The sequence below is a fragment of the Phyllostomus discolor genome, chromosome 7 (assembly GCF_004126475.2).
Source record: "Phyllostomus discolor isolate MPI-MPIP mPhyDis1 chromosome 7, mPhyDis1.pri.v3, whole genome shotgun sequence".
In the NCBI taxonomy this organism is placed as follows: domain Eukaryota; kingdom Metazoa; phylum Chordata; class Mammalia; order Chiroptera; family Phyllostomidae; genus Phyllostomus; species Phyllostomus discolor.
The window spans coordinates 61,242,909-62,396,341 of record NC_040909.2 but is presented as its reverse complement, the minus strand read 5'-3'; the positions used below and the strand labels follow the sequence as shown (position 1 = coordinate 62,396,341).

At 37.0% G+C, this 1,153,433-nt stretch overlaps 1 protein-coding gene and 1 pseudogene across 1 annotated transcript; one reads left to right on the top strand and one right to left on the bottom strand.

The window, feature by feature from the left end:
• Positions 1–212,856: 212,856 nt before the first annotated feature.
• TAFA1 (TAFA chemokine like family member 1) lies at positions 212,857–887,365 on the bottom strand. Its single transcript, XM_028518816.2, has 5 exons — positions 886,770–887,365; positions 884,728–884,848; positions 349,499–349,639; positions 220,805–220,929; positions 212,857–215,519 (listed from the first exon to the last, which is right to left on the bottom strand). The coding sequence occupies exons 2-5, from the start codon at positions 884,837–884,839 to the stop codon at positions 215,502–215,504; spliced, it is 396 nt and encodes a 131-aa protein (XP_028374617.1). The 5' UTR covers positions 884,840–884,848; positions 886,770–887,365; the 3' UTR covers positions 212,857–215,501.
• Positions 887,366–944,071: 56,706 nt separating this feature from the next.
• Positions 944,072–979,909, top strand: LOC114501353 (annotated as a pseudogene).
• The last annotated feature ends 173,524 nt before the right edge of the window (positions 979,910–1,153,433 follow it).

The following is a 1,153,433-nucleotide window of genomic DNA, read 5'->3' as shown; positions in this document are numbered from 1 at the left end:
AAAGGCTTTGTTATTTTGCTGAGCCTCCCTCCCCACTCCCTTCAGGAAGAAGGTGCCATATATGAGTCTCCATCAACTTGGCTAACACTGTTTGCCCCAACCTGGTGATTCCCGGAGACCCTACTCCATTGAACATTTGGGCTCACCCAAGTTATTCCAGTAGCTTTTACATACAAAAGACTTGTCTTGGCTCATGTTGTGGATTTTCTTAAAATCTCTCAAAGGTTCACAAATACCAAAGAGGCAACATCTGTCTTAGCATGCCTTGAACTTCTTCCACAGCAGCAAGCCTGGCAATTGTGGCAGCCAGCATTATTGCACCTTAGCTCTCCCAGGCACCTTTAAGCCCACCACTTTTGGCACCTATCTGCAGATTACTTTGTATCCCATATAAATTGTCCCCCGGCAGGGCACAGATACTGACCTTGGCCTGCACCAGAGCCCCCCAAGGCCCCAGAAATGATACAACCAGTGGCCAGCTTTAGCCAAACCAGAGAACCAACCAACCATCTCCACAAACAACACACTCAGCAGGCACCAGAGCCCTGCTAAAGAACATCTTGCTCCTTAGGGTCAGCCCCTGCTCAATGACTACTCCACTGTAGTAACACCCAGTACTCACATCCAATCAACCTGAGGGTCAGTCCTTCCCACTGAGGTGCCAACAGCAATCAAGGCTCAAGTACAACATAGAGGCACACACACCCACACAAGGGACATACCTGGAGTACCCAGCTCAGGTGATGAGGGATGCTGTGCCACTGGGCCCCACAGGACACCTACTGCATAAGATCACTCGACCAGGATTGGGAGACATAGCAGCTTTACCTAATATATAGAAACAAACACAGGGAGGCAGCCAAAATGAAGAGACAAAAAAACAAACAAAACCAAAACAACATATCCCAAATAAAAAACAACAACAAAATGCCATAAAAAAGAGCTAAACAAAACATAGACAACAAAATGCAGGATTCAAAACATTGGTTGTAATGATGCTCAATGACTTCAGTGAGAAATTCAACAAAAAGATAGGAAACATAAAAAAGAACTAGTCAGAAAATAAAGAATACAAAAACAGTAGATTAGATGAAGCAGAGGACTGAATCAGTGATTTGGAAGATAAGGAAGCACAAAGTACTCAATTAGAACAGTAAAAAGAAAAGATTCCCTCCAAATGAGAGTATTTTAAGGGGCCTCTTTAACAACATCATGTATACCAACATTCACATCATAAGGGTACTGGAAGGAAGAGAGAGAGAGCAAGCAATTGAAAATGTATTTGAAGAAGTAATGATATAAATCTTCCTTAACTTGGAGAAGAAAATAAACATAAAAGCCCAAGAAGCCCCAAGAGTCCCAAAGAAGATGAACCCAAAGTGGTTCACACCAAGACACATCATAATGAAATTGGCAATGGTTAAAAACAAAGAGAGAATCTTAAAAGCAGCAAGAGAAAAGCAGTTAGTTAACTACAAGGGAGTTCCCATAAAACTATCAGCTCATTTCTCAAAAGACAGGATTGTTGGGAAATATTCAAAGGAATGAAAAGCAAAAAGCTACAACCAAGACTATTCTATCCAGCAAAGCTATCATTTAAAATTGAAAGATAGATAAATAGCTTAGCTTCCCAGACAAGAAAAAGCTAAAGAAGTTTATCACCACCACACCAGTATAACAATGAATGCTAAACGAACTTTTTTAAGAAGGAAAAAGAACATAAATATGAATAATAAAGTGGCAATAAATATGTATCTATCAATAACCACTTTAAGTAAATTGATTAAATGCTCTAATAAAAAGACATAGGGCAGCTGAATGGATAAGAACAGACACATAAATATGCTGTGTACAAGAATCCCACTTCAGCCCAAAAGACACACATAGACTGAAAGAAATGGAAAAAGATATTTCATACAAATGGAAACAAACAGACAAAATTCTGGGGTAGCAATACTTATACAGACAAAATAGACTTTAAAACAAAGTCTATAACAAAAGTCAAAGGAAGATTCAACTGTTCCACCTCTGGATATTTATGTAAAGAAACCAAAAACAGTCATTCAAAAATACACGCATTCATATGCTCATTGCAGCATTATCTATAATAGCCAAAATATGAAAGCAACCCAAGTGTCCATCAATAGATAAATGGATAAAGAAGTACATGTACACAATGAAATATTATTTAGACATAAAAATGAAATCTTGCTGCCCTCACTGGTGGAGGACAGTGGATTGAGTGCAGGACTGTGAACCAAAGGGTCACTGGTTCAATTCCTAGTCAGGGCACATGTCTGGGTTGTAGCCCAGGTCCCTAGTAGGGGGTGCACTAGAGGCAACCACACACTAATCTTTCTCTCTCTTTCTTTCTCCATACCTTCCCCTCTCTAAAAATAAATAAATAAAATACTTAAAAAATAAAATCTTGCCACTGCAATAACATGAATGGACCTAGAGGACATTAGGCTAAGAAAAATAAGTCAGAGAGAAGACAAATACCATATAATTTCACATATATGTGGAGCCTAAAAAACAAAATAAATAAAACAAATAAAACAGAAACAAACTCATAGGTAGAGTATATTATGACAGTTGACAGATGGGAGTGGGGTAGAGGAGATGGGCCAAAAGGAGAAAGGGATTAAGAACTACAAATTGGTACTTGCAAAATAGTGATGGGCATGTAAACTACAACATAGGGAATATAGTTAATAACATTATAATTAACTCTGTGTGGTATCAGATGCATACTAGATTTATGAGCATGATCACTTTGTAAGTTATACAAATGTCTAATCACTGTGTTGGACACATGAAACTAATATTATATGCCAACTGCAATTTAAAAATAAAATATATTTAAAAATAAATAAAAACTATACCAGGTTTTTACTCCTTTAACACAGAAGAATATTTCAAGGAATATATCATAAAGTAGTAAACAAGTTTGTGCAAATTTGTAGTGATATAGACACATAGTTTATTGCAGAGTTATCTGGATACATAGTTCATTGCACAGCTATCTATTGTATAAAAATACAAATAGTATAAGTGTTCAACATGAAAAGTATTTGTTTAAAAAATTATGGTAGATTAAACTACCATATGAATGATATGATGAAATACTATGCAGGCATTAGAATGAGGTTTTAGAAGTATATGCAAAGTCATGAGGATATTATAAAATAATGTTAACTGAGAATTAAACATATACATTAAAAAGTATGTCTAGTTCAACATTTTACTCAGAATAATAATCATTTTATGTAAATTGAAAGATAAATTATCCTAATAATCCCATTTACAAAAGAAAATTCTTCATTTCTAATTTAATATGAGCAGGGAAAATTACAAGTGATGTACAAAAAATATATAAATGATAAATTATAGGTACCTCTTGGCAGTGGGATTAAACTTGCTCTTTAATTACATCTGTGTGAATTTTAAATAATGAGCAGAAAAATGATAAAGCTATTTCAAATTAGGGGGAAATGTAGATGTAGGAGGCTACAATTATATTCTAATTATGACTTTTCATCTAAATTTTGCAAACTGTAAATTTAATTTACACACTGTATTAGAAAATCCAGTTTCTTTAAAAAAAAACAAATCTCATATCTGATCAGCCATGTTATTTTTCAGCTTTGATTCTGAACAACTGGTGTCTTCTTGTTAAAGTCTAATTCCCCCTTGAAGGGAATGTAGTAAATGCTGAGAGGTGAAAAAGGATGCCCAGTAGGTTATAACTGCAGGTCACATGAAAGTCACAAGAAGTGTTAAGATTCAAAGGCAACTGTTTTGAAGGAAGAAAATGCTTATTTAGACACATGATATAAGGTGTGAGGTAAGGAAAACACTTTTAAAAAAGCATGTAAGTAAACACATGGAAAGATATGGTCATCCCCCTTTTATCATAAGTTTGTTAAGTTTGTTTTTAAATTATAGTTGGTATGCAATATTAGTTTTAGGTATACAACATAGTAATTCAAAATGTGTATATTTTACTATGTGACTACTAAATGAAGTCTAATAACCATCTGTCACTATGCAAAGTGACTATTTTCTCCTGTACATTCCACTAATCTTTCTATTCCCTTCACCTCTGGCAACCATTCATTTCTTCTTGGTTTATGAGTCTGTTTTTGTTTTGTTCACTTTGATTTTAAAATATTCTACATATTAGTGAAAACATGCACTATTTTTCCTTGTCTGACTTATCTAACAGGATAATCCCCTTTAGGTCCATCCATGTTGTGGCAATTGGCAAGATTTCATTCTTTTTGTGGCTGAATAATATTCCTTTGTACCACCTCTTCTTTATCCATTTATCTATGAATAGACATTTAGGTTGTGTCCATATCTGGCTATGGTAAATAATGCTGCAATGAACATAGGGGTGCATATATCTTTTCACTTTAGTATTTTTGTTTTCTTTAAAGAAATACACAGAAGTAGAATTGGTGAGTCATATGGTAATTCTGTTTTAAAGAATCTAATTACTATTTTCCACAATGGCTGAATAAATTTGTAGTCCCTTTTCCATTTTCTCCATACCCTTGTCAACATTTGTTTGTTGGATTTTTTATAATAACCATGCTGAGTGGTGTGTGGTAGTATGCCACTGTAGTTTTAATTTGAATTTCCCTGATGATTAGTGTCTGTTGTCCATCTGTATGTTTTCTTGGAGAAACATCTCAATGTGCTCTGCCTATTTTTTCATTGTTCATTTTTTATTACTAACATATATGAGTTCCCTATATATTTTGGATATCAACTCCTAATCATAATATCATTTGTGAATATAGTCTGCCATTAATTAGGTTTCCTTTTCATTTTGTTGATAATTCTTCTCACTGTGCAGAAGCTATATAGTTTTATGAAGCACCAGTTTTTATTTTTGCTTTGGTTTCTCTTATTTAAAGGGACACATCCAAAAATATATTACTAAGACTGTTAATAGTTTGCTACCTATGCTTTCTTCTAGAAGTTTTATAGTTTTAAGTCTTGCATTTAAATCTTTAATCTATTTCAGTTTATTTTTGTATATAATGCAAGTGGTGATGCATTTTCATTTTTTTGCATGTATTTTTCCCTTTTTCCCAAATCACTTGTTGAAGAATTGTTATTTCTCCCTTGTGTATCCTTGTCTTTATAGACAAATTGACCATATAAGGGAAAATTTATTCTGGGCTCTCTATTCTGTTCCATTGATGTATGTGTTTGGTTTTGTGCCAGTACCATGCTGCTTTGGTTATACAGCTCTGCAGAACAGTTTGATATCAGGGAGCATAATGCCTCCACCTTTGCTCTTCTTTCTCAAGATTGCTTTGGCTTTTTGTGGTCTTTTGTAACATATAAATTTTAGGATTATTTGTTCTGGTTTTTAGAAGAATACCATTGGTATTTTCATGGGGATTGCATTGAATCTGTAGATTGCTTTGGATAGTATGATCATTTTAATGACATTAATCCTTCCAATCCATGAGAATGATATATACTTCCACTTATTTGTGTTCTCTTCAATTTATTTCTTTAGTGTCTTATTGATTTTAAATTACAGGCCTTTTACCTCCTTGGTTGAATTTATTCCTAGGTATTTTATTCTTTTGATGAAATTGGAAGTGGGACTGTTTTCTTACTTTCTCTTTTGTATTATTATAGAGGCGTGATGGATTTCTGTATGTTAATTTTGTATCCTGCTACATTACTGGATTTGTTTATTAATTCTATCAGTTTTCTTGATGAATTTTCTAGGATTTTCTATATAAAATATCATGTTATTTGGAAATAGTGAAAATTTCACTTCCTCCTTTACAAATTGGATAATAGTGGTGAGAGTAAGCATTCATTTCTTGTTCCTGATCACAGAGAAATAGCTTTCAGCTTTACAGCATTCAGAATGATGTTATATGTAGGCTTGACATATATAGCCTTTATCATTGAGGTAAGTTTCTTACACATTTACTTTGTTGAGAGTTTTTATTATAACTTGATGTTGAATATGTCAATTTTTTTTGCACCTATTGAGGTATTAATGTGACTTGTTCCCTTAATTTTGTTGATGTAATGTATCACACTAACTGTTCTGCAAACATTAAATCCTACTCCCATCCTCATATAAATCTCAAATAATCATGGTATATAATCTTTTATTGTACAATTGAATTTGAATTGCTAGTATTTTGCTGAGAGATTTTGTACCTATATACACCAAGGATATTGACTTGTAATTCTCTCTCTCTATACCTATCTTTCTGTAGTGACTTTGGTTTTAGTATCAAGGTAATCCTAACCTCGTGGAATAATTTTGAAATCATCTCTTAATCTATAATTTTGAAATAGTTTGAAAAGAAAAGGTATTAATTCCTTTCTAAGTGTTTTATAGAATTCAACCATGAAGATGTCTGGTCCTGGGTTTTTGTTTGTTGGGATGCTTTTACAATTTATTTATTTGTTTGTTTATGAGTTTATTTACTTTAAAAATAATTTTTATTTTTCAATTACAGATGACATACATTAACATATTAGTTCCAGGTATACACCGCAGTGATTACACACTATGTAACTTGCAAAGTGATCATCATGATAAATCTCATACCCACCTGATACCATACATAGTTAATAGAATATGATTGACTAGATTCCCTATGCTGTACTTTACCTCCCCAAGATTATTCAGTAACAGGCAATTTATACTTCTTAATCCCTTCACTGTTTAAAATATATTTTATTGATTATGCTATTAGAGTTGTCCCATACCCCGCCTTATTCCCCTCTGCTCTGCATACCCTCTCCCACAATTATTCCCCACCCCCCTTACTTCATGTTCATGGGTTGTACATATAAATTCTTTGGCTTCTACATTTCCTATACCATTCTTAACCTCCTCTATTTTCTACCTACCATTTATGCTACTTATTCCCATACCTTTTCTCTCATCTATGCCCCCCATTTCCCTCTGATAACCATCCCTGTGATCTCCATTTCTGCAATTCTTTTCCTATTCTAGCTGTTTGCTTAGTTTCTTTTTGTTTTTTTAAAGGTTCAGTTATTGACAGTTGTGAGTTTGTTGTCATTTTTCTGTTCATATATTTGATCTTCTTCATTTTCTTAGATAAGTGCCTTTAACATTTTATATAATAAGGGCTTGGTGATGATGAACTCTTTTAACTTGACCTTATCTGGGAAGAACTTTATCTTCTTCCCTTGCATTCTAAATAATAGGTATGCTGAGTAAAGTAATCTTGGATGTAGGTCCTTTTATGACTCTGAATTCTTTCCAGCCCCTTCTTGCCTGCAAGAATTCTTTTGAGAAACCAGCTAATAGTTTTACCTCCTTTGGAGGTAACTGTCTCTTTTTCTCTTGCTGCTTTTAAAATTCTCTCCTTATCTTTCATCTTGGGTAATGTAATTATGATGTGCCTTGATGTGTGCTTCCTTGGGTCCAACTTCCTTGGGATTTTCTGAGCTTTCTGGACTTTCTGAAAGTCTATTTCCTTTGATATATTGGGGAACTTCTCCTTCATTATTTTTTTCAAATAAGTTTTCAATTTCTTACTCTTCCTCTTCTCCTTCTGGCACCCCTATGATTCAGAGTTGGAATGTTTAAAGTTGTCTTAGAGGTTCCTAAGCTTCTCCTCATTTGTTTTGAATTCTTGTTTCTTCATTCTGTTCTGGTTGAATGTTTATTTCTTCCTGCTCCCCCAAATCCTTCATTTGAGACCTGGCTTCCTTTCCATCACTGTTGGTTCCTTGTGTACTTTCCTTTATTTCACTTTACATAGCCTTCACTTTTTCCTCCATTTTGTCACCATACTCAACCAGTTCTGTGAGCATCCTGATTACCAGAGTTTTGAACTGTGCATCTGATACATTGGCTATCTTTTCGTCTCTTAGTTGTATTTTTTCTGGAGCTTTGATCTGTTCTTTCATTTGGGCCATTTCTTTTTTGTCTCAGCATGCCTGTTATGCAGTAAAGGGAAGATCTGTAGGTATTTTCCAGAGCAGGGTAACCCACATTGCTGTGTTGTGGCACTATATGTGGGGGAGGGGTTTGAGAGGGAACAATTCCACTTGCTCAGATCTCTACCAGCTTTCAGTTACTTCCTCCACTACTCATAAGCAAAGTGGTTGCTTCTGGTGCTGATTCCTGGGTGGTAGGGTTTGTGTACATTCTAGGACCCTGTTGGTCTCTCCAGTGATCTGTCCTGTGAGGATGGCAGTTTGTCTTACTACCTCAACCCCCACAGGTTTTTTCAGTAAGAGGTTTTGAGGCTTTATTTCCTTGCACTGGAACCCTGGGTTGTGTGGTCTGTCTTACACCTCAGTTGTTTTTATGGTTTTATCTGCATGCAAATATGGCTGCTGACTCTGGCAGCCACTGCCTTGCCTGGCCCAGTTGTCCAGCCTGTGCCTTGCTGTGAGTCCTCTTTACCCAGCTCCCTGTCTCTACCTTTCATACCTGTCTCGATGAATGTTTCTTCTTTAACTCCTTGGTTGTTTGACTTTCATACAGTTCAATTTTCTGTCCGTTCTTATTGTTTTTTTGTTTTCTCTCTCTATATTTTTAGTTTCTATTTTCTTTATTCAACCTTGATTTTTAGCATTTCTCTTCTCTCTTAGATTCTGCTTCTTATTCTTTTAATCATTTCTTTAGATGTAAAGTTACATTGTTTATTTGGGGTATTTCCTGTTTCATTTTAAAATTTATTTTTAAAATTTTAATTGTTGTTCAAGTATAGTTTTCTGTCTTTTACTCCGCCCCCCCCCCCCCCAGTTTTTGTCCACGTGTCCTTTATACTTGTTCCTGTAAACCCTTCCCCTTTTCCTCTGAAATTCCCTCCCATCAGCCCTCTGGTCACTGTCAGCCTGTTCTCTATTTCAGTGTCTTTTGTTATATTTTGCTTGTGTGTTTGTTTGTTTTGTTGTTTAGGGCCCTGTTAAAGGTGAGATCATATGGTATTTGTCTTTCACTGCCTGGCTTATATAACTTACAATAATGCTTTTCAGGTCCATCCATGCTGTTGCAAAGGGTAGGAGCTCCTTCTTTCTTTCTGTTGCATAGAATTCCATTGTGTACATGTACCATAGTTTTTGGATCCACTCATTTACTGATGGGCACCTAGGTTGCTTCCAACACTTGGCTGTTGTAAATTGTGCTGCTATGAATATTGGGGTGCATAGGTTCTTTTGAATTGGTGTTTCATGGTTCTTAGGATATAATTCTAGAGGTGGAATTGCTGGGTCAAAAGACAGATTGATTTTTAGTTTTCTGAGCAAATTCTATACTGTTTTCCATAGTGGTTGTACCAGTCTGCAATCCAACCAATAGTGAACTAGGGTTCCCTTTTCTCCACAACCTCTCCAACACTTGTTGTTTGTTGCTTTGTTTATGATGGTCATTCTCAATGGTGTGAAGTGGTATCTCATTGTGGTTTTAATTTGCATCTCTCTGATAGCTAGCAATACTGAGCATCTTTTCATATGTTTCTGGATCATCTGTATGTCCTCCTTAGAGAAGTGTCTGTTCAAGTCCTTTGCCCATTTTTTAATTGGATTGCTTGTCTTCTTAGAGTAGAGTCATGTAAGTTCTTTATATATTTTGGAGATTAAACCCTTGTCTGAAGTATCACTGGAAAATATGTTTTCCCATACAGTTAGTTCTCTTTTTATTTTAATACTGTTTTTTTTTAACTGTGCAGAAGCTTTTTATTTTGATGAGATCTCATTTGTTTATTTTTTCTTTTATGTCCCTTGCTCTAGGGTACATATCAGTAAAAACGTTGCATTGTGAAATATCTGAAATTTTCCTGCCTATGTTCTTCTCTAGGACTTTAATGGTATCACAGTTTATATTTAAATCTTTTATGCACCTTGAATTTATTTTTGTGTTTGGTATAAGTTGGTGCTCAAGTTTCATTTTTATTTTCTTGCATGTAGCTGTCCAGTTCTCCCAACACCATTTGTTGAAGGGGCTATTTTTACTCAATTTTAGGTTGCTGTCCCCTTTGTTGAATATTAATTGACTATAGAGATTGGGTTTATTTCTGGGCTCTCTGTTCTGTTTCATTGGTCCATGTGCCTGTTTTTATCCCAGTACCAGGCTGTTTTTATTGCAGTGGCCTTGTAGTATAGTTTAGTATCAGGTATTGTGATCCCTCCTACTTTGCTCTTCTTTCTCAAAATTGCAGCAGCTATTCAGGGTCCTTAAGGGTTCTATATAAATTTTTGAAGTGTTTGTTTGATTTCTGTGTAATATGCCATTGGTACTTTAATAGGTTGCATTGCATCTGTAAAATTGGTTTGGGTAGTATGGACATTTTGATGTTAATTCTTCTGATCCATGCACATGGTACATGTTTCCATTTGTTTGTGTCTGTGTTGATTTCTTTCTTCAGTGTTGTTTAGTTTTCTGAAGAGAAGTCTGTTACCTCTGGTTAGGATTATTCCTAGGTATTTTATTTTTCTTTTTGCTATATCAAATGTGATTTTTTTCTTGATTTCTGCTTCTGCTGTTTCATTGTTGGTATATGAAAATGCCTTTTATTTCTGGATATTGATTTTGTATCCCACTGTTTTGCCAGATTCATTTATTAGGTCAAGCAGTTTTTTGGTGGACTCTCGGATTTTCTATGTACACTATCATGTCATCTGCAAACAATGACTATTTTGTTTCCTCCTTTCCGATTTGGATACATTTTATTTTGTTTTCTTGCCTGATCACTGAGGCTAAAACTTCCAATATGATATTGCATATAAGTGGTGAAAGTGGACACCCTTGTCTTGTTCCTGATCTTAGTGGACAAGATTTTAGTTTTTGTCCATTCAGTATGATGTTGGCTGTACGTCTCTCATATATGGTTTCCTGCTTGTTTAAACAAGAAATTCTATGAATTTCCCTCCTTGAACTGCTTTTTCAGCATCCTATAAATTGTATTTTATTTTTTTCTAAAATGTATGTCTTTATTTATTTATTTATTTATTTATTTTCTCTGGTTATTCTTTTTGTTAATTGTTATTCAGTTACAGTTGTCCCAATATTCCATGTGGTTTATGGTTTCATATAAATTTTTGAAATATTTGTTATATATCTGTGAAATAGCCATTGGTTTTTTGATAGGGATTGCATTGAATCTATTGATTGCTCTGGGTAGTATGGACATTTTAATGATGTTAGTTCTTCCAATCCATGAATAGGGTATATCCTTCCATATCTTTGTGTCTTCTTTAGTTACTTTTTTCAGTGTTCTGTAATTTTCTGAATACAGGTCTTTTACCTCCTTAGTTAAATTTATTCCTAGGTACTTTATTTTTCTTGTTGTTATAGCAAATGGGATTTTCCCCCTGATTTCTGTTTTGATATTTCAATGTTGGTGTTCAAAAATGTGTTTGAGTTCTGAATATTTACTTTGTATCCTGCTCTTTTTCCAAATTCATTTATTAGGTTTACTAGTATTTTGGTGGAATCTATGGGGTTTTCTATGTATACTATCATGTTAGCTGTAAAAAAATGACTGTTTTATTTCCTGCTTTCCAATTTGGATATTTTTTATTTGTCTTTCTTATCTGATTGCTGTGGCTAGAATTTCAAGTAGTATGTTGAATAGAACTGGTAAAAGTGGACACGCTTGTCTTGCTCCTGATCTTAGTGAGAAAGCTTTTTGTTTTGCCCATTGAGTATGATGTTGGGTATAGGTTTCTCATATATGGCCTTATTATGTTGAGATATTCTCTCTTTATTCCCACTTTGCTGAGTGTTTTTATCATAAATGGGTGCTTTACCTTATCAAATGCTTTTTCAGCATGTATTGATACAATCTTGTGATTTTTGTCTTTCCCTTTGTTTATGTGATATTTTATGTTTATCGATTTGTGTTTATTGTACCATCTTTGCATCTTTGGTATGAGTGTGACTTGATTATGGTATATAATCTTTTTAACCTATTGCTGGATCTAGTTTGCCAATACTTTGTTTAGGATATTGGCATGTATGTTCATCAGCAATATTGGCTAGCCATTTTCTTTCTTTGTTGTATCTTTAGTTGGTTTGGAATTAGGGTATTAATGACCTCATAAAAAGAGTTTGGGAGTCTTCCATCTTGAATTTTTATGAAAAGTTTGGTTACGATATGAGTTATCTCTTTCCTAAATGTTTGGTAAAATTTACCTGTGTAGCTGCCCATTCCATGGCTTTTGTGAGCCTGAAGTTTGTTTGTTTGTTTGTTTTTTATTACTGCTTCAATTTCATTAGCTTTCATTGGCTTATTCAGTTTTTTGCTTCTTCTTGATTAACTTTTGGAAGATTATATGTTTCTAGAAATTTGTCTGTTTTGCCCAGGTTTTCAAATTTCTTCACATGTAACTATTTGTAGTAATTTCTGACAATTCTTTGTATTTCTTCAGTATCAGTTTAAGTTTCTACTTTTTTGCTTCTGATTCTATTTGTTTGGGTCATGTCTGTGTTTTTTCTTCATGAGTCTGCCAAAAGGCTTGTTGATTTTCTTTATCTTTTGAAAGAATCATCTCCTGTATTTATTTATTCTTCGAACTGTTGTTTTAGTCTCTCTATAATTTAATTCTGTTTCAATCTGGATATTTCCTTCCTTCTACTCACTCTGAGCTTTGTTTGTTGTTGTTCTTCTAGTTCTTGTAGAGTAGGGTTAGATTGTTTATTTGAAACTTTTTCAGGTAGCCCTGTATCGCTATAAACTTCCCTCACAGGACTGCCTTTACTGTGTGCCATAGCTTTTGGGCTGTTATGTGTTTATTTTCATTTGTTTCTATTAACTTTTGATTTCTTCCTTGGTCTCATTATTAATCCATTCATTGTTTAATAGCACACTATTCAGTCTCCATGAATTTGAATGTTTTGAGTGTTTTTGTTAAGGTTGGTTACTAGTTTCCAGCCATTGTGATCTGTGAATATGCTTGATATGATCTCAATTTTCTTGAATTTGTCGAGGCTAGTTTTGTGTCCTACCATGTGGTCTATCTTTGAAAATGTTCCATGTGCATTTGAAAATAATGTGTATTTTGCTTCTTTGGGGGAAGATTCTGTATATATATTAAGTCCATGTGATCTAGAGTGCCAATGGGTGCAACAACATCCCTGTTGATCCTCTGTTTGGAAGATCTATCCATTGTTGGTGGTGGAGTGTTAAAATCCCATACTATAAGTGTATTGATATCTACATTTCTTTTGAAGTCCTCCAAGTTTTTCCTTACGCACTTGTGTGCTCATATGTTGAGTGCATATATGTTTACAATGCTTATGTCATCTTGATGGATGTTTCTTTTAATTATTATGATGGGTCCTCTGTCTGTTTTTATGTACTTTGTTTTGAAATCTATTTTATCCAATATAAGTATTACTACCCTGGCTTTTTTTTTATGTCCATTTGGTTGGAATAATTTTTTCCATGTCTGCACTTTCAAAGTGAATTTTTTCCATCCCTACACAAAGTCTGTGTAGTTCTTTTGTTCTTAGGTAAGTCTCTTGTAGACAGTATACACGTGGGTCCTATTTTCTTTTCCATTTAGCTACCCTATTTCTTTTGACTGGAACATGAATCCATTTACATTTAAGGTTATTAATGATAAGTATGTATTCATTTCCATTTCCTCATACCTTTGTTTCTTTCTCTTTTTCTTTCCTCTCTCTCTGTCTCTCTTTCTTCTTTTTATAGCAGGCTCTTTAGTATACCTTGTTGTGGTGGCTTGGTGGTAGCATACACTTTCAACCTTTTTTTTTCTGGGAAGCTCTTTATTTCACCATCTATTTTAAATGAGAACCTTGCTGGATAGAGTAGCCTTGGTTGTAGGTCATTGTTTTTCATTATCTCCTGCCAATCACTCCTGGCTTGTAGTGTTTCTGTTGAAAATCAGCTTATTGCTTTATTGGAGCTCCCTCATATGTTACTTGCTGTTTCTCCCTTGCTGCCTTTAAGATTCTCTCTTTATCTTTAACATTTGTCATTTTAATTACATTTGTGCCTTGGCTAGGTGGAGCCCTGAATCCCCCTTGTTGCACAACTCTCTGAACTCTGCTTGATGGCCTCAGTGAAATAGGGCCTTGGACCCTGTGTACTTTGTCTCCTGTGAGGAGTTCAAAATGTGCCCTTGCAGGTTTCCCTCTTGGTGTCTTTCTCCTGTAGAGGAAAAACCACCTGCAGGGTTGTAAGCCTGTCCAGCAGGTTTTGCAGATCTTCCATAAACTCCTGCAGTAAGTGGGGGCTGGACCAACATTCCCTTCCAGGTGCAAAGGAAGAGTGCTCAGTCTGGCTTTGAATAATCTCAGGTGCACAGTTACCATCCTACTGCTCTCACAGTGCTCTGTAGCCTGTACTCTCCACTCCACGCAGCTGCACCTGGCTAAGATCGAGAAATCACCTCCCTTTGCACTTTTGTCATCAATGTGTCCAGCTGTACTGAGTGGGAGCAAATTGTATCCACAATCCTTTTTCATTGTTGACAGGGAAGCTGTGCATGGGGGATCCTTGCCCAGCATATCTCAACTCCCCTTTTAAAAAAGTCTCTCTGGGTGCTCCACTGCAGTTCTGAGTCACAGTGTGTATTTTCCTACACACCTCCTCTCCAAAAAACTCAAGAGTCTATTTCACTCATGTCACCTCCTCCACCAGATCCAGGTGCAGAGAGTATCTCTCTCACTCTCTGGCACTCCTCCAGTTTGCATTTGCCCCTGCAGCTAAGGGTGTGCTACTAGCTCTGTGTGTGTTTAGTCTGATTCTCCTGAAGGACTTTTTGTGTCCAAGTCACTCTCAGCCTGGGACTAGGGATTTCCTGCCCTGGAAAGTGGGGGGAGCCACTGGGTTTCTATTTCTGACCAGGCTCTCCAGAGATGTAGGTGCCTCAGCTGCAGGCACCAGGCCCAGGTATATTTCCTTCCACATATAAAAACTCCTTACTGCCTATTTTGAAGCATCTTCTGTACTCTTTGGCTTCCAAATGTCATATCAGCTAAGATTGCATTTACTGTTCACTTTATTTTTCAGAAGATCAGCTAAGAGTTGGAGGTGGGTGTAAGAGCAAGTGGACTTTGCTCCCACAAATTTTAGGAAGTTCTGTTTTCATTTTCATTTGTCTCAAGGTAGTTTTGATTTAATCTTTGTTCAGTTGGTTGTTTTTAGGAGCATGCTCTTGAATCTCTACATATTTGTGGTTTTCTTCTTTTTTTTTGAGGTATTTTCCTGTGGTTGATCTAGATTCTTGCCATTATGGTCAGAAAATATGCTTAATATAATTTCAATCTTCTTGAATTTATTAAAGCTTTTTATGGCTTAATACGTGGTTTATTCCAGAAAATGGTTCACAAGAGCAATCTGTGCTCTTGAGAAAAAAGTGTAATCTGCAGTTAGGGAATGAAATGTTCTTTCAAGGTTATTAATCAATCTGATGTAATGTGATCTTTTTTAAAAAATTCAAATTTAATCTTTTTGCAGTTTTTTACATTACCTTGTAGTCCCCTTATACACCCCTCCCCTGGTAATGACCACATTGTTGTCCATGTCCATGAGTCCTTTTTCCTTTTTGCTCAATCTGTCTCCCCATAAGCTCCCCCCACCACTAGCTGTCATCCTCCTTTTCATCTATGAGTCTATCCCCATTTTACTTGTTAGTTCAGTTTGTTCATTAGATTCCATATATGCATGAAATCATGTCATATTTGATTTCTCTGGCTATTTCACTTAGCATAATGTTTTCCAGGTCCATCCACACTCTTGAAAAGGGTAAAATTTTCTTCTTGTTTATGGCTGAGTAGTATTCCATTGTGTAGATATCCCATAGTTGTTTTATCCACTCATCTATTGATGGACACTTGGGCTGCTGCTTCTGTAACTTGGCAATTGTAAATAATGCTGCAATGAGCATAGAAGTACTTATGTTCTTTTGAATTAGTATTTTGGGTTCCTTTGGATATATTCCCAGAAGTGGGAACCCTGGGTCAAAAGGCATATACATTTTTAACTTTTTGAGGTATCTCCATAGGGCTTTCCACAGTGGCTGCACCAATCTGTATTCCTACCAATAGTGCAAAAAAGAGTTTTCCATCTCCACATCCTGGACAGCACTTGTTGTTTGTTGATTTATTGATAAAAGCCATTATGACAGATGTGAAATAGTATCTCATTGTGGTTTTAATTTGCATTTCTCTGATGATTAGTGATGTTGAGCATCTGTTCATATTTCTATTGGACATCTGTATGTCCTTTTTGGAGATATTCAGGTCCTTTCCCCATTTTTAATTGGCCTGTTTGTGTTTTTGCTGTTGAGTTTTGTAAGTTCTTTATAAATTTTGGATATTAATGTATCTTATCAGATGTATTGGCCAATATGTTCTCCCACTCTGTGGGCTTTCTTTTTATTTTGTTGATGATTTCCTTTGCTGTGCCAAAACAGTTTAGTTTGATATATTCCCTTTGTTTATATTTTTCTTTTGTTTCCCTTGCTTGGGGAGATATATCTGATTAAAAAATTGCTATGAGTAAGATATGAGATTTTGCTGCCTACATTTTCTTCTAGGATTTTTATGGCTTTGGGTATAATATTTAAGTCATTGATCCATTTTGAATTTATTCTTCTGTGTGACGTAAGAAAATTTCACTTTTCTGTACTTATCTGTCCAATTTTCTCACCACCATTTATTGAATAAACTATCTTTAGTCCATTGTATGTGCTTGCCTCCCCTGTTGAATATTAATTGACTATAAAGGTGTGGGTTTGTTTTTGGACTCTCTATTCTGTTCCATCAATCTATGTGTCTGTTTTTATGCTAGTGCTATGCTGTTCTGATTATTATGGCCTTATAGTACAGTTTGATATTAGGTACCATGACTACTCTAACTTTGTTCTTCTTTTTCAGGATCACTGTTACTATATGGGGCCTTTTGTGGTTCCATATAAATTTCCAAAATATTTCTTTTGGTTCTGTGAAATATGTCACTATAATCTTAATAGGAATTGTGTTGAATGTATAGATTGTTTTGGGTAGTGTGGACATCTTAATGATGTTAATTCTTCCTATCCATGAACACAGTATGTACTCCCACTTATTTGTATCGTATTCAATATCTTCCTTTAGTACCTTATAATTTTCTGAGTACAGGTCTTTTCCATCCTTGGTTAGCTTTATTCCTAGGTAATTTTATTCTTTTCAAAGCAATTGTGAATGGGGTTGTTCTCTTCATTTCCCTTTCTGCTCATTTGTTATTGGCATATAAAAATGCAACTGATTTCAGCATATTATTCTTGTATCCTGCTACTTTGTTGAAGTTATTTATCAGTTCTAGTAATTTCTTGGTGGGATATTTGGGGTTCTCTATGTACAGCATCATGTCATCTGAAAAAGGGCAGTTTTACTACTTCGTTTCCAATTTGGATGCTTTTTATTTCTTCTTGCCTGATTGCTGTAGTTAAGACTTCCAGTCCTATGTTGAATAAGAGAGGTGAAAGTGTACATCCCTGTCTTATACCCAAACTTAGGCAGAACATTTGTAATTTTTGCCTGTTGAGTATGATGCTGGCAGTGTGATGTGACCTTAATGGTAATTATTTAATTTTTAATTTTCTGTCCGGATGAGTTATCCATTAGGTAAGTGAGGTGTTAATGTTTACAATTATTATTATACTACTGTTAACTTCTTCCTTTATGTCCATTAACATTTGCCTTATATACTTAGGTGGGCACATGAGGTCTGTACAGAGAGTATCCAGCCATGTTGTATGAAAAAGGAGACAATTACTGAAGAAAATACAAGATACAAGAAACATTGTACATAGGACAATAACGTCTCAGTGCCCTTAAAAGTAGGTATCTTGGGACCTGATACAGTTCCTCCAATCACTGTCAGCTGCTCTGTCGTATTTTTTTGAATCTCATCAATGCTTTGAAATCTCTTCCCTTTCAAAGGTGATTTTAGTTTTAGGATAAGCTAGAAGTCACAGGGTGCCATATCTTGACTGTAGCAGGCAGAGTCACCTGGGTGATTTGATATTTCATCAAAAAACTACATGAGGCATGATGCATGAGCAGGTGCATTTTCATAATGAAGCTGCCAGTCACCAGTTGGCCATAGCTTCTGAATCAACTGAATAGTTTCCCAGAGGAATGTTCAAGCTTAATTGAAAATCTGATGCAAATTTGTTGCTCTGCTCACTCAGTCATTTTGAATATGATGGTTGCATAGTATACATGCTCACTCAATAATATCTATCACTCCCACTAACTACTATAGTAAAGTCACCATTGTTCACACATGCGTATTCCAATCCACTCTCCTTGGCTGCTGGGTTATATCAATGTTGTACAAACTGTTCTCATTATATTAACAATGGATAGACTTTTTCTGGACAGACTTTGTCATGTGTTGGGCACATAGATATTTACAATTTTTAACCCTCTTCCTTCATTGACTAATTTATTGTTATGTAATATCTTTCTTTGTCTCTTTTCCATTATTTGTTTTAAAGTCTTTTTGTCTGATATGATTATTGGTACTTGTTGTGGATCCTGGCCTGCAGGATTTCTGTATGTTGTGGCTGCTAGTGAACAAATGCACATGGACAACAGAAGTCCTGTGGAGAAAAAGGGATAGCATGACCACTCTCTGAGAGAGAGAGAGAGGGCCAGAGGCCCCTGCCTGGACAGGCTTTTATTGCTTTTCTGGGTATATTACATGGATGGTAGTCCTCATTTACTATACACAGGTTCAGTGCAGGAGACTACCTTTTACAGATAACAAAGAAAAGAATGCTGTTAACTACTTTGAAGAGAAGGATGTTGCAGACCAAGGGGAAAAGTGGTTGAACTGGTCATACTCCATACTTGGGAGGTTTAGCACAGACTTTAGGAAGTTACAGTAAGCACTTGCTGCCTCAATTCAGGGTGAGGGAGTTTTAGCAAAAGCAAGTCTCATAGTAGCCTAGATACAATGCAGGCCTGATTCCCCACGAGAAAACATCTCCATGGGCATGGTCCTGCATGCTACTTGCTCCCCACTTGTTTTCCATGTGGAGGCTGAGCTACATTTCCACACCATGTGAAGCAGTTCCCTACAGGTACTTTAGCATTTTTTTCTCACTTAACTTTTTGTTGTATTTTATTCATTACCATTTATTGCCATTATACCACCATCCCCCTTTTTCTTTTTTGCTCCATCCATCCCTCTATCTCTGAACCCCTTACCACAGAGCTGTCAGCCTGTTCCTATCCAAGAGTCTGTCTTTGCTTGTTAGATTAGTTTGTTCATTAGATTCCACATATGAGTGAAATCATATGATATTTGTCTTTTTCTAACTGGCTTATTTCACTTAGCATAAAGTTCTCCAGGTTCATCCATGCTGTCGCAAGGGGTAAATTCTTCTTTTTAAAGCCCAGTTGTATTCCATTGCATAAATGCCTCATAGTTATTTTATCCATTCATCCACTGATGGATACTTGGGCTGCTTCCATATCTCAGTATTTATAAATAACATTGCAGTTAACATAGTGATGCCTATGTTCTTTTGCATTAGTGTTTTGGATTTCTTTTGATAAATTTCAAGAATTAGAAACACTGGGTGTTCCATTTTTAACTTTTTAAGGTATCTCCATACTGCTTTCCACAGTGGCTGCACCAGTATGCATTCCTACCAAGAGTGCAAAAGAGTTCCTTTTTCTCAATATCCTTGCCAACACTTGTTTGATGATAGCCATTCTGACAGGTGAGGTGATATCTCATTGTGGTTTTAATTTGCATTTCTCCGATGTTCATCTGTATGTCTTCTTTGGAAAAGAATCTATATAGGCCCTTTGCCCACATTTTAATTGGATTGTTTGTTTGTGTTTTTTTTATGTTGAATTTATAAGAACTTGTAAGTTCTTATAAGTTTGGATATTAACCACTTATTAAATGTATTGGTGAATACACTCTCTCATTGGGTGGGTTGTCTTTTCTATTGATGGTTTCCTTTACTATATCAAAACTCCTTAGTTTGATATAGTCCAATTTATTTATTTTTCCTTTTGCCTCCCTTACCTGAGGGTATATATCAGAAAACAATATTGCTAAAAGAAATGTCTCATATTTTACTGCCTAATTTTTCTTCTAGGATTTTTGATGTTTTTTGGTCTAACATTTATGTCTTTTATCCATTTTTAATTTATTCTTGTTCATGGTGTAAGAAGGTGGACTAATTTCATTTTTCTGCAGGTATCAGTCGAATTTTCCCAAAACCATTTATACAGCATGCATCAAAGAGATCATACACCATGATCAAGTGGGATTTATTCCAGGAATGAGTTGTACAACTTTGCAAATCAATAATTGTGGCATACCACATAAACAAAAATGAAGGATAAAAACATATGATTATAGCAATAGATGCAGAAAAAGCATCTGATAAAATCCAGTACCAAATTATGATAAAAAACACTTAGCAAAGCAAGAATAGAGTGAACATACCTCAACATAATAAAGGCCATAATATGACAAATACACTGCCAACATCATACTAAACAGGCAAAATCTACAAGCATTTCCCTTAAGATTTGGAATAAGACAGAATGTCTGCTTTCACCTCTCTTATTCAACATAGGAATAGAAGTTCTTGCCACAGCAATAAGGCAAGAAGAAATAAAAAGCACCTAAATTGGAAAGGAATTGATAAAACTGTCTTTATTCACAGATGACATGATTCTGTACATAGAGAAACCCAAAGATTCTACTAAGATACTACTAGAACTGAGAAACAAATTCAACAAAGTAGAAGGATGAACAATTAGTACCTTAAATCAGTTAAATTTTTATATGTTAATAACACACTAAGAGAAAGGGAAATTAAGAAAACAATCACACTCATAATTACTTCAAAAAGAATGAAATGTCTAGGAATAAATCTAACCAATGATGTAAAAGATCTGTATTTGGAAAATTATAAGACACAAAAGAAAGAAGTTGGAGAAGATAGAAATAAGTGGAGGCACAAGCCATGTTCATGGATAGGAAGAATTAACATAATTAAAATGTCTATACTACCCAAAACAATCTAAAGACTCAAAACAATTCCTATCAAGATACCAAAGACATGTTCCAAGGAACTAGAACAAATATTTCAAAAATTTATATGAAAACACAAAAAGCCCTATATAGCAACAGCAATTGTAAGAAAGAAGAACAAAGTTGGAGGAATTACACTACCTAATATCAAACTATAGTATAAGGGCATAGTAATCAAAAGAGCATGCTACTGTCATAAAAACAGACACATAGATCAATGGAAGAGAACAGAGCACAGAAATAAACTCACACCTTTATAGTCCATTAATATTTGACAGAGGAAGCAAACACACAATGAGGCAAAGACAGTTTATTCAATAAATGGTGTTGGGAAAATTGGCTACTCTGAATTTTTTAAAAAAATTTTTATTTACATGGAATACATTTTATGTCCCCTCACTTTGAATCTGTGTGTGTCTTTTTATCTAAAGTGAGTCTCTTGCATGCAGCATATAAATGTGTCTTGGTGTTCTTAATTCATTCTGCTACCCTATCTATGTTTTTTAACTGTAGCATTTAGTGCACTTATATTTAGAGTAATTATTAATATGTATGTACTTATTACCATTTTGTTAAACACCTTTTTGTTTTTTTTTAAATGAAGAACCTTTAACATTTCTTGTAGAGCCAGTTTAGTGTGGTAAATTATACTTTTTGTTTTTCTAAGGGGCTTCTTACCTCTTCTTCAAATCTGAATGATAACCTAGAATGATATTCTAGGTATTAGCTTCCTTTCTTTTAGCACTTAAAATATTTCCTGCCATTGCATTCTGGCCAGAAAAAATTGCTGCTGAAAAGTCAGCCAATAGCCTTATGGGATGCCCCTGTATATGACTTGTTTCCTTCTTGCTGCCTTTAAGATTTTGTCTTTATTGTTAACATTTACTATTTATGTATGTATGTATATATGTATGTATGTGTGTGTGTATTTTTATCCTCATCTGAGGACATTTTTTTATTGCTCTTAGAAGAAAGTAGAGGGATCTGCTCATGTACTGATATGCCAAGGATTTGGAGAAAACAGCCCGGGAGTTCTGGCCATGATGGAGACATAGGAGAAATGCTTCACTTCCTTGCACAACCAAAAGAAGGACAACAATAAACTTAAAAACAAAACACAACGAGAACTGCCAGATATTCAAACTTCATGGAAGTCTGACCACCAATGAGTTAAAGAAACATTCATCCAGATTGGTAGGAGGGGCAGAGACAGGCAGCTGAGGCAGAGAGGATGCACAGCCAAGGAGGTAACTGGTGGACCAGTAGATCCCACATTTGTGGGCTGATAAGCTGGGAAGAATCATTGGTAAGCGAGACAGATCACAGAACCCAGAGTTTCAGCATGGGAAACTAAAGATTCGAAACCTCTAGATATAAAAATCTGTGAGAGTTATGGCAGTGGGAGAAACTCTCAGGATCACAGGAGAGTCTGTGGGAGAGGCTCACAGTGTCCTAGAATGTACACAAACCCACATATCTGTGAATCAGCATCTGAAAGGCCATAATCTGCTTGTGAAAAGTGAGGGAAGTGATGGAAAGTAGGGCTTGAGCAGAGTGAGGAAGTGGCATTGTTCCCTCTCTGACCCCTCTCCCACAGAGAGTACCACAACAAAGCAAAGGGGATTATCCTGCCCTGGTGAATACTTAAGGCTCCATCCCTTACAACATAACAGGTATGCCAAGACAAAGAAATATGGCCTAAATTAAGGAACAAATCAAAAATCCAGAAAAAGAACTAAGTGACAAGGAGATAGCCAACCTATATGATGCAGAGTTCAAAACACTGCTGATCAGGATGCTCACAGAAATGATTGAGCTTGGTCACAAAATGAAAGAAGAAATGAAAGTTATACAAAGTGAAATAAAGGAAAATATATAAGGGAGCAAAAGTGAGAGGAAGGAAACTGGGACTAAAACCAAGGATTTGAAACAAAATGAAGAAATAAATACCCAACTGGAAAAGAATGAAGAATTAAGAATTCAAAAAATGAGGAGAGGCTTAGGAACCTCAGGGACAACTTTAAATGTTCCAATATCTGAATCATAGGGGTGCCAGAAGGAGAAAAGAAAGAGCAAGAAGTTGAAAACTTATTTGAACAAATAAGAAAGGAAGACTTCCCCAATGTGGTGAATGAAATAGACTTCTAGTAAGTCCAGGAAGCTCAGAGAGTCCCAAACCAGTTAGACCCAAGGAAGTACATATCAAGGCACATCATAATTACATTACCCAAGATTAAAGATAAGAAGAGAATCTTAAAAACAGCAAGAGAAAAGGAGATGGTTACCTCCAAAGGAGTTCCCATAAGACTGTCAGCTGATTTCCTAAAAGAAAACTTGTAGGCAAGAAGGGACTGGAAAAAAGTATTCCAAGTCATTAAAGGCAAGGACCTACATCCAAGATTACTCTATCCAGCAAAGTTATCATTTAGAATGGAAGCACAGTAAAGCGCTTCCTAGATAAGACCAAGTTAAAGGAGTATATCATCACCAAGACCTTATTATATGAAATATTAAAGGGACTTATCTAAGAAATAGAAGATGAGCAAAACTATGAACAGTAAAATGACAACAAACACAGCAATCAACAACTGAACCTAAAAAAAATAAGCAAACAACTAGAACAGAAATAGAATCATAGAATTAGAGCTCGCATGGCAGGTTATTGGGGAGAGGGAGGGGGAGAATAAGGGGAAAAGTTACAGGGAATAAGAAGCACAATAGGCAGTTTTCGGAAGATGGTGATGAGATAGGTGGGAGTGGAGCCCACTTCCCCCTGCACATGGGTGAAACACCTTGCCCATCTTCTGAGGAACAGAGTGAATAGCCTATAGTACCCCAGCATATATGAAGATTGGTGACCAAAAATTGTAGAGGACATTGAAAAATAAGACAGTAAGGAGAGTGCTTCAGGACAATAAGGTTCCCAGGTCCAACGTGGGGACCAGGGTGGCTGCAATCCCAGGTCTAGAGCTCACCAGATCTGCTGCAGTGTTTTTGGGAGAGAGCTGGGTCAACGGTTCCCTCCCCTTCCAAACAAGGTTTCAGCAGCACTGGGAGAGACCTGGTTGTTTGAAGTCACAGGGAGGGGAATAAGGATGAAGTGGCAAACACACAGGGGCTATGTGCACCCATGGAGGCTGCGGACGCTGGATGGGGAGAGTGGGGCCATGACACACCCTGACCTGGTCAGTCTCTGGTCTAGTTGGAGAGGTGGGCTGTGTGAGAGGCCAGCCCATTGTATGAAGCCACAGGCTTGAGCAGGAGGGATTTTTCAAAAAGAAAAAGTGAAAAAAGACACTCTTGGTGGCTGTTTGAGGAATTCTCCTGCATCAGCTGCTCTGATCTTTGTGCGCCTAACTGCCCATCTGGGTGTTGCTCCCCTGGTGGCATGGAAGGCAATGTGCTCAGACCTGAAGTCCTGGGGAGAGTGCACTCCCAAAGCTGCAGGACCAGCAGCTGCTCACAGGCCCTGGATAGACTGCGCCTGGCCCGACCACCCAGAGGCACTGCCCACCAGACCCCTGCACCCCAGGGAAAGCAGCAGAGGAGGCAAGCAACTGCAACCGCAGCAGCAGCAACATCAGCATCCCTGCCCTGCAGGGCTGACTGGCTCTTTAAGAGGAAGGCAGAGATTCCTCTGTAGAGAACTGCAGGGCTCAGGGAGCCAGCCATCCCCAGAAAGACTTAACTCAGTGGGGAGGCTGAACTAACCTGAAGGGCTTCCAAGAGTCCCTAGGATGTAGAACAGCAAAGATCAAGAAGGTGGTGTATGAAATGCTCCTTATTTGTGCACCTCAAGGACAGCACAACTGATGGACTGAAGGTCTAGGCTGGGAACAGAAGGTCACTGGGGGCCCAGCAGTGAATTGAGGAACTGGGCTGCAGGTTTGGGGAGTGCCCCTCAGGAAGGGAGAAAAGTGAAACCAATTACCCCTTAGCTTGCTGCAACCAGGAAGATCAGTAGAAATAGTGTGACCAATTTGAAGCCAGCAGGAGGTTTTTTTTTTTTTATCACAAAAAAGAGTAGATGGAAGCTATGAACACCAGGATACCTGCTGGGAGTGGAAACCCACCAACAAAGGAACCACCAAGAGATAACAACAGAAGAAGGCGACGGAGGGAGTGGAAGGCACACTAATTCAATTCAGGACCTATCTGTAAATACAGCTAAATGGTGGAAAAATTACTCAGAACAAACAACTGAACAAGAGCAAGAGAAAACCCTCAAGAACTTGTACGGATGGAAGAATCAGCTTCAAAACAACCTACTCACAACTGCACAACAGAACACAAAAGGGGGTGGACAGAGTGATCTCAGTAAACCAGCTGGAGGGAAGAACTCACCAGAGAAAGACCCAACAACAATCAAAACCCAAAGACACACAGAGAGCCAACGTAAATGACAGCCCAAGACAAGAAAGCTCAGCAGATCAAGGAGACTGCACCATTGAATCTCACAGGTATTCTACCACAGAAGTTAACACCATAAACCCAGGGAGACAGAACAGATCAATTTAAGAAGCAGAGGCCAACAAGAAGAGTCTTACAAACAATGGAAAGCCAAAGGAACAATCCCTAAAGGAAAGGAAAGGAAAAGAAAGGAGTAAGCCTCAGAAAGAATACTAAATGAAATAGAGGCAACTCAACTATCAGATATTAAATTCAAAACAATGCTTATCAGGAAGGTCAATGAGCTCACAGGGAATAACCAGAAACTAGAAGAAAACTGCAATAAACCCACTGTAAATGATATCAACATGAAAGGGGAAATAGAAACTATCAACAAGGGCCAAGGGGAAATGAAGAACACAATTTCTGAACTGAAGAACACAGTAGAAGGAATCAAAAGTAGGATCAATGAGGCAGAAGATTGGATCAGTGAGCTGGAGGACAAAGTAGAAAAAACACCCAGAATGAGCAATACAAGGAAAAGAGGCTCAGAAAGAACAAAGAGGGATTAAGGGAAAAGCAGGACAACATGAAATGTAATAATATCCATATAATAGGGATATCAAAAGAAGAAGAAAAGCAAGGGATAGAAAACCTGTTTGAAAAAAGTAACAATAGAAAACTTCCCTAATTTGATGAGAGAAAAAGTTACACAAATCCAGGAAACAGAGATAGTCCTCATCAAGAGGAACTCAAAGAAGCCCACTTCAAGACACAGCATAATTAAAATGACAAAATTCCCAGGCAAAGAGAGAATCTTAAAAGCAGCAAGGGAGAAACAGAAAGTAACATAAAAGAAAGCCACAAAAATGCTAATAGCTGATTTCTCAGTGCAAACACTATAGGCCAGAAAGGAGTGGTAAAGAATATTCCACATAATGAAAAACATGGTCTTCAACAGAGACTCTTCTGTACAGCAAGGCTCTCAATTAAAATGGAGGCCAAATAAGGAGCTTCACAGAAAAGAAGCCGCAAAAAATATACTTCCCCCAAACCAGCTCTGCAAGAGATGCTAAAGGGTTTGCTTTAAAACAGGAAGAAAAACAGTGAAAGAGAGAGGAACACAAGTATAAAAAAAGGCCATGAGTAAGAATCTATCAAAAATAACCTTAAACGTAAATGGATTAAATGCTCCAATCAAAAGACATAATACCAGAATGGATAAGAAAACATGACCCACACATATGCTGCCTACAAGAGATCCAACTCAGGACAAAAGACCTACACAGACTGAAAGTGAAGGGCTGGGAAAAATATGCACTCAACATAGGAGCACCAAAATACATAAAGAAATCTTGGAGGATGTTAAGAAAGACATTGACAGCAACACAATATTAGTAGGAGATTTTAACACCCCACTATAAAAAATGTACAGATCTTCTAAACAAATTATCAAGAAAAATATTGTGACATTGAACAACGCCCTAGATGAAATGGACTTAACTGATATATATATAGAGCCTTTCATCCAAAAGAAGCTAAATACACATTCTTTTCAAATGCACATGGATCATTTTCAAAGTAGACCACATCATAGGACACAAAACAAGGCTCAAGAATTTCAAGAAAATTAAAATCATGCCAAGCATTTTCTCTGACCACAAGGGACTGAAACTAGCAAGCAACCTAAGAAAAAAAACTCCAAAACACTCAAACTCATGGAGATTGAATAGCATGCTATTAAACAACGAGTGGGTCAAGAATGAGATTAGGGAAGAAATCAAAAAGTTTCTGGAAACAAATGAAAGTGAATTCACAACAATCCAATACTTATGGAACACAGTGAAGACAAACCTGAGAGGGAAGTTCATAGCGATACAGACTTACCTAAAAAAATACAGAAACATCTCAAACAAACAACCTAACCCTATGCCTACAAGAACTGAAGGAACAACAACAAAGACAGCCAAGAGCAAGCAGAAGGAAGAAAATAACTAAGGTCAGAGCAGAATTAAATGACACAGAGATTAAAAGCACAATTCTAAGGATCAATGAATCCAGTAGCTGGTTCTTTGAAAAGATAAACAAAATTGACAAGCCTTTAAGGAGACTAATCCAGAAGAAAAGAGAGAGGACCCAAATAAACAACTGATACCACAGAAATACAAAGGATTATAAGAAATTACTATGAATAACTATATGCCAAGAAATTTGAAAACCTAGGTGAAATGGGCAAATTTCTAGGAAAATATAATCTTCCAAAACTCAGTGTATAAGAAGCAGAAAGCCTGAACAGACCAATAACAACTGAGGAAATTGAAACAGTAATCAAAAACCTTCTGACACACAAAAGCCCTGGACCAGACAGTTTCACAGGATAATTTTACAAAGCATTTAAGGGAGAGTTAAAACCCATCCTCCAGAGATTATTCAAAATAATTGAAGAAGATGGAAGACTCCCAAACTCTTTTTATGAAGTCGGTATCATCCTAATCCCAAAACTAAATAAAGACATAATAAAGAAAGAAAACTTGAGGCAAATATCGCTGATGAACATAGATGCTAAAATCCTCAACAAAATACTGGCAAACCTCTTCCAGCAATATGTTAAAAAGATCATATACCATGATTAAGTGAGATTCATTTCAGGGATGAAAGGATGGTACAATATTCACAAATCAATAGACGTAATAAATCACATAAACAAAAGCAAAGACCAAAATCACAAGATCATATCAGTAGATGCAGAAAAAGCATTTGATAAAGTATAGCACCCATTTATGATAAAAACACTTAGCAAAGGGGGAATAGAGGGAGCATTCCTCAACATAATAAAGGCCATATATGAGAGATCTACACCCAACATCATACTCAATGGGCAAAAACTTAAAGCTTTTCCACTAATATCAGGAACAAGATAAGGATGCCCACTTTCACCAATCCTATTTGACATAGTACTGGAAGTCCTATCCACAGCAATCAGACAAGAAAGAGAAATAAAAGGCATTCAAATCAGAAAGGAGGAAATAAAACTGTCATTATTTGCAGATGACATGATAGTGTACATAGAAAATCCTATAGAATCCACCAAAAAACTACTCTACCTAATAAGTGGATTTGGCAAAACAGCCAGAGACAAAGTCAGTACTCAGAAATCAAAGTCATTTTGTACATCTACAATGAAATATCAGAAACAGAAATGAGGACAAAAATCCCATTTCATATAGCAACAAGAAAAATAAAGTACCTAGGAATAAACCTAACCAAAGAGGTAAAAGACCTATGAGTTTCCTCAGAAAACTGCCAACAGTGGAGAAAGCAATTAAGGAAGACACAAATGGAAGCATGTACCGTGTTCACAGATTTGAAGAATTAACATCATCAAAATGGCTATAATACCCCCAGTAATTTATAGATTCAATGCAATCCCTTTTAAAGTACCAATGATGTATTTCACAGACATAGAACAAACATTTCAGAAATTTATATGGAACCATAAAAGACCCTGAATAGCTGTAGCCATTTTGAGAAAGAAGAACAAAGCTGGAGGGATCACAATACCTGATATCAAACTGTATTACAAGGCCACTGTAGTCAAAACAGCCTGGTACTGGCATAAAAACAGGCACATAGGCCAATGGAACAGAACAAAGAACCCAGAAATAAACCCCAGTCTCTACAGTCAATTAATATTCAACAAAGGGGGCAGCAACATAAAATGGAGTAAAAATAGCCTCTTCAACAAATGGCGTTGGGAGAACTGGACAGCTACGTGCAAAAAAAAAAAAAAAAAAAAAAAAAAAAGGAAAGAAAAAAGAAAAAGAAAGAAACTTGAGCACCAACCTACACCAAACAGAAAAATAAATTCAAGGTGTATAAAAGACAATATAAGTTGTGACATCATAGAAGTTCTAGAGGAAAACATTGGCAGGAAAATCTCAGACATTCCACATAGGAACATCTTCACTGATATGTCCACTAAAGCAAGGGTGTTAAAGGGAAGAATAAACAAATGGGACCTCTTCAAATTAAAAAGCTTCTGTATGGCTAACGAAAACAGCATCAAAATAAAAAGAGAACCAATGATATTGGACATTAATATACATAATGTATAATATACATATACATTAAACATAATTGCTAATGATACCTCGGACAAAAGTTTGATCACCAAAATATATAAAGAACTCACATTACTCCACTCCAGGAATTTAAACAAACCAGTTAAAAAATGGACAAAAGACTTGAATAGACACTTTTCCAATGAGGACATACAGAGGGCCCAGAGACATATGAAAAGATGCTCAGCATCACTAGCTATCAAAGAGAAGCAAATTAAAACCACAATGAGATACCACCTCACACCGATCAGAATGGCTATCATAAAGAAATCAGCAAATAAGTCTTGGAGAGGATACAGAGAAAAGGGAATCCTAGTGCACTGTTCATGGGAATGCAGACTGATGCAGTCATTGTGGAAAACAGTATGCAATTTCCTCAGAAAACTAAAAATGGAGCTGGCTTTTGACTCAGCAATTTCACTGCTGGGATTATACCCTAAGAGACCTGAAACACCAATCAAAAAGAACCTATTCATGCCAATGTTCATGGTAGCATAATTTACAATAGCCAAGTGCTGGAAGCAACCTAAATGCCTAACAGCAAATGAGTGGTATAACAAAATATGGTACATTTACACAATGGAATTCTACACAGCACAGAGAATGAAGGAGCTCCTACCCTTTTCGATGGCATGAATGGAACTGAAGAACATTATGCTCAGTGAAATAAGCCAGGCAGTGGGGGACAAATACCATATAGTCTCACCTTTAACTGGAATATAATCAACAAAATATAAAATGCAAAGAAAACTTAACCAGAAACATTGAAGTTAAGAACAATTTAACAATAGCCAGAGTGAAGAAGGGTTTCCAGGAACTAGTATAAAGGACACATGGACAAAATTAAGGGGGAGGATGGAAGCAAAGGAGGGAGTTGGGTTTGGCTGGTGTGTGGGTGAGTGGTGGGGAGAAAATGCAGACAATTGTAATTGAACAACAATAAAATAATTAAATAAAAAGAAGCATAATTAGTAGGCACAATATAGACAGGGGGAGATTAAGAACAGTATAGGAAATGGGGAAGCCAAAGAACTTACATATACAACCAATGGACCTGAACTAAGTGGTCAGGGGAATGCTGGAGGGTGGTTGGGTGCAGGGAGGAGAAGGATAAAGGGGATAACAAAATTGCAACAACTAAAAATTTAAAAAAAGAAAAAATAAAGAAGGGAGTGAGCGAAATCCATAAGAGAGAAACATTGATTTGTTGCCTCTTGTATGTTTCCAGAATGGGGATTGGTGCCCAGATCAGGGGTCGGGATCAGTGGCCACGCTAGGATGGGGAAATGAATGCAAAACCTTGTTATGTGCCCTGACCAGGAATTGAACCAGCAACCTTTTGGTTATGGTATGTTGAGCCACATTAGGCAGGTTTACTTTTTCATTTTAATTATAATATATTTTGGTGTGGGTCTCTTTGGAGTCATCTTGTTTGGAACTACCTGTGCTTTCTGGATCTCGATGTCTGTTTCCTTCACCAGATTAGGAAACTTTTTAGCCATTTTCTTTTCAAATACACCTTTGGCACTGTTTTCTTTCTCTTTTCCTTCTGGAATACTTATAATGCAAATGTTAGAGTACTTGATGTTGTCCCATAGGTCCCTTATATTATCCTCATTTTTTAATGTTCTTTTTTATTTGTTATTCTCATTAGGTGATCTCCACTATTCTGTCTTCTAGGTCCCTAACCAGTTTTCTTTTAAAAATATATTTTATTCATTATGCTATTACAGTCGTCCCATTCCCCCTCTTTACTCCCCTCTACCCTGTACACCCTCTCCCACACACATTCCCCCACTTTAGTTCATGTCCATGTGTCATACTTATAAGTTCTTGGCTTCTACATTTCCCACACTATTCTTACCCTTCCCTGTCTATTTTCTACCTACCATCTATGCTACTTATTCTCTGTACCTTCCCCCCCTCTCTGCTCCTCCCACTCCCCTGTTCATAACCCTCCATGTGCCCTTTATCTGCCCTTCCATTCTAAATGATAGCTTTGCTGGATAGAGTAATCTTGGATGTAGGTCCTTGCACTTCAGACTTGGAATACTTCTTTCCAGTCCCTTCTTGCCTGCAAGGTTTCTTTTGAGAAATCAGCTCATAGTCTAATGGGAACTCCTTTGTAGGTAACTCCTTTCCTCTGGCAGCTTTTAAGATTCTCTTCTTCTCTTTAATCTTGGGTAATGTAATTATGATGTTACTTAGTGTTTTCCTCCTTGGGTCCAACTGGTTTGGGACTCTGAGCTTCCTGGACTTCCTGGAAGTCTATTTCCTTTGCCATATTGGGGGAGTTCTCCTTTATTATTTGTTCTAAACGTGTTCAATCTGTTGCTTTTCCTCTTCCCCTTCTGGTACCCCTATAATTTGGATATTGGAACATTTAAAGATGTCCTGGAGGTTCCTATGCCTCTCCTTATTTTTTTTTTGAGTTCTTATTTCTTCATTCTTTTCTGATTGGATGTTTCTTTCTTCCTTCTGGTCCACTCAATTGATTTGAGTTCCAGTTTCCTTCCCATCACTGTTGGTTCCCTGTACATTTTCCTTTATTTCACTTAGTGTAGCTTTCATTTTTTCATCTAATTTGTGACCAAATTCAACCAATTCTGTGAGCATCCTGATTATCAGTGTTTTGAACTGTGCATCTGATAGGTTGGCTATCTCTTCATCACTTAGTTCTATTTTTTCTGGAGCTTTGATCTGTTCTTTCATTTGGGATATATATATATATTTGTCTTGAGGCACCTGCTGTGAGGGGCAGAACCTTAGGTGTTCACCTGGCCAAGGTAACACATGTCACTGGGTTATGACACCCTATGTGGGGCAGGGGTCCAAGAGGGAACAATGGTGCTTGCTCCACTCTCTACTGGATTTCAGTCACTTCCTCCACTCAGCACTAGCAAATTGGGCCCTTCAGGTGCTGATTCCCAGATGGGTGGTTTGTGTACATTCTAGGACCCTGTTGGTGTCTCCAACAAACTCTCCTGTGAGGCTGGGAGATTTTCTCAGCACCTCAAACCCTACAGGTATTTTCAGTCAGTGTTTTGAGGCTTTATTTCCCTGGGTTGTGTGGTCTGTCTCATTCCCCAGTTTTTGCCCAGTTTCTCTGTGTGAGAATGTGGGACCACCTGGCAACTAGCTGCCTTGCATGCTGTGCCTTCCTCAATCCAACATCTTGCTGGGTCCACCAGCTGCCGTCTTGCATGACTGGGGTTGCTACTGCCACCTTACATGCCTGGGTTCCTCCAGATACCCTGCCTCAAGCCCTCTCCTTCCTGGCTCCGTAACTCTTCCCCTTCTACCTGTCTGGATGAATGTGTCTACTTTAACTCCTTGGTTGTCGGTCTTCTATACAATTCAATTTTCTGTCAGTGCTGGTTGTTTTTTGTTTTTAAATTGTTGTTGTTCTTATTTTGGTTGTGCAAAGAAGCACAATGTGTCTACCTATGCCTCCATCTTGGTTGGAAGTTGGTAGCTAACCAGTTTTTTATGTATTAACCAACTTCTCTCAACTCCTTCTAATATAGTCTTCATTTCAGTTATTGTGTTCTTCATCCCTGATTGGTTGCTTACTATATTTTCTCTCAAAGTTCTCTTTGACTTTCTCTATTCTACTCTCAAGTTTGGAAAACATCCTTATGACTGTTTCTTTGTATTCCTTATCTGACAAATTACTCATATCTATTTCATTAGAGTTTTTATCTGGGTTTTTCCCTACTCTTTCATTTGGAGCATGTTCTTTTTTCCCCTACTTGTTAACTTTCTGTATTTATTTCTATGGATTAGACAAAATAGCTATCTCTCCCAATTTTGAAAAAAAAAAAAGACTGTATTAGGTGGTTTTGGCAGGCTGCTGTAGTTAGGGCAGGTATATGCAGTTCCTGCAGTGCTGCCTGGGCAGAAGAATGTCTTTTGGGTAGGGCAGCCTGATGGGTGCATGCTTTCTTATCATTATGATCTGGCTCAAGATGCCCTGATCAGTATGCAATGCCCTGTTGTTTTAATTGTCTGTTGTCTGAGCTGGGTCTGGGAGGGGCCACCCAGAGTGCAAGTGTAGGAACACCCTACTAGTTCCTACCACTTTCTGTGGGTGGGGCATCCCCAAGTGAGGTTACAACAGCATTTTGCTAGCTCTACACTCTTTCCAGGTAGGGAAGCCTTGAACTCAGTTCCAATCCAGTGGATATGTGCAGCAGTGCTCTGCTGTAGGCATTGGATCAGTCTCCACAAGGAGGCGCTCCATGTACATGTGCTCTAACACCCTCCTGATCCTGCTGATCTAGCTCTGAGAGGGTTGGCTAGGGGGCATGTACTATGGTGTCCCAGCAGGTCAGCCAGAGAATGTGGATAGAATTTCTAACTGTTATCCAAGTGCCAGGGAAATGTGAACAATGGCACTCACCAGGGCATCTGGTTCTAGAGAATTTCCTCAGCTCCCAGAGAGCTCTCTCATCCTCAGCATTTATGTAGTATCTCTCTCTTGTTTTCTTCTTTTTTTTCTGAGAAGCTGTTCCATTAGACCCTAGTTGTCATTCAGGAGGAACTACTCTAAATATAGGTGTACATTCAATGTGTTCTTGGAAGGGGATGGACTCAGTGTTCTCCTATGCTGTCATATGATTTTCAAATCAAGTCCTTCCAATCTCTAGTTGTGCTTCTCAGATCCAATTTGGTTTGCTGATCTATTTTCATCCATCGATTTTCTCTTTAAGTAGGATGCATTTTGGACTCATGTTTTCCTGGTGTCCTGGAGACATTTTAATAGGATAAGTCCACAAATGAGCTTAATTGATCATGTTAGGCCTTCAGTTGTGCAAGTGTGGTAAGAAGCTGCTGCCTTAGTCCTCTTCTGAAAATTATAACTTTGAAAAATTCATTTTATCTAATTTTATTTGTGGAAGTGATAGTTACCTATATATTATTCAACACATATTGATGACTAGATTACAAGCATCCTCTTTTAAGAGACACATTTCTCCAGTTCCATCTATGTTGTCACAAAGGGTAGGAGCTCCTTCTTTCTTTCTGCTTCATAGTGAAATAAGACAGGCAGTGAGGAACAAATATCATATGATGTCACCTTTAAGTGCAACCTAATCAACAAAACAAATAAGCAAGCAAAATAGAACTGGAGACACTGAGATTAAGAACAAACTGACAGTAACCAGAGGGGAGGTGGGAGAGAATAAAGCCGGGGAGGGGGCAAGGGTTTTCAGGAACAACTATAAAGGACACATGGACAAAACCAAGGCAGGAGTGGAAGCAGTAGAGGGAGGTGGGGATGGCTGGGGTTGGGGGGAGTGATGGGGGGGTGTAAATGCAGACAACTGCACTTGAACAACAATAAAATAATTTTTAAAAAGACATATTTCTCCAACCCTGCTGGTATTAATGCTACAATACTGTTACAGAACAAACAAGGGGGGCCTGGGATGATATACTATTATTGAAAGAAGCCCCCAGGTCCATTATGTCCGCCGCCAGAGGAAAGACGTTTCTCAATGCCAGAGATTCAGGAAAGGAAATGTTCATTTAATGCTATAAAGACTTAGCGACCTAATGTCTTTATCAAAAAAATCCTAAAGTCCCTTAAAACACCCACAAACAGACACAGTCCTTCCTTCCTTCCCCCTTTGCCCAGTCCAGAGTACCATATCTCAGGAAAGGAAATAGAAGTCCATGGCTCAGGCAGTCCTCTGGTTATTCCCAGTTAGTACTCCATCTCGACTGGGAGACCTCCCTGGGTTCCTGGCACCCTCAGCTGAGTCGCCGGGATCTCTGCTAAAACCAGGTGGTGGTTCCCCCTCCTAAAGCCACAGGGGTCCCCACTCTGGCAAAGGCACGTGGTCCTCTCTCCCAGGGCCATGGGACCCCACTCAGCCAAAACTGCATGCTTCTCCCTCTGCACAATGGCTGCAAGGGGGGTGGGGGTGGGGGGTTGCCACTTTGCCAAAGCTAAGTGGCGGTTCTCTGCTAAAGCCGCAGGGTGATTCTCTCTTGCAGGGCTGTGGGAGTCCTCACTCTGCTAAAGCTGCGTGGTCTCTCTCAATAGCTGTGATCCTCTCTGCACTTCCACAGCTGCATAGTTCTCCCTCTCAATGGTTGCTGCCTCTGGGTTTAAATCCCCTAGCAGTCTTCCTCTGCAGCTCCATTTCTGACTCCTCCCACACTCAGCTTCACACGACAAAACTTATATCCTTCCAGCTTTACTGGGCTGCCATCCTGAGTCTGGGCAGGTGTGGCCCCATGTCATGGAGCCAATCTTCTCCAAGCTCCCACACAGGCACTGTAACTTGGGGGAACCTGCCCCCCAGTTACATCTTGGTGGGGTAGTTACTTCCATTCTCCTAGCTCAGAGCATGGCCACAGCTATTTAACATATCTAAGTGACCAGCCAAAGGCTATAGATATGTTAAATGGCCACACCAGTGGTTAGCTACAAGGTTGTTGCTATGTGAAACAGCTCTCAAAGATCCTGCTCCATGTGTCCCTTCCCCTAACCCACACCTGGGGGATGGGGGTGAAGACATCTTAAAATCTCCTGGACACCTTAAGTTCTGGACCCCATTTCAAATGCCCATTTGGGGTCCCCCCTCTTGGCTGTACCCTGTAACAATACCACTTAATGATTTACAGAAGCTATTCTCCAAAGAAGTTCAAAGTCTTTCAAATACAGGCAAACCTCATTTGATTGTGCTTCATTCTATTGTGTTTTGCAGATATTGTGTTTACAAATTGAAGGCAAGACCATATACCAACAAAAAAGATTATACAATATTTATTGTATTACAGTGGTCTGGAACCTAACCCAAAACTTACACAAGGTATGCTTGCACTTTCTCATAGTTTTACCCCCAGAAAATCCTGGAGGTGCAAGTGCAAAAAGGAAAAATGTGTTTATCAGAGAATTAAGACCTAGCTCAAGGTGATATCAAAACTTAGATCAAACAGTACAGCATAATACTTTTCTCAGATGCCTCCCAGTTTCAGTTTTGCCTGCCAGGGTTTGTCCTCTTCACCATTCTCTTAGTCTCTCAAGACTCAGTGAATTCCTTGGTCTGTCCTGAAGTCTTTCCTCTGAAGAATGACCAGTTCTGGAGACTTTATCCTGTCCCCCCACCTCCTCTGAACACAGTACAGAAGAAAGCAACTTGATCATTTTCTAATTCCTTGACCAATTTTCTGGTGTTAACTCATGCTACCTGGCATGGCTTAATACGTTGATTTGCTGTCTCAGTTGCCTCCTGACAACACCTTCCTTCTTAAAATGATAACATCTCATTTTGCTCATCATTCTTTGCTGATAACCTTGCTGTTTCCTTCTCTGAGAAATTAATGCAATAACAAGAGAACTTTCATAAACTTCCACCTTCATATCAGCTTACTTTTCCATATGCAACATCTTCCCGCTTGTTACTGTAGGTAAACTGCCATGCTTCTCTCCAAAGGCAAGACCTTCCCTTATACAAAAGAGCTCATGCTTTCTTCCCTGCTCAAAAATGTTGCACCTGCAATTTGTCTCCTTATGTCATCAATTCTTCTCTACTAGATTATTCCCAGCTGTGTAAAACAACTCATGAGTCTTAATTCCATGTCTCTACCCTCCTAGAACTCCATTTTCTGCCCTCCTTTAGCAACCCCCCTCTAATTGTTTATGCTAATGACTTCACTTTCACCCTGAACTCATCCAACCAGTTTTTCCAGCCTTTCATCCAGGTCACTGCACTGAAAGCATTCTCAATAACTGCTAATGACTTCCTTGTAGCTTATCTAATGATCTCCTAAGTGGTCTTCCTTTTCCCTTCTTTGCCTCCCAAGCAGTATTTTAAACCCCACAATAAGATTATAAATCAAATCATGTCACACTTCTCTTCAAAATGTGTTTAAGGCTTCTCACTGTATCAGGTCTTATAATTTTATACAAGGTTCTATGTGAAATCCCTCCCACCTCCAAGTAATTCTTGACCCTCAACATCCTCTACTCTTCCTTTTCCTCTTGCCTCAGCTGTGTCATCTCCTTGAATAAATTAGTCACACACCTACCTCAGGACTTTTGCACTGACTATCCTTTCTCTGATACATTCTTCCCTCATTTACATGCTGGCATACTTCCTCAGATCTTCCAGAAGCCTGGTCAAATGTCATTCTCTCACTGAGGTCTCCCCGTCAACCCTACTTACAAATGTACTTTATTGCCACTTATTGGACTTTACTAACCCCATGTCACTTACCACATTTTATTATGGTGTATAATTTACTTGTTTTTGTGTTTATTGCTTATCTCCTCCACTAGAATGAAAGCTCTTTAAAGAAAGTGAAATTTATATTCCAGCTTTTAGAACAATTCTTGGCCTAGTACATGCTCATTGAATACATCTCAAATGAAGGAACTAGTGGCAAAATAACTACTACTACTCTATACAACTGTGTTTCAAAGTACTTATAAAAATGCAAATTCATTGGCTCCAAACATGATGACTTAATTATAGTCCTTGGAGGTGGGCACTCAGAATGTCATCAATTTTTATGTACAGTGATTCTTTATAGTGATGCTTCTAAGAAGGTTAAGGCACCAGAGTTACAGAGTTCTGAATGATTTTTGGTAGAAACCCAGGGACAGACAGGCTATTCACACATGTTGAAATAGGTCAATGATTCTGAACCAGGAGTGATTTTGCCAGGGGACATTTGGCAATATCTGGAGACATTTTTAACTGTCTAATCTGAGGCAGGTGTGGGGTGGGAGGTTGCTACTGGCATCTAGTGAGTAGAGGCTAGAAATGCTGCTAAACATCCTACAGTGCACAGAATAGCTCCTGGGTTGATCTTGGGCTAAGCTAGTTTTATATACTAAACTTCACTTGGACAGCTTCTGATCCTAATTCCAAAGAAGAAGCTTGGCAAAGATTTACAGAGGAAGACCAAAAGGTAATAAGGCAAATGAAACATTGTTTTAGGAGTAATTATACCAACCTCCAGTCTCATACCTGTTTTTAATTATATGATCTTGATTTTCTCACCTATTCATTCCATTTAGATTGTTATAGACTGAATTGTGTCCCCTTTAAATGCCATATTTTGATGCTCTAGCTCTTACTGTCACTGTATTTAAAGACAAGGCCTTTAAGAGGATAATTAAGGTTAAATGTAGTCATAAGGGTGGGGTTCTAATCCAATGGGACTGGTCCCCTTATAAGAAGAGGAAGAAACACCATGAGTGTGTGAGCCCAGAAGAAAGGCCATATGAGGACACACGGAGAAAGTGTCCCTCTGCAATTCAGGAGAAAAGGCCTCACCAGAAACCAACCCTACCAGCACCTTGATCTTAGACTTATAGCCTCTGGAACTATTAGAAAATAAAAATATATTTCTGTTGTTTATGCCAGCCAATCTGTGATATTCTGTTATGGCTGCCTAAAATGACTAATGTTGATTACAAATGGACGTAGTGTTTATGTTATGTAATATACTCCCCTTTCTTCTCATGGCAGCATCTTCATTGTCCTTTGGAGCATTACCTCAACTTTTACATCATTCCCTGTTGTTCCAGTAGGGGTGGATTTACCCCTGGTTTCAAGGGTAGACCTACAAACTAGGTTTGGTCCATCAGAGCATCTTGTTCTCTTGACTTCAGTGGCTGAAACTAAGCTAGTAGAACTTCTGGGATTTTTGTTGGATCACTGGAAACTGGATCTTGCTTTCTTCTGGTGTGAAGCTGGGAGTGTGGATATGGCAGCTGCCAGGCACCTTCACTAGGAAAGCAGTACCAAGAGATAGAAAGAAAATGAGTCTTAATGACTTGGAACCAATTAAACCCTGCATCTATTTTTCTTGAATAGCAAATAAGAAGGTTGATTTACCTTACAGTTAAAAATTGATAAGGTTCACTGAATTGGACTGAAGAGCCCATTTTTCACATCACATTTCTGATGATAACCAATAATGATCACATGCAAGTTTAGCTTTTGCCCCCAAAGAAATGTGGACTATGAATCAAGTTTGAGGCACATGTTGGGAATTAGAGACATCTCAGGATTCTTCCCTCTGGTGAAGGCTAAACTAAAAACAGGAGAGACCCTTATAGCATTTGTGAGAAATTAATGTTGGGGTGCTACTTCAAGCCAACTTGGGCCTAGTAAAGAAGAAAGAAGAAATACAACTGCAAACTAGTGTTTAATGCATGCAGGTCAACTGGCTTTTCTGTCAGGAATCATGTATTACATACATTGCATGATATAGCCAGTGTGGAAACAGGATTTATCATCCTTAAGAGAAGATAGTCATAATTCAGATTTATTAACAAAGATAATAGGACAGGGGTCCCAATGAGCTTTTCTTTGAATGCCTACACACATTCTACTTAATTTAAGTAATATCATGAATGAGAACAGATCCCCTTCAAGTCTGTCATGCTTGTCATAACATGGAATTTAATAGAAGACATCCCTTCCCAGGAGATAGTCCTGCTAAGGAACTGTGTTATTTAATGGGATTTAAAGATTCCTTTTAAGTTCCAGGGCCTGCATGTGTAAAATTTGCATTGGAAAGAACAACTGTTGGCTGAGCTCCATTTAAATGGAAACAAGTTTTCTGGAGGCTAGGATTTGGAGGGCAGGCTCACAGCTATAATTAGCTAATGATGGCAAGGGAGCATAGCCAAGAAAGGAGGGGGGCTTGGGTTTGAATTTGTAATGACAGAACAGTTTGTTAAAAGCTTCCATCTGTGATTCTGAGTTACTTCCCATATAACTTGGTTGTTAAAGACAATGTTTATATTTTATCTCGTCACCCCTCTAGATGAGGTGATTGGACTAGAGATGGACACCTGGCCTAGTTTTGGCCATCAGATTTAAAAATGAGACACTGCTTGTGTCTAATACATTTGTGGTTGTTTCCTTGAACTTGAGACACTTACATTTCATGAGACAGACTGACGGGTTGTCTTAGTCCTATGTTTTCCATTTAGCTTGGAGGAAGGAACACAGTTAACTTTGAATGAAGTCTTTGGAGGAAGCCCTAGGAAAAGCAGAAAGCAATCTAGGTAGATAGATAGATAGATAGATAGATAGATAGGAATAGAGATGGAGAGAGATAAAGATGATAGAGATAGAGATGGAGAGAGATAGAGATGATAGAGATAGAGACAGAGACAGGTAAAGATGATAGAGATAGAGATAGAGATAGAGATAGAGATAGAGATAGAGATGATAGATAGAGAGAAAAAGGAATCAGTGGATTGAGAAACTGTAGTCCCTAGTTTCCAGACACATGGAAGACTCCTTACAGATTCATGATATCAAAACTAGTCAGCATTAAGGGAAAAGAGCATATATAATTACCAAATCTACTTTATACTTTCATTTAAAAAAGTAGCATTTCAGATTCTTCTTTGCATTCTTACTGGTATATAAAGGTAACAAGGTAATAATGTTATTGGAGTTATTTGAGCAGACAGAAACTGAGGCATCTTGGTCTTAACCATTTGTAAATTCTTTCCTCCTTCCAGTCTAGACCTTTTCAAATGATAGTCACTCACTCAGGACATATATTCTGATTTGAAATGTAGAGAAATTAATAAAAGATGTACCTATATCAGAAATATTGTGAAAAGAACACAGTAGGAATCACTTTATGTAATTCATGGAGAAGGATGTTTGCTCACAAAAAGGTAGACATTGACTGAAGATACAAAAAGTCTAGCCTGGTAACCATCTCCCCAAATATCACTGGTTCCAAAATATGTGAACTCTTCTTCATCTTATAGGCTGGTCAGTATCCAAGTGATTCAATGTTTTTATTGATATGTTTATCAAAATTTATTTGGCAGTTAAGTAGCAACAGAAAGTTTCACTTTTCACATCAGGAAAAATTCATGAATAAAATAACAGCCCTCATTACTGACTATCCTTTCTAAATGCTGTGATGCCATAATTATCATGAATTATGACAGCATGTCATTCAGACCTTACACTTCAGTTTCTTTTGCTTTCATTATTCAATATTGTTATCTGTGTCTTTCACTTCCCTGATGAGGAAAACCTCTCAAATGCCATTTCAGTAAAAGTGCTGGCCTGGCCTTCTGGAAAAAAACACGGTTGGGGTTGAAGGGAGAAAAGAAGCCCCTGTTGTTTCATGTTTGGGGGACTTCAGGCAGCAAGTAAGAGTTGGAACCTTTGTAACTGGATAAAGTTTGGTTATCCCTGCATCCCTCTCTTAGTATCTCATGGAAGTGTTACAGAACACACAAGGGGGGGGGCCTGGGACGATATACTATTATTAAAAGAAGGCCCCGGTCCGTTATGTCCGCTGCCCTAGGAAAGACGTCTCTCAATGCCAGAGATTCGTGAAAAGGAAAGAAAATGTTTATTTAATGCTATACTAACTTAAAGTAGTGACCTAATGTCTTTATAAAAAAAAAATCCTAAAGTCCCTAAAAACACCCACAAACACACAGTCCTTCCTTCCTTCCCCCCTTTGCCCAGTCCAGAGTACCGTATCTCAGGAAAGGAAATAGAAGTCCATGACTTAGGTAGTCTTCTGGTTCTTCCCAATTAGAACTCCATCTCGACTGGGAGACCTCCCTGGATTCCCGGCACCCTCGGCTGAGTCACCAGGATCTCTGCTAAAACCAGGTGGTGGTTCCCCCTTCTAAAGCTGTGGGGGTCCCCACTCTGCAAGGCATGTGGTCCTCTCTCTCTCAGGGCTGCAAGAAGGGAGTCCCCACTCTGCCAAAACTGCATGGTTCTCTCCTCCAAGGCTGCCGCATGGTTCTCCCTCTTTCAGGGCTGCAGGAGTCTCCACTCTGTCAAGGCCGCATGGTTTCTTTTCCCTCAATGGCTGCCGTGTCCGTGTTTAAATCCCCCGTGCCAATCTTCTTCTGCAGCCCCATTTCCGACTCCTCCTACACTTGGGCACACTTGCCCTCAATCTGCTGTCTTCTCCAGCTTTTCTGGTCGCCATCGTGGGTCTGCGCAGGTGTCACCCCATGTCATGGAGCCAATCTTCTCCCAGCTCCCACACAGGCGCTGTAACTCAGGGGACCTGCCTCCCAGGTCCCATCTTGGGGGGAAGGTCCCTTTCCATCCCCCTGGCCTTGAGCATGGCCATAGCTATTTAGCATATCTAAGTGACCAGCCAAAGGCTATAGGTATGCTAAATGACCATGCCATGGATTAGCTGCAAAGCTGCCCTGCATGTTCTTGCTCTGTGTGCCCCTTCCCCCAACTCACACCTGTGGGGGAAGGGGTGAAGACACCTTAAAATCTCCTGGACACCTTGAGTTCTGGACCCCATTTCAAATGCCTATTTGGGGTCCCCCCTCTTGGCTGCACCTTGTAACAGAAGGAAGGAGAATTTTTCTTGTCTATCAGAATAGGATGGTTTGGCTTTAATAGTCTCAGGAAGGGCATTATCTGACTGACAGTGAAACTGCTTTGCAACTAGCACTGAGACAGTGGCTGTGGTGAGTCTGTCCTGCATATGACAGTGGTGGTGGTGGCTTGGGCCTCAGGACACACTCCAAACTAGTCATCCCTGGGCTGGTCCAGCAGCAGTTGAATAGCAGCTACACAGTCTCTGTTTGGCTGGAGAAACTAAACTATGAACACACAGAGTTTCATTCAGGTGAAATACCAAACTATTTGGTGGGGGGTGTATTTATTAGGAGTCTCTAGAGAGTTAAATATAAACATAAATTGGCTTAAATCCCTGAAAAGTGACTTCTGGCCAAGATGGAGGTGTAGGTAGACACGCTGTGCCTCCTCCCACAACCAAAAAAGGACCATAACAAATTTAAAAACAAAAAGCAATGAAAACTGATAGAGAATCAAACTGAATGGAAGTTCGACAACCAAGGAGTTAAAGGAGAAATATTAATTCAGACTGGTAGGAGGGGCAGAGACAGATAGCTAGGTGGAAAAGACTTGAGGCAAGGCAGCAGCTGGAGTACTGGGCCAGGCAGTGGCTGGTGGACAGGGAAGTCCCTCATTCACATGAAGAAAAACCAGGAGGAATGACTGGGGAGTGAGACAGACCAAGCAACCCAGGGTTCCAGTGAGGGGAAATAAAGACTCAAAACCTCTGACTGAAAAAAACCTGTGAGAGTTGAGGCACAAGAGAATTCACTGGAGAGACCTACAGGGTCCTAGAATGTACACAAACCCACCCACATGGGAATAAGCACCAGGAGGGCCCAATTTGATTGTGGGTAGTGGGGAAGTGACTGAAAGCCAGCAGACAGCAGAGCAAGACACACTGTTTGCTCTGGGGCCTCTCTCGCAAATACAGCACCATAACTTAATGACGTGGGATGCCTGCCCTAGTGAAAACCTAAGGCTCCACCCCTTACCACATAACAGCTGCACCCAGACAAACAAAAAAAGGGCCCAAATGAAAGAACAGGTCAAAGCTCCTGAAAAAATACAACTAAATGACGAAGAGATAGCCAATCTATCAGATGCACAGTTCAAAACACTAGTAATCAGGATGATCACACAACTAGTTGAATATGGTCACAAATTAGAGGAAAACATGAAGGCTATGAAAAATTAAATAAAGGAAATGTATAGGGAATCAAGAGTGATGGGAAGGAAACTGGGACTCAAATCAGCATTTTGGAGCAGAAAGAAGAAAGAAATATTCAACCAGAACAGAATAAAGAAACAAGAACTCAAATAAATGAGGAGAGGCTTAGGAACCTCAGGGACAACTTTAAATGTTCCAACATCCAAATTATAGGGGTGCCAGAAGAAGAAGAGGAAGAGCAAGAAATTGAAAACTTATTTTTAAAAATAATGAAGGAAGATTTCCCCAATCTGGCAAAGGTAATAAACATCCAGTAAGTCCAGGAAGCTCAGAAAGTCCCAAAAAGTTAGGCCCAAGGAAGCACACACCAAGGCACATAATTATTATAGTACTCAAGATTAAAGATAAGGAGAGAACATTAAAATCAGCAAGAGAAAAGGAGAGAATTACCTACAAAGGAGTGCCCATAAGACTCTCACCTGATTTTCTCAAAAGGAGAAAAAGTCAAGAAGAGGCTGGAAAGAAATATTCAAAGTCATGAAAGGCAAGGACCTACATCTAAGGTTACTCTGTCCAGAAAAGCTATCATTTAGAATGAAAGGGCAGATAAAGGGCTTCCCAGATAAGGTCAAGTTAAAGGAGTTCATCACCTAGCTCTTATTATATGAAATGTTAATGGGACTTATCTAAGAAAAAGAAGATCAAAAATATGAACAGTAAAATGACAACAAACTCACAGTTATTAACAACCAAATCTAAAAACAAAAACAAAACAAACTAAGCAAACAACTAGAACAGGTACAGAATCACAGAAATGAAGATCACATGGAGGGTTATCAACAGGGTAGTGAGACAGGGAGAGATGGGGAAAAGATACAGAGAATAAGTAGCCTAAATGGTAGGTAGAAAACAGACGGGGAGGTTAAGAATAGTATAGGAAATTTGGAAGCCAAAGAACTTATATGTATAACCCATGGACTTGAACTAAAGCAGGGGTGGGGGGAGTGGGTGGGTGGAGGTTTGCAGGGTGGAGGACAATATAGGGGGGCAACTGGGACAACTGTAATAGCATAATCAATAAAATATATTAAAAGAAATAAGGCATAATATGCAAAAAAAAATCCCTGAGAAGTCAAGGGACAAAGCAGCTTCAGGAACAGCTGGATTCAGGAGGTCCATTGTTATCAGTCATTCTCCATCTCTTAGTTTTGTTTTCTTCTGTATGTTTTAAAAGTTGCATATAGGCCTTCTCATCATGGTGGCTGCTGACACCTCCAGGCTTATACTACATGTATAGCCAGCTTTCCAAACAGAAGGAGATATTTCCCCTTCCCTAATAATTCTACCAGTGTTCCTGAGGTTGCTTCAGTCTGGATTGGTTTGTATAACCGTAAAAATCACCTGAAAGACCCAAGAGAGTGTTCTTACTGGGAGTCAGATGTGGATGTGCACTCACACATGCACACAAGACAAGTTATTCTCAGGTCCTGCTGAAACTTGTAGACTAAGAATGGGGGAGGGTGATTTTTTAAAGGAGAGCTCAGGTGCAATGAATACAAGAACAGGACCTGGGAGGTGGTTCATAAAATGAATGTTTGTAGATATTCACCATGAATGAATCCTGCAAGGACTGCCTTTCACATGTGAGTACATGAGGTTGGTGATCATCCAGATCAGAAATAAATGCTCACATAGCCTCATTTACACTCACAGTCTAGCTAAACCTGGCTCATGAAATTTAAATTGACTAGATGGGAGGCTAGATGGAAGGGGAGCATTCTTTTTTTTTAATAACCACTTAAAATGTCATGTTTATATTTATACTGATATTTTTTATTAAGTACTTTTAAATTTTATTGCTGTTCAAGTACAGTTTTATGCCTTTTTCCTCCACCTCTCCCCCACAACCTAGCATCCCCACCTCCCGGCCTTGACTCCAACCCCTCTTGGTTTTGTCCATGTGTCCTTTATAGTTCCTGAAAACCCTTCACTCTTTCCTGAAGTCTGTGCAGTCTGCCTCCTCCTTGCTCTTTTCCAGCTCCCTGTGGCCTGAGCCCACTGCTGGGCAAGCAGCACCAGTCAGTCTCTTGACTGACCCAGTGAGACTCATGCAGCTCACCGAGAGACTAAGTGGCACTAAGTGGCACCAACTTTTTAACGAGTCTGGAGACTACTTGGGTCAGGATCTGACATGGCCCAACTCTTCTCCTTTTTCCAGGTGTTGCTCAGCACCCCAATTTCTCTGATAATGACCTAGCTGACCTCCACAGTCCACAGTGGAGGTATACTGCCTCTGTGTGTCTCCCACTTAGTCTCTATTCCCCCCAGTGACTTCCAGCATCCAGGTCCCTCTTGGTTCTGGGCTGCTCTCCCTGCTCCAGTAGGGGAGGGAACTAGTGATCTAACTCCTCCCCATATCCTGCAGCAGATGAAGGCCCCCGGGCCACAAAAGCCTAGGTCCCAGCTCAGGTCCCAGGAACCTTATTGTCCCAGCACAATCTCCTCACCATCTGTTTTTCCATGTCCTCCACAATTGGCCTCCAAACTTCATATAAGGTGGAATTCCATTGGATGTTCACTCTATTCCTCAGAAGATCAACTAGGTATTTCAGCTGGGCACAGGGAGAATTGGGATCAGCTCCCACCTACCTTGCCACCATCTTTCTAAAGAGCGAGGGGAGTCTTCTTAGCTTTCCTGAATGCTGACCACATACCTAGCACTTTCATATATGTGATTTTATTCTTTTCTTGTGATGCTCCATCAAGGCAGGTGTTATTATTTCCACCTTAACATGGAAACAAAACAGTAAAGCAACAAAGAGACCTGTCCATGATCACACAGCCAGTGAGAGTTGAGCTCTTGTTTTCAACCTAGCTCATTATTGTCATGCTTACAGAAATCAAAAAACTTAAGAAGTAGAGGTCCCATATTTGGTGGTGGTGTTGATTATTACTCCCGGAGACTTAGAAAATATTTTGATATCTTTATATCTCTTGATAAAATTTCTGTGGTTTGGTTGCTCATCTATTTTAGTCTGCTCTGCTATAAAAATACCATAGACTGGGTGGTTTAAACAAAACACATTGATTTCTCACAGTTTTGGAGGCTGGAAGTTCAGGATCAGGGTGCCATCATGGCTGGGTTCTTGGTGAGGGCTCTGTTCCTGGCTTTCAGTCACTTTCTTGCTGTGTCCTTACATGTTAAAGAGAGGAAACAAGCCAGCTCTGGTTTGTTCTTTTTATAAGGACAGTAGTCCCATCATGGGGACTCTCCTTTCATGACCCCATCTATACTTAGTTACCTTCCAAAGACCTCATCTCCAAATACACTACACTTGGAATTAAGGCTTCAACATATGGATTTTGAGAGGACACAACTATTCAATTTATAACATTGTCCTACCTTTCCATTCTAGCCTCTTTCTTTCTCTCTCATCTGAATTCAGGCATCCTTTTACAGTCATGTTGACCCAGAGCAGGAAGAATTTGCTTTGTAGTGGCTGTTTTTGCTTCCATGTCCAATAACACCCACATCCTGGAGCCAGAAGAGGTACAGACCTCATCCTGTCCTTTACTCAGGCTTTAGCACATTTCATCCCAATACATCTTAGGATATTTAAACTAGAAATTGTTGTGAGTTGGATTCCCAATTAACTTATCCAAGTAACGAGGGGAGGAACAAAGCCCTCTCACTTAGTTTTCCAAAACACTTTATTTGGCATCTACCGAGAGTAACTGGCTTAAGGTGTGAGCTAGCTGGGCTGAGTGGATTAATAACTTGCCCTGGGTTATCATCTTGGTTTCAGCCAGAACTAAATCTTGTGTGATCTCTTGGTATATATCATGAGATGATTCCATCTAGTCTAGAGGTGAGTATTTTTGGGCCTATAACTGTGTAGCAAAAGGACTCTGACTAATGCATATTTTTGTGTTTCAGGTTTTGGTGAATTTATGTTTATGAATTTATGGGAGAAAGATGGCTTGCTCACTGTCACCAGAAATTTTATAGTCAAGGAGAATATAGTCATGCTAGTGTAGTGGTTCTCAGTCTGAGGCAATTTTACCATCTTTTCTCCCATCTTTGGCCATGTTTGGAAATATTATTGATGGTCAGGATGAAAGGTAAGGATTACTGTTGGCATCTGCTGCTAATCATTCTACAATGCATACAATAGCTCCCTCCCAACAAGGAATTATCTCTCCAAAGTGAAAATGGTGCTGAAGTTTAGAAACCATAAAGTAAATTGTAAGTAGCCAAAGATGATACTTGGGCTTCCAGTGAGGTAGAACATTTTCTTAAGCTCACAACAGGAAATGCACCTCTCTTTGGAAGAGGTTGCTGACAAGGAGCTTAATCCTTGTGTTACTTTCCTGTGACTGTAATAAAATAAATTGCCACAAACATGGTGACTTAAATAAGATGAGTGCATTATGTTACACTTTTGGAGGTCAGAAGTCTTACTATACCCCTTCTGGAGGCTCCAGGGGAGAATCTGTCCCTTGTTCTTCTCAGCTTTTATAGCTGCCAGCATTCCTTGGCTTGTGGCCTCTCCCACCTTCCAAGTCAGCAATCTTATCATTCTTACCTCTGCACTATCGTCACATCTCCTCTGTCTCTAGATTCCTGCTTCCATCTTAAAGGATCCTTGTGATTACACTGAGCCAACATGGATGATCCAGGAAGACATTTACATCCCAAGACCTTTAATTTAATCATATCTGAAATATCTCTTTGCCATGTAAAAGTAACTGTTTTTGGGGGGGGATTTGGACATGGTTATATTTGGGGAACCATTGTACAAGCTATGGTCCCATTCCCCTGCTAAAAGAATCTGTAGACTATATCTGATTGCTGAGAATATCCTTGACCCAAACTCCCCTACATACTAGAATCTTGTGACTATGAAAAAGCAGTTCTAGAAAAACAAACCAAAACTACGCTTTTACCTTCCCCCCAAAAGATAAATCTCTTAAAGAAACTTCTAGCAAGCTACTAAGTTAATTCCATAAAACTGAATATAACTAGTATTATAATTTTGACATTCATACAAGGTGGTAGAGCTCAACAATTGTTTGTGGGCTTCCATTATTTCTCTTTCTGTATATAGATTTGTAGTAAGCAGAGACTTTATTTATGTATTTATTTTTTATTGATGCTCAAGTACAGTTGTCTGCATTTACCTTCATTATTCACCCCCCAGCCACCCCACCTCCCTCCCCTGATCCCACCACCCTTGGTTTTGTCCATGTGTCCTTTATAGTTGTTCCTAAAAACACTTCCTCTTTACCCCCTTAATCCCCTCCCACCTACCCTCTGGTAACTGTCAGGTTGTTCTTAATTTCAATGTCTCTGGTTCTATTTTTCTTGCTTGTCTTTTTTTGTTGTTGATTAGGTTCCACTTAAAGGTGAGATCATATGGTATTTGTCCCTCACCACCTGGCTTATTTCACTTAGCATAATACTTTCCAGTTCCATACATGCTGTTGCAAAGGGTAGGAACTCCTTCTTTCTTTCTGCTGCATAGAATTCCATTGTGTAAATGTAGCATAGTTTTTTGATTCATTCATTTACTGATGGGCACCTAGGTTGCTTCCAACACTTGGCTATTATAAATTGTGCTGCTATGAACATTGGGGGTGCATGTGTTCTTTTGGATTGGTGTTTCAGGGTTCTTAGGATATAATCCTAGCAGTATAAGTGCAGGGCCAACAGGCAGTTCCACTTTTAGTTTTCTGAGGAAATTCCATATTATTTTCCATAGTTGCTGCACCAGTCTCCATTCCCACCAACAGTACACCAGGGTTCCCTTTTTCCCACTCCTCTCCAACATTTGTTGTTTGTTGGTTTCTTTTTGATGGACAGTCTCACCAGTGTGAAGTTGTAGCTGCTTGTGGATTTAATTTGCATCTTTCTGATGCCTAGCACTGTTGAGCATCCTTTCATATGTCTGTGGGTCCTCTGTATGTTCTCCTTGGAGAAATGTTTTTTCAGGTCCTTTGCCCGTTTTTTAATTGGGTTGTTTGACTTCCTGGAGTGGAGTAATGTGAGTTCTTCATATATTTTGGAGATAAAACCCTTGTCTAAGGTATCATTGGCAAATGCATTTTCCCATACATTTGATTCTCTTATCATTTTAATGCTTTTTTCTTTGGCTATGCAGAAGCTTTTTCTTATGAGATCCCATTTGTTTATTATTTCCTTTATGTCCCTTGCTCTAGGGCACATATTGGTGAAAATATTGCTGCATGGGACATCTGAGATTTTCTTGCCTATATTCTCCTCTAGGACTTTTATGATATCATGAATTACATTTAAGTGTTTTATCCACATTGAATTTATTTCTGTGTATGATGTAAGTAGGTGATCAATTTCATTGTCTTGCATGTAGCTGTCCAGCTCTCCCAACACCATTTGTTGAAGAGGCTATTTTTACTTTATTTTATGCTTCTGCCCCTTTTGTCAAATATTAATTGACCGTAGAGATTGGGTTTATTTCTGGGCTCTCTATTCTGTTTCATTGGTCTATGTGTCTATTCTTATGCCAGTACCAGGGTGTTTTGTGTACAGTGGCCTTGTAGTACAATTTGATATTAGATATTGTGATCCCTCCTACTTTGCTCTTCTTTCTCAAAATTGCTGCAGCTATTCAGGGTCATTTATGTTTCCATATGTTTTTGAAATGCTTGTTCTATATCTGTTAAATATGACATTGGTACTTTAATAGGGATTTTTTTTGAATGTATAAATTGCTTTGGGAGGTATGGACATTCTGATGATATTAATTTTTCCAATCCATGAACATGGTACATGCTTCCATTTGTTTGTGTCTTCCTTAATTTTTTTCTTCAGTGTCATGTAGTTTTCTAAGGACAGGTATTTTACCTCCTTGGTTAGGTTTATTCATAGGTATTTCATTGTTCTTGCTGCTATAGCAAATGGGAATTTTTCCTAATTTCTGATTCTGATATTTCATTGTGGGTATACAAAAACGCCTTTGATTTTTGAATATTCACTTTGTATCCCACTGTTTTGCCAAATTCACTTATTAGGTCCACTACTCTTTTTTTTTTTTTTTAGTCTATAGGGTTTTCTATGTACACTATCATGTCATCTGCAAACAATGAGAATTTTGCTTCTTCCTTTCCACTTTGAATGCCTTTTATTTCTTTTTCTTGTCTGATTGATGTGGCTAGGACTTCCAATACTACATTGAATAGAGGTGGTAAAAGCAGATGTCCTTGTCTTCTTCCTGATCTTAGTGAGAAAATCCTAAGTGTTTGCCCATTGAGTATGATGTTGGCTATCGTCGTCCTGTATATGGCCTTTATTATGTTGAGGAATCCTCCCTCTATTCCCACTTTGCTGAATGTTTTTGTCATAAGTGTGTCCTGCACCTTATCAAATTCTTTTCCCACATCTAAAGCAGGCTCAATGAAGCATAGGAGTACATCAGTGAGCTGGAGGACAAGGTAGAAAAAAATACCCAGAAAGAGCAAGAAAAGGAAAAAGAGGTCCAGAAAGAATGAAGAGGTGTTATGGGAACTGTAGGACAACATGAAATGTAATAATATCTCTATAGTAGGTATACCAGAAGGAGAAAAAGAGCAAGGGATAGAAAACCTGTTTGAAAAAGTAACAATGGAAAACTTCCCTGATTTGATGAAAGAAAAAGTCACACAAATCCAGGCAACACAGAGAATCCCAATCAAGGGGTACCCGAAGAGGCCCACTTCAAGACCTAGCATAATTAAAATGGCAAAATTCCCAGATGAAGAGACAATCTGAAAGGCAACAAGGGGGAAAGAGGAAGCAACATACAAGAGAGCCCCAATAAGGCTAGCAGCTGACTTTTCAATGGAAGTGCTGCAAGCCAGAAGGGAATGGCAAGGAATATTCCAAGTAATGAAAACCAAAGACGTGCAACTGAGACTACTCTGTCCATCAAGTCTCTCATCATGACCCCCACGTATGCTGTCTACAAGAGACCCACCTCAGAACAAAAAACCTACAGAGACTGAAAACAAAGGGTTTGAACAAAATGTTCCAAGCAAATGGAAAGGGAAAAAATGCCGGTGTAACAATACTCATTTCATATAAAATAGACTTCAAATTGAGGGCCATAAACAGAGACCTAGAAGTTCACTTCATAATTCTCTAAGGAAGAGTTCATCATGAAGACATAAACATTGTAACTGTATGTGCACCCAACATAGGAGCACCCAAATATATAAAGAAAATCTTGGAGGACTTCAAGAAAGTTATTGACAGCAATATAATTATAGTAGGGGCTTTTAACACCTCACTGTCAAAAATGTACAGTCTTAATTTTAAAATTTGACTTTATAGTAGCCTTTTCTCTCTCAATCCTACTTAATCAAAATTTCCAGGAACACAGCCAGTATTTTGGTCTTGATTAGGGTCAATATTCAACTCAGTCCTTCATGACCTCCCAAAATCAGATGTTGAATTTCAAGCTTACTATAACAGAATTTCCTGTCGGGTCTGTATTAATTGCATTGGTTTAAGCCAATACATGCTCACCATTGTGCTTTGGAGGGCAATGGTTGGTACCAAAGAAATGCCAGACATTCTCCCCGAGTTCACAGAATTTAAAATGTCTTTGCTTACACCTATGGAGTTTGGAAACTAGGAAAACAAGATTCTAACGAACTGAGTGAATATTTATGGAACATGTATTCTACACCAGCTTGGCATAAAACACCAATATATAAAGGTAAATATGCAAATTTATCTCTTGAACTTGATACCCAGAAGAGTTTTGCCCTAACTTTTGTCATTATTCTGTCTTTTCATAGGTATCCCCATAACAGCAAGGCTTCAATTTGTTTCTACTTTTAAGAAAAGTTATACCTCTATCTAAATGTGTCATTGTGCAAAGAAAATAAAAAGTCATTTATGATAGCTGAGCTTTAAAACCCTAGAATTTCTTTTGTGCTTTTCTGTTAGAAATGAAACATGTCCTAGTGGAAATCTCTCTGGCTCACAAGTGCACAGACCTCAGCATGAACTTGAGTTTGGCCCCTCATCAAGCAGTCATAACTTGGAAAAGTTGTTTACTATCTTCCAGTTTTAGTTTCCTCATTTGTAAAATGGGGTTAATAGGGTTCCAACCAAAACACTTTTGTAAGGATCAGGAACAATGTTAGAAAGGACTGTCCACAGGAGCAGGCATATAGCAACTGATGGATTGGTGATGGCTGTAAACCCACTGTCCCCTCTGTCTCTGGTTATTGGACATACTGCTTACATGTAGAGTGATCAGGTTTATGTCAGTTTTTTGCATACTTCTCCTTTATGGCTTCTTTACCTCTCCCATAAATTTGGGGAGAGATTAACATGCAGACCACTTATAATTGCTCACACTCCTGGGTTCACATGCAGGATAATTTTTCAATATATCTCACTTTAAACATAACTCACTTGTCACATAATTGAGGGCTGTAAAACCCTACACTTAAAAAAAATCATTACCCAACTGACTATCTTCTAGAAGGTGCTGACTCTATAGTTTTTAAAACCCATTACTAGTGGAATCATTTTTCACTGTGGGAACAGTCTCTCATTTTCATGAAGCACACAAGACTGGCCATACAGCCATCTGAGAGCTTTTATCCCTCTTCATTCCACTTGGCCATCCCCTATTTGGTATTATTTTGCCTGAAGAAAAAAATTATGTTGATACTTTTGATCCATCCCATGTTTCTAGAAAATTCAAACACTGACATCTTCATTTTATGATGCAATGTTCATATGGTTTTGAGTTGGTCTGCAATTGAGGGCTTGGGATGTGGAGTCAGGGAGGATAGAATTTGAATTCCAACTCTGCTAATTAATAGTTGTGTGGCTTTGGGCAAGACATTCACCCTTTCTGCATCTCAGTTTCCCCATCTGCTGAATGGAGATTATAATAGAACTTCACTAATAAGCTTTTGTAAGATTAAACATAGTACTATAGTGCCTACTGATATTATTATCATCGCTGCCATTTTTATTAATAATATTATCATTATCATTTATTATTACTATCACACTACTTCATTGATTTATGATTGGAAGAAACAGCTGTTAAGTGTAAAGCACTTGGCACAAAGTCTGGCACAAAGAAATTTTTAGTAAAAGGCAAATGTTATTTATTATTATTATTAATTTTTTACTTATTAAGAGTTTTACAAACAATAAGTTGTTTATAACTTATTTATAAACATTAACTTATTATTCACCCCTACATTTGTTACAGCATTACTACTAATAGTGAAAATATGGAAGCAATCTAAATGTCCATCAAATGGGTAAAGAAGATGTGATACATATGTACAATGGAATATTACTCAGCAATAAAAAAAATGAAATCTTGCCATGTTTGGCAGCATGGATAGATGTAGAAGATATTATGCTAAACACAGTAAGTCAGACAGAGATAGACAACTACCACATGATATCACTTATATGTGGAATCTTAAAAAAATATAAATGAATAAACAAAGAGAAACAGACCCATAGGTATAAAGAATAAACTGATGATTGTCAAATGGGACCAAGATGGGGGAGGGGATTAAAATATTTTAAAAATATTTTATTTATTTATTTTTAGGGAGGGAAGGAAAGGAGGAAGAGAGAGAGAGAGAGAAACATCAATGTGCTGTTGCTGGGGGCCGTGGACTGCAACCCAGGCATGTGCCCTGACTGGGAATTGAACCTGCGATGCTTTTGTTTGCAGCCCGCACTCAATTCACTGAGCTATGCCAGCCAGGGTGGAATAAAAATTTTTTTAAAATATAAACATTACTAATGTGGACCCCTGCTCATGGGGTCTGCCACATTGTGGATGAGACATGAGACATTCACATGGACTACCAAGTCCTGTGGAGGAAAAGGGCGAGCATGGCTTTTCTCTCAAGGGGAGCAAAAGCTGTGGCCTCTGCCATGACAAGCCTTTATTTCTTTTCTGGGCACATTACATGATGGTCCCCATTTGCTATGCACAGGTTCGCTTTAGGTGGTTACCTTTTACAGAAAACAAAGGAGAAGATACTGCTAATCACGTCACAGAAGAAGAAAATTTGCAAATGCAAAGGGAAAAGTGGTTGAACCAGTTACAATTGTCCTTGTAATGTTTAGCATGGATTTTAGGAAGTTACTTTGCAGGAAATGTTTGCTGCCTCAATTCAGGATGAGGGAGTTTTAGCAAAAGCAAGTCCCAAAGCAGCCTAGGTACATTGCAGGCCTGATTTCCCATGGGAGAATCTATCCTGGGCATGGATCCTGTGTATCTCTGAGTGGGAGCTGGGCCCATGCCATGCAGAATGGTCTCCTACAATTACTACCTTAAAAATGAAAATAAAAACATTTGAAATGGTGATGAGCACTGGCAAAGATAATTCTTTTTAACATCATGTCTTTTTCTATTAGGATGAGACTTAATTTAAACATGCTTTTTGTTAGCCTGTTCTTGAGTAAAAACAAACAAAAAAAAAACAAGGAAAAAAGAGCTCACTGGTACTTGCTCTTAAGTCTGGTGGGAAGGACACTGATATAAATGGATTATAATAAAGTAGTGGGTAAGTGCACTGATGATAAGGGTTCCATATAGTACGTAAGTGCTGAGGTAGAGCTTCAGGCACCTGGCTATTCTAATTTCAGCCATTAGAAATGTTTGTTCTTTTCTTCACTCCTTACCTTTTTATAAGTACTGTGTGCTAACTGATTATACCACCAGAGCTCCAACTCTTCACCTTTTATACAAGCTCTTTTGTCTGTTTAGAATGACATTTTCTCTATTGTCTAACAAAGTTGTATTTATCCTTCAAAACCCAGTTACATATCCCCGACTTTGGAAAGCTTTTAGTAACTGTCCTACCTCTACAGAGTTGGCCCATGTGCGCACACACACACAAGAAAGTTGACTTATTTAATTATTAATCCATGAATAGGTTCCATAATCCCTGATAGAAATGTGAGAGAGAAATAGAGGCAGGAGGAACCAGATGATCTGATCCAAGTGCTTATAGGTGGGCTGAGTCAAGATCGACTACAAATCTTGTGTGGGGACAGGCAGGAATGGGGTTTTTAAAAGAAAAAAGCATGGGGTTTGTGAGGGGATATGGAAGGGATTAATCTGTTTTTCTTCTGGGCAGGTGCCTCAGGGTTTCAGGATGTGAGCTGGGACAGAGTTAGTTAAAGGGCTGGGCTGTTCTCAGGTGCAGGAGGGTCAGTCTGACCACCAACCATTGTGTCTGGGACCAGCTGTCTATTGTGTGCAGTGGGAGAGAGTTTCTATTAAGCCTCAGGCTGCCAAACCAGTTGGGATAACTGAGTCATGGGTCATCTCTCAGGCTGGGAAACCTGCCTGATGCTTTCAGTCTCCATTTCAAAGATAGATAAACTGAGGCACCAAGTGGCTAAAAACCTTGCTCAATGTGATGCAGATATTGAGTGGCACAACTGGAATTTGAATCCAGATTGTTATTAAACAGATCATTTTATTCATTTAGCTACAAGATTCTGCTCCAAGATATATCATGAAAATACCTCTGGCGTGTCACTGGTTATACTGAAAGGCCAGTTAAATTATCTAGGGCCAGGCAAGATAAATGAGATTATAAAACATTACTGGGCTTTGAGTGTCCCCCGCCCCATTCCAGAGCAGCACCCTATCTGGATGGCCCAGAGAAGACAGGAAGTCAAAATCCTTAATAAACTAGCTTCCTCAGCCTGGAACAGCCATGAATTAAGCATCAGTAGAAATGAGTGGGACACCCATTGATTTACACAGACTGGTTCTTCAGCATCTTCATTCAGCAAGAATGACCAAACATTTGAATTGTTTTGATTGTATTTTAATAACTTCTAATCAGCATGAGCCTCACTCCCTTAAGAAGAAAGAAGGTCTTTTTTTTTTAAGATTTTATTTATTTATTTATTTTTAGAGAGGGAAGGGAGGGAGATAGAGATAGAGGTAGAGGTAGAGATAGATAGATAGATAGATAGAGAGAGAGAGAGAGAGAGAGAGAGAGAGAGAGAAACATCAACGTGCGGTTGCTGGAGGTTATGGCCTGCAACCCAGGAATGTACCCTGGCTGGGAATCGAACATGGGACACTTTGGTTCCCAGCCCATGCTCAATCGAAAGAAGGTCTTAAAGGAGAAAAACCGAGTGGAGAGGGGAGGGAATTTCAGGCGACAAGGGGAAGGGTTTACAGGAACAAGTATAAAGGACACATGGATAAAAACTGGGGGGGGGGGTGGAAATGGGAGGGAGGTGGGGAGCACTGGGAGGGTGGGTTGGGATGGGAGTAAAACTCTGCTTAAACAACAATTAAAATAAAAAACAAAATAAAAAGGAGAAGAACACAGCTCTGATGTGAAGCTGAAATGAGAGATTACACTGTAATGCTGATTAGAGCTGCTTTAGTTAGGGTGACTGGCTGAGAGAAATCAGGGGGTTCCTAAAAATTAGCAGCTGGGTTACTCACTGTACAAATGTGATGCTCCTTCTCCTAGATCACTCCCTGGCTCATGCAACCCACTACACATGTAGCTACTGCATATAGCTGCTCCTGTAGTCAGTGCAGTAGCAATGATGGATTTAACAATTATTCTTAATGGATACTGTTTAGTGAGCATTTACTAAGTGCTTGGTCCTTTCCATACTAATTCTCACTGAATCCTCACACCAGCCATCTGAAGAAACTAGAATTATTTTCATCGTCTCACAGACGAGGAAATTGAGACAAAAAAGCTTGAATGCTCCATGAAACAGTGTCATAATTCTATCTTAGCCACTTGTGAGTATGAGTACGCAGACTCACCAATGGCTAAGTATGGTGGAAAGAACTGGATCAGAGGATTTTAGCTGGCTAGGCAGGTTTATGGGGCAGCTCTTGGGTTTTCTCATCCCTACTATAAGGAGTTTGCATACAAGACATCCTTGTTTAGTCTCTTTGTCCTTCACAGAGATGTCTCAAGAGACAGATTCATCATAAAGGTCAATAAGTTTTGGAAATGCAAGGACAGATTCTAATTAATCCAACTCATCTGATTTTTCAGCCATTACAACAGAAAGATTAAAGCTGGGATGAGGAACATAAAATCCAGATTCAGACCATCTTTACTGAGAAAGGCATAGATTGGCCTTTGATACTAAAAACTCTAGAATGATTCTACTTGAGTTATAATACCTCACTTTCTAACCTCTTACTATATCATCAAAAACAGTGCTCCTTAAACTTCAGTGTGCATCTAAATCATGCAAAGGCCATGTAAAAGTATGAATTTTGGGCCTGTGCACAGATTTCTGACACAAGGAGTCTAGAGTGCAATCTTCAATACTTACAAGTTTCCTACATGTTATTGGCTCTCATCTGGTTAGGTGCTCATCCTTGATCCAGTGTGATTTAGGCCAATTAGAGACTCTGACTGGAAATAGAGGGTTAAAGTGAGCCCCACTTGAGATACATAGCTGAAAGGGCTGAGGGATGAATTCCCCACAGAAAAATGAGGGACCTGAATTTTTTGTGGGTGGGAGATAGATATTGGAGAGAAAAACAACTTATTCCCACAATTGTATAACATGATGCAGTCCCTTAATAAAGCTCATGATGGAGCCAGAGCTAGCCCTTGCCATTCAGGTTATTTTGGAATAAGAATTCCTATAGGAGATGCACCTGACTCCTCTTAGGATACTAGCTGTGCTTGTGTGCATTCTGCTCTATTTTTCTCATTTGTTAAGTGGGTGTCATGTACTTAAGATAATTCTTACCTCTTCCTGCTTACATTGCTCCATAGTACTAAGGTAGAAAGAGACCTCATGGTAAAAAGGTACAAATTGTAGTTACAATATAAATCCTGGGGATGTAAAATACAGCATGGTGACTATAGTTAATAACACTGTATTGCATATTTAAAGTTGCTAAGAGTAGATCTTAAAATTTTTCATCACAAGAAAAAAGGAAACAATTGGAACTTTGTGTAGTGATGGGGTAATTATATTTATTGTGGTAATCATTTATATAAAGTCATTTTGTTGTTCACCTAAAATTAATATAATTTTGTATCTCAATTAAAAAAGAAAAATCACAATTGGCATTGTGATTGATCTATACACCTGAAAAAGTTGTTCTTTTTTAAATTTTATTTTTTAAATTACAGATTACATTCAATATTACCTTGTATAACTTTTAGGTGTACAGCATAGTGTTTAGCCAATCACATACTCTACAGATTGTCTCCCCCTAGTATTTCCATTTCCCACCTTGAACTACATATAGTTATTACAATATTATTGACTATACTCCTTATGCCGTACTTTATATCTCTGTGACTATTTTGTTACTACCAATCTGCACTTCTTTATCCCTTCACCTTTTTCACCCGACCCCCTTAACCCCTTCCTTCTGGCAATCTGTTCTGTGTATCTATGAGTTTGTTTCTATTTTGTCTGTTTATTTTGCTCTTTTTATTTTTATTTATTTATTTATTTATTTATATTTTTTTTCACATTTTTATTGTTCAAGTATGGTTGTCTCCATTTTCACTCCCCCATTCTCCCCACAGCCATCTTTACATTCCACACATAAGTGAAATAACATGGTACTTGTGTTTTTCTGACTGACTTATTTCATTGAGCCTAACACCCTCTAGGTCCATCCATGCTGTAGTAAATGGTAAGATTATATTCCTTTTTATGGCTGAGTGTTATTCCCTTGCATATATGTACCACCACTTTTTAAATCCATTTATCTATTGATTTGCACTTGGGTTGCTTCCATATCTTGGCTATTGTAAATAATACTGCAATGAATATTCCTTTGAATTAGTGTTTCAGGTTTCTTTGGAAATATACCCAGAAGTAGAATCATTGGGTCATAAGACAGTTCCATGTTAATTTTTTGAGGAACCTCCACACTGTTTTCCACAGTGACTGCATTAATTTGCATTCCCACCAACAGTGCATGAAGGTTTCCTTTTCTCCAAGGATGTGGAATCCTTGTCAGCACTCCTTGTGCATTTATTGATGATAGCCATTCTGACAGGTAGAAGGTAATATCTCATTGTGGTTTTAATTTGCATTTCTTTGATGACTAGTGACTTTGAGTGTTTTTTTCATATGTCTATTGTCTATCTGTATGATCTTTTTGGAGAATTGTCTTTCCAGGTCCTCTGCCCAGTTTTTAATTGGATTGTTTTATTTTTGCTGTAGTTGCATTATGTAAGTTCTTTATAGATTTTTGGATATTAACCACTCATTGAATGTGTCATTAGTGGATATCTTTTTCTGTTCAGTACGTTTTGGTTGTTTTGTTTTGTTAATGGTTTCCTTTGCTGTGTAAAGACTTTTTAGTGTGATGTAGTCCTATTGTTTATTTCTGTTTTGTTTTTCTTACCTGAAGATATATATTAGAAAAATTAGTGCTAAGAGAAGTGCAGATTTTACTACCTATAAAAAACTCAAGGTTTTAAAGTAGTAACCATAGCCCTGATACCAACTGTGGGTAAAGAGAACTCATTACTCAAATCCAGGCAATAATTTCAACAGCAGGTATTCATACTCTCATGCAGCTCAGGAGGGTCTGCAGACCGCTAGCCCACTGTCAAAGCAAGGAGGACCATTGCTTCACTGTAGACAGTGCTTTGGTAAAGGAAGGATTGCTGTCCACCTCCTCTGTTCATTGCACCTGAGGTCATCCTCTCAGGAGGCAGCCCTGATGGGAACAGTCCCATCCCAGCATGTAACCCCATGCTAGGAAGGGGTTACATATGTGGTATTTTACAGAGAATTAGAGTATTACTGTCCCTTAAAGCACCCAGTTTCCAGGTCTCCTAAGTGGACCCATTCCAGTATTGGAAATTCTTGGTATTATTCCTGATTCCTGAGCACACCCAACATATTGCTTAATAAAAGTGAGAGCTCAGAGAGAAAAACCTTCTAGAATGTTTGGCCATATTGGTTGGACTTGAGTTTTGGGTCAATACACTTGTAGACTTGTTATTTATTCATTTCCGTGCATGAAGTGTTCAGTCAGTCTGTTTGGATGCTGCTGGGTCATTGACTACTAGACATTAGAAGGCATTTGAGAGCCTTTGAGTGATTGTAGGGGAGAATGGCCTAAAGGAGGAAGGAAGACATCCTCTCAGTAGGAAGCACTGTCTCAGAGTCATTTTGCTTTCATATTAAAAGTCAGCACATCATTTTGGACCACAAACTGGTGAAATTGAAATTCCATAAAATAAAAATGACAAGAGCAATAATAATATTTACTATTTTTGAGTGTTGAATATATGAGAGACCTTTCAAAATCACTTTACACATTTTAGCTCTTTCAGTGCTCATCACAACAATGATAAATACTATTATTTTTTCCATTTCCTAGATGGAGAAATTAAAGCAAAGAGGTTCAGTTACAAGCAACATAGCGAGAGGTAGTAAGTGGCATATGCTGCTTTCAGTCTTACATGGGCAATTCTCAAATCCTCAGAAACTAAAAATGGAACTGTCTGTTGACCTGGTAATTCCACTGCTGAGATTATATCCTAAGAACCCCAAAACACCAACCAAAAAGAACCTATGCATCCCAATGTTCACAGCAGCACAATTTACATTAGCCAAGTGTTGGAAGCAACCTAGATGCCCATCAGCAAATGAATGGATTAAAAAACTGTGGTACATTTACACAATGGAATTCTATGCAGCAGAAAGAAAGAAGGAGCTCCTACCTTTTGCAACAGCATGGATGGAACTGGAAAGCATTATGCTAAGTGAAATAAGCCAGGCAATGAAAGACAAATACCATATGATCTCACCTTTAACAGGAATCTAAACAATGAAACAAACAAACAAGCAAAATATATCCAAAGACACTGAAATTGAGAACAGGCTGACAGTGACCAGAGGGAAGAGGGGAGGGAATTTCAGGGGAAAATAGTGAAGGGTTTACAGGAACAATTATAAAGGACACATGGACAATAATGGGGGGGTGGAAATGGGAGGGATATGGGGAGGGCTGGGGTGTTGGGGTGGGGTGGGGAGAAAAGGCAGAAAACTGTACTGGAACAATAATTTAAAAAGTAAATAAATATAATATGACCTGCACACGTAATGTTGAGTTCTCCAGTATATACATTAAAAGAATGTCCAAAAGCAGGTACAGTTAATTTTTTTAGTATATTTGATTTAACCCAATATATCAAAGATGTCTTTTCAACATAGTACCAAAATAAAAATTGTGATATCTTAAAAAAAGAAAATATAGATTGGATATAAAGAAGTGGTAAGAAGGGGGATGAAGAATTCTTCAGTTGTGCTAAAGGAGAAAAAGAGAAGTGGAGTTCTGGATGAGGGAGAAAGAGAGACTAGGGAAAACATTTTAAGGAGAAAAATAATTTCAGTAGGGTTATAATCTAATTGGTGTGATCCTATAGAGACTAAATAATAATAACGATAATAATAACAACAACACAAAAGGGAAAGATGAAGGTGACAGGAGGAAAGTCCTAGCATGGGTGAAAAGAAATGGCATCTGTTGTGTAGTTGGAAGGACGAGGTATGAAAGAAGACACCTCCTCCCTTGAATCAGGAGGAAAAGAAAAGAAATGGGTAAGCTGTAGGCTGGGGTAGCCCTGAGCTGGAAACATGAGGGCATTGCTTTCTGGTTGCTCCCAGATTCTCAATGAGAAAAATGGCATGGTCATCATCTGAGAGTGGAAAACACCTTGACTTTCTAACACCAATAAGCATAATTGTTTATTCCTTTGTCATCATCCCCACTTCACTTGTCTCTCAATAGTGGACTTTGAAATGCTTCTGGATGGCCACATCTCAGTCTCCTTCCCTTTTCCAACAGTTTATGCCCTGTGTGTTGGGTCTCCCTGATTCCTTTTGTGTTGTTCATTTTTTAAAATGAACTCACTCTCTGGGCAACAAGATGTGGCTCACAATCATGCCATTTCTTCACACCTGAGTCAGTTTCTTTTCAATTCTTATGGCCCATTGATTTAGCTTCTTCCTTCATTTGCTGGGGTGGGTTTTATTCTTGGGCTTTTGTCAGGCTGTATTTGTCACTAACCAATGTTTGCCTCACCCTGTTCAAAGTTCAAATTCTGCAGAAAAAAAATTGGTTCCAAATGGGAATATTTAGATATTAAAATAACTTGTTCAGCTCTCTAAATATATTTGTACCACTGGAGGCCATTAATAATCACTTCTGTTAGTTTCCCAAGGATCCTAAGCTAGTTGAATCCTAAACATTCTCAGCAGTAGCATGTTTGTCCAATGACAAGTCTGCAGTCATTCGCCATTGAACATTCATCATATAAATCTTCTGCACACCAGAAAAGTCCTGCCATCACTGTGGGAGATCCCAGACACCCCCATGTCCCTGACATGCCAGGACAGGGCAGGATCCAGGCCCACATTGCCAGGCTTTGAGTCTCTGCTTCATCATTTCTCACAGATAATCTACATTATCTATCCATTCTATGCATCAGTTTCATCATCTCTGACATGGGGAGAGCAATATTCCCCAACTTATGGAATTTTGTCAACCAACAAGTTAAGGTACTTAACTTTTTTTTGACTTATATTCTGAGAAGAGAGAGTTTAGTCAATAGGAAGTGCTAATTTTCCATCAAAAGCCCAGAGAAATGTTATAGTGATTAATCTTTAACTTTGTTACATTTTTGTTAAAGTCATTTAGCAATAAAAACATCTTTAACCTAATGAATATTAAAGTGTTTTTCAATAGAATGCAGTCTGGGTATATGTATATGTATTAGTTTCCTATGGCTGTGGTAATGAAGTATCACATACTGGTGTCAAAAGAACACATTTATTCTCTATGGTTCTGAAAGCTAGAAGTCTGCAATCTAGTTGTCAGTAGGACTCCCTATGGACACTCTAGAGAAGGAGGGCCCTGACTTGCCTCTTTCTGTCCTCTCCAGGTTGCCAGCAATCTTTGGTGTTCTCTGCAAATGCGTAACTACTATTTCTGTCTTCACATGGCCTTCTTTCCTGTGTCTCTTCTTGCCTTAGTATCCCCTTGTCTCTCTTTATGTGAACACAAGTCATTGGGTTTAGGGCTCACTCTAATCCAGATGACCTCATCTTAACTTGATTACATCTGCAGAGACCTTATTTCCAAATAAGGTTATAGTCTCAGGCACCAGGGTTTAGGACTTGAACATATCTTTTCAGGGGTGCAATTCAACCCCAACAGTACATATGCGACAAATAGGTCCAGCACAACTTTATCTGGTCCAAATCCAACCCACCATTTACTGTGATCTATCTCAGTATCATTCAATGTCTGGCCCAGTGACTGATGCTTTTTGTGAACTGTGTAACCAGGTCTGGGGCATGATAAGTATAGAAGTGGAGGGTAAGCTTTCAGAAACTTCCAGAGCAATTTGAGATGGTCATGATATCCAAGCAGGTATTCAGTAGATTTACCTTGTTATAAGGGAAATAGGCTATTTTGAATGTTGTCCAACTTGTCTGTTACAGGGTGCAGCCAAGAGGGAGGACCCCAAATGGGCATTTGAAATGGGGTCCAGAACTTAAGGTGTCCAGGAGATTTTAAGATGTCTTCATCCCCATCCCCCAGGTGTGGGTTCAGGGAAGGGACACATGGAGCAGGGCCTTTGAGAGCTGTTTCGCATAGCAACAGCCTTGTAGCTAACCTCTGGTGTGGTCATTTAACATATCTATAGCCTTTGGCTGGTCGCTTAGATATGTTGGATAGCTGTGACCATGCTCTAGGCCAGGGGGATGGAAAGGGACCTCTCCCCAAAGATGTAACTGGGGGGCAGGTTCCCCCAAGTTAACAGCGCCTGCATGGGAACTCCGAGAAGATTGGCTCCATGACATGGGGCCACACCTGCCCAGACTCAGGATGGCAGCCCAGTAAAGCTGGAAGGATATGAGAGTGCCAGCAAGTGTAACTGATTGTGGGAGGAGTTGGAAATGGGGTTGCAGAGGAAGACTGACGTGAGGATTTAAACCCAGAAGCAGCAGCTATTGAGAGAGAGAACCACTCAGCTTTAGCAGAGTGAAGACTCCCACAGCCCTGAGAGAGAGAATCACCATGCTACTTTAGCAGAGAACTGCCATTCGGCTTTGGCAGAGTGGTGACTCCCCACCCCCACCCCCACTTTGCAGCCACAGTGAGGGAGGGAGAAGCACGCGGTTTTGGCTGAGTGGGGACTCCCATGGCCCTGGGAGAGAGGACCACGTGCCTTTGCCAGAGTGGGGACCCCCGCAGCTTTAGAAGGGGGATCCACCACCTGGTTTTAGCAGAGATCCCGGCGACTCAGCTGAGGGTGCTGGGAACCCAGGGAGGCCTCCCAGTCAAGACGGAGTACTACTAACTGGGAATAACCAGAGGACTGCCTGAGCGATGGACTTCTATTTTCTTTCCTAAGATACAATACTCTGGGCTGGGCAAAGGGGGAAGAAAGGAAGGACTGTGTCTATTTGTGGGTGTTTTAAGTGACTTTGGGATTTTGGTGAAGACGTTAGGTCACTACTTTAAGTCTGTATAGCATTAAATAAACATTTCCTTTCCTTTTCACGAATCTCTGGCATTGAGAGACGTCTTTCCTCTGGAGGTGGACATAACGGACCTGGGGGCTTTTGTTCAATAATAATATATCGTCCCAGACACACCCCCCACCCCTTGTTTGTTCTGTAACATATCTAGTAAGTCACATGTGATATGAGCTGTATATTGGTCAAACTGTGGATACAACAGTTTTAACAGCTTTGCTCACTACAGATCATTTGAGATACACTGATGTGGCTAACAGATTGTGTATGGTCACAGATGGAAAAAAAGTTGGCCATCTTTCACTTTTGCCTAGGCATTTTACATAAACCCCAGTCACCATGTCAACCCTTGGGTCCTAAACAAAGAATTGTTTTTATTAATGTTTACTAATTGTTATGGATAATGCAAAGTGTTCTCTTTTTCTTTTAAGAACACAATCTAAAATAAATTTTAAGTAAAACTTTCCAGGCAATATAGTATGTTCATTGTTTGCAAAAAAACTTTGCGAGTCTGTACATATGGGATTCTTTGTTTTGAGACACAAATCACATAAATTCAGAACATTTTAACTGCCTTTGGTGACATAAAAGTGAAATATGGAGTTCATCATGTTTCACTGCTATTTTCTCCAATGAACACATTTGCTGTTGGTGATTCTGTGGGTTTTCCTGCATTTCCAACTTCTGCTTCTGAATATTTGTGCATTATGACAAAGATATTAACACTTGAGGAAACTGTCACTTTAAGAAATTGCTTTTTACATAAAAATCTTACTGTTTCACTCATAGTGAATTATTATTCTAAGAAGAAATTAATAACATCAAAATCTAATATTAGCTTGCTTTTTTAGGAATAGCAATACTACAGATCTTAAAATATCCACTTAAAGGGCATTATACCAGTAGTATATTGGGGTAGGTTTAGATAAAAATTTTTGTTTTCTTTATTGTCATTTTATTTTGGTATTGTTGACTTGTTAACAGAAATAATGTTTTCACTAAACTTTGGCTACAAATAAATATATAAATAAAACTGTAAAAAATGATAGAAAATAAATTACTCTTCTACTCCATACCCTTAGCCCCCTAACTGCAACTCTGGAGGCAATAAGCTTGTTACGTGTCCTTTTAGAAAGAGTCTCTGAGCACATATGTGTGCATGTGCGTCCAGGTATTATGTATATCCATAAAACCAAAACAAAGTGCAGTATACTGTGTCCACCATTCATTAGGATACAGCAGAAATTATGAAGTATGCTTTTCAAGACTAGGTCATAAAAACATTGTAGTTTGCTCCTTGATCTTCCTCAGATCACTTACCCTAGGGGAAGCCAACTGAAATATTGGGAGGGCACTCAAACAGCCCTACAATGAGGCAAGGAACCGAGGCCTCCTGCCCATCACTATATGAGCGAGTCAATTTACAAACGGATCTCTCAGTCTCTAGAAAGCTTTCAGATAACTGCAGTTCCAGGCAATCTCTTATCTACACCTTCAGGAGAGACTCTGGATCAGAGCCACCCAGCTAAATTATTCCCAAATTCCTGACCAACAGGTATTGTGAGATAATAAAATATTTGTTTTTTTAAGTCACTAAGTTTGGGGGTAATTTTAGGTAACAAATATATACCAGTAGTTGTTATTTTTGTTTGTTGTTTCAAAGGCTGATAACAAAAAAACCAATAATCCTAAAATTCAATGACTTAAAGGATTGTTTTCCTCCCATAAAATGGTGTGGAGATATGAGGCCTAGGCTGGTAAAAAAAGTGCATCACAGACTTTCAGGTACCCAGTTTCCTCTCTGTTCTGCTATCCCCTAGGATACTATCATCACCTGTAAGACCAAAGCCAGTTGCTATCCTGTCTATACCCCAGTTCATAGAAAGGGAAAAACAAGGAAGTCCAAGGCAAGAAAGTTTTTTTAATCATTTTTATTGTTGTTCAAATACAGCTGTCTCCATTTTTCCATCATTTTACCCTACCCCTTATAAAAAAAATAAAGTGAAAGCTACACCCATCTCATCTGGGGAACAGTTAATCATATGGCCACCTGGAGCTGAAAGGAAAGCTGGGAAATTATTTTCCTAATTGACCAGCCATACAGCCCATGAAAAATGGGAAGTAAATCTCAGAGGGTAAGCATTCTTTTTTTATTATTAATTTTTCAATTTAGTTTACTATTTTTTATTTTAATTGTTGTTCAAGTACAGTTTCTGTCTTTTACACCCATCCCAGCCCATCTCCCCAGTGCTCCCCACCTCCCTCCCATTTCCATCCCCCCTAGTTTTTGTCCATGTGTCCTTTATAATTGTTCCTGTAAACCCTTCCTCCCCGCCCCCCTGAAATTCCTTCCCCTCTCCCCTCTGATCATTGTCAGCCTGTTCTCTACTTCAGTGTCTTTGGATATATTTTGCTTGTTTGTTTGTTTTGTTGTTTAGGTTCCTGTTAAAGGTGAGATCATATGGTATTTGTCTTTCACTGTCTGGCTTATTTCACTTAGCATAATGCTTTCCAATTCCATCCATGCTGTTGCAAAAGGTAGGAGCTCCTTCTTTCTTTCTGCTGCATAGAGTTCCATTGTGTAAATGTATCATAGTTTTCTGATCCATTAATTTACTGATGGGCACCTAGGTTGCTTCTAACACTTGGCTATTGTAAGTTGTGCTGCTATAAATATTGGGTGCATGTGTTCTTTTGGATTGGTGTTTCAGGGTTCTTAGGGTATAATCCTAGCAGTGGAAGTGCTGGGTCAAAAGGCAGTTCCATTTTTAGTTTTCTGAGAAAATTCCATACTGTTTTCCATAGTGGTGGTACCACTCTGCAATCCCATCAACAGTGCACTAGGGGTCCCTTTTCTCCACGTCTTCTCCAACACTTGTTTGTTGCTTTGTTTATGTTGGCTATTCTGACTGGTGTGAGGTGGCATTTCACTGTGGTTTTAATTTGCATCTTTCTGATAGCTAGTGATACTGAGCATCTTTTTATGTGTCTCTGGCCCCTCTGTATGTCCTCCTTGGAGAAGTGTCTGTTCATCTCCTTTGCCCATTTTTTAATTGGGTTGTTTTTCTTCTTAGAGTGGAGTCATGTCAGTTCTCTCTATATTTTGGAGATTAAACCCTTGTCTGAGATATCATTGGCAAATGTTTTCTCATGCGGTTGGTTCTCTTTTTATTTATTTATTTTTATTTTCTGAAAATGTATTTTATTGATTATGCTATTACAGTTGTCCCGTTTCCCCCTTCACTTCTTTCCACCCTGTACACCCTCTCCCGCCCACATTCCCCCCTTTTAGTTCACGTCCGTGGGTCATATATATAAGTTCTTTAGCTTCCACATTTCCTATACTATTCTTGCCCTCCCCCTCTCTATTTTCTACCTACCATCTCTGCTACTTATTCTCTGTACCTTTTCACTCTCTCTCCTCCTCCCACTCCCCTATTGCTAACCCTAAATGTCATCTCCATTTCTGTGGTTCTGTACCTGTTCTAGTTGTTGCTTAGTTTGTTTTTGCCTTAGGTGAGGTTGTTGATAATTGTGAGTTTGCTGTCATTTTACTGTACATTTTCTTATCTTCATTTTTTTTAGATAAGTCCCTTTAACATTTCATATAATAAGGGCTAGGTGATGAACTCCTTTAACTTGACCTTATCTGGAAGCACTTTGTCTGTCCTTCCATTCTAAATGAAAGCTTTGCTTTACTGAGTAATCTTGGATGTAGGTCCTTGCCTTTCATGACTTGAAATAATTCTTTCCAGGCCTTTCTTGCCTGTAAGGTCTCTTTTGAGAAATCAGCTGATAGTCTGATGGGAACTCTTTTGTAGGTAACTATCTCCTTATTTCTTGCTGCGTCTAGGCCTCTCTCCTTATCTTTAATATTGACTAGTGTAATTATGTTGTGCCTTGGCTTGTTCCTTCCTGGGTCCAACTTTTTTGGGATTCTCTGAGCTTCCTGGGCTTCCTGGAATTCTATTTCCTTTGCCAGATTGGGGAAGTTCTCCTTTATTATTTGTTCGAATAACTTTTCCACTTGTTGCTCTTCCTCTTCTCCTGCTGGTACCCCTATAATTCAGATGTTGTAATGTTTAAAGATGTCCTGGAGGTTCCTAAGCCTCTCCTCATTTTTTTTTGAATTGTTGTTGCTTCATTCTTTTCTGTTTGGTTGTTTCTTTCTTCCTTCTGGTCCACTCCATTGATTTGAGTCCCAGTTTCCTTCCTATAACTATTGGTTCCTTGCACATTATACTGTATTTCACATATTGTGGCCTTCAGTTTTTCATCTAATTTGTGTCCAAATTCAACCAATTCTGTAATCATCCTGATCACCAGTGCTTTGAAATGTGCATCTGATAAGTTGGCTATCTCTTCATCACTTAGTTGTATTTTTTCTGGAGCTTTGATTTGTTCTTTCATTTGGGCCATGTTTTTTTTTTTGTCTTGACATGCCTGTTATGTAGTGAGGGGTGGAGCCTCAGGTGTTCACCAGGGCGGGGCAAGACATGTCACTGGGTTGTGACACTGTATGTGGGGCAGGGGTTGGAAAGGAAACAATGATGGTTTCTCTGCTGTCTGCCAGATTTTAGTCACTTCCTCTGCTTCTCACAAGCAAATTGGGCCATTCTGCTGCTGATTCCAGTGTGGCTGCCGAACTCTGCCCCTCCTACCAGTCTGGATAAATGTGTCTATTTTAACTCCTTGGTTTTTGGACTTCCATAGAGTTCAAGTTTCTGTCAGTACTGGTTGTTTTCTTGTTTCTAAAATTTTATTGTCTTTATTTTGGTGTGCAAGGAGACACAGTGTGTCTACCTATGCCTCCATCTTGACCAGACGTCCTCTCTTTTTATGTTTTTAGTGTTTTCTTTAGCCATGCAGAAGATTTCTATTTTGATGAGATCCCATTTGTTTATTCTTTCCTTCATGGCCCTTGCTGTAAGAGACATATCAATGAAAATACTGCTGCATGAAATATGTGAGATTTTCCTGTCTATGTTCTCCTCTAGGACTTTTATGGTGTCACAGTTTATATTTAAATCTTTTATCCATCTTGAATTGATTTTTGTGTATGGTGTAAGTTAGTGCTTGAGTTTCATTCTTTTGCAGGTAGTTGTCCAGCTATCTCAACACCATTTGTTGAAGAGGCTATTTTTACTCCATTTTATGCTGCTGCCCCTTTGTAGAAAATTAATTGACTGGGTTTATTTCTGGGCTCTCTGTTCTGTTCCATTGGTCTATCTGTCTGTTTTCATGCCAGTACCAGGGTGTTCTTATTACAGTGGCCTTGTAATACAGTTTGATATCAGGTATTGTGATCCCTCCTATTTTGCTGTTCTTTCTCAAAACTGCAGCAGCTATTCCAGGTCCTTTATGGTTCCATATACATTTTTGAAGTGTTTGTTCTATGTCTGTGAAATATGCCATTGGTACTTTAATAGTATTGCATTGAATCTGTAAATTGCTTTGGGTAGTATGGACATTTTGAAGATGTTAATTCTTCCAATCCATGAACATAGTATATATTTCCATTTGTTTGTGTCTTCCTTAATTTTTTCTTTAAAGTTGTGTAGTTTTCTGTATACAGGTCTTTTACCTCCTTGGTTACATTTATTCCTAGGTATTTTATTTCTCTTTTTGCTATATCAAATGTGATATTTTTTCTGATTTCTGTTTCTGATGTTTCATTTTTGGTATACAAAAATGCCTTTGACTTGTGGATATTGACTTTGTATTCTGCTGTTTTGTCAAATTCATTTGTTAGGTTGAGAAGTTTTTTTGCAAAGTCTATAGGTTTTTCTATGTACACTATCATGTTATCTGCCAACACTGACAGTTTTGTTTCCTCCTTTCCAACTTGGATGCCTTTTATTTCCTTTAATTGTGTGATTGCTATGGCTAAAACTTCCAATACTATGTTGAATACAAGTGGTGAAAGTGGACAATGTTGTCTTGTTCCTGATCTTAATTGGAAACCTTTTAGATTTTTCCCATTGAGTATGATGTTCCCCGTAGGTCTGTCATACATGGCCTTTATTATGTTGAGGAATGCTCCCTCTGTTCCTATTTTGCTGAATGTTTTCATCATAAATGGGTGCTGTACCTTATCACGTGCTTTTTACATGTCTATTGATATGATCACGTGATTTTCGTCTTTGCTTTTGTTTATGTGATGTATTACATTTATTGATTTGTGAATACTGTACCATCCTTACATCCCTGAGATGAAACCCACTTGGTCATGGTATATGATCTTCTTAATGTATTTCTGGATGTGGTTTGCCAATATTTTTTGAGGATTTTAGCATCAATGTTCATCAGCAATATTGGCCTGATTTTTTGTTGTTGTTGTTGTTGTTGTTGTGTCTCTATGTGGATGTGGGGTTAGGATGATGCTGGCTTCATAAAAAGAGTTTGGAAGTCTTCCATCATTTTGGGTTTTTTTTTTGAAGAGTCTGTGAAGGATAGGGTTTAGCTCTTTCTTAAATGCTCTGAAGAGTTCTCCTTTGAAACTGTCTGGCCCAGGGCTTTTGTGTGTTGGGAGTTTTTTCATTACTACTTCAATTTCATATGCTGTTATTGGTCTGTTCAGGCTTTCTGCTGCTTCTTCATTGAGTTTTGGAAGATTATATTTTTCTAGAAATTTGTCAATTTAACCTAGGTTTTCAAATTTCTTGGCATACAGTTCTTTGTAGTAATTTCTTACAATTCTCTGTATTTCTGTGGTAACCATTGTAATCTCTCCTTTTTCATTTCTGATTGTGTTTATTGTCTCTCTCTCTTTTTTTTCTTGATGAGCCTGCTTAAAGGCTTGTTGATTTTGTTTATCTTTTCAAAGAACCATCTCCTGGATTCATTGATCCTTAGAATTGTGCTTTTAGTTTCTATGTCATTTTATTCTGTTCTGATCTTGGTTATTTCCTTCCTTCTGCTTGCTCTGGGCTGTCTTTGTTGTTATTCCTAGAGTTCTTGTAGTCATTGGGTTAGGTTGTTTGTTTGAAATGTTTCCATCTTTTTTAAGGCAGTTCTGTATTACTATGAACTTCCCTCTTAAGACTGCCTTTGCTGTGTCCCATAAGTTTTGGGTTGTTGTGAGTTCATTTTCATTTGATTCCAGAAATTTTTTTATTTCTTTTTTAATCTCATTCCTGACCCATTCATTGCTTAATAGTATGATATTCAATCCTCATTACTTTGAGTATTTTGATTTTTTTTTCTTGTGGCTGGTTTCTAGTTTTAGTCCCTTGTGATCAGAGTAAGTGCTTGATATGATTTCAGTTTTTTTGAATTTGTTGAGGCTTGTTTTGTGTCCTATCATGTGGTGTATCTTTGAAAATGTTCCATGTTTACTTGAAAAGAATGTGTATTTAACTTCTTTGGGATGAAAGCCTCTGTATATATTAGTTAAGTGCAGTTTGTCTAGGGTATTGTTGAAGGTCACAATATTTTTGTTGATATTTTGGAAGATCTGTTCCTTTTTGACAGTGGGGTGTTAAAATCTCCTACTATGATTGTGTTGCTGTCAATATCTTTCTTGAAGTCCTCCAAGATTTTCTTTATGCATTTGGGTGCTCCTATGTTGGGTGCATATATATTTACAATGTTTATTTCTTTTTGGTGGTTTCTTCCCTTGAATATTGTGAAGTGACCTTGTGGGTCTCTCTTTTTGGGCCTTTTTTTGACATCTGTTTTGTCTGGTATGAGTATTGCTACCCTGGCTTTTTTTTCCTGTCCATTTGCTTGGAAAATTTGTATCCAGCCCTTCACTTTTAGTCTTTGTAGGTCTTTTGCCCTGAGGTGGGTCTCTTTTAGGTAGAATTCATGTGGGTCATGCTTTCTTATCCATTCAGCTAATCTATGTCTTTTGATTAGAGCATTTAATGCATTTACATTTAAGGTTATTATTGATAGGTACTTATTCATTTCCATTTTTTTTTGTACTTGTATTCCTCTGTCTCTTTTCCTCCATTTCCTTAAAGCAGTCTCTTTACTATCTCTTGCAGAACTGGTTTGGTGGAGGTGTATTCTTTTAGAGTTCTTTTGTCTGGGAAGCTCCTAATTTGGAGCTTCTATCTTGATTGAGAGCCTTGCTGGGTAAAGTAGCCTTGGTCAAATGCCTCTCATTCTGACTACTTGGAATATTTCTTGCTATTCCCTTCTGGCTTGCAGCATTTCCATGAAGAAGTCAGCTGCTAACCTTATCATGGTTCTCTTATGTGTTACTTTCTGTTTCTCCCTTGTTGCCTTTAAGATTCTCTTTTTGTCTTGAAATTTTGCCATTTTAATTATGATGTTTCTTGAAGTGCGCCTCTTTGGGTTCCTCTTGATTGGGACTCTCAGTGTTTCCTGGAGTTGTGTGACTTTTTCTCTCATCATATCAGGGAAGTTTTCCACTGTTACTTTTTCAAACAGGTTTTCTATCCCTTGCTCTTCTTCTTCTCCTTCTGGTATCCCTATTATACAGATATTATTATGTTTCATGTTGTCCTGCAGTTCCCGTAACACCTATTCATTCTTTCTGAGCCTCTGTTTCTTTTTCTTGCTCTTTCTTAGTGCTTTTTTCTACTCTGTCCTCTAGCCTGCTGATCTGATTGTCTTCTTCATTGGACCTGCTTTTTATTCCTTTTACTGTGTTCTTCAGTTCAAAATTGTGTTCTTCATTTCCTCTTGGCCCTCGTTGATAGTTTCTATTTCCTTTTTCATGTTGATAAAATTTGCAGTGAGTTCATTGTAGTTTCCCTGTAGTTTTTGGTAATTTTTTGTCAACTTATTGAGCTTCCTTATAACCATTGCTTTGAACTCAATATTTGATAGTTGACTTGTCTCTATTTCATTTAACATTCTTTCTGAGGCTTCCTCCTTTCCTGTCCTTTGGGGATTGTTTCTTTGTCTTCCCATTGTTTGTGAGACTCCTCTTGTTACCCTCAGCTTCTTAAATTAATCTGTTCTGACTCTCTAGGTTTATGGTGTGAACTTCTGTGATAGAATACCTGTGAGATTTAGTGGTGCAGTGTCTTCCTAATCTCCTGAGCTCACTGTTCTTGGGCTGTAATTTATGTTGACTGTCTGTACATCTTCGTGTTTTGTTTGTGGTTGGGTCCATCTTTGGTGGTCTTTTCCTCCTGCTGTTTAACTGGGGGTCACTCCATCCACCACATTTTGCATTCTGTTGTGTCAATGTGGGCAGGTTGTGTTGAAGCTGATTCTTTTCTGTGTACAAGGTTTTGACACTTCTCTCTCACTCTTTTTCAGTTGTTTGTTGTGTGTCATTTCTCCACCATTTAGTTGTATTTCCATATTGGTCTTGGTTTGAGGATAGTGTGGCTTCCAATCCCTTGTTCACCTTCTTCTGCTGTTATCTGTTGGTTTTTCCTTTGTTGGTGGGATTCCTCTTCCAGCAGGTGTACTGGTGTTTACCACTCCCACCTTACAAGTTCTGTAGAATAGAAAAGTGAAATTTGTCTCACTGTCTTTAGTGTTGGGATGACCTCTGTTTGGGTCTAACTCTGGTCTTTTCATAGCTCTTTGTTTTATTGTCTCACCTGTGGGAAAAGAAGGGGGAAAAGGGAAGGAATGGAGAAGTAATAAAAAAGGAAAGGAAGGAAGGGAGAAGTAAAGAGTAAAGAAAGAAAGAGAGAAAAAAGGAATTAAACATTCAAATTAGAAAAAATAAGGAAGGAAGGAGTAAATGAAAGGAAGGAAGAAGAAATTTAAAAATATTAAAATAAATAAATAAATAAATAAATAAAAGAATGAAGGAAGAAGGAATAAAAAGAAAGGAAGGAAGAATGAATTAAAAAAAAAGAACAGAAAGGAAGAAGGAATTAAAAAAAAAGCCTTCTGCTGGCTTTAAACTGGTCAGGTGAGTTCTGCTGGTTTTCCTGGTTCAGTCAGGTTGAGGAGGGATTGAGTTTGCTTTTCTCCCTTTCTGAGTTGTGGTCTTCACTGTTGTCCAGTCTCCAGTCCAGTTTCTCAGTGCCCTTCTGTACCCAGCCAAGCCTTTAGTCCAAAAATTGCACTGTCCCTGAGGTTCACCAATTAGGGGCAACTCACACAGCACCTTCTTGCTCTTTGATGTCCTAGATTCTAGGGACACTCAGCACCTCTTCAGGGTAGTCAGCCCCCCCACTGAGTCAAGTCTTTCCAGGTGATTGCAGCTCCCTTCTGCGGGGTGTTTCTACCTTCCTCCTAGAGAGCCAGTCAGCCCTGCTGGGCTCTGGGCACAGGGACCAGGTGGGAGGGGTTCCATCCTTGGTGCCTCTGGTGTGAGTGTGGACAAGCAGCTGCTGGGCCTTGACTGGGTGCACACCATCCCAGTGCTTCTGGAGTGGGTGTGGGTGGGCCACTGCCAGGCTGCAGATCAGGTGTTGACTGTTCTGAGAGCTGCAGGGTTAGGTGCACAGGAGGTGGCGTGGCTGTTGCGGAGAATTCCCCAAACAGCCTCAGAATGCCTCTTTTTTGTGTCTTTCTTTTTGAAAAAGTCATCTTATTCAAGCCTGCTCGTCCAAACAAGCACCTGACCTCTCACATAGCCCAGTCTGGTTCTCTAATCTTGAAGCAGACCCAGCAGGTGCCACACCTGGGGCTGCAACCACCCTGGTCCCCATGCTAGTCCTAGGGATCTTATTGTCCTTAAGCACTCTCCTTACCATCTGATTCTTCAATGTCCTCTACAATTTTTGGTCTCTAATATTCATATTGCTGGAATACCATTAGCTGTTGACTCTGTTCTTCAGAAGAGTGGCTAGGTATTTCACCGAGCATAGGGAGAAGTGGAATCTACTCCAACCTATCTCTCCACCATCTTCTCTGTCCAATCTATATTGACAACACTCCAATCAGGCTTTTTATTCAGACCATTCCACCAAATTATTCTGGTCAAGCTGGCAATGACACTGTCTGAGAAAATCTAGCAATTACCTTACCTCTCTGTCCTCATCTTACGCAATCTCTCAGCACATTGACATTTCTAATAACTTCTATGAAACTCTTTACTGGTTTTCAAGAATATCAAACTCTGTTCACTGGTTTTTCTTCTGTTCATTGGCAGCTTATTTTCAGTCTCTTCTCCTGGGTTCTCTCTCTTCTGACTTTGAAATATTAAGACAGTCCTTAAAACTTTTCTCCTCTGTACTTGTTCCCTTAGGGGTCTCATCAAGTCCTATGGCTTTACATTCCATATGCAAATAACTGTCTCCCAAATTTGTATCTTTACCTTTGAGCTTTTCCCTGAGCTCTAGGTTCACATACACAATTGTTTCCTTAACTTCTGCCTTTAGCTATCTAATAGATACCTTGCACATAGTCTGCCTAAAAAAGAGCACTTAATTTCCCTTTCTCTGTGCCCTCAAACCTGCTCATGCAGATTGGGTACTATAGAAGTGAATGATGAGATGAAGTTTGGTGATCAGTGAATTTATTAGGGGTCAAACTTTCTTGATGGGAATGTGGAGGGGGATGAGAAATAGGGTTGAGAGAAGAGAGAAGTTGTGTTTTGAGGCAGGTCCAACAAAGTTTTGGCTCCCCCCATGGAGTGTAGTGGAGTACACATGACCCATTAGAGTTATTCTAGGTTGGACTCAGCCTTCATCAGTCACTGAATGTGGGCCGTCCTCAGAAGGGCATACTCCTGGATAAGGTAGCTCTCTGCAGCTAAGCAAACCCTGAAAATACTGACATACCTCTGACTCAGTGTCTTAGTCATCACTAGAACCACTTTGTAGAACCAGTTTCCTAGAGTATGTTGCCTCTGAGTCTTAATTTAATGTCCACCCCATTGGGAACCCAGGAATTATGCTACTTTGAGATATTTAATCCAATCTAGAAGTATTATTTGAGTAACATTAGGACACCACTTTCTCCACTAATTTTGCAGTAATTACATTTGTAATCTCCCCAATGCCACTACCTGCTCTTATTTTATTCTAAAGATATTTTTAAAAGGCCCATTTGTAATATGGAAGCTTTGCAATTATAAGGGTCTTATGTCCAGAAATAAATACTCAATCTGTGTATGTAGACAACTAGACATTAAATGTAAGAAATTAATTCTGTACAGGGGCCTCTTCAAGTATAAACTAGAATTGATTGAGGATATTTCAGCTTAGGTTTTCCCCAAGTGTGCTTGGTTGTTAAAAATAAAATAATTAAGAAACTTTGTAAGACATATATGTAAGGAGATTCTGTATTTAGTTAATGGTGAATTTTGAGAAAAATACCTTGACTTATATTCAAACACATATGTTATTTCAAACTAAGTAAAAACCAGATAGATCTGTCACAGTGGTTGAAGGAAACCTTACTCTATATACAAAAGTCAGTTCCTTACAAGCCCACACAGCGGACCACTTTTCTCCAAAGCAGCATATCTTGAGAAAATTCTGCATTTCTGTTTCACCTCTATTTCATTTTGTACATAAAGCTCCTCTTGAAAACACAAGCACCTCATGGAACAAGTGACATAGCCTTAATTCAAGGCACAGGCATTATGCTATAATACATGGGTCCCCAAAAACCATTTTCATATTTTATAACCTTATTTTAGAAAACTTGGCCTATCCTCTTGTCTCCTGGAGTTAGTTTCCTTGTCCAGGACACTCAGTACACTTTCTGAAATCAAGAAATAATAATGAGTGTACCAGAGGGAACTCTTGCTCTCATCACAGGACTCAAGCCCACACATGTGCATTTGTGTTCTTGTGGAATTTATGAGCATTTCTGCTACTTCACAATTTGTCAGAACCTCAGAAACAGATGAATACAGAATTGAAAATTGAACATGTAGAGCATACATTTTACCAATTAGTAAGTTGAATTTTTAAAAAGTTCAACAAATGAAAAACTTTTAAGCCATTCCATATATTTTAAAGATTTCTATCAAAAGTGATATTGTTTTTCTGTTTCATTCCTGTTCTTTCTCCAGGTTCACTCTACCTCCCATTTTAAGTGTTACTGAACACTTAAATAAAGATTGTATCACAAACAACAATTGGTAGGATAGTTTATCTTTTTTCCATGATCTCCCAAGAAGACTTGAGTCACGTGGACCAGGACATGAACCAGCATATGGCATGACTGGCAGTCACCACTGAACAGCCATTTCACATGAGACTCTTCCCAGTTTGCTTCTCTCCCATAACATCTTTTGGTAAAAAACTAAAATGCCAGTCATCACTACAAAACAACTCAAAGAACAACAACTATTATTTATTGATTATATATTGTTTCAGGGTGCTTTATCTAAACTATCTTCTATGAAGTGAATATTATAATGAAACCCATTTTCAAGATTAAAAAAGACCCTGAGGCTTAAGGAAGTGAAGAAACATCATGGACAAAGATATTGGAGTGGAGGGCTTGGCCTATTTCCAAATCCACACTCTTAACCTCTGCACTTTGCCCCGTGCTCAGAGGTAAAATACACCCAGCAGATTTACTCTTCCAGGCATCTCATTTTCAGGACAACAGTGGATGCCCGGGGAGGTAGCATGACTCATTTGAGGTTACACAATAGTTGACCAAGATCATAGCCTGGATCTTTCTCATTTAAGTTTGATGATTCAGGTACACTCTGATGTTGTCTCCAATATAATTAGGATTCTGGGAAATAAGGAACTAATTGCTCACATTGGCTTTTTTTCGTCTTGTGTGCTTTTATTTAAACCACAAATATGACAAAGACCTATAAAAGGGAACGATAAATTCTCTTTTCCAAGACATGAAAATTATAACTCTCTTATCACCACCCCTCCAGCAATAAGCCAACAAAAAACGTTTAGAGCAAGGGGGGAAATTTCAGAAATTGTAGACTTCAAGTCTAGTTGCTACTGTTTTTAATAATCAGGGCTAAAAATTTTCAAAAAATAATGAAGGTGGCAAAAGACATTGGTGGACAAAGACTCTGCTACTAGAATAAATTCTGTCATCTTCACTCCTTAATGCATTTTAGAATGCCAGTATCAGGTATAAAGAGAAAATTCTGCAAATAATTATATTCTTATTTTTTAATTTTTTTAAAAATTATTTTTTATTGTCAAGTACAGTTGTCTCCATTATCCCTCCACCACTTCCCCAACCCCAGCCATCCTCTCCTCCCTCCCCTGATCCTACCTCCCCTTGATTTTGTCCATGTGTCCTTTATAGTAGTTCCTGAAAACCCTTTTCTCCTTTTCCCCCATTATCCCCTCTCACCTCCCCTCTGGTTACTGTCAGGTTGTTCTTAATTTCAATGTCTCTGGTTCTATTTTGCTTGCTCATTTGTTTTGTTGATTAGGTTCCACTTAAAGGTGAGATAATATGGTACTTGTCCCTCACCATGTGGCTTATTTCACTTAGCATAATACTCTCCAGTTCCATCCATGCTGTTGCAAATGGCAGGAACTCCTACTTTCTTTTTGCTGTGCAGTATTCCATCCTGTAAAAGTACCATAGTTTTTTGATCCATTCATTTAGTGATGGGAACTTAGGTTGCTTGTAGCACTTGGCTATTGTAAATTGTGCTGCTATGAATATTGGGTGCATAGGTTCTTTTGGATTGGTGTTTCAGGGTTCTTAGGGTATAATCCTAGCAGTGGAATTGCTGGGTCAACAAGCAGATCCATTTTTAGTTTTCTGAGGAAATTCCATATGGTTTTCCACAGTGGCTGCACCAGTCTGCATTCCCACCAACAGTGAACTAGGGTACCCTTTTCTCCATGACCTCTCCAACACTTGTTGTTTGTTGCTTTGTTTATGATAGCCATTCTGACTGGTGTGAAGTGGTATCTTATGGTGGTTTTAATTTGCATGTCTCTGATGGCTAGTGAAACTGAGCATCTTTTTACACCGTCTTTTGATTCAACAAAAATTTTACTTGAAATTGTAGCAGGGTTATATACAGGCAGACAGGAGAGAAAGTAGTGACTTTTAATTCCAGTTACTGTTCAACTTCTTTTAATTCACTGCTGTTGTGCGAAATTGGCACCTTCCAGCAATGCCTATAAAAAACACTTCCCCTGTTTTTGTGTCTAATTGTGTGATGTTTGAGTTTAACTTAGAGAATATCTCTTTTACTCATCTCATTTTTAGGACTTTGCTTTACTTCACTCATCATGCTTGTTTAGAAAGGGAGACCAATAGTCACTAAAATGAATTCTTGAGATATTTGGCATACTGCATTTTAATGCTAGTTTTTCAAGGATATATAGAACATTTTTCACCCTCTAAGTTTTGTCACTTCTCCATCCAATATGTATGTATGTATGTATCATCTATCTATAATCATCTTCATCATCTATTTAATCTATTACATATCTCTTTCCTTTCCTTCTTTCCCTTTGTCCATCCTTCCTTCCTTCCTCCCTTCCTTCCTTTTCCTGTCTTATCTACCTATCATCTGTAATTATATATTTATTTCTATAATGGCCAGGTAAGAAAACAGATTCATATACCATACCAGCTGTGGTAAAAGAAATTCTTTTCTCATAGAGTTAATAGTTAAATTTCTATGCACTCTGATTCAACTATGTTTTTGTTAGTCTTTTGCTAAAACATATTTTTAAAATTCTCAACTGAGAACATTCTTCCAATGTTTTCAGAGAGAAAGAAGGGAGAGAGGAAGGGAGAGAGAGAAACATCAATGAACTAGAGAAGCACTTATTGGTTTTCTCCCTTATATAGTACCCAAATTAAAGATCATACATGCCCAGACCAGCTGTCAAACTCACAACTTTTCAATTATGGGATGATGATCCAACCAAATGAGCCACACTGGCTAGGGCTGCTATACTGTTTTGTTGAGTCTGATGCAGAATTTCAGAACCACTTCTGAGCTTGACTGACAAACCTACTAATTGATAAAATTAACAAGGGCAATGACTCCATGCAGTGGTGACATAAGAGAGGGAATTTTATAAAGTATGCCATAGATTTTGATCCATAAAACTCTTCTAACAGATTACTTGGTTGTAGTTTCAGTTCTTATTTGCCATGGTATTTATGCACACTATTTTTCATGGATAAAAAAATGATTGTGTTGAAGAAAAATTTGTTATCTCTTCTAGTGGGGTTTGATAGAACTATTCAAAGCCATGTAATTGATGAATTATTTATAAACTACAGTACTAATGTCTGGTAGCAATGCTGTTTTTAAGGGCCTAAAATCTTTTCCAATAGATTGTGACCTTCTTTTTCTTCCCTGAATGTGGATCACTTGACCATTTTAAATTATAACAAGTGCAAACTTGATGATGAGAATGATATTTAATAACAAAAATCACCAATATCTCAATAGAGAGCAAAGAAAATTGCCTTCTCCACAGTCACATTTATATTCTCAAGCACACAACGTTTGGAGACAAAGAAATTGGAATAAGCATACATTTTCTCAAAATAAAACCAAGATAATTTGTTATAAAGGAGAATGATACAATATGTTTTATATGAGATTTAAGATAAGGTGAATGCATAAATAAAATCCTGAGCAAGCACGCTCTCATACCACCCTTTGCACATTTATAAGGATTATTGTCATCTGTCAGAGTCAGATCAATCCCCCTAAATTCTCTTTCAGCAGCATTTACTAACATCTCCCTTTCTCAACACCCTAAACACCCTGTCATTAGGATGGGGAAAATGAAGTGCTAATGGCCATGACAGATAACACTAATCAATTGCAGCACCCCTCTTTCTGTTAAACCTGGCTTGGCCAAAACACAATTAACCTTTGTTGCTATCTATGTATTAGTATTCTCTAAGGATGTACTCAACTACTTCCATTTTATTGGAGGGGAAAACGACTTTTTAAAAAAAAGTTACATGACAAAAAAAAGCTACATAACCAGGACTGGAAGCAAGGTCTAAATTTTACTTCAAATCAGTTTCACAGCTGTTCTAGGCACTGTGGAGATAGGCAGAAGATCAAGATATTACCCCAATGCTTAGTTAGCTCACTAAACTATATATACATATTTATATATATATATATGGTTTTTCTGTCTTTTTAGAGCAAAGGCCTAGTTCATTAATTTAAAGATGCCTTGGGAATTGGGTTTTAAAAAGTATCTGTATTACATTAGAATTGCTTGAGTTTTTCTCATTGTGCCCCTAATCCCATTAAACCTACCATAATCTAGGCCATCACCATCTACCTGGAATAATGCAATAGAGGGTTAACTAATGGATGCTTAACCTGGGTCAATGCATAGAATTCAGGGGTGGAAGGGGGATCTATAAACTTTGACAAAAAAAATATACATCTTCATTTTCACTAGCCTTTAATTGAACTTGAGCATTTCCTTTAATTATGTCTATATATAGCAAAATGGCACTTCAGGTAGAATCTGTAGCTTGTTAAGTCATAGGACTCTTCACATACTACAGATGTTAAAATATCTTGAAATAGTCTTTGTATTCATCACATAGTTGAAATCATAGTGGATAACTACTAGATTCAGGTATTTAATGTCTTTATAAAGAGACTATATACCCTAATGGTAATTTTAATATTTGATTGACTTCATTTCATAGATCTGTTTTCTTTGTAATACTATGTATTTTGCAAGTATTCCAAAGCCTTTATCTGAGGTGAGCACAGATGCTGAAGAGACACAACAAGTTTAACTCCCTGTTCTTCCTGGATTCTGTTTTCATCTGCACTCTGTCATTTCTTCTCTGTACTGCAACCTCAGTGGTCTTGTCCAAGGCTTGCTAAAGCATGTCTCTCTCTGCTCTATACTCCCTGCTGTCCATCATAGAATGGAACCTAGACTCCCTTCCATGGTCTATACAGGACCCTGTGTGACCAGTCCTCACCTTCCCCATCTCCCCACCTTCTCCATCTCCCCAGACTGCACCTGCTATATCTCTCACTCTCACTGATGGCTCAACTGAAGATCTCCACACTTATCTCTTTGTTTCTCTTTGCACTGGCTGTTTCCTCAGGGTAGAAACTTTGCCCCTGGTTATTCTGATGGCTCCCTCCCTACTTCCTTCACATCTTTGCTCAAATGTGCCTTTATCAGGAGTCCTTCCATGACTCCTTATTTAAAATAACATCTTCAACTGCACCACTCTTATTTAAAGTATTTTTATATTTTTTAATTTTTTAAGTTAAAAAATATGTGTATCACTCTTCTCATCCTACTTAATTTCCCTCATTGTTTTATAACTACCACCATGTTATATACTGTTAGACTGTTCCACTGGACTCCAGGGACACAAGTTTGTGTCAATGTAATGAAGGTATAAATAATGTGTGGAAAATGCTCAGGTAAATAATGTATAGGTATGATAAAGCAGTGGGATGCCCAAGGCAAAGGTGATGAGTCTCATTATGTCTCCAGAATCTCCTCTTCCCAGCAAGAAATTTCAGGTGATTTTCATGGTCTGACAATAAGCCAGATAATTTTACCTTGGCCCTCAGCAAGGGGAATCCTGGGAAGGCTGAGCAAAATGAACATGTGGTCTGAGAATGAGATCTGAAATTATTGACCTAGTGTCAGCTATTGAATATATAACCTCTGAGAGGCCCATGTTTGTCAGCTACAAAATGGGGCCAATAGCAATATGTAATCCTCAGTGCTATAAAAAGAGTAAAATGACATAAGGCAGATAAGAACATTAGTCTAGGGCCTGGCATGTGGCATGTGTTCAAAAAAAGGTTAGTTGTTGCCACTTCTATTGTTTCTATTAAACAAACAAATCATTTATATACTATGATGTAAGCTTTAGACAAGGGTGTCTAATATTTTGGCATCTCTGGTCTACACTGGAAGAAAAGTTGTCTTAGGTCACACGTTAAATACACAAACACTAATGAATAATGATGAAGAAAAAAAGGTTTTAAGCAAATTTACAATTTTGTATTGGGCCACATTCATAGCTATCTTGGGCCACATGGAGCCCATGGGCCATGAGTTAGATACCCCTGCTTTAGACCAAAGTCTTTTCACATAAGATCCCACAAAAGGGTTGACTAGAGTTGCGAATGCCAAATACATTCAGGACAATCATATATAGATTTCTGTAGAAAAGAGAGTGTGATAAGCCCCTTCCATCTCCCACCCCATCTTCACTTATCAAAGTGAAGATAAAGGAGGCCTGGGAAGAGAGGCACAAAGCTGTGATTCAACATAGCAAAGAATTTTTAATTGTACTAAAAGACCAGGGGATAATATTAATTTTCATTGGATCAAATGTATTGTGGAATAGAAGACAAAATATTTATGAACCTTAGAAAGAAAGTACTAAAGTTCAAAGAAATTTCCTACCCTAATGGCTCAGGACAATTCTCCCATGTCCCCAGAAGAAAGAGGACTGCTCACAGCAGCTGATGGGTGGTGGCCAAGGGTGAAATTTTGTATAAGTGGAAAAGCAACAGTGCTGCTTACAGTTGACTGGGGATCAAAATTCTCTGCCATGTGTGCTGAAATTCTGAGATTCTGACACAATGGATAAGAGGTGAGATCCAAGAATCTGTATTTGTAATAAGCACACTAAGAAATTCTGATAAAAGTGGTCCAAGGTGCATTCTAAAAAAGACATGGTGAAGGCAAAGAGGTAAAAAGCAGGCCTCTCAGCATATCTCAACCTAGCTTATCTGGACCAGAGAACATCAGGTTTTAGTGCAAACTCTATAGGTAACAATAAAAAGATGCATTTACATGGCATATATCTTTTCTATCTGCAGTGCTGGAAACCTGCATAGTGATGGGAGACTTAGAGATCTCTACCATCTCCTCCTTGAGGACCTATCTCATATCCACTGTATTTTCTATGAGTAATTTGTAGTCCTTTTTTTATTGTGGAACACATTTTACTCTGTCTGGTAATTCACAGGTAAGGGCTGAGTTGTCTCTTGGAATTCTGGATTTAGAAGTATTGTAACTCTGCATTCTAGTGTGCAAATGCTAGAAAAGCAACAAAAAGCAAAGGGTGGTAGATTAGATTTTTTTCTGCAAGAAATCACCTCTTTTCACTTCTCTCTGACCTCCATGGGAAATACCACAAGGTATTTCCAAGCCCTGTGAATTTGGGTTTTGTCTAGCGACTTGCTTTGGCTAATGTAAGGTGGGTATATGTGACAATATGTGAATTCTAAGCCTATACCATAAGATTATGTATATTTCTAGTTATCACTGTATGAATCGTTTTTTTTGTGTGTGTGTGGCTGCTGTAGCAAATTAGCATAAACTGAGTGGCTTAAAACAAAAGAATTTTTTTCTTTCCCTGTTATAGAGGCCAGAAGTCTGAAATCAAGGTATTGGCAAGGCTGGCCTCCCTCTTCAGTCTCTAAGGAAGAATCATTTCCGCCTCTCCAGTCTTATGACCCTGGGTGTTTCTTGACTTGCACCTGCGTCACCCTGCACATGGCCTTCTCCTCTACTTGTTTTCTCCTCTTCTGTTTCATAATTATAAGGACTTTTGGTCACTGGATGTAAGCCCCTTCTGGATTACAAATCATGACCTCACCTCAAACTCCTTAATTATATCAGCAAAAACCCTTTTTCTAAATAAGTTCACACTCATAGGTTGAAGTGGTTAGGGCATGCATATGTCACTTTTGGGGTCACACTCAACTCATTACACTCTGGGAGCTTCTGATGACAAGAATGTACCCCATTCCCAGATGTGAGTCCAACACACAGCCTGAATAAGATGACATCAACTGATCTACCAAAACTTGAACAAGAGGTAATGCTGATTCTTGTGTGCCACTGAAATATTATGGTAGCTTGTTGTGCAACAAAGTCTGACTAATATATCATGTGTGAACCCCCTCCTTTTCTCTTTTTGATGGAAGGGAATTTGCAAACTGTATAGACACAGCAACAATAAGAAGTGACTTCATGTCCTGGAAGTTATTAGAGAGGCTGTTTCTTTTTTTGGATCTTGTACCAAATAACTTACCCCCAGATTGGCCTGAGAACATTTATTCTGCCTCAGACCTCATGTACAATGATTTAACTGACAATTTGGAGGGGAAGGGGTAAAGGAAGTGATTTTTTGCCCTTTTTATGTGCTCTGTTCTCAACAAAGCAACCTATAGTTGCAAGTAGTGATAAGTCTCCTTTGGATAATTTGTATTTTTCTTTAGAGAGAAACTGAATTTTGGAAATCTGATTAAATATATCTTGTTATGGTACAATTTTAGCTGAATATATACCAGTCCTGGTTTAGCCCTAACAAAGGAGTTATTGGTCAGATAGGAAAAGTAATGGATAAAACTGTGAAAAATGTGTTTGCCACTAAGCAAACACAAGGTGATAATATATAGGAATGGTAGAAGCACTCAGCAGTGTAATAAAATTACAGCCTCACATATAACCCATGGTCCTTGCCCATGGACTGAATTAAATAAGACATTTACTCATTTTCATAGCAACCTGTAAAAATAGCTACTGCAGAGTCTGTGAACTAAAAGAAGGGACCCGATTTTGTTCAACTTTGGGTTCCTAATACCTGGATTCAAGCCTGATATTCAAGTATATGCTCCATAAGTGTTAAATGGATACACAGGAGCCAGAGTTAACCTGTTAAACTGTAAGCCCTCTCATGTCACCTCCTTGCTCCTACCTCAGCCAAAGATGAACTTAAACTCCCTTTGATAATTTTCAAAGTACTACATGGTCTGACCCTGAACTGCCATTCTAACTTCATCTGTCTTCTTATCCTCTAACTCTTCTCAGCTACATGGCCCTCTTTCTGTTTCTCAAACTCACCAAGCTTGCTCCCTCCCTGAGGACCTTTGAACTTCCTAACTCCTCCACCCTATTGCTCTTCCCTTATATAGCTGCATGGCTCATTCCCTAGTTCATTGAAGTCTATATTCACATGCTTCCCTCTGTTTGGCCTTCCATGGCCACTGCCTTATATAAAACTGTAATTGCCTGCCTTATTCCCCAAAACTTCTCACTTTAATTTACTTCTTCTTTAATTTAATTTCTTCTTTGTTATTATCCAATATAACAATGGACATTGATATATTGAATAATAACAAAGATCTTGCTAGCTAGGCTGTAATTCCCTAATAAATAGATTTTAAAAATATTTTTTATTGTTTTATCCTAAAACAGTGCCTAGCATGGAGCAGTCATGCAACATGTATTTGTTAAATGAATATTAGAGTGGCCATTTATGCCACATGGTACGTGATTTCATGAACAAAGAAATGTGCCGTGTCAATCAGTCCTATTGCTCCAGCTTAGGACAAGGATTGTCTCCACAGAACTCACATAAAAGAAAGGTTAGTCTTAAGACAGGTGAAATGTGTGTAGGAGGTAATTCTTCAGGTTGCCTGTGATTATCTAACCTTGAAAGGTGGACAAATAAATACACTTGCTGCTAATGTGCAGCGTAGAGGTAGCAAATTTGTTTAGCTCAATATTGCAAATCAGTCTACAACTTTATGCTGATAAGGAGAAACAGCCAGATGAATTTTTTAATTTATTAAATGTCTCTTTAGTTAGAATAAAGAAGTTGATGTATTAGTATTTTCCCTGTCTGCTGCCTGAGTCTTAAGAAGAAGAAATCCAGGACTTCTGGCCAAGTTGGAAGTATAGGTAGATAAACTGTTCCTCCTTGTACAACCAAAAAAAGGACGACAACAACACATTTAAAAACAAAAAACAACCCAAAATGAAAGAAAATCAAACTACATAGAAGTATGACAACCAAGGAGTTAAAGGAGAAATATGCATCCAGACCATTATGAGGGGGAGAGACAGGCAGCTGAGTGGAGAGGACTCACAGCAAGGAATTGGATGGTGGGCCAGGTGAGGCAGTGCCATGAAGACTGGGAGGTCCCACATTCACATGCAGATAAACCAGGAAGAACAAGTAGGGAGTGAGACACACTGAGCAACCTAGATTTCCAGCACAGGTAAATAAATCCTCAAAACTTCTGATTTAAAACACCTGTGGGTGTTGATACAGCAGCAGGAGAAACTCCCAGCCACACAGAAGATTTTATTAGAAAGACCCACAGGGTCCTAGAATGTACACAAACCCACCAACCCAGGAATCAGCACCAGAAGGGCCAAATTTGCTTGTGGGTAATGGGGGAAGTGACTGAAAACCAGCAGAGAGTGGAGCAAGTGTTTTTTTTTCCCTCTTGAAAACCTCCCCCACATACAGTGTCACAACACACTGACATGGGTTCCTCTGCCCTGGTGAACACCTAAGGCCCTGCCCCTTACTGCATAACAGGCATGCCCAGACAAACAAAGAAAACTGAACCAAAGGAAAGAACAGATCAAAGCTCCAGAAAAACTACAACTAAACATTGAACAGATAGCCAACCTATCATATGCACAGTTCAAAACACTAGTAATCAGGATGCTTACAGAATTGGTTGAATATGGTCACAAATTAGATGAAAAAATGAAGGCTCTGCTAAGTGAAATGAAGGAAAATGGACAGAAAACCAACAGTGGCAGGAAGGAAACTGGGACTCAAATCTATGGTGTGGACCAGAAGGAAGAAAGAAACATTGAATCAGAACAGAATGAAGAAAGAAGAATTCAAAAATATGAGATGAGGTTTAGGAACCTCCAGGATTCTTTTAAATGTTCCAACATCCAAGTCATAGGGGTACCAGAAGGAGAAAAGGAAGACCAAGAAATTGAAAACTTACTTGAACAAATAATGGAGAACTTTCACAATCTAGTGAAGGAAATAGACTTCCAGTAAGTCCATGAGGCTCAGAGAGTCCCAAAGAAGTAGGACTCTCTGACAAAGGAAGAGGAACACACCAAGGTACAGCATAACCATGTTACCTGAGATTAAAGATAAGGAGAGAACATTAAAAGCAGCAAGAGAAAAGGAGAGAGTTACCTACAAAGGAGTGTCCGTAAGACTGTCAACAGATTTCTCAAAAGAGACCTCGAAAGCAAGAAGGGGCTGGAAAGAAGTATTTGAAATAAGAAAAGGCAAGGACCTACATTCAACATTACTCTATCCAGCAAAACTATCATTTATAATAGAAAGGCAGACAAAGGGCTTCCCAGATAAGGTCAAGTTAAAGGAGTTCGTCATCCCCTAGTCCTTATTATATAAAATATTACTGGGGCTTATCTAAGAAAAGGAAGATCAAAAATATGAACAGTAAAATGACAACAAACTCATAACTTTCAACAACTGAACCTAAAAATAAAAACCAAAATGAACTAAGCAAACAACTAAAACAGGAACAGAATCACAGAAATGGAGATCACATGGAGGGTTATCAGTGGGGAAGTGGGAGGAGGAGAGAGGGGCAGAAGGTACAGAGAATAAGTAGCATAAATGGTAGGCAGAAAAGAGACATGGGGAGGTTAAGAATAGTATAGGAAATGTAGAAGCCAAAGAACTTAAATGTATGACCCATGCACATGAACTAAAGGGAGAGAATGTGGGTGGGAGAGCATGCGCAGGGTGGAGGGGAATAAAGGGAAGGGAATGGGACAACTATAATAGCACAATCAATAAAATATTTTTTAAAAAATATTCTCTCCTTATCTTTATCTTGGCTAATGTAATTATGATGTGCCTTGGTGTGTTCCTCCTTGGGTAGTACTTCTTTGGGACTCTCTGAGCTTCCTGGACTTCTTGGAATTCTATTTCCTTTGCCAGATTGAGGAAGTTCTCCTTCATTATTTGTTCAAATAAGTTTTCAATTTCTTAGTCTTCCTCTTCTCCTTCTGGTACCCCTATTATTTGGATGTTGGAACATTTAAAGATGTCCTGGAGGTTCCTAAGCATCTCATTTTTTTCAATTCTTTCTTCATTCTGTTCTGGTTCAATGTTTCTTTCTTCTTTCGGGTCTACATTATTGACTTGAGTCCTGGTTTTCTTCATGTCATTGTTGGCTCCCTGTAGATTTTTCTTTATTTCACATAATGCAACCTTCATTGATGCCTGGATCTTTTTTGTGCTGTTGAAGTACCCTGGAGCATCCTGATTACCATTGTTTTGAACTGTGCATATGATAGGTTGGCTATCTGTTCAATGTTTAGTTGTAGTTTTTCTGGAGCTTTGATATGTTCTTTCCTTTGGTTCAGTTTTCTTTGTTTGTCTGGGCATGCCTGTTATGCAGTAAGGGGCGGGCCTTTGGTGTTCACCAGGGCAGAGGAACCCATGTCAGTGTGTTGTGACACTGTATGTGGGGGAGGTTTTCAAGAGGGAAAAAAAAACACTTGCTCCACTCTCTGCTGGTTTTCAGTCACTTCCCCCATTACCCACAAGCAAATTTGGCCCTTCTGGTGCTGATTCCTGGGTTGGTGGGTTTGTGTACATTCTAGGACCCTGTGGGTCTTTCTAATAAAATCTTCTGTGTGGCTGGGAGTTTCTCCTGCTGCTGTATCAACACCCACAGGTGTTTTAAATCAGAAGTTTTGAGGATTTATTTACCTGTGCTGGAAATCTAGGTTGCTCAGTGTGTCTCACTCCCTACTTGTTCCTCCTAGTTTATTTGCACATGAATGTTGGCTTGCTCTGTCCACTATCCGCCACCTTGCTGTGAGTCCTCTCCACTCAGCTGCCTGTCTCTCCCCCTCATAATGGTCTGGATGCATATTTCTCCTTTAACTCCTTGGTTGTCATACTTCTATGTAGTTTGATTTTCTTTCATTTTGGGTTGTTTTTTGTTTTTAAATTTGTTGTTGTCCTTCTTTTGTTTGTGTGGGGAGGCACAGTGTGTCTATCTATGTCTCCATCTTGGCCAAAGTCCTAGATTCCAAGATAAGGAGAAAACCTTAAAAGCAGCAAGAGAAAAGGAGAGAGTTACCTACAAAGGAGTTCCCATAAGACTGTCAGCTCATTTATCAAACAAAATCTTGCAAGCAAAAAGGGGCTAGAAAGAAGTATTCAAAATAAGGAAGGCAAGGACCTACATTCAACATTACTCTATCCAGCAAAGCTATCATTTATAATAGAAAGGCAGATAAAGGGCTTCCCAGATAGGGAGTTAAAGTTCGTCATCACCTAGCCCTTATTATATAAAATGTTAATGGGGCTATCTAAGAAAAGGAAGATCAAAAATATGAACAGTAAAATGACAACAAACTCATAACATTCAACAACTGAACCTAAAAATAAAAAGCAAAATGAACTAAGCAAACAACTAGAACAGGAACAGAATCACAGAAATGGAGATCACATGGAGGGTTATCAGTGGGGAAGTGGGAGGAGGAGAGAGGGGCAGAAGGTACATAGAATAAGTAGCATAAATGGTAGGTAGAAAAGAGACAGGGGGAGGTTAAGAATAGTATAGGAAATGTAGAAGCCAAAGAACTTAAATGTATGACTCATGTACATGAACTAAAATGGGGCGAATGTGGGTGGAAGGGGATGTGCAGAGAAGAGGGGAACAAAGGGGGGGGAATGGGGGGAATTATTAAGTATAATAACATAATCAATAAAATATATTTAAAAGAAGAAAAAGAAATCCAGTAAAAGTTAAGTCCTCCCCCTAATCTGGTGAATTGCCTTGAGGGAGGAACATAGGAAAGCTGGTCTTTTGTTAAAAAGGGAAGTAAAAAGAAACACCCTAATGGTTCTGAGCTTTGGAAGAGGTTGTGACTATGTCTTTGTCATTCTAATCAACCATTAGAGTAATGATCTAAGAACTAGTGCCTTCTTTCTGGCTCTACCTGGATGGAAAAGACAATGACCCAATGTTTCAGAAAGTGCAATTAACATAGTATTTTTCATTAGTCAAACCAAACCCTATCAGAAGGAACCCCATAGTCGTGTCTACTTCACAGGACTTCTATCTTGAGCCAGGGTGTGATAAGTGAGGAGGGTCTGAGATATCAGTTTCATCTTTATATTTTCCTTGTATAGGCTTTCTTATATATTGGGATTAAAGAATACTTAAATATCATAAGCTGAACTGATAAGCTAAAGAGAACACACATTGAAAACAAAAGTCATTTTGAAATAATACAAATGAGGATGTATAAAATTATTAAGATATAATATGCAAAAAGAAAATTCCAATCTATCAAACCCTAGGGCATACATAGTAGGTTTTTTTGGAACCCAGGGAAATATAGACACTTATATATATTGTGTATTGGGAATGTGTGGACAAGGTGAACTAAGCACATTATCTAATATAATTCTCTGACAGGTAATATTTCCCAATATATTGATAAGTATCAGAAGGTTAATATAACTTGAATAAATTAATATAATATTGTTTTTTACCAGTAGGAAAGCATTCGTAGTACATTTAGATAACTTGTTCAAAGTCAAACCATTGGAAATGGCAGAGCCATAATGTTAACTTGGCACTTTCTCTTCCCAAGTAATTGTTACTACACCCCATGGCTTTGCTGACAACATGAAAGGATTAAATTTATAGCACATCAAAGTATTAAAACATTGCACGGAAAATAGCACATTGTAAAACTCATTTTCCAATAATGCCATTACTGGAAGTCTCAAAGTTTCAAAAAGGGTTAGGGATAAATTCAACTCTTACCCAGTTTTCTGATTTTGTGCTATACTTTATTTAAGTCTCCAGCTGAATACCACTCCTCAACAGATTTTTCTTCTCCATGCCTCTGCAAGGACATTGCTCTTTCACACAGTATGCTTCAATCTTCAATCTGAATGATATGTATTTTTCAAAACCTAGATAAATGCCTTTTTATTCTTTAAAGCCACCCTATATTTACTCAGGAAATTAGGTACTTATCTCTTTATACACTTCATTGGGAGCCAGGTTTGTTCCTGATTTATTGCTATGATGTGCAGTATATACCTTGAACATGGCTATAAAATAAATGTATGAAAATAGATTACAACCCTATACTTCATAAGAAATAGGAGTCAAAACTGTTTAGTGAGCATTACTGAGTTCTGGATCAACACCTTGGAGACCAGTCAGGCCTACTAAGAACCTGGCCATGGGTGAACCATGGGCTTCATCCCTTTTGACAACTGTGTATGGCCTTTAAATAACTGTCTCATGCAGCCTCTGCAGCCTCAGCCATGGGCCTATCTCTGCTGCCTGGACCGTGGCTGTGTTCCTACCCCCAGTCGCACTGGTGGATGGCGCCCAACTACACCTGTGACCCCAGTGGTGCACTACCGACCCAGCTGCCCCTCACCCTGTTGTGGCTGCCACTGCAGCAGCAGAGGCCAGCACCTGCCCAGGCACTGCAGCCTGCCACTGTGCTCCTGCTGCAATAGTGGAGGCCAGGTATCACACCCAAAGTCCCAGGGATAGCCTGTGCCCCAGGGCAGGGAAGCCCCACATGTGCCTGACCCATGGTTCAGCTGCTTCCCATCCCACCCTAGCAGTGGAGGCCATACACTCACACCTGCAGCTCCTGGTGCAGCAGCAGAGGACGTGGATGCCAATGCCTGGCAGCCATGGCAGCTCCCCTGCTCTGCAGGGCCGACTGGCTCACTGAGAAGAAGGTGGAGACACACCTGCAGAGGACAGCAGCAGGGCTCAAGGAGCCAGCAATTCCCAGAAAGACTTAGTGCGAGAGCTGAACTACCCTGAAGAGACTCTGAGAGTCCCTAGCATCTAAGACAGCAAAGAGCAAGAAGGTGGTATGTGAGTTGCCTATGATTGGTTCCCCTCAAAGACAGCACAACTGGTGAACAGAAGGTGTAGGCTGGGCACAGAAAGACACTGGAAGCCCTGCTGAGAACTGAGCAACTGGTCTGGACACTGGGTAACTGCCAAGAGTGTGGCTCAGGCATGGTCCCCATCTTCACAAAACCACAGGAAGGGAGAAAAGCGAAATCAATCCCTGCTCAACCTGCTGCAGCCAGGAAGACCAACATAACTGTCTTGGCCTGTTTGAAGCCAGAAGGAGGCTTTTTCTTACTCTTTTCTTTTCTCTTTTTCTTTCCCTCAAAAGGGAGACAATAAAACCTGGAGCTATGAAAAGACCAGAGTTAGACCCTAAAAGGGGCCAACCCAGCAACTGAGACAAGGAGACAAATTTCACTCTGCTATTCCAGAGAACTTGCAAGTTATTGTATATTTGTATTATTACTATTTTTTCAATAATTTTACATTTTTAATTTTATTAGTATTTTTTATTTCTCTTCTTTTTCTGTTTAACCTTCTTTGTTTGGTTTGTTAAATTGCATTGCTTGACTGTTTTTCATTGTTCTCTCTTTCGTAGTGTATTTTTAATTTTCCATCTTCTACTTGACGTGTGTTCCAATGGCACACTACTTTAGATTGTGTAAGTCCCACTGTTGTTATTTGGATCACATAGATTCTGTCACATGATTGTTGCTCCATTACTATTGTAAATAATTGCTGTTCCATACAACTATAAATACTACACAGCACCCCTCATAGATCTTACCTCACTTCACTGTCTTCTAGAACTTTATTACTGTTGTGGTTAACTCTATTCTCTTGCACACTACACCTATTTTCTATCCTTTATTCTCATTATATCTCATAATCTGACCTCCTATAAACTCACTATTTTCCAGATCTAACTTGCAATCCTTCCCCATTAAGAAGAGTCTTACCTTTTTACCACACTTTTTAAAATGTGTCTAGTTGGTTGAAATATCATGGTTAACACTATACATATACAAAGCATCTCCTATCTATTCTGTAAGGGTTAGTACTTTAAATACTATAGAATACACTCCCATTGTCTTAAACCATTGTGCTTACCCCCTCCAACTGATCACATAAAAGAGTAGGTGGCAGCTGTGAACACTAGTGTACCTGCTGGAAGAGGAAACCCACCAACAAATGAACAACCAGCAAATAACAACAGAAGAAGGTGAAGGACTGAGCAGAAGCCACAATAACCACCACCCAGGACCAATCTGAAATTACAGCTAAATGGTAGAGAAATTGCTCAGAACAAATAAGTGAACAAGAGCAAAAGAGAAGCCTCAAAACCTTTTACACATGGAAGAAACAACTTCAACACAACCTGCCCTCACCAGCACAGCAAAATACAAGAGGTGGTGGACAGAGTGAGCCTCATTTAACCAGCTGGTGGGAAGGAGCCACCCAAGAATGACCCAGCAACAATCAAAACCCAAAGGCAAGCACAGAGCCAACTTAAGTGACAGCCCAAGACCAGCAAGCTCAGGAGATCAAGGAGACTGCACCACTGAATCTCACAGGTCTCCTACCATAGAAGTTCACACCATAAACTCAGGAAATTAGAACAGATCTACTTAAGAAGCAGAGGGTAACAAGAAGAACCTCACAAACAATGGGAAGACAAATAAACAATCCTCAAATGAAAGGAAAGGAAGAAGCCTTGGAAAAATACTAAATGCAATTGAGGCAAGTCAATTATCAGATATTGAGTCCAAAGCAATGGTTATAAGGAAGCTCATTGAGCTCAGAGAGAATTACCAGACACCACAGGGAAGCTACAATGAACTCACTGCAAACTATATCAACATGAAAAAAGAAATAAAAACTATCCACAAGGACAAAGAGGAAATGAAGAATACAATTGCTCAATTGAAAAACAATGTAGAAGGAATCAAAAGCAGGCTAGATGAAACAGAGGGTCAAATCAGTGACAGGAAAAACAAGGTAGAAAAAAAAACACCCAGAAAGAGCAAGAAAAGGAAAAGAGATTCAGAAAGAATGAAGAAGGGTTAAGGGAAACTCAGGTCAACATGAAACACAATAATATCTGTATAATTAGGGAGACCAGAAGGAGAAGAAGAAGAGCAAGGGATAGAAAACCTATTTGAAAAAGTAATGATGGAAAACTTTCCTAATTTGATGAGAGAAAAAGTCACACAAATCAAGGAAACACAGAGAATCCCAATCAAGGGGAACCCAAAGAGGCCCACTTCAAGACATAGCATAATTAAAATGGCAAAATTCCCAGACAAAGAGACAGTCTGAAAGGTGCCAAGGGAGAAAGAGGAAGTAACATACAAAGGGGCCTCAATAGGGCCAGCTGCTAATTCTCAGTGGAGATGCTGCAAGCCAAAAGGGAATGGCGAGGAATATCCCAAGTAATGAAAAACAAAGGCCTTTTATCAAGACTACTTTATCCAGCAAAACTCTCAATTAAAATGAAAGACCAAATAAGGAGTTTCTCAGACAAAAGGAGCCTCAAAAAATACACCCTTCCCAAACCAGCTCTGCAAGAGATGCTAAAGGGTCTGCTTTAAGAATGGGAAAAAATAGAGTGAGAGAGATAGGAACACAGCTAGGAAAAAATAGCAAAGAATAATTAGCTATAAATAACCTTAAATGTAAATGGATTAAATGCTTCAATCAAAAACATAGAATAGCTGAATGGATAAGATAGCATGACCACACATATGCTGCCTACAAAAGATGCATCTCACAACAAAAGACCTACATGGACTGAAAGTGAAGGGCTAGAAACAAATGGGTAAGAAAAAAAGTCGGGGTAGCAATACTCACACCAGACAAAATAGATTTCAAAACAGGGAACATAAAAAGGGACCCAGAAGGTCACTTCATAATACTCAATGAAAGAATCCATCAAGAGGACATAAAAATTGTAAATATATACGCACCCAACATAGGAGCACCCAAATACATAAAGAAAATCTTAGAGGACTTCAAGAAAGATATTAACAGCAACACAATTATAGTAGGAGATTTTAACACCCCACTGCCAAAAATGGACAGATCTTCCTAACAAAATATCAACAAAGATATTGTGACATTGGACAATGCCCTAGATCAAATGGACTTAAGTTATATATATATATATATATATATATATATATATATATATATATATAGAGAGAGAGAGAGAGAGAGAGAGAGAGAGAGAGAGAGAGAGAGAGAGAGAGAGGGCCCTTCATCCCAAAGAAGATAAATACACATTCTTTTCAAATACACATGGAACATTTTCAAAGACAGACCACATGATAGGACACAAAACAAGGCTCAACAAATTCAAGAAAATTGAGATCATATCAAGCATTTCCTCTGACCACAAAGCACTGAAACTGGAATCTCAAGTCAAAAATCCCCAAAACACTCAAATTCATGGAGATTGAATAGCATGCTATTAAATAATGAATGGGTCAAGAATGAGATTAGGAAAGAAATCATAAAATTTCTGGGAACAAATGAAAATGAACTCACAACAACCCAAAACTTATGGGACACAGTAAAGGCAGTCCAGAGAGGGAAGTTCATTGTGATACAGGACTACCTAAAAAAAGATAGAAATATTTCAAATAAACAACCTAACACTACATGTACAAGAACTTAAGGAACAACAACAAAGACAGCCCAGATCAAATAGAAGGAAGGCAATAACCAAGATCAGAGCAGAATAAAATGACATAGAGTCTAAAAGCACAGTTCTAAGGATCAAGGAATCCAGGATCTGGTTCTCTGAAAGGAAAAAAACAAAATCAATAAACCTATAACAGGTTCATCAAGAAAAAATAGAGAGGACTCAAATAAACACAATGAGAAATGAAAGAGGAGAGATTACAGCTGATACCACAGAAATACAAAGGATTGTAAGAAATTACTACTAAGTACTATATGTCAAAATATTTGAAAACCTAGGTGAAGTAGATAAATTTCTAGAAAAACATAATCTTCCAAAACTGAATGAAGAAGAAGCAGAAAGCCTGAACATACCAATAACAGCTGATGAAATTGAAACAGTAGTCAATAAACTTCTGATACACAAAAGCCCTGGACCAGATGGTTTCACAGGAGAATTCTACAAACCATTTAAGTGAGAGCTAACCCCCATCCTCCCCAAATTATTCCAAAAATTTCAAGAAGATGGAAGACTCCCAAACTCTTTTTATGAAGCCACCATCATCCTAAACCCCAAACCAGATAAAGAAACAACAAAAAAGAAAACCTCAAGCCAATATTGCTGATGAATATAGATGCGAAAATCCTCAACAAAATATGCACAAACCATATCCAGCAATAAGTTAAAAATATTATATACCAGGATCAAGTGGGATTCATGTTAGGCACACAAAGATGGTACAATATTCACAAAAAATGTAATACATCAGAAAGACAAAATGAAATACAAAAATCATATGATCATATGAATTGATGGGGAAAAGCATTTGATAAGGTACAGCACCCATTTATGATCAAAACACTTAGTAAAGTGTGAATGGAGGGAGCATTCCTCAACATAATAAAGGCTATATGCAAGACACCTACTGTCAGCATCATACCCAATGGGCAAAAACTTAGAGCTTTCTCACTAAGATCAGGAACTAGACAAGGATGCCTGCTTTCACAAACTATATTCAACATAGTATTGGAAGTCCTAGCCATAGCAATCAGACAAGAAAAAGTAATAAAAGGCATCAAAATTGTAAAAGAGTAAACAAGTGTTTTTTTCTTTTGCAGATAACATGATAGAGTACATAGAAAATTCTATAGACTCCACCAACAAACTACTTGATCTAATAAGTAAATTTTGCAAAAAGGATACAAATTCAATATTTAGAAATCAAAGGCATTATTATATACCAACAATGAAATATTATAATCAGGAATCAGGAAAAAATCCCATTTGACGTAGCAACAAGAAAAATAATGTACCTAGAAATAACCTAACCAAGGAAGTAAAAGACCTGTAATCAGGAAACTACACAACACTGAATAAAGAAATTAAGGAAGACACAAGCAAGTGGAAGAATGTACCATGCTCATGGATTGGAAGAATTAACATCATCAAAATGTCCATACTACCCAAAGCAATTACACATTCAATGCAATACCTATTAAAGTACCAATGACATATTTCACAGATATAGAACAGACATTTCAGAAAATTATATAGAACAATATACAACACCAAACAGCCTTAGCAGTTTGAGAAAGAAGAACAAAGTAGGAGGGCTCACAATACCTGATATCAAACTGTATTACAAGGTCACTGTAATCAAAACAGCCTAGTACTGGCATAAGAACAGACACATGCCAATGAAACAGAACAGGGAGGCCAGGAATAAACCCAAATCTCTATGGTCAATTAATATTTGACAAAGTGGGAAGAAGCATAAAATGCAGTAAATATAGCCTTTTCAAAAAATGGTGTTGGGAGAGCTGGATGGCTACATGCAAAAAAAATGAAACTCAATCACCAACTTACACAATACACACAATAAATTCAAAGTGGATAAAAGACTTAAATATAAGTTTTGACACCATAAAAGTCCTAGAGAAAAACCTCAGCAGGAATATTTCAGACATTCCACACAACAATATCTTCACTGATATGTCCACTAAAGCAAGGGACATAAAGGAATGAATAAACAAATGGGACTTCCTCAAATTAGAAAGTTTCTGCATGGCTAAAGAAAACAGCAATGAAATGAAAAGAGAACCAACTATATGTGAAAACATATTTGTCAATGATACCCCAGACAAGGGTTTGATCTCCAAAATATATAAAGAACTCACACAACTCCACTCCAGGAAGACAAACAACCCAATTAACAAATGGGCAAAAGACTTGAACAGACACTTCTCCAAGGTGGACATACAGATGGCCCAGAGACATGAAGATTCTCAGCAACGCTAGCAATCTGAAAGATGCAAATTAAAACTGTAATGAGATACCACTTCATACCGGTGAGAATGAGCATCATAAGCAATTCAGCAAGTAATGGTTGGAGATAATGTGGAGAAAATGCAACCCTTGTGCACTGTTGGTGGGAATGCAGACTGCTGCAACCATTGTGGAAAACAGTAGGGAATTTCCTCATCAAACTAAAAATGGAACTGCCTTTTGACCCAGCAATTGTACTGCTAGGATTGTGCCCGAAGCACCCTGAAACGCCAATGCAAAAGTATCTATGCACCCAATGTTCATAGCAGTACAATTTACAATAGCCAAGTGCTGGAAGCAACCTAAGTGTCCATTAGTAAATGAGTGAATCAAAATACTATGGTGCATTTGCACAATAGAATACTATGCAGCAGAGAGTAATAAGGAGCTCGTACCCTTTGCAATAGCATGGATAGATCTGGAGAGCATTGTCCAAAGTGAAATAAGCCAGGTGGTGAGGGACAAGTGTCATATAATCTCACCTTTAATAAGAACCTAATCAACAAAAAAAATCAAGCAAAATATAACCATAGACATTGAAATTAAAAACAATGTGACAATAACCAGGGGGAGGTGGGAGTAGATAACAGAGGAAAGGGTTTTCAGGAACACGTGGGGGACACATGGGCAAAACAAAGGGTGGGTGTGGAAGCCAGGAAATGAGAGGGGTTTGGCTAGGGTGGAGAGGAGTGGTGGAGTGTGGTGGTGGTGGTAAATGTGGACAACTGTAATTGAACAGCAATAAAGTAGTTAAAAAGTAAAAAAAAATAAAAACTGTTTCACTTGTTACTAAAGAGTTACAGATAAAATATGAAAGATAATTTACAAAACTGTTTTTTAACCCATTGCAGAACATCATATTCATTGAGCAATGCCTTGGCTGCCATGGTTCATGCCGACATATGTTATGGAATGTGGAGACATGCCCTCTCCTTGAAGCCAATGTGGCAATTTTGTAGAAGAGAAACAACACAGGCATAAGAGTCAGGAGATCTGGATTATAACTCCAGCTGTGCTACCCTGGACAATAACTTAATCTTACCCACTAACCTTAGTTTCTTCATGTGTAAAAAAATTAATCATATTTCTTTTCCTATTTTGGAGGGTAATTCTGGAAATAATATAATAACATATTATGTCTGATCTCTATATAAAGATAATTTAACTTTTTTTGCTAAGTAACAAAATCCCATATTTTTCAAAACTTAGATTGTTGCCCTGGTTGGCGTAGCTCAGTGGATTGAGCGCGGGCTGGGAACCAAAGTGTCCCAGGTTCGATTCCCAGCCAGGGTACAGCCTGGGTTGCAGGCCATAACCCCCAGCAACCGCACACTGATGTTTCTCTCTCTCTCTCTCTCTCTCTCTCTCTCCCTTCCTTCCCTCTCTAAAAATAAATAAAATATTAAAAAAAAAAAAAACAAAAAACCCCCTTAAGATTGTTATGACAATAATGGTCTCACAAACCCTAGTATTCACTGACCAATCCATTAGGCAATGGTAACTGTGTGGGCAGAGAGTATTTAAATTGATAACAAATCAAAATTCTTTCAAATAGGTCATCATCTTATTTCTGAAGTTGCTTATGTACTAGCAATAACTATAAGATTACAATTATAAATATTATTTTTTTTCTTTTTTAGGCTTTAAGTCTCTCACAGGTAAACTGAGAGGAGGAAACAACTCCATGTTTAATGTGGCTACTTCACCTCAAGTCAGCATTTAAGGTTCCAAGGCAGTTTTTAAGATCCTGCCTTAAAAACCTTAAAAGAAGGTAAAACTAAGCTAATTAGGATATTGGGAATTTATGTATCTATGTGTAAGGATCCTAGGGAGAGAGAAAATGCTTCCTGGGGCAGCTCCTCACTCAGATGGGGATGAAAAATTATTTTTGGAAAGTGATACAGGTTTACTACTCTGAAAATATATTTAGAAGGTGCAATATTCCCCTCTGCTTGGGAAAGATTGAAAGCTGTGATGATGATGCTGATGACTTTACCAGAGGTCTAATATCAATAGACATTCCCCTATCACTCGGGCTTTGTGTAATTCTTCCTTTCGTCATGTACATGAACACACTAACACACATACACACACACCCCTGCGATGCCCTTTAGGATACATTTTCCCTTTTAAGCCTGCCTGTGTGAGTATGGCCATACATATCAGACAGAGTTTATCAGCTCTCCTTATCACCTGTGTTGTTATTCTCCCTGAGAAAAGGAATACTCATTTTATTGTCAGATTCTAGGATACTTTAGAACAAATTTACTAGTTTATGGAGTAACAGCAAATTAAGAAGTTATATACATAGCATTGAGTATAATATCAAACTCCTAAGAAAGTTTAATGTTAAAATAGGCTTTGAATTAAAGTATATTCTTACTCTAGAATTTCCCTTAACATCTGTCTCATGTCTACAAAACTAGGTCCCTTTTACTAGTCAGATAATGGCATAATAAATTTTATTATTTTCCCTCCCAGATGCTGGGTTTGAGTTTATCCTTTGCTCATACTTTCAGTTCTGGGAATCATTAAAGCCTACAGTAAGCAAGAGTATAGTTGTGCAAGGCAAATTGAAATAAGTTGCCTAAGAGTTTATATTTTTGAACTTTTATTACTGGGTTCTATTTATTTTCATAATTCTGAAATATTAAGTGATAACTTATCTATGTTGTGTCATGGAGACACAGCATTTATAGTCTATGGCTAAAGGAATTAGTGGGTGTGAATCTATTACTTACCATTTTGGACTTCATAATATCCTTATGAAAGCCCTTCTCTCTGAGTTGGCCTGGAATTGAGACTCTCATGATATGGGATATGCCACACAGGAAGAGAAAAACCCCAAGTTCTGCCAACCTTCTGGCTTCTTTCTTAAGGACATTGACTGAGGGGAGCTGGAGGCACATGTGTTTCATTAGACATAATAGATGTGTTAAAATGTATATTCTCACTGAGTACATTCTTTTGGAAGACAGAGATTCTGCATTTATCACAGGCTCTCAGGTGGTGCAGAGGCTGCTGCTCTGTAGCCCACACACAGAGGATAGCCGTAGGTTTTGGCTTGGCTCACCAGAGATTGCAGGCCTCTGCCAGGGAAGCAAGCACAAATCTACCTGATAGTCATTTGATGTTTCTTCCACTTCTATCTCCTATATGTGCAACTCTCCTAATTACTTTTTGGGGAAGGATAGTAGGGAAGGCAGGGAGGATCTCTTGGTGCCAGTACTACATTGATAACTTAGGATGTTACCACTATTCTGGTACTCCACCATTCCATTTAATTTTCTAGATTTAAAACTGCAGTAGTGAAGTACTTACTATCCAGAGGATATAGCTGGTGGCCAGAATGGTGTCACTGCCATTTTTATTATTTTTTCTTGATTTATGTTTAAATTTCTTAAGACATCTAGTTTCCATGGAAGCCATTATCAGTTGGGTTGCTGATATTTTCAGAGACTTCTGTGCAGGGGCTGGTAAGAGCTTTTTCAAACTGATGACACCTATATATTAAAATAACATTCACAAACACAGGTTTAAACACAAATAGAAACTCAGGAAAGCTACAGAGGCACATTAGCCTTCCTAATAAGGCAGGCAGGGAGCGAGAGAATGATTCCTCTTGGAATGAGGATGTTAGCAGCTTCTGTTGAGTACCTGTTCTTTGGTGTCAGTAATAGTACTGAATTTTATTCCTTTACAGGATGGTTCTTCCATAAATGTTACTGAACAATTGCTTCGTGTCAGGGACCCTGTCAGAGTACCAAAGTTAAATAAGACAAGTGCCTATTTTCCAGAGATCTAATGCAGTACAAAACTAATACATTAATACCACAAGGTTTTAAAGAATTTAGTAGGTATTTAATGTATTCATTTAATAGATACTTATTAAGCCACTATCATGTGCTAGGCCATTATGGTGAAAACAATAAATATAGCTCCTCCTTGAACTGAACTTATTAAATAACCAATTACACAGATAAACATGTGATGGCAAATTCATGTGTGTCATGAAAGGTAGGTGGGCTCTAAGGAAGAAAAAAGGGGAACCTGGTTGAGAATGGAGTCACAGAGACCTAATTTGAAAAAGGGACATTTATTTCTCACAGGATGAAAGGTTTTTTATGTAAAGAGATGAAGCAGCCCAGGAAGAAAGTATGGGACATAACTGAGGCTCTGAGGCATGAACACACTTGAAACATCCAACAACTGAAGGCAGGTCAGTGGACCTGGAAGGCTGTGAGGGAGGAGAGAACAGAATGAGAGACTGGACAAATAGGTAGAGGCAGCTGGAATGACAGCACTCTGTAAGACTTTTCCTGAGTCTGCACTTTCTTGTACATGCAGTGGGAAAGCACATGTCCATTATGCACTTAAAGAAGCTGACTCTGAAATGTCTAAAATATATAAAGAACTCACACAACTCCACTCCAGGAAGACAAACAACCCAATTAAAAAATGGGCAAAAGCCCTGGCTGGTGTAGCTCAGTGGATTGAACATGGGCCTGCAAACCAAAATGTTGCTGGTTTGTTTCCCAGTCAGGGCACATGCCTGGGTTGTGGGCCAGATCCCCAGAAGGGGATGTGTGAGACACAACAACACATTGATATTTCTCTCCCTCTCTCCTCCTTTCTTCCCCTCTCTCTAAAACACACACACACACACACACACACACACCAAACTAAAAATAAATTTTAAAAATTTATGGGCAAAAGACTTGAACAGACACTTCTCCAAGGAGGACACATAGAGGGCCAAAAGACATATAAAAGGATGCTCAGCAGAAAGATGCAAATTAAAACCACAAGGAGATACCACTTCACAATGGTCACAACAACCATCATAAATAAAAACAAACAACAAGTGTTGTAGATGTGGATAAAAGGGAACCTTAGTGGACTGTTAGTGGAAATAGAGACTGGTGCAGCCACTGTGGAAAACCATATGGAATTTCCTCAGAAAACTAAAAATGGAACCACCTTTTGACCTGGCAATTGCACTGCTGGTATTATATCCTAAGAACCCTGAAACACCAATCCATAAGAACCTATGCATCCCATTGTTTATAGGAGCACAATTTACAATAGCCAAGTGCTAGAAACAACCTAAGTACCCATCAATAAATGAGAGGATAAAAAAACTATGGTACATTTACACAATGGAATACTATGCAGCAGAGAGAAAGAAGGAGCTCCTATCCTTTGTGACAGCATGGATGGAACTGGAGAGCATTATGCTAAGTGGAATAAGCCAGATGGTGAAAGACAAATACTATATGATCTCATGTTTGAGTGGAACTTAATCAACAAAAGAAAAAAGCAAGCAAAATATAAACAGAGACATTGAAATTAAGAACAATCTGACAGTAACCAGAGGGGAGGTGGAAGGGGATAATGGGGGAAAGTGGGAAAGAGTTTTCAGGAACAACTATAAAGGATACATGGACAAAACCAAAGGTGGGGTTTGGGATCAGGGGAGGGAGGAGGGGATGGCTGGGGTGGATGGCGTGGTGGGAGGAAAATGCAGAAAACTACTTGAACAAAGAAAAAATAAAAAATAATAATAAAGAAGCTGATTGTGACTACAGACAGGAAAGATGCAAGAGGCAAGGCAGAGGACCAGTAGGAATTGTGTTCATCTTCTTCAAGAAGTTTCAACACTGATTAAAGTACTACAAGTCAACTTGGATACAAGTGTGACCAGAATATTTAATTAATTCATTTGATAATTATTTACTAATATCTCTTATATGCTGGGCACTGAGGAAAACAAGTGCATAAAACAGACAAAAATTCTTAACCCCTGGTCCCCTCACTCCATTACTTTTTTCCTTCCTCCCTTCCTCCCATTTTCCCTCCCTCCCTCCCTCCCTCCCTCCCTCCCTCCCCCCCTTCCTTCCCTTCTCTAAAATGTTGATTAAGTGGTTTTGTGTGCCTCACACTCTATTAAGAGCTTGTAAATATTCCTTTACTTGGAAATCATTTTACATAGACCCATGGGTGGAGCAAATTCATTAGTTGTTAACAACTACATTGGGGTATCAGTAAATGGTACTTCCTATAAATATTTATCATTATTGTTAATTATTATCAATTTCCTATTTTCCTTTATATTCTCAGATGAGGTCTTCTGAGGGGATGTGAGTTGGAGAAAGAATTTTAGATGTGTTTTAGAAATGACCTAAAAATATACAATAAATATTTTTATCCTTTTGGGTAAGAACAACACATTAAGAGTTGGGGCGGGGCTTGGATTCTCATTCCCATTCAACTATTTTTAAACTGTAACCTTGGGAAGAGTTCTTATTTTTTCTCATGTATAAAATAAAAACATTGAATTATATAAATTCCAAAGCCCTACTCAGCTATAAATTTCTTCTGTGGAAATCGATAAGGGATTTGGGATCAGATGGCCTGATTTGTCTGTTCATTAATTTGTGACCTTGACAAAGTCACTCAGTGTTCCTGAAACCTGGTTCCTCATCAAAAAACAGAAACAAATGATGCTATCTAGAATTGCAGACCTGGTATTGTAGCACAATGCCTGGAACTTAGTGAGAACTAAAAGCTATTTTTTCAATGGATGAATACTTTTCTATCTTGTGAAAATTAAATGAGATCAGGCATGTAAAGAAGTTTGGAAACTATATACAATTGTTTCAACAATTTTTTCATATACCTATTACAAACTCAATTTATGTTATAAAAACAAAGCTTTCTTGTGTTCTGGACTGAGCATGGCTCTTCATCCAACATTATTTGTTAAAATGAGGGTATATTTCAAAATTCCTCAGCATACATTACAGCAGCAGAAAGTATGGCTAGAAAAAATGAGTGGGTATACCATTTAATGAGTATTGAACTTCCATCAGAAAGTTAGAAACTAAGAGGGAGTCCAAAATAACAACTTGTGCATAATCAGTCAAATCATAAGGCCGTATTTAAGAGCCAGAAATCTATTTTATCATGCCTACAAGATAAACAGAATAAAAAAGCTAGCATTGACTTAGACTTCCCTTTAAGGTAATTTTATTCACCATTTTTAACACTCCCACTTTTCATACAACAGCCACCTAATATAGATTTACAAGTTTTACATGAGAATGACATGTTGTTTAAAGTATGAAAAGTTGCCTCTGTTGTCTTAGGTTGGAATTTCTGTGAAATGATGGTTTGATTTCAACTTTCCAGTATTACATAAATTCCAGGGTGGTGGTTCACTTTGGTGCCCACCGCCATCCCACCACTCTAGCTTCCCAACTTTTGCTTTCCTATTCTTGAAAGAATTGTTGGGGAGACCAACTATAATTTGTTCTGATTTGATGATCAGTAGAATTCCCAGGTTTCCCATGAATGATTTTTCTCATTGAGAGTTACTTTGAGCTTGAGGTAGATTTCAATGTTCTCAAAGGACTAAAACAAATTGCTTAGGTTTGTGATATAAAGAAAAACATTGCCTCTTTATTTCTGCTCCAGTTTATCCATCTAGAATGCAGGCCAGTGGAAAGCTGGAATAAAGGTAGGCTAAGATGACACTCTGGTTGCAATATTCACTATATTGCACTAAGAAACTTGCTGGTGGCCTCAAGAAATGGATTAGAAATAAGAGAAGGGAAAGATGCTATGTAAAGAGGCATAGTAAATGAGAAGTAATGTTTTCTCAGGAAGTGGTATGGGCCAGATATTTTATTACTGAGAACAGCAACAAAAATAGAATCAATGTTACAGAAACAACCCCTTCCTTCCTTGGGTCTTTTTGTACTATGGTTCTTCTTTGCTCACCACTGTGTTAGGAACTGTGGCCCTCAATGCCAGAGTTTGGTAAAAAGGATCTATTTTAATTAAAAGTTATACAGGTGTAGAATAATGGCAGAATTCTATCATTAAATTTCACTCACTTTAGAAAAAAGGTACACCCACACACACACAGTCCTACCCCTCCCCCCTTTGACCAGTCAGGCCAGTCTCAGAGCATGCCAGTCAGGACTGCCCTCCAGAAGAAAAAAACAAGTCTGAATCTCACTTCTTCCTGTTCCTCCCAGTAATCCATGCTCAGCTGAGCAGTTTTCTGAGGTACCCAGCACCAGCATCAGCTGTGTCACTGTGACCTCCAGTTCCTAATCCAAAACCATGTGGCACCTCCTCACCTTTTTGGTGACCCACCAGTGAGAATTCTTTCACCCCTTTTTTCTCCACATGGTCTCACATTGTCTCACATTGTCCCACATGGTGGCCAGCCTTTTTATTTAAATCCCAGCCTGGAACCTCCTTGGTATCCCCATTTACAACTGGTCCCCCAATCAGCTGCATCTGATAGCATTACTATATTTTCTGCCTTTCTTGGCTGCCATAGTTAGTCTGGACATGTATAGCCCAGCAGAGTGGAGCAAACCATCTCCAATCTGGCACAGGTACTTTAACTGGGAGGAGGTGGAGGGAGCTGCCTCCCTGCTACATCACAGGTCAAAGTCAGGCCTTTCTCCCTGCTGTTATTGATATGCAAAATAATTCTCAATCCCTGTGTTGCTGCTTTTCACAGCCCCCAAGCTAGGTTTGTGAAGAGCCCTGGGCCCTCTCAGCCTATGCCCCATTATAGCAACACCAATAAAAACAGACTACCATTTAATTGAGTGCCTACTATGTGTCAGGTACTATAGGAGTTGCATGATATACATCAACTTGCTTATTGCTTCCAAAACCATGTGAGATTTTCACAGATGAGGAAACAGAGGTAAAGAGAGGTTTAGTGATTTGCTCAAAGTTATGTAACTATAGTGATACAGAACTGAGACTCAAACCCAGGTCCATCTTAGCCTACAACCCCGGGTCTTTCCACTCCACAATTCTATAGAGCAGGGGTTCAAACTCATTTTCACCAGGGGCCACATGAGCCTTGTGGTTGCCTTCAAAGGGCCAAATGTAATTTTAGGACAGTATAAATGTAATTACTCCTTAACTAGGGGCAAGGAGCTCGGTGCTGCCGCTGGGTAAAAACAAGGTGCCAGGCCAGATAAAACAAGGTGGAGGGCCAGGTTCAGTCTGCAGGCCTTGTGTTTGTCACCTGTGCTATGGAGTATCAAGAAGTTCTCGGGCTCCCGGCCAAGATGAAGGCATAGGTAGACGCACTGTGCCTCCTCGCACAACCAAAACTAAGGACAACAAAAATTTAAAAAAAGAAAAAACACAACCATAACAGAGAGAAATGGACTGAATGGAAGTCTGACAACCATTCATCTAGACCTGTAAGGAGGGATGGAGTCAGAGGTCTACACAGAGGGGTTGAGGGGTCCCGGCAGGAAAAAGTGATGGCTGGCAGATGTGGGAGTGCAGAGCGCAGATGGCAGTTGGCGGACCCCAGAAGCGCAGGGGCAGCTTACTGACCAGTGGCAGACCCTGGGTACGTGAGGCAACCAGCAGACCCAGTGAGGCACACAAGGAAGCTGGCTGTCCGCAGTCATGCATTTGTGCGCAGATAAACTAGGCAAAAAAGGAGCGCAACACAGACCATGTGACCCAGGGACCCAGTGCCAGGAAACAAAGCATAAAGGCACCAATTGAAAACACCTGCCGGGGTTGAGGCCAGAAGAATCTCTCAGCCTCACAGGAGGCTTCTTGGGGAGACCCACAGAGTCCTAGAAATTTCACAAGCCCACCCGCCTGGGAGCCAGCACCAGAAAGGCCTGATCTGCTTGTGGGAAGTGGCAGAGGGGACTGAAGTCCTAGAGAGAGCTGAGCAGGCACCATTGTTCCCTCTCAGACCCTGCCCCCACATATGACGTCACAACCCAGGGACTGAGATGCCCCGCCCTGGTAAACACCTAAGGCTCTGCCCCTCATACCTAATAGTTGAGACCAGACCAAAGGCAGGGGGTGGGGAAGATGGCTCAAACAGAATTAAGAGCCCCTTGGCCAGTACTTTTAAGCAAATGAGAGATACCCAACCTATCAGATGCACAGTTCAAAGCACTGGTGATCAGAATGCTCACAGAATTGGTTCAGTTTGGTCATAAATTAGATGAACAAATTCAGGCTACCATAAGAGAAATGAAGGAAAATGCACAAGGAATCAATAGTGATGGAAAGAAAACTGGGTTTCAAATCAATGGAAGGGACCAGAAGGAAGAAAGGAACAACCAAACAGAAAAGAATGAAGAAACAAGAATTAAAAAAAAAAATGAGGAGAGGCTTAGGAACCTGCAGGACATCTTTAAACATTACAACATCAGAAATATAGGGGTACCAGAAGGGGAAAAGGAAAAACAAGTGGAAAAGTTATTTGAACAAATAATAAAGAAGAAATTCTCCAATCTGGCAAGGGGAATAGACTTCCAGGAAGTCCAGGAAGCTCGGAGAATCCCAAAGAGGTTGGACCCAAGGAGGAACACAACAAGGCACATCATAATTACATTACCCAAGGTAAAAATGAAGGAGAGAATTCTAGAAGCAGCAAGAGATAAGGGGACAGTTACCTACAAAGGAGTTTCCATCAGACTATCAGCTGATTTCTCAAAAGAGACCTTACAAGCAAGAAGGGGCTGGAAAGAAATATTCCAAGTCATGAAAGGCAAGGACCTATATCCAACATTGCTTTATCCAGCAAAGCTTTTATTTAGAATGGAAGGGCAGATAAAGTGCTTCTTGGATAAGGCCAAGTTAAAGGAGTTCATCATCACCAAGCCCTTATTATATGAAATGTTAAAGGGACTTATCTAAGAAAAAGAAGATAAAAAATATGAACAATAAAAAAGACATCAAACTCACAGTTAGTAACAACCACACCTAAAACAAAAGCAAACTAAGCAAACAAATAGAACAGGAACAGAACCACAGAGATGGAGATCACATGGAGGGTTAGCAACAGGAGAGTGGGAGAGGAGACAGGGGGAAAAGATATAGAGAATAAGTAGCAGAGATGGTAGGTAGAAAATAGACAGGGGGAGGGCGAGAATAGTATGGGAAATGTAGAAGCGAAAGAACTTATGACATATGGACATGAACTAAAGGGGGGGGATGTGGGTGGGCGGGGGCGGGCAAGGTGGAAGGGAGTGAAGGGAGAAAATGGGACAACTGTAATAGCATAATCAATCAAATATATTTTAAAAAAAGAAATTGAAAACTTGACCTAGGGGAAAAAAAGGGTTCTCAAGAACATTTGAATGTTGCCCTTGGTTTTCTGCCTCCTGGGCTGATGTGAGGGAAGATGGTATTGGCTCAGGGCTCACAGAATGACCTGTTTTTGCTGAAGATGAGGGAGCTTAATTTTTTTCTTGTTTAATGCTAAAACTAATCTAAATTGTGAGGTGTTGGCAATAGGAAAGAGGAGTGGTGTTAAGGGTGGGGAGCATCCTGGTGATGTTTGCAAACTAATGGCAGGTGTGTGTAGACCATGTACACAGATGCCCAAATGGGAAACACAGAGCCTAATAAGTCACTGAAGCAAAGATAAGTTATATATAGTTGGGTGGCAGTGATGGATTCCCAAAAGGCTTCATGGAAGAGTTGGTTTTTGAGCTGTGCTTTGAAAGGGAGGCAGAATTCTGGTAGGCAAAAATAGGGGTATTCAAAAATGTCAAATAACAAAACTCTTATCAGTGGTATCTCACACAAAAATGTGATTTCAATTGGGAGAAACTCACCCCATTAAGGCAAGCATCTTCTTTATCAACAAAAATGTTTCACCCCAGAAGTTTTCTAAAGTGGATATTATTATACTCTAGTAGTAAGAGCCTTGAAGTTGGAGCACAAGACCAGGTTTCAAATTCTAATTCTGGCAATGACATGTGACTTAATCACTCTGAAACATAGGTCCTCCAGTTGTAAAGCTGTGATAATTTCTATCCTACCTTTCTCCAACTCTTGGACAGGTTCAAATGAAATAAAATAGTTGAAAGGGTTGCAAATGTAAGGAATTATTGTTTTTTTTGGAAGGTTTGTTCCCCAAGTCCGTTCTGGATATTTCTGGGGATAGTGGCTTCCATTTGAAAGTTCCTTTGAGGTTCATTAGCTAAATGACTTATCCCACACCATTTTATCATAGAAGTTAAAATTCATATGGTGTTTAAATTTATGAAACAAGTAAATGGTCAAGATAAACTTTGGATACAACTTTCTATATTTCAAAATAGGTCATAAAAAAGTCTATCACATTTGCACAGAGAACACTCATAGATGCTTGTGTCGGTGCTCACACACACACACACACACACACACATACACTCCCATTTGTCCTGACCAGTCTTTTAACACAGAAAAATATTTGAATGCCAAAAAAGTAGGAAGAACATAACTGTAGTAAAGTGTTAGTCATTTAATGGGTCAAAGGTGGCTTTATGAGGAATTCACTGCATAGTCGCCCTGCTGCAGACTCTGACTCAGACTCTGATGGCATCAAGTCATGTGGACCCAGTTTCAAACTTCCCACAGATGCTTGGTAAGAACAGTTTATTGATTAATTAATAATGTGTTAGTTTATTTATTTTGGTAGTGGTTCCATGGAATAGCAAATATCATGTTGTTCTAGGTATTGTTCTTTTGTAGTTTGAGGTGAAGTTTAAGATTTTTAAAGTATCTTTTTACTGTGCCTTAATTCCTACCCATAGCATAGTACCTGAGAGGGAGCACTGAAGACAATGCAGGGGCACAGGGAACATGAGAGAGAATTATTTTATTTGTTGTTTAAATTTTTGATAAGTTTAGATGGTAAAGTAGGAACTGGATGGAGACATAGCATATATACATTTGATATATAATCTGGGTTTAGACCTAACTTTTCCAGCCCTACCTGCCTTCCAAATCCAGATTCTACTTTATCATCTCTCAAGTGTGTTAACATTTGGGAATTTTAATGGGAAAATGGCTCAAAATCTGAATAGTAGGGTCGTTTTAGAATTGTTCCACATATTTACTGCTAAGGATGTCCTAGTTATGTTAAATGCTGAAGGGTTTGAATGTCCAAGTACCCACATAAAAACTCTTGTTTCTTCCTCAGGGATTCTTTAACTTTGGCAAACATGTAATCGCAGAATTGTGTACACAAAACTATGAATCTGAGCTTTGGGGATAACTTGCAAGTTTTTCAAGGGTATTTTTGATGAGCCATAATTTCTATTTTAGCAAACTGATTTTAATGCTTTGCCTTTCCCTTCAAACCAAACAATGGCTCCACACTTTAAAATGTTGGGTAAACAGCACAGGACTTGGATTTTAGTAGCAGAATTCTTTTTCATACTGTGCTTAGGTGACCCAGCAAGTTCAGTAGGAGAATACTGAGACACTGCCTAAGAATTTTCAGGGAAACTAAAAAAGAACCTCTAGTTTATGTTTGTAGTATTAGTCAGCTATGACTATAATGATGCTATATAACATATTACCCCCATGCTCAGTGATTTAAAATGACAATCACTTATTTCTATGTACCTGGGTCAGTGGCTCAGCTGATTTAAGCTGTGGTCATCTGGGTAGACTTGCCTTCAACTGTGGGTCAGTGAGGCTTGCCTATAGCTTGGGATTTGGCTTAGTTTGCTCTGTGGCCAGTCTGAAAGGCAGGAGCTAACTGGTACATGTGCTCTTTTATTCAGGTGGGCAAGCCCAGCCATGAGAGTACAGTTCAAGTTCTATCATCACTAAAAGCATATTGTACAAACAGGTCCAATGACCAAGCACAAGGTCAAGGGCAGGAGCTACCTGGAGCATATGCTTTTAATGCAAGATGGCAATCCAAGCCATGAAAACACAGTTAAAGCTCATGCTTCATTCATCATTAATGACCTATATTACAAACATGTCCAATAGCCAAGTGCAAAGCCAAAGGCTGGGAAATGCATTCCAACTATCATGAGGTTATGGCAAGGGCATCACTGCAGAATTCTAATACACATGGTTAAAGAATCGTGATTAATAATTTCTACTACCACAGGTGAGATATTCAAGATACACCATGGAAGGAAAGGTTTTGGAAGCTAAAATGACCAAACTCTGCTTGGTGAGTTAAGTTGTCCTGTAAGCTGCTAAGAAAGGACACTTTTCCAAGGCAGTGACTTGATTTTTTTATTATTAGGTTTTAGTTTTATTGCCAGACCTGGACTCTGGTGGCCATGATTGATTTCCCCAGGGCTAACATATGGCATATAGGTGAATATGAGATAAAGTTTCATTCAACAAACTGGAAAATTCAACCCTTAGTCTCAGTGATCTAAACCTTACTTCTAAAACAGAGTACTGATAAGTTGAGGCAAGTTAGTCAATCTCCCTATGACTCAGTTTCTGTACTGATTAAAGAGGTTTAATAATAACATCTACTTCACAGAATTGTTGAGAAGAAATAATAAGATAATGCAGGTAAAGCACTTGTTATAATAATTTCTCAATAAATGATTTTCTTGTTACTATTATTAAAACAATGCTCAGGAAGTATATCTTAGAGATGGACAAAAGAAGACATCTCAGAGCATGTTGTATTAAATTCTCAAGATGACTGAAGAAGAAGGAAACTTGAATGATACTTTTAAATGATATTGTCTGAAATGGAACAAAAAACGGATATCAAAATATAGAGGCTCAGTTCAATGTGGCTGCTTCTGGCTTCTGCTTTGCACTGTTATTTTCCATATTTGTCTCATAGTCACTTCAGGAAATGTTTGTTAAACAGGCCATCATGGTTTCACTGGAAGAAAAAAGTGATGTCTGGAAGTTCTGTTCATAAGATCTCTCACCTCATATTTTATTTAGTCATGCTCTGAACATGAAAACTTTGGAATGTGTTTATTAGTCTGAATTTGTAAGAAGTATCATTCTGGGAAATCTTTTTGTAAGTCACAAACTTGTCTGGATAAAATCACTTAGGACATGCACATATCTCAGCAAATCTCAGAAGTTTCTTAGACTTAGCAAAATTTTGATCAAATGCTAGGTGAGGAATTTTGTGCACCGACATCTCACAGCCTCAGTGGTTTTGTTCCAGGAGCAGTTACTGCTGTTGGAAATAAAAGTGAGAAGTCAGTGACATTCCTTATTTCACTGGTTCTCAAAAGGAATGTCATAATAATACTAGAGTGCCATGGATCCTTCCCGTGTTCCCCTTGAAAATTTGATCAGTGTGTGCAGTTAATTTTTGCCACAAGTGGGGAATATATTATTATGATTTCTGTCAGATATAAGGATGTGCTGACTGACTTAGAGAAAGTCCTATAGAGTAGAGAGAATCTGCTGACAGTGAGAAAAGGCTAATCATGATATCAAGTCAGCATCAAGAAAAAGCTTGGGTTTCTTGGAAAACTCAAGAACTTTGCCCTGTGGATACTTTGGTAATTTAGGAAAGTAAATTGTTCTTCTAAAACAATGTGTATTTGGTTGAAGTAAAACCAACACAAAAGATAAAATAATGTTATTTTAGTAGACACTGTGAAACATTATCCTATTTTAATATAGTTGTGCTGTAGTTATTACAGACTTATCTATTGTTGCTTTGAGTCTCTTAATTGCTTTTATGTGTTGCCAAGATTCCTGATAATTTCAAGGTTGTGAATCACTAAGTTTGTGACATAAACCCTGTACTTTAAATACTGTAGGGAGAGAAACCCAGAATTTGCCCAGAGAATGGGAATCTAGGACCTATGTGCTCATGTGTGGAATGTTCTAATTCTCAGCAGAGCTTTGAAATTTGAGGGAACACAAAAATATATAAAGAATACTAAATTTGAAACTACCTTATATTAAAAAGTTATTATAAAAATCAAATGCTCAATCAATTACCTCTTGCATCTAAAAGTACAAGAGGAACAACAATAAACAAAGACCAATGTGAGTAGAAGGAAGAAAATAATCAAGATCAGAGTATAATTAAATGACATAGAGACAAAAACAACAATTCAAAAAAATCAGTCAATCCAGGAGCTGCTTCTTTGAGAAGATAAGCAAAACTGATAAATCTGTGACCAGATTTATCAAGAAAAAAGAAGGACCCAAATAGGTAAAGTTAGAAATGAAAGAGAAATAATGATTGGTACCACAGAAATATAAAAGATTGTAAGAAATTACTATGAATTTCTATATGCCAAAAAATTGGACAACCTAGGGGAAAAGGATAAATTTCTAGAAATATACAATCTTCCAAAACAGATTCAGGAAGAAGCAGAAAACCTAAATAGACCAATAAACACCAGCAAAATTGAACCAGTGATAAAAGAACTCCCAACACACAAAATCCCAGGACCAAATGGCTTCACGGGCAAATTTTACCAAACGTTCAAAGGAGAACTAACACCTATCTCACTCAAGTAATTCCAAAAAATTCAAGGAGAGGGAAGACTCCAAAACTCTTTATACAAGGCCAGTATTATCCTAAATCCAGAATCAGATAAAGACACAACAAAGAAAGAAAATTACAGGCCAATGTCTGTGATGAACATAGATGCTAAAATTTTCAACAAAATATTGTCAAACTGGATCCAGAAATACATTTAAAGGATCATACACCACAATCAAGTGAGGTTTATCCAGGGATGCAAAGATGGTATAATATTCACAAATCAAAAAACACAATACATCACATTAAAAAAATGAAGGACAAAAACCACATGACAATGTCAATAGATGCTGCAAAAGCTTTTGATAAAGTCCAGCACCCATTTATGATAAAAACACTCAGCAAAGTAGGAAGGGAAGGTGCATACCTCAATATATTAAAGGCCATATATGAAAAACCTAAAGCCAGCTCAATGGACAAAAATTAAACATGTTTCCCTTAAGATCAGGAATAAGACTAGGGTGTCCACTTTCACCACTCTTACTCAATATAGTACTAGAAGTTTTAACCACAATGATCAGACAAGAAGAAGAAATAAAAAGCCCCCAAATTGGTAAGGAGGATGTAAAACTGTTATTATTTGCAGACAACATGATAGTGTGCATAGATAACCATAGCATACACCAAAAACTACTTGGCCTGATAAGTAAATTTGGCAAAGTAGTGGGGTACAAAGTCAATATTCAGAAATCAATGGTAATTTTTTTTGTACCCCAACAATGAACTATCAGAAAGACAAACTAAGGAAAAGAATTTTATTTACCTTAGCAACAAAAAGAAAAATAAAGTACCTAGGAATAAATTTAATCAAGGAGGTAAAAAACATGTACTCAGAAAACTTTAGGACACTGAAGAAACAAATTAAGGAGGGTACAAGTAAATGGACGCATATACTAAGTTCATGGATTGGAAGAATGAACATCATTAAAATATCCATAATACAAAGCAATCTATAGATTCAATGTGATTCCCATTAAAATAACAATGGCATAATTCTCAGACCTAGAACAAATGCTTCAAAAATTTATATGGAAACAAAAAGACTTTGAATAACCTCAGCAATCTTGAGAAAGAGAAAGAAGAGCAAAGTTGGAGATCACAATGCCTGATATCAAGCTATATTAAAAAGCCACTGTAATCAAAACAGTCTGGTATTGGCATAGGAACAAACACACAGATCGATGGAACAGAATAGAGAGCCCAGAAATAAACCCATATCTCTATGGCCAATTAATATTTGACAAAGCGGGCATGAGCATACAACAGAGTAAAAATAGTCTCTTTAATAAATGGTGTTGGGAGAACTGGATTAGTACATGCAAAAAAATGAAACCAGGCCATTAACTCACACTGTAAACCAGAATAAACTCAAAATGAGTAAAAGACTTAAATATAAGTTGTCATAGCATAAAAATTCTAGCTGAAAACACAGGCAGTGAAATTTCAGATATCTCATGTAGCAATAGTTTTGCCAATATCTCTCCTAAGGCAAATAAAATAAAATAAACAAACAAATGGACTACATAAAATTAAAAATTTCTGCATGGCTAAAGGAACCATCATCAAAATGGAAAGGGAACCCACCATATGGGAGAACATATTTGCCAATTATACATCAGAGAAGGGTTTGATTTCCAAAACATATAAAGAACTCATATGATTCAACACCAGGAAGACAAACAATCCAATTTAAAAATAGGCAAAGGACCTGAATGGATACTTCTCCAAACAGTAAATACAGATGGCCCATAGACATAGGAAAAAACTCTCAACATCATTAGCCATAGAGAGATGCAAATTAAAACCAAGATAAGATACCACTTCACATCTGTCCAAATGGCTATCATTAATAAATCCACAAACAAGTGCTGGTGGAGTTGTGGAGAAAAGGGAACCCTGGTACATTTTTGGTGGGAATGCAGATTGGTGTAGCCACTGTGGGAAACAGTATGGAATTTCCTCAAAAAATTAAAAGTAGAACTACCTTTTGACCTAGCAGTTCCACTGCTGGTAATATATCCTAAGAATCCTGAAACACCAATTCAAAAGAGCCTATGCACCCCAATGTTCATAGAAGCACAATTTACAATAGCCAAGTGCTGGAAGCAACCTAAGTGCCTGTCAGTAGATGAGTGGATAAAAAAAAGTATGATACCATATGGTCTAAACTATAAGTGGAACCCAATCAACAAAACAAACAAGCAAGCAAAATATAACCAGAGACATTGAAATTAAGGACAAACTGACAGTAATCGGAGGGGATATGGGAAGGGTTAATGGTGGGGAAAGGGGGAAGGGTTGTCAGGTACCTGTGTAAAGGACACATGGACAAATCCAAAGGAGGGTAGGAACCAAGGTGGGAAGTGCAGATGGCTGGGGTGGGGTGGGGTGGTAGGGGGAAAATTGAGACAACTGTACTTGAACAACAATAAAAAAAGTGGAAAAAAAAACCCCAATACATTTACATAATGAATACTACAGAGCAGTGAAGAAGAAGGAATACCTTTTGTAACAACATGGATGGAACTGGAGACTAACACGCTACATGAAATGAGCCAGTTGGTGAGATAAATGCCATATGATGTCACTTATAAGAGGAATCTAATGAACAAAATAAACTAATCATGAAAATAGAACCAGAGGCATAGAATCACATAATAGACTGACAGTGGTAAGAAGAGAGGTAGGTGAGGGTCACTGAAAAATGGTGAAGGGATTATGAAGGAACATATATGAAAGACCCATAGACATGGAAAATTAGGTTGGGATTGACTATAGAAGTGGGGTTTGAGGTGGGTGGAGGCAGCCAAAGGGGAAATAATTGGAACAACTGTAAAACATAAAAAAGAAAAAAAATTAAAATAAGAAGTCAAATGCTCTGAAAATAATAAAGAATAATATGCAGCTACATGTAGGTCTTTGAAGGGGTAGAATACCAGTGGCTTAATACATATTTGTTGAATAAATGAATGAATTAGTCAATAAATAAATAATGATTACCATATTTATTTATTAGTAAATAAATAATGATTACCACAATGATAGGTTGTGGATTTACTCTGCATGTATATGATCTTATTGAGAAAGCAGGCATTGTTATGGCCATTTTCCCATTAAAGGTATAAAGCAAGAAATTAAATAATTTGTTCAACATAAGGTAGTGAATGGAAGAGCTGGGATTTAAACTCAGCATTATCTAATCACTAAAACCTATTCCATTAAGCTATTATTCTTTAAGCAAAAAGCTGTAGATCTCTTTACTACAGATCAGCCAAAATTGACCCTTTAGAAGCATTAAACTTGGTCATATCTTTCTTCTACTAAAGCCTTACCATGTTTTCGAAGTACTGAGAGAATAAAACTCACAATTCCTCACTCCTGACCAGGGTAGAGATGGTTCCACATGATCTGGCCCCTGCCTACCTCAGTCCTGTTTTTTGCTTTGGGTTCTTGCTGTTTTTCTAGCCAACCAAGCTTGTTCCTGCCCCATAAGTTTCCATTTGCTGTCATCTGTCTGGCATATTCTTTCTCCAAATCTTTCCATGTCTGCACAAAACGCCACCTTTTAGAAAGGCATTCAATGGTCCCTTGTCTAATCGTATGCTTTATTTACTCACCTTATTGTTATTCACTATCTGAAATTAGGCATTTCATTTACTTGTTTATTGGTTCTCATTCCTAGGAGTATGTGAGTTTCAGATTCCCTCAGTATTTTTGCTGTAGCCCCAGGCTCTAAAATAATGCCTGACATATAGTAGGTACTCAATTAATTTTGTTAAATGAATGAATGAATTCATCTCCTGAAGCAAAAGCTGAGTGCTGGTTGTAATCATGAAAACACTTCTTTTGTCTGGAAAATAGATTATACCTTGGAGGGTTAGGCAGATGAAAAATAATGTCTGGGTAACATGTTGTCACTTTAAGAAAGCACAAAATTGATCAAGGAACATAACAGCCCAGCCTGTAAGAATAAGGCATAGAAAGATGAAGTGGAAACACAGAATTGGAAGGGCTGAAAATGGTGGTTATATTCTCACTGGCTGGGTTAAACTTCATGACCTCTAAATGATACTGGTAGAAACGAAATTTGGCCAAAGTTAGCTGATGACAAATTTGGCCATGGGGTCACAAGGCAGACATAATTTTAATGTAAACAACCTTCCATAGTGAGGGCAGTATCATATTTGTGAGTGTGAAATATTCTCAATATTTCATAAAATATTCAATGAAATATTTTAAAAGCCTGTGGAAATTTTGGCCAGACACAGAACTATACAAGTATCTAGCTAAGTTCAAACCACTGCAGAATTCAGAATGTCTTCCGAGTGTCAATTTGTAAACTCTTAGCTCTAGGGAGTTTTAGGAGATGACAAATCAATTCCCATTTAGCTACTCAGCCCAAGGTTAAGGTATCTCTGCAGCATGATCTCTGAGACGCAGATGTAGTTTGAAATTTAATAGTTATTGTTTTGGGTCAGAAGTAAAATCTAATGAAGCATGCAGTAATATCCTACGGGGAGCACCTGAATGTTAATCTGCTTGGATTAAGGTAGTGGGTCTTATCTAACCTTGTCATCTATATTGGATTTAACAATCCCAGTGAACATATTTTGAGTAGCCCACCTCATATGGATGCTATCTATTTCAATTTTCATTCTTATTCCTACTAGTCTAATACAGTTGAGTAACTCCCAGGGCTTTGGTACAAATCATCAGTGTTTCTCCTGCTGCCATTATGGGATGATGCAGGACATAGCTAGAAGTTTACTTTTATACAACACCTCTCTATTTATACTGCTGATCCTTATTCTAGAGGTGATTGAGAAACCCAACAGTTAATTCTTCCCTGAGGGTCTCCTCGTACAAGCCCACAGAAGGCATGGGCAGATGTGGGGTGTGTGAGAGATAGGAACTAGAAACACCTGTTTTCTTTCTTAATTAGAGCTAAACTGCTTTGAGGAGTAGTTTAATGCTGTTAGGGTGACACTATGTAGTAGCTTCTGGATTCCATATTTGGTAGAGCATATCATGTAAAGCATAATTTAATTGTTCATTCTTGTTTCTACCACTGTCTCCAGGGCCTAGGCACATAGTAGGCACTTAATTACAGCTTGATTAATGAAGTCAAATCCTGGAAAATGGGCTGTAATCAGAATTTCAGAGGTCAAGGTTGAAGAGAAGTGTTGAGATTAAGAAGCTGGAGATTGCCCTGGCTGGCGTAGCTCAGTGGATTGAGCTCAGGCTGCGAACCAAAGTGTCGCAGGTTCGATTCCCAGCCAGGGCACATGCCTGGGTTGCAGGCCACGGCCCCCAGCAACCACACATCAATGTTTGTCTCTCTCTCTCTCTCCCTCCCTTCCCTCTCTAAAAATAAATAAATAAAATCTTAAAAAAAAGAAGCTGGAGATTAAATAATGCAACAACACATATCTGATCTTCCAAGAGCTACATACCTGTCCCTCTTGCAGCTGGGGGAACTATATCTCACCCCAAACCCTCTTTTGAAGTTATCCTGCTCTCCATTGTCTCCTTCCCATGAAGACTGCTTGGACTGAACTATTTTCATCACTTGGCCTTTTCAATGATTTCCTCCTAATAGAACACAGCAAGGTGATGAGACAGATTCCATACTACAACATCAACCTCTCCTTACCTCAAGTCAAAGGTGATAAGGTAACCAGCTGTTTCCTGGTTGGAGGGAACTAAGAATCTCTTAGGAGACACACATGTAGTTCTTATATCATTCTTCAGGATCAGCCCATCCAGGATCATTATCTTTTCCCTGACCATTCCTACCACTCTGGTCCTTTTGGTGTTCTATAAAACTCCTCTCGAATATTCCTCACAACCATCCCAATTTTAGAGGCTCAGAGATGTAGGAGAGTCTGGCCTACAGTTGCCCAGCTAGAAAGTGGAGTGGAGGACTTTAAATCCAAGTCAACATGAGTCAAAGATATCCCTTTCTAAATTAACATGTAAACGGAAAGCTGTGTGACCTTGGGAAAATTTCTCAATATCCCTGAGCCTCTGGAAAATGGGAATAATAATAATAATCTACCTTAGAAGACTAATGCTTATAAAAACATACACATGGCTACCTGGCACTAAATTTTTCATTTTAGCCCCAGTTACAATGAGGGGCTTCATGGCAGCCTTTGTCCTGCTTCAACTGGTGTCATTTAACACTGTTACCATACTGACTTCTGCCTTTTCCTTTATATCTGACTAGATTTTAATGTGGGGAGTTAGATGACTAAAAAGCTCCAACTAATATCGACTAGTCAAATGATCTTTTGGGAGTGTTCTCACTCCACCTATGCTGTTTCCCTTTAGACAGATGGCTTCTTCTCCACTTCTGCTCCCATGCTGCCTGTTTCATCCTGGAATTCAACAAATGAGTCTAAGCAAAGTAAATTTGAGGTGGGCTGCCAGGCTGACTCAGTGTTAGGGCAGGAAAATCCAATGTCCATCACTGCTGGGTTTTTGCTGAGAAAGGCTGCAGGTTCAGGGGACAGTCTGTCATTTTCTGAAAGGCACATTCTATTTTCAAGGCAGGAATGGAAATTTGTCTGAATCCAGATTGATCTTAAGATAATTTTTTTCTGGAGCCTGATGGGCTAGGATCAGAGAGGAATGTGTCAGTAGCCCACCACTCAGGCCAGGTTAATTGATAATAATTAATGGTGGAGGTTACTGTTATCATTGCTGACATTTATCATGTGCTTATAAAATGCCAGTGTACACATCAGTCTTCTGACATAGATTATTATTATTGTCCTAATTTTCCAGAGGCTCAGGGATATTAAGAAATTTTCCCAAGGTCGCACAGCTGGAAAGTGGTAGAGATAAGGCTTGAATCCAGATACTTTACAGCAATGGCTCTCAGCTGGGGACAATTTTGCATTCTAGGGGACATTGGACAATATTGAGAGACATTTTTGTAAATAAATTTTTTATTTTAGATTAGTTTCATATTTATAAGACAGTTTCAAAGATAGTATTAATTCCCATATATCTCACTTCCAGTTTCTCCTATTAATAACATCTCTCATGTTAATAATTAATATGGCACATTTATAACAATTAATAAACTAATATTAACATATTATTATTAAATTATATACTTTAGGCCCTGGCTGGTGTAGCTCAGTGGATTGAGCACAGCCCTGCAAATTAAAGTGTTGCCAGTTCAATTCCCAATCAGGGCACATGCTTGGCTTGTGGGCCAGGTCCCCATTTCCGGACACATGAGGGCTGCACATTGATGTTGCTCTCCCTCTCTTTCTCATTCCATTCCTCTCTCTTTCAATAAATAAATAAAATCTTAAAAAATAAATTATATACTGAAAATTTCCTTAGTTTTAATGTTACTTAGATTTGATGTTAAATCTGATGTTACTCTTTTCTCCCAGGGTCCCATTTAGGACACCGTATCACTTTTAGTGATAGGCCCTCCTTGGCTGTGACAGTTTCTCACACTTTCCTTGTCTTTAAGGACCTCCAGAGTTTTGAGGAGTCCTGGTCACATATTTGGTAGAGCATTCTTATATTTGGATTTGTCTATGTTTTTTAAAGGTTTTATTTCTCTATTTTCAGAGAGAGGGGAAGGGAAGGAGAAAGAGAGGGAGAGAAACATCAGTGGGTGGTTGCTTCTCACATGACCCCACTGGGGATCTGCCCTGAAACCTAGGCATGCACCCTGACTGGGAATTGAACTGGTGACCCTCTGGTTTGCAGTCTGCACTCAATCCACTGAACTACATCAGCCATGACTGAGTTTGTCTATGTTTTTCTCATGATTAGTCTAGGATAGCGGGTTTTGGAAGGAAGATCACAAAAGTAAAGTGTTGTTCTCATCACATTATATCAAGGGTACATGCTGTCAACATGACTTATCACTGTTGATGTTGACCTTGATAATCTGTCTGAGTAGTGTTTGTCAAGTTTCTCCACTGCAAAGTAACACTTTTATGCCCCTTTTCCATACCATATTTTTTGGAGAGAAGTCACTATGCTCAACCCATACTTAAAGAGTGGGGAATTATAAAATCTCCTTGAGGGCTGAGTAGCTTCATACATTATTTAGGGTTCTTCTGCAGAGGAGGTGTGTCTATGGTCCCCATTTGTTTAATTGTTCAATGATTTATTTATATTAACTCAAACTCAGGAATATTTATTTTATACTTTGGATTATAGCCCAATACTACTTTGTTTTGTTTCTCCAATTGTTCCAGCTCTGGACATTGAGAACTCTTTAGTGACTCCTGGTCCCTTTGATATTCTGCCATCATTGATTTTGTATCTGTGTGTTTTGATAACTTCCCCTTTTTTGACAGTAAGTGATGCACTAAAATTATCTTGTGTATTACCATGGAGTCATTGAATCAGCCATTTCTCCAGGAACATTTTTGATTGTCATGATGGGGGGAAGGACACAAGTGGCATGTAGGGTGGAACTTAGGGAAGCTGCTAAACAACTTGCAATGTACAAGACAGTTCCCTTCACACACACACACACACTCACATCCAACAAAGAGTTATCTGGTTGAAATGGTCAATGGTGTTCAGGATGAGAAACCCTGGTCTATTTTCAGAAGTTACAATGTGTCATCTTGACTCTATGTCCAAACCTGAGTGAAAAATTAGGAAAGCTGGGAACAAAAGGGGAAGGATTTTAATTTTTATTTATTTTTTATTTATTTTTAATTGTTCAGATACGGTTGTCTCCATTTTCCCTCCACCACTTCCCCTGCCCCCTCACACCTCCTACCTTTAATCCTACCCGCTTTGGCTTTGTCCATTGGTCATTTATACATGTTCTTTGATGACCCATCTCCTTTTCCCCAGTTATTCCTTCCCTCCTCCCCACTGATTACTGTCAGTTTGTTCTTAATTTCAATGTCTCTGGCTATATTTTGTGTGCTTGTTTGTTTTGTTGATTAGGTTCCACTTATATGTGAGATCACATGGTATTTGTCTTTCATTGCCTGGTTTACTTCCCTTAGCACAATGCTCTCCAGTTCCACCCATGCTGTCGCAAAGGGTAGAAGCCAATTCTTTCTGCTGCATAGAATTCCATTGTGTAAATGTACCACAGTTTTTTTATCCACTCATTTACTGATGGGCACCTGAGTTGGTTCCAGCACTTGGCTATTGTAAATTGTGCTGCTGTAAACATTGGCATGAATAGGTTCTTTTTGATCGGTGTTAAAGGATTCTTAGGGTATAATCCCAGCAGTGGAATTGCCAGGTCAAAAGGCAGTTCCATTTTTAGTTTTATGAGGAAATTCCATACTGTTTTCCACAGTGGTTGTATCAGTCTGCAATCCCACCAACAGTGTACTAGGGTTCCCTTCTCCAAAACCTGGTCAGCACTTATTGTTTGTCGATTTGTTTATTATGGCCATTCTGACCAGTATAAAATGGTATCTCATTGCAGTTTTAATTTGCATCTCTCTGATGGCTAGAGACACTTGGCATCCTTTCATGTATCTCTGGGCCCTCTGTATGTCCTCCTTGGGGAAGTGTCTGTTCATGTCTTTTGCCCATTTTTAATTGGGTTGTTTGTCTTCCTGGAGTGGAGTTATGTGAGCTCTTTATATATTTTGGAGATCAAACCCTTTTCCAAGGTATCATTGGCAAATATATTTTTCTGTACAGTTGGTTCCCTTTTCATTTTGCTAATGTTTTCTTTAGCTTTGCAAAAGCTTTTTATTTGTTGAGATCCCATTTGTTTACTGTTTCCTTTATGTCCCTTGATGTAGGGGACATATTGGTAAAAATATTGCTGCATGGAATATCTGAGATTTTCCTGCCTTTGTTTTCCTCTAGGACTTTGATGGTAACATGACTTATATTTAAGTTGTTTATCCATCTTGAGTTTATTTTTCTGTATGGTGTCAATTTTTGGTTAAGTTCCATTTTTTTTTGGATGTAGCTGCCCAGGTCTCCCAGCACCATTTGTTGAAGAGGCTATTTTTACTTCATTTTATGCATCTGCCTCCTTTGTCAAATATTAATTGGCCATAGAGACTTGGGTTTATTTCTGGGCTCTGTATTCTGTTCCATTGGTCTATGTGTCTGTTCTTATACCAGTGCCAGCAGACTGTTTTGATTACTGTGGCCTTGTAATATAGTTTGATGTCAAGTATGGTGATCCCTCCTACTTTTTTTTTCTCAAAATTTCTGAGGCTATTCAGGTTTGTTTATGGTTCCAGATAAATTTTTGAAATGTTCTATATCTGTGAAATATGTCATTGCAATTTTAATAGGGATTGTGTTGAATATATAAATTGCTTTAGGTAGTATGGACATTTTGATGATGTTAATTCTTCCAATCCATGAACATGGTATGTTTCCATCTGTTTTTGTCTTCCTTCATTTCTGTCTTCAGTGTTGTGTAGTTTTCTGATTACAATTCTTTTACACTCTTGGTTAGGTTTATTCCTAGGTACTTTACTTTTCTTGTTGCTATAGCAAATGGGATTTTTTCCCTGATTTCTGATTCTGATATTTTATTGTTGGTGTACAAAAATGCCTTCAATTTCTGAATATTGGCTTTGTATTCTTCTGTTTTGCTAAATTTACTTATTAGGAGGAGTAGTTTTATTTTTTTTCAGAGTCTATAGGGTTTTCTGTGTCCACTATCATGTACATAGACAATTGCAAACAATGACAATTTTGCTTCCTCCTTTCCAATTTGTATGCCTTTTCTTTCTTCTTTGTCTTAATGATGTGGCTAAGACTTCCAATTCTATGTTGAATAGGAGTGGTGAAAGTGGACATCCTTGTCTTATTCTTGATCTTAGTGGGAAAGGTTTTAGTTTTTGTTTATTGAGTATGATGTTGGCTCCTGGTTTTTCATATATAATCTTTATTATATTGAGGTATGCTCCCTCTATTCCCACTTTGCTGAGCATCTCTAGCATAAATGGGTACTGCACCTTATCAAATGCTTTTTCTGCAGCTATTGATATGATCATATGATGTTTGTTTTTTCTGTTTTGTATATGATGTATAACGTTTATTGACTTGTGAATATTGTACCATCCTTGCATCCCTGGGATGAATCCCATTTGATCATGATGTTTGACCATTTTTATGTATTACTGGATTCAGTTTGCCAGCACTTTGTTGAGGATTTTAGCATCTAGGTTCATCAGTGATATTGGCCTATAATTTTCTTTGTTGTTTCTTTATCTGATTGACATTAGGATGATGCTGGCTTCATAAAAAGTTTGGTAGTATTCCATCTTCTTGGATTTCTTGGTATAGTCTGAGAAGTATAGGGGTTAGCTCTTTAAATATTTTGTAAAATTCTTCTGTGAAACTGTACAGTCCAGGGCTTTTGTGTGCTGGGAGTTTTTTGATTAGTTCTTCAATATCACTAGCTGTTATCAGCCTGTTCAGGCTTTCTGTTTCTTCTTGGTTCAGTTTTGGAAGATTATATTTTTCCAGAAATTTGTCCATTTTAATCAGGTTTTCAAGTTTCTTGGCATACACTTCTTTGTAGTAATTTTGTATAATCCTTTGTATGTCTGTGGTATCAGTTGTAATCTCTCCTCTTTCATTTCTAACTTTATTTATTTGGGTTCTCTCTCTTTTTTACTTGATGAGTCTGCTTAAAGCCTTGCCAATTTTGTTTATGTTTTCAGAGAAGGAGCTCCTGGATTTATTGATCCTTTGAATTGTTCTTTTAGTCTCCATGTCATTTCATTCTGCTCTGCTCTTGATTATTTCCTTCCTTCTACTCACTCTGGGCTTTCTTTGTTAATTTCCCTCCAGCTCTTGTAGATGTAGGGTTGTGTTCTTTATATGAAATGTTTCTATCTTTTTTAAGTAGACCTGCATTGCTATCAACTTCCCTTTCAGGACTACCTTTGCTGTGGCCTATAGGTTTTGCACTGTTGTGTGTTCATTTTTATTTGTTTCTAGAAACTTTTTTTTACCTATTTCTTGACCTCATTCTTGACCCATTCATTGTTTAATAGCATGCTATTCAGTCTCCATGAGTTTGAATATTTCTGATTTTTTTCCTTGGGGTTCTTTTCTAGTTTCAACCCCTTGTGTTCTGAGAAAATACTTGATATGATTTTAATTTTCTTGAATTTGTTGAGGCTTGTTTTGTGTCTCATCATGTAGTCCATCTTTGAAAATGTTCCATGTGCATTTGAAAAGAGTGTGTATTTCACTTCTTTGGGATGAAAGGTTCTCTCTCTCTCTCTACACACACACACACACACACACACACACACACACACCTACATATCTATATATCTATAAATCTATATATATCATTTAAGTCCATTTGATATAATGCTTTGTTCAGTTCCACAATATCATTGTTGATATTTTGTTGGGAGTTCTATCAATTGTTGAAAGTGGGGTGTTAAAATCCCCTACTATAATTGTGTTGCTGTTTATATCTTTCTTGAAGTCTCCAAGAATTTCTTTGGTGCTCCTACGTTGGGTGTATATATCTTTACAATATTTATGTCCTCTTGGTGGATTCTTCCCTTGAGTATTATGAAGTGTCCTTTTGGGTCCCTTTTTATGGCCTTTGTTTTGAAATCTATTTGGTTAGATATAAGTATTCCTATCCTGGCTTTTTTTTCCCCTGAGCATTTGCTTGGAATATTTTTTTCTAACCCCTCACTTTCATTCCGTGTAGGCCTTTTGTTTTTATATGGGTGGGTCTCTTGTAAGCAGCATGTTTCCTTACCCATTCAGCTACCCTATATCTTTTGATTGGAGCATTTAATCCATCTACATTTGAGGTTATTATCGATAGGTACTTTTTCATTACCATTTTACTCTCTTTGTACTTGTGTTCCTCACTCTTTCACTGTTTTTCTGAAGAGGAAGAATTTTTAAAGTAGAATGCATAAGACAGAAGGAACAATGAATGAAAACATGAATTTAGTACCTGTTAAGTTAGAAATAAAAGTTTGTGTCTCTGGTCATTTCCATTGCTTCTCCTTCTTTCCCTTCTAGCAATTTTTTTTAGTATGTGTGAGTAAGAATTCTTTAGAATCCCTATGTGTAGGATGATGTTTTAGAATTCATTATGAATAAATTGTATGCCTGGAAAGCACAGCACCATACATGGTAGGAGAAACATGATGTGTCTCTTGATTAACAATATTTAGTTAAGAGTAGGCAATAATTACTTCCTTATGTTTGGTTGCCACAAGCTTCTAACACTGGTTTATGTCAAATTTATGTTTATAATTGATTTTCATGTTATTATAATACTTTTAGCTAATAGAGCTCTCATGTTCTGTTTTAGCATAGGATGGGTATTTTATCTATCTTTCTCCCAATATTACTCCCACCTACAGAACATGCAAAGTTTTGCAAACAAAATAATAAAACTATGAATGAAGACAAAGCCATGTCATCCAGAGAAAGTTAGAGGTTATTAAGATATTAGCATAATCTCTGGAACACCCAAATGTGTCCTTAGAAGATTGAAACAGATTCAGAGAGAACAAATTATTTTCTAATGTGAATGAATCCTCCTTAACCCTCACCCAACACATGCAATGATTTATGATTGAGAGGCAGCTATGTTCATAGACAAGGATTGGACTTAGACAAGTCTCTAGTTTTTGTTGGGTCATTTTCTAGCTGGCTAACCCAGAGTCAATCACTCAACCTTTCTGAGCCCCCTAGATACTCACTTGTAATACTGGGCTAACTTAACTACCTCATAGAGTTGTTAGTATTCAATAAAATGTAAATCTAAAGCACTTGTCATAATGATACATGTTGTATATGATCCTTAAATTACACTGATTAAACAGATATAACTCTCTACAACATTATACTGATATAGTGATTAATAGAGGAATAAATTGCTGAGAAAAGAACAAGCTCAGACAAGTTAGTCCATGGTTATTGATTTTGGTTCTTCATTTATAAAAGATAGGGTAGGACAAGATGGTCTTTAATCTTTCAGAAGTGCTAAAATCCTAAAATTCTATGATATTATAAAATGAACCTTTAAATAGTAAACAGTAGCTGCTTATGAATTTTTATATATATCTGTATTTTGCTGTGTATAATATGCATTTGTTTGCCCAAATTTTTGAGGGAACAATAAGGATGCACATTATACATGTGTATAATGATTACATACCATGGGTATAATAACTGTGTATAATGAGCACAATCTGGGTGTGCATTATGCACAAAGTATGGTAATTCCAGCCCAAATTTCCAGCCCAAGTTTTCTCCTAATCTCTCCTCTTTTTAATCTACTCCTTGTCTTTCCCCATCCAAGAGTTCTGTGGATGCAGATCTGGTGAAGGACAGAGAATAGCAGACCCAGAGTGGCACAAGTGGAGGAATAGGACTTGGTGGGATTCTCCATGAATCTCCACAATGAAGCCATGGGGCAGAGAGAAGGCTGGGTGTGCAGAAGGTGAGGGTGGGTGTTGGACTGTAGGCAAAGGAAAGAACCTAGGAATTTTAAGCTTGTGGACAGAAGAGGAAAGGAAATACAGAGGAACCTTGGTACTCAATATTAATTCATTCCAGAACTCATGACCAGTGCTGAAACTGACAAGTAACTAATGATGAAACATTTTCTCTTGCAAGGTGGTGTACAAGTTCTAGCAAGTGAAATGAGCCATGAGCAAGCATGAGTGCTGAAATATTTTTTTCTCATCCAAATGTGATGAGTACAGAGTTTGATGAGTTCTTAAGCCAACAAGTACTGAGGTATGACCTTATAGTAAATGTTGAATATTTTGAATTGGATTTCTTCAATTGTCTTATGAATTTAGGTAAAGGGTGAACCTTTTCTTTTGAACCTCAATAAGAAGATGCAGCTGCCTGCTCTTCTGTCTTACTCCATTCAGGCAGCTATACCAAAATACCACAGAATGGGTTTCTTATAAACAGCAACAGTTCTTACAGTTCTGGAGGATGGAAGATAAAGGTGACAGCACTGATCACTTTCTGGTGAGAGTGTTCTTCCTGGTTCATAGCTGGTACCTCCTCACTCTACCTTCCCATGATAGAAGGCTTGAGGGATATTAGTGGGGTTTCTTTTGAAGGGCCCTAATCACATTCAAGAGGGCTCCACCCGCATGTCCTAAACACCACTCAGAGGTCCTACTTCCTAATAGCATCACATTGGGGGTTTGGATCTCAACATAAGAATATGTGGGGGGCACAAACACTCAGACCACGGCATCTGCTTTGTTACTCAGATATCTAATAAGCATTTTAACATCACCTGTCCCAAACTGAATTCTGAATCTTCCCCCAAACCAGCTTTCCTCACCATCTTAAACCAATCAGATTATTTCTCAGAGTAACCACAATCTGATAATTTTACACCACCTCCACTGCTTACCTTTGCCCAAACCACCATTGCCTGGAATAAAAAAAAATATCTTCATGGCTGATTTTCCTCTGTCTTCCTGGACACACACTAGAGTGATATTGCCAATATGTGAATCAGGTTACATCATTTTACTGCTAAAAAAAACCTTCAGTAGTTCTCCATCCCATGCAAAATATGACAGTTAATTTTATGCATTGACAAGGCCAAAGGGTACCCAGATATTTGGTCAGATATAATTCTGTGCATCTCTGTGAGGATATTTTTGTGTATGTTTAACATTAATATTGGTAGACTAGGTAAAGATTTTTATCCTGAATAGAAATGGTCCTCATCCAATCAATTGAAAGCCTGAATAGAACAAAAGAGCTGACCTTCCCCTGATTAAAAGAGAATTCCACCTGCATGATTGCATTCGAATTGGGTGAGAATAAGGTTCTTTAGTACCTTTGGACTCAGACTGAAATACTGGCTTTTCCTGGGCCTTGAGTCTGCTGGTCTTCAGACTAGAACTGTACCATTGGTCTCCTGGGTATCCAGCTTGTTGGCTGCAGATCTGGGCTCTTGTCAGACCCTATAATCATGTGAGCCAGTTCCTTATAATGTCTCTCTCTACACACACACACTACTGGTTCTGTGTCGACCACTGACCAGCAGTGACCATGGAATGCTGCAGATGGCTCATTGAAACACGAGAAAAACATACTCACAGACAAATGAGTCCTGTGGAGAAATAGGGATGAAACAGCCACTCTCTAGTGGGGAGCACCATGGCCACCCTCCCTAGGGGACAGCGCCTCATTCTCCCACCCAAGCAGGCTTTTTGTTTGGTACGTTTGCATAAGAATTCAGGTAAAGCTCACTACTCATTACCAGGTAGTAGGGATCAAACAATAGATAACAAGGAAGTCTATGGGCCTATTTTGAGTCAGGGTCAAAAAGCTGTAAAAAACTTTAAGGAACAAACTTACTTCTTCCTTAGACCCTTATCATTCAACTGAGAGCATTCTAAACAAAGCAGGTTTCACAGGATTTTACATATTCTTTCTTTGACCAGATAACCCAGGGAACCCACCTTTTTTAGCACGGGGCTGTGCCACCCTGTCATTGTTTCAGGCTTAGGTGGAGCAAGGGAAGTAAGGCAGCCAAGAGATTAGGAGATTTTCTCACAGACAATAAGGACTCAGGCTATGTCAAAGCCTAGGGGTGAGGGTCCATCACCCCCTTTTGCTGTAGCCCCCAAAGTCCTTCCTTGTGGGCCTCTTGCGTAATCATGCCTGTCTTAGGTTGTTCCCCACTTTGGGGAATCTTACCTGTTATTGGCTAACCGACCAAGCATTGGGGGCCAGGCAGGGTGAAGTAAAAGGAACAGAAGCGGCGTTCTTGCCAGGGAGATAAGCTTTTGTCTTCTTGCTGGCTTTTGGTCCAAGGTCATTCCCTCAGCCTTAGCCTTGGTGGGGGTTACAGCTTCTGATACCAGGCAGGACGGTTCCCAACAGGTTCTGTTGGTTTTATTTGTTTGTAGAATCATGACTAATGTACAAAGTAAAATTCAAAACTATTGAAATGATGTATAAGGTTGAGCAAAGCAAGCCTCAATACCACTTGCTCATCTCTTTAGACCAGGGTCAACAAACTGGACTGTTTTGTGTGGCAGCTTTCATAGCACAGTGGCAGATGAAAGAGCTGAGTGGTTGTCATGAAGACTGTATGGTCTCAAAGTTGACAATCTTACTATATGGTTCTTTATAGAAAAAGTGTGCTGACACCTGCTTTATTCTCATACTGGCCTCATTTTGGTTCTAAGAAATGCACAACACTCTCATATGTCAAGGCCTTTGCACTTGCTGTTTATTCTGCCTGGACTGCTCTTCCTGCAGATATGTACCTGATGCTCTCCTCATTTTCTTCAGGCTTTTGGTCAAAAGTCATCATCTCAAAGAAACCTTCCCTTCCCAATGCTCTTAAATCCTTTTTTCTGCTGTGCTTTCCCCCATATCACCTATTATCATCTAACTTATTAAATATTTTATTTACTTTGATTCTCATATATCTTTGTTCACTCAGTGTAAACTCCATGAGAGTGTGCTTTTGTTTTTCCACTGTTGAATCACTAATGCCTTGAGTGGCTGGCATAGAAGATGCCCAACAGAAATGTTGAATGAATGAATGGAACCCATCTTCATCTAGTTCTAGATTGCTGAATTTTGCCTCCTGAATAAGATACCATAGCTTGAACCACATGGCCACAGATTCAGTAGGGCTTCATACATTTAATTAACCCACGTAAGTGTGGATCAGCATGGAATTAAATGAAATAGCAGCCTGAACAAAAATATATAAAAATATATTCCATTACCACAGAGAACACGCAAAAGGAAAAGTATATGCTTTAGGCATTTTGAAACTTTTTTTTAATCTTTTTTGATCCTTCTTCTACTCTCATAGCACATATCATCCTTTGTTTACTCCCCAGCTCTCTGACTTCCCTGGAAATGACTACATTGGGTTTCCCTGATCTTATTATCATCTGCTTCTCTTTTATTTGTCCTATCTAATCATTTAATTCCATTTATCAAAAGGAGTGGAAAGAATACAAAAGAGAGATAAGCCTCAATCACAAAGATTGTGGTAAAAAAATGAGTTCTTACTTGGGGTTGTTTTGGCTCTGTAGATTGAGACGCAGCCTGTGAAACAAAAGGTTGCTGGTTCGATTCCTGGTCAGGGCACATCTGGGTCATGGACTTGGTCCCCAGTTAGGGGTGTGTGAGAGGTGACCAATTGATGTTTCTTTCTCACATCAATGTTTCTCTCCTTCTCTTTCTCCTCCCCCCACCGTCTCTAAAAAGAACTATAATTTTCAAAAAAGATTTAAAAATGATTCCTAACAAGGAATAGATATTGTCTCTTATTAAACAGCTTCTGGGAATCTGCTGGGAAACTTTGCATGGTGGCTTCACTTTATGGAAACAGATATACATGGGCTTACATGTCATGGATGATGGAGCAATTGCAAGGATTTGGTGACTTGTCTCTGAGAACTTTCATTATATTATTTAATTCTTTATGTACTATTAAAATACGACATTTTATGTATTTCTTTCCTGAATGCAGTACCATATTCCCCTATATAAATATAGGGATGTGTGTGTGTGTGTGTGTGTGCCCACGACACATTAATCTCTAATATAGATAACATATTTGAATCTAAATATATATTACTGATACCTACAATTTTAGAAATTTTATACAACCCAAATATTTATCAGATTTTGTGATGAATCAACATCAGTAGAAAATAAATTCTAGCTTCCCAGGTGCTTTATCTAGTCCTTGTTGAGTCATATGGTAAAAAAACAGGTTTAAGAAAAAGGACATTTGTTTGCTCACATTACTAGAATGTTCATGGGATTACTTCAGTTTCAGCATGATTCAAAGGTTCAAATTGAGTCAAATAAACTCTCAGTTTCTTAAGAATCCCAATATAGAGACTAACTAAATTATGTGGTTGGTAGGAAATCTGTGGGTGCCACAAACATATACCTCTTGGATCTTATTTTAGTGCAGCAAGTCTGACTTCCAAATCCTGGTATCTGTACCTCTTTGTGTGGGGACTACTCTGCTAGTACTTGGAATGGGCCATAGTGACTGGGACAAACCTTCAGGAGCAGCCCTCCACCATGACTGATGGGGATGGTATGCACTCCTCTGGTGGGCTAATCTGAGCATTCTCTTCTGCTGGCACTTAGACACCTTGGGAGGATAAGCCTCTAAGTCTCCATAGTTGTATCTTGCTTGATAACATCAATCAGTATTTCCTGGGATCAAGTCTCAAAAAACATTTATACTCAAACCTTTGTCTATGACTATGCTTCTGAGGGATTTCTTCTGGTTGAACATATCATAGACCTATTCCAGATTGGACAAGTTGAAACCACCACCCCTGCAACAGTTACTATAGCTAGGGGGATAAGTGTGCTCACTGGCTATATTTGGATCACATTCCCTAACCATGGGGCCAAGAATCCAGCCCAAGCAAAAGCATGTTGAACTGAGGGTGGGGTAATGATGGGTCCCAAGAGACATCAAGAGAAATGAAGCCCAGAAAACAAAGCAACAATGCCCACTGTTACCTATGTCTGTAATATCCACCAGGCAAGTAATTTGTATGCCCATATTTTAGCCCTCAGGTACCATGTCTAATGACCAGCTCGACTTTCTTATGTGCAGATAAGGTAGACCTGAGGTTGGTTAATTTATGGACTTTGGGCCAAATATAGCTGCTGATTGTTTCTGTAAATAAAATTTTACAGGAACCCATCCACACTCTTTTGTTTATGTAAAGTGGTGAGCAAAAGTAGGTTTATAGTTGTGAGAACACAAAACACAGGGTTTATTCTTGTATTATTATTTATTTATTAATTATTGTATTATTATGAACCTACTTTTGCCCTCCCCTGTATTGTCTGTGGCTGCTTTCATGCTCTAGTGTTGGAGTTAAGTAGTTGTAACAAAGATCTTATTACTTGCAAGTCCTAAAATATTTACTCTTTGACCTGCTATGGTCTGAATGTTTGTGTACTTCCAGAATTTATATGCTGAAATCCCAAGCCCATTAGAAAGGAGGCTCCACTGAGCTCCCTAACCCCTTCTACCATGTGATGATAACAAAGACAAGTCTGGAGCTTGAAAGAGAGTCCTCACCATAACCTAACTACACTGGCACCCTTATCTTGGACTTCCAGCCTCCAGAATTGTGAGAGATAAACTTTTGTTGTTTATACACCACCCAGTCTGTGGTATTTTGTTAGATCAGCTCTTACTGGCTTAGACATGACATTTGCGGAAAAAAAAAATTGTCAACCTTTGAGCTACACAGTAAGCACTTTATCTCCTAGGTACCAAGGAAGCACCTGGAGCATTGTTTTTCTCAGCTCTTTACTCTCCTTTTCCATTTCTCCAGGTTTAATCTGAGGAGTATATCTGGACAAATGGCAACTATTTATCAGATTCAACCTTTCACAATTTCTTAAGCAAGAACTATGTATTAAATCATATAACCTTTCAGTAAATCTTTTTAGTAACTCAGTACTCGTGGTACAGCAAATGGAATACATGTAACATAAAATGCAACCTGAGTACTCCTAAACACAGTTGTCACAAATATGATTAATTCACTGAAATTGCCCATAATTGGTTGTGGGCTATTTACCTAAGAAGACAATTTCAGGTGTGCAAGAATTAAATGTATTTATATGAAACTGTTTGATTTTCTGATTCAAAAATTCCCCAGAGAGGAAAGTTAATCTAGTCCTTTTTAGGATTTCCTCAATCCAGCCCAAAGATTTTTATTTCTTACTTCTGAGTAAAAACTCATTTTCATTACACCATCTTGAAGTTGGTTCTTTCCCCCTAATCTATTCCTGATTCTAAGTGTCCCAGGGCTAATTAAAACAATTGCTGTAAGATTCCACTGAGTGGGCAATCATGATCTTGGTCATACTCTATCTCGGTACTTTATTTTTTTATAATATACAAAAATTGTCTTGCCTGACTTACTCAGCAGTATTGAATCTTCAAATCAACTTCCCTGTCCCTCTCCCTGTCTCTCTCCCTCTATCTCTGGCTCTCTCTTTTTCCACAGTCACAACTCCTTCTTTCACTTCATGCCTTACTGGTCATTGGCTTTTAGCTACTCTGTCCCCTAAGATGTTCAAGGTTTTGTCCTACTTTGGACTGTTATGTCTCAGGTCATTCTCTGTCTTTCACATCCTTGTCTCTATGCTTATGCAGATTATTCTGCCTGAACTAAGTTCTTTGAGATATTGCCTATGGGTCTGATTGTTGTTTTTCATCTTTTAGAGGTTCACATCTTACTCAACCCTTTGAGACCAGAGTTTGAGAAAGAGCTGGCAGGGTGCCAATCCTCTCTACTCCCAGATTCCCAAATTAAAATCAATTATGAGTTGTTTTCCCCTCCCTATCACCAGGGAGAGGAGACAGAAGTGGGCCCTGGCTGGTGTAGTTCAGTAGATTGAGCGTGGCCCTGTGAACCAAAGGGTTGCCAGTTTGATTCCCAGTCAGGGCACATGTCTGGGTTGTGGGCCAGGTCCACAGTTGGGGGCATGTGAGAGGCAAACACACATTAATGTTTCTCTCCCTCTCTTTCTCCTACCCTTCCCATCTCTCTAAAAATAAATAAATAAAATCTTTAAAAAAAGAAGTGGCCTGTGCACACCTTTTCTTTCTTCATATCCAAATTCTTTTTTTATTGTTGACATTATTACAGACATCCTCCATGTCTCCCCACCTTTGCACCCCTCCCCCAATCCCACCCTCCACCTTAGCCTTCACCACGTTGTTGTCTGTGTTCATAGGCCATACATATATGCATATATGTTCTTTGGCTAATTTATTCCAGTACCCCCAACTCCTCACTTTGAGATTTGTCACTCTGTTCCATATATCCATGCCTCCAGTTTTGTTTCTTTTTTTCCAAATGCTGCTTAGAGGATCTTTAGGGAATATGAGGGCAGGACAAAAACATCTTTTATTGCTCACTCTTCCAATTGGAAGTTAAGCATGACACCTTGGCCCTTAGTGGACTGTCTCTACTGCTGTGGGCATTCATCTTTTTGTCTGCCTAAGATGGATTGTCAGCAACAGCACTGGGAGGTAGTAAGTAATACTTAAGTTAGCACTTAAAAATATTATTCTGCTATATTGAGTAATGAATTGTTTTTGGCATCCAGAAAAGGCAGAGGATTATCCTGAATTAAAATTACACAAATTTAGGACTTCCAGCTGAGATGGAGGCATAGATAGATACACTGTGCCTCCTCACACAACAATGTGTGCTAAATTTATTGTTGTCCAAAAGAAGGACAACAATAAATTTAAAAACAAAAAGCAACCAGAACTGACAGAAAAGCAAACTGTATAGAAGTCTGACAACCAAGGAGTTAGAGAAAAAAACATTCATCCAGACTGGTAGGAGGGGCAGGAATGGGCAGCCAGGCAGAGAGGACTCCCAGTAAGGTGGTGGCTGTCAGAATGGACAGTCCCATATTTGCTTGAAGATAAACTGGGAGGAAACACTGGGGAGCAAGATACACTGAGCAACCCATGGTTCCAATGGAGAGAAATAAAGCCTCAAAACCTCAGGATGAAAAAACCTGTAGGTGTTGAGGTGGTGAGAGAAACTCCCAGCCTCACAGGGGAATTCTTGGAGAGGTCCACAGGATCCTAGAACATACACAAACCCACCCACCTGGCAATCAGGACCAGAAGGGCCCAATTTGCTTGGGATAGTGGCAGAAGTGACTGAAAGCTGGCAAAGAGCTGAACAAGCAGCATTGTTCCTTCTCAGACCCCTCCCCCACATACAGCCCTAAAACACAACCACAGGGGTTGCCCCACCCTGGTGCATATCTAAGGCTCTGCCCTTTACTAGGTAACAGGAGCACCACCACCACCAACAAAAAAATGGCCCAAATGAAAGAACAGGTCAAAGCTGCAGAAAAAAATACAGCTTGAGTAATGAAGAGATAGTTGACCTATCAGATGCACAGTTCAAAACACTGGTGATAAGGATGCTCACAGAAATGGTTAAGTATGGTCACATATTGGAGGGAAAAGTGAAGGCTATGAAAAGTGAAATAAGGAAAATGCACAGGGAACCAACAGTGATGGAAAGGAAACTGGGTCTCAAATCAACAGTTTGGAGAAGAAGGAAGAAATAAACATTCAACCACAACAGAATGAAGAAAGAGGAAGAATAAAGAAATGAGACAAGGCTTAGGAGCCTCCAGAACAACTTCAAAGGTTCCAACATCCAAATTATATGGGTGCCAGAAGGAGAAGAGGAAGAGCAAGACATTGAAAACTAATTTGAAAATGTAATGAAGGAGAACTTTGCCAATCTGGCAAAGGCAATAGACTTCCAGGAATTCCAAGAAGCTGAGAGAGTCCCAAAGAAGATAGACACAAGGAAGCACACATCAAGGCACATCATAATTATATTACCCAAGATTAAACAGGAGAGAATCTTAAAAGCTGAGAGAGAGAGAGAGAGACAGAGAGAGACAGAGAGAGAGAGACCTACGAAGGGGTTCCCATAAGACTATCAGGTGATTTCTCAAAAGAAACCTTGAAGGCAAGAAGGGGCTGGAAAGAAATATTCCAAGTCATGAAATGCAAGGACTTACATCCAAGATTACTCTATCCAGCAAAGTTATCATTTAGAATGGAAGAGCAGATAAAGTGCTTCCCAGATAAGGTCAAGGTAAAGGAGTTCACCATCACCAAGCCCTTATCATATGAAATGTTAAAGGGACTTATCTAAAAAAAAAGAAGACCTAAAATATGAACAGAAAAATGACAGCAAACTCACAACTATCAACAACTGAAGCTAAAAAAAAATCCATGAAAACAAAAACAACTAAGCAAACAACTAGAACAGTAATGGCATCACAGAAATGGAGACCACATGGAGGGGTACTAGCAGGGAAGGGGAGGGAGGAATGGGGGAAAGGTACAGGAAATTAGAAGCATAAATGGTATGTACAAAATATACAGGAGGAGGTTAAGAATGGTGTAGGAAATATAGAAGCCAAAGCACTTATATATATGACCCATGGATATGAACCAAGGGGGGGCGGGATGGAGGTGGAGAGTGTGTGTAGGGCAGAGGGGAATAAAGGTGGGAAAGTGAGACAACTATAATAGCATGATCAATAAAATACACTAAAAACATTACACACGGTTAGCATTTCTTGGGGCAAAGAACCTACTAAGACCTTGAACTAAACTCTTCATAAATGATATCTCACAAATCCCTACAGGATAAGAATGATCATAATTACAAATTTTAGGGAGAGAAGTTTTGTTTTAATTTATTTTTCTCTGTAATTTATTGCATTAAATAAAATACTAAATGTCAACCAGCTTTATAAAAATGTATTTATATCTTAATAAATAGCTAAAACAGATTATTCATGAAAAAATACAGGGTTCTGCAGAAGTAATACCTGCTTGAGTGTGCGTGGTAGGGTAATACTATGGTTGTAATAAATTATAGGTTTAATTTGAACATTTATCTAAAATGTGCAGTGTGCTTAAGTGTGATATTGTTATGTTATAGAACTACATGCTTATGATTTTGTAATAAAAGATTTTGTAATAGAAGAGGCGTTATTTGTGTCAGATCTTGTATAATGTAGAGAATAATTATCTAAATTGAGATAATTTTGATTTTCCTCCTCATAGTAGAAATGATTGGTATTTGTTTACAAAACCAATTAAAAATATTCTAGCTTATTAAGATATAATTGAGAAATAAGAATTATATATACATAAGGTTTATAAGTTGGTGTTTTACACATTGTATAATAATCACTACTATCAAGGTAACTAGGTTATCCATTTCCTCACAGTTTGTCATTTTCTACTTCTTCACCTTCTCCTCCATTTCTCCTTCTCCTTCTTTCTTTTTCTTCTTCCTCCTCTTCCCCCCTCCTCCTCCTCTTCCTCCCCCTCTTCCTTCTTCTCCTTCTCCTCCCCCTTCTTCTCCTCCCCCTTCTTCTTCTTCTTCTCCTTCTTCTTCTCCTTCTTCCCCTTCTTCTTCTTCTCCTTCTCCTCCTCCTCCTCCTCCTTCTTCTTCTTCTTCTTCTTCTTGTTCTTCTTCTTCCTCCTCCTCCCCCCTTCTTCTTCTCCTTCTCCTCCTCCTCCTCCTTCTTCTTCTTCTTCTTCTTCTTGTTCTTCTTCTTCCTCCTCCTCCCCCCTTCTTCTTCTCCTTCTCCTCCTCCTCTCACTTTTTCCTAACATTTACCCTACTAACAAATTTCAAATGTGCAGCATAATATTGTTACTTCTAGTCATGCTGTTGTTCTTTAGATGTCCAGAACTTACTTATTACACATAATTTAAACTTTGTGGGTGTTCACCAACATCTCCCCATTTCTTCCTCTTCCCAACCCCTGGTAACCACCATCCTACTCTGTTCTTCTATGAGTTTGGCTTTTAGATTCCACATACAAGTGATATCATATAGTATTTGTCTTCCTGTGCCTGGCTTATTTTATTTAGCTTAATGCTTTCCATGTTCATTCACCTTGTCATAAATGTCCAGATTATCTTCTTCTGTAAGGCTGAATAATATTTCTGCATTTGTGTGTGAGATACACACATCACATTTTTTAGCCATTTATCTGTCAATGGACATTAAGGTAATTTTCATATCTTAGCTCAAATTAACATGGGAGTCCAGAGATCTCTTTGAGACACTGATGCCATTTCCTTCGAAGAGGGTGGGAAGAATTTGAGAAGACTGAGTTAGGTGATTTAAAGAAGATCAGATGACTTCTATGTGGGAGAGATAAGGCTTAATCCCAAATCTCTGGTTTTCTATTGAATGCCATTAATCTCTAAGTGTCACCGCCTTCTCAGACACTAACAATCCATGTCCCCTACCCCCTTTTTACAGAAGCCTGGTTTTGCAAAGAGCCTTTTGGATTTTAGTAAGACTGACACATGGCTCTTTCAGATATGAGAACAATATTGTTACCGCTGATCAATTATTGGCTTCCTCTATATCTGCTCTTAAGACAGTCAGTTCCTCAGTGGCAAGAATATAATTTACTTTGATGTTCCTGAGACATGACATTTAGTAGATTGTACTCTAGTGTTGCATGACTGAGAAATCAAGCATCAAAAGATGAGGCTTTATGAACTTCAGGCATCCTTACCTCCTGCAGAACAATGTCCATTCTTGCTATATTAAAAACTTGGAAACATTGTTTTAGCCACATTAATGTAGTTGTATAAAATGGCCATGGATACTATCAATTTCAAATAGAGATACAGTGATTTCAAACATTTTCCTCTCCCATCTATCCACCAAACTTTCACTGAATGCCTACTATATACATAGTTCTGTGATGAGTGCTAGAGACACAAACCTTGCCCTTAAGAAGCTCTTATTAAGTTGGAGCAGTCAGAAAGGTAAAGAGCTAATTGAAATATGATAAATGCAAAAAGAGAAATATAAATAGAAGGTTATGAGAACTCCTCAAAATGAGTAGCTCTTTGTCCATGGAAATGTTCAAGGGTAAGTTTAAAGAAGGCAATTTCCTTATAGAAAGTTGATAAAATAATATGCAACTTATGATCACTAATGTAGACTTCTGAAAGATGTTTATATCCCAATCTTTGGAAGCTGTAAATAATTTTTTTACATGACAAAAGGAATTTATATATGTAATTAAATTAAGAGTTGAAATTGGGAGATTATCCTGAATTATCCAGGTGGGCCACATGTAATAACAAGGGCCATTATAAGAGGGAGGCAAGAACATTGAAGTCAGAGATGGAGATATAACCAGGGAAGCAGAGTCAGAGAGAGAAATAGAGAGTGGCAGTGGGAGAGGCAGACAGAGATTTGAAGATGCAATGCTGCTGGCTTTGAAGATGGGGGAAGAGCCAAGGAATGCAGGTGGTCTCATGAAGCTGGAAAACTCAAGGAAGCAGTTTTCCCCTAGAGCCTACAGCATAAATGTAGCCCTGCTGCCACCTTGATTTTGGACTTCTGACTTCCATAACTTTCAGATAATAATCTAGTGTTGTTTTAAGCTACTAAACATGTGGTAACATGTTAGAACAGCAATAGGAAACTGATATAGCTATGTTGGAGTCAGAATGCCCTGATTTGAATTCCTGCTGCCACTCCCTGTATATGTATCCTTGCATGTGTATCACTTGGCCGAAATCCATTTTGCCAAGTCTCAGATTCCTTATTAAGCCTAATAATAGTAATATATCATAAAGTTGTTGATCATTTTAATGCTGGGCATGCAACAGGCATTTAACAAATATGAGCTAATAATCTGATTCTCGACTAAAGCCCTGAGGTTTCCATAGGAACATTCTAGGAAAACAAAAGAGTACATGCAAGACATCACATCACAGCAAGTGAGGTACAGTAAAAACACAGCTATGGCTACATGTTTAAGCAGGGTGAGAAGAAGCCAAATATGAAGCTGAAGGGGCAGAAGAGGAATAGATTGTCAATGTCTTGTGTGGATCTTAAGAATTTTCAACTTCACCTGCTTTATGAGGAAGCCAGGAGCAATCTGTAAGAAAGTGAGGGCCATGATGAATTTGGGTATTTGCAAGAATTGTTCCTTTGTTGATAGAGTACAGGAATGGAGGAAATTTGTTTGAGGGAAAACAGAATATAAAATGCCTTGAAATCTTACAAATGATCATGATTTGAGTGTTTACTTTGTGCCAGGCACTATTCTAATTGTTTTCCAAAGGTTATCCAATTTAATAATCTCAACAACCCTATAACCTATTACCTTCAATGCACAGAAGGGAACATACATACTTAGAAAGGTTAAGTGTTCAAATTTACCCAACTAACAAGGATTGGAGAAAGAATTCAAGTTCAAGCCTTTCTCATGCCAAGGGTTATTGTTTTACATACTGTTCAATTTTTCATTTCTGTCTCTGCAGAGCAATCTCATGAAAAAGTAAAACCATCTTTTGATAAAGCCCTTGGGTCCTTAGAAACAAAATTGGAATTCCATGAAGAATCCTGACTCTATCTATTCAATTTCATTCCTTCTAGATCCATACAAGAACCAGAATCCAGTATAACTTTACCTCTATTAGCTCATTCTTCAACCTTGAAGTCATATATGCTAGGTACTACTTAACACAGGTCATTTTTACTATTTTAAATGTATGCCCTCTTCTGAGTTTGGCAGATAAAATAACAGCATTGATAAACCAGCATAGCACTGCTGATATTGGCACTCTAGAAATATAGCCAATTAAATTTGTTGGGTAGAAATAAGCACTCTGTTAACTGTTATTGGTTACAGTGACTGCTGTTTCTTGGTATGAGACATAACCTGTACCCAGCTTGCACTTTTGTAAAGTTCATCAGAGATAATGTCTGCCTTGCTGGGTGCAGAAGGTGTTGTGATAGTGACTTAGAATCTTTTCTTGTGTGGAATGGGTAAGATAGGATATCGGTGAAAGACTCTCAAATAATAGGAATTATACTGTTACCAGACAGCCTCATTCTGTTCCAGAACAGTCAGTGAGGTTCTATTGCTCACTTCCTAGAAGCATAACTCTGAAGGCAAGAGTTTGGTGAAAAGGAAAGGGGTTGTTTATTTGAAGATTATATCATTTTGCAATAGTGGTAGATTTATGCCTCAGGGCCCCACTCCCTTTAAAATACCTAAATACAAACAGCCCTGCCACCCTCTGCCAGTTCAAGAATGCACCAGAAATCCCTTTTCCAACTCCTAAAAATACCATCCTTTGTGAAATGCAGATAAGTATAGCCGGTTTCCAGTCCTACTTCAGCAGAACTGCCATTTTCTGCATGGAAAGGGTTTAAGGGCTGGGGGCCTGGCCATGTGGTCTATAGGGAATCTTCCAGCCTCAGGAAATGAGGCTCCCTGTGTCTGACCAGGCTAGTCAGGGGAAGGGAAAGAGCTGACTAACCTTGTGCCTTCTGGTGTGCTCCATTTAGAAATACTCTCCCAAGGAAAACAGGTACAAAGTGAAAAAATGGCAATGAACAAGTACCTATCAATACTAAGCTTAAATGTAAATAGAGTAAATGCTCCAATCAAAAGCCATAGGGTAGCTAAAAGGATAAGAAAACATGACCTGCACATATGCTGCCTACAAGAGACCCACCTCAGATCAAAAGACCTACATAAACTGAAAGTGGAGGGTTGGAAAAATGTTCCAAGCAAACTCATAGAACAAAAAGCTGGGGTAGCAATAGTTATATCAGACAAAATAGACTTCAAAACAAAGACTGGAGAAAGAGACAAGCAAGATCACTATACAATACTTAAGGGAGTTGCCCAAGAGGAGTGTATAACCCTTATAAACATATATGCACTCAACATAGGAGCACCTAAACATATGAGGAACATCCTGGAGAACTTTAAGAAGGAGATCAACAGCAATACATTCATCATCGGGGATTTTAAAACCTCACTGTCAACAATGGACAGATCTTCCAAACAAAAACTCAACACGGATATTGTACTCCAGGACAAATGAGCTTAATTGATATTTGCAGAACACTTCACCCCAAAGGAGCAAAGTACACATTGTTTTCAATGCACATGGATCATTTTCAAAGGTAGACCACATGAAAGGATACAAAACAAGCCTCAAAAAATTCAAGAAAATTGAAATCATGGAAAGCATTTTCTCTGACCATGATGGTTTGAAACTAGAAAACAACTTCAAGAAAAATACTTAAAACATTCAAATATATAGAGATTAGATAACATGTTATTAAATAATGATGGGTTAACAATGAGATCAAGAAAGAAATCAAAAAGTATCTGGAAACCACTCCAAACCTATGGGACTCAGTAAAAGCAGTCCCAAGAGGGAAGCTTATAGCAACACAAGCTTACTTAAAGAAGATGGAAAAAATATCAAATAAACAACCTAACTCTACATCTAAAAGAACTATAGGAGCAACAACAAACAAAGCCCAGAGTGAGTAGAAGGAAGTAAATAATCAAGATCAGAGCAGAATTAAATTATATAAAGATCCCCCCCAAAAAATCCAAAGAGCCAATGAATTCAGGAGTTGGTTCTTGAAAAGATAAACAAAAGTCACAAACCTACAACCAGACTTATCAAGAAAAAAATAAAGAGGCCCCAAATAAACACAATCAGAAATGAAAGAGGAGTAATAATTGATACTACAGAATTACAAAGGATTGTAAGAAATTCCTATAAATAACTATTTGCCAAGAAACTGAACAACCTAGGTGAAATGGACAAATCTGGAAACATACAGTCTCCCAAAACTGAATGAAGAAGAAGCAGAGAACAGGCCAATAACAGCTAGTGAAATTGATGCAGTAATAAAAACATCCAGCACACAAAAACCCTGGACATGATGGCTTTACAGGTGAATTTTACCAAATATTCAAAGAAGAACTAACACCTATCCTCAAACTATTCCACAAAAATTCAATAAGAAGAAAGACTCCAAAAGTCTTTTTTACTAAGCCAGTATTATCCTAATTTAAAAACCAGGTAAAAACACAAAAAAGAAAAAAATACAGACAATATCTCTGTTTAACATAGATGCTAAAATCCTCAACAAAATATTGGCAATCTGGATTCAGATTGCATTAAGTAGATCATATACCACAATCAAGTGAGATTCATCCCAGGAATGCAAGGATGGTATAACATTCACAAGTCAATAGATGTAATACAGAGGAGGAAGATGGCAGTGTGGTAGGAGTGAGCAGATTTCTTTTACCCCTACACATGGGAGAAAAACTAACCGATCTATGGAGAAACAGAGAAAAAAGCCAAGAATATCACAACATTTATGAAAATAGGAGATAAAAATTATAGTGGACATTGAAAAACCAGATGGTAAGGAGACTGCTTCAGGATAATAAGGGCCCAGGGAATCAGCGCGGGGACCAGGGAGGTTGCAGCCGCCAGGCCTGGTGCTCCCGGGTCTGCCTCAGGGCACTTGGGAGAGAGTGGGGTCAACCACTCCCTCCCCCGCCAAACAAGGATTGAGCAGCACTAGGGGTGGCCTCATTGCTTGAAGGCACAGAGAAGGAAGTGAGGACTGAGAGACAATCACACAGGGTCTGTGAGCACCCATGCATAGCCCAGGGAAGAGTGTGCACCCCAGCCTGTGCATTCAAGAATGGCCTGGCTGTGTGCCCGCACCCCCAACCCGGAGATAGTGTAGTTTTGTGGAAGACCCAGACGCCGCAGCCTTGAACACAGAAAAGGTATGGGCTCTTCGTAGGATCCCCAGTGCCCATGGCTGAGAAATTGGGGGAAGTCTGTGCCCCTTCAGGATCCCTGGAGCTCAAATTGTGAACCTGGAAAAGGTGCAGGAGCTCCCTGGGATACCACAGCCCAATGTGGTGAGCTCTGGAGAGCGTGCTTAGTAGCACCCAGACCCACACTCAGGGCCCTGCGGAGAGGCACTGGACATGCTCTGGGGAGAATCCTGGCTGGCCCTGGAGATAGTACTTGAGAGGCTGTGTTCTGACTGGAAAGAGACACCAATTGCCCCTCAGCTTGCTAAAGCCAGCAAGGCCAGAAAAACTGGTTTGGCCAGTTAGAAACAAACAAAGGTTTTTTTGTTTGTTTGTTTGTTTGTCTTTAATTGTTTGATTTTATCTTTTTTAAGTAACTTTTTATTTTTAAATTCTTATTATTTTTATCTCTCTCGATTCCTTATGCTTCTCTTTCTTTCACTCTCATGTTATTCCTTCCTTTCCAAATTTATCTGTTCTTCATTCCATCTTCTGCTTTTTTCCTGTTTTTTTGAACCTACAAGTTATTGTATATCTGTATTGTCTTTTTTCATTATTCTTACATTTTTTATTTTAATAGTATTTTGGTATTCCTCTTCTTTCTGTATAGTCTTCTATGCTTGTCTGGTTATGCTGTATCATTTGATAGGTTTCCCCTGTTATCTCATTCATAGTGTATTGCTAATTTACTGTCATTCATTTGTGTTTCATTAGTACATTACTCAAGGTTCTAGACTCCCTATTCTCATTATCTAGATCTTATAGATTCTGTCATTTTATTGTTGCTCTAATATTACTGTAAATAACAGCTATTCCATTCAATTGTGTATACTACACAACACCCCTCCCAGATCTCAGCCCACTTCGAGGTTTCCCCAAATGTATTACTGTAGTGATTAACTATATTCTCTCACAAATTATACTTATCTACTATTCTTTACTCTCACCCTACCTCAGAATCTGACCTCCCACAAGCTTACTACTTTCTAGATCCAAATCAATTCTTCCCTTCACAGCAAGAGTCTTATCTTCTTTCCATCCTTTCTGAATCGTGGCTAGTGGGGTGGAAGATCATGGTTAACACTATACATAGCCAAAGGATCTCCTATCTCTTCTCTACTGGTTGCTACTGTAAATATCATAGAATACTCTCATGCTATCTTAAACCATTTTGTCTTACCCCTCCAACTGATAAAAAAAGAGTAGGGAGAAGCTGTGAACACCAGGAAACCCTAAGAAGACAGCAACACTGAATCTCACAGGTAATGTACCACAGAAGTTCACACCATAAACCCAGGGAGCCAGAACACATCAATTTAAGAAGATGAGGCTAACAAGAAAAGTCATATGAACAATGGGAAGACAAAGAAACAATCCCTAAATGAAAGGAAAGAAGAAAGCCTCAGAAGGAATGCTAAATGAAATAGAGGTAACTCAACTATCAGTTATGGAGTTCAAAGCAATGATTATCAGGAAGCTCAACCAGCTCACAATGAGCTAACAGAAAGTACAGGGAAGCTACAATGGACTCAATGTAAACTATATCATCATGAAAAAGGAAATATAAACTATCAATAAGGGCAAAGAGGGAATGAAGAATACAATTTCTGAATTGAAGAACACAGCAGAAGGAATCGAAAGCAGGATCGATGAAGCAGAACATTGGATCAGCAAATTGGAGGAAACAGTAGGAAAAAAAACACCCAGAAAGAGCTAGAAAAGGAAAAGAGGCTCAGAAAGAATGAAGAGGAACTAACAGAAATGGAAGACAATATGAAACGTAATAATATCTGTATAAGAGGGATAACAGATGGAGAAGAAGAAAAGCAAAGGATAGAAAACCTATTTGAAAAAGTAATGATGGAAAACTTCCCTAATTTGGTGAGAGAAAAAGTCACACAAATCCAGGAAAAACACAGAGTTCCAATAAAGAGGAACCCAAAGAGGCCCACCTCAAGACACATCATAATTAAAATGGCAAAATTTCAAGACAAAGTGAGAATCTTAAAGGCAACAAGGGAGAAACAGGAAGTAACATACAAGGGAGCCTCAATAAGGCTAGCAGCTGACTTCTCAATGGAAACGCTCCAAGCCAGAAAAGAATGGCAAGAAATATTCCAAGTAATGAGAACCAGAGGTCTGCAACCAAGGCTACTTTACCCATCAAGGCTCTCAATCAAGATAGAAGGCCAAATAAGAAGCTTCCCAGACAAAAGAAGTCAAAAGAATACACCTCCACTAAACCAGCTCTGCAAGAGATGCTAAAGAGACTGCTTTAAAGAAAGAAAAGAAAAGAGAGGAACACAGACACATAAATGGTAATGAATAAGTACCTATCAATAATAACCTTAAACGTAAATGGATTAAATGCTCTAATCAAAAGACACAGAATAACTGAATGGATAAGAAAGCATGACCAACACATATGCTGCCTACAAGAGACCCACCTGAGGAAAAAAAGGCCTGCACAAGCTGAAAGGGAAGGGCTGGAAAAAATATTCCAAGCAAAAAGACAGGAAAAAAAAGCCAGGGTAGCAATGCTAATATCAGACAAAATAGTTTTTCAAAAAAGGGCCACAAAGAGAGACCCAGAAAGTCACTTCATAATACTCAAGGGAAGACTCCACCAAGAAGACACAAACATTTTAAATACATATGCACCCAACATAGGAGCAACCAAATACATAAAGAAAATTTTAGAGGGCTTCAAGAAAGATATTGACAGTAACACAATTATAGTGGGGGATTTTAACACATCACTGTCAAAAATGGACAGGTCTTCCAAACACAATATCAATGAAGATGTCATGGCACTGAACAATGCCCTAGAGGAAATGGACTTAACTGATATATATAGAGCCCTCCATCCCAAAGAAGGTAAATACATGTTCTTTTCAAATGCACATGGAACATTTTCAAAGATAGACCACTTGATAGAACCTAAAAAAAAGCCTCAACAAATTCAAGAAAATTGAAATCATACCAAGCATTTTCTAGGACCACAAGGGACTGAAACTAGAAACCAACCCCAAGGAAAAAACCCAAAGCACTCAAAATCATGGAGATTGAATAGCATGCAATTAAAAAATGAATTTGTCAAGAATGAAATCAGGGAAGAAATAAAAAAGTTTCTGGAAAAAATTAAAATGAACTCACAACAACCCAAAACTTATGGGAAACAGACAAGGCAGTCCTGAGAGGGAAGTTCATAGTGATACAGGCCTACTTAAAAAAAGTTAGAAACATTTCAAACAAACGATCTAACCCTAAATCTACAAGAACTTGAGGAAGAACAACAAAGACAACCCAGAGCAAGTAGAAGGAAGGAAATAACCAAGAACATAACAGAATTAAATGACATAGAGACTAAAATTACAATTCGAAGGATCAATGAATCCAGGAATTGGTTGTTTGAGAAGATAAAATCAACAAGCAACTAAGCAGACTCATCAAGAAAAAAAGAGAAAGGAACCAAATAAACACAATCAGAAGTGAAAGAGGAGAGATTACAACAGATACCACAGAAATACAAAGGATTGTAAGAAATTACTACAAAGAACTGTATGCCAATAAACTTGAAAAACTAGGTGAAGTGGACAAATTTCTACAAAAATATAATCTTCCAAAATTCAATGAAGAAGAAGAAAGCCTGAACAGACCAATAACAGCAAATGAAATTGAGGCAGTAATCAAAAAACTCCCAACACGCAAAAGCCCTGGATCAGATGGTTTCACAGGAGAATTCAATGAAGCATTTAAGGAAGAGCTAACCCCTATCCTTCACAGACTACTCCAAAAAATCCAGAATGATGGAAGACTTCCAAACTCTTTTTATGAAGCCAGCATCATCCTAATCCCAAAACCAGATAAAAACACAACAAAGAAAGAAAACTTCAGGCCAATATCACTGATAAACATAGACACTAAAATCCTCAACAAAATATTGTCAAACTGCATCCAACAATACATTAAAAGGATCATACACCATGACCAAGTGGGATTCCTCCCAGGGATGCAAGGATGATTCAATATTCGCAAATCAGTAAATGTGATACATCACATAAACAAAAGCAAAGACAAAAATCACATGATCATATCAATAGATGCAGAAAAAGCATTTGATAAGGTACAGCACAAATTTTTTATAAAAACTCTCAGCAAAGTGGGAATAGAGGGAGCATTCCTTAACATAGTAAAGGCCATATATGAGAGACCTACAGCCAACATCATACTCAATGGGCAAAACCTAAACTCTTTTTCACTAAGATCAGGAACAAGACAAGGCTCTCCACTTTTACCACTTGTATTCAATATAGTACTGGAAGTTTTAGCCACAGCAATCTGACAAGAAAAAGGAATAAAAGGCATGTAAATTGGAAAGGAGGAAAAAAAAACTGTCATTGTTGGCAGAAGACATGATAGTGGACATAGAAAATCCTATAGACTCCACCAAAAAACTGCTTGACCTAATAAATAAATTTTGGAAAACAGCAGGATATAAAGTCAATACCCAGAAATCAAAGGCATTTCTGTACACCAACAATGAGACAGCAGAATCAGAAATCAGGAAAAAAATCCCATTTGATATAGCAAAAAGCAAAATAAAATACCTAGGAATGAACCTTACGAAAGAGGTAAAAGACGTGTATTCAGATAAGTACTTAACACTGAAGAAAGAAATCAAGAAAGACACAAACAAATGGAAATATATACCATGTTCATGGATTGGAAGAATTAACATCATCGAAATGTCTGTACTACCCAAAGTAATTTACACATTCAATGCAATACTATTAAAGTACCAATAGCATATTTCACAGACATAGAACAAACACTTCAAAAATGTATATGGAACCATAAACAACCTGAAATAACTGCTGAAATTTTGAGAAAGAAGAGAAAAGTAGGAAGCATCACAATACCTGATACCAAACTGTACTACAAGTCCACTGTAATCAAAACAGCCTAGTACTGGCATAAAAACAGGCACATGGACGAATGGAACAGAACAGAGAGCCCAGAAATAAACCCAAGTCTCTATGGTCAATTAATATTTGACAAAGAAGGCAGCAACATAAAATGGAGTAAAAATAGCCTCTTCAACAAATGGTGTTGGGAGAACTGGACAGCTACGTGCAAAAATATGAAACTTGAGTACCAACTTACACCTTACAAAAAAATAAATTCAAGGTGAATAAAAGACTTAAATATAAATCCTGACACCATTAAAGTCTCAGAGGAGAACATAGTCAGGAAAATTTCAGATATTTCACACAGAAACATTTTTACTGACATGATCCCTAGAGCAAGTAACATAAAGGAAAGAATAAACTAATGAGACCTCATCAAAATAAAAACTTCTGCATGGTGAAAGAAAACAGTGTTAAAATAAAAAGATAATCAACTGTGTGGGAGAACATATTTGCCAATGATAGCTCAGACAAGGGTTTAATCTGCATAATATATAAAGAACTTACATGACTCCACTCTAAGAAGACAAGCAACCCAATTAAAAAATGGGCAAAGGAGTTGAACAGACACTTCTCCAAGGACATATAGAGGATCCAGAGACACATGAGAAGATGTTCAATATTGCTAGCCATCAGAGAGATGCAAATTAAAACCACAATGAGATACCACTTCACACTGGTCAGAATGACCATCATAAACAATGCAACAAACAACAAGTGTTGAAGAGGCTGGGGAGAAAAGGGGACCCTAGTGCACTGTTGGTGGGACCGAAGACTGGTACAAACACTATGGAAAGAAGTATGGAACTTCCTCAGAAAACTAAAAATGGATCTTCCTTTTGACTCAGCAATTCCACTGCTGGCACTATATCCCAAGAACCCTGAAATATCAATCTGAAAGAACCTATGCACTCCAATGTTCATAGCAGCACAATTTATAATAGCTAAGTGCTGAAAGCAACCTAGGTGCCCATCAGTAAATGAATGGATCAAAAAACTATGGTACATTTACACAATGGAATTCTATGCAGCAGAAAGAAAGAAGGAGCTCCTACCCTTTGCAACAGCATGGATGGAGCTGGAAATCCTTATGCTTAGTGAAATAAGCCAGGCAGTGAAAGACAAATACCATATGATCTCACCTTTAACAGGAACCTAAGCAACAAAACAAACAAAGAAAAAAATATAGTCAAAGACACTGAAATAGAGGACAGGCTGGCAGTGACCAGAGGGGAGAAGGGAGGGAATTTCAGGGGAGAATCGGAAGGGTTTACATGAAGAAATATAAAGGACACGTGGACAAAAACTAGGGGGGGCTGGAAATGGGAGGGAAATGGGGAGAGATGGGTCGGCGGGTGGAATGCGAGTAAAGGACAGAAAACGGTATTTAAACAATGATTAAAATAAATAAATAAATAAACAAACAAACAAATAAATAAAATATATCATCTAAACAAAATGAAAGAGAAATATCACATGATCATATTAACAGATGCTGTAAAATCATTTGAAAAAATCTATACCCATTTATGATATAAACACTTAGCAAAGTGGGAATGGAGGCAGCATACTTAAACACAGTAAAGGCTGCATATGAGAAACCACTGCCAACATAATACTCAATTGTCAAAAACTAAAAGCATTTCCTTTAAGATCAGATACTAGACAAGAGTGTCTGCTTTTACCAGTCATATCCAACATAGTATTGGAAATTCTAGCAACAGGGACTGGAAAAGAAAAAGAAGTAAAAGGCATCCAAATAGGAAAGGTGGAAGTAAAACTGTCATTATTTTCAGAGAACATGATAGCATACATAGAGAACCCTATAGTCTCCACCAAAAAACTTTTCAACCTAATAAGTAAATTTGGCAAAGTAGCTGGATAGAAATTAATATTTATAAATAGATGGCATTCTTGTACACCTACAATAAATTATCAAAAGAGAAACTAGAAAAAAAATCCCACTTTGTCTAGCAATAAGAAATATAAAGAACCTAGTACATTTCACAATGGAATACTACACGGCAGAGAGCAAGAAGGAGCTCCTACCCTTTGCAACAGCATGGATGGAACTGGGGAGTATTATGCTCAGTGAAACAAGCCAGGCAGTGAGGGACAAATACCATATAATCTCACCTTTAACAGGAACTTAATCAACAAAAGAAAAAAATCAAGCAAAATATAAGCAGAGACATTGAAATTAAGAACAATCTGACAGTAACCAGAGGAGAGGTGGGAGGGGTTAATGTGGGAAAGCATTTTCAGGAACAATTATAAAGGACAAAGGGACAAAACCAAGTGTAGGGGGTGGAAACAAGGGAGGGAGGTGGGTTTGGCTGGGGTGGGGTGTGTGGTGGGGGACTAAATGCAGATGACCATAATTGAACAACAATAAAATAATTAAAATAAATATAAAGTACTTAGGAATAATTTTTTTTATTTCAATCATTGTTCAAGTACAGTTTTCTCCCCCCTACTCCCGTTCCAGCCCCTCCACCCAACCCTCCCCCCTTCCTCCCATTACCCCCCACCCCTAGTTTTTGTCCATGTGTACTCCAAATTTGTTCCTGTAATCCCTACCCATTCCCCCCTGAAATTCCCTCTTCTCTCCCCTCTGGCCACTGTCAGACTATCCCCTATTTCAGTGTCTTTGGTTATATTTTGCTAGTTTTTTTTTGTTTTGCTTGTTTAGATTCCTGTTAAAGGTGATATCATGTGGTATTCGTCTTTCACTGCCTGGCTTGTTTCACTTAGCATAATGCTTTCCAGCTCCATTCATGCTGTTGCAAAGGGTATGAGCTCCTTCTTTCTTTCTGCTGCATAGAATTCCATTGTGTAAATGTACCATAGTTTTTTGATCCATTCATTTACTGATGGGCATCTAGGTTGCTTCCAGCACGTAGCTATTGTAAATTGTGCTGCTATGAACATCGGGGTGCAAAGGTTCTTTTGTATTGGTGTTTTAGTGTTCTTAGGATAGAGTCCCAGCAATGGAATTGCTGGGTCAAAAGGCAGATCCATTTTTAGTTTTCTGAGGAAGTTCCAAACTGCTTTCCACAGTGGTTGTACCAGTCTGCAGTCCCACCAACAGTGCACTAAGGACCCCCTTTCTCCACATCCTCTCCAACACTCGTTGTTTGTTGCTTTGTTTATGATGGCCATTCTGACTGGTGTGAAGTGGTATCTCATTGTGGTTTTAATCTGCATCTCTCTGATGGCTAGCGATATTGAGCATCATTTCATGTGTCTTTGGATTTTCTGTATGTCCTCCTTGGAGAAGTGTCTGTTCAAGTCCTTTGCCCATTTTTTAATCTGGTTGTTTCTCTTCCTAGAGTAGAGTCGTGTAAGTTCTTTATATATTTTGGAGATTAAACCCTTGTCTGAGGTATCATTGGCAAATATGTTTTCCCATACAGTTGGTTCTCTTTTTATTTTGATACTGTTTTCCTTAGCTGTGCAGAAGCTTTTAATTTTGATGAGGTCCCATTTGTTTATTCTTTCTTTTATGTCCCTTGCTCTAGGAGACAAGTCAGTGAAAAAGTTTCTGCGTAAAATATCTGAGATCTTCCTACCTAAGTTCTCTTCTAGGACTTTAATGGTGTCACGTTTTATATTTAAGTCTTTTATCCACCTTGAATTTATTTTTGTATAAGGTGTAAGTTGGTGCTCGAGTTTCATTTTTTTGCACGTAGCTGTCCAGTTCTCCCAACACCATTTGTTGAAGAGGCTATTTTTATTCCATTTTATGTTGCTGCTTCCTTTGTCAAATATTAATTGACTGTAGAGTCTTGGGTTTATTTCTGGGCTCTCTGTTCTGTTCCATTGGTCTATGTGCCTGTTTTTATGCCAGTACCAGGCTGTTTTGATTACAGTGGCCTTGTAGTATAGTTTAGTGTCAGGTATTGTGATTCCTCCTACTTTACTCTTCTTTCTCAAAATTGCAGCAGCTATTCGGGGTCGTTTATGGTTCCATATAAATTGTTGAAGTGTTTGTTCTATGTCTGTGAAATATGCCATTGGTACTTTAATAGGTATTGCATTGAATGTGTAAATTGCTTTTGGTAGTATGGACATTTTAATGATATTAATTCTTCCAATCCATGAACACGGTATATGTTTCCATTTGTTTGTGTCTTCCTTGATTTCTTTTCTGAGTGTTATGTAGTTTTCTGAATACAGGTCTTTTACCTCTTTGGTTAGGTTTATTCCTAGGTATTTTATTTTTCTTTTTGCTATTTCAAATGGAGTTTTTTTCTTGATTTCTGCTTCTGCTGTTTCATTGTTGGTGTACAGAAATGCCTTTGATTTCTGGATATTGACTTTGTATCCCGCTGTTTTACCAAATTCATTTATCAGGTCAAGCAGTTTTTTGGTGGAGTCTATAGGATTTTCTATGTACACTACCATGTCATCTGCAAACAGTGACAGTTTTGTTTCCTCCTTTCCGATTTGGATTCCTTTTATTTCTTTTTCTTGTCTGATTGCTGTGGCTAGAACTTCCAGTACTATATTGAATAGAAGTGGTGAAAGTGGACATCCTTGTCTTGTTCCTGTTCTTAGTGGAAAAGATTTTAATTTTTGCCCATTGAGTATAATGTTGGCTGTAGGTTTCTCATATATGGCCTTTATTATGTTGAGGAATGCTCCCTCTATTCCCACTTTACTTAGTGTTTTTATCATAAATGGGTGCTGTACCTTATCAAATGCTTTTTCTGCATCTATTGATATGATCATGTGGTTTTTGTCTTTGCTTTTGTTTATGTGATGTATTACATTTACTGATTTGCGAATATTGTACCATCCTTGCATCCCTGGAATGAATCCCACTTGGTCATGGTGTATGATCTTCTTAATGTACTGTTGGATGCACTTTGCCAGTATCTTGTTGAGGATTTTAGGGTCAATGTTCATCAGCGATATTGGCCTGTAGTTTTCTTCCTTTGTTGTGTCTTTATCTGGTTTTAGAATTAAGATGATGTTGGCCACATAAAAAGAGTTTGGGAGTCTTCCATCTTTTTGGATTTTTTGAAATAGTCTGTGAAGGATAGGTGTTAGTTCCTCCCTAAATGCTTTGTAGAATTCTCCTGTGAAACCATCTGGTCCAGGGCTTTTGTTTGTTGGGAGTTTTTGGATTACTGCTTGAATTTATTTTGCTGTTATTGGTTTGTTCAGGCTTTCTGCTTCCATTTTATTGAGTTTTGGAAGGTTATATTTTTCTAGAAATTTGTCCATTTCATCTAGGTTTTCAAATTTCTTGGCATACAACTCTTTGTAGTAATTTGTTACAATCCTTTGTATTTCTGTGGTATCTGTTGTAATCTCTCCTCTTTCATTTCTGATTGTGTTTCTTTGGGTTTTCTCTCTTTGTTTCTTGATGAGTCTGCTTAAAGGCTTGTCGATTTTGTTTATCTTTTCAAAGAACCAACTCTTGGATTCATTGATCTTTAGAATTGTGCTTTTAGTCTCTATGTCATTTAATTCTGCTCTGATCTTGGTTATTTCCTTCCTTCTGCTTGCTCTGGGCTGTCTTTGTTGTTGTTCCTCGAGTTCTTGTAGATGTAGGGTTAGGTTGTTTGTTTGAAATGTTTCTAACTTTTTTAGGCGGGCCTGTATCGCTATGATCTTCCCTCTCAGGACTGCCTTGGCTGTGTCCCATAAGTTTTGGGTTGTTGTGAGTTCGTTTTCATTTGTTTCCAAAAACCGTTTGATTTCTTCCCTAATATCATTCTTTACCCATTCATCGTTTAATAGCATGCTGTTTAATCTTCATGAATTTGAGTGTTTTGGGTTTTTTTCCTTGGGGTTGGTTTCTAGTTTCAGTCCCTTGTGATCCGAGAAATTGCTTGGTATGATTTCAATTTTTTTGAAATTGTTGAGGCTTGTTTTGTGTCCTATCATGTGGTCAATCTTTGAAAATGTTCCATGTACATTTGAAAAAAATGTGTATTTAGCTTCTTTGGGATGGAGGGTTCTGTAAATATCAGTAAAGCCCAGTTCGTCTAGTGTATTGTTCAATGCATCAATATCTTTGTTGATATTTTGTTTGGAAGATCTGTCCATTTTTGATAGAGGGGTGTTAAAATCCCCCACAATAATTGTGTTGCTGTCCATATCTTTCTTGAAGTCCTCTAAGATTTTCTTTATGTATTTGGGTGCTCCTATGTTGGGTGCATATATATTTACAATATTTATGTCTTCTTGGTGAATTCTTCCCTTGAGTATTACGAAATGACCTTCTGGGTCTCTCTTTATGGACCTTCTTTGGAAGTCTATTTTGTCAGATATGAGTATTGCTACCCTGGCTTTTTTTCCCTGTCCATTTGCTTGGAAAATTTGCTTCCAGCCCTTCACTTTCAACCTGTGCAGATCTTTTATCCTGAGGTGGGTCTCTTGTAGGCAGCATGTGTGTTGGTCATGTTTTCTTATCCAATCAGCTATTCTATGTCTTTTGATTGGAGCGTTTAATCCATTTATGTTTAAGGTTATTATTGATAGGGACTTATTCATTGCCTTTTATGCAGGTGTGATCCTCTCTGACTCTCTCTTTTCATTTCTTTCCTTAAAGCAGTCCCTTCAGCATCTCTTGCAGAGCTGGTTTAGTGGAGGTGTATTCTTTTAGACTTCTTTTGTCTGAGAAGCTTCTTATTTGGCCTTCTATCTTAATTGAGAGCCTTGCTCGGTAAAGTAGTAGTGGTTGCAGGCCTCTGGTTCTCATTACTTGGATTATTTCTTGCCATTCTCTTCTGGCTTGGAGTGTTTCCATTGAGAAGTCAGCTGTTAGCCTTATTCGGGCTCCCTTGTATGTTACTTCCTTTTTCTTCCTTGCTGCCTTTAATATTCTCTCTTTGTCTTGAAATTTTGCCATTTTAATTATGATGTGTCTTGAGGTGGGCCTCTTTGGGTTCCTCTTGATTGGGACTCTCTGTGTTTCCTGTATTTGTGTGACTTTTTGTCTCATCAAATTAGGGAAGTTTTCCATCATCACTTGTTCAACTAGGTTTTCTATCCCTTGTTCTTCTTCTTCTCCTTCTGGTATCCCTATTATGCGGATATTATTATGTTTCATATTGTCTTGCATTTCTCTTAATCCCTCTTCATTTTTTCTGAGCCTCTTTCCTTTTCTTGCTCTTAATGGGTGTTTTCTTCTATTTTGTCCTCTAGCTCACTGATCTGATCTTCTGCTTCATCGATCCTGCTTTTCATTCCTTCTACTGTGTTCTTCAGTTCAGAAACTGTATTGTTCATTTCCTCTTGGCCCTTGTTGAGAGTTTCTATTTCCTTTTTTATGCTGATGTAGTTTTCATTGAGTTCATTGTAGCTTCCCTGTAGTTTCTCGTAGCTCATTGTGAGCTCATTGAGCTTCCTGACAATCACTGCTTTGAATTCAATATCTGATAGTTGAATTGCCTCTGTTTCATTTAGCATTCTTTTTGAGGCTTCCTCCTTTCCTTTCATTTGGGGATTATTTCTTTGTTTTCCCATTGTTTGTGAGACTCTTCTTGTTCACCTCAGCTTCTTATATTGATCTGTTCTGGCTCCCTGGGTTTATGATGTGAACTTCTTTAGTAGAGTAGCAGTGAGTTTCAGTGGTGCTGTTTCTTTGACCCCCCACGCTCGCTGGTCTTGGGCTGTCGTTTAAGTTGACTTTGTGTTTGCCTTTGGGTTTTGATTGTTGTTGAGTCTTTCTTTGGTGGTTCCTTCCTGCCAGCTGGTTAAATGTGGGTCACTCTGTCCACCACCTTCTGTATTTTGCTGTGCTGGTGAGGGCAGGTTGTGTTGAAGCTGGTTCTTCTTGTTGCAGCACTCCCTTTAGGATCCGTTCTTTGTTCTTTTGGTTCTGCCACAATCCTTGGTCCTCTGTTTTGAAAAATGCTGAAATATGTTGGTTGCTTGCCTTTCTACTCCATAGATTGGTCAGGATTTTCTCCCCTGAGCAGAGGAAAGCCAAATCTGCTCCTTCCTACTCCGACGCCATCTTAGATCTCCCTTAGGAATAAATTTAACCAAGGATGTAAAAGACCTGTACTCAGAAAACTATAGTACACTGAAGAAGGAACTTGAGGAAGATATAAACAAAAGGAAGCATATACCAAGTTTATGGATTGGAAGAATTAGCATCATTAAAATATATATAGTACCCAAGGCAGTTTATAGATTCAATGCTATTCCTATTAAATACTAATGGTATAATTCACAGATCTAGAACAAATACTTCAAAAATTTTCATAGAACCTAAAAAGACCCCAAATAGCCTCAGTGATCCTGAAAAAGAACAAAGCTGGAGGGGTCACAATACCTGATATCAAACTGTATTATAAGGCCACTGTAATAAAGAGAGTCCAGTATTGGCATAAGAACAGACACATAGATAAATGGAACAGAGTAGAGATCCTAGAATTAAACCCATTTGTCTATGGTCAATTAATACTGAACAAAGGGCATGAGCATACAATGGAGTAAAGACAATCACTTCCATAAATGGTGTTGGGAGAACTGGACTGGTACATGCAAGAAAATGAAACTAGACCACCAATTACACCATACATCAGTATAAACTCAAAATGGACAAAAGACTTAAATATGTCATGATACCAAAAATGTCTTAGTGGAAATCACAGACGATAAAATTTCAGACACCTCATTTGGCAATATTTTTGCTAGTATATCTTCTGGGGCAAGGGAAATAAAGAAAAAAATAAACATATAGGACTACATCAAATTAAAAATGTTCTTCATGGCTAAAGACACCACCATCAAAATGAAAAGGGAATAGAATGTATGGGATAATATATTTGCCAATGATACATTGGATGAGAGCTTAATCTCCAAAACATAGACAAGTATCATAGTACTCAACACCAGGAAGATAAGCAACTCAATTAAAATGTGGGCAAAGGACCTGATTAGACATTTATTCAGGGAGGATATGCAGATGTCTGGTTCATAGGTATATGAAAAAGTGCTCAACATCACTAGCTATCAGAGGAATGCAAATTAAAACCACAATGAGATATCACCTTACACCAGTCAGAATGGACATCATTAATAAATCAACAAACAACTGCTGGTGGGGATGTGGACAAAGGGAACTCTCACACACTGTTGGTGGGAATACAGACTGGTGCAGCTACTGTGGGAAATAGTATGGAATTTCCTCAAAAAATTAAAAATTGGATAGACTTCTGGGCAAGATCAAGGTGTAGGTAGATATAATGCACCTCACACAAACAAAAGAAGGATAACAAAAAATTTAAAATAAAAAAAAACAGAACTGACAGAAATCAAACTGTATGGAAGTCTGACAACTAAGAAGTTAAAGAAGAAATATTCATCCAAACTGGTAGAAGGGGTGGAGATGGACAGCTAGGCAGAGAGGACTCATGGCAAAGCAGTGGCTGGAGGACTGGGGCATGAAGGCAGCAGCTAGCGAATGAGGTGAGGTGGTGGCTTACAGATTGGGTGCTTCTCATTTGTGTGCAGATAAACTGGGAGGAACAACTGGGGAAGGAAACAGAGAGCACAACCCAGGGTTTGAGTGTGGGGAAATAAAGCCTCAAAATCTTTAGCTAAAAAAATGTGTGGGTATTGAGGTGGTGGAATAAACTCCTAGCCTCAAAGGAGAGTTCATTGGAGAGACCCACAGGGTCCTAGAACATACACAAACCCACCCACCCAGGAATCAGCACCACAAGGGTCCAATTTGCTCGTGGGTAGTGGCGGAAGTTACTGAAAGCTGGCAGAGAGCCAAACAAGCAGCATTGTTCTGTCTCAGACCCCTCCCCCACATACAGCACCACAGTGCAGTGAAATGGGTTGCCTTACCCTGGTGAATACCTAAGGCTCCCCACCTCCATACTACATAAAAGGCAAACAGAAACAACAACAACAAAAAGGCCCAAATGAACAGATTAAAGCTCCAGAAAAAATACAACTTAAGTGATGAAGAGATAGCTGACCTCTGAGATGCACAACTCAAAACGCTATACTCATAGAATTGGTTGAGTATGGTCACAAAATAGAGGAACAAGTGAAGGCTATGAGAAGTTAAATAAAGGAAAATGTAGAGAAAACCAACAGTGATGGAAAAAAAACTGGGTGTCAAGTCAACAGTTTGGAGAAGAAGGAATAAATAAACATTCAACTACAACAGAATGAACAAAGAAGAGTAAAAAAAAAAATGAGATGAGGCTTAGGAACCTCCAGGACAACTTCAAAGGTTCCAACACCCAAATCACATGGGTGCCAGAAGGAGAAGAGGAAGAGCAAGACATTGAAAACTAATTTGAAAATGTAATGAAGGAGAACTTTGCCAATCTGGCAAAGGCAATAGACTTCCAGGAATTCCAAGAAGCTGAGAGAGTCCCAAAGAAGATAGACACAAGGAAGCACACATCAAGGCACATCATAATTATATTACCCAAGATTAAACAGGAGAGAATCTTAAAAGCTGAGAGAGAGAGAGAGACAGAGAGAGAGACAGAGAGAGACAGAGAGAGAGACAGAGAGAGACAGAAAGAGAGACGTACGAAGGGGTTCCCATAAGACTATCAGGTGATTTCTCAAAAGAAACCTTGAAGGCAAGAAGGGGCTGGAAAGAAGTATTCCAAGTCATGAAACTCAAGGACCTACATCCAAGATTACTCTATCTAGCAAAGCTATCATTTAGAATGGAAGAGCAGATAAAGTGCTTCCCAGATAAGGTCAAGGTAAAGGAATTCACCATCACCAAGCCCTTATCATATGAAATGTTAAAGGGACTTATCTAAAAAAAGAAGAAGACCTAAAATGTGGACAGAAAAATGACAGCAAACTCACAACTATCAACAACTGAAGCTAAAAAAAACCAACAACAACACATGAAAACAAAAACAAACTAAGCAAACAACTAGAACAGTAATGGCATCACAAAAATGGAGATCACATGGAGGGTTATCAGAAGGGAAAGAGAGAGGGATAATGGGTGAAAAGGTACAGAGACCATGTAGCCTAAATGGTAGGTAAAAATAGTAGGGTGAGGTTAAGAATTGTATAGGAAATGTAGAAACCAAAGAACTTATATTTGCCACCCATGAACATGAACTGTGAGGGGTAGAGGATGTGGATAGGAGGGGGTGTGCAGGGTGGAGGGGAATAAAGGGGGGAAAATAGAACAACTGTAAAGTATAATCAGTAAAATGTATTTTTTAAAAGAAAACTAAAAATGGAACATCCTTTTAACCTGGCAATTCCACTACTGGGATTATACTCTAAGAACACTCAAACACCAATCCAAAAGAACCTATGCACCCCAATGTTCATAGCAGCATAATTTACAATAGCCAAGTGCTGAAACCAACCTAAGTGCCCATCAGCAAATGAGTGAATCAAAAAACTATGGTACATTTATACAATGGAGTATGACACAGCAGAAAGAAATATCTCCTACCCTTTGAGACAGCTTGGATGGAACTGGAGAGCATTATGCTAAGTCAAGTATGCCAGGTGATAAAAGACAAATACCATATGGTCTCACCTATAAGTGGAACCTAATCAACAAAACAAACAAGCAAGCAGACTATAACCAGAGGCACTGAAATTAAGAACAAGCTGACAGTAACCAGGAGGGAGGTGGGAGTGTATAATGGGGGGAAAATGGGGAAGGATTTTCAGTAACATCTATAAAGGATACATGGACAAAACTAAAGTGGGGTAGGACTAAGGATGGGAAATGGGGAGGGATGGGGTGTGGAGGAGTGGTGAGGGTATAATGGAGATAACTGTATTTGAACAACAATAAAAAAAATAAAAGGAAAATGGAACTGCCTTTTGATCTGGTTATTCCATTGCTGGGAATATATACTGAGAATTCTGAGTTACCAGTTTAAAAGAATTTAAGCACCCCAATGTTCATAGCAGTGCTATTTAGAATAGGCAAATGCTGGAAACAGTGTAAGTGCCCATCACTTAGGCTGTCTGAATGGATGAGTGGATTCAAAAACTGTGGTACATTAACACAATGGAATATTACACAGCAGGAAGAAGGAACTCCTACCTTTTGTGACAGCATGGATGCAAATGGAGATTACTAAAGCTAAGTGAAATAAGCCAGTCGGTGAAAGACAAATATCATATGATCTCATGTATAAGAAGAATCTAATGGACAAAATAAACAAATGAGGAAAATCATACCAGATATATAGAAACATGGAAAAGACTGGCAATGACCACAGGGGAAAGGGGAGGGGGAGAGAAGGATAGGGACTAGTCGAAGAATACGTATGAAGGATCCATGGGCATGGACAATGGTGTGGGAATTGACTGTGCAAGTGAGGGTGTGGGTTGGATAGAGTAGGACAAATGTGGAAAAATTGGGACAACTATAATATAATAACAATAGATAATTAAAAACTTTGAAGGACCAAGAAAAAGAAATAAAAAAATTATAGCACTAACATACAATGCATCTCTAGATGCTGTTGAAGGCAATAATGTTATAATGATAATGCATGAAATATACATAAAAGATGTAAGTACTATAATGAGTGTAAAGCAGGTTGTGCACTTATGTAAAAATAATAACAAATATGTTTCTGTTCATCAAACATACATCTATATATGTATAGGGTTAAAGGATGGATTGTGAACATATTTGGATGTTTTAAATTTTGTTTTGTTCATCTGTATTTTTCTAAGGGTTATATGATGAATATGTATAACAAGTGTAAGTATTTTTATTCTTTTAAAAAATAAAAATAAAACTATTCTCCCAGAACCCCACATGTGCTGGAAGCCTGTGGGAGTGTCTAACTTTTCAACCAATGAGTACCAGTGTTGGCCATGTTTGCCTTTGTCCCTTTTTTGGCAACTACATTCTGTAGAGGGGAAATTCTCCAGTCACATTTGCTCTGAACAAGTTCCCTTCTGTGGAGTCAGGAGTAGCCTGGATGCCTTGGGCAATTTCCTTCTTCTGGCCATTGCTCACTTCACAGGGAGGACAAACCACTTTTTTAAAGATTTATTTATTTATTTATTTTTAGAGAGGGAAGGGAGGGAGAAAGAGAGAGAGAAACATCAATGTGCGGTTGCTGGGGGCTGTGCCCTGCAACCCAGGCATGTGCCCTGACTGGGAATCGAACCTGCGATGCTTTGGTTTGCAGCCCACCCTCAATCCACTGAGCTACACCAGCCAGGGCGACAAACCACTTTTTATCTTCAATTCTACCTTGGGGTTTTTCTCCCTGCCTCCTGCCTTCTCCAGCAATAATGTGTTACAATGTGAGATATGTTTTATTAGGAAATATTAAGAAGAACTCATCCACCTTTAGTCATATTCATTTAAACAGTACATGTATCAAACCCCAGATAATCACACCAAGAAAGGAAGTCTGAAATCCAGGTTGCAAACTTAAGAAGTCGAACCATGACTTTAAGGACAAGGGATGACATTTGTGGGTTCTAGTACTGAAACTGGTAGGCTGAGTTGAAAAAAGAGACATTAAAAAAGAATAAATATAAAACTATGAATTTAAGAGCTGGGAAGTCTTATCTAGTCATTTGGCCATTAAGTCCCATGCAACCTTGCAGGAAGGATATGGGAATTAACACTCCGACCTCAGTGTTATCCTCCTAATACCCCACTCATGCTCTTTGTTGGCTAAACCTAAATGACAACCAGAAAATATAAAACCCTGCTGATTCCATGCATAACGTTCAGTCTTGAGGTAGAGATAGGGTGGAGAGTAAACACAAAGGCAAAAGAAACATATGACCTCTGTCCAGAAAGTATCCATTCATGTGCTATGAAAAATAGATATTTATTGAAGAAGGCACAAGATACAAGAAACATTGTACATAGGACAATGATGCCTCAGTCCCCTTATATTAGGCACCTTGGGACCTCACAGATTTCTCCTAGCATCTCTTCCACTGTTCAAAAACGGTCTGCAAAATCCTTTGTTGGAATTGCCATCAACTGCCCTGTTGTATATTCCCAAATATCATCAACAGTCTGAAATATCTTCCCTTTCAAAGGTGATTTTAGTTTCACGCCAAGATCCTGCATCAAAATCTCGGACACTGTAGCTTCTGGAATCCTCAGGTCAGCTTCTAGTTCTCCTGCTGTCAGCTGTCAGTCGCTGATCTTTGTTGATTGCAGCCCATACATGTTCAACATTCTTGGGTGTTTTGCTTGTTGTAGGTCTTCCAGAATGCAGATTACTTTCAACAGATTCTTGACCATCTTTGAAACATTTGTGCCACACCTTTATTTGTGCTGTACTCATTGAATAATCCCTGAAAGCTTTCTGAATCATCCAAATAGTTTCCACAGAGGAATGTTCAAGCTTAATGCAAAATTTGATGCATATTCATTGCTTTCACTCCTCTACTCACTCAGTCATTTTGAATGAGACAGCCACACAGTACACATGCTCACTCAATGGAGTTTACCACCCTCACTGACTAGTATGGTGAAGTCATCATTGCTCATGCATGAGCATTCCAGTCCACTCTCCTTGGCTATCAGGCTATATCCATGTCATACAAACCATTCTTTTTATGTTAAAAATGGCTGGACTTTTCCCAGACAGACCTTATAGAAAACATTGTGGTGGGAAATTAATATCTAGCCTAACAATTAAAAAGAGTCCCTGATTTCCTTGTGCAGTAAAAGGCCTGGGTGTACCCCAGATAGATAAACTGGTGACTCCAGGATAGAGACTTATTCTTGGTAACATCTCTCACTTTACTTGTGGAAAATCAGGTAGCAATCTGGAGCTTCTCTATTTTTAAGCCAATGATTCATCTCAATAAATATTTGGTGACAAAGATTTTACTCTTATCCATGAGATAAACACAAAGTTAGACTCAGCTGGTGGAAAACCAAACTGAATAAGTTATAGGAGCTGCTTCTCTTCAAGAGTTGACAGTTCATAAGCTGCAGACCTTTAGTCTCCACTTCCATTTCCAGTTAGCCCAAACTTCTTGGAGATTTTCTCCACATATTTCTACCAAACCATTGTATCTTTTAGGCTATATAGCTGTTTTTGAACAAAAAAATCACTTCTCAACTTTATGATAAGAAATGAAATACTACCACATAATTTATTAAGCTGTACACTTATGAAGGAAATACTTCAGTAAAAGGTTAAGAGGGAAAAAAAATTAAGAGGGTTATCTTTTAAAAAGTGATGTTTTCTCATGAAATATGTGTATATAAAATTTGAAAACATTAAAATGTGGGTATTTTAATATTGATAATCTAAGAAGATATGTTTCTGAAAGAAACATAAATTTTTGTCATCTTAATTCTATACTTTTTGGAGATTATTTCTCCTATTTTCTACATGACTTTGTGCATGGCTGTCTCTGCTCCCCAAACACAACTATCAACATGTAATCACTTCTGGCCAATGTACCTGTTTTCCTGGCTGCAGTGACTGGAGATGGATACTCAATTCAAATAGACAAATCACAGTTATCCCTAGAGATTTCTGCTAGAACTTTGGAGAAAATTCATCTGCTTATACTTGAAAGGAATAAAGACTGATGTATAAATGGCAAGGTTAACTATCATCTATCCAATTATATGGCAGGAAAAATTAAAATAAGGCCAACACATATTGGAAGTAGAACTAGAGATGGGCAAAGAAAGGCAACTCACTATTATCTGAACCCTTAAAATTTGGAATGCTCAAAATGTAAATATCTTCTTTGCTTGTGTACATTCCTGGACTTCCAGTTAGGTGAGTCAATACATTCTAGTTTGAGTCATTTTTCTGCCATATGTAACCAAAAGAACCTAATTAATATAATGGCATTACTAATGTTACTGTGTATAGAATTATTAGCTTTTTTTTCTCCCAAGGGTTGAAACATATCTTGGGCTTCTCCTCTTTGTTGGAAATAAGAATTAAATAACAATTGAACTAATTATCTTCCAACCTCTCACTGTGGCTTTCATTGAATTGAAGGGAGAATGATCTTATATGTGTTAGCACACACAAAGCCTAATTTCCATATTTATTATTATTATTATTGTTTTAAAGGTAGATAAAATTCTAAAAAAGTCACAGAAACACCTGGGCTTTCGAGTACCTCAGTGTTCTTAACACTTTTGGCTTAGAACTTGTCCCTGAGACTATACCTCAGAGAAGGCATTTTAGTGCAGTAAAACTCAGCTCAACCTTCTGGGATTTGTAAAGAGAAAGAAAAGCAACACTCCTTCAGTTGGAGAAGAAGAGGGATGCTGGTGTGTGGCCTCCACTGAGAGCTGAAGAAGTCAAGTACCCCCAAAAGAGCATATTCCTGAGTGACAAGCAGAGCTGTCCCAATCTGCTGAAAATTAACACTTGGGGGCTGGCCAGGAGCCAGTTATGATTTCAGTTGCTTGGGCCCTTAGGCTGTGCTCTTAGCCATTTGGAATTTGCTGCCAAAAGCCCTACTTTCTGGAAACATCCTTGTTCTTTGGCCTAGACTCAGACTCATTATTTTTCTATTAAAAAAGTTGCTCACATGGCTGCTCCCTGTCTTAGAACATTTTCAAAAAGAAACATTGTTTCTTTTTGACCAGTTTGACCAGTTTGACCAGTTTTACAATAGGGACTACACCAACTAATAAGAAGTCATCACGAAAACCTGGCCTTCATCTGGAAATAACTAACAAACTCTGCCTTAGTTGTTTATGCCATATATGACATAATCTCAGATATTAAATTTTATTTTCCAGGCTGACCATGCCCATTCCCTGAGATCTGAAGATTGTTTTTCTTTTAATATATTTCCATCGTTTTGGAATGAGAGGGAGTTACCTATTGATAAGTGTGCCAGAGCCTCACAAGTACTTTTCCTCTCCTCTGGCTTTTCATAGCATCCATTTCTTAATACCCTGTCATAAATAGTTCAGGCTATGGCACATTATCATAGACTGGGCAGCTAAAACAATAGACATTTTTTCTTCATCAGATACTTCAGCAGAAACCCTACAAGCTAGGGTATAATGGAATAAATTATTCATATTATTAAAAGAAAGAAATCACCAGCCAAGAATAATATAGCCAGCAAAGTTATCCTTTTGATATGGAGAAAGAAAGGCTTTTCCAGATATATAGAAGCTGAAGGAATTTATCACCACAAGACTTGCAATACAACAAATGCTGAAAGGTACTCTTCTACTTGAAACAAAAGGACAAGAAGAATAAAAAACTATAAGTAAGATGACTAACAGACAGGCAAAAGCAAGAAACTGCAACTGTTGCTCAGAATAGGGTATTAAACACATAAATATTATATAAAGATCAAAGGAGGTAAAAGTATTTAAAAAAGATAATAGCTAGTACAATTTGGAAATGAACACACAGCATGAAGAGGGATAATTTGTGACAACAAAATCATAAGAAGGGAACAGGGAAAGACCGAACTTGCACAGGTGAATGAAGATAAGATGCAATCAGCAGAAAAAAGGCTATTGTAAATATGAAAATTTTTTGCACAAACATAATGTTAACCAAAAAAAACCCAAAAATCTAGAATGGAGACACATAACATAAAAAAGAGGAAACAACAGGACAAATATAATAAAATACCAACAAACTAAAATAACAAACAGAAACACAAAGGAAAAGAAAGAATGGAGATGCAGAGCAACTAGAAAACAAAAAATAAAATGATTATATGATATCCTCATATATCAATTATCATTCTAAATATATATGAATCAAACACACCTAAAAGGCACAGAATAGCACCATAGATTTGAAGACAAGACCCAACTATATGCTGCCTTCAGGAAACACATCTCAGCTGCAAAGACAAAGGTAGATTCAAAGCAAAAGGGTGGAAAACGATTCTCTGAGAAAATTGTTAGAGAAAAAATAAGTGTAGCTGTACTTATATCAGATAATAGATTTCAAGATAAAAAAGTAACAAGAGACAAAAATGGACATTTTATAATGATAAATGGGATAATACATCAAACTAACTTTTATTGATATATATCCACCCAACATAGAAGCACAAATATACAGCAACTACTAACAGATCTACAGGAAAAAACTGACAAAAATGCAATCACAGTAAAGTACTTAAGGACCTCATTGAAAGCAAATGGATAGATCATACAAACAGAAAGTCAGTAAGGAAATATCAGCCTTAAATGACATATTTGACCAAAAGAACATAATCATGATTTACAGAGCTTTTTGTTTCAGAACACCAGAATAAACATTCTTCTGTAGTGTACATGGCACAGTTTCAGACAGGCCATATGTTGGGTTAAAAAATAGCCTCGACAAATTTAAGAAGATTGAAATTATACCAAATATATTCTTCAACCACAATACTTTGAAATTGGCAATCAACTGCAAAAAGATAGCAGTATAAACCACAAATATGCGGAGATTAAACAACATGGTACTAATGGTACAATGGGGTCAAACAAGAAACAAAAGAGGAGATAAAAAGATACATAGAGACAAGAGAATGACAATATGATATCAAAATTTTTGGATATATCAAAAGCAGTAATAAGAAGGCAGTTTTTAGCATTATATGTCTACCTTTAGAAACAAGAATCTCAAATAAATAATCAAAGATTTCATCTTAATGAACTAGAAAAAAAGAGCAAACAAAGCACAAAGTCAGTAGAAAGGAGGAAATAATAAAAATTAGAACAAAATTAAACAACGTAGAAAACAAAAATAATAGAAAAATTAATGCAACAAAGAGCTGGTGTTTTGAAAATATTAAGAAAATTGACAAACTTCTGGCTAGATTCATAAGAACAGAGAGAAAAGGCTCAAATAAACATAATCATAAATCAAACAGAAATTTCTGTAAACACCACAGAAATACAGAGAATTATACAAGAGTGCTAAGAAAGGCTATATGCCACCACATTTAATAACCTAGAAGAAATATCAGTTATTAGAAATATGTAACCTTCCTAGAATAAATCATAAAGATCTTGAAAATCTAAATAGATTGATCAACAGTAACAAAATTGAAATGGTCAATATAAACTTCCCCCAAAGTAAATATCCAATACTATATGACTTACTGTAAATTCTACCAAACACTCAAAGACTCAATACCTATCCTTCTTAAACACTTCCCCAAAATTTACAGAGAGGCAATACTTCCTAACTCATTTTTATGAGGCCAACATTACTCTGATACTAAAACCTGACAAGAACAAAACAGAACAAAAAAATAAAAGTACACATCAATTTCTCTGATGAATATAACTGCAAACATTTTAAGCACAATACTAGCAAATTAAATACAATAATACATTAAAAAGATAATGCATCATGATCAAGTGGGTTAATTCCAAGTGTACTTTGATGATTCAACAGATGCAAATTGATTAATGTGGTATACCACATTAACAAAATAAGGGATAAAAATCATATGAACATGTATTAATAGATGCAGAAAAAGCATTTGACAAGATACAACATACATTTAAAATTATAAAACTTAATAAAATAGGTATACAAGGAAAGTACATCAGTGCAATATAGGCCATATATGATAAACCCGCAACTAATATAATACTCAATGGTGAAAAAACTGAAGGATTTTCCTCTAAGATCAGAAACAGGACAAGGATGTCTACTCTCACCACTGTTTAAGCATAGTACTGGAAGTCCTACCCTGAACAATTAGACAAAAAAAAAATAGGTACTAAACTTACGAAACTTGGTCTCAGAGATGATTTTTTGAACTTGACCCCAAAGGTAAGAACAAGAAATAAAAGATATCCAGATTAGGATTGAAACAATAAAATCTTGCAGATGACATGATTCTATATACAGAAAACTGTTAAGTCTTCACCAAAAGTCTATTAGAAAACAACAAAACAATACAGTAAAGTTGCAGGATACAAAAATCAATGTACCAAAATTTATTGTGTTCCTATACACTAATAATGAAATATCAGCACAAACAATGCAAAGCAATTTCATTTGCAACTTCAATAAAAGAATAATATACCTAGGAATAAACTTAACAGTGAATGTAAAGAACCTGTATACACTGAAAACTACAAGACATTGTTGAAAGAATTTCAAGAATAAACAAAGAAATGGAAAGATGTTCTGTGTTCATGGATTGGAAAAATCAACATTGTTAAAATGGCCATATTATGTACTACTATACTAAAGTATAGTAGTTATGGCTTTGGTTTCTGAATGAATCCTTATTCTCTTAATGGTTATTTTCCCATTAACTAATTTAGATTATAAAATAATCCAAGTATATATATGCGTACATGGTGAAGACCCCTGATAAATGATCAGGGGTTTATCTTGAAATCTTACTTAAATCTTAATATCTTAAATTCTAAGTCACTTGGCTATTCAGTTTTATTTTCCCTGCTCATAATTTACTGCAGAACTCTTTCAGAGAGGGATATGTGATGGAAAACAAAATCTCCTACCTCAGTGCTTACAGATTTCAGGGCCACATCTCTTACCCTCTCTCCCCTAGTCTTTATTCTCAGCTTTCTACCCTGGTGATCTGAAAGCTACTCATACTCAAGCAGTTGTGGGTTTCCTCATAAGGACAGTGTGCAAAATGATGAGGTTTTCCCCCCATTGGTATGCTTGATAATGATCTTGTCTGTTGGCAAAATCATGAGGTTAAAATGAAAGTCTAAAGCAACATATAGATAAAATGCAATCCACATCAAAATTTTAATGGCATTTTTCAAAGAAATAGAACAATAAATTATAAAATTCATTTGGAGCCACAAGACCCCCCCCCCCCCAAGTCCAAGCAATCTGAGAAAAAAGAACAAAATCAAAGGTATCTCCAACTTCAAATCATGCCAAAAGCCACAATAATTGAAATAGTATAGTAATGGCAGAAAAGCAGAAACACAAACCAATGAATTAAAATTGAGAGCCCAGAAATAAATGCATGTGTATATGAGCAAATCTTTTTTGACAAAGGTACCAAAAACATACTGTAAAAAAATGAAGATTCTTCAATAAATGATGTTGAGAAAATTGAAAGTCAGATACAGAAGAAAGAAACTAGATTTCCATTTGACAAGATACACAAACATCAACTCAAAATGGATCAAAATCCAAATATAAGACCCAAAACAATAAAATACACAGAAGAAAACATAGGTACTAAAATTTTGGATCTTGGTCTCAGAGGAGATTTTATGAACTGGACTATAAAGGCAAGGGAAATAAAGCATAAATAAATGGTTGAGACTATATCAAACTACAAAGCTTCTGCGTAGCACAGGAAACCAATGACAATACGAAAAGATAGACAACCAAATGGAGGAATATATTTATGCAAAGAGCACCTCCAATAATGGATTACTATCCAACATATATAAAGAACTCATACAACTCAACAGCAACAAAAAACACATAATCCAATTAAAATTGGACCTGAACAGACACTTTTCCCAGGAAGACTTATAAATGGCCAGCAGGCATATGAAAAGATGACCAACTTCTTTAGCTATAAAAGAAATGTAAGTCAAAACCACAATGAGATACCACCTCACACTTGTTAAAATGGCTATTATCAATAAGACGAGAAATAAGAGGATGGAGAGGATGTGGAGTGAAAGGACCCTCATTCACCAATGCTGGGAAGTAAATTGGTACAGCCACTTTGGAAAACAGTATGGAAGTTCTTAAAAAAATTAAGACGAGAGTTAAATATGACTCCTCTTCTGGGTATCTATCTTAAATATTTCAAAATATTTATTTTTAATGATATATGTACCCCTATGTTCATTGCAGTAATTTAAATGATAGTCAAGACATGGATACAACAAGTGTCCTTTAATGAATGATTGGATAAAGGAGATTTGGTACATATATACAATAGAATTCTACTCAGCCATAAGAAAGGATGAAGTATTGACATTTGCAATAACATTGATACACTACACTTAGAAAAATACATAAGACAAGGAAGGACAAGAACCATATGATTTCACTCATTTGTAAGATGTAAAATAAAAAACAACAAACTAACAAACAGACACAAGCAACAGAAAGGTGGTTATCACAGAGAAAAGGGAGTAAGGGGACAAAGAAGAAGTAAAGAGGGTCAAATATACAGTGATGAAAGGAGACTAGACTTTGGATGGTGAATACACAATGCAATATACAGGTACTGTATTGTAGAATTGTACACTTCAAACTTATATGGTTTATTAACCAATGTAACTCCAATAAATGTTACAAAAATCAAGTCATAGAGCAATGAACAGATATAACCTTACTTCTATAAACAAATAAAAATAAAACTATATATTTCTATTTGTGTATTTATATATGTACATATACAGATATATATCTAGAAAAAAGTTTGGAAGTCTACATCAATAGTCAGACACTATTTTCTGTAAAGGATGAGATTAGGTTTTGCAAATCACATAACAGTTTTTGTTGCAAATTCTCCATGTTTTATTTTTAAACAATCTTTTTGAAATCTTAGCTTATAGAATGTATGAAAATAAAATCTAGGCTCATGGTAATTAACTTCTGATCTAAGGCTTGGTTAGTTGAGGTGAAGGCAGTGGCATTGGAAAGAATCAGGGGAGACTTTAGTTTTTAGTTTTTTTATATGCTCTCTATTATTTCAATTATATTTTTCAAGGAATGTACTTGTGAAATATATGGGCAAAAATGTGTGATAAAATAAATCAATGGAGAAAAAGTAGGGACAACTGTAATAACATAAACAAAATATACTTTAAAATAATAAAAAATGAATGAGAAAAAGCCTTGTACATAGTAGTATTCAGGAAATATTTGACAAATTTTAAAATAAAAAATTTAAATGAATGAAATTCATTTAAATAAAATATAAATATGTACATGTTCAAATAAACAAATAAATGACTGGATTCACGTGTTTTCAGTCCTTTTGCTATGTTTTGTGTAGAAGCAAGGGAGTAGGTGCTGAAGTTCTAGGGCTAATAGAACATCACAGAAGGTTCACAATCCAAGTTGCTGACTTTAAATTTTTCATCATTAGCAGTTCTCATTACGTTAGTACTAAAAAACCTGTTACAAGTCAATTCTTTATGATAAAACCAAACTTACCTACTGTACTAATCTTTGATTTGCATCAAGTTTTGGTATGATACACAAGGGAAAGCTTAGAATAATATTTGGTTACTTCCACATTTTGTTGGGGACTTAAGCTGGCATTAGGCCATGAATATTTGTAATATTAAATCCACTTGTCAACAGCATGGATGGAACTAGAAAGCATTATGCTAAGTGAAATAAGCCAGGTAGTGAAAGACAAGTAGCATATGACCTCACCTTTAACAGAAACCTAAACAACAAAACAAAGAAACAAGCAAAATATAACCAAAGACACTGAAATAGAGAACAGGCTGACAGTGTCCAGAGGGGAGAGGAGAGGGAATTTCAGGGGAAAGGGGGAAGGGTTTACAGGAACAAGTATAAAGGACCCATAGACAAAAACTAGGGGTAGGTGGAAATTGGAGGGAGGTGGGGAGGGCTGGGCAGGTGGGCTGGGATGGGAGTAAAAGATAGAAAATTGTACTTGAACAATAATTAAAGTAAAATAAAAAATAATAAACCTACTTGCCTAGGTGTGAGTTCCTTTTCAGGCTCAATATATCAAACATTTTATAGAATAAGCACTTTGAAACTTCTCAGATTTTACAAAAAACTATTGTGCAATGATGTCTTTGTAAGATGCAAAAGAAAACAAATGCACATTCATGTCCTTGTGGAGACAGGAGACTGTCTTTACTTTTTCTATGAAATTTTATGTATATATAATATATTTATATTAATATAATAAATACATATAAAGTATAAGTTTCAATTGTCCTTGAGGTTAGTGTCTAAATTGTTAATAATTGTTTAAAACACCTCCTTACCATGCTTTAGTAACTATCCCACATGGTATCAAAAAATAGCATAATTATCATCATCAATATAAATCTCATTAAAAGTATATATTTAGGCACCCATCTGGACCATTGTGGTGCTGTACCAAAGGACTTTGAGAAAAATAAAAGCAACAATATAAGCCTGGGAAGCCCTATAAAAGTCACTATGAAGATTTAATTCCTGTCATATAGGAATTAAATAGTCTGTCAAGTATCTACATTTTTCCTCCCACTTCACTGAATAATAGTTGACATATAACATTATATATGTTTAAGGTATACAATGTAATAATTAAATATCTAGATTCTCCCCATTTTGACTTCCTTTTTTTGAACACCAAATTTATTACAAAATTCGGGAGAATCAAACAGTGCTTCAATAAGAACTCCACAAATGTGGGAGCAAAGAAGAACAGGGAAGGGGAGAAAGGCTCTAGGCAAAACAGTTCAGTCTCTGAAGTTTTCATTCAGGTCAGGGCAGAAGGGTGGACTTACAAGGAAAGCAACCTCTCTTCTTGACTTCCAGAGAGCTCTAGGCTGTCCTCCAAACTCAGCAGATATTTTGGATAAGATGCTTCTGAAGGCCAGGAAATGCTGGATTCCCTCCTGATGTGAATCCCAGGCAGAGAACTTTGTAGCAGTTTGCAAATCTCCATTTTTCACTGGACCAAGTCCTCTCTCCTGCATACACAATGTGTATTTCTGTCAATGATCTCATCTGCAGCTGTTTGTGTCCAACCTCTGGCTCACCTGCCAAACCATGTGGCCATCCTCTGGGGAGCTCAGCACCTTCAGGTTCAGCTTTTAAAATGGAAGAAGTTTGGCTTGATCTCCCAGCATCTTTGACTATGGCCCTTCCTTGGTCATCCACAATTTTAAAAATTATATTGGCATGATAACTATAATAATATAAACAATGAAATTTCTTAAAAATAACAAGATAATATGAAATAAAAATGATATTGGCTTGGCTCTTATCCTTCTGAGATGCTGCTTGTTAGTGGGCACCCTATAGCATATATATATATTGAGAAAAACCTGAAGATCCTCCTAGCTACCCACTGCTGGCCCTGAATTGAGGCCAGAGGAACAGGCTGGGGTTCCACCATCAGGCTGGTCATCTTCAAGGTAGTTTTCAATAATGGTTCCCTCATGGGCCCTACCACCACCTCTCAGTGTGGAGGAGCCCCCAGGGCCATGCTGGAGGGCTGGGTTGAGGATGGCCATCCTGGACTTCAGATAGGGTGAGGGAGTGGTAGCCCTTGACTTTAGGCTGGTTGGAGGAATGGTCATCCTTGAATCCAGGCTGTCTGAGGGAATGATGATCATCCTTGTTTCCATGCTGGGTGGGGGACTGGGCATCCTTGATTTCAGGTTGGCTGAAGGAATTGCACACTGACTGGTTTTCTATCCTGATGCCTGAACTTCTTGGGGTGTGGAAAGACTGCTGTGGAGTCAAGGGAGGGGCAAGGCCTTACCTTGAGGGTGTGGCCCTTCATCTTGTTTTCTATGGTGTGTAGGATCAGGTACGTGCCCATAATACTGTTATATTGTCTTTTTGTTACTGACTCCTCTATCTTATGTTACTTAAATTTAAGGTTCTTCATTATTTCTGTTATGTGGGGGTTAATGTCATCCCAGGTCAACTCTCTGTATGGCTTCAGTTCTTCCTCCTGGCCAATATTAACCCATGGATATTTCATTATACCATTCAGGGTTGTTCTTTGGCTGGGGTACACAGTCATTAATTTTTTAAACAGTTTTTGACATTCTAGAGGCATAAAGTGTGCTACATGGACTGTCCATTCAATGTATGCTGCTTCAGTTCCCGTGAGTTGTTTCCCACAAATGGCAGTTTCCCATTGCCATCCTGAGAATTACCCTCTGGCTCCAAACATCAACCTTTGGGCTGTCATAGGGTTGGAGCTCCAGATTGTGTGGGCCATATAGGAGATGGTGCCACAAAAGGTGTACAGTTTATAGTCTTAAAATTCTGTACTGAAACCAAAGTCTGTTTAATATTTAGCTCACCATAGAGAGGTATGTTCTCTGGCTTTGGGTCCTGGTACATGATTCTCCTCTGGTGGTAGTACTGTACTGCTGATGTCAGTTGCAGACACATGGCTTGGACCTCCTCCTCAATCCTGCAGCAGTAGTTCTCAAGATAGTCAAATAAGTGCTCTCTGCTCACATGTACCATGAGGAGAAAATGTTGGTCTTAGATGGTAATCACCCCAAATACCTTGGTGATGTTGGGTTGATTCAAGATCTTAAGACAATGAACTTGAAAAACTGTGGAGAAGCCCCACTTCTCTCATGAGTTTCATAGCCATCTCTGTGCCAGACAAAATGTGTTGGGCCAACCTCACTTCAGCAAAGGACCCCTTACCAATGTGTTCAGAAGTATGTAACTGACAATATAGCATTCCTTACTAGCAGAGATGGCTACAAAGTCATTAGACATGGTGACTTGAAAATAAAAACAAATTTTTTTGAAAAAAGTAAAAAATAAAAATATAAAAGTAACAAAATAAATACAAAAAAGTTGAAAAAAGAAATAAAAAAGAAATTTGAGAAACAAATTAAAAAAACAAAATTAAAATAATGAAAAAAACTAAACAAATTAAGAAAAAGTAAAAGAAACACACCAAAATGGAATGAAAAGAAACAAAATGAAAAAATAAGAAAATAAGCAAACTTGCCCAAATTCAACATGTCACCACAAATCAGCTTCTTGGGCAATAAAAACAGACTTAAACCTCAGCCCAGCCAGGAGCTTTTATATAGGAGTGGTATATAATTTCATCACAATGGTGCATTTGAAGTTGGAGCAAGAAATAGACCAATCATGGTTTGGGATAAACTACAGTTGTTTTTTCACTATTTGGTCTCTTGGCAGTTGTACTCTGGGGGGGGGGGGGGGGGGCAGGGGGAGGATAGCCCAAAAGCTTTCTTTAAAAGATGGGATATTTTTTAAAACATTATTTTTATTGTTGTTGAAGATTGATGTTTACTTCATTAGAAATGAAAATTTGCAAGATGGAAAAAAATAAAAATAAAAATGAAAAAATTGGACTTATTCTCATGTTCTAGGTCTCAGATCAAGTATCACCTGCTTAGAGAGGGCTTCCTTAATCGATCTATTCCTACCTGCCTCACCAAGCTTATCACGTTTGTCATCTTCATAGCACTGACCACAGTGTACTGATTCTTGTTTACTGTCTGTCCTTCCACTGCAGTGTTCCTGTGTCTAGCACAGTGAGTGCAAACAAAAAACAAACAAATATTTGTTCACTGGATAAATAGAAGAGTTTGGGACAACAAAAGCAAATATGCCTATTTAATTGTAAAATATCTGTAAAATATTCATATCTGTCCTCATTCTGCTTTTAAGGAAGATATAATAGAAAAGAGGAAGGCTGAAGTCTGGGTTTCCAGGTATGTGGGTGCTTGGTGAACCTGAAGAAAAGCCATTTGGAAGAAGACTTGTTGTAAAGATTAGGGAAGATGATTCATCCCTCCCTCCAGTGCCACTTGCAAAAGGATGCAGTGAATTTGGATATGCAATGAGGCTGCAAGGTATCAAATATATTTTTAATTTAATTATATTTTTTCCATTACAATTTATTTCCCTCATACCATTTTCCACTTTCACCCATCACCCTCCTCCCTGCAGTCACAACACTGTTATCCATGTCCAAGTCCTTTTTCACTTTTGCTCAATCTCTCCACCCCCTACCCACATCCCCAAACCCCCATAGATAGCAGCTGCCAACTGCTCTCTATGTATGTCTATCTCTATTTTGCTTGCTAGTTAATTTTGTTCATTAGATTCCATATATGAGATCATATGGTATTTGTCTTTCTCTGACTGGCTTATTTCACTTAGTAGAAGGTTCTCCAGGTCAATCCATGCTCTCACAAAGGGTAAAATATTTATTGTGGCTGAATAGTATTCCATAATACAAATGAACCTTAGTTGTTTTATCTATTCATCTACTGATGGACACTTGGGCTGCTTCCAAATCTTGGCAGTTGCAGTTGTAAATAATACTGCAATGAACACAAAGATGCTTATATTCTCTCAAATTAGTGTTTTGGGTTTCTACAGACAAATTTCCAGAAGTAGAATCACTGGGTCATAAGGCACTTCCATTTTTATTTTTTAAGGTATGTCCATACTGCTTTCCACAGTGGCCATACCAAACTTCATTCCCACCAACAGTCCAAATGGGTTGCCCTTTTCCCACAGCCTCACCAGCATTTATTGTTTGTTAATTTATTGATGATAGCCATTCTGACAAGTGTGAGATGGTATCTCATTGTGGTTTTAAAGATTTTATTTATTTATTTATTTATTTACTTACTTACTTACTTACTTACTTATTTATTTAGAGAGAGAGAGAGAGAGAGAGAGAGAGAGAGACATCAATGTGTGGTTGCTGGGGGCCATGGCCTGCAACCTAGGTATGTGCCCTGACTGGGAATCGAAACTTCGATGCCTGGTTCTCAGCCTGTGCTCAATCCACTGAGCTATACCAGCCAGGGCTCATTGTGGTTTTAATTTGCATTTATCTAATGATTAGAGACATTGACATTTTTTCATATGCCTATTGGTCATATGTATGTCCACTTTGGAGGAGAGTCTTTTCAGGTCCTTTGCTCATTTTTAAACTGGATTGTTTGTCTGGTGTTGAGTTTTATACTTTTAAAAAAAATTTGGATATTAACCTCTTTTCAGATGTATCAGTGAATCAGTGTTCTCCCATTCAGGGGTTGTCTTTTTAATTTGTTGATGGTCTTCTTTGCTGTGCAAAACCTTATAGTTTGATGCAGTCCCATTTGTTTATTTTTTCCTTTTGTTTCTCTTACCCAAGGAGATAGATAAACTATTGCAGTGAGCAATGTCTGAGATATTACTGCCTATGTTTTCTTCTAGAATTTTTATGGTGTTGAGTCTAACACTTAAGTCTTTAATCCACTTAGAGTTTATTCTTGTGTGCAGTATAAGAACATAGTGTTTCATTTTTATGCACATTTCTGTCCAATTTTCCCAACAGCATTTATTGAATGAACTATTTTAAAGCATTTTATATACTTGCTTCCCCTGTAAATATTGACTCTAAAGGCATGGGATTATTTCTGGGGTCTCTATTCTGGTCCATTGATCTATATGTCTTTTTATGCCAGTACCATGTTTTTTTGATTATTACGACCTTATAGTATAGTTTGATATTAGATAATGTGATTCCTAAAACTGTTCTTTCTCAGGATTACTGTTGCTATTCAGGGCAATTTGTGGTTCTACATAAATTTTTGAAATGTTTGTTTTAGTCTGTGAAATATGTCATTGATATCTTGATAGGAATTGCATTGAATCTGTAGATTGCTTTGGGTAGTATGGACATTTTAATGATGTTAATTCTTCCTTTCACAAACACAGTTTGTGCTTCTACTGATTTGTATCTTCTATTTCTTTCTTTAGTGTCTTATAATTTTTCTGAGTATAGATCCTTTACATCCTTGGTTAAATTTATTCCTAGTTATTTTATTCTTTTTGAAGCAATTGTGAATGAGATTTTTAATTTTCCTTCCTCTTAGTTATTGGCATATAAAAATGTAACTTATTTCTGGATAGTAATTTTGTATCCTGCTACTTTACTGAATTCATTTATCAGTTATGGTAGTTTCTTGGTGGAAACTTTAGGGTTCTCTATGTACAGTGTCATGTCATTTGCAAATAAAGACAGTGTTACTTCTTGCTTTCCAATTTGGTAGCCTTTTATTTCTTCTTCTTGTCTGATTGCTCTGTCTAGAACTTCCAGTACTATGTTGAATAAGAGAGGTGAAAGCAGACATCCCTGTCATGTTCCCCATTTTAAAAGGAATGTTTGTAGTTTTTGCCCTTGAATATGCCACTGGCAGTGGATTTGTCGCATATGGCCATTTTTATGTTCAGGTATGTTTCTTTTCTTGCCACTTTGCTGAGAGTTTTTATCATAAATTAGTGCTAAATTTAACAAATGCTTTTTCTGCATCTATTACTATGATTATGCAGTTTTATCCTTCATTTTGTCTATGTGGTATATCACACACATTAATTTGCAAATGCACCAACCTTGCATCTCCAGAATAAATCACACTTGATCATGATGTATGATGTTTTTGATGTATCGCTGTATTCAGTTTGCTAATATTTTGTTGAGTACGTTAGCATTTGTGTTCATTAGGGATATTGACCTATAATTTTCTTTCTTTGTAGAATCTTTATCTGGTTTTGGAATTAGGGCAATGTTTGCCTCATAAAATTAGGTTGGGAATCTTCCCTGTTCTTCAATTTTTAAAATGGTTTGAGAAGGAAAGGTATTAGTTCTTCTGAGAATGTTTGATAAAATTTACCTGTGAACCCATCTGGTCCAGGGTTTTGTTTGTTGAGAATTTTTTGATTACTGTTTCAATTTCACTAGGTGTAATCTATCTACTTAGATTCTTTGATTCTTCATGATTTAGTTTTGGAAGGCTATATGCTTCTAGCAATTTATACATTACATTCAATGTTGTCCAATATTTTGGCATATAGTTTTTTGTAATACTTTCTTAAAGTCCTTCAAATTTCTTTGGTGTCAGTTGTTATTTCTCCTCCTTCATTTCTGATTTTATTTTTTGTGTCCTCCCTTTTTTTGATGGGTCTGGCTAAAAGTTTTGTCAATCTTGTTTATCTTTTCATAGAATCAGTTCTTGGATTCATTGATCTTGTGTATTGTTTTGTAGGTTCTATTTCATTTATCTGCTCTGATCTTTATTATTTCTTTTCTTCCACTCACTTTGGGTTTTGTTTGTTGTTCTTTTACAAATTTCTTTAAGCATAAAGTTAGGGCTTTTTTTTCTGAGTTTTTTTCCCTTGTTTCTTAAGATAGACTTGTAATGTTATAAATTTCCATTTTAGTATTGTTCTCTCTATTGTCCACATATTTTGGGCTACTGTGTTCTCATTTTCATTTGTTTCAAAGTGTCTTTTGTTTTCTTCCTTGATCTCATTGTTGACCCATTCATTGTTTATTAACATGTTATTGGCTTCCATGTCTTTGTATGTTTTTCATTTTTTGTGATTGATTTTTATTTTCATAGCATTATGGTAATAGAAGATGGTTGATATGATTTCAAACTTCTTAAATTTATTGAGACATGCTGTGTCCTAACACAAAACATGTGGTCTTTCCTCAAAAACATTCCATGTGAATTGTAAAAGAATGTATATTCTGTTGATTTGGGTTGAAATACTCTGTAGATATCAATTACATCCATTTAATCTAGTGTGTCATTTAAAGTTGTTGTCTCCTTGTTGATTTTCTGTATGGAAAATCTATCTATTTACATTAATGGAGTATTAATTTCCTCTACTATGACTGTATTTCTGTCAACATCTCCCTTTATGTCTATCAAGATTTACTTTACATATTTACTTTGGGTTCATAAATGTTTCCTATGGTTATATCCTCCTGTTGGATTGTTCCCTTTACTATTATGTAGTGTCCTTCTTTGTCTCCTACTCTGGTTTTTGTTTTAAAGTTTATTTTTGCTGACATAGTATTATTACATGAGCTTTTTACTTCCAATTTGCATAAAATATCTGTTTTTTAAAAATCTTTTTACTTTTAATCTGTGTGTATTTTTCATTCTGAAGTATATCTCTTGGAGATAGTACATATATGGGTCTTATTTTTTTATCCATTCAGCTACCTTACATCTTTTGATTGGAGCATTTAAGGCATTTACATTTAAAGTGATTATTGATAGATTCATATTTATTGACATTTTATTTTTTAACTAATTTTCTATTTCTTCTCCTCCTCCTCCTTCCTCTTCTTTAGGCAAGCCCTTTAATATTTGTTGCAGCACTTGTTTGGTGGTAATAAATTAATTTAGCATTTTCATATCTAGGAAGCTTCTTATTTCAACTTCAGTTTTAAGTGACAGACTTGCTGGGTCAAGAAGTCTTGGTTGTAGGTCCTTACTTTTTATCACCTTGAATACTTTAGGACAGTTCTTCTGGCCTGAAATGATTCTTTTGAGAAATCAGATTACAGTTCAAGTACAGTTCCTTTATAGGCAAATACTGCTTTTCTTTTATGGTTTTTAAGATTCTCTCATTGTCTTTAAGCTTTGATAATTGTGATGAGTCTTGGCGTGGACCTCTTTGTATCCATCGTATTTGGAACTCTCTGTGCTTCCTGGAGTTGTGTGTCTTTTTCCTTCATCAGGTTAGAGAATTTTTCAGTCATTATTTATTCAAATAGGTCCTCAATCCTTTTCTCACTCTCTTATCTTTTTGATGTTCCCATAATAAGGATGTTGTTATGCTTCACATTGTCCCAAAGGTTTCTTATGCTATCCTCATTTAAAAAAATATTCTTTTTTTCTTTTTGCTGCTCTGCCCCAGTGTTTTTTCTTACATTGTCTTCCAAATTGGTGATTTAATCCTCTGCTTCATCTAACCTACTCTTTATTCCTTCCAGTGTATTATTTATTTCAGATATTGCATGGCTTTTTGTCTGGTTATTTTGATTATTTCTACATCTTTTTTATGCTATTGAGCATCCTATAATCATTACTTTGAACTCTATATATCAGAAATTGCTTGCCTCCATTTTATTTAGATTTTCTTCTCTAGAGTTCCCTTGTTCTTTTATTTGAGGACTATTTTTTTTTGTCTCTACATTTTGGCTGCCTCTTTATGTTTGTTTCCATGTATTAGGTAGATCTTCAAAGACTCTGGTTCAGTCCTATGTCAGATGCTGCCTGTAACTGGTCCTGGGCAACATGTTTAGACCTATCAGCAATTCACACCTTGTGTTTCTCTCTGCTGGGGCTTTATCAGCAGTACACCAAGGTTAGCTTCTGTCAGCACTGGACCCAAGGTAGGGTCAGATAAAGTCTCAAAGCTCTCAGATATCCACCTTTTCCTGTAGGTTTTCTGTTACTCTTATTCAGTGAAAGGACCTCTATCTGTACTTCTCAGCAGCCTGAAGTAGCTGCTCTACAGGGTGCGGTGAGAAGGAATTCTGGAGGGGGTATGGCTTCCTCTGGGCTGATGCCACATGAAGGGGAGGTTCTGCCTGAGAGATATGGCTTCTACAATATGGGGAATGAGTGAACATAGAAATCCTGGCCATTGGTCCTTCTGCTCCCTCCCCAGAGCCACTAACCCCAGACTCCTCATGTGCTCTAATCTACTCTTTCCCTCCTCTCTGGCAGGGTCCAGGGCAAGTGGCTGCAAATGAAATTTTGTGTGTTGGCTGTTTAAGAGTCCTTTATATTTCTAGCCATCTATTCCTGGCAGACAGAAATATCTGCTGCTTTTCACAGCCAGACATTATTTGGGTTTTTTTTCCTGGTTCTGGTGTTCTAGGCTGGGGAGTCCAGCTTGAGGTTAGAGCCTAGACTTTTCAGGAGTAAATTCCCATTGCTGAAATATCCCTGTAGCACTTCAGCTGCTGCCTGTGGGAGCCCAGCCAGCTCTCTTCTGCCTCCTCACTCCCTACCAGTCTTGTTGTGGTGGCGTTTTTTGTGTTTTTTTTTTTTTTGTAAATCCTTACTTATTGGGCTTCTCTCTAGGTAGTGTTCAGTTGGTTATTCAGGATTATTCTTCTATACTTTATTTGTAATTTCCATTTGGTCCTATAAGGAAGTTATTTCCCTGCTGCTACCTACCCTGCTGTCATCTTGGATTCTTGGAAATTTTTACTTTCTACTCAGTTGATTTCCATATTTTATTTTTTAAAAATATTTGACCGAAGTGGACATTTTACTGCTTTAGACTATAATTATCATTGTCACATGAGAATTTCCTTTGGCTTTAATTGAGACTATCAGATTTACTATATTTGAAGCAGATGTGGTTGAGGGGAGTGGTGGTGGGGGGAAAATGGAGACAACTATACTTGAATGACAATTAAAAAATAAAATGAATAAAATAAATGCTAAAACACAGTATTGATTATAAATGACCAAATATCCTACTACAATATGTCAACTACTCAATACTTTCTTATCTTGCTAAATAGTGTGAATTAAATTATAATATAATGAGAAACTAACAGTTTGTAGTAATTCTGAATGTGGCAAATCTTCACCAGCACATAAAAATTTTCAGTGACTGTAAAAACTAGCAGAGTGGTTTGAGCCTTGAAGCTTTCTCCCAATAATCAAAAAGGACCCAAAAGAAGCTAAACATTTTATCCTGGGAGAAGCTTACTGAATTAACAAGAGAAGTCAATTAATGTAATTCTCTATTGCTTTAGGACAACACATAAAAATGGAAAAATGTGGAGTTGTTTACCATATTAGGATCAAGCAATCAAGAAAACTCTGAACAAAACATCCTTTTTTTGTTTCAGTATCAAAAAAAGAACTTATCATGACTGTTGCTATGTATAATGGCATTCTTCCAAATTTCACTTGTTAAAGGACTCTCTTTAGAGGTAGGGACTATAAGAGGTAATCACATTTATATAAAGTCATGACAGTGGGGCCCTGATCCTATAGGATTTGTTTCCTTTTGAGAAATGATACCAGAGAGCTCATTCTCTCTCTTATCAATGTGAGGACACAATGAGAAGGTGACTATCTACATGCTAGGAGGCATGCTCCTACCAGGAATCAGCAGCACATTGCTCTTGAACTTCCAGCCTCCAGAGCTGTGAGAAAATAAGTTTCTGTCATTTAAAGTTCTTCATCTGTGGTATGTTTTTCATGGCAGCCCAAGCTGATGAATATGACTTCCAAAGGTATTCTGTGTAGTGCCATGGAGAGGAGGCTGTGGTGGACACCAGCTGGGGTTAACCAAGTGAGTCTTTCCTCCTTCCTGGGCACAAAGCTGAGCTTCATTTCCCAGCTTCTTTTGCAGTTATGTGGGTACATAAACAGCTTTGCTTAATGGAATGCAGGCTGTTGGATTTTGTATTGCTTTTCTTAACACCTCCAGAACAGATGTTTGTGCTTGCTCTGCCTTCTGGTAAATGGAGAGGTTCAAGTGGAAGGTTCCATGGGCCAAGAAACGACAGAGGCTCTCAAGTCCATGAACCCATGCTCTGCTCTGTGGATAAAATTCAAGGAGTCCATGAGCTTCATTAGAAAAGCCTTACATTCGTATATTCATGAAACACTAACTTAAATTTAAAATTTCCCTGTATTATGAATGTGGGAAAATACCCACAATAATTTATGCATTACCTATGACTTTGACACCTAGAAAAATTACAGATATTTCAAATCACTTTATAGTTGTTGCACATATTTCAAAAATTTTTTATACTTGATACTCCTTTAAAATTATGACAGTTATGAAACCTGCTACTAGATTTTGTTATTTAAGGCTTTAACAAAGAGATACATACATTACTATATCACATTTAAAATATCTTGAATCTTAATAAAACTTTCTTTAAATTCAATGTATTTTATTTTATGCATTTTAAAATTATTATCCTGAAAAGTACTGACAAATTTAGTCAGACTGCCCAAAAGGTCCAAGGCACAGAAAATATTCTTGATGCCTCTGGGACAGAGACTATGACATAAGAGTGACATATACATTTGTTGGGTTACCTACTGAGATTTTGAAGGCATTTATTATATCTCTTAGTATTTGCAAATTAAAGAGTCTACAATATTCAAGACATCGGTGGGCAAAGGCTTTCTGTAATGGGTCGAAGCTTTGCAGACCACACAGTTTATGTAGCAATTTTTTCAACTTGCTCTTTTGTAGTGTGAAAGTAACCACAGGCTATATATGTAAATGAAAGCACATGGCTGGGTTCCACTAAACACTTATTTATAGAATCTTAATTTTTTATAATTTTTATATGTCACTAAATTATTCTTCAATTTTTTTTTTCTGCTTATAATCAAGGACAGACAGAAGAAACCACTTTACCCCAACAAGACTGGTAGGAAGTGCAGAGCACAAAAGGGCTAACTAGGCAGCCAAAGTTCCCGAGGGATATTTTAGTGGCCAGGGGGTTCACCCTGAGAAGTGTGGGGTTTAAACCCCAAGCTTGGCTCTGTAGTCAACAGCACCAGAGCTAGAAAGCAGCAGGGTTTCTGTCTTCCAGGGAGATATGGCTGGAGATGCAGAGAGCCTCTTAAATGGTCAAAACACAAAGTTTTATTTGCAGCCACTTGTATAGGATTCAGCAGAGGGAGGGCAGAGTGGACTAGAGATGCCTGAGGAGAGTCTGGGTATAGTTGCTGTGAGGAGATAACAAAAGGAACAGCCATGAGGATCCTTGTGCTGAGTCATTCCCTATACCGCAGAAGTCATCTTTCTTAGGCAGAGCACTCTTCTGCAAGTGGCACAAATCTTGGGGGAAACAATAGCTCCAATAAAGGAATAACTCAGCCACTCACTGTGATACTTAAGCCAGGCTGCTGATTACAGCTTGAGGCTATATTGCGGATCAGTTTAACAACTAAGATGGACAATACAAAGAAGCAGCCAAAATGAGAAGACAAAGAAATGTATCCCAAATGAAAGGACAAGAAAATTCTCCAGAAGTAGAACCAGTTGAAATGGAGTCAAGCAATGTATCATATAGAGAGTTTAGAGTAATGATTATAAGAAAAATCAACAACATGAAAAAAGACATAGAAATCATAAAAAAGGAGCAGTCAGAAATAAACAATGCAATATCTGAAATAAATGATACACTGGAAAGAATAAATAATAAGTTAGATGAAGCAGAGTATTAAATCAGTGATTTGAAAGAGAAGGTAGAAAATAATACCAAGGCAGAGTAGCAAAAAGAAAAAAAATGAATTTTAAAAAATGAGGAGAACTTAAGAAACATTTTAGACAACATGAAGTATAACAAAATTCACATCATAGGAATACCAGAAGAGAGAAAGGGATTGAAAACCTGTTTGAAGAAATAATGAGTGACAACTTCCCCAATCTTGTGAAGAAAAAAGAAACACAAGTCTAGGAAGCTTAGAGAGTTTCAAGCAACTTGGACTCAAAGAAGTCTATACTGAGACATATCATAATTAAAATGACAAGGCTTAAAGAAAAGGAGAGAATCCTAAAAGCCACAACAGAAAAGCAGGTACTTACATACATGACAGCACCAATTAAACTGTCATCTGATTTCTCAACTGAAACATTTCAGACCAGAAGAGAGTGACATGAAATATTCAAGGTGATGAATAGCAAGGATGTACAACCAAGGCTAATTTATCCAGCAAGGCTATTTTAAAATTGAAGGATAAATAGGAATTTTCCATATAAGAAAAAGCTAAAGGAATTTGTTAACACCAAATGATACTGCAAGAAATGTTAAAGGGCTTTTTCAAGAAGAAGGAGGAGGAGGAGGAGGGGGAGGGGGAGGGAGAGGAGGAGGAGAAAAAGAAAAATAGAAAGAAAAAAAATAGAGGAAAATATTCTAAAAATAATATGGCATTAAATGCATATCTATCAATTATTACCTTAATTGTAAATGGCTTAAATGGTCCAACCAAAAGACATAGAGTAGCGGTATGGATAAGAAAACAAGACCTGTATATATGCTGCCTCAAAGAGACCCATATGTGATAGGAAGGTACACACAAACTAAATCTAAAGGGATGGGAAAAACTATTTCATGCAAATGGAAGGGAAAAAAAGTTGGGGTGGTGGTACTTGTATCCAACAAAATAGACTTTAAATCCAAGGCTCTAGTAAGAGACAAAGAAGGACACTACCTAATGTTAAAGGGGATAATCAAGCAGGGGGATATAACCCTAGTAAACATTTGTGCATCCAACATAGGATCACTTAAATATGTGAAGCAAATCTTAATGGACATAAAAGGAGAGATAGATGGGAATACAGTCATAGTCAGGGATTTTAACACCCCATTGACTTCAATGGATAGATCTTCCAGACAGAAATCAACAAGAAGACAGTGGCCTTAAATGGCACTCTAGATAAAATGGATTTACTTGATCTCCAAAGCACTTAACCCCAAAGCAGCAGAATATACATACTTTTCAAGTGCATATAGAACCTTTTCTAGGAAAGATCACATGTTAGGACACTAAACAAGTCTCAATAGATTTAAGAAGTTTGAAATCATATCAAGCATCTTCTCTGGCCACAATGCTATGCGACTAGAAATCAATCACAAGAAAAAAGTGAAAAACATACAAAGACATGGAAGCTAAATAACATGTTATTAAACAATGAATGACTCAACAATGAGATCAAGGAAGATATTAAAACATACTTTGAAACAAATGAAAATGAGGACATAGCAATCCAAAAATCTGTGGGATATTGGGGAAGCAAACCTAAGAGGGAAATTCAAAGCATTACATGCCTATCTCATAAAACAAGAAAATGCTCAAATAAACAGTTTAAGTTCACACTTAACAGAACTTGAAGAACAGTAAACCAAGGCCAAAGTGAGTAGAAGGAAGGAAATAATAAAGAACAGAGCAGATAAATGAAATAGAATCTAAAAAACATACAAAAAGTCAATGAAACCAAGCTGGCTCTCTATAAAGATAAACCTTTAAGCAGACTCATCAAGAAAAAAAAGAAAGGACCCATATAAATGAAATTGAAAATGAAAGAGGAGAAATAACAACTGACACTAAAAAAATACAAAAGATTTTAAGAAAATGTTATGAACAATTATATGCCAACAAACAGACCAACCTGGATGAAATAGATAAATTCCTAGAAACAAACAATCTTCCAAAATAAATCAGGAAAAATCAGAGAATCTGAATAGACAGATTATACCTAATGAAACTGAAGAATAAATAAAAAAGTTCCCAACAAACAAAACCTCGGGCCAGATGGCTTACCAGGTGAATTTTACAAAATATTCTGAGAAGACTAACACCTCTCCTCAAACTATTATGTAAAATTCAAGAGGAGGGAAGACTACTAAATACATTTTCTGGGGCCAGCATTATCCTAATTCCAAAACCAGATAAAGACCCTACAAAGAAAGAAAATTATAGGCTGATATCCCTAGGGAACATGGACACTAAAATCTTCAACAAAATATTAGTGAGCTGAATACAGGAGTGCATCAAAAAGATCACACACCATAATCAAGTGGGATTTATTCTGGGAATGAAAGGTTGGTACATCTGCATATCAATAAATTTGATACACCACATAAAAATGAAGGATAAAAACCACATGATCATAACAATAGATGCGGATAAAGCATTTGATAAAATCCAGCACTGATTTCTGATAAAAACTGTCAGTAAAGTAGATTGGAAGGGACATTCCTACACATAACAAAGGCCATATATTTCAACCCTACTACCAGCATCATAATCAACAGGCAAAAACTACAAGCATTTCCATTAAGATTGGCAATAAGACAGGGATATCTGCTTTTACCTCTCTTATTCAACATAGCACTGGAAGTCTTAACTACAGAAACAGACAAGAAGAAGTAAAAAGCATCCAAATTGGAAAGGAAGAAGTAAAACTGTCATTACTTGCAGATTACATGATTCTGTCTATAGAGAACCCCAAAGTTTTTTTTTACCAAGAAACTACTAGAAATGATACATGAATTCAGCAAAGTAGCAGGATACAAAATTAATATCCCCAATTCAGTTGCATTTTTATATGTCAATAATGAACCCACAGAAAGAGAAATTAAGAAAACAATCCCATTCTCCATTGCTATAAAAAGAATAACATACCTGGGAATAAACCTAACCAAGGATGTAAAAGACCTGTACTTAGAAAATTGTAAGGCACTAGAGGAACAAATAAAAAATATATACAAATAAGTGGAAGTGCATACTCTGTTCATGGACAGGAAGAAATAACATCATTAAAATGTCCATATTACCCCAACAATCTATAGATTCAATGTGATTCTTACTTCGATTCCAATGATGCATTTCACAGAACAAGAACATATATTTCAAAAATTTATATGGAACAAGAAAAGGCCATGATAACAATAGCAGTCTTGAGAAGGAAGAACAAAGTTGGAGCAGTCATGCTACCTAATATCAAACTATACTATAAAACCATACTAATCAAAAGAGCATGGTACTGGCATAAAACCAGAAATAGACACACAGATCAATGGAACAGAATAGAGAGCCCAGCAATAAGCCTACACGTTTATAGTCAATTAATATTTGGCAGAGCAAGCAACCACATAAATTGGGGTAAATTTCAATTTTTACCAATTGGGGTATTGAATTGGTAGTCAATTCAATAAATGGTGTTGGGAAAATTGGGCAGATATGTACAGAAAAATGAAACTAGACCACCTTCTTACACCACACACAAGAATAAATTCCAAATGGATCAAAGACTTTGAAAACTGGTGGTTTAAGGTAGGTTTGACCATTTGTATTTTGACTTTTTCTGCCTTTGCCTGTTTTATTTTTCCCCCTCTCAGCTTCTGCCTCCATTCTTCTCTCCTTCCCTGATTCCCAATATTTTCTTTCCAATATAATACAGCATGGGGCAATAGTAGGTTTACATTGATGAGTACTTGAAACAGAGTTGATAAAGCTATTGTTATAACGTGCATGTTTTTTTCCTTTTCTTTTTTATCCTCACCCAAGGGTATTTTTAAAAGATTTTATTTATTTATTTATTTATTTTTATAGAGAGGGGAAGAGGAAAGGGAGGGAGAAAAAGAGGGAGAGAAGCACTGATGTGTGAGAACACTGGTTGCCTCTCCCACATGCATCAACTAGGGATCGAACCTGCAACCCAGGCATATGCCCTTATTGGGAATCAAACCAGCAAACTTTTGCTTAAAGGGGTGATATCCAATCCATTGAGCTACATCAGTCAGGGCCTAAGGATTTTTTTTTTTTTTTTTTTTTTTTTTTTTTTTTTAGAGAAAGGAAGGAAGGAAGGGAGAGACTTGATGTGAGAAACATTGATAGGTTGCCTTTCGAACATACCCTGACTGGGGCTGAGCCTGCATCCCAGGCATGTGCCCTGATAGGGGATCGAACCTGTAACTGTTAGGTTACTGAATGATGCTCCAATGAACTGAGCCACGCCAGCCAGGGCCTGCATGTCTTGTTTTTTTTTTTTTTTTTTTTGACACATTTTTAAAAAATTACTTATTTTTAGAGAGAGAGGAAGGGAAGGAGAAAGAGAGGGAGAGAAACATCAATGTGTGGTTGCCTCTTGTGTGCCCCACACTAGGGACCTGTGCCACAATCCAGGCATGTGCCCTGACTGGAAATCAAACCAGTGACCCTTTGGTTTGCAGCCCATGATCAATCTATTGAGCTATACCAGCCAGGGCCTGAATGTCTTTTTACATATGAAAAACTGTAAACCTTCTTTTGCTTACCCTTTATTTATTGGGAATCTACATGTCTACTAATACTTTTATGGATGTCCCAAGGTTTGTTTTGCTTTATCTGTGTGTTGTCTTAAAATGTTTCAATTAGTTTTCATTGTTTAAAGACAGAGATTTCACTGAACCATCAGAGGAGGAGTTACTGGGCATTTCCAGCTGATGACAATCAGGTAAAACTGATAACAGGGACCTTTTACATTGGAAGGCAGGTTCTTTCTGCTTAGTTACACTCAGCACTTTCAAAAGTGTTTATACACCCATGTTTCTATGTAACTGTTTTTGCTCTTTATAAATTTGAACTTTGACCTCATACCTGAGCCATTTTTAAGAAAATTATTCTATAATCTCCATGATTCCTCTCACATCTGCAACTATGTGCCAGCTTCTAACATGAAAACAAAGTAGTCTGTCTTCATCTATATCAGAGGCCTGTAACCTATGGCTTACACACCAAATCCGGCCTATTGATTCTTTTTGTAAGTAATTTTGTAAGTCCATTCTATTTGTGTACAGCCCTGTGTCTTTGTTCATGTATCACCTATGTGTTCTTTCATGCTGTGATGAGAGAGTTCAGTAGTTGGCTGCAAAGTCTAAAATAAATACTTTCTTGCCCTTTACAGGAAAAAAATTGTTAACCCATGATTTACCTATTTGGCATAAGAAACTTGTATATCTAAACCTGTTAAAACCTGGCTGATTTCACTTTTAGTTTTTCATTCAGATATTTCATATTGTGGCATCCACCTATATCTACATAGCCCCAGAGGTCCCTGCTTATCCAGCAGGTGATGTAGCTTCAGGAATAGGGAACAACATGCACAGATGTGCTATTCTTTTACCGAAATACCTTTTCCTTTATATTAATTTGAGTTATAGTCACTTTTTCAATAAATTGTTTCTTTGAAGAGTCATTAAGAGAAACATTTTATTTCATCTTGCTTTGTAAATGTCATTACCTTATTCAAAGGACAAAATAATTGCTTGAGTTTTCAGCAAATTTTCACTCATTCCCAACTTCATTAAGTCATTGTAATAGGAGCTGTGATAGATGAAAACAGCTAATGGCTGAAGAGTATTAGGGCATTTTAAACACTACAATTGTAGCCATCTACTTGGAACATGCTTAAGATATTGTGTTTATTTTATGTTTTCATTCAGCAGGAAACAAGTTTAACTTATTGCATTATAGCAAAATGCTTGACAGTGGTTAAGATACCTACATAGGCTTAATTCTCTCCCAGGAAAAGCTAGTCTGACCTGAAAAAAAAAATTAAAAAGTTACCTCTTTATCTCTACCTTCTACATCTACTCAAACAAAAAGGGCTTGTTAAAATAAGATTTGTTCTTTATAAGGTATTTACACTGCACCACCTTCATAAACTTCCTCCATTCTGGGGAATGAACTTTTTGGTGAGCTTCATGAACTGTGGTTCTAATTAATAGGAACCTAACAACAGAACAAACAAACAAGCAAAATATAACCAAACACTGAAACAGAGAACAGTCTGACAATAACCAGAGGGGAGAGGGGAGGGAATTTCAGGGGAAAAGGGGAAAGGTTTACAGGGAACAAGTATAAAGGACACCTGGACAAAAACTAGGGGGGACTAGAAATGGGAGGGAGATGGGGAGCACTTGCGGGGTGAACTGGGATGGGAATAAAAGACAGAAAACTGTACTTGAACAACAATTAAAATTTAAAAAAAATTATCAAAGCTAAAAAAATAAACATAAAAAGAATACCACTACTCAAAAAAAAAGAGAGAGAGAGAAATTATACCGTGTCTGCTCATACCATAAAAATACTTTGTGGGAAGAGGTAGCACTATTGATACAATGCCACATTTGTGTTCTTAAGTGACTAGAAAGTGCCTAAGATTGTTCTCAAGACTGTAATAGGAATAACGAATGATAGTAATAATATTAATGTTAATTTAATAATAAATCTTAGACCTGGCCTCGTAGCTCAGTTGGTGAAAGCATTTTTCTGATATGCCAAGGTTGCAGGTTTGATCTCCAGTCAGGGCACAAACAAGAATAAATCAATGAATGTGTAAATAAATAGAAAAACAAATAGAATTATTATTACTGGGAAATACAGGACATCTCTCTAACTATACTATGGTATTTAAAAATTCTTTATGGTGTTTAAGAAGAGAAAGGCATTTTAAAATAAAATGTCTTCTTTTCTCCTCTCTTTGGAGTCATACAGTCAATATTTAAGTTTAATAATTGTTTTATCAAAATCCCATTCCACAAATGGAAACAGTTCATAAGAGGTTGCAGAGCTCATTCTAACAGTGATGCGGCCAGTGATCCATGGGCTGGAATATTGCTTTTGAGAAATGTTGGGTTCTATTGACCATCTCTTTTAAATTACTCTAGGATTACATTTTATTTTGAAAAAATTGTAAGTAAAAAAATGAAGCATTTTTGAATTTTAGATTCTCCTGGAAACCATTACAGATATCCTTGTGTGTGCCAAAACTTAGTTTAGAAATTACTGACTGAGATCATGGTTTTCAGCCTTCAGAACTTGGAAGGGGTCAGTTTATGAAAAGTAAACTGGGAAGATTCTTTGCTGTTTTTGGTGACACTTGCAGCTTCTGGTGCTTCTTTAACTCTGCAGGCAGTCAGGTACCCAGTTTCACATCTGAAGCCCTTTTGTGTCTTGAGGCTCTCTTAACTGCTGTTTCTAATGAAAAAGAAGAAAGAATAAAAAAATTGAGAAAAAGAAAACATCTAAATAGCTGAAAGGTTTTTTTGTTTGTTGTTCACCCTCTACCTACAAGTATTATTGAACTATAAAGTTGTTGAACTCCTTGAGAAATATCATTATTGAACCTAAAGGATGTTGCAAATTCTGAGAAATACTGTTCGTCTTAATAATACTTACTTTATTTATATTTAAAAGATTTTATTTATTTTTAGAGTGGAAGGGAGGGAGAAAGAAAGGAAGAGAAACATCAAGGTATGGTTGCCTCTCACATGCCCCACACCAGGAACCTGGCCTGCAACCCAGGCATGTGCCCTAAATGTGAATCAAACCAGTGACCCCTTGCTTTGAAGGATGGTACTCAATCCTCTGAGCCACACGAGCCAGGGCATAATACTTACTTAAAAGAAAAGCCAAACAATCCTTCAAATATTTCATGGGTGACTGTACAAGATAACATTTTGCACTGTTGTCTTAAAAGTCAGGTGGATTGGGACTTCCTGCCATGATGGGGGTGTAGGTAGATATGCTTTGCCTCCTTCCACAACCAAAAGAAGGGCAACAAATTTAAAAACAAAAGTAACCAGAACTGCCAGAAAATCAAACTGTATGGAAGTCCAACAACCAAGGAATTAAAGAAGAAACATTCATCCAGACTGGTAGGAGGGGTGGAGAAAGGCAGCCAGAGTGGAAAGGACTAGTGGCAAGGCAGAAGCTGGAGGACTGGGGTGGGTGAGGTGGTGGCTGGAGGAGCAGGCAGTACCACTTGCATGCAGATAAACTGGAACAACTGGGAGCAAGGCAGATCCTGCAAACCTGGATTCCAGCATGGAGAAATAAAGCCTGAAAATCTCTTACTGAAAAAGCCTGTGGGAGTTGAAGTTGTAGGAAGAATTTCCAGCCTCACAGGAGAGTTTGTTGGAGAGACCCACAGGGTCCTAGAATGTACACAAAACCACACACATGAAAATCAGCACCAGAAGGGTTCAATTTGCTTGTGCATGGTGGAGGAAGTGATGTGAAATTGGTCAAGAGCTGAGCAAGCCACATTATTCCCTCTCATACCCCTCTCTCACATACAGTGCCACAACACAGAGGCGAGGGGTGCCCCACCCTGGTGAATACTTAAGGTTCTACTCCTTACTATGAAAAAGGCACATGGAGACAAAAAATATGGCCCAAATAAAAGAACAGATGAAAGCTCCAGAAATAATACAACTAAGTGATGAAGAGATAGCTCACCTATCAGATGCAGAGTTCAAAACTCTGATAATCAGGATGCTCACAGAAATGGTTTTGTATGGTTGCAAAACAGAGGAAAAAGTGAAGGCTATGAAAAGTGAAATAAAGGAAAATGTACAAGGAACAAATAGTGAAAGGAAGGAAACCAGGACTCAAATCAATGCTTTGGAACAGAAGAAAGAAATAAACATTTAACCAAAACAGAAGAAACAAGAATTCCAAAAACTGAGGAGAGGCTTAGAAATCTCCAGGACAACTTTAAATATTCTAACCTCTGAATCATAGGGGTGCCAGAAGAAGAAGAGGAAGAGCAAGAAATTGAAAATCTGTTTGAAAATATAATGAAGGAGAATTTCGCTAATCTGGCAAAGGAAATAGACATCCAGGAATTTCAGGAAGCTCAGAGAATCCCACAGAGGTTAGACTCAGGGAAGCATACACTAAGGCACATCATAATTACATTACTCAAGGATAAAGATGAGAGAATCTTAAAAGCTGCAAGAGAAAAGGAGAGAGTTACCTACAAAGGAGTTCCCAGAAGACTATCAGCTGATTTCTCAAAAGAAACCTTGCAGGCAAGAAGGGGCTGGAAAGAAGTATTCCAGGTCATGAAAGGCAAGAACCTACATCCAAGATTACTCTAACCAGCAAAGCTATTATTTAGAATGGAAGGGCAGATACAGTGCTTATCATATAAAGTCAAGGTAAAGGAGTTCATCATCACCAAGCCCTTATTATATAAAATGTTAAAAGGATTTACCTAAGAGAAAGAAGATCAATACTAGGAACAATAAAATGGCAATAAACTCAACTATCAACAACCAAACCTAAAAAAAACCCCAGAACAAAAATGAAGTAAGCAAGTAACTAGAACAGGAAAAGATTCACAGAAATGGAGATTGCATGGAGGGTTATCAGTGGGGAGGGGGAGAGGTGAGAATGGGAGAAAAGGTACAGGAAATAAGAAGCACAAATGGTAGGTACAAAATAGACAGAGGGAGGTTAAGAACAGTTTAGGAAATAGAGAAGCCAAAGAACTTATATGTATGACCTATGAACACAAACTAAGGGAGGAGAATGCTGGTGGGAGGGGGGTTACAGGGTGAAGGTGAGTAAAAGGGAGAACGAATGGGACAACTGTAATGGTATAATCAATGAAATGCATTAAAAAAAGTTGGGTGGGTTGGGTGGCAGAGGCAGGAGAAAGGATCAATAGAGCTTGAATTTTCTTGAATTGAGTAGCTACCTGTCAGTTTGTAAATTCATAAAGTTGTAGTTCAAAGTACTTATATTTAGATTATTTTTGCATGCAATTACAACTGTAGTTCTCAATAAGGGAAATACCAAACTCTTAAGGACCACGTGGAAATTTGTGAAGTGATTCTTTGGTTGTTACAGGGGTTATGGGCTGCCACTACACAAGGCCACAACCCCTGTAAATTATGAAGGGCATAAGATATTTATGTCTAAGGGAGAATTATTAGCCAAATGAATTATTGATGAAGTACTGAATAAATGTAAGGGGGAAACCTGTTAAAATGATCTGAGCCTTGAAATAAATGGATACAAAAATTAATTTTTGTTTCGTTTTAAATTGGAGTATAATTAACATTCCATAAAAGTCACCCTATTAAATTGATGTGAAAGTTAACAGGTTTTAGTATATTCACAAGGTTGTACAACCATCACATCTATCTAAGTCCAGACCATTTTAATTAACCCCAAATAGTTAATTACCAGTCATTCCCTACTCCTTTTTCTCTGGAGCCCTGTAAACTCACTCACTTTCTGTCTCTATAGATTTGCCTATTTTAGATATTTCATATGAATGACTCACAATAGGTAACCTTTTCTGTCTGGTTTCTTTCACTCATCATGATGTCTTCAAATTTATCAACAATGTAGCATGTATCAATATTTCATTTCTTTATATGAGTAAAGATAGAATAACCTACTACATGAACAAGGTACACTTTGTTTCATCCATTCATCAATTGATGGACACTTGTGTTGGTATGGTTTTGATATATACTAATATTACTTAGGAGTGCAACTGTCATGTGAATAGGGGAAAGATTGTCCTGTTTTGTTTTGTTCTAAATTTTACTAAGAATTTGTCACCATTTTAGAAAAATCACATCACCAATAGGAATATGATTGTGGATTTGAGTCAACAATACACTTATGTGTTTCAGTTTTTATTTATAGATGTTGCATCCTTGGTTTTTTAATATACATGTCTATCCTTTTACTTATTCTGTCTTCTAAAATATCATTTGACAGCAGCATTTGGGTAAATTTCACTTCTCTTACATCTAAACTTAGTCATTATAAGTATGCTCAAACCTTTATCATTATATCTTCTGACATTGTGTGCCAGTACATATTTTATTTCATTTCATCTGTGAATTATGTCTACTTTTTGGAATTACACATATAGAGAGGTTATACTATCTATGAATTTTGTTTCAGAAGTGTAAGGTGACCTACAAAGAAGGAATTGGATCTTTTAGAATTGATAACCACTGTGTTAGGGGTGGTGTTACCTTATGGAGCTAATGTCCCTCCAAACAGGTCACACATTTTTGGTGGTTTTTATATCTATGTACGTACTGCTCAGATCCTCAGGGTATTTAGGTCACTGATTGGCATTTTGTTGTCAGACTTCTGATAAAATTCCTGCAACAACTAATTAATTATCAAAGAACATGGAACCTTTCAGTTGGTGCTGACTGTTCCCATTTAACAATCTTCTGCCACAGAATGAAAACAAAATTTGCAACAGAGCAAGGAGATGTTTGATGATCTTTTATTTAGACATTCCAGGAAGGTCTGTCTAAAGACTGTTGAGAAGGTGAGATTATAAATAGCAAGTGAAAAATGAAATGTAAAATATAGTTGAGAATTTTTTCTCTAGATGAATTTTTATTTATTGACTATCTTACTACCCACACATGTTATTGTCTTTTAAAATATAGTATATATTTAGATGGCATCTATGATATGATAAATCATTGTAACTGTTATGGAGACATCCTGCCTAAAATACTCAGTGGCTTGTTCTATGTTACAATTTGAACCAATTCCTGTCCTCAGCCCTTTTGTTATTGACGTATTTGTTCTCTATCTATTTCTTTGTTAGAAAACTTCTAGCCAGTTTATTCTTACAGTTATAGTTATTCCTGCCTGAACATCCTAAAGTCTTTGGCCAGTCTCCACGAGGAAATGTTGGTGATTATTCTAAAATTCCTGAGACCGAGTCATCTCCATCTGCATGCCAGTGTTGCTGAACCTGACTGATGAGCAATGGAGCTGGCTTGCTCCAGGTGTGGCCAAAATTTTGTACTTTGCAGTTACAGATGCTGCTGAAATTGGGAAGGAAGACCTATCTTTGCTGGTGAAAAATGCTTCTGGAGCATTTAAGGGACATCTGTATGTCTGATCTGGATATAGGCAGTTTAATTTGCTCTTCAGAATTTAAGAATTTGCTGCATCTTAGATTTTGACATTTCAGAGTATCTCTAATGATCTGTTCTCTCTATACTGATAAGAAATCAGGCTCAGATAATCACAAATTCTGAGAAGTACAAGATTGCTTAGGCATGAATCCTTCTATATACGTCACTACTAAGAGTTCTTCTGTTCTATCTTTGAGTACCGTTTGTAGGGACCATGGAGTCAGTCAGGCTCTCTCACCAAGATATCTGGGCAACCATGACTCGGTAGTGTTCATCTAACCTTGAGTAAGGGCCTGCATGCATAGAATCAAGCTTTGTTATATAACCAATGTTGGCACCCAGCCACCTTTGTGTTCACTTAGTATATGGGGAATCGGGACTTTCCACCTGCTCAGACAGCCTCACCCTGAAATAAAGGCATGTCAGACATCCAAGTATATTTTCTTCCAGCTCCCCAAATCCTGTGTTAACTTGCCTGGCCTGGAACACTTGCAGGACATCATTCATAGCAACAAACTCACTAATGTGAAAGTCTATTGGGTAAATTGTTCTTATAATAAACTGAAATATGTTTAGTTATAAATTCTGTGCACTATTCAGAAGCTAATTTAATCCCTCTTCTAAATGAAAGAACTTCAATATTTAAATTATGCTTTTCATTCTTGATCCATTTATTCTTTTTCCATGAATTGGAATATTGAGTTCTTCAACTGTCTGCATACCATATTGATACCCTTTTTCACACAGTTGATTATAAAACAATTCAAAGGACATGGCTGGGACAGAATTTGGGTTTCTGCTGTTAGGAATCTTTCTCCAGAGTACAATTATCCCACAAACTAGAAACATTTGAATTTGATTATTCATTATAATTATGGTTCCAAACAACTCACAACTTTTAAATATCATTCAGCCTTCTCCATGATGGACCAGGGATTGGCAAACTGTATAAAGGGCAAAAAGAAATAATTTAGGCTTTCTGAGTCATTAGATTTCTGTCGCAGCTATTGAACTGTTATTGTAGTATAAAAGCAGCTGTGGCCCACATGTAAACAAGTGACTGAGTTATAATCAAACCTTATTCATTTACAAATACAAGCTACTGATCAGATTTAGTGTAAGGGCCAAGGGCCATAGTTTGCTAATCTTTTGCCTGGACTCACACATCGCTAAGGTCTAGATATGTTCATCATCTTTTTTTTTAAAAGATTTTATTTATTTATTTTTAGAGAGGGAAGGGAGGGAGGGGAGAGAGAGAGAGAGAGAGAGAGAGAGAGAGAGAGAGAGAGAGAGAGAGAGAGAGAGAGAGAGAGAGAGAGAGAGAGAGAGAGAGAGAGAGAGAGAGAGAGAGAGAGAGGCATCAATGTGCGGCTGCTGGAGGTTATGGCCTGCAACCCAGGAATGTACCCTGGCTGGGAATCGAACCTGGGACACTTTGCTCCCCAGCCCATGCTCAATCCACTGACCTATGCCAGCCAGGGCAAGATATGTTCATCATCTTTTTAAAGTCCTTCAGACTAGTTAAAGAAAATAGTGAGGCTAATGAAAAAAGGTAAGTATGATTTTTTTTTTCTCAATGAAACCACGTTGGTTCCAGGTGACTACTGTTTCCTTAAATGTTCACAAAAATTTCTTAGACCATTCTGGAATCTTTTCCTGGACTGACTTCAAGGTCACCAGTATAGACTTTAGACTCCCTGTTTTTTAACAACTGCAACTATACTTAGTCACATTACCAGTGCGTTGGGTGTAAAACCAGGCATGAAAGGTCACAACTCTGCAGTAATTGGGTTACCTGTGAGTTTCCTTGGATGGTTACCCTGGATGACAAGAGGGCTGGGTATGAGGCAAGTGTGGCCTGGTGATGACATTGTGTGTAGTTGTTGAAAATTTTCTTGCACACCAGATGGCTCGGGCTATTAACAATTCAAGTTACAAATAAACATTCTGGACATCAGCAAGGTACCTACTCCAACATGCAATTACTTGCTTGTGTCAATGGCATTGCTCAAGTGTGGATTATATTGGCATTTTGCCAGTGGCTCAAAAACATTAGCAATGGCAAATGGGGACTTCCACAGAATTGAGAAAATATTTGTCTAGTCTTTGAGCTTTCCAGAAAGACACTATAAAATGATATTTTGGCTTTATTAAGTTTAGTTTTTATTACCTTGAGTGGGGCTAGCACAGGCACATGGAGCTTTTAGGTGACACACAGTAGGAGTAATCTGAAAATATAACAATAGCTTACCTACTGCTTTATATTTAAAAAGCATTTTCAGTTTCTTTTCTATTTTCCTAGTTCTCCCATCACATTTAAACTTTGTATAACAATCTTCATTTTACAGACATGAAAACTCAGAGGGTGAGGTTATAAGTGAAGAGCAAAGACTTGAATTTTGTGGGTGAGCTCTTTGGGATTATAATTGTAGAGCTCTTTTCAGTATATATGGGGCTTTTTATTCCTGAAATGTGAAAGGAAAAGGGGGAAATGTGACAGTGCTGAGGTAAGTGGCAAGAATGAGAGGGGTGAAAAACTATGGGAGCTTCTCAGTCTGGCTATCTTGAAGAGGGTACAGGTCAAGAGACAAAGAAATTAAGAATTCACAATGCGGAAGGGTGTGTGTGGAAGGTGGGAGATGAGGCCATTTTTGATTGGGCAGCCAGTACCCAGAATTATTTTAACTAAATGTACAAGCTTCTCAAGTCTTTTAGTATTGGCTGTGTGATCTGCTTTCTTCTAGTCCCTAAATTTTTCTTCCACACTAGATTGGTGACCCCAAAGTTGGAATCTATGGAAGTTTAATCCACTTACTCTATTGTAATATAGTGGTTGACACCTTATTGCAACCTTGCATGTCCTCAATCAAGGATAGCTGATGTCTATTTCTGTACCTATAGTGTTCTCAGTGGCAAAAGTAAGATAGGCTGTAGATTATGTGCAATGAACTGCAGACTGACTCTATTTCCACCACTTATTCTGCTACAAAGGAAGCATGTGAGAATGAAGTCCATGAGAATAATGTAACTTTAGGGTCAGGTTTCAAACTGGTGTCTTGTAAGCAGAATAGAGTCTTCAGCCATAGATTTTAACAAAAGTTCAAAGGGTTTATAAGTATACAAAATTTGGAGATTTATGAATTTCTTTCTGGTTTTCCTAAAAAAGCAAAGATGGAATAATTGGGCCAAACAGGCCACCTAATGCTACATGGCAACAAAAAACTAGGACCAAATAATGGCACCTAGAACACTGCAGGAAGCTAGGTCTCTACCCTCATCACCATGTCACTGTGTGCTTAGGCACTGACAGGTGAATCTAGTTAACTAACTTGTATTACCTGCCTAGCTCCTATAGGCATATATGCCTTTTAGGCTTTGTTAGAGAACTACCCTTAACCAATTAAGATTCCTTCAAAAATGAATTTGTGGAACTTATTAATAGTAAGAAGCCATGTCCAACCCACTGTATGAGGTATGGTCACATATCCGTGTGCCCTAGCCAAACTGTCAAGAATGATTGTCTTCAGGTAAGCCTGCCTCAGGCTTTTCTCATAGCATCCATGTGACTCTACTTTTGAGTTGCAGCCCCACTGAGCAGGTGGGAATTAGGACTGGATAAATATCACCTGGTGTATAAATATAGCGTTATGGTAGGGGTACCTGGCTTTCATATTTAGTAATCATTATTATATTTTAGTAATGTAACTAGCTATTAATATAAAAACATGAGAGCTTGACATTTATTGAAATGAAACAAAAGTATAGTTGTTAAATAATTATTTGTTTAATAAAAATAAATAAATAAATAATAAATAAATAATAAATAATATTTGTTTAAATAATTTCATTTGTTAAATAAATGAAATAAATAAGAGTCACTGGTGGGTCAATGACGTAAGCATACCACAATATCTAATGCTATGTCCCTGAGATCTTTTAAGAGGAAAAAATCCTGGCCTATTCAGCCTAAAATCTTTATTTATTTATTTATTATTTTAAAAATATTTTACTGTTTATACTATTACAGGTTCCCCAGTTTTTTACCCCTTTTCCCCCTCCACCAGCCTGTCCCTCACTCCCAAAGCTATTCCCCATATGATTGTCCATGTCTGTAGGTCCTTCATATATGTCCTTTGACTAATAACTTCACCTTCTTTCAGTCAGTTGCCCCCTCCCTTTTTATAACTGTTTGTTCCATGATTCTGTGCCTCGGGTTCTATTTTACTCATTAGTTTATTTTGTTCATTAGATGCCTCATTTAAGTGAGATCATATGGTATTTGTCTTTCACTGACTCGCTTATTTCACTTAGCATTATAGTCTCCAGTTCCATCCATGCTGTTGCAAAAGGTAGAAATTCCTTCTTTCCACTGTGATTATTCCATTGTGTAAATGTACTGCAGTTGTTTTATCCACACAGCTACTGATGAGCAATTAGGCTGTTTCCAGATCTTGGCTATTGTAAATAGTGCTGCTATGAACATAGAAGCATATAAATTCTTTTTAATCAATGTTTCAGGATTCTTAAGGTACATTCCAGCCACAGAATCACTAGGTCAAAAGGCAATTTGGATTTTATTTTTTTGAGGAACTACCGTACTGTTTTCCACAGTGGCTGCATTCCCACCAATCTGCATTCCCACCAATAGTACAGCAGGGTTCCCTTTTTTCCCACATACTTGCCAGCACTTGTTATTTATGGATTTATTAATGAAGGCCATTTGACAGGTGTGAGGTGATACCTCATTGTGGTTTTAATTTGCATCTCTCTGATGGCTAATGATGTTGAGCACTTTTTCATATGTCTATGGGCTATCTATATGTCTTCCTTGGAGAAGTACCTATTGAGTTCCTTTGATCATTTTTAAATTGGATTGTTTGTCTTTTTGGTGTTGAGTCATACATGTTCTTTATATATTTTGGATATTAAACCCTTGTCCATTGTATCATTGGCTAATATGTTCTCCCATACAGTGGGTTCTCTTTTCATTTTGATGATGGTTCCTTTAGCCATGCAGAAGCTTTTTAATTTGATGTAGTCCTTTTTTAAAAATTTTTTTCTTTATATCCCTTGCCCTAGGAGATATATTGGCAAAAATATTGCTACATGGGATATCTGAAATTTTACAACTATGTTTTCCTCTAGAATATTTATGATATCATGACTTATATTTAAGACTTTTATCCATTTTGAGTTTATTCTGGTGTACAGTATGATTGTGGCCTAGTTTCTTTTTTTTTTTTTTTTGCATATACATGTCCAGTTCTCCCAACAGCATTTATTAGACTGTCTTTATTCTATTGTATGCTTGTGCCTTCTTTGTCAAATACTAATAGACCATAATGATGTAGGTTTATTTCTGGGTTCTCTATTCTGTTCCATTGATCTATGTGCCTGTTATTATGCCAGTACCAGACTGTTTTGATTACAGTGATCTGGTAGTATAATTTGATACCATGTATCATGATTTCTTCAATTTTGTTCTTAAGATTGCTGAGGCTATTAGAAGTCTTTTTATCTTACGTATAAATTTTGGGAATATTTGTTCTAGTTCTGTGAAATATGCTATTGATATCTTCATAGTAATTGCATTGAATCTATAGATTGTTTTGGGTATTATGAGCATTTTAATGTTAATTCTCTCAATCTATTAACATGACATATGTTCCCACATATTTTCATCTTTCTCAATTTCTTTCTTTAGAGGACTAAAGTTTTCTGAGTACAGGTCTTTCACCTCCTTGATTAAATTTATCCCTAGATACTTTATTTTTAATTTCTTTGTTGCAATAGTAAATGGGATTTTTTCTATTTTCTTTTTCTGATAGTTCATTATTGGCGTATAAAAATGACATCAATTTCTGAATATCAACTTTGTGTCCTGCTGTTGAGTTGTCTTTGTACAATATCATGTTGTCTGTGAATAATGACAGTTTTACTTCATCCTTTCCAATTTGGATGACTTTTGTTTCTTCTTATCTGATAACTGCGTCTAGGACTTCTGAAACTGTGTTGAATAAGAGTGGTGAAAGCGTTTTACCCCTGTCTTGTTCCTGATATTAAGGGAAATTATTTAGTTTTTGCCCATTGAATATGATGTTGGCAATAGGTTTCTTGTATATGGCCTTTAACACATTGAGGTATGCTCCCTCTAATCCCACTTTGCTGAGAGTTTTTTTTTTTTTTATCATAGGTGAGTGCTGGATTTTATCAAATGATTTTTCTGCATTTATGAATATGATCATGTGATTTTTGTCTCATTTTTTTATGTGATGTATCACAATGTTGATTTCTGAATATTATACTGTCCTTACATACTTGGAATAAATCCCACTTGATCATGGTGAATGATCTTTTTGATATATTGCTGGATTCAGTTTGCTAATATTCTGTTGAAGTTTTTAGCATCTCTGTTAATCAGAGATAGTGGTTTGTAATTTCCTTTTTTGTGTGTTTTTAGCTGGTTTTATAATTAGGATCATATTAGCCTTGTAAAAAGAGTCTGGAAGTCTTCCCTTTTCTTGGATTTTATGGAGTAGTTTGAGAAGGATAGGTGTTAGTGTGAGAAGCATAGGATGTGGTTTATCTTTGAGAATGATCCATGCACATTTGAAAAGAATGTATATTTTTCTTGAGTTGGTATGCTGGTAAATATCAATTAAATCCATTTTGTCTAGTGTAGTGTTTAATGCTGCTATATCCTTGTTGATTTTTTTGTCTGGGATATCTGTCTGTTGTTGACAGTATGGTATTAAAACCCCCTACTATGACTATATTGCTGTAGATATCTTTCTTGAAATTCTCCAGGATGTTTTTTTATATATTTTGGTGATCCTATATTGGGTGAATAATGTTTACAAGCATTTATATTCTTTTGGGCTGAACCTTTAAGAATTTTATAGTGTTTTTTCTTTTTGTCTCTTATTATGGCCTTTGTTTAGAAATCTATTGTTGAACAGTGTTGCCATCCTAGCTTTTTTGGTCTTCATTTGCATGCAATATTTTTTTCCATCCCTTGGCTTTCACTGCATGTGTATCTTTTCTTCTGAGGTGAATCTTTTGTAGATAGCATATATTCTGGTCATGTTTTCCTATCCATTCAGCCACCCTATGTCTTTTGATTGGAGCACTTAATCCATTTACATTTAAGGTTATTATTGATAGGTTCTTATTCATTGTCCTTTTTTTCCCCTTTGTACTCATATTCTTCTCTCTATTTCTTCTTTTTAAAGCACTTCCTTTATCATCCCTTGCAATGCTGGTTTGGTGGAAATATACTCATTCAGCTTTTCATTTTTGTCTGGGAAGCTCTTTATTTTGTCATCTTATTTAAATGAGAGCCTTGCTGGGTAGAGTAATGTTGGCTGCAGGTCTTTGCTTTTTATTACTTGCAATACTATCTATCAATCCCTTCTGGCCTATAGTGCTTCTATTGAGAAATCAGCTGACAGCCTTATCAGAGCTCCCTTGTAGGTAACTTTCTCTCTTGCTGCCTTTAAAATGCTCTTTCTCTTTAAACTTTGCCATTTTAACTGTGATGTGCCTTGGTGTAGACCTCTTTGGATTCATCTTACTTGGAATTCTCTGTGTTTCCTAAACTTGTGTGACTTTTTCCTTCACCAAGTTAGGGAAGTTTGCTTTCTTTATTTTTCAAACAGATTTTCTATCCTTTGCTCCCTTTCTTCTCATTCTGGTATTCTATAATATGCATATTGTTACATTTCATGTTGTCCCAAAGCTTCCTTAATCTATCCCCATTCTTTGTAAATCTTGTTTTCATTTTGTTGCTCTGAGTGGGTGCTTTTTCTGCCTTGTTTTCCAAATTGCTGATTTGATCTGCTTTGTCTAGCGTGCCTTTAAAACCTTGCAGTGTATTCTTCCTTTCAGATATTATATTCTTCATTGCCATCTCATTTTATTTACAGTTTTTTTTAAAGGGGGCTGTTTTTATTTTTTAAAGATTTTATTTATTTAATTTTTTTAGAGAGAGGGTAAGGAAAGGAGAAAGATGAGGTAAGGAATATCAATGTATGGTTGCCTCTCGTGCACCCCCTTCTGGGAACCTGGCATGCAACCCAGGCACATGCCCTGAGCAGAAATTAAACTGACAACCCTTTGGTTTGCAGGCCCATACTCAACCCACTGATTTATGCCAGCCAAGGTTTATTTATAGTTTTTATGTCCTTCTTTATGTTGGTGTAGTTCTCTTTAAGTTCTTGGGACATTCTTACAATTACTTTGAACTGTATTTTTAATAATTTTCTTGTCTCAATTTTATTTAATTCTTTATCTGGAGAGTCCTCCTCTTCTTTCATCTGGAGGTTGTTTCTTTGGTTCTCCATTTTACAATAGCTGTCTTTGTTTTTGTTTGTTTCTATGTATTAGATCTACTTTTCCTCCTTGTCTTATAGGGTAGCCTTATGTGGTAGGAGTACTGTGGTACTCAGTGGTGCAGTCTTCTTTCTCTCTTCATCTGGATATGCTCGTGGACTCTCCTGTTATATTTGGGTCTTGATCCTCATTGACCCATTTGCTTGGTTGTATCTCCCCTCTGGTTGTCTGTATGTGAAGTTCTATCCCTATCATATCTTTTATGCTATTGTGCAGGTACTAACAAAACAAAGCAAAGCAATACTAAAAACAAAACTCAAACAAGCACCCCCCCCCAACCACAACAGCAATATCAATGACAAAAGAGCCAAGAAGAATAAGAGCAAGAAGAGCAGTGAAATAGTAGGGGAATGGGACAAGAAAGAAAAAGAAAAAATAAATAAAATAAAAGAAGACCAAAGGAAAGAAAAGTGATTCTGAGAGGAAAAAATGGATGAGAACTAATACAACTAATAATCTGAAAGAGGAAAATGGGGGAAAAGTGACAAAGACAAAGAATAACAAAAATAAGAAAAAGAAAGTAGAAGGGAACAATGAGGTAATCAAAGGTAAGGATAAAATAAGGATTTGAAAGAAAATGTAGAAAACCAAAAATAGAAGATCATGAGAATAACAAAATTATGAAAAAGGAAAAATAATGAAAGTAATTACAAGAATAAAGTGAGATCCCTCTCAGCAGAGTTCAGTGCATGCATGCTAGATTCTCCCTTTGGATATTGCTCAGATGTGTCTGAGGTTGGTGTAAGCCAGTGTCACGTGCTGTTTACAGTTAGCCCTCAGCGGCCTATTCAGAGCTGTCAGTTATCTACAGTTTGTGGCTGATTCCTCCAGGCTTGACTGCACCCAGGATGGGCCAAGCTACTCTGCACAGCTGGGTTTTAACAGCAGTAGGTCCAGGGGTATGTCAGCAAATGACCCAAGTCACTGCTTGATCTACCTCTGTCAGCCTTAGACTAGTTGTGGACCTGACTTTTTTTGATAGGATTTCTGGTGGGGTTAGGGGACTCCTGGATCTCCCATGTCAGGTGCCTTTCAGACTTCAGGGAAGATGGTGGGTGTGATCCCCAACCCCCATGCCACTAGTCTGAGTCTGTTCAGGATTATTTCCCTATACTTGGCAGGGTGGGCCCCAAATAGGCTAATGGATGGGGACTCCAGAGTCCAGGTTTTGGGTCTGCCAGGAACCAAGAATGTTTCTATGGCTCTTCTTTGGGGGGATGCACCCATCTGTGTACCAGCAGAGTGTATGGCATGGCTGTGCTTTACAGCCAGTCTCTGATGTCCACCTGAGTTTGTGTATGTTGCTGTCTCCTCAGCAGGGATTAAAATGCAGGATGGGGAAAAATAGAATAAAAGAAAAAATCCCACATAAAACAAAACAAAAACCTAAACAAATCAAATAAAAGGAAAAAAAATATATTCAGGCTGTGGTGAGCAGGATTCCACATGCGGGTGAGGTAAGTGATATCCTTCAGGGTCTGGCGATTGCTTCCCCTGAGAGGGGCTTGCTTTTCTCAAGCAAGATGGTGCTGCAGAATCCAGGTATACCCTGGCAATGAAAGCCTCACAGTTGCTCCCCCATATCTCTTCCCAGCATCTTTCACACTAGACTCTCCTTGCCAGACTGTAAATCATGCTGCCTTCCCTTCACTGGGGCCCAAGGTGAGCATCTGTGAACACAAGATCTGTGCTTTGGCCCCTTTAAAGGTTAAATAAATAAAATAGTGGCTTTGTCTCCAACAGGTTTCATCTTTCCCCAGCAGAGGAAAACCCTGCAGCCTTTCACTGTTGGATGCTGCTGTGGTCAGCTGATCACAGCACTGGCACGCTCTGTGCTTGGTGGTCCCATTTGTGCATCCAGCTTCTTTCTTCTCAAGGGGAAGCTCCCACAGCCTTGGTCCACTGCCTTTGTGAAAATGAGCTCATAATTGACCCCACACTTCCTACCCATCTCAAGCTGATTAAAAGTCTCTTTTTTTAGGTAGTATTTGGTTTATTTTGGGTGACTGCTCTCCTCTTTAGTTTTATTTCCAGTTTGGCTCTGGGAGGAGATCTCCTACCTATCCTCCTACTTTGCTGCCATCTTGCCCCTTTAAAATCTCTAACTCTTCAATAGCAGAGGATTTGGGGGTATGTGTATATGCACAGCAAATTGCTTCTTTTACTTTGATGAGTGAATATGGTTCATTTTATCACTTTTTTGTTGCATCCATGGGTACTAGGATCATATTCTTGTTCTGAGTCCTTACATTCCTGTCAGTGACTTTTATCTTATTTCCTGATATTTATAAACTAGATGGATGTGATCTGAGCCCTAGAATTTGCTAGACACTGAATCTTTTATTTACAAAGTAGGTAGCTCATGCAAGGAGATATAACACACTTCTCTGTCAGTCAAGTCCTAATAGATTTCTAAAATGGGACTGTCAAGCATAATTAGAAGAGAAACTCATATTTTGACATGACATTTAACCTTCTAGGAGGGAGTGCACATGCTACAAAGGTGGGAAATGTGTGGATCTCCTCATATAAACGTATTTATACCTGTCATAACTTATCATATCAGTGTCAGCAGCAAGATGGCACAATATATTGCACAATAAAATCACTATATTGCTTTGTGAAAATTACACTGCATTTGATCAGAAAAAAATGCTGAATTGTGTATTGGTGAAACATTCTTCGTCATTCTATTATGGAAGAAAACCAAATAGTGAAACTTCTCAGTGTACTGGCTAAGTCCATTAATACATAAACCTAATCACACACACACACACACACACACACACACAAATAAGTTTTGTCTTACTAAAAATTTGTTTTATGGAATGAATTATTTTCCTTTTTACCAAAAGAAAGGCTCTGGATGAAACGCTTTTTATTTGCTCTAATTTTGGTATAGTGTTATACTTGATGCATAGCCCAAAACCAACATTAGTTATACCACACTGAGTTCTTTATTATCACAAATACATAGTCTTAAAACCATAAATGTTCAGATTCAATAGGCAGATGGTGGCTACTGAATATCTTAAACTGGTGCAAGTCAAATTTAAACAGTTGATAGTTCACACATTTGTGTAAAAAACTTGGATAAATCTAAACTGAATTTGATGACATTTAAAAATATTTAAACAGTTTTATTAGATAATTGCCTGATTCTGATGTGTTCTTTTTTGTGCTCCTCTCTTCTTCCAGGTCTCTCCAAGGGAGTCTGTTGCATTAAGTGACCAATAAGAAATGAACTAACAGACCTCAACTTCTAGACTAGCTTTTTCACTGACTTATAGGCTCTGGTTACAGAGTAGAAAAAGTTGCACCTCCACATATTTTAAATTATGAAAAGGATCTGTATGTATGAGGCCATAGAATAGAGAATATTCTTTTTCTTCTCATTGGCTTTTTTCATTCAAGACCAACACTTTTAAAAATGTATTCCAAAAAACACTAATCTCATAGAAAAGGCCATGTGATCAAGCAATTTGGAGCAATAATAATGTTGCAGAACTTTTTAATGGAACTAATCTTATTTTAGTTATCATATTTAAGAATATTATCTGGTTTTATGTAAAATTTCACATTTGTGGTTCCCTTGAAAAATTAAAGATATGTTAATACAGTTACTATATCTTCACACAGAAATAATTTCTTGTAGCTTCTAATTAGGCCAAAAATGAGCTCTCCATTAGTCAAATGACTACCCAACATGCCTGGATTCTGGCAGATTTTTACTTAGCTCCCACTGTTCTAGTCTTTCTAGAAGATACACAGTATCTTTTGGTGTATTAAAGCCTCCAGAAATTCCCTCAGTAAATATATCTATTTTATTTTGTTTAAAAGTTGTTCCCAAGTGTATTTTGGAATGTACTATTCTAGATAAGTCTTTGAATTTTTAATTACAATTTTTACTCAAAAGTGTACACATGAAAGGGAATTTCTAATATATTACTTGGTAGTTGGCTATGGACCATGAATTCAAGTAATTTTTACTTTCTGGTATAAATTTTATGCTACTTTATAACAAATAACTGTGAAAATATTTAGGGAGCCTAAATGTTGCAAAGAGGATTCTATTTCCATTTCTGGATGGTTTTGTAACCATTCAAAATGTAGAATCTATCTATCTAGTTGGAGTGTTCACACATTCAATGAGACCTCAATCTACATAGTAGAGATCTCAATCTACATAGTAGAGATGAAGAAGCTTTTGGATTTTACCTGAGGCTTAACATTAAAATGTCCAGACTAAGGACTCACTGTGATGCTCATCTAGTAAGAGGCCCTAACAATATGTATTTCAGAAGAAAAAGGCTTTGGAGAAAAAAATAGACATAATTGCAATATGATAAGTAATTGGAGCATATAGTACTATTATTCTATCTCCAGTTAAACTAGAACTTAAGTAGGTATTTCCCTCATATAAGTATCAGCTTGAGAAGATGGGCAATAAGTACTTCTTGGGATGTGTGCCCCATATGTATCATCCAAGTGCTCACTGTGAAAGCCCTAAAATGATATTTGACTTTCGTCTTGCTGGTTGAGTACCCTGCAGTTATAATAATGGGTTTCTGAGTTTCCCAATATCAGGGTCGGAAAGTGCGGCTGTAATGGCAACAAAGATTTCATTTAAAAACTTTGACTGACTTCAAATCTCTAAGTGGGTGTTCTCTTGATTTAGCTTAAAATGGACTCAGGAAAAATAAATGGCAAACAAAGAGGACAAGTAAGTTTAGAAAGAAGTTATTTAACACTTTAATAGGGTCATCCAACATTTGGTCACATAGATTATTCCGAAACCCAGGTGCTTTAATGGTCTTCCTACTTTACCAGAAGAGATCTGAATAGTCTTAGAAAAAAACAAATCAAAATAGAAAAAGATGGTATGATAAGACTTGCTGCTACAGTACTAAGTACTTAATGATGCCAGACTTTGGCCTTAATCAGAGGGCATTTCTGCAGTCTAGGACAGTTATACAAAGCCTAAAGACATTGTATTTACAGGACTTATTAATACAGGGATCCATATTCTACCACAACTCTGCCAGAGTCTTAACAGAATGGCGGAGCAGCTCCCTCCAACATCCTCTCTTTCTTTTTTGTGTACAAGCTAGTAGTTCTAAAAATATTTTCCTGGAAGAGGTTAAAACAGTTATAATATATCAATTGACTATAAAGTATGGTTATGTAAGCCAAGCTTGCATGCTAATATTGCACAGGGCAGAAAGCAATAAAACAGGTCACTTGCTTCCTTGGGCATGTTGTAGACACAGAAGGAAGCTCTTGATTCAGCATTATGATGCCTCAAATTCCAGGAGTCCACCTGTAGCTGGCTTTCCAGTGCAAGTGCCCCACTGAACTCTCAAAGGGACACATCTTCCTCGCCAATAGAAAAAAAATGATGACAAAAAGAAACAAAACGAAGCATCCAAAAATCAAAGAGATACACCAGGTGCCTCAAACTGTGGTAGTTCATATCTTGAAGAGAATATATAATATTTCAAAATATATATACATATATTTCAAATAGTACAAAGTAACTATAGATCCAGATTGGATAGAAGACAGTTGATCATTCTTCATAATCCCCAAAATTTTCACTGAGAAAATTCTTTTTAAAAACCCAATTTCCATGATGTTGGTCAAAAACTCTGGTCTTCCCACTATAGGATATTTCATGACATACAGTTAAAGTACTGTGATTATCTGGTAACGAGTCAAAGTGCAAATAAATCCATTTGGCTTGTAATGTGTTAGATGTTTTACATTCTTAAAATGTATTTTCCGCAGAGTTGATTTTCCTGTATTACTACAACAAATGCTTCTGTTAGGTTCTTGGGTGGATCTGTAACCAAAGAAAGAAAGAAATTTCAGGGAAAAAAGAAAAAAATGAAGGCGCAAAGAAAGGTGATCAGGCAGAAAATTGAGAACATCTTGAATTTTTAGGATGTTTCTTTTTTCAAGTGACCTGAAGTAAAAAAATGTTAATGTCCAGAACAATAGTTCCCAAATGATGATCAAAGCACGTCGACAGACTCTATATATTTTATCAACTTATTAAATTAATTTTGCCACATTAAGGAGACAGAGTTTTAGAGCCAGGTATGACCAGAACTGATTTCATAGGCATGAGATCTATGCAGCTACACAAAGCCCTGTGCTGAAAAGGTCCCACACTTCACTTAATGATCTCTTGCTGCCATCTTGAAATTATTAGTAATTTTTGAAAAAGGGGTCCCGTGTTTTTACTTTGGGCTGGGTTCTGCATATTACACTGTCAGTCCTGTGTCTGATGAGAACTTGAACTGAATAGGTCATTCCATGTTTTTGTCATCTTGGCCTGTGGTAAGGTGTAGAGGAATGGCATAAGGTGAAGTCATTGCCAAGATATTTAGGGCATAAGTCATTTTTCTTATAAATTCAGTGTCTGAGGCCAGGGAGTATATTTAGGAGTATACTTGAGGTTTCCAGGGCCAGGTAAAAACAATAAAAGTCTACATTTAAAAGTTGGTTGGGCCGGGAGTAGAATGCATGAGAAATCTTCACACACTTTTTTTTATCATCTCTGTATATAAGTAACAAATGCTGCCAAACCTTTGCTTCCTACATTCCAGTGGCATTTATAACCTTCTGTTTTCATTGTCTTCTTTTTCACCAAAGGAGGGAGAAAGTGACATTCATAAAAATTGTCATTCCTTTATTTCTAGCATCACACCACTCACCCTTGGACCCTGTCCTCCATGGAAGACCAGGGACTCTGTCATGTCTACCATCACATCCTCAAAACCTTTACACATTAACTTTACAGAGTAGAGGCTTAAATGTATGTATTGGCTAAAGAAATGAATGAGTTCACTTGGAGCCAGGGGCAATTGTGATATTGTGCTACTGTAAGCTGGTTCATTCTTTCTTTCTGCAATCTCCAAATTCCCATCCATCTCTTTGTTTCTTCCTGCCTCTCTCTTGCCACACCACCAACTCCTCTATTTTAAAGACGGTATTTCCATTTTCATGGAAAATGGAATAGAGATCATGATTGTGAAGGTTCTCGGAGAATTTCAGACCTGGTGGGATTTTGATTGAAAAAACTAAAGTATGTCAAAGCTAGTACTTTACCTTCAGTAATAAAAATATATTTATATTATGGAGATAAGCAAATTCAGAATCACCATTAGTGAGATGGGTCCAAGAGACTAATAAACAAATGATTGCAGTGGGTTTGTGTTGAGTTGATCACAGAAAACAGGGAATTGGCCAGATGACATTAGTGGTTATGTGTGCAATCTGAGTTCTGTCCACTCATCCTGTTAGGGGATGAAATTTGATTCTGCATTGTGCACTAACTTTATTTTCTCACTGTCTGAAAGACATTAACATACTGGGCTGTAGGAAACCCAAAGTTACATAATACTTTTCCGGGTACTATACCAGATTGTGTTATGCTATTTTAATCTACTTATTTTTCTTTCCAAGTGACTTTGGTTTTCTCCTCATTTCATTTCCTTCTTCTTCTGATTCCCAAACAACAAATGTTCACTTTTTACCTGTGAATTATTACAGCTTTGTGGAACAACTTATTTCCTTTATGGAGAGGTCTGTCTTTCTAAAGAAAGCCATTGTTACTGAATATACACTATATAGATTTGTTCCTGGATGCATGAGCTATTGCCTTTCAACTTTCAAACTTATATTTTTATATGACTTTAAAGAAAAGAAATAAACCAGTAGGTATCTAAAACCATAGGAAACATTCTCTGGTTAATATCTAAGTAGATTAGTCTTGCTGTAAACTACCAATAAAGTAATTTTAATAAAACAATTGAAGCAGCAATCAAGCAGGAACAGGATTAAATTTTAGCCATGGCACTTCAGCCAGAAAACCAAGCAACTCTTCAGTAGGGTGTCTGTCACCAGCTTTATTCTATGGGAGGCTCTCTATAGGTGGCATTCATTCAGGAAGCTTCCTCTTTCCCTAAAACATATTCTTTCAAGTCTCATGAAAGGAAAGCCTTTGTCTAATTCTACTTACCTTCCTTCTTTGCGTTATATTATCACTGAGATCAAATTTTTTAACATTTATCATTTACCATTAGATTGTGACCTCTTACCTTGGCTACTTCTTAATCTGGGGTGTCTGCATGTCTAAATGAAATGATGAATTTCTACTCTACCCTTTTCAAAAAAAGAAACAATTCAAGAATATGAATTAGATTATACTTTGAGGCATCTTTCATCGACATTTGAAAGACTGCTGAGAATTTTGGCTCAGGATGATTATTTGGGAAGTAATCCCTCTATCAGGAAAGGTTTTTTTTAAAAAAAATCTACATAGAGAAAAACAATGCTGTACCAGGAATCTTTCTTGCAAATGTCTTTACATTGGAGTTACTTTTAAAATAATGTGTAAAGGAAACTCTCGGTTTGTCATTAACAATCTGGGTATGTTCATTTTTTCCCAAAGAGCGTTATCTTTGAAAATTTGAATCAATCTTATGCATAAGAACAAAAAAGAATTTTTTCTTTATTTTCCCTTTCATTTTGATAGGAACTTGAAGAATATTTTTATCCTAAAGATCACCTCTTGAGTAAAAGCAGAAAAATAAAAACATGTTATTCAAATTGAAGTACATCTGTGAATTAAACCTTTTCAAAATTTAAATTGCTAGAGTCAGTGTTTGAAGTGTGTAGACACATCATTCTCTAATGGGGAAAAATACATAGGGCATACTAGAAAAAAATTATATAAAACCTATTCTCAGAGCATATAACCTAAAGACTGCTGTTGGTATATCACTTATACAGAGTGGAAAGCTCCTGTATGTGCCATTTGGACTTAATTTGTGCCTTTGTATTTAAAAGTATTTATTTTACTATGCATGTCTTAATAAAAGGAGGGGAGAAATTGCAAATCAATAGAAATGTCTAAGTCCTCTAAAGGTTTAAAAAGTACAGCCTTTTCTACTGTCTTCTTTTTCCTTCTCTAAAGACAGACTTGAGAATTCTCAGTTGACTGATGTGCCCCTCAAAAGCTGTAGAACAGTGCCTCATTTCCTTGCTTGAATTGGATGCACACATCAGAACTGGTACATCTTTGCTTTCAAACCCATGGCAAGGGAGGTTTATTTCTCTTCTACATTCAACTGTCTGGGCTGAATTCAGAACACCTAGGGCACTAGCAGATATAGTGTGCTCCATCCTCTATTACCATGATCAGATTCTGCACTGCACTTCTGTGATGCTGGAAAATATCTAGGATATATTTACTACATGCTCTGCTTTTAAAATATACTCTACAGAGGATGAATTGAAGAAAGTCACATAAGGTCACATAAAGATAGCATTAACAATTTCTGTGTTTTGTTTTTTGTTTATGTTCTAGCTTCCAAAGAGTCTCCTCATTGGTACTCTTGGAATTTCACTATTTAAATCCTGAAATAACTTGACTTGCATGTTGCTCTGTATTGAGTTTCAAGTCTGGAGGTACCATGAGAGTAGGGATTACCATCAATAAAGGGTAATCAGTTATCATTTGGAATAGAAAACAGAGATTTAGCAGAAAATACAGGGGTGGGCAGAAGCACATTTATAGTTGTAACACAAATAATACAATAATCAATAAATAATAATGCAAGAATAAACTCTGTTTCATGTACTCACAGCCGTAAACTACTTTTGCCCACCCTGTAAATCAGCAACATGTTTAAAATAATGTTGATCAGATTTCAATCATACTTCTGTAATTACACTGGCCATAATTCAGGGTTACTTAAAAGTAATTTGTAAGAGCATCTTCAAATTACTTGGTAAAATCATTTTCAGGCAAATTGCAACCAAAGGAAAGAAAACCTGAAACCCAAACAGTACCAGGTAATTAAATGAATTATTTCTGTGGATAATTTGCAGAAACTGGGTTTATTTCTGTAGGTGTTTCTTTGGTAGGTTTTTCATTAAAATGAAATAAAATAATTCAAGCTTCTTGGGTACTTAAAAATGTATGTTAAACTAGGATGATTCAGAAATCTCTTGGCTGCAAGCCAGGGAGGTATGGCCATTTACTAGCTAAAGTGATTAATATAGGAAACTAAATTTGACATGCAAACATCTCAACCCATTTTATATATGAAAAATTAAGCATTTAATATGATATTATGAAACATTACTTTTGTTTTGTGCATCACAAAGCTGCAAGAACCAATTTTAATTTTTGAAAAGATAGTACTGAGAAAAAAGATCAAGTTATGATTCATAATACAGGAATTGGAATCAGAATTGCTTTTTTTAAGTTTGAGTCACTTTTTTTGAAGATCAACATATTTACAAGGTCAACATATTGAGATGTATAATTGGTAGAGCTTCCTTTAAAAATATACAATACATTAAACTATATATACACACAACAGGGCTGATATTCACATAGTGCATATATATGTGATCATACTGATTGTTAAAACAGTAACATAACTTTGTACTAGTAAAGAAATATTGCCTTAAGTGTCATGAAAACCCCACCCTCCCCTGACCCCCTTTAGGACTCCCAGACTTTCTTATAGTCCAGTGTACAGAAGGTCAGTGGCAGGCCTAGTTGGACTTCTTCATCCTGCTGTAGCATTATGACACAAATACTGATGAGCTGGTAGTCTCGCAATACAGGTTGGTATACATTTTGAACAGAACTTCTGATTTAACTAGAGTAAATAGGGAATGATTATTCACATCACAAAAGTCTTTCATTTCCCTATAAGATCATAAGAGAATTCCTTTAAAAAATTTGTACTTAAATGCAGACTATTTCAATAAACTATGTGGACAAATTACACAACATCCTCATTTTATTATCTGTTCTGAGCACCATACATGTTGGATGAATTATCCAAGTAATTGCCTCACTGAAATGTAGCTTTATTTATGAGGCAGTAGCAGAAACACTAAACTGCTCAGTGTAGAAAAGTTAACTTCAGTTTCTAAGTTCTTATTGGTGGATGGACACTGATCAGGATGGTTAAGAAGGCTTTCTATAAGGGAAAAGGTTTTCTTTCTTGTTCAAAGCTTCCCTGGGTGATCTTTGTACAACACAAAGGAAAACAGTACAGTTAGTAACATGCACAAGACATTAGAAATAAGTGAACTTACTCTTGTGGTCTTAATTTTATTGCCTGTAGCACACATCCATCCAGAATTATCAGGGAGTGTCTTACATTCTTCTCCTTCAAGACAAGGCTCCATCTCACACCACCATTTCCCAATCACGATGGAGGCTGTACAGAAGCAGAAAACAAGTGTTTGTGTTTGTTCAGACAGCCTGGGCACTGCTGCTGTGTCCCTCTGCAGATGCGATTTCTCACTGAAGTCCTCTTTAATCATCCATAACTGGCTAAGAATACCCTATTTAGAAGAATAAGATTTTAATTTATAAGTTTTACAATGCAAACGTTGTCTAGTTTCATCAAGCTTCATTTTGTCAAAAATCCCCCTGTATGATAGAATCATATGAACTGGAAAGACTTGCTTATTGGAAGACCTTTTATTTTGTTATTTTTTGTAAACCAAAATTGTTTACTATTTCTTTCCAACGAAGAGGACAAATTTCTAAATGCTGTTCAGAATGAGCTATTCTTTTCAGAAAAACCAGCTTATCCACCCAGCATTAGGGTTTATCCCTCAGCCTAGGGCCTTTGAGAATTTTAAAGGCCTACCAAAAGAAAAAAAATTAATTGACTAAAAGTACAAAACGAAAACTGCAAAATAAAAAAAGTAATAATAAATGTAAATATTTGTTTATGGTCAAAATATATTTGATACAGGTTGTGGTTTCTTTTTAATATGTTTGATGTCACGTGGTTGAGACTTTCAAAAGTTGAGTCCCTGATAAAATAGCCCTATATATCAAGGTTGATATCAAGGTTGACCCCAATAGGAAGCTGGCAATGGATTTAAGGAATGTATTTACAGCACACTGTTTTTGATAATGAGATTTTATAAAACCAATGATTAGATTCACTCAGTTCAAATCAAGATGCTCACATTTTTCTTGATGCCCTGGGTGAAAAATTATTTCTGTACATGTATCAGTTATTTCTGAAGCTACTCAAGGCATTAGTTTTATACAAATGTTCCTTGGCTTTTTCAATAAAGGCTCTTATTGTGATACCATCTGATTGGCTGTTTTTGCACTAAGCTGGGAATCTAATCCTTTACATCACCACCATTTAACTCCTGACATGGCAGAGATGAGTCTCCACCATGATGCTTCATTCTCACAACAACAAGGAAACCTAAGGACACCTGTTAACATTACAGAAAAGTAATAAGAAAATGGGATGGAGCCCTAGCCAGTGTGGCTCAGTTTGTTGGTCTTCATCCCACAAACTGAAAGGTCACCAGTTTGATACCCAGTTAGGGCACATACCTAGGTTGCAGATTCAGTCCCTAGTTGGGGCACAAACGGAAGGCAGTCAATTGATGCTTCTCTCTCACATTACTATTTCTCTCCCTCTTTTCCTCTCTCCTTTCCTCCTATACTTTTCCTACTTTAGTCTTTCCCTCCTTCAGAATCTCGTCTTCCTCAATCTTTGAGTAAAAATTGCTATGCAGGATTATATGTGCAAAATAATGTCTACTCTACTGTATGGAAAGTCGAGGCTTTTTATTAGTAATTTTTTTTTATATTTGATTGAAGCTTTACATGTGGATCAGACCAAATCATGTAAAATGTAAATTCATCAGATATGTAACAAAGTATAGGATGTAAAATCTTTTAAATAGTTTTATCCATATGAAAGTCAGTATGATAATTTTGTAAAACACAGTAATAACACAAAACACAAATCCTCCACAAGGTACAAAATTATTATGAGAGTTCTGAATGTTTTCATTTTTAACAGCAGTGCTGTGCACCTGGATAAGGCATAGGGAAAGATTCTGGTCATGAGTAAAACAGTACTTATTTATGTGAATCGACAGGTGACAATATTAAATAAGAGGGCCATATATTTTGGCAACAAGAAAAACATACATGGTGCTGAAAGGGAACAATACTAAATCACACATCTTTGGGTCATGTAAGATAAAAGTCAGTGTTGGCAGTGTTTATTAAAAGCCTGCAATCTGAAGCTCCCTTTTGTTAGTGCTCAACTTACCATATTAGCCATGCTGTCCCCTTAAATACTGTCTAATATTTCAGTATTAATGCCCTGAATCTACACCTTTGAGAATGGAAACCCTCTGATCTTAGCTCTGAGGGGTAACTCTCTTTACCAAGTCTCCAATTGAGCATTTCATCACCCTTTCTTCATTGTTCTGCGCAGGGAAAAATGAATGACAGCCAGCCAGGGTTCAGCCTGCTCACAGAGGACACTGTTCCTTTTTTTAGGCTTCCCTCTGCCCTCTCCAAAGTGACCTATTTCATTGCAAGCTAACAAAACAGTTCCTCTCTTTCTGAAGTATGATTATCTTCTAAACGACAATGTAGATAGAAAAAGAACACATCTCAAAACCCACGTACCCACTTTAATTCAAGGCTGTAAAGATCTGCTGATTCATAGGGAAAAATAACAGGCCTTCTAAGAATAAAAATGTCTTCAGCCTTGCCTTTACACTCTAAAAATTCCCATTATACCTGCCTATCTAAGTAAGGTTTGGTGACTTGGCACTGCCTCTGGCTTATCAGAACCCAGTTCATTCTTGCTTTTCTAAAGATACCATTGCATTTATTTTGTTTCTGATTTGTGCACTACATGGTCATCTTCATATATATAGATATAATATAGATATAATATAGATATAATATAGATATAATATATATATAAAATCTTTGTGCTTGAGATAAAACATTAATCTTCAATCCTAATCATTTTCATAAACCTGCATTTGCTGAAATATCTTTAAAAAATTCATAAAGAGAGGATTTAAAAATTTCCTCTTCTTCTCCCAAACTGGAATCTACCTAAAACCTTCAGATTAATAAAAGGAATAATATTAATGTTATTTAACTATTTTGTAATATTTTTCTTGTGGATATATTTATAATAAGAAAAATTTAAGTACTGAATTTTTTAGATGTCTTAAATTATAATGGTCAGTACAATAATAAAAATGATTATTGACTTTTTGTGTGGTTTTTATATGTTTCTGTACTTGGTACTTTGAGAATATTATATCACAAAACCTGTGTTTTCCATCATTATAATGTCAACTTATTCTACTTTTGTGTTCAGGACTCAAAGAACTGCAACAAAGCATTTATTGACTTCTGAGTGAATGAATAAATTCTTGCTGCTATACTAATATAGAAATAAAATCCATGTCAACATACTTATGGAAATGTAATATTAAGGGTACATTTGGTTTCTTATAAAATTAAATTTACTTAACAATAATTTGGGTACCCTTTTCTCTACAACTTCTCCAGCACTTGTTTTTTGTTGATTTGTTTATAATGGCTATTCTGACTGGTGTGAAGTGGTATATCCTCATGCTTTTAATTTGCATCTTTCTGATGGCTAGTGATGCTGAACATCCTTTCATATGACTGTTGGCCTTTGTTCGGTATGTCCTCCTTAAAAAAGTGTCTGTTCAAATCCTTTGACCTCTTTTACATTGAATTGTTTGTCATCCTGGAGTGAAGTATGTGAGTTCTTTATATATTTATATAGTGCACTGTTGGTGGGAATGTAGACTGGTACAGCCACTGTGGAAAACAGTATGGAATTTCCTCATAAAACTAAAATAGAACTGCTTTTTGACCCAGCAATACTACTGCTGGCATTATACCCTAAGAATCCTGAAACACCAATCCGAAAGAAACTATGCACCTTGATGTTTATAGCAGCACAATTTACAATATCCAAGTATTGAAAGCAACATAAATGTCCACCAGTAAATGAGTGGATAAAAAAACTATGCTACGTTTACACAATGGAATACTATGCAGCAGAAAGAAAGAAGGAGCTCCTATCCTTCAGTGCAGCATGGATGGAATGGGAGAGCATCATACTAAGTGAAATAAGCCAGGAGGTGAAAGAAAAATACCATATGATCTCACCTATAAGTGGAACCTAATCAACAAAACAAACAAGCAAGCAAAATATAACCAGGAACATTGAAATAAAGAACAAACTGAAAGTAACCAGAGGGTAGCGGGGAGAAGGATAATGGGGGGAAATAGGGGAAGGTCCATCAAGGAACATGTATAAAGGGCACATGGACAAAACCAAAGGGGGTAGGTTCGAGGGTGGGAGGTGGGGATGAGTGTGGGAGGTTGTGTGGTGGGGTGAAAATGGAGACAACTGAACTTGAACAACAATAAAAAGTAATAATAATTTGGGCAAGAAGAAAGTTTATATTACACTTAGTTCTTCCTAGTTTGAGCTACACATATCTGGGTTTCATAGAATTCCCACTAGTGAAAAGTTTTGAAGACATGAGAAACTTGTGAGGTAGATGTATAATTCTGTAACAACTTTTCTTCCCTAAACTAACGAGTTAATTAAATATCAGCTGCAAAACAGGTTCTCTGCTATCTGTGGTGATTACAAAAAATGGGTCTTAAAGACACTTTAACCCTGGGGTTTTGGGATTAGCTCAACAATTGTGCCATGTTCAGGAAAATAGCTGATCTTCAACTTTTTCAAGAATGTTCACTTTCCCTTGAGAGATTCTTAAAATCACTAAAGCCACTTTAATCATGTATCTTGATTTTGCCTTTATACCAGATCACATTGTTGTAGAGAAAAAAGAGAGACTGGAAAGGAGAATCTACCCATCTTTCAAGGATAAATCATAAATACGACAGAAATCTCTTTTATTTTATTGTTGTCTGTAACTTTAAGGCATTTTCCTGTGGGAACAGATCAAGGCACTAATATATAGTGACCTTAATAAATACAGCAAATACACATTATATTGTCTAAGAATTGTAGTCCATTTGTATAATTTCAATAAAAAAATGGCTGTCTTAATTCAGCACATTCTATACTCAAAGCACTGCCCAATTTGCAAAAACTGTAAAATAATGAATGTGATGCAGCCCTGCCCTCAGAACTTACATTTGAGCTCAATGTATCTCAACATGGGCTCTATTGGTGTTAAGGAATGAATTATGGTCAGGGGGCATAAATGAGTGAAGTACTACTTCAGCCACAAATCCCTGATTGGGCCTGAAGAGCAGGCTTGCAGTGGAGAGTAGGAAGAGAAAACTTTAATAAAGTTTGGAAAGCAAAGGAATTGGGCTTTTTTCTTTTAACTTAATTTTTATTTTTTTAAAGAGTGGTAAGTCACTAAAGAAATTATTCATATTGTGTGAGAAAAAGGAAGATCTGACTACAGCAGTGGATGGGGAAGATGAACTTTGCAGTGATGTATAAAATGGAAGAAGAAATAAGTGAGCAGATGAAATGCCAGTAGGCACCATATCATTCAAATAGAGATGGGATAAGATCTTGATTTTAGATGCATATTCTACAATTGTGAAGAAGGGGTGTTGCAACTGAGGAAGCATTATGGCCAGAAATTCAACTATCTTAACTGCAACCCTAACCACCTTGGACTCAATTATTAGTTTACTCACCAAGCAGTGAAATACTTCCTTGAGGACAGGGATCACACTGCATTCATCTTTGAATGACACAGAGTAGCTCAAGACTGGATTGCAATTTAAAAATGAATAAATTAATAAACATAAAAAGAGAAAAATTGTGCCTATATCAAAGGGTAGTGAGGATTACACGAAAAATTGTCAAAGCACTGAGTGGTTTCTGGCTTTAGTAAATGTACAATAAATATTAGCTATCACCATCATCATTGTCATCATCATCATTTTTATTACTCTAAGGAATAAAATCACTCCAAAACAGAAAAGGCAATTCTTCACAAAGTTAGAGAGTAAATCATTTTCAATATTATGCCCAACTCTGAGCTCACGTCTATGACTTATGAAAGTTTGAGTATAAATTAAATGGTTCAGCATAGCATTTCATTCATGGTCCCAGAAGTAGTTTATAAGTACATCAATAAAGACAAATTTTCAGGCTCATCTTTGTTGCAACCTGTCATGCGATTTAAAGCAATGGAACTCCAGTAATGGACTGGGACAGATCTCTAGCCTCCCTTTTACACAGGTTGTTGGAACAGGTGTTACAATGCTCTTTTTCAAAAACCTTCAGTGGCTCTCTGCGCTACTACCTTTATCAAAGCAAACATAAAATTAAATGCATTGAATACCATTGCCTGCAGTCATTTCAAACTCCCTCTTCTTGTGAGCTCACATTTAAGCATAGGATTTAGTGTAGAGCACAGGTGGCAAACACAAGACCTGCAGGTTGAATCTGGCCCTCCACCTTGTTTTATCTGGCCTGGCACCTTGTTTCTACCTGGCAGCAGCCCTGAGCTCTCACTTAACTGTTAAGGAGTAGTTACATTTATATAGTCCTAATATCACATTCGGCCCTTTGAAGGCAACCGCAAGGCTGATGTGGCCCATGGTGAAAATGAGTTTGACACATCTGGTGTAAGGCACATATAATGATTAAGACTCTAAGCTCTTGGGTATGTAATAGAAGAAACTGGGTTTGGATTTATATACCACCATTTCTTGGTAGTATATCTTGAAAAAGTTCCTCAGTTCTGGTCTCATGATCCAGAGTTAGAGTTCAAACCACAACTGGTTATAATGAATTTTAGATGAGATAAAGTACTTAGCATAGTACCTAATAAACTTTTTACTCAACACATGGCAGCTATTACTATTATTTATTCATATATCCTCTATCCAGATAGCTATGTTTGCATCTATTCAATTACTGTTTTAAACAGTTAATGCCTTATCTTTAATGGAAGCTTATACTAATTCTGGGATGCATATATTCATTTTTTTTACTGATTAACTGCATTTCTTCATGAGATGTACAAGATATTTCAAAGTCATAACAGGTGATGATGGAATTATTAGCATTGCTCTTGGTAGGAAACTGTTCCGCATGCCATGGAAATGTAGCTCAGTCCTCACATGGAAAACCAGTGGAGTATGTGTCAGCACACAGGACCACACCCACAGATAGGTTTTCCCATGGGGAATCAGGCCTGCATTGTACCTAGGCCACTGTGAGGCTTGCATTTGCTAAAACTCCCTCACCCTGAATTGAGGTAGCAAGGGCTTGCTGCAGCTTCCTAAAATATAAGCAAAACCTCCCAAGTATGGAGTGTTAACAATCCAACTGCGTTTCCATTTACATTTGCAAATATCCTTTTTCCTTGATGTGATTAGCAACATCCTCTCCTTTGTTGTCTACAAAAGGTAATCACCTAATGTGAACCCATGCATAGTAAATGAGGACTATCCTCCTTGTAATGTACCCAGTAAAACAATAAAAGCTTGTCCAGGTGGTAGTTGGAGCCCTCTCTCTCTGACTTAGAGAGCAGCTGTGCCATCCTTTCTTTACCACAGGATTCCTGTAGTCTGTATTTGTTCACGAGCAGCCACAACATACATGGATCCTGCTCACCAGAATCTGCCACAACTCTCCTGTACAAATACTATTCAGTGTTTTTCAAACTGGGGAAATTTCATGTTGGTGAGAGTGCAGGTGAGGGTATGGATTATGAACTGGGCAGTATTTAAAACCAGTATGATACAATTTCCTTGAATGGTGGGTTTTCTTAAAGGTATTTAAAGACAAAAGTTATACTTAATTCATTCAAAAGCTATTTGTTAACTGCTGTGCTGAGCATAAAATAGGCACAGTTTCTATTCTTATGGGAGATATAAACTAAATGTAATGATGCAGTAATATATACTAACAAATTGTGACGTGCAAAAAAGATACAATGTGCTATAAAGGAAACTAAAATGTAGATATGATTTAGGTTGTCAGGGTGATGGTGGTAAGAATTCTCATTGATATAATAATTTAACAACTAAGAAATCAACAAAATAGCCCTGACTGGTGTGGCTTGGTGGGCTGAGTGCTAACCTGTGAATCAAAGGGTTGCCACTTCAATCCCCATCTAGGGAACATGCCTGGGTTGTGGGCCAGGTCCCTGGTGGGGGGTGTATGAAAGGCAACCACACACTGATGTTTCTCTCCCTCTCTTTCTCCTTCCCTTTCTCTCTCCTTTCCCCTCTCTAAAATAAATAAAACATATCTTAAAAAGAAATCAATGAAATAATTTTATATTATTACATTAAATATAATTTTATATGAAATTATATAATCATATACAATTATTTTATATAAAATTTTATATAATTTTATATAAAATTTTATATAAAATTTAATATAAAATAAAATTTTATAATTTTTATATATATAGTCTCTCTCTCTCTCTCTCTATATATATATAGTCTTTCCAAGAGGTATCATTTATTGAAGAAGAAACAAGTAACACTGTACATAGAACAATGACACCTTAGTCCCCTCAAAGCAGGCATTTTGGGACTTCACACAATTCTCCAAATTGCCATCAACTGCCTCATGGTGTTCTCCTGAATCTCATCAGTGGTTTGAAATCTCTTCTCTTTGAAAAGTGATTTTGGTTTTGGGAAAAGTGTGAAGTGACAAGGGCACCAAATCTTGACCGTAGGTGGGCTGAGTCACCTGGGTGATTTGATGTTTCACCGAAAAACTTCATGAGATATGACATATGAGCAGGCATGTTGTTGTGTTGAAGCTGTCAATCACCATTTGCCATAGCTGCAGCCTTCTGAATTATCTGAAGAGTTCCTGCAGAGGAATGTTCAAACTTAATGAAAAACTTGATGTAGATTCATTGCTCTACTTGCTCAGTCATTTTTTTTTTCTCAGTCATTTTGAATGTGATAGTCACATAGTACCCATGCTCACTCAATGGTATCTACTGCCCCAACTGACTAGTACAGTGAAGTCATCATTGTTCACGCATGCACATTCCAGTCCACTCTCCTTGGCTGCCAGGTTACATTGATGTCATACAAACTGTTCTTGTTATATTAACAATGGCTGGACTTTTTCTGGACAGGCCTCATCTCATTCATATATATGTATACATACACATAAATATACATATATGTGTAAATATATGGCTAACCTCACAGAAATTTGAATATACAATACATAAATCTTTTACTTGCCCAACCTGTCTTATCAGAAGACAAGGATACAGGTCCTTCGTCTTTGACAAACATTGTCTGCTCTAGTGAGAGGAAGTTTTTAGAGACTTTTTCCTAACTCAGGGATATGCTCTTAATTCCCGCCAATAATAATATTGTTCTTCTTAAGCTGGACACATTGGCTGGAGCCCCTGGCTTATTCTGAATTTTCAGTATGTTGGTCCCTACATATCCATGGTTTTGCTTTCTGCAATTTTAGTCACCTGCAGTCAACTGTGGTTGAAAATACATTAACAGCATTTATTGAAAAAATTTGCAGGTAAGTGAGACTGCGCAGATTAAACTGCCATTGTTCAAGGGTCAAATGTGTATTGTTACAATTGTATTTCATTATTCGTTATATTTGTTAATCTCTTATAGTGTTTAATTTATAAGTTAAACTTTATCATAAGAGATATATATGTACAGGAAAAGGTACATATAGGGGTTGGTACTATTAGTGATTTCAGGAATCCACTTGTGGTCCTGGAATGTATCTGTCTTCGATAAGGGGAGACAACTGTATGTGATATCACTATCATCCTGTCCACTTATAAGTCACACACTGGATGTTGGTCTTATGTTCACTAAATTGATGGTTTTATTTTGTATTTAAATTCAGCATATTTTTGCATTTGTATAGGTACATAATTTTATATATGGTTAAAAACTATGCTTATTAAATAAGTCCCCTGATTTACATGCCCTATATTCTTTTTTTTTGCAAATTTAATATTTATTGTATTTTTACATTACTTTTCAGTCTCCTTGCATCCCCTTACCCTCAGCCACCACTACACTGTTTTTCATGTCCATAAGTCCTTCTTCCTATTTTCTCAATCCCTCTAGCCTCTAAACTAAGCCCCCACTAGCTGTCATCCTGCTCTCCATCTCTGAGTCTGTCTCCATTTTCCCTGTTAATTCAGTTTGTTCATTAGATTCCACATATAAGTGAAATCATACAGTATTTGTCTTTCTATGACTGTATTATTTCACTTATCATGTTCTCCAGGTCCATCCATACAGTTGAACAGGGTAAAATTTTCTTCTTTTTTTACATCTGAGTAGTATTCCATTCTGTAAATATCCCATAGCTGTTTCATCCACTCATCTATTGATGGAAGTTTGGGCTGCTGCTCCCACATCTTGGAAATTGTAAATAACACTGCAATGAACATAGGAGTGCTTATGTTCTTTCGAATTAGTGTTTTGGTTTCCTTTGGATATATTCCTGGAAGGGGGATTGCTGGGTCAAAAGGAAGATCTATTTTTAATTTATTAAATTTTATGTATACCACTTTCCACAGTGGCTACACCAGTCTGCATGCCCATCAACAGTGTAAAAGAGTTCCTCTTTCTACACATCCTCACAGCACTTGGTGTTTATTGATTGATTGATGGTAGCCATTCAGACAGGTGTGAGATGATATTTCATTGAGATTTTAATTTGTATTTCTCTGATTATTACTGACATTGAACATATTTTATATGTCTATTGCCATCTGTGTGCTATTTTTGGAGAACTGTCTATGCAGATCCTTTGCCATTTTTTTTAAATTGGGTTGGTTTATGGTGTTGAGTTTTGTAAGTACTTTGTAAATTGTTGATATTAACCCATTATCAGATGTATCAGCAAAGATATTCTCCCACTCGGTGGGTTTTCTTTTTTTAATTTATTTTTTATTTTAATAATTATTCAAGTACAGTTTTCTCCCTTTGATTCCCATTCCAGCCCACCCACCCAACCCTCCCCACTTCCCTCCCCCTAGTTTTTGTCCATGTGTCCTTTAAATTTGTTCCTGTAAACCCTACCCATTCTTCCCTGAAATTCCCTCTTCTCTCCCATCTGGTCACTGTCAGTCTGACCTCTATTTCAGTGTCTTTGGTTATATTTTGTTTCTTTCTTTGTTTTGTTGTTTAGGTTCCTATTAAAGGTGAGATCATATGGTATTTGTCTTTCACTGCCTGCCTTATTTTGCATAGCATAATGCTTTCCAGCTCCATCCAAGCTGTTGCAAAGGGTAGGAGATCCTACTTCCTTTCTGCTGCATGGAATTCAATTGTGTAAAAGTACCATAGTTTTTTGATCCATTCATTTACTGATGGGCATCTAGGTTGCTTCCAGCACCTAGCTATTGTAAATTGTGCTGCTATGAACATCGGGGTGCAAAGGTTCTTTTGGATTGGTGGTGTAGTGTTCTTAGGATATAGTCCAGGCAGTGGAATTGCAGGGTCAAAAGGTAGGTCCATTTTTAGTTTTCTGAGGAAGTTCCAAACTGCTTTCCATAGTGGTTGTACCAGTCTGCAGTTTCACCAACAGTGCACTAGGGTCCCCTTTTAACCACAACTTCTCCAACACTTGTTTGTTGCTTTGTTTATGATGGCCATTCTGACTGGTGTGAAGTGGTATCTCATTGTGGTTTAAATTTGCATCTCTCTCATAGATAGCAATATTGAACATCGTTTCATGTGCCTTTGGATCTTCTGTATGTCCTCCTTGGAGAAGCGTCTGTTCAAGTCCTTTGCCCATTTTTTAATTGGGTTGCTTGTCTTCTTAGAGTGGGGTCATGTAAGTTCTTTATATATTTTGAAGATAAACCCTTGTCTGAGGTGTCATTGGCAAATATGTTTTCCCATACAGTTGGTTCTCTTTTTATTTTGATACTGTTTTCTTTAGTAGTGCAGAAGCTTTTTATTTTGATGAGGTCCCATTTGTTTATTGTTTCCTTTATGTCTCTAGGGGACATGTCGGGAGAAAAGTTTCTGCATGAAATATCTGAGATTTTCCTGTCTATGTTCTCCTCTAGGACTTTAATGGTGTTACGGTTTATATTCAAGTCTTTTATCCACCTTGAATTTATTTTTGTGTAAGGTGTAAGTTGGTGCTCGATTTTCTTTCTTTCTTTCTTTCTTTTTTTTTTTGCACGTAGCTGTCCAGTTCTCCCAACATCATTTGCTGAAGAGGCTATTTTTACTCCATTTTATGTCGCTGCCTCCTTTCTCAAATATTAATTGACCATAGAGACTTGGATTTATTTCTGGGCTGTCTGTTCTGTTTCATTGGTCCATGAGCCTGTTTTGTTTACAGTGGCCTTGTAGTATGGTTTAGTGTCAGGTATTGTGATCCCCCCTACTTTACTCTTCTTTCTCAAAATTGCAGCAGCTTTTTGGGTCATTTATGATTCCATATAAATTTTTGAAGTGTTTGTTCTATGTCTGTGAAATAAGCCATTGGTACTTTAATAGGTATTGCATTGAATGTGTAAATTGCTTTGGGTAATATGGACATTTTGATGATATTAATTCTTCCAATCCATGAACACAGTATATGTTTCTATTTGTTTGTGTCTTCCTTGATTTCTTTCCTGAGAGTTATGTAGTTTTCTGAATACAGGTCTTTTACCTCTTTGGTTAGGTTTATTCCTAGGTATTTTACTTTCCTTTTTGCTATTTTAAATGGGATTTTTTTCTTGATTTCTGCTTCAGCTGTTTTATTGTTGGTGTACAGAAATGCCTTTGATTTCTGGATATTGACTTTGTATCACTCTGTTTTGCCAAATTAATTTATTAGGTCAAGCAGTTTTTTGGTGGAGTCTATAGGATTTTCTATGTATACTATGATGTCATCTGCAAACCGTGACAGTTTTATTTCCTCCTTTCCAATTTGGATGCCTTTATTTCTTCCTCTTGCCTGATTGCTGTTGCTAAAACTTCCAGCACCATATTGAATAGAAGTGCTGAATGTGGACAGCCTTGTCTTGTTCATGATCTTAGTAGAAAAGATTTTAATTTTGCCCATTGAGTATGATGGTGGCTGTAGGTCTCTCATATATGGCCTTTATTATGTTGAGGAATGCTGCCGCTATTACCACTTTGCTGAGTGTTTTCATCATAAATGGGTGCTGTACCTTATCAAATTCTTTTTCTGCATCTATTGAAAAGAGCATGTGGGTTTATCTTTGCCTTTGTTTTTGTGATGTATTACATTTACCAATTTGTGAATATTGAACCATCCTTGCATCCCTGGAATGAATCCCACTTGGTAGTAGAGTATGGTCTTTTTAATGTATCTTTGGATGCAGTTTGCCAGTATTTTGTTGAGGATTTTAGTGTCAATGTTCATCAGAGATATTGGCCTGAAGTTTTCTTTCTTGTGTCTTTATCTGGTTTTGGAATTAGGATGATGTTGGCCTCATAAAAAGAATTTGGAAGCTGCCCACCTTTTTGGATTTTTTTGGAATAGTCTGTGAAGGATAGGGGTTAGCTCTTCCTTAAGTGCTTTATAGAATTCTCCTGTGAAACCATCTGGTCCAGGGCTTGTGTGTGTTGGGAGTTTTTCTGATTACTACTTCAATTTCTTTTGGTGTTATTGCTTTGTTCTGGTTTTCTGCTTCTTTTTCATTGAGTTTTGGAAGATTATATTTTTCTAGAAATTTGTCCATTTCACCTAGGTTTTCAAATTTGTTGGCATACAGTTCTTTGTAGTAATTTCTTACAATCCTTTGTATTTCTGTGGTATCTGTTGTAATCTCTCCTCTTCCATTTCTGATTGTGTTTATTTGGGCCTTCTCTCTTTTTTTCTTGATGAGTCTGCTTAAAGGCTTTTCGATTTTGTTTATCTTTTCAAAGAACCCACTCTTGGATTTATCGATCCTTAGAATTGTGCTTTTAGTCTCTATGTCATTTAATTCTGCTCTGATCTTGGTTATTTCCTTCCTTCAGCTTCCTCTGGAGTGTCTTTGTTGTTGTTCCTGGAGTTCTTGTAGGTGCAGGGGTAGGTTGTTTGTTTTGAATGTTTCTAACTTTTTTAGGTGGGCCTGTATTGCTATGAACTTCCTTCTCAGGACTGCCTTGGCTGTGTTCCATAAGTTTTAGGTTGTTGTGAGTTCATTTTCATTTGTTTCCAGAAACGTTTTGATTTCTTTTCTCATTTCATTCTTGAGCCATTCATTGTTTAATAGCATGCTATTTAATCTCCATGATTTTGAGTGTGTTGGGTTTTTTTCCTTGGGGTTGGTTTCTAGCTTTAGTCCCTTGTTATCTGAGAAAGTGCTGGGTATGATTTCAATTTTTTTGAAATTGTTGAGGATTGTTTTGTGTCCGATCATGTGGTGTCTCTGAAAATATTCTGTGTACATTTGAAAAGACTATATTTAGCTTCTTTGGTATGGAGGGCTCTGTATATATCAGTAAAGTCCATTTCATCTAGGATATTGTTCAATGCCACAATATCTTTGTTGATATTTTGTTTGGAAGATCTGTCCATTTTTGACAGTGGGGTGTTAAAATCCCCCACTATAATTATGTTGCTGTCCATATCTTTCTTGAAGTCCTCTAAGATTGTCTTTATATATTTGGGTGCTCCTATGTTGGGTGCATATATATTTACAATATTTATGTCTTCTTGGTGGGTTCTTTCCTTGAGTATTATGAAGTGACCTTCTGAATCTCTCTTTAGGGCCCTTTTTTGGAAGTCTATTTTGTCAGATACGAGTATGGCTACCCCGGCTTTTTTTTGGTCTATTTGCTTGGAAAATTTGCTTCCAGCCCTTCACTTTCAGCCTGTGCAGGTCTTTTATCCTGAGGTGGGTCTCTTGTAGGCAGCATATGTGTGGGTCATGTTTTCTTATCCAATCAGCTATTGTATGTCTTTTGATTGGAGCATTTAATCCATTTACATTTAAGGTTATTATTGATAGGTACTTATTCATTGCCTTTTATGTACGTGTGTTCCTCTCTCTCTCTTTTCCTTCCTTTCTTTAAAGCAGTCTTTTTAGCATCTCTTGCAGAGCTGGTTTGGTGTAGGTGTATTCTTTTAGACTTCTTATGTCTGGGAAGCTTCTTATTTGTCTTCCTATCTTGATTGAGAGCCTTGCTGGGTAATGTAGCCTTGGTTGCAGACCTCTGGTTCTCATTACTTGGAATATTTCTTGCCATTCTCTTCTGGCTTAGAGTGTTTCAATTGAGAATTCAGCTGTTAGCCTTATTGGGGCTCTCTTGTATGTTACTTCCTATTTTGCCCTTGCTGCCTTTAATATTCTCTCTTTGTCTTGAAATTTTTCCATAATAATTATGATGTGTCTTGACGTGGGTCTATTTGGGTTCCTCTTGATTGGGACTCTGTGTTTCCTCGATTTGTGTGACATTCTCTCTCATCTCATTAGGGAAGTTTTCCATCATTTCTTTTTCATATAGGTTTTCTATCCCTTGCTCTTCTTCTCCTTCTGGTACCCCTATTACACGGATATTATTACGTTTCATATTGTGTTGCATTTTTCTTAATCCCTCTTCATTCTTTCTGAACCTCTTTTCCTTTTCTTGCTCTTTCTGGGTGTTGTTTTCTACTTTGTCCTCCAATTCGCTAGTCCAGTATTCTGCTTTATCAGTCCTGCTTTTCATTCCTTCTACTGTGTTCTTCAGTTCAGAAATTGTATTCTTCTTTTCCTCTTGGCCCTTATTGATAGTTTCTATTTCCTTTTTCATGTTTATATTATTTTCAGTGAGATCATTGTAGCTTCCCTCTAGTTTCTGGTAACTCATTGTGAGTTCATTGAGCTTCCTGATAATCATTGTTGTGAACTCAATATCTGATAGTTGAGTTGCCTCTATTTCATTTAGCATTTTTTTCTGAGGCTTCCTCCCTTCCCTTCATTTGGGGATTCTTTCTTTGTTTTCAAATTTTTTGTGGGATTCTTCTAGTTAGCCTCTGTTTTTTAAATTGATTTGTTCTTGTTCCCTGTGATTATGGTGTGAACTTCTGTGGTAGAATATCTGTGAGATTCAGTGGTGCAGTCTCCTTCGTGTATCCTGGTGTTCACAACTTCCCCCTACTCTTTTTCGTGGTCCGTTGGAGGAGTAAGGCAAAATAGTTTAAGACAGCAAGACAGTATAGTATGATATTTACATTAGCAGCCAGTAGAGAAGAGATGGGATATCCTTGGGCTACTTATAGTATTAACCATGATCTTCCACCCCACTAGCCACGTTTTAGAAAGGATGGAAAGAAGGTAAGACTTTTACTGGGGACAAAAGGATTGTTAGTTGAATCTAGAAAGCTGTGAGGCTGTGGGAGGTCAGATTCTGGGGTAGGGTGGCCATAAAGATTAGTATAGGAATAGTGTGTAAAAGAATAGAGACAACCCCCACAATAATATAGTTCAGGAAATTGTGAATTGGGCTGAGATCAGGGAGGGGTGTTGAGTAGTAGTTACAATTGTGTGAACTAGGTCTTATTTAGAGTAATAGTAAAGCAACAATCATGTGGCAGGATCTATGAGATCTAGATAAGAAGAATAAGGAGTATAGAACCTTGAGAGGTGTACTAATGGAACACAAATGAAGGACTGTAAATTATCAACACACTGTGATTGAGATAACAGGGAGAACCTATCAAATGACAGTATAACCAGCCAACAAAGAAGACTACTCAGAAAGAAGAATATCCAAATACTATTAAAATAAAAAATGTCAGAAAAGTGAGAAAAAGATAATACAAATTTGCAGTAACTTGTAAGCTGAAAAAAAAAGGAAAAAAAGCAGAATATGGAATGCAGGAGAGATAAATCTGGAGTGGTAGGAATAGTACTCAGATGAAAGTAGAGAAACCTAAGGAATTGAGAGATATAAAAATACTAAGAATTAAAAAATAAAAAGTTACTTAAAAAATAAGATAAAATCAAACAATCAAACAATCAAACAACAACAGCCAAAAAAAAAAAAAAGTCTGTTGTTGGTTTTTATCTGGCCAGACCAGTTTTTCTGGTCTTGCTGGCTTCAGCAGGCTGAGGAGCTTTTGGAGTGCTTATCACTCTTCCCAGTCAAAAGTCAGTCAGTCTCTGAGGTACTGTCACCAGGGCCAGCAGGGTGCTCTTCCCAGAGCCAATCCAGATCCATCGTCCTCCTGCAGGACCCTGTATGTGGGTATGGGTGCTCCTGAGCACACTCTCTGGAGCTCACTGCCACAGTCTCCTGGGCTCCAGGGCCCCGCAGAGCTCCTGCATCTTTTCCAGGTTCATGGTGGAAGCTTTGGGATCGCAAGGAGACACGCCCTTCCCCTAAATTTGAAGCACCCGCTTCTTTTCTGGATTCACAGTGAGAGCTCCGGGGATTGCGAAGGGGAACCTACTTCCACCAATTTCCCATTGTGGGCTCCGGGAACCCCAGAAGCACTGTGTCCCTTCTGGGTTCACAACGTGAGAGTCGGAAATCCTGAAGGGGCGCCTGCTCCCCCGTATTCACCACCACAGGCTCTAGAAACCCTTGAACCCACTCACCCTTTCCTTGTTTAGGGCTGCGAGGTATGGATTTTCCACAGATCCACACTCCCACCAGGCTGGGGGAGCAGGTGCACGTCCAGGCCACCTCTGGTCGCACAAACTGGGGGCACTCACCCCTCCCAGGGCTATGCGCGGGTGCCTGCAGCTCCTGTGTGATTGTCTCCCAGTCCAACTCTCCTCCCTGTGCCTTCAAGCAACAAGGCCTCCCCCGGTGTTGCTCAACCCCCGTTGTCCCGGAGGGAGCAGTGGTTCTACTCTCCTGGCTGCCCTGAGGCAGACCCGGGAGCACTGGGCCTGGAGTCTGCAACCCCCCTGGTCCCCACGCTGATCCCTGGGTCCCTGTGGTCCTGAAGCTGTCTCCTTACTGTCTGTTTTTTCAATGTCCGCTATAATTTTTGATGTCCTGCTTTCATAAAGGTTTCGCTAACCCAGTCCCTTTGTTCTGTTCCTCCACCAATCTGCGAGTTTCTCTCCCCAGCACAGAGAAGGGATGTCACAATCTCTCCGACAAAGCTGCCATCTTAGGACTGGTTGTCTTTTTGTTTTGCTAATGATTTCCTGTGCTGTGAAAAAACTTTTTAATTTTATGTAGTCTCATTTGTTTATTTTTTCTTATGTTTACCTTGCCTGGTGAGATATATCTGAAAAAATATTGCCACAAGTTATGTTCAAGATTTTGCTGCCTATGTTTTCTTCTAGGATTTTTATGGTTTTGGGTCTAACATTTAAGTTTTGATCCATTTTTAACTTATTCTTGTTTGTGGTATAAGAAAGTGGTCTACTTTTTTTTAAGAGTTTATTTATTTTTAGAGAGGGAACGGAGGAGAAAGAGAGAGAAAGAGAAACATCAATGCACAGTTGCTGGGGGCCGTGGCCTGCAACCTAGGCACGTGCCTTGACTGGGAATTGAACCTGCAACACTTTGGTTTGCAGCCTGCACTCAATCCACTGAGGTACGCCAGTCAAGGCTAGAAAGTGGTCTACTTTTATTTTTCTTCACATAGCTATCCAATTTTCCTAACACCATTTATTGAATAAACTATACCCATTGTATGTGCTATAAAAGGGACATATCTAAACATAATAAAGGCAATATATGACAAACTCACTGCCATTGTCATACTCAATGGGAAAAAGCTATAAATGTTTCCCTTATGATCAGGAACAAGGCATGGATGTCTACTTTCACCTCTCTTACTCAGTACTGTACTGGAAGTCCTAGCCAGAGCAATCAGGCAAGAAGAAGGAATAAAAAGCATCCAAATGGGAAAGGAAGTAGTAAAACTTCCTTATTCTCAGATTGACATGATTCTGTACTTATAGAACCCTGAAAATTCCACTAGGAAACTACTATAACTGATAAATGATTTCAGCAAATTAGCAGGATACAAAATTAATATCCAGAAATCAGTGGCATTTTTATATACCAATAATAAACTAATAGAAATTGAAATCAAGAAAGCAATTCCATTAACATTTGCTTCAGAAAGAATGAAATACATAGGAATAAGCCTAACCAAAGATACTTGTACTCAGAAAATTAAGACATTGAAGAGAGAAATTGAAGAAGGTACAAGTAAGTGGAAGCACATACTGTGTTCATAGATAGGAAGAATTTACATCATCAAAATGTCCATACTACCCAAAGCAATCTATAGATTCAGCAAAATTCCTATCAAGATTCCAATGACATATTTCACAGAATTAGAACAAATATTTCAAAAATTTATATGGAACCACAAAAGGCTATGCATAACAACAGTGATCCTGACAAACAACAACAAAGTTGGAGGAATCATGCTACCTAATATCAAACTGTACTATACGTCCACTGTAATCAAGACAGCATGGTTCTGGCATAGAAACAGACACATAGATCAATGGAACAGAATAGAGAGCCCAGAAATAAATCTATACCTTTGTAGTCAGTTCAACAGAGAAAGCAAATACGTACAATGGCCTATATTCTCATATTTAACATTCTCTGTTTAACATATTGTGTGACCCTGAAGTTAATAATAGACAGTAATTTGTAATTTTATTGAGATGCAAATATTTTTATGTTCTTATTTTTGTCAACCTCAGTAATCCTCCTGGCTGGCGTAGCTCAGTGGATTGAGCTCGGGCTGTGACATTGATGTTTCTCTCTCTCTCTCTATCTCCCTCCCTTCCCTCTCTAAAAATAAATAAATAAAATATTTAAAAAGTATATTTAAAAAAGTAATCTTTACATTTTCCCACTAATTCTGAATGTAATATATAGTCTTTTCTAAAATTCAAGACATACAGATGATTGTCAAAAGGGTCATATGCATCACTCATACTTTCATTAAGTAGAGGTAGACTGTTATATTTAGGGTTTTTTTTCAGACTTTCTCTTTGAGTTTTCTTGACACAGAATCCAGAATCCAGAATCCAGAATGATCTTTTAAAATGCAAATAATTTCACATCACTCCTCTGCTTAAAGCTCTCCAATGGTTTCCATCACATAGAATAAATTGTAAACAACTTACTATATAGCCTACAAAGATCCATGTCATTTGATCCCTCCATCTGTCCAATCACATTTTCTACCATACCCACTCTACTTCACATTTTGTTCCAATCATTCAAACATGTAGCTCTTCAGCAAATTTGTCAATATTATTTCTGATTCAGCTCATCCTCTGTCTCAGGCATGTTCTCCCAGAATTGACACTGATCTGGCCCAAATTCAGTTATTTCTGCTCAGAGTGGTCCTTTCTTGAATATTTACGTAAAATAATCCACGCCTACCTGACCTACTACTTTCTCCTTCTAGCCTGCTTTGACTTTCTTCATTACAGAACTACTACCTGAATTCACACATTTTTAGTTTATCTGGGTATTTGTCTTCCCCTCCCACTTGATTGTAAGCTTCATGAGGTTTGAACTCTATATTCCAAAGTGACCAGAACAAGCTGGCACATAGTAGGTGATCAATATTTATTTTTAAATAGTTGAATAAATACACACACCAACACAATTTGTAATATAAAATTTTTCATAAAAGTAAAATTATATCACATATACTCTTTTGTACTCTAATTTAAAACCTAACCACTGAACATACACATTTTTCCTTGTCTGTAAATAAATTAAATGTATTATGATTTTACTACCTACATAATATCTATAGCAAGGCTGTATCTTAATTTATTTATTAGTCCCATCTTCTTGAAAATTTAAGTGTGTGTGTGTGTGTGTGTGTGTGTGGTTGCTGGTTTGCTATTAGAAAAAATGTTTACATGAACATCCTTGTGTGGATGGTGAAACAGCACCAGGTGTTAGACCCCTATTCACCAACATCAGTACTTGAGTTCTCACTAAGAAAGAATTCAGAGTCAAGACTCAAAACTATAAGAGAAAGTTTATTGAGAAAGTTTATTTAGAAAGTCATAGAGGTAGGAAAAAAGAGCCCTAGAAGAAATGGGCTCAGGAAATGAGTTACAGAGGCAAAAGAAGAGCCCTTGGAACTTAGGAGAGAGAGGCAAAGACACGGGTGTGCTGTGGGGGCCTGAGGGTGAGCGGGTGGAGAGAGAGAAAGAGAGAGAGTGAGAACATTCAGACTTCTTGTCTTAGGGCTTTTATTTGGAGCTTGCAGGGGGTAGTCGACATAAAATAGTCATCAGTTTTCCAGGTGTGCCTCCTCAGGGTTGTGGTCTGTACTGATTGGTCAGCACCAAGGAAGGGGGTCATTAGTCATTGCAGCTGGTCCTGATGTCTGCCATGGCATTTCTCCATCTGGTTTTACTGCTTTTCTGGGCCCTGAGCTGAAGCACAGCTGAATCATAGATATCATATCTAGGGTCAGTGCTTAAGTGAGTGGTTGTGCAAGGGCTTGCAATTTTGCCCATCACTAGACACCTGGGGTCCTTTACTCTGGTGACCATCTGCATCCAATCTATAGTGCCTATTCTACTCATACCTATCCAATCATCTTGTACACTTGCACATAGTTCTTTCAAATTTATTTAATTTCATCAGGATTAATTCTAAGGAATGAAATTTCTTAGTTAAAGGATGAAAAGGACTTTAGTACTTGCGATATATATCTTGTCATATTGTCATCCAGAAAAAAAATAAAAACTGCTATTTCTATTGCAAGTACCAACTTCTCTATATAGCTTCCCCAATGCTTAATTCGTAATGATGTTAGTGTGGCATAGATTTTGCTTTTCTTTGGAGAGGTTTCAGAAACATAATGCTTAGCTAAATAGTTAATCCAGACAACTGCCAGCCTTCATATTCCATTTCACCTGTCTATAGAGTTGAATTAATATAGCAATAAAACCTCAATTACTTTGTTAATAATTTCTCTTCAAAGAAACTCAACTGAGATGGTTGTTACAAAAATGAAGAGAGAATGAAGAGGTCAAGACTAGCAGAGGCTCTAAGTTAAAATCAACCAACCAGCCAACCAAACATGCCACATGTGATGCCTTTGTGTAAATAGATATTTCTTATTGGCCCCCAATGAATGAGATGCACTTATAGCATATGTATCTTTTAAGTTTAGCCAACTCAGTGTGAAGAATTTTGCTCTTTTAGAACAGAGACATTTATGTTTTAATTCCACTGGAATTTCATATCCTTGTGGTTGTCACTTCTATTTAATCCATTTATATCCATGGTAACAAAATGGAATGGGGATACCTGGGTGGAGAAGAAGCCTAAAATGGTTCTGCATTTTAAATCAAAAGGAAGATCAGATTTACAAAATTATATTTACAAGCAATGTTTAAGCTACATATATATCTGTATATCTTTTGGTGCTAAGATATCTGTGTTACTACAACTTTAGAGGAAATGTATTCATATATAAGTATTTTCCCAATTTGAAAGTACTTTATAAGGTTATTATTAGATTATATAATATAATTTTTGCTAGGATTTCTGTAGATTTATTATAATCAAATAATGCCAGTAAAGTACCCCTTCCACTTTTCAAATATAAAGTTATGACTTTTATAGTTATTGATATGTTGAAATATCATTTTTGGTTGTTCCACTTTGCAACTGATCCCAAATTAAATTATTCCCAGAAAATTCTTGGCACCAGGTTTCTTTGCAAAGTGAGTGCTTGCCATCTTGGCAGTAATGGGAAAGTTGTACACTGATTATAAGGTCTTTCATTTAATTTCACTCCCACTAGAGAAGACCAAAAGAGGTAAAATTTAAATAGAAAACACATTTCAGATGCCAGCAGTGAAAAAACTTTTTTCAACCTAATAAAAAGGTATCAATTTCCTCTACTTTAGTCAATAATTTGTAAGTTATTTTCTAAATGGATTAGATTAAAGGAAGTTCAGACTCCCAGTGAGATGCTCTTGGCATTGATAGAGACTTTAGACAAGGGAGAAGAACAGGGCATGTGAAACCTCCTAGGCCTTTTCAGATCTGTACAAATTATTAGCAAGTAGGAGAGAAGTGTCTCTAACCCTGAAGTTATCTATTGTCTGGGAAACCAGATGCTAGGGAATTGAGCAAGACCCATGTTTTCTCCTATTTTACTAGGATGTGAAAAGCGGTTGAGTGAGTTACAACTAAGGACAGGAAAATCTTAGGAGGAATGAGTCCTGGATAAGAAGCCTGTGGCTCCAAGTGTTCTCTCTCTCTCTTTCACAGTTGTTTGATAAAATAAGAGAACAACCTTCTCTAAAGCCATTACACTCATGCAATCTTTGAGGAGACTTCAATGCCTTTAGGTTTATTATAATAATTGAACTTCATAAAACATTACCTGACTTTCATGTGAGTATGAAATGCATAAATCTTGAACATAGAGCATGCTCAGATCTAGTTTTAATTGTGTGTATGTGTTTGAAATGGAAAAATAATTAGATTATTTGTTATTTTTTGTAATTTGACAAAAACAGCAAATATTCCCTTGACATATGACTTTGCCTACCTTGAGAAACAGAAAATAAAAACCAACTCTTTCCTTTATTTTCCCCTACAGAGTGGCATACAACTAGCATGGTTAGTTTTGTGGAATTGTCTAGATGGGTTAGAAAACTTTAGCCTTACTTATTAGAAAATATTTATAGACTATATACTCTATGCTTAGCACCACTTAATATAGGCAGTATGAGATACATAAACATATGCCAGACTTTTACATATGTTTCAAAGTAGATGAAGAAATAAGGAATAATATAAGGTCCTTATTTTTAAATACTTCACTTACATGCAGAATGTAAAGAACAAAAATGAACAAACAAAACAGAGATAGATTCAGAGAACAGACTGATGATAGCCAGGTTGAAGGGAGCTTGGGGAGGTGGGTGAACAGGTGAAAGGATTGAGAAGGAAAAATTGGTAGTTACAAAAGGAATATAGTCAAAATTAACAACTATGTATGATGTAAGGTGGGTACTAGATTTATTGGGTGGATTAAATTGTAAGTTATGCAAATGTCTAACCACTATGTTGTACACCTGAAATTACTGTAAAATATTAAATGTCAAATGTAATTGAAATATAAAAAATAAAAAAGATTAAAATAAAAATCAGAACAAACTGATTGCCAACACACATGGGAAAAGAAAACTCAATACTGGCACTTTGGAAGTTATTTTGTTTATGTCAGTAATGGCATGAGGAAAGTTAGAGAACCAAAGGAGACCAGGAATATAAATACAACGATGTTTCAGATACATCCATTTGCAAAAAAATTCTGAATCATAGTTTTACTAACTGAAGCCATATATCCACTATTTTTGTGGCTGAATTGAAAAACTGTAAGTTTAGCTAAATTGGAAGCAGGCTGAAGTTCATTGCCAAAGTTCAATATCAAAACCTAGATCTAGAATTGTAATTTGTTTTTTTTAAATTTTAGTGTTGTTGAAATACAGTTGTCTGTATTAACCCCACACCACTCCCTTGAACCCCAGCCATCCCCACTTCCATCCTCTGATTGCATCCCACCTTGGTTTTGTCAATGTGTCCTTTATAGTTATTCCTGAAAACCCTCCCCCCCATTCCTCCCATAATCCCCTCCCACCCCCCCTCTTGTTACTGTCAGATTGTTCTTAATTTCAATGTCTGGTTATACTTTGCTTGCTTATTTGTTTTGTCAATTAGGTTCCACTTAAAGGTGGAACATATGGTATTTGTCTTTCATCACCTGGCTTCTTTCACTTAGCTCCAAGTGAAAAGAGATAATCTTCTCCAGTTCCATTCATGCTTTTGCAAAGAGTAGGAGCTCCTTCTTTCTTTCTGCTGCATGGTATTCCATTGTGTAAATGTACCACAGTATTTTGAATCATTCATTTATTCCTAGGCACTTAGTTTGCTTCCAGCACTTGGCTATTGTAAATTGTGCTGCTATAAACATTGAGGTACATAGGTTCTTATGGATTAGTGTTTCAGGGTTCTTAGGATATAAACCCAGCAGTGGAATTGCCAGATCCAAAGGCAGTTCCATTTTTAATTTTCTGAGTAGATTCCATACCAAAAGTGCACTAGGGTTCCATTTTCTCTACATCCACTCCAACACTTGTTTGTTGATTTATTAATGATGGCCATTCTCACCAGTGTGCAGTGGTATCTCATTGTGGTTTTAATTTACCTCTCTCTGATGGCTTGTGATGCTATGCATCTTTTCATATGTCTCTGGGCCATCTGTATGTCCTCTTCAGAGAAGTGTCTGTTCAAGTCTTTTGTCCATTTTTTTAAATTGGGTTGTTTGTCTTTTTGGAGTGGAGTCATATGAATCCTTTCTATATTTTGGAGATAAATCTGTTGTCTGAGGTATCATTGGCAAATATGTTTCCTCATACAGTTGGTTCTCTTATCATCTTAATGCTGTTTTCTTTAGCCATGCAGAAGCCTTTTACTTTGATGAGATCTTATTTGCTTATTCTTTCCTTTATATCCCTTGCTGTAGGGGGCATATCAGTGAAAATATTGCTGCATGGAATATCTAAGATTTTCCTGCCTATGTTCTCCTCTAGGACTCGTATGGTGTTATGGTTTATATTCAAGTCTTTTATCTACCTTGAATTTATTTTTGTGTATGGTGTAAGTTGGTGATCGAGTTTCATTTTTTTTTTATATATATATAGCTGTCCAGGTCTCTTAACACCATTTTTTGAAGGGGCTATTTTTACTCCATTTTATGCTGCCTCCCCTTTAGTCAAATATTAATTGACCATAGACACTTGGGTTTATTATTGGGCTTTCTATTCCGTTCCATTGGTGTACATGTTTCTTCTAAAACCAGTACCAGGCTGTTTTGATTACATTAGCCTTGTAATACAGTTTGATATCATTGAAATCCCTCCTACTTTGTTTTTTCTCAAAATTGCTATAGCTATTCACAGTGATTTATGATTCCATATAAATGTTTGAAGTGTTTGTTCTATACCTGTGAAATATGTCATTGGTACTTTACTAGGGATTACATTGAGTCTGTAAATTGCTTTGGGAAGTATGGGCATTTTGATGATGTTAATTCTTCCAATCCATGAACATGATGCATGCTTCCACTTGTTTGTATCTTTCCTAATTTCTTTCTACAGTTTTGTGCAGTTTTCTGAGTATAGGCCTTTTACCTCCTTGGTTAGGTTTATTAGGTTTATTCCTAGGTACTTTATTTTTCTTGTTGCTATAGCAAATGGGATTTTTCCTCTGATTTCTGATTCTGATATTTCATTGTGGGTGTACAAAAATACCTTCAATTTCTGAATATTGACTTTGTATCCCATTGTTTTGCCAAATTCACTTATTAGGTCAAGAAGTTTTTTGGTGGATTCTATAGGATTTTCTATGCACACTGTGATGTCACCTGCAAACAGGGGCAGTTTTGTGTCGTGCTTTCCAATTTAGATGCCTTTTACTTCTTTTTCTTGTGTGACTGCTGTGTCTATAACTTCCAGTACTATGTTGAACAGAAGTGGTAAAAGCAGACATCCTTCTCTTGTTCCTTATCTTAGAGGGATAGCTTTTAGTTTATGCCCATTGAGTATGATGTTGGCTGTAGGTCTCTTGTATATGGCCTTTATTATGTTGAGGAATACTCCCTCTATTCCCTCTTTGCTGAGTGATTTTATCATACATTGGTGCTGTGCCTTATCAAATGCTTTTTCTGCATCTATTGATATGATCATGTGATTTTTTCTTTCCCTTTGTTTATGTGATGAATTACATTTATTAATTTGCAAATATTGTTCCATCCTTGAATCCCTAGGATGAATCCCACTAGATCAGGATTTATGGTCTTCATAATGTATTGCTAGATGCAATTTGCCAGTAATTTGCTGAGGATTTTAGTGTCTCTGTTCATCAGCAATATTGACCTGAAGTTTTTTTTCTTGGTTATGTCTTTATCTGGATTTGGGATTAGGGTGATGCTGGCTTCATAAAAAGAGTTTGGGAGTGTTCCATTTTCTTGGATTTTTTGGAATAGTCTCTGAAGGATAGGGGTTAGCTCTTCCTTACATGCTTTGTAAAATTCTACTAGAAGCTGTTTGGGCCATGACTTTTGTGTGTTGGGTGTTTTTTGATTACTGTTTCAGTTTTGTTAGCTGTTATTGGTCTGTTCAGGCTTCCTGCTTGTTCTTCATTCAGTTTTGGAAGATTATATTTTTCTAGAAATTTGTCCATTTCACCTAGGTTTTCAATTTTCTTGGTGTATAGTTTTTTCATAGTAATTTCTTACAATTCTTTGTATTTCTGTGGTATCAGTTAATCTCTTTTCTTTCATTTTTCATTTCTGAGTGAGTTCATTTGGATCAGCCTTGTTTTTTTCTTGATGAATCTGCTTAAAGATTTGTCAATTTTGTTTATCTTTTCAAAGAATCAGCTCCTTTATTTATTGATCCTTGGAATTGTGCTTTTAGTGTCTGTTGTTTAATTCTGCTCTGATCTTGGTTATTTCTTTCTACTTGCTCTGGGCTCTGTTTGTTGTTGTTCTTCTAGTTCTTATAGGTGTAGTATTATGTTGTTCATTTGAAATGTTTCTATCTTTTTTAGGTAGGACTGTATTGCTACGAACTTCTTTCTCAGGACTGCTTTTGCTGTGTTCCATCAGTTTTGGGCTGTTGTGAGTTCATTTTCATTTGTTTCCAGAAACTTTTTGATTTCTTCCTTGATCTCATTCTTGACCCATTCATTGTTTAATAGCATGCTATTCAGTCTCAGTGATTTTGAGTGTTTTGGGTTTCTTCCCTTGGGGTTGGTTTCTACTTTCAGTCCCTTGTGGTCAGAGAAAATGCTTGATATGATTTTAATTTTCTTGAATTTGTTGAGGCTTGTTTTGTGTCCTATGATGTGGTGCATCTTTGAAAATGTTCCACGTGCATTTGAAAACAATGTGTATTTTGCTTCCTTGGGATGAAAGGCTGTATATATATATATCAGTTAAGTGCAGTTCATCTAGGGTATTGTTCAATGTCACAATATCTTTGTTGATATTTTGCTTGGAATATCTATGCTTTTTGATAGTGGCATGTTAAAATCCCCTATTATAATAGTGTTGCTAACAATATATTTCTTCAAGTCCTCCAGGATTTTCTTTATGTGTTTTGATGCTCCTATGTTGGGTACAATGTTTATGTCTTCTTGATGGATTCTTCCCTTAAGCATTGTGAAATATTTTTCTGGGTGTCTTTTTATTGTCTTTGTTTGGAAGTTTATTTCGTCTGGAATGAGTATTGTTACCCTGGCTTTTTTTTCCTGTCCATATGCTTGGAATATTTGTTTCCAGCCCTTCACTTTCAGTCTGTGCAGGTCTTTTGTCCTGAGGTGTGTCTCTTGTAGGCAGCATAAGTGTTTACCGTGTTTTCTTACCCATTCAGCTATTCTATGTCTTTTGATTGGAGCATTTAATCCATTTACATTTAAGCTTATTCTTGATAGTTTCTTCTTCATTGCCATTTTACTTCCTTCTTTACTGTGTTCTTCTCTCTGTCACTTTTTTTTCCTTTTCTTGAAGCTGAACCTTTAGCAACTTTTGCAGTGCTAGTTTGGAGGCTGTACATTATTCAATGCTTCTTTTGTCTTCAAAACTCATTTTTTTCACCTTTAATTTTAATTGAGAGCCTTGCTGGATAGAGTAGTCTTGTTTGCAGTGCTTTGGTTTTGATTACTTGGAATGTTCCTTGCCATTCCCTTCTGGCTTGCAGCATTTCCATTGAGAAGTCAGCTGCTAGCCTTATTGGGGCTCCCTTGTATGTTACTTCCTGTTTCTCCCTTTCTGCCTTTAAGATTCTCTTTTTGTCTTGGAAATTTGCCATTTTAATTATGATGTGTCTTGAAGTGGGCCTCTTTGGTTGCCTCTTAATTAGAACTCTCTGTGTTTCCTGGATTTGCATGACTTTTTCTCTCATCAAGTTAGGGAAGTTTTCTATCATTACTTTTCCAAACAGGTTTTCTATCCCTTGCTCTTCTTATTTTCCTTGTTTTCCCTATTATACAAATATTATGTTTCATGTTGTCCTGCAGTTCCATCAACACCCCTTCTTCTTTCTGTTTTTTTTTTTTTTTTTCCTTTTCTTGCTCTTTTGGGTGTTTTTTTCTACCTTGTCCTCCAGCTCACTGATTTGATCCTCTGCTTCATCTAGCCTGCTTTTGATGCTTTCTACTGTGTTTTTCAATTCAGAAATTTTATTCTTCATTTCTTCTTGGCCCTTGTTGATAGTTTCTATTTCCTTTTTTATGTTGATTAAATTTTCAGTGAGTTAATGTAGTTTCCCTGTAGTTTTTGGTAATTCTCTGTGAGTTCAATGAGTGTCCTTATAACCATTGCTTTGAACTCAGTATGTTATAGTTGACTTGCCTCTATTTCATTTAGCATTCTTTCCAGCATCTCCTCCTTTCCTTTCATTTTGGGATTGTTTCTTTGTCTCCCCATTGTTTGTGAGATGCTTCTTGTTAGCCTGTGCTTCTTAAATTGATCTGTTATGACTTCCTGGGTTTATGGTGTGAACTTCTATGGTAGGAGACCTGTGAGATTCAGTGGTGTAGTCTCCTTGATCCCCTGAACTTACTCCTCTTGTGTTGTCATTTATGTTGGCTCTCTGTATGTCTTTGGGGTTTTGATTGTTTTGGGACCTTTCTTTGGTGGGTCCTTCCCTCCAGCTGGTTAACTTAGCATTGCTCTGCCCACCATGTCCTGTATGTTGTTGTGCAGGTGCAAAAGCTGGTTTTTCTGTCTGTCCAAGGTTTTGTGGCTTCTTTCTCTGTATTGTTCAGTTGCTTGTTCTGGGTAATGTCTACCATTTTGTTGTATTTCTGGATTGGTCCTGGGTGGAGGTTAGTGTGACTTCAACTCTCTCCTTCACCATCTCCTTTATTTCCTTTGTTGTCTGATGGTGTTTCCTTTGTTGGTGGGTTTCCTCTTCTAGCATGTATACTGGTGTTCATATCTTCCACCTACTTATTTATGTTATCAGTTGGAGGGGGAAGGCAAAATGAATTAAGACAAGCAGAGAGTATTCTCTGGAATTTAAAGTACCAACCCATAGGGAAGAGGTAGGCTATCCTTTGGATAAATATAGTGTTAACCAGGATATTTCTCCCAACTAGCCACTTTTAGAACAGGTAGAAAAAAGATAAGACTCTTGTTAGAGTGGGTAAGTATTGTGAGTTCAATCCTGAAAACAGTGAGCTTGTGGGACGTCAGGTTATGAGATATAATGAGAGTAAAGGTGTTGTGTGGGTGAGAATAGAGTTAACCAAAACAGTAATAAAGTTCTGGAAGACAGTGAAATGGGCTAAGATCTGGGAGGGGTGCTGTGTAGTATTTACAATTGTATGGGACAATAATTATTTACAGTAATACTGGAACAACAACAATATGACAGAATATATATGGTCTGAATAACAAGAATAGGAAGTATATGACCTGGAAGAGTGTGTTATTGGAACACAAGTGAAGTGAAAGTAGGAAAATTAAAAATACACTATGAAAGAGAGAACAAGGAAAACTGGTCAAACAATGCAATTAAACAAATAAAATGAAGAAAACTAAACAGAAAGAAGAGGAATAAAAAATACTAATAAAATAAAAGAAGTAAAAATAATGAAAAAATAGTACAAATAAACAATACCATACAAGTTTTCTAGAATACCAAAGTGAAATTTGTCTCAGTTTCTCAATTGTTGGGATTAGCCTTGTGGTCCCTCTTTGGTTCTGACTCTGGTTCTTTCACAGCTCCAGGTGTTATTGTCTCACTTGGGAAAAATATGTAAAATTTATAGAAAGAAATTTCTACTGGTGACTTTAAATTAGCCAAGTGAGTTCTACTGGTCTTCTTGGCTGCAGCTGACTTAAGGGGGGTGGATTTTCTTTTCTCCTTTGCCATGGTTTTGTGAGGATGGGGCCACTCTTCACAGTTGCCCATCATCCAGCCCAGTTACTCAGTTTGCTGCTGGGCCCCCAGTGCCTTTCTGTGACAGGCCAGCACCTTCAATCCACCAGTTGTGTTGTCCTTGAGGTACACCAGTTAGGGGCAACTCACACACCACCTTCTCACTCTTTGCTGTCCTAGGTGCCTGGCACTCTCAAAGTCTCTTTAGGGTAGTTAAGCTCTCCCACTTAGTTAAGTCTTTCTGAGGACTAGTGACCCCCTGTGCCTGCTGCTCTCCTCTGCAGGAGACAGTGCATATTTTTCAATGCCATCTACAGTTTTGGTCTCCAACCTTCATATATGCTGGGATACCGTTGGCTGTTCAGTCTGTTCCTCAGAAGGTCAGCCTGTGCACAGGGGGAACTGGACTCTGCTCCCACCTATCTTGGACCTATCTAAGGCCATCTTCCAAAGTCTCTAGATTTGTAATCCTCAATTTGAGGGTTGAGGATCCCCAAACAAGGTAAGGGTGGTTGTAATGGTTGTGGTGGTTTGAAAAGCTTACTGTAATACCAATAGTGACTTAGTTGTGCTGATTCATTTTAGCTTTTGTATTTACCATCTCTTTTTTCCAGGTGGTACTAATTTTCCATTTTCTATTATAGAAATGGCCACAGATTCTTCCTTTCCCTCTTTTATCTCCCTTTTCTCCCATCAAGAAGTGAAATCTATCTCTTCCACTCTTTTATCTATGTTTGGCAATATGATTTGCTTTGCCAGCCAGATGTTAGCAAACATATGCTTGGTCATTTTTGGAACCCTGGACTGACCATAATGAAAGGTCACATGGAGCAGAGAGTAACTATGCCATCTGAGGTTCTCCTGGACTTATTAGCCTGAAAAACATCAGACATATAACCAAGGCTATACAAGGCTCCAGCTGTACAGCATCACTGCTGGCCTGATCCTCAATCTTACTTCCTCTCCTAAACACTGAAATGACAGCTGCACTCTCAGTGACTATCATAAAAGAAAGTTTAGTAAAATTACTGCAATGCTGGCATTCATGCCATTGAACCAATGGCAATGATCAATATCTTTGGACTTCTTATATCAAATAAAAGGCAAATACTATTATTCAAGCTACTTCAGTTAAGAATCTTTGCCTAACTTGCTGCCTAACATATTCTGAAGTAATAAGTGATACCAGAGGTAATCTATCTATCTATCTACACACACACACACACACACACACACACACACACACACACATATATATATATACATACATACACACATATATACATATACACATATATGTATAATTTGTGGATTAACTAAATGAATGAATAAATTCAGATATTTGACTGCATCAAGGTCAGATTACTACAATTTCTATCCAGTTAGGATAAATATTCACAATAACCAAATAGTAATTTTTTGCATTCAAATTTAGAAATTCAGATGGCCTATATGTCATCCTGAAAGTGGTTTTCTGCTCACATTATGTATTTCTCTACTCTGCGTGCACAATCACACCATCCTTCACAACACACCAGGTGCAGAAGATGTGAATCTGGCATAGTCATATGTAAATCAGGCATTTCCCAGAGCCCTTCAGTGCCAGAGGTAATGTTGAGTTTTCTTGATTACAATTCAGATATGCTCTCAATGGAGTGATACTAACTGTTATAGTCTAGAGAAGCTAAATTCAATTTTACTAAACTATTAAGATTCATTTGGATGTCTCTGGTACTATTTGGACAAGAAGATGAGAGTATGTAGAAATTGCTGTCATGGTGAAGTGTTTTCTGAGGTGTGCTGTAGCCCAGGAAAAGAAATTGGGAGAACATCAGCCATTAAAATTAAAAGCGAAATATAGCAACTAAAAAAAGACATTTAATATTTATTTATTGTTGATTTGATACTATTTTCTGTATTTTCTAGGTAAAGAAGGCAGAAATTTCTCTGATCCTGAATATGAGCCTTGGAGAAAGAGTCTGAAAATCTTCTTGAACTGATAATATTTAATGAAAAGTCAGGTCTACAGTAGATTTTTTTTCTTATGTTCTGAGCTTTTAAGTTGGCTTAACCTAAGTGCCAAGGTTAAAAATTATTTAATTTCACTTTATGAGATGACAACTTTTCTTAAAGAAAAAACAATCACCAGTGCAACATAGCTTAACACGGAATTCTGAGTAAAGGCATACTTATTTGTATTATAGGATCTTGTTCTACAAAAATAAATACAGCAAAATTACTCCCTTTCAATTATGAATCTTATGCACTGTTTCTTGAGCCATGTCCCTCTCTAAAGCAGAAGGGTAAATCATATAGAGTCTGCAAATCTCTAGTACACATATCCTAATATTGACTCATTTCTGAAATGCATGATGCTCTGCCAAGTAGTTGCTCAGAAAGATGAGGCAATCATCAGTTATCCTTCCTAGACTGTAGTTTAAACCAAGACTCATTATTTGGGAGTAGAAGAATTGATACTCAATTTTATAGTCCTATATCAATATTCGTCGCTAAGGTTGTTGTCATATAAAGCTCCAAGAAGAAGACTTTACGGACAAGTAAAAAATAATCTGAAATCAGTGCGCTTCTATCTGTTATTTGACCTCCATAGCAATAATTCTACTCCCTCCCCCCCCCCCCACCCACTGCTGACAGTGATACTTGGGTTTACCTTCTGGGAAACAACCTTTCCTCAGGTTTCAACCTCCTTGGGTTTTCCGTCCCCTTTGCCTCAGTAATTGGTTCAAGGTTTGAGTGAAACTAGCAAATGAATTAGTTGTGAAAATTTGATTGGCTATTTTGGGAAAAGGAGGCTGTCTTGCCTTGAGATTGCTGAACTTTAAGTCAAATTCCACGTGTCTAGGACTCTCAAATGGAATGGTCCTCCTTGAGAATAAGGACAACATGCACAAAATCACAGCAAAGAGATGGTGACCAAGAGACCAAGTCTTGAGCTCTTTTTGATAGCCTGAATCCAGGTATAATAGCAGATAACTTGACATTTGGACTTTTCAGTAGGAAGCCACTAAATTTTCTGTCTTGCTTAAATCAGTTTAAAAGGTGCTTCTATAACTAATAAATAGAAAGGATCCAAATTAACATAATTTATACATGGCTTTGAAGAAAACAGGGATATGATTGTGAGCCTTATTTAAAAGCTTATTATCTGAAATAAACTGACAACAATCTATTATACATACCCACACAGACACATACCTATCATATGAATTTCTTGAGCAGCGAGTCATTAAAGTATAGTTGTTAAGAGTGAGAAATCTCTAGAGTCAGATTCCCTTTTTGAGTCCATACAGTCAGATACTATGTGGCCTTGGAAGAAGAATTAATGTCTTTCTGCCGGTTTTCTAATCTCTAAGATCGTAATAATAATAGGACCTAGCTTAAAGGATTGTACAACTGAAGGAGTCAACACACATAAAGCCCCAGACCAATGCTCAGCACAAAGTAAGGTCTCAAAAACCTTAGCTTTTGTTATTATTATGCAAGTGAGCATCAGCTCACCTCATCTTGATGTAATTCAATTAAACATACATATAATGCCTCCTGGTACTGTGTTGGGACTAGGGACAAACTGAATAAATTTTAGTCCATGCCCTTAAGGAGCTCTTAGGATAATTTTAAAAACTGTAATTTAATTACAATCAATGTGGTCAGTGCAGTGATAAAATAAATACTTTGAAATCATAACATTTATGGAGTATATATTGTGAGACAGACACTATGCTCATTGAATTGCATTGATTCTGTAATTTAATCCCATAATGGTCCTGGGATGTGAACATTATCTCATTTTAGAGAGGAGGAAATTAAAACAAAGGAAGACAATATAATTTGCCCATGTTCACCCAGCTGGTAAGGCGCAACATTGTGAATCAGCAAAGCAACTGTTTCCAGAACTTACTAGAGGTTGAAAGGTGATGTCTGAGATAAGTGCTGAAGGATGAATAGCATTTACAAAGTAAGCAAAGTAGAGTTAAGGAATCTCCATGGAGATAAAGCTGCACACATGGCATATGAGTTAGAATGCTGCATTTTGGGAACTATTCATGGTTCAGCACTTCTGGAGCAAAAGTGTGGTTTGTTTGTGAATGAGTGAAGGTAGATGAGGCTGGGTGTATTTTAGGTACTGTGAGAATTTGATTACAGTCTTCTTCATTAAATAGGCTTTATACAAATGTAGTTGCTGTGGCCAATCAAAGATTTGATCAAGATAATGGAAACAATCATTTGTGAGGGGAGTAAGTTGTATTTCATCTTAGGTAATACTGTTTCTCCATCAGGTGAATTTCCCCTCCTGGGTCATGGTTCTGTATTTGGAAAATGCAACTTAGTTGATGGTTCTGGGAATGAATGGCTCCATATGGCAGAAGTAAGTAGTGTGTCCTCTTCAGATATTTCTTTCAGTTCCCATCTCCAATCAGACGCAGTTGGAAGATGCTGGCTCAGCTTTTACATTCCTCTTCCAGTCGCAGACACAGACCACTTGACTATAGGCTTCTACAGCTTTCCCTGTACACAGGCTACACAAGAGACTGGGGATCCTTATTCATACACAGGACCCAGGGCAAGAGAAACTGCAAAAGGCCATGTTCTACATAAAGGACTCCCCTTAGTTTTAATATATAGGGTGTCACTTCTAGGAATTGATTCTTTCACTTACATGAAATTATGTAAGAAGGAAAATTCACTTCCTTGCTATAAGTGGCAAAGTGACATCATTTGCTTTAGAGTCAGTTTAAAAAATGCAACATGAAAACAAAGTTACTTTATTTAGATACTGTCATCTTTCAAGGTGAAGTCCTCAGCATGTTTTAAAAATTGGTGATGAGTAAAAATTTTAGAGAGGTATTAAAGACATAATAGTACCAAACTGGGAATTTTCCTTAAATATATCAGACCAACTAAAGGAAACTGAAGAAGGAACATTTATTTACTCTGTGCTTCAGTGTTATTTAAAGCCATATCTGTAATCACCACAAACAATCTTGTTTATCATCACTGGTGTGGACCCTACACACTGAACATGATGAAGTAATATCATTTGCTCTCTCTTTCTCTTCCTCTTCATCTCTTTAATTGTCTCTTCTAGTAGCAGGAGGGAGAAAGAACTAGTGATGTCCTCAGAAGCTGCACAGTACCTTGATTGCTTTCAATCTAAGAACACTTTTATTTAAGTTTAATAACTATGTGTATTAATTGATGAGACAAAGAATTAGAAGCATCAATTAAATATATATAAATAAATGAAATTGTAAAATACTAATAAGCTGCAACATGAGTATCTTATGTTTTTCAGTTGGCATTCAAATTATAAAATGTATAAACCAAGGCCAACATTACTTGAAGGACAGCTCAGTTTCAGCCATGTCTCCATGATGAAAAGCACTAGATGGAGAAATCATCTTTCTGATATTTTAAGACACATTTTATCACTGAATTTAGAAGACAGCTTCCAGTATTTGAATGTCCAGGAAAAAATATTAAGCAATCAAGCTTTATCAGTGATGACCAATAAACGAGGAAAGCTAACTTCAGCCCTAAATTTCATTATTAAGATGGGTTGGGTGACCTTCAATATTCTTCAAAAGACTGATGGCCCTGAATGCTTAGGATTCTGAGAAAATTGAATTCTGAGGATGAAATAGGGAATAGCATGTCACTGTGAAGATGCACAGAAGTACTCTCACATGAACAGAAACCAAAGTGTATCTGGTTTTATTTATCAAAATGAATAATGTTAACTACATTTTGAAAGCTAATGGCTAGTGTAGCCTGTAAACAATATTTGGTTTTAACACATTTGAAACTCTCTACATTACTAGATTCCATGCTACTCTCAAAGAGGATGCTACTTTCAAGTGTAGCTCATGTCTACAGTTTAAGAGTTTTCACAAGGAAAAAGAGAGAATTCGATGATATTTGTTGAACAAAACCTAATGTTTCATCTAATGCCTGCATCAACGCTGGGAAGGTTATTATTATCTACATTTTATAGATAAAGAAGGTAATCTCTAATCTCATGTAATTAGCCCAAGTAAATGATTGGCAGAGTTAGGATATAAACTAAGGCTTTTATAAGCCCCCAATTTTGGTGTATTTTTATTCTATAATGTCCATTTGAATCAACAGTTGGTGATATCAGCATCAATTTGTAACATGGCTATCATTTCTACACATGTGGCATTTCTTTGCTTCCTTGTCTTCTGGCAATAACACCTTAATTTTCTTTTGGGGAACTAGGGGTCTCATAATGTTAATCAGACACTTCAGATGGAGCTGGCAGCCACCGCTTGCAACTACAAAAAGTTAGCTGCTACTCCCCTTGTTAAGTAAAGTCTCACTTCCTTCTTGTTGAGACTAGGATGGCCCTAGTTATTTGCTTGATGAACAGAATGCAGCAGAAGTGACATTCTAGATTTCTTAGGACAGGTCATAAAAAGCCTTGCAGTTTCCACCCAAGCCCCTTGGACTTCTCTCTGGGAGTCCTGAGCCATCTTGTTAGAAGACCACTACATGGCCTTCAATGGATGCATATGGAAGATGGTTATGAGAATGAAGCTGTACTTCTGATAGTGGGTAAATAAAATTGAAGAGAGCTAAGATATTAGTATCTAATTTTTAAAGGACATTTTCATAAGCTGGCTACTCCTTATTCTTCATGTTGGTAAAGTAGTCTCTACTTTTAAAAGTTAATGAGTGACTTTTAGAAGTGTCTCAATTCTATATTTTGGCAATAAGTAAATAATAAAAGAGGCAGAATGAAGTTTACAATCAAATGACTGGTTCTTTTTATTGCAGCTCTGCTCTGTGGCAGCACTGTGAACTTGGGTGAGAACTTTAACTGTAAAGTGAAGTGTGGGATGGGTGAGGCCCAGGTTTATGTAGACTTGACGAAGTTATATAACTTCTGTAAATCTTGGTGCTGGTCTCCTTTCTCATTCACATGGGGATAATCATAGTGTCCCTACTTAGAGTTGTGATGATTATATAATAAATAGGCAATACAGAAGGAATCAGAAAAAGGACTTATCATATATAAGTGCTATGCATGCTATTGATGATGATGGTCACCATTATCATTTATACTACTTAGAACTATTCCTGGTATGTAACAAGTGCTCAATTAAATACTGGATATCACTTATAGCCTCTTCTGTAATTCTTCAAATATAAAATGATATATTTGATTTGAATTTGAATAAGTAAACTATATTGAGAATAATAAAAACACACAAGTTATTTCAATAAATTATGGTAACTAACTAGCAGGAAAAGATTAAAAGATTATAAGTTTGGTAAATATTATCTATATTTAAAAATAGTATTCTTGGAGAGAGGCTAAGATGGCATCAGAGTAGGAAGGAGCAGATTCGGCTTCCTCTGCTCAGGGGAGAAAATCCTTACCAATCTATGGAGTAGAGAAGCAAGCAACCAACATACCTCAGCATATGTGAAAATAGGGGACCAAGGATTGTGGTGGACCGAAAAACTGGACCCTAAGAAGAGTGCTGCAACAAGGTAGAGTCCCAGGGACTAGTGTGGGGTCTGGGGAGCTGCAGCCCCAGGCCCAGTGCCTGCTCCTGGGTGTGCCAAAGAGTCCTTGGGAAAGAGCTGGAACAACTGCTCCCTCCCCAACCAAACAAGGTCTGAGCCACACTGGGAGGGACCAAGTTGCTAACAAACACACAAGGGCTGCACCCTTGGAGGCTGTGGAAACCGGGTGTGGGGGGTGGGGGGGGGGTTGGGTCGTGCAACAGGCCCTGATCTCCACAGTCACTAGTCTGGCTGGAGACTTAGGCTGCGGGAGAAGCCAGGCCACTGTGTGGAGCAGCAGGCTTGAACAGGAGGAATTTCTCAAGAGGAAGGAGTGAATAGATAGACACTGTTTGGGGAGTTCTCCTAAAGTGATCAGTCACTCCAGCCTCCTTGCCACCCAGCTGAGGCTGTGGTGCAGGGAGAGCATCCCCGCACCCAAGTCCACAGCAGTAACCCTGGGGAAAGACCTGATTCCCACACCCAGGGCGCAAGGCAGAGGAGCCACATTAGCTTCCCAGACAGTGCCGGGGACATTCTTAGCACCACTGACCCAGGAAGAAAAGCCATACCAATCACCCCTCAGCTTGTTGCAGCCAGCAAGAGCAGAAAAACCTGTTTGGCCACTTTGGAACCAAGAGACATTTTAATTTGATTCTATTTTTTTTAACAATTCTTAATTTTTTAATTTTTATTGTTTTTATTCTCTTTTGATTTCTTTTTCCTCTCATTCCTGATTTTTTGTTTTATTCCTTCCTTCTTCATTTCCTCCAGTTTTCAATATTCTTCATTCCTTTGTCTGCCTTTTCTATTTTTATTTTTTAAATTTTTTTCCAAATACCTACAAGTAAGACAAAATCATGGATCTGTGAAAAGACCAAAGTTGAACACAAAGAAGGGGCATCACAACAGCTGGGACAGTGAGACACATTTCACTCTGCTATTACAGAGAACCTTCAAGTTATTGCATATTTGTATTATTATTATTTTTCCAGTATTCTTACATCTTTTTTTTAATAGTATTTTTGTATCCCTCTTCTTTTTGTATAGTCCGCTTTGCTAGGCTGGATATATTGTATGACCTGACAGCTTTCCCCTGATATCTCTTTCATAGTGTATTGCTAATCTACTGTCCTTTAACTCACCTGTGTCCCATTAGCACACTACTCGAGGTTCTGTACTCCCTATTCTTGTAACCTCATATGACAGATCTCATAGATTCTGTCATATGATTGTTGCCCTAATATTATTGTAAATAATTGCTGTTCCATGCAATTGTAATTACTTCACAACACCCCTCCCAGATCTAAGCCCATTTCAAAGTTTCCTGAACTCTATTACTGTAGTGGTTTACTCTATTATTGCACACACTATACCTATTTACTATCCTTTACTCTCATCTTACCTCAGAATCTGACCTCCCACAACCTCCCTGCTTTATATATCCAACTCACAATCCTTCCTTCCCAAACAAGAGTCTTATCTTCTTTCCATCCTTTCTAAAAATCAGCTAGCTGGGTGGAAGACCACGGTTAACACTGTACATAGTCAAAGGATCTCCTATGTCTTCTCTACTTGCTGCTACTGTAAATATCATAGAATACTCTCTTCCTATCTTAAACCATTTTGCCTTCCCCCTCCAAATGATGACAAAAAAGAATAGGCGGAGGTGGTGAACACCAGGATACCCACTGGAAGAGGAAACCCAACAACAAAGGAACCACTAAAAGATAACAACAGAAGAAGGTGAAGGAGGGAGTTGTAACCACACAAACCTCAATCCAGGACCTATCTGGAAATACAACTAAACAGTAGAGACAGTACCCAATACAAACAAATGAACAAGAGCAAGAGAGAATTCTTTAAACCTTATACACACAGAAGAACCAGCTTCAACACAACATGCCCTCACCAGCACAGCAAAATACAAGAGGCGGTGGACAGAGTGACCCTCATTTAATCAGCTGGGGGGAAAGAACCACCAAAGAAAGACTCAACAACAATGAAAACCCAAAGGCAAGCACAAAACCAACTTAAGTGAGAGCCCAAGACCAGTGAGCTTGGGAGATCAAGGCAACTGCACCACTTAAACTCACTGCTATTCTACTAAAGAAGTTCACACCACAAATGCAGGGAGCCAGAACAGGTCAATTAAAGAATCTGGGGCTAACAAGAAGAGTCTCAAAAAAAAAATGGGAAGACAAAGAAACAATCCCCAAATGAAAAGAAAGGAGGAAGCCTCAGAAAGAATGCTAAATGAAATAGAGGCAATTCAACTATCAGATATTGAGTTCAAAGCAATGATTGTCAGGAAGCTCAATGAGCTCACAATGAGCTACCAGAAACTACAGGGAAGCTACAATGAACTCATTGAAAACAACATCAACATGAAAAAGGAAATAAAACTATCAACAAGGGCCAAGAGGAAATGAAGAATACAATTTTTGAACTGAAGAACACTGTAGAAGGAATGTAAAGCAGGATTAATAAAGCAGAAGATCGGATCAGCGAGCTAGAGGACAAAGTAAAAGAAAACACACAGAAACAGAAAAGACATTCGGAAAGAATGAAGAGGGATCAAGAAAAAATGCAACACAATATGAAATGTAATAATTTCCATGTAATAGGGATACCAGAAGGAGAAGAAGAGCAAGGGATAGAAAATCTATTTGAAAAAGAAATGATGGAAAACTTCCCTAATTTGATGAGACAGAAAGTCACATAAATCCAGGAAAAACACAGAGTTCCAATCAAGAGGAACCCAAAGAGGCCCACCTCAAGACACATCAAATGAAAATGGCAAAATTTCAAGACAAAGAGAGATTATTAAAGGCAGCAAGGGCAAAACAGGAAGTAACATACAACAGAGCCCCAATAAAGCTAACAGCTGACTTCTCAAAGGAAACACTTCAAGCCAGAAGAGAATGACAAGAAATATTCCAAGTAATGAGAACTAAAGGTCTGCAACCAAGGCTACTTACCCAGCAAGACTCTCAATCAAGATAGAAGGACAAATAAGAACGTTTTCAGACAAAAGAAGTCTAAAAGAATACAGCTACACCAAACCAGCTCTGCAAGAGATGCTAAAAGGACTGATTTAAGGAAAGAAAGGAAAAGAGAGACAGAGAGAGGACACACGTACATAAAAGGCAATGAATAAGTACCTATCAATAATAACCTTAAACATAAATGGTTTAAATGCTCCAATCAAAAGACATAGAATAGCTGAATGGATAAGAAAACATAACCCACACATATGCTGCCTACAAGAGACCCACCTCAAGATAAAAGACCTGCACAGGCTGAAAGTGAAGGGTTGGAAACAAATTTTCCAAGCAAATGGACAGGAAAAAAAGCCAGGGTAGCAATACTCATATCTGACAAAATAGACTTCCAAAAAAGGGCCATAAAGAGAGACCCAGAAGGTCATTTCATAATAATCAAGGGAACAATCCACCAAGAAGACAAAAATATTGTAAATATATATGCACACAATATAGGAGCACCCAAATACATAAAGACAATCTTAGAGGACTTCAAGAAAGATATGGATAGCAACACAATTATAGTGGGGGATTTTAACACCGCACTATCAAAAATGGACAAATCTTCCAAACACAATATCAACAAAGATATTGTGGTATTGAACAATATCCTAGATGAAATGGACTTTACTGATATATACAGAGCCCTCCATCCCAAAGAAGCTAAATACACATTCTTTTGAAATGTACACAGAACATTTTCAAACATACACCACATGATAGTACACAAAACATTCCTCAACAATTTCAAAAAAATTGAAATCATACCAAGCACTTTCTCGGATAACAAGGGACAGAAGCTAGAAACCAATCCCAAGGAAAAAAACCCAAAACGCTCAAAATCATGGAGATTAAATAGCATGCTATTAAACAATCAATGGGCAAGAATGAAATTAGAAAAGAAATCAAAACGTTTCTGGAAACAAATGAAAATGAGCTCACAACAACCCAAAACTTATGGGACACAGCCACGGCAGTCCTGAGAGGAAAGTTCATACCGATACAGGACCACCTAAAAAAGTTAGAAACATTTCAAACAAAAAACCTAACCCTACGTCTACAAGAATTTGAGGAACAACAACAAAGGCAGCCCAGAGCAAGTACAAGGAAGGAAATAACCAAGATAAGAGCAGAATTAAATAACATAGACACTAAAATCACAATTCTAAGGATCAATAAATCCAAGAGCTGGTTCTTTGAAAAGATAAATAAAATTGACAAGCTTTTAAGCAGACTCATCAAGAAAAAAGGACAGAAGACCGAAATAAACACAATCAGAAATGAAAGAGGAGAGTACAACAGATACCACAGAAATACAAAGCATTGCAGGAAGTTACTACAAAGAACTGTATGCCAAGAAATTTGAAAACCCAGGTGAAATGGAAAAATTTCTAGAAAAATATAATCTCCCAAAACTCAATGAAAAAGAAGCAGAAAGCCTGAACAAAGCAATAACAGCAAAATAAATTGAAGCAGTAATCAAAAAATTCCCAACACACAAAAGTCCTCAAGCAGATGGCTTCACAAGAGAATTCTACAAAGCATTTAAGCAAGAGGTAACCCTTATTTTTCACAGACTATTCCAAAAAATCCAAACAGATGGAGGACTCTCAAACTCTTTTAATGAGGCCAACATTATCCTAATTCCAAAACCAGATAAAGACACAACAAAGAAAGAAAACTTCAGGCCAATGTCTCTAATGAACTTTGAAGCTAAAATCCTTAACAAAATACTGGCAAACAGCATCCAAGAGTACATTAAAAAGGTCATACACCATGACCAAGTGGGATTCATTCCAGGGATGCAAGGATGGTACAATATTTGCATATCAGTGAATGTAATATATCACATAAACAAAAGCAAAGACAAAAACCACATGATCATATCAATAGATGCAGAAAAAGCATTTGATAAGGTACAGCACCCATGTATTATAAAAACACTCGGCAAAGTGGGAATAGAGGGAGCATTCCTCAACAAAATAAAGGCCATATATGAGAGACCTACAGCCAACATCATACTCAATGGGCAAAAATGAAAATCTTTTCCACTAAAATCAGGAACAAGACAAGACTGTCCACTTTCACCACTTCTATTCAATATAGTACTGGAAGTTTTAGCCACAGCAATCTGACAAGAAATAGAAATAAAAGGCACCCAAATTGGAAAGGAGGAAACAAAACTCTCACTATTTGCAGATGACATGATAGTGTACATAGAAAATCCTATAGACTCCACCAAAAACCGCTTGACCTATTAAACTGATTTGTCAAAACAGTGAGATACAAAGTCAATATCCAGAAGTCAAAGGCATTTCTGTACACCAACAATGAAACAGCAGAAGCAGGCATCCAGTAAAATGTCCCATTTGAAATATCGAAAAGGAAAATAAAATACCTAGGAATAAACCTAACCAAAGAGGTAAAAGACCTGTATTCAGAAAACTACATAACACTCAGAAAAGAAATCAAGGAAGACACAAACAAATGGAAACATATACCGTGTTCATGGATTGGAAGAATTAATATCATCAAAATGTCTATATTACCCAAAGCAATTTACACATTCAATGCAATACCCATTAAAGTACCAATGGCTTATTTCACAGACATAGAACAAACACTTCAAAAATGTATATGGAACCATAAATGACCCTGAAAAGCTGCTGCAATTTTGATAAAGAAGAGTAAAGTAGGGGAATCGCAATACCTGACACTAAACTATACTACAAGGCCACTGTAATCAAAACTGCCTGGTACTGGCATAACAACAGGCACATGGGCCAATTGAACAGAACAGAGAGCCCAGTAATAAACCCAAGTTTCTAGTCAGTTAATATTTGACAAAGGAGGCAGTAACATAAAATGCAATAAAAATAGCCTCTTCAACAAATGGTGTTGGGGGAACTGGACAGCCACATGCAAAAAAAAAAAAAAAAAGAAAAAGGAAATCAAGCACCAATTTACACCTTATGCAAAAATAAATTCAAGGTGGTTAAAAGACTCAAATATAAGCCATGTCACCATTAAAATCCTAGAGGAAAACATAATAGGCAGGAAAATCTGAGATATTTCACGCAGAAACTTTTCTACTGACATGTCCCCTAGAGCAAGGGATGTAAAGGAAAGAATAAACAAATGGGACCTCATCAAAATAAAAAGCTTTTGCACAGCTAAAGAAAATAGTATCAAAATAAAAAGAAACCAACTGTATGGAAAAATATATTTGCCAATGACACCTCAGACAAGGGTTCAATCTCCAAAATATATGAAGAACTTACATGACCCCTCTCTAAGAAGGCAAGCAACCCAATTAAAGGACAAAGGACTTGAACAGACACTTCTCCAAGGAGGACATACAGAAGATCCAAAGACACATGAAACAATGTTCAATACCGCTAGCTATCAGAGAGATGCAAATTAAAACCACAATGAGATACCACTTCATACCAGTCAGAATGGCCATCATAAAGAAAGCAACAAACAACAAGTGTTGGAGAGGTTGTGGAGAAAAGGGGACCCTAGTGCACTGTTGGTGGGACTGCAGACTGGTACAACCACTATGGAAAGCAGTATGGAACTTCTTCAGAAAACTAAAAATGGACCTACCTTTTGACCCTGCAATTCCACTGCTGGGACTATATCCTAAGAACACTACACCACCAATCCAAAAGAACCTTTGCAGTGCAATGTTCATAGCAGCACAATTTATAATAGCTAAGTGCTGGAAGCAACCTAGATGCCCATCAGTAAATGAATGGATCAAAAAACTATGGTACAGTTACACAAATGAATTCCATGCAGGAAAAAGAAAGAAGGAGCTCCTACCCTTTGCAACAGCTTGGATGGAGCTGGAAAGCATTATGCTATGCAAAATAAGGCAGGCAGTGAAAGACAAATACCATATGATCTCCCCTTTAACAGGAACCTAAACAACAAAACAAAGAAACAAGAAAAATATAACCAAAAACACTGAAATAGAGGACAGACTGACAGTGACCAGATGGGAGAGAAGAGGGAATTTCAGGGGAGAATGGGAAGGGTTTATAGGAACAAATTTAAAGGACACATGGACAAAAACTATGGGGAGGATGGTAATGGGAGGGAATTGGGCAGGGTTGGGTGGGTGGGCTGGACTGGGAGTAAAAGGGAGTAAAATGTACTTGAACAATGATTAAAATAAAAAATAACAATTAAAAAATAAAAATAAATAAAAATAAAAATAGTATTCTTTTAAAATTTAAAAGTATATGCATATTTAACCAAACATTCTTAATATTTAGAGTCAGAGATTCTTTAGAATCATTTTATAGCATGAAAAAGTAATGATCTTTACCAAGCACACATCCTATTGGCTCTATTCAATTAATTTAGGTTTTATTCTTTAGATATAGGGAATATATATTTCTAACTGAGCTTTGGAAGGAATGGGTTGTTTCAGCTTGTCTGCTAGTGAAAATATATTTGAAGCCTACTAAATTTATGAAGATAATTACATTAATAACATTTATGACAACTGCATTTGCTGAGTATTACTTTCACATACATTTTTATATTTTTTACTTCATTTTTATATGTAACATTTCAAGAGGCTGAACCTTATTTCCATATTTATTGCTCTCCAGCTATTTATACTATATGTTTATTTAAATAATAGCAATGGATATAATCTTGAATGTGGAAAGCAAATAGAATATGATTGGAAAAGATGTAATGAGTTTTTTCCCCTTTCAGGGGCAAAGAAACAGCTAGCAAAGTGGAGAGATGCATTTACTTTTGTGTCTTAATATCTGCTCTGGAACATCAACACTATAGGCGCCTGACCTTTCTCTTGTTCTTCTAAATATGAAAGAACAAACTGAAATCAACAGGCGTAATATCTTAAGGACTGTACTGAGATGGTTTATATCAAGGAGAAAAATTTTAACTGATATTTACCTGAAAGTCAAAGAGGAATAACTTGCTGATTTCTTTCAGTTACCATTTGGTGGGCCCCAATATATCTGACACCTTCTTGCTTTTTTATTTTTGTTTTATGTCTTTTCCCTTTTACTATGAAAAATAATACAGTAGGAAGAACGTTGAATTGGGGGTCAAAATTCTCCAGCATAAGTCTGCACTCTTGTTGATTAACTGTATCATCTGGTTTAACTAACTCAGCTTTTTTTTAGTCTCAGTTGCTTTATCCTAAGAAGTGTGTGAACTCTAAATTTTAGATGCAGTGTAAATTTTGGTAGTATTTTATGGGTAGTAAGACACATAGATGGCTGAGGCCTATGCCCTCAGATAAGCGATTGGGAAATGTTATGTTGTGCCCAGTCAACCATGGGTGATCTCTGGGTTGGCAAGGATGCAAGCACTGTTCAGGAGACCAAATGCAAGACAGGATGCAAATTATGCATCCTAAAGCTCAAGGTGGAATCACTGAGCCTGACTTCTCACTTAACAAAAGTCCACTATCTAAGTGGAAGGAAAAATATCAAAGGGGACTATGTAGAGTGGTATGTGTATATCTGAGTATAAGTGTGTGTGTGCACGTGAATACTATCTATCATTTCATCACCTAAAAGCCTACTGATTTAGGCAAAGTGCTAAGCATTGGGAATGCAGAAATTGCCAAAGTGCTGTGTGTTCTTTTCTCTTGAGGTGCTCAGAGTCTAGTGGGCATTGCAAGGTAGTGCACATTTGTGGTTTACTGTATTAAGTCCTATTACAGATTGAGCAATGGAAACCACAGAAGCAGAGGTAAGAGGCAACTCTCAACCTTGGAGAGTAATTTATAAAGATTTCTCTTAGGAGATGGTAAAGCAAAGCAGGATAGGAGAGAGCAGGGGTGGCAGAGGCCTTTGCAAATGCCTGAACATTAGAGGAAACATGGAGCAAGGATATGCAGACAGATCATTAAAGGTCATACAGGCACAAAAAAATGGCATTGGACTCCATTTTGAGATAATGGGGACTTAAACTTACATACAATATGGGTCTTTCCCACTATGAGTCCAGAAAGGGCATAACTTTGTTTAAAAAGCCCTCTGGAGCCCTGTGCTTCAGAAAATGGGTCCAGTTTTGTTCAGTCCCATTTTCTTCTCTCTTTCAATTTTATTCACTCTTTCTTGGGTGTGTCTTCCATCCTCTTCCTCCCAGGTAGTGTCCACATTCTGAGGACTTGACTTTGCTTTTCCTTGAGTATTTTCTACCATTTTCTGAAAATGATTGAATCAATGAGTTACTCATGGGGTAATGGCTAATACTGATTGCATGCATTATATTTTCAAGGGGCTTTGGATTTTAAAAACAATTATGATTTAAACAGTAATTTTTAAAAAATGTCTCTCATTTTTCATGGCTCTACTAGCTCTTGCTCATAAATGTATCTAATTCTTACATAGTTTAAATTGAAATTCAGATAATACTGAATCTTTTTTGTTCACCTCAAACCAGGAATGCATTCCTTTTTCTTAAGAGTGGGTTAACCTAGTAAAAGAGTGGACTGTGAATTTCAGGAGACAGGGCTGCAAGGGAGATGCATCTGAATAGGATACTGAGGGAAACCTGGTCAGTGTTCTTCAATTAAATCCACAACTGCCCGTCCCTCTACCTTTGTGAGGGTAGAATGGACATGAAATAAATTCTGTGTATACTGATGACACTCACTGATTAACTAGTGTCCTCTCTTTTCCCATAGGACCATACAACACAGACTTTCCTCAGGCTTCTTTTGGTAACCTGTTTGTGACAGTTAAATATAAGAGTACATATAAAGTATCTAGCATTGTACCTGGCACATACCAGGTAATAAATATTAGTTCTTCTCTTTTATACACAGACACCTACAGTGACATATCACTATCTACAGACCTATGTGACAGTGATGAGGATGTTTGACTCTTGGGTCAGACAGACCAGAGTTAATCTTTGTCTTCATTGATGACCCTCAAACACACCCACTGAGCTCCAATCTTCAGGCCACTGTCCTTGCCCTTGTGTTGCTTCTATGTCTTTTCTCATGCCTTTGCTTGGCCAACTCTCCTAGCATTTGCTCAACCCTCACTTGTTCCATGAGCTCTATCTGTATCACTTTATTTAATATCATTACTTAACCCTCTTTCCCCCAGCACTGTGGGCCCAACATAATCTATTTTATTTTTGCATGAACTTATAACTTCTCAATTTAATGTATGCTATTTTCAGTATTGTTTTTTGAATTTGGTCTGATTCCCCCATTGGAATGCAAGGGCAAAGGTCTTTTCTGTTTTATTCATGGATATGTCTCAGGTGTTTAGGTCTGTTTCTGGCACAGAGGAACACACATACTCTCAAATGCCATGGAAATTAAATGAGATAATGAAGATCCTGATATCCGGTGAATGCTCAAGAAATTTTATAAAATATATCCTTAAAAACTCAAAATGTTTTTCTGGACAATTGGGAGTTTTCCATGTTTTTCTGGACTAAATGTTTATGTAGCCCCAAATTTCATAGGTTGAAGCCCCAACCCTCAGTGTGGCTGTATTTTGAGTAATTAATTAAGACTAAATGAGAGATCTAAGATGGCGTCGGAGTAGGAAGGAGCAGATTCGGCTTTCCTCTGCTCAGGGGAGAAAATCCTGACTGATCTATGGAGTAGAAAGGCAAGCAACCAACATATTTCAGCATTTTTGAAATCAGAGGACCAAGGGTTGTGGCAGAACCGAAAGAACAAAGAACGCATCCTAAGGGGAGTGCTGAAACAAGGTAGGGTCCCAGGACAAGCGTGTGGGCCCGGGGCTGCAGCCCCAGGCCCGGGGCCGCTGCTGCATTTACCATAGGGTACTTGCGAGAGAGCCAGGTCAACTTCTCCCTCCCCGGCCGAGCAAGGTCTGAGCGGCTCTGGGAGGAATCCAGGTGCTGGCAAACACACGGGGACAGTGAGCGCCTTTGGAGGCGGTGGACACCAGAGGGGCCAGGTTGCGCAGTGGACCTGGACTCCCACGGTCACCGGTCTGGCTGGAGCTTTGGTGGTGGGAGAAACCAGGCCACGGTAGGAGAAGCCAGGCCACTGTGGGGAGCAGCGGGCTTGAACAGGAGGAATTTCTCAAGAGGAAGGAGTGAATAGACACAGACACTGTTTGGGGAATTCTCCTAAAGTGATCAGTGGCTCCAGCCTGTCTGCATCCCAGCTGTGGGCGCGCCGGCACCCCAGCCCACTGGGTCAACCAGTGGACTGGCGCACTGGCGCATGGGCGCACCTGCGAGGAGAGCATCCCCGCACCCCAGCCCACAGCAGTAACCCTGGCGAAAGACCTGATTCCCACACCCAGGGCCCAAAGCTGAGGAGCCAGTGCGAACTCCACTGGCCAAGGAAGAAAAGCCAAACAAATCATCCTTCAGCCTGCCTCAACCAGCAAGAGCAGAAAAACCGGTTTGGCCACTTTGAAATCAAGAGACTTTTTAACTTGATTCTATTTTTTTTAACAATTTTTAATTTTTTAAGTTTTATTGTTTTTGTTCTCTTTTGATTTCTTTTTCCTCTCTTACCTGATTTCTTGTTTTATTCCTTCCTTCTTCTTGTCCTCCAATTTTATCTCTTCTTCCTTCCTTCATCTGTCTTTTCTATTTTTTACTTTTTTAAAATTTTTTCCTAAATACCTACAAGTGAGACAAAATCCTGGATCTGTGAAAAGACCAAAGTTGAACCCAAAGAAGGGACATCACAACAACTGGGACAGTGAGATAAATGTCACTCTGCTATTACAGAGAACCTGTAAGTTATTGCATATTTGTATCATTATTATTTTTCCAGTGTTCCTACATCTTTTTTAACAGCATTTTTACATCCCTCTTCTTTTTGTATAGCCTGCTTTGCTAGGCTGGATATATTGTATGACCTGACAGCTTTCCCCTGATATCTCTTTCTATACTGTATTACTAATCTACTGTCCTTTAACTCACCTGTGTCCCATCAGCACACTACTCGATGTTCTGTACTCCCTATTCTTGTTACCTAGATCTCATAGACTCTGCCATATGAATGCTGCCATAATATTATTGTAAATAATTGCTGTTCCATGCAATTGTAATTACTTCACAACACCCCCCCCCAGACCTTAGCCCATTTCAAAGTTTCCTGAACTTTATTACTGTAGTGATTAACTCTATTCTCTCATACACTACACCTATTTACTATCCTTTACTCTCACCTTACCCCAGAATCTGACCGCCCACAACCTCTCTGCTTTACAGATCCAACTCACAATCCTTCCTCCCCCAACAAGAGTCTTATCTTCTTTCCATCCTTTCTGAAAATCAGCTAGCTGGGTGGAAGACCATGGTTAACGCTATACATAGTGAAAGGATCTCCTATATCTTCCCTACTTGCTATTACTGTAAATAGCATAGAATTCTCTGATGCTGTCTTAAACCATTTTGCCTTCCCCCTCCAACTGATGACAAAAAAGAATAGGTGGAGGAGGTGAACACCAGGATACCCACTGGAAGAGGAAACCCAACAACAAAGGAACCACTAACAGATAACGGCAGAAGAAGGTGAAGGAGGGAGTAGTAACCACACAAACCTCAATCCAGGATTTATCTGGAAATACAACTAAACAGTAGAGACAGTACCCAATACAAACAACTGAACAGATTTCTTTAAACCTTGTACACACAGAAGAACCAGCTTCAACACAACCTGCCCTCACCAGCACAAAATACAGAAGGTGGTGGACAGAGTGACCCACATTTAACCAGCTGGCAGGAAGGAACCACCAAAGAAAGACTCAACAACAATCAAAACCCAAAGGCAAACACAAAGCCAACTTAAATGACAGCCCGAGACCAGTGAGCTTGGGAGATCAAGGAAACAGCACCACTGAAACTCGCTGCTATTCTACTAAAGAAGTTCACAACATAAACCCAGGGAGCCAGAACAGATCAGTATAAGAAGCTGAGGTGAACAAGAAGAGTCTCACAAATGATGGGAAGACAACGAAATAATCCCCAAATGAAAGGAAAGGAGGAAGCCTCAGAAAGAATGCTAAATGAAATAGAGGCAATTCAACTATCTGATATTGAATTCAAAGCACTGATTGTCAGGAAGCTCAATGAGCTCACAATGAGCTACGAGAAACTACAGGGAAGCTACAATGAACTCAATGAAAACTACATCAGCATAAAAAAGGAAATAGAAACTCTCAACAAGGGCCAAGAGGAAATGAAGAATACAATTTCTGAACTGAAGAACACAGTAGAAGGAATGAAAAGCAGGATCGATGAAGCAGAAGATCAGATCAGCGAGCTAGAGGACAAAATAGAAGAAAACACCCAGAAAGAGCAAGAAAAGGAAAAGAAGCTCAGAAAAAATGAAGAGGGATTGAGAGAAATACAAGACAATATGAAATGTAATAATATCTGTATAATAGGGATACCAGAAGGAGAAGAAGAAGAACAAGGGATAGAAAACCTAGTTGAACAAGTGATGATGGAAAACTTCCCTAATTTGATGAGACAAAAAGTCACACAAATGCAGGAAACACAGAGAGTCCCAATTAAGAGCAACCCAAAGAGGCCCACCTCAAGACACATCATAATTGAAATGGCAAAATTTCAAGACAAAGAGAGAATCTTAAAGGCAGCAAGGGAGAAGAAGGAAGTAACATACAAGGGGGCCCCAATAAGGCTAACAGCTGACTTCTCAAAGGAAACACTTCAAGCCAGAAGAGAATGGCAAGAAATAATCCAAGTAATGAGAACCAGGGGCCTGCAACCACGACTACATTACCCAGCAAGGCTCTCAATTAAGATAGAAGGCCAAATAAGAAGCTTCTCAGACAAAAGAAGTCTAAAAGAATACACCTCCACTAAACCAGCTCTGCAAGAGATGCTAAAGGGACTGCTTTAAGGAAAGAAAGGAAAAAGAGAGTGAGACAGGATCACACATACATAAGAGGCAATGAATAAGTACCTATCAATAATAACCTTAAATGTAAATGGATTAAACGCTCCAAAAAAAGACATAGAATAGCTGATTGGATAAGAAAACATGACCCACACATATGCTGTCTACAAGAGACCCACCTCAGGATAAAAGATCTGCACAGGTTGAAAGTGAAGGGCTGGAAGCAAATTTTCCAAGCAAATGGACAGGAAAAAAAAGCCGGGGTAGCAATACTCATATCTGACAAAATAGACTTCCAAAAAAGGGCCATAAAGAGAGACCCAGAAGGTCATTTCAAATACTCAAGGGAAGAATTCACCAAGAAGACATAAATATTGTAAATATATATGCACCCAACATAGGAGCACCCAAATACATAAAGAAAATCTTAGAGGACTTCAAGAAAGATATGGACAGCAACACAATTATTGTGGGGGATTTTAACACCCCACTGTCAAAAGTGGACAAATCTTCCAAACAAAATATCAACAAATATATTGTGGCATTGAACAATACCCTAGACGAAATGGGCTTTACTGATATTTACAGAACCCTCCATCCCAAAGAAGCTAAATACACATTTTTTTTCAAATGCACATGGAACATTTTCAAAGATTGACCACATGATAGGACACAAAACAAGCCTCAACAAGTTCAAAAAAATTGAAATCACACCAAGCAATTTCTCGGATCACAAGGGACTGAAACTAGAAACCAACCCCAAGGAAAAAAAACCCAAAACACTCAAATTCATGGAGATTAAACAGCATGCTGTTAAACAATGAATGGGTCAAGAATGATATTAGGGAAGAAATCAAACGGTTTTTGAAAACAAATGAAAACGAACTCACAACAACCTAAAACTTATGGGACACAGACATGGCAGTCCTGAGAGGGAAGATCATAGCGATACAGGCCCACCTAAAAAAGTTAGAAACATTTCAAACAAACAACCTAACCCTACGTCTACAAGAACTCAAGGAACAACAACAAAGACAGCCCAGAGCAAGCAGAAGGAAGGAAATAACCAAGATCAGAGCAGAATTAAATGACATAGAGACTAAAAGCACAATTGTAAAGATCAATGAATCCAAGAGTTGGTTCTTTGAAAAGATAAACAAAATCGACAAGCCTTTAAGCAGACTCATCAAGAAAAAAAGAGAGAAAACCCAAATAAACACAATCAGAAATGAAAGAGGAGAGATTACAACAGATACCACAGAAATACAAAGGATTGTAACAAATTACTACAAAGAGCTGTATGCCAAGAAATTTGAAAACCTAGATGAAATGGACAAATTTCTAGAAAAATATAACCTTCCAAAACTCGACAAAATGGAAGCAGAAAGCCTGAACAAACCAATAACAGCAAAATAAATTGAAGCAGTAATCCAAAAACTCCCAACACACAAAACCCTGGACCAGATGGTTTCACAGGAGAATTCTACAAAGCATTTAAGGAAGAACTAACACCTATCCTTCACAGACTATTTCAAAAAATCCAAAAAGATGGAAGACTCCCAAACTCTTTTTATGAGGCCAACATCATCTTAATTCCAAAACCAGATAAAGACACAACAAAGAAAGAAAACTTCAGGTCAATATTGCTGATGAACACTGACGCTAAAATCCTCAACAAGATACTGGCAAACCACATCCAAGAGTACATTAAAAAGGTCATACACCATGACCAAGTGGGATTCATTCCAGGGATGCTAGGATGGTACAATATTCGCAAATCAGTAAATGTAATACATCACATAAACAAAAGCAAAGACAAAAACCACACGATCATATCAATAGATGCAGAAAAAGCATTTGATAAGGTACAGCACCCATTTATGATAAAAACACTAAGTAAAGTGGGAATAGAGGGTGCATTCCTCAACATAGTAAAGGCCATATATGAGAAACCTACAGCCAACATTATACTCAATGGGAAAAAGTTAAAATCTTTTCCACTAAGAATAGGAACAAGACAAGGATGTCCACTTTCACCACTTCTATTCAATATAGTTGGAAGTTCTAGCCACAGCAATCAGACAAGAAAAAGAAATAAAAGGAATCCAAATCGGAAAGGAGGAAACAAAACTGTCACTGTTCGCAGATGACATGATAGTGTACATAGAAAATCCTATAGACTCCACCAAAAAACTGCTTGACCCAATAAATGAATTTGGCAAAACAGCGGGGTACAAATTCAATATCCAGGAATCAAAGGCATTTCTGTACACCACCAATGAAACAGCAGAAGCAGAAATCAAGAAAAAAATCCCATTTGAAATAGCAAAAAGAAAACTAAAATACCTAGGAATAAACCTAACCAAAGAGGTAAAAGACCTGTATTCAGAAAACTACATAACACTGAGGAGAGAAATCAAGAAAGACACAAACAAATGGAAACATATACCGTGTTCATGGATTGGAAGAATTAATATCATCAAAATGTCCATAGTACCCAAAGCAATTTACACATTCAATGCAACACCTATTAAAGTACCAATGGCATATTTCACAGACATAGAACAAACACCTCAAAAATTTATATGGAATTATAAACGACCCCGAATAGCTGCTGCAATTTTGAGAAAGAAGAGTAAAGTAGGAAGGATCACAATACCTGACACTAAACTATACTACAAGGGCACTGTAATCAAAACTGCCTGGTACTGGCATAAAAACAGACACATGGACCAATGGAACAGAACAGAGAGCCCAGAAATAAACCCAAGCCTCTACGGTCAATTAATATTTGACAAAGGAAGCAGCAACATAAAATGGAATAAATAGCCTCTTCAACAAATGGTGTTGGGAGAACTGGACAGCTACGTGCAAAAAAATGAAACTGGAGCACCAACTTGCACCTTATATAAAAATAGATTCAAGGTGGATAAAAGACTTAAATATAAAGCATGACACCATTAAAGTCCTAGAAGAGAACTTAGGTAGAAAAATCTCAGATATTTCATGCAGAAACTTTTTTACTGACTTGTTTCCTAGAGCAAGGGACATAAAGGAAAGAATAAACAAATGGGACCTTATCAAAATTAAAAGCTTTTACACAGCTAAAGAAAACAGTATCAAAATAAAAAGAGAACCAACTGTATGGGAAAACATATTTGCCAATGATACCTCAGACAAGGGTTTAGTCTCCAAAATATATAAAGAACTTACACAACTCCATTCTAAGAAGACAAGTAACCCAATTAATAAATGGGCAAAGGACTTGAACAGACACTTCTCCAAGGAGGGCATACAGAAAATCCAAAGACACATGAAACGATGCTCAATATCGCTAGCCATCAGAGAGATGCAGATTAAAACCACAATGAGATACCACTTCACACCAGTCAGAATGGCCATCATAAACAAAGCAACAAACAAGTGTTGGAGAAGATGTGGAGAAAGGGGGTCCCTAGTGCACTGTTGGTGGGACTGCAGACTGGTACAACCACTATGGAAAGCAGTATGGAACTTCCTCAGAAAACTAAAAATGGATCTGCCTGTTGACCCTGCAATTCCACTGCTGGGACTCTATCCTAAGAATACTAAAACACCAATTCAAAAGAACCTATGCATCCCAATGTTCATAGCAGCACAATTTACAATAGCTAGGTGCTGGAAGCAACCTAGATGCCCATCAGTAAATGAATGGGTCAAAAAACTATGGTACTTTTACACAATGGAATTCTATGCAGCAGAAAGAAAGAAGGAGCTCCTATCCTTTGCAACAGCATGGATGGAGCTGGAAAGCAGTATGCTAAGCGAAACAAGCCAGGCAGTGAAATTCAAATACCACATGATATCACCTTTAACGGGAATCTAAACAACAAAACAAAAAAAAACTAGCAAAATAACCAAAGACACTGAAATAGGGGATAGTCTGACAGTGACCAGAGGGGAGAGAAGAGGGAATTTCAGGGGGGAATGGGTAGGGTTTACAGGAACAAATTCGGAGGACACATGGACAAAAACTAGGTGTGGGGGGTAATGGGGGGAAGGGGGGAGGGTTGGGTGGGTGGGCTGGATTGGGAGTAGGGGGGAGAAAACTGTACTTGAACAATGATTAAAATAAAAAAATATATTCCTTAAAAAAATGTCTTAATGAATTTGTGAAGCTCAGCCTGATCTGATAGAATTAGTGTCAAAGAGCTCACTATATCTCTCAGGAAGAGGGCCATCCACAAGCTAAGAAGAGAGTCCTTACCAGAAATCAGAGCCTAGTTGTGGATTTCTAATTCCTAGAACTGTGAGAAAATAAATTTCTTTTGGTTAAGCTGCCCAGTCTGGGTATTTTGTTATGAAAGCATGAATTGACAAATACATACATATTTAGATATTTTTGCAAAGAGGAGCTTACTTTTGAATAAATATTACTTTGTAATAATATGACATCATGTTCCTTGTGGGGCCAGATCACTTTCTCATGACTTAATTTACATACTTTCATCATCTCCTCATCCACTATTAGGGGTCACACATTACTTTATCCTTACTGCCATTTTTCACATGGGGAAATGGGCTCAGGGAAGTTAAGAAGTTCATATAAGGTCACATAATGAAATATGCTAAGAATCCAGTGTCTCATTCATAGGTGCCCTCATAACACAATACTTCACAAGGCCAAATCTACTCTTACTGAAAATATAACAATTTTAGAATTTAGAAATCTTGTGAGCTCCAAAGTCATTTAGTAGGAGAATATTTGTTCCTCATTGTAGATACTGAGGAATCTATACCATTATAGATTTGGTTTACCATTATAGTTCAGCCAAATGGTAAGTATAGTTAAAGGGTGTGATGAAATGGAGAAGAGCTGAAAAATTGTAACTATTAGTTTTCATCAAACTTGTTTGCTCTGATGTGACTATCTAGTAATCATAGATTATAATTAACAAAGACTACTACTTATCTCATTTTCCACATAAATATTATTTCAACAAACCTTTTTCTTTATCTCAGTAACACCAGTAACATAAATCTCTTCCTCTACCCCATCTCGCCATTTTTCTCTATCAGCTTGTGTTTAGTGTTTGCTCTTGCACAGGTGATCTCATTTTTGGTGAAATTTTGGGAACCAGAGTTGGATCTATGAAGTTCCAGTACAGTCACTATCTAGAACCTAGTGTTTCAGATTTCAAAGCTGGGCCTAAACCTAAGGACTAACTAGTATTGTGACTGGGTATCAGTGTCTGCCATAGTTGACAAGGGTGGGATGGCAACCTCAGAGCTATGAATTTGATGTGCACGGCCTAGAACTCCAAATACCCAAGATTCTTCCTGGACCTCAGGTTTTGCATGAAGCTATAGAAACACTATTCCAACCCAGAAAAACAATGGAGAGTATTTACTACCATATGAATACATGATTCTAATTCATTTTTAGTATGGCTGCTTTGGGGAATGATTCAAATGAAATGAATAGGTATATTTTAGTCACTTCAAAAGGAAGGACATTTTCAGGAATGTTTCATCTGGCAAATTTACTGAAATGGTCATTGTTAGGTACTAAGAACACCTTGAAAAATTAATTTCCATGAAAAATGTAAAAAATGTATGTAAAACATTTTCACAATGCAAGAACAATTATTTCACCCTGAATTATTGGACACTAATGAACAAATCAGGAAACAAAAATGGATGGAGGTGCTATTCCCACGATTACATTTCCTTATATAGGACTCCATCTTAGTAGACAGAGATTCTCCTGCTGGTCTTGATGAAGCAGTCACCACACTGTGAACAGCCTACAGAGGGCCATGTGATAGGGAATTGCAAGCAGTTCCTAGGACCTGAGGGTGGCTTCTACCTGGCATCTGGTGAGAAGTTAGTGTCCTCTGCCAGAAAGCTACAGGAAAATAAATCCTGCCAATGGCTGACTAAACATGAAAGTGAATTGTTCCTTCACTGAGCCTTCAGATGAGAACACAGACCAGCTAGCACTTTAATTGTAGCCTAGTAAGATATTTAGCTAAGTCATACCTGAGCTCTGACACACAGACATGTTGAGCTAATAAATGTCTGTTAAGTTGCTAGATTTGTGTAATTTGTTCCACAGAAATAGAAAAATAAGGTGAAGAAAAGGAATTTAAAATGTGATCTTTGAACTTGAAGAAGGTGATTATAAGGTTATGGCCATCCTCCAAATGACAACAAGTGTGAGAAAACCTGTTAAAGGACAAAAGCAGACGACACTGGAAGAGTAAAGCTTGCATCATGTATGAGTATCCTCTGGACAGTGGTTTGTAACTTTTTGTATTTGTTAAACACCTCTAAACACTAGAAATTTTGGTTGAACACTTTAAAGGATTAAACCGTTTGTATTTTTGCAGTTATCTCATTTTACAGTCGGCATCCTCCCATACCCTGTCACTGTTTGAGTAGAACCATTTGCTCCCTGACTCTGCCCTTTTATATGTGTAGGCAGAAATTCTCCCATACTTTGGTTTTTGTTGTCTGCTTAACAGAATGCAGTACTTCTTACCTTTTACTTGCATCCAGATGCACTCTGTTTTTTATTTCACATAACCCACAAATTTTATAACCTTACAGCCTTTTCTTATAATTTTTGTTTTTGTGCAGGTATGATCAGTTTTAACAGAAATCATTTTTATTGCTTGGTTATGTTTTTGATCCTTTGAAGGGACTATGTGATATACCTGTATAACATAGCACAAGGTGGAAACCATTGTCCCCTGCTACCTTTGGAGAGACTTTCATTTTAAATGCCCATTGATAGTTTTGTTGATGCAGATGGGGAACATTTTAAAGCTTACTAGCTTAAATGTTAAGGGTTGGATGGTGAATTTGCAGTAGAGTGATAAAAAAGAGGACTGATAACTACAATTCAGATATAGTAGAAGATTTCCTTGTTTTTTTAGATACTGAATCAGGTGTGAGAATGCTAGAAATATAATGACACGGCAGGGAAAGCTGCAGGTCTTGTAACTGTGCGTTTGTGTGAACAAGGTGAAATTAATCAAGTCAGCTGAAAGCTTTTGTAGCAGGCACTGCAGGAACAATGTGTCTGTGGTGCTTGGATCCTGGTTAAAATCCTCGTTAAGATGCTCCAGAAAGCACCCTGAGTCCAGGGATAGCTCATACAGTGCCACAGCAGGCAAATGAGCACAGCTCTGTGAACAGATTGTGCTCAGAGCAACTCTGGTTACCACGGCAGTGAAGGGGCCCTGCCAGTGTTCTAACAAAAGCCCAGCAAGCAGTTTCTCTCTAGTTCAACCTGGTGAATACAGTGAGGGATGTGTGGTTGTACAGGAAAGCTCTTTATAAGAAAAATGTCTGTGGCAGACTAAGGGAATACACAAACTCCATGGCTGGAAAGGTTCACTTTCTGCTTTTTGTTTGGTTGTACGCAAATGAGGCTAAAATATAATTTTCCATCTTTCCTTGTCCCTTCACCACAAATGTATATAAATAACCTTTAAGAACAGAAAGCAGTCAATTAAGTATGCACTAAAATTCGGTTTGGTGTACATTAGATTATTTTTTTCTGAATTGCCTAGTTCATCCAGACTGTGTGATGATGATGGTGTAATAATGCTGATAGTGACCATGGCTATTCTTGTTATGAGGTCATCATTATCACCATCATCATCATCATCTATTTACTTAATCATGTTAGCAATATTGAACAATTAGTTCAAATATAAAAACAAACCCTTCAGTGCCACTTCACTGGCTTTCTTTCCAAACATGTATTATTAGAAAATAATGCTTCTTTCAGGGGAAATGTCACACATCATCTTTTTTGCCAGAAAGGCCTCCCTATCAGGAATGGTTAAAAAAATTATTACAGTGAAACTCACATAACAAAAAAACATATTACCCACTTAAAGTATATGGTTTAGAGGATTTTAGTGCACTCACAATGTACACTAATGTAGCACTAGTTAGTGCTAACTAGTATTTTCATGATCCCTAAAGGAAACCCTATAACAATAAAGCAACACTCTCCATTCCTCTCTTGCTATAGCCACTGGCAACCAGGAGCTTCTTTCTGTCTTGAAGGGTTTGCCTATTCTGGATATTTGAGGTAAGTGGAAGAACACAATATGTGGCCTTTAGCATTTGGCTTTTTCACATGACATATTTTCAAAGTTCATTCATGTTGTAGCATGTGTCATTCTTGTTTATGACTGAATAACCTATTGCATGGGTACATTACATTTTGTTTATTCACTCACTGATAGACATTAGAGTTATTCCTTTTAGCATAATACTATTATAGACATTGGTGCAAGAGCTTTGGTTTGAATACACACTATTATAAAAATTTATGTAAAAGTTTTGTTTTGAATATGTCTTCAATTTGTTGGGGTCTTGGACTAATTTTAAGACTTAATTTTCAGTTTTTGTACCTGGTGATGACAAGTTTCGACCACACCATAGCTTTTTGCATGTTATAGCTTTAAGAACTTCAAGAAGGAGCTGTTTGATTTGGATGATGAAGGTAACTGTGGCAGGTGGAAGTACACATGGGGGAGTCAAGGAGAGAGAAGAGTGCAGAACAAGGAGTTCATTCTTCTCTGAAGTAATTATAATTCCTCATCATTTGTTATAGTGGTAGTGTTTGAGATTATACTTACTTGCTTATGATTATTGATCTGTCTATATTCTTCTGTGTTTCCAGGAATATATTCTGTTTCTATTCAGTCACTCAATGTTTAATAATATGTGCTAACATTACATTTTAATATCTGGAAATTCATTAATTGTCTGAAATATGGACCTAATAATCACAAATAAGGATATTTGCACACTGCAGCCCAGACTCCATTAACAACTGATTTATATATATATATATAATATATATAAATATATATATTTTTGATTATGTGATTACAGTTGTCTCATTTTCTCCCCTTTATATCCCTCCACCCTGCATACCCTCTCCCACTGGCATTCCTTCCCCGCTTAGTTAATGGCCATGGGTCATACATATAAGTTCTTTGTCTTCTACATTTCTTAACCTCTTTCTGTTTATTTTCTACCTACCATTTATGCTTCTTATTCCCTGTACCTTTTCCCCCATTATCCCACCTCTTGCCCTCCCTGCTGATAACCCTCCATGTGATCTCCATTTCTGTCATTCTGTTCCTATTCTAGTTGTTTGCTTAGTTTGTTTTTGTTTTTGTTTTTAGGTTTGGTAGTTGATCATTGTGAGTTTGTTGTCACTTTATTGTTCATATTTTAGATCTTCTTCTTTTTCTTAGGTAAGTCCCTTTAACATTTCATATAGTAAGGACTTTGTGATGATGAACTCCTTTAACTTGACTGTATATAGAAAGCACTTTATCTGCCCTTTCATTCTAAATGGTAGCTTTGCTGGATAGAGTAATCTTGGATATAGGTCCTTGCCCTTCATGACTTGGAATACTTCTTTCCAGCCCCTTCTTGCCTACAAGGTTTCTTTTGAGAAACCAGCTGATAGTCTTATGGGAACTTCTTTGTAGATAACTGTCTCTTTTTCTCTTGCTGCTTTTAAGATTCTCTCATCATCTTTCATTTTATGTAACTTAATGAGGATGTACTTTGGTGTGTGCTTCCTTGGGTCCAACTTCTTTGGAACCCTCTGAGCTTCCTGGACTTCCTGGAAGTATATTTCCTTTGCTAGACTGGTGAAGTTCTCTTAACATTTATTTGTTCAAATAAATTTTCCATGTCTTTCTCTTCCTACTCTCCTTCTGGCACCCCTACCATTCAGATGTTAGAATGCTTGAAGTTGTCCTGGATGTTCCTAAGCTTCTCCTCACTTTTTTGAATTCTTGTTGCTTCATTCTATTCTGATTGAATGTTTCTTTCTTCATTCTTCTCCACACCATTGATATGAGTTCCCTGTACATTTTCTTTTATTTCATTTCTCATAGACTTCACTTTTCCTCTGTTTTGTGACCATACTGAACCATTTCTGTGAGCATACTGATTACCAGTGTTTTTAACTGTGCATCTGATAGGCTGGCAATCTCTTCATCACTTAGTTGTATTTTTTTTCTGGAGATTTGATCTATTCTTTCATTTGGGCCATTTTTTTTTGTCTTGGTGTGTTACATAGTAAGGGTGGAGCCTTAGGTATTCGCCAAGGTAGGGCAAGGCAACCCAAGTCACTGTGTTGTGGTGCTGTATGTGGGGGAAGGGTTCAAGAGGGAAAAATGATGCTTATTTAGCTCTCTGCCAGCTTTCAGTCACTTCCACAATTACCCATAAGCAAATTGAACCCTTCTGGTGCTGATTCCTAAGTAGGTGGTTTTGTGTATATTCTAGGACCCTTTGGGTCTCTCTAATTAACTGTCCTGTGAGTCTGGGAGTTTCTCCTGCCACTGCAAACCCCACAGATTTTTTTTTAGTCAGATGATTTTAGGGTTTATTTCACCACACAGGAACCCTGGGTTGCGCAGTCTTTTTCACTTCCCAGTTGTTCTTCTCAGTTTATATGCCTGTGAATGTAGGGCCGCCTGCTCCACCAGTGGCTGCCATGCCTGCCTCAGTCCTCCAGCCACTGCCTTGCCATGACTCCTCTCCACCCTGGCTGCCCATCTCTGCTCCTCCTACCAGTCTGGATGAATGTTTTTTCTTTAACTCCTTGGTTGTCAGGCTTCCATACAGTTTGATTTTCTGACAGTTCTGGTTGTTTTTGTTTTAAAAATTGTTGTTTTCCTTAGTTTGGTTGTGTGAGGGGGCATAAGGTATCTACCTACTCCTCCATCTTAGCAGGAAGTTTCCATTAACAACTATTTGCATTTAAAGATAGTTTTTGTTTCTTTGTATTCTAAAGCACAAGAAGACCCAAATTTATTTTTCCTAGTACAGTAAGAGGAATGATTATTATTCTTATTTATTAAATTGAGTTAATAATACTATTAATCAACTTATTACATTTAAATTGCTTAGAATATCACCTTAAATATTATTCAGGTTTTATCATTATTGCTCATTCAATGCACAGCAGCAAAAGTGGTAGTTTAAAAATTAAATCAAATCATGTCATTGCCTTCAAAGTCTTTTCTTTTTACTGACTCAGTAAAATATTGGCCCCTTCCTACACAATTTGCCTTTTAACTTCCTACAGATTTTTGGAAAGTTTTTCATCTTGCTTACTCTGCTACAGCCATACATATTTCCTACCTTAGAATGGATCAAGATTTCCCTGTCCTAGGGACAGGGCACTGGCTTTTCCATATGTGGGCATGAATATTCTATACTTCCCTTGGCTGGTTGCTCCTCTTCTTATGGAACTTTGCTTCAAAATTACTTTCTGTGGATGCCTTCCTTGTTAAGGAGACTCTCCATTACTAATTTCTATTTCTACTCCTATTTGCTACAGTCAAATGACAGCTTAATTATAACCTGAAGTTACTTTATTTAATTTCCTACTGACTGCAATTTGTTCATCCTTCCAAGTTGATGGAAAGGACTCATATTTAACCCACTGTTTTGTTATCATGGTATAAATTCATTAAATATTTTCTAAATAAATATAACATTCAAATATTTTTCATTTCCATTTATGGAAAGCTGAGTTATATGAGTATTTTATAGGTATGATTGCACACTATCATGTTCGATACACTATTATGGTAGGCATCAATTCTCTCATTATAATAACATTTTAAAATTATTTATCTATTCCTTGCATATTTTATTCCTCCTTCTTCTTCAAAGCATTTGAAACAACAGTCCTATTGAGTCTTGGCTATGGTCTGAATTCACTTTAGGCATATTTTGAGTTTGCAAAGTTTATTTTAGCAGTAATTCAATTTCACGCAGAGTCAAGAAAAGAGTACACTAAGAGTAGAAAGATCTAGAATCTGTACTAGATATTTGAAGTTCTTAGCTTCCTAAAATAATTCCTTTTCTTTTGATAGGTGAATCTCCATTTCCTTTGAAGAATCATCCAATTCTTATTCTTCACTCATATGTTTTAGGAGTGACTATATGACTCTTTCTTGCCCAATCAAAAATCATAGTCTTTGGGTTACAGTGATTGTCTGGAATAAAAACTGGCAAGCCTTTTTTTCTGTAAAGGATCAGATAGTAAATATTCCTGCTTTATAGGCTTTATAGTGTCTGTCCAACTACTCATCTTTGCCATTATAGCACAAAAACAGCTTAGACAATATGTGAGCAAATGGGCATTGGCTATGTTTCAATATAATTTTCCTAATAACTGGTGGAGGACCAGACTGAATGTGTGATCTGAAGTCTGCTGCCAGTGCCTGAGAACCCTGCTCCACTAGGTGTAAGTGCAGAAATTTAGTGTAATTGTTTGAAAAATTTTATGTCAGTTTGGCAGTCATTTTGTGTCTGTGAAATCTAATTATAATTTGGGCTTGTATTTTGTAACTGTTTCTTTTTCTTTCATTTTTATCCTAATTCATTCTAATTGTATTTTATAGAATTATTAGTCTATGACAGATTGGTTATTTAAAAATAATAAAAAAATCTTTCATAAAAGAGAGTTTGAAAAGCACTGGTTTAGAAAAATAACAAGATCAACCAAATTCATTAACCTAAATCAAGCTGATCCCAAGAATTATATAGAGAATTATTTTCTCTCATCACACTGAAACCCAGAAAAATGTGGGCCTGGATCTGTCCAGAGCCACCTCAAAGAGCCTAGGAAGAAAGACAGTGGGAAGACACACCCAAAAATGGACAGAAATTGAGCACAATGGTGTCAATGAAGAGTGCACTTTAATACAACCTGCATCTCACTCCTTATTGATTGTTAATGTTTTGTCTGTTTCTCCAACTAAGTTCTATCACTGGACTCTACTTGTATATAAGCAATGAACCCTTCCTACTCCTTTTTAAAAAAGTCACTTTGAATTGTTTTCTTGTCACTTGTAACCAAAATAATCCTGACAAGTACATATTTTGTTACTTTTTGCTTCCCTTATTCATATATATATTCATTTCCCCAACTAAATAAATATGGGGTTTTATTAAATAATACCTTAGTTATATTAGAACTTCAAAATGTTTTATTACAAACATTTTTATGATTACATTGAAGGTATTCATGTTCTAAATTTAAAATGTAAATTCAAGAATTTTGGTTTGTAGTGTGTATTCTACAAAAGAAAGAACCCTTGAATAATAAAGAAAACCCAAAGAATGCCTCTCCTTCCTGAGAGTTCAAGATTTAGTTGTCATGTCATTGCCAAAATATATTAAAAATGATATGAATGCTTCAATTAAGTGTTTTTTAAATTAACATATAAAAAGACTCATTGGAAAATTTTGCCCCAGATACTCATTATTTCTATCAGTTTGACCCTGACAAATAAAATCAGTTGCTTAGTATAAATGAAAATTATTCACAGATCTGAAAATATATTTTAATACCTAGGCTGCTTTATGAGAGTTGGGAGAAAATATATCTCTTCAATGATTTCCTGAGTTTCCAGTTTAATGACATGAAGTTGACTACTGTGGTTTCTATCACAATAAATAAAGGGAAAAGATTGTTACAAAAGTAGGAGAGAGAAAATTTACTTGCAGGCTCCAATCAGTACATGTCAAAAATTGTGTTTTCTGGAGACAGGCTTTTAGGCTCTGCTTCTCAGTAAGTGTTAAAAAATATCCCTTGAACTCATGAAAGTCCCTGAAGATTATTTCAAATTCAATCACCCTAGCAATCCACCCTACAGACACAAGCAATACTTCAAATGTTCACTTCTTCATGGTGGCTACTAGAAGAGTTTTCCTTAAAAAAGGCCACCAAAAAACTTTAGAGGCATTGTTATAATCCAAAATAGGCTTTTGAATATCCTGCACTGATTCAGCTTTTGAAGGAAAACTATCTTGTGTCCTCAAGCTGTCTTGCATTTCCAGTGACATACTGAGCTCTGCAACTACCATGTTTTCAGTCAGGGGTCACCTTGGTCTCTTTAAAAAATAATAAACTTATTTGCTTTATACAGATGCAGCTACTTGGACCCCTTAGTCACAGTGTGCCTTTTCTAATTTGGTGTTTGTGCTTTGCACACATGCAAAACTGCTTGTTGTTGGCCCCCAGTACCTGCTTATCTCTGTGATGTATAATAAATCTCTTACAGATTGTAAGTATCCTTGAGAGGGGGGACATTAACTAATTTTTCTTTGAATACCAGTGCCTGGCTCAATACATATGTGTGGAATGAAGGATTAGAAAATAATAATTATCATTAAAGATTCTTTCCATTTCAGGTGTTATTATAAGTACTTTCAATACTTCTAATCCTAACTGCAAACCCATGAGGTAGACACTATTCATATGCCCATTTTACCGATAAAAAGTCACAGAGGCACAGAGAGGCACAGAGAAGTGATGTTTCCAAATTCATATGACTACCAGTAATTGATGAGCCAAGATTTGAATTCTGACTGAGAATCTCTGTTTCACTGCACCAAGGACTGAACCTCAAGCCATTGCAAGTGAAGAGTGTACTAACTACCAAGCAAGGGATTGGTGACTGGAGCCACTGATAGGTGATGCTCTTTAGAGTGGCATCAGACCTAAGTAGATCCATTGGAAAAGTTCAAGTTAGTTGGCTAATAATTGAGGATCATGAGCCAATGGCAGGTGACTCCTGAATATTTCTCTTTAGCCATACAGTGTGCCCTAATCCAAGTTACTATCCCCTTTCTCCTGGGCTATAGCTATTTCTTCTCACACACATATCCCTCCAGTACCTTCTATACACAGTATTCAGAGTCATCTAAACAACCTAACATGCAAACACACCATTCTATGTCACTTCCCTACTTTAAAACCTTCACTATGTGCCCTTATGGAAATGTCAAAATTCTCATCTGAGTGTGGAAAGCCCTTTGTGAGTGGCCATGCTACTTTTCCAGGCTCCTCTTAAGCTCTTTCCCTATATTCAGCAACAGTCTGTCTACTTTCGATTCCTGGAGGAACCATACTGTTTCCTAGCCCAGGGTATTAGGCTGAGTCTTCTGCCAGGCACACTACCAGCCTATGCTTCTACCTACTCAAAGGTGTCACTTGGACTGCAGACACACTTTTGTTCATCCTTCCTTTTGGTCTCAGCTTAATGCTAATGGACTTTCTGGATACATTCCAATTTCAGATCATATGCTTCTAATTTATACAGCATAACCTTGTCTTGCTTTTCTCTTTTTTTTCAACCCTTATTGTACCCATATAATTACTTGTTGAATATCTGCCAGCCTTCCCTATATTCTCAGTATCTACCAAGAAGTCTGTCACATTGTTGACACTCCATAGTTGTCAAATGAATTAATGAATATATGTTAAATAACTAAAATTGTATTACTTCTAGGAACTATTACTTTAGAGGTGATAGTTTCTAAAACATATCTTGAAAATTTAAATAGTTGGTAGCTCACTAGAATAGTGTACCTAAGAACATAGATCCAAGCACATATTATGTAAAAGGCACTGTTCAAAACACTGTACAAAGTGGCCATTTTTTGTTTTGGTTTTCATTGGCTTTTTCCTGATGACCACCAAATCAGAGACCTTTCTCTCTGTACTCTTAAAAGCTGGTAAGAAACAAGGTCAATATGTTGCTGGTAATCATGTTGCATGATCATGTTGCTGGTAATAGTAAAGATGATGATGACAAAGGTGATGACAGTGGTATTGTTGTTGTAGGTTACTATATGTTATGTTTTTTATATGCAGTATAATCACATGTGGTTCTAAGGACTACTTCATGAGACAGTTAGGAAGAAACTATAGGACAGGAGGGTTAAGCAACTGCTTACATTTATGTAGATAATAAGGATGGAGTCAGGATTGACATCAATCTACTCTTTAATTTTTCTTTTCAATTACAGTTGACACTCAATATTAGTTTCAGGTGTACAGCACAGTGGTTAGACAGTTATATAACTTACAAAGTGGTTCCCTGGGTAATCTAGTGCTCACCTGACACCACCACCACATCAATCTATTCTTTTTAAATTTTTTTTAAAGATTAGTCATTGATTTTCAAATTTTTAAAAAGGATTTTATTTATTTATTTTTAGAGAGAAGGGAAGGGAGGGAGAAGAAGAGGGAGAGAAACATCAATGTGTGGTTGCCTCTAGTGTGCCTCCCACTGGGAACCCAGCCCACAATCCAAGCATGTGCCCTGAATGAAAATCAATCTGGTGGCCCTTTGGTTTTCAGGCTGGCACTCAATCTGCTGAGCCACTCCAGCCAGGGCATACTTCTTAAAAATTAATTATTACCTGAGGATATGTTTATTGAGTTTTTAGAGAGAGAGGGAGAAAGAGAAAAAACATTGATGTGAGGGAGATACATTGATTGGTCACCTCCTGTACACTCCCCAACTGTGGATTGAACCCTCAACCTAGGTATGTGTACGGACAGGGAATCAAACCTGCAAACTTTGGGCGTGTGGGACTATGCTTCAGCCAACTGAGCCATCTGGCCAGAATCATACTGATCTGTTCTTGACATTCAGAATATACACTCTTAACCACTGTGCTTGACAATATCTGTTCCAGTTTTCTACTGTTCAAAATTTGGTATCTGAAAATAACACAATATCTCAATTTTGTGTGCTCAGCTGTGTGGCTCTCCCTTGGTGTTTCCCATTGGACTGTGCTCAGTTGAGGTCTTTATTTATCTAAAGCCTCGGCTAGTCTGGACATCCAAGAAGACTTACTGACAAGGGCTGGGGCCAACATTACTGTTGTTGTGGAGCTCTTTGAGATCACTGACTGGAGAATCAACACAATTTCTTCATGTGGCTCGGGGGTCTAATAGCACTGAAGCTGGACTAGGATATGGGTCATCCCAATAGGAGCATTCCCTGATACCAATGTAAGCCGCAGAGCTTCTTATGACCTGGCCTTGGAAGTTCTGAATGTGACTTCTCTTACATTCTATTGGTCAAGCAAACACTAAGGATATCCCAGGATGAAGGGGAGAGGAATTAAACTCAACACAGAGGACAGTGTACTTGCACAGAAAGGGAAGGAATTGATTAAGGCTATCTTCGGCAACTACCTCAACATGCTTTTTCCCAATTTATTCACACTTGGTACTGATCATCTTTAATGCTGATTGTGCCAGGTAAGAAGGCAGGCCTTGCATTCCTCTTTCTAGGTCTCAAGGGAAAAAAACTTCAGGCGTCTTTTAGACAAACCACAGACACAGTGATATTTGATTTGAGATCTATTGCTTGTCCTGTTTTTTTTTTTTTTTTTTTTTTTTTTTTGCTAGAGGGAAAGAAGGTTCACTCTCATTCTGTTTCAAAAGGCAAGTGGGAAAATCCTGCAGAACAAACAAGAACACGTCAAAGGATGCCGCTTAAATTACTATCTGCAGAGATAGATCACTCTTCCTTTTGCCTGTGCAGAAAGCTGGCATTGCCTAACCTGTTTTGATGTAAATTTCTTCCTTGGTTTCCTTTCTTTCTGGATCTGCATGAGAGGCAGGGGAACATGTGTCTGCACCCCCACAATCAACCCTGAGCTTCTTTATGTATCTGTCCTTGAGCTATGCTTCCAGCAGTATGGACCTTGAATGGGACTGAGAATGCACCCCCTAATATAAAATGATTGAGAGTAGTAAGTTGGTGAGTTGAAAAGTTCAGTGGAAACAATAAATGACAAGTTGATACATTTATCTCCTACACATTTCATTGTATCTTAAAACAACTAAATGTAGATAGAGTATTTGGTAATTTTAAAATGTAAGGCCAAGGACTTTTCCTGGATTTAGAGTCCAGATTTTGAGGTTCCAATTAGTCAATCTTGCATGGCTCACATTTACTATGTATCATTCTTGATGCCCAGTTTTGTTTAACATAAAATGAGAATTTAAGGCAAATCATAGACTACTTCTAAGTTTTTAAATAATTTTGCCAACATGCCAAAAGGTAATGTTTCTTTTTTTAGCCTTTCCAAATATGAAATGATGCATTTTATACAAAAGTTCACCTGCATATTTCAATGATGTATACAACAAGCACCAATAGGTTTGGATACAATCTTGCTAAGTATATACCAATTCAATTGGTGATAACAGAACTAATTGGTGGCTATTAGAACTATTGGAACAAATATTAAAGAAATATTTGTTGAAGTATTTGTTAAAGATATGGACTAAAAGGTGGCCTACTTGTCAGAAGTCTCACTGTGTGGTTGGTCTCTATAGGGGTTTTATGGAGGAAATGGAGAGTATCTGTTCACCTGTATGTGGGCTAGAGATAAATTAACAGAGTTTCTGCTGCGTTCCTTTGTTTTCCACTCTAATTGTCACTTAACCTCATTGAAAATCACATTGTACATAGTCCAGAGGAGAATCAGCATGATCCTTTTGTAAAGTCCTATAGAATCTAAGCTCAGTTTAAATAAAAGTTATCATTTTTAAAGCATATTCTATGTGCCAAGCACTCTTCTGGGTGTTTGGCATGCTTTGTCTAATTATACATATAAAACTCCATACAAGGTAGTGCATCAGTTAGGAACTGAAGCTGTTAGTGCAGGAATAAAGGAGTTTAAAAAGGCATTTAGTTTTCTTCTAAGGAGTTGACGAAATCAAACAGCCCAGGGTTTGGATGGTGTCATCAGGAATTCATTCACATGGGACTTCCATTTGCAAAAGTATTGTATGATTCAAGATGACCACTGGTATCTTATTACCTGTTTTCTGGCAGCAAATGGTAGAAGGGAGGAAAGTTCTCTAAAAGACTAATTAAGCTCTAGAATATGTTGCAAAGATCACACACACACTTCTGTGAGGGAGATTACTATGTATTTTTAGCTGTGTAATTTGATACTTGACATAAAAGCTGGGATCTTCCACAAAGGAGGAAAAGAGTGGATATTGGGGACCATCTATCAGAGGAGGACCCAGATAGTTCTTGTTACTTGTTACTATCTCTTTTTTATAGAGCAGGGGACTGAGGTTTGTCAAAGTCTAAGGTCTTAATCACCAGAGTAGTGACAGGTCTGAAATTTAGATCAAGTGTGATATTATATTTAACCCTTACCACTAACCCAGCAGGACTGATAGTATCTGCCTTAATTTTTAGGAAACTCAAGTTCAGAGAAGTTTTAAGCCCACAAACTAATTACATGTCAACTGACATCAGAGACTGACATGGAATCCTGGTTTATCAGATCCTAAAGTGGGAGCTCCAAACCATGATACTATACTTATTCCATTAGGTGTTTTTGAGAAAAATGGACGCAAATTCCATATAGAATCTTATCCTTCTGTGCACGAAGCCCCCAGGGAATGTTGATCAGTAGGAGGAAATATTATGAATTTAAAATATGCAATTAACAATATGGGTCTTTATCCTTAAAACTTTCCTTTCACTAAGTATCCAAATTTTCCTCATCATAAAAATCTCCTAAAGTATTTGTTAAAGAAAATAAACTCCCAGCTTTTTTTCCCTATAAATTATAGTCAGGAGATGTGGGGTAGAGCCAAGGTATTTGTGTTTAAAAAATGTCCTAGTTTATCCTTACAATCAGAGTAATTTGGGAAATACTTTTACATGGAAATCGTTTCTTTATTTTTTTATTGTATTCTCTCTTCATTAGCGTTGAATTCACAGGGAGTTTGAAGGGTTTTCTGTTTTGTTTTGCTATGTTATTTTGCTTTCCTTCCTTCCAACAACAAAAACAACCACCCCCAAAATGTTCCTTATTTTTGATCTATTCTCCCTGCAAAATGTGGAAACATCACAAGCAAGCTATTATTGAAATTCCAAAGTTACTTACCTTGAAAGTTCAGGATTAAAAAGTCATCCATGAATAAAATAAAAATGAAAGCCTGCAGTGAAACAACAGAGAACTTGAGCAAACCTCTTTTCTGATTCAGTTATTGGTTTCTTCTTTCATTCATGGAGAAATCAGATGAACTCAAGGGAAAAAAAACAAGGGAATGCAGACTTTTAGAGAAGCAGTTCACTCAGAAATTCTCTCTGTAGTCTGGCTTCCCTGAGCTCTCTGACTTCACTTTATGAAAGAGAGTCTCAGTGACAAAGACACCTACTCAGTGACAAAGACACCTGCTCTGAGTATTTTGGAAAAGGCTTGATGCAAAAGGCTTGATGGCCCACATTCAGAGATTCTGATTTGCAGGTCTAGGGTGATATCCACAAAATTACATTTTAAACAATTGCCGAGGAGTTCTGCCAAAGCTCATCCATAAACAACACTTTGAATAGCACTATTCTAGAGCAAGGTTTCTCATAAGTTTTTTTTCTCAGGATCCTTTTTACACTCTTAAAATGAGTTGAGGATCCCCAAAACTTTGTTTATCTATTGAGATCTATTGATACTTACTAAATTAGAAATTAAACTGAGAAATTAAAAAATATATTTATTTGTTAATTTATTTAAACATTACAATAATAAACTCCACATGTTAACATAAATAGAATATTTTAATGAAAAATAACAATATTTTCCAAGACAAAATAATTAGCAAGAAGAGTGGCTTGTTGTATGGTTTATAAATCTCCTTAATGTCTCTGGGTGATAGAAGAAAGTTGTAGTTTCATATCTGCTTTCATAGTCATATGTTGTGATATGTTGTTTAGCTTGAAGTATAGAAAGAAAATCTGACTTCGCATATATAGTAGGAAAAGGAGGACATATTGTATTATATGATAATATTATAGTATCATAGGGCCTTTTAAGGTAATTGTGTATGTTCTTTGATACTCAAAAGCTCAAAAGATAGTCTTTTCTTAAAATTTAATTGTGATGTAGCTCTGAAACCATATCAATGAGCATGAGAATTTGTTGGTCAATGTCCTTCTTTAAATAATCTCATCTCCATGAAAAGTTCTGTGATACCATGACTCATTTACTGAACAATATTGGTTCAGTGAGTTAAGCAGATTTTCCAAGTGTTGATATATTATGCTATATAAAAAATCACAATTGCCTAGCCTGGTGTGGCTCAGTGGATTGAGCACTGGTCTGTGAACCAAAGGGTTACTGGTTTGATTCCCAGTCAGGGCACATATTTGGGTTGTGGGTCAGGTACCCAGTAGAGGGTACACGAGAGGCAACCACTCCATGATGTTTCTCTCTCTCTCTCTCTTCCTCTTTCCCTTCCCCTTTCTCTAAAAATAAATAAAATTAAATCTTTTTTAAAATCACAATTGTTACTATAACTATAATCACAGCATAAAATCCTTTAAGTATTGGAAATCTGTCAAGCTTAAGTTTTCCAAAATTTTATATTTTCACTTGAAACTTGAGCTTTATCATTGATGAAGAGTATTATAGGTTGTTTTCTTTGGATGATAAGCTCGCTTTTTTTTTTGAGAAAATGTCTGCCTAATACTAAATCTGAATAACCATAAAAAAGGCACTACTTCAGCTTACCATTTGATCAATTAGTTTAGTCCTTCTCTTAGAGAAATGGACTTTATATAAATGTACCATTTTATCACATTTAAAGATGTGATCAAAAGTTTAGATTAAATAAGTGGATGATTTTAACTGCCTTATTAATGGCATTCTTGAGTAAAACTGGCATTGCTTTATTTTACTGTGAGAATGTAATAATAAGTAAAACAATGGTTACTGATATATTTTGGAAAAACTGCCTTAATTGTACTAAGACAACAGCAATTTTACCCAATATTGCTTTTTCACCATTAGCGCAAATATCAGCACAATGGAAAAATATTTAATGTGAAAATAGTATTGAACATGTAGTCAACCTGAAAGGGTCTTGGGGAACCATCATGTTTCTACAGATCACCCTTTGAGAAACACTGATCTGGAGAAATAGAGTTGACATTGTAATTTGAACTTGGCCTGCAGACATTTCCTTTGGCTATCACAGAATGTAAAAATAAACTGAGTTAGCTATAAACATTTGATAATCAGGTTTCTATTAAATCTGGGTTCCAGACTTTTCTTCATAGATGACACACATGATAACATTAGATCCTTTCTCCTTCATGGTGACCATGAGTGTTGTTTACCCCTTTACATGAAGCAGGCTCTTCCCAGTTGCCATGGTTTCTACTCATCTTACTTCAATCATTACATTTACCTCCCCAGATACAAATCAATCTGAGTCTGCAAACCCTGCTATTATGATAAATGGTGGAAAGCAAGGGCTTTGAAGTTGGATATGAAAGAGTTAAAATCCCAACTTTTCTACATACTAGCTATGTGACTTGTGAAGTTGGCTCAGTCTTTCTTAGTCTCAGTTTTCTTAACTCCTAAATGGGGATAATAACATTATAATATGAAAGTCATGAGGATTAAATGTGATTAGGAAGGTAAAGACTTTTTCTCAGAGTCTGTCAAATCTGTAAGTGTATAATACATATTAGTTCTCTTGGTAATGCCACCTTTTTGGTAGACAAAACAGTTTGACATTAACAAAAGTTTCAACATATTTAGTAATAAACACACATTTCCATCTTCACAAATATACCACAATTTGTGAATCATTTATAGTGACGCATAATTAACTGGCTGTGAAAAATTAAAACTATGGGCATGGTTATTTTTTCTTTTGTCAAATCTAGAGGTTTTAAATAATAATAAAAAAAATCACGGTATGTTGAACATAATCTTGCTGGCTTCTGATAGTAATTAGAATCACCTGAACTTACTGTACAGCACTATTATGCATCCTAAAACCTTTCCTAATATTATAATATTTTGGAGTTAGATCACATTTCTGGGCAACTGACATTCTCTCTTATTTGCAATTAAATTCTGAAGTTTTCACTCTCTGAGTCACCATGTTTCCATGTTTTCCTAAGTTTAAGAATGACCTTGCTTGGGTTAATTGTATCCCAAAGGACTGTGATTTTTGGTACTTTATTTCCTTTTGTCCTTGGTTTATTGTCAAAATTTACTGGAAGTAAAACATCACAATAAGCTCATATTTATTTTTAAATGGCTTCAAAAATAAGCATACCATGAACACACAGGGTGATGTCAAGCAACCTCTGGCAAGCTGTGTAGAGCACAGGTTATGATGCCAACTCAGCTGTCAGATGAGACACAGGTAACTCACTTGTCTGAATGACCAGATGTCAAGATATCTGGATAATTAATGTAATGCTTACCTTTTATAAAGATTATAGCTATGTTGACAACATTAAACAAGACTTCATTGCAGAGACTTAAGAGATCATCACTGCTAAGTGCTTTGTTATGTGCCATGTATTGGGTAAGTATAATGCAACATCCCTCACAAAAACTATGGTGCAAATACCCTATGACAAAGGGATTTATTATCCTCATTTGATATATGAGAAAACTGAGGCTTAGAAAGATTAAGAGTTTCTGCAAATCACTTAGCTAGCAAATGGCAAGGCTGAGATTTGAGCCTATTCAATTTCAAAGTCCAGGCTATGGTATAGCTTATGGGCTACAAATGGAAACACTCCCAGGGCCCAGGCAGATGGCTTACATTGGAACAGTGTCCTCCAAACTGTAGAGAGTGCCCAGGCTTATAAGGAACTGGAGATTGCATACTTTAGCTGACAGCTTTCAAATCCAAAATTCTAAAAATCATTGTGTATGCAAAACAAAACATAATCTCCTGTTCTTCCCAGTTCTTTACTTTGCTGCTCTGATGTAGATAGAAACAAAGGAAAAACAGTCCCATAAATACAAGCTTCTTTTTTCATTAACAACTAGTTGTTTAGGCAGTTGAAATCTGTTTCAGTAAGAACTTAGCAAAGAATGGAAGGTTTCCATGTTATTAAATTTTAATAAAATATAGGCTCAACTTTTTAAAGCAGTGCCTGGATGGGAGTCAGTGATTCTAACTCTCATCTTAAATTCTTACACTAGCTTTTTATTGTATCAAAATATACATTTCAGCATTTAAATCTTCCTAGAAATTATAGTTCAAGGTGCAAATTAGTGGTGAACTGTCCTGAGGCAAGCAGCAAATGTCGAGGTCTGAGTCATCTAATGAATGAACAAGAGGGCATTAAAATTTAATTTACTTAATATAAAATTCTTTATGAGTTATACCCAAAAGGCTTTCACAATAACTGTCATTTGCCTACATTTATTGGTGTGTCAAGAGACAGAGGAGATTTTAGATATTAACTGGTAAATGTGGTGAGTACAGACTGGTTTTGATATTAAACCAAGAGTAGTCCAGTAAATTTCCATCAGATTTTATTATCTAAGTCCTGATTTTGTCAGTAGGAGAAAAAAAATGAATTGATTGGTTTTTCCTAATTCTCTAAGGAAGCCAGTGGCAAAGTAGAAAAAACATTCAAAATTATTGAAGCCACCATTACATATGTAGTGTGGTTTGGGGTAGAGCAACTTAATTCAGACAAGTGGTTATTTTGAAAAAAAAAAAAAAAAAAAGAGCTGGAATTAAGTTAAACATCTAGCAAAGCCAGCTGGTGAATTGACAACATTTACTTTCTTCCTCAGCTGGCTTGTGTGTGATAAGGTACTGGAGTTGACTATCGAGAGACCTTTTGTAGCCTGTGGAAATCATTAAGAAGAGAAGGTGGTTAGTGGTTCTCTGTGGATAAGAAGCCCTAGAGGCTGGGGATGCAACTAATGGGCTTTTCAGGGCTTCTTCAGTGTATAGATACAGCCACCTCTATCTCCTGGAAATTTCCATCACCCCACCTTTGCAAGAGCATGTGCTCTCATCGAAGGTAATAAAAGGATGGGTTAAAAATTGTCCTGGTTATAATTCTTGCCTTGAAATTAAACCTTGGCAAACAAATTGTTTCCTTTTTCCCTTTAAATCCAATTTATTTGAGGTTCCCATTTAAATGGAAAATACTGTAGCATCTCTTGCAAAGTAAAATCAATCTTTTTAGAAATAGGAGGAGGAGAAGGGAAAAGGGAGAATGGAGTCAAGTATATGCAGATTAAAGCTTGCTTTTTCAAAGATTTTGAAATATGGGAAATTATCTTTGCCTCTAAGATTAATGGTGGTTCCTTGAGACAGAACCACACTGTTTAACTGCTTTCCTGGATGCCTAATAGGCATCTCAAACTTAATATATCTAAACTCAAACTTCTCCTTCTGTGTCTGACCAACTTCATTCTCTCCTCAGCTTGGCTGACTCAGGAAATAAAAACCAATGACCTTGTTTTTTATACTAAATCCTGTCCAATTCATTAGACCTTATCTCAACAGCACATCCTAAACTGATCTCTGCCTCTATGGCCTTGGTCCACGTCTTTTCATCTAGACCTGTGCAGTGACCTTCTAACAGGACCCCTTGCTTCCATTCTTACTCTTGACAATCCATTCCCTACAACAGCAGTCAGAGACTCTCTCTAAAACTGCACTGTTCAACATAGTAGCCACTAAACAAGCAGCTATGAAGCCATGGGTATGTGGCTAATTCCAAATGAGAAGTGCCATAAGTACAAAATACATACTGGATTTCAGGGACTTACTACAAGGAAAATAATGTGAAATATCTCATTAATAATTTTATATGTATTACATGTTGAAATTATAATATTATGTATGAATTTGGGTTAAACATGTATTATTAAAGTCAATTTTACCTATTTATTTTTATTCATTTCTCTGGCTACTAAAATTGAAAATCTTGGTTGTGACTCACATATTTCTGCTGGACAGCATTATTATAAAATATGTCATATCATGTTCTTTTAAAAACCTTGAATGAATTTCTTGTCATGATAGTGGCATAAGTAAACACAATACTTGTATTATCCTATGAACACATTGAAATTACAACTAAACCACAGAACAACCATCTTCAGAACCACCAGAAAGAGAACTCAATGGAAATCCTACAACTGTGGAATTCAGAAACCACATTGAGGCTGGGAGGACATGCAGAACAGGCTGGTCCCACACCCATGTGAGGCAGATAAAAATCGGGAGGAATATCTCGGCTTTGGAGCATCCTCCTGAAGAGCATGGAATTCTAGCCCCACACAAGGACCCCTTGTTCAGGGGTTTAGTGCCAGAAAAGGAAATCCCCATAACTTCTGGCTATAAAAACCAGTGGGGATTGAGGCTGAAGAATGTTGGGAGCTGCCCTGCCTGGTTTCAGGAGCTGTAACCCCCCATGGCTAAGGTTGAGTGAGCGACCTTTGGACCATAAGCCACAAGGAGACAAAGCTTATCTCCCTGGCAGGAGTGCCGCTTTTGCTCCTTTTTCCATAACTGGCCCCCAATGCTTAATCAGTTAGCCAATGATGGGTAAGATTCCCCAAGGGGGGAACCACCTAAGGCAAGCATGATCACAGGGAGCCCCCAGAGAAGGACTTGGGGGACTACAGCAAAAGGGGGTGATGGACCCTTGCCCCTGGGCTTTGACAAAGCCTGAGTCCTCATTCTGCCTGCAAGAAGTATCCTAATCTCTTGGCTGCCTTGCTTCCTCTGTCTGACTTAATCCTGAAACAATGACAGAGGGTGGTGCAGTCCTGTTGTGGAAAGAGCAGGTTTCCTGGGTAATTAGGCCTGAGAAAGAATACATAAACTCCTGTGAAACCTGCTTTGCTAAGAATGCTCTTAATTAAATGATAAAGGCCCGAGCACTAAATGAGTTTGTTTCCCAAAGTTTTGTAGCCCCTTAGCTAACAAACCCTAACTCAGAATAGGCCCTCAGAATAGGAAGAACAGGGAGGGTGCTCCAAAGCCCAGTTCTTTGTATGCTATCTATTGTTTGATTCTTACTGCCTGACAATGATTAATGAACTTTACCTATATTCCTGTGCAAATTGTTTCCAATAAAAGCCAGTGAAGGGAAGGATGGAGTGCTCTTCTCTTGAGAGAGTGGTCATGCCGCTCCAAGGCTCCCTCCCCTCGAGAGGGTAGCCATGCTGCCCCTTTTCCTCCTCAGGACTCAGTAGTCCCTGTGAATGTCTCATGTCTCATCCATGATGCTGTGGACACTGTGGGCCAGTGTCCGCATTAGAGGAATATGGAAACTTCTGGAGCCCTAAGCAGTTCCTCTTAAAAGGTCCACACATGGGCCTTACTTGAATTCACTCCCCCTGAGCTCCAGGACTGGGACAGCAGCTTGAAAGGCACTAGAGACATATGGGGAAAAAACAATTACCTGGCATCAGAGGAAGTCCTGGAGGGGCAGCTTTCTCCCAGACAGAAGTGCTGGCAGAAGCCATTGTTGTTTTGCTGAGCCGTCCTTTCACAGAGCTAGCAGGCAAGTGCCATCTCTGAGACTCCATCAACCTGGATCACATGGTTTGCTCTACCTTGGTGATTCCCACAGACCCTACCCCACCCAACTTTTTGACCCACCCAAGCTGTTTCCACTGGCTTTTTCATAGGAATGGCTTGGCTTAACTCATGCTTCATATTTTCCTAAATTTCCTTAAACAAGGAGCATCTGGCTTCAGGGAGCCCCATACCTTCCCTCTCATTAAGTGGCTCCAGGCCTGGCACAAGCAGCTGGCTTTTGTTCACAGCTTGGCCTCGCCTGGGCAACTCTAAGTCCAGCACAAGTAGCATCCATCTACAGATTGGTTTGTAGCTTATACCAGGTGGCCATGCACAGGACACAGGTTATTGCTGATCTGGCTTGCACTTCCCAGCAGGAAGGGCCAATGTACACAGTGGACAGCTACATAGCACACCAGAGCACCACTACCCAACCACTTCCATAAGTGACATATTCAAAGAGTGGATTCACCATGCACCAGAATCGTGCTAAAAAAAAGTCTTTCTCTGTAGAATGATCCCTTTCACAGTTTATCTTCCAAGCTGGTTGGAGGTTAATGGTCAATAAGTGGTCCTTGTAAATCCCTACAAGGACTGGCTGGGTATATCCCTCCCACTGATGTGCCAAAACAATCAAGGCTCAACTACAAGAGGAGGGTGTACGCTGCAGTTGGCACACCTCAAGTACCCAGCTTGGGTGATAGAGGAAGCTATGCCATTGGACCCTACAGGACACCTACTACATTAGGCCACTCTACCTAACACATAGAAGCTCCACCTAATATATAGAAACAAATACAGGGAGTTGGCCAAAATAAAGAGACAAAGAAATGTGGCCCAAGAGAAAGAACAGAACAAATCTCCAGAAAAAAAAAGGAAACAAAACGGAGACAAGCAATCTACTAGATGCAGAGTTAAATTATAGTCTTTAGCATTTTGAATGTGGTCACTGTTAGGGTAGCTGCTGCAATGCCAGTTATTCCAGTCCTACTCAAAGCACAGAGAGGAGATAGGCCTTCTGCTATCTCTATTTTTATTTTTATCACTGCTCTCTGCTCTTCTCCCCTCCCATCCCACACTACAAGGAATCTTCTACAGTATATAGAATAAAGTCACATGCCCTCCTCTCAGCCAGTCATCAGCAAAGGGGACTGGAATTACTGTGGCTTAGGACATCATGACTCATCTCCCAGAGCTGGGGCATGAGTTGCCCTTCCCTGAGCAGAATGTGCACAAATAAAATCACACTCCTATAAATGACAGAAGAAAGGGGATGACTGCCTGCCTAAGTAATTAAAGAATCTCTTGATTCCTCTTCAGTTTTGACACTTAGCAAGTCACAATTAATCTAAATACAGTAAATCCTCACTTAATGTCATCGATAGATTCTTTTTTATTTTTAAAATATATTTTATTGAGCCCTGGCTGGCGTAGCTCAGTGGATTGAGGGTGGGATGTGAACCAAAGTGTTGAAGGTTCGATTCCCAGTCAGGGTACATGCCTGGGCTGCAGGCCATGATCCCCAGCAACCGCATATTGATGTTTCTCTCTCTCTCTCTCTCTTTCTCCCTCCCTTCCCTCTCTAAAAATAAACAAGTAAAATCTTTAAAAAATATATATATATTTTATTGATTATGCTATTACAGTTGCCCCATTCCCCTCCTTCACTCCCCTCCACCCTGCACACCCTCTCCCACCCACATTCCTCCCTTTAGTTCATGTCCATGTGTCATACTTACAAGTTCTTTAGCTTTTACATTTCCCATACTATTCTTGCTCTCCCTTGTCTGTTTTCTACCTACCATCTATGCTACTTATTCTCTGTACCTTTTCCTTCTCTCTCCTCCTTCCACTTCCCTGTTGCTAACCCTCCATGTGATCTCCATTTCTGTGGTTCTGTTCCTGTTTTAGTTGTTTCTTAGTTTGTTTTTATTTTTGTTTTAGGTGTGGTTGTTAATAATTGTGAGTTTGTTGTCATTTTACTGTACATGTTCTTGAAATGGGTGAAATGATGTATAACAAAACCAATTTTTCCATAGGCTAATTGACATAAACAAATGTTCCTGTGACATCTCGACACTATAATGAAAGGACTTGGAACAAATCTACTTTGAGGATCTGTAGTACATAGAAATACAACATGAGAAAATAGAGAAAAAGGATATTTCATAACTGTTATGCCAGGATATCGTGTTGTCCATTTTTTTTACTCCCATAGCTCCAGCAAATAGACAAGTACCTGGTACACAATAGGTGCTCAAAAAGTGAACAAAAAATTGGGTAATGGTAGGGGTTCACAGATCATCCCTCCTTGGCTAAAGGAAATGGCATAAAATCAAGTTTCCTTTGCCAACAGAAGTAAAATGACATCCTACCTCATCAAAAGTGTGCTGACTCAAATCTATAAAGAGTTGGATACTTTCTTCTCTTTATTAGTATTTAGTATATGTGCTGCCAAAGTGAGCTGTTATTTTTTAAACCAAGTAAAAACCATAAGCCTATCTATTCACTTCATGAATAACACTGTTTTTAATCAATGTAGCTCACTGAATTTGTCTTAAACCCAAAATTAATTTTTGTAGCAATATGTATCTTACTCATAATGTTTATTCCAGAGGCTATGACATTGCCAATTAAACTATGGCCTATAATTCAGCAGATGTAGCTCAGGGAAAAGAAAATTGAGTGTCCAACTACAGTGTAGTTAAACAACAGCTAAAAAAATATAAAAATAAAACACTATGGAGCATCCATAACAAAAAGTACATGAAACATGAAAAAAAAAAAAAGGGAAAACTGAATGTCAATCCACAAACAAAAAAAATGTCATCAGATTTTACTTCACTCAGTTTGATACCCAACATCAACTGGCAATCTTGCTCTTAGATATATGATGCTTGTGCTTTCTATTGACCTGCTCCTTCTGTGTAATCTGCAGCACAGGACACAGATTCAAACATGGAGATAGAGAGTTTAGAAGTGACAAAGATGTAGAAGATAAGCTATACAATTCAATAAAATGGGCAAGGCTAGTTGGGAGCAAACCCAGGGAGAAAACCAAACTAATTATACAACTAAAATTCCTATTTGACTGTCAAGAAAAAGTGCTAATCAAAACAACAAATAAAATGAAACCTTTGAGAGAAATCTTGTAAATGACTGCATTTGAAAATGCAAGGTGTTTGCATGGACTCCTGGATGAAACAGTGTTTTTTCCATCATGCTACAGGAAATAGATGTTTGCTAAATAACTTCTTTAACTTTTCTCTGGCACATATTGATTATATCCATAGAAATGAAGAGAAGGCAATTAAGTTTAAAATTTGATGGTGTTCTGCTGCTGTGAATTTAGTGGCTAACTCAATCAATGTGTCACCCTGGTTGCAAATCTATGTTCCCCTCCATGCTATAAAAGCTCTATGATGCCCTTTCATCTAAAATTATAATAACCACAAGAAACCAAAGAACTAAGAAGCAGGTACCAAAGAGTTGGAGGAGTGACTACAGTTGCCTGCAACAGTTTAATCTATATGTTAAAGAGGCCACAATAATTGAAAATTAAAAAAACTCTTGTTGTTTTATTTATCTTAGTATTTACCAGTTTTGGAATTAACTAAGTGGTACATAAGCCCCACTAAATTTTTCAAACCAATGAAAGCTAAAATATGTATGTGCCACAGAATTTCAATTTGCTTGTCAGGCAATTAATGGAAGTTCTGGGTATATGAGAATATCATGATTTTACCTGAAAAATGCATGGCGACTCTAAAAGGAGATTATTTCATTTACCATAAGATACCAATATATTAGTTAAGCCCAAAGCTTAAACAGTTCACTCTGTGGCAATGAACTTTCCTCATGATATAATTTAAGACAAAACTAATGGGATTTAGATATAAGTAACTAGTATATATTTTTACAAGATGCATGTGGAATATGTTATCTATTAAGTTTATCTAACTTTTATTTCCTTTAAATTATATTTTATTTAAATTAAGTTATTTATTTATAAATACTCCAAAAATAAAAAAAATTAATAAAGCAAAACAAACAAGCAAGGAAAATATAACCAGAGACATTGGAATTAAGAACAAATAGACAGTGACCAGAGGGGAGGTACAAGGGGATAATGGGGGGAAAAGTGGTAAGGGTTTTCAGGAACATGTATAAAGGACACATGGACAAAACCAAAGGGGGATAGGATCAAGGGTGGGAAGTGGGGATGGCTGGGGTGGGGGAGTGGTGGTCAGTAAATGGAGATGACTGTACTTGAACAACAATAAAAAAGTTACAAAATCTATTCTTTTTTTTAATCTACCATTGGATTGAGTTTTTTTCCCAAATCTTCAAATATATACCTTTTCACAATCAAAATATATTCTATGATTAGTGCTTCACAATCATTAACTTTATTTGTGTTGCACAGTGTGATTTTCCCACTTTTGCTACCATGAATTTCCTTTTTGCTACCCAGGAAACAGCTCTAGGAGTGATCCTTTCTTTGCTCCCAAAGTATTAACCCATTATGCATTAAGAACCATTAATGTCCCCTGAACTATGATTGTCGTAATAACCAAAAAAAACAAGCAGAAATGAATATATTTGTTCTGCCTGAGTCACAGGACAAAATTCTGGATTTACCCACCATGATTCTAGTGGAAGAAAGGCAAATAAGACCACAGGGATAACTGTCTAGCACTTGAGAACAGATAAGTATAAAAGTGAGATAGGCTTTCATTCTTAACAACATTGTGATGATATGCTGTGGTAGATTTGTTTGCTAACATTCAAGTTTCCACAAAACAATAGAAGCCACTGTTATGAAAGGGGAGTGGAAATAAGGTGACAAAGATGTTGGGATCAACACTTCAATCCCTCTCCATGCTGCCACCCTGACCAAGACTCAGTATTCACTACGAACAGCTAGAGAAACTGAGAGTAGGTTTATTTAATGATGATAGGGACAAAAATTGAGTCACATAGCTAGGTCCAACTAGCTCTCAATCTTAACATGAGTGTCTACATACATGCAACTTAACTAGTGAGAGCTACTTCAGGATATTCTGGCTAGGTTATTTTTCCTCTTATTTTTCTCTGTCTTGGACCCTGAGAACAACTCATCTATGTTTGTTTTATATGTTGGGTTTTGGAGAAAGATTTTATCTCAAGATATCTCCCTTTTTAAAAATATATATCTCTGGCTGGTGTAGTTCAGTGGATTGAGTGCGAGCTGGGAACCAAAGTGTCCCAGGTTCGATTCCCAGCCAGGGTACACTCCTGGGTTGCAGGCCAGAACCCCCAGAAACCGCACATTGAATCTTTCTCTCTCTCTCTCTCTCCCTGCCTCCCTCCCTTCCCTCTCTAAAAATAAATAAATAAAAAAAATCTTTAAAAAAAATATATATCTTAAGTTTCTAAGTTTCCAGTACAGTTGTTCTCAAGGTGCAGTCCCTAGAGCAATAGCATCAACATCACCTGAGAACTTGGAAATGCAAGTTCTCAGGCCCAGACCAACTCTAAAGAATCAGAAACTCAGGCAGTGGCCTCAGCACCATGTGTGTTCATAGTCACTCAAAGTGCTGCCTCCTCTTTCCTTGGCACCTGTGTGGGTGACTATTCATTCTCTGTGTTTCTGGGCTCCAGGCTTGGGAAACAGTAGGCTTTGAGCCTAGGAAATGAAGAAGAGGTAGACATTCTTACAGATATCTTGTCTCTGAATGTAATCTCTAATGATATAGGTTGACTATGTTTTCTGGGATGCTTATGATCCCACTGGCATTCACCCTGTACCATATTATGCTAAAATTCTCTCTCTTTACTAGACCTAGTGACAGTATTGGAAAATAAAAGTCCTTTATTCATGAAGAAATCAGACTGTAGAAAGAGAGTGGTAAGAGGGGAAATAAAATCATGCTGCCATCCTCACATTGATTTCTTTTACAAGGTAAGAGGGGAGAACCTTGATATATCAGGTGAGCTAGAACATGGCAGCATGGCTCTGATGTTCCTTCCAAATTTGGAATACTGAGATCTGAAAATATATACTTGTTGCTTGCCATTGTTAACTTCACTCCTGCTACCACTAACCAATTTTCAGCTAAAATTATTTTGCTGTAGAAAGTGGAGACATTAAAGAAACACACTTTTTCCCTGTATTTCTGAGACATAAAAAATTATTTCTGATTTGAGGCAAGATGGTGGAGGTGTGAATGGAAGCCACACTAACCTGCTTCCAGGACCAATCTAGAATTACAACTAAATTGTACAGATATCATCCAGAACAAATAATTGAACAATAATGAGAGAGAGAGAGAAGCCTTAAAGACTTGGACAGCCAGAAAAATAATCTTCTGCACTAACTGACTGGTAAGGAGTTCAGTGAAGACACAAGAGGGCTGGTTGCATGTCCACAAGTGGTAGTGCAGGAGAGTTAATTAAGTGGTGGGTTGGATCTCCCTGAGGAGAATGGGGTCTAAACCCTAAGCTGGGATCCCCAGCCTTGAGTACCAGAGCCCCAAAAGTACACAGATAACAACTGGCAGATAAAAGAGGCAGGGTTGTTATCCACCAGAGATGGATGGCTGGAGATGCAAAGAGCCTTTTAAAGGGCCAAAGCACAAATTTTCCTTTGCAGCCACTTGCCTGGGGTTTTGGCAAAGGTGGGGGCAGAGTGAGCTAGAGATGCCTACAGAGAGACTGGGGACAGAAGGTTTGGGGAGAGAACTGACAGAATAGCTACTGAGATCTCAGTGCTGACTCATCACCAATACAGTAGCAGTCAGCCTGCTCAGGCACACTACACCCCTCCAAGCATGAGAAGCCTGAGGAAAAATAATAGCCTCAACACCGGGAGGGATTCTGCCCCACCCTATGGGTCTTAACCTTGAATGCTGAGTACAGAGTGACTGGATTAAAAACTGAAGGAGAAGGCCAGACAGTAGATCCTTGGCAGTCTCAGAGCAGGCTGCCTAAGGTCAGATGGGGTCAACATCTGACATCACCAGAGGCAGATCCAGAAATAGAAAACAGTTGTACCAAGGCTACCAAGATGAAATCTACTGTGGACTTCTCCATGATTTGATGTATTTTCCTTCCTGCATAGGTTTTTAACATTCATTTCTTGTCCAGCAAGGTTGTCTTACATGTTTACACCCTTACTAATACTGGTGTATTTGCTCTTGATAGTGGGATTGCAGGGGGTCTATTTTTGCCAAATGTGGGTTTGTTCTCTAAGCTTTGTGGTTTTGTTCTGGCAGCACCTACACAACAGGATACAAGATGTGGTGAGCTAAGTGAACCTCATTCAACCAGCTGGAAAGTAGGATGCACCAAAGACCAACCAAACAACAATCAAAACCCAATTGCATCCAGCGAGGCAATATAAATGGCATAAAGGTCATCTCAAAAATATCAAGTTGAAGAGATCTAGGAGAATGCACCACTGAATCTCACATATCTCCTAACATAGAAGTTCACACCACACTCAGGGAGTCTAAACAGACCAATTTAAGAAGCAGAGAAAAACAAGAAAAGTCTCACAAATAATGAGAAGAAACAAAAACAAATGAGCAGAAGAAAAACAGAAGAAAAAAACCCAAATAAAAGGAAAGGAGGAGAAAGAAAATGAAATAGCAGCAAGCCAACTATCAAAATAATGATTATAAGGAAGGTCAATAAACTCACTGAGGATTACCAAAAACTGGAGGGAAGATACAAGGAACTTACTGCAAATTACACCAGCATGAAAAAGGACAAAGAAAATATCAACAAGAGCCAAGAGGAAATGAAGAATACAGTTTCTGAATTGAAGGACAAAGTAGAAGGAATCAAAAGCAGCCTAGATGAAAAAGGGGATAGAACCAGTGAGCTGGAGGACAAGGTAGAAAAAAAAACTCCCAGAAAGAACAAGAAAAGAAAAAAGATTAAAAAATAATGAAGAGGGATTACGGGAAATGCAGGGCAACATGAAACGTAATAATATCCACATAATAGCAATTCTAGAAGGAGAGAAGATGAGTAAGTGATAGAAAACTTGTTTGAAAAAGTAATTATGGGGGGGACGGAAGATGGCGGCTTTACTCTAGGCAGCATTTTTCTCAGCTTCTGTGAAGAGGGGGGAAACTTGGGGATCGGTGGAGAAACAGCAAGTGGACTAGGTTACTGAATCACTTTTGAAAGCAGGATATCAAAAATTATTGCACTCACTGAAAAACCAGATGGTAAGGAGACTGCTTCAGGACAAAAGGGGCCCAGGGATCAGCACGGGGTCTAGGGGTGTGCAGACCCCAGTCCCGCCTGGTGCTCCAGGGTCTGCCTTAGGGCTCCTGGGAGAGGGAAGTCGCTACTCCCTTCCCCGAATACAGGGGTGAGCAACTCCAGGGGAGAATGTGTTGCTAGAAGGAACAGATTGGCCAGTTGGACTGGGAAAAAATCACCCAGGGACTATGAACACCCGCCCAGAGACCTGGGAGGAGTGAGGGCCTCTAGCCAACAGGACCAGGGGCAGCCTGCAAGAGTGCCCGCACCCCTAGCCCAGTGGAAGTGCAGATCGGTGGAGAGCACAGAGCTGGGCCATGCTCTGCTTGTGCCTCATAGGGAGGCCTGAATCACACACTGTGATCCCAGGAGGGACGTGGTGCTTGGTGCGTTCCTACAGTGGTGGCTCAGAAATTTCCAGCCAGCTCAACCAGGGGAGCCGGGAAAGGTGCCAACACCCGGTCGGAGTGCAGTTCGGAGGGGAACAGGGAGCTGGAAAGGGCTTGGCTCGAGGAACGTCTGGAAGACTGACACTCTCACGCTTTGAACACGTGAACCCGAAAGGGTCGAGACGAGGCATTTAGGGCGATCCTAGACCCCGAATCTCAAAAGTTTGGGGGAGGGGGGTGCCCTTTTACCATTCCCAGGGAGGGCTCACTGAATCCCAAAACGCTGCCGGTGCCTCCTGAGATCATAGAGCTGGAACCCTGCAGGCCCCAGAGTCTCGAAGAACGTGGAAGTGAGATCCAGAGAGCCAGTGTGTTCAGGAGCGCCCAGGGTACCTGACAGACTTGCTGAGATCTGGCTGAGAGAGAGAGAAGCATTTCAAAGGTCCCTCAGCCAGCTGAAGCCAGCAAGATCAGAAAAACTAGTCTGGCCAGTTAGAAACCAACAAGAGGTTTTTGTTTGTTTGTTTGTTTGTTTGTTTGTGGCTGTTGTTGGTTGATTGATTTTATCTTGTGTTTTATGTGACATTTTATTTTTCAATTCTTATTATTTTTATCTCGCAATCCCTTATGTTTCTCTTCCATTCATCCTAATATTATTCTTTCCACTCCAAATTTATCTCTCCTGCACTACATCTTCTGCTTTTCTTTCCTTTTCTTTTTTTTTATCTTGCAAGTTACTGTAAATTTGTATTATCTTTTTCTCACTTTCCCAACATTTTTTATTTTAATAATATTTTGGTATTCTTTTTCTTTCTGTATAATCTTTGCTTGGCTGGTTATACTGTCATTTGATAGGTTCCCCCTGGTATCTCAGTCACAAGGTGTTGAGAAGTTACTATCCTTCATCTGTGTTCCATTAATACACCTCTCAAGGTTCTATACTCTTTATTCTTGTTATCTAGACCTCATCAATTCTGCCACAAGACTGTCACTTTACTATTACTGCTAGTAAGACCTAGTCTATACAATTCTAAATGCTTCTCAATACGCCTACCTGATCTCAGCCCACTTTGCAATTTTCTGAACTATACCATTGTGGGGGTTGTCTCTATTCTTTTACTCACTACTCCTATACACTAATCTTTATTCCAACCCTACCTTAGAATCTGACCTCCCACAGCCTCACAGCTTTCTAGATCCAACTAACAATCCTCTCATCCCCAATAAGAGTCTTACCTTATTTCCATCCTTTCTAAAACGTGGGTAGTGGGGTGGAGGATCACGGTTGACACTATAAGGAGCCAAAGGATATCCCGTCTCTTCTCTACTGGCTGCTAAAGTAAATATCATAGTATACTGTCTTGCTGTTTTAAACCATTTTGCCTTACTCCTCCAACTGATCCCAAAAAAGAATAGGGGGAAGCTGTGAGCACCAGCATACACAAAGGAGATTGCACCACTGAATCTCACAAATATTCTACCACAGAAGTTCACACCATAATTAAAGGGAATCAGAATGGATCAAATTAACAAACAAGAAGAAAAAAGAAGAAACCCACGAACAATGAGAAAACAAAGAAACAACCCCCAATTGAAGGCACAAGGCACACGAGGAAGCCTCAGGAAAAATGCTAAAAGAAATAGAGGCAAATCAACTATCAGATAGTGAGCTCAAAACAATGATTACCAGGAAGTTCAATGAACTCACAATGAGCTTTCAGAAATTAGAGGGAAACAACATCAATCTCACTGCAAACTTTATAAACATGAAAAAGGAAATAGAGACTCTCAACAAAGGTCAAGAGGAAATGAAGAATATAATTTCTGAACTGAAGAACACAGTAGACAGAATGAAAAGCAGGATTGATGAAGAAGATCAGATTAGTGAGCTGGAGGACAATGTAGAAAACAGCATCCAGAAAGAGCAAGAAAAGGAAAAGAGGCTCAGAAAGAATGAAGAGGATTAAGAGAAATGCAAGACAATATGAAATGTAATAATATCCGTATAATAGGGATACCAGAAGGAGAAGAAGAAGAGCAAGGGATCGAAAACCTAGTTGAACAAGTAATGAAGGAGAACTTCCCTAATTTGATGAGAGAAAAAGTCACACAAATCCAGGAAGCACAGAGGGTTCCAATCAAGAGGAACCCAAAGAGGCCCACCCCAAGGCACATGATAATTCAAATGACAGAATTTCAAGAGAAAGAGAGACTCTTAAAGGCAGCAAGGGAGAAAAAGGAAGTAACATACAAGGGAGCCCCAATAAGGCTAACAGCTGATTTCTCAATGGAAACACTTCAAGCCAGAAGAGAAAGGCAAGAAACACTCCAGGTAATGAGAATCAGAGGTCTGCAACCAAGGCTGCTATATCCAGCAAGGCTCTCGATCAAGACAGAAGGCCAAATAAGAAGCTTCCCAGACAAAAGAAGTCTAAAAGAATACACCTCAACCAAACCAGCTCTGCAAGAGATTCTAAAAGGACTGCTTTAAGGAACGGAGTGAAGAGAGAGAGAGAGAGAGAGAGAGAGAGAGAGAGGGAGAGAGACGGGAACACACATACATAAAAGGCAATGAATAAGTACCTATCAATAATAACCTTAAACGTAAATGGATTAAATGCTCCAATCAAAAGACATAGAATAGCTGAATGGATAAGAAAAAATGACCCACATATCTGCTGTCTACAAGAGACCAACCTCAGGATAAAAGACCTACACAGGCTGAAAGTGAAGGGCTGGAAACAAATCTTCCAAGTAAATGGACAGGAAAAAACAATTGGGGTAGCAATACTCATATCAGACAAAATAGACTTCCAAAAAAGGGCCATAAAGAGAGACCCAGAAGGTCACTTCAAAATACTCAAGGGAAAAATCCATCAAGAAGACATAAATATTGTAAATATATATGCACACAACATAGGAGCACCCAAATACATAAAACAATTTTAGAGGACTTCAAGAAAGATATGGACAGTAACACAATCATAGTGGGAGATTTTAACACCCCACTGTGAAAAATGGACAGATCTTCTAAACAAAATATCAACAAAGATATTGTGGCATTGAACAATACCCTTGAGGAAATGGATTTTCCTGAAATATACAGAGCCCTCCATACCAAAGAAGCTAAATCTACATTCTTTTCAAATGTACACGGAACATTCTCAAAAATAGACCACATGATAGGATACAAAACAAGCCTCAAGAATTTCAAGAAAATTGAAATCATACCAAGCATTTTCTCAGACCACAACAGACTGAATCTAGAAACCAACCCCAAGGAAAAAAAACCCAAACACTCAAAATCGTGGAGATTAAATAGCATGCTATTAAACAATGAATGAGTCAAGAATGATATTAGGGAAGAAATTAAATGGTTTCTGGAAGCAAATGAAAATGAGCTCACAACAACCCAAAACTTATGGGACACAGCCAAGGCAGTCCTGAGAGGGAAGTTCATAGCGATACATGCCCACCTAAAAAGGTTAGAAACATTCCAAACAAACAACCTAACCCTATGTCTACAAGAGCTCGAGGAACAACAACAAAGGAAGCCCAGAGAAAGCAGAAGGAAGGAAATAACCAAGATCAGAGCAGAATTAAATGACATAGAGACTAAAAGCACAATTCTAAGGGTCAGTGAAGCCAAGAGCTGGTTCTTTGAAAAGATAAACAAAATCGACAAGCCTTTAAGCAGACTCATAGAGAAAAAAAGAGAGAAGACCCAAATAAACACAATCAGAAATGAAAGAGGAGAGATTACAACAGATACCACAGAAATACAAAGGATTGTAAGAAATTACTACAAAGAGCTGTATGCCAAGAAATTTGAAAACCTAGGTGAAATGGACAAATTTCTAGAAAAATATAATCTTCCAAAACTCAATGAAAAAGAAGCAGAAAGCCTGAACAGACCAATAACAACAAAAGAAATTGAAGCAGTAATAAAAAAACTCCCAACGCACAAAAGCCCAGGACCAGATGGTTTCACAGGAGAATTCTACAAAGCATTTAAAGAAGAGCTAACCCCTATCCTTCACAGACTATTCCAAAAAATCCAACAAGATGGGAGTCTACCAAACTCTTTTTATGAGGCCAACAACATCCTAATTCCAAAACCAACTAAAGACACAACAAAGAAAGAAAATTTCAGGCCAATATCGCTGATGAACATTGACCCTAAAATCCTCAACAAAATACTGGCAAACCGCATCCAACAGTACATTAAAAAGATCATACACCATGACCAAGTGGGATTCATTCCAGTGATGCAAGGATGTTATAATATTGTCAGATCAGTAAGTGTAATACATCACATAAGCGAAAGCAAAGACAAAAACCACATGATCATATCAATTGATGCAGAAAAATCATTTGATAAGGTTCAGCACCCATGTATTATAAAAACACTCGGCAAAGTGGGAATAGAGGTACCATTCCTCAACATAGTAAAGGCTATATATGAGAATCCTACAGCCAGCATCATACTCAATGGGCAAAAATTTAAATCTTTTCCACTAAGATCAGGAACAAGACAAGGATATCCACTTTCACAACTTCTATTCAATGTAGTACTGGAAGTTTTATTCACAGAAATCAGACAAGAAAAAGAAATAAAAGGCATCCAAATCGGAAAAGAGGAAACAAAACTGTCACTGTTTGCAGATGACATAATAGTATACATAGAAAATCCTGTAGACTCTACCAAAAAACTGCTAGACCTAATAAATGAATTTGGCAAAACAGGGGGATACAAAGTCAATATCCAGAAATCAAAGGCATTTCTGTACAAAGATCAAGCAAAAAATCACATGGGAAATAGCAAAAAGAAAAACAAAATACCTAGGAATAAACCTAACCAAAGAGGTAAAAGACCTGTATTCAGAAAACTATACAACATTGAAGAAAGAAATCAAGGAAGACACAAACAAATGGAAACATATACCGTGTTCATGGATTGGAAGAATTAATATCATCAAAATGTCCATACTACCCAAAGCAATTTACACATTCAATGCAATTCTTATTAAAGTACCAATGGCATATTTCACAGACATAGAACAAACACCTCAAAAATTTATATGGAATTATAAACGACCCTGGATAGCTGCTACAATTTTGAGAAAGAAGAGTAAAGTAGGAGGGATCACAATACCTGACACTAAACTATACTACAAGGCCACTGTAATCAAAACAGCCTGCAACTGGCATAAAAACTGGCACATAGATCAATGGAACAGAACGGAGAGTCCAGAAATAAGCCCAAGTCTCTATGGTCAATTAGTATTTCACAAAGGAGGCAGCAACAGAAAATGGAGTAAAAATAGCCTCTTCAACAAATGGTGTTGGGAAAACTGGACAGCCACGTGCAAAAAAATGAAACTTGAGCACCAACTTACACTATAAACAAAAATAAATTCAAGGTGGATAAAAGACTTAAATATAAAACATGACACCATTAAAGTCCTAGAGGAGAACTTAGGTAGGAAAATCTCAGATATTTCATGAAGAAACTTTTTTACTGACTTGTCCCCTAGAGCAAGGGACATAAAGGAAAGAATAAACAAATGGGACCTCGTCAAAATTAAAAGTTTCTGCACAGCTAAAGAAAACAGTATCAAAATTAAAAGAGAACCAACTGTATGGGAAAACATTTTTGCCAATGATACCCCAGACAAGGGTTTAATCTCCAAAATATATAAAGAACTTACAAGACTGCGCTCTAAGAAGAGAAGGAATCCAATTAAAAAGTGGGCAAAGGACTTGATCAAACACTTTTCCAAGAAGGACTTACAGAAAATCCAAAGACACATGAAACAATGTTCAATATCGCTAGCTATCAGAGAGATGAAAATTAAAACCACAAGGAGATACCACTTCACACCAGTCAGAATGGCCATCATAAACAAAGCAACAAACAAGTGTTGGAGAGGTTGTGGAGAAAAGGGGACCCTAGTGCACTTTTGGTGGGACTGCAGACTGGTACAACCACTGTGGAAAGCAGTATGGAACTTCCTCAGAAAACTAAAAATGGATCTGCCTTTTGACCCTGCAATTCCACTGCTGGGACTCTATCCTAAGAATACTAAAACGCCAATTCAAAAGAACCTATGCATCCCGATGTTCATAGCAGCACAATTTACAATAGCTAGGTGCTGGAAGCAACCAAGATGCCCATCAGTAAATGAATGGATCAAAAAGCTATGGTACATTTACACAATGGAATTCTATGCAGCAGAAAGAAAGAAGGAGCTCCTACCCTTTGCAACAGCATGGATGGAGCTGGAAAAGATTATGCTTAGCAAAACAAGCCAGGCAGTGAAAGACAAATACCATATGATCTCACCTTTAACAGGAACCTAAATAACAAAACAAAGAAACAAGCAAAATATAACCAAAGGCAATGAAATAGAGGCCAGGCTGACAGTGCCCACAGAAGAGAGTAGAGGGAATTTAAGGGGACAGTGGGAAGGGTTCACAGGAGCAAACTTAAAGGACACATGGACATAAACTAAGGGGAGGGTGGTAATGGGAGGGAAGTGGGGAGGGTGGGAAGGGGGACTGGATTGGGAGTAAAAAGGAGAAAACTGTATTTGAACAATGATTAAAAAAATGTTAAAGTAAGCTAAGTTTAGAAACAACAACAACAAAAAGAAAAATTAATTGTGGGAAACTTCCCTAATCTAATGAGGGAAGATATCACACAAATCCAGGAATCGGAGAGGGGCCCAAATGAGAAGAATCCAAACAAGCTGACTTCAAGATGCATCATAATTAAAATAACAAAATTGAAAGACAAACAGAGAATCTTAAAGGCACTGAAGGAAAAGCATGAATTAACATACAAAGGAGCACCAATAAGCGTATCAGCTGACTTTTCAAAAGAAGCATTGCAAGGCAGAAGGGAATGGCAAGAAATATTTCAAGTAATGAAAAACAAAGGCCTGAAAGCAGGACTACTCTATCCAGCAAGGCTCTCAATTAAAATGGAAGGTGAAATAAGGAGTTTCCCAGACGAAAAAGGCTCAAAGATTACATCTCCCCAAACCAGCACTGCAAGATATGCTAAAGGGAATGCTTTAAGAAAAGGAAGAAAAACAGTGAAAGAGAGGCAAAAACAGGTATGAAAGAAGTGAAATGACAATGAATAAGCACCTATCAATAACATTCTTAAATGTAATAGATTAAATGCTCCAATCAAAAGACATAGGGTAGCTGAATGGATAAGAAAATATGACCTGCACATATGCTGCCTATAAGAGACCCACCTCAGAACAAAAGACCAACACAGACTGAAAGTGAAGGTCTGGAAACAAATATGCCAAGCAAATGAACAGGAAAAATAAACCCAGGGTAACAATACTTATGTTGGAGAAAATAGACTTCAAAATGAAGACCATAAAAGGAGACCCAGGAAGACACTTCATAATACTCAAGGGAAGAATCGATCAAGAAGACGTGAACATTGTAATATACATGTACCCAACATAGGAGCATCCAAACAAATAAAGAAAATCTTGGAAGGCTTTAAGAAAAAATATTGTTAGAAACACAATTATAATAGGGGATTTTTACACTCTACTGTCAAGAAAAGGATAGGTCTTCCACGCAAAATATCAAAAAGGATATTGTGATATTGAACAAAGTCCTATAGCAAATGGACTTAAGTGATAGATATAGAGTCTTTTATCCCAAAGAAGGAAAATACACATTCTTTTCAAATGCACAGGGAACATTTTTGAAGACAGACCACATAATAGGAAGCAAAACAAGCCTTGACAAGTTCAAGAAAATTGAAATCATGGAAAGCATTTTCTCTCACTACAAGGGACTGAAACTGGAAACCAACCTCAAGAAAAAAACTTAAAAACACTCAAATTCATGGATATTGAATAGCATGCTATTAAACAATGAATGGGTGAAGAAGAGATCAAAGAGGAAATCAAAACATTTCTAGAAACAAATGAAAATGAACTCACAACAATCCAAAACTTATGGGACAGAGTGAAGGCAGTCTATAGGGGGAAGTTCATAGTGATACAGTCCTACCTACAAAAGATAGAAACCTTTCAAATGAACAACCTAACCCTACATCTATAAAAACTGAAGGAACAACAACAAAGGCAGCCCAGATCAAGTAGAAGGAAGGAAATAACCAAGATCACAGCAGAATCAAATTACATAGAAACTAAAAAACAATTCAAAGGATCAATAAATCTAGGATCTGGTTCTTTGAAAAGGTAAACAAAATGGACATCCTTTAAGGACACTCATGAAGAAAAAAAAGCAGATCCAAATAAACACAATATGAAATGAAAAATGAAAGAAGAGAGATTAACTAATACCACAGAAATAAAAGGATTGTAAGAAATTACTATGAAGAACTATATGTCAAAAAATTGAAAACCTGGGTGAATTGGAGAAATATCTAGAGGTATATAATATTCCAATAGTGAATGAGAATAAGAAAGCCTGAACAGACCAATAACAGCTGACAAAATCAAAGCAGTAATAAAAAATATTCTGCACATAAAAGCCCTGGACCAGATGATTTAACAGGACAATTTACAAAACTTTTAAGGAAGAGCTAATCCCTATCCTTCACAGACTATTCCAAAAAATTAAAGAAAACAGAGGGCTCCCAAACTCTAATAAGTCAGAATTATCCTAATCCCAAAATGAGATAAAGACAAAACAAAGAAAGAAAACTATGGGCCACTACCAGTGATGAACATAGATGTTAAAATCCTCAGCAAAATATTGGCAAACTGCATCCAGCAATACATTAAATGATCATGCACCATGATCAAGTGGGATTCTCCCCAGGGATTCAAGGATGGTATAATGTTCGTATATCAATGAAATACATCATATAAGCAAAAGGAAAGAAAAAAATCATATGATCATATCAATAGTTGTGGAAAAATCATTTGATAAGTTGCAGCATCCATGTATGGTAAAGACTCTCAGCAAAGTGGGAATAGAGGGAGCATCCCTCAAAATAATAAAGGCCATATATGAGAGACCTACAGCCAACAACATGGGCAAAAACTAAAACTTTTAGTTTTGCCCAACTCAATGGGAAAAACTAAAAGCTTTTCCCAATAAGATCAGGAAAAAGACAAGGATGTCTGCTTTAACCACTTCTATTCAACATAGTATTGAAAGTCTGAGCCACTGCAATCAGAGAAGAAAAAGAAAAAAAAATGCATCCAAATTGGAAAGTAGGAAGCAAAACAGTCCCTGTTTGCAGATGGCAGTGATAGTGTACATAGAAAATCCTATAGACTCCACCAAAAATCTACACATCCTAAACAAGTGAATTTGGCAAAACAGTGGATACAAAGTCAATATTCAGAAATCAAAGGCATTTTTGTACACCCAAAATGAAGTATCAGAAACATATATCAGAAAAAAAAATCCCATTTGTTAGAGCAACAAGAAAAATAAAATCCCTAGGAATAAACCTAACCAAGGAGGTAAGAAACCTGTACTCAGAAAACTACACAACACTGAAGAAAAAAATTAAGGAAGATGAAAACAATTGGATGCATGTACTATATTCATGGATTGGAAGAACTAACAGAATTAAAATCAAACCTAATCAAAATGTCCATACTACCCAAAGGAATTTATAGATTCAATGCAATCCCTATAAAAGCACCAATGACATATTTTACAGATACAGAATGAACATTTCAAAATTGATATAGAACCATAAACAATCCTAAATAACTGCAGCAATTTTGAGAAAGAACAACGAAGTAGGAGGGATCGCAACTCCTGACATAAAACCACATTACAAGGCCACAGTAATCAAAACAGTCTGGTACTGGTATAAGAACAGACGCATAGACCAATGGAACACAATAGAGAGCCCAGATCTAAACCCAAGTCTCTATGGACAATTAATATTTGACAAAAGGGGAAGAAGCATAAAATGGAATATAAATAGCCTCCTCAACAAATGGTCTTGGGAGACCTAAACAGCTACATGCAAAAAATGAAACCTGTCCACCAACATACACCATACACACAAAAAAATTCAAGGTGCATAAAAGACTTAAATATAAATCATGACACCATAAAAGTCCTAGAGAAGAATGTAGGCAGGAAAATCTCAGATATTCATGCAGAAATATTTTCATCAATATGTCCCTTACAGCAAGGGACATAAAGGAAAGAGTAAACAAATGGGACCTCATCAAAATAAAAAGCTTCTGCAAAGCTAATGAAAACATCAGCCGAGTGAAAAGGGAACCAACTGTATTTGAAAAGATATTTGAAAATGATATCTAAGTCAAGGGTTTGATCTCCAAAATATATAAAGAACTCACATGACTGCACTCTAGGAAGACAAACAACCCAATTAAAAAATGGGCAAGGACCTGAACAGACACTTCTTCAAGGAGGACATACAGAGGGCTCAGAGACATATGAAAACATGTTCAACATCACTAGGCATCAAAGAGCTTCAAATTAAAACCACAATGAGATACTGCTTCACACTGGTCAGAATGGCCATCATAACCAAATCAACAAACAATAAGTACTGGCCAGGTTGTGCAGAAAAGGGGACCCTAGTGTGCTGCTGGTGAGAATGCAGATTGTTGCAGCCACTGTGGAAAACTATGGAATTTCCTTAGAAAACTAAAAATGGAACTGCCTTTTGACCCAGCGATTCCACTGCTGGGTTATACCTGAAGAACCCTGAAACAACAATTCAAAAGAGCCTATGCACCCCAGTGTTCATAGTAGCACAACTTACAATAGCCAAGTGCCAGAAGCAATCTAAGTGCCCATCAGTAAATGAGTAGATCAAAAAACTATGGTGCATTTACACAATGGAATACAATGCAGCAGAATGAAAGAAGAGCTCCAACCCTTCATGGCAGCATGGGTGGAAATGCAGAGCATCATGCTAAGTGAAATAAGCCAGGAGGTGAAAGACAAATACCATATGATTTCACCTATATGTGGAACCTAATCAACAAAACAACAAAGCAACAAAACATAACTAGACACATTGAACTAAAGAACAAACTGACAGTAACTAGAGGGAAGAGGGAGAGGGATAATGGGGGAAAATAGGGGAAGGCCCATCAAGAAACATGTATAAAGGAAACATGGACAAAGCCAAAGCGGGTGAGTTTGAGGATGGGAGGTGTGGATGGGTGGGACAGGGGGCCATGGTGGGGTGGAAATGGAGACCACTGTACTTGAACATCATTTATAAAAAGAGCTCAGTCACCGCACAGGTGGGCTATTCTGGGTTTTTGTCTCTTAGTCAAGGAAACAGACACATCCATATTTACATTTGCCAGGCATTGAGTGTCAGGTGCCCCCTGGAAGGAGGTATGACTTTGGGCAAGGATGCTCTCTTCAGCTAAGGGCAATTCTCAGTGAATTCTCCATGAGTCCTTGGCCACCTCAGGAGCTGGGACTAAGAGTGCCTTGGTTATGAGGGGATGTGGGTAGCATACCACAATATCCATTACAGGAAGTCCCCATGCTGTAGGACAACAATCACTAACAATACTGAAAACTAATAGACAAGTTTTAGAATATGAAGAGCACTTGAAGTGATTGAAAAATGTATGCAATATTATACTTTGATCTTGGGTTCAGAATCTATACTTTAGAGAGAAAGAATGAAAAATGTTTAACAGAGACAGTTTCAAGACATGATTTTTTTGTATTTATCTTTCAAGATGCTTAGGAGAGGTAAGCAATGATTCAGCCTTTCCTGTTCATTTTGGCAAAATACAAGTTCTGAGACTTGAATACATTTAACCAAATCTCCATTCTGAGGACAAAATAAATGGAATTCATATTGGTTGTATGGGAACTAAATGAAAATGTTTGCAGTTGATAGAAAGTACTGTCATTGAAATGAGTGATAAGATCAATTCAAAAAAATCTCTTTGTTGCTCTTTCCCTAGCATCCTATTTTCCCACTCAAAACTTTTATTTTAAGATATCCCAGTCAAATTCTCCTGAAGTAATATTATCCCCCCCAAAATAAAATAAAACGATAAGTAAAACCAAACTTCTCAGATGTAATCAGAGATAGGTGAGGCTCTGGAAAACACATTGAAGTCATGTTGCACTAAGCTTTGAATATGGGCCATGTTTCCAATATTGGTTTGTTAGAACTCACACAGCAATTAAGTCTTTTATCCACCTTGAATTTATTTTTGTATAAGGTGTAAGATGGTGCTCAATTTTCATTTTTTTTTTTTGCACGTAGCTGTCCAGTTCTCCCAACACCATTTGTTGAAGAGGCTATTTTTACTCCATTTTATGTTGCTGCCTCCTTTATCAAATATTAATTGAATGTAGAGTCAATTATTTCTGGGCTCTCTGTTCTGTTCCATTGGTCCATGTGCCTGTTTTTATGTCAGTACCAGACTGTTTTGATTACAGTGGCCTTGTAGTATAGTTTAGTGTCAGGTATTGTGATCCCCCCTACTTTACTCTTCTTTCTCAAGATTGCAGCAGCTATTCAGGGTCATTTATGATTCCATATAAATTTTTGAAGTGTTTGTTCTATGTCTGTGAAATAAGCCATTGGTACCTTAATAGGTATTGCATTGAATGTGTAAATTGCTTTGGGTAATATGGACATTTTGATGTTAATTCTTCCAATCCATGAACACAGTATATGTTTCCATTTGTTTGTGTCTTCCTTGATTTCTTTCCTTAGTGTTATGTAGTTTTCTGAATACAGGTCTTTTACCTCTTTGGTTAGGTTTATTCCTAGGTATTTTATTTTTCTTTTTGCTATTTCCAATGGGATTTTTTTCTTGATCTCTGTTTCTGCTGTTTCATTGTTGGTGTGCAGAAATGCCTTTGATTTCTGCATATTGACTTTGTATCCCTCTGTTTTGCAAATACATTTATTAGGTCAAGCAGTTTTTTGGTGGAGTCTATAAGATTTTCTATGTACACTATCATGTCATCTGCAAACAGTGACAGTTTTGTTTCCTCCTTTCCGACTTGGATGCCATTTATTTCTTTTTCTTGTCAGATCACAGTGGCTAAAACTTCCAGTACCATATTGAATAGAAGTGGTGAAAGTGGACAGCTTTGTCTTGTTCCTGATCTTAGTGGAAAGGATTTTAATTTTTGGCCATTGAGTATGATGTTGGCTGTAGGTCTCTCATATATGGCCTTTATTATGTTGAGGAATGCTCCTTCCATTCCCACTTCGCTGAGTGTTTTTATCATAAATGGGTGCTTTACCTTATCAAATGCTGTTTCTGCATCTATTGATATGATCATGCGGTTTTTGCCTTTGCTTTTGTTTATCTGATGTATTATATTCATTGATCTGCAAATATTGTAACATCCTTGTATCCGTGGAATGAATCCTACTTGGTCAAGGTGTATGATCTTTTTAATGTATTGTTGGATGCGGTTTGCCAGTATTTTGTTGGGGTTGGTTTATAGAATTAATGTTCATCAGCGATATTGGCTTGAAGTTTTCTTTCTTTGTTGTGTGTTTATCTCATTTAGGAATTAGGATGATGTTGGCCTCATAAAAAGAGTTTGGTAGACTCCCATCTTGTTGGATTTTTGGAATAGTCTGTGAAGGATAGGGGTTAGCTCTTCCTTAAATGCTTTGTAGAATTATCCTGTGAAACTATCTGGTCCAGGGCTTTTGTGTTTTGGGAGTTTTTTGATTACTGCTTCAGTTTCTTTTGCTGTTATTGGTTTGTTCAGGCTTTCTGCTTCTTTTTCATCTTTCAGTTTTAGAAGATTGTATTTTTCTAGAAATTTGACCATTCCACCTAGGATTTCAAATTTCTTGGCATACAGTTCTTCCTAGCAATTCCTTACAATCCTTTGTATTTCTGTGGTGTCAGTTGTAATCTCTCCTGTTTAACTTCTGATTGTGCTTTTTTTTGGATCCTCTCTCTTTTTTTCTTGATGAGCCTTCTTAAAGGCTTGTTGATTTTGTTTACCTTTTCAAAGAACCAGCTCTTAGATTCATTGATCCTTAGAATTGTGTGCTTACTCTCTGTGTCATTTAATTCTGCTCTGATCTTGGTTATTTCCTTCCTTCTGCTTGCTCTGGGCTGTCTTTGTCGTTGTCCCTGGAGTTCTTGTAGATGTAGGGTTAGGTTGTTTGTTTGAAATGTTTCTAACTTTTTTAGATGGGCCTGTATCACTATGAACTTCCCTCTCAGGACTGCCTTTGCTGTGTCCCATAAGCTTTGGGTTGTTGTGAGTTCATTTTTCATATGTTTCCAGAAAAGTTTTGATTTCTTTTCTAATTTCATTCTTGACCCATTGATTATTTAATAGCATGCTATTTACTCTCCATGATTTTGAGTGTTTTGGGTTTTTTTTCCTTGGAGTTGGTTTCTAGCTCAGTGCCTTGTGATCCGAGAAAATGCTTGGTATGATTTCAATTTTTTTGAAATTATTGAGGCTTGTTTTGTGTCCTATCATGTGGTGTATGTTTGAAAATGTTCTGTGTACATTTGAAAAGAATGTGTATTTAGCTTTTTTGGGATGGAGGGCTCATATATATCAGTAAAGCCCATTTCGTCTAGGGTATTGTTCAATGCCACAATATCTTTGTTGATATTTTGTTTGGAAGATCTGTCCATTTTTGGTAGTGGGGTGTGAAAATCCCTCACTATAATTGTGTTGCTGTCCATATCTTTTTTGACATCATCTAAGATTGTTTTATGTATTTGGGTGCTCCTATGTTCCCTTGAGTATTATGAAGTGACCTTCTGGGTCTCTCTTTATGGCCCTTTTTTGGAAGTCTATTTTGTCAGATATGAGTATTGCTACCCCAGTTGTTTTTTTCCTGTCCATTTGCTTGGAAGATTTGTTTCCAGCCCTTCATTTTCAGCCTGTGCAGGTCTTTTATCCTGAGGTGGGTCTCTTGTAGGCAGCATATGTGTGGGTCATTTTTTCTTATCCATTCATCTATTCTATGTCTTTTGATTGGAGCATTTAATCCATTTACATTTAAGGTTATTCTTGATAGGTACTTATGCATTGTCTTTTATGTATGTGTGTTTCTCTCTCTCTCTCTCTCTCTCTCTCTCTCTTTTCCTTCCTTTCTGTAAAGCAATCCCTTTAGAATCTCTTGCAGAGCTGGTTAGGTGGAGGTGTATTCTTTTAGACTTGTTTTGTCTGAGAAGCTTCGTATTTGTACTTCTTTCTTGATTGAGAGCCTCACTGGGTAAAGTAGCCTTGCTTGCAGACCTCTGGTTCTCATTACTTGGAATATTTCTTGCCATTCTCTTCTGGCATGGAGCGTTTCCATTGAGAAGTCAGCTGTTAGCCTTATTAGGGCTCCCTTGTATGTTAGTTTCTGTTTCTCCCTTGCTGCCTTTAATATTTTCTCTGTCCTGAAATTTTGCAATTTTCATTATGATGGGTCTTCAGGTGGTTCTCTTTGAGTTCCTCTTGATTTGGACTCTCTGTGTTTCCTGGATTTATGTGACTTTCTCTCTCATCAAATTATGGAATTTTTCCATCGTTACTTCTTCAAATAGGTTTTCGATCCCTTGCTCTTCTTCTTCTCCTTCTGGTATCCCTATTATATGGATATTATTATGTTTCATATTGTCTTGCATTTCTCTTAATCCCTCTTCATTCTTTCTGAGCCTCTTTTCCTTTTCTTGCTCTTTCTGGGTGTTCTTTTCTACTTTTTCCTCTAATTCTCTAATCCAATCTTCTGCTTCATCAATCCTGCTTTTTATTCCTTCTACTGTGTTCTTCAGTTCAGTAATGGCATTCTTCATTTTCTCTTGGTTCTTCTTGATACTTTCTATTTCCTTTTTCATGTTTATGTAGTTTGCAGTGAGATTGATGTAGTTTCCCTCTAGTTTCTGGTAGCTCATTGTGAGTTCATTGAGCTTCCTAATAATCATTGTTTTGAACTCAATATCTGATAGTTGAGTTGCCTCTATTTCATTTAGCATTTTTTTCTGAGGCTTCTTCCTTTCCCTTCATTTGGGGATTGTTTCTTTGTTTTGGAATTTTTTGTGGGATTCTTCTAGTTAGCCTCTGTTTTTTAAATTGATCTGTCCTTGTTCCCTGTGATTATGGTGTGAACTTTTGTGGTAGAATACCTGTGAGATTTAGTGGTGGAGTCTCCTTTGCGTATCCTGGTGTTCACAACTTCCCTCTACTCTTTTTTGTGATCAGTTGGAGGAGTAAGGCAAAATGGTTTAAGACAGCAAGACAGTATAGTATGATATGTACAGTAGCAGCCAGTAGAGAAGAGATGGGATATCCTTGGGCTACTTATTGTATTAACCATGATCTTCCACTCCACTAGCCATGTTTTAGAAAGGGTGGAAAGAAGGTAAGACTTTTATTGGGGACAAAAGGATTGTTAGTTGAATCTAGAAAGCTGTGAGGCTGTGGGAGGTCAGATTCTGGGGTAGGGTGGCCATAAAGATTAGTAAATAGGAATAGTGTGTAAAAGAATAGAGACAACCCCCACAATAATATAGTTCAGGAAATTGTGAATTGGGCTGAGATCAGGGAGGGGTGTTGAGTAGTATTTACAATTGTGTGAACTAGGTCTTATTTAGAGTAATAGTAAAGCAACAATCATGTGGCAGGATCTATGAGATCTAGATAAGAAGAGTAAGGAGTATAGAACCTTGAGAGGTGTACTAATGGAACACAAATGAAGGATTGTAAATTATCAACACACTGTGACTGAGATACCAGGGGAACCTATCAAATGACAGTATATCCAGCCAAGCAAAGAAGATTATATAGAAAGAAAAAGAATACCCAAATACTATTAAAATAAAAAATGTCGGAAAAGTGAGAAAAAGTTAATACAAATTTGCAGTAACTTGCAAGCTCAAAAAAATAGGGAAAAAAGCAGAAGATGGAGTGCAGGAGAGATAAATTTGGAGTGGAAGGAATAATACTAGGATGAATGGAAAAGAAACATAAGGGATTGAGAGATATAAAAATAGTAAGAGTTGAAAAATTAAAATTTACTTAAAAAACATGATAAAATCAAACAATCAACGAACAACAGCCAAAAAAAAAAAAAAACAAAAACAAAAAAACCCAAAACAAAAACCTCTTGTTGGCTTCTAACTGGCCAGACCAGTTTTTCTGGTCTTGCTGGCTTCAGCAGGCTTGAGGGACCTTTGAAATGCTTATCACTCTTCCCAGTCAAAACTCAGTAAGTGTCTTGGGTACTGTCCCCAGGGCCAGCAGGGCGCTCTCCCCAGAGCCAATCTGACTTTCCCCTATAGGACCCTGGGTGCTCCCGAGCACACACGGCCACAGTCTCCTGGGCTCCGGGTCCCTGTAGAGCTCCTGAGTCTTTTCCGGGTTCACAATGCAAGCTCTGGGGATCTCGAGGAGACGCACCCTTTCCTCAAATTTCTCTGCGGCGGGTGCTATGTTCTCGGGAAGTACCCTCATCTTTTCTGGATTCACGGTGCAAGCTCTGGGGATCGTAAAGGGGCACACACTCCCACCAATTTTTCAGTTTTGGGCTCTAGGAGCGTCCCTTCATGGTTCATAGCTGACCAGAGTCAGCACCCGAGGGGGCAGGCACTTCCCCAGTTCACCACCACAGGCTCCAGAAACTGGAGAATGCCTGCACCCTTTCCTTGTTCAGGGCTGCAAGGTCTGCGTTTTCTACAAATCCACACTCCCACGGGGCTGAGGGAGCGGGCACCCGTCCTGGTCACCCCTGGTCATGCCAGCTGGAGGCACTCACTTCTCCAGGGGCTATGGGTGGGTGTTCGCAACCCCTGTGTGATTGTCTCCTACTCCAACTCACCTCTCTGTGCCTTCAAGCCACAAGGGCTCCCTTGGTGTTGCTCAACCCCTGTAGTCTGGGGAGGGAGCAGCAACTCCACTTTCCAGGGTGCCCTGAGGTGTACCTGGGAGCACCAGGCCTGGGGGCTGCAATCCCCCTGGTCCCTGAGCTTATCCCTGGGTCCCTGTTGTCCTGAAGCAGTCTCCTTAACATCTTGTGTTTCAATGTCCGCTATAATTTTTGATGTCCTGTTTTCAAAAATATTTTGGTAACCTAGGCCACTTGCTCTGTTCCTCCATTTTTGGTAATTCTCATGAAACCTATACTGAAGAGGTTCAGAGCAGGCTGAATGTGGGGGCTCAAGGAGGGAAGAGAATGTCTAGAACAGCAGCAGCTATGGATTACTACTAATGACAAGAATTGCCACTAAGAGCTCTCATGAGGAGGGATCAAATTGTTTTACACAGCATGGGAGCAGCCAAAGATTTCCAGTTCCTAAGAAATTCAGAAACGGTATTGGAGGTCATGAAGTTCTCTATTAATTCAGTGCTGGACTTGCATAAAACAGGATATACAGTGAAAGAATGTAGGTATGCTGCTAAGTCCATAGAAATGAAACAGCTGACATTGTGTTCTAAGACTGGGGAGGAAGGACACAGAGACCAATTGGTAGCTGATAGATTAGGGAAATAAAGAAGGACCAAAGGGGTGATGGTAGTGGAAAAATCAAGTTCAGTGGAAGTGACAAAATAGATGAAAAGAACAAAAGTTTAAAGACAGACAAGATCATATGGAATTTGTCCCTCATCACATGGCTTATTTCACTTAGCATAATGCTCTGCAGTTGCATTATGCTTTCCATCCATGCTGTTGCAAAAGATAGAAGCTCCTTCTTTCTCTCTGCTGCGTGAAATTCCATTGTGTAAATGTACCATAGTTTTTTGATCCATTCATTTACTGATGGGCACTTAGGTTGCTTCCAGTACTTGGCTATTGTAAATTGTACATGCTATGAACATTGGAACACAATCAACAGAAGAAAAAGGCAAACAAAATATAACCAAGACATTGAAATTGAGAACAATCTAACAATAGCTAGAGGGAAGAGGGGAGGCGATAGTAGGGGAGAAAGGTTTTCAGGAACTACTATAAAGAATGCATGGACAAAGCCAAGGGAGAGGGTGGAACCAAGGGAGAGAGGTGAACTTGGCTGGGGAGGGGGGGAGAGTGCGGAAAATGCAGACAACTGTAATTGAACAACAATAAAGTAATTAAAACAAAAAAGATCAAAATGAACATGGAAAAAATAAGACAGACAAGAATTTTTAAGAGACAAAATACATATGGTAACCCTAATTCTTGCAAAGGTAATGCTAGAAGCCTGGAAAAGCTGCAACTATTCTTTTGCAATTCATGGGTCAAATACAGTAGATCTCACATTTGGAAGCAGCAGAATGTTCACTTAGCCACACAACTGCAATCACTGCTATAAATACACAAATTGCTATCAGTGCCACATTGGTACCAAACATCTGTTAACCTACCTGTACTTCCAAGAGATGTGCAAATAATTAATTTTTCATTCAGTACTGCTCCTAAAGCTTTATATACTCAGAGGCTGCCAAAAGTGAACTTCATACTTCCAGCAGAGTGGCAAGGTAAGAAGCCATAAAGTTAGTACATCTTTATCAATAAAGAATAGGCACTCAGAGGATTATGTGGAATGTGGACACCTTGAATGCAATGTAAAGCTTGTAGCTAATTGTCATTTAAATCATGGGGTTGATGAATAACATCCCAGGAATAATGAATATTCAGCTTGACAAGTAGTTCCTTAAAAATTATTTATCTAACATAAATTTGGCATGTTCTTGTTTGTCAAATTATTACTATGCCAGATGCTTACTTAAAATCTGTTGCCCATTGCTAAATGGCCTGACTACATTACCTCATTAGTTAGCACTGACAGTTTGTGCAGAGAATATATTAAATATAATTGAGGATAGAGATTTGTTAGTTTCTTTTATGCCTACAGTGCCTATTGCCACTCCACACTTCCATTCACCTGTTTATTCAAGCCAGCCTACACATACCCCATCCTCTTGTCTGGAGAATCCAGAATGCACAAGTTACTAAGTATAGAACTATAGCTTGCATTTTAATCAGAACAGGAATGAAAAGTGGCTTGAAGAAGAGTTGCATGTATAATGTGCATCATTTCTGTCATTTTTGTAACATGCTCTATTTTCTGATTGGAGACATTTTCACATCATAATATAGGACCTGTCACTTCCCAACCCAAATTATGTGATGGTGAGAGGAGTGTTCAATGTCTTTCTCATCAAGACAGAGGGTTTGGGTCATCACCTCTGACCCACTCAAACCCAATTTTCTTAAAAAGAATCTGAATATCTTGAGTATTGTAACTCTCAAGGTTAGCAAGTGCTTATGTCTCTAGAGATTAATGCAATTTTTCAATCTCAGACAAAAAACAAAAGCATTGCCATAGCAGTGAAAGGGGAAAAATGAGTATCTAGCTACATGTAGTGTTTAAGATGAATTTATATTATCATTCAAAAAGGCAAGTAGATGATTCCATGATTGACAACTACAGTATTTGACATTTACTATTCTTTATTCAGGGCTATTCAGAATCGATTGAAAAAGAGTGCAGTGTGTAGGAACTTCTCAGGGCTGCTTTTACTAAAACACTTTAAATAATGGTTGTCCAAAGCTTGCTAGACACTTTGTAAATGTCAGAACCACACTGAATATGTTAAATAAACATGTTCAATATCTACAAAACAACACAAGTGATTTACAATCAATTTCACACATGGGAAGAATGTCTCCTTGATGGAAGACAAAAAAGTGTTTTCTCTGAAGCACACCAATCTGAAGTTTTCCGTTTGGTCCAGCATTTAAACTCACATGGCTCCTCAACACACAATGTGGGACATTACCTAGAATTTAAGATATATGCTTTGGAACAGAATACAAGTTCAGTGTTGAGTATTCCTTCTATGCTGAATGAGGGTAGTAATAGACACAGTCCACTACAAATTGGGGAGGGAGAAAGGAACTTGGCTTCTGGAAGTTAAATTCCTAATCTCTGACCACAGCCTCTTGTCTTTCAGGCTTTTACAGACATTTCCTTTCACATCCTTACTCTTCACCATCATCAAATCATGCAGGCACTCTGTCCCTTCATTTTTCCCAGCCCTTCATTCCTCCCCTAGCTTCTCATTGGTTCTTGGGTGGCCATCTGAAATACTTTTTCAGGCCCTGGCTGGTGTAGCTCAGTGGATTGAGCGCGGGCTGGGAACTAATCCATCTGGGATTCTGTCACAGTTCTCTTTGCCATTACACACAACCAGAAAACAACATTAAGTGCAGAAATGAATTAAACCTATGTTTTCACCATAAATTTTCTGTTCTACCTCATTTAAGCCACCAAAACTAACCTTTCTTTTGTTATCACCTATCTTATTTTGGAGTGGCTACTGACTATTTCATACCTCCACATCTCTCCTTTTAGCTCCAGGAACTCTATTGATAGATAACTCTGACCTCTGTCTCATTGAAAAAGTGTAAATCACCAGAATGGTCTTTCTCATTTTTCCATTTAGTGTCTTCATACACATGTACACCCACACTTCAATGTTTCCCTTTTCAGAGATTGAGTTTTGCTCTTTTTTTCAAAGCTTACCTCTCTGTACTTAGATTATGTTAAAATATATATAAAAATATATTTAAAAATAAAATACATATATTTTAAAATATTCATTATGGCTGTTATTAGATTCATTAATGAATCTTGTTATTTACTTCATTAATAATGGACCATGCATGTTACTCTCTTACTAATTTACTAGTAAAATACTTTAGCGCTGCATTTAAATATATCTTACTTTCCAGTTAGCCCATGTCTTTTGTTTTATGCATGTATAACATTGCCCTGAGAAAGGGTATGTCGGTGTTACAAGACTGGTCAGGCTCCACTGAACAAAATAGGCTCTGACACACTAAGACTTCCTTGTTGTGTTACCCCTTCACTGGGAGGTGTCCCTAGGGGTGCAGAGGGGTGCAGGGGTCCTGCTCTCTCCAGCAGAAATGATCATGCTCTCCACATACTATGCAGCAGACTACCTGGGCTCACATCCTAGTTCACCTACCTAACAATACTGAATGTATTGATTGGTCAAATCATTTAACCCTATTGCTTTAATTCCCTCATTTGTGGAATCCTTTTTGGATTGTTGCAGTATTAACCAAACTTAGTTCTGTACCTGGCAAGTCATGTTGCATGTGTTGATTCTTCTGATTACTATTTGTAACATTCTTTCCTTCCATGGCAGAAAAAAGTTTTAGAATCCTTCTCAGTACAGCACTATAACAGCTACTAGCAATTGATCAGAGGTTATTGGGAGGAGGGAATTATTGTCAGTCTTTGAATTATTCTGTATATGGGCCTGACCATGCTTCTCCATGTTTTGAGTTACTCTACTCTATGCAAATGTACACATTCTTAAAAAATTGAATTTATTGGGGGTGATATTGGTTCCCCAAACCATACAGGTTTCAACTAAAACTCAATAAAACCAAACATACAAGTTTTTATTCTCAACTACCATCACCTTTGAGATGAACTTTTGTCCTGTTAATGCTCAGAACATAGAGTTTAGGAGCACTGGTCACAGGGATTTGGGACAAGGATATTTTCTGTAGAGTAAACAAGAGGCTCACTAGGGAACAAGTGGAACCAGGACATATGTATTATGAATGAATCTTATCATCACACCTAGAAAATTTAGAGGAGGGGATTTGCAATGGACAGAGTGAAGTAGCCACCAGTTTGGTTGCTGGTCTGTGGTTCAATCCTGACTTTGGCTTTCATGACTGGGTGAATTTGAACAAATACTTTTAGCTCTCAAGAGCTCAAAGTTTTCCTTTCTATAGAATAAAATAATGCCATTGTTACTGTCACAAGGCTGCCATGATGTGTGCTAGAGATAATAAGCATAAATATAAGAACAGTGTATTGGCACATTTAGGAATATTCAACAAATGCTGGTTTCCTTTTCTCTACCTCACTGGTTTCTTTACCTCACTTTTAAACTGTGGAACATGATTCTAATACCACATAAATTCTTTTAAAATTCCTCATCCAAATGTTGACAGCAAATGACCCAACACTACCAAAGAGAATCTAATCTGATTACTCACCTTTACTTTTGGAAAAACTTAGAAGTGCAATAGACTGATATTTGATGCCCCTAAGTTAAGTGCAGTGATCAAAGCCAAGAAGTCACCAGAATGGTACAGACCTCTCCCTCCTGCCTACTTCACTCCACTGAAGTGGATCTCCTGAAGCAGTGATTGTATTCAGACATTTGGTTCTGTCCAATGGACACATTATTCCCCTTTTCAAGCTTCCACAGCAAATGAGTGGTATATCTAATTAACTGGACATGGCAATGAAGAAGTCATCACACTGATGGAGCCCCTTTGTCATTGCAGAAGGGAAAGCTAACCATTGTGTCTTTTCCAGGAGCAAAAGGTTTGAAATGAAAACTGACCTTGTGGTTATTTTAAAATCTAAGTCTAAATCCATCTATCCATTTATACCAGATGGATATCTGGTATAAATGGTAGATCCATTTATACTAGATGGATATCCATATAGTATAAAATGAGCACTGAAATGTGTAATTTAATTTCCTTTCCTTTTAATTGTTTAATGGTGGGCATATATAGCATATTTTTCCTTATAAGTGACTGTGTGGCTAGTGAGCTCATAGCTAACCTTTAACTCAAGGCAATAAAGGGAACTTATAAGAGGAACAGGTGGAAGGGGAGGGGCTATGTTTCTTTTGTCCTATTTCACACTCACTTGCCTATTCTTTAAATAAGGGCCAGCAAACATTTTTCTGTAAAGGAACACACATTAAATATTTTTGTCTTTGTAGGCTATATGACCTCTGTTGGGATGATTCATCACTGCTACTATGGTGTGAAATCAGCCACAGACAATGAATGAACAAATGAGAGTGTCAGTGTTCCAGTAAAACTTTATTTACAAAAACAGAGGGTGGGTCAGATTGGGGCTGTAAGATGTAGTTTGCCAACCTCTGCTTTAGGCTAGTGGTTCTTGGAGTGGAATCTCAAGAGCAGCCACAGCAACATCACTTGGAGACTTTTTTAGAAATGCACATTTCTAACCCTAGATGTGCAGAATCAGAACCCTTAACAAGGAGGTCCAGTAATCTGTGTTCTAAGAAGCCCTCGAGGGGATACAGAGACATGAGAACCACTATTTAGCCTAAAGGGCCATATTTCTAATACAAATAGAACTCCCTCCAACCCAGTTTACAGCTAGAACTCATTCCAAAAAATGTTCATGCTGAATGCTGATTTTAATGTCTGCAGCTGCACCAGCATTTATATATTTGTTCAATATAAATTATCTATGGGTAATTCCTTAGAGAAAATTAGTTTGCACATACTTCATTGTATAGATCATTTGTTCATTTGTTAACTAATTAAAACAGTGATCTTGTAAAACAGATAATCTTTCAGTGCTAAATTATACAAAGGTGCACATAAATTTAGATCAAATTATGCACTGTTTGGTACACAGTCAGATTTTCTTCCAAATAGATCACAGTGGTTGATATTACTTTCACAAAATGCAAAATTAAAAATGGCAGAAATAGATGATGTATTATACATAATTACTTGAGCAGATATCATAATAAATCATCTACTTTTTCAGTAAAGGAAATAAAACACTCAAATGCAAAGTTCATAAAGTATAAAATGCCTTACAGATATAAATATCAGCATGCCCAAGTCTTGTCTAATTATCATCAGATTACTATAAAAAACTGGACACAAATAGTGGTTACAATTATCTAGATAATCTTTCACTCTTGTTTTAAATTACTGGACAGTTATTGGTTAAATAAATACATTATTTTAAAAATTATTCATTTATTTTTAGAGAGAGTAGAAGGGAGGGGTAAAGAGAAGGAGAGAAGCATCAATGTGTGATTGCTTCTGGCCTGCCCCCTACTGAAAACCTGACCAGCAACCAGGTATGTGCCCTGACTGGGAATCCAACTGGTGACCTTGTGGTTCACAGGCTGATACTCAATCTACTGAGCCACAATATACCATTCCATATAACAATTTGTAAAATTGATGCTCTGTCAATAAATAATAAATTGTGATATCAAGAAGAGATAGTGTTTGAGATTATAAGGGCTACAAATGATAAAGGTGGAATCTGATTTATTAAGATGAATCTTTAATTGAGATTTATCTTAATTAAAAAAAGAGCTGAAGCAATAACATTTTATATTACACACACATAGTAAAATATTCATGTTCTTGCAAATATTCTTAGGGAAATAGCATTCAGTGGTTAGATCTTCACTAAAGATGGGTACTCCCTACCATGGTGTAGCAGTTACTGGAAAGCTTTAATGACCTCTCTGTGTGGTTTACATCCCTATGGGCCTCTTCTTTGTCTCTCCTTCTCATTTCCCCTTTACCCACTTATTTTATGTCTATATAATATATTATCTTTCCCTGCAGTATGGGTTACATCCACATAAGTTATCTTTAATATTTTATGGAATATTTATAAATGAAAAATGAAGAGAACACAAATAATTCTCAGCACTATTTAGTTTCCCAATGAAGTGTGCTAAATCTGGACAACAAAAGTTGTCTTAGTTCTGTGTGCGAAATAGCTTTGGTGCCACAAAGATGAGCACCTGTCTCCCTGAGAACCAGAGATTATTAACACCTGGTGATTTGTTGTTTATTGTTGAAGCTCTATGATTATTTAATTTTAACTTTTCAAAGAGACATGTGTTTGTTCTACATTTGTGTTAAATTTAAATCAGAGCCAAAGTTTTAGAATCAACTCTCAGCAATCTTGTAATTTATTCTATTTTGTACAATGTACACCTGTTTTCTTCACATTTGGGACCTACGTTATTAGACGATCAGTTAATGAACACTTGGCTCAAATTTAAACATTAATCTAGAATGCAAGAAAGCAATTTGGCCCAATTTTGCCTTACTAAATGTTTTTTTCCTATTATTCTCTGAGGCACCAGGCAAACTAATGGTGCCCTTGAAATTTTCATTGTGATTTTCATCTCTCTATGCTTGTATCTCCTATTAACTATACCTGGGTTAAGAACAATAGCTTACATTTAAGGAGTAGTTATCTGCCAGGTATTTGCAAATTCCTCCACTTTCACTGAACCTATCAGGTAGAATATTTTTTTCTCATTTACAGATGAGGAAACTTAGGGCAGATAAGAGCTAAATTCCTTTTATGTTTATATTATATTTTTTAAATATTTTAACTTTTTACTGCATTTTTCCATTACCGTTTAATGCCCTTACACTCCCCTCCTCCCTGCAATTGCCACACTGTTGTCCATGTGCATGAGTCATTTTTCCTTTTTGCTTGATCCTCCCACTCCCTACCCCTCACCCCTTCTAGGTGTCATCCTACTCTCTATCTACGAGTGTGTCTCTATTTTGATTGTTAGTTCAGTTTTTTCCTTAGAGTCCACATATGAGTTAAATCATATAGTATTTGTCTTTCTACAACTGGCTTATTTCAGTTAGCATAATGTCCTCCAGATCCATCCATACTGTGGCAAAGCATAAAATTTACTTCTTTTTTATGGTTGAGTAATATTCCATTGTGTGAATGTCCCATAGTTTTTTTTATCAACTCATCTGATGAAAGACATTTGGCTGCTTCCATATCTTGGCAATTGTAGATAATGCTGCAATGATTATAGGGGTTCTTATGTTATTTCAAATTATTGCTTTGGGTTCCTTTGGATATATTCCCAGAAGTGGGGTCACTGGGTGAAAAGGCAGATCCATCTTTAATTTTTTGAGGTATCACCATACTGCTTTCCACAATGGTTGCACCAGTCTGCATTCCCACCAATAGTGCAAAAATGTTCCCCTTTCTCATCAGTATTTGTTGTTTGTTGATTTATTGATGATAGACACTCTGACAGGCTTAAAATGACATTCCATTGTGGATTAAATTGGTGTTTCTCTGGTGATTAGTGACAGTGAACATCTTTTCATATGTCTATTATATTTTATCTTTATTTTGTTGTGTTGGATGTATCCAGATAGGCCAACATTTATGGAATGTTTACAAATGGGAAATTAAAAGACAAAAATATAATTCCATTTCCAGAAAGAGCTGTAGTTCCAACTTACAGGGCTTTGCTTTTGGGCATCACATCTTTGGTTCTAAAATCTGGTTACACTTTACTGTTTCTTGTGGAGTTCTAAAAAATGAAAATGCCAGGCCCATCCTTGACCAATTAAATAAAAATACCTAGGGGCATGTTCAACATCTTGATATTTTTAAGAATATCCCTGGGTGATGCTGCTGTGCAGCTGGGCGAAGATTCATTGTATTCTTTAATCTGCCTGGCATGAAGTGACTCTTCTTTTCATGGTGAAAATATCTCAATTCCAGCCATTCTCATTTTTTCTCTTTTACAGGAGTCTACTCTCCCCTTGCCATAGTGATCCTGATACATTACCAACAGTTTTCTTATAGAACCTTGAAAAGGCTTCCTATACCTTCTGAATATACACAATGAAGGGCTTGCTTTCCAATCATATAGCTAATTAGATGTTAGGATTTCTTATGGGAGGTATTTAGGTATTTTTCTCTTGCATAATCTTCACTCTGAGTTATTGCCAACAAAACTGTAATATACTTTTGCTGTCTGGGCACTTACCTAAATATCAGAATTGACCTAAATCTTTTCTGGCACTTCTTGGACTTACTCTCTCTTTTCATTAGGATTATGGTTCAAAGTTCAGTGAACAGCAGTTATAATAGAAGTGGGTTTTAAAAATCTTAGCGAGGCAGTGATATACTCTAGGGTAAATTAAACTATGTTATTTATTGGTACCAAACCCTGCAATGCCCTATTCTATTGCTCCCAGGCAGAGTCCCAGCACCTCCTAATGGTTACCGGGGTGCTGTGTGAGCTCACCCACATGACCACTTCATTCTTATCTTTTTCTAAAACTACTCCAGCTCTTCTCCATACAAGCACACTGAATGGCTGTCAGTTCTTCCTTAACCCTGGATGTTTGCATACACTGTTCCCTTCTGTCTCAAACATTCTATTATTTTTGTTGCTGGTTATATAGACTTTCAGTGTGGATGCTAACTCTGCTGGGAAAGCCACCATAGTTCTCCATACCATGGCCACCCTCACCTCTGTTCTCAGAGCACCCTGCACTGTTCCTATCACAGCACAAATTCCACCACATTTCTGGAATCACTCATTTTCCTGTCATCTCTCCTGAACCTCATAATCATTAAAGTGGGGACTATGTACTCCTGGCTACTGTGTATCTAATACTCAGCATTAAAGAGGGTGGGTCAGTATTTGTGGAATGAATTTTCTGATTTGGGTATTTTTTAGACCCATTTTATGTACCATTTTCAGTTTAGATAGGAACTAGCATTACACATGACTCTCTGAATGTTACAGATTCTGCAAGATAAAAGTCTCAAAAATGACAAGTTTTAGACAAAGGGTGTTAACTCTGAAAGACATACCAAGATTCTGTTAGTCAGTCTGTAGGCTGATGAGGCCATTTGTAGGATTTCCCATCTGAAAAGTCATTGAGCATATTGAATCATTCCACTTTTGACCAGAAGTTCCATATAAACTCATCCTTATATATTTTGTCTCCATCCAAAACCTAAGTAACAGGCAGGATGTGACACACTTCTGTGTGAGGTCTCCTTTCATGTTTGCATTAAAATGGAATAAAAATTTTAGCATATGAACACAAGGAAAGGGAAAGTAATAGTAACCTCCTTAACATAGTTTACATTTTAAGTGCAGATTCTGATGAATTTATATGGTTGGATTCTTTATGCTTCATTTCTTGTAAGTAGCAGCTGAGAATATTATGTTATCTTCTAGTGAGTCTTGTTTTGTAATAAGGTCAGAGCTAGAAGAGGATACAGACTACTTTAATTGCTATGAACCTAACTTAGCCCATACCAACTACAAGTGACCACAGCACACAACACCTTCAAATCAAAAGTGATAAACATAAAAACTTAAGTTTATTTATTTCATGTAGTATGGATGTTTAAAAGAATTAATCACCAATTTAGTTTATTGATAGTGATTATTATTCCTCATATAAAGTTAAAAAGCACCTGTTTTTTGATGGGTTCCACCCAGTAAAAGGATGTCATCTTTCCTCTGCTTTTACCACAGGAAAATTAGAGTGTGATATTTATTTGAACTTGTAGTATACTTAAGCCACAAGAATATCCTGTTAGCTTAAATAACACATGTTCATGTGTAAATTTGGGAGATGTTACTGTGTTGTCTTTTTTTTCTCCATGTGACATGTAGACACCCTCAAGATGGTTCACCAAATTTTAATCTCATACAAGTCCTTCAACTATTAGAGCTAATATTTATTAAGAACTAATTCTGTGTTATATTTCACATGCATTTCCTCAAATTGTCTTCATGATCACACTATGAAGTTGTTTTCTTATAATCTCTGTTTTTCAGAAGTAGATACTGAGGGTTAGAATCATACTAAAGCTGAGATTGGAAAACAAATTTGTCTAACTTCACCACTTAGGTGCAAAAGGTATGAAATATTTGAGCATCTGTGCCTTGTGTTGTATTAGGTACTGAGGCAAGACCTTCATGTACCATCTGTTGTACAGTAGTGAAAATACTATCATGACATAATTGAAAGTGATAATTATGTTGCAAGAAAGGAAGAACAAAACACAGTAGTAGCATACATCAAGAGGACTTACATTAGTTTCTGGAGGCCACATATGATGAAGACTTCAGGCAATAAGAAAGGGAGATTTTTTAGAATAAACACAAGGGATTACAATGGCTTGAGCTTGGTTGTTGGAGGCAGGGATAGAAAAAGTAGAAAAGATTAGAAAGATGTTTGGGCTGCAGAATCAAAGAAGTCTGTTGATAGAACAGATGTGGGCCACCAGGAAGTGATAAGAGGCAAAGTTGTTTCCCAAGAGGCTGGCTGCAATAAGGAGTAGATGTATGTCTTAGCCCTTTCAGATCACCATAACAAATCATCATAGACTGGGTGTATTATAAGGGGCCAAATTTTATTTCTCACAGTTGGACACTGAATCCATCCAGGTTCTGGTCAAGGCTCTCTTACTGGCTATAGACTGCTGACTTGCCATTGTATCCTCAAACAGCAGAGGGAGTTCCCTGGGGTCTCTTTCAGAAGGGAACTAATCCCATTCATGAGAGTTCCATCCTCATGACCTAATAACTTCCCAAATGACCCTCCTAAGGCTATCACCTAGGGGTTAGAATCTCATCATATAGATTTTGGGGAAACAAAGATTTAGTTCATTGCCATGCAAGTGCCATTCACTGATGTGGGAACCATGCCTGAATGGCAAGGCTGGTAAAAATGTGTGCTCCATTTAGAAAATACTGAGTTATGTGTTCTTTGAGAAACAAAAAATGAGATGCCCAATACTTACCTGAATCAAGGACATGGAGTTTGGAGGTACAGATTAAGTTCAATAGGAGCTGTTTGGGTCTCTTAAACCATGAGAATAAATGAGCAAAATTACCTCCAGAGAGTGTCTATGGTAAGAAGAGAAATGGCAGCCCTCATGGGCAGCCCTCACGTAAAGGCTGAGAGAAGACCAAAGCCAGGGGCAAGCCAATCTGTACCTAATCTTCAATAAAATTCACCCTCCTTGTTTCTTTCTAAAACCCATCATCTATATGGGATCTTTCAGTCTCAGAGATGCTTGGGAGTGTGCCAATAGTGAAAAATGAGTGATTTCTCTTACTTGGACTGGCATTAGAAGATGATATTTGTTCCCAATATCTTCACTTCTGAATAGAAAAGAAGCCCATCTCATTGAGAGCATGAGATGTTCAGGAGACAGCAACCATGTGATTAATGGTGTGTATGGAAGCAATAATATCAAAAAGGCAATTTGATTTGATTTGCTTTGGCATCATATGAAACATTAGCATAATGCTTTCAAATCTGTTTTGAGACACCAGACAGGGAGTTTTTTTCTCAGTAGAGGACTCTCAATACTGTCTCCTCACTCATAAAATTCCAAGTTAACTTACCATCCAATTTTTCACAGCAGATCCCTGTGTTGCTGCCTTTTCAAAGTATTTTTAGCATTTCTCATGAGTTTTAAAAACTATAGTAGGAACTAGAGATACTCAGCTCACCCACAACACTATTGCTTGGCTCCAGAATCTTTTAAGCCCCCTCTTCAATATGATCTTACTGTTCTTTGGGTTTCAGCCACAGTGGCTTTCTCTCAAATTCTCAATCAAAGCCCAAGGCTTCCCCCCCAAACTGTTCTTCCTGGAATGTTCTTCACCATCTAGCTTGAGTCATGCCTCACAACTCAGACCCCTGTCACTTCTTCACAGAAGTTGCAGCTCCCAGCCTCCTTCAGATTCTGTTATTATTTCCTTTTCAATGATTGAGTTCTTTTCCTTTTGAAGTGTAGTTTCTACTTGTATATCTTTATGTCTAATTATATTAATGTCTCTCCTGCTGAATTGTAGGCTCCATGGGTGCAAGAGGCTATCTGTGCTTATCATGTGATCAAGTTTTTGGCATAATTTCTGGCACACAATCAGTTCCCTGAAAATAATTGTTCAATAAATGAATGAATGGGTGAGTCGCCTTGGAAAAAAGATTATAAGTCAACAACATATTACAGTAATTTTGGCAAGTTATGATAAATGCTGTTCAGGGTGTTGCTGAGATGCAGAGGAGGGCATATATTAGCTTTAGTCATGGTAGGTTGAGGGAGGACCTATGGAATTAGTGATACAAGTTGGGAAATAAAGTCAGAGTCAGATGGGGTGCTGAGAACACATTTTAATTAGATAAGTGTTTAGATTATTGAAGTATTAGGATTAGGAGACAGTGAGAGATTGAATGGTTTGAGCTATATGGGACATGGATGATGATGGTGTGTGCTGAAGGGGATGCTTAAGTAAGAGTCTAGCATACCTGAATGGTGGTGTCCTTCAAAGAAGGGAATACAAAAAGTGAACAGCTTCCCTGAACCTTTCCTACACATGCTTCTGAGGCTATCTTCTACCCATCAGGTCTAGAAATTCCTCATTTTGTGTCCCAGATATACTATCACCATGGCCTGGAAGAAATAAACTCTCAAAGGCATCAGATTCCTCCTCTAAAAAATGGGGTATTAATAGTACCTATCTTATAAGACTGCTGTTGTAAAAAATGGACTGAAGTAATAATACACACAATATACAAAGTCAGCATGTCGTAAGAGCTTAATAATTATAAATCAGTATAATTAGCAGTTTTAACATAGTATTTTAACCATTGTCCCATACAGTTGGGAAGACAATTGCCAGCTGACATGGACAGACTTAATCCTCTCAGTTTGTAGAGAAAAGAGAGTGAGGCAGACATCTAGAGGGAACCCAAGATGAAAAGTGGCATTGACTGTGAGACAGAACCATGGTGAACACACATGGCCTGGCCCAGTTTCAGCTGCCTAGAGGCCTGCTCTGAGAAATCACTGCTGCTGGATTTTGTGACCCTAATATATTCTCACAATAACTTCTCTTTTATCTTGAGCCACTATTGAGAAAATTTAGGTTCCTTACATCCTGAAGAATGTTGATAAGAGCATTAATCATAAAACAAAATTATTTTATAGTAACAAAGGAGATCATTAATGACAACTTTTAAGTTGGCATGTGTAAGCAATTCTAAATTTGAAGGAATGTGACCTTCCTTTGAATGAGTAGTAGTTTAATCACTCAGTCATTTGATCAGCCTAAGTAATATTAGTTGGCATTAAAATTTAGTCCATTGACTCTTATCACTAACATTTTAAAATATTGCAATAATGACAATGTCAAATAACATTTGGGATTATAGGTGAAATAGGTGGGTTAGAGAAAGTGAGAATATTCCACCAATGTCCTAGGTCAGTACGAGATCTTAATTCCATCTGTTCTTGTGTAATTGGTACATGAAATTTTCTTTCTATGCCCATCCCACCCATTAAGGAGACCAGGGCTCTTCTCTTGCTTCCTGAGTTTCACAAGTGTTTAGGGTCATCTATTCAGGATGGAGTGCTAAGGAGGCCTCAAGACAATGGTGGTTATGATCTCTGTTGGACAATCAGTGAGCCATATGCTAGATGCTGTTCATGGATGGTTTATTTGGAAGGCACCCAAAAGAACATGAAGAGGGTGTGTTGAGCTATAATATATAGTGCTCTCTTGGCTGGGAGATGGAGCGGTGGGCCTACAAGAGTTGACACATCTCTCTGATAATAGTGGAAGATAACCTTTGCTCCAGTGGACCACACTTCTCCTACTCATGGGGCCCTTTCTTTCTCATCCTCCCTCAGCTTGCAACATCATAATGGATGCTGTGACTAATATGAGCCTGCAGGTAGGAAAAGGAAATTCTTCAATTTTATGTCTAAGTCTTTAAATGGCTTTAGCAATTAAACACCAAATATTTGGGACTCTGTTTTTTTGTTAGTGGATGATTCATGTTTTGTTGCTTTGGCTTGAAATAGACCCTCAAAAATTCAAGGATCTTGAGAGGATGGAGAAACACACCATTAGTTTTTCAAAATAATATTCAACCTCATAACTTTCTACATAGGCCTCAAAAGGGGGCATAGTTTCACCATTCCCTGAGATGAATTATCAGAATCTTCCATATAGAAATGTACTGATATCCTCAGCAGCTTCCAGTGCTATTGCAGGACAGGGTTATAGATTTTCCTAGAAGCGTGAAATAATTCAGAAGCCTTGTTCCTTATTCATAGGGACAGCACATTAATAACACAGGACCCTGAAATCTTTTCTTATCTAGCCTGGAGTCCAGATAGAGGGATGGGGAGCTGAATCCTTAGATTTAGAGTAACATTTACCCCATTTTTGAATAAAAAAAGAATTGAATAAAAGTGCTCTCAGATCAAACAAGAACAGGTTTTTGAAAACACTTGAGCTCCTTGGAAATAAATGGCAACCAATGACTTTGGAGCTACTTTAGGGATGTTTTTTGTTGATGAGTTTTGAATTATTGTAACCAAGTACATTACAGCTAGATAAGTGACAAGGTTTGTGTGTGCTGTGGCATGATCATACACACACATGAAAAACACACAGTGACAAACATTTGTGCAGAGAATTTTCTACCTCCCAAGTGGCTACACAGATGGGCTTATGATGGAACTTACTGTATTTAGTTAGGCCCAAGTAGGTGCGCTAAATATGCTTTAATATATAGTTTTCCCACTGAAATGACATAAAAATCTTTGGAATTCCTAGATGATATTGAGATTAATTAACCTGATGCTGTTGAGGAAATGTAAGGAATTGTATGTCCAAAAACTAGTGCTACATAAAGTCATTGCAAGTATATATAATGCATGTGATTTATATTATGTTCCCCAAATATCCAGTCTCATTAAAAAAATTGTATTTATCTTCTCTTTCAGTGAACCAAATAAAGAAAAGTGGCTAAATAATTGAGTTTGTAAGCCACTTATCACTAAATATGACTTACATGTAATTTTTCTCCCCTCCTTAATACTGGGGATTACCAAACTTCTTATCTTCGCCTATTAGATTGATGAAACACTGCATTTTAGTGTTTAATTTACATTTCTTCCATTGAGTGGTGTTGAGCATTTTCTCCATGTTTACCAGCCATTCACTGAATGAGGGAACTATTTAAGATATTGCCTTATACTAAAAACAAACAAAAAACAAAACAAGTTTAGACCATTTTATATAAAATGACACCAATTTGATTTATCAAGTTTATGTGTAGGCATCTATAAGCCTGCATGTATATAGGTATTTTCTGTAAGATACACAGAAATATGGTAATGGTTTTTCCTTCTGGTAATTAAGATATGAGAGTATTGGTGGGGGTCTCGGAAGAACTAGAAAAAGCTCTGAGTGACAAAAACAAAAATGTAATTCATGTAGTCTATACCAGTGTGGCCCAAAAGTCTAATTCACAGAACCCTGGGTCTGCAGGATGTGATTAAGTATGGCATAGAAAAAGTTTCCATCATCAAAAATGTGTACCTGAAATATCAGGGGGAACACTTTATAAAATATCTGATTGTCTAATCACTGGGCTGCACAACTGAAGTGAACACAAAATAATATTGAATGCAAACTATAATTAAAAAATAAAATTTTAGAAATGGAAACAAAAAATATCTGGGAGATACTAGGTAAAAGTTTAACAAGATTTTTGTCTGTAGAACTTCTTAGAACCTTGAATATACTACCATGTTTTGGAAGGCTAAGAAAGAACTATAATATGCCACATTTGTCATATATATTTTGTGACTGAAAACTGTTGCTGAATTTTAAGTTTCCTCCAAGTCTCAGAACTTTTTCTCCACTATACTATACCTCTCTGAGGAATTTGATAGTATATGGTCAAGAAAATTTTATCATGTATTTTCCAAAAGAGCAATCTCCGGAAACAAGTTTTGCAGATTCTGGTTCTGGAATCTATATAATGCAACACGAAAAAGTTAGAGTCTCAATCTACTAAATAAACATATTTAGTTAAATTCAGTTGTAAACTGTGAGACTGAATACAAATAGCTGTTTGGTAAAATGAATGAAGCAGTTCTGTGGATAGACGTCTTAGTATTCCTTCTAAGTGTGTATTCTTTTATCTCTCTATTGTTGCTTTTCTTTCTGAGCTCTCCTTCCCATATCTCTCTATGGCAGTGTCTGTCTGCCTCCTTCCCTATAAGTCTGTTTGTCTTCCTGGGTTGAGTCTTGTATATCTTTTTCTCTGTCTTTTTTTGCTCTAATCTTAAAGGCTAAGTGTGATGAGCATGGAGAAAAGTATTTTGATATGTTGTGTTTTTTTTCCTTCACAGAAATAGCCAATTATGTTATCTGTACCCTAATAGTTAAAAACAAAAATCTGAGGTTTCTATACCTGTGAAAATTAGAAAGTTCTGTACCATAAGCTGGTATCTTTTGGCTGTTTCCTCTAGTTGGTAACCCAGTATTAAAAACAAGAACACCAAGTAAAGTTTGCTAACAATCAGAGTCATTAAAATGGTCATAATTTATACTGAATGGTAAAGAAAGGTCTATGAACTTATCTGGTGAGATTTCTCTTAATCAGATTGATACTAAAATCTACCATGCACACACAAAAACAAACCCCCTTTTAATGACCAGTAGTTGTAATATTTTTTTCTTACAGATTTCTGTAAGTTAGGAATAGATATGAATTACATGAGAATAAACCCTAGAGAAAAATTGAATGAAAAATTCTCCAGGAACGTCATTTATCCCCCATGCCTTACATAATGAAGCTTCAATTATTCTATAAAACTGAAGCCATTATTTACAAAATAATTCTAATTACTCAATGACAATGACCTTAGGAAAGACAATCAATAAAGCATCTTTTTTAAAAGATTTTATTTATTTATTTTCAGAGAGAGGAGAAGGGAGGGAAAATGAGGAGAGAAGCACTGACATGAGAGAGAAACATCAATTGATTACCTCTTGCATGCACCCTGACTGGGAACCAAACCTGCAACCTAGACATATTCCCTGACAGGGAATCGAACTAGCGACTTTTCTCCTGGCTGGACATTGTCCAACCAACTGAACCACACAAGTCACAGCCAATAAACCATGTTTAAGCCACAAAAAGAGAAGGGGCAGGTTTTGCTCAAAGTATGGATATTTTCTTAGGTATCCACATGGATAAACTTTCTTCCTTTTCCTAAAGCCTTTGGAATATAACATCTGATTATGTTAGATCCTGGTTTGCCTTTGATTAATAACGGGAGGCCCTGGAGTTGGTTAGCCCATCAGTCTCTGCCACTACTGGCTGAGTGATTTTGATCAAGTTTCCAAATCTTTGTACCTTAGTTTCCTGAAGGGTAAAATGGAATAATGGGAGAATATACCTTATGCTGTTGGAGTTAGAATTAAATAAATGCACAGACTTGTAGGAGTTCGAAAAGTGGTACATGGGAAGTTTCAAGAAAATGTTAGCTGTCCTGACTGGTGTGGCTCACTGGACTGAGTGTCAGCTTGCAGTCTGAAAGCTCACTGGTTCAATTCTCTCACACATCGATCCTTCTCTCCCTCCCTTTCTCCTTTTCTTCCCTTCTCCCTAAAAATAAATAAATAAAATCTTTTTAAAAAGTTAGCCATTATTTTTGTTATTGTTATCATTGTTGTTGTTAATTGTATTCCATTATTTTTAAATGTTGATATTGATACTCTTTTTATGTCATTACAGATCAATTAGAATAATAAAACAATTTTTAACAAGCCTCCTAGTAATTCATTTTTGTTTGTTTTACATATCAGCTTGGAAAAATTCTTCCATTAAGTAAATAATTATGTTTTCAATCAACATCTTTTATTTATGAGCCTTTATTTTATTTTAAAATTAGTCCCTGGAAAGTACAATTGACCTGTGAACAGCACTGGTTTGAACTGCATCAATTCACTTATATGGATTTATTGTCAGCCCTTCATATCTATGGGTTTTGCATCTGAGGGTTCAATCAGCCACAGATCAAAAAGAATGTTTTGCATTCTCAACCATGGCTTCCAACTGAGTATCAAAAACAGTGTTCTTGTCAAATCCACAGAAGTGAAGGGCAGAATGTAGAGTTAAAAATTATATGTGGGCTTTCAACTACATAGGGTTGAGGGGGGGTGCTCTAACCCTAGCATTGTTCAGGGGTCAACTGTAATTGGATATTACTTAAAGGCTGTGGATTATATTTTTCATTGATCTCAACCAAAGATATTGAGTAAGGTGTTTCCCCACCCCCAGTTTGGGTTATAGAATAATTAATAAAACACAATGAGGTGTGAATTAAAGCATAATGACATATTCCTTCTTAATAGTGCTAGACACAACTCTAAGAGTATAATGCTTTTTTAAACATTTATAATGAATTTCTTCAAATTTACATTAAGTATTCATTTTGATATTTTCAGTTATTAAGCAACATCATTTTAAAACTAAAATCCAGTAGTTAAAAATTTCTCCAAATATCACATATCATACTTTTAAATAAGTTGCTAAGACTGTACTGAAGAATTTATGTCCCATTTTAAGTAATATGTTCTCTTTATGAACCATAAAACAATCCAATATATGATTATTTTAAAATCATTGCTGTTCCTCTGCTTTTAAAAACACTGTGGAAATTGTCACTGATTGGTAATTTTAGAGGAAAACAAATAAGAGCCATTGGGACACTTACTATGAGAAATGCAATATTCATGACAGAATATGTTTAGGACAAATGTGGTTCATGGGTTGTCAACTGCTGTCAAGGACAGAAGCTGGTTTCTATCCATTCTGGGCTGAGAAAGGGAAATGCACAAAATGTGTATGTGCCAAAGTGAAGGGGATAGTTAGATAAATGGTGGGGTACCCAACTCTGAAATCCTATGTGGTTATTAGCAATAATGTTAAAAGATTATGTATTAAGTTGGTAAATGCTCATCATTTAATAAGTGAAACAGGCTGTTGATAGGACAGTACTGTAATATTTTAGTTCAATAAAATACTAAGTATGTGAGCTTCTCTTTAAAGAGAGGTTAAGCCTGGACAGATGTGTGCATGTTAGCTTACAAAGCAATTCATTGTTTGAAAAACAATGTCATGGCTGATTTTTATGTCTAGATGTACTTCTTCAGTTCTCAAGATTCATATAATGAACATGTATTCCTGAATATGTCATTAGCTATATCTAAGATAGAAGCATTTCCAAGAAAAGACGTTGACTAAAATGCTAGTGTGTTGAATTAATATAAAGCAGAACTTCATAAAACAATGTCTTTTTCTAAGCATTACCAACATGTATTAGTAAAATAGGAAATATATATAATCATTTAGCAAGCACTTAATGGGAACCAGACATTATGCAAAACACATTGTACACATGGTATCTTTAATCCTTATCACAATCTCATGAAGTAGAAACAATTATTATCCCAATGTTTAGACAAGGAAACAGGTTAAAAACAAATGTAACTTGCCCAAGGTCATGGCAGTCTAATTTTATAGTTCATGATATTAGTAACTATGCTAGAAATATTAATTTATATATACTTTATATTTAATTTGCATGTAGAGATTGCAGCCATTAAATCAATTGATCATAACAATATGCATGCCAGTGAATTCAAGGAAACTATATACAATCAGTTTGAGATTATAGAACACGCTACACTTTATTGACTTTCACTTGGAAGATAGAGACTAATAGCTCTCTTGCCTGAACCTACACACTAAAGGGTTCAGAGTTTCTAAAGTCAAACAAAACTGTTCTGAGAGATAAAATATTACCATTATGTGGCTTAGCCTTTCACAGACCTTAGGGCCAGTTGCCATTTCTCCTCTGTCAGCAAGGAAATTTCATTGCTCTTTTTGTCTTGCTTCCAAATCTTTATGATAATTCTATTTCTAGATCATTAAAGATAAAAATGAACTGGAAACAAAATGGAGATTTATAGTTAACAGACTCAGTGCTTTCTTTGGCAAAGAACATGAGAAAATGTCATGGTTTTATAATGTTTGTTGGTTTCCAGGCCAAGAGTTCTCTTCTATAGGATGGTGAAATGGTTTTTCTGGCCTAGCTGTCTGCCTTGCCTACACTGGAGATGCCTCATCGTGTTGACTGGGATGCTGTGTGACCTGAGCATGACTCATTTCTCTGAGTCCTGATTTTCTTACTGAAGAGTTTGAAGATCAATTCACACCTGGCTCTAAAATTATAAAATATAAAAATGGGAGGAGAAATTTATGGTCCATTTGAACCTTAGCCTCACTGTTTGATATAGGATATATAATTATTTTAAAGTTGGTGTTCAAGACACTATTCCTAGAACCAGTGACTCTGGAATCAAGAGTTAGTTGAGCTATGCCTTACCAGCCATGGCACCAATGAAATGTTACTTAACCCTTCTAAGCTTCAGTTTCTTGATGTTTAAAATTAAGGACAAGTGTTTCTGGCCCAATGATCTCTGTTTCCTGGTTTTCAAGCCCAATAGTCCATTCCCATACTGAACAGTTAGGACTGACTTGTATAACCAATGGGGTATCATGAAAACAGTGAAGTGTAAATTTTAAACTTAAATCATGAAGGAAAAAGTCATTGTGTTCTTTGGCATCACTCACTTTGGGGGAAGCTAGATGCCATGTTGTTAGAATACCAAGCTTCTATGGAGAAGTCCCTGTAGCAAGGAACTGAAGCCACCTGCCAACAGTCATGTGAGTGAACCATGTTAAAACCATATTCCAGCACCAGGCAGATCTTGACTGCAACCACATGAGAGACCTGAGCCAGAAACACCCAGAGAAGTTGGATTATTGACCCACAGAAATTGAGATAATGTTTGCTGTTTAAAGCTGCTAAGTTGAGAGGGGGTCATAATTTGTTACATAGCCATTTGTTATGTAAGCTAATGCGTGAGAAGTATTTAGGACAGTGCTTGGAGTACTTCTATTATGAGTATATGTGAAGTATCTCAGCAGTGGCTGGAATATAGTAAATGCTCATTAAATTAAATGTGTTAAATGAATGTCAGGTGTTTTTTTCTTTAACTACCATTCAACATCATCATTATATATAAGCTCAATCCAAAATCATTTCCCACATGAGCTAGACCCTCATATTTCTTCTCTAAAAAACATTAAAATAGAGCTATTTAAAAATCCAAAAGCCAGAGAGATAAGAATTCAAAATCTATTCTGAGGGTTGGCCTTTGTGTAACTTTTCAGCACTTTGGATATGCCTCGTTCATTATCCTGAACTGTATTTACATGAAACAAAAATATATATTATGGATGATGAACACTTAAAGAGAGATTTAAAATCACCTACTTACCATCGACACAAGAAGGCCGGTTTCTGGTTGTTCCGGCCACTTTCCCAGGTAAACAGGAGCACTTGACTGTTTGTGACCGCTCCTCAATGCGGTTCTTATTACAACATCTGTGCGCTGCTATCACTTCACATGTCCCTCCTTCTGGCAAGAAAGAAAGAATAGGGAATCTGTTTAGAGATAATTCAGCAGCCATTTAGGCCTGTGGAGATATGTGTGGAAGGGTTGGGGAAAGTGAAAGAAATGACAGAAATAGTGTCCATGAGGTCTAATTCCTATGGGATTTTCTCACACCCTCTGTTTATAATGTGTATGTATAACATGTATTTTACACCAGGTCTGTGTGATCTTGGCAAAGACAATGGGTATTATAACACTACACTCCTCATGCAATGAAGGTACCTGTGAGGAGCCCTCAAGAGGGATGATTTAGGGCTGATGCAGTGGCCCCATGCATGCCTGGAGCTGCCATAAAATAAAGACAATACTTGATTTAAGTACATTATATTTTGGGAGCTCACTCTGATGTTAACTTTGATTTACAATTCTCTGATCTCCCATTAATGACAAGCACCTGACCCTCCAGTAATGTAGTCCTGCAGAAGCAGGAAAACTGCCCAGGATTTAGCTCTCCCTCCCGCTGTCTGCCCATTTTCAAATGGGGCTAAATAGAAAATCTAACTGGGAGTCATTTTCCAAATTCTGATCCCTTCCAGAAATGATAGAAATAATCACTGAAGCAAGTAAGCATGTGCTTTAAATGGCACCTCAAACTAGAGACCAAGGCCTATGGCTTCACTTAATTGTTATGGGTCAGCCATGCATTTATCATCATTTATTGGCAACCTAATGATGTATGCCACTCTCCACTGAGTTCTTCATAGGTGCACTGCTGCATTTGTCTAGAGGTTTGGTGAGAAGTCAGGTGTGTCTTTCCAGACTGCAGGACATCTGCTGAGGCAGTTCTCCAGGGACACAAAAGAGACCCCAAGGGACCAGCAACCAGAAATGAACTTTCCCAACATAAATTTTTTCATTCAGGGAAACTGTTTTTTATTTGACAAGAATCAGCCCATAACATTTATGATTCTTGGCATTTAGGATTCAGTTGGAAGAAATGCAGCAAGCATTTTCTAAGTAACCAACTCACTACATACAAGTTACTGTTATAAACTCTAAAGAATGTATATCCAGCCCCTACATGGGAGCACTTGGAAACATTGATAAAAAGGAGAGGAAGGAGGGAAGAAGGCAGGAGGGAGACTGAAGGCAGCTCCATCCTGTCCTGAGAACTTCAATGTAATGTGGTGTTTCTCAGAGCAGTGTGAGGCCTGGGATGTTCTGGCTATTCATCCTTCCCACTAATATTTGGCAAAATCTGGAGACATCTTTAATCCTCATTACTGGTAAAAGGTGGGTGCTACTAGCATCGAATGAGCAGAGGCCAAGGATGCTGTTAAACTTCTCACAATGCACAAGACAGCCTCCTACAACAAATAATTATCTGTCCCAAATGTCAATAGCACTGAGTCTGAGAAACCCTGGTTTAATATAATAGAAACACAAGAATTTTTAACTTAAAGTGGACTAATCCTGCCTCCATCAATGGTGGAAGGGGTGGGGGAAGAATTTAGGCTTTTGAACCAGCTTGGTTTAGTCTGAATCTCAGCTCTGTCAGTTATATTCTGGGTACCTCAGTTTCCTCATCTGTAAATACGAACAATAATAAACCTGCTTAATAGGATAGTGTGGGTGTAAACCAAGATATCGCATGAATAGGGATTAGCACTGAGACTGGCATAAAGTGGCCATATATGCTACCTATAGTAATAATACCCAGTCACATTGATGTATTTCTTTGGGGATGCCACCCTACTTTCTGCAGCAGAAACTGCAAATACAATTTTTCCTCAAATACTCTCTCCTCCCTCTTATCCCTCCACACTCCACCCTAGGCTCAAACACATTAACCCAGTTAACTTTCCTTTGAACGAAACACAAAGGTCAGTTCCTTAGAAAACATACCTTCACTGGCACCACTTCTCATTCTCTGAAATTTCCTTGCACAATTGTAAGGCCTGTGTGTAGAGGGAGTGAGACACTTCACAAAGCATGAAAATGTAGCTCAGCACCCATGTGGAAACCAGTGGGGAGTGAGTTGGCACGAAGGACCATGCCTGCAGAAAAGTTCTCCCGTGGGAAATCAGGCCTGCATTATAACTAGGCTGCTTTGCGACTTGCTCTTGCTAAAACTCTCTCATCCTGAGTTCAGGCAGCAAATGCTTACTACATATCTTTAAAGTAATTTCCCAAAGTCTGTGTTAATTCTCCTAAGGATTGAATTGTAACCAGACCTGTTACTCTTATGGTTCCCTTGCATTTGCAACATTTTTTCCTTGTTAATCTATAAGAAGTAATCAGTAACATCCCTTCTGTTGTTATCTGTAAAAATTACCTAAAGTAAACCTAAGTATAACAAATGAAAACCTTCTTTGATATATGCTATTAGAAATCCAATAAAAGCTTTTCAAGGCAAGGGTCGAGGCACTCTTCTCTCTCGAGAGTAGCCATGCCGTCCCTTTTCCTCCACAGGACGTGGTATTCTGTGTGAATTGATCTCATCTCATCCATAACACCTTGGACATTGCAGGCCAATACCACATCACCTGTGACCCCAGGCAAATCATAAGCTTGGTCAGGGTCAAGGTTGTTGCTTTTCTCCCCACAGGCCTATTGTTAAAAACTGGTATAGGTACTCTAACTATTGTTTGAATGAATGAAATAATAACAAAGAATAAAAATGAACAACATAGTATAAGCACCAGGTTCTGGTGGCATAGGTGGAAGAGAAGACCCATTCATTTTTGAAGAGTTAGGAAGGCTTCTTAAATATTGAGTTGAAAGATAGGATAGGGCTTCAACAGGGGAAGATGAGGAGAAGCATTTAACTAACATGAAAGGCTGGGACATATTTATTAAATCAGAATTTTAATTATAGAACAGTTTTAGATTTATAGAAAGCTGATGAAGATAGTTCTGAGTTTCCATATATGCTGCATGCTATTATTTCCTATTTTTATTCCTCTAATATTAACATCTAATACAATATTAGTGTGCTAAATTTGAACCAATGCAAATACACTATTATAAGTAAAGTTTATGCTTTAATTGGGATTTACTTTGCTTTTACCTAATGTCCTTTCCTATTCCAAGATGCCATATATAATACCACATTACATTTAGTTCTTATCTCCTTACATCACTTTTGGCTGTGCTAGTTTCTCAGACTTTCCTTCCTTTTTATGACTTTGACAGTTCTGGGAAGTATTGGACAGGTATTTTATACAATGTCTATCAAATGGGACTCATTTGATGCTTTTCTCATGTTTAGACTGAGGTTATGTGTTTTTGGAGGAAGATCACAGAGGTAAAGTGCCATCACTTCAAGGGTACATGCTGTCAACATGACTTATCACTGTTGATATTGACCTTGATCATTTGTTAAATTTCTTCACTGCAAAGGTACTTTTTTATCCCTAATCCTGTCCTTTGCCACATAGTCCTTTTTGGCAGGAAATCACCGTGTACAGCCCTTACTCAAGAAGTGGGCACTTATGCTCTACTTCCTTGAGGGTGGTGTATCTACTAAAATTATTAGGAATTCTGCATAGCATATGTATCCCTTCTCTCTCATTTTATTTCCCTTTTCAGTTTATATTGATGTGGACTCATGGGTATTTATTTTATATTGATACTTTGGGTGAGAACCCATTACTATTACATTTATTATGTTGCTCAAAATATCCTAACTTTGGCCAGTGTGGGCTTCTTCAGGTAGTTTCTGTGTATAGCCCTTCCCTCCTTGTTTTGAGCACTTCCTTACTTTCTTGCCTTACAAGACACTCCAAGTTTACCTTGTTTATGTCCTAACCTAATCCTAGAATCAGTCATTTCTCTTCAGAGCCTGTCAGGGTTTGTTTACTTACTTAATTTTATCAAATATTAATTTTTTAAATTAAAGTTGATATTCAATGTTTTATTAGTTTCAGGTGTGTAGCACAGTTATTACACATTTGTATAATTTACAAAATGACCCCCCCAATAGGTTTTCCACCCACTGACACCATACATAGATATTACAATATAATTGACTGTATTACTTATGCTGTAATTTACATCCTCACGACTCTTTTGTAACTGCCAATTTGTACTTCTTAATCCCTTCACCTTTTACCCACCTCCTCAAGTTTCTTTTCGTCTGGAAACCATCTGTTCTCTGTATCTATGAGTTTGTTTCTGTTTTATTTTTTTCATTTTATTTTGTTTTTTAAAATTCCACATTTAGAGAAACAATATGATATTTATCTTTCTCTATCTGACCTATTTCACTCAGCATAATATCTTCTAAGTCCGTTTATGTTGTCACAATGATAAAATTTCATATTTCTGACTGAGTGCAATTCCATTGTACATATTTAACACACCTTTTTAAAAGGGATTTTTCCTTTTTAAAATATATTTTATTGATTGTGCTATTACAGTTGTCCCATTTTTTCTACCCTTTATTCCTCTCCATGCACACCCCCCTCCCACTATCATTCCCCAACTTTAGGTCATGTCCATAGGCCATACATATAAGTTCCTTGGCTTCTCCATTTCATATACTATTCTTAAACTATCCCTGTCTATTTTGTATCTACCATTTATGCTTCTTATTCACTGCACCTTTTTCCCCATTCTTCCCTCCTGCTCCCTGCTGATATCCCTCCATGTGATCTCTATTTTTGTGATTCTGTTCCTATTCTAGTTGTTTGCTTAGTTTTTTTTTGTTTGTTTGTTCTTTTAGGTTTGTTGATTTAATTGTCACTTTACTGTTCATATTTTTTATCTTTTTCTTAGGTGAGTCCTTTTAACATTTCATATAATAAGGGCTTGGTGCTGATGGACTCCTTTAACTTGACCTCATCTAGGAAGCACTTTATCAGTTCTTCCATTCTAAATGAAAGCTTTGCTGGATAGAATAATCTTGGATGCAGGTCCTTGCCTTTCATGACTTTGAATACTTCTTTCCAGTCCCTTCTTGCTTGCAAGGTTTCTTTTGAGATAACAGCTGATAGTCTTAAGGGAACAACTTTGTATGTAACTTTTTTCTTTTCTCTTACTGCTTTTAAGATCCTCTCTTTATTTCTAATCTTGGGTAATGTAATTATGATGTGCCTTGGTGTGTGCTTCCTTGAGTCCAAATTCTTTGGGACTCTCTGAGCTTCCTGGACTTCCTGGAAGTCAATTTCCTTTGCCAGATTGGGGAAGTTCTTCTTTATTATATTTTCAAATAAGTTTTCAATTTCTTGCTCTTGTTCTTCTCCTTCTGGCACTCCTAAGATTCACATGTTGGAACATTTAAAGTTGTCCCTGAGGTTCCTAAGCTTCTCCTCATTTTTTTTTGAATTTTTGTTTTTTCATTCTATTCTGATTGTTTATTTATTCCTTCTGCTCCAAACCATTGATTTGAGTCCTGGTTTCCTTCTCTTTATTGTTGGTTCCCTGTACAGTTTCCTTTATTTCACTTTTCATAGCCTTTACTTTTTCCTCTATTTTCTGATGATACTCAACCAGTTCTGTGAGCATCCTGATTACTAGTGTTTTGAACTCTACATCTGATAGATTAGCTATCTCTTCATTGCTTAGTTGTATTTTTTCTGGACCTTTGATCTGTTCTTTCATTTAGGCAATATTTTTTTTTGTCTCAGTGCACCTGTTATGTAGTAAGAAATGGAACCTTAGGTATTCACCAGGGCAGATCCATATCACTGTGTTGTGGTGCTGTATGTGGGGAAAGGGTCTGAGAGGGAACAATTCCACTTGCTCAGCTCTCAACCAGCTTTCAGTCACTTCCTCCACTACCCATAAGCAAATTGAGCCCTTCTTGTGCTGATTCCCAAGTGGGTGGGTTTGTGCCCATTCTAGGACCCTGTGGGTTTCTCCAACAAACTCCCCAGTGAGGCTGGGAGTTTCTCCCACTCCTGCAACCCCCACAGGTTTTTACAGTCAAAGGTGTTGAAGCTATATTTCTCAGCACTGGAACCCTGGGTTGCATGGTATGTCTTGCTCCCCAGTTGTTCCCACTGGTTTATCTGCATGCAAATATAGGACTGCCCAGTTAGCCAGCTGCTGCCTTGCTCTCCCTGGTCCACCAGCTTAGGTAAACCTTGCCATGTGTGCTTTCCATCCCAGCTGTCCATCTCCCCGCCTCCTATAGGTCTAGAAGGCTCTTTTTTCATTAACTCCTTTGTTGTCAGACTTCCATGTATTTTGATTTTCTGGCAGTTCTGGTTATTTTTTTGTTTTTAAATTTGTTGTTCTTCTTTTGATTGTTGGAGGAGGCAAAGTGTATCTACCTATGCCTCCATCTTGGATGGAAGTTGTACCATATCCTCTTTATTCAGTTCTTTTCAATTAGAGCAATTAATCCACTTACATTGAAAATAATTATAGATATACAGTTATTGCCATTTTATTCATTGTTTTCTGATTGTTTTGTAGTTGTTCTCTGTTTCGTTTCTATAATCTTAATCTCTGCTCTTATTTGTTGATGATTTTCTGTAGTGTTGTTTTTGGATGCTTTTTTCTTTATTTCTTATATATCTTTTGTACACCTTGGTTTGTGTTTTCCACGTGCTTTTTATATACCAAGCTACATCTGTATTAGTCTATTTTAAGTTGATGGTGACTTGAAAATTAGTATCATTTTTACTCACCCCCTCCATATTTATGTTTTTGTCATTAATTTTTACCTCCTTTATGTGTGTATTTGTGTGGATCCTTTAATTTACTGTTGAAATTATGTGTGATCTTCCCACATTTCCTTTTTTAACCTTTGTACTAGTTTTAGTACAAAGGTAGTACTGGAAGATCTTATCTAGTATTGGTAGATCTACTGGATTTGTTGGTGAGAATTTTTTTCTTTGTGATATTTTCTTATTCATATCTTTTATTTTTTCTTTCTGAAAAATGTCCCTATAACATTTCCTGTAAAAATGATTTAGTAGTGATTAATTCTTTTAGCCTGTTCCTTGTCTGGGAAGCTTCAATTTTAAGTGACAGCCTTGCTGGATAGAGTAATCTAGGTTGTAGTTCCTTGCTTTTCATCACTTTTCATATTTCATGCCAATACCTTTTGCACTGCAAAGATTCTGTGAGAAATCAGCTGGAAGTGTTATGGGAGCTTCCTTGTAGGTAATTTCTTTTCTCTTGCTACCTTTAAGATTTTATCTTTGTCTTTAACCCTTGGCATTTTAATTATGATGCATCTTGGTGTGGGACTCTGTGCTTTCTAGACTTGTATTTACTGGTATGCATCTTCTTAGGAAAGTTTTTTTTTTGTTATCGTTTCTTCTAATAGGTTTTCAATCTCTTACTCTCTCCCTTTTCCTTTGGGGACCCCAATGATGTTGTTACACTTCAAGTTGTCGTAGATTTTCCTAAACTATGCTCATTTTTTTTTAATTCTTTTTTTTTCATTCCACTTGGGTGTTTTCTACTACCTTCATGGATTTGAGCCTCTGCTTTACCTAAGCTGCTATTGCTTCCATTTATTATATTATTAATTTCAGTTATTGTATTTTCATTTTGGACTAGTTCATTTTTATGCTTTCTATCTCTTTTTTTTATGTTTGATATTTCTTTGTTGAAGTTCCCACTGAGATCATCTATTCTTTGAAGTTCATTGAGCCTTCCTATCAACTGTGCTTGGGACTTTTCATCTGGTAGGTTTCTTGTCTCCATTTTGTTTAGTTCCTTTTCTGAAGTTTTGCCATGTTCTTTCATTTGGGGCACTTTTTTTTATCTTCTCATTTTGGCTGCCTCCCTAAGTTTCTATGTATTAGCTAGAGCCATTATGTCTCCCATTATTAGAGGAGTGGTCTTATATAGTAAGTTTCCTATGGGACACAGTGATGCAATCTCCCTAGTCACCTGAGCCCAGTGCTCCAGGGGTGCACTTTGTGTGTTCTCTTTTATTGTTGTTGATTCTTGATTGTTGTTGGCATGTCGATGGGTGGGATTGACCCTCAGCCTGACTGGCTGTCAGGACTGACCATGACTACAGCAGCAAGCTTTTATGTGATAGCTGACCCTATAGAGCAGGATTCATTTTAGTGAGCTCTGGTGCCTATTGAGTCTACCTGTTGAGTGTGATGTTTGTGGCACTAACTGGGCAGTCTTCTTGTGTTGTTTGAAGCCAGCCACCAGGTGTATTGGTTCTGGGGTTTTGGGGGAAAGGCTCTGGTAAAGGCCAGGTTCAGCCTTTACCAGTGCCCAGTCCAGGGCTACCTTATAGGGGCTACAAACTTACCTGTACTTGTTAGTTATCTGTGCTGGGCTTGGAGGTGTCTGGGAATGAGTACACTGTGAACTGAGACCAGCTCCCACTAGTACAGGGCTTGGGGCCATCTAGCATAGGTATAGAGCATGCCAAGGCCAGCTGTTGCTTGTTTGGTGTTTGTGGATCTTTGAGAAATTTAGGAAAGCCTATAATGTGGGCCCAGACTGATGGTTTTGTGAATTACATGTGGAAGATATTTGGGTGAATTGAATGGGATGGGTTCTCAGAGAATCACCAGGATTGAGCAAGAGCAGTGTTAGTCAGGTTAATGCAGACTCAGATTTGGTGACAACCTGCACCTGCAGGTTATGTGGGGCAAGGGATCAGCAGAGAAACAATGGTGCCTGCCAGCACTTTAGTCTTGGAGAGAGCTGCCCTTCCACTTCTCCCCTTGAAACAAGACAGTTTAGTTCATATATATATATATATATATATATATATATATATATGCACACACATGTCCGCACACACACACATATATGTGCTTTTTGAGAGGCTCTCCCTTCACTGTAGCTTGGGACAAGTGTTTGTGAGCTAGTGAGTCTGTGTGTGGTCCCTTTAAGAGGACTCTTGGGTCTATAGTAGCTCTGTGCCTCATATAGCAGCTTTGTGCCTTGCCTGGAAGGAATCCCTGGTTTTCACAGCCAGCTGTTGCAGAAACTTCTCCTCCTGGCACTGGTATTCTAGGCTTGGGAGCCTGGTGTGTGGATAGACCCCTTACTTGTCAGTGGGGATTTCCATAGCTGAGATATCCCTCCCAATTCTTAATTGCTTCATGCAAATGTGGTACCAGCCTATTTCATATCTCTGCCCTTCCTATCAGTCTCCTTGTGTCTTCTTCTTTATGTCCATAGCTGGAGGACTTGTGTTTGGCTTGTGTTCAAGTGGTTATTCTATAATTTAGTTATAATTTTGATGTGGTTATGGGAGGAAGTGAACACAGTGTTTACCTACTATACCATCTTGACCACAAGTCTCAGTCAGCATATTTTAAAAATACATTAGAGTAGATGGAATTGAAGACATGAAATAGCATTTAATTAGAGAAGGCTTCCATCTCCAGGGAGAGACATTGCTGTAATTCTATGTTGCAATGTAGCACAGATGGGTATTTTAAAGTCAAGTACTGATGTGATCTCAATATTGATATAGAGTGACCAACTAGGCTGCTGTTTTCAGGAGTGGTTACAGAAGGCAAAGTAGCAACAAAGGTAACAAAAGGACATTGCTAGATTCTGAGCAGGAAGTAAAGAGATTTGAACTTGGATCATTGAAAGAAAATCTCAGTTTCATCACATGCCCCTCATTGAGATTAGAGTTAATGTAACAACAGTGCTAATAACACATTATACTCTTTAACACAGATACCTACTATTAGGTCACTTTAGCTTATATTATCAGCTGCAAATTCCCTCAGTCAAATCAGTAATAACTGGTTTGACACTTCATGAAATACCACTGATTTAAAAGTAACTATTTGACTTTAATACAAGACTTGAGCAGTGTCTATGACTGAAAACAGCACAGAGCATATTAAGGCTTCAAGACATATCTTGAATCTTATTTGATTTATAGTCATTCCAGCAGAACCAGTGATAGACATGCCAGATTATTCAAGTTACTGCACTGAGTTAAATAATAGACAAAGTGGCCAACTGGAGGCCCAAAGGCAGTCCCTCATAGCCTAATTGTAGATGAGCCAAAGAGGCAGTTCTGTGTAATCTCAGCACTCCCTTTTATTTAGCAAGTTCTGAAATGGGTGCTGGGCACTGCACTTGGCACTTGACCTACATTAATTATAAACTTCACAGCAATTGTACAGTTATTGTCTTTGCATTACAGATAAAAACTTGATGACCAGAGACATTGAATAACCTTCCTAGTATCACACAAGTACTATTTCATGCATGTTTGACTCTAAAACTCATACTTCTTTGCTCATGTCACAAGCAATCATTCCTTGTTGTTGAGGAACTTCCAAAAGGAAGTATGACACTGCTTAGAGTAGTTATCAAGGATAATTACCTTACCTGCCCTGGCCAACCTCTAATCAAATTAGACTTCACTTGCTACCACCCTTCTCTCTGCTCCAGGGACATGGTTTCCTTATAGGCTTTGACCTGAGCATGGCAGGCATGATCTCTCCAGAATGTTGCCCTAAACCCAGGGAGGTGTTGCTACAAATAACAGGAATTTTTGGATTTGATGAGTTGAACTATGCACCTCCCTTGGCACTCTTCTAACAGATCTCTGGCTTGTTTTCTCACCTCTTCCACGTATTTATCCATATGTCATTTTATCAAAGACACAATTGACCACCATATTAAATCGTAATTTCCTTAGTAGCACTTTCCTCTATGCCCCTGCCTCCAGGGTACCTGTAACTTTCAAATATGGTATATTATAGGGAACTGACCTGCCCGGCAATGGCAAATGTAGCCCAGTCCTATTGGAAAGCCCATAGGCATGTGGCAGCACACAGGATGCCAAACCTATGGATCAGTTCTTCCATGGGAGGACAGGCCTGCATTATATCTAGGCTGCTCTGAGACTTGCTCTTGCTAAAACTCCCTCACCCTGAGTTGAAGCTGCAAATGGTTACTGTATTATCTTTAAAGCAACTTCCTGAAGTCTGTGCTAATTCTTTTAAGGATTGAAGTGTAACCAGACCAATTTCTCTTATTGTTCCCTTGCATTTGCAATATTTTTACCCTGTTAATCTGTAGAAAGTAATCAGTAGCATCCTTTCCTTTATTATCTGTAAAAGTAATTACCTAAAGCAAACCTGAGCTTAATAAATGAGAACCTTTTTTGATGTATGCTATTAGAAAGCCAGTAAAAACCTTCATAAAAACAGGTACATGGACCAATGGAATAGAACAGAAAGCCCAGAAATAAACCCAAGTCTTTATGGTCAATTAATATTTGACAAAGAAGGCAGCAACATAAAATGGAGTAAAAATAGCCTCTTCAACAAATGGTGTTGGGAGAACTGGACAGCTACATGCAAAAAAATGAAACCCGAGCACCAACCTACACCTTATACAAAAATAAGTTCAAGGTGGTTAAAAGACTTAAATATAAACTGTGACACCATTAAAGTCCTAGAGGAGAACACAGGTAGGAAAATCTCAGATATATCACGCAGAAACTTTTCTACTGACATGTCCCCTAGAGCAAGGGACATAAAGGGAAGAATAAACAAATGGGACCTCATCAAAATAAAAAGCTTCTACACAGCTGAAGAAAACAGTATCAAAATAAAAAGAGAACCAACTGTATGGGAAAACATATTTGCCAATGATACCTCAGACAAGGGTTCAACCTCCAAAATATATAAAGAACATACATGACCCCACTCTAAGAAGACAAGGAACCCAATTAAAAAATGGGCAAAGGACTTGAACAGACACTTCCCCAAGGAGGGCATACAGAAGATCCAAAGACACATGAGACGATGTTCAATATTGCTAGCTATGAGAGAGATGCAAATTAAAACCACAATGAGATACCACTTCACATGGGTCAGAATGGCCATCATAAAGAAAGCAACAAACAACAAGTGTTGGAGAGGTTGTGGAGAAAAGGGGACCCTAGTGCACTGTTGGTGGGACTGCAGACTGGTACAACCACTATGGAAAGCAGTATGAACTTCCTCAGAAAACTAAAAATGGATCTTCCTTTTGACCCTGCAATTCCACTGCTGGGACTATATTCTAAGAACACTACACCATCAATCCAAAAGAACCTTTGCACCCCGATGTTCATAGCAGCACAATTTACAATAGCTAGGTGCTGGAAGCAACCTAGATGCCCATCAGTAAATGAATGGATCAAAAAACTATGGTACATTTACACAATTGAATTCCATGCAGCAGAAAGAAAGAAGGAGCTCCTACCCTTTGCAACAGCTTGGATGTAGCTGGAAAGCATTATGCTAAGCAAAATAAACCAGGCAGTGAAAGACAAATACCATATGATCTCACCTTTAACAGGAACCTAAACAACAAAACAAAGAAAGAAGCAAAGTATAATCAAAGACACTGAAATGGAGTACAGGCTGACCGTGACCAGTGGGGAGAAAAGAGGGAGTTTTAGGGGAGAATGGGAAGGGTTTATAGGAACAAATTTAAAGGACACATGGACAAAAACTAGGGGGAGGGTTGTAATGGGATGGAAGTGGGGAGGGTTGAATGGTTGGGCTGGATTGGGAGTAAAAGGGAGAAAACTGTACTTGAACAATGGTTAAAATTTAAGAATAATAATAATAAAAAAAGAAAGCCAGTAAAAACCTTTCAAGGCAAGTGTCAAGGCACTCTCCCCTTGAGAGAGTGGCCATACCATCCCTTTTTCTCCACAGGACTTGGGTAGTCTGTGTGAATTTGTTCATCTCATCCACTACACCACAGACACTGAAGGCCAGGGTCCACATTGGTATATAATTTGTTTATTAATTATACTTATTGTCTGTGTGTTTTACCCCTGGAATATAATCTCCTCAAAGATAGGGCTTATTATTGTTTTCTTTACTTAACATTGTCTGGAATATTATTATTAGGGCTTAACAAGTGACTCTAATACACATTTCATTTAATCTGCAAAATAGTTAAAAAATAGAACAAAGATTCTTGTTATTCCTATTTTCTAGTGAGGATGCAGACTTGAAACTTCCAAATGACACAGCCACATAACTAATGGTGAAAATAATATTACAGGAGCTAACCATGTATTGAATATTTACTATGTGTCCGATACCATGGTAGACACATTACAAATCTTCAATGTATTTTTTGCTCAATGAGGTTATGATTACCCTCATTTTATAGAGGAAGCAACTGAGATCCAGAGGGGCTTAAACACTTGTCCACATTTTATTTAGTAAGCAGCTTGCATCACCTGGACCAGAACCCACATCCACTGACCTCATATTGAGTGCTTTTTCCCAGTGTTACTCTTGCACTCATGCTGCCATTTCTCTGAAAAGGGAGGAGGACTCAGTGATTGGGAGTTGACAAGTGCTCCGTTTTCATAAAAACTTGTATATAAAATCAATGATGCCAGACCACATTTTCCTCAGGCCCATAGATGATGGATTTGCCCACTTGAAACCAGAGACATATTGCTTTAAATAACAAGCTCATATGGTCATGCCAAGTTGAACTATGGTTTCAATAATACCTACTTCTCAGGTACGCCAATGTGGAGACTAGACCAGGTCTTAGAGGCCCACAGCCTCTTTTATAAACTTTATAAACTTTATAAATGTTTGTAACACAAACATTTATAAAGTGTGTTTGGTGCCATCATACCCAGATCTCCTGATTCCCAAGGTTTACATTTGTAAATGACCTAGCCATAGTTAATCATAGAAATTTAATCTTTCAATCTATCCTGATCATGAAATCTGGGTCTACTGAATTGTATTGACAGGACAAAAATACTGAATCTTTGACAAAACAAGACTCACATCTGTAGTCCTTTGACTGGAAATTTTCAAGTTATGCTTTGTGAGGCTCTATAGCTTATTTGATAGGGCTCAGTTATGTCCACTGGAGGAAAGTACAAAACTACTCTAGTTATTTAATTGTTAACATTCAGTATAATAATCTATTCTTTGTGGATTTATCTGCTAAGGAAAACGTGAAAACAACTTTATTCAGCTGATGATCAGCTCCCTAAAATACTGAAAAGTATTTGTTGAATGGATGATGGATAGATGAATGCATGGATGATTGAGCAAGATGAAAAATAAACAAAAAATCTATCATGGATTTTTGTACAATCAAACAGTGTGGAACTGTTTCTTGAGAAGGTTGGATGAATTTGGTATTGTAGTATACAGTAACTTTGTAAGATACATCCCTCCTCCAAATTCTATATGTCTTTTTACTTCTTGAGTATATCAGGAGCCCATGATGACTATTTCTATCCAAGACACAATGAGAAGCTGTTCAAATTCTATGAGAAGAAATAAAATTTTGGACCTGTATTATAATCACAGGGATGGAATTTTTCAAAACCCTATGGAAAAGACTTTTAAGTCTTACTTATCTATTGTCCTCATTTTCTGGCTGTTTCAAAAGGTTACTGGAAACCACAACATTTTCCAGCTTTTTCCTCAATAAAAGCAAAGTAAACTTAGGTTTCTCATAACTCTTTCTGGGAACTGGACAATTACCCCTTTAATTTTATCTGCATTTTAAAGACTACCTAGTGAACTATTCTCTGAAAACTGTCAAGATTACTGAAAAATCAAAATAATATATGCCATGAAATGCCTTTTAGACTTTTCTTTGATGCCAATGAAAATCCATTCCTAAATTTTATCTCATTCCAAGTCAAAATAGTTTCAAGATGATCTATGATCTCTCAAAGTGGTTATTTAAGTGCTTGGGAAATTGAGCTTTCCATTTTTTTATGGATTATCTGAAAAATGGCTTCTTTTCTGGATTTCACCCAGCATCTGCAGAGCTAGCAAACAAGACAAGTGAGGTAACCTACTAGTTAATGGCAGAGAATGTGGCACAAGGAACAAGCCAGTATGAAGGTTGTCTGTACTACTCAGATTTTTCAGATTATTGTCTCTGTCCTCACTTTTCTTTGTCTGTGGGAAACACCTCAGTAAAATATAAGAAATTAGCTTTAACCCCCAACTCTAGCCTTCTAAGAGATTCTATTGTTCTTTCAGATCATAAGGGAAATGCAGTAATTAACTGGCTAATGCAGGCTATCTGAAAAAAAATGTGTTAGATGGACATCCGTTAACAAGTTCTCCCACCACCACACGTTTTGAGAATGACTGTCTTGCTTCTCACCCACGTTGCCCATTCCCCACATGTGTTGATGGGAAGGCCCCTTGCAGGGAAGCTTCTCTGGGCAGCTCTCTATCTCCCCTTCTGTTCTTTCTCTTTGGTTTGTCAGAGCTCTGAGTACATTGTCAAAACCTATTTTTAACAGGAAGAAAAAGTTTCTAATATCCAAAAAGAAAAAAAATCCTACAACCTTTCAAGATTATTTCTGGCAGCTTCAACTCTCTTGGAGCTGGAGAAGTTAAAAAAATGCCAAGCCCAATATGCTCTTAGCACTGATCCCTCCTTCCCAGCTCAGTGGATCATTGCCTGGCTCTATTCAAATGAGGAAACACAAAGAAGATGAACTGATAGGATACCATTTCTTTTAAAAAGAGTCCTCAGTGATTACAATTATATGTGATAATGGAAAGGAAAGATGAGATTAGGTATGACTGCCAGGCAGATGGCTAAAAACTTGAAGGTTGTCTTCATAAAATAGTTTGCCCTCAGAATACACATCTAATAGAAATAGCTTATACCCATCAACTGGACTACTCTGAGCTACAATCTGGGTTAGCCATTTAAGAATGGGCACTTGTAAGAATTTGCTAATGTTTAATCCTTTTCATCTGCCAGGGAATTTGACATTCAGTAGTATATTTTGTTGTTGATGGTTTCATGTCCAAGACTAAGCATGGTGAAGCAATTAGAAATTATCACAGCGCCAGCTTTTCTGGGAAAGAAGATGCTATGGGAAATTGTAAAGTTGGAATAGAATAAAATAATCTTTTTTTTAAAGAAGTAAGTCTTAACCTGTACATTTTTTCACCCCTGTATTCACTGTTTAGTTCTTTCCTGTTAGAGACCCTGTTATATAATCCTACAACCTCTCATAATTATCCCACAATAATATCCTCATTGCATTATTTTGACCTTTAAAATAATGTTTTACTTTATTACTGAGCATAAGTGTTGCAATTTTTTCTGTTTCACCACTTTGTCCTCTGTACTGGGCTCAGGTCTGGTCTGTAAATATTTGTTGAATTAGCCCATTTCTTGGAGACTATCTCTTGATTCTCATTGTGTGCTTTTGTAGTATGTCTCCTGGAAAAACTGGTTCACTGCCTGCCTGTCCTTTTGGGCTGGATTCTCAACCGTGGCGGGGGGCCACATCCTGTTTATTTCTTTATCCCCCATGCCTGGCATAATAGTAGGCAGGCACACATTTGTAAATGACCAAATGATTAAATGACTGATCGATATGAAGAAAGAAAGAAAGGGAAGAAGCAAAGGAAGAAAAAAGGAAGGGAAGCAGAGAGAGAAGAAGGAAAAAAGAAAAAGGAAAATAAGAGAAGGAAAAAGAAAAGAAGAAAGATTGAATACCGATTGATTCTTTTAGTGGAACTTTCCCTGAGTATCCATATATAGTCATCTCAGAAACAAACTTGAATGATACATGTAGCCTTTGCAAAGAAATGATCTTCTATATCTTCAAGAAAAAGCATCTTAAACACTGGTTTGGAGTAGAGCCAAAAAGCACAAGTAAAAGTTTTTTATTCTAAATAAAATGACTGGAAAATGAAATAACAATTAAGAGAAACCATAAGGTAACTTCAGACCTAATTAATAGTTAAGCCAGGATATATCTGCTTCTCTACCAACTTCTGGAGAAAATGAATACATTGTGACTACAGATGTAAGACTGACAGTGCTTATTCCGGCCCTTGCATTTTTACTTTATTGCAAATGGTTCTTTTCTTTAAAAGCTATTATGTGTGAGACAAAGCACAGATTTTTTGAGATTCACTTTTACAAGACTTCTTGATCAAGGCCTTATAAATAGCTCTCTTGGAATCTATTGTTGTGGATGTCAGAAATGAATATTTAAGATTGTGTTACAATGCTTTATTGACCCAATGGACTGGAAGGCAGCTCCAAGTGTCTTTGTAAATCACTGACAAGAGACACTAATCAATCTTTAAGCATGATTTGGTTGAGGAGGGAAAAATGGCTGCACGACTTGTTTATACACTTGTTTAAACAAATTACCATCTTTTCCCTCCTAGGGCTCTGCGGTACATAAAAGACAGACAAATGTAAAAAAATGGAAAAAAAATCTAAGCCAGACAGTCATGTTTGAGGCTGAATAACATAATGAATCTGATCACAGATTCTATGACCTGACCATCATGATATAAGTCCTATTGTTTTCCATTCTATGCCTCAGGAGTTTTTTTTTGGTCAAATATGGGTGATGATAGAATTGATTTCATAGGGTTGTTTTGAGGACTAAATGGGGGTGAAAATTAAGTAAGTATAAGGAAAGTGGTTAAATAATATCTTTTTTAGAGTAAGCACTAGAAGATATTCTGCTGTTAATAATACTACTGGAAACATCATCTTTGATCAGATCATGATTATTAGTGGAAAAAAACAGACTGATTTTCTTTTCTTCTTTTCACCAACATAGACTTTTCCTCATACTCAAATGCCTACTCTCACACCAGGCCAATGATTTGGGCACTATATTTAGACCTTATTATTCCCCTAAAATAAGATTGCTTAAAGTCATGTATACCACAATAAAATCAACACCTATCTCCTGGATTTCTCTTTATATTTTTTAAAGAAGAAAATGACTTAAACATTGGATATATTGAAACTTACTGCAGAAATCATTTTTAATAACTGCACTAACAACATGGGAATACATTTTACTCAAATGTGCACTAATGAGGTCACAACAATATCCTTGATTCTTTTCTGGTATTTAAATACTTTAAAACTTTTACTCTTTTCCAGTAAGGATAGTATTAAGGAGAGGAACTTGAACAATGGTTTGGATATCAGACTGCTTTTGTGTTATTCTCAGCTCTTCCTAATACTTTTGCTAAAATAAAATAAGGGCATAACATCTCCATCTGTCTAGTCTCTGTATCCAAATTTGCTTGCCTGATCTGGACTTGCTGTCAATACACTACAAATCTACAAATTAATGCAACCACAGAAATGACTTATTGTCCAGGAAAGGAAGTCACTCAAAGGCTAGATGACTTCCAAAACAATACAAAGGGAAGCTTCTACCTCAAAGTAGGACATTTACACTGGATTTGAGTTTCTGGAAACTAAATGACAGCATCAATTCCCTTCAGCTTCCTTGGGCCATGATCTAAAACAAACAAACAAACAAACAAACAAACAAATATTCTATTATTGTGATTGGGAAAGAGTTGTGATAAAATAAGACTTAGAAAAATATCTGTGTCTTCTGTTTCCCTCTAAGGGCCAACATTCTCAATCTAAATCCAGCTTAGATCTCTCCCAACTCTGTGCTTCACTACCATCACTGGTCCATCTGGGTACGAGCTTACCAAGTTGTACTAGCCTTCAAGGCTAGGAACAATTTAGAAACACTTTCTAGAAAAGAGACAGGCAATCCTATTTTATATAAACCGCTCCTTGAGCTATATTAATTTCTCTAAAATTATCTGAAACACTGGCATGAAGGTTGAATATATTAATATTTAAACAATATTTCAAATAATTAAGATCATTTGAGTTATTAGTTGGGTGACTTAGGAAAAGTTGCAATTTCTGAGCCCTGATCTCTTGCAAGTAAAATGTCTAACTTAAGGGATATTATGACCATTAGAGGTTATGCATTAAAAGTAATTAATACACCAAACAGCACACAGTAGGCACACTATACATAAGTGCTGGTATTCCTCTATTAACATAAAAATGAGTCCCAATTTCAAAGACAACACTAGAGGTGGTTACAATCTGATGAGTTTGGTGGAAGATAGAATTCTGAAAGGCTGGAAAATGAAGGAATTTACCTGTAAGGCCCCAGGACCATTTTGTCAAATGTCAGAGTTGTTCATGCAATGGTGGGTGGTCTAATATGCTTTCTACATTCCATCCTTGCCTATTGCTCTTACCTCTTTATTTATTTTTGTTCTGTGTTTCTTGATGACATTTAGTTAATGCCACATAAGCAGAAATACATGCAGAGGTTAGGGGTTGGAAGAATTGAGCAAAAAGGAAAAATGACTCATGGACATGGACAACAGTGTGGTGATTGTGCCACAGGGGACAAGAGGACTAAATCATAATGGAAAAATACAGTAAAGATCAAATCAAAAAAGTTAAAAACAAGTAATAAAAATGATAACTTTAAACATGTTAAAAAATAAAAATATAAAATGAGATCACCAAAAAAAGAAATAGGAGACTTCTGGCCAAGATAGAGGCATAAGTAGACACACTGTGCCTCCTTGCACAACCAAAAGAAGGACAACATGGTTGGAACTGGAGAGCATTATGCTAATTGAAATAAGACAGTCAGTGAGGGACAAATACCATATGATCTCACCTTTAACTAGAACATAATCAATAAAAGAAAAATAAAAACAAAATATAACTAGAGAAATTAAGAACAATCTAACAATAGCCAGAGGGGAGGTGGGAGGCGACAGAAGGGAGAAGGGTTTTCAGGAACTATTATAAAGAACACATAGACAAAACATAGGGGGAAGTTGGAAGCAAGGGAGGGAGGTGTGTTTGGCTGGGTGGGGGGCTGAGTGCTGGGGAGAAAATGTAGACAAGTGTAACTGAACAACAAAAAAGCAAGTAAAAAAAACTAAAAAAAATTTAAAGAGAAGGACTACGACAAATTTAAAAACAAACAAACATACAAAAAAACCCAGAACTGCCAATAAATTGAACTGTATGGAAGTACGACAACCTAAGATTTAAAGAAGAAACATTCATCCAGACAGGTAGAAGGGACAGAGATGGGCAGCCAGGCAAAGAGGACTCCCAGCAAGGCTGTGGCTGGAGAACCAGGGTAGGCAAGGCAGAAGCTGCTGGGCAAGACAAAGCTGGCATACTTGGAAACACGGCATATTGTGGACTAGGTGACCCCACATTCATGAGCACATAAACTGGCAGGAATAACTGGGGAGTCAGACAGACAGCACAACCCAGAGTTTCAGTGTGGGAAATTAAAGCATCACAAACATCTGTGGGGGTTGAGATGGCAGCAGGAGAAACTCCCAGCCTCACAGGGCAGTTCATTAGAGAGACCAACAGGGTCCTAGAATGCATGCAAACCCACTCACCAGGGAATCAGCACCAGAAGGCCCCAATTTGATTGTGGGTAGTGGGGAAAGTGACTGAAAACCCACAGAGAGTGGACCAAGCAGCACTGTTCCCTCTCGACCCCCTCCCCCACATACAGCATCACAATGCAGCCATGTGGGTTGTCCCACCCTGGTGAACACCTAAGACTGTGCTCCTTACTATGTAACAGGCCTGCCAAGACAAAAAAAAAATGGTCAAAATTAATGAACAGATGAAAGCTTCAGAAAAAATACCACTAAGCACGAAGAGATAGCCAACATATCAGATAGCCTGTTAGTCATTTTTGTTACCATTATTACTGTAACTAGTCATCATTGGTAATCAAAACACTGGTAATCAGGATGCTTACAGAATTGGTTGAATATCGTCACCAATTAGATGAAAAAATGAAGGCTATGCTAAGTGAAATAAAGGAAAATGTACAGGGAACCAACAGTGATGGGAAGGAAATTGGGACTCAGATCAACGGTGTGGACCAGAAGGAAGAAAGAAACAGTCAACCAGAACAGAATGAAGAAAGAAGAATTCAAAAAAATGAGGAGAGACTTAGGAACCTCCAGGACATCTTTGAACATTCCAACATCTGAATCATAAGGATATCAGAAGGAGAAGGGGAAGAGCAACAAATTGAAAACTTATTTGAACAAATATTGAAGGAGAGCTCCCCCAATCTGGCAAAGGAAATAGACTTCCAGGAAGTCCAGGAAGCTCAGAGAGTCCCAAAGAAGTTGGAGCCAAGAAAGCACACACCAAGGCACATCATAATTATACTAGCCAAGATTAAATATAAGGAGAGAATCTTAAAAGCAGCAAGAGAAAATGAGACCGTTTCCTACAAAGGAGTGCCCATGAGTCTGTCAGCTGATTTCTCAAAAGAAATCTTGCAGGCAAGAAGGGACTGGAAAGATGTGTTCCAAGTCATGAAAGGCAGGAACCTACATCCAAGATTACTCTATCCAGCAAAGCTTTCATTTAGAATGGAAAGGCAGATAAGGTCAAGTTAAAGGAGTTCATCATTACCCAGCCCTTATTATTTGAAATGCTAAAGGGACTTATTTAAGAAAAAGAAGATAAAAACTATGAACAGTAAAATGACAATAAACTCACAGCTATTAACAACCAAACCCAAAACAAATGCAAAAACAAAAACAAACTAAGCAAGCAACTAGAACAGGAACAGAATCATAGAAATGGAAATCACCCGAAGGGTTATCAGAAGGGAATGAGACAGGGAGAGAGTGGGGAAATGTACAGAGAATAAGTAGTATAAATGGTAGGTAGAAGATAGAGAGGGGGAGGTTGAGAATAATGTAGGAAATGTAGAAGGCAAAGAACTTATATGTATGACCCGTGGACATGAACTAAAGAGGGGGAATGTGTGTGGGAGAGGGTGTACAGGGTGGAGGATTATCAAGGGGGGGGGAATGGGACACTTGTAATAGCATAATTAATAAAATGTATTTTTAAGAAAGAGAGAAATAAATGCAAAGAAGGAAGTGCAACAATAATTATGAACTTTTAAAAATTATTTAAAATGAGATTCTTCTATTATCCCTCACAGGCAAGTGTAATGGGTGTTAAAAGGAACATGGCCAGTGATAATACATAAACTGCACTATGAAAACATGAAACACTGCCAAGAAATAAAGCAGGCAATGTATGATTCCAAACCTATCATCTCTGAATCATAAGTGTTTCATGACATTTTTCCTCCAGCTAAAAAAACAAAAACAAAAACAATACATTCCCAAGGAATATTTCTGAATTGGCTTAGAATTAAAGTCAAGAACATCAAGATATAATTTGATATCATCAATGGAGGAGTGACTATAAAACACTATCCCCTGGAAGAAGCTCTCACTTTAGTGTTTAATTACCATTAGTGGGTCCTCTTTCTGAGTCCTTAAAGACCTTAAACTGTAAGTTCTTTCTTTGGTTTCTATAGGAAAACCACATGAAAACCCTCAGATGTTAGAGTTTACTTCTATTTATGGGCTAGTAATTACTTGTAAACTCCTAAGTAAATTATTAAGTATTATGGAAATCTGTTATGCAAAATTAAAATTTGCATGTTGCTTGTATCTACTGAATTCTACAATTAAGGGTGTTGTGAGGAAGTGGTCTCTGCAGTGTCAATACTTGGACTTTCTTATGTTCCAGTGAGTCTGCATGTGGTAGAATTGTTGAGATTGGATTGAAATTGGAGCCGTTTTGACTGGGTGTAAGTAGTGTCTTAACCCTTTATTAGCTATATTGACTTCAGGAAGATCATTTAAATCTAATATTATTACCTTCCTCATCTGTAAAATGGGGGAAATAATAGAACTTTCACTATGAGGTTGTTGTGAAGATCAATTAATGAGCACTGACAAAGCCCTTAGAATTGTTCCTGAGGTATAAGAACATGTGTTTGCTATTTGTATCCCTGCTATTGTTAATTTTAGCTACAGCAGCAATTAGGGCTTCTAAATGACTATCTCTGGATCTCCTCCTCCTGGACTTGTGGTAGTTCCTAGTTCTCTTATGGGGTGTTGGGCAATATGATTATTATGAATAGAAGTGACATATCACATCCATACTGCATCTTTAATTCCTTGTACAAAATCCTATAGGTCTTTCTTCCTGCTGCTGTGGCAACCAGAAATATTTTAGATCAGGGATCAGCAAACTTTTTCTGTAAATGTTCAGACAGAAAATAATTTTTTTTTGGTTATCTGGTGTCTGTAGTTGTAACGCAAAAGACAATATAAAAATATGTAAATAGGAGGATGAAGATGGCAGTGAAATAGGTGGGAGCAATGTCTACTTCTCCTTGTGCATGTGTGAAACACCTAGCAGATCTTTTGAAGATGAGAGTGAAAAGCCAATGGTATCCCAGCATACATGAATGTTGGAGACCAAAAATTATAGAGGACATTGAAAAATCAGACATTAAGGAGAGTGCTTCAGGACAATAAGGTCCCTGGGATCAGGGAGGGGACCAGGACAGCTGTAGCTCCAGGCCTGGTGCCCGCCCCGTCTGCTACAGGATTCTTGGGAGAGAGCCAAGTCAAAGGCTCCTTCCACTGCCAAACAAATTTTGAGCAGCAGCAGGAGGGACCTGGATGCTTGAAGTCACAGGGCAGGGAATAAGGATGAAGTGGCAAATACACAGGGAGGTGTGTACACACTGAGACTGTGGACACTGGCTGGGAAGAGTTGGGCAGTGATGGAACCTGACCTGGTCAGTCCCTGGTCTGGTTGGAGAGTTGGGCTGTGTGAGAGGCCAGGTGCTCATTTAGAGCAGCAGACTTGAATAGGAGGAATTTTTCAAAAAGAAAAAGAGAAAAAAGAGGCACTCAATGGCTGTTTGGGGAATTCTCCTGCAGCAGCAGCCCCTGCCTTCTGCACCCCTACCCAAGCCCAGAAGCAACATCTGCACTCCAGCTCTGGTGGCAGAAGCCCTACACTCACACCCTAAGTGTCAGGGACAGTGCACACTCAAACCTGCAGGCCAGCTGGCTCTCTAAGAGGAAGGCAGAGAAACCCCCACAGAGGAGAGCTGCAGGGCTCAGGGCATCATCAATTCCCAGAAAGACTTAATTCAGTGGGGGGCTGAGCTATCCTGAAGGGATTCTGAGTGTCCCTAGAGTCTAGGACAGCAAAAAGCAAGAAGGTGGTGTGTGAGTTTCCCCTAATTGGCATACCTCAAGGACAGCACAACAGGTGGACTGAAGGCATAGGCAGGGCACAGAAGGGCACTGAGGGCTCGGCAGCAAATTGAGGAACTGGGCTGGAGGCTGCACAACTGTGAAGAGTGTGGCTCAGGAAGGGAGAGAAAAGAAACCAATCTCCCCTCAGCTTGCTGCAGCCAGGAAGGCCAGCAGAACTGGCTTGGCCTATTTGAAGCCACTAAAAGGTTCTCTCTTTTTTTTTTCTTTCAAGTTCTTCTTCCTTTGCATCCTTCTTTCTTTTTTTATTCCTTTTCCCTTCTTTCCTTTTTTCTCTTCTCTTTCATTTTTTAAACTCCCACAAGAGAGATGATAAAACCTGGACCTGTGAAAGGACTGGAGTAGGGCCCAAGGAGGGGTCATCCCAACAGCTGAGACAATGAGACAAATTTCACTTTACAACCCTAGAGAACTTGGAAATTATTGTATATTTGTATTATTATTTTTCATAATTCTTACATCTTTTATTTTATTAGTATGTTTGTATTTCTCTTTTTCTGTTTAGTCTTCTTTGCTTGGTTCGTTAGATTGCTTTGTTTGACTGGTTTCCCTTGTTCTCTCTTTCATAGTACATTTTTAATTTTCTGTCTTTCACATGTGTTCCAATAGCACACTACCTTAGGTCCTGTACTTTCTATTCTTGTAGTTCAGATTACATAGATTCTGTCATGTGATTATTGCTCCATTATTATTCTAAATAGCTGCTGTCCTATACAATTGTAAATACTACATAGAACCCCTCCTGGATCTTAGCTCACTTTACTGTTTCATGAACTTTATTACTGTGGTGGTAAACTCAAATCTCTGAAACACTACACCTATTTACAATCCTTCACTCTCACTATATCTCATAATGTGACCTTCCACTAGCTCACTGCTTTCTAGATTGAAATCACAATCCTTCCTCCCCCAACAAGAACCTTATCTTTTTTCCAACTTCTCTAAAAAGTGACTCATTGTGTAAAGTATCACAGTTAACACTATATATACCCAAAGAATCTCCTACCTCTTCTCTACAGGTTGGTACTCTAAATACCATAAAACACACTCCTGCTATCTTAAACCATTTTGCCTTCCCCTTCCAAATAATCACAAAAAAGAGTAGGTGAGGCTGGGAAAACCAGTATGCCTGATGGAAGAAGAAACCCCCCAACAAAGAAACCACCAAGAGATAACAACAGAAGAAGACAAAGGAGGGAGTGGAGGCCACACTAACCTCCACTGAGGACTGATCTGGAAGAACAACTAAATGGTGGAGAAACAACCCAGAAAACAACTGGACAGTAGTGAGGCAGAAGCTTCAAAACCTTATATAGACAGAAGAACCAGTTTCAACTCAACCTGTTCACACCTGCACAACAGAATGCAAGACATAGTTGACTGAATGGCCCTTGGTTAACCAGCTGAAGGAACTGACCCACTAGAGAAAGATGCAAAAACAATCAAAACCCAAAGATATCCAGAGAGCCAACATAAATGACAGCCCAAGACCTGAGAGCTCAGGAGGTCAAGGAGAGGCCACTGAATCTCACAGGTGTATCTACCATAGAAGTTCACACCAGAAACACAGGGAGTCAGAACAGATTAATTTAAGAAGCAGAGGCTAACAAGAAGAGTCTCGCAAACAATGGGAAGACAAAGAAACAATCCGCAAATGAAAGGAAGGAGAAACCTCAGAAAGAATGGTAAATGAAATAGAGGCAAGTCAACTATCAGATATTGAGTTCAAAGCAATTGTTATTAGTAAGTTCAATGAGCTGAAAAAGAATTACCAAAAACTACAGTGAAACTATTATGAATGCACTGAAAACTCTGTCAACATGAAAAATGAAATATAATTATCAAGAAGGGCCAAGAAATGAAGAATACAATTTGTGAACTGAACAACACAGTAGAAAGAATCAAAAGCAGGCTCGATGAAGCAGAGGATCACATCAGTGAGCTGGAGGACAATGTAGAAAAAAACTCCATAAAGAACAAGAAAAGGAAGAGTCCCAGAAAGAATGAAGAGGGATTAAGAGAAATGCAAGAAAACATAAAACATAAGAATGTCCATATAATAGGGATACCAGAAGGAGAAGAAGAAGAGCAAGGGATTGAAAACCTATTTGAAAAAGTAATGATGAAAAATTTCCGTAATTTGATGACAGAAAGAGTCACACAAATCCAGGAAACACAGAGAGTCCCAATCAAGAGGAACCCAAAAAGGCACACTTCAAGTAACATCATAATTAAAATGGCAACATTCCAACACAAAGCAAGAATATCAAAGGCAGCAAGGGAGAAACAGGAAGTAACATACAAGGGAGCCCCAATAAGGTTAGCAGCTGACTTTTCAATGGAAATACTCTAAACCAGAGGGAATGGCAAGAAATTTTTCAAGTAATGAAAACCAGAGGCTTACAACAGAGACTACTCTGTCCAGCAAGGCTCTAAATTAAAATGGAAAGCCAAATAAGGAGTTTCCCAGACAAAAGAAGCCTCAAAGAATATACCTCCTCCAAACCAGCTCTGCGAGAGATGCTAAAGGGTCTGCTTTAAGAACAGGAGGAAAAACAGTGAGAGAGAGAGAGGAACACAGGTACCAAAAATGGCAATGAATCAGTACCTGTCAATAATAACTTTAACATAAATGGTTTAAATCTTCCAATCAAAAGACATAAAATAGCTGAATGGATAAGAAAGCATGACCCACACATATGCTGCCTACAAGACACCCACCCCAGGACAAAAGACCTATACAGACTGAAAGTGAAGGGCTGGAAACAGATTTTCCAAACAAATGGACATGGAAAAAAATATGGAGTAGCAATACTCATACCAGACAAAATAGACTTCAAAACAATGTCCATAAAAAGAGACCCAGAAGATCACTTCATAATACTCAAAGGAAGAATCCATTAAGAAGACATAAATAATGTAAATATATATGCACCTAACATAGGAGCACCCAAATGCATAAACAATATCTTGGAGGACTTTAAGAAAGATATTTACAGCAACACAGTTATCATAGGGGATTTTAACACGCCACTGTCAAAAATGGGAAGATCTTTCAAACATAATATCAGCAAAGATATTGTGGCACTGAACATTGTCCTAGATCAAAGGGACTTAACTGATATATATAGAGACTTTCACTCCAAAGAAGCAAAACACACATTCTTTTCAAATGCACATGGAACATTTTCAAAAATAGGACACAAAACAAGCCTCAACACATCAAGAAAATTTAAATCATATCAAGCATTTTCTTTAACCACAAGAGACTGAAACTGGAAACCATCCTCAAGGAAAAAAACTCAAAAACACTCAAATTCATGGAGATTGAATAGCATCCTATTAAACAATGAGGGGTTAAGAAGGATACCCAGGAAGAAATAAAAAATTGTCTGGAAATAAATGAAAATGAACTCACAACAATCTAAAACTTATGGGACACAGCAAAAGCATTCCTGAGAGAGAATTTCATAGCAGTACAGACCTGCCTAAAAATGATAGAAACATTTTGAATAGACAACCTAACCCTATGCTTACAAGAACTTGAGAAACAACAATAAAGACAGCCCACAGCAAAGAGAAAGAAAGAAATAAACAAGATCAGAGCATAATTAAATGACATAGAGACTAAAAGCACAATCCTAAGGATCAACAAATCTAGGAGCTGGTTGTTTGAAAAGATAAACAAAATTGACAAGCCTTTAAACAGGCTCATCAAGAAAAAAAGAGAGAAGACCCAAATAAACACAATCAGAAATGAAAGAGGAGAGATTACAACTTATACCACAGAAATACAAAGGATTGTAAGAAATTACTATGAAGAAATATATGCCAAGAAATTTGAAAACCTAGGTGAAATTGACAAATTTCTAGAAAAACATAATCTTCCAAAACTGAATTAAAAAAGCAGAAAGCCTGTACATACCAATAACAGCTGATGAAATTGGAGCGGTAATCAAAAAGGTCCCGACACACAAATGCCCTGGACCAGATGGATTCACAGGAGAATTTTACAAAACATTTAAGAAAGAGCTAACCTCCATCCTTCACAGATTATTGCAAAAAAATTCAAGAAGATGGAAAAATTCCAAACTCTTTTTATGAAGTCAGCAACACCCTAATCACAAAACCAGATAAAGACACAACAAAGAAAGAAAATTTCAGGCCAATATAACTGATAAATACAGATGCCAAAATCCTTGACAAAATATTGGCACACTGCATCCAGCAATACATTAAAATGATCAACTGGGATTCATCCTAGGTATGAAAGGATGGTACAATATTCATAAATCAATAAGCATAATATATCACATAAAGAAAACAAAAGACAGAAATTACAGGATCATATCAACCGATGCAATGCAGAAAAAGCATTGGTAAGGTACAGCACCCTTTTATGATAAAAACACTTAGCAAAGTGGGAGTAGGGGGAGCATTCCTCAACATAATAAAGGCCATATATGAGATACATAGAGCCAACATCATACTCAATGATGTTAGAGCTTTCTCACTCAGATCAGGAACAAAACAAGGATGCCTGCTCTCACCACTCCTATTCAACATGGTATTGGAAGTCCTAGCCACAACTTCCAGAAAAGAACAAGAAATAAAAGGCATCCAAATTGGAAAGGAGGAAGCAAAACTGTCTATGCTTGCAGATGACATAATAGTATACAGAGAAAATTCTATAGAATCCACCAAAAAACTATTCAACCTAATAAATGAATTTGGCAAAAAAGTGGAATACAAATTCAATATTCAGAAATAAAATGCATTTTTGTACACCAACGATGACATATCAGAAGCAGATATCAGGAAAAGTATCCCATTTGATATAGCAACAAGAAAAATAAAATACCTAGGGAATTATCTAACCAAGGAGGTAAAATACCTTTATTCAGTAAAGTATACAATACTGAAGAAAGAAAATAAGGAAGATACAAGAAAATGGAAGCATGGTCCATGGTCATGGATTGGAAGGATTAACATCATCAAAACATCCATACCACACAAAGTAATTTATAGATTCAATGCAATCCCTATTAAAATACCAATGACATACTTCACAGATATAGAAGAAACATTTCAAAAATTTGTATGGAACCACAAAGGACCCCAAATAGCTGCAGCAATTTTGAGAAAGAAGAACAAAGCAGGAGGCATCACAATACCTGATATCAAACTATATTACAAGGCCACTGTAATCAAAACAGCCTGGTACTGGTAGAAAAACAGACACATAGGCCAGTGGACCAGCACAGAGAACCCAGAAAAAAAACAATTATCTATGGTCAATTAATATTTGACAAAGCAGGGAGAAGCATAAAATGGAGTAAAAATAGCCTCTTCAACAAATGGTGTTGGGAGATCTGGACAGCTACATTGCAAAAAAATGAAACTTGATCACCAACTTATACCATACACTGTTGGAGTCCACCTTGCCTGGTTTCAGGAAGCTGTAACCCCTCTCGACTTAGGCTGAGTGAGAGACCTCCGAACCAGGAGACACTAAGGAGACAAAACTTATTTCCCTGGCACAAACGCTGCCTGTTCTGTGCCTGGCCTCCAATGCTTGATCAGTTAGCCAATGACAGGTAAGATTTCCCACAGAGGGAATCGCCTAAGACAGGCATGTTCACATGGAGGCCTCAGGGAAGAGATTTGGGGCTGTGGAAATGAAAGGGTGATGGACATGAACCCCTGCCCCCTCAGGTTTGTGAAAGCCTGAGTCCTTGTTCTTAGTTGTGAGAAATCCAAGTCTCCTGGCTGCCTTTGTTTTCTCTGCCTGACTCAAGCCTGCGGAAATAACAGGAAAGGCGCAGCTCAGACCAGAATCAGTGGACCCCCAGGGTAATGAGGCCTGGGACAGAGAATATGCAAGATCCTGTGAGATCTGCTTGCTAGAGGATGCTATTGAATTAGAATATAAAGGCACAGGCAGGAAATGAGACTAGCCTTTTAGGTCCTGTAGTCTTTTTAAGTGATAAAACACAAACCGTCAGCCCAGAATCCCAGCAGGAGATCTACCAGGACCTTTGAAAGCTCTCTATTCCTTTTGATCTTCCCCAACAGACTGTAATCCACAAACTGTATCTGTATTCTTAATAAAAGCCTACTCGGGCAGCGACTCAGGTTGCTCTCCACTACAGAGGGTGGCCATGGCACTCTCCATTAGAGAAAGTGGCTGTTTCCTCCCTATTTCTCCACAGGACCTGGTTGTCCCTGTGTATGTTTTTCTCGTGTTTTCGACGAGCCATCTGCAAAGTTCCACAGTCACCACAGGCCAGTGGCTGTGCTAATACACAAAAATAAATTCAAGGTGGAAAAAAGACTTAAATATAAGTTGTGACAACATAAAATTCCTAGAGGAAAACTTCGCTAGGAAAACCTCATACATTCTATGCAGCAATATTTTCAGTGATATGTGCCCTAAAGCAAGGGACATAAAAGAAAGAATAAACAAATGGAACCTCATCAAATTAAAAAGATGCATGGCTAAAGAAAACAGCATTAAAATGAAAAGAGAACCAACTACATGAGAAAACATATTTGCCAATGATACTTCAGACAAGGGTTTGATCTCCAAAATATATAAAAAATCACATAACTCCACTTCAGGAAGACAAAAAAAAATAAAAAAAAATATTTGAACAGACACTTCCCCAAAAAGGACATAGAGAGGGCCCCGAGACATATCAAAAGATACTCCACATCACTAGCCATTAGAGAGAGATTCCAGTTCACACCATTGAATGGCCATCATAAACAAATCAACAAACAAGTGTTGGAGAGGATATGGAGAAAAGAGAACCCTAATGCACTGTTGGTGGGAATGCAGACTGGTACAACCACTGTGGAAAACTACGGAATTTACTCTGAAAACTAAAAATGGAATTGCCTTTTGTCCCAGCCATTCCACTGTTGGGACTATATCCTAAAAGCCCCGAAACACCAATCCAAAAGAACCTATGCACCCCAATGTTCATAGCAGCACAATTTACAATAGCCAAGTGCTGGAAGCAACCTCAGTGCCCATCAGTAAATGAGTGGATCAAAAAACCATGGTACATTTACACAATGGAGTACTACCCAGCAAAGAGAAAGAAGGAGCTCCTATCCTTAGTGACAGTATGGATGGAACTGGAGAGCATTATGCTAAGTGAAATAAGCCAGGTGGTGATAGACAAATACCATATGATCTCAGCTTTAACTGGAACATAATCAACACAATAAAAAAATAAGCAAAATACAACCACAGACATTGAAATTAAGAACAATCTAACAATAGCTGGGTGGGGGGAGACAGTGAGGAGAAAGGTTTCCAGGAATTACTATAAAGTACACATGGACAAAACCAAGGGAGAGGGTGGAAGCAAGGGAAGGAGGTGGGTTTGGCTGGGGCGGAGAGGAGTGTTGGGGCTTAAAATGCAGAGAATTGTAATTGGACAACAATAAAATATTTAAAAAATATGTAAACAAATAAGTGTGTCTGTATGCAATAAAATTTATTTATGGAAACTGAAACTTGAATTTCATGTAGTAATTATGTATCACACAATATTCTGTTTTTGTTCTTTTCCAGCCATTGAAAAAGGTAAAGGCCATTCTTAGCTCATGAGCCATACAAAGGAAATGGTGAGCAAATTTGGCCAACAGGCCCTAATGTGCTTCCCTTATTTTAAGAGTATCCCCTCCCTATTAAGGGTAGAAGCTCTAGTATTAATAACTCCAATAACACAAACCCAATGTTGAACCAAAATGGGCATGTTGCACATTCAAAAACCTTTGTCGTTTTAAGCCTATTAGATTTGGGGGTAATTTTTTATTCCAGCCTAATACAGCCTAACCTGACTAATATATTATTCTTTAAGATGATAATAACAAAAGTGGTACATTACCTTCTTAAGTATACTTAAAGAACTTCTATAACTATATTTAACAGTTGAGGCTATAAAATACAGTCCTTCAAGTCTATGCCTTCCATGAAGAACTAGGATGAAATAAAGCTGCTTAACTTTCTCCTTTGTGCATATACCTCACTGAGGCTCTTGTCATCTTGGCATTTTATTGGTTTAGCATAGAGGTAATAATAAAAGTATGTATGTATTTATATAATGAGATTTTGCCTTATACCCATACCTAGGAAGATCAGAAAACACACACTTAAGGGAAAAGAACACAAACAGAAACTGACTTGTGTTACACACTGTGGAAATCATTAACTATGACTCAGGTAGAAAAATGTATTACTTCTCTTTGTGAAAGTGATGACAATTTAATAGTATTTGACTCTACCAAGTTACATAAAGCATCCAGAGGCACTGAAAGGTACTCTTTATCAAAATGATAAACAAGGTTTAGTTTTCTCCCTAGCTGCATGGGTGTGATCAGAAGTCTAAAGACATCCAAAATCATTCAGTCTGGCCACCACAGAGACATTGAGGTCCTCAGGACCATCTGTTTAAAATGAGCTTCACTTAAAGGACAGTATCTGTGCAAGGCAGTGTGAGTGGAGTTATGTTTCCATGAATGCATGAACACTGGGGCATTTTGTCAGGACTTGGTGGCTGAGGAAATGGTACTAGTCCTTCTAGACATCCTGCTCTCTGGAAATCTATACTCACTAATTTTAAACCAAAGTGCTATTCTACCTTCTGTATTGGATAAAGCAGGCTGCATAAGTTCTCAACACACCTGTAATGGAGAATGAGAGTCTTTAAGTATAATAAGAAACACTTGTAAGTGTTAGCTCTTATTATTGTTACTATTATTGTTGTCGACTGTGGCAGTCATTAATGCCATCAATCATTTCTACTGTATAGTAGGCCCTTGTTCTTTCTGTTCACCTAGCCAACATTCCTACTTCCATTGGTGACGGTTTTGTGGTTTTCTGTGGGGAACTAATGGCCTCCTTCCTCACTCTCAGCTCATGGAGTTTTGTTGACATAGGGCTGAAGACTAGCTAAGTGGATCATGCATTCTCCAGTTACCACATGATTGCTATAGGGGCTGGTATCTGGCCCGAGTGATACACAGTGAAATCTCATTGTAAAACATTTATTATTGAGAAAATATAATTCTAGATGTGTTTCTAATGAAAACATGTAAATATGAAGCTTGCCACTATCATAGTACCACAACAGAAAATCTTGCAGATGAATAGAGTCAGAAAACAAGGAAGCCAAGTGAAAAAAGGAGGCACTTTCTGATATGAGGCACTTTCGTGCTACTTGATGCAGCTGTGCCTGAAGGTGGAGATGAAGTTTAGCCAGTATATGTTTGTTTTTTTTAATTGAGTTTGATTTAGATTTTCTGCCTCTTGCAATAAAAATAATCATGAAATGCAGTTATACTAAGGGTGTCAAGAAGGTTATCTGCAATGATCTTTTCTATAAAACTTTTTTATGTGCAGTACCATATGGTGGGTGCCAAATTTAAAACAGATATGCTTATTTACATGCCACCCTTTACGGGAAGCCTTTCTTAAATTAACTTCACTGATTAGGTCATTCACATTTCATCCCTCCCATTCTAGACTCTCCCAACACTGTGACTTTTTCCATTTCATCACATTAACAACTGTAATTTTACATGTGTTTGTCAAATACTTTTTATTATTGTTTATTTCTAATAAGTAAAAAGCTCTAGGAAGCCAGGACCATATCTGTTTTTATTGACCATGTTATCCTCACTGCCCAGCACACTTCCCAACTTGGGAAATTACTTTTGCCAACTCAATATTCATTTTTTCTTTTTTCATAGATCTAGAATAATTTTGATCAGAGGGCTATATGTTCACACATTCAAAATATATTTCTGTCCCCTTACAGCTGCATATGGAAACATGACACTTGCCAATGGGACATAAATGACAGTCTGCTGAGGCTATTTAGGAGAACTTTGTTTTCCTTACAAAATTACTGCCCTTTCCTATTTACCATTTCCTGCTGCTTGATGCCTGTCATGCAGGCTTGATGGCTGGAACTACGGCAGCCATCTTGTGCCAGTGAGAGGAAAGAAGGTCAAAGGAAAAGCCCAAGAGAGTCATAGCAACTTTTACCTAGAAAATGTTGGGCCATTGAGCCAAAGTCACCAAACTTTGTGTTTAATGAGAAAAAAATAAACTGCCTGACAAATTGTTTAACTCATCACTCATTTGGAATTTCTATTACTTTCAGTCCTGACACACTGATACATAATTTTGATAATACTTAAAAATGTATGAATAAATAAAAAGAAGAAAGGATCCTTGGCTTCAAAGATATAGTCAGAGAGCTAAGACAGAAAAAAAACAATACTTCAAAGTAGAAAGTAATACATGTATTTAGAGTGAAGATTATCTTCATTATTGGAGGTTCTGAGAAACTAGAAGATACTACATCCATCCTAATGGATTTATTAAGACTTCCTGGATTAGAAGAATTTTATCCATATTCTTGGTCCTTCAAGGTTGATTTGTTTTTCATGGTGATGAGGCAAGGGCATTTTAAATAGAGGAAACACATTGAGTTAATGCCCAAGGATGAGGACTATGACAGACAGACATTAGAGTGGCCCCCTATTTCATGCTTTAATCCCCTCACCCTTTGGTGAGAATGGGTCTTTGGAACAGAAGACAGAAAAGGTGATAGAATGTTACTTCTGTGATTACAGTCCATTATATGACAAGGATGCTGTGATGTCACTACCATAATTATATCTTTCTCTATTTATATAAAATCTTGTTAGTATGCATTAGATAAAATGTCTCTCAACTGCTGGCTTTAAAGGAATAAACTGAGATCTATGGAGAAGCCCACATGGCTAGGAATTGTGGGTAGACTCTAAGAGCTGAAAGTGGCCCCTGGCCAAGAGGGCCACAAGGCATGAAGGCTGCCAACAATCTAAAGAAACTTGGAAGTGGACATTTCTCAGTGAATCCTCTGATAAGGGTCTATGTGTCTTCCATCTCATACCCAACTAGAACATTTTCCCTCAAATATTTAGAGATTAATTAGGTAATATCAGGTAAAAATCTCCACTGCATTTCATATTTGATTCCAAGGACATCTTCCAAGAATCAATAATGTTTATAAGATTTTTATAAATATGAAAATATAGATTTTACTCTTTAAAAATCTGATTGTTTAAGGAAGAAAATAATTTAATAATTTTACCTTACTAAATCTAAATATAATTTTTTGTTCTTTTTAGAGTTGTGAGGATAAGATAATGAAATGTCACATTACTGGGGTTCAAATGTTGTAAATACCTTATCAGTGTTGGAAAAAGAAGCAGAAGAGACAATGTTGTCTTGAAAATCTTCTTGTATAGACTTCATTTCTAGATATGTACAATAGTTTTGTGATTACCCTGAGAGCCCTTGGCTGGAATGTTGGCTGTATGTCTTACTAACTGGCACATTTTGACACATCAGTTAAACTTCCTGACCCTTAATTTACTTGTCTGTAAAATGGGGACAATGGTGACTATCTCCATTCATGAACAGTTGAAATTTGCTGTTTTTGCTTGTGTATGTCTCATCTCTTCTTATAATAATAGCATGCCAGGTTTCCTGTAAGTACCACCCCATGCATATTGTCAGTCCATTTAGTGCAGGTAAATAAAGGCTTTAGTGGTGGGATTGTGACCTAGACCTGGTCAAACAGCATATGCATTTACCAACCACAAAGATTGGCTTGAGGATGAGCCTGTGACCTAAGTTGGTTCAATCAGTCTCCACTTGGAGACTATGTGAAACTACTAGAAAAAAAAGCTTTCTTTCCTGCTGGACTTGAGGATGGGAGCTGACCTTTGGAGAAATGATGAGTGAGATTGAGCTGACACAGAAAATAGTGAAGAGTAGTGATTGAGATGGACCAAGACCTTTTGACATTTTTGACACAGATCTAACACTGCTAGCTGTACATTTGAACTTCTTACATAAGGGTGTCAATACATTCTAGTGCTTTTACTATATTTACTTTAGTCATTTAGAATTCTGTGACTCTTTTCTCATGCCATTCTCCAGCTCTCTGACACCAACTGATATCCAACAACTCAACACAATTCTGATACTAACAAACTGGAGTAAGTGCAGACACACAGGTTTTAGGCTCAGTCCACAACACTGACCTCACTTTAGACACTAGTTGCAAATGGAGTGTCCAAACCACCCACACATCTGTCTGGTATAGTGATAAATTCTAGGGTTCTCAAGACCTTTCCTTAGGTTCTGTAACTTGCTAGAATGGCTCATAGAACTCAGGAAGAAAGTTTACTTATGCTTACTGTTTATTATAAAGTATACAACTTAGGAGTAGCTGAATGGGAAGGGTAGGGCATAGTGGTGGGGGTGCCAGTTAAGTGCAGCTTCCATAGCCCCTGCAGGTGCTACCTCCCTCTGAGCACCTCAGTGCATTCACCAACCTAGAAGCTCTCCAAATTCCGTCATTTTATGGAGGTTTCATTAAGCATGGCTAATTAAATCATTAGTGATTAAGTCAACCTCCAACCCCACCCTTCTCCGGAGTGGGTGGAATGAGTTTGATGGTTCCAGACCTCTGATTATACCTTGGTCATTCTGGTGACCACCTCCTGTCCTAAAGCTATCTAAGGGCCTCTGGCCACAATTCACTTCATTAGCCTAGAAAAAATACTTATTTCAGAGACTCCAAAGGTTTAACAGCTTTGCACCAGGAACTAGCGACAAAGACCAAATATTTTTCTATAATACCACAAGCATTAAAATTTAGGGTTCTAATATTGACTAGTAGGCCCACCTTATCTCTGAAGGATATGTTGCCAGAACCCCTGTAGATGCCTAAAACTATGGATAGTATTAAACCTTATATATACTATATTTTTCCTACATATACATACCTATGATAAAGTTTAATTTATAAATGAGGCACAGTGAAAGATTATTGACAGTAACTAATAAATAAAATAACTATAACAACTTACTATAATAAAATTTCTATGAATATGGTCTCTCAAAATATCTTACTATATGTACTGTGTATATAGTGTGGATACATTGGACAAAGGGATGATTCACATCCCACCAAGGATGGAAGAAGACAGGACAATATTTCATCATGTTATTCAGAATGGTGTACAATTGAAAACTTTTTTTTATTGCTGCAATTTCCCATTTAATATTTTTGGACCACAGTTGACTGGTAGTAACTGAAATCTTGGAGCGCAAAACTTGGGATAAAGTGGGACTAATGTACTTCATCATCTTTTTGAGGTTTGAATAAAACATCACAGAGATCATTTAACACAATACATAGAATATAATAAGCACTCAAACTTGTCAGTCATTTTTGTTACCATTATTACTATAACTAGTCATCATTACTCATATCCTTCATTATGAAGTAAAAGGGATTTTATTACATGACTATTCATGTGGGTCTTCAAGAATTGTTGAATGTATCTAAGTTTACTGACAGTAATTGGGAAAGAGAATCAGTTAGATCCTGATTTTCTGAGACATCTACTACAGGCGAAGTCCAAATAACTCATCATATTGATTTCTAGCAATTGATAGTTAAACAATCAGTTGAATTGATTCATAGTCAACTGGGTGTTTGTGCTTCTATTGTTAAGAAATCCCAAACAGCAGAGCCACTGAATGACTGACAAAATACTGTACTCTCCTTGGCTCAGTTATCTGACAAACATGGGTTCAAATCCCAATTTCAATGCTTGTAAGTCCTGTAAAATGTGTACATTTCTTAAACTTGCTGGGCTTTGTAAAACAGAGAACACCTTCTTCATAAAAAAAAACATAAAGAATAAAAGGGGGCTAAATACAAACAGCTCAATAGAGCCTGACTCACACTGTAAGACTTCGTAATTATCATTACTTTCGATATTTTGATTAGGTTGACTGACATGAATAAACTCTTCTAACTCTAAAGTGATGCTAATTAGACCTTAACATTTTTATGGCCAAAGAATACTGATTAACTGTATCTTTTGAACAATATGGAAGAAACATGTAGAAATAAATTAATTTAGAATTGAAGTTGTTTAGACTGAGAGAGAAATATTCCCACTTAAGGTAACAGAATTCAGTCTTTACAATACGTATTAAACTTATTCCTTGAGACAAGTCATACATAATGGATAATGCAGCACTTGAGAAACCTGTAAGAAAAAAACCCAAGATGGAGGTGTAGGTAGACACGCTGTGCCTCCTTGCACAACTGAAAGAAGCACAACAACAAATTTAAAAACAAAAAACAACCAGAACTGCCAGAAAATTGAACTGCATGGAAGTCTGACAACCAAGGAGTTAAAGAAGAAATATTCATCCAGACCAGTAGGAGGGGTGGAGACAGGCAGCTGGGCAGAGAGGACTCACAGTGAGGTGGTGGCTGGCAGACCCAGTGAGGCAGCGGATTGTGGACTGGGCAGTCCCACATTTGAAGGCAGATAAACTGTGAGGAAAAACTGGGGAGCTAGACAGATCACCCAACCCAGAGTTCAAGTGCAGGGAAATAAAGCCTGAAACCTCTGATTGAAAACACCAGTGGGGGATGAAGTAGCAGCAGGAGAAACTCCCAGCCTCACAGGACAGTTCATTGGAGAGACCAACAGGGTCCTAGAATGCATGCAAACCCACTCACCAGGGAATCAACACCAGAAGGCCCCAATTTGGTTGTGGGTAGTGGGGAAAGTGACTGAAAACCCACAGAGAGTGGACCAAACAGCATTGTTCCTTCTCGACCCCCTCCCCCACATACAGCATCACAATGGAGCCATGTGGGTTGCCCCACCCTGGTGAACACCTAAGACTGTGCTCCTTACTATGTAACAGGCCTGCCAAGACAAAAAAAAATGGCCAAAATTAATGAACAGATGAAAGCTTCAGAAAAAATACCACTAAGCACGAAGAGATAGCCAACATATCAGATAGCCTGTTAGTCATTTTTGTTACCATTATTACTGTAACTAGTCATCATTGGTAATCAAAACACTGGTAATCAGGATGCTTACAGAATTGGTTGAATATCGTCACCAATTAGATGAAAAAATGAAGGCTATGCTAAGTGAAATAAAGGAAAATGTACAGGGAACCAACAGTGATGGGAAGGAAATTGGGACTCAGATCAACGGTGTGGACCAGAAGGAAGAAAGAAACAGTCAACCAGAACAGAATGAAGAAAGAAGAATTCAAAAAAATGAGGAGAGACTTAGGAACCTCCAGGACATCTTTGAACATTCCAACATCTGAATCATAAGGATATCAGAAGGAGAAGGGGAAGAGCAACAAATTGAAAACTTATTTGAACAAATATTGAAGGAGAGCTCCCCCAATCTGGCAAAGGAAATAGACTTCCAGGAAGTCCAGGAAGCTCAGAGAGTCCCAAAGAAGTTGGAGCCAAGAAAGCACACACCAAGGCACATCATAATTATACTAGCCAAGATTAAATATAAGGAGAGAATCTTAAAAGCAGCAAGAGAAAATGAGACCGTTTCCTACAAAGGAGTGCCCATGAGTCTGTCAGCTGATTTCTCAAAAGAAATCTTGCAGGCAAGAAGAGAATAAGTACAGAGAATAAGTAGCATAAATGGTAGGTAGAAGATAGAGAGAGGGAGGTTAAGAATAGTGTAGGAAATGTAGAAGGCAAAGAACTTACATATATGACCCATGGACATGAACCAAAGGGGGAAATGTAGGTGGGAGGGGGTGTGCAGGGAAGAGGGGAATAAGTGCGGGGTGGGGGAATGGGACAGCTATAATAGCATAATCAATAAAACATATTTAAAAGAAGACCATTTTTCTTTGGTTAGGTGTTAGTTTGTCAGCATTTTATGAGTGATAATCTGATGAGCAGAGTATGGTTACTGGAATTTTGAGTTCCCTGAAGAAATAGTCACGTAAGTTAATGATGAAATAACATGGAAACGCTAGCCAAAAAGTACACAAATATGATCGTAAGTCTAAATTTCTTCTTCACATCCAATTACATTCAGGTTAATACGATCAGCATGGGAATTGAAGCTATTGACGATGCCTAATCTGCTCACATCATGTTTCTACTTCAGTCAGTAATGCAGGAAGGACATTTGGAGGGGTGCAATTTTCAAACAGTATTGTGAAAACACAAGGTCTTCACCAACAGGTCCTGTAGAAGGAATGCCTTTCTCTTTGCTTTACTCCATAGTTTCATTTTGTCTCAGTCTAGGATGTTTACCTTCCTACTTGACCTCTTTTCACCTCCCAGTTTCACACTGAGTTCAGGAGTTAATTTAACTGTGGAATCTTTGATAAATTATTCTAACCTTCAGTTACCTTATCTGTTAAGGGAGTTGATTTTTAAAAGCATGTAAAGGAGCAGACAAAATAGAAAGGCAATCAGAATTACCCTAGAAGATCATTAATTCTGTCACTAGACCGAAGAGATGCTGATGGTATAAGAGGCAGCAAGAATGAAGACTAAGTGAGGCAGAATGGACTTAGGATTGACCACCACTGCAGGCTTTTTCTGAGAAGAATGGAAGGGTTAGCACCATGTAAATTGTTCCTCATTTGCTATTGGCTTTATCTCTCACTTTTTTAATCACATGTGTTTGAATTAAGGTCTATACAAGCAATGAGGCATTTTTGCTCTTTATGTCAGAACATTAGAGATAATGTTCATTTTTTACTCTATTATTATATTTTAAATTTCAGCAATAAAATTTGTGTTGAACTTTGCCTTCTCTTCAATGTGTTATTTAAAGTATGTACATAATATCCTTAATTTTTCCTTTTGGCCCACAAAGTCTAAACTCTTGCTTTCTTGCCCTTCACAGAAAAAGTTTAGCAATTTCTGTTCTGAATTCAAATTCTTTGTCCTTAAGCATTGGATAAATAGGGTTATGGACAGAAGGAAATAAGCATTTTTGCTGCTAAGCAAAAAAATGTCTGATCTGCCCCACCATTCCTCTCTCAGATAGTGTGCCTGAAGCTATGGGAGCAATAGTGACCATGAACACTGGTGCATCAGATGGCTTACCTTTTCAGACTCTAGTGCTTTTAATCTCACAGCAACCCTAATACTTAGTTACTGTTATCATCCTCTTGTAAATGGGAATACTAAAACTCAGTAAGACTTATTCAAGGGCAGTTAGTAAGACCTGGAACTGAGACCTAATCCAGGTCTTCCAACTACAACCAACTATTCATGGTAGTGAAGTGGAACAAAATTATTGTCCCCTTTGGGATAAAATTTTTAGCACTTATTTTGCACATTGGATGTTTTTGGTTTTAGTGGGAATAGGTTTGAGAGTTACAGAGCATAGTTAGTAAGCCATGTTGATACAAATGGACCTGGTCAGACATGGCTAGTGCTGGGAGTGCAAGTGGGAGCTGAGGAGGGGCAAGTGAAGAAACTTCCCTGAGGCAGGGGCAACATTGTGTTGACATGATGACAGATTCCCCACCCCCAGGCAAAGATATGGCAGGAGGAAGACTTGCACTGACCTTGTTCAAGGAGGCAGGGTAAGGAAAAAGGCCTCCTACACCTTTTGGGTCCCTGGATGAAGGTGAGACCAGAGGATGAATCCACATATTATCATAGAGGTCAACATGGAAGCAGGGGGAGGTGCTGTCCTGTCTGTGTATCCTGGGAAAACAACAGGATTGGGTAGAGCAGTGGTTGAGCCTTCCTGGATCACATGGACGTTTGGGCTTTAAACTGAGAATAGGAAAAAACAGCATTCTCTTGCTCTTGGATCCACAGTGTGGTTGTACGGGCTGGCATTTTATGGAATCCCTTTGACCATGGAAGCCACATGGCTGAAGGCAGTTCTAGCCCCACATGTGGACCCCAAAGCCTGACTGCAACCAGGAATAAGCTAAGCCACCTGGGTAATCATGCAGCAGCCACCTGCGATTGAAGAGGGATGCATTTTTTGAAATGGGATAAGAAACTCTGGGTGCAGCCTTGAACTTATCTGGCAGAGACTAGCAAGATTTTCTCTGGGTGTTCTGGAGGGGATGGGCTTTGAGTCAGGAGCTTGCTGTCCTCCCACATTGTGAAACTTTTGACTACAAGGCCTCGTTCCTTTTTTCACCAAACCTCTGCCTCTGAAAGTTGCCTATAAGTAGTGGTGGGCAGCTGAACCTCACTTTTGTTTGATAGACACGTTGGAATGAAGAATAAGATGGAAGTGAACATATAGAAAGACACGCTGTGTGTAAGTTTCTAGAATCTCAAACAGAAGAATTGAGATATTATAGGTCTTTGTTTTAGCCAGCAGTTCTAGGTACTGAGACATATATGTGGCTTTTGTCTGTGTTTTAAACATTCTTTCATATCAAATATAGTTTGATGACCTACTGTTTGCAATCACTGAATTAAGCAGGATGATATGACAATGTAAATATCCTCAGTTTAGAAGAAAGGACAGGCAAATAAAAAATTTCAATACAGAGATGTAAATTCTATGATTTGAGAAGCACATGAAAGGGAAACTAACTCCAATTTAGTGGCTAGGAGAAGGCTTCCAGATGTTTTAACACCTGAAAGATGAGCAAGATTTTTCTCAGAGAGAGTAAGGAGAGTTGAGGACTTTCCAGGGGTAGTATTCAAAGAGGTTTTGCCTGAGCAAATGGCAAGCAACTGGTATGGTTGGAGATTAGAGGCTGAGCTCAGTGTGGAAGTAGGTGATATTAGGGATGATAATAAAGGAAGGAGTGAAAAGATAACCTGGTATAAAATCATTAGAATTTATGTTAAAATATCCTCAGTTTATTCTAAGGACATTGAATAAAATGAGATGATGGAAGCAATGTTTTAATAGAATTCCTTAGGATTCTGTGAAAATTGGGGAAATGTTAACAGACATTTTTGAAAAGAGTATAATTTAGTAGTATTTACCAATATTTAAAAGGACATACCCTTTGACCCAGAACTATGAACTCTAAAAGTCTCTTCTATAAATATCCTTGTAGAAGTTTACAAAGCTCTGTGTACAAAGATCTGTGTCAAAGCAGCCTTATTTATAATAGAAAAAGATAGGGATCATTATTAAAGATGATATAAAAATGAATAAAATATATTAGTTACAAAGAAGCCATCCTGAAGAAAGTGTTTTACATGTGTCCTCTGGCAAAAAATATATACATATGTATGAGTGTGTATGTGTGTGTGTGTGTGTGTGTGTGTGAGTGCTTTAAAAACCCTGTCAAATACATACTAAGTTTAGACAGCTGGAGTAACTGAAAAATCAAGGCAAATCACATTACAGACATAATTATATGTGAGTTCTCTTTGATTCAAGAAAGAGCTTATCCAACCCTGGCTGGTGTGGCTCCATGGATTGGGCCCTGGCCTATGAACCAAAGGGTCACAGGTTGGATTCCCAGTCAGGGCACGTGATTGGTTTTCATGCCAGGTCTCCAGTAGGGGGCAAGTGAGAGGCAATCACACATTGATGTCTCTCTCCCTCTTTCTCTCTCCATTGTCCCTCTAAAAATACATACATACATACATACATACATATATACATACGTAAAATATTTATTAAAAAAAGAAAGAAAGTGCTTACCCAGGCAGGGTTTTCAGGATAGCTACCTACAAGTATAAATCTTGAAAATACAGAATTTTTCTTAATAACACGTACCAATAAAATTGGCAGACCAACAATTTTATTTTTAATTAAAAACTTACATGTATCCTTTGACCAATGGTCAAAAATAGTTTTTTATTTTCTTTTTTTTTAAAGATTTTATTTACTTATTTTTAGAGAGGGAAGGGAGACAGAAAGAGAGAGAGAGAGAAACATCAATGTGTGGTTGCTGGGGGCCATGGCCTGCAACCCAGGCAGGTGCTCTGACTGGGAATCGAACCTGCGACACTTTGGTGCACAGCCCGTGCTCAATCCACTGAGCTACACTAGCCAGGGCTAGTTTTTTTTTTATTTTCATTGTAGAAATAAGTTCTCTCAAAAGTTACAAATTAAGTGACCTGTATCATGGGTTATTAAATTCACAATAATGAAATCCTTTTCCAAACCACCAGTGTGCAATGACATTCTTGGGCTGGATTTCCAGATAAGTATCACTTAACAATGCAAAAAAATGATAACCTCATTTTCTGCAAAACGGGTGTTCAAAGTGAAGCTAAAGCAGTGATGGCTAATCACATGAAGATGTACACTGTTTTGTTAGAATTGTTGGCTCCTAAGTTTTAGGAAGACTATTTGAGAGCCACCTTTGCACTTTAAGTTTATATTTCCTCCACACACAAAAAATCAGATGGCCATAAACTCTTTAAAAAGAAGCACATCTTTACTAAGAGTGATTTGGCTTAGTAGAGTTGTTTGCTTGTTTCTTGTATTTTGAAATATAGGTGCAAAGGAATTAGAAGGAATTGGTACAATGAAAATCCAGTTGGCATTCTATCTAATTCTGAAGATGATAGAGATTTATTAAGGAGAGCAAATACATTGGATGCTTGTGGATACAATCTACAAAGAAGTTTGTAGTTAAGATAATGAGCTGAATCCAGCAAGAAGTTAGTAATAGAGGTAAATGTTAGATATAGCATGTTAGAAAAAGTATGTGGGTACAGATAGAAAAGAGGCTTAGCTGCAGCAACAATTAAAAAAAAACAAGAGACTTAAATTGAGTCTGAATTCAGAATGAGGCCACTCTGTGATATATTTATGAAAATTGTTAATGTGCTGTTGGGCTTGGTTAATAAAAGTTTGGTACAAAGTTTAGTGATTCCAACCATTTTTTCTTTATATGCATACTATTTTTTATAAACAGGAGGTTTAAATCTAGTGATTATAATATGAATTCAATTAGTGGATATCCCCTTCCAAATCTCTGATAAACACCATTATTTCTCTGCATATCTCTTACAGTCAAGATTTCTTTCAATTTAACTTTTTGTAATATGAGTTAGGACATCAAGAGTTTTATTTGCTTTCTAACAATAATTTATATTGACATGCTAAATATGCCTTTTTAAACTATATAGAATTTGCTCATTATATGTTTAAAGATTGATATGCATTCATAATATAACACAAGTTTCTTTAGTAGAATGAGTTGTTAGTTTGACTCTCAAGAATTAGTTATAACGATATAGTCACAAAGGGTTTAGGCACTTTAATGAATACAATGGTAATTGTCTTAGACCTGAATGGAGTCTATATTTTAAATAAACCTCCAAGGCTGCTGTGGTCAGAAAGCAACCATGAGCTTCTCCAGAAAATAAAATGAAGAAGAAAAAGAAGAAAGAGAAGGAGGGAAAAGAAGAAAAAATAAAAATAAGTAAGTTTTTTATCTCACTGTCAGATACTGCATGTACTACCATGATCCCTTATGGGAATCTTTAACTGTGGCAGAGAACTTGCAAATTATGTTCTGAGTGAGAGGAGGAAGAAGACTCTCTAAAAACAAAAACCAGAAAATCTGGAAAAATAGATCAACCTAATGTACCTTCATGCTTTTGTCACCCCAGTACCCATCAAAATGCCAAGCAGAGTCATTTCGAAGTAAACATTTGCTGATGGTTAAAGACAGGGTAAAATCATACCATGACTCTCCATTGAGATATAAAATTTCTAAGATACACTGGCACACATTGTGCACAGAAGTTGCCTGGACTGCACTATTTAATATAAGAAATCATATATAAATATATATAAATACAGATAAAGCCTTATAACATTTTATTTAAAAAATAACCATGAAGAAATGCTTTTATGTGACTAGAAAACCCCAAACCCACTTGACAATCTAACAATGTCTATCTATTTATGTAGCACAGAGGATATCAGATCTATAAGAAGACAAATTATCACTGAAAGTGCAATGTCTAGATTTATAGCCACCAGAATTTTTAGTCATGCTTTCAGCCAACAACAAGAAAGATTTTGGAAGTTGTAGATTTAAGATTCATTCCATCATGTTCATCTTGTGCTTAATGGCCTTATCCTTAAGAAAATGTATGCAGTCTATAGGCAGACACCAAAAAAAGAAACATTGAAGCACAGAGTATGGATTTAATTTCTGATTTTGCAAAGAAAATTCTGAGCACATTAGCAATCTAGATGTAGGACAAGTGTATGTATTTTTATATCAAACCAAAATACACTCTGGAGAATGATCTCTCTTTCTAAAGTAAAGGATCTTGCAAATTGATCTCATGGGAAGTTTTTCCTACAACATAGTTCTTATGCATATAAGATATTTCAAAAGTACATCAAAGAGATATGGTAACTTTTTATGCCAAATAAACTTCTGCAGCTGAGTTTCATACACTTGGCTTTCCAACTGGCTCTACAGCTTCAAGCTACAAAGAAGGTATCAAAGAGGCCAATATATAAGAAAGAAAGCCACAGGCTGCCACATTAGTCCATCAGCTACATAGCTGGCCTTGTTCAGGCAATACCACTGATGAAGGTAAACAGTTCCTGTCAGGGAAGGGAAGGAGGGTTGCCAATAAATATGAGGCTGTGAAAACACCTGTAGCCAGGACAGCCAAATCCAGGCTTGCCAGGCTAAGTCAAGTGCATAGCATCCTGTATGAGTTCTCAATGTAGGGAAAATGGAATTGACTGACCTGAATATGTACCTTTCAAATATGTACTCTTTGTGATATCTACATATTAGAGACAAAATCCAGTAGTTACTGGTAATCACCACAGCTATTACACATCATCAAAGACTTACCTAACCTAAGATGAGAAATATGATTATAAATGTGTGTTTGGAGTCAAATAAAAGTGGTTTGGGTTCAACTTTATTATTTTGTGTGACTTTGAAATTTTACATAATAACTCTGAGTCTTTGCTTCTTCTTTTGTAAAATAGGGGTAACAATAGTAACTAACTAGTATTATTGACAAAAATATTTTCATGTTGTGGGGATTAAATTTAGCACAGGCATTGCTTATAGCAGAGGTCAGAAAACTTTTTCTGTACTTGGCCAGCCACACAGTAAGTATTTTAGCTAAACTTCAGCAGCCATGTGTTCCCCTCACCACTACTCAGGCTATGCTTGTATCATAAAAACAGCTGGAGAAAATATGCAAAGTAATAAGTGTGCCTGTACTCCAATGGAACTTGATTTACAAAACCAGGAGGTGAACTGGGTTTGACTCAGAGGCATAATATATAATGGTTTATAGACATGCTTAATAATAATATTTGAATGAACCAATATTTGAATTTGCTTATAATATGACATATACTATGCTAAGTGCTTCATATGGATTAATGTATTCAGTTGTCGTAGAAACTGTAACTATCTCCATTTTGACAAGATGAAATGGACCTAGAAACATTAGGCAACCCACTCACTGTTACACAACTAAAAAGTCAAAAAGTCAGGATTTGAATCCAGGTCTTCAGGCTTTGGAGTCTGTCCTCCTACCCACTGGCTATGACACTGACTATTATATTTCAACTTCTCTATTAGAATGCAGCTAAATGCCAGGTAAATAGCAGTTTGTAATTATAGTTCAAATAAATCATGAATGTACTTCAATTTTAAAAAGATAATATCATCTAAAATCATGATCAAGATTAGGCAGATAGCATATATAAAAGATTTTCAATTAGTTTCATCTTTGATTTCTACCATCAGTATATAGTTTTATTGGGAATGTATTCTACTAATGTCATCATGTAGATTCTCTCAATGTTGTGAAATTATTTGAAGAAAAATCAATTCATGGTGATATTAATAAAGATGAATAGGGCTGATCTAAGTTATTTAGGCTCCCTAAAACTTTAAGAATAATTTATTATGGAATATACCTACTTATGAAACAATGTATTGCATAATTGATGAGTCAGTCACAAACACAAAATAATAATTTGTCTTGGCAAGTTGCTCAGTTGGTTAGAACATTGTTCCCATGTGCCCAGGTTATGGGTTTGACCGACAAATGAATGCATCCATAAATGGAACAACAAATCAATGTGTGTCTCTCCCTCCCATCTTTTCTCTCTCTAAAAATCAATAAATTAAAAAAACACATAATCACTTGACTGACAAAGAATTCTTTGTCCAGATTTGTCCTAGAGAAACACCCTAGTTTTTACAGTCATTGGAAAAGTTTCCAAGATGACAAGTAAAAGACTTTTCTTCAATGGTAAATAATGGGTAGTTCTTTCTCTGTTCTTCAAAACAGCATACATATATACATTAGCTCATTTAATTCTCAGGGGGGAAATCCCCATAAGGTATTATTATTTCCATTTCACAGATCAGGAACTTGAAGTTCAGATAACTTACTGAAAACCACAGAGTTAATAAATTATAGAGCAGTAGGAAACAACCCTAAGATATTACATTTCAAGGTTAAATGTGAAGACACTGAAACTCTGTATTGAGGTGTCCCTTTCCAGCTCTGGAATGTCATATAACTGATATAAATTGAAAACCTGAGGCTCAATGGTTCACATCCTGCTTAAGATCAGAAGACAAACAAAAGGCATGGAATGAAAGGTCAATCGAAACACTTCTTCTAATTTAGAAGGTAGTTATAAAACACCCCCTGGGCAATATCTCTAGAAAACTTTAAAAGTGTATTGATGCCTGGGCTGATTGTTCAAAGATTCTCATTCATTTTTGACTGGAGTGGTGCTAAAAGAAGAGGTTTCACCCTCAGCTGTACATTGGGCCACCTGGGAGATCTTTGTATATGGATATATAAAAAATCAGCTACAGGAAAGGTCTTAAACCTGGCCACACATTCAAATCACTTGTTTTGTAGAGAACACTCAAAAAGAATATCAGCTGTTATTGTTAGCTAAGGACATTAAAAGTGATCAAGTAGATTTCATATCTGTTGTAATGAATTGAGTTAAACAAAGAAACATGATTCTTAGCAGTTCTTGGAAATTGCCTATAAATTAATCTGATGTTGACTTTTCTCTGCCATGTATAAGCTGTAACTGCCTTAAGATCAGGGACAACTCTTGATTCATCTCTTTTTGCTCAGTGACTTGTATGGAGTAAGTATACAATATATACTCACTGAATTGATTCCAAATATGTTTTACATAGGTAAGCTAGAACCTATGATTTTAATGCACTATATTTCAATCAAAGTACTTTAACAATTATTTGCATGGAAATAGAACCTCCTGACACACTGTCATATGATAACATCACTGTCTGGTGTATAATACAAAACAGAAACCAGGCCTGTTTGGAAAAAAAGGCAGCTCTTGAATTTTATGGTAATGGTTGATCAGCCAACAAAGTAAAAAGCAGGTGGCAAGAGGCTATTTATATGTAGGAGGATTAGAGTTCATTTGGGAGCAATGAAAAAATATCTAGTAGTCATGTCAAAAGAGCATCTTCTTCTGCAAAGATTTGATTTGATAAGATCAACAATGGACATATTTATTCCAAAATACAATTATTCTGAAATGTTATTTTCCTATGGAAAGTGAACAATGCCATCATCAAGAGAGAAATGTGGCTGGAGATAATGCTGTTATTTTTTCACTAGGGGATAATTTTGCAGGCAAGGAGATAAGGAGTGTTGAAAGTAATTGGGATCCATAAACAGCCCTTGAAATCACTGAGATAATATGAAAAGGTTAAGCTGGAGTTCCTAGCAGAAATGGGGACATTTATGCTTTGGCTGGTGTGGCTCAGTGGATTGAGCACTGGCCTGTAAACCAAAGGGTCGCAGGTTCGATTCTCAGTCAGGGCACATGCCTGGGTTGCAGACCAGGTCCCCAGTGTGGGGTACATGAGAGGCAACCACACATTGATGTTTCCTTTTCCCTCTTCCTAAAAGTAAAGAAATAAAATCATAAAAAAATAAAGAAATGGGACATTTACAACACAAGAAAGCACAATAAGTAATTTAATGACCAGGAGACCTGGAAGTGATTTTCATTGATACTAAATCATTATAACATGGATGTTGAATGTGATTCTGGCATGTCATGATTTTTAGAAACAGATGGGATGCAGCTATACAATATGGAATGGTTATAGGAGATTTTAAGTCATTTTATGCATAAAGGTGTACTGACTTGTTCAGTTGTCAGAGTTAATTAATTGTAATAAATACTAGTCTGTTAAAACCTTTACAATAAGAAGACTTGCACTCTAAATTCTTCTTTGTATTTGATTGTAAACAATAGGGATATTTTTCTTTTTATTTTCTTTTATTTTTGTTCAAGTATAGTTGTCTCCATTTTCCTGCCACCACTTCCCATGCCCCAACCATCCCCAACTTCCACCCTCAATCCTACCCCAATTTGGTTTGTCCATGGGTTCTATACACATGTTCCTTGATCACCCTTCCCCTTCTTTCCCACATTATCCCCCTCCCCACTTCCCTCTGGTTACTGTCAGTTTTCTCTTTATTTCAGTGTCTCTGGTTATATCTTGCTTGCGTGTTTGTTTTGTTGATTAGGTTCCACTTATAGGTAAGATAGTATGGTATTTGTCTTTCACCTGCTAGCTTATTTCACTTATCATAATGCTCTCCAGTTCCATCCACATTCTTGTCAAAGGTAGGAGCTCCTTCTTTCTTCATACTGTGTAGTATTCCATTGTGTAAATGTACCACAGTACTTTGATCCACTCATTTACTGATGGGCACGTAGGTGGTTTCCAGCACTTTGCTATTGTAAATTGTGGGGTTATGAACATTGTGGTGCATAGCTTTTTCTGAACTGGTGTTTCATGATTCTTAGGATATAATCTCGGCAATGGAGTTGCTGGAGTGAAAGGCAGTTCCATTTTAAATGATTTATAGTAATTCCATACAGTTTCCCACAGTGGCTGCACCAGTCTGCATCCCCACCAAAAATGTACTGGGGTTCCCTTTTCTCCACAACCTTGCAATATTTATCAAACAAAACACTGTTTGTTGATTTGCTTATGATGGGCATTCTCACCGGTGTGAAGTAGCATCCTATTGTGTTGTTAACTTGCATTTCCCTGATGGCTAATGTTGCTGAGTATCCTTTCATATGTCTCTGGGCCCTCTGTATGTCCTCCTTGGAAGTGTGTTCAGGTCCTTTGTCCTTTTTTTTTAATAAGATTTTTTGTCTTCCTTGAGTGGAGTTGGGTATGTTCTTTATATATTTTGGAGATCAAACTCTTGTCCCAGGTATCATTGGGAAATATATTTTCCCATACATTTGGTTCCCTTTTCACTTTGTGGATGTTTTCTTTATCCATGCAGAGCTTTTTAATTTGATGAAATCCAATTTGCTTATTCTTTCATGTTCCTTGCTTTAGGGCACTTCCTGGTGAAAATGTTGCTGAATGGAATACCTGAGATTTTCCTGCCTATGTTTTTTCTAGGACTTCTATGGTGTCATGACTTATATTTAAGTCTTTTATTCATCTCTAGTTTACTTTTGTGTATGGTGTAAGTTGGTGATAGAATTTCATTTTTTTGCACATAGCTGTCCAGCTCTCCCAGCACCATTTCTTGAAGAGGCTATTTTTACTCCATTTTATACTTCTGCCCCCTTTTTCAAATATTATTTGACCACAGAATCTTGAGTTTATTTCTCCATTCTCTATTCTGTTCTATTGATCCATGTGCTGGTTCTTATGCCAGTACCACACTCTTTTGATTATAGTGGCCTTCTGATACAGTTTGATATCAGGTATTGTGATCTGTCCTACTTTGTTCTTCTTCCTCAAAATTGCTGAGGCTATTCAGGTTTGTTTATGGTTCCCTATAAATTTTTTAAATGTTTGTTTTATATCTGTGAAATATATCATTGGTATTTTAATAGAGATTGTGTTAAATTGATAAATTGCTTTGAGTATAATGGATATTTTGATAATGTTAATTCTTCCAATCCATAAACAAGGTATATATTTTAATTTATTTGTGTCTTCCTTAATTCCTTTATTCAGTGTTGTGTTGTTTTCTGAGTACAGGTCCTTTACTTTCTTGGTGAGGTTTATTCTTAGGTACTTTATTTTTCTTGTTGCTATTGCAAATGGGATTTTTTTCCTGATTTATGATTCTGATATATCATTGTTGGTATACAAAAATGCTTTTGACTTCTGAATATTGACTTTGCATCCTGCTGTTTTGCTGAATTCACTTATTAGGTTGAATAGTTTTTTGGCAGAGTTTATAGGGTTTTCTATGTATACTACCATGTCATCTGCAAACAATGACAGTTTGGCTTCCTCCTTTCCTATTTGGATACCTTTTACTTCTTTTTTTTTTTCTGATTGCTGTTGCTAGGACTTCCAATGCTATGTTGATAGAAGTGGTAAAAGCAGATGTCCTTGTCTTGTTCCTGATCTTAGTGGGAAGATTTTAGTTTTTCCTCATTGATTATGTTGGCTGTAGGCTTCTCATATATGGTCTTTATTATATTGAGGAATGCTCCCTCTACTCCCACTTTGCTGCATGTTTCTATCATAAATGGGTACTGTACCTTATCTAATGCTTTTTCTGCATCTATTGATATTATCATGAGATTTTTATCTTTTCTTTTGTTTCTGTGATGTATAATGTTTATTGATTTGTGAATATTATATCATCCTTGCATCCCTGGGAGGAATCCCACTTGATCATGGTATATGATCTTTTTAATGTATTGCTGGATGCTGTTTGCCAATATTTTGTTGAGAATTTTAGTGTCTATGTTCATCATCAATATTGGTCTGTAATTTTCTTTTTTCATTGTGTGTGTTGTGTCTGATTTTGGTATTAGGATGATGCTGTTCTCATGAAAAGAGTTTGGGAGTCTTCCCTCTTCTTTTTTTTTTGGGGACATTTTTTCTTTTTATACAAATATAGGACAACTGAGAGTAGGTAATCTGCTAAGAGCTCACTCTCCTTCACCTGTCCTCCTCTTTATAGTACCAAGTTCATTACTGGTATGCTCTGTTCACATGTTTACATTGCAAGCAACCATTTTCTCAGAATATGAGCTCTGTCTCTCTAGTTTCAGTTGATTGTCTGGAACTGCACAACTGACCCAAACTAGGCCAAATGATCCATCTTCATCTGTCTGGTTGGTCTCCTGAATAACTGGATTTGTTCACAGAAATTGTGGATGACTTTTTCACTGTGTGGGCTTTGATGCAGAGAAAGCTAGTTTTCAGAGTAGAGAGATGGAGAAAAGTAACTTTGTCTTAAGTCTATTACTGAGTCTTAGATACATTTCTGTTCTCTTATCAAGGAGAGACTATATTTTCATAATGAATTTCCTTCTTGTGTTTTATTCCAGCTCAAGACAGTTTCAATTCCCATCCAACAAGAGTATGAAATAACACCCAAACCCTCAGGCCAGCAGCTGCCAATTGCAACACAGTAGTGGAGACCAAGTGCTCATGCCAGCAGATCCAGGGACAGTGCATAACTGACCTGAGGTACAGCGGCTGCTCATCCCACCTCAGCAGCAGAGACCAAGCACTCACACCAGAAGCCCTGGGGACAGAGGTGCCTGACCCCACTTCCCAGAGGCATCTCACACCCAACCCCACTGCTCCAGGCACAACACCAGTGGAGGCACATGCTCACTTCTTCCTTGGGAGCCACTGCAGTGCCTCTGCCCTTCAGGGCTGACTGGCTCTCTAAGAGGAAGGTAGACATGCCCACTCAGAGAGGAGCACCAGGGCTTAGGGAATCAGTAATCCACAGAAAGAGTTAACTCAGTGAGGGGGCTGAACTACCCTGAAGGGACTCTGAGGGTTCCTAGCACCTAGGACAGCAAAGAGCCAGAAGGTGGTGTGTGAGTTTCCCCTAATTGGTGCATCTCAAGGACAGCACAACTGGTGGATTGAAGGTGCTGGCCTGTCACAGAAGGGCACTGGGGGCCCAGTAGTGAACTGAGAAACTGGGCTGGAGGCTGGGCAACTGTGAAGGGTGTGACTCAGACCTGGCCTCCACCCCTGCAAAACCACAGGAAGGGAGAAAAGTGAAACCAATCCCCCTTCAGACTGCTACAGCCAGGAACACCAGCAGAACTGGCTTTGCTTGTTTAAAGTCAGCAGGAGTTTTCTTCTTCATCATCTTTTTAAAATTCCTTCTTCCTTTATTTCCTTCTTTCTTTCTTAAGATCCTTCTTCCTTTCTTTCTTTTTTATTCCTTTTTTTCCTTCCTTCCTTTTAATTTTTTTATTCCTACAAGTGAGACAATAAATCCTGGAGCTGTGAAAGGACCAGAGTTAGACCCAAAGAGGAGTCATCTCAACAATTGAGACAGTGAGACAAACTCTAGAAAACATGCATATTATTGTATACTTGTATCATTATTATTTTTTCATTATTTTTACATCTTTTATTTTAGTAGTTTGTTTTATTTATCTTTGTTCTGTTTAGTCTTCTTTGCTTGGTTTGTTAAATTTCTTTTTTTCTTTTTTTCCTTGTTCTCTCTTTCATAGTGTATTTTTTATTTCCCATCTTTCACTTTACTTGTGTTCCAATAGCACACTACCCTAGGTCCTGTACTTCCTATTATTTTATTCAGATCACATAGATTCTGTCATATGATTGTTGCTCCATTACTATTATAAATAGTTGTTGTTCCATACAATTATAAATACCACACAGAACCCCTCTTGGATTTTAGTTCACTTCACTGTTTCCTGAACTTTATTACTGTTGTGTTTAACTCTATCTCCTCACACACAGATATCTAGGGAAAAAATAAATGGTGGAGAAATTACCCAGAATAAACAACTGAACAGTAGTGAGAGAGAAGCCTCAACACCTTATACAGACAGAAGAACCAGCTTCAACTCAACCTGTTCATTCCTGCACAACAGAATGCAAAACATAGTTGACTGAGTGGCTCTTGGTTAACCAGCTGGAGAAACTGACCCCCCTAAGAAAGATGCAAAAACAATCAAAACCCAAAGATATCCAGAGAGCCAACATAAATGACAGCCCAAGACCTGAGAGCTCAGGAGGTCAAGGAGAGGCCACTGAATCTCACAGGTGTATCTACCATAGAAGTTCACACCAGAAACACAGGGAGTCAGAACACATTAATTTAAGAAGCAGAGGCTAACAAGAAGAGTCTCACAAACAATGGGAAGACAAAGAAACAATCCGCAAATGAAAGGAAGGAGAAACCTCAGAAAGAATGGTAAATGAAATAGAGGCAAGTCAACTATCAGATATTGAGTTCAATGCAATTGTTATTAGTAAGTTCAATGAGCTGAAAAAGAATTACCAAAAACTACAGGGAAACTATGATGAACTAACTGCAAATTATACCAACATGGAAAAGGAAATGGAAACTATCAACAAAGGCCAAGAAGAAATGAAGAATGCAATTTCTGAATTGAAGAACACAGCAGAAGGAATCAAAAGCAGGCTAGATGAAGCAAAGGATCATATCAGTGAGCTGGAGGGGAAAGTAGAAAAAAAACACCCAGAAAGAACAAGAAAAGGAAAAGGGGCTCAGAAAAATTGAAGAGGGTTTAAGGACAACATCAACAGGGCAACATGAAACATAATAATATCCATATAATAGGGATACCAGAAGGAGAAGAAGAAGAGCAAGGGATAGAATACCTGTTTGAAAAAGTAATGATGAAAAGCTTCCCTAATTTAATGAGAGAAAATGTCACACAAATCCAGGAAACCCAGATAATCTCAATGAAGAGGAGCCCAGAGAGGCACTTTAAGACACTTCATAATTAAAATGGCAAAATTCCGAGATGAAGAGAGAATCTTAAAGGCAGAAAGGGAGAAACAGGAAGTAACATACAAGGGAGCTCCAACTAGTCTAGCAGCTGAGTTCTCAATGCAAATGCTCCAGGCCAGAAGGGAATGGCAAGAAGTATTCCAAGTAATGAAAACCAAGAGCCTACAACAGAGACAACTCTGAGTAAAGCTCTCAATTAAAATGGAAGGCCAAATTAGGAACTCCACAGACAAAAGAAGCCTCAAAGAATATAACTCCTCCAAACCAGCTCTGCAAGAGATGCTAAAGGGTCTGCTTTAAGAACAGGAAGAAAGATAGTGAGAGAGAGAGGAACACAGGTATGAAAAAATGGCAATGAATCAGTACCTATCAATAATAATCTTAAATATAAATGGCTTAAATGCCCTAATCAAAAAGAATAGAATAGCTGATGGATAAGAAAACATGGCCCACACATGTGCTGCCTACAAGAGACCCACCTCAGAACAAAAGACCTGCGCAGACCAAACATGAAGGGCTAGAAACAAATATTCCAAGCAAATGGATAAGTAAAAAAAAAGGCTGGGGTAGCAATACTCATACCAGACAAAATAGACTTCAAAAAAGAGCCACACACACACACACACACACACACACACCAAAGACCCAGAAGGTCACTTCATAATACTCAAGGGAAGAATCCATCAAGAAGACACAAACATAGTAAATATATATGCGCCCAACATAGGAGCACCCAAATACATAAAGCATATCTTAGAGGACTTCAAGAAAGATAATGACAGCAACGCAGTTATCATAGGTGATTTTAATATCTAACTGTCAAAAATGGACAGATCTTCCAAGTAAAATATCAACAAAGGTATTGTGGCAATGTCATAGATCAAAGGGACTTCTGATATATAAAGAGAGCCTTTCATCCCAAAGAAGCATGACACACAGTTTTTTTAAATGCACATGGAGCATTTTCAAAGATAGACCGCATGATAGGACACAAAGCAAGCTTCAACAAATTCAAGAACATTGAAATCACATTAAGCATTTTCTCTGACCATAACAGACTGAACCTGGAAACCAACCTCAAGGAAAAAAACCCCAAAACACTTAAACTCATGGAGATTGAATAGCATGCTATTAAAAAATGAATGGGTCAAGAATGAGATTAAGGAAGAAATTAAAATGTTTCTTGAAACAAATGAAAATGAACTCACAACAATCCAAAACTTATGGGACACAGCAAAGGCAGTCCTGAGAGGGAAGTTTATAGTGATATAGGCCTATCTAAAAAAGATAGAAACATTTAAAATAAACAACCTAAACCTATGCAACAAGAATGTGAGGAAAACAACAAAGACTACCCACAGCAAGTGGAAGGAAGGGAATAACAATGATTAGAGCAGAATTAAACAACATAGAGATTAAAAGCACAATTGCCCATCAGTGAGTGAGTGGATCAAAATCTTATCGACTCCACCAATAAATCCAGGAGCTGTTTGTTTGAAAAGATAAGCAAAATTGACAAGTCTTTAAGCAGGCTCATCAAGAAAAAAAGAGAAAAGACCCAAGTAAACACAATCAGAAACGAAAGAGGAGAGATTACAACTGATACCACAGAAATACAAAGGATTGTAAGAAATTACTATGAAGGAATATATGCCAAGAAATTTGAAAACCTAGGTGAAATGGACAAATTTCTAGAAAAATATAATCTTCCAAAACTCAATGAAGAAGAAGCAGAAAGCCTGTACAGACCAATAACAGAAGATGAAATTGAAACAGTAATCAAAAAGATCCCAACACACAAAGCCCTGGACCAGATGGATTCACAGGAGAATTTTACAATGTATTTAAGGAAGGGCTGACCTCCATCCTTCACAGATTATTCCAAAAAATTCAAGATGGAAAACTACCAATCTCTTTTTATGAAGCTAGGGATCATCCTAATCCCCAAACCAGATACAGACATAACAAAAAAGAAAGCTTCAGGCCAATATCACAAATGAACATGTACCCTAAAATACTCAACAAAATATTGGCTAACTGCATTCAGTAATAGGTTAAAAAGATCATATACCGTGACCAAGTGAAATTCGTCCCAGGGATGCAAGGATGGTACAATATTCACAAATCAATAAATGTAACACACCACATAAACAAAATGAAAAACAAAAATCACATGATCGTGCCAATAGATGTGGAAAAAGCATTTGATAACGTGCAGCACCCATCTGTGATTAAAAATAAAAAACACTTAGCAAAGGGGGAACACAGGGAGGATTTCTCAATATAATAATGGCCATATACAAGAAAACTACATACAACATCATGCTCAATGGGCAAAAACTAAAATCTTTTCCACCTGGATCAGGAACAAGACAAGGATGCCCACTTTCACCACTCCTATTCAATATAGTATTGGATATCCTAGCCACTTCAATCAGACAAAACAAAGAAATAAAAGGCATCCAAACTGGAAAAGAGGAAGCAAAACTGTCATTGTTTGCAGATGACATGATAGTGTACATAAAAAATCCTATAGACTCCACCAAAAAACTATTCAACCTAATCAGTGAATTTGGCAAAAACAGTGGGATGCAAAGTGAATATTCAGAAATCAAAGGCATTTTTGTACACCTACAATGAAATATCAGAAACAGAAGTCAGGAAAAAAATCCCATTTGCTATATCAACAAGAAAAATAATGTACCTAGGAATAAATCTAACCAAGGAGGTAAAAGACCTGTATTCAGTAAAGCACACAACACTGAATAAAAAATTAAGGAAGACACAAACAAATGGAAGTATGTACCATGCTCATTTATTGGAAGAATTAACATAATCAAAATGTCCATACTACCCAAAGTGATTTATAGATTCAGTGCAGTACCTATTAAAATACCAATGACATATTTCACAGATATAAAGCAAACATTTTAGAAATTTATATGGAATCATAAATGACCTCGAATAACTACAGCGATTTTGAGAAAGAAGAACAAAGTAGGAGGTATCACAATACCTGATATCAAACTATATTATAAGGCCATTGTAATAAAAAAGCCTGGCACTGGCATAAGAACAGACACATGGACCAATGGAATAGCACAGAGAGCCCAGAAATGAACCCAATTCTCTGTGGTCAATTAATATTTGACAAAGGGGGAAGAAGCACAAAATGCAGTAAAAATAGCCCCTTCAATAAATGGTGTTGGGAGATATGGACAGCTATGTGCAAAGAAAGAAAACTCAATCACCAACATATAACATACACAAAAATAAATTCCAAGTGGATAAAAGACTTAAATAGAAGTTTTGACACAATAAAAGTCCTAGAGGAGAACATAGGCAGGAAAACCTCAGACAGAGCATGCAGCAACATCTTCACTGATATGTCCCCTAGAGCATGGGACATAAAGGAAAGAATAAAGAAATGGGACCTCATCAAATTAAAAAGGTTCTGCATAACTAAAGAAAACAACATTGAAATGAAAAGTGAACTAATTATATGGTAGAACATATTTGCCAATCATATCTTGGACAAAGGTTTGTTCTCCAAAATATATAAAAAACTCCCATGCCTCCACTCCAGAAAGACAAAAAAAATTAAAAAATGGACAAAGAACTTGAACAGATACCTTTCCAAGGAGGACATACAGAGGTCCCAAAAACATATGAAAAGATGCTCAGCATCACTAACCATCAGAGAGATGCAAATTAAAACGACAATGAGATCCCAGTTCACATTGGTGAAAATGGCCATCATAAACGAATTAACAAATGAGTGTTGGAGAGGATGTGGAGAAAAGGGAACCCTAGTGCACTGCTGGTGGGAATGCAGACTGGTGCAGCCACTGTGGACAACAGTGTGGAATTCCCTCAGAAAACTAAATATGGAACTACCTTTTGACCCAGAAATTCCACTGCTGGGACTATATTCTAAGAACCCTGAATCACCTATCCAAAAGAACCTATGCATCCCAATGTTTATAGCAGCACGATTTACAATAGCCAAGTGCTGAAAGCAACCTAAGTGCCCATCAGTAAATGAGTGTATCAAAGTACTGTGGTACATTTACACAATGAAATACTATGCAGCAGAGAGAAAGAAGGAGCTCCTACCATTTGTGACAGCATGCATGTAATTTAGCATTATGCTAAGTGAAATAAGCTAGGCAGTGAGGGATAAATACCATATAATCTCATCTTTAAGTTTAACTTAATCAACAAATGAAAAAGCCAAGCAAAGTATAACCAGAGACATTGAAATTAAGAACTACTCACAGTAACCAGATGGGAGGTTGGAGGGTATAATGGAGGAACAGTTTTCAGGAATTACTATAAAGGACACATGGACAAAACCTAGGGGGAGGGTGAAAACAAGGGAGGGAAGTGGGTTTGCCTGGGGTGGGGGTAGTGGTTAGGGGAAAATGCAGACAACTGTAATTGAAGAACAATAAAATAATTTTAAAAAAGAACAAGAAATAATGCAGAAGTGAACTTTAACTTTTTGCAGAATCTACTTACTTTTACTCATGAAAGAGAGGCCTAACAAAATGAATATTTGCTAGGTAGAGTGACCCACTCTACCTCCATTTTAGTTTGAATTCTGATAAGCATTTTCTTGACATTATAGTTAGATTTAAAAATCTGATATCAAATTCAGGTTGGCATATACAGTCTCCCAGATGGCAATTTGAGTCGATGTTACATGAAATGAATTATGTCTGTTATGGTAGTTCTGACATCAACATTTATTACACAGCCAGAGTGTGCTGGTAGATGCAGTGTAAAATTTTCTCTAAAGGTATTGTTTGCCAGAGTTTCAAGGAGAAAAACAAAACAGCTATGATGGTTGTAGTATAAGAGCAGACAAATTAGAATAAATTACCTGGATTTAAGGTTTCTGTTTTTTAATAGCTTGAGCTACTCTAAGCTTGTTTGCATGAAACTAAATAGAATGGTGTTTTAAAACAAAACAAGATGTATGCTTTTAGAGTGAACTGGTTACTGGTTCAAATATTACTGCTATGTGAATTTAATATTCACATATTAATATTAATGTTACTCTAGTACTATTCACAAATATTACTAGTTATGTGAATTTAATTCCATTCCTCACACTTTCTGAACCTCAGTTTCCTCATCTGTAAAATGAAAATCATACTATTTTCTTCCTTTATACAATAAAATTATTGTAAGTAATATTATAAGAGCTGGATAACTACTGAGAACACAGTTGCTACTGTTTGTTATTATGCAGGTCAAGCTGCTGGGTTTAATTCATTTTTAAATGCATTTACTTATTCATTCATTCCACAGATACTGTTTTCTGTCTTAAGGGCTAGAATTGCATGAGTGAACAAAAGTGACATCATGTCTTCGTGGTGCTTAAAATCCAATGGGCATTAGAAACATTAAAGAAGCATAATGTAGGATAAAACTTCTCGGTCTCAGAGACCTTGTAAGATAGGCATTCCCTACAAGGTCCAGTCTGAGCACTCAGTGGCAGCTGTTTGCCATCATTTTAAATGCAATGTGTATATACTTTTTTTTGTTCTCATGTTCATTCTTCAATCATCTATATGAGGGTTTAAGCATATTTATCTTGGCCACAATTTGTAAGGCTTTGATTTATATCTTCTTTATAGGCAGCACCACGGTACTCAATAAATGATAATGGAAGTTGGGATTTAAAACTGGAAAGATATATTAACAATGAACTTAGATGCTGAGGGAAGAATTATTTTCCCATTGAGATTGCAGCCAAAGAAAAGCATTTCCATATCTAGTGGGTGATTTGTGCCAGGATAGATTAGGGGCCTTGCAGACTGGCTTTCTTTATAAATCTGGACAGTTTTTCAAATAAGCTTTATGTATTTTTTAAACAGATTCCTGGGTTTAGCATCTTGTTTGGGCTATCCCTTTGTGCCTTTCTTTTTTTTTTTTTTAATCACCAGTTTCTTCAGTGCTGACTTTATTTTTTTCATCTGATTTGTTGTGCTATTTCATGTTTTTAATTCAACCTTTGCTGTATGCAGATCTTCACAGTTTATTCCCCAAGGTGTGTTTCTTCAGTTCAGTTTTTATTTGCCTATCTTTGACAACAAGTTTATGTCATATTATGCCCTAAAATTTCTTTACCCTGTAATTTTGTATTACTTGCTGGTTCTACACTAGGACAATTGCCATGTGATTAACAATTAGTAAAAATGTCATACTGAGCTCATGCCCAAGGAAATGCTGAAGATTAGTAGTCTATCTCCAAACCAACCTGGCTTTCTTCATCAAAGTGCTCATTAACTCAGTGTCCGGGCTTCCATACTAACAACTTCTGGGATTGAGTATTTCCCATTAAAGTGGGTTCAGCATCCATGACAGTCTTGCTCTCTACTTGCACATATATATTTTCAGGTGTCCCTGACAGTCACATGGCTACCAGATATATAGTGCAAAGTTATGTTCTTCTGTTTTTTTTCTGACCAAAAAGTATCAACATTGTCCTTGTTGTATTTCAAAAGCTAACACATGACACCTAACTTTTGTGTTTCTTTGATGGCTTATCTTCAACCTATGGGTCATCTTAGCCTAAATATTTACCCTAAACTTTAGATAAAAGTGAGAGAAATAAGGTGGCACTTTTATCAAATACCTTCTACATGTTAGATTACAGATCTCAAACTGTCTACAAAGAATTAGTCCATCAGATATTGGCCTGCCTCAGGATTTTAAAAATTTTGAATCAGCCACAACCAAATTTCACATTAGAATATGAATTTCTAGTTTCTGTGAATAACGTCAGAACTATAGGCATCATTGGGTCCCCTTGCTCCAAGGAGATAATTAACTGGTAGTGAGGTTGACTAGTAACACCATCTTAAATAAATACTGGGTCACTTTGGTTGTTTATTCATTTTTGTACCCTGTATTCATTTGAGTTTGCAGCATCTAGATTAGGTGATTTTAAGCAATTTAGCTTCATAAAAGCCCTGAAAAATTAAGTAATTAAGTATTATTTGAAGTTTATCATTGAAAAAACAAAGGTTCAAGGAGGTTTTCTTTATAATAAGAAGGAACTTGTTCTTAATCTTCCCTTAACAGAGTAATGAATAAGAAAAATAAAGTTTTTCTAGATCACTTAGCCTGATAATGTCTTTTCTTAACTGATTTCTAGGTTATTACATTGCTTTAGTGTCCTAGTTAGAGGAAAAAATGACCAAAAGCTAAAGGAGGGAAAGGAAAAGTGGTGTTCTGGAAATTATATCCCTCAATATCTTCTTTAATTAACCCAGAAGATTCAACCACACCATGATGGTCAATTAAGTTAATAGATATTTTTCTTGCTCTGCAGGACCAGGCTAGATGGTTTGCTGTTTCATTGGCTGGAAATTTTAACTGACTGGCACATGTCTTAGCACCTATGTAAGAAGAACGGTGTAAGCATCAATTCTAAGTGCTCCCAACCATCTCCCTGGCACTGCACAATTTACTTATTGATTATGGAGTGTAGACAATTAAAACAAAAAACCAAAACACAAGAAAGGAAGGAGGTTTAACAAATAGAACAGTCATTCACCAGTTTTCTAACAATTTTGTTTTTGTAACTTGTGCATGTGGTTTCATGAAGACAACATACAATTCTTGTGAGGCTTTGATATCACTTTCCTTCTCTCACACTTAAAATCCTGCCATCCCATTTGTAACATGTATTTCCTTAAGTAGTTAACAATTCCCTTAGATTTTGGCAAGAGATGTTCAGCTATTTCTATAACTTTGGTTAAATTCAGACTGAAAAACTTTTTATTTTTTTTCAAGGTATAGTACAAAATTTCTTATATATTTATGTATTTCTAAGACATTTAATGCATGTAAAATTGTGCTTCTTTTTCTATTAAATTTCAACTGTTTTTACTGTTGTTCAAGTACAGTTGTCTCCATTTTTCCCCCACCATTCCTCCCACCCCAGCCATCCCCACCTCCCACCCCTCACCCCAAGCCCCTTCGATTTTGTCCATGTGTCCTTTATAGATGTTCCTGTTTTAATTGATTCTCTGTAATTTAAAACAAATATTTATTTAGCCATTAAATCTCTTGAGTGTTTTAAAAACACATGGGTTGTCTTATTTTATATTGTCTTAAGGGAAAATTTACCTTGTCTTTTGAAGGTATGCTACCTGCAAATATTTTTGAGAAGGAACCTGGGTTAGTTCTTAATAAGAAATCTAGAAATAGGAGCTCTTGTTTAACAAAAATAGATTGGGGAAACAATGTAAGATGCAGAGCCGATTTATATTAAGATTGAAAACAATGTGAGAATGAATGATGGAAAATCCCTGAGAAATTGAGGATTTAAGTGGAACAAGAGTTATAAAAATAAACTTGGTAAAAGGAGTAAGATTATGCAGAAAGCAGATAGGGCTATTGTCTTTGAACTGCAACTACTGTTGGGTAATAACCAATTGGATGAGGTGGGTAATGTTTTCAATTTTAAAATTTGGGTGTAAAGTATTCTGTAAATTTTAATCATTTGCTTAAATACATATACCTTTATTGCAGGCAAGATATTTTCCACAAAAAATAAAAAATTCACTTTTTTTGTAAAATTCATTGAACTTCAGCATTAATGTAGTGCTATATAATGCAAGTCAATACATCATATTCTTCCTCATACTTATGGTAAGAGATATTCTGATCCACAGATTTGTCCAAAGTTCATCTCAACTGCTACAATGATTTCTGGTCTAACAGCCTTCTGTAACAAAACAATTTATATGCAAAACAACTTATATACTACACTCTTTAACTCTATTTTTATTTAGTGTGTTTGTGTGTATGTGCTGTGTGAACACACACAAGGTAGCCTGGTGTCTCCAAATGTCTTTTCTTTGACTAGGCATGTGGCATTGAAGTTAACAAAACCCATTTTAGGAAAGTAAAGATTTTTCCATAAAAAAACTACACACTATATATTCTGATACTGCCAGGAGATCAGATCAAACAATACAATAAATATTTATATATATTTTTGATATATCATATATAATAAATTATATTTTCACCCAGTGCTTTCTTTAAGTTATTTTATAACTTTCTATCACATGCTTGTCCTGAGTGTAATATAAAGTTGCTCACAACAGAAATAGAGAAGAAAAGAATAATATAAAATAGGTATAAACCATGAATTCAGAATATATTCATGTGTGATGATGTCTTGTTTCTAAATAGTAGCTAACTCTACTAACTCATTATCCCCAATTTTCCTTGGGTCTAGGTGAAGGGTTTGTTGGAGAAGATGGTGGTGGTATAGAAAAAATAGATTTTTATTCTGTGTTTCCCTTCCCATTTTTACCTGTGCAAATACGTAAATATAAAAATGATGCTGAGGAATTGAAAAAGCAGTAGAGAAAACAGTCTAGAATATTCATTTTCCATTACAAAGAACACTAAAAATCTCAAGATTGTCTCAGGTTTCTTGTCAGCTTGACATTATATCTGTCTTTATGAGACATTTTTGCTGATATTCCATATAATGAGGTTTTCTTTATTTTATTTTGACTATGATGCCATTTTTATGAGACATACAAATGGAAGAGCTTTAAGGCCCATCAGAAATTATTTCAAGGTTTACTTCCAGCCAAGATGGAGGCTTGGATTGATACACTTTGCCTCTTCACACAACCAAAAGAAGGACAACAAATTTAAAAAAATGAAAATAACCAGAACTGTCAGAAAATCAAACTGTATGGGAGTGTGACAACCAAGAATTTAAAGAAGAAACATTCATCCAGACCAGTAGGAGGAATGGAGATAGGCAGCCAGGGTGGAGAGGCCTCAAAGCAAGGTGGCAGCCTGAGGACCAGGGCCAGCAAGGTGGTGTCTGGCAGACCCAGTGAGGTGGTAGCTGGCAGAGTGGGCAGTCCCACATTTGAATGTGGATAAACCAGGAGTAACAACTAGGGAGCAAGTCAGACCGAGCAACCCAGGGTTCCAGCAAGGGGAAATCAAGCCTCAAACCTCTGATTGGTAAAACCAGTGGGGATTGAGGTGGCAAGAGACACTTCCAACCTCACAGGAGAGTTCATTGGAGAGATTCACTGGGACCTAGAACTTACACAAGCCCACCCACCCGGGAATCAGCACCAGAAGGGCCCAATTTGGTTGTGGGTAACAAAGGAAGTAACTGAATGCTGGCAGAGAGCTGGGCAAGTAATATTGTTCCCTCTCAGACCCCTCCCCCATGTATAGTGCCACAACAGTGACATAAATTGTCCCCCTACTCCCAGGTGAATACCTAATGCTCCTCATCTTACCATGTAGGGAAGAGACAAAAAAATATGGCCCAAATGAAAAAACAGATCAAAGCTCCAGAAAAGATACAACTAAGCAATGAAGAGATAGCCAACCTATCAGATGCACAGTTCAAAACACTGGTAATAAAGATGCTCTCAGAAAAGGTTCAGTATGGTCACAAAATAGAAGAAAAAGTGAAGGCTATGAAAAGTGAAATAAAGGAAAATGTATAGGGAACCAACAATGAAGGGATGGAAGACAGCATTCAAATCAACAAGGCAGAAGGAAGGGCAGAAGGAAGAAATAAACTGTTGACCAGAACAGAATGAAGAAACAAGAATTCAAAATAATGAGAAGAGGCTTAGGAACCTCTGGGACAACTTTAAATGTTCCAACATCCAAATAATAGGGGTGCCAGAAGGAGAAGAAGAGCAAGAAATTGAAAATTTATTTGAAAACATAATGAAGGGAAACTTCTCTAATCTGGCAAAGGAAATAGACATTCAGGAAGTCCAGGAAGCTCAAAGCATCCCAAATAAGTTGGACCCAAGGAAGCACACATCATGGCACATCATAATTACCTCACCCAAGATGAAAGATAAGGATATAGTCTTCAGAAAAGCAAGAGAAAAGGAGACAGTTACCTACAAAGGAATTCCCATAAGACTATCATGATTTCTAAAAAGAAACCTCTCCGGCAAGAAAGGGCTGGAAAGAAGTATTCCAAGTCATTAAAGGCAAAGACCTACATCCAAGATTACTCTATCCAGCAAAGCTATCATTTAGAATGGAAGAGCAGATAAAGTACTTTCCAGATAAGGTCAAGTTAATGGAGTTCATCATTACCAAGCCTTTATTATATGAAATGTTAAAGGGAATTATCTAAGAAAAAGAAGATAAAAATATGAACAGTAAAGTGACAAAACAAACTCACAACTATCAACAACCAAACCTAAAAAAAAAAGAAACCAACAAAAAATGAACTAAGCAAACTAGATCAGGAACAGATTTACAAAAATAGAGATCCCGTGGGGGGTTAACAGCAGAGAGGGGAAGGGGAAATGGGGGAATTGGTACAGGGAATCAGAAGCATAAGTAGTAGGTACAAATTAAACAGGGGCAGGTTAAGAATAGCATGGGAAATGGAGAAGCCAACGAATTTATGTGTATGAACGATGGACATGGATTAAAGTGGGGGAATGATGATGGGAGGGGAGTTACAGGTCACAGGGGAAAAAGGGGGAGAAAAAATGGGACAACTGTAGTAGCATAATCAATGAAATATATTTTTAAAAAGAAAAAATAACATACAATCATGAGAGTTACCAAAGCAATTTGGTAAAATTTGTCACTATTTTAAGTAAACAAACAAACAAACAAACAAACAAAAACAGAAATGGAAAGAAATTGTTTAAGCTGATATATGCTTATTTGTTACATGTTCAGATAAAATATGTTAATAGTAAAATAATAAAAGTGTTTTCATAAGGAAAAAAGAAAGGAATTATTCCAAGGCCTGATAATAAGCCATTGATTGATACTTATTGACTCCACATATTGCCTCTCACTGGGAACTGAGAAACATCCGTTCTCTTTATTGGACCAAATTCTGTAATGGTTAGTGCACCCAGAATGATGGGTTACCAAGGAGGATCTACATTAATCTAATGCTAATCTATTAGGTTTGTTTCATTTTACAGATTTCATTTGACTCAGAGATTATAAGAGACAATGGTGAGGTTGAAGATTTTTTCAGAAACTACCCTGGTTGTCTGCTGTGTTGGGGGAATGTATTAAGCTTTTTCAGGTGGGAATGTGGACGAATTGAAAATTACATGAATTTAAATAGCAGATTTTTATGTGTATTTACACATAGGATAGCTTAGTTTTCATTGTAATTACTGTTTAGAATATCATCAAGAATTCAAAATTAGGTGTGTATATGTAAATAAACTATTTGCAGCTGAAGTAATTTACTTCACCACTAGATATAGGCAGCAGCTAAGTGATCCATTCACATTGATCATTACTTTTGCAAACAGAACCACTCATTCCATTCAAGTAGTTGCCTTTGTTTTTCTGTCTCTATCTTGGAATCTGCCTTATTAGAACTTTAATATTGCATTATTTAACTTTGGTTTAACATCCAAACTATCTGGAGAGCTTTGAAACAAACTCATCCATTAGCCCCACCACAGAGAACATTATATTTTATCTGACATTTGGTTGGGCTACAATATATTTTTAAAAAGCTTCTCAGGTGATTATAATATGCGAAGCAAGGAACTGAAACTTGAGTTTTATCAGATTTTAGGAGTGTCACAATGATGAAAACAGAAATTCTATGCTTGTCTCTTTGCTTGCAAGGTGACTTGTGGTGCCTTTGACATGCTTATCTTTTGACTCCTGATGGAGAAAAATCATAGCATATAAACTTTGAAGGACATTGCAAGCCTTTACTAGACCAGTGGGTTACAAGTCCATTCAATCTAATTTCTGTTTCCTTTTGTTCCATTTTAATCCCACCATTACAACATTAGTAAAGCCTAAAGAGATTTTGCAGACTTTCTAAGGCAACTGTACCAAATTAAGCAAGAGGCTGCTAAATGGACTGTGATTACTGAAGATGGGCACTGGTCATTTACAAGAATTCCCATTTCCAAAGGGAGAACTAAAAGACAATTAACTGAGAGACTTCTGTATGAGAAACATTCCATTTAAAGCTTCAGGTGGAACTTAAATACTGTATATATCACATGACCATTCATGTGCTGGCATTGTCCAAAGTATATTCTATGTTGTAATTCACTCCATGTTTACAACCTGGTGAGATGGATTATCCTCATCATTAAGAGGTGAAGAAACTAAAGTTAACTTAGAAATGGAAGAATGTGGAGAGTAAATTCTAGTTTTGTCTGAGTCATGGTCAGTGTCCAGGATGTTATAATAGACAAAAAGTTCAGAATATAAACACCTTAAAAAATATATATATAGATAGATAGATAGATTTAGAGAGGAAGATATAATTCTTAGTTTTTCATTCTAAATCTTATTTCTAATAATAACAATGGGTCCACTTTATTGAGCCTATACAATGCATCAAACATTGTATAAGCACTTCATATTCATTATTTCATGGAATCTCCACAAATCTTCAACAAGCACTATTTATTCTTCTCAATTTACAAAAGAGAATATTTAGGTCCAGAGAAGTTAAGTAACTTGTTCAAAGTCCAAAGTTGGGTTTGGACTTTGAAAGTTGTATTTTGAAATTCTTGCACATACTGCCTTGCTCTGGGGGAGGGATTAACTACATGTGTGTCCATTATCCTCCCTGCTCCCTGTGTCCTCAAACTTATATCCAGTGAGCCCCTCTCTCCATTTTAAACGTTTCTGCTTGAGAAGAATCAACACAATGTTGTGTAATGGTTTGAAACAAGGACTGGATATAATGATGATAAGCAAGACTGTGGCTGTCCATGTTTGCAGCAGTATCATAGTGCTGACTGCCCTTTCAGGAAATGAGGATTCAAGCCATTTTATTTTCCACTTAGCCTTGCAACCTTTCTTTGTCAGACTCAGTGTCCATTGCAAGACAGTGACTGGAAATGACACTATCCATGTTTGTTTGCAGTGTCCTGCCTGGTCATTCATACCCTTGATATTCTGTGTCAGTGCCCCCTATTCTTTCCAATGCCACTCCCATGGCCAAAATTTTTCCTACATTCCATTGTTTGAGCATCCAAACCAATTGCTTTGCTTTTTTCTGTAATTTGGAAGTTCTACAAATACCTTCAAATATGGACATGTCCTCAGTAGCCATGGTCTTCACACTAGAGATCTCATGTAATTCTTGGGTCTCAAATCTTCTGTGTGCTAATATAGATTCCATAATAAGCAGAAATAGAATGTCCAGAAATTGTGCTTTGTAGTATGACAGACCTGCATTTAAAATCAGGATCTGTCATTACTATCTGTGTGATATTAGGAAAGTTAAACAGAATCTTAGGAAAGAATCTCAGTTTCTCCATCTGCAAACTGGACCTACCCATACTTCACTTGGTTATGAAGTTATAAGCATATTGCTTGCTTAGTATGTGAAAACTTCAACAAAAACAACTGCAATTATTCAATTACTATTACTGTCCCACCTGTACCCCTCAATAAAGGAGTCCTTCAGTTTCATGACAAGGTGGTTTTATAGAAAAGCCAATTGTCATTTAATTCTGTTTAAATCTTGATTATTTTGTTTCTTCTACTTGATCTAGGCTTTGTTTCCTGTTGTTCCTCCAGTTCTTGTAGATTCAAGGTTTTTTATTTGAAATGTTTTCTACCTTTTTTAGGTAGGCCTATATTGCTATGAACTCCCTTCTCAGGACTGCCTTTGCAATGTCCCTTAGGTTTTGGACTGTTGTGTATTCATTTTTTTGTTTCCAGAAACTTTTTTATGTCTTCCTTGATATCATTATTACCCATTCATTGTTTAATAGCATGCTATTCAGTCTCCATGAATTTGAGTGTTTTTGAGTTTTTTCCTTGAGGTTGGTTTCTGGTTTCAGTCCCTTGTGGTCCAAGAAGATGCTTGATATAATTTCAATTATCTTGAATTTGTTGAAGCTTGTTTTGTGTCCTATCATGTGCTCTTCAAAAATGTTCCATTGCATTTGAAAAGAATGTGTATTTTGTTACTTTGGGATGAAATGTTCTATATTTAACAATTAAATCCATTAGGTCATTTGATCTAATGAGACATTCAGTCCCACAATATCCTTGTTGATATTTTATTTGGAAGATCTATCCATTGTTGACAGTGGATTGTTAAAATCCCCTACTATTATTGTGTTGCTGTTACATCTTTCTGGAAGTTCTTCAAGATCTTCCTTATATATTTGGATGCTCCTATGTTGGGTGCATATATATTTACAATATTTGTGTCTTCTTGATGGATTCTTCCTTTGAGTATTATGAAGTGTCCTTCTTGTCTCTTTTTATAGCCTATGTTTTGAAGTGTATTTTTTCTAATATAAGTATTGTTATCCCAGATTTTTTTCCTGTCCATTTGTTTGGCATATTTGTTTCTAGACCTTCGCTTTCAGTCTGTGTAGGTCTTTTGTTCTGAGTTGGGTCTCTTATAGGCAGCATATGTGCAGGTCATGTTTTCTTATCCATTCAGCTACCCTATGTCTTTTGATTGGAGCATTTAATCCATTTACATTTAAGGATATTATTGATGGGTATTTATTCATTGCTATTTTATCCCCTTTGTATCTGTGTTTCACTCTCTCTTCTTCATCTCACTACTTTTCTTCATCTTTTTAAAGTAGCCCCTTTAGCATATCTTGCAATGCTAGTTTGGCGGAGGTGTATTTTTTCAGCCTTCTTTTGTCTAGGATGTCATTTCACATTGTATTTTAATTGAGAGCCTTGCTGGATAGAGTAGCCTTGGTTACAGGCCTTTGCTTTTCATTACTGGGAATATTTCTTGCCATTCCCTTCTGGCTTGTAGGGTTTCTGTTGAGTGCCTAGATTTGTTGGGGTTCTCTTGTATGTTACTTCCTGTTTCTCTCTTGCTGCCTTTAAAATTCTCTCTTGGTCTTTGAATTTTGCCATTTTAATTTTGATGTGTCTTGGAGTGGGTCTCTTTGGGTTCCTCTTGATTGGGACCCTGTGTGCTTCCTGGACTTGTGTGACTTTTTACCTCAACAAATTAGGGAAGGGGAAGTTTTCCACCATTATTTTTTCAAATAGGTGTTCTATCCCTTCCTCCTGTACTTCTCCATCTGGTATCCCTATTACATGGATATTATTATGTTTCATATTGTCCTGCTGTTCCCTTAACCCCTCTTCATTCATTTTGAGTCTGTTTTTTCTTTTCTTGCTCTTTTGGGGAGTTTTTTTCTACCTTGTCCTCCAGCTCACTGGTTCAATCCTATGTTTCAGCTAGCCTATTTGATTCCTTCTACTGTGTTCTTGAATCAGAAATTGTATTCTTCATTTCCACTAGGCTGTTGTTGATAGTTTCTATGTCCTTTATCATGCTGACCTATTAAAATCAGGAATAAGACAAGGGTGTCCATTTTCACCACTTCTAGTCAACGCAGTATTGGAAGTTCTGGCCACAGTGATCAGACAAAAAATAAATAAAAGGCATCCAAATTTGAAAGAAGGAAGTAAACTGCCATTGTTTGCAGATGATTTGATAGTGTACATAGAAAATCCTATAGACTGAACCATGAAACTACTCAACCTAATCGGTGAATTTGGTAAAACAGAAGGATACAAAGTCAGTATTCAGAAATTAAAGGCATTTTTGTATATCAACAATAAAAATCAGAAACAGAAATCAGGAGCAACAAGAAAAATAAAGTACCTAGGAATAAAACTAACAAAGGAGACAAAAGACCTGTGCTCAGGCACAACACAAAACTGAAGAAAAAAATTAAGGAGGACAAAAATAAGTGGAAGCATATACCCTATTTATGGATTGGAAAAATTAACATCATAAAAATATCCATACTAACCAAAGCAATTTATGGATTCAATGCAATCTTTAATAAAATACCAATGACATATTTCACAGAGACAGAACAAACATTTTGAAAATTTATATGGAACCATAAACAACACCAAATAGCCTTGACAGTTTTGAGAAAGAAGAACAAAGTAGGAGTAATCATAATACCTGCTATCCAATTATATTACAAGCCACTGTAATCAAAACAGTCTGGTACTGGCATAAGAACAAACACATGGATCAATGGAACAAAACAGAGATCCCAGAAATAAACCCAATTCTCTATGGTCAATTAATATTTCACAAAAGAGGCATAAGCATAAAATTAAGCATAAATAGCTTCTTCAATAAATGGTGTTAGGAGACCTAAACAACCACATGCAAAAAAATAAAACTAGAACACCATCTTACACCATACACAAAAATAAACTCAAGTTGGATACAAACATAAATATAAGTCATGATACCATAAAAGTCCTAGTGGAAAACATTGGCAGGAAAATCTCAGATATCTCATGCAGCGATATTTTCACCAATATGTCTTTTAGAGCAAGGGACATAAAGGAAAGAATAAACAAATGGGATATCATCAAAATAAAAAGCTTCTTCATGCTAAAGAAAACATTAGCAAAATGAAAAGGGCAGCAACTATATGGGAAAACATATTTGTCAAATAAACCTCAGACAAGGGTTTGTTCTGCAAAATAATGTAAAAAATCAGCATGACTCCATACCAGGAAGGCAAACAATCCATTGAAAAAATGGTCAAAGGACCTGGACAGACACTTCTCCAAGGAGGACATACAGAGTGCCCAGAGACATATAAAAGGATGCTCAACATCACTAGCCATCAGAAAGATGCAAATTAAAACAATGAGATAGCTTTTCACGCTGGTCAGAATCACCATCATAACCAAATCAATAAACAAGTGCTGATGTGGTTGTGGAGAAAAGGGAATCCATTATACTGTTAGTGGGAATGTAGACTGGTGTATCCACTATGGAAAACAGTGAAAATCCCCCCCCAAAAAAAACTAAATATGGAAGTGCTTTTTGATCTAGTGATTCCACTGCTGGTTTTATACACTAAGGATCCTGAAACTTCAATTCAAAAGAACCTATGCACCTCAGTGTTCATAGTGGCATTATTTTCAATAGCCAAGTGATCGAAATAGCCTAAGTGCCCATCAGTAAGTGATTTGATCAAAAAACTGTGGTACATTTACACGGCGGAATACTACATAGCAGAAAGGAAGAAGGAGCTGCTGCCCTTCATGACAACATGGATGGAACTGGAGAGCATTATGCTAAGTGAATTATGCCAGGTGGTGAAAGACAAATACCATATGATCTCACCTATAATTTCATCCTAATCAAGAAAACAAACAAGTGAGGAACACAGAACCAGAGACTTGGTAATAAATAACTGAAAGTGAGCTAATGGGTGGGTCAAGGTGGGTAACAGGGAAAAGATGGTGAATGGTCATCCAGGAACGTATATAAAGGTCCCATGGACATAGACAATGGCAGGTGGTAGATTAAGGATTGAATGTAGGTGGTGAGGGTGTGTAGGGCAGAGGGAAAAAATGGGGGTGAAATGGGGACAATTGTAATAAAAAAAAAATAAAACAAGAAGGAAAGAAAAGAAAAGCTGATTGTAATCCAGGTAAAGGTTATGTGTATCTGACTGTAGACTTTGAAATGCATGTTAATCGCTGTGGAACACTATTAAAGACCTCTGCTGGGAACCACTGAAAGTGCTTGGAAGTACTCAGATCACCTAACATCTTCCTAGGATATCTGAACTCAGTAAGTTGGGTTGGAGCACAGGAATCTGGATTTTAAACAAAGTTTCTAGGACATTCTTCCTGCTGGCTCCCACCTTTGGAAACTCTGACTTGGAGGTGAGGGCAGAAATTGCAACAAACTCTTCAGTTATACTTCATGTTCATTTCCCCTTCTGTGTTCACTCCTCCCAGCACCAAGGGGTCAATTTCTTAGCTTTTTCCTGTGAGCAATTATATTTTTCCATGTATAATGTGTACTTTTTTACCCAAAATTTTTAGGAAAAAGTAAGGATGCACATTATACATGGGTAGTACTAAATTGTTTTTAATTCTTTTATTTATGCTTACAAGTTAAAAAATGTAACTCTAGAAAGCAATAACAATATCCATATGAAAAATAAAACTCTAGAATACAATAATTGGTTTTGTTTCTAAATAGAAATACATAAAAATTGACTTAAAATTTAAAATATAATATTTTTTCCTGAAATTTTGGGTGAAAAACATGGGTGAACACTATACACAGGAGCACATTATACATGGCAAAATAGAGTACTCTCAAACACATTGTTATATCTTCATTTCTGAGATCCCTAACATCTAGTAGCTCATGTCTCAAGCACCTCAAATCCATCAGCTGGAAATAGTTTTCATGGCATGTCGAACAAGGCAGAGACAATGCAACTCTCAAGACTACAGGGAAGAGGAAAATAGTTAAAATCTTATGTTGACATCACTGTAGCTTTGAGAAGTGAGGTGAGGACACCTATATTTTAGTTTGTGTAGCCATAAGGAAAAAGCCATCACTTTCCTTCCTTTTTTGAAGTATTTAAGTTTTTTGTTTTGTTTTGTTTTTACAGGCCAGACAAGGAGCCACTGCTTTAAAAATAACCAGGATAAAAACCTGGATAGGTCTTCTAAAGAAAATCAGGCAAAGGCACTTTATAAATTATAAATATTTTTCTTGTTGATGTTTCCTTCAATATGCCTTTTCTCAGGAAATAATCTGAAGAGGTAAGGGTATCTTAGACTTGTTCTGGATAGGAACAATATAGCCTAGAAGTCAGGAGTACACCTTATTTCCATGACCTTGATATGCGAATGACCTCGATATGGAACCATTATGTGAGAAATCACTCAGATTCTCTGAGATTTGTTTTTTCATCCATCAAGTGGAAACAATATTATCTACCTCTTAAGACTTTTCTGAGTTTATTTTGGATTTAGACAACCATAACTCACTAGCTCTATGAAATCAAATTTGTTATCCTCTTGGAGTCCAAGTTTCACATATAAAATGGGAATAATAAGACAAACTCCACAGATTCTTTTTGCATGACAAATAAAAGAAATAATGTACAAAGTCACCCAACACAACAATTTATGAAAAGTGTACACTCACAAAATATTGATTCTTTTTCTCTCTTTCTTAGGTGTCACCCAAGTCTGTTGTGTTACAGCTGAACCTTGTTTGTTCTTGCTCAACACTTATTGTGGGCAGCCAAAGGTTACTGACCACCCACCTACAATTATTTAAATACTTAAAAGACTTGTGAGATCATTCTTCAGATCTTAGTAATTAATTTGAGTTTTCAACAAAACTGTAACTTGCCTTATTACATCCTTAGAATAAAATTGTACTATACTTTTATCCATCATCAGAATAGAAAAGATTGGACACAACATTTATTTCTTATAACATTAAACTTATAATATTAAACTTAAGCCTTTCATTAGATTTTTCTAATGTTCGGTGAATGATAATGATATTAACACATTTTAGTTTTCATTAGAGTACTATAAAACTTTGTTCATGGTTGCATTATGTTGCCAACATGCTAATGTATATTTTACAATGATTTCTGTTGTAGCATAAAATGAAAACATTTCCATATGAGTCAGTGATTTTAGCATGATTGTGTCTTCATGTGAAGCCAAGTTGTGAATGTAAATAGTAGCATATTTCATACTTAAATGCATAAATAGTATTTCAAATGACTAACTATGACAACATTACTGGTACCGATTTGAAATTTTTAACCTGCTAAGTGAGCACTTGTGATTTTAAAAATCTATATTAAATGACATACCCACTGAGTAACTAATAAGGTGAATTTTGTCCCTTTCATTCTATCAACAGCCCCTTTGTCTGTGAATGAGTGTTGGGTGACACGTGGCCCATTCAGGGAGGGAAAACTTGACTTCATTATGCCAACAACAGTGCTGAGATACCATAATATAGATCATGTCCCATATGATTGTAATGAGGCAAACATTCTTACAGAGGATAAATACCTACAGTTTACCAAGTTTTTAACTTGTTAGTTATAAAAGTGTTCCATTGTTAAAGTGGTTGTTAAAAAAGGCTAATATTACTGGCACAGTGAAAGGATTCTCCTCTGGAAGTTGTAGGCTTCTATCAGGATCTGTTGAATAAATATTCTCTGTGAAATCACCATGACATTTAGCATTAGGAAGCATGGAACTGAAGGGCCATTGAACTTAGTTATTTACTCTTATTGTTCAAGGGATAAAATCTGTCCTAATGCTGCAATTATAGCTGTGACAAACAGAATGACACAGAATGAATATGACTTGGGGGTCTAAAAACATACACAACTACCAACAAGAATGTTGAACTCATGAGTCCTTTTTTCTTTATTAAATTTTTTAAAATTTTATTTTAATAGTTGTTCAAGTACAGTTTTCTGTCCTTTACTCCCATCTCAGCTCACCCACCCATTCTTCCCCACCACCCTCCCATTTCCATCCCCCCTAGTTTTGTCTATGTGTCCTTTATATTTGTTCCTGTAAACCCTTATGAGTCCTTTTAATGTAAGAAATTAAAGGGAAGCAAATAATGGAATGTTCTTATTTAATTTATCCGTGTGTTGTTAGTGTGTCTCGTATGAAGGTCCCCACTAGTTGAGTCTACAAAATGGCTCATTATGAAAGTAGAAAGGCGATCCTCTGATGAAAAAAGTCCTCTGCTTTGATACTGAAATGAGTTTAGTTCCAGCCATGATTTGGTAATCTATGAAGAAATATTTGGTGGTTGTATTATATTCCTATTACTGTTATAACAAATTATTGTAAAACTGGAAGTTTAAAACAAACCAAATGTGTTGTTTCATGATTCTGTATTTCAGACGTCCAACATGGGTCTCCCTGGGTTGATAGCAAGATGAGGGCAGGTTATTTTCCTTCTTGCAGTCTCTGGGGAGAATAGGTTTCCTTGCCCCTCCAGCTTCTAGCCCCTTCCTCTATCTTCAAAACCAGCCAGGGCATGTCAAGTTTTATTCACAACATATCACTACAATCTTCTCTTCTGCCTCCCTGTTCAATTTTTATGTACCCTTGTGATTACATTGGGCCCATCCAGGTAATCCAGGATACTCTCCCTATTTTAAAGTCAATCAATCAGTTACAAAACAGTCATGGGGATGTAAAATAAAACATAAGGACTAGAGTCAATATTTTTAATAACTATTTATGGTGCCGGGTGGTCACTAGACTTATCAGGGAAACCACTTTGTAAATTATGTAAATGTCAAACCACTATGCTGTATATATGAAAGTAATATATAATATTGCCAACTATAATTTAAAAAATTAAACTGAAAGATTTTATTTATTTATTTTTGGAGAGGGGGGAAGGAAGAAACAAAAAGAAGGAGAGAAACATCACCATGTAGTTGCCTCTTGCATGCCCCCTACTGGGGACCTGATCCACAACCCAGACATGTGACCTGACTGGGAATCGAACCAGCAACCTTTGGTTCACAGGCCTGCACCCATTTAAAGGTGAAATTATATGGTATTTTTCCCTTACCACTTGGGTTATTTCACTTAGCATAATGCTCTCCAGTTCCATCTATGCTGTTGCAAAGGGTAGGAGCTCTTTCTTTCTCTCTCTGTACCCTTAATTTTATCTGTAAACTTAGTTTCCCTTTGCCATGTAAGGTAATGATATATTTACAGGTTCTGGGGCTTAGGATGTGGACATCACTGAAGAGCCATTGGTCCCATTATGACAGTGGCTAACACAAGAGTTAATGGAAAATATTCTGCAATTTCTGATGAACATGATTTTAGGAATCTTTGCCTTTTGCCACAAAACATACAAGAAGTATTTCACAGCCTTGCAACTTGTGTGGAAAATAAAAAAGGAGATAGATGTATCATGTACAAGGGTCCAGCAATTGATATGTATCTGACCCAAGAATAGGCAGTGGTACATTAGCCATGAAGTTTAAGCTGTCAATCAGATCCATGCAAGAAAAAAAGCTTTTTGTTAAAGTGGTGAGAGCCAGTTTTATATTAGTGGTGGATCAGCCATACCTTGACAGGATCCCTGATTAATTCCATATGTTAAAGGGACTTCTGCTTCAGACAGGACTAAAGTTGAATGGAGGTGTAGAAGCAGTAAATCAATGCAGACTGCTCAAAAGGTGCCAACACTTTAAATTAACAATTATGGAAGGATTATTGTCTTACCCATAATGCTATTGTGAAGTTTCTACATCTATATCTAAGAACCATACAATACCATTAACATGCCACCAAAGCTGTAATTCTGAATGTATATAGTTTACTTTAAAAGCAAGACAGCATTCCTCCATCAGCAATGACTACAGCTGAGGACTGTGATGGCTGTAAGAAAGGAAACAGAGAATTGACAGAGTTGGGGGATGGGGAATGAGGGCAATCAAAACAGAAATCGGATCAGTCCAAGTTGTGGGGGGAAAATGTTCCCCATTTTTTAAATGAATATGAGCCATATGAAGCCATATTCTGTAGTGTTTGAAAGAGTCCATCAGTTACCAGCTGTGCATCCTTGAGCAAGTTACTTGACCTCTCTAAACTCAGTTTCCTTGCCTGTAAAATGGAGATAATGATAAAACTGGGATAAGGCCTCCAATTTATTGAAATTTTAATGAGATAACTGATGTAAGTATCTTAGCATAAAATCTGAGATATGGTGTGTCCTCAATAATTGATGGCTGTTTTTGGCATTATCACTTTGAATGTTATTATTAACTCAATCAAAAAGATACAGAAAGGTATTCAAGATTTAAAAATAAGAAAAATTAAGATAGAACTAGAAAAGTTTCATTTTTTGTATGAACAGTTCAAAATTCTGTACACAGAATTTATATAATTAGAGAAAATATCTGAAAATACACATACCTCTTGATTATAATTCTGGCAGAAGGATCAAAGACAGATATGACTGACTTTCAGATTTATGACCATGGTAACAAAAACAACTTTGTTGAAAAATGGCTCCCTGAAAATATCACCAAAACTCCCTTCAGATAAGACAATCTATTTAACAAATGCCATAATGTTTCTTTAAAACAATGAAATGCAGAAACCAACATGTAATATATGTCTAGGCAACTTTGTGTAATATTTGAATCTTTTTGTTATCAGATATATTCTATCATCTTCCAAAGAAAATTCCTCTCCTCAATTTCAAAGATGTAAAATCTAAAATAAAATGGAGAATCTTATAACTCTTGGAAAACCTGAACAAATACATTTGAGAATTCACAAGCAGGAGGAACGAACGCTTACATTTTCAGCAGGGACATAAGAATAACTGGTCAATTCTCCCTCAGGCTGCCTTTTGCCACCAAACAAGAATCAGGATGCTTGGACAGAATGCAGCTGCCAACAGCTACTTTCTAACCTGATGTTCAGTCTCAGTAATGCATCTCTAGCCAGTCATTTAACTGATTGCCGTTTTCTACATGGTTTGTTTAGCAGTGACACTCACATTGACTAGTGTGGGGAGCTCTATCTTCACAATGGAAAGGATGGAGATGGCCTAAAAGTAAACAAACCTTATCATAGCTTCCAAAGGAATCAAATAAGAACAGTAAAATTAAAAATTAAAATACTTTCAGTTCTGTATCAGTCAAGTGTTATCCACATTCCATACACATATATTCCTCATTATCTTCCTAAGAACAAATAGACCTTTTCCTCCTTGGCAATAATCAAAATGATAAACAACATGTACATAATGAGCACTTCCTTTGCTTTGTGAAGATGAACAAAGTCCACCAAAGTCAGTTGCTAAAAAAATTTTCTTGGTCATATTGTACTTTTTGAAGATTTACCTTCATTTAATTAAACAAATAGATATGTAATCCTTCTATGTCCTGCACAGTTTTGGGAGACAATGAAGAAACAAATGTTATAGCTATAATTCTTGTCTACTAAGAGTTTACAGTATCATTGTGATGTCACCCTTAACTATTTTGCTACTGCTCTTATAAACAAGGAAAGCAGACTGGGAGCACAGTCATCAAACACTTGATACTAGAGAGACTTGGGTCCAAATACCAGTCATGCTAGTTTTTACGTATGAATTGTTAAAGAATTACAGTATCTATCATATGTAATAACCCATATATAAAGAGTTATGAGTTGCAACTCACCTGAGTCAAAAGAATCAACATTTGAATTCTGTTTGCGGCCCTTTACCACCATGGGTAGATGATGTAATCTCTCTAAGCTTTACTTTTCTAAGTATGAGGAGAGTATGGGTAGCTTCCTTGCAGGATGGTGGCAGGAATTAAATGAGATAATAAATGCAGGGAATTTAGCTCATAACCCAGCACACAGTTAAGTGGTAACTCTGGATTTTTGGGAAGATCCTGCTCTTTCAAAGGGTAACACAAAGTGGCTGCTTCACTGCACTTGAAATCACTGGTTCTACATGTGTCTTTCAAATAAATAATAGACCTGGACATGCGTACATGCTGCTTTGTTCCAGACACTGAGCCTGAATTTTATTCATTTACACTCTTAGCCACCCTCTGGGGCAAGATTTAATTATGTATCTTGGGGAACTGAGACTAAGAAACAGTGCTTTGCCTTGGGCTGTGGATAAGTCTGAAATCCAGGAGTCCATGGTAAATAAACTCTATATCACTCAGAATCTCAGCTCCTTCAGTATCCTTGTTCCACGCTTCCTAAACTGACCTTTCCCAAGTAACCAGATTCAAAAACATGGTGCAGAACATCCCTTTCCAATGTGCTACTCCACATTGGGGATTTCTGTGATGATGGAAACACTCTACATCCGTGATGTTCAATAGAGTAGCCACTAGCCACTCACGGTTATTGCTATTAGCAATTGAAGTGCAGCTAGTGTGGCTGAGAAGCTGAATTTTACATTTTATTTAATTTTAAATAATAGATTTAAATACTGACAAGTATCTTATGGCTACCACTATGGACAGCTGATATACAATATATCTAGTAGACAATCATTCAGTCTTTGCTTCAACAATGTAAGTAACAGGTATCTCATTACCTGACAGGCAGCCCATTCAAATTATTTTCTGTCCCTGGATATAAGAAAGATCTTCATTACATTGAATCAACATCTGTTTCCCTCTAACTTTTACTTATGTGGTCTAATTTTCCCCCAGTGCCACATAAAGTATGCTCAATCAATTTCATGCAACAGTATTCCTTAATACTCTTTACCACATTCAGATCCTCAGGGTTTTGTTTTTTGCTTATTTGTTTGCTTGTTTGTCTTCTGAGGCTAGAGTGGACATGCAGCATACTGGGATGGTGATAACATATTGATGGCAATAGAAATTGTCATGTACTAAACACTATTAGAGAAATCTTACATACCCATTTATTAGCTCAATTTTAAGAAAAAAGGAACTGAGACAAAAGAAAGTTGAGTGCATTGACCAAAGTCATACCCCTTGGAAGTGGTGAAGCTTAAATTTAAGGCTGTGTAGCTTGAATTCAAAACCCATATTTTTTCAATATTGATTGCAGTATATGCATTTTAAAGATTATATTTATTTATTTTTAGAGAGCGAGGAAGGCAGGGAGAAAGAGAGGGAGAGAAACAACAATGTGTGAAAGATACAAAGATCAGTTGCATCTTGCATGCTCCCAGCTAGGGGCCTAGCCTGCAACTCATGCATGTACCTTGACTGGGAATCAAATCAGTGACCTTTCAGTGGTGTGCAAGCCAGCACTCAGTCTACTGAGCGACACCAGCCAGGGCACAAAGCCCATTTTTAACCACACTGCAATATGGCCTCTCAAGATCCAAGTTCTAGGAACAAAAAAAGCATAAGAATTGTACTACATTGTTTGAAGGCTTGGAGCTCAGAACTCATATTCAGTACGAGAGGGTTTAAAAAGAAAACATTATAGAGCTGGCCTGCAGGAACATTATATTCCCCAGAACCCTACCCTGATCACAAGTACCACCTCTTCAAATGGCACAGTGAAAGGAACTGGAAAAGTGGCTCTTTGCCCAAGGTTTTCAAAGCAAAATACCTACAGAGGCCAGGTCGGTTATTTAAATGTATCTATTTTTTCAAAATTGTTCTTGCCTATTTTTAAAATTATTTATTGATTTGAGAGGGGGGGGTGGGAGGGAGAGAGAAAGGAACATCAGTTTGTTGTCCCACTTATTTATGTATTTATTGATTGATTCCTGTATTCCTGTATGTGCCCATACCAGGGATCAAACCTGCAATGTTAGTGTGTCAAGACAATGCTCTAACCAACTGAGCTACCTGGCCAGGGCCCCCATTGTTTTCTGGAAACATGCTGTACTTCCAGCTGACTTGTTTTTGATTTCTCACTTTATTTCATAGAGTTATGAGTACAATGAATGTTCCATAGCCTCTTGGCTGTATTCCAATTAGAGGTGCCAAGTGAGCTAATGGCTATTGTCATTTGGCCCCTTTGTCTGGATGACAATTGACAATAGGGAAGACTGTGGCAACTGGAGGGCAGAGAGCCCTGTCTGAGGGCCAGTGGTGCCTCAGCTTGAGATTAACAAATTGTGCACATGGGACTCTTGTCCTGAGGTTTTAGAGGGAATGTGAAATTCAGTTGTTTTATGTGAAAATTTTCCCTTGCTAAATACTGACAATTAGTTTAATTTTAAAAAATTAGCCTGGTCTAAGTGCACAGTGTTATCCTGGATTAGATCTTGGAATAGACAAAGGATACTACTGAAAAAAAAAACAAATAAAATTCGATTAAAGTCTGGAGATTTGTTTTTGAAAAAAATTTAAAAAATGGCCAAAACTTGAGGGTCAGTTAATATTTATGTAGCCATGGACTGTCAATATCACACCTAATCCAGTCCAACACCACATTTAATGATGAGGAACCTGAGGCCCAGAGATTAAAAATACTTTGCTCAAAGTCATATGAATTAGTTACTGTATTTTGTCTAGAAATTCTATTTTGTACTGCTCAGGCCACTGATGACTCACTATAGAAATATAACAGAACTGTCTATTTTTTAGTCCACAACTGAAAAAAACTAAGCTTTATAGATTTCACTTATGAAGATCATCAGACATGGTAAGATATGTGACCAAAATGTTGTGTCACTTTGCTATTAATGAAGATGCTTCCTCTTCTTGCCCACTGCCCTTCCTCCCCTGCACTCTGCCTCAGGCTTAGTTTTTTTCTTTACTGCCTTTTCCTGAGTATTTACATTTTTCTTCTATTGCTCCCTACCTCCTTGTGGCTACTGTTGCATGAAAAACCAGATTATATGACAAACAGTGGCTATGAATACAAAGCAATGTATGCACAAGCCTAGTTCAGAAAACCTGTTCTATTAAGGCATCAAGGAATTTTCAAGTCATCAAGTAAGAATTACTACTTGAGTGTTCATGCCACACTGGTCACATCATATGGCTGTGCATCAGAGCATAAAATGATAAGACAAGGATCACCTATAAAAGATAAATAAGATGTGTGTGTCTTCACTTATGAAACAAAAAAATGCCAGCTTGTAAGTCCATCTTGACAATGTGACTCTTATGGGATGGAGGAGATTTAAGAATGAAGAGCTGCAGACTTCCTGTTTGTCCAAAGAGGGGCCAAAGTATTCAAGTGCATTGCATAAAGCAGGTGAGACTTGGAGCTAAGTGAAAAACCAGAGCCAGGGGTAAATGACTTAATTCCTGTGCTTTTCTCTCCACTGGCACAATGCAAGGACTGAATTGTATAAAGGCATGATTCTTGGGGGACAGGATCCTTGAATCCAGATTTTCCAAATGTGCCATTTTGCAACTGAATCAATTTGGCTAATGTGGTGCTACATATAACAGATTCTCCTTTATTTTGTGGATGAGTAAGAGCTGGTGAGATGAAGTGAAGCATGAATGGAATTCCAAGGCTGTCATTGTTGGAGGTGGCCAAAGACAAATATGGTTTCCTGGTTGTCCTCACTCTCTCCTGTTCTGCCTCCAGGAATTCTTCCCAATTGCTGATCCTGCTGACTCCAGTGACAAGGCCTGCCAGCAGACCCTGGGAGGCAGACTTCCCTGGGATTGTCTGTAGCGGTGGCACCTTTCTACCCATCCCCCATGCAAGTGCCTCCAGTTCACCCTTAACAGAGTTTAGTGGAGGCTGCTAGTGACTTCTCCCAAATCTTCCAACTCCTTCAGACCTGAACATCTCTAGCTTCTCCCTGGAGATGTATAAGGATTATACAATTCTATAATTGTATACAATTGTATAATTGTATAATCCTTATACATTTTTAACAGAAATACTGTCTCTTAATACTCTTGGGAGTTCTTTCCACACTGAAATCTATTTGACATACTAAGCAATTCTCTGGGTAGGGTTACCCTTAATTTACCTTATCACAATAATCACTTTCATGGCTTATTCACCCAGGACCCACACTAGGCTCAAACTATTAGACTATTCAGAGAGTAGTCTTTCAGCATCCCAGCTGACCCCTGTCATGAAGGAGCTTCTCCTGCACTTTACAGACACCTGGAGAGCTGTGATGAAAAGTACAGATGCCTTGGGTCTCTGGTCCAGAAATCTGGATTCAGCTGATCTGGAGTACAACCTACACATCAGGATTTAAAAACTCTTATATGGCGTTGATGAGCAGCCAAGTGTGAGAATTCTTGCTCTACTGACATAAAGGTGAGCCATCCATTAAGAAAGAATAATGTCCTTCCAACTTACTAGCAAAATATGACAGGCACCATATGCTACAGCAAGGAATTCTTTTCCAGGACTTCAAATTCAATGTTACCGCTACATGGGGTTTCTGTGGTCATGCAGCAATGTCCTCATTTCTGCCCAGAGGTTAGTATACTGAGGTTGGAGAGGTTAAGTGACTGCTGTAAGGTCACAAAGCCTTATTAGAAGACCCAGCACAGAGTTCTTTCCACTGTAGATAAAAAACCTCTTTATCAGTGCTTAATTGTGTCTGGAAGAAATGTTCTTAACTTGTAATTGACTCTTTTCTGAAGAGGCACGCTGATGCTTTTCTGTTAAGAAAATAATTTTATTTAATTTTTATTAAATCATTTTATTGTTATTCTATAAGAGCAATTGTTATCAATTGTTAACAAAAATATCAATTGTTACAGTTGTCCAAACTTTTCCCCCTTTGCCCTCTTCTATCCAACCCCTCTCTCCCACACAGTCAAGTCCCACACCATGGTCCATGTCCATGGGTCATTCATACATGTTCTTTGTCTCCTCCCTTCCCCTTCTTTCTACCATTATCCACTTCCTCCTCCCCTCTGTTCACTTTCAGTCTGTTCCATTTTACATGGTTCTATTTTGTTTGTTAGTTTATTTTGTTTATTAGATTATATTCAATAAACAAACAGAAAGTGCCATTCTTGTTCTTATTTTAAAGGAAGAGTTATGTAAATTCTACAACACAAAAGAAATACCTTGTGGTCTTTTACAAATGCAGATCCTAGAAGGTTGGTTCAGGAAATTTGGTGGGCCTAGAGATCTGCAGTTCCTGTCCAATCATAAGCATGATTCCCACCCACCCAGCAATTCTGATGCAAACAGTCTAGGGGCCAGACTTTGTGAAAATCTGCCCTATTACTTAATTTAAATAAAAACAGCATCTAGTTTTCTTAATATATAAATAACACAATACTAAACATTTGTTTTTCCCAATTTGTGCAGAATATTAAATTCTCAGCTCTTCTGCATCAAAGATTATATGCATAGCTTCTAAAGTAATGCTCTATCAAACAAAGTCAATTTAATCACCAGCTGAGTACATATAAATTCTTCCAAACTGCCGTTTTGCCATCCTTACTTTGGCCCACTGGAGTTTTAAAATATAGTTTGCTATTTGTATACCAATGTTTTTTGTATACATGTTCAAGCTTAATGCAAAATTTGATGCAGATTCATTGCTCAACTCGCTCAGTCATTTTGAATGCAAAAACTGCACAGTACACATGCTCACTCAACAGCATCTACTTGCCCCCACTATTATAGTGAAGTCATCATTGTTCACACCTGTGCGATCTAGTCGACTCTCCTTGGCATCATTGTTGTGCAAACTGTCCTTGTTATATTAACAATGACTGGACTTTTTCCAGACACATTTCATATTTACTGCCTGTTCCATTATAAATTAAGGTTACCAAGACTGTTCATATAGAAATGTCAACTGTCATTCAAGAATATTGTGGTGCTGTACCATGGGGGCAAGACTGTTTCCAACATGGGCCTGAGGAGGCCAGTGAGGTTTACTAAAAACAAGAGCAGAATCAAAAACCCTAACTTCTGAGGCCTGGAGAGTACCCAGCCTCTGTAGATGGAGAGTGAGAGAGCATGAGAGACAAGGATGAATGCTGTAGCTGTGACACCACTTAGGTCCCCCAATGACAGAGTAAAGTGGCAATTTGTATTTGCAGAATATGTTAAAGGGAGCAAAATCTTTTATAAAGATATGACAGTGAGGATCATCCTTTCTGCAAAAGTGTGAGCACTAAGAACATTCCATATGAATATGCTGTATAAATAATATCCATGACTCAAGAATTGGGTACCTCAGTACAGATGGTATGAGATGAGAGTAAGGTCCCAGAGCTCAGTAGGATGACCAAATGGGATGGACCAAGGTGAAGACCTTCCTTGGGTAAGGGATTGCCCCAGTTTCCTCTTAGGAAGATCTGGAGATTTTTACCAGAATTTGTTACATGTTCTCTATAGCCTAATAATTTCCATACATGGCTACTTAAAGTAAAATGTTTTAGTTATTTTATTTATTTATTTTTCTGAGCCTGAACTAAGAACTTAGGAAGTTACATTACAAAGATATGTGGTGACATCAGTGTCATTAACCCTCCAGCTGTCTTTACCAAGCGCATAACTTTACCCTAGCATGCTATAAAATATATGAATATATAACTAAATAATATAGATAATTTTATATTTATATTATATCACAATATAATATACAGGGTCCAACAGAAGTAATGCCTGCTTGAGTGTGGTGGTAGGGTGGTAGTATGGGTGTAATAATTTATAGTTTTAACTTGAACATTTCACCTAAAATATCACATGGTGTGCTTGAATGTGATACTCTTATGTTACAGAATCACGTGTATGATTTTGCAATAAAAATTTTTGTAATAAAAAGGGGCATTATTTGTGCCAGACCCTGTGTATTATATGTAATATATATTATTTTATATTATATATTTTAATATACTACTCATATAAATATAATAAATTATTTATATGTCAAAATATGAGTATAATATATACAATAAAATAAATATGAACAATACATATATAAATATATTACTTAAAATAAAAATATAGCATTTATTGTTTCTCATGGCAGAAAAAATGTTGGAAAACTAGTATAATTCATTTAAGACTACAGAATAACGGTAGTCAGAAAATTTGAACATGTACAAATTAGTTTGTGGCTTCAAACCTCTGCAAGCTTCTTTGGCATTTAATTATATAATACATATTAAGTGTTATGTACAGCAATGCTCAAAATTAGAAATCATTCTCAATCAACTTTTGTGTTGTCTTTATAACAATCATAATTTAAAGACCCCATCCAAGTAATGTCACTTGGAGATATTTATTCTAGGAGGTCTCTTTGTGACTGTGGTGGTGGAGATTCTGGGGCTCAGAGGACAATGCTAGGTAAGCATTACTTGCCGAATACTGACATACAAAGCTTAATTTCATTTTGGTGGGCCACCCATTGCTCTAGAACTTTTAGAAGTACTTTCTAGTACTTTAAAATATTTTAGCTTCTCAATTAGATAGATCTGATTTGTGTACAACAAATAAGGTCCCAGAGAAACTGTGTAAAAAGAACATCCATTAAGCATTCAGTCATTCCTTATAGAAAAATTCTGACTTAGAGGGTCTAAGATGGCGGCTTTACTCTAGGCAGTGTTTTTCTCGGCTTCTGTGAAGAGGAGGGGAACTTGTGGAGAAACACAGCAAGTGGACTAGGTTACCAAATCACTTTTGAAAGCAGGACATCAAAAATTATTGCACTCACTGGAAAACCAGATGGTAAGAAGTCTGCTACAGGACAAAAGGGGCCCAGGGATCAGCGCGGGGTCTAGGGGTGTGCAGACCCCAGGCCCTCCTGGGGTGCTCCGGGGTCTGCCCCAGGGCGCCCGGGAGAGGGAAGTCGCTGCTCCCTCCCGTGAATACTGGGGGTGAGCAACTCCAGGGGAGAACGTGTTGGTAAAAGGAACAGATTGGACAGTTGGACTGGGAAAAAATAGCCCAGGGACTATGAATACCCGCCCAGAGGCCTGGGAGGAGTGAGGGACACTAGCCGACAGGACCAGGGGCAGCCTGAAAGGGCGCCTGCAACCGTAGCCCGGTGGAAGTGCAGATCGGTGGCTGCGCTCTGCTCACGCCTAATAGGGAGGTCTGAATCCCGCGCTGCAATCCCGGGAGGGACATGGCACTTGGTGCATTCCTACAGTGGTGGCTCAGAGATTTCCAGCCTGCCTGACTGGGGGAGCAGGGAAAGGCGCCCACACCCGGTTGGAGTGCAGTTCGGTGGGGAACACGGAGCTGGAAATGGCTTGGCGTGCGCCCTGTCAGGATGACTGACTCTTGCGCACTTTGATGCCAGAAGGGTCTCGGTGAGGCGCTTAGGGCGATCCTAGGCCTCAAATCTCAAAAGTTTGGGGTAGGGATGTGCCCTTTTATGATCCCCCAGGAGGGCACAGTGAATCCAAAAACGTCGTGGGTGCTTCCTGAGATCATAGAGCTGGAAACCTGCAGGACCCCGGAGTCCAGAAGAATGTGGAAGTGAGATCCAGAGAGCCAGTGTGTGCGGGAGCGCCCAGGCTTCCTGACAAACCAGCTGAGGTCTGGCTGGGAGAGAAAGAAGCATTTCAAAGGTCCCTCAGCCAGCTGAAGCCAGCAAGATCAGAAAAACTGGTCTGGCCAGTTAGAAACCAACAAGAGGATTTTTGTTTGTTTGTTTCTTTTGTTTTTGTTTGTTTGTTTGTCTGTTTGTTTTTTTGACTTTGGTTTCTCTGCCTGTTGTTGGTTGATTGATTTTATCTTGTGTTTTACGTGACATTTTATTTTTCAATTCTGATTATTTTTATCTCGCAATCCCTTATGTTTCTCTTCCATTCATCCTAATATTATTCTTTCCACTCCAAATTTATCTCTCCTGCACTACATCTTCTGCTTTTCTTTCTTTTTTTTTAATCTTGCAAGTTACTGTAAATTTGTATTATCTTTTTCTCACTCTTCCAACATTTTTTATTTTAATAATATTTTGGTATTGTTTTTCTTTCTGTATAATCTTCTTTGCTTGGCTGGTTATACTGTCATTTGATAGGTTCCCCCTGGTATCTCAGTCACAAGGTGTTGAGAAGTTACTATCATTCATCCGTGTTCCATTAATACACCTCTCAAGGTTTTATACTCTTTATTCTTGTTATCTAGACCTCATCGATTTTGCCACAAGACTGTCACTTTACTATTACTGCTAGTAAGACCTAGTCTATACAATTGTAAATGCTTCTCAATACCCCTACCTGATCACAGCCCACTTTGCAATTTTCTGAACTATACCATTGTGGGGGTTGTCTCTATTCTTTTACTTACTACTCCTATATACTAATCTTTATTCCAACCCTACCTTAGAATCTGACCTCCCACAGCCTCACAGCTTTCTAGATCCAACTAACAATCCTCTCGTCCCCAATAAGAGTCTTACCTTATTTCCATCCTTTCTAAAACGTGGGTAGTGGGGTGGAGGATCACGGTTAACACTATAAGGAGCCAAAGGATATCCCATCTCTTCTCTACTGGCTGCTAAAGTAAATATCATAGTATACTGTCTTGCTGTTTTAAACCATTTTGCCTTACTCCTCCAACTGATCCCAAAAAAGAATAGGGGGAAGCTGTGAGCACCAGCATACACAAAGGAGATTGCACCACTGAATCTCACAAATATTCTACCACAGAAGTTCACACCATAATTAAAGGAAATTAGAACAGATCAAATTAACGAACAAGAAGAAAAAAGAAGAAACCCACGAACAATGAGAAAACACAGAAACAACCCCCAATTGAAGGGAAAATAGGAAGCCTCAGGAAAAATGCTAAATGAAATAGAGGCAACTCAACTATAAGATGGTGAGTTCAAAACAATGATTACCAGGAAGTTCAATGAACTCACAATGAGCTTCCAGAAATAAGAGGGAAACTACATCAATCTCACTGCAAACTATATAAACATGAAAAAGGAAATAGAAACTCTCAACAAAGGTCAAGAGGAAATGAAGAATACAATTTCTGAACTGAAGAACACAGTAGAAGGAATGAAAAGCAGGCTTGATGAAGCAGAAGATCGGATTAGCAAGCTGGAGGACAAAGTAGAAAATAACATCCAGAAAGAGCAAGAAAAGGAAAAGAGGCTCAGAAAGAATGAAGAAGGATTAAGAGAAATGCAAGACAATATGAAACATAATAATATCCATATAATAGGGATATCAGAAGGAGAGGAAGAAGAGCAAGGGATCGAAAACCTAGTTGAACAAGTAATGAAGGAGAACTTCCCTAATTTGATAAAAGAAAAATTCACACAAATCCAGGAAACACGGAGAGTCCCAATCAAGAGGAACCCAAAGAGGCCCACCCCAAGGCACATCATAATTAAAATGACAAAATTTCAAGAGAAAGAGAGACTCTTAAAGGCAGCAAGGGAGAAAAATGAAGTAACATACAAGGGGGCCCCAATAAGGGTAACAGCTAACTTCTCAATGGAAACACTTCAAGCTAGAAGAGAATGGCAAGAAATACTCCAGGTAATGAGAACCAGAGGGCTGCAACCAAGGCTACTATATCCAGCAATGCTCTCGATGAAGATAGAAGGCCAAATAAGAAGCTTCCCAGACAAAAGAAGTCTAAAAGAATACACCTCGACCAAACCAGCTCTGCAAGAGATTCTAAAAGGACTGCTTTAAGGAAGGGAGGGAAGGGAGAGAGAGAGAGAGAGAGAGAGAGAGAGAGAGAGAGAGAGAGAGAGGAACACACGTACATAAAAGACAATGGATAAGTACCTATCAATAATAACCTTAAATGTAAATGGATTAAATGCTTCAATTAAAAGACATAGAATAGCTGATTGGATAAGAAAAAATGACCCACATATCTGCTGTCTACAAGAGACCCACCTCAGGATAAAAGACCTACACAGGCTGAAAGTGAAGGGCTAGAAACAAATCTCCCAAGCAAACGGACAGGAAAAAAAACACGGGGTAGCAATACTCATATCAGACAAAATAGACTTCCAAAAAAGGTACATAAAGAGAGACCAAGAAGGTCACTTCATAATACTCAAGGGAAGAATCCACCAAGAAGACATAAATATTGTAAATATATATGCACCCAACATAGGAGCACCGAAATACATAAAGAAAATCTTAGAGGACTTCAAGGAAGATATGGACAGCAACACAATTATAGTGGAAGATTTTAACACTCCACTATCAAAAATGGACAGATCTTCTAAACAAAATATCAACAAAGATATTGTGGCATTGAACAATACCCTTGAGGAAATGGACTTTACTGATATATACTGAGCCCTTCACCCAAAAGAAGCTAAATATACATTCTTTTCAAATGTACATGGAACATTCTCAAAGATAGACCGCATTACAGGACACAAAACAAGCCTCAAGAATTTCAAGAAAATTGAAATCATACCAAGCATTTTCTCAGACCACAACAGACTGAATCTAGAAACAAACCCGAAGGAAAAAAAAAAACACTCAAAATCATGGAGATTAAATAGCATGCTGTTAAACAATGAATGGGTCAAGAATGATATTAGGGAAGAAATCAAAAGGTTTCTGGAAACAAATGAAAATGAACTCACAACAACCCAAAACTTATGGGACACAGCCAAGGCAGTCCTAAGAGGGAAGTTCATAGTGATACAGGCCCATCTAAAGAGGTTAGAAACATTCCAAACAAACAACCTAACCCTATGTTTACAAGAACTTGAGGAACAACAACAAAGGCAGCCCAGAGCAAGCAGAAGGAAGGAAATAAACAAGATCAGAGCAGAATTAAATGACATAGAGACTAAAAGCACAATTCTAAGGATCAGTGAAGCCAAGAGCTGGTTCTTTGAAAACGTAAACAAAATCGACAAGCCTTTAAGCAGACTCATCAAGAAAAAAAGAGAGAAAACCCAAATAAACATAATCAGAAATGAAAGAGGAGAGATTACAACAGATACCACAGAAATACAAAGGATTGTAAGGAATTACTACAAAGAACTGTATGCCAGGAAATTTGAAAACCTAGGTGAAATGGACAACTTTCTAGAAAAATATAATCTTCCAAAACTCAATGAAAAAGAAGCAGAAAGCCTGAACAGATCAATAACAACAAAAGAAATTGAAGCACTAATCAAAAAACTCCCAACACACAAAAGCCTGGGACCAGATGGTTTCACAGGAGAATTCTACAAAGCATTTAAGGAAGAGCTAACCCCTATCCTTCACAGACTATTCCAAAAAATCCAAAAAGATTGGAGTCTTCCAAACTCTTTTTATGAGGCCAACATCATCCTAATTCCAAAACCAAATAAAGACACAACAAAGAAAGAAAACTTTAGGCCAATATCACTGATGAACATTGAGGCTAAAATCCTCAACAAAATACTGGCAAACCACATCCAACAATACATTAAAAAGATCATACACCATGACCAAGTGGGGTTCATTCCAGGGATGCAAGGATGGTTCAATTTTCGCAAGGGAGTAAATGTAATACATCACATAAACAAAAGCAAAGACAAAAACCACATGATCATATCAATTGATGCAGAAAAAGCATTTGATAAGGTACAGCACCCATTCATGATAAAAACACTCAGCAAAGTAGGAATAGAGGGAGCATTCCTCAACAAAATAAAGGCCATATATGAGAGACCTTCAGCCAACATCATACTCAATGGCCAAAAATTAAAATCTTTTCCACTAAGATCAGGAACAAGACAAGGATGTCCACTTTCACCACTTCTATTCAATATAGTACTGGAAGTTTTAGCCACAGCAATTAGACAAGAAAAAGAAATAAAAGGCATCCAAATCGGAAAGGAGGAAACAAAACTGTCACTGTTTGCAGATGACATGATAGTATACATAGAAAATCCTATAGACTCTACTGAAAAACTGCTTGACCTAATAAATGAATTTGGCAAAACAGAGGGATACAAATTCAATATCCAGAAATCAAAGGCATTTCTGTACACCAACAATGAAACAGAAGAAACAGAGATCAAGGAAAAAATCCCATTCGAAATAGCAAAAAGAAAAATAAAATATCTGGGAATAAACCTAACCAAAGAGGTAAAAGACCTGTCTGTATTCAGAAAACTACTCAACACTGAAGAAAGAAATCAAGGAAGACACAAACAAATGGAAACATATACCGTGTTCATGGATTGGAAGAATTAATATCATCAAAATGTCCATACTACCCAAAGCAATTTACACATTCAATGCAATACCTATTCAAGTACCAATGGCTTATTTCACAGACATAGAACAAACACTTCAGAAATTTATATGGAATTATAAATGACCCCGAATAGCTGCTGCAATTTTGAGAAAGAAGAGTAAAGTAGCAGGGATCACAATACCCGACACTAAACTATACTACAAGGCCACTGTAATCAATACAGCCTGGTACTGGCATTAAAACAGGCACCTAGACCAATGGAACAGAACAGAGAGCCCAGAAATAACCCCAAGTCTTTATGGTCAATTAATATTTGACAAAGGAGGCACCAACATAAAATGGAATAAAAATAGCCTCTTCAACAAATGGTGTTGGGAGAACTGGACAGCCACGTGCAAAAAAATGAAACTTGAGCACCAACTTACACCATATACAAAAATAAATTCAAGGTGGATAAAAGACTTAAATATCAAACGTGACACTATTAAAGTCCTAGAGAAGAACATAGGTAGGAAAATCTCAGATATTTCACGAAGAAACTTTTTTTACTGACGTGTCCCCTAGAGCAAGGGACATAAAAGAAAGAATAAAGAAGTGGGACCTCATCAAAATTAAAAGCTTCTGCACAGCTAAACAGTATCAAAATTATAAGAGAACCAATCGTATGGGAAAACATATTTGCCAATGATACCTCAGACAAGGATTTAATCTCCAAAATATATATAGAACTTACATGACTGCACTCTAAGAAGACAAGTAATCCAATTAAAAAGTGGGCAAAGGACTTGAACAGACACTTCTCCAAGGAGGACATACAGAAAATCCAAAGACACATGAGACGATGTTCAATATCGCTAGCTATCAGAGAAATGCAAATTAAAACCACAATGAGATACCACTTCACACCAGACAGAATGGCCATCATAAACAAAGCAACAAACAAGTGTTGGAGAGGTTGTGGAGAAAAGGGGACCCTAGTGCACTGCTGGTGTGACTGCAGACTGGTACAACCACTATGGAAAGCAGTATGGAACTTCCTCAGAAAACTAAAAATGGATCTTCCTTTTGACCCTGCAATTCCACTGCTGGGACTCTATCCTAAGAATACTGAAACACCAATTCAAAAGAACCTATGCATCCCAATGTTCATAGCAGCACAATTTACAATAGCTAGATGCTGGAAGCAACCAAGATGCCCATCAGTAAATGAATGGATCAAAAACCTATGGTACATTTACACAATGGAATTCTATGCAGCAGAAAGAAAGAAGGAGCTCCTACCCTTTGCAACAGTGTGGATGGTGCTGGAAAACATTATGCTTAGCGAAACAAGCCAGGCAGTGAAAGACAAATACCATGTGATCTCACCTTTAACAGGAACCTAAATAACAAAACAAAGAAACAAGCAAAATATAACCAAAGACACTGAAATAGAGGACAGGCTCACGGTGACCGGAGGGGAGAGAAGAGGGAATTTAAGGGGACAGTGGGAAGGGTTCACAGGAACAAACTGAAAGGACAAATGTTCATAAACTAAGGGGAGGGTGGTTATGGGAGGGAAGTGGGGAGGGTGGGAAGGGGGACTAGATTGGGAGTAAAAAGGAGAAAACTGTATTTGAACAATGATTAAAATATAATTAAAAAATAAATAAAAATTTTTTAAAAAGAAATTTTGTTACTTAAAAAAAGAAAAATTCGAAACAGAATTTTAGTTGGCTGGTAGAGTCAATTATGTAACTTAACAAGATTCTCCCTTGCCAATTTTTCTCATGTTGTCTCCAAGAAAGAAAATGTACCTTTCATTATCAAGTATCCTCACCATGTCTTCTGACTCATCCTTTCCTGCCTTCCTATGAATTGCTACAAATTTCCAACAGATACTGTTAGTTTTCCTGAATCTTCATTAAAAAAATTGTATTACTGTCAGGTAAACACAACACTTTGTTGCTGAGGTGTTTTTTTGTTTGTTTTTGTTTTTGTTTTTCTAGCTATAAGAGTACTTCCCAGGCAAGAACAAAAAGTTGAGAGATGACATCTCTATGCCTTAACAAGATGATTGAACATGATCTCTTTGTCAAGCTTAAATCACTCTACTGTTCATGTCAATGTATCGCTGATTTCTCACATTTTTCTCTGACTTTTTACACGTTGACTGTTCTTCATTCCTCTTCTATTTTCCTCAATTCAGAGGAATCTTCTCTGTAAAATAGTAGCTCTCTGTATATACTCTTACTGATCTATAATGGAGGGAGCAGTGATGAGAGTTATGCAGGCCCTGGATTCAGATTTCTTCTACCTGGTCCTGATTGCCCAATTTCTGTCGATTTGCTATGGCCTGCTGCCTTGAAGACAGGTCTGTGGGGATTTAGTAGGAGATACAGTATCTCAAGGAGTCTCAATTTGCCTGATCCAAAAGGTTGGCTCTTCCAGACCTTGGATGTAGACTTTTAGTGAAAGTTAACATTTTATTACACTCCATCTGACACCAGTCCTCTGAGCTCTAAATATGTATGAACACTGGATTTCACTTTTTTTTAAGAACTGAAAACAACTGAGTTTATTTATTACTATTTTAGTCAGTGATTCAGAGCCTAAGTCTTGCTCTTGAATTGCCTGTGTTACCCTCACCTCCCTATATCTCAGTTTATAAATCTATGAAATAGTTATAAGAAAAGAACCTAAATCAGCAATTTTTGAAGGATAAATAGAAATAATGACACAAAACACATAGCAGAATGCCTGCTAGCTAAAGGCTGTATAGATAATTGTTTTTGCCTTCTTCCATGTCTATGATATTAGCTAGAGCAGACTTGACTAAAACTTAGAAACACAGACAGACAAAGGGACCTAGCTCAAGTCACACAGCTAGTTCATGGCAAAGTCAGGGCTAAAATAAAGGTTATTTGATATGCTTGAATCTGACCATTTGTGGTAAAATGGACAATTCTTATGCTAATGGATCAAATCTGAAAAGTATGTCACATTCAAGGTGGCTCACACATACACTTGTACTCAGGAATTCCTTGGAAAGATTATGATCCAAGAAGCTTTGTTGAATAGACATAGCATATAGAGACAAGTAGACTTGGGTTTATATTTTACTACCACAAATTCATGGCTTAAGCCAGAGGTTCCTAAATTTTGTCAGGTCATGAGGCATCCTTAGTGTCTTAGTATTTTCTTCACAGTGTGTGCTAGGCCCAAAGAGTACTTAACCTTTCCATTTACTAAGTAGTTAGTACAAATAACTTATTAGATAATTATGTTCTATTAGCTTACCAACCATTTGAAATATAGTATAAAATGTCATGTTTTATATATAATAAGATAGTATTTTAAATATTTATGTATCTTTAAACATATGACTATGTAAATGTGTATTAATACAAATATGTAGATATTATACAATATTTCAAAATAATATTGCTACACAATTTTTAGACATTGCTATCAGATTAGCCACAACCACTCTTATTTCTTGTTCCACATTGTTTTTCTCATGGTACATGCTTTTAATCTCAGCAAATGCTAAAAACCTAGCTAAATAAAGATAATACATCCTCAAAAATATGTAGCAAAATTTACAAAAAAGTATGTAGTTTGAAATTGAACTACCTTGAGCTAGCAGTTGGCTTAGTGTTCAAGAGATGTTGACTATCATTGTATCTTCCTAGAAATTTAAAATATCCTGTAAGGGCAAAGTCTGCTTCCCTGTAAAATTACTGTAGTGTCCAGGGGTACCTCATTACACGGTTTGAGAACAAGGATTTAAGCACTCTTAGCCTCATTATTTTTACCTACAAATGTGTGGAGACTGCTATATATAGCATTTATGAGGATAAAATTAAATAGTGAAATTGCCAAGCACAGAAATCAGTGGGACTCAATCTTTAACGTGTGAGCATAAGAATACATGAGTTCTTTTTAAATGTGAATTACTGGTTCCCTAGCCTCACAAACTCTGTTTTGTTACCCTGGGGATTACCCCAGGAGTCTCACCAGGGGATTTATACTTGGTGGTCTGAAGACTACACTTGCAGAAAAACTGCTTCAAATGTAAGATTTATTTGTTAGGGATGCATGCAATTTAAAAATGCCAGCAATTTAGAGAAGAGAGTTAAGTTATGACATTTTCTTCTTATTTTTTTAAATTTTATTTTAATCATTGTTCAAGTATAGTTTTCTGTCCTTTACTCCCATCCCAGCCCACCCACCCATCCCTCCCCACCTCCCTCCCATTTCCACCCCTCTAGTTTTTGTCCATGTATCCTTTATATTTGTTCCTGTAAACCCTTCCCATTCTCCCCTGAAATTCCCCTGAAATTTCCTCCCCTCTGATCACTGTCTGCTTGTTCTCTATTTCCTTGTCTTTGACTATATTTTACTTGTTTGTTTGTTTTGTTGTTTAGGTTCCTGTTAAAGGTGAGATTATATGGTATTTGTCTTTCACTGCCTGGCTTATTTTGCTTAGCCTGATGCTTTCCAGCTCTATCCATGCTGTTGCAAAGAGTAGGAGTTCCTTCTTTCTTTCTGCTGCATAGAATTCCATTGTGTAAATGTACCATAGGTTTTTGATCCATTCATTTACTGATGGGCATCTTGGTTGCTTCCAGCACTTAGCTATTATAAATTGTGCTGCTATGAACATTGGGGTGTATAGGTTCTTTTGGATTAGTGTTTCAGGGTTCTTAGGATATAATCCCAACAGTAGAATTGCAGGGTCAAAAGGCAGATCCATTTTTAGTTTTCTGAGGAAGTTCCATACCGTTTTCCATAGTGTTTGTACCAGTCTGCAATCCCACCAACAGTGTATCATCCTAATCCCAAAACCAGATAAAGACAAGACAAAGAAAGAAAAATTCAGGCCAATATTGCTGATGAACATAGACGTGAAAATCTTCAACAAAATATTGGGAAACTGTATCCAACAATACATTAAAAAGATCATACACCATATTCAAGTGGGTTTCCTTCCAGGGATTCAAGGATGGTACATTATTCACAAATCGATAAATGTAATATATTAGATTAAAAAAGCAAAGACAAAAATCACATGATCATATCAATCGATGTGGAAAATGCATTTGATAAGGTGTAGCACCCACTTATGATAAAAACACTCAGCAAAGTAGGAATAGAGGGAGCATTCCTCAACATAATAAAGGCCATATATGAAAGACCTACAGCCAACATCATACTCAATGGGCAAAAACTAAAATCTTTTCCACTAAGAAGAAGAACAAGACAAGGGTGTCCACTTTCACCACTTCTATTCAATATAGTATTGGAAGTTTTAGCCACAGTGATCAGACAAGAAAAGGAAATAAAAGGCATCCAAATCAGAAAGGAGGAAACAAAACTGAGATTTTTTCTTAATGAGTAATGAAAAAGCTCAAAATGACTCCAGAGTCTTGCTAAGTAAATTTATTCCATGCTTTTCCTAGGTGATCAGTGCATAGATTCTCACCCAACTCTATGTTGGCCAACAGCACTTTGTTAAAACAACTAACCTATAGGAAATTTGATCCATGAATAAAGAAAGCCCTTAAAAGGAAAAAAAGGTATTTGAAGTGTGTGAAGAATCTACTATTAAATCTTAAAGATTGCACTCCATAAAGTGGAATTATTGTTTTTAAATTCTCCACAGATTGCAAGATAGTGGTGAATTCACACTGTACAGGCCAGATTACACTTTTGTGATGCTGATCATACTAAGCACAAGGGAAGTATACTTTGCCCCTTGAAGGATATTTGCTTGCAGAATAATGCCAATAATGGAAATAATATCAGATCATGTAAAGTGAGGATTTTATTCCCCAAATAACTGAGAAATGATGAGAGAAGCACTCTGGGAATTTTCTCTTTATTTTTTATTTTTTAAAATATTTTATTTATTTCTTTTTAGAGAGGGAAGGGAAGGGAAGAGAGAGAGAGAGAGAGAGAGACCTCAATGTGCAGTTGCTGGGGGTTATGGCCTGCAACCCAGGCATGTACCCTGGCTGGGGAATTTTCTCTTTAGATTAAATATTTGAATTGTAACTGTATGAGACAATCACATTCAGCTCAAAAATTAATTTGCTATCTCGAGCATGCTGAGGATGAAAGACACTTCCAGTATTACAATTAAAACATGAAAATCCTATTTTGTACAGGATTTCTATAGTTAGAAAAAGAAAAATATTTGAATGGTACTTAATGTTTTAGCTGAGTTTAACTAGCCCCATCTTGCTTCAGCAAAACAGGAGTAAGCAAGTTCACAGCCTTTGGAGCTAATTAAAGAGCCTGTACCAAGCTCTCAGCAGTTCCCAGCAGGATCAGAAAAGAGAAACAAACAAAAACCAACAGGGTAACCACTGTATTGTTCTGCACAGAGGTGGTAAACCTTAGAATTTCTAGCATCTTCTTCTTTTTTAAAATTCTTGTTTATTCTACTACAGTTGTCCCAATTTTTCCCCCTTTTCCCTCCTCCATTCAGGCCACACCCCACTCCCATAGTCCATCCTCACCCATGTTCATGGGTCATTCATTCATACATGTTACTTGGCTAATCTGTTTCTCTGCTTTTCACCATTCCCCCTCCCCACTCCTCTCTGTCAGCTGTCAATCTGTTCTATGTTTCCATGTCTCTGGTTCTAGTTTGCACATTAGTTCATTTTGTTCATTAGATTTCTTTTATAAGTGAGATCATATGGTATTTGTCTTTCACTGACTAGCTTATTTCACTTAGCATATGAGTCTCCAGTTCCATCCATTCTGTTGAGAAAAAGTAGGAATTCCTTCTTCTTTCTTTCTGTTGTGTTGTATTCCTTTGCATAAATGTACTAGTTTTTAATCCATTCATCTACTGATGGGCACTTAGGCTATTTCCAACACTTGGCTATTGTAAATTGTGCTGCTATGAACTTAGGGGTGCCCATGTTCTTTTGAATTGGTATTTCTGGATTCTTAGGGTATATTCCCAGCAATGGAATTGTTGGGTCAAAAGACAATTACATTTTTAATTCCATACTATTTTCTATAGTGGTTGCACTAGTCTGCATTCCCACAAACAGTGTATTTTCTTATGTTCACTTCCAAAATGGCTCAGATCTCAAATTCTGCTGACATATTATTACCAAAGACTTGGAAGCCAGAGGAAGTATTGTTTTGTGGGTTTATTCAATTTATCTTATTTTGGCCAGGGTCAGTTGTCATTTCTTTGCTCCTCCCCTCCAATTTTCAAAAGAATTGGTAAAAAGGGTAGAGACCTTCCATCCTTCCATAGCTGAGCTACTCTCCAAGTTTGACCAGCCTTAGGAGGTGGTAACCATTTAATAACGCATTTTCTTTAGCAAAAGTCCCTCCGAAATGTGCCCTCACTCAACTTTCAACTCCCAATGCTGTTCATTCCCAAACTGTCTTGGGACTTAAGGCCCTTTTATCAAGGATACACTTTCATTTCATGTCTTCTTCTAGCCCCTGTTAAGTTCCAGCCAAAGCAAATAATCAAAATTTCTCGATGTTACATTCTGGTCTTCAATTTCTGGACCTTAACCTCTGTGACCCCTTCTACTCTGAAAGACTATGCCCTTCTTTTGAAACTTCCGTATGTTAATATATTATTCATTATTTGCTCCTTCTTCCTGGAAGGCTTTCCTGACTCCAAGCACCACCACTGAAGAAATCTCTGTTTTCTTTAATTTGTACCCACAGCACTAATCTCAATGTACCCATTACTTTCCTACTAATATTATGGAAGTGTGGATATAGGTCACATTTGTGTTTTCTCCTTTAGGTTATAACTTTTCAAAAGATTTATTTCAGTTTGCATCCTTCACAACACATGGCCCAGGGCCTATGGCATGCTATTAATGAGTAGTAAATGGATAACTGAAAACGGATGATATTCAGTTAACCTTAGAAATTGTTCAAAGACTCTAATTTGTCTAAGATGTAAATGAGCTCTCCTATTTCTGTGCAAGGGGAAATTTATGGAAAAGGAATAGATATAGAGCACATAGTTTATGAGGTCATTACTCAATTCTGGGGTCAGGAGCAGTGGCTATGGAAGAGGAACAGTGTAGGGAGACTATTCTAAGGAAAACTTTACCTTGTTTAATTAGTTTCCCTTAACACGTGGCAAAGAAGGGACTATTTTTCTCTGCACAATTCCAGTCCATTCACATAAAAAGCAAGAAGCCATTGATATATATCACATTGATCACATTCTCTAAGGTAATCAGCAGAGTCAGTTTACTGGTTTCATGTAGCCCCTCTCAAATGGAAATGGCAGGTAGAAAGAAGATGTCCTCTTTTGGTTCCTGAAATCTTGGATATTTAAGTTCAAAGAGTACACTAGTTTCTTTCCCATACCACAAGAAACATGTAACAGGTGATATGCAGTAATATCTTATAATTCCATATTACCTACTAATGTAGAATATGTAATTTGAATGTACACCAAAAACAGTGGCTTGTTTTCAAGGCTTTAAACACATATTTTCATACTGTTTTTTAAAAATCACTTAAGCCTGATGCCTTGTTTTGTTGGTATGTGAAAATGAACTCAAGATATATGACAGAGAAATTAGAATAAAAGAAATAAGAAACTCCTCAATAGAAAAATAGTACTGTACATATTAGGAGAGATTTCTGGGAGCTGGCTTATAGCAGAATTTGGTGAACAGGTTGTAAAGCCATTGGTAAACTGATAGAGCCATGGTGGGAATATTTACACCATAGAAACTGGCAAACACTACAAGTCAAAGCTTTATTTTTGAGAGGTAGTTTTGCAATACACCACTGAATAAAGATGAGAACAATCATAGTTTGCAAGGAAAAGAAGTAGACATATCATTATTATTGATGTTTTGTTTCCTCAAAAATCTTCATATGGAACAATATTGGTGACTACATGTTCAAAAGCACTAAAAGTTATTTTAAAATATATTTTATTGATTATGCTATTACAGTTGTCCCATTTTCCTCCTTCACTCCCCTCCACCCTGCCTACCCCCTCCCACACACATTCCCCACCTTTAGTTCATGTCCATGTGTCATAAGTTCTTTAGCTTCTACATTTCCCATACTATTCTTGCCCTCCCCCTGTCTATTTTCTACCTATTGTCTATGCTACTTATTCTCCATATCTTTTTCCCCTCTCTCCTCCTCCCACTTCCCTGTTGCTAACCCTCCATGTGATCTCCATTTCTGTGATTTTGTTCCTGTTCTAGTTGTTTGCTTAGTTTGCTTTTGTTTTAGGTACGGTTGCTACTAACTGTGAGTTTGATGTCTTTTTTTACTGTTCATGATTTTTATCTTCTTTTTCTTAGATAAGTCCCTTTAACATTTCATATAATAAGGGCTTGGTGATGATGAACTCCTTTAACTTGGCCTTATCTGAGAGGCACTTTATCTGCCTTTCCATTCTAAATGAAAGCTTTGATGGATAGAGCAATCTTGGATGTAAGTCCTTGCCTTTCATGACTTGGAATACTTCTTTCCAGCCCCTTCTTGTCTGCAAGGTTTCTTTTGAGAAATCAGCTGACAGTCTGATGGGAACTCCTTTGTACATTAGTGTCTCCTTATCTCTTGCTGCTTCTAGGATTCTCTCCTTATTTTACCTTGGCTAATGTAATTATGATGTGCCTTGGTGTGTTCCTTCTTGGGCCCAACTTCTCTGGGACCCTCTGAGCTTCCTGGACTTCCTGGAAGTCTATTTCCTTTGCCAGAATGGAGAAGTTCTCCTTTATTATTTGTTCAAATAAGTTTTCCACTTGTTGCTCTTCCTTTTCTCCTTCTGGCACCCCTATAATTCGGATGTGGGAACATTTAAAAATGTCCTGGAGGTTCCTAAGCCTCTCCTCATTTCTTTTGAATTCTTATTTCTCCATTCTTTTCTGTTTGGTTGTTCCTTTCTTCCTTCTTGTCCCTTCCATTGATTTGAAACCCAGTTTTCTTTCCATCACTATTGGTTCCCTGTGCGTTTTCCTTCATTTCTCTTATGGTAGCCTGCATTTGTTCATCTAATTTGTGACCAAACTCAACCAATTCTGTGAGCATCCTGATCACCAGTGCTTTGAACTGTGCATCTGATAGGTTGGCTATCTCTCAGTCACTTAAAAAAAAAGGCTCTGGGGCTTTTAATTCTGTTTGAGCCATCTTTTTAATTTAATTTTCATTTTTTTCTTTGTTCTGGTTGTGCCTGTTATGTATGAGGGGCGGAGCCTTAGGCATTCACCAGCGTGGGGCACCTCAGTTGTTGGGTTGTGATGTTGTATGTGGGGGCGGGGTCTGAGAGGGAACAATGACACCTGTCAGCTTTCTCTACGACTTCATTCCCCTTTGCCGCTTCCCACAAGCAAATTGGGCCCTTCTGGTGCTGGCTCCCGGGCGGGTGGGCTTGTGTACTTTCTCGGACTCGGTGGGTTTCCCCAAGGAGCCTCCTGTGAGGCTGTGAGAATCTCCCAGCCTCAACTCCCACAGGTGTTTTCAATCGGTGCCTTCAGGCTTTGTTTCTTGGTGCTGGATCCCTGGGTTGCGGGGTCTGTTTCCCTGGGTTGTGTGGTCTGTGTTGCTGCCCATTTCCCCTTGGTTTGTCTGCATGGGAATGTGTGGCTGCAAACAGCCAGCTGCCTCGCGCACCTCACTGGGTCTGGTCATTGCCTCCCAGTGTCTGCCACCAGTCGGTCAACTGCCCCCGAGTTTCTGGGGTCTGCCAATTGCTGTCTGCGCCCTGTGTGCCCACTTCTGCCAGCCACTGCTTTTTCCTGTTGGGACCCCTCGACCCCTCTCTGTAGGCCTCCGACTCCGCCCCTCCTTACCAGTCTGGATGAATGGTAGTCAGACTTCCGTTCGGTTCATTTCTCTCAGTTCTGGGTTTTTTTTTTTTTTTTTTCATTTCTAAATTCTTGTTGTCCTTAGTTTTAGTTGTGTGAGGAGGCACAGTGCGACTACCTATGCATCCATCTTGGCTGGAAGTCCCTGCATTTCATTTTAGATTACTCTTTTTTGTAAGGTGAATTCTTGTGATGATTCCAGGCTTTGTTAAGTTTTCAAATCAGGTTGAGTGAGTCTTTGAATTTTTTAGTTTTATTTTTTTTCCCATGGTTGCTTGGTTATTATGGGTTCGTTGAATTTCCATATGAACATTAGGATTAGCTTGACAATTTCTCTTAACGACAATTCCACAGAATTCCCACCAGTGGTGGGGAGGTTCTTGCCACCTCTGTGTTCCAGGAAACTGCCTGGGCAAAGTAAGAGGTTTGGCCAAAGTCTCTCCACAGGTGCATGATAGGGCCAGAACTCCCTGCTCTCCCAATGCTTCTCCCAGCCTGCCCGAAGGTGGGGTCCACGGAGAGCGAGAGACCCTCACTGGGGGAGTGGACAGGCCTCCTCTACTGCCTCCAGGCGCTTGCCGGATGTCATTTATGAAAGAGAAACCAAAATCGCCAGGCTACTCTCTAACACTCAAGGAAACACAGAGCAAAGGGGAAGTAGACGTGTTAGCTCAGAGAAGACACGCTGGCTGCATACTGAACAACATTCAGTGTGCTCGGGCCCGCCAAACCTCCATAGCGCGACTGACAGTTTTTAAGCAGAACTCTACATATTGCACAAGTTGGATTCTGATTAGAACAAGAAGAGTATAAGTCACAGCTCTACCAAATTAAAGCACCAGAAAGCTTTCAATAAAATACCTATTTCATACATAAAATTCATACTTTCTTCTTATAGTATATATAATATCTTCAAAGAATGAATAAACCTTAAAGGTACTTTTTTCTCTCAAATTTGGTTGACCATTATTAACATTGTTATAATAATCTCTAAGCAGTAATAATGGCATATAATGAGCCTCTATTTCTAATAATATACTTCTATCTTTATGACTATATGTTCTGTAGTAAAAATGCTATAAAATAATAACTTTACTTAGAATGAAAAAATCCTGTTATACTTTGTAGACAAATACAGATTTTTTTTAATGCTATGATCATTAGAATCCAACTCCATGTTTCTGACAGTGAGGAAAAAAAAGAAAGATCATTTTGGTGTATTTAATCAATGTTGTGATTCTTTCCACACCTGCTGCTCTCCCAGGATTCATACTGTTCTCCATACTTCCCACCACACTTGACCATATGGACTATGGGTAGAACCTATAGTATGTCTTTTCTTAGTCCAAATGCTCAAGAGCCATTATGTATTTCTCCTCTGTTCCAGACCCTGTCTATGAGAAAACTATGCCCTAGGATGCCTTAATCCTTTAGCCTGAGCCCTAGAAAGAGAAACATGCACAGACTTGAATCCAGCCTGTGGTCTGGATCTAAACTCAGACAAGCCTAGCTGAGATCAGTCAAACTCTAGGCAACTCACCCACCCACCACTGAACAATAACTCCATTTTGACTCCATGAATTTTAATATAACTTGTTATGCAGCAGTATGCTAGTGGTAGCTGATTAATATAATTATCAGACATTAAGCAGTAGGAGAAAATATTTGAACCTCTCTTTATGACAGTTTATATAAATCAGCCTTGTACAGATTTTGGAATGAGGAAGCAAAGTTTTGAATTCTGGCTTAATTATTTACAACGTCTAGCCTCCACTTGTCATCTATAAAAAGAGGACAATAATATGTATTTCACAAGTTTCTGGTGAGGATGAACAGAGAATCACCATAAAATGACCACTTACCAAAAGTTTGATCTAGAATCTTGCACATAATAAAGATAAAAAAGGGAGAGCTGTAAGCATTATTTTAATTAAATAGCATCTATTCAACATTTACAATGGACAAAAGCACTAATACTAACTGAAATATGGAAAAATGAAAAAATACTTTTGGATTACAATCAGAAATTTCTAATAAAGTCACTGGCATGGCAACATATTCAATACTGACCTTAGAATTGCTCCGGAATTAAACAGAGGTTTGGAACAGAAACTTATTTTGAACACCACGAAGCAGTGACCATATTAAAAATACTGTGTAAAATTTTATGGGTGAGTTCTATTACAAATGTAAAAATTAAGGCATGGCCTTATCTTGGTGTTGTTAGTAATAAGCACTAAGGATTCACAGCAAATAGCCCAGAGCTTACTAGGGAGGAGAGTTTTCAACACAAGCTTGTACAGCAAAAACAAATACCCACATCATTAAATGAACTCCAAGCCAAAGAACCTTAAACTTTGTACTTGAACTCACGTTAATTTGACAGAAATCTATATGATTAGAAAAACTCAACTGTGTGGTCTTCAGTGAATTAATGAAATTGTTGGGACTCACCTTAGACATTCCCTAATGCTCTTTTACAGGTGGAAGAGAAAAAATAGGTAAATAGTAAAAAATGTAAAGTTTAGGTGGATGGAGACTTTACTTCACACTGTGGCAATTATCCTTGGAAGCCACAAGGCCCCTACCCCTATGTCTCCCAGATGAAATTTTGTGATTAACTTCAAAAGTTAGTGCTTCAACTAGTCTATGTTGTCAAACATCAGAGGGCATACAATCACCCAAAAAGCTTACTTAAAATGCATATTCTTCCCAGCAGTCAGATCTCCTGACTCAGTGGTCTGGAATTCAGTGGTCTACAGTGATGACTATACCAGGTAATTGTCAAGCAGATAATTTTGAGGACCGTACTTTGAAGAATATTAAAATAAGCTTAATGGTAAGTCAGAAACTAGTGATCTGTGGGCCAAAGATGTGTTCTCTTTGGCTCAGAGATTTGTTTTACTTGGTGATTGCCAGAAGGTATGGAATTTCATATAAACAGATTTCTGAATTTTCTTAAAAAATAAGGAGATATGACTATTCCTGAGCCAGGTTTCTGCAAGACAAAAAATACACTGGAAGTGAGTATTGTGGCAAGAAGATCAGATAGGAGAATCTTGAAAGAATGAAAATGAGAGATCAAAGGTGTTACCCTGGTAGAGCAAGGCGTCAAAGCTAAGACCTTCAGGCTGAAAGCCCAGACCACATAGGATTATGATAACCATGGTGAACATTTAAAATATTCATTCAATAAGCTAGGCCTTTTGTTAGATGTTTCATACATATTTTTTCTAATCCTAACACCCACCCTGAAAAATAGGTATTATGTTCTTTAAGATTAGAAAGCCAGTGATCAGAGAGATTAAGTGGTTTACTTAAGGTCACACACCAAACAAATGGTGATGCTGGGCTGTGAGCCCAGGCCTGCCTGGCTCCAGTGCTCCCCTTCATTAATGATCCATTGCTTTTGCAACTCAGTATATTAAGGAAAAAGAGAAATAAAGAACAAATGTTGAAACAGTAGGCTGTGATTCAGGAATTGCAAAGAATTTATACCAGTTAAAATGTGACAAAGCAACTAAGAAATATTTTCCATAACTAAACCTTTCATGATGCCAGCAATGTATTGCCTGACTTTCTTCCTTTGTAAGGGCATTTTTATTTGAGCAAATAACTCAAAGACAACTTGGTGTTTGTTCTGGCTATTAGTACCATTCATTATTATCATGTAATTTTTAGTATTAATGGATTTTTTCAAAATTGGAATATTATTATGTGTCTTCTAACAACATTATGTGTTTATGTATGAAACCATATGTCTTAAATTTTGAAGGATATCCTCTAATGAAAAAAAAATGGTCCCATTGTGTCCATAAACTATTGAAATGGCCTGGAAATTTCACTTATTCAACATCTAAATTCCATCTTAATGCAACTGTTTCAAAACTAAATTGTACACAAAATTCTATATAAGATTACATGTACTAAACAAAGGTATGGAGAAGTTGGTCTGTTTAGATGATCAATTTATAGTTTGCCATATTTTAGAGTTAGAAATGGGAAATGGTGCCATGAAAAAACTCAGAGTGGAAGCCAAAATAACAGGAAAGAAAAGTGATTATTTTCTTCTTATGCCATTATAAATAAGAGGATTGTAAATAACTTTCACAGTTTTTTTTTCAGCTCCAAAACTCCTATCAATTTATAAGAATTATTAGCTTATCATGTAAGAAGAAAGAAATATCACTCTGAACTCTTTTGTTAATAGAAAGCATGCAATTAAAGCCTTAAGGCAAATGCACTTCTCATAAAATTTGTGAATAACTGGTATGTTCACTCCCCTTTTAAAATTTTATTGTTTCACTCACAGTTTACATTCAATATTATGTTCACCCCATTAAAGTTAGGTATACTCAATGGACCAGTTATGGCTGATGAAACTTGATTTAAAATGATCCAGGATATCTTTAAATCAAAGCACTTAATTGCTGGAATTCAGTTTTCCAACCTCTCATTTCCTATACCTCAGGTGGTTCAGCTATGATATCATAGTCTTCCATTGATAGAGGTCCCTTAGGTAGGGTATCTTCCTTGTAGAGCTGAGTATCTCATTGAACTTGCATTCAGCATATAACATGTGTAAGACATAGGACATAAATAAGAAGACATGTGAGGGTCAAATACTGGGATTTTAGAGCTAATTTCTTTCTATAGCAAAACACAAAAGTGTGGTATATGATCTAGCAGTATTGGTGTTGATATTAGTGGCTTGGCTGGTGGGAGCAGAGAAACAGTGCTGAGGAAGGAAACTGCCCTAAGCAGGGGCAGCATTGCATTGTCTGGATAACCAAGCTAGTGCAGCACATGATTACAGATTACACAGTGCAGGAGGAAGTCATTGCACTGAGTATGCTTGAGGCTCGTGAGAGTGACTGACAGAGGGAAAAATCCTCCTACTCCCTTCTGGTCCTAATGGGTACAGCCACACATGTACTATAAAGGTCGACATGGCAGCAGGGGAAGGTGCTGACCTGCCAGACTAGCCAGGGAAAAGTACAGGATTGGCTGGAGGTACTGAACCCTACCAGAGTGCACAAAAGTTTGGGCTAGAAGATTAAAATAAAGGGAAGGGAGAAACACATCCTCTGTTTCCTATGAGACCCACTGATGCAGATGTGCAGGCTAGAGCCTTTGCAGGATCAGCTACGTCCTGGAAGTTATGTGGCAATGGCAATGTGGCCCCACACATGGACTCTGGGAAGGAGCCTGAAGCTGGAGAGCCATTTGCTTAGCAGTTTTGGGCTCAAAAGGAAAGTTGAGGATGAAGCAGGAATTCTGGGCACTGTTTCTGATTCTGCCAATGACTGGGTTTCACCTGTGTTGGGTGGAAGAGTTTGCCTTGGAATCCGGGCATTCTCTATCCTCTTCAATTGTGCAAAGTTTTAATAAAGACCTCTTCCCTTCCCCACCAACCTTTGTCTTCAGAATTTACCTGTGGATGGTGCCAGGCAGCCAAACCTCACTTTTTGTTTGGTAACAGTATCACTTGAGAAGTTATTAAAATGCAGAATCTCATTTACAAAGGTTACACTGTGTTGTACAGATGAAACTAATATGCTATTGTATGTCAACTACATATTAATTAAAAATGAGAAAAAATACAGAATCTTAAACCCCACCCCAGAACTACTAAGAGGTTCTGATTCTAATTAGATTCTAATAAGATCACCAGGTGATTTGTATGTAGGTTAAAGTTTGAGAACTGCTGAGAGTCTATTCTAATTTATAAAATGTTTAAGTAATTTGTACAGCATAGAGCCATTCAAAAGATTGAGATTTCCAAATAATCATTATTTTTTTCTGTTTAAGGAGTTTCTGTAACATGTTCCAAAGCTGTCTCACAAATATGACAAATGAAACAAAAAAATAAGTGAAATTTATTATGTCAGCAGTGCAGCAAAACCTACTTAATGGTATGAATGTTTTCCACACCTACCTTGAAGAATCAAGAGAGAAAAACACATAAATAGCCTTTCTTTTACAAACTTCCTAATTACCTCTTATAAGACAAGTAATTTTTGCTTCAGGTTATCACAAAGAACATTTTTTTTTTGCAACAGAGGTAAATAGAGTCCTAGTGACCAACTCACCCATAACTAAAAAAAATGAAGTCTGTTATCCTCCAAGTATCCATTCATTTATTTATTCAACACATGATTTCTAAGTACTTATTATATGCTTGAACACTTATTTTTATTTTTATTTTAATTGTTGTTCAAGTACAGTTTTCTGCTGGGATAGGGGTAAAAGGTAAAAGGCTGAACATTTTTTATTGTGGTAAAATTCACCAGTTTAGCCCCTTTAGTGTTTAATCAGTTGCATTCAGCACATTTACAATATTGTGCAACCAACACTATGATCTTTTCAAGAACAATTTCTCAATTCACAAAACGAACCCTGTACCCTTTATGTAGCCAATCTGTTTTTCTCTCCCGGCAGTCCCTAGCAACGAGTAGTGTACTTTCTGTGTATATATGGATTTGCTTATTCTGAGTACTTTCTATAAATGTAATACCATATGCAGCCTTTGTGTTTAGCTTCTCTTACTTAGCATAATGTTTTTTTTCTAGTGTGTTCCCTTGTAGCATGTATCAGCCCTTATTTCTTTTTTTTGGCTGAATAATATCTCATTATGTGGATGTATTCACTTTCATTATACACTTATCAGTTGATGAGTATTTGGGTTGTTTCTACTTTTTGACTGTTGTGAATTGTGCTATGAATGTTCTGTTCAAGTTTTCGTCTGAGCACCTGTTTAAAATTCTTTTGGATATGGAACCATTTTTGGGAACCAACTGTGAGAAACATACAGATAAAATTCCCTGTCTTCAAGGAGTTAAATCTAGTAAGGGAAAACATATTTAGCTATTAAAAACAGAAAATGTCAGAGTTGCTTAGACTAAGACCATCAGGCAGTTTTTCAGTTACATATCTCAGAGCGAAAAAATTCACTTTGTTAAGTTAAACTAAACAAATGAACAATTAAAACAAGGTTGGGAGGCTTAGAAGTTAGCTTCACTTGATTCCAATTCCAGTTGTGTCACCTTAAGTAATTTACTTAGTTTCTTCAAGTTTTAATCCCCTATTGCAAAAATGGGAATAATGATAACATATCTTGTTTAATAGGATTGTCTGGGGGATTAAATGTGACAAAGCATTGTAAGAGCTCACTAGGTATTCATTATTATTATATGCTTTTGAAAACAAAATAAGGTATAAACAAGGTAAAGTGAAAACATATGGAGGAGACCTGGTGTATTTTTCTCTCCAGAGCCCTTTCATTACTTGATTATTATAGTTCTCTTCTCAGAAAGTGATGCATTTTATGAGGTTCAGTGAGGCTGGCCTCACTTGCCAGTCACAGGGATGGGTACCAAAGTCAGCTTGATCAGTCTGAGGATTCTATCATGGAATCAAAAGGGTTGCTTCAGGGAATGGCATGTGACCCCCCCAAAAAAACCAGAATGTAAGGTGAGGTTTTTTTTTCTTATAAGAACACTTGCTGAGAAAGTCTTCTTTTGCATCTGGTGCCATAAGGATGATGTACCAGTAGTTTCTTTGGTCCATTTTATTTATACTGTATGAATGAAGCCACTTGCAATCCAAAAGAACTAGGGCAACACCCACACAAGAGTCTAACTGAAAAGTGGAGAGATAATCTATTGACATCTTTTGAGCCTCTGGACCCTGCTTCCCTGAAGTTAGATACTCATGATGCTTCAGTACTTGAGTTTATGTCTGTATGTATTTACCTATTTATTGACTTTGCTTAAGCAAACTTAAGTTAGGTTCCATCACTTTTAACTTAAAAAGCCAAGACTAATGAAAAAATTTAACACAAAACCAGGTAAATTAACTTGTTTACATAATTCTGAATTCACTAGGGATGAGAACCTGCTATTTCTCCCTCTCTTTGCCCAGAGTATCATCATAAACACACTGCCGCCAGCTGTCCATGGTTCTCTTGTTTCCAACTTTACACATGTAAAACTCTTCCAAAATAGCATAGGGGTTACCAGCAGCTAGTGCTGAAGATGTGTGCTTGGGGCTTTTGGAGAGCCAATGCCCAACACATGAGACCAATGGCAAACAAAAACAGAAAACATAGGAGTTTTGTTTGAATAAAGCAAAAATCCCTTAGTCAAAAACTGTCTCCTTGAACTTTAAAGCCAGTCTCCAAGGTACCATTCACTGTCACCACCTAGTGCAGTTTTGTCCTGTGACATACCTTGCTTTGAATGGCTTTGCTGGTTCAGATTATCCATGAATGGCAGACTCTGGAGGCTAATGTGCCAAAAATGGTAGAAGAGTACTTAAGAGTGGTCACAAGTAAAACCATGTTCTACTCCTCCAAGGAGGCTTGAAAGAAGTGACTAAGGGCATATATGCTCGGCAACATCACAAGATTATGTCATTTTTTTCCATTTTTCACATAGATTGGAACCAATTTGCATTTTGTTTTTGCCTTCCTAGTTTTATATGTCATTACATTCTGTCATCCCTCTTAGATACTGTGTCATTGTTTCCTACCATTAAACTCTAATTGTTGGTCCAATTTTCTTTTCTTTTTTTGCTCTTTGGAGCTATAAGACTACATACACATTCATTATATATAAAAAAGTTATTCTCTGAAATGAAAAAAGAGTGTACAGAAACCAGAGTTATCTGTGAGTTGATGCTCAGGCAGAATGAACTCCAAAGTAAACAGTACAATATAAACTGGGAATGTATTCATGTATCATGTTAGGTTTCTGGCTTAAGCAAGTCCATGGAAAATGCCCTAAAGAACTTGTGGTAATCCACTGAATTGAAATGTGCACAGGGCAATCACACAAGTTTGTTAATACCTCTCAGGAAACAGCCAAAACAGTTAGACTAGTAAACTTAGAAAATTTCAGCTCAAGAGACTTGAAAGCAGTATAGTAACTACTTTCCCCAAACACAAATCTGAAACTAAATAGGATCATCAAGAAGAAGAGACTGTCCTTCTGAAATTGAGACAGAGGTTGCCATTTTCAATAAAAATAACATCTTATCCAACATCAAAAGCAATTTTATAAAATTGATAATTTCAGCATTCCACACATCCCAGGCCAGACATGGAAATGTTTTTGTGAGAGTAACACAAAATCCCAGTTGGTCACCAACCAGCTGATTTATGAGAACTGTGGACACATAGAAAATAGAAAAGTTGAGGCTAAATTTCCAGTTGAGCAAGATGAGAAAAATGAAATTCTAGGCAGCATGAAAGAGTAACATCTTTTTATACCAGTGGATTCATAGGTCATAATCTATGTCAGCTAAGATAAACAATGGATATTCCCTTGAAAATGTTTCCTTAAAGACACCATATTTAAATGGTTAAGAACCCTGCAATCAATTAGTTATTTCAATACCAGAGGCCTCCATTTAAAATTTTCTAATATTATAAAAAACTATAGTGATAATTCTCAAGGATTAGGAAGGTATCTAGTTTGTATATTGGTCTATTTATTTCTTCTTATGAAGACTAATCTTGATTTAAATGCATAATTCACTTGAAAGACTTCTCCAATGAAAATTTCTATTATTAATGTGAGGTTGGAGGGTCTCATGCATTTTAATTAATTGCAAACAAATAACATAAAACTGTATACAGAGCAATAATAACAACCAATCTAACACACTTTGTTGATATTTATTTTATGCCCAGCATTGTACCATGGATTTATATAAATCAACCCACCTAATCTTCTCAACAAGCCTATAAAGTTAGTATTGATATAAACTAGCTTCATAGTTCAAAATGGAGATATTCATATCTCCATTTTACTGGCAAGAAAATTACAGCATATTTCCGTTAAGATTTTTTACCAGTTTCATGTTGCTAATAAGTGGCAAAACCAATACTTGAACCCAGGTAGGTATAATATAAAAAATGATACTTATCTCATATTGCCTCCACTCAGTTATACATCCATCCTAGTTTCAAACTTTGGTAAAATTTCTTTCTTACTATAAAACTATAGTAAGAAACTATAAAACTATAGTAAGAAACAAATAACTGTAAAACTATAGTAAGAAACAAAAAACTATAAAACTATAGTAAGAAGTTTGTTTCTTTATAAAACTATATATAGTAGGCATAAAATTTCTAAGATAGCCACCTTGTTAATAACCAAACAACCTTAAAAGAGGCAGCAGTTTTAGCAACCTGATCTATAGTCAGAAGTTAGAACTCTCTATTTGGAGATGTCCAAACTCTTAAGGCTTTGGATTTGTCACATAATATCTCTTAATCCCCATTTCTTCATGTTTTCTAAAGGAGATGGTCATATCCACTCCCCAGATTTATCAGGATTAATCATACAACATTTATGCATTTCTCTGGTATTGTATGTATCCACTAATAAAAGATCTTTACATTTTAATTTTATTTTTTCCTACCATGAAGACACTTATACATCATTATTAAAACTGTATATGGCAGAGATCCAAGATGGTGTCAACCTAGATAAAAATTACATTCACCTCTTCCCAGGACCAAACCAGAATTACAACTAAATTATAGAATAGTCAGCTTGAATAACTAACTGAAAACTAACTGAACAGAAGTCTTATAAGTAAGGATTTACAAAAGTCTTATAAGCCACATCAGGACTAGAAAGAAGGGCAGAGATGTAAAAAGAGCTGGACTTACATCCACATGTGGCAGTCATCCCTGGGGAGCCAGAGGTCTCAACCCAGGGCTGGACTCCACAGCCAAGAATACTAGGGCATGGAAGAGGGGTCCACATAACATCCGGCTGTGAAAATCAGCAGGGATTCTGTGTTCTAGGGAGAGATGGGCCTCTACTAGAAACTCAGGTACCCTCTAAAAGGGTCAGTATGCAAAATATCATTTGTGGCCACTCACTTTGGGCTACAGCACAAGGAAGGTAGCTCAAAGTGGACTGGAATCATACTGAGAGACTGGCTGTGTGGCTTCAGGGAGAGGGCTGAAGGGACAGCCACCAAGGTCACTATGCTGAATCCCTCTCCCACACTTCCCACAGATTCCATATTTCCTAGGTCAAGCACTTCCTCCCATAAAGCATCAGCCTCTGGGGATAGCTTTCATAGCTCCACCCTCCTGAATTTCTGTGGTCCTCTCTTGTCAAGTTCACACCCTATGAAAGAATCTGTTGAGGTTAGCCTGGGCTCATGGTGCAGACATTCTTAGAAAGCTCTTGAGGAGGTCCGGTCAGACTCAGAGGGTGTTAGAGCTACACAGAGAGAGACTGAGTTGTATGTCTCTAAGGTAAGGGTCATTTTTGCCTTGTATGCTCTAGTAGCACTACTGTTCCTGATGCAAAACCCTCCCCCCACATAGGCAAACATTAGTCACTTTTAGCATGATAAACTCTGCCGACCTCACTCCAAAACCCCCCTGAGACCACACTGTACCATAAAGGTGGTCCACAAGCCATAGGCTGGTGATAGCCAGCTTTGGTGTATACTAAGACTTGCTGAGTGGCCTCAGACACAGCAGTGATGCTGTTCAGATCTGTATCAAACTGTTGAAAGCTGTTCAACCCTACCTAGTGACTCACAGAGAACCTACCTCACACAACTTGCATACCACCAGGGGCTCTTTCAGTGACTGAACATAACAGGCAGCTAGCAAGTGAAACCTGGTCTGGAGGCATCTTGGGTCTTATGCTGACCTGACTCTGGATTCAATGCTGGTAGAAACCAGCCTGTGTGCACAGTTTTGTATCTCCCCCACTTACTCAGATCCAGCTGAAGCAGCCACAAACCTCCAAGAGGTAGCCCGGGGCCAGTCAAGGGCAGTGTTTAACATTAACCCTCTCCAGAGTCCCTCTCAGGAGGCCCCAGAAACAACCATTACCATTACTCAATGGTAATGTCAAACTATATCAGAGCATGACCCAATTAGCTCCAATACTGGCACATGCAACAGGAAGATCTCAGCAGGCACCAGACCCCCGCTGGGGTGAATTCCACTTTGTACAGTCAGCCCCTCGCAGGAGCTCATATGCTGTGGTAGGGGTCAATCCTCATAGTCAGGCAGCTTGAGGGTCAACCCATGGATGACCCAAGAGCAATCAAGACTCAACTACAATATGGGGGCTCACATAACTCAAACAAGGAAAATTTTGGGAGCACCAAGCTCAATTGATCATAGAGACTGTGACACTGAACTCCACAGAACACCTACAACATAAGGCCATGAAGGGTAGACTCTGTAGGCTGATGTGCCAAAACATAGTAGACCTAACTAACTACAGAAGACAATATGGAGAGGCAGCCAAAATGGGGAGACAAAGAAACATGTATCAAATAAAAGAACATGAGTAATCTTAGAAAAATAACTAAATAAAATGGAGGCAAGCAATTTATCAGATACTGAGTTCAAAACAATGTTTATAAGGATGCTTTGGGGATTTAGGGAAAGAATGGATGAACACAGTGAGAAACTCAACAAAGAGAGAGTAACAATTAAAAAAGACATAAAAACCATAAAACAGAACCAGTCAAAAATGAATGATACAATATCTGAAATGAAGAGTACATTATAAGGAATCAACAGATAATTAGATGAAGCAGATGACTGAATCAGCAATTTGGAAGACAAAGTATCAGAAAACACCTAACTAGAACAGGAAAATAATATAAAATTAAAAATGAAAACAGTTTAAGGAACTTCTGGGACAACATAGAGTATAGCAACATTTGCATCATAAGGGTCCAGAAAGAGCAGAGGGTGAGAAAAAGGGATTGAGACAATATTTGAAGAAATTATGACTGAAAATATCAATAACTTGGTAAAAGAAATAGACATGCAAGTCTAGAAAGCACAGAGAGTCACAAGCAAAATGAACCCAAAGAGGCCCATACACATCATAATTAAAATGGCAAATGCCTTGGCTGGTGTGACTCAGTGGATGGAGTGCTGGCCTGTGAACTAAATCATCACTGGTTTGATTCCCAGACAGGGTACATGCTCAGGTTGCAGTCCAGGTCCCTGGTGGGGTGTGCTCAAGAGGTAACCACACATTGATACTTCTCTCTCTCTCTCTCTCTCTCTCTCTCCCTCTCTTCCCCTCCCTCTAAAAATAAATAAAAAGCAAAACCTTTAAAAATAGTAGATGTTTAAGACAAGGAGAGAATCTTAAATGCTGCAAGAGAAAGACAGTTGATTACCTACAAGGGAGACACCATAAGACTGTCAGCTGATTCCTAAACAGAAACATTTCAAGCCAGAAAGGATTGGCACAAAAATATTGTAAGTGGTGTAAAACAAGGGCTTACAACCAAGGCTACTCGACCCAGTAAGGCTATTACTTAAAACTGAAGGATAAATAAAGAGCTGCCCAGGCAAGAAAAATCTAAAGGAGTTCATAACCACCAAACCAGCATTATAAGAAATGTTAAGGATCCTTCACTAAGAAGAAGAAAAATATACAGGGGAATATAACTATAAAAAATAAAGTGTTAATAAATGCAAATCTATCACTAACCACTTTAAAAGTAAATGAGAAAGACTCCAAACAAAAGGTATATGTTAGATGAATGAATAAAAATAAACATACACACAAAAGACTTGCATATATGCTATACACAGGTTGAAAGTAAAGGAATCGCAAAAAAAGTTTCTTACAAATGGAAACAAAAAAAATGCTGAAGTAACAATAGACTTGAAGAAAACAATCCCATTTACAATTGCCCCCAAAACATCTAGGAATAATTTTAACCAAGGACATAAAATACCTGTACTTGGGAAAATAATAAAATTCTGAAGAAAGAAACTGAAGAAGATACAAATAAATGGAAGCATATACCATGCCATGCATAGGAAGAATTAACATCATTAAAATGTCCATACTTCCCAAAGCAACCTAAAAATTCAACACAATTCCTATCAAACTGCCACTGTTATTTTTCAGTGAACTCGAATAAATAATTCAAAAATTTTTATATGAAACCACAAAATCCTAAATAGCCACATCAAACTTGAGAAAGAACAAAATTGGAGGAATCATGTTAACTGATATTTAAGTATAGTGCAAGGCTATAGAATCAAAACAGCATGATATTGGCATAAAAACAGACATAGAGATCAGTGAAACAGAATTAAGAACCAAGAATAAACCTATATCTATATGGTCAGTTAATATTTAACAAAGGAAGCAAAAATATAATAGGGCAAAAACGGTCTATTTATTAAGTGGTGTTTGGAAAATTGGACAGATATGTTAAAACAAGTGAAGCTAACCACCTTCTTACACTATGAAGGGTGTAGCAAATGTAGGTTTGTATGGAACCAACTGTATTATTTTCCATATAGTTGTTTTTATAGACATATACAATAATTAATAAATAATGCAATAATAAATTGTTTTCTATATTCACAAGTGTAAACCTACTTTTACTTCACCCAACATTCAAGTATAAACTCAAGAGATTGAGTGACAAATAGAAACCACAAGTCTGAGATTGACTCACGCTGCTTGCCCAGAGACTGAGTAGCTGATTGGAGCCATGAAAATAAGACTGAGTGGCTGACTTGAGCCTGGCAGCTCACAGGGGACCTGGGAGAGAGGCTGGGCAACTGTGAATACTGTGGCCCAGACCTGGTCCCCATCATCTCAAAACCATAGGAAGGGAAAAAAATTGAAGCCCAGCCCCCCTCTTTTTGTGGCATCCAGGAAGACCAGCAGAACTTACTGAAAAGATTTAAAGTCAGCAGGAAGCTTTTTTTTTTTTTTTCATTCTTCTGTCTTTTTGTTCCTTTTTTCCTTCCCCCAAGTGAGACAATAAGATGTGGAGTTATGAAGGGTCCAGACACAGATCCAAAGGTTGGGGGGTGTCACAAGGCTAACACCAAAAATTAAGAAACTAAGACAAATGTCACTTTGCTATCCTATAGAGCTGGCCTTCCAGGATAATGATAAAATGATAGGATATCATTTTATTCTTTATGTGTATTATTATTATTTTTCCATTATTTTACCATGTTTATTCTATTAGTATTCTTTTTATTTCTCTCCCTTATATTTAGTTTTCCTCATTTTATTTCTGTGTTTAATTGTATTGTTTGACTGATTTTCCTTATTTCCTATTGTATTTTAATGTTCCTCCTTTCACTTCACTCATGTTCCAATAACACACTACTCTGGATCTGGTACTTTCTGTTCTGGTTATCCAAGTCATATATTTCTTGTCATATTATTGTTGATCCAGTACTATTGTAAATAATTGTGGTTCCATAAAATTGTACATACACACAGCAGCCCTCTCTGATCTTAGCTCACTTCACTTTATTCCTAGGGATTATTATATTTGTGGCTAACTCTATTCTCTCTCACACACTATGCCTATTTTCTATCCTTTACTCTCACTATATCTCATCATCTAACCTTGCACAAATGCTCTGTTTTCTGGATTCAGCTCACTATCCTCCTCCCCTCTAACAAGAGTCTTATATATATTTCACCTTTTATAAAAAGGGGCTAGTTGGGTGAAATATCACAATTAATACTATACTTATCCAAAGAATCTCATATCTCCTCTCTACTTGCTGGTACTTTTAAATACCATAAAATACTCTCCAGCTATCTTAATCCATTTTGCCTACCCCATTCCACTGACCACATACAAGAATAGGTGGGAGCTCTGAACAACAGTATACAAGCTAGAAGAGGGAAACCGCCAAAAAACAAAAAGAATCATTAAAAGGCAAAAACCCAAATACAAGAAAAGAGACCACAAAAACAGAAGAAATATAAAACCTAGAGTATCCAGACAAGGAGATCAAAGGCACCACATACACTGAACCCATAGAATTCCTACCAGAGAAGTTTACCCTACAAAGACAGCTAGCAAAGCAAAACATTATGAAGCACAGAAACAAACAAAAAGAGTTACTTAAAATGGGGAAATAAAAAAAGAACATGCAATCAAAAGGAATGGAAGACTCCCCACTAAAAGAAATAAATGAACTGGAGGTAAGAAAATTAATGACATAGAATTGAAAATAATGGTTACAGAGATGCTCAAGGAACTCTCAGAAAAATACAAGGAGCTGAGTGAGAATTAAAACAGTATGAAAAAGGAAATAGAAACTATACATAAAAACAGGAAAAAATGTACAATAAAATCTCAGAAATAAAAATTAAACTAGAAGGAACTACAAGCAGACTAGATGAAGCAGAGGGTCAAATCAGTGAGCTGGAGGACAAGGTAGAAAAAACACCCAGAAAGAACAGGAAAAGGGAAAGAGGCTCAGAAACAGTGAAGAGAGATTAAGAGAAATGCAGCCAATATGAAATGTAATAATATCTGTATAATAGGGATAACAGAAGAAGAGCAAGGGATAGAAAACCTATTTGAAAAAGTAATGATGGAAAACTTTCCTAATTTGATGAGAGAAAATGTCACACAATTCCAAGAAAAACAGAGAGTCCTAATCAAGAGGAACCCAATGAGGCCCATTTGAGACACATCATAATTAAAATGGCAAAATTCCAAGACAAAGAGACAATCTTAAAGCCAGAAAGGGAGAAACAGGAAGTAACATACAAGGGAGGCCCGATGAGATTAGCAGCTGACTTCTCAATGGAAGTACTCTAAACCAGAGGGAATGGCAAGAAATATTCCAAGTAATGAAAACATAAGACCTGCAAACAAGACTACTCTATCCAGCAAGGCTCTCAATTAAAATGAAATGCCAAAACAGGAGTTTCTCAGACAAAAGAAGTCTGAAAGAATATACCTTCTCCAAAGGAGCTCTGCAAGAGATGCAAAAGGGCCTGCTTTAAGAAAAGGAAGAAAAAGAGTGAGAGAGATAGAAGAACACCGGTGTGAAAAATGGCAATAAATAAGTACCTATCAATAATAACCTTAAGCATAAATGGATTAAACACTCCAATCAAGAGACATAGAATAGCTGAATGGATAAGAAAACATGACCCACACATATGCTGCCTACAAAAGTCCTATCTCAGAACCAAAGATCTACAAAGACTGAAAGTGAAGTGCTGGAAACAAATATTCCAAGCAAATGGACAGGGAAAAAAAAGCCAGGGTAGCAATACCCGTATCAAACAAAATAGACTTCAAAAAAAAGGGCCATAAAAAGAAAACCAGAGGGACACTTCATAATACTCAAGTGAAGAATCCATCAGGGAGAGATAAACACTGTACATATATATGCATCCAATATAGGAGCACCCAAATACATAAAGAAAATCTTGGAGGACTTCAAGAAAAATATTGACAGCAACAAAATTATAGTATGGGATCTTAACACCACACTGTCAAAATAGATAGATCTTCTAAACAAAATATCAACAAAGAAATTATGAAATTGAACAACATCCTAGATCAAATGGACTTAGCTGATATATAGAGGAAAAGGAAAATACCCATACCCAAAAAGGAAAATACACATTCTTTTCAAATGCACATGGAACATTTTCAAAGATGGACCACATGATAGGACAGAAAGCAAGCCTCAAAAAATTCAAGAAAATTGAAATCATAGAAAGCATTTTCTCTAACCACAAGTACTTGAAACTGGAACCCAACCTCAAGGGAAAAATTCAAAACACCCAAACCCATGGAGATTAAATAGCATGCTATTAAACAATGAATTAGTTAAGAATGAGATCAAGGAGGAAATCAAAAAGTTTCTGGAAACAAATGAAAATGAACTCACAACAATCCAAAACTTATGGGACACAGTGAAGGCAGTCCTGAGAGGGAAGTTCATAGTTATACAGGCCTGCCTAAAAAAGATAGACAAATTTCAAACAAACAACCTAACCCTGCACCTATAAGAACTCAAAGAATAACAACAAAGACAACCCACAGCAAGTAGAAGGAAATAACCAAGATCGGAACAGAGTTAAATGACATAGGGACTAAAAGCACAATTCTAAGGATAAATAAATCGAGGAGCTGGTTGTTTGAAAAGATAAACAAAGTCAATAAGCCTTTAAGCAGAAAAAGAGAGAGGATCCAAATAAACACAATCAGAAATGAAAGAGGAGAGATTACAACTGATACCACAGAAATACAAAGGATTGTAAGACATTACTATGAAGAATTATATGCCAGAAAATTTGAAAACCTAGGAGAAATGGACAAATTTCTAGAAAAATATAATCTTACCAAACTCAATGAAAAAGAAGCAGAAAGCCTGAACAAACCAATAACAGCAAAAGAAATTGAAGCAGTAATCAAAAAACTCCCAATACAAAAAGCCCTGGATGAGATGGTTTCACAGGAGAATTCTACAGAGCACTGAAGGAAGAGTTAAACCCTATCCTTCACAGACTGTTCAAAAAAAATCAACAAGACAGAAAACTCCCAATCTTTTTTTATGAAGCAACATTATCCTAATCCCCAAAACAGATAAAGACACACAAAGAAAGAAAACTTCAGGCCAACATCACAAATGAACATAGACACTAAAATCCTCAATAAAATATTGGCAAACTGCATCCAGCACTACACTAAAAGGAACATACACCAAGACCAAGTGGGATTTACCCCAGGGATGCAAGGATGGTACAATATTCATGAATCAATAAATGTAATACATCACATTAACAAAAGCAAAGACAAAAACCACATGATAATATCAATACATGCAGAAAGAGCATTTGATAAGGTATAACACCCATTTATGATAAAAACACCCAGCAAAGTGGCAATAGAGGGAACATTCCTCAACATAATAAAGGCCATATATGAGAGACCTACAGCCAACATCATACTAAATTGGCAACACTAAAATCTTTCTCACTAAGATCAGGAAAAACACAAGGTTGTCCACTTTCACCACTCTATTCAACATAGTATTGGAAGTCCTAGCCACAGCAATCAGACAAGAAAAAAAAAAAAAGAAGAAGACATCCAAATTGGAAAAGAGGAAACAAAACTGTCATCATTTTCAGATGACATGAAAGTGTACATAGAAAATCCTATAGACTCCACCAAAAAACTGCTCGACCCAATAAATGAACTTGGCAAAACAGTGGGATACAAAGTCAATATTCAGGAATCAAATCAATTTTTGTATACCAGCAATGAAATATCAGAAAAAAATTGGAAAGAGTCCCATCTGATATAGCAACAAGAAAAATAAAGTAAAACACCTAGGAATAAACTTAATGAAAGAGGTAAAAGACCTGCTCTCAGAAAACTACATAACACTGAAAAAAGAAATTAAGAAAGACACAAACAAATGGTGACATATACCATGTTCATGGACTGGAAGAATTAACATAATCAAAGTGTCCAAAAAGTAATTTATGGATTCAGTGCAATCCTTATTAAAGTACCAATAACATATTTCACAGATATAGAACAAACACTTTAAAAACATATATGGAACCATAAATGATCCCGAGTAGCTGCAGCAATTTTGAGAAAGAAGAGCAAAGCAGGAGTGATCACAATACCTGATACCAAACTGTACTACAAGGCCACTGTAATCAAAACAGCCTGATACTGGCATCAAAACAGGCACATGGAACAATGGATCATAATAGAGAGCCCAGAAATAAACCCAAGACTCTAAAGTCAATTAATATTTGACAAAGGGGACAACAACATAAAATGAAGTAAAAATAGCCTTTTCAACAAATGGTGTTGGGAGAGTTGGACAGATACATGCAAAAAATGAAACTCAATCACCAACTTACACCATACACAAAAAAATTCAAGGTGGATAAAATATTTAAATATAAGTTGTGACACCATAAAAGTCCTTCAGGAGAACATAGATGGGAAAATCTCAGATATTCTATGCAGGAATATTTTCACTGATATGTCCCCTAGAGCAAGGGACATAAAGGAAAGAATAAACAAATGGGATCTCATCAAAATAAAACGCTTCTGCATGGCTAAACAAAACAGCACTAAAATGAAAAGAGATCCAACCATATGGGAAAACATATTTGCCAATGATACCTCAGACAAGGGTTTGATCTCCAAAATATATAAAGAACTCACACAACTCCACTCTAAGAGGACAAGCAACCCAGTTAAAAAATGGGCACAGAACTCGAATAGACATTTCTCCAAGAAGGACATACAGAGGATCCAGAGACATGAAAAAATGCTCAGTATTGCTAGCCATCAGAGAGAAGAAAATTAAAACCACAATGAGATACCACTTCACACCAGTCAGAGTGGCCATCATAAACAAAGCAACAAACAAGTGCTTGGGAGGTTGTGGAAAAAATGGAACCCTAGGACACCATTGTTGGGAATGTAGACTGGTGCCACCACTATGGAAAAGAGTATGGAATTTCCCCAGGAAACTAAAACTGGAACTGCCTTTTGACCCAGAAATTTCATTTCTAGGATTATATCTTAAGAACCCTGAAACACCAATCTGAACAGCCTGGTACTGGCATAAGAACAGACACGTGGACCAATGAAACAGCAGCACAATGCACCCCCATGCTCACAGCAGCACAATTTACAACAGCCATGTGCTGGAAGCATCCTAAGTGCCCATCAGTAAATGAATGGATCAAAAAACTATCATACATTTACACAATGGAATTCTTTGCAGCAAAAAGAAAGAAGGAGCTCCTACCGTTTTTGACAACATGGATGATCCTAGAGAGCATCTTGCTAAGTGAAATAAACCAGGCAGTGAAAGCCAAATACCATATGATCTCACCTTTAACTGGACCTAATGAACAAAACAAACAAGCAAGCAAAATGCAAGCAAAGACATTGAAATTAAGAACAAACTGACAGTAACCAGATCGGAGAGGTTAGCAATAATGGGGGAAAAGGGTAAAGGGTTTACAGGAACACATGGACAAAAACAAGGGGGGGTGGAAACATGGAGGGGGAGGTGGGAATAGTTGCAGTGGTGGGGAGGGGTAGAGGGAAAAGGCAGAAAACTATACTTGAACAACAATAAAATTAAAAAGTATTTAATAAAAATAAAAATTAAAAAAGCATAAGCTCAAAATGAATTAAAAAATTAAATATAAAACTTGAAACCATAAATCTCCCATTAGATGACACTGGCATTAAAATTTATGAAGTTTATCTAAGCAGTTTTTTTTTAGATTTTTAGAGAGGGGAAGGGAAGGAGAAAGAGAGAGAGAAACATCAATATATGGTTGCCTCTCACATGGCCCCCACTGGGGACATGGCTTGCAACCCAGGCATGTGCCCTGACTGGGAATTGAACCTGCAATGCTTTGGTTTGCAGCCCATGTTCAATCCACTGAGCTACGCCAGCCAGAGCATAAGCAGTTTTCTTAATATATCTCCTCAGACAATAGAAACCAAAACAGAAATAAACAAATGGTACTACTATAAACTGAAAAGTTTTTTGCATGGCAAAGGAAACCATCAACAAAACAAAAAGACAACCTACTGAACGGAAAAATATATTCCCTAATGATATGTCCAAAAATGGGTTAATATCCATAATTTACACACTCATATATTTCTTTTTTTTAATTTTTTTTCTCAAAGATTTTATTTATTTATTTTTAGGGAGGGAAGGGAGGGGGGGAGAGAGAGAGAGAGAGAGAGAGAGAGAGAAAGATCAATGTGCGGTTGCTGGGGTTATGGCCTGCAACCCAGGAATGTACCCTGGCTGGGAATCGAACCTGGGACACTTTGGTTCTCAGCCTGCGCTCAATCCACTGAGCTATGCCAGCCAGGGCTTCATATATTTCAATACACACAAAAACATCCATTGAAAAAAAAATGAGCAGAGGGCCTGACTATACATTTATTTCTCCAAAGATAATATACAGATGGCCAATAGATACATGAAAAGAGGCACAACATCATTAATCATCACAAATATGCAAATTAAAACCACAGTGAGATATATACCATCTTATACCTGTCAGAATGGCTATCATTGGTAAATCCATAAACAAGTGTTGATGAGGCTGTGGAGAAAAGGGAACCCTTGTGCACTGTTGGTGGGAATGCAGATTGGTGTACCCACTATGGAAAATAATATGGTGGTCTCTCAAAAACTTAAAAATGTATCTGCCTTATGACCTAGTAATTCTACTTCTGGTTACATATCAAAAGGAACCCAAAATACTTTGAAAGAATATATGCACCCCTATGTTTATTGCATTCGTATTTATAATAGCCAAGATATAGAAGCAACAGAATTGTCCATAAATATACAAGTGGGTATTACTCAGATATAAAAAAGAATGAAAGCCTACCATTTGTGACAGTATGAATGGATATAGATTGTATTACACTAAGAAAAATAAGTCAATCAGAGACATAAAAATATGTGATTCTACTTATATGTGGGATCTAAAGAAAAAATAGATGAACAAACAAAATTAAAACAGACTCAGAGATACAGACAACAGATTGATGGTGGCCCGAGGGGGAGGGATTTGAGGGACTGTGTGAAAAAAAATGAAGTTATTAGGAAATACAAATTGGTAGTTACAAAGCAATCACAAAAATATAAAGTACATCATAGAGAATATAGTCAATAGCACTGTAATAACTATGTACAGTGACAGGTGGTTAATGGAAATATTGGGAGAACACTTTGTAAAGTACATGATTGTCTAACTGCTCTGCTGCACACTTGAAATCAATACAAAATAATATTGAAGGGAGACCATAATTTAAAAATAAAATTTAAAAAGAAAAAGGAAATTCAGAAAAATAATTTAAAAATAAAAGTGTATACATCCTTTCAAACATCAGATTTTGATAACACAGTGGCCATGTAGATAGGGCCTTTACCTAAAGAGTGACATAGACTAAGGCAGGTTATTCAGGGCACATTTGAAATGACAGTTAAATAAAAAAAATGTGAACCCTTTGTATAGTACTTCCCCAGTCACAGAGGAGAGAATGAGAGTTTGGGATCTGGGTTGAAGTCTACCTCATCACTAACAAGGTATGTGTCATTAAGCAGATTAGTTAACCTTTCACAAGACTCAGTTTCCTCATTCAAAATATGTAGCTCTAAAGACACTTTAGGAGCCTTATAGGGTTATGAGAACTGAATAAAGTGATGAAGAGCTAAATCAATACATGTCACTTATTATGTATGATTAATGTAGCTATGGATCTCAAAATTGCAATTGGCTCATCAAAAAGCTCACTGCCATCTCAGCTCCTAGTGGGAAATTCTCTGTGATTTCTAGCCCATCATTTGAAACATAATATATATATATATATATATACAATTAAAAATGATAGTTATCTTCATAATGATAATTATCTTCATAATCACCATTGTGCTAGTAGGTACAAATCCATACTAAGCACTGCTGTACAATCTTTACATATTTTGCCTAATTGAATCATCAGCAATCCTTAGAAATAGATACTAATATTTTCCTCAGTTTAAGGATGAGGAATAGGTTGAATAAGTATCCCAAAGGTCATGAAATATGTGGGGGCCAAGATTAATCACAGGGCTTTACAAGGAATGACTATGTTTAACTCAACCTCCCTCTTACAACTGATGAAACTAACATGTGGTGCGATTAAGTGATTTTGCCTAGGGTCACACATCTAGTAAGGGACAAACAAGGACTCAAATCATGTCTTTTAAAACTAGGTCTCTATATTTTGTTGCAATGTTATTCAAACATTTGGATCTCATGAATAGTTGTGACATTGAGAGGATAGAGAGAGAAAAGAAAAGGGCCCCTAATAGATGTACTGGTGTCAGTTTGGAGCATATCTGGCTGTAACAGTTAGAGCCTCATATTCTGCTGTTGTACATAAATGATTTCATAGAACACCAACAAACACCAGCTAAGGCTACTCTGTGACCATGATGAAGAGAAAGAAAAAAGAGGCCACTCTCTAATCGTATCTGAGTACAGACTAAAACAGAACATGATCTAAACTCCTCTTTGGCTGAGTAACTGTTATTTCTTTACTAATTACTGCTTTAGCCCCACTTTGTTCCTCCCACCTACTTATAAAAGTTGCCAAGATACTCGATCATAGAATCACTTATACTTTCTGAAAGCACCCAATCCAGAGCAAAGTCAAGAAACATCTCCCAGATACTTGACAAGCCAAGTCCTATAATTTACCTTCCCTTATACTGTTTTGTTGCAACTGCTCGTACTTCTACAAGGAGTGCTGTTTTCTTTCTGACATGCCAAAAGCCCAACTTTTATTGACTTCTGATACTCTTGGTATTCTTGTGGTGTTTCTGATATTATTTGGTGCTCTTTGACTGTATTAAGATAGTGTCTTTAAATACATTTTTTATTAGGTGAGGGTAATTTCTTTAAACTATTATCATTTATCTATAGCCATAATCCTAAAAGAAGGTGAATTTATCAGCAGCAATAGTAAGGAAATACTCTCTCCCCCTCCTGCCAAATAAGTTCCATGATTATCCACTATTATTCATTTAGCATTATGAAAAAGTTTCTAAGTTGCTCTTATTTTTTTTTTATTTTAGACTAGTAAACTTTGTGCATTGGCCCAGCACTGTCAGGAAGTTCTGGGCTTTGGGAAGGCTAATGCTTATATAATTTGGGGTGGTGGGGGGGAACCTATTTAAAAAATACAAAATTTAAGCTGGAAAGTTGATGGTTACTAAGAATGAGGAAAGGAACACAATAATTTCTGTAGTCTTGGAGATGTAGGTGCCCTTCTCTGATACTCCCTTACATATATTATCTGAAATGTTTACATAGAAATTATCCTAGTTGCAATCCAGCTTCCCCTCCTGGCCCAGAACACAATACAGGGGCCTGTTCACATGGAGTGTTCCAAAGTTAACATTTCATAGGAAACACACCAAATGCTGGCATTTGATAAGCATTATCTTATGTCATGCTGCTTTTGAGAATTACTTTTCAAGAACTGAATTCCAACTGATCTCAAATGTTAAAGGAATAAACAAATATTTGTATCATTTGGTTCACCTTCACTATCTGACAGTTGACAATTCTTACCCTTCCCTTTCAGCTTCAACAATGGGCATCTGTACCTTGAAAAATAATACTTTTAAAGGCCGAAATTACCTAGTTACACAAACACAGACAGAAATTCAATACATTTTGGCCTGAGAATTGTCAGTCACTGGCCTTTGATGAACTCAAATGCTGGTGCTTCCTTTCTTTATAAAACTCAGTGGTTTGTTGTTTGGTTTGGTTTCTAACTCCCCTCTGTTTTTTGTTTGTTTGTTTTTGCATTTATGCTGGCTGGCTTCTATTTTCTAACTCTTCAACCTGTTTCCAAGTTCTGGCCACTTGAATGTATTCATTCCAGTGAATTTTACACAGCTGGGTAGGTCAGCAGGTGGCAGCTAATGTGTTATACAGGTGGCTGCCTATATCCTGATTCATTTCTTTTGGAGGGGACATCATCTCTCTCTGGGGAATATCTAGTTCACCAAGAACTAGGGCAGACAGCCCTGGTTATACTGAAGCCAATTTTTAAAGTAAGATACTTGGCAAAACTACATGAGGAGTATATGAAAGCTTTATTTTTCAAAACGCTTTTCAATATAAGCAATAGTACTGCTTCCCAGAAATTATGAATATGATTATAAACCCCAAATGACACTGATTTTCCTGGAAGTAGTGAGTCTGTGTGGTGTAATGGGAAGGACATTGTACTTATAGCCAGATACTTAACTCTTGTTCAAACTCTGTCTCTAACTACAAAAATTTGATTGGTCAAGCCAAGTAACTCCTCCAAATTTGGGGTCTCTAATAAAGTAGAGATTCTTCCACTAATGTCTTAGGATTGTGAGAATGAACTAACACGATTCTCTGCATTTTTGTGGGGAAGTGTGTGTCCTTCTAAGGGCATATGCCAGTGGTGAGAGGAACAGAAAGACATGGGCACAAACATAGCAAATTTTAATGAAGCGTTAATTTTACTTAAAGACTGAGCTTCAAGTAATTTAATCAGTAATATGTTAAAATGCTATTTTTGTAATAAAACAATTATTATAAAGTTTGAAACAAACTGAATAATTTCAATAAAGTCATAGAAAAATTTAACTTATATAGGTTATTTTGACTTATGGCCCCAAGCCCATGAAATTAGAAAAATAGCTTCCCCATGCAAATTAATAATTACTAATTATTTTTGTAGTAATTATAAATTAATAATTTATAAAATTACTTTTTATTTATAAAGTACTCTCTGAGATTCTGGAACAATCCTGATGTCTGTACATGACTATAGATAAGTATCTCTCCACCATTGGGAATGGATATAGTTGAAATGCCCAGGAACTCCTTTTAAGATGGAAATATATCTGTTATGGCTGATGCTACTGCAAAGAAAGTGATTATTTATATTCAGTGCCTTTCAGAACACCTTGAAGATTATAGTTGGCTATGTCCTTTAAAATGGCCTTGACATCAAGTTGGAGACTAGAGTGGGTGGGCAGAGGCAATAAAACTTTGAAGGCATGGTGGGAGGGGGTTATGGGGATAGATAAATAATGGGTGGGGGTGGCTCAGAGAAGAAGGCACCAGGTAAGGGAAAGAGGAGACAATAGATAAATAAGAACAACAATGGCTTCCTCTTAGACAAATGCTGGAAAGGTTGAAGCTTCCTGAAAAATCTCTAGCATTTTTTATTTCAACCTTGATTTCATATATGCTTTTGTTTACTCATGATTGTTAGTTAAACCAGGGCTGATTTCTTATACCTGCAAAGTAAAAGAAATAAGACAAAAATACTGAATATCTGGTTAATATGTATTTAATATTTTAATTTACTTATTTATTAACTTTTAATTACCTCTTTCTCTCCACCATCAAGGGGAATATTGATGAAAGACACTTCCAGATTAGGTTACAATAATAATAGCTAATTTCCTGAGCACTCATTGCGTGCCAGTCACATGCTTTATCCCTTTAAGTCTCACGTCTAACCTATGAAGTAGGAGCCATGATATCCCCATTTTATAGGATGCCCAAGAAGGATAATAATAATAGCTAATGTTATAGTTCCCATGTTTTGAGCTGTGCTCTAACAGCTTTTGTTTATTAGACTATATATACATCATAATAATCTCATGAAGTAGGTTTTATCATCCCCCATTTCATAGGAAAAGATTTAGATTTGACTAAAGAAAGGGTAATTGAGTTTGCCTACAAAAACACAACCAGCAAAGGTCAGGTCAGAGGTTTGAACCCAACTGTATGGTTCTGGAGCCCATTGCTGTAACCATGGCCTATATTGCCTCCAAAGGGAAAATTTCTACTTGATCTGCCAAGATGAGGTAAATAGGGTAGATTCTTCAGTGCTTCCCTGGCACTTTCTCTCCCATTCTGGGTGGGAAGAAGGGGTGGTAGCTGACTGCAGGCCTGGTAGAAGGGAGGAAAGGAGCAGAAGCACTTCCAGCCCCACAGAGGGAGATCTCAGGTGGGCACTTCCTCCTTTTGAATTTCTGCCCTTGGTGCACACCCTGTAGTTCTGGTGTCTGTTAGCATGAGAATCTTTAGAAGAGGCATTAATCAGAAAACTGGTTACAGAAGAAGTGAGAGCAGAGGTGTGAAGCTAAAAAGGAAGTGGGGACTGGCAATAGCAGGAAGTTACCTCTGGCCCTGGGTTAGAAGGAGGCTGGGAGGAGGCACTTTAACTGGGTCTCTCAGTGGAAGAGAGAACCAGGGCAGCCTCTGTGGCAGGATTTGGAAGCACAGAGAGGATGGAACTGCCACAGAAGACATTAGAGAGGCAGAGAGGGAGAAGTGCCCCTAATGCTTTTATCCAATCATCTTCCATCTTGCACTTAGTGCACACCATTGTCTGAACACCTGCTTCTCCTTCCCCATAACCTTCCAACCTACCCTTGGTGCATATCATTGTCTGAACCCAGCTGGCATAGGAGCAAGGTAAATGCAGCCTGCTGCAGACTGCCACACTCCACAAAGCAGAGGAATGAGAAGGTAATGATGGATGGCAGGGTGCGGTGCAGAACAACCAGACCCACAGAGTGGGCATGTTTATAACTTAGAGGGAAAGACACACAGAAACCAGATTGTGGCTACTTTCCTAAGCCTGTTCTCAACTTGGCTTTATCATTAATAAAGCTAAAATACTGTTATATCTTCATTTGCATTTCTCTCACTGACTTGGAATTTGGGGGGCTGGAGAAAAGGCTTTTATTACCCTCCATCCCCAACCCAAATGGTCAAACCTACCATTAAATTGTAGGAAGTGAAGGATTTCTGTTTCTTTTTTATAGATACACATCTATGTATTCAAATTGGACAGGAAGTATTCATGTAAAATCACTTGAGAAGAAACACTGTTTTATACTATTCTTATTACTTGATTTATCAAACCTAGCAACGATTCTAAAGTTACTCTGAAAATACCAATTTTGTATGATAATAAGGACTTTAAATAGCTTAGCAGGATAAATTAGATCCAAACTATGGCTTAACTGGTTTCTTCCATGTTTGGAATACTAAGCTAGAATGAAGGATTTAATCCTAATATGGAAACATCTCTTTTGAAGTATAAAGAAAAAATATTTCTCACTCTATTTCAGGCATGATAAATTAATTTAGGGAAGGGATATGAAAACACAATTTTTACCTGAGGGACAAAGCCCAGAATGAATTTAACTTAGTCAAAATACTTAATGGTAACGAGGGTAGACTCCAGCAATGCATGTCCATGTGATAACATTGGACAAGACTCGACTGCTTTTTTTATGAGTTACCCACCTTCCTGAATGCTTTGGATGGGTCTCTAGATTAGGGTTTCTCAAACTCATAATATTAACCCTTTGAGTCAGATGGCTGTTTGTTGGAGTTGGGTGCTGCCTTTTGTAATATAGGATGTTCCCTCATCTCTGGACACTGTCCATGAGATGCTGCTAACACTTCTGCTCAGTCATGGTATCCATTTCTCTAGACATTGTCAAATGTCCCCTGTGTAGGAAAGAGTGAGTCAAAATACCCAGCTGATAATTATTGCTCCAGAGATTTACAGTTATCTATTTCATTTATGTTATAGTTGGTTGTTTTTTGCTAGTTTTGTTGAACTAATTCAACTTTTAGCTTTAAAAATCATAAACATTGTACTGGATTGTACTAGTATGGAATAAATACCCAAAGATCAAATCTCTTCATGGGATTAAATCATTTCCTAACTATTTTATACATTCTTAAAATGAACCACAATTTTAGTTTTGATATGCCTAATGGGACCTAGGATACCTCAAGTACACTGTGAAAAGGATATATTTGCCAAAGATGAACAAGTATGAAAGGGAGAGGAGGAGGAGAAAGAATAATGTCCAAATAAAATGCTGTCTCTGAGTTAACTGCATTAAAGTAATTTCTTTAAAATGTGGGCATTTACTCATATTACAAATTCTGTTTCTAGCTATGAATTTAAATATTGGGACCCTCTTTTTTTATTAGTAGTTGAATTACATGGTACCTCTTTATTGAAGAGGACATAATTCAGAAGGATTAAAATCAATTAATTCTCAGCAAATAAGCCTACTTTGACCAGATTATCTTAGAAATTTTTAGTAATCATGAAGAAAGAGATATTCTTCAGATGTGAGAACTAAGTTTCTCATAAAACAAATTTCTCAGTTTCAGAAAACATTTATTCTCTCCTACAACTTCGAATGGAAACTGGAAACCAAAATAAAATTATGTAAACTTTCAAAGAGGAAGAAAAAAATAATAAGAAATCAAAATATGTAATTATATTAGAGAGATGGTCAGGAAAGTTCAATTTCTATCAAGTCTGTACTGGTATACTGTCATGTGACCACAAACATGTCACTCTTTCTATCAGCTTCAGTTCCTCAGCAGTCAGATAAAAGTCAGGTTAAAAGACTTCAAAAAGAGAATCCAGGCAGCTGGTAGGTCATGGAGTGAGGTTCCCAGGCATACGTATAAATATGCATTCAACAGCAAGAATCCCTCTGCTTGAGCAAGCTTGACACTAGATAGTAAATAAAAACACCATGACAGAGAAAGAGAGATAGAGATTTTATACTTTTATAAATCTAATGGAAGGTTTACCCCTATTTTTAAATATAGACCCTGCATTTCTAGTTTGCACTGAATCCCACAAATGTAGCTGACCTTATAATCAACAAAGATTTACTGAACATCTAACACATTCCAGGCACTGTGCTACATTCATGGGACCTTGTGGTGAGCAAAACAAAGCACACTCCAGACTTCGGAACTTCATCATTATTACCTTGGCATCCCACACCAACGCTATTTGTCAAGATCCCTTTAAAGATACAGGGTCTGGCAGAAATAAGGACTGCTTAAGTATGTTTGGTAGGGTCATTATATGGATGTAATAATTTATAGTTTTAATTTGAACTTTTCACTTAAAATGCCATATGGTACGCTTGAGTGTGATATTGTAATGTTACAGAATTATATGCTTATGATTTTGTAATAAAAGATTTTGTAATAAAAGGGGTGTTATTTGTGCAGACCCTGTAATTTCTGTACACTGGTGAGAAATTATCAAAATCAGTTATATAGGTTGAGTCACTAGCTTATTGAATATTTCAATTTTTATCCTTGGGTATGCCACCCATTAACAGGGATATACATCCTTCCTTTCTCTAGTAAGTGCAGGAGTGACCATGTAAATTGCTTTGACCACTGAAACATAGGCAGAAGAGTGTGTGTCACTTGGGGACAGGGACTCTAACATCCAGCACAGTTTATCAGTTTTCTTTTTCTCTTCTGCAGACTGGCCATACTCTTAATAGATATTGATACCTTAGCCTGGGTCTTGGGAGGGGAGCTACTGAGAGTGAAGTGGCCACTGGCATGTTGCTTAATTGAGAAGCGAACCTCAGCTGTGGCAGGTAACTGAAACATAGGAGTTGCCTGATAATGCAACACAATCTAAACTACTGTCTAATCTACCAATTTATGGTCTTTCATTTGAGGCAGAAGAAACCCTATAAAATTCCCCAGCAATTTAGCATGGGAGATGGGACCTCTAAATACATGATATCTCTACTATATCCAAAAAACAACTATCTTTTCAACAGATCACTGGAATCCTTTTTTCTAATAATAAACTTTTCAACAATCATCTTCATAGCCATCCACTTCCACCATTCATTACCAAATTATTGACTCTTCAATTAATGTGCATTTAATTTGACTAATATTATGTCTTATCTGGTACCATCTATTTCAAATGTTATTTTGACTCTGTCATGTACATACCACCGTCAAAATATGATGGAAAAAATAAAGAAAGAAATAGTGGAGGTATGAGGCTATTTTTTCCATTAATCAAAACACTTAAATGTTAATTCATTAACCATGTTCTATGCTTTTTCTCCATATTTTGGGAAAGCAGACCAAGAACTAACTAATGCCACTGAATTCAAATATAGACATGTAGTTCTACTTTGCAGATTCATTTCAAATGTTTACTGAGACCTACTATGTACCAGGCACTGTTACAGACATTAAATTCACCAATACCTATAGTAGTTTCAGACATGTACAAAATAGTCAGTAAATATTTGTTGAAAAAATGGGAATTTTGTGAATTTACTATGTATTGAAACCCCTCACAAAACCTATAGTTTGCAATATGTATGTTACACCCATTTCATTATTTTGTCTTAAAGAAAATGACAAGAAAAAGAGAGTAGAAAAGTCCAGACCACTGCAAGTTAGCAACCTGAAAGACACAAAATATGAAAACCCAAATGTTATGAAGAAAGATTTAAATGTAAAACAACATAAAACAATATTGATAAAGAATTAATTCCCTTTCATTTTAGCCTGAAGGTAAATGTTGAGATATTTTAGGGCAGGTAAATTTTCCAATTCATCATAATTTTATGTGACCATTTTGATAATTTCTAAGGTCTCTACATGCTCAACCCCAGTCTTCAGTTTTTCAAGTTTACAAGCCAAGCAGTAAAATGCATATTTACAATAAATTATTTCTATACATGTATTAGTATGGTTATGGAACAAAATAGTCTTTACTCAGCTTAGATTAGTGAATCCCTTCTTTAATTACAATGGGAAAGGTTAGAAAGCTTTTATCATACACACATATTCTCTGGAAATTATCTGGCTCTGAAATATAATTAATCATCCTCTGTTATGCTTTCATTATGTGCACTGCTTTCCAGAGCCTTTTTTTTTCTTCCTTCTTTATTCATATTCCTCTGACTTTCCACTCTCACTCTGAGCATACCTCAGGTGAATTTCGTCAACTGCTCAGCAATGAATGACTGTTGTTAAATCTATTTGTCAACCACATTATCACCTCACAAACATGAGATCTCTGCCTATGTTTAGCCTTTTACATACATAGCAGTCTAAGTATTAATGTGGATGACATCTGTCAATGCTGACAAAAATTAAATTTCAAAAGTACTGTAAGTAATAAAGCAGTCATATAATGATTATTTCTCTGGAGCATAAGCTACCAGTAAACATAAGTTGCATACTGTGCTTACAGCTGTTTCAACGTGAACTACTTGCTTTGGTTCTTTAAAATGATTTGATCTGTCAAATTCTGTGACAGTTGAAAATTATATGTAAAAATTATTTAAGTTTAGTGAATTTTTTTTATTTTTAGAACCGTGCACACGTGGCATAAGAAGAATAAAGTGAAGTGAGTAATGTATCTTCAGGAGAAATAAGTCAGGTCTTAAGGCATGAGAGTTCATCATCAAGTTAATTCTGAAGGTCTTCAGGGCAAACCAAGTTGCCTGTGCCAGTAAAACTCACATACTTTCCACACACAACTCAATGGAGCAGGATGACTCAGGTACATCATTCTTAACTCAATGTCAGAGGGCACGATGTTCTTTCATCTCAGTGACTGAACAGGACAGAATCAAGGATGTGTTCACCAACATGGTGACCATTTAAACTTGTTTTTGACAGTTTTCTGTTGATTTGGTTTAATTCTGTAATTCTACAGCTCTCTAGTCTATCACTTTCCAATCAGAAATCATAAAATCTAATTGCTCATTAGAACTTATAAATGACATATGTTGGTAGTTTCTCCCACACTAACCTTTTTAGGAAAAATCATTAGAAAATTTGGTTTTCATGATTTTGAGGTAGAATAATGGTTCCTTACTTATTAAAATCCTATTTAACAGACAAAAAACTTATGACTAACTGATAATATAACATATTTATTCTCTTATTCAATGTCAGTACATCACTGTCATCATTAGCATCACGGTCTATATAACTATCCTGAGACCCAAGAATAATTGAAGTCAAGTTTTAGGTACACCTTTCAAACAATGAACCTTTAAATATTATTTGTGATCTTTTCTATATCAGAGTTTTTCTATTTTATTAAGATTCAGGGACCAGGCTGACTTTCTCTCGTCATACATCATGTATTTGAAAAGAATTTTTAAGATGAAATGTAAAAGCACCTGCTAAATGCACTTACAAATGCAATTCCAGTATCAGTGAAATAGTGCCTTTCATTTGTTGACTAGTCACCATCACAAGTAGCAACCATGTGTGCACACATCCCTGCACTTTTGCATACTGTAAAGATTTCTCCTTAAAAATTAATCCCATCAAAAGAAACATTTGTGAAATGTTTTAATTTTATTCAGTGATATGTGGTTTTGATTTAGGAAGAATTTGCAGATACCAGTTTGTGAACATTAATAGCAGAAGAACCAGAGTGTAGGGGACTGAGGAAGTGACAGGAATGACTAGATGTTGGCAGCAGGACTTTGCTACAAAAAGGCAGATATTAAGTTCCTTTAGAATTAGTATCCAAATAAAGTTCAGCTTTTAACATATGATCAACTTCTCCATGGATAGGAACAGGTGTTCTATTTGAATTTCATGAAGAAATGTGCACTTGCCTACTCACCCGCCTGTCAGTGATTGCTATCTAATTGGACCAAGTGTTCAATATAAAGCCGAACAATCTAACAATAGCCAGAGGAGAGAACAATGTAGGGAAGGACTTTCAGGAACTACTGTGAAGAAGATATGGACAAAACCAAGGGGGACTGTGGAAGCAAAGGAGAGAAGTGGGTTTTAGCTGTGGTGGTAGGGAGTTGGGGGGAAATGCAGACAATTGTAATTGAACAACAATAAAATAATTAAAAATATATAAAGTGGCGTTTCTTCTGAAAGATCTTCCATAGGCTATCATAGGAGAGACAACCAAACACCAAACTAAATAAGCCCTTAAAGTCTAAAAAAGTAATAAAGAAAACTGGAATTATTTTAATCCTATTCAAGGATACTCAGACATAATGGAGTGACAATTATACTGTTGCTTAATATTGAAAAACAGATTTCTTCCTACATTTCTCTTATTTCTGTAATCAAATATGCAAGTCACTTTTCTGATTTCTGCAGGCTAATAATATTCACACCTCTGCCTTAAAGCAGATCCTTCCTACACTCTCCCCTCATGGGCTTCTATTGAAATTGACTTTAATCCCAGGCCTTTAGAGTAGAGGCAATGCCCACCAGCATAGTTCATGACCCAGCGGCAGTGATTGATTTAGGCAAAGGACACATGTCCAGCCATTTAGGGTCCAAGTAGTGTGAGTATTGGGGCTTTTATTACACTCTTTTCAGGGTAGTTGTATACAGTAGAAAAGAGGGATTAGATCTAAGAGGGTACCATTCATATTGATATATCTTCATTATTTTGACATTTTTTCTTATTTTATCATAACTCTGTTAACTCCAACATAGGTGACTTATATATTTATCTTAAACTTGGGGGAAAATGGTGCAAGGTTTTCTTGCTCTAAGAAAATCAACATTTAAGGATACTTTTGAATAAAATTATGTTTTAAAAATAAAAATCATATATAAAATCATATTATAATCATATATATAATTAAAGGTACATAAGTGTAAAATATTTTAGTATTAACATTGACTTCTCCAGCATAAAAAAATTAGACTCATTTTAAATATGAATCCCATGAAATACCTTTTATGTTCCAGAATTAATTTAAAAATACTTCTTACACTTTCCATTTTCCATTAACTATATCACCTTTAAAATACAAGTTTATAATAATTAATGATATTGTTAGATGAGATGTAATTTGAAAAGTTGCAATGAACTTGGCTACTCTGACAATATAAAGTATAAACTTGAAATTGACCTAGGAACTTACAATAGTAAGGAATGTGATACTGAAGATACGTCAGTACATGAGGAGCTAAATTTATATATAGTTTTGTAATATTTAGAATGTCTCTCATAGCCATACTGAAATATTCATTGTAATAATTCACCTGAAAAATTCCTTTTATTTTTAAATATTTAGGATATATTTTAGTTAGTCAGTATTGTTCACTAGTCAAGAACTTGACTTATTAAAATTATAATAAAAACAAAAGTTTCCACACTCACTAGAAAGATGGTGAAGTCTATTGATTGATTGTTGGTGCAGATAAGCTTTGAAACTATCATATTTTGTTTTTCTGAAAGGAAGATAAGTAATTGTTTTATACCAATTAATACATGGTAGTGTCTTTTGATTAACAATTTTTGTGATTAAAATTTACATTTTTCTACTATGTAATTTTCAATAGTATTATTTGTGTTACTTTTTAGAGTACTTTATGTTCCAATAATTATTACTGCTAAATCACACACAAACGTTGGAAATTTCATTAAGAAAAGGGTACCTTTCTCCAATTTGTACAAATGTGCCATATGAATTGGCAGGAGCCTTGACTACTAGGGAAGCAAACTTCTTCCTCCCATTGACCTAAAAGAGAATACATATGTCCAGAGCTGCCAGAATGACCCACCTGCCACATTAAAACCAAGGAAGTGGAGTGTGGGAATTGAGAGAAAGACTGGGTCATGGTGATATCTTTTGAGCACTGGATGAAACCACTTTAAAGCCACCCCTTCAATCTGTTCAATTTTGTGGGCTGATACATTTATTTATTTTATTTTATATTTTTCACTTAGGCAGATTAAAGTAGAAATTTCTGCCATCGCTAACAAAAAAAATATAAATGATGCAAGTGTCACAGGGAGCATTTATTCACAAACAACCATTTCTGGTTTCCAGAGGGAAAAGTACTATGTAGGTAAATTTGCCTTTGAGTGTTCCATTGGATATAATCTGAGTTTCTTTCCACATTTGTACATGATGATTAATGACATGGTTTTGTTGTAACATAGGCATAGGTTCAAATCCCTCTTGGCTATTTATTAGTGCTATGGCACAGAGTCAATGTGAGAATTTAATTAGATAATTTAAGCATAATACCTTGGTTCCAGTAGATGCTCAGTAAATGACAATAATTGTTAGAGTTTATTTCTATTTCCTGATACTAAGTATCTTTGTACATACTATGACTGATTACTCACTTTACTATTGAAATATAAATTCATTACTACATTTGACAAATATTTCTTGAGTACCAACTGTATGCTTGGTGTGTCCTGGACTGAGGATATATGGTAAATATCGTAGACCACACACATTTCCCACTTTCACAGAACTTATGGTAAAGTGGGTAAAAATGAATAAAAAATTAACAAAACTTCAAAGAGTAGTAAGTACTATAAAGACAATGAAACAAGATTGAGGGAGTCAGATGTATGGGGTAAAGGATACCTTAAATTAGCTTAGATATAAATGATGAGGAAGAATTAACCATATGAAGATTTATGAAGAGAACATTTTAGAACATTCCAGAGAGCATTCAAGGGCTCTGAAGCAAGGTTGGCATTCTAGGAACAGGAGGAGACTGATTTGGCAGGAGGAGACTGAGGAAGTCAAGTGGTAAAGATAAGAACTGTGTTCAGGAATAAGATCATTAAAGCCAGGTAAGCTAGGGTACTCAATTTGGATTTTGTTTTAGTGCAGTGAATGAATGCTTTTCAATGAGCATTCTACTTTCTACATTCTACTTTCAGAAGAGAAAGAGAGAGAGAGAGAGAGGCGGGGGGGGGGGTCTGGCTACTTACTACCTTCTTATAGCACTTTGTTTCTGCTGTCATTGAGAAGCATATTTTCAAAATAAATGAGCATTATCCTCTTGATATAATCACTTGATGGGAGTGACCAGTTTTCTGTGCCATTATGGGGGTTACTGGAAATTGTTGACTACAAAATAGATCATGGGGTTTTATGAACAGTCTGGAAAATTAGAAGCTTTTATTTTCTGCAGTGTTATAAAGGCATCTGCTTACTATATTCTCTATTTTATGTGGTCTTTACAAGAGATAGAAAATTCATTGGAAAAGGTAGGAGGAAATATAGGGGAAAAACAAAAAGAGGAAAAGTATTTATATTTTATTACAAAATGAATGTAAGCACCTCTTTAAAAAAGTAAAATAGAAGAGCAGAAACTTAGAGTATGGCCACTTGAGGGGTGGCAGCATGTTAATGAACACAGAATGCAACAGGAAAGGTGGAAGTTTGGATATCAAACAGTGTATGTGAGACAATTACTTTAGGTATGAAACCCCCCTGGAGCCTCTGATTCACACAATACCATGGGTTTGTAAATTCTAGGCTTTCAGCCTGAATATGCTATAATTTTGAGACTCATTTTCTTTCCTTTTTTTCAAAAAGACACACTCAACATTTATTTCATTTTAAAATTGCTATTAGTTACAGATGTATTCTTTAATTTTTATTGAATTTATTAAGGTGATTTGCCTAATAAAATTATATATGTTTAAGGTGTACAATTCTCATTGTATAGTGTGTTCACCACCCTAGATCAAGTCTCCTTCTGCCACCATTTATCCCTCCTTTACCTTCTTCTACTTCCCTGCTTTCCCATCCCCTTTTTTCTCTGGTAATCACCATACTGTTGTTTATGTCTATGAGTTGTTGTTGTTGTTTTTGTTTACTCCCTTTAACTTTTCCATTTTTCATCTAGCCCCCAACCCCCTTTCTCTTTGTCAGTTGTCAGTCTGTTATCTGTATCTATGAATCTGTTTCTATTTTGTTTGTTAGTTTATTTCATTCACTAGATTCCACATACGAAATTGTATGGTATTTGTTTTTCTCTGACTGATTGATTTCACTTAGCTTATTTTCAAATTAGGAATTGAATATTCTATTCACATCACCTAATTGATTACCCTACTTGGTATGTTGGGGAAGGATTGGATGTATTTATTTAATGTTGTTAATATTAAAAATTAGTTCTTTCTCTAAAAATAGACATTTTGAACATTCTTGGAGACCACTATAGTCATATTAGACACTAATGCATTGGTAAGGGTAATTATGAGTCTCTGGTATAATGATAAGCTATTTCTTACGCATCTTTACATATTCTTAAAGCAAGCCTCATGTTTACCTTCTTACATCTCTCATTACATCTTTCCAGTCCTGGGGAAGCCACTGAATTCTTAAATTCTCTGGATGAAACTAATGTGTCACATAAAGGAAAATGTCCAGGACATACTTCAAATTGCCCTGCTCAGCCAAGCAAAGTAGGAATCAGATAATAAATTTAAAACACAAAACTTGTTTCAAGGAAAAGTAAAGGCAAATTTCCAATTAAATCCAGAAATGAGAACTAGACAAAGCCATATATCTATATCCAGTAAATGTGAGAAATTTAGTCATATTGTTATGTGTTACTGTTGAGTACAGCATGTAATACTGATCCAAATATCATATTGCTGAAACTGTCGAATTTGTAGCTATTCTGTATTTATAAACTTGGAGATGACCTTACCTACAAGACCACTCTATTAGGCAATGAGGTACTAGACAAGTTATCCAAACTGTACTTTTTCTTTCTCATTCTGAATTCTAAAATTGTGCAATTATTTCTACTCAAGCTAACCCAAATAATTCTTAACTTTTGTGTAATAAGATACAAATGAATATACTAAGCAATTTGCTTTCCCCATTGTATTTTAAAGTGGACTTTTGTCTTGGAAAATGTGGTATGAGAAATAATAGCTAAAGTTAGCAATGTTGATTAGATACATTGTGATGTGCTGGGCAATGTATTAAATTTTTACTGTTATTATACTGTTATTATTAGCATATTACAAATGAAGAAACAGAAGTCTATAGAAGTTCAATAACTTTCCAAAGTCATTTGGTGCAGCTAGCATTTGAGCAGTCCTTGCTGGCTCCAAAGATCATGTTCTTAACCTGATCTTAACCATAATGCTGCCTTGAAATGTCACCAAATATTTACAGAAAAAAAGGTGTGCAAATATTTGTCAGAAAAAATTGAAAATATGTGAATTAAGACATAATTGGTCTCATGGGGAAGCATGGGGTAAGGCAGGTACTGAAATGTGGACTCTAGAGAAAATTGCTTTCTGTTGTATAGTGAAGATTCAGCATTAAGAATAGCAACTCATGTGCCATCGCTACTATCTTGGGCAACCTGGTCCACAAAAGCCTGAAACTTGGTTCAGACACTGGAAACAAATAACTCTGTAGTTGGGATAGTTTTTCATATAATATGTTTACAAAGGCCAGCTGTAGCTCTTCTGAAATACGGGTTTATCCAGTGGCAAGGCAATTAATTTGTATGATACCAAAATTAAACTGTTTAGCCAAAACACACTTTTGATAGCATGTAAATTTAAACACACACACACACACACACCTAACTGGATGTTTGAATTTAAAGAGATTGATTCTGCAAGTTGGAAAACTAAGCTCAAACGGGTAGTATGTAAGACTTTGATGCCTTTACCCAACTTCCCACATAGGAATCATTGAAATTATTTACTCTAGTATATTCCTGTAATTCCCAGGGGTGTAATTACTTATTTGTTCCCTCTAGAAAATACTCTTCCAAGGAATTTTCTTTTTCCCTACATATTTATCATAGGTTGAATTGTGCTCTCCCACACTCCCTCCCAAATATGTTGAAGTACTAAGCCCTGGTGCCTATAACTGTGACTTGCCTTGGAAATACGGTCTCTGCAGATACAATAAAGATGAAGTCATTAGGGTGCGCTATAACCCAGTATGACTGGTGTCTTTATACAAGCTGAAAAACACCAGAAGAAACAGACATACAAGAAAAACTCCATGTGATGACAAGAGGCAGAGATAGGAGTATGCAGTTGTAAGCCCAGGAATACCAAAAATAGATGACACTACCAGAAGCTAGGAAGAAAGGAGAAAGAATTCTTCCCAGAGTCTCAGAGAGAGATTGGCCCTGTGGCACCTTGATTTCATTCTTCTGGACTCCAGAACTATTAAAGAATGAATTTTTATTGTGTTAAAATGGTACTTTGCTTTGGCAGTCCTAGGGAACTAATATGGTCTTTCATATTTTATTTTCACTCCAGTTTGCATAAAATGAGACTTGATGGAGGATCCACTACTATGTAGTTATATGGTCTACCCCAGTGGCTTCTGGCTTGGTCAGCCAAAATTCACAACATATGAAAATACCTAAGCAACGAAACAAATGAAACTTCCTTGGCAAACTTTCTCCCCAATGACATCACTTTTACTTTGTCTTATGATCTGACCCAATAATTCATTAGCATCAAAATTAATTTTATTTTCTCGGTTCTTCTTTTAAAAACTGTGGCCTTCACAAATCACACATCAACTTCTTTAAGTAAGTATACTGTAAGTATATTTCAGCTGCTGTTTGAAGAAACCTTGTATAACATAATAATGTTATTATGTTATACAAGGTTCATCTCATTTCCTGGGTAACACAGTAGTGAATATTACTCTATTATTAGTACAGATCTTGAGAATAAGATATCTTCCTCAAACTTCATGCACATCCTGATCTATGGAGGGAGCACAGGGCATACTGTAGGCCCACATCCTCCTCTTCATTCATATTATTTGGAAAAGAATTACATACTGAAAAATTAGCAATGATAGAATTATAAAATGATAAACAGGAAGAACTTTTAGTTCAGTTAAGATATAAAAAAACTTCAAGGTTTCTCTAGGTAAGATACTTGCTTGTGTTGATTTGGGCTTTAACCAATACAATGCTATAGCATTTGAATTTTGGAGATAGCTTGTTCTAAATGCAAACTCCTTGACATATGCTCACATCAGGCATCTATCATTTAAATCACACAGCTATTGAACACTTTCTGCTTTAATAGGCAACAAACAAAATATGTTTAGAATACTTCCCCATGCTTTTAGAAACCTTCATTTTGCCATATTTAAATATCCAATTTCATATTTCTATCATTTTGAACAGCTCTGCTTTATTCTTTGTGGGTAAAACTGTTACCATACACTTCAATTTTCCACAAATATAATGTCTATGTTTGTTAAGCAAACACTATATTGTGGGTACAGCCCTACTATTTGAAATTCTAATGGCTATAGTTCTAGGGTAACACAAAGAAATAAAACGCTTTTATTTTGTTCTTAAAAATATTTTAATAAGGGGGTGGGGACTCTGGTTCTTTAACTATTTTTAGATACTCGTCAGCAAACCAGTAGCTTTCTATAAGAACTTTGCCTATTTGTGACATATTTTTTAATTCTTCTCAAGAATTTCCATAACCAAGAGATTTGGACCAAGAACATTTGCTTTATTCCCTCTTTAGAGTAAATGGCTAACTTTGAAAGATTATGTTAGCGTCAATCAGAAGTTCCTTCTCTCCAAATCTCACTTTATCAGGAAGTCAGCATTTGGAAGGATGTTTATTAAACCTATGAATTTTGTCAAAAGCACCGTGGTTCTAGAAGCCTCCTGATAGAAGACAAATGTATGTTTCCAGAGGGGTAGCATTAAAATCTGGAAATATCTACCTGGTATCTCTTTATACGGCAAATGTCCTTTCCTTCACTAGGTCTCATTTGATTCTCATAATAATGCTGGTGACAGAAGTGACTAAAATGTGTTGAGCCAACTACTATGTACTTGGCTACATACTCTGAAGGATTTAGGCAGTCCTCCCAACAATCTTATGACTTACTAGTTTCCCACTTTAAAAATTAGAAAACTGATGTACAGGGATTTAAGTAGCTTGTCCAAGACTATATGCAGCTAGTAAGTAGTGGATCTCAGAGAGAACTTACTGACTCTAGAACCTGTGTTTTGGGCCTGAATCATTTGTCCCATTTTATAAATGCAGAAACTGTAGCTTAGATAGTATTATTTTCTCTGCTGGTTTATACAGCTAGCAAATGTCAAAGGAAAGATGGGAATTCAGGTCTCCCTGGCTTCTGGTCATGTGGTCTTTCCTATAGGCTAGACTGCCACCTCAGTCCCATTCTCTCAAAAGGGTTTATAGAGTACTCCTATGTGCTAGACACTTTTCCCAGATGTGGAACATGACAGTGAACAAGACAAGAACTCTATACTCATGAAACTTTTATTTTCATAGGTACAAGTAAATAATGAATAAAAACAGAGATTTTTTAAAAAGCTAAAGAGAAAATGAAAAAGGAGATTTTACACCCTACGGGGGTTGGGAAAGCTTACTGCCAAAGTCCCCATCAGCACATAGGCTTCATCCATTTTTCAGAGTAGTCAGCTGTTATTTCGAAATGTTCTACATCAAGATGTCATGATAAATTTTGATGGGAGAGATCGGGGATTCATTGAGTAGAAAAGTCCCTCTTGGACATATGCACAGTGCCTGGCACAAGAGATGCTAAAAAAATATTCTTTGAACTTAATTGCCTTTCCAGGGACCACTTGGTATCTCTAAAGCAAGAAAAGATCACTGGGCTGGCCTGAGAGCAAACACCTATGTCTCTAGTAGTTTTATTGAGTTGATGTTTAATGTAAGTATTTTCTTGGTTTTTTGAAGTCCAACAAAGAATATTTATTTCTTCCTTTGAATTAGGGTGAAAGAAAACATCTGATCTTTGGTATTGGTCATCAAATGCATCTTAAATGAATTTAGGATTGTGTTAAATATATTTTTCCAAAAGAAATTATAAAATAAATTCTGAATACATTTTATCACAAAAGAAAAAATAGTAAGATAAAAATAAGTAATTAACAAAAAATGGACTAGTATAAAATGTACTAAGATATAAAGCTGAATAAACTTACTAAAATATACCTCTAAAATATGTACATTTAATTAATCCTATCATTCTGAAATATAATCTCTTTTTCAACTTGGCCTAGACAGTTGAGTGGTGGTCTTTCTTGCTTTCCCAAATAAGCATGAACTGTCTTTCAGTCATCTAATAGACTTCTGACAATTCTCAGAGAGCTTGTTGAGTCCCCAGTGCTGGTTTTTAATTGTTATAACCCTATTTTCTTAAATAGTTCAGGTGATGTTGTCTTTGATTTAAAAGAAATTTTATCTTTCAGTGCAGAGGTATACTTTGCCAGTAGCTCTGAATTACATTTCCTGTTCTCAGCCAGGTGACCAGTTTATCCTTGCATCTGGTAGAGTTGTCCCAGTTTACTGTGCACATTTGGACAGCTTCTCTGGAGCTTTCCTGAGACTCTTGTTTTGTAACATGTATTGTGTCTTCTTTTTTTAATAGAAAGCTGTTCAAAGATTGCCCAAGTATATTAAAGACGCAGTATTTATACAATGGAATACTATGTGCCTATAGAAAGAACAAGGAACTTTGTGTGAGGATATGAAATGATCTTCAACATATATTAGGTGAAAATAGTGAGGGGACAGAATAGTTTACATAAGTGAACTAACTTTTATATAAGGAAGATACAAAGAAAAATTTATATTAAAGTTGCTTGCATATTGAAAAAGAATGTGTGGAAAGAAAAAACAAGAAAATAGTAAAAATGACTATTTATCGGACAGAGAACAGGATGAATTGGGGAGCAGGGTAAGGGTTTAAATGTTTCATTGGGTATCTTTTAATGGTATTTTGGTTTTTTATACACATGTATGAATTACCTTTAAAAAAGATGACAGATTTTTGTGGTGGTTACATGAATGTATGTGTGTGGTAAAATTCCATTGACCTATACACTAAAAAAAATAATGAGTGCATGTAAAAACCGATCACATCTAAATAAGGTCTGTAATTTAGTTAATAGTATTTCACCAATATCAACTTTATGGTTTTAATAATTGTGCTATTTGCATAAAAAGTTATCTTTTGGGAAGTTGGGCCAGGGGTACATGGGAATGCTGTTCTGTTTTTTGCAACTATGTGAGCCTAGTATTATTTCAAAACAAAGTAAAAAACCCAGAAGTTACACAGAGTTGGGAAAATAAAACAGACAACTAATAATGAAATAGGTAAGAAAAAATAGATAGTAACTAATATCTGGAAGAAAATGGGGGATCTAAATATCAAAACAATAAAGAATTCAGGAAAATAAAGAAGGAATGCTGAATGAATTCATGATGGGATGTCTTCGGAGTAAAAGCATTTGTGGTCTACCCTCTTCTTTTGGTGGGTCCCATCCCTCTTTCCCAGTTCTCTCTTTGTATCATTATGTCTTCTCTCCCAGTGTTTCTCTGAATATCTTCTTTCTCTTTTCTTTCCATCTCCCCTTTTCTCTCATTTTGCCTCCCTTGTATTTCTCTCTCTCTCCCTCTCCCCCACTCCATTCCACCATTCAAGCTACAGAATTTCCATCACTTCTGCAATTCCTCCAATTTCTTCCTTTCTGTCCTTTCCAGTTTGCTTCTTCAGTTGGCCTCCCCTTTCCCAAAAACTTCTCAGCATATGCCATATTTGTCCATGGATACTGACAGCCTTTCTGGTTCTAGTTCTACATGGCTTCTCACTAATTAGATATATTGGATCTTATTTCAAATTCCTGCAAGAAGCATCTAAGTGTATCTGATAAAATCCATGTCCACCTTCAGTTGCTTTTGAGAGAATTGTGTTTTTGTCTCACTTTTTGTCAGGTAATGTAGGTACAAGCTCTTGAGGGAAGGCTAGAGCAAGAGCACACACCTCAGTCTAACAGATGGGAAAGGACTAACACATAAAAGACAGGAAAAAAATCTCCAGATCCAACGAACTGATTTTTCTGGGAAGAAACGTCATTGTCTTACTTTTGAAGTTTCAGAAAGTGTAAACAATTTTGATTGCAAGAAAGTATTTGAATAATAATAAGTTCCTATTGAATGAGAACCAAGTTCAATATAGCAGTATCTGAAATGCTAGACTTACTGAGCTTGTTATAATAATTTATTAAGTATCAGATTAAATAAAAACACCAAACTAGAAAGAATAAAAATTTTGCAAGGAGGAAAGTAAAGGAAGAGATAAGAATATATAGAAATATTCTTAATACAGAAAATCCAGAAGCTTCAAAAAAAAATAAAATATCACAAAGCTCATTGAGATCAGGGTACTAAGACCTCTCTGTAAGCTTTCTTCTCTATTAGATCATTTCCAAAAGTGACTGGTAATATTATGTATTCCACTGAAGATGATATTATCTATAATCAAAGGGTGATACACAAAACTGAACTAATGCAATAGTTCCCAGATTTTATTGCTCATCAGAGTGACTAACAGAAGGTGTAAAAGATAAAGATGGCTGTGCTCCACCCTGAAACTATGGAATCAGATTTTTCAGGAATTGGGGGTGGAAGTCTTACTATCTGAATTGTTTTCAATTTCACAAGGGCTCAGGATGAAGATTCAAAATTGAGAATGACTGTTCTGAAGACTTAAGGAGAAGGTTCCACAATAATTCTTGGCTTTCTTAAAGAAAATGAAGGCCTGAGTTTCCACAAGCTTAGTTAATGAGAAGGAATACCCTATTAGAATGGGTATTAGAATAAACATAAGACTAGAGTTATATTAAAAACTTAAGAATAAAGATTAATATTTGTGACAGAACCTACCAAGTCCTGCAGGATTTGGTTCCTGTCCATCCCTTCTGTATCACCCTGTGTTATACTCTGCTTGTTGTCTACATTTCAGCTACATGGGCTCACTTTGACTTTCTTGAATGTGCTGTCTCAGAGTTTTGGCACATGTTATGCCACCTGGAATGTCCACCCTCCTCTCACCTATGGCCTAGTTAGCCATGTTTCATACTGTGGATCTCAATTCAATCAAAGAATTCTTCCTGTACTCCTACCCTTCATGACAGCATGGACAGAACTAGAGAATATTATGCTAAGTGAAATAAGTCAAGAGGTGAAAGACAAATACCATATGGTCTTATATATAAGTGGAACCTAATCAACAAAACAAATAAGCAAGCAAAATATAACCAGAGACATTGAAATAAAGAACAAATTGACAGTAACCAGAGGGGAGAGGGTAAATAATGGGTGGAAGAATGGGAAGAGTCATAAGGAACATGTAAAAAAGACATATGGACAAAGCAAAAGGGGGGTAGGATTGAGGGTGGGAGGTGGGGATGGGTGGGGTAATGGAAACTAGTGGCAGGAAAATGGAGACAAATGTACTTGAACAAAAAAAAAATTAAAAAAGCCTTTCTGAGCTCTCACATTAGGTCATTTCCTCTCTAAATCTTTCAATATTACTGCTTTCGTCATCTTTACATGCTACTTACTGTGGTTACATTTTTCCATTTCATTATTTGATGAACAGTGCTCCCAGTGATAACAAACTCCCTAAGGGCAGCAGCCACATCTCTTTGTACATCTTTGTAGCCTGAGAACCTACCACAGTGTCTATCTATGGTAATTCCTGTGGACTGAAAGTTTATGATCCTTCAAAATTCATATATAGAAGCCTAAATCCCCATTGTGGTGGTATTCAGGTGTAACCTCTGGAAGGTAATTAGATCATGAGAGTTCTGCCCTCATGAATGAGATAACTGCTCTTATAAGAAGAGACATAAGAGAAATGATGGTCCTCAATGCTTTCTGCCGCATGAAGATACAATGACAATACAGCCATCTACAAAGCAGGAAAAGTGCTTTCTCCAAGAACTTGACCATGCTGGTATGCTGACTGCAGACTTCCAGCTTCCACAACTGTGAAAATAAGTTTCTGTTGTTTAAGCCACCCATTCTAATTCTGTTATAGCAGCCCAAACTAAGACAGTAAAATTTCAATAACTATTTGGTATATTAATATAAAGACACAAAGGTGGGCAGTTTGTATGTTGAATAAGAAGAGTTTACATACAGACAAATCAGTTCAACAGAGACCTAAGAGTGGGTTGGCTGCAAAACAGTGCAGGAGATTTTTTTGAGTAGATGTCTTTATGAGCCTTTAAAAATTACTTGCTACCTTGTGTTCCTTTCAAGAATAATCTGAGTACATAAAGTTGACTCCATCTTCTTGTGAATGTTTGTCATGAAAGCACTTAAAAGAATTTTCATTAAATTCTGAGGTAATATTTGAAATTATGGGGTCTATATAAAGAATATAAAAATATAACAGAAATTCAAGGAGCAATTAAACCAAAGAGGTAATAATTCTCCAGAGAGGCTACAACTGAAATTCAAGAGGGCATACACTTGGAGAGACATGTCATATGTTTTAAAAGACTGTAGTTGGGAACAGCAAATGTGGATGTCAAATATGAACCCAAACAAAATGTTGTGAGGGCAGGTGATCCAAAGTGCCAGTGCTGATTTGTGTGGGGGCATGTGGATCATGTATAGAGTTATATAGGGTTCAATGACATCACGTAGCTATGATCTGTTGGTTTCTCTGTATTAATTCCCATGAACAATAATGAGGCTCATTTTCCAGAAAGAATTAATTTGATCTCTTAATCAATGTAGAATCGGAGCCCTTAGCCTTGTGTGATGTTAATTTTTTCACATGTATGAATTTTATTATAAAATAACTTATGCTCTTTGTTCAAAACTGAAATACTAAGGAAGTCTTTGAGATAAAATGGAAAAGTTTTCCTTTTCCATCTCTCTCTGTGGGAGTAAATAGTCTTGACAGTTTGATGTGTATCTTTTTCTTTTTTTTTTAAAGATTTTATTTATTTATTTTTAGAGAGGGAAGGGAGGGAGATAGAGAGACAGAAACATCAATGTGTGGTTGCTGGGAGTCATGGCCTGCAACCCAGGCATGTACCCTGACTGGGAATTGAACCTGCGACACTTTGGTTCGCAGCCCATGCTCAATCCACTGAGCTACACCAGCCAGGGCTGATGTGTATCTTTTTCAAACACACACACATACCTTCCATGGTGTTCATGTTATCACTTAATCTCATCTTCAAAATCTTTAGGTTTTACTTAATTTTAAAAATACAGTTTGAGATCTTATAATCAAGATCAAAGCTTTGCTTTTTCTTTTTTTTTAAAGATTTTATTTATTTATTTTTAGATAGGAAAGGGAGAGAGAAAGAGAGAGAGAGAAACATCAATGTGCGGTTGCTGGGGGCCATGGCCTGCAACCCAGGCATGTGCCCTGACTGGGAATCGAACCTGCGATGCTTTGGTTCGCAGCCCGTGCTCAAACCACTGAGCTATGCTAGCCAGGGCAACATTGCTTTTTCTAACATAAAATATTAAAAAGATTGGTTTAAGAGGGTGCCAACCATAAAATCCTAACTTTACAATTTATAATTATTGGTGGCAATAAAGATGATATCATTCTGACTCTACAAATGTGGAACCTAATTCAAGATCATTAAACAATTGACTCTCTCCAAATTATTAAATTAAACATACCTTATTTAATACTTTACATTTCATTTTACAGAACTTTCTTTCACATCATCTCATTCAACTTGCACAATAAATGCATGAACTAAGGGACCTGGATAAATGGGGAAATTGAGGCTCAGAGAAGGCAAATGAGTTTCACAAGAACACAAAAAAATAATGGGAGAGACAGCATTCAAACCTAGAGCTTCTAACTCAAAGTTTACATTTTTTTCTTGTAAATCTGGATTGTCTAATGTGATGGCCACTAGCCACATTTACTACTGTGCACTTGAAATGTGGTAGCTCTATCAACCAGGAATTAAATTTTTAATTTTATTTATTTTAAGTGTAAATTTTTATTGAAATAATATAAAATAGTTTTCCTCTTGACACATTTAATTGTTTTGGCAGAACTTCATTTTACTTCTACCATAAAAAATTTAGCATTAGAACATAAATGCATTGTAAGTATAATAGACCCACTGAATTTTATGACTTGGTATGAAAATAAAAATCTCATTAACACAGTTTTATATTAAGTACAGGTTGAAATGATATTTTGGATATCATGGGTTAACTATCAATTGATTTCACTTTGTTTAACCTCTGAAGTTTTGATTACATGAAAATTTAAAATATATATGGCTTATATTTCACTTATTTTGGGTAATGTTGCTCTGATTACATTATCCTACAATTCCTTGAGCATTGGGAGAATCATACATAGTATATTAAAATTTATGTTTTTGTTGTTATTTATTGCATACTTTGACAATTACAGATATACTAACATATTTCCTAAAATAAGGGAAATCCCAAGCCAGGAGCAAATCAGAAACATTTTTCTTAACTGCTCAGTATGTTTTGGTAATGTTCTTCTGAATGTATTTCACTGCAAATGAACAAAAATACTAAAATCTTAATTGATAGCTTTTGCAGGGAGGTCGTGTGCTTTTGTCAGGTTCTGCTTCTTTGTCTTTCTTGACAAGGTTTGCCTTTCTCCCTAATCTTGTTCATAAGAAGGCTGGAGGAAGCAGTCCTTTAGTGGGTCTCAAACTGAAATGAAAACAGCCTTTCCCACCACAGTTCTCCACCTGGAAATTGCTCTTCAGATACCCCACCACTGCAAAGTCTCCAAAGATCAGCTTCTTTACTTTTGCTTCCATTCCCACTGAAAAGCCTAAACCACTAAATAAATACAAATGGTTTATGAAGAGAGTAATAGCTAACATCGATTGAGCCTGTGTGCTAGGCTACATGCCATGGCCTATTATATGCAATATCTCATTTAGTGCTTATAGAGACCTACTGATATTAACCATGGGACTGGGAATGTGCAGTTTGCCTGTGATCTATCCAGAAAGAGTCGAGAATGAGGTTTAGCTCTTGTTCACCTGATACTGAGTATATACTCTGAACTGTTGTACTCTAGTCATTCTACAAGGTAACTGAAGGGTAATCTACACAGGGATTTTTAATCTGGGTTCTCAGATGAATGTCAGAAATTACATGAAGCACCTGGTGTTATTGCTCCATTTGTCAGCATGACCATTTTTCCCCAGGGAGAAGATCTATAACTTTTAGTACACTGTTAAAGTCTCCAATTAACTAGGAAGGGTTAAGCACCTTTGGTGTACAGAGAAGTGAATCTTTCTGTGGACTTTTCTGGCTATCAGGTTATAGTTGTTAGTACAAACCTAAGGCATTAAAAAGTCATCTTTTTATACTAACACCTTAAAAATGTACAAGATTGAATATGTAGATTTTTGGAATTCATGAGGGAATGGAAGGGAATTAATCAATGACATGCCTTTTAACCCAACCTGTGGGTGTGAATGAGGAAGTAATTATTTTTTTCCAAGGAGTTCTTACAAGATGGGAATGAAGAGAGGAACAAAAGATTATGCAAATTCTTACATATAACTCAAACTACATGTTAATGAGAATCTCAAAATCTTTGAACAGTTTCTGGAAGATAGATGGTAAAAAAGCAAAAGAATAGTGAGAAAAAAGGCCATAGATAAGATAGTAAGGAAAATAAGGACAGATGTCTGGTCTTCCCTAAATCTCTAGGTAGGCACAACTAAATAAGTCCACACAGCTACTATGAACTATGTATACATAGTTAAACTAAATATGGTTCAAATATGCTTAACTGAATGTTTGGAATATACAACATTTGACATAATGTGCATGAAAAAACTACAATTGATGCTTAGGTTGATTTTGGATGGGAGAGAAAATAAAAAATGAGAGAGTATATGACATGGATGAAAATTGAAACCATATTTTCACCAATACAGAAATAACATCTTAAAATTTCAAAGGAAAATTTTCCTGAATTTTTGTTTCCCTAATATTCTTGTTAGAACCGTTACAAAGTTAAAAACTAAAGGAATCATACAAATTTTTCAAAATCTCAGAGAGCTTGTTTTACCATCAAGTATAATCTCCTTATCCTGGGAACTTGACTTGTTCTATCATTTCCTGGTGGATTTACCTCCAGTCAGACTGGCTTCCTTGATTTCCCTTGCAACAAATGATTAGTATATACTGTACTCATCCTCTTGTTTACAAAAGTAGCTAAACTGTTGAATTAGCTAACCTATTCTCATAACAAGCCGGTGAAAAGCCACCTTTTCTAAAACACCTTCAGCAAATGCCCCAATTCCCCTTATTCACTTCCCTAAGTAATGGCTTTGCTACCTTATATTTTACCTGTGGTCTAAATTGGTCTGTATTAGACTAAAATTATCTCATGTATACAGCCATCTCCCATATATTTATGAGGAAAATATTATATGCATGACACCGTATTATCTCACCACTAGAAAATTAGCTTTTAAAGCGAATAGATGATTTTATTTTTGCTATTCCTTGCATGACAGTTGACCCAGAATATTCTAAATAAACATGTTTACTAGTTAAGAAATATTTATTATATGCATATGAAAACATGCTCAGCATCACTATCCATCAGGGAGATGCAAAAACCACAATGAGCTACCACTTCACACTGGTCAGAATGGCCATATCATAAACAAAGCAACAAACAAGTGTTGGAGAGGATGTGGAAAAAAGGAAACCCTAGTGCACGGTTGGTGGGAATGCAGCCTGGTGCAGCCACTAGGGAAAACAGTATGGTATTTCCTCAGTAAACTAAAAAATGGAACTGCCTTTTGATCCAGTAATTCCACTGCTGGGACTATACCCTAAGAATCCTAGAGCACCAATTCAAAAAAACCTATGCACCCCAATGCTCATAGCAGAATTATTTACCATAGCCAAATGCTGGAAACAGCCTAAGTGCCCATAAGCAAATGAAAGGATAAAAAACTATGGTCCATTTACACAATAAAATACTATGCAGCAGAAAGAAAGAAGGAGCTCCATACCCTTTTTGACAGCATGGATGGAACTGGAGGGTATTATGCTCAGTGAAATAAGTCAAGAGGTGAAAGACAAATATCATACGATCTCATCTTTAAGTGGAACTTAATCAACAAAACAAATGAGCAAGCAAAATAAAACCAGAGACATGGAAATTAAGAACAATCTAACAAGAGCCAAGGGGAAGGGGGAGGGGATAATGGGGGGAGAAAGTGGGAAGGGTTTTCAGGAACAACTATAATGAACACATGGACAAGACCAAAGAGGGGTAGGATCAAGGGTGGGAAGTGGGGATTACTGGGGTGGAGGGGAGTGGTGGTGGGAAAATGGAGACAACTATACTTGAATAACAATAAAAAATGTGAAAAATAGAAATATTTAGTCTATGGGATTTATGGGTTTTGTGTCCCTAAATGATATTTTGATTTATAATACTTTAAAATTCCTTAAATGTGATCCAGATTCTTTCCGTGAAGAATGAGTATATGATGTCAATTTGTATCACCTGAACATGTAGATCCTTCTCTGCTTCCATTCCTTCTTTTATACGATAACTTATTTTCAGAACACTCTATCAATAGCAGTTAGTATGTAGAATGGTTAAGAGTACCATTTCTGCTGGCACAGACTTAGGCCAAAATCTACCTCCAACACTTACTATTTGTTTGGTCTTGGATATATTACTTGGAGTCTTTAGGGCTAATTTGTTGTTGTTGTAATGGGATCAAAAAGTTCACCTCACAGACCTGTTGTCAAGGTTAAAGGACTTTGCACCCCACCAGGCAAGTGAAAAGCACTCTGTGTGAAAGGTGTAGCTTTTTTTTTTCAAAAGCACCTTTTAGATTGTCCGTATTACATTGCCAATTCTAAGTCATGCTTCATGACTATTGTTCTAAATATCTTATTCTACTAATAAAGTAAGGGAAATTTCTATGTGAGTTGCATGTTATTTCAATTGAAAAATACATATAATTAACTTGTGTTACTGGCAGATCCAAAAGTCTTTAAACTGACATGGAGCTAACATTCTTTCAACATTCTGTTTGGGCCAGATCTTGATCTTGTCCTTTCACATGCATCATTTAAAAAAAATACTTTTATTGTTGACAATATTACAGATGTCCCCCATTTTCCCTCCCTATGCCTGCTTTCACATAGCCTCTGTTCCTCTTCCCCTGCCCTTCACAACATTGATCCTATGACTATTATTTTCCCCATTTTACAGATGAGAAAAATAAAGTTTACAAGAATATATAGTTATGAAATGGAAAGTGGGTTAGATCTTGAGGCAAAAGGAGGGTTGTTTTTTTTTTAATTTGTTCCACTTCCTTTTCAAAGATTTTGTTTATTTATTTTTAGAGAGGGAAGGGAGGGAGAAAGAGAGAGAGAGAAACATCAATGTGCGGTTGCTGGGGGCTGTGGCCTGCAACCCAGGCATGTGCCCTGACTGGGAATCGAACCTGTGATGCTTTGATTCACAGCCCGTGCTCAATCCACTGAGCTACGCCAGCCAGGGCAAGGAGGGTTTGTTTTTATTTTTATTTTTTAGCATAGTCAATAAAATATAATTTAAAAGAAAAAATAAACTATTTCAGTACAAAAACCAACTTACAGGTTTAGAGTAATGACACAATGTCACCAATAAATACTCAAAGTCCTTGAAACACCCACAAACACAGTCCTTCCTTCCCTCCTTTGCCCAATCAGGCATGTCAGGGGTACTATTTCTCAGGAAAAAACATAGAAGTCCATGACTTGGCTATTTTCCAGTCCCTCCCAGTAATCCATGATAGACTGGCAGGCCTCCCTCGGTTCCCTGCACCATCAGCAGTGTCACTGGGACCTCTAGTTCTTTTCTTTCTTTTCTTTAAATATATTTTATTGATTATGCTATTACAGTTGTCCCATTACCCCCCTTGATTCCCCTCCATCCTGCACACCCTCTACCACCCACATTCCCTCACTTTAGTTCATGTTCATGTGTCATAAGTTCTTTAGCTTCTACATATCCCATACTATTCTTGCCCTCCCCCTGTCTATTTTCTACCTACCATCTATGCTACTTATTCTCCATACCTTTTCCTCACCTCTCCTCCTCCCACTCCCCTGTTGCTAACTCTCCATGTGATCTCCACTTCTGTGGTTCTGTTCCTGTTCTAGTTGTTTGTTTAGTTTGCTTTTGTTTTTGTTTTAGGTGTCATTGTTAATAATTGTGAGTTAGCTGTCATTTTACTATACATGTTTTTTTATCTTCTTTTTCTTAGATAAGTCCCTTTAACATTTCATAAAATAAGGGCTTGGTGATGATGAACTCCTTTAACTTGACCTTATCTGAGAAACACTTTATCTGCCCTTCCATTCTAAATAAAGCTTTGCTGGATAGAACAATCTTGAGTGTATGTCCTTGCCTTTCATGACTTGGAATATTTCTTTCCAGCCCCTTCTTGTCTGCAAGGTTTCTTCTGAGAAATCAGCTGACAGTCTGATGGGAACTCCTTTGTACATTAGTGTCTCCTTATCTCTTGCTGCTTCTAGGATTCTCTCCTTCATTTTACCTTGGCTAATGTAATTATGATGTGCTTTGGTGTGTTCCTTCTTGGGTTCAACTTCTTTGGGACTCTCTGAGCTTCCTGGACTTCCTGGAAGTCTATTTCCTTTGCCAGAATGGATAAGTTCTCCTTTATTATTTGTTCAAATAAGTTTTCCACTTGTTGCTCTTCCTTTTCTCCTTCTGGTACCCCTATAATTCGGATGTGGGAACATTTAAAAATGTCCTGGAGGTTCCTAAGCCTCTCCTCATTTTTTAAAAAATTCTTATTTCTCCATTCTTTTCTGCTTGGTTGTTTCTTTCTTCCTTCCAATCCACTCTATTGTTTTGAGTCTCAGTTTCCTTCCCATCACTATTGGTTCCCTGTGCATTTTTCTTCATTTCTCTTATCATAGCCTGCATTTGTTCATCAAATTTGTGACCAAAATCAACCAATTCTGTGAGCATCTTGATCACCAGTGCTTTGAACCATGCATCTGATAGGTTGGCTATCTCTCAGTTGCTTAAAAAAACTGGCTCTGGGGCTTTCATTCTGTTTGAGCGATCTTATTTTTTTCCTTTGGTCTGTTCACACCTGTTACATGTGAGGGGCAGAGCCTTCACTATGGTGGGGCACTCCAGTCACTGGGTTGTGATGTTTTATGTGAGGGCAGGGTCTGATAAGGAACAATGGCACTTGCTCCATTCTCCATCGGACCTCAGACCTTTCCACCGTTTCACCCAAGCAAACTGGTCCCCTCTGGTGCCGATTCCCATGTGGGTGGGCTTGTGCACCCTGTGGGACTTTCCAAAGACCTTTCCTGTGAGGCTGGGAGTCTCTGCCTGTGCCTCACCCCCCACAGGTGTTTTCAGTCAGTGACCCATGGCTCTATTTTCCAGCTCTGTGAACCTGGGTTGCAAGCAGTGCTTTGCTTCACAGTTGCTGCCTCGCTGGGTATGCTAGCTACCGCTTACACGCTCAGGGTCCACCCGCTGCAGTCTTGCGTGCCCTGGATGCCTTAAGTGCCCGGACTTAAGCTCTGTTCTCCATGCCACCGCGACCACACATGGCTGCCTGACTCCGCCCCTCCTACCGGTCTGGATGAACGGGTTTATTTTAACTTCTTAGTTGTCCGACTTCCATACAGTTCAATTTTCTGTCAGTTCTGGTTGTTATTCTGTTTCTAAATTGTTCTTGTCCCTATCTTGGTTGTGGGAGAAGGCACAGTGTGTCTACCTATGCCTCCATCTTGGTTGGAAGTCCCAAGGGTTTGTTTTTAAAAGGTGGGGTTCAATTCACTTGAAGTTAGCTTTTAAATTTATCTGTTCTTAATATGATAGTTGATAGTGTAGTTTCTTTGTATAATTATTTCTCGTATATGGATAAAATGTTTCAAATTAAAAGTTAAATATACAGAGGGAATGTGCATTTTTTTAAAAGTAGCAATATAGATGTCAATTAAATAGCAAACTAGGTATACCTTTTGACTTATGTGCAAAGAAGAGAATTTCTACAATATTAAAGAGTTTTTAAATACTGAGTACTCAGGTAATTAGGAATCTGTCAAAGCTTGTTATGTAATCTTGTAGCAGCTGGTGTTCAGTATATTTCTTGCTATGCCTGTCCTAATGGGATGTGGTTAATATGCAGTTTCAGTCAACAAAGGTTCAAAGGGGACAATTTAATTATGACTCTGTAACTTCTTAATTTTCAATTATTTTGACATGAGGGGAACCACCCTTGAGAAAGGGCAATTTAAAGACATTTTCCACTCAGATAAGATTGCATATATAGACCAATTTGAACAAGAAATAATGTTTACTTGTTCATGTTTTTTTGAGTGTTGCAGTAAGGCAAAAAAGTCTCCAGGGTGTGTGTGTGTGTGTGTGTGTGTGTGTGTGTTTAAAATATTAACATGGTGAATTAAAGACAGACTTTTACTAAAGTTTAGTCCATGGAACATTAATACTAGCGTTGTGGAATATTAACAGGTATGACTTTTTATGAAAAGTAAATTTGAGATATACTGGGTTAAATAAAGCAAAAGAAGTATTTTTTTCCTGCAAAACTCTGAGACCCAAGTATACAATAAATAATCAGGGGAGTTAGTATATAAAATGAACCAAATGACTTGACCAGAGGATCCTTACATTGTTTTCTACAATATAATACTTTGAAATTAGAGTTCAATGGAATATTTCTTTGGTGTCAAATAATGAGTAAAAATCCTAAACTCACAGTAAAATTACCCAGGAGCTCTAATTCTGAAACTGACTTATTTATCATGAACAAGTCCATTGGTTCACTTATTCATTCATTTCCACTTAGATGAGTCACCTCAAACCTGATCTGAATGAAATAGAATTCTTCATTTGACCTACAAATCTTTTCTCTCTCTCTCTCTCTCTTTGTTTTTGTCTGCTCAATCAATCACACTGAATAATACTATCACTCACCCAGTTGCTCAGGTCAAGAACCAAGGACACATCCTTAATTTCTCTTTTTCTCTCACTTCCTGTCTATAAAATCTGAAGGTCAACTTTGGCAACATATCTTAAATCTGACCACTCCCCTCTATTTTCACTGCTATTACCCGAATCCTAACCATACTCATTTCTTGCCTGAAATATTGAGGCAGAATATTCAAAGTGTTTTTCCTGCCTCAACTTTTATCCATCTTCCACAGAGCAGCCAAAGAGGTATTCATAAAATAAAAGCTAGCCCATCCCTATCCTAAGACTATTCTAGAGGTTTCATGACTCTCACATGATCACCAACATAAATTTCTGTGAATACAAATCTAACTATGAAGGACAAGCAGTAAATCTTCTAAAAAGTAGTACTACAGACTGCCTGGATGCCTTCAGGTCAGGTAAATATTTTTTGAACAGGGTTAACTAAACCACCAATCATAGCAGAAAACTTTGATAAATTGGACAACATTAAAATGAACTTCTATTATCAAAAGATATATAAAAAGAGTGAAAGTGCAGTATACGTAGTAGTATTATATTAGCACATATACTAGACAGAGCAGTCATATCTACTGCTTACAAAAAATGTACATAAACAACTATAAATCAGACAAAAATAGAAACAATCCAACAGAAGGTGGGGCTAAATCATGAATGAGGCATCTTAAAAATATACTATGTCTTCACCACATCAGTAGTTATACACTTTTTTCAAGTTATATTTTATTGATTATGCCATCATAGTTTTCCTAATTTTTCCCCCTGTGTCCCCCTCCACCCAGGACCCCTCCCCGCCCCCAACCTCAGGCAATTCCTCCACCATTGTCTATGTCCATGGGCCATGAATATAAGTTCTTTGGCTACTCCATTTCCTGTACTGTACTTTACACCCCCATGGCTATTCTGTAACCACCTATTTGTACTTCTTAGTCCCTTCACCTTTTCACCCATTCCCCCACACCTGCCTCCCATCTGGCAAACATTGAAACTCTCTGTATAGATGATCTACTCTCTGTATCTCTGTTCTTCTTGTTTACTTAGTTTGTTTTTTAGATTAAAATCTTTATAGATTTGTATTTTTGGCCATTTTATTGTTCATAGTTTTGATCTTATTTTTTCTTAAATATGTCCCTTTAACATTTTATATAATAATAGTTTGGTGATGATGAGCTCCTTTGGTGTGTGTGTGTGTGTGTGTGTGTGTGTGTGTGTGTGTGTGTTTGATTTTTGGCCTGGGAAGCTCTTTATCTGCCCTTCAGTTCTAAATAATATCTTTGCTGGATAGATCAATCTTGGCTATAGGTCCCTGCTTTTCATAACTTCAAATATTTCTTGCCAATCCCTTCTAGCCTGCAAAGTTTGTTTTGTGAAATCAGCCAAAAATCTAATGGGAACTTCCCTGTAGGTAACCAACTGCTTTTCTCTTGTTACTTTTAAGATTCTCTCTTTATCTTTACCTTCTGGCTTTTTAATTATGATGTGCCTTGGAGTTAGCCTCTTCACATCCATCTTATTTGGGGCTCTCTGTGGTTCCTGAACTTTGTGTTTATTTCTTTTACCAAATTAAGGAAGTTTTCTTTCATTATTTTTTCAAATAGATTTTCAATCTTTTGCTCTTTCTCTTCTCCCTCTGGCACCTTTATGATGTGAATGTTGGACCTCTTAAAGTCATCCCAGCTTATACTGTCCTCACTTTTTTAATTCTTTTTTCTTCTTGTTTTTTTTTAAAGATTTTATTTATTATTATTTTTTAGAGAGGGAAGGGAGGGAGAAAGAGAGAGAGAGAGAGAAACATCAATGTGTGGTTGTTGGGGGCCATGGCCTGCAACCCAGGCATGTACCCTGACTGGGAATCGAACCTGTGATGCTTTGGTTCACAGCTCACACTCAATCCACTGAGCTACGTCAGCCAGGGCTTTCTTCTGTTTTGATTGGTTTTTTTTTTTTTTTCTTTTTGCTTCCTTATGTTCCAAATGATTGATTTCATTATCAACTTCATCTACTCTATTGATGTTTCCCTGTAATTTGCTCTTTATTTCAATTAGCGTATTCTTCATTTTCTGTGACTGGATCTTTTTTATGCTGTTGAGGCCTTCACTAAGTTCCTTGAGCATCTTTTAAAGAATGTTTTGAACTCTGTATCTGATAGGTTGCTTATCTCCATTTTGTTTAGCTTTTTTCTGGAATTTTGATATGTTCTTTCATTTGGGCCATGTTTTATTTCTCCTCATTGTGGCAGCCTCCCTATGTTTGTTTTTATGTATTATGTAGAGCTGATACATCTTCTGGGCTTGGTAGAGTGGCCTAATGTAGTAGGTGCCCTGTAGGGTCCAGTGGCACAGCCTCCCCTATCACTTAAGCTGGGTATTTGAGGTGTACCTACCTTGTGGGCTGAGTATATCCTCCTTTTGTAGTTGGGCCTTAGTTTCTGTTGGCAAACCAATGGGAGGGATTTACCCAGGCCAGTCAGCTGCAAGGGTGGCCTGTGACTACTTATCACCAACCTCCAACCTCTATGGAGGATCAGCTGTGCAGGGACAGGATGGTGGTGCTCCAACACAATCTTTAGCTGTCCACTGGGTGCACCAGCCCTGGGGTATTCCCTGGGTGTTGCAAGCCAAGGTCAGCCCACACCTGACAAAACACAGGGTGTTTTCCTGGGGCCACCCTTCCTGACCTTAAAGTGGTCTGAGATGGCTGCTACTGGTGCTAGGCTTGGAGATTTACAGGCAAAGCCAAGCTGTGAATCTAGGTTGGCTGCTGCTAGTTCAAGACCTGGGGCTCACTGAGGTCCACCATTGCTTGTTTGATAGAATTTATGAAGTTATGGAGCACAAGCCAAGATGAGCTATTCATATGGAAAGGCAGCTTGAGTGGGCCTGTAAGTTGGGTGGGATGGGGTCTCTGGGGATCTCCAAGGTGTGTAAAATAGTGTTAGCCAGGTTGATGGAGTCACTGATATGGCACAAGCTTGCTGGCTCTGTGGAGGAAGGGGTTAGAAAAGGTACAATGGCCTCTTTTCACCTTAATCAGAGACACTTCAGTCTCTCTCTGTATACTACTAGTGCCTTTCAAATTGCTACACTGGTGCTGGAGCTCCAAGAGAATAAGTCTGATAAGGTGAGTCCATGTGTGGGTTCTTTAAGAGGAACTCCTTGGGGGTCCAGAATTTTATTCCACTGACTCAATCCCCTCTGGTTTTTGCAGCCAGAAGTTGTGGGGACTTAGCTTCCTGACACTGGAACCGTAGGCTGGGAGGCCTGGTGTAGGGCTGGGACTCCTTGTCCCTGAGATATTTTTCCTGAATATTTGTCCACCACACGTGGGTGAGAGACCATCCCATTCTGCATCTGTGCCCCTCCTATCAGTCTCGATGGAATTGGTTTCTTTAATTCTGTAGTCATTAGATTTCTATTCAAATCAATTTCTGATAGTTGTGAGTGATGGTTGTTCTAAATTTTAGTTTTAACGTTGATGTGGTTGTGCGAAGATGTGAGCCATGTCTGCCTATGTTGCCATCTTGACTGGGCATCCCCAGTTGTAATCTTTTTGATAATTCATTGAAGTATACATTTATGCTATGTGGTTTATACTTCAACATATGTAAAAGAAATTTACATATCCAAATATGTCAAGACATGAGGTAACATCTTTGGAGACTGAGGTGATGACCTAGTTTCAATACTTACTTATCTCTACAATGGTAAGAGATAAGTTATCTTTATCTTGCCATTTTTCTTGGAAAAGATAAATGTATTTCATTTTTTTCCTTCAGGGTAGTACTAGCAGAACATTTTTGAATAAGAATTGCATGATTATATAAAGCTCTAGATCTCCATATCATGGAGCAGTCATTAATAAGTCACTAAATCTGCCCATACAGTAGCATTTAATATAGATGGAGCGATCGTGGTTTTGTTTTGCATAAGATGAATAAACAAAGAATCAAAGAACAAGGGGCATTAATATTTTAAGTATGAGATTTAATTTGAGAAATAGGACAGGGATACATTAGCATTGAAAGCAGATAGGAAAAAATGTCTGGATGAGAAATGAAGAAGAGACACCATTAAAAATGAGGGCTAGGTAAGAATACAAATACAAAGAATTCTAGTCTCACTTGACAAACAGCCACATTAACTCAGTGCAAATGGTGACATATTCTTCCATGGGCCAATTCTCCAGAATGCTGAGCCAAAGAAATAGGAGTTTCCTGGACTCAATCTGCATTTTATTTGCTTCATTTCTGCTTTTGCCGACTTCTTTAGATTCGGCACAGATATGAGCGCGAGGAGATAGTTCCATCTTGGCAAAGCTGCTTTAAAAATAAATGTTCTTCTTGTGCCTGTGGCAAAGTCAGAGATCACATGTGGGCCTAGAACCATGTTCCACATAACACTGTGACAGGTGGGCAGCAGCAAAGCAAGAGAATTATTACCACGAGGAGCACATTTTTCTATTCCTGCTAACTCTGAATTAGAAACAGCCAAGACCTCTCAACCCTGCAGGAGAGAAGAGATCAGCCTGACGAGAGAGAAAGGTAATGGGAATTGAGAGCAAAGGAGCTTTCAGAACTCAACAAAAGGCCTTCACTAAAGCATTGGTTCCTGCAATGTCCAGTGAAAACTGATGTGCAATAAAAATAAACCAAAGACCTCCAATCGTTTGAGGAGTCTCAGGACAACAACAACAAAAGACAACAAAACCAAAACCCACCACCAAACAAAAATCTTCCAGACATGAGAAGTGTGAAAAGATCTAAAAATGTCCTTCATTCTAAGGAAATAGGCAGGTATAATTAAATTTCACAAATGGGCCTTGCTTCAGGGCAAGGTGGAAGGAAGGACAAATAGTTCTAATTGGAAGTGTGACACAGGCTAGAAAATAACCAGTACAAATCATTTCCTCTAATATATATTTAACACAATATACATTTGGAAACATCAGAAGAGATCTCTAAAGCCTTTAGCAGTAAGGACAGTGCAAAGCTGGGGTGCTTTAGTCTGATGAGTGTGATAAGATAGTTAGCCAGATGTTAAGTTTTGGACTTCAAGGGACAAAGAGCAGTGCTTAATACTTCCTGTCCCATGAAGGCAGGAAAAAAATCTTGCCCCTGACTATGATTTTCATTGCACAATAACTTCAACTCCAAATGAAACTCATCTGTTTTCTCCTGGAGTAGGGTGGGGAGAGGCGCAGTGAAGGGCAGGGCAGCTGCCACTAAAACAAAGCAGCTGAATTAGGTTTTCATAGTTAGCAGGTGATGAATGAAGGGCAGAAAGAAATCTGCTGTTTGTGTGATTGGGCCATGGTGGGAGCCTAATTTGGGCTGCTATACTACACTTTGGCTGCTATCAGCTTTTCTATTTATTACACATGGCATTCTTCATGAATGTGATTATTCAATTCTGGAGTAAGGACAAATAAAACCAAAGTAAATGAGCTGTGAGCCGAGACTTGGCAAATAGGGTCTCCACATTGGGATGTGAAGCTTTGGGAATTATGAAAGCATAATTTAATTCTAGGCAGGAGATATAACTGTTTTCTGGAATTATTCTCTGCAGTGTAGTAGACTACAGGGCTCTGCAACTGCTGAGTATAAAGGACAGTGAGCCTCTATTTTAACTGTAGAGAACTGAGGATGTTTCTGTTAAAAGCATGATGCCAAGGGGCCCAGCTCTCCAAGTAAGATGGTTTTCTGTGGTCTGTCAACACAAGGAATAGAGAGCTCTGTCCAATTTCCCTCACCATCTTATTCTTCTTTTTCTCCTACCCTCTGGTAAGAGTTAACACTCAATGTCCGAATTGTTCTACATTACCACAACCTTGTGCTCATTCCTAGTCCCCTAAGACTCCACTGGGACAGCCCCAGGAAGATGTCAGCCATGACCTCTTCAGCTGCCCAAGTCCCATGACCAGATAATATTGTTCATAAAATATTTGCTGAATTAAATTTAAAAAGATGCTTTTCGTAATTCCCAATTTTCCTGGGCTTTCTGCCTTTTTCCCTTCAAGTTCTCCCTTATTAATCCTTTCTAGCATCTCTAAACTTTCTACCCCCTCTGTTTGCTCCTTGCATGTTGAAGTATTCAGCTTCTGATAGCTCTTTTGCTCACTCCAAATATTCTCTTTCTGTGATCTCTTTCAAACTCAGAGCAGCACCATGTATGACTAGAGATCCTCACATCCTTCTCTTCAGTCCAGGCCACAAGTCAGTGCCAAAACCTTCTCTTGAATGGCTCATTGGAACATCAGACTCTTTCAGAAAATGGACTCATTAGCTCACCCCTCACACTCTAATACAGATTTATTATTTTTGTACTACTTATTTCAGCCATCTAAATTATAAAACTGGGCTTCATTTCTACAATTCAACATTTGGCCATTCTTACTTTATCTTTTTGCTCTCAGTTTATTGGTTGAAATATTTATTGCAAATCCCAGACATTGTATTATTTCACCTAGAGTCACAATATCATTATCAACCCAACAAAAATAATAACAAACCCTAAATACTATTTAGCAACCAGCCCATGTTCAATTTTCCCCCAGGGGTTCTAAAATATTTTCATAGTTTTTTCTTTTTAAAATTATTTATTTGTTATTTATTTATTTATTTTATTAGTTTTATTCTATTACAGTTGTCCCAATTTTTCCCCTTTGCCCTCCTCTGCCAAGCCCACCCCCACTTCCACAATCAATCTCCACATTGTTTTTCATATCCATTGGTAATTTATATATGTTTTTGACTGATCCCTTCCCCTTCTTTCCACAATTCCCCTCTCTCCCTTCCCCTCTAGTAGTTTTCAGTCTATTCCAAATTTCCATGTCTCTATTTTTCTCATTAGTTTGGTTTGTTCATTAGAGCCCTCTTATAAGTGAGATCATATGGTATTTGTCTTTCACTGACTGGCTTATTTCACTTAGCATAATAGTTGCCAGTTGCATCCATGCTATCACAAAAGGTAAGAATTCCTTCTTTCTTTCAGTTGCCTAGCATTTCATTATATAAATGTACCACAGTTTTTTAAATCAGGGCCCAACCCTGGCTGGGTGGCTCCATTGGTTGGAATGTCATCCTGTATACCAAAAAGTTTCTGGTTCAGTCCCTGGTCGGGGCACATATCTAGATTGTGAGTTCCATCCCTAGTTGGGGTGCATATAGGAAGCAATCAATTGATGTTTCTCCCTTACATTGATGTTTGTCTCTCTCTCCTCTCTTACTCTCTTTCCCCTCTCTCTCAAATCAATAAACATATCCTTAGGTGACTATTAAAAGAAAAAATATCAGAGCCCAAGGAACATTCATATAGTTTACATTTGAGTGATATGTCTATTAAATAATTCTTAGTCTGTCATAGTTACCTCTTACTCCTTTTTTTGATACCACACATTTTTAAAGAAACTAGGTAGTCAGAAGGTTTTTCATATAAAATTACTAATTTTATGACATAACATACTAATGAATCTATTCCAATAAACATGTAGTTTATTTGGAATTTTTTGGTATAATGTAGATGTAATAAAATCTCCAAAACTATAAAGCATATTTTCATGCCTTTTACCTATATATACATAATATGACCCCATCCAGATCAATATTAACATTTCCATCCCCAGATAGTTCCCTGTGCCTCTTGACAGTCATTAGCTATTCTCTAGAAGCAAACATTCTGACTGCCATCAGCATAGCTTATTTTTGCCTATCATTGTACTTTATTTTAATGAAATTATGTAATATAACTTGCTACAAGAAAGTCTCTTCTGTACTTTGCTTCTTTCACTCCACAGAATGTTTTTGAGTTTTGCCCATGTTGTTGAGTTTATTTATAATTTGTTCTTTCCTATTGTTGTATAGTGTGTTATCATATGAACATAGCACAATTCATTTACTCATACTTATAATGATGGACATCTGAATAGTTTCCAATTTTGACTATTGTGAATAAGGCATATATTTTGTTAAAGACTATTAGTTTATGAAAGTGGCTTACCTTTTTATTTTTATCAGTAAAGTATGAGAGTTCCAGTTATTCCATATACTTACCAACAAATAATATTATTAATCTTTTAAATTTTGGTTATTCTGAAGAATGTTCAATGCTTGGTGGATATACAGTGCTAGCACTTACTTTTAATTCCTGAAGCTCTGAAAAAAATTTAGGAATAATCAAACAATTCAAAAAGAGAAAAACTCAGAGCTCATCTAATTTTTTCCTCCTTCAGAATTGTTTGGGAAAGTGGTCATCTGTGCAGATCCAACATCAAAAGCCTAATGTCAGCCTGGTCAGTTGTAAATAATATCACACACCATAGCAGATTTTCTCCTGAGAAGCTCTGGTCTTGGCTTCTGGTTAAGTAGATGTTAGCCTTCTACCTAACTTGACAAGATGTGAAAACTATGCACCATTTATCCAAGATGATTCAACTAATCAATGAATATTTCACAACTTATGCAGCTACATAACAAATGAAAGCTCTAGTATATGCCAGATAAGAGAGGAACCCACTTTATGCACTGTACGCTCAAAGTTGAAGTTCTTTTTCATGAGTCATGTGATCAACAGTTTAGCCATACCAGACCTAGAATCAATTGACCTGAATTTATTATACTTCAGACAGTCCCACTGACAAAATAAAATTATTGTACACACTGGGAAAATACTTGACTCACTAGAGAATGAAGGACAATTCTCCTGTTCACAGATGAGATGTTTTGGGAATATTCTTCCCAGCCATGATTTCATGATGACACTGCTAATAGATGGTGCTCAGATTGTGGATTCCATAACTTCATTTTAACTATAGCCCCCTTCCTCACATTCAAGAGAGCGCTTCAGAACTCAGGGTAATTAAAACAAAATAATTTAGGCACTGACCAGATGGCTCAGTTGGTTGGAGCATTGTCTTATACACTAAAAGTTTGCAGGATAGATCTCTCCCTTTCTGTCTCCCTTCCTCTCTCTCTAAAATCAATAAACATATCCTAAGGTGAAGATTAAAGAAAAAAACAACATAATTTAGAGAAACTTAAATGTTCTCAATTTTGTATTAAGAAATGAGTTCTTCACAAATGGCCAGCTTTTAACTGCTCTATGAGATTATTTTCTGTGATACATCCATAATGAGATAATGAGATTCCTATATAGATTTTAAGTGAGCAAACATGAATCCTTTGAGGATAAGCTAAAGAAGAGAGAACAGAGTTGGACTTCTTAGGTCTAAATCCTAGCTGTTTTTCATTACCTGTTAGATGTTGCCTAACTTAGTTAAACTTTCTAAGTCACAGTTTTCTCACCTTGTAAAATGAGGATGACAGTCATTGATAATTTATAAGGCTGTGGTGAAGAGATAAGATAACATACATAACATGCTCAGAGTACTTAGCACCTAGTGTTAAATGTGATGAGTATTTCAGTTAGCATAATCTTCTCAAGATCCATCTATATTAGGCAGAAAAAGTTAAGAACTGTACGATTTCACTCATATGTGGGATATAAAGCTGGAATCAACAAGTGAACAAATAAGAAAAACAAACGAAAACTCATAATCTACAAACTACAGTATATGGCTTACCAGAGAGAAGAGGAAGGGCTTAAGGGTAAAGGAAATCAAATATATGGTGGTAGAAGGGCTTTAGGTGGTGGGCACACAATGTAATATAAAGATGATATATTATAGAACTGTACACATGAAACCTATATAATCTTATTAACCTATATCAGTCCAATAAATTTAATTTAAAAGAAAAGAAAGAAGGAAGGAAAGAAGGGAGGAAGGGAAAAAAGGAGGGAGGGAGGAATAAAGGGAAAATGTTAAAATGTGACATGTAAGAAAATGGGCCCTGGCTGGCATAGCTCAGTGGATTGAACGTGGGCTGTAAACCAAAGTGTCGCAGGTTCGATTCCCAGCCAGGGTACATGCCTGGGTTGCAGGCCATAACCCCCAACAACTGCACATTGATGTTTCTCTCTCTCTTTCTCTCTATCTCCCTCCCTTCCCTCTCTAAAAATAAATAAATAAAATCTTTAAAAATATATATAAAAAAAGAAAATGGAAGACAGGCAAAAACAATTAGGGAAATAAGAAGAAAAAATGATATAACATGCCAGTGTACACTGTTAAGAAACAGCAAACTTCAGCATTAAAGAGGCAGCCCACGCACCGAAAATACCCTTAAAATACTTATATTACCCTGATGGACAAAGGTGTGTCTAGAGTAATTTTGATGAGAAGAAAATGAGTAATGTCAGACATGGTTACAAGGCCTCAAAGCATACTAGTGTCAGAAGATATTTCTTTTGTAAATATGGGAGATACCCATGCCTTTGCTTTAGATTACATCAGGAGAGGCAGCACCACCTACCCTCTATGGGAATGGGTGCTAGAACTGAGAAATAAGGCATTAAATCCCAATTCTACCATTTGCTTGTAGTGTAGACTTGGGAAAGTCACAGAACTATTCTTGATTCTCAGTTTTCTCATCTGTAAAATAGGGATTAATAACTGTAATTGCCCTATAAGGCAGTTGAAAGGATTATGCATAAATACGCACAAAGTATTCAGAACAGAGACTGATTCAGGTAAGTTCTCAGTACCTTTTGTTATTATCATCACCATTAGGAAGAGGGACAGAGAGCAAAGTGATTTCATTCTCTTGTGGGGATCAGAAATAATATTGATAATTTATTCTAATTGAATTCAAAGAGATAGAATAATGATGTTACAAATGCATTTACTCTTTTACTTTCCCAAGCAATATAAAAACTTCCCATGGAAGAAAAATACCAAATTATCTGTTCCAACAGAGGAATAATATCAAATAGAGGATCCCCATGCCTTTAACTGAGTTATAGAGCTATGTGAAAATCAAATAGAGGATCACCATGCTTTTAACTGAGTTTTAGGCTTTGTGAACAATAACCCAGATGGTTGAAGATTCAGAATACAAACTCTAAGTTGGTTGCAATTCACCTGTATCACTCTCATGCTGTAAATAAATAAAGTATCAAAGATTGCATTCTCCTGGCCTGCCTTTCCCAACAACAGCTATATGTGTCACTAGTATGGTTAATGTGGAAAATGATGCCCAGACAAATCAAAACATCTTAAATAACAGATTCTGGGGCTTGATGTTGCAAAATAGTTTTAGAATTTCTGATTTGAAAAACACTAAAATATAATCTTAATATGATGTATAGGTAATCTCAAGGGCAAAATGGTGTAGTAGCAAAAGCACTAGTCAGAAAATAAGGGTTTTATTCTCATAACATCATTTATTTTTGTGCAACTTTAAGTTGTTTTGCAATGTATAAGGCTGTCAATTTCCTTAAGCCTCAATTTACTCACCTGTAAAACCTCAAATAAAACATTCATTATGCCTATCATAAGGGACTATTGTGAGAATTGAAGCGAATAATGAATATAAACTTTAAAATGCTAACATTTTATAAAATATTTTATTAGAAATTATATAAGTTTCTTGTTCTGTATAATGTTTCTTGTTGTGTATAATAGCACAAAAGACTAAGAGGTAAGTTGCATAACAGCATGAAAATAGTTCTAAGTGTCCCACTGTGCAGCAGGGAAAGGCAACACATAGTTCACTCCTTTCAAAGTGGAGGGAAGGGTCTTTAATGATATGAGCCTGCCAGATTCCACCCATGCATCCCTTTAACCGGATAATGTTCTGCTTAAAAACCACTCTTTACCACCTGAGGAATTTCCAAATTCACTTACCAGGGTCCATTCATCAAGGCATAGAATGTTAAGGCCGCCTAACAGTGAACCACAAAATAGGGCAGAAGGAATGCCACTAGCTTTGTAACTTAGAAAGAGATTGCTAGCCAGTGCTGTTAAAAGGATCGATGGTATTGAAAGAGTGACTTGTGGTGAGCAGAGTATTGACCATTGAAAAGAGTGATGGACAATTACAGTCTTGGTCCAATATCAGTGTTATAAAGGTCACTACTGAAAAATGTCTCAGTTCCCCCTTTTAAAAGTCCTTTATGCTTGATTACATTTCTTCTTCCTCTCCATTATTCCATTTTCTCAAGTGGTTCTTTCAGAATCTTAATGACAGTGAATAGCACCATCCAGCAGGTGGTAAACATATCACTTACATTATTAGCATTTTGTGATTTTCACAACATGTATGAAAGCTATACAGAATGTTATTTAAAAAAACAATAATGTTGTGCAAGACTGCATTAAGTTGGCACATTACTTGAAATGCAAACACTAAGTGGTATATCATTAAAACTACAAAAAGAAATTCCCCTAAAGAATGAAGAAAGTTATAGTTCTCTAGGTGGTGTTCATTTCCTCAGTGTTGTTAGTACTGTGTAATGAATGTTGAGTTATACTTACAAACCTAGATAATAATTGGGAATAAAACCCAGGTACAAATCCCATAGTATGACTTAATGTTACTTGGAAAATATCGCCTTGCTACTTATATGCTTTTCTGAGATTGTTTTCAAGTGAGAGGTTTTTTATTAAGTAAATGTTTTGAATTTAACTTCTCAAAAGGAGGAAACAGAAAATAAGTGAGTATATTATTTCTGACTTTTTATAGGTATTGATGTCTTAATATCTATATGTTTTTGACTAGCTTATCAGGTCCAGAGAAATAGGATTATCTCTGATTCAACTCCTCATTTATTTCTGCATGGCCCACAGCAGCCAGCATCGTCATATAAAAGGTCAGTACAAATGCCTGTGTCTAAGTAAGGAGGGTATTTTGGGGAGGGATGAGGTGAGTCCAAGAAAGAACACCTGTGCATTACATCCATGGCATGCAAACTAGTGGCTCCAATACTTACTTACTTACTGACACAGAGTTGTCTGAAAAATAGTGTTTCCTAGGCCTAACTGAAAACTCAGTGAATTAGAATTTCTCAATGTAGAACCATGAAATCTAATTTTCAAGATACTCTTAGTTGAGTATTTTACAGGTAGTCAGATCTAGTGTGTAGAGTGACATTTATAAATCTTTGTGACCAAGGAAACCCTAGTTTCTAGATAAGACATGGCCAATTGATTTTACTTCACAAGCTATCTTTTGAAGTTAGCATGAGGGACCTAGATACTCAGATTTGGTCCCTGGACAAGCAGTATCACCTAGAAGCTTGTTAGAAAACTTGGATCCTGGACTCTAAAGCAGATCTACCAAATCAAAATCTGCATTTCAACATGATCCCCAGTGATCATATTCATGTTAACAGTTGGAAGCAATGCTAACAAAGTATGACATGTAGACAGACACCACCAGCATCACCTGCCAGCTTGTTAGAAACACAGAATATTAAGTGCCACCTCAGACCCACTGAATGAGAAAAAATCTATATGGAAGGATTTAAGAATGTGTTTTTAGCTCTCTAGGTGGTGTTTGGCATGGTACAGTTCAAGAACTAGTGGTCTAAAGCACTCTGTTAAAAAGAGTTGTACAGATACACCCAAGGTTACTGAAAAATGATGTATTGATCAATTACTAGTATCTACCAAGGTACAGGAGGGGAAATGTGATGAGATTCATCCAGGTATTCCTTATCTCTGCTCTAGGTAGAAAAATTAATTCATGGAGATGAAGCTTTAACACCAAATACATAAGATTTTGGAAGAAATCAAAGTTTATTCTAGAATGGGAATTTAAAAAATGAACAATCAAAAAAGAAAACCAATGAACTGATTTTGTTCTCCTTTCTCCTTTGATAAACTACTTAAAAAATAGAGCAAAACCCTAATAAAACTCAACATGCAAGATAAGTATTAGGGGATGGCAGGAAAAATAAGAAAGAAATTCACCTCATTTGGATAAAACAATTGTAGCAATATATTGGTAATTGTTGAAGCTGGATGATGGCTAATGGGAATTTAATACAATATTCATTCTACTCTTGAGTTTGTGAAATTATTTATAACATGTGTAAAAATAAATCCATCCAGAGGTACATCATTGTCTATGTAGTTAGAAAACATCAAAAGATTGATAATAGCCATTGTTGATAAAAGTGGAAAAAGAAGATTCTCATACATTCTTGGTGAGAGTGTAAATGATTATAACCTTTTAAAAGCAATTTGACTATTGTCAAGCTATTAAACTATTAAAAGGTTTTTAAATGTGTCACATATATTGATCCAATAATTCTATTTCTAGAAAGTTTATCTGCAGAAGAAGTCACCCATTTGTGTATGGATATAGTACAAAGATTTACATTGTGGCTTTATTTATAAACACAACAATTTGGAGAGTCTATGTATGTACTAAAATGGGACAGTTTAATAAATATAATATGTTCATAGTATGATCTATTGAACAATTATTATTTGTAAAATTTATTATTATATGCTTTGTTATTTCTGAGTGACACATCTAAATACTGATCTTGAAGGGCATCAATGATATATTGTTGAGAAGAGGAGAATGTCTATTACCCTTTTAATGGGAAGAAAAAAAAACAACCTTAATGCTTATATGTGTGTCTCTCTTTGTATGTACATAGGCAAGCATCTGGGAGTCTAATACTCAATGGTTAATGATTAATGGTTACCTTGGGGAAAGATTATGTTTACTTTTGGAAAGATGTCTACTGTTGGGAACCATCCTGCCTGGTTTTGGGAGCTATAACCCTGCTGACAGGTGAAACGGCCCCATAGCTAGGAGATCTTGGGACCATAAGACACTAAGGACACAAAACTTATCCTCCCCCCTTTACTTCACCCTGCTTGGCCCCTGGAGGATGGCTGGATAGTCAATGATTGGTAAGATTCCTCAAGAAAGGAACAACTTAAGACAGGCACAGTCATGAAGAGGCCATCAGGGAAGGACTTAGGGGATTGTGAAGAAAGGACAAAAATCCCTTATTTCTCGGCTTTATCATAGCCTGAGTCCTCATTCTATCTGTAAAAAGTCTCTTAATCTCCCAGCTGCTTTTATTCCCCTGCCTGATTCAGGCCTGAAACAATGCTGAAGAGACGTGCAGCCCTGTGCTACAACCAGCAATTCCTGGCAGGGGGTGATCAGGCCTAAGAAAGAATGCATAAAGTCCTGTGAAACCTGCTTTGCTAAGAATGTCCTTAATTTAAATGTTAAGGGACCAAGCACAAAATAAATTTGTTTCCCAAAGTTTTACAGATGATTGGTGTCACCCTGTCTACCAGATCCTGACTCAAAAGGACCCTCGTTATCACAGAAATGTTATCTGTAAACCATACCTCCTTTTTTTTTTGACATGCATCTCTATGCAAGATAAACTTAATAAAAGCCCATTGAGAGAGAAGTTAAACATCAGTCCTCTAAGAAACTGGTCAGCCTTTCCTTCCCAAACAGATCATGTCTTAGTAGACTTATTCTCATCTGCAGTGGCCGGGGGGAGCTCTGCAGGTGGAGCCCCCTGCACCACAGTCTACCACTTTTAACTTTGTACAATTTTGCACCATTTTCAACTTTTGTATCTCCATACACATGACACAGTTACAGCCAATGAGACATAAGTGGGCGTCACTGGGAAAGCTCTCTAAGTTCTAAGAAAGGTCGTTTACAGGGTCACATTCAGGCGGCGCCTGCCTTTGCTCTTTACCCTTTCCCCACCTCTTCCATTTCTGAATGTGGATGAGGAATTCCTTAAGGAACAGCTGTTCTGTAAGCACTGGGCCAATGGATCCATGCTTAGAATTGGCACAATGGAAAGGAAGAAGGAGCCAGTGAAAGTATGAACTAACTGCATAGGCCATGAATGTTTCTCTTTCAAACTTCTTGTTATATAAATAGATAAAGCCATTACTTTAAGTTAATATTTTTTGAGGTTTTTGTCATTCACAGCCAAAGCCAAACTATTCATGGCCAAAGCATTACTCAACTCTCCAGGTGTTGAGGTACAGCTGGTAGGGTATACAATCAGGTCTCACCTGAAGAGGCAGCTTGTAGACCTGGTCCATCATGAATCCCCAGCCCTAGCACAGTGCTTGGAACATCTTTTAATGGTGAGAAAATAAATAGTAGGATTATGGATGATTTTAATTTCCTTTTGTGTATTTGCCTATATTATCTGACTATTTAAAATCAGGGCAAAAAACAAAGGTATTTTTAAAAATTATTAAAACTCTTTTAAAAATGCTGTGTGATATGGCTGAATGTCAAAGTAGAACTATATTACTCCACAGATTTCAACATTGCAAATAAGATATTTTTCTCCTTCTCCTTCCCTCTATAAACTACTTAAAAATAGAATAAAATTCTGATAAAACTCAATATGTAAGACGAGTATTAGTCTGATCACCCATCAGGATGATAAAGGAGGTTTACTTCACAATTATATTACATATTTATAAAGAAAAAGTTTGAAGGCAGTTTCTTTTACATTGATGGGTATCTCAAAACTAACCATAAAAATAAAAAAATAAGCATTTTTGTTTTGCTGCTGCTAAGAATGCATGTATGATGTACAGTATTTCAGTCCAAGGGACACATTTATCATGCCTCTCAGGAAAACTTTCCACTCAAATCAACTGAAACCACTCTGGGTAATGCAACTTCCACATTTTAGAAAGTGTCATGGCATGAATACTATTATACCAGTGGTCTCAAAACTAAGCCATATGGAAATATCTTGGGCATTCTGTGTTGTCACCACTGAAAGGATGTCATGAGTATCCAGTGGACAGAGGTTAGCAATGCTGCTCAGCAATGCACAGGACAGTCCCCTTGGCAAAGAATTATTTGGTGAAAAATGCTAAGAGTGCTGAGGTTGAGAAACTTCTGCTTTATATGACTTTTTTCCTCTGGTAATTTAGGCTGTATCTACCCCTTTAAGTAATTTGACGGCTTTGACTTTCTGGATCTCTAAATTCCAGTGAACCATTTCCTTCTTCCTGTTCATTAAACAAACAGTGTGGTCCTGTCTCCTGAGCTTCATACCACTTATTCAGTGTTGGAAATGTCCTTTCTTCAAATCTCTTCTTTTGGTGGATCTTCTGTGCCATTCTGATCTCTGCTCAAATGTCACCTCCTCCCTCAGAGAGGACATTCCTGATCATCCTGGCTATTGTCTCCTCTGAGCTTTCTCTATATCATTGCCCTGCTTCACATTCCTTATCTGAAATTATCTTGTTTACTTGTTTACTGTTTGTCTCTACAATAATGACTTTTTATGATTTTTGAAAAAAAGTCCCAAAGTTCTTCAAGGCCTTGATGAGGTGACTTCTGAGGATGTGGGCTGTTTTGTTGAAGTCCGCCTTTCCTTCTCTCCTCTTTCTAGCCACAGTGGTCTTCTTCTGTTTCTTTACCACAGCATGCTGTCTCTGAGCCTTTGGACTCTCCCCTCTGTCTAAAACTCTTTCTGTCCACATCCTGACTAATAACTATTCACACATCAGCAGTTATCTTTAAACACAACTTCTTCCCTGTCCACTTAGGTTGCTCACCATGTTCCTCTCCAAAATTATTTATCCAGTTTAGTGATTGGCTTACTTGGTCTATCTTTTCTCTTGGCCGTATGCCCTGCAAAGGCAGGGCATCAATCTTCCAGATCCCTGCTGTCATCCCAGGCCTTGCCTTAACATTCACTTATTGCATCCCTCAGAACTGAAACAGTTTTTTTAAAATTAAAATTTAATAAAATCTTTAATAACACTTTTGTCTGCTTTTCTCAAGAAATACTAACTTTTATAGACCCGTCTCTACTGTGCTTCTGCAAATTGCATATGGTCTAAATATAAAGTTTCCAACAATAACAACAAAAATGCAAACTAGGTCCTTTGCTAATAGAATCATTTCTGGAGAATATAACTAAACAAGAAAAAAAGAGCAAAAGTGAAAAAGCATGCACAAGCAGTCATAATCTGGCTAATTGCATTAAAGTGAAAGAAGCCCACAATCAAAATTCTGACTGAGGCTGGGGACACACCCCCATACCCCCACAGCTTTCAAGTTGAACAAGCTACAAACATCAAAGTCCTCATTACTTTTCTGAGGCCCTGATGAAAGGATTTATGGATTGTGTAACCATATGTTCCCCTAAAGTCCTCTCAGTGGAAAATATCACTTCCCACAGCAATCCAGGCAAACTCCTGCAGTAGCCAAAGCAGGTGGGGTCTTGTCCTTGAGGATATTAGCTGTAGAACAAATTTTTCAAACCACACTCTGAAGGTTGCGTTGATGGGCTGGCACTGAATCTGCAGACAGAAATTAATTGTGGCTTTTTCTTGCATGAATTGCATTGAGGCATCCCCACACTGTTGTTCCTTTGTTACTTCATTTTTTAAATAAAAAATTTGGACACCAGAAAGAAAAATACTGAAGGAAACTTGGAGAATTTTCTCTTTGAATCCCTCATTTAATAACTTTTATCCTTTTTCTTTTTAATATTTGGAACTTCTTCATGAAAACCATCATCCTAAATACCACAGAGTGAAACTTAATATTTATAATTTGGATTTAGGAAATTTATAGTCTGGATTTGAAATTGGAATTGTATTTATGTATCTGACTGAGTAGACCATTTTGAAGCCATTCTGAATGTAAAACAGAGATAATACCATTTCAAGGCCAGCCAGCTCCTACAGTTCTCAATAATCCCTACAATAACTTTTTTTCCCATTAATATTTCCACATCTCTGCCTTGTGGAATGAGATGGGAAACTGGTCAGAGCATCCTACCCAAGCCAGTGGAATGGATGGAAAAGTTGGTCTGGCTCTGGGATATTTATAAACTAGACTAAAATATTAATCCAGGAGAGTCTTCAGAGATTATATTCTACATGCTCATGTTACAGTAAAACTGAGTCTCAGAGTGGAAATACATGTAAGCAAGTCACACAGAAAATGATAAGGTTAAAACATTTTTCCTGTGCATTATACTGTCACCACTAGTTTAGCCCACTAGCATTTCTTCTCTGGTTGTTCTAGTAGCTTTCTAACTTGTTTCCCTGCTTCTACTTTTATATTCTCTAATCTTTTTCTCTATGGTAGCAAGAGTGATTTCATATTATAATTTACATCACTCTAATTCCTTGCAATAGTGTCTCAAGGCGTAAAGAAAACAATGCAAACTCTTGACAACAATACACAATCATGCGAGATCCAGCTCCTTTCTTTCTCCAATAACATACCATATTACTTTGTCCTGCTCAATATGCTTCAGCTACACTATTGTTCAGTTCTTCCAATATATTCATATCTCACTCACCCCAGGGCATTTGCACTTGCTCCCCCTCTGTTTGAAATACTCCTCTTTCTCTCCTCTGCATGATCAAATTATTTACACTCTATAACTTAGCTTAAGTGCCTAATTACTTAAGTATCTGATTACATTAATTACTTTCTTTAGAGTCCTTGCTATATGAAAACCAGACTGCCTGTATTAGCATTTTTTCTGTTTCTTTTGCTTTCTTTCCATCATAATATATAGCAGACTATAATTATTTTTGATACAATTTTACTCCCTTTCCCCTGTTAAAATATAACCCCTGTTCCTAGCACACAGCAAGGGAAAGAGTAGGTTCCCTGTTCATCCTTGCAGAATAAAAGAATAAATGTGACTTGAATCCAAAGCTCCAACCTCCACATCAAATGCATGTCCAACTATATGAAGATAAAGGTATTAAAACATAATTTTGATATTTTAGTTTCAGCCACTACCAAATTATTGATTAGCTTAACATAAAAGTTAGCCTTGTTTCAAAAACATTCAGCATGTTCTTACAGTACATAATAATGAATACTACCAAAGTGTTTTACTGCGAGTCTTAGACTTTTAAAGTCTGAGAGGATCCTAAAGATCTCATTGAAATCTTACTTAATAAATGAAGAAACTACTGCCAAGACAGATTAATTAATGATAAGTACCACAAAAACTGCTTACTCTCATACCTAACATGTAATCTATCTTTTTAATCCAGTTTTTCTATAAATAGAATAAAAGTACCATTTTTCCTAACTTGAATTGAATTATTACATTCCATTTACTGCATTTGCTCCACTTACCAAGTAGCCACACACACACGTGCACCACTAGTTGTTTGTGCCTTCATAATATGCCAGGCCCCATATATTACAAGTTTTAGGGGTTTTATCTTATTTTGTCCTAACTCCTCATGCTTTAGGTAACTTTGTCATAGTCACCAAAGGGATAAGAAATAAGATTTAGCAAATGAAGCTGGTCCCCCAGGTAAGAAATGGCCAGGCACAAGTACAACCCGAGGGCAGATTGGTGCTAAAGTAGACAGTTTTAAAGCCCCTATTCTCTGTCTTATTGAATAGCGCTCCCATGCTCACAGAAGTGATGTGGTTTTTCAAACTATTGTGCTTTATTACAAAAAAGCAACTTTTTACTCAGAATAAGGCTCTTTTATGAGAAGTAATTTTTATCTTTGACAGAAAGCAACTGCAATACAAAGTCATATTTTACTCTATTCTAGGTTGGATCTTCCTATACATCTCCATAAGTCAATAGGATTGGGGAGAGTTTTCCCCTGAGCATCTATTTATAGTTATATAGTACAAATTGCTGTGTACTTGAAAATCACCCATATTCTAATCATTTAAGAAACACCCCCTGGCTGGTATCACATCCCCATTTCTGAGGTGAGTGGGCTATTCTTCATATTTAAGGAGTGTATATGTATGTATGTGTGTGTGTATATACACACACATAAATGTGAGTAAAATTTAATATGGAAAGTGACAGACAAGATACAGGTAGTTGTTATCTAAATGTTTCCCCTCCCCATCTTCTAAACTATTAACTATTTGGAAGCTATAAATTATTTGCCTAAAACCCCTTATTTCTGACAGACACTTGGGAAAGCTGCTCATCCTCTGTGTTGTGAAACCTTGTACTCTTTGAGTCATGTCCAGTTTTTAAAAGGAATAGATTATCTTTATTTCCTTTTGGGTTTTAAATATCAATTGTTTTTCCTACCCACATTTTATTCATCTTTGAACAACCACCCAATTCTACTAGGAAACGATCTCTTCTGCCTTTTCAGTTATGTGGTCCGCATAGCCCCAGGCCTGGCAATCAGAGGCAGACAGTTCCATTCCTGGACCACATATTTAGCTCAGGGTTGAGCAAGTGATGAAATAAGGCCTATGAAATTTGATGCCAGGACTTCTGTGGATTCACCTGGGAAGCAGGAGTTCTGAATTTCACTGGAACTTTATGACACAGTGGAAAATAGACCTGGAGTGTCCAGAGGCCATCCTTGCTACCAATTCAGAAAAAAAAAAAAAACAACACCAAGGGGTTAAAAGGGTGAGAAAGAGAAGAAGAGGTGATTGAATGGGGGGAATACAATATAGTTTGATTCCTTCAACCTGCCATGTTCCAAAGCAGCTACATTCTTTCAAACTTCAGTTCTTTAATGTAACAATTTCTGTTGCCTCCTCCTTTTCTTTTGAGCTTGGTGATTTTGTTTGGATTTCTATCATTTTCAACAAAAATATAGATTAATATAGATGTACATCAATGTTTTTAAGAAGTCTTCAATAGAAATAATAAATTCAGTTCACTTTTCATCACTCTGTGAGCTCATTTTATAAAAAAAATCATATATGTTAAATTGCTCCCATGTGCCTCCCTAATAAACTATAAACTGAGGGTTGATTTTCCTCTACTGTTAAGTCCATACTATGTCCTGTAACTGTTGGTGCATTAGTCTACCAAACCTCCCAGGAAATAAAGTTACTTTTGAACTATCCCCTGATGCCTTTCTCTGATAGAGGCTTTAGGCTAAGAGGAAGGATGCTTTGGGTGGAGAGAGCTTTTGGCAGTACCAGGTTATACTTTTGCACCTGGACCACAGATACCTGGACCTCTTGGAAAATCCTTTATACACAGAGGAATCAAATTCCAAAGGCTTGTATTGACAGGGGAATCAATGCTACATAGAAACATCAAAGGACTTTGGAATACATTGAAAGATAACAGTAAATATTTTCTAATTCCAAGTATAGGCAATTCAGGAAATTTGGGAATGTTTTCTTACCTTATTACTGGACACAAATATGCCAAATGTGATAAGGATCACCTCAAAATATCACAGCTCACATTTTTAACTCCCAACATATTCTGATGCTTGCTAGCCCTTCACTGAGGCTCTTTCACAACCCCATTAGGTAATTACTACTTTTATTCCCATTTCAATCAGGGGGTTAGAGAGGTTAAGGAGGTGATAGAGCAGAGACTCAAATCCACTTCTGCCAGAATAGAGAGGTTGTAGCCACTTCCATTCTGCATCACAACAGAATGGATTTGGATGTGGCTCCCTGAAGCCTGCCTCTGGGCAGTGGGAAAAGTGTCACAGCCTTCCCAGTGTCGGCATGGGGATTATGTCATCAGATGAAAATCTGAGCAACAGGTTCTAGCAGCGGTCTAACAATACTAGAAATGAGTGGACCATTGTCTTGAGACTTCTCAAAGTATGGCCCTTGAGCCATCATCATCATCATCTCCTGGAGCATTGATAAAAGCACAACACCAGGCCTCACCCTGGACTTGTTGAATCTACATTTCAGTAAGATCCCCAAGTGATGCAGATGGACATTCAATTTTGGGATATACTGATCTGGAACCAGCTCTCAAACCCTGGTACTTGGACAGCAGCATTCTCATCAATGAGAGCATACTATAGAAGTGGAGAGAGGGTAGGAAGAGTGGGGTAAGGAAGGCAACGGAGGGAGAAATATCCATATCTACATTAGCTGGAAACTATTACATGTCTGATGTAATGATATTGGGATTAATGTTAGTTCAGTCAGGCAAGATAGCTTAGTGTAATGAGTTAGTGTCAGCCTCTCCAAAAGTTTATATCTTTTTTAATTATCATGAGTACCTATCTGACTTGTTTCTTTCTAAGAGAACGGGAGTGCAGAGAGCATGTGAGCTAAGCAGCATCAGCAGTCCCCACAGCACACACATAATGAGAGCAGAGTGAAATGTCAATCAGACGAGAGGTGGATATTTTTAGGTTTCTGGAAGAAAACCAAAGGGCTTTCCTTGCTTGACCTTCTTCTCCTGGTGTCAGGTGTCTGGCCTCTCCCTAGTATTCATCCATTCTTTTTTTTCTATCCCTTTCACCTTTCATTTCCTTTGCTATATTTACTCCTGGGGGTGGTGAGAGATGATGATAATACCCATTTAGGAGAGGTCAATGTGCACAGAAGGAAATATCTCAAGGACTTTAATATTTAGCTGACAGTTGAACTGTCCCCTCTCCCACCCCCACACACTTCTCAGTACTTACAGTACATTGCATCATGAGGGCTAAACATTTTTGATATTTGGTTTAATCTTCTAAACCTTAAAATGTCAAAGTTTAGGCAACAGCTTAAAATATATTTATTTGTGGACTGAAATGGTGCTGTCTCTCCTTATTTTCTTATAACATGTCTTTTTTTTAAAGGATATTATCTTTTGGAGCAGAAACTTTGAGCACATTCTCAGAATGAGAAGGATCCACAATGGCAGTCAAACACCGTAACACTTTATTTTTGGAGCTGTTGCTAGAAAAGAACAAATGAATGGTTCTGAAAGCAGGCCTTACCTCCCAATACCTCAGAGTTGGGAAATTTCAACACAAAGAACAAGTACAGTGCACTGTCTAGTCTCCCAATAGTAAGTGACTATGGCTGTTCTAATGAGTTCATGAACATGAAAAACTCTGGAACTAAGTTATCTTTGCTGGTTCATATTCATAGCAGTATCTAGCAACCTTAATAACATCTGACCATTATGTAGCAGAGATTTATCTCATGCTGGCCATCTTCCCATTGCAGAAATAAGTGGAGTAACAGAAAAAACACTCAAAAGAAAAGAAAAGGCAGAATTGGAAGTTACATACATAGAGAGTAATATAAGGCTTGGATCTCTCCACTCCACCCCTTAAACATTAAAAAATAAATTCTTTAAACAATGTGTACAGGGTAGAAGAAAATTTTCAGGAGTCAATACAGAAACATTAACAGAATCAATTACCCTTTTCTGAAGGAACATCCCCACAAATATGCTATAAAATTCACTTAAGTCAAGGTGGTGACTAAAAGCTTGCCTTTGTAGGGTGGGGGAATTCTTGTGACCACTGGGGACGCAGGCTGGAGACACCATAGCTCACTTCACATACTGGCCTCACACCTGATTTTCTGTGTAATTTGTGCAAGTTACTGGAGCTTTGGGAGAATGGTTTCGTCATCTGGAATGATGATGATAATATACCTACATTAGTCACAGCCCAGGATTATACTATTTGAATGAAATCATACATGTTAAATGCTTAATATGAATTCAGTAAGTCTGATTCTATGTGTTCTGATGGTCCAGTTTGCACTAATAGGTGTGAATAAACTTGGATTATTGTGAGGGGAAACTCAACTCTTCTTGTTAATATATCCCCAGATAAGGAGAATCATTTGAATGTGGGAAGTCTATCACTGAGAAATCTGTTTTTATTGACATACAAAGCCCCCTGCACCTGTGGCAATATTCACAGGAGAAACTTAAGTATATAAATTCACAGAGGCCTCTTCTGCATGACTGAGCCAAGAGTAGATGTGCCTCATTAAAGACTAGTCAGGCAGGCCAGTCATAGCTTCAAATTATGATAGCAAGCCAATTAAAGCCACACACTTATCCCTGGGTTCTTGGCAGCATTCCCTAGAAAGGAGGGCTGCAGAAGGCAGACAAACTACTGGACAAAGGCAATCAGACTCTTCGGAATCCCTTTCCCTACCTTCTGCATGTCCTCAATCATCTGGGAACTGAACCTTTCTAGGTTCTGGCCATGGATCCCTTCCTGTGTGTCTCCTGGAATGTGCCCTGCTCCCAGACCACATCTAATAGTTAGCAGGCTTGGTCTAGAAATACAGATTTCCAAACCTGAAGCAAGTCTGGGTAAAGGGAGAATAACAATACTGTGTACACCAGAGACATGTAAAGGTTAAATGAATTTCTGCTTGTGAAAAACCTTTGTAAACCATAAAAAGCAAGTCAAATGTCAATACCATTAATGATGACACTGATGGGCAGCAGAGCTTTACTCTGGTCAGCCTGTTCACATCTCTTTTAGGTAAAAATGGTAGCTGTATTTATAAAACCTTCAACTTCAGAGCAGATATCATATAGATCTGCTCAGTTAAAGATATTTTTATATCTCAATCTCATTCTTTTAAGCCAAAGATCAAACTTCACTTTCCACTAACTTCAGGGGCACCTTTATTACGGGGTATAAAAGTTTAAATGACCATCCTGGCTATTAGTTAGATTGCACTGCATGAAAAATATGACATTCCACTTCTGTCTCAATTCAACCCCAACACTGACCACTTTTCTTTAACACTTTCTTTATCATCGGTACATTCTTTTCCCTACAAAGGAAATGTTTTATGTCCTAAAACACAGTGGCCAGACTGAGGCAAAAAGAATAAGAACTTGCTGACTGTGTCTGGGGAGCCTAATCTAACAGCACCATTCAATGTAGAAACTCAGAACATTAGCATTTTATTGACTATATGATTTTTTTCTTCTTAATATTCAGGACTTTTACCTCCAGGTATAAGCCCTTTAGGATGATACACTGAAGTTGTGAATGTCCTGGAGAAGCAGCCTGATGCTTCTTAGACCTGGCACATTAATGGTCTCTCTCAGAGTTATGCAGCCCGAGACTTTTTAGAGGCTCATTTAGCATGTTTATAGACTATGGGAATGAAGGGACTTGAGTGTCTTGGGACAGTTTGGTAACACATCATTACACAGACAGATCCTTTAAACTGGCTGCAAAGATGTGCTTGTCTATTTACATGATCTTTCCCAGGTCTGGAGATGAACCCAGTTAGTTCAGGCTTCACATTGCATCTGTACCACAGAAAAGTTTCTCTTCCTCAAGGGGACAAATTAAAGCATCTTTCTGAGGCTTAGTAATCCATAGAAATTCCTACTGGGAACATCAAGTATGACATGGGGATATGGCCAAATGCTAGGAGTCAAATAAGATGGTCTTGTTAGGATGCTGGGCTAGTGTGATAAATCATCTTTAATAAAAATGGAGTTGCTCTTGATGATGAAGAATCACTTTCACATGAAAAGACCTCCTAAATTAGTGTGATGTCGAAAGCAATCAGACCAGGGCTTCTGTGAGGCATACAGTGAGAATGGTGAAACTATGGTTAGATATCCTAGCAAGAAGTGATTAAGGCAAAGAAAATAAAATCAACACATGTTAATAGTGGCTGAGGAAAACTAAACAAAAGATTGAGATCTAAGTGATGAGAGCCTGAGTATGTTTATTTTTTTTAAATCTTTATTGTACTTTTTTTACATTACATTTTAGTCCCTTCATATTTCCCTCCCACCAGCAATCACCATACTGTTGTTCATGTCTCTGAGTCCTTTGTCTTTGTTGCTAAATCCCTTTACCCACTACCTGACCCCACCCACTAGTTGTCATGCTGCTCTCCATCTATGAGTCTATCCCCAGTTTCCTTGTTAGTTCAATTTGTTCATTAGATTCTGATGAACAGGGGACTGCCCATGACTCAGTTATCTCGACTTACTTTGTAGCCCGAAGCTAAATAAAAATCTCTCCTAATTCCCACAATAGACATCTGTCATCAGCCACAATGGTCAGTGGTCAGACTGACCCTCCTATACCTGAGAACAGCCCAGCCCTTTACCTAACCCATTGTCCTGGCTCCAGACTTGAAACCCTGAGGCACCCACCCAGAAGATCAAGACACTAATCCTTCCCCTACCCCCCTACAAACCCCATACTTTTTCTTTTAAAACATTCCACTCTTGACTTCCCCCATGGCTGCAGTCCAGACTTAACCTGCCTGTAAGCACAGCATTAAATTACAGCACTTGTGTCAGATCATCTGGTTCCTCCCATCTCTATCTCTCATGCATTTCTAACAGATTCCAAATATGAGTGAAATCATATGGCATTTGTCTATCTCTGAATGGCTTATGTTCTTCAGTTACATCCATACTGTCACAGAGGGTAAGATTTTCTTTTTTATGGCCAGGTAGTATTCCATTGTGTAAATGGCCTATAGTTGTTTTGTACACTCATCTATTGATGGAATCTTGGGCTGCTTCCATATCTTGGTGATTGTAAATAATGCTGCAATGAACAGAGGGATGCTTATGTTCTTTCAAATTAGTGTTTTGGATTCCTTTGAATATACTCCTAGAAGTGGGATCGCTGTGTCAAAAGGCAGATTTATTGATGATGGCCATTCTGACAGGTGTGAGATGGTATCTCATTGTGGTTTTAATTTGCATTTTTCTGATGATTAGTGATATTGAGTATCTTTTCATATGTCTGTTGGCCATCTGTATCTCTTTTTAGGAGAAGTGTCTGTTTAGGTCCTTTGCCCATTTTTTAATTGGGTTGTTTGTTTTTTAGTGTTAAATTATGTTATGTGAGTATTTTGTACATTTTGGGTATTAACCCCTTATCAGATGTATCAGTGAATATGTTCTCCCATTCTATGAGTTGTCTTTTTATTTTGTTGATAATTTCCATAGCTGTGCAAAAACTTTTTAGCTTAATGTAGTTCCATTTGTTTATTTTTTCTCTTGTTTCCCTTGCCTGAGGAGATACATCCGATAAAAAATTGCTACTAGCAATGTCCAAGATTTTACTGACTCTGTTTTCTTCTACAGTTTTTATGGTTTCAGGTCTAACATTTAAGTCTTTGACCCGTTTTGAACTTATTCTTGTGTGTGGTATAAGAAGGTGGTCTAGTTTCATTTTTCTACACATATATGTCCAATTTTCCCAACAACATTTATTGAATAAACTAATAGGCCATTGTATGTGCTTGCTTCCTCTGTCAAATATTAATTGACTATAAAGGTGTGGGTTTATTTCAGTGCTCTTTACTCTGTTCCATTGATCTATGTGTCCATTTTTGTTCAAATACCATGCTGTTTTGATTACTGTTGCCTTATAGTGCAGTCTGATATTAGGTAGCATGATTCCTCCAACTTTGTTCTTCTTTCTCAGGATCACTGTTGATATGTGGGGCCTTTTGTGGTTCCATATAAATTTCTGAGATATTTGTTCTAGTTCTGTGAAATATGTCATTGGACTCTTGATAGGAATTGTGTTGAATATATAGATTACTTTCAGTAGTATGGACATTTTAATGATGTTAATTTTTTCTATGCATAAACCAGTATGTGTTTCCACTTATCTGTACCTTCCTCAATTTCTTTCTTCAGTATCTTATAACTTTCTGAGTACAGGTCTCTTATATCCTTGGTTAGGTTTACTCCAAGGTATTTTATTCTTTTTGAAGCAATTGTGAATGGGATTCATTTCTTGATTTCAATTTCTATTAGTTTGTTATTGACATATAAAAATGCAACTGATTTTTGGATATTAATTTTGTATCCTGCTACTTTGCTGAATTCATTTATCAGTTCTAGTAGTTTCTTGGTAAAAGCTCTGGGATTCTCTTTGTACAGAATCATGTCATCTGATAATCAAGGCAGTTTTACTACTTCTCCTCCTATTTGGATGCTTTTAATTTCTTCTTCTTGTCTGATTGCTGTGGCTAGGACTTCCAGTACTGTGTCGAATAAGAGAGATCAAAGCAGACATCCCTGTCTTGTTCCCATAAGGAGAACACCTGTAGTTTTTTCCCATTGAGTATGATGCTGGCAGTGGGTTTGTCATAGATGGCCTTTATTATGTTTAGTTATGTTCCTTCTATTCCCACTTTGCTGAGAGTTTTTTTTTTTATCATAAATCAGTGCTGGATTTTATCAAATGCTTTTTGTGCATCTATTAATATGGTCAAGTGGTTTTTATTTTTTGTTTATGTGGTGAATCACAATTAATATTTGCAAATATTGTACCAAGCCTACATTCCCAGAATAAATCTCACTTGATCATGGTATATGATCTTTCTGATGTATTGCTGTATTTGGTTTCCTAATATTTTATTGAGGATTTTAGAATCCATGCTCATCAGAGATATTGGCCTATAATTTTCTTTTTCTGAGGTGTCTTTATCTGGTTTTGGATAGGATAATGCTGGCCTAGTACAATGAGTTTTGGAGACTTCCTTCCTCTTGAATTTTAAGAAATAGTTTGAGAAGCAAGGGTGATAGTTCTCAGAATATTTGGTAAAATTCACCTCTGAAACCATATGGTCCAGGGCTTTTGTTTGTTGTGAGTTTTGGGGGTTCATTTTTTGTGTGCAATCACACCACTTTCACTTGCAGTGATCTGTTTATTCAGATGCTTTGATTCTTCCTGATATAGTTTTGGAATATTGTGTGTTTCTAGGAATTCATCCATTTCTGCTAGGTTGTCCTGTTTGTTGGCATATCGTTGTTCATAATATTTCTTATAATTCTTTCTATGTCTTTGATGGAAGTTGCTACTTCTCCTTTTTCATTTCTGATTTTATTTATTTGGGTCCTTTCTCTTTTTTTTTTTCATGAGTCTGGTTAAAGGTTTGTCAATCTTGTTTATTTTGTCAAAGAACCAGCTCTTGGGTTCATTGATCTTTTATATATATATTTTAGATTCTATTTCACTTATTTATGCTCTTATCTTTATTATTTCCTTCCTTCTACTTACTTTGGGCTTTGCTGTTATTTTTCAAGTTCCTTTAAGTGTGAAGTCAGATTGTTTATTTGAGCTTTTTTTTTGTTTGTTTGTTTTGTTTTGTCTTTTTGAGATAGATCTGTAATGCTGTGAATTTCCCTCTTAGACTGCTTTCTCTGAGTCCCACAGATTTTGGATTGTTGTGTCCTCATTTTTATTTGTTTCAAGGCATCTTTTGATTTCTTCCATGATTTCCTTGTTGACCCATTCATTATTTAATAACACATTTTTTACTTTTATGTCTTTGCATGTTTTTCAATGTTCCTCTTGTGGAACATTGTTCCTCTTGTGAACAATGTTCCTCTTGATTTCTAGTTTCATAGCATTGTGGTCAAAAATATACTTGGTATGATTTCAATCTTTTAAATTTATTGAGACTTGTTTTATATTCTAACAAGGCCTATAATAGAAAACATTCCATGTTAACTTGAAAAGCATGTATATTCTTCTGCTTTGGGGTAAAATACCCTGAATATATCAATTAAATCAATTTGATCTAGTGTATCATTTAAGGACACTGTCTCCTTGTTGACTTTATTCCTGGAAGACCTATTCATTGAACTCAATGGTGTGTTAACATCCTCGATGATGACTGTATTTGTGTTGATCTCTTCCTTACTGTCCATCAAGAGTTGCTTTACATATTTAGATGCTCCTATGTTGGGTATGTAAATGTTATATCCTCTTATATATATAACCCCTTATATCCTAGGGTTATATCCTCTTGTTGGATTGTTCCCTTTATCTTAGGTGGTGTTCTTCTTTGTCTCTTGTGATAGCATTGGCTTTAAAGTCCATTTTGTCAAATATAAGTTCTGCTACCCAAGCTTTATTTTTCTTTTCCATTTGCATGAAATATCTTTTTCCATCCCTCACTTTTAGTCTGTGTGTATCTTTCAATCTGAGATGGTCTCATGGAGGCAGCATATATATGGGTCTTGTTTTCTTATCCACTCAGCTATCTTGTGTCTTTTGGTTGGAGAATTTAAGTCATTTATGTTTAAGGTAATTTATTAATAGATATTTATGTAATGCTATTTTATTGTTAGACTGTTTTCCTCTGTTTTTGCTTTTCTTTTTCTTTTCTTCCTCTTCCTCCTCCTTCTTTTAAAGCAAGCCCTTTAACATTTGTGGCAGTGGTTTGGTATTAACAAACTCCTTTAGCTTTTTCTTGTCTGGGAAGCTCCTTAATTCCCCTTCAATTTTAAATGATAGTCTTTCTGGGTAAAGTAGCCTTGGTTGTAGGTCCTTGCTTTTGTAGGTCCTTCCTTCAATATTTCACACCACTCCCTTCTGGCCTGAAGTGTTTCCATTGAGTAATCATTTGCCAGTCTAATGGATGGCCCCTTGTAGGTAACTATCTGCTTTTCTCTTTCAGCTTTTAAGAATCTACCCTTGTCATTAAGCCTTGCCATTATAATTATGATTCATCTCAGTGGAGGCCTTTTTGTGTCCAACTTATTTGGGACTCTCTGAGCTTCCTGGACTTGTGTGTCTTTTTTTTTTTTTTCATCAGATTAGGGAAGTTTTTGGTCATTATTTCTTCAAATAGGTTCTTGATCCCTTGCTTTCTGTCTTTTCCTCCTACTATTCTCATGATGTGTATGTTATTCCACTTCATGTTGTTCAAAATGTTTCTTAAGCTCTCCTCCTTTTTTAAAAATTATTTTTTTGTTTTTGCTGCTTTGCCTTGGTGTTTGTTTTTTTTTTAACCTTGTCTTCCAATCAGTGATATGTTTCTTTGCTTCACCAAACCTACTGTTTATTGCTTCTGGTATATTATTTATTTCAAATATTGAATTCTTTGTTTCTGACTAGTCCTTTTTTATGATCCCTATGTCTTTTCTTATGCTTTTGAGTATCCTTATAATCATTAATCTAAACTCCCTATCTCTTCAATTGTTTGCCTCCACTTCATCTAGTTCTTGTTCTGGAGAATTCTCTTGTTCTTTCATCTTGGATCTGTTTCTTTATCCTCCCATTTAGGCTAGTTCTTTGTATTTTCTGCCTTAGTGATTAAACTAATCATTTATTAAAGAGATCAGATGTTAAATGGATCAAGCTGTAATCAGAGGCCTGGCTTAAGTACCACATGGTAGAACAGGTAACTCCTTTTGCCATGATCATCAGACTGATAATACTTGGAAGATTGCTCTGCCTGAGAAAGATGGCTTCTGTAATTTGGAGAATGACACAGCACAGGGATTCCAGTGGCTGTTCCTTCAGTTCTCTCCCAGAGCCACCAACCCCAGACTCTCCTCACAGGTCTCTAGTACATTCTGCCCTCCCTCTGCCAGAGCCCAGGGTAAGTGTCTGAAAATGAAATTTTGTATGTTGGCCCTTGAAGAGGCTCTTTGAGCATCTCTACCTGGCAGTCAGAAACCCTGCTGCTTTCACAGCTAGATGTTATCTGGGTTCCATTCTGGCTCTGGTGCTATAGGCTGGGGAGCCCAGCTTGGACTTTAGACCCCACACTTCTCAGGAGAACCTTCCAGCCACTGAAATATCCCTCCAGAACTGCAGCTGCCACCCTTGGGAGCCCAGTCAGCCCTCTTGCACCTCCTCCACATTCCCTACCAGTTACATTGTGGTGAAGAAGTTTCTTCTGACTGTCCTTTGTTATAAGGCTTCTCTCCAGCTAGAATTCAGTTGGTTATTCATGATGATTTCTCTAAATTTAGTTGTAATTCCAGGTTGGTCCTGGGAGGAGGTTGGTTGTGGCTTCCACTTACTCCTCTGCCATCTTTAATCTTGTGGAATGGTTTTTGATGTGACTCTTTCAAAAAGCGCTCCCAAGTTAAACACAGTAATGATGAGGTGAAAATAAATGTTGCATTATGGAAATAATACTAAATTGAATGTGTTTCTTGCAATGCTAGCTAAGCAGCATATGAATTTCTAACTTCAATATTGCATCAATTTTTGTGTATATTTTCATATAAGTATGTTAATTTTATATGGGGAAATATGTTATTATAGCAGATCTTAATCATCAGTAAAATCTTAACATTTTTCAGTTTTTTGTGGTATAACTAATACATGAAATTTTAATATAGTTAAAATATTCAACATAATTATTTGATGACGTGTATGCATTGTGAAAGAATTGCCCCCATGGACTTAATTAACACATCTATAACTTCACATATTAACACCTGTACAATACACTGTTATCAACTAAAGTCACCATGTTATACATTAGATCCTCAAATCTTACTGATAAACTGAAAACCCTGACTAAGTGACTGTGGGGTAGGGCCTGAGAGTCTTAATTTCTAAAAGCTCCCAAATGATGCTGGTGGTCTCTGGACTGCATTTTGAATGTATAGATGCTGGATATCTTGAGGATATCCTAAGCAAAATATGCCCCAAATGGACTAGAAGCCTTCCAATTAAGAAATAAATATATGAAGTTGTTGTATGACTCTGTATCCACACTATCAACAGCTGATTCTTCTTGTGCTATGACATTAGCATTATCTGAAGTATTGATTTGAAAATATTCACTGAACACAGATTCAGCATGATAACCATTCATTTAGACAGAATGACTACAGTAGCATAAGTTTCTTATTCTTCTGAAAAGAATTTATTAGAAGATATTTTAAAATTATTTAAAAGAGTAAATAGAGTAAATAAAAAGTTTATTATAGGTTTTTTTTAAGAGACAGAGACAGGCTAGCACACTCATTATATTCAAAATAGTTAACAATATGCCCTCATGAGCTATGACCCATTGGGACCAGGATGTGGCAGTGACCATATCATGGTAGCTGAAAAATTAGCACATACAAGTAAAGGCCATCCCTGGCTAAATTTTTTTTTAGTTTGGAATAATTTTAGATTTATAAAAAACTGCAAAGATGTTATAGAGAGCTTTACTCAGTTTGCCATAATATTAATACCCAATATAACCATGCTATATTTGTCAGAACTAAGAAGTTAACTTAGTTAACTTAGAAGTTAACTAAGGATTGGTTTATTACCATTAAATAAAGTACACACATTATTTAAATTTCAACACTCTTTTATTTTTATCTTTTTCCTTTCCAGGATCACATATTGTATTTACTACCTATGTCTTTTTAGTCTCCTCTGATCTCTGTTTGTCTTTCCTTGTTGTCATGATCTGGTATTTTGTACAATATCCTTAAAACTGGGTTTGTCTGATGTTTCTTAGTAATTGGTCTGGGATTATGAGTTTGGGGAATAATATCCTATAGGTAAGGTACCTTTCTTATCACATCATATCAGAGGGATTATATCAATATTTTATCATTGGTTATATTAACCTTGATCACTTGATGACAGCAGTATCTTTCAGGTTTATATGCTTTAAAGTTACCATTTTCACCATTTTCCCATTTTCATATTCTGTTCTTTGGAAGCAAATCAATAAGTTCAGCCCATACCCTGGGGGAAGGGTAACCACTTTTTAGTGAGATATGACCAATTCATGCCCACTGTGTGAAGATAGATCATTTCCTCATTTGTAAAATGATGATTCTAATGGTAATTACCTCAAAAATTTATTGTGTAGATGAAATAAAATCATGAGTAGTGTGCACTTAGCTCAGTGTTTGACACACAGTAAGCATTTATTTGTTCATGCATTCATTGGTTCAATGACTATTTATCAACCACCAACCATGTCTGAGGCATTATCCTGGGAATCAGGAAAGATTAAAAAAAAAAAAAAACAGACAAGGTCCCTGTGCTTATGGAGTTAACTGTCTATTGGGAAAGATAGATGGAAACAAACACATTAAAAAACATAGTACTACAAACTGGAATAAGTTATTCAAAAGATGAGGTCAGTGTGCTATGTCAGAAAAATAGATTAATAATGGGAGGAGATTAATTTAAATTCTTGGGATAGGGTGTCTGTGCTTCAAAGAAGTGTTAAGAAAGCCATATTTAGCAGTGATCTGAGATGTGAACCAGAGTGAAAGAAAATGTGCATTAAAGATGTTACATAAAGAACAGTGCGTGTGCACATGCACTGGGGCAGGACATACTTCATGGATTTGAGGACCAGTGGGAGATGGGAGATGAAGCTAGGGAGAGAGGCCAGAGACTGACATTTTCTATTTATCTGAAGTCCAACTTAGGAGGGCTGCTAAGCATGGGAGTGACATAAGGTGGTGAGCCAGCATTATAGAAACCAGGTGGACTGCAGTGTGGAAAACAGGCTGGATGAGGTAAAAGAAATTAGGGAACTGTGATATTATGGCTAGTACACAGATTCGTGGGAGTTGTGGGGGCAACAGGGAGAGGGAGAAAGGGTTGTACCCACTCAGTAAACATAAACACATCAAATCTCCAACCTTTAACCTGGTTGGTGTAGCTCAGTGGATTGAATACCAGCCTGTAAAATGAGGGGTCACTGGTTCAATTCCCAGCCAGGGCACATGCCTGGGTTGCAGGCCAGGGCTCCAGAGGGGGCATGCAAGAGATAACCACACATTGATGTTTCTCTCTTTCTTTCTCACTTCCCCTCTAGAAATAAATAATTAAATTTTTTAAAAAAATCTCCAATCTCTTTTTTTCCCCACATTACATAGATTAATTTATATTATAATTAACTTTCCAGGTTTATAACCCCACAGTTGAATTTGCCATCATCTTGTTGCACAGTCTCCAAATAACTATTCTTCATAATTCTATGGCCATGCACATTAAACTACATACAAGAAGACTATGTGCACTAAAAATTAAAAAAAATAATTGTACAAATACAATGCTTTCAATGATACCTTTATTGCTTAGACTAGACACCTGAGTCTTTTTTTTTTTAAATGTGAAGTTTTTTTTGTTTTTTTTTTTTAAGATTTTATTTATTTTATTTTTAGAGACAGAAAGGAGGGAGATAGAGAGAGAGAGGGAGAGAGAGAGAAACATCAATGTGTGGTTGCTGGGGGGTTATGGCCTGCAACCCAGGCATGCACCCTGGCTGGGAATCGAACCTGCAACACTTGGGTTCGCAGCTCGCGCTCAACCTACTGAGCTACGCCAGCCAGGGCAGACACCTGAGTCTTTTAACAGAGAGTACTGTTAATTATTTGAAAAAGAAATTATTCTAAGCCCTGGCTGGCATAGCTCAGTGGATTGAGCACAGGCTGCGAAACAAAGTGTCGCAGGTTGGATTCCCAGTGAGGTCACATACCTGGGTTGCAGGCCACAGCCCCCAGCAACGGCACATTGATGTTTCTCTCTCTCTTTCTCCCTCCCTTCCCTCTCTAAAAATAAATAAAGAAAATCTTTAAAAAAAAGAGAAAAAAGAAATTATTCTCTCAAAAAGACATTAGCAATACATAAATGACATGTAGGTCAGAACTATTTAAAATGTGACTTTATGCAGGAGGTAGGTACAGTTATTAACCCACTTTACAGATGTGATGACTGAGGTACAAACATGTTAGGTAACTGAATATCTTGGCCTCAGTGTCAATCTCCTTGCTCTGAAGCAGTATGATATATTTCAGTGCTAAGGGAGCTTTGGATTGAGAGAACCCCTGGTGTTTTTCCTGGGGCTAAAGGAAGACATTTGAGGTTACGGAAACATATTTAGAAAATGTGGAAACACTTCAGGAACAGGCCACTAGGAACTACTGCCAGAGTGTATCTAGGACCAAGTGAGAATAAAAACTTGTATTTTACTCCATATTTAAAATCACGCATTTAAAAAAATTTACACCAAATAGTTATAATACCCAAAATGTAGCCAGAGTAGCCATCTGGCTTAATATTAGAATTAAACATTTAGAAAATGTCTTCATATGATTTTCTGTCTTTGATAAATAGTATGTATTACAACAGTTAGAGCTAGTATTCTGAAAGCAGTTTTAGTAAGTGGATTCATTAATGAATTGAATCATTAGTAAATGATTCCCTTTTCTGTTGATTAAAAACATGTTTGTTAAAATTAAAATCTCAGTTTTTTACATTTTAACTGCCTGGTCAGCCAGAGAAAATTGTCTTTCATTTTCTATCAGCCTGCTTCCAACTATCCCCTCTGCAGATATGTGAGACCAAAGAAAATTCTAAGAAGCTCCAGGCCCTTTTAACAAGTATGTCATTATCCCTCACAAAACAAATAGGCATAAAACAAACAAACAAAAATGATGAAGATCTATAGCATGGATTTAGTTTTACTTTAGTGATCCCCTGTTCTGTAGACATCAATCCTGGTATTCTGTGAATGAACATATAGACAATAGTTAGTTCACAATACTAGAAATAGAGAGGGACATATAGGTCCCTTCCCAATAAATGTCACAATTAAGGAAAAGTACTGGTGATTGCTGATCTTACATCAAGACCTTAAACAAGGTCTTCGATCTACAATACTTTAGTACAGGGAAGAGTTGACAAATGTTTTCCACTATCCCATTTTGATGATTATTTGCAATCAGAACCAAGCCAACAAATATAAATGGATTGTTTTTCTGTACTAGGAACAAATCATATTCAAAATATAGATTTGTAAATCACAGCCATTAAAAGAAAGAGAATTATAGAAGGTCACTTGAGAACTGATGGATTTTCTTTGTTTCTTCTTTACCCAGTCACAGTTCTCAGATTGAATCATTCTATGTTATTATACTACTTTGGGGTTGTAGATGACCTCAAGATTAATGACTATTCACCATCTGTTTCATTAGATCTTATTAATTTACTGCTTCCTTTTTGACAAATTGGCCACTCTTTTGTTGGGTAATTCTTTCCTTTTGCAAAATGAAATTTTTTTTTGAATGACAAGTAATTAATTGCAAAATTCACTTCCTCCCCATTTTTTCAATGAGGCCTCATGGTTACCACTTTGGGGCTAGTTTTAGAAAGAGGATCAAATTAATATTTGTATTTATTGTACTATGTAGACTAGAATTGTGGGTTTCACTTCATGTAAACAGGATTAATTTGGCATTCTCTGCCCATCAAATGATTTTATTACTCCCTTCTGCCTCCATAACACCAGAAGCCTTTGTAGAGTTCAGTAAGACATGAACATCCCAGAAGATCACTTTCAAAAAATGAGGATTTAGTTGTGGTAGACCCATTGATAAAATCTGGGGTTGCTTATAATATTCCTATGTAGTTGTAGCTTTCCGCCACAGAGATAATAACTTCCATCACAGGATCTCTTTGATTCCCATATGGATGGGTTTTAGCAACAGTATTCAGAAAGGGGCCTCTGAATACAACCTCACTCCTCACCATGATGGTATATGGAAAAGTGTTCTATTTAAGGACTTTATGCATATGATGACAGGAGTATCTTCCTTCTAGTTTAGAAAAATTCTTCTGACATTTTACTGAATTTTAGATAGGCATTAAATTACATTAATGAAAAAGTATCCTTTGAACATTTTGTCTCATCTAACGATCTATCTTAGATGGTTCAACCTTCATGTAATTTATTTTCATACTTTCCTGTAACTATTTTCATCATCTCCATTACATAAGTTAGTATATGTTGAATTTTCATATTTTGTTTTTTATCTATGTTGAAGACCAAGGCTTGATATGAAACATATTTTTAAATATAATAAATAATAGATGGAACTAGAGATAGACATAGACATAGAGATAAAGATAGAGATATACGGTTTCTTATATAACTTTCAGAACTCCCTGATAATTTTTAAAAAGTTGCAAAATAGGTTTACAGCTTCTATAAGGTAGGAAGAACTAAATCATAACAGACTTGCCACATAATAATGAACTTCATTTTGGAACTAGTGTCACACAGTAATGACCTTCAATCCACAATAACCTATATTAAAAGGGGTGAAAAAACTGTTTCAATCCCATAACTGTATTATTTATAATGGATTAGATAGAAACCTGACATTCTAACTTGATATTGTTGGCCAAGAAAAGTGTCATGATAAAATTTCCCTCAAGGAATTTCAGAAAATGAATTTTGTACTGTATAGCTTGTGCCAACTCTCTGCCAGAAGGTTGAAACATAACCTAAGGATCACCTGCCTTGCTTCTCCATTAGGATGCTCCAGTCTGCTTAGAGAGAGAACACATCAGCCCAAGAAAGTTAAATAGCAATGCAAAAGAGTAAGTAAGTATACAATGAAATCAGAGCTAGAGGGATAGAGAGAAGTAAGAAATGATGTTCAGCCAGAGTGGCCAGTGAAGGCTTACTAAAAGGGTGAGATTTGAAGCAGATCTTAAGAGATGATTAGGATTCAGTGATCACAGAAGCCTGGACAGACCATTTTAGGAGGATTAAGGTGTGCAAGAGCAGGGAGATGGGATTTTAAATGATATGTTGATTTGACAAGTATAGGGATTTAACTGATACAGAGCAAAAGTTATAAATGGAAACCTCTAAAGTTAACCTTTATTAAGTGCTTTCTATGTACATCCATTGCTCTAAATGGTTTTTCATGTATTAATTCACTTAATCATCACCCCAGGGATGTGAGATAATCATTATTACCTACACTTTACAGGGCAGTGATAGAGATATTAAGTAACCAGTCAGCAATACAAGGATAGTAAGTGGTAGAGCTGGATTTTCAATCCCAGTTGTTTCAATCCCTTAATAGCCACTATTCTTAACGATTGCTAAAATATGTTACTGCATTCAAGGGCCAGCCAGGTTAACTGTGATACTTGTGGATGTCTGACCACAGGGATTAGTGGAGACTGTGGTGCTCATGCCCTATACAGAATGGGCAACCACTGCTCAGCTCCAGCCTTGTGGGAACATAGGGCCAGTATTCTCAGATCTGATCTTTAAAAATTAGAATCCAGTCATTTAATTTGTATATATTTTTCTAAAGAACATAGGGTCAAAATATTGCCTGCAGGTGACTAACTTGGATGTGGAAGAAAATGAGGAATGAGATTGTAAAGGTAGGCTGGTATCAGATTATTAAGTGTTCCAAAATCTGGAGAAGATGGAGTATACACAGCTAGAAGCTCAAATAGTAGCAGGACCAATGGAGAATAGGGAATACAATCCATGAACTTTACAAGGGATAATTAATTGGATCTCTGACAGAAGGGGGTGATCTGGGGAAAGTTAGATCCAGGAATAATATGAGAAATAAAACCACCTGAGATTTTTTGAGTGAGGTGATCTCAATAGAAATTAGTTTCAAGGGCTTGGCAGATTAATAAAAGCAATAACAGAGCACATATACTACATGAAATTATCTACTGAGTAACTGAAAAGCTATGCTGTGATTAAAAATAATTAAGACTTTGGAACTGCATAGACCCCTGCTTTGACTATGGCTTCCTAGATGAGTTATATCAACGAGTTACTTAATTTCTTTAGTTTCAGTTTCCTAGCAGGTGAGTAATGTCACTTTCCTGCTGTTACATAGGTATAGCTTCCTATTATCCTCAGAAAGAAATCTAGAGTCTTTACCTGGCCTTTAAGTCCCTGGCCACCTATTCTAGCTCATGTTACTCCTACCCCTCTCAGCACATTCCATTCACAGAGGCCATGCTCTGTTCTTCACAACCATGTCCTCTTTAGGACTTTGCACATGATAGTTCCTATAACTCACACTTCCCGCTGAGCTCACAACATGGCTTCATTTATGTATCTTATCAAATATCATTTCCATGGGTGCCTTCTCCACTACCACCTGCTTCTCCTTTCACTTCTGGTCTTTCCTCCCCACCAGAATGCAAGTCTTTATTTTTTCATTGTTATATCCATAGCACCTAGAATACTGCCTAGCCTTGAGTGGGCATTCAATGACTATTCACTGAAGGGTATGAATGAATGGACTAAAAATGCCAAAGGAAGGGAATAATGCAACTTCTACCAGAGAAGTGTATGTAGATTAAATGACACATATAATATGTGTAAAGCACTTAGTACAAAGCCATACCAAACATTAAAAAATGCTGCTAAAATGATGGGAAATATTAAAATGGAGGCAGGGAACTGGAGATGAGCCTTGTGGGTTGGAGTCTGAGATTGTGAACAGGCTTCTGAGCAGATAATCAGTGCCCACTGTCATGGCACAAACTCTCAATGGACTATCCTCTGATTTCTTGGAGAGACTTTTGAATGCTATCTGATGAGAAGTTGATTGGTCATAATGGTGAGTTACAATTTGTTTTGGTTTCTTGCTTAAATATAATCTATAAACTGCCACTTGTTGCTGCTTTGCTGGTAAATTGGAAATTTGGGAATGGTATATTATTAAACTAAAAGCAATGAGAAGTCAAGAGAAAGCAAATGCTGTTTCTATCCTATGTATTGTAGTTTCTTTTTCAAAAATTACCATTACATTACCATAATAAGATAAGTAGGGTTCCTTTTCTGATTTTTATATAATTATACCCTTTATGAATAGTAATTGACTTGAAAATAGATCCTTGTCCTATGGAGTCAGGTTCTAGGGAAGAAGGAATTTGCTAGAAAAAAAAAAGAAAGAAAGAAAGAAGGATCATTTAAGTTTGTCCAGTTTAGCTAGAAAATTCCTTTTCTTCTCAGAATTTCTATCTGAATCCCCACTCAAGAAATTTTCATTTTACCTCAGGAGCTGGTCACCTGGAAAAAGATTTCATAGATGGGAATTTTAAAGCATGCAAGACATCTTGTAGCTGAATCTGTCAATGTTTTAAGAATAAGAGCTAGTCTTTTGAGAAAATAAAGTGTTGTGGATTATTACTAGTAAGCCTGGGCAGATAAGGTGGGCAGATTTTACCCTTGGGACAAAATGTGTATGAGGACCCAGGCTGAGCTAGGAGAGCTATAACTCCTGATGTAGTTCCCAGACCCTTGGTGTATTATACTTTCTTGGAATACTATAAGCAAGTATGCCAGGTCAGTTCTGAGATCATTTTCAAATGAAGTAAAAATGACCTAACAATAATTACAGAAAACAGATGATTAACTTCTGTTGGGTACTATGGTACAAAATCCTGCAGGGGGTCTTATTATTCTCTGCATTGGATGGATAAGTAAACAGAGAGCTGATTTTGCCCAGGGTTACAGTTAGAAGGTAGAAAAGTCTGAATTAGAACGATTATACTAGACAATGAGGCAGGAATATGACTATAGGTGATGAGAGTATATAGTTTATTCACTGAAATACTTTTTTTTTCCCAAAGTGAATTAATTGTATGCTTTAACATTAATAAAATAGTTTCAATATACATTTGGGAGACAGAGAAAGGTGAAAGAAAAATAAATTTTTAGAGAGTTTTTCATTGTTTTGCATTATTCAAGTAGGTGGACTTTGGAGGATATGTGATTGAGACCTATGCATGCATCACACTGAAGTCCACCCTGGATTAGGTACTCCACATTTGGCTCTAGAGGATACTCAGAAAACACTCAAAAAATCTAGTTAGGACTTTGTTTCAGGGCAGTTGTGTGCTTTCTATATCTTTGGCAGACTTAATTTAATTCTACTTCTTTATGACTGAGTGGGTACAATGGACCTTGGTGCAGGGGCTTACCCCTTTCAGTTTTCTTTTCCTTTCTTATCTCTTCTTGCTCATAGTCCTACCTTCTCCTAACCTGTGCCTGTCAAATCCAGCCTTGGCAGATGGGTGGTGAATGACACCATGTGGTTTTATCTCCTGAGCAGCCATTTCCCCTTTTCTGTTGACAGAACTTCAATTTACTCCAAGGAAACACTGTTCTGTGCTGTTATATAAAGGACAAACATCATGGAAATCAAGCCCTGGCAACTGTGATTTTCTTGGGGGTAGTCATTTGATCCAAAGCAGGTAGCTAAGATTCAGTCTCAAATCTGTTACAGATATACCTGGGAAAAGACATTTTGTTCCAAGTAGAACTGTTGAGCTAGTAATGTTGAAGGTTGGAACTCCCAAAATATCTTGACTTGATAAGAAGTTTCTGCCCAGTACAACAACCAACAGTTAAGGGACTAGAAGACATCTAGTCCTGATAACATCATCAAGTTCCTGGATCTGTATTTATTTTTAGATTATTTTAGTCACTTGAGTTACTACATTTCTTTTGCCACTTAAGTCTATTTGAATCAGGTTTTGGAAGGCAGGCAGCATGTGTGGGGGTTATCTTTTCATTAGGCATGCCAACATCAATAAAATGTTTACTTTGCCCTCTAGATTCACTCATTTGTTAAACTTTTTTTTTCTTTCCAATGATTTATCTCATCATTAATCTTTTCTTAATAATTTAATTGTATGTCTAGGAATATCAAGCCTAAGACAAACTGAAATGTCCCCACTAATGATCTCAATTATGTAACTTTGTCAAGTGTTTCCACTTAGTGAATACTTGTAGGATTTTGAATAAACCAAACTGGGAATTTCTTTGATTTATAAAATAAGTAGTCTCATCTTCAGACTTTACAAGTAATCTTTATGTGATACTGCCACCATGTAATGGTTATTAGAAATTATTATTGATATAATGAATATTTTTGATGTTTTACAATAAACTTAGCTTTTCTTTTTAATAAGCATGCATGGAAAGTCTATTATGTTCTAAGCAGGAGTGTCCAACCTGAGACCCACATGCACATGCAGTCCAGGATGGCTGTGAATGTGGCCCAACACAAAATCATAAATTTACTTAAAACATTATGGGATTTTTTTGTTATTATGTGTCACAGTGTTTTAATGTGTGGCCGAAGACAACTCTTCTTCTTCCAGTGTAGCACAAAGACACCAAATGTTTGGACGCCCAAAGGCTCACATTCACCCCAGTCTCAATGTTCAGGTCTTAAAAGTATTTTGAAATTAGGTTTATCTTTTTCCCCTAACAGTTTTGCAACCAGTACTCCAAGTGAGGGTCATGCTTAATTCCACCATTTAGTCAATAGTGGTTTGATATTCAAATTATTTTCATTTTATAAAGAATATAAGCCACCACCTGAGAAGTTGTAATTTTATTCTTGCATCAACCCCATGAAGTAAGAATAATTATCGTATGGTATTGAACTGGCAGGGAAACTGAGGCAATAGAAAGTTCAGTATCAGTAAGAGCCAGAATTTGAACCCAGTCCTCCTAATTCCATGTTCTAATATTTATCATCCTTCTGAATCCTCAGTTACCCAAACTTACCCCCATTATATACATAGGAAAAATGAGGCTTTGCCCATTTCGAAGTATGTAATCCTGGTGCTATAGCTCTGAAGGCAACAGGTGCTGAGGGTTGATGAGCATTGCCTTAGGATGAATGGAATGTGTGGTCCAAAGCACAGCTTGCTAACTTTATTATCTTACAATCTCTGCATCAGGGTATGGAAACAGGAACCAAAAGAGTACCACAGACAGTTGTTGACTATAGAGATAGGTCATGGAATAAAACACACAGATTCTTTGTTCTGAGAGCTTCCATTATTGTAGACTATTCTGTGCCTATTAGTTTTAACTCATACCTCTATGTTGGTGTCTGCCCCAGATGGACCCTCTCTTGTTTCTTGTAAAATATCCACATATTTACTCTTGCTTACAAAAGACCAGCCCATACAAATCATGAAAGAAAGATACAATAAATCCCAACCCTCAAAAGCACAACATTTATTATTTTCCTTTGTGGTCTGCACTTACAAGATGGCAGGTATAGAATTGGAGCCTGCTCAAGGTCATTCAGCAAGTAATCAGTAGAGGAAGCAAAGTAATTTATCTTCTGATTCTTGCTCTACCCACAAGATTTTTTTATTTGTAAACAGTAACCAAGTATTAAATCTTTATGAAATAAAGTAGAACTATGATAAAAAAATCTCCTATCAATTCCCTTCCAAGCAACATATAGCACTAGGTGACCCTCTTGTTCATTTTGCCATAATATGCAACATCTACACAATCTCCAGGAAATGGAAAGTAGTACATTAGAAATATATATAAATTGAAGGTATAATATGTACATCACAGGGTAATATTTGGAAAAATAGTGTATCAAAATTCCTGAAAAGAATTAGAGACTTTATAAATAAGGAAAGTCATTCTTAGCTACGTGACCTTTGTTAAAAATCAACATGGATCTGGAAGAAGCTATGTTAAATAAAAACTGAATATAGAGGATCAAAAATACATTAGATGTTGTGGATGTAACTATTAGCAGGGCAAAGAGTATTGCTAAAAATTTGATTCTGGAGGGAGGTAGTATTTCTTTTTCTAAAATGATGGTAGATAATGTCACATGCCTGGTCAAATTTTATGAGCAATCTCTAAACTTCCAGCTGAATTTTTGAGCTGCCAAAACATACAAGATGGAGCAAAAGTAGGCTTACAGTTGGAAGTAAACAAAACACAGAGTTTATTCTTATATTATTATTTATTAAACATTGTATCATTTTCCATATGAATAACTGTACACCTCCTTTTTCCCACCTTGTAATTTGAAGAGTATGCCAAAGTGGTCATCAATCCTGACTGAATACTATAATAAGGGCTTAAGAGGTCAAAAGCTTGATTAAGGGCTTTCTTTGATAAGAAAACATTTTAGTATTAAATATGTCATGGGTGGGAGGTGGGGCAGCAGTGCTGAGCTGCAGTGTCAGGGGCAGTGCATGTCAGCCTTGGGCCTTCGCCTCCCCAGTGAGAAGGATGCTCACCTTCGAGACTTGCCCTTCCTGAAAGCCAGGACTCTGCTTCCCCGAGGAGCCTGCTCTGGCTGGTGGCATGTGTGCCCAGATTGGAGCTGGGTGCCAGAGGCTGAGGGCCAGCCTCCCGTTGGGGGTGTCCTGAGCAAAACACAGAGGCTGGTTAGCCCAGCTTTGGGCCCCTGCTGCCAAACAGCCAATTGGCCCCAGCACCGCTCACTCATGGTTTTAATAAGAATGTCATAAGTTTTCAAGTCAGAAAGTTCTGAATTCTAACTATCTTTGTATCATACTAGCTTTGTGACCTTGGCATATCACTTAATGTTTTTCAAACCTTAGTTTCCACACCTCTAAAATAAAGATAATAATATTGCTCACATTTTTTCTTCAAATAATAAATGGCTAATAATGCAACTAAAGTACTTCAAAATATGCTTGGCATAAATTGAATGCTCAACAGTTTTTAATAATTAGTATGTAGGATACATTATTTAGGGATTATGTATGTTTTTTTAAGTGTTAATTTTATGGAGGAGAGATAATTCTTTCAGCAAATGGTGCTAAAAATCGCAGGCAATCAAATTAACCTGAGCACATAAAAATTTAGTTAATTTTACAAAAGTTAGCTAAAAATGGATCACAGAATTCAATCTAAAACATAGATGTCAGCATCACAGTGGAGTGATAAAACTGCTTTGCACCTTCCTTTAAATATACGAGTCAGACATCTATAATCTAACAAAGTTTCCTCTGCTCACATACAAACATACCTGAGAGATCCAGTACATCTGGAGGTGGACATATTGGGACAAGTTGGAGAGGACAGGGATGGTGTCTGCAGATGCATTTTGGTACTTGCCATGGGCCCAGCTTACATAGTAGCAATGGAGGAAATAGAGGGTCAGGGGATGTCCTCACTCTATGGCTCAGTGCAAGATAAGAGGGCAGAAGCAGTGTCAGTGCCTGGGAAGCTGACTCCTCACTTCATCATTGTAATGGAATCTACTAGCAGCAGCAGAGATGTATCAAACAACACAGTGGTGCCAGGGATCATTAGTAACAAGGAGGCAGTGCTTCAGGATCATAAACCTGGCACCTCTCCACCCACCACATCCCCCTATCACGGTAGAGTGCAATGAAACCACAACCCTGGAGGTACAGGCAGCTTAGGTAAGAGAAGACAGAAACTTGCACTATATCACCATCTATTGGAAAACAAAAGAAAGGTCTCTAATTATCAACTTGACAAATCATTGAGATCTGTCAAGATATAATATATAAACAAGAAAATAGTTCACCATTTCAAGTGTGCAGGCAGAAAAACATCTACAAACCACCATGAACTACTAAGGTAGCATGGTAATACACAAAGATAATGGCAAATTTCTGGAAACCAAAACAAAAGTCATAAAATACTGTGGTTTAAATGACAGAGAATTCAAGATTGTAGCTACAAAGAAATCCCATGAGACACAATAAAACTTAAACCAGTTCAGTGAGTTCAGGAATATTGCTAATGGAGAAAAGGAATACTTTTCCAAGGATATTAAAATTATAAAAAATAACTAAACAGAAATTCTGGAGCTGAAGAACTTAATAAATGGGATGAATAATGTGTTAGAGAATATTGGAAATAGAGCTGACCAGATGGAAGAGAGAATTAGCAAGTTCAAATATAGAAATCTAGAAATGATTCAGGTGGAATAAGAGTGAGAACTGAGTTAAAAGAAATTAAAGAACTCTACAAGAACTCTCTGACTACATTAGAAAGAGCAACATAAGGATTATGGGTATCCCAGAAGGAGAAAAGGGAACAGAACCTATTCAAGGAAATAATTGAGAAGAACTTTCCAAACCTAGGGAAGGAGCTGGGTGTTCAAATTCAAGAAATTAACAGAACTCATAATTATCTCAATGCAAAAAGTCATTCTCTAAGACATGTTGTATTAAACCTGTCACAAGTTAATGATGACAAAAAAAAGAAGAGGAAGAAAGAATTGTCAAGGCAGCTATGGGAAAGAAAAGACAGTAACCTACAAAGGAAACCCGATCAGATGACCATCAGGTTTCTCAGTAGAAACCCTATAAGCCAGGGGAAAGTATAATAATATATTCAAAATATTGAAAGAGTGACATCGGCAGCCATGAATAATATATCAGGCAAGGTGATCTTTTAGACATGAAGGTGGAATAAAGAATTTCTTGGACAAAGTAAAGCTAAGGAATCTGCAACAATAAGATTCAAGAAATGTTGTAAAGAACTCTTTTACCTGAAACAAAAAAACAAAAGTATACCAAAAAATTGAGTATGGTTATGAACAGACTCAGGAAGCAGGGTCTGTTATATAAAAGCATGAATTAGCAACTCAATTTTAGAATAGGATATTAAACACTTAACTATAATATAAAAGTTAAAAAAATAAAGCTTTAAAAATAACTATAGCTACTGTATTTTGGTAATGAATGCACAACATAAAAAGGGATAATTTGTGGTAGCAAAAGTATAAAGGAAGAGGAGAAAAAGACTGAAGTTTTATAGGTGAATGAAGATAAGATGCAATCAGGAGACAATGACTCATTTATCTATGAGATATTTTATAAAACTCTCATGGAAACCAGAAGATAAAATCAAGGGCTGAGACATAAAACATAAAAAAAGAGGAAAAAGAAAAAAAATATAGAAAACCACCAGATTAAAATTGCAGACAGAAAAAAATGGGGAAAAATAATGGGGATACATAATAAGTCCTGATATATCAATAAGCCCACTAAGTATAAATGGAGTGAACTCACCAATCAAAAGGCAGAGTAGCAATAAACCCATCTCAGTTCCCAAATTAAACCTATGCTCAAAGTGAAGCATAGTTTCACTTTGCTACTCCAAGCAAATGTTATTCAGAAAAAATTTAGTGTAGATGTGCTTATATCAGACAAAATAGATTTTAAGACAATAAAATATAACAAGAGACAAAAATAGACATTTTATAATAATAAAGAGGACAACACATCAAAAAGACATAACATTTCTTAATATATATGCACCCAACCTGAGAGCCCCAAAATACATAAAGCAATTACTAACACAATTAAAGGGATAAATTGACAATGATATAAAGGCAGGGGAATTTAATACCTGACTTGCATTAGTAGGTAGATAATCAACACAGAAAGACAACAAAGAAACATCTGTCTTAGAAGACGCATTAGACCAGATGATTGTAAAATTTTCCAGCCCTGAATGACAGAATACACATTCTTCTTAAGTGCACATGGATCACTCACAAGGAAACCCCATATGTTAGGACAGAAAACAAGTCCCAGTAAATTTAAGAAAATGGAAATCATATCAAGCATCTTTTGCTAGTGCATGGTATGAAATTGTAAATTAACTATAAGAAGAAAGCTGAGGAAAAATACAAATATGTTAGTATTAAGGAACATACTTACAGTATGTTCCTTACTGTACATGTACAGTATGTTAGTATTAAGGAACATTCAAAATATAACATCCCAAAATTTTATGGGATGCAGCAAAAGCTGTTTTAAGAGGGAAATTCATGGCATTACAGGTCTGCCTTCAGAACCAAGAAAAATATCAAATAATCTAATATTATACCTTAATCTAGAAAAAAAGAACACATTAAACCCTAAGTCGATAAGAAAGGAAACAATAAAAATTAGAGCAGCAATAAATGAAATAATGAATAAAAAGATAATAAAAGTTAATGAAACAAATATTCAATTCCTTGAAAAAATTGGCATACCTTTAACTAGACTCATTAAGAGAAAGAAGACTTTAATAATTAAAATCAGAAATAAAAGATGATAAGTTACAAAAGATACCATAGGAATACAAAGAATTATATGAGAGTACTATAAAAAGCTATGTATCACCAAACTAGCCAGTCTAAAAGAAAAGAACAAATTCTTTGAAGCATACAACCTTCCTGGACAAAATTGGAACACTTTAGTAGACTGCTCACTAGTAAGAAAATTGAAGCAGTAATCAAAATTCTCCCCCAAAACTAAAGTACAGGACTAAATAGTTTCACTGGTAAGTTTTATGAAATATTTGAAGAAGGTTTAATACTTATACTTCTCAAACTCATCAAAAAATTGAAGAAAAAGAAATATTTTCTAACTCACTTTATGAGGCCAATATTTCCTGATACTAAAACCAAGCAAGAACATCTCACACACACACACACACACACACACTGCTACAAACCAATATCTCTGATGAACATTAGATACAAAAATCCTCAACAAAATACTGGAAAATCAAATATAACAATACATTAAAATTACCATACATGATAATCAAATGGGATTCATTCCAGGGATGCAAGGATTGTTAAATATCCACAAATCAATCAATGTGATAAACCACAACAGAAAAGGATAAAAATTATATGATCATCTCGCCCTGGCTGGTGTAGCTCAGTGGATTGAGCGCGGGCTGCGAAACAAGTGTTGCAGGTTCGATTTCTAGTCAGGGTACATGCCTGGGTTGCAGGCCATGACTCCCAGCAACTGCACATTGATGTTTCTCTCTCTCTCTCTCTTTCTCCCTCCCTTCCCTCTCTAAAAATAAATAAATAAAAAATCTTTAAAAAAAATTATATGATCATCTCAATTGATGCTGAAAAGTCACTTGACAATGTACATCAATTTATAAAAGAACTTCTCAATAAAACGGACATAGAAGTACCTCTGCATAATGAAGCCCATATATAGCTAACCCCCAGCTAAAATCATACTCAATGGTGAAAAACTGAAAGATTTTCCTCTAAGATCGGGAGCAAGACAAGGATGCAAACTCTTGCCACAGTTACTCAACATACTTATGGAAATTACAGCCAGAGCTATTAGGTAAGAAAAGAAATAAAATGCATCTGCTTGAAAAGAAGAAGTAAAACTGTCACTATTTGCAGAAAATATAATTTTATATCTAGAAAACCTGAAGGAATCTACCAAAAACTATTATAAACAATAAACAAATATAGTAAGTTTTCAGGATACCAAATAAATATGAAAAATGTTACATTTCTTTCTTTTTTTTTTAAAGATTTTATTTATTTATTTTTAGGGAAGGAAGGGAGGGGGAGAGAGAGAAATAGAGATAGATATGTGCGGTTGCTGGGGGTTATGGCCTGCAACCCAGGAATGTACCCTGGCTGGGAATCGAACCTGGGACACTTTGGTTCCCAGCCCGCGCTCAATCAAAATGTTACATTTCCATATACTGACAACTAAATATCAAAAAGATACATGAAGAAAACCATCCCATTTGCCCACACACAGTGGAATAAATGGAATATTACTTAGCCATATAAAGATGAATTCTTGCCATTTATAGTAACATTGATGGATCTTGATGGTGTTATGCTAAGTGAAATAAGTTAGACAGAAAGGAAAAAAACCATATGATTTCACTCATATGTAGAATATAAAACAAAGAGTGGCAAACTAACCAATCAACCAATCAACCAACCAACCAACCAACCAACAAAAAACCCTCACAGATACAGTCAACAAAGTAGTGGTGACTAGAGGAAGGGGTGGAGTAAAGAGGACAAAATGGGTAAAGGGGGGTTAAATCTATGGTAATATAATAAAACCACATGTTGGGTGGCAAGCACATGATAGAGTAAACAGATACTGAATTATAATGCTGGACACCTAAAATTTATATAATGTTCTTAATGTTACCTTAACAAATTTAATGAAAAAATAAAACATAAAACACTAAAATCTACAGAAAAAAGATAGGAGAAAATCTTTAGGACTTAAAACTAAGCAGAGTGCTTATAGTTGACATCAAAAAACAATCAATGAAAGGAAAAATTGATAAATTGAGCCTTATCTAAATTTAAAGCGTTTTCTTAGCAAAATATCCAAGAGGACATTGGATAAAAGACCAACTAGATACCAAAAGAATGTATTTGGAAAGCACATACATGACAATGAACTTGTGTCTAAAATACATGAAGATTTCTGAAAACTCAACATTAAAAAACAATCTAATTAGAAAATAGGCAAATGACATGACAGATACTTCACTGAAGAGGATTTACCTATGACAAATAAGCACCTGAGAAGATGTTCTACATCTTAGCCATTGGGGAAATTCAAATTAAAAGCACAATGAGATATAACTACACACCTATCACAATGGCTAAAATAAAGAATAGTGATCAGAAAAAATGATGGTGAGGATTCAGAGAAACTGAATGACTCATATATCTTTTGGGAATAGAAAGTCACACAGCTACTTGGAAAATAGTTGGCAGTTCCTTTAAAAAATAAAAATGGACTTAGAAATTGCACACTTGAGACAGACTCTAAGATGACGTCGGAGTAGGAAGGAGCACATTTGGCTTCCACTGGGGAGTAAATCCTGGCCGGTCTATGGAGTAGAGGAGCAAGTGGCCAACATACTTCAGCACATGTGAAAGTAGGGGACCAAGGATTGTGGCAGAACCGAAAAAAACAGACCCTAAGGGAACTGCTGAAACACGGTAGGGTCCCAGGAACCAGCGCGGGTCTGAGGGTTGCAGCCCTAGGCCTAGCGCCTGCTGCTGGGTTTGCCACAGAGTCCTTGGGAGAGAGCTGGGACAACTGCTCCCTCCCCAGCCAAACAAGGTCTGAGCCACACTGAGAGGGACCCAGTTGCTAACAAACACACAAGGGCTGTGGGAACCCTTGGAGGCTGTGGAAACTGGTGGGGTTGGGTCATGCAGCAGGCCCTGATCCCCACAGTCACTGGTCTGGCTGGAGAGTTGGGCTGCTGGAGAAGCCAGGCAATTGTGTGGAGAGGCAGGCTTGAATAGGAGGAATTTCTCAAGAGGAAGGAGTCAAAAGACAGACACTGTTTGGGGAATTCTCCTCATGTGATCAATCAGTCCAGCCTCCCTGCCACCCAGCCAAGGGTGCACGGGTGCATGCATGGGAGGCCATCCCAGCATCCCAGTCCACAGCAGTAACCCTCGGGAAAGGCCTGATTCCCACACCCAGGGCGCAGGGCTGAGGAGCCAAAGTAGCTTCCCAGACAGTGCGCACACAGCTGACTGTGGAAGAAAAGCCATAACAATCACCCCTCAGTCTGCCACAGCCAGCAACAGCAGAAAAACTGGTTTGGCCACTTTGAAACCAAGAGACTTTTTAATTTGATGCTATTTTTTAAAAAATTCTTAATTTTTTAATTTTTATTTATTTTTATTCTCTTTTAATTTCTTTTCCCTCTCATTCCTGCTTTTTTGTTTTATTCCTTCCTCCCTTCTTCCCTCCAGTTTTAACTCTCCTTCCTTCCTTCATTTGCCTTTTTTATTTTTTTTAAATACCTACTAGTGAGACAAAATCCTGGATCTGTGAAAAGACCAAAGTTGAGACCAAAGAAGGGGCATCAAAACAGCTGGGACAGTGAGACAAATTTCACTCTGGTATTACAGACAACCTGAAAGAGATTGTATATTTGTATTATTATTATTTTTCCAGTATTCTTACATCTTTTTTTAATAGTATTTTTGTATCCCTCTCCTTTTTGTATAGTCTGCTTTGCTAGGCTGGTTAAATTGTATAACCTGACAGCTTTCCCCTGATATCTCTTTCATAGTGTATTGCTAACTACTGTCCTTTAATTCACCTGTGTCCCATTAGCACACTACTCAAGGTTCTGTACCCCCTATTATTGATACCTAGATCCCATAGATTCAGACATATGATTGTTACACTAATATTATTGTAAATAATTGCTGTTCCATGCAATTGTAATTACTTCACAACACCCCTCCCAGATCTTAGCCCATTTCAAAGTTTCCTGAACTCTATTACTGCAGTGGTTAACTATATTCTATCAAATACTACACCTATTTACTATCCTTTACTCTCACCTACCTCAGAAGCTGACCTCCCACAACCTCATTGCTTTATAGATCCAACTCACAATCCTTCCTTCCACAACAAGAGTCTTATCTTTTTTCCATCCTTTCTAAAAATCAGCTAGCTGGGTTGAGGATCACAGTTAACACTATACATAGTCAAAGGATCTTTTATCTCTTCTCTATTGGCTGCTACTTTAAATATCATAGAATACTCTCTTGCTGTCCTAAACCATTTCGTCTCCCCCTCCAAATGATAACAAAAAAGAGTAGGTGGAGGCAGTGAACACCAGGACACCCACTGGAAGAAGAAACCCAACAGCAAAGGAACCACTAAAAGATAACAACAGAAGAAGGTGAAGGAGTGGTAACCACACAAGCCTCAATCCAGGAACTATCTGGAAATACAACTAAACAGTAGAGACAGTACCCAATACAAACAACTGAACAAGAGCAAGAAAGAATTCTTTAAACCTTATACACACGGAACAACCAGCTTCAACACAACATGCCCTCACCAGCACAACAAAATACAAGAGGGGGTGGACAGAGTGACTCTCATTTACCCAGCTGGTGAAATGGAACCACCAAAGAACGACCCAACAACAATCAAAACCCAAAGGCAAGCACAAAGCCAACATAAATGACACCTCAAGACCAGTGAGCTCAGGAGATCAAGGCAACTGCACCACTGAAACTCACTGCTATTCTACTAAAGAAGTTCACACCACAAACCCAGGGAGCCAGAACAGATCAATTTAAGAAGCTGAGGATAACAAGAAGAGTCTCACAAACAATGGGAAGACAAAGAAACAATCCCCAAATGAAAGAAAAGGAGGAAGCCTCAGAAAGAATGCTAAATGAAATAGAGGCAATTCAGCTACCAGATATTGAGTTCAAAGCAATGATTGTCAGGAAGCTCAATGAGCTCACAATGAATTACCAGAAACTACATGGAAGCTACAATGAACTGACTGAAAACTATATCAACATGAAAAAGAAAATAGAAACTATCAACAAGGGCCAAGAGGAAATGCAGAATATAATTTCTGAACTGAAGAACACAGTAGAAGGAATGAAAAGCAGGATCGATGAAGCAGAAGATCGGATCAGTGAGCTAGAGGAAAAAGTAGAAAAAAACACCCAGAAAGAGCTAGAAAAGGAAAAGAGGCTCAGAAAGAATGAAGAGGGATTAAGAGAAACGCAAGACGATATGAAACGTAATAATATCCATATAATAGGGATGCCAGAAGGAGAAGAAGAAGAGCAAGGGATGAAAAACCTACTTGAAAAAGTAATGATGGAAAACTTCCCTCATCTGATGAGACAAAAAGTCACACAAATCCATGAAAAGCAGACAGTTCCAACGAAGAAGAATCCAAAGAGGCCCACCTCAAAACACATCATAATTGAAAGGGCAAAATACCAAGACAAAGAGAGAATCTTAAAAGCAGCAAAGGAGAAACAGGAGGTAACATACAAGGGAGCCACAATGAGGTTAGCAGCTGACTTCTCGATGGAAACACTTCAAGCCAGAAGAGAATGGCAAGAAATATTCCAAGTAATGAGAACCAGAGGTCTGCAACCAAGGCTACTTTATCCAGCAAGGCTCTTAATCAAGATGGAAGGCTGAATAAGAACCTTTCCAGACAAAAGAAGTCTAAAAGAATACACCTCCACCAAACCAGCACTGCAAGAGATGCTAAAGGGCATGCTTTCAGGAAAAGAGAGAGAGAGAGACAGAGCAACACAGATATGAAAATGGCAATGAATAAGGGCTTATTAGTGATAACCATAAATGTAAATGGATTAAATGCTCCAATCAAAAGACATAAAATAGCTGAATGGATAAGAAACCATGACCCACACACATACTGCCTACAAGAGACCCACCTCAGGATAAAAGATCTGCACAGGCTGAAAGTGAAGGGCTGGAAACAAATTTTCCAAGCAAATGAACAACAACAAAAAGCCGGGGTAGTGATACTCACATCAGACAAAATAGACTTCCAAAAAAAGGCCATAAAAAGAGACCCAGAAGGTCATGTCATAATACTCAAGGAAAGAATCCACCAAGAAGACATAAACGTTGTAAATATATATGCACTCAACATAGGAGCAATCAAATATATGAAGAATATCTTAGAGGACTTTAAGAAGGATATTGACAGAAACACAATTATAGTAGGGGATTTTACCACCCCACTGTCAAAAATGGACAGATATTCCAAACAAAATATCAACAAAGATATTGTGGCATTGAATAATGCCCTAGAGGAAATGAATTTAACATATATATATATATATATATATATATATATATATATATATATATAGGCCTTCATCCCAAAGAAGCAAAATACACATTCTTTTCAAACACACATGGAACATTTTAAAAGATAGACCACGTGATAGAACACAAGCAAGCCTCAACAAATTTAAGAAAACTGAAATTATACCAAGTATTTTCTCTGACCACAAGGGACAGAAAGTAGAAACCAACCCCAAAGGAAGAAACCCAAAACACTCAAAATCACTGAGATTGAATAGCATGCTATTAAACCATGAATGGGTCAAGAATGAAATAAGGGAAGAAATCAAAAAGTTTCTTGAAACAAACAAAAATGAACACACAACAACCCAAAATTTATGGGACACAGCCAAGGCAGTCCTAAGAGGGAAGTTCATAGTGATACAGGCATACAAAAAAAAGATAGAAACATTTCAAACAAACAACCTAACCCTATGTCTACAAGAACTCAAGGAACAACCACAAAGACAGTCCATAGCAAGCAGAAGGAAGGAAATAACCAAGATCAGATTGAGACAAAAAGCACAATCTTAAGGATCAATGAATCCAGGAGCTGGGTCTTTGAAAAGATAAACAAAATCAACAAGCCTTTAAGCAGGCTCATCAAGAAAAAAAAGAGAAAGGATCTAAATAAACACAATCAGAAATGAAAGAGGAGAGATTACAACTGACACCACAGAAATACAAAGAATTGTAAGAAATCACTATGAAGAACTGTATGCCAAGAAATTTGAAAACCTAGGTGAAATGGACACATTTCTAGAAAAATATAATCCTACAAAACTCAATAAAAGAAGCAGAAAGCCTGAACAGACCAATAACAGAAGATAAAATTGAAGCAGTAATCAAAAAGCTCTGGAAACACAAAAGTCCAGGTCCAGAAGGTTTCACAGGTGAATTCTACAAAGCATTTAAGAAAGAGCTAACCCCTATCCTTCACAGACTACTCCAAAAAATCCAGAATGATGGAAGACTTCCAAACTCTTTTTATGAAGCCAGCAACATACTAATCCCAAAACCAGATAAAAACACAACAAAGAAAGAAAACTTCAGGCCAGTATCACTGATGAACATAGACACAAAAATCCTCAACAAAATATTGGCAAACCACATCCAACAATACATTAAAAGGATCATACACCATGACCAAGTGGGATTCATCCCAGGGATGTAAGAATGGTACAATATTTGCATATCAGTGAATGTAATACATCACATAAACAAAAACAAAGACAAAAATCACATGATCATATCAATAGATGCAGAAAAAGCATTTGAAAAGGTACAGCACCCATTTTCAATAAAAACTCTCAGCAAAGTGGGAATAGAGGGAGCATTACTCTATATAATAAAGGCCATATATCAGAGACCTACAGCCAACATCATACTCAATGGGAAAAAACTAAAATCTTTTCCACTAAGATCAGGAATAAGACAAGGTTGTCCACTTTCACCACTTCTATTCAATATAGTATTGGAAGTTTTAGCCACAGCAATCAGAGAAGAAAAGGAAATGAAAGACTTCCAAATTGGAAAGGAGGAAACAAAACTGTAATTTTTTGCAGATGACATGATCGTGTACCTAGAAAATCCTATAGACTCTGCTAAAAAACTGCTTGACCTAATAAATGAATTTGGCAAAACAGCGGGATACAAAGTCAATATCCAGAAATCAAAGGCATTTTTGTATACCGACAATGAAACAGCAGAAACAGAAATCAGGAAAAAAATCCCACTTTACATAGCAAAAAGAAAAATAGAAACCTAGGAATAAATCTAACCAAGGAAGTAAAAGACCTATATATATATATAAAAAAAAAAAACTACACAACATTGAAGAAAGAACTTAAGGAAGACACAAATGAACAGAAACATATACCGTGTTCATGGATTGGAAGAATGAACATCATCAAAATGTCCATACTATCCAAAGCAATTTATAGATTCAATGCTATACCTATTAAAGTACCAATGGCATATTTCACAGACATAGAATAAACACTTCAAAAATTTATATGGAACCATAAATGACCCTGAACAGCTGCTGCAATTTTGAGAAAAAAAAAAGCAGAGTAGGAGGGATCACAATACCTGATACCAAACCGTATTATAAGGCCACTGTCATCAAAACAGCCTGGTACTGGCATAAAAACAGGCACATGGACCAATGGAACAGAACAAAGAGCCCAGAAATAAGCCCAAGTCCCTATGGTCAATTAATATTTGACAAAGGGGGAAGCAACATAAAATGAAGTAAAAACAGTCTCTCCAAAAAATGGTGTTGGGAAAACTGGACAGCTACATGCAAAAAATGAAACTTGAGCACTAACTTACACCATACTCAAAAATAAATTCAAGGTGGATAAAAGACTTAAATATAAGCCATGTCACCATTAAACTCCTAGAGGAAAACATAGGCAGGAAACTCTCACATATTTCACATAGCAACATTTTTACTGATGTGTCCCCTAGAGCAAGGGACATAAAGGAAAGAATAAACAAATGGGATCTCATCAAAATAAATAGCTTCTGCACAGCTAAAGAAAACAGTATTAAAATAAAAAGAGAACCAACTGTATGGGAAAACATATCTGCCAATGATACCTCAGACAAGGGTTTAACCTCCAAAATATATAAAGAACGTACACGACTCCACTCTAAAAAGACAAGCAACCCAATTAAAAAGTGGGCAAAGGACTTGAACAGACACTTCTCCAAGGAGGACACACAGAGGATCCAGAAACACATGAAAAGATGCTCAATATTGCTAGCTATCAGAGAGATGCAAATTAAACCACAATGAGATACCACTTCACACCATTCAAAATGGCCACCATAGACAAAGAAAACAAACAAGTGTTGGAGACGTTGTGGTGAAAAGTGGATCCAAGTACCCTGTTGGTGAAGTTGCAGACTGGTACAACCACTATGGAAAACAATATGAAATTTTCTCAGAAAACTAAAAATGGATCTGCCTTTTGACCCAGCAATTCCACTGCTAGGATTACATCCTAAGAACCCTAAAACACCAATCCAAAAGAACCTATGCACCCCAATGTTCATAGCAGCACAATTTACAATAGGCAAGTGTTGTAGGCAACCTAGATGCCCATCAGTAAATGAAAGGATCAAAAAACTATGGTACATTTACACAATGGAATTCTATGCAGCAGAAAGAAAGAAGGAGCTCCTACCCTTTGCAACAGCATGGATTATGGATTAACAGATTATGCTAAGCAAAATAAGCCAGACAGTGAAAGACAAGTACCATATGGTCTCACCTTTAACAGGAACCTAAACAACAAAACAAAGATATGAGCAAAATATAACCAAAGACACTGTAATAAAGAACAGACTGACAGAGTCCAGAGGGGAGAGGAGAGGGAATTTCAGGGGAATTTCAGGGGATAAGGGGAAGAGTTTACAGGAATGAATATAAAGGACACATGGATAAAAACTAGGGGTGGGTGAAAATGGGAGGGAGGAGGGGAGGGCTGGGTGGGTGGGTTGGGATGGAAGTAAAAGAAAATTGTACTGCAACAATTAAAATAAAATTTTTTAAAAATTGCACACTTGGGTATTTTTTCCAGAAAAATTAAAAGAATCATTGCCTCAACCCCAGCCAAGGAGCTGAGTTTTTTGGGGCATCATCCCATACACCAAAACGTTGCTGGTTCAATTCCTGGTCAGGATACACATACTTAGGTTTCAGGTTTGATACCAGGCTGGGTTCTGAAAGGGGGCAACTGATTGATGTTTCTCTCTCACATGGATGTGTGTTTCTCTCTCTCATTCTCCTCCCCCAACTCTCCTCTCTCTCTGAAATCAATAAACATCTCCTTCGGTCAAAAATTGAAAAATAATAAAATTTTTAAAATTTAAAACTTATTTTCTCAGAATATGCGTAGCATATATATTCACAATAACGAATAACTGGAAACTACCAAAATGTTCTCTAATAGGTCAATGGTTAAACAAACTGTGATATATCCATACCATGAAATATTCAGAAACAGAAAGGAATGAATTATTGATACATAAAACACACTGGGAAAACCTCAAGGAAATTATTTTAAATGGTAAAGGTTGACCTCAAAAAGTTAAATACTGCATCATTCCATTTATATAATATTTGTGGAATAACATATTTATAGAATAAAGAACATTAGTAGCAGTTGGGGGGGCTTGGGATGGGAGGAAGAGTAGGTATGTCTATAAAAGGGTAGTATTTCAATACCAGGAAGCCTTGTGATGATAGTACAATTAATCGTATTCGTGGTGGTCATATTTAATAAAGTTACATGTGATAAAAGTTATCTACACACATACCCAACTTTGTGAATTGTACTAGTGTTGATTTCCTGGTATTGATACTGTGCCTATAAACATGCACAAGTTTAACAATGTGGCAGTGCATATGGGACATTCCTGTAAATTTTGTTATACCTTTCTGTAAGTCTATAATTATTTCAAAATAAAAAGTTAAAAAATATTCTGATTTTAGTATTTTAAGTGAGTATTTTTAAAACTCTCCTCTTTATGTAAAATTGCAGTGTAAAACCTGAAGCTCACTGCTGCCTGTGCTATTCAGGCAAGTAAATATCAACTTAAAATGCTTCCTAGGAAATAGGAGAGAGAAATGGAGTTATTTCATGACACTTCTTCCATTATACACACACATACATTTCACACTGTTTCTTTAGAGTCACCATATGCTAAGTGTTACATACAACACATACATCAAGAGATATTTTATGTAGTCTACATCAAAATTGCAGTTTATATAGTATATGCCTGCACTTAATCCTCACCAATAACATTGAAATAGGAAAAAGAAGCAATATTTTTAGTTCTATAACTAAATTTGTGATGTAAGACAAATCACTTAAATTTTTAAAATAGTTTTTAATATGGTAATTAAAGTAGGTGATATTAGAGATTCTAACAATAATTAAATAACACTTAATAACTAGGAGCAAAAATTCATTAGTCCCAAGTGCTAGAGATATACTGTATTTAATGTAAAATATAAAACCTCATACAGTAAAACTTCATTAATTTAGACTCCACTAATTTAGAACTTGTACAACTTAAGGGGGTTGCTTTACTTATCACTTCTTCAATGTTTTTAAAAGGAAAGATTTACTATGTAAAGAAATTGTGCAAAGAAGTGTCTAAGAAAAATATTTAAACAGCACATACTTTTAAAAGTATCAATGAGTACTTTATAAGTCTTCATGTATGTGAAGAATGGAGGTGGTTATTAGAAATCCTTCTTATCTACCCACCAAGTCATGGGAGATTTGGGATAGTGCAGGAGCAGGAATTACATCTTAACAAGAGATCCCCCTAAACCCATTCATGCCAAGGGAATCCCTTACTAGCTTCCACCTGCTGTCCTGAACAATTATCTCCAGTTTGCCAATCTATGAACCTGTCCTTAGGCTGTATTACTGCACATTCAGGTAGAGCAAGGGGGTAGAGGCCAAGACTCAGGAACTAACATGGCAGAAAACAAATTAATATGGTAAAATGGCCAAACAAAATCTCTGGGTCCAAATTTTTATGGGACACTAAAATTTAGAAAGTTTATAAAGAAAACTTACTTAGAAAATTCAGAAAATTTACAAAGACACAGGATTTTCAAATTACCAGTTTTTAAATGTCTTTCTCACATCCTGTGCTTCCTACTAGTATTGTCTTTGGCTTTGGCTCCAAAATTAATTGGACTTTGGGGGTTTTGTATTCTGCTGGGGAGGAAAAAATAAAACCTTTGAATTAAGCACTGAGTTGAGTGTGATGTCCACATGCTTATTCCACTCTTTCCTCAGCCCATTCACATATTCACCTAGCTATTGCCCCCAAAGAGGAGTAAAGTTGGGCCATTCTGAAAAGAGTCACAAAGAAGTATAATAATCAGTTCAACAAGAAATTAATATTCAAAAACATCCCACCCAAGTAATTATGGGAGAAGACTATACCCATGGAAAACCGCATTCATTTGGAGTTTAGGATTGTGTTCTATGTTTCACTGTAAAATACAATTTCTCTTTGCACTAATTCACATGTAAGCTGAAAAAAAATTCTTAAAAATCATGAAAAGAAGAACTTTGCAATATAGTTTCTTCCATTACAAACAAAGGTGAGCAAAAGTAGTTTTACAGTTGTTCATTGGGAAATAATACAGAAGTTAATAAATAATAATATAACAATCAATTCTATGTTTTGTGTACTCACAACTGTAATGCTACTTTTGCCCATCCCTGTATTGAGTCCAGAGGGCCTTAAAAAACAAAATCACACAGAAATCATATTATTTGTCAAAAACATCCCCAGAAGATAATTATACCATGACAGAGTATGCAGAAAAATAATACTGAAGGTCATTAAGCAACTGCTATATTCTTTTTTCTTCTATTTAAATCTGTAATAATCAGACTTTACTTATTTTGTGCTGTTTCCAATAGATGGAGTATCAAACTTTTTATGAGATATAGCAATTTTATAAAAAAAATAAGTATTACTTCACCAACACCAACTTTTTCCTGACACCTGATAACTGATTTAATCTTTGTGAAGACATAAAGCTTCGTACTCTAGTTCCAAACAGACAAGCCAAAAATGTCCTGTGATGGTTTGTATCTGTGTGTATCTTCCCCCTATTCTCAATCAAAGAAAGATATGAGAATATTCACACCAGAGCTGATTTTATAGCCTCCAAACTTTCTTTGGTAGAGGTAAGTATGGTGAAAAGTTAGAATTATTTAATACCTCTTAGGGTTCTGTGTTCGTGGCTAGGTTCCTTTCTATTTCTGTACAACAAAGTCTAGACTGAGAAATTGTGGCATGTCTACTTTTTTTCTTCTTAACAGTACAAATTAATAAGAAACTGTTCATGAGTTCTTTGGAAAAAAATCTTTCTAAAATGCATAGCAGCTTAGAAAGCATGTTGACTCTAAAGGAGGGATATAATCAAGACTTTTGTTTTTCTCCTACCTTGCTCCTTTCCTAAGAGAGTGATAAATACCCAATGCTCAAATACTAGGATATATGTGTCTAAGTCACATAACGAACTCTGCTCACCAGTGGGAAGGGTTGATCTGTAGTACAAGATCATAAAAATTAGACATAATGTGGACATTATGCTTATCTCTGTGCAGCTGGAGTAAAACCAAAGAGCTATATGATATTCTGAATTATAGTCTTCTGGCATCCTCTTCTGTTTTCTTGAACTCTCATTAGTGTAGGTAGCTAGATATTAATAAAGGAAGGGGGCAAAGTGAATAAGACATTAAGAAGCCTGTTTCACTATGTAGCTAACCTTTCACATATTCCACAGGACAACCTCTGCCTATGGGTCCTAACCATGTAAGTGGGTAGAAAGGGGGCAGGAAGGATTATTTCTGGCCATTACCTGGGGGGGGATAACATAGCAGAAGAAATTCTTCTGGTGGATGCATGCTCATAGAAGCCAAGATGGCACAAGCAGAGGTGCCTCTACTATGAGGCATGCACAGTAGAAGCCAAGATGACAACAATAGAGGCCTGTCAGTCTATACTGGGAAAAGGATTGGCTTGGTTAAGGGATATATAACCCTGGAAGATCAAGGAAATAGATTGGTTGGGGGCATGCACAACATGAGCCTGTGAAAGATTGAGATATTGATTCATTATTTTGAAAAACTGCCTAGCCCTTCCCAAGCCCAGATAATATAATTAGACTAGCAAAGGAGCTCTCTCATGCCCTCTCACTTGTAATGTGTTCTTAGCCAGGTTTGTTTGCATGTTTTCTCTAGACAGCAGCCATGTGGGTCTAGCAGCTGCCTGGGGGCCTAGCTCCAAGCACAAGCCTGAGTATGACAATGCAACACCAGCTGGAATTCAGCTAGGAACACAGGCTAAGCTAACCAGATGAATCCCAGGACTGAATTGCACTGAACAAAAGGGACATAATATCTGGACCTTGTCTTTTGTACTGGGCTTGATGAAGTAAAGGTTGGATTTTTTTTTTTTTACCATGAACAGAGATGAAGCATTCAGAACTTAGAAATGCCTTCTGTTTCCACCCAAATCAACCTTATCACTAGATCTTATCCTCCCATGTGGGTGGTTGGAAATGCCTTTCTTGCAACACTGCAAGGACCCCATTCCAACCAGCAGCACTCTCACATAGTTGACCAATGACAATAGCCTGAGACTTATGTTTGTGTTTAAGAAAGAGGGAAAAATCCCTTTGTCCCTAATTAATAAGAGTTCTTCCTTGCTGTTTTGCACATGCTCAGCTACACACAAAGTGTTCTTAAGCAACTTCCCCTGTTCAAATGTCTCTTAAGAGGGCACTATAAAGTGGGGTGGGATAGTTGAAGAAAGGATATGAGTATTCCTAGATCCTTTAGCATAAAATATCCAAGAGCATCCCATTGACTCCATCATGTGTAAAAACATAGTAGAGAGAGCACTGCACTGGCAGTAAAAAAAGATGGGACATTCTAATCCAAGCTCATATGCAAACCTGGGCAATCACTTCATCTCTCTAATACTCTTTTGCCTCATTTGTAAAAATTACCCATTAAAAAGAGTTGCCATGAGCATCAGATGTCAGAATGTATAAGAAAGTCTTCTAGCAGTAAAGCACTATTTATTTGTAAGGTGTTAGTATATATTTTAAAAACAAGTTCGTTTCCAATGAAACCATCTGTCTTTTCATCTATGAATGTGTCAATAAGGTGTCACTGGGACATGGGGACTGCAAAGGGTGCTGACTCATTGACAGAGGTATTCAGTTGATCATTTGGCTGTTTGCTGTAAATGACACAAAAGAAGCAGATGGACTGCTTCCTTTCTCCTGTCTAAATCTGCTCATTGTTTTGGCAACCAAGCCTCAGAGAGGTTAGAAGTTACACTAAACATTACTTGAACTCTTCTATATGTGACTTGAGAATTAAGAGGCATGGGCCCATCTTCAAATACTAGTAATGTTGTCATCATGGTTACTGTTTTGATTTGAGCCTAGGATGAGGAAGAGTGCAATGCACACAGGATTTAGATGCCTCTCCTGGGAAAAGGGCTGGAGACTGGGAAAATATCTTTTTACCAAACACTAGGGAAGAAATAATAGTATATCTTTTAGCATAAATTGGAAATTCAGTACAACTGAGATATAGAAACTTAAGCACCTTATTTACAAATAACAGGAGTTATTTCATGCACTAATAACTTATTGACAAACTTTCAACATCAGCTTAAATCAGTACTGTACTAATTCTTGGCTCTTACTTTCTTCTTTATTATATTTATTAATCTTAAAATCTTGACAAATAGGGCCCTGGCTGGCGTAGCTCAGTGGATTGAGCACGGGCTGCGAACCAAAGTGTCGCAGGTTCGATTCCCAGCCAGGGCACATGCCTGGGTTGCAGGCCATGACCCCCAGCAACTGCACATTGATGTCTCTCTCTCTCTCTCTCTCTCTCTCTTTCTCCCTCCCTTACCTCTCTAAAAAATAAATAAATAAAATCTTAAAAAAATCTTGACAAATAGAAAGATAAAAGGGATGGAAAACTAGGAAAATTCCTTACTTCCTATTTGATTTATGTATTCATAAAAGTGAATTTTATTTCAAATAAGTATAAATACACATCCCTATCATGATTCAAGTCTGTGCCTTGCTAAATCACCTTCTGGCAAAATTAATCTGCAAAGCAATATTTAGTGTAAGTTTCCAATTGGGAAACCTTCGTGGAAATTAGCCAAAATGAATCAATAAGTTTAAAAATTGGATAAATTTTAAAGTTTTCACTCCCAAAAACTTCATAGACCATTAATTACAGCATGTTTCAAATTTTAAAATATCTATTTAAGGCAAACTAAGCATAATCTATGAATTTAAATACTCATTTATATGTAACATTTTCCTGCAGTTTGAAAATTTTCCAATAAAATTAGGCATGTAATGACAGGGTCCATGTAAAGAAGGGAGACTAAATTGAATTTAATACTACAGCTATATGCAATGTTCACATTTCCATTATGATATAAAATATTTAATCATCAGCCATCAATTTAGCAAAAGAAAGATTTAACAAAACAAATCCACTCTCTTTAATATTTAGTCACTTTCTGATTGACTATCATTTAAAACTCTTACTAAGTACATATCGTTGCCAGAAAAATAAAATTTTCAAAATTTAACTGAAATACTGAATCATGTAATGTGTTATGTAGGCAAAAAACCAAAGTTTCATTTCTGGACAAACTACCTGAAGGAATTGTGCTAACTGGCTATAGACTCTTGCTGTCTGACCCCACATTTGCCCTCAAGTTGCTAATCTATATTAAGAGAAAATCCTGAATATCTTCTTTCTCCAGTACATGTAATGATTAAAGAAAATTAGCTGGTACAATTAAGAAGGTACATAAAACACAACAAGGTTTAGGTCTCAGCCTAAGTGAGGAAGGTTCTACTAGATTGCTCTGTCTTAGCCCTAAGGGTAGTAATGGCTCCTTACATCTGCTATTTTGATATTTTTAGGGTTGTTTTTAGTTCTTTATAGCCAATCTCTTTGATATGATAGCCAGTTAGATTGACATGAGCAAGTAGGAAGGAAAGGCCAAGTACAGAGGTCACCAGAGCAGAGAACCCTGGGTGCTTAGCAATTGGCAAAACCGAGAAAACAAGCATTGTAGAGTGGGACTTCAACCATAGGGTTAGCTTTTCTACCCTAGCATATCACTGGTCATGTGGTAGACCCTCTTAGCAGAGGCTGGAGAATAACTTTGTGTGACTCCCATATAAAAGCCCTGCATGGCCATTCCCTTGAGTAGTAAGCCCTCAGGACAATTATATTCTGGACCTTTCAAATAATTTTAGGAACAAAGCCTGGGGTGTGTTAACCTCAGAGTCAAAGTTTTGGTCAAATTAGAGGTAATAGCTAGGCCTCAGTTGTGTTTCAGCTCCAGGCTCAGAAAAGCAGCAAAACCAGGTGAAATGATGCCATAGCTGACATCTAGACCAGCTGCAATGACTAATGACCTACTTCCCCAGCACCAACCGATCAGCATAGTCCATGAACCTGAATGGACACACCTGGAATACTGATAAATATTCCCTTGAGATCCTTTTCTGAGACCTACCCTAAAATTCGCACCTTAAAGAAACAGACAAAATCCCCTAATATGAAGGACCCAGCCTAGGTTCTCTCTCAAGCACACCCGTGCCTTTTCCCACTACCTTTTTTTAATTGTTGTTCAAGTACAATTGTTTCCATTCTCCTACCATCACTTTTCCTTACCCCACCCACCCCCACATCCCATCCTCAATTGCCCCCCCGCCATTTGGCTTTGTCCATGGGTCCTTTATACATGTTCCTTGATGACCCTCCCCTTTCCCATTACCTTCTTACCTCAGGCATGCTCTCTTTGTCTCTCAGGCATGCTGGGACCTTTACTTCCCTCTTTCTTCCCTTAAAGTATATACTCTTATTTTCTTTCTCTTAAGTTCTAAGGGAACTTCTTTTGCATATGTACTTGTTTTACTGAGTTCCTATAGCCCAACTGGCTCACATCTTCTATCTCCATGACATTTTAAACAAATTTCCTCTTATAATTAGAGTTCTTGGTTCTGAATTCTTTCTCAGCCAAATTCAAGGACTGGGGTTCAATATTGTTGGTTATATCTGGTGCTGTTTGTAGTTAAGACCTTGACACTCTAATGTATTGAATTTCATAAATTTTTGTACTAAATATCCTATTCCAACTACTGTGTGATTTCTCTCTTTTAACTGGGCCCTGACTAATACAGTATCTTTGGATATACTTTTATTATTACAATGAGTAAGGAATATACTTGTGATTAAACACAAACCAACAAAAAATTTAGAGCAAAAAATGTGTAGGTAGCAAAAATACAGATACCAATCATTTGTTTATTGTTACAAGATAACTCATCTATAAAATGTTACTCCCCAGAATGCCATGAGTCACATTCATTACCACATGAATTCATATATGCATGCCTAGTTATCCATTTGTATCTGATCTATGAGTGACATTTCAAATAAACCAACTGTGGTCTGTTAGCTACCTGAGAATCAATAGTCTGTATGTTATGTATCCAGCCTTACAATACAAACATATGCTTGTGATAATATTCAATGATTTACTGTTTAGTGAACACAATCTAATTTTGATTAGAGCAGCTAATTCATCTCTGAGATTTCTGTTGAGTCCACATTAATTTCAGCACATATTTTATGAGCTCCTATTGATGTGCTGTTAATAATCCTCCACAAAAAATTCTATGATCATGATCTTATGAGAAGGTGTTACATTTCCAACAAAACTCTTCCAGAAAGTCCAAAGAAGCAATTTAAATGATGACACCCTTCTGTGAAGTCACATTTTTGACCAGATGGGGATAGTCTAGTGGACACTTAATTTCAGAAATAATTAAAATCCACTGAAAGATGTACATGTTTCATAAGTAACATTAACTCATTCTGCATATGAAAGACTGAAACTGAAACATTTGGAGCATTAGAGATGCTTCAACAACTCCACTCTGTCATTTTTCCTATCCTGTACTTGGGTAGCTAATCTCAGTCTTCTGAGTAGCTGGAGTCCATTAATATCTCTTTTCAGCACATCTTGTTATTAGTGTAACTCCGTTACAGAGTACATCATCAAATAATGAAAGGTAGTGAGTTTAACTGGTCTTAGCCCAGTATTTCAACTTCTGAGATAAAGCCATTTTCTAATTCTAGTAATGATAATAATTTATAATTTTTACTCTGAATGAGAAGGTTGATGGATATATATATATATATATATATATATATATATATATATATATATCAGGGGAAAAGGGGAAGGGTTTACAGAAAGAAGTATAAAGGACACATAGATAAAAACTAGGGGTGGGTGGAAATGTGAGGGAGGTGGGGAGGGCTGGGTGAGTGGGTTGGGATGGGAGTAAAAGATAGAAAATTGTACTGCAACAACAATTAAAATAAAAATATATAAATAAATACACAAATACATAAATACATAACAAAAATTGTTTAAAACACACACACAGATATATGAAATTAACCTATAACCAAAACAATCTTTTAATTTTTTAACAAGAAACTTAGAATATTATCTCATGTGTCCTGAGGAATTAGAGGTATGAATAATTTTGCAGCTCCAGAATTCCCACCTTTCTTATAAAGTAATGTTTTCCCCTTGTTTTCACTTTTCTTAACTATGAGCTTTCAGTTATATAGTCTGTGTTGAGCATTACCCTTATACAATAGGATGGGATGGTAGGGGAAAGAGGTGTGGTAGTGGCTTTACTATTAATAACCACAGCTGTATATTAAACAAGCCGCCCAATTGCAGATTCCAAAAACCAACTCAAATCAACTTAAACAAATAAGGGAAATTTGTATTTCTGTTCTTGGAAATCTGGAATGGTTCTACTGTTAGGAATAGCTGTAAGATACTCAACCCATTACACAGCAAAAAGAAGGAGGGAGCTCCTACCCTATGTGACAACATGGATAGAACTGGAGAGCATTATGTTAAGTGAAATATGCCAGGAGGTGAAAGATAAATACCATCTGATCTCACCTATAAATGTAACCTAATCAACAAAACAAACAAGCAAGCAAAATTTGACCAGAAACATTGAAATTAAAAACAATGTGACAGTAACCAGAGGGAAGAGTAATAGTGGGGGGGGGGGGAAGGAGAAAGGTCACCAAGGAAATGTATAAAGGACCCATGGACAAAGCCAAAGGATGGAAGGATTGAGGGAGGGAGGTGAAGGTGCGTTAGGCAGGGGAAAGTGGTGGTGGGAGAATGGAGACAACAGTACTTGAACAACAATGCAAAAAAAGAGATACTCAATTTGTGTGATAAGAACTCCATCCCTTTGCCTACCTCAGCTCTAATTGTCTGAGCTTAATATTTACTCTCAAGAAGTTTCAATGTGGATGGTAGTTTTTGAAAGCAACATGTTTATACTCTCCCAGTGTTAAGTGTAGGTGAGACAGTTTCTCTTAGCCAGAGCCCCAGATATGAATTTCACTGGGCTACTCTGGGTCACAGGAACTTGATTAGCCAGTCATACTTTACCTAAAAGGCATGGGGTAGGGTCAGCAACAATGAGATCATAAGGACTCCCCAGAATCTCTGGGGAAAAATGGAAATAGGTGTTGAAAAGACATAAACAAAAGTTCTTCATTTGTAGCAGTTGCTATTTATTTGAGCAAAGAACTAACCTATAAGGCAATATTTGATCCTCACAGTACCATCTATTTATTAGAATTGTTATATGTGACTTACAGATTAGACAGCTGGTACTAAAAAAAATAAGTAACATGCCTGGGATTTCATAGCTGGCAGGTGTTACACCTGCTATGAATAAACCCTTAGCTGCTATCAATATAATAGAGACAAAGTAAGTACTCCTGAAGACCCCTAGTCTATTAAGACATGATCTCTAAAATGTTTTACATGATTTATGTGGTGGGATATAGGAGGGAAAGTTGTTTAACTCAAATGATTCACCTGGCTTGATTTGAATAAAAAAGATTTCTACCTAACTAGCTGAACACAAATCTTTTTTACAAAGTTGCAAAATTTGAGGCAGTAAAATACTTAAGACTCTTAACCGAAGTAGCAAATACCCTTCACCTTTAAGTGAGATGAAAATGCATATTGACTTCAAAGAGCAAGACCTTCAATACTCCAGGGATTGTGTGTGTGTAATCATGCACACACATGCACACACAGGTGGGACAGGGAATTGGGAATGATTCAAATATGTATCCAAGACTGCAGAGTGTTGATCTGTTCTACTCATCCATTCATTCAAGGGTATTTACGGAGCATGGACATTATGCCAGGAATTTGAAACAAGTTGCACAAAATAGACACTAAATCTACATCATTTGAAATAAAAGTGACCTGCTCTGCCACTTTGTCTTTAGATACGTGATTTTCAGGAACTGAATAGTCAGAGGAAATCTAAGTACATATACTGCAAACACCAATTATGCTGAGTTTTGGGGTGTTTTTTGGTGGTGGTGGTAGTGACAGTGTATGTGTGTGTTTGGGGTGGGTAGGATAGCTTCCCAAGACTGAAAGTGAAATGTAGGAGAAATTAACTGTTAGTAGAAAATGTAGTCAAGGGTGATTCCATCTGGGAACCAAGCAGAGCTTTGGTGGGCCAAGTAAAAGTCATAAAAAGAGAGTCCAAAACAGTGTCACTGTAACAGGGTGCAGCCAAGAGGGGGCCCCAAATAGGGATTTGGAATGGGGTCCAGAACTCAAGGTGTCCAGGAAATATTAGAAAGGTATATAAGATATCCTCACCCCTCACCCCCACCACAGGTGTGAGTTGGAGGATGGCCATTGAGAGCTGTTTTGCAAAGCAACAGCTTTGCAGCTAACCTCTGACATAGTCATTTAACATATCTATAACCTTTAACTGGTTTCATAGATATGTTAAATAGCTGTGGCCATGCTTTGGGGGGGGGATGGAAGTGACGTCCACCCAAGATGTAAATGGGAGCAGCTCCCCCCTGGTTACAGTGCCTGCTTGAGAGCTTAGAGATGATTGGCTCCATGCCAAGAGGCCATGCCTTCCCAGACTGGCTATGGCAGCCCAGTAAAGCTGGAAGGATACGGGAATGCTGGCATGTGTAACTGATTGTAGAAGTTGGAAATGGGGCTACAGAGGAAGATTGTCATGGGGATTTAAACCCAGATGCGGCAGCCATTAAAGGGAGAACCACGCTGCTTTGGCCAGAGTGGGGACCACTGCAGCTTTGCCGGGAGAGAACCACATAGCTTTGGGGTGCTCCCTTTTGTCACGTGGCTTAGGAAGCAGGAGAGACTTTGCCTGGAAGAAAAGTAATGAAAGGACTCTTGCTGGTGGGCCATGAGAAGGTGCCACATGGCTTTGGATTAACTGGAGATCATGGTAGTGATACAGCTGGTGGTGCCAGGAGCCTGAATTCTGCTTCTGTTCCTGAGATAGGATACCCCAGATTAGTACAAGGGAGAAGGAAGGAACGTGTGCATCTATGGGTATCCTAAAAGACTTTAGTATATTAATAAAGACATTGGGTCACTACTTTAAGTCTGTATAGCTTTAAATAAATATTTCCTTTCCTTTTCACAAATCTCTCGCATTGAGAAACATCTTTCCTCTGGCAGCAGGCATAAAGAATTTAGTGAGTGGTTCTTTCAGTAATAGTATATGGTACCCCCCTTGGCCCTGTTCTGTAACATCACTTGTGAATGAGTCAAGAGCCAATAATTTTGGAAGTAAAAATAAATGTTAACTATGACTTTACAGCATGTTGGAAAGACTGGTGCTTTTTAATACTTTAATCACACCCAGAGTTGAAGAATCCTAAATGCTCTCCTTTGAGTTAGCATTGACAATTTTGTCTCTGAAAGAGAAGATACTCAACATGTGAAGGTGTTACAAAATGGACCCGTGGTACAGGGTGACCCAGATAGGGGGTCTCTCTGTCACTAGAGTCTTTGCCTGCCATCAGGTGTTAGAAATTATGGCTCTCAATACCAGAGTTTGGTAAAAAGGAGATGAACTATTTATTTAGAAGTTATACAGATTTAGAGTAATGGCAGAATGTAGCTGTAAAATCTCAAAGTCCCTTAAAACACCCACAAACACACACAGTCCTTCCTTTCCCTCTTTGTCCAGTCAGGCCAGTCAGTGGTACCACTATCTCAGGAAAAAATAGAAGTCCGTAGCTCAGCTAGATTCCCGATTCTTCCCAGTAATCCATGCTCAGCTGGCAGGCCTCTCCCAGTACCCAGCACTGTCCACTGTGTCACCACATCTCCAGTTCTTAATCCAAAACCACATGGCGCCTTCCCATGGCCTGCCAGCAATAGTCCTTTCACCCCTTTTCTGCCTGCATTGTCTTTCCTGCATTCTGAACAGCTAAGAGAGAATTCTGCATGTCTGCTACAGCTTGCTTTCCTGCTTTTCTAAGCCATTCAGTTCAAGGGATCCCTTCTCTGCCACCCAAAAATGTGTGGTTCAGAACCCGCAGGACTGCCTCACCTAGGTTTAAATCCCAGCACAAATCTTCCTCTGCAACTCCATTTTGACTCCTCCTACAATCGGCTATACCTGCCAGCATTCCCCTATTTTCAGCCTTTCTTGGCTGCCATAGTTTGTCCAGGAAGGTGTGGCCCCATGGTGTGAAGCAAACCATCTCTAAGTTCTCATGCAGGAGCTATAAGGGGAGCTGCCTCCCAGCTACAGCACAGGTTAAAGTCATATTCATCTCCCTGGCTTGCCTGCTATGGATATGCAAAATAACCATTTTTACAGATCAGGTGTGAAGCTGGACAGCTGTTGATATGCAAAATAACTCAATGGTCCTGCTCCAGGTGTCCCATCCCCCAGTCCAGACTTGTGCAGGTGGGGATGTCCTGTACTTTTATATTTCCTAGATATCCTGAGTTCTGGATCCTGTTTCAAATCCTTCATTTGGGGGGCCCTGGCTGCTCCCCGTTACAACCCCGTTACAAAGGTGGCATTCTTATTTCTTTCTCCCATATATCTTCAGGAAATTTCAATGCGAAAGACACCTAAATCTGTTTGCTTGGAAACCTGTCATAGAATTAATTTCCCTCTGAGAACTCTGTCAACTTCCCTCATCCCCCAAGAAGCCAGAATCTAGCTCCTGTCTGTGGGGGCTAATTCCAAATGCAGTTTCCAAACACTTGCCCCCGCTGTTCTTTGATTTCACTCTCACGTACCATGGTGGAGAATCTGTTCAAGCAATCCTCACCCTGGTGGATAACCTATGGAAAGCTCAGCTGCTGGGAAACCTGTGTGCATGCCCTCTCCAGTAGTGTGCAGAGATACAGTGATTGTCAGCAAAGCCAGCCTCAGAGCAGTGAGCAAAGCAATTAACAGCATGGGTCTCCTGGCTTAAATCTACCCTTTCAGGGCTTTCCAGTCACTTTCAGTCTTTCCTCTTCTTTCTCACCTCATTTTTTTCCTTTTGGTAAAATGAGAATAATTTAGTGCTCCAGGCATAAGGAATTAGAGTGAGCATAATGATACCAAAATTTCAGGAAGACTTTTCTGTGCCATGTAAGTTTTGTTTTATCATCCTGGAAGTTATAGTATAGGAGTAACCAATGAATCTTTGTTTTTTTGGTTAAAACTTACAGCCTTTCAAATCTATAGAGGCAAAACATTGATAGTTGCCTGGGCTGAAGGTGAAAAGGCAGAGTGATTTCATATAGGCATGAAGAATATTTTGAGGATGACAGAAATTTTCTAATTTTGGAGTGTGGTGATGGCTGCACACTCTGTGAATTTACTAACAATCATTTAATTCTACATTTAAAACAAGTACATTTTTATGATATATAAATTAAATCTCAATAAAGCTGTTAGCAAAAATAAAATAGATTGAGGGACAGATGGATTGATTGAAATATAGTAAAGCAAATATAATGAAATGCTAATTGTGCAAGCTAAGTGTTGATAATGAGTGTTCACTGTAGAGTTTTGTCAGCATTTGAAATGTTTATCAAATGTCATAAAATATATCTGTAAAAAATTGGTATATCTGGGCATGCTGAACAGAATTGAACCTTCTAATTTATATATTTCTGTAAGTGTGCAAACACTCACATATTTAAATTAAAAAATGTGAACAAATAAGCCCTTATGTCTTTGAGAAAAATGCATTAAATGTGGTAAGATAGTTGTGATTAGAGATGGCACTCAGGAAACAGTGAATGAATGATACTTAACAGTTATTAGTAAGCCACTGCCTGATCTCCTGGTCTGCTCTGAGGACTTTATAGACATTATTACATTTAGCTGTCAAAATAGCTAAATATTTATAGGAAATACCTATATTTCCATTCCTAAATATTTCCATTATATAGAGGAAGAAGCTGAGGCTTACAGGGATTAAAATGCACATATAAGTCAGGGAGTTAGAATCTGAAACAGATCTGACTTGAAAGAATACACATTGCAAGCTACTCAAATGACATAGATCATAATTTTATTAGTACTCCCCCCACCCACCAAAAATTATAATAATGTAAAAAACCCCTCAACTACCTGTGATATAATTACTGTAGTTCTAGCCTATGCTTCTACATTTTCTATATGAGAAAAATATTCTGTAATCATTTGCAAAACAACCAAAACCAAAACAAAATAAAAAACAGTATGGTGTTTTGTGCCTCTATTTTAGGTACTGTGGGGTATTTACCACTAATTCAATCACAAACCAATGAGAATAGTTAAAAGATAATATTTTAGATTGTTGAGCAGAAGATATTTTTTCTGTTGTATAAAAAGATATCTGAGTAAAAATTTACATTTTTTTTTGCAGCTAGCATATAAGTTTTCTTATACATGTTTATTTCACAATGATGAAACTGTTGTTTTAGACCCTGGCTAGTTTGGCTCAATGGATTGAGTGCTGGCCTGCAAACCAAAGAGTCACTGGTTCACATCCCAGTCTAGCACACATTCCTGTGTTGCAGGCCAGGTCCCCAGTAGGAGGAATGCTAGAGGCAAGCACACATTGATGTTTCCCTCCCTCTCTTTCTCCCTCTTTTCCCTGCTCTATAAATAAATAAATAAATAAATAAATAAATAAATAAATAAATAAATTCTTTAAAAAAAACTGTTGTTTTTGAACCCTGAAAAAAAATAAGAATAACAAAAAAATCTTATTTGTCCGGTTGGTTGTCAATGAAGAAAACCAGTAAGAAACCCACAAACTGTTGCTAAGGCTATTTGGTTAAAAAATGTCAAGTTAGTAGCCAAGATGTGTTGCCTTTAATGAATATCAAGCCACTGGTTTCACAAAAGTTGAATCAGATACCATATTTAGAGGGAACAGAAAGTATAGTGGGCCATGCATGAGTCTAGAGGAGGAGAAATGAGTGGGAAACTACCTTGGGCAAAATGTATTCTTCTGATACATTCCTTTCACTTTTACCCCCACACTGCCCCTTTTTCCTTTTTCTTTCTCCTTCTTTCAACCTTCACCTAATCTCATATCTTTGAATGAGACACAATATAACTGGAGGAAGGATCTCATCCTGGTCTGTTTCCCTTGCAAGTAAGATATCAAATCAGATGGTTTTATTCAAGTCCTGGCATATTTCCCAAAGCAGGTTTTACCAAGAAGCAAAGAAATGCTGCTTTCAAGTCAATTAAATTTGTGTATCCTGAAAACAAGTAAATGTTGAGCTCTAGACACTAAGACTGGGGAGACCAGGAGACACCACAAGAATAAACCTCATTCTCGAGACATTTGTAGAATAGGAGAGATGCAGAGGTAAACAAATTAACGACTAACCAGTCCAACCAGAGCAAATGAAACAAGTAAAAGTATAGTGCCATATGTCACTACTCTACAGGACAGAAAAGATACATACAGGCATAATTATTTTCTATAGAAGTTTTTTGAGTCTGGTTATCTGGCAACCCTGATACATTACCAGTTAATATTTACTGAGGGTTTACTACATATCAGGTAATAAGATGGTATTTTATATGCTTGGTCTCATTTTATCTTCACAATTACCCAATCAGGTCACTACTTCTTTTTGGTCCAGTTTTATAGATGAGTGAACCTCAAATACACTTGGTGAATTATGTTGTGTTCTATCTTTCCATCCTGGAGGCCCAGGATGTTATGCACTTCTCAGCCTGTCTCCAAGTGTAACCCTTTGTTGTTTTCTCCAAAAGGAGCCTCCAAAATAAAGGACAAGCTCAACTCTAAGTTACAACCAGTGATAAAAGATTTTCTTCTGGGGAATCGCTTTTCACTTATAATGTATAGACCTTGCTCCTTGGAGCATATGTGGTAGGAAAAAAAGGACTGTTTTAATAAAATGAAAAGTCCCAGATGCTCCCAATATTGAGTGATAAATTCATATCCTGTTTGGAAATTCATGAGAGATTTAGGCCAGATATATATAGAGAAAGTTAATATTTCTGACCAAAGTTGGGAATAAAAGCTCAACACAGCACTCTCTTCTGTAACACAGAAGTGACCAACATTATTTTCTCCAATTCCATTCAGCCTTCCACTCAATTTTCCCCCTTGCATTTGGGAGTCTTTTATTATTCAGTATTTCCCCAACTGCCATATGGAGTCTTGCTATGTGGGAGGTGGCATTCTGAATTAGAAGCATTACTCCTGCAGGTTCACCTGGAGATCAGCTGCCTCCTACTTGGCAAGGCTTAAAAGAACCTGACTCAGTCCCGGACCCCATAATTATGTTCTAATCTGTCTTTATTCCCTCTCCTCATTTTTCATGTAGTATTCTTAATACAGTTTAAACCACAACTTTATTACTTTTTAGCAGTAAGGGAAATTAATGGATGTATTGTGAGATTATCTAATGACATGATTTATGTTTAGTTCTACTCCTGTTTAGATGAAATCTAAACAGAGATTAGTAAGATACAAGCTAATCTATATTTAAAATATATATTTTATATAAAATATAGAAAATTTACATATGAGTTAAGTACTATACATTATATTCAATATTTGCATGTAAGTTATACCTACAGAGAATATTTGGCTCTCATTAAAACAAATCTTGAAATATTTAAATACTAAACTACAACAGGGAAAATGATGACATGACTCCAAGCTGGCAACAGCTCACTGTTGCATATGTATGCAACTTGACACCCCCATGGTAATAAATGTTCTCCAAATGACAGAGTTCAAGTCATCTTTCCTTACATGCTCCACAATACCTAGGACAAGGCTGGGTACCCTGTGCTCCTTCGAACTTTTAGTCACTTTCTGATGGCACTCATTGGCTGTCACTGGCTTTTCTAAGAACTGTTTTCCCAAGTTTGTGCATGAGGTGTGATAAAATGCAAAAACACTGGCATCAGGAAGGAGCTGAGCTGGGAAGTGACCAGTATCTAATAATTATAAGTCCTGCGACTTGGGCCAAATTGACCAAATCACTTCTGAACTTTGTTTTTTTCAAACTTCAAAAGAAAGAGAATAATTCATGCTCTGTCTACATCTACGGGCAGTTGAGAGTTTTAAATAACATAATATACATGAAAATATCTTGTAAAATGTGCTATGCAATGGAAGTTAATACGAAGAAGAGAAGGGCAAGGCAGAAGGGAAGAAATGATCAGGCCTCCTCTCCCATTTAGATTACAAGGTCCTTGAGGCCAAGGAAGACATATCTCAAGTTTAATTTTTGTTTGCCCCTTGTGTCTCATATTGGGACCTCAGAGAAAGGCATGATAGAGATGGCATTAAATGGTGGGAGTGGTGGTGTGGAAGAGCAAATAAACATTTTGAAATGATAATTCATATGTGCATATAAAATCATGTCCCTAAGAAGCATGAGGGCCATGCATTTGAACATGAAACAGAGAGACAAGAAACTCATGGCTGTAAAAATATGGTTGTTCCTCTCCCTCTGTTCATGGGCATGAAATCACACCAAGCTTTACTGAGCACATCAGTTGACTTTTGAGCAAAATCATTCATATGTGCCAGAATCATTTCATTTTGAGCTACAACCTGAGTTCTAGTGTTTGTCTGATGGAGAAGCAGCAAGGGACATTCGGAAAGGTGGAACAATTGAGACTAAGAAAACCACAACATGTTTTTATCAATTGGCCAGTCTTTCTTTGAACATTAGTTGAACACTGAAAATGGAACTTGAATTTCAATTCTTCTAATGACTGCATGCCAAATGAGTGTTTTGATATAAATAATTCTTTTTGTGAAATTATGTTTCAGTCATGTTTCCACTCTATGCCACAAATTTAGACATAATAATATATTTTCTCTTCATACTCTTAGATGGTTTTTAAGTATTTTCATACAGATTATGTTTACTTAATGCTACAACAACCCTGAGGAATACAGGTATCATTGTTTTCCTTTCACAGAGTGGTTATCTGAGGCTCAGAAACATTATGAAACTTGCTCAAGATCCATAGTTGCAAAGTGAAAACAAAGACAAAGAAGAATTTAACATGTGGAAAGTCAGGCTAGCTCTCATAGTAAGTGATAGAGACAGGATCAGCTTGTGCCCATATTCATATTATAGGTTGTTGAAAACTTCCCTCTCATATATTTTCTTGCACATTAGATGACAGTGGGTTAAACCCAGTGACATAAACTGCACCCAAAAAGACTAATAAAGTGCTGCACCTCAAAGGTTTCTGAAATGCAAAACACCAAGGAACACAATCCCAGGTCCACTCACTCCTATCTTCTACTACCTCCCCCACCACAAGTCTAAAATCCCCTTTTCTACTATTGGCTATTAGTATGAGCTAATATATTTCAGAAATCATTTGGGCCAAATGCCTCATTTCATAGGTGGGGAAACTGAGGCCCAGAGAAATGAAAGGAATTGCCAAAAATGATAGACTAAACCTTAGCCAAGGAAATGACTCTGGTGGCTACTCTTTCTGTCCAATACTCTTTTAACCATACTGTGTACTGTTTCTCATGATGATAGCCACAGGCCACAAAATTTTCAAGAAAGAAACACACATCTCAAATGAAAGACCACTCTACTTCCTGGACTTCCAGAATGCCAAAGTGTTTGCCTCATAAACTTTAAATTAGCAGCCCTTCAGCTTAGATGACAATTAAAAAAAAGAATTAAAATGTAAAATAATTATATTTCCTCTGTCAGAACCTGATTCTAAGGATTGGGTAGATCACTATCTCTAATATTTAAAGTTGAGCTAAATAAGCTGGGGTCAGAGTACTGAAAGAGAAAAAACCCATTTGAAGGAGATGTCAGTGACAGTCTTTGCCTGAATTCTTTTGTACAGTTTTAAACTTGCCTCCATCTACCTTTATCTACTAAAGTGATTCAGATATACATTTAAAACTTTCTCAGGTATTTAGATTTTATATGGAATATGAGCAGCAAATCAGAAAGCATTTTTCTGGGATGAGACATAAAATTCCCTAAATACAAGCAGCTTGCCAAAACTCACATGGTTGATGACTATGAAATTTGTGCTTAATGAATTGTATTCTAAGGAACTCCATTCTGGACAAATTAAACAACTGATCATATTTAGTCAAATTAATATAGTGGATGTTGATGTATTCACATAAACATGGCCATGTAGGCTTTTATTCAACTTTACATACAGAAGTTAAAGCAGGTAAAATCCATGACACTTTGATCAATCACAGATTTCAGCCCAAGACTGCCAATAATTTTGGGTGTGTTGTGCTTTACATTTGCCCTGAACAGTAGTGTTATGGCCCCAGCTGAATAAGCATTATTTGTGAGACTCTGTCATTTACCTAAACTTCCCATCCCATAAAGGGGCCCGGGAAAAACTTTAGGTGACTAAATGTTTAGGATATTATTTAGGAAGCTTGGATGGTCTCTCAAAAATTTCATGTTATCTATCTCATTGTAGGTAAAGTTCTGTGAAGACCTATTTTTTTCTTACACAGGCATGGCAATGATATAAAATGTACCTAAGAGTCTTATACGCATATGCATACACACATTCCTTGAAGAAAATTAGGAATGGTTTTAAGTTTGCTTTATTTCTATGGCCTAGCTACATTGATTATAAAGATTGTCTGACATTGAATAGCTCAATGTATATAAAGTGCTTACTATTTAGCCTGGGACACAGTAATCATTTATTGAAAGAAAACCTTGAGTGGGAAGTCCAGTTTGCTTATTACTTCCTTTCAAGTGTACATGGAAATATTGAGAGGCTTGGTAAACTATCTCACCCTGCAGCACTTTGAAAGTGTCTAAATATTATTCAGTAGGCTTTTGAGGAAATCAGACTAAGAATTTTATGTGGAAAGAGGACCACCCATCCTAATTATCTACTTTAGTCATCAAACTTGGGTCTTCCAAAAGGGGATAGCAAGCCTTAAAAAATAAAAAATGTCATATGAAGAATTCTCAGTGGAATGTGAGTCATATTTTAGAAAGCAATACTCCTCACTCCTTAAAAAAGAATCCCTAAGGTATGATTTAGAGCAATGATTCTTTCATCAGAAAGGGTGTTTAATTTGTTACATTGTGTGTGAACAAAGGTCCTTTACAAATAAACTGTGGAAAGTTAATGCAACAAAATTAACGAATCAAATAGATATTGAATATCCTCCAGGTGGGTGGCAAAAACTTGGTTAGGAATTGTGAGAGTGAGAAGGTGTGGAAATATGGAAAAAATAGCCTGACCCTTCAGAGAACTCCAAAGATGCCAGAGACAGAGATAATCAGGTGAGTGACCAACTCTGATTGCCTCACCCTAACTGTGTAAGTAAAGTTTCATCAGACAAGGAAACAGGAAGGACAATATAGTATTATATCTGGTGTGAAATTTATCTTGTGAAAAGAACAATGATCTAAAGGCAGACTTTTTTCTCAATGACATCAGATAAAGTTTGATCTAAAAGGACAAGATAAAGTACATCAGTCTTTACTCCTTAAGTGTGTTGCAATTCTAAAACCACACTTGTTAACTTTTCACTTGTAAATCAGAACTACAAACTTAAATAAGTTAGGTTCTCTCCTTGTATTCCTTTAAGCTTCAATAAAACCATGAAAGTAAAATGAAAGAGTAAGAAAATTTTTGGCTTACTGAGGACCAACAGTTATTCATCTTGAGAGAATAAGCTTTGCACAGTGGTTCCCAAAGCACCTTCCAGGTGTCATTCCCTATTATATTTCAGTGTTCAACAAATATGCTATGAATTCTCATTCTACTACATAAATATGTAATAATTTTTATTTTCAAATTGTATGACAAATATTATGATTTTTATTGGTGCATCTTAAGAAATTAAAACAAAATGGCACAATCATATCATATTTGTGTATTGGAGTCACTGAACCTCCACATCCCATATTCACTCATTCTGTTCTATCTAGATACCCAGCTACTTGAAATAATATTTAACATTCTTTGAAATGATTTTCAAAAATATGACAGTGCTTTTTGTCATTCACTTAGATTCCTGGGCACCCATCTGTCTGGAGGTAGAAGAGGATGATATTAGGAGTGTAGGAACAGAAGCAAGATAAGGAGAAAGGTAACTTTTTGCTTCTAACATTAAAAAAATAATCAATGTTGTTGCAAAATAATTGCTTTAAAAGCCAGGTTATTCCCAGTCAGGGCACATGCCTAGGTTGTAGGTCATGGCCCCCAGAAACCACACTTTGATGATTCTCTCTCTCTCTCTCTAAAAATAAATAAATAAAATCTTTAAAAAAAAGCCAGGTTATTTTCTTGAGAAAATATACCTGAGAATTATTTAATTCCTTCTTTAACATATCAGGAGACAATCTAATCTCTTTGTGTTAGGGTTTTATGGAAGACAGATCCTGACAAGAGCAGGAATAGGGTCTAAGAAATACTGGGTAGGAGAACAGATAAGGCCTAATGAGTGGAGTTACCCAAACGAACAAATGAAAAATGACATTTGGAACTGGAATGAGATGGTCATTTGGGCCATTTCCATACAGTTTGAGGACATTGTGTGACAAAATAGCAGGAAGAGGGAAGTCTTGGGGCACACTTGATATTTGTGTGGGAGAGGCAGGATTAGAAGCTGCTAAGGATCTGACTGGGTAGCTTCTTTTTATTTTTAATTTTTTTTATTGTTCAAGTATAGTTGTCCCCATTCCCCTCCCCACCATTCTCCTCCACCCTACCCATCCCCACCACTCACCTTCAATCCTACCTCTCTTTGGTTTTGTCCATGAGACCTTTATACATGTTTCTTGATGACCCTTCCCCTTCTTTCACCCATTATCCCCCTCCCTACCTTTTCTGGTTATTATCACTTTGTTCTTTATTTCAGTGTCTCTGGTTATATTTTGCTTTGCTTGTTTGTTTTGTTGATTAGGTTCTACTTGACAGGTATGCTATAGCAGGAGAAAAGCAACTCTGTGGCTGGTGCTAGAAAGTAAACCTTTGAAACCAGGTCTTGATGAAAATTATAGCCAGTCTGAAGAGGCATCTGTGGTATCAGTGGAGAGAACATAAGGCTGAGTCAGCCAGAGAACTCTCCCTAAAAAGACCTGTAAACTTAATTGGACATTCCCCTAGAGTTTTTTTTCTCACTTTACTAATGAGTGGGTAAAGGATTTAAGAAGAAGACTATATTAATTTTAGACAAATTAAAGAAATTACACCTTCTCTGCGTATTTAAGTTGTAGTGAGTAAAAAATATGTTACCTTGCTCTGTTCCCAGCCTCAGCACTAATGCCTCCATATCTGTGACAATAACCTCAGTTTGAATTAATTACTTCCTCACCTGATATTCTAGAGGTCTCACTTTATTTTAGCACTGACTTCATTCAGCACTGTATTGCAGACAATATCTATTTATCTATTTCAGGAAATTATACTTTCTTAGGGTACCTATCCCACCAATCATATAATATTTTGCCTTACTGAGATAATAAATTACTAAATTTAGAAACTAAATGGTATTCTTTTCTACTTAAGAATTCTTTATTTCAAAGGTCTAATTTGTGATTTGCATAAAGTAGGGCCATGTAAAAGTTACAAATCAATTTAGTACATTAAATCCACAAATAATCAAGAAGGACAAAATCTTCTCGTGCTTTTACACCTGTGGGTACCTCTTTTTTTTCTGTTTGACTAGATTTCTTTTTGACCTGGCAACAAATTATAATACCCAGACTCATAACCAGTTCCAGCCAAACCTGGTACTCATCTGTGAGTCCAGGTACTCATCTGTGGGTCCTCCTGAGGACTGAGAGCAACCACTGGCTGGCGGCCAGCAAAAAAGCTGGTCAAATAGACCTTGATGTATAAGCAAGATTAGAGTGAGATTATAAAGACACCATATTTATGTACAATTGTTGTTGACAGAGCTGAAAAAAAGCATGATTGAGTACTACAATATTATTTCTTCCTAAGTAATGTACTTTCTAAACTATGTTGATGTTCAATGATATCTATATTAGTAAAATACATTCAAAGGTAGATTGAGCTCATTTGGTTTTTATTTTATTATAGTTCTTGTTAAATTAAAATACTTTTAACAGTGTCTTTGGGTATATGGAGAACTGTTCTGGAGAGAAATATAAATTCATTTCTTACCATCAGGCTATGCTTAAGATTTATTTTTAAAGATACAAAACTATTGCCATATTTCCCTAGGGGATAAAAAGAAATCCCCTTAGTAATTCCTATGAAATCCTGAAGGGCTAACATTCAATGAAGAGGATTTCTAATGGTAAGTTGTAAATCCTTTTAGAGAACATCTTGGTTTAAAATAATTTTTTAAAAAAGAGCATGCTTAGGAATTCAGTAATATTTTGAAATTCTTCAACAATATCAAGGACAGTCAAAAGGATTTTACATTTAGGGTTAAAGATAAAATGAAGTTATATCTGTGATGTTGATGGGCAGTAAGAAACCACAGGTGCCAGAGAAACTGTATACTTTGAAAACTTTACAGGGACCCTTCATTCAGTCCAACCCACATTCAGATAGCCCTTACACTTGCTGTCGCAGACAGGAATCTAATGTCTCACAACACAACATATTCTTTACGTTACTTAAGCAGCAATTTGATTCAATGTGAATGTTTAATTTTACATAAGCTTTTCTCTCTGGCACTTCAGAGAGTAAGTTGCACTTCTCTTCTACCTGGACAGTTCCAATGTTTGAACCTGGATACCTATAAGGCCAAGCATGAAATTTAAACACAGACTTAAAGACATAAGATATGAAAACATGAGACAATGGGAGTGATGAACAATGTGGTAAACAGTCAAAAGGGGCAGCTTCTTCTCATCCCCACTCAACACATGGTGCTTGGAGAATTAATCAAAATAAAGCAGAGAATTAGATTATCAAAAATAAAATTCTCCCCTTTTAAAACTGTGGTTAATTCATCTAGTGAATCTGCACTCAGCAGTCAGGCTTAAGCACTCCAAAATATATAAGGAACTCACATGATTCCACACTAGGAAGACAAGCAATCCAATTAAAAAATGGCAAAAGACTTGAGCAGACACTTCCCCAAGGAGGACATTCAGAGGGCTCGGAGACACGAAAGGATGCTCAGCATCACTAGCCACCAGAGAGATGCAAATTAAAACTGTAATGAGACACCACTTCATACCGGTCAGAATGGCCATCATAAACAAATAAAAAAACAATAAATATTGGTGAGATTGTAGGGAAAAGTAAACCCTAGTACACTGTTGATGAGAATGCAGACTGCTGCAGACACTATAGAAAACAGCATGGAGTTTCCTCAAATAGCTAGAAATGGAACTGCCTTTTGACCCAGTGATTCCTTTGCTGGGATTATACCATACTGTATACTATACCCTAAGAATCCTCAAACACCAATTCAAAAGAACCTATGCACCCCAATGTTCATAGCAGCACAACTTATAATAGCTAAGTGCTGGAAGCAACCTAAGTGCCCATCAGTCAATGAGTGGATCAAAAAAATGTGGTACATTTACACAATGGAATACTACATAGCAGAAAGAAAGAAGCTACTACCCTTTGTGACAGCATGGAACTGGAGAGCATTTTTGCTAAGAAAAATAAGCCATGTAGTGAAAGACATATACCATATGATCTCATCTGTAAGTGGAACCTAATCAACCAAACAAACAAGCGAAGAAAAATAGAATCAGAGACTTGGAAATAAAAAGCAAACAATAACTAGAGGAGAGATGGGAAGGGAATAATGGGGGAAAGAAGGGGAAGGGTCATCAAGGAACATGTATAAAGGACCCATAGACAAAGCCAAATGAGTGAAGGATTGAGTGTGGGAGATGTGGGTGGGTGGGGTGGGGAAAAGTGGTGGCAGAAAAATGGAGCCAACTGTACTCGAACAACAATTAAAAAATGCAAAATAAAACCCTAAATTAAATGTAGACAAACTGAAAAATAATTGAATGAATAACTAAGTAAAAATAAAACTGTGATTAATTAACCTATATACTTAGAAGTCACATTTGATCCTCCTGAACACATCATTACATCAAAACACACTCTAAACTAAGACTTTAAAACAACATTTATATATCTTAAAGCCATTTATCATTCAATGTTGAGAACATAATCTGAAGTGTATGTCTATTTAAATAGACGGAAGTGGAAATGTTGGGAAACTTCATTGAGTTTCTACAGTTGTGACCAGAGAGCTGAAATTTTTTAAATTGAATTACTGTTGGAAAATTGAAATACAAATCCTATGGGATGCTGATTAAATTCCCCAGGGAATATATTGTGTAAAGATCCATCTGCCAGAAAGACCTGAGGACATGGTGAGTGCTTGGACACCCTTCCCAGAAATCCATATCAGTACACAGAATTCAGCATATAGTTTTTGAGGTCCACCCAATCCCTCACAGGGTATGTTCTTCAAATCTAAATACCCATCAAAATAAAAGTGATAATAATAATAAAAAGTTAACATATTAGGCAATACAAAGGGTTAATGTGAAGATCACAAGATAATAAATGCACTAAACTCAGGCAATTGTAACAATGAAATAAATCAATACATACAAGATGTTTGGAATACATATTATCACATCAACTCTCCATCTTTAATAAAAATAACTTTTTTAAACAGCACAAATGTGATAAATTTATTTTTTAACTTTTTAAATTGAATGTATTGAGGTTTCATTGATTAACAACAATATGTAGGTTTCAGGTATACAAATCTACAATACATCAGCTGTGTATTGTATGGTGGCTAAATGGTGATGGAAGGAACTTTGACTTAGGGTGGTAAGAATAAGTCTTTTTAACAGTATTAGACTTAGAGAAAAATAATGAAGATAGTACAGAGTTCTTACATACTTCACACCCAGTTTTCCCTATTATAAAGATCTTATTATCATTTATGATTCAATATTGATACAGAATTATTAACTAAATCAAAAATTTATCCAGATGTTCTATTTTTTGTTTGTTTCTGATGACACATTTCTGTTCCACGTTAACATCTACTATTATTACATTTCGTTATTATATCTTCTGAAGCTGCTCTTGACTGGGACAGTTTCTCAGACTTTCCTTGTTTTGAATGACTTTGACAGTTTTGAGGTGTACTGGTCATATAATTTGTAGAACATACCTCAACTTATACTTGTCTGATGTTTTTCTCATTATTAGACTGAGACTATAGGATTTGAAGAGGAAGACCACCGGAGACCATGTCATTTTCATTTTATTATATCAAAGGTACATACTATCACAATAACATCACTGCTTATGTTAAACCTAATCACCAGGCTGAGGTAATGTTTGTCAGCTTTCTCCACTGTAAAATTACCCTTTTCTCCTTTTAAAACATTTAAAACATTACAAATGTGATAAATTTATTTTTCATTTTTTTTAACTTATCCATATTGTTCACTTGGAACAAAAGTCATTACAGCCCACATCCCCTTAAGAGTGGAACAGCTAAAACACTTATTTGGGATTTTTCCCTATATAGTTTTGTCTATTCTCTTCTGTTTACCTATGTATTCAATTATTTCTTTATATCAATATGGACTCATGATATGTACTTTCAACTTTGGTTTACAACCCACTACTACTTTATTGTGATGCTCAAGTTTTCTTTTTGTTTTTTGTTTTTTTTTTTTCAGTTTTGGTCATTGGGAACTCTTTCAGTTGGTGTCAGTGTCAATTTGACTCATCAACATGGGACATTTTCATTTGCACATCCTTACTTTCTGGAACTACAATATATTCCAGACTTATCTTGTGTGTTTTCTGCTCAAGTCCTTGAATTAGCCCTGGATCCTTCCCTTAGATAATAATATTAGAAATCAAGATCTGGGAACTAGATGAGCTATGAGCTCAATGCTAGTGCAAGAAAATATACCTGTATATATCCCAAGCATATACACATTTAACCCAAACTCCTTTGGGATACACTTTTATCAGCTAGAGTACCATGTTTATGTACAGCTTATTTTACCTTTTGTTTCACAAACTTCACTTATTTCCAAAAGTACTTGTCAGAGTTGTTTTTCCCCATTCCTTTCAATGAGACTCTCTCATGTATTTTAATATATTTAGTGTGTTTTCTTGGTCACATGTTGCATTCATCCAGGATGTCCATGATCTCTGATGTTTTTGTATTTGCATGCATTAAGATTTACAAAATAGATGGGGGATGGTTAAGAATAGTATAGGAAATGTAGAGGCCAATGAACTTATATGTATGGCACATGGACATGAAGTAAGATGGAGAATGTGGGTGCGAGGGGGTATAGGGTAGAGGGGTATAAAGGGGGGAAATGGAACAACTGTAATAGCATAATCAATAAAATATATTTTAAAAATTTACTCTTTGTTGTGTAAAGTTCAGTGGGTTTTGACAAATGCATAGTGTCATCTCCCTACAATTACAATATTAAACAGAGTAGTTCACTGCCTTACAATAATCCTCTGTGCTTTACTTATTAACCTGGCCCTCTCCTGAATTAATGGCAACTTCTGATCTCTTTACTGTTTAAGTTTTACCTTTTCCAAAATATCATGTATTTGACATCAAGCTTTTTATAGCCTTTTCAGACTTGTTTCTCTCGCTTAGAAATATGCATTCAACTTTCCTCTATGTCTTTTCATGACTCTGGTGGCTCAGTTTTTATGGTCAGACAATGTTCCATTGTCAGCATATAACACAATTTGTTTACATTTTCACCTGTTAAAGAATGTTTTGGTTGCTTCCAATTTGAAGTGATTATGAATAAAGCTGCTATAAACATTTATGGGCAGGTTTTTGTGTGACCACGAACTTTCAAATCATTTGGGGGTGTGATTGCTGAATCATATGATAAAATTACTTTTAACTTTGTAAGAAACTGCCAAACTGTCTTCTGTGGCAATTGCACCAGTTTTCATTCCCACCAGCAATAGAGGAAAATTCTGATTGTTCCATACTCTTGTTAGCAATCGCTGTTGTCAGTTTTTAGGATTTTAGTCATTCTAATGGTCTTTTGTCTTTTATGGTATATTTGTCTTTCACTATCTTTTCCTAGTCAATGGGTTGTCTTCCTATTCTTTTAATAAAGTCTAGTTTATCAATACTTTATTTCTTGGGTCATGCTCTTAGCTTTATATTTAAAATAATTACTAAACCCAATTTCATCTACATTTTCTCCAACCCTGCAGTTTTCAAGAATTATATACTCCTTTCTTTTAGATGGAAAAATTTGGATTTGAAGAGTAACTGGACCAAGGTCACATAGCTTGAATTTCAACTCAGATCATCTGACCTCCAGACCCTAGGTTTGTTTCTTAAGAAACTTGTTATTTGGTGTGAAGATTAAATAATTCATGGAAAGTACTCTGGATTTATTGAGTACAATCCGTTTTTCTATGCATTGTTATCATTTTGTTTTCATTGTTATTATTCCTCCTTGATATGCTCATTACCTCGTGTTTTGACTTCAGCTATAAGCACACTAATTCAGAGTATCCTCCTGGTATACTGGACTAGTGATGTATCACTGAATTTAAAGTAGTTTTATGGAGCTTCATACTGATATGATTAAATAATGCAGAAACCTGAGTGCCCTTCATTTCACAGATCAGTAACAGTATATACAACCTCTAAGCGAAACTGTAACTTTTTTTCCTTTATAAGATGCTTTAGCTAAGATTATGGAGAAGTTCCCACTTGCTGCCTGAGGTCTGTCTTTCCTTACCACCTTCAAAAGAAAATATTTGGCATATATTATTTAAAAGGCAGGAGCAATGGATTATCTTATGAATACAATAAATAATCAAAGATAGTTTGTATAAGAGCAGACTGGGAACATCTTGTAAAGCATATTCTAAGGGAAAACTAAAGCTATTTATGATAACCTAAAACATTTTTTGACCTCTTACTGTGTGCTAGACACAGTAACAAGAACTTAACACATATTACATACCAAATCTCAGTTACTATTAATGTTTTATTTTGAAACCAGGAAACAAAGGCCTGGAGAAACTAAGTAACTTGTCCAGGGTCACAGAGTGAAAAAGAAATGGCATGAGGATTTGAATTCTGGTCTCTTTGAACCCAGAGCCTGTGCTCTGAAGCACCTTTCCTTCTGCTCAATGGCAATCATGTAGTTAGAAGCCTAGAACTTCTTCACAGCATTTTTTTTTTTGCAAAGGTCCTCATAGCACGCAAGGAATAGGATGGGAGAATTTTGGATGACTATCCTGAAATTTTTATTTATTCCACACTGCAATAAGAATAACCAAGAATCATAGCTTCTATAGACAGAGCTCAGTTCCTGATCAGTTTAGTAAGTAAGCAATATTGTTCCAAGAATGATTGGCAGGTTAAAATATTATTGTATTCTACAAATAGAAATGAGGAGGATAGAGGAAAGTGTCTGGAATATGAATGTTGAGTTGTCAATGTATGTCAAAGAAAAATACCAAAGCTTAGCTGATCTGTTCTTTCTAATAAGCTAATCTTAGAAATCAATGCTAATGTATTTAACTGGGATAGTCAAAATCAGTTGAGAAATAGTCCAGTGCCACCCAATGGTAGCACAATAGACACATGTATAAGCAGATGATATTGGGAACATGTAGTCATGTTTTATGTATAATAATGCCCATCTTGGGTTAAGACAAGCAAAATTCAAATATCTTTTAAAAATAAAGTCAAGGTTGAATTGACTCAATAGTGGTAGAATGTGCTAAGCAGAAGTTCCTGGATGACACAGACAATAACAAGATTTAGACTGTGCATATCCTTTGGTCTCTAACATTTAGTGAGGACATAATTCCTAAATTGAAGATTATTACATAGAAAGATGTGGCATGTGGCTTTTCATAATTTACTGATCAAATTACCCTAAACATGTAAGTTGCACATCTTCTTGGCTAGGTATGGTAGTGATAGAATCTACAGGCTTGATGACATTTCCCCTAAAATTTAAACCTTTCATATATGGAATAACTTACCCCCTTGCCTTGTAATAACTTAAGGTGTAAGAAATAAAAAAAATATCACTTTTGTTAACAGCACCCTGATTTTCTTCTGGAATATTACTTCTCCAAGTTCTATAGTGTCAAGCTAGATCAATGAGTTCTCTATTGAGATTTTTAATGTTAAACAGAATGATGCAAAAAGAAAAAAGCAAAAAGTGATGGAGACCATCCATCCCAGAAGTGAAAACTAGGAGAGAATGTAAACTAGATACTACATCTTAAATCATGGACACATGCTGGTTTCTGTTCCTTTTTTTTTTCCTTTCTGAAAGTTGTTTTTCCACTATTCCCATCAATTTCCCAAGTCTCCTGGTAGTCATGCAATAAGGTCACCTTCTATTTATATTAGCAAGATTTGGTTTCTTTTTTTACTGAAAATGAGGTATTATAATTGATCATACCACCAAAAACAATCAGATGCCAATTTTGGCTGAGGTGCAGAGGAACTGGTAATCTTACCAGGTTTGTGTTATATATTTTCTCTGCTTAAAATGGTTTCATAAATACCACTATTACATGTTAAGACTGCTAGCCCTGAGGAAGGTTATTGAGGGAGATTGTGAAATATTCTGATAGCTTCTAAAGTTGACAGTCCTCTCTGGCTAAGCTGGTGTGCTGCACTCCCATCTAGCTGCCCAGTGTCTAATTCAACCAGAGGACTGAGTGTGCACATGCATAACCAAGCAAAGATGTTACCTAAGTAAAAGATAAATAATTCCATAGCAACCATTCCCTTTCTCCAGCCTTCTCACCATTCCCTCAACTTTTCACTTTGTCTGGCCTCACTTGCACATACTTTATAAAAGTGACTGACATATTATATGAATAACACTAAGAAGAGGAACTATAGGTAAAGCACAATTCTGAAGAGGAGTAGAGTCTGAGAAAATGTAATAAATGGGTAAATGGACACACATTAATCATGTCATATAAGTGGTTTTGTGTTTTTATAATGTTCTACTAGTGGAGGAAGGAAGAATAATTGTACATTGCAAGATGAAGATGTCTTATTCTAAAACTAAAGACATATGGACCTATAAAAAACAACAAAAAGAGGAACAAGGATAACAACTGTTGAAACTATCCATTGCTACTTAGTGGCAAGACTAATAAACTGAAAACATAATAAAGCAGCAAGTTGCTAGTTGTGTCTCTACTAAAAACTTCTTAATAGCTCCCATAGCATCTAGAAGGGACCCACAGGGGTTCTATGTAATCAGGGTCCTATGTAATCTGGCTTTTGTCTCTCTCCAGTCTCCTCTCCTGCACCTCTTTTCCCAACTTACTGTGCTTTAGTCACTCTGATCATTTTATCAACTCTTAAACAAGTCAGGCTATTCCCTTAATGGTACATGCCTTTGCTCTTTCCTCCTACTTGTTCCTTCCCGCCAACCCATTTTCTATCTTTGCAGTACAGGTTCCTTAATCATGCTTTTGGTCTCGAGTTAAAAATTATCTCTTCATCTATAGCTACCCTCTTCTATGTAACCTCTATCTGCCAGTTATTTTTTTATGTCAGTGACCATTCATTTTCAGTATGATGATCATTATGATGTCTATTTCCTTGTTGGTAAGAATCTCTCCCACCCAAATATAGGCATCATGAGAGACAATGCTCTGTTCACTTCAGTTGCCACAGTATCCTTGGTAATGGTAGAATGGTGACTGGCAAATAGTAGAATATCAGAAAATATTTTAAAATGTGCATTTTCAAGCAGGTTCATATGTAATCAGATGTGATCTGAATGTGACATAATCTGATTAATATCAGTTCAGAATCTACTCTGTTGGTCACAGTGGAACTTAGAGGTGGATCTTAGTTGGGTTGTCACATAGAACACTTTCACCTGGGGAGCAAGTTCCTAGATTTGCTCATTGGACTTCACCAATATGCCTAATTAATGTGTATTAGTGATGGTCCTAGAATCTAGGACAGTCCTCTGAATTAATGTCTATACAGGCAAACTTTTATTTTAGAGGAAAAACCCTAAGAAATGGGCATTGTGACAGCTTGATTTTCCCAACTTCAGTCAAGATATTTGTGATGAAATCTCTAAGTGAAATTCTATTTCTTCAGTTCTCGATAACTGAATCACCCTTCAAAGGTAAAACAAATGGAAAGTGTTAAACAATAGAAAAATCTTCAAAAATACAGTAGGACTTGGTAGTAATAGGACAGGTAGTTCAAGTCATTTTCTCCTGTTATCTTTCTCTCAAACACCAGCTCATTACAAAGCCAGTGCAACAGAAAGAAAAAAAAGATTTGTGATAGACTTTTCTGGCTTGATATTTTATTTAAATATGCTTAAGAAAAAAATTAAAACTGACGTTAATGAGTTCAAAAGATTGGCCCAGAATTTCAGCTACTATAAGTTTTCTGTCTAATGACTTAAAATATGTATTTTTAAAATTTCAATCTGAGACAATGCATTATATATAAATTGTGTTAGCTTTTATACTTTTTATTATAGCTGTATCTGTATTATAAATTGTGTACCTGTGTTATAAATAATACTGTATTCTCTAACATAGAAAACATGAATGATATTGCAGTATTTGTTGATAGAATGATAGTAAATATTTTAACAATTCAAAAAACAAAAAATAGGACTGCAATTTTGAGTCAATGTCTAATCACTGACTGAAGTGCCAGAGAAGAGACAGATCATACAATAGAGCATGTGGAGGAAGACAAATGAAGTCTTCAAGAAGCAAGACAGGACAATAATAGTATGATATGCCAATCTCTCAACTTAATTGTATGTTAAAATCACAACATTTCTGTATTGCTTTCCATTTGCTATAAAATCACATTATCCAGTTTTGGTATAAGATCTTGAAAATTACTGCTACACAAAGTAGTATTCCAAATAGTGAACTAAGCATGTTTCTGGCTCTATTAGTTTTCTGCTGCTGCATAACAAATTACCACAAACGTATAAGTTTAGAAGCATGAAAAGCTATCACCTCACAGTGTGTATGTCAGCACTCTGGCACATTTCAGCTGTGTCCTCTGCTCAGGGCCTCACACAGATGTGATCAAGGTATCAGCAGGTTATATCTTCACCTGGAAGCTTGACTAGGTGAAGGTCTGCTTCCCAGCTACCTCAGGTTGCTGGCAGGACTCGCTTGCTTCCAACTGTGTGACTGAAGTTCCCATTGTTGTGGTAGGTGTCAGTTGGGGACCTCATCATCTAGAGGTCAGTCACTCTTAGGTCCTTTCCACATTGCCCTATTTATTAAGTAGTATTAAAAAAACAGGAGGTGTATCTGTAGCTTTTGATTTCATAGGTTTTCAGTCTCTGACCAATAGCTCTTTTAAAGGTCTCATCTGATTAGGTAAGTTCCACAGACACCCAAGAGGAGGGTGTTGTTCAGGACATGCACACCAGAGAGAGGGAATTTTAAGGGTCATCTGAAAACTATGCCTAGCATACAGGCATAGAATATGAGCAAATTTTGTACAGAGAAACAGCGTGGGCTAAGGCATGTGCATGCAACCAAGAGACCTAGATTGGTCCTTTTATTTTCTGCAGAAAAATGAGTTTCTTGGGACACTGAAAAGATGGAGGTTCTAATATTGTTCAGGGACCACTGACACTGCTTTCTTCTCAGAACAAGAATTAGGCATTGTTGGGCTGGAACTCAGCTCAAGAACAAGCTGTTCCCTTTATGAAAGAACCCAAATCATTTAAATAACTACTCCCAGTTGGTGACATATGAGTGACTACAAAAGAGCACTAATGCAGACAGGATTCAGGTTTTTCCTCGGATCTGGCAGGACCCTACCTGCTCAAAAAGGGTTCTCTGAAACTGTGTCCTGTGGAAGACTCAGGGCCAGGAAAAGAGCTGTGCCCAGATATACTATACCGATGCTGCTTTCTGTAACCACCTTGATGAAAGGAAAGCCAACATCATGATCCAATCAACATAGTGAGCTCCAATGTTATAAAGAAATGCATGACGGGCCTCATTGATATTGCAAGTCACCAAAATAAAATGATTAGGTTTGTCCTGGTACATGAGCCACAGATGAGTGGGACAAATCTCTCCAACCTCTGCATCCTTTACACAGCTGTGTTTGGCAAAATGTTATCATGGGAAGTGTTGTAAGAGTTAAAAAATAACTTTATCTTTTCTCTTTACATAAAGCTAACAATAAAAATTGACACAATTTAAATTAATGTGAATATGAAGCAAAACACTAAAGGCCCTTTCTATTTCTAAAAATGTCTCAGTCAGTTGTTGTCTATGACTACCTGGGGATACACCTTTCCAAGTGACCAAATTATAGAATGGGATGGATGCTATTTCCTAGTTGTGTGACCTTGAATAAGTACTTCATCCCCCCCCCTCAATTTCCTCTTCTGTAAAATTAGAATAATAAGAGTACCCAACTTCTAGAGTTGTGACTAACAAATACAGTATGTAGAGCATAGTAGGAGATTAGCAAGTAATAGTAATTATTACTGGTGCTGCTAGTATACTGCTAGTGCCATCAGAATAAAATTTTAATGACTATAAAGTTACTGACAGGAAATTTACTTGTGGATGCTCAATTGGTGGTTCTTACACTTGCTGTATCAGTCACTTGGAAGGCTTGATTCAACAAAGACTGATGGGATCCACTTCCAGAGTTTTGGATGAAGTCTGGGGTGGGAACCTGAGAATTGAAGTTGCATGCTCATGATTACTGTCTACTATGTGAGTCTGTCATTTCACTAAAGTGATAAGAAAAATAGTCAATCCAAGTAGTTACATGATATTTTACTCTATAGGTAACCCTTTAACATGTGATCATATTTTTCACTTTTATGAGTTTATGTGAAAGTATACAGAAACAATACAAATTTTAATTAATCATGACACTTCAATATCATTTAATTTGGAAAACACACAGAAAATATAATATATAGGATCTTGAAGCCCTGCTTCAACAAAAATAAATTTATGGGTCTCGGTTACTACGAAGTCACCCAATATCCGTCAACAGTGGGCAGTACCCTTTTTTGTTTGTTTGTTTGTTTTTGTTTTTTCTAATTGGGGCTAAAAAAAAATTTCCTTTTACTCAGAGAAGACCTTAAAAAGCAACTTGTTATTAACCTTGACCTTAAACCTTTATATACTACATATAAAATATTTCTGAGTTTTATTGATGTCAAATTATTCAACCTTCTTTGAAAAAGTATCCTTTGAGAATCAGGTCTTCTCCATGCTTTGTCAGTGTGCTTTGGATGTGACTGGCACCAGCTCCCAGGTCTGTAGATCATGTGACCTGAGGCTGGCCAATTACCATAATCCATTCTCCTGACTAAGTGACAAGTTCTGGTATGGACATGTAGCTGGAGTTGGTCCAATGAGATTCAACAACAACATTTTGGTTGGAACCAACTACAAAAGTTTTCTCAGGCTCAAGGTAAATCAGGAACAGGGGGTAGCTCTCTTATCTCCACACACAGGGACCTTATCAGACAACAAGACCAATTCAGGAAACAGCAGAGCTTAGAAATAAAGCATGATTAATGGTGTTGTTGAACAACTGGATTCAATGATAGCTGAAGCCATAATATCATTTTTTCATATATATGAGTCAATAAATCCCCTTTTTATGTAAGCTGGTTTTTCTATGTGGGACTAAAAGAATCCTAATAATATCATTTGGAAATTATTGTATTTTTATAGAACATGACTAATAATATTAACACATAGCTGATAATATTTTGTAGTATTTCATGACAAAACAGAGACATATTAAAGAGGAAAAGAGACATTTATTTCATTTTATGGCTATCAACTAGTTATTGTTTGTCATTGTTTGTCATATTACATTTTTTCCTGAGAAAGTATAGTATTCACTACATTAATAGAGAAGTAAATTCAAATCAGCCATTATCCTACTAACTCAATAAACGCATAGTGTATCTCTTTTTTATATCATAATGTTTATGTAGTTTAAAGCTTACCCAAAATTTCCTTTCTATTCACCAAAGACTGCTGGTTATTTTTGTGTAAATATTTAATTATAAAATAAAACACAGAATAAAAAATAAAAGCACTTAAAATAATTCCAACCTCCATTTGGCACATGAAATAATAAAGAAATTTTGGACATGTCCTTAGTCATATAATTGCTGTGTCACAGTGACTATATTCTCACTTTTACTGCAAAAGATTCTAATGCATTCTAACCACAGAATGTTTTTGCAAGTCTCCTAAAAACTCAATTTAACTGGAAAGAAGATCTGTACAATACTTAATTTTTGCCTTACTCCAGGTTAATATTTTGGTACTTAATACACTTTCTTATTAGTGTGAGAAGGACCAATTCTATGACCATTTATTCTTTTTATTTCATCTTTAGGTGAACAGTAATTTTGTTTTTCTGGGACATAGTTTGTAGTGATTTATATTTCACTTATAATCAATTCCTGTGAAAATTCACATCAATTACAAATGTAGTAGTTTGAAGAAAGAATTATCTTGGGGCACTTTCCAATCTTGAGTCTAATGTCAGGCTAAGGTCACCCTGGCTCAATTATAGTAACTTAGCTACCAAATACTGATAAAACTGGCCAGCACATGTGCTCTAAATTCTCACATTTTATGTTACCTCAGAGATGAAGTGCCTTACCCAGAGTCACAGAGTCCTGATGGACTCCTGACCTTTTTTTCTATTCCTGACACTCCCTTGTCATCATTTACCTCTTCATAAAGCTTGGAGGGCAGTCTGGAGTACGCAGACTGGCTGTGTTAAGAAGGCAGGGTGTGGGGGTGTCTGTGAAATGAACACAGCTGGATCTCATTCTCTGTAATAATTTCCATGGGATTTATTGACTAAGAGTTTCAGTTCATAAAGCACAAACTCCTGTTATTGAACTGATTTAAATCATCTCAGAAAGAGTATTATGTCTAAAAATCATCCATACCTTACAGAATAAATTTAAAAAATTTTTTCGTTACATGACTTTGCACTCCAGTGTTATCAAGTTGTGGTTAATTTTCTTGGGCTTACCCAGATTGTGGACTGTCAATGCATTACATACAAAGTCAGTTTTGTACTGTATGTGGAACTGCAATTGACCAATCTACTTTATAATTCTGTGATAAGATATGATCCACTAAAAGAAAATAGCTATGCTTGAAGTGAAGGGAAAAAGGAATTGGGTTTATAGGGCATCTGGGTATCCACATGATGTAGTGGGAACAGGCTCTAGACTAGGAAACAGTAGGTCTTAGTTATCTCGCAGACTAGTCATCAACTCACTGCATAACCTTGAGAAACTCACCTCAGTCTAGATAATTTCAGTTTGTTCCAAAGGGAGTTGGAAAAGGTTACCACTGGAATCAAATACAACTCTATACAAGAATCTTTTTAGAGGAAGTGCAATAAATATATGGGCATCTGTTTTTCCTGCTTTTACTTTGTCTTTCCTTTAGGGCTCTGCTTCTTTTTTACTCCATGAAGATCGCATGGGCTCCCAGTCCCAGTTATACCTTCCCTGCTGCAGTGGCAGCACAGGACTCAGGCAGTCCTATCAGAGTATCTCTCCTTCTTTTCCTCTGGACACTGTTATTATTTAAAGGTGAACAATATCATAAAAGAGGGCTGATCAGAGTAACTTTTGGAAATTCATATCAATAGGGGATGAAGAATTGGACTAATTTCAGGGGGATCGCTAGCTATAAAGCCAATACACTGAGTCCTCTTCTGACCATCTTCACCATCAGGTGAATAGATTCTGTCTAAAAAGTAAGTCAACCTAGAGGAATGAAGAGATGAAAAATGGACAGAGGCAGAATCCAGGTTATATCATTAGAACCTGTGGATCCAGCTGTACCTGAGGTCATATCTATTCCCCTGGAGTTCCCAAAACATACCCCAGTAAGTTCCCTTTCATCACTTAAAATAATTTGAATTTGGTTTCGGTCACTTGCTACTGACTGAGTTCTGATTAGTATCAATATATCCAGAAATTTTTATTTAATCTCTAGAAAAGAGTATGATGCTATGATAAAATACTTTCTCATTAAATATGCATTGACAAATTTAATATATTAATATGTGTTATGAATAGCTCTATGATTCTAGAACTACATGTATATTCAATATTTAAATGACATAATTTATATTAAATTACAATGTGAAGAAACATGTAAAGATTTTTAAAGATTGCTCACCATTCCTTTATTTATATATTGAGTGTTGAGTGTACAATTTTTACAGGCTAAGTCCTAGTGATATAGTACCGTACAAAACAGACAAAAATGTCTTCACCCACTGAGCTAACATTCTAGCAAGGCCTGAGTTACATTATACTTAATTATATATAACTCAAGTTTTGAAAATGTTCAATCCACTTACATTCAGGAACAATTAAACCCAAAATGCAAAATAACACTATGTGACTTATGCAGGTCAGCTTTCCAAATGCTTTTCTTTTACCAGTGAATTTGGTAACAAGTTGAACCTTGGGGCCTAAAGGTAGAATATTTGTTAAGTTTTTTAAAGATAAGCTACTGCAACTTTTTTGACAAAGATATATTCATGATTTGTCTGATTACATATTTCTGTAGGGTAATTTTGACTAGCCCCTGTGAACTAAAATTGATTTAATATAATTACACTGTCAGCAAATAATTTTTAAAAAAGAAGGAATTGACATTTCCTTCTTCATAATTATCACTGTTGTTTCTACTGATGTGGAGAATGAAGACCTGTGGTCCTGAATTTCAACTTTTGCTTGTACGATGCTCATTGCATTTTTTGAACCTAGAGGAGCTTGTCTTTGTGATTGAGCTGTTATAAAACTTACCAGGTACAAATCAGGTAATTCCTGAAGATATACCTGATTTGATTAAAGTGTATACTCCATACCATACTCATTTAGTTCTCCGAAATTTCAGCAATTTATTGTTAAGTGAAGCAATACAGTATGTTAAGGAAAAGTATTTTTTAGCAGACCCTAAGTGTTCTATTTATGTTCCACAGAATTTTTTCATGCACTGTGCTGGCAAACTCATTCTAAACAAACCAGCATGTTGGCAATACCTAACCTAGTAAATTCTTACACATCTTTTTATTTAGTGACTATACATATTTAGCATTTACTGCTGAGGTATAAAACATGAGTCTAGGCCTCATGGACGAAAGGTGAAGTGATGCATGTTGAGGCTGTGATGGGATATCTGATACACAGGACCTCCTTTATATTCTTTCATCCAGCAGTTCTTTCTGCACTTTCCTATGCCGATGAAATCCCCCTTTTTTTTTCCTCTTAAATTCATCCTATGCAGTTGGCAGGGGCTATCTCTATCTTCCCCAGTCAGAGTGATGGTTCTGTGGTTGGTTCTGATCAAATGACCCAATGCCCTTGGCCAAAAATGATCACTTCAGTTGCTGTTAATGAATCAAACTGGATAAATTAAAGATTTCCTTAGGACTGTTCTAAAGATGTTATGGGAAATAGTTGCTCTGCATGGACTGATGCTGACCATCTTACACACAGAGCTGAGAAACTGAGTATGCGAGATGGGCAGAGACATGAGTCATTGACAACAGCAGTTTGAGGCCCTGGTTTCAATCATAAATGAAATGTAACAAAGCAAGAAGGGGAAAGCATTAAAGACACAAATTTTTTCCTCCTCATATGCAACTATACTCTGGGTCTTTGGCAGTATTTGAGGTAATAAACCTTCCTTTATTTTTTCTTAAGTTAATTTGAACTTCATTGTCTTGGCTAAAAGAGTGGTGACTACCTATTAGGAAACAGATGAGTCATTACGAATAGAGACCCCGCATTTGTATCATCCAAGTTGACTAATTGATCTACAGATTGATTGACTGCTAGATTTATTCATCCACTGAAACATGTGCCAATCACCCACCACATTACTGGCACTGGGGGAAATAAAGATAAATAAGCCATAAGCCCCTCAGAAGTTCAATATGGAGAGGGAAAGGCAGACATACCAAAAAGTTATTCTAATGCAATACTATGACAACTTCAATTGCAGTAGTTTGAGGATTTAGGGTATGATGAGAGTATGTGGAGGCTGGGGCAGTAGGAAATAGTTCCAGGAGGACTGGAGTGCAGAACAATGGACTAAACACAAGTTACCTCCAGATATGAGATTATTATTATTGTTTCTCCTCTTTTGAGGACATAGGGAAAAGTAACAAATTATGTAAAACTTGGGCCTGGCACAGCTGCTCAGACACAGATGGAAGCGCAGAAACAGGGTCCAGTTCTCAACTAGATTCCATCCTTTCTTCCCTTGTTAGAGGATCATTTGTTTCCCCAAACCTCAGCTCTCTGGTGTGTGACCCACCTTCTAAGAACCCTGCTGTCTCTGAAATTTATGCATTTCCAATTATGTTTGAAACATAAGAGGAGAAAAAATATTTTTATGTCTTTGAGCATGAGAATGTCAGGGGTGCAGGACACTTTCACAACAGCATATACCATCCATACACATTTACTGAACACTCAGTATTTCTCATCATTGGTGGTAACAGATAAAGGAAACATGAAACACATAGATATGGATATGTGTGGAGAGACAGGAAAAAAATCAAACATTACATGGTAATAACCCCAATGAAAAATAGAAATCCCTATGGCTTGATAGAGCCAAACTGTTGATCATCCTGGGCATGGCTCAGAGCAGAGCTTCTTAACTTCTGCATTATCAACATCTTAGGCCAGATAATTGTTTGGTGTGGGATTGTCTTATGCATTATAGGATGTCACGCAAAATCCCTGACCTCTGCCTACTAGATTCTAGTAGTGGCCTCTGCCTGCTAGATGTTAGTAGCACCATCAGTTATAACAACCCAAAATACCTCCAGTCATTGTCAAATGTCCTCTGAGAGAAAATCACCCCTGGCTGAGAACCACTGGCCTAGAGGTACTGATGTTTAGAAATGGAAAGTTCATAGTCTGTTATTCCAGATAAGACACAATAATAGGAGTCTCTATACCAAAAATTCTCTAATTATTAAACTAAGATGCTGCTAAGCACTGTAATTTATAGCAGTGCACTGGGTCTAGGGGCAGCATAAAGGAACAAGGGGCCTAGTGTTGTTTCTTCCCAGGGTACAAACTTCCCTTTGAGGATTCAGAAGTAAATTAATCAGTTTAGGTAGCAATTCAGACCATCCATACTTATATTTCAGCAAATGCACATCTATTGCAGGGTAAACCTGAATTACGGTAAGTGGAAGCTTGAAAGAACATTTCCAAATGCTATAGGCTATGTTTTAAGCTATATAATGCCAACCTTTTCAAATACACATTCACCGTCCTCTGACATCAAGAGAACAGAAGAAGCACATGAAGACCCAAACACTGATTAGCATACAGAGGGCCCGCCCATTTTAAACAGGATTATAGGATATTATTTTTTTAAGTTTTCCTTAGTTGAGCTGCTTTCTTTTTTAAAAAAGATTTTATTTATTTATTTTTAGAGAGGGAAGAGAGCAAGGGAGAGAGAGAGAGAGAGAGAAAGAGAGACATCAATGTGCAGTTGCTGGGGGTTATGGCCTGCAACCCAGGAATGTACCCTGGCTGGGAATTGAACATGGGACACTTTGGTTCCCAGCCCGCACTCAATCCACTGAGCTATGCCAGCCAGGGTTGGATTATAGGATATTAAATAGCTGTATTTAAAGACTGAGAACAGAGAAACCTGGGAGAAGACAACTACAATTCTTGATGATGATGATGATGATGATGATGACAATAATGATTGCAAAACCTCATGGGTAATGAATATTTTCTACATGAAAAACTCTGTGCTTTGCACTTTATTTTATTTTTTATTACATTTGCTTAAATCATCATCCAAGGACTTTTTTTTTCCATTGCTTTTAGAGAAACAGAAAAGAAGAGAGAGAGGGAGAGAAACGTCAATGTGAGAGAGAAACATTGACTGGATGCCTCCATATCTGCCCCAACCAGGGATCAAATCTACAACCTAAGTATGTATGTGCCCTGACCAGGAATCCAGCCTGCAACTTTTTGGTTCATGGGGTGATATTCCAAAGGAGCCACACCAGTCAGGGCTGTACTATGCACTCACAACCTATGGGACAGCTACTGGTATGGAAAGGAAACTAAGGTTTCAAACTTTGAAATACTTTGCCATCCTCACATGGACTTCTTCCCCAAGTGTGTTTGCATGCATGTGTATAACTCCAAATTTTCCTCTTCTCTCCTTATAAAGGCTCTAGATCTCTTTGAGTCATTGGATATAAAGTCCACCCTTAGTAGAGTATGAATTTCTTTTAAATTTATAACATCTGCAAAGACACTATTTCCAAATAAGATCTCATTCATAGCTACTGGGATTATGCATTTCATCATATCTTTTTTCTTGGGAGTGATACAGTTTAACCCACTACAGCAAGGGAAAGGCAGAAGCACATCTCCTACTTAGAACCCATTTACATCTTTATTTATAAGCCCTATTTTTTAATAAGTGATTATTTGTTAAGAAATACTATCTATGTGCTCGATGATTTTCTGAATGTGTTGTATGTATTCATTCTGTTAATCTCACACCCCGAGCTTCAGGCACTATCATTTTATGCCCACTGTACACAGGAGGTTCTGGAGGCACAGAGAATTATAGAATTTAACAAAGGTCCCCTGAGTCTGTCTCTTACTCATTCTGCCATCCTGACTTCCCAATTTGCATGAATTGTAAATTACAATGGAAACCTCTAATATAAGTAGAGGCTATCTCAGGTTGAAATGTATCTGCAAAAGCAATAAAAGAGTATCTAGGTACATGAGATACATGATGTATATCAAAAAAACTTAATTCTTTTGTTCAGTTAGCTCAGCTAAGCCATAAAGTTAAGTTTAGTCTTGATGAACCCATTACCATTTTAAAAAGCAGCATTACTCTCTTTAAAAAATTTAAGGATTAAATTTATTGACTATTGTTAAAGTCAACCCATGTTTTGCTCATTCAAAAATAATACTTTTATTATTCTGTGAGAAGTCTAACTCAAGCTTAGCAAAAAAGTCTGCATTAGTTAAACATGACACAAAATAAGTTCCTATTTATATGATTTCTGAAAATAACTATTTCTCATTTTATATTTCTAATTGGTTTATTACATACAAATATTCTTTATTCCTGAAAGAGTATTTTATAATTAAATGGACACTATATGGCAAAATAAAATCATGTTGTTTGATTATATGATTTGATAAATATTTGAGCTCCATATAGTTTTTTAACGATAGCACAGCATTTGCTATTTAACCAGTTGTTACCTGTTTTTACATTAGCATATCTATACAAATAATTTCATGGTTAGTCAAATCTTTTTATGTTTTTCATGGTAAAGAGTTTCAATTTGTACATTGGTATAATCCAAGTGGAAGAGGCAACGGAGACTCCCATTTAAGGATATTTTAGCCACCAACATGGACTGGATTATTGTTCCTAATGCCTTACTTTCCACCAGTGATAGAATTTACATGCTCTTCTTCATGTTACTTGGTAGTAGCTTCCTCTACTAAAGGCAGAGTAAGCATCCCTGTCCTATTGACTTTGAGCTTGGCCATGTTTTTTGAATTTAATCTTCATCTGAGGATATGTTTATTGATTTTAGAAAGAGAAGAAGGGAGAGAGAGGGAGAGAGATCTATTGATTGCCTCCAATATGATCCCCATATTGTATGTGTATGGGATGATCTTCCAACCAATTGGGCTGTCTGGCCCAGGAAAAAAAGCTTGGCCATTTTACTTGCTACAATCAATGGGAAGAAGTGACAGCTTTCTAGTTCTGAACTATGTTTTTAGAAAGCATTGTAAGATTTCACCAGCCTTTGCCACAAGAAGGGCATAATTCAGATCTTTCAGCCTGAATCTTAAAATGAAGACACTAAAACTGTCCAAAACCTGACTCAAACCATAACAGAAAGCCTAGCCCAAATTCAGCTAAGATCAACTGAACCACAACTGAACTGCAAACCTATGAACCTATAAATCAATGTTTATGGTTGTTAGAAACTAGGATTTGGGGGTTGATTGTTACACAGTATTGGAGCAGTAGAAACCTGCCTAACATAGCCACCATTTTTATAGAAACAAAGGAGACTTGTTTATTTTTTTGCAATATAGCTTTAAACCAAGGTAACATAGGTAACCTGAGAAAAGGGGAAAACAAAATTTCTATAAATAAATCATATTTTCCTATTGACTCAAGTAATCATTTCAGAGATGTTTTTGCCCAGGGAAAAGTGTTGTCTCCAAAATGATAATGAAAGTCACACTCACAATAATGGAACAGAATCAATAAATAAAACTGTGCCTAAGTCCCACTCTTGACTTCAAGAAATTGTTGAGCATCAATATTTGCCAAGGGGAGAAGGCTCATTGGAAAAAGACTTAGTCTGGCTTTTTTTTTGTTTTCTGTTTTTTATTGTTGTTTGTTTTAAGTTTCAAAGGTAACTGTTTTAGATAAGTTTTTTTTCCCTTTAAATTCTTTAACTTATTGGTCCCTTTCTTGACAATTTTGGTAAAAATGTTGAAATTAGAGTCCAATGCTTTACTATTTCTTTTACCTGACATTTGAAAACACTTTTAATGCAAAAGAAATGTGTGTCTGAATGATAGGAAAGCACCTAAAATAAAAATAAAATATCTGTCTGCTACTACATCCCATCCCCTAAGCACCACAATTAACAACTTGATGTATAAAAAGAATTAAGGCTTTTTCAGGCTTTGAGTCAAGATGGTAGTATAGGTAAATGTCATACCAGCATTATTCCACAACTACATCAAAGTTACAACGGAACTACAGAATAACCATCATTCAGAAATGCCTGAAGTCTAGCTGCACAGAAACCCTACAACTAAGGGTATATAGAAGTCACATCAAGACTGGTAGGAGAGACAGAGCGAGGAATAGGCTGGTTCCACAGGGACTAACTCAGACTCAGTCCCTCTGAGCTCCAGCTTTGGGATAGAGCTTGAAAGTCTCCAAGGACATAAAGGGAAGAAATGAATTGTCTGGCTTTTGTTGATAGCTTTTGGTAAGGGCAACTTTCTCCCAGATAGAAGTACTGGTAGGGACCATTGTTGTTTTCCTAAGCCCCCCACCTCCACAGATCCAGTAGGTGGCAGCCCCATCCAACTTATGGGCAGATCCAAGCCATGTTGAGTGTCTTTTCTAGACAAATAGCCTGTCTTGGCTTAGTTTTTAGACTTTCCTAAATTTTCTTAAAGTTTCATAAACCCCCCCAAAATTCAGCTTCTGGCTTAGGGATGCCCCATACCCCTTGGCTCCAGGTTCAGCATTAGTGGTAGCCAGACATGTTTTAAAGCTTGGCCTCTCCTGGTTGCCTCAAAGCCCAGCACAAGTAGCAGCTATCTGCTTATCACTTTATAGCTCATTCCAAGTAGCCCTGAACAGGGCACAGTCAGTGGCTGACCTTAGCTTGCAACTCTCAGGAGGCCTCAGAGCCAGGGCACCTGGTGGCTAGCATAAGACCACATGGAAGTACCACTCAACCACCTGCACAAGAGACAAAATCAAGGGCCTGACTTGGTAGGCACCAGAACCCCACTTAAATAAGTTCTTCTCCGTGAAGTCCACCCCTGAACAGCAGATCCTCTGCTGTAGTTATGGACAGTCCTCATAGCCAGTTGGCCTGGGAGTCAATGTCTCTTATTGATGTGCCAACAGAAATCAAGTCCCAGCTACAACAGGAGGGTATACACAGCCCACATAGAGTGCATACCTGGAGTGTCACTGTACTAAGACTGGAATACATAGATCTATCTATATGTAGAAATGAGCACAGATAGGCAGCCAAAAGGAGGAGACAAAGAAACATGAACCAAATGAAGGAATAGGAGAAATTCAGAAAAATAACTAAATAGAATAGAGGCAAGCAAACTACAGGATATGTAGTTCAAAACAATGCTTATAAGGATGCTCAAGGAACTTAGAACTTTAAAAGCATTAAGGACATAGAAACCATAAAAAAGATCCAATTGGAAATGAAGAATATAATACTTGAAATGGAGAATACAGTAGAAGAAATCAACAACAGATTAGATGAAGCAAAGAACTTAATTAACAATTTGGAAGACAGGGTTGCAGAAAATACCCAATGGATCAGAAAAAATAAAATTCAATTAAAAAAATGAGAATAGTTCAAAGAACTTCTTGGATAACATAAAGCATAACAACATCCACATCATAGGGGTCCAAAAGGAGAAGAAAAAGAGCAAACAACTGAGAAATTATTTGAAGAAATAATAACTGAAAACTTCCCTAACCTAGTGAAGGGAAAAGACACATGAGTTCAGGAAGTACAGAGAGTCCAAAACAGGATGAACCCAAAGAGGCCCACAACAAGAAACATCATCATTAAAATGGCAAAGGTTGAAGACGGAGAATCTTAAAAGCACCAAGAGAAAAGCAGTTAGTTATCTACAAGAGCACTCCCATAAGACTCTCAGTTGATTTCTCAACAGAAACTTTGCAGGCCAGAAGGAATTGTCACAAAATATTCAAAGTGATGAAAAATGATAACCTATGACCAAGATTACTCTACCTAGCATAACTGTCATTTAGAATTGAAGGCTGGATAAAAAATTTCCCAGACAAGAAAAAAATCCCTAAAGAAGTTCATTAGCACCAAATTAAGAAATCGTACAAAGTCTTCTTTAAAAAAAAAGAAGAAAATTATAAAAATATGAATAATAAAATGGCAAGAAATACATATCTGTCAATGGTTACTATAAATGCTAAGTATATAATGAATTAAATACTCCAATGAAAAGGCATAAGATGACTGAATGGATAAGAAAACATGACCCTTGTATATGCTGTCTATAAGAGACTCATTTCAGATCAAAAGACACACACAGACCTAAAGCAAAGGGACGGAAAAAGATATTTTATGAAAATGGAAACAAACATATAAACAAAAACAGAGGTAGCAATACTTATACTAGACAAAATAGACTAAAAGAAAGGCTATAATAAGAGACAAAAGGGGACCTAAAAATTTTATGTCTGGGTATTTAATCCAAAGAAACCCAAAACACTAAATCAAAAAGATACATGCATTCATATGTTCATTGCAGCATTATACAATAGTCAAAATATGAAAGCAACTTAAATGTTCATCAGTAGGTAAGAAGTAGATAAGATAAGTAGTAGATACAATGCAATATGGCTCAGCCACAAAAAAAAAAATGAATAAAATCTTGCCATCTGCAAGAACATGGGTGGGCCTAGAGGGTATTGTGCTGAGTGGAATAAGTCAAATTAAGACAAATGCCATAAGATTTCAGTGAAAAGTAGAATCTAAAACAAACAAACAAACAAAAAACAGAATAGAAACAGACTCAAAGATACAGAGAACATTTTGACAGTTGCCAGATAGGAAGGGGATTGGAAGATGAGTGAAAAAGGTGAAGGGATTACAAAGTACATTGCAGAGTAGTCATGGAGATGTAAAGTATAGCTAGGGATTATGGTTTATTTTTTATTTAGCAGAAAGAGGCAGTTACTGTGTCTAATTTCTCATGCTTAGAACACTTTAATGGCTTCTCATCTCCCATATGATAAAGCTTAGCACTTTAATAAGGTTTAAGAAACCCTGCATGAATTGCCCCAATCTACATTTAGGCTGATCCTAAAATATGCTCTATTTCCCTTTGTCCTATTTGCTTTTCAGCCATCTGGGACCTCTTGGGCACATCCCTACCATTTGTTCCCTCTGCTGGGCTATATCATAGGTCTCTATATTTTTGAGGCAACTTCTAGCAAAGCTTTGGGTTTCAGATAATCTGTCACAATCCCCAAGATCACATCTTTTTCTTCCTTAGACCAGACAAAGCTCCTTGCTATACTCTTCCAGAATACTCTTTACTTTTTTACTAAAACATTCATTTTAATTTGAATCACATTTGTTTACTTTTATCCCAACTTCATTGAGGTATAATTGACAAAAAAATCTGTGATATATTTAAAGTATACAATGGAATGATTAGATATATGTATACATTGTAAATACTTTCACAGTCAAGTCAATTAACACATCCATCACCTCACATAGTAGTTTTTTAAAAAGAATGTTTAAGACCTACATTCTGAGCAAATTTTATAGTGTACAATGCAGTATTATTATCCATCAAAGCTCAGACTGGCCATCAGTCTGCACTATCAAAGCTCAAAACTTATTCATCTTGTAACTAAGTGATAGTTGCTTATTTTCAATGGTAGTGATCTACATGAAACCGGAAGCTGTGTCTGTTACTTTCTTATAGCCCTTGAATGTAGCACAAAGTAGTCATTCAACAAACATTTGTTAACCTGCAATGAACAGAACTCTCATAGCTCAGAAGACTGATACTTAGGAATTAAAGCTCATGATACCCTTGAAAAGAAAAGGGAGATAAAAGCAAAAACATGGCAACAAGAATATGGGAGGAGTTCTCACAATAATTCACATAACAATGGTTACAGCAAAGGAAGTGCACAATTCATTCAACAGCTCTTGAGACACTGAAGAAATTAATAAAACACTATCAGCTCATGTCCTGGATAATGACTACATCAATCAGGCCTCTTTTGCCCATGGTAAAAAGAAACCCAGTGTCCATTATTGTGTTGCTTACAGTTCAGAGAGTATTTATAGCAAAAGTACATTAAATAGTTTACCTAGCATGTTATGACCTTAAGCCAAGCAGTGGCCCTATTATAAAAGTTCTCTTTCCCTTTTCTTGATTCTACTGTCTTTGTTGTAATAAAAAAAATTGTGGCAACTATAGATTTAGGCTGAGCTTATGAATGAAGTCTAATTTATAGTATGGAACCTGACCTATCCATATGCATTTCTTCAGATATTTCACTCCATCAGTTCTACAGGTGGGTACACTAAAACCAAATCAGTAGAGACAGAAAGGGAAAAATAATCAGATACTTCAACTTAGCATCTTTAGTGAAACAATACATTTAAAATTTAACTTATCTGTAAAAATGATTCGCTTTATTTTGTCTATAGTCATGCTTTTCTGCTGCTTGAACAAGCTTAATAAATGCTTGCATGTTGTTAGTTATATGTGTCCTGTGGGAAATACTTTCAAACTCTAAATTAATGATGCATGCTACCTGGAGTACACACTCATTTCTTTGCCTTATTTGGGAATTCCCTAGGAGGGATATTAGAAGAGAAAATACCTATAGAGATAAGAAGTGATACATTATGTTTGACACTAATTTTGCAAAATGGAAAAGACAGAACAAAACGAAAACAAAATTAATACACTGTACACTCTTTATAAAAAAGATTTCATTCTTCCCTTCACTATGTATGGTCCAAGAACCACTCACATGGGATTTCCTTTAGGGTAGGTTTGAATTCTCCAGCACAGGCTAACTGAATCCAAATCACTGAATTCAACCAGCTATCCTCATGAGTCTTAAAGTTTCCCTAAAGCATGAGAACTATAATACAGGCTAGAGCAAAAGCAGACTTACAGTTGTTTGTGTAGAAAATAATACAATAATGAATAAATAATACAAGAATAAACTCTGTGTTTCGTGTACTCACAACTGTAAACCTACATTTGTTCCACTTTGTATAAGCAGTACCTGAAATTACTAAGATGGCAATGTGAAGTGAGAGGTATTTCTTAAAATTGTATCTTGGGACAGGTACTTTATTTCACTTGTAATCTGTTCTCATTTGGGGTTCATGTTACTTTGTTTGAGATATATCAAGAAAAACATCAATAGCCCAGTGGTGAATTTCCTATTCTGTTCTCAGAAACTTCTCCAAACAAACATATTTCTTTATTACAGAGACAGGGGTTAAGGTTGTGGTTCATCATATTTAATGTGCAGCAGAATCATATTGGGTATCTGCTAAAAATGCAGCCCTCCCACTAACAGAGTGAAAACAGGGAGACAGGAGCACAGTGCAGACTAACATATTTCACCCATGTCCCAGAGATCCTGAGGCAAGTGGGGTGGAGAGGAGATTTTGAGAAACATAGAGCAATAGGGTGACACACACTGAGAGGGTGCTTTCCTCACATCAAAGTATTATCTTCAGGAAAAATAAAAATTCATAAAAATCAATTTCAAATAAATAAGTGAACACATTTTCAAGAAATACTGGGGCATGTTTTCTGAATGACATGGGTATCACCTAAATATTATCCAGAGTGTGGCCGGCCTTTGCATGTCAGCAATTTCACCAGGCTGTAATGCCATGAACACTCTGTAAGCTGTGATGTAATCAATCATGTCTTTCACTGTCAGGCAATGTAGCCATAAAAGAATCTTTTGGTGCCTGACAAAGCGCACTGGAGAAAGAAAGAAAAAAATGAATGAATAAATTTTAGAGTCCTTCAGTATCTCTTTCTGACACCAAAGGGGAGAGCAAGTTGATTCTTCATGGCTAATAACAGTTCCTCTGACAGAATCTCCTTCAAGAAGAGAAAGACAATTCATTAACCCGCTGTAGCTTGACATGAATATCTGTGAAGTTCTCCAGCTTCCTTTATTCCAATTTATGCTCACCAAACAACTTTCTTTGTAACTGGGTTTTCAAAGTTCACTCACACACCAGGAGAAATTCCCTGGTGCAGATGACTGATAACACCAGTTCTGTCAGTAGAATCACAAAAGTGACAAGAACAATATTCATAGCGGTTCCCTTCATGCCAAGCCCTTATCCTGCATTATCTCATTTCCTAGTCAAAGCATCCCTCTAAGGCAGGTATAATTATCATCCTTATTTTAGAAATGAAGAAACCGAGGCTCTAAGAGATTAAACAATTTGAGTGAAGGTCACTTTAAGATATCTTATCCGAATGTAGAACTTTTCTTCTATAATTTTTAGCTTACTTTCCTTTAATAGAGTATCTGTTGTTGGATGACTTTGTGAACTTTTGCAGGGCCAGGGCTGGAGGTGGGCAGCTCTTACAGAGGCCAAGAAATCAGAGTCCTGGTAGAGTTTTGAGTGGCAGCTGTATTTGGTATATGCAAAAGGGTAACTGAAATGAGATGCCAATGGGTAACTTAAATGATATTTAAGCAGGGAGTACAGAGCCAGGAATTTATAAAACAGATAGTAATAACAAGGGCAGGTTTAAATGTTATCAAAAGTCAGATGAAGTAGCATTTAAAACAAAATTGCTGTCTGGGACCATATTTATTTTGTCAGATAACAGTGGCATGTGGGTAAGTATGCTGGATTGAAAGAGACAAGACTAGGATGGACACTGCTAGTTGTATCTTGTGCATCATTCTTTCTGTAATTAAGCTAACTTTTATTTAGCACCTACCCATTGTGAATATGATGATGAATAAGACAGAGACCCCAACTTCATATTATTTCCATTCTATAAATTTACATTCCAAGCTTTTAGACCACTCTCCAAGGATTTTATTTGGTATAAACCAACCCTGAGAACATAATCAGTAGCAGTAATTCAACTTGAGAATCTGTCCAAAACTGATGATTAGAGCTTAGAGCTAGAAAGACCTGACCATGGTCACAGCCCTTCCCCTTTCTGGGCATACACCTGGTTCCACAGCTTAAGGAAATAGAAATGGCAGGCCACAAAGAATATACTTGACCAAAATTATCATGAATACTAACATATAACCAAAAGAAGCATCTCATAAATGGTAGCCAGTGATAAAATGTCATCTTTACCTACCCATTATGGGTCTGTGCTCAGTGCAAAAAAATGATGGAATGCCAAATGAAGAAAACCTACTGTGCTTTCTCTCTAAACCACTTAACACTTGATGAAAATGCAAAGATTGCATTGCAAGAGCCAGGGTTGCATCTGCATGTATTAACAAAGACATAAGATATACTAATTTAGAGAAATTGCTTAAAAATGGAAAAGAACTTTAAAACATGCAGAATAAGTATAAAGAAAAAATAACCCATTTAAAAATATTTTATTAAAGCCAAATGACTATAAAATAATTAACCTATCCAGTCAGGTGGGAAATCAACATTGTAAACTTGCTCTTACCAATGCTTAGTTAAGGCAGCACAGAATGTAGTGTTTTCTAACTCAGGATTTCATGAGCCAGGTGCAAAAAGTACTTAGAAAGTTGACTGCATTAAAGTTTAAAAATCCTGTTCATTTTAAAAGCAAGCAAACCCCCTTAGGACACCAAAAAGAAAATCAACAGAATAGTATAAGCCAAACAGATAACAAAGATGTTTTATCCAATATATAAAGAACTTCTATAAATCAAAAAAGCAAAAGCTAGACAACACAATAGAAAATGGGCAGGAAATTTAAACAGAAACCTCACAAAACAGGATATCTTAATGGCCAAAATTACACAAACAAGTGCTCAGTTTCCTTAGTAATTAATAAAATGCAAATTAAAAGCAAATGTCATAGCAGTTCTCACAAAAAATGGCAAAAATTTTAAAAAACACTGACAGAAACAAGTGCTGGCAAGAAGATACAATTGTCATCATATATTGCTTCTAGCATAAATAGAAAGTTGAATAACATGTTGGAAAAGTACTTGACATTTTCTAGTAAAGCTAAACAAAAGCTTTGTAGGTGATAATCCAAAATCCCACTGCTAAGTATATACTCAATAGAAATATATGTTCCTAAAGCACATACAATAAAGTTCATGGAATTGTTATTTATAATAACCCCAAACTGAAACTGAATATTACAGAGGATTTCTAAAACTGTCATATAATAATAACATGCAATGAAAAACTGTCACCCAACATAATTAATTTCATAAATATGTTGTTTAATAAAAGCAGCCATAATGCATTAGTCCAACATATACAGTTCAAAAATGGTCAAATCTAATATGTAGGGTTAAAAGTTAGAATAATACCTTTGGCAAGGAATGGGGTGATTAGACAAGACAGGAGAAAGACTATTGATTTTATTTATTTTCTTGATCAGCATTTGTAGGTTTTTTGATAATTGATTTATCTGTACATTTGTGATTCGTCAACTTCTCTCTTTGTGTATTATAACTCCATGAACAAAAATTGAAGGATACTTCTAGAGAGTGGTTACACAGAAAATTATGCAAACTAGTGTGGGGAGTAGACAAAGGGGAAACACTCATGTTTTACTCTATATCCATATCAAATAATGATAGGCAAAATAAATTTAGCATGGGACTCAGGGCTTTGTTATTGCAAAGATACTTCTAATTTTCATGAAAGTTTGGCTCTAAAGAAAGAGTGCAGACATAAAACTGTGATGAATATCTAGGAAATTCTCCTGACTCATTGTCTATACAAGTTTTACATATTTTTAAAAATCTGTTAATTATCTACAGAGTAAAGGAAAACAAATAACTGTTAGGAACCTACTGTATGAGTTGGATTTACTACTGGTGAATTTTAAAGAGGCCAATTCTAGCCCTGGCTGGCATAACTCAGTGGATTGAGCGCGGGCTGGGAACCAAAGTGTCCCAGGTTCGATTCCCAGCCAGGGTACATTCCTGGGTTGCAGGCCATAACCCCCAGCAACCGCACATTGATGTTTCTCTCTCTCTCTCTCTCTCTCTCTCTCTCTCTCTCTCTCTCTCTCTCTCTCTCCCCCTCTCCTCTCTATCTCTCTATCTCCCTCCCTTCCCTCTCTAGAAATAAATAAATAAATAAAATCTTTAAAAAAAAAAAAAGAATACTCAAAGGCAAAATCTCTGAAGGACAAAATTTGTATAAAAAAAAAAAAAAGAGGCCAATTCTTACCCAGGTAGAAAATTAATATGCTATTCCTAACAGTTAGAGCTTCCTTGGCAGCCTAAAGCGATTCAATATATTCTGAACATTTACTAAAGAGTCTTATACACACTAATGTTTGTTTGAATGAATGAATGAATGAATGAGAGACAGAGAGAAAGGAAAAGAGGGAAGCTGACAAAAGGGGAGGGAGCAAGAGGAGAAAAAGAGAGAAAGAAGAAAGGGAAGAAAATAACTTAGACTAGATGTTTGAAGTAAAGTAAATAGTGAGGTAAAGAAACCTACAAAAATGATCAACAATGAATTTCAGCTCAAGGTGGGAATCGAGAAATGATTCTTTTCAGCAATAAAAATCTGACATAGATTTCAATGTCAAACAGATAAAAGCTGAGTTGCTTTGGTTTAAATGAATAATGATAATTCAGAATCTTGCTTTCTTAGTAAGTGATGCTACCAAAGACTTTGTACAAACATATTTTAAATATAAAAATATTAATCTATTCATTATTCAGAAGTATATTTTCCCTCAAGAGGAAATTAAATGCATTAAATCTATGATTTTCAAAACTGAAAAAATGAATTTGTGTACTTATCAGTATATATATTTATTTGTTTTAAATATATTTTATTGATTATGCTATTACATTGTCCCATTTTTTTCTCCCCTGTATCACCCTCTACTCTGCAACCACTCTCCCACCAGCATTCCCCCTAACCTTAGTTCATGTCCATGGGTTGTACATATAAGTTCTTTGTCTTCACCATTGCTATACTATTCTTAACTTCCCCCTTCTATTTTGTATCTACTACTTATGCTACTTATTCCCTGCACCTTTTCCCTCATTCTCTCCACCCCCATTGATAACCCTCTGTGTGATCTCCTTTTCTGTGATTCTGTTCCTGTTTTAGTTGTTTGCTTAGTTTCCTTTTGTTTTGGGGGGTTTTTTTTGTAGGTTCAGTTGTTGATAGTTGTGAGTTTGTTGTCATTTTACTGTGTGTATTTTTCATCTTCTTCTTTTTCTTAGATATCTAAGTCCCTTTGCATTTCACACAATAAGGGCTTGATGATAATGGACTCCTTTAACTTGAGCTTATCTGGGAAGCACTTTATCTGCCTTTCCATTCTAAATGATAGCTTTGCTGGATAGAGTAATCTTGGATGTAGGCCCTTGCCTTTCATGACTTGTAATATTTTTTTTCCAACCTTGTCTTGCCCATAAGGTTTCTTTTGAGAAATCAGCTGATAGTCTTAAGAGAACTCCTTTGTAGGTAGCTCTCTTTCCTTCTCTTGATGCTTTTAAGATTCTCTCCTTATCTTTAATCTTGGGTAATGTAATTATGTTGTGCCTTGGTGTGGGCTTCATTGAGTCCAACTTCTTTGGGACTTTCTCAGCCTCCTGGACTTTCTGGAAGTCTATTTCCTTTGCCAGATTGGGGACAATTTCCTTCATTATTTTTTCAAATAAGTTTTCAATTTCTTGCTCTTCCTCTTCTCCTTCCAGCAACTTTGTGATTCTGTTGTTGGAATGTTTAAAGTTGTCCTATAGGTTCCTAAGCCTCTCCTCATTTTTTTAATTATTCTTTCTTCATTCTGTTCTGGTTTCATGTTTATTTCTTCCTTCTGGTCCAAAATGCTGATTTGAGTCCTGGTTTCCTTTCCATCACTGTTGGTTCTCTGTACATTTTCCTTTATTTCACATTTCATAGCCTTCACTTTTTCCTTTATTTTGTGACCATACTCAACAATTTCTGTGAGCATCCTGATTACCAGTGTTTTGAATTCTGCATCTAATAGATTGGCTCTCTCTTCAACATTTATTTGTATTTTTCTGGAGTTTTGATCTGTTCTTTCATTTGTGCCACTTTTTTTATCTTGTGCCTGTTACATAGTAAGGGGTGAAGCCTTTGGTATTCACCAGGGCAGACCAACTTATATGGATGCTTTGTGGTGCTGTATGTGGGAGAGGGGCCTAAGAGAGATCAATGCCACTTGCTAAGCTTTCAGTCAACTTTCAGTCATTTCTTCCAATACCCACAAGCAAACTGTAATATTCTGGTGCTGTTTCCTGGGTGGGTGCATTTGTATATGTTCTAGGACCCTGTGGGTCTCTCCAATGAACTCTCATGAGTCTGAGAGTTTTTCCCACCAATGCAACCCCCACAGGTTTTATCAGTCAGAGGTTTTGAGTCTTTCTTTCCCCGCACTGGAACCTTGGGGTGGGTTGCAAGGTATGTCTCACTCCCCAGTTTTGACTCTTGGTTTATCCACATGTAGATGTGGGACCTCCTGGTTTGCCAGCCTCCATCTTGCCCACCCAGGTCCTCTAGCCACTGCCTTGCTACAAGTCTTCTCCCTCCATGCTGCCCTTCTCCACCTCTTCTATTGTTCTGGATGAATGTTTTTTCTTTAACTCCTTGGTTGTCAGACTTCCATACAATTCTGTTTTCTGGCAGTTCTGGTTATCTTTCATTTTGAAATTTGTCGTCCTTCTTTTGGTTGTGCAAAGAGGTACAGTGTAACTACCTATGCCTCTATCTTGGCCAGAAGTCCCTACACTTAGTATACACTTACTTTGTGACTGTTCCTGTGCATGTGATGAGGGATACAAAGGTGAAAGAAGAACAGTAGCCTAATCTCTGCTTTTACATTTTAGTGAAACAGATTTCACTCAATAGTCTATTATTATGATGATAAATGGTGTCTGTATTTTCCTTAAAGCACAAAATCACAGTTGATTGGTGAAAACAGAGCATGTGACCTAAAATAATTGAATTTGCTGCTTTCACTTGAGGTTGGTTTGGGTACTTATATGAAAGAGTTAAGAAAGCATACTGTGAATTATTTAAAAATTATCTGATGGTTCTAAATGGCCTCAGGGCAGCATTTATAATTGTTATTATTTATAATAATTATTCTCAAATAGATAAAATGCGTTTTAAAAAACTCTTGAGATGATACTAGACAGTATTCCAAAGGGGTAGTAGATGGTTAAGGAACTAAATACACATGAACTATATAATGGGAAAGTTCTTTGATTTTTCACCTTACTTTCTAAGGAGAAAGTATAAAGTAACTAAAGATCTTTATCTCCTCCCTAACGCTTGCTGGCTTCATTTTTGACAAAGCAGGCTTCATGTTCAGCATCATCTGATGGCAAAAAAAAAAACCCTGAGTTATAATTTAATGATGTTACTTTAATTCAGCCTAATTTATTTTATTTTTTAATTATTTTAAAATTTATTTTTAATTACAGTTGACATGCAATATTATTTTATTTTATGTGTACAACACAGTGATTAGACATTTCCATATCTTATAAAGTGATCACTTTAAAAACAGTTTAGTTCACTTTAAAAGTGATATTCCATTGATTAAAATACAAAAGTAGTAAAAGTAACCCTAACTACAATTAGTAAATTGATACACAGTATAAACATATATAAAATGTGCAATCAAAAACATGAAATGTGAAAGGGTAGAGTAAAAAAGTAGAGTTATAAAATGTTGAAAGTAACTTGTTAGCAACTTAAAATAGACCAAATATATATGTAGGCTGACATATGTGAGCCTTATGGTAACCAGAAAGCAATAACCTACAGCAGATGCGCAAATATGATGAGAATTGAATCTAAACATAACACTAAAGAAAGTGATCAAATTATAAGAAAAGAGAACAAGAAAGGAAAGAGTGAGAAACTACAAAACAGTCCGAAAATTTAAAAAAGTACTTTCCTATCTACAATTACTTTAAATTGTTTAGGCTAAATTCTTCAATCAAAAGAGGTATAGCAGCTAAATGGATTAAAAAACAAACAGAAAGAAAAGACCCATCTTTTGCTGCATAATAGGGACACAGTTTAGTACAATGACATACACAGACAAAGTGAAAGGATGAAAAAAATATGTTACATGCAAACCAAAGGAAAGCTGGAGTAGCTATACTTAGATAACAGATTTTAAAATGAAGACTATAATAAAAGTCAAAGATGGATATTACATATAGTAAACTTTTCAATCCAGTAAGTACATATAACCTTTGAAATATATATTCTCCCCAAATTAGAGCACCTGGATAGAGAGAGCAAATACTAACAGATCTAAAGTGAGAAATAAAACACCATTTCAAGATGGTGATGGAGTAGGTGGAAGTTGCACTCACCTCCTCCCAAAACCACACCAGAAGTGCAACTAAATCATACAACTATTAACCTGAATAACCAACTAAAGATGAGCTGAACAGAAGTATTATTTCAAAGGGTTTACAGAAGTCACATTGAGACTGGTAGGAGAGGTGGCGATATGAAAAGGGCTGGCCCCACAGCTACTTATGGTCACTGAGAATTTAGCAGGATATCTAAGCTATAATGGTTCTTCCAGAGCATCAGGTGATCTTAATCCCATGTCAGGCCCAGAATACCACAGCCTGAAAGAAGAGCCTAACTAACATCTGTCTGTGAAAACTAAAAGCAATTCATCCACCAAGGAGAATAGGAGTCTGCTAGAAACCCACATGTCCTCTTAAAGAACCTGTAAAAATCTAATTTTCAGGTATTGACTCTGGGCTTCAACAGAGTAAAAGTGGCTCAAAGCAGACTAAAGTCTTACAGGAGGAGACTGAAATGTGTGATTTGGGGGAGAGGACTGAAGGGATAGCCAACAAGTTCCTTGTGCTGAGTCCTTCTCTCACACTGCCCATGGATGCCATATTTCTTGGGTCAAGTATTCCCCTCCACATGGCATGAGCTTGGGGAGATGCACTAGCACCACCTTCCCAACTTCCTGTGAGACTGCCATGCCAAGCTTGCACTCTGCAGAGGAGCCAACTGGCTGCTGCTGGACTGAATGCATAGTGTAGGCTTAGTTGGAAAGCTCACAAGGAGGTCCAGATAGACTCAGGGGATGCAGAGCTTGAGGTGTGTGGCTCTGAGCAATGACCAACTTTCCCCTGATCAGAACCACCATTACTGAGTAGAGTGTTCCCTCCACAAACCAAATCTTGGTCTGTTTTAGCCTGATGAAGACTGTTGGACTTACCCTGATATGTACCTGAGATCTCACCCAAACACAGGTCCAAAGGTTCCAGCCTGGTGGCAGCTGACCTTGGTATGCACAGAGACTTTTGCTGAATGGCCTCAGACTCAGCACTGGTGCTAAGTTTGATTATGTACCAACCTGATTAACATCACTTGAACTTACCTGGTGACTGAATGAGAACTTCCCTAATGCAACTCATGTACCACCACAGGTTCTTTCTGTGACTAAGCCTAAGAGGCAGCCAGCAGGCAGAAGAGGATTGTGAGATGCCTTGGAACTTTTGTTAACCTTCTCCTTGTGCTCAGTGTTGGAGGAAGCCAGACTTAGTACACAGATTGGCCACTCCCAGTTGCACCCAGGCCAAACAAAGGTAGCCACAAATTGTGAATTTCTCTATAGCTTCAAAGAGGTAGCTCCAGGGCTGGTCACACATAGTGTCTGATATTGATCTGCACCAGAGTCCCTCACAATAGGCCTTAAAACCAAAACACTTGCTGGCAACAAGGGACTACATCAAAGCATGATCAAATACCTTCACAAGTGATAGGTATACCTTCACAAGTGATACCTTCACAAAGGAGGACCTCAGCAGTCTCTGGATCCTGCTGGGGCAAATTCTGTTTCATGAAGTCAGTACCCATTCTGTGGTCAAAGCCAGTCCTCATAGTTAGCAAGCCAGAGGGGTCAACCTTACTCATGGATAGGCCAACAGAAATCAAAACTAAAGTACAACAAGAGGGAATACAGAACCCATACAAGGGACATTCCTGGAACCCCTAGCTTAGGTGGCCAGGAATACTGAGCACTGAGTGGTGCCACTGAGCACCACACAATACCTATTACATAAGGCTATTATACCAAGACTGGGAAACATACCAAAAATTCTTAATATGCAGAAAGAAATACAGAGAGGCAGTAAAGATGGGGAGACAAAGAAACACCCCAAGTGAGAGAACAGAAAAAATCCTTCCCCTCAAAAACCTAAATGAAATGGAAGCAAGCAATCCACCAGATAAGGAGTTCAAAACAATGATTATAAAAATGCTCAAATACCATAGGGAAAGAATGAATGAACTCAGTGAGAACTTCAACAAAGAGATAGCAAGCATAAAGAAGGGCATAGGAACAACAAAATAGAACTAGGGTAGTCAGATATAAAGAATGTAATAGTTTAAATAAAAAATATATTACAAGGAATCAACAGCAGGTTAGATAAAGCAGAGGACTGGATTAGCAATCTGGAAAACACAGGTAGTAGAAAACATCCAATTAGAGCTGAAAAAAAAAATTAAAAATAAGGATAGTCTAAGGGATCTTTGGGAAAACATAACGTCATTTGCATCATATGGGTTCCAGAAGAAGAAGGGAGAGAGCAAGAATTTGAGAACTTATTTGAAGAAATTATTACGGAAAACTTCTCTAACCTGGTGAAGGAAAAGACACATAATTTCAGGAAGCACAGAAAGTCCCAAACTAGATGAATTCAAACAAGTCCATACCACGTTATATTACAATTAAAATGAGAAAGATTAACCCTGGCTGGGTAGCTCAGTTTGTTAAAGAATTATCCCACTATGCCAAGGTAGCCAGTTCAATCCCCAGCAAAGGTATAAACAAGAATCAACCAATGAATGCATAAATAAGTAGAACAACAAATGGCTATTTATATCTCTCTCTTTTCCCCTCTCTTTTTAAGATCAATCAAAAAATAAAAATTTAAAATTAAATAAGTAAATAAATAAAATCTCAAAGATTAAAGACAAAAAAAAAATATTAAAAGCAGTAAGAGAAAGATAGTTACCAAAAGAGAGCTTCCATAAGATTGTCAAGTGATTTCTCAACAAAAACATTTCAGGCCAGAAGAGATTGGCAAAAAATATTCACAGTAATAAAAAAGACTCTACCCAGCAAGGCATTTTTTTAATTGAAGCAGAAAAAAGAGTTTCACAGACAAGAAAAAGCTAAAGGAGTTTATCACCATCAAACCGGTACTGCAAGAAATGTTAAAAAGACTTCTTTAAGAAGAAGAAAGAAAATAAAAGATAAACATAATTATAAAGAATAAAATAGCCCTGGCTGGCATAGCTCAATGGATTGAGCATGGGCTGTGAACCAAAGTGTCACAGGTTCGATTCCCAATCAGGGTACATGCCTGGGTTGCAGGCCATGACCCCCAGCAACTGCACATTGATGTTTCTCTCTCTCTTTCTCCCTCTCTTCCCTCTCTAAAAATAAATAAATAAAATCTTAAAAAAAGAATAAAATGGCATTAAATACATATCCTTTACTAATCTCTTTAAATGTAAATAGATGAAATGTTTCAGTGAAAAGATATAGTGTAGTTAAATGGATAAGGAAACAAGACCCATACATATTCTGTGTAAAAGAGACCCACCTTAGAATGAAAAACATATAAAGACTGGAAGCAAAAGGATGCATAAAGATATGTCATGATGTCAAGCAAATGGAATTTTTAAAAAGATGGGTAACAGTTTAAATAGACTTTAGCCCTGGTTGGTGTGCTCATTGGATATCATCAGAGCAATGGATTTTAACATCCCACTGACATCAATGGGTAGATATTTCAGACAGAAAAGCAACAAGAAAACAATGGCCTTAAATGACACATAAGATCAGATGGATTTAGTTGATATCTTCAGAGCATTTCATCCCACAGCAGAATACACATTCACTTCAAGTGTATATGAAACATTTTCCATGATAGACCATGTTTTAGGCCTTAAAATAAATCTCAATAAATTTAACAGGATAAAAATCATATCAAAACTCTTTTTTTGAGTGCAATGGTAAGAAAATAGAAGTCATAGAATGACTTAACCACTCATAAAACTTAAAAAATACAAAAAACATATGGAAGTGAAATGACAACTTAGTTAACAATGAATGGGAACAATGAAATTTAAAAAATCAAAAACACCTTGCAACAAATGAAAATAAAAATACAACACCACAAAATCTATGGGACTCCGAGATAGCAGTCCTGAGAGGAAAATTCATAGCATTATCGGCCTATTTCAAGAAACAAGAAAAATCTCAATTATAAAAACTAACCTTAGACCTAAAACAAACAAACAAAAACCCTAAAAAACAAAAAAATCCAAAGTGAATAGAAGAAAATGAATAATGAAATTAATCATAGAAATTTAAAAATATATGAGTCCAAAAATTAATAAAACCAAGAGTTGGTTCTTTGGAAAGATAAACAAGAATCACAAACTTTTAACCATGCTCATCAAGAAAATAAGACAAAATACCCAAATAAATAAAAGAACAACACATACCACAGAAATGCAAAAGATTACAAAATTATTATAAAAAACTATGTGCAAACAATTGAACAATCTGGAAGAAAAAATAAATTCCTTAAAAAGACTTCTAAAATAAAACCGAAAGAAACAGAAAATCTAAGCAGAATGATTACAACTATGGAAATCAAAGTGGTGATCAAAAAAGTAACAACAAACAAACTGGCCTGGATGGCTTCACATGCAAATTTTATCATACATTCACAGAAGAACTGACAACTACCCTTCTCAAACTATTCCTAAAATTTAAGTGGAGGGAAGACATTCTAGCTCATTTTATGAAGCCATCATTATCTTAATTCTAAAGCCAAATACACTATAAAATATTATAGGTCATATCCCTAATGAACATAAATGCAAAATTCTTCAACAAAACATCAAACCAAATTCAGCAATACATTAAAAAGATCAGAACATTTCCAGCCAATATGGAAACATAGGTGGATATGCTTTGCTTCCTCATAAAACCAAAAGAAGGACAACAAAAAAATTAAAAAAACAAAAAACAACCAGAACTTCCAGAAAATCTGAGTGGAAGTCCAACAACCAAGCAGTTAAAGAAGAAATGTTCATCCAGACTGGTAGGAGAGGCAGAGACAGGCAGCCAAGGTGGAGAAGACACTTGGCAAAGCAGCCAACCAGGCAGGTAAGGCAGTGGCTGGTGGATGGGGAAGTCCCACATTCTCATGTGGATAAGCCAGGGGGAACAACTGGGGAGCGAGACAGATCTTGCAACCAGCTTATGATACTCTGGCTGCAAAAGCCTGTGTGTGTCGGGGGTGGGGGTGGCTCTGGTGGCAGGAGAAACTCCTAGCTTCAAAGGAGAGTTTGTTGGAGACACCCACAGGGACCCAGTACTTACAGAAGCCCACCCAACCAGGAATCAGCACCAGAAAGACCAAACTTGCTTTTGGTTAGAAGGGGAAGTGACTGAAAGCTGACCAAGAGCTGAGCAAGTGGCATTATTCCCTCTTGGACCCTGCCCACACAAACAGTGCCACAACATAGCTATGTGGGTTGCTTAGCCCTGGAAAATACCTAAGGTTCCACTACTTATGACCTAATAGGTGCTCTGAGACAAAAAAAAAAAAAAATATGGCCCAAATGAAAGAATAGATCAAAACTCCAGAAAAGGAACTAAGTGATGAAGGGATAGTCAACCTATCAGATGCAGCGTTGAAAATCCTGGTAGTCAGAATGCTCACAGAAATGATTGAATATGGCCACAAAATAGAGAAAAAAGTTCAGGATATGGAAAATGAAATAAAGAAAAAATATACAGGAAACCAACAATGAAGAGGAGGAAACTGGGACTCAAATCAACAATTTAGAACAGAATGAAGGAATAAATATTCAACGGGAACAGGATGAAGAGACAGAATTCAAAAAAAAATGAGGAGAGACTTAGAAAACTCTGGGACAACTTTAAACATTCCAATGTCTGAATCATAGGGGTGCCAGAAGGAAAAGAGGCAGCACAAGCAATTAAAGACTTATTTGAAAAATAATAAAGGAAAACATTCCTAATCTGACAAAGGAAATAAACTTCAAGGAAGTCCAGGAAGCTAGAGAGTCCCAAAGAAATTGGACCAAAGGAAGAACACATCAAGACATAGCATAATTAAATTGCCCAAGATTAAACATAACAAGAGAATCTTAAAAGTAGCAGGAAAAAAGGAGAGAGTTATCTACAAAGGAGTTCCCATAAGACTATCAGCTGATTTCTCAAAAGAAACCTTATAGGCAAGAAGGAGCTGGAAAGAAGTATTCCAAGTTATGAAAAGCAAGGGCCTACATCCAAGATTACTCTATCCAGCAAAACTATCATTTAGAATCGAAGGGCAGACAAAGTGCTTTCCAGGTAAGGTCAAGTAAAAGGAGTTCATCATCACCAAGCCCTTATTATATGAAATGTCAAAGGGACTTATTTAAGAAAAAGAAGAGGATCAAAACTATGAACAGTAAAATGACAACAAACTCACACTATCAGCAAATGAACCTAAAAAAACTAAAACAAAAGGAAACTAAGCAAACGACTAGAACAGGAACAGAATCACAAAAATGGCAATCACATGGAGGGTAATTAGCATGGAGGGTATGGGGGGAGAAAGGAGGAAAGGTACAAGGAATAAGAGGCATAAATGGTAGGTACAATATAGGCAGGAGGAGGTTAAGAATAGTATAGGAAATGGTGAATCCAAAGAATTTATGTGTACAACCCATGGACATGAACTAAGGGTGGGGGATGCTGGTAGGAGGAGGTTGCAGAGTATAGGGTGATACAGGGGAGAAAAAAAATGGGACAACTGTAATAGCATAATCAATAAAATATACTAAAAATAAAAGATCATACACTACAATGAGGTGGGATTTATTCCTGGCATACAAGGTTGGTACAGAATATATAAATAAATTAAGGTTATATACCACATAAACAAAATAAAGGATCAAAATTATATGATTATATCAATAGATAGAGAAAAGCATTTGACTAAATCCACACATCTATGAAAAAAACTTTCAGGAAAATGGGAATAGAGTGATCATACATCAACATAATAAAGGCCACATATGACAAAACCACACCCAACATCACACTCAATGGGCAAAAACTAAAACATTTTCCTTAAGAGTGGGAATAAGACAAGGATGTCCACTTTCACCACTCTTATTTAATATTGGAAGTCCAATTTAGCATTGGAAGTCCTAGCCAGAGCAATCAGATTAGAAATAATAAATGCTTTCCAAACTGGAAAGGAAGAAGTAAAACTTTCATTATTTGCAGATAATATAATAATGTATATAGAGAACCCTAAAGATTCCACTCCCCCCAAAAAATTACTAAAGCTGATAAATAAATTCACTAACTTAGGAAAATACAAAATGAATGTCCAAAAATTGCTTTAATTTCTATGGACCAAAATGAATGATCAGAAAGGGAAACTAACGAAAAATCTCATGTACAATGGCATAAAAAATAAAATAAAAATAAAATAAAATAAAAACAAATTTAACCAACAAGGTAAAAGACCTGTACTCAGAAAATTTTAAGACACTGAAGAAAAATATTGAAGAAGGTACACATAAATAATAGCATATATGATGCTTATGGATGGAAAGAATAAACATCATCAAAATGTTAACAACATCAAGTAATTTATAGATTAAACACAATCCTTATCAAAGTACCAACTGCATTATTTACAGAACCAAAACAAATAATCCAAACATTTATATAGAACCACTAAAGACCCTGAATAGCCACAGGAATCTTGAGAACAAAGTTTGAGTTATCATGATATCAAACCTGATACCCTACCTGATATCAAACCATAGTACTAAGATTAGTAATTAAAACAGCATGATAGTGGCATTAAAAGCAGGCATATAGATACATGGAACTGATAAAGAGCCCAGAAATAAACTCACACCTATATGGTCAATTGATATTGGATAAAGAAGACAAAAATATACAATGGGGTAAAGACTGTTCACCTAAGAAATGGTGTTTTAAAAATTGGACTAATACATGTAGAAAAAGTGAAAGCAGACTACCTTCTTACAACATATACAAGAATAAAATCAAGAGTATTAAAGGCTTAAATATAATACTCAAGACCATAAAACTCTTAGAAGAAAACATAGGCAGTAAAATCTGACATTCCTCTTATCAATATGTTTTCTACTGTATCTCTTTAAACAAGGGAAACAAAAAAGAAAAACTCAAGAATTAAACTACATCAAACTAAAAACGTTTTGTTCACCAAAAAGTCATCAACAAAACAAAAAGAGCCTACTGAATTGAACAAGACATTAACCAATAGTACATTTGCTTAGGGCTTAATATCCAAAATTTATCTTAAAATAACTCATACAACTCAATCCCTTAAAACAAAAAATCCAAATTAAAAATAGGCAGAGGACTTGAATAAACACTTCTCCAAGGAGTTTATACAAATGGCCAGTAGACAGATGAAAAGATGCTCAACATTACTAATTATCAGAGAAATGCAAATTAAAATCACAATGAGATACTATAGATATCATCAATAAATCAAAAAACAAGTGTTGGCAAAAGTGCTGGAAAAAAAGTGTATCCTGTACACCATTGGTGGAATCAAGTTTGATACAATCACTAAAGAAAAGGTTATGGAGGTTTCTCAAAAAATTAAAAATGGTACTTCTTTATAAACCAGTGATTGTACTTCTGGGTAATAATCTGAAGAAAAACAGAAACACTACTTTATTTATTTATTTATTTTTATTATTGTTCAAGTACAGTTGTCTGCATTTTCACCCCACCATGGCCCCTCTCCCCACCCATCCCCACCTCCCACCTTCTAACCGACCTGCTTTGGTTTGTGTCCATGTGTCCCTTATACATGTTTCTCGATAGACCTCCCCTCCCCCCCATTATCCCTCAGCCCCCACTCTGGTTCTGTCAGTTTGTTCTTTATTTTAATGTCAGAAATACTAATTAAAAATATATATGCATCCATATGTTTATTGCAGCATTGTTTGAAATAGCCAAGATTTGGGAACAATACAAGTGCCCATCACAGACAAGCAGATAAAAAGTTAAGTAACATATATACAGTACAGTAGAATATTACTTGATTCTAAAACAAGAAAGAAATCTTATAATTTGTGACAGCATAAATGAATCTACAGTGTATTATGCTAAGTAAAATAAGTCAGTCAGAGAAAGACAAATATCATATGATTTCACTTATATGTGGAATCTAAATCACAAAGTAAACCAACAAATAAAATTTGAACAAACTCATAGATACAAAGAACAGACTGATGGTTGATGGAGGAGAATGGGTGAAAAAGGTAAAGTGATTAAAAAGTACAGATTGGTAGAACTGAGAAATGAATTAAGCAAAATAGCAGAATACAATATAAATATCCAGAAATCATCTGCATTTTTAAACACTAATAATGAACTATCAAAAAGAGATACTTTGCTTCTTGTGGCTGGGAACTAAGAAAACATTCCCAACCACATCTTTATAAAATAATTAAAATACCTAGGAAAAAATTTAACTAATGATGTGAAAAGTCTGTATTTGGCAAATTACAAAGCAAAGAAGAAAAAATGAAAGAAGACAGAATTAACTGGAAGCATAAAACAAGTTCACAGTATGAAGAATTAACATCATTAAAATGTCCATAGTACCCAAAGCAATCTATAGATTCAGTTCAATTCCTATCAAGTACCAGTGGTATTTTGCACAGAACTAAAAGAAATATTTCAAAAATTTATATGAAAACATAAAAGACCCCAAATGGCCAAAGTAATCTTGAGAAAGAACAAAGTAGAAGGAATCATGCTGCCTGTTATCAAACTATATTATTGCTACAAGGTCATAGTGGTCATACAGCACAGTAAAAGGTATTTTAAGGTATAGGCCTGGCATAAAAGCAGGCCTATATATCAAAGGAACAGAACAGAGATACCAGAAATAAACCCATGACTTTATGGTCAATTAATACGTGACAAAAGAGGCAAAAGCATACAATGGTGTAAAAATAATCTATTTAAAAATAATCTATTCAATAAATAATGTTGGGAAAATTGGACAGATACATGAAAAAAATAAAACTAAGCAAACTTTTTACACCATAAATAAGAATAAACTTGAAATGGATTAAGTACTTAAATGTTAGAGTCAAAACCATAAAAATCCTAGAAGAAAACATTGACTGTAAAATCTCTAACATTTCTCATAACAATATATTTTTCTGATATATCTTCTTGGGCAAAGAAAACAAAAAATATAAATACATGGCACTACACCAAACTACATGTTTTTGCACAACAAAGAATATCATGAACAAAATGAAAAGACAGCCTACTGAATAGAAAAACATATTTGCCAACAATATATCAGATAAGGGTTAATATACAAAATTTATAAAGAACTTATAAAACTCAACACTATAGAATGAGCAATAGAAATATATAATGGACAAAGGATGTGAACAGACACATCTCCAAAAAGGACATACAGATGGCCAAAAGATACTCAACATCACTAGTCATCAGAGAAATGCAAATTAAAACCATGAAGTATCACCTCACAACAGTCAGAATAGATATCACCATTAAATCCACAAACAAGCATTGGTGAGGATATGGAAAAAGGGAACCTTCACGTCCCATTGGTGGGAATGTAAATTGGCGCAGCCACTGAGGAAAGAAGTATGGAATTACCTTAAAAAATTAAAAATGCAATGGCTTTGTGTCTAGTGATTCCATTTCTGGGAATTTTTCCAAAGAAACACGAAACACTAATTGAAAAAAATACATACACCCTTATGTTCATTATGGAGTTATTGACAATAGCTAAGATATGGAAGCAACTTATGTGCCTATCAGTGAATGAGTGGATAAAAAAGCCCTAGTACATTTACACAATTGAATACTACTTAGCCATTACAAAGAAGGAAATATTACCTTTTATGACAGCATGGATTAACCAAGAGAGCATTATGCTAAGTGAAATAAGCCAGTCAGAGAAAGACAACTACCATATGATTTTACTAATATGTAGGATGTAATGAACAAAATCAGCTATTAAACAAAATATAAATGGACTCACACATAGAGAACAGACTGACAGCTATCAGAGTGGAAGGGGTTTGCAAGGCTTGGTGGTAAAAAGAAAAAAAAAAAGTACAACTTATATATGCAGAGCACAGCACAGTGATTACCAGAGAGAAAGGAGGTCTAGGGAGGTAGAATAAGGTATAGGAAATGAATGGTAATGAAAAGATACTCAATTTGGGGTGATGAACATACAATAAAATATACAGATGATATATTGTACACTTGAAATGTATATAAATTTGTTTACCATTGTCACCCCAATAAATTCAATACAAAATAAAAATAAAAATAAGAAGTACACATTGGTAGCTACAAAATAATCACTAGGATGTAAATTACAGCATAAGGAATATAGTCTATAATATTAGACATAATAACTATGTATGCTGCCAGGTGGATGCTAAAAATATTGTGGGGAATAATTTGTAAAGTATAGGACTGTGTAACCATTATGCTGTACACCTGAGACTAATACAAAATAATATTGAATGTAAACTTGTTATTGAAAAGTAAAATTTAAAAAAATAAAATGTTAACTTGACAGCAACACAATAGTAATATTCTAACACTCCTCTTACATCAATGGATAGACCAGATAGAACATCAGTATGAAAATTTTGGCCTTAAATAATAAATTCAGTCATATTGAAATAATAGATATATGCTGAACATTTCATCTAAAATGTGGCAGTATGCACATTTTCTCAAGTGCACATAAAATATTCTTCAGAATACATCATATATTAGGTGACAAAATATGTCTCAATAAATGTTGGGAACTGCCCTGCCTGGTTACAGAAGCTGTGATTCCCCTGTGTCTAAGACTGAGTAAAGGACCTTGGGACCACAAGCCACTTAGGAGACAAAGCTTATCTTTCTTGTAGGGGCACCACCTCTGCCCCCTTTCTCTTCACCCTGCTTGGCCCTAGGCGGATAACTGGTTAGCCAAAGACAGGTAACATTCCCAAAAGAGGGATGACCTAAGATAGGCACGGTCATGAAGGGGCCCTCAGGGAAGGACTTGAGGGGCTATAGAAAAAGGGGGTGATGGACCTTCTCCCCTTGGGTGTGAAAGAGCCTGAGTCCTCATTCTCTCTGCAAAAAGGCTCCTAATCTCGAGGCTGCCTTACTTCACCTGCCTGACTTAAGCCTGAAACACTGCCTTAAGCCTGAAACAATGCTGGAAGTGGGTGTCACCCTGTGCTGGAAAGGGCAGGTTCCCTGGGGTGATCAGGCCTAAGAAAGAATGCATAAAATCCTATGAAACCTACTTTGCTAATACCTTCAGTTTAAATGATGAGGGTCGAAGCAGGAAGTGAGTTTGTTTCTCAAAGATTTACTGCCTTTTAACTATCTGACACTGACTCAGAATAAGCCCTCAGAGTTCTTTGAATGTTGTCTATTGTTTAATTATTTCTGGCTGACAATGATTGATGAGCCTTATTCCTGTGCAAATTAAACCAAATAAAAGCTTGTCAAGGCAAGGGCCAAGGCACTCTCCTCTTGAGAGAGTGGCCAGGCTGTCTCTTTTCCACAACAGGACTCGGTAGCCTGTGTGAATTTCTCTTGTATCACATACACAATGCTGCAGACCCCAAGAGCCAGGATCCAAGTCAAATAAACTTAAGAAGACTAAAATCATAAGAAACACTGTTATTTACTGTTAATAGCCAAGTAAGGGCCCATTAGTCAATGAGTGGATCAAAAAACTGTGGTATATTTACACAAAGGAATACTACACAGCACAAAGAAAGAAGGCACTCCTACCCTTTGCGACAGCATAGATGGAACTGGTGAGCATTATGCTAAGTGAAATAAGCCAGGCAGTAAAAGATAAATACCATATTGTTACAGGGTGCAGCCAAGAGGGGGGACCCCAAAGGGGCATTTGAAATGGGGTCCAGAACTCAAGGCGTCCAGGAGATTTTAAGATGTCTTCACCCCCACCCCCCAGGGTATGGGTTGGGGGAAGGGACATATGGAGCAGGGCCTTTGAGAGCTCTTTCGCATAGCAACAGCCTTGTAGCTAACCTCTGGTGTGGTCATTTAACATATCTATGGCCTTTGGCTGGTCGCTTAGATATGCTAAATAGCTGTGGCCAGGCTCTGAGCCAGGGGAATGGAAGTAACTATCCCACCAAGACATAACTGGGAGGCAGGTCCCCCGAGTTAACAGTGCCTGCGTGGGAGCTTGGAGAAGATTGGCTCCATGACATGGGGTCACACCTGCTCAGACCCACAATGGTGACCAGAAAAGCTGGAGAAGACAGCAGATTGAGGGCAAGTGTAGCCGAGTGTGGGAGAAGTCGGAAATGGGGCTGCAGAGGAAGACTGGCGTAGGGATTTAAACCCAGATGTGGCAGCCCTGAGAGAATGAACCATGTGCAGCCCTGACAGAGAGAACCATGCAGCTGTGGAAGTGCAGGGGGGATCACAGCTATTGAGAGAGAGAACCACACAGCTTTAGCAGAGTGAAGACTCCCGCAGCCCTGCAAGAGAGAATCACCATGTGGCTTTAGCAGAGAACGACAACTTGGCTTTGGCAGAGTGGAGACCCCCCTCCCCCTTGCAGCCATTGTGCAGGGGGAGAAGCACGCGGCTTTGGCAGAGTGGAGACTCCTGTGGCTTTGGGAGAGAGGACACATGCCTTTGCCAGAGTGGGGACCCCCGCAGCTTTAGAAGGGGAAACCACCACCTGGTTTTAGCAGAGATCCCAGCGACTCAGCTGAGGGTGCCGGGAACCCAGGGAGGTCTCCCAGTCAAGATGGAGTACTAACTGGAAATAACCAGAGGACCACCTGAGCCATGGACTTCTATTTCCTTTCCTGAGATACAGTACTCTGGACTAGGCATAGGGGGAAGGAAGGAAGGAAGGAAGGACTGTGTCTGTTTGTGGGTGTTTTAAGAGACTTTAGAATTTTTGATAAAGACATTAGGTCACTACTCTAAGTTTATATAGCATTAAATGAACATTTCCTTTCCTTTTCACAAATCTCTGGCATTGAGAGACGTCTTTCCTCTGGCAGCGGACATGACAGACGTGGGGGCTTTTTTTTTTTCAATAATAGTATATCGTCCCAGGCCCCCTTGTTTGTTCTGTAACAATATGATCTACCTATAAGTGGAACCCGATTAACAAAACAAACAAGCAAGAAAAATATAAACAGAGACATTGAAACAAACACACTGGTGGTAACCAGAGGGGAAGGGGGAGACGGATATTGGGGAAAATAGGGGAAGGGTTGTGGAGGAACATGTATAAAGAACCCATGGGCAAAACCAAAGGGGGATAGGATCAAGGGTGGGAGGTGGGCATGAGTGGAGTGGAGGAAAGTGGTGGTGGGAAAATGGAGACAACTGTATTTGAACAGCAATTAAAAATGATAAAAAATAATAAAAAAATTTAAAAAGGGAGATTCAAAAACAACAATTAAAAACCAAAAAATGAACATCTTAGAATAAATGGGTAAAATCTTAGACACATACAATCTTCAAGAGTGATCCTTGGGAAAGTAAAATATCTGAATACATTATTAGTAATGAGATTAAATTAGTAACCAAAAACTTCCCAGCAAACCAAAGTTCGAGACCAGACAGCATCACTGGAATTCTACCAAAATTCAAAAAATATATAATACATATTTTTTAATAATTGGTTTTCTTTGAAAGATTCTTCTAAAAATATTTTATTTATTTATACTTAGAGGGGGAAAGAGAGGGAGGAAGAGAAGAGAAACATCAACTTGTGGTTTTCTCTTGCATGCCCCACAACAGGGACCTGGCCTGTAACCTAGACATGTGTCCTGACTGGGAATCAAACTGAAGACACTTTGGTTTATAGGCTGGCACTCAATCCACTGAGCCATACCAGTCAGGGCTATAATATGTATTTTTTAAAACTCTTCTAAAAATTTAATGAAGAGTGAAGGCTTCCAATCTTATTTTATGAAGCTAGCATTACCCTGATACCAAAAAGGCAGGGATATCACACACACACACACAGAAAATCACAGGCCTCTATTGATAAAGATAGATAAAAAATTCTTCAATAAAATATTAGAAACAATATACTTAAAAAAATCATACATCATGACCAAGTGAGTTGTACTTCAGGGACACAAGAATGGTTTGACATGTGCAAATCAAAATATGTGGTACATTACATTAACAAGAGGAAAAATAAAATTTGTATGAGTATTATTTTTTGAAATTTTATATTAATTGTTGTTCAAATACAATTTTCCATCTTTTACTCCCATCCCAGCCCACCCACCCCACCCTCTCCACCTCAATCCCATTTCCTTCCCCCCCTGCCAGTTTTTATCCATGTGTCCTTTATACTTGTTCCTATAAACCTTTCCCCTTTTCCCCTGGAATTCCCCTGAAATGCCTTCTCCTCTCCTCTCCTCTCCTCTCTGAACACTGTTAGCCTGTTTTCTATTTCAGTGCCTTTGGTTATATTTTGCTTCTTCCTTTGTTTTGTTCAATAGGTTCCTATTAAAGGTGAGATCATATGGTATTTGTCTTTCACTGCTTGGCTTATTTCGCTTAACATAATGCTTTCCAGTTCCATCCATGGGGTCACAAAGGGTAAGAGCTCCTTCTTTCTTTCTGCTGCAGAGAATTTCATTGTGTAAATGCACCATAGTTTTTTGATCCATTCATTTACTGATGGGCACCTAGGTTGCTTCCAACACTTGGCTATTGTAAATTGTGCTGCTGTGAACATTGGGGTGCATAGGTTCTTTTGGACTGGTGTTTCAAGGTTCTTAGGATATAGTCCCAACAGTGGAATTGCTGGGTCAAAAGGCAAATCCATTTTTAATTTTCTGAGAAAATCCCATACTGTTTTCCATAGTGGTTGTACCAGTCTGCAATTCCACCAACAGTGCCCTTTTTCTCCACAACCTCTCCAATACTTGTTGTTTGTTGCTTTGTTTATGATGGCTATTCTCAATGGTGTGAAGTGGTATCTCATTGTGGTTTTAATTTGCATCTCTCTGATAGCTAGCAATATTGAGCATCTTTTAATGTGTCTCTGGATCCTCTGTATGTCCTCCTAGGAGAAGTGTCTGTTCAAGTCCTTTGCTCATTTTTTATTTGGGTTGCTTGTCTTCTTAGAGTGGAGTCATGTAAGTTCTCTGTATATTTTGGAGATTAAACCCTTATCTGAGGTATGATTGGCAAATATGTTTTCCCATACAGTTGGTTCTCTTTTTATTTTAATACTGTTTTCTTTAGCTATGCAGAAGCTATTTATTTTGATGAGATCCCATTTGTTTATTCTTTCCTTTATGTCCCTTGCTCTAGGGGACATATCAGTAAAAATGTTGCTGCGATGAAATATCTGAGATTTCCCTGCCTATGTTCTCCTCTAGGACTTTAATAGTATCTCGGTTTATATTTAAATCTTTTATTCACTTTGAATTTATTTTTGTGTATGGTGTAACAAGCCTACACTACAGGCCTACCTAAAAAAGATAGAAACACTTCAAACAAACAACCTAACCCTATGCCTACAAGAACTCAAGGAACAACAACAAAGCCCAGAGCAAGTAGAAGGAAGGAAAAAACTAAGATCAGAGGAGAATTAAATGACATAGAGACTAAAAGCACAATTCTAAGGATCAATGAATTCAGGAGATGGTTCTTTGCAAAGATAATCAAAATAGACAAGGCTTTAAGCAGGCTCATCAAGAAAAAAAGAGAGAGGATCCAAATAAACACAATCATAAATGAAAGAGGAGAGATTACAACTGACACCACAGAAATACAAAGGATTGTAAGGAATTACTATGAAGAACTGTTTGCCAAGAAATTTGAAAATATGGGTGAAATGGACAAATTTCTAGAAAAACATAATCTTCCAAAACAGAATGAAGAAGGAGAAGGCCTAAACAAACCAATAACAGTAAATGAAATTGAAACAGTAATCAAAAAACTCCTGACACGCAAAAGTCCAGGTCTGGATGGTTTCACAGCAGCATTCTACAAAGCATTTAAGAAAGAGCTAATCCCTTTCTTTCACTGACTATTACACAAAATCCAGAATTATGGAAGGCTCCCAAACTGTTTTATGAAGCCAGCATCATCCTTATCCCAAAACCAGATAAAGACACAACAAAGAAAGAAAACTTCAGGCCATCATCACTGATGAACATTGCTGCTAAAATCCTCAACAAAATATATGAGTCTTTTAACATGCATACAAGATGCATGGAAAAAATCAAAGGTGGAAGTATAGAGGGTGAGAGGTGGGGGTGGGTAGGGAGGGGGAAAGTGACAGAGGGAAAATGGAGATGACTGTACTTGAACAACAAGAAAAAAGAAAAAAGAAATTTTTAAATTACATGATCATCTCAATAGATGCATAAAAGGCATTTGAAAAAAATCTAACATATACTTATTATTAAAGTAAACCTCAACAAAGTGGGTATAAAGGGAATATGTCTCAACATAATGAAGGCCATTTATGACAAATCTACAGTGAATATTATACTCAATGGTGAAAAGCTGAAAGCTTTCATTATGATCAGGAACAAGACAAGGATGCCCACTCTCAACATTTTCAATGAATATAGATAGTATTGGAAGTTCTAACCACAGCAGTTAGGAAAGGGAAAGAAATAAAACTATTAAAATCAGAAAAGGAGGAATAACCATGTCATAGACATTAAACTATATTTAGAAATGCCAAATTTGCCACCAAAGGAACTTTTAGAACTAATAAATTAATTTAGTAAAGTTGCAGAATACAAAATTAATGTACAAATATAGCTATGGAATATTTATTTATTTATTTAAATTTGATTGAGAGACATTAACTTTTTGTTCCACTTATTTTTTTAACTTGATCTTTTTTTCTTTTCTTTATCATTTAAGTAAAATTATCTCCATCCCCCACCCACACACACACTAATTTTTGTTCCATTTATTTATGAATCCATTGGCTGATTTTTGTATGTGCTCTGGCCTGGGATTCAACCTGCAGTTTTGGCATAGTTGGACAATGCTCTAGCCAACTGAGCTATCCAGCTAGTGCTCTATTGCATTTTTATATAATAATAACAAACAGCTGCATCAAAAAGATAACATACATAGGAATAAGTTAACCAAGGAGATGAAAGACCTATGCACTAAAAACCATAACATATGATGAAAGAAATTGAAAAAGGCACAAACAGATGAAAATATAGTTTATGTTTATGGATTGGAAGAATTAACATTGGTAAATTGTCCATACTATCCAAAGCAATATATAGATTCAATGCAATTCCTATAAAAATTTCAATGGTATTTTTTCACAGACCTATAGCCAAGATAATCTTGAGCAAGAAGAACATAGCTGGAGGTATCACACTTTCTGATTTCAAACTATACTACAAAGCCATAATAATCAAAACAGTACGGTATTAGCATAATACCTGACACATGGCTCAATAAAGCAAAATGGTGAGCCCAGTAATAAATCCACATATACTGTGATAATTTTTGACAAAAAAAAACAAGAACATACAATAGTGTTAGTCTCTTTTAAAAATGGTGCTGGAAAACTTTTCAGCATTTGCAAAAGAACAAAACTTTTACACCATTCACAAAAACCAATTCAAAATGGATGAAAAGCTTGAATGTAAGTCCTGTAATTATGAAATTCCTAGAAGAAAGCATAGGCTTGATATTGGTCTTAGCAATGTTTTTTTTTTTGTGGGGGTGGGTTGGTGGGGAGTGGAATGACTCCAAAGGCAAGGAAAATAAAGACAAAACAAAACAAATGGGACTACATCACGCTGAAAAGCTTCAGCATCATGAAGAAAACTATCAATAAAATAAAAAGGCAACCCATTAAATAAGATAAAATATTTGAAATTATACATTCAATTGTGTGTGTGGGGGGGGGTCAGAGAGAGAATTTACACAACTCCAACATAAAAGCAAAAATTGATTAAAAAATGGGCAGAGGATCTGAATAAACATTTTTACAAAGAAAACATACAGATGGTAAACAGGTACACGGAAAGATGTTCAACATCACTAATCAAAATGTAAATGAAATGTAAATCAAAAAACCACAAGGAGTTATTGCCTCACACCTGTTAGAATGGCTATTATCAAAAAGACAAAAAGTGACAAGTGTTAGAGAGAATGTGGAGAAAAGAGAACCTTTATGCATTGCCTGTTGGATTGCAAACTAGTACAGCCACTGTGGAAAACAGTATGGAGATTTTTCAAAAAATTGAGAATAGAACTAACCTATAGCCAAACACTACACTTCTAGGTATTTATCAAATAATACAAGACCAATTCTAAAATATATATGTACCCTTATGTTCATTGTAGCATTATTTACAATACCCAATATATGGAAACAACCTAAGTATCCATTGATGGATGAATGGATAAACACAATGAAATGCTTTTCAGCCATAAAAAGAAAGAATCAAAATGTGCCATTTGAGAATACTATGCTAAGTAAAATAAATCAGATGGAGAAACACAGACACCATATGATGACACCTATATGTGGACTCTAAAACAAACACAAACCCACAAAGAACAGATTGGTGGTTACTAGAAAAGGGGTTTGGGGAGAGGGTAAAAAGTGTGAAGGGGATCAATTATGTGGTGATATACGGTAGCTAGACTTACAGTGGTGATCATTATGTAATATACAAATAACAAATTATGTTGTACGTCAAAAAGGTATATAATGTTATACCAGTTTTATCATAGTAAAAAAGCGACCTTCTATTTATGTTATATGATGCTGGCTTTGAATTTATGTAGTGATATGAAATTTTTTAAAAATAAAAAATGATTGGAGGAAAAGCAACAAATTAAGGAAATACTGGTACAAGTGGTACTAAAGTGGGACAAAACCTTGAAAATGGTATGAAAACTCCAGACTGGTGAAGACAACTTTAAAATATTCTGTCACTTTCACCTTTATCCCTTCAGCCACACCTTTTCAGCCACAAACTTTTCACCTTTTCTTTCCCAGCCTTTAAGGTTTTCCAGGTTTCAAACCCAGCCTGTGTAATTGGCTGTGCCCTACAAGAGGAGCCAACATTTTTTATAGGTGGAAGTCCACAAGCCACTCTGAGAAATATTAAGTCTACACACATGATAGTCAATATCCTTTGGACCTGCTAAATTTTTTTCCTAAAGCAATTCCACTTGAGTGAGTAGATAATCTTTGGTCATTTACTGAAATCTAATATTTATTTAACAACTGCTTTGTTAGCAAATGGGAGCTTCCATGTTCCCAGTATAGATTGGAGTTAATCAGTAGTTTTGATTTAAGGATAGAAAAAAGACTTCCTCCAAAATATCTTTGTAGCAACTTTGAATTAGTCTCTTGTAGTAAAAAAGTAATTTTAATATTTAAAGGATAAAATCAACTTTCATTCTGTTTTTCTTACATATACATAGGCACACACATAAACATGTATACACACAAAGCTTATAATCTTAAATGTGAAAAATATGTTGGTTGGTATTCCTTCCAGCTACTATGTTTTCAAAGTGTAAACTCTAATAATTCCCTAAGCCTCTAGCCCTGTAAGGACCATTGAACCTGATATTCTCTTTCATGTAGGTTTTAGGAAAAAAATGCTGTCATGTATCTTGTGGAGGTAACCTATTTCACTGCCACATCTATCTTTCATGAATCATCTGAGTTATAAATGTTAGTGTCTACTCAGTCATTTTGTTTCTTATTCACAGAAATTTATAGAAAAGTTCAGAAAGAACATACCTATAAGCTACTTTTTACTGTCCAGTTCCTCTTGAGATATATAAATATAAATTGTCATATTGACATATTGAGGAAAGCAGTTTAATGTTAGTACTTGAATAAGATATTTGAGTTTATTGTTCAGGTAAAGGATTAGAAGCAATTATACTAAATCGTGATGAAGGGCAATATCTTTTTGAGTATATTAGCTTTATGTTACAGAAGACCAAGTTCAGCTCATTATCCCTCATTGTGGTTATCACCAAAGCACGTGGAATTGTACTATATATTTGGGCATTCATTTTCCCTGATATGATCACTACGGTTATGACTCTTCTGCTTGCATTGATTCCTATTCTCAGAGAAAAATAAAAAGTATAGAACTGACTTTGATCTAAATAGAATAGTAAAATGTCCTTAGCAAAAGTGTTATCTTAATTCCCTATATAACCAAAGTGGTGTTTGAAATCACCATACAAAAAATGAAGGAAAGGACAATCCCTAGATTTAAAAGTGATGCATAACCAAAAACCTAGGTTTCAAGTGGACTGCAGAAGTTGTGGAATTATTAAATAACCTTGTCTCTCATAGTTGAGGGCAGCTAATAAATAGTAATAAAAGATAAACAGAATCCAATAGTCTTCCAAATTATAACAATTCAAATCAGAAAACCTTCATTTTGACAAAAATATAGTTCATTCGTAAAATGGGAATTGGAAAAAGCTATTAGTATGCATCTCACTTAATACCTCTCTTGAGATAATACATGTGAAAGATAACAAGTTGCTGGAGTGTTCTAATGCATGATGATGCTCACCTCCTAGTTCATTATCTCCTCATGTTATGACATTACTGTCCAATCCTGGGTTTTAAGGAGGAGCTTAAGATTTTGTATTATCACTTAATGAAGCCCAATTAAGAACCATTAACCTTTGATCTACTCTGCATGCTTAAGAGACAATGAGTGGTCCTAAAAACACTTTGTAAGGCGAACTTGGGCAAAATGAGCCAATGGAGGTTTTTGAGGAGTAAGAACTCTCAAACCACCATTTTAACCTGAAGCAAGAGCTAGGTGATACTATTGATTGATGATAAAATTACAGATATATGTCTCATGTCAAAAGTAAAAATTAGCTTGGGAATATGGCAATGGAGTAGCAGGGAGCAGATTCCACTTCCTTCTACTCATGGGGGAAAACCTAGCTGATCTTAGGAGGGACACAGCAAACATCAAACAGTACCCTAGCGTATGAGAGTAAGAGACCAAAAATTGTAGCAGATACTGAAAAGCCAGAAGGTAAGAAGGGTACTTCAGGCCAGTAAGGTCCCAGGGACCAGCTCAGGAACCAGGGCAGCTGCAGCCCTGGGCCAGCGCTTGGGGCCTGCCACAGAGTCCTTGGTAGAGAGCCGTGTCAACTGCTCTCTCCCTCTCTGGCCAATCAAGGCTTAAATGGCACTGGGACAGACCTGGTTGCTAGAAGTGGAAAAGAGGGGATCACCCTCAGAGTCTGTGGACGCCGGCTTGGGAGGATTGAGAGTTGTGCAGTGACCAGCACTGCCTGCAATAGTCTGGCTGGAGAATTGGGGGGTACTGAGACGCAAGTTTGAATGGGAGCAATTTCCCAAGAAGAAGAACTGTTTGGAGAATACTCCAGCATCATCTCCTTGGTATCCTTCCCAACCAGCAGGGCAGAGATCCAGAAGTGATGGGGAAGTTTGTGTGGAAGACCCTGCACACCTCCATACCACTAGAAAGGGTGCACACCTTAGCTGGAGGCACTGAGACAGCCTGGCCCCAGTCCACAGCAGTAACCCCAGGGGAAAGAACACTCACAGGAAGACCTGGGTCCGACATCCAAGGCTCTGGGGAGAGGTGTCAGACTAGCTCTAGGGAGAGTGGGCACAAGACTGGCTGAGTGCAGAACTGGAAGGGAGAACAGCCATACCAATAGCCCCTCAGCCAGCAAGACCAGAGAAACCGGTTTGTGGTTTGGACAGTTGAAATCAACAAGAGATGTTGTTTTCTTTTTTAGAAATCTTTTATTTTTTAAATTTTTATTATTGTTTTATCTCTCAATATCTTCTTCCTCTATTTCCTTCTTCCTTTCCTCACAATTTTATCTCTTCTTCTTCCCCTCTTCTACCTTTTTTTAATACCCATAAATGAGACAAAAAGGAAAAAAATAACAAAACAAAACCTAGAACTGTGAAAAGACCAGAGTTGGACCCAAAGAAGGGGCAACTGAACAGTTGAGACAGTGGGACAAAATTCACTTTGCTATTACAGAGAACCTGCAAGTTATTGCATATTTGTATTATTTTTTTCATTATTCCTACAACTTTTATTTTAACAGTTTTTTTTGTATTCCTCTTTTTTTCTGTGTAGTCTTAGTTGCTTGACTGGTTATATTATATCATTTAACAGGTTTCCCCTGTTCTCTCTGAGGTAGTGTCGTGCTAATTTACTATCCTTTATGTCACTTGTGTTCCTTTAGCACACTACTCAAGGTCCTATATGCCCTATTCTGGTTATCCAGATCACATAGATTCTGTCATATGATTGTTGCTCTAATATTATTGTAAATAATAGCTGTTTCATATGATTGTAAATACTTAAAAACACTCCTCTCAGATCTTATCTCACTTCTCAGTTTCCTGAACTATATTACTGTAGTGGTTAACTCTATTATCTCACACACTACACCTATTTCCTATCCTTTACTCTCACCCTACCTCAAAATCTGACCTCCCACAACCTCACTGCTTTCTAGATGCAATTCACAATCCTACCCTCCTTAACAACAAGAGTCTTATCTACTTTCCATCCTTCCTAAATACTGGCTAGCTGAGTGGAAGATCACAGTTAACCTTATACATAGCCAAAGGATCTCCTATATCTTCTCTACTGGCTGCTACTCTAAATATCATAGAATACTCTCTTGCTGTCTTAAACCATTTGGCCTTACCCCTCCAACTGATCACAGAAAGGACTAGGTGGAAGCTATGAACACCAGGAGACCCGAAGGAAACTGCACCACTGAATCTAACAGGTATTCAACCACAGAAGTTCACACCATAAGCACAGGGAGACAAAACATGTCAACTTAAAAAGCAGAGGCTAACAAGAAGAGTCTGACAAACAGTAGGAAGACAGAGAAACAATCCCCAAATAAAGGGAAAGGAGGAAGCCTCAGAAAGAATGCTAAATGAAATAGAGGCAATTCAACTATCAGATATTGAGTTCAAAGCAATGATTATTAGGAAGCTCAATGAGCTCACAATGAGCTACGAGAAACCACAGGGAAACTACAATGAACTCACTGGAAACTATATCAACATGAAAAGGAAATAGAAACTATCAACAATGACCAAGAGGAAATGAAGAATACAATTTTTGAACTGAAGAACACAGTAGAAGGGGAAAAAAAGCAGGATGAATGAAGTAGGAGATCAGATCAGTGAACTGGAGGACAAAGTATAAAAAAACACCCAAAAAGAGCAAAAAAAGGAAAAGAGGCTTAGAAAGAATGAAGAGGGTTTAAGAGAAATGCAAGACAATATGAAACATAATAATATCTGTATAATAGAGGTAGCAGGTGGAGAAGAACAAGAGCAAGGGATAGACTACCTATTTGAAAAAGTAATGATGGAAAACATCCCTAATTTGATGAGAGAAAAAGTCACACAAATCCAGGAAACACAGAGAGTCCCAATCAAGAGGAACTCAAAGAGGCCCAGTTCAAGACACATCATAATTAAAATGGCAAAATTTTAAGACAGAGATAGAATCTTAAAGGCAACAATGGAGAAACAGGAAGTAACATACAAGGGAGCCCCAATAAGGCTAGCAGCTGACTTCTCAATGGAAATGCTCCAAGCCAGAAGAGAATGGCAAGAAATATTCCAAGTAATGAAAATGTAAGACCTGCATCCTAGACTACTGTATCCAGCAAGGCTCTCAATTAAAATGAAATGCCAAAACAGGAATTTTCCAGACAAAAGAAGTCTTTAAGAATATAATTTCTCCAAACAAACTCTGCAAGAGATGTGAAAAGGCCTGCTTTAAGAAAAGGAAGAAAAAGAGTGAGAGAGAGAAAAACACAGATATGAAAAATGACAATGAATACCTATCAATAATAACCTTAAATGTAAATGGATTAAATACCCCAATGAATAGACATAGAATAGCTTAATGGATAAGAAAGCATGACTCACACATATGCTGCCTACAAGAAACCCACCTCAGGATGAAAGACCTACACAGACTGAAAGTGAAGGGCTGGAAACAAATTTACCTAGCAAAAAAAAAAAAAAAAAAAAAAAAAAGACAAGGTAGCAATACTCATATCAGACAAAATAGATTTCCAAAAAGGGGCATAAAGAAAGACCCAGAAGGTCAATTCATAATACTCAAGGGAAGAATCCACCAAGACAAAAACATTGTTAATATATATGCACCCAAATACATAAGCATCCAAATACATAAAGTAAATGTTAGAGGACTTCAAGAAAGATATTGATAGTAACACAATTATAATGGGTGATTTTAATACCTCAGTGTCAAAAATGGACAGATCTTCCAAACTAAATATGAACAAAGATATTGTGGCATTGAACAATGCCCTAGGTGAAATGGACTTAACTGATATATATTCGCCCTCCATCCCAAAGAAGCTAAATACACATTCTTTTCAAATGCACTTATAATATTTTCAAATATAGACCACATGATAGGACACAAAACAAGCCTAAACAAATTCAAGAAATTTGAAATCATACCAAGCATTTTCTCAAATCACAAGGGACTGAAACTAGAAACCAACTCCAAGTAAAAAAAAAACCCAAAACACTCAAAATCATGGAGATTAAATAGCATGCTATTAAACCATGAATAGGTCAAGAATGAAATAAGGGAAGAAATAAAAAAGTTTCTGGAAACAAATGAAAATGAACTAAAAACAAATGAAAATTTATGGGACACAGTGAAGGCAGTCCTGAGAGGGAAGTTCATAGCAATACAGGCCTACCTAAGAAAGATAGAAAATTTCAAACAAACAGCCTAACCCTACATCTACAAGAACTTGAGGAACAACAATAAAGACAGCCCAGAGCAAGCAGAAGGTGTAACCAAGATCAAAGTAGAATTAAATGACATAGAGATTAAAGTACAATTCAAAGAATCAACGAATCCAGGAGCTGGTTCTTTGAAAAGATGAACAAAGTCAGCAAGACTTTAAGCTGGCTCATCAAGATAAAAAAGAGAGAGGGCCCAAATAAACACAATCAGAAATGAAAGAGGAGAGATAACAACTGATACCACAGAAATAAAAAGGATTGTAAGAAATTATTATGAAGAACTGTTTGCCAAGAAATTTGAAAACTTAAGTGAAATGGACAAATTTCTAGAAAAATATAATCTTCCAAAACAGAATGAAGAAGAAGCAGAAGGCCTAAACAAACCAATAACATTAAATGAAATTGAAATAGTATTAAAACAGTTCCCAACACACAAAAGCCCTGGACCAGATGGTTTCACATGAGAATTCTAAAAAGCATTTAAGGAAGAGATAACCCCTATCTTCACAGACTATTCCAAAAAATCCAAAATGAAGGAGGACTCCAAAACTCCTTTTATGAAGCCAATATCATCCTAATCCCAAAGCCAGATAAAGACACAACAAAGAAAGAAAACTTCAGGCCAATACCACTGATGAACATAGACACTAAAATCCTCAACAAATATTGGCAAACAACATCCAACAATACATTAAAAAGATTATACACCATGATCTAGTGGGATTCATCCCAGGGATGCAAGGATGGTTCCATATTCACAAATCAGTAAATATAATACATCACATAAACAAAAACAAAGAGAAAAATCACATGATCATATTAATAGATGTGAAAAAAGCATTTGATAAGATAAGGTACAGCACCCCTTTATGACAAAAACACTCAGCAAAGTGGGAATAGAGGAAGCATTCCTCAACATAAGAAAGGCCATATATGAGAGACCTACAGCCAACATCATACTCAATAGGCAAAAACTACAATCTTTTCCACTAAGATCGGGAACAAGACAGAGGTGTCCACTTTCACCACTTCTATTCAATATAGTATTGGAAGTTTTAGCCACAGCTATCAGAGAAGAAAAGGAAACAAAAGACATACAAATTGGAAAGGAGGAAACAAAACTGTAATTTTTGCAGATGACGTGAGTGTGTACATAGACAATCCTATAGACTCCACCAAAAAACTCTTCAACTCAATAAATGAATTTTGCAAAACAGCGGGATACAAAGTCAACATCCAGAAATCAAGGGCATTTTGTGTACCAACAATGAAATAGTAGAAGCAGAAATCAAGATAAAAATTCCATTCGATATAGCAAAAAAGAAAAATAAAATACGTAGGGATAAATCTAACCAAGGAGGAAAAAGACCTACACTCAGTAGACTACACAACACTGAAGAAAGAAATCAACGAAGACACAGACAAATGGAAACACACACCGTGTTCATGGATCAGAAGAATTAACGTCGTTAAAATGTCCATACTACCCATTGCAATTTACAGATTCAGTGCAATATCTATTAAATTTCCAATGGCATATTTCTGAGACATAAAACAAACACTTCAAAAATTTATATGGACCCATAAACAGCCTCAAATAGCTGTGGAAATTTTTAGAAAGAAGAGCAAAGTAAGAGGGATCACAATACCTGATACCAAACTCTATTACAAGTCCACTGTAATCCAAACAGCCTGTTATTGGCATAAAAACAAGCACATGGACTAATAGAACTGTACAGAGAGCCCATAAATAAACCCAAGTCTCTATGGTCAATTAATATTTGACAAAGGGGGCAACAACATAAAATGGAGTTCCAATAGCCTCTTCAACAAATGATGTTGGGAAAACTGGACAGCTACATGTACAAAAATGAAACTTGAGCACCAACTTACACCATACACAAAAATAAATTCAAGGTGGATAGATTTAAATATAAACTGTGACACCATTAAAATCATAGAGGAGAACATAGAAAGGAAAATCTCAGATATTTCACACAGCAACATTTTTACTGATGTGTCCCCTAGAGCAAGGGACATAAAGGAAAGAATAAACAAATGGGGCCTCATCAAAATTAAAAGCTTCTGCACAGCTAAAGAAAACAGTCTCAAAATTAAAAGAGAACCAACTCTATGGGAAAACATATTTGCCAATGATATCTCAGACAAGGCTTTAATCTCCAAAATATATAAAGAACTTACACAACTCCACTCAAAGAAGACAAGGAATCCAATTAAAAAATGGGCAAAGGACTTAAACATACACTTCTCCAAGGAGGACATACAGAAAATCCAAAGACACATGAAACGATGTTCAATATCGCTAGCTATCAGAGAGATGCAAATTAAAACCACAATGAGATACCACTTCACACCAGACAGAATGGCCATCATAAACAAAGCAACAAACAACAAGTGTTGGAGAGGTTGTGGAGAAAAGGGGACTGTAGTCCACTCTTGGTGGGATTGCAGACTGGTACAACCACTATGGAAAACAGTATGGAATTTTCTCAGAAAATTAAAAATGGATCTTCCTTTTGACCCAGCAATTCCACTGTTGGGACTATATCCTAAGAACCTTGAAACACCAGTCCAAAAGAACCTGTGCACCCCAATGTTCACAGCAGCACAATTTACAATAGCCAAGTGTTGGAAGCAACCTAGGTGCCCATCAGTAATTGAATGGATCAAAAAACTATGGTGCATTTACACAATGAAATTCTCTGCAGCAGAATGAAAGAAGGAGCTCTTACCCTTTGTGACAGCATGGATGGAACTTGAAAGCATTATGTTAAGTGAAATAAGCCAAGTGGTGAAAGACAAATACCATATGATCTCACCTTTAACAGGAACCTATTCAGCACAACAAAGGGAGAAGCAAAATATAACCAAAGACACTGAAATAGAGAATAGGCTGACAGTGTCCAGAGGGAAGAGAAGAGGGAATTTCAGGGGAATTTCAGGGGAAAAGGGGAAGGGTTTACAGGAACAAGTATAAAGGACACATAGACAAAAACTAGGGGCAGGCAGAAATGGGAGGGAAGTGGGCAGGGCTGGGTGGGTGGGCTGGGATGGGAGTAAAAGATAGAAAATTGTTCTTGAACAATAATTAAAATAAAATTTAAAAAGTAAAAATTAAAAATTGCAAGAATTTGACAATGGAATAATTATTTTGGAGGGGTTGTGGAACCCTCAAATAATACAGAAACATTATTTTGATTATTTAGATTTTTAACAGTTCATCTATTAACTCCTTGAACCTGTATAGAAATTATATATTTTTTTATTTTCAATTAGGTTCAATTCGTATTTATCACCACCATGTGCATTAAATATAAACTACTTTTATAAAATGTAGCATTATTACTAAATAAGGGACTGAATTGGCAAAATAAATGCATATGATACATAAAGCAACATATATTTTACAAGGCCTACAGGAAAGAAATGGCTTAAGACATTACATTAAAAAAGTTATTAAAGAGGCCTTAGCTGGGTAGTTCAGTTGGTTAGTGATGACCTGATATGCCAAGGTTGTGAGTTTAGTCACCAGTTAGGGCACATACAAGAATCAACCAATAAATTCCTAAATAAGTGGAACAACAAATAAGTCTCTCTCTCTCTCTCTAAATATATATATATATACACACACACCACATTTATATTATATATATATATATATATATATATCCTCTCTGTCTCTCAAAATCAATAAGTAAAAAGTTAAAAAGACACATTAAAGTATGTAAGTATGTGTACACATATACATTAAACACTTTAAAAGTATGTTCAGTTTAATCTGAAAAATTTAATATTCTGTAAGAGCAGATAAATTAATAATAGAGGTATAACTTGAAGCAATAATCTTGCACTAATAATACTTAATATCTGTTTTGATATTTGAATATGTTAAGCTGTCAAAATAGTTTTGAATAAAATACTTCTGCATTGTATGTAGGTTTTACAATTTAAATGTCATTAGGAGTGTCCAAGATAGCTGCAGAGTAGCTGTAGCTGGAAGGTCCATCCACTGCTCTCAGCCTCAGACCAGTCTTGCAGTTAAACCACAGAGCAATCAACTCGAAAATCCAGCTAAGTCTGGGTAGGAGCAGGTGTGAGTGACCATGTGTGTGGACGAATGTCTGGATGTATGTTTGAGCGTGCAAGTACCTTTCCACTTGTGAGGGCACTCAGGGGTGGGCAGCCAGGCTTTCCTAGCAGAGCCACTGTCACTGCCACCCATCTTGGTGCTTCTGGTTGCTGCAGATTTGGAGCAGGCTTTTTTGGACTTTACAATATCCCCCTCAGGAAGAAGCCACCAGAGCAGTATACCTCAGTACCCAGACTTGTCTTTGTGCCTTCTGCCTGGACAAGGCCATGCAACATTCCACCACCAGAAGCCAAGGTCCAACAACTGTGGTACTTGGTAGAGAGGAGGCTGTCATCTCCACAGCCCCAGGCTGGCACCACAAATGGGACCAAGTCTGACTGATGAGATTGCAGATAGGCCAATGAGTCAGGAGTGCCAGAGAAGAAAAGCAGCTGGGGCTGTTCTAACTACAGAGACTGCAGTGGGAGCGCAGTGGTGAAAGCCGGCGGCTGAGACTCACTGAAGGGAGCAATGTGAGCACCCTGCCACCACCACATGCTATAGTTTTGCTGCTGGACCCAAATGCAACAGGAGAGTCCACATAACCCACAAAAAGGGATATCCCTAGAGTATCCAGAGTAGGAGATAAAGGTTTCTGCACTGGGGGGATGGATCTCTGTTCTGGGTAAAACCACTAGAAGCAAATCCTCAATCCTTTTTTTCCCTTAAAGGGCAAACCACAGGTTTTGTGTTTGTGACCACCCACCTTGGGCCCAAGAGAAGGGAGGTTGGTGCAGACTGGAGGCATGGGAGAAGAGTTTAGAGAGGGAAGCACTGGGAAGAGTCTTAAGGGAGTGTTTGTGTGATTTCCAGGGCCCAGTTATACCTGGGCTCCATAGCAGTCATCTTTCTACAGAAAGCTAGAGCCTCCCAGTGGAAAATCAATTATCTTACCATTAGATACCGCTTTCCCCACCCTCTAGAATACCCATGCCACAGCCTCTAAAGTTCTGTTTGCTCTACTTAGCAACTTTGTTTTTGTTCTTTTTCCAGTTATGCTCTCTCTTAGTGTTTTTTTTCTCCTTTTTTTTTCTTCCCTTTCTCCCATCCTGCATCTCAATACTTCCTGAGGAGAAAGCAACATAAGCAGAATCAGTGGCTATTATAAACTGGTGGTAGGGTGCAGCCATTCCATACACTATCCTGGGAAACAGACTGGCGCTTTCCCCTCACAGGAGAGCCACAGAAACTGCTGCCCTACACACACACCGCAGTGCCCAGAAGACCCAAAATCTGGGCTCTGGATGCCTACTAGGGACCCTGCCCTGCTGAGTATAGGGAAATAATCCCATACAGACACAGACTAGTGGCTTGGGGGAGAAAGAACACACCCACAGAGAGGGAATACACCCACCATCTTCCATGAAGTCTGAAAGATACCTGCTGTGGGAGACTCAGTAATCACAGCCCTCTGTTTCTGACAGGAGCCCTCTCAGAAATAGTCTGGTCTGCAACTAGTCTAAGATTGAGAGCAGACCAGCACGCTGAGACAAGCAGAGGCAGATCCTGTGGAGACTTGGGTCAATTACTGATAGACCCTAGGATCCAGTGCTAATAAAAGCCAGCTTTGCAAAGCAATTTGGCCAAGCCTGGAATCAGCCAAATCAGAGGAGACAGCTACAAACTGTTGATCACCTGTAGCTTCAAAAACGTGGCCAAGAGCCAGATGTGGGCAGCACCTGACATTGGCTTACACCAGTCTCAGACATCAGAGTGGTATCCAAAGGGAGAAACCAGATGGCAAGATCTAAATGAAGCTGAGACAAACCCATGTGCTTTTTTTTCTTTTTTAATTTCCATTACTTTCCTTTTTTGTTGTTGTTCAATTACAGTTGCCCTTATTTTTTCCCCATTACTCTCCCCTACCCATCCCATCCCTCTCCTTGACTTAATCCTCCCCCTTCTATCATTTTAGATATTTTTCTTTTTCATAGCCTTTTTATTTATTTTATCTATATTTTAATTTTATTTTTGGTGTTCTATTTTTCTTTCATATCTCCTATTCTCCTCTTATCTTTGATTACTGTTCCCTTCTTAACTCCTTTTTTAAATTTTTGTTACATTTTCTGTGTTCCTTTTCCTTGTTTCCTTCTTTCAGTTCATTAAAAGTAATGATTCTCTTTTCCTTTCTCCTCTCGTAATCACTTTTCTTTCCTTTGGTCTTCTCCTTTTCCTTTTATTTTTCCCCCTTTTCTAATATTCCAGTTTTCTTTCTGCTTTTATTATTGTTTGCTATCTTGTGGACATTGCTGGGGTTGTCAGGGGGTTGTTTGTTTTGGTGGTGTTTTTGTGTTGTTTTGTTTTGTTCTGCCAGTACCTACATAATAATGTACGACACATGGTGGGAGGTGAGCCCTTTAACCAGCCAGTTGGGGTTCCCAGCAATGAATGGGTCAGTAATAATCAGGACCCAAATACAACAGGAGAGTCCACATATCCCACATGGGAGATCAAGGATTTGGTGTCACTTGGTCCCACAGGACTCCTAACACGGAAGACCATTCCACAAGACAGAAAGTTAATGAAAATTAATCTAATAAATAGAAACAAATACAAAGAGACAAGTGCAATAGGGAGAAAAAGAAACAACCCCAAACAAAAAAGTAGGACTATCTGGAAAAAGAGCTAAATGAAGTTGAGGCAAGGAATTTATCAAACATAGAGTTCAAAATAATGGTTATAAGGATGCTCAAGGAACTTAGTGAGAACTACAAGGAACTTAGTGGGACCTACATCAGCATGAAGAAGGGCATAGAAATTTTTAATAAGAACCAGTTGTAAATGAAGAATGCAATATCTGATATGAAGAATACACTAGAAGGAATAAAAAACAGACTAGAAAAAGCAGAGGATTGAATCAGAGAATTGGAAGACAAGGTAGAAAAAAAACACTCGATAAGAAATATACAATGAAAAATGACTCAAAAAGAATGAGGATAGTTTAAGGGAGCTTTGGTACAACATGAAATGTAACAATATTTGCATCATAGGGATACCAGAAGAAGAAAAATGAGCAAGGGATAGAAAACCTGTTTGAAAAAATAATGAAGAAAACTTCCCTAACTTGGTGAGGGAAAAAGCCATGTATGTCCAGGAAGCACAGAAAGTTCCAATTAAGATGAACTTAAAGAGGCCCACTCCAAGACACATCAAAATAAAAATGACAAAAGTTAAAGACACAGAGAGAATATTAAAGGCAGCAAAGGAGAAATATCTAGTAATACACAAGGGAGCTCTGAAAAACTAGCAGCTGATTTCTCAACAGAAACACTAGAAGGCAGAAGGAATTGGCATAAAATATTCCAAGTAATGAAAAGCAAGGGACTGCAACCAAGACTTCTGTATCCAGAAAGTCTTTCATTTAAAGTGGAAGGTGAAATAAAGAACTTCCAAGACAAAAGAAAGCTAAAAGAGTACATCTCCACCAAACCAGCACTGCAAGACATGCTAAAGGGATTATTTGAAGAACAAGGAGGAGAAGAAGAAAAGAGAAAGAGAGCGAGGAAAGTACAGAGGTACGAAGGAAAAAATGGCAATGAATAAGTCCTATGAACTAAAAACCTCAAATGTAAACGGATTAAATGCTCCAATCAAAAGATATAGAAGTAGCTGAAAGGATAAGAAAACATGACTCACATATATGCTTCCTAGAAGAGACCTACCACAGAACCAAACATATACACAAGCTGAAAGTGAAAAGATGGGAAAAATATTTCATGCATATGGACATGAAAAAGAAGCTAGAGCAACAATACTTATATCAAGCAAAAGAGTTTTCAAAACAAAGTTCATAACAAGAGACAAAGAAGGTCACTACATAATACTTAAGGGTAGACCATCCAGAGGATATAAGTCTTGTAAACATCTATGCACCCAATATAAGTGCACCTCAATATATAAAGGAAATACTGGAGGAATTTAAGAAAGAGATTGACAGCAATAAAGGCATTGTAGGGGATTTTAACACCCCACAGTCAACAACAAATTGATCTTCCAAACAAAATTCAACAAAAAATATTTTAGAACTGAAAGACACTGTAGATTAAAAAGACTTAATTGATATTTATAAAATACTTTACTCCAAAGAAGCAAAACACACATTCTTCTCAAACACACATGATCATTTTCAAAGATAGATCACGTGGTAGGACACCAAACAAGCCTTAATAATAAATTTAAAAAAATTGAAATCATATCAAGCACCTTTATAGATTACAATGTTGCAGTGGCTTAAAATAAGAACCAACCTCAGAAAAACAAAACAAAACTCAAAAACATTAAAATACATGGAGGTTGAATAACATTTCATTAAAAAATGCATGGGTTAACAATGAGATCAAGGAAGAAATTAAAAAGAATCTGGAAACAAATGAAAATGATCATAGAACAAAACAAAACCTATGGGACAAAGTGAAAGCAGTCCTGAGGGGAAGTTCATAGCAGTGCAGACCTACCTAAAGAAGATAGAAAAATGTCAAATAAACAACTCTACTTTATATCTAAAAGAACTAAAGGAACACCAACAAACAAAGCCAAGAAGAAGCAGAGGGGCAGAAATAATCAAAATCACAGGAGAATTAAATGTTATGGAGACTAAAAAACCAACAATTTAAAGAGTAATGAATCAAATTACTATGAACAACTATATGCCAAGAAATTGGAGAACCTGGGTGAAATGGATAACTTTCTGCAAACACAGAGTCTTCCAAAACTGAATCAGGAGGAAGCAGAAAACCTTAATAGACTGAAAAGAACTAGAAAAGCTGAAGCAGTAATTAAAAAACTATCAACACAGAGAAGGATCTATGGCACCTCCTATCCAGTCTGCCCTTTCACGGAGGCCCACTCTCTGGGAACTCATTTACAAAATGCAACAATATGCAGCAGAAAGAAAGAAGGAGCTCTTATCCTTTGCAATAGCATGGATGGAACTGGAGAGCATTGTGCTAAGTGAATTAAGCTAAGCAGTGAAAGACAAATACTATATCATCTCACCTATAAGTGGAACATAATTAGCAAAACAAATGAACACACAAAATACAGCCAGAGATATTGAAATAAAGAACAAACTGACAGTAGCCAGAGGGGTGGGGAGGGGGGAGATAATGGGGGTAAGAATGGGAAGGGTTATCAAGGAACATGTATAAGGTACACCCATGGACAAAGCCAAAGGGTGGGTGGAAGGATTGAGGGTGGAAGGTGGAGGTGGGTTGGGTGGGGAAAAGTGGTGGTGGGAGAATGGAGACAACTGTACTGGAACAACAATAATAATAAAAAAAATAACTGCCAACATAAAAAAGCCCTCTACCAGATGCTTTCACAGGTGAATTTTGTCAAACATTCAGAGAACTAACACCTAACATTCTCAAACTACTTCAAAAAATTCAAAAAGTGGGAAGACTCCCAAACTCTTTTTATGAGGCCAGTGTTTTCCTAAACCAAAAACCAAGTAAAGACATCAAAAAGAAAGAAAGTTGCAGGCCAATATCTCTGATGTACATAGATGCTAAAATCTTCAACAAAATACTACAAAACCAGGCCAACAATATACTAAAGTGATCATATACCATGATCAAGTTGTATTTATTTCAGAGATGAAAGGCTGGTACAATATTTGAAAATCAATAAATGTGATACATCATATAAACAAAATGAAAGACAAAAATCACATGATCATATCAATAAATGCAGGAAAAGCATTTGATAAAATTCAGCATCAATTTATGATAAAAACACTTAGCAAAGTCAGAATAGATGGAGAATACTTCAACATAATGCAGGCCAGCATCTTACTCAATGTGCAAAAACTAAAAGCATTTTCCTTAAGATCAGGAACAAGACAAGGGTGTCCCCTTTTACCACTCCTATTCAACATAATATTGGAGATCCTCTGTGATCATAGAAGAAGACATAACAAAAGGCAATCAAATTCAAAAGAGGAATTAAAACTTTCATTACTTACAGGTGACATAATAGTCTACATAGAAAACCCTATAGTCTCCAACAAAAAAACTACTATACGTAGTAAGACAATTCAGCAAATTGGTTGGCTAAAAAGTCAATATTCAGATATCAGTGGCATTTTTTACACCAATAATTAACTATCAGAAAGAGAAACTAAGAAAAAATCCCATGTATTATAGGTACAAAGAAAATAAAGTACCTAGAAATAAATTTAACCAAGGAAATAAGAGACCTGTAGTCAGAAATCTATAGAACACTGAAGAAAGAAATTGAGAAAGATACAAGTAAATGGAAGCATATACACCATTCACGGATTGCAAGAATTAATATCATTAAAATGTCCATACTGCCCAAAGCAACCTACAGATTCAATGCAATTCCTATTAAAATCCAATGGCATATTTCACAGATCTATAACAAATACTTAAAAAAATTAACATTGAACTAAAAGTGATGCTCAATAGCCACAGATATTTTCAGAATAAAGAACAAAGTAGGAGGGATCACAATACCTGATATCAAACTATACTACAAGGCCACTGTAATCAAAACAGCCTGGTACTGGTATAAGAATGTACACATAGATCAATGGAACAGCATAGAGAGCCCAGAAAAAAACCCATGTTAATATGGCCAATTAATATTTGGAAAAGGGGACACAAGAATGAGCATACAATGGAGTAAAAATAGCCTTTTCAATAAATGGTGTTAAGAGAATTGGACTACTGCAAAAATGAAATCAGACCATCAAATTATACCCCACACCTGCATAAACTTAAAATGGATAAAATACTTCAATATAAGGTGTGATACCATAAAAGTCCTAACAGAAAGCATAGGAAGTAAAATTACAGATATCCCACATAACAAAATTTTTGTTGATATATCTCCTAGAGCAAGGAAAATAAAGGAAAAAATAAACAAATGGGACTCCATGAAATTAAAAAAGATTCTGCATGCCTAGAGAAACAATCATCAAAACAAAAAGAGTATCAACTGTATGAGAGAACATATTTGCTGATGATACAAAGAACAAGGGTCTAATCTCCAAAACATATAAAGAAGTCATATGACTTAACACTAGGAAAACAAACAATACAATTAAAAAATTGGGCAAAGGACTGGAATAGACACTTCCCCAAGGAGGACATACAGAGGGCCCAGAGACATATGAAAGGATGCTCAGCATCACTAGCCATTAGAAAGATGCAAATTAAAACCACAGTGAGATACCACTTTACACTGGTCAGAATGGCCATCATAAACAAATAAACAAACAATAAGTGCTGGTGAGGTTGTGGAGAGAAGGGAAACCTAGTGAACTGTTGGTGGGAATGCAGACTGGTGCAGCCGCCGTGGGGAATAGTATGAAATTCCTTGGAAAAGAATATGAAATTCCTCATAAAACTAAAAATAGAACCTCCTTTTAACCCGGGAATTCCACTGCTGGGTTATATCTTAAGTATCCTGAAACACCAATTCAAAAGAACTTATGCACTCCTATGTTCATAGCACCACTATGTACAACAGTCAAGTGATGGAAACAACCGAAGTGCCCATCAGTAGGTGAATGGATTGAAAAACTGTGATACATTTACTCAGTGGTATCCTATGCAGCATAAAGAAAGAAGAAGTAATCCCTACCCTTTGTGATAGCATGGATGAAACTGGAGACTATTATGCTAAGTGAAATAAGCCAGGTAGTGAAAGACAAATACCATATGATATAATTTATCAGTGGAATCCATTGAACAAAATAAACTAATGAGCAAACCTGAATCAGAGACATAGAAACAGAACAGACTGAAAGCTGCCAGAGGAAAGGGGTGAGAGGGGGTGTGGAAAGGTGGGGAAGGGGTTAGTCAAAGAACATTTGTGAATGACACATGGACATGGACATGGACAACAGGGTGGGGATGGACTGTGGGATCAGGGGTGTAGGCTGAACAGAGGAGGGCAAGGGGGAAAATTGGGAGAAATGTAATAGAATAAACAATTTTTTTAAAAAAGGTAAAGGTCAAATATCACAACCTCAGAAGCCAAGGCACCATGCATAGCACTGTATATCTTATTCATTTTTCTTTCCAAACTGAGCACAATAACTGAACACCTATACAATACAGGTGCTTTTACAAAGTTTGCTTAATGCAAAGATGACCAATACATTATTTTCCAACTGAAAAAGTGATACTGAACAGTCCATGAAGGGTTCCATAGCTTACCAGCAGAGTCACTTCCAGATCACTGAAGATTGTTTTAGCCTTGTCCCTCTCCTTTCATAACTTAGATTTTACCCTTTCTTACAGATTGAAGGAGTTGCAACCTCCATTCTTCTCCCAATGTTTACTAAGAGGAGCCCATCTCAGATGTCTGCATCATTTTTAGTAGTCTCCTCTGGTAGTTGTATTTGGGGAATTTATCATGGTTAATTCCAACATTTTTGTGTATGATACGTACTTTTGATAAACAGAATACATGAAGCACATTTGAAGTGATTTTGAAAACAATAGCTCAAACATTACTGAAAAAGTAACGATTTCCATATTAGTTTCATTTTAAACAGTCTTTCACAATAGCTACCTCACTGGTCACCTTTATTCATTTTATAGTCAGTGTACCTTCAATATCAGCCATTGTACTAGAACTATGGTCATGGGAATAGAAAAGTTTACCACCTCAATTTAATCCCAAGAGAAGTTGTTGTATGTGCTAGTTAATGTGCTTTCTCTGAAGTAATAAGGCATATGATTTATCTATTGTTGCATAAAAATTCCTCTAAAATTTCACAGCTTAACAGAGAATTTCTGTAGGTTAGGAATCTGAGTATGGCTTATCTGGGTCCTCTGCTTCAGGGCCTCTCACAGGGCTACAGTGAAATTGTTGGCCAGAGCTATGGTTTCATCTCAGGGCTTAACTAAGGAAAAGTCAGCTTATGTGATTGTTGGCAAAATTCAGTTCCTTATTAGTTGTTGGACTGAGCATCTTAGTTCTTAACTGGCCCTTCGACAGGGGTTACTCTCAGTTCCTCTCCGTCATGGCAGCTTGCTTTATGGAAGCAAATAAGCTGAGAAGCTAAGGCTGAGGATTCCCAGAATATGAATGTCATAGCATTTCATAATAACCTCAGAAGATTCCATCATTTTTTGAATTCTGTTTATTTTTTAGAAGACTGTCACTAGGTCTAGTCCATACACAAGGCCATGACAACTAGGAGGAAGGAACTATTGGGGTGTCATTTAGAATCTGTGTACCACATAGGTGATGTTAGTCTTGTGGTGATCACATACTGAAAAGGCTACAGGGTTCCAGTGAATATTGTAAAAAAAATAAGCATGTCAGATGCTAAGAGAAATAAGATATGACTGGGACTGTGGCAACCTAGGGAGCATGTGCCTTCCTTAGAAGGGCAAACACTGCTCACCTTCTGCTGATTTTGGTCAAGCAAGAAGAGGGTCCATTTTGCCCACTGACCAGTTTTTCAAGGAAGACTGTGTAAATCCTAGTTTCTGTGTTAAATCATCTGGTTTTTAAATGTAAGGGCAATATGGGCTGGCTATATAAAACATGCCTACTGATCTTTGTTCAATACCTTTATCTCTTACTTGCTGCAAGACCCTCTGCCATGTGTGTGTGTGTGTAATTTATCCTGCTTGGTATGTCCCACAGTTACAATAAAAATATTATATGTCCTAAGTTATAGGCAGGAACAAGTCTTAGACAAGTGTCAAAATTTGATGTACACAGGTTAACTTGCTTAGAGTGATCATGTATTTGTAACTACATAAGCACACAATGAATGCATAAGGTAGATGAAGAACATGCAGGATGATGTCTTCCCAAATTTCAAGAGATACATTCAAGCAAATTTGTCTCATTTCAAACCCAATTCAAGCTAATTTTTAATTCACAAGTGTATATCATCTAACTCACTGATTTGGAAACTAATAAATGGAAAATTCTGTCATTGTGGGGCTACAGATTAGCTAATTTACTTTGGAAACTTTACAGAGCAAATATTTTAAGTGTTCTCCAGGGGCAGAGTTGCAAATAAGTCCTTGAATAAAGTACTAGGTAAGTGCTTGATGTTATATTATTACTTAATGATTTAGCAACACATAGAGTACAAAAAAGAAAACTCCCAGTTCAATGTTTACATCTTCAGTTACTCTAAAAACACACGCCAAAGTAAAATGAGTAAATTGGAAAGGTGAACAAAATAAGCAGAAAAAAGCATGGCACACATCAAAATACCTTAGTGAGACTTACACTTTTCACTCTGTGATACTGGGGCACTCAAATTATGTTCTGAAGGTCATTTAGTAGTACAGTGTTGTAACATGCCTAAAAATATTTCCCCCTAGAGAGGAGAAAATCATAGAAATATGCTGATCTGCTTCAGATATTTGAATTTTAAATTTTAAAAATACTAAAAGAGGTGTTTTCATGCAGGGAAGGTGGGGGGATATAAAATATAGTTTCCCTGAAAGTAAGTTATAATCAAATGAAATTATGAATGATGAGGTGAGTTTCAAAGCAATGGTAAGTGTAATCTTGAATGATTCTGCTATAAAAAGCTACTCTTACTAAATAAGTGCCTCCTGAGAATCACCTTGCTGATATATGGTTAATGAAAATACCTAACATCTCAGAATTCATAAACTACAAAATAGTCCCAGACATGGAAGTTTAGGGGTTTCCTTTTTAATCAGTAAGGGGAAAGCTCAGGAGGACACTTGATTTTCTTTAAGCCACTCTCCATATAGTATCTTGAGGCCCTTCCTTAAAATGTCAATCTTGTAACATCATTTCTTCTAGGACTTCTCACTACATTCAAAATTGAATCTAAACCTCTGTGTAAGAAGGATAATGGAGCCCTGTGCTATCTTGCCTTTGCTTCTCTAAACTAATCTCATTGTTCTACCTCACCCTCTCTATGGCTTAGCCAGCTGGCCTTATTCAGATCCTTGTGCACACCAAGTTCTCTCTGTCTTAAGAAATACGCATAAGCTAACCCTTGAGCAGGAATGCTTTTTTTTTCCTGAGCTGGTCTTCTAAACACTCTTTGTCCTTAAATTATTAGCTTTACAGATACTGCCTCCTGAAAGGCTTCTCTGAACATCCTGAATTAATTATCATGTCCCTCTCTCCATTGCTAATTTCCATTTTAACTCCTTGCTTGTTTCCTTTGTAACACATCATAACCAGTGATTATTTGATTACTTCCTTCCACCAGATTATTAGCTAGATGAGAAAGGGACCCTGCCTATCCTGTTCACCATTGTATACAGCATCTGATCAGTGTGTCTCAAATAATGATAAATATGTGGTACATGAGTAAGTGAATGAATAAATAAATAAATGACAAATTACAATCTTGTTTGATTGGGCTACTGAATAATTTAACATAATAGTAGCCACCATGGACTAGGCCTTGTATTTTGTAGGGTTATCTTTTTACATTTTATAACAATTATCTCTAGTAGCTACTATTATCACTATTATATTATGGAAAGAGAAACTGAAGCTGAAAGACATAAAGTTATTCACCCAAAGCCTAGATAGTAAAACATGGGGAGAAACAGTGTTTGAACTCAGTTTGTCTTAATCAAGAGTTCCAGTTTGTAACTAGTCCATGTACCATTAATATTGAGTCCTTTGTTGAAAATTAGGAGCTTTTAATTATTTAGATTGGGACTACATTTTAGATTACTGCTTAAAATCACATTTGAATATGTACCCAAGATGAGAATACATTTAACTACAAATTGACTATAATAAGAATTTATTCCTATTGTATTCTTGGTTACTATATCTAGAAGTCTCAGGATGCTAAATCTCTCTCTTCAAAAGAGCAAAATGATATAAAGGAGCAAAGCATCCGAGGATTTTTCACTTAGTGAGGTTTTCCTTTTAGCCACTAGCCCTGTAGCTACATCTAAGAGAGGTCTAATGTGAATAGCAGTTTCCTGAAATAACTGAATCTATGCTTTTCTGAGCACTAATGTTGATTTACCAATGAAATATCCCAGAGGATTTTGCAGGAACATACCTCAGTGTCTCTTTGGTAGAAATGTACTCAAAACTAATTCTGCCTAACTAGAAGTGCTCTTTTTCCTTTTTAATTGCATTCTTATACATATTTGTCCTTATTTATGTAATATAAGCAGTGCACTATCTGGGATACCATAATATTTACAGTCTGAGTAAAGTCTATGAAAGCATCAGTGAAAACACCAGTTCTCAGTGATCTGCAGTCCATAAAAAACATCTTAATTCAAGTGCCACCAACAATCAGATATCTGAGCACTGTACCAAATCATAAACAGCCAAATAAATTTCCCCACACATTCCTCCCGGATCTAGCACATAATCTACTCCCAGGTTAAGCTTTTGTGCTGAGTTTCCTCCCAGAGCACAACTTTGCAGCTGAGTTATAAGCCTCTAAATTGCTGATACCACTTTAATTATTGCTATGCTGGTGACATTGTTCTAATGAACTCTTTGCTGTTTTATATGGCCTGGGAATCCCAGAAGGATATTGTCTAAATGTACAAACACACTGGCCAGGGTTTAGGAGGATATTTTGGGGATGGAGAATTGGTAAATATGTGTGCATTCAAATGAGAGTATGTGTAGCTTTTAGTGCAAATAGCAATTATGTAAATTTCAATGAGTATAAGTAAAAACAGTGCTACAACTTTTATTTATACTCATAAAAGGAGACAAAATGTTCTGTAATATTATTTTTATTTATATTATTTCCTCTATTGCTATTGACAGCAATATTTTGAATTTCAAACTGAAATTCTGGTCTTTTTTCAGTTCCATGCCAACCAGAGCTTCTCAAAATGTCATGTACTCACAAAGCACAACTCATTAAAATTTTTGATGTTCATCCTGGCTGCCTGGAGTGGAGCTTGGATTGTGCATTCTCACATGGTATTGGTGAGAATACAATACCGTGTATTTGAAATAGAATTTCTACAAGAGATTTTGGTTACCATTCTACTTTTATTTATTTTTTTAAAGATTTTATTTATGTAGTTTTAGAGAGGGGAAAGGATGGAGAAAGGGAGGGAGAGAAATATCAATGTGTGATTGCCTCTCATGTGGCCTCCACTGGGGACCTGGCCCACACCCCAGGCATGTGTCCCGACTGGGAATCAAACCAGCAACCCTTTGGTTTGTAGCCCATGCTCAATCCACTGAGCTGTGCCAGCCAGGGCTCCATTATACTTTTAAATAACATTCAAAATTCACTTTGAAAATATGTTGGGTGAAAGACTCATATGCAGAAATATAGATTTTCTTACAAGTCAGAGATAGGATGGAAAAATTAAATATCTCTAAATTATCTAAAAAGTTTAAAGTAATGATTCTAGTACTGGTTTACACAATCTAAAAAGCTTCTGAAAATTAATGGTTTCAGAAACGAAGGCAATGGCTTAAAAATACCATAAAGAATGGGGCGGGGGGAAGTGGGAAAGATTTTCAGGAACATGTATAAAGGACACGTGGACAAAAACAAAGGTGGGTGGGATCAAGGGTGGGAAGTGGAGATGCTGGGTTGGGGGAGTGATGGGGAGCAAATAGAGACAACTGTACTTTAACAACAATAAGAAATGTGAAAAAAAGAAAAACAACAGTATAGCATATAATATTGCTAATTTAGAAACAGAATCCTGAGAAATATCAAAATTAATGCTTAGAAGACAAAAATCAGCATAAAAGCAAGTAATTCTAGATTTACAGCCTCCATTTCTCAAATGTACTTTCTTAGGAAAGTGAGTCTTAAATCCTGCAAGTTTCTTAAGTGTTCAAGGTTTTCAACATACAACCTCTACATAAATATATGAATCTTTACATATTTAAAATCTAGCTGAAGATAAAATAAGGCACCTCACAATGTATTATTTTCCTGATTCTCTTTGTTGTCTTTCAAGTCTGACAACTCAAGATAAGATGACTACCTACATGTCTTTGCAGCATGAGAATATTCCATTTTCTCTAAGGAAAGTTGGAAGAGGAAGGTGGTTGGTTAAAAAGCTCCAGTCCTGCCCTGGCTGGGTGGCTAAGTTGGTTGGAACATCATCTCAAACACCAAAGGGTTGCCGGTGTAATTCCTGGTCTCGATCCCTGGTCAGGGTGCATACAGCAGACAACCGGTTGATGTTCCTCTCTCATCTCTTTCCCCCTCTCCCTCTCCCTCTGCTACCCCTTCCTATCTCACTAAAATCAATAGACATATCTTGGATACGTGTTTAAGAAGAAAAGCTGTAGCTCTTAAGCTCAGCATGAAACAGCATCACATAAGAGATATTAGGCCACATTATGTGACCACAGATTCCAATATTTACTTTGAAAAAAAACTCAAAATAGTAAACACAGAATACTGTTATTAAGGTAGGAGACTTTGCTCAAAATATGTGCCTTTATTAAAATGTACTGGGAGATTCAAATATCAACAACCACAAGAATGTGGAGAGGCACTTTAGAAATGAATATATGTTCTATCATATTTATTGGATAAATTACATCTCCAACTTGTTAGAAAGCCCATATATTTTTAGGTATGAAGTGCCACTCAAGTATTTTCCAAGTGGCTTTTGAATGATGTATATGATTCATAACTTTGGCATTGTATCAATTGAAATGTTAGTAATAAAGCAACATGTTCACTAATGGAAATTCTGTGCACTCAAAGGTGATGGTAATTCACATAATTTATAACTTACCTTTCAGGAAAAGTGCAATCTTCTTGGAAAGAGGAGGAATGCAGATGTTTTAAGGAAGATATTTAAAAGACACAGAGAACTTCATTTAAATACAAAGTCCTAACAGACACACCTCATAGGTAGTGCAGGCTGGGTTTCAATAAAGTGAGTGCTCTGAAAAATTTAGAGCCATATAGCAGAAAACCACTTTCAGAAATCATCTAGTCTTATGAATTTAAAACATTGTACGATATAAAAAACAGATAAAATCAGATTTTCTTTGGTTGGGGTCTCTCTGCTCTCTGGGCCTCTCATGCTCCCCTACAACATGACACCTGTGAGAACTCCTGAAGGTGATACCCTGGAGAAGACTGTTCCACCACTGGTCTAATTCAGTCCCTACATTTTACTCCAGAAATATGAAATGGTTTGTCAAATAGCACACATGTGCTTCCTGTGAGAATTTGATCTACAATTCTAGCTGGGGTTTCCTTGGTCCACAGCAGTGCTTTACCATGACACTGTATTGCCCCACTGATAGGACAGTTAGCTATCTCTAATGAGAGTAAGTAAAGAGTTTTTCCTCTATGCACACACCAGAGCAATGATTCCATAGCTTTTTTCTGTTTCCTGAATTCAGATTACTACATTTAACCATTTAACCCAAATTACTACTCTTTTAAAAGTATTTTGCTTAAGAATTTGAAAGGGTTTATAAAATAATAGCTCCACTCAGATTTCATTTTCTGCTGTTTCTTTCATTAGTGAAAAGAGTAATGTTTTATTATTTCTTATAATGCTGTGGATTTACTAGGATCAGTTGGATGGCTCCTCTGTTCCATACAGTGTAGCTGAGCTTCCTCAGATGGATACTCTTAGCTGGAAGAGCTGTCATGGCTGGAATGTCCCCTACAGACTCTCACTTTCTGGGCAAAACCCTCCTTCAGGCCTTTCATTATTTTGTCATCTAGCCTGAGTATCGTTACAGCATGATGGCTGGCTTCCAAGAAGGGGTGTTTCAAGAGGACAAGCCTTAAGTTGCAAGCACTTATTAAGCCTCTCCTTGAATACTACTTGGTAATTTCCAATTAGGTCAAACTTACAGATAAAGGAACTAAATACCATAAAATTCACCACTTCAAAGCATACAATTTAGTGGTTTGCAGTATATTCATTAAGTTGTACAAATATCCATGCTATCTAATTTTAGAACACTTCATCACCCAAAAGAAAACCCCATATCAATTCATGTAGCAGCCATTCCTTATTTCTCCCTAACTCCAGTCCCTGGAAACCACATACCTATTTTCTGTCTGTATTCTGGACATTTTATAGAAATAGAATCACACATTGTGTGGGATTTTTGACTGACTTTGTTCACTTGATGTAATGTTACTAATGTTTATGCATGTTATAGCATGTAACAGAACTTTATTCCTTTTTATGATCAAATAGTATTCACTTTTACAAATAAGCCATATTTTATCTATCCATACAGCAGTTGATGGACATTTTGCTGTTTCTACTTCTTGGCCATTATGAATAATGCTGATGTAAACATTAGTCTACAAGATTTTGTATAGACATGGATTTAGTTCTCTTGGGTGTGCACCTAGAAGTGGAATTGCTGTGTCAATTGGTTACCATGCTTAACATTTCCAGGAACTCCTTAACTATTTCCAAAGTGTCTGCTCCATTTTACAATCTAACCATCAGTGCACAAGGGTTCCACTTTTTCTACATGCTTTCCAACATTTTTTATCATTTAAAAATATTACAGTAACCATTTTAGTAGATATGAAATGGATCTGATTGGGATATTGATTTTATTTCCTTAATGGCCAATGATGTTGAGCGTCTTTCCCAATGCTTATTAGCTATTTATAAATATTCTTTGGAAAAATGTCTATTCAAATCCTTCATCCATTTTTAAGTTGAATTATTTGTCTTTTCACTGTTGAGTTGTAAGTGTTCTTTATATATTCTAGATGCTAGATACCAGGCATATGATATGAAGTTTTTTTTCACCCATAATGAAGTTGCATTTTCATTTGCTGGACAGTATTTATGGAAATGCAAAAATTATTGATAATACTAAGTAATTGATTAAATCCAATTCATCTATTTTTTTCTTTCCTTGTTTCTGTTTTTCATGGCATATCTAAGAAACTATTGCTTAATACAAAATCACAGCAATTTATTCCTGTTTTTTTCTTAACAGTGTTTTTGCAGTTTTAGTTCTCACATTTAGTTCTATTATTCATTATGAGTTATTTTTTTTATATGATGGCAGGTAGGGGTCCAACTTCATTCTTTTGCATGAGGAATTATGACTGTTGAATGGAAGATCTATTTGTCCCCCTTGTTAAATTTACCATAAAATAAGAGTTATTTCTAGAGTCTCATTACTAATGTGTGTCTGTAACATTTTATTGTGTACTGTATTACATATACATACATATTTCCATCCTTATTCGAGAAACACAATGTTTTATTTGAGGTATCCTGTGACCTTGCATTTCCATGTGAATTTTAGAGTCATCTTTTCAAATTCTGGAAAAAAAAGTTGCTGAAATTTGACAGATTATATTGAACCTATAGATCAGTTTAGACAGTATTTTCCTCCTAATGATATTAAGTCTTTCAATCATGAACACATGATGCTTTAGGTTGAATTATGTATTCAATTTCTCTCAATGATATTCTGTAATTTTCAGTATACAAACCTGGCACTTCTTTAGTAAATTTTATTCCTAAGTGTTCTATTCTTTTTTTGGTGGTATAAATGAAATTGATTTCTTAATTTCACTTTGGGAGTTTTCCCATCACTAGAAATAAAACTGAGTTTTTTATATTGAATTTGTATCCTGCAACGTTGCCAAACTCATTTATTGGATCTAATAATAGATCTAATAAGTTTTTTAATGATTACTTAGAATTTTCTCTGTCATGGTCATGTTGTCTGCACTTAGGAATAGTTTTATTTCCTCCTATCCAATATGGATGACTGTTATTCCATTTTCTTGCCTAATATCTCGGGTTATAGTGTTCGATACAATGTTGAATAGAAGTGGTGAGAACAGATATACTTATCTTGTTTCTAATCTTAAAGGGAAACACATTCAGTCTTTGTCTATCAAGTGTGCCATCAGCTGTGGGTTTTATGCAAGTGTACTTTATTAGGTTGAGAAGTTTATTTCTATTTCTATTTTTTTTTAGTTTTTTTACTATGAAAGTTATTGACTTTCATCACATCTTTTTTCCTGCGTTTATTGAGATTATCATGTGATTTTACTCTTTATAAATATGGGGTATTATATTAATATTTTATGTTGTCAATATTACATTCTAGGGATACATCCCACTTTGTCATGAAATATAATCTTATATATATATATATATATATATATATATATATATACCTAGTTTCAGCTAACTAGTATTTTTATTGAAGATATTTGTGTCTGTATTCATAAAGGATACTGATCTTTGTCTGTTTTTATTTTTTAAATTATATTTTATTTATTATGCTATTAAAGTTGTCCAGACATTTTTCCCTTTGTTCTCTTCTACCTGGCACCCCCTACTACCTCAGGCAACCTCCCCACCATTTTTCATGACAATGGGTCATACGTATAAGTTCTGTGGGTACTCCATTTCCAATACTGTACTTTACATTGCAATGACTATTCTGTAGCTACTTATTTGTATTTCTTAATCCTATCACCTCTTCACCTATTCTCCCCAAACCCCTCCTATCTGGCAACCATCAAAATGTTCTCCATATCCATAATTCTGTCAATGTTCTTCTTGTTTGCTTAGTTTATATTTTAGGTTAAAATCTTGATAAATATGTATTTTTTGCCATTTTATTATTCAGGGTCTTGATTTTCTTTTTCTTAAATAAGGCCCTTTAACATCTCATATAATAATGGTTTGGTGATGATGAATTCTTCTTAGTTTTTCTACTCCTGCTCTTCTTTTCCTATCCATTTGTTTGGAATATTTTTTTCCAGCCCTTCCTTTTCAGTCTGTATAGATTTTTTTTTTTTTTGCCTGAAGTGGATCTCTTGTAGGCAGCATATTTGAATATCATGTTTTCTTATCCATTCAGCTACCCTATGTCTTTTGATTTGGAGCATTTAATTCTCCAAATAAAATTACATTTAAGGTTATTATTGATAGTTATCTATTCATTTCCCCCCTTTGTACTTGTGTTCCTCTCTTTCTCACTCTTCTCTTCCCTCTTATAATAGTCCCTTTAGCATATTTTATAGTGTTGGTTTGTGGAAGCGCATTATTTCAACCCTTTGTCTGGGAAACTCCTTTTTCCCCTTCCATTTTAATTGAAAACCCCACTGGGTAGAGAAGTCTTGGTTGCAGGCCTTCATTTTTCATCACTTGGAGCACTTCTTTCTATTCCCTCCTGGATTAGAGTGTTTCTGTTGAGAAATCAGCCATCAGCCCCACTGGAGCCCTCTTGTATGTTACTTCTTATTTCTCCCTTAATGTTTTTAATAGTCTCTCTTTGTCTTTAAAACTTGGCATTTTTTTAAATTATGATGTGTCTTGGAGTAGGCTTCTTTGGGTTCATCTTGATTGGGACCCTCTGTGCTTCCTGAACTTGCATGATTTTTTTCCCCTCTACAGGTTTGGTAAGTTTTCTGTCATTGTTTTTTCAGTGTTTCTATCCCTTGTTCCTTTTCTTCTCCTTCTGGTATTCTTATGATTTTAATGTTGTTGCATTTCGTGTTATCTTGGAGTTCCCTTAAGGTATCTTCATATTTTGGGGGTCTTTTTTCATGCATCTGCTCTACCTGGGTGTTGCTTTACACCTCATCTTCTAGCTCACTAATTCAGTTCTCTGCTTCATCCAGCCTGTTTGTAATCCCTTTTAGTGTGTTTTTTGTTTCCAAAATTTTATTTTTCATTTCTCTCTGGGTTTTGTTTATAGTTTCTATTCCTTTTTCATACTGTTGTAGTTCTCACTCAGTTCTTTGTAGTTGTCTGTGAGTTCCTTGTGCTTCCTTATAACCATTGTTTTGAATTCTACACCTGATAGTTTGCTTCTCTCCATTTCATTTAGCACTTTCAGAGAGGAGTCTTCCATTCCTTTTGACTGTAGGTTCTCTTTTTGTCTCCCCATTTTAGGTGACTCCTTTTGTTTGTTTCTGTGCTTCCTGATGTTCCACTTTGCTAGCTGTCTTTGTAGGGTGAACATTTATGATAGGAATTCTATCAGATTCAGAGGTGTGGTCTCTTTGATCTCCTCATCTGGATACTCTATTGTTGCCCTTTCTTCTGTTTGTTTGGGCTTTCTTGTTGTACTTGGGTTTTTACCTATTGGTGGTGCCTTGTTGGTGGTTTCTCCCCTGCAGCAGGTATGCTGGCATTCACATCTCCTACCTAATCAACTAGGGTGCTCCCACAAGGCAGTCAGCTGATCCCTCAACAGAAACTTTGCAGGACAGAAGGAATTGGCACAAAAGATTCAAAGTGATGAAAAGCAAGGACTGTTTGGAGAGACAGATGGTGGTAGGGCTGCTGGAAGTTATGCTTGCCTTCTCCCACAGCCATATCACAGTTGAAACGGCAGGAAGAATGGAGACAGGAGATAGGCAGCCAAGCTGAAAGGACACTTGGCAAGGTGGCAGACTGTGCAGGTGAAGCAGGGTTGGCTGAACAAGAAAATAAAGGCTCAAAGCCTCTAACTATAAAATACCCTCCTGATTTTTTTATCCATTACACTTGGGTATTAGACCTTCCCATTCTACATCTGTATCCCTCCTACTAGTCTGGATGGATGTGGTTTCTTTAATTCTGTAGTTGTCACTTCCATTCTACTCAATTTCTGATGGTTCTGAATGATTTTTGTTCTTTATTTTAGTGGTAACTTTGATGTGGTTGCACAAAGAGGTGAGCCATTCTGCCTATGCCATCATTTTGACCAGAAGCCTTTTGTCTGGTTTCATAGTAGAAGAAAACTAGCTTCATAGGATGAGTTGAGAAGCATTATTTTCTGTTGTATCTTTTTAAATATTTTGTGGCCCTGGCTGGGGTAGCTCAGTGGATTGAGCATGGGCTGTGAAACAAAGTGTCGCAGGTTCTATTCCCAGTCAGGGTACATGCCTGGGTTGCACGCCATGACCCCCAGCAACTGCACATTGATGTTTCTCTCTCTCTTTCTTTCTCCCTCCATTCCCTCTATAAAAATAAATAAAATAAAATAAAATAAAAGATTTTGTGAAGGATTGGTATTCTTTGGTTAAAAGTTTGGAAGATCAGTAGTGAAATTATTTGTTCTGGCATTTTATTTTTGGGAAGTTTATTTTGATTATTGATATGTTGACTTCTTATGAGTATATTCACATTTTCTATTTCTCCTTTAAGCAGTTATAGTACTTTTTGTCCTTCTAGGAATATTCTTATTTTACCAAGTTAACTATAGTGTGCAAACAGTTATTCATATTCTTTTCTTTTTTAAAAAAAGATGTCATTTATTTAGAGAGAAGGGAAGGAAGATAGAATGGAAAACATCTATGTTAGAAACATTGTTAAGTTGCCTCTTGCATGTGCTCTAACCAAAGACCAGTCACACAACCTAGACATATACCTGGACAGGAATTGCACCAGCAACCTTTTGCTTTGTGGGACAATGCCCAACCAGTTGAGCCACACTAGTCAGGGCCCATATGATTTTCTTACTATCTTCTTTATGTGTGTAATAGGGGTAGTGATGTTTTCTCTTTGATTCCCGATTGTAGCAATTTGAGTCTTCTCTCAATGTAGCCAAAGGTTTGTCCATTTTGTTGACATTTCAAAGAAACAACTTTTTAAAATTTATTTTTCCAATCTCTATTTCATTTATTTCTTCTATAATATTTTTTCTTTCTGCTTACTTCAGGTTTAGTTTTTTTCTTATTTTTTTATTTTTAAAGGTGGAATTTTTAGTGCTAGACTTTAAACCTTTCTTCTTTTTAAATATAGGCATTTATAGCTACAAATTTAAAAACTGCTTCCATAGCATGCCATAGATTTTTATGTTATACCTTCATATCCATCAATCTCAATGTATTTTCTAACTTTACTAGTGATTTCCTCTTTGAGTCACTGAGCATTTAGGACCATGGTGTTTAATTTTCACATAGTTGTGAATCCTCCAAATTATCTTCTGCTGTTAATTTCTAAATTTATTCTCTTGTGGTTGAAGAACACATTTTGTATAATTTTGATCCTGTTAAATTTATTAAGGTTTGTTTTATGCTCTAATATACAGACTCTCTTGGAGAATATGCCAAATGTACTTGAGAGAAAAATGGTATTCTGTTGTTGTTATGTGGAGTGTTCTATGGAAGCTTGTTAGTTCTAGCTGGTTTACAATACTTTTCAAGTTTTCTATTTCCTTTTTGTTCTATTTATTATTAATAGTGAGATACCACAATGTCTGTTATTACTGAATTATATATTTCTTCCTTCAATTCTGTCAGTTTTTGTTTTATGTAATTTGGGCTTCCATTATGAGGTTTATATGTATTTATTATTGTTTAATCTTCTTAATGGACTAATATATTTATGATTATAAAATATCTCTTTTGCCTCTGGTAATAATTCTTGCTTAGAGCCTATTTTGTCTGATAGCAATATAGCAGCTCCAACTCTGTTTTGTTTACATTTGCATAGCATATCTTTTTCCATACATCTACCTTCAATCTATTTGTATCTTTGGATCTATAGTTTATCTCCTTGAAATATAATATAATTGAATCATATTTTCTTATCCATTAGGTCAACCCTTGTCTTTTGATTGAAGTGATAATTTCATTTTCATGTAATATAGTTACCGATAAGGTGAAATTCATGTCTATCACTTTGCTATGTGTTTTTAATGACATTTCTTTGTTTTCTCTATACCTCCATTTCTGTCTTTTATGTTACATAGATATTATCTAGTATAAATTTTAAAACTGTTGTTTCTTATACCACATTTTTTTTAGTTCTATTTAAGTGGTTGTCCTAGGATTACAACTAACATCCTGACTTAATCTACTCTGGATAATTCTCAATTTAATAATATATAAAAGTTTGGCTGTAATCTCTCCTCACTCTTTTGTGCTACTATTTTTATGAAAAAAAATACTTATTCATTATAAGCTCCTCAACACAGTATTTCATTATATTATACAAATTTCTTTTATATCAGACAGAAGAAAGAAGTTACAAAATGCTTTTATACTTTATTTTATATTTACCTATGTAGTTACCTCTATCAGTGTTCTTAATTTTTCCCTGTGAATTCAAGTTACTGTCTTTGCCTTTTCATTTCAGCCTGAAGAGTTTTTAAAAAGTATTTCTTATAGAAAGGTCTGTTTGCTATGGTTTCTCTATCAGTTTTTGTTCATCTAGGAATGTCTTACTTTCTTAATGTCTTAGTTTCATTTCTGAAGGATAGCTTTGCTGGATACAGGATTCTTAGTTAACAGTCTTTTTCTTTCAACATTTTGAACACATTATCATACTGCTTTCCAGCCTCCCTAATTTCTGATAAGTGATCTGTTAATCTTTTTGAGCATCCGTATACATGATAAGTTGTTTTTCCTCTGCTTTTCTTAAGATTTACTCTTTGTATTTTATTTAGACAATCCGATTATATGTCTATCTGTGGGTCTCTGAGGTTATCATACATGGAATTCATTGGACTGCTTCAATGTGAAGATTGCTTTTTATTACCAAATTTGAACTATTTAGTCTGTTATCTTCCAACATTCTTTCTGCCTCTTCTTTTCTTTCTTGACTCAAATTTTCTGTATATTGGTATATTTGATGGAGTACCACACATCTGTGGCTATGTTCATTTTTCTCTATTATTTTTTCTTTAGTTGGCCAACTAGATGCTTTCAGTTGACCTGTATTTAAGTTTGTTCTTTTTTCTGGCAGATCACATTTGTTGTTAATCCCTCTAGTGAATTCTTCATTAAAATTTGTACTTTTTAACTCAGGAATTTTTATTTGGATCTTTCTTTTATAATGTTTATCTATTGACCACCTATTTGGTGAGATATTTTTCTTACACTTTTTACTAATCATTTAGAAATAATATTATCTAGTTATTTAAACATATGTTTTAATAATTTAAAGTCTTCACCTAGTAATTCCAATGTTTGTACTTCCTGTGGGATAATACCTATTGATGTGTTTTTTTTTTTCCTTTGTAAGGGTCATAATGTCCTCTTTTTTTGTAATTGGACATTTTATTATTTATTGATTTTAGAGAGAGGAAGGCAGGAAGAGATAGAGACAGAAATATTAATTTGGGTTCCACCTATTTGTGCATTCATTGCTTGATTCTTGTATGTGCCCTGACCAGGGATCACACCCACAAATCTTGGCACATTGGGAGAACACTCGAACCAACTGAGCTGACTGACCAGTGCCTTAATTGGAAATTTTAAATATAAAATCTGACAACTCTGAAAATCAAATTGTCTTCCATCTCATATTACTCTTCTATTGCTACTGAAATAAATTACCACAAATTTAGTGACTTAAAATTTTACAAAATTATTTTACACTTCTATAGGTAATAAATCCAAAATGTGTCTCATTAAGCTAAAACAGATTTGTTGGTAAGGCTACCTTTCTTTCTGCAGGATTTACAGTAGAACTTATTGTCTTTTCCAGCTTCTAGATGCTACCCAAATTCCTTCACTCATAGCTATATTCCACCTTCAAAGTTCTTAATGGCTATTTGAGTCATTTTCTCATTTTATTACACTGACACTGAAGGTTTTTTCTTCCTCTTCCACATTTGAAGAACATCGGACCACTTGTATAATCCAGAATAATCTCTTTAATGTAAAGACAGCTGTTAGCATCCTGAATTCTTCCTTGCCAGGTAACAACAAATTAACAATTTCTGGGGATAAAAGACATGGGCATCTTTGCAGAAGGGGCAGTTCCCTGACACTTGCTGTTATTGTTATTGGTCAGTTGGTTCAATGAGTTTCCTGTACTACCCAGCTAAAGTTTTGTGTGTGTGTGTGTGTGTGTGTGTGTGTGTGTGTGTATTTAAAAAAAGCCTCTGGTTGATCTGCTTAGTTGTCAGCTAGTTATTAGACAGAGGTTTTCTTAAATGATTTGAACCAATAAGTCTCCTGGTCTTTGCCAAGAGATTGTGTATGTTTTGGGGACATGCCTCTAATGTTCTGGTTTCTACAACTCTGATTTAACTTTAATTTTCTACTCTATACTGAGGCTCAATATGAGCTACAGGTTACAATTTAGGGCTTTCATAGTTTATGTCTGACAGGAGCACAATACTGCATTTATGTTGCCTTCTAGGCATTTATTGGAATATTTTTAAACGTTGGGTCATTTGAAATGCCCCTATGTCTACCTCTTTCCCCAACTTTTCCTTTTAAGTTTGTGAGTGGACTCCTTTATCATTGCCTCAGGGAGCTGCAATGTTAAACAAGTGCAGGTAAATGTTTTCAACAAATACTCTTGGATAGAGCTTTTTGCATAGACACTCAGACTGTATAAAAGCTATCCCTGAGAACTGGGATTTTTCTGAGATGCTAATGGACAAAAAATAGTGAAACTTCTCCAGGGATGAGGTTTTTCAGGAAACCCAAAAGAGAATTTTTTTTGCCTTTTCCTATGGCTGTTTGACTGTTGTTTTTCACAAATATCATGTTTGTAAGATCATTAGTTTCCATGGCTACCACAGATCTGAGACAGGGAGATTGGAATGAGTCAATTTAAAATATCACAAACACAAGAAAATATCACAAGAAAATAAATGTTTTTCCTTCTAATTTTCAGCTGCTTTTCTTGAATAAGTGTCCCTTGGATTGTTAACAAGCCTTTGGTTTATGTCTGAAGTTCTGTAAAAGTTGATTTAGAGAATTCTTGCAAGAGTTCTCATTGCCTTCATGGAGAAGCATATTTTGGAGGTCCATACTCTATTGCTCTGAAAGGGCCTCCTGAAAGGTTTTCTTAACTTTCAAAATCTACATTTTCTGCAACTGACACACTCTGTCATTACCAAGACATTAAACTTTCTGATCAATCATTGAAGGCAACCAGCCTTTAATCTTTTGAAAACTTAATGCAAATATAAGTTGCTTTTCTCTACCTCATCACCATAATCTATTCTTTTCAAACCTAGTTAACAACTAAATTTCTCTAAAATCTTTATATAACCAACAGAGTGAGTGAGATAAAGACTCAAGACCTTCATAGACATCAGCATGCATCCAATAATTTGAAAGTATTACTTGTCTTTGACCATAAAATTATGTTTTTCATATCTATTGCTGAGTAATTATCCCAAAATGTATTGGCTTAGATCAATGATTATCATGTGTCAGTCATAAAATTCTATCTTTTAAGCAACACTCAAGGCTCTGTAATGAAGCAGCTGTTGCTACATGGTTTCTGTGGGAAGGAAATTGGAGCTGCTCAACTGGGCGATACCAGCTTGGGTTCAGTCATATTGTGATCAGTGCTGACTGTGTCTGTAATGAATCACTTGCAAGGAGCTTCATTATAAGGCTGGTAACTTAGTGTTGACTTTTATTCAAGTCCTTGGTTCCTCTCTGCATGGGCTTCATAGAGGGGTTGTTTAAATAACATCATAATGTAGCAGCTGGTGTTCTCCACAATGAGTGATCCAAGAAAATGAGAAAGAAGGGCTAGTGCCTTTTATGACCTAGCTTTGAAAGTCATGCATCAACATATCTGGTATGGTCTGTTGGTCACACAAGGCCAACTGTGATTCACCGTGGGAGGGCCACAAAGACATGGAAACAAGAATCATTTGAAGATATGGAGGTTAATTACTGCAGTACCTATTTTTCTTAAGACTCTTCACAGGATATAAAATTTTATAAATATGACATGCCTTAAGTAAGTGCAAATCTCTTTGCAGAGGAAAAGGCATATGTTCCAATAATAATGTTATTACTACTACAGATAAATGTTGTGCTATAAATAAAAGAAAGACTATATACTCTGAGAATTAAGAGAGGGTAGAGATTTCATTTAGTCTCCATAACAGTGGGATTGAACTAGAAGAAACTCTTGGCTATGAGTAAAATATCAGAAAATAATTTTCTATTTATTAGTTCCAGTTTATTTCTTTTCAGACAAAATATATATTTATATTTGAACTGCTTAAATCAGAAGAAGATTTAGACTCCTTGAACTAAGTTTTTATAAAAAGACTTTCAACCTCATGGTGGATGAGACAAATTCAAAATATCAGAAATAATTTTTAGCTAAGCCATTGACACTAGGTTTCAGTAATGACAATTATAATCTACCATAAGAATCTGAAGAAAAGCCAGGGTTTTCTGAATTTCACTCTTCATAGACAGGAATAAATATTAGTCAAATGTAATTTATAATTGATCATCATCTAAATTGTGAATCTTTTCAGAAAGGTTTTGCTTTGAAAACTGGCAAATATATAAGTATACAACAAAGAATGAAAGTGTGGTTACTACATTATCTGCTTTAACATTCTAAAACTTTATTTCAGTGAATAATCTGCTCTAACAATACTAAGTCTGTTAAATTTGATTAGTAGGCACATACTTATTCAACATATTTTGAAAGTAAAAAAAACACATATAGTTACAGCAAATGTCACCAGGCTAGGAGAAGTAGAACCCCCTCAAAAGGTCTAGGCCTAGATTCCTATTATTTGCTGTTAAACCAAACAAATTGAGCCTTTTTTACCTAAAAAAAGTTTATTGCGACCAATAAATAAAAAAATTAATTCATAATAGTAATCAGTTACCCTTAAAAATCAGAAAATTTGACTAAAGGAGAAGAGAAAAAGAGAACTGAATAAAAATAAAGGAATAAAGAAATAAAGGTCTGTTGATCAATATACTGAAAATTACCTTCAAACTTACCTCCAAGTTTGGCCTTGCAGTGTCTTAAAACAATTTTATGTGGATTTGCCTTTATTTTTAAGCATTGTTTTGGGACTAATTCAGATAATTTTATTAGTATTGGCTCTAAAACTTTTGCATGGTAAGAACTATCTAGTGCTCTTATCAAAAATGCATATTTCTGGGACCCTACTTCCAGAGAAGTTGATTAGGTGAGGCCCTCAAATCTGTATTCTAACTTGTATAAGGTGATTTTGAAGCAGTCATCTAATACCACACTTTGAGAATTAGAGAATTTCTGCATGAGGATTAACTTCTCAAAGCATAGAAGGAACATTTTACATTTTGATTCAGCAGACCTAAGTCCATGGCACAATCACTAACTAGCCATGCAGCCTTGGGTGGATATTTAACTTTTCTGGGATTCCTCTGAATTGTGGTGAACATTCCTGTTTTGGGATGGATAGTGATAAAGACAAAAGAGGCAATGTTAGTGAAAGCCTGTATAAACTGGAAAGCTTGGGCTAAGCTGATATTAAGAATATACTTACAGCTGAGACATCTGCCATAGGTGGCTACTTTACACCTTTGATCTTATTTATGAATCAGAAGATATTTACTGTCTGTCTATTTTGTGTAAGACTTTGTGGTGGGTGTATTCCTTCTGGCTTTTATGTAAACATATAATGGGATTTAAGGACTCACAAATAGGCAATTAAATCTCCAGCCTCTTCCTGAGACTTCTGCCCTCCACTTGGTATGCAGAACTTTCCTGTCATAATTTAATCGGCACCTCTGTATGAAAATGTTTTCTCATCATCCTCTATGGAGAGTTGCATTCATATATCATGGGCTTCACAAGGGAAAAGTATGGCAGATTTTGCTGTATATTGCACAATTCTAATTTTCAATGTGGGAAGTCAGACTCTGTCAGAGTTTTTTATGTTACAGTAATATATTGTAGTGCTGCTGACCTCTCACACATTATGCAATGCAGTCACCCCTTGGCTGCTCCAGAAAGGTGGTTCTACCTTGAAAGAGTTTCAGGATGGCAAATTGTTTACTTACTAAGTAAGGGGATTCATGACTTAACCCTGTTCATTGTACAGGACTGGTCTGAGAAAACTTCAAAGAGATGATAGCTTGTCTGAAAAGCTCACAGGGGAGGGACAAAATACCCTATTAAGAAGGAACAAACACCACCAAAGATGGTGGTGAAGGTGGCTCAACAATGGAGAAACTCTGAAATGTAGATGGGGTAAAGATCCACTTGCTTGAAAATCTTTAGGTGTCTCTAATCTTCATAGGACAGAAAAACCTTTCCCTGGCAAGTAAGACCGTCATGATCAAGTTCAAACCCACCTGCTTAGTCTCTAGGTTTGGGTAACACTAAAATTCTGCATCTGGAATGCGTTCTGATCTTTCACACTTTTCTTTGCTTGGATTTCCCTTTTCCATCTGGCATTCCCATTTCCCCACACTCATCTGTCTCCTACAAATAATTGAAAGTCAAGCTGGACTTCCCCAGCCCCAGAAGGCATAAAGAACTAACTCTTTCAGTTCTCCCCAATTACTTTTACCATGTAAATGTTTCCACTTTGAAGTACTTAATAGCCCTTATTTTACTCATAGTTATTTTTATTTAAGTTCTCAAATATTTATTAAGTACATACCGTGTGTCAGACACTGTACTGAATTCTGGGGATAGAGCAGTGAGCAAAACACAGACACTCGCCTCTCAAGCTTACCTACTTGTGTATTGTCTGTCTTTTCCAGGACAAAAGAGGGCAAGGTCTTTTCTGTTTAGGTCATGACTGTATTCTTATAACCTTGAACAGTGCCCAGAACATAGAAAACACTTATTCAGAAAATGAATATTTGCTGAATAAATAAGACTCTATTTTAATAGTAAATGTTACTAGAGGATGCTTGTGAGATACCAATTTTGCAGAGCAGACGGCAGGCAATTTGAGGGTGTAGGTCACATCTTCTTTACCTTTTGCATTCACAGAGAAAATGTTCCTTAATAAATAAAACTATCTAAGATTAGTGTTTTAGTCACATCCATGCACTTAATATTCTGAAGCTAGTTGGCCAAGTTAGACATTTATTCATCCTGAAACAATTTAAGAACAAACTGTTACCCTAAGAAGTCTTTTTCTAACTATTGTATAGGACTTTAGGCATACTGGGAGTGGACAGAATCTGTGTGTGTTTTTTGGAGGAAGCTCCTAATTATTGCTGATTAGGCAGTTTTGCTGGTGGTAGAAAGGGATTTAAAATTTGCCACCTTATATCACCAAGACTGCTACAAATTTACCAACATTTTGTTACTGTTAGAAGTATTGGTTGATTCATAGGTTCACTGATCAGGTAGAAGGTGAGATTCTTAAATTCCCATATCCAATGGTTCTTTTGCACAAAATAGCATAGACTTTTTTGGTCATCTACCTATTTTCTTTTACTTAAATTTATTTTTCAGTTACAGCTAACATACAATATTGTATTAGTTTCAGGTATACAACACAGACATTTATACAATGTACCAAGTGATCATCCCAGTTAGTCTAGTATCCATCTCACATAATACATAGGTCTATTTTTATAACTGACAATTTATAATCCTTAATCCCTCTCACATTTTTAACTACCCCCCCAGCCTCCCAAACATCTGGCAACTATCAATTAAATTTTTTGTATGAGTTTGCTTCTGTTTTGTTTGTTCATGTATTTTGTTTTTTAGATTCCACATATAAGTGAAATCAGATGGCATTTGTCTTTCTCTGGCTGACTTATGCCACTCAGCCCAATGCCCTCTAAATCTACCTATTTTCAACTTATCTTTTGGGCACTGTATGTAGCCTGAGCTTTACTCCCCATTATGAACATTTGCACAAAGAGTTCATATGCAGTCACCCTTTGTTTATTCACAAAATGTAAAGAAGGGGGTCCAGATATTGCAAGGTAGTTGCATATACAAAGCAGCACTTAAATAAATTACTTTAAACATCTTTCATGGGAATTGGGAGGACAAAATACATTCCTAAAGAATAAAATATAGATATCAGAGGATCTACAAAGGACTTTATAGTCACTGCATGTGTATTGTAATGGGGGAAAAGTCAATATGGTTAAAACTAAATGGATGGGAAAAGTAAAATTGTAGGGAAAATGTATCGTAGACAATTCATAAAGTTAGTATTCATATGTGAAAATTTGAGAGCTAACTGTAAGCACTAGATATTAATTTAATTTCCCACACCAACACCTTTTACACTCACACACAGGAACACATATTTTGTGTTTCAAAAAGAGTGAGCATGGCTGATGAGACCATGAGGGAAAAGCTGAATAAGAGCAAATGGAAAGGGGAGAGGGGATGCCATAAAAAAGAAAAGATAATGCAAAAATGAGAATCTGTGGAGTTTACAAAATCTGGAAATGTTTGACATAGTATACCTAAGACAATTACCCTAGGTATTTGTCACCCAAGGGGTGGCAAAAGGACCATTCAAAACTGGCCTGATGGCACCTCTGGGATGAAGTGTCAACATTTCAGGTAACTTCATAAGTTACAACACCTTAAAGGTCCTTTTCAGAATTCCACTTGAATGTTTAAAGAGAGAGAGAGATTATAGTGGAGGTTCCCACTCAGCAGTGAACAGAAGAACAACCACGGGGCGCTACTTCAATGCTGCCAAAGCTAAAATGCATCATTCCCGAGATTAAGATATCCATTAAAACATAAAGAATAATACTCAGCAATACAAGCTAAAGCATTTTGCTAGTGGTCAACAGAAATGGAATTTTTGCATACATGGGAAGATTAGGACATAAGGTCAGGAGATTGAAAGGGGTTTAAATAGTTTATAGACCTAACTGTCTGAACTGTAGTACTCAGATTGGATTCAATCTCTTTTTGCTCCCCATGTTTTAGGAGGATGTTTTTTACATGGTTGCTGGAAGATTTTGACACCACTTACATAGTCTTTCCTATCCTCCTAGTGGATTTTCCAGTTTTACAACAAAACTTAAGTCTCTTTAATTTGCTCATCTATCAGAAATTTATTGAGCACTCCCCATACACCAAGTATTTGGAATACCCTGATAATCAAGGTACAGCTTCAACACTCAATAATGTCATAATTTACAAGGGGACTACAGCCAGAACAGCAAGTAATTTCAGTCCAGAGTAAATTATGCAATGAAGGTGACACAGAAATAAATAAGTAAGTATAGCAGACTATGGGAACATTGAAGATAGTTGCCACGTATTTGGGAATGTCAATAAAATCAAAGATTTAAACCTGGAATTAAGGACCTTAGCACACTTTTCTGTAATGATGAACAGGTTCAATGTGTACCATCAATTTCATTAAACATTAAAATCAGTTAAATATCTACCTATGGTAGAACCAGGTAATAATGTGAAGAAAGTATTGACCCATCAATACTGCAAGCTGGCTCACTTTTTATTAGATGAATGGCGTTCAGCAACTTTCTTAGATTTGAGTTCCCATGCATTAGGAATAATAACACAAACTCATCTGAGATCTTTGAAATATGGAAAAAACAGATGTGTGTGATGTACCTGATGGGAGCACCAAGAATGTGTTCAATGAAATGGTAGCTGAAACATTGTTTCTGCTACTGTAGGTGCTATACTTACAAAACAACTAACTTATTTAATAAACTATTACTTATTATTAAGACATAAGTAATTATGTTCCTTCATGTTCCAGCCACCAGTCTCTGCCTCTGTTCCTACATTTATTGGTAAATGATTTAAGGACACTGTTCATCAAAACAGCATAAGACAGTTTTTCCTAAAGATCTTTCTGTTGTAGTGAATAGTAGCCACCAGCCATGAGGTTGTTGGATGCTTGAAATGTGGCTACATGACTGAAGAATTTACTTTTTAATTTTATTGAATTTTAACTAAACATGAATGTAGATAACCATGTTATGGTCAGAACAGTTGTGCCCCTTTCACATTTACATGTTGAAATTCTAATTCCTAAAGATGTTGATAGCAGTAGGTGAGGATTTTGGGAGGAGCAGAAGCCATAAGGGTGGAGCGCTCTTGAGTGGGATTAGTGCCTTCCTTATAAAAGAGGTTCGAGAGAGATTCCTAACCCCCTTTTGCTATGTAAGGATACAACAAGAAGTCTTCAACCCAAAAGGGGTCCCACCCTGACCATGCTACACCCTGGTCTCAGACTTCCAGCCTCTGGGATGGTAATAAATGTCTGTTGTTTATTAGCCATTCAGTCTGTGAAATTTTGGTATGGCAGCATTAACAGACTAAGACAAATCATGTGTAGCTATTGACTACAGAATTGGACATTGACATTCTAAGGTATTTGTTGGACATAAAGATAACTGTATACCACTGTAGACCTAGTCAGCCAGGATGACTGATGAGATTTGCATATTAATTATATAGGTGATTTTTAAGCATGCAGCTATTGAAAATCACTGTTCTAGCCCTGGCTGGTGTGGCTCAGTGGATTGAGTGCCAGCCTGTGGACCATAGGGTCACCAGTTTGATTCCTGGTCAGGGAACATGCCTGGGTTGCGGGCCAGGTCCTCAGTATAGGGCAGACCAGAGACAACCACACATCAATGTTTCTCTCCATCTCTTTCACCTTCCCTTCCTCTCTCTCTAAAAATACATAAATACAATTTTAAAAAAAAGAAAATCACTGCTCTAATGCTCCACCTCTACGGTTTTGATTCAATAGCCATAGGTTTGTAGAAGGACCCTGAGGTTTTTAATTAAATTATATATATTTCCTTGGAGGGTATCCCTATGTTAGGCACTGTAAGCAGAACAGAACCTAGAAATAAGGTCTGTTTTCTATCTTAAAGGAATCTTTGGTATTTTGTATCCTAGTTAAGACTTATGCAACAATTATAAAAAAATATTTTGTAACTGAAAAAGTAAAAAAATAATTTGTATAGAAGTGATTGCATATAGAGGGTCACTCTGCTGTGGAGTAATCAGGGGCTATCATGAGGAGGCAAGCATGAAAATAGAAACTAAAAGGGCAATAGTAAGTGTTATGAGAATGCAGATTTAGAAATAACTGAAAATATACTAACAAGCCTTATTTTCTTACCTAAAATGGGATATTAATTATAGTAAATATTTATTGAGCATTTGTTTTATGCTGAGACACTTTATATATACTACCTTAATTTTCCCAGTGACCCTAAAAGTAGATATTACCATCACCCTCCACTTCACATCTGGAAAAACTGAGTTAAATAACTTTCTCAAGATCACGGAGCTCCACCATTAAGTGGTGTTAAAGTCAGCCAAGGAAAGAAATAGATCCAAGGGTCAAAAGAAGCCATTTAATCTAAAGGTGAATTAAAATACTAGTTTAATATAATAAAGTACTAGTCTAATTGGAGAAGATATATTTAAGACACAAAATATGGAATGGCAATATCAACAACAAAAATAATGGCTATTATTTATTGAGCACTTATATTTCCAGATACTCTCAAGGGATTTTCCATTTATTATTCTCAGAATGTTCTTAACAATCCTCCAAGATAGGCAGTGAACAATGAGGAGATGAAGTAAATTAGCAAGCATGTCCCAAAGTAGCCATGGATGGTGCCATTTCAGATTATGTGAATTCCCTCTCTCTTCAGTTCATAATGTGCTCCTTTATTTAGGTCACAAGCAGAGAAAAGCCTGAACCACTGAAGAGAAGTATGTAGGACTCCTGTATTAATGCCAACATTATAGCTCAGTTCAAGCTTTTGCACCAATACAAAAATGTATTGATCTTTAAAAATGGAAGCTATGTGTTTCATCTATGGGTTTTATCATTTAGTAAGTTCACAAATCTCTAGGGGCACCTTTTGATATGTCAACATCTGCTTGTGGTTTTCCAGTACATTGTATGAAGGGATTCTTCTCCCCACTGAAAATACAGAAAACATGGAATAGAGAAGAGAAATATTTATAAATATTTCAAGTAAAAAATTTTTTCAATAAGTATATAAATATTTGTCTTAGAATATGGTTTATATAAAAAGAAAAACAATTTCACCAAGATACTAATATACCTTGGCACTGATATCTTTATCTATACAATTTTTTGAACATTAGACAAGGTTCTCTAACATACTATGCACTGAATTTCAAACAGAGTACATCATATTTAATCAGAGCTGCATGCAGGAATCATGCTTCAAAAAGGATCAATAACAAATGTATTTTAACAATTTTAATTGCTATATATCCCATATAATTCAGAATTATTTCTGAACAAGGTAAGTTAAAACTCATTGTAAAATTTCTTTTCCACAAAGTAACCAAAGAGTAGTTATCCATTCTTCTGTATTCTATCCACTTCTTAACATGTGCAGTCTTTAAAACATAGGTGCATTAGCAGAAGGTGAAACTAGAGAATATATATAGGAAAAAACATGTCTATGCACCATCATAAAACCAAGATATCACCTACTTGTTTTTTGACAAATAGTTTTAATTTATACATCAACTACTATTTCTTGATATTAGCTGCTCAGGAAACTAAATTGAAGAAAAATTTGATGTTTGCATAGTGGAGAAATAAGATGCAGGGATTGACTAGTAATGTCTGCCACAGTGAAAGCTGTGTTTGGTGATGCAAATATTTTATGTTACTTGCTACTGATTTTGTTGCACATTTACTTTAGTATTAAGAATGTGAGTACCACCTGGTTATGCAATCTACCCCTAGTTGTATGGGAAGACCATTGCAGAACTGCTCTGAAGATGCTTGTTGGCTAAATCCCAGTTCAAGGGTTTGCCTATGGTATGTTGTTAAAATCATACCAAACATACCAGAAAAGACTGAGTAATAGTTAGACAAAAGTAGTTCTTCAGAAGATTACACTGAAAGAAAAATAACTTGGCATGCCCTTGAAATAAAACTACTTTTATTTAAGTTAATAAAGCTTTATTTCTTCTCTAGTCATTAAGTTTATAGAAATGAAAAGTCTTAAGTACTTGTCTTTTACCAACATGAATTTAGAAGTGGCTTTAAAAAATCTCATTAATGGTATGCTTTATTTTTTCGGTTCCAAGCTGAACCAGTACAAAACAGATTACCTCCTGTCTGTGTCTCTAAAGTGCACATAAATATTTCACAAACAAATTTATCTAAAAAGTTGGTCATTCCTCATTCTGAGTATTGACACAGAGCTCACTGTAAAGCACTTTAGGATTTTCAGATAACATAATCATTGAGACAAGAGTATATTATATTCCTTTTTTCTTATTCTTTCACTGGCTCCAAATATTCTTTTTGTTTCCAGAATTTTACTATGTCAGATTGGTACACACATAATTAGTGGGACTTCCACAGAATGATTAGAAAATACTTAATTGAGGTAATTTAATAATCAGAATACTGATAGAATCCACAATCTTGAGCCATAGAAGGAGAAAATAAACTTAGCTTTTATTGATTAAAGTGGGAAATATTATAGTCCTAATGTGAGTAGAGCGGCCTGACAAAACATACAAAGGAGAGTTGAGGAACACTGAATACTTGTTACTGAAATCAAAATCAGAAAACTGAAGTTAATGGCCCTCTCTTCTGCTGCTTTATCAATTAAAATTTATGAGAGATACCTGCTGTCTCCAGACCAGCCATTGGCAGATGTTTTCTGGAAAAGGTCAAATAGTAAAGAATTTCTACTCTGTGGTCTGTATGGCCTTGTTGTAACAATTCAGCTCTGTAGTGTGAAAGCAGCTCATAATACACAAGTGAGTGTGACTGTGTAGCAGTAAATCTTTATTTACAAAAACATGTTGTGGGCCAGATTTGGTCTACAGGGATGTTGTTGGGTGACTCCCGCTCTAGAGGACTATGATCTCAAGGGGCTTCTCTAATATTCCTAGGCTCTCTGCTGTCACCCTTTATCCAATCCTCCCCCAGATTCCTTCCAGTCATGTGGCTTCCTTGCTCTTTACCAACCATTTTTTTCTTCAGACAAGACTGTGAGCTCTTTGAGACCAGAGTTTATATCCTTCTCATCTGTCCCATCAAACTGCACAAAGCTTATATATAGTACGGGAATTACCCAGTAATTGCTTATTGAATGAATAGATGATTGAATAAAAGCCAGGGCCTTTGCAGTGTTTGGAATCTTCCTTCAGTTGTTATTTATCTTGGTGAACTTCAAAGATACAAATATTTCCCATCCAAACTACAACATTCTCTCCTTACCTCTATATGCAAAATGCCTTATCCTGATACAAAATACATATTTGAAGTTAAATTTATTTAAATTGTATGAAATCAAAGGTGCTTACTTTGTAAACAAAAAGAAGGAGTGTGCAAATGGGAGAGAAAAATCCAACTTAATTCAACTGCAAATTCCTGAGGTCCTCTCAAATTTAGTCCATCTCAGCTTAATGATCCCATGATTTAATGGTGTATTTTTATATGACATGGCCCTCTATGCAATCCAATGACTTCATTTTATATTCAGTGGTAGAAAGAGTAAACTTTACTCGCAAGGAAAATTGACTCTGTAGGAATTCTTTTTTAAAAAGATTTTATTTATTTATTTTGAGACAGAGGGGAAGGGAAGGAGAGAAACATCAATGTAGGGTTGCTTCTCACATGCCCCCACTGGGGACCTGGCCTGCAACCCAGGCATGTGCCTTCACTGGGAATTGAACCAGTGACCCTTTGGTCTTCAGGCCTGTGCTCAATATGCTAAGCCACACCAGCCAAGGAGCTCTGTATGACTTCTTGATTAATAAGTCCTCATACCTAACTCCAACACGGCATAAATCTGGCCACAATTTATCTAATATCCATGCCATCAAGATTCAATAAAGATAAATTTAAATCATTTTTGAGCAATATATACAATTTACACAAGTTGAATTTGAAATTAATACCTGAAATAGATACCATTTCACTATACTGTAGGTGTTACATGTTCAATGTTAGCAAAGTTATGAATCAGTATGGCATGACTTCCATGTCATGCTTAGACCATGCAAAAGAGGGACAGGCATTCTGGTTCAGTAATGCCACAGAACCACTGAAGCAGGATGAGTGTCAGTGTGAGAGATATGTTGAAATCTGAAACCCATTTCCTATCAATCTTGGCTATCAGGACCATAATGCTCCAGCAAAGCCATTTAATGAAGACCTTGATATTCAGGCTGCTTTTCAGTGTAGATTTCATAAGAAAGTTGGGTGAAGCCTAATCACAGACTTTAATTTGAGTTACTTCTTACAGACAGTATTGATCTCTGGAACTTTTTAAGCTAAGGCTGAGTCTAAGAGTGAAGGGACATAAAATGTGACAGCTTTCCAGGTCTTACAGGGGCTCCCTTTAGGCCAAAACACAAGATACATTTTTTATGGTTATAACCCAAAACTTTAAGCCAAAGAGCCTTGTTTTCATTACTAAGGAAACCAAAGTGAGGTCTGGCTATCCACCTAGTATGTGATTATGACATAAACAATGTTAAAATGAAAATTGCAGCCCAAGTTACTTGGAAATAAGCTAAATATGCTTGCCCAATTTTAGAAACAACTGAAGAAACCGCGTGTGAGTATTTATTATCTTGGTTAAATAAATGGAAACATAAAACCAGGGAGATGAGACGATAGGATTTCTTAGCCATTTCTATTGATTGGAAGACAGCTTCAAAGGACTTGAAACTATTTAAGGACAAAAAAATATTTTCCCTGTTTGTATACTTTGCAAACAAGGTTTATTTTATTTTTCCTCTCTTCTACATTAGTTGGAAGAAATTTGTTTCCAGTAAAGAAACTCTTATTCATTATGTTCTTGATAGAGTGGTAATCATCTTTACTGCAGTTATTTTTAACATCTTGTGGCAATAGTTTTCTGATTTAAGATCACAGGCCTATCAAACTTTTTTACTTGCCGCAGAACATTGACCTCAGCATGGATCTCAAAAGGGTGTAGTCAGGAACATGCTAAAATAGAGAAGAGCTAATAAATAAAAAATAAATTTAATAAGTAAATATAAGTAATAATTTTTCAGGTCCTCTGTGAATATGCTCTAAACACATTTCCAAAACCATATTGCTTACTTCTGAAGTCACTCTGAATACACAGGCTAGGCCAGCACTCCAACATAAAAGTTTGTTAATATTACATAAAAATAACCTGATAATACTTGCCTCAGGGTTTATAAAGTCAGAAAGCTTAGTAGCTAATAGTGATAGAATTGAAATAATAGAGTTCTAACTCATCTCCTTCATTTACTACCTAAAAATAAGTATGGCACTCAGGGAAATACATGACCTCTTTGTGCCTCAACTTTTCATCTAGAAGGCGGAGGTTAATACCTACTTCAATAATATCTACCTGAATACTTATCAAATTAATGACATGACACCAGACTTAATTCTCCCTGGCACATAATTCATCTCAATAAACTATGGCTGTTCTTACTATAAAAATGAAAATGATAATGTTTAACATTTTGAAGTGTATTAGTTGTGAGTCATCCTAGCTCAAAATGTAGGTCCCTGAACTATTTCTTTCTTCTTCTTCTCTTTTTTTTTTTTTTTGCTGTAATATAGGTAAAACAGGTTAACATTAATAGATTGATTTACTATATGGAAGACATTGTGCTAAGCAATGCTTATGTATTTTCTCAGTTAGTGGGCACTATAGTTATATTACCCATTTCTATTTTGCAGATGAGGAAACTGAGGCCTAGTAAAATCACATAAATTTCCTAAAGTCTGACATTTAATAAAATCCAGGGGTGAAAAAACAAACAATGGATCAAACAAAACTCTCAGATTTTATATCTGATGCTTTTGACCATTAAAGCAACCTTGCCTATAAATTCAGATTGCAAGCTTCTCTTTGGGTTTTCACCCTTCCTTGCTTGCTAGAGACTCCCATTAAGAGTAAGTGTGAAAGTCTAAGGCTTAGATACAATGACCCCTGGTCTAATACTCTCTCCTTTCTCCAGACCTTATCTCAGAATCCCAGATTCTCTCCCCCAGTTCTGCCTCAGCAAACAAGTTTTTGGTACTTGTGCTTTATTTACCATATGCTCTTCATCTACTAGCCTGATATGCCCAAACTTAGTTTCTTCAAAAGAATTCCAGAATCAGAACCAGTAACTTTGGGCTAATTGTACCCTGCCTTGCCCTGGGTTTTAGACCGCCTGATACCTGAAGGGGGGAAAAGGTGATAACGTAATTATTACAACCACCTTCTTGCCATCACTGTTGTGTTCCCTATGGCTGCCAAATACTAAGCTAGATGGCCTGGATCAATTAGTAATTGTAACTGAAGCTCAGTGCAATTAATCATATAACATTAAGCTGTTCACACTTAACACCCTCAAAATTACTTCATGAAGTGAATATTGTAGCAAATAAAGAAAACAGTTATGAATAAGCTTTCTCTGAGTACTTTCTTCAGATTTGGATCAAACTTAATCCTCATATATAATGTGCATGCCCAACACGTTCTATTTACTCATTATTATAAAATGATTTATTAATTTCCAATTTGTGGCTCAAGACAGAAAAGGTGTGGCTATTTTTCTCACAGATCATGAAGGAGGGTGACTTCTCACCTGGGCAATGCTGTGATAGGTCTTCAATAAGGAACAGGTAACAGAGGGAGATTATGGACTATTGGGTTATAGCAGGGGTGTCAAACTCATTTTTTACCAGGGGCCACATCAGCCTCACGGTTGCCTTCAAAGGGCTGAATGTAATTTCAACTCCTTAACATTTAAAGCGTAGTTACATTTATACAGTCCTAAAATTATTCCGGCCATTTGAAGGCAACTTCAAGGGTGATGTGGACCCCATTGAAAATGAGTTTGACACCCCTGGGTTATAGGGATTAGCATTTGAGTCCATTTTACCCTTAAATAACTGGACAAATGATAAACTCACTTAGCTCTCATTTCCTCCTCTGTAAACTAGAGTTAGTATAAATTCAGGAACAAATGAGACAGAGTGTAAAAGTTGATTGATATGTGTCTGGTACCAAGTCAATATTTGATCAGTGCTAGAGTACCACCACTATCTGTTGACCTTTGCATAATTCAGAGGTGGGCAAGCCTTCTACTGAGTCTCTGTCATGGTTATAGCTTCCAGGCATGATAATATGATTTACTTTTAATGACTCAGAATTTGGAGTCTGTTGCACATGGATTCTTGTCTCCTAATGATGTGTTCAGGAACTGCTAATGTAAGTTCTTCAAGTCTCAGTTTCTATATCTGAAAATGAGAAATGTCACCTGGTTCATAGAGTTGACTGATGATTAAATGCAATAAGACATGGGCCTGATATATGTAACCACTGTATGCAATACCTTTTAACATTTGTTTATGACATGAAACTTTATTGGAATTATAATTTATATTTTTTTACTCTTGGTATTTTTCCCATCTTCATTTTGCAGTGTTAGCCAAGACTTCCTTTCTTCAGGGCTTCATGTAGGGCAGAAATTAGAAGTCAATCTAAATGTCCCAAGTACAGTGGAAAGATAATATTAGAAGTGTGTGTGTGTGTGTACATGTGTGTGGAAGGCTGGGGAAGATGAGTTATTTGAGAATAACAAAAGTTCCAGGACAAAGTGGAAACTAACCCCAGGACAAGAAGGAAAACAGACACTTGTGGGCCTCTAGAGTAGGAAAAAGCCCAGGGTATTAGCAGCAACAACATGGTGTAGATGACTAGACGGCTCCCCTAAGAATAGTGAACTGAGGCCAGTATGGTCTCTACCTCAGCTGAATTCCCATGCGAGAATGAAAACAGAGATGAGCCTCAAGGAAATGTCACAGGTTTGGCTAAGAGGATGAAAGAATTGCTAGCTGCAAGCACATTAGTCTAAGGAGGCTTCCTTTGGCAACTAAATTCCCTGGATTTTAATATAATCTAGAAGGCAAAGGAAGGCCAGTAATGATTGCAGCAGGCCAAGCTCATTTCCTTTCTTTGGCTCACATGAGGAAATTACTTTTACCACCCTTCCTGGTAGTTAAGGTGGGGCCTTGCAGCTAGATCTAGCCAATAGAGTATGAGCATAAGTGATGTACACAACTTCCAGCCCTCTAAAACCTTCTAGTGGTGTGCCACATTCTTTCTTTGTGCCCATTAGCTGACTGAATGCATAGAATGCTGTTGGGGAGTTTGAGGATGTCTTAGAAATTGACAGAAGCATGCAGGAGCCCTTAACCACCACTGGAAAAGTCACTTGCTAAATATGAAATCAGACTATGATAGGACTGAGAAATACAATTTTATGATACTAAGTTACTAAGAATTGGATGCTGTTTATTAGAATAGCTAATATTAATTACTCTGATTAATTAAATGCCTGGCATAAAATTTTTCACCGGTCCTAAAAAGTGGAGAATAGAAAGCAAATTTAAAGACTATACTAAAAATAAAGACTATAGTAAGACTCATAACTAGGTTTATGCATAGCTTTATTATTACAAAAATTAGATTTTCTACCCAGCAATCTAAGCAACATGTGGGCAATAGGAATTTCAAAAAGCAAGGATTTTACACCAAGGGTTGTTCTGATAAGTAAATCAGAAGAGTCATATGGCAGGATTCTCTCACTCAAGAATCCTGAGTGACTATGCCTTAGTCATCTTATCACAACCATGGATTGGTCAGACCAGCATCTGAATCTTACCCAACCATGAAGTCCCCTCTGCAAATGTATATGATGCTAACACCTGGAGGTTTAAAATAAGAAAAATAAACTTGTCTTTGTGAGCTCAATTCAAAAGCCCTTCAAAGCTATAGGAGAGATTTTTCAACTTACATCTAAGAAACACCCTCATCTCTACCCTCAATCTTTCATTTTTTCCAATACAATTACTATTCTCTCCATCCCCTTATCTTGTCACTTTATCAGCTTCTAATCATGACCTTTCTACTTTCCCCAACTATCAGCAGGTTCTATATCAGAGATTTGAAGCATCTGGGAAAAAAATTTCATTTGAACACTATTAGATGTGAATAGTTTCCTATTGATCTGTAGAGAGATACACCTGTTGGAGAACTGGGTCACATTAGATTTGACAATATTTAAAAATATTTTCTTAGAAAGCTATGCTACATCTAATCATTCAGGAGAAAATGACTGCTGAACTATGAGCAATAAATGTAAGTTCATTTTATCTATTCATGGGGGAGAAGAACATTGAGTGATTTGCTTGCCCAACATTCATTCCTTTTACTTGTATTGTTATGACTCAACTTTCCTTAGGGGAACAAGCTGCACTTTTAGTACATGTGGGTCATGTCTAGCTGACTGATTCTTTTGCTCTATTTCCAAGTTCAGGATTGTGGCAGGATATAAGTTTGGTCAGGCTTGGACATCATGTGAACCTCCTGGCTTCTGCCTGGTTCAGATAAGTTATGGTCATAATCTGAGCCCAAGTACTTGTGAAGAAACAGTGTTGAAAGATATACTCTTGCTATTGGAAGTTCTAACCTGACAGAATATAAGCCTAAAGGTAAAAGGAACTTAAGAAGTGCCTACTAAAAAAGAAAACCCAGGTAGAAGAGAGGAGAGTTTAAACATGAGATACGTATTCATGATGATTGTGTTCGGCCACCTGGATCTAGCTGTTCTGTATGAAAACAAATAAATTATCTTTTATGCTTCCTCCAGCTTGAACTGGGTTTATTTAAAAGCATCAAGTCTAAAATCATGGAACTGAATGAAATGGATAGCATCAGAGTCAGATATTTTTATAGAGGTGGTATATGCAGTCATCATTTCCTTTTGGCACTTCAAAAATTGTGTCTCTCACTGACTTGTACCAATGTAACCATACTAGTAGCTACTTCTTAAGGGACTCTCTAAAAGGTCATGAGATTTTTACATGAGTAAAAGTTATATGGATTCCAAGGAGAATTGGTAAAATTGTAAAATGTGCAGATTCCTACACCCCACATAAATAGATTCTGATGAGGTCTTTTGAGCATTCTACAAATGAGCATTCTCAACAAGCAGCCTAGATGATTTTGATTCAGGTAGCCACACTTGAAGAAATAGTACTGTGAGAAGCAGATCAGAACTCAGAGAATAAAGCTGCATACAAATGGATTTAAAACCCTGTTTCCACTGCCTGCAAATGGTTTAATCTTTCTGTGACTCAGCTTTCTAATTTACAAATTAAGATCATAAAACCATCATACTTGACTTTGAAAGATATTTACAAAGGATTTAGCACAGAACCTATTGTACAGTGAGACTCCAATACATAATATTTATAGCTACTTCATTAATATGGACTAGTTTCTCACATAAACTGATTATTACTAATTAGAATCTAGTAGCATATAAGACCTTGTAGCAATGAGACATAAGATTACAAGTTTTGAGGCGGGGGGAGGCATAAAACTGTACTTGAACACAATTTTTTAAAAAAGACCATAAAAAAGATGACAACTTTTGGTGCAGAAAAGAGGAAACAAGCTCTACATCTTATCCTGATTAAATGTCCTGGTGTACAAATAACAGGAAAATACCAGCAAAATTATCTTGCCAAAAGCCACTTAGGAAGAGGTGTTCCAATATTTTTTAAACTCTCACATGGAGAACTTCTATACATTAAATAACAACAGCTTAAACATAGAAGTGAGTAAGGCAATGGAACTACTATAGCATCAGAAAACATTTGTTGGGTTGTATAACAGGTATAGCTACACAGTGGAAGTTGTTCAACAGGCGGGATGTTAAAGAGCAGGAATCTGTACCAGGAATAAGTCTGTATGGCATCCTGATATGGAAGACTCACTTTGAAGGAGGGCCAGCCACCCGGGTTTGAAATCACAGAGGCCTCGTTTACTAGACAAGCCATCATGTTCAGGTTGTGTTGGCAACTTGATGAAATAATTGGTATAGAATGTTTGATAGAAAGTTTGACATATGATCAATGTTATAAAAAATCCATTATTGTTATAACTGTCATTTTACTGGAGGTCCTGTTTTAAAAAATGAAACTGACAAGATAAGGGTAAGTTTTTGCAGGAAAAAAATCATACAAAGTATTTCATATCCTTAAAGACATGACAGTGAGGAGAAGAAACAATGAGAAACAACCCAATCCATTAATATTAATAAGCAGGGGTGGGAGAAGAACAAGGCTTAAAACAAGACTTTCTGTCCATCTTGTGTTGAGCTACCTCATGTTCCAGGTGAGGACTCAGTTGACCTTTCCCAAGGTCATGGTGGAGCAGCAAGAATTTGCCAGCACTGGCCATGCCCCTGATGTTAAGGTGCCTCCAATGTGGTCTCCCAAATCCATTTTTTTAATGCTGAGACTTTGCTGACTTAACAGTGGCAGAAAAAATCAATTCTACAATTCCCCCCTTTTCCAAAATGCCTGGGCTTAGGCTGATAAGGCAATGATTTAAGCCAATGGCTGAGGTGGGAATTTGGTTATATTCTTAAAGGATAGTTACTAGGATCTTCCTTGGGATGCATCTGTTTTTAACTGATATCTCAACCTGAGTGTCATAATTAAATAGAGAGGTATATGGGGCAATTGGTGGAAACTTAAAATCAGCTTCATTAGTTTCTGTATCTTAAGGTAACTGCAGGTGTGTGTTAAAAAACTACATCATGGGTAAAATAAAATTAAAGGCAGCTGTGTGTGTTTACAAAATTACAGCAGAAAATTACAGGTATGTGTAGCATCCATAATTCATCTATAATGACAATTGTCATATTATTAGAATAAAGAAGTCATGCAGATGGTTACAATATTTACCTTTCAGCACTAGAGATTTTGCTTCATTTTCTATGCAGGATCTCAAATGAAATAAATGACAGTTTTTCAGATAAAGTTGGGTCTCAAGGTAAAGGACCAAAGTCCTGCCAATAGCCCATCCACATTCCCATATCCTAGGTCTAACTTCTAGATCCTGTCTGTAGAGAAGTGAGCTTATACATAAGCTGTAGAAACACATACTCTGGGTCAATTTTGACATTGCTACCTAAATCTGCCAACCTGAAGTTCGTTTCTTAAAGCCCTATGTCTCAATGTCTTCATCTATTAAATGGGATAACAATAGTGTCTACTGCATGAGGTTATTCAGTAGAACTGAGTTAATTAAGATTGAGTTGATGCATGTAAAATGTTTAGAGTAATGACTGGCACTGAGTAAGCACTCAGTGATAGTTGATTAATGTCTCTAAGCCTCACTTTCCTTAACTAGAACATGGAGTAAAAACATTGTCTGTCACATATGGTCATCAGGATGATGAAATGAGATAAAACATGTGAAGTGCCTCATTAACTTTCAGGTACACATGAAAATTTGATGTTTTAGTTAGTATCAGACATAGTAATAGCAACCGCTGTATCTCAAATAGACAAAATATATTGATATTGATACTTTTTCAAAAAGTTTCTGTTGTATAAAAACCCCAAATCTTGGTCTTATAACTTATTTAGAATTTTTCTCACTTAGGTACTTTTGATGCAGATGCTATTAGAGACTAGATTTTTACAAAGCACCTTGGACTTGAATAAATTTAATTTTTTAAAATTTTCATCTGAGGATATATTTTTATTCCTTTTTAGAGAGAGAGGAAGAGAAAGAGAGAGATAAAGGAACATGTGAAATGAGAGATAAAGGAGAGATGTGAAAAAGAAACATTGATTGGTTGCCTCCTGTATGTGCCCTGATAGGGGGTCGAACCCATAACCTAAGCATGTGCCCTGAACAGGAATAGAAACTGAAACCTTTTTGGTATATGGGATAATGTTCCAACAAAGTGAGCCATCCAGCCAGGGTGGATAAATTGAATCTCCATTAAAAAAAAACCTGTGTGAAAGGATGTTCTGTGGGTTGGTAGGAGGCCTGCTATCCACCTCCTCAAAGATGCTGACCAGAGCTGCATATGGAATTCTCTGCACTTGATGAGGAACCATTTGGAGGCCACTTTAGAAAGCTATCAGAGTTGGGAAGAAAGTTGAACACAGCAGAGAATGTGAGGGAGGCAGAGCTGAGAAGCTACAGGGATATAAATCAAGTGATTTTCTGAAATCTCTATGACATTCCCCAGAACTGACTTTCTCAGTGTTCATGTTGTCACAGATGAGAACCAGAGGGTCTGCCTTGGTGTTAAGTATTTTTGTTTCTATCACTGAAGTTTAGGAAAACAGGGCAGTGTAAATACACAGTAATACCAATGCAAAATTTCTTAGACAGACTGATCTGAACATGTGTCAAAGTTTCCTGCCCATTAATAAAGGACACAGCAAGTATAAAAGGTTTGTTTAAAATAATATGGAGAGGAAAGTTAAATACACAAAATTTCTATCAAAGCATAGACCACTGTGTTACTTTAAATGGTCATTAAAGGGTTCTGTTTTTAAAAGCTGTAGGATAAATTTGTGGTACAACATAGAGTCATCTTCAGACTTGAGCTATTAGTCAGAAACAACAGGTAATCTGTAAGAGAAGCAAATGATAAGCAAATTATCTGTAACTATTAATTAGACATACCAGACAACAGAGTTATTCCTTTCCCTTCCACATAGATAACAGTCCTGTATTTTCTTAAATTTTTGAAGCACATAATTGAAGATACCAAATAATGTGCTTAATTCTCAGAAATGGCATTTTCATTTCACAATAAGAATATTTGGTTTATGTCCAGGATAGCTATGAAAAATATTTCTCTTTCAAATATTTCAAGGGTTGTAAGAAAATTCTCAGGTCAGAGCCTATAACAGACACAGACAGAGATGTAACTTCAATAGATGTGGAGGCTGGGAGATGTTTAATAGTCCTTGTGCTCTTTCACCACCCAATCTCTCAGCTCCACTGTTCCCAAATTCTCAGCCTGATGTAAGACATTTAAATATGTTTAAACAATAAACATATTGTATAAATGTAGGCCTAACACTTCAGGAGTTGTCCTCTTTAACATTTGATCAACAACTTATTGATAAAATCAGACAAACTCTTTCAACTACATGGTTGCCTGCAAGTGTACTCTGTTAGAATCTGCTCTTCCAACCCAGTGTTCCTCAGCCTACTCTACACATTGGAATGCCAAGGGAGAGTTCAAACACTACTGATGCCTAGGTCCCAATACAAGACTGTGATGTAACTGATCTAATCTAAAGACACCTGTAAAATATGTAAGGGAAATTCTACACTAAAACATGTAAAATATTATTGTTTGTTAGTTTTTTTATATGGTAGCTTTTAATGCCTTGATGCATCATATGGCTCTCCAAAAGAAGGAGCTATGTCTGGCAAATTTATCTTACTCCAAAGTCTTTGGGTGTTAAACATTCCCTGGGACTCTTTTGCTACACTGACCTAATAAATTCTGGGAGAGGAAGAAAGGTGTTTTGATTGGGTCTGAATTCAGTGAGAGCCATAAGGCACTTCTTAAGGAAAATACTGTGTATAAAGAAAGATGCAATGGAGACAACCTTCCCAGTCTAGAGCCTCCATATGTGATGTGGTCCCTGCAAAAGTTTCAGTGTCACAATGGTGAATTGTTAGAAGTACAGAATCTCAAGTCCTACCTAATACCTCTTAAACCAGAATCTTCACTTTGACAGGATCCCCAGGGGAGGCGCACACATTAAAGTTTAAGAAGTCTGGCTCTAATCCATTATTTTTTCAACTTCTTCACAGTCTTCCTCATTTTGGCTTTGAGGAAACCTTTTCCAACATTTCACTGCTCAACAGTAGGTGCTTCTGCAACATGCTTTCAACATTCTACTAAAGGCAGCAGAAGTCAAGACCATGGTTATAAAACTTGAGGGAGTACAGGTCACATAGTAATGTGGACAGTATCCCCCTAGAGTAATATTTCATAATGGACACAATACTGAATGGAAGATAGAGCCTCTGTATATCAGTTTTGTCAAAGATCTTTAATTAATTCAAATTTATAAATAACTGTTACTTTTGAATGCTTAATAGTGTCTAACTACCTTGATAGCATCTTACAGTCATTATATTATCACCAATACACTCTAAGATATAATCTCTCACTATATGGGTTTATTAAAGATATGCTCTAGGTCAAATAGTGTGAAAATAGCAGAGTTGAGACTTAACTTGAAATCTAAGCTCAAGATCATGCTCTTAACTAAAAACACACACACACAAAATAGATTTAAAAATTCTGTAGGACAAAGATACAGGAAAGAAAGAAAACTACAGGCCAATATCTCTGATGAATATAGATGCTAAAATCCTCAACAAAATATTGGCAAACTGCATCCAGCAATACATTAAAAACATCATATACCATGATCAAGTGGGATTCATCCCAGGGATGCAATGGTGGTAAAATACTCAGAAATCAATAAACATAATACATCACATAAACAAAAGCAAAGACAAAAATCACATGATCATACCAATAGATGCAGAAAAAGCACTTGATAAGGTATAGTGCCCATTTATGATAAAAACACACAGCAAAGTGGGAATAGAGTGAGAATTCCTCAACACAATAAAAGCCACACAGGAGAGACTTGCAGCCAACATCATACTCAAGGGGCAAGGACTAAAAGCTTTCCCACTAAGATCAGGAACAAGACAAGGATGTCTGCTTTCACCACTTCTATTCAACATAGTATTGGAAGCCCTAGCCATAGCAATTAGACAAGAAAAAGAATTAAAAGTCATCCAAATTGGAAAGGAAGATGTGAAACTGTCATTTTTGATCTAAAATGATAGTGTACATACAAAATCCTACAGACCCCACCAAAAAACTACTTGACTTAATAAATGAATAGGGCAAGACGCTGGAATACAAAGTTCATATTCAGAAATGAAAGGCATTTTTGCACACCAACAATGAAATATCAGAAACAAAAATGTGAAAGAGTCCCATTTGATATAGCAACAGGAAAAATAAAGTACCTATGAAAAAAAACATAACCAGGGAGGTAAAAGACCTGTACTCAGAAAACTACACAACACTGAAGGAAGAAATTAAGGAAGACACAAATAAGTGGAAGCAGGAATCATATTCATGGATTGGGAGAATTAATATCATCAAAATGTCAATACTACCCAAAGCAATTTATAGAATCAATGCATATATTATGAAAGTACCAGTGGCATATTTCACAGATATAGAACAAACATTTCAAAGATTTATATGGAACCAAAATGGCCCCAAATAGCTGAAGTAATTTTGAGAAAGAAGAACAAAGTAGGAGGGATCACAATGCCTGATATCAAACTGTATTACAAGGTCACTGTAATCAGAAAAGCCTAGTACTTGCATAAGAACAGACACATAGATCAATGGAAGAGAATAGAGAACCTAGAAATAAACCCAGGTCTCTATGGTCAATTCATATTTTACAAAGGTGGCAGTAGCATAAAATGGAGTAAAAATAGCCTCTTCAACAAATGGTGTTTGGAAATCTGGACAGCTATATGCAAAAAAAAAAAAAAAAATGAAACTCGACCACCAACTTACACCATATGCAAAAATAAACTGAAAATGGACAAATTACTTAAATATAAGTCACAACACCATCTAAAAATCCTAGAGGAAAATTTAGGCAGGATAATATTAGATATTCCATGCAGCAATATTTTCACCATTATGTCCCCTAGAGCAAGGGACATAAAGGAAAGAATAAACAAATGGGATCTCATAAAAATAAAAAGCTTCTGCATGGCTAAAGAAAACAACATTAAAATGAAAAGAGAACCACATGTATGGGAAAACATATTTGCCAATGATATCTCAGACAAGGGTTTGATCTCCAAAATATATAATGAACTCACAGGAGTCCACTGCAGGAAGACAAAAAAAAAAACCCAATTAAAAAGTGGGGAAAAGGTCTGAACAGACACTTCTCCAAGGAGGACATATAGAGGGCCAAGAGATATATGAAAAGATGGTCAGCATCACAAGCCATCAGAGAGATGCAAATTAAAACCACAATGAGATACCACTACACACCAGTCAGAATGGCCATCATAAACAAATCAACAAACAACAACTTTTGGAGAGGATGTGGAGAAAAGGGAACCCTAGTGCACTGTTGGTGGGAATATAGACTGGTACAGCCACTGTGGAAAACAGTATGGAATTTTCTCAGAAAAGTAAAAATGGAACTGCCTTTTGACTCAGCAATTCCAGTGCTGAGATTATATCCTAAGAACCTTGAAACACCAATCCATAAAAATCTATGCACCCCGATGTTCATAGTAGCACAATTTGCAATAGTCAAGTGCTGGACACAACCTAAGTGCCAATCAATAAATGAGTGGATCAGAACACTATGGTACCTTTACACAATTGAATACTACACAGAAGAAAGGAGGAGCTCCTTCCCTTTGCTCCTTCAAAGATTGGATGTATCTGGAGAGCATTATTGTGAGTGAAATAAGGTGGGCCATGAAAGGCAAATACCATATGATCTCACCTATAAGTGGAACCTAATCAGCAAAACAAGCAAGCATAAAATGTAAACAGAGACAGTGAAATTAAGAAGGAACTGACATTAACCAGAGGGAAGTGGGAGGGGGTAAATGGGAGAAAAGTGGGAGGGGTTTTCAGGAATAAGTATAAAGGACATATGGACAATACCAAAGAGGGTAGGATCATGGGTGGGAGGTGGGGATTGCTGGGATAGGGGGAATGGTGGGGGAAAAATGGAGACAAGTACTTGAAAAACAATTTGAAAAAGTTAAAAAAAACCTAGACCAACCAAAAAATAAAAATAGAAAAAGAAAGCTAAAAATTCTATAGGACAGAATATTGAGGTGGAAAATTACAGGAAAATTGAGGGATCCTGTTTGAAGAGAGAGACTCATATAAAAAGTGTAGTCAGAATATATTCTTAATGTTCATGGTCTTATTGTTGCCCAATTTGATATTAAGAACAATGCATATGTAGACAATGGTGAAACAAAGATTTGCCTCATGATTACAATATCTTATCATACTGAAAAATAATTTGCTTAGTCATTTTTAAATTTATAAATAGTAATTCTCTTGTTTTATTGTCACATCAGTCAAGTAGAAAGTTTTCCTTTCTACACTTTTAGGGACAAGGTAAGGCATGAAAGGGGAAGAGTCAAGAGACACATATAAAGGACCCATGGACAAAGCCCAAGGGAGGAAAGACTGAGGGTGGAATATTGGGGTGAGTGGGGAGGGGGATATTGGTGGTGGGAAAATGGAGACAACTGTACTTGAACAACAATAAAAAAAAAGAAATTTAAGAAATTTTTCTAAGATCTCAAAGCCCAGAAGTGATGATGGTAGGATTGAAAACCAAATCATAAACCTTTAATTCATGAGCTCTCTTCTCAAGCATCAGTAAATATTAGGACTTTAAGACTAAAAGACAATAGACACTTCTCTGTTGGCCAGCCTGGCCTGGACAGGTGACAGTAAATGAGAGAGTTCATGGGAATAAACTGGTAAAAAAACAACAAAATTTAAGAAATATACTCCAAGAATTTTTCACACTTTAACAGATATTTGGTTCTAACAAATGGTCTATTCTTGTACCTAACACCACAGAAAGTTATTTTCCCATTACCCATATATTTTATTTTTTTCTCTTTAATAAAATAATGTTTCTCCCAAGTTTTCTAAAAAAAAAATCTTAAAAAAAATGAAGACTCCTCCAGGTTTCCTGCCAACATACAGTGCATGCTGGGTGAAGAGTGTGCCTAACAGGTACTGTCATTACTATGACCCACAGGGACAGGGAGAGAGAGGACTTTGGCCAAAGCATGGGTAAACAGTGTCCTAGAATTAGAGCATCAGCAGGAATCATGAAAGATCAGTTAGTCCATCCCTCTGTCTTCAGGAATGACTCATTTTTTTCTCCATTAATTTGGGCTATGAGAGAATAAATTCATTATGTTGGAAATATTGGGAATGTTTTCTGTGGATCAATACCTGAAAACACTCATCTACTCTTACTCATCTACTTTTGGTGTTGGTTTTCTGCTGGAAGTGATTTTGCCCTCACTCTTCCCCAACTACCAATTCATCCAGGAGACATTTGACATTTGACAAAAAAATCTGGAAGGAGATCACTACTGGCATCTAGTAGGTAGAGGACAGGGTGCTAAATACCTTACAATGCCTAGAACGAATGGCTCCACAGTAAGAATTATCTGGCTCCAAACTGAATATGCAGAGGTTGAGAAACTCTATAATGGAGAAAAACGGAGGCTGTCATTCCTTGCATATTCCTGTGAGCATGTTGGTAGAATAGTAGGTAATATGTTATTTGTCAATAAAGGGACCTGCTTAGAGTGGGACTAAGGTTCCATGGTTCTGAAACATATTGTTTCATAAGACATCATAGAATCCATTTTTTCAGTCAGGCTTACCTAACACCACTGAATAGCTAATGTTAACTGTCCAGTAGAAAATTCACAAGGGCAGAAGCCATATATAGTTAATCTCTGCTCCCCAGGTCTGACCTACTGTAGGGAATGGTATATAATAGATGCTTCATGTATGTTTTACAAATCTCTATATAAAAATTTAAATCGTCCAAATATGTAAAAACAGTGAGATTGATTTTCACATGTGCTAGAGATGGTTTATCTTAAAAAAATCACAGGCTATTTTGTGTAGTACTCGAAATGTGGTAGTCCCTCAGTGAGGCATCTGAAAAAGTTGGATGTTTTGCCAGTGTAATTGAAACCCAGGAGTTTTTGTGACTATAAGTTGTGTGTAACATGCCATATGTATGAAGATTTTGTAGATTAAAAAGTAATCATGGATTCCAAAGTAAATTCCAATGAGAAAATCACAGGGACAAACCCTTCAAATTGTGGATGTTGCTTAGCTTTCCATAGGGGCAACCCTATTTAGTCATACACTGGTTCACTTCTTGGAAATGAGCCACCTCTGAAAGGAATGTCTTAAAGAGAATCAGAGCTGAGCAATTTATGGCATGAGGTGTATTTAAAGTGCTCTTGGAAAGCTACCAACTACCAATATCAGACACAACCTGTTTCTGTTTTAACAGGAACTGTTTTAGCCCATCCTGTTAAGAGTAGGAGGTTTTGCCAACTTCCTTTTGACTTTAATTGATAACACACAAATCTGTTGCCACAGATGGTTGGGTGGGCAGCATCTGAAGTTGAGGTCTGGGGAAAGGCTTCCCACCCCTAGCAAGAATGCTCCAGAATGTGGATGCAGAGTGCACAGTGGAAACAGGATTGAGGTGATAGGTATAGGCTCAACACCTTAGCATAAAGAGTCTGGACTAAAGGCACCCCTGCATGAGGAAGGTTATAGGTTTCCAGCTTGACTTTCTGTCATGTGCAAATAATATTATGGTTTTGATTCCAAGATATACCAGCTGTTAGCTGTGTGATCTTGGGCAACTTATTTAACTTCTCCAACTTCTGCTTTTCTCCATATGCAAAAAAGATTAATATTATTATCTCCCTTTTGAAATTTTGGGAAGTTTGAGTGAGATGCAGAACAAGTTTCTGTTATTGTTAGTCTATCCTTATGCATGAAATAGAATTATCCTGGACAGGATTTCTGTTTCCCTTGTCTTAGAAGACTACTTACCATTCCCTTTATGACATGCTGAGTCTGGGTATTCTGCTAACATAGAGGGAGGGAACAAAACACAAGAGTTGGTAAGCTCAGTGACTTCAGATTCTTTAGAGACAACTGATGAAATCTCACCTAATGCTCGCTGCTCCCCAAAAGTTAAAGGTGACCTAGGAACACAAATATCCAAGAATGAGGATAAATCTTGCTAAACTGGTCTCTTTCAGTGGAAGATGGTTGAAAGCCAACTAAAATTGTTTGAATGAATAAACAGGAAGACATCTATCAACTCTCATCATAGGTGAGAAGCCCAGTAGAAAGCTCAGGCTGGTTGGTATCCAGTTGATAAAAAGAGATCATCAAAAATCTTGTCTTCCCATATCTGTGCTTTGTTTCCTTTTGTGCTGGTTTCACTCTCAGCAAGGCCTCTACAGTTGTACCTCCCTGGAGCTCCAAGCATACACCCTTTTGCCAATAAGGCCAGCAGACCAAAATGCACCTTTCTCAATCACTCTGGTGAAGTCCTCAGACCTGAGTTATGTACTTACGCCTGCAGTTGGCACCACACCTGAACCAAGTAGACTGAGAGGGCAGAGAGCTAACCAGGAAAAAGGTGAAATAGAAGCTATCCTGGAAAAAAAAAACAGAAGCATCCACTGCACTTACTGACCACCCAAGTTCTATTTCTTGGTAATAGGCTTTCTTCCCTCCTTCTCTCCTGTTATGTTATGTGGGTGGCAATGAAATTAAATTGAGCACAGATTGAAGGGAAGAGATTATATACTGCTGGACTAGAACTTTCTTGTGAGCTTTTTAGGCCTCAGTTAAAAAAAAAGTCTTCCTTAGAAATATGTGCCGTGTTGCTTCTCTTCTATATAGTAGCTTGGATGAATGAAAACCAAAATAGATTGTCACAAGTTCCTTCCAGCACTGACCTTTACTTACCTTCAGTCTCCCTAGAACTAAGGCTATCAGAGCAAGAAGGGGAGCTTAGCTTGGGTACAAGATTATAAGTCATGGTCTGATAACCCCATAGGCAAGCAGAACTTTTAATTTATTCTAGGACATTTCTGCCATGTTTTCCTCAAAACACTGGTTTGGTATGTTTTTTTTTTTTTTTTCTGAGGCTCACCAGGATAACTCCAACCAACAATAAGTAGCTTTTATGGATGAAAGTCTCAGGATTCATGGTTGTGTGAGATGAATGATAGGAAGAAAACAGTAGAGGAGTTACATGCTAAGATTTCAAAGATAGAAAGACTGGACTCTAGAACCCTGAGGGGAGTCTGCAGGAATGGGTGAAAAGGTGAAGGGATTAAGAAGCACAAATTAGTAGTTACAGAATAGTCACAGGGGTGTAAAGCACAACATGGAAAAGGGAGGAGCCAAAGAACTTATATGCATGGCACATGGACATGAGTAATGGTGCGGGGATTGTCTGAAGGAATAGGGGGTCTGGGTATTCTGCTAACATAGAGGTGTGGGGTATTCTGCTAACATAATGGTGCAGGGATTGCCTGAAGGCTGGGGGGTGCAAAAGGGGAAAAGTGGGACAACTGTAGTAGCATAATCAATAAAATATAATTAAAAATAAAACCCTGAGGAAATAATTTAACTGTCCAGATACCATGGTAATACTGGCTACTTTTCACTGGGCACTTTCAGTGTGCCCCACACAATTCTAAAAATTTAATTTTTTTATTGATTGATTTTAGAAAGAAAGAAGAAGGGAGGGAAATAGAGAGAAAAAATCATCAATTTGTTGTTCGACTTATTTATGCATTGATTGGTTGTTTCTCGTAGTGCCCTGACTGTAGATAGAACCACAATCTTGGTGTGTGGAAACAGTGCTCTAACAAACTGAGTTACCGAGTCAGGACCCCACATAACTCTGAATATGCACTTTAATGCACTGAACCCTCATACCAAACTCCATGAGACAGATACCAGCATAGTCTCCATTTTTCAGATGGCAGCACAGAGGTTCGGGGACTTTACCAAAGCTCCAAGCTCCTCCAGTAAGTGGCAGAAAAGTATTCAGCACATAGCAGCCAATCAAAAAATGTTCCCAGAGGGGAAAGTTTAGTCATATATGCAGTTCCATCATTAAAAAATATGCAGTCCTAAAGTAGTGAATATCATTTTAAGGTGACTGAGGAGGAAACGGTATGATTCTTGATTAGAAAATGCAGTAGTTTAGTCTGGAAGGGCTTTTTGGAAGAGGAAATTTGTTCTGATATTTTAATAATACAGTGTCATACTCAACTCCCTCTGAAAAAGGTCCAGTCCTCTTCCTTCAAAGCTGTAGGGGAAGATCACCTTTACATGCAGTGAGCAAAGACAGCCACTGGGCCCCAATGTGGCTGCATCTTCTCAATCAATTTTGATCATTAATGTCCAGTATTGTTGTCACCAAATTATCCTCTTACCTAAGCTGTGAACAGACAGATGGTGTGACAAGCTGGAAGACAAAATTGCTTAGCTAATATCTATTATGTGCTATTTCTGAAATTTGACATGCAAGTGTGAAACTGAGTCCAATGTACCACAGGGAAGTCAAGTTGGGTGGCACCTAGTATTTATGGAGGATTTATTTAGAATTTCACATGCTATATTTTATTTAGTTTTGACAGCCACCCCATGGATTAAGTACTATTATTATCCCCATTCTAGAGACAAGAAAAATGAAACACATTGCAGGACTTGATCCAAGGTCACACATAGTTAAATATAGGACCCAGCCAATGATGGAAAGCTTATACTCTTAATCACCATATTCTCAGTTTCCCATGTTGACATGAGTTAGATCAAGAGATAAGTACAGGTAAGAAAGATGAGCCTTTGTATTGATGAAAAGAAGTTCCTATACCAGACACCAGGCATAATAAAAATAAGCTAACTCTGGCATAATTGCATGAGCTCAACTTTTCATGACCTTAAGTTGTCCTGTTCATGAAAAAATTGTCAAGGCCCAACAAATTTTTAAGTTCATACTGTAAAAGGAAGAAACATAAATGTCCCAGTAACAATAAGCAATTCCACATATTTAGTTTTTAAAATAGAAGCAAATGAGAAAAGAAATGGCCACAGACTGTCTTTTTTGTAACAAAACTCATTGTGCCCATAGTGAATCAATATTTCCACATAATGTTGCTTGTCTCCCACTGGTTCCCTGGCAAAATCTACAGAGAAAAGCAATGCCTACAGTACATTATAACTTTGGAGTTTCAAAGGGAATTATTCATTCCCACATATTACTGAAAAAGTACTTAGTTTAAAGAACCTATTACCAATTCTAATTTCCAATGGAGTGTATTTCTACTCTTACCACAATTTAAATAAATAATTAATGTCTAAGGTTAACTGACCAAGTATTTGGTATGTTAATGTTCTCATGGGTTAACAACATAAGTAAAGGTTATATATAATGATGGATAAAGCAATGCAGTAGAAATTCATTTTTAATGAAACTCCTTAACAATTAAAATATATTGCTAGTTCTCATAATTCTAAAAGTACCTCAGTGAAACTCTAAAATATAGGATATAACAATTTGATTCTACATGGCCACACTCAAGGGCAGTAATTCCCAAAGCAGAAGAACCATTTGGAATTCTGCCCTTTTACGGTGGCATTTAGAGGCCCAATCTCACCAGTCCCGGCAACTTCCAACTATATAAATCATATTCTAATTCTACTTTGAAAAAAAATTGGGAATGATTTGTTTCCTCACTAAATAAATCATTTTCATGGGGGGGTCATATCAGCCTCATGGTTGCCTTCAAAGGGCTAAATAATTTTAGGACAGTACAAATGCAACTACTCCTTAACTAGGGGCAAGGAGCTCAGTGCTGTCACTGGGTAGAAACAAGGCACCAGACTGGATAAAACAAGGTGGAGGGGCTGGATTTGGTACATGGGCCTTGTGTTTGCCACCTGTGACCTATAGTATTGACTACATACTGTGTGCTCAGTACCAAGTATTTAATGTTTTGCACTAGTTATTTCACATAAATTTCTGCTCATGTATAAAAACTTTCTGCCTTACACAGAAAGAAGCTGAGGCACTGAAATATTAACTAACTCAACCGAATCCACTTCTCCCTATACACAGGGGGGAACACCTAGCCAGTCTTCTAAGGAACAGAGTGAACAACCAACAGTATCCCAGCATATATGAAGGAAGGAGACCAAAATTGTAGAGGACATTGAAAAAACAGACAGTAAGGAGATTGCTTTGGGACAGTAAGGTCCCTGAGAACAGTTCAGGGACCAAGGCTGCTACAACCCCCAGCCCAGCACCTGCTGCAGGATCCTTGGAGGAGAGCCAAATCAACAGCTTCTTCCCCTACAAAACAGGGAGGACAGAGTGGCACCAGGATGGATATGGGTGCTTGAAGTCACTGGGGGGGAATAAAGACAAAGTGTGAGATGCACAGAGGCAGTGTTCACCTGCTGAGACTGTGGACACTGGCTGGGTCATCACCAGAAATTGGGGAGCCAGGTGACACCTGGATAAGGGAGAAGAGTTGGGCCATGATGGACCCTGACCCAGATAGTATCTGGTCTGGTCGGAAAGTTGGGCTGTGTGAGAGGCTGGGCATTTTGTCAGGAGCGGCAGGCTTGAACAGGAGGATTTTGTTAAAAAAAAAAAAAAAAAAAAAGGCTCTCTGTGGCTGTTTAGGGAACTCTCCCAAAGTGGCCACTCCTACTACCCCAGCTGTGCCCCTGCCATTGCAGCCACAACCTGGACCATGTACTTGCCCCTGCTGCAACAGCCAGGGCAGTGCTCCTGACCCCAATGGCCTGGCTGTCTCATTTAGAGAAAGTAGGAGGCCCCTGGCAGAGAAGAGCAGCAGGGCTCAGGGAATTAGCAGTCGCTAGAAAGACTTAACTCAGTGGGGGAATTGAACTGCTCTGAATAGATTTTGAGAATGCCTACCACCTAGGACAGCAAAGAGCTGGTGGTATGTGAGTTGCCCCTAAATATTGCACCTCCAGGATGGCACAACTGGTATATTAAAGGCTCTGGCCTGGTGCAGATGGACAGTGAGGGCCCAGCAACAAATGGAGGAACTCAGCTGGAAGCTGGACATCTGTGAACTGTGGCTCAAACCTGTTCCCCATCCTTACAAAACCATAGGAAGGGAGAAGAGTGAAATCCCACCCCTGTCAGCCTGCAGCAGCCAGGTAGACCAGCAGAACTTGCATGGCTGCTTTAAAGTCAGCAGGAGGCTTTTCTTTCTTTATTTTTCTTCTATTTTTTCTCCACATGAGGCAATAAGACCTGGAGCTGTGAAAGGACCAGAGTCAGACCCAAAGAGGGATCACAAGGCTAATCCTTCCAACTGAGAAACTGAGACAAATTTCACTTTGCTATTCCCCAGAACTTACATATTGTTTATTTTTATTATTATTATTATTATTAATTCTTTTTACTTATTTTATTTTATTAGCATTTTTACTTCTCTTCTTTCTGTTTAATTTTCTTCATTTTATTTGTTTGTTTAATTGTATTGTTTGACTAGTTTTCCTTGTTCTCTCTTTCACTATGTATTTTAATTGTCTTTCTTTCACTTCCCTTGTGTTCTAATAGCACACTATGTTAGGTGGTATAGTTCCCATTCTTGTTATTCAAATTATATACTTTCTGTCATATGATTTTTGTTCCTTTATGATTGTAAATAGTTGTTGTTCCATACAACTGTAAATACTACACAGTATCCCTCCCAGATCTTAACCCATTTCACTATATTCTAGAACTTTATTACTGTTGTGGTTAACTCTATTGTCTCACATGCTATGCAAATTTTCTACCCTTTATTCTCATTATATCTCATAATCTGATTTCCCACAAGCTCTCTGTTTTCTGAATTCAACTCACAATCCTTTCCCTCTCTAACAAGAGTCTTATCTTTTTTCTACCCTTTCTAAATAGTGGCTAGTTGGGTGAAATATCACGGTTAACAATATACTTATCCAAAGTATCTCCTATATCTTCTCTACAGGTTGGTACTTTAAATCCCACAGAATACACTCCTGCTGTCTTAATCCATTTCACTTTCTCCCTCCAACTGATCATATAAAAGAGTAGGTGGGAGCTGTGAACACCCATATACCCACTGAACGAGAGAACCCACCAAAAAGAACCACCAACAGATAATAAAGGAAGATGGCAGAGGAATGAGTGAAAACCGCACTAACCTCCAATGAGGACCAATCTAGAATTACAACTAAATGGTGGAGAAATTATCCAGAACAAAGAATTGAACATTAGTGAGAAGGAAGCCACATAACCTCAGACAGACAGAAGAACCAGCTTTGACACAGCCTGACTGTACCTGTACAATGGCATACACGATGTGGTGGGAGGAGTGACACTCAGTGAACTAGCTGGAGGGAAGGACCCACCAAAGAAAGACCCAACAACAATCAAAACCCAAAGACATACTGTCGGGGACCGCCCTGCCTGGTCTCAGGAAGCTGGAACCCCCCATGACTTAGGCTAAGTGAAAGACCTCTGGACCAGGAACCACTAAGGAGACAAAAACTTATTTCCCTGGCATGAACGCTGCCTGTTCTGTGCCAAAACCTCCTAGCTTGATCAGTTAGCCAATGACGGGTAAGATTTCCCATGGAGGGAAACGCCTAAGACAGGCATGATCATGTGGAGGCTTCTGGGAAGAAATTCACTGGGCTGTGGAAATGAAGGTGTGATGGACATTAACCCCTGCCCCCTTGGTTTTGTCAAAGCCTGAGTTTTTGTTCTTGGATGTGAGAAATCCAAGTCTCCTGGCTGCCTTTGTCTTCTCTGGCCTGCAGGGGCAGCCCAGACCAGAAACGGCAGACCCCCAGGGTGATCAGGCCTGGGACATAAAATATGCAAGGTCCTATGAGATCTGTTTGCTGGAGGATGTATTAACTTGGAATTTAAAAGCACAGGCAGGAAACTTTTGGAACCTGTAGCTCTTTCATATGTTAAAGACCACAAACCTTGCCCAGAATCACAGCAGGAGTTCTGTCCCCATCTCTGTAAGTCTTTTGATCTTTTCTGCCAGACTGTGAATCCACAAACTAAGTCTGTTTTATCAATAAAAATCTGCTTGGGTATGAACACGAGGTGCTCTCCCCACTTGAAAGAGGGTGGCCATTCTGTCCCGATTCCCCCAAAGGACCTGGTTGTCTCTGTGTATGTTTTTCTCGTGTTTCGACGAACCACCCACAGCATTCCATGCTCACTGCAGGCAGGTGGGCATGCGTCAACATACAGAGAGCCAACATAAACAACAGCCCAAACAAGAAAGTTCAAGAGATTAAGGAGACTGTACCACTGATTCTCACAGATCTCCTACTATAGAAGTTCACAGCAGAAACACAGGAGTCAGAACAGATCAATTTAAGAAGAAGAGGCTAACAAGAAGAATCTCAAACAATGGGAAGACAAAGAAACAAACACCAAAGGAAATGAAAGAGAAATCCTCAGAAAGAATGCTAAATGAAATAGAAGCAAGTCAATTTTCAAATATTGATTCAAAGTAATGATTATAAGGAAGCTCAAAGAGCTCACTGAGAATTACCAAAAACTACAGGGAAACTACGGTGAACTCACTGAAAACTATATCAGCACAAAAAAGGAAACAGAAAATATCAATAAGGGCCAAGAGGAAATGAAGAATACAATTACTGAATTGAAGAACTCAGTAGAAAGAATAAAAATCAGGTTAGAAAAAGCATAGGGTCAAATCAATGAGCTGGAGAACAAGGTAGAAAAAAACACCCAGAAAGAGCAAGAAAAGGAAAAAAAAGACTCATAAAGAATGAAGAGGTGTTAAGAGAACTGCAAGACAACACGAAACACAATAATATCCATATAATAAGGATACAAGAAGGAGAAGAAGAGCAAGTGATAGAAAACCTGTTTGAAAAAGTGATAATGGAAAAATTCCTGAATTTTGATGAGAGAAAAATAATGCAAGTCCAGGAAACCCAGAGAGTCCCAATCAAGAGGATCTCAAAGACACCCACTTCAAGACACATTATAATTAAAGTGGTAAAATTCCAAGACAAAGAGAGAATCATAAAGGCAGCAAGGGAGAAACAGGAAGTAACATACAAGGGAGCCCCGGCAAGGCTGGCAGCTGACCTCTCATTGGAAACACTCCAAGCCAGAAGGGAATAGCAAGAAATATTCCAATCAGTGAAAACTAGAGGCTTGCAACTGAGAAAACGCTAGACATCAAGGTTCACAATTAAAATGGAAGGTGAAATAAGGACCTTTCCAGACAGAGGAAGGCTAAAAGAATACACGTCCTCCAGAGCAGCACTGCAAGATATGCTAAAGTGTCTGCTTTAAGAACAGGAAGAAAAACAATGACACAGAGAGGAACACAGGTACAAAGGAAGTAAAATAGCAAAAAATAAGTACCTATAGATAATAATCTTAAATGTAAACAGATTAAATGCTTCAATCAAATGACAGAATAGCTGAATGAATAAGAAAGCATGACCCACACATATGCTGTCTACAACGGACACCTCACAGAGCAAAATACCTACACAAAACGAAAGCAAAGGGATGGAAAAATATTCCAAGCAAATGGACAGGGAAAGAGAGCCAAGGTAGCAATACTCATGTCAGACAAAATAGACTTCAAAACAAGGGCCATAAAAGGAAACCCAGAAGGTCACTTCATAATGCTCAAGGGAAGAATCCATCAAGAAGCCATAAACATTGTAAATATATGTACACTCAACATAGGAGCACCCAAATATATAAGGAAAATTTTGGAGGATTTGAAGAAAGATCTTGATAGCAACACTATTATAATAGGGGATTTTAACACACCACTGTTAAAAAAGCATAGATCTTCCAAACAAAATACCAGCAAAGATATTGCAGCATTGAATAATGTCCTAGATCAAGTGGATTTAACTGACATATACCCATATATACATAGAACTTTTTATCCAAAAGAAGTGAAATATACATGCTTTTCAAATGCACATGGAACATTTTCAAAGATAGACCACATGATAGGACACAAAACAAGCCTCAACAAATTCAAGAAAATTGAAATCATATCAAGCATTTTCTCTGACAATAAGGGAGTGAAAATAGGAATCAACCTCAAGGGAAAAACTCAAAAACTCAAATTCATGGAGACAGAACAGCATGCTATTAAACAATGAATGGGTCAAGAATGAGATTAGGGAAGAAATAAAAAAGTTTCTGGAAACAAATGAAAATGTACTCACAACAATCCAAAACTTATGGGACACAGTGAAGGAAGTCCTTACAGGGAAGTTCAGAGGGGTACAGGCCTACCTAAAAAAGATAGAAACATTTCAAATAAACAACATCACCCACACCTACAAGAACTGGAGGCAAAACAACAAAGACAGCCCAGAACAAGCAGAAGGAAACAAATACCCAAGATCTGAGCAGAATTAAATAACATGGAGACTAAAACAACAATTCTAGGGATCAATAAATCCAAGAGCTGGCTCTTTGAAAAGATGAACAAAATCAAAAAGTCTTTAAGCAGGTTCATGAAAGAAAGAAGAAAGAAAGAAAGAAAGAAAGAAAGAAAGAAAGAAAGAAAGAAAGAAAGAAAGAAAGAAAGAAAGAAAGAAAGAAAGAAAGAGAAAGAGGACCCAAATAAACACAATCAGAAATGAAAGAGGACAGGTTACAACTGATACCACAGAAATACAAATGTTTGTAAGAAATTACTGTAAGAACTATATGCCAAGAAATGTGAAAACCTAGGTGAAATGCACACATTTCTAGAAAAACATAATTTTCCAAAACTGAATGAAGAAGAAGCAGAAAGCCTTAATAGACCAATAACAACTAATGAAATTGGAGCAGTAATAAAAAAAAACTCCCAACAAACAAATGCCCTAGACCAGACAGGTTCACAGGAGAATTTTACAAAGCACATAAGGAAGAGCTAATCCCTATCCTTCACAGACTTTCTAAAAAATTCAAAAAAAAAAATAAAGACACCCAAACTCTTTTTATGAAGCCAGCATCATCCTAATCCTCAAACCAGATAAAGACATAACAAAGAAAGAAAACTTCAGGCCAACATTGCTGAGGAACATAGACTCTAAAATCCTCAACAAAATACAGACAAACCACATCCATAAAAGCATTAAAAAGACCATACTCCATGATCAATGAGGATTCATCCCATGGATGAAAGGATCATACAATATTTGCAAATCAATAAACATAATATATCACATAAACAAAGGGGAAAACAAAAATCACATGATCATATCAATGAATGCAAAAATCATTTGATTAGACACAGCACCCCATTATGATAAAAACACAGAAAGGAGGGAATAGAGTGAGCATTCCTCAGTATAATAAAGGATATATTTGAGAGACCTATAGCCAACATCATACTCAATGGACAAAAACTTAGAGCTTTCCCATTAAGATCAAGAACAAGACAAAGATGTCTGCTTTCACCACTTCTATTCAATACAGTATTGGAAGTCCTAACCACAGCATGCAGACAAGAAAAAGAAATAAAAGGATTCCAAACTGGAAAGGAGGAAGCAAAACTGTAATTGTTTGCAGATGACATGATAGTGTACATAGAAAATCCTATATACTCCACCAAAAAGCTACTCAACCTAATAAGTAAATTTGGCAAAACAGTAGGATACAAAGTCAATATTCAGAAATGAAAGGCATTTTTGTACACCAGTAATGAAATATCTTAAACAAAAATCAGGAAAAAAACACATTTGATATAGCAACAAGAAAAATAATGTACCTAGGAATAAATGTGACCAAGAAGGTAAAAGACCTATACTCAGTAAACTACACAACACTAAAGAAAGAAATTAAAGATAACACAAACAAATTAAAGCATATACCATGCTCATGGATGGAAGAATTAACATCATCAAAATGTGCATACTACCCAAAGCAATTCATAGATTCAATGCAATCCTTATTAAAGCACCAATGATATATTTTGTAGAAATAGAACAAACATTTCAAAAATTTATATGGAACCATAAATGACCCTGAATAGCTGCAGCACTTTTGAGAAAGAAGAACAATGTAGGAGGGATCACAATACCTGATATCAAACTCTATTACAAGCCCGCTGTAATCCAAACAGCCTGGTACCGGTATAAGAATAGACACATAGACCAATGGAACAGAATAGAGAACCCAGAAATAAACACAAGTCTCTATGGTCAATTAATATTTTACAAAGGTGGCAGTAGCATAAAATGGAGTAAAAATAGCTGCTTCAACAAATGGTGTTTGGAAATCTGGACAGCTACATGCAAAAAAATGAAACTCAATCACCAACTTACACCATATGCAAAAATAAACTGAAAATGGATAAATTACTTAAATATAAATCACAACACCATCTAAAAATCCTAGAGGAAAATTTAGGCAAGGTAATATTAGATATTCCATGCAGCAATACTTTCACCATTATGTCCCCTAGAGCAAGGGACATAAAGGAAAGAATAAACAAATGGGATCTCATAAAAATAAAAAGCTTCTGCATGGCTAAAGAAAACAACATTAAAATGAAAAGAGAACCACATGTATGGGAAAACATATTTGCCAATGATATCTCAGACAAGGGTTTGATCTCCAAAATATATAATGAACTCACAGGAGTCCACTGCAGGAAGACAAAAAAAAAACCCAATTAAAAAGTGAGGAAAAGGTCTGAACAGACACTTCTCCAAGGAGGACATATAGAGGGCCAAGAGACATATGAAAAAATGCTCAGCATCACAAGCCATCAGAGAGATGCAAATTAAAACCACAATGAGATACCATTTCACACCAGTCAGAATGGCCATCATAAACAAATCAACAAACAACAACTTTTGGAGAGGATGTGGAGAAAAGGGAACCCTAGTGCACTGTTGGTGGGAATATAGACTGGTACAGCCACTGTGGAAAACAGTATGGAATTTTCTCAGAAAAGTAAAAATGGAACTGCCTTTTGACTCAGCAATTCCAGTGCTGAGATTATATCCTAAGAACCTTGAAACACCAATCCATAAAAATCTATGCACCCCAATGTTCATAGTAGCACAATTTGCAATAGCCAAGTGCTTCAAGCAACCTAAGTGCCCATCAGTAAATGAATGGAACAAAAATCTATGGTACATTTGCACAATGGAATACTATGCAGAGGATAGAAAGAAGGAGCTCTTACCTTTTGCAACAGCATGGATGGAACTGGCGAGCATTATGCTAAGTGAAGTAAGCCAGGCAGTGAAACACAAATATCATATGATCTCACCTTTAAGTATAACTTAATAAGCAAAACAAACAAGCATGAAAAATATAACCAGTGACACTGAAATTAAGAACACTTTGACAGAACCAGAGGGGAGTTTGGAGGGGATAATAGACCTAAACATGGGAAGGGTTTTCAGGAATAGCTATAAAGGACACATGGACAAAACCAAGTGTGGAGTGGAATCAGGGGAGGGAAGTTGGGATGGTTTTGGTGGGGAAGGAGTAGTGGGGGGAAAATGGAGACAACTGTACTTGAACAACAAAATAAAAATAATAATAATAGTCACTAATATTAACTAACTCACTCATGGTTCATTAGCTCATAAGTGATTAAGATTCCAATCCATCTCTGTTTATATCTCAAAATTCTAGAGTCTGAACAATTGTTCTATCATGTGTTTTATGCTAAACAAAATGGTTGAAGAAATTCAAATTTGGTAACAAATATTTCATGTTTATTAGTGAGCACAGAAGAAGCTGTGCTGTGGTAACAGACCAATTCCATAATCTCTGACTTAACACAAGCCACAAAATATAATGCAAAGACAGGCAACTTTTCTAGACTACTCTATTTCATACTTTTACACATGTATTTTATGGATACACTTTAAGCACATATTCCACACTTTTACCTTGTGGCTCTACCATGTAGTGTGAATCCCATGCCAGTGGAGGTGAAACCTACAGACCTTGTACTGGTTCTTCAATGCTCCACTTCCCAAGACCATCATCAGTTCTGCTCTGAGTCCGTTGGTCACTACTAGTCATCTGGCTCTGCTCAGAAGCAAGTAGGTTGGACTGTGTGTGGAAGTCACATGGATATTCCATGAACAGCAACTGTCTCTACCATGTAACTTTCATCATGATTCCTAAATAAGAAGAGATTTATACACTGGGCATTGCAAACATATTTTGGTAGGTATTTTCAAGTTCTTTGCTCTAACTTTTAGGATGTAAATATCTGCTCATTAAATCTACATTGTTTTACTCTAAATCATAGGTGCAAACACAAGGCCTGCAGGCACAATCCAGCCCTCCACCTTTTTTATCCGGCCCAGCACCTTGTTTTTACCTAGTGGCAGCATGGAGCTCTCACTTAACTGTTAAGGAGTAATTACATTTACACAGTCCTAAAATTATATCTGGCCCTTTGAGGGCAACCATGGGCCTGGTGAAAATGAGTTTGACACTCCTGCTCTAAATGGTAGCTAAGATTAGTCATGTGTTAGATGTCAGTATGGTTGGCTACAAGAAAATACATTTAATAAAGTTACTATGGAGTAGAAAGAAATGGATTGGAACATTTATGGTGTCTTGCTGCCAAGATAACACTAGCATTTCTTGCTAAATATCATAGCTCCTATATTCTCTCAACAGATTTTATGAGAAAATATAAAATTTAACTGCCAGCCAGATTGCAGATGACCTATTTGGACCTTCCTGTACATCCCTCTCCACGTGATTTCCTCTTCATGTCTTCACTTTCTGACCACACACAGCAGATCAACAAGACAGCAGATACAAAGGGCATGTATATCAGGGGCAATAACTTGTGTGAGGGAGGTCTTTCCCCTTCATCCTTGTCTACTTCACTCAAACTCAGATCCCAGATTTTAGAGTAGAAAAGTTTCTGTGTCCATAAATTCACTGCCCTTAGTTTCTTTTGTGGTTTGTTTACTCTGGGAGCCCATCAAGCTTCTAGGACTTTCTACAGTGCAGTATTGCACAGCCCCATAGGCATGCCACAATGTGGATTATACTTCCTTGATTTAAAAACAAACTCATTTTTCCTGGAGTAATCTGTTGGCATAAATTATTTTAGAAAGCGGGAGCACTGAGGGAAAAGTGAGGAAACGCACTAGGAAATGCTGACTCCTCCATTTAATCATAAAATGGAAAAATAATAAAACAAAAATTAGGAAAAGTCAGAGCATCTATATGAAATAGTTTGAAGTGACCAAATATTTGATTTTTTTTTCTGTTTAGAGGAGTCTCTTAAATTATTCCATGTGATTAAGAGAGATTTTCCTAGAAAGTACTCCCATGTCTAGAGCTTGAGAAAAGAGTTCAGAAAACAGTATTTCCCTAATGGAAAAGTCATCCTGATGCTTTCACTCTTCTCTTTTGAAAATTTACATCCTTGAAAACATTATCTTGAGATTTTTCTCTCAGTCCAATCCTGCAGCCCAAGTGGCTGATGACAGCCCTAATGAATAGTTGAAAGGAGACTGAAATATCCTTTGAAATTTTAGCAAACTGCTGGGCAAAAACTTAGTATCAACTGACATGCAAATTATTTGATCCAATCCATATCTCATCAGTATGTTCATTGATGAAAGAGAGAATCCAATATACCAGGCAATTTTTAATCATTTCATTTTTACCAATATCCATCCAAGAAGGAGATAAGTTAAGAACCCCCCCCCCCAAAAAAAAAAAATCCCCTGCTCTCTCCAGTATCTGTTGCTTCTTCCCCTTCTCCATTTGGGAACTCAAAACATATATATTCTACTTCCTTCCTAACATATAAAGTAATGAAAACATCTTGTGAATGGTTGCCATGGAGAAGCCATGACCAATAAAGAATAGTCACTACAGAAAGTGGCATTCAACTTGTCAGCAGAAATGCTGCAGTAGCCCCAGAGTGATCACAATTTCTTTCCCCACTAATTGAAATACAACATGATTCTGCCACTCTCCAGAAAAGGCTCTGTCCTTTGGTGGGTGTGCTTGGCTTTCCAGATCTGTGTCTCAACTATTTGGATTTAAATCAAGCACATTTCAAAAATATGTGTGGTATCATATTTTATAGAATTCTAATGGAAGTCTTTTTTTATTTTATTTTGTTTTATATTTTATTTTATTTTTATTATTTTATTTTATTTTATTATTTTAATTGTTATTCAAGTACATTTTTCTGTCTTTTACTCCATCCCAGCCCACCCACCCACCCTTCCCCACCTCCCTCCCATTTTCACCCCCACCCTAGTTTTTATATGTGTGCCATTTATACTTGTTCCTGTAAACCCTTCTCCTTTTCCCCTGAAATTCCCTCCCCTCTCCCCTCTGGTCACCGTCAGCCTGTTCTCTATTTCAGTGTCTTTGGTTATATTTTGCTGGTTTGTTTGTTTTGCTGTTTAGGTTCCTGGTAAAGATGAGATCATATGGTATTTGTCTTTCACTGCCTGGCTTATTTCATTTAGCTAATGGTGATCTTTTGCTTAAAGCTTTTTTGCCAGTTAAAATGGGGTTCCAATTTACTGATTTTCCTTTAGTAGGATAGGGCTATAGAATTCCAACCTCTGACCTTTCCCAATGTGAAGTAAACACATGTTCATCATCACATAATGCCTTAGCTGTACTTTTCTCATTCTTGAAAAGAGGCATCAGCCAAAATCAGAGCAGTATGCACAGGTTCATCTTTCTGAAGTCCAAGCTTTTTCTCTGCTGGTTGAATATTACTCAAAAAATAAGGAAACAAATGTAGGTTTATTTATCAGACCTCAGCATAACTGACAGACATTAATGAAAATAATTAAATTTATGTGCACATGAGATATGCACACACACATAGCAACATATGTGAAATTTGTAATCATACCTGCAGTTGTTTGAATGTAAACTAAAAAGAAAAATTTTGATAGATTGAAAGGAATGAGGAAACATTGTGATTCAATAAGACCTGTTTTGTTATACTGCTATTCTGCAAGCCCAAATGGTCTAATCCCTAGAGAATGAGCATTCATTCAACTTTGATCATATAACAAATACAACTAACATTTGTAAATATCTAGTATGTTTTACTTATAGGCTGGATTATTTATATTTAGAACTGCATTTGATCCTCAAAGTAACTCTATGAGATTGTGGCTTACAGAAAAGAACATAGAGGCTTATATTGGGTAATCCACATGCTCACATCTATTCTTTCATACTATAGCCATCCTGGGGTTTAAACCTGGGTTATGCAGATTCTAAAGTTTGTAGTTCTTCCATGCTGCATGAAAATCAGGAAATGCCCAAATTCAAATGTAGGACCTCAGTCACGCACATGCCCATCAGTGAACACTGAGATCATGTTAGAGAAGAAATTATAGGCTCTTAGGACAGATCTAGGTACTCTGAAGATACATGATGGCAGATATTGCTCCATGGCTACATGAAATCCATTCTCCTTCCTTTTTACTAACAGATGACAATGTGCCCAGCTAACACCTTCCCTTGCCAGACTCTCTTAAAGACATGTGGGGCTAGTGAGATGTAATCAGAAGCTTTTGGGGTAAGGTTTTTGGCAAAGCTTTTTAAAAGGGCCCAGTTTGGCTGCTATGTGTCCTAGTTGCTTGTCACCTGCTTTCTTCTTCCTGTCTGGAATACCTATCCAGGGGCTGAAATGTGAGCAACAGGTCATAATCAGGAAGCAACTCAGAAGTTAGAAGCTACACGCTAAGGAACCTCACATACCTGAAGGCAGAGGTTCTTCGAATCCAAGTTATATAAAAGAAAATTACTTTCTATCTTATTTAAGACACTTTTATTTAATATTATGTTATACAAAGTGAAAACTAGTCCTGATTAAAAATTATATTGTGTTAGAATAGGAGAGGAGAAATAGTCAGGATTCATGTTTCTATCTTCCCCAAAAGACAAGAATCTCCTGGAGATTAGAAACGCTGCCTTTTGTATGTCTTTTGATAAAGTTTCCAACACTTAGATCTTTTCCAGATAAACAGCAGAGAGTCTGTAGTTACATGTTTACATAACCTAGTAGATATTTTAGTGCCTAGAAGAAGTGCTAAGAAAGGTCTGACTTTCTATATATCATTTTTTAAAAGTTACACCCAATTTAAATACTCTAAGTATTAGAAAATAGATTGTAGACAGGTTCTAGTAGGCCACTAACACTGACTGACAGCAAGAACAAACTGCCCTTCAGGCTGACAAATTAAAAAAAACAACAATTAAATTTGTCTCTCTAAATTGCAGTAAATATCAAAGGAAGCATGTGCATCTCCAAATTATAGTTGACAAAGAAACAACTTTTTACACAATACATTTACCAGAGGACCTTGCAGAAAAGTTCATCTTATTAAGAATTTGAACTTTCAGTGCTGGTCTCCTGATTTAATGCCCTCCTTCCTGTACAGAACTCACTGTGTCCTTATGCCCCTTCAGATCATCAGATCTATCTGCTGTTGAAGTCTCTAATTCCCTCCATCCCATGTCTAGTTTGCGCATTCACTCTGTCCTGCACATGTGCCATTACAAAGGCTTTCCTCTGCAGACACCTCTGCATTGGAAGTGGGAACACAAAGAATACAGGCTCATCTGGCTGTTGAGAAGATTCCATGAGTTCATAGATTAACATGCTTAGCATAGTATCTGCTTTATGAGATTTATTTAATAAGAAATTATTGGTTGCTCTGGTTGTATGAGCAACCAATAAGACTCAGTAAGAAGCCAATTCAACAAGGTCAGCCATTTTAGCTCACCTTTTACTCCAATCAATCAATCAATCAATCAGGGGTTGCCCTTCAAGTTATCATCAATAAGCTGGTCATTTCAACTAATTTCTTCCTCTGTTCTGAGGTGCAGCCCCAATCCTACACTTTCCAAAGCTAGTCCTACCACTATGACATCAGAAATATCTCCATCTTTTCTAATTTCTTCATTCTATAACTTTCTGTCCAAATAATTGCATTGTTACTTAGAGTTATCTTTTTCTCATATGAACATCATGTTTCTTCAGCTACTTTCTAAAACTTTAAAATATCAAGGAACTTGTCCTCTGCTCTTTTATCCCACTGGCTGGCATAGGGAATAATACCCAATAAGCTTTCATTAAATGAGGACAATTTGATTATTTACTTTGGGAATTTTACTTTCTTTGAAATTGGAAATAAAGTAGCTTCTGTGAATAGAAAGCAGAAACACATTCCAGAGGAATTTCAGTGTTTACTATTTCTTGCCATGTTTTAGGGTTTTGTGGATGCTATATACTGGGTTAAATGTTTTACATATGCTGCCTCTCAACAGATGGGAGGTTTATAATTACTCCTACTTCACAGATAAAGAAACTAAGGCACAAAAATTAAGTAACATGTTCTAGTCCACATATGATAAATGCCAAAGCCAGAATTTCCATCCAGGTCCTTGAATTCTAAAAACTGAACCCTAATGGTGATTCTACTGTGATTCTAAGGCATGAGTTTGAATGCCAAAATTTTGTGCAGGCCAGCCCCATGCAGCAGAACTCACAAATTACCCAACTCAGACTGCTTAGTAGCTAAGACCTGTATTGACTCTTGGTGTATTTAATAGCTCACAGAAACAGTTATGATGTTTGTTTAATCAACCTCAAAGTAGTACCAGTAAGGACAGCAGCAGAATGAGAAGAGCAGAAGCATATGGTAGGAGCCTAAAAATAAAGATGCAGGAAGGGAGAACTTGAAGGTATTTAACCTGTGCTCTTCCTCCAGGAAAACAGAAGTCGGCTACCTGGCCAGTTTAACAGTTTGGATAGCCACATTAAAGCCAGACTCTCCTTTTGGGATGTGCCTTTTTGTTCATGGATGGTTATAGATTACACATTATACTCATTATTCCCATTAGACTCATTATACTCAGATTACTCATTATACTCTCCCCCAGAGTGGAGGAGAATGTGGGATCTCCAAAGAGAAGACACAACAGAGTCACTGATGAGTTAGTAAAATAGCTGCCACTTAATGATGGTTTCAAAGATCACATCTGTGACCAGTCACATATGATGCAAATAATCACTATGCAGGAGCATGATTCACCAATTGTTTTATACCTTATGAATTGATTTCCTAAAATATTTATTAAGAGACCAGTCTGTGTTATACATTACATTATATTACATTACATTACATCAAGGATAAACAGTGAACAGTCAGAAAAAGTCTCTGCATTTATGGAGCTCACCTTTTTTGGAGGGAGGCAGACAGCAAACAAGTCAACCGATATATGAACAAAGAAATAACTGTTTCATGAAAGAGAAAGACAGTGCGATGAGCTAGAAAAGTCCTGGAGAGGTGACAAGAAAGGTTTATGGGCAGGTAATATTTGAGCTGAAACATCACAATGGGAAGGAAGCATCTCTGCAGAGATATGGTGTAAAATACCTTTCTGGCAAAGGGAACAATAGGTACAAAGACCTTGAAGCAGAAAAGTGCTTGATGTGCTTGAGGGAGAAAAATATGACTAGATGGGGAAATTGAGATGATGGTAGACTGAAGTGGACTAGAGCCAGACAGGAAGAGCTTTGTAGGACAGGCTGTAAGCTTGGAACTTTGCCCTAAGAAAAGGGAAGATTTTAGAGTGTTTTCAGAAAGAGCACCATGCTCCTCCATGCATTGTATTTGGAAAAACAAGTATTCAATGAAACAAAAGAAGAAACACAAATAGTTCAGAGGCTGCACTGGAGGCCAGTGTAGTTTGGACAACATTGGAAGCAGCAGAAATGGAAAAAGTGAAAAGGTTTGGTTATCTTTGAGAAAAAAATCACTGTGCATTTTGCCCAAAAGCTTCATTGCCCCCAAATGTAAGCAGAAAATGGTTCAAGTGCCTTAAATTTCAGGAATTAAATAACTTAAAGAATAACAAGTTATGTTCAAAATGAATTTAAGATAGAGATTTTATGTGGTTTTGCTTCCAGCTTCAACTTCCTAAATGAGTGGTCAACTCTTTAACCTCAGTGAGGCACAGTGAGTTCTACATCCCAGGGTGATATCTGCCCTGGTTATCTGGAAGCATTGTCATGAGAATTAGTTAAGTAATAATAAATAAAATAAAATACTTTAAAGATCTATACCAAAAATTCCTAAACTTAAATATATTTTCTTAGAGAAATATAAAAATAAGTGTTCCATAGTCAAATAAATGCATAGGCTTCTATATTGCTGGACTTATCAGAGTCTTTAATGAAATAATTTGTATGGTAGCTGCCAATAGCATATTTTATTTCTCAAACTTGTTCCAAGAAGAAGTTGTTTATAACCAGACCATGTGTTTACAACTCCTGTGACACCCAGTTTGTCAAGCACTGTATTATAGAGATGTAAAAGACTTTTGGAGGCCTTTTAAAATTCAAGATATTACAGCAGGGAAATATATATTACACATTCTAATTATCAGTGCTTTAGAGAAAAATTACCAAGTTAGGGAGTCAACATCTTTCCTATGTACCAAAAATGTAATTCACGTTACAGAATGAAATGAAAAGGTGAGATTTCTTGGGAATGGAGTCTCACTCCATACAAGAAATCTGTGAAGTAGTCATTACAATCCCCATATAATAGATGAGAAAACTTGTGTTTGAAGAGGTTAACTTGCATAAATTCATCTAACTGATGCATAACCAACATGTGTATTTCTAACTGTGATACTAGATGACTCTATTTTTAAATGTCAGGATTAAATGTAGCAGTAATTAGGCAACTATGGCTTCTGTTCCCATTCTAACCACAAGGAGAAGCAGAGAGCAAAGCAAATCTGGGGGTTTAAATCCTGGCTTTACTACTTACCAGCTGTGTGATGATAGGCAAAGTTATTAACTTCTCAGATCCCTAGCTAATTCCTCTACACTGAACAGATAATGACAATGCCCCCCAGCCCACCTTAAGGTTTCTCATGCAGATGAAATTGGAATTACAAGTCAAGTATGTAGCCCAGCTTTCTATTAACTGTTTAGTCTTGTTTATTATTTTGTACAACATTTTATATGTAATTTAGGATTTTTGAGGAGCAGTGAGCTCCTAGAAGTTTTTGGGTACAAAAAGTTGAGAAAAAGTTTCACCACTTTTATATTCTTGATAGTATTATATATTCTGATGTCAAAGTCCAGAACTAACTGACAAAGGACAAAAGCCGCCCATTGTCACTTAATCCAGGGACTCTACCTTTTCTAGAAATATGCTTTGAGTAAAATGCTTTGCTTTCTCAGAACACCCAATTTTGAGTAAATTCACTGAGACTGAGTAAGCTGAGGAAAATTGGAATCCCTGTGAGAGACAGACTTTAGCCCCTGATGTCTAGGTTCCAATGGTGCTGCTCTAAATACCACAGATTTCCTCCCCACACAGCATATCTACATTCTATCAGATGAGGGAGAGAACAGGAGGGTGGATCATGAAAACATGGTAGACATCAGGAGTGATATTTTTGTATGTGTGTGTTGTGGGGTGGTGTGTTCTAACAAAGAAAAACGTTGCTGATTTCAAATCATATCTTATGTTTTGTCTTAGTTAAATCTACAGGAAACCAGTTTTTGACTTTTAAAATACAATATCATCTTGTTCTCAGTCCTCTGTGTGAGTTGCTTGTCTACTTAATGAAATTGCTGCTTAGTTAATAAAGTTGTGGGTAAAGTCCTGCCTTGTAGCCATTATCTTCAGGATCTGAGTGCAGTTTTCTATTCATTACACTCTTAAGTCCCTTAGCACTGGGATGTAGGGTCTTTCTTAGACTTGAATTTGGATAGTCTCTGATCTTTATGAGTTTAAATTGAAACACAAGATGTTAGATTAGTTTTAAGACTATGAGGAATTAAGTGTCTGGCCTCCAAAAGCAGCCTGCTTCACTGAGTCTTGGCTCCATTATTAACTGTGTGACCTCCTCAAGCCTGTTTCTTTGACTTTAAAACCTGAAAATAAAAATAAACAACAACAATAATAATAATGCCTACCTTACATGAGTAACTGGTTATGAGAATTAAAGAAGCAGAGTGCCTGGACCTTAAACACTCACTGTCATTATCATCACCACCACCAGCACCACAACCATCTCTACTACTATCACCACTACCAACATCATAACTAAAACCATCACTATCACCACCATCATCACCATTAGCAGCAGCAGCAGCAACAAAAAGGTCATAGTTCACCCAAACTGATCACCTTAATTTTTTAAGACACACTCAATGTCTATCTCTTATTCTTGAATCCAGACATTTGTCTTTTCTCCCAAGTCCATTCCACTTATGCTCATGTTTTAAAACTAAAGCAAGTTTAACAACTAAAAGCAAGTTTAAAGCTAATGAGACATTAAGCAAAAGCCATTGTGGCAGATAGCCGAGGTCTTTAACACTTTCTTTTGTCTCTTTTAGATAGTTCAATTCAAATGTCCTATGCTTAATTTATTTTTGTCTCATTATCAATGGCCTTTATATCTTATAGTCACTAAATGAGACTTGTTCTTTTTAAAAAGATTATCCATTAAAAAACTCCTCCTCTTTAGCAATCAAGTAAGTTAGAGATCTGCTCAGGACCTCCAGAATTATGACTGGTGAATTTTGCTTACAAATCCAGTCTAATCCAGTTAAAAATAAGTTAATACTTTTATATTAAGACTTCAATTGCACTCATTCAACATAATTTAACTTCAAGGTGCTTGTGTGTGTGTGTGTGTGTGTGTGTGTGTGTGTGTGTTTATAACTGATTAACATTTCATTGAGTAATGGGGACTGACTCACTGGAATAGCAGTAAAGAAAATAACATTTAGAACCTTCTCTTTTAAAAATATTTCTGCTGATTCCTTCCTACTATCCTTCCTCCTTTCATTGCTTCCCTCCCTATCCCAGACAACTCTGCCACAAGGGTTTCCCCTTGACATAGAAAAATGTGTTATTTCAACACCTTGAAAATTCTCCATCAAGCTCATTCTCTGGTTCACTTCCTTAGATGCTGAGATGTGTTTTGAGTGCAGGACAGTTAAAATGGTAAGAGGAGCAGGATTGTCAAGAAGCCTAGAAATAGTGGGCTGCTGCCTTTAGAATACCATTTAAAGTCTTGCCAAAGGTTCCATTTAGTTTAAATATTTCCCAGAGTGCCTCAGGGGAATGCTGTCTCAGAGAAGAGGAAAATGAGGGGTCCTACCTAAAATAATACAGAGCTTTCACAGTACCCTCCATGTCTAGTAAGACCTTTTCACTTGTCTGAAATGGCAGATAGTCTGTCCTTGATGATAGCTTTAGTTAAATGGTTGAATCTATTTCATTCAGCATGGGATCATCTCTTGTCAATTAACACAGTGGCTTGATCTGGAGTTGGTTTAATAACCAACTGATTTAACGATTTATCCACTGGAAATATTTCTATTTCCATATGATTGTTCACGCAAAATTTGGTTGTAGATTTAATAATAAAGACTGATCATTTATACAAATGCTATGGGCTACCTTTGTTTTGTGAACCCGTCATGCTGTGAGAATGTTTACACTGCTTTTCAATTCTTATTAAAAACACTCTTAAAAATGTTTTTGATTCCTTAGAAGCTTTGGGGATGACATCCTTCAGCTCTCTTGGGTTTTGTCACAATTTCCTTAAGTTAACCATTGGACAAGTCAGGTCAAGAGTGAGGGTCTGGAGTCCTTTTAATGTTGAAATTCTTGTATTATTTGTTAATTTTATGACCTATGTTAATCACCACATATAGAGGGTTTAGGGGTGTGTGTGGGTGTGTGTGTAGTAAATTAGTGCTGCCTCTGGCTTAATTAACTGAAATTTTAACTGTGCTGGTTGTAAGCTTCACCACTGAGTGGTAATAGAGGTTTTATAATTAATAGAGGCTAAAAACTGAGAGACATTTCTTTTTTTCCCTTTTGTTTCTGCTGCTCTTAGCAATCCATGCTATACTTTCCAAAGTTCTTCCTCTGTTAAGATTTCCTATGGATAGGCTAATATGGGAGATATTTTCAGAGGGCCTGCTCAGTGGGCTATGATATCTCTGAGACTGTGTATAAAAGTATGTGTATATGTACATTTGTGAGGGAAGCCTCTCTGTAGCACCCCCTAAATTAAAAGCATGGGCTCCTTCCACAAAAGGGACTTGGCAGTAGAGAAAATAATGATAATTCTAATGCTTTACATGTTTTGGACACTGTGCTATAAAATTTACAAGTATTATCTCATACATTAGGCATTATGATAATGCCCAAATTTCAGATAAGGAAACCAATGCTTTGGAGAACTTATGTTAGTCAGTATTTGAACCCAGGAAGTCTGAATTCAGAGCTCAAGCTTCTAGTCCCTTTATTGAACAAGAGTTTGGTAAACTTGCTTTGTCATGACCCTGTTATGACATGTCACTCTCCAAAAGAGCATCTAAGGAATGACCCTGAGAATGAGCTTTATGGATGGTTGTCAAGGTGTTGAAAGAACACATTTTTCTGTAGCAAGGAGAAACTCTGTGGCAGAGCTTTCTGGGATGGGGAGGGAAGCAATAAAGGGGGAAGAAAAGTAGGAGGGAATAAGCAGTAATATTTTTGAAAGAGAAGGTTCTAAACCTTATTTTCTTTATTTAACTTTTATTGCTGTTGAAGTACAATTGTCTCCATTTTCCCCTACCACTCCTCCCTCCCCACCTATCCCCACCTTCCACCCTCAATCCTACCCTCCTTTTGCTTTGTCCATGTGTCCTTTATACATGTTCCTTGATGACCTCTTCCCTTCTTATTTCCTTTACTGCTATTTCAGTGAGTGAGTCCCCACTACCCAATGAAATTTCAATGAGTTATGAAAATAAACATACACACACAAGTGCCAGGAAGTTCAGTTATACTGAATGGACATAACTGAAGTCTTAATATAAAAATAAATAAATTTCTTATTTATTTCAGATTCAGCTTATGGAATTTTAAGTGACTTGCTTTTTTTCTAGGTTATGAATTTCATGATAAACACACAAATGATGCTAATGACAAACTATTAGGTTTATCTTGATATTGGTTTTCATTAGGACATAGTCTTAAATTCACATTTAACTTGTTTTCTTCCCTTATACAAGAGTAAGTATTCCTGTTATGTAGCTTGCTTAAATATGAGCTCCATTTAATGTGAGCTTACTTATATGGAGCTATGTTTAGCTCCATATAATCTGTTCATTCTATTATCTTCACCTCATTTATGATTCTTTTCCAATCTATACTTTCCTGGGACATATATGATTATTTGGTATTTTGTCAGAGTTTGAAAAAAAGACAAAACCCCTTCTGTGCCAGTGTATTTATAAATATTAAGTGTATACATTACAAGGATCACTCCTCCCAGTATTGATGTCCTTGTCATGGAAGAAAGCGAAGACTGGATGCATACTTGAATGGGAAATCCTCAAAGTCAATAGTAAAGTCAAATTATGAAGAATACCTCAGAACTAAACCATGTAAAGAAGAGTTATATCCAAGGCCCAGACAGAATAGGAACAATGTAAAATTTCAATTCAGGAGTTAGATGAAATAAAGTTTAAATCCCAGATCCATTCCTATTAGTAAACATCAGCTTCCTTCTGTGCAAAAGAAGATAAAAATATCTACCTCATGAAATAGATGTGAACATAAAGGAACATTATAACTAAGGGCTTAGCAGAGTATCTGGTATATACTGAGTACTCTGTAAACATTAATTGGCATTCTTAATAGATACAAAGAACTCAATATTGTTACAAACACCCTGCAATTGATCTTCCTTCTATAATTCCAAATGAAAACTCCCTGCAAAATTCAAACTCATATGTAAAGAATCATACTTACACTTCTGACGGGGAAGACACTCCTTTTTGAATTCATTATCACTTGTTGTTAGAAATCACAGCATATGCTTTATTTTAATTGATTTCTTTAACAAAGGTAAGACATTAAACAAAATAGTAAATTATGTCCATTTATGTTAGTGTTTTTATATTCTTATTTGTAAGAACTGAAAACACATGATTATTGAATTAGGGACACCACAGAGAACTTAGTATCCCAGCTGGTTCATTTGTACTCTAAATGCATACCATTCTTATTCAATTACAGCCTGTACATTCAGTTCAAGAGTGTTCTTCAAAACCTTTATTAGTGATTTTCATATTTCTTGGAACACTGAAAATAATCTTGCATATGTCCAAGATCCACTTGCACAGAATAATGAGTTCTACTAAGCTTTTTCACAACAGAGCAAAGTATTCCTTTTTTCTCTCTATTATTTAAGAATTATTGAGTCAGAAAATCCTGAGTTGACTCATCAGAGTCCCTAGGTCTAGTAAGGGAGATTTTGCATACATATGTAAAACATTTGAAAAACTTAAGTCAAATTATGTCCTATAAATAATTTAGAATGAAATGTATTATAAAAAGTATTTTAAGTCTATAGTGAAAGATTATTAGCAATGAAACTAAAATATATTCTATTTTGTTAGTACTTAGAAAAATGTATATCTTGGCTTGTCATCCCAATACTGCTGACTTGGTAATGGAGACAGCTGATATAAAACAAAAAAGCTATTGGAAGAAATAAGAGACTATTGACATAATGCAGGATTGGAATCTGCAATTTAGCTCTCAATCCCAGCTACAAATAAAGTTCTTAAATGGTCTTTAATCAATTTTCAGACACTTGTCCATAAAAAAATGGAGACACACTCATATTCTTAAAGGTGACAAGTACTTGGGAAAAGTGTATTAATCCTTTTAGTACTTCATAGTCCTTTGTATTCTCTTAGGAAGACTCAGTTCCCTGAGAATATCTCTTACCATAGGTTCTAGAATAATGATCCCCCAAGACTCATGATAAACATGTCTTTCATAAAAGAGCAGTTCCATAATAAATATCTGTTTCATAGAAACATGATGATATACAGTGGTGTCTTCAAATGGTCCTTTACCCCAAGATTATGAACCTCACCTTAGGTAAAATGAGACTGTATCATCTGTGTAATATTCACTATGATAAAGAGACCTAGAAACAAATGTTAAGTCAATGCAAGTTTACTATGACAAATAATTGGTACAATCTTGCATGGTAAAGGGTCACTTGAATATTCTTCACTCCATCCCCCATGCCTACCAGTGTTGAGGGTGTTACAGTTTTCTTAAGAAGTAAATTGGACAGAAATCCTTTAACTGTAGTATTCCTAATTTTTTTATATGGTTGCAAAAAGCTATGCATATCAAACTATATGGGTGACCCCAAATAGTCAAAACAATATTGAAAAAGAAGAACAAAGTTTGAGGTCTTACACTTTCTGATATCAAAACGTATTACAAAGCTACAATAATCATTATGATGCTGGCATATAGACCAATGGAATAGAATCAAGAGTCCAGAAATAAACTCTTGCATGTATAGTCAAATGATTTTTGACAAGGGTGCCAATATTATCCAATGCAAAAAGAACAGTTTTTTAAATAAATAGTGTTGAAAAAACTGGGTATCCACATGCAAATAAATAAAGTTTGATCTTAATTTTATATAATATACAAAAATTAACTCAAAATGGGTCAGATAAAGGTATAAACTAAAAATACAAAATGCAGAAGAAAACATAAGGAAAAGACTTCTTGACATTGAATTTGGCAATGATTGCTTGAATATGATGCTAACAGAAAAGAAAACAAAAGTAAAAATAGATAAATTCATCTGCATAAAATTTATAAATTGCTGGGGATCTAAGATGGCGTCAGAGTAGGAAGGAGCAGATTTGGCTTTCCTCTGCTCAGGGGAGAAAATCCTGACCAATCTATGGAGTAGAAAGGCAAGCAACCAACATATTTCAGCATTTTTGAAAACAGAGGACCAAGAATTGTGGCAGAACCGAAAGAACAAAGAACAGATCCTAAGGGGAGTGCTACAACAAGGTAAGGTCCCAGGACAAGCGTGTGGTCCTGGGGCTGCAGCCCCAGGCCCGGGGGCGCGGCTGTGTTTACCATAGGGTTAGTGGGAGACAGCCAGATCAACTGCTCCCTCCCCAGCCGAGCTAGGTCTGAGCTGCTCTGGGAGGAATCCAGGTGCTGGCAAACACACCGGGGTGGTGAGCAGCAGAGACGGTGGCCTAGAGGCGGTGGACACCAGAGCTGAATCGCGCAGTGGACCCGGACTCCTGCGGTCACCGGTCTGGCTGGAGCTTTGGCGGTGAGAGAAGCCAGGCCACTGTGGGGAGCGGTGGGCTCCATCGGGAGGAATTTCTCAAGAGGAAGGAGTGAATAGACACAGACACTGTTTGGGGAATTCTCCTAAAGTGATTAGTGGCTCTAGCCTGTCTGCTTCCCAGCTGTGAGAGCACGGGCACCCGCTCTCGGGGCGCCGGTTGCACCCGCCCCAGCACCGGTAGCACGGTGGCAGAGGGGCCGGGCCACAGTGGACGGCCACGCCCACGGCCAACGGGCTGCGCCCGTTCTTGGGAGCACCGGTGAAGGGGAGGTGCCTGCAAGGAGAGCATCCCCGCACAGCAACCCACAGCAGTAACCCTGGGGAAAGACCTGATTCCCACACCCAGGGCCCAAAGCTGAGAAGCCAGTGCGAACTCCACAGGCCAAGGAAGAAAAGCCAAACAAATCATCCTTCAGTCTGCCTCATCCAGCAAGAGCAGAAAAACTGGTTTGGCCACTTTGAAACCAAGAGACTTTTTAATTTGATTCTATTTTTTTAACAATTTTTAATTTTTTAAGTTTTATTGTTTTTATTCTCTTTTGATTTCTTTTTCCTCTCTTACCTGCTTTCTTGATTTATTCCTTCCTCCTTCCTGTCCTCCAATTTTATCTCTTCTTCCTGCCTTCGTCTGCCTTTTCTATTTTTTACTTTCTTAAATTTTTTCCTAAATACCTACAAGTGTGACAAAATCCTGGATCGGTGAAAAGACCAAAGTTGAACCCAAAGAAGGGGCATCACAACAGCTGGGACAGTGAGATAAATGTCACTCTGCTATTACAGAGAACCTGCAAGTTATTGCATATTTGTATTATTATTATTTTTCCAGTGTTCCGACATCTTTTTTTTTAACAGTATTTGTATATCCCTCTTATTTTTGTATAGCCTGCTTTGCTAGGCTGGTTTTATTGTATGACCTGACAGCTTTCCCCTGATATCTCTTTCTATACTGTATTACTAATCTACTGTCCATTAACACTACTAGATGTACTGTACTCCCTATCCATGTTATCTAGATCTCATAGACTCTGCCATACGAATGTTGCCATAATATTATTGTAAATAACTGCTGTTCCATACAATTGTAATTACTTCACAACACCCTCCCCCCCAGATCTTAGCCCATTTCAAAGTTTCCTGAATGCTATTACTGTAGTGGTTAACTCTATTCTCTCACACACTACACCTATTTACTATCCTTTACTCTCACCTTACCCCAGAATCTGACCGCCCACAACCTCTCTGCTTTATAGATCCAACTCACAATCCTTCCTCCCCCAACAAGAGTCTTATCTTCTTTCCATCCTTTCTAAAAATCAGCTAGCTGGGTGGAAGACCACGGTTAACACTATACATAGTGAAAGGATCTCCTATATTTTCCCTACTTGCTACTATTGTAAATAGCATAGAATTCTCTGTTGCTGTCTTAAACCATTTTGCCTTCCCCCTCCAACTGATGACAAAAAAGAATAGGTGGAGGAGGTGAACACCAGGTTACCCACTGGAAGAGGAAACCCAACAACAAAGGAACCACTAACAGATAACAGCAGAAGAAGGTGAAGGAGGGAGTAGTAACCACACAAACCTCAATCCAGGACTTATCTGGAAATACAACTAAACAGTAGAGACAGTACCCAATACAAACAACTGAACAAGATTTCTTTAAACGTTGTACACACAAAAGATCCAGCTTCAACACAACCTGCCCTCACCAGCACAGCAAAATACAGAAGGTGGTGGACAGAGTGACCCACATTTAACCAGCTGGCGGGAAGGAACCACCAAAGAAAGACTCAACAACAATCAAAACCCAAAGGCAAACACAAAGCCAACTTAAACGACAGCCCAAGACCAGCGAGCTTGGGGGGTCAAGGACACAGCACCACTGAAACTCACTGCTACTCTACTAAAGAAGTTCACATCATAAACCCAGGGAGCCAGAACAGATCAATATAAGAAGCTGAGGCGAACAAGAAGAGCCCCACAAACAATGGGAAGACAAAGAAATAATCCCCAAATGAAAGGAAAGGAGGAAGCCTCAAAAAGAATGCTGAATGAAACAGAGGCAATTCAACTATCAGATATTGAATTCAAAGCAGTGATTGTCAGGAAGCTCAATGAGCTCATAATGAGCTACGAGCGTCTACAGGGAAGCTACAATGAACTCAACGAAAACTACATCAGCATAAAAAAGGAAATAGAAACTCTCAACAAGGGCCAAGAGGAAAAGAAGAATATAATTTCTGAACTGAAGAACACAGTAGAAGGAATGAAAAGCAGGATCAATGAAGCAGAAGATCGGATCAGCGAGCTGGAGGACAAAATAGAAGAAAACACCCAGAAAGAGCAAGAAAAGGAAAAGAGGCTCAGAAAAAATGAAGAGGGATTAAGAGAAATGCAAGACAATATGAAACGTAATAATATCCGCATAATAGGGATACCAGAAGGAGAAGAAGAAGAAAAAGGGATAGAAAACCTAGTTGAACAAGTGATGATGGAAAACTTCCCTAATTTGATGAGACAAAAAGTCACACAAATACAGGAAACACAGAGAGTCCCAATCAAGAGGAACCCAAAGAGGCCCACCTCAAGACACATCATAATTAAAATGGCAAAATTTCAAGACAAAGAGAGAATCTTAAAGGCAGCAAGGGAGAAGAAGGAAGTAACATACAAGGGGGCCCCAATAAGGCTCACAGCTGACTTCTCAATGGAAACACTCCAAGCCAGAAGAGAATGGCAAGAAATAATCCAAGTAATGAGAACCAGAGGCCTGCAACCACGACTACTTTACCCAGCAAGGCTCTCAATTAAGATAGAAGGCCAAATAAGAAGCTTCTCAGACAAAAGAAGTCTAAAAGAATACACCTCCACTAAACCAGCTCTGCAAGAGATGCTGAAGGGACTGCTTTAAGGAAAGAAACGAAAAGAGAGAGTCAGAGAGGATCACACGTACATAAAAGGCAATGAATAAGTACCTATCAATAATAACCTTAAATGTAAATGGATTAAACGCTCCAATCAAAAGACATAGAATAGCTGATTGGATAAGAAAACATGACCCACACATATGCTGTCTACAAGAGACCCACCTCAGGATACAAGATCTGCACAGGTTGAAAGTGAAGGGCTGGAAACAAATTTTCCAAGCAAATGGACAGGAAAAAAAAAGCCAGGGTAGCAATACTCATATCTGACAAAATAGACTTCCAAAGAAGATCCATAAAGAGAGACCCAAAAGGTCATTTCATAATACTCAAGGGAAGAATTCACCAAAAAGACATAAATATTGTAAATATATATGCACCCAACATAGGAGCACCCAAATACATAAAGAAAATCTTAGAGGACTTCAAGAAAGATATGGACAGCAACACAATTAATTTGGGGGATTTTAACACCCCTCTATCAAAAATGGACAGATCTTCCAAACAAAATATCAACAAAGATATTGAGGCATTGAACAATACACTAGACGAACTGGACTTTACTGATATTTACAGAACCCTCCATCCCAAAGAAGCTAAATACACATTTTTTTCAAATGTACATGGAACATTTTCAAAGATTGACCACATGATAGGACACAAAACAAGCCTCAACAAGTTCAAAAAAATTGAAATCATACCAACAAATTTCTCGGATCACAAGGGACTGAAACTAGAAACCAACCACAAGGAAAAAACCCCAAAACACTCAAATTCATGGAGATTAAACAGCATGCTATTAAACAATGAATGGGTCAAGAATGATATTAGGGAAGAAATCAAACCGTTCTTGGAAACAAATGAAAACAAACTCACAGCAACCCAAAACTTATGGGACACAGCCAAGGCAGTCCTGAGAGGGAAGATCATAGCGATACAGGCCCACCTAAAAAAGTTAGAAACATTTCAAACAAACAACCTAACCCTATGTCTACAAGAACTTGAGGAACAACAACAAAGACAGATCAGAGCAAGCAGAAGGAAGGAAATAACCAAGATCAGAGCAGAATTAAATGACATAGAGACTAAAAGCACAATTCTAAAGATCAATGAATCCAAGAGTTGGTTCTTTGAAAAGATAAACAAAATCGACAAGCCTTTAAGCAGACTCATTAAGAAAAAAAGAGAGAAAACCCAAATAAACACAATCAGAAATGAAAGAGGAGAGATTACAACTAATACCACAGAAATACAAAGGATTGTAAGAAATTACTACAAAGAGCTGTATGCCAAGAAATTTGAAAACCTAGATGAAATGGACAAATTTCTAGAAAAATATAACCTCCCAAAACTCAACAAAGTGGAAGCAGAAAGCCTGAACAATCCAATAACAGCAAAAGAAATTGAAGCAGTAATCAAAAAACTCCCAACACACAAAAGCCCTGGACCAGATGGTTTCACAAGAGAATTCTACAAAGCATTTAAGGAAGAACTAACACCTATCCTTCACAGACTATTTCAAAAAATCCAAAAAGATGGAAGACTCCCAAACTTTTTTTATGAGGCCAACATCATCTTAATTCCAAAACCAGATAAAGACACAACAAAGAAAGAAAACTACTGGCCAATATCGTGGATGAACATTGACGCTAAAATCCTCAACAAGATACTGGCAAACCACATCCAACAGTACATTAAGAAGATCATACACCATGACCAAGTGGGATTCATTCCAGGGATGCAAGGATGGTACAATATTCGCAAATCAGTAAATGTAATACATCACATAAACAAAAGCAAAGACAAAAACCACATGATCATATCAATAGATGCAGAAAAAGCATTTGATATGGTACAGCACCCATTCATGATAAAAACACTCAGTAAAGTGGGAATAGAGGGAGCATTACTCAACATAATAAAGGCCATATATGAGAAACCTACACCCAACATTATACTCAATGGGCAAAAATTAAAATCTTTTCCACTAAGAACAGGAACAAGACAGGGATGTCCACTTTCACCACTTCTACTCTATATAGTACTGGAAGTTCTAGCCACAGCAATCAGACAAGAAAAAGAAATAAAAGGAATCCAAATCGGAAAGGAGGAAACAAAACTGTCACTGTTCGCAGATGACATGATAGTGTACATAGAAAATCCTATAGACTCCACCAAAAAACTGCTTGACCTAATAAATGAATTTGGCAAAACAGCGGGATACAAAGTCGATATCCAGAAATCAAAGGCATTTCTGTACACCAACAATGAAACAGCAGAAGCAGAAATCAAGAAAAAAATCCCATTTGAAATAGCAAAAAGAAAAATAAAATACCTAGGAATAAACCTAACCAAAGAGGTAAAAGACCTGTATTCAGAAAACTACATAACACTGAGGAGAGAAATCAAGGAAGACACAAACAAATGGAAACATATACCGTGTTCATGGATTGGGAGAATTAATATCATTAAAATGTCCATACTACCAAAAGCAATTTACACATTCAATGCAATACCTATTAAAGTACCAATGGCATATTTCACAGACATAGAACAAACACTTCAACTATTTATATGGAACCATAAACGACCCCGAATAGCTGCTGCAATTTTGAGAAAGAAGAGTAAAGTAGGAGGAATCACAATACCTGACACTAAACTATACTACAAGGCCACTGTAATCAAAACAGCCTGGTACTGGCATAAAAACAGGCACATGGAGCAATGGAACAGAACAGAGAGCTCAGAAATAAACCCAAGCCTCTATGGTCAATTAATATTTGACAAAGGAAGCAGCAACATAAAATGGAATAAAAATAGCCTCTTCAACAAATGGTGTTGGGAGAACTGGACAGCTACGTGCAAAAAAATGAAACTCGAGCACCAACTTACACCTTATACAAAAATAGATTCAAGGTGGATAAAAGACTTAAATATAAAACGTGACACCATTAAAGTCCTAGAAGAGAACGTAGGTAGGACAATCTCAGATATTTTACGCAGAAACTTTTTCACTGACTTGTATCCTAGAGCAAGGGACATAAAGGAAAGAATAAACAAATGGGACCTCATCAAAATTAAAAGCTTTTGCACAGCTAAGGAAAACGGTATCAAAATAAAAAGAGAACCAACTGTATGGGAAAACATATTTGCCAATGATACCTCAGACAAGGGTTTAATCTCCAAAATATATAAAGAACTTACACGACTCTACTCTAAGAAGACAAGTAACCCAATTAAAAAATGGGCAAAGGACTTGAACAGACACTTCTCCAAGGAGGACATACAGAAAATCCAAAGACACATGAAGCGATGCTCAATATCGCTAGCCATCAGAGAGATGCAGATTAAATCCACAATGAGATACCACTTCACACCAGTCAGAATGGCCATCATAAACAAAGCAACAAACAACAAGTGTTGGAGAGGCTGTGGAGAAAGGGGGTCCCTAGTGCACTGTTGGTGGGACTGCAGACTGGTACAACCACTATGGAAAGCAGTTTGGAACTTCCTCAGAAAACTAAAAATGGATCTGCCTTATGACCCAGCAATTGCATTCCTGGGACTCTATCCTAAGAACACTAAAACACCAATACAAAAGAACCTTTGCACCCCGATGTTCATAGCAGCACAATTTACAATAGCTAGGTGCTGGAAGCAACCTAGATGCCCATCAGTAAATGAATGGATCAAAAAACTATGGTACATTTACACAATGGAATTCTATGCAGCAGAAAGAAAGAAGGAGCTCATACCCTTTGCAACAGCATGGATGGAGCTGGAAAGCATTATGCTAAGTGAAACAAGCCAGGCAGTGAAAGACAAATACCACATGATATCACCTTTAACAGGAATCTAAACAACAAAACAAAACAAAAACAAAAACTAGCAAAATATAACCAAAGACACTGAAATAGGGGATAGCCTGACAGTGGCCAGAGGGGAGAGAAGAGGGAATTCCAGGGGTGAATGGGTAGGGATTACAGGAACAAATTTGGAGGACACATGGACAAAAACTAGGGGTGGGGGGTAATGGGGGGAAGGGGGGAGGGTTGGGTGGGTGGGCTGGAATGGGAGTAGGGGTAGAAAAATGTACTTGAACAATGATTAAAAAAAATTTATAAATTGCTCATCAAATGACACAATCAACAGAGTGAAAAGGCAACCAATAGAATGGTGAAAATATTTACCAATCATATACCTGACAAAGAGTTAAATATCTAGAATATATTTAAAGAACTTAACAACAACAAAATAACTCAGTTAAGAAATGGGCAAATAAACAAATAGATATTCCCAAAGAAAGTGTACTGACGGCTAAAAAGCATATGAAAAGATGCTCAATGTCACTAATAATTAGGAAATTGTAAATCAAAACCAAAATGAGCACTGGCTGGTTTGACTCAATTGGTTGGGTGTCATCCCACAAACCAAAAGGTCACTGGTTTGATTCCTAATTAAGGCATATGGCTGGGCTGTGGGTTCCATCCCCAGTCAGGATATGTATGGAAGACAATCAATCAATGTTTCTCTATCATATCGATATTTCTCTCCCTCTCTTTCTCCCTACCTTCACCTCTTTCTCTCAAAAAAGTAAAAGAACAAAAAAGCAAAATACCACAATGAAATACCACCTCCCATTAACTAGTATGGCTAATATTTTTTTAAAAGACAAAAAATAAGAAGTATTGCTAGGAGAATTGGAACATTTGTGCACTGTTTATTTGAAAGCAAAATGGTGTATCTATTATGGAAAACAGTATGGTAGTTCTTTGAAAAATTAAAAATAAAATACCATATAACCCATCAATTCCACTTTCTGATTATACACCCCAAGTAATTAAAAACAAGAGGTATTTGTAAACTAATTTTTGTAGCAGTAATATTTGCAGAGTCAAAAAAGAGGTATTTGTAAACTAATTTTTGTAGCAGTAATATTCGCAGAGTCAAAAAATGGAAGCAATCCAAGTATCCCTTCACGAATGAAGACATAAACAAAGTATGGTTTACACACACAATGGAATGTTATTTGGCTTAAAAAGGAAAGAAATTCTGACACATGCTACAACATTTGAAAGAACCTTGAGGACATTACTCTAAGTGAAATAAGCTATCTGCAGAAAGACAAATACTATATAATTTCACTGATTTGAGGTACCCAGAGTAATCAAATTTATAGAAGCAGAATGTAGAATGATGATTGCAAAAAGCTCAGAGAGGGGAAGAATAATAGTTGATGGTATGGAATTTCAGATTTTAAGAATGAAAAGGTTCTGGAGATTGGTTGCACAACAATGTGAAAATACTTAGCAATGCTCAATATTAAACAATACTTAAAAATGGTTAAGATGATAAATTTTAAGTGATGTGCATTTACCATTAAAAAGATGTGTAAGTCACTTAAAAATCAAAGGTGATTTTCACTAGATGAAAGTTTTTTATCCTCATTTGAGAACATTTTCCCCCTTGCTTTCAGAGAGAGAAAAGGAGAGAGAGAGAGAAACATCAATGCAAGAGAACAACATCAATTGGTTGCTTCCCCTACGTGCCTTGATCAGGAAACAGACCTCAGCCTAGGGATGTACCCTGTCTGGGAATCAAACCCACAACCTTCAGTTATGAAATGACACTCTAAACAACTGAGGCATGCTGGCCAGGGCTGAAATTTTTCATTAGAAATAATGAAAGCCTCTAAACCTAGCCCTTACATTAAGCTGTGATTCTACTGTATTTTCTTATTACTTGTTTTTAAGTTTCCTATTTATAAAGCAATATAATTAGAAGGAACGATGACATCAACTAACCTAGATTTTTCTAGTTAGTGAAGAAAGGAACTAAGGGACACTCAGAGAAGTAGCCTACTGCCCAAGTTTATACTATAGATAGCTAACAGGATTATAAACTAGAAACCAGTGCATTTTCTATTAGACAATTGCATACTTCATCCTTGGATGCTGATAAGCTATCATTAGATCCAACTGGTAATTATACCAAATCATACTTGCCACTCTAATATGCCATAACCCATCCTTATTAACTTGGCTTTCTGTAAAACTCATAATTGATACACCGTAGCCACATTTCTGAGAATGGAAGAGCTGGAACAAATCTCATAGTATGTAAGTGATATGCTCCTGAGAAGTTGTGCTTAAACTGATTCACATATTCCCATCTCACTTTACTTTAGAATAACCAAAACCCCAGATTGGTTCCAAGGGAAAATGAAGGGCACTTAATAATGAAATAAGTGGAGTAAGTTTCCAAAGAAAGACCACTACATAATAAAACCACTACTTAAGGGTAACATGCAAAAGGAAACTTATTTGGGCAAAAGAGAGTTGCTTAGAGACACTAATAAATGATTATTTCATTAATGTACAATTCAATCACTATGAAGAACCCACTATATTGTATTGTTGTAATACTTCTAGATCAGGGATCATTTTTGTAAGGAGTAAAAGGTAAATATTTCTGGTTTTACAGGCCATACCATCTCTGTCTCCAGTTATTCAACTTTGCCACAATAGCATGAAAGCAGCTATGGATAATATATAAATCCATGGGCAATTCCCCATTCTAATGAAACTTCATTTATAAAAATAGGCAGATGGGCTGATTTTAGTCCATAGGAAATAGCTACAAACTTCTGTTCTATATATTGGAAGACAGTGGTGAACTAACCCCAGGGGACTTGTTTTCATGAAGCTTATAATCCAGCAGAGAGATAAGAAGAAAACAGAAATTAAATAATTAAAGAAGATATTTAGTGACATGGAGTTATTTCTTTTTACAGAGATTATTCTAACATCTTCCAAGCTAATAGTTTTCAAAAATGGCATTTCAATAGATTTGCAGAAGGATTTGTAAAGTATCAGATTATGGGGCTTCATCTGGGACATTTTTCCCCATAAAAAAGCAAAATGTTTTTAATGAATAACTTTTAAAAGCCCCACCAACATGTGATGCCATCTGAGGGCCACTAAGGAAGCTAGATGGCACATGTAGGACATTTTTTTTTTACTAAGTAGGCCTAGCATAAGGTCTGAAAGCATTATTTTTAAAAAAGTTCTCCAGGCTAGATATCTCATCAAACAACATTTGTTTTTGTATGTTTGAGAATACTAAGAATATGAATTTTAATTTTATTGGCAGAGAGACAGACAGAAATATAGCAAAATTGGATCAATGTCCTTCTAATGAATTGGTTTCCTCAACACACAAAGGCCAGCTCACATACATTATAAGTAGCATGTTTGATTGAGATAGTTATACCTCTCTTATATAAGAAATCTAAATATACTTGTATTATGTGTATGTTATTAATTCCATGTTCCTCTTTAAAAACTTCTTGGACTGACATATTTTTATTAGTAGTTATTTTCATATTAATATCAGAGGGTGTTTCATCCTCAAATTTTGTTTTTACCAGGAAAATTTTTTTTTGTGAAAATTGAATATGTGTTTACATAAGCAATTCTAAATCATCCTTAGATATACTGAACAGGCTTTGAATTAAATTAACAAAAATCTTCCTTTCACAAAAAATGAGAAGGAGAGTCACTCATGGGAATAAACTGAGAAGGTATAGCCACCTTCCAATTTACATCCTGCTGTGTTTTCTAATGACAAGTCTGTAAACCTGAGAGACAGGTACATACTTTCTGCATGACTGAAGCCACCCTAGGAGCAAGGAACAAAGCACTCAAAGAGAAATGTGGGTGCTATTCAAATCACATCAAAACCTTAATATGGCCCATTAGAAGTCATTTATCATTAATTCTGAGTCTTATTATTTGGACTATGTGTCAACATTACTCTACTAGCATTATACTCTAACACTATTGTGGAGTTCAAGGTTGACTAAAGCCATCTGGTCAACCAGGTTCTTGTTTCATAGATGAAGATGTGGTTGTTTCGGCAGAGGGAGCAGTAATAGGCTGGTTGGTTTTTCAACAACAGACTGACAAAGGCTATTGAAATTTCATGATGTCTCCTTGTGTCTTTAACATTTTCATTGTAATATATAATAAGCTCACAGCAAGTACATAAAATATAACTGTACTACTCAATAAATTACCATATAGCAAACTTTCATGTAACCTTTACACAGGTCAAGAAATTAAACTTTGTCAGTATTCTAAGTCTTCTGGCTGACCCTCCCAATTATAACAGCTTCCTTCCTGATAAATGTAACCACTATTCTGATATTTATAGTATCACTTCCTGGCTTTTCTTTATGCTTTTATCTCCCGTGAACTATAAATTACATTACAGCTTAGTTTTGACAGTTTTGACCTTTACATAATTGAAATAATAATAAAATAAAAGTTTTTCTGAATTCTTTGACTAATAATTCAACATATGTGATTCATCAAGTTGCTGCTTTTAACTATAATTCTTTTTATTCCTCACCCAAGGATATGTCCATTGATTTTTAGAGAGAGGAACAAAGATTTAAAAAAGGGAGAGGAGGAAGGAAGAAGACAGAGAAAAGGAGGAAAGAGAAGCAAGGGGAGAGGGAGGAAGAGGAGAAGAGGGTGAGATGAGAGGGAAAAGAAACATTGATGTGAGAGAGAAATATTAATGGGTTGACTCCCATACGCTACCAAATTGGGGATCAAACCTGCAACCCTCATGTGTAGTGAATGACACTCCAACCAACTGAAACCTGGCTAAGACTATAACTTTTTTTCATAATTATATTCCAAGTTATTCTTTTTATCCTGTGCAAAAAAACCTCAGTTAACTATAATGTGAAAAGATCTTTTTTTTCATATAGAGGAGATTGCTCATAAATGTCATAATTGAATATAAAACTAAGTAAAAAAAAGAAACAAGTAACACATAAAAGCATGTGGCACAAGTAGTACATAGAAGATATTTTAAATATGGTATATTTGCTGAAACTGAGAACAGAACTCTGGATATCATACATAAGTCATTAATCCAGTCTTGGTCTTATGAATTCATCCTTCATGTGGCAACCTGATTTCATCCTCTTTTAACCTTCATTTCAAATCTTTCATTCAATAAATCCCAAATTTTCTTCCCAAGATAACAGCACTTTTTTCAACAAAAAAACATATGCATCTAGTAACATATTGAAAGAAATAGTCATATACAACAAGTAAGCAAATAATTCGGCACAAAATGTGAACTGTAATAGGGAAAAATGGAAAATCTAAATATCCTCTCAAAGGATATTTAGATAAATACATTTAGCTAATATAGCTAAATATATTACAATGTATCTTAGAACTTAGTTATATGTTGCCTTAAAGAGTGCCTGTAGGGTTTTTTGTGGAGAAGGTTAACAATATATTTGTTCATTAAAATAAATTGTAGAAGTAGATGCATAATATGATGAATTTTTAATGTAAACATATAAATCAGTTATGTCTATAGAGTGAAATTGACATTCAGAGATTATTATTTTTTATTTCCTCATATCTTCCTTGTTTTATTATTTTATTTTACATATTATGTAACAAAAGACTAACAAAACTACTTATAAATTTTAAAAATCACACCCTATTTAATGTTGATCAGTTCATTTACTATACTTTTACATCTTTATCTAATCAGCAATGATATTCTCAAGGTGTCAAAAATTAATAATAAACCTGTAAAGCTTTATGCTGTCTAGATTAATTTGTTCTCACATCATGTCTCGTCTGACAAGCTCTTCTAGGAAACTTATCACTCAACAACCAATGCTGTGATATCACAAGCCTGAAAGGTAGACAAGGCAACCAGCAACTAGAGCATACATAATGCTTAACTCTACTGCATTAAAAAATCTCAAATAAGACATCTTCTCCACTATCTTATCTTGGCTTTATTACACTGAAAAATCAAGATAGAAAAGTTAACTAATTGAACATATTTTGGTATTTTTTTCTTTGGACTGGAGCCTACTGACACATTAGAAAAGTTTATTACAATTCAGTTCAATTGGTATATTGCATTCAAAAACAATTCCCATAAACCTTGTTCAAGTAAGTTTCTACATTTCATGACATAACATAAATACTTTAGAAGATGGAACTAATAAGCTATAATACTCTATTTGATGTATCCATTCCATAGAATTATATAATAATTATCTACTAAGGATAAATTTACTTTCACTCCTGCAAAATCCTTGAAAAACATGATGAAAATTTTAGAACACATTATTATTAGAAAAAAAATCCAACCAGCCTGCTAATCTTTGTATTTCCTCACCCATACATTGTATCATTAAATTACCATGGTTAGGCACAGATAGTATATTGTTTTTAATAAGTGTTTAACAGAATTAATGACCTGATCACTAGGACAGGACCATCCACATATCCCTCTAAAATTGGTTAAAAATAAACACACACAAGTAGTAAATTAGAATTGTAACAAAATTATATGCTTGAAGACTTTAGCCTTTTGGATTTTGATTTAAAACTAGACTTTATTGTTTGATGTTATTGTTTGAGTATCAGAAATCATTTGAAATCAAGCCAATCCTAGGAATTTGATCAGAAGGTAGAATTCTGAGCTCTTTAGTCTGACATAAGATATAACATCTCTGAATACAAACTGATAAATTAATAGCAACTATTATCTGTCCAGTAATTCAGAAGTACTTTTCACACTCAAAGAATTAGGGTAATGTGGACTCTATTGGAAGAAAATACTATGGATTCAGGTCCCAAGTGAAATATAAAATATTTAGCTTAATTGATGTTTGTGGTTTTACTTTTAAATGAGAAACAGGAGAAATCCCCCATCAAAATCTCAACTTCTCATAATGTTGTAGTAGCTTTCTCATATAAGTTTTCAGAAGTTTCTCTACAAGAGATCAAAAAGTACAATATTTTCCCATAGGAAATCTACTTTCTCCCCCAAAGGGAAGCTTAGTGAGGTATAATCTAGAAGCAATAAAATACACCTGTTTTAAGTGTATAGTTCTATACATTTTGTTGGTGTATAATATAGTATTTTTTATCAACAGCTAAAATTTCCTTGTTAAAGTTAATTTCCTCAGTAGTTTATTTTCTTCCCCTACTCCTAATTTGATAGGTGTTCCTATAATTTTACATTTTCCAGAATTTTATATAAGTGGAATCATATAGAATGTCATCTTTTGTGACTAGCTTCTTTCACTTAGTCTAGTGCTTTTGAAATATATCTATGTTAATGCACTTATCAGCACTTTATTCCTTTTTGCTACTGAGTAGTATTCTATTTATAGATGTACTACAATTTATTTATTCTGAACACCAATTGATAGACATTTTGTTTGTTTCCAGTTTGGGGCAAATATGAATAAAGCTACTGTAAACATTAATGTATATGTATTTTGATGGACACATGTTTTCATTTCCCTAGGACTGCAATTACTAGGCCATATACAGTGCCATAATAGTTAATACTTAATAACTAACTCCAAGTCTCTTATTTGTAGCATTTGCCAATTCCATAGTGTAGATACTCCCACTCCAGCCTGTGTCAAACACCTCACATAGCATCACTAAACAGAGCAGTAAATAAATGTGCACATGTCTTTCATTATGGTTTTAATTGAAATTTTCCTAATGACTAATAATATTGAATACCTGTCTTAGCTTATTTGTTATTTCTCTTTCTGTTGAAGTATCTTTTCAAATCATTTCCCAGCTTTATTATCTCATTATTGCATTTTGGGAATTTTTTAATATATTCTGGGTACAAATCCTTTAAGGTATCTGAATGTAAATATTTTCTCCCAATCAGTGACTTGTCTTTTCATTTTCTGACCAATGTCTTCTAAAAAGCATAAGATTCTAAAAATTTTCTTGTTGTTCAGTTGCAGTTATCCCACTTTTTTCCTCCTTGCTCTCCCAAACCCTGTCAACCACTCTACCCAGTTAGTACCGCCCATTGTCCTTACCCATGAGCCCTCAATTTGTGTTCCTTTGCTTGCTACTTCCCCTACTTGCCCCCTCTCCTTCCTCTGGTCACTGTCAGTTTATTCTTTATTTCCAGGTCTCTGATTCTATTTTGTTCATTTCTTTGTTTTGTTGATTAGGTTCCATTTAAAGGTGACATCATATGATATTTATCTTTCACTGCCTGGTTTATTTCACTTAGCATAATGCTCTCCAGTTTCATCTATGCCATCACAAAGGGTAGAAGCTCCTTCTTTTTTTCTGCTGTGTAGTATTCCATTGTGTAAGTTTGCCATAGTTTTTTGATCCACTCATTGACTGATGGACCCTTAGGCTCTTTCCAGCACTTGGCTATTGTGAATTGTGCTGCTAAGAACATTGGGGTGCATAGGTTCTTTTGGATTGTGTTTCAGGATTCTTAGCATATAATCCAAGCAGTGGAATTGTCGGGTCAAAAGGCAGTTGCTTTTTAAGCTTTCTGAAGAAATTCTATACTGTTTTCCACAGTGGCTGCAACAGTCTGCATTCCCACCAACAGTGTACTAGGGTTCCCTTTTCTCCACATCTTCTCCAACACTTGATGTTTGTTGTTTTGTTTATGAAAGCCATTCTCACCAGTGTAAAGCAGCATCTCATTGTGGTTTTAACTTTCAGCTCTTTGGGTGGCTAGTGATGCTGTCTCTGGGCCCTCTGTGGGCCTCCCTGGAGAAGTGTCTGTTCAGACATTTTCCCCATTTTTAATTGGATTACTTGTCTTCTGGTGTGGAGTCGTGTGAATTCATTAAATATTTTGGAGATCACACACTTGTCAAAGATATCATTGGCAAATATGTTTTCCCATACTCTTAGTTCTGTTTTCATTTTAATGCTGTTTTCATCAGCTGTGCAGAAGCTTTTTGTTTTGATGAGATCCCATTTCTTTATACTTTCCTTTATGTCCCTTGCTATAGGGGATATACTGATGAAAATATTGCTGTGTAATATCTGAGATTTTCTTGTCTACATTCTCCTCTAGGACATTTATGGTCTCACGACTTATATTTAAGTCTTTTATCCACCTTGAATTTATTTGTCTGTATTATGTATTTTGGTGATCAAGTTTCATTTTTTTGCATGTAGCTGTCCAGATTTCCAAACACCATTTGTTGAAGAGGCTATTTTTACTCCATTTTATGTTTCTGCCACCTTTGTCAAATATCAATTGACCATAGAAATTTGTGTTTATTTCTGGGCTGTCTAATCTGTTCCCTTGGTCTATACATCTGTGCTTATGCAAGTACCAGGCCTTTTTGATTACTGTGGCCTTATAATACACTTTGGCATCAGGCATTATGATCCTTCCTACTTGGTTCTTCTTTCTCAAAATTGCTGCAGCTATTGTGGGTTATTTGTGCTTCCATATAAATTTTTGAAATGTTTGTTCTATGTCATTGGTACTTTAATAGTGATAGCATAAAATCTGTAACTTGCTTTCGGTAGTATGGAAATTTTAATGATGGTAATTCTTCCAATCCATGAATATGATTCCTGCTTCCATTTGTTTTTGTCTTCCCTAATTTTGTTTTTCAGTGTTGTGTAGTTTTCTGAGTACATGTCTTTTACCTCCTTGGTTAGGTTTATTCCTAGGTACTTTTTTTTTCCTTGTTGCTAAATTAAATGGGATTATTTCCTGATTTCTGTTTCTAATATTTCATTGTTGGTGCAAAAATACCTGTGATTTCTGAATATTGACTTTGTATCCTGCTGTTTTGCCAAATTTACTTATTAGGTAAAGACATTTTTTGGTATATCCTATAGGATTTTCTATGTACATTATCATGTCATCTGCAAACAATGACAGTTTTGCTTCCTCTTTTCCAATTTAGATGCCTTTTATTTCTTTTTCTTGTCTAATTGCTGTGGCTAGGACTTCCAATACTATGTTGAATAGAAATGGTGAACATGGATAACCTTGTCTTGTTCCTGGTCTTATTGGGAAAACTTTTTGTTTTTGCCCCTTGAGTGTGATGTTGTCTTTAGGTCTCTCATATATGGCCTTTATCATGTTGAGGAATGCTCCCCTTATTCTCTCTTTGCTAAGTGTTTTTATCATAAAGGGGTGCTGTATCTTATCAAATGCTTTTTCTTCATCTATTGATATGATCATATGATTTTTGTGTTTCCTTTTGTTTATGTGATACATTACATTTATTGATTTGTGAATATTGTACCATCCTTGCATCCCTGGGATGAATCTGACTTGGTCGTGGTGAATGATCTTTTAATGTATTGCTGGAGGTGGTTTGCCAATATTTTGTTGATGATTTTAGCATCTGTATTCATAATGATATTGGCCTGAAGTTTTCTTTCTTTGTTGTGTCTTTATCTGGTTTTGGGATTAGGATGATGCTGGCTTCATAAAAAGAGATTGGCAGTCTTCCATCTTCTTGAATTTTTTGGAACAGTCTGTGAAGAATAGGGGTTAGTTCTTCCTTAAATGTTTTATAAAATTCTCCTGTGAAATCTTTCAATCCATGGCTTTTGCGTGGTAGGAGTTTTTTTTATTACTTTTTAGATTTCATCAGCTGTTATTTGCCTGTTCAGTCTTTCTGCTACCTCTTCATTCAATTTTGGAAGATTATATTTTTCTAAAAATTTTTCCATTTCACCTAGGTTTTCAAATTTTTTGGCATACAGTTTTTCATAGTAATTTCTTACAGTTCTTTGTATTTCTTTGGAATGAGTTGTAATCTCTCCTCTTTCATTTCTGAGTATGTTATTTGGGTCCTCTCTCTTCTTCTTGATGAGTCTGCTTAAAGACTTGTCAATTTTGTTTATCTTTCAAAGAACCAGCTCCTGGATTGATTGATCCTAAGAATTGTTCATTTAGTCTCTATTTCATTCAATTCTTCTCTGCTCTTCGTTATTTCCTTCCTTCTATTTTCTCTGGGCTGTCTTTGTTGTTGCTCCTTCAGTTCTTGAAGATGTAAGGTTAGGTTTTTTATTTGAAATGTTTTTATCCTTTTTTAGGTAAGCCTGTGTTGCTGTGAACTTCCCTCTCAGGACTGCCTTAACTGTAAGATTTTTTGTTTTAGATAAAGTTCAATTTATCATCACTATCTTTTATTGTTTGTACTCTTTTATCCTATTGAGGAAACTCTGCCTAATCCTAGTTACTAACATTTATTTATATAAATTCCTCCAAAACTCAGATGTCCAATATAATGGACACCAGCCACATGAGACTATTTAAATTTCAGTTCAAATTAATTAAAATTAAATAAAGTTAAAATTTCTGTTCATAATTTGCATTCACCACATTTTAAGTACTAAGTAACCTCACCAACTAGCAGCTGCCATGAAGATAGAGCATCTATTGAGCATGTCATCAATGCTCGGTGTTTCCATTTTTTCAAAAAGATTTTATTTATTTTTAGAGAGAGGGAAATGAAGGCGAAAGACAGGGAAAGAAAGATTAGTGTTAGAGTGAAATACTCATTGGTGCTTCTAGTACAAGCCCCTATTGGGAGCAGGCATATGCCTGACCTGGAATCGAATTGGTGACCTTTCACTTTGCAGCTGGGGCCCAACAAAATGAGCTACACTGGTCAGGGCCTCAGTGTTCTTTTGGAAAGCACTTTACCCAAAATTTTATAATTGTACCTTTGACATTTAGTTTTATATATTTTAAGTCAATTTTTGTATGTAGTATGAGATATGAGTAAAGTTTTTATTTTAGCACACAAATTTCATATTGTTCCAGAAATATTTTTGAAATCTATTTTCATTTTTATTAATGAGTAGAATTAGAGTGTATGGCTTCCCTTCAGCATTTTTTATTCATTCTTTTTGGAGTTATGAAAACATTCAAAACGTTAGTGGTGATAGTTGTACAACTTTGTAAATATATAAAAACAACTGAATTGTACACATTAAAAAGGTAAATTTATGGTATGTGGATTATATCTCAATAAAGTTGTTATTTTTTTAAGAAGGCATATGTAGGGGCACCATATTTCATAACAACAACTATGGTTATGTTAGGCCCACCAAATTTACCAAAGGACAACTGCATTTCCCACTATCCTTTATCTCCTGGACCAAAATATGTTTCTGACCTGCTGTGTATAAACTAGGGGATTATTCAGTGACTACCAGAGAGATGAGGCCTGGTTTATACAGGGAGGCAGCTCAAGTGCAAGGGTCATTATGCCTCCTACAAAAACTATTGAGGCATCCAATCAAGGTAGGAAAACATCACTTTGCCCACTTACTTGCAAATGGACCTTTGTTAGTAGGAAATAGGTGCAAGTAAGTGTATTTTTTTTAATTTTAAATAAGTTTACTTAGTAGAATAAATATATTTCACACATGAATTTCATGTTTATCTGTTCCTATTATAATTCTGCTCTAGAGAAAAAAGTAAATACTCAATTCTGAAATTTTACCACAAAAACCCCTATGCTTCTTTTCTTTGAAAGGTCTTGCTTTAATATTTTAATGCACTTCAGAAATGTGTTTTTCTTTTTTAAAACTTTTATTGTTGTTCAAGTACAATTGTCTCTATTTCTCCCCACCACTCCCCACCACTCCCCACCACCCCAGCCATCTCCACTTCCCAGCCTTGATCCTACCCATCTTTGGTTTTGTCCATGTGTCCTTTATATATATTCCTGAAAACCATTCCCCCTTATCCCCCCATTATCCCCTTCCACCTCCCCTCTGGATACTGTCAGTTTATTCTTAATTTCAATGTCTCTGGTTACAGTTTGTTTGTTTATTTTTAGCCTGCCATTTCCCTTTAATAAGTAAATTTAACAAATGTATTTTTGCTTAAAGAGCTACCATAGCATTAAGGTAACCTCATCTTGTTTGTGAATTTTTTCTCAACCCAGGTGGCAATAAATTAAAACATGCTTCACTTCAAACTAATATAATATTGTATGTCAACTCTAATTCAAAATAAAAAGTGATTAAAATATGTTTTTTAAAAAAACTGGCTGAACCATTTAGATTAAAAAAATTACAGAAGTATACTTTTGTTTATTTGGGAAGTCCAGTGTTAGGGAACTATAAGTTATTATCAACCAACATTTCACTTTTGACAAATTGTTAAGAGCTGTGGTCTCAAACTAGTCTATAAAAGTCCAGAGAGCAAATATTTTAGTTTTTGCTTGCCATGTTATCTCTATCACAACTGTGCTATTGTAGCACAAAAGCAGTATGGACATAAATGAGCTTCACTGTCTTTCAATAAAACTAGTAGAAAACCAGGTCATGGGCCAGATTTGTGTGTAGGCCACAGTTTGCCTACCCTGATTTAAGGTTACAGTTCTTCACTCCCATCCCCTTAAAAAAGAGAAAACTCATTTTGCTGCATTTTATAAAAACAAATAAAATGTAAAGGTAATTTCTTTTAAAAGTGATGTCATATATCCTAGAAATGTGATATTTTTAACCACACTATAAAAGTAATCAATTTTTCCTGTTAATATATCTTGTACTTTTTACAATTTTTTTCTCATTTTAAATTCTATATTTTACTAGTATACATTTTTAAAACAATGAAGACCTAATTGAATACTGTAATGATCAGTGAATTCTTTGATGCAAATTTGTTACTTTAGTAGTTGGCTAAATCAAAACAAAATAAAAAAGGAACCAAAAACACCAAACAAGAAACTATGTGATTTTTGCTAATCTCCCAACCCTCTTAATTACCAGGTTAGGAGACTAGTATAATAGGGATTACTGAGTTCAGAATGCAACCATTATAATAATACAAGAAAAAAATTATTACACAGATGGTCTAAAATTAGACTTCAAATTCCAATAGTGCTCTAGAATCACATAATGATAAATCTAAATTTAGTTTAACAAAAGACACATGCAAATAAATTAGCAACCCTAAACCAATGGGAAGAAACAATCAAAGAGCTGGGTTGACATCCTAACCCTGCTACTTATTAATTTTGAAATTTGGGGATATCACTTATATTGTGTGTCTCAGTTTCTCTTATCTTTATAATAGGGGTAATAAAAGGACCTACTTCATAAGTTCTGTGAGGACTGAATGATATGATCCATGTAAAATGCTTAGAACAGAACCTAGTACATGGCAAACCCTCAATGAATATTAGCTGCTATTGTTGTTTTTGTTGTTATTATTATTACTATTGAGCGGAAGCTTGTAGGTTAGAAATTCAAGGAATTCCAACACTATCCCAGACACTTACCAATTCGTCACCAATGAAACTTACTAGTCCTCTGAGCCTTGCTAGGTTACTGGCTAGTTGGATAAATGTGTACAAAGACATTAATTGCCACTGATGAAAAATAAATATGTATTAATACCTTCTAAGAATTATTAACATTTCAATAAATATTCAATGTCTGAACTCAAGTAATGAATCATTAAGACTAGAATCACTGTGGCATATGGTTAATAAGCATATTTAAGAAGAAAGAAATGTTGAAACATACCCCACAGACTTCCTCCTTAAAGTGCCAGGCTGCCCTTGCTGATGCTATATCCCTTGTACCACCTCTGAAAGAGTGGACATCGTGATCTAACCAACATGCACAGGACCTCAACATGCACAAGGCCTCAGCAAGAGCACCAGGAGACCTCCTCTGCCATTGCCAATCCTTAGCCCTGACTCCAGCTTGCACTGGGCAGAACTGAACACATACTGTTGGACACTAGAGGCCTTCATCTCTACCTCATAACTACCTACACTTGGTTACCCTATGTACAGACACCCCCAGTATCCTTCCATAACCTTGAAGGGATTAACTCAGGGGACAAGTTCAGAGCTACTTGTGCGGAGAATACTAGGGTCTCACATACCCAGGATGAGGGCATAGGCTCTAGATAGACTCACACTTGGCCTGAAGATTCCCATGGGGAGGGGCACAGCAGGAAAGGGGGCAGAGCAGGACATCAAAGCCCAAGGTCTTGATTTGAGTTAGTTGGCCTTGGTCTGTGGGTTGTATTGACTAAAAATGACAGATGAAAAATATAAGAAATAGAGAGGCTATGTGAGTTTCTTCCTAGCAAGTCATCGATGTAGATTACTATCTGAGATCACTTGCAAGTCCAATCATCTTTCTCCTGTCTTCCTAGAAATTGATTAATAAACTTCAGATAATCATAATATATAACAGCAAACTGACTGATCTTTTAGTATATAAGTATGGGCCCAAGACTCCACCCAAGGCAAAGTTTTGTGTGCCTGTATAGAAATTCTGTACAGGAAAGAAACAAGAGCCAGTTTTCTATCCATACTTTTAGTTAACTGACATTAAGGCACACAGTTCCTCTATTAATTAGGGTAGTATAAAAATCCAGCTAAACACATAATTGAATGGTTGGACAGAGCTACAGGATATTGCAAAATTGTAATATCACAGTTGCCTGAGAGGAAGATAATTAAGTGGTAGCAAAACAGAAGTCTTTTAAATTCTAAGCACATAGAATTTAAAGAATTAGAGACTGATTTTAGAACTTTTATTATGGGAGAGTTTACAGCCTTCTTGACCTTAAGCGATCCTCTCAGCCTCACAGCTCAAGCCAACTTCAATGTGTATATGTAAAATGAATTAGTACACAGAAAAAAAAAAGTGGCATTTCCACTGAATCTAAAGCCACGGTAACTACTATAGTTGAAATATCAGTCACTAGTCTACAATTCTTGTAAAAAGTAAAGCAAAGTCTGTGATGCATTTTTGTCCTTGACAAGGCACTTGACTTTAAAATCATCTGAACCTACCCCCTCTCTAAAAATAAAAATGTAGGTCCCCCAGCAAGAACTCCTCATACAAGTTTCTCCACCTCAGAGTCATCCACTTTGAGATCTGATCCCACATGCATTGGGAGCTGTCCAAAGTGAGGGAAACACCTGCTTGAAAGTAGGAATGTTGCCAGAGTTTGAAATGGCTCCACTTTGGTATGCCCAAACTCCCCTAAGAGAAACCACCCAACAGAACTTGGCAGTTCTCAGTCTGAGGCTTCTCAGCAGAATTGGGCAGTGCTGCTTTCTTGGTTCCGCTTGTGAGCCCCTTCTCCCTCTGCTTCACAAACAGTCAAGCCTCTTTCTATGAATAACCTGAGATCTCACCTCCCTTTAAGGTGTCACCTGTTTCCTTTCCCGTAACCTGTGTCTAAACCTCCAATACCTGGAGTGATTGGACAGGAAATTAAATACATGGTACTGGCAAAGCATGAAAATATGAGCAGACATTGCTTTATGCTTATGGTTTTACCATATTCTCACTCAGGCTACACTGATCTGAACTATTTCCTACAGCATTTTCTAAACTTGGAGTCCCAAAGAAAGCAATAGAATCTCACTCATCCTTGATTTTAGAGCAGAGTAGCTGAAACACAAAAACACAAAAGATGCTTGGGTAATATACTTTATTAATTAATTAAAAGGGAATATTCCCTTATCAATTAAGAATTTGATGTAGTGTAAATAGATTGTTGGAATAATGAATGCTGACCAATGAAGGAATGCTTACATTTGAATTGAACTAAATGCAGCCTAAACATCTACAGCAGACCTATTGACAAGTACTGTCAAACACTGAATTTGGGATTGGTAATTGGAATGCAAATAATCCATCAGGTACCTGACAGTCTTACACTATCAAAACCTCCTCTTTATATGCCCATCACTCTTGGCACTTCCTTCTCCCATAGCACCTACTCCCCTCCCTTGTACTAATTTGTACACCTGGCTGTCTCTGCCACCTCTTAACCCCATACTCCTCCAAGGCAGAACCCTATCATTTGACTGGCATGATGCATTGCATGTAATTAGTGATCAATACATATTTGGTGAGTCATTGAATCAATAAGGAGACTCCAGGCATATATAGCTTTCTTATGAACTCACTGAAATAAAGAAGTAAATGAATTTATGAATTTATTTTTTAAAGATTTTATTTATTTATTTTTAGAGAGGGAAGGCGGAGAGAGAGAGAGAGACATCAATGTGCAGTTGCTGGGGGTCATGGCCTGCAACCTAGGCATGTGCCCTGACTGGGAATCAAACCTGCGATACCTGGTTTGTAGCCTGCACTCAATCCACTGAGCCATGCCAGCCAGGGCTATGAATTTATTTTTATGCTTTGCATTTTATATCTTTGGGAACTGAAGCTTAGGGAATTTTAATGGTCACTCCCAGGTCACAAGTAAGGAAGAAGTACAGTATAATAAAATATTCTACTCTTCTTAAAACATTAATCATTTGGATATATGTAATAGAATAGATTATTCTCTATTGTATAATAGGATAGATGTATGTTTAAGAGATACTCATACTTTAAAGTGTTTTGAGTTGGGATATTGTGAGGTGTTTCTTTCTATTTCATACATTCAATTATTGACTTTTTCATGATTCTGTTAAGACAAGGAATCCACTGCAAAGTTTCATTCAAAAGAAATAACATATTTTTGTGCAGTGAGAGATCAACCAGCCCTTTGTAGTCAGTGGCAATTACAAGTATTGACTTATTAGCTTGCACTCATCACTAAGAGCATCCCATAAATCATTTATCATTTTACATATGAGAAGCTTGAAGAGGATAACCTTTCAATGCCTTCATGCCTACAAGGTCACATTTATCAGACAGTGCAAACATGCTCTGGACCACCATGCCATAGGTGTTTCTTCCAGAAAGCCTGTCAACAATGGCAGACACAGCTTCTGCCTTGATGCTCTAATACTATTCCCTGGGGAAATCAGTCCAGCCCTATACATTTCCCATGACTCTTGGGAAATTCCTATATCATAGGCCTTACTATATTTTACTATGAATATACTCACACAACAAGTATTTACTGAGCAAATTATTAAGTGTCAGGCACTGGGTACAGCAGCAACAGTAAGGGTTATTATTGTGGAAGAGCACAATATTGTGTGTAAGACTCTGCATTAATGAAGCTGAGGTTCTATAATTATCATCATGAGAAATTCAAGCCTGGGTTAGGCTTCCTATTGTGATCACTACTGTGCTTGTGTATCAGACCATCATTTCTCTTAGGATGTGCTTACGGTGAAAACAAGGGCGGGAAAAGCACCTGTGACAATGAAAGACATATTTTTTTGTTTTAATAAAAATGATCTCAGAGCATCTGTGTTAAATCCCTCAGCTCACAGGAACACAGTGTGGGTAGAAAGGTACATTTAGTGAAAGAAGTATTGACTTAGGTCCCCAGACACCATTTTACCTGTTGAGTATGCTTGGCAGTAGATACCTGCTGGGTGGTAATTAGCTATTTTCAAAACCCTCTAATCTATCTGATTGCTCTCCACCATTATCTGAGAAAAACTTTTCCAGACTCTCACTTCTAAGGTATATAAAACTATTTTGTGATTACAATTCTCTGAAGAGGTAGGGTATGTAAATATGTTTATATATTACCTAAACATGTTCCATGATGACAATAGTGTATTTTTGTTAGACATCAATCTCCTATTAGAGTTTAAACTAAAATTTAAGATTAAAGGCTTTGTTGTTCCAAATTCCAGCTGTGCCATTTATAGGCTGTGAGACCTTAAGGAAATTACTTAGCCTCTCTTAGCCATAGTTTCCACAGCTGGAAAATGTAGCTAATACTCCCACATAACAGAGTTGCTAGAAGCAAAATATATATATAAGATGATTTATCCAAAACATTTTAGTGCACTGAGACACAGGAAATTCTCTAGAGTGTGCTCTACCTATTTTGGCAAATTATTTAGCCTCTTTGAGTCTAGTTTCCACCTATGCAAAATGGGGACACTAACAGTGCCTAATTCATAGGACATTTTGCCAGGATTAAGTTAATTAATCCATGGGAGCTGTTTAACATTTTCTGACACTAGTGAATGCTCAATAAATATTACTTCTTAGTAATGTTGTTATACTATTACTATCATCATCATCATCACCATCATTGTCATCTAATAATCTGTTGGAGGGCAGGGACCATGGCACAGATATTTCTCAACCTAGATATTTGGGAGCTAAATACAGCTTATTATTTATTTGTAGATGGCTATCACAGAAATTTGGGGATAAAATCACCACAGAGTAAAGGCATGCCACCAGGGAAGGAAGGCCCTGATATTAAATAATCATATATTAAACCCATAACATGAAAAGTCACTGAGTGCCAGGACTAATGTAAAAAGCTTTTCAAGTCTGAGTATACACAGGTTTGAATAGCACTAGGCAAAGGAATCTCATTGCAAAAACATCTCCAAATAGTACTCTTTGAATTAACAAAAACTTTTAAAATGGCAGTACCACTTAAACTCAGGCACATTTCCACTTGAACTAATATCAAGATTCAGGAATCTCATATCACAGAAGTGAGAGAATCTGTAAGCAGTAAAACATAGAACCTAAAATCTATATCTAGTATGTACAGAACAGGAGTGTCCAGGGAGCTCTAAACACACATTGGGAAACAGCCAATTAGATCTCTCCTGCTTGAAGACAAGGGACCAGAAGATTTCCTGCTTGAAGCCAAGATACCAAAGGGCATCTGAGAGGGTTTCTGCCCATTTCCTGTGATGGGTGGCCTTGTACACACTCCTGTAGGAGTAATTCTTTGGGATTACCAAGAGTTATTCTACAACACAATTCCTTGTTAACCAGAGAAAACTGACCTGAGAGCACTAAAGCAGCTTCCAATTACAGTTGAAAATGAGAGCCTATGTTTAATTTCTTTTTTTCTCCTTTCTTTTCTCTGATATTTCAAATTATCCTACAGGCTAATACCAGGGAAGTAAAACAGAAGGAAGCTAACATTCACTGAGTAACTGTGATGGACCAAGCACACCACTGTAAGATTGGTAACCCTATCCTCATTTTACAGATGAGAATACTGAGGCTCATTAGGTTAAATAACTTGTCCAATATCACATGTCTAGTAACTGGCAGATGCAGGATTTGACTTAATTTCTCAATCTTTCTCCTTCCATGAGAACCCGCACATATTTGTTTATTCTACATTGTAACACCAGTACCTTATACTTTCTAAAGCATTCTTCAATGAATATTATTAAAACAAATTACATTCTCACTTATAACAAGATGAGACTTTTGTTTCACTCTGAAATAGTAAAAAGGGAGTCTTTTTCTTTTATTCATTCATTATTCATTCTTTCAAAAAATTGTTGTAAAACTCTACTATGATCTAGGGACTGGAGATATATTAGTGAATAAGACAGAGATCCCTGCCCTTGTAGATCTTAAATTGTAAAGGAGGAAGGGAGAAAATACTCAAAAACTAAAAACTTATTTAGGAGCAAAGAAGCATTTATTGACTCAGAGGAGATAAATAATTTAAACATTCAGAAACCCATCAAAGTTGGAAATCAGATAAGATAGAATAAGAATTTTGATAGACATAATAATTTTGAAAATATAAATTGATGTACTTTTCATTCATCTTAAAATCACAATACCTTGGGGGTCCCCCTACCCCAATGTATTTCAGGCATTCAGAGAAAGGGCAGGTATCATCTACATTAAAAAAAATCTAGGTTTCATGTTGACTATCAAATTAGACTTACTGTGAGTCCATAACAAGATAATATTGTATTTTTGACAGCTGAGCCTTGTCAAAAGAGGGGAAAAAATTTCCATGTTCCCTTTCCATATCAAAACACAAATTTGGTGCCTGTACCCATGAGGCTTTTCTATATGTCATGGGTAGAGAAAACTCAGGATAGAATATAACATAAACTCCCATCTAAGGAGGGAATAGAGGATGCTTCAGGGAAATAAGAACTCGTGTTCTTTTCTCATGATGCATATTCACTGTTGGAGACCAGTCAGCAAGTGGAATGACAAAAACACAAGTTCTGTAGATACAGGATGCTATGAGAAACTTTCCTTCTGTGACTTGGGAGAATTCTACTAGCAGTGTGTGCCCTTCTGATATGCAGCAGCTTCCACAAAAAATAAATGATCACCTGGCACAATTAGTCAGAGAGTGACTCCATCAGACTGACCCACACTCCTAGACCCCACTATAGTACATCATGGATGGCTCGTGACATTGGAAATATCTGCCAGTACCTATTGTATACAAAAAATGAAAGCTGAGATTTAAGATCTAGGAAGCACCTTGAGTCTGCTAGGGTAATTTTTACTGTCTCTCTCATAGTTGAAATGATGGTAGTGAACATCAGTTTAACATTATCATAGCTAAGAGCCAAAAGGATCTCCCAAGCAGCAGAAGATAAATGAGACCAAGTTATAGAATAATAAAGGGGTAGTGGAATGGAGAGCCCCTAAAGCCATTGTGTAGAATGAACAGTCTCACCAGCTGTGGACTTGAGAGGCATAAAGAAAGATATTCAGTCACCAGGCTGGACAAAAATGATCTCAATAGAGCCCAATAAGAACCTTGGTGACTGTGCAGCTTTCCTTCCTCCATTACTATAAGTATGTGAAAATGGTTTTGCAACATCTAGGATTTTGAGGAAGGAGAGGGAAAACTTTTGAGAAGAAATAAACATGAAAGTGAATGTCAAACATTAATTTGTAAACATTTATCCATAAAAGACTGAGCTAATCTGAGAGCAAATATTTAAAACTAGCAGTAGACTTCCAGTAAAGATGGAGGCTTTGCTTCCTCATGCAACCATAGAAAGAATTACAACCAGATCTCAAAAACAAATAACACCCAGAGCCAGCAAAAAATCAATCTGTATGAAAGTCTGATAACCAAGGATTTAAAGAAGCCACATATATCCAGATGGGTAGGAGGGGCAGAGTTGTGGAGATGAGGTGGAGAGGACATAGTGCAACTCAGAGAAGTGGCAATGGTGGAAGATTGGATGGTCCCACATTCATATGTGGTGAATAAAAATTGGGAGGGATATGTAGGAGTGAGAGATCTTAGCCCCAGGCTAGACCACACAGCCCATGGTTCCAGCACCAGGAAGATAAATCCCCATTACTTCTGCCTGTGAAAATCAGTGGAGGTTGGGGCAGTGGAAGAAACTGCCAGATTTTCACTGGAATATCTGAATATTAAAAGGTCCGCCCAGGGTTAGAATGTATCCAGCCCCACAGCAGTAGCTGGAAGGCACCAACTGTGCAAGGGAGGTGGGTGAAGTGCCTGAAAGCAGGGTGAATTTTCTTCAGGCCTCCAGAAGCCAGGCAGAGGCACTGATCCCTCTCTGAGAACTCCACACACACAGGGCCACAAAATGGTAAAGGAGGTTGCTCCACTCTAGTAATTACCTAAGGCTCTGCCCCATACAATTTAGAAGTGCCTTTTCTATGTAGGCCATGCTATTAAGATAGGGAGTAAAAGCAGCTCTACCTAATACACAGAAACAAACACAGGGAGGCTGCCAAATTGAGGAGGCAAAGAAATATGGCCCAAATGAAAGAACGGAATGAAACCCCAGAAAAAGAACTAAATGGAAAGAGCAAATCTATCAGGTACAGAGTTCACAACACTGATGATGAGGAAGCTCATAGAACTCATTGAGTACAACCACAAAATAAAGGAAGAAATAAAGGATACAAAAAGCAAAATAAAGAAAAATGTACAGGGCAACAGCAGTGAAGGGAAGGAAACTGGGATTCAAATCAACATTTGGAAGTAAAGGAAGAAATAAACCTTCAACCAGAATAAAAAATAAGATACAAGATCTCAAAAAAAAAAGGAGAGGTTTAGGAATCTATCAGACAAATTTAAACATGCCAACATGCAAATCAAAGGAGAAGAGAGGATGAGAAAGAAATGAAAACTTACTCAAAAAAATAATGAGAGAAAACTTCCCTAATCTGGTGAAGGAAATATACAAGTCCAGGAAGCACAGAGAGTCCCAAACAAGTTGGATCCAAAGAGGACCACACCAAGAAACATAATAATTAAAATGTCAAAGATTAAAGATAAAGAGAGAACCTTAAAAGCAGCAAGAGAAAAGCAGAGAGTTACCTACAGAGGAGTTGCCACAAGACTATCAGTTGATTTCTCAAAAGAAATCTTGCATCATGCTAAGCAAAATATGCCAGGCAGTGAAAGACAAATACCATATGATCTCACCTTTAGCCTTAAGGGGAGGGAATTTCAGGGTAAAAGGGGAAGGGTTTACAGGAACAAGTATAAAAGACACATGGACAAAAACAAGGGTGGGGTGGAAATGGGAAGGAGGTGGAGAGGGCTGGGGGGTGGGCTGGGATGGGAGTAAATGGCAGAAAACTGTCCTTGAACAACAATTAAAATTAAAGAAAAGAAACCTTGCAGTCAAGAAGGGGCTGGAAAGAAGTAGTCAAAGTAATGAAAACCAAGGATCTATAGCCAAGATTACTCTAACCAGTAAAGCTATCATTTAGAATGGAAGGGCAGATAAAGTGCTTCCCAGACAACATAAAACTAAAGGAATTCATCATCACCAAGCCATTATTACATGAAATGTTAAAAAGATTTATTTAAGAAAATAAGAAGATAAGAACTATGAACGTTAAACTTACAACAAACAACCATCAACAACTGAATCTAAAAAAAAACAAAAACAAACTAAGCAAACAACCAGAACAGGAAAAACCATACATATGGTGGTAATTTGGAGGGCTATCAGGTGGGAGGGTAAATGGAAGAATGAGGGGAAAGGTGCAGAGATTGAGAAGCATAACTAGTAGGTACAAAGTAGTGGGATGTTAGGAATAGTGAAGAAAATGGAGAAGCCAAAGAACTTATATGCATGAGCCATGGACATGAACCAAGAGGGGATATTTCTGGAGGGAAGGGGTGTACTTGACATAGAGAGGGGGAAGAGGAAAATTGGGACATCTATAATAGCCTAATCAATAACATATACTGAAAAAAATAAATAAAACTAGCAGTAAATGAAATACCTAAAATTAAGCTATTGCCAGGCAACCTTGTTCAGCTAGAGAAAATAAAGCTGAGTTGCAGTGCACAAATCTTGATCCCTGGGTTGAAGGATTACTGACCCAACTATTATGATTTATCCTGCCTTATTCTGCATGCATGTGGAGCCAGCTTGGGAGTGCAATTGTTATTCTGGTAGGTGTCCATGTATTAAGAGTTTCTTTTTGACTTCTGACAGCTGCTTTTTTGAAGGAAGAACTGTTCTTTTACCTGTTGATGTACCTATAAAATCTCTGAGGGAAATTGTTTAATACACCCCATGAAAGATTTACCTGACGTAGAAGGAAAAATTTACTGGCAGAACATCACTCGATTTCCTTCTTCTTTTCTTGCCCATTTCTCACAAGAGATTTCTTATCAGTCTAAAACATTTGAATGAGCTTAGATGTCTCTTCATGTAGGTCCTTATTCTACCTAGACACATACAGACCTCTCCCCAAATCATTCACTGATGTACATCTGCTCAGATGAAGATCTCTGAGCATATCCTGGGCCTTTAGACCTTTCTGACTTTCTCTCTGGAACAAGTTACTGTTAACTAAACTATTTTTCTCTTCATGTGTATTTATATTTTGGTAGGTTTTATTCCAAATCTTAACTCAGAAATTCAATCAGTGATGATATCTTTAGCCATCAGAAAAAAAGTTCTTTCATTCATTCATCAATATTTTTAATCAAAGAGGAGCAATAGCACACTTTTAGCTGAATAGTGCTGGGTTTATTGACTCTCAGATTGGGAGAGCTTGTACCATGGGGAATGCACAGAGTAGCGGGAGTGTTGTTGGAAGGGGTTTATTATAGGATTTGGGAGACAGTTCAAAGAAATGGGACTTTACTGTGCACTGGAAACTGTCAGAAAGCTGGGAACATTCTGTGATTGGGTACCTTAATAATCTTTACTTTGAAGATGGGAACACAGTGCAAAGCTAAAACTGATTACAAAAGACTAGCAGTCACTTATATTAACTATGATAGAGAAACATTTGGTCATCTTTGTGAGCTGAACAATGTCCATGCTTTTGTCTCTATCCAAGAAGGGTTACAGAGTCATTGCTCTAATCAATTACAATCACACAAAGGCCTTGTCTAATGTTGATGTTCTGTGAAATTCTTCATATTTAACATGAGAAACCAAGCCCCTCTGTTTGTATGAGGACAGCTCTAGCCTCTCAGCCCTGCTATTCTCTTTCTCAATTTGTTCATTCATTCACTAATTTGTAGTAGTTTATCAAAAATTATTTAATCCATTTTTTACTTGATATTTCATTGTTACTTATATTAAAAAATAATCTCTATAAAGATAGATATTGTGTCTATCTGGCTCATTTTATTCCAAGAGACTGTTCAATACAAGGAACAAGCACCTAGTAGACTGAGAAATCTTGGAAGGTTTCAAATAAAACACTAATAAGTATTTTAAATCTTCTGGCTCAGAGTTTGAAGAAGTGAGAATGGATAGAAAGTCAACCAGCTTTTCCAGATTCTAAAAAGCAAGTTTTCAATGAAAAGTATTAACATATACCATATGTTTTCAGAGCTAGCCATTAGGGCATATCTCTTTACTGGACTATTTGTTTCAGATAACCTGCCAAGCTATTTAAAATGCCCAATTACCAATGTTCCATTATCCCTAGAGAGTATCCGTGGGTATCCTGGGTGATCACAAGGAAAGTTTCAGGAAACGTTAACTTATATTGTCATATAAGAGGGGACATTATTCAACCAAAATTGTCCAGCTGATTCAAATAACTAGAGAACCAAAAATGTACTCTTCATCAAAAAAGCTATTCTCAAATAGATCGTTCTTTTCAGACTTGATTTTAAGACACTTCAGTAGCTGGTTAATGATACTTAACTCAGATTAGATTGTTTTGAAGAACAGTAACTTTTCCCCCATGTGTTGTTACACATGTATTTTTTTTTTGATAGAAATCTTTCTAAAGAGATTGCATTTGGGCTCAAGAAGCAAAGATATTACTGACATTGATTTTCAGTAACATTGCCACTAATGTCCTGGGTTTCTATGACCTGTGCTAGTAGATTAATGGATTCTGTCATCCAGTCTCTTGTGTCAGTTATTTGCCAGATGCCATAAAAATAGTAGTGATTAGTGGATGCAATTTTTGCCCTGTCAGGTTGTTGTCACAAAGAAAAGCTGACATTGATCAAGGAATTAATAGTGAGCCAAGCATTACAAAGTAGAGGTACACAGGATGACCAGAGCACCTACAGAAGACCTATCTAGACCAATGGGGTCACAGCTGAAAGGGAACAGCACAGGGCGCAAAACAGAGAAACTAAATGTCTTTGCATATCTTTAAAGTTGTGGTTTAAAACCTTAAATTTGTCATTTCGATGATGCAAATCTTAGCACAATCTTAAAATTCCAAAATTTAAAGTAAAAGTGAATTATAAATATCCTGGTTATGATATCAGCTATAGTTTTGCAAAATGTTACCATTGGGGGAAATGGGTAAAAGGTACACATGATCTCTTTGTATGTGAATCTAAAGAATCTCAAAGTACTTAATTTTTTAAAAAAATGAAACATATATCATGCAGGAATCGTTTGTCTACTGCATTGGAAAGACTCTTCAATTATCAGCCAATGACGATTCAGCCATTCCAACTCCAAAACACTGAAATTCTCAGCTGGTGGGATATCTGACTCATTAATTGCTCTTTACAGCCTTTGTGATTAAAAGAGTGAAGGGATTCTAAATGACTGCATGGACTCAGACTGCTAACATCAACTGCAAAATCTTGGTAATTATGATAAAATATTCACTTAGTGTTTAAGGGGAGCTATCATGAGATCAGCCATCCAATTTCAGTTTTAGCGATCATACATAAAATAGCATCTGTGAGTCATGAACACAGTCTTTTTAAAACTGGAAATTGTAATTCAAGCCAGGGTTGTTTATATTTCTCTCTTTAATATTTTACCCCTTATTCCTAACAAGGCCTAAACCAAACATTGAGGGACCATGTAAATATAGTTGACTGAATTAATTTTAAAAAAATCTCTCTGAGTACGATAAAGACCACACCGGCTTTTCTAGTTAATATTTCCATTTAGGTAAATGAGGGTTAAGACTGCACTTCAACTACAAAGTTTGTGGAACGGCCTACCAGAATAATATGGACCCTGGGATTCATGGCTTGGTTTCCCTAGGAAGTGAAATTAATAAGCCATATTTATTCACTATCTACTCTAAATAAATTTTAAGATCTGCTTTTTCTCTTATCCTCTCCATTACCTACACTGAATCCAGATGAATACATGTCTTTTCTATCTGCTTCAAGATGGGTCAAGTCTTCAAATTGCCTTCAAAGTGTTCATATCGATTAACTAGTTAGTGAACAATCCATCCCTCTGTCCATCCATCATCATAATCATGATGGACGAGCTAATAATGATGATGGAAGAGCTGATGTTTATTATCTTCTTACTATAAATATTAGGTAGTGTGCTGAAATTTTTATAAAATTCATATTATCTCATTTAATCTTTACATAAAAGCATTACATCCATTTTACAGTTGATTAAATTGAGGCACAGGAATATTATCTTGATTAAGGTCACTTACCCAATGTTGAGAATTCCCAAATTTAAATTGCCAGCTCTACCCTTTCTTGAATTTTATACCAATATATCCAATTCTACACTTGAATATCTCAAGCTATATGTCCAATAGACACCTCAAATATGGCATATACAAAACCAAAATGTTGACCACATTTCCCTCCACAGCCATGAAGATATGTGCTCCCTCAGGATCTCAGAGACTGACAACCAGCATTTGTCTAGTTGTTTAGGCTTTGCCTGTATAGTCACCCTAAATGTCTCTTTCCTTGTCAACCTGCATACTAGCTATCAGTATATCCGATCAGCTCCACCTTCCAAACAGAGCCATAATGTGACTATTTTACCCCATCTCCAGTGAAATCATTATAATCTCTCACCTTGTCAACTGTAATTGCTTTTCAACTGATTTCTTCACTTCCACATTTTACTGTCTAGTCTATTCAAACACATAATAATATTAACCTTAAAAATTATATATATCAAATTACTCAAAGCTCTCATTGGATGTATTATTTTGTTAGCCACATCTCTTAGCTTAGCTCTGATGTATTGAATCAAGATTCAGAACAGGGTCCAAGACAATTTAGGTGGCAACTTCCAGTAGAAACAATGAAAATCCTACAAGTTCAGAATTTCTAGAATGATTGAAACTGAGAAATTATCTAGTAAAGATCAGGAAACTGAGGCTCAGGAATATCTAATAACTTCCAACTATCGAGTACCTAATAAATTATTGAATTCAACTTTATATTGAGGATTCCTGGTTCCTGGCCAGTGCTTCCTACTGAGGATTTCCCTGTTTTCATCTAATGGTGGCCATGAGTAGAAACTTCTGTATGTGTCAAAACCACAAATAATCAAGCAATAAATCAAAGTCAATGCAAAGATAAATTCTCTCCATTTTCTGATATTACCAGTTCACTCGGGCTGTGAAGGGAGTCAGATAATATAATTGCTACATAATTTTTCAGTTAAGTTACTATAGGCTATGGATGCTCTGTAAGTATATATCATCATTTCCAAGTCTGTATTAGAGTGTTATTTATATAAAATCTTTTCATGACCTTAGGAAATAATAACCAAAAGTATTAACATTCTAATTGATGATAAAGATTGTCTCAACCAAATCAAATGTTGTTATTCTAACTTAAATTTAAGTGATCTTCCTTTATGTATTTAACATGGAAGCATAGGAAAGCAGAACTATGAGCTGTGTCTAACAGTGCTGAAACTATGAGCTGGCAGACAATATGAGCTCAATAAATACTTATTGAATAAAGGAATGTTCTGTAACAGAAATGTTTATAACACATCAAAATTAGAAATGACACAAATGCCCAATAATAAGAATTTGAATATATAATTGAAGGAAAACTTATACAATGAAATTAAGTTTCTTTGAAGTAAAAGTATATTTACTGATATGGAAAATGTTCAACATATGCTGCTTCATTACAAAAATAAGTTATAAAAAGTTTTTGTTTAATATAACACTATATTTTAAGTACAGAATAAATGAAAAGATGAAAGGGAAGAAGGGAGGAGAGAGACAGATGTAAAAGGAGATAAGTAAAGGAAGAAAAATTTTAAAAAGTAATCAGAAAAGGCATACTCTAAAATATTTTCCTAGGCAATAATAATGCGTAATATGTTATTTATTTTTATGTATTTGTATTAAAATAGATTATTTTCTTTTTTTTAAGATTTTATTTATTTATTTATTTATTTTAGAGAGGGAAGGGAGGAAGAGAGAGAGAGAGAGAGAAACACCAATGTGCGGTTGCTGGGGGCTATGGCCTGCAACCCAGGCAGGTACCCTGGCTGGGAATCGAACCTGCGACACTTTGGTTCGCAGCTCACACTCAATCCACTGAGCTATGCCAGCCAGGGCTAAAAATAGATTATTTTCATATCAATTATTGTATTAAGTATTGTCTTAGGAACTTTTAGTCAAGATGGCAGAATCAGTAACTCTATGCTAACCTCCTCCCACAACCACATCAAAATTTACAACCAAATTACAAGGCAATCATCACTGAATAACCACCTGAACAGAATTTCTATGCAAATGATCTAAAGAAGAAGCCACTTGGAATCTGGTAGGAGGGGCAGAGATATATAATGAACAGGTACCACACCCACAGTGTCACAATTAAGAAACAGGGAGAATATCTCATCTGCAGAGGTGCCCCTCTGATGAGTAAGGAATTTCAGCTTCACAAAAGTCTCCTTAACATAGGGTGCCAGTGCCAGGAAAACGAGTCCCTATAACATCTTGCTGTGAAAACCAACAAAGAATGTGACCAAGAAAGATGAAGGTGATGATGAATTCCTTTAGTTTTTTTTCTTATCTGTGAAGCTCTTTATTTGCCCTTCAATTCTAAATAATATATTTGCTGGGTAGAACATCATTAAAGAAAATATTAATGGGATTTATTCAAGAAAAAGAATATCAAAACTATGAACAATAAAATGCCAATAAATATGTATTTATCAACAAATGAATCTAAAAAACAAACTAAGCAAACAAGAAGAACAGAGACAGAATTATGGGTATGGAGAGCATTTTGATGGTCGCCAGATGGGAAGGAAATAAGGGGGGATGAGTAAAGAGGTGAGGGGATTAAGAAGTTTAAATAGGTAGTTACAGAACAGCCATGGGGATGTAAAGTACAGTATAGGAAATGGAGTAGCCAAAGAACTTATATGCATGACCCATGGACATAAACAATGGTTTGGGTATTGCCTGAGGGAGTAGGGGGTGCAAGGTGGTAGAGGGAACAAAGGAAAAAAATTGGGACAACTGTAATAGCATAATCAATAAAATATAATTTTAAAAAAGAAACAAAATGCTACTAGTGATTGAGGTACTACTCTCAAAGGGTCCAACCACAGACTTAGTCCCTCACAAACTCACTTGCTCTAAACTCCTGTACCAAATGAAGCTTGATCAGAACCAAGGACATATGGGGGTGAAACTGAATTGACCAACTTAAAGGGGAGGGCTGGAGGGACAAAATCAGGACAGGAATGGTAGTGCTGGCAAGCATTATTGCTTCCTTGTTGAACTTACCATCCACCCAGCCAGCCTGGCACAAGCAGGCACCAACTAGGAGCTCTTGGTTAACCTGGATAATAGCATTCACATTGCCCTGCTGATTCCCTGAAAGCCTGTCCCACCCAACTCACTTCTCTGTCCCAAATTCTTCCAGTAGCTTCTCCACACAAGTAGTCTGCTTCAGTTAATGCTGTGTATTTTCCCAAAACTTTCAAAAACCCACAAATCCAAATAAGCAGCAGCCAGCCTTGGGGTGCTGTATAGCTCTTGATAAGCAGACCAAAGCCCAGCACATGCAAAGACAGGTATCAACTTGCATTACAACTCCCATCAGGTAGACCTAAGCCTGGCCTCAGAGGTAACCTGTCTTGGCTGGTGATGTAGTTTAAACTAAGTGGCCATAAGCCCAGCACAAGTAAAAGCTGACCTTAGCTGTCATCATGGTGCCCACAAAAGGGTTCCAAGCCAAGCATAAGTGGTAACTGGCCTTGGCTCAAATGTAGACTCTCCCATGCACCTCCAAGCCCAGCACAAGCTGAAACCAACAGCAGAACACTATGTGTATCCTACCAAAAGGCCTCCAGGCTGACACAAGTAGCAGCTGACTTTGGCCTGCATGGGAACCTCTCCCAAGAGGCTTGAAACCTAACACACCTGATAGCCAGCTTAAGGCTATATCAGAACATCACCCAGTCAGTCCCACAAATGATACACCTAAAAAAAGGACTCCTCTGACTCATCTGGTATCAGAGCCCCATTAAAGTGACTCCTGCTCTTCAGGATCAGCCCTGGTACAACAGTTGGTTTGCAATAGTCATACTCACCCCTCATAGCCAATCAGCCTGAGGGTCAACCCCACCCACTACTATGCCAACATCAATTGAAGGCCAACTACAATAGGGAGGCACATACAATCCACACAGAAGATACTCTTGTAGCATTTGGCTCAAGTTACCAGAAAGGTTGCACCACAGGGCCCCATAAGACATCTTCTACATAAGACCACTCTGTCAAGATTGGGAGATGAAGGAGATCCACCTAACACATAGCAACAAACATAGGGAGTCAGCCAAAAGAAGAAGACAGAAAGCATGTCCTAAATGAAAAAAAAGGACAAAACTTCAAAGCTAAGAACAAAATGAATTGGGGGCAAGCAATCTACTAGATACTGAGTTCAAAGCAGTGGTTATAAGTATGTTCAATCAAACGAGGGGAAGAGTAAGTGAACTCAGTGAGAACTTCTACAAAGAAAAAATGCAAAATAAGAAGAAAATGAAAAAACAAGAGAGAAAACACAAAATAGAATCATTTGAAATGAAGACTACAAAAAAACTGCCATGAAAAAAATTCATTACAGGGATTCAGTAACAGATCAGAAAAATCAGAGGATCAAATCAGTGATCTTCAAGACAAAGTAGTGGAAAAAAACACAACAAGAACAGCAAAAAATGGAAATGCAATAAAAGAAAATAAGGAGTTCAAGGGACCCCTTTGACAATATCAAGTATACTAATAGTCCCATCATAGGAGTATCACTTGGAAAAAAGAGAGAGAGCAAGAAATTGAAAACCTGTTTGAAGAAAAAAATAAGTGAAACAAAGTGGGAATAGAGAGACATATCTCAAAATAATAAAAGACATATATGACAAAGCCACAGTTAACATCATACTCAAAAGTAAAAAGCTGAAACCTTTTAAAGATCAGTTACAAGACAGGTATCACTTCTATTCAACATGGTACTGGAAGCTCTAAACACAGCAGTCGAGTAAGAAATAAAAAAGTAAGAGGCACCCAAATTGAAAATGAAGAAGTAAAAACTATCCTTATTTGCAGATGACACAATTCTATTAATGAAGATAAAGACTCAACTAAATACCTGTTAGAGCTAATGAATTCAATAAAGTATCAGGACATAAAGTTAATGTTCAGAAATTGATTGCATTTATACACTAATTACAAACTATCATATAAACTAAGAGAACAATCCTATTTAAAATCACTTCAAATAAAAGAATACCTAGTAATACATTTAGCCAAGGAGGTAAAATACTTGTACTTAGAAAACTGAAAGACATTAAAGAAAGAAATTTAAGAAGACAAGAATAAATGGAAGTATATATTATGTTAATTGATAGAAAGAATTAACATCATTAAAATGCCCATGCTACCCAAAGCAATGCATAGATGCAATGAAATTCCTATCAAAATATTAATGGTGTTTTTCATAGATCTATAACAAATAATCCTAATATTTATATGGAGCCACAAAAGGCCCTTAAGAGTCCAAGCAATACTGAGAAAAAAAGAACAGACTTGAAGGTATCATGCTACTTGATATCAAACTATACTACAAGGCTATGGTAATCAGAACAGCATAGTACTAGTAAACAAACAAAAACCAACCAGACACATAGATCAATGATGGAAAATAAAAGAGAGCTCTAAAATAAACCAATACCTAGATACTCAACTAATCTACGACAAAGGAAGCAGGAATACACAATGGAATAAAGACAGTCTATTCAATCAATAGTGTTGGGAAAACCAGACAGACACAAGCAAAACAACAAAACTAGACCACTCTTTTACACTATACACAATAAAACTAAAAATGGATTAAAAACTTAAATGAAACATCTGAAGCAAACATAGGCAGTAAATTCTCTGGTATGGAACATTTTTTGAAGATTTTATTTATTTTATTTTTACAGAGACAGGAAGGGAAGGAGAAAGAGAGGGAGAGAAACATCAGTGTGTAGCTGCCTCTCGCATATTCCCTACTTGGGACCCAACCTGCAACTCAGGCATGTACCCTGACTGAGAATAGAACTGGTGATCTGTTGGTTCACAGGCCAGCACTCAATACACTGAGCCACACCAGCCAGGGCTCAAATCCTAATTCTTAAGATAGCCTGGTCTCCTAGAGGGTGACTACTCTAAGTGGTCCTGTGGCCCAGCAGCAGCAGCAGTGGGCTCACTGGTATAGGTGCAGAAGCTGAGGCCTCACCCCAGACCTGCTGAACTGAAATCTGCATTTTAACAAGATCTTCTGTGGTTGGTATGTACATTTTAGTATGAGGCACACTGCATTTGATCACATGAACTACCACTCTACACCCCACTAATTTGTATATCAGTACAAAATTGTTTTGACATAAGTAAAAGCTGTCATTATATTAACTGGAATTCTACAGACAAGTATTTCCATAAGTCCATAGTATAATTGTAAAAGGTGATATTGATGATCTGGAGGCTTTAGAATATCACAGATGTGACATGGAACAATTTTATCTGTCTCCCCAGGCAAAAGAAGTAAGAAGAAAAAATCAACAAATGGGACTACATTGAACTAAAAAGTTTTGCACAGTGAAAAAAAACATAATGAATGGAAAAAGATATTTGCCAATGATACATAATATAAGGAATTAATATCCAAAATATTTAAGAAACTGATATAATTTAACACATGCACAACAGAAATCCAATTAAAAATGGGCAGAGGGCATGAATACACACTTCTTTCTCCAAAGAAGACATACAGATGGCCAGTAGACATGTAAAAATATGCTCAACATACTTATCATCAGAAAAATGCAAATTAAAACCACAATGAGATATCACCTCACACCTGTTAGCATGGTTTCATCAATAAATTAACAAGCCAGTGTTGGTTAAGATGTGGAGAAGAGGGAATCCTAGTGCACTGTTGGTGGGAACGTAAACTGGTGCAGCAACTGTAGAAAACTTTATGGATATTCTTCTAAAAGTTAAAAATAGAGCAACCATATGTTCTGGCCATTCCACTTCTAGGTATTTATCTAAAGCCATCCAACACAGTAATTTAAAAAAGATATATGCATCCCTATGTCCACTGCAGCATTATTGAAAATAGCCAAGATATGGAAGCATCCTAAGTGTCCATCTATAAACAAATGGATAAAGAAGAGGTGGTACATATATGCAATGGAATATTAGCCATGAAAAGGAGTGATATCTGAACATTTGCAACAACATGAATGAACATAGATATTATTATGCTAAGTAAAATGAGTCAAACAGAGAAAGACAAGTACCATATGATTTCAAGTATATGTGGAATCTATAAAACAAAAAACAAACAAACAAACAAATGAAACAGAAACAAACTCATAGGGAACAAACTCATGTTTGCCAGATGAGAGGGGTTTGGCAGATGGGTGAAAAATGGGAAAGAAAATAACAAGTGCAAATTGCCAATTACAAAAGTAGTCATGTGAATGAAAAGTACAGAGAATATAGTAAATAATATTGTAATAACTTTGTAGGGTATCAGATGGGTACTAGGTTTCTCAGGGTGACCACTCTGTAAGTAATATAAATGTCTAATCATGATGTCATACTCCTGAAATTAATGTAATTGTATTTTAACTGTAATTTAAAAATAAATGAAAAATTATTGTTTTACAAAAGTTTAGCAGAGACAGACAAATTTAATTGGCAACCTAATGTCATCTAAATGAAATGCAGGAGAGTAATTGTTGTCTTTCATTATCACAAATAACAAAAAAAAATCCCTCTACACCAAATCACCATCTATTTCCCATAAATTTTTAACTATTGTCTCTGAAAGATTTCTACTGACATATCTGAGAATAAGAGCTTTATAGATTTTAAAAAAATAGATTCAATTCCTTTCTAAATGCAATTCCTGTACAACAGTAGGTATTCAATGGTAACTAAACAGGGTTATTTGAACAATGCATAAATATTTTATAGTGTGCAAAAAGCCACAAATGCCAAACACTAAAATGTCTGCAAACATGCAAGATTTCCAGTTCCAAGAATGTAATTATTATCTTGGGATTTGTGCAGTGTCTTGCTGAAGACATTTTCCATTTTGATAAAATGATGATCTTGTAAGGGGAAGAATGCTCTAATGTCTCATGTTAACCTCAGTGGTCCTGATCAACAGATTCTTTTTGTAAATCACTTAAGGGAACACTAACTAAAGCCTTTAGTTGCCTGATAATATCAAAGAATTCCTCTTCACTAGGCCATTGTCTGGGAAAATGTGTTTATGTCACAATAGTCTATGTGGCCACAAATCTAACTTCAAAATAATTATTATTGGCAACAAGCTTCCATCAGTCTCTAGGATAAATTAGAAGTAAGTAATAATATATTGTCTCTTCCCTACATTCTCATTACAGAGTAAGAATTTTTTTTTTAAATGCCCTGGCTGGTTGGCTCAGTTGGTTGGGTGTCCTCTTGCAAACCTAAAGGTCAAGGTTCAATTCCCACTCAAGGCACATTCCCAGGTTGTGGGTTCAGTCTCCCGTGAAGGCACATCCAAAAGGCAACTGATCAATGTTTCTCTCTCACATCCATGCTTATCTTTCACTGTTTCTCCCTCCCTTCTCATCTCTCTATAATCAATAAAAAGAAAAAAATTTAAATTAAAAAAAAATAAACCAACAATTCAGCTATGACTTTTGAAATCAGAAGGGGAAATTATAGTCAAACTGCTTTTTTATGCAGTTGGCTTATCTTATGACTTTAGAATAAGTAAAGATATAAAGCAAGAATGCTGTTTTAAAACAAGAATCAGACATTCCTATAACAATCAGGAAAAAGAGACCTAAAAGTTGAAATGAAGGGGCACAGAGAGGGGATCAGAAGTTCTTCACGTCTTGATGGCTCTTAAGCCCAATTTTATCAACTTAGTTCTACATTTATTAGATGCCTCCAAGACCGCAAAAACTGTATCACTCTCTGCAGATACAACATGAACACAATTCATTTACTGTTTGAGACAGGCATACATAACCAAATTATTGTAACACACTATACAAAGGAAATCACCATTGTCATCGTAATCCACAGCATAAAGTAACTTTTGAACTTCTTTTCTTCACTTAAATTTTATCTTTCAGTCCTCAAAAAAAAATAATTTAGAGACTAACCATGGTGCCCATTTACAGATGTGGAAACAAGACTTTGAGCTACACAATGTCATGCTTTAAAGTTGGAATCCATGTCTATCAGACAGCAAAATTCAAGCCTATAATGACTATATCAATGTACTTCCCATATTTGAGGTTCATGAAAATTGCTTCAGGAATAAAAATAATGAATAAGTTAATTAGGGAATGGGAATAATGCAAAGACAACTTATTGCTTATAGATTTTTGTAGAGCTTTGATCTCTTTTATCAAATTTTGACCCCCAAAAATAACTAGACCAAGAATCAAACACTTGGGCTCCAATCCTAGTTTTTCCATTCTTCTTTCAGCAAGAATGCTTTAAATGACAGTAGATGATTAATAAAATATAGATATAGATAGATGTATATAGATAGGTAGATTTATATCACAACATTGCAATAATTCTCATTTAATTCTGTTGATCAGGGTTTTTCTTATGTGAATGAGAGTGTTTTTTATATGAAAGATGAGTTCTTGGTCCATCAGCAGTAATGTTGACATCAGCTTTACTTTTCTATCCACTTCAGATACTTGAAAGTTAACTTAGACGATATCTTAATTGCTGCTTCTTCACAATGTGTAATAAAATAGCATTTATTTTTGACAATCCCCTTGTTAAAGTCCTTGAGACTAAAAATGGTTCTACTGAAGCAATCTTTTATTTGTAGAGTTGAATGTAACATCCTAGTTAGGTTTTTAATATTTGTATCACAAACTACAAGTTGGTTTCTAATCAGATGATGGAATAAGAACAGAGAGGAAGAAAACTCACTGAGGATAGCTAATACTCTACTAGCCCAGGAGTGAGAGTCAGGGTCACAGTGGTCCTAGACTTCATTAGGAGGCCAAAAGGCAGCTAATTTTACCCTTACTATCAATTAAGGGAAGGCAATAACTATGCAATCCATATAAAGTAGGATTCAACTGTGGCCAGTCCCAATCCAATAGTGTATGTAGAAGAAGCAGTCAGATTTATACTTTTCTATGAGAGACCAATACAGGATGTAGCCAGGGGGCCCCCAAATAGGGATTTGTAATGGGGTCCAGAACTCAGGGTGTCCAGAAAATATTTAAAAATATGTATATAGGATGTCCTCACCCCCCCACAAGTGTGAACTAGGGGATGGGGCACATGGAGCAGCTAACCTCAGGCATGGTCATTTGACAAATCTATAACTTTTAACTGGTTTCATGGATATGTTAAATAGATGTGGTGTTGCTTTGAGCCAGGGAGATGGGTGGGAGGCAACTACTCCTGGTTACAGCACCTGCATAAGAACATGGAGATGACTGGCTCCATGCCATGGAGCCATGGCTGCCCAGACTTACTATCGCAGCCCAGAAAAGCTGAAAAAATACGGGAATGCTGCAGGTGTAGCTGACTGTAGGACAAGTCAGAAATGGGGGCTGCAGAGGAAGATTGGCACTGGTATTTAAACCCAGGCATGGCAGTCATACGAGGTTGGGACCATGTGGCTTTGGGGTGCTCCATTTTGCAACATGGCTTAGGAAGCAGGGAAGACCTTGCTGGGAAGAAAAGGGGCAAAGGGACTCTTTCTTGCTTGTGGGCAATGAGAAGGTGCCATGTGGTTTTGGATTAACTGGAGACCCAGTGGTGACACAGATGATGGTGCTGGGAACCGATGGAGGCCAGCTAGCTGAGCTTAGGTTGCTGGGAACTGAGGGGCTACCTGAACCATGGACTTCTATTTCTTTTCCTGAGATATAGTACCCTGGACTGGGCAGAGGGGGAAGGAAGGACTGTGTACATTTGTGGGTAATATAAGGGACTTTGGGATCTCAGTGAAGATATTAAGTCACTACTCTTGTTTGTATAACTTTTGAATAAATAATTCCTTTCCTTTTCACCAATCTCTGGCATTGAGAGCTATAATTCCCTGCTGGAGGCAGGGAAGGCAAACCTAGCACAGGGGGACCCCAGGAGAAGGGGCGGTCCATTCAACAATAGTATTTGGTCCCCACCCACAGGTCCATTCTGTTCTGTAAGGTGACCCCCAAATAGTGGAATTTATTTATAAAATATTGTGTATTTATTCTTACATGTTTAAACTTCAGTCACCTTCAAAGTACTCTCCATTTGATAAAACACACCTATCAAGATGATATTCCCACTGCTCAAAACAGTTTTTAAATGTGTTGATTTTGATGCCTTTTAGTACTTCTGCTGTTTTTTGTTTCATCTCTTACACATTGCAAAACATTTCCCAGAGGAACTTTTTTCCTCTGGGGAAACAAACAAAAAGCTTTATTCAGTCAAGATCGGGTAAATAGGCAGGGTGGGGCACCAAGGTCATGCTGTTTTGTGGTCAAAAATGTCTGAACACTCAGCACAGTGTAGGCAGGTGCACTAGTAAACCACCCATCATGATATGGGCAAACACATTGAAAGAGGCTTCAGCGAAACTTCACTTAACCTGAATGCAGCCTCTCAAATAATACCAGCTGGTACACTGGTACAGATGGGTTCTTAGAATACTCACCTAGTGGGAAAAGCCTGTATCTGCCCTCAAGAAGATAATTCTAGTTTTGAGGGGTCCCTCCTCATATATTTTTCTAATATCAGTATTTTTGACCCTTGATCTACCTTCTGTGAGTCTACTTTGTCAAAGAGTATATTGTTCCTTTTTAGAAGAATTTCACTGAAGTCCTTTGCATATTTTAACATAAACTAATTATTGCTGAAAATTGCAAGAATAGGTTAACATCACTCTGAATGTCTTATGTTTGTAGTGTTCTGTTTAGTTTACCAGAGCTTTCATGTATATTAGGTTATGTGGTCCAAGCTTCAAACCAAACCAGTGACCCATACTTGAGACCCATAATGTCCAACTTCCTATAAACATCTCTGTGTGGACATCCCATGGGTGTCCACAGTCCTAACTCCCAAAACTCCACAGTCCTAAACTGAACTCAGTGAATCTGTAAACACTCCCTTTTGCTTTATCTCATTTAGTGGTATTGTCATTCACCCTATTCTCAAAACTGAAACCTAACTTTTGCCCCTTTCTTCTTCTTAACCTGTCCTCATAAAATTAAAACATGCTTATTTTATCCTCCATCATTTCTTCAATATCCTCTCAACAACCTTTCACTAGGGTCCATGTTCATTTCTTCACTACCTGTCACTCTGATCCCTTCTGTTTATCTTATCTAGTCACCCTGCCTTTCATCCTGTTTTGCTCAAACCCACAGATCAACCAGAGTGACATCAAAAACAGTGAGGGGGGAAAGGTCATTAAGGAACATGTATAAAGGGCACAAGAACAAAGCCAAAGTAGTGGGGAGGATTGAGGCAGGGAAGTGGGGATGGGTGGGGTGGGGGGTGTCGTGAAGGAAAAATGGAGACAACTGTACTTGAAAAACAATAAAATTTTTTTAATTAAAAAAATGCTCTTGGACATTCCTGTGAAAGTTCTCCATCACTTCAAAATCCACATTATAAACCCAAGGCTTTTAGGACTTGACCCCTGTTTGTTTCTCTAGCCTCACATCCCAAACTATCTGCTCTTACAACATATGGCTGTTTGTTATCTCTGCTTCTATGTGTGTCTGCTCTGTTGGCATGCCTCCTGCTATTACCACACCTGGCAATTTACTTGGTGGACTCTTCATCCTTTAAACTTTTGCTCAAGGATACACCTTTGAATAATAAAAATATAAAGAGAAGAAATACTTTAATAGTACTTACAATGGGCCAAGCAGTGTTCTAAGCAAATTACAGATATTAACCCATTTAATTCTTCTAATGACCATATAAGTCAAGTTCTATTTCTATCCCCATTTTACATGTAGGGAACCTTAGACACAGAATGGTTAAGTGACTTAAGGTCACACAATTAGCAAGTGGCAGAGCTGAAATGGAAACTGAGGTTGCCTCGCTCCAGAGTTCTGTTCTTAACCACTATACCACACCTCCCCCAATAAGCCCCCTCTGATTTGCCAGTATCACACCCACCCCCAGTCCACTGGAAAGACATAGTTAGTGGCAGATCAAAGCTCTTGTTTCCATCCCAGCAATTTAGCAACCATGATACATATACACTATTATTTTTCAAAGGGCAGTCCTAGCCTGTCTTTCATAAAAATAATCCAGCATGTGTGTTAAAAACTGTAGAGCTCAAGATATCCCCTTTCTTAAAACTATCCAAAAATGCATAGTCCTGCACTTCACTTCAGACCTGATTTGAAATCTCTAAAGGCAAATCCTCAGAATCTGCATTACGGACAACATACATAGTACATTTTTATGATCAACAACAGGGGAATTACACAAGCATGTAAGGCACTTAGCCCATGGTTTCTCACATAGTAAATGCTCAAAATGTCAGCTATTATTATTATGATGTTCTATACTAGTTTTTGAGCAAAGAATAAGGTGAAAAAAGGCAGACAGGAGGTCATGTTACTTAAACCATAACACATAAAATTTTTCTTGATCAGACAAAGAATAATTTTGGAGGAAATAAGAAGTTTGTGGTTTTCAGTTCCATGTTTTTGGGGGTTTGTTTTAGGTAAACCACAGAGAAAGAGAAGACACAAATAGGTTTTTATTTTAGCAGTTCTAATACTGTGAATAGTGGTGCCTAGTTAAATAACATGACCTGAAGGACAGGAATTGGAGAGATTAAAAATTTAAATACTTACAGTCATTAGCATTGTCATACTATGATGTCTCAGGCCTCAGAATAGCAGAAATAGCTAATAAAAACAAGAGTAATCTCTCTGAGCTAGAAAGGTGTCTGATTCTAGAAGAGATGATCTACAATGATGTTAACCCTTAAAATCCTTGATGGACAGAATATATTGAGCATAGTATTTCACAACCTCAACATCTTGCTTCATGTTGTATTTTTTACTTTATATGCATCACTTATTGAAGCCAGTTACTCTACTTCTATGTTATCTAATAGTTGATTTGTAGCTATTAAGTCAGAGTGTTTGCTCAGTGTGATTAGTTCTTAACCTCCATCACCATTGCCCTGAACCAGGTGATCTATGATGAGTTCTTTCTCCTGGGCATTGAAGACATTGCTGCCACTTAAAGAGTTGCAAGAATGGCAAATATCAAAGGAAGCAAAAATAAATATGATGGTAGCCATCATGCCTATATTTACACTTTTGTTTAAGTATTTCATAATTCTTTTATTAGAAGAATTACATTCCTGATTACACTGTAATTGCTTATGAATCTGTCTGCCAGTTATTTGGCAGCAAGGGCAGGGTCTTAACTTTGTGCCATAATATCTAACAAAGAACAGGCAATCAATAAGTGTTGAATAAGGGAAGGAGGAAGGTAGGAAGGAAGGAAGGGAGGGAAGAAGTGGGGAAGTCTATTGCTATATGGTCATAATACTTAGCAATTTACAATTAACATTGATGCAAAACTCAAACTTGCAATAACAAAACAATAAACACAATTTTGTAAAATCATTCTATCCACAAATAATTGAAATGCCTACTATATGCCAGCCAATGTGTGAAACCTCAGTGTTTCTAATACCTATCAATCACACATTTTAGTTTCCAAATTCAGCTGCACAAGAATGAGACCCCAAAAATGTCTCAGAGAATCCTCTTTAATAGATATTTAAAAACTAAAGTTGCCCATAAATTCAAGATGTAAACTGGAGAGAAAAATAAGTTATTAAGTTGGCCATAAATTTTAAAATGCAATGTAAAGAATTAGCAAACCCTTAGGTTGCATTGATGGAAACACAAAATCTCAAATAAAAGATATTAGTGTTGGCTCTTTTGTGAGGTCTAAGTAGAAAGGAGTTGATATTTGTGATACTGTCATACAATAAAAATATATATTTGGTCTTCAGCACTGGTTCCTGGCACAAGAGCTCCTAAAACCTTTGGAATATCCAAAGTGATGAGTATCTTTTTGTATGCTATTGAGATAACTGGTGGCTTAGGGCCCTAGATACATTCAGGTCTGGTGGACATCAGAAAGACCAAGGCATGATTAAAGGGTTGAAACTTTCAGCCCCAATCCCCTGTCCCAAAGAGTGGAGAGGATCTGAAGGTTGAATTCAATCACCAATAACCAATGATTTAATCAACCATTCTTACAAAATAAACTTCCATAAAAATCCCTAAACAATGGGGTTCAAGGGTCTTTAAGGATGCTGGATGCATCAGTCTATCAGGAGAGTGAGGCACTCAACTTCCATGGAGATATAAGTAAGCTCCTGTGTGGGACTCTTCTGGATTTCACCTAATTACCTCTTCTTCTGGCTGCTCATTTGTGTCCTTTATCATATCCTTTATAATAAACTGCTACTCATAAGTAAAACTTTCCCTGAGTTTTGTGAATAATTCCAGCAAATTGTGGGGCCCAAGTATGGGGTTATGGGAACCCATGATTTATACAATCAGCCAGTCAGTCAGAAGTATAGAAGGCCTGGGACTTGTGACTGGTACATGAAATAGGTGGCAGTTTTGTGGGGCTGGGCCCGCAACTTGTAGGGTCTGTACTAACTCCAGGTAGTTAGTGTCAGAATTGAATTGAATTGTGGGACACCCAGGTGGTTCCCAGAAATTTTGCATTTGGGTTGGTGTGTAGAAAAACATCCCACATAACTTGTGTAAGAAGTGTGGGTGAAAACACTCTCAAAAGTAGTAGTTTGGGAGACAGTGAGTGAGATTCAAACACTTAGGCAGGAGAGGTTGCTCAATTTCCTCAATAGTATCTTTGAGAGCAAAATACTAGGAACCCTCTCAATCACTCATTAGTTGTGCTTGTGTTGTACTTGTATTGTGCTTGCAAAACACCCACTATGTTGCAAATCATAGCCAATTGCTCTTATTCTAGTTTAGAAAATTTTCCAGAACTCAAAGATCACACTTTCAGATTTATATGGTCATGTAAGAAACCACTTTGCAATCATCCTAGGAAAGTCCTAAATAAAACAAACTAAAACAAAAATTCTACAATGTGCCAGGAAAGCAAATCAAAACTGAAAACTGCAACCCAATGACAAAGTTAGAATGGACATGGATAGGTGCTTGCTGTCCCTGGTGGAGGTAGAAGCATGCTGGCCTCCCTAATTTGAGGACTGTTATAATTTGGATAAAGGACAACACAAACTAATTAAGTATATGACCTGCAGGAAGTCATTTGCAGAGTACAAAAGCCATAGCATTTTACAAGTTTTTGTTCTTGATGGATCGGGATTTACTTAGGATCCCACAGGTTTGGGAAACAACACTATATATGTATAATGTACTCTCACTGTGACAAGTGATAAGTTAAGATGGACATATCAAATGTCCATACCTGCATTAAAAAATGCAGGTATTCTTCAGAAAGAGTTAGGGGGCATTATTTAATGAGGAAGAAAGACACGTCTATAGCTTGCACCTTTGTCTCTCATTAAATTCACAATGCAAAATAGCTTTTTCATCTAAATTATGTAATGGCATAAGACACAATATGATACTTCTTAGGCAGAAAATGAAAAACAAAAAACACAAGATATTTTTCAAGGACTTAAGCTTTCTTGGGCAATTTATGCTGCAATAAAATATTAATGAGTGCTCATTTGTCATGTGTTAATTAGCAGAATAAGCTGTAGGAAGTCTGGATTGCCATGCAAATGTTAATTAGGTCATAATTTATGTTAAGCATTTCTAAGTTTAGGAACACTGCATCTCATTTAGCAGCAGTTGAACTTTAGAAATAATTTGCATGTGCAACTGCTCCTTTTCAATTTTAATATGATAGTCACTTTATTTTAATAAATACAAGAAACTGCATTTAAATAATAGCAAATTCAAAGCTAATTTGGTCACAGTCAGTACATTTCCCTGGCAGATGGAAACTCTGTCCTTTAATCACCACTCAAATGAAAAAGTGCTTCAGAAGATACTTTTTCTAAAAGAACTAAAAGAGTTCTCCCTGCCCCCAGCAAACTCTCCAGAATGGACACCTTGTTTCTTTTTGGAGAAAATGTGTTCAGAGATGACTTTTCTGTGACCCAGTCTGACCATGATTTAGGTCCCACTTCAACATGTCTTTATCTCTCCACTTCAGTTTTCTACAGATAAAACCACATAGCAATGTCCCTTATTCTGTTTTTATATATTAAATTTCATTTTTCTTTTTAGTTTTATTATGTTTCAGAGTGATGAGTGGTCTTAACTACTCCTGAACTCCTGTAAGTGATGGAACTTGAGCTTGGAAAGGTTGTCCTTGTCCCAGGTAGGAAAGAAAAGCTGCCCTAGCACCTCCAGGCTGCATAAGCATTTTATGTGCTTCCACACTGGTTCAGAGCCGGGCTTAACCTTTCTCATGTCACAGACTGCTTGAAAGGCTTGCTGAAGCCAGAAGACCTTCATTCAAAGTAAAGTTTTTAAACCTCAAAATAAAATATGGGATTACAAATGGAACTAATTGTAGTGAAAATTCTTTTTAAAATATATGGGCTGCTTCTTCTTCTTTTTTTTTTTTTGCTGAAGATGTTTCTTTTTTATTGGTGGCCCTACCAAAAATGTTCTAAGCACAAATTGACTATATTTTAGTATACTGCTACTCACTCAAATGAAGTTTCAAATATATTTATATTACAACGATGAGATACATCCATTTTATTTCTCTTCTTCCCTCCCACCCTCCCTTCCTTTCTTCCTTCTTTCCTTCCTTCCTTCTTTCCTTTCTTTATTTTTTAAGTATTTTCATAGATTGTGCTATTACAGTTTTCCAAATTCTTCCTCTTTTATCACTCCTTGCCCCTGACCCCTCAACTCTCCAACATCCCCAACTTAGTTCATGTCCATGGGTTGTACATATAAGTTCTATGAGTCCTCTGTTTCCCATACCATTTTTATCTTTCTCCATCTATTTTATGCCTACTAATTATGCTTTCCCAATCTGGTGAAGGAAATAGACTTCCAGAAAGTCAGGAAGCTCAGAGAGTCCCAAAGAATTTGGACCCAAAGAGGAACCAAGGCATCATTAAGTTACCCAAGATTAAAGATAAAGAGAAAATCCTAAAAGAAAAAGAGGAAAGGAGACAGTTACCTACAAAGGGGTGCCCATTAGGCTATCAGCTGAACTTCTCAAAAGAAATCTTACAGGAAAGAAGGGACTGGAAAGAAGTATTTGAAGTCATGAAAGGCAAGGACCTACATCCAAGATTACTCTACCCAGCAAAGCTTTCATTTAAAATGGAAGGGCAGATAAACTGCTTCCCAGATAAGGTCAAATTAAAGGAGTTCATCATCCCCAAGCCATTATTATATGGAATGTTAAAGGGACTTGTCTAAGAAAAAGAAGATAAAAAATATGAATAGTAAAATGACAACAAACTTACAACTATCAATAAATGAACCTAAAAGAAAAGAAAAACAATGAAAACAAAAACTAAGCAAACAACCAGAACAAGAACAGAATCAGAGAAATGGACATCACATGGAGGGATTTCAGTGGGGTGGGAGAAGGGAGGAATAGGGGAGAAAAGGTACAGGGAAGAAGAAGTATATGTGCTTCTTTATTAATGCATTGAAGAATGTGATCCAACAGCAAGCTGCTACATACTATGATTTTGAAGTATCTATAGTAACATGCCCATTTCAAGCATTTCAGTGGTACAAAACACCTGAAATTTCTAATGATGACAAAGTCAGAGAGCTACTGCTAATGTTTCCATGGGTTAACTATTTCATAATTGAAGAAAATGCTACACCTTTGTTAGAGGATAATGAAAATAAGAGTGTAATTATGCTTTTGGCTAAGTTCACATACCTGCTGAATCCCCTTATAGCTCAACTACTGATCTGAAGGACATTATTTTCTAAACCTCTAAAAATATTTTTTATGTTATATGCATTTTTTCACATAGTTTTGTTGTTGTTCAAGTACAGTTGTATCCACTTCCTCCCCACCACTCCCCCCAACTCTAGCCATCCCTACTCCCCACCCTTGATCCTAACTCCATTTGGCTTTGTCCATGTGCCCTTTATAGATGTTCCTGATACCCCTCCCCTCCCCCCATTATCCCCTCCCACTTCCCCTCTGGTTATTTTTTAATTATTGCTTTCTTAATTTAAAATTTTATGCTAAAATTATTAAATATAACTTTTGAAAAATCTACTTAACATGAAAAATTATTTTCATCTTATACTTCTTATCCAAGTGAATGAATATTTTTAACATTTGTAGTTATAGTGCAAGCCAAGCTGGTTATAGCTTCAATGGTTTCCTATTACCAGTAGCCATAATATTTAAAATATGCTCTAGGATGACATACCTACTATTAGCACAAGAAGGGGAAGATTCTCAACAAGTGCTTTCAACTAATTGTTTTCACGAGCTTTTTGCTAAAATCAGTGATTTACCATTGTCCCAGAAAAGGAAGCTTTTCATAACATGCATCTTTTCTTCCCTTTATTAAACTCATTAGGGCTGCTTCTTCACTATCTTTTGCTCTTAACCAGGTCACATTCATATTTCAAATCATTATTCCAGTATTCTTTCCTCTGTTAGTCCTCCTTTCTTACTCCAAACTGAAACATTTCCTCTGCATCCCCAGTGCAGCTGGCAGAAAGCACATGTTCTGGCTTATAGTTTAGCCTTTTCAGTGGACAAACACAAGGGAATTATGCACATATAAAAACACATGAATTACTTATTGATTTTATTTCAAATGGTTTGGTCAAGAACCTGGTTTTTTTTTTATTTGTTTTGTTGGTGCTTTGTTATTTCTGTTTATTTATTTGGTGTTAATTTACCCCCTGACAGATCATTCTCCAGATGTCATGCTGTAGTGCTTTGGGGTTTCTATGCTATTTTAAATGGTAAAAATTTTTGCTTCTTTAACCATATTCCTGCATCTCTTGAAGATATTTATGCAGAATCACAACAGTTGACCTGAAGCTTCACATGACAACTATTGGCTAAAACTGAACAGCAGCAGTATCTCTGAACAAAGGAATATCACCTCTGGTTTGCTACAGTCCTCACCATTCCCTATTATATATCATGATCCATCTCATAGTCCATTCACTTGCCTGCCCACCCCCTCAAAAGCACCTTGGTTTGAGACTACCTAGTCTACACATAAGAGATAGTCAACTAAGAGATGTTAACTGTTAGAAATGTCATAGCAAAAGATAAATTGACAGATTTCAAAATACCACTTTCTCATGCTCATATGTTTGCTGGACACATTGGAACTCTACCATGAATTTGAGAATGGAGACTATATTCTTGAGGTATAATTTCTATATTTGCCAGTAAAGGAGAAAAATACATTTTATGAGGAATAAATTTAATATATCCAGAGAACACACAGGGAAAAAGAGAAAAACTCTGCTATGCCAGTGGTTTCACTTCCTCTCCTTCCTGAAGGGTTTTTCATGGAGAAACATGATCTCATCCTCAAAAATATGGATGTTTCCTAAATGTCCTTAATGCACCTTTTGTGATCAACTATCAACTACAGTTTTACTCCTCACTTATGTATCTGGTCTTGGAACCTACTTCTTGCTCAAGTGGCTACACAACATCAATAGTGATTATGACCTGTGCAAAGTACATTGGTTACACTAGTCTTAAATTACCACTTTCAACCTTCAAACAAAACCCTCAGTTTTCAGGGACTTGATAAACAATTGAACACTTATCATGCCTGGCACCTTTCTAACTTACCATTCCTACTCATACCTGGGATCCCTGAGCTGATTCCCACTGTGCCTTTTCAACATGTTCTTGTAGAGAAACCACCCTCGCGTTGAATTTATTCAGTCTCCTTTCTCAGGACTTTTCATACTATTCCCATTCTCCTTGAAGTACACAAACTGAACTGAACACAGAAGTCTTAGGAAGGAAAGTCCCTGTGAACAGAAATTTATCAAGCCCCATATTATTTAAATGTACATATGTTATTTTCATAATCAACATGCAAAATCTAACTCAGTCAAAACTTGACAAATGCCCTCAAATTCTGCTAGTGGACATATGCATGTGCACACGGCATTAATGAGAATGACAGGCTCTCACATGCCTGTCACAGAGCATCCCACTGGGAAGTTTCACTGTCTCTTCACTAACTACTTTTCACTCAGCTTAGGCAGATATTTTCTTTCTATAACTGTTAGCTCCATCTCCAAACAAAGTTAAAAAAAAAGCCCAGAAAGACAGAAACAAAGAGAGAGTGCACACACAATACTGAGGAATATATAGTCAGTACAAATCTGAAACTTTGTCAAACAGTACTACGGGATCAAGTTCAATTATCTCATCCTGACTAGATAGTTTATGACAGTGGGACTTGAAGGATCCATGTGTTCATTAATATAGAGACTACTCTGTAAGAGGAGCAATCAAAGGCCAGCTAATTGAATTATCCATGAGCCTGTTTAAAGAAGAAATATTGCTCAATAAAATTATACAGCCTGTCTCAAGCCCATGCCTCCAACTCTTTTACCTTTCCTCTGAGGCACATGTACCTGATACCCATGACCAATACTCAGGGCTCAGTTGAGAACTGACCCAGGAGCATTGGCAGTCAATGCCAGCTTATCCAGATTCACAGGGACCAGGGGAATGTTATTCACTACCAAAAAAGAGAGTTCACTATAAAAATACAATGTACAGGTTTCTCCTGAAGGGCCCACTATTTCCAGAATATTCCCCCACTAAATATTCCCCTACCCTCCACCTGCTTCTCTGCTTGAAATTCCATCATTCTAGCTTTAGTTCTCATAGTATAGTGTCATTGCCTCAAAAACATCTTTTGATATAAAAATACCCTTCCTGGAGGAATCAATGTGAGGTTGCTTTTGTCATCTGTACTCCAGTGTCTGCCAATATGCAGTCCAATGACCTTGTATGAGAGCCATGATGAAGGGAGGAAGAGGTAATTTGGGCTATTATACATATATAGACATGTGCACATGTGCACATACAGGCATTGGTGCAGTTGTGGACTTGTGAAGCAGGAGAGCCTGTGGGTTAAATGACAATATGGAGACAACACAGATAAACGTTTCTGCCTCCTCAGTTTTGGTTGGGCAAGCCCTTATTCTAAGGAACAAGTCCTGTTGAGCATTCAGAGCAAGTTCTCACTTCTGTCTCCTGAAGGGAACATCAATAGCTGATTTTTAGGCTCCAGGTGAGGAAGCCAAGAACATGGAACCTGTTGCCTCACAAAAATAGACTTATTTGTACCCACCAATTTAGGCTCAGGTGCTCTTCTAAATAAAAACCATTACGCTCACTCCACCATGGCATTTAGGTTAATGATTCACAATGGAGCCAGTAAATTATACAAGCATACTTTTACAAAGACCTTATTTCCTCTGAATCTTTAATTAATTTATATTGTACTGGTCCTTGGCTAAATTGGGGAATAGGTCAAGATTATCCATGGGGCCTCTTCTCTCAGGATGCTTCTCTCTATTCCAGGGCCCTTCTGTCACTGCACAAACAAATATTACTGAGTGTCCCTTGCTGACCAGAGTGATCAAGGTCCCTGTGATGGAACCTTACCTGAGCCTGTAATCTCTACCCAGCACTCTCTCTTCTTGCTCTCAGAACTCACCTATTCTTTGTTTTGCCTTCTCAGAAATCTTTACTTTCCCAAGTAACTTATCAGTGCTGGAATATAGGCTCTGGGGCCAGGGCACTTGAGTTCAAATCCCACTTCTTCCACTTATTAACTTTGTGATCTTGAGCAGGTTATTTAGCCTCTCTGCCTCAGTTTCTACATCTAAAATCAGACAAATGTTGCCACCTCACAGAGTTGTTGTGGGAAGTAAAATTATTTATATACATAATGAAGTTACAGCAATGCCTGGCAACTTGGAAGCAGTAAGCATTAGCTATTAGTACCAGTTTTATATCATCTAGTTCAATATTCCTCTTATAACATTGTTTTCTTATTGAAACCATTAGCATGAATGTTCTCCAATAATTTTTCTGTTCCTATAGGAAATATAAGGTTGTAGGGAAGGAGACACTTGGATATCACTCACATCCTGAAAGTGATAGAACAATTACTTAATTACTAACTTAGCATGTGGGACTTTATATATAATGGCAAACATCTCCACAGTTTGGTCATATCTTCAATAATCACTGGGAGGCTCCTGATCTTGAAATTTCTCAATTAATTACATTTTCATGCCATCAGAGTTCGTCTTTCTAGGGAGTCAGTGACTAAACTAAAAAAATAGAGCAGCCCTAGAGAATATTATGTAGATAGAATATGTGTTTAATATATACATATACATATATATATATATATATAATTAAACTGTAAAGTTTCCAAAAGTCCAAAACTTAGATATCAATACATACCTCTGTTCAACAAACAGAAGCCAATTGTGTTCTGAGACATTACTGAATGTGGGAACTCTGCACGTGGCATTGTTTAAACATATTTGTTTTTCCTTTACCTCTGGAATTTAAGAGCATTTTTAATATTCTCAATATGAATTCAGGAGCTAAAAAGAGCACTGGGTTAGAAGCAATCTTAGGTGCACCTGTAAATGACTCAGAGACCTTGTCAATATCCACTATCTCCTCCAAAACTCTATGCATCTACCTAAAAAATAGGGAAGCAATCTCAAAGAATTGATTTAAGTTTAAATTAAGATACATGAGAACATTTTGTAAACTGTGTGATCATCATAAGCATAAAGACCATTATTGTTATATTATGACAATAATAGTCATTTTTTGTATTTTTTAATGTTTCCTGATTTCAGAGAGAAAGGAAGAGAGAGAGTGAAACAATGATGTGGGAAAGAAATATCAGTTTGTTGCCTCCCATACATACCCTGACTTGGGATCAAACCTCCAACCTAGGTATGTGCCCTGACTGGGGATAGAACCCCCAACCTTTTGGTGTATAGTACAATGAGCCACACTGGCCAAGGTAATAGTCAGTGTATTTGAGCTCTTATTATATGCCAGGAACATTGTTAAATACCTTAAAATATATTTTTTAAATTTTATTTTAGTGTATTTGGTATATTTTTATTTAGTGTATTTAGTCTATTTCAGTGTATTTGGTTATATTTTGCTTGTTTGTTTGTTTTGTTGATTAGGTTCCTGTTAAAGGTGAGATCATATGGCATATAGATTATATTGTTCAATGTTCAGAACAACAAAATAAGAAACCATTATGATTCCCATTTGCAGATGAGCTGTAGAATTTGAATTTAGTCACTAGGTTTTTAGCATACATACCATACTTCCACCAGAAACACAAAAATGATTCTAATCTGTGATAACCTGTACACTACTTTCTTATTGCAGTTGTAGCAAACCACCAGAGAATTAAGTGGTTTAGAACAAAGTAAATGTATTACCTTCAGTTCTGGAGGTCAGATGTCTGTAATGAGTTTTATGAGTCTAAAACCACGGTGTTAGCAGGGCTAAATTCCTTCTAAAGGTCCTAGGGGAAAATTCATTCTTTTCCTTCTCCAGCTTCTGGAGGCTGCTCCCACTGCTTGGCTCCTTCCTTTATCTTCAAAGCTAGCAATCACATGACATTGACGACTGCTTTCATTATCACGTCTCTCTGACTCTGCCTGGGCCACCCCTCTCACTTACAAGGACACTTGTGATTATGTCGACCTACCCAGGTAATCCAGAATAATTTAATCACCTCTGAGATTCCATCATATCTGTGAAGTCCCCTTTGTCATGTCCTATAACATATTCATAGATTCTGGGGATTAGGATGGAAACATCTTCGGGTGCCATAATTCTGCCTAACACACCCTGCAATAGCCAAGTTATAAAATTACAACTAAAGAATTGCTTCTACTACTTAAAAATGGAATACAAGTAAATTGTTTCTATTCTACCATTTCTTCTTCAACAAAAATCCATGCTTAAATGTGGCAGTAACATGTATGTTGTCTCACCAAGCTAATAAAATGATTTACAAGGTCAACAACAGAAGGAAAAATCCATAGCTTCCCTTTTCATAGCACTAAGGAAAGGAGTCTGGCTTTGCATGAATAAAGGAGCTTTTCCCAGTGATAGTATTTGGCTTCATTACATAGCTAACTGTAATATCTCTCTGGCAAGGATCCATTAGAAACTATTTGAGTTATCACAATGGAAAATCTGCAAATTGTAGATTTCTACCCCGGCCTCCAATTCAGGTTTGTGGATAATACATCTACTCTGAACCAGGAAGTATCCTGTACCATCCCTGGGGGAATGACTGATACCAGTGGAATTTCTGGCCAAGGGTGAGAGGAGTCTAAAGTGTGACAGAGGAGTGCAATCATGTTCTTCAATTGTAACTCAAGTCTAACTTCTAGGACTGTAGCTTTTTACCATTACACCTCTTATTGCAAGTTGTGCCCAGCCACCCACTTACTGTGACAAAGTCATCTTAATGTGGGTCATAAATGGATACAAGTGCTGCCAGGGGTAAGAAGAAACAAATTTATTGTCCTGCTGGTCCCTTCCAGGTCTTTTAGGGTTTCCAGTCAATTTTAGTTGTTGATCTCTGCATCCCTGGGCTGAAAGACTTTTATTTCTGGAACAACAGTCAGGGAAACCTGACCATGGTCAACAGGAAGGAGGTGCCTCCAGCAGTCGATTTCCCAAGGACTTTCAGGGGTTGAGCTGGTATGGAAAGTGTTCAGTGCCCTTGTTTCTAATTGGGAAGTCAACGGTGCACGTGTTTTGCCCTACTTCCAGGTTTCCCATGAGATTAAGATCTGGTTGCTCATGATGGTGTCTGGCTAAATAATGTTTTGATTGGTTGCCTTTCCTTTACTGTATCACATTGTTTCCTGTACCTCTCAAATAAACCTAGATCTATCTTGACATCTACCTGTGGGGTAGTAATACAATGGAAGCAGGGTGACCTGGCTTGCTCAGGATTGAGGATGAGACTTAGAACACGAGACTTTGAATTTTAAAACTAAAGAAGCCCTGAGAAAACCATTTCACATGTGCCTGGAACTGAGGGCTTTTTTAGGTTGTGGAATTTTCCATGCTGCCACCTGAGACTGTGCTGGGAAAAGCAGAATGCATTAGACATCCTAACAATCTTTGAAATTGGTTTCTGCTGCTAGAAAATGGAAAAATGACAACACAATCACCATTGCTGGTAGCAAGTGGGGTGGTGTGCTATGATATCATAATTATACTAAAATTCTCACTGGCAATGAATTGGGAAGGACAAAGCTAGAAGAGGACACACAAGCCTATGCAATATTTCTAGTACTTGAGAAGTACAGTGGCAATGACCACTGCAAAGGCCATGGAATTGGCTAGTTGTGAAAATAACTACCAATGGGCTTTAAAAAGATGACAGGCTCGAGTGAACTAAACACCAAGCCAAGGCACAGAGAAAATGTTTCTCTGCTATCATCTAAGGAAACTCTTATCTTCTGCAGGCTGATCAAAGATCATGCTGAAACTCAGGGCCAGGACTTGATGTGCAAGAAAAATGGTAGGGAATGTATATGTCATAGGCTCAACATGCCTACTCTGTTACAGGTGGGCACTTGTGAAGAAACCAGGGAACCCTGAGATATGGATCATCTGGGTAAATGGACTCTGGCCACATGAATGCTCACATTCCTGCCAACCCTCTGTAACTGAAGAAGTCACCACCATCCCATTGCTAGAAGATAACCTCCTCTCCTTGCCTGAAGACCAAGCGAAATATTCACTTGGGAGAAGAACTTACACAGTTATGCTTTCCTTTGTCAACATCTGCCCCCACTTTCCCACATAAGTCAGGAACTAGGTCAAGTGTCAGTAAAGCTGGACTGGAGAAGTAATAACTCTGCTTCAGGAAGGAAAATTATTCAGCAGCAGTTCTAGGCATTGGCTAATAGGTCCCTCAAGAAACTGGGTAGAGATGCCTGATAAAGGACCTTGAGGTGCTGCACCTCAGGGTAGGAAAACGGAGGACATAAAATCCTTGATACAGCAGAGTTAATACATATCAAAGCACATCCCACACAAGGCAAGCCAGAAATCCTAAGAAATTAAAACTCCCTCTCTTAGTACTCATATACATACACACACACACAGGCCTCAATTAAGGACTTTTGAAAATTGATGATTAATAACCCCATTCTCTTGCCCCGTAGATGAGCCATTTCTGAGGTATGAGTTTTATACATTTCCCAGAATTTCCCTGTGAGATTAAGCTCCAGTCATCCACTATGGCAGGTGGCTTAGTAATGCATCTTATATTGATTGTCTTCCCTTCCCTCCCATCACTCTTGGTGGTATTTCCTTTACCATCTCAATAAAATGTTTGCACCCAAATCTTTGCCTGAAAGCCTGCTTCTCTGAGAACCCAGACCTAAGCGGGGAGGCAAATATGCATTACCAGAAATTTAAGCACATTTTTTAATATATCATCTCAAAAATCACAAAAGAAAACATATTTAGTACCAGATTAAAAATTTGAGGATTATAAAACTGTCTCTTACATTATTCTATAATCCTAGATCTTAGAAAAGTGTTTAATACATAGTAGCTACTTATTAAATATGTGTTCAGTAAAGGAATAAACAAATGAATAAATGAAAAGAGAAACCACCACCAATTATGTAACTAAGGAGTTGACAAAATTTTGCCTGTAAACAGCAAGATAGTACTATGAATATTTTTCACTTTGTAGGTCACATGGCATCTGTCACAACCAGTCAGTTTCTCTTGTAATGTGAAGGTAGTCATGGAAAATATATAAACAAATGAGTAAAGCCATGTTCCAATAAAATTTTATTTCCAAAAAAGGCAAAAAGCCAGATTTGGCCCAGGGTCCATAATTTACCTAACCATAGAGCTAATCAAAATTAAAATGTCAAAACTTCAAATAAATGAAGTCCAGAAACCGTTCTGATTTACCAATACCAAGGTTCTGATGGTTAAATCAAAATTAACTATATAATTTATCTATAGTGGTAAGATTTAAAATATTATCAGTATTAACTATATCAATAGTTCTGATGCTATTTTGATATTTTTTAAAATATAAAATTATTGTTTTTAAAGTACTTATTTTCTTTTTTTAATTTTTAAGTATGTTTATTGACTTTAGATAGAGAGGAAGTGAGAAAGAAAAAGAGAAAAATTGATGTGAGAGAGAAACACTGATCAGTTGCCTCTGGTATGCACCATGACCAGAATCAAACCCATAACCTAGGCACATGCCCTAATCAAAATCAAACCCATGACCATTTGGTGTATGGGACAATGTTCCAACCAAATGAACTGAGCTGATTTTCTTATTTTTTAATTGTATTACTATTATTATTATTATTATTATTATTTTATTGTTCAGGTACAGTTGTCTCCATTTTCCCATCACCACTTTCTCCCTCCCCACCCATTCCCACTTCACACCCTCAATTCTTACCCCCTTTGGTTTTGTCCATGGGTCCTTTATACATGTTCCTTGATGACCATTTCCCTTCTTTCCCCTGTTATCCCCCTTCCTCTTCCCCTTTGGTTACTGTCAGTTTGTTCTTAATTTCAGTGTATCTGGTTATATTTTGCTTGCTTGTTTGTTTTGTTGATTAGGTTCGATTTGTAAGTGGGATCATATGGTATATTTTGTTATTGTTGTTCAATTAGTTGTCCCCATTTTTCTTTCATTACTCTCTCCTGCCCTACCCACCCTTACCTTCCATTTTCAGTTTTCCCCCAACCCTGTTGTCTTTGTCCATGTGTTCTTTGTACATGTTCCTTGACTTGACCCTTCCTCTTCTTTCCCTCATATTTTTGATGGCTCTGCTTTGCTTAAAGCTTAAATTGTTGTTTTGGTAATTCTACAGCACATAAATAACTGAAAAATAAAATTTTACAAAATGAAGAGCAGAAATAGTAGATTCCATTACATAAAATTAAAATAAATGCATACATTAAAATATGGACACCAAAATTTGAAAGGAGAAATTTAAAAAATGGAATAGACTAGTAGTTAAACTTAATTTTGTTTGTATTCCTACCTGGAAAATTATCAGTGGACTCTACTAGTAGCCTATACTTATACCTTAAATTTTGGCACTTCTCGTCTGTGGAATAAGGTCCTTAACACATAAGTTAAAATTTAAATAAGCAATTTAAATAATTTGCAGTGGGATTCTCTTTGGTGTTCCTATTTAAGGAGGTCCCACCCTCAACCACACACCCTCTTACAGAGTACACCGCTTTATCTCTGTGATTGCACTTGTAACTATCTGAAATGTTCTTATATTTGAAAATTGTCTATGCTGGTGCTAAAGAAGTTGTAAAGACATTCAAATTAACCAAAAATGACTGCCATAGAGTACAGATGATGTCTAATGGGTGCTCTAGGGATAAGCTGATTGTATGGTGTATACGCTTTTGACTATCTTTTGCCAATCTATTTTGAAACTTTGAGGGAAAAAATTAAATTGTTGATGATGCTGGTGAAATAAATATTTTCTTTAGAGAGCAAGGCAAATGACTCTTGCTAGTGACAATGCAAATAAACATTGTCCAGTACAGATTATAAATCTTTGTAAGTCCAATAATTCTCTTAGAATCAAATGTAAAGTATTTTTGGTTTACTCATTAATTAATGAGTTAAATAAAGTTTTTGATGTGTTCATTTTGTACTTGTGTGAAATTTATGAATTTACCTTCTAAAACATCTTTTAAATTAGATGCAAGATTCAAAAGGGAACCAGATATGGGCCATGTCCTGTTCAATGTTGTGCCAGGCACATAGAAGTAACTTAATAAATGTTTGTTGTCTGAATGAACAAACAATAAATGAATAAATAAAATAAATTGAGATTACCTAACAGTATAAAAAGCCAGCTACAAGCCTAGATAGAATATAGTTTTCAGAACTGCCTGGTAAGATAGTATAAGTTGTTCATAACTCAAGAGCTCCTGGTCAAAGTTCTGTGTCCTGGTTTACAGGGATATATTTTTTCAAAGTAAAGGATACCTTTTTATAATAAACCCAAAGGTTCCACATGGATTAGGGGAGGATGTGATAACACTGTGAGGATCTTGGAAGACCCAGAGTAGTCATAAAAATCTGGAGAGATTTAGGTGAAAGTTGAGCACCAAACAGGCTGTCATTGAGAAGGGATATTTTGATGGAGAAGACCTATATAAGTATTTTTCATAAAAATTATCTAGCAGTTTTATCTCTCAAGTTGAGAGAAGACTATAAACACTTAAAAATAAGAGAAAAAGGAGGTCATGGTGGTTTCTCGACAGTGAAGAGCTAGTAACAATCATTCACTGTAGTAAAATTCAGAGCAGAAAGCATTTTGAAATGGAATGTCTATTCTATCTATTCTAAAAATCATGTTGTCCTAATACTGAGAGTTAAGCAGGTATAAATAACATCCTTGTGTACTTCTCATTGACATATACCTCAGTAATTTATTGAGAAATTCTTACTTAGATCACAACAAAGATGCAAGAATTGGTAGGCTGTCTTCTGTCATCTCAAACTGTCAGAGATTGATAAAAAAATATGGAACATAAAGAGAATCATTTATATTGTTAAAAAGATTCTTAAACAATTAAAATCACTTTAGAAGAAAATAAAATGTGTGGTTTGTCAATTAGGAAATGTATATTTTTCAAAATAATAGTATTATTCAAAAAAATAACATTTCTTACCTAAAACTACTTATCTTGTTAAAATATATCCATGCATCTTTTTGAAGACTGTGAACCAGACAAATCATAATGACAATTTTAAAAATCATCTGAAATATTATAACATATACAGTGCCGGCTGCTAGAGGCTAAAACTTCAGAAGTGACATATCCAACCTAAAGCAGCATTTCTCAACCTCAGCACCACTGAAATGTGGGCCAGATAAACCTGTTGTACAGAATTATCCTGTGTACAGTAGGATGTTTAGCAACATCCTTGCCTCTATCCATGAGGTGCCAGTAGCCCTCTCTCCCCTATTTAAGATAACAAAAAAAATATCTAGACATTGCCAAATGACTCCTGGGGGACAAAATCACCCCTAGTTAATTAAGAACCACTAACCTAAATCCATGCATTTCTAATATGTTATTAAAATTTAACTAGTACACATTTGTACCAGATCGAAATTTTAACAAGAATCTCAAGAAATATCTTATTTTTTCCCCAAAAAGAATTCCAGTGTTTCTTCTAAAGAAAAAGCAGAGTAGTAGAAATCAAAGTGAATGTAGTAAAAGCATTATGAATTCTGATTATGTGCCAGATATTGTGCTAAATCAAATACATGGATTAACTCATCTAATGCCCACAAAAACCCTATGAGGCAAGTCTTATGCTCATATTAAGCATGAGAAAACAGAGGTTTAGAAATTGTACCAGCTGAGATCCAAAACCACCTAACTGACAAAGACTCTGCTTTTAATGTCTAGGTTCTACTGTCTTCAGTGATCTAAGTAAACACTGTCTTTATCTCACAGTAGACAGCTATGGAAAAAGATACTTTGGCTCATGGGCCAAGCAATGACCCATAGATCAAATACAGCCCCATTACCTGTTTTAGTAAGTAAATGATTGAGGGTGGGAGGTAGAAGTGGGTAGTACAGGAGAAAGTTGTGGCGGGAGAAAAATGTACTTGAACGACAAAAAAAAAAAAAAAAAAAAAAGATTTATGGGAACACAGCCATGCCCATTCACTTACATTTTGCTTAAGGATGCTTTCACTCAAGAAAGGCAAATTGAGTAGTGGGAACTATAGGGCTCACAAAGATGAAAAAAGAACTACTATCTAGTGTTTTACATAAAAAGTTTGTTAATGTCCACCCCTGTGTTAGAGGCTGAGAAGCTAACCCCTAAAATGGTAATTAGTTGATTCAGACCTTGAATCCAACCCAATTCCACACTTAGGCTCTTATCCACAAAGTACTGTTGTGCCAGGCACTCAAAGCATTCCTATGTGGGAACTCATTTAAACTCTGAAAAGTCTAATGAAGTGTCATGATGTGCAGACAAGACATTTTTGGGCCTTGGTCTGGTGGCTCAGTTTGTTGGAGCATCATCCTATACACCAAGAGGTTGTGGGTTCAAGTCCTGTCAGGGCACATACTTAGGTTGCAGGATCCATCCCTTTTTGGGACACATACAGAAGGCAACCAATAAATGTTTCTCTCCCACATGCCTCTGTCTCTGTCTCTCTCTCTCCTTCTCTCACTTCAACTCTCTCCAAAGTCAGTAATATTATTCTTGGGTGAGGAAAATAAGTGAGTGAATGAATGATTAAATAAATAGATTAATTAATTAATAACATTTCCCAAATAAACTACTTGTACTTGAATTCTTACCTCTGAATTTATGCCTAAGTGAACTAAGACCAAGATATGTCATTTTTATAGGCAGAAAACTAATTCCCAGAGAGATTATGTTACTAGCCCAAAGCCACACAGCTGGTATTGGTAGTGTCAGAATTTGAACTACATCATCTAGCTTCACAGTCCATACTCTGAAATAAACCACTCCCAAGTAATAACCAATTATACGGCACCTGGATATTCTTCTTCTCCTTTCTCAGCTGTGTGAGAAAAAGAGATTACCATGAACACTATCTCAGAATTAATTCTGGGAGTGCTGAGATTCATTTCTTGGGAAAACATGCATACAATGCCTTCTCTTTGCTCCTTCCTCTCCTGTCTAGGAAGGGTAGTCAGTTTCTGTGCCAACACCCAAGAGACGGACAGAGGCAAACTTTCTTTCTAGTCTTAGAGAGTAACATGCACACACTCCTTTTGTGCTCCATTACCAGCCCTGACCCAGAATATTCCCTTGAGCTCCAAGTAAACAACCATGGTTACCATTTCCCTGAGCCTTTTAATAGATAAGAACCTCTGTCCAGATTATATTACTGAGATGCAGGGTCCATGTGTACCCACTAACACAAATCTCATTTCTATTCCTCTTCAGCATGGGAAAACAAACAGAATATAATTTTTCTTTTCTCTTATGGATTAAAAAATACACACACACATTTGACTGATGTAATAGCACTTTAATTCTGATATCTGCAACCCACAATCCTCATGTAATTAGAGGCATGAAAATCATGCTACCTAATACACATGCATCCTGCCTCATGGCTGAGTAAGAGCTGCTCCCAAAGGGAAAATCTCTTCAATAGACCCTGTGACTTTCCCCTACCACAAATACTATAGGAGAATAGAATTGGAGTTTTTTTCTAATAGCGTATGTGTTATAAAAAGTAAATTTCTGATAACATGAGTGGTCATAGAAAGAGAAAATGAGGAATTAAGCCAGCATTGATACATAGAATTATGCATTGTGGAGTAAGTGATTTGTGCTCCGTAAAATTATGCAGTGAAGATTTCATCCAACTGTTTGTGGCACTCTTGCCTTAAGTCCATCTCCAAGGCCCATGTATATCTATCTGTCTTGCCTAACATATTCTTATAATCATAGCTATTGTACTATTGAGTATTAATGATTTTCTGAGAGAATATTAAAATGCTTCTACTTGACAGTAACAGAGCTCTCAACTAACAGCAGTTATATTTCATAAAGCTGAAAAAAAGGAAACAAGGTAATTAAAAGTGTTGTTACCTTAGATCTGGGCTTTGGGTTGATTTGTCTGCAATTGCCTTGTCTCTGCGTCTTGGTCACAATATTGCTACTGCAGCTCTACGCATCATCCTTCATAAACACTTGGTCAACTTCACCTATTCACATAATCTGAGAGGCTCTTGCAGGAGCTGAGTACCCTCTGTTGTAGTAAAGTAATATAGTCATAAGCTTAGTTTCCTGAATAAGTAGGACTTTCACATTCTAGACTCACTCAACAGTTGGTACCTTCTTGAAGCCTAGTTGTCCTTGGTTCTGTAAATGTAAGTCTTTCTACTGCATCCTCATCCCCCATTACTTAATATAATGAGGGTTTTTGTTCCTTATAACCAAATCTCTAAAAAAAAAACAATTATTGTCTACCAGAAAGAGATGTTTCTTCCACTGCAGTTTGAATCCTTTGAAATTATACTGCATTCCAAAAAAAGAACATAATCCATGAATTCTAGTATTCCAGAGATGAGGGTTTTCAGTCCTCATTAACAGTAGCTGCTACCCATATAAAACAAACTTTCTCTTGGTCTACCAAGAAAATTTGGTCAGTTTCTGTTAATCCTTTTTAGTGGGCCCCTTCTTGAATTTATTCATTTTTATCATATTTTTATGTGTTTTATTTTAATAGGAAGAAAGCTTCAGAAATGTGTCATACTGGATTTCAGTTACATGTTTGTTTTTTATCATATTTTTATGTGTCTTATTTGAATTATAAGAAAGCTTCAGAAATGTGTCATACCTGGGATTCAGTTACATATTTGTTTTATTTATTTATTTTTAGAGAGAGGGGAAGGGAGGGAGAAATAAAGGGAGAGAAATATCAGTGTGTGGTTGCCTCTCATGTGTCCCATACTGGGGACATGGCCAGCAACCAAGGCATGTGGCCTAGACTGGGAATCAACCTTTTGGTTCCAGGCCAGCGCTCTATCCCCTGGGCCACACCAGCCAGGGCCAGTTACATCATTTTATATCACCATCTGAAGAGGATCATTTTGAATCTGTACATGAGCTTCTGCTTCTGAAGGGTGTGATAGTACCCATACTGCATCTTAGAGTTATCTAAAAGGAAGGAAAACTGTTACAAGTGAAAGCACTGTGTGAAGCTAATGTGTGCAAAACCCACGGCTTGATTACCTTCATGGTAGAGACTACTGAAGTGATAAAGCTCAGCTATTTGAATATTAAAACAGTTTTTATAGTTATCATACTAGAATGACTAATGAGAAAATGTTTTCCCCTAATCTTTAAGTATAGTATTTGCATAATATCTCTAACAACTTCTCATACAAGCAATTCACATTTAGTTGTATTTTTTCCTTTTAAAAATAAATATGCCATATGTGATGCTACTTACCAAGGATAAATTCATATAATAAGTTTTCCTTTATTATGGTCATGCTACGTACAGTGGCAGCATCTGTAGTTCATCTCAGATTCTGGAATTAGTTTACCTCCATTCAGGTCCCAGCTCTGCTACCTGTTGGCTGTCTAACCAGCTAAATCACTTAACTTCCCTGAATCCAAGTTTACTTACAAATCAACTGGTGTACCTACAACAAAGTGTGTTATAGGAATTGAATGAGATAATCCATGGACCACATTTAGTGTGATGCTTGAACATAGTAAATATGTATTATCATCAAGGATTCTCAACACGGATCTTAACAATAAGACAATTAGACCCTAATTTGGACATTTTTACTAATTTATTTTTAGAATGCTTACTTATAAGCAATCAATTGCTTAAAAAGTTAACTTGTATCACAAAAAGCTCAGGGACAATTAAAGAAAGCTTCTAGTAATGTAAAAAAGTTAATAAAGTTAAAATTAAGTAAACATCAGGATTAAGGAAGCAACAGCACTTTCAAGAGTCTAGTTATACATGTCTTTGTTTTGAGTACAAATTATTTTATACTCTGCAATCACAGTCACTTAAATATAACCTTATGTTAGCAAAAACATTACAAAAAATTATCTAGACCATAAATTCAATTTATTATATAGTACAGAAGCTAAATAAAGATATGGATTTGTTTCAAATACTGCAAACCACCACCAAAATAATTGTGTTACCCAACACTGCAGTTGCAAAAGTGAGTATCTTCAATGGTAATAGGGTTTACAAAAGTAATGGAGATAAGGGAAAATGAAGGACTTACTGTAAACCTTTCAGGGAAATATGCCACAAATGGGGCAAGTTAATTAAAACATGTCACTAAACTAATTCACAAAACTTTAGTAATTAATTTATGACAATATCACTAGAATACTACTTCATTAGTGGTATTCTATATCACTAGAATACTACTTCAGATTATGGCAAGTTATGAATGAAATCTTCCTTAGCATACAAGGTATTCTCACAATAAAATTATTCCCCTCTTTTAATTTTGGGACTTCATTTAAAAAATGGAATAAAACTTGAAAGAATAATAAAATGAATGATCAAATGATTAGAAAGCAGAAGAAAAGAGATCATATAGAAGCTGAATACTAAATACAATATAATAAAATAATAAACATAAAACATCAGTGCCATCATTCCCCTCTCTAGTGTCCATGACACACATAATCAATCTGAGTTGGCTAGTCTCACAGCTGGAAGCAGTACTTCCCAGCCAAGATCAGCTGACTCTTCATTGCATAAGTGGGCTGGCTGAGATCACTTGTAAAGACCCTCAATAAATACACAAAAGCCTGATGGAAAAAATGTTAATACTTCATGTCCTAAGATTATGTGAATATTTGTTAGACAGCAGTAACTGATTAATATAATTATGATGCATGTGGTGATGATTATTACTATCTCAAATAACTTCTAGATAATAGGCATTTTGCAATTGTATGTCTAATCCTCACAACATTTCTACAGCAACAGTATTATTATTCCCACAGTAGAGACTGGGAAATGAGACCCAGAAAGTCTTAACTTGCCCAGAGTCTAACATCTAGTAAGTGGCTGGCCTATTTTTGAAACCTGATCTAATACCAAAATTTCATGTTCTTTCTTAAACACCCCAATTTCTCTCTCTCTCTCTCTCCTTCTCTCTGTCTCTTTCTCTTTCCCATATCTAGTTATTAATATCAATATATCAAGGTAAGACAATTAATTTTCCTTTAAGAGAATAAAGGCTTAATCCCTGAGGCTGGAGTGGAGTGTGCAGTGGGGAAGTGGTAGAACATGAGGCCAGGGTGGTAATGAGAGACTGGTAGTCCAAGGTTTTCCAGATTACTATAGTAAGTTCAGATCTTACTCTGAACAAAATGTAGCACCACACAATAAGAAACACAGAATTCATTCATCCAGTAATTCATTCAGCAGATATTTAATAAACATTTTGCCAGACACTAGGGTTTCAATGGTGATTAATTGAAGGACAGAAGTCCCTTCCCTCATTGAGTTGACAGCACAGGGAATAAGAACAAGATAGTATTGTACTTGAAGAACCAAAAATAAAGGTAAAAAAAAAAAAACTGTCATAAGTACTAGAAGAGCAAAGCACACAATTCTTTGAGAGCCTGAAATAGAAAGAAGTTGAATGAATGAATGAATGAATGAGTGAACTGATAGAAAGGATTTCCATTGAAGTCTAAGGGTATGATATTTTTGTCATAAATGGTTCCAAATGTAGGTCTTCAAGGAGCAGAATCCTAAAATTAAGGGCTATGAATTTTCTCACCTTTATATCTGAGTAGAAAGGGTGTCTGAGATAAACAGGAAGAGATTCTAGGTCAGAAAACAGGAATAGGTTTTCCTTGAAGAATTCCCTTATGTAACCTTTAGAAACTTACTTCAAAATAAATGTCATCAACAGGAATATAGGCAGTTACTGACTCTGGTAAGCAACACCCAAGAGCCTATGTAGAATGACCCAGGGGAAGAAAAATCTAGAAGACAAAAAAATGTTTAAATCCTACAAGCTGCCCCAGACTCTTCTAGGATTTAGTGGTGGGAAAAAAATAAAAAAGCAAAACTCTAGCTTCAATTTCAGATACCAAAGAAAAAAATCTCATGGAAAATTCTATGAATAATAAACTCACATTTTTATTTTTTATATTGTGGGTTTAGCTTTTTCTTCAGAAACAAAAGCAAAGTAAAAAAAAAAGCAAACCTAGTTTGAAGAATTCTGATAAACATTAAGAGAAATGAGTTTAGTTTCTAAAGTAGACAATGCATATATATTTTGACTTGACTAATCTTTTAATCATCTTTCTTAAAAACATTAAAATAAGCCTATACATATTTTACCAAAAATAAAACTGTGTTCGTTTTTTAGAAAATGAACATTGCCTAATATATCTAAATAGTTCTTCACTTCTGAAGAAAATTCATTTAGCAAGTTAGTCTTCCAATTAATTATTTTTGTTATGTAAATATTTTTAACATTTTTAATTGTTGTTAAATTACAGTCATCCACACTCCCCCTCCCCCATTGCTCTCCGCTGCCCTGCCCGCTCCTCATCCAACATTCAATCCTCTTCCATATCCCCCTCCCTTTTGTCCTTGTTCATGGGTCCTTTATATGTATGCTCCTTGGCAGTTGACCCTTCCTCTTCTTACAAACAATTCCCCCACCCCAAATAGAAAAAGGCTCAGGGGACCTAGGTGGATTTCAAATGAACAGAAACGAAAAATTGTTGAGAAGACAGTTTTAACAGTTCTTCTCTCCCTACATGCAAGACCACAGTCACACCACCATTGATGAGGCAAAGGCAGATCTTACTAGACATGAAACACAGCAGTCTCCTTCAGTTAACATATAAACTCAGACCAACACAATGTAAATGGTGATTTAAATAGAAATCAATGCACACCTGACATTTTGGGGACTTGAACCAGAGTCATCAGCCTTTGCACCTCTCACATGTAATACAAGGGAAAAACAGTATCATTTTGAAAATTACATTGTTAGAATTCAGTGGATGTGCACACATATACAAGTCATGCACAAAGTTCACAGTGTTCCAGTTAAATATAAATAAATAAATTTCAATGTTTTCACTAATCAAAATGGAAAACAATATCTGCTATGCATAACTTACAAGAATAAAGTTACTATACAAATGTAAAGGATTATAATGATCTTAAACAATTATGAATATTACATGCTGTTTATGTTCCAGAGAGGAAGTTAAGGCTATAAACAGAATGTACTCTAGCCTCAAAGGAGGTAGTTTAAACTAGGGTAAGAGAAGAGTAGTCATAAAACTGGGAATTATGGGGGCTATGGTGAATTCTGTTCAATCATAGGAAAATGAAAGTCTATTGTGGCCAGATCTACCCATTTTTCCAGAAAAGCTAAAACTCTGGATTTTCTGAATTTCTAAAACATTGGCAAATAATTCAAAAAATTTTAGTATGATGATGACAACACTGATTGTATCCAGTAAAGGCAATCTATAAGATATGCTTGCCATCTCCAGTCAAGGTTCAATGTTCTCAAATCATACTACATAGAAGATTAAGAGTAGGTTGAAAAACTAGGAAACATGTCTTTCAGTAATCCAACCTTCTTGAGTCCTCTGTACTCCCTTTCACCAGAATAACTTAAATTGTGATTTCTAGATATTAAACTTCTACATAAAATACATTTTGAATTGACAAGTTCCACTCTTGTGAGAAATTGGGAACATATCAGTTTGTTTTTGCCTATTTAGGCCTGGGAGGGTGCTTTGCATTTCTCCTGATATCCATGCAGCCCCAGCACCCAGCTAACACTGAACACAGGAGACACACAACAGTGATGTAATGAGCAAAGATTCATGAAATACTCTATGTGAACAGCTTCAAGGTCTCAATAAGAATGCTTCCAGATAACTCAAAGGCATATATGTGTTCTCTCACTTGAATCCATGTATAAATTCAGGTAGAGCATATAAACTATATATTGGTCAAACAAATCAATTTGCTTCATTATTTTTTAACCAGATCATTTTACAAGCAAGAAAGATATGTATTGTGCAAAAGAACCTCAACAAAGAGACCATTGAAAATGTGAACAATCACATAAGATTAGGGAAAACATACTGAAATGAAAGTGTTTTTGTTTTGGATTATAGATTTCTATATAGTGAGGTACATGCCTTTTAATTACTAGCCACAATACTTGCAAATATTATCATGTTATTTTAAAATAATTTAAAATACATACTCATGAGATTATATTAATTTGTAGTATTTCAATAATCTTTGATGTATTGGAAGACACAGAGGCACTGTCTTGATGCAATTTTCAAAATAATAGCCTGTTTTCATAAATTTGCATAAATTTAGGACACTGAACATTCATTAATGATGTATTATGAAAGGAAAAATAAGCTGTTAAAATGTGAAGAAATTTTCTATTCTATTCAAAAAACATTATTTAATAAAAATCAATTGGATATTAATACTGGAACAAATATAAAGTGTAAATGACTACAACAGTGGTTATCAAACTTTAGTACACATCAAAATTCTGGAGGACCATTAAAACAGACTGATGAATCCCACTCCAGAGATTCTGACTCAGTGTGTGTGGAGGAAGGAGGTCTGAGAATTTACACTTTGAACAAATTCCCAGGTGACACTGATGCTTCTGGTATGACTACTATACTTCTTGAGCTACTGGACTAGAGGAAACCATAACATCCTTTTCAAACTACAGCTCTAGCAGCTATGAGCGAATCATTAGGTCATTATTGGAACACCAGAAAAATTACCTCTGTTTAATCAGGAAGGTTAGTTAATTACTAACAAACACATTTTCCTGAACACACAGGTTGCATTCACCTTCACAGTCTTTAAAGCAGTGACTGAGTTTCTTAAGTCTGTTCATTTGAAAGCAACCTAGGGACAGTGCACTCCCCAAGAAGAAAGTTACACAGTTTGACTATGTATCAGGAGTGCCAGAGAACATTTCAAGGCAAAGTGAATGGCTGAGTCAGCAGGAGATGAAGCTAAAAAGGAATAGAACCACTTCTGGGGGAACTGAACAAGGGAGCAGGTAAATAAGATGACCTGGCAATAGAGAGTTTTCACAGGAAAATAAAACAAGCCAAGACACAGGGTCCAGTTAAAAGTGGTAAAATAATGATTTGTTTCCCCAAAATACTTATTAAAATATATGGGTATAAAAACACAAGAAGGCACTTGAGGATGTGGCAGTGGACATTCCATTCCTGCACACTAATACTTTGTACTGTGAGCATGTGAGTAAGACCTTTCTGTGGACAGGAATGCAGGTGCATGGTCAAATCACATCTGGCAAGGTCAGAGTAGCCAGGAGTCAGTGCCACTGGGAGCAGCCCAGAGCCTGTGATAAGGTGCAGTTGGTGAGTACAGACCTTTTTATTCACCCCTCCAATGGGACTTCTCTGAGGCATGCTCTACACAGCAGCCTCTCCTCCACGACAAGATCCCAGTGCAGCTGAGACCCAGTTGTCCCAAGCAACAACCTACTTATGGAAGAACATGCATTGGCTCCCTTCCCTTTCCTGTCTTATCTTCCCAGTCCCCTACTGCTATTTCCTGAGATAATTAAGTGCCTCCAAGTAAACTATCTACAGTTCAATTATCATTTCAAAATCTGCATCTGGTGGAATTCAGCTGTTCACTGAAATGTTGTTTAAAATAGTAAGAAATAAAAATGAATTGTCCATTGTGGTATATCTACAAGATGAAATCCAACATAATAAAGGGACATAAATGTGTATAACAATAAGACCAATACTATATCAAGTATATAAAACATATACACACAAACGATAGTATATACTTTTATGAGTGTATCTATATTATATAATATATGAGAAAGTGATCTACAAAAATTCAAGTTAAACTGATAATTGACTCTCCCTGCAAGGAGAGGGGGTTAGGTCTTGTATGGGTCTTTCCATTTTTTACATAGTGAATGTATTCAAGTATCATTCTATAATTAATAACTACTAAAATAAAGTATGCATAAGTCCTAATATTGATGTGAAAAACATTTATTATGTTTGAGATTTTAACAATGTATGCTCTTGTGAAAACATTTATTAAAAGTCTAAGATTTTAATGATAGAATATTAAACAAAGTAATAATGGTATAATTAGAAAAAAAGAAACTATGCAACTAAAACAAACTACATAGTGGTCATCCATCAACCAATACTAATGCAGGGCCAGGGTGCAGAGCTGAGGACTGGAGAGGCACATTTCCTGGCCACCTGGAGTTTACAGTATACTGTGGAAGGATGACACTAAAGCAGAATCACATTGCAAGTTATATATGAGTTAAAATGAAGATATTTGTGTTGGTAGAAATACACAGGCTACTGAACAGTAGGTTCATGCATTATGAAGAGAATGGGAGGTTATATAAGATGGTAACAGTAATGATCCCTGGATAGTGAAAATCATTTAAAACAATTGTGATCAAACATCTATAAGGAATTACAGTTGTTTATTTTTCTATCTTTAATGTAACTTTTTTCTGTGAGCATTGACTCGTGTAGATTATAACTTTTTATTCTTTTTAATCATTTTTTATTAATGTTTGAATACAGTTGTCTCCATTTTCTCACCACCACCTTCCCCTGTCACCCCACCCCCACCTCTGCCTCTCACCCTCAACCTACCCCTTTGGCTTTGCCATTTGGTCCTTTATACTTGTTAATTGATAACCCTTTCCCTTCTTTCCCCAGTTATTTCCTTCCCCCTCCCCTCTGACTACTGTCAGTTTGCTCTTAATTTCAATGTCTCAGGTTATATTTTGCTTGCTTGTTTGTTTTGTTAGTTAGGTTCCACTTGTAGGTGAGATCATATGGTATTTGTCTTTCACTGCCTAGCTTACTTCACTTAGCATAATGTTCTCCATTTTCACCCATGCTGTCACAAAGGGTAGGAGCTCCTTTCTTTCTGCTGCATAGTATTCCACTGTGTAAATGTACCACAGTTTTGTTTTGTTTTGTTTGTTTGTTTGTTTGTTTTGATCCACTAATTAATTGATGGGAACCTAGTCTGCTTTCAGCACTTAGCTATTGTAAATTGTGTTGCTATGAACATTGGGGTGCATAGGTTATTTTGAACTAGTGTTTTAGGCTTCTTAGGGTACAATCCCATCAGTGGAATTGCTGGATCAAAAGGAAATTCCACTTTTAGTTTCTTGAGGAAATTTAACACTATTTTCCACAGTGGCTACAGAAGTTTGCATTCCCACCGATAATGTATTAGGGTTCCCTTTTCTATATGAACTTGCCAGCACTTACTGTTTGTTGGTTTGTTTATGATGGCCATTCTGACCAGTGTGAGGTGGTATCTCATTGTGGTTTTAATTTGTACCTCTCTGATGGCTAGGAATGCTAAGAATCCTTTCCTGTGTCTCTAGGCCCTCTGTGTGTCCTCCTTGGAGAAGCGTCTATTTAGGTCCTTTGTCCATTTTTTAATTGGGTTGTTTGTCTTCCTGGTATGGAGTCATGTGAGTTCTTTATATATTCTGGAGATCAAACCCTTGTCCAAGATACTATTAAATATATTTTTCCATACATTGGTTCCCTTTCATTTTGCTAATATTTTCTTTAGCAGAGCAGGGTTTGGTTTTGCTTGTTTGTTTGTTTGTTTGTTTTTGATGAGATCCCATTTGTTTATGCTTTCCTTTATGTACTTTGCTCTAGGGAAAATACTGCTGCTCAGAATATCTGAGATTTTCCTGCCTATGTTCTCCTCTAGGAATATATGATGCATGACTTATATTTAAGTCTTTTATCCATATTGAGTTTAGTTTTGTGTAAGGTATAAGTTGGTGAATGAATTTCATTTTTTTGCTTGCAGCTCTCCAGATCTCCCAGCTCTACAACATTTGTAGAAGAGGCTATTTTTTTACTCCATTTTATGCTGCTGCTCACTTTGTTGAATGAGATCCACAGAGACATGGGTTTATTTGGGGGCTCTCTATTGTCTTCCACTTATCTATGTGTATGTTCTTATGCCAGTACCAGACTGTTTTGATTGCTGTGGCCTTGCAATATAGTTTGATGTCAGGTATTATGATCCCCCTTACATTGTTCTTCTTTCTCAAAACTGCCAAGACTATTCAATGTTGTTTATGATTCCATATAAATTTTTGAAATGTTTGTTCTATATCTGTGAAATATGTCATCGGTATTTTAATAGGGATTGCATTGAATCTGTAAATTGCTCTGGGTAGTATGGACATTTTGATGATGTTAATTCTTCCAGTCCATGAACATGGAATATGGTTCCATTTATTTGTGTCAACTTTAATTTCTTACTTCAGTGTTTTGTCTGATTGCTGTTGATAGGACTTCCAATACTATATTGAATAGAAGTGGTGAAAGTGGACAACCTTGTTTTGTTCCTGATCTTAGCAGGAAACCTCTTAGTTTTTGTTAAGTATGGTGTTGGCTGTAGGTTTTTCATATATGAGCTTTATTACATTGAGGTATGTTCCCTCTACTCCCACTTTGCTGAGTCTTTTTATCACAAATGGGTATTGTACCTTATCAAATGCTGTTTCCACATCTATTTATATGAACATAAGATTTTTGTCTTTCCTTTTGTTTATGTGATGTATTACATTTATTGATTTGTGAATATTGTACCAACCTTGCATCCCTGGTATGAATCCCACTTTTGCATGGTGTATGATCTTTTTGATGTATTGATGGATACTGTTTGCCAGTACTTCGTTGAGGACTTTAGCATCTTTGTTCATGAGAGATGTTGGCATGTAGTTTTTTTTTTTTTTTCTTTGTTGTGTCTTTGTATGGTTTTGGGATTAGGATGATCCTGGCCTCATAAAAATAGTTTTAGTGTGTTCCCTCTTCTTGGAATTTTTGGAATACTCTGAGAAGGATATGGGTTAGCTCTTCCTTAAGTTCTTTGTAAAATTCTCTTGTGAAACTGTCCAGTCCAGAGATCTTGTGTGCCAGGAGTTTTTTGATTACTGCTTCAATTTTGTCTGTTGTTATTGTTCTGTTCAGGCTTTCTGCTTATTCTTGAGTTTTAGAAGACTATATTTTTTCTAGAAATTTTTCCATTTCTCCTAGATTTGCAAATTTCTTGGCATATAGTTCTTCATAGTAATTTCTCACAATCCTTTGTATTTCTGTGGCATCAGTAGTAATCTCTCCTCCTTCATTTCTGATTGTGTTTATTTGGGTCTTCTCTCTTTTTTTCTTGATGAGCCAGCTTAAAGTCTTATCAATTTTATTTTTTCAAAGAACCAGCTCCTGGATTTATTGATCCTTTGAGTTGTTCTTTTAGTCTTGATGTCATTTAATTCTTCTCTGATCTTGGTTATTTCCTTCTTTCTACTTGCTCTGGGCTGTCTTTGTTGTTGTTCCTCGTGTTTTTTTTTTTTTTTTTTTTTTAGCTGTATGGTTAGGTTGTTTATTTGAAATGTTTCTGTCTTTTGTAGGTAGGCCTGTATAGCTATGAACCTCCCTCTCAGGATGGCCTTTGCTGTATCCCGTAAGTTTTGGATTGTTGTGAGTTCATTTTCATGTGTTTCCAGAAACTTTTTTATTTCTTACTTGATCTTATTCTTAATCCATTCATTGTTTAATAGCATGATATTCAATCTCCATGAGTTTGAGAGTTTTTGAGTTTTTTCCTTGAGGTTAGTATCTAATTTCAAACCCTTGTGGTCTAAGAAGACTCTGGATATGGTTTCAATTTTCTTGAATTTGTTAAGGCTTGTTTTGTGTCACATCATGTGGTCTGCCTTTGCAAATATTCCATGTGCACTTGGAAACAATGTGTACTTTCCAATTTGGGATGAAAGATGATGATATATATATATATATATATCTCATATATATATATGATGACACATATATATGTGTGTGTGTGTGTGTGTGTGTGTTACATATATACATACAGAAATTGTGTTCTTCATTTCCTTTTGGCTCTTGTGAATTGTTTCTATGTCCTTTTTCATGCTGATGTAGTTTGCAATAAGTTCCTCATTGTTTCCCTGTAGTTTTTGGTAATTCACACTGAGCTCATTTAGCTTCCTATAACCATTGTTTTTAACTCACTATCTGATATTTGACTTGCCTTTATTTCATTTAGAATTTCTGAGAATTCCTCTCTTTCTTTTAACTGGGGGTTGTTTCTTTATCTTCCCATTATTTGTTAGAATCTTCTTGTTTGCTTCTGCTTCTTAAATTGATATGTTTTGACTTCTGACTTTGTGGTATGTTTTCTATAGTAGGTGGCCTGTGAGATTCAGTGTTGCATTATCCTTGATCACCCGAACTTGATGCTCTTGGGATGTCCATTATGCCTGTTATTCTGGTTCTGTAGATGTAATTGGGTTTTGATTATTGTCAGGTCTTTCTTTGTTGAGTCGTTCCATCCAGCTGTTTGAGGTTCACTCTGCCCACCTTTTCTTGTGTTGTGTTGTGCAGGTACTCTCAGAATAAAACCACAAAGCCCAGGAAACAAAGCCACATCCTCAAAAATATCCCTCACCCCGTGACCCCCCTATCAATAGCAAATGAATCAGTATTAATAAGGGTATAACAAGATTAAGACTATTATAAGAAAGGAGAGCAGATATGAGATGACCTACTTAAATAAAAATTATTTTGAGAGGGTAGAGGGAGGAGCACTAATAAGAGGTGGGTTTGGAGCAATGGAAAGAAAGGAGGTTAATTTACCTCATGGATAAAAAAGGGAACTTAGAATGTGGAATGGAGTATGAGAAGGGAAGCAATAATATTAAATTTAAACAGAAATTAAAATAATACAAAGTAAGAGAGAGAAAGAAAAAGGAAAAATAGTTAGTAATTAATAAAAATATAGGATCCAAATAGGAGAGAAAGATCCACCATAGTACTATCAACAATAAACAAGCTAAAATTAATATAGATGGTCTGCGAATAAGAGGGAAAAGAGAAACAAAAAAAAGTCTAAGAGATGTCTAAAGGAAACATCTGGTGACCCTCTGATTTTGAAATAATTCAGGGAGAGGTATACTAAGAGTGAGGAACAAAAACCAGGCTAAGAGAGGAAAAAAATAGAATTTGGGTGTAAGGAAAAAGAAGAAAGAAAATAAAAAGGACAAGAAAAGAAAATAAAAGGGAAGAGTAAAAGAGAAATGGAAAACAAAAATGAAAAAACAGTCTAAGGAAAATTAAAATTTGAGATTAAGAAAAGAGTAGGAGAGAGGACCAGTAAAATTTGATATTTGAAGTACAGAATTAGTGAAACTCTAGAGATAAAATTGAAAAAAGAATACAACAACAGCTATCCTACCCACAACCAACTAGCAAAGATTCTTAAAGTTATAGAGGGAACACGGGTAGTTTAGAGCTAGGCAAAATTTGTGAAATGATCCTTGACAAGAAAATTGGTTTTGTGTGTTGGGACAGGGGCGAAATAGTATAAGTACAGAATGGAAACAAGTTGTAGCTAGAGAGAAAACAAAATTTGAAATGAAAATAATGTGAGGAAAGATGAAGGTAAAATGGGCTAAGAGAAGGGAGGGGCAAAATATATGAATTGAAATATGCTATTGTATAAAATAGAGTGACTTAAAGTGTATAAACTTTCTGGACAAGAAATGAATGTTAAAAAGATATGCAGGAAATAAAATGTCACAAATCATGCAGAAGACCACAGTGGCTTTCATCTCGGTAGCCTCTTGTATTTATCACTGTTTTTTTTTCCCCCCTTCTGGATCTGCCTCTGGTGGTGTCAGATGCTGACCCTGTCTGACCTTAAGGAGCCTGTTCAATACTTCCAGTGATCTGCTGTCCCTAGTTGTTTCCTTCAAGTGTTAATCTTGTCACTTTGCACTCAGCAGTCAGGTTTAAGAACCACAAGGCCAAGACAGATACCCTCCTGGGGTCAGAAGCGTTGTTTCCCTTCAGTCTACTGTGGCTAGGAGGAGAGTGATCTGCTTGAGTATGATGGCTGCTGCCCTCTGGGGGATAACTCAGCTCCAGGATCCCAGCATCTACTCTCTCAGTTCTCCCCCATAACCTTCAGTCCTTAGTCTCACCTCAGGTGTCACCAGCCCTCTTTACCCCTGCTTTTACCAGAACCCAGGGTAAGTGGCTGTAAATGAAAATCTGTGTGTTGGCCCTTTAAACAGCTCTTTCCTCTCCAGCCATCTGTCTTTATAGTCCTGCTGCTTTCTGCTGCTGGTTGTTATCTGTGTACTTTTTGGGCTCTGGTGCTCTAGTCTGGGAATCTTAGCTTAGGGTTTAGTCCCCATTCTTCTTAGGGGGATCCAGCCAACTGCTTAATTATCCCTCCGGTGCTGCTGCCTGTGGGCACTCAGCCAGCTTTCTGGAGTCTCTACTACACTTCTTACCAGTTTGTGCTGTAACTGGGTCTTCTGTCTATCCACACTTTATAAGGCTTCTCTATGGCTATATTTATATTATAACTTTTTTGGAAAAGATGGACTCTACACTGAACTACTTGTAGCTGAGAAGATTTGACCAATCACCATCTTACCCCACATCAGATTTTAGCTTATCCTCCCCCAATTTCAGCATTGTTTAGAACCACTTAGATGTTAGGTTAATAACATCACCATCCAGGCAACATTCACTCACGCACTCGACACTTACAGAGTTTCTGCTGAAGTCCATGCTCTATGCCATGTACTGTTGATTCAGTTATAAGCAGAGAGAGAAATGTGACTTCTCATTGCATAGACATTACAGGCCAGGAAAGAAGACTGATTAAGCAAAACATTTAATAAATTATTACACTGACCTCAGTAGAGAACTCCACCGTGGTTATACTGACCACAAAATTAAATTATACCTTTCCAACAACATTCACTAAAGATTCCCATGACACAAAACTTTAATTTTCAAAAGCTTTTAATTATTTGCCTCAATTTCCTAAATCCCTTCTTTCCCATCACTTTCCCAAAGTGACACATTAAAAAACAATCTAATGAAAACTTTATACACTCAATGACCTATTGTTCTTAAATGTGATCCTGACAGTCTTTAAAATTATGATAAAATGTGGTAAAGTATCCTACAAGACAAAACAAGAATACAACAAGCTAAATATACTGTAGGCAAAGTTCAGCATTGCTCTGGAATATCCTAATGCTTCTTCTGTGGTCTGTTAATGGTACAATCAGTTGAGAATCATTATAATATAATAATTCAAATGACCACAGGCTTTTATGCATTTATACAGAAAGTTCTTTGTATTTTTTGTCTTTCTTTTCCTTATTTCTCTGTCACAGAGACAAGGGAGAGAGAGACCACAGAATTTTTTTAGGATTGCATACAAAGAAATACAGTGAAAATGTTTTCTTTCTCTGTTGTCTTGTCTGCCCATCAGGTGCTTAATGGGATTTGCTTAAATTGAGCCTCCAGAGCAATAAAATATATCTTTCTAGAGATCTTCACTCTCCAGATTGCCTCTTAAGTGATCTTCCTAAAATGTAGTTCTTGCTGTGTCTCTTCCTAGCCTACAACCATTTAAAAGGACCCCTTCTACCTACTGAAATAAAAGATATATGTACAGACTGATTTTTTAACTGAAACTGAAAATAGTTTTACTGAATCCCATGCATGCACTGTATATTCTTCCAAAAATGAATACTCTAAGTTGATGAATAGAAGAATGTCACTGGAAAAGATTGAAGGTACAGTTTACACATAAAAGTTAATACCCAGACACTTTTCAAAAGTAGCCACAAGGGGGTAGCTTTCTATACAACCTGAAACTAGACTGTATGCCCAGGTAGAGTGGTATGGGACTTGTGACTGGTGGTTATTCATCACAATTTCCAAGATAAAACCACAAACTTCTCAGCATGATGTACGTAGCCCTGCAGATCTGGCTCTCACCTCCTTTGTGGCATCTCCATTCACAGTTCCTTCTAGCAAGCATAGCCTGTGTTTTTCCAAATACACTGTGCTAGTCCCTGCCCCCATGCTTCTCTGCTTGTTCTTACCTCCATTGGAGTGCCCCTCTCCCACCTTTCATTGCCTGAAAAGAATGTGCTCAGTCTTTAAGGCTTGCTGAAGTTGCCACCAGTTCAGTTAATTCTACCCTGATCTTTCCCAGGAAAAATAAATATGAATCCCTGTCTCCTCACAGTTCTGTGCACTTGTTGCAGTTATGCTGCAATGACCATTGCCTATCTGTCTGCCCCCCACCAAACTGTGGACTTTAGAGGGCAGGATACAGTTCTCCTGCATAAGGTCATGTCCTAGGATGGAGTACTTAGGGGTGCTTGATAAATGTTTAATAAGTGAATAGCTGTACAAAGGGAATAAAAAATAATTCTGATGTGATAGGAAAATATTCAAAACCCTTGGATGTCAAAATTACCATAGACTAGATTCTTCTTATTTAAATAAATTATTTTATTTTTGGAATTCTGAGAAACATAGTAGCAAAAAACTGAGAGGGATTGCCCTAGAAATCAAAATCTTTGGGGGAATCCATAAAGTAAACTTCATGCTCTAATATTTACTAAGGAGAAAAGAATATAGATTTGGTAACAAAGCACATAGATCAGCAGGAGTAAAAAAATATAAGGGGTTTGCCTTCACCAATATTTGTGCAACTAGTTTGGCCTTGCAGGGATTTACAAGACCTTTCTTATCTGAAGGTCACCTATATACAAATAGTGACACACCCAGGAATTGGTAGACTCATATAGTTTTACCCAACTCAAAACGTAGAACATCAAAATAAAGATAGGTGACAGGATTCATGATTTTAGACATATAATCACTTATAAATGGTGCCAGAGCATCTTTTTGATTTATATTCTATTCACCATTTTCACATTTCTTACTGTAAAATTCATTCTTTTTGATGAACTCTTCCATAAGTTTCAAATTCATATAGTCATATACTAATATCCCTATCACAATATAGAGCATTTTCATCAACCCCTCTCCCAAATTTCTTCATGCTGCCCCTTTTTAATTAACCCCTACTTCCAACCCTAACCCTGAACACCATTAATCAATTTTCTGTCCCTATAATTTTGACTCTTCCAGGGTGTCCTATAAATGGAGTCATATAGGATGTCACCTTTTGTCTCTGGCATCTTTCACTTAGCTTAATGTAGTTGAGACTTAGTCATGTTGTTGCACATTTCAGTTGATTGTTCTGTTTTATTGCTCCTCCATTGTGTAGATGTACCACATATTTGTTTATATACTCTCACACATTAAAGGACATCTGAAGTATTTTCCCTAGTCAATGGTTGTGGAGAGAACCTCAATCAATAATCATGTATGTTTTTTGTGTGAATGTAAATTTCATTGCTTTTGAGCAAATGCCTAGAAGCAGGATTGCTGGGTCATATAGAAAGTATATGCTAAATTTGTCAAGGAACATGTATAAAGACCCATGGACAAAGACAATGGATTGAATGTGGGAGGTAGGGCTGGGTAGGGCAGGGGAGAGTAATGGGCGGGGGAATGGGGACAACTGTAATTGAACGACAATAAAAAACTGCTGCCCTGGCTGGTGTGGCTTCGTGGATTGAGCACTGGCCTGTGAACCGAAGGGTCATGGGTTCAATTCCCAGACAGTGCACATACCTGGCTTGCTGGCCAGGTCCTCAGTTGGGGGGCTCTCCAGAGGCAACCACACATTGATGTTTCTCTTGGTTTCTTTCCCCCTTCCCCTCTCTAAAAATAAATACATATTTTAAAAAACTGCTAAACTGTTTTGGAAATCATACCATTTTCCATTCCCAGACACTTAGTTGTTACACATCTTTACAAGTTATTGGTATTGTCAGGTGTTTTTTTTTTTTGTTTCTGTTTTTTGCCATTTAGTGAGAGGATCTCTGAGATGGTATTCTTAGAAATGGGAGGTAAAATTTTAAAAAGGCAAACAAAAAAGTGATAAAATAAGTCACTAAGTAATATTATAGTAATATGGAGAGTGTCCTTTTTACCAAATATACTATATAAATGAATCAATATAAGGAAAAATGAAAGAAGAAATATATGTAGATTTGAGTTGAAGAAGACAGAAGATGAGGATATGATTGCTGGTGAAATGGAAGCCTTGTGCTAAGTGAGAAATGCCTCAAGATTGCCTGTAAGAAATGGAAGTCATTGGGCTGAGAAGACAACAGGCTGGACTGCAGCACAAATCTCTGGGAAGTAGGTCTGATTGCAGATGATAAATCATAGTGATGCTATTTTCTAAAAATCTGTCCAGAGAATTACAATTAAAGACAAAAAGTAGGGAAAAAAACTGAGCGAGAGTCATGGAGGAGTAGAGTTAATGTTAAAGATTACTGTATCAGCAGCCTGATCTCTCATCTCAATTTTGGGGGGGGGGGTAGCTTGAAGGCAAAATCTTCAGGTGGAAATAAAGAGAATTTGTGATTAAGCCCTCAGATGCTTCTAACCTGGGCCCCATTATCAGGATGGATATGAATAATAAATAAATATTATTATGAATAAAAAATAAATATTATTTATTTATTATCATTTATTTGGAATGTAGGGTTTTTTTATTTTCCCTTTCTAAGACAGTATTATGTATTTTTTAATTAAATTTGATAGCAGTTTATTTTTTTATCATTTTTATTAGGTTCAAATATAGTTGTCTCCATTTTCCCACTACTACTTTCCCCTGCCCCCCATCCCCCACCCTCCATCCTACCCACCTTTGGCTTTCTCCATGGGTTCTTTATATATGTTCTTTGATGACCCTTTCCTTTCTTTCCTACATTATTTCTTTCCCCAGTATTAGGTTCAGCCCACTGCTCAGGCAAACATTAATCTCAGCATTCCTATCCTCACCAGTCCACAGTGTTCCCAGTTTTTCCCTCCTCCAAACTGTCACATGAACAAGGACAGGGCCTTGGGCCTAATATTTTGGAACAGAAAGTGTTCTCACTCACCAAGAAAGGGCATGAAAGGGATCCGCTTAAGTAAAATGAGTTTAATAATAGTAATATCTTTTTGGTTTGTGGGATTAAATACATTAACACAAGGAGATTAGTGTAATGCCTTGAACATGATTAGTGTTGTATGTTAGTTATTATTACTTTTAAATTGGTTATTATTATTATATTTAACATTTATCATATATCAAGTGAAGAAAGTATTCTAGAGGATCTAAATTTGCTTTATGGAAAAATCACATGGCTATATTTTTGCTATAAACCCAAGATAGTACTTTTTTGGCTCAATTTATAAATAAGGTCATGGATACTAGAGGTAGGTAGGTAGGTAACACATGGGTTAGCAAGTAGGCAGTGCTATACCTAAAAAGGCACTACTGTCTGTTCCTAGGACAAAGGTGAGGGGTCACTTCACAATGACTATCCTGGCTCATGACTGTATTGTTTTGCTACTCTTTAGACTGATTATGTTTTCATTTGCTTTACAGTGACACTGCCACCTATCTATCATATTATTAAAAGGACTGATTTAAAAATTATACCAAACTCCAAAATGAAAAATGCTATCAGAAAACTAAATATGTCTATTTGTTCATCTAACCAAACTCAAGGGAGACTGTAAACTATAATTTCAGTGTTTATACACTGATAAAAATGTCCTGTAATAAATTTTTTTAAAAGTGACACATTCCTTTATACTTTCTTCTTTAATTTTTAATTTTTTAAAATTTTTTATTGATGTTCAACTACCATTGTCTCCCTTCCCCCAACTCTCCCCAGCCTCACCCATCCCCATCTCCCACCCTCGATCCTACCTACCTCCCTTTAGCTTTGTCTTGTGTTCTTTATACATGTTCCTTGACAACCCTTCCCCTCCTTTCCCCTGTTATTCCCCTCTCCCTCCCCTCTGGTTACTGTCAGTTTGTTCTTTATTTCAGCGTCTCTAGTTATATTTGCTTGCTTGTTTGTTTTGTTGATTAGGTTTCACTTATAGGTGAGATCATATGGCATTTGTCTTTCTATTGACAAGAATAAATATTGCCTATTTAAAAAATTTTCTTAAGTATTCATTTTTCCATTCTATCCATTGCCTTAGTGGAGAAGTATCCAGGATGCATTTAATCCAGCAAATCATAAGCTAATTATTGTCACATCATATTGGTTTATATGCACACAAAGGTACTATGTTATCATGAGGGATATTAAAATAGGTTGGAGAAGATTCTTCTTTAAAAGATAAATGCCTAACATATAATGCAAAGTCCATTTCAATATCAGAAGCTAAATACCTGCATTGTGAATGGATTTAAAAACATACATGCAAAAGTATAAAAACTGAAAATAAGCCCTTGGTCAATCAATGCCCCTGAAAGAAAGATATAAAGATGAATGACTTGGAGATAGATTGTTCTAAATATGTCAGGTGTTCAAAATAAAAGTGGAGTCCTCAACTGTGAGAACAGAGAAAGCGAGGATTGGAACAGCTGAGCAAGTTGGCAGAAAAGGAAATGAATATGAAAGCTCAGACACAGAAAAATGTATGAGTCCCCACTTTTGTATAAACAGCAACTCTGATGATGCAAAATTTAAAAAGATATTATCAATGTTTGTTGAAACCTGAAGGAATTTAATCACATTTTCATTATTGTAAAAGTGCATCCTGGCGAGGCATTATTTTGCTAACTGACCATTGAGTATATATAATTATCATCAAATATATGTTTCACCATATATATGTATTATATATGTATAATGAAAAATATACATACACTTCCTTCCAACTTAATTTTAGGAAAAATGAAAAGATATTCAACACAGGGAGGGCTAGGAATACAATGAAGAATTAGAAGTGGAGAAGAAAAGTAAGGGTGAAGGTGTGAAAAAGAAAAGGTAACAGAGCAAGTAATTTATAAATGTTAACATCCCTCAAGTTTTTAGGTAACTGGGTGCTAAAGATCTTTTTGCTTTACTCGGTAAAATGGTATAAGCATTAGGCTCAAGAGGAACGGATTTCTGTACTTAAGAAATGGAATGGGCTGGAAATAGAAGAGTCTGAAAGGGGAAAGGCAGAGGCAGAGAGGGGAAGGAGGCAGAGGCAGAGCTTCTGCTTCTAGGAAAAGAGTGGTTTAAGGTTTGTAAAAACATGGACAAGGACACAGGCAGCTTCAAGGAGGATTTGTCTGCAAAGGAGGATTTGAGCAGTCTCACTCCATGTTATAAGGTCTAATTCGTTTCGTATCTCCTCTGTGAGGCTGTCAACAAAGGCCTATATTTTCTTCTAAAACTTCTACTGTTGATTTATATTTCTTTTGGATGTGTTAGTGGGATGGAATGGGCTTCTGGATGAAGTTAGATGTCCACAATTTACACTAAGTGAAGGACAATGGGGGGAGGAGATGAGGAATAAAAGATAAAAACTAATAGGCCATCATTTCATAATTGTAGTGTGTCTTACATATTTCCTCTGTGTTTTACTGCTCTTGCCCATCTGTAGACATTGGTCTACATTCTAGAGCACTGTACATACACAAAAGTCTTTTGAGAGTTTCAACTAATGAGCCTCAGATACAGACCACTTAAACTCTTGTTTTTTTTTCTGTAAATGAGCCTGGCCAAATCCAAAAAAAATCTGAAAAGACATGATGACACCTGTATGAGGTTTAAGATTAAAAAGACAAAGAAATCTCAAATAAAAGAAAAATAGCAAGACTCAATTTTTAATGTGCCCAATAATAAATAAGTAAATAAACCCTTCAGCTTAGTAAAGGAAAAATCCATAAGATTCAAATAGGTATAATTTAGAGATTAAGTATGAAAACAGTGTCTCCTCAATAATGGTTTGGTTTATCACAATAGGATAGTGCCCAAGCTGTATTTGGATTAAAATTGAAAATAGAGACTACAGGAAATGTAATAGAAGATACAATCATTGAAACTCACCCTCTGACAAAAAAAAGTATAGCTCTGCATTATTTGTACTAATGTTTACACAATGAAGCTGAAATATGTTTTTTAAATAAAACTTTTAAACATGATAATTTTGTTTATTCAACGCCTTTTTAAAATTACTGGCTCCTCTATGGTAGGCTTTGGGATTTATTACAAGCCTTTCAAATACAAACAACCTGGCAAGTGGGAATAATTATTCTCATTTTTCATCAGGGCCCACTCCTCTGCCACCTACTCTATGAATGAAATCTCCCCAATGTTCAGTTAGAATCATTGTACTTTCCTCTTCTTCATACCTCCATTCAATACTTACTTGTCCTTGCCTTGTATTATTATTAATTCTTCACACACAGCCCACCACATCACAATGCTTTGGTGATAAGGTCTACTTCTATTCTCTCATGGCACCTAACAGGGTTATCACAGCACCACATAAATGTTGGAGGGATTACATCAGGAACCCAGTGAGACATCAGATTGGTCACCAGACATTCCAAACTAAAATTACTTTACCATCAGCCTCTCAATATAGATAATTCCAGTCCCTAGTACATAAGGAATATTTATCCTTTTTCAACAGTGATTGTAATAAAACATTCCCAACTGAGACATGCAAATTTCTACTCTTAAATAACATTTTCTCCTACTATCTGGAATTGATTCTGGATAGGGACTTCTGAGTTGGGATAGAAACAACTCTAAAGTTTGAAATGGATACATGTCAACCAAATAGAAAAAACATGTTTTTCTAGCCTGACCATCTCTAAAGCCACACTATTTTTTGTTGGTACAATTTCTGGTATTGAATCTAAGCTCTCATAATGTAATATATGACTTAGATTGTGGTGTTTTTATAACCACTAAGTAAGGGACATCCTTTCTCTTCCTAAGAAGAGTATGATTCAGCCTAGGATTACTATTAGGGGCAAACAATCAGCATCTTATCTGGGAAACCTCTCAGGCAAAATGTACTGTGTAAAAGATAGATTACCTAAAACACCACTAGGTTGTGCTGAACATAAATGTATTTTATCTTTATAACATGTTTTACTGATTTGGCATTACTGTTTTCCGTTATTAATAATGTTATTCATTTTATTTCCAGTTATATTTAACTTCTTGACATTTTAAGTACAATCTCTTATTTCTTCATCTTATAGAACATCAACTTAACTTTCTGAAAAGAAGTTAACTAGAGGAACTTAGAGGGGCATTGATATTGTGCTTGATGGAAAGGTGAAAACAAAGTCCCAACAAGGTTCTAAGCACAGAATCACTTTAGATTAAATTGGCTTATTGGCAAACATTTTCAGATTCAGCTTCCCATTGGTTTCCTTATGTATCATCCCATACTAACTTTTAATAACTGAAGCATAGGCAAAATAAGAAAGCCAATGTAGGAGCCAGGTCTTGACACACTATAGGTGCTCAAAAATAATCATAAATGACAAAACTTAATGCCACTGACACTTGTGTCAGCATTATATGAGTTCACATATTCTTGTGTATTTTAAGCAATACTTAATAATTAAAGCAAGCTCTAGCACTGCATCATATAATACAGTAACCACTAGGCACATACAGCTACTAAGTACAAAAGTGTGGCTAATGAGAGCAAGGAAATAAATTTTAAATTTTAAAACTAATATTTCAACAGTCTCATACAAAAATGGTGCTGTGAAAACTGGGCTGATACCTGAAAAAAATGAAACAAGACCACCAGTTTATACCATACACAAAAATAAACTCAAAATGGATAAAAGCTTAAAAATGTCACTAAACCATAAAAATTCTAAAAGAAAAATAAGGAGTAAAACCTCAGATATTCAACATAGAAATATTGTTGCTGATATTATCTCATATGACACTAGAAACAAAGCAGAAAATAACAAATGGGACTAAATCAACTTAAAAAAAAAAACTTCTGTACAGGTAAAGAAACCATCAGCAAGATGAATAGGGAACCCAATTTATAGAGAAACATTTTTGCCAATGATACATTGGACAAGGGTTTAATCTCTGAAATACACAAAGGACTAATACAACTCAATGTGAGAAAGACAAACAACCCAGTTAAGAAATGGATAAAAGACCTGAATAGACGCTTCTCCAAAGAGGGCCTGCACACATACAAAAAAAAAAATGCTCAACATCACTAATCATCAGGGAAATGCAAATTAAAACTTCAATAGATATCACCTTATACCTGTCAGAATGGCTACCATCAATAAATCAACAAACAACAATTTTTGGCAAGGATGTGGAGAAAAGGGATCCCTAGTGCACTGTTGGTGGTTATGCAGTCTTGGGCAACCATTATGGAAAACAATATGGGATATCACTAATAAATTAAAAATGAAACTCCCCTTCAACTCAGTGATTCCACTTCTGGGGATATACTTCAAGGATTCCAAAACACCAATGCAAAAAATGTATATGCACCCCTATGTTTATAGCAACACTATTTACAATAGACAAAATTTGGAAACAGCCTAAATGCCCATCAGTAAAGAAGTGAAAAAAATAGTTGTGGTACATTTACATGATGGAATATTAGTCAATGGTAAACAAAAGAAACTCTTACATTTTGCAACAGCATGGATGAACCTGGAGAAAATTATGCTAAGTAAATCAAGCCAGTCAGTGAAAGAAAATACCGCATCATCTCACTTGTATGTGGAATCTAATTAATACAATAAACTAATGAACAAAAGAATAATAGAAGCTTAGATACATAAAACAGACTGACAGCTTCTGGAAAAGAGGTGGGGGGATGGGATAAAAGATGGTAAAGGGATCCAAATAGCATGTATTAACAACCCTTGGACATGAGAACAATAAGGGAGAGGAGAGGGCGGGTTGGGTGGAGGTGGGGAAAGGGAGAAAAAGCAGGAAGAACTGTAATAACATAAACAATAAAAATAAAATTTGAGGTTTTCAAGGATCATGTATAAAGGACACACAGACAAAGCCAAAATGGGGTAGGATTGAGGGTGGGAGGTAAGGATGTCTGGGGTTGGATGAAGTGGCTTGGGGGAAATGGAGACAATTGTACTTGAACAATTACCCTAACAAGGGTAATGTGAAGGTAAAAATAGTAAAATAAAATAAAAAACTAATATTCACTTTCTCACTAGAATAATTTAAATATATTTGGTACCTGTATATGTGAATTGATTTTTTAGCTTTAAATTTTATAAAAACATAAATACAGACCAAGTATTTCTAATGAAAATTTAATGTTCTGAACAGAAATGAGCTGTAGTTAAATACACACCAGATTTCAGAGACTTAGTACAGAAAAACATAATGCAAAGTATCTCAAAGCAATTCTTTATATTGATTACGCATGAGCATAATCATTGTAGTGGGATGAATGGTGATCCCCAAAAAGATATGTCCATATCTTAATCCCCAGAATTTATGAATATTACTTTCTGTGGTAAATGACTGAATATATACAATCTTACATGATAAAACAAATGTGATTAAGGATCTTAAGAAGAATCACTTATCCTAAATTACCCAGGATTCAATTCCAATGATGAGCATCCTTAAAGTGATGAATAGATAAAGAATATGTAGTACATGTATCAATGGGTATTACAGAGCAATAAAAAAATGAAATCTTGCCATTTGCAACAACATGGATATGGCTTAGAGGGTATTGTACATACTAAGGGAAATAAGTCTGAAAGAGAAAGACAAATACCATATCATTTCACATGTATGTGGAATTTAAAGAACAAAACAGATAAACAAACAAACAAAAACAGACTCATGGAAACAGAGATCAAACAAATCATTACCAGAATGGAGGAAATGATGGGGGGGCATGGATAAATTTTCACAGTGATAGATGAATACTAGATTAATTCGTGTGGCAGTCACATTGTAACATCTACAAATGTTGAATCACTGTACTATACACCTGAAACTAACATAATATTATATACCATTATACTTAATTCTTGTTTAAAAAGACTGAGGCCAATAGAGATTTGATAAATATAAGAGGAGGGGAAAATGTGACTATGGAATCAAAGCAAAGATTGAAGTGATGTGGCTGCAAGTCAAGAAATACCAACAGCCATGAGAAACAGGAAGAGAAACAGAAGGGATTCTACCTAGAGCCTCCAGAGGGAGTGGGACTCTGCCTACACCTTACTTTGAACTTTTGCTCTACAAAAGTGTGAAAGAATAAACTACTATTGTTAAGTTTATGGTAACTTGGTACAGTAGCCTCAGGAAATAAAATGATATTTTGAATATGTTGAGTTAAGATTATCAAAGTTATTTTTATCTTTTAAAAAACTTTTTAAGAACATACACCATTATCAAGAGGGATTCATCCCAGGGATGCAAGGATAGTACAATATTCACAAGTCAACAAATGTAATACATCACAAAAGCGAAGACAAAAACAGGTGATCATATCAAAAGATGCTAAAAAAACATTTGGTAAATTACAGCTCCTATTTATGATAAAAAACATTCAGCAAAGTGGGAGTAGAGGGAGCATACCTCAACAAAATAAAGGCCATAGGCCATATACAGGAAACCCATAGCCAATATCATACTCAACAGGCAAAAACTAAAAGCTTTTCCCCTAAGACAGGGGTATTCACTTTCACCACTTCTATACAACATAATATTGGCAGTTCTAGCCACAGCAATCAGACAAGAAAAATAAATAAAAGGCATACAAATTGGAAAGGAGGAAGAAAAACTGTCATTGTTTGCAGATGACATGATAATACACACAGAAAATCCTTTAGACTCCACCAAAAAACTACTCAACTTAATAAGTGAATTTGGAAAAATAGCAGGATACAAAGTCAATATTCAGAAATCAAAGGCATTTTTGTACACCAATAATGAAATATCAGAAAGAGAAATTGGGGGGAAAATCCCATTTGCTTTAGCAACAAGAAAAATAAAGTACCTAGGAATAAACCTAACCAAGGAGGTAAAAGACCTGTACACAGGAAACTACAAAATACTGAAGAAAGAAGTTCAGGAAGACAAAATAAATGGAAGCAGTTACCATGTTCATGGATTAGAAGAATTAACATAATCAAAATGTCCATAACACCCAGAAGAAATTTATAGATTCAACACAATCCCTATTGAAATACAAATGACATATTTCACAGATATAGAACAAACATTTCAAAAATTTATATGGAACCATACATGGCCCCAAATAGCTGCAGCAATTTTGAGAAAGAACAAAGTAAGAGTAATCACAATACCTGACATAAAAGTATATTACAAGGCCACTGTAATCAAACTAGTCTGGTATTTGCATAAGAACAGAAACATGGGTCAATGGAACAGAATAGAAAGTACAGAGTTAAACCCACATCTCTTTGGTCAATTAATATTTGACAAATGGGGCAGAAGCATAAAATCGATTAAAAATAACCTCTTCAACAAATGGTACTGGAAGATCTGGAGAGCTACATGTAGAAATGAAACTCAACCACCAACTTACACCATACACAAAAATAAACCCAAGATGGATAAAATACTTAAATATAAGTCATGACACCATTAAAGTTCTAGAAGAGAATGTAGGCAGGAAAAATCTCATATATTCCATGCAGCAATATTTGCACTATGTCCCCTAGAACAAGGGATATAAAGGAGAGAATAAGCAAATGGGACTACATCAAGTTAAAAAGCTTCGGCACAGCTAAAGAAAACATCATCAAGATAAAAAGGGAACCATCCATATGGGAAAATATACTTGCCAATGATACCTCAGACAAGGGTTTGATCTCCAAAATATGTAAAGAACTCATGGGACTCCACACTAGGAAGATAAACAATCCAACTAAAAAATGGCAAAGGAGTCAGCAAGCCCTGGTTGTCAGAAAAACTCGGTTTGGACTGGAGACCTCTACCTGGAGATAGGAGAAGTCACAACAGGCCACTGACACGTGGAAGACTGAAACATAGCTACTGGTTGCCAAATGTTTGGTTTTGTTACACTTTCAAGACATGTTTGAAAAACCCCACTGCAGCCTTAGGGACTGGAGACCTGGCACATTACAGGGATCCTATATTTGCAAATTAATGGTACTGCCAATTTTGAACATGGCTGACATGCTGTTTAGAATTCAGTACTTAAATAAAGATACTCTGCTCCTCTTATTTACACTTTTATGGTGCATGTCTAAAGGGCATATATGAAGTGAGGCCAATTAGCAATACTTAGGTGTTGGAGTTAAATAAATTTTCTAAGCTTCAAAATCTGTCATTTTAGAATTTTGTAGGCATTTAATTCCTATGTAAATTATACAAATGTATTTTTATTAATCATCCCCAGAACAATAAATGAAAAATACTTGCCATTCTAAAAAAGAAAATAGGCAGAGCACATGAATAAACACTTCTCTAAGGAGGACATACAGAGGGCCCAGAGACATATGAAAGAATGCAGCTATCAGAGAGATGCAAATTAAAACCAAATGAGATACCACTTCATACCAGTTAGAATGCCATCATAAATAAATCAACAAACAACAAGTGCTGGTGAGAATGTGAAGAAAAGAGAACCCTAGTGCACTGTTGGTGGGGATGAAGACTGGTGCAGCCTCTGTGTAAAATGGTATGGAATTTCCTCAAAAAACTAAAAATGCAACTGCCTTTGACCTGGCAATTCCACTGCTGGAATTATACCCTAAGAACCCTGAAACACTAATTTAAAAGAATCTAGGCACCCCAATGTTCATAGCATTATTTACAACAGCCAAGTGCTAGAAACAGCCTAAATGCCCATCCATAAATGAGTATGTCAAAAAACTATGATATATTTACACAATGGAATACTATGCAGCCAAAAGACAGAAGGAACTTCTACCTTTCCCGACAGCATGGATTCAGCTAGAGAGTATTATGCTAATTGAAATAAGCCAGGAGGTGAAAGACAAATGCAATATGATCTCACCTATAAATGGAACTTAATCAACAAAATAAACAAGCAAGCAAAATAGAACCAGAGACCTGGAAATAAAGAACAAACTGACAGTGACCAGTGCGGAAGTGGGATGCGATAACAGGCAAAGTAGGGGGATAGATCAAGTCAAGGAACATGCATGTAAAGGACCAATGGACAAGGACAACTGGGGTAGGATTAAATGTGGGAGAGGGAGATGGGCAGGGCAGGGGAGAGCAATGGGGGGAAATGGAGACAACTATAATTGAACAACAAGAAAATTTTTTAAATAAGTAAATGAGTAAAAGAAGTATTTTCCTACAAAAATATTTTTAAATGTGGCTATTACAATATTTTAAGTTACATTTATTTATATTTCTATAAAATATAAGCCATATATATAGAATATAGCCTACAAATATAGTGTGTCTTTATAATTAAATTGTACTACACTTCTCTAAAATAGCCTATCAGAGATTATATTTCTAAATAATATATTTCTCAGAATTTCTATCTCTTAGGTCACCTATGTAATAAACTTAATAACTTTCTTAAATTCACAACTGATGAAATGTTGGCATGCTATCACTATTCCTGGAATGTTTAGGAGTTATTGTTCAAATATCTATATCTTCCTTTACAATCTCAGCCCAGCAGAATGGCTCCCACAAGAAGGGTGGCAAGAAAAACAAGGACTGTTCTGCCATCAATGAAGTAGTGACCAGAGAACACACCAACATTCACAAGCCTATATATGGAATGTGTTTCAAGAAGCTCACTCCTCGGGCACTCAAACAGATCCAAAAATTTGCCATGAAGGACATGGAAACTCCAGATGTGCTCATTGACACCAGGCTCAACAAAGCTGTCTGAGCTAAAGGAATAAGAGAGGTACCATACCTTATCCAGGTGTTGTCCAGAAAATGTAATTAAATGAAGTTACACCAAATGAACTCTACATGTTTTTACCTATATGTCCATTACCACTTTAAAAAATCTACAAAGAGTTAATGTGGATGAGAACTATTTGCTGATTGTCAAATAAAGTTATAAAACTGCAAAAAGAAATTCATGTGTAGATTTTTCTATTCACTCAAAAACATTAAGCTGTGAAATCTAATTAAAATATTCAATGAGACTACTGGCCAAGATGGAGACATAGGTGGTCATACTGTACCTCCTCACACAACCAAAATTAAGGGCAACAAGAATTTACAAACAAAAAACAACCAGGACAGAGAGAAACAAACCAAACAGAAGTCTGAATACCATACATACAGACCAATAAGGAGGGGCGGAGTCGGAGGCCTAAGGAGATGGGTCAAGGGGTACGGGCAGAAAAAAGCAGTGGCTGGCAGACATGGCTGCTCAGGGCTCAGACAGCAATTGGCAGACCCCAGAAACATGGGGGCAGCTGACAGACCAGTGGTAGACCCTGGGAGTGGGAGGCAACAAGCAGACCCAGTGAGACGCAGCCACACATTCGCACACAGAGAAACTAAGCAAAAACGAGCAGCAACACAAACTTTGCAACTCAGGGACCCAGCGCAGGGAAACAAAGCCTAAAGGCACCGACAGAAAACACCTGTGGGAGTTGAAGCCAGGAGATTCTCTTAGCCTCACAGGAGGCTCCTTGGGGAAACTCACAGAGCCTAAGAAAGTACACAAACCCACCCACCCGGGAGCCAGCACCAGAAGGGCCCAATTTTCTTGTGGGAAGCGGCAAAGGGGACTGAAGTCCTAGAGAGATGGGAGCAGGTGCCATTGTCCCCTCTTGGACTACGCCCCCACATATAATGTCACAACCCAGTGACTGGAGTGCCCCGCCCTGGTGAACACCTAAGGCTGTGCCCCTCATACGTAACAGACACAACCAGAACAAAGGAAAAAATTAAAATAAAATTAAAAAGATGGCTTAAACAGAGTTAAAAGCCCCAGAGCCAGTTTTTTAAGCAACCGAGAAATGGCCAACCTATCAGATGCACAATTCAAAGCCCTGGTAATCAGGATGCTCACAGAATTGGTGGACTTTGCTCATAAATTAGATGAACAAATGCAAGCTACAATAAGAGAAATGAAGGATAATGCACAGGGAACCAATAGTGATGGAAAGAAAACTGGGTTTCAAATCAGTGGAAGGGACCAGAAGGAAGAAAGGAACAACCAAACAGAAAAGAATAAAGAAACAAGAATTCAAAAAATTAGGAGAGGCTTAGGAACCTCCAGGACATCTTTAAATGTTCCAACATCCGAATTATAGGGATACCATAAGGGGAAGAGGAAAAACAAATGGAAAAGTTATTTGAACAAATAATAAAGAAGAACTTCCCCAATATGGCAAGGGAAATAGACTTCCAGGAAGTCCAGGAAGCTCAGAGAGTCCCAAAGAGGTTGGACCCAAAAAGGAACATTCCAAGGTGCATCATAATTACATTACCCAAGAAAAATGAAGGAGAGAATTCTAGAAGCAGCAAGAGATAAGGGGACAGTTACCTACAAAGGAGTTCCCATCAGAATGTCAGCTGATTTCTCAAAAGAGACCTTGCAGGCAAGAAGGGGCTGGAAAGAAGTATTCCAAGTCATGAAAGGCAAGGACCTACATCAGAGATTGCTCTATCCAGTAAAGCTTTCATGTAGAATGGAAGGGGAGATAAACTGTTTCTCAGATAAGGCCAAGTTAAAGGAGTTCATCATCACCAAGCCCTTATTATATGAAATGCTAAAGGGACTTATCTAAGAAAAAGAAGGTAAAAAATATGAACAGTAAAAAAAGACATCAAACTCACAGTTAATAACAACCATACATAAAACAAAAGCAAACTAAGCAAACAAATAGAACAGGAGCAGAAACACAGAAATGGAGATCACATAGAGGGTTAGCAACAAGGAAGTGGGAGGAGGCAAGAGGGGGAAAAGATATAGAGAATAGGTAGCATGGACAATAGGTAGAAAATAGACAAGGGGAGGCCAGGAATAGTGTGGGAAATGTAGAAGCTAAAGAACTTATGACACATGGACATGAACTAGAGGGGGGAATGTGGGTGGGAGGGGGTGGGCAAGGTGGAGGGGAGTGAAGGGGGAAAGTGGGACGAGTGTAATAGCATAGTAAAATATATTTAAAAAGTTTAAAAAATATTCAATGAGATAACTGGAATTTTGAAAGTTTCCAATAAGATGAAATGAAGGTTGAAATATAACAATACAGAAAGTAACAGAGACAAATTCACAGTCCATACTTAGGTAAAAATAGGCAGCTATGAAAACAGACTCAAGAGTTGTGACTGCACTGTGGCATGTGTGAAATAGGTCTGGGGGTAGGAGGGGTTGTTGACAATAAACTCATTCTGTGTTGGCAGGTGGTAGAGCTGCCAGAATGACTACTGTGACACTGGGCTGTTTAAATAAAAATAAGCATTCCACCAGTGATAGTCCTGCCCTAGCCTAAGGCAGCACCATTTCCTTTGACAATCAATTAGACTGGAAAAGAGATGACCCAGGAAAAACATACTGTCTTTACATCTGAATGGCTCTTCTGTGGAAACCACATTCACCTTGCTTTGTAACTTATCACAAAATGAAAAACAATCCAGGTGTTCTTCCCTAGCCCTAAATTTCTCAGCATTCTGCTAAATATCAGGGGGAAGTCTAAGAATTTTAGCTCTTCATTAATGAATCAGGCTACCAAAAAAGTAATTAAATTCTCATGTCTTACAATAGATTCAGGAAAGTTCCTTCCATATCTGAGAATGTTGTTCCTTAACAGTTACATCCCAAGATAACTGTGTACATTTCTCTAAAAAGAAGAGACATAAATAAGAGTACAGGACAGTGCTTAGGAGCATAAGCTATAGATCCAGACTGCCTGAGTCTGAATCCTAGCTTTTTCATTTAATAACAATGTGACACTGGACAAATCACTTAGCCTCTCTGAGCTTCTATTTTCTCTCTTGATGAATTAGGATATAATGAAAGCTCCTACTTTCTTAGGTTCTTGTCAGGAGGTTTGGCCATGGGCTATGGGCTTCAGGCCAACTCCCATGGCCAATAGAGTTATGCCAATTCAAGAGGCCAGGACTACTGAAGCTAAGAAAAAACATTCATTTTCAACAGAGGTCTGAAGGTTGTGTGGAGAGAATGGTCTGTATCTCATGGGGTCCTAAATTTTTATTTTATTTAGTCAGTCAGTCAACAAATATTTTTAAAAACCTTCTTTGTGCCATTATACATTATGAACCAAAACTGATGAAAATATCTGCCTTGTGGAACTTACATTTTACTTAGGAGAAAAAAATAATAAGCTTAATATAACAAAGAAGTAAATAATATGATGCAATAAAGGGCAACAAGTGCTATTCAAAAAGCAGAGAAGAATAAGGAGGATCTGAGTGCTGGGAGAGAGATAAAATTAAAATAAATAAGTGATCAGGTGAATCCTCACAGAAGTTGTGAGGATATATTTGAGCAAAGACTGGGAAGGGCAAGGATGTAGACCATGTAGGCATTTGGGGAAGAAGATTCCAGGCAGAGCAAGAGCCAGTGCACAAAGAAGTGTGTCTTTCTTTGAAAGGAAAGCATAGAGGCCAGTGTGGATATAGAAGCATAAGCAAAGAAGAGCGTGGCAGAAGTCATAGAGATATCAGGGGAAAGGGGGAAGGAACATTGTGTAGAGCCATTGTGAGGACTCTGACTATGACCCTGATAGAGGCATGAAACCAATGAGCATTTTAGACCAACCAGTGACAAGATCTAAGTAACTTTCCATTTTATGTTTTTTTTTCTCCCTCTGTGGAGAAGAGACTGCATAGGGCAAATATAAAAGCAGGAGACCCACCTTAAGTGTCTGCAATAAATTACCTCAGAGGAAATAATGGCTTCACCCAGGGTAGCATCAGGAGAAGTACTGAGAAATGGTTGGAGTCTGAACATATTCTGAAGTTAGAATAAAGTACCTTTACTGACAGGTTGAATTGAAATTTGAGAGAAGGAATGGAGTTGAGGGTAACACCAGAATTTTGATGTAAAGAATGAGAAAGATGTAAATGCAATTGACTGAAATAAAGAAAACTATGAATAGAATAGAATTTAGGGCAGCAGCAGATCAGTGTTTTTTTCATTATTGTTGTTCAAGTACAGTTTCCTGCCTTTCCCCCCACCCCAGCCCAACACTCCAGCCCTCCCCACCTCCCTCCCATTTTCAGCACCCCCCATTAATTGTCCATGTGTTCTTCATAATTGTTCCTGCAAACCCTTTACCCTATTCCCTTGAAATTCCCTCCCCTCAGGTCACTGTCAGCCTGTTTTTCGAGTAAGAAAATTTGATGTAGGCCAGAGAAGGAGTCCAGTTTAAGCATGCCCAAAACAATGTGGTGGAAGATCTAACGAGTGAATGAGTCATCACCTGACAGGCGATGCTCTGAGAAAAATAAAGTGCTAATGTAATCTTTGTCTAGATAACTGCTAGGTTATTTTCTAACTCTTATGTTACCTAATTATGATTTTGAAGTATCTTAGCAATGTGTAATGGAGTGTGTATGTGTGTGTAAATGGAGATAATCTAGGGAGTCTTTTAAAATCTTGACAAAGACTCAGTGGAGAAACTGACAGGAACTCCAACAGCCCCAAAGGTTTATTTCACATTCACTCAACTGTGGATCTGAGCTTTGTGACATCTATTCATTCAAAAGTCAGCTATATGAAAACAAAACAAAATAAAACTGATGTCTAGTGTCCAATTGTTTTGTTTTATTTCAGTTCCTTTTGTTTGGTTTTACTTTGCTTTTGTATTTACTAACTGGATTATCCTCTTCTTTATCAACACACTGAAGTTTTGGAGCTTTATCCAAATACTGAAACAATAGAAGAATCCACATGAAGACTGGTAGGAAGGGTGGAAACATGAATGGGGTGGCAAGTGAGGTTTCAGAGGGGTATCTCAGTTGCAAATTTCCCCCCTTAGGAGCATGAGGTATCAAGCCAGGCTCCCCAGCCTAGTGCCACAGAGTGACTACATATCATATGGCTATGAAAATTAATGGGGACTCTGTCTCCGGTAAAAACAGGAATCTGATAGAATAACAGGTGCCCCCTTAAAGTACCAGTGTACAATGTTTATTGTCAACTACTCAGCCTGGGCTCCTGCAAAGGGATGGTGGAGTGGACTAGAGTCAGTGAGGAGAGTCTGGGACTTGTGACTCTAAGGAGACAGCTAGAGGGACAGCCTCCAGGATCCCTGTGCTGAGTCAGTGTTGACACTATAGATGCCATCTTTCTTGGATGGAATAACATTAAACTGGGGGAAAGCAATAGCTCCACCCTATGGACTCCCTCTCACCCCACTCTGAAAAGCTGCACCATGCTGAATAGTCAGCTGCTTGGGTCAGCGTGTAGAGACCTGGGAGACTCAGGAGGCATCACTAACCAAGATATGTAACTTTGGGGTGAGGACCATTTTGGCCACTTTCTCATGAACCTGGGTGGTTCCTCTCCCCATGGAATATCTGCCAGCACCACTCTCCAGGCTCCTAGCACCCCTCATGCTCCTAACTCCTGGTAGCTCCACCTTGACAAGGTTTGGGTAGAATCTGGGACAGACTGACTTGTGTGGCTCTGGGAGAGGGACAAGTCCCCCTACCTTCCCCAAAGCCTGACTTGCACATACTCACAGATCACCTAACACTACCCTATTGACTCCCAGTAGTCTTGCCTTGCTGAGATTGGGCTCATGGCAAAATCTGAGAAAGACTGTGTTGTGTGGCTCCAGGATGGGAGCCATTTTACCCTCACATGCCCTACCCATGCAGAGCTGTCCCTTTATACAGCCAAATCTTGATTAGCTTGCACCTCATAAGTTCTACTGGCTTTAATCTGATAACTTCATGAAACCTCACCCTACCACAAAGGTGTGTGAACACCCAGTGGGTGGCAGATAGACTTGGGTTACACTGAGACAATTATTAAGTAGCCTAAAACCCAGCATTGTCACCAAACTTGAACCTACATCAAACTGGTGAATGCCACTCACCCTTATCTGGTGACTTACTGTGACCCTACCTCATGCAATTCCAGTGCTGCCAGAGGTGCTTTCAGTGACTGAGCCTAATAAGCAACTGGGAGGCAGAGACAGGGAAGACAGATCTTGGGGTGCCTTAGGATTTTTGTTGACCTGGCCCAGTGCCCTGTGCTGGTAAAAGCCATCCTGGGTACACGGTTTGGTTATTTCAGCACACACCAGGCCCAGAAAAGTCAGCCACAAGCTGTAGTTCACTTTGTAACTCCAAACGTGTTACTCAGAAAAAAGTCATAGGTAGTGTCTGACATTGGCCTATATTAGAGTCCCTCCCAAGAGACTCCTGAACAAAGATATCCAGTGGCCAGCTTCATACAACATCAGAGTAGTATCCAATAAACTCCATAAGCAGCATATACAAAGGGAGTTCTCAGGAGGAAACAAACTCTGCTGAGGTACAGTCTGCATCATGTAGTCGTCACCAGCAGAGCAGCTCATACACTGTGGTCTGGGTTGATCCTAACATTCAGCCAGCCAAATATTCAATGCTGTGCATAAATAGGCCAATAGCAATCAAGACTCAATTAGACCAGGTTGATCAAAATAATTCGTACAAGGGAGATTCCAGAAGTGCTCAGCTCAGTTTATGAAGCAGACCATGCCACTGGACTCCACAGGAGACCTACTACATAAGGCCACCCCACAAAGACTATCTTTTGTAGTCATAGCATATCTATTTAATGATTAGAAACAAAGATAAAGAGGTAGCAAAAATGAGGACACAAAGAAACAAGCCCCAAATAAAAGAACGAGAGAAATCTCCAGAAAAACAGCTAAATAAAATGAAGGCAGGTGATTTATCAGATTCAAAAATGGCTATAAGAATGCTAATAAAAACTTAGTGATAACTACATGATAAAGGCCATAAAAACCATTAAAAAGAACCAATTAGAAATGAAGAATACAACATCTGAAATGAAAAATACACAAGAAAGTGTAAAAAGTAAGTTTGATAAAGCAGAGGATCAAATCAGTGATTTGGAAGACAGGGTAGAAAAAGCACCCAATCAGAGCAGCAAAAAGAAAGAAGAATTTTTAAAAAGGAAGACAGTTTAAGGAATCTTTGGGATAGTATTAACTATAACAACACCCATATCACATGGGTACCAGAAAGTGAAGAGAGTGAACAAGGGGTCAAGAACCTATTTGAAGAAATAATGACCCAAAACTTCCCTAACCTGGTGAAGAAAAATGATACACAGTTCAGGAAACACAGAGAGTCCCAAACCAGAAGAACCCAAAGAGGGTCAAACCAAGATACATCATAGTTAAAATGACAAAGGTTAAAGACAAAGAGAGAATCTTAAAAGCAATAAGAGAAAGATAGTTACCTAAAAAAAAAGCTCCCATTAGACTCTCAGATGATTTTTCAACAGAAACATTTCAAGAAAGAAGGAATTAGCATGAAGTAATCAAAATGATGAAAATCAAGGACCTACAACCAAGATTGCTTTATGCAGCAGGGCCATTATTTAAAATTGAAGGAAAAACAAAGAGGTTCCTAGACAAGAAAAAGCTAAAGGAGTTTGTTAACACCAAAGCAGCAATATAAGAAATGTAAAAGAGTCTTCATTAGGAAGAAGAAGGAGGTATGTAGTAGTAGTAGTAGTAGTAGTAGTAGTAGAAGAAGAAAAGAAAGGGGGAGGGGAGGGGGAAAAGGAAAGAGGAACATATTTGAAAGAATAAAGTGATAACAAATATGTACCTATCAGTAATCACTTTAATTGTAAGTGGCTTAAATTCTCCAATCACAAGACATAGAAGAGCTGAATGAATAAGGAAACAAGACCCATATGTATAATGTATGCAAGAAACTCAACTCAGAACAAAAGATATACATAGACTAAAAGTAAAGGGATGGAAAAATATATTTCATGGAAATGGAAATGAAAAAAAAAGTGGAGCAGTAATACTTATATTTGACAAAATAGACTTTAAAGTAAAGAATATAACAAGAGAAAAAAAGGACACTTCATAATGAAAAAGAAAACAATACAGCAAGAGAATATAATGCTTGTAAACATTTATTCACTCAACAGGAGCACCTAAGTATATAAATACATCTTGATGGACATAAAGGGAAAAATTGGCAAAAACACAGGCATAGTCAGTGATTTTAATATCCCATTGACTTCAGTAGATAGATCTAGAGAGAAAACCAAGAAGAAAACAGCATCCTTAAATCACACACTAGATCAGATGGATTTAATTGTTAACTTCAGATCATTTCATCCAAGAGTAGCAGAATGTACATTCTTTTCAAGTTCTCATGGAACATGCATAGGATAGACTACAGGCTAGGACACAAAACTAGTCTCAATAAATTTAAGATGATTGAAATCATATCAAGCATTTTCTGTCATCACAATGCTATGATATTATAAATCAATCACAAGAAAAAAAAAGAAACCCTGAAAATCGCACAAAGACATGGAGGCTAAATAACATGTTACTAAATAATGAATGAGTTAACAATGAGATCAAGAAAGAAATTTTTAAAAACATTGAAAGAAATGAAAATGAGAACACAACAACCCCAAAATCTAAGGTAAACAACAGAAGAAGTCCCAAGAGGGAAAATCAAAGCATTACAAGTCTACCTCAAAAAAAAAAAAAAAAGAAAGAAAAATCTCAAATGAATAATCTTATGTTTCACACTTAAGGGAACTAGAAAGACCAATAAACAAAACCCAAAGTGAGTAGAAGAAAAGAAATAATAAAGAGCAAAGCAGATGTAATGAAGTAGAATCTAAAATAACAATATGAAAGATCAATGAAACCAAGAGCTAGTTCTTTGATAAGATAAACAAGATTGACAAACCTTTAACCAGACTCATCCAGAAAGAAAGAATGAAGGCCTAAATAAATGAAATCATAAATGAAAGAAAATAATTAACATCTGACATCAAAGAAATACAAAAAAGTTTTTAAGAAAGAATGAACTAAATGTCAACAATTTAGACAATCTGAATGAAATGGATAAATTTCTAGAAACATACAATCTTCCAAAACTGAATTAAGAGAACTAGGAACCTGAGTAGGCAAATTAAAACTAATGAAATTGAAGCAGTAATCAAAAACGACTCCGAACAAACAAAATCCTGGACCAGATGGCTTCATAAGTGGATTCTACCAAACATTCTGAGAAGAAGCAACATCTCTCCTTTTCAAATTATTCCAAAATATTCAGGAGGAAGGAACATTCTCATGTTTATTTTATGAGGCCAGCATTACCCTAATTCAAAAAACAGATAAAGGCACCACAAAGAGAATAAATTATACAACCACACCCTTGATTAACATAGATGCTAAAATCCTCAAAAAAGTATTAGCTAACCAAATCTAGCAATACTAAAGAATCATACATCATGATCAAGTGGTATTTTTGATGGAAATGTAAGGCTGGTATAATATACACTAATTAATAAATGTGGTACACCACATAAACAAAATAAAAGATAAAAACCACATGATCATGTCAATAGATGCAGAAGAATCATTTGATAAGAGCCAGAACCAATTTTTGATAAAAACTCTCACCAAAGTGGGAGTAGAGGAAACATACCTCAACATAATAAAGGGCATATATGACATATATGACAAACCCACAGCCAACATCATACTCAATGGGTAATAACTACCTACATCACTCTTAAGATCAGGAACAAGATAACAATATCCACTTTCACCACTTTTATTCAACGTAGTATTGAAAGTCCCAGTGACAGTGATCAGACAAGAAAAAATAAAAGGTATCCAATTGGAAAGTAAGAAGTAAAACTGTCATTATTTGCAGATGGCATGTTACTATATATAGAGAACCCTAAAGATTCCACCAAAAATCTGCTACAACTGAAAAAGAAGTTCAACTATGTAGCTATATTCAGCATAAATATCCAGAAGTCAGCTGAATTTTTATACACTGATAATGAACTATCAGAAAGGGAAACTAAGAAAACAAACTCATTTACAATTACATGAAAAACAAAATAAAATAAATTACCTAGGAATAAATTTAACCATTTAATATTTGAGGGAGACTCAAGAAACCTGGAATTTATTTATAACAATTGTGTATTTATTCTTACATGTTTAAACTTGTCTGTTTCAAAGTACTCTCCATTTGATGCACTACTCCTATTGAGACATTTTTCCACAGCTCAAAAGTTTTAGAACTTGTCAATTTTGATGCCTTTTAGTGGTTCTGCCATGTTTTGTTCTACCTCTTCCACATCAGAGAAATGTTTCCCTTTGAGGACTTTGTTAATCCAGGAGTAGAAGTAGCTCTGGGTAAGGTTGAGTGAATAGGGAGTGTGGGGCATGAGGGTTATGCCTTTTTTGTGTGTGTGCAAAAGTGCTGAACACTCAGTGTGGTGCAGGCAAGTACACTCACAAATCACCCATTGTGAAATGTGCAAACACATTGAAAGAGTCCATAGAAACTATTCACTGCAGCTGAATGCAGCCTCTTTCAACAATGCCAGATGGTACACTGATACAAATGGGTTATTAGAACACTCACCCAGTGGGGAAAGCCTACTACGGGCCCACCTTTCAGAAGACAATTCCTGTTTTTTGGGGTGTCCCCTCATAAAAGACCTGTTACTCAGAAATTATAAGAAATTAAATAAAGAAATTGAAGAAGATACAAATAAGTGGAAGCATATACTTTCATTATAAATAAGAATAATTAACATCATTGAAATGTCTATATTACCCAAAGCAATGTATAGTGTAGATGCAATTCCTATTAAAATACCAATGACAACAGGAACAAATATTCCTAAAATTTATAGGGAACCACAAAAGACACCAAATATCACATCAATCCTCAAAGAGAAAAATGAAGTTGGAGGAATCATGCTATCTGATATCAAACTATATTACAAGTCCATAATAATAAAAACAATACTGTAGTGGCATAAAATCAGACGTACAGATCAATGGAATAGAACAGAGAGCCAGGAAGTAAACCAATGTGTTAATAGTCAATTAATATTTAACAAAGAAAGCAAAAACATACAATGGTGTAAAAATAGTCTATGCAATAAATAATGTGGGGAAAATTGAACAGATATATGCAAATAAAGTGAACTAGACCACCTTCTTATTACATACACAGGAATAAACTCAAAATAGATGAAAGACTTATTAGACCAGAAACCAAAAAATCATAGCTGTAAAGTCTCAGACATTTCTCATAGCAATATTTTTCCTGATATATGTCTTCAGGCAAAGAAACAAAAGAAAAAAAAGTTAACAAATGGGACTACATCAAACTAAAAAATTTGCACAGATGATCTCTCAATGAAGCACTACAAGCCAGAAGAGAATGGCAAAAAATATTCCAAGTGATGACAAACAAAGGCCTGAAACTAAGACTACTTTATCCAGCAATGCTCTCAAGTAAGATGGAAGGCCAAATAAGGAGCTTTCCAGATTAATGAGCCTCAAAGAATACACCTCCACCAAACCAGTTCTGCAAGACATGCTAAGGGACTGCTTTAAGGAGATGAATAAAAAGAGAGAGATAGAAAGGAACACAGGCACAAAAGATGTAAAAAGACAATGAATAAGTACCTATCAGTAATAACCTTAAATGTAAATGGATTACATGCTCCAATCAAAATACACAGAGTAAGTGAGTAGATAAGAAACCATGACCCACACATATGCTGCCTACAAAAGACTCACCTCAGAACAAAAGACCAACACAGACTAAAAGTGAAAGGTTGGCAAAAAATATTCCAAGCAAAAGGGCAGGGGAAAAAAAAGCCAGGGTAACAATACTCATATCAAACAAAATAGACTTCAAAAAAAGGACCAAAAGTGAGATTCAGAATGACACTTCATTATACTCAAGGGGAGAATCCATCAAGAAGACATAAATATTAAAAACGCATATGCACCCAACATAGGAACCCCCAAATATATAAGGAAAATCTTGGGGGACTTCAAGAAAGATATTGAAAGCAACACAATTATAATAGGGGATTTTAACACCCCATTGTCAAAAATGGATAGATCTTCCAAACAAAATATCAACAAAAATATTGCAGCATTGAAAAATGTCCTAGATCAAAGGGATGTAACATAAATATACACATATATATGTTGTTTGTAGATATATAAACTTTCATCCCCAAAAGCAAAATACACATTCTTTTCAAATGCACATGGATCATTTTCAAAAATAGATCATATGATAGGACACAAGCCAAGCCTCAACAAATTCAAGAGGATTGAAATAATATCAGATATTTTCTCCAACCACAAGGGACTGAAACTAGAAAATAACCACAAGGAAAAAAACTCAAAAAACACTCAAATTCATGGAGATTGAATAGCATGCTATTAAACAATGAATGGGTTAAGAATGAGATCAAGAAAGAAATCAAAAAGTCTCTGGAAACAAATGAAAATGAATTCACAATAATCCAAAACTTATGGGACACAGCAAAGGAAGTCCTGAGAGGGAAGTCCATAGCAATACAGGCCTACCTAAAAAAAGATAGAAACATTTCAAATAAACAACCTAACCCTATGCTTACAAAAACTACAAGAACAACAAAGACAGGCCAAAGCCAGTAGAAGGAAGGAAATAACCAAGATCAGAGGAGAATTAAATGACACAGAGACTAAAGAAACAATTCTAGGGATCAATAAATATGGGAACTTATTCTTTGATAAAAATAAAGAAAATCAACAAGCCTTTAAGCAGACTCATCAAAAAAAAGAGAGAGAGAGAGGACCCAAATAAACACAATCATAAATGAAAGTGGAGAGATTACAAATGATACAACAGAAATACAAAGGACTTTAAGAAATTCCTATGAAGAATTATATGCCAAGAAATTTGAAAACCTACATGAAATGGACAAATTTCTAGAAAAACAGTCTTCCAAAATTGAATGAAGAAGAAACAGAAAGACTGAGCAGACCAATAACAGCAGGTGCAATTGAAGCAGTAATCAAAAAACTTCCAACACACAAATGCCCTCAAACCACAAGGTTTCACAGGAGAATTTTACAAAGCATTTAAGTTAGAGCTGACCCCTACCCTTCACAGACTATTCCAAACAATCCAAGAAGAAGGAAGACTCACAAACTCCTTTTATGAAGCCAGGATCATCCAAATCCAAAAACCAGATAAGGACACAACAAAGAAAAAAACTACAGGCCAATAACACTGATGAACATGGATGCCAAAATCCTCAAGAAAATATTGGAAAACTGCATCCAGAAATACATTAAAAAGATCACACACCATGATCAAGTTGGATTCATCCCAAAGATGCAAAGATGGTACAATATTTGCAAAACACTAAATGTAATGCATCACATAAACAAAAGCAAAGACAAAAGTCACATGATCATGTCAATAGATGCAAAAAAAAAAGCATTTGATAAGGTGCAGCACCCAGTTATGATAAAAAACATTCAGCAAAGTGGGAATAGAGGAACTGTTCTTCTATATGATAAGGCCATATATGAGAAACTTACAGCCAACATCATACTCAATGGGCATAAACCAAAAGCTTTCCCACTAAGATCAGAACAAGACAAAGATGTCTGCTTTCACCAATTCTATTCAATATAGTATTGGAACTCCTAGCCACAGAGATCAGACAAGAAAAGGAAATAAAAGGCATCCACATTGGAAAGGAGGAACATTGTTTGAAGATGACATGATAGTGTACATAGAAAATCCTATAGACTCCACCAAAAACTACTTGACCTAATAAGTGAATTTTGCAAAAACAGTGGGATTCAAAGTCAATATTCAGAAATCAAAGTCATTTTTGTGCAACACTGAAATATCATAAATCAGGAAAAAATCACATCTGATATAGCAACAAGAAAAATAAAGTACCTAGGAATAAACCTAACTAAGGAGGCAAAAGAATTGTACTCAGAAATCTACACCACACTGAAGAAAGAAATTAAGGAAGACACAAACAAATGGAAGCATGTAACATGTTTACAGATTAGAATTAACATCATCAAAATGTCCATACTACCCAAAGCAATTTATAGATTCAATGAAATCCTTATTAAAGTACCAATGGTATATTTTGTAGATATAGAACAAACATTTCAAAAATTTATATGAAACCACAAATGACCCCCAATAGCCCCCCAATTTTGAGAATGAAGAACAGAGTAGGGGGATCATCATACCTGATATCAAACTGTATTACAAAGCCACTCTAATCCAAACAGCCTGGCACTGGCATAAGAATAGACACATGGATCAATGAAACACAATAGAGAGCCCAGAAATAAACAGAAGTCTCTATGGTCAATTAATATTTGACAAAGTGGGCAGCAACATAAAATGGAGTAAAAATAGCCTCTTCAACAAATGGTGTTGGGAGAGCTGGAGAGCTATGTGCAAAAAATGAAATTCTATGACCAACTTACAACACACACAAAAATAAATTCAAGGTGGATAAAATACTTAAATATAAGTTGTGACACCATAAAAGTCCTAGAGGAGAACATAGGCAAGAAAATCTCAGATATTACACACAGCAATATTTTCACAGGTATGTCTCCTATAACCAGAGATATAAAGTAAGGAATAAATGAATGGGATCTCATCAAAGTAAGAACTGTATGATATAGCAACAAGGAAAACAACATTAAAATGAAAAAAAGAACCAACCATATGGGAAAACATATTTGCCCATGATACCTTGGAAAAGGGCTTGATTTCCAAAATATATAGAAGAACTCACAGGAATCCATTCCAGGAACACAAAAAAAATAAAAATTAAAAACTGGGCAAAGGACTTGAACAGACACTTCTCCAAGGAGGACATAGAGGCAGCCCAAAAATATATGAAAAGATGCTTAGCATCACTAGCAATCAGAGAAATGCAAATTAAAACCACAATGAGATACTACTTCACACCAGTGAGAATGGCCATCATAAACAAATCAATAAACAACAAGTGCTGAGGAGGATCTAGAGAAAAGGGATCCCTCATGCACTGTTGGTGGTAATGCTAACTGGTGCAGCCACTGTGGAAAACAGTATGGAATATCCTCAAAAAACTAAAAATGCAACTGCCTTTTGACCTGGCAATTGCACTGCTGAGATTGCACCCTAAGGATCTTGAAACACCAATGCAAAAGGACCTCTGAACCCCAATGTTCATAGCAGCACAATTACAATAGCCAAGTGCTGGAAGCAACCTATGTGCCCATGAGTCAATGAGTGAATCAAGAAACTATGCTACATTTACATGATGGAATACTATACAGCAGAAAGAAAGAAGGAGCTCCTACCCTTTGCAACAGCATGGATGGAACTGGAAAGCATTAGGCTAAGTGAAATAAGTCAAGTAGTGAAAGACAAATACTATATGATCTCACCTTTAACTGGAATCTAATCAACAAAACAAACAAGCAATCAAAATATGACCAAAGAAATTAAAATTGGGAAGAAGTTGATAGTAACCAGAAGAGATATGGGAGGGCACGATGTGGGGGAAAAGGAGAACGGGTTTTCAGGAACATCTATAAAGGATACCTAGAAAAAACCAAAGGGGGTAGGATCGAGGGTGGGAGGTGGGGATGGCTGGGGTGGGGGACGGAAATTGAGACAACTGTACTTGAATGACAATTTAAAAAAAAAACAAAAAACAACAGTTTCTAAGTCAGTTTCAGGATGTCCCTAATACATCTGTTGCTGTTATGTAAAAAATAAAACAAAACATAAAAAAATAAAAAATTGAAAAATATTTTAAAAATAAAATGCTTTGCACAGCAAGGGAACTATCAACAAAATGAAAAGAGAACCCACTTAGTAGGGGAGCATATTCACCAATGATACATCAGATAAGGCGTTAATATCTAAAATTTGTAAAGAACTTATAAAACTCAACACCAGAAAAACGAACAGTCCAATTTTAAAAAAAATTGATAAAGGATTTGAATAGAGATGTCTCCAAAGAGGACATACAGATGATCAATAGAAATGAAATGATGCTCAATGTCACTAGTAATCAGAGAAATGCAAATTAAACCCACTATGAGCTATCACCTCAAACCTGTCAGGGTGGCTACCATCAATGAATCATCAAACAAGTGTTGGCAAGGAGGTGATGAAAATGAATCCCTCATGCACTATTGGTGGAAATACAGATTGTTGCAGCCATTGTGGAAAGCAGTACAGAGGTACCTCAAAAAAATTAAAAATGGAACATCCTTCTGACACAGCAGTTCTACTTCTGGAAATAAATCTGAAGAATCCTGAAACACTAGTATAAGAGAACATATGCACCCCTGTGCTTATCATAGTTATTTATTATAGTCAATAGTTGGAAGCACCCCAAGTGCCAATCATTAAATGAGTTGATAAAAAATCCAACTGTACTTGAACAATAAAAAATGTGAAAAAATATCTGTGATATATTTAAACAATGGTATACTACTCAGCTATAAAAAAGAAGGAAATCTTTTTGTGACAGCATGGATGGACCTGGAGAGTGTTGTCTTAAGTGAAATAAGCCAGCCAGTGAAAGACAAGTGCCATAATATTTCATTAATATGTGGACTTTAATAAACAAAATAAACTAACAAACAAAATAGAAGCAGATTCATCAACACAAAGAACAGACTGACAGCTATCAGATGAGAGGGTTTTGGGAAGCTGGGTGATAAAGTTGAAGGAATAAAGCAAAAAAAATCCTCATGGACACAGACAACAGTAAGGTAATTACCTGAAGGAAATGGAATTGGGGGAGGTAGAAGATGTTAAAAGGAAGATACATGGTGATGAAAGGGGATGTGATTGGGGTGGTGAACTCACAATACAGTGTATAGATGGTATATTATAGAATTGTACACCTGAAATTAATATAATGTTATTATGTAATGTCACCCCAATAAATTTAATAAAAATTAAACAATTAAAATTTAAAAAATATACTGAAATAAGATATCTAAATTTGGATATCTAAAAATGGAAGATTATTATAATAAAAGAAATATTTTCTAACCACTAAGGCATTTTATGGCATTTATGACATGAATGCTATTCACCAAATGTCTCTCTTATTTGACTTCTGGATACATGGTAGCATTGCTCTGCCTGGCCCCTTGCAATTAGATTGACCCATATGACCAGGTCTGGCCAATGAGTGTGAGAAGAAGTGACATGTGTCACTTACAAACTGAAACACTTATTTGTTAATATTACTTCTAGGGGGAGGAAAGTTTGCCTCCCTCAATATACATTTTTAGATATTATTTTCAAGAATCTAAAGACTCAGAAAAAACCTTGGATCTTTTCCTTTGCTTCCTAAAAGAATTTAGATAAAACTGTAGGAAGGGAGATATCATCACAGATAACTATAGTTCAATATGAACAAATATGTATTAGACAGAGAGGAACCAGCAAGGCCTTTTTGATCAAAAACTTCTTTGTATGCTATTGTTAAAGATGGCCTGGCTTTCCCATCTCCATGTGAATTGCCTTCCTGTCCACTGAAGTCCCAAACCAAGATCCCTTTACCCTTCTCCTTAACTCAGTGTGGCATATAAGCCTAACTGCCTAATTTGCCCTGGGTTCCATATTCTTAGGGAAATTCTTTTGTAAATATCAAATAAACGAGGTGATTTTCTCCTGCTAATTTATCTCACACTAACTTGGCCAGCCAGAAGAACTTGGGTAAAAAGGAACTTATTTTTCCTCCCCCATACTTTTGGTGAGCCTGACAGGAGAACTACCTGACTGGAAATTGCTTTCCCAAAGATGACTGCAGCTGAGAGAACCTGAGTGTCTGACAATCCAGCTGACCAACAGGTAAGGTTTTCTCACCTTATAAACTCCTGGGATCTTTATCTATGAGTCCAGGGGAAAAACAAAGGAATAAAAAAAATTGTCCTTTCTAAATTTAGATTAGCAGGAGAAAATATTGGTGAAACAGTTTACTCTGGCAGTGTGACTTTGGTGGAAGTTAGGCTTGAGTACACTTGTTTTCTGTTGATCCTTTCCTTTTACTTTCTCTGTGAGCTGAATGATGCATCTGATGTACTGGTGAACAGGGTTGGGTCCAAGCTTCAAGAATCTAGAATGTCATTCCATTCAAAGGGGTAAGGTGTGGTCCCTTGTGTTTTGGAACAGCTGTTGAAAGACAAGATACTTCATCTTACTTAAGCTGACTCTGGTGAATTTTAAGGGCTGCATCATTTTCACTCTCTTGTGGACTCTTCTTGTCTCCTTAGTTAAAACATAAAAGGTTTATTTGTTTAAATTTCTATTAAAATCCCTCATTGTCAATGACCAAATGATGGATCCTTTGAATTAGAAATATTTCCAAATTGAAAATGTTTTCAGATAGCTTTCATTTGATATAATAATGAGTCATTAAGACTCTTTCAACAATATGGAAGGACAGAAATTAGAACAAAAATCAAAGTCCACTCAAACCCCTTTCTAATGGCCTTCAGATTCCTGCAGATATTTTTAAAAATAAATCAATAAATAAATCAGGACATTGGAAGTATAACTGTCTGGCACTTAAGAAAAAATAAGGTGAATACAGCAAATATTAAGGAGTGGAACAAAGAGGAAACATAAAAGGGAGAGTTACAGAACTAATCATAGCAAGATGAAAATATTTAGACAGTTATTAAAAATTGGATAAAGTTGATATTAATACAGTCAAAATAAATATTTTAATGTAGCACTTTCAAAGCTAGATGGGCCAATTAGAGCCCTGACATGTCCCCCTTACATTAAGGGACCCCAAACAAGTCTTTCCTATTTACCCAAGTTTGGATAAATTTAAAAGGCTGGAAGGTAGCTCTGGCTGCTGTGGCTTAGTTGTAGTGTCACACTGTAAACCAAAAGGTTGTGAGTTTGAATCCCAGTCACCGTGCATGTCTAGGTTGCAGGTTTGGTCCTCAGTTAGGTAACTGATCTCTCTCTCTCTCTCTCTCTCTCTCTCCTTTTTCCCTTACCTTCTCTCTAAAGTTAGTAAGCATGTCCTCACTGAGAATTTTTTTAACAAGCAGAAAGGCAGAGATTATAATGAACATTTTGACAAGATATTTTTAAAGGATTTAATAATTCTATGATAAGAATTTGGCAAAATCAGAAGCTGATTTTTCAAAGTCTGATAGGAATTTTTTAAAGCCTCCTTGGCAACTCCATAGACCCTCCTGTGGATCATCATGAGTGTAAGCAAAGCCCACAATTGCTTGAAACAGAAAATCAGAGGGAAAAATGGAAAATGAAAGCCTTTTAAGTGTATAAGTGGCAAAAATATCTTCCTTGCCTAAATTTACCCCTCCAACTCCCTTAAAAATTATTTGTCAAGGACAAATAAAAAATCTTAAGTATCTTCTCTACAAATAGTCACTGCTTATGTTTGTGATCTCTGTTTATGATTGTTTGTATGTTTTATGTATGATGTGCTATTTTTCCACTTCTGGATAATAGCACTAACTTGTAAGACAGCACTATTTAATTGACTTAAAAAAAAAAAGTTAATATAAAAATTTGCAAAAATATAATAGAAAGTAACACATATGCACTTCAGGTTTGTGTGATTTGAGGGAAATTTTTAGAATTAAATCTAACCACACAAACCTCAATCCAGGGCTTATCTGGAAATACAACTAAACAGTAGAGACAGTACCCAATACAAACAACTGAACAAGATTTCTTTAAACCTTGTACACACAGAAGAACCAGCCTCAACACAACCTGCCCTCACCAGCACAACAAAATATAGAAGGTGGTGGACAGAGTGACCCACATTTAACCAGCTGGAGGGAAGGAACCATCAAAGAAAGACTCAACAACAATCAGAACCCAAAGGCAAACACAAAGCCAACTTAAACAACAGCCCAAGACCAGCGAGCTTGGGGGGTCAAGGAAACAGTACCACTGAAACTCACTGCTACTCTACTAAAGAAGTTCACATCATAAACCGAGGGAGCCAGAACAGATCAATATAAGAAGCTGAGGTGAACAAGAAGAGTCTCACAAACAATGGGAAGACAAAGAAATACTCCCCAAATGAAAGGAAAGGAGGAAGCCTCAAAAAGAATGCTAAATGAAACAGAGGCAATTCAACTATCAGATATTGAATTCAAAGCAGTGATTGTCAGGAAGCTCAATGAGCTCACAATGAGCTACGAGAAGCTACAGGGAAGCTACAATGAACTCAATGAAAACTACATCAGCATAAAAAAAAAAAGGAAATAGAATTAAATCTAACTTTTGTTTGTGGGTTTAATTAAAATATGAATGTTTTTAGAGTTAGATTTAAATATTCACTTTTATTTTACCTAGGTTTACAAAAATAAGTTCAGATTACCTCCTGCAAAATTTGTCAGCAGGAAAAGAATTTGCATTTAGAAGTGACTTTGATGTCTCATGGAGTTTTCATGGGTAATCTAAATATAATTGTTAAGGATTAATAAGCTAGATAGTTGTAAGTAGAATTAAAAACCATTTTGAAGTAAAAACATTTTAGCAATAATTATATAGTTAGACTGTACATACTTAAAAATAGTTTCCAAAATCTTTTGGTAAATCAAAACTTTAGAGTTTTACTAAGTTAAATGATAAAATTTATTGACTAGCTAGATCATTACCAGATAAGATCATTACCAGATAAGATTAATTTTTGGTAAAAATTAATGACTAAATAAATCTAAGTTTATTTTTGGCTTCTTATTACAAGGATACCAAAAGATAAATGTGGATCTGTTAATAAAAATATCTTGTACTTTTGTTAAGGAAGAACATATTTCTAAAATTATGAAATGACATTTGTCAATAAAAGAATCTATGTTTCTAAGGGTTTTGAAATGTATTCATGTGTTTGCCAATCTGTGGAATGATGGCTCATTCATAATTCCTTACTTTTAATTGTCACTAGAAATTAAGATTTCTAAGTGTTGAGTATTCCAATCAAAATAAAAGAAAAATAATGTTTTATTAATAGAAGGTATAAGGTATAGAGATACATTTTTGAGAAAATTTAAAAGTGATTTGTCTTAAAATAAGCTGGTAATTTTTGAACAAGGAAGGAAACAAGAGACAAATTAAATTGCACAAGGAATGTTGTAGAAAATTTGTGATTAAAACAAGTGTTTCTGGACTATTAGTCTGGTGCTGATAACGTTTTGTGAAAAGTTTTCTGTCTAGAAAGCCAATATTCTGTGTTTTATCAAAATAATTTCTATGTTTTATGTTGTCTCAATTAGGTCCCTAATTATATAAGGACACTGAATATTCTCAACAGTAAAAACTAAAGTTTTGCTAACAATAATGTAACCTTCTGTAATTGCCTTTGAATTTTTTGTTACTTTGTTTAAATGAACAGTTAGGTATTGTTTCATAATGATCTATGGTATTTTCATCAAATATCCAAATCTTTTGACATATTTTGACAAAAAAAGCATTTTTCAATATTCAAATTTTAAAGAGTCTTTTTCTTCACCTGTAAATAACTCTGAGGTATTCCAGAGGGCTTCTGGAATATCTCAAAGGATTTATTTTTTCTCTTTATAAAAAAGAAAAATTAAACTAGTTACCCTTATTGGGGGTGCTGAATTCCATGGGAAGCATTTTCAAAGAAGTGATTATAAATTTCTAACATATGTTATATGAGTAATATTAGTAATATAAATATTAAAAAATATATAAACTTCTAAAATTCTGAAATGACCTGGTATAATATTATCATTCATAATTCTAGTTATTTTCTTAAAATTCTGTATGTCATAAGTAAATTTCCTTGTGAACTGAATTATCTTAACCATGGGTTAAGATAAATAATTATTTATGTGGGACTGAATAAACTGATGAGGAGGCTTATAATTTTTATGACTTTTACTTGAAATATTAATTTTTTAAATCTTTGTTTACCAGACTTAAGGAATCTTTTTCTCTTAAGCTATCTATAACTTAGAACAATTTGGTAAATTGCTATTAATGAATTAAAACATTTATCTCTTTTCCCCTACCTGATCACTGAAGAATTTGGAAATTCTTAGTGAGTATTCTTATTTTTCATGGCATTATAGTTATTTGTATAAGTTTAATAAAAACATGGTCTCTTTGTATCAGGGCATAATTAGAAACTGCTGATATTGCCAAGGATTTGACTGGAATGTCATGTTTGATACATGCATTGACTCAGATATGACCAGACAACCTTAAGGAATCGAGATGGACTTATGAAAGTCGATGAAAAGCCCCTTGGAAAAACAGCCTCACATCTTGCTTAAAGGGTTTCCAGCAGTCTTATCAGGTAAGTAAGAAAAGTTACTCCTGCCAGGTTCAGGAACTTCAGGATATTTGGGGAACCTTGAGAAGAGAGGAATTCACCCAAATCTAAAGGTACCCAAGTGCTGGAAGCAACCTAATTGCCCATCACTAAATGAATGGATCAAAAAACTATGGTACATTTACACAATGCAGTACTATGCAGCAGAAAAAAGAAAGAGCTCCTACCCTTTGCAACAGCATGGATGGAACTGGAAAGCATTATGCTAAGTGAAATATGCTAGGCATTGGAAGACAAATACCATATAATCTCACCTATAAGTGGAACCTAATCAATAAAATAAACAAGAAAGCAAAATATTGCCAAAGGCATTGGAATTAAGAACAAATTGACAGTAACCAGAGGGGAGGTGGGAGTGGATAATGGGGGGATAAGGGGGAAGGGTTTTCAGGAACATGTATAAAGGACACATGGACAAAACCAAAGGGCAGTAGGATGAAGGGTGGGAAGTGGGGATGGCTGGGGTGGGGGGAGTTGGGGTAGTAAAATGGAGACAACTGTACTTGAACAATGAAATTTAAAAATAAATAAATAAAAGTACCACAGGCAAAGTCTGATGGCTAACCAATTTAAAAGAGCCTATATGATCAATTACTATTCTTATTATATTATACAAATACCAGGGCAGGGTTATTAAAACCAGACTTATTTTTTCCAAATAAATGAGAGTAAATTCATCTATCTTTGGTAAAATATAAGATGCTTTTAGAGACAAAACATACATTTCAATAGAAACTATAATACATAATTATGGATATTAAATTCTAGTTTTATTAACTTCTTTGATTTTTTTGTTGTTAGCTGTAAACGACTAGATTCCTCTAGCTTTATCAAATATTTGCTTGAATTTTTTAAAACATTGATTTTAGAGAGAGAGAAGAAAGAAACATTGATTTGTTGTCCCACCCATTTATGCACTCATTGGTTAATTCTTTTATGTGCCCTGACAAGGGACTGAGCCCACAACCTTGGCAAATCAGAATGATTCTTGAACCAACTGAGTTACCTGGCCATAGCTGCTTGCAACTTTCTAAACTAACATTTCTAATTTTCTCCTACTTTTGACTTGGAATCATTGAAAACTAACACTGCCTTTTTCCTGAAGTCCTGTAAACTGCAACTAGTCTTGATATAAGCTTCAACGAAATTGCCACAATATCTCAGGCTTTGACCATCCACACCTGATGCTATGTTAAGCTACTAATACATTTGCCTGAATACCCAATGGCATTATCAGAGACATTTCAAACCGCAAAAATGTCTTCAAGCCTGACATCCAGAAATCTCCATTGGCAGATCTCAGGACTCAGATGCCAGTTATAACTTGCTCCAATTTTTTTCTATAATAATCAATGCCTCTTATTAAATACCTGATTGCTTGCTTACACAATATAGGCCTATTTGGGGAGCCCACCTGCATCATGACCTCCTAAAATGAGACACAACTGTTTGATGCAACTGACCTATTCTCAGAACTGAGTAATTGGTTCAGTGAAACATGGAGCAGTCTACAAACTTAGCTTTTGGACTGTGAAACTTCTTATTTGAAGTTTCAAAGGTGGAACTGAAGCAGAGCAGAATTTGCCACTCCAAAATATGTCTTTTTAAGATATTGATTATGTTAATCTTATTATTTTGAAGAAACAAAAGATGTGACAAACTTCTGAACTTCCCTTTAACTGCTTCAAAAAATTAGATAGAGGACCTGTTCCAGGAAGGGAGTTATCATCACAAAGCACAATATACTCTGAGCTAGTATGTGATAGAGAGGGATAGCAAGACCTTTTTGATTAGAGCCATCTCTGTTAAAGACAGCCCAGAAAACATTTAAGTTTAAACATTTGCTTTTCCATCTCCATGTGAATTGCTTTATGCCCTTTGAAGTCCCAAACAGCTACCCCCTATTTCTCCTCGGCGCATTGTGGCATGTAAGATTTAACTGCCTGATCTGTCCCTGGGTCCCTTATTCTTAGCAAACCCCCTTAGGTAAATATGTAACACAATCGATCAATTTCTCCTATTAATTTTTCTCATCTTCATGTGATTATTAGTTCAGGCGGTAGTACTTAGAAGAGTAAGAGGAAACTAATTTTTCCTCCTGCATACCTTCAAACTCTCTTTTTTTTCAGTCACAATGAATAGCACTATTTCTAATATATGCTTTTCTTAGTTATGGATTAAAGATAACATGTAGCACATTCTCCACTCAACTTCGGTGCACAGTACATGATCAAGAAATAAGTTTTATTGCCTTAAGTCATTCAGATTTGAACTTGATTGGTTGCCATAGCATCAGCTAACCCAGCTATTTCCAACCTTTTTCATCTAATGGCACACAAAAACTAATTCCTAAAATTCTGTGGTACACCAGAAAACTATATTTTTGCCAATCTGACAAAAGTAGGTATAATTTTGATTCATTCATACTGGGCAGCTATTACTGTGTTGACTGCTGTCTCATTTTTATTTGACAGTCTAAGGAAAAGAGGTTAGTGCCCCTAAATAGTCAGGTATTGGATGTCTTGACAATTCTTGCAGTATATCAGTTGAAAATGACAGATATAACCCATTCTGAAGTACACTTATTTCCATCTTAATACTGTCCCTCACAATTAAAACTAATGATAGTAGCAGAGGCCAAGAATTTCAGTATTACAGCCATCAAAAACATGGGATCTGGAACCAAATTACCCAAGTTCAAAATTTGGTTTTACCTCTTTTAACTGTGTATTTTGGGCAATTTATTTCAACTTTCAGACGCTGCCTTACAGTGGCAAGTATAAGGATTAATGAAATAATATAGAATTCTTAACACAGTTCCAGGTACATAGTGGTACTTAATAAACATCTACCACATTTTTCAAACTATAAGACGCAATCCCCCCCAACAAAAATTTGGGAGGAATAATGGTTGTTAATGTTGTTGTTGAGTTCTGTTTACATTTATGTTGGTGAAATATTATGTTATTTATGTTATTAAATATTTTACCACATTATTTGCTTCAAATTTTTTTTGATTTTCATCATCTAAAACCTAGATGCATCTTATGATCCAAAAATATGGTATATAATATTATATATGTATATATGTACACACACACACACACACACACATATATATATAAAATCTTAGACACAATTGAGGAGGAGGAAGAGTTAATTTTTTTCTTTCAGTGTCAACTTTCATTCATTGCTTCCTGCTATCTTCAAAACATTTTTTACATACATTCATTAATCAATATAAAATGTATGCCTTTTTCCTGACCTTCTGATCTTCTTCAGATTTTTCTAATGTATCTTCCTGTCTGTTTCCAGGCTTTCATAATATCTAGAATTCTTTGCTGCCCAAAATCCATCCGTAAGTTTTGGTTTTAGCTCTTCCTATTTCTTCAGGTCTCATTTGAAATTTATATATATATGTAGTGGAAAACTTGACACAGATCTTACTTTCTCTCCAAACAACCCCTCCAATGAAGGAAAGAAGATTGTAGCTCCTCATGAGGCATAGTATAAAAATAGGGATGTCTGCTTTGGCAGAAACCCCACTGTATTTACCTAACACTGGATGTAAGATTACAAATACTATCTGAGGCTTCCACCTCTAACTGTTCTAATATAATGACAACTTTCTGGAATTAGCATTTGGATAAATGATACCATGTCCAAAAGAACTTTACACCAGATCTTATTCATACAAACACATACATCAATAGAGCCTACAGTAATAATAAACTACCCTTGTTTTTAACAATTTAATTAAATACAATTAACTCTGGTTTGTTTGTGAACTATTAATGTCAAATTAAATATAAATAGACTCATGAAAAGATTATAATAAATTCTTTACACTATTGTAAAATTAATCTTCTGCTTGCCAGAAATATTTAACAGCATTTTTGAAGTACATTAATGAGGACAGTTAAAAAGAGATAATAAAGTTTTATTGAGTAATCTGGCAAGGCTCCTGTAAGGTTTTGACTTCTTCAGTAGAGAGCTCTTACCTATTGGGTATGGTTCTTAAGAGACTCTGAAACACTATGCAAATTTATCATTATCTCTAATGTCTTTAATCTATCTATATAAGCTATTTTCTCATGTAACATAAATTGCCTAGAGACATAAAACATAAGAAACATTGGCACTTTTTTTTGCTAAGGCTCAAAATAGTGAACAGCATGATGCTTAGGCAACCCTTGATACACCAAGGAATCATTGTATTCAGACAAGAAAATATGGGATATACATAAGAGTACACAAAAATGGTATGCTGGGATGAAACCTGTGGACATTTAGATACTAACGTGCTTACCATTATATACCTGAATGTCTTCCTTTAGTAGTTGCATCCCATTAGAAAGAGTTAATGGGTTATTATAACAACATAGTTCATGAAAAGAAAAAAAAACACCTATGGAAGTACTGAAAATGGTATAAGATGTCATTTGACTAGTAGCTCTTTTAATAGAGTTATAATAGATTTATAATCCATTCTAAGAATTACAAAGCACCAATGCTAAATTTTTGGGCTAATGGTGATATTTGGACTATTTCCCAGTCATGAGATATTGGCCAGATATTTCAATTAATTAACCAAATTTTCCTATTATTTGGAATCATAGAGACTCTACCAAACATATTCATTAGAACACCTTCTTCAGTAATCATATATACAACATGCTGTTAGAAGAAAGAATACTGTAAGTATTGACCCATTCATACTGACTTAGCACTCAGGGTGAACTATTATGGATGTCAGAGTAGAGATTAGCCCTAAAATCCTTTTTTCTTGTTTGTTCTGAGTACATGAAAAATTATCAGAAAATTCAGATGTGTTCATAAAGTGAGTAAATAAGCCCAAGCTGTAAAATTTCTATGTGAATCCTTTTTATACAGAAAAATATTATGGGTGGATATGTTAGTATCAAGCAATCCTTCTAATGTATGCCATCTTTACTTTGACATCCATATATTTAATAACAATATAACAAGATGCCATGTACTAGACACCTAATAGATGGCAGATGTTGAACAGATATCTCTATTTCTCACTTAAGCCTGTAAGATAAGGATTTATGAACAGGAATCCCCATTTTATGGGTAAGGCAGGAAGAATGACACTGAATTGCCCACACCTATAGCTAATAGTGTGATAAAATAGTTCTGGGATATGAACTCATGGTTTTTCCTAGTTCACCAACCTGCTCCTACTCCTACAACTATTTGGCTGAGAGTCACTGGTGACAAAAAGGTTGAGTTCATGTACAATCCTTCAAGTCAGTCAATTCTTTAACTAATTCCCAATGATGTACGTATATGCTACACACATGCTATGTACTTACACTATTCTAGGAATCATTCTAAGTACTTTATATGTATCAACTTGTTTAATCATTTAAATCATTGATTTTAAGTGAATTAGATGGTCTACACTGGGGGAGGAAAGCAGTTTCATATGAGCACAACCTAGATCAAGAATGGACATTATTTTCCATCTCAAAATTAAATTGATAATTCCAATGTACACAGTGAGAACCATATGTGATGCAGTACGTGCTACATAGTAACAGCTCTGAGGATAGTTGTCATTATTGTTTTTGAAATCATTCCTCCTCTAACAGCTAAGTAATTGAAGCACTGCTTGGAAGGACTCAGAGATTAAAACCACTAAAATACAAAGAATGCCATAATTGATTAGCAGTGACTGGAATGGCATAATCATGGGAAGAGTGAACTATGAGTCAGGAGTCTGCTATCACTGGCCATGTGGATATTTCAGAAGAGAGAAAGAGATTTATTTTGACAGTAAGAGGGATTTCGAAGGGAGACTTAAGGTCTGATTGCATAAGCAATTTGTACCTAACATGTTATTGGGCTATGGGTCTAGAAAGTTTTATTTGAAAGACAGCAAATTCATATTTTTGCAAAAAGACACTGTTGCAAATGATCAAACCACTTACTGGAAAGGTCAGCCCACCTTATAATATTCTAGATAATTTATAAAGCCTCAATATGATAGATGCCAGAAAAACTTATCAAAAAGTAAACTGCAGTTACAGAGAATTTTCTTCCAGTGTGAATTATTTATAATTTCATTTTAACTAAACCAGAAGATCTACACTAAGACTGAATCTAATAAATGTAGATTTATCTTATGCTGTTGCTTCCCTTCCTGGAGCACAAACAGGGTCTCCAAACTCTGAAAAAGTATGTTGTGAGACAATGGCCTATAAAAAATTCTTGAAAATGAGGTGCTATTAATCCAATAAGAAAGCATGCTTCCAGCCAGGCCTGTTGACACAAAAAAATTAAAACTAAAGCATTACTCTGCCACAGTACACAGAATTCTTGTGTGATATGGCTAAGCTAAATGCCTGAGACACAGTGGTCTGTGAATTCAGAACTATTGCCCCTCAACACAGAGATGTGCTTTGTGAGTTAAAGTGACCAAGACTAGCTGGCTGATATTCCTAAAATCAGTACCTGGTTGTGACAGGAAGAGCATTCAACTGAGAGTTGGTGCACAGTCTCAGCTTTCCTTTCAGCTTTTTATTATTGTCTATATTTTGCAGTGTTTTGTACAACAGAGTCACAATACAGACTGAGTAGGCTTGTGATACAGATCAAACATCTCAAGAAACAGCATATATTGGCACCTATGCACAGCACAGACTCAGTAAACTGAACCATTATTCAGAGGTAGGAAACTTCCAACTTGCCCTCCCAAACTCCATGGTCTCAAAAAGGTCAATTAACTTTTCTTTAAGATATTCTTTATCAGTAAAATGGGAAAACATTCTACTTCACAAGGTTATTGTGAGGATTCGACTAAACATTATCTACTTGGGATCATTCATCCTTTAATTCACTCAGCAAGTCTATTTGTGCTCTAGACACTGTGTAAATAACTGTCAAACTCCTGGGTTCCCTTTACTCATAGCTGGGGGTTTGGTCAGGGAAGCAGTATGAAAGTCCTGAAGGGATTCTGAGAGACTGGCTAATGTGCCCATACTGCATTTTTGTTGATTGACTGACTTGCTTTCCATAGAAACTCTAACTGTAGGTACTGGGGCTCTTCCCTTCCATCTTACCTGTGGTCATGTGTGCACATTAAATTACAAAACAATAACAAAGAAATATTTTTGCTTTCTCTTTAAGTTGAATATAAAGTTTCTCTAACTAGGTTAGGGCCTACAGCAATCCAAGTCCACCACCCCACCCCACCCCCTTACACCCATATTTCCCTTCACTGCCTCTAAGCCTTTACTTGTTCTGTTCCCTTTAGTGGAATAGACGACCCTTGACCTTTTGCTATTAGCTCACTCTCTGTCAAACATCCAGAGCCCAACTCAAAATTACCCCTTCATGAGGGCTTTCCAAACCTTCTCTGCTCATAATGAATTGCTTCATGATTTAAAATCATAGATCACTTTGTTTGGTGAGAGCTCACATCACAGGCAGCTCTGCATCTTAGATACAGAGTTAGAGAAGAGTGGGAAAAGGAATAAAAAATTCTGCAAGTAATGAAGAGAAAGATTTGTGACTCTCAGAAGCCAACAGAATTGTCTAAAATTGCACTATCTCAAACAGTAATTACTAGATATGTGTTACTATTTAAACTCATATTTAATTGCAATTTAGTTCATTTTCTTATTTTTAATGAAGTGTTTTATGACATGCATTTTTCCAATAGGAGAGGGATTCTGGAGAAGGTCATTCAATTAAGTGACATCAAGGATGGTCAGAGACTCTCAACTGCTTGCCAGTGTTAATCAATTAATAGATGGTGCCTGGAGAAGAACTGAGAAAGACTCTGAAATCACATCTAGACTCTGAGGGAACAATCACTGTGATTGATTATGGAGCCTGGGACAGAGAGAGGGCAGCAGATTGACAGCATATATGCCACACATCTGATTTTACTTCTAAACAATCCTGGGAGATGCTATCAAAATGTTACCATACAAATGTATGTTTGTATCTCAAACACGTGTCTGGTACATGCCATCTTGCATTTAATCAGATAAAGAGATATAAGAACCTACAAAGACAATTGAACTTAGTAAAACATCATCTGGGAGGCTTCCAAATAACATGTTTTCCTGTTTTATAGCTTATCATTCTATTTTTTAAAATGGTCATATTTCATTTTGTATTATTTTGCTATGTCATCTATTTTAAAATTCAGAATTCTATGATGGACTTGTCTCTCATAGTTACAATTTCTTCATAGAATACTGGTGTTCAAACTTTCCTTACCATAGCATATTGAGGAAGTGAAATATCAAATTCTTACCTGTTTCCATTTTCCAGTAGAAAAATACTTAGGTAATAAATACTTGGGAGATATATTTGTGAATCACTAATTACTTTTGTAAAATAATATGAACCTATTAACATGCTCATATTTTATAAAATGCTTCCCCATGGACATAAAAAACAACAAAATGTTACTTACTTTGAGACTTACACTGCATAGATTCACAGGCAGTAAGTAGGAATTCAATGTGTCACCATATATACATTTTACAATAAGGATACGGATGAATAATTTCTGAACCACAATTCAGGAAGGTCTTAAGTCCAATCTATGACCAATTGATAATGATGAAACCTAACCAACACTAATTTATAATAAAAAAGAAAGGACAACAGCAACTGATAATCACTAACAACTCAAACAAAACTCATGATGCACTGGTAACAAATTATCCTTCTCCAAATTGGATGAAATCTAATCATTTACAGGCAGGCACTATGCAATGTTTCCTAGCAGAATACTGAATTAAGAAACCTCAGTTAGGATAGGAAGATGATGACAAAATAGGTCGGAGCAGAGTCCACTTCTCCCTGCTGACATGTGAAACACCTAACTGATCTTCTGAGGAATGGAGCGAACAGCCAATGGTATCCTAGCATATATGGAGACTGAAGATGAAAAATCATAGAGGACTTTGAAAAATCAGACAGTGAGACAATAAAACCTGGAGTTGTGAAAGGACCAGAGTTAGATGCAAAGAGGAGTCATCCCAACAAGTGAGGCAAATTTCACATTGCTACTCCAGAGAACTTGCAAGGTGGGAGCAGTGAACACCAGTACAACTGCTGGAAGAGGAATCCCACCAACAAAGGAACTACCAACAGATAACAACAGGAGAAAGTGAAGTAAGGAATGGAAGCCACACTAACCTCAATCCAGGACCAATCTGGAAGTACAAATAAATAGTGGAGAAATTACCCACAACAAACAACAGAAAAAAGAGCAAGAGAGAAACCCCAAAACCTCATACACATAGAAGAATCAGCTTCAAGACAACCTGTCCACACCTGCACAAAAGAACACAAGATGTGGACCAAGTGACCCTCAGTTAACCAGCTGGAGGGAAGGACCCACCAAAGAAAGACCCAACAACAATCAAAACCCAAAGACATACAGAGAGTCAACATAAATGACAGCCCAAGATCAATGAGTTCAGGAGATTAAGGAGACTGCATCACCGAATTTCACAGGTATACTACCATAGAAGTTCACATCAGAAACACAGGGAGTCAGAACAGATCAATTTAAGAAGCTGAGGCTCACAAGAAGAGTATCACAAACAATGGGAAGACAAAGAAACAATCTCCAAATGAAGGAAAGGAGGAAGCTTCAGAAAGAATGTGAATGAAATAGAGGCAACTCAACTATCAGATACTAAGTTCAACACAATGGTTAGAAGGAAGTTCAATGAGCTCATAGAGAATTAACAGAAACTACAGGGAAACTACAATGAACTCACTGAAAACTATATAAACATGAAAAGGGAATAGAAACTATTAACAAGGGCCAAGAGGAAATGAAGAATACAATTTCTGAACTGAAGAACACAGTAGAAGGAATCAAAAGCAGGATCAATGAAGCAGAGGATTGGATCAGTGAGCTGGAGGACAAGGTAGAAAAACCACCCAGAAAGAGGAAAAGAGGCTCAGAAAGAATGAAGAGGGATTAAGGGAAATGCAGGACAACATGAAATGCAATAATATTCATATAATAGGGATACCATAAGGAGAAGAAAAAGAGCAAGGGATTGAAAACCTGTTTGAAAAGTAATGATGGAAAACTTCCCTAATTTGATGGGAGAAAATGTCACACAAATCTAGGAAACACAGAGTGTCCCAATCAAGAGGAATGCAAAGAGGCCAACTTCAAGACACAGCATAACTAAAATAGCAAAATCCAAGACAAAGAAAGAATCTTAAAGGCAGCAAGGGATAAACAGGAAGTAACATACAATGGAGTTCTGGTAAGACTAGCAACTGAATTCTCAGTGGAAACCCTCCAAGACAGAAGAGAATGGCAAGGGATATTCCAAGTCACAGGAACCAGAGGCCTGCAACTAAGGCTACTTTACCCAGAAAGGCTCTTAAAGAAGATGGAAGGCCAAATAAGGAGCTTACCAAACAAAAAAAAAAAAGTGTGAAAGAATATATCTCCACCAAACCAGCTCTGCCAGAGATGCTAAAGGGACTGCTTGAAGAAGAAGAAGAAAAAGAGTGAGAGAGAGAGGAACACAGGTATGAAAAAAATGGCAATGAATAAGTACCAATCAATAATAACCTTAAATGTAAATGTATTAAATACTCCAATCAAAAGACACAGAATAGCTGAAAGGAGAAGAAAGCATAACCCACACATATGCTGCCTGCAAGAGACACAGCTCAGGACAAAAGACCTACACAGACTGAAACCGATGGGCTGGGGGAATTTTTTTTCAAGCAAATGAACAGTTTAAAAAAGCAGGGGTAGCAATACTCATATCAGAAAAAAAAATAGACTTCAACAAAAGGGCCATAAAGAGAGACCCAGAAGGTCACTTCATAATACTCAAGGGAACAATCTACCAAGAAGACATAAACATTCTAAATACATATGTTCCCAATATAGGAGCACCCAAATACATAAAGAAAATTTTAGAGGACTTCAAGAAATGTATTGACAACAACACAATTATATTAGGGGATTTTAACACCCCACTGCCAAAAATGGACAGATCTTCCAAACTAAATATGAACAAAGATATTGTGACATTGAAAAATGCCCTAGATGAAATGGACTTCACTGATATATATATATATAGCCTTTTGCTCCAAAGAACGAAAATGCACATTCTTTTCAAATGCACATGGAACATTTTCAAAGAGAGACCACATGATGGGACACAAAACAAGCATCAACAAATTCAAGAAGATTGAAAACATATCAAAAAGTTTCTCCAAAAATAAGGGACCTCAAATGGAAAACAACCTCAAGGAAAAAAAAAAACCCACAAAACACTTAAAACCATGGAGATTGAATAGCATGCTATTCAACAATGAATGGGTGAAGAAAGATTAGGAAATAAATCAAATTGTTTCTGGAAACAAGTGAAAATGAACCCACAACAACCTCAAACTTATGGGACACAGTGAAGGCAGTCCTGAGAGGAAGTTGATAGCAATACAGGCCTACCTAAAAAAATAGAAGCATTTCAAATAAACAAACTATCCCCATGCCTACAAGAACTAGAGGAAGAAAAACAGAGACAGCCCAGAGCAAGTACAAGGAAGAAAATAACCAAGATCAAAGCACAATTAAATGGCATAGAGACTAAAATCACAATTCTAAGGATAAATGAATCCAGGAACTGGTTCTTTGAAAAGATAAACAAAATTGACAAGCCTTAAGCAGGCTCATCAATAAAAATGAGAAAGGACCCAAATAAACACAATCAGAAATGAAAGAGGAAAGATTAAAACTGATAGCATAGAAATACAAAGGATTGTAAGAAATTACTACAAACTATATAGTAAGAAATTTGAAAACCTAGGTGAAATGGACAAATTTCTAGAAATATATAATCTTGCAAAACTGAATGAAGAAGAAGCAGAAAGCCTGAACAGGCCAATAACAGCAAAAGAAATTGAAGCAATAATAAGAAAACTCCCAATACATAAAAGCCTTGGACTGGTTGGTTTCACAGGAGAATTCTACAAAGCTTTTAAGAAAGAGCTAACATCTGTCCTTCACAGACTATTCCAAAGAATCCAAAATGATGGAACACTCCCAAACTCTTTTGATGAAGCCAACATCATCCTAATCCCCAAAACAGAAAAAGACAAGAAAGAAAACTTCAGACCAATATCACTGATGAACATAGACACTGAAATCCTCAACAAAATATTGATAAACCACATCCAGCAACACATTAAAAAGATTATACACCATGACCATGCAGGATTCATCCCATGGGTGCAAGGATGGTACAATATTCACAAATCAATAAATTTAATACATCACATAAACAAAAGCAAAGACAAAAATCACATGATCACATCTATAGATGCAGATAAAGCATTTGATAAGGTTCAGCATGCATTTATGATAAAAACACTCAACAAAGTAGGAATAGAGGGAACATTCTCCAACATAATAAAGGCCATATATGAGAGACCTACAGCCAACATGATACTCAATGGGCAAAAACTAAAAAATTTCCCTCCTGGATCAAGAACAAGACAAGGTTGTCCATTTTTTCCATTTCTATTCAACATAGGAAGTCCTAGCCACAGCAATCAGACAAGAGAAAGTAAAAGTCATCCAAATTGGAAAGGAGGAAACAAAACTGTCATTGTTTGCTAATGACATGATAGTGTACATAAAAAATTCTATAGACTCAGCCAAAAAACATCAAACATCAGAAGCAGAAATTAGGGAAAAATCCCATTTAATATAGCAATATGAAAAATAAAATACCTAGGAATAAACCTAACCAAGGAGGTGAAACACCTGTGCTCAGAAAACTATAAAGCACTGAAGAAAGAAATCAAGGAAGACACAAACAAATGGAAACATATAATGTGTTCGTGGATTGGAAGAATTAACATCATTAAAACATCCATACTACCCAAAGCAATTTATAGAGTCAATTAATACCTATTAAAGTACCAATGGCACATTTCACAGACATAGAACAAATACTTCAAAAATTTAGATGGGACCATAAACAACCCTGAATAGTTGCTGCAATTTTGAGAAAAAAGAGCAAAGTAGGAGGGATCACAATACCTGATATAAACAGTATTACAAGGCCGCTGTAATCAAAACAGCCTGGTACTGGCATAAAAACAGACAAATAGACCAATGGAACAGAATGAAGAGCCCAGAAATAAACCCAAGTCTCTATGGTCAATTAATATTCAACAAAGGGAGCAGAAGCATAAGATGGAGTAAAAATATCCTCTTCAACAAATGATGTTGGGAAAGCTGGACAGATACATGCAAAAAAATGAAACTCGAGCATTAACTTACACCATACACAAAAATCAATCAAGGTGGATAAAAAATTTAAATATAAGTTGTGGCACCATTAACATCCTAGAGGAGAACATAGGCAGGGAAATCTCAGATATTTCACATAGCAACATTTTTATTGATATGTCCCTTAGAGCAAGGGACATAAAGGAAAGAATAAACAAATGGGATCTCATCAAAATCAAAAGCTTCTTCATGGCTAAAGAATACAGTATTGAAATTAAAAGACAACTGACCATATGGGAAAACATATTTTTCAATGATACCTCAGATAATGGTTTGATCTACAAAATATATAAAGAACTCACATGGCTCCTCTCCAAAAAGTCAAGAAACCCAATTAAAAAATGGGCAAAGGACTTGAACAGACACTTCTCCAAGGAGGACATACAGAGGGTCCAGAGACATATGAAAAGATGCTCAGTATCTCTAGCTATCACAAAGATGCAAATTAAAACCACAGTGAGATGCCACCTCACATCAGTCAGAATGGTCGTAATAAACAAATCAACAAACAACAACTTTTGGAGAGGTTGCAGAGAAAAGGGAACTGTAATGCTTTGTTGGTTGGAATGCTGACTTGTGCAGCCACTGTGAAAAACAGTATGGAATTTCCTCATAAAAATTAAAAATGGAACTACCTTTTGATCTGGCAATCCCACTGCTAGGATTATATCCTAAAAACCTTGAAACACCAATCCAAAAGAACCTACACACTCCAATGTTCATAGCAACACAATTTACAATAGTCAAGTGCTGGAAGTAACCAAAGTGCCTATCAATCAACGAATGGATCAAAAAACTATGGTACATTTACAAACTGGATTTCTATGCATTGGAAAGAAAGAAGGAGCTCCTACCCTTTGCAACACCATGGATGGAACTGGAAAGCATTATACTAATTGATGTAAGCCAGGCAGTGAAAGACAAATACTATGTGATCTCACCTTTAATAGGAACCTAATCAACAAAACAAACAAACAAGCAAAATATAACCAAATACACTGAAACAGAGAACAGGCTGACAGTGACTAGAGGGAAGAGGGGAGGGAATTTCAGGTGAAAAGGGTGATGGGTTTGCAGGAACAACTATAAAGGACACATGGACAATAATGGGGGGTGGGTGGAAATAGGAGGGAGGTTGGGAGGGTTGCAGTTGGGGAAAATGGCAGAAAAGTGAACTTGAACAATAACAAAAATAAAGAAAGCTCACTTTTCCTTAGTTACATGACATTTCTGATAGAATCATGACTCAGTTGGTATACTAATAAGTAGACTATACTTTCAGATATAAAATGAATACAAATAGAGTCTTATTTGTATTCAAAAGGGCATAATTGGGCATAAATTACTTGCTCAAAAGAACAATGCCAAAAGAAACCCTTGCATTTTAAAATATATTTGCAACCTACTACTGGACCTACGACTAGATGTTGAGAATTTTAATAAAGTGTTAAGTTAAGGTTTTTATATAGGCATCGCTAAAACACCTGCTGCTTCTGTTTTATTACATTTGCAGATTAATATTTTCCAAAAACCTTAATCTACAAGAAAATTAATTGATTTTTATTTAAGATTCAAATGTGACCTCTGTTTAGGCCATTGGCTTCATTATATAAATGCTCACTGTTTATTAGACTTCCACTGATACCATGAGGCATCATACAAAAGTTTCAGAGACCCAGTGTTTTAGCATGTTGGGTATATCTCAGGCTAAGACTAAACCTTGGGCATAATTTTAAAGCAGGCCAAGACAGATATGCATGGGAATTCCTCTTTGGGCCTCAGTGCCTTCACCTCTCTCCACCCTGACTGCATACAAGGATTTGACAAATTCATTAGGAGTCATAAAATGTTGGAGCTGAAAATAATCTTTTCTGAGATCACGGACAGTTTTGTTTGGCCCACCTTTAAAAGATAAGCCCCTTATTTAAAAGACAAGGGAATTACATACAAAATTCTAGGTTGCCCACTTGCCTTAAAATATTGAATGTTCTTGGTTACATTGAGCCCTTCTCAGCTGTAGCTAAGTATTTCTTGTGCCTTGGACATGCGCACATGATCTTTAGTTGACACAGTACAGCATTCTGTAACCTCTGGTCCTTAGGCTGATTGAATCACTTTTGTTAACTACCAGGTCTTTGAAGGTATTTGGTTGTTCATCAATGAAATCATTCAAAAAGATTTAAATAGTTTTAGCAGAAGACTTTTCTAAATATACAAAGGTGATTTTAATCTTGCTCTATCAAATAGATAAAATCAATGAATCAGTTCATTGGGCAGCTTAAAACTTCATTCATTTGGCAGGATATACCTTCCTTTTTGTGGAAGGCATGGCTCACCTACTTGAAACTGCAAGGCATGATGTGGAAATCATTGGTTTCTTCTAATCCTCTCATCTGGAGCCTTGCAACCTACTCCCCAGGTAAGATCCTGAGAGCTCCAGCATCTACTCCTTACTCTGATGCTCTCTATTCATCAGCATTAGACTTAAAAAAGGCTTCATGTGCTGCTGGCCTGCCAGTATTGTCATTTTTAAAGGATGTACAATTCTTGCTAGTTGATCAGAAAAGATTCATTGAATACGTACACAATATTTATTCAGTGGGACAAAGGACCCACTGGCCTGCTGATCCTAACCCCAGGTATGCTGTCAATTTCAAGAGCTTCAAAGTGCTTCCCTGCCCCCCACTGTGTGGTGGCTCATCTACATCTGGACCCTAGCATTGTCTTCACTTCAGAGCACATGGCTGTCAGCCCCTTCTTCACCCACACAAATGGATATCAGAAAAATCTCATGGATGTATACATAGGATTTATTCTTAGCCTGGATTTAATCTTGAGTAAAATGAAGCATGCCTAGAAGAGGAGGTCCAAGATGGTGTAATAAAGATGAATACAGCTTATTGCACCAGCAGAACAATGGCTTTGGGTACAGACATAGCCAGGAACCAAATGCAGAAGAGGTCTTTCTCTCTTCTACACTTGGTAAGTATTGGTTTGGCCCCTTCCTTACATGGGTGAAGAATCTGCTTCACAAATCAGCAGATGCCTCAGCATATCTTTCCATCTTCTGAGAGAAAGTCACTGTGATAATATCACTTCTCTTTTCTTTCTCTGCAACTTTATTGCATAAAGACATAGAAGGTGGAAGATATAGTGGGCCAAGAAAGTGCTTAAGTGCTTTGAGGACATTATCTTTTGAGAATTCAAATGGTTTACATAAATTGTTACAAAAATGAATCATCTTCTCTTTACCCCAAAGAAATGAAAAATGCCTGTCTAGTATTGTTTTCCTACCACTACAAAGATAAAATGATTTTTTTATATCAAAAGATTTGAAAGCAAAAGGCCTTTCCCTATTTGCTACGTGAATTTTCTTTTCATTCCCTCAAGGCCAAACCTATAATACTTTTAAATCTCTAGGAAAAATAAAATCATGCTGTGACTGAGAACCACAGGGATCTAATTTTTTACTACCTTTGTAAGTATATTCTTTGGATTATTTTGATTAATGTAGTAGTTGGAAAATAATGAATAGAGTCAAATTATGTACCCAAATATATTGCACAGATAGATAAAAGTTATACTGATGATTTAATGTTTACATCACTCTTCATCTGAGGTATCTTCTAATTATAAACATGCAAGCAGTTTCATATGCATCTATCTGCACACACACACTCACACAGAAGTAGTAACAAACAAAGAAGAGTTTAAAATTTTACCAGAACAGCCATTCCTTCTTTCCTTAATTATTTCACATATATTTCCTGGGTGCCTATTATATGTCAAGTTCCTCACCAGAAATAAAAGATAAAAAGATGAATAGCACAAGATTCAGGAATCACCTTGGCCAACCCTTCTCAACACATATGTTATATTAATAGGCACTGTCAATGTTGACCAAATTTTCAAAAAATGTTTGGAAATTGAAGTTAAATACAATCAGTGTTCGTATCTGCAAATCTTTCCAGAACTTCCATATACTCAACATGCACTGCGCATCTCTGAGACTACACCATGCAGTGAGTGTTACCCCAACAGCTTCTTGCCAAAGAGTGTCTTGAGGGGACTGTGTTTTGTGAATTGGGAAATGCTAGTCTAGACACTTAATTAAATATTGAATACTGAAAGCTCTTAGGAAGAAAAGGGCTTTATGATATTTTCCTACCTATACTTCATTCTTGTTCCTTAAACAGGAAATAATGTTTGATATATTTCTAATTTTACCAGAAAACTCTCTGTAGGTAATATTTTAAGTTTTTTATTAAGAAGCAATATAGTCTCATACTGAAAACAAATATAAAAATAAAGAATTATAGGAAAAACTCTAAATTAGTCGAGCTTTCCACTATAGTGAACTCATACTGTATAAAGAATGTTAATATTTTTCCTGATATTTGTATGCATGTGCAAATATTTTTTCTCCAGAATTGTTTTGAAGTTGAGTATTCTGTTTCTTATTGTCTTCACTCAGCAGTAGATCATGGGCATTTTTACACACAGGTGCATATAGATATTTTTGCACACAAATGCACACCAGAGTACATAGTTGTACTCTGACTCCAGGATGAGGTCAATATTATCAATCAGATGATCAATAGATTATCACTAACATCAGTTTACACCAAATAACAGACTGTCTGTTCTAATCTTTACACCAATTCACTACACTTAGCAATCTAATACTAGTACAAATTCTTAAAAAGCCAATATGTAACATTCATCATTCTCAGTATTTTCCTTCCTTCCTTCCTTCCTTCCTTCCTTCCTTCCTCCCTTCCTCCCTTCCTTCCTTCCTTCCTTCCTTCCTTCCTTCCTTCTCCTCACCTGAGCACATTTCTTCATTTGCTTTTAGAAACAGAGTAAGGGAGAGAGAAAAAAAATTGATGGTTGCCTTCCATACACACCCTAATGGGGAATTGTATGTTCCTGGACTGGGGATCAAACTTTCCACTTCTCAGTTATGGGACAATGCTCCAGCCAACTGAGCCACACCAGCCAGGGCACTACTTCTTTTATATTATGATTATAAAATAATTCTTTATTATATTGTACCTTGGTATTCTAATGCATGGGCCTTCAGCAGCTTTCAATACAGTAATATGGAACAATAAAGTAAAAATAAAGCAATACAAGAATGTTTTTAATATTTTAATTAAAATGTACTTTATAATGGTAATGTTCAGTATGTAGTAATTGTCATATATAAATAACTCTAAATATATAGTTTGCTTAATATAGTTTTAAATCATGCCAAGTATAAATTATATAGATGGTTCTATTCAAAATAATCTTTATATATAATTTTCCTACATTCCTGTCAATAAAATAGCAGTGACTGCAGAATAAATGACTCATTAGGCACTTATAACTTCTTGTCTCATGCAATTTATCTATATAGTTTTAAATTACTAGAGACTCTCAATGATCTTTTCATTAAAGTATTTCAAAATTATTCATATTTTATTAAGTTTCAAGGACAACCCCTCTAACATACCCTCATATACCCTCACACTTGAAGTTAAATAATCATTTAAATTGCTGTCATGATTCATATATTCATCAGGGGGGAAAACTGATGCTAAATTAGAAAGTTACATTTGACAAACCATTCACCCATTTTTATCTGTTATCCAACAACTGGTGATTATAAGGAATTGAAGCTATTTTAACTACTTGAACAATGGAACATGATTTTTGAGATTTCATTGTTTAGTCTCTCTTTAAATAAAGTGCTCTCCTTATGCTATATTGTATATTTAAAATAGCATCCTTGCTCTTCAAGTTGCTACAGTAATTTCTTACATCATTCCCAAAATAAAAACTTGATTTAGCCAAATATTAAATTACTGAAATTACAAATCTGTTAATCTGTAGCACATTTTACTCATTTATGTAATTTTAAAATTCACTTTCATTTGTTTGGCTGTTTTAATCTTCCTTAACCACTGAGTAACTGAAAATAAATTGTGCATTCCTAATAATGTAAATATGAAGAATAGGAAGTACTTAGGGGCTGCAGGGGAATACATTAAAACCAGTCAGCTTTCTAGTTAATATATTCTCATTCTGTCTGTGTACAAACCCACTGCACTGAGAAGACAGATCCATAGATTCATGGCCTCATGAAAGCACTGTCCTGATTTTGTGTTTTGACAGCAGGAATTGGCCCAAACCTCTAACCATTTCCTCCAAAGGATCGTGGCTGAATGGTGTCATCCATGTGCAGCACAATCTGATCGAGGGGAGCATCGTTTTAGTTAGTGGATTATTTCTGGAGAGACTGAAATTGGCTGCTTGGGATCATAGAACCATCAATCTCATTGTGCAGGGGATGGTGAAGCTGCCTGTAAGAGGCTGTGAGAGGGGCCTTCACTCCCCCTCCATCAAGGCTGTGAGTGAAAGATTTGTCATTTTAACAATTCCTGTGTACTTGGCATGCACATGGTGTCTGCTTGCTCCTGGTCTGTGAAAGAGGCGATTTTTCAAGCTTAGGCAAATGTGGTGAAGCTCAGGGTCTGCTGGTGTCTCATTTTTCCTCATCATGTCACTTGTTTTAACTTATTTGAGAAAATGAAATTATTTTTCCCTTTTGCTCATTTAGCTATCTATTATTTATTTATTTGCTCATTTAGAGGTGGATTGTCACAGAGAACTGGCCCTGGTTTCTCTTGTTTTCATACACATTTCATTAGTGTCCCTGAAGATTTAAGGCCCACAAAAGGGAAACATCCCAATTCTCATCCAAAAAAAGCACAGATTTACTCTTAAAATTAAAATAGAAGACTGAATTAAAGAAGATTGTATTTCTGACTGAAGTAATCTAGAATATGGCTACATCCAAGATCTATTGCTTTAATCTTTCCAGCTATTCTTGAAAACCCAAAAGTTGAATAAGCATATTACATGAATTGAGCTATCAGTTTCATATCACTTTAATTTTTCTGTATCTAGAAAGGAGTAGTTATATTTTCTTGATTTTATCAATGAATCTTAAATCAGTCCCAAATGTGTAAACACTTGGGGTTGAAATTGGTTTTGGTGCTAATTTCCTGGGGTATTTGAAGTACAGATTGACATAACAATATGCATTGGTGATAATAAGCAATTTCTAAGGAAAGAGAACAAGAAAACAAATACTGAGTTTAATTTCAGTCAGAACCTAGTGGTGTGTTTCTGAGTTTCAAGTTATAAAATTTTGATTATAAGCCCATAAAGACATGTGTTTACTTATTACAAGTAGCATAGCCATAACCTCTCACCAAAAAACTCATATATTAACTGATTAATAGAGATAGTTTATGTGAAAGCTCATTGCACACTGTACTGTTTTTCATCACTGTATGCACAGAGTATGAACTAAGACACAATTGCATTTGGTGATATAGTCCAGCCAGGTCCCATTAGTTAAAAAGCAACTGCAAGAGTAAAATCAAAATTTTTGTTTTATGTAGATGGACTATTAGCTGCACACCTAATATGTCTGTTTTACTCTATTAAATGGGATAATGTCAATAATTCTGATATTTGTGAAGAGCTTTACAGTTTACAAAGCACTTTCAAGATTATTCCATTTAAACCCCACATCCCTAAAGGGGAAATTGAGTTCAGAGTAGAGAAGTGACTTGCCTAAGGTCATGTTACTAATGTTACTTGACAGAGATGATGGCCAGTCCTGGGCTCTGCCATCACCACTTGCCACTACTCACCATTTCTGTCAGGACCACCTTTCAGAACAGGTTTGCACTTCAAATGAGTTCACTTATTGACATAACTTGAAAGTTTTCACAAATTATGCCAAGAGGCTCCCAATTCCTTGGAAAGGCTACTTGGCATCATCATTTTCTACACTGAGAGACTTTAGGGTATATCCTCTTTTTGAAGCAGGCTCTAGAGGTGAAATGAGACTGATCTGACCTCCAATGGCAGTCATTGGCTGTGTAGTCTCACGCAAATCACCCACACCCTCAGAACTTCAGTTTCCAAGGCAAAAGGAGACAGGCTGGAGGGGTAGGGGAGTGGGGAGAGATTACACCTAAAAGATTAAGCCAAACAATGGGAATTGACTTGAGCATATCTGAAGCGCTATAGTTTTTGTTATGTCCTCTTATTGTTAAGAATTACAGTTAAGTAGATTGCCCGCGTTATTTGTGTGACTTGGTAACAAGTCAAAGACATTTTTGACAGAACAGATTGGTGTTTGACTGTGGGAGGTAACGTGGGGGTTTCCAGACCCAAGTTTGCTGTTCCTCCACCTTAGCACTGAAGCCTAGGCACCTGGCAGTGTCCACTCTGGGCTCAGGACACACGCAACAGAAATGCCAATGCACCCAGCAACACAGCACTTTCCAGGCCCACCTGCAGGGGCACCAGTGCCCACTCGCCTTCCCTCTCCCATCCAGGGCTTCAGAAGTGAGGTTGGCCGGTGCCCAGAGGCAGGCTTCGGCCTCAGCCCAGTCTCAGGCCTCCCCCAACCCTCGTCCCAACGCGACCCTGGCTCCAGCACTGGGGCTGGCGCGCGGGTATTCCCTGGCCTTCGCCCTCGCTCTTTTATCCTGCGGAGCCTGAAAGCAGATCCCCGGGAGGCTGCAGGCAGCGCTCCGGCAGGTGTTGCTGGAGGACTGTGGACGAGCCCAGGCTCCCTGGGCCAGCTTCAGAGCTTGGGAAAGGCAGAAGCTTGTACTCCGGACAACGTAAGCCGCCCCAGGAAGCCTGGCGGTGGCGAGGAGGCCAGGACGGGATTTGGAGAGGGGATCGAAGACTGGGAGCATTTGAACACAGAGGATCGGGAGCTTGGGCGCGCAACTGGTCCCCAGAGCTCAGACCTGGCAAGGGCGGGGGTGGGGTACGGCGGAGTGAAACTGGAGGATGGAGTAAATTGATGAAAAGATGAAGCTAAACAGAAAATGGAATGAAATCTTTCTGAGGACCTGCTTTGGTAACAATCGAGCTGGGGGTAGTAATGAGAAACCTGGCGAGGCAAAGGAGAAGAGAAAAATCCAGATTTAAGAGCAAGGCCATGAAACGGTAAAAAAAAAAAAATACTTTAAACAGGAATAACTAGAAAGCAAAATGCTTCTGGAACGCAAAATTAATATAGAAAAAATACATTGTGTGTGTGTGTGTGTGTGTGTGTGTGTGTGTAAAGAGAACTTATCCCTGAAACAGATAAGGGAGAGCAAAGCCACGAAGCATATTGGAAGAACAGAACGTGAAGAAAGGGAGAAAAGAAAGAAGACAAATTAATACCAGACAAGAAATAGTAAGTTGATTTTTAATTTCTTTTTCATTGACAAATTACTTCCAAAGTCAATTTTGGCACTAATGTTCCTACAAAATCCTTGGCCACATACACCCTGAGATTATAGATATTTACTAGATAAAAATGCATCCCAAGAATACACACACATTATTTTATCAGTTGCAAAGATCATATTGAATCCTTAAGTCTTGAAAATTATCCCACCTTTTACAGAATATTTCACTTTTGGCCAAAATATCCAAAAAACAAAAAACTCTACTTTTTAGTTGTGTATGGGGAAACTCTTACAGAAAACCCAAGTCGGTTTAGTAACCCCTTTTTTCCCAAAGCGTCCAGCCAACAATATGTCTTGGAATTCAGAGGCAAGCTGACCAAACTATAGCACTTTCTGTCGCTTGCAGTCAACCATCTGTTAAGGAGAGAGTGGTGAGACTGGAGGCTGCAGTGGAACCAGTGCCCGGCTTACCTGGTCTGTGCAGGTGGTATTGCTGAAAAGTGTGCTGAAGGGCTCCATGGCAGAGCAGCATTGCACAAGCACTTATCCACAAATACAGGACCCAGGACATTGCAGAGACCATTGCTATTCTCTAAAGGGAACATTAGACAGTAAAGATTAGCCCCAGCTTCAAGCCCCAAGCTCAGTCAATTCTACTGATGAGGAAAAGGGGATCTCAGACATCATGTCCCTTTGCTATTAGAAACAATGACCCAACAGAGGTCATGTCATGAAGTGGGATTGAGGAAGACACTCTCAGAAGATCATAATTTCATTTTTTAAAATCCTAGGAGTTTGCTTCTGCAACAAACTCCAAGGACTGCCAAAATAAGAAAAGTTAGTCTATCATTTAGGCAGTTTAAAACATAGTATCCTAACTAAACATCCTGTTCTAAGCAATGATCTTTAAGTTATAGTTATTCCAGGCATTGAAAAGCTACATACACTGTTCATTCTGACTTCATTGCAAGTCTGACATAAGCCTGAAAGGAAAGAGTGGATTCTTTTTTTTAATTCTACAGTCATGAATTTTTAATCACTATGCTATCTTCTAAACTAAGTAATCATTTCTCAGAGGCATGTTGTAATCTCCTGATAGAATCAGTCTTTCTGGCTGGACTTAAAATCAGAAGGAATTGTCTTCAGCCAGAATGAGTTTCAGATGCAAAATTTATGGTTCTGTCATAGAGCAAGCCATAATTTACAATATTGCTTTGCCTGCTAAGAGTCCATTGTGGCATTTGTTGTATAGTACTGATGAATATGTATATGCAGGTGGTATATATATTTATAGATGAACATACACCTTTTCACGGGCACTAAAACTTTGACAGTCTTATCTGCAACTGTAATGATCTTAGAGCTACAAAGCTCAGCTGCACTATATATTGTCCAATTTCTCAAACACCACCTTATGCTGCATTTCATATCACCAAATTAATCAACTTGAAACATCACCTTTACTCAGTCAGTGATATAGAAGCATTTTCTATACAAGAATCCAGTTAACTATATGCTTTTCTCTTAGATGGGGAGAGCTTTGGAGTCAAGGTTGTCTCTTCCTTTTTTTTTTTCCCACTGCCAAATGCACTTGAATTATTTCAGCTATACATTTAAAATCTGCTAGTGACCTCCCATTGTGGCTTCTTTATTCATAGAAATGGTACTCTTTCAAAAACTGTAATGTTCAGAAAGCAAAAATATATTTTTATATATGTGTGTGTGTGCATACAGGCATAATGCAAGATAACTTAATGGGTTTTAGGAGAGAGAAGTTGTCTTTAAGAAGGGTTTTAGGACTATAACAGACAAATGGTGACAATGATAATTAAGTGCAAAGTAGGAAACATTATTTTCAACAGCATGGTACTTTTCATGCCCCAGTCTGCTATTCAGAAGGACCATTCACTTTATAATTAGTTTCACTGCATACTATTTACTTTTGTGTACAACAGATTTAGCTTCATTGTCTTCAGAACTATCAGTGTAGCAGAGATGCATTCTGTTCAGTAGATAAATAGCAACTCCCCTTCTGTGAATTCTGAATGAATGCATTTTGGGGCCTTTCAAAATACCCTGAAAATAATAGAAAGGCAAAAGAGATGTGACTGTGGAATGCACTGATTGCTTATGAATTTCAGTTAAAATGCATTAGGAATTAATCTAAACTTGAAAAAAAAACCCTGCCACAATCAAAACTTAACAGTTTTTCAGTACCTGCTTTCTTTTGCTTATTTTATCACCCATGTGACCTTAGCACTCAAAAAGATCACTGCAACTTGACCTATGCAGGATTTCACTTTTGTTTCATTTAACTTTCTTTAATTCTCAGCATAACTTCCAAGGTTCCTGCATATTGCTCCCATTGCTCTCTCTCTTACCAAGAGGTTGTCCCTATGTTAGTAAGGGTTTCCCCCCAAATAATGCATCCAGCCTTACATAGTTCTCTAGAGATGCTGAATAGGTTACCAGTCTGCTTTCTGTATCTTAAATCCTTAAAAAAAGCTTCTTACCTGAAAAATCCAGCCAAGAGCAGAGTACTCTATTAGTGTTCATTGGTTAGCTCTAACACTTTCTAAAATCCATCTGTGCCACAATTCAAGATTTTTTAAAGAGAGCTTCCCAATAATCTTCTTTATCAGGATTGAAAAATATGTTTTCCTCTTCCGATGCTATTTCCACAATAAAAGAGACATTGGGTTCATTCAGACTGTATTGTCAAAAAAGGAGCCAAGGTTTGAGGGGTGGAAACCTTGTCATTTTCACCTTTAAATCATCCCCTGGCATCGCCTCTGCCTGATGAGACCTTTGAAGTGATGATGAGATAATGTGCAGTTTCCTGATGAGAGTCAGTTTATAGTTAATGATGGACTATCCCCTCTCCAATGCATTCGGGGCAGAGTAAGGCAGCAAAATGTAGGAGCTGGGCAGCTATACAGTGCTGTAAGTAGCAGCAGTCTGTTTCAATGCATCCCTTCCTTCTCCGTAAAGTATCACATGTCTTAAAGTGACATTACCCTTATTACAGCTACAGTGAATTGGAGCACCTGCCCACTAACTCTTCCAGAACTCAAGCAGCCTGATAATACTCATATGCCAAAACAGTAAGGAGGGAAGGAGAAACAAAAGAAAAAAACATTCTGCAAAATATTGTTGGTGTTAATGGGCATTAAACTTCTACCAATAAATGGGAAAGTGAACTATGAGCCATTTCTAACCTCGTAATGTTCTTATAACCAGTAAGTTAACCAAAAATATTGTTAGGTTTATATAAATTTAAGTCTCTCAATTGTTTTGACAGCTAAATCTGGGAATATGGTGCATCTGGAATACAATATACATGTTTATATGCATAAGCCCAATAAAAACCCGAGGCTTTAAAAAAACATTTTAAATAAATAGAAATGTCATTTTTAGCATTGAAACTGGGTTTCAACAAAGAAATATGCTGAAGGGATTTTTAAAAAATTTTTCTTTTCCTCAAATAACATGCTGGGGTAGGGAGAGGAAACACTCAAAACTTCAATATTTTGTTTCTAGTACTATGGTTTGAACACTTTCTTCTTTAGAAATGTAGTGCATTTGAATTGTACCTAAACATCAACAATGCATATAAGGTGACCTAGTTGTCATGTATATATTGCACTAGCAATGATGATCAGAAATACTCATTCGGTTTTTCCATGAATCACTTACAAAGCACCTACTATGCATTAGATGCATGGGACAAGGCAGAGAACAAGATGAATGTGTTCTCCATGGTCATAGATTATACTGTCTAGTCTTTGATATTGTTTTCAAAATCAAGTTAGTTCTTATAATTTTCCTGCCTCAAAATGCATCAATCTCTTGAAATGCTTCAGAATATTCTCTTGCTTTTTGCAGGCATTATAAAGAAAGTCTGATGCCTCAGTGCATCTTGGGGAGCCATTCTCTTCCTCATGTTACACAGAAAGACCGAGTGACAGACCTTTCAGACTCATTAGTCTTTTCCACTGATCATTCACATTGAACAAAGCACACATAATAGCTCTTTGTAACCTAACAACTATTTAGTAAAACTTACCAATAAACATATTTCAAGATAACAGTAAATACTAATCTTACAGTTGAAAATAAGCCAGAAACACCAGAGTTATATATATATATATATATATATATATATATAATATATTATTATATTATATATATTATATATAGTTGACACAGACTATGCAATATCAAAATAATAACAGCAGTAGCAGCAGCTAATGCTTATTAAGCCTTCCCCATGTGCTGGCACTACTCTACAGTATGTTTCTTATAAGGTAACTAAATCTTTTTTACTAAGCCAATTATTAACCCTATCTACTAACCCCAGATACATATTATTACCTCCATTTCATGAATGGTGAACCTGAGATGGGACAGGGTAATATACCTGGTAAAAATATAGTAGGTTTCAAATCCCAATTATCTGGCTGAGAAGCCCATCCCCCCCCTGCTCCCCCCCCCCCCCCCCCCCCCCCCCCCCCCCGCCGCGCGTTCTCTCTCTCTCTCTGATTTTTAGAGAGAGGGAAAGGGAAAGAGAAAGAGAGAAACATCAATGTAAGAGAAAAACATTGATTGGCTGCCTTTGTACATGCCCCTAGTATGGTCTGAACCTGCAACCCAGGCATGTGCCCTGACCAGGAATCAAATCAGTAACCTTTTTGTTTGAAGGTGGATGCCTGAACAACTTTGCCATACTGGCCAAGGCAGGAAACCATCTCTTAAATACTGGGATAAAACACTTAATGGAAAAAACCAACCCCCAAAGTTAACCATTACATTTTCTTATATTTTAACATTAAGACAGTCTAAAAAAAAACCTCTTCACTAATTTAAGAGGCAAATATTGAGTCCATTCCAGGCATTTGGAAAATAGAAGTGTGGAGACTGGTTTTTGACCTATGATTGTTTTTGGTTTTGTGTTTGCTATGCTAATGCATTGAAGTGAGAAGAAAGTTTATATTTGCCAATAAAGACAACCATTTTGAAAATCTAACTATCATTTTCTTAATTTCTTGGGATTTAGTTAAGGCCCAACATAGTTACTTATCTAGAATTCAACTCAATTTAACAATCTTGAAACAAGTTCTACACATTATGTTCAAGGCACTCAGGAATTGTTAAAAATAGTTTAAAAAAACTGGAAGAAAGACTTGCCCTTGCACTAAGGTTTTGTGAGTTTTCGTGTATGCATATATGTATGTATATAATAAAACAAAAATATCAACAGTTACATTTTTCTATTAAATATCTTGTAGCTGATTGTATTACAGCCAATTATCATTTGTCCTAATAATACATATTGATATTTAAGGCAATTCAGTCCATTCTCCGAACTGAAAGTGAAATTACTTTCATACCTTTTGAAAGGAAGTTTGGGTCTTTCTACCTTTTGGTAACTGTAGAATTGCACTTCTTGATCACGTTATGGTTGGGTGGGCCATCAACTTCTGGCCAGTGAAGTATTGGCAGAACTGATGGTACTGCCTTCAGGCTGGAGCAACATGTTCCACATCTCTTTTGCCTTTGGAACAGGGACGAGCTGCACTCTCAGCCTGGCTTGGTGAATGCAAAGAGCAGAGTCCCCCATTTCCTGTACTAACCCAAAATGGATGTACATAATGAATGAAAAATAGTTTGGTTTTTAAGCAGTTGAGACTTAGGGGCTATTTGTTATTACAGCATAACCAAGTCTATTCTGACTAATGAAGAGTTTGACCTGTATTATTCACATATTAAACAAATTTTTATACTCAATCCACTGTTCTAAGGACTGAGGAGATATAACACTATGTACATCATACCAAGTTTCTACCTTCTCAGAGCCTTCTGCAATAGAAATCCATTGGAGATTTTTGATTAGAGCAGTGAGAAATCCAAAGCACTGATATTGCAGCTGGAATACCTTAGGGTCCTTATAAGCTGGGAGTTATAAGCTGATCACTTATGTCGGTCATGATCTCTCCTCAGCCATTTTGTTATATAACACAATATATCAAAAGGCAAACGACCAAAGCACCATTATTTTAGCCTCCTAGTTTCATGAATTTGAGATATCCTTTGGAGGTGGGTGTTCCAACAAGACCAAACCCCTAAAGGTGTACCTTTTAAATAGAGTATCTGTGTAAATGCACATGTGTGCAGGCAAAGAAACTCCCACAAAATCCTAATAACCAGAACCCATATTTATTCATAAGAAATGCCCAGTGAAAATAATAGGGGTGAAAGATGAGACAATCATCATACTTAAATAACCAAGTGTATTCAGCAAGTCACCCTGCATAATAAAAAGCAGAAAAATAAAGAATGGAGGATCGAGTATGTAATAAGGTGGAAGCTTAGAGGGAAGAAAAAATGGTGGGGAGCAGAGAGGCAGACACAGAGAGAAACACATTAGAGGTTCAGGAAAATAAGCGCTGAGGACAGGAGTTTCTAGTGGGGATTTCTTGGGAGAAAAACATATCCTGTGGAGTATGACTCCTCCCTGTGTATCTTCAAATAATTAGGAAAATCTTTTTAAAATGCTCTTATATACTTTGTAGTATTGTTACTTGGGATACCCATTGGAGGGCCTGAATTCTTCATTAAAGCCCAAAGTACCACCATAAACCCCTCATTCCCCTGATTGCCATACTTTGCATTCCTTGGCATCTCTAGTTCAGGAACAATCCACTAATAATTTGGGTAATTTTAATTTACAACTCTGCAGAAAAAAATGAAACATGCATGTTTTTATGTCTGTGCATATTTCTAATTTGAAAAACAACTAAAGCAATTTAAGTAAATTACATCTGGACTGAGAAACATGCCAACTATCTGTCTCATGAAAACTAAAGTGGCTTAAATACACACCATTTAAACCAGTTCTAAGTATTTCTTGGAATAATGCATTTTGGTTGTGATTTCACAACCCTGATTTTTTTTATTGTTCATTTAAATTGGCTAATGGAAATGGAGGCATGTGTGAAAGGATCATGGTTGTGGCACCTTATCTCTGATCTATATACCTTCAGGAGCACTGAAGCCCAAGTTCTGTTTTGTGCAGTAACTGGGCTATTGATCATTTGATTGATAATATGCATTTTGAACCCCTGGTCATGAGATAGCAAAAGACCTTTTCTCTTGGCTAAGTAATAATGTTAGCATATGGTTTGCCCATAGTCCAGCTGCATAAATCATTTACGTTATATCACTTTTTTCCTATAACTCATCTGAGATATTCTCATTTATCACGGAGTCTTAACTAATATGTGCCCCATATCAGATACACACCAACATCCCTAGTTTGTCAGTCTTACTTTTGGGACCTAAATAAAGTATACATACTTGCTTTACTTACTTCCTTGCTCTGTAACCTGAATTGTTTCAAAGTATATTTAAGCTAAAAATTGAAAAAGGATGATGAAGAGAAAGCTGATGAAGTATAACAAGAAAATTTGAATTATAATAATAATATATAATACTGATAATGACTGATGATCATATAATAATGAGGAGGATTCTATTGCATTAATACCTACTTTGGGGGGACTTTCTCTATGTACCAAGTCCTGGCTGAGCTATTAGATGCAGTGTCTCATTCAATAATCACTAAAGTGCTAATAAGTCTGTATTACAGTGATCTCTGTTTTATGGATGTATAACTAAATTTCAGAGAAGCTAAGAGATTGAACTAATGTAATACCTCTAGTAAAGTTGAAGAACTATAATGCAGACTCACCTTTGATTCCTAGAGGTCTAAGCTCTCAGCAACCAAATTTCAGGCAAACAAATTAGAAAGAAACAATAAATTTAACATGATACAGATAAAAGCCCAAGTAAGCAAATTAAGAAGAGCTTAATGTGAAATTTGAATATAAAATAAAATGTCAAGTGACATGGAGGAAGTAGTATTTGGCTCTAACCTTCCTAGCAGTAGAAAGGAAGAAGGAAACAATTTTCTTAATACACAGAATCCACAAAGAAAAAAAAAAACATAACTAAATCAAACAAACAAAAAAAACAAAACTGCTGATCAAGAAAAAATAAAAATCATTAGGATTAACAGAGAATGAGCAGAAGCTAAATCATTTCCTATTAACCTACTGCTACTCAATACTATAATTTGAATCTGACTATATAAAACAGAATTTTCAGTAAGACAAGATTTTTCTTAGGCTGGAAGAAAATATAACCTTCATGTAAGAGTTTCATTTTTCACCTCCAGCAGGTTATCTCTACAATTACTTTATCAATTATAATTCCTCATTGCTTATCTTATCTGTCTCCCAGGCAGAAGATAAAGAAAAAATGAGGTCATTTTTTGTTCCACTTATTTCTTTATGTCCCTTTTAAAATAGATAAAAAGTTGAGACCATAACAGCTTCACCACCTTCTCTCTAATAAAAGTGATAAATTGTTGTTAGACATCAAGCTGTCATTTAATTACAAGAGTATAAACATATAAGCACATAAAGGTCATGAGAATGACTGCTTTGATAATAAAAGCAACAACATGATTTCTTTTGTTTATAAAACTCACAGATTCATAGCTGGATTCATAGTCGCTGTCCCCCAGATTCACTCTAAGACATGGAACCTTCACCAACTCACTGGTTCAAGTCAGAAATGAAGATTCTCTTTGCCATTTCCCTCTCCATGAACTCCCATATCCCATCATTCACTTATTACTTATTTCACTTTCAGTGCATGCCTTAAATCTATCCATTCTGTTCCTCTGCATTCAAACACCAGTACCTAGGCCACCATCATCTTTCACCTGAACTATGACAAAATTTTCCTAACTAGTTCAATTTCCTTTGAATGTATGCCTCCCACCCATTTCTGTAGCTACAGGGAACATGTTTGAGATGCATGTTCATCATGTCACTTCTGTTATTTAAAAACCTCTCAGTGGTTTCCTATTATACTTAAAATAAAGTCCAAATTTGTGAACATAGTTGACAGGGCATTGCATGAGCATTGCAGGGCATTGCCTGTTTACTTTCTAGCCTCATCTCTCACAAATACTGTCATTCTTGATTCTTACTACAGTCTTTTCTTGGGTCCTTAAATGGCACAGGAAAACTTTTCCCCAGTAACCTTCTCTAATGCTCCAAACCAGATCAAGTCACTGTGGTTTATACTCTTACAGCTCTCAGAATATTATCTGTATAGCCTTAAATACCACTGTAATTTAATTAACTACTTCTGAAATTATCTGTTTGGTATCTGCTTTATCTCCTTACTAGAATCACCATGAGCAAGAAGAACCAGCATCTTCTTCACTACTGTACTCAGAATCAAACATATAATATATACTACCTGGTATATAGTAGACACTCAAATGTTTGTACAAATGAGTGAATAATAATGAATGAATTAACATAAAACATGAGTTTGCTATCAAGATGGCATGCATAATGAACTGTTTTTCTAGGGATACGTAGATTTTCTGCACTCTCTCCCAATAGCTTTTGCTAGCGTTTTTTGTTTATTATTTTTTGCTAGCCTATAACATGCATTTGTGAAGTGGCAACACTTATTCAGGTGACCACTTTGTTCTGTGAGGCTATTACTATGACAGTAAGGAAAGGAAATGGACCAATACATTAGTTTAAACCCATACCTCCTGCTACTAAATTTCTGTTGGATTTTTTGCTAGAAGAAAAAAATGAAGCTGTCCTGAATTTGCAGTCCTGGTTTTCAGTACTTGGTATCCAAAAATGATCTGTTGGTAGAGCTCACAGTTCAGTTTTGAAGAACAAAAAACAACTAAAAATGTTAAAAATCAAATGAAAGCACTTAGAATTTCATTATATTGAACCTAAAAGAGACCCCTCCCCCACTGATACCAGTTTCTTCATCTAAGGTTCCTGTCTCTCCTTCTCTCCCTCCCTCCCTGTCTGCTTAGCTCTCACAGTACTGTGCAATAGAACTTTCTGTGATGCTGAAAATGTTCTATATCTGTGCTTGCTGAATCTAGAAATGATTTCTAGAAATAGAAAATATATGGGGAAATAGAAATACATATATATTTGAATGCATATGTCCCTGGGCCTCCCTCCTTTTATTTCTTTATTTTGTGACTTGGTCATTGAGGGAGTAAGTAGAAGAGCTAAGAGCTTGGACTCTGGAGTCAGGCCACCTGAGTTCTTGTTTCAACATCAGCTCCTCACTGTGATCTTATGTAGATAACTTCACAGCAGTTACTTCCCTGATATCTATATCAAAAGATTATTTTTTAAATTTTTATGTCTTGATTTTTTAGACAGAGGAAGAAAGAAATGGGGGAGAGATAAAGAGATATTGATTTGTTGTTCACTTATTTATGCATTCCTTAGTTGATGTGCTCTGACCAGGAATTGAATCTGCAACATTGGTGTATCGGGATGATGCTCTAACCAACAGAACCACCCAGCCAGGGACTACATGAAAGTATTACTGTTACAATGTATACCAGCATGTCTGGAATATTGTGTCTCTGTAAACTTTTAAAATTAAATTTTATTTCTATGCTATAAGTAAGACATCTCTAAATTTTAAGATGTTTTCTTACCTCTTGATGCTTATGCAGATTCAACTTTTTCTTTCTTTTTTGTTTTGTTTTGTTTTTACAATTCACATTTATTTTTATTCAGTATGTCAAATTAAAAAAATAGAATACAGAGGCATTTTAATTATCTCCAAAAGATATTTTTCTTTTTTTAACTGTTTTTATTCTTGTTTAAGCACAGTTGTCTCCATCCCTCCCCTCCCTCACCAACATCTTTTTCTGTTTGCTGCATCCCAGCTTCCCCTTCCATTTTCACTTACCTTTCCTCTTCCTTCTGTCTCCTAAAACAACCCACTTTTCTCAATTTGGTTCAGGTGCTTCATTCTCCATGGAGTTTTTCTTGACCTCCCAAGTCTCAGTTAGATAGCCCTTCTCTATACTCTTACACGATTCATCATCAACTGTATTTGTGATAGCATTTACTTCTAGGTGTCATATCTAGGCACCTGTCTCTCCACTAGACTACCTTTCATTTTTTTTTATCTCCAGGTAAAGCATAGTGCTTTTCAGTTCTTCATACATGACCTTCTTGACTACAAATTTTTGCACATCTGGTTCCCTCTTTCTGGAATATTCTTCCATCCTATTCTATGCCTAAATGGCTCATTCTTATCCCTCTGGTCTCAGAGATACTTTTTCTGACTTTATCATTCTGTGTCTGAAATCACCTAATGATTTTTTGATGCGCAGAAAATAATGTCTAATTTTTTAAAAAAAGATGTATGCCACAGGACACAAAGTAAATATTTGCCTATATTTCCAACCTAAATGTAATTTTACCCATACACTGACTATGCTACAATCACTCTGGTCTTCTCTCAGTAATGTACTCAGGTATTCATTCAGCAAGTATTCATTCAACAAACAAGGTACAGAGAAAAGAACTCAAGAACTCGCCCTGGATGGTGCAGTTTAGTGGATCGAGTGCTGGCTTCCAACTGAAGAGTTGCTGGTTCAATTCCCAGGCAAGGCATATGCCTGGGTTGTGGGCCAGGTCCCCAGTGAGGGCCAAATGAGAGGCAATCACACATTGATATTTCTCTCCTTCTCTTCTCCCTCCCTTCCTCCTCTCTAAAAATAAATAAATGAAATATTTTTTAAAAAGACATAAAAAGATATTTTTAAAAAGAACTCAAGAATAAGATGATCATTGCCTTGTCTCATACACTTCAAATGCTATCCAAATTCAAGGCCTTTGTGCATACTACAGCTCCTCTTCTGTTCATTGCTGTTCACCTACCATCTGGCAATGTATCTGGCACATAGTGGGTGCTCAATCAATATTTATAGAATAGGTGAATAAGTGAGTGTGAGTAAATGAATAAATATAGTCATTTCTTATTTATTCATGGTTGAGGTGTTTTATGAATTTGCATCAATATTCTAAGCAAGTGGTTGGCAGTGGGCTGAGCAGGGAGAAGGCTGGGAAGAATTTCAGATGATGTGTCTATAGTGTATGGGTGTTTGTGTGGGAATCTGAGTCTGAGAATGCCTAAATATACACCTCCAACTACATCCCAGTGCCAGAGAGAGAGACTCTTGCATCGCTTCATGTTTTCTCTTATCCACTCTTTTGTCCCTTTCTCCTAACACACCATATTGATAGTAGGCCTTCCCCACTCTCAGTTTCCACCCTCGTACTCAGGTTTTTTTCATTCTGGGATGCAGAGTATATGGTACCTCTGGGAGTCCTAGTATAGATGGTAGAATCTGGCAACTACTAGTTTAGAGTGGAGAAGAACAGAATTATAAAAGCAGGCTTAAGGGAAGATCTGGGCATCCCTTAATGGGGAGGAAGACTACCCTGTGGTAGTGGAGATGCCCTACACTTGAGGTGCTCAGGCTTGGTTGTGAATTGCAATAACCTGGGGAGTTTTAAAACTCTAAAGACCCCCACCCCAGATCAGTCATGTAAGGATCTTTGGATGTGAGACTCAGACAGTTTCCCAAAGCTCCCCAGGGGGTTCCAGTTTGCACCCAAATTTGTAAACCACTGCACTAACACAAGAAAACTACTATAGGCCCTTGGTCACTATGGCAACCCCAGAAATACCTGTGATTTCTTGTTAAATAGTTGCCAAATAAGATGCACATTCTCTATGTTTAACAGATTGAAGATTAGCCCAGTGTTTATGTCTTCATTAAATGCTCACAATGTGCTTGATATAATAGTAGCTGCCATATAAAATCTTTTTTTTTATCATTTGAAATCATTTATTTTGCTTTTCAATTGTACCACTTAAGGCATTACATATAATGGTGTAACCAAACAGAGCAGGGCTCGTGCAGGTGGAGCCTTGGTGCATGACCCAACAATTGGTGCTGGGGTAAATAGGTTTTTGATTACAAAATTTCAACCTCGGGGGCATAGGGGGACTAAGAGCACTCCTGCTTGGAGCTCTGTGCTCCCACTAGATTCAGCACTTCCCTTGCTCCCCACCAGGCTATAAGCCAAAACTAAGCCCAATAGTTCTCCATTTCCTTATCTGTTCTTAAGCTGACTGCACAAATAGTTCTCCATCACTTCTGGAAGATACACTCGTGGGTTTCAAAGTTGCCATCCTTTCACAGCAGCTCTCTCCTTCAGGATCTTGGATAAGGTGTCCTCAGCTTCGATGTAATTGTCCAGGAAAACATGTACCATGTTACACTGGATCATAGTAAAGTCTGGGAAAGCACACATCCCAAATGAGTGGCCTCTTGGTAAGTCCCTGAGAGAAGGAGAAGTCTACAGTCTACAGTCACAGTTCAGCATCCCAGACATCTCTCACTAATCTGCTATCTCTCACTAATTCATCAGCTTTGCTGAATCCCTACATAGCTCCATCAGCCCTCTCCTTACAACCTTTTCTCCTGCAAGGCTGCTACTTCACTATAGACCACATGCCTGCTTCCTTACTATACCAGGCCACATGGCAAAATTCTCAGAGTAGCAGATGTAGCTCCTCACTCACTACAGACTCACTGGCAGAGTCTCTCCTGGCCCATGGCTACCTCCTCCTTCTCTCTCTTCATTTCATTAATTCAACTGCATAAGATTATGTGGACCTTAATGTTCCAAACAATTGTTAGTAAACTTCATGGTTCCTCTTTACATGCCCCCTTCTTGATTTTTAATCATTTAGCCACATTCCCTCTTGCTGAGCTAACCGTTGGTTCTAGAAGTTTCTCCTATGGATCAAGGTAGCTACATCCCATAGCCATGATCAGAGATGATCACAAAAATCAATTTGTGCCAATGATATCTGAAGACAGATCTGCAAAAGTTTCTTGGTGACCTGGCTGGTATGGCTCAGTTGGTTGAAGCATTGTCCCATAGACCAAAATGTCATGGGTTTGACTTCTGTGTCAGGACACATACCCAGATTGCAGGTTTCCCCAGTCAGGGTGTGTACATGAAGGCAGCCAATCAATGTTTCTCTCTCACATCAATGTTTCTCTCCCTCTCTCTCTCTCTAGAAACAATGAGAAAATGTCCTCAGGTGAGAATTTGAAAAAAAATGTCTCTTGTAAATACTCTTCCTAATTTATCTAAAACAACTTGAGGAAATTATTTCTCATGTCATCCAGACCTGAACAAGCAAGCAGATTGTTTATTAGAGTTATTTAAGGCATTTGAAGAGACCCTGAAGGAGTTCCAACCATAATGTGAAGTTAGTATCATAAGAAACAATGTGAGCAAGTAAGGGAATTGTCTTTTCTGAAGCAAAGTAACCCTAAGGTCCATTGAAAGCTAGACTTTTCTTGTCATAGGTTAAGGTAGCTTGAGTTGGGCTTTCTGTTACTTGCAACCAATATCATCCTAATTAATGGAGCATTAAGAGACTGTCTACAACAATCAAAATATAAAACTAAAAATATACCAAAGATTATTTATTCCAAGTTCTCATTTAAAAAATAAGATTAAGATCGCCCTGGCTGGCATAGCTCAGTGGATTGAGTGTGGGCTGCGAACCAAAGCATCGCAGGTTCGATTCCCAGTCAGGGCACATGCCTAGGTTGCAGGCCATGACCCTCAGCAACCGCACATTGATGTTTCTCTCTCTCCCTCTTTCTCCTTCCCTTGCCTCTCTAAAAATAAATAAATAAAATCTTTTAAAAAAAATATTAAGATCAAAGAGATGAAGTGACTTGTGTAAGGTAACACATTCCACCTGACCTTATGTTATCCAGAACTGGGCCTTGGTCTCAGCTGTCCTAATCACCATCTCACTCATTGTCCAGTCAACTAAACTATAATTATCTTCATTGTGACCATTCACTTTAATTTTAGAGTGTTGATAAATTACCTGTGATGACCTTAATTTTTAAAGTGTCATTAAACTTCCTTGGAAGGAACTCTCTAGAAATAGATATGCTCAAACCCTCTCTCAAAAGACATACTCAAAGCCTATAGATATCATTTGATTTTTAAATATAGACATCATGAAAGAATATGTAAAACTGTTGAAAATATATATCACACAACCCACCCTCAACCAAAAAAATATTTAAAAGTTTTATCCAGCTAGGCTGCTTCAGTAAATGATGTTGATGAATATATAAAATACTTGAATCTAAATTTAAAAATTCTCCCCCTTCCCCTATATATAGGAATGCTATGTGCCTGAGCCCACTTGCCATCTGTCACCACATTTTCTAAACTTCTCTTCCACCCCCTCCTCTTACACAATCTTATCACATAAAAATATTAGATTTCAGGGATTTGTATAATTTCATTAAATTTTGTGAGCCAAGTAAAAATAGAGGAAGTACGGGCATATCAGCCTGATTCATTTTTGAGTGTCCAGCCCATATCCTTGATAGTCAGTAATGCCCTTTAGGGAGAATTTATGAGGCCAAGAATAACAAAAGTAGGTATTTTTTCCTTTTATAGCATTTTATATTAGGAATTTGCAGGTGTTGAAGAGAGGAATTTGGATAGCTTCCAGAGTCCTGACTCACCTACTATCACATTACTTCGTATATTACCTTTTGCAAAGTTTTGTGAGTTTTCTCAGATTATTAGAAAAACACCAGCCAGTTGGGAATTATACGTGTTGCTGCCCCCCTCCCCCCCCTCCCCCCCACTATAGCTTTGGAAATGACTTTTATCCATGTAAAAGCAGAGTGACTCCGTTCACCCAAGTGCTTAGGACAGAAACTTAATAATCTTCCTAGGTTTCTGCATCTCACAAACAACCCACCAGAAGTCTTAGCCAGTGCTTTTGTTTTCCAGACCCCATGGGAGGTCTTTGACAAATGATCAGGGAAATTGGCTGTAAAGTATCAAGTCTACTACACAATGAAGAGTTGTTATGGATGGCTCCCTGAACTAGGTTATTTCCTTCTTCTCTGCATATGTAGGTGAAAGGAGGCTTGTAACAAGCATCCCATTGTACCTACCAAACATCCCTCTTTCTTTCAACCTCATGTCTGGTGGTTCTGAAGGGCTCATCAATCACAGCATCTCAATCATTCTTGGATCACAGGGGTAGTCACATGACTTAGGCCTGACCAATCAGGAATTCCCCTGTTCTGTGAACAGTGATTGGTCCAGGTGTGGGTATATTATGCAAGAGAAGAAAGAGATTTACTTTCACTATACCATGGACTTCTGGCTGTTGGTGGCCATTTCTATCTGTCATAAGGGAAAATAATGTGCCTGTGGCAGCAGATAATACAGGTATATCATGAAGAGAAAGATAAAAACTAGGACTGCAAAATGTAAAAAAAGGAGGGAGAAAAGAAAGAATAAAGTCTAAATCAGAAGTTGGCAAACTATGTTCTGCCTTTTGTTTTAATAAATCAAGTTTTATTGGAGCATGAATACACCCATCATTTATATTACTGTCCATATATGTTTTAATACTACAGTGATAGAGTTTAGTTGGCACAGACACCAGACCTAATTGGATATGCCTGATGAGGAAACATAGAAAACCTTGTCTTCTGCAAAGATCTTATATATTACTGAAAGGTCAGAAAGGTAAGTACATATCATAGTATAATAATAAAATGGGAAAAATAAAATATGGAATAGAAAGACTACATAAGCCTAGTAAAATAGCAATGTTACCAATGGCGATAATAATTCTTCTGATGGTGGGAGCTACCAATTATTGATTGCATATTATGTTGCTACATTATGCATATTGCTACTCACCAAACAACACTTCAAAGTAAATGCATCAGCCAAAATAGGTTAAGTTTCACTGCTGTAAAATACACTGATATCTCATGCTAAATATTCATGATGGATCAGGAGAAGGCTCTGCTTATTATGCAGCCAAGATCCCAGGATGATGGAGTCCTGTTCTCAATACATGTGCCCATATTTGCCTCATTGAGAAAAAGGACTTAGAAAATCACACATTGCTTCTCAAAGTTTCTGTCCAAAAGTGAAGCATATTACTACCACCCATATTTCACTAGTCAAAGAAATCACATAACTGAGCCAAAATTAAAAAGCACTGGTAGAATGTAATACTACCATGTGCTCAGAGAGAGACAAGCTAGGAATATTTAGAGAATACAAGGAATTTTTAGAATTCACCTTCCCAGTGAGGAAATACAGTAAGAGAAGTTAAAAGACTTCATCAAGGCCATAAGCTAATAAGTAGCAGTGTTTGAATTGAACCTGTCAGTATGACTCTAAATTCAAAAGTGTTTTATATTGCACCATGTCAATATCCTTTTTTTTTTAATTTTATTTTAATCATTGTTCAGGTACAGTTTTCTCCCTTTGACTCCCAATCCAGCCCACCCTCCCAACCCTCCCCACTTCCCTCGCATTACCACCCTCTCCATAGTTTTTGTCCATGTGTCCCTTAAATGTGTTCCCATGACCCTTCCCATCATCCCCTGAAATTCCTTCTTCTCTCCCCTGTGGTCACTGTCAGCCTATCCTGTTTCAGTGTCTTTGGTTATATTTTCCTTATTTCTTTGTTCTGTTGTTTAGGTTCCTATTAAAGGTGAAATCATATGGTATTTGTCTTTCACTGCCTGGCTTGTTTCACTTAGCATAATGTTTTCCAGCTCCATCCAAGCTGTTGCAAAGGGTATGAGCTCCTTCTTTCTTTCTGCTGCATAGAATCCCATTGTGTAAAGGTACCATAGTTTTTTGATCCATTCATTTACTGATGGGCATCTTGGTTGCTTCCAGCATCTAGCTACTGTAAATTGTGCTACTATGAACATTGGGATGCATAGGTTCTTTTGGATTGGTGTTTTGGTATTCTTAGGATAGAGTCCCAGCAGTGGAATTGATGGGTCAAAAGGCAGATCCATTTTCAGTTTTCTGAGGAAATTCCATACTGCTTTCCATAGTGGTTGTACGAGTCTGCAGTCCCACCAACAGTGCACTAGGGAACCCTTTTCTCCACAACCTCTCCAACACTTGTTGTTTGTTGCTTTGTTTATGATGGCCATTCTGACTGGTGTGAAGTGGTATCTCATTGTGGTTTTAATTTGCATCTCTTGGATAGCTAGCAATATTGAATATCATTTCACATGTCTTTGGATTTTCTGTATGTACTCCTTGGAGAACTGTCTGTTCAAGTCCTTCGCCCATTTTTTAATTGGACTCCTTGTCTTCTTAGAGTGGAGTTGTGTTTCTTTATGTATTTTGGAGATTAAAGCCTTGTCTGAGGTATCATTGGCAAATATGTTTTCCCATACAGTTGGTTCTATTTTAATTTTGAGACTGTTTTCTTTAGCTGTGCAGAAGCTTTTAATTTTGATGAGGTCCCATTTGTTTATTCTTTCCTTTATGCCCCGTGCTCCAGGGGCGGTCAGTAAAAAAGTTTCTGTGTGAAATATCTGAGATTTTCCTACCTACGTTCTCCTCTAGGACTTTAATGGTGTCACGTTTATGTTTAAGTCTTTTATCGACATTGAATTTATTTTTGTATATTGTGTAAGTTGGTGCTCAAGTTTCATTTTTTTGCATGTGGCTGTCCAGTTCTCCCAACACCATTTGTTGAAGAGGCTATTTTTACTCCATTTTCTGTTACTGCCTTATGTGTCAAATATTAATTGACCATAGAGACTTGGGTTTATTTCTGGGCTGTCTGTTCTGTTCCATTGGTCTATGTGCATGTTTTTATGCCAGTACCAGACTGTTTTGATTACAGTGGCCTTGTAGTATAGTTTAGTGTCAGGTATTATGATCCCTTCTACTTTACTCTTCTTTCTCAAAATTGCAGCAGCTATTCGGGGTCGTTTATGATTCCATATAAATTTTTGAAGTGTTTGTTCTATGTCTGTGAAATATGCCATTGGTACTTTAATAGGTATTGCATTGAATGTGTAAATTACTTTGGGTAGTATGGACATTTTGATGATATTAATTCTTCCAATCCATGAACACAGTATATGATTCCATTTGTTTGTGCCTTCCTTGATTTCTTTCCTCAGTGTTATGTAGTTTTCTAAATAGAGGTCTTTTACCTCTTTGGTTAGGTTTATTCCTAGATATTTTATTTTTCTTTTTGCTATTTCAAATGGGATTTTTCCCTTGATTTCTGCTTCTGCTGTTTCATTGTTGGTGTACAGAAATGCCTTTGATTTCTGCATATTGACTTTGTATCCCGCTGTTTTGCTAAATTCATTTATTAGGTCAAGCAGTTTTTTGGTGGAGTCTATAGGACTTTCTAAGTACACTATCATGTCATCTGCAAACAGTGACAGTTTTGTTTGCTCATTTCCAATTTGGATGCCTTTTATCTCTTTTTCCTGTCTGATCACTCTGGCTAAAACTTCTAGTACTATATTGAATGGAAGTGGTGAAAGTAGACAGCCTTGTCTTGTTCCTGATTTTAGTGGAAAAGATTTTAATTTTGCCCATTGAGAATGATGTTGGCTGTAGGTCTCTCATATATGGCCTTTATTATGTTGAGGAATGCTCCCTCTATTCCCACTTTGCTGAGTGTTTTTATCATAAATGGGTGCTTTAACTTATCAAATGCTTTTTCTGCATCTATTGATAGGATCACATGGTTCTGCCTTTGCTTTTGTTTCTGTGATGTATTACATTTACTGATTTGCGAATAGTGTACCATTCTTGCATCTCTGGAATGAATCCCACTTGGTCATGGTGTATGATCATTTTAATGTATTGTTGGATGCTGTTTGACAGTGTTTTGTTGAAGATTTTAGCATCAGTGTTCATCAGTGATATTGGCGTGAAGTTTTCTTTCTTTGTTGTGTCTTTATTTGGTTTTGGAATTAGGATGATGTTGGCCTCATAAAAAGAGTTTGGGAATCTCCCATCTTTTTGGATTTTTTGGAATAGTCTGTGAAGGATAGGGGTTAGCTCTTCCTTAAATGATTTGTAGAATTCTCCTGTGAAACCATCTGGCCCAGGGCTTTTGTGTGTTGGGAGTTTTTTTATTACTGCTTCAATTTCATTTGATGTTATAAGTGTGTTCAGGCTTTCTGCTTCTTTTCCATTGAGTTTTGGAAGATCATATTTTTCTAGAAATTTGTCCATTTCACCTAAGTTTTCAAATTTCTTGGCATACAGGTCTTTGTAGTAATTTCTTACAGTCCTTTGTATTTTTGTGGTATCTGTTGTAATCTCTCCTCTTTCATTTCTGATTGTGTTTATTTGGTCTTCACTCTTTTTCTTGATGAGTCTGCTTAAAGGCTTGTCAATTTTGTTTACCTTTTCAAAGAACTAGCTCTTGGATTCATTGATCCTTAGAATTGTGCTTTTAGTCTCTATGTAATTTAATTCTGCTCTGATCTTGGTTATTTCTTTCTTTCTGCTTGCTCTGGGCTGTCTTTGTGGTTGTTCCTCAGGTTCTTGTAGATGTAGGGTTAATTTGTTTGTTTGGAATGTTTCTAACTTTTTTAGGTGAGCCTGTATCACTATGAACTTCCCTCTCAGGACTGCCTTGGCTGTGTCCCATAAGTTTTGGGTTGTTGTGAGTTTGTTTTCATTTGTTTCCAGAAACCTTTTGATTTCTTCCCTAATATCATTCTTGACCCATTCATTGTTTAATAGCATGCTATTTAATCTCCATGGTTTTGAGTGTTTTGGATTTTTTTTGTCCGTATTTATTTCTAGCTTCAGTCCCTTGTGGTCTGAGAAAATGCTTGGTATGATTTCAATTTTCTTGAAATTGTTGAGGCTTGTTTTGTGTCCTATCATGTGGTCTATCTTTGAAAGTGTTCCGTGTACATTTGAAAAGACTGTGTATTTAGCTTCTTTTGGATGGAGGGCTCTGTATATATCAGTAAAGTCCATTTCATCAACGGTATTGTTCAATGCCAAAATATCTTTGTTGATATTTTCTTTGGAAAATCTGTCCATTTCTGATAGTGGAGTGTTAAAATCCCCCACTATAATTGTGTTGCTGTCCATATCTTTCTTGAAGTCCTCTAAGAATTTCTTTATGTATTTGGGTGCTCCTATGTTGGGTGCATATATATTCACAATATTTATGTCTTCTTGGTGGATTCTTCCCTTGAGTATTATGAAGTGACCTTCTGGGTCTCTCTTTATGGACCTTTTTTGGAAGTCTACTACATCTGATATGAGTATTGCTACCCCGGTTTTTTTTTTTTTCCTGTCCATTTGCTTGGAAGATTTGTTTCTAGCCCTTCACTTTCAGCCTGTGCAGGTCTTTTATCCTGAGGTGGGTCTCTTGTAGGCAGCATATATGTGGGTCATTTTTTCTTATCCATTCAGCTATTCTATGTCTTTGGATTGGAGTATTTAATCCATTTACGTTTAAGGTTATTCTTGATAGGTACTTATTCATTCTCTTTTATGTACATGTGTTCCTCTCTCTCTCTCTCTTTTCCTTCCCTTCCTTAAAGCAGTCCCTTTAGCATCTCTTGCAGAGCTGGTTTGGTGGAGGTGTATTCTTTTAGACTTCTTTTGTCTGGGAAGCTTCTTATTTGGCCTTCTTTCTTGATTGAGAGCCTTTCTGCATAAAGTAGCTTTGGTTGCAGACCTCTGGTTCTCATTACTTGGAGTATTTCTTGCCATTCTCTTGTGGCTTGGAGTGTTTCCATTGAGAAGTCAGCTGTTAGCCTTATTGGAGCTCCCTTGTATATTACTTCCTGTTTCTCCCTTGCTGTCTTTAATGTTCTCTCTTTGTCTTGAAATTTTGCCATTTTAATTATGATGTGTCTTGACGTGGGCCTCTTTGGGTTCCTCTTGATTGGGACTCTGTGTTTCCTGGATTTGTGTGACTTATTCTCACATCAAATTAGGGAATTTTTCCTTCATTACTTTTTCAACTAGGCTTTTGATCCCTCGCTCTTCTTCTTCTCCTTCTGTTATCCCTATTATATGAATATTATTATGTTTCATATTGTCTTGCATTTCTCTTAATCCCTCTTCATTCTTTCTAATCCTCTTTTCCTTTTTTGCCTGCTTTCTGGGTGTTGTTTTCTACTTTGTCCTCTAGCTCACTAATCTGATCTTCTGCTTCATCTATCCTGCTCTCTTCTTGTTCTTCAGTTCAGAAATTGTATTCTTCATTTCCTCTTGGCCCTTGTTGAGAGTTTCTATTTCCTCTTTCATGTTTATATAGTGTTCAGTGAGATTGTTGTAGCTTCCCTCTAGTTTCTGTAAACTCATTGTGAGTTCATTGAACTTCTTGATAATCATTGTTTTGAACTCACTATCTGATAGTTGAGTTGCCTTTATTTCATTTAGCATTTTTCCTGAGGCTTCCTACTTTCCCTTCAATTGGGGATTGTTTCTTTGTTTTCTCATTGTTTGTGAGTTTCTTCTTGTTAGCCTCTGTTTCTTAAATTGATCTGTTCTGGTTCCCTGTAATTATGGTGTGACCTTCTGTGGTAGAATACTTGTGACATTCAGTTGTGCTTTCTCCTTCATGTATCCTGGTGTTCACAACTCCCCCCTACTCTTTTTTGTGATCAGTTGGAGGAGTAAGGCAAAATGGTTTAAGACAGCAACACAGTATACTATATTTACATTAGCAGCCAGTAGAGAAGAGATGGGTTATCCTTTGGCTTTTTGTCGTGTTAACTGCATTCCTCTACCCCACTATCCATGTTTTAGAAAGGATGGAAAGAAGGTATCACTCTTATTGGGGACAAAAAGGTTGTTAGTTGGATCTAGCAATCTGTGAGGCTGTGGGAGGTCAGGTTCTAAGGTAGGGTTGAAATAAAGATTAGTAAATAGGAGTAGTGTGTAAAAGAATAGAGACAACCCCCACAATAGTATAGTTCAGGAAATTTCAAAGTGGGCTGAGATCAGGTAGGGGTGTTGAGTAGTATTTACAATTGTATGAACTAGGTCTTATTAACAGTAATAGTAAAGCAACAGTCTTGTGGCATAATCTATGAGATCTAGATAACACGAATACAGAGTATAGAACCTTGAGAGGTGTATTAATGGAACACAGATGAAGGATAGTAAATTATCAACACACTGTCACTGAGATAACAGGGGGAACCTATCAAATGACAGTATAACCAGCCAAGCAAAGAAGATTATACAGAAAGAAAAAGAATACCAAAATACTATTAAAATAAAAAATGTCAGAAAAGTGAGAAAAAGATAATACAAATTTACAGTAACTTGCAAGATAAAAAATAGGGGAAAAAAGCAGAAGATGGAGTGCAGGAGAGATAAATTTGGAGTGGAAGGAATAATACTAGGATGAATGGAAGAGAAACATAAGGGATTGAGAGATATAAAAATAATGAGAATTGAAAAATAAAATGTCACTTAAAACACAAGATAAAATCAATCAACAACAGCTACAAACAAAACAAAACAAAGCAAAACAAAACAAAACAAAACAAAAATAAAACAAAACAACCTCTTATTGGTTTCTAACTGGCCAGACCAGTTTTTCTGATCTTGCTGGCTTCAGCTGGCTGAGGGATGTTTGAGATGCTTATCACTGTTCCCAGCCAAATCTCAGTAAGTCTTTCAGGTACTATTCCCAGGGCCAATTTGACTTTTCCTTATAGGACCCTGGGCGCTTGCGAGCACACTCGCTCTCCAGAGCTCACTGCCAAGTTCTCCCAGTCTCCGGGATCCCCCCAGGGTTCCTGTGGTTTTGGTTTCAGAATGCAAGCTCTCAGAATTGCATGGAGACTTTCCCTTCCACCAAATTACGCCACGGCAAGCTCAATGATCTCAGGAAGCACCCACGATGTTTGGGGATTCACTTTGCCATCTTTGGGGATCGTAAAAAGGCAAGCCCATCCACCAAATTTTTGAGTTTCGGGCTCTAGGAATGCACTAAGTGCCACGTCCCTTCCAGGTTCACAGCGCGAGAGTCAGGATTTCCGATGGGGCCTGCGCTTCCACAGTTCAGCACAGAAGGCTCCAGAAACCTGAGAACACCCGAGCTCTTTCCTGGATTGGGGCTGTGATGTCTGGGTTTTCCACAGATCCACACTCCCACTGGGCTAGGGGTGTGGGCGCACTTCCAGGCCACCCCTGGTCATGCTGGCTGGAAGGACTCACTTCTCCCAGGGCTAAGGGTGGGTGTTCACAGTCCCTGGGTGATTTTTTTTTTCCAGTCCAACTGGCCTCTCTGTGCCTTCAAGCCACAAGGTCTCCCCTGATATTGCTCAACCCCTGTAGTCTGGGGAGGGAGCAGCAACTCCCCTCTTCCGGGAGCCCTGAGGCAGACCTGGGAGCACTGGGCCTGGGGACTGCAACCCTCCTGGTCCCCAAGCAGATCCCTGGGTCCCTTTTGTCCTGAAGCAGTCTCCTTACAGTCTGCTTTTTCAATGATCACTATAATTTTTGATGTCCTGTTTTCAAAAATGTTTCGGTAACCTAGGCCACTTGCTCTGTTCCTCCACCGATCCGTGAGTCTCCCTCCTCTTCACAGAAGCCGAGAATCATGCTGCCTAGAGTAAAGCCGCCGTCTTCCCTCTCCCCCATGTCAATGTCCTTTATTCTCAACTTTGCGTTGGAAATAGAAGACTTTACTAATGAAAGGAATAGCAGGTTTACATGATGGAGGACCAAGTATACTATAGTATTACATTCTACTGGTGCTTTTTAATTTTGGCTCAGTTATGTGATTTCTTTGGGTGGTAGTAGCATGCTTCACTTGTGGATAGAAACTTTGAGAGGAAAAGGATGTCAATATCTAGCCTTGATGAGTCTGAAATAGAAAGCCCTTTGACCTATTAAGGACATTTACATTATGTAAGCAGTATTTGAGAAAGATATGGATGGCAGTTTTGACTAGAGAATTCGGCCTAGGATAGGATGATTTGGGGAAAGGGGGGGCAGTCTGGAAGCAGGAATAAGATCATGCAGTTTAAGAAAGAGGATGCATGGAGAGAGAAGGACAGGTGGAGAGAAGAGAAGGGGGAGAGAGAGAGTGTGATAATGTGGGAATGAGTAGATGAAAGAGAAATTTTAGACTAAAACCATTCTTGTCCTTGAATACCTTAAATATAATTCCTTCCTAAAAGGCTGAGTTTCAAATATTTATGAGACAGAGTTACTATTCCTGTTAGAGGCTTGTCAAGTATAAAACAGGAGGAAAAATCTGTTTGTGAGGGGAATTTACAGTATACTTAAAGTTTATTTTAAAAATAAATAGGCCTTGATAGATATGGCAATAAACAACAGGCCTCACCAGTAACCTGCCAGGCCTACTCACAGGAAACATCTGTTGGCTTCCAGGAGCAAGGAATAAGAATGAACAGTTCTCACTGTCAGAGTCACAGGAACATCCACAAACAAATGAGAGAGTTGGGGTGTGGCAACTCGCAGCCAAGCTACTCTATGTGGTGAATGCACTCACAGTTCATGTGGGATACACCCACACAAGTAAAGTCACATCTGAATCAGATATTGCTGGTTCACTTTGCTATGAATTCCAGGTTTGGTTTTAGCCTGAAATGTGACATGGCATACAAAAATATGTAGAGACCTTTAGAGAAATTTAATGCCATAGGAATCTTAAACTTTGCATGACCTCAATAATTAGCAAGTATGTGTAACCAGATAAGCCTTTGCATTCCCTCCAAATATTTACCTTAATATTTATAATTTTTAATGCACACAAGCATGATTAATATTTATATGTGTCAACTATGTTCTGGGCATGATTACAGGAGCTAAAGGTACAGGCACAAAGAAGAGAAGCAATCTTTACTTTTGTGGAATTTCCTATTCTACTGTAGGAAAAACGTGAGCAAACAAATAAGCATGGTGGTTAAAGATTGGAGTAAGTGATATAAAACTATGAAAATGATGATTTAATAGAAAATCTGGGGACAGGGAGTGGGACTGAATTGAGGAAGTGGTCAGATGCCACTTTGAAGTGAGTACCTTTCTGTTAGATCTGCAAGGTAATGAGACAAGTGATAACAAAGTGTGATATATATTTGGGTCTGTTTCAATTAATAAAGACTTTGTTTCTGGAGATAAAACATAGTAGAGTTGGGTTATAATGCTCATTGGATGAGGACTCAAGAGACTTAAGTCTTTTTTCTACTACTTAATAGCTGTATGCCCTTAAGCTTGTCATGTAAACCTTGAATTGATTTTTTCATGAAAAGTGTGGGTTGGGCCAGAGGATCTCTGAGGTCTCTTGGCATTAAAAGTTCATACATACTACTTTCTTTCCTGTTTGTACTACATGTGTGTGTGCATATGAGCATGAGGACAAACACACATAGGACATATAGAAGTCTTCTTTTTTTTCTAACTGTTGTCAGGGATAGACTAAGTGCAAAATAAGAAATGATTATTCAATATGATTTCACTATTAGTGAAAGCCTCCTTGCCCAGCTTTAGCCTCTTCCAAAAACTGTCTTTGCTAACATAACACCTTTGCTATTCCATAGATATATCTGGGGACAAGTGTGACTGTCTTATCTTAGAGGATATACCCACACCCCTCTCTTAAAATACCTGTTGCTACCCATAGCCTCTGACACTCCCAGTGCATGTAACTCCTTATCAAGATCCCCCAGTGCATCTCAGTTTAGCTTCATCCGATTGGACCAAAAGAAGGATCAACAATAGGCTGGCTACTGACCTGGGAAATAAAGGAAAAGATGAACCAGGCCAACCAATTTGCTGACAAGGAATTTGGTTTTGGTATTATGAAACATTTGACGGGTTGGTAGCAAGGCCAAAAATTAAGGATGTACAAAAATCTACCAAAGCATAATGATGACAGAGATTCTTAATGAAGTCTATGGACTCTGTGACCTTTGGGACTCCCAAAGCTGTGCATATCCAGATTCACTGTCCAGTTTCACCTTCCGTGAAGCTCTGGCATGACATCATTCTGATTCCTGATTACTACGAAGTTTCTCTGTGTCCTATCAAAACCTCCATTTCTTCTTGAACTAGCTTAACTAGATTTCTTTCAGCCAGATTGTATTAACTAAAATACAGGTGACTCATTTAATAAGCTAAACTCCGTGGAAATGTTTATGGTGACCAAATTTAGAAAGAGGAGTAATAAAAATGGGGGAAAGGTTCTGCTTTCAGGAAGAGGTCAATGGCCATGAGCACAGGGATATGAAAGGCCCATGAAGCAGAATGTGGATTCCAGAAAACATGCTCCAAAGTTGGTATGGGAAGATCTAAAATAGGTGACCAGGATGGAAAAATCTGATGTACAATGAAGCTAACTACAATTGTTTAACTATGTAGAAAATACACAGCCCCCAAATCTCTTAAACATTTGTATCCCACCTTCTTCCCAGCACAATGCCTAATAAAAAGAATAATACTTGTTAGTGGAGGCATGCAATTCTCTTTCAGGAACCACATAGGAAGATATTTTATCCTATTCATTCTGTAAAGAGCATTATTTTTGCACCCCATTTAACTCTTTAGATGTTTTTTTTAATCCTGTAACTTATATTCTTCAACTCAAGAATCATAGGGACAAAATTAAGCTTGTCATTTTTCAGAAGAGGTGGCATGGAGTGATTGTGCAGTATTCACTTCCAACTGCCATCTGTGACAAGTCTATAAAACATTCCATTTGCATAATATATGGGAACTTTATTAAAACACAGCACACTGTTACAAGAAGTGGAAAAATTCTAAGGCAAATTATGTCTCTTCACAAAACTGTCCCTATGACACTGGCAACAAAACAGAGTTCTTCTCTATTGCCTTAAATAAAAAAAATTATTCTGCTCCAGGAATTATCGATAGACACTAAGCCTGGTTTCATGCAATGCTGTGGACATGTTGAGAAGTTAGAACAAGAGTGAGGCTAAGCAGGGGCCATTTAGTAGAAAGGTGACTGTTTAGTTTGAACATCTTTTCTATTTTGTCTTAGCAAGGAGAGAATAGCATTCAGTTTATCAAAGCAAACTCCCTGTGCCATCCATAATGTAGACCTACATATCTGACCTGAAAAGGCCACTTCTCATGTTTCCAGAATAGAAAAATGTATATCAATACTTCACCTGTAAGCAAAGATCTTTATGTTTAGTCAGAAGTGGGCCAGCAAGCTGATATCTTGACAGCACAGTGCAAAATTTAGGAAAAGAGGGTGGAGGGGTCTTGGACTCTTAGTTATTCCCTGCCTCAGTCCCAGAAACATAGATGACATCCTAGCTCTAAAGAAGTACAGTTGTTTGTCTAGGTACAGAATTTTTAAGAATATGCTATCATTTTCACAGCTTCAAACCTGATTGTGGCTACAGATTGAGGTTTCCAAAAGCCATCAGATTAGCAAAAACACAGATGTTAATTATTGATTATTTGAGTCACCCCCAACATGCCATCCAAATTTCAGTGATCAACTAGGAGAAATGTAAAGGCGAAACAGATCCTGTGAGGATGAAAGGTTTCTAACCTTCAGTGTTTTAATTAGCACAATCTAATAAAGCGATTTGAATTATCAATGAACAGCTTAAACTTTACTCACTATCAAAGAAGTCCTGCTGAAATGCAGGCTCTGGAAATAAGCTTAAGAGGCATTCTTAATTGTTTGGTTGAAACTGTAGAGTGCCCAAACTAAGGCCAGAAAAATTATAAATGTGTTCTTTCCCATGCAGTCTGAATGATAGCCATTCCTAAGTCATACTTCTTTCAAGACAGATGGTAAGAGCACAGATGACTATTCAGTTTCAACTCATTGCTGTTTTATAAGCAACATGGTTAAGCAAGCTGCTGCAGAGAAGGACTCCAAAGCCATTTTGCCTTAATTTAACAATGCCAGGATGAAACCTCATGCTTTAATATTGTAGGCCACTTTCCTGAAGTTTTTAATGAAACTTGCCATAAATTTGTCATCTAAAACTCATAACTTTAAATTTAGATACTTTCCTAAAAATAAAAATAAAAGAGAAATTTGAAATTTTCTGTGCCATTCCTAACACAATAGTCTACCTCTTGATTTTTGGAGATGTTTCACATTTTCATGTCTTTGGTTCTTATTATTTCCAGGTCTCCATCTCTTTTATCCCATGATGCCATTAAAGAAGCCAAGAGCCACCAAGCTTTGGAATATGACACATCTGGATTTGTGTTTTCCTTTAATTATCTTGTTGAGTGCTGTGAGCCAGCCTCTGTACTAATGTTTATATTCTTTTTCTGTGTTAATCTCACAACACTGAAAGATTAATGCCATTTTATAGATAAGAAAACAAAGTCCCATATAGATTAGGTACTATATCCAAAATTACACAGCTCAGAAATGGCTGACCGGAAATGCAAATTTGGGTATCAAGTTTAAAAGCCCACATTCTAACCTATTTTACTGCTCAGCTCCTTCTTCAATTATATTACTCAGGGATATTGGAACTTTGATTTTAGTATCAAAGCCTGAGCAACAGCAGCCTTTGACATTCCAATCCATGCTTCTATTTTGGTGAATTTCCACCTGGCCACTAAACAACTACACTTCTTTGTGTATGGGCTGGATGGAAGGAAATTGATTTTCTTTGAATAGACAAAAAGGCAATTTAAGTAGTCCTATCCCATGAAAAAGGTGTATGTGGTACAACTATGCACTCACTAATATTTAATACCTTACTATAGTCCAAGTTCCACAAGTTCAGAGACCAGATTTTATATCCAACATTCTTTGAATGTTTGGCAAAATTCACCTATGAAGCCATCCAGTCCAAGACTTTAGTTTGTTGAGAGTTTTTTTGATTACTGCTTCAATTTCACTCATTGTAATCTGTCTACTTAGATTCCCTGATTCTTCCTGGTTTGACAGGGATCAATTTTTTATGGGTTGAACTGTATCCCCCCAAAAGGTATACTGAAGTCCTCTTCCCCTGTGCCTCAGAATGTGACCTTATTTAAAAACAGAACCTTTATAGGTATAGTTAGCTGAGGTGATTTCATGCTGGAGTAAAGTAGGCTTTTAATCCAATATGACTGTGTCCTAAGAAAAAGATAGCATGAAGACACACAAGGAGAGTTCCAGGTGATTACAGAGAAAAAGATTAGAATGATGCAGTTACAGGCCCAGAAACATCAAGGATTTCCGACCATTACCAGGAGCTAGGAAGAGGAAAGGAAGGACCCTCCAACGAGTTTCAGAGGGAACATGGCTCTGCTCACACTTTGATTTTGGGACCTCTTGTTTATAGAACTATAGGAGAATAGATATCTATTTGTTCAGCCACCCAATTGTGGTATTTTAAGTGGTTGCCTTACAAATCCATTGTAGAGTTTGGGGAGACCTCAACTGTGAGGATGACAACTGAGAAAAGACCAAAAGCTGGTGAGAGTGCCACACACTTGGGGACAGGGAACAGTAAGCACAAAGCCCCTGAAGTAGCAGTGAACTTGAGTATTCATGTGTCTTTCAGGAGGCCAGAGTAGCTGGGGTAAATGGAGGACAGGCAGGGTAGTCCGTGAAGTCCAAGGTAAGAAGACCTATGCAGCATGGAGTGTTGCAGCGCAGTAGTGCTCAACATTACCTGGGCATCATAGTTATCTGGGCATCATAATTACCTGGTGGTCTTATTAAAACACAGATTGTGGGGTCCACCCCAGAACCTCAGAGTTTCTGATTCAGTAGGCTAGGGGTAAGGCCTGAGAATATGCATATCTAACAAGTTCCTGATACTGATATTGTTGGTCCAGGGAACACACTTTGAGAACCATTGTCATATGGCATAAGAATGACTTAGATCTTTGTTTTGAGCTAAAAGCTATTAGAGCAGAGGAGTGACATTATGTGGCCTGTTTTAGCAGGACACTGTACCTGTTGGGTTGAGAATACACTATAAGGGAAAGCAAGTCAAAGCAGAGAGACCAGTTGTGAGATTATTGGAATAAAAAAGGCATAATGTAAGGCATCTATTTAAAAGTACATATGAGCTAGTATGTGTTACATGTGACACAGGTTGTTTTTGGAGGGAGAAGAACATTTGGGTTAGTTCACAAAATAAGTATATAAATAAGAGATTTGAGTTACTTGGTGTGCCCAAAGAAATTTGGGCATTCTTAGAGAACAGCACTCATTTAAAATGAGTTATATTATCTCTGAGTGGCATCATCTTCCCCTTCACTCACCTCCAAGCACAGCCAATTCAGCAAGCAAGCACATTTCACATCTTGAACTTTTTAATAGGCCCTGTGGGACATCTACTGGAGTTTTGATTTCTTGAGTTGCTTTTTAAAGAGAAAAAGTCCCTTACTCCATCCTAACACCAACTCATCATTCTTTGAATTGTCAAAGTTTTTTTTTTGAGTAGCTGATGAGGACTCTAGTGAGTGTGTCCTGTTAAAGCTCTCAGATCATTCTCAGTATGACCTTTAATAGGGTCCTAAAACATATTAGAATGTATATTACATTTTTATATAAAGATTAAATTTTACAGCGGAAGAAAATTTAAATGTAAAGAATAAAACAAAATACCAAGGCTAATTATAACCAAAAAAGTAACATTTAGAAGGGAATAATGCAATTAAACTTTTAAAATATTTGATTTCAATTAACACATTTTCTTTCCTTCAGTGTGTGCTCTCATCTTTCTCATGATCCATCATCTTGCAATATACTCAAAACATCTTCCTAGACTGCTTTAAACCATAAATGTTTTATTTCTTGGCTGTTTTAAAGACCTTCTAAATTTTATAATTTGGGTTTTATAAATACCTTGATTTTAAAACAGGTAATTTTTTAAATAACCAAAACCCTGGAGAAAGACACAGCCTGTGACCTTTCTAGTCAAAAGGCAAAAGTGAAGCATCTTCTTTTTAAATTTTATTTTAATTGTTGTTCAAGTACAGTTTTCTGTCTTTTACTCCCATCCCAGCCCACCCACCCAGCCCTCCCCACCTCCATCCCATTTCCAGCCCCTCTAGTTTTTGTTCAAGTGTCCTTTATACTTGTTCCTGTAAACCCTTCCCCCTTTCCCCTGAAATTTGCTCCTCTCTCTTCTCTGGTCACTGTCAGCCTATTCTCTATTTCAGTGTTTTTGGTTATATTTTGCTTGTTTGTTTGTTTTGTTGTTTAGGTTCCTGTTAAAGGTGAGATCATATGGTATTTGTCTTTCACCACCTGGCTTATTTTGCTTAGCATAATGCTTTCCAGTTCCATCCATGCTGCCACAAATGGTAGGAGTGCCTTCTTTCTTTCTGCTGCATAGAATTCCATTGTGTAAATGTACCATAGCTTTTTTATCCATTCACAGATTGATGGGCACCTAGGTTGCTTCCAACACTTGACTATTGTAAATTGTGCTGCTGTGAACACTGGGGTGCATAGGTTCTTTTGGATTGGTGTTTCAGGGTTCTTAGGATATAATCCTAGCAGTGGAATTGCTGGGTCAAAAGGCAGATCCATTTTTAGTTTTCTGAGAAAATTTCATACTGTTTTCAAACTTATTTAGACCGCGTGAGTGCTGATGTACTTTATCATTATCTTTGTGACCCTAAAGTAGATATTAACTTCTCTGTTCCTCAGTTTCCATATCAGTAAATTCATGGAGTTTGGACAAAATCATAAAGGCCCTAGGAGGCTCTAACCTCACTTGATTTAAATTGTATCATTGTATCCCGGATTTATTCTGGTTTTAAAATAAGGAAGTTATTTTAATGTGTGTCCTTCCTGATATTAAAACTGAGATCTTATTCAAGTCTTAAAGAGGCTAGGTTAGCAGCAAAAATGGGTACAGTGGATGAGGGAAAAGAAAACCAAAGTTAAGAGTAAGTGGTCACTTATGAGAGGATGGTGGTGATTTCTGACTAATGGACATCTTTCTTAGTTGTGTCTATGTGTGCACTGTAGAAAGAGAGTCAAGTTTGTTAGTACCTTCCATGTAGCAGAAGCCTGAAGTTTGCATGATAAAAGTAGTATGGTTAGCATTTATCTCTTCAGAGATTATTATTGCATAAGGGGAGAATCATGTCACATGCATCCTTAACCTTAATTAATTCTCTTTTTAAAGGATTCATGAACATGGACAACATTATGGTGATTACTTTGGGGAGGGAAGTATAAGGGGAATAAGTGGTAATGGAAAAAAATACAATAAAGATTAAATTAAAAAAAAACTTAATCTCATGCATAGCCCTCCATTGAAAAGAGTTAAATAAAGCATTCAAAATAGACTGACAGAGAAACAGGCACCAGATACTGTAAAAATGCCTACAGGGCAGCACAAACTGGTTTTGCAGTGGAGCTTTAGCTGACTGAGACTTGAGTTATCTAAGCCTATATCAAGATAGTCTCAATTATTGGTCAGTGCCATTGACCAAATGGTGAACACAAAAGTAATGGTTGGGTTACTAATCAATCAACCTGGTCACAAGGTGAAGATTATTTTCTTTTCCTTCCCTCCAATTTACATCTTCCCCACAGACTCCAATTATTTTCAACTTCTAAGTGAAATTACTCATTGGTCATAAGTCATAAGAACTTCCCTAGTACCAAAACCTAGAAAATAGACTAATATAGACACACAATTAACACTGTAAACAGGATGTTTTTCTTTGATGGAAAAATTAATAGAATTAAGAAGTATCATTAGGGTAAGTGTTTATTTCCTGATAATTCATTTAATAAGAGGAGCCCCATAAAATTTTTTGAAAATGTAACTTAGGTTTATGGATTTCCTATGTAAATAAAATTAGATTTCTATGTTTGTCTCAATATTACTGCACTACATAAAAAATATCTGCATGAATTTTCACCAGTTTTGGAGAGTATCTTTGCAATGATCTGAGTAAAAATATAGGCTATGTTCAGCATCTAAAGTTGGATTTCTCCACAAAAGAGCCCAAGACAAATTCTTGGGTAATTTACTTGAGACATGATTCCAGGAAGCTGGGAAGATAGAAGGAGAGAAAGACGATTAAGCTGTGTCATTGAACTGGTAATAAAGGTAAGCAACTAGGCTCATTCTTAGGTGGTAACATCTGATAACCATGTAGAATGTGTTTCAAAATGGTCCTTCCAAACCAGAAAGGTGGTAACATTTATACATAGACACTTACCCTCCAGTGTTTGATATTTGTCATGAATATTATAGTCCCTGAATATAAGCACTGTTCATGGCTTTGGAAAAAAAAATCTTAAGACAGAAGAGCAGAAAGATTCTGGAGGCATTTGAGGTAGGATGGCATCAGCCTCATAGAAACCATCTGTCACATCTACGGCTGTAAATACAGGTAGGCAACTAGATGATAGATAGATAGATAGATAGATAGATAGATAGATAGATAGATGATATATAAATAGATGATAAATAACTGTTGATTATGTGATCAAAAAGGATGCCATCCTTAGCACTGCTACAACTGAACTGAGGTATAAAGAGAAATCTATAAGTTTGCCAATCAAGACAGAGAGAAGCTGTGATTCTCACATCATGATTGCCAGCTCTATTGGGTGCTGCCTTTGTGTAGCACTATTCCATGTGATTTACAGGTATCAGTACATTAAATCCTTATCACAATTTTATGCTACACTCACTATTTTTATTCCATCTTACAATAAGGAAACTAACATTCATGGAAATTGCATCCCAGCATTTTAATAAACCAAGAAACATGAATACTGACTGTAGTTCAAAAGAATTTTCCAAATCATAAATTATAAGAGAAGACATCTTGAATCTCAGGCACTGATTTGCTGCAAACTGCTTTTCATATGAGCAACCCTAGGGAATATTCCCAAACCAGTTGGTGTAATGATATATTACTTAATTATGATTTCTGATTCTCTTAAATAATGATCAGCATACTAAGCAATAACAAATAAAAAGTTTTCTGATCATATAGTCAAATTCTCTGGGAAAATAAGATTCAAGTTAGAAATATTTCATAGGTATTGAACTTTTAAGAAATCACCTACTGTATAACAAAAGATTCACTCACACAAAAGAAGTGCTTATGCAAGTGTACCTGAAGAGAAAGCCACACTAAAAGGAATTATGTACAAATAAAAGTATTTTTCTCTCCTGCTGGGTATGACCATTGTGGGTCTCTGAAACTGAAGTAGGCATTTACAATTTGTTAACATAGCACCACCACCTGAGCGCCCAAGACGTGTGTGCCCCATGCAGAGTTGTACTTCTCTTTCATGGTAAGTAAATCATGACTCCCCCACTCTCTGCTTTCTTGGCTTCCAATACAGATTTTGAATACTGAGGGGAAGAAAATGAAAAGGCAAAAGAAAATAGAAAAGAAACCACTAAAAAATAATGGGTAAAATTATATCAGTTACAATGAGCACTTTTATATAGATTCATTTAATTTTGTTTAGGCAGGCAAGGTGAGCTTGGTTGAATGAGTCCCAGTAGGTGAAATAATTTGAAATCTTCTAATGATGCCAAAACGAACTGTTCAAAAGTGATGATTGACAATTAAGACATTTATCCACCTAGAATGGAAGAATTTTCTCCCCTGTTCATGAAGAATCTTTCTATGATTTGAGTTTCAATTTTGGCTCAAATAAAGAGTTTTTTTTTAAACTGTATTCAACCTTATTCTATTAGTTAGAAAGTTAATTCATATATACCAAGCTATGGAGTGATACTGGAATGCAGATATCACTATTACAGAAATACTTTCTGTCTTCTTTTAAAACATAAAAGTGAACAAAATAGAAAAGTATGCACTAGAAAGTGAAGACATAAGTGGTAAAGGGCTTAGGTGGAATGGAAGAGTTAGCTTGTCAACCTGTTAACATAGGTCAGATACCAGTGTCTTGCTTGGTTTCTTAATTTTAATCAGAAAGTCTTAATCTTAAAGCATATGGTTCTATTAATACCTTTCCAGGTAATAGTTGCATATGAATTTTTTCTTTTTAAAAAATTTTATTTATTTATGAAAGGGAGAAAGAGAGATAGAAAGAGATTTATTGTTCCATTTATTTATGCATTCATTGGTTGATTCTTATATGTGCCCTAATTGGGGATTGAACCCACAACCTTGGAGTATTGGGATGATGCTCTGGCCAGCTGGGCTACCTGGCCAAGGCATGATATTTTTTTTAAATCAAAGTCTTCCAGTCAAGATGGAAAAGTTGGTAAACTGTGAGTTTCCTTTTTCCCATAATCATATCAAAATTAAAATTAAGTTATAGAGCAATTATTATTGAAAATCACCTGAAGATTAGCTGAAAAAGAATTCCTATAACTAAGGATAACAGTAAGAAGCCATGTGGAGACTAGTAAAAAAGGGCAGAGATACAGAACAGGAAGGTTCCACACTCACAATGAGGAGATTAAGAACCTGGAAGGATATTTCAGCTGAGGAGGTATTCCCTGAGGAGCAAGTGGTCCAAGCCCCACACCAGCTTTCCCAGGCCAAGACACTAGTGCCCAGAAAAGGAGTCCCCATATTATCTGGTTTTGAAAAGTAGCAATAATTGCTTCTGAGAAAAAATAAAGGGAGACCAGAGACTAAAGGGCTGCCCTTAAAGGGCTGTGGACAGACTTTCTCACAAACCCACTTATTCTAAGATCCAGTGTAGGGCATGTAGCTCAAAAAGTGCCAGGGACATACAAGGTGGCACTAAACTGAATAACTTCAGGTTGAGGGTTGTTGGGTAGGGGTCATGGCATTTCTTTTTGGATACAGAAGCACTGGCAGGCACTATTGTTATTTTGTTGAGATGCAAAGAAATGGAAGGCTATACTGTGGTCATGGAGAGGAATAATTAGCATCATTAAAATGACCATCCTTTCCAAAGCTATCTAGATTCAGTGTAATCCTTATGAAAATAACAATGGCATTTTTTACAGAACTAGAATAAATAATTCTAATAATATATGGAAACACAAAATATCCTGAAGAGTCAAAGCAATACTTATAATGAAGAACAAAGTTGTAGGTATCATGCTACCTAATATCAAACCATACTCTAGGCCACAGTAATCAAAACAGCATGATACTAGCATATAAAGAGACACACAGATCAATGAAACACAAATAAACCCATGCCTTTATGGTCAACTAATCAATGACAAAGGAGGCAAGAATATAAAATGGATTAACACAGTCTCTTCAAATAAATGGTGTTTGGAAAACTGAACATACAAATGTAAAACAATAAAACCAGACCAATTTCTTACACTATATACAAAAGTTAACTCAAAATGGGTTAAAGAGAAATGTAAGACCTAAAACCATAAAACTCCTAGAAGAAAGCATAGGTAGTAAATTCTTTGACATTGCTCTTAGCAATATTTTTTAGATATGTCTACCCAGGCAAGGAAAACAAAGAAAAATAAATATATGAGATTACATCAAACTAAAAAGTTTTGTACAGCAAAGGAAACCATCAACAGAACAAAAAGACAACCTACTGAATGGGAGAAGTTATTCACTAATGATACATCTAGTAAGGGGTTAATATCCAAAATACCTAAGGAACTCATACAACTTAACACCAAGAAAAATTCCTATTTAAAAATGGACAGAAGACTTGAATAGACATTTCACCAAAGAGGACATAGAGATGGCCAATATGATACTCAGCATCACTAATAGTCAGAGAAATGCAAATTAGAACTACAATGAGATATCATCTCACACCTATCAGAATGTCTATCATCAATAAATCAACCAACAATTGTTGCCAAGTATGTGGAGAAAAGAAACCTCTCCTTGTACACTTTTAGTGAAATTATAAAATAGTGCAACCCATATGGAAAACTTTATGGAGGTTCCTCAAAAATTTTAAAATAAAACTATTATAAGTCCCAGCAATTCCACTTCTGGGTATATATCCAAAGAATTCTAAAGCACGAATTCAAAAATATATATGTACCCTGATGTTCACTGTAGCATCACTTACAATAACCAAGATATGGAAGCAACCTAAGTATCCATTGACAGGTGAAAAAAGAAGTAGTACAATAGAATGTGGGGCATAATAAGAACAAAATCTTACCATTTATGATAACATGGATGGACCTAGTGGGTATTATGCTAAGAGAAATAAGTGAAACAAGAGAAAGACAATTATTATATAATATCAGTTATATGCAGACTCCAAAAACAAAACTAAATATAACAGAAACAAATTCATAGATACAGAGGCAAAATTGATGGTTGCCAGATGGGAGGGGGATTGGAAGAATGGGTGAAAAAAGTGACAGGGATTAAGAAGTGCAATTGCCATGTATAAAAATAGTTACGGGAATGTGAAGTACAGCATAAGAACATAGTCAATAATATTGTAATAACTATGTTTGCTGTTTGGTGAGTACTCTCCTTACTGAGGTGATCGCTTATAAGATTATAATATAAATACCTGATCACTGTGTCATACACCTGGAACTAGTAGAATATTGTATGTCAACTGTAACTAAAAAAAAAATAAAAAATAAACTAGAGCATACAACAGTGAGGTTGTTTCTCCCTTTTTAATGATATTACAAGGGGAAAATGAACATCTTGTGCTTCTTTCTTTCTCTTTTCCTTATTCTTTTTTTTTTTTTGACATCTTAACCCTCTCATACTGTTGATGGGAGAGACCAGGTTATTTTTGCTGACTCATGTAAAGAATTACATATCAGCAAATCTAGTAGTATGTAATCAGTTTATTAGTGGTCCACTTCCATGGAAGAGAACAGGACTGGGTAGAGTAGGGGATGAAAGGCAAAGTTTCAGGGCAAAGCAGGGTGAAAAGAGCAACCTGAGGCCGGGTAGCCAGATGCCCTGTGGTCTGAGAACCAAGAGCACCCTGAGCCCTCGACAAAGTGAGCTTCCTGAGTGTGTGTGTGTGTGTGTGTGTGTGTGTGTGAGAGAGAGAGAGAGAGAGAGAGAGAGAGAGAGAGAGAGAGAGAGAGAGAGAGAGAGAACTTTGTTCTCAGAACTTGTATAGTTGGTGGGATAGGAGGGGAAAAAGGTTACATATTGATTAACAGGTAAATGTGGCACCAGCTTTCTTGGGGGTTTGCTAGCCTGAATTCTTATCTTGCTCCAGACCCCATTTGGTCATCTTGTTGTAAAACAGATATGTGACTACAGGCAGTTAATTAAATTTGGGGCACTTTCCAAAGTTACTTATGGGCTCTTTCTGTAAGCATCAGGGACTCCCACCTAAAACAGATAGTGACCAGAGGTAGGCAAATAACCAAAGTTGTTTTATAGGCTCTTTCTTTGGGCACCGGGGACCCTCTCCCATATTCAGGCCTTGTGATAAAAGCACAGTTTCAAGGTTTTCTTTCCCAGATAGTGGAAATGTTACATAGAATTTCAAGGACTTTCTTTCTTGCTTGCTAATATGGTGTTTCTTGTGATATTGGAACACTTAGCAAGATTATCAGGCTAGGCTCAGGACTGCTCAGTTACCATGTGAGACTTGTCTACTTCTTCCTCCCCGCCTCAGTTTACTATTTATTCCACCTAATTGGTAAAAGGCATTTCATGGCAACCAGGGTGCTAAATGCTGGCCAGTGACAGTATTGTAGTCTCAGAGAGTTCTTCCTATGCTGTCTCCTGCTTCAATACTATGTGCCAAATTATGGATGGACATAATCTGGGAACAGCATCCATAGCTTTCACTGAAATCTCAAAGGGTTAGACATTTTCACATAGCACACACACACATGTGCACACAAAACCCAAACTTTAAAAAAACACACAAGAGGAAATGAACAATCTTGCTAAAATAACTTGATCTTTACTTTTGTCAAGCTGGTCAAAAGTGATGAACTATTGGCCTTCATTGCTGGCTATTAAGGAGTTCGTCCACTCTATGGCAGAGTATTTGTTCCATACGAAATAATCTTTCTCAATCACTATTTCAGCAGAATGTTTGTTCAGCAACCCCTGGACAGTATTCGTGTTTTGGACATAGCCAGTCTTACAAAATACTTGAATATTCTTCTTTGCTTTGACCAACAGATTTAGTGTCAACTTTGTGGCTCATGTGCAGCAATTATACCAGGCTATCATATGATGTGGACCCCAACTCATGGGGTCCACGTCATTATGGATGAAATATGAGACAAATTCACACAGACTACAGAGTCCTGTGGAGGAAAAGAGATGGCATGGCTTTTCTCTCAAGGGGAGAAAAAACCTTGGCCTTTGCTCCAATGAGCTTTTATTGTCTTACTGGGCACATTACAAGAAGGTCCTCATTAACTATGCACAGGGTCGCTTTAGGTGGTTACCTTATACAAAAAACAAAGGAGAGGATGCTGGTAATCACATCACAGAAGAGGAATATTTGCAAATGAAAAGGCAACACTAGCTGGAGAGGTTACACTCATCCTTGGAAGGTTTAGCATAGTTTTTAGGAAATTGTTTTGCATTAAATGTCCTCAATTCAGGGTGAGGGAGTTTTAGCAAAAAACGAGACTCATAGCAGCCTAAGTATATTGCAGACTTGATTCCCCACGGGAAAACCTATCCATGGGTGTGGGTCCTGTGCATCTCCCAGTTGGAGCTGGGCCCACGCCACACAGAACGGCCTCCCACAATCAGATCTATATTTCTGTGATCTTATTTAACTCTGAAACATAATAGTTTACTTAATCTTATGGCCAACTTCCTGGAGTATTTATGTAATTATTATGTGTCTTGTATTTTGTTTCTTTATATTCCTGTGCAAATCCAAATCATAAAGTAAAGCTCCTTTTGAGAAAAATTAAACCGAGGACAAGTAGGTTATATTCTTACCATTTTTGTCCCCAGTCTTGCTTTATTTTGTCTTATATAACTTGTAAATAACTACTTGACAGTATATGACATATCAGTTTTTGTGTATTTTGACTGTCACCCCAATAAATGATAAATAGCATCAAAGCAGGGACATTGTCTAATATGTCCAGTGCTTAGGACAAATGTAGCTCTAACAGGACCTCAGTGGAAAGTGTCTGAGTGAACTTAATTATCTGAGTTCACAGAAAAAGTTAGTGACCAATTGTTCCCCAGACCCCATCCAGCTAACTCACTCTTCTATACTGTTTTGATTTGTCTTGATGAATTCTCCAAACTGTTCAAATAAAATCATGTTTCGTTCTTGTAATCTTAAATTTAGACAGAAATTTGTTCTATATACATCAATATTTCTATTTAAATAACAATATAATTCTTACCACTTATTTTAAGAGATTTTAAAAACAAAAAAATCATCGGCTTTACAAGAATTTTATAATTGGAAATCTGGGTACACTTAGCAAAGGCTAATGGATACATATTTATTTTTCTGTAGAGCTGCTTTTCTATAGTGCCTTGAAAAGAATTCTTATTAAATTTTTAAGGATATTCAAAGCAAGCTTTCTTTATGTTTCTAAAAAAATTAACATACTCTTTGTAACTTTATAACAAGTTTAGTTTCATGGCCATTAAATCATCATTTATACACTCTCAGTGTTCAACAAAGAACAAAATATGTGTCCCATAGAATTTGTGGTTTGTTTTAAGGATGCGTGAGGGTACAATTGAGAGCCATGAATTCATAACAAACTCAATCTATACAAGGCAGCATGCCATTCCATGCAGCTCTGCCTATTTCTCCTTTTCCTCAAGAATGAAGGAAGGAAGTCATTTGCTCAAACATGAAATTCATGAAGCGCTTCTATGACAGTCATATACCAAGCACCAGAAAATCACTTCATCTTATAATGCTTTAGAGACCACAGGCAAATGTAAACAGTACATGCTGTTATACATTAAGGATTCATTATGAGTAATAAAGAGCTAAACTGAAATTTGCTGATTTATTTGGAATTCCATGGGATTCTGGTAGGAGATTTACCAAATTTCAACAGGAAAAATTACCACTTATTGAATCTGAATATAACACTTATGGGCTTATTTCTTTCACAACATGATTTATATTCAGTGGTAAAATACATGGTAAGATAACACCCAGTGTCTACCATTAATTCACAAGTAATGATCTATATAAGACTGCATTGCTTCTATGGGCTGACTCACTGCTGATTAAATATTCCTAGAATCTTGCAATAAGATTTACCTTCTGTCAGTGAAACTTGTCTAGGTCCCAGAGACCAAAGTTTGCTATTTGTACAGAGTTAATGATCCTCTGTCAACATTGTCTCCTGAGACAACTATTTACATAATTTCACTATAACTGGTTTCATATGATTTATCTTCCAAACTTTCTGAATCTGTAGTACAAATGCTGGATATTCTTCTTCTCTTAAGTGTGTATGTTCTTGCCAAATATTTTTGTCCATAAATTACATATAATTATATATGTATGTCTGTATAAACATTCAGATATTGTGTATGTCTATACACAGACATTGCAGACAACTATATATACATGGCAAAATAGAAACAAAGATTAAGCAAGGTAACTCTATAAGTAGCAGGGATTATATGGTAAAATTGAATGAACAATACCAGTGATGACACACAACCATCACAGAAAAATAATTCAAAGGCATTGTTGCATGAAATTCAAAAGGCATTGTTGCAATGAAAATCAGAAGTATTTAAAATAAATTAAGTAATTAAAAATAATAAATTGTAAAGATAAGAAAAAGTAAATGAACAAAATTATTAGACAAAAGTAATTTTTTAAAAAGAATCATCTGAAAGAGAACATCTCTTTGTATTCCCTTGTTTTATCACTTTGCTTTAAAAACAAACAAACAAAAGTAACATGAAAAGCAGTATAACAGAAGGTGAAAGTCACAAGTTTTAGACTGAAACTGGAATTTATACACTGGCTCCAGATCTCCCTGACCTTGGACAACTAACTCAACCTCCTCAGTTCCCATTATCTCACCTTTGCAAGGGAAAAAGTACAGTACTTGTTTTAGTCATTTGTCATGAGAATTAAATGAGATATTCTCTTCAAAGCTTCCCCTTAGCCTTGTTATTATTCAATAAAATTTCACTATGACCTGTGCATTTTTATAATAACTACTCGAATGCAAAACACATTCCTTAACTTCTTTGGGTGGTATTTTCTCTCACCAGTTAAGTTGGGAATTTTACTATAGTAATTAATCATTTCTTCTTTGGTAGTAAAATCCTACAATGCTAATAACAATTGAAATATTAGAAATACAAACTGCATGGTTGCAAAAGTAAAGAGATATTTAAGTAAAAGAATATGGAAGGAGAATACTGTAATGAGATGTATTTCTAAAACTGCCTTTTACTGCAATCACTCCTGAACAAATAACTAGGAGCCAAATGGTGGAGGAGTAAGTGGAAGCTACCCTAACCTACTCTCAGGGCCAATCTGGAATTACAACTAAATTGTAGAAAAATCCTCTTGAATAAAACCTGAACACTAGCTTCAGAGAAGCCTTACACCATGGAAAGACAGAAGAAAACACTTCATCACAATGTGACTTGTAGGCAGGGTAGAGGAGACATGAGAGGTCTGGTTGGGCTCCCACAGAAAACAGCTGAAGTGTCATAGGAAAATTTCAGCAGCAGGGAGTCCCCCTGAAACATGTGGGGTCCAAAACCCAAGTTTGGCTCCCAAGATTATACCACCAGAGCCAGAAAAGAACCCAGAAAACATCCAGCTGTGAAAAGCATCAGGGGTTCAATCAGCTAGGGAGTGACCAGTGGAGATGCAGAGAGCCTTTTAAAGGGCCAAAGCACAAAATTTCATTTAAAGCCACATGCCCTTGGTACCAGCAAAGGGTGGGCAGAGTGGATTAGAGATGCTTGAGGAAAGTCTGTGGTTGGTTCCTCTGGTTAGAGAACAGAGAGAACAGCCACCAGGATTCATATGCTGAGTCATTCCCCATACTACAGGAGCCATCTCTCTCAGGCAGAGCACTCCTCTATGAATGGCATCAGCCTGAGGGGAAGCAATAGCCCCAACTGAAGGAGTTATTCTGCCCCACCATGTGGTGCTTAAGCCTGACTGCTGATTACTTATTTGATTGCTTAGATTAACATCTGATGAGATTAATGGCTGATTAGTTTAACATCTAAGGCAGGAAATACAAAGAAGCAGCCAAAATGTGACGATAAAGACATAGACCCCAAATGAAAGAACAAGAGAATTTTTCAGAAGAGCTAGATGAAATGGAAGTAAACAATTTATTAAATAGAAAATTTAAAGTAATGATTATAAGGATATTCAACAGCATGAAATAAGACATAGAAACCATAAAAAAGGATCAGTCAGAAATAAAGAATGAAATCTCTCTGCCCTGGCTGGTGTGGCTCAGTGGATTGAGTCCTGGCCTGCAAACCAAGGGTCATTGGTTCAATTCCCAGTCAGGGCACATACCTGGGTTTCCGGCCAGGTCGAGGGCCTCCAGTTGGGGATGAGCAAGAGACAACCACACACTGATGTTTCCCTCCCTCTTTTTCTCCTTCCTTCTCCCTCCCTCTAAAAATAAATACATAAAATATTTTTTTAAAAAGAATGCAATCTATGAGATAAATAATACAACAGAAGGTATAAACAGTAGGTTCTATGAAGCAGAAGATCAAATCAGTGTTTTGGGAGACAAGGTAGAAAAAATAATCAGGCAAAGCAGCAAAAAAAGAATTTAAAACAATGAAGATAGCTTAAGAAACACCTTGGACAACATGAAATGTAACAACATCTGCATTATGGGGATACCAGAAGGCAAAGAGAGTAAGCAAGGGGTTGATAACTTATTTGAAGAAATAATGACTGAAAACTTCCCTAATCTGGTAAAGAAAAAAATCACACAAGTCCAGGAAGCTCAGAGAGTCCCAAACAAGTTGGACCCAAAGAGGAGTACACTGAGACACATCATAATTAAGATGACAAGGCTTAAAGATAAGGAGAGACTCCTAAGAACTGCAAAAGAAAAGTCAGTAATTACCTACAAGGGAGCACCAATTAGACTGTCATCAAATTACTCAACAGAAACATTTCAGTCCAGGAGGGAGTGGATGACATATCCAAAGTAATGAAAAGCAAGCACCTACAACCAAGGTTATCATTTATAATTGAAGGAGAAATAAGGAGATCCCCAGATAAGAAAAAGCTAAGGGAGTTTGTTAACACCAAACCAATATTTCAACAAATGTTAAAGGTCTTGCTTTAAGAAGATTAAGAAAAAGAAAACCGGGTGGGGAGTGGGGAGAGGAAAACAGTCTAACAATAAAATGGCATTGCATATATATCTATTAATAATGACTTTAAATGTAAATGGCTTAATTGCTCCAACTAAAAGACAAAGAATAGCTGAATGGATAAGAAAACAAGACCCATATATATCTGTTGCCCCCCAAGAGACCCATCTCAGATTGACATATTCACACAAACTAAAAGTAAAGGGTAGGAAAATGATATTTCATGCAATTGGAAAAGAAAAAAAGGCTGGGGTAGCAGTACTTATATCTGACAAAATGGACTGTAAAACCAATGCTATAGTAAGGGACAAAGAACACTACATAATGATAAAGGGAACAATCCAATAAGGGTATATAACCCTAATAAACAATTATGCACTTCATGTAGGAGCACCTAAATATGTAAAGCAAATCTTGATGGACATTAAAGTAGAGATCAACAGAAATATCATCATAGTTGGGGATTATAACACCACATTGACTTCAATGGATACATCTTATAGGCAGAAAATCAACAAGGACAGAGTAGGCTTAACCATACACTAGAGCAAATGGATTTAAATTATATCTTCAGAGCATTTCACCCCAAAGCAGCAGAATATATATACTTTTCAAGTGCACATGGAATTTTTCCTAGGATAGACCACATGCAAGGACACAAAACAAGCCTCAATGAATTTAAGAAGATTGAAATCATATCAAGCATCCTCTCTGACAACAATGCTATGAAACTAAAAGTCAACCACAAGAAGAACACTGAAAAACACACAAAGACATGGATGCTAAAAAACATATTATTAAACAATGAATGGGTCGACAATGAGACCAAGGGAGAAATCAAAAGAGACCTTGAAACACATGAAAATGAGGGCACAATAATCTAAAATCTGTGGGACACTGGGGAGGCAATCCTAAGAGGGAAATTCAAAGCATTACAGGTCTATCAAAAAAAAAAAAACCCACGAAAAATCTCAAATAAACAATCTAGCTTCACACTTAAAGGAACTTGAAAAGGAACAACAAATAAAGCCTAATGTGAGTAGAAGGAAGGAAATAATTAAAATCAGAGGGCAATACAAAAGATCAATGAATCCAAGATCCAGTAATTTGAAAGATAAACGAGACTGACAATTCTTTATCAGACTCATGAACAAAAGAAAGAGAAAGAACCCAAATAAATAAAATCAGAAATGAAAGAGGAGAAATAATAACTTACAACAAAGCAATACAAAGGATTATAAGAAAATATTGTGAACAATTATACACCAACACATTGGACAACCTGGAAAAAATGTGTAAATTCCCAGAAACATACAATCTTACAAAAGTAAATCAGGAAAGAATCAGAGAAACTGAATAGACAGATTACACCTAATAAAATTGAAGCAGTAGCCAAAAAGTGTTCCAACAACAAAAACACAAAAGCCCTGGAAAAAATGGCTTCCCAGGTGAATTTTACCAAACATTCCAAGAAGAACTAACATCTCTCCTCCTCAAACTATTTCAAAAATTCAAGAGGAGGGAAGGCTCCAAAACTCATTTTATAAAACCAACATTATCCTAATTCCAAAACCAGATAAGGACACTGCAAAGAAAGAAAATTAAAGGCCAATATCTCTGATGAGCATACATGCTGAAATCCTCAACAAAATATTAGCAAACAAAATATGGCAATGTATCAAAAAGAATATATACCATGATCAAGTGGGATTTATTCTGGGATGGAAAAGATGGTATAATATTTGAAAATCAATAAATGTGAGTCATCACATAAAATAAAGGAAGGATAAAAACACACAATTATATCAATAGATACAGAAAAAGCATTTGATAAAATCCAGCACCAATTTATGATAAAACCTCTCAGCAATGTGGGAATAGAGGGAACATACCCAAACATAATAAAGGCCTTTTATGACAAACCCACTGCCAGCATCATACTTAATGTGAAAAAAACTACGAATATGTCCCTCTTAAACTGTGGAACAAGACAGGGATGTCTGCTTTCACCTCTCTTAACATGGCAATCAGAAAAGAAGAAGAAATAAAAGCCATCCAAATTGGAAAAAAAAAGAAGTGAAACTATCTTTATTTGCAGATGACATTATACTTTCCCAAGAGAACCACAAAGATTCCACCAAAAAAAAAAAAAAAACCTACTAGAACTGAGAAATAGATTCCGCAAAGTTTCAGACCACAAATTAATATTCAGAGAATAGTTGCATTTTATATGCCAATAATGAACTAACAGAAAGGAACTAACAGAAAGGAACTTACAGAAAATTAGAAAAACAATCCAATTTATCAATTGCTTCAAAAAGAATAAAGTACCTAGGAATAAACCTAACCAAGGATGTAAAAGATCTGTACTTGGAAAATTACAGGACACTTGAGAAAGAAATTTAAGAAGATACAAATAAGTGGAAACCATACCATGTTCATGGATAGGATGAATTAACATCATTCAAATGTGCGTACTACCCAAAGTAATCTATATATTCCACACAATTCCTATCAAGATTCCAATGACGTAATCCAGAAACCTAGAACAAATATTTCAAAAATTTATATGGAACCACAAAAGGTCCTACATAGCAATAACAATCCTAAAAAAAAAGGAACAATTGAAGGAATCATGATACCTAATATCAAACTATATTATAGGACCATGGTAATAAAAACAAACATAGAACAATGGAACAGAACTGAAAGCCCAGAAATAAAACCACAATTTTCTAGTCAATTAATATTTGACAGAGGAAGCAAACACATACAATGGGCTAAAGATAATTTATTCAATAAATAGTACTGGAAAAATTGGACAGATACATGCAGAAAAATGAAAGTAGGCTACCCTTTTTCAACACACAAAAGAATAAATTGAAATGGATCAAATATTTTTTAAATTTTAATTGTTGTTCAAGTACAGTTTTCTGCCTTTTAGTCCCATATCAGCCCACCCCCACAGCCCTCCCCACCTCCCTGCCATTTCCATCCCCCCTGAATTTTTGTCCATGTGTCCTTTATACTTGTTCCTGTAAACCCTTCTTTTCCCATGAATTCCCACCCCTCTCCCCTCTGATCACTGTAAGCCTGTTATCTATTTCAGTGTCTTTGGTTATATTTTGCTTGTTTGTTTTGTTGATTAGGTGCCTGTTAAAGTTGAGATCATATGGCATTTGTCTTTCACGACCTGGCTTATTTTGCTTAATATAATAATTTCCAGTTCCATCTATGCTGTTGCAAAGGGTAGTAGCTCCTTCTTTCTTTCTGCTGCATAGAATTCCATTCTGTAAATGTACCATAGTTTTTGATCCATTCATTTACTGATGGGCATCTAGGTTGCTTCCAACACTTGGTTATTGTAAATGGTGCTGCTATGAACAATGGGATGCATAGGTTCTTTTGGATTGGTGTTTCAGTGTTCTTAGGATATAATCCTAGCAGTGGAATTGCTGGGTCAAAAGGCAGATCCATTTTAGTTTTCTGAGAAAATTCCATACTGTTTTCCATAGTGGTTGTACTAGTCTCCAACCCCACCAAGAGTGCATTAGGGCTCCTTTTCCTCCACAACCTCTCCAGCACTTGTTGTCTGTTGCTTTGTTTATAAGGGCCATTCTGATTGGTGTGAAGTGGTATCTCATTGTGGTTTTAATTTGCATCTCTCTGATAGCTAGCAATACTGAGCATCTTTTCATGTGTCTCTGGATACTCTGTATGTCCTCCTTGGAGAAGTGTCTGTTCAAATCCTTTGCCCATTTTTTAATTGGGTTGCTTGACTTCCTGGAGTGGAGTCATGTGAGCTCTTTATATATTTTGGAGATCAAACCCTTCTTTGAGGTATCATTGGAAAATATGTTTTCCCATATGATCAGTTCTCTTTTAATTTTAATACTATTTTCTTTATCTATGCAGAAGCTTTTTATTTTGATGAGATCCCATTTGTTTATTCTTTCCTTTATGTCCCTTGCTCTAAGGGACATATCAGTGAAAATGTTGCTGTGTGAAATATCTGAGCATTTTCTGCCTATGTTCTCCTCTAGGACTTTAATGGTCTCTTGACTTAAATTTAAATCTTTTATTCACGTTGAATTTATTGTTGTGTATGGTGTAAGTTGGTGATTAAGTTTCATTTTTTGCACGAATATGTCCAGCTCTTCCAAAACCACTTGTTGAAGAGAATATTTTTACTCTATTTTATGTTGCTGCCCCCTTTGTCAAATATTAACTGACCATGAAGACTTGGGTTTATTTCTGGGTTCTGTATTCTGTTCCATTGGTTTATGTGCCTGTTTTTAACCCAGTACCAGGCTGTTTTGATTACAGTGGCCTTGTAATAGTTTGTATCAGGTATTATGATCCCTCCTACTTTGCTCTTCTTTCTCAAAATTGATGCAGCTATTTGGGGTCATTTATGGTTCCATATAAATTGTTGATGTGTTTGTTCCATTTCTGTGAAATATGCCATTGGTACTTTAATATGTATTGTATTGAATCTGTAAATTGCTTTGGGTAGTATGGACTTTTTCATAATGTTAATTATTATGATCCATGAACATGGTAAATGCTTCCATTTGTTTGTGTCTTCCTTGATTTCTTTCTTCAGTGTTGTGTGGCTTTTTGAGTACAGGTGTTTTACCTCTTTGGTTAGGTTTATTCCTAGGTATTTTATTTTTCTTTTTACTATATAGAATGGATATTTTCTTGATTTCTGCTTCTGCTGTTTCATTGTTGGTGTACAAAAATGCCTTTGATTTCAGGATATTGACTTTGTATATCTCTGTTTTGCCAAATTCATTTATTAGGTCTAGGAGTTTTTTGACTGAGTCTATAGGATTTTCTATGTGCACTATCATACCATCTGCAAACAATGACAGTTTTGTTTCCTCCTTTCTGATTTGGATGCCTTTTATTTCCTTTTCTTGTCTAACTGCTGAGGCTACAACTTCCAATACTATATTGAATAAAAGTTGTGAAAGTGGGCAAACTTGTCTTGTTCCTGATCTTAGTGGAAAAGATTTTACTTTTTGCCCATTGAGTATGATGTTGGCTGTAGGTCTCTCATATATGGCCTTTATTATGTTGAAGAATGTTCCCTCTATTCCCACTTTGCTGAGCGTTTTTATCATAAATGGGTGCTGTACCTTATCAAATGCTTTTCCCACATGTATTGATATGATCATGTGATTTTTATCTTTGCTTTTGTTTATGTGATGTATTACATTTACTAATTTGGGAATATTGTACCATCCTTGCATCCCTGGTATGAATCCCACTTGGTCATGGTCTATGATTTTTTTAATGTATTGTTGGATGTGGTTTGCCTATACTTTGTGGAGGATGTTAGCATCTATCTTCATGAGTGATATTGGCCTGAAGTTTTCTTTCTTTATTATGTCTTTATCTGGTTTTGGAATTAGGACAATGTCAGTTTCATCAAAAGAGTTTGGAAGTTTCCCATCACTTTGGATTTTTTGGAAAAGTTTATGAAGGATAGGGTTTAGCTCTTCCTTAAATGCTTTGTAGAATTCTCCTGTGAAACCATCCAGTCCAGGGCTTTTGTGTGTTAGGAGTTTTTTCATTACTGCTTCAATTTCTTTTGCTGTTATTGGTCTGTTCAGGCTTTCTGCTTCTTCTTCATTCAGTTTTGTAAGATTGTATATTTCTAGAAATTTGTCCATTTCACGTAGGTTTTCAAATATGTTTGCATACTGTCCTTCATAGTAATTTCTTACAATCCTCTATATTTCTGTGGTATCAGTTGTAATCTCTCCTCTTTCATTTCTGATTTTGTTTATTTGGGTCCTTTCTCTTTTTATCTTGATGAGCCTGCTTAAATGCTTATTGATTTTGTTTATCTTTTCAGAGAACCAGCTCCTGGATTCGTTGATCCTTAGTATCGTGCTTTTAATCTCTATGTCATTTAATTCTACTCTGATCTTGGTTATTTCCTTCCTTCTACTTGCTCTAGGCTGTCTTTGTTGTTGTTCTTCTAGTTCTTGTAAGTATAGGGTTAGGTTGTTTGTTTGAAATGTTTCTATCTTTTTTTAGTTAGGCCTGTATCACTATGAACTTCCCTCTCAGGACTGCCTTTGCTGTGTCCCATACTTTTTTGTTGTTGTGATTTCATTTTCATTTGTTTCCAGAAACTTTTTGATTTCTTCCCTAATTTCATTCTTGACCCATTCATTATTTAATAGTATGATATTCAAACTCCATGATTTTGAGTGTTTTGGGATTTTTTTCTTGGGATCTGTCTCTAGTTTCAGGCCTTGTGGTCAATGAAAATGATATGATTTCAAATTTCTTGAATTGGTTCAGGCTTGTTTTGTGTCTTTTGATGTGATGTATCTTTGAAAATGCTCCATGTGTATTTGACCAACATCTGTATTTAGCTTCTTTGGGATGAAGGGCTCAATATATATCAGTTAAATCAATTTCATATAGGGCATTTTTCAATGTCACAATATCTTTGTTGGTATTTTTTGGAAGATTTGTCCACTTTTGACAGTGGGATGTTAAATCTCCTACTATAATTGTGTTGCTGTCAATGTCTTTCTTGAAGTCCTCTAAGATTTTCTTTATTTATTTGGGTGCTCCTATGTTGGGGGCATATATATTTACAATGTTTATGTTTTCTTGGTGGATTCTTCCCTAGAGTATTATGAAGTGACCTTCTGGGTCTCTCTTTATAGCCCTTGTTTTGAAGTCTATTTTGTCAGGTATGAGTATTGTTATCCTGGTTTTTTTAACTGTCCATTTGCTTGGAAAATATGTTTCCATCCCTTCAGTTTCAGTCTGTGTAGGTCCTTTGTCCTGAGGTTGGTTCCTTGTAGGCAGTATAGGTGTGGACCATGGTTTCTTTTCCATTCAGCTATTCTATGTCTTTTGATGGGGGCATTTAATCATTTTACATTTAAAGTTATTATTGATAGGTACTTATTCATTGCCACTTATGTACCTGTGCCCCCCCCCCCTTTCCTTTCCTTTTTTTAAAGCAGTCCCTTTAGCATCTCTTGCAGAGCTGGTTTGGTGGAGGTGTATTCTTTTAGACTTCTTTTGTCTGGGAAGCTTCTTATTTGGCCTTCTATCTTGATTGAGAGCCTTACTGGGTAACATAGCCTTGGTTGTAGACCTCTGGTTCTCATTACTTGGAATATTTCCTGCCATTGTTTTCTGGCTTGGAGCGTTTCCATTAAGAAGTCAGCTGCTAGCCTTATTGGGACTCCCTTGTATGTTACTTCCTGTTTTTCCCTTGCTGCCTTTAAGATTCTCTCTTTGTCTTGAAGTTTTGCTATTTTAATTCTGATATGTCTTGAGGTGGGCCTTTTTGAGTTTCTCTTGATTGGGACTTTCTGTGTTTCCTGGATTATTGTGACTTTTTCTCTCTTCAAATTAGGGAAGTTTTCCATCATTACTTTTTCAAATAGGTTTTCTATACCTTGCTCTTCTTCTTATTCTTCTTGTTTCTCTATTATTTGGGTATTATTTTGTTTCATATCGTTCTACATTTCCCTTAATCCCTCTTCATTCTTTCTGATCTTCTTTTCCTTGTCCTGCTCTTTCTGGGTGTTTTTAATTCTAATTTGTCCTCCAGCTCACTTATCCAATCTTCTGCTTCATTGTTCCTGTTTTTGATTCCTTCTTCTGTGTTCTTCAGTTCAGAAATTGTAATCTTCCTCTCCTCTTAGCCCTTTTCAATAGTTTCTATTTCCTATTTCATGCTGATATAGTTTGCAGTGAGTTTATTGTAATTCCCCTGTAGTTTCTGGTAATTCACTATGAGCACGTTGAACTTCCTGATAACCATTACTTTGAATTCGATATCTGATTATTGAGTCGCTTCTGTTTAATTTAGCATTCTTTCTGAGGTTTACTCCTTTCCTTTCATTTGGGGATTGTTTCTTTGTCTTCCCATTGTTTGTGAGACGCTTCTTGTCAATATCAGCTACTTAAATTTATCTGTTCTCACTCCCTGGGTTCATGGTGTCAACTTCTATGGTAGCATGCCTGTGACATTCAAAGGTGCCATCTCTTTGATCTCCCGAGCTCACTGGTCTTGGGCTGTCATTTAAGTTGACTCTGTGTTTGTCTTTTGGTTTTGATTGTTGTTGCATCTTTTATTGGTGGGTGCTTCCCACCAGCTGGTTAATTGAGGTTCACTCTGTCCACCACCTCTTGTATTTTGTTGTGCTGTTGTGGGCAGCTTGTGTTGAAGCTGGTTTTTCTGTGTCTACAAGGTTTTGAGGAATGTCTCTTGCCCTTGTTCAGTTGTTTGTACTGGGTAGTTTCTCCGCCATTGAGTTATATTTCCAGATGCTTCCTAGATTGAGTTTAGTGTGGCTTCCACTCTCTCATTCACCTTCTTCTGTTGTTATCTGTTGGTGGTTCCTTTGTTGTTGGATTTCCTCTTCCAGCAGGTATCCTGGTGTTCACAGCTTCCACCTACTCTTTTCTGTGACCAGTTGGAGGGGTAAGGCAAATGGTTTAAGACAGCAAGAGGTTATTCTATGACATTTACAGTAGAATCCAACTGAGGAGGGAATGGAGATCCTTTGGCTATGTATAGTGTCAAATGTAGGAGACCATTCTGCATGGCATGGGCCCAGCTCCCACTAGCAGATTCATAGGACTCACACCCATGGATAGGTTCTCCCATGGGGAATCAAGCCTGCTATGTACCTAGGGAGCTTTGAGATAGCACATGCTTATGATAACTTCCTAATATCCATGCTAAACCTTCCAAGGATGAGTATAACCAGTTCAACTATTTTTCCCTTTTCATTTGCAAATATTCCTCTTGTGTAATGTGATTAGTGGCATTGGCTCCTTTGTTTTCTGTAAAAGGTATCGGCCAAAAGCAAGCTGGTGCATAGTAAATGAGGACCATCCTGTAATGCTAGAAAAAAAGAAATAAAGGCTGTTGTGGCAGAAGCTATGGCTTTTGTCTCCCCTTGAGAGTGAAGCTGCCTGCTCTTTTCCTCCAGAAGACTCGGTAGTGCATGTGAATATCTCTCCACCATCCATAATATGGCAGACCCCACAAACCAGGGTCCACATCAGTTAACTGTGATATTCCACCCAAGTATCCACTTTTTAGAAAGTATGGAAAGAAGATGAGACTCTTGTTGGGGAGGGAAGGATTGTGAGTTGGACCTAGAAAGCAGTGAGCTCCTGGGAGGTGAGATTTTGAGGTAAGGTGAGAGTAAAGGATAGTGAATAAATGTATTGTGTGAGAGAATAGAGTTGACCACTACAGTAATAGAGTTCAGGAAATCATGAAGTGGCCTAAGATCTGGCAATGGTGTTGTGCAGTATTTACAATTCTATAGAACAGCTGTTATTTACAATAATAATGGAGCAACAATCCTATGACAGAATCTATGTGATCTGGATAATAAGAATAGGAAGTATAGGGCCTTGAGTAGTGTGCTAATGGAACACAAGTGAAGTGAAAGACAATAAATTAACAATACACTGTGAAAGAAAGAATAGAGAAAACTGCCAAGTGATACAATTTAACCATCCAAGCATTGAAGACTAAACAGAAAGAAGAGGAATACAAAAATACTATTAAAATAAAAGATGTAAGGATAATGAAAAACATAATAATATAAATATGCAATAACTTTCAGGTTCTCTGTAATAGCAAAGTGAAATTTGTCTCACCATCTCAGCTGTTGGGATGATGCCTCTTTGGGTCCAGCTCTGGTCTTTTCACAGTTCCAGGTTTTTTTGTCTCATTTGTGGGAACTAAAAAAAAAAAGAGGAAGAAGAAGGAAGGAAGAAGAGATAAAATGGCAAAGAAAGGAAGAATGAATAAAACAAGAAAGAAGAAAAGAGAGGAAAAAGGAGTTGGAAAATTTAAAAATAATTTTAAAAATAAAGAATTACTTTTAAAAAAGCCTCTTGCTGGTTTCAAACTGGCCAAACTGGTTTTGCTAGTCTTGCTGCCTGCAGCAGGCTGAGGAGTGATTCATTTCACTTTTCTCCCTTCCTGATCCACACTCAGTCAGCCTCTGGAGCACACTATCCCCAGGACTAGTTGGGTGCCTCTTCCCCGGACTCTGGGTGTTAGATCCAGGCTTTCTTCAGAGCCACTATCCCCATGGTTATGGGTGTGGGCTTGGGGCTTTCCACAGAGCACAGTTTCCCTGGGTTGTGGGCATATGCACTCAGCAAGGCTATCTCTACTCCCACAGATTTGGGTGCACCTTCTTCCCAGGCCTATAGGGGTGCACAGGGCCTTCCTCACCACCTTGGGAGTGCTGCTCGGCTGGGTAGGGAGGAGGCTGGAGCAGCTTCTTCAGGAGAATTCCTCAAACAGTGTCTCTTTTTTTACTTTTTCTTTTTGAGAAATTCCTCCTACTCAAGCCTCCTGCTCCATACAGAGGCCTGGCCTTTCACGGAGCCCTATTCACCAATGAGTCTGGGGACTATCAGGATCAGGGCCCATCACAGCTCAACTCTCAACTCTCCCCATCTGGCATCCACAGACTCCATGGGTGTTCACCGCCCCTGTGTGTTTGCCACTTAGTCCTTATTCCCCTCTCTGAAACTTCAAGCAACCAGGTCTTTTCCGGTGCTGCTCAAATCTTGTTTGGATGGGAAGGGAGCTGTTGACTCTGCTCTCTCCCAAGAACCCTGTGGCAGACCCGGTGGGTGCTGGGCCTGGGAACTTATTGTCCTGAAGCACTCTCCTTATCATCTGGTTTTTCAATGTCCATTACAATTTTTGGTCTCCTGTCTTCATATATACTTCATATATAACAGATTGTTTTCTGTTTGCTCTGTTCCTCCATAAATCATCTAGGTTTTTCCCCAATGTGTAGGAGAAAGTGGAATCTGCACCCTCCTACTTCACTGCCATCTTCCCCCTCCTTGGATCAAAGATTTAAATATGAGACATAAAACCATAAAAATCCTAGAAGAAGACAAAAGCAGCAAAATCTTGGACATTGCTCATAGAAATTTTTTATCAGCTATATCGCTCCAGGCAAAGGAAACAAAAGAAAAAATAAACAAATAGGGCTTCATCAAACTAAAAACTTTTTGCACAGCAAAGGAAATCATTAACAAAATAAAAAGACAACCCACAGAATAGGAAAACATATTCACTGATACATCTGTTAAGGAATTAATATCCAAAATTTATAAAGTACATACAAAACTTAACACCAAAAAAAAAACAAAAACAAAAAAAAAACAATTTAAAAAAATTGGCAAAGGGCCAGAATAGACATTTCTCCAAAAAGGACACATAGATGGCCAAAAGACATAGGAAAAGACAATGTCATTAATCACCAGAGAAATAAAAATAAAAACCACAATGAGATACCATCTCACACCTGTCAGAATGACCATCATCAATAAATCAACAAAGAACAAGTGCTAGCAAGGATGTGGAGAAAAGGGAACCCTTTTTCACTGTTGGTGGGCATACAGACTGGTGCAGCCACTGTGGAAGACAGTTTGGATATACCTCAAAAAGTTAAAAAAGGATGCCCTTTGACCCAGCAATCCCACTTCTGGGAATATAACTAAAGGAAACCAAAACACTAATTGAAAAGAACATAAGCACCCCTATATTGATTGCAGCATTATTTAAAATTGCTAAGATATGGAAGTAGCCCAAGAGTCCAATAGATGGGTGGATAAAACAGCTATGGGGCATTTATACTATGGAATTCTACCCAGCAGTAAAAAAGAAGAAAAATTTACTCTTTGCAACAGTATGAATGGACCTGCAGAGCATAAGAATTGTTTTTGATAAGGTATTTCTAGCTTACATAAGAATGATTGCTTGCTATAGGTGATAGTTTGGGGCTTCACAAACATTGGGATTGCACAAAGGAGAGGAAAGAACAAAAGGCCGAGTTGTAAGGCCTGGAGTTGAGCCCTGGCTTGGCTCAGTTATTTCATGCCAATTCGTGAAGCTAATTTCCTCATCTCTAAATTGTGGCCTGTTACACATTCTCTACTTCCCTGAATTATTTTGAGGATTGAATGAAATAATTTAAGTGAACTTGTAGAGAATACTACAATACAAAGAATGGTAACTGTGATTGTTGTTGTGATAGTGTCAGTGATGATGGTGATGATGATAATGTCAACATCATTGTTCCTTTTAAACTATAATCTATATTAAATAACTCTTCAAAAAGAAAAAAATTCTAAAATACAGAGCATTAAATTATTAAATCATTAAATCTAGAATTATTGACCAGTTATATAATTATTGAATTTGCTTAACAGTTGCCTTTACTTTTAAGTTATTCACAAAAATTAAATCTTTAGTTCTAAAACTATGGCAAGAGATAAAGAAGGTACACATGAAGAACATAATAGGAATGGTAAGTTATATTTCCAGGAGTTACATGAAATGGAAGACTATTATAGGCAAAGGAAAAGTTATTTTGACTATGCTATCATAATAAACATTATATCAATATTTGTGTCAATAAAACAGGTAAACTAGAAAGATATTATATTTTACCAGGAAGCAGGAAATTTTAAGAAGAAACAGTTTAATTAATTATTGTCAGCTGGATTGATAACAATTTATTCTAGATCTGTTTAGCACAAATATCCTCTAATCATCTTGTAAGAGTATATAATTGCATGTTAGAAGTAATTAAGTAATTCTATAAAAAGCATGGATTCTAAATTGTATTTTGTATTTAGCCTTCACTTTTGGTGAGATAGGTATTAGGCTAGATGTATAAGAGGAAAGTCTGAATTAACTCACATTTTGATAGAAGTTTTTTCAAAAGATTTATATCTATTAGTCAAGATAAAGCAGACAATATTTACTCTTATTTTAAAAATAACAACAATAGCCCTGGCTGGTGTGGCTCAGTGGATTGAGTGCCAGAATGAGAACCAAAGGGTTGCTGGTTTGATTCCCAGTTAGGGTATATGCCTGGGTTGCAGGCCAGGCCCCCAGTAGGGGGTATGTGACAGGCAACCACACATTGATGTTTCTCTCTCTCTCTCTTTATCCCTCCCATCCCCTTTCTCAAAAAAATTAATAAATAAAATCTTAAAAATTAAAAAGTTAAAAAAATAAAAACAGTATATGATGAAGCCTGTCCAGAAACTATCCAGCCATGTACTATGAAAAATAGAGACGTTTATTGAAGAAGATACAAGAAACATTGTACATAGGAAAATAATGACTCAGTTCCCTTCAAAGTAGGCACCTTAGGATCTCACACAGTCCTTCCAGCATCTCTTCTAGTTCAAAATACTGTGCAAAATCCTTTGTTGGAATCTCTATTAGGTGCCTCCTCGTATTTTCCTGAGCCTCACTGATGGCCTGAAATCTCTCCCCTTTTAAAGGTGATTTTATCTTTTGGAAAAGTCATAAGTCACAGAACACTAAATCTGGGCTCTACAGGGGCTGAGTTACCTGGGTGATTTCATGTTTAGCTAAAAGTCTCTGCATGAGACATGATGCATGAGTGGCTACATTGTTGTGATGAAGCTACCAATCACCAGTTGCCCATAGCTGGGGCCATTTCCATTACATTGCATCTCTCAATTGACAAAGTACACTGAGGTCATACTCCTAGTTAATTGTTTGACCTAGAGGAGCATACTGGTGACAGACATCTTCCCAATCAAACAACACAGTTAACATGGTCTTGATCTTGCTGAGAATTTGTTGTGCCATCTCTGGGCATGGAGAACCATGCAACTTCCATTGGGATGACTGGACCTTCATTTCCAGGTCATAGCCATAGACCCACAATTCATCTCCAGTTATGACTTTCTTAAGGAAATCTGGTTCACTGGTAGCAATTTGAATCTAGTCATTAGCAAGTGCATCATGATGTCCTTCTGCTCTGGTAGCAAAAGCTGTGGAACAAGTTTGGCCATAACATGTTTCATGCCTAGATCCTGTGTCAATATCTCAGGCACAGTTGTTTTTGGAACCCCCAGATCGACATCTAGTTCTCGCACTCAGTTGCTGATTTTTGTTGATTACAGCCCATACATGTTCAACATTCTCAGATATTTTGCTGGTTGCAGTCCTTCCAGAACATGGATTACTTTCAACAGATTCTTGACCATCTTTGAAGTATTTTGTGCCACATTTTTATTTGTATTGCACTCACTATATTATCCCCGAAAACCTTCTGAATCATCAAAATAGTTTCCATGGAGGAATGTTCGAGTTTAATGCAAAATTTGTTGCAGATTTGTTTCTCTACTCACTCAGTCACTTTTAATGTGATGACCATACAGTACACATGCTCAGTTAACAATCTCTACTGCCCCCACTGACCAGTACAATGAAGTTGTCATTATTCATTTATTTGCATTTCAGTCCACTCTCCTTGGCTGCCAGGTTACATCAATGTCCCACAAACCATGCTCATTATATAACAATGGCTGGACTTTTTCAAGACAGACCTCATATTTTAAGAATCTATATCAGAATAGTAAACAGGTAAAGGGTAATATATCTAAGAACAAAATGCATCCTTCATCCTTTCGTTTGGTTTAGTTCAAAGAGTTCTTCTCAAATGAAATATTTTGTAAAAACTCCAATATGTAAAACAAACCAAAGTGATATTTTACTAGTGTGAGCTAATTTTATGTTCAAATTTATATTTTGTTATTACCAATCAACAAGAGGCAGTTTGATAAGTTAAAATATTTAAAATATTATACAACTTTAAGGTATTATCAATTTTGGCATTTCATTCTCTGTTTTTGTACACTTATATGTGAATAGCTACAAGTACTAGGATAAACCATATGAAATTCTGGAGGTGTCACAAGATAAAGTGGCTTTATTCAAGGCCAGACTAGAATTATGGGGTTAACGAGTGAACATGGGGATTTTTGACATGTTTCAAACATTAGCAGAGATTTTGACAGAGACTGAGCCAGAGCCTTCTCCTTCCCAGCTGGTGCATGATCACCTATCTCAGCTTTCAAAAGAGTTTGAGAATTACTTCTCAACCACAAAGACCCCTGAACTAGGAAGGAATGGATCTGTGACCGATTTGAAAATGAGACAGGTAAATCGACTTTATGCTAGAAGAGAATCATCTGCTTGAGTTGAGATTACAAATGATGGTGGCCTTAGACGTATGTTTCAGACAACTTCAAATCTCCATACGTTCTGGATTAAATTCAAGGTAGAATATCCTCAGATTGCCATAAAAGCACTGAAAAGGTTGCTTCCATTTCCAACTTCCTATCTTTGACAAGGAGGGTTTTCTGCAGTGACAGCAACTAAAACAAGACTATGGGGGTAGAGTGGACATAAGCAACACACATTGGGTGTCACTGTCTCCAATGACCCCCAGATAGGACTGTTTAGTTGCAGGAAAACAAGCTCAGGGCTTCCACTGATTCTGCATTACAGTGAGCTATATAATTATTTCATTATATATTACAGTGTAATAATAATAGAAATAAAGTGCACAATAAATATAATGCCCTTGACTCATCCAGAAACCATACTATCCCCTAGTCCATGGAAAAATTATCTTCTACAAAACTGGTACCTGGTGCCAAAAAGATTAGGGACAGCTGCTCTAAAGGATGTATATCAAGTAGAAGGAAAATTATATCACATGAAAGGGCTGAATTGCAAGAAGAAATGTGAGAAAAAATATTGGCAAATATATGGGTAAATAAAATACTAATAATATAGAATATAAAATTGTCTGATTTGGGAGGAATTAAAACTAAAGCACTGGATAATAGTAATATTTAACTTGGGAGAAGATGATCTGAATTAATGGCTATAAGGTTCTGTATGATTCTGCAGTATAACAACAGTATTGATTAACTTCAGATGTCATTATGATAGATAGGTATGTTACAATAGCTTACTAAAATAATAGACAAATGACATAGAAGTTGCAAAAAAGTAAAGAGATACAATGGAATGAGAAAAAAATCTTTATGCATCTAAAATAAGAGAAAAGAAAGAGAAGACCTACAGTACATAAATAAGATGATAGTAATAATTGCAAATACATTGAAAATCATATAGACATAAATGGGCTAAACTCTGGTGAGCTCTCTGACCTAATTTTACAAAATTGCTCTACTGGTTTTTTAAGAATCCAAAAACTATCTGCTATTATAAGAGATATATCTAATTTAAATATGGGGGATTGAAAAACAAAGGACATATCAGGTGGGCAAAAACTAAAAGAAAATAGGTGTGTGTATATATATATAATATTAGATAAAATAGAGTTTAAGACAAAAATAATTCATACAAATAGTAATGGCATATATAAAACTACTACAATAATAACATAGGGGTGCATACTGCCCCAATTCCATAACAATAATTAAAGTCCAATTCTACATTCTATCATTACTTTTTAAAACAGGTTTTCTATCCCTTGCTCTTCTTCTGGTATCCCTATTGTATGGATATTATTATGTTTCATGTTATCCTGAAGTTCCCTTAACACCTATTCATTCTTTTTTAGTCTTTTTTCCTTTTCTTGTTCTTTTCAGTTTTTTCTACCTTGTCCTCCAGCTCACATATTCAATCCTCTGCTTCATCCAGCCTGTTTTTAATTCCTTCTACTGTGTTCTTCTATTCAGAAATTGTATTCTTCATTTCCTCTTGGCTCTTGTTGATAGTTTCTATTTCCTTTTTCATGTTGATATAGTTCGCAGTAGGTTCATCATAGTTGTCCTGTAGTTTGTGGTATGTCTCAGTGAGCTCATTCAGCTTCCTTATAACCATTGCTTTGAACTCAATATCTAATAGTTGACTTGCCTAGCATTCTTCCTGAGGCTTCCTCCTTTCATTTCATTGGGGTTTGTTTCTTTGTCTTCCATTGTTTATGAGACTCTTCTTGTTTTCCTCTGATTCTTAAATTGATCTGCTCCGACTCCCTGAGTTTGTGGTGTGATCTTCTATGGTAGGAGACCTGTGAGATTCAGTGGTTCAGTGTCCTTGATGTCCTGAACTTGCTGCTCTTGGGGTACCATTTATGTTGGCTCTCTGAAAGTAATTGGATTTTGATTGTTGTTGGGTCACTCTTTGGTGGGTCCTTCCATCCAGGTGGTTGACTGAGAGTCACTCTCCACACTACATCTTGTATGCTGTTGTGTATGTGCTGCCAGAACAAAACCACAAAGCTCAGGGAACAAACCCACATTTGCTAAAATGTCTCCCCCCACAACCTCAGTATCAACTGCAAATGAACCAGTGTCAATAAGGGTTTAAATAGATAAAGACTATTATAAGAAAGGGAAGAAATTAACCATAGTATAAATTCTAGTGACTTAAAAGCACAAAGTTGCTGGACAAGATATGAATGTTAAGAAGCTATGCAGGAAACAAAAATGTCACTAATCATGAAGAAGACCATGGTGGATTTCATCTCAGTAGCCTCTTCTATTTACCACTGTGTTTTCTTTCTGGATCCACCTCTGGTGATGTCAGATATTGACCTCATCTGACCCTAGGAAGCCAGCTCTGAGACTGCCAGGGATCTGCTGTCTATGTTTGTTTATTTCAGTTATTAATCTAGTCACTTTTCACTCAGCAGTCAGGTTTAAGCCCTATAGGGTGGGGCAGGATTCCTTCTGGGGCTGGGGGTGTTGTTTTTCCTCAGGCTGCAGCTTTTCAGAGGAGAGTGGTCTGTCTGAACAAAATGGCTGCTGCAGTATGGGTGACAGCTCAGCACAGAGATCCCAGCAGCCACTCTCCCAGTTCCTTCCCCCAAGCTTCGATCCCCAGTCTGTCCTCAAGCATCTCTAGTATACTCCCCCCTCCCTTTGTCAGGTATCTATTGTCTGTGGCTATCTCCTTCAGTTGTTAATCTAGTCATTCTGCACTCAGCAGTCAGGCTTAAGCACCACAGAGCCAGGGCAGAGTCTCTCTTGGGGTTGGAACTATTGTTTCCCCTCAGGCTGCTGCTGCTCTGAGGAGTGGTCTGTCTGAGCTCGAGAGCTACCACCATTTGGGGCATGACTCAGCACCAGGATCCCTGCAGCTCTTCTCTCCACTCTATCCCCAAAGCTTCTGTCCCCATTCTCCCCTCAGGCATCTCTAGCCCACTCTGCTCCCACCTCTGCTGGAACCTCTGGTAAGTAACAGCAAATGAAGATTTGTGTGTTAGCTCTTTAAATGACTCTTTGCATCTCCAGATGTCCAAACAGTGGAGAGCAACCCTGCCACTTTTCGCTGCTGGTTGTTATCTGTGTATTTTTGGTCTATGGTCTCTCTAGGCTAGGGATCTCAGCTTAGGGGTTAGACTCCATTCTTCTTAGGGGGATCCAATAGGCTGCTTAATTATCCTTCTGGCTTGCCTCCTGTGTGCCCACAGCCAGTCCTCTTGTACTGTACCACTGTACTTCTTACCAGAGAGTTTGTGCTGAAGCTGATTCTTCTGTCTGTCCAAGATTATAAGGCTTCTCTCTCACTCTCCGGCTATTTGTTCTGGGTAGTTTTTCCACAATTTAGTTGTAATTCCAGATTGATCCCGGGAGGAGGTTAGTGTGGCTTCTATTTACTCCTCTGCCATCTTGCCCCCCCAAAACCAGTTCTACATTCTATCATGCTTAAAATAATTGCTGAAGCTATCCAAAACAAAACAATTCCAGTACATATAGCACACATTTTTCTCATTGTTCTGTGTGCTATTCTGTCCTTAGGAGAACTATGCCAGAGACACCACTGGCATTTCACTGAGGTATTTTTCATCTGCCTTATTTTAAATAAACAGAGAAAAGCATTTCTGAATTTTAATCAAATGGTACTGTGCACAGTTAAATGTTCATTAAAATGTTCTCAAGATTTTCAAGTAATGTATATCCATGAAAATAAGGTGTATATCTTGGGGGGTGGGGTAGTATTTCAAAATCTACACAAAAGGAGTGTGTTAACCTGATCACAAAAGTTCAATGTTAGAAATGTCAATGTGCTCAAAACTTGTTCACAGGTATTATGAGAATGTATGTTGGATTTTATAATGTTTCAATACTCATCCAAGGATATGTTTATTGATTTTAGAGAGAGAGGAAGGTAGAGAAAGAAACATCAATTGATTGCCTCCTGTATACATCCCTGACCAGGATCAAACCCACAAGCTTTTGGTATATGGGATGATGCTCTAACCAACTGAGCCACTCAGCCAGGGAATATTTTATTATTTTTAAGTAATTAAATATATAGTTCAAAATAAAATCATAATCAAATGTACTAAGAACCTGTGAAGGGTTCTCAGCAGAGTACAGTTAAGAAAACCACCAGTATGATACAGAAGATTACTCCATGGCTACTTAGACACCCAAGGAAAGCAAAATACTCTTACACTGGGTATTGCCTATTATTGCTAGTCACTGCGGGGTCATACTGTTGCTGCCAAGTATATAATCCATTTTCTTGGCACAGTCCAACAAATAACCAACAGAGACATACACATTCATGCACACCATTCATGACCCGACCTTTTTTGGTTAAGTACTCAATGTGGTTAGTAGAAGTTTCTGCCAAAATGGATTCACTGAATGGCTTATTAATTCAACTAATGTTTGTAAAGTTTTAACCAACTGTCAGGCCCTATAATAGATACTGGAAATGTGACACTGACCATGACAGATAAGATCCTTGCTTCCATATAGGTTGCATCCTAATTTGGGACACAGGAAAAATCAAGAAAAGAATAAATGAATGAAATAGTTTCAAAGAATGCCAAATTCTTTGACAAAAATAACATAAGACCCTGTGCTAAATTCAATTTTGTAACTTTAGCACTACTGATATATTGTGCCAGAAAATTCTTTTTTGTGGGGGCTGTGCTTTGCATTGTAGGATGCTTAGTAGCAGCCCCAACTCCCATGCACTGTATTCCATGAGCACTTTCTCAGCTATGATGGTCAACAATAACTCCAGATATTGACAAATGTTCTGTGGGGAAGAGGAGCTGAATCAACCCAGTTGAGAGCTGCTATGCAAGAGTGACCTGAATGACAGAATGAATATTTAGGGGGCTTTCTTCTTGTATTGGATGTTTAAGAAAGACCTCTTTGCAGGCTTAAAAATGAAAGAAAAATAAAGCCAACCAGGAAATATTTTTTTTTGAAAGCATTCCAGGCAGAATTGAACAGTAAGTACTAAGGCAATAAGGTGATAATAAACTTGGAATCCTAAAGGAACTGACAGAAGGCTTGTGTGGCTAAAGCACAGAAGTAAGAGATTGTACCAGAGAGCAGACAAAAACAGATCATAAGATCACAGAAGCCTTCTAGTCCATAGTAATTTCAGGATTTTTTTAATGTTATAAAAAGTTTCAGTAAAGAGAGTTTCTGTTTAGTTATGTAGGGCAAAATGTTTCTAGGTAGACCTTTAAAGGTGCATAGGCCTAAATTTTTATAGTCTGGGACAAAGACAGAAATATTCCTGGTATAGATAGGGGATCACAGGTGATAAAACCTTTCTGGGATGGGGCAAGCAATGCACAGGAATGGGTTTCAAGGATTTTCAGAAATGTAGATTATAATGCAGGAAGAAGGGACTTTTGAGGGACATCTTTTTCTCCTGCCACCACAGGGATGACAACTCAGAGGAGCTCTCTTTCAAGGAGAGTGTGTTCTAGGCAACAGATTGGCAGCAGCTGTGAGCTATAGGACCCACTGCATGTTTATGGACTCTGGCTCAGCCCCAAACAGAGCCCATTAGGAAGGGTGGCTTGAAGCCAAGTACAGGGTGAGCTGGAGACCAACAACCTAGGGACAGGTGACTACCATAATAACAAAGATATCATTGGCTTGATTCTAAAATATTCTTGTTAGAAATTTACAGAGTCAACACTTCAAGATCATTGAAGACAAGAATAATCACAATGAGCCCTTTATTCCAACTTCTTTATTGTTGTATTATTATAACCATTTTTAAGTATTGACGTGTGTAAGGCATTGTTCTATTTTGCATTCATTTCTTCATCAAATCTTCTGAACAATCTTATGAGATAGATTATCTTACTTTCAGCATTTTATATTTTTATAAAAATGGGCATTCAAACCTAGAGATGTTCTGTTGCTTACCTGAAGAATCTGAAACTTAAGTCGTCTGCCACAAGTCTAATCTATTAACCAGCATAAAATACTCAAGTAAAACAATCAATTCCATAGACTACTCAGATGAAACAACTAACAAAGATGAAATCACTTGCCAGAGGTCATATATAACCAATGTCTGTTTGAGAAATAATTGGTAATAAATTGCTAGTATTGGAACACTTTCTTAGTGCCATTTATTCTTCTAAGTGCTATATATGAATTTTCTTATTTAAACTCCACAAGAACATTTGAAAATGTCTTATTAGTTGTCTCATTTTATATATAACAAATCTGAAGTTTAGATATCTGAAGTAACTTTTCCCAAGTCACAGAACCAGCAAGCAGTGAAATTGAGATTGTAATTTAGCAGTCAAATACAGAAGCCTTCACTCCTAGCACTAAACTATAGAACCCAACTATCTTCCAACAACAAGGAACTTATATAGAAACTCTTTTGATCTTATTCATATAAATAAGTTGTATTATTTAAAATTGCACAACATTATTTAAAGCATTTACAAATAAGGATATCTGATCCAGGGGTATCTAACCTGTAGCCCATGGGCCACATGTGGCCCAGGATGGCTATGAATTTCTTCCAACACAAAATCATAAATTTACTTAAAACCTTTTTTTTTGGCCCATCACTTTTAATTAGTGTTTGTGCATTTAATGTGTGGCCTAAGATAAATCTTCTTCCAGTGTGTCCCAAAGATACCAAAATGTTGGATAGCCCTGTGAGGCAATCTGGTGGAAAGCCTCCACTATTTTTTTTTGTTTGTGCAGATGATTTTTAAAAAAATACAATAAATTTATTTATCAATTTATTTCACATGATAAATTAATTTCCAAGTAAGTACAGTATATGAAAAAAGAACTTGGTGTGTTGCTTCTGCAATCTCTTTTTAATGCATAAGATAGTTAATAAGTTCAAACATTTCCAAATTACTTTAGGTAAAGATTTTTTTCTACATTATCTGCAACCTTTATGTTCAGATCTTCTAACCAAACACATTTAGAAATTAGCAGAGATCTAGAGTTCCAGAAGCTACTGTTTTGGAATCTATGTATTTGTCTGAGTTCCACTGATATATGGCATAGGGGTGAGACACTGTCATGTTTGTGTGTTTGCACACTGCTCATGGCACCACTTTGACAGAAGAGATTGGTCCAATTTTTGGTGACCCAATCTGTTAAAAAGTTTGTATGCTCAAGAAAATTGGAGTTATTAAAAGGCATCTATGAAATAATGAAAGAAAGCTAGTGTTTAGCTCTAGAATTTGCAGGTTTGAGTCCAGTTCTATCATTTACAAGCTTTTTGGCATTGGTTAAGTCACTGTAGCCTCTTCAAGACTAGGGGTCTTCATTATGTAGGGGGTAACATAATCCTGACGCTGACTACCAGGAAGGTTGCAGCGCAAATCAACAAAACACTCTGTGCTTGGGTGGTTTATGGCCAGTACTGTGCTCTGACAGCAAAGGGAGACATCAGAACAGAGATGTCAAACAGCTAATTACAATGTTGACTATCTACTGAACTACGGATAGTGTGTCTCTTCTCTATCCTGGGATCTTTTTGACAGTGTGCTGAAGCAAAGGCGATTCAAGCCTATGTGTTCTGGAGCTGGAGGAGAGACAAGATCATGATAGTAAGTTGTTTATGCTTAAGGCAGCTGCTCAGGAGAGCATCTGAAAATTCTCAATGTTTTAAGGCACTAATTCAACCTACCTAGGTACAATTTGAGTGAGATAAACTTTGCAGACCTAGAGCAACTATCTTTCAAGTCTTTAATTCCAATAATAATAACAACGACAATAATAGCATCTCGTGTATCAGTCAACTACTTTTGGAAATAAATGTTCTAAAACTCATAGGCTTAAAAATAATTATTTAGTTTCAATTTTTTAGCTGCATGTTAGCTGGAGACTGGTTCATCCAGACTGGACTCTGACAGGCAGTTCAACCTTAGACTGCAGGCCCACTTGGCCTTGGCTTCTTATTGTGATTTGGGCTCACATGTTTTCTTTCTGCAGCACAGGCAGAGAGGGCAGCAGGTACCTGGAGGCAAGGCCCGTTCAGGGCAATGGTGGAAGTATGAGAAAGCCTGCATGCAATCACATCTCAGTCCTCTGATCTAATCGATGTAGGTCATATTCACTAGCCACTTACTATGTGTTAAGCAACCACATACTAAGAATTTTACCTACACTCTTTCATATTATCTTCCTGTGAAGAAGGGCCCATTTTAATCTTCATTTTAAAAACAAGGAAATGGAGGTAAAGAGAAGGGAAGAAACTTTCCCAAAATTCTGAACCTAGTAGATCCCAGTACAGGCAGCAGGGATTCAGGGACAATAGATTTGCCAGTACATTCTATCTACTGCTCATATCCCAATCCTCAGCACCACATTGAAATGGGGCTGGTTTCAAAGCATTGTATATATCTGGGTTCTCAGACCATGACACTTTAAAACTATGAATATGCAAATTTTCTTTAATTTAGATCACAAAATACTTGCTATGCTAATGCTAAAGTCTATGTAGCATTCATCTACCATATGAAGTCTTATAAAATGGACACCTAGAAATCTATCACCCAAGAACTAAAATATGACCAATGTCATCATAAATTCCTTCTCTGCATCAACTTTGTGTACCCCCAAAAGATAACCACTATCTTGAATTTTATATTTATCATTCTCTTGCTTTTTTAAATATACATCAATCATATGCTAAATAGCTTTACTTGGTTGAACTTCAACCATGCTGTCATATAAATCTCTAGTTAATTCATTTTTATTGTATAATAGTTCATTTAGTAAATATATGCAATATATCAATTATTCTACCACCAAATATTGGTCTGTGTCTAAAGTTTTGCTGTTAAAAAATAATGTTTGTGTGAACAATCTAACTAGTAATGTATGATAGTTCCTGTTATGCTACATCATTGCAAATACTTGCTATTATCAGGCCCATAATTAAGAGGAAGGAAAATGATATTTTATTTGATATTAATTTGTATTTCTCTGCTTACTAAGCAAGTCTAGCACATTTTCATTAGGCAAATCTACCAAATGTATTTCCTCTTGTGTGAACTGTTTATTCATGACCCTGGCCTACTTTTTTACTGGGGTATTTGTCTTCCTTACTGGCACATATCAGTTGTTCATGTCTTATGTATAGTATGTTTATATGAATATTGTCCATTTTACATATTGCTAATGTCTTTTCTCAGTTTGTGTCTTGTCTTTTCATTCTTTGATCAATCACTTCCTTCGTGGTTGTACTGGGTTTAATAGTGTCCCTCCTTCCTAAATTTATGACCACTCAGAGCCTGCATATAGGCATGTTTGATAGTAACATCTTTGCAAATACAATCCAGTTAAGATGAAGTCATGCTGGTTTAGGGAAAGCCATACATCCAGTCACTGCTATTCTAATAAGAGGGAAATTTGGACACAGAGAAAGGAGACACAAGGAGGAAGGCCACCTAACAAGAAAGGCAGATATTGGGATTGGGCTGCTACAGCTAAGGAACATGAAGGATTTCCAGCAACCACCAGAAGGTAGGAGTTTTCAAGGCATGATTCTTCCTTAGAGCATTTGGAAGTCACATGAGCCTGCAGAAACCATGATTTCAGACTTTCAAAACAGTGACAGAATAAATTTCTGTATTGTAAGCCACCCAATTTGTAGCAATTTGGTGGAGCAACCACAAGAAATTAATACCATGATAAACAATTTTTGTTATGACAACTTTTTAATCCTAAAATTGAGGATACTCTATATATAGTCCACTAAAATTTTAAATATGTGCCTTTGCATTTAAGATTTTAGCACATTGAATACTGTGTTTGTTTATGGGCATAAATTAGGGATACTATGTTGGGAACCACCCTGCCTGGTTTCAAAAGCTATAACACCCCATGGCTAAGGCTGAGTGAGAGACTTCGGGACCCTAAGCCACTAAGGAGACAAAGCTTATCCCCCTGGCAGGAGCACTGCCTCTGGACCCTGCCTGGCCCCCAGTGCATGACCAGTTACCCAATGATGGGTAAGATTCCTCAAGGGAGGGACAACCTATGACAGGCACAGTCATGAGGGAACCCTCAGGGAAGGATTTGGGAGGCTATGGAGAAAGGGGGTGATGGACCCTCACCCCATGGCTTTGACATGGCCTGAGTCCTCAACTGTCTGCAAGAAGTCTCCTAATCTCTTGGCTGCCTTACTTCCCCTGCTTGACCTAAGCCTGAAACAATGCTGGAGGTGGGTGCAGCCCTGTGCTGGAAAGGGCCAGTTCCCTGAGTGATCAGGCCTACGAAAGAATGCATAAAATCCTTTGAAACCTGCTTTGCTAATACCCTGAATTTAAATGATAAGGGTCTAAACACGAAATGAATTTGTTTCCCCAAAGTTTTATGGCCCTTTAGCTATCTGACCCTGACTCAAAATAAGCCCTCGAAGTTCTTTAAATGCTATTTGATTATTACTGCCTGACAATGATTGATGAACGTTCCATATATGCCCTATTTTCTGTGCAAATTAAGCCAATAGAAGCTTGTCAAGGCAAGGGTCAGCATGCTCTCCTCTTGAGAGAGTGGCTATGAGGTCCCTTTTCCTCCACAGGACTTGGTAGCCCATGTGGATTTTTCTAATCTCAGCCACAACACGCGAACACTGCTTGCTGGTGTCTGCATCAATAACATTTTGGTGTTTTTTTGTTTGTTTCTTTTGGGATTTTTTTTCTGTTTGAATAATAAGTTTTCCCAGCACCATTTATTGAATGTTTAATCTTCTCTCCATTAATTTGCAAAAGCTCCACCATATATGAAAATGTTTCTTTTTGGGTTCTTAAGTATGTTGCATTGATCAATCTGTCTATTACCCTATTCAATGCTAATTATTGTAATATTATTATAGTTTTTCTTTTTGTTAAGCTAGTATTTTCCCTATCTTCCACTTTTTTTTTCTTCAGGTGTGTGTTGGTTATTCTTGAGCATTTGACCTTCCATTAAAATTTAAAAATGTTTGTAAAGCTCCTTATAAATCTTGTGATAGTTGGGAATTTTATGAAAATTTTATTTAATCTATAGATTAACTTATGGGAATTAATATTTTTATAATATTAAACTGCCCTATTCATGAAATGATTGTGTAGCTTTATTTGTTTTTTAAGCAATTAAAGTATAGTATTATAATTTTTAAGTATTAAAGTTTTATAATTTTTCCACATATCTTGCACATTTATTGTACAATGTATTCCTAACTACCTTATATTCTTTGTTGTTAATAATATATTCTTAAAATCATGTTTTATAAATTATATTTGGTGTATATAAGTGTAAATTTTGACTGCTGATATTATATACACTTTGAAAAATTTTACTATTATATTAATTTATTTATATATACTTCTCAGCTTTGTTTTTTTAATATATTTTATTGAGTATGCTATTACAGTTGTCCCATTTTTTTCTTCCCTTTATTCCCCTCTACCTTGCAACCCGCCTCCCACCAGCATTTACCCACTTCAGTTCATGTCTTTGGGTCATATGTGTAAGTTCTTTGGCTTCTCCATTTCCTGTATTATTCTTAACCTCCCCCTTATCTTTATGTCGGGTAATGTAATTATGATGTACCTTGGTGTGTGCTCTCTTGGGTCGAACTTATTTGGGACTCTCTAAACTTCCTGGACTTTTTGGAAGTCTCTTTCCTTTGCCAGATTGGGGAAGTTCTCTATTATTTTTTTCAAATTAGTTTTCAATTTTTGCTCTTCTTCTTCTCCTTCTGGCACCCTTATGATTCGGATGTTGGGATATTTAAAGTTGCCCCAGGAGTTCCTAAGGCTTTCCTCAATTTTTGAATTCTTGTTTCTTCAGTCTGTTCTGGTTGAATTCTTATTTCTTCCTTATGGTCCAAACCATTGATTTGAGTCCCAGTTTCCTTCCCATCACTGTTGGTTCCCTGTATATTTTCCTTTATTTCACTTTTTATAGCCTTCACTTTTCCCTCTATTTTGCAACCATACTCAACCATTTCTGTGAGCATCTGATTACCAGTGTTTTGAACTCTGCATCTGATAGATTGCCTATCTCTTCATCACTTAGTTATATTTTTTCTGGAGCTTTGATCTGTTCTTTCATTTGGGCCATATTTTTTGACTCCACATACCTGTTATGTAGTAAGGAGCAGAACCTTAGGTATTCCCCTGGCAGGGCAAACTATGTTGTTGTGTTATGGTCCTGTATGTGGGGAAGGGATCTCAGAGGGAACAATGGCCCTTGCTCAGCTCTTGGCCAGCTTTCAGTCACTTCCTCCACTACCAACAAGCATACTCACAATCAAATTGGGCCCTGCTGGTGCTGATTACCAGCACCAGATTCTGGGTGGCTTTGTGTATGTGCTAGGACCCTGCGGATCTCTCCAACAATCTCTCCTGTGAGGCTGGGAGTTCCTCCTGCCACTACAACCCCCAGAGGACTTTTTAGTCAAAGGTTTTGAGGCTTTATTTCCCCACACTGGAAGCCTTTGTTTGTGTGGTCTGTCTCACTGCCCAGTTGTTCCTTCTGGTCTATCTGCATGCAAATGTGGGACCACCCACTCTGCCAGTTGCTACCTCACCAGGTCTGCAAAATGCTGCCTTACCTGCCCTGGTCCCCCAGCCACTGCCTTTCTGTGAGTCCTCTACCCTGGCTGCCTGCCTCTGCCCCTCCTACTGGTCTGGATGGATATTTCTTCTTTAACTCCTTGGTTGTTGGAGTTCCATACAGTTCAATTTTCTGGCCATTCTTGTTTTTGTTTTTTTAAATATGTTGTTCTTGTTTTGGTTGTGTGAGAAGGCAAAGCATATCTACTTATGTCTCCATCTTGGCCAGAAGTCCCTATATCTTTCAGCTTTCTGTGCAGATAATCACATGCTAAAATGATGAGGGCATGCTTTCATTCTTTCCAATATTTGTATTCGTTATATCTGTCTCTTCTTGCTGCACTGGCTGGGACCACTTCTATAATAATGTTGTACAGTAGCAGTAAAAGTGGACATCTGTCTTGTCCCTAGTTTTAAAGGTAATCTACTATTTTGCTATTAAGAATGTTATGTTTGGTGTAGGTTTGGGGGGTACTCTTTACTATATTAAGGACAATCTTTGTATTCATAGTTTACTAAAAGTTTTATCATAAACAGATATGGAATATTTAAGTCCTTATTTGACATCTGTTGAAATCTATTCAAATGTGTTTTTTATCCTTAGTTGCATTAGTGTGGAATATTATATGAATAAAGTTTTAAAAAGCAGTTTAGAGAGCTATAATTAACATACCAAAAGCTGTACATATTTCGTGCATGCATCTCCATGAGTTTGGAAATAAGAATACATCTATGAAAGACTCACCACAATCTGTGCCATAAACATATGCATCACTTCCAAAAATATTCTCCTACTCTCTTTATCACATTTTTGCCTGTGATATAAAAACATAGCATATAAGATCTATCCTCTTAGGAAATTGTTAAGTATATGGTAAGTATTATTAGGTACTATGCTGTACTCAACATCTCTAGGACTTAATCATATAGCATAACTAAAACATTATATCCTTTGACTAATACCTTCTCATTTTCCCTTCTCCCAGTGCCTGGCAATCACCATCCCATTCTTTGTTTCTATTGGTTTACCTATTTTAAATTCTTCATGTATGTGGTATTAGGTGATACTTGGCCTTCGGTATCTGACTTATTTCACTTAGCACAATGTCCTTTATTCATGTTGTCACAAATGGCAGGACTTCCTAGCATATTAACTCCCACAAAAAAAAGATTTTGAAAATGTCCACCTTGATGCATTTCTCTTTCAGAATACATACATTCACAGTGAACTTGCTAAGGTGCTTTGTGATTGACTGATGACAGCCCCACAATGTCAAAATAAATTTTGTAAGTGCTGGGTTGATAACCTTGAAACAGTTGACATTGATTTTAATCTGGCAAGCCATCTCATGCTGACTCAGAAAACTAGAAATAAATATTACACCTATACCAATTAAAAAGCAAATGACAGGATTTCATTCTTTTATAGTGTTGAGTAATGTTTAAGTGTATGTACGTATCCTGCTTTTGTTATCCATTGATCCACAGGCCATTATTTTGGTTGCTTCTGTCTCTTGGCTATTCCAAATAATACTCCAATGAACATGGGAGGGCAGATATTTCTTCAAGATCCCAATTCCAACTCTTGGGAATATACCCAGAAGTAGGATTGCTGTATCATATGGTAGTTCTATTTAGTGTTTTTAAGGAACTTCCATAATATTTTCCATAGTAACTCTACCAATTTACATCCCCACCAACACTAAACAATGGTTACCTTTTCTCTACATCTTTGCCAAACACTTATCTTTTTTTTTCTTAAATAATAGCCATCCTAACAGGTGGGAGGTGATAACTCACTGTAGTTTTGATTTACATTTTCCTGATAATTAGTGATGTTGTGCACCTTTTCATATACCTATTTGCCACTTGCATGTTCATTTGTTTGTTTTTGGAGAAATGTCTATTCAGTTCCTTTGGCCATTTTTAATGGGGTTATTTGTTTTTTAAGTATATTTTATTGATTATGTTATTACAGTTTTCCCAATTTTACTCCTTTATCCCCCCTCCGCTCTGCATCCCCCAACCCTCCAGCATTCTCTGCCCCTTAGTTCATGTGCATGGGTTGTACATATAATTTCTTTGACTTCTCTGTTTCCTATACCATTCTTAACCTCTCCCATCTATTTTATGTCTACCATTTATACTTCTTATTCCTTGTATCTTACCCTGCATTCTTCCCTGCCCCTTCATCACTGAAAACCCTCCATGAGGTGTCCATTTCTCTGATTCTGTTCCTGTTCTAGTTGTTTGCTTAGTTTTTGTTTTCACTGTTCTTCTTTTTTTAGGTTCAATTGTTGATAGTTATGAGTTTGTTGTCATTTTACTGTTCATAGTTTTTGACCTTTTTCAATTTCTTAAATAGATACCTTTAACATTTCATATAATAAGGGCTTGGTGATGATGGACTCCTTTAACTTGACCTTATGTGGGATGCACTTCACCTTCCCATCCATTCTAAATGATAGCTTTGCTGGATAGAGTAATCTTGGATGTATGTCTTTGCCTTTCATGACTTCAAATATTTCTTTCCAGTCCCTTCTTGCCTGTAAGGTTTATTTTGAGAAATCAGCTGATAGTCTTATGGGCACTCTTTTGTAGGTAGCTCTCTTTTTTCCTTGCTGCTTTTAAGACTCTCTCCTTATCTTTAATCTTGGGTAATATAATTATGTTTTGTCTTGGTTTGCTCTTCCTTGGGTCCAATTTCTCTGGACTCTCTGGGCTTCCTGGACTTCCTGGAAGTCTATTTTCTTCACCAGATTGGGGAAGTTTTCCTTCATTATTTGTTCAAATAAGTTTTAAACTTCTTGCTCTTGTTCCTCTCCTTTTGGCACCCCTATCATTTTGATGTTAGAGCACTTAAAGTTGTCCCAAAGGTCCCTAAGCCTCTCCTCATTTTTCTTTTTTGAATTCTTGTTTCTTCTGTTCTGGGTGGATGTTTATTTCTTCGTTTTGTTCCAAATCATTTATTTGAGTCCAGGGTTCCTTCCCTTCACTGTTGGTTCCCTGAGTATTTTTATTTTATTTTAGTTTGGGTAGCCTTCATTTGTTCCTTCATTTTGCAACCAAGCTCAATCTGTTCTTTGAGCATCCTAATTACCAGTTTTTTGAACTCTGCATCAGATAGATTGGCTATCTCTTCATTGTTTAGCTCTTTTTCTGGAGTTTTGATCTGTTCTTTCATTTGGGCTATATTTCTTTGACTAAGCACACTGGTCTGGGTGAAGTTTTCTTTAATTCATTCATTGTCAGAGTTCAATGCAGTTTGTTTTTCTGGAACTTCTGGTTGTTTATTGTTTTCTGGGTTGGTTGTTATTCTCCTTTTGGTTGTGTGAGGAAGAAAAGGGTTTCTATCTACACCTCCATCTTGGCTGGAACTCCTAATGGGTTTATTTGTTTTCTTGCTATTCAGTTGTAGGACTTTGTTACATTTTTAAATATTAATCTTTTATCATATATGTAGTTTGAAAATATTCTCCTTCATTCCATAAGTTGCCTTTTTGCTTTGTTGATTTTTTCTTTGTTGTGAAAAAGTTTTTTTAGCTTAATGTAGTTTCACTTGTCTATTTTTGCTTTTGTTGTCTGTGCTTTTGTTGTAATACACAGCAAATTATTAAGTAAACACTTAATGTTAACTCACTTCTGAATTCCTGAAATAAATTGAACTTACTTTCTATGCATATGTTTTGTATAATTTGCTAAATTGCTAAATTTATCTGGTAATATTTTAGTTAATATCTTACATTTATGTTTATTAGTGAGATTAGCCCTTGCTTTCAATTTGGCTCAGAGGATGGATGTGGAGTAGTCTCTCCTTTTGCATTCTTGGAAAGAATTTATATGAAATTAGAATGATTCATTTCTTGTAAGTCTTATAAAATTGTCCTATATAACCATCTGGGTTGGTGCTTTAATTATGTGAGTAAATTTACAAACTTTTACAAGGTTTGAAGGGTACAATTAATAATCCTGAATCTACAGATGATGCATGCTAAAGCCTAAACTCTAGATTGAGCCACATGTTTTTCTTAAACTAACATGGAACTTTTGTAAAATGTTACCATGTTTTAGGCCAAAACACAAGGCTCAAACACTTTCAAGGAATAAGTAATATTGAAAAGATGAATAAAATAGACAGCTTCTAATAAGATGGATATGTTCTGGCTCTTTCATAAATGATAATGCTGTCAAAATATTCTGCTGTGATGTTAGAGACGGTTTCTATTTTTGTCTCTGTAATTCTAACAATTTTTGCTTTATATTTTTGAGGCTATTTTGTAAAGTGCATACATGTTTATAATTATGATGTCTTCCCAGTGAGTTGACATTTTATTTAATGAATTTTTATCTCTAATATTTTTTATTAATTTGCTCAGTATATATTTACACATTGAATGATACATCTTTGTATTCTAGCACAGTCCTAATGTCAGAGTTAGCCACCAAGATCCAAAACCAGACTTTCACTTTCAAATATCTGATTATTTTTGATAACTTCAAAATGTACTTGCTCATTTTTATTCTATGTTTTATTCCTTTAAATAGTTCATGCAGTAAAATATACTCTGTATGTAATGTTCTTATATAAAATAACTAGATGTTTAAATTTGATTGCTAGCTTGCTTTTGCTGACTCTCATTCATGGTAGTTGATGAACTTCTGTTGTTTGACTTTAATGAACTGAGAATTGGGTGACTGTGTTAAGGATTTTGCACAACTGAGAATTTGTTTTGGCTTTTATTGAGAGCCAAGGAATGCTACTAGTGTAAGATAACTTTAAACCTTTCAGAGTCCACAAGCCTAATGTAGGAATCTCATGTTCTGCTCACTAATCATCCTTGACAGTCATGTTCTTGTGAAATGTAGAGATAAACAATACACAAGTATGTACACACATAATTCTTATAGTGTAACAGGCACCTGTTCTACAGCACTACATCCTCCTGTTCCACTGCAATCCAGTCACTCACATGATAATTTTTTCTAAGTTTGACCATTTTTTGGCTGGTGCAAGCTCACAGTGGCTTACTCATGTCTAAGATTAAATCAATTTCTTTTCTTTCGTTTATTTTGGTATTCTTTTCTCAATGGTTCACTTTTTATTTATTTATTTTTTACAACCCCAAGTCTAGTCTCCTTCTCATTTGACCATTTATCCCTCTTTGACCTCTTCTACCTCACCCCACCCACTTTTCCTTCTGGTCTATGAGGGTTTTTTTTCTTAATCCCTTTAACTTTTTCACCCAGCTCCTAGTAGCCCTCCCCTTTGATAGCTGTCTGTCTGTGCTCTGTATCTATTAGTCTGTTTCTATTTTGTTTGTTAATTTATTTTGTTCATTAAATTCCACATATAAGTGTTATCATATGGTACTTGTCTTTTTCTGACTGGTTTGTTTCACTCAGCATAATATTCTCCAGGTCCATTCATGTTGTCTCAAAAGGTAAGATTTCTTTCTTTTTTTACAACGAAATACTATTCTATCGTGTAAACATACCACTGCTTTTTTATCCACTGATCTACTGATGGGCAGTCAGGCTGCTTCCAAATGTTGGCTATTGTAAATAATGCTGCAATGAACATAAGGGTGCGCACATTCTTTTGAATTAGTGTTTTGGGTTTCTTTGGATATATTCCCACAAATGGAATTGCTGAGTCATAGGGAAGTTCCATTTTTAGTGTTTTTAAATCACTTTTTATTTTTCAATTACAGTTGACATACAATATATTATTTTCATGTACACACCCCAGTGATTAGACATTATATAACTCACTAAGTGATAAACCCAATAAATATAGTATTCATCCTGACACCATACAGTTATTAGAATATTATTGACTACAATCCCTATGCTGTAGTTTACATCCCCATAACTATTTTGCAACAAATAATTTATACTTTTTATTCCCTTCAAACTTTTTCATCTATCCCCAAGCCCCCTCCCATCTGGCAATTATCAAAATGTTCTCTGTATCTATATGTCTCTTTCTCTTCTGTTTATTCATTTATTTTGTTGTTTAGAATCATTTCTTGATAGATATGTATTTTTGCCATTTTATTATTCATATTTTTTATTCTTGTTCTCCTCCTCCTTTTCCACCCCCCCTTCTTTCTCCTTCTTCTTTTCAAAGAAACAAGTTGGCACATGTTTCTTTGTCTCTAATTTTGGCATCCTCCCTATATTTGTTTCTATGTATTAGGTAGGGCTGCTATATCTCCTGGGTTTGGTAGAGTGGCCTAATGTAGTAGGTTTCCTACAAGTTCCAGGGGCATAGCCTCCCCAGTCACCTAAGATGGGCACTCCAGATACACTACCCCAACCATGTGGGCTGTGTGCACCCTCTTGTAGTTGAACCTTGATTGCTGTTGGCATGCAATCCCAATGGGAGAGATTTACCCTCAGGCCAACTCACTGCAGGACTGGCTGTGACCACCAACCACTGTGGAGTATCAATTGTGCAGGGGCCCATTCAAAGATCAACACTTGCTTCAGCGGGGCTCTGGTGCCCACTAAATCCTGCCCTTAAGTGTGTCTCTGTGGAGGTGGTTGGGTGGTTGCTCCAACATGGTCTGAATCTGTCCACCAGGTGTGCTGGCTCTCAGGTCTTCCAGTAGGTGCAGGTCAAGGTCAGCCACCACTTATGTTCAGGCCAGGGCCACTTGGCTTGAGCTACAAAGCAATCTGCATATGGCTGCTACTTCTGCTGGGCTTAGAGGAATTCATTTGAAGTTAAGCTGCAACTGGCTTTTCCTAGTGCCCAGCCTGGAGCCACTTAGTGAGAGTTTGGGGGCATGCTGAGGCCAGATGCCATTTGTATGAAAGATTTTAGGAAAGTCTGAATTGTAAGTGCTCTAAGAGGAACCACCTAGGACTTCAGAAGCCCTCCATCTCACTCAGCCTCAATCCCTGCTGGTTATTACAGCCAGAAGTTATTGAGACTTCTCTTCTCAGCACTGAAACCCTGGGCTTGGGGGCATGATGTGGGACTGATACCCATCTCACCCAGGTGGGACCTCTGCTGCCCAAGATATCCCTCCCAATTTTTCACCACCACATATGGGTGTGAGAACTGCCTGGTCTTTGTGTCTGCCCTTCCTACAGCCTCGATGTGGCTTCTTTATTTTTTCATCCTTATCTGAAGGTATGTTTATTGATTTTTAGAGAGAAACATCAATCAGCTGCCTCCTATACATGCCCTGACCAGTGATCAAACTTGCAACCTAGGTGTGTGCCCTGACTAGGAATCAGACCCACAATATTTTGGTGTATGGGACAATGCTCCAACCAACCGACCCACCTGTCCTAGGGCCCCATGTGTCTTCATCGTTAAATCCCTAGATGTAGATCTTCTATTCTCTTAGATTTTGTCTGGCACTGAATGATGGTTGTTCTGTAGTTTTGTTGTGATTTTGATATGGGTGTGGGAGGTTCTGAGTACCACATTTACCTACACTGCCCAAGGTTGAATCAATTTCCAATATTTTTGCTTTGGCACTTTCAATGTCATAAAATAGCCCCAAGTGTCCCTTTAATGTGGTTTGTCACACTCCATGTCCCACTTAGTTTCTTACCCAAAATCTAAGAGATTATGGCACTGGGTGCCTATAACAAGCTGCTTAATTCCTGGAAGTGTGAGATGGTTAAACTTCCTGGGGCTACTTCTGACCACAGGGAGCTGGGAACATGTGGATAAATGTGTCCCCATTCCTGATAGATAGCTTAGGTTGGGCCTTAACCTGTTAGCATTAGTGGTCTTATAAGAAGAGAAAGGGAAAGGCATCTTTTTCCCTATGTGCAACCACACAAACAAGAGATCCTGTGCACATATAGGGAGACGATGGTTCACCTACAAAGCAAGGAAAGTGGAACCAGAATGAAACCTACCTTGCTAGTACCTTGGTCCTAGAGCCTCCAGAACTGTGAAAAAATAAGTTTCTATTATTTAAACAATTTAGTCTATGGTATTTTGTTATAGCAGCCCAAGCTTGATAAGACCAAGATGTTTTATTTCTTCATAAAAATAATTATATCAAGAGTAGCTTTAAACAGTGATTGCCTTCCTCTTCTCATCATAGAACTTGATATTGAGCCAGCATCTTCTCTATGCCTTTGCAAATAGTCATATTCCTTTCTAAGTATGAATCACCTTTCAACATTTTATCTTTGAGCTTTCAATGTCAGGAAATATCTCCAAGAGTTTTTAATATGAGTTTTTCTTTGTTAATGTCACCCCCTCTTGCATATCTTTATACATTCATCATGGCCACTTTCCTCATTTATGTTAGTTTGCCTTCATCTGATTGAACATCTAATTAGGTTAAAAGGTGGCTTTGTTGTTGTTTAATAATTCCAACTCTGCTTAGAACAAACTACTTGCCATTATTCATAACCTTACAGTACATCCTTCATAAAATTCATGACCTGCATATGAGGGTAAATAGTATCTTCATATAAGGAACAATAAAAATAGTGATTAAACTGTAATAAAACTTACTAGAAAGAAACCAATTCATACAATCAAGTCAAAATGTATAGTCATTTGTAAATGATTGTATAAAGCCTTTAGCAACACAAAACTTACAATCAGAAAACACCAACTTTAATGTCCCACCACTGATTTTGTAGAGTGATAATGTCTTCTATAATTTTTATTATTTTAACTTTTTCATATCTATTAATAATTTATTAAGCAACTCATAAAATGCTATTATTGACTTTATAAATGTAGGTTCTTAACCAAATACTTAAAAAAATTTAAATTCCCTGAAAATGACATGCTCTTTAGAGACTTACTGTTTAGAGAAATGCTTATGTTTTGAGATGCAAAATGGAAACTTGCATATATAAAGGGTCTTCTTTAAGTATATACTAAGAAAATGAAAGCACAGGTATTTCTTCTACATAGAATTTTGTCTTAAGATTGTAATGCACAAGACTGCTTCAAAAGGATTTTTCTCTAACTTTCATCAGACCTTAATCATTTTGAAAAAAAGATAAGTAAAAAAAGAGTGTTGCACTTAAAGTCCAGCTCTTTTAATGAATACAAAGCATGGGTTAGTCATTTCAAACAGCTTTGTAAGATAAGGGAGAAGAAGGCCATAAAATACATCCAAACTGACTACCATCACTTTTCAGTTAATTCTACAATTATTCTGTTCTGTTTTTTTAAAGATGAATTTCAGTGTAACTGTTAAGAACAATATTTTCCCTGTAATAATCAGAGGGTTTTTAAAAATAATTATTTTTCTCAGACTTGCTAACTTGAAACCTTGACATTATATAAAGATATATTAATTATAGGAAACATCAATCATTACATTGTTTTAGGTAATAATTAACCATAATACATTAAATTAAAGAGGTTGAATATATCACGTTTAAGAGCCCTCATATATTTCTGGTGCAAGTGTGAACTGGCAACAACTTTGAAAGCTAACATTTTCTCCCGAAGATGAAAACTCACATGGTTTGCAACCCCAAAATTTTACTCCTAGGTACTTTCACAACAGTAATGTGCACATGTGTTCATAAAAAATGTATTAAAGTATTCATAGCAGCATTATTTTTAATAACCCCAAACTGGGAACTACCCAAATGTTCATTCCGGTGGAATAGCCACTCATCAGCAATGGGAATGAGCTACCTCAAATGGCACACAAATTCACACATCAACTTACAAACTCAATGTTGAATAAAATAAGTCAGACACACAAAAAAGTACATATATATGATTTCATTAATTAAAATGCAATGTAGACAAAAGTAATCTACTCCATATAGTCAAAAGTCAGAACAGTAGCTTCTCTTAGGGGTGGGACAAATTGTGTCTAGAACAGAGAAGTGAAGGGGTTTCTTTCTTGGTTATATTTATGATTATGCTACTACAATTGTCCTGATTTTCCCTCCTTTGCCCCTTTCCACCCAGTACAGTCCACTTCCTCAGGCAATCTCCGCACCATTGTCACATCATGGGTCTTTGGCTACTATATTTCCTATACTGTACTTTACATCTCCATGGCTATCTGTAACTACCTATTTATACTTCTTAATCCCCTCACCTCTTCCCCCATTCCCTCACACCCTTTCCATCTGGTAACCATCAAAATGATGTCTGTATCCCTGATTTTGTCTCTCTTCTTCTTCTTTGCTTAGTTTGTTCTTTTATATTTAATTGCTAATAGATATGCATTTTTGCCATTTTATTGTTGATAGTTTTCATCTTTTTCTTAATAAGTCCCTTTAATATTTCATATAATAATAGTTTGCTGATGATGAACTCCTTTAGTTTTTTCTTGTCTGGGAAGCTCTTTATCTGCCCTTCCATTCTAAATGACATCTTTTGCTGTGTAGAACAATCTTGGCTGTAGGTCCCTGCTTTTCAAGACTTTGAATATGTCTTGCCAACCCCTTTTAGTTTACAAAGTTCTTTTGAGAAATCAGCTGACAGTCTCACGGGAACTCCCCCATAAATAACTTTTTCTCTTGCTGCTTTTTAAGATTCTCTCATTAACTTTATCTTGGCATTTTAATTATGATGTGTCTTGGAGTGGGCCTCAGCATTCATCTTCTTGGAACTCTCTGTGCTTCCTGGACTTGCGTGTCTATTTCCTTCATCAAATTAGGAAATTTTCTTTTCATTACTCTCAAATAGATTTCCAATTTCTTGCTCTTTCTCTTCTTCTTCTGGTACCCCTATGATGCAAATGTTGGACCTCTTAAAGTTGTCCCAGAGTCTGTTCATACTATCCTCATTTTGTGGGGATTCTTTTTATTCTTCTTGTTCTAATTGGTTGTTTTTGCTTCCTTATGTTCCAAATCATCAATGTGATCCTCAGCTTCATCCACTGTGTTGTTATTTCCCTGTAAAAAATGTTCTTTATTTCAATCACCGCATTCTTCAGTTCTGACCAGATCTTTTTATGCTGCTGAGGTCCTCACTAGCTCCTTGAGCACCCAATAGCCAATGTTTGAACTTTGTATCTGATAGATTGCTAATTTCTATTTCATTTATCTCTTTCCCTGGAGTTTTGATCTGTTCTTTCATTTGGGCCATGTTTCTTTGGTCTTCTTGTTTTGGCAGCCTACCTGTGTTTGTTTCTATGTATTAGGTAGAGCTGCTACATCTCCTGGACTTGGTAGAGCAGCCTAATGAAGTAGGTTCCCTGTAGCATTCAGTGCCACAGCTTCCCCACTCAAGATGTGCCTTTCATGTGGCTGAGTACACCCTCCTCTTGTAGTTGAGCCTTGAATGCTGTTAACATATCAATGGGATGGATTTACCCAGGCCAGTCAGCTGCAAGCACTGGCTGTGACCACTTACCACCAGCCTCCAATCTCTGTGGAGGACCAGCTGTGCAGGGGCAAGGTGGTGGTTCTCCAACATGGCCTGTAGCTGTCCACTGGGCATGTTGGTCCCAGGATTTCCCTGGGCAGTACAGGCCAATATCAGCCCCCAACTGTTTTTGCCACAGACCACCCTGCCTGATGTATAAAGTGATCTGAGATGGCTGCTACTTGTGCTGGCCTTGGAGAGTCCTAGTAGAGCCACACTGTGAATCTAGCTGGCTGCTGCCTATGCCAGGCCTCCAGCTCACTGAGGCCAGCTGTTACTTATTTGATAGGATTTTGGAAGTTGTGAAGCATGAGCTAAGACCAGCCATTCATATGGCAGAGTCACAGTTTACAGTTTTGCTGGGTCTGTAAGTTGGGTGGGCAGAATCTTAGGGCTCTCTAAGGTGAGTCAAACAGTGTTTACCAGCTTGATGGAATGTCAGTTATGGTGCCAGCCTGCCAGGTCTACTGCTCTGTGGGGAGACGGCTCAGAAAGGACAAAATGGCCTCTGCTCAGCTTGTTGCCAGATACTTCAGTTCCTCCAAGTACATTGCTGGTGTCTTTTGAGCTACTACCTCAGTGCTGGAGCTCAGAGTGAGTGAATCTAAGTAAGACCGTGTATGGTTTTTTTTATGAGAAACTGCTTGGGGACCCAGAGGTTTCTTCCATCGCTCAATTCCTGCCGACTTTTGCAGTCAGAAGTTGTGGGACTTATCATCTTGGCACTGGAAACCTGGGTGGGGGCCTTAGTGTGGGGCTCGGACTCATCACTGCTGAGGTATCCCTCGTATCCCTCCCCAAATTTTTATCCACTACATGTGGGTATGGGAGCAGCCTGTTTTGCATTTACATCCCTCCTACCACTCTGGAGGCTGTGGTTCACTAATTCTGTAGTTGTTAGACTTCCATTCAACTTGATTTCTAACAGTTCTGAGTGATGATTCTTCTATATTTTAGTTGTAAATTCGATGTGCCTGTGTAAAGAGGTGAGCTATGTCTGTCTACACTGCCATCTTAATGAAAGAGTTTCTATTATGCTTGTCTGTAGGTGTTGTTCACAAGTGTGTGTATACTGTGTGAAGATATAGTGAGCTGTATACATTCATGTGCATATCTCTATGTAAATTATTTTTTCAATAAAAATTTTGTATTGTAAAATAAAATTCTTCCAGTAAGATAATTCAATTTGTTCATTTTAGTTCATATAGTTTTTTCATGTTAATGTTATGCTAATCAGAAGTTAATTGTACTTAACAAGAAAGCCATTATCTTCCTTGCAGAGAATTTTTATAAATCAACTACCTACTCATTCCTAGAACAGGATGCAAAGTTGAGGTCTACAGTGTAGTTTCATTGCATGGCATCAGCACTGCTGTAGTGATATCACTATTCCTCCTGATAGGCTTACCTAGATCAACACACCTGAGAGAACAGAATAAATACCTTATACCACAGTTTAAAAAGTCATTGTATTCATAAACATTAAAATCCTCTTCTCTAGCACTGGCTGGTGTGGCTTAGTGAATTGAATGCTAGACTGTGAAACAAAGGGTCACCAGTTCGATTCCCAGTCAGGGCATGTACAGGCCAGGGTTGCAGGCCAGGTCCCCAGTAGGGGATGAATGAAAGACAACCACACATTGATTTTTCTCTCCCTCCTTACTCCCTCACTTCCTCTCTCTCTAAAAATAAATCAATAAAAGCTTTTTTTAAATCCACTTCTCCAGAGAATACAACATAGTTAACTAAATTTGCATCCTATTGAAGTTCAAAGTCATAACTTTGTCCTTAAAACAATAAGTACGTAAAGTCAATATTATTCTTGAAAATTCCCCAATAATGTGCACACCAGATACTGAGTTTAGACTCACAGTCCCTACAAGATAGATGACTTTCCCTTTAATATTAATTTGGTCATTTTTTTCTCTAATTAAACATGAGATAAAAGAACTGGCCTGCATTTAGAAGCATATTATTAAAGGGAAACACAAATATCAGAATCACATCAGCTTCAGAGGCACCTGGGAGCTGTATTTACCTAAGGTAACAGTTGATCTATAGTGCCCAATTCAGAGTTCCTGTAAGACATACACCTATTGGATGATGTGGCTGCCTGAATTATATTTATTATTTAAGTTATTTTATCTTTCATTCTCTTCCAACCTCCACCACTGGCCCCAATGTGGTTGCACCCTAGTTGGATTCACAAAAATTAGTTCCAGATATAGGACCCTACTGTATTATGAAAAGGCTTGAATTTTATAGCCACACAGATCTGAATTATGGCTAAATCTGCCACTTACTACTTATTGATAAACTTTAATTCCCTTGACTGAAAATGGAAATAATATATATCTTATATTGTAGTGCTAAAAATGAGAGATACATGTATATGAAATACCTTATGTGTTGTATAGTATCTGGTACATTGTGACGTGCTCAGTAAATTACAACTATTGTTACTATAATGGGATAATAGAAAATAAATAAAAGACACAGAATTATTATCATATATTTCCAAAACAAAGTTAACTTAAAATTAATTACCCTTTTTCAAACCGTTGGGAAAAAATTGTGATTTTAGTTATATTTTTCCCCAACTTAGGATCCTCCTGAAGTCAAGACTATGTGTCCACAGTGGTTTCCTTTCCAGGATCTTTTCCCCTGGAATATAGTTTAAAAGGCCCTCCACAGCAGGTGTTGTCTGTTTCCCAGCGCTTTGGATCCAGGCTGGCTTGGGGCAGGACTGGCCAATAGAGTGCAGCAGATGTGGGTGCAGTACCCATTCCTGGCTTGGCCCTCACATGGCTGTATAAGCTGTCATGTTGCTACTGGGTACTCTGCCTCAGTCATAAGAAAAACTTCAGGTCACCCTAAAGGAACAGGGTAGACAACATAGGCCAGTGACCAGTCAGCCTAATTGAGGTCCCAGATGTGTACAAAACCCCAAACTAATGAGCAAAGCCACCCTGCAGCTCTATTGTGGTCACTTCCAAATGGCCACAGACACATGAGGGAGACCAGCCCACACTAGAATTGTCCAGCAGAATCATGAGCCAAATAAATGCTTGTTATTTTATGTCATCACATCTTGGGTGTTTGTTTGTTTTTTTAACACAGTCATACTTAACTAATACAAACGAAGTAGTCTCTCATCGGTTCTTCAAAGTTTATTTTTAACCCTAGAACATTAGTTGCAATATGAAGTATAGATACGACAGTCCTGTAGATTATGTTATATGTTCAGACATTCCATAATATTCCAGTGAGACATATGTACACACAACCCATAGTTGGTTTCATAAAATATCTCTCATTGACTTGCATCAGAATCTTCTACATTTGTTTCTCAATGAAGCTCTGTAGACCTACTGTGACAAAGCCAAACTTAAGCCCTAATTAAAAGTGTAATTCAGTCATTGTCTATCTGTTGTGTTATAAATAAAATATTTAATCAACATGCATATACAAGATTCTTGTCAAGGTATTGGCAATAAGTACTTTATTCAAGATTTGATGTATAATTAGGAGACATCTAATTGAGATCAACTTACTCTCACCTTTTTTATAAATATTTTATTTATTTATTTTTAGATTAGGAAGGGGGAGAGAAAGAGAGAGAGAGAGAGAGAAACATCAATGTGCGGTTGCTGGAGGCCATGGCCTGCACCCCAGGCATGTACCCTGACTGGGAATAGAACCTGAAATGCTTTGGTTCGCAGCTCGTGCTCAACCCACTGAGCTATGCCAGCCAGGGCTACTCTCCCTTTTAAGATTTAAATTTATATATATATATATATATATATAGTAAAAATTAAATTCATATTCTTACTCTGTCTCATTCTAAAGGAAATATAATAGCCAATTTCTTACATACCCTTTCAGAGATATTGAATCTGTTTGCATACATCATGTACACAAGCAAAATTAAATATATAATATGTATATTTGTGTGCTTGTATGCATATTTGCTCCTGTAAATTTTGCATTTATTTTCAATAGTTTATTTTGGAAATCGAAACACGTCAGTATGTACAGATTTTAAGGCAGAGCCTGAAACAAAACAAGCAAGTCAATGTACACAGTTATTAATGCTATTGAGCAGCTATGATCACAAATCTTCAATGTCTGGAACACTGTTAAAGCTTCAGATTTTCTATCCATTTCACTCTTTTTATTCTTTTCAATGAAGAGACAGGATATGATTGCCAGAAAGTCAGGGTCCATTAGAGACCATTTATCTCCCTCTATTTACACCAACATTGATGAATTCATGCAATGCTTAGCCCTCTATAGTCACTGATTTAAATAAAATCAGCCCCCGAGTTTGTTAGGACAGAGAAAAGTGGACTTTAATTTGGATCAAATTCTTTAAGTGTATAATTCTTTTTTAAAAAAAAATCGTTTTTTTGCCTTAATGATATTAGCAAGTCTTATATTTTCTAAGGATGCCTATGTGCAGAATCAACCTATATCCTTAAAAGAAAGTTAAGTGCTAAAAGAAGCAGCTGAACTATCAAATGTCTGAGTCTGAGGTATAGACCCAAACCCCAGGAACAGATCATGCAGGTGAGGGTACACCAGTCCTGAGTCCAAAAATCTAAAGCCATGTTTACTCAGTAGTGAAGTTTACACAGCTAAGAACTCTGCACCTTTAGAGGAAAGTTTGTGGCTTGATAATTTCCCTTCTTGAAATAACCCTTAAAATTGTGTAATGTACCATAAACTCACCTAAAATCATTTTAGCACCCAGTACAGAAAAATATCAGTAATAGATTTCCTAAGTTCTTTTAAACAATTTTCAATCTATTTATGATATTGAAAAAAAATATAGGTTGTTTTATTGTTTTTGTTTTTGCTTGTTTTGGTTTCTTTGGTTTTTTCATTTTACCACCTCCTTCAGATAGCGATGGCTGAGTTCTGAAGACATAAAGTTAATAAAACAGTAGCAAGTTATAAGAAATTGAATCTTCAGTTCTTTTTTTAAAATAATCAGATTAAATTCTGGGTGCATTTTCTATCATAAAAATTTCAAAGAGCTTGATATCTGGGACAGATTTTTTTAGCAATGTTACAGGAACTAATGTAGGAGGAAGAAGGGGAGAGGAAAGGAGGAGGAATGGAAGGCGGAGAGGAAGAAGCAGGCAAGATGAGGGTGAGAGGGAAAGGCATCAGGAAGAAGGAAGAGAACCAAGATATCTTACTCCTAAAACTAGTAACTCCATGAAGAAGCAACTCTATTAGAGAGAGATCTTTAGCTTGCTTTTGAGCACTAGAAGACATTCTTATCTGCACTTTCAATTGGAAAATTACTGTGTATGCTGTTTTTGTCACAGATGAGGCAGCAAATTTTCTTAGAACACAAACAAATGGACTTCAGAGAACTATACACCGCAGACAAGGTGATGGCTACAAAAATAACAAAAGCTTTAGGCTTATTTCTCAGTAGACAAGAGCCTATAAAACAGTGAAAGTTTCCAAAGAGAAATCTGAAACAAAAACTCCATTCAGGGAAATATCTGGAAGGTGGGGGTGGAAAACAGTTTATACTATTTTTTTCCTCTATTATATTTTCTCTTCCTGATAATTTTGGGAATATCATCATGTCCTATATTCCTCCCATACTATTAATGATCTCAACTTTCTGTTCCTGCCTGGCAGGGATCCACCAATCCACAGCTTTTCCACTATTAAATCTATTTCTCAATATAGGTTACTTGAGTCAAAATTACTCAGTTATAGATAAAATATAATCCTGCACTAGAGGAACATATTTTTATCTCAACATTTGAAGAGTTGCCTTCTTTACATTCCACAGTGTTAATGGAGGTTACACTCATAACTCTTCTAGAAGAGACTATAATTTATAAATCTACTCTTCCCTTGATAATTAGGCACAACCTCTATTAACATAAAATGAGAATTATGGGACAGAGGAGACATGATCAGACCCCTTAGTTTAAACTAATGGTGAAAGTTGTGATTTGTCTATTTTGTGAAAGTCCTCTCTGAAGGCATGCCAGCATTTATGAAAATGCCATTATAACCCCCATAACTATAGCCTGGAGCCCACACTGTGAGAAAAAAATTAAAAGAAGCTCTATATCAAGTCTGCATGTCATTGTCACTGAATCCTCATTCTTTATTTTAAATAACAGCTTGTTGTATTTCATAATAAAGGAGATTCACTTTGCTCATATATAGCTGACTGCAAATAATAGTTTATTTTTCTCATTATCTCCTATCCTGATGAAGATTTTACCCTAAATCCTAACTTGAGATTAGATCACTAAAAATACAAACTATTTTAGATATTTAGCAAAATATAAATGCAAATTTATTATCTACGAACATCTATGGCATGTTTAGCAAAGACCATAATACTTAGACAATTCTAATCAAAACTAATTTTTACATTTTTTAAAAACCCATAGCATATTCAAGTGGCATAATGTACATATAATTTAGGAACTTCTACCTTTAAATTAAAGTGTTTTCCTGTAAAAAATGTTACATAATTCAAGAAAAGTTATATTATTCATAGTACCTGTTTTTAAAAATAATATGAACTACAACCCAACCAATTGAGCTCATGGAGTTATCAGAGTTCTTTATGACAATAGTTCATTCAGGTGGAGAACTTTTTTAGGCAAACACATATGTGGCATTCAGCTTGGGGTTGAGGTTGTGGTAAATGAGACTCCAGAACCCTGAGGCCCTGAAATATATAAAATAGATCAACTAATGTATTTTATCCTTAGAAAAGTATACTCACTAATGACCTATTTACTCTCACATTATTTTTATCTCATTTTAGACATGGTCTGAAAAATTTTAGTTATTTTATTTTCCTGTGCATGAGCTATTATTAAAAAAAATGAGAATTGGGGAAGGGAGCTAGGTGGAAGTGGAAGAGGGTTTAGGGATATAAATGGTAATGGGAAACAGTACAATAAAAATGAGCTATTAAAATAAGAAAGAGAAGGGTAACTGTTAAGACACTTTTAGCAAAATGCAGGGTCTATCACTGAGAGAAAGGACACAGAATGATATAGCATCTGGCACAAGTATTAAAAAAATATAGCTGTCCACATGGCTCAATAACAGCAAAAAAGATAACCATAAGTTATCCTATACAAAATACAAAAACCTATTGAAAATACTACTTAAGATGACTGAGAAAGCTATAATTCATTACAGAAAGGCTTTCATTCTATGGCTGTTTGTTGTTAAGGTTTTACTCACAGAGAGTACTATAATCAGCTAAGCAAGCCACCTATGAGGATTCAGACTTCCCAGTTCCATAAGGTAAACAAGGTTATCTTGTGTGCTTGATTATGAGCTATCAGAAAGTGATTTCATCTGACCCATATTAAGTCACTACACTTGGAAAGGTGCATGCCAAGGAAGATGCATGCAGAATGAGGGACCTTATTGTACATATTAGTTCAATTTATCATCCATTCAATTTAATTCATTCATTAATCCAGTCACTAATGACAATAGCTGCTAGGAAAATTTTAAACCTATTTTATATACTTTCTCACCCTATGTAAACATAGTTTCGACAAGGAAAATAGATGATACTAAAAATGGCAAAATGTGTAGTACTTGTTGTTTCAGGCACTGTTCTAAGCCCTTTACATTTTTATGTAATTTAATCTTACAACCTTCTTTAAAATAGGGACAATTATCACCCCTAATTTAGAGATGAGAAAACAGATTCTTTTTAAAATCAGTGTTTGAAACTCTGGATTTTTTTGGTTGTGAATGGCAGAAACTCAAATAAATCTAGATTAGGTAGAGTGGGTGAGAAGGACATATTTTATTCACTCATCAAACTGTAAATACACAAGTTCAACTGACTCGAACAATGTTCCTGGTCTCTGCTGCACTCAGTTTCTAAATCTTATGCCACATGATGGCTGCATTCTGAGGCTGACCTTTCTGCAGGGCACTGAAAACAGCAGCAAGTAACCCTAACATTCTCTTTCATCATTGAATAACTAAATCTCAGTAAATTTCTAATTAGCCTGGCTTGGACCTCTGTCCATTTCCTTATCCAATCACAGCAAAGAAAATCTCCCCTAAGAGCCTGTGAGATTAACTGCCTGACTAGGATTCTGCTGATTGGGTAAAAGCAATTGCCCAAAGGGGAAAAAAAAAGAGAATGTTTCATTACTTGAAGAAAGGGAAAGATATAGTGGACAAGAAATAGTATTTGACAAGGCCTGGCTTGACCCACACTTCTTCATGAGAATGCTCACATTTTGTGAAGGTGACAGGTACTGGGTATCAAGGACTAATTATGTGTCCAGCACAGTGCTAAGCATTTCACATGCCTTGCTTCAATCAATCCTTGTAACTAGTTTGTGGTAGACATTACTGTTATTATTTCCAGAAATAATACATAATGTGCACCAATTTACCTGTACCAGTTATTTATGTTAGGGTGCTGTATAATTGCCCTGGGATTCTTTCAGTTTTTCTGGTTCCCATACATACGGTTGATGTATTTTGAATGAGCAGTCTTGGTTATTTCTAATATTTCTGTAAGGCAACTGAGACTCATGCAATCACATAATTAAAAAAGGTAAACGGAGTAAGGAAAAACCCACTAGTACAAACTCAGTAAATGTTATTCATTATTTGTGTTAATTTCACCAGAGCAATAGACATAGCAAATACTGAAAGTTAATTTTAATGATCTTTCAATTGTTTAATGTATAATTTACATGTAATAAAATGCACTCATTTTAAGTGCACAATCTGATGAGTTTCACCCAAATACACAGTGCTGTAACTACCACACACCTAAGACAGAGAGCATTTTCCCATTTTAGTACATTCCCTCTTGTTCCTGTTCTACCCATCTCTTTCCTCATCCCTGGCAACTACCAAAAAGATTTGTCAGTATAGTTTTGCCTTTTCTTGAATTTCATATGAATGGAAGCATAAAATATATAGTGTTCTCTATCCAAGTTTTATCATTCAGCATAACGATTTGAAAGCCATCTATACCATTGCATCTATCAGTAGTGGGCTCATTTTCATTGTTGAATACTATTTCATCATTAGGATATACCACTCTGTTTCTCTATTAACCCAGTGTTGGAACTTGTAGCTTACTCTGTTTTCTGGATATTATAAGTAATGCTACTATGAATATTTATGGATCACTACAAATCTTATTGTAGAATTATGTTTCATTTTTCTAGGGTAGACACTTAAAAAAGGAAATGATGGGTCATAAAATAAGTGTGTATTTAAATTTATGAGAATTACCAACCTGATTTTCAAAGTGTCTGTCACATTTCTGTATTTTTGTCAGTAATGAATTAGAGTTCCATTGGCTTTGCATCCTTGCCAAGGTTCAGCATCCTTAGTCTTTTCAAATTAGGCATTCAGGTGGGTGTCCAGTGATTGTTCTTTGTTAATTTAATTTTCATTTCCCTGATGTCCACTGAAATAGACCCCACCAAAAATGGAATTATTTTCTGGAGGGTGGGCCTTTTGTAGTGCAGGTTTCCCCCACTAAGAGAGTTTTAGGAACCTATCTGTATCAGTGTACTGGCTGGCATTTTTGTGAAAAGCTGTGTTTGACTTCAGTTAATTTTTTTGAAGACTCCTTCAAGGTGTTCACCCACTTCAAATGGATGATTTATGAGTGCATGGGCCCACATCATGCTGAGTGTTCAGCAGTTTTTGATAAAAACAGTACGACCCTCATGCCGCACTCTCCCTGTTCACCTGATGTTGTCCCAAGTGACTTTTTTTGTTGCTGTTTCCCTGGATGAAAAAAGACCTCAAAGGTAAATGTTTTGCTGATATGAAAGAGGTGAAACAAAAAACAGCAGAAGTACTAAAAGATCTCAAAATTGAATTGAGAAACTGTTTTGAGCAGTGGAAAAAAAATACCTTCATAGTTATATTGCATCAGCTGGATAGAACTATGAATGTGACTGAAGTTTAAACATGTAAGAATAAATACACAATTTTTATAAATAAATTCTAGTTTTGGGGGTCCCCCCTCATAATATGCTTACTGTTCATCAACTATCTTCTTCAGTGAAATGTCCATTCAAAATTCTGCTCATTTATTATTAGATTAAATGTTTTCTGAGTTCTTTACATATTCTGGATATAAGTCCTTGGTCAAATATATGATTTTGCAAATATTTTCTACAAATCTGTCAATAACCTTTCTATTTGCTTAATAATTTCTCAAAATTATTTTTAAATTTTGATGAAGTCCAATTTATCAATTTTTGTGATTCATAAATTTTGTATCAAAATTTAGAAATCTTTGGTGAAATCAAGAGAACAGATATTTATCTGTTTTTGTCCAAAAGTTTTATGGTTTTAGGCCTTACATTTAAGTTTATGATTCATTTACATTTAATTTGTAAATGGTACATAACACAGGTGGCAAACACAAGGCCTGTGGGCCAAATCCACCCCTCCACCTTGTTTTATCTGGTGTGACACCTTGTTTCTACCCAGCAGCAGTGCCAAGCTCCTTGCCACTAGTTAAGGAGTAGTTACATTTATACAGCCCTAAAATTACATTCGGCCCTTTGAAGGCAATTGTGAGGCTGATGTGACCCCCAGTGAAAATGAGTTTGACACCCCTGGACTATAATAAGTGTTGTGATTCCACCCCCTTTCATCCTTATACTGTATTTGATTACATTACTTTTTCATGGTTGTAAGAAATTAACATAAACTTACTGGTTTAAAACAACACAAATTTACTAGTTTATAGTTTTGAAGGTTGTAAGTCCAACACAACTCTAAGTCAAAATTAAGTTGACAACAGGTCTGACTTCCTTTCTGGGGGACTTTGAGGAGAATCCATTTCCTTCCCCTTTCTAGCTTGTAGAAGTTGCCCTCATTCCTTGGCTCACGGCCTCTTCCTCCATATTTAAAACCAGTGGCATTGAACTTACCACTCACTGCCTATCTTTCTGCCACCATCTTGGTTCCACATTCCTTGCATAAAATGCCAGGGTGAAGCTACAGAAATCATCCCTGCTATAGAGCAGGAGTTACCTCAGCCCCAGGCTGAGACAAGATCTGAAACAGAATCTGACAGTAATGAATCAGTACCAGAGCTCCAGGAGCAAGATTCCATGCAGGGAACCACACAACAAGCCCAGCTAGTAGCAACAGCTGAAATCAATGAAGAACAAGTCAGCAAAGCAAAACAGAGCTGGAGTGAAAATAAGTCATGAAAGACTATATCCCAAACTGAGTCTTTGACAGTTTCCAGGGGTTACTAGAGTCACTATCTAGAAATCTAAAAATAGCCCCTTTGTCATCACAAAACCAGATGTCTACAAGAGCCCAACTTCATATACCTACATGGTTTTGAGGGAAACCAAGATTGAAGATTTATCACAGCAAGCACAGCTAACAGCTCCTGAAAAAATCAAAGCTCAAGATAAGGCTGTCTCAAACATTCAAGAAAATACATCAACTCCAACTCTATAAGAGGAGAGTGAAGAGAAAGAGGTTGATGAAAGAGGTGTAGAAGTTAGGACATAGAATTGATCATGTCACAAGTGAATGTGTAGAGAGCAAAGGCACTCTGAGCCCTGAAGAACAGTAATAATTATTTTGTAAATGCTATATGGAATTAACAATGTAGTATTCTAAAAATGAGGAACTTTTTGTGTTTCAAAAGAGTAACTGCAGCCTTGTTTGAAATTTGTACTGTTTCTGTCAGTAAAGTTTGATTTCTTGTGGGATGAAAAAAACAAAACAAAACAAAACCAGCAACATTGGGCCCACCTGGGTAACTCAGCATAATCTTCCTATGTTAAGGTCACCTAATTAAACTTAATTCTATTTGCAACTTTAATTAGTCTTTGCCATGTAACCAAGCATATTCATAGCTTCTGGAGATTAGGATGCAGACATCTTAGGTGGTGTGGTGTCATTAATATGCCTAGCATCAACGTTGAATAGACTCTTCTTCCCCACGTTGAATTATCTTGAAACCTTTGTTGTAAAATCAGTTGGCCATGTAAGTGTAGTTCTATTTCTGGACTCTACTTGGAATCCCTGATCTATTTGTTTACTTCTAAATATGCCCATACTGTCTTATTCACTGAAAATTTATACTGATATTTATATTAAGTCTTAAAATCTGGTAATGTAACTCCTTTAACTTTGTCCCTTTTCAAAATTATTTTGGCAATTTGGGCCCTTTGTATTTCCTTATAAATTTAGAAATATTTTGTCATTTCCTACAAAATTAGAAAGAATTTTGGTAGGAATTGCTTTGGAACTACATACTAGTGAGAGAATTGACATCTTAATAATGTATTTGATCTGTGAACATGGTATCTCTCTCCATTTATTTAGATCTTTAATTTATCTCAGCAATTTTTGTGATATTTAATATGCAGTTCTTATAAATCAGTCTTTGTTAAATTCATTCCTAATTATTTTGGGTGTTATTTTACATGCAACTATATTTTTAATTTCATTTTTAATTATTACTAGTATTAGAAATGCAGGGGCTTTTTGGTATATTGATCTCATGGCCCATGAAGTTACTAAATTGACCTATTCTAATAGATTCTTAAATATATTTATTAGGATTGTGCACACATGTTAATGTCATCTGCAAATAAAAATAATTTCCTTTCTTCCTTTCCAGTAGAGATGTCCCTTATTTCTTTTTGTGCCTTATTGCACTGATTTGAACTTCCAATACAATATTAAATCAAAGTGGTGAAAGCAAATATTCTTGATTCATTCCAGATTTTAGGCAAAATATTCTAAGTTTTTGTATTCTAAATATGATGTCTATTGTCAATTTTTGTAGATGATCTTTATCAAATTTTAAAGTATTTTGTAAGAATTTTTATCATGAATGGGTATTCAATTTTTTCAAAAAGTATTTTCTACTATTGAGAAGATCAAATAGTTTCTCTCCTTTATTTTATTAAAATGATAAATTACATTGATTTAAGTTTAAATGTTAAAAATATTGAATTCCTAGTATTAAATACTTTTGTGAAAAACTGTTATTTTTATACAATGCTAAATGGACTTGCTAATATTATGTTAAAGATTTTTGCATCTATGTCATGACAGATATTGGTTTATATGATTCTTTTCTTATTTTTGATATCAGTACAAGCTGGCTCCATAAAAAAATGTATTGGAGTGTAGACTCCTCTCTTTTCTAAGTTTAGGAAAGATTGGTATACTTTCTTCATTAAATTTTTGATATATTTCCACTAATGAAGTCACACGGTTCTATAGTTTTTATTTCTTGGAACATCTAAAAATTATTAATTGAAGGTCTTTAATGGACATAGGGTTATTTGAGTGTTCTATTTCTTCTTGATGTTGTTTTGGTAAATTATTTTTTAACATATTTGTTCACTTTATCACAAGTTCCAAAATCACTGGCAGAAACTTGTTTATAATATTCCCTTTTATTAATTTCTGCTCTTATTTTTATTATTTCCTCATCTCTAGTTGTATTAATCTGCTCTTTTTTGCTAACTTTCTATTATTCAAGTTTGCATCTTAATTTGAGATGTTTCTTCTTTTAAACAGAAACATTTAAATCTATGAAAGTGCTGATGAGCATTGCTTTAGCTACATTCTGCAAAATTTAATGTTTCATTTTCATTTTTATTCTATTAAAATATTGTCTAATTTTCTTATAATTTCTTCTTTTTACTGTGGTAAATTATAGATGACACAAAATTTGTCATTTTAACCATTTTTAAATGTACAGTTCAGTGGCATTCACATTGTTGTGCAACTATCACTACCACACATCTCTAGAACTATGTTGTTGTCCCAAATTGATATTCTATACCCATTATACAGTAACTATTATTTCTCCACCAACTCAGACCCTTGAAATCACCATTCTACTCTATGTATCTATGAATTTGACTATTCCACATACCTCATCCAAGTAGAATTATACAATATTTCTCCTTTTCTGAGTGTTTTGCTATAGTTAGAAAACATCTTCTGTATAATTTCAAATGTTTGTATTTATTTAATGACCCTGTGCTTTTTGTTGTTTGGTTAATGTTTCATGTGTTCATGAAAAGAATATGCATTCTGCTGTTTAGGTGTGTAGTGTTTTACAAATGTCAATTTGGTCAAGGTGGTTTAAGTCTATTTCATCTTTACTGATGTTCTATTTGTCTTCTCAGTTACTGAGAAAGAAATATTGAAATTCCAATTATACTCGCTAATAGTTGTTAAATTGTCTATGTTTTGACTCCCATTAGTTTTTGTTTTATGTATTGTGGAGATAGCTAATTACATATACTCCTATTATTGTTTTGTATCACTGTTGTATTGAGAGTATTTTGGATATAATACTTCCTTGTCTCTACTAATACTCTAACTTATCCACCCTTTTCTTCTTATGCTTACTATTTTATTACTGTATCATATTCTACCCTTTTATTCCCAATTTATTTATATATCTGCATTTAAAGTAATCTTTTATAGACAGCATAGAGTTGAATCTTGTTTCTAAATCCAATCCAAAAATCTTTGTCTTTTAATTAGAATAGTTCATCTATTTATCATTAATGACATTATTATATGACAGGATTTGTGTCTGCCATTGAGCTATTTATTTCCTATTTGTCTTATGTCTTTTATTTAGCTCTTCTTTTCTTTGGCTTTATAAAAATATTTTAGCATGTCATTTAATTTTTTATTAGATTTTACTATATTTCTTTGCATTATTTTTAGTGGTTGCTGAGGAATAACATCATGCATTATTAATCTGTAACAATCTACTTATATTTAATATTATTTGTATTACAATACAGAATCTTGAAACAGTATAACTCTGATTACCTCTTTTCTGCTTTCTTGCCATCTATATCAATGTGCCTTATAAACCTTACACTGCCTTTTTTAAATTTGAGAAGAGAAATAAAAATTACTCATATAAACTTTTTTTGAAAATCCTCACCAGAGAATATGGATTTTAGAGAGATAGGAAGGGAGAGAGAGAGAAACACTAATGTGAGAGAGAAACATGAATGGGTTGCCTCCTATATGTGCCCTGATCAGGGATTGAACATACAGCCTCGGTATGTGCTCTGACAAGGGATCGAACCCACAACCTCTTGGTATACAGGCCAATGCTCCAACCAGCTGAGCCACCTGGCCAAGGCTACCTGTATAATCTTTTATATGTCACCACATATGTATCTCTTCCAGTGCTATTTGTTTCTTTCTGAATATCCATGTTAACTGTCTATTGCCATTTCATTTGAGTGTAAAGTTACTTTGGTATTTCTTATAGTGCCAGTATAGTAGCAATGCATTTTGTAGTTTTTGTCAAGAAATTATATTTTATTTTTGTATTTGTAAACTACTTTCACTGGAAATAGATTTCTTGGCTACCAGGTTTTTGTTTGTTTAAATTATTCAGCATTTTTAATATATAAGCCCAATCTCTTCTGGTCTATATAAGTAGTGGTAATAGTTCAGCTGTTGATCATATTGTTAGTTCACTCCATGTGATGTATATTTGTTTTTCTCTTGCTGCTTTCTAGATTTTTTCTATATTTCTTGTGTTTCAGATGTTTTAATATGGTATACTGAGATTGGATAGTGTGTGTGTGTGTGTGTGTGTGTGTGTATGTATGTATCTTATCAGCTTCATTGAACTTAGATCTCTAAGTTAATGACTTTTCCTTAGAAAATTTTAAAGGTTTGACCTTTTTTTTCCAAATAGTTTTTTGTCCTTTTCCCTCTCTTTGCCTGTGGAATAGCATTTGCACATTTATTAGACATTTCAAGATTGCCTTAGAGTTCTCTCTGACTGCTTATTTTTGCTAAATATTTTTCTCCATGGTCATATTTGGTCATTTCTAAAGATATAACTTAATTTCACTGATTTTTTCTTCTGCTATTTCAGATTTTTGTTGAGCTCACACAGTGAGGTGTTTCTATTTGGTGTTTTCTTATAGTTTACTTCTCTTTGTTGAAATTTCCTATTTACTCATTATCATTATATTTTCCTTTAATTATCTGAATATATTTAATATTTCACCTGAAATATTTGCTCAGTACATCATCAGGGTCCTTTAGTATTAGTTTCTACTGATTATCACTTATAGTCCTACAGAGAAACACTTTCCTACTTCTTCATATATCTAGTAATTTTTGGTTTGAAACTATATGTAGATTATACCTTGTAGTGATTCTGGAATATTCTGAGGATTCTTAGTTTGTTTTATTTTTTTAGTGTCATTATAGTAGATGATTTACTTGCCCAGAATCAAACTATGAAATAGTCCTCCCTGCTGTGATCAGCCACTGGTACATGATCGGTTTTCTTTGGCTTCCAGTTAGCTGCTTATTTGGCTTATCCCCTGACTGTCCCCCTATGTCTGCATAGTTTAGCTTTCAGGCAAAGATTTCAGAATAATTTACATTCAGAATTTAGGGTTCACTATCTCATCGGTTCTTTTGTTTCTAGGGGGGTTTCTCTAAATTTCAAATTATTTTTTTCCAGCCTTAACTTCCTACCTCTGATAAAAGAAAGACCAGGAAGGATTTTACTTTCTGTCACTTGATGTGATTTGGAGAGCACAGTCAATCAAAAATGCAGCAAACTCACAAATCTCAGCAGCATCAGTAGTTCTGAATTTTAATGGTAGCTAACCCTCTGGAGTCTAGTTCATTTTTTTTCCTGGGCTCCTTTATTCCAAGTATATATAGTTTTGTGTTCAGCAACAGCTTTGGGATGAGTTTATACTCAGATCTTGGATATAAGACTCCTGCAGCTCTTTCACTTCCAAAGTGTCCTCTTTAAAGGTTGAACATTTCTGTCCTCTAGACTCCATCATCTGCCCCTCCTAACTGGTAAAAGAGGTTGGGGTTGTTTTAAATGAGATAATGGTAATTTACATGAAGTTGTAAGGAATATAAAAGAAAGATCCCATGTAGACTTACTCAATAGTAACATTTAAAAAAAAAACTGTAGTATGATATAAGGATACAAATATCTCCCACCCCCAATTTTCAAAAGTCCACTTTATAACACTTCACTTTTATGAAGGGCCTACATTAGTCCCTGCTTTCATTGACAGAAGTCCAAAGAGGATTTTTCCTTTTATGAAAGAAGGTTACAAGTAAAACTAGTGTCAGCATTCATTTTGCAGTGAGCTGTCACAGAGGCCATTCCCAGCCCAAGCAAAGAAAGTGGCCCCACCAAGCTCCTTCCCCTGGAAGTACACTCAGCATGTCAGCTTCAAGCCACCATAGTTTTGAACTAGGTCTGTGAGTATATGTGCTTTATCTCAGTTTATTTTGTGTATCTGTTAGCAACCTGAGTCCTAAGGTAATTGCTTCTTTGCATTAATATCATTTTGTCTTATAAAAGGTTTGATAGGAACCCTGTACAGTCCCATTTCAGGGGAATCATATATTGACACTGATGTACTACATTGATTTTATTCACATTTCCTCAATTTTACTTTTATTCATGTGTGTTTGTATTTCATTCTATAAATTTTATCATAAGTGTAAGTTTTTGTTCCCACTTCCACAGTCCCGATACCCAACAGCTTCATAACCAGAAGGATCCTTTGTGTTGCCCCTTTATGAACACATTGACCTCCCTCTCTTAACCCTTGACATTCACTAGTCTGTATTCAATTTCTAGAATATTGTCAATTCAAAATATTATGCAAATAGAATTACACATTATGTAATCTTCTAAGACTGGCTTTTTAAAAATGTTGTCCAAGTAGAGTTGTCTCCATTTTCACCCCACCACGGCCCCCATCCCCACCTCCCACCACTAAACCTACCATTTAGCATAATTCCTGATATTCATCCAAGTTTTGGTATATATCAGTAGTTATTTTCTTCTTATTGTCCAGTAATATTCCATAAAATAAATATGCCACAGTTCTTTAACCAGTCACCTGTTGAAAATCACATGAGTTGTTTCCAGTTTTTAACTTACATGAATCCAGCCACTGTGAACATCTGTGTATAGATAGTGGTGGTGGTGGTGGTGGTGGTGGTTTCTGATGTTGTGTGAAAACATTGATTTACATTTCTCTGGGATAAATTCCCAAGTCTTTACTTGTTGGGTCATATGGTAATTTCTTGTTTAGTTTCAAAATAAGCTGCCAAACATATTTCCAGAGTTACTGTACCATTTCCCATTCCCAACAGCATGAGTGATCCAGTTCCTACACATCCTTATCAACATTTGATGTTGACACCATTCTTTATTTTAGACATTCTTTAAATGTGTGCAGTGATAGCTTATTGGGGTTTTAATTTGTATTTCCTAATGTACTCAATCTAGAACACACAGATAATAATAACATATAATCAGGAAATGGGAAAAAGGCATGAACGACTTTGCACTGAAGAGGATATACAGATGACAAATTCTAGAAATTAATATTTTAAAACTATTCTCTGCAGGAGGAATTACCAGACATCTTCATGCCACCATTACTGAATTAAAATTATATAGAAATACATGTATAGCATAAGTATAATGTAGAATGGAATTTTGTTTTATATTTGAACACAGTACTATTACAAACAAGGACAGGCTTTGTGTAGATAAAAACTAATACACACACACAGACATTACTTTGTAAAAGATATAATGATTATCTTTGATGACACTAACAGGAACAATTTTTATTTTTCTATTTTCCATTTCTTTTGAGCTACTGGGTGGTTAGAAAGTTACCTTCCATAATTACTAAATTATTTTGGCACTTTTATTAGGTCACAACTTAATCATTGCTGTAAATGTGTTTCTGTAAGAAGTGAATGAAAATTCCAACTTGAATATTATGTATAGATACAGGAATTTCTAACTAATCCATGAATTCACCTTTGATAAGGGAGCATATTTATCTAAATCTCCTGAAACTGCAAATAACTTCAGAAGAGAGCATATAACTTTTCTGTTATTAAGTAAATGTTCAGGTAATGATTCTTAATAGATTTAGTATTTTCATTCATACAAATAACATGCATATAGCATGTTATTAATGATAATAATGTTTCATAAATAATTGGAGCAAGTTTTAATCATATCTTAAAATGAGGACTTTAAGATTAGCCTCCTAAAATATTTATGTTAGTATGCAATCATTTAAAATAAAATTCATGGAAAGAATATTATACAAATATGAGGTATATTTTGAGTGGAACATTTTCTAAAGTAGTTTCAATAGCCAAGTGCTGGAAGCAAATTAAGTGTCCATCAGTAAATGAATGGATCAAAAAACTGTGGTATATTTACATGATGGAATACTATGCAGCAGAAAGAAAGAAAGAGCTCCTACCCTTTGCATGGATGGAATTGTACAGCATTAAGCTAAGTGAAATAAGCCAGGTGCTGAAAGACAAATACCTATAATTTCACCTATAAGTGGAACCTAAATAACGAAACAAATAAGCAAGCACAATATAACCAGAGGCATTGAAATTAAGAACAAACTGACAGTAATCAGAGGGGAGGTGGGAAGGGGTAATGTGGGGGGAAGGGGGAAGGGTTTTCAGGAACATGTATAAAGGACACATGGACAAAGCCAAAAGGGAGTAGTATCAAGGGTGGAAAGTGGGGATGGGTTGGGTAGGGGGGAGTGGTGGGGGGAGAATGGAGACAGCTGTACTTGAACAAAATAAAAAAAAAGTTTTTAAAAAAGTAGTTTCACATACAATAAAGCAAAATTAAGTAATGAACTATACTTTTATGGTAATTTAGGCAAACTTTCTTAGGAGAAGCTGCCTACTTTGCTAAAGATGATACATTCAGGGTACATTGAGTCACTTAGAATTTCCTATAAATGAAGCTGAACATTCTAGATTTGCTTAGAGAAACTCATATAATCCATTTAAAATTATTTTGGTTCATTTTTCCTCCAGAGCCAACAGAGAAATCAGTCTTCCTCTCAGCTCTATAAACTTAGCATATTAAATTGTCTTTTAGACTCCATTATTATATAATAGATTCCAGAAATTTTGCTTTTACATTTATAAAAGTTCATAAATCCCTATAATTATAAAAAGAAATAAAACTGAATTGATAGGTAATCAAGCCATTTTCATGCCAAGATTACAAAACTCTGTAGTCCCTTGGTAGGGTCCATAAACCTCCATTTTCACCATAAAGCCTTCACCATCTTCACCATCTTCACATTTAAAAGTTGGCAAGGTTTGTTTTTCTGGTAGTAAATAATGTCTAGTACACTACCATCCACACGTCAATGACAGTAACCCATGTTCCAACCTGACCTGTTTATTGAAGTTGTCAATATTACTTTTAAGAGTTTTCTTTTTGAACTCTGGCTGCTGTGGCTCAGTGGATTGAGCACCAGACTGCAAAGCAAAGGGTCACCAGTTTGACTTTCAGTCAGGGCACATGCCTGGATTATAGGCCAGGTCCCCAGTAGGGGGCATATGAGAGGCAAGCACATGATGTTTCTCTCCCTTTCTTTCTCTCTCCCTTCTCCTATCTCTAAAAATAAATAAATGAAATCTTTAGGAAAAAAAGAGTTTTCTTTTTGCCTGGAATAAGAATTGGAGAGAAAATCCTCAGAGTACAGTATTAATAGTTGCTGAGCTAATGATTAGTGTATTTTTAAGAACTCATGTACTGGGGAGCTGGGAAGGGGGTAAAGAGCAGAAAACTTGAATAACAATAAAAATAAAAATAAAATAAAATAAAAATAACTTGTACATTACTTTTTATTTTATTTATTATTTATTTATGTTCACATATTTTTATTGTTGTTCAAGTACAGTTGTTTCCATTTTTACACCACCACTCCTCCCCACCCCACCCATCCCCACTTGCCCCCCTTGATCCTACTTCCTTTTGGCTTTGTCCATGTGTCCTTAACACATGTTCCTGAAAACCCTTCCCTTTTTTCCTCCCATTATTCCCTCCCACCTCCCCTCTGGTTACTGTTTGTTTGTTCTTTATTTCCAAGTCTCTGATTCTATTTTTCTTCACTTGTTTGTTTTGTTGATTAGGTTCCACTTATAGATGAGATCATATGGTCTTTGTCTTTCACTGTCTGACTTATTTCACTTAGTATAAGGGTCTCCAGATCCATCCAAGCTGTTGCAAAGGGTAGGAGCTCCTTCTTTCTTTCTGCTGCATAATATTCCATCGTGTAAATGTACCACAGTTTTTTGATCCACTCATTTGGTGATGGACTCTTAGGTTGCTTTCAGCACTTGGCTATTGTAAATTGTTCTGCCATGAACATTGGGGTGCATAAGTTCTTTTGAATTAGTGTTCCAGGATTTTCAGGGTATAGTCCTAGCAATGGAATTGCCAGGTTGAAAGACTATTCCATTTTTAGTTTTCTCAGGAAATTCCACAGTGGCTGCACCAGCCTATATTCCTACCAACAGGGTACTAGAGTTCTCTTTTCTCTATGGCCCGGACAACACTTGTTTGTTGATTTGGTTATGATGGCTGTTCTGACCAGTGCGAAGTGGTATCTCACTGTGGTTTTAATTTGATTCTTTGTGATGGCTACTGATGCTGAGCATCTTTCATGTGTCTCTGGGCCCTCTGTATGTCCCCCTTGGAGAAGTGTCTGTTCAGGTCCTTTGCCAATTTTTTAATTGGATTGTTTGTCTTCCTGGAGTGGAGTCATGTGAGTTCTTTATATATTTTGGAGATCAAACCCTTGTCCAAGATATCATTTGCAAATATATTTTCCCATACATTTGGTTCCCTTTTCATTTTACTGATATTTTCTTTAGCCTTGCAGAAGCTTTTTGTTTTGATAAAGTCCCATTTGTTTACTCTTTCTTTTATGTCCCTTGCTCTAGAGGACATATCAGTAAAAATATTGCTTCATGGAATATCTGAGATTTCCCTGCCTATGTTAGAAGGACAACTGTAATAGCATAATCAATAAAATATATATATTTTTAAAAAAGAATATCAGCCATTGCAACTTCAAATTTCTGAGATTTTACAGAAAGTAGCACCCATACGAGAACAAGTGAGTTTGAAGGAAAGGTCAGCTAACACCCCTTTGGAAGTTGGTCTGGCACTGAGTAGGCAGATGCAGCCAGTACCCCTCCCAAGGAAGACCACTAATGAGCTCCGCTGTGTGGTTTAAAGTGCTATCAATTTGTCTGTGACATTCAAGCATTTTTGAAGATTAGGATTTGAAATATGCAGTTTCAGAGTATTTTACTCCAAATGACCAAATTTAATGGCAATTAGAATGTACATAGAAATAAAAGGAGACTTCAGCACTTATTTCATTAAACCTCACTATCCTTTTGATAAACCAATTAGCTTTCTGTTCCAAAAACAAAGTTCAAGTCATGAATACTGCAAACTCTCCACTAACACATATGCTTCTAAAAACGCAGTGGGTCATAATGAGGGAGTTGAAAAGGGTAGTTTTAAAATTGTATATATTCATTGCCCATTGGTCTTTTATAACAAACAACTACTCAAAGGAAATAAGATGCCAAAGAAAAGTCACAGTAAAATAATCTTGGGGCTAGACCTAATCAAGGAATAAGAGTACTTGTTAGTGCTGAGAAGTCTGTCCCCAACAGATAGAGCATTGGCCTAATTCTGAGAGTTGGGGATTCAACTTAGTGCTTCTGAAAAGCATTTTAAGTTATTCAACAAAAGTGAAATATTGTAATATGATTATACTGATATTGCATACTTCAGGCAGTCTCTCACAGCTCACATCATCAACTTATTTCATCTAGTAAAATTTGAAAACATCCCATTGAGTATTGAATATGTATAATGAGTTTTTTCTAAGAAAATTTTTCTTTTGAGGACATTTCCTTTTTGGGAAATATAGTTGAACAGGTACATGATACAGCCTACTGGAAATACCCAGGTGGCAGTTTAGAAAATGGTGTGTACATCTTTTGGTAAGTATGATATGTTTGTCTTTTCATTTTTTAATAACTCATTTTGCAGACACAGATGCTAAGAATTGGGAATACACAAAACCTACCTCCCTCAGAGAATGTATGTGTTGGTGTATTGAGCTCTCTCATTATAAACACTTATGTTTATCCCTAACAGTGATGCCACTGACCTAACACAGTATCCTATGGCACACATCGCTAAAGAGACTTCAATTACAGATAGACAGCCTTTAATTCCAGTACTTCCCACCCCACTGACACTGTGACCTTGTAGGCAAATTGCTGCCACTGACTTCTGTTATAGTATCACTGTTGGTTTGAGGTGAAATCTGTTGTTTTTCCATTGATGTTCAAGAAAATAGACTGTATATTTCTTATTTAAGTTTTGAAATTAATTAAATTTCAAATTAAGAATTATATGTAACTATCCAACCATGATTGGTAGCACATTTTAAAAAATGTGTTCACACATTTTTCAATGTTTCACACCTTTATAGAGGCATGTTTTCCTAGGGAAGCCAGAGTGAGTGAAAGGGGGAAGTGAGGGAGAGGAAGAAGGAAAACCAAGATTCATTCATTGAGTGGTGTATTACTGACCCAGCTTCAGCTTCCCAACAGAACACAATGACAGCAGTTACACAGAAACTGTATGAAACAGTTATGCCAAAGAACAATCCATCAAGGTGAAGAGTAGCTACACTTTATCTGCTGACTCCTTTCCCTTTCCTGGCAATAATAGGCCAAAGTTCTGTCCACGAAACTTTCGTGGACAGAACTTTGGGGAGATACAGGGCTATGATCTTCCCAACACCTTTATGTTAGGGTACAAAGCCCTTCTGGGCAGCTACTAAGGAAGCCAGAACTTTGTGGATCCAGAACTGGTGCACGGGAACTGCTGTGGCTTCTACTATAGTGAGCACTGTGAAGTTCATGCAGTAGTCCAGCCTTTGTCTCCAGGGGAGGGAAGTCTACAAAAACTTCAGAACCATAATAATAGCAGCCTCCACTGGGGCCATTCTAACAGGAAATGGGCAACCAGCTGACACCTATAGTAAGAGTTTGCAAGTAGGCTGAGCAGGTGTGAGGAGGTATGTAAAGCAGGATCATGTGACCCCAGGGATCTACATAAGGAAGCCTTGACAGGAGTCTTCTATCTGTGGGGAAACCACAGATAGAAGACTCCAGTCAAGGATATTTTTTAAGGTATCTTTGAGCAAGAAAATTTCATGATCAACAAGAGCCAATTGCACTATTGTTTAGCTAATTTAAACCATAGATACAGAGAACTGCAGTGAGATTTCAACAACTAGCTTGACTTTTGTATTTTTTTTTCTGATGAAACATGTATTTTAATTATCATAGTGCATGGAGGAGATGAAGAGATTGTCCAAAACTGCCAGATTATTCCATGTCGCAGAGCAGACACAGGGGACCAGTGCCCTCCCCCTGGGAGATTTGAGCCCTGTTTTTTTTCTTTTTTTGTAAATATTTTATTTATTTATTTTTAGAGAGGGAAGGGAGAGAGATAGAGATAGAGATAGAGAGAGAGAGAGAGAGAGAAAGAGAGAGAGAAACATCAATGTGCGGTTGCTGGGGGTTATGGCCTGCAACCCAGGAATGTACCCTGGCTGGGAATTGAACATGGGACACTTTGGTTCCCAGCCCACGCTCAATCCACTGAGCTACGCCAGCCAGGGCTGACTTTTGTATTTTTGACCCCAGAACCCTTCCCACATATCTGAGTCCAAGTCAGGCATTTCTGCTTGTGATGGCTGATGGGCAGGGCTTCTTGGGAGCAGTAAATGGATGCAAATGATTTCTGCTACTTTTCTATTTTTAAGAATCCTCACAGACATTGAAATCTAAAGCAACAGGTAATGTTCTGCGTAAAATATGTTCCACCACCTGGTGCTACTAGTCAGTCCTTCTCTTATAACTCTTCTCCTTCAAAGCCTCTCTGGGGTCTGGCTGGGCAGATGACTGGCCTGCTGTGCCCATTTCACTTCTCCAGCTGTCTTCTGCATTAGGTACTGACCCCTGCCTTCTGCTAAAACACAGTTGACTTTGGCATCCGATGGATGTGAACAGCTCACTGATGTATAGATGTCTGCCTGTATCAGCTTGTCTGCTTGAGATTTCTAGCTTCCTGCCTAAATAAGTCCTTTTTGCAATTAGAAGCTTAACACCTATTTTTAAAAAATGGCAAGGCAGCTGCTTTAGTGACAGTAGCAGCAATGAAAATGGCATTAAAGTCACTTGTTTCTTCATTTGTGTCAGGGTGAAAAGCTCCTCAAGGGCAGCAACTATTTTCTTTTTCTTTGCTTAGCTTTGGGTCATCAGTGCCTAAGTAGCCAAAATCTGCCATAAATAGTTGTTGAATAAATGAGTGGCACAGAGAAGATGGAGAAGATTGGTCCTAACAGCACAAACTTACACTAGAGGAAGAAAATTCATATTTTTATGTTAATGTAATGTGGAATATTGCATTACATGCAGCTATGCGAGTAAGCAGGATAAAACCTACAAACATGCTAACATGGCACCTTTGTTTTGAAAAGTTTATAATCACAAACATATGCATATGCACACAGAGAAATCTGTAAAGGAAAACACTTAAAAAATATTCATCAAAACATAAAAAGTGCATATCTGTGGCCAGTTAGATTATAGGTAATTTTTGTTGTATTCTTTATATTTTTCAGAATTTCTAAAATGAGTATATATTATAATTTATAATTCGAAAAGTGATGCTATAAAAAGTCTTCCCAAAATGCAATACAGGAAAGGGTAGATGGAAGTCTAATAAAAAAATAGTCCTTTTATGATTTACTAAGATATAAGAACTGTACCTAGAAGGGTAGTACTACTACTAATGATAAACCTTGTAAAATAATGTCCTGGACATCAGGGTGAGATGGAGTAAGTATTCTGTATGGAGATGTTTCTGCTGTATTTGTTTTCTACCCTCAAGACCTGCCCCACAAGATTAGTGGGCATGGAAGAGACTCCTGAAAGAATTGGACAATGAGGATTTAGGATAATAGTGTGCACAGCCACTTCTCATGCTACACACCAGCTAGAAATTCATTCAGTCTCCTGACACAGAGCCCTGCTGTGATCCTTGTTCCAAATTCTTGTTTAGTAGAACCATTTGAAACCTTCTTCCATTTTTAAATTTTATATAACATAAAACCAAACAAGAGGATCAGAAGGACTGTAGAACAGGCTGTATGATTTTAAGTGAGGGTTTCTCAGCAGGCATTGATCTGAACCCCCAGGGGACATTTGGCAATATCTGGGAATATTTTGGGTTGCCATAGCTGGGGAAGGGGACAGGTGCTATGGGTATCTAATGGGTAGATGCTTAATACCTTACAAAGTACAGTAAAGTCCCCAGAGCAGAATTACTTAACTCAAAATGTCAGTATTAATGAGGTTAAGAAACATTACTTAAGAATATAAAAGAACAGGTCAAAATGAGAATTACTACTTCTACACTGTCAGGAGAGTGGGATATTGGGAAACCACATTGGAATGGCCAACTCCAGACAGGGATAGACACAAATATCAGAAAAGTACTCCCATCACAACTATCTGTCTCAGCTTCACCCTGCTTCCTAGATGCACCTTGTGAAGAAGACAAGATGGGACACCCTTCACCCTGCCTAAAACCACAACCTTGTGACTACTCAGTGGAGGATCTTGACAGTGATTCCCTTCTGGGGCCACCAGGCAAAGAGAGCAGAAGTCAAAAAAGTGTGCCTACACTTCATATCTGTTCTCTGAACCTTTTTCTGAAGCATCCAATTTGGGGGGACTCCACACACAGAGCTCCCCTGGGCCACCACAGCCGAGAATAATTCAACCAAGACATGATCTGCTTGAGGAGGAAAGGCTGACCAGTCTCTCAGAGGAGAAAGGCCTTGAGTCTATTTCTCAATGGGCTTTTATTGGGTTTAGTTTGCATAGGAATACAGGGAATATACATAAAGTTCATCAATCATTGCCAGACAGTAATGATCAAACAATAGATAACATTCAAAGAACTATAAGGGCTTATTCTGAGTCAGGGTCAGATAGATAGAATGATGTCAAAGATCTATAAAACTTTGGGAAACAAACTCATTTTATGCTTGGACCCTTGTCATTTAAATTGAGGGTATTCTTAGCAAAGCAGGTTTCATAGGATTTTGTGCATTCTTTTGTAGGCCTGATTGCCCCTCTACCCAGAAAACACCTGTTCCAGCACAGGGCTGCACCCACCTCTGGCATTGTTTTAGGCTTAAGTCAGGTGGGGGAAGTAAGGCAGCCAAGAGATTAGGAGACTCTTACAGATACAATGAGGACGCAGACTATAACAAAGCCAGGGGGTGAGGGTTCATCACCCCTTCTCTATAGTCCCCTAAGTCCTTCTCTGATGAGTCCTTCACAACTGTGCCTATCTTAGGTTATCCCTCCCTTTAGGAATCTTACCCATCATTTACTATCCAGCCATACTCCAGGGGCCAATCAAGGTGAAGTAAAGGGGACAGAAGCTGCACCCCTGCTGGGAGAATAAGTTTTGTCTCCTTAGTGGCTTATGGTCCCAAGACCTTTTCACTCAACCTTAGCCATGGAGAATTACAGCTTCTGAAATCAGGCAGGGTGGTTCTTAGCACCAGTTAGCATGATCTAACCCAAGGGATGCTGGGAGAAGATGGCTTCACACCCACAACTTTGCACTATCAATGAAGGGTAGAATGGACTGGATATGGTTGAGTTACTCTTCTCTATCTAAAAGATATATATTTCTATTTAAATACAATCAATGCAGGTGTCATTCCTGAATTGTTAGTCTCATTAGTCTCTCAAATGGATTTTGGTTTTCAAGATAATTTGCTTCCAACATAAGCTTATTCCTTGATTTATGTTTGATAAGGTCTCTCTGTGACCATCACAAATCAAAGCAACTTGGCCAGGTAATATTTCCTTGGGTGGTATTCTCTTGCTGTCAAAACTACTCATTGCTTTCTATCTTCTGGTGTCAGATGTTTCTAAAGAAAGGTCCAAAGCCAGCCAGACTTCTTCCTCCAGTACATGATTTTCTTTTTCTACCCAGAACTTGAATTATTAGATGTGTTTCTGAATTGGTGTGTGCTTGTTAACCTGCAGAGGTGGCTTTATCTTTATTTCAGGGAAATTCTTTGGTAATATATCATTGAATGCATTTTTTTTTCTTTTGCTCGTAGAGGAATATCTACCTCAGATAGATCAGCTATTCTTTTGCTGGTTGTTTTACTCTTATTTATCTGTAGCACTTTTATTGTTTTAATCTCAATACTATTCATTAGGATTATGCCTACTTTACCCTCTATGTCACTAATATGCAATAATTTAGTTTTAAATATTGATTCTCTTACTTAGTATCTGGAATTATTGCATCTGCTCTGTAATGACATTGATGACTACATTTGTTTCCTTGAGTTTACTAATTACTCTATTGTTTAACTGATATATGAAAAATGCTGGACTGGACAGGATATAACCATGAAAAAAGTTGCTGTATTTCCTCCCACTGTCTCTCCTGATCTGTAGTGTGTGCTAATCTTTTCTTGTTCATACCTGGAAAGTTAAACAAGTCTCATAGCTTCTCCCATCCCTTTCAGGTCACAAGATCTGTCTTATTTCAGTAAATAAAAAGTCTAGAGTAACTCTAAATTTTAAAAATTTTAAAAGATGGCATGGCCAGCTCATCTTTTTTACCTGCCTACCCTTCTACAGCTATTTCACCAGATGGGGCTCTGAGGCCTGAATTATCTAACCCAAGATGTTGTGCTTTAGTAATCAAGCCTGGGACACTCTCCTCTGGGTAGCCTCTGACTACAGCTCCCATGGCACTTTCAACTTTCTTTCCATCCCAAGACCATTTATCCCTCTATTGGGTCATCTGGACCCTCCTGGACATTCTCATGGGTGAAATGTCTTTTACAATGCTTCTGTGAAGCCATGGCCCATTCATTCCTCTTTCCTATCCCACCATAGGACGAAGAGATGTTCAGGTCCCTTATTGTTCCCCTTGCATCCTGTCTTACTTGGGTTTAGGTGGAAGCACAAATAGCCATTTCCTTCCCATGGGTGCTGGTATAAAAACAAAAGTGTACACAGCCTCATGATTTTCTTTATACTTCCTTCCAACCTTAATTGCCTAGATAAGCCAGAGGGGGTTGCCTTGCAGGCTTTCAAGGCTGGGCAAATCTATTTCAGGATTTGGGCATATGGAAGAAAATTTGCAGAGCCATGGGAATTCCTGACTTGCCTTTATTCAAGGGTGGGGTGATCTACACCCTTATATACTAAATGCACACAAAGATGGCAGGATACCATGATATTATATTACAAAGCATGATTCTGTGAATGAGAGGCCCATTCTCAAGGCTATGGGAATACTGCTTATTGGGCCTGGTGAGGAAGACCGACTGACTCCATTTCCCCTACAGGGGTTTTCCCAAAACTTGTCAAAATCAGATTTGACATAGTTCTAGAATTATACCTGAGATTTAATATATAGTGGTCTGAATGACAACATGGAGAGGCAACATCAACAAAAGAAGCATGTATTATTTATATTTCCTGTGAGAAAAGGACACAGTAAGTGACACAGTACTATGAGGGGAGCATCAGGATGGTAGGAAGTAGTAGAGAGGGGAAATGTAGGCCAGAGACCTTACTGGGGTTTCTGTAGAAAAGGTTGGGTAGGGCAGAGTAAACAGATTAGGACTGACAAATCTGAATAATCCCAGTGGGTTTTGAGGCCATCTCTTGTTGTTTGTAATGTCCTGGGATGATTTAGGGCTGGGGATATATTGGCTTGGTGTGTGAGACTTGGATAAGGAGGTGGTTAAGAATGCAGACTAGGGATTGGATGGCATGTGTATGATAGACAAGCTCCTGGCTGAGCCCTATGCCCTCTCTAAGAATCATCTAGCCCTTATTCTTAGTAGGCATCTCTCCCCAGGCCCTAAGATGCCAAATCATCAAGAATAGAGAAAATAACAAAATATAGTTAATTTAATTGGACCTGTGATGAATGGATTCCAAATAGACAAATAGAGAATGTAAGGAAACACAGAGCAAACATCTCTTAGCATATCTGCTTCAGTGATCCAGGTTCTCATTCCAGAATATGAGGAAGCTTAGTGCCTATTGTCTCTTTTAATATCAGTATGTCACTTGCAATAATTGGGAGATATTTTTAGACTAAAAATTACTGTGTTAGTTTTCTATGGATGACATAACAAATTACTACAAATATAGTGGCTTAATGCAACACATTTTTTTTTTATCTTACAGCTCTGTAGATTAGAAATCCAATATGGATCTCACAGGGGTAAAGTCAATGTTTTAGCTGATGGGATTGTAATAATTTCTGCAGGCTGGTGGGGACCCCCAATGTGGGAAATATCTCCTCTACACAAACATTGTTAATCAAGGTGCCTTGTCCTCCTCTGGTCAGTGAAGGACAATCAGTTTTCCCCAAGTACTTACATTTTGAGTGGAAAAATTCAAGACTAGAGTCCATTGGAGCTATTTCACCACCTCCTAGGGAACCTGAAATGATTCATCATTTATCCATGCCACCTAGATCCCAGCCATTAATTTTTGCCTTTTCCGAGACCTGGATATTTGCCTATCCTCTTGACTCTTTGAACCTTATCTTTCCTAATTGTAGATTTTTTAAAAATTCCTCATAGAGAATATATTCATTGATTCCAGAATGAGAGAGAGAGTTAGGGAGAGAAAAACATCAATGTGAGAGAACATCCATCAATTTCTTCCAGTATGTACCCTGATCAGAGACTGAACCTGTGACCTAAGGCATATACCTGACAAGGCATGGAATCCGCAGCCTTTCAGCTTATGGGATGTCACTCCAGCCTACTGAGCCACATCAGCCAGGGCCAAGTTGTATTTTTTTTTTAATCCAACTTGGCCAGAGTCCAATTCTGTTGCTTTATATCAAATAAATTTGATATCTAGTGTTAATGTGAAACAGGAGCAAAGGAAAAAATGCTTTAAATAGTAATTCTACACTGTGGATTTCAGTCAAGTCATGTTTCTGTGTTTCTGTGACATATTGAGTGCTAATAATCACAGATTGATAATATCTTAGTAAAGTATAATACTTCATTTGCCTCACTCAGAGAAGAATTCATTTTGTTTGGGAGAAGTCAATGAAAGAAAGATAACTAATAAAAATTCAGTATTTCCTTATCATGATTTAGGTTTTGCTGAATTTGACATTTTTATGCCAATACTCCATGGGTCACTGATTTAGACAAATTAAAGGCATAAATCATATAAAAGCTGAAATTGCCAGAGTAGTTTGGTTTTCACTTTATATTTATAAAACCTATTTGTGTTGCCCTGCTTTAGTGTCCAAATAGTATCTTAGGGTTTAGTGTCTCTGCTTTACCTGTTTGGGTTGTTATGCTAAAACAAATTCTTCCTTGAAATATCTATTTATCTAGGCACTATGTCAAAGCACAATCCTAGTCCAGCATGCTGGGCCTTATCTGTTTGCCAAATAGGACTAACATCTCTATAAGAAAGCCAGTGTTCTCCGGTAACATTCATGATATTATTAACCCATGGAAAAGTCCTTTGGAAGAGATCTGGGTTAGTAAGTACCTAGACAGCATATTACCATGTGGAATTATTTTTTAAGAGGCTTGTTCCTTAATTAATAATTACTATTATTTTAAGACTTGTTCCTTTGTTAATAATTAATTATAATAACAGTCACTTTATTAATTTTTTAGGCATTTGTTACATACTAGGTAACAATGAAATTGAATTTATTTTTATAATAACCTTATGATTTAGGAATTCAGTGTGCTCAATTTCAAGTAAGGAACCTGAAACTTTGAGACCATAAGCAATGCTTCAGAATCACACAGAGAAAGAGCTAGGATTTGACACCAGGTCTGGATGACTCAAAACTCATTTCTTCCAACACTGCTAATGTTTTTCCTTTTCCTCAACTTCCCATTTACTCCTAAATGATTCAAAATGTGTGTCTATTCATGTATTACACTTGCAACAAAATGAAAGCACAAATCTTCTGCATTATTATAAGGAACTTAGAAAGTTCAGCTGAGAGTCAACTCTCTTAAAACCCTGGGCCACTTAACAAATTTCAGGCTAGTTGTTTGGATATTTACTGTGAAATATCACCCTAGAATTTTGGTTAAATCAGTAAATAAAGGGGTAGTGTTGAATAATCCTTTTGGGAGTAGTGTTGAATAATCCTTCATGAAGGTTCTCTTTCTGACCATCTGTGGATTTGAACCATTGGTCCCCCACACTCTCCTGTAGGACATCAGATGGAAGATGATGAGTGAGACTTGCCCTTTCCTTGCCTGAATCACACTCATCTTATAGAAGAAAATAAAGTTCAATTATAGAACTTGAGATCTGGGAAGAATTTCAATACAGTCCATCCTTTTATTTTCATATGATGAAGATAAATCATATTCAAACAATGACAAACATTCTTCTTAGCATTCTATAGGTGTTTTGTGTCTGCACATTGTGGATATATACCTGTGACACAATGGAGCACAGTGGTTAAACACAAGCTTTAAACTCACAATGGTGGGACTCAGATTCTGGCTCTGACACTTGCTAATTGTATGGCCTTGGAGTATATAATCTAAGTGCTCTGTGACTTAGTTTCCTCATCTGTGAAAAGGATATCATAGTTCCTACTTAGTTTCACAATGTTCTGAAGTGTTAACTGGTTAATATTTGCAAATATTTAAATTCTTAAATTATTATAAATGCTTGATAACTGTTAGCTATTATTTTTATTTTGTATACAATGTACATGTGTGCCTCAAATTGTTAAGACAGCATATGATACTAAGAAGAGTACCCTCAAAAATTACTTCCAAAAATAATCACTATGTATACTCTAACCTCTTGGCACTGACATAAGGCTAAGATATTAGTTAGCTTAGGTAAATGTTTACCATTGTGTAACACAACTCCAAAAATTTCATTGGTTTATAGGAACAAAATTTAATTTCTGGATTGTGCTTTCCATCTATTTCAGTACAACTGAAGCTGGGCAGCATATCATCTCAGGCATATTTCATCTTTGATGGAACAGCCTGCATCTGGAACTTGGCTGGCCTCTTGGAAGTGGGAAATAAAGAAGTCCTAAAGAATCACACAGAGACATTTAAAGTTTCAACCTGAAAGCAACACAAGTCACTTCTACTTGCATTTCACTTGTCAAAACAAGTCACAAAGCCTAGCCTAAATTCAAAGAGTCAGTGATGTATAATTGCCCCACAGAGAAAAGTAGAAAACATTTTGAAGAAAACTTTATTGCTACTATACCTAATAACTACAATAGTAGTTATTTAGCAACTATATATGCCAACCCTTACTTTATATGCTGTTAGAGACATTATATTTCTTTTTTAAAGATTTTATTTATTTATTTATTTATTTATTTATTTATTTATTTATTTATAGAGATGAAAGGGAGGAGAGAGAGAGAAAGAGAGAGAGAGGGAGAGAAACATCAGTGTGTGGTTGCTGGAGGTCATGGCCTGCAACCCAAGCATGTACCCTGACTGGGAATCAAACCTGCGATGCTTTGGTTCACAGGCCGAGCTCAATCCACTGAGCTATGCCAGCCAGGGTGAGACATTATATTTCATGTTCCCTAAATCCATATAAGGCAGTTGTTTTTGTATATTCTCCAGGAATAAGGAAACTTATACACAGAAAATGTGATTCATATAACCAGAGTTGTACAGTGAACTCAGTGATGAACTTTGCATTGTACCTCACTGTAGATGAAAAGTGATGACCAGGAGAATCAGGACCTTTACCTACAGGGCACCTGAGATTAGCAAAGGAGACTAGTTAACAAGTAGTTATTTGATTACATTTGTAACAAATGCTCACAAATTTATTTTTTAAAGGAAGAGGTACAGGATGCTATATGAATAAATGTAGAGGTGAGTCAATGAAATTTTCTCTGAGAAAATACTTTTTATAATATATATTTTTGTGTTCTTAAGTATATTTTATTGATGATGCTATTACAGTTTTCCAAATTCCTTCTCCCTCTTATCCCACCTCAACCCTGCACCTCCCTACCCTCCTGCATCCCCTCCACTTAGTTCACATCTCTGGGTTTTATATATAAGTTCTTTGACTTCTCTGTTTCCTATACCATTCTTAACCTCTCCCCATTTATTGTATGCTTACAAGTTATGCTACTTATTCCCTGTACCTTTCCCCCACTCTTCCCTTCCTCTTCTGCATTGAAAACCCTCCATGTGATGTCCATTTCTCTAATTCGGTTCTGTTCTAGTTGTTTGCTTAGTTTTTGTTTTTATTGTTTTTCTTTTTTTAGGTTCATTTGTTATAGATGTGAGTTTGTTGTCATTTTACTGTTCATAGTTTTTGACCTTCTTCAATTTCTTAGATAAGTCCCTTTAACATTTCATATAATAAGGGCTTGGTGGTGATGAATTCCTTTAATTTGACCTTATTTGGGAAGCACTTTATCTGCCCTTCCATTCTAAAGAATAACTTTGCTGGATAGAGTAATATTGGATGTAGGTCCTTGCCTTTCATGACTTCAAATACTTTGCTCCACTCCTTTCTTGTCTGTAAGGTTTCTTTTGAGAAGTCAGCTGATAGTCTCATGGGAACTCCTTTATAGATAACTCTCTCCTTTTCTCCTACTGCTTTTCTTTCTTTTTTTTATTTTAATTAAATTGTTGTTGCAGTACAATTTTCTATCCTTTACTCCCATCCCAACCCACCCACCCAACTCCCCCTCCTCCCTCCCATTGCCACCCACCCTTAGTTTTTATCCATGTGTCCTTATACTGGTTCCTGTAAACCCTTCCCCTTTTCCCTGGAAATTCCCCAGAAATTACCTCTCCTCTCCCCTCTGAACTCTGTTAGTCTGTTCTTTATTTCAGTGTCTTTGGTTATATTTTGTTTGTTTGTTTGTTTTGTTGTTTAGGTTCCTGTTAAATATGAGATTATATGGTATTTCTCTTTCACTGTCTGGCTTACTTCACTTAGCATAATACATTATAGTTGCATGCATGCTGTTGCAAAGGGTAGGAGCTCCTTCTTTCATTCTGCTGCATAGAATTCCATTGTGTAAATGTACCATAGTTTTTTATCCATTCATTTACTGATGGGCATCTAGGTTGCTTCCAACACTTGGCTATTGTAAATTCTGCAGCTATGATCATTGGGGTGCATAAGTTCTTTTGGATTGGTGTTTCAGGGTTCTTAGGATATAATCCTAGCAGTGGAAATGCTGGGCCAAAAGGCAGATCCATTTTTAGTTTTCTGAGAAAATTCCATACTGTTTTCCATAGTGGTTGTACCAGTGTGCAATCCCACCAACAGTGTACTAGAGTCCCCTTTTCACCACAACCTCTCCAACACTTGTTTGTTGCTTTGTTTATAATGACCATTCTGACTGGTGTAAAGTGGTATCTCATTGTGGTTTTAATTTACATCTCTCTGATAGCTAGTGATATTGAGCATCTTTTCATGTACTTCTGGATCCTCTGTATGTCCTCCTTGGAGAAGTGTCTGTTCGAGTCCTTTGCCCATTTTTTAATTGGGTTGATTGTCTTCTTAGAGTGGAGTCATGTAAGTTCTTTATATATTTTGGAGATTTAAATCTTGTCTGAGGTATCATTGGCAAATATGTTTTCCCATACAGTTGGTTCTCTTTTTATTTTAATACTGTTTTCTTTAGCTGTGCAGAAGATTTTTATTTTGATGAGATCCCATTTGTTTATTCTTTCCTTTATGGCCCTTGCTCTGGAGGACATATCAGTAAAAATGTTGCGTGAAATATGTGAGATTTTCCTGCCTATGTTTTCCTCTAGGACTTTACTGATGACATGGCTTATATTTAATTCTTTTATCCACCTTGAATTTATTTTTGTATATGGTGTAAGTTGGTGCTTGATTTCATTTTTTTGCATGTAGCTCTCCAGTTCTCCCAATACCATTTGTTGAAGAGACTGTTTTTACTCAATCTTATGTTGCTGCCCCCTTTGTCAAATATTAATTGACCATAGAGACTTTGGCTTATTTCTGGGCTGTCTGTGATGTTCCATGGGTCCATGTGCCTGTTTTTATGCCAGTACCAGGCTGTTTTGATTACAGTGGCCTTGAAGTACAGTTTGGTATCAGGTATTGTGATCCTTCCTACTTTGCTCTTCTTTCTCAAAATTGCAGCAGCTATTCAGTGTTGTTTATGATTCCATATAAATTTTTGAAGTGTTTGTTCTATATCTATGAAATATGCCATTGGTACTTGAATAGGTATTGCATTGAATCTGTAAATTGCTTTTGGTAGTATGGACATTTTGATGATGTAAATACTTCCAATCCAAGAACATGGTATATGTTTCCATTTGTTTGTGTCCTCCTTAATTTCTTTCTTCAGTGTTGTGTAGTTTTCTTTATGCAGGTCTTTTACTTCCTTGGTTAGATTTATTCCAAGGGATTCTATTTTTCTTTTTGCTATGTCAAGTGGGATTTTTTTCCTGATTTTGTTTCTGCTGTTTCATTGTTGGTATACAAAAATGCCTTTGATTTCTGGATACTGAATTTGTATCCCGCAGTTTTGCCAAATTTGTTTATTAGTCAAGCAGTTTTTTAGAAGAGTCTATAGGATTTTCTAAGTACACTATCATGTCATCTGCAAACAGTGACAGTTTTGTTTCCTCCTTTCCAATTTGGATGCCTTTTATTTCCTTTTCTTGTCTGATCGCTGTGGCTAAAACTTCCAATACTATATTGAATAGAACTGGTGAAAGTGGACAACCTTGCCTTATTCCTGATCTTAGTGGAAAAGATTTTAGTTTTTGCCCATTGAATGTGATGTTGGCTGTAGGTCTCATATATGGCCTTTATTATGTTGAGGGATGCTCCCTCTATTTCCACTTTGCTGAGTGTTTTTATCAAAAAGAGGTGCTGTACCTTATCAAATGTTTTTTCTGCATCTATTGATATGATCATCTGATTTTTCTCTTTGCTTTTGTTTATCTGACATATTACATTTACTGATTTCCAAATATTGACCCATCCTTGCATCCTGGGATGAATCCCACTTGGTCATGGTTTATGATCTTTTTAATGTATTGCTGGATGCAGTTTGCCAGTATTTTGTTAAGCATATTAACATCTATGTTCATCAGTGATAATGGCCTAAAGTTTTCTTTCTTTGCTGTGTACTTATCTGGTTTTAGAATTAGGATGATGCTGGCGTCATAAAAAGGGTTTGGGAGTCTTCCATCAGTTTGGATTTTTTGGAATAGTCTGTGAAGGATAGGCTTTAGCTCTTCCTTAAATAGTTTGTAGAATTCTCCTGTGAAACCATCTGGACCTGGACTTCTGTGTGCGTTGGGAGTTTTTTGATTACTGCTTCAATTTCATCTGCTGTTATTGGTCTGTTCAGGCTTTCTGCTTCTTTCTTATTGAGTTTTGGAAGATTATATTTTTTTAGAAATTTGTCCATTTCACCTAGTTTTTCAAGTTTCTTGGCATGCAGTTCTTACTAGTAATTTCTTACAATCCTTTGTGCTTCTGTGGTATCTGTTTTAATCTGTCCTCTTTCATTTCTGATTGTGTTTATTTGGGTCCTCTCTCTTTTTTTTCTTAATGAGCCTGCTTAAAGGCTTGTCAATTTTGTGTATTTTTTCAAAGAAACAGCTCCTGGATTCATTGATCCTCCGAATTGTGCTTTTAGTCTCCATGCCATTTAATTGTGCTCTGATATTGGTTATTTCCTTCCCTCTACTTGCTCTGGGCTGTCTTTGTTGTTTTTCTTTGAGTTCTTATAGGTGTAGGGTTAGGTTGTTTGTTTGAAGTGTTTCTATCTTTTTTTAGGTGGGCCTGTATCGCTGTGAACTTCCCTCTCAGGACTCCCTTGGCTGTGTCCCATAAATTTGGGATTGTTGTGATTTCATTTTCATTTGTTTCCAGAAACTTTTTGATTTCTTCCCTTATTTCATTCTTGACCCATTCATGGTTTAATAGCATGCTATTCAATCTCCATGATTTTGAGTGTTTCCGGTTTCTTCCCTTGGGCTTGGTTTCTAGTTTCAGTCCCTTGTGATCAGATTAAGCGCTTGCTATAATTTCAATTTCCTTAAATTTGTTGAGGCTTGCTTTGTGTCCTATCATGTTGTCTATCTTTGAAAATATTCCATGTGCATTTGAAAAGACTGTGTATTTTGCTTCTTTGGGATGAAGGGCTCTATATAAATCAGTTAAGCCCATTTTATCTAGGGCATTGTTCAATGCCACAATATCTTTGTTGATATTTTGTTTGGAAGATCTGTCCATTTTTGTCAGTGGGGTGTTAAAATCCCCTACTATAATTGTGTTACTGTCAATATCCTTCTTTAAGTCCTCTAAGATTTTCTTTATGTATTTGGGTACTCCTGTGTTGGGTGCATATACATTTACAATGTTTATGTCATCTTGGTGGACTCTTCCCTTGAGTATTATGAAGTGACCTTCTGGGTCTCTCTTTATGGCCCTTATTGGAAGTCTATTTCATCTGATATGAGTATTGCTATCCCGGCTTTTTTTTTTTTTCCTGTCCATTTGCTTGGAAAACTTGTTTCCAGCCCTTCACTTTTACTCGGTGTAGATCTTTTGTCCTGAGATGGGTCTCTTGTAGGCAGCATATGTGTGGGTCATCCAATCAGCTATTCTATGTCTTTTGATTGGAGCATTTAATCCATTTATGCTTAAGGTTATTACTGATAGGTACTTATTCATTGCCATTTTCATACCTGTGTTCCTCTCTCTCTTCCTTCCTTCTTTTCCTTAAAGCAGGCCCTTTAGCATCTCTTGCAGCACTCTTTTGGTGGAGGTGTATTCTTTTGGACTTTTCTTCTCTAGGAAGCTTCTTATTTGACTTTCTATCTTGATTGAGAGCCTTGATGGGTAAAGTAGCCTTGGTTGCAGACATCTGGTTCTTATTACTTTGAATATTTCTTGCCAATCTCTTCTACCTTGGAGTGTTTCCTTTGAGAAGTCAGCTGCTAACCTTGTTCGGGCTCCCTTGTATGTTACTTCCTGTTTCTCCCATTCTGCTTTTAAGATTCTCTCTTGGTCTTGGTATTTTGCCATTTTAATTATGATATGTCTTGATGTGACCCTCTTTGGGTTCCTCTTTATTGGAACTCTCTGTGTTTCCTAGATTTGTGTGACTTTTTCTCTAATCAAATTAGGGATGTTTTCCATCATTACTTTTTCAAATAAGTTTTCTATCCACTGCTCTTCTTCTTCTCCTTCTGGTATCCCTATTATACGGACGTTGTCGCATTTCATATTGTCTTGCATTTCTCTGAATCCCTCTTTATTCTTCCTGAGCCTCTTTTCCTTTTCTTGCTCTTTCTGGGTGTTTTCTTCTACTTTGCCCTCTAGCTCACTGATCCGATTTTCTGCTTCATTGATCCTGCTTTTCATTCCTTCTACTGTGTTCTTCAGTTCAGAAATTGTGTTCTTCATTTCCTCTTGGCCCTTGTTGATAGTTTCTATTTCCTTTTTCATGTTGATGTAGTTTTCAGTGAGTTCATTGTAGCCTCCCTCTAGTTTCTGGTAGCTCATTTTGAGCTCATTGAGCTTCCTGACAATCGTTGCTTTGAACTCAATATCTGATAGTTGAATTGCCTCTATTTCTTTTAGCGTTCTTTCTGAGGCTTCCTCCTTTCCTTTCATTTGGGGGTTGTTTCTTTGTCTTCCCATTGTTTGTGAGACTCTTCTTGTTATCCTCAGCTTCTTAAATTGATCTGTTCTGGCTCTCTGGGTTTGTGGTGTGAACTTCTGTAGTGGAATAGCAGTGAGTTTCAGTGGTGCAGTTTCCTTGATCTCCCAAGCTCACTGGTCTTGAGCTGTCATTTAAGTTGGCTTTGTGCTTTCCTTTGGGTTTTCATTGTTGTTGGGTCATTCTTTGGTGGTTCCGTTTCACCAGCTGGTTAAATGAGGGTCACTCTGTCCACCACACCTTGTATTTTGTTGTGCTGGTGAGGGCAGGTTGTGTTGAAGCTGGTTTGTCCGTGAGTATAAGGTTTTGAGGATTCTCTCTTGTTCTTGTTTAGTTGTTTGTATTAGGTACTGTCTCTACTGTTTAGTTGTATTTCCAGATAGGTCCTGGATAGAAGTTTGTGTGGTTACCACTCCCTCCTTCACCTTCTTCTGTTGTTATCTGTTAGTGGTTCCTTTATTGTTGGGTTTCCTCTTCAAGTGGGTATCCTGGTGTTCACCGCCTCCACCTATTCTTTTTTGTCATCAGTTGGAGGGGGAAGGCAAAACGATTTAAGACAACAAGAGAGTATTCTATGATATTTACATTAACAACAAGTAGAGAAGATATAGGTGATCCTTTGACTATGTATAGTGTTAACTGTGATCTTCCACCCAGCTAGCTGATTTTTAGAAAGGATGGAAAGAAGATAAGACTCTTGTTGGGGAAGGAAGGATTGTGAGTTGGACCTATAAAGCAGGGAGGTTGTTGGAGGTCAGATTCTGAGGTAAGGTGAGAGTAAGGGATAGTAAATAGGTGTACTGTGGGAGAGAATATAGTTAACCACTACAGTAATAGAGTTCAGGGGACTCTAAAATGGGTTAAGATCTGGGAGGGGTGTTGTGAAGTAATTACAATTGCATGGAGTAGCAATTATTTACAATAATATTAGGTCAACAATCATATGACAGAATCTATGAGATCCAGGTAACAAGAATAGGGAGTATAGAACCTCGAGTAGTGTGTTAATGGGACACAAGTGAATTAAAGGACAGTAGATTAGCAATACGCTATGAAAGAGATATCAGGGGAAAGCTGTCAGGTCATACAATATATCTAGTCTAGCAAAGCAGGCTATACAAAAAGAAGAGGGATACAAAAATACTATTTAAATAGATGTAAAAATAGTGGAAAATGATTATAATACAACATGCAATAACTTGCAGGTTCTGTGTAATAGCAGAGTGACATTTATCTCACTGTCCCAGATGTTGTGATGCCCCTTCTTTGGGTTCAACTTTGGTCTTTTCACAGACCCAGGATTTTGTCTCACTTGTAGGTATTTAGAAAAAAATCCAAAAAATAAAAATAAAAAAGGCAGACGAAGGAAGGAAGAAGAGATAAAATTGGAGGAAAGGAAGGAGGAAGGAATAAAACAAGAAAGCAGGAAAGAGATGAAAAGTAAATCTAAAGAGAATAAAAACAATAAAAATTAAAAAATTAAGAATTGGTAAAAAAAATAGAATAAAATTAAAAATTCTCTTGGTTTCAAAGTGGCCAAACTGGTTTTTCTGCTCTTGCTGGCTGAGGCAGGCTGAGGGGTGATGGGTATGGCTTTTCTTCCATGGTCAGCAGTGCACACTCGCTCCTGCACTGTCTGGGAAGCTAACGTGGCTCCTCAGCCTTGAGCCATGGGTGTGGGAATCAGGCCTTTCCCCAGGGTTACTGCTGTGGACTGGGGTGTGGGGATGCTCTCCCCATGCGCGCATGCCTTCGATCCCTAGGCTGGGTGGCAGGGAGGCTGGAGCGATTGATCACTTTAGGAGAATTCCCCAAACAGTGTCTGTCTTTTCACTCCTTCCTCTTGAGAAATTCCTCTGGTCCAAGCCTGCTTCTCCACACAATGGCCTGGCTTCTCCCTCAGCCAAACTCTCCAGCCAGACTGGTGACTGTGGGGATCAGGGCCTGCTGTGCGACCCAGTCCCTCAGGTGTCCACAGCCTCCAAAGGTGCTCACAGCCCTTGTGTGTTTGCTAGCACCTAGATTCCTCCCAGTGCTGCTCAGACCTTGTTTGGCTGAGGGGGAGCAGTTGTCCTGGCTCTCTCCCAAGGACTCTGTGGCAAACCCAGAAGCAGTCCCTGGGCCTGGGGCTGCAGCCCCCATACTCCACACTGGTTCCTGGGACCTTACTTTGTTTCAGCACTCTTCTTAGGGTCCGGTTTTTTGGTTCCGCCACAACCCTTGGTCCCCTAGTTTTACATATGCTGAAGTATGTTGGTTACTTTCTTCTCTACTCCATAGATCAGCCAGGATTTTCTCCCCTGAGCAGAGGGAAGTAGAATCCGCTCCTTCCTACTCTGACGCAATCTTAGCCCCCTCCCTCTCCTGCTGCTTTTAAGATTCTCTTTATCTTTAATATTGGGTGACTTAATAATGATGTGCCTTGGTGTGTTCCTTCTCGGACCCAATTTCTTTGGGGCTCTCTGGGCTTCCTGGACTTCCTGAAAGTCTATTTCCTTTGCCATATTGGGGAAATTTTCTTTCATTATTTGTTCAAATATGTTTTAAACTTCTTGCTCTTGTTCCTCTCCTTCTAGAACCCGTATGATTCTTGTGTTAGAGCACTTAAAGTTGTCTCAGAAGTTCTCAAGACTCTCTTCATTTTTTTTTTTGAATTCTTGTTTCTTTATTCTGCTCTGGTTGAATGTTTATTTCTTCCTTTTGTTCCAAATCATTGATTTGAGTACTGGTTTCCTTCCCCTCACTTGTTACCCTGTATATTTTCCTTCATTTCATTTTGTATATGCTTCATTTGTTCCTTCATTTTGTGACCAAGCTCAATCAATTCTTTGAGCATCCTGATTATCAGTGTTTTGAACTCTGCCTCAGATAATTCAGCTATCTCCTTAAAGAGTTTTGATCTATTCTTTCATTTGGGCCACATTTCTTTGTCTTGGGGCACCTGTTATGTTGTAAGGGGAAAGAGCCTTAGGTATTTTCCAGGCAAGGCAGCCCTCTTTGCTGCATTGTGACATTGTTGGTCTGGGTGAATGTTTCTTTAACTCCTTGTTTGTCAGAGTTCCATTCATTTTGATTTTTCTGGCACTTCGGGTTGTTTATTGTTTTTAGATTGTTTCTTATCCTTCTTTTGGTTGTGTGAGGAAGCAAAGTATTTGTATCTATGCCTCTGTCTTGGCTGGAACTCCTAGAATTCTAAAATATGTATTTTTTATATTTCTTCACTTATAGTTTACTTTCAGTAGTAGGGTGGGAACCATGATGCTTCAGTGGTAGAATTCTCACCAGTCATGAAAAAAAATTATTTCTAAGCTAAAATATGACAGATGCCTAGAAGGCAGGATGACAGTATAGGTGGATTTGATGTGCAAAAGGCCTGAGGGGGAAAGTGACACAATGTTGGTTTCATAGCAACATAGTCATATGATTGATTGATAGAGATATGTCAGCAGTCACAGGAAGATGACACAAGTTCTTTTAAGAGACTTAGATGAGAAGTCATGTAGCCTATGTATTAGGAGTAGAGGCTCTGAACCTATATTTCCAGGGTTCATATCCTCATATTCCCACTTACTATCTGTACAAGGTAAGGCAATTTCTTTAATCTCTCATTGTCTGTTATCTCAATTACAAAATGGGAATAGAAATGTTGCCTACCTCAGAATTTTGTTACATGGGTTAATTTTCATAAAGCACTTAAATAGTACCAAGTACAAAACTCATTTTCAGTAAATTTTAGCTTTCCCTCTTATTATTATTAAAGCACACAGAACAGGAAACATGGTGACATATCTCTCTTGCCAATTAGAACAATGAGCCAAAATAACAGTAACAATCAAGCCTTCACTCAGGACAGAGCAAGTCAGTTGCAAAGAGAGGGGTCAGCTGCCCCTAGTTCCATTTCCCTGTGCATGGACATGTACTGGGCAAGGCTCGGGCAGATGCAAGGCAGAGGAAGGAAATCATGCTATGGTCCAGGAGACTGAATAGAAGCTCTTGAATGTCTATGGGCCCATGAGTGAAGGGTGAGGAAGAGAGAGAACGGGGTAGGAGTGGAAAGGCACCAAGTCCAAGTGGGGAAGAAATACTCAGCAGTGGCCCCTGATCAGGAGGTGTTAGCGCAGAGGTCTGGGATAGGAATGCAGACACACATAGGAGTGTGCAACCCTGCAGGTGAGCCTTTGATGGCAGCTCCATGCAAGACAGGTGTGCACTGCCGGTGTGCTAGGTCCACTGGGGGTGGCAACTCCTCATGAGGCCAGCAGGAAAACCCCTGTAATTGCCTATGATTTGGATGAAAGGTCACACATAGAATTTGGACCTGGAATCAGAATCTTCAGTATTCTATCAGAGCTATAATTTTTTTGGCTTAAATTGTCCCCCTAAAGTTTCCCAGCTGCAGATAATCCTGTGATTAGAGTAAGAATTGTAATAGATCATCTGCAAAGTTCTCTGTTTGACAGTCTCACTGTTTTTGTTTGTTTGTTTAATAATCTTCTGCTTCATTGCAGTGGTTTGGAACACTTACTTTCTAGCCAGTAGAAGTTATTGTTAACAGCCTGGCACCCTGCTCAGTGCCAGTCAGGGTAAATTTCCCCAGTGTACCTCCAGGTGGGTGGGCTGAGGCTTCAGGCCCACTTGAAGACTAATCCTTGCAACTTGTTTCAATAATACAATTAAATGGCCAGAGTGACTGAATTCAGGTGAAATGGCCCCAGATGAGACTGGAGGAGAGAAAGGGATGAGATCAAAGTTGAAGTGAATCTACCAATGTTGTTGCACTAAATCACTGGGAGTGGAAACTTGAAGCCACATGCACCTGATTCCAAACCTAGCTCACTGCACTGAGCCAGATTAGAAAAAAAGTATCATTTGAAGGTAACAACGATTGAGGAAACATTTTGGTGTTTCTATAACGTTGCACTTAATGCAAAAGGAGAATATAGTGCTATTAAATAGAGCTCACTATCAAGAATGGAGCAGATTTTTGCTAAGGACCCTGGAATCAGATTTTGATCTTTTTGTCTTAACAATGGAAAATAAAGCTTACAGAGCTATGGGACTGGTAGGAACTGACCAATGAATGACCTGCTTCCAATAGTCAGTGCACATGTGGTTAATTCTCACCAGCATTTAGCTTTTCCATACAACATAATGAGGGAAAAAGGGAATCTGACTCAATAATACATCTGCTCATAAACTTCCATTTGTTAAATATGAAGCAAAATTCTGACAGCCATAAAACAGGATGAACAGTTGTGTGTTTGTATTAAAATATCATTGAGATAAGCAATAACCAGCTATCCAAGCAAAGGAACATCTGCGATATTATCATGCTATTTCTGGCTGAATCGTTTCACGCTGGGAGAAAACACAGGGAAAAGGCGATATTACTTGTGCTGTTCTTGAGTTTAGAAAGGTCTCTGTTATTTCTTTTAATCTTCCTAGGGTAGGCCCTAGAGATGCAACAGGTGTCATTTAGAAATAAAATGTTAGTTGATTGTTACAGTTTGCTGTGAATCTGTTCTTACAACCTATTTCTTTTTGTCCTGACAATTCCTGGAATAAAACACAAGCACTTAAAGTCTTGTACTTATATAAATTTTCCTCTAAATTTTTAGTTTTGGGGAGGACTTTTTTGTCTAAGCATCAGAAACACTCAATAATGCTATTTTCCAGATACTTGCCATGAGAAATCTTTAATAATAGACAAAACTAACCTCTATAACAGGTACTAACAAGGTGCTTAGTAATTTATTAATTAAAGCCCTTGAATAAAGACACTCATTACACTGAATTACCTCCTGTGGAAGAATATTAACTAAATCCAGATTTTTGGATTGTTAAAAGAAGCACTAGATGTAACTTACTGTGAACCTATTATTACATAGATGATAAAAATGCACCCACAGAAATGAAATTACCTACCAAGTCTACACAATTATCAGAAAGGGGTAATAGGTTACAGAAAAACTTCAAGGTCTAGTATACCTCGATTAAAACACTGGATTTGTGTTCTTAAACTAATTATTTAATCATTCTGAGCTTCAGTTCATTTATCTATAAGAAGGGGAAGCATTACAGAGTTTTCTTTTATATGTTTCTTGAACAAATAAATCAGACAATATATTTATACACACAGCGCTCAGCCTTCTGCTCATAGTAGATACTCAATAGATAGTTCTTGTTATCAGCTTGAGTAGAGCTGGGAAAAAATAGAACCCACATAGTCATTTCACTGTAAAAAGTTATTTCTGCATATACAGTAAAAAAAGAGAGAAGAAAATCAAAGAAGTCCAGCTTTGAAAGACTTCATCATTTTTCTGTGTACATCTATCAAGTCCATGAGAAGCATGTGCCTTAGAGAGTTAAAAGTATACCCAAAACAGTCTACAGTTTAAATAACAAGTTATTTAACAAGATCTTCCAAGCCAAGTAAGGCAAAGAACAAAGCAAATGTTCTCAGGATTGCCTGTGTGCAAAGAACTAACTAGATTGATGGGATGATCCTAGCACTTAAATCTCTGTGAGAGAGAGGAACAAGGTATTTTTATCCTTATTCTTAACAAAGTAAATCTTGCCAGCTAGTATTGGTACAAATGTGTTCTTCATTCAGAAGATCTGATTCACAAATGTCATCAACCTCCCCAGATGCCTAGTAAAGCAAAGAGCCCAAAGCCCAAAAGTCATTCACACAGGCGAATTCTGAGTCAGACATTCAGATATAATATTTTAAAGACAATAATCTCTGTGTAGACTGCCTCCATTGGATGTGCAGAGCCCTTTGGAGATTACCTTCAAACAGTGAAATACAAAATAAACAACTAGTGACTTGAAACAGAAATTTACTTTTAAGTAATAAAAACTAGTCATTAACTTAGTGTGCTTTAATAATATAAGGTGTTACTTTGTACGTTACTTTTTATCTCTATTGATCAGATAGAATATTTAGAAGTATAAAACATTAAGTACTCATTAAAAATACTGAAAGCTTAGAAGTGTTGCTATACTTCTAGTATATGACTCCTATTTAAATACAAACTATGTGATATAAAGGTGTAATAGATGTATACCCCTTTTTTTTTCCAAATGCTCAGCCCCTTTACCAATATATTGATCTTCATGACATCTCTATCAGGTCTGAATGCACTGGTGTTTTACCTTTATTTTCTGTACTGTGTATTATGAGAATAATTTTTCCCAGTGTGAATGATGTTTGCTGAAGAAGAGTGCAACTGGAGCCCACCTGGAGATGTGCAGTATTGACAGAGAGATATCTGATCAGATCACTAGGGAGAAGTAGGTAGGGGCCATAGGAGGAGGCTGCCCAAGGCAATGTAAACAGATTAGGATGAGACTGGCTGAGAAGTTGAATACCTCCAGAGCACATGGAATTATGGGCTAGAAGATTTGAAGTAAAAGAAGGGCTCTTCGGCCCTCAGATTGGCTTGCTGGTTCTCTCTCTTCTTTGTGGAGGATTCCTGGATGATCATGCTGCAGCTGCCTGTATTTCCCAATGGACAGTATTTTGGATGGGAAGGAACTTTGGGCACAGCTTAGGATCAAGATGGCCTGGCAGAGGGTGGTGGGATTATTCTTTTTTGGGTGTTCTAGAGGGGATGAGCTCTGAGACAGAAGCCTGCCATTCTCCAAAAATTGTATGACTTTTGTATCTTATATTATTTTACTTTGTAAACTAACCTTATAAAAATAAGATACTTAAAAATAACAGGGGGGATTTTCCGGCCAAGATCAAGGCATAGGTATATACACTTTATCTCCTTGTACAACCAAAAGAAGGACAACAACAAATTTAAAAACAAAAAATAAGCAGAACCTCCAGAAAATTAAACTGTATGGAAGTCCAACAGCCAAGGAATTAAAGAAGAAACATTCATCTAGACCGGTAGGAGGGGTAAAGACAGCCAGCTAGGATGTAGAGGACTCATAGCAAGGCAGCAGCTGGAGGACTGGGGCAGGCAAAGTGGTGGGTGGCAGCTGGTGGAGCAGGTGGTCCCACATTTGCATTCAGACAAACCAGGAGGAGCAATTGGGGAGTGAGGCAGATCACTCAACTGAGGGCTCCAGCCTGGGGAAATAAAGCCTCAAAACTTCTGACTAAAAAATCCTGTCAGGGGTGTGACCACCAAAGAAACTCCCAGCTTCAAAGGACAGTTTGTTGGAAAGATCCACAGGCTCTTAGAATGTACACAAACCCACCCACCTAGGAATCAGCACCAGAAAGGCCCACTTTTCTTGTGGGTAGTGGGGAAAGTGACTGAAAGTCAGCTGAGAGCTGAGCAAGTGGCACTGGGCATTGTTCCCTCTCTAACCTCTTCCCCACATATAGCACCACAATGCAGTGACATGGGTTGCCCTGCCCTGGTGAATAACTAAGGCTCCACCCCTTACCATGTAACAAGCATACAGAGGAAAAAAAAATATGCCCCAAATGAAAGAAGAGATCAAAGCTCTAAAAATAGAACTAAGCAATGAGGAGATAGCCAACCTATCTGATGCACAGTTCAAAACACTGGTAATAAGGATGCTTACAGAAATGGTTGAGTACAGGTGCAAAATAGAGGAATAAGTGAAGGCTGTGCAAGTGAAATAAAAGAAAATGTATAGGGAACCAATAGTGAAGGGAAGGGAACCAGGATCCAAATGAACAATTTGGACAGAAGGAAGAAATAAACATTTAAACAGATCAGAATGAAGAAACAAGAATTAAAAAAAAAAAATGAGGAGGGGCTTAGGAACCTCTGGGACAACTTTAAATGTTCTAACATCCAAATCATAGGGGCGCCAGAAGGAAAAGAGTAAGAGCAAGAAATTGAAAATTTATTAGAAAAAATAATGGAGGACTTCCCCAATCTGGCAAAGGAAATAGACTTCCAGGAAGTCCAGGAAGCCCAGAGAGTCCCAAAGAAGTTGGACCCAAGGAAGCACACACTAAGGCACATCACCATTACATTACCCAAGAGTAAAGATAAGAAGAGAATCTTAAATGGAACAAGAGGAAAAGAGAGAGTTACCTACAAAGGAGTTCCCATAAGGCTATCAGCTGATTTCTCAAAAAAATCTTGCAGGCAAGAAGGGGCTGGAAATAAGCATTCAAAGTCATGAAAGGCAAGGACCTACATCCAAGATTACTATATCCAGAAAAACTATCCTTTAGAATGGAAGGGCAGATAAAGTACTCCCTGATAAGGTCAAGTTCAAGGAGTTCATCATCACTAAGTCCTTATTATATGAAACATTAAAGGGATTTATCTAAGAAAAAGAAGATGACCAAAAACGTGAACAGTAAACAGTGGAGAAGGGGTGGGGGGAGAATAGGAAATGGGGGAAATGTACAGGGAATAAGAAGCATAAATGGTAGGTACAAAACAGTCCATGGAGGTTAAGAATATTATGGGGAGTGGATAAGCCAAAGATCTTATATGTATAACCCATGGACATGTACTAAGGTGAGGAAATGCTGGTGGGAGGGGAGTTGCAGAACAGAGTGGAATAAAGGGAAGGAAAAAATTGGACAACTGTAATAGTGTATCAATAAAATATATTTTAAAATTGGGGGAATGATAAGAAAACTCAGGTGTTGAAGAGTTTAGCCTTAATTGATAGGCTTAAGGGACTAATGCCTGTGGAAAGCTGTCACTCCACAATCATGAAGCTTTTAAATAAAGATTACTTTTCCTTTATCACCAAAGCTTTGCCTTTTCAGGGTTGCCTAGAGGGTAGCAAAGGGCTGCAGGACACCACTTGCTGTTTGGTAGCAGCAAGACAGCCCTGTTTGCTTGCCAAAGTTGGCTTCCTGTTAGACATGCTATCCAAAATTATTCTAAGCTTTTGTTGCTTGTTTTATTTATTTCTCATAATACCTCATTTTGAAATGGACAGAATGTTTTGTGTGAGTCCTTACAGGTGTTGACTTCAGCTATCACATGAGAGATGTCCACCAGCCCTTCAAGTTCAAGAATTTCATATACCTCAGAAGTTTTCCTGCCTGTTCCGCAGGACAATTTCAGAGCCATATGAGCCATATGTCAGTACAGTAAGCATATATCAAGAGTTGGCTAAAATAATTCTTCTGTACATGAAAACCTAAACTACCTTCAAAATATCACAGAACTCATACTACCAGTATTTACAATCCCATAAGGCATTTATAGTCAATCACTGGCTGACTATATTGGCAGAAATGCTACCAGTATGTATCCTTTAGACATTGATAGTTTGGTTTTTAAGTGTTACTTTGGATTTTTATTTCTACAAATATATTATTTAACATCATACAAGAACCTACTTGTCATTCTTAATTATGGTTTACATTACCATTTATATTGATTCATTTTTTATTGGTTCTGAACTCTGTCCAAGGACAAAATGTCATTTTTCTAAGAAATTTTTGAGGATTAGAAGATGGTGGTGAGGTAGGAGGGAGCAGATTCTACTTTCCCCTACACAGGCAAAACCTAGCAGATCAATGGAGAAACAGAGCAAACAGCCAACAGTACCCCAGCATACATGAAGATAGAAGACCAAAAATTGTAGGGGACATTGAAAAACCAGACAGTAAGGACAGTGCTTCAGGACAATAAGGTCCCTGGGGCCACTGTGGGAACCAGGGCAGTGGCAGCCCCAGGCCTGGTGCCCACCGGCTCCGCCACAGGGTTCTTGGGAGAGAGCCAGGTCAACAGCTCCTTCCTCTGCCAAACGAGGTTTGAACAGCATGGGGAGAAACCTGGTTGCTTAAAGTTGCAGACAGGAGAATAAGGACTAAGTGGCAAACACACAGGGGCTGTGAACACCCACGGAGTCTGTGTATGCTGGCTGGGGACTGTTGAGAATTAGGCTGTGAAAGGCCCTGATCCTGATAGCCCCCCGTATGGTTGGAGAGTTGGGCTGTGTGAGAGGCCAGGACTCTGTATAGAGCAGCAGGCTTGAGTAGGAGGAATTTCTCAAAAAGAAAAGGTGAAAAAAGAGACATTGTTTGGGGAATTCTCCTGCAGCAGCTGCTCTGGCCTCCTCCCCAGCCAATCGCTGTGCTGCACACCCAAGGTGACACAGAAGGCTCTGAATGCATTCCTGAGGCCCTGGGAAGGGTGCACACCAAACCTGAGCAACTACAGGCAGCCTGGCTGAGCACACATGCCCACAACCCTGGGAGAGTGCTCTCTGCAGATGGCCCCAAGCCCACGCCCCTCACCCTCGGGGAGAATGCTCTCTGAGGAAAGCCTGGACCCCACCCCCAAAGCCCTGGGGAGAAGCACCTGGCTAGCTCTGGGGAGACTGTGCACCTAAACTGTTGAATATGAGGGACCAGAGGCTGCTGGAGACCTAGGCTGGAGAACGATGCTGGAGGCCGACTGACCTCAGATCAGGAAGGGAGAAAAGCGAAACCAATAGCCCATCAGCCTGCTGCAGGCAGGAAGACCAGCAAAACTGATTAGGCAAGATTGAAGCCAGTAAGAAGCTTTTTTTTAAGTAATTCTTTATTTTTAAATTTTTATTATTTTTTTTATCTTTCAACTCCTTTTCCCACTCTTCATTCTTGTTTTATTCCTTATTTCTTTCTTTCCATTTTATCTCTTCTTCCTTCCCTCTTCTCTCTTTACATTTTTTTAATTCCCACAAGTGAGACAAAAAAACCCTGAATCTGTGAACATACCAGAGTTGGACCCAAAGAGGGGTCATCCCAACAGCTGAAAGAGTGAGGCAAATTACACTTGGCTACTACAAGTCAACTGCAAGTTATTGCATATTTATATTATTATTGTTTTGATTATACTCACCTCTTTTATTTTATTATAATTTTTGTATTTCTCCTCTTTCTATTTAGTCTTCTTTGCTTGGTTGGTCAAATTTTATTGTTTGACAAGTATCCCTTGTTCTGTCTTTCACAGTACATTGTTATTTTACAGTCTTTCACTTCACTTGTATTCCATTAACACGATACTCAAAGTCCTATACTTCCTATTGTTGTTATCCAGATTACATAGATTTCGTCATATGATTGTTGCTCAATTATTATTATAAATAATAGCTGTTCCATACAATTATAAATAGTACAACAACCCTTCTAGATCTCGGGCCACTTCATGGTTTCCTGAACTCTATTACTGTAGTGGTTAACTATTCTTTCACATAATACACCTATTCACTATCCTTTACTCTCAACTTACCTCAGAATATAACATCCCACAACCTCACTGCTTTCTATATTCCACTCACAATCATTCCCTCCTCAACAAGAGTCTTATCTTCTTTCCATCCTTTCTAAAAAGTGTATAGTTGAGAGGAATATCACAGTTAAATCTATGCATAGCCAAAGGATCTCCTATCTCTTCACTATGGCCTGCTACTGTAAATATTATAGAATACTCTCTTGCTGTCTTAAACCATTTGGCCTTCCCCCTCCTACTGTTCACAAAAAAAGAGTAGGTGGAAGCTGTGAACACCAGGATACCCACTGGAAGAGGAAACCCAACAACAAAGGAACCACCAATAGATAATAAAGAAGAAGGTGAAGGAGGGAGTGCAAGCCACACTAACCTTAATCCAGGATCTATCTGGAAATACAACTAAATAGTGGAGAAAATACCCAGTACAAACAACTGATCAAGAGCAAGACAGAATCCTCAAAACCTTGTACACACGGAAGAACCAGCTTCAACACAATTTGCCTTCACCAGAAAAACAAACTACAAAAGATGATGGACAGAGTGACCCTCAGTTAACCAGCTGGTGGGAAGGAAGCACCAAAGAAAGGCCCAACAACAATCAAAACCCAAAGACAAACACAGAGCTAACTTAAATGAAATCCTAAGACCAGTGAGCTTGGGAAATCAAAGAGACTGCACCACTGAATCTCACAGGTATACTACCATAGATGTTCACACCATAAACCCAGAGGGTAAGAACAGACCAATTTAAGAAGCTGAGGCTAACAAGAAGAGTCTCACAAACAATGGGAGGACAAAGAAACAATCCCCAAATGAAAGGAAAGATGGTAGCCTCAGAAAGAATGCTAAATGAAATAGAGGCAACTCAACTATCAGATATTGAGTTCAAAGTGATGGTTATCAGGAAGGCCAATGAGTTCACAGAGAATAACCAGAAACTACAGAGAAACTACAATGAACTTACTGAAAACTGTATCAGCATGAAAAAGGAAATAGAAACTAGCAACAAGGGCCAAGAGGAAATGAAGAATAGAATGTCTGAACTGAAGAACACAGTAGAAGGAATCAAACACAGGATCAATGAACCTGAAGATCAGATCAGTGAGCAGGGGACAAAGTAGAAAAAAAAAAACACCCAATAAGAGCAACAAAAGAAAAGAGGCTCAGAAAAAATTAAGAGGTATTAAGGGAAATGAAGGATAATATTAAATGCAATAATAACCATATAATAGGGATACCAAAAGCAGAGAAGACCAACAAATAGGAAATCTGTTTTAAAAAAATGATAGAAAACTTCCCTAATTGATGAGAGAAAAAGTCACACAAATCCAGGAAACATGGAGAGTCCTAATCAAGAGGAACCCAAAGAGGCCTACTTCAAGACACATCCAAATTAAAATGGCAAAATTCCAAGATAGAGAATCTTAAAGGCAGCAAGGGAGAAACAAGAAGTAACATATAAGGGAGCCCCAATAAGGTTAGCATCTAACTTCTCAATGGAAACACTCCAAACCAGAAGAGAATGACAAGAAATAGTCCAAATAATTAGAACAATAGGACTGCAACCAAGGCTACTTTACCTAGCATGGATCTCAATCAAGATAAAATGCCAAATAAGGAACTTACCAGACAGAAAAAGTCTATACTTACACCAAACCATCTCTGCAACAGATCCTAAAGGGACTACTTTAAGGAAAGGAAGTAAAAGAGAGAGAGAAAAAAATGGCAATGAATTAGTATCTATTAATAATAACTTTAAACATAAATGAATTAAATGCTCCAATTAAAAGACATAGAATAGCTGAATGAAGAAGAAATCATGACCCACACATATACTGCCTACAAGACACCAACCCCAGGACAAAAGACATACACAGCATGAAAGTGAATGGCTGGAAAAAAATTTTCCAGGAAAATGGACAGGCAGAAAAGCAGGGGTAGCAATACTAATATCTGACAAAATAGACTTCAAAACAAGAGCCATAAGAGAGACCCAGAAGGTCACTTCATAATACTCCAGGGAAGAATCCACCAAGAAGACATACGCATTGTAAGTAGATATGCACCCAACATAGGAGCACCCAAATAAATAAAGAAAATCTTAGAGGACTTCAAGAAAGATATTGACAGCAACACAATTTTAGTAGGAGATTTAACATCCCACTGTCAAAAGTGGACAAATCTTTCAAAAAATACCAACAAAGATATTGTGACATTGAAAAATGCCCTAGATGAAATTGATTTAACTGATATATATTGAGCCCTTCATCCAAAGAAGCTAAATACAGATACTGGTCAAATGCACATGGAACATTTTCGAAGATACACCACATCATAGGACACAAAACAAGCCTCAACCAATTCAAGAAATTTGAAATCATATCAAGCATTTTCATTGACCACAAGGCCTGAAACCAATCCCAAGGGAAAAAAAACACCCTAAACACTCAAAATCATGGAAATTGAATATCATACTATTAAACAATGAATGGGTCAAGAATGAAATTAGGGAAGAAATCAAAAAGTTTCTGGAAACCCATGAAAATGAAACCACGACAACAAAAATTATGGGACATAGTGAAGGCAGTCCTGAGAAGGAAGTTCATAGCGAAACAGGCATACCTAAAAAAGATAGGAATATTTCAAATAAACAACCTAATCCTATGCCTATGAGAACTCAAGGAGCAACAACAAAGACAGCCCAGAGCAAGTAGAAGGAAGGAAATAACCAAGATCAGAGCAGAATTAAATGACATAGAGACTAAAATCACAATTCTAAGGATAAATGAATCCAGGAGCAGGTTCTTTGAAAAGATAAGCAAAATTGACAAGCCTTTCAGCAGACTCATCAAGGAAAAAAGAGAGAGGACCCAAATAAACACAATCAGAAATGAAAGAGGAGAGATAATAACTGATACCACAGAAATACAAAGGATTGTAAGAAATTACTATGAAGAACAGTAGGCTGTTCACCTACTGTTTCAATTTTTGCAAACCTAGGTGAAATGGACAAATTTCTAGAAAATATAATGTTCCAAAACTCAATGAAGAAGAAGTAGAAATCCTGTACAGACCAATGACAGTAGATGAAATTGAAGCAGTAATCAAAAAACTCTCAACACAAAAAGCCCTGGGCCTGATGGTTCCACAGGAGAATTCTACAAAGCATTTAAGGAAGAGCTAAACCTTATCCTTCACAAACTATTCCAAAAAATACAAAATGATGGACGTCTCCCAAACTCTCTTTATGAAGCCAGCATCATCCTAAGCAAAAAACAAATAAAGACACAACAACAAAGAAAACTTCAGGCCAATATCACTGTTGAACATAGATGCTAAAATCCTCAAGAAAATATTGGCAAACCACATCCAACAGTACATTAAAAGAATCATACACCATGACCAAGGGGGATTCATCCCAGGGATGAAAGCATGGTTCAATATTCGGAAATAGGTAAATGTAATACATCACATAAAAAAAAAGCAGAGACAAAAGTCACATGATCATATCAATACATGTGGGAAAAGCACTTGATAAGGTACAGAATCCATTTATTATAAAAAAACACTCAGCAAAGTGGGAATAGGGGAGCATTCCTCAACATAATAAAGGCCATATATGAGAGATCTACAGCCAACATCACATTCAATGGGCAAAAATTAAAATCTTTTCCACTATGATCAGGAACAAGACAAGGTTGTCCACTTTCACTGCTTCTATTCAACATAATATTGGAAGCTTTAGTCACAGCAATCACACAAGAAAAAGAAATAAAAGGCATCCAAATTGGAAAGGAGGAAAGAAAACTGTCATTGTTTGCAGATGACATGATAGTGTACTTAGGAAATTCTATAGACTCAGCCAAAAAACTGTTCTACATAATAAATGAATTTGTCAAAACAGAAGAATACAAAGTCAATATCCAGAAATCAAAGGCATTTTTGTACACCAACAATGAAACATCAGAAGCAGAAATCAAGAAAAAAATCCCATTTGATATAGCAATATGAATAATAAAATACCTAGCAATAAACCTAACCAAGGAGGTAAAACACCTGTATTCAGAAAACTACACAACAGTGAAGACGAAAATCAGGGAAAACACAAATAAATGGAAGCATTTGCTGTGTTCATAGATCATAATAATTAACATCATCAAAATGTCCATACTACCCAAAGCCATTTATGGATTCAATGCAATACCTATTAAAGTACCAATGGCATATTTCAAAGACATAGAACAAGCACTTCAAAAATTTGTATGGAACCATAAACAACCCCAAACAGCTGCTGCAATTTTGAGAAAGAATAACAAAGTAGGAGGGATCACAATACCTGATACCAAACTGTACTACAAGGCCACTGTAATCAAAACAGCCTGGCACTGGCATAAAAACAGGCACATGGAACAATGGATCATAATAGAGAGCCCAGAAATAAACCCAAGACTCTATAATCAATTAATATTTGACAAAGGGAACAATAACATAAAATGAAGTAAAAACAGCCTTTTCAACAAATGGTGTTGGGAGAGCTGGACAGATACATGCAAAAAAATGAAACTCAATCACCAGCTTACACCATACACAAAAATAAATTCAAGGTGGATAAAAGAGTTAAATATAAGTCATAATACCATTCAAGTCCTAGGGGAGAACATAGGCAGGAAAATCTCAAATATTTCATGCAGTAATATTTTCACTAATGTCCCCTAGAGGAAGAGACATAGAGGAAAGAATAAACAAATGGGATCTCATCAAAATAAAAAATCTTCTGCATGGCTAAAGAAAACATTATTACCTGGACTGGCATAGCTCAATGGATTGAGAGTGGGCTGCGAACCAAAGTGTCGCAGGTTCGATTCCCAGTCAGGGTACATGCCTGGGTTGCAGGCCATGACCCCCAGAAACCACACATTGGTGTTTCTCTCTCTCTCTCTCTATCTCCCTCCCTTCCCTCTCTGAAAATAAATAAATAAAATCTTTAAAAAAAAAGACAAAAGAGAAAATATTATTAAAATAAAAAGATAACCAGCCATATGGGAAAACATATTTGCCCATTATACCTCAGAGAGGGGTTTAGTCTCCAAAATATATAAAGAACTCACAGGACTCCACTCTAGGAAGACAAGCAACCCAGTTAAAAAGTGGGCAAAGGATTTGAACAGACACTTCTCCGGGCAGGGGTAGGGCATGCAGAGGATCCAGAGATACATGAAAAGTTGCTTAGTATCGCTAGTTCTCAGAGAGATACAAATTAAAATCACAATACGATATCATTTCACACCAGTAAGAATGGCCATCATAAACAAAACAACAAATAAAAAGTGTTGGAGAGGTTGTGGAGAAAACAGGACCCTACTGCACTGTTGGTGGGATTGCACACTGGTACAACCACTATGGAAAACAGTATGGGATTTTCTAAGAAAACTAAAAAAGGATCTGCCTTTTGACCCAGGAATTCCACTTTTGGGATTATATCCTAAGAACCTGAAACACCAATCCAAAAGAACCTATGCACCCCAATGTTCACAGCAGCACAATTTACAATAGCCAAGTGCTGAAAACAACCTAAGTGCCCAACAGTAAATGAATGGATCAAAAAACTATAATATATTTACACAATAGAATTCTGTGCAGTGGAAAGAAAGAAGAAGCTTCTACCCTTTGGGACAGCATGGATGGAACTGGAAAGCATTATGCTAAGTGAAATAAGCCAAGTGGTTCAAGAGATACTACATGATCTCACCTTTCACAGGAATCTAATCTACAAAACAAACAAATAAGCAAAATATAATCAAAGAAACTGAAATTGAGAACAGGCTGACAGTGACCAGAAGGGAGAGGGGAAAGAATCTCAAGGGAAGAGGGGTAGGGTTTGAAAGAACTAGTATAAAGGTCACACAGGACAATAACAAGTGGGGTTGGAGATGGGAGAGAAGTGAGAAGGGCTGTGGGTGTGGGCTGGGATGGGGATAAAGCACACAAAACTGTACTTGAACAACAAATAAAATTAAATAAAAAAATAAATATATGTATTTATTTCCTTTTTTTGGTATGTGTATATATATGCACACTAATTGCCATTAGTTAGTTTCTGTGGTTTTTAACATATAGTTTTTAAAAATGTATACATTTATGATGTCTTGGTGCAGTATAGCTAAACTTCTATTTATTGAGTTATATAAGTAAAACAATATAAGGTTTATGTACAGTTTCTAAAGTAATTTGGAACCTATACTTGCTAATTGGCATTAATGTTTTATGAAGTCTAACTGATTTTTCCCAATACTGGAACCTTCAGTTTATATTATCTCAAAATATTTAAAATAGCATGTGTACCTAATAAAAAAGAAACATGGACTAACATTCTATTTCTACCCTATGTATTGGAATTTCCTGGATGTGCTTGTTACAAAACATGTGACCCTCTGCAGGCCAAATGAAGCAGACACTGTAAACATTATTGTGATGAATTATGTTTGCTTTTTTTAAAAAAAGATTTTATTTATTTTATATTTTAGAGAGGGAAGGGAGGGAGATAGAGAAAGAGAGAAACATCAACGTGCATTTGCTGGGGGTCATGGCCTGCAACCCAGGCATGTACCCTGACTGGGAATCGAACCTGTGACACTTTGGTTCACAGCCCATGCTCAATCCACTGAGCTATGCCAGCCAGGGCTTGGATTATGTTTGCTTTTTAAAGCTGGAAGGTGAATATCATGATGGTAGTGATGATGATGATGATGTCCATTTTAAAAGTCAACTGAGGTACAGAAAGTTAAGAAACTCTTCCTAGGTCACTTAGATACTTAATAACAAGCCCAGGACTTAAGCCCATGTATACCCAACACCACAATACTTGAAGATATGCCAAATTTATGTGGAATTTACAAATTTATATGAGAGAATGACGGAGGGTATAGATAAGACAGACAAGGGAAACAATAACAGTAAGAAAAGGGTGGAAGACAGAAAGGAACTTTTTTTGAGGAGACTATAAAGAATTCCTATGGATCCCAACTGTATGTTTCTGTTGCATTTTAAGATCTGAGGGAGCAAGCTTCACTTGGGAATCTTCTTGAATGTCAGATTGAAGAAAATGCTAGTAAGCAATGATGTGGTTTGTAACTAAGAATGTTACTCTGTCTATTCTCTGGACACTCTCAGTTCTGACTACTGCCACCTCTCAACTGGACCACAATAGCATTTGAAGTGGCCTCTCTGCCTTGAGGCTTGCTTTCCCAATGTACCTGCCATACTGTGTTCCCAGCGATCTTTCCAAATAAAAATTCATGTCATTACTCTGCATAAGACCTATCTTGATTTCCCACTACCCTCAATAATAGGATGCAAGGTATTGACCAGGGCTTCCTCAACCTTTGTAAGTCAGGCCCAATCACAACTCTAAGTCTTCATTTCTAATGATGTCTTTCTTCTGACTCCACTTCCACCCAGGCTCCCATTCACCCATTACACAGTAGCAACAGACACACAGACCTCCTTTCATTTCTTTGATAAGCCATGATTTTTCTCCCACTTGGACTTTACATATTTTGGTCGCTCTGCATAAAACATTTTTACCTCATTCTTGCATTTTTCACTGCAAATTCTTACATGTCCTTTAGGTCTCTGTTTATATACCATTCTTCCCACCCCAAGGCCTACCTCCCCAGGGACATTTATATAATATGTCCCTTATTTATTCTAACATTTATCTTATTGTGTCATAGTAAGCTTTAGGTTTTGCTGTAAACCCTATTAGTGGTACAATTTCCTTAGGGTGCGTTCAACGTCTACCTTATTAACTAGAAATCTTTAGTGTTTACTATATTGCCTGCCAGTAATTGGTCAACAAATATTATTTGTCAAATAAATGAAGACATGAATGGATAAATGAATTACTGGAGGGAATATGACAGAACAGATAAGAAAGGATACACATGAAACACATGATAATGTAATTTAGTCATTTTAGATAAGGAATAAAATACAAATATATTTAATACCATAATGTATCAAAGCATACTTTTAAGAAGAAAAGCATCTCTTCCTTTTTCTCTAGAAAGAAAACATCTCTGGAATTCCCATACAGTCTGAAACACAGATAATACTTTATTTCCTATAATTTGAAGATTTCTGTGATAACATTATACAGTGATATATTGGTTTATGTTTCTAGACTTTGAGAACACACATATGCATAAGTATTATACAGCTGACTTTCAAAATTTATGCTGCCCCAATTTTTGCTTGATATGAGGACACTTGCAGCCTTTTGAGTCAGGGAAAGGGGGGATTTGTTGATAGGAACAAGTTGAACCAGAACGTTAATCTGAAGCATGCTACCTATGGGATAGCCCTTTCTATCATGTGCTCTTCCCACCTCCAGGCTCTGGGGAGTTCCAGATAGGCTGGTGGAGCACTCTGGTCAAGAAGATTGTCTTTGGCATCACAGAGACCTACATTCAAAGCCCAGCAAGGGCCAGCGTGACCTTGGAACACTCTAGGCCTCAGTTTCTCATACACAAGTCTCTATACCCAAATAGCATTTTGCAGCCCTCATTCATAGGGAAGTGAACTCACTCCTTGATGTTGTGTCCACTATGAGCAAGTGACAATTTTCCCACGGCCTCATCCTGCTTTTTGAAAATTATACTTAAAGTGAAGCTCTAAGTTACTTTAGGGTAAAGGAGTAATATCAAAGAAAAAAATTGAATAAAAGACTTGCCTACCTAGAAATCAGAACAGATATTGATCACAGACTTAGAGGCAAAAAGAAAATAAAGATTTGAAAATGTCCAATCATGAAAGAAAATATTGCATATGAAGAAAAGTATTCCTAGGTGATGCTACATATTCCATAAATCACCTAAAATTACATACAAATTGCTGTCAACTATAGTTATCCTAGTGAGGGAACAATTTTCACATTAGCTTCAGGTATTGCTTACATTTGTTACTTTTACAATGTATTCCTGTTGTTGAAAACAAATGGAAACATACTATGGTGAATTATTCCTCAAGAGTAGGGACTTCAGTCTATCCTTGGCTCTTTTGCTTCAGGCCTGGAAATCTTTCTGAGTTTCTTATTTTTGTATTTTTGCAGCAGGATAATCACTTTAAGCATTATGTTGTATATTTTTTCTTTAAAAATAACATTGCTCTATCAAATATTAAATTCTTCAGCTTTTCTTGAGTTTTTAGACTATATCATGATGGTGGGTTATACTTCATTTTTCCAAAGGAAAATCACTCTTTACATCTTTTGCAGTTAGAGCAAGAAGCACATTCCTCTTCAAATTACCTTTTTTTAATTTTTATTATTGTGTTATAGCTCAGCCTTTGTGTATAGCATACAAATGATAAGTGGTGACAATATTGGGGTCTTGCATGCATAATGAATATGGTTTCATTTCTATTGGTAAGTAGTTCATAATGCAGGAGTAGAAAATGGGAGAAAATTTAAATATTTTTGGAAGCCTGAATTTATATTCTCTGTGCATGTGTATATATATTTACATACAATTTTCATCACTCTCATTTATAAGCAAATAGCCAAACAGGCAATTACTTGTCTGTGGGCTGATATAATACAGTAAATGGTTTAGAAACTATAGCCTGGTTACCTATATCATTATTTTAAATAGAAAATGAAAGCAAGGTATATCAGCTACTCAAAGCATAAGCCCCTGAAGATTTGAGTAGTTTCCTTAGAATTAAATTTAGGAGATTTGTTTATATAAAAGTCCTCTTATTTTTGTAATATTGACAAGAACACAGAATTATGAAACATTTCGAAAAAGATATTTTAGAGTAAAAATGTAGCCCAATGTCTTTCTATAAAATACCCACAAATCAAAAGCAAAACATTCCCTGTGATTTTATATTTTAATGCCCAGGATATGTTAGTTGGGTTCCAACTTCTAATGCAGTTAGTCACTTGAATCACAAACGGTACTACTTGTAGAAAGTGATAAACGCAAACCAAATGAGCTCTTATATTAGTGTCAGAGTTTCTGTTGAAGTCAAGTATTTGAAATGGCTCACAAGAAGTGCAAAGAGGAGACAGACATACTGCACGCCAGGTTGTTTGGTAAGGTAGGTGCCGCATGTGTAGGGTGGATGCAGCCACTGCTCCATCAACGCCCATCCTGCTAAAACAGTGAATGATAATGACTGATCTACAATTTGCATCTTCTTTTCAGTCCATCAAGAGAACGTTATTAAAACCAGTCAGCCAAAACCCATTAGAACAGTACTCACGTATGAAACAATGCCCAGGTCTGCTTGTTCTCCATTTTTATGCACTGCTACAGGACTATAAATATTCATCATAATGTAACTGAAAATTATTGAAGTGAGAAAAAGAGAAACAGGGAAACCATTTGCTTCAATTCATAAACAGCATCTGTTGGGAAGTTATTCATAGATTGCTTTGGGGCCTGCTGAGCAGCAAGCCCACAGAAAAGGAAACCATTGCAAGCAAATTGGCACAAACTGCATGGAGATGCTATTAGACATGATGCCGCTACAGCCAGGGAGAATGATCAAACACTGGGATGTTTTATGTGTTCTTTTATCACCAGAACACAGAACTACCCTCCAGCCAAAGTCTCACACAATTCAAATTAGAAGAGCAAACTCTAAGTGTATTAAAGCCTAACTAGTGGCTAGAGCAAGCTAGAAGCATTAGCCAAAGTACAGGTGATAAAACTTGTTTACCTGCCCATACCTTAGGCACCCTTCAAATTCTGCCAGTACAACCTGGCAGATTCAAATGTACCTAGTAATACATTGTCCATCAAAAATTAAACATTAAAGAAATAAAGTTTCTAAAAGGTTGAAGCAACTTTTGGTGTATTTTTTCCTGAAAAGAATAAAAGTGAATGCTCACTACTTACCAAAGCAATGCTAAGAAGAAAAATTAACAAGGAACACTTTCTAATCTGCACTACTGATGAAGTCATATTTCATAAAATATGGGATTTATGGTTTCCTAGTCAAAGCTGCAACTTCAGTTCAAAGAAAATAAAGACAGCAAGAGCTTTCAAATGTGGAGCGATCATGAGTAAAATATATGGGTTGATTTAGTAACCAGTTATATTTGTACATTGATTTATGTGTTTGTGGTAAAGTCATCTTTAAGACTAAGAAAATATCTCATATTTTGGGTGTGTTTTTTGCTAACATTAAATGTCATCCATTTCATGCTCAACACACTGATCAATCTTAGTATCATTAAAAGAGAGACAACCAGACACAATGTGTTCCCTAAATGAGGCAATGGAAAAGTTATATCCTTCCTGTGAAAGACCCTAATGCATGTATGTACATAAATACACACACAGGACATAAAGTATATAGCCTTCAGATCCAGTTACTGCTCTATAGACAAAAATAAAGGACAGGAAAACAGATTAGGGATGCCATGGAAGTACAATCAGCAAAGCCCAGACTGTAAAACTACAAAACAAGTGAACTGATTCTCCCAACACGTAAATTGCAAAGAAAAATAAAGGGATAAGGAAAGGAAGAGGGAACCTGTAGGTTAAAATAAACAAGAGAATTATCAACTAAATGCAATGTGTAGGTCTTGTTTGGATCCCTATTTGAATAGACCAGCTCTACACCTCTCCCTTTGTATGCAATCAGGCAAGTTTCAACACTGAGTGAATAGTTCAGTGTCAAGGAATTACTGTTAGAATTGTTTTGTATTGTGGTTTATTTTAAAAGAGTCCTTATGTTTTAGAGACATATATTGAAGCACATGCTTCAAAAGTATCCATCCAGGGATGGAAGAAACAGGTGAAGTACAGGTTAAACAAAATTTTGCCTGGTTTGATAATTACTAAAGCTAGGTGATGGGAACATGGGAGTCTGTTAGGTAATTCTCTCTATTCTTTGAAATCTTCTATAATAACTTTTTACAGCTTCATAGTTAACTTATCCCATGTCTCTCTGGAGTTGGTTATAATGGCTCATGAGAGCTGATCATTAAATTTCAGAAGTCTTATGAACTTGTTGTTAAACCATTGGTGGCTTGAAATTAGCTACCATGGAAATCAGTTAATGCTTCATTAAGGCTTTTTTTCTAAAGAATTAATTGTTAAACATTAGCACACAACTGCTTATGACCTCATGTCTAATATATAGAACTCTCTATATAATTAAGAAACTTTAAGGAGCACAAGAAGCTGGCTCTTCAGATGAGGTTCCTCTCTGCTCTCCCCCACCCACAACCATTTTTAGTTACCATGGGTCCCAAGTTTGAAATTTATGGCCTCACCCTGAAACATCCCACTTTGGCTCCAATCATTCCTTCCTTCAGTAAGTCTTTACTGTTTCCCTTTCTACTAAAATTTATCCTTCTGTGCTCCAATAATGGCCTACTCTATATAGCACAATGGTCAGTGAAATAGACTGATCCTGGCTGAGTAGGAAGAAGCCTGAATCCCTCAGAAATAATTATCTTTGGAAATTTCTAATCTTTTGGCACATACCTCTAAGTATTTTTCATATGCATTCATTTATTTGCTTATTTATTCTTCATATTTGCTATCTTACTGCTTATTATATACAAGATAAACTCTCATTAGCACATTGTTTTATTAAATCCTCAGAACAAAGCAATGAGCTAACAAAAGGACTGGAATTTTTCTCCTCTGACAAGAATAAAAAAAAAAATAAGAGAAGTCAAGTGTCTTATCTGAGGTCACCTGGCTAGTTAAAAACAAACTCAAGACCAAACCTAAGAATATTTTCTGTAGTGATTCAAGAATCTTTCTAAAACAACCAGCTCATTGGTTACTTGAATAAAGTGGATATTCCTCTTCTCTCTAAGGACAGGTTTGTGTGAACATGCAGACCACAAAGGAAAGGAATTCTAAGCAGATTTTTTTCTTTGCCACATACATGAGTATGAAGGCTACTAGCTACAGCACATAAACATATATTAAGTGTATACATAATGAATGGAGTACCTGTTACATGGCATCAGGAAATGAAAACAATCTAGTTTTTAAAAGAAAAGGATGGTGGCTCCCTTAATTTGTAGTTAGTTTGGATTGCTAATGTGGTGTGTTTTGTTTGAAATACTGTGATTTGCAAAATTATGTGTTTTTCATTACTGGTTTCTTCATGAATTTTCATGGAAGCCATGACAAGCTTGGCCAGGAACTATTTAGGAGGCTAGAGCTATTATCCCATTAACACCTACATATACCACATTTGTGCCCTTCTTAAACTAGATGAGTAAGACAAACAATTCCATCAACTTTCTGTTGCTTTCCTATGACTAGTAATCGTAACTTGAATCCTGAAACAGAGAAAATGGCCGGGGACAGGGTGGGGGGGATGCAAAATGTGATCTCCATGCTATATTTGTACATTTGTCTATTTTATTATTGACCACCTGCTATATACCAGGGATTGTGATTGACACCTGGAGAAACTGGCCCCAAGGAGCTCAAAGGGAGAATTACAAGTAAAGATGCAATTATCTTGCAAATTGCTAAATACCAATGCACTCAATGAGATCACAAAGGAGGGGCATTTCACCTTTAGCTTGGGGTAAAAAGAATTATTCATAGATACTGAGACTTCTAAGCTAAGACCTGAAACACAAAGAGATTTTTTCCAATGACGTGAAGACATTTGAAACAACATATGCTGAATTTGGGAAGATCCCACCCTGAGATATTCTGATTCAATAAGCCTAGGCAGGAAAAGCACCCCAAGTGATTCTAATGCAAGTGATTAAAAACTTTGAGAAGGTCAAGGCAATGTGGTAGTTTGAACAAGTTCAGCATGTGGTCCTGGAAAATTTAGAAAATGTGTCTCAGGTATCCACGAAGCACCTTCTTTTGCACCATTTATATCACCAACTGAGGCCATATTGATTGCTTATCTGCTATGTGTAGGCATGGGAGGCTAAGAGTATGGCTGTAGAGGTCAACAAGATATCTGCCAGAGAGAAGTGCAGAGCAGTGGTATACATGAGGAATATACCATAAGTTGTACACCATGAAAGGAAGGCTCCTGGGTTACAAGATGCTGAACTTGGAATTGTCAAAATGGTGGAACATGCATGGGGAGGATACAAGCATTTCAGGTACTTAAAATTTGTCATTTCAAAGTCTGGATTGAATCTAGATTTAGCTATGTTATAGCTGTGAATTTCATAAATTTGTATGACGACTTTGTTTTATAATCTTCATGTGTAAAATATAAAAGGATAATAATTTCAGCTACTGTGAAAAGTCTCATGAAGTTCTCTATTGATGTGGCTCAGTTATTTGGAGCACCATCCCATACATGGAAGGATTGCTGGTTCAATTCCTGGCCAGGGCATATGCCTAAATTATGGGTTTAGTCTGCAGTCCAGGCATTTGCAGAAGGCGATTGGTCAATGTTTCTATCTCACATCGATGTTTCTCTGTTTCTCTCCTTCTTCCCCTCTCTTAAATGAGAATAAAAAATAAACCTTAAAAATAAATAAAATACATTTGCTTTCTTGTACATAATAAATCCTCACTAAATATTTATTGAATAAAAAATAAAAACTAGTTAATAGTTTTATCTCTAGAGGCCTCAATTTTGCTACAACCTTAATGAATATTTTTATAAGCAATGACTCCATATTTAGCAATGACCTCTAATTATCATAGAACTATGGCTCTCTGCTTCAAGGGACTTTAAGAAATCATTTGATTCCAGCTCCATATTTTGTATCTCAGAGACTTTGGAATTAGATGGACCTAGGATTGAATCCTGGCTCACTACCTACTAGCTTTCCCTGGGCATGTTTCTCAAGCTCTGCTAGGCTTAGTTCATTCAATAATACAATGAATGTATAAATTTCAGATTGCTAAGAGGACTTATTCATTTATTCAAGAGAATATGAGTTGAGTATTTACTAAATGAGAAAAACTATTACAGGATCTGAGTATTAGCAGTGAACAAAATGAGAGATCTCTGCTATCAACTGATTTACATAGAAAAGAAAAGTTAGGTGCATTACCTCCCTAGGGCTCTGTAATAAATTACCAAAAATTGAATGGTGTAAAACAACAAAATTTTATCCTTCAACAGTGTGGAAGCTAAAAATGTGAAACTGAGGTGTTCCATGGGCCATTTTCCCTCTGAGGGCTCTAGGAAAGAATGTTTCCTTGTCCCTTTCATGCTCTTATGGTTAACAGCAATTCTCAGGGTTCCTTGATTTATAGACTCATCATTCCAATCTCTGCCTCTGTGGTCACATGGAACTCTCCCAGGGTGCTCATATGTTCAAATTTCCCTCATCTTATAGGGACATCATTCATAGGATTTCAGGCCCACACTTATGCAGCAGGACCTCATTTAAGTTGTTTACATTTGAAGAGACCCTATTTCCAAATAAGATCACATTCACAGGTAACTGAGATTATGACTTCAAATCACTTTTGGAGGGGACACAATCCAACCCACAATAGTAGGTAATGTCTGGTAGGCCATCCCAAGATCATTGCTTCCAGGAGGACTTCGATAAAAACTAACACAGGATAACCTATTTGGTCAGGTTTCAGATAAGGCCACTGAATTTGCCTTGCTCACCAAAAATCACAAAATCAATATAATGGAAATTAGAATTCTGGTCAAATAACTCCTCATATAAGGTTCTCTCCAAACAGCAGTGTCTCCCAAAGCAGGGTACCTTTTGCATGTGCCTTTTAGCTCTTAATTTTTTTTTAGGTGTTGAGTAGACAATCTCTGTTTTTAATAATTATGTCTTATTTTAACATGTGTTACAGCCCATGATTTCATATATAACACTTATGATATACTTAATATAGAGTTGCTACTTAAAACAATTAGGCATTTAGGTGATTCAATCAATAGAAAAAAGAGAGAAAGGAGTTTAAAATGGCTAAAGTGAACAATACTGCAGTTCTGCTTGCATGACTCAAGTTTTCAAAATGCTCAATGCCCAATGATTTTTCTTTGTTTGTCCTATCACACAGACAATCATTCTCAGCTGTATGGCTTGACAGGAATTCAATTTTCAATATATGATTTGAGAAATTCCTCAGTTGGGAAATTGAACAAAAGATTGTCACGTGTCTTCATGGGAGCTGCTTGTTAAACTGATGATCACTTCCCTCAAATCAACATCTTAAATATCTCCTAATATCAATTTCAAAACTTACCATAAAGCTACAGTAATCAAGACCATGTTGTAATTGCACGGGATACACATTTAGATCAATGGGATAGAACTGGGAATCCAGAAATGAACCCATACATGTGTCAATTGATTTTCAACAGGGTACCAAGATAATTCAATTAGAAAATAATAGTCTTTTCAGCAAATTGTACTGGGGAAATTGAATGTCCACATGCAAAACACCTCATACCGTACACATAAATGAACTCATCATATATCAGAAGTGGTTATATTATCTTGTGTGTGTATATGCAAATATTTTCTCCCATTCTGGGGTTACCTTTAACTTCCCTGAGGAGCTCTGTGATCTATTTTTTTTCTTTGGTTTGTGGTGCTTTAGGTGTCATGTCTAAGAAAACATTGCCCAATACAAGGTCAGAATGCCTTACAGTTGTATCTTCTGAGGGTTTCATAGTTTTTAAATCTTACATTTAGATCTTTGGCCCATTCTCAGTCATTTTCATAGATAGCATTTTCTGTTTTTCTTTATATGAGTGTCTTAATTTCTGGTTTTTGTTTTTTTTTAAAAGATAGCTTTGATGAATTTATTGGTTCACACACTTTTTCTTTGAACACATTGAATAAACCATCTTACTGTCTCTGGCCTCTATGATATACAATAAGAAATCAGTTGTTGGGGGATCTAAGATGGCGTCAGAGTAGGAAGGAGCAGATTCAGCTTTCCTCTGCTCAGTGGAGAAAATCCTGACCAATCTATGGAGTAGAAAGGCAAGCAACCAACATATTTCAGCATTTTTGAAAGCAGAGGACCAAGGATTGTGGCAGAACTGAAAGAACAAAGAACAGATCCTAAGGGGAGTGCTGCAACAAGGTAGGGTCCCAGGACAAGCGTGTGGGCCCGGGGCTGCAGCCCCAGGCCCGGGCCACTGCTGGGTTTACCATAGGGTTCTTGCGAGAGAGCCAGGTCAACTGCTCCCTCCCGAGCCGAGCAAGGTCTGAGCGGCTCTGGGAGGAATCCAGGTGCTGGCAAACACACGGGGGTGGTGAGCACCTTTGGAGGCGGTGGTGGACACCAGAGGGGCCAAGTCGCGCAGCGGACCCGGACTCCCACTGTCACTGGTCTGGCTGGAGCTTTGGCGGTGGGAGAAGCCAGGCCACTGTGGGGAGCAGTGGGCTTGAACGTGAGGAATTTCTCAAGAGGAAGGAGTGAATAGACACAGACACTGTTTGGGGAATTCTCCTAAAGTGATCAGTAGCTCCAGCCTGTCTGTATCCCAGCTGTGGGCGCGCCGGCACACCAGCCCACCAGCCAACCAGCAGACGGGCGCACCGGCGCACGGGTGCGCCTGCAGGGAGAGCATCCCCACACCCCAGCCCACAGCAGTAACCCTGGGGAAAGACCTGATTCCCATACCCAGGGCCCAAAGCTGAGGAGCCAGTGCAAACTCCACTGGCCAAGGAAGAAAAGCCAAACAAATCATCCTTCAGCCTGCCTCAACCAGCAAGAGCAGAAAAACCGGTTTGGCCACTTTGAAATCAAGAGACTTTTTAATTTGATTCTATTTTTTTTAACAATTTTTAATTTTTTAAGTTTTATTGTTTTTATTCTCTTTTGATTTCTTTTCCTCTATTATCTGATTTCTTGTTTTATTCTGTCCTCCTTCCTGTCCTCCAATTTTATCTCTTCTTCCTTCCTTTGTCTGCCTTTTCTATTTTTTACTTTTTTAACTTTTTTCCTAAATACCTACAAGTGAGACAAAATCCTGGATCTGGTCTGCGAAAAGACCAAAGTTGAACCCAAAGAAGGGGCATCACAACAGCTGGGACAGTGAGATAAATGTCACTCTGCTATTACAGAGAACCTGCAAGTTATTGCATATTTGTATCATTATTATTTTTCCAGTGTTCCTACATCTTTTTTAACAGTATTTTTGTATCCCTCTTCTTTTTGTACAGCCTGCTTTGCTAGGCTGGATATATTGTATGACATGACAGCTTTCCCCTGATATCTCTTTCTATACTGTATTACTAATCTACTGTCCTTTAACTCACCTGTGCCCCATCAGCACACTACTCCATGTTCTGTACTCCCTATTCTTGTTACCTAGATCTCATAGACTCTGTCATATGAATGTTGCCATAATATTATTGTAAATAACCGCTGTTCCATGCAATTGTAATTACTTCACAACACCCCTCCCAGATCTTAACCCATTTTAGAGTCCCCTGAACTCTATTACTGTAGTGGTTAACTATATTCTCTCCCACACTACACCTATTTACTATCCCTTACTCTCACCTTACCTCAGAATCTGACCTCCAACAACCTCCCTGCTTTATAGGTCCAACTCACAATCCTTCCTTCCCCAACAAGAGTCTTATCTTCTTTCCATCCTTTCTAAAAATCAGCTAGCTGGGTGGAAGATCACAGTTAACACTATACATAGTCAAAGGATCACCTATATCTTCTCTACTTGTTGCTAATGTAAATATCATAGAATACTATCTTGTTGTCTTAAACCGTTTTGCCTTCCGCCTCCAACTGATGACAAAAAAGAATAGGTGGAGGCGGTGAACACCAGGATACCCACTTGAAGAGGAAACCCAACAATAAAGGAACCACTAACAGATAACAACAGAAGAAGGTGAAGGAGGGAGTAGTAACCACACAAACTTCTATCCAGGACCTATCTGGAAATACAACTAAACAGTAGAGACAGTACCTAATACAAACAACTAAACAAGAACAAGAGAGAATCCTCAAAACCTTATACTCACGGACAAACCAGCTTCAACACAACCTGCCCTCACCAGCACAACAAAATACAAGATGTGGTGGACAGAGTGACCCTCATTTAACCAGCTGGTGAAACGGAACCACCAAAGAATGACCCAACAACAATGAAAACCCAAAGGAAAGCACAAAGCCAACTTAAATGACAGCTCAAGACCAGTGAGCTTGGGAGATCAAGGAAACAGCACCACTGAAACTCACTGCTATTCTACTAAAGAAGTTCACAGCATAAACCCAGGGAGCCAGAACAGATCAATATAAGAAGCTGAGGGGAACAAGAAGAGTCTCACAAAAAATGGGAAGACAAAGAAATAATCCTCCAATTGAAAGGAAAGGAGGAAGCCTCAAAAAGAATGCTAAATGAAACAGAGGCAATTCAACTATCAGATATTCAATTCAAAGCAGTGATTGTCAGGAAGCTCAATGAGCTCACAATGAGCTACGAGAAACTACAGGGAAGCTACAATGAACTCAATGAAAACTACATCAGCATAAAAAAGGAAATAGAAACTCTCAACAAGGGCCAAGAGGAAAAGAAGAATATAATTTCTGAACTGAAGAACACAGTAGAAGGAATGAAAAGCAGGATCGATGAAGCAGAAGATCGGATCAGCGAGCTAGAGGACAAGGTAGAAGAAAACACCCAGAAAGAGCAAGAAAAGGAAAAGAGGCTCAGAAAAAATGAAGAGGGATTGAGAGAAATGCAAGACAATATGAAACGTAATAATATCCATATAATAGGGATACCAGAAGGAGAAGAAGAAGAACAAGGGATAGAAAACCTAGTTGAACAAGTGATGATGGAAAACTTCCCTAATTTGATGAGACAAAAAGTCACACAAATCCAGGAAACACAGAGAGTCCCAATCAAGAGGAACCCAAAGAGGCCCACCTCAAGACACATCATAATTAAAATGGCAAAATTTCAAGACAAAGAGAGAATCTTAAAGGCAGCAAGGGAGAAACAGGAAGTAACATACAAGGGGGCCCCAATAAGGCTAACAGCTGACTTCTCAATGGAAACACTCCAAGCCAGAAGAGAATGATAAGAAATAATCCAAGTAATGAGAACCAGAGGCCTGCAACCACGACTACTTTACCCAGCAAGGTTCTCAATTAAGATAGAAGGCCAAATAAGAATCTTCTCAGACAAAAGAAGTCTAAAAGAATACACCTCCACTAAACCAGCTCTGCAAGAGATGCTAAAGGGACTGATTTAAGGAAAGAAAGGAAAAGAGAGAGTGAGAGAGGAACACATGTACATAAAAGGCAATGAATAAGTACCTATCAATAATAACCTTAAACATAAATGGATTAAACACTCCAATCAAAAGACATAGAATAGCTGATTGGATAAGAAAACATGACCCACACATATGCTGTCTACAACAGACCCACCTCAGGATAAAAGATCTGCACAGATCTTTTGATCTGTTGAAAGTAAAGGGCTGGAAACAAAGTTTTCAAGCAAATGGACAGGGAAAAAAAGCCGGGGTAGCAATACTCATATCTGACAAAATAGACTTCCAAAGAAGGACGATAAAGACAGACCCAGAAGGTCATTTCATAATACTCCAGGGAAGAATTCACCAAGATGACATAAATATTGTATATATATATGCACCCAACATAGGAGCACCCAAATACATAAAGAAAATCTTAGAGGACTTTAAGAAAGATATGGACAGCAACACAATTATTGTGGGGGATTTTAACACCCCACTATCAAAAATGGACAGATCTTCCAAACAAAATATCAACAAAGATATTGTGGCATTGAACAATACCCTAGACGAAATGGGCTTTACTGATATTTACAGAACCCTCCATCCCAAAGAAGCTAAATACACATATTTTTCAAATGTACATGGAACATGTTCAAAGATTGACCACATGATAGGACACAAAACAAGCCTCAACAAGTTCAAAAAAATTGAAATCATACCAAGCAATTTCTTGGATCACAAGGGACTGAAACTAGAAACCAACCCCAAGGAAAAAAACCCAAAACACCCAAATTCATGGAGATTAAACAGCATGCTATTAAACAATGAATGGGTCAAGAATGATATTAGGGAAGAAATCAAACCGTTTTTGGAAACAAATGAAAACAAACTCACAACAACCCAAAACTTATGGGACACAGCCAAGGCAGTCCTGAGAGGGAAGTTCATAGTGATACAGGCCCACCTAAAAAAGTTAGAAACATTTCAAACAAACAACCTAACCCTACGTCTACAAGAACTCGAGGAACAACAACAAAGACAGCCCAGAGCAAGCGGAAGGAAGGAAATAACCAAGATCAGAGCAGAATTAAATGAAATAGAGACTAAAAGCACAATTCTAAAGATCAATGAATCCAAGAGTTGGTTCTTTGAAAAGATAAACAAAATCGACAAGCCTTGAAGCAGACTCATCAAGAAAAAAAGAGAGAAAACCCAAATAAACACAGTCAGAAATGAAAGAGGAGAGATTACAACAGATACCACAGGAATACAAAGGATTGTAAGAAATTACTACAAAGAGCTGTATGCCAAGAAATTTGAAAACCTAGATGAAATGGACAAATTTCTAGAAAAATATAACCTTCCAAAACTCAATAAAATGGAAGCAGAATGCCTGAACAAACCAATAACAGCAAAAGAAATTGAAGCAGTAATCAAAAAACTCCCAATACACAAAAGCCCTGGACCAGATGGTTTCACAGGAGAATTCTACAAAGCATTTAAGGAAGAACTAACACCTATCCTTCACAGACTATTTCAAAAAATCCAAAAAGATGGAAGACTCCCAAACTCTTTTTATGAGGCCAACATCATCTTAATTCCAAAACCAGATAAAGACACAACAAAGAAAGAAAACTACTGGCCAATATCGCGGATGAATATTGACGCTAAAATCCTCAACAAGATACTGGCAAACCGCATCTAACAGTACATTAAGAAGATCATACACCATGACCAAGTGGGATTCATTCCAGGGATGCAAGGATGGTACAATATTCACAGATCAGTAAATGTAATACATCACATAAACAAAAGCAAAGACAAAACCACATGATCATATCAATAGATGCAGAAAAAGCATTTGATAAGGTACAGCACCCATTTATGATAAAAACACTCAGTAAAGTGGGAATAGAGGGAGCATTCCTCAACATAATAAAGGCCATATATGAGAAACCTACAGCCAACATTATACTCAATGGGAAAAAATTAAAATCTTTTCCACTAAGAACAGGAACAAGACAAGGCTGTCCACTTTCACCACTTCTATTCAATATAGTACTGGAAGTTCTAGCCACAGCAATCAGACAAGAAAAAGAAATAAAAGGAATCCAAATCGGAAAGGAGGAAACAAAACTGTCACTGTTCGCAGATGACATGATAGTATACACCTAAAATCCTATAGACTCCACCAAAAAACTGCTTGACCTAATAAATGAATTTGGCAAAACAGCGGGATACAAAGTCAATATCCAGAAATCAAAGGCATTTCTGTACACCAACAATGAAACAGCAGAAGCAGAAATCAAGAAAAAAATCCCATTTGAAATAGCAAAAAGAAAAATAAAATACCTAGGAATAAACCTAACCAAAGGGGTAAAAGACCTGTATTCAGAAAACTACATAACACTGAGGGGAGAAATCAAGGAAGACACAAACAAATGGAAACATATACCGTGTTCATGGATTGGGAGAATTAATATCATCAAAATGTCCATACTACCAAAAGCAATTTACACATTCAATGCAATACCTATTAAAGTACCAATGGCATATTTCACAGACATAGAACAAACACTTCAACAATTTATATGGAACCATAAACGACCCTGGATAGCTGCTGCAATTTTGAGAAAGAAGAGTAAAGTAGGAGGGATCACAATACATGACACTAAACTATACTACAAGGCCACTGTAATCAAAACTGCCTGGTACTGGCATAAAAACAGGCACATAGACCAATGGAACAAAATAGAGAGCCCAGAAATAAACCCAAGCCTCTACGGTCAATTAATAGTTGACAAAGGAAGCAGCAACATAAAATGGAATAAAAATAGCCTCTTCAACAAATGGTGTTGGGAGAACTGGACAGCTACGTGCAAAAAAATGAAACTCAAGCACCAACTTACACCATATACAAAAATAGATTCAAGGTGGATAAAAGACTTAAATATAAAGCATGACACCATTAAAGTCCTAGAAGAGAACGTAGGTAGGAAAATCTCAGATATTTCGCGCAGAAACTTTTTTACTGACTTGTCTCCTGGAGCAAGGGACATAAAGGAAAGAATAAACAAATGGGACCTCATCAAAATTAAAAGCTTTTTCACAGCTAAAGAAAACAGTATCAAAATAAAAAGAGAACCAACTGTATGGGAAAACATATTTGCCAATGATACCTCAGACAAGGGTTTAATCTCCAAAATATATAAAGAACTTACATGACTCCACTCTAAGAAGACAAGTAACCCAATTAAAAAATGGGCAAAGGACTTGAACAGGCACTTCTCCAAGAAGGACATACAGAAAATCCAAAGACACATGAAATGATGCTCAATATCACTAGCCATCAGAGAGGTGCAGATTAAAACCACAATGAGATACCACTTCACACCAGTCAGAATGGCCATCATAAACAAAGCAACAACAACAAGTGTTGGAGAGGCTGTGGAGAAAGGGGGTCCCTAGTGCACTGTTGGTGGGACTGCAGACTGGTACAACCACTATGGAAAGCAGTTTGGAACTTCCTCAGAAAACTAAAAATGGATCTGCCTTTTGACCCAGCAATTCCACTGCTGGGACTCTATCCTAAGAATACTAAAACACCAATTCAAAAGAACCTATGCATCCCAATGTTCATAGCAGCACAATTTACAATAGCTAGGTGCTGGAAGCAACCTAGATGCCCATCAGTGAATGAATGGATCAAAAAACTATCGTACATTTACCCAATGGAATTCTATGCAGCAGAAAGAAAGAAGGAGCTCCTACCCTTTGCAACAGCATGGATGGAGCTGGAAAGCATTATGCTAAGCAAAACAAGCCAGGCAGTGAAAGACAAATACCACATGATATCACCTTTAACAGGAATCTAAAGAACTAAACAAAACAAAAAAAAAACTAGCAAAATATAACCAAAGACACTGAAATAGGGGACAGTCTGACAGTGACCAGAGGGGAGAGAAGAGGGAATTTCAGGGGGGAATGGGTCGGGTTTACAGGAACAAATTCGGAGGACACATGGACAAAAACTAGGGGTGGGGGGTAATGGGGGGAAGAGCGGAGGGTTGGGTGGGTGGGCTGGAATGGGAGTAGGGGGGAGAAAACTGTACTTGAACAATGATTAAAATAAAAAAAAATTAAGGGAATCATTTGTTAATCTTATTTATAATCCCTTGTAAACGATGTCACTTCTCTTTTGCCACTTTCAAGATTTCCTCTTTGTTTTCGCTTTTCAACATTTTGATTATGTTTTGTCAAGGTTGAATGTCTTCGAGTTGATCTTAGAGCTTGTTGAGCTTCTTAGATGTGTAGATAAATGTTTTTCCTCAAATTTGGTGTGTTTCAGTCATTGTTTCTTTAAATATTATTTCTACTCCTTTTACTTTCCTCTCTCCCTTTGGATTTTTATTATGTGTATGTTAATGGACTTAAGTGTCTCACAGGTCTCTGAGGCTCTGTTCATTTTTCTTCCTTTTTCTTTCTGTTCTTCAGATTGAATAATCTCAATTGAACTATTGTCAAATTCAATGGTTCTTCCACCCACTCAAATCTGATATTGAGCCCTGCTAATTTTTTTTAATATTAGTTATTTTGCTTTTTGGCTCCAGAATTTCCACATCGCTCTTTTTTCATAATTTCTATATCTTTACTAGGAGTCTCTATTGGGTGAGAAATTATTTTCATATTTTCTTTATTTTCATAAATATAGTTTCCCTAATATTTTGAATATTTTAAAACAGCTGATTAAAGTCTCATCTATTTTGGTTAACATTTAGTCTTCTGCAGGGATGGTTTCCGTTAAGTGCTTTTTTCATGTGTTTTACATTCTTATTTCTGTTCATGTCTCCTAATTTTTGTTGAAAACTGGACATTTAAATATTATAATGCAGAAACTGAAAAAAAAAAGATATTCTCATCCCAGGGTTTGTTGTTATTGGTAATTGTTTGTTTGTTTATTTGTTTGTTTAGTGACTTTTTGGAACTAATTTTGTAAAATCTGTATGCCTTGTCTTATTTGGCCAATGAAATATCTGCTCAGTTAGTTTAATGGTTGTTAATTATTAAATAAAATTTTATTTAAGCACTTGAAACCAACAAGTGTCCCAGTCTTTGCTGAGCGGCTGTGTGTGCATGTTGGGGCACACCATAACACTTATCCAGCCAGTTAATCACTTTACCTTACTATTTACTTCATGCTTATATAAAGCCTCAATATCAACTAGAGGTGAGAGCCTAAGTAATGCATCTCAGGTATTTCCTGAGCATGCACACAGCCCTGTGCATAGGTAAAGCCTTACATGTGTGCATGGTTTTCTCAATTCTCAGAAATGTGTTGAAGCTTTTCAAAGCCTATATGGACTTCCCAGCCTTTCACTTTTTAAGCTTTTTGGTTAGCCTATTTTTTCCCTGCTCTTGTCAATTGCTTTAGGGAGCCACAAAGTTGAACATATTTGGCTCTACATATTTTAAACAAATATCCCTAGGAAAAAGGCTTTCTTCATTAAGACTTGCTTTACTGGATAAGATGTAAGTCAGGTTGAATAATGACATTTTTGCAAGTAGGGTCTTTCTGGAAACCAACAAATAGGTCAAATAATAATAATTCTCTGGGAATGTCACTTCAAAGAAGCTCCAACCACATTCTGCCTCTTCCAACAGATGCAAACCCACTGTTTTTCATTATGATTGTAGTCTGTTGGCTTTCAGTGTCATTGTTTGGAGCTGTAGGGAGGAAGATCTAACTAGAACCAATTAAAAATCTGACAAAGCTCACTCTTTTTATAAAGATTAACCTGTTTTTCTTGAATAAGTACTCCTGAGATTTCTGTAAGACTTTGTTAATTTCCAAAGTTCTGGAAAAATTGATTCAGACAATGTTTGCCAATTTTCCCACTGCTTTCATAAAGAAGAGAACTTTTGAAATTCTTCCCTCTATTATTTGCAGTAATGTGTCCTTTCTTCATCTATAAATGCAGTATTGGCTTACTGTAGTGATTCTTCCTTATCATTTTCTTTTTAATTACCCCCCCTTATTTTTCTTCTAGAAAATACAAAATATCAGAGTTGTATAAAGACATCAGTGTCAGGTTTAACCAGGGTTTAGAAGATGAGAATCATTGTAGGCTAAGTCATTCTTATTCATTTTGCCTCATCCCAAATAATGATTATTCTACAAACTTGTTTTTATTTACACTAAAATGAAACTATCTACTAAAACACGCACACTAAATAACATTGATGTCCTGACATTGGGAAGCAAATACATAATGAGATCATCACAAATGCTCAAGCTGATGAATACAGGTTGACTGTCTTCAATCACATCCAGAAACACATGGTTCCCATGTATTGCCTCAACCCACAAATCCCCACCTTTCAACTTTTACTCAAGTTAACCTTCAGTTGGTAGCAATTTTCCCTCCCCCAAAAGTTGCTGTTATTGTTTTAATCAATTGATAAATGTTTCTAAATATGAGAAAGTCAAAGTATCACAGCTTCTTTGAAATCTTGATGCTGGGCAGCTAGCTAGGTCTATGCACTAACTAGCAAGGTGACTCACTATTTTACTTTATCTGAGAAAGTTGAAAATTATCACCATTATAAACTTTTGAATTCACCAGTATGTATCTTATAATCTGAATTTTTGAATAAAAAATACCAATACTTTCTTGTAAATTTCAGAGATTTTTTGTAAGTGCTCTCTAGAATACAAAATAACCAATGATTCATAAAAGCAAAACAGCATTCACCAGCTGTTTCACATCCCCTTCCCAGTCAGTCTTGACCTTTCCCTCAATACATCCTCAAATTCCAAATTCTTTTCTGCCTGAAGGAAGGAAGCATTTCCTCCTGTCAGAGACACCCAAAATGCCACAGTGCAACAGCTGGCCAGAAGTGATTCTCCTTCCTGCAGAGCAAGCCACATCACAGGAGTGGATCATTATGCTTCAAGGTAAAAATCCCAGATCAGTAATTCTTTGGTTTTTTTTCTTTAAACTTCTTTTATTTGATGAACACTTGGAGTTAGGAAATTATAACTTTTATTTTAGTACAAGAGTTGTTCACTAAGTGGGAACTTAAGTGTTCCAAGCTTGACAACAGTCACTGGTTGCATTAGGGAATTCATTTATAGCTTTTACATAAATATTTATGATTTAGAAACTCTGAGTGTTTTGGTTTTTCATCTTGGAACTAAAAGAGAACAACAATTTTTTTGTTTGGGGCTTTGGAGGGTTTTGCTTTTGTTTTTGTTTTTAATCCTCACTTGAGGATATGTTTTTATTGATTTTAGAGAGAAAAGGGAGGAGAGAGAGAAAAATATTGATGTGTGTGTGTGTGTGTGTGAGAGAGAGAGAGAGAGAGAGAAACATTGATGTGAGAGAGGAGCATTAATCGGTTCCCTCCTGTGTTCACCCCAACTAGGGATCAAACCTCATACCCTAGGTATGTGACCCAACTGGGGATTAAACCTGAACCTGTAACCCTTTGGTGTATGGGATAATATTATAACCAACTCAGCCATACACCCTGGGTTATTTGCTTTTTTAAGAGAGGGCCCCAATCTCCTGCCTCCAAACAAAGAATAGCTCAGGCATTTCCTCAAGTGCTCAAGGAAACTGTTTTGTTCTGCAAAGAAGACAGGGTCATCAGTGCACTTTGTGACTGCTCCCCTAGACACATATTTGTCTGCCTCTGAGTGTGGCCTGAAACATCTGGCTGGGACAGAAACTCATTGCTACTTTACTCACAGTTGCCATGCAGATCCTGAATGATACGGATTTGGGGAGGAAATACACAGTAATGTCTTGAGCACTTATTTTAATTCAAGAGGGAGACAAGAAAGTCATAACCTTGCTCCTAATGGAAATTCCAAGGAAGGGCTAAATAAATTTCCTCTACTACATCCAAACCATGATTAAGCTATACATTTGTATATCAATTTATAACCTATTGTATGCTGTCAATTAAACTAGATTACACGTATAAAGTGCTTGGCACCAGGACCTGACACACAGTAAAACTTCCAGTAATTCCTAATGGTAAATTAAGAATAAATTATATTCTAAACTATTTGATGATATTTTTCATGCATTTAATATTCCAACATAGAAGATGACCTCAGTGCAAAGACACCAATGCAAAGTGCTCTTTGTAATCTTTTACACATCTGGGGAGATCAGATATTATGCTTATGCCCATGTATGAACATTATGAGTGTTTGGGGAGGACAGACAGAACATCAGCAACTATGGAAGTGAAGGGGGGAAATTGAAATCTGAGGAGGGTAGAAGATGGCAGCAAGGTAGGTGGGAGGAGATCCCACTCACCCCTGTGCACAGGTGGAACACCTAGCTGATCTTCTGAGGAACAGAGTGAACAGCCAATGTAATCCCAGCTTATATGAAGTTTGGAGGCCAAAATTGTAGAGGACACTGAAAATCAGATGGTAAGGAGATTGTGTTGGAATGAGAAGGTCCCTGAGACCAGTGTGGGGACCAAGGCTGCTACAACCCAAAGCATGGTGCCTGCTGCAGGATCCTTGGAGGGGAGCCAAATCAACTGCTCTGTGACATTTTACTTCTCTTCTTTTTGTTTAGATTTCTCTGTTTTATTTGTTTGTTTAATTGCATTGTTTAACTGGTTTTCCTTGTTCTGTCTCTCATATTGCATTTTAATTTTCCTTCTTTCACTTTACTTGTGCTCCAGTATCACACTGCTCTTGGTTGTGTACTTCCTATTCTTGTTATTCAGGTCGTATATTGCTTGTCATATTATTGTTGTTCCAGTATTATTGTAAACAACTGTTATTCCATATAATTGTAAATACTACACAGCACCCCTCCCTGAGTTTTGCACATTTCACTATCTTCTGGAGCTTTATTACTATTGTGGTTAACTCTGTTCTCTCCCACACTATGCCTACATTCTATCTTTTACTCTCACTATAGCTTATCATCTGACTTCCCACAAGCACTCTGTTTTCTAGTTTCAGCTCTCAATCCTACTCTCTTACAGGACATTCATCTCTTTTTCACCTTTTATAACAGATGGCTAGTTCAGTGAAATATCACAATTTGTGCCATACTTATTTAAAGGATCTTCTATCTCTTCTCTACTTGTTGGTATTTTAAATCCCTTAGAAGACTATCCTGCTGTTTTAATCCATTTTTCCCTTCCCCTGACACTGATAACATACAAGATGAGGTGGGTTTTGGGAACCACTCTGCCTGATTTCAAAAGCTGTAACTCTCCATGGCCAAGGCTGAGTAAAAACACCTTGGGACCATAAACCGTTAAAGAAACAAAGCTTATCTTTCCTTGTAGGGGCAATACCTCTCCCCGCTTTCATTTCACACTGTTTGACACTAGGCAGATAACCAGTTAGCCAATGACAGGTAAGATTCCTCAAAGGAGTGATAACCTAAGACAGGCATGGTAACAGAGGGGGCCCTTAGGGAAGGACTTGGGGGCTATAGAAAAAAGGGGCGATGGACCCTTACCCCTCAGCTTTGGCATAGCCTGAGTCTTCATTCTGTCTGTGAGAAGTCTCCTAATCTCTTGGCTGCCAGACTTAAGCCTGAAACAATGACAGGTGGGTGTGGCCCTGTGCTGGAAAGGGCAGGATCCCTGGGGCCATCAGGTCTAAGAAAGAATGCATAAAGTCCTTTGAAACCTACTTTGCTAATACCCTCAATTTAAATGATAAGGGTCCAAGCATGAAATGAGTTTGTTTGCCCAAAGTTTTATGGCTCTTTAGCTATCTGACCCTAACTCAAAATAAGCCCTCATAATTCTTTGAATGTTATCTACTGTTTGATCATTACAGCCTGACAATGACTGATGAGCTTTACATATATGGCCTGTATTCCTATGCAAATTAAACCCAATAAAAGCCCATTGAGAATAAAGCTCCTGGCTCTCCTTCTTTGAGAGATCAGCTATCTTCCCTCCCCAAGCAGATCATGTCTTTGTAGAATTATTCTCATCTGTGGAAGATGGGGGGCGGGGGGGCAGTGCCGCATGTGGGCAGAGTACCCCCCACAGGTATGAGATGTGAACAAAAGTATACCTGCTGGAGAGGAGAACCCACCAACAAAGGAACCACCAACAGATAAAAACATAAGTAAAACAAGCGAGCTGACAAAAAAGAAGACAGGGAAACCTTAGAACATCCAGACAAGATCAAAGAGATCACACCACTGAAACCCATAGAATGCCTACCATAGAAGTTCACCCTACAAAGACAGCTACCAAAGCAGAAAATTAGGAAGTGCAGAAACAACCAAAGAGAGTCACGTAAAATGAAGAGACAAAAAAAGAACCTGCAATCAATAAGAATGGAAGACACCCCAATAAAAGAGCTAAATGAAATGGAGGTAAGCTACCTATCAGATATAGAATTCAAAATAATGGTCATAATGATGCCCAAGGAACTCACAGACAGCTACCTTTGTGCTAAGGAACTGAGTGAGAACTACAACAGCATGAAAAATGAGAAAGAAACCATAAGAAAATACCAGGAAGAAATTAAAAGCACAATTTCCAAAATAAAAAACACAGTAGAAGGAATTAAAAGCAGGTTGGATGAATCAGAGGACCAAATTAGTGAGCTGGAAGACAAGGTGGAAAGAAACACCCAGGTACAGCAGATGCATGAAGAAAGACTCAAAAAAAAAAAAAATAGAAAGGTAGCTTAAGGGAACTGCAAGATAACATGAAATGCAACAACATTCAAATCATAGGAATACCAGAAGGAAAAGAAAAAGAACAAGGGATATAAACACCTGTATGAAAATATAATGACATGAGTCTTCCTAAACATAGAGAAGGAAAAAAACACTGAGGTGCAGGGGACACTGAGAGTCCCAATCAAGATGAACCCAAAGAGGCCCACTTCAAGACACATAAAAATTAAAATGCCAAGTTTTAAGGACAAAGAAAGAATCTTAAGAGCAGCAAGGGAGAAACTAAAAGTAACATACACAGGTGCTTCAATAAGGCTAGGAGCTGTTTTCTCAACAAAAACACTCCAAACAAGGAAAAAGGGGCAAGATATATACCAAATAATGAAAACCAAAAGCCTGCAAACTACTCAGCAAAATAAGGGGTTTCCCAGACCAAGAAATAAAAAAGAAAGGATGAAAAAATATATCTCCACAAAACAAGCACTACAAGATATTCTAAAAAGTCTACTATAATCACCTATATTCTGTCCTATGATTGTTGCTCTAATATTATTATAAATAACAACTGTTCTATACAACTGTAAGTACTACATAACACCGCTCCCAGATTTTACCCACTTTACAGTTTCCTGAACCCTATTACTGTAGTGGTTAACTCTATTCGATCACACAATAACCTATTTACTAACCTTTACTCTAACCGTACCTCAGAATATAACATCCCACAACCTCACAGCTTTCTAGATCCAACTCACATCCCTACCCTCTCCATCAAGAGTCTTATCTTCTTTCTATCCTTTCTAAAAAGTGTATAGTTGGGTAGAATATCACAATTAACACTATACATAGCCAAAGGATCTCCTATCTCTTCACTATGGCCTGCTATTGTAAATATCATAGAATACTCTCTTGCTGTCTTAAAACATTTGGCCTTCCCCCTCCGACTGATCACAAAAAAGAGTAGGTGGAAGCTGTGAACACCAGGATACCCACTAGGAGAGGAAACCGAACAACAAAGGAACCACCAACAGATAATAAAGAAGAAGGTGAAGGAGATAGTGCAAGCCACACTAACTTTAATCCAGGACCTATCTGGAAATAAAACTAAATAGTGGAAAAATTACCCAAAACAAACAACTGATCAAGAGCAAGAGAGAAGTCTCAAAACTTTGCAAACATGGAAGAACCAGCTTCAACACACACTGCCCTCACCAGCAAAAAAAAAAAAAAAAAAGACAAGGGGTGATAGACAGAGTGACCCTCAGTTAACCAGCTGGTGGGAAGGAAGCACCAAAGAAAGACCCAACAACAATCAAAACCCAAAGACAAACACAGAGCCAACTTAAACAACAGCCCAAGACCAGTGAGCTCAGGAGATCAAGGAGACTGCACCACTGAATCTCACAGGTATTCTACCATAAATGTTCACACCATAAACACAGGAATCCAGAAAAGATCAATTTGAGAAGCTGAGGCTAACAAGAAGAGTATCACAAACAATGGGAGCACATAGAAACAATCCTCAAATAAAAGGCAAGGAGGAAGCGTCAGAAAGAATGCTAAATGAAATAGAGGCAACCCAACTATTGGATATTGAGTTCAAAGCAATGGTTATCAGGAAGGTCAATGAGCTCACAGGGAATAACCAGAACCTACAGGGAAACTACAATGAATTCACTGCAAACTATATCAACATGAAAAAGAAAATAGAAACTAGCAACAAGGGCCAAGAGGAAATGAAGAATACAATTTCTCAACTGAAGAACACAGTAGAAGGAATCAAAAGCAGGATCAATGAAGCAGAGGACTGGATCAGCCAGGTGGAGGACAAGGTAGGAAAAAAAAAACCCAGAAAGTGCAAGAAAGGAAAAGAGGCTCAGAAAGAATGAAGAGGGATTAAGAGAAATGCAAGACTCTATGAAACATAATAATATCCATATAATATGGATACCAGAAGGAGAAGAAGAAGAGCAATGGATAGAAAACCTATATGAAGAAGCAATGGTGGAAAACTTCCCTGATTTGATGAGAGAAAAAGTCACACAAACCCAGGAAACACAGTGAGTTCCAATAAAGAGGAACCCAAAGAGGGTCACGTCAAGACATATCATAATTAAAATGGCAAAATTCCAAGACAAAGAGAGAATCTTTAAGGCAGAAAGGGAGAAACAAGAAGTAACATACAAGGGAGCACCGAGAAGGTTAGCAGCTGAATTCTCAATGGAAATGCTCCAAGCCAGAAGAGAATGGCAAGAAATATTCCAAGTAATGACAACCAGAGGCCTGCAACCAAGGCTACTTTACCCATCAAGGCTCTCAATCAAGATAGAAGGCTGAATAAGAAGCTTCCCAGACAAAAGAAGTCTAAAAATATACACCTCCACCAAGCCAGCTCTGCAAGAGATGCTAAAGGGACTACTTTAAGAAAAGGAAGGAAAAGAGAGAGAGACAGGAACACAGGTACAAAAATGACAATGAATATGAACCTATCAAAAATAAACTTACACATAAATGGATTAAATGTTCCAATGAAAGGACATAGAAGAGATGAATGCATAAGAAAGCATGATCCACACATATGCTGTCTACAAGAGATCCACTTCAGTACAAAAGACCTACACAGACTGAAAGTGAAGGGCTGGAAAGAAATTTTCCAAGCAAATAGACAGGAAAAAAAAAAAAAGCTGGAGTAGCAATACTTATAACAGACAAAATAGACTCCAAAAACAGGGCTGTAAAGAGAGACCCAGAAGGTCACTTCATAATATTTAAGGGAAGAATCCACTAAGAAGATATAAACATTGAAAATATATATGCACCCATAATAGTGGAAACCAAATACATAAATAAAACGCTGGAGGACTTCAAGAAACATATTGACAGCAACACAATTATAGTAGGGGATTTTAACATCCCACTGTCAAAAATAGGCTGATCTTCCAAGCAAAATATCAACAAAGATATTGTGGCATTGAACAATGCCCTATATGAAATGGACTTGATATATAGAGAGCCCTTCCTTCCAAAGAAGCTAAATATGCATTCTTTTCAAAAGCACATGGAACATTTTCAAAGACAGACCACATGATAGGAAACAAAACAAGCCTCAAAAAATTCAAGAACACTGAAATCATATCAAGCATTGCCTAAAACTACAAGGGACTGAAACTAGAAACCAACCCCAAGGATAAAAACCCAAACCACTTAAAATCATGGAGATTGAATAGCATGATATTACACAATAAATGGATTAAGGATGAGATTAGGAAAGAAATCAAAAAGTTTCTGAACAAAAATGAACTCACAGCAACCCAAAAAATATGGGACACAGTGAAGACAGTCCTGAGAGTGAAGTTCATAGTGATACAGGCCTACCTAAAAAAAATAGAAACATTTCAAACAAGCAACCAAACCCTGTGCATACAAGAACTCGAGGAACAACAACAAAGTCAGCTCATAGCAAGAAGAAAAAAAAATAACCAAGATACCAAGATCAGAGCAGAATTAAATGACATAGAGACTAAAATCACAATTCTAAGGATAAATGGACCCAGGAGCTAGTCATTTGAAAATGTAAAGAAAATAGACAAGTCTTCAAGCAGTCTCATCAAGAAAAAAAGAGAGAGGACCCAAATAAACACAATCAGAAATGAACGAGGGAGATTACAACTGATACCACAGAAATACAAAGGATTGTAAGAAATTACTCTGAAGAACTGTATGCCAGGAAATTTGAAAACCTAAGTGAAATGGACAAATTTCTACAAAAATATAGTCTTCCAAAACTGAATGAAGAAGAAGCAGGAAGCCTAAACATCCCAATAACAGCAGATGAAATTGAACCAGTAATCAAAAAACTCCTGACACAAAAAAGGCCCTGGACCAGATAGTTTCACAGGAGAATTCTACAAAGCTTTTAAGGAAGAGCTAACTCCTATCCTTCACAGACTATTCCAGAAATTCAAAGAAGACCAAAAACTCCCAAACTCTTTATGAAGCCAGCATCATCCTAACCCAAAATCAGATAGAGACACAACAAAGAAAGAAAACTTCAGGTCAATATCTCTGTTGAACATAGATGCTAAATTCCTCAACACAATAGGGCCAAACCATATCCAACAATACATTAAAAAGATCACACACCATGATCAAGTGGGATTCATCCCAGGGGTGTAAGGATGGTACAATATTTACAAATCAATAAATGTAATACATCACACAAACAAAATGAAAGACAACAATCACATGATCAAAACAATAGATGCAGAAAGCATTTGATAAGTTACAGCACCCATTTATGATAAAAACACGCAGCAAAGTGGGAATAAAGGGAGCATTTCTCAATATAATAAAGGCCATATATGAGAGACCTACAGCCAACATCATACTCAATGGGCAAAAACTAAAATCTTATCCACTAAGGTCAGGAACAAGACAAGGGTGTCCACTTTTAACACTTCTATTCAATATAGTATTGGAAGTTTTAGCCACACTGAGGAGACAAGAAAATAAAATAAAAGATATCCAAATCAGAAAGGAGGAAATAAAACTGTCATTGTTTGCAGATGATATGATACTGTACATAGAAAATCCTATAGACTCCACCAAAAAACTGCTCAACCTAATAAATGAATTTGGGAAAACAGCAGGATACAAACTCAATACCCAGAAATCAAAGGCATTTTTGAATACCAACAATGAAACAGCACAACCAGAAATCAGGAAAAAAAATTCCCATTTGATATAGCAAAAAGAAAGATAAAATGCTTAGGAATAAACCTAACCAAGGAGGTAAAACACCTGCACTCAGAAAAGTACACAACACTGAAGAAAGAAATCAAGGAAGACACATATAAATGGAAGCATTTACCATGTTCATGGACCATAATAATTAGCACCATCAAAACATCCATACTACCCCAAGCAATTTACAGATTCAGTGCAATACCTATTAAAATACCAATGGCATATTTCAAAGACATAGAACAAACACATCAAAAATTTGTATGGAACCATAAATGACCCTGAATAGCTGCTGCAATTTTGAGAAAGAAGAGGAAAGTAGGAGTGATCACAATACCTGATACCAAACTGTACTACAAGTGCTCTGTAATCAAAACAGCCTGGTACTTGCATAAAAACAGGCACATGGACAAATGGAACTGAACAGAGAGCTCAGAAATAAACCCAAGACTCTATGGTCTATTAATATTTCACAAAAGGAGCAGTAACATAAAATAGAGTAAAAATATCCCCTTAAACAATGGTTTTGGGAGAGGTGGACATATACCTGCAAAAAATTGAAACTCAATCACCAACTTACACCATACACAAAAATAAATTCAAGGGGGATAAAAGATTTAAATATAAGCTGTGACACCATTAAACTCCTCTAGGAGAACATAGGCAGGAAAATCTCAGATATCCCACGCAGCAGTATTTTTATTGATAAGTCCCCTAGAGCAAGGGACATAAAGGAAAAAATAAAGAAATGGGATCTCATCAAAAGAAAAAGCTTCTGCATGGCTAAAGAAAACAGTTTTAAAATAAAAAAAGAACCAGTCATATGGGAAAACATATTTGCCAATGATACCTCAGAGAAGGGTTTAATCTTCAAATATATAAAGAATATACACAACTCCAATCTAAGAAGACAAGCAACCCAGTTAAAAATGGGCAAAGGGCTTGAACAGACATTTCTGCAAGGAGGACATACAGAGACACATGAAAAGATGTTCAATATCAGTAGCTATCAGAGAGATGCAAATTAAAACTACAATGAGATACAACTTCACACCAGTGAGAATGACCATCATAAACAAAGCAACAAACAAGTGTTAGAGAGGTTGTGGAGAAAAGGGAACCATAATGCACTCTTGGTGGGATTGCAGACTGGTACAACTACTATGGGAAACAGTATGGAATTTTTCTCAGAAAACGAAAAATGGATCTGCCTTTTGACCCAGCAATTCCACTGCTAGGATTATATCCTAAGAACCCTAAAACATCAAGCCAAAAGAATCCAGGCACCCCAATGTTCATAGCAGCACAATCTACAATAGCCAAGTGCTGGAAGCAACCTAGGTGCCCATCGTTAAATGAATAAATCAAAAATCTATGGTATATTTACACAATGGAATTCTATGCAGCAGAAAGAATGAAGGAGCTCCTACCTTTTGCGACAGCATGGATGGAACTGGAGAGCATCATTCTAAGCAAAATAAGGCATGCAGTCAAAGACAAATACCATATTATCTCAACTTTAACAGGAGCCTAATCAACAAAACAATCAAGCAAAATATAACCAAATTCAGTGAAATAAAGAACAGTCTGACAGTGACCAGAGGGGAGAGGGGAATGAATATCAGGGGAAAAGAGGAAGGGTTCACAGGAACAAGTATAAAGGACACATTGACAAAAACTGGGGGTGGGGGCATGGAAATGGGAGGGGAAGTGGGGGAGGGTTGGTTTGTGGGCTGGGCTGGGAGTAAAAGACAGAAAACTGTACCTGAAAAACAATTAAAATAATTTTACAAAATAATAATAAAAAGAGGCTACTATAAGAAGAGGAAGGAAAAGAGTGAGAAAGAGATGAACACAGGTACAAAGGGGGAAACTGAATAAATCCCAATCATTAATAACCTTAAATATTAATGGAATAAATGGTCCAATCAAAAGACATAGAGTAGCTGAATGGATAAGAAATCATGACTCATACATATGCTGCCTACAAGAGACCCACCTCAGAATAATATACCTTTGTAGACAAAAAATGAAGGGTTAGAAAAAAATATTCAAAGCAAATGCACAGGGACAAAAAGAGAAGTGTAGCAATACTCATTCCAGATAATATACACTTCAAAACAAGGGCCAAAAATAAATACCCAGAAGGACATTTCACAATATTCAATGGAAGAATCCATCAAAAGTCATAAACATTATAAACACACATGTACCCAACATAGGAGTACACAAATACCTAAAGAAAATCTTGGAGAAGTTCAAGAAAGATATTGACAGTAACACAATTATAGGATGAGATTTTAACACCCCACTATGAAGAATGAATAGATCTTCAAAACAAAATATCAACAAAGATATTGTGGCATTTAACAATGCCTTGGATCAAATGGACTTAACTAATACATAGAAAGAAACTTTCATCCCAAAGAAGCAAAATACGCATTCTTGTCAAATGCACATGGAACATTTTCCAAGACAGGCCAAATAATAGGACACAAAACAAGCCTCAACAAATTCAAGAAAATTGAAATCATATCAAGCTTTTTCTCCAACCACAAAGGATTGAAACTAAACACCAATCTCAAGGAAAAAATTCAAAAACACTCAATTTTATGGAGATTGAAGAACGTGCTATTAAACAATGATAATAGCATGTTCTATTGAGATCATGCTATTATCATTGAGGTTAATAATGAGATCAAGAAGGATTAAGGAAGAAATCAAAAAGTTCCTGGAAAAAAATAAAAATGGACTCATAATAGTAGACAAGTTATGGAACACAGTGAAGGCACCACTGAGAGGAAAGTTCATAGAGATACAGGTCTACCTAAAAAACAGAAATCTTTCAAATAAACAGCTTAACCCTGTAGAACTGTGGGGACTACAACAAAGACAGCCCACAGCAAGTAGAAGGAAGGAAATAACCCAGATCAGAGCAGAATTAAATGACATAGATACTAAGAGAACAAATCCAGGAACTGGTTCTTCAAAAAGATAAACAAAATTGACAAGCCTTTAAGCAGGCTAATCAAGAAAAAAAGAGAGAGGAGCCAAATAAACACAATCAGAATAAACAGGAGAGATTGCAGTTGATACCACAGAAATACAAAGGATTGTAAGAAATTACTATGAAGAATTATATGCCAAGAAATTTGAAAACCTAGGTGAAATGGAGAAATTTCTAGAAAAATATAATCTTCCAAAACTGAATGAAGAGAAGCAGAAAGCTTGAATACACCAATAACAGCTGACAAAACTGAAGCAGTAATCGAAAAACTCCTCGCACACAAAAGCAATGGACTGGACAGGTTTTCAAGTGAATTTTGCAAAACACTTAAGGAAAAGCTAACCCCTATCCTTCACAGACTATTCCAAAAAATGCAAGAAGACAGAAGACTCCCAAACTCCTTTTATGATGCCAATATCATCCTAATCCCAAAACCAGATAAAGACACGACACACAAATAAAACTGCAAACCAAAATCACTGATTAATAGAGACACTAAAATCCACAACAAATTGGCAAACCACATCCAGCAAAACATTAAAAAGATCATACAACATGATCAAGTGGGATTCATCCCAGGGATGCAAGGATTATACAATATTTGCAAATCAACAAACATAATACATCACATAAACAAAAAGAAATACAAAAATCACATGATCATCTTAGTAGATGTGGAATAAGCATTTAATAAGGTAGACCACCCATTTAGGATAAAAAAACACTCAGCAAATGGAGAATAGGGGGAGCATTCCTTATCATAATAAAAGCTGTATACAAGACACCTGCAGCAAACATCCAACTCAAGGGGCAAAAACCGAAAGCTTTTCCACTATGATAAAAAACAAAGCAATGACAGTTTTACTTCCTCCTTCCACAACTTCTGTTCAACATAGTATTAGAAGCCCTAGCCACAGCAATCAGACAAGAAAAAGAAACAAACGGCATCTAAATTGGAAAGAAGGAAGTAAAACTGTCATTGTTTCCAGATGACATGATACTGTACATAGAAAATCCTATAGACTCCACCAAAAAATTACTTGACCTATTAAATGAATTTGGCAAAACATCAGGATACAAAGTCAATATTCAGAAGTCAAAGGCACTTTTGTACACCAACAATGAACTATCAGAAACAGAAATCAGGGTGGGGGGAACGCATTTGCTATAGCAAGAAAATTAAAGTACCTAGGAATAAAACTAATGAAGGAGGTAAAAAACCTATACTCAGAAAACTACACAACACTGAGGAAAGACATTAAGGAAGACACAAACAAATGGAACTAGATACCAGGGTCATTGATTAGAAGAATTAACATCATTAAAATGTCCATACTACCCAAAGCAATTTATAGATTCAACACAACCCCTATAGTACCAATGGCATATTTCACAGATATAGAACAACTATTTAAAAATTATATGTAACCATAAATTACCCTGGATACCCACAGCAATTTTGAGAAAGAAGAACAAAGAGGAAGGAGTCACAATACCTGATATCAAACCGTATTACAAGGCCACTGTAATCAAAACAGCCTGGTACTGGTGTAAGAACAGAAACATAGATCAATGGAACAGAATAGAGAGCCCAAACATAAACCCAAGTCTCTACAGTCAGTTAATATTTGAAAAAGGGGGCAGAAGGATAAAATGGAGTTAAAATAGCCTCTTCAAAAATTGGTGTTAGGAAATCTGGGCAACTATGTGCAAAAAAATGAAACTCAATCACCAACTCATACCATACACAAAAATAAATTCGAGATGGATAAAAGATTTAAATACAAGTCTTGACATCACAAAAATCCTTCAGGAGAACATAGGCAGAGAAATCTCATATATTCTACACAGCAATATTTGTATCAATATGTCCCCTAGAGCAAGGGAAATAAAGAAAAGAATAAATGAATAGGATCTCATCAAAATAAAAAGCTTCTGCACAGCTAAAGAAAGCAGCATTAAAATGAAAAGAGAATCAACCATATGGGAAAACATATTTGCCAATGATACTGCAGACAAGGGTTTAATGACCAAAATATATAAAGAACTTATGTGACTCCACTCCAGGAAGTCGAACAACCCAATTAAAACATGGACTAAGGACTTGAACAGACACTTCTCCAAGGAGGACATACTAAGGGTCAGAGTTATATGGAAAGATGCTCAGCATCACTAGCCATCAGAGAGATGCAAATTAAAACCACAATGAAATACCACTTCACACCAGTCAGAATGGCCATCATAAACAAAGCAACAAACAAGTGTTGGAGAAGATGTGGAGAATAGGGGACCCTAGTGCACTGTTGGTGGGAATGCAGACTGATGTGTCCACTGTGGAAAACAATATGGAATTTCCTCAAGAAACTAAAAATGGAACTGCCTTTGGATCCAGCAACTCCACTGCTGGGATTATATCCTAAGAATCCTGAAACACTAGTTCAAAAGAACCTATGCACCCAATGTTCATAGCAGCACAATTTACAATAGCCAAGTGCTGGAAGCAACCTAGGTGCCCATTGGCAAATGTGTGGATCAATAATCTACGGTATATTTATACAATGGAATACTACACAGCAGAAAGAAAGAAGTAACTCCTACCTTTTACAGCAGCATGGATGGAACTGGAGGGCATTATGCTAAGTGAAATAAGCCAGGTGGTGAAAGACAAATACCATATGATCTCACCTTTAATAGGAACTTAATCAACACAACAAACAAGCAAGCAAAATATAAGCAGAGATTGTGAAATTAAGAACAACCTGACAGTAACTACAGGGGAAGTGAGAGGGAATTAAAAGGGGAAAAAAAGGAGGGGTTTTCAGGAGCATTTATAAAGGACACATGGACAACACCAAATTGGGGTAGGATTGAGGGTGGGAGGTAAGGATGGCTGGTGTGGTTGGGAGTGGTAAGGAAAATGGAGTCAGCTATACTTAAACAACAATAAAAATGTAAATATTAAAGAAAAATAAAAGAAAGCTACTGTTGGTACCTTTAGAGGATTAATTTCTGTGTCCCACCTTGTTCCAAGAACAAGTTTCCAAGAATCCTGCCTCTGTAGTTTTTTTCATCACAAAAAAATAAATATGGAAAGTAAAAAAAAATTAAAAAAGAAATGTGAAATACCCATCACTTACCTCCTTTGCAGGTACTGTGTAGCCAATGAACCAATAATATTTTAATCTTTAAACAACTATTAATCAATAGTATACAATGATTAAACAATGATATACTTATCCTTTAGTCAATATCCTTAGTGTAAGACTTGTAAGTTAACTTCTGTTTTAAGATCAATTTTGGAAATCATTGTTTCTATAAATTAATACATCTGCTTTCTATTTTCAAAAATCACACTGACTCACTTGTTATCTTTTTTTTGTTTGTTTTAGCAGCTTTAGAGTCATACCTAACTTCATCACCTAGGTGGGTCAAATCTGCTCAGTCAATACATAGGGTGCTAAAACCATCAACTCCTTCTGTCTTCTCCACATGGTTTGGAGATGTTTTCCCTACCCAATGTTTGAAATTGCTTTACACTATAAAGATATAAAGAAGGGCATAAAATAGCATTAATAAGAAAACATTTATAAGAAAACAATGTGGCATAATGGTAGGTGTTATTTATGTTCAGAATGCTGAGATTCAAATGTTACTTGCACAAGTTATTTGCCCCTTTATTTTCTCCATATCCATCATCCTTTCTGTCTTTACTCTTGAAGTTTGTCTGGCCAGAATGTCACCCTTTCTTGTTTCTTACCTAAGCCAAATGATTAAAGACTTTAAGTTTCAGTTCCTTTGTTTGTCAATTACTGTATTTCTATTACTCCATGTCAATTCATGTCAATTACTATATTTCTATCACTCCAATGACAGTGAATCATTCAAATAAATATTGGAACCCAGATGGTCTCATCAAAGCAAAGTTCTTTAGCACCTTATATTTATGTTTGAAACAATAGGAGTAAGACTCTTTTCTCAGTAAGTTTGGGGCTCTCTGGTACCCATACTGACACCTAAAATCAACACCAGCATTGAGGGGAAAGCTTTGAGAGATTGAAGACACCTCTTTGAGTACTTGCATCCAGTCATGCCTGTAGCCATGAACCAAGAGACTTTTCAGTTATATTGGGCAATAAATGATCTTTTATGCAAAAGCCTTCTTGAGTTACTTGTTACCCACTTGCTGCTAAAATCTACTGTCTAACATACCTACAGGATGCTCAGTGCTGAGCATTCAACAGTATAAGTCAACTAGTCATAATAACTTCTGACAGTGAAAAAATACAGTAAGCTATGGGGCCACTCAATAGGAACACCTGACCCAATGCAGAGAGTCCAACAGTGGAAGACTTCTCAGACAAGACAATATCAAATGGATTCCCTATTACCTGTTCTTCAGGGATTAAATCAAAAACATTTCATTTTTATTTCAAACTGAGAGCAGTGAATCAATAATGTTGACATCTAGCCATAGGTATTATCATTATAATTCTAAAACTAACTTTTCCTTCAAATTCCCACCCAGTAAGATGTCATCCATTCATTCTATTTCAATAGCTAAATTTGAATTATTTATGATTAGTGCCTCAAAAACATAGATTATCACAGCTGTTCAGCTATTGTGTGTGTGTGTGTGTGTGCGCGTGTGTGTGTGTGTGTATTTTTTCATATTACAACCCTACTACCCACTGCCAATCAGAATTTTGGCCATGGTCCAAGTTGGCACTAAGAGAGAATACATAAATGTTAAATACTATAGTAATCTGTGGTAGAAGGGAAAAAAATGAGCAACTGACATGCTACAAAATTGTAACCAGGAAAACAAAAATACCTCATCCAAGTGCCCATTTTTTAAAAGTAATATGTGCTGACACAGTACTTCTTTGATAGGTTAGTAAACCCATCAAAAAGTTGGAATGGACTCAATAAAAACCTTCCTTTTATGGCTCTCTTACTGAGAAAATATTGTTGGTCAGGATTTTGGCAGTAGATTAAATAAATATTAGTAACCAAGAAAGGACACAGACATTTTAATGCATTTTGCATATACACATTCATTACATACCAGAAATTCTAAAAGCTGAAAGTTTTTAACCGTTACTAAAAATGTTTAAATGAAGGAACAATGATATTACATGCTCAGTATCTGGCTTTAGGAGTTTTTCCCAATCCATTTGCATTTTGGTAGTTAAATAGAAAGGACTTTGTGAAGAATTGCATTCCAAGTCATCCACAATGAAACACTGTCAAGCTATCATTCAAAACACTCTTATAAAGAGTAACTTCACAATAAAAAATACAATTAAAAAAATCTGAAACAGAGATTATGATGGAGCTCTTTTTGAGATATATCAGACGTGGGGAAATATTTGAGAGATGAATTCACAAGTGTAGGGTTTATTAGATGTGGTAGCAAATCTCCAAAACTGACCCCAGTGACTCCTCTCCTGGTATTTATGTCCTGTGTATTCAGTCCTTTCCCACCATGTAAAATTGACTTCCCTGTAAAATAAATATGATATAAAAATGCCTGGCTGGTGTAGCTCAGTGGATTGAGCATGGGCTGTGAACCAAAGCATCTCAGGTTCGATTCCCAGTCAGGGAACATGCCTGGATTGCAGGCCATGGCCCCCAGCAACCACACATTGATGTTTCTCTCTCTCTCTCTCTTTCTCCCTCCCTTCCCTCTCTAAAAATAAATAAAATCTTTCAAAAATGAAGGAGTGTGAATTCAGAGATCAATACAAATGTTGAAGTTTTTGCATTCTTTTGAATCAGTCACTCAGGGGAAAATCAATCTCCATATGGTGAGGGCCCTCAAGCAGCCCTTGGGAGAAGGCCAAGTAGGAAGGAGCTGAGGTTTTTTACCTATAGCTACCACCAACTAGCCTGTCATGCGAGTAAATCACATTGGAAACAGATGCTTCAGACTCAGTCAAGCTTACCAGCAGCTACAGTACTGGCCAAAATTTTAATTCTGACCTCATGAGACACCCTGAGCCAGAACTACTCAGCTAAGCTACTCCTAGATTCCAGATCAACAGAAGCCATGGGACAATAAATTATTATTACAGTTTCAAACTACTATGGTTAATTTGTTATATAATTACAGATAACTAATTTGCTAGGCAAATAACCTATTGATTTCTTGTTCTCTAAATTATAAAGCTAGGATATATTCATAACATAATGGATAGTTTATTTTTTGAGGTATAGATAATTTTATTTCTTTTTATTGTAGTTTTCATTACCATGTATCCCCCAATGCCCTATTCCATCTCCACCCACCCCATCCCCTCACAATCACTACACTGTTGTTCATGTTGCTGAGTCCTTTTTCTCTTTTGCTTGATTTATTGACCCCTAACTGCAGTGCCCCAACCCAGTGCTGTCAACCTGATCTCTGAGTCTGTCGCTATTTTGCTTGTTAGTTTGTTCATTAGATTCCACATATCAGTGAAATCATACAGTATTTGTTTTTACTTTGTCTTATTTCACTTAGTATTCTATTCTCCAGGTTCATCCATGTTGTCGCAAAGTGCAAAATTTTCTTGTTTATTTATGGCCAAGAGAGTTCCTTTGTGTAAATGTCCCATAGTTATTTTATTCACTCATCAACTGATGCACACTCAGGCTGCTTCCATACCTTGGCAATTGTGAATAACACTGCAATGAACATAGGGGTGCTTATATTCTTTAGAATTAGTATTTCAGTTTTCTTTGGAATAATTACCTAAAGTGCAATTTTGGGTCATAAGGCAGTTCTATTTTCAATTTTTGCTATTATTGTTCAAGTATAGTTGTCTCCATTTTCACCCCACCTCAGCACCTCACCACCTACCCCTGCCTCCCACCCTTGAACCTGCCCCCTTTGGCTTTGTCCATGTGTCCTTTATACATGTTCCTTGATGGACCTTCCCATATTTCTGCCCATTATCCCTTTACCCCTTCCCTGCTGGTTACTGTTAGTTTGTTCTTTAATTCAATGTCTCTGGTTATATTCTGCTTGCTTGTTTGTTTTGTTGATTAAGTTCCTGTTAAAGGTGAGATTATATGGCATTTGTCTTTCACCACTTGGCTTATTTCACTTAGCATAATGCTCCCTAGTTTCACTCATGCTGTCACAAAGGGTAGGAGCCCCTTCTTTCTTTTATGTGGTGTCTCCATACTGCTAGCCTCAGTGGCTGTACCAGTCTGCATTCCCTCCACCAGTGCAAAGGTGTTGCTCTTTCTCCACATCCTTGCCAGCACTTGTTTATTTATTGATGATGGCCATTCTGACAGGTGTAAGATGATATATCATTGTGGTTTTATTTGCACTTCTCTGATGATTGTTGACATTGAGCATATTTTTATGTCTATTTCCCATCTGCATATCCTCTTTGGAGAAGCATCTATTCAGGTCCTTTGCCCATTTTTCAATTGGATTGTTGTTGTTGTTGCTGTTGGTATTTTCCCATTGAGTGGGTTGTCTTTTTATTTTGTTGATGTTTTCCTTTGCTGTGCAAAAACTTTTTAGTTTGATGTAGTCTCATTTGTTAATTTTTCCTTTGGTGTCCCTTGCATGAAGAGATATATCAGAGAAAATATTGGTATGAGTAATGTCTGAGATTTAGCTGCCTATGTTTTTTCTAGGATTTTAGTGGTTTCAGATATAACATATAAGTATTTAATCCATTTTGAATTATTCTTTTTATTTTTATTTTTCTTCACATTTTAAATTTTTGCTCAAGTACTGTTGTCTCCATTTTTCCCCTACCACTCTCCTATCAGCCCAGCCATCCCCACCTGCCACCCTTGATCCTACCCCTCTTGGTTTTGTCTGTGTGTCCTTTATAAATGTTCCTAAAAATCCTTTCCTCTCTGGTTACTGTCATTTTGTTCTTAATTTCAATGTCTCTGGTTATATATCCCTTGCTTGTCTGTATTGTTGATTACAGGTGAGATCATATGAAAAACAGTATGGAATTTCCTCAGAAAACTAAAAATGAAACTGCCGTTTGGCCCAGCAGTTCCATTGTTGGAATTATGCCCTAAGAACCCTGAAACACCAATTGAAAAGAAACTATGCACTCCAATGTCCACAGCAGCACAATTTACAATAGCCACATGCTGGGAGCAACCTAAGTGCCCATCAGTAGATGAATGGATCAAAAAACTTTGGTACATTTACGTGATGGAATATTGCATGCCAGAAAGAAAGAAGGAGTTCTTACCCTTTGCAACAACTTAGATGGATCCAAAGAGCATTATGCTAAATGAAATAAACCAGGCAGTAAAATACAAATACCATTTTGAATTTATTCTTGTGTGTGACATAAGAAGGTGGTCTAATTTCATTTTCCTGTGCATATCTGTCCAATTTTCCCAACACCAGTTATTCAAAACTACCTTTAACCCATTGTATGAATTTGCTTCCTCTGTCAAATATTAATTAACTATAAAGGTGTGGGTTTACTTCCAGGCTCTCTATTCTGTTTTATTGATCTATGTGTCTGTTTTTATGCCAGTATCATGTTGTTATGCTTACTATGGTCTTATAAAACAGTTTGATAATAGGTAGCATGATTCATCAAACTTTGTTCTTCTTTCTTAAGATTGCTATTGCTATTTGAGACCCTTTGTATTTCCATATACATTTTTTGAAATATGTTGTCTAGTTCTATAAAATAAGTCATTGGTATTTTCATAGGAATAGCATTGTACTTGTAGATTCCTTTGGATAGTATGGACATTTTAATAATGTTAATTGTTTCTACCCACGAACACAGTATGTACTTCCACTTATTTGTATCTTCTTCAGTTTCTTTCTTCAGTGTCTTATAATTTTCTTAGTGCAGGTCTTTAAATGCTTGGTTAGGGTATTCCAAGGTATTTTGTTCTTGATGAAGAAGCAATTATGAATGGAATTTTATTCCTAATTCACCTTTCTGATAGTTCATTATTGTCATATAAAAATGCAGAAAAATGCAACTGATTTCTGAATGTTAATATTGTATCCTTCCACTTCACTGAATTCATTTATTAGTTTTAGTAGTTTGTTGATGGAATCTCTAGAGTTCTGTATGTGCATTATCATGTCATCTGCAAATAATGACTGTTTTACTTCTTTCTTTGCAATTCTGATGCCTTTTACTTCTTCCTCTATGTGATTGATGTAAATAGGACTTCCAGTACTAGGATGAATAAGAGGTGAAAGCAGACCTCCCTGTCTTGTTCCTGATCTTAAAGGGGATGCTTGCAGTTTTTGCCCATTGGGTACAATGCTGGCACTGGGTTTTTCATAGATAGCCTTTATTATGTTTTTTAAATTTATTTTTATTTATTTTATTTTTATTTTTACTGTTGTTGAAGTATAGTTTTCTGCCTTTTATCCCCATCCCAGCCCACCCCCACAGCCCTCCCTCTGCCCTCCCATTCCACACTCCCTTGTTATTGTCCATGTATCCTTTGTAATTGTCCCTGCAAACTCTTCACCCTTTTCCCCTGATTTCCCTCCCGTCTCCCCTATGGTCACTGTCAGCCTGTTCTCAATTTCAGTGTTCTTAGTTATATTTTGCTTGTTTGTTTGTTTTGTTGATTAGGTTCCTGTTAAAGGTGAGATCATATGGTATTTGTCTTTCACCACTTGGCTTAGTTCACTTAGCATAATGCTTTCCAGTTCTATCCATGCTGTCACAAAGGGCAGGAGCTCCATCTTTCTGCTGCATAGAATTACATTGTGTAATTGTACCACTATTTTTTGATCCATTCATTTACTGATGGGCACCTAGGTTGTTCCAACACGTGGCTATTATAGATTGTGCTGCTGTGAACATTGGGGTGCATAGGTTCTTTTGGATTGGTGTTTCAAGAATCTTAGGATATAATCCCAGCAGTGGAATTGCTGGGTCAAAAGGCAGATCCATTTTTAGTTTTCTGAGGAAATTCTATACTGTTTACCATAGTAGTTGCACCAGGCTGCAATCCCACCAACCATGCAGTAGGGTCCCATTTTCTACCCAACCTCTCCAAAACTTGTTGCTTGTTGATTGTTGCTTTCTTTATGATGGCCATTCTGACCTGTGTGATGTGGTATATCATTGTGATTTTAGTTTGCATGTCTCTGAAAGCAAACTTGAAAACATGATACTAACCATGTTTTTCATGTGTCTCTGGATCCTCTGTATGTCCTTCTGGAGAAGTATCTGTTCAAGTCCTTTGCCCATTTTTTAATTGGGTTGCTTGTCTTCTTAGAATGAAGTCATGTGAGTTCTTTATATATTTTGGAGATCAAACTGTTGTCTGAGGTATCATTGGCAAATATGTTTTCCCATATGGCTGGTTCTTTTTTATTTTAAAACTGTTTTCTATAGCTGTGCAGAAGCTTTTTATTTTGATGAGATCTTATTTGTTTATCTTTCCTTTATATCCCTTGCCCTAGGGGACATATCAGTGAAAATATTGCTGCAAGGAATATCTGAGATTTCCTGGCTATGTTCTCCTCTAGAACTTTAATTGTGTCATGGCTTACATTTAAATATTTTATCTAGTTTAAATTTATTTTTGTGTATGGTGTAAGTTGGTGATTGAGTTTCTCTTCCCATGGTATTTTTTTTTTTTTTTGCATGTAGCTGTCCAGTTCTCCCAACACCATTTGTTGAAGAGGCTATTTTTACTCCATTTTATGATGCTGCCACCTTTGTCAAATGTTAATTGACTACAGAGACTTGGGTTTATTTCTGGGCTCTCTATTATGTTCTGTTGGTCTATGTGCCTGTTTTTATGCCAGTACCAGGCTGTTTCAATTACAGTGGCCTTGTAGTACAGTTTGGTAGCAGGTATTATGATCCCTCCTACTTTGCTCTTCTTTCTCAAAATTGCCACAGCTATTTGAGGTTGTTTATGGTTTCATATAAATTTTTGAAGTGTTTGTTCTATGTCTGTGAAATATGCCATTGGTACTTTAATAGGTATTGCATTGAATCTGTAAATTGCTTTGGATAGTATGGACGTTTTGATGATATTAATTCTTCCAATACATGAACACGGTATATGTTTCCATTTGTTTGTGTCTTTCTTAATTTCTTTCTACAGTGTTGTGTAGTTTTCTAAGTATAGGTCTTTTGCCTCCTTGGTTAGGTTTATTCCTAAGTATTTTTATCTTTCTTTTTATTATCAAATGGGATTTTTTTCTGATTTCTGCTTCTGATGTTTCATTGTTAGTGTAAAAAAATGCCTTTGATTTCTGGGTATTGACTTTGTATGCTGCTATTTTGCCAAATTCATTTATTAGGTTGAGCAGTTTTTTTGTGGAGTCTGAAGGATTTTATGTACACCATCATGCCATCTGCAAGCAATGACAGTTTTGTTTTCTCATTTCTGATTTGGATGCCTTTTATTTCCTTTTCTTGTCTCATCACTGTGGCTAAATCTTCCAATACTATATTGAATATAAGTGGTGAAAGTGGACAACCTTGTCTTGTTCCTGATCTTAGTGGAAAGAATTTTAGTTTTTGCCCACTGAGTATGATGTTGGTTGTAGGTCTCTCATATAAGGCCTTTATTGTGTTGAGAAATGCTCCCTCTGTATCCACTCTGCTGAGTGTTTTTATCATAAATGGGTGCTGTTCCTTATCAAGTGCTTTTTCTGTATCTATTGACATCATGTGGCCTTTATCCTTCCTTTTTTTATGTGGTGAACCACACTTATTGATTTGTGAATATTGTACAATCCTTGCATCCCTGGAATAAACCTACTTGATTACAGTATGGGATCTTTTGATGTACTGTTGTACTCAGTTTACTAATATTTGCTGAAGATTTAAGCATCTATGTCCATCAGGAATATTGACCTGTAGTTTTGTTTTTTGTAGTATCTTTATCTGGTTTTAGAATTAGTATAACACTGGCCTTGTAATATGAGCTTGGGAGTCTTCCTTCTTCTTGAATATTTTGAAATAGCTTGAGGAGAAGTGTTATTTGTTCTTGGAATGTTTGGTAAAACACCAATAATTTTTGTGGAATATTTGGTAAAATTCACCTGTGAAGCCATCTGTTCCTATAATTTTATTTGTTGATTTGTTTGTTTTTTAATTATTGCCTCAATTTCACTCAATATGTTATGTCTATTCAAATTCTCTGAGTCTTCCCTGTTTAGTTTTGGAAGATTGTGTGTTTCTAGGAAAGTATCCATTTCCTTGAGGTATTCCAATTTTTTGGCATATAGTTATTTATGATAATTTTTACAATCCTTTGTATTTCTTTGGTGTCAGTTGTTATTTCTCCTCTTTCATTTCTGATTTTTTTTTGCCTCATCTTAATTTTGTTCTTGTGAGTATGGTTAAAGGTTTATTAACATTAGTTGTATTTTCAAAGAACTAGCTCTTGGACTCATTGATCTTTTTGTTGTTTGTTGAGACTCTCATTTGTTTCTGCTCTGATCTTTATTATTTCCTTCCTTCTACACACTTTGGTCTTTGTTTCTTGTTCTTTTTAGTTCTTTTAAGTGCATATTTATGTTGTTTATTTGAGCTTTTCCTTGTTTCTTGAGATAGGCCTACAATGCTATCAATTCTCCTCTTAGGATTGCTTTCCCTATTTCTCACAGGTTTTGGTTGGTTGTGTTCTCATTTTTATTTGTTTCAAGGTATCTTTTAATTTCTTCCTTGATCTCACTGTTTACACATTGATTGTTTTAACATGTTAATTGGCTTCCATGTCTTTGTGTATTTCTTCAGTTTTTCTTCTTGTGTTTGATTTTTTTAGTTTTACATCCAAGAAAAAGCCTCATATGATTTCAAACTTCAAATTTGTTGAGACTTTTTTTGTGTCCTAACATGTAGTCTATCCTAGAAAACATTTCATGTACACTTGAAAAGAATGTATATTCTGGAGGAGGTAGATGGCATTGAATTAGGAGGGAGCAGATTCCATTTCCTCCTACATATGGGAGAAAAACCTAGCTGATCTATGGAGGAACAGAGCAAACAGCCAATGGTACCCCAGCATAAATGAAAATAAGACACCAAAAATTGTAGTGGACATTGAAAAATCAGATGGTAATGAGAGCGCTTCAGGACAACAAGATCCCAGGGACCAGTGCAGGGACCCGGGCAGCTGCAGCCCCTGGCCTGGCGTGTTGGGTCTGCCACAGAGTCCTTTGGAGAGAGCTGGGTAAACTTCTCCCTCCCTGGCCAAACAAGGTTTAAGCAGCACCAGAAGAGACCTGGTTGCTTGAAGTCACAGATAGGAGAGTAAGAACTAAGTGGCAAACACACAGTGGCTGTGAGCACCCACAGAGTCTATAGACACCAGCTCCAGAGAGTTGAGAGTCAGGCCATAATGGGCCCTGGCCCTTATAATCTCCAGTCTGGCTGAAGAATTGGTTGAGCTGGAGAATTGGCTGTGAGAGAAGCCAGGCTGTTGTACAGAGCAGCAGACTTGAATAGGAGGAATTTCTCAAAAAGAAAAGGTGAAAAGAGACACTGTTTGGGGAATTCTCCTGCAACAATCATTCTGGCATACTCCACACCTAGCCAGGCAGCGATCCTGAGACTGCATGGAAGGTTGAACAGAAGGCCCTGCACATCCCTATAGCACTGGGAAGGGTGCACACCCAAACCCGTAGGACCTAGGCATCCTGGCTGAGCATGAGCACACCTGCACCCTAGCCCACAGTGGTAACCCCAAGGAAAGTGCACTCTCAGAAAGGCCTGGATCCTACACCCAAAGCTCGGGAGAGAGGTGCCAAAATAGCTCTGGGGAGAGTGCACAGGAGCCTGACTGAGTGCAGATCTGGAAGAGAGAAAAGCCATAACAATTGCCCCTCAGACTTATGCAGGCAGCAAGACCAGAAAAAGCGATTTGGCCAGTTTGAAACTAACAAGAGCCTTTTTTATTTAAGTAATTATTTATTTTTTATTACTTTTTATCTTCCAATTCCTTTTTTCTGTCTTTCATTCTTTCTTGTTTTATTCCTTCTTCCTTGCTTTCCAATGTTATGTCTTCTAACTCCCTTCTTCTGCTTGTTTTTTTTTTCTATATACACAAGTGAGACAAAAAAACCTGGAACTGTGAAAACACCAGAGTTTGACCCAAAGAGGGGCATCCCAACAGCTGAGACAGTGAGAAAAATTTCACTTTGCTATTACAGAGAACCTGAAAGTTATTGCATATTTGGATTATTATTTTTTCATTATTCTTACATCTTTTATTTAAATAGTATTTTTGTATTCCTCTTGTTTCCATATAGTCTGCTTTGCTTAGATGGTTATATTGTATCATTTGGCAGGTTTACCCTGTTCTCTCTTTCATAGTATATTGCTAATTTACTGTCCCTCACTTCACTCATGCTACATTACCACACTACTCAAGGTCCCATATTCCCTATTGTTATCCAGATCAAACAGATTGTCATATGATTGTTGCTCTAATATTATTATAAATAATAGCTGTTCTATACAATTGTAAATACTTCAAAACACCCTTCCCAGATCTTGGCTGACTGCACAGTTTCCTGAACTCTACTACTGTAGTGGTAAACTCCATTCTCTCACACACTACACCTATTTACTTATACTTTACTCTCACCTTACCTCAGAATCTGACCTCCCAAAAACTCACTGCTTTCTAGATCCAACTCAGAAACCTTCCCTCCCCAACAAGAGTCTTATCTTCTTTCCATTCTTTCTAAAAAGTGGCTAGTGGGGTGGAAGATCACAGTTAACACTATACATAGCCAAAGGAACTCCTACTTCTTCTCTACTGGCTGCTAATGTAAACATCATAGAATACTCTCTTGCTGTATTAAAACATTTGGCCTTCCCCCTCCGACTGATCACAAAAAAGAGTAGGTGGAAGCTGTGAACACCAGGATACCCACTGGAAGAAGAAACCTAACAACAAAGGAACCACCAACAGATAACAAAGAAGCAGGTGAAGGAGGCAGTACAAGCCACACTAATCTCAATCCAGGACATAACTGGAAATACAACTAAATAGTGGAGAAAATACCCAGTACAAACAACTGATCAAGAGCAAGACAGAATCCTCAAAACCTTGTATACATGGAAGAACCAGCTTCAACACAATGTGCCCTCACCAGGACAACAAACTACAAGAGGTGATGGACAGAGTGACCCTCAGTTAGCCAGCTGGTGGGAAGGACCCACGAAAGAAAGATCCAACAACAATCAAAACCCAAAGAAAAACACAGAGGCAAGTTAAACACAGCCTAAGACCAGTGAGCTTGGGAGATCAAGAAGACTGTACTATGGAATCTCACAGGTATTCTACAAGAGAAGTTCACACCATAAACCCAGGTAGCCAGCAAAGATCAATTTGAGAAGCTGAGGCTAACAAGAAGAGTCTCATAAACAATGGGAAGACAAAGAAAAAATCCCCAAAGGAGAGGAACGGAGGAAGCCACAGAAAGATTACTAAATGAAATTCTGGCAACTCAACTATCAGATATTGCATTCAAAGCAATGGTTATCAGGAAGGTCAATGAGCTCACAGTGAATTACCAGAAAATACAGGGAAACTACAATGAACTCATTGCAAATTATACCAACATGAAAAGGGAAATTGAAAGTATCAACAAGGGGCAAGAGGAAATAAATAATACAATTTCTGAACTAAAGAACACAGTAGAAGAAATCGAATTCTTCATCAGGATTGATGAAGCAGAACATTGGATCAGCAAGCTGGAGGACATAGTAGAAATAAACGCCCAAAATTAGCATGAAAAAGAAAAGAGGCCCAGAAAGGATAAAGAGGGATTCAGAGAAATGCAAAACAATATGAAATGTAATAATATCCGTATAACTGGGACACCAAAAGGAGAAGAAGAAGAGCAAGGGTTAGAAAATCAATTTGAAAAAATAATGATGGAAAATTTTCCTAATTTAATGAGAAAAGAAAGTCACATGAATCCATGAAACACAGAGGGTCCCAATCAAGAGGAACTCAAAGAGGCCCACCTCAAGACACATCATAATTAAAATGGCAAAATTTTAAGACAAAGAGAGAATCTTAAAGGCAGGAAGAGAGAAAGAGTAAGTAACATTCAAGGGAGCCCGATACGTTTGGCAGCTGACTTCTCAATGGAAACACTCAAACCCAGAAGAGAATAGCAAGAAATACTTCAAGTAATGAGAATCAGAGGCCTGCAACCAAGACTACTTTACCCAGCAAGGCCCTCAATAAAGATAGAAGGCCGAATAAGGAGATTCCCTGACAAAACAAGTTTAAAAGAATATACCTACACCAAACCAGCCCTGCAAGAGATGCTAAAGGGACTGGTTTAAGGAAAGGAAGGAAAACAGAGAGACAGGAACACAGGTACAAGAATGGCAATGAATAAGGGCCTATCAATAATAAACTTACACATAAATGGATTAAATGTTCCAATCAAAAGACATAGAACAGAAGAATGCACAAGAAAGCATGATCCACATATACGCTGCCTACAGGAAACCCACCTCAGGACAAAAGATCTACACAAACTGAAAGTGAAGGGTTGGAAACAAATTTTCCAAGGAAACAGACAGGGAAAAAAAGCTGGGGTAGCAATACTCATATCAGACAAAATAGACTTCAAAAAAAGGGCCATGAAGAAGACCCAGAAGTCAATTCATAATACTCAAGGGAAGAATCCACCAGGAAGACATAAACATTGTAGTTATATATGCACCCAACATAGGAGCACCCAAATCTCCCAAACAAAATATCAACAAAGATATTGTGGCATTGAACAATACCCTAGATGAACTGGACTTAACTGATATATATAGCCCTTGATCCCAAAGAAGCTAAATACGCATTCTTTTCAAAAGCACATGGAACATTTTCAAAGATAGACCACATGCTAGGACAAAAAACAAGCCTCAAAAAATTCAAGAAAATTGAAATGATACCAAGCATTTTCTCCAACCACAAGGGACTGACTAGAGACCAGCCTCAACGGGAAAAATCCCAAAACACTTAAAATCATGGAGATTAAATAGCATGCTATTAAAGACTGAACGGGTCAAGAATGAAATTAGGGAAGAAGTCAAAAAGTTTCTGGAAACAAATGAAAATGAACTCGTAACAACCCAAAACTTATGGGCCACAGTGAAGGCAGTCTGGAGAGGGAAGTTCATAGTGATACAGGCCTACCTAAAGAAGATAGAAACATTTCAAATAAACAACCTAACCCTGTGCCTACAAGAACTCAAGAAACAACAAAGACAGCACAGAGCAAGAAGAAAGAAGGAAATAACCATGATCATAGCAGAATTAAATGACATAAAGACTAAAAGCACAATTCTAAGGATCAATGAATCCAGGAGCTGGTTCTTTGAAAAGATAAGCAAAATTGACAAACCTTAAAGCAAGCTCATCAAGAAAAAAAAAAAGAGAGAAGACCCAAATAAACACAATCAGAAATGAAAGAGGGGGATTACAACTGACACCACAGAAATACAAAGGATTACAAGAAATTACTATGAAGAACTGTATGCCAAAAAATTTGAAAACCTAGGTGAAATGGACAAATTTTTAGAAAAATATAATCTTCTAAAACTGAATGAAGAAGCAGAAAGCCTAAACACCCCAATAACAACAGATGAAATTGAAGCAGTAATCAAAAAACTCCTGACACGCAAAAGCCCTGGACAAGATGGGTTCACAGGAGAATTCTACAAAGCTTTTAAGGAAGAGCTAATCCCTATCCTCCACAGATTACTCCAAAAAATCCAAGAAGAAGGAAGACTCCCAAACTCTTTTTATGAACCCAGCATCATTCTTATCCAAAAACCAGATGAAGACACAACAAAGAAAGAAAACTTCACGCCAATATCACTGATGAACATAGATGCTAAAATACTCAACAAAATATTGGCAAACCACATTCAACAATACATTAAAAGGATCATACACCTTGACCAAGGGGGATTCATCCCAGGGATGAAAGCGTGGTTCAATATTCGCAAATCAGTAAATGTAATATATCACATAAAAAAAGCAGAGACAAAAATCACATGATTTGGAATGTAGTGCATTGGAATGCATGTCAATACATGTGGGAAAAGCATTTGATAAGGCACGGCATCAATTTATGATAAAAAAAACACTCAGCAAAGTGGGAATAGAGGGAGCATTCCTCAATATAATAAAGGCCACATAGGAGAGACCTACAGCCAACATTATACTCAATGGGCAAAAACTAAAATCTTTTCCACTAAGATCAGGAACAAGACAAGGTTGTCCACTTTCGCCACTTCTATTCAATATAGAATTGGAAGTTTTAGCCACAGTGATGAGACAAGAAAAGGAAATAAAAGGCATCCAAATCAAAAAGGAGGATATAAAACTGTCATTGTTTGCAGATGATATGATACTGTACATAGAAAATCATGTTGACTCCACAAAAAAAAAAAAAAACTGCTCAACCTAATAAATGTATTTGGCAAAACAGTGGTATATAAAGGCAATATCCAGAAAAGAAAGGCATGTTTGAATACCAACAATGAAACAGCAAAGCAGAAATCAGAAAAAAAGTCCCATTTGATATAGCAAAAAGTAAAATAAAATACCTAGGAATAAACCTAACCAAGGAGGAAAAAGACTTTTATTCAGAAAACTACACAACACTGAAGAAAGAAATCAAAGAAGACACAAATGGAAACATATACTATGTTCATGGATCGGAGGAATTAACATCATCAAAATGTCCATACTACCCAAAGCAATTTACAGATTCAATGCAATACCTATTAAAGTACCAAAGGCATATTTCACAAATATAGCACAAATACATCAAAAATTTATCTGAAACCTTAAATGACCCAGAATAGATGCTGCAATTTTGAGAAAGAAGAACAAAGTAGGAGGGATCACAATACCTGCTACCAAACTGTACTACAAGGCCACTTTAACCAGAACAGCCTGGTACTGGCATAAAAACAGGCACATGGACCAGTGGAACAGAATAGAGAGCCCAGAAATAAACCCAAGTCTCTGTGGTCAATTAACATTTGACAAAGGTGGCAGCATCATAAAATGGAGTAAAAATAGTCTCTTCAACAAATGGTGTTGGGAGAACTGGACAGTTACATACAAAAAAAAAAAAAAAGAAAGAAACTCAATCACCAACTCACACCATATACAAAAATAAATTCAAGGTGGCTAAAATATTTAAATATAAGCTGTGTCACCATTGAAGTCCTAGAGGAGAACATAGGCAGGAAAATCTCAGATATTTCACAAAGTAATATGTTTTTCTGATATGTCTCCTAGGGTAAGGGACATAAAGGAAAGAACAAACAAATAGGATCTCATCAAAATAAAAAACTTCTGCACAGCTAAAGAAAACAGTTTTAAAATAAAAAGATAACCAACCATATGGGAAAACATATTTGCCAATGATACCTCAGACAAGGGTTTAACCTCCAAAATATATAAAGAACTCACAGGACTCCACTCTAAGAAGACAAGCAACCCAATTAAAAAATGGACAAAGGACTTGAGCAGACACTTCTCCAAGGAGGACATACAGAGGATCCAGACATTCATGAAAAGATGTTTCGTATTACTAGCTAATAGAGAGATGCAAATCAAAACCACAATGAGATACCACTTCACACTGGTCAGAATGGCCACCATAAAGAAAGCAACAAACAAGTGTTGAAGAGGTTGTAGAGAAAAGGGAACCCTACTGCACTGTTGGTGGGATTGCAGACTGGTACAACCACTATGGATAACAGTATGGAATTTCCTTAGAAAACAAGAATTGATCTGCCTTTTTACCCAGGAATTCCCATGCTAGGATTATATCCTAAGAACCTTGTAACACCAATCCAAAAGAACCTATACACCCCAATGTTCATAGCTGCCCAATTTACAATAGCTAAGTTTTGGAAGCAACCTAGTTGTCCATCAATAAATTAGTGGATCAAAAAACTATGGTACATTTACACAATGAAATTATATGCCAGAGAAAGAAAGGAATTCCTACCCTTTGCAACAGTATGGATGGAACTGGAAAGCATATGCTAAGTGAAATAAGCCAGGCAGTGAAAGACAAATACCATATGATCTCAACTTTAACAGGAACCAAACAACAAAACAAACAAACAAGCAAAATATAACCAAATACACTGAAATAGAGAACAGGCTGGCAGTGACCAGAGGGGAGAAGGGAGGGAATTTCAGGGGAAAGGGGGAAGGGTTTACAGCAACAAGTATAAAGGACACTTGGAGAAAAACTGAGGGAGGGAGCCATGGGAGGGAGGTTGAGCAGACTGGGTTGGAGGTGGGTCAGCTGGGATGGGAGTAAAAGGCAGAAAACTGTACCTGTACTTGAACAATAATTAAAATGAAATTTAAAAAAATTCAGGAGGGAGCCCTAGCTGGTGTAACTCAGTGGATTGAGCGCAGGCTGGGAACCAAAGTGTCACAGGTTCGATTCCCAGTCAGGGTACATGCCTGGGTTGCAGGCCATAACCCCCAGCAACCGCACATTGATGGTTCTCTCTCTCTCCCTCCCTTCCCTCTCTGAAAATAGATAAATAAAATCTTTTAAAAAAAAGTTAAAAAAAATCAGGAGGGAAAAAATATAAACCTGCAAGTGACTTTCAAAAAAAAAAAAAGAATATATTCTGAGGCTTTGTGATGAAATGCTCTGAATATATGAGTTTAATCCATTTGATCTAGTGTCACATTTAAGCCACTGACTCTTTCATATTTTCTGTGTGAAAGATCTATCCACCGAGATCAATGGGGTGTTAAAATCTCCTACGGTAACTGTATCTGTGGATCTCTCCCTTTATGTCCATCAAGAATTGCTCCACATGTTTAGTTGCTCCTATGTTGGGCACATAAATGTTTACTAGGCTTATATCCACTTGTTGAATTGTTCTCTTTATCATTGTGTAGTACCCTTCTTTGTTCAAACTATAGCGTTGGTTATTAAGTCTTATTTGTGAGATATAAATATCACTACCCCTGTTTTTTTTTTCTTTCCATTTACATGAAATAGCTTTTTCCATCCCTGTAATTTTACATTGTGTTTTTTCTTTCCATCTGAGGTGGGTGTCTTAGAGATGCGTATACATGGGTGTTCTTTTCTTATGTATTTAGCCACCCTATGTATTTTGATTCAAGCACTTAAGCAATTTACATTTAACATAATTATTAATAGATACATATTGGTTGCCATTTTATTTTTTAACTGTTTTCCTATGCTTTCTTGCTTTAAATTATCTACTTAAAGCAATCCCTTTAATATTTGTTGCAATACTGTTTGGTAGTAACAAATTCTTTAGCTCTTTCTTGTAAGGGAAGTTGTTTATTTCTTCTTTTTAATGATAACATTGCTGGGTAAAGTAGCCTTGGTTATAGGTCCCAGCTTTTCATCACCTTGAATATTTCATGCTACCCCCTTAAGGCCTGATATGTTTCTGTTGAATAATCTGATGACAGCCCTGGTTGGCATAGCTCAGTGGATTGAGCTCGGGCTGCGAACCAAAGTGTTGCAGGTTTGATTCCCAGTCAGGGTACATGCCTGGGTTGCAGGCCATGGCCCCCAGCAACCTCACATTGATGTTTCTCTCTCTCTCTTTCTCCCTCACTTCCCTCTCTAAAAATAAATAAATAAAATCTTTTAAAAAATAATCAGATGACAGTCTAATTGGTAGCAGCCTTGGAGGTAACTAACTGCTTTTCTCTTGCAGTTTTTAAGATTCTCCCTTTGTCTTTAAGCTTTGCTTTTTTAATTATGATATGTGTTTGTGTGAGCCTGTTGGGTCCATCTCTTTTTTAATATATTTTATTGATTATGATATTACACTTGTCCCATTTTCCCCTCTTCACTCCTCTCTGCCCTGCATACCTTTCCCACCCACATTCCCCCATGTCCATGGGTCCTACATATGAGTTCTTTGGCTTCTACATTTCCTATACTATTCTTACCCTCCCTCTGTCTATTTTCTACCTATCATTTATACTATTTATTCTCTGTACCTTTCCCCCCCTTCCTCTGTGAGGTTGCTGTTATTTTACTGCTCATGTTTTTTATCTTCTTTTTCTTAGATAAATCTCTTTAACCTTTCATATAATAAGGTAAGGGCTTGGTAATGATGAACTCCTTTAACTTGATCTTATCTGAGAAGCACTTTATCTGCCCTTCCATTCTAAATGATAGCTTTGCTAGATAGAGTAATCTTGGGTGTAGGTCCTTGCCTTTCATGACTTGGAATATTTCTTTCCAGCCCCTTGTTGCCTGTAAGATTTCTTTTGAGAAATCAGATTAGTCTTTTGGGAACTCCTTTGTAGTTAGGTGTTCCCTTTTCTCTTGCTGCTTCTAAGATTCTCTCCTTATTTTTAATCTTGGCTAATGTAAGTATGATGTGCCTCCGTATGTTTCTCCTTGGGTTCAACTTCTTTAGGACTCTCTGAGCTTCCTGGACTTCCTGAAAGTCTATTCCCTTCAGCAGATTGGAGAATTTCTCCTTCATTATTTGTTCAAGTAAGTTTTCATTTTGCTGCTCTTATTCTTCTCCTTCTGGTACCCCTGTAATTTGGATGTTGGAATGTTTAAAGATGTCCTGGAAGTTCCTAGGCCTGTTCTCACTTTTTTGAATTCTTGTTTCTTCATTCTTTTTCTGATTGGATGTTTCTTTCTTCCTTCTGGTCCACTCCATTGATCTGAGTCCCAGTTTCCTTCCCATCACTATTGGTTCCCTGTACATTTTCCTTCATTTCACTTAGCACAGCCTTCATTTTTTTCATCTCATTTGTAACCAGATTCAAGCAATTCTGTGAGCATCCTGATTACTAGTGTTTTGCATTGTGCATGTGATAGGTTGGCTACCTCTTTGTCACTCAGTTGTATTTTTTTCTTGAGCATGGATCTGTTCTTTCATTTGTGCTTTTTTTTTTTGTCTCAACGCTCCTGTTACATAATAAGGGTCAGAGCCTTATGTATTCACCAGAGCAGGGTAACCCACATCACTGCTTTGTGAAGCTGTAGGTGGGGAAGGAGTCTGAGAGGGAACAATGGCACTTGCTCTGCTCTCGGCCGGGTATCATTCACTTCCCCCACTACCCACAAGCAAATTGGGCCCTTCTGGTGCTGATTCCCAGTGGGTGGGTTTGTGTGTGTTCTAGGACCCTGTGCATCTCTCCAATGAACTCTCCTGTGAGGCTGGAAGTTTCTCCCACTGCTGCCTCAACCCCCACTGGAGTTTTCAGTGTTTTGAGGCTTTATTCCCCAGTCTGGAGCCCAGTGTTGTGTGGTCTATCTTGCTCCCTAGTTGTTCCTTTTGATTTATCTGCATGTGAATGTGGGACCACCTGGTCTGCCAGCTGATACCTCACTGGGTCGTCCCAGACCTTGCTGTAAGTCCTTTCTGCCTAGCTGTCCATCTATGCCCCTCCTACCAGTCTGGATGAATGTGTCTTCTTTAACTCCTTGGTTGTTGGACTTCCATACAGTTTGATATTTTTGTCAGTTCTGGTTGCTTTTTGTTTTTGAATTGTTGTTGTCCTTCTTTTGGTTGTGCAAGGAAGCATGGTGTGTCTATCTATGCCTCCATCTTGGCTGGAAGCTGGGTCCATCTTCTTTGGGACTCTCTACACTTCCTGGACTTGTGTGTCTATTTTCTTCACCTGGTCAGCAATATTTTGGGTCTTTTTTTTTTTTTTCAAATAGGTTCTCAATCCCTTGTTCATTATCTTCTCCTTTGGTATTCCCATGATGTTGTCCAAAAGATTTCTCAAACTGCTCATTTTTTAAATTATTTTTTTGTGTTTTGCTGCTCTGCCTGGGTGTGTTTTCTTCCTTATCTTTCAAATTTCTAATTTGATCCTCTGCTTCATCTAACCTACTGTTTATTCTTTCCAGTGTATTATTTATTTCAGATATTGCATTCTTTATTTCTCACAGGTCCTTTTTTTTATGGTTTCTGTGTCTTTTTCATGCTGTTGAGCATCATAATAATCATTACTCTAAACTCTCTGATAAATTGCTTGTCTCCATTTCATTTAGTTTTTATGGGGAATTCTCTTTTTCTTTCACTTGGGGACTGTTTCTTTTTCTTCCCATTTTGGCTGCCTCTTTGAGTTTTTTTTCTCTATGTATTATATAGATCTGCAAAAACTCTGGTGCATGCTTATGATTGGCTCTTGGCTATGTTTGGACCTATCAGTGATCCACAGCTTCTGGTTCCCTCTGCTGGACCTGAATGTGTGCAGAAAGAACCAAGCTTTGGACCATGGCCAGCTTTTATCAGCAGCATGCCCAGGGAAGTGTCAGCTAAAGTCTCAGAGCTCCAAGAGATCCAACTTCAGCTGCAGGTCTTCTGTTAGGTTTAAACAATGAAATTGCCTTCATTGTACTCCCCACAGCCCACCTTAAGCTCTACAGAGTGGTATGAGAAGGATTCCTAAGGTAGGACTGTTGCTTCTCCCCAGGCACATGCCACATGGAAGTGTGTGCTCTCCCCAGGTAAGAGAAATGCATTAGGGGGAATGACTCAGCACAGGGATCCTGGCAGCTGACTCTTCAGTTCTCTCCCCAGAGCTACCAACCCCAGACTGTCCCCACACAGCTCTAGTCCACTCTGCTCTCCTTCTGTCAGAGCCTAGGGTAAGTGGCTGCAAACAAAATTTTGTGTGTTGACCCTTTAAGAGGCTCTCTGTGTTTCTAGCCTCTTTTTGTGGTGGACAGAAACCCTGCTGTTTTTCACAGTTGGTTGTTAGTTGCATTTCATTTCCAGCTCTGGTGCTTAGGCTAGGGAGCCTAGCTTGACATTTAGACCCCACACTTATTGGGGGAAATTCCCCTGGCCACTAAATTTCCCTCCAGAACAAGTGCCACCTACAAGAGCCCAGCAAGCCTTCTTGTGCTTCTGTACTCTCTACCAGTCTCAATGTGGAGAAGTGGTTTCTTCTATAAGTTCTTTGTTATAAGGCTTCTCTCTAGCTAGTATTCAATTGGTTATTCAGGATTTTTTCTCTATAATTTAGCTGTAATTCCAGTTTGGTCCGGGGGAGTTAGTGTAGCCTCCACCTACTCCTCTGCCATCTTGGATTTCACAAGTGAATATTATTTTAAATATCCATCAATGCTGAGTACCAGTGAGATACAAAGCCCTTAACATTCTTTCAATGATCTATGCATATGATGCCTGGGATTTAAAATAAACCTAAGACTGAAGGCATTTGTACCTTCATTCAGTATGTCCAGTTCTAGGACACTTTGGCAGAGTGGACAAATAGTCATCTATTCCATCTGCAAGTTACTGTCCAAAGATGCTCACATGTTTCCCAGAATATCTCCCTGTACCTTGACCCTCAAGGAATCAAAATGTAGCAAAACTGGTAAAAGACTATGAATATCTCCAAATTTAACTCCTCTTCCACACTCCAGATATAAGTTCATGGTAAGCCTGAATGCCTTCAGTGACATTACCCATCAGAATTCATTCAAAAACCTCATATATCTGGGGAAAATATCATCTTTCATTTGAGTTCTTTCTTATGTAGGAAGGAGCACCCAACTTCAACTATGCCTCAAAAGACACCATTGAACCCCTAAGACCTTTGATGCTTTCTTCTGAAATTGCCCCAGTTTCTGTATAATCATAGAAGTAGCAGCCTACAGGTCTGTGGACCTTTTTTTCCTTTTTAATTATTTTTTGAAATTTGATTTGAATGCTTTTAGATGTAGCACCCCCCTTCCATTTCCCACAAACCCACAACTGCTTCCTGCCTTAAAGCTCAGTTTCCTTCACCCCTTTATCACCTATCTGCATCCTGGCTCCCAGAACACAACAAGGATTCCTGACTTTGAATGGGTTCTACTGCTACTGCTCCTCTTCTGTAGGCCACAGATGGCATTGATTCAGAAAGCTTCTCATGGTTATTACTTGACAAAATTGGTGCTTCATCACATTCTTACTTATTTTTAAGCATATCAGGTTAACAATTATCTATTACACATCTCTAACGTGTCTCAAATAAGGTGTTGTGTTGAATACAAAAGATAGGAGCTGAGCCTTTTGTTCATCCCAATGCCTCTGTGTGTACCAAGCACACAATGGTTGCTCCACACCTATGACAAATGGCAGAAAGCAAATAGAACTGCTCCTCTAAGTGGGAGAGAAAATTTCAACTGCAAAAATATGACACAAATGCTTAGAAAGTTTAAGCATAGACATATGTCCATTCCTTGGTATGGTCAAAGAGGGGGGACACAGAAAGATGTGCCTTCCTCACTGGCAAAAGTAAGTCTGCTCAGTCCATTACATGAGCTTCTTTGGAGAATAACCTCTTTGGGTGTGTTTAATCAGTGCCTGACAATAGCTAACTCTGCTTTTTGCTCCCATGTTGACAACATTAACGGCAAGAAATGTTTTTGTTGTTGTTGTTGTTGTTGTTGTTGTTTACTGTGTGGTTTACTGATGACATAAATTTGGGCAAGTTAGATCTAAAGTCTCTTTTCCTTTCTATTAAGGAAAAAAGTTATAGTGGGTCAAAAATGTAGGCAGCAAGTTGTTCTCAGTGAGAAATATTAAAGGAAAATATATAATCCAGAGACCACCTAAGGAAGCCTATTTTTATTATTTCATGAACACATATCTTTGCAATCCTCAAGTACAGTAATTCTCTAAATATCAGCCAAATGAAGTACAGCAGCCAGCTCACAATATCACTTGACTTTTAATTCCAGTGACAGCTAAAACACCATTAAATTGTACTTCAGGTCTTTGAAATGCTAAGAATTTCAATCAGAACATATTACATGGATATGTATCCAATTTAAGAGCTAATGCAGTTCTGTGTCTAGCTAAGAACATTCTCCATATAAAAGTGTGTGGTACTGGAAGCTTTAAAGACCCATAGGAAAACAGCAAACCTTTCAGACAAGGTAAAAAGAATGTAGAAATCATAACCTCTTTTTACTTTAGAGTCATTATCTAATTGTATTAGACATGCTTCAGGTGCTGTGTAGATTTTTGGTTAACAGTATAAGCTTTCTCTGCAGTCAGATACCTCAGTTTTCTTCCTGCACTGAAGCGTAAGCTGTCTTGAATCAATCACTAACTTCTATGACACTTAGTTTTTATCATCTAAGCATGTAGGTAATAGTATCACTTAGTACTTTACAAATGTACTTTGAAAGATTAAATGGAATGCTATGTAGTAATCGCTGTAACTCTAAGCTACTATTTATTGAGAGTTTACTCTGTATCAAGCTCAGAGCTAAATGGTAATTTTCTCTTTTAATATTAACAATAGTATTCCCTTTACACTTCATACAGAATACTGAAGAAGAAACAAATTTGAGAGAATTCAGTTCCATGACACACTGAGTGTAAAGTATCCACAGGCCAGAGCAGGAGCAAGCATGCTCTCCACTTTGGTCCCTACATCTCTGAATAACATCCCCAGGTCTTTCTTACATAAAGCCATTAAAGAATTTTAGACTTTTTCTATCTGTCAGTAACTACATCAAGAAATAGTCCACATTCTAGATAGAAGCTGATGATATCTTATGTAGCATCAACTATTTAAGAAGCTATGCAATATAAGCAGGTGTTCCTTGTTACCTGAGACCTATCTTTCCCCTTATGAATAGCTTTTAATCCAGGTGATCCTGAATTGATTTTTAAGTAAATACCCACTCAAATTAAATGAAGTAGAGAATTCACTAGATGATCTAATAGAAATGGCTAGAAGAGCTTCAAAAAAGAAAGCATTCAGATACTCAAGCATTATCATCAGGACTTGGTTTCCTTTGGGTTAGCTTTCTCTGGGTAGGTTGTCTACTTTGGATAAAAGTCAATGCAGCAGCCTTCCTTGAAAGATAACTTCTCTCTACAAAAGTTAGATCTAAAATTCCAAGATTGTCTTTGCCTGTCTTGGGCTTTGTGTTTCACCCTGAGTCACTGTGACCAGAAAAAAAAAAATGGTCTATGTTGATTCACCTAAGCTTGGTTACATGGCAACCCTGGAGATGAAAGAGTAGTCCAAATTGAGATGTTGAGGTGGGAGAAGGAAATAGATGCAGGACAAGCAAAATCAACATAGGTCTACTAAAACTACTTTAATAAGAATACAGAGAATGTTACAATGGACAAAACCCAAATATAAATTCAAAGTTTTTCAGGATACATTAGTATTGTTTTCAAAGTACAGGCAATGGACCAACTCTTAAAACACTCCTGTAGAGTGCAAAAGGTCAGAGTTCTGAAGACTCTTGTCTCTCTTTACAGACTTACAAATACAAAATCAAGCATTTACCGTTACATCCTAATGACCAGTTTTATGCAATCAAATTGGTCATTCCGTTGATCCTATTCAGTGAGAAAGACAACTCCAAACATCAAATTGACCTGTCTAGTCTAGGATCTTTAAAGTCCTAGACCATGTCTTCTTCATTCTCATGTAAAATTTTCTCATTCATTTCTTTCTTCTGTTTTCTTTTTTTCTACTCTTCTCATATACACCTTCACCCATATAGATGTTCTCATATCAGACCTTTGAATTCAACTTAATGTTCTCCTATATTTTCTCGGAGTCAAATAAATATCTTAATTAATTCTACTCTACTCCATTTATCCAACGAATATTTGAGTACCGGGCACTATTTTAGACACTTGGGCCAAAGCCATAAACAAGTCAAATAACATTCCAATTTTCATGGAATTCAAAATCTGGTCAGGGAGACAGGCAAATCTACCACTTACTTGTGCATCCTTGGCTGCTGCTATCCACCATGACCTATGGTCATAGTAAACTGTGGGCAGTTTCCAAAGCACATGATCTGATTTAATCTTCTCAACTCATTGTGAGAGGTAGAGCAGGTTCCACAGACCCCATTATACAGAAATCACTGAACAGAGAAGTAAAATGAGAACAATCATTTAATCATTCAACAAACATCTACCTATAATATGTCAGATACTATGCCAGGTACATGTGAATATATATCTACCTATGATACACTTTTAGAACAATAATATTGACCTGGGCATTATCTTTATGATTCTAGTGAAGGGCATTAGTAAATAAAATGGCAACTAAAAAACATATGAAATCAAACAGCAAATTCGTGAGGGATCTAAAATAGTTTTTAGCACTTCTGATTTAAGTCTACTCTCTTCATATGGATTATTACTTCTACCTATAAATGATTACTTGATCCAACCCCTAAAAGGATTAAGCACCACCAACAGAGTTATCCTCAACTAAGTGCCTGCTACACAGGACAGACCTAAAAAAGAATCCCATAACTCCCAATCAAGACAATGCTGCTGCTTCACAAGGAACTCCACTGACTCCACCTCTTCCAACCACTTCTATTTTTCAACACTGTATTGAATGTCTTCATGAATTCAATGTGATTAAGAAGAATAGACAACAAAACAAATAAACAAGCAAAATACAGCCAAAGGCACTGAAATAGAGGGCAGGCTGACAGTGACCAGATGGGAGAGGGGAGGGAATTTCAGGGGAGAATGGGAAGGGTTTACAGGAACAAATATAAAGGACACATGGACAGAAGCTGGGGGGTGGAAATAGGAGGGAGGTGGGGAGGGGTGGGTGGGTGGGCTGGAATGGGAGTAAAGGACAGAAAAATGTACTTGAACAATGATTAAAATAAAATGTAAAAAAAAAGATAAAAGGAATAGAATAGGGTAGCGAGTGAAGGGAGAGGAGAGGGGGACAGGGAATAGGACAACACAGGCCAAGAGAGGACAGGATAAGATAGGATAGGATTTAAGCAAATTACAACCTAGTTCCTTTCTCAGGCAATTTGACTCCAGAGATGAAGCTCCCAACAATTCTGCCTTGCTGCCCCTCATCCAAGAAGGCCTTAATTTTTAAAAAATTACAATTCACAAAAGAAAAGACAAGATTTGCCCATATAAAAAGCATCAGCTATGGATAATATAAGACAAAATAAACAAGTAACAATACAAATAGTAATTTCTATGCAAACATAAATGGGAGATAGTATTCAGTACAGATAAGAATTTCTATAAATGAGTTAAAAAAAATGAGACAATGATATAAATAGGCAAAGTACAAAACCAGTAGCCAGAAAAACTACCAAAAAAAAGTGCTAAAATTAAAGTAACAATAGAATACCATTGCAAACATCTGACCTCACAGAGTGTTAATAGAAACAAAAGTGTTTTAGTAGTGTATGCTTCTGGAAGGAACTGAGTTGCTGCAAACACTACTGAGAACAATTTGGCATCATATCAGTACATTTTATTTTTTAATATTTATTCTGAAATTTATTTTTTATTTTTTAACACTTATTTTTATTTATTTTCTTTTTTTATGTTGTTCAAGTACAGTTGTCTCCATTTTCCCCCACAACTCCCATCACCCCACCTATCCCTACCTCCCACCCTTGATCCTATTCCCCTTTGGTTTTGTCCTAGGGTCCTTTATACAAGTTCCTAAAAACCCTTCCCTTTTCCCCCCATTATTCCCTCCCATCTCCCTTCTGGTCAATGTCAGCCTGTTCTCTATTTCAGTGTCTTTGGCTATATTTTGCTTGTTTGTTTTGTTTTGTTGTTTAGGTTCCAGTTAAAGGCGAGATCATATGGTATCTGTCTTTCATAGCTTGGTTTATTTCACTTAGCATGCTTTCCAGTTCCATCCATGCTGCTGCAAAGGGTAAGAGCTCCTTCTTTCTTTCTGCTGCATAGAATTCCACTGTGTAAATATACCACTGTTTTTTTTAATGTTTCAAGAACTTCATTTTGTTTTTTTTTTAATTTTACTTTAATTGTTGTTCAAGTACAGTTTTCTGGCCTTTACTCCCATCCCATCACAGCCCACTCACCCAGCCCTTCCCACGTCCTCCCACTTCCACCCACCCCGCCCCATAGCTTTTGTCCATGCATCCTTTATATTTGTTCCTGTAAACCTTTCCCATTCTCCCCTGAAATTCCTTCCCCTCTCCCCTCTGGTCACTGTCAGCATGTTCCTAATTTCAATGTCTTTGGTTATATTTTGCTTCCTTGTTTATTTTGTTCATGAGGTTCCAGTTAAAGGTGAGATCATATGATATTTGTCTTTCACCTCTTGGTTTATTTCACTTAGCGTGATGCTCTCCAGTTCCATCCATGCTGTTGCAAAAGGTAGGAGCTCCTTCTTTCTGCTGCATAGAATTCCATTGTGTAAATATACCACTGTTTTTTGATCCATTTTTTTTACTGATGGGCACTTAAGTTGCTTCCCACACTAGGCTATTGTGAATTCTACTGCTATGAACATGGGGTGCATAGGTTCTTTTGAATTAGTGTCTCAGGTTCCTTAGGCTATAATTCCAGCAGTGTAATTACTGGGTTAAAAGGCAGTTTCATTTTTAATTTTCTGAGGAAATTCCATACTGTTTTCCACAATGGTTGCACCAGTCTGCATTCCCACCAAGGGTATGCTAGTGTTCCCTTTTCTCCACAACAGCAACAGCGCTTGTTGTTTGTTGATTTGTTTATGATGGCCATTCTGATCAGTCTGAAGTGGTATCTCATTGTGGTTTTAATTTGTATCTCTCTGATGGTGAGTGATGCTTAGCATCCTTTGATATGTCTCTGGGCCCTCTGTATGTCCTCCCTGAAGAAGTGTCTGTTCAAGTCCTTTGCCCATTTTATAACTGGGTTTTTTGTCTTCCTGGTGTAGAGTCACATGAGTTCTTTATATATTTTGGAGATCAAACCCTTGTGCAATGTACCATTGGCAAATCTGTTTACCCATATGGTCGGTTGCCTTTCCATTTTGTTGATGTTTTCTTCAGTCTTGCAGAAGCTTTTAATTTTCATGAAGTCCCATTTGTTTAGTCTTTCCTTTATGTTCCTTGCTCTGGGGGACTTAATAGTGAAAACATTGTTGCATGGAATATCTGAGATTTTCATGCTTGTGTTGTCCTCTAGGACTTTTACTGTGTTATGACCTATAATTAAGTCTTTTATCTATCTTGATTGTGTGTGTGTGTAGTATAACTTGGTGGCCAAGTTTCTTATTTTTTTTTGGCATGGGGGGGGGGGGAGGCAGTGAAGCTGTCCAGCTCTCCCAGCGCCATTTGTTGAAAAGGATATTTTCAGACCATTTATGCTTCTACCCCCTTTGTTGAATATTAAGTAACTGACCAGAGAAACTTGAGCTTGTTTCTGGGCTCTCTACTCTGTTCCATTGATTTATACGTCTGTTCTTATGCCAGTACCAGACTCTTTTGATTATAGTGGACTTGTAATATTATATGATGTCAGGCATTGTGATCATCCTACTTTGTTGTTCTTTCTCAAAATTGTTGTGTCTATTTGTGGTCATTTATGGTTGCATATAAATTTTTTAAATATTTTTTCCATATCCGTGAAATATGCCATTAGTACTTTAATAGGATTGTGTTGAATCTAAAAATTGCTTTGGGTAGTCTGGACATTTTGATAATGTTAATCTTTCCAATTCATAAACACGCTTCATGCTTCCATTTATTTGTGTGTGCCTTAGTTTCTTTCTTCAGCATTGTGTAGTGTTCTGAGTATAGGTCTTTTACCTTCTTGGTTAGACTAATTCCTAGGTACTTTATTTTTCTTGTTGCTATGGCAAATTGGATTTATTTCCTGATCTCTGTTTCTGACATTTCTTTTTTTTAAAAGATTTTATTTATTTTTAGAGAAGGAAGGGAGGGGGAGAGAGAGAGAGAGACATCAATGGGTGGTTGCTGGGGGCTGTGGCCTGCAACCCAGGCATGTGCCCTGACTGGGAATTGAACCTGCAATGATTTGGTATTCAGCCCACGCTCAATCCACTGAGCTATGCCAGCCAGGGCTCTGTTTCTGACATTTCATTGTTGGTATACAAAAATGCCTTTGATTTCTGAATTTGACTTTGTATCCTGCTATTTTGCCAAATTCATTTATTAGGTTGAGTAGTTTTTTGGTGTAGTATATAGGATTTTCTATGTACACTATCATGTCATCTGCAAACAATGACATTTTTGGTTTCTCCTTTACAGTTTGGATGCCTTTTATTTCTTTTTCTTGTCTAATTGTTGTGGCTAGGACTTCCAATACTATGTTGAATAGAAGTAGTGAAAGTGGACAACTTTGACTTGTTCCTGATCTTAGTGGAAAAGTTGTTACTTTGTCTCCCTTGAGTATGATGTTGGCTGTAGGTTTCTCATGTATAGCCTTTATTATGTTGAGGAACGCTCTCTCTACTTCCCCTTTGCTAGTGTTTTATCACAAATGGGTGCTCTACCTTATCAAATGCTTTTTCAGCATATATCGATATGATCATGTGTTTTTTGTCTTTCCTTTTGTTTATGTGATATATTATGTTTATTGATTTGCAAATATTGTATCATCCTTGCACCCCTGAGATGAATTCCAGCTGATCATGTGTACGATCTTTTTAATGTATTGCTGGATGCAGCTTGCCAATGTTTTTTTGAGGATTTTAGCATCTATGTTCATCAACAATATTGGCCTGAAGTTTTCTTTCTTTGTTGTGTCTTTATCTGGTTTTAGGATTAGGATGATGCTGGCTTCATAAAAGTAGTTTGGGATTCTTCCCTCTTGCTGTATTTTTTGCAATAGTCTGTGGAGGATAAGGGTTAGCTCATCCTTAAATGTTTTGTAAAATTATCCATGAAACTGTCCAGTCCAGGGCTTTTATGTGTCAGGAGTTTTTTTATTACTGCTTCAATTTCATCTGCTGTTATTGGTCTGTACAGGATTTCTACTTCTTCATTCAGTTTAGGAAGATTACATTTTTTTAGAAATTTCTCCATTTCACGTAGGTTTTCAAATTTCTCAGCTTATAGTTATTCACAGTAATTTCTTATAATCCTTTTTATTTCTGTGGTATCAGTTCTAATCTCTCCTCTTTCATTTCTGATTGTGTTTATTTGGTATCTCTCTCTCTCTCTCCTTTCTTTGATGAGTTTTCTTAAAGGCTTGTAGATTTTGTTTATCTTTTCAATGGACCAGCTCCTGGATTTACTGATCCTTAGAATTTTTCTTTTAGTCTCTGTCATTTAACTCTTCTCTGATCTTGGTTATTTTACTTCTTTCTACTTGTTGTGGTGTTTTTTGTTTTTGTTTTTGTTCCTCCAGTTCTTGTAGATGTAGGGTTAGGTTGTTTATTTGTAATGTTTCTATCTCTTTTACAATTTTTATCTTTTTTATTTTTGTTCAAGTACAGTTGTCTGCCTTTTCTCCCCACTTTTCCTCCCCACCCCAGCCATCCCTACCTCCCTCTTCTTATTCCACGCCCCCTTTTTTTGCACGTGTTTTGTATGTGTGTCCTTTAGAGTTGTTCCTGAAAACCCTTCGCCTCCCCCCACCCCATTATCACCTTCCATCTTCCCTTTGGTTACTGTCCATTTGTTCTTAATTTCAACATCACTGGTTATATTTTGCCTGCTTGTTTCTTTTGTTGATTAAGTTCCACTGGTATTTGTCTTTCACTGCCTGGTTTATTTCACTTAACATAATGCTCTTCAGTTCCATATGATTCTATCTTTTTTAGGTAGGCCTGTATCACTATGAACTTCCCTCTCAGGACTACCTTTGTCATGTTCCATAAGTTTTGGACTGCTGTGTGTTCCTTTTTCTTTGTTTGTAGGTATTTTTATTTTTTTCTTGATCTCATTATTAACCTATTCATTTTTTAATAACACACTATTAAATCTCCATGAATTTGAGTGTTTTTGAGTTTTTTCCTTGAGACTGGCTTCTGGCTTCAGACCCTTGTGGTCGGAAAAAATGTTTGATATGATTTCAATTTTTCTTGAATTTCTTGTTTTGTATCCTGCCATGTGGTCTATCTTTGAAAATATTCCATGTGCATTCAATAAAATGTTTTTTCTTCCTTACGATGAAAGTTTCTATATATATTAGTTAAGTCCATGTGATTGAGGGCACTGCCCAATGCCACAATATCCTTGTTCACATTTTGTTTGGAAGATCTATCCATTTGTGACATGGGCTGTTAAAATCTCCTAGTATAAATGTGTTGCTGTGTATATCCTTCTTGAAGTCCTCCAAGATTTTCCTTATATATCTGGGTGTTCCTATGTTGGGTTCATATATGTTTGTAATGTTTATGTCTTGATGGATTCTTCTCTTGCATATTATGAAGTGTGCATCTGCATATCTTTTTATGACCTTTATTTTAAAGTCTACTTTGTCTGATAAAAGTATCGCTACCCCTCCTTTTTTCCCGCTGTGCATTTGCTTGGAATATTTTTTCTAACCCTTCATCTTCAGTCTGTATAGGTCTGTTGTTCTGAGGTGGGTCTCCTGTAAGCAGCATATGTGCAAGTCATGTTTTCATATCCATTCAGCTACCCTATGCCTTTTTAAAATATATTTTATTGATTATGCTATTACAGTTGTCCCATTTCCCCCTTCTCTCCCCTCCACTCTGTACCCCCTCTCCCACCCACATCCCCCCCTTTAGTTCATGTCCATGTGTCATACTTATGAGTTCTTTAGCTTCTACATTTCCCGTACTATTCTTGCCCTCCCCCTATCTATTATCAACCTACATTCTATGCTACTTATTCTCTGTACCTTTTCCCCCTCTCTCCTCCTCCCACCCCCCTGCTGCTAACCCTCCATGTGCCCTCCATTTCTGTGGTTCTGTTCCAGTTCTAGTTGTTTACTTAGTTTCTTTTGGTTTTGCTTTAGGTGTGGTTGTTAATATTTGTGAGTTTGCTGTCCTTTTACTATACATGTTTTTTCTTTATCTTCTTTTCTTAGATAAGTCCCTTTAGCATTTCATAAAATAAGGGCTTAGTGATGATGACCTCCTTTAACTTGACCTTATCTGAAAAGCACTTTATCTGCCCTTCCATTCTAAATGAGAGCTTTGCTGGATAGAGCAATCTGGGATGTAGGTCCTTGTCTTTCATGACTTGGAATATTTCTTTCCAGCCCCTTCTTGCCTGTAAGGTCTCTTTGGAGAAATCAGCTGACAGTCTGATGGGAACTCCTTTGTAGGTGACTGTCCCCTTATCTCTTGCTGCTTCTAGGATTCTCTCCTTCATTTTTACCTTGGTTAATGTAATTATGATGTGCCTTGGTGTGTTTCTTCTTGGGTCCAACTTCTTTGGGTCTCTCTGAGCTTCTTGGATTTCTTGGAAGACTATTCCCTTTGCCAGATTGGGGAATTTCTCCTTTATTATTTGTTCAAATACATGCTCAATTTGTTGCTTTTCCCCTTCCCCTTCTGGTACCCCTATAATTCGGATGTTGGAACATTTAAAGGTGTCCTCGATGCTCTTAAGCTTCTCCTCATTTTTTTGAATTCTTATTTCATCATGCTTTCCTGCTTGGTTGAGTCTATCTTCCTTCTGGTCCACTGTATTGTTTTGAGACTCAGTTTCCTTCCTTTCACTATTGGCTCTCCTCCATATATCTTCCTGCATCTCTTTTATGGTAACCTGCATCTTTTCATCTAATTTGCAGCCAAAATCAATCAATTCCGTGAGCTTTCTGATCACCAGTGTTTTGAACTGTGCATCTGATAGATTGGCTATTTCTTAGTCGCTCAAAAGGATGAGTCCTGGGGGACTGATCTGTTCTGTTAGAAACATATCTCTCCCTGTCTCTCCTTTTTTTTTTTTCTGGTCTGGTCGCTCTTGTTACAGTGGGGTGGGGGGAGCCTTAGGTGGTCCCCAGGGCTGGGCACCCCCAGTCGCTAGATTGTGACGTTATATGTGGGGGCGGGGGCAGGAGCGGGGACAGGAGGGAACAAGGCAATAGTTCCATTCTTCTAGGCTCAGACCCTTCTCTGGGACCCTGGGCTGCAAGCTCTGCCCTGGTCCACAATCCCTGCCTCACTGGGTCCTCCAGCCGCAGCTTGCGTCCTCAGTGATCACTGCTGCGTTCTTGTGCCCCAGATGGCTGTCACGCCAAATTTGCGTCAAATTTTCCCCAACCTCCGCACACCGCTGACCCGTGCCTGCCCTGTGCCCGCCCGGCTTGTCATCTCCTACCAGTCTGGATGTACAGGTCTACTTCAACTTCTTGGCTGTCCGACTTCCATTCAGATAAATCCTCTGTCAATTCTGGGTGTTTTCTATCTGTAAATTATTGTTGTTCTAATCTTGGTTGTGCGAGGAAGTACGGTACGTCCACCTATTCCTCCATCTTGCTGGAAGTTCCCTATGCCTTTTAATTGGAGCATTTTCTATTTTCCTTTAAGGTTATTATTGACATGTACTTATTCATTGCCATTTTACTCCATTTGTACCTGTGTTCCCCTCTCTCATTCTTTTTCTTCTTCCTCTTAAAGCAACCCCTTTAGCATATCTTGCAATATTGGTTTTGGTGAAGGTGTATTCTTTCAGCCTTCTTTTGTCTGGGAAATTCCTTATTTCACCTTCCACTTTAACTGAGAGCCTTGCTTGGTAGAGTACTATTGCTTTCTGGCCTTTGCTTTTCATTATTTTGAATATTTCTTGACATTCGCTATTGGCTTGCAGTGTTTCTGTTGAGAAGACAGGTGATAGCCTTATTGGGGCTCTTTTGCATGTTAATTCCCTTTTTTACTTGTTACCTTTAAGATTCTCTCTTTTCTTTGAACTTTTCCCTTTTAAATATGATGTGTCTTGGAGTGGGTCTTTTTGGGTTCCTGTTGATAGGGATCCTCTTTGCTTCCTGGATTTGTGTTTCTTTTCCTCTCATCAAATTAGGGAAGGTTTCCTTCATTACTTTTTCAAACAGATTTTCTGTCCTTTGCTCATCTTCTTGTATTCCTATTGTACAGATATTATTATGTTTCATGTTTTCCTGCATTTCCCTTAATTCCTCTTCATTCTTTTTTAGTCTTTTTTCCTTTTCTTACTCTGTTTTTTTTACCTTGTCATCCAACTCACTGATTCCATCGTCTGCTTCATCTAGACTGCTTTTGATTCCTTCTACTGTGTTCACTTCAGATATTGTATTTTTCATTTTCTCTTGGCTCTTGTTCACAGTTTCTATTTCCTTTTTCATGTTGTTATAGTTTGCAGTAATAGTTGCAGTATAGTTTACAGTTTGTGGTATCCCTGTAGTTTTTGGTAATTCTCAGTGAGCTCATTAAGCTTCCTTATAACCATTGTTTTGAATTCAATACCTGATAATTGATGTTCCCCTCTTTCATTTTACACTCTTTCTGAGGATTCCCCTTTCCTTTTAATTGGGGGTTGTTTCTTTGTCTTCCCATTGTTTGTGAGACTCTTATTTGCTTCTGTTTCTTAAACTGATCTGTTTTGACTCCCTGACTCTTGGTGTGAACTTCTATGGTAGAAGGCCTGTGAATTTCAGTAGTTTGGTCTCTTTGATCTCTTGAACTTGCTGCTTTTGTGATGTACTTTATGCTGTTTGTGTTTGCTTTCTGGATGTAATTAGGTTTTGATTATTGTTGGTTCATTCTTTGGTGGTCCTTTACTCTAGCTGGTTGACTGAGGACTCTTCTGTCCATCACATGTTGTATGCTGTTGTGCAGATGCTGCCAGAGCAAAACCACAAAGCCCAGGAAACAAACCCACATCCAGAAAAATAACTCCCCCCTACAATCCCACTATCAGTAGTAAATGAATCAGTATTAATAAGGGTGTAAGGATATTAAGTCTATTATAACAAAGGAGAGAAATAAATCATAGTATAAAATCTAGTGACTTAATATGCACAAACTTGGTTGACAAGAAATGAATGTCAAAAGCTATGCAAGAAAGAAAATATTGCAAGTCATGGAGAAGCCCACAGTGTATTTTGTCTTGGTAGCCTCTAGTATTTACCATTGATTTTTCTTTCTGGATAGGCCTCTGGTGATGTCAGCTGTTCATTCCATCTGATCTTACACAGCCTGCTCTGAGACTGCCAGGATCTACTCTCTGTGACAGGCTCCTTCAGTTGTTAATCTAGTCACTTTGCACTCAGCAATGAGTCTTAAGCCCCATAGGGTGGAGCAGAATCCCTACTGGTGTTGGGGCTATTGCCCTCAGGCTGCTGCTACTCAGAGGGGAGTGTTCTGCCTGAGTAGGATGGCTGCTGCTGTAGGGGTGATTACTCAGCACCGGGATCCCAGCAGCTATTCTCTCAGTTTTCTCCCCAAAGCCTCCATCCCCAGTCTCTCCTCAAGCATCTCTAGTCTACTCTGCCCTACTTTGCCAGGGAACTATTGTCTGTGGCTGACTCCTTCAGTTTCTAATCTAGTCATTCTGTACTCAGCAGTCAGGCTTAAGCCCCATAGAGCAGGGAAGAATCCCTCCTTGAGTCAGGAATTTGTTTCCCCTCAGGCTACCATCACTTGTAAGGGAGTGGTGTACCTGAGCATGATGGCTGCTGCCATATGGGTGATGACTAAGTACCAGTATCCCAGCATCTACTCTCTCAGTTCTCTCCCCAAAGCTTCCATCCCCAGTCTCTCCTCAGGCATCTCTAGCCCATTCTGCCCCCACCTCTGCCAGAGCCCAGGGTAAGTGGCTGAAAATGAAAATTTGTGCAATGTCCCTTTAAATGGCTCTTTGTGTCTCCAGCCACCCATATATGGCAGAAGGCAACCCTACCACTTTTCATCTCTGGGTGCTACCTGTACACTTTTTGGGTTCTGATACTCTAGGCTGGGGATCCCACCTTATGGTTTAGACTTCACACTTCTCAGGGGGATCCAACCAATTGCTTAATTGTCCTTCCAGCTCTGACATCTGTGGGAACCTAGCCAGCCTTCTCAATTCTCCACCAGTCAGGTTGTGCTAAGGATGATTCTTCTGTCTGTCCGAGGTTATAAGTTTTTTCTCTATTATTCAGTTGTTTTTACCAGGTGATTTCCCCAAAATTTAGTTGTACTTCCAGATTGATCCTGGGAGGAGGTTAGTGTGGTTTCATTCACTCTTCTGCCATCTTGCGCCTCCTCATATCTGTACTTTTAAAAAGAACATACTGTACACCCCAACAATTCCATTCCTAAGTATATACTCAATAGAGAAGCTTGCACTTGTGTCCAGAAGACTGTTTAAGAATGTTTTACCAGCATTCATGAAACTGTATAACAAATAGCCTAAAAATCCATCAATAGTAAAATATATAATTAAGATAAAATGCAACAAAATTTAAAATGAAAAAGCTATACCTATGTGATCTATATGAACATATAATAAAAACATAATTCCAAATAAAAAATGTACATTGCAGATGGTTACATATGGCATATTATAATTTATAAATATGTTAAATACTCAAATAGTGTGTATATATACACTTATATATTTGCATGTATATATTACATATATACATATAAGTAAAATTTTTCTAGAAAATAGGAAAATAATAAATACATTTAAATAAAAATATTTAACTTCTCTAACTCAGGAATAGGAGGGAGAGGAAGTGGGAATAGGTAGAGGTAAAATTAATGTCAATATTATATTTTGTTTCTCATATTAAAAAAACATAAAACAAGACTGAGAAAAAGTAAAACTTATTAATGATGTGAAAATCCCAGTGTTTATCATATAATTTTCTATATGTAATTTTCTGTATTTCTTAAAATTTAAAAAACAATACTTCTCTATGCTTGCAACCTCCTGTCTTTTCCTCCTCACCATTCTCAACTTTGAGGTCTGGGTAGGCAGAAGAGCACCATGGTAAAAATAAAATGGACTATGGAATTAGAACCACTTTGATTCTAACATGAGCCTTGCTGTGTTTTCCTGGGCAAGCTATTTTAACTACTCTCTTCCACAGTTTCCCCACATGAAAAAGGGGGAAAGCAATAGCATTTCTGGAATATAGGGATGTTGAAGGAAATGAATAAAATTGTGCATGTAAAACAGTGTGCACTGAGATTTGCCCTGGCAGTTACTTTCATGATGACTAGTGGTAGGAAAAGAGGCTAGTTGGTGACTGTACCCCACTACCCTATTGCTGCACCTGAGAGCTTGCCTGTGAAAATGCCATCTGGGCTCCCAGCCCAGAAAGAGGTAATTTCTTACTTATCTCTGCATCTTCCATGGTGCCTTGTTCACAGTAACTTCTCAGTCAGCATTTAACTGAAAACTTACTATTAAGATAACCACACGTGTCAGGCAACAACTGGATCTCCAGAGAGAGAAATCACTAATACTAGTATACACATTTTAGCAATTTATTTTTCTTGGATTATTTCATTCACTATTTTATGGAATAAATATTCACTAAATACCTATCATGCTCTAATGCTGCTCAAAGTGGAGTCCATGACCAGTAAATATGGGCCCCTTTCCCAGGCCCCAGAATCCACATTTTCATCAAGGTGATACATATCTAATTTAAAGTTTAAGGAACACTTATATAGATGTCTATATACACCCACAGGAAGAACTAATGTTGATTTTCTTAATGGGTTGCCTGAGTTCCCACTATGGTTCTGCCACTACTAACAGTTGGACATTTTTCTAAGTTATTTGGCATCCCTGAGTCTCAGTTTTCTCATCTGCAAATGAGAATGTAAGCATATGCCTCCAAGGGTTGTTGTAGGTAATAAAAAATTGTCTACCAAGAAGTGCTTACCATAGCCATGGGACCCCTTTAATGGTTAAAATCTGAGATAAATAAAAAGTAGCCAAATAAAGAATCGAAAGAAGAGGGGAAAGAGCTTGGTCATTAAGAGAAAAGATCGAAGCAGAGAAAAAAGTGCCTGGAGTTTCAGCTGATGAGAAAACAGGGCAGGGAGAAGAAGTAAAAAACAGAAAATCACCATGCATTAATTCTGAAATAGATTTATAGTTACAATCTATATCCACTTCTGCTCTAGAACTTAATTCGGCTGTATTTTTCTTCTTCATTCGCTAAAAACAAGTTTTATTGGTGGTGGTTTGTTTTGATGCTCTGTATATCATGCTTTATTTTTAAATGCTTCAACTGGAAAAATGAGTGCATGTATAGTTAAGGCTCTTTGCTCATGATGGAGTATTCTGTCTACTCCTTTTAAACACCAGACACAGGACTGAAGCACTAAACAGAGCAAACAGAGCACTCCATCCCTCTCCAGTGGCTGTGTTTGGTGGCATTCAGTGCACTGTGTTCTGGCTCCATGTTCTTTCACATGGACCATCTTATACTCTTGCCCTACCACAGTCCCTACTACTCAAAATGGCAAGAAGGAGATTTAAAATGGTAATTCTGATCTTATCACGCTGCTTAAACCCTCCATAGTTGTGTTTCAGGTGCAGGTGAAAACCCTGACCCTTAAGGTCTGGCCCTTTACTAGCTGAGCTTCCATGTCTTATTTCCCACGAGGAACCCCAGGTTGACTTTCTGCTTGAGTGCCCATCCCTGGCCTCACCCACCACAGTCCATCTCATGCTCAGAGCCCACTCCAAGCAGTGTCTTCAGGAAAAACTTCCACAACAGAGGCCTGGTCGACTTTAAGGCTAGTTTATTCAGCTCAGTTCTCTGAGGGCAATCTTGCTTTCTTTCAGAACATTACTTTGTTGGGGACAAATTCTACAGTCCTCTGACTGCTAATTTGTACTCCTGGTTTCCTGCCCACTTCTGTGGTTATCTGTGTGAATTCCCCTCTCTTGCTCCACAAACGAGACAACCAGAATGTTAGCACACACTCTCTCCTCCTATTCACACCTTGTTTGTCTCCTGGCCTCTGAGTATTTCCCTGACTCTTGAGGAGCTCAGTGCCTCTTTCAAAATGTTTCTGGGAAAAAGGCAGAAAATTGTATTTGAACAACAATGAAAAGGTGTTTCTTATAATATGTCATCCAATGTTTGGGATATTCTGAAATTGGAGGATTTTTATTATTCTAGTTCATAATATTATAAGAAATGGAATATTCTACCTCATAATATAAATGTTTATTCTATTACTTAAGAACACTTGTCCATTTCACTGTTTTGCAATCTCCCTGAGAGAAGGCAATGTATGTGTTTGACTCATCTCTGATTTCAGTTTTTTAAAGGGTGCCTAGCACAGAGTGGATCCTCAAAAACATTTGCTGACTAAATGAACAGGTCAGAGCAGGGGATTTTTCTTACAGCATGTTGCTGAATAGTAGGCTGATATAACTTAACTAAAGGTGATATGACAAATTCCAAGATGTTCAACATTCTCCCAGGCACTTGCACATAAAAGCCTCAGCATCTTTGATCACCAAAAAACATGGCTCTCCCACTAGTCTCATGTCATTAATCTTTAATGCAGTTTTCACTCCATCTATCCTGCACAAAGGTTTCTATATTCTTCATTAATTCTGATATTAGCAGACTGAATTCCTCTGAGGCCAAAGGCACTAGAGCTCTGCTTTCAAATACCACAAGCACATTCTTAGAAGACAAGCATAATTTTTGCTCACAAGATTTTGTGTAACAATATTGCTAATTAGCCTTTTCTACCATGCAAATAAATTGCTGACTAGTGATCACTTTAAGGGATCAACTGGCCATGCAAATCTAAGAGACATAAAATCCAGCTGCCAAACAGAGGCCTAGTTAAGGCACCTTTAAGTGTTTCTTCTCCTTGGGAGCAATCTCCTTTATGTTTTAATCAGGTATATCATTTGTTCAAAACTTACAGCATTCACTTAGCTTTTTTTCCCCCCTAGGATCATCACCAATTTATTTGTTCTTTGCCATCTGGGATTGGCCAGATTTCTTCAGAGCTTTTTACACAGAGGAGGCAGGATGTTAGAAGGTAAACAGACCTCCAGCTGGTTTTTCATATCTCTTCTTGTACTTTGGAGACACAATAATGGCAGAATGTTCTCTAACTTATCTGAGCTATGGACAGAGTCAGCATATTGGCGATGGAAAGTTCCTTAAAGATCCTCTAAGTCCCATTAAAGGTTGCAGAAATGAATAAGGCAGAGTATATCAGACAAGGTCCCAGCAGGAAATAAATGACATGGTCAAATAGAATAATGAGGAGTTTTAATAAAGGAATTGTTTACAAAGAGTGTGAGAAATCATAAAAGTTGTAACAATGCCCTGATGTTAGTGTCAGCAGAGCTGTTTCCCACCCCTTAGCTGGAAGGGGCTAAAAGAAGTTATCATAACTTAGAAAGACACATAGGGAGAGGACCACCTTCCAAGCAGCTCTGATCTTTGGTCAAAGTTATACCCAGTCCAAACAGATCCCTTATGGAGGGAGCCAAGCAAATAAAATTCCCCAGCCTTTCTCTACTTCCCTCCTTCCATATCCTTCTAGGGCTTTCCATTGGCTATTCCTAAAAGCAAGAAAACAAGGGAGTTAATTAAGGCAGTCCACAGAACCTGGCCTCGTGAGAACAGAGCATGGTCAAAAAATGTTGACATACATCTGGAGGGTAAAGTAGATCTCTAATATAGCAGGGATCATGCACCTAGGGAAGACACAAAAAACACAGATTCTAGGAACACACCCACTCTTACTAAATCAAAATCTTAGCAGTATGATCCCAGGCACATTAATTTCAGAAAAACTTCATAGATAATTATGATGCATACCTTTAATTAAGAATAGCTGGTATTTTTAGTTCAAACCTCTAATTTTAACCTTTATTTTATAATTCTTACTTACCCAGAAAAATAAAAAAATCTTGATGAAAATTTCTCTTTGTACTACTAACACCAATTTGCATCAATTATACAAAGAAATGGAAATATTTAAGAAACCAGTCTTTTAACTGGGAAGATATCCACCCTGTTCATATTAGTATAAGTGGTTAAAATATTTAAACACTTTTAATTAGTAAACATCCACTGCCCCAAGTAAGCTCCCAAGTATCAAACCTCTACCCCATCTTCCCAGAACTCTTTCAATTTGGTAACTAAAACATTAACACTTAGACAGATTAACACCCCAGCACCCAGTCTCATGAAGTTTTTGAATACCATATCCCAATTTGGCACACAAGACTTGTTCTAGTCTTTTTTTTTTAATATATTTTATTGATTATGCTATTACAGTTGTCCCATTTCCCCCCTTCTCTCCCCTCCACCCTGTACCCCCCTCCCACCCACATTTCCCCCTTTAGTTCATGTCCATGTGTCATATTTATGAGTTCTTTAGTTTCTACATTTCCCATACTATTCTTGCCCTCCCCCTATCTATTTTCAACCTACATTCTATGCTACTTATTCTCTATACCTTTTCCCCCTCTCTCCTCCTCCCACCCCCCTGCTGCTAACCCTCCATGTGCCCTCCATTTCTGTGGTTCTGTTCCTGTTCTAATTGTTTACTTAGTTTCTTTTGGTTTTGCTTTAGGTGTGGTTGTTAATATTTGTGAGTTTGCTGTCCTTTTACTATACATGTCTTTTCTTTATCTTCTTTTCTTAGATAAGTCCCTTTAGCATTTCATAAAATAAGGGCTTTGGTGATGATGAACTCCTTTAACTTGACCTTATCTGAGAAGCACTTTATCTGCCCTTCCATTGTAAATGAGAGCTTTGCTGGATAGAGCAATCTGGGATGTAGGTCCTTGTCTTTCATGACTTGGAATATTTCTTTCCAGCCCTTCTTGCCTGTAAGGTCTCTTTGGAGAAATCGGCTGACAGTCTGATGGGAACTCCTTTGTAGGTTGCTGTCCCCTTACCTCTTGCTGCTTCTAGATTTTCTCCTTCGTTTTTACCTTGGCTAATGTAATTATGATGTGCCTTGGTGTGTTTCTTCTTGGGTCCAACTTCTTTGGGTCTCTCTGAGCTTCTTGGATTTCTTGGAAGACTGTTCCCTTTGCCAGATTGGGGAAGTTCTCCTTTATTATTTGTTCAAATACGTGCTCAATCTGTTGCTTTTTTCCCCTTCCCGATTCTGGTACCCCTATAATTCAGATATTGGAACGTTAAAGGTGTCTTGGATGCTCTTAATCTTTTCCTCAATTTTTGAATTCTTATTTCATCATGCTTTCCTGCTTGGTTGATTGTATCTTCCTTCTGGTCCACTGTATTGTTTTGAGATTCATATTCCTTCCTTTCACTATTGGCTCTCCTCCGCATGTCTTCCATGCATCTGTTTTATGGTAATCTGCATTCTTTCATCTAAATTTCGTCCAAAATCAATCAATTCCGTGAGCTTTCTGATCACCAGTGTTTTGAACTGCGCATCTGATAGATTGGCTAATTCTTGGTCGCTCAAAAGGATGAGTCCTGGGGGACTGATTTGCTCTGTTGAAAACATGGTTTTTTTTTCCCCTTCCTTGTCTCTCCTTTTTTTTTCAGGTCTGGTTGCTCCTGTTACGGTGGGGGGTGGAGCCTTAGGTGCTCACCGGGTCTGGGCAACCCCGTTGCTAGATTGTGACGTTATATGTGGGGGCGGGGCGGGAGCGGGAGCGGGGCGGGAGAAAACAATGGCGGTAGTTCCGTTCCCCTGGACTCAGACCCTTGTCTGGGCTTCCGGGGCCGCGAGTTCTGCCCTGGTCCACAATCGCTGCCCCTCTGGGTCTGCCAGCCGCAGCTTTCGTACTCAGGGATCACCGCTGCCTTCTTACGCGCTCGATGGCTTTTGCGCCGATTTCGCGCCAAACCTTCCCCTGACCTCCGCGCAACCGCCTACCCGAGCCAGCCCCACGCCCCGCGGGCTCGTCTTCTCCTACCAGTCCGGATGAACGTGTCTACTTCAACTTGTTGGCTGTCCGACTTCCATTCAGATAAATCCTCTGCCAGATCTGGGTGTTATTCTGATTGTAAATTATTGGTTTTCTAATCTTGGTTGTACGAGGAGGTACGGTGCGTCCACCTATTCCTCCATCTTGCCGGAAGTCCGTATAAGTATTCTTTCTTAAGCTCACAGTCTTTTTCCACTTTTATAAGACTCTTATTTCTTTTTCATCTTTTATAAACAGTGGCTATTTGGGTGAAATACAGTTAATGCTGAACTTCTCAATAGAACTCCTATTTGTTCACTATTTGTTTGTACTTTAAATCCCATAGAATACTCTTCCCTGTGTTATTCCATTTTGCCTCCCCCCTGGCCCTGATCAGTTGAGAAAAAATTTTATTTCATTTTTTGCCTTTTATTCTCTCTTCTCTCAACATGGGCTTTACTCCTTACTCCTTTTTGCGTTCCCCATCCTCTCAAACTCATTTTTCTTTAGATACCTCATATTAACTTTTCTCTCTGGTACAGTGTTCTTATTCCTGTTCCACCTTATTAAACTTAATTCAGCTGTCATTGCTATCAACCTTCCCTGATGGCCCCTTCACAATTGTGCCTGTCTTAGGCTGTTCCTCCCTTGAGGAATCTTACCCATCATCAACTATCCAGCCACCATTCAGAAGCCAAGCAGGGTGAAGTAAAGGGGGCAGAGGCTGTGCCCCTTCTGGGAGATAAGTTTTGTCTCCTCAGTGGCTTATGGTCCCAAGGTCTTTTTACTCAGTATTAGCCATGGGGTGGGGGGGGGGGGGGCGGTTACAAGCTTCTGAAACCAGGAAGGATAGTTCCCAACAACTAAGGAAGCACAGAGGGTCCCAATCAAGTTGAACACAGAGAGGCCTACTCTAAGACACAATATAAAAAATGCTTTTATTTTTTTATTGTTGTTCAAATACAGCTGTCTCCATTCTTCCCCACTATAGCCCCCCACCTCCTCCATCATCACCTCCTTCTCCTGACCCACCCCATTTGGTTTTGTCCACGTGTCCTTCAGAATTTTTCTGAAAACCTTCCCTCTTTCCCCCCCATTATCCCCTCCCACCTCCCCTCTGGTTACTATCAGTTTGTTCTTAATTCCAATGTCTCTGGTTATATTTTGCTGCTTTGCTTGTTGATTAGGCTCCACTTAAAGATGAGATCATATGGTATTTGTCTTTCACCACCTGGCTTATTTCACTTAGCATAATGCTTTCTAGTTTCAATCCATGCTCTAGCAAAGGATAGGAGCTCCGTCTTTCTTTCTGCTGCATAGTATTCCATTGAGTAAGTGTACCATTGTTTTTTGATCCATTCATTACCAACAGGCACCTAGGTTGCTTCCAGCACTTGACTATTTTAAATTGTGCTGCTATGAACATCGGGGTGTATAGGTTCTTTTGAATTAGCGTTTCAGGGTTCTTAGGGTATAATCCCAGCAGTGGGTTGTTGGGTCAAATGCAGTTCCATTTTAAGTTTTCTGAGGAAATTCCATACTGTTTTCCACAGTTGTAAATACCAGTCTGTATTTCCACCAACAGTGCACTATGGTTCCCTTTTCTCCACATCCACTCCAACACTTGTTTGTTGATTTGTTTATGATGGTCATTCTCACTAGTGTAACCTAACCAAGGAGGTAAAAGACCTGTACTCAGAAAACTAAACACTGAAGAAAGATATTAAGGAAGACACAAATAAATGGAAGCATTTACTGTGTTCATAGATTGAAAGAATTAACATCATCAAAATGTCCAGACTACCCCAAAGCAATTTACAATTTCATGTAATCCCTATTAAAGTACCAATGACATATTTCACAGATATAGAAGAAACATTTCAAAAATTTATATGAACCATAAATGACTCCAAATAGCTCCAGTAATTTTCAGAAAGAACAAAGTAGGAGGGATCACAATACCTGATATCAAACTGTATTACAAGGCCACTGTAATCAAAACAGCCTTGTTCTAGCCTAAAAACAGACACATAGCCCAATGTAACAGAACAGAGAGCCCAGAAATAAACCCAAGTCTCAGTGGTCAATTAATATTTGTTAAAGAGGGCATAAGCATAAAATGGAGTAAATATATTCTCTTCAACAAATGGTGTTAGGAGAGCTGGACAGCTACATGCAAAAAAAAAAAAAATGAAATTCTATCACCAACTTACAACATACCCAAAAATAAACTCAAGGTAGATAAAAGACTTAAATATAATTCATTGCACCATAAAATTCCTAGAGGAGAACATAGGCAGGCAAATCTCAGATATTCCACACAGTAATAAAATTCTAACTTTTAAAAATAAAGACATACTCTTAAAAGAAGTAAAGGAACAAACAGACATTAACATACAAGGGAGCTCCAATAAGGCTAACAACTGATCTCAGTAGAAACACTATAAGCCAGAAGGATTGGCAAGAAATATTCCTAGTGATGAAAAGCAAAGTCCTGCAACCAAGACTACTCCTACCCCACAAGGCTCTCATTTAAAATTGTAAGCAAAATAAGGAGTTTCCCAGACAAAAGAAGGCTGAAAGAATACACCTCCACCAAACCAGCATTGCAAGACATGCTAAGGGGACTACTTTAAAAAGATGAAGGTATCCATGAGAAAGAGAGAGAAGAACACAGGTACAAAAGAAAAAAATGACAATGAATAAATACCTTCCAGTAGTAACATTAAATGTAAATAGGTTAAACACTCTAACCAGAAGACATAGGTTAGCTGAATGGAAAAGAAAACATAACCCACTTATATGCTGTCTACAAGAGACCCACTACAGAACAAAGGAACTACAGATTAAAAAGTGAAGGGTTGGAAAACAATATTCCAAGCAAATGGATGAGGGAAAGAAGCCCAGGTAACAATACTTTTATTAGGCAAAATAGACTTCAAACCAAATGCCATAAAAAGAGACAAATGAGGTCATTTCATAACTCTAAAAGAAAAAATCCATTAGGAAGCTATAAATACTGTAAACATATATGCACACAACATAGGGACATCCAAATATGTAAGGAAGATCTTGGAAGACTTAAGAAAAATACAGATAACAACACACTCAATCATAGTACAGTATTTCAACTCCCCTGTCCACAATGGACAGATCTTCCAAACAAAGAATCATTAAGTATATTGTGGCACTGACAACATGCTAGATCAAATGGGCTTAACTGGTACATACAGAACTTTTCATCCTAAAGAAACAAAACATACATTCTTTTCAAACACATATGGAATATTATCAAAAATTGACCACATCACAGGACACAAACCAAACCTCAACAAATTCAAGAAAATTGAAATCATATCAACCATTTTCTCATTATCACAAGGGCTTGAAACTAGATACCAAACTCAAGGAAAAAAAACTCAAAAAAAGACAAATGCATGCAGACTGAATAACATGTTATTGAACAATGAATGGGTAAACAATGAGATCAAGGAAGAAATCAAAAAGTGATTTATAACAAATGAAAATGAACCCACAACAACAAAAAATGTGTGGGACACAGAAAAGGACATCCTAAGAGGGAAATTCATAGCAATACAGGGCTACTTAAGAAAGATAGAAAAATTTTAGATAAATGACCTAACCCTAAATCTACAAACATTAGAGGAACAACAACAAAAAAAGCCCAGAGTGAGTAGAAGGAAGGAAATAATCAAGATCAGAGCAGAATGAAATGACATGGAGACTAAATAACAATCTAAAGGATCAATAGATACATGATCTAGATCTTTGAAAAGATAACAAAACCGACAAGTCTTTAATCAGACTCATCAAGAGAAAAAAGAGAAGTGACCAAAATAAATAAAATCAGAAATAAAAGAGGAGAGATTGCAACTGTTACAACAGAAATGCAGAAGATCGTAAGAAATTACTGTGAACAACAACATGCCAAGAAATGAAAGCCTGGGAGAATGGACAAATTTCTAGAAACATATAATCCTCCAAAACTGACTCAAGAAGAAGCAAAAAGTCTGAATAGAAAGATATCAGCTAGTGAAAACTGAAGCAGTAATCAAAAAAAACTCTGGCACAACAAATGTCCTAGGCTGGACAGATTAACAAAGGAAATTTAGCAAATATTTAGAGAAGAGCTAACTGAAATTCTTGTCAAACTATTGCAAAAAAAAATCCAAGCAGATAGAATACCCCCAAACTTTTTTATGAGGCCAGTATTATCCTAATTCCAAAACCAGGTTAAAAAAAAAACAATAAACAAAGAAAACTAGAGGCAATATTACTGATAAACATAGATGCTAAATCCTCAACAAAATATTCGCAAATCAGGTCCAGCAATACATTAAAAAGATCATACATACAACATGATCAGTTGGGATTCATTCCAGGATGCAAGAATGGCACAATATTCGCAAGTCAATAAATGTAATACACCACAAAAACAATACGGAAGACAAAAACCACATGATCATATCAATAGATGCTGAAAAAGCATTTGGTAGGGTACAGTACTGATATGTAATAAAAACAATCAGCAAAGTGGGAATATAGGGAGCATACCTCAACATAATAAAAGCCATACATGAGAAGACCTACAGCTAACAATCATACTCAGTGGGAAAAACTAAAAGATTTCCCTCCAAGATCAGGCATAAGACAAAGGTATCCACTTTCACACCACTCTATTCAAGATAGTTTTGGAAATCCTGGCCACAGAAATCAGACAAGAAAAAGAAATAAACAGCATACAAATTGGAAAGGAGGAAGTAAAGCTGTCACTGTTTGCAGATGACATGATAGTGTACATAGAAAACCCTATAAACCCCACCCAAAAACTACTCCACCTAATAGATGAATTTGGCAAAAGAGCAGGATACAAATCAACATGGAAATTGATGGCATTTTTGTACACCAACAATGAAATAACAGAAACAGAAATTAGGGGGGAAATCCCATTTACTATATCAACAGAAATATGAAATACTTGGGAATAAACTTAACAAATGAGGTAAAAGACCTCTACTTAGAAAACTACACAACAATGAAGAAAGAAATTAAGGAAGGCACAAATAAATGGAAACATATACCTTGTTCATGGATTGGAAGAATTAACACCATTAAAATATCCATACTATCCAGAGCAATTTATAGGTTCAACACAATCCCTATCAAAATACCAATGACACATTTCACAGATATAGAACAAATATTTCAAAATTTTGTATGGAAACCATAAATGACACCAAATAACCTCAGAAGTTTCAAGAAAGAAGAAAAATGTAGGAGGGATCACAGACCCTGATATCAAGCTATACTATGAGGCCACTGTAATCAAAAGAGTCTGGTACTGGCATAAGAACAGATACATAGACCAATGAAATAGAACAGAGAGGCCAGAAATAAACCCATGTCAATGCTGTCAGTTAATATTTGACAAAGAGGGCAGGAAGACAAAATGGAGTAAAAATAGCCTCTTCAATAAATTTTGTTAGGTGATCTGAACAAGTATGGAAAGAAATGAAACTAGACCACCAATTTACACCATACAGCAAAATAAACTCAACATGGATAAAAGATGTAACCCATAAAAGTCCTAGAGGAAAAAATGAGCAGGGAAATTTCAGATATCCCATGCAGCAATATTTTCACCTATACATCCCTAGGGCAAGTGAATAAGAAAAGATAGAATAAACAAATGGAAGTACATTAAACTACAAAGCTTCTGCATGGCTAAAGAAAACATCAACAAAATGGGAAGGGAACCAACCATATGGGAAAACATATTTGCCAATGATATGCTACACAATGGTTTGATCTCCAGAATATATAAAGAATTCACATGACTCCACACCAGGAAGAAAAAACAACCCAATTAAAAAGTGGGCAAAGGTCTGGAATAGACACTTCTCCAAGGAGGGCATATAGAGGGCCCAGAGACATTAAAGGATGCTCAGCATCACTAGCCATCAGAGAGAAGCAAATTAAAAAACACAATGAGATACCACCTCACACTGGTCAGAATGACCATCATAACCAAGTCAACAAATAAGAACTGGTGAGGCTGTGGAGAAAAGGGAACCCTAGAACACTCTTGGTAGGAATGAAGATTGGGGCACCCACTGTGAAAAACAGTATGAAATTTCCTCAGAAAACAAAATGGAACTGCCTTTTGATCTTGCAATTCCACTGTTGGAATTATACCCTAAGCATCCTGAGACAACCAATTCAAAAGAACCTATGCACCCCAATATTCATAGAAGCAGAATTCACAATAGCCAAGTGTTGGAAACAGCCTAAGTGCCCATCAATAAATGAATGGATCCAAAAACTGTGGTACATTTATACAATGGAATATTATGCAGCAGAATGAAAGAACAGGTCCTATCCTTCATGACAGATATATGGACTGGAGAGTATTATGCTAATTGAAATAAGCCAGTTGGTGAAGACAAAATACCAGACATATGATTCTCACCTATAAGTGGAACCTAATCAACAAAACCAACAAATAAGCAACATAGAAAACCAGAGATTTGGAAATAAAGAACAACTGCAGTTACCAGAGGGGAGGTGGGAGGGTGATAACTGGGGAAAGAAGGGGGAAGGGGCAAAACAAGAACATGAATAAGAGGACTCATAGGGCATGAACATGGGAGGATTAACTGTGGCTATGGGTGGACATGGTAGAAGTGGAACATGGGGAAAAGATGGAACAAAATTTAACTAACTACAAATAAATAAATAGTAAGGAAGGGAGAGAGGGAGAGAGGAGGGAGGGACAGTCGTTAGTGCGGTATTTTCTGGGGGTTATTGGAGGGAGGCGGAAGGAAGTGAATGAATGGAGGAAGGAAGGAGGGCATGAAGGCAGGAAGGAAGGAAAGGGCGGTGAGGAAGGACGGTCACACAAAAAACCAAGTCTCTCCTACATTTCCCTAATGTCAGACCTGAAATTTGAACCCAAGCCTGTGCTTTTAAACAGCATATTTTATGTGAACAAATTAGAAGCCTTAAGTAACTAGGGGCCAGGTTCTTGTGTCACAATGACCGGTGACTCGATCAATACCAGAATTCTGCATTGAAGAGTTCCAGTCAAAATTTTACCCATACCCTATCAGCACAGATAGGAGAAAACAAAGGCAGCAAGGTCCCTTGGTTGTCATGATTGAACACTGGACGTCCAGCTGGTGATATTGTGGTGGGCAATAGCAGGTCTGGACAGGAAGGAAAAGCTGGAGAGGACATATAGAAATGTGTCATCAGTGGAAGTGCTCAAGAACTAATAGTTATAGTATAATGGAAACATAAAAACAGATATATTCATTCACTCAAGAAGCATGCATTGAGTATTCTCTATTTTCCAAGCATTTATCCACTCTCTACATAGTCTAGCTCAGTTTCTATAGAATGACAAATAATTTTTATACATACCACTTTGACCATAATGGGAAGTATTTCTTACACACCACCAAATAAAAGTAACCTCTTGCCCTAAGAATTTATGAATTTCAAATCAATTTAAGATATGTATTATAGTATCTTGGCTCTGCTACCTACAGCATTGTGAACCTTGGACAAGTTACTTAACCTCTCTACATCTCAGTTTTCTCATCTGTAAATTACGGAGACAGATACAAATAATACCTTATACTTCATTCAGAGTGGCTGTGACAATTGAGTTAATGTATATAAAGTAGTTAGAAGGGTGTCTAAGGAACACAGTAATTGCTATAAAGTGTTATCTATTCCTGACAAGTAAATTGAGGGTCTGGCATAAAGTTCATTTAAATATGGTCCCTGAACAATCCTAAAGGATGTTTTTATCAATATCTCTTAGGGTGCCTATTGAAAAGTAGATTCTCAAGCCTCAGCTACTGAATCAGAGTCTCAGAGGAATCTCTGGTAGTTGCAAGCCCTGCCTGCCTCCCAGGTGATCCTTATGTTTATACATGTCTGTAGTAGCCCTGTCTTGGAGGTTAAAAGACCTGCCCATTGCTCTGTGGCAGTATCTTTGCAGCTCAGCAGCATGTAAGACAGGTAGGCCCATCAGAAAGGACACAGTTCCTTGCATGTATCAGAATGCCAAATAGAACAGAATTATAAGTGGCTTTTCCAAGGTAACAGGTTACCCTAGTAACAAGCAGAAACAGGATTTCACACAAATCTGTGACTGTTAAGATCTGCTCTCAGCCTTTCCACCAGCGGAATGGAAATGTATCCAGGAGAAAATCACCTGCCCTCTGAAGATGGAATAGAATGAAATCCCTCAAAGCATCTTTTCTCGTGTTCAACTTCAGGCCACCTTTTCCATTAAACAAGAGTGTCATTTCTGGTACTAATTTAAAGTGGTCCCCTTACCCTTAAGGAAACTTGGTACTGAATAACAGACCCTTGAATCCCTGCTGGAAGAGAGGGGCATCCCCAGTGGCCTGCCAAAGACAACCTTTACAATTAAGGCCCTATGTGTACCTAGCAGGGTCTGGCTTTGGAACAGCTTTGGTATAGCAGACTATCAAGTGCTCACACCAAGAACTCACACCCTACAGCCAGGATGGTCTTTGGTCCAACAATTTCACATCCGAGAATTTTCTTTCAAGCAGAGGTTTTTAATAGTCAGGAGGGGGAAAGATCAACCAGTTTGGGCTCTTCAATAAGCCAATGTCAAAGAGGAAAATCAAATATGATAGGGAATAATTTGGATTAAAAGACCTTAAGACACTGGAACAACCAAAGGTCATTCGGGTTCTTGATTGAGTCTTTATTTGAAAAAAGATACTATTAAAGATATAAAAGACATTTTAGGCTATTAATTTTTTTAAATAAACAGTATATTTGATGATATTAGGGAATTATACTTAATTTTATGTATGATAATGGTATGATGGCTGTATTGGAAAATGTCATCATTTTTATGAGACACACTATAGTATTAGGGCAAAATGTCATAATAATGTGTTTTATTTTCAAATACTTGAAAAAAACATAGATCAAAACAAATACGGCAAAATGTTAAAAGGCTAAATATGTGTGCTAGACATATATTTGTGTTCTTTATATGATTCTTCTAATTCTATGTTAGATTGCAACTTTTCATAATGAAATATAAATTTGAAAAACTTAAATAGGGACTAGCTCCCTCCCCTACAAGAGCAGGGAGGATAGCCTAGCACCAGGAGGGACCTGGATGCTGGATATCATGGGGGGAATAGAAACAAAATGGGAGACCACAGATGTGGTATACACCTGCTGGGACAGTGGATGCCAGCTAGGTCATTACCAGAGAAATTGGGAAGCAGGGCAACACCTGGAGAAGGGAGAAGAGTTGGGCTGTGTCAGACCCTGACCCAGATAGTCTCCAGACTGGTTAGAAAGTTGGTGCTGTGTGAAAAGCTGTGCACTTGTTAAGAATGGCATGCAGGTGCTTTATAAGTAAATCTCTCCCAGCAGCTGGCTCACCCTAAGAGCAATTTGAGCTGCGTACCCAAGCTTAACTTTGTGCTGCTCACTTAGACACTGAATGGTTGATGTGAGCCACGTGCCTGAGCTTGATTCACGCTGCTAGCCCAGAGACCAAGTGGCTGATTTGAGCCGCATGCCAGCACTTGACTGGTGCTGCTCGCCTAGACAGAGTGATGCCACATACCTAGAAGGCTAACTGACACTGCTTGCCTGGCAGTAGGCTCCAGCCACAGTGGGTTTGAAAAGACCAAGGAGGAATGCACCACACAGACCTCGGTGCAACTGGTGAATTAAAGGCGCAGGCCTGGCACAGATGGACAGTGGGATTCTAACAGCTCATGGAAGACCTGGGCTGGACGCTGGGAAACTGTGATTATTGTAGGCCAGACTTGGCCTCCATCTTTGCAAAACCATAGGAATGGAGAAAACTGAAACTCATACCACTTCTTCCTGTGGTATCCAGGAAGACCAGCAGAAGTCACTCAACAGTATTAAAGTCAGCAGGAGGCTTGTTTTTTTTTCTTTCCTCTCTCATTTTTTCCTTTTTTTCTTCCCCAAGAGAGATAATGAGTTATGAAGGTCCAGAGACAGACCCAAAGGGGGAGCACAAGGCTAACCCCCAAAATTGAGAAACTGAGAAAAATGTCACTTTGCTATCCCAGAGAACTGGCATTTATTGTTCACTTCTATTATTATTTTCATTATTTTTACTACTTTTATTTTATTAGCACTTTTTCCTCTTCTTTATGTTTAGTTTTCCTGTTTTATTTCTCTGGTTAATTGCATTGCTTAACACTGGTTTTTCTTACTCTCTCTTTATTCTATTTCAACTTTCCTTCTTTCACTTCATTCGTGTCCCAATAACATACTACTCTTGATCATGTACTTTCTAGTCTGGTCATTCCAAATCATATGTTTCTTGTCATATTATTGTAGTTCCAATACTATTGTAAATAATTGTCGTTCCATATAATTATAAATACTACATAGCAACACTCCTTGATCTTAGCCCACTTCATTTAATTCCTGAGTGGTTTTATTGTGGTTAATTCTATTCTCTTACACACTATGCCTACTTTCCATCCTTACTCTCACTATATTTCATCATCTAACCATACACACATGCTCTGTTTTCTGGATTCAGCTCACAATCCTCCTCCCCTCTAACAAAAGACTCATCTCTCTTTCACATGTTATAAAAAGTGGCTAGTTGGGTTAAATATCACAGTAAATGCTACATTTTCCAAAGAATCTCCTATCTTTTCTCTACTTGCTGGTACTTTAAATCCCATAGAATAGTATACCCCTGTCTTAATCCATTTTGCCTACCCACTGCCACTGATCACATACAATGATAGGTAGGATCTGTGAACATCAGTATACCAACTGGAGGAGAGAAACCATGAACAAAGGAATTGCCAATAGGTAAAAACACAAATACAACTACAGAACCCACACAAATAGAAGAAAGGGCATATTTAGAGCATTCAAACAAGGAGATCAAAGAGAACACACCACTGAACCCTGTAGAATGCCTAACATAGAAGTTCACAACTATCAAAGTGAAACATCAAGAACCACAGAAACAAACAATAAGAGTCACCTAAAATGGGAAGACAATAAAACCACATGCAATCAAACGGAATGGAAGACTCCCCATTAGAAGAGTTATATGAAATGGAAGTAAGCAAACTATCAGCCACATTCAAAATAGAATACAAAATAATGGTTATAAAGATGCTCAAGGAACTCACAGACAACTACAAGGAAATGAGTGAGAACTACAAACAGTATGAAAAAGGAAATAGAAACTATAATATAAAAACAGGAAGAAATGAATAATAAAATCTGAGAAATAAAAACACACTGGAAGGAATGACAAGCAGGCTAGGTGAAGCAGAGGACTGAATCAGCGAGCTGGAGGACAAGGTAGAAAAAAAAACACCTAGAAGGAGCAAGAAAAGGAAAGGGACTCAAAAAGAATGAAGAGGGGTTAAGGGAACTGCAGGACAAGATGAAATGTAATAATATTTGTATAATAAAGATACCAGGAGGAGAAGAGAAAGAGCAAGAAATAGAATACCAGCTTGAAAAAATAATGATGGAAAACTTCCCTAATTTGATGAGAGAAAAAGTCACACAAATCCAGGAAACACAGAGTTTCTTTTTTTTTTTTATTGATAGAGTTGACATATAGCTTTTTTTTTAATTTTAATCATTGTTCAAGTACAGTGAGAGTTTCAATCAAATGGAACCCAAAAGGCCCACTTCAAGTCACATCATAATTAAAATGGCAAAATTGTAAGACAAAAAGAGAATCTTAAAGGCAGCAAGGGAAAACAGAAAGTAGCATACAAGGGAGCACCAATAGGACTAGCAGCTGACTTCTCAATGGATATCCTGTGAGCCAGAAGGAACTGGAAAGAAATAGTCCAAGCAATGAAAAACAAAGGCCTGCAACCAAGACTACTCTCTATCATGCAAGACTCTCAATTAAAATGGAAGGCCAATAAGGGGCATCCCAGACAAAAAAAAAGCCTCAAAGAACCACACCTTCCCCAAACCAACTCTGCAAGAGATGTTAAAGGGTCTGCTTTAAGAAAACAAACAAAAAAAGTGAGAGAGACAGGAACAAAAGTACAAGAAAATGGCAATGAACAAGTGCCTATCAATAATAACCTTAAATGTAAATGGATTAAATGCTCCAACGAAAAGTCATAGAATAGCTGAATGGATAAGAAATCATGACCCACACATATGCTGCCTACAAGAGACCCAACCTAAGAGCAAAAGATCTACACAGACTGAATGAAGGGCTGAAACAAATATTCCAAGCACAAGGGCAGGGGAAGAAAGCCAGGGTAGGAATACTCATATTTGACAAAATAAACTTCAAAAAAGTGGCCATAAAGAGAGAACCAGAAGGTTGCTTCATAATACTCAAGGAAAGAATCCATCAAGTAGACATAAACATTGTAAATATATAGGTACCCAACATAGGAGCACCCAAGTACATAAAGAAAATCCGGGAGGACTTCAAGAAAGATACTGACAGAAACACTATTGTAGTAGGGGATTTCAACAGCCCACTGTCAAAAATGCAAAGATCTTCCAAACAAAATGTCAACAAAGATATTGCAGCATTTAACAATGTCCCAGATCAATTGGACTTAACTGATATATATAAGAACCTTTCATCCCAAAGAGGCAAAAATACACATTATTTTCAAATGCACATGGAACATTTTCAAAGATAGAACACATGATAGGACACAAAACAAGCCTCAATAAATTCAAGAAAATTGAAATCATATCAAGCATCTTCTCCTACCACAAGGAACTGAAACTAGAAACAAACCTCAAGGAAAAACCTCAAAAACACTCAAACTCATGGAAATTGAATATCATCTGTTAAACTATAAATGGGTCAAAAATCAGATCAAAGAAGAAATCAGTTTCTAGAAACAAATTGAAATGAACTCACAACAAACCAAAAATTATGGGACACAGCAGAGACATCCGTGGGAGGGAAGTTCATAGGAATTCAGCATACCTAAAAAAGACAGAAACATTTCAAATAAACAACCTAACGCTACACCTGCGAGAACTGGAGGAACAGCAACAAAGACAGCCCAGAACAAGTACAAGGAAGGAAATAACCAAGATGAGAGAAGAATTAAATGACATAGAGACTAAAACACAATTCTAAGGACCAATAAATCCAGGTGCTGGTTTTTTGGAAAAATAAACAAAATTGACAAGCCTTTAAGCAGACTCATCAAGAGAAAAAAAGTGAGGACCCAAAAACACACAATCAGAAGAGAAAAAGGAGATATTACAACTGATACCACAGAAATACAAAGGATTGTAAAAAATTACTATGAAGAACTGTATGCTAAGAAATTTGAAAACCTACGTGAAATGGACAAATTTCTAGAAAAATATAATATTCCAAAACTGAATGAAGAAGAAAGCCTAAAAAGACCAATAACAGGTGATGAATTGAAGCAGTAATCAAAAAACTCCCAACACACACACACAAAAAAAACTTCAGGGCAATATCACTGATGAACACAGACACTAAAATCCTCAACCAAACATTGACAAACTGTGTCCAGCAATACATTAAAAAGATCGTATACCATGATCAAGTGGGATTTATCATAGGGATGCAAGAATGGTACAATATTCATAAATCAATAAACATAATATATCACATAATCAAAAGCAAAGACCAAAATCACATGATCATGTCAGTAGATGTGGAAAAAGCTTTTGATAAGGTACAGCACCTATTTATGATAAAACACTCAGCAAAGTGGGAATGGACAGAGCATTTCTCAAATAATAAAGGCCATATACAGGAGACCTATAGCCAACATCATACTCAATGGTCAAAAAACTAAAGCTTTTCCAATAAGATGAGGAACAAGAGAAGATTGCCCATTTTCAGCACTTCTATTCAAAATAGTATTGGAACACCTAGCCACAGCAATCAAACAAAAAAGAAAAGAAAAGAAAAGAAAAGAAAAGAAAAGAAAAGAAAAAAGAAAAGAAAAGAAAAGAAAAGAAAGAAATGGCATCCAAATTGGGAAGGAGGAAGTAAAACTGTCATTGTTTGCAGATAATATGATATTGTACACAGAAAATCCTATTGACTCCACCATAAATCTACTCAACTTGATAAATGAATTTGGCAAAACAGTGGGATACAAGTCAATATTCTGGAATCAAAGGCAATTTGTACACCAACAATGAAACATCAGAGACAGAAATCAGGAAAACAATCTCATTTAATACAGTGATAAGAAAAATAAAGTACCTAAGAATAAACCTAACCAATGAGGTAAAAGACCTATATGCAGAAAACTACACAACACTGAAGAAAGAAATTAAGGAAAACACAAATAAATGGAAGCATTTACAGTGTTCATGGATCATAATGATTAATCATCAAATGTCCATACTACCCAAAGCCATTTATGAATTTAATGCAACACCTATTAAAGGAAAAAATGGCATATTTTGCAGATATTGAACAAACATTTCAAAAATTTATATGAAACCATAAATGACCCCAAATAGCTGCAGCAATTCTGAGAAAGAAGAACAAGTAGGATGGATCACAATACCTGATATCAAACTGTATTACAAGGCCACTGTAATCAAAACAGCCTGGTGCTGGCATAAAAACAAGCACAAGGACCAATGTAACAGAATAGAGAGCCCAGAAAGAAACCAAGTGTCTATGGTCAATTATTATTTGTCAAATGGGGCAGCAGCATAAAATGGAGTAAAAATAGCCTTTTCAACAAATGGTGTTTGGAAAGCTGGACAACTACGTGCAAAAAAATGAAACTTGAGCACCAACTTACATCATACACAGAAATAAGTTCAAAGTGGACAAAAGACTTTAATATAATTCTTGACACCATGAAAGTCCTTCAGGAGAACATTGGCAGGAAAACCTCAGATATTTCATGCAGCATTATTTTCACTGATATGCCCTCTAGATCAAGGGACATAAGGAAACAATAAACAAATGGGATTTCATCAAAATAAAAAGTTCATGCATGGCTACAGGTCACAGCATTAAAATGAAAAAAGAACTATGTGTATGGGATGACATATTTGCCAATTATACCTAGGACAAGTGTTTGATCACCAAAATATATAAAGAGTTCACATGACTCCACTCTAGGAAGACAAAGAACCCAGGTAAAAAAATGGGCAAAGGACTTGGGCAGACACTTCTCCAAGGAGAACATACAGAGGGTACAGAGACATATGAAAAGATTCTCAGCATAGCTAGCCATTAGGGAGATGTAAATTAAAACCTCAATGAGATACCACTTCACACTAGTCAGAATGGCCATTATAAACAAAGCAACAAACAAGTTTTGGAGAGGTTGTGGAGATAAGGGAACCCTAGTGCACTGTTTGTGGGATTTCAGACTAGTACAGCCACTATGGAAAACAATATGGAATTTCCTCAGAAAATTAAAAATGGAACTGCCTTTTGACCCAGCAATTCCACTGTTAGGATTATACTCTATGAACACTGAAAACACCAATCCAAAAAAACTGATGCACCCCACTGTTCACAGCAGCACAATTTACAATAGTCAAATTCTAGAAGCAATCTAAGTGCCCATCAGTAAATGAATGGATAAAAAACTATGGTACATTTATACAATGGAATACTATGCGGCAGAAAGAAAGAAGGAGTGCCTACCATTTGCAAGAGCATGGATGGACCTGGAGAGCATTATGCTAAGCAAAATAAGCTGGGTGGCGAAAGACAAATACCATATGATCTCACCTTGAAGTGGACTCTAAATAACAAAACCAAAAAGCAAGCAATATATAACCAGAGATATGGACATTAAGAACAAACAGACAGTAATTAGAGGGGAGATGGGAGGAAATAATTGGGGAAAAGGAGTGAAAGGTTTTCAGGAACAACTATAAAGGACACATGCACAAAACGAAGGTGGGGCAGAATCAGGGGAGGGAGGTTCAGATGGCTGAGGTGGGAGGGTGTTATGCAGGGAAAGGCAAAAAACTGTACTTGAACAACAATAAAAATTTTAAAATAGTAAAGCAAAAGAAAAATTAAATAGGACAGTCTTGGCCTAGTAAATCCACACCTATAAAGCTTTCAATATTTATTTGTGTTTTGACCAAATATGCCAAGCAGAAAGTAATTAAGCAAGCATTTAAATTGATTGTGGCAGTGTGATATACAATAAGTGAAAATTAATTTTTGAGAAGCTAAATATCCAATAATTAGAAGCAGATAAACAAAATGTATTTCATGTGCAATAGGATGGTATGCATCTAATAAAGACAGTGATACAGGTTTTGTTTCTGGAGCCATACACAAATTTTTCAAGATGAAATAATGTGAATAAAGTAGATATAAAATGTGCATGCTTTCTTGTAAATGACAACATTTTTGTAAAAAAATTATTTGTTCAACAGTGATTTTACAAACTAACATGCATCGAGAACTTGCTCTTTTCCAGCCCCCAGGCCACATTATGGGACAATTTCATAATTATCGCTATTTAAATATGGGAAATTGAGGCACAGAAAAGTTAAAAAACTTGTCCAAGGTGATCCAGCTATGAGAAAATTTAAATCCAGGTCTGTGGGATTTCTAAACCAAAAGCCCTTATGCACCAGAAAACTTTCACTGACTTTAGCTTTGTAGTGGGATGATGGGTGATTGTTTTCCTGTTATATTTTCCAATAGCTTTAACTTTTTCGATAACGTTGTTACCTGGGATCTTTTTATAAATTTAGAAACAAATCATAAAAAAATAGGAAAAAATGCAACAAGAAGCATCATTGTTAATTCACATCACAAGTTTGGAGTATTTTATTATACAACAACAGATACCATACATAATTGTACAGTACATTGTAGTTTACAAATCATTTTTACATTAGTTCTCAAGTAACAGTTACAATCTATAGATAATAAAATACTTTATACAGAGGCAAAAATTGGGGTTTTTGAGTTAGACCTGGGTCTAAATCTCATTTGAGACACTTACTAGTTATATGATCTTAGTTAAATTTTGAAATACTCAGATTATTTATTTATTAAACAGGTACAATAATGTTACAAACCTTACAGGGCTGAGCAGTGGGTTATCTAATGCATGTACAGTAATTAGCACTAGCCCATCTAACTAAATGCCTCCAGTTTTCAGGACCATGTCCTTGGCAGTATCCTTGACTCCTTTTTCATGCCTCAGGTCAACATATTCTAGTAGTTCCAGCTCTGGAATACATGCAGAACCTCATCACTTCTTTCAGGTATGAGCCTAGCATCCTGGAGGCTGAGTATACAGACCTACAGTAGCACAATAGTGCCACTAGTCTCCTTGCTCTGTCCTTGCCTCCCATGAGCCTGTTTTCATTATAGATGCAGAAGCTATCCTGCAATCACATTACACCTCTTCTCAAAATCCCCAGTGGCTCCACATTCCACTCTGAGCAGCTGCCAAAGTCCTTACAATGGACAGCCAGTATGTATGTGATTTGGCCTCTGCTATCTCTCTGACCTCAGCTACTTCCCTTTTGTTCACTCCCCTTCTGCCTTGCTGGTCTCTTTGCTCATCCTCTAGCCTCAGATCCCTTGTCCTTGCTCTGTCCTCTATCTGTTTCTCCAGGTGTCTACCAGGCTCATCCCTGCCCTATTTAAAAATCTTTGCTGCAACAGCAGCTTTTAATAAGGCTTTCCCAGACCATCCTATTTAAAACTGAAGCCCTTCTTGCACCCCAACACTTCCTATTCACATCTCCTAACTCACATTCTCTGTAGTACTCAGCACCCCACATATCATGTCCTTTTGTCTATTTTCTGTCTACCTCCAGTGCCCCCACTAGAGTGTAGACTCCATGAGAACAGAGATTTCTGCCAGTTTTGTTTATCACTAAGGTCCCAGAATCTAGACTAGTACTTGGCATATAGTAGATGTTCAATAAATATTTGTTATTCATGACTGAGTACCTGACAAATGGTAAAAACTTAACAGTGTAGCTAGCTATTACCATATTACTAGTTGTGATTAAAATCCAAGTTTTCTGACTTTATATCTACTGTAATGGGTTCAATAGTGGCTCTAAAAAAGATGTGATCAAGTCTTAACCAAGCCCAAGGCCTGTACAGCTGACCTTATTTGGTAAAAGAGTCTTTGTGAATATAATTAAGATTCTCCAGGTGAAACCATCCTGAATTTTGTGTGGACCCTAAATCCAAGGACAGGTACAAATCCAAAGAGGAGAAGGTGATGTGGCAGGGTCAGTGGCAAATGTTGGAGTGATGCATCCACAAGCCAAGGAACACTAAGGATTGCGTCAGCCACCAGAAGTGAGGAGAGAGATGTGCAACAGATTCTCCCTCAGACTCAAAGCAGCCCTGCCTTCATCTCAGACGTCTACCTTCCAGAACTGTGAAAGATCAAATATCTACTATAAGCCATCAAGGTTGTGGTAATTTGTTATGACTATGCTAGGAAACTAATACATCTGCCATGGCCTGATGTTTCTTTGGACAAAAACTGGTCTCCAGTGTGGCCCAACAATCTGGGCCTGAGCTTATTTTGACAGCAGGCGTCATCATAGCTTCACAACCCTTCCCCAAGGACAAGCATCCTAGCACAACCTTTGCTAAGTCTGGCCACTGATCTGACCACTGATCTGGCCACTACCCTCCCTGGCCCAGCCTGGTCTCTGGGCCTGACACTTCCCAGCTTGTTCTGCCCACAGCTCGGTGCTGCTGTGAGTTGATAAGGCTCTAGGTCCTGTCTCCAGACTTAAGTGGGCTGGATGTGCTACAGGAATCAGAGCCAGAGATGGCTCCCCAAGCCCTAGCCTACCTGTGGGGGCAGCTGGTAACCACCCCAGGCTCCATGCCTGTTGGTGATCTCACTGCCCCTCAGAACTCACCAGCCAGACTGCATTAAAAGTGTTGGAAGTACCTTCAGTTCCTGTAACCTTTTCCAGCTGATGTCTGCTGTGATGTTTAATTTACATTGTAAGAAATGAAAGAAGTACACTGCTTCCTGCCTAAGATGTTTATATCAGCTGAAACCTGGCACAGTTGGTTGGTCCTGTGCTGTGGAGACAAAGCCTCAGAAGGAAGATTTTCTGTGTGAATTCAAAAAAAGTTTTATAATACCATCATCCCAACAGGAGTGAACTGCATCATTTCAGATTTCCCCAGGCCTCTAGATAGATTAATACCTCTATACAGACAGGAAGCCAAGTTTCAAAACCCCTTTCTTCTTAAGCAGCAAACAGGGATCGACAGCTAAACAGATGGATTTCAAAATGTCTTTTGCTTCCTGTTAATCAAGCTGACATGTCCTCCTTCCCAACTCACCCTGATTTGTTATGTGTCCCCCCAGTCCAGGCAAGATGAAGTTGAGACACCTACCTCCTTCCTATAGCTCTCTACACATTCACTGAGAGGTGAGCTATTACCTCATAGAAATAAAGTTGCAAGGCACTCATCAAAGGGACAAATTTATTCCTTTAAATAGGTGAAGACTAAGAAAAATAGCTTCCTGTTGGTGTTGAAGATTTTTCAGTCCAAAAAAGGAGGAATTTCATTCAATGGAACCCAGATATATCGAGCACTTCCATGTACCTAGAACAGTTCAAGATAGACAAGCTCCCCTAACACATAAACTGCAGAAGGGCAAGGAGTTTTTCTTATGTTCAGTATAGCCCTAGTGCTGTGAATTGTTCTGGCACATAGTAGGTGCTCAATAATGAATAAAGATGAATGTTGAATTCTTAAGAAAAACAGCAACTGAAAATTCTGGGACAAAATTCCAGAAGGTGTCCTAAAATTCCAAAGCAGCAAGGCCTCTTTGGAGTCATTTATACTAGACCTGAATTTTTAATAATTACAATACCCAGCATTTAAAGCCAGGCACTGAGCTAAGCACTTTAGATTTATTACCTTATTTAATCCAATAACTACCTTCATTATATATGAGGAGATGAAAGGTCAGAGAGGGTACTTAATTAACCTGAGGTCACACAGCTGGTGAATGGCCAGGGTCTACAATGTTTAACTCCATGCCAGGGTCTGCAATGTTTAACTCCATGTTATATTGTTACCGTTCACAATTTAATAAACTGAAGCCAAGAAACAGGAAGAGGCAACCCTAATCTGTACACCTAAAGGTAACATGGAGAGCTGAAACTTGGCATTATTAGATCTCTAACCTTCCAGTCCTGCAATGATATTGCACTGACTCCTATCACTGGTAAAACCAGCAGCCTTTAAAACTTCACCTCTTAGAAAGAAAGAAATCTGGTTGATGTCTTTAAAGAAGACAATTTTTAAAAATCCAAAAATTATTTTGGATAAAGGTAACATGTTTAATTGCCAAAAGACTTACTCACATAGAAAAAGTTAACCTGCTTAAAATGTTAATACAGCGTTTATATATTGCCCTTCTTCCAGGAACTGAAAGAGTTTCATATAGCCCATTAATTCTTAAACTATTTCTGTGAGGGAAGAAAGTGAGCATCATTATCTATACTTTAATATGAGAAAACTGAAGCATAGAACCAACTAGAGAGTCAAGATAAAGAGCAAATTTAGATTCCAAGTCAAATGTGAAAGACTTGATCATTAAGTCAAGGTATAGCTGGAATGTTCCCTGGGTATGGATCACTTCTCTGAAGAACATTGATCTCTGCTGAGTAGTAAATGCCTTGAAAAGCCAATGGCTTTATAGCATTAATCAGCAAACTTTGGTGATTTACAGCATTTTTGTTGAAGTAAAAGTCAAAACAAGTTAGCCTCACACTTGAACCTGCATCATAACCACCAAGAGGGAGAAATCACATCACAGACAGTGCCCTACTTTTCTGCTTCCCCTACCCCCAATCCCTACCAAGTTTCTGATCCAGTAGATTCAAAACGAGATCACAATCCTGCCTTTACAAAAGTCCTTGCCCATGGACCACAACTGAAGACCAGCCATCTAGAATGCTGTGCTGTTTGCAGGTGGTCTGACAGCAGGCAAGTACTCAGACCTGAAAATAAAGCTGCACAGGTTTGAATCTGGGCTCTGCTAATTTTCATAATTAGTTATTTTATATTTCCATTTTTTCTTTTGAAAAAAATGGGAATGATGATGGTAAAATTTTACATAGTGTGGGGCAGATAGAGAATGCTCAATAGTTGACTACCTTAATTTTGTCATGACTAAAGTGACACATGCTTAGCAATTTCCCTTGATGCTACAGAGCCCTCACTAATAAGCTATCATGAATTAGGAAATGTCCCTTCCAAGAAGTTGGGCAGTCCCTAGGGAAATCTTAATTTTGGGAATGATTGTGAAACTTGTAGGTCCTGAAATTTTGATCAATATGTATACTGCTTTAGGGTATGCACTTCCAAATCTGCTTTAAAAGTTCAATTAGCAAGGGTAAAGACTTTAACTGTGATACATTTCCAGAGAGTTGAGTAACAAACTACCAAATTTTAATAACACTGGCAAGGAGAACTATGTTTGATGGAGGTATATTCAGTAATACTAAAGTCTGAATTTTAATAAAAGAGATTTTTATCCATTCCTGGGTTACATTTATTCTTCAGCTAGATGACAGGATCTGTGTACATGTTGAATGGTAACCGTATGCCAACCTTTTTACCCAAGTTTCCACAACTCTTCCAACAAAATGGAGGGCCTAAAATCTCCATTGCTTGCCACTTTGAGAAAACAATGGGAGGATTATTCAAACAATTTATGCTAACCATTAACTTCAACTGTGAATAAGAATCATGCTGTCCATGGAATTTTATGATGTGAACAGGTAATGCTATGGATTTTTAAAAACAGTTTTTTGGGTAGTGCTAGCTCAACATCTCATAAATGTCCAACCCCATACCCCTCCCTGACTCATACCCTTCACCAGCTCACAAGGATGGGCATACATACATCCCAGGTCCCTGTGGTAGGGCTTCAACTTCACATCTTTGCACACAAATCTAATTCCTAAAGGAAAGTGCTTAAAGTGGTCCTAAGTTATAATACACTGAGCTGGTCAGATGTTACAGGTCCCCGGTAAATGATACTCCAGGTATTTATGCTGATTTGTATACCTCTCCCTGAATCTACACCAGCTCTGTGACCAACAGAATGAGTCAGCAACAATAGTGTGTGTGTGTTGTGGATTCTGCTTTTGCTTCTGCTATCATGTAAGATCTCACTATGCAGTGAGAAGTCCAACCTCAGCCCATGAACAGGTACATGTAGAAGAGAACCAAAGCCCCAGCAGTGAGCCTTGTCAAGCTTCCAGTGACAGACAGCCATGCCAACCTGCCAGCTAGTGACTGAGGCCACCCTAGAACTGGAGTCTCCAACCTCAGCACGGCAGCCACAGCACAATGAAGGAGCAAATAAATGAAATGGTTATTGTTTAGCTGCTGAGTTCAGTGTATTTTATTAAGCAGCTACAGAAAACCAAGAGAGTGAACTCATAGAATAGACCGATGCAGCTCAGCCTGAGTATGCTGTTTAAAAATTCATCAGGATACAGCCTTAAGGAGCCCACAACTACCTTCTGATGTTTTGTAAAACACACAGATTCCTAATGAGAAGCTATGCATAGGTTATTTGATACCAATTTCCAATAGCAGCTTTCTTTTACTCTTCTGTTATCACCCCTTTTAGATTGATTTTTATATCAGGAAGAAACCCAAAAGAAATTTTTGTTTTGTTTTAGACTCTGTCAGTGCAATAATATAGGCCTCACATTAAATTGTGTCTCACATTAATTTTTATCTTAAGAACTGGTTAAATATACAAAAGTGATGACCTAATTAACTTGATGGTTTCATGTGCATTTAAAACTGTGTGTACCTCAGGGCATTTTGGGATGACAAAAAGAACTGATTCCGAAGTGACCAATTCTACCCTCCTGCCTTGCATCACTTTTGTGGGCAGAACTACACATTTCTGCAGGTTATGGGACAACTATGTACAATGAGAATTTCTGGCATCTCCTCTGTGATGCCATTCACTTCTATCAGTAGTCCTTCCAAAATGAGGGAAAGCACACAAAATCCAAATGTATAAATCAGCAAGCTATAACTATCTAAATATTTTGTAAAATCTAATTTTCTTTCCTGAAGAGAAACTCATAGATATCCAGTTGTAACAATCAGAGACCTTTTTTAAGTCTTAATTCTCTACAGGACCATTTCTCCAGATCTTCCATTCCCTCTAAATTTTTCTTCTCTCCAGAGAATGGCAGGTGGTTACATTAAATGTTTGCCAACTCCATCCTGCACTAGAGAGGCTGGTATACATGTTAAGGTTTGGTGTTTACCTTTGCAACAGTGGGGTTTTCCAAACCCAGCCAACAGATATTTTAACCTCATGAATTATTTCCTGGGAATTGCATAGGAGAGGCCACACCTGGAAGGAAATTGATCTGCACTGTTTGTACACTCCTCTCTCTCTGCTGCCTCCAGGGAGGCAGGACAGCAGCTGGGAAAAGACTCAGACAACTTGAGGATAACAAGCTAGGATTGTGATCAATTCAGTAACTTCCTCACCATGAATGAAGCAAGATAAACAAGATGTCTGAGAAAGTACCTTGACATTGATGTGCTCTGCAAAGACAAAGAACTGTCATTGTTGCTATTATTACAACATTTTTAATCTCTAGATACTCAGAACAATTACCATTTGTTGACTGTTATATACTCTTTAAAATGAAACATCTTCTTTTGCAATAGTTGTATGATCTTGAACAAGTTAGATGTTCTTCCCTAAGGCTTTTTCCTCTCACCTGCTATGAAGGAGTTGTTGTGAGGATTAAATGAGATAAGCATAGAGTGTATCACTGACTTTGTAGCACTTTACCCTACATGTCAATGTTGACCCAAGGCCCTGAGTGCATCCACCAGGCTTTATTACTGCAGAAGATTCCCCTGCTATCTTCTTCCCTTCACATCTAGCTCAGAGAAGCTGCTGCTGATGCCACCCTGCTCCAGTCCTTTAGCCCAGCTCTGAGCTGACCTGCCATGAGAGTGGACAATTCCTGGAAAGCTCACATCTCTTACCTCTCATGCCTTTTTACTTTGCCTCCTCGTATTTTTTGTTCCCTGGCACTTACTCAGCCCATGCACTGGGAAAAACCTCAACCAACAATGTATGGAATTTGGTGCATAAATAGTGCAGCTTCTCATTGAGGCACTTCTAAATTGCTTTCTAGAATATTCCTCAAATGGTAGTCAGTAATATTGAGACTCAGGTGTTTATAATTGAATCTTCTCATCTGCATCCATTTATTTGGCTTTTCTCCATCTCCTCTCTTACTTTCCCAATTCCTTTGCCAGAGCTTCTGGAATTTACTTCCCAAATAAACAAATAAGTCAAAACCATGTGTCAAGGGTTGCTCTTGGAAGATCCCAAACTAAGAAACACACAGATTCAGGGATGGGTGCGCCTGATTTAACTAGCCAGTCATTAGCCTCTGCCCTTGCTCCTGGGCAGAATGGAAACTAGAGTTCCTGGCAGTTTCAGCTTCTATAGGGAGAATAATCATGTCATTTCCACCTCTGTAGCATCCTGATTTTCTATATTCTCTAAGCAGCTGAAATCTTTTTAGATATATATACTAAAAATTAACAAATATCTGCTACTCATTATTTATTTTATCAACCGAATAAACTATATCTAAACTCATATTCTTCTGGCACATATACATGTGAAAGCTTGAATATAATCTCTCTACTACTGTGGTTCTAATATTTATTTATAAGCCCTCATGGCACCTCAGCTCTATTATCCTCATGAGATTCCTATGGCCTTTTTATCTGATGTTAGATTCAACCAGCAGACCCACTTTTGATAATTAAAAGACTGGGAGAAAAACTGAGACACTGATTTAGACCCTCAACTTACCTTCAGTCAAATTTAGGAGACAATCATGTAAATTAAAAAAACTCCTCTGATTTAAGAAGGGCTCTGGCTAACACTATAAAGTGGGTACAAAAAGTAGGAAACTGGGAAAAGAAATGATTTTTCCCCAGAGTATCAAAAAAAGTTTGAGCATCAGAGATAGGCAACATGACCAACAAAAGCATAAGCACTGCTCTGAAAACATGCAAGACACATTTTTAGGCCCTGCAAACAGTCTATAGCTAGGAGAGCATTTATGCAAGCAAAACCAGTTTGTTATAGATTTACAGGGAGCAACTGTGGATAAATGCACTGAATAGTCACCCAAGAATATCCCTAAGTAAGTGCATAGTCATAACTGGTTCAAGTAAACAAGATGGCCCTGTACTTGGCACAATGTTGCCAGTCTGGAAAGACAGGGTGTTTATTCAGACTTTCACTGAAGGCCATGCTCCATATATTTTCTTCATGCTTTGGGAGAAGCAGCTTTATGATTCATTCATAAAGACAGGGCTGGTGCACCTTGGTGTTTTCTCTTTTATAATAACCATAATTTACATACACCATGTCAAGAGCTAGTTTCACACAATACTTTGATAATCCTTATATATGCATTCCCAGTTCTAGTGCACCATTAAGCATCCAAATCAGTTGCAAAATCATTGATATTCTATTCCGACAGTGGATCTTCACCCATCGTCTCCTGGCCATTGATGCATTTTCACTCTAATTTCAACTATTTAAGGATCATCTTCAGATTTTTTGCCATTTAGTCTTCCTGTCTCCAACTACAAGCTTTTCCCTTCCAACTCTGCCATTATTCCTCTGCTTAGATTACCTTTCTAAAGTCTGATTTCAAGCAATATAATAGCATGTTTAAGAGAGTAGGCTCTTGAACAGAAGAGTTGAGTTAGCATCTTGCCTCTGTAGAAAAAAGGCAATAAACTGGAATGATAATCTACATCTGAGGTTGGAAAACTGGCCTGTATATAAAATTTTGTTGGGATGAAGCCTTTCCCATTCATTTCCATATCATCTTTTTTCCATGGCAATGGTAAAGTTGAGTTTTTGTGACAGGAATTGTATGGTTCCCAAAGCCTAAAATATTTACGATATGGTCCCTACAGAAGAAGTTTGCCAATCCCAGATCTATATCACAGAAGTACTAGAAAAATTACGTGCAAAAGGACATGAAAAGAGACAGCAGGATTCCAGATCACAGTGTAGGGAGAGCCTGGATTTGCTTCCTCCAACAAACACAGCAAATCTATAGCTACATATGGAATAATGTTCTTGGGAAAAGACTTGACATCTAGATGAACAGTGACTCTACAACATAGGATGAAAGAGACATGTCAAGACAGGTAAGCATAGCAAAGATAAACTTTTGCCAAAAGAAAACCCCACCTCATGTGGGGCAACCCACACTTTGGAGAGACCTCAAAGATACAGAACTTTTCACCAAGAAGCAAAGGGTTTGTGTCTCTCATAAGGTACCGCCAAATTCTGGGTTCTGCACTACAGAGACAAGCCACTAAAACATCTTGCTTTGAAAACCAATGGGGATTAGATCTGGGAAAATCATGGAACTATAAGGAATTGGAAAATAATTCTTAAAGGGCATATATACAAACTCACTTGCCCTGTTGACCCAGTACAAAAGCTGCAGTTTCAAATGTGCCTAAAATACTTGTGAAAGAGTAACAACTACTAATCTTAAAGCATCTTCAAAGAGGCAGGAAATCTACTGTGATTCTTTCCAGGATCAGAGATGTTAGTGAGCACTATTTTTTCAATCCTCTGTTTCTCTAGTTCTGGCTGCCTGGCACTATTTTAGAATTCTCCTTCTGAACTCCCTAGCAGCTGTGAGTGTCTCAGCAACCTCCATGCCACAATAATTTCCTAGCAAGCTGGGTGATCACCCCACCCACATTCTCAAAGCATCCTCAACCCTCCACTGCATGTGAGCACATGCAGCCTACACAGGGAACACCCCTTGGAAGCCTGGCTCCGTTGATCAGGCAGGTATTGTGCTTCTAAGCCTCAAACCTCATCTCCTACATAATGCAAATCCTTCAAGACTCAGAGAGGTAGCTGATTCATCTAACACACAGAACTGGGCAAAGTGAAACAGCAAGGTGTTCCAAACAAAACAAAACAAATCAAAAATAAAATGTTGCCCTGGCTGGCATAGCTGCAAACCAGTCACAGGTTCAATTCCCAGTCAGGGTACATGCCTGGGTTGCAGGCCATGACCCCCAGCAACCCCACATTGATGTTTCTCTCTCTCTCTCTTTCTCTCTCTCCCTCCATCCCTCCCTCCCTTCCCTCTCTAAAAACAAATAAATAAAATCTTTAAAAAATAAAAAAATAAAATGTTAAAGAAAGACCTTCTGAAACAGAGACAAATAATCTACCTGATAAATTGTTTGAAGTAATGATAATAAAAATGCCCACTGAACTTGGGGGAGGAGTGGATAAACACAAAACTTCAACAAAGAGAAAGAAATGTGAAAAAAAGAAAAACAAAGTACCAAACAGAAGGCACAAACAAATCAGATGAGTAGCTGAACTGAAAAGTACACTGGAAGGAGTCAATATCAGACTGGATGGAGCAGAAGAGCAAATCAACAAATTGAAGACAAAGCACTGGAACTCACCTAGGCATAGAGAGAGGAAAAAAAAAGAAAAGTGAAGATAAATCAAGGGATCTATAAGACAGGATGAAGCAGAATAACATTGGCATTATAGGATTCTAGGAGGAGAAAAGAGAAAGGACTAGGGAATGTATTTGAAGGTATAATGTCTGGAAACTTCTCTAATCTGAGGAAGGAAACAAACATCTAGGTCCAAGAAGCCCAGAGAATTCCAAGTAAGAAAAACCCTAAGAGACCTACACCAAGACACATTATAATTAAAATGTCAAGTTAAAAAGAAAAAGAAAACCTCAAAAGCAGCGAGAAAAAACAACTTATTATATAAAAGGAAAACTCCATAAAGCTGTGAGCAGATTTTTCAGCAGAAGCTTTACAAGCCAGAAGATTGTGGTGCAATATATTCAAAATGATGAAAGGGCAAAAACCTACAAGTAACAAGACTCTACCTGTCAGGGTTATTATTAAGAATTTAAGGAGAAATAGTTATCCAGATAAGCAGAAGCTAAGACTTCATCACCACTAAAATGGCGTTATAAGAAATGTTGAAGGGTATTTTTAAACTGAAAATAAGTGGTACTAATTAATAATAAGAAATCATATAAAAGTAAAATAAACATAATAAAAGTAGTGTATTAACAAATTATAAAGTTAATATGAGGGTCAAAAAAAGCTAGTGAAAGTACAACAAATAATTAAGAGACAGATAAAATTTTAAAATGTTAAATGTGACATCCAACACATAAAATGGGGGGAGAATTATATAGCCTTGGAATGTGTTCATATTCAAGTTGCTATAAACTTGAAATAGACTCATATTCACAGAAAAGTATATGTAACTTCATGGGAACCAAAAAGCAAGAACTTACAGTAAGTACACAAAAAAATGAGAAAGGAATACAAACATAACACTAAATAGTGCTCAAACCAGAGGAAAATAGAAGAAAAGGACAGAGAGGAACTACAGAAATAGCCAGAAAATAATGAACAAAATATTAATAACTGTGCACCTGTCAATAATTACTTTAAATGTATTGAATGACATTTTCCAATCAAAAGGCATATGTGGCTCCATTGGTAAAAATAACATGATGCATCTATGTGCTTTCTATGAGAGTCTCATTTCAGAAGTAGAGACACACAGACTGAAAGTGAAGGAATGGAGAAAAATTCACACAAATAGAAAAGAAAGCCAGTGTTGCTATAATAATATAAGACAAACTTACTTTACAACAAGTATAGTAAAAGACAAAGAATTGCATTAATTATATAATGGTAAAAAGGTCAATCTAACAAGAACCTATAACATTGATAAATATATGTATACCAACAGAAGAGCACCTAAATATATAAAACAAATATGAACAGACCTAAAGAAACAAATTGAGAGAAATAATAATAATAATAATAGCAAGGCCCTTTAACATCTCACATCACTGGGTAGGTCATCCGGACAGAAAAGCAAAGACATTATGCCATATTTATAAAGAAAATTTAATCCAAAAGCAGGAGCATACACATTCTTATCAAGTGCTCATGAACCATTCTCCAGGATAAAGAACATACAAGTCTCCATAAATTCAAAAAGACTGAAATCATATCAAGCATCATTTCTAACCATAGTGATATGACACTAGAAATCAATTACATGAAGAAAATAGGAAAAAAGCACAAAAATGTGGAGATTGAATAACATGTCACTGCATATCATTGGATCCTAGAAGAAAAATATTAAAAAATACCTAGAGATAAATAAAAACTAAAATACAACATACCAAAATCTATGGGATACAGCAAAAGCAGTTCTAAGAGGAAAGTTCTTAGCAACACCGCTAAAAAGCGGTTCTCTAGAAACAAGAAAAATGTATGATTTCTGTTATATGTGGAATCTAAAATAAAACAAAACTAGAAAACATAAAAACCAAACAAAATGAAAAGAAGCTCATGGACACAGAGAACAGATGGGTGGTGGCCAGAAGGGAGGGTTATAGGAGTGACCAAGATGGGTAAAGGAGGTCAAAAGTTGTAAAATTCTAGTTATAAAATAAATAAGTAATGTGGATGTAATGTAAGGCATGGTGACTATAGTTAATAATACTCTACTGTATATTTGAAAGTGCTAAAAATGTAAATCTCACAAGTTCTCATCACAAAAAAAACATTGTAGCTATGGTGATGGTGGCAACCAGACTTATTGTGGTGATCATTTTACAGTGTATTCAATTATTAAATTATTATGTTGTACATGTGAAACTAATTTAATGTTATATGCCAACTATATTTCAATTAAAACAACAATGAAACAGTGGCAGTTACTGAAATGACCTGTGAGAAGCTCATGATTGAATAAGATCTATTTCCCAATAGACCACACCAAAGCAGAGACAAACAAATATATCCTATCCAATGTAAAGCATCTGGAACAAAAAAATAAAAAAGAGCTGAATTCCAACTTCTACAGAGGAGAAAGAGTGAATGAGAAATATACCTTACTATTGATATTAGAATTTGTTTTCATTATTCCTAATAAAATATATTTCCATAATATTTATTGTAAATTTGTTGGATAGGTACTGGGTCTTATTTACTCTCATATCCCTATTGCCTCCCTCAACACATCCCACTTAATGATGTTCAATAAATATCAGAGGAATAAATGAATGGTGGAATAAGGATAAAATAATGAATATTTGCATGAAAGTACAGATGGAAGTAGATAAATGGATGTGTGAAAGAAACAGTCTTTATCCATTCATCCATTGATGGACACAGGTTGTTTCCATGTTTGGCTATTGTGAATAATGCAGCAATGAACACGAGTGTATTTTTCTTTTCAGATTATTGTTTTTCCTTTGTTCAAATAGATACCCTAAAGAGGAGTTGCAGGATCACATGGTAGTCTATTTTTAATTTTTTGACAAACTTTCATACTGTTTTCCATAATGGTTATTCCAATTTAAATTCCCACCAACAATGCATAAGGGTTCCCTTTCTCCACATTTTTATCAATACTTGTTATTTCTTGTCCTTTTTATAATATCTATTCTGACAGGTGTAAGGTAATATCTTGTTATTTTAATTTTCATTTTTCTGATTATTAGTGATGCTAAGCATTTCTTTACATGCATGTTAGCCTGTTAGAAAAAATGTCTATTTAGATCTTCTGCCCATACTTTAATTGTATTTTTTGTCATTAAGTTTTGTGAGTTCTTTATATATTTAGTTTAAAGAACACTTATTGGATAAGTGATTTGCAAATATCTTCAGTTCAGTATCCTGGCTTTCGTTTTGTTGATGGTTTTCTTTGCTATGCAGAAGTTTTAGTTTGATATAGTCCTATTTGCTTATGTTTGCTTTTATTACCCTTGTGGTCAGGAAACATGATTGGTATGATTTCAATCTTTTCTAATAGATCACATGTGATCTATTCTGGACAATATGCCATATGCACTTGAGAAGAATGTGTTTTCTGTTGTTTTTGGATGGTATGTTCTGTATATATCTATTGAGCATACCTGGCCTGTGTTAAGTCTGATATTTCTTTATTGATTTTCTATCTGAATGATCTATCCATTGATGCAAGTCAATTATTAAAGTCCCCTACTATTATTGTAAAACTATCTTTTCTTTTAAGTCTGTTAATATTTGCTTTATATATTTAGGTACTACTATGTCAGGGGCATAAATATTTATAAATTGTACGTATTTAGGTTGGATTGACCCCTTTATCTTTATGTAATGCCCTCTTTGTCTTTTATTATATAGTCTTTGTTTTAAAGTCTATTTTGTCTCACATTAAGTATAGCTACCCAGTTTTCTTTTGGTTTCTTTGAAAGGAACACCTTTTTCCTTCACTTCACTTTTGCGTCTCTGTGTGTCCTTACATCTGAAGTGAATTTCTTATAGCAAATATGCAGATAGTCCTGTTTTTCTTTTAATCAAATGAAACATTTGATGTCTTTTCAAAGGAGAATTTTATCCAATATATGTAAAATAGTTATTGATAGGTATGCACTATTGGCATTTTGCTCATTGTTTTCTGGCTCATATGTAAGTTTCTCTCTGTTCCTTTCTTCTCTTTCTTTCTTCTCTTGTGGTTCAGTGAATTTTTTAGGGTCATGATTAGATTCCTTTCTCACTATCTGTTGTGTACTAACTATAGGGGCTTTTTGTGGTTAACATCAGGCTTACAAATAAAATCTATATTTATGTATTCTTTTTATTTTATTGCATTTTTTCATTACCATTTAGTCCCCTTATACCCCCATCCTGCCCCCCAGGAATCATCCACTGTCGTCCATGTCTCTGAGTCCTTTTCCCTTTTTCCTCAATCTCTCTATTATGTAGATCACAATTTTAGTTTGAACACATTATAAAACTCTAGATTTTACTCTCTCACCCAATATTTTATGTTTTTAATGTCACATTTAACATCTTTTATTTTATGTTTACTCAACACCATTGTCTTTAACCACTCTGTTTTCCTGTCTTCTATAATTTTATATATCATTTCCCCCTTTTAATTACTCTGAATTATCTCTCATGCATTTCCTTTTATGGGGGGGGGTGGCAAAAATAACATATTCAACAGTGCCTTGATTTTTATTTCTTTTTTACTTGTGTTTGGTTATTTTGTTTGTTTTTTTAAACTAAAGATTCTAAATATAGTTGTTTGCCTTTCTCATCCCACCTCTATCAACCCATTAAACATAACTTATAAAATTAATACACCTTTAGTGCTATTTCTTTCATTTTTGCCTCATTTTATAATCTTCTAACTCTCCTTACTTCCTACAGAGGCATTATCCAAAACGTGCCTCTTGAAATGTTAATAGATATTTCATTTAAACAAAAATAAATATTTGGTATTTATTTAGTTTTTCTTTACTTGTAAGAGAAACAAGAGAACAAGTAATTTGAAAATTAAATTTATACACATTTCATTTTATTAAATAAGTATTTTTGCAGGTAATTAATAATAAGTGAGTAGTAGTAGTAGTAATTGTTTACATTTCTTGAAAAACATATCTTTTGCTCTAAAGCAGTCAGACATCTTTGTTTTTGTTGCTGAGGTTTTGTGAAGAACACATACAGAATCATTGAACTAAAAAGTTACTATATTATTTTACATACTTAAGTAATTAAGAAGCCTAAAATGTTACACAATTAGTGGTTGCAGCCTAAGAATTTTCTTGGAAGCTAATAATTTAGTATCAAAGGGATATGATTCATTATTATCCAAGTTAAAGCTGTAGCCATCTACCAGAGTAGGAGAAAGATAAGATGAAAAAAATCCTACAACCAAAGAACAAGTTCAGTGTGAAAGATGATTTCCTCACTAAGGCAATGAGGCTAACCATTTAAAAACTTTCAAATAGTATTATTTTGAGACTATGTGCTTAAAGATGGTGAAGCCACAGCATGGAAAAGACGGAACTTACCTTCTTATACACACTTCTTATGCTAAAGTGAATGACAAAGAAACAACTGGAATTTCATGTTAAACCACTGAAATTTTGAGGTTGTCATTGCAGCTAGTGTTACTTGACCAAAGAAAAACTGAAATGTGACAGCCCAGAAATGTGACAGCATACCCAAGATTCCACAGTTAATTAAGGGCACAGCAGTCCTGAACTCTTTCTGCCTAAAAATACACCTTTATTTTCAGAAGACTTCATCATTTTATTCCTCTTATTTTTAAAAACTAAATTTCAAGTAATCATTGGTTTTCTCTCATAGCTTACCTTAGGTAAAGATGAAAACTGCATTAAAATATTGTGACATTAAATCAAGTTATTATATCATTAAACTATAGTGGCAACTACTCCAAAACATTTAAGCAGTTCTATCATATAGCACATTAAGAAAAATGAAATAACATTGCTTAAACTTTCTACTTTTACCCCATAATAGGAAAGGACAGTCTGATATGACATAGTCAAAAGGTTCCACAGCCTCAACAATAAGAACTTTTTGTACTTCAGACCATTCTCACCCACAGCAGTTATTTTGCTCTAAATTAAATTATATGTGTGGTTCAACTTTAGCAATCACACAATGTAGGGCATAGTGTCTTTAAACACAGTCCTAAATGGGAGCACTAATAAATCATAGTGTTTTGGATCAGATCCATGTATACACAATAAACTAGAATGGAAGATAAATGGTTCTGCAGAGGGCTGTTCACCTAAGTAACTTTATCCTCAAGTAACAATGATAGTGTTCTATTGGGTTGTAGGAATATAATGAAATCTCTAGGAAAGTTGAAAAGGTGCAATGTCAGTAGGGTAATGTCAGGTCCTCCCTATTGGATAGCCATTCTTAGGATAATACTGACCAAGAGTCAGGATCTCAAAAGCAAAAGATTAAACAATGAAGGCATTAGAAGTCCTATCTTTTGTAAAGCTAAGAATAGAAACAGAAATTCATACCTCAGCAGAGAAAAATCAGTAAAAAAAAAAAGGTCAAGAGCAGAGACACAAGAAGTCAGTTTTAGGATGAACAAGGGGAAGCATAGACTTGAGATCCTAAAGACTGACCAACAGCAAAAGGGAAATAACCAGCACATTGAACTTCAAGCTAACCTAAATCTTAGAGCAGCTGTGAACCAAGAGTCTTATCTTCCCAAATGCCATTCTTATCCCCCCAGATAATGAAATTTTTCTGACAGAGTACATCAGTATGTGCTCCATCAGAGGGTGTGAATTCCAGCATCCCAGGTCTCAAAATAATTTTAAATGTGTTATATAAAATTCCATTTCTACATCAGAGATACAAGATGGCACTGGAGTAGGTGGAGGCTGTACTAACCTCCTTCCAGTACCAAACTGGAATTACAATTATATTATAGAAAAATCATCCTGAATAACCAACTGAATACTACCTGGAGAGAAGCCTTATAATAAATGACCTACAGAAGAAACCACATCACTACATTGAGACTGGTAGGAATTACAGAGGCACGAAGGGCTGGCTGGACTCCTGTATGTGGTAGCTGAAGTATTGGATGGATACTTCAGAGGCTGGGGTGTTCTCCCTGAAAAATGTGGGGTCTAAACACAATGCTGGCCTCCCTAGAATAGACCAGAAAAGGAACCAGAAAAGGAACAAAAATAACATCCAGCTGTGAAAAGCAGCAAGGTGTCTGTTTACCAGGTATCTGTTAGCTCAGTGACTAGAAACACTGAGAGCCACTAAAAGGGTGAAATGCACGAAATTTCACTTGTAGCCACATACCCTAGGCTCTGCAAGAGGGAGGGCAGAGTGTACGAATGCCACATGAGGAGATTCTGGATTTGATGGCTCTGGAGAGAGAGGTGAAATATCAGCTACCAGGATCCTTGTACTGAGTCATCCCCCCTACTGCAGAAGCCATCTTTCTTGGGAAGAGCACACCATTTCATGTGGCATCAGCCTGTGAGAAAGCAATAGCCCCACCTCAGAAATCCCTTTCCTCATACCTGTGGAACATAAGCAGGGCTGCTGAAGAGTAGCTGGAAGCAATTTCACTGATTAAGCCAAAAGAAAGTGTACAGGTCAAGGTAGATCTCTGAGAGTTCTGAGGCTTTCGCTGGCACCTTCATCAGCCCTGTGCTGCTAAAAGCTGACCTTGATGTGCAGCTTGATTTGCTATGCACACACCCATGCCCAGCAGAGGGAGCCAGAAGCTGTGGATCACTGATTACTCTGAACAGATTGCCCAGGGCCAATAACAGGCAGCATGTGACACAGGAATACACCAGTCTTTACATATCTATCTAATACATATAAAAAAAACCCCACAAAGACACAGACAAAATGGGAAGATGAAGAAACAGACCCCAAATGAAAGAAAAAGATAATTCTCCAGAAGAAGAACTGAATAAAATGGAGACAATCAATTTATCAGAAATAGAGTTTAGAGTAATGGTTATTATGATGCAGGACAGTGTGAATAGACAAAGAAATCATAAAAAAGGGGCCCTGGCTGGCATAGCTCAGTGGATTGGGCGCGGGCTGGGAACCAAAGTGTCCCAGGTTCGATTCCCAGCCAGGGTACATTCCTGGGTTGCAGGCCATAACCCCCAGCAACCGCACATTGATGTTTCTCTCTCTCTCTCTCTCTCTCTCTCTCTCTCTCTCTCTCTCTCTCTCTCTCTCTCTCTCTCTCTCTCCCCCTCCCTCCCTTCCCTCTCTAAAAATAAATATATAAAATCTTTAAAAAAAAAAGAAATCATAAAAAAGGACTCATGCGAAATAAAGAATGCAATGTCTGAAATAAATAATACACTGGAAGAAATAAGCAGTATGTTAGAGGAAACAGAAGATCAAATCAGTGTTTTGGAAGACAAGAAAAAATCAAAGCACAGCAGCAAAAAAGAAGAAAGAATTTAAAAACAAGCAAAGTTTAAGATATTCCTGGGACAACAGGAAGTGTAACAACATCTGCAACATAGGAATATCAAAAGGAGAAGAGATTGAGTAAAGGATCAAAAACCAATTTCAAGAAGAAATTGGAGGGAGAAATCGAAGCCCAGCTCCACTCAGCGTGCAGCATCCAGCAAGACGAGCAGAAATCCTTTGGTGGGTTTAAAGTCAGCAGGAGGTTTTTATGTTTTCCCTCCCCCAAAGTGAGACAATAGGACCTACAACTGTGAAAGGCCCAAAGATAGAACCAAACAGGGGGCAGAAAGCTAACTCCAACAACTGAGAAACTGAGACAAATTTCACTTTGCTATGCAACAGACCTGGCATTTTACTGTCTATTTGTATTATTATTTTATTTAATTATTTTTACTTCTTTTATTTTATTAGTATTTTTTTCTCTTCTTTCTGTTTAGTCTTCTCTCTTTTAGTTTGCTTAATTGCATTGTTTGATTGGTTTTCCTTGTTCTCTCTTTCATATTGTATTTCAATTTCCCTTCTTTTACTTTACTCGTGCTCCAATATCACACTACTCTTGGTAGTGTCTTTCCTATTCTTGTTATTCAGATCATATATTTCTTGTCATATTATTGTGTCCCAGTATTATTGTAAATAATTGTTGTCCCATAAAATTGTAAATACTACATAGCACCCTTCCCTGATCCTCGCACATTTCACTATCTTCTGGAACATTTTTACTGTTGTGGTTAACTCTATTCTCTGGCACACTACACCTACTTTCTATCTTTTACTCTCATTATATCTCATCATCTGACCTCCCACAACACTCTGTTTTTCTGGATTCAGCTCACAATCCTTCTTCCCTCTAACAAGAACCTTATCTCTTTTCACCTTTTATAAAAAGTGGCTAGTTTGGTGAAATATCACAGTTAATGTTATACTTATCCAAAGGATCTCCTATCTCTTCCCTACTTGTTAGTATTTTAAATCCCATAAAATGCTCTACCACTGTCCTAATCCATTTTGCCTTCTGCCTGCCACTGATCACATACAAGATGAGGTGGGAGCTGTGAACATCAGTATATCTGCTGGAGGAGAGAACCCAACAAAGGAACCACCAATAGGTAAAAACCCAAGTAAAACAAGAGAGCCCACACAAACAGAAGACAGGGAGACCCTAGATCATCCAGACAAGGAGATCAAAGAGACCAAACCACTGAATCCCATAGAATTCCTACCATAGAAGTTCACCCCTACAAAGTCAGCTATCAAAGCAGAACATCAAGAAGTGCAGAAACAACCAAAGAGACTCACTTAAAATGGAGAGATAAGAAAAGAACCGGCAATAAAAAGGAATGGAAGACTCTGTAATAAAAAAACTAAATGAAATGGAGGTGAGTTAACTATCAGATATAGAATTGAAAATAATGTTTATAAGGATGCTCAAGGAACTCACACACAACTACAAGGAACTGAGAGAGAACTACAACAGTATGAAAAAGGAAATGGAAACTATAACCAAAAACAAGGAAAAAAATGAAAAATACAATTGCAGAAATCAAAACCACAGTAGAAGGAATTACAAGCAGGTTGGGAGAATCAAAAGACCAAATTAGTGAGTTGTAAGACAAGGTGGAAAGAAACACCCAGGTAGAGCAGATGAATGAAAAAAAGAATTAAAAAAATATGAAGATAGCTTATGGGAACTCCAAGACAACATGAAATGCAACAACATTCAAATCATAGGAATATCAGAGGAAGAAGAAAAAGAACAAGGGATAGATTTGATCTGTTTGATAAAATAATGATGGAAGTCTTTCTAAACCTGGAGAGGGAAAAGAATCATGTGCAGAAGGCACAATGAGTCCCATTCAGGATGAATCCAAAGAGACCCACTCCAAGACATACCATAATTAAAATTGCCAACTTTTAAAGACAATGAGAGGATCTTAAAAGCAGCAAGGGAGAGATAGTAACATACAAAGGGGCTCTGATAGGCTAGCATTTGATTTCTCAAGAGAAACACTCCAATCCAGGACAGATGGCAAGAAATATTCCAAGTAATGAAAAACAAACGCCTGCAACCAAGATTACTCTACCCAGTGAGACTCTCAATTAAAATGGAAGGCCAAATAAGGAGTTTCCCAGACTAAAAAAGGCTAAAAGAGTACATCTCTACCAAACAAACACTGAGATATGATAAAAGGAATACTAAAAGAAGAGGAAGGAAAAGAGTGTGAAAGAGAGGAAACAGGTAGAAAGGGGGACACAAATAAATACCTATCATTAATAACCTTAAATATTAATAGATTATATGCTCCCATCAAAAGACATGGAGTAGCTGAATGGGTAAGAAATCATGACTCATGCATATGCTACCTACAAGAGACTCACTTCAGAACAAAAGACCTAGACAGGCTGAAAGTGAAGAGCTGGAAACAAATATTGCAAGCAAATGCACAGGGGGTGAAATCTGGAGTAGCAATACTATGAGACAAAATATACTTCAAAACAAAAGTCATAAAAAGAGACTCAGAACACTTCATAATATTCAAGGGAAGAATCAATCAAGAAGACATAAGCATTATAAACATATATGCACCCACCATAGGAGTACCCAAATACATAAGGAAAATCTTGGAGGAATTGAGTAAGACATGGAAAGGAAAACATTTATACTAGGGGATTTTAACACCCCACTGTCAAAAATGGATACATCTTCCAAACAAAATTTCAATAAAGATATTGCAGCATTTAACAATGTTCCAGATCAGTTGGGCTTAACTGATATATATAGAGAGAGCCTTTCATCCCAAAGAAGCAAAATACACATTCTTTTCAAATGCACAGGAACACTTTCAAAGATGGACCACATGATAGGATACAAAACAAGCTTCAACAAATTCAAGAACATTGAAATCATATCAAGCATTTTCTCCTCTCAGAAAAGACTGGAATGAGAAACTAACCTCAAGAAAAATACTCAAAAATACTCAAATTCATGGAGATTGAATAGAACACTATTTAACAATGAATAGGTTAAAAATGAGATCAGGAAGAAACCAAAAAGTTCTGGAAACAATGAAAATGACCTCACAACAACCCAAAACTTATGGGATACAATGAAGGCAGTCCTGAGAGGGAAGTTCATAGAGATACAGGCCTACCAATAAAAGATGGAAACATTTCAAACAAACAACCTAACACTACACCTACAAGAACTCAAGGAACAACAGACAAATTCTGAAGCAAGTAGAAGGAAGGAAATAACAAACAGAGCAAATTTAAATGATGTAGAGACTAAAACACAATTCCAAGGAACAATAAATCCAGGAACTTGTTCTTTGAAAAGATAAATAAAATTGACAAGCCTTTGGGCAGACTCATTAAGAAAAGAGAGAGGACCCAAATAAACACAATCAGAAATGAAAGAGGAGAGATTACAACTGACACCATGGAAATAGAAAGGATTGTAAAAATCTACTATGAAGAACTATATGCAAAGATATTTGAGAACCTAGATGAAATGGACAAACTTCTCAAAAAATATAATCTTCCAAAATTGAATGAAGAAGCAGAAATCCTGAAGAGACAAATAACAGTTGATAAAATCAAACCAGTAATCAAGAAATTCCCACCACACAAATGCACTGTACCGGACCACTTTATGGGAGAATTTTAAAAAGCAATTAAGGAAGAGCTAACCCCTATCTTTCACAGACTATTCCAAAAAATTAAAGAAGACGAAAGACTCCCAAACTCTTTTTATGAAGCCAGCATCATCCTAACCCAAAACTAGATAAAGACACAACAAAGAAAGAAAACTTCAGGCCAATATCGCTGTTGAACATAGATGCTAAAATCCTCACCACAATAGTGCCAAAACACATCCAACAATACATTAAAAAGATCATACACCATGATCAAGTGGGATTCATCCCAGGGATGCAAGGATGGTACAATATTCACAAATCAATAAACATAATGCATCACATAAACAAAATGAAAGACAATAATCACATGATCATATCAATAGATGCAGAAAAAGCATTTGAAAAGGTACAGCACCCATTTATGATAAAAACACTGAGCAAAGTGGGAACAGAGGGAGCATTCCTCAACTAATAAAAGCCATATACAAGAGACCTACAGCCAACATCATGCTCAATGGGCAAAACCTAAAGCTTTCCCACTAAATTCAGAAACAAGACAAGGATGTCTGCATTCACTACTTTCATTCAACATAGCATTGAAACTACCACAGCCACAGCAATCAGACAAGAAAAATAAATAAATGACATCCAAATTGGAAAGAAAGACGTTAAACTGCCATTGTTTGCAGATGATATGACAGTGTACATAAAAAATCTTATACACTCCACCTAAACACTGCTTGACCTGATAAGTGAATTTGGCAAAACAGCGGTTACAAAGTCAAATTCAGAAATCAAAGGCATTGTTGTAAACCAATAATGAAATATCAGGAAAAGAAATCAGGAAAACGATCCCATTTGCTACAGCAAGAAAAATAAAGTACCTTGGAGAAAATGTAAGGAATGAGGTAAAAGACCTGTACTCAGAAAACTACACAACACTGAAGAAAAAAATTAAGGGAGACACAAACAAATGGACACATATACCATGGCCACTGATTGAAAGAATTAACATAATACAATATCCATACTATCCAAAGCAATTTATAGATTCAACATAATCCTTATTAAGGTACCAATGGCATAGTTCACAGATATAGAACAGATATTTGAAAAGTTTATATGGAACCATAATAAACCCTGAATATCCACAGGAATTTTTACAAAGAAGAACAAAGTAGGAGGGATCACAATGCCTGATATCAAACTGTATTACAAGGCCACAGTAATCAAAGCAGCCTGGTACTAGTATAAGAATAGACACATAGACAAATGTAACACAATAGCCCAGAAGTAAATGCAAGTCATTATGGTCAAGTAATATTCAAAAAGGAGGCAGAAGCATAAAATGGAGAAAATATAGTCTCTTCAACAAGTTGGGCGATCTGGAGAGCTACATGCATAAAAATGAAACTCAACAACTTAAACCATACATATAAATAAATTCAAGGTGGATAAAAGAGTTAAATATAAATCATGACACAATAAAAGTCCAACTGGAGAACATAGGTGGGAAAAACTGAGATATGCCATGCAGCCATATTTTCACTGATATGTCCCCTAGAGCAAGGAACATAAAGGAAAGAATAAACAAATGTGATCTCATCAAAATAAAAAGCTTCTGAATGGCTAAAGAAAACAGTATTAAAAGGAAAAGAGAACCAACTATATGGGAAAATATATTTGCCAATGATACCTCATACAGGGTTTGATCTCCAAAATATATAAAGAACTCACACAACTCCACTCTAAGAAGACAAGCAACCCAATTTAAAAAATGGGCAAAGCACTTGAACAGATACTTCTCCAAGGAGGACATACAGAGGGCCCAGAGCCATATGAAAAGATGCTCAGCATCACTACCCATCAGAGAGATGCAAATTAAAACCACAATGAGATACCACTTCACACCAGTGAGAATGGCCATCATAAACAAATCAACAAACAAGAAGTGCTGTCAAGGTTGTGGAGAAAATGGAACACTAGCACACTCTTGGTGAGAATGCCAACTGGTGAAGCCCCTATGGAAAACAGTATGGAATTTTCTCAGAAAACTAAAAATGGAACTGGATTTTGGTCTGACAATTCCACTGCTGGGATTATACCTTCAGCACAGTGAAACACCAATTCAAAAGAGCCCATGTACCCCAATGTTCATAGTAGCATTACTTACAGTAGCCAAGTGCTAAAAACAGCTTGAGTTCCCATCAGTAAATGAATGGATCTAAAAACTATGGTACATTTACATGATGGAATACTACAGAGCACAAAGAAAGAATGTCTTCCTACCCTTTGCTACAGCATGGATGGATCTGTAAAGCATTATGTTAAGTGAAATAAACCAGGCTGCGAAGGACAAATACCATATCATCTCACCTGTAAGTTGAACCTAATCAACAAAATAAACAATCAAGAAAAATATAGCCGCAAACAGTGAGATTAAGAACAAAGTGACAATATCCTGAAGGGAGATTAGAAATGAGGTGGCAGATTTTGGACTGGGCAGTCCCACATTCGTGTGCAGATAAACCGAGAAGAACAACTGTGGAGTGAGACAGACTGCTCAACCCCGAGTTCCAGCGTAAGGAAATAAAGCCGTACAACTATGATTGAAAACACCTGTGAGGGGTGTGGCAGCAGCGAGATAAACTCCCAGCCTCAAAGGAGAGTTTGTTGGAGAGACCAACAGTGTCCTAGAATGTACACAAACCCTCCCGCCTGAGAATCAGCACCAGAAAGGACCAATTTGACTGTGGGTAGTGGGGTAAGTGACTGAAAGCCAGCAGACAGCGGTGCCAGCAGCATTGTTCCCTCAGACCCCTCCCCCATATACAGCATCATAATGCAGAAATGTAGGTTGCCCCACCCTGAAGAACACCTAAGGCCCTGCCCCTTACTATGTAACAGGTGTGCTGAGACCACCCCCCAAAAACATGGCCCAAATGAAAGGACAGATCAAAATTCCAAAAAAAAAAAAATACAACTAAGCAATGAAGAGATAGGCAACCTATCAGATGCACAGTTCAAAACACTGGTAATCAGGATGCTAACGGAATTGGTTGAATATGGTCATAAATTAGATGAAAAAATGAAGGAAATGCTAAGTGAAATAAAGGAAAATGTACGGGAAACCAAGAATGATGCAAGGGAAACCAGGACTCAAATCAACAGTGTGGAACAGAAGGAGGAAAGAAATGTTCAATCAGAACAGAATGAAGAAACAAGAATTCAAAAAAAAATGAGGAGAGCCTTAGGAACCTCCAGGACATCTTTAAATGTTCCAATGTCCGAATCATAGGGGTACCTGAAGGAGAAGAAGAAGACCAAGAAATTAAAGACTTATTTGAAAAAATAATGAAGAACTTCCCCAATCTGGCAAAGCAAATAGACTGTCAGGAAGTCCAGGAAGCTCAGAGAGTCCCAAAGAAGTTGGGACCCAAGGAGGAACACACCAAGGCACATCATAATTACAATAGTCAAGATTAAAGATAAAGAGAGAACTTTAAAAGCAGCAAGAGAAAAGGAGACACTTACCTACAAAGGAGTGCCCATAGGACTATTCAGCTGATTTCTCAAAAGAAACCTTGCAGGCAAGAAGAGACTAGAAAGAAGTATTCAAAGTCATGAAAGGCAAGGACTTATATCCAGGATTACTCTATCCAGCAAAGGTATTATTTAGAATGGGAGGACTGATAAAGTTCTCTCCAGATAAGCTCAAGTTAAAGGTGTTCATCATCACCAAGCCCTTATTATATGAAATATTAAAGAGACTTATCTAACAAAAAGAAGATGATCAAAAATATGAACAGTAAAATGACAACAAACTCACAGTTATTAACAACCGAATCAAAAACAAAAACAAAAAGAAACTAAGAAACAACTAGAATAATAACAGAATCACAGAAATTGAGATCACATGGAGTGTTACCGGTGGCGGAGTGGGTTGGGAGAGAGGGGGGAAAAGTGCAGAGAATCAGTAGCATCAATGGTAGATAGAAAATAGACAGGAGGAGGTTAAGAATAGCATAGGAAATGTAGAAGCCAAAGAACATATACATGACCCATGGACATGAACCAAAGGGGGGGAATTTGGGTGGGAGGAGATGTGCAGGGTGGAGGGGAACAAATGGGGGATGGGATAACTGTAATAGAATAATCAATAAAATATATTAAAAAACAAAACAAAAAAGAAAATAAAATTAAAAAGAAAGAAAAGATGACAAAAATGTTTATGCAATTATTTTAATTTTAAATATTAATTGATGTAGAAACCCATAAATAAATAGTTTCTTAATAATATTGCTGTTGACCATTGTCTGGAAACATATACATGAAAGATATCATTCTATTTTCAAATTGAATATGTTGTTTGTGGAAATAATCTATGAAAATTGCCTTTAATCTTAAGCAGATATATAAGAGGACTTTGCTATTGTAATTTGGTTTTATCTTGCACAACCCTGTTTGATGCGGACCGTGGGTCCTGGAGCCCACGTCATTATGGATGAAAATGAGACATTCACATGGATTACGGAATCTGGTGGAGGAAAAGAGACGGCGTGACTTTTCTCTCAAGAGGAGCAAAAGCCTAGGCCCTAGTTCCAATGAGCTTTTATTGTCTTACTGGGCAAATTACAAGAAGGTCCTCATTAACTATGCACAAGCTCACTTTAGGTAGTTACCTTATACAGAAAACAAAGAAGAGGATGCTGGTAATCACATCACAGAAGAGGGATATTTGCAAATGAAAAGGCAAAAGTAGTTGGACAGGTTACACTCATCCTTGGAAGGTTTAGCATGGTTTTTAGGAAGTTGCTTTGCAGTAAATGTCCTCAATTCAGGGTGAGGGAGTTTTAGCAAAAAGCAAGACTCATAGTGGCCTAGGTACATTGCAGGCCTGATTCTCCATGGGAAAACCTATCTGTGGGCATGGGTCTTGTTCATCTCCCAGTGGGAGCTGGGCCCATGCCACACAGAGTGGCCTCCCACACTTGTTAGCTGATATAATAATGTATTCATTCAAATCTGTAAATTTTTTAAAGTGAAAAAAAGAACCTATTTCAAGAAATGATAACCACAAACTTCAGTCCAGGAGCTCAAGAGGTCCCAAGAAAAATGGACCTACAGAGGGCCACACCAACACATATCATAATTTAAATGGTCAAAATTAAAGACCGGGAGATAATCATAAATCCCATAAGAGAAAAACAGTCAATTACCTATAAGAGAGCTCCCATTAAGTTGTCATCTGATTTCTTCACAGAAATATTTCGGGGCAGAAGGGATTGGCATGAAATATTAAGGTGATGAAAAGCAAGAACCTACGATGACCAAGGCTACATGCATTACCCACCATGGTGAGCATTAAAATTAAAAGAGAAATAAACAGCTTCCCAGCAAGAAAAAACAGAAGGAGTTTGTTACCACCAAACCAGTATTGCAATAAATGTTAAAAGGCTTGCTTTAAGTGTCCCAGGTTCGATTCCCAGCCAGGGTACATTCTTGGGTTGCAGGCCATAACCCCCAGCAACCGTACATTGATGTTTCTCTCTCTCTATCTCCCTCCCTTCCCTCTCTAAAAAATAAATAAATAAAATATTTAAAAAAAAAAAGGCTTGCTTTAAGAAGAAAAGGAAAAAGTAACATAGAATATAGTTTAAAAATAATCAACAAAACAAAGAAGCAAGCAAAATACAACAGAAACTTTGTTATAAAGAACAATATGATAGCAATCAGAGAGGAGGAGGCAGAGAGATAATAGAGGATGATGGGGGAACAACAAGAAACATGTATGTTCAAAAGCATTTTTGTATGCCAACAATGAATTATCAGAAACAGAAATGGGGGAGGGGGAAACATTTGATGTATTAACAAGAAAAATAAAGTACCTGGGAATAAACCTAACCAACGAGGTAAAAGACCTGTACTCAGAAAACTATACAACACTGAAGAAAGAGATTAAGGAAGACACAAACAAATGGAAGAAGGTACCATATTCATGGTTGGAAGAATTAACTTCATCAAAATGTCCATACTACCCAAAGCAATTTATAGATTCAATGCAATCCATATTAAAATACCAATGGCATATTTCACAGGCATAGGACAAACATTTCAGAAATTTCTATGGAACCATAAATGACCCCAAATAGCTGCAGCAATTTTGAGAAAGGAGAACAATGTAGGAGTGATAACAATACCTGATATCAAACTGTATTACAAGTCCAATGTAATCAGAACACCTGGTGCTGTCATAAGAACAGGCATGTATGGCAATGGAACCAAACAGAGAGCTCAAAAGTAAACCCAAGTCTCTAAGATCAATTAGTATTTGACAAAGGGAGTAGAAGCATAAAATGGAGCAAAAAAAGCCTCTTCAACAAATGGTTTTGAGAGATCTGGACAGCTATTTGCAAATAAATGAAACTCTATCACCAACTTACACCACACACATAAATAAATTCAAGGTGGTTAAAAGGCTTAAATATAAGTCATGACATAATAAAAGTCCTACTGGAGAACATAGGTGGGAAAAATTGAGATATGCCATGCAGCCATATTTTCACTAATATGTCCCCTGGAGCAAGGAACATAAAGGAAAGAATAAACAAATGGGACCTCATCAAAACAAAAAGCTTCTGAATGGCTAAAGAAAACAGCATTAAAATGAAAAGAGAACCAACTATGTGGAAAACATATTTGCCAATGATACCTCAGGCAAGGGTTTGATCTTGAAAATATATAAAGAACTCAGATGACTCCACTCCAGGAAGACAAGCAACCCAATTAAAAATGGGCAAAAGATGTAAACAGACACTTCTCCAAGGAGGATATACAGGTGGCCCAGAGGCATATGAAAAGATGTTCAGCATCACTACCCATCAGAGAGAGGCAAATTAAAACCACAATGAAATATCACTTTTATACCAGTCAGAATGCCATCATAAACAAATCAACAAATTTTGGAGAGGATGTGGAGAAAAGAGAACCCTAGTACACCATTGGTGGTAATGCAGATTGGTGCAGCCACTATGAAAAACAGTATGGAATTTCCTCAGAAAACTAAAAATGGAACTTGTTTTTGATCTGGCAATTCCACTTGTAGGATTATAACCTCAGAACACCAAGACACCAATCCAAAACAACCTATGCACCCCAATGTTTATAGCAGCTTGGCAATTTACAATAGCCAAGTGCTGGAAGCAACCTAAGTGCACATCAGTAAATGAATGGATCAAAAAATTATGGCACATTTACCCAATGGAATTCTATGCAACAGAGAGAAAGAAGGAGCTCCTACCCTTTGGAAGAGCATGGATGAAACTGGAGAGTGTTATGCTAAGTGAAATAAGCCAGACAGTGAGGGACAAATGCCATATGATCTCATCTTTAACTGGAACATAATCAACAAAAGAAAAAAGCAAACCCAGTGTCTCTAGGTATATTTTTATCCAGAGACACTGAAATTAAGAACAATCTAACAATAGCCATAGGAGGGGGGTGGGCATTGCAGGGAAGGGCTTTAAGGAACTACTGTAAAGGACACATGGAGAAAACCAAGGTGAAGGGTGGAAGCAAGGGAGAGAGATAGGGTTGGCTGGAGGGGCAGGGAGTGGTGGTGTGGGAAATGAAGACAACTGTAATTGAACAACAGTAAAATAATTTTTTAAAGGAACATGTATGAAGGACACAGGGACAAAGCAAAAGGGTTAGGTTTGAGGGTAGGAGGTGGGGATAGGTGGGGAGGCATGGTGGGCTGAAATGGAGGCAATTGTACTTGAACAACAATTTAAAAAGAAAATTAAAAATATATAAATAAAATGACAATAAATATGTGCCTATCAATAATCACTTTAAAGTAAATGACTTAAATGCTCCAATCAAAGTCATAGCGTAGATGAATGGGTAAGAAAACTGGACCCATACATATGCTGTCTCCAAGAGATCCAACTCAGAATGAAAGATACACACAGTCTAAAATGAAGGGATGGAAAAAGCTATTTTATGCAAATGGGAAGTAAAAAAACCTGGGATAGCAATACTTATATCTGACAAAATAGATGTTAAAACAAAGGCTATAGTAAGAGACAAAAAAGGACACTACCTAATGGTAAAGGGAACTATCCAACAAGGAGATATCATCCTAGTAAACATTTATGCACTAAAATAAGAGCACCTATATATGTAAAACAAATCTTTTTAAAATTACCTTATTGTTTTGTAAAGCAAATCTTGATGGATGCAAAAGGACAGTTGGACAGAAATACAGTCACTGTAAGAGATTTTAACACATCATTGACTTCAATGGATAGGTCAAAGTCTTTTCAAGTGCACAAAGAATGTTTTCCGAGATAGACCATACTGTAGGGCACAAAATGAGTCTCAATAAGTTTAAGATTGAAATCATATCAAGCATCTTCTCAAACCACTATGCTATGAAACTAGAAATCAAACACAAGAAGAAAACTGAAAAATACAC

What these genes read in the sequence shown, in the direction of transcription:
- TAFA1 (XM_028518816.2), bottom strand. Translation starts at nt 884,839, where the DNA reads ATGGTCTCTGCAATGTCCTGGGTCCTGTATTTGTGGATAAGTGCTTGT. An exon ending in ATACCACCTGCACAGACCAG is followed by an intron (nt 349,640 to 884,727) that starts GTAAGCCGGGCA and finishes CTTTCTTGCCAG; the next exon opens with AAGGAGGGACATGTGAAGTG. An exon ending in CCGGCCTTCTTGTGTCGATG is followed by an intron (nt 220,930 to 349,498) that starts GTAAGTAGGTGA and finishes GCTTCTGTACAG; the next exon opens with CCTCCATCGTGATTGGGAAA.